We start from the raw sequence: 1,153,433 nt of genomic DNA on the forward strand, positions 1-1,153,433 counted from the left end.
CACATAACCAAAATACTCCCAGTGCCTTTGGTCCCCTCCAGGCCCAGCTCAAGCGAGATTTAATATGATTAGTTGTGTTGCATTTAGTCCAATTTCCCACAAAAGTGTGGTTAAGACAAAACTGCCAAGTCCAGTTCTCTGGGGGGTAACATCTCTCTACACAGAGGACGTTATGATATTTGTCTAAAGGAGGAATTCTGATGGTTAATATTTGCTCCTCATATTTAGTCATTATAGAGGTATTTCTCCAAAACTTTTCCCAAACTGAATCCTTTGGAACTGGAATACCAATTAAATCAAACCCTCGACCTACAGATTTTGGTAAAGATGCACAAAGCCAACATTCAGTATAATTCAAATTCTTCGCAAAGGACTTCATGAAAGAAACATGAGTGTTATTTAACCAAAAAGTTTCCTCTTCATTTCCAACTAAACTTCGTTTACTTAATCTAGATTTGGTCATTATTTTGTCAGTATTAGAAATGCCAGCTTGAAAACCCCATGGAAATTCATAATCATGTGCTACCAGAAAATTCCTAAACCCATCTTTGATAATGTAATACATTACAAAAAAGAATGGACTTGTGAGATTCAAATTGATACAACACCAATCATTATGTTTACCCTCTGTCATTACCCATAAGTGATGGTTGACGCACCAGGTTCCTGTTCCTGTTTGCGGCTCATATATATATGTGTGATAGGGATACATATTCCATGTATAACTTCTTGATGATTCCGTTCCATTCTCAGGATCTCCCATCACAAATCCAACACAAAATTCTAGAAAAACATTAGGATTAAAAAAGCATTCCATACAATCTCAGTATTTCTACCCGCTACAATATTTTCCCCTTTTGCATTCTTAGTTCCCCAAACTTTACAAAAGGTTTGCTCCCAGAGACTAGTATTACTATATTGTATTATGGTTCCTTTTGTAATTACATCTCGGTATCGCAGGATGAACTTTGTCCACAAGGTATCAGTCTTACTCAAGAGAAAACAAATCAGCAAATACAGCAGTGCGTTGATTTTCATTCTGTCGCGGAATCTTTAAGCACATGTGAGTGATGGATCCACGTCTCTTTTCCTTGTACCTTTACAGCATAAAAGGAGGTTAATAACACCATGTAAGGTCCTTCCCATTTGGGCTCAAATCTATTTTTCCGTTTAAAACTCTTTATATATACTTTATCCCCTGGTTGAATATTATGTACCTGAATTTCAGGTGTTATCCCTTGATACCAATAAGCATGATTTCATAATTGCATAAAAGAATTTTGCAAATACAATAAATATTGAGTTACCTGTTCATCTCCATCCAAAAGGCTTGTTTTTGCTGGAATATAACTTCCAGGTACTGCTAAAATTCTCCCAAATAAAACTTCTGCTGGAGATACACCTACTGGTTGCCTCAGTGTGTTTCTAATGTCCCAAAGTACTAAATTTAATGCTTCTGGCCACTTCAAGCCAGTTTGTTTACAGGTCTTAACTAATTTGTCTTTGATCGTCCTATTCGTCCTTTCTACTTGTCCTGACGATTGTGGATGATAAGGTGTGTGCAATTGCATCTTGATATTTAATGAATGACAAATTTGCACTAAAATTGTGGCAGAGAAATGTGCTCCCCTGTCCGAGTCAATTATTTCAGGAACTCCATATCTAGGTATTATCTCTTTTAACAGAGCTTTAACCACTGCTTTTGAGTCATTCTTTCAAGTTGGGAAAGCCTCCACCCAGCCCGAAAGCTGATCAATAATCACAAGTAAATAAGCATATTCCATAGCCTTAGGCATCTCCGCGTAGTCAATCTGTAGTTTTTGGAAAGGATATGTTGCTGGAGGTCGCTTTCCTGCTGGTGCCTTGATTTTCAAAGAGGCATACTGTTTGCACAGTTGACACCCTTCACAAACTCTCTTAAGAGCAATGTAAATCCCCGGTGCTGCCCACAATCTCTGTACTCTCAAAGCTATATTTTCAGGTCCACCATGGGTTTTCTCATGGTGCCATCACGCGATCGGTCTTAAATACCTTTTTGGGAGTAATGGTTTCCCCCCTAGAGTCCATTGTCCATTCTGCTGCTCAGCTCCCAGCTTCTCCCAGAGCTGTCTTTCTTCCTCTGGAAGTTCCTCATACAGCTTTTGCGTGTCTGGCAATTCCCGGTCGAGCTCTCCTTGATGGGTCAGTGTCATTACGAAGATGACTTGTCGGGCTGCCGATTTCGCAGCCTGGTCCATGAGCTTGATCCCTTTTGCCAATTGATTCTCTTGGTTTGTGCCTTAATATATATCACTGCTAGTTCGGATGGTAATTGGATCGCCTCCAAAAGTTCTTTAATCTGTTGTCCATGGGCGATCGTTTTACCTGCTGATGTGAGAAATCCCCTTTCTTTCCACAGCATACCTGTAGCATGACAAACTCCAAACGCATACTTAGAGTCAGTATACAAATTAACCCGTATTCCGATCTCATATTGTGCAGCTTTCGTGAGGGCGATGATCTCTGTGCCCTGAGCACCTAGAGTGGGAGGCAAAGGTCCTGCTAACAATACCTTAGTTTCCGTGGTAACAGCAAACCCTGTACATTTCCATCCTTCTTCATAATAGGAGGAGCCCTCGGTAAACAGGTTCATATCTGGGTTATCCAAAGGCTGATCTCGTAGGTCGTCTCGTGGTTTGCTCATCATTTTGATCACCTGTTCACAATCATGTTCATCCTTTTCTCCATCCGTGGGCAGTGGCATTAAGGTGGCAGGATTCAAGGTATTACATCTTTCCAATCTTAAATTGTCAGCAAGCAGAAGTATTAGTTCATATTTATGTGCTCTTTGTGGAGAAAGTGCTTTCTCGGCATATTGCTTCAATAATATTTCAGCTTCATGTGGCACACAGACTACTAGGGGATGTCCCAAGACTATGTTCCGGCTTTTTTCTACTAACTCAACAGCGGTAGCCACAGCTCTTATGCAAAACGGAGGTCCTCTTGCTACTGAATCTAATGTGCAAGAATAATAGTCTATAGGTCTTTCATGTGGCCCTAAAGTTTGAACTAAAACTCCATTTGCTGTTCCTTTGTTTTCTGTGCAATAAAGTTTAAAGGGTTTAGAATAGTCTGGAAGCCCCAAAGATGGAGCTTGCATTAATGCTCCCTTTAATGCACGAAAGGCTTTTTTTTTGTTCAGGACCCCAAGCTATTGGTTCCACTTCCTCATTTTTCGTTGCCTCATTAAGAGGTTTCGCTATTTCACTGAATCCAGGAATCCATGGCCTACAATATCCTACTTGTCCTAAAAATCCCCTTAATTGTTTCTTTGTTACTGGTCTGGGAATTTCTTGTATAGCTCTTACCCGTTCTGGATCTACTTCTCTCCTCCCTGGTTTAAGAATAAACCCCAGATACTTTACCTGTTGTTGACAGAGTTGCAGTTTGGATAGAGATGCACGGTGACCCTTTTTTGCAAGTTGGATGCACAGATATTCAGTATCCCGCATACAATCTTCAGCCGTATGGCTTGCTAGTAACAAATCATCGACATATTGAATCAAGACAGAACCCCCAGAAAATTTTAAGTCTCTTAGATCGTTTCTGAGAATTTGAGAAAAGATGGTTGGTGAACTAGTAAACCCTTGTGGCGAGCGTGTCCAAGTCAACTGTTTCCCTTGCCAAGTGAAGGCAAAAATCAATTGACTTTCTTCAGCAATGGGTATACTGAAAAATGCTCCTGTTAAATCCAAAACAGTAAAATATTGTGCCCATACAGGTATTTGGGTAAGAATTAAACTCGGGTCAGGGACAACAGGGTGTGGGGAAATTAGATGCTCATTTACTGCACGGAGATCTTGAACAAATCTATATTCTGGATCCCCATCTTTATCTAATCGATGTTTACTTACTGGCAAAATTGGAGTATTATATGGACTTTGGCATTCCTTGAGTATTCCTTTTTCTAAGAAAACTGCAATCTGTTTTTGAATACTTGGGATAGCCTCATCTGCAGTCGGGTACTGCTTAATTGATGGAGGTGACCCTCCTTTTGTTTTAATTATTACCGGTTCTGCAGATAACAATAATCCTATATCATCACCAGAGCTGCTCCATAGTTCCCGGGGAACTGCTTCAAGTCCTTTTGGGATTTTAAAAGCCGATTCTTCTTCTTGTGGAATTTGCACAGTTTCTGATCCCATGATTATTAATTTGATTCCAGCCGGAGCAAGGAGTATTTGAGTACCAAATTCCTGCAAAAGATCACGTCCTAGCAAAGACACAGGTGAATTTGGAGATATCACAAATCTTCCCCATACCATTTTCTCTGCAATGATAATTGGAAGTGGGGTTGAAATATATTTTATTTCTTGTCCAACAACCCCTCTGATAAGTACCTTCTCTTTAGAAATCAATGTTTGTGGGAGTGCATAATTCAAAAGGGACAAGGTTGCTCCTGTGTCTACTAAAAATTCAACAAAAAGTCTGTTTACCTTTGCAGTAATTTGTCCATATTCATTTACCTTCACTCCTTCATTCGACATTTTCGCAGTCCTTCGGTAAGCATGGAGTTCAGCTCATTAATTTTCTATTGTGAGTGAGGGCGCGGCGGATATGGTGGATTTGATCCTCGTCCAGCACTTACTGGGCGGAGTGGGCACTCTCGCTGGATATGTCCTATATTCCCACAATAAAAGCACTCTAAAGTATTAGGATTAGATTGGTTAAGAGAAGAAAGAAAGGGAGCCCTTCCCCCACGTCCCCTTCCTCTTGGCGTTCCCCTTGAAATTCCTCTGCCCCTTCCTCTTGATTGATAATTCTGTGTAATTGCTGCAGCCAACAAACTAATTTCTCTCTCTTTTTCCTGTCGCTCTCGTTTTCTTTCCTGTTTATTTCTCTCGTTCTCTCTCTTTTGTTTTTCTTCATCTCTACCATCAAAAACAAATGCAGCAATACTCAGTATTTTAGTCAGGGTTTCCCCTTGCCACCCGGGCATGTGCTTTTTAAAATACTTATTTATATCAGGAGAAGACTGCTCCACAAATACACTAATAGCCAATGGTTCTTGAAAATTTTCTCTAGTCATTCCCCCATATTTCAACAAGGTAGTTTTCAGTCTTATCCAATAATCGCTGGGGTGTTCATCAGGTTTTTGTCTGCATTCAAGGACCTTTGTCCAATTTGTAACTCTTTCGCCACATTGCCGTATGGCCTCCAATAATTGTCCGATGGCTGCCCGATAAGCTTGCATTCCATCGGTTGTGGCTAAATTCCAATTAGGGTCCTCAGTGGGCCAGGGATTTAATCCTTGACCCCTCTGAGCAATTTCTCGGTCCTTTTGAAAAATTTTATCTCGCTCATCCATCTGGAATAGTTCTCTCAACAAAGTTTTCATGTCACTCCAATTAGGTGTGTAATCAGTGACTATTCCAGATAGCATTTGTGCACATTTTTCCGCATCGTCTCTTAATCTTGGCATTTTGCTTTGCCACATAATCAAATCACCTTGTTTCCAAGGTTCGTGGCGCATCACAGCAGTCACTGCAGGAACTTCAGGAGGAGCTCCTGGTCCTGCTCTGGGAGTTGGGACGTAATCCAATTTCATGGGAAACATCCCTGCTTGGGGAAGGTCAGTTTCCTCGGCCTTGGGGGCAGAGGGAAGTGGGCTTACCCGTGGTTTAGATGGCTTACGTCTTTGACAAGACCAATCATACCAAATATACCAATAATCAGTATTTTGACTTGCAGTATCTTCTAAAATAGTCCTTAAAAACTTTAACTTATGGGGCTTAAAAGTTCCTTTGGGAGGCCATATACCCATAGGTCCTCCCCCTCGAGTTCGAGTTAGGAATGGCCATTCCTCCTGACACAACACAATCAGCCTTTTCTTTTGCAAAGTCTGTGCCCCATAAACCTTATTCCAATTTTCCAAAACCTCAGCAAGGGGCGTCCCCCTTTCAACACTGTGTGTATTTCCCATTTCTTACTTCTTTTCCTCTTACCAAATCTTTTAGCAAGTTTAAACACAAGAGTACTCCCAGTATCGTCTGGAAACACCCGTGTCCAAGTCTCTTAGGTGAACTCACCAATTTTGCTGGCAACGAGCATTGGTCACGGGTTTTTCCAGAGAATTAACTGGTGCTTCTTCCTCTTGCGTCCTAGGGTCCCATCTGGGTCGCCATCTGTAAAAGAAATCTACCAGACGTGAGTTACCCTAGGTTTGCTTTATTGCAGCGCTGGATGCACGGGGGAAACAGCTCCACCAAACATGCATGCCAGGTGATCACCAACACACAGGTTATATAGAATCAAAATATACATATTCATCATCTTTCCGAGAAAAGGCAGTCCTATGATAATCATTTCTTGGAATCCATTTCCATATTCTCCTCCCCGTCACACATGCTCAGTGATTTGAGTCGGTGGCCCTCAAGGGGTCTCTGGTGGTCATCAGTGGTCTCGCACCCGTGTCCGCTGGATGACCCTCTTCTTGCAGGCACGCGCAGTATCCTTGCTGTGGATACACTTGTCCCTTACAACTTACTTCATAAGATTAATATCTCCGAACCTATTGTTCCGTTTGGTAGGGACTGTACATGGAACATAGCAGCATTGTACCTTGCCATGGTCAGTTAGCTTCATTACCTATTACCTTGGTTAGAAACCCCTTTCCCACGATTATAGGCTTTAAAACAGTTCTAGGCCTTAAGCAGCTTTCTAGTTAATGTAAGTTTTCTTATAGGTAAGCTTCTATATTTTTTACACTGAACAACCCCAACTCTCTCAGCCTGTCCTTATAGAGCGGAGTAGAGGGGCAGAATCACCTCCCTCGACCTACTGGCCACAAACAGGTCCTCCTATTATCTGAATGACAACTGTGTTATGGACTATTCAATAGCTACTGTGAATAAAGTAGTGGAGGCTTCACCACTCAGTCCAAAGCTGAGTGTACAAGCAGCAGAATTAATTGCATTAACAAAGGCCTATCAGCTGGCCAAAGAAAATACTTTAAATATTTATACTGATTCTCAATATGCATTTGGAGTATACCACACTACTGGGCAGCTATGGAAGCTGCGTGGTTTTATGCTTCTAGTGGAAATAAAATATCAAATGCTCCGCAAATTACTGAACTGGCAAAAGCTATACAATTGCCAGAGAAACTTGCTATTATTCATTAGCCAGTCCATACTGGTGGAAGAAACAAAAGAGATAAGAAATAGTCTAAGAGATATTGCCTCTAAAGCCGCAGCACAACAACCATATGAACCACTGGGCTTACAAACAGTCCAATGATTCGACCTGGTGTTGCCCGCTCCTGAAAAGATATGTTTGACTGTTCCTGCTGAAGAAATTGACGCTAGGAAAAGGTATGAAGTGACAAAAAATTCCCACAGAATATGGAGAGCAAGTATGGAAAACCTTCCTGTTTTACCTAAGCAATACCAAATTCCCATAGCAAAAATGCATCACCATCTAGGGCATTTTGGGACTGCTACACTAGCCCAGACAGTGCTGAAGAATTAATTTGCACCAAGAATTTATGCTGCAGCCAAGTAGTAACTGTGTCCTGCATGCACTACCTGTAGCTTTAATGAATATTTAACAAAGACCTCAACAAACAACAAAGCTGTCTCGCTATGAAATACTATTTGAATGATTGGTACAACTCCTTGGAACTGATGTACCTGCTCATGTAAGCTTATTAACAGGAAATGAAAATGTGACCCAGGATATTTTACACGTTCATAAATTAATAAAATACTATCAGGCGCAGGCACAGCTAATACAACCAGTACCTCTAGAAGAGGCTTTGCATTCCTTCAATCTTGGGAATTATGTTTGGGTAAAAGTACTCAAAAGAAAGGATAACATCTCAGTGGGAGGGATCATTTTTGGTATTGCTGACCTTTCTGAGCAGTAAAGGTGGAAGAAAAATCAACTTGAATCCATCACTCCCACCTAAAAGCTGCAGCCGGTCTGGAAGTGGAAGCAGGAAACCCTCCTGCCACCAAGGGAACATGCACCACTGCAGAGATGGATTCACCCACAGCTGGGAACTTACGCAGAGCCAGCGGATTGGCTGTGACACCACTTATCTTGCAAAGAATTTGACAACAGGAAAGCGGAAAGTAATCTGATACTTATGATTTGCACATGGACTGAACCATTGAATTCTCAATGGTACAAGGATGGGCATATACATTACAGATTTTCACTAAAAAAAGGAAGGATACTGCCTTTCCACCAAGAAGAGTTTGTCACTAGTTTGAAAGGAGACCCCTGGGTATGCTTGGAGAGCAAACCTATTGACAAGCTTACTCACTTTGTAAGGGCTGGGAATTGAAAATCCCAATATATCTTTAAAATTAGTAAAATTAATGGAAATGGACAATTCAGATCTTGGGACCATATAGATGAAAAGAGGATCCTTATGCCTGGAATGTTCCATAGATCTGTTCCTATGCCTAAAGGCAATCAGTATTCCTCCACAGATTCTTCTAAAACCTTACTATATACTACATCCACTGAATATGAAAGGGAAATTCTCCAGAAGCCCTTACATAAAACCTATTATAATAAGACATCATGCTGTAGATTTGTTCCTGGATGGAGTTTATCAGACCCTGCAGACTCTGGGACAATGTGGATATTTGCAGATAGATTAACTTGGTATTCTGTAGGAAACCATAATCAAACCAAAGATAATTAAAAATTTTGGTTTCCACTACAGGCTTATAGGATCCTGATTGCTCTGAGTCATTTAATCTGGGTCTGAACCTTACTGGTTTACCTAAACAATCAAATTCGGCACATGCTAATCTTTTTACAGGAAATAATTTATATGATTCAGATATATTTGAAGATTATACTACCCTATTTACACAACTACCAGGGCAATATTGGATAGATGGAGAAAGGGCATTCAAGTATTTAGCCTCAACGTGAACTGAAAAATATATTCTAAGTGCATTAATACCATCTGCACAGGTTAGAACCAGTACCTCTTCTGCCTCTGTAGCTCATAACTACTGGTATATATGGAAAAAAAGTGTTACAACCCTCTGATAGAATGTGGCACTAAGTTCCACCTGTTTGTAAGAGCTTTTATCCCATGGTTAGGGGTTGCAAAACTAGAAAGAACCATTGCAAATGTGTCAAAAGAATTAGAAAAAGCCATTAATGAAACCACAGATAGTATTATAGCCCTACAGGAAGAAATCAAATTATCATCACAAATGGTACTACAGAATCCATTAACCTTAGACTACCTATTAGTAGCACAGGACAGAATATGTACATTATTGAATAATAACTGTTGGTTATTAAAGCAGTTCTAAGACTAGAAAAATGAAACAGATATAAAACAAAAATGAAACTGATATAAACAAGGTAAAGATTCATTAAAAATGTTACATGAAGAAAGACAAAGGCAGCCTTGAACCCCTCTAGAATCATTTGCAAAGCTCAGAGAGGAAGAATCCTTCACACAACTCCATCAACCTAAGTATGTGACAGGCTTGCTTTGAATTCCTCAAACCTTTATACTTATTAGTTCATAACCATAGTGCGAAAGCACTGAGCGTCCAGTCGGTAGGTCGGATCGGTAAATCATTCTCTGTTGTTACCCATTGTGAATATCTGTCATCAGTACTGTTGTTGATTGTTTTCCTCTCCCTTGTTGTCCCAGTAAACTGTCCTTATCCCAACCCTCGAGGCTTTGCCTTTGTTTTTCCCATTCTCCTCCCCATCCTGCCGGGGGAGGGGTGAGAGAGCAGCTGCGTGGTGCTCAGCTGCCGGCTGGGGCTAAACCACGTCAGTCCTTTTTGGTGCCCAACGTGGGGCTCGAGGGGTTGTGATAACGACAAGTCTGACCCAAGTGTGTTAAAACAAAGTTGTTATAAGCATTTATAATGTTATTGAAACAGTCGCTGGTCACAGTGATGTTCTGTTTGGTCACATGGCTCTAGTTTGTAAACCCGTGTTTACTCTATGTAATCCCTGCGGTGCTGTTTATTACCTCTGGGAGAGGGGTTCCTGTTCTCACATTGTTCTTCTGTGTGATATTGACTTATGATAAGATAACATAACATCAGTGGTCATGAGTCTGAGCTGGTACTTGTATGTAGCATTTCTGTCATGCCTGTACCTTGGACAACATCTTTCAGAACTGATTAATAATTGGACCCAATCTATGGGGAAGACAGGGGGGGATACCTTCTCCCACTCTTTCACCTCCCCTTTTCCCTTTTGGTTGGTTACAACAATTTTTGAGAATTTTGAATACCCTTGGAATGTTCAGGCCAGTATATTCCTATTGCTAGGTCTCCTGAATGTGTTTCAAGTCCTGTTCAGGGTTAGCAAAAATTGCTTTAAGAATACCACCCAGGGATCTTCCCCAAGGCTGAATGGTCAGGGCTGGCATGGCATGTGGGAGAATATGGGCGGGTATCTAGAGACCCTTTCACCCCCAATGGCTTGGAGCTTCACTCCCAAACAACTGCAAGACCCTGATAAAATGGTAGAATATTTGAAAGAAAAATGCTGTGGGTATTCTAAGGGGACACAACTTCCTGCGATGTGCTGGGCCCTGGCCACAATCTATCAAACGCTGCTTGATAGTAGACAGCACCATCCAGAGGGAGAGGGCGGACCCAGAAGCACTGCAGCTACCCAAACCCCTGCAACAGGCACTGTAGCCGAGCCAAAAGATCAACCCACACCAGTATCAGTTGCCCCTATACACAAAAAGAAATACACAAGGAAATCGGTTCGCTTAGTGAGAGATGATGATGAACCAGGACCATCACGAGAACAAGAAGAAGAGCCAGAACCAGAAGTGATCACCTGATCCCTGTCCCTGAGTGAGCTGCGAGATATGCGGAAAGATTTCAGCCGCCTTCCAGGGGAGCATATTATTACCTGGCTGCTCCGCTGCTGGGATAACGGGGCCAGTAGCCTGGAATTGGAGGGCAGGGAGGCCAAGCAGCTAGGATCCTTGTCTAGGGAAGGGGGCATTGACAAGGCAATTGGGAAGAAGGCACAGGGCCTCAGCCTCTGGAGGCGACTCCTGTCAAGTGTGAGGGAAAGGTATCCTTTCAGCGAAGATGTCATATGTCGGCCAGGCAAGTGGACCACCATGGAGAGAGGTATTCAATATCTGAGGGAATTAGCTGTGCGGGAGATGAATTATTATGATCCGGACAAAATGCAATTACCCACAGACCCCGATGAAGTCCAATGTACCCGACCCAGGTGGCGAAAATTTGTGCGAAGTGCACCAGCATCGTACGCCAACTCACTGGCAGTAATCGACTGGAAAAGTGAAGAGGCACCCACGGTGGACGAAGTAGCTGGCTGACTCCGGCAGTATGAAGAGAGCCTTTCCTCCTCCCTAGTCTCGGCTGTGGACAAACTGTCTCAGGAGGTTCGGCAACTCAAAGAGGATATATCTTACTCCCCACCTGTACAGACCCGCATTTCAGCTGTTATGAGTAAGTGTTTTTCTGCTCCAGAGAGGGGATATAAAGCGTACAGACCACAAGGTATCCTGTGGTTTTGTCTGCGCGACCACAGAGTAGACATGAGGAAATGGGTTGGGAAGCCTACCTCAACCCTGCGGGCACAAGTACGTGATCTGCAAGGCAAGACAGCTGTAAAAAGGGACTCTTCCAGAATGAATGCTGCTCCACTTTCCACCAGGCAGCCCCCCAGATCGAGTGAAAGGCCCGATCACACTTCTGATCCTCTTGAAGGGACTTCTAAGTCCTTTTTGCAAGAGGTGAGTAGCGAATATGATGAGGAGGATTAGAGGGGCCCTGCCTCCAGCCAGGTGGAGGAGAGGGACAATAGGGTGTATTGGACTGTGAGGATCCGATGGCCTGACACGTCAGATCCACAAGAGTGTATAAGGCCCTAGTGGACACTGATGCACAGTGTACCCTAATGCCATCCAGCTACAAAGGGGTGGAACCCATCTCTATTTCTGGTGTGACGGGGGGATCCCAACAGTTGACTCTGTTGGAGGCTGAAGTAAGTCTAACTGGGAATGAGTGGCAAAAGCACCCCATTGTGACTGGGCCAGAGGCTCCGTGCATCCTGGGCATAGACTACCTCCGGAAAGGGTATTTCAAAGATCCAAAAGGCTACTGGTGGGCTTTTGGAATAGCTGCCTTGGAAGCAGAGGAAATTGAACCATTGTCTAGTTTGCCTGGTCTCTCAGAGGACCCTTCTGTTGTAGGGTTGCTGAGGGTCGAAGAGCAACAGGTGCCAATTGCTACTACAACTGTGCACTGGCAGCATTACTGCACCAACAGAGACTCCCTGGTTCCCATCCACAAGCTGATTTGTCAACTGGAGGGTCAGGGAGTGATCAGCAGAACCCACTCACCCTTTAACAGTCCCATATGGCCAGTGCGGAAGTCCAATGGAGAGTGGAGGCTGACGGTAGACTATCGTGGCCTGAAGGAAGTCACACCGCCCATGAGTGCTGCCGTGCCAGACCCGCAAGAACTTCAATATGAACTGGAGTCAAAGGCAGCCAAGTGGTATGCCACAATTGATATAGCTAATGCATTTTTCTCGATCCCTTTGGCAGCAGAGTGCAGGCCACAGTTTGCCTTCACTTGGAGGGGCGTCCAGTACACCTGGAATCGACTGCCCCAGGGGTGGAAACACAGCCCCACCATTTGCCATGGACTGATCCTGACTGCACTGGAAAAGGGTGAAGCCCCAGAGCACCTGCAATACATGGACTACATCATCATATGGGGCAACTCAGCAGAGGAAGTTTCTGAGAAAGGGAAGAAAATAGTCCAAATCCTGCTGCAGGCTGGCTTTGCCATAAAACAAAGTAAGGTGAAGGGGCCTGCGCAGGAAATCCAGTTTTTAGGAATAAGGTGGCATGATGGGTGGTGTCAGATCCCAATGGATATTATCAACAAAATAGCAGCCATGTCCCCACCAATCCACAAAAAGGAGACACAGGCCTTCTTAGGTGTTGTGGGTTTCTGGCGAATGCACATTCCAAATTACAGTCTGATAGTAAGCCCTCTCTATCACATAACCCAGAAGAAGAATGATTTCAAATGGGGCCCTGAGCAACGACAAGCTTTTGAACAAATTAAACAAGAAATAGTTCATGCCGTAGCTCTTGGGCCAGTCCGGGCAGGACCAGATGTGAAAAATGTGCTCTACACCACAGCTGGGGAGAATGGCCCTACCTGGAGTCTCTGGCAGAAAGCACCAGGGGAGACTCGAGGCTGACCCCTGGGGTTTTGGAGTCGGGGATACAGAGGATCCGAGGCCCGCTACACTCCCAACTGAAAAGGAGTTATTGGCAGCCTATGAAGGGGTTTGATCTGCTTCAGAAGTGATTGGTAGTGAAACAGAGGTCCTCCTGGCACCCTTACTGCTGGTGCTGGGCTGGATGTTCAAAGGGAGGGCTCCTTCTACACACCACGTGACCGATGCTACGTGGAGTAAGTGGGTCGCACTGATTACACAGCGGGCTCGAATAGGAAACCCCAATCGTCCAGGAATTCTGGAAGTGATCACAGACTGGCCAGAAGGGAAAGATTTCGGAATGTCACCAGAGGGGGAGGTGACGTGCTGAAGAGGCCGCACCGTATAATAAACTGACAGAAGATGAGAAACCATTTCCCCTTATCACTCATGGGTCCTGTCGCATCGTGGGAAAGCATCGGAGGTGGAAGGCCGCTGTATGGAGTCCTACACAATGAGTCACAGAAGCTGCTGAAGGTGAATGGAGCCAGTTTGCAGAGGTGAAAGCCATCCAGCTGTCTTTAGACACTGCTGAAAGAGAAAAGTGGCCAATGCTCTACTATACTGACTCATGGATGGTGGCCAATGCCCTGTGGGGGTGGTTACAGCACTGGAAGCAGAGCAACTGGCAGTGCAGAGGCAAACCCATCTGGGCTGTCCCACTGTGGCAAGATATTGCTGCCTGGCTAGAGAAGCTACTTTTAAAGGTATGGCATGTAGATGCCTACGTACCCAAGAGTCAGGCCACTGAGGAACATCAGAACAACCAGCAGGTGGATCAGGCTTCTAAGATTGAAGTGGCTCAAGTAGATCTGGACTGGCAGTGTAAGGGTGAATTATTTATAGCTCATTGGGCCCATGACACCTCAGGCCATCAAGGAAGAGATGCAACATATAGATGGGCTCGTGATCGAGGGGTGGACTTGAGCATGGAGGCCATCTCACAGGTCATCCATGAATGTGAAACATGCACTGCAATCAGGCAAGCCAAGCGGGTAAAGCCTCTGTGGTATGGAGGACGATGGTTGAAATATAAATATGGGGAAGCATGGCAGATGATTGATTACATCACAGTCCCACAAACCCGCCAAGGGAAGCGTTATGTTCTTACAATGGTGGAAGCAACCACTGGATGCCTGGAAACATATCCTGTGCCCCATGCCACTGCCCAGAACACTATCCTGGGCCTTGAAAAGCAAGTCCTGTGGCGACATGGCACCCCAGAGAGAATTGAGTCAGACAATGGGACTCATTTTTGGAACAACCTCATAGACACCTGGGCCAAAGAACATGGCATCGAGTGGGTGTATCACATCCCCTACCATGCACCAGCCTCTGGGAAAATCGAAAGGTACAATGGACTGCTAAAGCCTACCCTGAGAGCAATGGGTGGTGGGACCCTCAAGCACTGGGACACACATTTAGCAAAGGCCACCTGGTTAGTTAACACTAGGGGATCTGCCAATCGAGTTGGCCCTGCCCAATGAAAATTTCCATGCCCAGTAGAAGGGGATAAAGTTCCTGTAGTGCACATGAAAAATATGTTGGGAAAAACAGTTTGGGTTATCCCTGCTTCAGGCAAAGGCAAGCCCATCTGTGGGATTGCTTTTGCTCAGGGACCAGGGTGCACTTTGTGGGTGATGAGAAAGGATGGGGAAGTCCGGTGTGTACCCCAAGGGGATTTGATTCTGGGTGAAAATAGCCAATAAATTAAATTGTATGATGTTAATAGCGATATATTGTATCAATGGTATGACCATAAGAATCACCCAAAACTAATGAAGGATGGACTTTGATGAAACTGAACAAAGTGCCACAATGATGGAACCAGAAGTGACTTCAACTGGTGCCCAGGAACTTCATCGAAAATCACATCTTTGACATCCAGACTGTGAGCATGGACCATACCAGATACACCGGCTGTGAAGACTCCGGATGCAGCGTGCAACAATCCAGTAGCATGCACCATTGTTCCTGCTCTGAGAGACTGTAATGGCAGATGGAACCCAAAGCCATGGACTATATGAACTCAATGGACATTCTAGAGCAATGGCCCATAGAGTAAGGGAATGATATCTGTGAAATAATCAGGGCATGACGTAGATGGTAGAGAATATGGGGTGGATAATGTCCTGGTTCGGGCGAGGATAGAGTTAATTTTCACAAGGAGCCAGGACAGGTGAGCCAAGCTGGCCAGGGGGCTATTCCGTACCATGTTACATCATGCTGACCATAAAAGGGGGCTAGTCGGGGAGGGGTGGGTTCAGCGTGGCTCCGGGACGGGCTGAGCATCTGGTCGGTCGGTGGTGGGATCGGGATCGGTAAATTGCTTTCTGTTATCACCCATTGTGAATATCTGTTTTCAGTACTGTTGTTGATCGTTTCCCTCTCCCTTGCTGTCCCAGTAAACTGTCCTTATCCCAACCCTCAAGGCTTTGCCTTTGTTTTTCCCATTCTCCTCCCCATCCTGCCGGGGGAGGGGTGAGAGAGTGGCGCGTGGTGCTCAGCTGCCAGCTGGGGCTAAACCACGTCAGTGGCATATGTAAGTAAAGTACTGTTTTGATTGTTACCATTTTACTAGCCCAGGTATGCCCATCATTACTTCATCTAACTCTCCACCTGCTTGTAAGTTGGTTGTCCTAGTTTCAGCTGAAATAGAGTTCATTTTCTTCATAGTAGCTAGTATGGAGCTATGTTTTGGATTTGTGCTGGAAACAGTGTTGATAATGGAGAGATGTTTTTGTTATATGGACCTATTGTTGTTGAGCAGTGCTTACAGAGCCAAGGCCTTTTCTGCTTCTGACACCGCCCCACCAGCAGGATGGCTGGGGGTGCACAAGACTTTGGGAGGGGACGCAGACAGGACAGCTGATCCCAACTGACCAAAGGTGTATTCCATACCATATGACGTCATGCTCAGAATATAAGGGGCTGGGGGAAGAGGAAGGGAGGGGCAGGGGGGCAGCGTTCAGAGTGATGGTGTTTCTCTTCCCAAGTAACTGTTACACGTGATGGAGCCCTGCGTTCCTGGAGATGGCTGAACACCTGCCTGCCAATGGGAAATGGTGAATGAATTCCTTGTTTTGCATTGCTTGTGTGCGTGGCTTTTGGTTTACTTATTAAACTGTCTTTATCTCAACCCATGAGTTATCTCACTTTCACTCTTCTGATTCTCTCCCCCATCACGCCAGGAGGGAGTGAGCGAGCAGCTGTGTGGTGCTTAGCTGCCAGCTGGGGTAAAACCACAACACTGGTTCACAAGTTATCAACTAGATTAATTTTTCAAAATGAAAAATCGATGTTCGTGAAAGCCTGTTTCTAATTTGTAATTGCTGAAATTACCTTTGTACCTGGTTCACTGTACAGAGTGAAAGAGAGATCCCCTGCTAAAGAGTGCCAGAAGACCAGTTGCTAGCAGAAAACTAGTACCTGCTAGCTGCATATTGGAAGCAAATTCAGAACCTTCGGGGTACTAAATAGTGCTTATGTCATGGGCTTTCTTTAACCAGGGCTACCTGTAAGATTACGTGATTCTAGGGAATAAATTGCTTCTAAGCTAGTTAGATGTTTCATTATTTCTAAAAATAAATACTTTCAGATCCTTTAGAAAACCTCCATCTCATCACCAAAACATGCCATCATTAAAATCAGTTGTATTCCCTCATCCTCTCCACAAGATAGCTCCCCCAGCACAGTAAGGCCATCAATGCCAGGGCAAAGCACATAGCCATTGTTTGTATTAACATGTTCCCAAGCTCAGCAAAATAAAGATATAAGCAGTGCAGCCAAACAAACTCTGTGATCCACACAGGAGCTTGCCAGTTAATAACAACTATAGCTATAGCACACTCGATTCAAAACTGCTGTTGTCTCAAATCCCACACTGGGCACCAAAAAGGACTGTGGTGGGTTGACCTTGGCTGTGTCACCGAAATCCGGGAATAAACCTCGTAACACCAATGTAGTGTTAAAAGGCAGGCATTCTTTATTGCAGCGCTGGATGCACGGGGGATAGCTCCACCCAACGTGCATACCAGGTAATCGCCAACATACAGGTTATATAGAATCAAAATATACATATTCATTATCTTTCCGAGAAAAGGTGATTCTATGATAATCATTTCTTAGAATTCATTTCCATATTCTCCTCCCCGTCACGCATGCTCAGTGATTTGAGTTGGTGGTCCTCAGGGGTCTCTGGTGGTCGTCAGTGGTCTTGCACTCGTGTTCGCTGGGTGACCCCCTTCGTGCAGGCATGCGCAGTACCCTTGTTGTGCAGGTACATCTGCACCTGTCCTTACTTTATAAGATTGATATTCCCGGGCCTATTGTCCGGTTGGGTAGGGACTGTACAAGGAACATAGCAGCACTGTATCTTGACACGGTCATCTTGCCAGTTGCCATGGTTAGTTAGCTTCATTACCTATTACCTTTGGTTACAATCTACGGCCCCCTATCCTACGGTTACATTTCCCCCCTTTGGAAGTTTTGAAATAATAACTTTTCAATACTTCCACTCATATTTTCCTATCCTAGACACATTACAGATGTTCTTAAACTTGCAACCATAGCATCTATGCCGCAGTGTGTCTGCTCATGTTTCTCTTTTGCAAGTTCCAACATAATTTGTGGGGTCACTATTACCTGATTTTCTGGTGTCACCCACCATCCTTCTGCATTTTGGGATGCCTTTAAATGCTCTGCCAATTGTTCGTCTAATTTACTGTATCTTACTCTTACGTTCGGAATCTTTACCTGTTTTACTGGTACTAGTGCAAGGATACCTTGTTCTGCAGCCTCTTTTGCAGTTTTATCCACCAACCGATTACCTATATTGACAGCCGTCTGACCAAATTGATGAGCCTTGCAATGCATTACGGCCACTTCCTTTGGTTTCTGCACATCTTGTAGGAGTTGAAGAACTTCCTCCTTATGCCTTATCAGTGATCCTTGGGCTGATAACAGCCCTCTTTCTTTCCAGAGAGCTCCATGAGCATGGATCACATCAAATGCATATTTGGAATCCGTCCATATGTTTACCCTTTTCCCTTCTGCCATCCGTAAAGCCTGCTTTAGTGCCACCAATTCTGTTTTCTGCGCTGATGTATTTGCAGGTAGTGTCCCTGACTCCAATATCTTGTCGATGGTGACAACAGCATACCCAGCCATTCGCTTTCCTTCTTGCACGAAACTGCTTCCATCCGCAAACAGCTCCAGATCAGGATCCTTCAAGGGTTCGTCCTTCAGGTCCGGTCTGCTGGAATAAACTTGTTCAATGGTTCGCAGGCAATCATGTTCCAATTTCTCGGTAGGATTTTCTGTTGACAGGAACATTGCTGGATTTACAATTGCTGTGGTTTTTAATTCCACATCATCTTGTTCCAATAGGACAACCTGGTATTTCAACATTCTGCTAGGGGATAACCAGTGACCCCCCTTTTGTTCTAAGACAGTTATTACCATATGCGGTACATATACCACTATCTTTTGGCCCATAGTCAATTTTCAAGCTTCCTGAATCAGCAGCACCGTTGCTGCCATGGCACACAAACATCCCGGCCATCCCTTACTCACGGTGTCAAGTTGTTTGGAGAAGTACCCCACCGGTCGCTTCCAGGATCCCAGCTGTTGCGCCAGCACTCCAAGGGCCAGATGTTGCCTTTCGTGTACAAATAGCTCAAAAGGTTTAGTCAGATCAGGTAAACCCAGTGCAGGGGCCGTCATTAATGCCTTTTTGAGTTCTTTAAATGATTTAGTGGCATTCAGGTGTCCAAGCCAAGTATTGATCTTTAGATTCCTTCAGGGCTTCATAGAGGGATTTCACATACAGTCCATAATTTAGAATCCAGAGTCGACACCACCCAATCATTCCCAAAAAGGCTCTCAGTTCCTTTGGGCTGTTAGGTTCGGGGATCTGACAAATGGCTTCTTTTCTTTCATTTCCCAATTGTCTCTGTCCTTGAGATATCTCAAATCCCAAATAAATCACTGCTTCTTTCCCTATCTGGGCCTTGTTTCTGGAGACTCTGTATCCTCCTTGGCCCAGGAAATTCAATAAACTGATGGTCATTTCAAAACATGTTTCCTTTACTTTCTGCTGCTATCAGGTTGTCATCCACATACTGTAATAATATGCCTTCTCCTTGATTCTGTTTCTTCCACATTTCCAACTCTTTTGCCAATTGGTTTCCAAATATTGTAGGGCTATTTTTAAATCCTTGTGGAAGCACAGTCCATGTTAATTGTGTCTTCCTTCCTGTAGCAGGACTTTGCCATTCAAAGGCAAATATGCCTTGACTTTTTGTATCCAGAGGTATGCAAAAGAAGGCATCCTTTAAATCCAGTACAGTAAACCATTTATGTTCCTCCCTCAGAGATGTCAACAAGGTATATAGATTGGCCACTACTGGATGTATATCTTGAACTATTTGATTTATGGCCCTCAGATCCTGAACCAATCTGTATTCCTTACCTCCTGATTTCCTTACTGGCAATATAGGGGTATTGTATTCTGATTCACATTCTACTAACAGCCCATATTCTAAAAATTTTGTAATTAATTCCTCTAATCCCTTCTGAGCCTCCAACTTAATAGGATACTGTTTTTGTCTTACCGGCTTGGCTCCAGGTTTTAAAGTCACCTTTACCGGTTCTGCCAGTTTGGATCATCCTGGAACTTGTCCATACCAGGGGGGGTAACTGCATTGTCCACCGCTTCTGAAATCTGTTCCTCCTTGGAGGAATCCTGTAACATAAACACTCTCGCCTCTATGGCTTTGATTCTGGTATTAGCAATCTGATTTCTCCATCTTTAAAAATTATTTGTGCATCTAATTTGCTTAATAAATCTTGTCCTAATAAAGGCAACGGACATTTGGGCATGTACAAAAATTGATGTGTTACCTACTGTTTTCCCAGCTTAAATTTTAACAGTTTCAAGAAAGGCCAGTTCTGTTTTCGCCCCGTCGCACCAACACCCTCTGCTGATTTATAGCTGAGTTTTGCTTTACATGTTTATTATTCTAGTCAAGATTGCCAGAATTTTTCCATCCCTTCGCATTTGTCTGACTTCTTTTTCTTTTTCTCTCTGTTGTTATACACAGTCCAGGCTACTTCAAGCATTTTACCTAAGTCTCTGGACTCAGCTCCTTCCAATTTCTGGAGGATTTTTTCTAGGGCTGATTGTCCCATAAATATAGAGGCCAATTGTATAGCTTCCTCTGTGGTGTTTTTTGTTTGCTTGAGGTTTTGTTTGTTTGGTGTTTTTTTTTTTGTTTTTTTTTTTTCTCTGGGTCCAAATTAGTATATTTTCTTGCAGTCACCTTCAGTCTTTCCATAAAGGCTGAAGGGGATTCGTTTAGTTCTTGTCTTTCTTCATATAATTTAGACCAATTAATTGCTTTTGGCATTGCATGTCTAACGCCAAATAAAATCCACTTCTGGTACCTAGTCAACATTCCTCTGGGCCCCAGCTGATTAGGGTCCCATTCAGGGTTTGTGGATGGAAAATTCTGGTCCACCTATCCTTGTATATTTCCATTAGCATGGGCACTTTCTACTTGTTTTCGGGCTGTGTTTAATACCATTTTCTTTTCAGTATCTTCCAACAAAGTATCCAATATTACTTTGAAATCCTCCCAATCAGGGTTCTGGGTTCTGATTATTGTTTCAAATTGGCAACTCTTTCAAGATCATCTCGATAAGTGCCTGCAGTTTCTTTCCATGCTCTTAAATCAGTTATTGAGAAGGGAACTTTTACCATTACCAGACCCTCATTACCAACTGCCTGTTGAAGAGGGGTCTGGAGGGGAGTTAGTCCATCTCCTCCCCCTCTTCCCCTTGTCCTCCCAGCAATCGGGCTGAATCCTTCTGCCTCCCCTTCCACAGGAGGGGCGGAAGCATTATTGGCCCCTAGATTTTGATCCCCTTGATCATTTCCTAACCTTCCGCGAGGTGCAACCAATCATTCAACATCATCATCTTCAAATTCACATTTAAAACACCGTTTACCAATATCACAAGATGAGCAACCTTTTTTTCAAATTTTTATCAGGTTCCTGCCCCTTTAATGCCATTATCGCAGAACTAGATGAAACCAATTCACATTGCCTTTGCCATTCCGGATGATTTCACAGTGTGAAAAACAAATCCACATATGCCATGTCATTCCATTTACCTTCCCTCTTACAAAATAACATTAGTTGCAAAATTGTATTATACTGCAACGTCCCATTTTTCGGCCACTTTTCCCCATTTTCTAAAGCATACAGTGGCCACCAGTGATTACAATATTCAATTAACTGTTTCCGAGTCAGAGGATCAATATTTCCTAAATCCTTCCAGTGTTCCAGAATGCATCCCAGTGGTGTTTTTCGTGGGATTGATTTTTTACTCGGAAAAGTACCCATCTCCCAAGGACTCAGTGGTTGTGATTGTGCACTATCACAAGCACTAGTCAGAGGGGCCCTAACCCGTGTTAGAACTCCCTCAAGGATTTCTCTTGGTGCGGGCCTGTCCCACCACGGTGGTAAGAGAAATCTCAACCTTGGAGGCTTCCCCTCCCCTCTGGGCCCTGCTCCACAGGCTTTCACCTAGCAGAGACTTTTACCTGAGACGTCTCCCTAGCCCAACTCTGCGCAGCTTTCACCGCGCCTTACGAGCAGGCCTCCCGTGCTCCTAGTGTGGGCCTGTCCCAATGCGGGCCTGTCCCGGAGAGCCACGGGGCTCCTTGAATATCCAAATCAAATAAGAATGCCTTTACCTCTCCCAGGGGTCTTGCTCAGAGCTCTTCGGTCCGGGGATCGGAGGTTCTCCCCGAGAATTCCCCGGTGCCGGCTGGAGGTCCTGCGATCCCACGGATCCGTCGAGGTTCAGAAGCAGTGTCCCATCTGGGGTGCCAGAAACTGTCACCGAAATCCGGGAATAAACCTCGTAACACCAATGTAGTGTTAAAAGGCAGGCATTCTTTATTGCAGCGCTGGATGCACGGGGGATAGCTCCACCCAACGTGCATACCAGGTAATCGCCAACATACAGGTTATATAGAATCAAAATATACATATTCATTATCTTTCCGAGAAAAGGTGATTCTATGATAATCATTTCTTAGAATTCATTTCCATATTCTCCTCCCCGTCACGCATGCTCAGTGATTTGAGTGGGTGGTCCTCAGGGGTCTCTGGTGGTCGTCAGTGGTCTTGCACCCGTGTCCGCTGGGTGACCCCCTTCGTGCAGGCATGCGCAGTACCCTTGTTGTGCAGGTACATCTGCACCTGTCCTTACTTTATAAGATTGATATTCCCGGGCCTATTGTCCGGTTGGGTAGGGACTGTACAAGGAACATAGCAGCATTGTATCTTGACACGGTCATCTTGCCACTTGCCATGGTTAGTTAGCTTCATTACCTATTACTTTGGTTACAATCTACGGCCCCCTATCCTACGGTTACAGCTGGACACCAGGTGTTCATCAAGCTGCTCTATCACTCCCCTCCTCAGCAGGACAGGGGAGTGAAAATAAGATGAAAAAACCTCATGGGTCAAGATACAGGCAGTTTAATAAAGAAAAGCAAAGGTCGCGTGTGGAAGCAAAGGAAATAATAAAAAAAAAAGATTTATTCTCTATTTCCCATCAGCAGGTGATGTCCAGCCACTTCCTAGGAAATAGGGCCTCCGTACACCTAGTGGTTCCTTCAGGAGACAAACGTCATTCTATTCCTGCTTGGGATGGTGCACACATATTTTTGCAGCAGTTTGCCCATGGCAATCCTGTCCACGACGCCAATTTTACTGTCGTGTAAAAGGGTACAAGTCTGATGTGTGGCTGAGGGAGGCCCTCCCGTTGAGTCACGAGGTTCAGAAAGGACCCCCTTGCTTTCTAAACTCCTTCTCAGAGAGGAGCCTAGGGGCGGCTAGGTCCAGTCTTAGTCCCAGACTTGGTCAACGGTTTATGTCTAAAGGATTATGTGTGTAGCCACTTATCAGAGTCAACGTTTGCCTGTCAGAGCCCCACTAAGGACTTTCACTGAAACAGTTTCGCAAAGTTGAAAAGAAAAATAGGTAATTTATTGAAGCAACAGATATAAAAGTTCAGAATTGCCGTTGATAAATGCACTAACTGCAACAATTTTGAGCTCAAGTTAATAGTTCAGCGCTTTTGTTAATGATGTTTTTCCCGGGGTAACATCCGACATAATCGGAGGCGCAAGTCTTACCAAAGAGGCGTCCCTGCTTGGGGAGGAGAGAGGTCCAGGCCCGTCGACCCGTCCGGATAGTTGGCGTTCTCGTCCTCAAAAAAGACGATTCTAAATGCCAGATTTATACCTTTGGCGAGGTGGGACTAAAAGTCAGGTATTGTGTGCCGATTGGCCCTTAACAAGGCTTGTTGTGCAGTTGATCGGGGGCCGGGGGGGGGGGGGGGGGGGGGGGGGAGTGGCGGAGAACAAAGGCATTCAGTACAGAGGAGCGGTGGTCTGTTTAGTTTTACTGAAGTAACATCGAGCTGTAAAGGCTCCGCCTCACCCCAGGCATCACTTAATTGATTGAGGAGTAGACCTGTCAGGCGCCGCATCTTGTTAAGATGAACAAATTGCTCATCTCCTGCCCCTGTTCAGGTCCAGTGCTTATCAGTGCAAGATAAGCAAGTTGCTCAATCCCAGCTCTCGCCCAAGCTGGACTCCCCCAGGCCCCTCCTGCTGGCTCATAATGGCCCTGCATTCGGCACCAACAAGCCTGGACAAGTCTGGCATCCCACAACCCCTTTCATATTATATTAAAAAGGAACACTTTATGGGTATACATAAAAAATGCTGTCAACAAAAGCCAATAATGACTTCTTATTCTAAGAGCAGGAACAAAACAGCCTATAACTAACCGGACATTGCTATTACAATATTTCAGACACAGCCACTGCCAAAAAGGCAACCATTTCCGAAAAGTAAATAATAGGGGCATAGCCAGGTCTTGGTTACCAAGCAGTCTATCATGAATCTGTCTATATTTCATGTAACATCTCAATGAGCAACAGTTTGTTGATATTTTTTTGCTCTTCTCATCATACATTTTCCTGATAAAATATTTTTAGCAATGAGAAGCAAAAATCCTGGATTCCTTCATGATACATTTTTTTAGCTGTTCCATAATCACGGTAAATTACCTGGACAAGGGAAACTGAGAAAAGGGCTGATCACTGCAGGATAGTAATTTCAATGGAAGACAAAGGAACCCCTTTGCAGAGAAAGCTGAGTTTACTGCTCCTGTTGCAAAGGCTCCTCTGTCATGCTTTCATAGTAGCTGCTATACCTTGTTCACCCCCTCAGTTAAAAGCACTAGCAGCCAATCTGGTTCTCCAGAGCTTTGGCATGGGCAATGGAGGCAAAGGGGCGGGGGGAGGGGTGTTGTCCATTTTACTCCCAGCTTTCTGCTGCCAGAGGCCATCTATTTTGCTTGTGGATGAATTTAGCCCTGCTCTGTTCACTCCCTAATGGAACTAAGTAGAAAGTGGCTGATTAGACTGAAGAAAGAAGTATTTTCCCCCGTTGTTAAATGAAAATAGAAGTGAAAGAGGAGAGATGAGAATTAAATAAATGACAATTTAAAGAGTATGATCACAAAGTTGACTTTAGATACTAAAGCCAGCTTTATATCCACACCAATTCTTGGAAAAAAAATATTAATCATAAAGGTGCAAACCTGCTTGCAAAGCCAGTTGCCAAAATCCATGTGCTTTCAGCTTGACAAGTTCTATAGTGAAAGGAGGGGGGAAATAATCAAAATCCCTGTTAATTTTTCAGCAAGAGAAACAACAAGGAATGTGTTTATTGCATCGAAATTTACAGTTGAGAAAACAGGAGTTTCTACCAGCTGCTTTCTTGTATACCTCTTTCCAATTTTAACAACAAACCCAAGTAAACATTCATTGTTGTCTGTTCAAACGCTCCCTGAACTAGATTCTAGGCCAAATCCTCACCTGGTTTAAAGAGACAATGCATGGTTCCCCCAGCTACCAGGGACCTGCCTCAATCCACTGAGAACCTTGCACACCACACATGCACACAGATCATTAATTAGACTAAAGCTGGGAAGCAAGGGATACAACTCCAGCACATTTCAAGGATGCACAGCCCAGCATCCCACATAACATGTCAGGGTGGTGAAGATGGAAAGCAACTGCTGAGAAGACAGTTGCCACAGCATTATTCCTGAAACGACCAACCCAACATTTCACAGAGCCCCTAAATATTCAGAAAAAATCATAGAATCATAGAATCTTTTTGGTTGGAAAAGACCTTTAAGATCATCAAGTGCAACCATAAACCTAACACTGCCAAGTCCAACCACTAAACTGTGTCCCTAAGCACCACATCTACACCTCTTTTAAATACCTCCAGGGATGGTGACTCAACCACTTCCCTGGGCAGCCTGTTCCAGTGCTTTATAACCCTTTTGGTGAAGAAATTTTTCCTAATATCCAATCTAAACCTCCCCTGGCACAACTTGAGGCTGTTTCCTCTTGTCCTATTGCTTGTTACTTGGGAGAAGAGACCAAACCCCACCTTGCTACAGCCTCCTTTCAAGTAATTGTAGAGAGCGATAAGGTCTCCCCGAGCCTCCTTTTCTCCAGACTAAAATGAACCATCGGAATGCAGCAACGTAAGTTGGCTTTTTAAATTTCTTTATTACTGGGACCCAAAAGAAATCTATGGCCTGATGGATATAATTGGATAATTTTCTAAATATCTTAATAATTGATTACTGACCAAACATTTTCAGTCCTACAAAAACATAAACATCCATTTCTGTAAATAAAAACAGCCAGCTATTTGAAAATGAACATTCCTAATAATTTGTATGCTAAAGAAAGTTGTAGGCTAAAGTGGGTCTCTCTCCTCCTTGTCACAGTAATTTTGATTTTGTTATAACCATTTTGTCTATAATAGTGTATAATAGAACAAAAGAAGATCAGATCTATACCTGTGGTGCATTATTTCATCCCTTATCAAGGTCATCTTAATGTTCTTTCCATTTCCAAAAGCTTTCACCTTCTGGAACTTGAATCACATCTGCTATCTGTTACTATATACTATGCAGCAACATACATCAAAACCACAGAAATTCTCAGAGCACAACACAACAGATTCTCTATTCGATCACATTACTAAATGTCAGTCTTCACCATTACCGACAAAGCTTAAAATTTAAAATTAAGATCATATGGGTTTTTCCTTGTATACAGAAAAAGAAGGGAAGTTCTCACTGAAAAGTGCACAAGCCTTATATTTCATATGTTGACTGAGGTAACACAGGAAAAAAAGATTCTAGTGCCTTTGTCCTTCTCTCCATCAGTCTACACTATAAAACTAGCACATGACTTGCCATCATTCAACCATACTGATAATCTTCTTATGAAAAGTGTTGCAGAACATGAATTCTCATGCAGTGGAATGTCAGAGTTCCACTTTGGTTCCAGCTCAGCTTCTGTGCACCCCACAAGAGCTGATACTGTTTCCACAGTAGGAAACCAACACTGTCATGAAACTGCTTGTATAGGTATTATTAGCACTCACATTAGTCTCCTGAAGACATTTTTTTTAAACATTGTAAAGACAAAAAACCCCAACCCAAACCCCCCCAAAACCAGCCAAAATCAATAGAAAGGCAGACAGACAGAAAGAAATCCCTTTCCATACCAACCTATACTGTAATATGGCCTGGAATGCTTCAAAACATTTCACATTCTTAATGGATCTCCAGTCCCACCTTCTTATAAGCATTACTCTAATTTACGAATAAGAGAAAAACAATTAAAAGAAAATCCTGAGTAAACCCAGGTAAGTGGATCAGCTTTATAACATGTATATTCAATGGAACATGTATTTTCAATTTAGCAGCTGTGGCAGGCTACACAATTCCTATACCGAATATCAAGACACTAGAGAGTCAACACTACTTTCTGCGTATCTTTCATCTCCAGCTCCTAACTTAATTTTTTTCAGAATAAAATTGACAAAGTCAAAAACCATGTCCAAGCTTTAAATATTCATCCTGTTCTTAAAAATCCATTTTCAATAAAATACTTGTTCTCGTCTTAGGAGAAGCTCATCCACAGTTTCTTGTATATTCCACCTAAGCCATGAACACCCTGATTCACCCCATAGAAAACCATCGCTAATGGCAATGAATCAACACCATAACTTATCTCATAAATTGTCTTCACTGTCTCTTTTATTAATGAATACAGTAAGATATTCACAACCACTGTCATTCCCGGCAAATTTTCTGCCTGATCTGGAAGCCTTTTGACTTTGTACTTATTTCTGAGTTTTGAACTTGTGACATTTAAACTGTTCAGCATTTTGAGTACACACTGGTTGCAATAGCAGAAAAATATATTTTTTAAAAGTAAAGGATAAATCCTCTCTCATTTTTAATCTATTTTAGTATCTTATACATGTGTGAAGATAAAGATAAAATGGCCTAACCTTTTCATTTGAATGGCTCCCTCCACTTTTGCTCACATCACAATCCTGTGCTACTGAGTAGCGTGTCTCAGTAAGTCAAAGCTAATAAAAAAACAACAGAATCTGAAATAAATTGCTCACAAAAATAATTGAATTCAACAACCTGTATTAAATATCTTCTTTCCTCAAGAAACATGTATTTTACAACTAATTTTACCAGCAGGATACCATAGACTACAGAAAGTTACTCACTAAGCAACTAAGAAACCAGAATTTTTAATGACCGTTGCCCATTCTACAACTGCAATGATAATATATTCCTTATTGTCCTATGTTATGTTTAGTTCAGGTTAATAATGAGTAACTTGTGACTGAAAACAGCAGGAATGCATACTTACCTCTTCTAAATAAAAGAGGAATAAAAATTGGCACCTACAAATACTAAAATCCTGAAATCGAGAATCTGTTAATTTCAGAAAGTACAAACAATATTTCCTGTAGTTGATAAGTTTTAAATGCAAAACATGTTATGATAAATACTTTCTATATTGCATCTAATATAATTAGCATTTACATAATCATTAAAATGTGTACATTTGCAGAAAAGTAATACTTTCATTGAAGTTTCTTTCTCAAGAGAAATGGTCTACATCAATGAAAAATAGTACTCTGATAAACATTTCTCTTTTTTAAAAGATAATCAATTATATAAATTAAACATGTAAATAAATACCTGTTAACCTTATAAGTACATACACGATGGTTTTCTTGGTCAGCAAAAAAATGTTTCCAAATTCAGTATAATCATTCCAAAGAAAATCAAAATGGCTTAAAGGGTTACCAGAAAACAACAAGGCTTTCTTTAGAAAGATAAATAAAATTATAAAGATGAAACATGATGTGGTGGGTTGACCCTGGCTGAAGGCCAGGTGCCCACCAGAGCCGCTCTATCACTCCCCTCCTTCATTAGACAGGGGAGAAAAGGTACAATGAAAAAAAAACTTATGGGTCGAGATAAGGACAGGGAGAGATCATTCTCTAATTATCATCACGAGCAAAACAGACCGAACTTAGAGAGGGAATTCATCTTATTTATTACTAAGCAAAACAGAGTAGAGGAATGAGAAATAAAACCAAATCTTAAAAACACCTCCCCCCACCCCTCCCATCTTCCCGGGCCCAACTTCACTCCCGGCTTCAACCTCCGTTCCCCCCCAGCGGCACAGGGGGACGGGGAGTGGGGGTTACGGTCAGTTCATCATGCGGTGTTTCTGCCGCTTCTTCATCCTCAGGGGGAGGACTCATCATTCCCCTGCTCCAGCATGGGGTCCCTCTCACGGGAGACAGTCCTTCACGGCCTTCTCCAACGTGAGTCTCCTCCACGGGGTGCAGACCTTCAGGAGCAAACTGCTCCAGCGTGGGTCCCCCACAGGGTCACAAGTCCTGTCAGCAAACCTGCTCTGGCGTGGGCTCCTCTCTCCACGGATCCACAGGTCCTGCCAGGAGCTTGCTCCAGCACGGGCTTCCCACGGGGTCACAGCCTCCTTCAGGTGCCTCCACCTGCTCTGGCGTGGGGTCCTCCACGGGCTGCAGGTGGAATCGCTACACCCCCTCATCCTCCCTCCATGGGCTGCAGGGGGACAGCCTGCTTCACCATGGTCTTCACCACGGGCTGCAGGGGAATCTTGCTCCGGCGCCTGGAGCACCTCCTCCCCCTCCTTCTTCACTGACCTTGGTGTCTGCAGATGTTCTTACATCTTCTCCCTCCTCTCTCTGGCTGCAAAAGTGCTCTCTAACTGTTTTTGTCTTTCTTAAATATGTTATCACAGAGGCGCTGATTGGCTTGGCCTTGGCCAGCGGCGGATCCGTCTTGGAGCCGGCTGGCATTGGCTCTATCAGACACAGGGGAAGCTTCTAGCAGCTTCTCACAGAAGCCACCCCTGTAGCCCCCCCGCTACCAAAACCTTGCCACGCAAAACCAACACATTCCACCCCTCGCCTCTGTGAATCACATATTTAAGAATTATCATTAAAATATACATTCAACACAAAACTTCACAAACACTAATCACATCAACAAAGAAAAAGAAAAAGAATTCCCCACACCAAAATCAAAACAACACTATCACAACACCAAACAAGAGTGGACAATCTATGCACAAAATCTACCTCTAGTCCCTTCACCACTATATCACTCTCAAGTTACGTTCAGTCAATGTTTTGCCCGTTACCTCTTCCAATTACTATCCTTATCTCGATTTTCTCGAGCCCCACGTTGGGCGCCAAAAAAGACTGTGGTGGGTTGACCCTGGCTGAAGGCCAGGTGCCCACCAGAGCCGCTCTATCACTCCCCTCCTTCATTAGACAGGGGAGAAAAGGTACAATGAAAAAAAAACTTACGGGTCGAGATAAGGACAGGGAGAGATCATTCTCTAATTATCATCACGAGCAAAACAGACCGAACTTAGAGAGGGAATTCATCTTATTTATTACTAAGCAAAACAGAGTAGAGGAATGAGAAATAAAACCAAATCTTAAAAACACCTCCCCCCACCCCTCCCATCTTCCCGGGCTCAACTTCACTCCCGGCTTCAACCTCCGCCCCCCCCCAGCGGCACAGGGGGACGGGGAGTGGGGGTTACGGTCAGTTCATCACGCGGTGTTTCTGCCGCTTCTTCATCCTCAGGGGGAGGACTCATTTTTCCCCCGCTCCAGCGTGGGGTCCCTCTCACGGGAGACAGTCCTTCACGGCCTTCTCCAACGTGAGTCTCCTCCACGGGGTGCAGACCTTCAGGAGCAAACTGCTCCAGCGTGGGTCCCCCACAGGGTCACAAGTCCTGTCAGCAAACCTGCTCTGGCGTGGGCTCCTCTCTCCACGGATCCACAGGTCCTGCCAGGAGCTTGCTCCAGCGCGGGCTTCCCACGGGGTCACAGCCTCCTTCAGGTGCCTCCACCTGCTCTGGCGTGGGGTCCTCCACGGGCTGCAGGTGGAATCGCTACACCCCCTCATCCTCCCTCCATGGGCTGCAGGGGGACAGCCTGCTTCACCATGGTCTTCACCACGGGCTGCAGGGGGATCTTGCTCCGGCGCCTGGAGCACCTCCTCCCCCTCCTTCTTCACTGACCTTGGTGTCTGCAGATGTTCTTACATCTTCTCCCTCCTCTCTCTGGCTGCAAAAAACGCTCTCTAACTGTTTTTGTCTTTCTTAAATATGTTATCACAGAGGCGCTGATTGGCTTGGCCTTGGCCAGGGGCGGGTCCGTGTTGGAGCCGGCTGGCATTGGCTCTATCAGACACAGGGGAAGCTTCTAGCAGCTTCTCACAGAAGCCACCCCTGTAGCCCCCCCGCTACCAAAACCTTGCCATGCAAACCCAATACAGTGTTTGAAGGAATGTCTTCCAACTTTTTCTGCTTTTTTTTTTTTTTTTTTACATTTTACAGATAGTGTGTATACTTTTTTCTATGCTGTGGTCATGGGTTTAATGCAATTAAAAAAACCTCCTGAGGAATCTCAACATAAAACTTCTACAACAGCATTCAAACACATTGAAAATCTTTCTTGGCATAAAATCTACGCACACAATCAGCTGTTACCTCACCACAAAACCTCTCTCCATCATGCTGTTTCTATCATACAAAAACCACCCTGACGTGAGAAATAGCGACATCTGAGCAAGACAGGACAAAGTAAGGCAAACTACAGATCTTTGATCTGGTTGAAAGTGCTCTTCGTTCTGATTATAATTTCTTCTGCATCCTAGGAGATGAAAGGATTTTTAAGTCTGACAGTTAATGGGGGTGGAGGGGAGGTATTCAGAAGGGAACAAAAAGAGGAACCCTGAAAGCAGATGACATCATGCCTCAAAATGGCCTTTACCATCTTACTGACATGTTCTACAATGTAGCATAGCAGTTTCAACACAGCTGTTCTTGAGCCCTCAAGATCCTCTGTGGAGACAGTATGGCTGGAGATCCACTGCTTTAAAAGCATGGAAAGTCGAAACAGGTCTAAATATAATACATATATTGTATTTCAGTGCCCTAAATACATTAATGCTAATGCTCCAGAATGCTGCTTTTCAAAACTATGTTCTGCCTGACACAATACAAGGAAAGTCTCCAGTCTACAAAGCTTGCAATTACAAGTTATGGCACTCCCATCTTCAGGAAAAATCCACACAGCAAGCATGGAAATACCATTTATTTCCCTCCAATTCTTCCCACAGGCAGTTTGCCCTTTTGTATCAGGAACAGCTTCCAACCTTGTAGGGGCCTTGGAACTGACTACCCTTGACCTCAGATTTCCAGAGGCACCCAACATTGGGGAGAGATATCATCTCCCCCTTAAATTCTACAGGCAGTTAAGGTGAAAAACACAGGACTTTGGGAGTGTTCTGCTTATTTATGTTCAGGCAAATGCACATACAGCCAACTTAACAGGCAATGCACGTGTCATTTGCTCACAATGTATACCTTAGAAGATATAAAAAAGCTTTTCACTGATACTGCCTTTCTCTTTAAAAGCTTACTCTCCTTACATAAAGTACAAAAATTGTGCTTTGAACAGTTTCTCATTAAGCCAGAAAAAGTGATTTCTTGTCAAATCTTCTCTATTTCTTAACTCTCCCTCTCTACCACCTCCTTTACGTCTCATGGTGTGGCCACTTTTGCAGGACTCTGTGTCAAACATTCTCCCAGTCGCAAAGAGACATCTTTATAAACAGGTCCTTCATTTGAACTCCAGCCTAAGTGCAAAATGTAAAGAACGATAAAAGGGGCCTTGTAGATACCAACTGCATCTCCTATTTCCTGAAGCTAGTACACTTAATTTGAAAGGGAAGCTGATATAATTGGGATTTTTACATTTTCACATGAATTACAGACATCTCTACACAGTTTAACTACCTGCATATTAATGTATTTTGAGAATAGTTTCATGGATCATGCTGGAATGAAGTATCCTGGAAAACTGATGCTTACATCACCAAAAGACTAAGCATTTTGCAACACCAAAACCAAGCAACATTACAGGGACACACACAAGACAAATTCCAACCAAAGCATGTCTGACAAGCCACGTGATGCATCAGTACCTCTCTATTCTCTCCACACAGGCTTCTAAAATCTGTATCAATTACAGCTGATCATATGTGATGCGCACGTAACTATAATCTCACCAGCTGCAGGAGAATTATTTCTTAGAGAAGTGGTAAATAACTGTAATTATTTTTGAACTGCAAATCTCTCCTTTAGAATGTGTTTTTAAGGATAAAACCCCTGTATTTTAAATTAATGCACTAATCAGGCACAGATGAAGAATTAGGAGGATATTTACATATTAGAGATTCCCATTCTATTCTCTCCCTCTTACTATGGAAGCTTTTCTATGCTTCTAATTTTTTGACACTCTTTCTGAACCTCTTGTTTTCAAGAAGGAAGAAAGCCTGTAAGATATATTACATATTGTCATGGTTTAACCCCAGCCGGCAGCTAAGCACCACGCAGTCACTCATTCACTTTCCCCCAGTGGGATGGGGGAGAGAATCCAAAGAGTCAAAGTGAGAAAACTCATGGGTTGAGATAAAGGCAGTTTAATAGGTAACGCAAAAGCCACACGCACAAGCAAAGCAAAACAAGGAATTCATTCACCACTTCCCATCAGCAGGCAGGTGTTCAGCCATCTCCAGGAATGCAGGGCTCCATCACGCGCAATGGTTACTTGGGAAGACAAAATACCATCACTCCAAACATTCCCCCCTTCCTTCTTCCCCCAGCTTTATATTCTGAGCATGATGTCATATGGTATGGAATATCCCTTTGGTCAGTTGGGGTCAGCTGTCCTGGCTATGCCCCCTCCCAACTTCTTGTGCACCCCCAGCTTGCTCACTGGTGGGGCAGTGTGAGGAGCAGAAAAGGCCTTGACTCTGTGGAAGCACTGCTCAGCAATAACGAAAACATCTCTATGTTATCAACACTGTTTCCAGCACAAATCCAAAACATAGCCTCATACTATCTACTATGAAGAAAATTAACTCTATCCCAGCCAAAACCCACACACATATGAACAGCTCACTCTGACTATCTGGATTTTGTCTGTACCATTTTGAGACTCAGCAATTAAATTTCCACACTTTCCTCTTGGTATCAGGGCATTCAAAGTTCTCTTAGCATCCCTTACCCTACAGGGCCCAACTCTATCAGTGAGAACTGGAGTCTGTGTGGCACAATGTATATTACAATCTTCAATTGTTTGTAGCTAAAATTATTGGAAGACCTGAGGCTTTGTAGAATGAAACAACATTAATTATGCTGTGATAGAAAATGTGGAGAAACTTTTAAGTATGCAAGGTATTTACAAAAGACCTGAAATGTTTGTGTCCTTGCTTTTCCAACTTTGATAGTCCAATAGAAAATACTGTTTCTGTCTACAAAACTTGCTTCAAATATATCTTCAGCAGAGAAAGTTACTTAAATAGCTACTTAACTGTCCAGAGAAGGCCTATGCCAGTAATTCTCTTTTAATCTGCTTTGTAAATTCAGTTAGCTTATTCTTTTAGCTTTTTTTTTTCCTTTTACCTAATAAAAATTCTCAGTTGTACACCCAATTCCAGATGATGTCTGTAAACTCAGAATATGAAAAACAAGTTCAGGTTTTCCAAACTGATGAAAGAGCAAGATCGGTGGATTTTCCCTGACAGGGATTTTGTCATGCTGGTTTAAAGTGTATACAAATTCTTTTCTTTAAGGAACATAAACATAAATCTGCCCTTAAAATTTCAGTAAGGTTAGGTAAAACTTGACTTCCTGCATCTGTTTAATCATGTGCAGGTGTTCCAGTGATACAAAATCATTTACTTTAACAATTGTTCCAAAGGATGTAGCTAATTTTTTTTAATTTTATTTTTTTTAGTGGCAAGGAAGAGACAAATATTAAATTTTGTTTTATATAAATCAGTTGTCTTAGAGAGGGAGGTAAAGTCAAAATGACAGTTTTTCTATATTAAGTAATAGTAGAATTTAATTCTGGCAGTGGCAAGTCATAATGTTGTTATATTTTTCTGTGATGATGACATACTCATTAGGTACAATTCATCCTGTACTTCAGATATATTGAATTTATTGCTATGGGTCAATCACTCTTGCTAAAACAGGTTTGTAGAAGTCAAATATTTGGCTTTACAGGTCACAGTTGACCTTTTTGTTGTTGTACAAACAGTAGCCTCTAAGAACTGATGAAAACAATATGCTAACCACCTATTTGTGTGTATGTGCACATGGTTTCTGTATGCAGTGTTTAGCCTAATACTTGAAAGATGGAAAAAAGTAATAAAGGCTAGTAATAAACTTTGGTTTAGAAAAAGCAGTAATTACTCTGTTATACAGAACATACAATAGCTATGATTTATTATAGCTATAGTTAAACTATGAGTTTGTATCAATTATGAAGGAGTTTAAATCTTGTACTAACAGTGTTGAGTAGAAGTTCTTATGCTAGTTTGAATGTTGAGTGGGATTGTGTTTGTTTTCTTTTTTTAAAAAAAGGGCATAAGGCAGAAAATGTCACTTACAAAAGTTTCCTTCCTATAGATTCCTATAGAATCATAGAATCATAGAATGGTTTGGGTTGGAAGGGACCTCAAAGATCATCTAGTTCCAACCCCCCTGCCATGGGCAGGGACACCCTCCACTAGACCACGTTGCCCAAAGCCTCATCCAACCAGGCCTTGAACACTTCCAGGGAAGGGACATCTACAATGTCTCTGAGCAGCCTCTTCCAGTGTCTCATCACCCTCACAGTAAAGAATTTTTTCCTTATATCTAATATAAATCTACCCTCTTCCAGTTTAAACCCATTACCCCTTGTCCTATCACTACATGCCCTTGTAAACAATCCCTCTCCAGATTTCTGGTAGGCCCCCTTTAGGTACTGGAAGGCTGCTATAAGATCTCCCTGGAGCCTTCAGTTCTCCAGGCTGAACAACCCCAACTCTCTCAGCCTGTCCTCATAGGAGAGGTGCTCCAGCCCTCTGATCATCTTTGTGGCCCTCCTCTGGACTCACTCCAACAGCTCAATGTCTCTCCTGTACTGGGGCCCCCAGAGCTGGACGCAGTACTCCAGGTGGGGTCTCACCAGAGCGGAGTAGAGGGGCAGAATCACCTCCCTCGACCTGCTGGTCACACTTCTGTTTTTGATGCAGCCCAGGACACGGTTGGCTTTCTGGGCTGCAGGTGTACATTGCTGGGTCACGTTGAGCTTCTCGTCCCCCAACACCCCCAAGTCCTTCTCCTCAGGGCTGCTTTCAATCCATTCTCCGCCCAGCCTGTAGTTGTGCTTGGGATTGCGCCGACCCACATGCAGGACCTTGCACTTGGCCTTATTGAATTTCATACGGTTCACACGGACCCACCTCTCCAGCCTGTCAGGGTCCCTCTGGATGGCATCCCATCCCTCCAGCGTGTCGACCACACCACACAGCTTGGTGTCCTTGGCAAACTTGCTGAGGGTGCACTCAATCCCACTGTCTATGTATGTCGCTGACAAAAATGTTAAACAGTGACGGTCCCAGGACCGACCCCTGAGGAATGCCACTCGTCACTGGTCTCCACTTGGACATGGAGCTGTTGACCACAACTCTTTGAGTGTGATCATCTATCCAATTCCTTATCCACTGAGTGCTCCATCCATCAAATCTATGTCTCTCCAATTTAGAGAGAAGTTATTGAAATTAGTTCAATCAAAATAATATTTTTCTATAAAATTAATATAGTGTTATCTAAATGTCATTGACTGGTGCAGATATAGAGAAGCATGCTTCTGTCATCGCACATACAGATCTCACTGTCTATTTAAAGCTGTTTTCCCTTGATGAATTCCATACCTTGTGATTAAATTTTTTGAATGGGCAGAATGGAATCTACAGCCTTACATAATTTTAAATTTGGGTCCCTCTTTATGAGGCTGTATTATGAGCTGGAACTTGAAATACCTGCAGTAGAACTTATCAAATACCAGGTAACTTCCCCTAAATATCATTGTTGGAAAATATCATTGTTACTATTAGTCCGATATGAGTTATTGGTAAGCTACACGAGCCTTGTAAGAGCTCAGAGACTTTAAGTATATCTGTTGCAGTAGCAAGGATTTCTATAATAGTAATGTAAGGATGCATATTACATTTTTTTTTTTATTTTAAAGCTAGTGAAACAGCAACTAAAAGAAAATGAAATGCTAGTTTGATGACTTTATTATTATATTTATGTATAATTGCATCATTTGAATAAAAAGTATTGATTAAAAAATAATTCCTCAAATAAACACAGCTGATGCATGTTTTCCTACATCCTGTGCTGCATTGGATCATTCTTGGAAACGAACACTTCTGAGTTTTTATGTAGTAGTCCTCTGAAATCCCTTGGATTATTTGCACCAACAGATTTATCATGTTACTCTATACTTCAAACTCCCTCTGAACCCTGTAGAGGTGGTGAGATATTCATCAGCTCTGGAACTTGGCCAGTTTAGTGATGAAGAAACTTAAGGACTTGTTTTTGAACATCTGTAAAACTTTGTGTGTGCTATTATTTGAAGATATTAATCATGCCCAGTGTATAAAAAGTAAAAAAGATTCTGTGCAATAATATTGTTTCTTCAAAACTATGTGGACCAGTGGAAAGTCATCTCTATGATGTTAATTCATTAAGGCATGTGATATACCTAGCCAAAAATGGGAGAAATATCGCTTGGGCTACTATTCTTCAATTAGGCATGTGTAAGAGTGTGTGTGGTTTTTATTTTGTTTGGGGTTTTTTTTGATTGAGATCTGTGTCATTGAGACAGGACCTGTAGTACTTGCAGGACTTAGTAACTGATGGATAGTAATGTACAGTACCACTTCTTCAGACTCTGCTGCAGAAATTCAGACTCAGTACCTCTGGTATTTTATTTGGCTATTCCCAACACACAGTGTGATTGAAGTGGAATATAAAATATACTTGTTCTTTGTTCTGCTATTCTGTTTGTCATAACTCAAGCCCTTGAGCTGATCTGTTGTTTGATAACAGAAAATTCTTTTCATGGTTGTGGTACTTTACTCCAAAGATTTTTAAAATATTTTTAATTGTTAATAAAAGCTGCAAGCTGTATTTCTGCTAAGCTTTTGGAGTTCCCATTAGTCAGTGACTTCTGCTTGCATTAACTTAAAGGTCACAATCTGTCATTAAAAAAAAATTAAAAATAGTGGGAATCTCTGGGAAAATTCTGTTTAATTTTGAAGTGAGCTTTTGACCATATTGAGTCACTGGTATTTTAGAGGTTACTTGACAGAGGGACAGTCAGGGAACCCAGAGAGTTAAATGTTGAACTTGTGAAGATGGGGCTTATTCCAGTAGGAAGACCTGCTAAATGCTGCGCACAGTAAGAATTCTCACTGTCCTAACCATCTTTAAACTTGCTCTGTTTGTATGCTTCTTCTCCAGAATTTGCATGTTTTTTTCTGAGTACATCGTTCCATATTTTGATGACTACATTGTTTAAAAAGGGCCATTATGAAAGTAATGTTTTTTGGAATAGGAAGTTCTTCAACAAATTTGTTTGGCAGTTCTGCATTTGTGTCAGAGCAGGGAAGAGTACCCTTTTTCCTTTGATAAGAAAGCAGGCTGGAGTCTTCTCTTGGTTTGTCTTGCTAGTGTGCACACACAGAGTGGCTACTGCAATATTACGTCAAATGCTTCAAATCAGTTTGACCCTTTGTGAGGATAAGGGAGAATCATCTGACCTGACTGAAAAGACTTTATATGAGAAAATCTAAACTTTAGTATGGAGTAAGCTTTTCAAGCAAATCCCTTTATTTGAAATTTGTTGAACGTGCAGCACTTGCTCTCTTGACATTTGACAAATCTAAGTCCAGTGGTTGTCCTAAAAGTTGAGACTGAGACATTGTAAAAATAACTAGATCAGAGCCTGGATGCAGTGTTGTGGTGTAATGGAGCATGTGCGTTAGTGAGGAGCTTTTAGATAGTTTGCCTAAAATGGTGGAAGGTTTGTTCATGTGTTTAAAAGACTTGCTTGCTTTCTGGGCAGTTAGAAAGAATGAGAGTGGCTTTGTCAAGTATCCAGAATTTAGTTTTAGATTTGTATGAAAATAATAGAACAGTAAGACCAGATGCTAATGTAGATTGAAAGCCACCTTGCTGGGAAGCAATATTTACATCCAACTGACCCTAAGTTTTTGAAATGTATTATTTTTTTAAAAAATTAAAAGGTTTCAGTTTGCATTCTTATTTTGAAATAGACTTACTGAGCTCATACCAAGCTGAATTTTTATTTTTTTTTCAGTCACTAAATGTATAGCCTTAAATTTTTGAAGTGAGTAACACTATTGTATTTATGGTAGGTGCTTTGGAAGTTCTATTAGAAATGAAAAATCAAGGTATACCTTTCAAGAAAGAAATCTATCTACTTGCGTTTGCAATATGTAACAAGCTGGTAAGTGTTTTCTATTTACATGATGAAGTACTTGAAATGCCTTTTCTATGTCTTCCCTTTTTGGGATTGTAAAATTTCCATATAGTCATCATTTCTTATCTAATGCAAATACTTTAGACATATTTAAGTCATAAATTGCTTCATTGTACATGATATGGTACATATATATAGCTTCCTGTACAAACTAATGTCACAAAGCAAATCTCTAAAAAAATTACATGGACATAAGCACTAAGGAACAAATTTGATACAACCTTTGTTTAGCTGATAGCATTCTTTCCCTGGGATCTGTGCATCTCTTCAGAGTATACTCTGTGAGCCACAATATTGGTTTTATGGTCTGGCTTCCTTAAGAGACAGAGCATATATGATATTTTCTGTTTGTCAGGCATCTCCCATCCATTTCTCCCCTCCCCCTCCAAGTAACTCTTGAACTCAAATAATTGCACCCAAATTTGATAAGGGTTAGAGTTCTCAAATGTAATCTGTTCCTACATGCCTGATGAAAATGGGCAGCTGAGTGGAGAAAAGAAACCTAAATTAATGCCTTCAGTGAGACAGGCTGCCCCTTGAGCTTAACTGTATTTTTAGCTCAGAGAAAAAGAGCATGACTAAGAAACTAGGCTACATAGGTTCTACAACTGTTTCCCTAGAACAGTTTCCCTTTTGTAGCAAAGTGAGATCCCCAAACTTTTTTCTTTTGATCTTCCTCTCAAGATTTGAATGAGTTCTGCAATTTGAAATATTAACATAGACCCTTCCCAAACTCAGTAGGAAACTCTTCAATTTCCCCATGTTTTTGGGAAGACAGACACTGGCTAAAGAAAAATTATACCACTAGACTAAACTTCCTCAGATTTCTCAGTTAACCATACAATGAAACTGAGTCCATACGTGATAAAAAAGAGTTGATCTAAAATGGTAGCTCAGCAGTAATTTATGTGGTGTTTCTGTAATTCTCAGTTCTAATGAATAGAGCTGCCTTTAGTTCAGGTGAAACAGAAATCATGTGGCTTTGGTGTTTGGAGAGTGGGGCAGGAGACAGAGCTCAAAAAGAGCTGTGGAAATTGCTGTTAAAAACAGCTGGAGATTGATGGTTACAGTCTGTTTATGGATGTTACCAGTTCTACCTAGAAAACGGCTTTTTTTTAGGGAGTTATGAATGTACTAGGACTCTGACACTATGCTACAACCCAAGTTTTATAAGCTGGTGTTTGCTACTAGCATCCACTGAGGCAATATTTACCACTTCAAGGTTACTCCTTGATCTACACTCTGCCCATTCAGGTAAAGGCTTTTACAGAAACCCACTGTGTTTCTCTGAGGTATCCTTTACTCCCTTTGCTGTAGCTTCTCACCATCCCTAAAATCTTTACATGGTTCTTTCCATGTGTATTGGGTCTGGCTGAGATGGAGTTAATTTTCCCCATAGCAGCCCTCATAGTGCTGTGCTGTGTATTGGTAGCTAGCAAGGTGTTGATAATACACCAGCGTTTTGGCTACTGCTGAGCAGTGCCAGCACACATCAAGGCTGTCTATCCAACATTTTTCCCCCCCCAGCAGTAGGCTGGAGGTGGGCAAGATTTTGGGAGGATACACAGCCAGGACAGCTGACCCAAACTGACCAAAGGGATATTCCATACCATATGACGTCTGCTCAGCAATAAGAAGTTGAGAGGTAGGGGGAGGAATGGGGCAGGGGCGTTCGTTTTTTTAAAACGTTTGTCTTGCGGAGTAACGAGTACGTGTACTGAAGCCCTGCTTCCCAGGAAGTGGCTGGATATTGCCTGCTGATGGGAAGTAGAGAATAATCTTTTGCTTTTTGCTTTGCTTCAGCACGTGGCCTTTTGCTTTAGCTACATTAAACTGCCTTTATCTTGACCCACGAGTTTGGGGTTGTTTTTTTTCCCATCTTATTTTTCTCCCCTCCCTGCCTTGCTGAGGAAGGGAGTGATAGAGCTGCTTGGTGGACACCTGGCATCCAGCCGAGGTTAAACCACCACAGTGCTTTTTGGCGCCCAACATGGGGCACGATAACGGCAGTTTAGTATTAAGGGTGCTACAGCTATAGTAGTTATTAAGTTGCAAGCTCCTGTGCAGGTCATGGGGTTTGTTAGCTGTGCTGCTTATCTCTATTTTGCTAAACTTAGGAACATGCTGATACAAACAATGGCTGTTCTGTGCTTTGGCCTAGCGATGATCTTACTGTGCTGGGGGAGCTATTTTGTGGGGAGGATGAAGGAACTTGGGAGCATGCTAGTACAAACAATGGTTATGTGCATGGCCCTGGCATCGATGTTATTGCTGTGCTGGGGGAGCTATCTTGTGGAGATGATGGGGGAATACTGATGTGGATGGTTTCATTATGCAGGCTCCTAAGGTCCTTGTTCACGCTTATGTAAGATCATTAATATTACTAATTAATACTGCTGGCATATTACGGGTGTTGTGGAGTTTGGTTTTGTCCTGGTTTAAGGGGAGACAACTTTTAAGTGAGGCAATACTGAAACGTGCCCTGAGGCAGCCGGGCCCTGGGTGGCAGGGTGTGTGGAAGGATTTGGGCAGGTTCCTAGGATGGTTATCACCTCCTATAGCCTGGGACTTCACACCTGAACAGGCAAGCAATCCCAGCAATCTGACACACCACCTGATAGAAGGGTGCCTTGCCTACCCCAATGAAAACCAACAGCTTCTAGCACTGTACTGGGGCCTGGCCTGGGCCTATCGAGCCACAGTGCAGTATTCTCAGAGGACTGCGGTTGAGGAAGGCACCCAAACTGCATCTGAGGACACTGTGGCTGAGATAGGGACACAAACAATAACAACTACAGTAATTGCCCCAGTAGTGAAAAAGAAACAGTGGACCAGGAGGTCAACGGGTCCCTATCATCAATTAGTAAGGGAAGAGGAAGAAGAGGAGGAGAGGTTTGATCAGGAAGCCGGTCCTTCAGCAAAGAAGTGGGAGGAAGGAGTGAGAGAAATCAGACAAGAAGCAGAAACTACCCAGTCCCTGACCTCATCAGAACTTCCAGATGTGCAGAAAGATTGCAGCCTCCAGCCAGGTGAGCAGATATTGCTGCCTGGCTGCTCTGATGCTGGGATAATGGGGCTGACAGTCAGCAATTGGAAGGCAGGGAAGCCCAGCAGCTGGGATCCCTTGCTAGAAACCGAGGAATTGAGAGGGGAATTGGAAAAGAGGCAGCAATTTGCAGTCTCTGGAGATGGCTCCTCTCAAGTGTGAGGGCAAGATATCCATTCAAGGAAGATCTTGTGAACTCCCCAGGAAAGTGGACCACTGCAGATGAAGGCATCCAGTACCTGAGAGAACTAGCAGTGCTGGAAGTCATCTATAGTGATCTAGATGATGAGGAGGTCTCCAAAGATCCAGAGGATGTCCTGTGCATGCGAGCCACAGGGAGGAAGGTGATTCAAAGTGCCCCAGCATCAGATTCTAACAGCTTGAAAGCGATGTATTGCCCGGATATGGACATACCAACTGTGGAGAAGGTGTCTTCTTGGCTCCAGAACTTTGAAGAAATTCTCTGTACCTCCTCATCCCTACAGGTCAGTGCGCTGGCTGTCAGGGACACCCCAAGAAATCAGTCATCTCCTGCCCCAGTCAGAGGGAAAGGGAGCCCCAGGCATATGCCACATGGTGCACTCTGGTTCTTCCTGCTTGACCAAGGGGAGGACATGAGGAAGTGGGATGGTGAACCCACCTTTAAGTTGGAAGCCCGTGTATGTGAACTGAAAGTCAGCTGTTAAGAAGGGGTCACCGAAGAAGACCATCAGCATAGTTGCTGCAGAGACATGAAAAGGCAAACAGTGATCTCCCAGATGTAAAACTAAAATCATCTCCCTTGACCCTGGTGAGGGGACTTCTGGTCTGTCACTGCAAGGGTCAGACAGTGAATACTCTGACCAGGAACAGGAATAGAGGGTCCCTGCCTTCGGCCAGGAGGAGGAAAGGGATGACCGGGTATACTGGACTGTGTGGATTCAATGGCCTGGCACATCAGACCCACAGAAGTATAAGGCTTTGGTAGACACTGGTGTACAGTGTACACTGGTGCCATCAGGGTATAGGGGCACAGAACCCATCCAGATCTCTGGAGTGACAGGGGGATGCCAAGAACTGTCCGTATTGGAGGCTGAGGTGAGCTTAACAGAGGGCAAGTGGGACAAGCACCCCATTGTGACTGGCCCGGAGGCCCCTTGTATCCTTGGCATAGATTACCTCAGGAGAGGGTACTTCAAGGACCCAAAGGGGTACCGATGGGCTTTTGGTGTAGCCACTGTGAATACAGAGAAGATCAAACAGTTATCTACCCTGCCTGGTCTCTCAGAAGATCCCTTCATTGTGGGACTGCTGCAAGTTGAAGAACAACAGGTGTCAATTGCTACCAGGATGGTACACCAGCGGCAATATCGCACAAATCGAGACTCCCTGGCTCCCACCCATGAGCTGATTCATCAACTGGAGAACCAGGGAGTCATCAGCAAGACTCACTCACCTTTTCATAGTCCCATATGGCCAGTGCAAAAGTCTGACAGAGGGTGGAGGTTCACAGTAGACTATCATGGCCTGAACGAAGTGACGCCACCACTGAGTGCTGCTGTACCAGACATGGTTAGAGCTCCAATATGAACTGGAGTCGAAGGCAGCCAAGTGGTATGCTACAATGGACATCGCCAATGAGTTCTTCTCAATTCCTTTGGCAGCCAAACACTGGCCACAGTTTGCTTTCACATGGAGGGGTGTCCAATACACCTGGAATTGACTGCCCCAGGGGTGGAAGCATAGTCCTACCATTTGTCATGGACTAATCCAAACTGCACTGGAAGAGGGTGGCGCCCCTGAACATCTACAATGCATCAATGACAACATTGTGTGGGGCAACAAGGCAGAAGAAGTGTTTGAGAAGGGAAAAAGAGTAATTCGGATTCTTCTGAAAGCTGGTTTCACCATAAAGAAAAGAAAGGTCAAGGGACCTGCACAGGAGATCCAGTTCTTGGGAATAAAATGGCAGGATGGAAGCCGTCATGTGCCTATGGATGTGGTCAACAAGATAGCAGCTATGTCTCCACCAGCTAACAAGAAGGGAACACAAGCCTTCCTGGGCCTTCTGGGGTTCTGGAGAAGGCATATTCCAGGTTATAGTCAGCTTGTGAGCCCTCTCTATCGAGTAACCTGGAAAAAGAACTATTTTGAGTGGGGCCTTGAGCAACAACAAGCCTTTGAGCATATCAAACAGGAAATAGCTCATGCAGTAGCTCTTGGGCCTGTCTGGACAGGACCAGCTGTACAAAATGTACTCTACACTGCAGCTGGGGAGCATGGTCTCACCTGCAGCCTCTGGCAGAAAAGAGCAGGAGAAAAACAAGGCTGACCATTAGGGTTTTGGAGCTGGGGGTATCAAGGATGTCCTGGTTTCAGCTGAGAGGATTGATTTTTCTTCATAGTAGCTAGTGTGGGGACGTTTTGGATTTGTGGTGGAGACAGCACTGATAATATAGAGATGTTTTTGTTCTATGGACTTATTGTTGAGCAGTGTTTACACGAGGCCAAGGCCTTTTCTGCTTCTTGCACTGCCCTGCCAGCAGGATGGCTGGGGGTGGACAAGAAGTTGGGAGGAAACACAGACAGGACAGGTGACCCAAACTGACCAAAGGGATATTCCATACTATATGACATCATGCTCAGTTTATAAGGAGCTTGGAGGAAGAGAGAGGGGGGGGCGGCGGCGTTCGGAGCAATGGCGTTTGTCTTCCCAAGTAACCGTTACGCGTGACAGAGCCCTGCTTTCCTGGAGATGGCTGAACACTTGCCTGCCCATGGGAAGTGGTGAATGACTTCCTTGCTTTGCTTTGCTTTGCTTGTGCGCGCGGCTTTTGCTTTACCTATTAAACTGTCTTTATCTCAACCCACGAGTTTTCTCACTTTAACTCTTCCAATTCTCTCCCCCATCCCGATGGGGAGGGAGTGAACGAGCGGCTGCGTGGTGCTCAGCTGCCAGCTGGGGTAAAACCACGACAGTCTTTTTTGGCGCCCAACGTGGGGCTCGAAAGGTTCGAGATAATGACAGATTTGATTGGAATGTGCTACACTGAATTTATAGCTGCTATTAGCTATTTAGTATTAGCTGTTTAGCTATTAATTGGCAGGCTCCTGTACTTGCCATGGGGCTTGCTTGCCTTACTATCTGTTAGAGTCTAATGCTTATTAGTGGCTGCTTTCTGCTTTCGCTGCTCGCTGTACTGGTATACTTCTTATCATCTTACTGTGCTGTGCCTGGGAACATTTTGATAACAGCAATGGCGATGCGCCTGGGCTGGCAGGTGGCCAGGGCATCGCTGCTGTTTTTGTGCTGCCGTCCTGGACAGGCTGGAACTCCTGTGTGCACTCGAGTCAAAGGGACTGTGACCTGTGCATGATTCCACATCGGAGCAGGACACCCCAAAGCGTCTGTGGCTGTGGTTGCATCTGTACCACAGCAGGTATATCTCGAAGTGTCTGGGGCCGTGGTTGCGTCTGTGCCACAGCAGGTATATCTCGAAGTGTCTGGGGCCGTGGTTGCGTCTGTGCCGCAGCAGGTATACCTCTGGAAGGACTGTGAGCCAAGGATAAGTCCGTGCTGGAGAAGGTACACCTCGGAGCATCTGTGGCAAGGATAAGTCCATGCTACAGCAGGTACACCTTGAAGCATCAGTGGCTGTGCATGGGTCATGCTGGAACATTTCAAAGTGTGTGGCCATGGACGAGCCCATGATAGGGCAGGTTTATTTCTGAGAGGACTGAAGCGACTGTGACTGTGGGCAAGGCCACGCTGGAGCAAGTGTATCTATGAAGGCATTGTGGCCCATGGAGAAGGCCAAGCTGGAACAGGTGCACCTCAAAGTGACTGTGGCTGTGGATAAGTCTATGCCACAGCAGGTGTACCCCTGGAGAAACTGTGGCTCATGGATAAGGCTCCACTTGGAGCAGGTACACCCCTAAGGGATTGCAGTCTGAGGATAAGTTCAAGCCGGAGCAGGGGCAAGGGGAGGTGTTCATTGCAATGGTAAACTTGATGGTCTGACTCGAAGGGACCAGGGGTGGAGATTGTAATGGAAATACCTTTAAATTGTTGTAACCCATGATTTGAGTTGCATGTTACAGGAATTACTGTAGCAGAAATCACCTGAACCAATGGAGAACAAGCCTTACAGGGGGCAGTGCAAGTGCAGCAGTGGACCTGACCTGAGCTGGTTTTGGTGCCCAGTAACTCCACGTCAACCACCTCTCCTGTCCTGAGTGACCACCATGGTGGATGGAGCCCAAGGTTGTAGACCAAGTGAACCCAATGGACATTTTGCAGACATTTATGGACATTTTAAAAGGGTGGTCCACAGACTAAGGGAATGATAATCAGCATATTATATCAAGGGATGAGAAGGGTGGTGGTGCTTAATGAGGATGTATTGAATTGTGTGGGACCTGGGCATGACGTAAATAGTATGGAATAAGGGGTGGATAATGTCCTGGTTTCAGCTGAGAGGATTGATTTTTCTTCATAGTAGCTAGTGTGGGGACGTTTTGGATTTGTGGTGGAGACAGCACTGATAATATAGAGATGTTTTTGTTCTATGGACTTATTGTTGAGCAGTGTTTACACGAGGCCAAGGCCTTTTCTGCTTCTTGCACTGCCCTGCCAGCAGGATGGCTGGGGGTGGACAAGAAGTTGGGAGGAAACACAGACAGGACAGGTGACCCAAACTGACCAAAGGGATATTCCATACTATATGACGTCATGCTCAGTTTATAAGGAGCTTGGAGGAAGAGAGAGGGGGGGGCGGCGGCGTTCGGAGCAATGGCGTTTGTCTTCCCAAGTAACCGTTACGCGTGACAGAGCCCTGCTTTCCTGGAGATGGCTGAACACCTGCCTGCCCATGGGAAGTGGTGAATGACTTCCTTGCTTTGCTTTGCTTTGCTTGTGCGCGCGGCTTTTGCTTTACCTATTAAACTGTCTTTATCTCAACCCACGAGTTTTCTCACTTTAACTCTTCCAATTCTCTCCCCCATCCCGATGGGGAGGGAGTGAACGAGTGGCTGCATGGTGCTCAGCTGCCAGCTGGGGTAAAACCACGACAGAGGATCAGAAGCCCACTACCCCCCAACAGAAAAAGAGATCCTAGCAGCATATGAAGGGATTCGAGCCACTTCAGAAGTTGGTGGTACAGAAGCATCTCTCCTCTTGGCACCGCGATTGCCCGTGCTACACTGGATGTTCAAAGGAACCATTCCCTCTACACATCACGCAACCAGCACACTACATGGAGTAAGTGGGTAGCATTGATCATGCAGTGAGCTCGACTAGGGAAACCCAACCACCCAGGAATTCTGGAAGAGATTATGGACTGGCTAGAAGGCAGAGATTTTGGAGCACTGTCTGAGGAGGTAGCTCGTGCCCAAGAGGCACCACCATATAATGAGTTACCAGAAGATGAAAGGCATTATGCTCTGTTTACTGATGGATCCTGTCATGTGGTAGGAAACCATCGGAAGTGGAAAGCTGCTGTGTGGAGTCCCACACGACAAGTCGTTGAGGCCACTGAAGGAGAAGGTGAGTCAAGTCAGTTCGCAGAAGTGAAAGCCATTCAGTTAGCCCTAAAGATTGCTGAATGAGAAAAGCGGCCAGTACTCTACCTCTATACTGACTCCTGGATGGTGGCAAATGCCCTATGGGGGTGGCTACAGCAGTGGAAGAAGACCAATTGGCAGCACAGGGGCAAACCTATCTGGGCTGCTGCGTTGTGGCAGGACATCGCTGCCTGGGTAGAAAACATGGCTGTAAAGGTACATCATGTAGATGCTCACATGCCCAAAAGCCGTGCCACTGAAGAACATCAAAACAATGAACAGGTAGACAAGGCTGCCAAAATTGAAGTAGCTCAAGTGGACCTGGACTGGGAGCGTAAGGGTGAGCTATTGGTAGCTCGATGGGCCCACAAAACATTGAGACATCTAGGGAGAGATACAACATACAGATGCGGTCATGATTGAGGGGTGGACCTGACCATGGAGGCCATCACACAAGTCACTCATGAATGTGAAACATGTGCTGCAATCAAGCGAGTGACATGAGTAAAATCTACCTGGAATAGAGGGTGGTGGCTGGGTTTTCGATATGCCTTGCTGAGGAGGCAAGATAGAGAGGCTTGGTGGACACATGGCATCCACCCGAGGTTAAACCACCACACCATGGCCTGCTGTCAGAGGGTTTGGATCCATGGCATATGGAAGAGGTTCCTGAGACTTTTGTATTCTACTACTACTGGCTCTACCTGTGTTTTCAGTAGAAAATCTGGCCCATCATTACTTGTTCAGTGAATTGGTAAGAATAGAGGGGAAATGATTCTAAACTGTCACCTAGTTGTTTTAACAATCACAATAAATTTGTGGATTTTTTTTTATTAAGATAAAATACTACCAATAAGGAAATAAGCTGTAGTAACCCTTTATGCACTAAAGACGATTAGGTAGAGCTCTTTCAAAAGCTTAATCTGTTGATTGAGCTGTTAGTGGTATGTCACAAATAGTGATTTAGGATCCTGCGATTTGTCGCAAATTATTTCACACAACTTTGAGGTAACAGCAATTTAAGTTTTATTAACACTGTTATGGTAAATCACAGAATTAGGTTATATTATAATGTCCTGGTTCTGGCAAGGATAGAGTTAATTTCACAAGGAGCCAGGACAGGTGAGCCAAGCAGGCCGGGGCTATTCCATACCATGTGACGTCATGCTCACCATAAAAGGGGGCTAGTCGGGCAGGGGCGGGCTCGGCGTGGCTCCTGGACCGGCTGAGCATCAGGTGTCAGGTCATCGGATCAGTAAATTGTTCTTTGTTATCACCCATTGTGAATATCTGTCATCAGTACTGTTGTTGATTGTTTCCCTCTCCCTTGCCATGCCAGTAAACTGTCCTTATCCCAACCCTCGAGGCTTTTGCCTTTGTTTTTCCCATTCTCCTCCCCATCCTGCCGGGGGAGGGGTGAGCGAGCAGCTGCGTGGTGCTCAGCTGCCGGCTGGGGCTAAACCACGTCAGTCCTTTTTGGCGCCCAACGTGGGGCTCGAGGGGTTGTGATGACAAGTCTGACCCAAGTGTATTAAAACAAAGTTGTTATAAGCATTTATAATGTTATTGAAACAGTCGCTGGTCACAGTGATGTTCTGTTTGGTCACATGGCTCTGGTTTGTAAACCCGTGTTTACTCTATGTAATCCCTGCGGTGCTGTTTATCACCTCTGGGAGAGGGGTTCGTGTTCTCATATTGTTGTACTGTGTGATAACGACTTATGATATCATCGACGGTCATGGGTCTGAGCTGGTACTTGTATGTAGCATTTCTGTCATGCCTGTACCTCGGTCAATATCTTTCAGAACTGATTAATAATTGGACCCAATCTATGGGGAAGACGGGGGGATACCTTCTCCCACTCTTTCACCTCCCCTTTTCCCTTTTGGTTGGTTACAACAATTTTGGAGAATTTTGAATACCCTTGGAATGTTCAGGCCAGTATATTCCTATTGCTAGGTCTCCTGAATGTGTTTCAAGTCCTGTTCAGGGTTAGCAAAAATTGCTTTAAGAATACCACCCAGGGATCTTCCCCAAGGCTGAATGGTCAGGGCTGGCACGGCATGTGGGAGAATATGGGCGGGTATCTAGAGACCCTTTCACCCCCAATGGTTTGGAGCTTCACTCCCAAACAACTGCAAGACCCTGATAAAATGGTAGAATATTTGAAAGAAAAATGCTGTGGGGATTCTAAGGAGACACAACTTCCTGCGATGTGCTGGGCCCTTGCCACAATCTATCAAACGCTGCTTGATAGTAGACAGCACCATCTGGGAGGAGAGAGAGAGAACAGACTCACAGGCACTGCGGATATCCAAACCCCTGCAACAGGCACTGTAGCTGAGCTAAAAGATCAACCCATACCAGTATCAGTCGCCCCTATACACAAAAAGAAATACACAAGGAAATCAGTTCGCTTAGTGAAAGATGATGCTGAACTGGGACCATCACGAGAACAAGAAGAAGAGGCAGAACCAGAAGTGATCACCCGATCCCTGTCCCTGAGTGAGCTGCGAGATATGCGGAAAGATTTCAGCCGCCTTCCAGGGGAGCACATCACTACCTGGCTGCTCCAATGCTGGGATAACGGGGCCAGTAGCCTGGAACTGGAGGGCAGGGAGGCCAAGCAGCTAGGATCCTTGTCTAGGGAAGGGGGCATTGACAATTTTGGTGGGCTGACCCTGGCTGGGGGCCAGGTGCCCACCAGAGCCACTCTATCACTCCCCTCCTTCTCTAGACAGGGGAGAAAAGGTATAACAAAAAGCTTGTGGGTTGAGATAAGGACAGGGAGAGATCACTCACTAATTATCGTCACGAGCAAAACAGACTGAACTTAGAGAGGGAATTCATCTAATTTATTACTAAGCAAAACAGAGTAGAGGAATGAGAAATAAAATCAAATCTTAAAACACCTCCCCCCACCCCTCCCATCTTCCCGGGCTCAACTTCACTCCTGGCTTCAACCTCTGCCCCCTCCTCAGCGGCACAGGGGGACGGGGAATGGGGGTTACGGTCAGTTCATCACACATTGTTTCTGCTGCTTCTTCCTCCTCAGGGGGAGGACTCCTCTCATCATTCCCCTGCTCCAGCATGGAGTCCCTCTCATGGGACACAGTCCTCCACGAACTTCTCCAACGTGAGTCTCTCTCCCACGGGCTACAGTCCTTCATGAACTGCTCCAGTGTGGGTCTCTCCCATGGGGTGCAGACCTTCAGGAGCAAACTGCTCCAGCGTGGGGTCCCCCACGGGGTCACAAGTCCTGCCAGCAAACCTGTTCCGGCATGGGGTCCTCTCTCCACGGGTCCACAGGTCAGGCCAGGAGCTTGCTCCAGCATGGGCTTCCCACGGGCCACAGCCTCCTTCAGGTGCCTCCACCTGCTCCAGCATGGGATCCTCCACGGGCTGCAGGTGGAATCTCTACACCCCCTCATCCTTCCTCCATGGGCTGCAGGGGGACAGCCTGCCTCACCATGGTCTTCGCCACAGGCTGCAGGGGGATCTCTGCTCCGGTGCCTGGAGCCCCTCCTCCCCCTCCTTCTGCACTGACCTTGGTGTCTGCAGAGTTTCTTACATCTTCTCACTCCTCTCTCTGGCTGCAGAAGCTCTCTCTCTCACTGTTTTTTTCCCTTCTTAAATATGTTATCACAGAGGCACTGATTGGCTTGGCCTTGACCAGCGGCGGGTCTGTCTTGGAGCCGGCTGGCATTGGCTCTATCAGACACAGGGGAATCTTCTAGCAATTTCTCACAGAAGCCACCCCTGTACCCCCCCGCCACTACCAAAACCTTGCCATGCAAACCCAACACAACAAGGCAATTGGGAAGAAGGCACAGGCCCTCAGCCTCTGGAGGTGACTCCTGTCATGTGTGAAGGAAAGGTATCCTTTCAGCAAAGATGTTGTCTGTCGGCCAGGCAAGTGGACCACCATGGTATCCAATACCTGAGGGAATTAGCTGTGTGGGAGATGAATTATTATGATCTGGACAACACGCAATTACTCACAGACCTTGATGAAGTCCAATGTACCCGACCCAGGTGGCGAAAATTTGTACGGAGCGCACCATCATTGTACGCCAACTCACTGGCATTAATCGACTGGAAAAGTGAAGAGGCACCAACAGTGGATGAAGTGGCTGGACGACTCCAGCAATACAAAGAGAGTCTCTCTTCCTCCCTCGTCTCGGCTATGGAGATACTGTCCTAGGACGTCCGGCAACTCAGAGAGGATATATCTTACTCCCCACCCGTATTTCAGCTGTTGGGAGGAAGTGTTCCTCTGCTCCAGAGAGGGGATATAGAGGGTACACACCACGAGGCATCCTGTGGTTTTATCTGCGTGACCACAGAGTAGACATGAGGAAATGGGATGGGATGCCTACCTCAACCCTATGGGCACGAGTACATGAGCTGCAAGGCAAGACAGTCGTAAAAAGGGACTCTTCCAGAAAGAATGCTGCTCCACTTTTCACCGGGCAGCCCCCCAGATCGAGTGAAAGGCCCGATCACACTTCTGATCCTCTTGAAGGGACTTCTAAGTCCTTTTTGCAAGAGGTGAGTAGCGAATATGATGAGGAGGATTAGAGGGGCCCTGCCTCCAGCCAGGTGGAGGAGAGGGACAATAGGGTGTATTGGACTGTGAGGATCCGATGGCCTGACACGTCAGATCCACAAGAGTGTATAAGGCCCTAGTGGACACTGATGCACAGTGTACCCTAATGCCATCCAGCTACAAAGGGGTGGAACCCATCTCTATTTCTGGTGTGACGGGGGGATCCCAACAGTTGACTCTGTTGGAGGCTGAAGTAAATCTAACTGGGAATGAGTGGCAAAAGCACCCCATTGTGACTGGGCCAGAGGCTCCGTGCATCCTGGGCATAGACTACCTCCGGAGAGGGTATTTCAAAGACCCAAAAGGCTACCGGTGGGCTTTTGGAATAGCTGCCTTGGAAGCAGAGGAAATTGAACTGTTGTGTAGTCTGCCCAGTCTCTTGGAGGACCCTTCTGTTGTAGGGTTGCTGAGGGTCGAAGAGCAACAGGTGCCAATTGTTACCACAACTGTGCACTGGCAGCATTACTGCACCAACTGGTTCCCATCCACAAGCTAATTTGTCAACTGGAGGCTCAGGGAGTGATCAGCAGAACCCACTCACCCTTTAACAGTCCCATATGGCCAGTGCGGAAGTCCAATGGAGAGTGGAGGCTGACGGTAGACTGTCGTGGCCTGAATGAAGTCACACCGCCCATGAGTGCTGCCGTGCCAGACATGCTGGAACTTCAATATGAACTGGAGTCAAAGGCAGCCAAGTAGTACGCCACAATTGATATAGCTAATGCATTTTTCTCGATCCCTTTGGCAGCGGATTGCAGGCCACAGTTTGCCTTCACTTGGAGGGGCGTCCAGTACACCTGGAATCGACTGCCCCAGGGGTGGAAACACAGCCCCACCATTTGCCATGGACTGATCCTGACTGCACTGGAAAAGGGTGAAGCCCCAGAGCACCTGCAATACATGGACTACATCATCATATGGGGCAACTCAGCAGAGGAAGTTTCTGAGAAAGGGAAGAAAATAATCCAAATCCTGCTGCAGGCTGGCTTTGCCATAAAACGAAGTAAGGTGAAGGGGCCTGCGCAGGAAATCCAATTTTTAGGAATAAGGTGGCATGATGGGTGGTGTCAGATCCCTATGGATATTATCAACAAAATAGCAGCCATGTCTCCACCAATCCACAAAAAGGAGACACAGGCCGCCTTAGGTGTTGTGGGTTTCTGGCGAATGCACATTCCGAATTACAGTTTGATAGTAAGCCCTCTGTACCATGTAACCTGGAAGAATGATTTCAAATGGGGCCCTGAGCAATGACAAGCTTTTGAACAAATTAAACAAGAAATAGTTCATGCCGTAGCTCTTGGGCCAGTCCGGGCAGGACCAGATGTGAAAAATGTGCTCTACACCACAGCTGGGGAGAATGGCCCTACCTGGAGACTCTGGCAGAAAGCACCAGGGGAGACTCGAGGCTGACCCCTGGGGTTTTGGAGTCGGGGATACAGAGGATCCGAGGCCCGCTACACTCCCAACTGAAAAGGAGTTATTGGCAGCCTATGAAGGGGTTCAAGCTGCTTCAGAAGTGATTGGTAGTGAAGCACAGCTCCTCTTAGCACCCCGACTGCCAGTGCTGGGCTGGATGTTCAAAGGGAGGGCTCCTTCTACACACCATGTGACCGATGCTACGTGGAGTAAGTGGGTTGCACTGATCACACAGCGGGCTCGAATAGGAAACCCCAATCACCCAGGAATACTGGAAGTGATCACAGACTGGCCAGAAGGGAAAGATTTCAGAATGTTGCCAGAGGGCAAGGTGACACGTGCTGAAGAGGCCGCACCGTATAATAAACTAACAGAGGATGAGAAACCATTTCCCCTTATCACTCATGGGTCCTGCCGCATCGTGGGAAAGCATCGGAGGTGGAAGGCAGCTGTATGGAGTCCTACACGGCGAGTCACAGAAGCTGCTGAAGGACAAGGTGAATGGAGCCAGTTTGCAGAGGTGAAAGCCATCCAGCTGTCTTTAGACATTGCTGACAGAGAAAAGTGGCCAATGCTCTACCTCTGTACTGTCTCATGGATGGTGGCCGATACCCTGTGGGGGTGGTTACAGCAGTGGAAGCAGAGCAACTGGCAGCACAGAGCCAAACCCATCTAGGCTGCCCCATTGTGGCAAGATATTGCTGCCCGGCTACAGAAGCTGGTTGTAAAAGTGCATCATATAGATGCCCATGTACCCAAGAGTTGGGCCACTGAGGAACATCAAAACAACCAGCAGGTGGATCAGGCTGCCAAGATGTGGCTCAGGTGGATTTGGACTGGCAGCCTAAGGGTGAATTATTTATAGCTCGTTGGGCACCCCAGAGAGAATTGAGTCAAACAACGGGACTCATTTCCGGAACAACCTCATAGACACCTGGGCCAAAGAGCATGGCATTGAGTGAGTGTATCACATCCCCTATCATGCACCAGCCTCTGGGAAAATCAAACGATACAATGGACTGCTAAAGACTACGCTGAGAGCAATGGCTGGTGGGACCCTCAAACACTGGGACACACATTTAGCAAAGGCCACCTGGTTAGTTAACACTAGGGGATCTGCCAATCGAGCTGGCCCTGCCCAATCAAAACTTCCACGCCCAGTAGAAGGGGATAAAGTTCCTGTAGTGCACATGAAAAATATGTTGGGGAAGACCGGTTGGGTTATCCCTGCTTCAGGCAAAGGCAAGCCCATCTGCGGGATTGCTTTTGCTCAGGGACCAGGGTGCACTTGGTGGGTGATGAGAAAGGATGGGGAAGTCCAGTGTGTACCCTAAGGGATTTGATTTTGTGTGAAAATAGCCAATAAATTAAATTGTATGATGTTAATAGCGATATATTGTATCAATGGTATGACCATAAGAATCACCCAAAACTAATGAAGGATGGACTTTGATGAAACTGAACAAAGTGCCATGATGATGGAACCAGAACTGACTTCAACTGGTGCCCAGGAACTTCATCGAAAATCACATCTTTGACATCCAGACTGTGAGCATGGACCATACCAGATACACCGGCTGTGAAGACTCCGGATGCAGCGTGCAACAATCCAGCAGCACGCACCATTGCTCCTGCCCTGAGAGACTGTAATGGCAGATGGAACCCAAAGCCATGGACTATATGAACTCAATGGACATTCTAGAGCAATGGCCCATAGAGTAAGGGAATGATATCTGTGAAATAATCTGGGCATGACGTAGATGGTATAGAATAAGGGGTGGATAGTGTCCTGGTTCTGGCGAGGATAGAGTTAATTTTCACAAGGAGCCAGGACAGGTGAGCCAGGCTGGCCGGGGGCTATTCCATACCATGTTACATCATGCTCACCATAAAAGGGAGCTAGTCAGGGAGGGGTGGGTTCGGCGTAGTGGCTCCGGGACTGGGTGAGTGTCCGGTCATTCGTGGGGTCAGTAAATTGCTTTCTGTTATCACCCATTGTGAATATCTGTTTTCAGTACTGTTGTTGATCGTTTCCCTCTCCCTTGCTGTCCCAGTAAACTGTCCTTATCCCAACCCACGAGGCTTTGCCTTTTTTTTTCCCATTCTCCTCCCCATCCCGCTGGGGGAGGGGTGAGCAAGCAGTGTGTGGTGCTCAGCTGCCAGCTGGGGCTAAACCACGTCAACAACCTAATGTAGCTTTTAGAATAAACTAAGGACAAAAAGTCAGCTTTCTTCCTGATGTGGGAATGATAGGAAAGTGGAAAGGAAAGTGTCTGTTGGTTTTAGCAGACTGCCAGGGGTTGTTTAATCTCTTGTAGAAGCTAAAATAGTCAGGGCAAGGCATAGGTGTTAAAAATAATGGAAGTTATTTTTACCTTCTTCTGAACTATGTAGCTCTGAATATCGTATTTTGGTGTTGTGTTTCTCAAGAAGTGCTGGGCAGAATCTGCTTGGTTGGGTTCAGTTATAGATTGCCTTGCTGGTCCTACAGTATGTTGACTTCTGAATCCCTTCTGAATGTGACTGCAATTGCCTGCAGTCCTTTCAGATCACAAGATTAACAAGTGCAACTTAGGTTTGAAATGTCTACACAGGACAGCCTGGAGTCCTGCAAAATCTCTGCAAAACTTGAAGAAGCACAGCTAAAAGGCAACACATTACCATTGCGAGCATTCTACTTTGCTGTGTCATCTGATCTGAAGTGGGTACGGTACCTTTTGTTTTGATTTGTGTCTGAATCTCTATAGTTTTCTTGTAATATGATAGTCAGTGAGAGGAAGCATAACTGATTTAGGCAGTAACTTCAAGTACTACAACTTTTAGGCTCTGGAAGGAGTAGGATTATAGACAACTCCCATGCAAAGTGAATGTGGAAATTCTGAAATCTAAACCTATGTCTTGAGTCTAATGCACAGATATTTTGTGACACTGACAATGCAACATAGAATATTTTTACAAAATGAAAGAGAGCTGGGACAGCAGGTTAGATGTACCCATGGACTCAATCCTGCAGATGCTGCTATTTAGTGATGGTTTCCTTTAAGCAGAATAAAAATGATAACTTAAAATATTTGCAAAATTAGCTCTTCAAAATGTTTATCTGGGGAGGCAAACTCAAAGGCTATGATGTGTATTGCCCTACTGCTTGGGAGATCACCTATCTTTCTCCACATGTTTCTTCAGGGTGAGTTTTTTCATATACTTCATGTGCACTGCCATGAAGAGGCTCTGAGGCAGTACAGGGTGAAATATTGAACAGGAAAATAATAATTAGGAATTTCTGCAGTCTTGATATTTCCTCTGCTGTTAATTTGTGTATGCAGCTTGAAGAAATTCTGAACCTTCTCTGTTTCATGTCTAAACAGAGGTCAGATTGCTTTCAGTCTCTCCAGAGGCACTATAAGAGTTAATAATTTCATGTTGGTCAGATTTCAATGCATGAAGTAGAATTGTTAAAATTTTGTTATGCATTCTGTGATCTTTTTGCACTGTCTCTGTGAACAGCAGACACTGAACAATAGCATCATTGAAATTAATTTATTCATGTGCATGATGACATGATGGGGCTTCTCAGTGGCATTGAGGTTAAAAAACAAAATCTCTATCTCTGAAACAACATGAAATATCCTTGATGCTGTTAAAATTCTTGTTTTGCATAACAGAATAATTCTCCACACTGCACATAACTATTCCTAAAGCTGTGTGATCTTTGGCAGTACATCTTGCTGTGAGTAAGATGTAGCTTGATCCCAAGTAACTGGTTGGTCTAGTAAATGTCAGTGTAACATTTACTGTCTATACAAATAAGTTGATGTCATAGATACTCTATTGTAAATGTGCATGTCCAAAAGGTTAAAAGTGCTGGACAGGATAAACATGCACATTAACATATGCTGCACTTAAATGAAGTGCTCTGATGTGCCAAACTGAGCATGTGTGGTTCATTTAGCTTTTAGGTGCTCTCATGCTCAGCGTTGGTTACATGTTTCATTTCCCTGCTGATCTGAGGCCTGAAATCTGAAAACAGTCTGATGTGCTAGAGAGACAGACTACGTGGGAACTCAGCATGGGGTGTTCCTTTCACAAACTGGATGCTGTTTGGAGTCTGTGGGTCTTGGTGAAGGAGTTCTAGATTGTGGTTTGTGATTCATTGAAAAGTTATAACAGACTTGTTTCTCTTGAACTTTTATTGTGAAAGTATGTCATACATGTTTAACGCTTTGGGTTTTTGGTTTCTTAAAAAAATATTATTTCCAATTCTGTCATGGTTTAGCCCCAGCCGCAGCTGAGAACCATGCGGCCACTCACTCACCCCTCACCCCTGGCAGGATGGGGAGGAGAATGGGAAAAACAAAGGCAAAACCTCGTGGGTTGGGATAAGAACAGTTTACTGGGACAGCAAGGGAGAGGGAAATAACAACAGTACTTAGAATATACAAAATGCTCAGCCCACACTCAGACCTTCCCGGAGCCATGCTGAGCCACCCCTCCCCGACTCGCCCCTTTTATGGTGAGCGTGATGTCAGATGGTATGGAATACCCCCTTGGCCAGCTTGGCTCACCTGTCCTACCTCCTGGTGAAAATTAATTCTATCCTAGCCGAAACCAGGGCATTATCCTCCCCTTATTCTATACCATCTACGTCATGCCCAGATCCTACACTTCCAATTAATCACCACCACTTTCCCCATCTTTGATACATACGTACATATGCATACACAGATATCATTCCCTTAGTCTATGGGCAATCCTTCTAAAATGTCCATTGAATTCATTTAGTCCATGACTTTGGGCTCCATCTGTCATAACAGTCTCTCAGAGCAGGAGCAATGCTGTGTGCTGTTGGATTGTTGCATGCTGCATCTGGAGCTTGCAGCTAGTGTATATCTGGTGTGGTCCATACTTGCAGTTTATGCGTTGAAGATGTTGATCTCAAGGAAGTTGCTGGGCACCAGTTGCTGAAGTCAATTCTAGTTCCATCATCACGGCACTTTTCTCAGTTTCATGAAAGTTCATCCTTCATTAGTTTTGCATGATTCTTATGGTCATACCACTGACAGAGCATATAGCAATTGTAGCAATGATAATGTACAATGAAAGGGTTATTTAGAAATTAACAACATAAAATATCATTTATTGGCTATTCTCATCCAAACTCAAATGCTCCTGAGGTACACATCAGACTTCCTCATCCTTTCTTATTACCCACCAAGTGCACCCTGGTCCCTGAGCAAAAGCAGTCCCACAGATGGGTTTGCTTTTGCCTGAAGCAGGGATAACCCAAACGGTCTTCCCCAACATATATTTCATGTGCACTACAGGAACTTTATCCCCTTCTACTGGGCATGGAAATTTTGATTGGGCAGGGCCAGCTCGATTGGCAGATCCCCTAGTGTTAACTAACCAGGTGGCCTTTGCTAAATGTGTGTCCCAGTGCTTGAGGGTCCCACCACCCATTGCTCTCAGCGTAGTCTTTAGCAGTCCATTGTATCGTTCGATTTTCCCAGAGGCTGGTGCATGATAGGGGATGTGATACACTCACTCAATGCCATGCTCTTTGGCCCAGGTGTCTATGAGGTTGTTCTGGAAATAAGTCCCATTCTCTGACTCAATTCTTTCTGGGGTGCCATGTCGCCATAGGACTTGCTTTTCAAGGCCCAGGATAGTGTTCCGGGCAGTGGCATGAGGCACAGGATATGTTTCCAGCCATCCAGTGGTTGCTTCCACCATTGTAAGAACATAATGCTTGCCTTGGCGGGTTTGTGGGAGTGTGATGTAGTCGATTTGCCATGCTTCCCCATATTTATATTTCAACCATCATCCTTCATAACACAGAGGCTTTACCCGCTTGGCTTGCTTGACTGAAGCGCATGTTTCACATTGATGGATGACCTGTGAGATGGCGTCCATGCTCAAGTCCACCCCTCGATCACGAGCCCATCTATATGTTGCATCTCTTCCTTGATGGCCTGAGGTGTCATGGGTCCAGCGAGATATAAATAATGCTCCCTTACATTGCCAGTCCAAATCCACCTGAGCCACTTCAATCTTAGCAGCCTGATCCACCTGCTGGTTGTTCTGATGTTCCTCAGTGGCCCGACTCTTGGGTACATGGGCATCTATATGACGCACTTTTACAACCAGCTTCTCTAGCCAGGCAGCAATATCTTGCCACAATGGGACAGCCCAGATGGGTTTGGCTCTGTGCTGCCAGTTGCTCTGCTTCCACTGCTGTAACCACCCCCACAGGGCATTGGCCACCATCCATGAGACAGTACAGAGGTAGAGCATTGGCCACTTTTCTCTGTCAGCAATGTCTAAAGCCAGCTGGATGGCTTTCACCTCTGCAAACTGGCTCCATTCACCTTGTCCTTCAGCAGCTTCTGTGACTCGCCATGTAGGACGCCATACAGCGGCCTTCCACCTCCGATGCTTTCCCACAATGCGACAGGACCCATCAGTGAAGAGGGCATATTGCTTCCTATTTTCTGGCAGTTTATTATATGGTGGGGCCTCTTCAGCGCATGTCACATCCTCCTCTGGTGACATTCCGAAATCTTTCCCTTCTGGCCAGTCCATGATCACTTCCAGAGTTCCTGGGCGACAACGGTTTCCTATTCGAGCCCGCTGTGTGATCAGTATGACCCACTTACTCCACGTAGCATCAGTTACATGGGTGTGTAGAGGGGGCCCTCTCTTTGAACATCCAGCCCAGCACCGGCAGTCAGGGTGCCAGCCTCCACTCTCCATTGGCCTTCCGCACTGACCATATGGGACTGTTAAAGCGTGAGCAGGTTCTGCTGATCACTCCCTGACTCTCCAGTTGACAAATCTGCTTATGGATGGGAATCGGGGAGTCTTGGTGCAGAATTGCCATCAGTGCACAGTTGTCGTAGCAATTGGCACCTGTTGTTCTTTGATTCTGAGCAACCCCACAACAGAAGGGTCAGGTACTGGATACCTCTCTCCATGGTGGTCCACTTGCCTGGCCAACATACATCATCTTCACTGAAGGGATACCTTTCCATCACACTTGAAAGAAATCACCTCCAGAGGATGAGGACCTGTGTCTTTTTCCCAATCACCTTGTCGATGCCCCCTTCCCTAGACAGGAATCCCAGCTGCTTGGCCTCCCTACCCTCTAATTCCAGGCTACTGGTCTTGTTATCCCAGCAGCGGAGCAGCAGGTAATGATGTGCTTGCCTGGATGGCAGCTGAAATATTTTCTGATATCTCCCAGCTCACTCAGTGTCATGTAAAAGGGTACGAGTCTGATGCGTGGCTGAGGAAGGCCCTCCCATTGAGTCACGAGGTTCAGAAAGGACCCCCTTGCTTTCTAAACTCCTTCTCAGAGAGGAGCCTAGGTGTGGCTGTGTAACTGTGGGACAGGTGCCATGAGACAGTGTGTTGGTTTTGCGTGGCAAGGTTTTGGTAGCGGGGGGGCTACAGGGGTGGCTTCTGTGAGAAGCTGCTAGAAGCTTCCCCTGTGTCTGATAGAGCCAATGCCAGCCGGCTCCAAGACGGACCCGCCGCTGGCCAAGGCCAAGCCAATCAGCGCCTCTGTGATAACATATTTAAGAAAGACAAAAACAGTTAGAGAGCACTTTTGCAGCCAGAGAGAGGAGTGAGAAGATGTAAGAACATCTGCAGACACCAAGGTCAGTGCAGAAGGAGGGGGAGGAGGTGCTCCAGGCGCCGGAGCAAGATTCCCCTGCAGCCCGTGGTGAAGACCATGGTGAAGCAGGCTGTCCCCCTGCAGCCCATGGAGGGAGGATGAGGGGGTGTAGCGATTCCACCTGCAGCCCGTGGAGGACCCCACGCTGGAGCAGGTGGAGGCACCTGAAGGAGGCTGTGGCCCCATGGGAAGCCCGTGCTGGAGCAGGATCCTGGCAGGACCTGTGGATCCGTGGAGAGAGGACCCCATGCCAGAGCAGGTTTGCTGGCAGGACTTGTGACCCCATGGGGGACCCACGCTGGAGCAGTTTGCTCCTGAAGGTCTGCACCCCGTGGAGGAGACTCACGTTGGAGAAGGCCGTGAAGGACTGTCTCCCGTGAGAGGGACCCCACGCTGGAGCAGGGGAACAATGAGTCCTCCCCCTGAGGATGAAGAAGCGGCAGAAACAGCACGTGATGAACTGACCGTAACCCCCACTCCCCGTCCCCCTGTGCCACTGAGGGGGGGCGGAGGTTGAAGCCGGGAGTGGAGTTGAGCCCGGGAAGATGGGAGGGGTGGGGGGAGGTGTTTTTAAGATTTGGTTTTATTTCTCATTCCTCTACTCTGTTTTGCTTAGTAATAAATAAGATGAATTCCCTCTCTAAGTTCGGTCTGTTTTGCTCGTGATGATAATTAGAGAATGATCTCTCCCTGTCCTTATCTCGACCCGTAAGTTTTCTTTCATTGTACCTTTTCTCCCCTGTCTAATGAAAGAGGGGAGTGATAGAGCGGCTCTGGTGGGCACCTGGCACTACAGAATCAGTTTGAGATAATTAGTTTGTAACCAAGGTAATAGGTAATGAAGCTAACTGACCATGGCAAGGTACAATGCTGCTATGTTCCATGTACAGTCCCTACCCAACCGGACAATAGGTTCAGAGATATTAATCTTATGAAGTAAGTTGTTATGGACAGGTGCATCCACAGCAAGGATACTGCACATGCCCACAAGAAGAGGGTCATCCAGCGGACACGGGTGTGCGACCACTGACGACCACCAGGGACCCCTTGAGGACCACCGACTCACATCACTGAGCATGCATGATGGGGAGGAGAATATGGAAGTGGGTTCTAAGAAATGATTATCATAGGACTGCCTTTTCTGAGAAAAATGATGAATATGTATGTTTTGATCCTACATAACCTGTGTGTTGGTGATCACCTGGCATGCATGTTGGGTGGAGCTGTCCCCCATGCATCCAGCGCTGCAATAAAGAATGCCTGCCTTTTAACACTACATTGGTGTTACGAGGTTTATTCCCAGGTTTCGGTGACAGTTAGGTCCAGTCTTAGTCCCAGGCTTGGTCAATGGTTTATGTCTAAAGGATTATGTGTGTAGCCACTTATCAGAGTCAACGTTTGCCTGTCAGAGCCCCACTAAGGACTTTCACTGAAACAGTTTCGCAAAGTTGAAAAGATAGGTCATTTATTGAGGCGACAGATATAAAAAGTTCGGAATTGCTGTTGATAAATACACTTCCTGCAAAAATGTTCAGCTCAAGTTAATAGTTCAGTGCTTATGTTAATGATAGTTTTCCCAGGGTAACATCTGACATGATCGGAGGCGCAAGTCTTGCCAAAGAGGCATCCGTGCTTGGGGAGGAGAGAGGTCCAGGCCTGTCGACTCATCCGGATAGTTGGAGTTCTCATCCTCAAAAAAGAGGATTCTAAATGCCAGATTTATACTTTTGGCGAGGTGGGACTAAGTCAGGTATTATGTGCCGATTGGCCCTTAACAAGGCTTTTTGCACTGTTGATCAGGAGGGAGTAGCAAAGTAACAAAGGCATTCAGTACAGAGGTGAGGTGGTCTGTTTAGCTTTACTGAAGTAAGGTCAGGCTGTGAAGCCTCCCCCTCACCCCAGGCATCACTCAGTTGATTGAGTAGGAGACCATCAGGTGACACATCTGTTAAGATGAACAAGTTGCTCATCCCTTGCCTTTGTTCAGGTCTTATCAGTACAAGATAAGCAAGTTGCTCAATCTGCACTCAAGTTGGACACCACCCCCCTCACCACCACCACCCCTCCACTACTTTCTGCTGACTTATACTGACCCTGTATTCAGCACCCACAGGCCTGGACAAATCTGGCATCCCACACTCAGGGACAGGGATCAGGTTATTACCTCTGGTTCTGGCTCTTCTTCCTGTTCTCGTGATGGTCCTGGTTCATCATCATCCTTCACTAAGCGAACTGATTTCTTTGTGTATTTCATCTTGTGTATAGGGGTGACTGATACTGGTATGGGTTGGTTTTTGCCTCAGCTGCAGTGCCTGCCACCAGGCTTTGAGTAGCCACAGTGTCTGTTGCAGGGACTGAGGTAGCTGCAGCGCTGGTCGGGCTGTATTCCCTCTCTCCCCTGATGGCGCTGTCTACTATCAAGCAGTATTTGTTTCATAGTGGCCAGAGCCCAGCACAGTACAGTAAGTTGTGCCTCCTTGGAATAGCCATAACATTTTCCTCTCAAATATTCTATCACTTTATTAGGGTCCTGTAGTTGTTTGGGAGTGAAGCTCCAAACCACTGGAAGTGAGAAGTTCTCTAGATACCTGCCCATACTCTCCCACATGCCATGCCAGCCCTGACTATTCAGCCTCAGGGAAGATCTCTGGGTGGTGTTCTTAAAACCCTTTTTTGTAACCCTGAACAGGACCTGAAACACATTCAGGAGACCTAGCAGTAGGAACATGCTGGCTTGAACGTCTCAAGTGTATTCAAAATTCTCAAAAGCTGTTGTAACCAGCCAAGGGGAAAAGGGGAGGTGAAAGAGTGGGAGAAAGTATCCCCCGCTGTCTCCCCCATCATTTGAGTGTGATTATTAAACAATTCTGAGAGATGTTGTCCAAGGTATGGGCATGACAGAAATGCCACATACAAATATCAGCTTAGGCTCATGACCACTGATGTTATCTTATCATAAGTTGATATCACACAGTAAAACAAAATGAGAATATGAACCCCTCTCCCAGAGGTGATAAACAGTGCCGCAGGGATTACACAGAGTAAGTATGGATTTGCGTACCACAGCCACGTGACCAAACAAAACATCATTGTGACCAGCAACTGTTTAAATAACATTATAAATACTTATAACAACTTTGTTTTTAACAGGCTTGGGTCAGATCTGTCCTTATCTCAACCCTTCGTGCCCCACATTTGGCACCAAGAGGGACTGTCGTGGTTTAGCCCCAGCCAGCAGCTGAGCACCATGTGGCCACTCGTTCACCCCTCCCCCAGCGGGATGGAGAGGAGAATGGGAAAAACAAAGGCAAAGCCTCGTGGGTTGAGATAAGGACAGTTTACTGGGACAGCAAAGGGAGAGGGAAATAACAACAATACTTATAATGAAATATTCACAATGGGTGATAACACAAGGCAATTTACCCACCCGATGACCAACCAGACGCTCAGCCCACACTCAGCTGCGCTGAGCTGCCCCTCCCCAACTAGCCCCTTTTTATGGTGAGCATGATGCCACATGGTATGGAATAGCCCCTTAGCCAGCTTGGCTCACCTATCCTGGCTCCTTGTGGAAATTAACTATCCTAGCCAAAACCAGGACAGATGGCTACATACATTTTAGGAAAGACAGGCCAGCAAGGTGAGATGTGGGAGTTGCTCTTTATGTGAGAGAGCAACTGGAACATATCAATCTATGCCTAGGGGTAGATGAAGAATGAGACAAGAGCTTATGGGTAAGAATTAAGGGGCAGGCTAATATGGGTGAGTACAGGCTACTTGATCAGGAAGAGGAAGTTGATGAGGCCTTCTACAGACAGCTGGAAGTAGCCTCACAATCACAGGCCCTGATTCTCATGGGGGACTTGAACCACCCTGATATTTGCTGGAAAAGCAACACGGCCAAACATGCACAGTCCAGGAGGTTCCTGCAGAGCATTGATGACAACTTTTTGACACAGGTGGTGGAGGACCCCACAAGGAGAGGGATGCTGCTGGACCTTGTACAAACAAAGAAGGACTAGTTGGGGATGTGAAGGTTGGGGCAGCCTTGGCTGCAGTGACCATGAGATGGTGGAGTTTGGGATCCTGCATGGAAGGAGCAGAGCAATAAGTAGGATTACAACCCTGGACTTCAGGAGAGCTAACTTTGGCCTCTTCAAAGACCTGCTTGGGAAAATCCCATGGGTTAGGGCTCCAGAAGGTAGGGGGGCCCAAGAGAGCTGTTCAATATTCAAGCACCACTTCCTCCGAGCTCAAGATCAGTCCATCCTGAAGAGTAGGAAATCAAGCAAAGGAGGCAGGAGACCTGCATGGATGAGCAAGGAGCTCCTGGAGAAACTCAAAGGGAGGAAGGAAGTTTATGGAATGTGGAAAAAGGGACTGGCCACTTGGGAGGAATATAGGAATGTAGTCAGAGTGTGTAGGGATGCAACAAGGAAGGCTAAGGCCCACTTGGAATTAAATCTGGCAAGGGAAGTCAAGGACAACAAGAAGGGCTTTTTCAAATACATCAGCAGCAAAAGGAAGACCAGGGAAAATGTGGGCCTGCTGCTGAATGAGGTGGGTGCCTTGGTGACGGAGGATACAGAGAAGGCGGAGTTACTGAATGCCGCCTTTGCTTCAGTCTTGACTGCTAAGGCTGGCCCTCAGGAATCCCAGACCCTGGAGGTAGGAGGGAAAGTTTGGAGAAAGGAAGACTTTCCCTTGATTGAGGAGAATCGGGTTAGAGAACACCTAGGCAAACTTGACACCCACAAATCCATGGGCCCTGATGGGATGTACCCACGAGTGCTGAGGGAGCTGGCAGATGTTATTGCGAGGCCACCCTCCATCATCTTTGAAAGGTCATGGAGAACAGGAGAGGTGCCTGAGGACTGGAGGAAAGCCAATGTCACACCGATCTTCAGAAAGGGCAAGAAGGAGGACCCGGGAAACTACAGGCCAGTCAGCCTCGCCTCCATCCCTGGAAAGGTGATGGAACAGCTCGTTCTGGGGGTCATCTCTAAGCATGTGGAGGAGAAGAAGGTTATTGGGAGTGGTCAACATGGATTCACCAAGGGGAAATGATGCCTTACCAATCTGATAGCCTTCTATGATGGCATGACTGGCTGGGTGGATGAAGGGAGAGCAGTGGATGTTGTCTACCTTGACTTCAGCAAGGTTTTTGACACTATCTCCTGTAACATCCTCACAGGCAAGCTTAGGAAGTGTGGGTTGGATGAGTGGACAGTGAGGTGGGATGAGAACTGGCTGAATGGCAGGGCCCAGAGGGTTGTGATAAGTGATGCAGAGTCTAGTTGGAGGCCTGTATCTAGTGGTGTGCCCCAGGGGTCAGTACTGGGTCCAGTCTTATTCAACACATTCATCAATGACCTGGATGAAGGGACAGAGTGTATCCTCAGCAAGTTTGCTGATGATACTAAACTGGGAGGAGTGGCTGACACACCAGAAGGCTGTGCTGCCATTCAGCAAGATGTGGACCGGCTAGAGAGTTGGGTGGAGAGGAGCCTAATGAAATTCAACAAAGGCAAGTGTAGAGTCCTCCACCTAGGGAGGAATAACCCCAGACACCAGTACAGGTTAGGGGTTGACCTGCTGGGAAGCAGCTCTGCAGAGAAGGACCTGGGAGTCCTGGTGGACGTTATCCATGAGCCAGCAATGTGCCCTTGTGGCCAAGAAGGCCAATGGTATCCTGGGGTGCATTAAGAAGAGTGTGGCCAGCAGGTCGAGGGAGGTTATCCTCCCCCTCTACTCTGCCCTGGTGAGGCCACATCTGGAGTACTGTGTCCAGTTCTGGGCTCCCCAGTTCAAGAAAGACAGGGAACTACTGGACAGAGTCCAGCGGAGGGCTACAAAGATGATTAGGGGACTGGAGCATCTCTCCTATGAGGAAAGACTGAGAGAGCTGGTCCTGTTTAGCCTGGAGAAGAGAAGACTGAGAGGGGATCTGATCAATGCTTATAAATATCTAAAGGGTGGATGTCAAGATGATGGGGCCAGAGTCTTCTCTATGGTCCCCAGCAACAGGACAAGGGGCAACGGGCACAAACTGGAACACAGGAAGTTCCACCTGAACATGAGGAAAAACTTCTTTACTCTGAGGGTGACAGAGCACTGGAACAGGTTGCCCAGAGAGGTGGTGGAGTCTCCTTCTCTGGAGATATTCAAAGCCCGCCTGGATGCAATCCTGTGCAACCTGCTCTAGGTGATCCTGCTTTAGCAGGGCTGTTGGACTAGATGATCTCCAGAGATCCCTTCCAACCTCTACCATTCTAAAAACAAACAAACAAACAACCTTCCCTAAAAACTCTGTTTGATTGAGGTCTCTGTTCCTAAGGGAGTATCAAGTACTTAATTTACAGTATATACCGTAAGTTTTATGCATTCTTTATCTTTTAAAATTCACCCTCCTGTTAAGCTTTCATCCATTCCAGGAAACACTGGTGATAATTCCAGAGATCACTTGTAGCACCTGCACTGCTCTGTCAACTACTGATGTCCATAATCAAGCTTTTAGTTGCTGAATATGAAAATGAAAGCCTGTCCATTCAAATCATTGCTAGATGTCTTCTGGAAATAGCATCAGGAACTGCATGACGGAATGCAGGTGCTAAAGAGCTAATTCATATGTTTGGTTTGCATCTTATCAATTCTCATTATTTTACAATAAAAGAAATAATATTTATGGGATAGTGTACCAACTTGTCCTCCCATTAACACTGGATTTATACCAATAACTCAGTTTACTTCAGCAATATTAATCCACTATTGCTCCTACAGCAAAGTCTGGATGCACAATTTATAGGAGAGGGCTATTGAAATGGCTTTTTGTTTTACTGTCTTTCACAAAACTCTACACTGAATTACTCATCAATGAGCAGCACTGTTTACATACCACATTACGAGGCTAACTGAAAACGCAGTCCCAGCGACAATGTGAAGGTGTTTACTGGCAAGAATATTAGAATGAAAACAGATTACTGGGGAAAAAAGGGAGGATCTACTCACTGTACGTGGACTTGAAATGATAGAAAAAGTTAAGGGAATTGTGTTGGTTTTGCATGGCAAGGTTTTGGTAGCGGGGGGGCTACAGGGGTGGCTTCTGTGAGAAGCTGCTAGAAGCTTCCCCTGTGTCTGATAGAGCCAATGCCAGCCGGCTCCAAGACGGACCCGCCGCTGGCCAAGGCCAAGCCAATCAGCGCCTCTGTGATAACATATTTAAGAAAGACAAAAACAGTTAGAGAGCACTTTTGCAGCCAGAGAGAGGAGTGAGAAGATGTAAGAACATCTGCAGACACCAAGGTCAGTGCAGAAGGAGGGGGAGGAGGTGCTCCAGGCGCCGGAGCAAGATTCCCCTGCAGCCCGTGGTGAAGACCATGGTGAAGCAGGCTGTCCCCCTGCAGCCCATGGAGGGAGGATGAGGGGGTGTAGAGATTCCACCTGCAGCCCGTGGAGGACCCCACGCCAGAGCAGGTGGAGGCACCTGAAGGAGGCTGTGGCCCGTGCTGGAAGCAGGATCCTGGCAGGACCTGTGGATCCGTGGAGAGAGGACCCCACGCCAGAGCAGGTTTGCTGGCAGGACTTGTGACCCCATGGGGGACCCACGCTGGAGCAGTTTGCTCCTGAAGGTCTGCACCCTGTGGAGGAGACTCACGTTGGAGAAGGTCGTGAAGGACTGTCTCCCGTGAGAGGGACCCCACACTGGAGTAGAGGAACGATGAGAGGAGTCCTCCCCCTGAGGATGAAGAAGCGGCAGAAACAGCACGTGATGAACTGACCATAACCCCCACTCCCCGTCCCCCTGTGCCCCTGAAGGGGGGTGGAGGTTGAAGCCGGGAGTGAAGTTGAGCCCGGGAAGATGGGAGGGGTGGGGGGAGGTGTTTTTAAGATTTGGTTTTATTTCTCATTCCTCTGCTCTGTTTTGCTTAGTAATAAATAAGATGAATTCCCTCTCTCAGTTCGGTCTGTTTTGCTCGTGATGATAATTAGAGAATGATCTCTCCCTGTCCTTATCTCGACCCGTAAGTTTTCTTTCATTGTACCTTTTCTCCCCTGTCTAATGAAAGAGGGGAGTGATAGAGTGGCTCTGGTGGGCACCTGGCCCTCAGCCAGGGTCAACCCACCACATACAAGTAAACAAAACCACAGTGGAGCACAATGGACTAAACTTATCCCAAGAATAACTCCAGCCAGCTGGCCAGTTGTCAAAATATGTTGTTGGTTGTCAAAATATAGAATCTTAGAAGCGTTTAGGTTAGAAAAGACCCTTAAGATCATCAAATCCAACCGTTAACCTAACACTGCCAAGTCCACCACTAAACCATGTCCCTAAGCATCACCTCTACATATCTTTTAAATACCTCCAGGGATGGTGACTCAACCACTTACTTCCCTGGGAAGCCTGTTCCAATGATTGACAACCCTTTAGGTGAAGAAATTTTTCCTAATATCCAGTCTAAACCTCCCCTGGCACAACTTGAGGCCATTTCCTCTTGTCCTATCGCTTGTTACTTGGGAAAAGAGACCAACACCCACCTGGCTACAACCTCCTTTCAGGTAGTTGTAGAGAGCGATAAGGTCTCCCCTGAGCCTCCTTTTCTCCAGACTAAACAACCCCAGTTCCCTCAGTCGCTCCTCATAAGTCTTGTTCTATAGACCTGTATTGAGTGTGGCTGAGATGGAGTTAATTTTCCCCACAGCAGCCCTCATAGTGCTGTGCTGTGTATTGGTAGCTAGCAAGGTGTTGATAATACACCAGTGTTTTGGCTACTACTGAGCAGTGCCAGCACACATCAAGGCTGTCTCTCCAACATTTCTCCCGCCCTCAGCAGTAGGCTGGGGATGGGCAAGATCTTGGGAGGGGACACAGCCAGGACAGCTGACCCAAACTGACCAAAGGGGTATTCCATACCATATGATGTCTGCTCAGCAATAAGAAGTTGAGAGATAGGGGGAGGAACGGGACAGGGGCATTTGGGTTTTTTTACAATGTTTGTCTTCCAGAGTAATCACTAGGCGTACTGAAGCCCTGCTTCCCAGGAAGTGGCTGGATATTGCCTGCTGATGGGAAGTAGAGAATAATCTTTTGCTTTTTGCTTTGCCTCCGTGTATGGCCTTTTGCTTTTGCTACATTAAACTGCCTTTATCTTGACCCACGAGTTTGGGGTTGTTTTTCCCATCTTAATTTTCTCCCCTCCCTGCCTTGCTGAGGAGGGGAGAGATAGAGCGGCTCGGTGGACACCTGACGTCCACCCGAGGTTAAACCACCACAAGACCTTTCACCAGCTTCATTGCCCTTCTTTGGACAGGCTCCAGGAGCTCAATGTCTTTCTTGTAGTGAGGGGCCCAAAACTGAACACAGTACTCGAGGTGCAGCCTCACCAGTGCCAAATACAAAGGGTCAATCACTTTCCTAGTCCTGCTGGCCACACTATTTCTGATACAAGCCAGGATGCTGTTGGCCGCCTTGGCCACCTGGGCACACTGCTGGCTCATATTCAGCCGGCTGTCAACCAGCACCCCCAGGTCCTTTTCTGCTGGGCAGCTTTCCAGCCACTCTTCCCCAAGCCTGTAGCGTTGCATGGGGTTGTTGTGACCCAAGTGCAGGACCTGGCACTGAGCCTTGTTGAACCTCATACAATTGGCCTTGGCCCATCGATCCAGCCTGTCCAGATCTCTCTGTAGAGCCTTCCTACCCTCAAGCAGATCAACACTTCCACCCAACTTGGTGTCATCTGCAAACTTACTGAGGGTGTATTCAATCCCCTCATCCAGATCATTGATAATGATAATAAAGAATAAGTAATTTTATGCACCGCTTTTGATCTTTCTGATACATTTATGCCCAACATGAAAAATATTATTGGTATCTACAGCAATGTAAATGACAAATAAACAGACAACATTTGAATCCATCTTATTACTGATCCTGGTGTTCCACCTTGGTGTTGTTATGTACTATATAATATGACCTAACCCTAATCCTAACTCCATTCACTACAACCTTCTGGGCTTGGCCATCCAGCCAGTTTTTGCTGTTGGTTTTTGGTTATATGTATTTTTCCAAACAGGATTTTTGAGAGAAAATGAGATTGCCATCTTCTGTTTCCTTATTTTTTGCAGGAAAGCAAAGGGTTGTTGACTTCCTCTCCCCTCCCTTCCTTCCTTCTTTCTGAAGCTACTGTACTCATCTGAAAAAAAGAGAATGAAATGATTGTTCCTGTTCTATTTCTTAAGTCATTTGAAACACTGTCCCTGCTACTTTTCTAAGTTTACTGCAATCTCTGCACAGGAGGGAGGAGAGAGAGAGAGAGAGAGAAAGATCGATTATAAACATGAGAGCAGGTAGAGTTTAGGGCAAGACTCGTTCCAGCTTCAATAACTGGTAAGTTAAGTAAAATGCTTTTATGATTAACTCTTTAGAAGTGCAATATATATGGTTTTTAATTAAGAAAAGACATTTATCAGATACACATTTAACTGATAAAAAGATAATAACCATATGCATTGACAAGCGGTATATTTTTACTATAGATATATATAGCCTGTTTTTTAGATACTGGTGCTAATAGCATGCGATCTAACCAATGCAGACAAGAAAATGTTTTCCAGTGAGGCTGATAATTTTCATAACATAATCTGCTGTGAATTTTGCATATAGGACTTCTCCTAACAGAATTCTAACAATCAGAAGTGGTGCATAAAATGAGTGATTGAATGTAAAAGTATGTCTCAAATACTAGAAGAGAAAATCCTCCCCCCTCCATGCTTTTATAAAAGCAGAATGTAGAGGTGAGGGGAAGAATTAGGACAGGTGATAATTTCTCTGCAGAAGGAGAGCTTGGTCATTCTTTGACCCAGTATTTCTTCAAGCCATGGCTCTCTGAAGTGCAAGGTCCTCTACGGGATGCCTGGAATCCAGACAGAGCAGCTCCAAATAGCAGGCAGGCATTGCAGAGAGCCAGCAGGCAGCTTGAGCTGCCCCTCTCCCACTCCTCCTCCCATTCCTACCAGGGCACCTGGGCTGCACTTCCACCCTGGGACAGCCCTCTGCTCCCACTCCTTGCTGAACCAACTACTAGAACGGATTTTCTTTCCTCTCTAGTTGGTGCCTTTCTGCAAGTTTTTCCATAGGAAGGAGTGATCTACCCCAAATTCAGCCAGATTTCTGGGTAAGTTGTAAATTCCCTTTGCTTTAAGAGCAGCACATGGGTTCTGCCAAAGGAGGTGGAAATAACTTGTTTCTTGAACTCTGTAGCTTAATGTTGCAGCTTGGTCTAATTTGGTACCAATTATTAGATTCACTTGGTGATACTTAACCCACAAAGAATTCTCTGCTAATAGCAAGAAAATTCCAGATGTTGCCGTGAAAACCACTTGGCATATCTTTCGCTCAGAATACCTGGGTTTATGTTTCACATAACTAAATACTTATTCAAATTAAGTAGATGATTTGGACATCTATTTTGACAGTTATGTGTCAAACGTCTGGAAAAACACTTTTTATTTCAAGTGAGAAGTAGAGAAGTCTCCTAAACATTAAAAAATATTTAAGCTCTGTATTTGTTGTGGTATTTTGCTCAACTTGCAGAGTGTTAGTCTGGATTGCAGTCACCTGGAAGTTTTGATCCGGTTAGTTCAGAAGTTCAGTTTACCATGTAGTTAAGAGCCAGTTGCAGTGTTTAGGTACAGAGTTGTTTTGGGGTTTTTTTTGAAGATACTAAACATTAATGTATTATTGATTTAGACCATGTATACAATAAATTCTTTCTCTGAGAGATTGTCTGAAATACAGAAATAAGAATATATGTGTTTATATTCATAGTAGGTGGTCAAAAGCAGTAAATGCTATTTTTAAACCCATTCCCCAATAATGAGCACACAGAAAGAGCATTTTTAAAGGAATACTTAATAATTTGACAGTAAAAAATAGACTTTGAGTTTTGAACTTCATTCTTAGATTTCACCTTTCAGGTTTGTTTTTCCTTCAAATAATACATTTTTGCAATCATTTGGAGTTTATTCATTTTCACATTGTATATTTTATTTCTAGGATAACTGTAACATGATTTAGTATAATGGTAATTTGTAACACAACTAATATCTTTCTCTAGGAGTCAGGAAGAGGAGATTTTTGGCTGGTGTGTTATACTTATCCCACATTGCTGAGATATTTGTAAGCAGAGAATAGTATAGTCTGAGGCCAGATTGAATACAGATCCACTATCAGTTTATGGCACAAATTAAATGTTTGTGAAATCAGTTTTCAGTTATTCATCTCAACATTATTAAAAAACCAAACAAACATTGAAGCAATAAGCCAAGAATAAAAAACAAGAATGAAAAGAGAGATGCTCTGTTTATTTTGCTTAAAGTCTTATTGCTGCTATTGCTAAGAGCCATATTTATGTATATAGCATACATAAGTAAAAAGTCAGTCAATTCCCACAGAATTATTCAAAGCCATTATTTCCATTTGATTTGTTTTCAATTATAATAAAAATATAGACAGATTTTGCTTTTGTTCTGAAAAATGAAAACAAAACTACACCAATGATGGCAAAGATAATATGGAAACAAGTTGTATGGAAATCCCAAGTTAATAGGTCTGATTCAAAAAGCACAGAAACTGATAGAAGTCTTTCTGTAAATGTCAGTTGGCTTTTTTATACTTAGGACCAGGTTATTTAATGGTGAAAACTGTTGAAAATATGAGTTTTGGATGCAGAATGCTAGCACTGAGTTATGTTCCCAGTAAATTTTGGAGTCCATAATATAGATTTTTGACCAAAAGAGAATTTGAATCTTTGAATTTTAAGGAGTTTTTATTGTTTTCTCATTCTTTCAAACAAGCACATTGATAAAAGCCTTGCCTCAGGACTGCCTGGATGTAGAGGAGATATTGTTGGACTGAAAGGCATCATGTGCATCTTGCAGATGCACATATTGGAATGTCTTTTAGGTACTGTTTCTAGTAGTGTCAAATAGATATGCAGTATTTAGAATGGAAGAAGTACAGAGGGATGAATCATGATAGAATATGGTTTACCTCAGATAGCACTTACATTGTTTCCCATCTTTGATATTGTAAAGCCTCAATGATGCAGAAAAACATCTATCTGAATGGACCACACCACTCACCCAGATATGTCAGCAGAATATTACCCTGAGAAAGAAAAGCAGTAAATGCTGCATAAGATAATAGGGCTTTTGTGCACTGATGGCTTAAGGATACAAGTGAGGCAAAGGTCTGTAAGGATAGGTAGACCCTTATTAGTTGATGAGAAATAATCCATAGCTTCTGAGCACTAATGAATGTTCGTTCCCCTGTAGTAACTGATCTAATGAAACAAACTACTTCAAACAGACCTTGCAAGTGCTGTGTAGACTGCTACAGCTAGTTGTAAAATTATTCATTTGTTTGATGGACTATTTTTATACCCCAACCAATTTTTTAAAATAGACCAACTGTTAAAACCAAATGAACATTTTCTTCTTAAATGCAGTAGTTTTCCCCATTCTAGTTTACCATCCCAGAAGACCAATGAAAAGGAAGGAATGTCAATTTGGAGAAGAAAGAATTATAGAGAGATAAATAATGTGAAGCCTTTTAAAAAAAAAGAAACAAATCTGGAAATAAAGATGACTTATGGCTATCCTCTTTCTTGCTGAAAAGCTAATATTCTGAAACTGAGACTGCAGCTCTCCACTGCTGTAAAAAATTCAGTGGAATTTTATGGATGATATTCAGATTTTCATCCAGTAAAGAGGTCTAAGTTAAAACTTATTGGTTATTTAAAACACACATTGAAGTGCATGCTGGATGTCTGATTTTTCTTTATATCTATCTAGCAGGGACCAGTCCTTCTTGCCAGGTTTCTAAAATACTAATGATCCAATGAAAAATATTATTCAATCTTTGTTTTAGTTCCTTCCAAACTTAATACCTTTGTGACTTGTTTTTGTAAAACAAATGGTTTTATACTAGTGTTACCCTGATCTTGATAAGCAAAACACAACATTTTCCTTCTAAACCAACAATGCTTAATGTATTGTAAAGATTTCCACTGACACTGGAAGCAATTAAGTTAAGTAACCAAATGTTAAAAGAAAATATTTTTATACTCTGGAGGTTACGGGAAGAAATTATGTGAATATTTGCATTATTTTTTTTACTTTCACTTCTTATTTCCTGCTTCATATGTTGTAAAGGCATATTATTAATTATTTGAATGAAGGATGAAAAAATTATTATTATTACTTTCTCTCCCCTCCCTCTTCTACTGTGAAAGCTAAAACACACATTTTCCTTCTACTTTGTGGATGTGCATGAATTCATGTGTATGAATTCTGGTTTGATTTAAAAGAAAAAACTTAGGATAAAAGGTGTGTTTCCTGAAAACCTATTTTCCCCTTGCCAATATTCATAAAAAAGTAAACCTGAAAACATCCAACTTTCCAGCTGCTTATGCTTATAAGAAACACCAGAATTCTGGGAACACTGAAAAACACAAATGGCCATTGAATCTGAAGGTTCATTTGATTACAAAAATTACAAGGTAAACTGAGTCTAATACATTGATAACATCACTTTTCTCTAACAAATTAGAGAAAAGTTCAATTGATTTGAAATTGAAAGCAAGGCTATGAGAAGGGTCATACATTTTTAGTCGTTATTCTTAGATGATGCTGTGCTACAAGGAATACTAATGCATGGCAAGCAGGCATTAACCACGCAGTCCTCTGTTTGGAGGCCTGATGAAGAATAGAAACCACCTAATTTCTCTGCATAGAAAGAATTTCACGGAGTGGTGTTTCCAGGATGAAGGGAATCCTCTTCTTTCAATTCTTGTAGGATACAGCATGTCTTACTGGAACACACAATACCTACCACTTCAGCAACCTTCAGTTTCACTATGAGTTTTGAACTGTGTGAAACAAAGAATTGAAAGCAAAATAAACACAGAAAGCAAAATAAACACAAAAAGCAAAATCATGATCCTGCTGAAGACTAGCAATACTCCCCATGTTTAAGTAAAACTAGACTTCCATTAAAAAATTAATCTGTTTTGGAGACTTTATATGAAAACTCTCCCATACAATCCCCTTCTCTGCCCTTCTTCAAGCATATGTGCACATTTTATTTACCTAGTACTTACCTGTTGCTTTACATGTACAATGCTCAGAAGGTGCAATTGCTTTCCCACACATTAACTGCTAATGGTGTGGGAGCCTGTCAGTGGACTGGCTTGAAGAACCAAGGCTGAAGGTGGCCCTCAGCTACTCTTTAAGATAACAAAGAGGTGGGAGGAGACCAGACCATCTCTCTGGCCTCCATAGAGGTGATAATGACACTGGGACTATAGTAGGAAGGAAAGTTGATCTTTTTCCTTTTTAAAGGTCATGAATGCCAGTGAAAGGTTTACTTTCAAAACAACACCCCAAGCAGGATAGCATGAGGGTCATGGAAGGGCCTGCTTTTTTTGATCATTCTAATTCTGGGTGTTCTGCATAGCTCCATTATTTGTTTTAAAATAATACTACTGTACAGCTCAAAAACTCTCTCTCTCCACTTCACTCTATAGTGTTTAATGATTGTGCTTTGCAGGTAGAAAGATTCTGTCCAAAGTGTTCTTTCAAGGACTTCAATATTACTATTTTACCACCAGATCCCTTCTTATATTTATATTATTTATTTGTTCTTCAGTTCACCCTGTTTCTTATAATATCTGAATGGTGAGGAAAAAAAATAATCCTAAAACTGCATTAGTGTAATTTTTTTTAATATTCCAGAGGAAAAAATATTTAATACATCGGATTGCCAAAAATGCATTATTTTAATTTGCAGTGGCAGATATGGAAGTAGACAGTAAACAGGGATGGAGTGATAGGACTTCTATCAATAGTGATTAAAGTGACTCCACATACTTTATAAAGGCAGAGGCATATGACCTCATGGTTCCATATGACCTCCTTGTCTCTAAATTGGAGACATGGATTTGACAGATGGACCATTTGGTGGATAAGGAATTGGCTGGATGGTCGCACTCAAAGAGTGAACGGCTCTATGTCCAAGTGGAGATCAGTGACTAGTGGCGTTCCTCAGGGGTCGGTACTGGGACCGGCACTGTTTAACAAACATCTCTGTTGGCGATGTGAACAGTGGGATTGAGTGCACCCTCAGCAAGTTTGCCAATGACACCAAGCTCTGTGGTGTGGTCAACACGCTGGAGGGAAGGGATGCCATCCAGAGGGACCTTGACAGGCTGGAGAGGTGGGCCCGTGTGAACCGCATGAAGTTCAACAAGGCCAAGTGCAAGGTCCTGCACATGGGTCGGTGCAATCATCCCAAGCACAGCTAGAGGCTGGGTGGATAAGCAGCCCTGAGAAGAAGGACTTGGGGGTGTTGGTTGATGAAAAGCTCAACCGTATACTTGGCTGCATCAAAAGAAGTGTGGCCAGCAGGACAAGGATGGTGGTTGTCTCCCTCTACTCTGCTCTGGTGAGACTTCACCTGGAGTATTGCATTCAGCTCTAGAGCCCCCAACATAAGAAGGACATGGAGCTGTTGGAGTGAATCCAGAGGAGGGCCACGAAGCTGATCAGAGGGCTGGAGCACCTCTCCTATGAGGACAGGCTGAGAGAGGTGGGATTGTTCAGCCTGGAGAAGGCTCAGGGGAGACCTAATTGCAGCCTTCCAGTACCTGAAGGGGGCCTCCAGGAAAGCTGGAGAGGGACCATTTACAAGGACAAGTAGTGATAGGACAAGGGGTAATGGGTTTAAACTAAAAGAGGGTATATTTAGATTAGATATTAGGAAAAAATTCTTCACTGTGAGGGTGGTGAGGCACTGGAACAGGTTGCCCAGCGAAGTCGTGGATGTCCCCTCCCTGGAAGTGTTCAAGGCCAGGTTGGATAGGGCTTTGGGCAACCTGGTCTAGTGGAGGGTGGATTGGAACTAGATGATCTTTAAGGTCCCTTCCAACTCAAACCATTCTATGATTCTATGATCTATGATTCTATCAATTAGTAGAACTACTTAGGATGAATTACTACCATTGTTTAATTGAGTAATTAACTGAGCTTGCCAACCCATTGTTAATTATAATAAGTAGTGAGGGCAGGATCAAATTGCATTTCCACCCAGTCTTCTGGTACCAGTTAAACTTTGCACATTTGAAGTTCTTCTACTGCATGTACTCCTGATGTCACCATCCTGGCCAGTCTGGTCTTGTCAGCGCTGAAGTCTGGGCAGAATCTGGAAACTCAGTATACCTATGCCCAAATGGGGACCCAGTGCTGTAAGAATATTTACATGAGACGAAATATACACTAACGGGATCAAATTCAGTGTAAAATATAGCAGCCATGAAGTCTGACACTGATTCATTTCCCTCCTCCCCTCTGAGGGATTTTGACCCCAATCTCTAACCTCTTAAGGGAGTGCCCTAACTAGAGCCCTGGTCTGTGAGGGTAACCCTGCTCTCCTTTCACAGATTCACAGATTGGTAGGGGTTGGAAGGGACCTCTAGAGATCATCTAGTCCAACCCCCCTACTAGAGCAGGATCACTTTGGCTGGAGCTGGGCCATTATGCAGCCAAAAATGCAAGTGCCAAGGGACAGGGAGCAGAGAGACATCACATGGGGTAGTTAGGGACTGCCGACTCCATCCTCTCTAGAGATAGGTCTGCCCTCTCCCCTCCAGATGTCACTTCTGCAGGTTTATTGAATGGTCAAAAGTTAAAGGTACTTCACCCTCCTGTGTGATTGCATTTATGGCTTGGCTACGAAGTCAGGCTCCTTTCAGTTCATTCTTCCTGGTAACCCTTTCTTTGCAGTGCCAAAGGTCCAGAGGAAGGGATTCAGGGTCCAGTATGGGTGAGTGCAATTTGTTAAGCTACTTTTCTAGGCCTGGAACATCCTCAGCCTAAACTCAAACCTATACTCACTTCCTGGACAAAAGCTCTCGGCACTCAGCCTTGCTTTTTTGTTTTCTTTTCAAAACAGACAAAACTAGTCTGGGATACCTAAGAATTTCTTCTTGACATGAACACAGGAGCGCATTAAAAAACAGCTGAGTGTCACAAACTGGTTTGCCTGCTTGTACATTTAAAAATATGTAACCAATTAAGACTGTGCAGTTCATGGGTTATCAGCAAAAATGATCCAGCTTTGCAGTGGCAAAAGATTAATTTCAAAAGCTGGGAGAAATTGAAGCAGGACAGCATCAGCTGTTTGGGGAGTGGTGGGGAGATGGAAAGTGGGGCATAAGTGAAATGACTTACAGTACACATGGGTTTCAGGGTACTATAAGAAGAAACACCCAACTGTCTTGTTAGGCAACAAAAAAGTAATGAGAATGATAGCAAACGTTTTGCTAAACTAAGGACAGAGCACACATAAAAACAATGAGGGATAGCAGACCATTATGCTAAACTGAGAAAAGAGCACTCATAATGGAGAGAAGAAAAATATCTACAGCTACCTCACTACACCACCAGGAAATTATTTTTTTTTTAATCTGATAAATGCTATGATTGAAAAGCAAATTATTCCATAACCCACTCTATAAGCACATCTGATGCCACCAACAGTGCCCCAGCTTTGGCAGTGTAGGTGGTGGGACTGCTCCAGATTTTCAGCAGAGGAAATCTCAGAATCTAGTTTAACATTTTCAATAACTATCAAATCAAAAATTATCTGTAAGTTATCAAAAAGTGAATATACATTCATTTTGATATTTTAAGTATTTTCTCTTTTACAAGAAATGCCAAAGTAACTATACTCCTGTAAAAGTGCTTTTAGCATCTTGCTCCCTGAAAATAGAAGTTACACATCTATCCAAGTCATCTTGGATGACTTGGATAGTGGCTTCCAAAAGCCACTCTATAAGCAGTGCAGGCAAGTGAGCATGTTTCCTAAACATCTGTATTTCTCAGCTGAAATAAAACAAAAATTATTTAAATTAAAATGTTAAAATTTGGGAATAACAAAGACAATGCAGGGAAGGTATTTCTCTTGCACAGCTTTTGAGAGAAGACCCATTTCTTCATATTGGTATCATCTCCTAGACAATATGAATGCATCTACACTGCATAGGAAGCCCTTAAAGCAGGTGGAATATCTAAAATGATTGAACCTCAAACATGAAGCAAGGGAAAAAATAAGGATTATTTAATATGTGAGATATCTTTGAAAGTTCATTGCTTGTTGCATCTGTCTACTGTGTCATGTTAAGCTGTTTAAACATTTCAGGTTTTTTAATCAAGTAAGTTTCTTAGATGTGTAATTGTACGATTTCCATTAAGTTTGTCTGCAAAGGTTACCATCTGTTAACATATTGTCTCAGGATATAAGGTATTTTTTTCCATATTTATACAAAAATTTGTCAAAAGTATCAAATTTTGGTCATGCCATAGATGAGATCATATCTCATTGAACAACAGAATCCATAAGAAATTACAAAGAATTTTGTGGAGGATTAGTTTCAGAGTTCATTGGAAGTCTTTCCATAAGCCTTAGTGAGCTCTGAATTATGCCCTAGGAAGAGTTACCAAGGTTATCAGATTTACTTTACCAAGCATTTGCTGACAAAAATGGGTTCGTTGTTGTAAAGAAGCAGTTTTATCCTGAAGCCTGATATCAGCAGATGAAGGTAATTTCCCAGGGAGAAGTGAAAAGACACCGAGCTCCTCAGTACTATCGTACTAACGTAGGAAGAAAAAAACTGATCTGGTCCACTTCTCATTTACAGTTATTCCATATCATTTTTGTGAACAGTTGTTTATTTGTTTCAATTCCAATTCTATTAATGATGGTAATCCAGAAGGGCAAGAGAATTACCTTTAGCATGATAGTGTTCTCCATTTCAGCAGACATGTCTGTCTCATAAAAGGTATGGGACAAGAAGTCTTATCTCAGAAGACAATTAAGCTGATGATTAAAGCATGGACTTCATTTGACACAAGGTCTACATGTGTGTGAGAGAGAGAGGAAAAATGTTTGTAGAAATGATTTTGGAAAAGATCTGACTAAATTCCACAGTCTATTATTCCGAGCTTAGGCTTGTTTCTTTAAAGCGTCCCCAACATTTCTGTCTCCCTAATCAGTATCTGCACTCATTAGAATACTTTCCCTAAATCCATGTTTATTTTTGCAAGGTAGTCCAAATTTCTGCCTTCTCCCAGCTCCACACTGTAGAAGAAAAAGTGCTCTCTTCATTTAAAATATAAATAATCTTTTAGGTTCACTTCAAATAACGTAGCATAAAGATTTCAAGGCTGATTTGGGTATATTAACATATGCTCAGTATATATACTCAGCTTGAGTATATTAACATAAACTCAGTATATGTTAATGGAGTCCATTTTTCAAATTTGTGTGCTTGAATTGTGGTTATTGATGCCTGGAGAACATGGATGGAAAACACACCTTGCACAGATTTCTCTAAAGAATAAGAGTAGGGTTGAACCTGATTTTAGAGAAGTTCTGGTATGGATTTGAACATAGAATCATAGAATCATAGAATTGTTTTGGTCGGAAAAGACCCTTAAGATCATCAAGTCCAACCGTTAACCTAGCACTGCCAAGTCCAACCACTAAACCATGTCCCTAAGCATCACCTCTACATATCTTTTAAATACCTCCAGGGATGGTGACTCAACCACTTCCCTGGGAAGCCTGTTGCAATGCTAGACAACCCTTTCGGTGAAGAAGTTTTTCCTAATATCCAGTCTAAACCTCCCCTGGCACAACTTGAGGCCATTTCCTCTTGTCCTATCGCTTGTTACTTGGGAGAAGAGACTGACATCCGCCTCACTACAACCTCCTTTCAGGTAGTTGTAGAGAGCGATAAGGTCTCCCCTGAGCCTCCTTTTCTCCAGACTAAACAACCCCAGTTCCCTCAGTCGCTCCTCATAAGACTTGTGCTCTTTGTTGCCCTTCTTTGGACACACTCCAGCACCTCAGTGTTCTTGTACTGAGGGGCCCAAAACTGAGGTGCAGCCTCACCAGTGCCAAGTACAGGGGGACAATCACTTCCCTAGTCCTGCTGGCCACACTATTCCTGATACAAGCCAGGATGCTGTTGGCCTTCTTGGCCACCTGGGCACACTGCTGGTTCGTGTTCAGCCGGCTGTCAACCAGCACCCCCAGGTCCTTTTCTGCTGGGCAGCTTTCCAGCCACTCTTCCCCAAGCCTGTAGCGTTGCATGGGGTTGTTGTGACCCAAGTGCAGGACCCAGCACTTACCCTTCTTGAACCTCATACAATTGGCCTTGTCCCATTGATCCAGCCTGTCCAGATCCTTCTGCAGAGCCTTTCTACCCTCAAGCAGATCGACACTCCCACCCAACTTGGTGTCGTCTGCAAACTTACTGAGGGCACACTTGATCCCCTCATCCAGATCATTGATACATGTATTAAAGAGAACTGGCCCCAGTACTGAGCCCTAGGGAACACCACTTGTGACCAGATGCCAACTGGATGCAACGCCATTCACCACCACTCTTTAGGCCTGGCCATCCAGCCAATTTTTTACACAGTGAAGTGTACACTCGTCCAAGCCATGAGCAGCCAGTTTCTCCACGATAATGCTGTGGGAAATGGTGTCAAAGGCTTTACTAAAGTCCAGGTAGACAACATCCACAGCCTTTCCCTCATCCACTAAGTGGGTCACCTTGTCATAGGAGAAGATCAGGTTAGTCAAGCAGGACCTGCCTTTCCTGAACCCATGCTGACTGGGCCTGATCACCTGTTTGTCCTGGTGATCTTTTACCTCCTGCCCTCCTCTAATGACTATAGTCACTGAAGCCTAGAGTAAATAAAATGCCTTAATTTGATAAAAACTGTACAAATAACCCATTATCAAATAACAATGGCAGTTTGAAGTAATACCTAGAGAGCCTAGGATTGAAATAACTCTAAATCTTTTGAGCATATTTACAGCTTCTGCATAATTCAACAAGGCAGCACTTACAAACAAAAATCTGACTGTACATATGACAAGCAGATGCACTGATTTTACAGATATGGAACATTAGTCCATCATCTAGTCCAATTTCTTACATAAGACATGCCATAAACCCAGCAGACAAGATACACTTGAAATTTAGAGGTGAAAAAAAAATCCACTCGATTATTTTCCAGTTCTCTGAAATTATGAAACTCCCAATAGAAAAGGAAATGGGGAACGGCAACATTATTGTGAGACTTCACTCACACACAGGAGGTAGCATGAAAGAACACATGAAAACAAGTGCAAGAGAAAGAAAAAAGTGGCTTATGGAGGGCTCATGTAATCAGTGAAGGAAACTAGCAGGGAAAATCAATCATATGTGTACTAAGTGAAATTACTTGGTTACCAGTGATGGATATATTCATAGAATCAGAATCATAGAATGGTTTGGGTTGGAAGGGACCTTAAAGATCATCTAGGTCCAACCCCCCCCGCCATCGGCAGGGACACCCTCCACTAGACCAGGTTGTTCAAAGCCCCATCCAACCTGGCCTTGAACGCTCCCAGGGAGGGGGCATCTACAACCTCTCTGGGCAATCTGTTCCACTGCCTCACCACTCTAACAGTAAAGAATTTCTTCCTAATATCTAATCTAAATCTATCCTCTTTCAGTTTCATGTTCATACAGGTATTCCTGGCATTTTCAAGGTCTGAAAGATACCTCAAAGCAGTGTAGATTTGGTAGGGAACAATGCTTTGCTGCTGAAATGAGATGAATTCAGCATAGTGAAGCCCCTTTGGTCAGATCCCAAGACTGATGCAAGTTTTGCATAAATAGTGACTGAGTGTAAAAACTTTGGTGTTTAGTTCAACAGCTGTATGACTGAATACATTTAAAACCATAAACTATACTGAAGAGTGAACTGAATGGAGATCCAATTAAACTTATTAAGACAAGCATAATCACCTCTGTAATAAGAGTTTACAAAACTCAGTGACTGAAAATACAGCTGGTTGTTCAATAAGGCTGGAGCTCTCCAACTGCTCAACTGCAGCTCAAGAAATGTAATAGAGTGTCATTTGTCACTGATCCTCATCACATTCTATGCAGAAACAGCTGTTCGATTTCATTCTTTCCTTGTAGATGCTAATATTTCAGGCCTTAAGAGGAGAGCAGAAATGTACTCTTAGAGTGCACATTTTCTACAGTCATATATGTTCATTTAAACATGGAATTTCTCTTCCAGCTAAGACCAGCTGTTCAGCCTATTCAGCCACCTTTAACTTTCCTACACTTTTCTCTGTTTCATCTTCTTTTGAAATAGAAAACACAAGTCCAAACCTCATAATAAAGCAGCCTGTTTGACAGAGGGTACATATCACTTTCACTCATCTTGGTCTCTCTCAGTTTTTACCACTGTGTTGCCCAAGAGGAAAATCAGAACCATAGTAGTCAGTGTTTAAGCTGGAGTAACTTCATAACCTTCCATTTTTATTGCTGAACTTATATTTATTTTATAGATAGAAGGCACTTTCATACTGGAAGCAGAACCTTGGTTCTATTAAAGTCTAAAGAAATTTTGCAGTTGACATCAGTACAGAATATTAACTGGGGACTATAACAATGTGTATGCTTGTAGAGTGAATAGCATGATTTATGTACTTATTTTTAAATCCTTTGTAGAAATATGATGAGTGGAAATGAGAAAGTAAATCGTGAATCATATTCTGTGTTAAACTCTCTTCCCCTTTAATGGAAGTTAACATTATTAGCTGCTGCATAGATATTCTATTTATTTTGGAAATACCTCAACAATTACCTGAAATCACTGTAGCTTTTCTTTTTTTAAAAGGGCAGGGAGAGAGATTATTTGTGGTTCTATTTTTCAAAATAGTGTATTTCCAAATATACTTGTTTACATAAAGAAAGAAACTGTGAGGATGCTTGTCTGTTCTAAAGGAATTAACTTTTTTATAAGCTCTGGAGTGCTAGGTTTAGGGGATTTTTATGTTTAAGTGCCAACATAGCATGGAAACATCTGTCTCAGTGAGGTTTCCAGACCAACTTTTCAAAACTGAAAAGCTGAAATACTTCTGATAAAAGCTAGAATTTTTAATGTCTATCCAGGTTTAAACTAAACGTTTAGAATCACACACTGCTGCCCTAGATAACATTCCATCTTAAATAACTAGATGCTGGAGAAAGAAAGAAGATTTAAAGTGCTTATATAGGAAAGACAAAAGGTCCCTAGGAGATATTTAATACAAAATCCTTCACTTCATCACCCCTTATTTATTGTTGAGTACTAAAATGAGATCAGCTACTCCAGAGTCAGATAGAAAAAAATTAATGGGGAACTGAGCTATTAAAAGCTTTAAAGTTATCTACTGAAGTTATTTAAAGAAGGGACTACTCCTTAACTATTTCTTGCATGGTCATCAAATCTGCAGTCTATTCTATGGTTTCCTCAGGACTCACATTTTTATGGAATTAAGATCTGATTAATGTGAAGATCATGCCTCCATTCAAATTAGCAAGGGTTTGCTACCAACATGAAAGGAGATGAGAAGAGAGGCTAGATTTAATCTTTCCTTGATGAATTTCTACATCATGGGGCTTGGCAGTTTAAAGGGGGAAAAAAGCAGCAAGGTGATCCATATTTAGACTGTAAACTGTATTTTCCCTCCTCTTTTAGGTGCTCTTTTGTTTTGATTATTCAGCACCTCTCTGACTGAGCTGGTCACTGACTGTTTAAACACTTTCCCTTATAGGCTTGGTTCCGTGATGTGTGTAACCATGAACAGTGGAATAAAATCATTTGCTCAGTGACAGCAACCAAAGGTTAGCTCATTCTGGGGGTCATCTCTAAGCATGTGGAGGAGACGAAGGTTATTGGGAGTGGTCAACATGGATTCACCAAGGGGAAATCCTGCCTGGCCAATCTGATAGCCTTCTATGATGGCATGACTGGCTGGGTGGATGAAGGGAGAGCAGTGGATGTTGTCTACCTCGACTTCAGCAAGGCTTTTGACACCGTCTCCCATAACATCCTCATAAGCAAGCTTAGGAAGTGTGGGTTGGATGAGTGGACAGTGAGGTGGGATGAGAACTGGCTGAATGGCAGGGCCCAGAGGGTTGTGATAAGTGATGCAGAGTCTAGTTGGAGGCCTGTATCTAGTGGTGTGCCCCAGGGGTCATTACTGGGTCCAGTCTTATTCAACACATTCATCAATGACCTGGATGAGGGGACAGAGTGTATCCTCAGCAAGTTTGCTGATGATACTAAACTGGGAGGAGTGGCTGACACACCAGAAGGCTGTGCTGCCATTCAGTGAGACCTGAACATGCTAGAGAGTTGGGCGGAGAGGAACCTAATGAAATTCGACAGGGGCAAGTTGGTCTACAGGCATATTTTATGTTCAAATTGAGTTCAACATTGCTCAAGATGAATTTTGAATTTTTTTTTTCCCTTTTGGAAAGAAATGGAGTCTTTTTTTGTATTCAGAGGATTCCATTCCCCTTCTCCCTTTGTAATAAGTCAATACTTTGTACCCAAAGAGTCTTCAAGATCTAACTGTTCCTTATTTTGCCCAGGGAGTTAGGGTGACAAGGAAACATAACAAAATGCATACTGCCTAACAATCCTCTCTGATGGAACACACACACACGCTTATATATATTTTATATATATATACACACACATGCATACACACATGTATATATTTGTATATGTACTCTGTGTGTGTGTGTATATATACACACACACTACTGCCAATCAGTGAGCTAGGGACTGAAAGTTACATGCTGGTATAATTATTAGAAACTTATCCCAGTTTTAAGCAAAAAAAAATTTTTAGGCTTTTGCCCTATCACAGGTGTTTTTACAATCATCATTTTGGAGATCCTTCAATTTTCACTTTAATTACTATTCCTTCTTTGTGCATTGACTGATCCCTTTGTCTAAAGTTTCCATCTTAAAGTTTTGTCACTGAGTCTTTGGCTTCACACAGTATCTCAAAGATAACTCCACAGTCTATTAGAAGGAAGTAATGTGTTTGCAAGCAGGTTTTTAAGATGCCTTCTCTTGTCCACAGTCTAACTTGGTCAGAGAGATGTGCTTTTAGAATCTTTAGAAGCAGATTTGTCCAGTACAGAACTTCCTGAAATGAAAGAGGAGTGTCTTTAGTACTCTAACCACCTTCATGCTCTCCACCCAATATTTCCAAGAATTATTTTATAAATAGCATCAACATGTCACAGGTAACAGAGAGAAAATGTCTAGTTTTCCAACCTAACCTCCATCTGGTTGGACAGATGCATGTACAGAGACACACACACTTTCAGGTAAGTGCATCCCTAGAGAGCCAAGGCAAAAGGTAAAAGCCTTATTTAAGATGAACCAAAATTCATAATCAATATTTTAGATGAACCTCAAATTCAGCAGAAGCTCCCTGTACAATCAGTGGAATATAAAATTTTGCCAGAGGACAATTATTAATCTGTCTTGTCACACTGTACCATAGAAAGGATCGGAGCATTCTTAGGTGTCAATTACTCTGGAGACCTGAGGGGTTGTTGACATTAATTCTATATTTAGTTTTAAAGTGGGGGTTTTGCCCACCTTGTTAGAAACAAACAAAAAAACCCCCTAGATTATGTCTATAAATCTGAAAGTAATTCAGAGAGTGGTCAAAGGCCTTTCCTCCCCTAAATCTGCCAGGTAAATATCTCTGGGATTAAAACAAAGAAAATTAATTAATCTCTGCCTTCTTATTACAATACAAAGTGAGAGAAGCCAGGAAACACAGCACAAAACCTGATGGTACACAGTGTCCTTAGATCACTTAGCCATTGTTTTCTCTCACAGCAGCACATGTTAATGATACAAAGAAGTTTAAAATTTTTTGGCTTTGACTTTTCATGTCACAGCCATAATAAATGTGCACATTATTGTTTGTATTGCCATATCCTTTAGATGCACCACCAATTTCTAGAGCCTGTGCATGCACAGCCAAGGACAGGATTTTGCCCACAAATAACCAGGCTGAATTAAATTAAGCAGAAACATTGCTATACAGAATCATCTGCTAAAAGTAGTGTGTCACAGTACAGCACATTTATGTTGCAAAGATGTTGTATGGGTCAAACTTGATTTAAACTACCAATTCTACCACAGGAAGGCCAAAGCTTCTTTGTTCTGCACTAGCCAATTTGATTCTGCTTTAAAAGGCATTTGTCTTATATGGGCCTAAGACATCCTTAGTTGCATTTAATTAAAAAGCCAACAACCTCCAAACCAATAAACTAGACAATAAAATGTTAACCCCAGGAGAATAGGAAGAAAAAAAGAGATTTGGGGTTTTTTTTTGTTTCTTTTAAGGAATTTGGGCAACACAGAAAAAATTAAATATGATGAAGAATGAAGAAACAAGTTTTAATGTGGACAGTACACAAGCCTCTCCCTTTTCCTGCTGCCTGCAGCCGCTGAGCCCTGTTACAAAGCCACACAGAATGACTCCATTTGGTGAAGAATTCAGACCACACCTCTCACATTTCCACTATGGCCCTCCTCCTCTTGGATACATGGAAACTTTCCAGGGATCCTTGGAAGGAAGGTCTCAGAAAAGCAAGAGCATGCCAACAAAAATGCCTCCTCCTATTGCTCTTGAGGGTTCCTCATCACCACCAGACAGACCTGAAGATCACAATGATATAGGCTCTTCCAGTCTCCCCTTGGTGTTTGAACAGCCAGCACAGACCAAATACAGTTCCCAGATGATCGACCTCTGCAGCTTTGGTTTTCAGTTCTACAGAACTCTGGAGCACTTTGGAGCCAAGGCCATTAAGCAAGAACCAGTGAAGCCTAAGATGGCATGGCCCAGTAGCCCAGCGTTCATGCAGACTCCTTACCCTTATTATCCTAAAGTCCATCCTGACTTAATGTTTCCTTTTATTGTGCCCCAAAACTTTCATTTCAGGAACCCCTTTCAAATGAAAAGGCCTCCAGAGCCATCCTTCAGGAGGGCTGAAGTAAGAGGAAGTGGTGAAAATAAACAGAAAGTGGAAAGAGTAGATGTCAACCTTCAGATAGACGACAGCTACTATGTTGATGTGGGGGGTGAACAGAAACGCTGGCAATGTCCCATGTGTGAGAAGTCCTATACATCCAAGTACAATTTGGTCACTCATATCTTGGGGCACAGCGGCATTAAGCCACATGCTTGCACCCGATGTGGCAAACTTTTCAAGCAACTGAGCCACTTGCACACGCATATGTTGACACACCAGGGCACTAGGCCACATAAGTGTCAGGTGTGCCACAAGGCTTTCACTCAAACCAGTCACCTTAAGAGACACATGATGCAACACAGTGTCATCAAGCCTTACAACTGCAGGATCTGTGGCAGAGGTTTTGCCTATCCCAGCGAGCTGAAAGCACATGAGTCTAAGCATGAGAGCGGCCAAGAGAACATTTGCGTGGAGTGTGGTCTGGACTTCCCAACCTTGGCCCAGCTGAAGAGACACTTAACAACCCATCGTGGCCCTATACAGTACAGTTGCACTGAATGTGATAAGGTCTTCCAGTACCCGAGTCAGCTGCAAAACCACATGATGAAGCACAAAGACATCCGTCCGTATATCTGCACTGAGTGCGGCATGGAGTTTGTGCAGCCTCACCATCTCAAACAACACTCTCTAACTCACAAGGTAAGCCATCGTGAGTTGCGCTGTTGCCTTGCATTGGAAGTTAGCACAAGGATTACAGACCGCTAGATACATGTACCTCCTTGGAAAGAAAGTAATCACTTTATAGAGCCTCATGCTGGTCCTTTGCCAGTGGGAGAATTTTATGCAGAGCAAAAGCCCCAGCAGCACTGGCAATACTAGAAGCTAGATGTCTCTGTCAGTCTTAAGAAAGTACATGCAAAAATATTTTGTTATAAACAGGAGTTAAATTAAAACATCTGTATTACTTCCCAAAATTGTATTCACATCTCTCTGTTTCTGGGTTTTATCTTCAGAATGACCTTTTGTAAAATAATATAATTTTGTAGAGCTAACCCCCCTGAAATTTTAACAGAAGTTTTCTACTGAAAAACAGATCTATTGCTTTGGTTCCCTTAACTGGTGGATATGTGGTAGGCTGTATGTATGCAGCAAAAGAAAGTATATTATTACTCATCAGAATTTGAAGAATCATTATAATGAGACATTTAGTGGAAAAAAAACAACCTAAGAAAAATTCCCCTTTGTGCATAAGTTATCCAGAATGCCAGCTAATAAAAGTGGACAATCAAGACCATAATCCCAGTCAACTCGTATCACATGGCATTCTTGCCACTGCTGGCAGTCTTGCCACTGCTGTCAGTAATGTCAGTAATGACAGCAGTGTCAGTTTTGACTAGGAGCAGGCTTTGGAACACATCCAAAAGGATCACTTTAAAAAATAGGAAAAATATAAGTGTTCCATTCAACAATGTCTGAAATTAGTTTATCTACCTTTACAACAATGTTATTAAGACAAGTCAAAAACCCCACATGTTTTATAAAAAATTGGTTCCAGTCTTGCATATATTTTTCCTTTAACACTTGAATTTTGGCTTTTATTTGAAAAACAGAAAGCTACAGCATTTTAGTTTGATAGACAAATTTTCTTTTAAAAATCAACAACGTCTAGTTCCACATTTGCTTCTTCTTCCATACAACACTATTATAATTTCTGCTCTTCCTGGAGATTCCCTGGTCTTTGGATTTAACATGCAAAATTCTACTAATTCAAAACTTGATAGTTTTTTGTCAGGAAATGCAATGCCCTTGAGCCTTTAGAGAACTTCTGCTAACAGCACTTAACTGCCCAAATGTAGCTTCACATCAGATAAGTAGACACTTAGAGTTGCTGTTCACAGTTTTAGCTTTGCAATTAACTATGAAAACCACTTACTGATACAAAAGTAGAGATTGTTTCAAGTAATCTGTGTAATAGGGGCCTGCAGGAGGAGTAATTGCTCTTGGCACTTCACTCAAGCTCTTAAAGTGTTTAGTGATAAATTCATTGATTTTTCATAGCATCTAAATGAGTTTTTGAGGAGCTGGCAGTTAGACCACATGGGTGTGACCAAGAATATTGAATTATGCATTAGTAAATTGACCAGATGGCATACAGGGTGCTAGAAATGCTCTGTAAACACCAGATAAAATGGGGTCACTCCATTAGAGTTAGTGCAAATCCCACTAAGAGTAAATAGTTTTTTCTCTTCTTTGAATGTAACATGTACATCCTTATTTGGTGGCATTGCTTGAATACTTCTTGGTTATTTCAGACTATTTTCTATAGCTTCCTTCAAAACAGGGACAGGTCTTTTTTAGAAGCCAATGACCATAGTCAGGCACTACCTTAGTCTCTTAAATGGTTAGCTTTTATTCTTGGTCAATAAGTGTACACATTTGACCAATATTTTACATAAGCAGCAGAGTAGGACACAGAAGCTCTGCTACTATGTCTCACTGATTTGTAAACTTACTGATGGAAACAAAACTCATTATTTCATTAAGCTTCCATTTTGTTTCCCCTCTCTGCTTCTCAGATTCTTGGAAGAATTTGCCAAGAAAAAATACGTAAATGTCTATTACTTTAGCAAATGATGTTAAAACCAAAATAATTTATTACCTGCTTTGCTATTGCAGAATGAATAATTCATATATTGATGTAGTGAAGATGAAATTATCTAGAAAATATTCCATCTACAGAATTTTCTGGGTTTTTTTCTTTTCTTACAGGGTGTGAAAGAGCACAAATGTGGAATTTGTGGCCGGGAATTTACTCTGCTGGCCAACATGAAGCGACATGTCCTGATCCACACGAATATCAGAGCCTATCAATGCCATTTGTGCTTCAAGAGCTTTGTGCAAAAGCAGACTCTCAAGGCCCACATGATTGTTCACTCTGATGTTAAACCCTTTAAATGCAAGGTAAGTGTATCTCCTTTGCTGGCAGAGGCATAAACCCACTGGATGTTTCTGTGATGTTATCACCTGGTGATTTGGTAGAATTAGAAAAACAAAACTTGCTAACACATTCTACAGTTGTATTTAAATTAGCATAAAACCATCTAGTTTCCTTTCTTGATCCAGATTCTGCATAGGTAGCACAAAATAATGGAGGTAAATATCTGTGATTTACTCCCTTCCCCTTCAATATCAGTAACTTTCATCCTCAAATATTTTTTTCCACTTAGTGAGCATTTAAATGCCACTGCGGTTTGAGGACAACAAAGTGCTTAATAACTTGAAACACTGACTAAACACATAGATCAACTCGTGCACCCTGCAGACAACCATGGAAAAGCAGCAGCCACGACTTCACACAGTGATACTATGCAACAGATCAGGGAAGGACTCAAAGAAAGCCACAGCAAAATTGAATGGCAGAAGGGATTTGAATGGGCCCGATGTAATTACCAGACTGAAAATCAGGGTAGGACATCAGTATCCTAATGAAATGGCCTCTGAGACCATCTGGCCTCTTTAGGATCCTCTGGGAATTCCAGTTTGCTACCTCCCTCCAGCACATTGGAGGCTGACATTCCCTTTCCATCCCCTCTTCTTCCCCTTCCCCATAAACTTTTGAGGCTTTGGCTTTCTTGGCTGTGCTCATCTCTAAATTCTTCCTTATGAATGTTTATATTCTTATTCAGTATTGGACACTACATCCGTTCCTTTTGCTGCATATCTGGTTCATTATTGTAGTCATACCTTGTGAAGTCAAAGGCTGTAGGTTTTATTCCCACTTTGATCTGCTCTAAGAGGGCTATAAATATGGAGTGGAGCATATTACCCAGTTTATGCCTAAGTAACTGAAGATTGATCTGGAAGCAATTTCTAGAACTCTTTCATAGAATCATAGAATGGTTTGGGTTGGAAGGGACCTCAAAGATCATCTAGTTCCAAACCCCTGACATGGGCAGGGACACCCTCCACTAGACCACGTTGCCCAAAGCCTCATCCAACCTGGCCTTAAACACTTCCAGGGAGGGGGCATCCACAACCTCTCTGGGCAACCTGTTCCAGTGCCTCACCACTCTCACAGTAAAGAATTTCTTCCTAACATCTAATCTAAATCGACCCTCCTTCAGCTTAAACCCATTACCCCTTGTCCTGTCACTACACTCCCTGACAAACAGTCCCTCTCCAGCTTTCCTGTAGGCCCCCTTCAGGTACTGGAAAGCCACAATTAGGTCTCCCCAGAGCCGCCTTTTCTCCAGGCTGAACAATCCCAACTCTCTCAGCCTGTCCTCATAGGAAAGGTGCTCCAGCCATCTGATCAGCTTCGTGGCCCTCCTCTGGACTCTCTCCAACAGCTCCATGTCTCTCCTGTACTGGGGCCCCCAGAGCTGGACGCAGTACTCCAGGTGGGGTCTCACAAGAGCAGAGTAGAGGGGCAGGATCACCTCCCTCGACCTGCTGGTCACGTTTCTTCTGATGCAGCCCAGGACACGGTTGGTTTTCTGGGCTGCAAGCACACACTGCCGTATCACGGTGAGCTTCTCATCAATCAACACCCCCAAGTCCTTCTCCTCAGGGCTGCTTTCAATCCATTCCTCGCTCAGCCTGTAGTTGTGCTTGGGATTGCACTGACCCACATGCAGGACCTTGCACTTGGCCTTGTTGAACTTCACGTGGTTTGCATGGGCCCACCTCTCCAGCCTGTCAAGGTCCCTCTGGATGGCATCCCTTCCCTCCAGCGTGTCAACCACTCCACACAGCTTGGTGTTGTTGGCAAACTTGCTGAGGGTGCACTCGATCCCACTGTCCATGTCACCGACAAAGATGTTGAACAGTGCCGGTCCCAGTACCGACCCCAAAGGAACACCACTCATCACTGATCTCCACTTGGACATTGAACCATTGACCGCAACTCTTTGAGTGTGACCATCCAGCCAATTCCTTATCCACCGAGTGGTCCATCCATCGAATCCATGTCTCTCCACCTTAGACACAAGGATGTCATGCGGGACAGTGTCAAATGCCTTGCACAAGTCCAGGCAGATGACGTCAACTGCCCTTCCCTTGTCCACCAACGCTGTAACCCCATCATAGAAGGCGACCAAATTTGTCAGGCACAATTTGCCCTTAGTGAAGCCGTGTTGGCTGTCATCAATCACCTCCTTATTTTCCATGTGCCTGAGCATAGTCTCCAGGAGGGTCTGCTCCATGATCTTGTCAGGCACGGAGGTGAGACTGACCGGCCTGTAATTCCCTGGGTCTTCCTTTTTCCCTTCTTAAAAATGGGGGTTATGTTCCCCCTCTTCCAGTCGGTGGGAACTTCACCAGACTGCCAGGACTTCTCAAATATGATGGCGAGTGGCCTGGCCACTTCATCCGCCAGTTCCCTCAGGACCCGCAGATGCAACTCATCAGGTCCCATGGACAGGTTCCTTAGATATTCTCGAACCTGATCTTCTCCTACAGTGTGCAGTTCTTCATTCTCCCAGTCCCTGCCTTCTGTGACCTGGTCAGTGTGGCTCAAGCACTTGCCAGTGAAGACTGAGGCAAAGAAGGCATTGAGCACCTCAGCCTTCTCCATATCCTGGGTAACCAGGTCACCCATTTCATTCCAGAGGGGACCCACATTTTCCCTCATCCTCCTTTTATCACTGACATACCTATAGAAGATTGTCTTCTTGTCCTTGACATCCCTGGCCAGACTAATTTCTATCAGGGCTTTGGCTTTCCTAACCTGATCCCTGGCTGCTTGGACAGTTTCTCTGTATTCCTTCCAGGCTGTCTGCCCTTGCTTCCACCCTCTGAAGGCTTCCTTTTTTTGTTTGACTTTGCCCAGGAGTTTCATCCAACATCTTTATGGAATTAAATATTTTCTTAAAAGGAGTCTTTCATTGAGAAGCAAAGCTGGGTGAAAAATTTTAAATGGAATTATTTTCTCTTGAAAAATGTAGAACTTAAAAATGTCATAGGAAATATGGCTTTCAGTGATAATTTTAATAGGAAAATGTCAAAATGAATCTTTTTTACTTTCTCATTTTGCTTTGATAACTTTGAAACATTTCACTTTGAAAAAAATAAAAGCAAAGCCAGCCAGGAACTGGAGTACCAACAGTATGTTTTCCAGCCAGTAACAAAAGCTCTACAGGAACACCTGTTTTTTCTTATTTTTTTTACTTTTTTTTTTTTTTACTTCTCTGTCCCCACCCAATGTTCCTAGGAGGAAAGAAACAAGTAAGCACGGTGAACTAGGTTTTCCTATGGCTGAAGGGATATGAATCAACATCAATGCCCCTGAACAGAATGGAGATCCTAACTATAAGCAAAGGGAGAATCAGGAATTGCTCTTTGGCATTAGGGACATCCCTTGTTTCTCTGGCAGACCCCTTGAAACACTTGAGCAAGTATTTCTGGCTGGTATTCAGAGGGTTAAGGCAATGACCAGATAGCAGCCTTTTGGCACCAAACTCTTCCTCAGCAGAAGGAAGGATATAGCTGTATGAACAGCCTGCTTAACAATGGCTCACATGTCCCCTGGGAACTGCCTGCAAATAGATTTCATCTTGCTTTCTCTTGTACTTTTCAAAGCTTCCTGTTTTCTCACGGTCCTTTTGGACAGTTTACAGTCTTTCTCCCTCTCCTTCTCTCTTTGAGGAAAGGAACACCCTTCTTATGAAGAAAAAAAAGAAAAAAGAAGAATGCAAGGGAGAGCACAGCAGTAGCCTTTCTACTTCACCACATGCAATGGTTTTCTTTACCTTTTTCTCACAGAAAAAAACCATCAGGCTTTCCTATGTGTCTAATCATAGCTAAGCACAGACTATCTGAAGTGAAAGAGTATCAGTTGTCCCTTCTGTTTCCTCATCCAGCTGCAGCCTGGATCTGTGTTTGATTTTTCTCTGAAGAGTGAACTTCTCTGTAGCTTTTAAAGGCCTGAGCCCATGCTTCCTTGTTTATTTCTGTTTTAAATAAAAACACTGAAGAGTTCTGAAGGAGTTGCACCAACTGGTGCAATAGTGCTAATTCTGATTTGCAGAGGAAGCTCCTATGAAATTTACAGTGCTTTTAGTGCTGAATTCAATAACGTTTCAGACCCATAATAAAGAATGCAATGAAGTTTTCTCCAGCCTAGTGAAATGCACTTTGCAGCAGATATTTTGAACTCCACTTTTTCCCATCTAAAATCAGGGGTTTAGATCAGGAGTCAAACCCAAAGAAAATGTGAGAGATAAGTACTTTGGGAAGAAACAAAACAGACTGACAAATCTAGAAGGGTGATACTTCATGTGGTGACTTAGGAAGACAAAAATCTAGTGTTGAACTAATTCAGCTTTTCTATCAAACTGTACTGAAGTCCATTTCACCAGCCAGTGCATCAAAGTGTGTTCAGCAGACTTGCAGCTGAGGTCTTTCTCTTCAGGGCTTGAATTTTATTTTGTCTAAACTAGAGAGCCTAACAAAAGGTCCACAAGTAAACCATGTCATTCCTGCTATCCCAAGATCTCTTGCATGAGCTTTGCATCTCCCTGAGTGCTAAGGTGCTCTGTGGTGACTTCTGCTAGAGCTCCCTCCCATGCAACTGGCTCTGGGTCATCTTTCACACTACTCATCAGTGCTCACACCTCTGTCCTGTCACAGAGAAAGAAAATCTTGTACACCTTCCTAGTTTGGTCTGCAGACTCAGGCTGTTGTTTAAGCACTAGCTGTGAAGCCCAGCTAGCTCTGAGTTGCTGTCTTTCAGCATGTGAGCCTGAAACCTGCTCCCTTCGCCCTCTGAATCATGGACATTCATCTGAAACTTGTATTGTGCCTTTTGAAAGGGACAGCTTACCCAGATACCATGCCACACAGAGCCATGGTTCTGAATAAAACAATTTTCATACCTGCATTTCTTTCATATTCCTGCCACACCTCTCCACTCTGGTACCTTTTCCTCATGTCCCCAGAGGAGATTTCAGGACAGGAACACATTACATATCCCTAAGGCTGTGCATGACCTTTGGAAATGGAAAACCTACCCCCTTTATTCAGAGACACAAAACTTTTATGCTGTAAGGAACTATCCTTTAAGAAGTCCCCTCTCTTTTCATTATGAAGAAAGAGAAATAAATGTTGCCTTGACAGAAAAAAAAAAGCTCCTATATCAGACCCATTTTACTACTCAATACCTTATAAAGATATAGATTTGCATGAAGTACTCTAGCCATTCACCTGTTCAACCTGATTTTCCTTGATTACCAGTTTAGATAGAGGAATAAAGACCTAGCTATCAGAAAGCAAAAGCTGGTGAGAACACAGGTAAGCCAAGCAGATGACCAGAAGCCTTCTGCTAAGAGGTACTAGAGAGTTATTATTATTGGCATTCTTATAGCCAGAGAAATATTGATACATCATAGATCGTTCCAGCAGCTGTCAAGATATATTCAGCTGATGTTCTTCGTTGTGAATTTTCCGTGCTCATCAGTGCTGCTTCTCCTCTTTGTTTCCTCCTATCACTTTCAGAATGTTTTTTGGTGCATTCATTTCACTGAATATAAGTCATCTGGCAGATTAGCTTTTTTTGAATGCAAAAGAGAGACAGTCCTCTTTCCTAAGTAGATGAATGACCCTTGGAATCTGATATCTTACCTTAACAAATTAATAACTCATTTTCAGTGGCTATTCTTTTTTTTCTTTTTTTTTTTTTTCACTTTGATGATAAATTTATTTCCTAGAATGTTCATTTTGGCAAAATCACAGAGAACAAATCACAGAAGAGAACTAATGCAGCTGAAGTAAATATTTTTTTAAAAGCAAGTGAATATGTCTGGACTTTTCCTTTTTGCAACATTGACTCAGCTCTAGTTTTTATTTAAAAACAATACCACTGCAAATTTTTATGTTAGCAAACTGCTTCCATTTTCCCTCAAGAGATGGTTTAAAAAGCAAACAATACATTAGTACTTCACCGAGGACCATTCCATTACCTACATTTCATCCAGATATTCCAGGTGATGGCTTTGTGAATTTGAATCAAAAAGTACTATAGCAGACCTTCTGTACTACAAAAATAAATTAAATCAGAAGTCATATTGGACCAAAAATTTGGTGGAATCTCAGTAATTGCTTTTTAATAATTTTCTTCCAGATGAGTACACTGCTTGATATAAGTTTCAGTTACTCAATAATGGTGATTCTGCCTCATATAGTAATAAAGATCGTAAAAAAAAAATCTGATGGTAAAAGTATTTGTCTAAAAATATTCCAAAAAAAGGGCTTAAGTAGAAAACAAACACAGAAGTTTGCAGAGTATGGAAATAGCCACTTGAATGTGAATAAAATTATAAATCCTGATAGGGAAAGACCAGAAGACAAGTAAGACTAGAAGCTTGTAATAGTGATGTCACACTCTCATGTCTTGAATCATAGAATCATTTATGTTGGAAAAGAAGACCCTTAAGATCATCAAGGCCAACTGTTAACCTAGCACTACCAAGTCCACCACTAAACCATGTCCCTAAGAACCACATCTACAAATGTTTTAAGTACCTCCAGGGATGGTGACTCCACCACTTCCCTAGGCAGCCTATTGCAATGCTAGACAATCCTTTAGGTGAAGAAATTTTTCCTAATATCCAGTCTAAACCTCCCCTGGCACAACTTGAGGCCATTTCCTCTTGTCCTACCACTTGCTACTTGTGAGAAGAGAGCAACACCCACCTGGCCACAACCTCCTTTCAGGTAGTTGTAGAGAGTGATAAAGGTCTCCCCTGAGCCTCCTTTTCTCCAGACTAAACAACCCCAGTTCCCTCAGCCAATCTTCATAAGACTTGTTCTCTAGATCCTTCACCAGCTTCATTGCTCTTCTTTGGATGCGAAAATATATTTGATTTATAAGGGACTAGACTACAAAAGGACCCATCTAGATAAACGATGACAATGGAAAAAAAAACCCTTATTGTTTCATCAAACGGAAACCTACATGATCAATGGCTTGAGTTGTCAGGAACAAGCTTCAGGGAAAGCTGAGTCATTCTTGCCCCATGACTGTTTAACTTCCAGCTTGCTCACCAGAGACACTGAAACACAGAAGCTGTTAAACAGAAGATAAGAGGATCAGAGACAAATGGAGGAGCAAGAAACAAAGAAAAAAAAGGAATTTCTTTTTCTAGTTTTAAGAAAAATGTACAGCCATTTCATTTCCACTTAAGGAGAAGTAATATTTTCCTTGAATAGAAATCCTTCATTGATTTTATCTTGTATCTCCAACTCTGCCTGGCATTGTTCTTAATTAAAGGCTAGATTTATAAACTACAAATGAAATGGTTCACCAGGGCAGAAAGTTATACTTTGAATTTTGTTCAACTTAAGAGCCTTTCGGGTTATGTACTTAAGCCTCTCCCCTCCTTACAATAACATTCCTTGATTTGGGGGAATCCTTGACTGTGTGTTTCTCCTAGTCACCAAATTTTTAAAAAATGGCAGCAGTACAGAAGGCCCTAGATAGATTAAACTCAACCACATATTCTTGTTTGTAGGTTTTTTGCCTATATCTTTGAAAAACAAATTGCAGCCAGAAGCTGCCAAGTTGAGAAGGGTAGATTCTATTTCCTTTTAAAATGCTCTCTTTGGAAGTAGCCCTAAGAACAAATAATTATGATTTTTACTGCTTTTGACAGCTGTGTGGAAAGGAATTTAACAGAATGCACAATTTAATGGGACACATGCACTTGCACTCAGACAGTAAGCCTTTCAAGTGCCTCTACTGTCCTAGCAAATTCACCTTGAAGGGGAACCTAACCAGGCACATGAAAGTCAAACACAGCATCATGGAAAGAGGATTTCATTCTCAAGGTAATGTTTTTCAGTTATTCTCTGAGAGGTTTGAAGGTACATATCAGTAAACCCAAATAGGCTTTGTACCACAGATGTTACATTCTCGTACCATAGATTCAATGCGATCAGAAGATATTGAATCCTGTAGCCTGGGAGGTTGTTATTAACTATCATAGAATCATAGAATGGTTTGGGTTGGAAGGGACCTCAAAGATCATCTAGTTCCAAACCCCTGACATGGGCAGGGACACCCTCCACTAGACCACGTTGCCCAAAGCCTCATCCAACCTGGCCTTAAACACTTCCAGGGAGGGGGCATCCATAACCTCTCTGGGCAACCTGTTCCAGTGCCTCACCACTCTCACAGTAAAGAATTTCTTCCTAACATCTAATCTAAATCGACCCTCCTTCAGCTTAAACCCATTACCCCTTGTCCTGTCACTACACTCCCTCATAAACAGTCCCTCTCCAGCTTTCCTGTAGGCCCCCTTCAGGTACTGGAAAGCCACAATTAGGTCTCCCTGGAGCCTTCTTTTCTCCAGGCTGAACAATCCCAACTCTCTCAGCCTGTCCTCATAGGAGAGGTGCTCCAGCCCTCTGATCAGCTTCGTGGCCCTCCTCTGGACTCGCTCCAACAGCTCGATGTCTCTCTTGTACTGGGGACCCCAGTACGAGACTATCTATATTAATTACTCCAGTGCTATAGTTCAGAGATCCCCAAGGTAGTGACCCTTGTCTCAGAGACCTTTCAGACTAGATATCTGATGACAGAGAGGTACAGACTGAGACAGAGTAGTAGATGGAGACAATATGAGACAGTACTTGTCAGCACAAAGGAAATAATTTTAGCACACTAAGTTGCTGTTGTCAAATGTTAGGGAAAATATAGTCAGTAGTGTTAGAGCAGAGGATTTATCAAGCCATTCCAAATGTTCTTGTACTTAAGCCCAGGGCTGCCCATTACTGTGGGGAAGGTGCAATATCCACAGCACTGCAGAGCTACCCCCAGCACGTGGGTACCCCTGAGACACAAACAGGAGTGAGCTGGTGGAGACTCAGCCTTAGTGAGACTGTGGCACATGTAGTTGGCCAGGTGAATGATTGGAGGACATGGCTGAAATTGCATTGATCTTCCTGACTGAGGGTGTCAGTCCATTATTTTTTAATAAATTTTACAGTTGAGGGGGGATTCCCAGATGTTGACAGACCACGCCCTAGCAGCCATGAACAAGCAGACATTTTTCCCCAGACACATCTGGTTAGGATTTTACAGTTTTTCTCTCATGTTTGAGGTACATCCCCATGGTTTTAAACATGGGGATAAATTGTAAATACATTCAAAGCTGACAGAAGCAAAAAATCTAGATTGCATGGGTGTTGTTCACTGCTTATTGAATTCTAGTCTGGAATGGGAATGGAAACCAAAATGGCTCTACATGATGTATTGACATAGCTGATTGATGATAAATAAAGGCCATAAGCTCAGACTCGGTTTAAAAAGAAGCATGGGACAGGAGGAGACGCTCCTCCCTCATCTCAAAGTATATGGATTTTTGACCACTCAGGGTATCCTGCAAAGCATTTCCTACCTTCCGCCCACCACATACACTTCCTAAAATCAGCCTAATGTGTGCACACATGCCAATGCTATCTAAAGAAGTGGGAGGATTAGGGGGGATTGTTTTGAGAGTTTGAGTATCCAATGTATTTTGTTTGATAAAACTTTCTGGATAAATACGCAGTCATTGGTCACAGCCAACACGGGTTTGTGAGAGGAAGGGCCTGTTTAACAAACTTAGTTTCCTTTTATGACAAGGTCACCCATCTAGTTGACCAAGGGAAGCCAGTTGATGTCATTTTTTAGATTTCAGTAAAGCTTTCGATACTGTCTCTCACAGTATCCTTCTGGACAAAATGTCCAGCATACAGTTTGACAAAAACATAGTGCAATGGGTGACCAGATGGCTGATGGGTCGGGCCCAAAGAGTTATGGTAAATGGGGTTACATCAGGCTGGCAGCCAGTCACTAGTGGGGTTCCCCAGGGCTCCATTTTAGGGCCAGTTCTTTTTAATGTTTTCATAAATGACTTGGATGTAGGACTAGAAGGTGTTGTGAGCAAGTTTGCAGATGACACCAAATTGGGAGGAGCTGTTGCTTCCGTCAAGGGTGGAGAGGCCTTGCCGAGAGATCTGGACAGATTGGAGAACTGGGCAATCACCAACCGCATGAGGTTTAACAAGGGCAAGTGCTGGATTCTGCACCTGGGAAGGGGCGACCCTGGCTATACATACAGACTGGGCGATGAGATGCTGGAGACCAGCCATGCTGAAAGGGACTTGGGGGTCTTGGTCAACAGCAAGTTGAACATGAGTCAACAGTGTGCCCAGGCTGCCAGGAAGGCCAACTGTATCCTGGGGTGCATCAAGCTAGTGCATTGCTAGCCGGTCTAGGGAAGTGATTGTCCTACTCTACACTGCGCTGGTGCAGCCTCACCTCGAGTACTGCGTGCAGTTTTGGGCACCACAGTACAAAAAGGACATAAAACTATTGGAGAGTGTCCAAAGGAGGGCAACAAAGATGGTGAAGAGTCTAGAGGGGAAGACGTATGAGGAGAGGCTGAAGTCCCTTGGTTTGTTCAGCCTAGAGAAGAGGAGACTGAGGGGAGACCTCACCGCGGCCTACAGTTTCCTCACGAGGGGGAGCGAAGGGGCAGGCGCTGATCTCCTCCCTCTGGTGACCAGTGATAGAACCTGAGGGAATGGCATGAAGCTGTGACAGGGGAGGTTTAGGTTGGATATTAGGAAAAGGTTCTTCACTGAGAGGGTGGTCGGGCACTGGAACAGGCTCCCCAGGGAAGTGGTCACAGCACCGAGCTTGACCGAGTTCAAGAAGCATCTGGATAATGCTCTTAGTCATATGCTCTGATTCGGCTGGTCCTGTGTGGAGCCAGGAGTTGGACTCGATGATCATTATGGGTCCCTTCCAACTCAGGATATTCTATGATTCTATGAAATAACTCCCTCATGGGTAAGATTTCTTGGTGTTCCTCAAATTCAGGCTTTAGGGCAGCCTAGCACATGTGGAAAACACATACTCTAATGACATTTGGGATAAAATTTACAAAGATCCTAACAGATAATAATATAAATGGCTCTTTTTCCCCCCTGTAAATCTCCTACAGCACCATGGTAGTTACACAATTACTTGTAATTGAAGACAGCCTAAGTGCTTTTCAGTGTACAGAGATTCTTCAGCACTTGAGGCTTATCAGACATAAGACAATTTGTGAGGGCTGCCACCTGCTCATGAACCATTTTAACAAATACAACCTGTTGCAAAGTAGCAGCTGTATCTAGTGAAGCTGCATAAATCCTGCAGAAACTGGATTTGATTACTGAGGGGAAAAAAAACAACCGCAAACCTAAGCAAGTAAAATAGTGGCTCTCATAGATTTTTGCTATTGGGTGAAATCCTCACCCCAGTACTGTCATCTTTCTTGTAATTAAGATGGACTATGCCTGCAGTGTCTGAATCTTCTTCTGTGCATCCTGATGGTCAGAGCACATTTAAGTCCACAGATGCCTCTTGGGTAATGTCTGGTTTTCCAGGAAGAGGAACAGAAAGGAGACACTCTGACAAATATTAAGACAAACTAGATCCAGGACCACATACAGATTTATACTGCGCAACTCAAAATCATCATCTGATTATAATGATTTCTTCAAGCTGAAGCGCTATCTAGTGCATATAGCTTTTCAGTGACACTAGATGAGAGAGGAAAAATCAAGGAGAGTGAAGGTCATAGACTGACGATACATGATTGTGTTTTCATTTATAAAGTATTAACTTTGAACCAGAGGGTCCATAGAACAATTATGTTTACATGTTTTTAATCTCTTCCACTCCTCTGGAAAAAATGTACAAAACCTAGGATTTTGATTATGACATGTGATGGTTTAGATCAAAGTGTTCATTAAAAAAAAAAATAGGAAGGAGAAAGTTGGGTAGGTTCACTAGCAAAAATAGTTTACAAGAGGCCAGGACACTTCACTTTTAATTCCTAGCTCTCTCAAGTGTCTGGCATGTACAGCACAATGTTTTGTGTGTCCTGACCTGTCTGTGAAGTGGATACAATAGTACTTCTTTTAACAGCATCTCAAAGGAGATGCCATGAGATGTAAACAGTAAAGTAGTTGGAGATGGGTAGAAGACAAAGGTAAAATATTAAATAGAAGGCCATCTCACATTTTTTAACCATGTATCACATCATAGTAAAATTTGCTATATATAAATTGTTTCTTTTCTCTCCCCTCAAACCACTATAAGATTTTGGAAGAAGAATTTCTCTGTCCCAGACAAATGTCTTGAGAAGCTTGGAACAGGAAGAACCCTTTGATCTTTCCCAGAAAAGCCAAGGGAAGGGAATCTCATTTCATTCAGATGGCGAGAGTGCCAAGGGAAGCTTATGCCAGGAAGAAGAGGAAGACAACTGCTATGAGACAGAGCATTACAGCCCTGGTATGTACCATCATGACAACAACAAGCTGTACATGGCTCAAGATCTGTCTGGCAAACCTGAGCGCGTGATGAAGGACTGCAATGAGAAGGAAGAAATGCTAAGTGAGAGAGGACTGGAGAAGAGAACAGGAAATTCAGATAAACAGGAGAGCCAAGGAGAGAAAGACCTTGCAAACAACAAAGAACACCTCAGCTTTAGATCCTTTGAAAAGGCCAGACTTGGCCATTCTCTCTCTGATTACTTGTATTTCAAACACAGGAACAAGAGTTTGAAAGAATTATTGGAAAGAAAAATGGAAAACCAAACAATGCTTATAGGCATTTAAATGGACATTTTAAAACAGCTGCAAAATTGAAACCAGATAGCTTTTAGCATGAACTGTAATTTACCGAATCCTATAAGTTTGCAGTAGTCTTTAGAAATAAACAAGCCAAATGAATAAAAATAATTTAAGGTAAAACATGTACATTAAAAGAATAAAGCAGTCCAAGGTCACCAAGAAATGCAATAGATATTGAACACTAACATTTTTATACTTATCCACTTGATGTAAAAGCAGACAATGGGATGGGTACAGAAGTTTATTTTCCTTTATCTGGGGTGGTAGAGACTTATACACAATTTTCTAGTTATCAAAAAGTAACATACTTTAATATTTGATTTATTACCTGACTAAATATATATGAACATTTCTAACCATAGGTCTCAAAAAATCTGAAAATGCTACGTATTTCACAGTATAAGCAATAGTACTGTCAAATATGGTGTATATGAAAGTGCGGTCACTCTCAGAACTAACACAATCCAAATACTTTCATTTACTGAAGTTACTGGTTTAGTTCAACCACTAACATGGGAAACAAATTAAGAAGAAATGCTAACATCTTGTGAGATAGTGAAGTGCAACCCTGCAAGGCTTTGAAAGGACTGGAATTTTTTTATGGTCATAGGAGCTTTTCCTCTGGCACAAGAAATGTTTACGTTTTGCTATGTTTCAGTCAGTATGGGAGTATTCAGCAATTCTTCAAGTGAAATAGCTTGGACTGCATTAACATTTTGTTCTACTGTCTGCTTAGACCAATATATTTCATCAGCAGCAGCGTGTAGCATTTGCAAGTCTTGCTGTAATTACACATAAAGCAATGAGTCATTTCATTGAGAAAATGATGTAATTTTGCTGTTTATCTCTTCAGTTTATCTTGGTTACAAGGATGATTTTTAAATTCCCAGGTCCAATCAGATTTTATTTTAGAAGGGATGCCAAAAAAGAGCCCTTACAGGGCAAGCAGTACCTCACACAGGAAAATTGTTTTTAGATTTCCTCTTATCTGAGTCAGAAATTTCCCCTTATTAACATGGCTTTACCAGTAAGCTCCAGGCATTTCAGAAGAATTTTATTAATGCAGTTTTTAATGAGTCATTCCCAGCTTTTCATCCTCTGTTTCCCATACATGTTATGAACATTATATGTTCATAACAAATATATATATACAATTATATGTTCATAAAAGCACATCCATTAAGCACATTCCATTAATTACATGAATAGTTTGACCAGCACCTTAATTCCTGCATCTTCAAGATATACGACAAACAGCCCCAAGCCATCCTGTTGCTTTTAAGGAAATAAAGATGTAATAAGTAGTTTAATTATTCCTATGTCATTTTGACATCCCAGCTCAAAAGGTTAAAACTTATATATGGCATACATAATTTCCAAATATTACTTCATTCTTCACTTACCTGCCAAGGTCTTGATTTGAAATACCTTGTTAGCATCATGCTCAATATATAGCAAGTTATAATTAAATATTAAGTCATATACTTATGGATTGCTAAGGCTAGAGGCCTGTAGCTGCAGGTCTCTGCCATAAGAAACCTCTTGCCTTACAGAAGTAATTCTCACACCTACCAGTTAATCAGCATTCACAGGGCAATAGTCCTTATTCATCATATAAAACTGGGTTTGTGTAGTCTGAGGTTGCAGAAGATGGTTTCATTTTTCAGAGCTCAAACACAGCATAATAAAGGTTCTGAATGAAGAGCAGAGAAAGCTGTTGATATAAGAAGCTTTAACGTACAAGTCACTCTTCTAAATGTAATTAACTTTACAGCTGATGTACATACTTTTTTAAAATAAAAAGGGTATACCAAGTTGATGTGGAATGTAGGTCACTTTAGGACTAGAATGAATGATGTCTTTCAAAATGAGGTGTATTTCAGAGGTACATAGCCATGTTTTTTCAGTGATGAACTATTTTATCATATATGTTCAACTTCCTTGCTTCCACTGCAAGATAACTCCTCTTGAAAAAGGTGCCATCTTTTAAGGAAAATATTGTGGTCAAGCAGAAGAATCAGAAAACTTTCATGAATAATGTGTACAACTGCATTCTTTCTCAGTCTAGAAGGGAAATGATCAAGTAGAAATTCATCATGAATTCAGTCTAGGAGACTGTCTTTTAGAAATGGGAACAAATTCTTCAGTTACCTTCTTGGCAATATATTGTCTCTGCCTGACAAAAGCTCCTATTTTAGAACGTATACAGCCAAAAACTGGGAGCCATTGACTCTCAGAAATGTCTCTCAAGGTGATGTAGTTCCCAGCTGTGTACCATTCAAGATCAGTCCACTCTACCTTTGCAGCCATGTAAGTTCCTATAATAAAAGTCAAACCTGGTTGCAATTTCTATAATGATGGTCATGCAGATGAGTTGAACTTAGCAAGTCACTTCACTTCTGCAGTGGGTAGAGCAGAAAGGCATGCAGCTCTTGTATAGCCCTGTTGTCTATAAATTGGAAAGTGTTATAGGATAGCTGGACAATCCTTATCAAGAAAGAGACAAATGGTTACATATCAGGAGCATTCCAGGCAAATGGAAAAAATGAGACATTTTCAGCAGAGCTCAACTCCCAGCAGATAACATCATAACCATAAAAATGACATCTACTGGAAGTATGCAGTTCAGAATTCCCTTACAGACCTCATAAGGGAAAGTGTCAGAGGTTTCCCCAGGAAAAGAACTCACTGCAAACAATTCTGGGTTGTCTGAATGGTTAACCCAAACACTTTCAACCACACCTTCACTGCAGCCAGTTTATCCACTTCTACAATCCCACTTCTCATTGGAGCAGAAGCAACTGTGAAAAACATACAGCCATGTAGAAAGGAGTAGAGGTCCCCAGAATGGCAATGCTATTTGGGAATAATTCGCAATGTAAACCCCTTTTCTTGCATTCTTCCTAGAAACTGGATAATATTTCATTACAATGAGGCCTTGAGACTGTGCCTGGTCACATAGTCACACTAAGCTAATTCACAAGCACCCACAGCTAATTCATGTTAGAGTAGTAAAGAACTCATCTAAAACTGTAAGTGACCAGTCAGAGGAATTGCAAACAAAATTATTACTGAGATAAGGAAGCAGTGCCAAGTGACCCAAACAAAAGGATCAGATGATAGTCCTCCCTACTGCAGAACATAATGCAGCTGGGTCTAAGACACTTATAAAGACGCCCCAAGGGACAAATTAAAAGTGAAATAACAGCCTTCATTGTGAAGCACCTTGCTTTTCAAACATAAGTTATTTTCACACTATTTACATTGGCACCATTTTGGGAACAGACAGTAACAGCCTTTGTTTTTTCATAGCTTTGAAAATGCTTTATAAAAATTTGCTCTCATAACCAAGTTATTTCCCTTTTTTGAAGGATTAGCTTCCTTATTTTGCTTTGAATAGAGGCCCAGAAGTCCTGTAGAGACATTGTCTGTGTCCTGAACCTTGGGACACTCATTTTCTTTTTTCTCCTTCCTAATCTGAGTCTATCTACCTTTTTCTTGCAATGTTGTGAAAAAAAATAAAATCTATCTGACTCTTCTCTGCTATTCGAGTTTTCAGCTTGTGATAACATGTTAAATTAAAGACCAGTCTCCACCACGTCTATATTAAATCACATCCATACCATTTCCCTGCATTATTATATGAAGCCTAACTTCATCCTCTTGGAGAGCATCAGAGCAAATAAGAGTGACCACAAACTCATACAACTGAAATAATGCTTTCCAAACCAGATGCTCAAGAAGTCTGCTGAGGATTGGTAAATTGGCAACACTATAATGAGTCTGGGCAAGTGAAGGCACATAGTTTGTGAAATTAGAGGCTTTTCTGCTGTAAAGGGCATCAGGGAGAATTCTGCAAGACACTGTACAGAACAGAGTAGGTGGATGAAAAGTCAAAAGTTGGGTTAATAAAATTTGAGGGTAAAGAAATGTGATGTATTTACTGAGAAAGTGAAATTGTAGGTAATCTTGGACTGAGCTGTTTTGAGTCTGGCCACCAGGACTCAGCCATCTCCTTGTGAACCTGAGTTCTCCTGGCTGCTGGACAGCCTCCAGTCTGTGAAGGCAAAGACAGGTGCTATGTGCTCAGCAGCTCAAAGGATAAAACACTTTATGATAATATTAGAACAGAAGTTTATCCTGTGCTGTGTCCTATAAAACATGTTCTTGGAAAGTTACTGGAAAGCTACCACTCACATTTTTACAATTCTGTATTGGTTTAGTGGTTATTCTCTGATTTCTCCCTTCATACGGTGCTGCTGTATGCTGTTGTTATCAGTGTACAGTTAAGAAGTAATAGAAATATTATATTTATTATTCCAAGAAGTTTTTTATCATTATTAACAGTTTTGAAAATAAGTCATGTATGCTTAGCTGAACAAGATGTAACAGAGTTAACATTTTGTACTCCTAACAGATTTTGCAAACGATGTGGTATATATTTATTTCACCCAGAACACTGGGTTCCTATTTAAAGCCCCAACTCAAAAAATGGACCAAATATCTGTGAATATTTAGTTTCTGGCTTTCTATCTCAATAGTAAAAGCATATATGATGTATTGTATTAATTTAAGCAAATAAATATATACTGGAGATGCTGCCGTCCTTTGTATTGAAATAGATCTGGCGTTCTTGGCACCCTAGCTATTTATATATAGTAAATGCATGGGGCTGGTCTGACAAGGTCATACTTAGCACCACTGAAGAGCCTAAATGAATGGAGAAGGACTAGTTAGGAGACAAAGGCAGAAGGGCTGCCAGGTCCTTTGAGACAGAAAGATCACTTTATTATTACAGACTGCAAAGAGAACATAAAGAACATTCTGGAATAATTATGATATTTGTTACCTTAGCCTCAGACAAGCTAAAAAAGAAAGATGTAATCCTTATCTTAAAGATATTTCAAAGATCTGCATCCTGCAAAAAGAGAAGAAAAAACCAACCAGATGTGTTATAAAATTGAAGTTAAGAAATTAGGAATATCTTTATAATTTAAGGAATAAGCAGAAGACTGAACTCAGAGGCTCAGAGTTTCTTTTTTCTAATGGAAAGCATCACTTTTAAGTGATGAGTAAACTCTTGGATTTCTTTGTTTGTTTTAATGAGATCCTGATGGAATTGGCATCATCACACTTCACAGAGACAATTTTAAGCTTTTAAGTTTTTGAATGCAGAAAGAAAGCAACTGGAATGCTGGCTATAAAATAACTCAAGTAATAAAATACAGATATTCAGTTTCTAATTATCAGAGGTATATACATTAAAAAGTGCAAGAAGGCTTCTACAAATACTAGAAATACATGTAAGAGGCTAAATGAAACAGAACTAAGCCTTTTTTGCTTTCTTGTTTTCTTATTTTCTTCTTTTTTCCTTTTGTTTTGATTGCAGGTAAAACGACTATGAAGATTATAAGCTAGTTCTACATGAGGAGGTGGATATGTTTCTTTAGCTGGAGAGTGACCTAGTTCATTTCCATGTGACTCAGTATCAATGATACTTGAAGTTTCCTCTTTGCTAGCTGCAAAATTATAATTTAGAAAAACATGTTTGATCCTTTCAATTTTTGTTGAAAACTGAGCTATGCTCACTTATGTCTTCAAACAAGCAGAAAGGAAGTAGAAGAGAGTCTCTCAGATGTTCCTAAGGGGCATTTCTATACCTGTACTGAAATGTGGGGAAAGGCCCAGTATATCTAAAGTATTGTCATGGAGACAGCAAAATTAATACAGATGTTATGACAAAAAGTGATGAAAAGGAAAAACAACCCTATTTAGATGCAAATGAGCTGGGATATCTCTGACAAGAGCAAGTCACTGTCAAGTTGCAGTGTGTTAGACCTTCAACAGATCAAAATCCCAGTTTAAGTAACAAGGCTGCATACACAATCCCTTACCAAATTTGTCCCATTAATACACTCTATGGCTTGTGTAGTGTGATACAACTAAATGTGTTTGCCCACTGGTTCATGATGCAAAGATCTGATCTAAAAACACATGGAGGGTGTCAGTCATTTCAACACTTGTAAATGAAACACTAAATAGGGATCACTGCTAATGCTGTTCCTAGAAAAGAAAAGAAAAGAAAAGAAAAGAAAAGAAAAGAAAAGAAAAGAAAAGAATAGTTCAGTTGGAAGGGACCTGCAACGATCATCTAGTCCAACTGCCTGACCAATTCAGGGCTGACCAAAAGTTAAAGCATGTTATTAAGGGCATTGTCCAAATGCCTCTTAAACACTGACAGGCTTGGGGCATTGATCATCTCTCTAGGAAGCCTGTTCCAATGTTTGACCACTCTCTCAGTAAAGAAATGTTTTCTGATGTCCAGTCTGAACCTCCTCTGATGCAGCTTTGAGCCTTTCCCACACATCCTCTCACTGGATACCAGGGAGAAGAGCTCAGCACCTCCCTTTCCACTTCCCCTCCTCAGGAAGCTGTAGCAATGAGGTCGCCCCTCAGTCGTCTCCTTTTCTCCAAACTAGACAGACCCGGAGTCCTTAGCCACTCCTCATAGGACATGCCTACTCATATTGAGCCTGCTGTGCTCAGCACCCTCAGATCCCTTTCTGCAGGGCTGCTCTCCAGCCACTCCTCTCCCAATCTATACTTGTGCCTGACGTTACTCCATCCCAGGTGCAGAATCTGGCAATTGGGCTTGTTAAATTTTATGCCACTGATGATTGCCCAATGCTCCAATCAATCTAGATTCCTCTGCAAGGCCTCCTGTCCCTCAAGAGAGTCAACAGCACCTCCCAGTTTAGTATCATCAGCAATAATAATGGTGCATTCAACTCCTGCATCCAGATCATTGATACAAATATTGAACAGAAATGGCCCTAGGATTGAGCCCTGAGGAACACTGCTGGTGACTGGTCACCAGCCAGATGTAGCCCCATTCACTACTACCCTTTGAGCCCTGCCATTCAGCCAGTTCTTCAACCAGCACAGTGTGTACCTGTTCATCTCACAGTTGGACAACTTGTCCAGAAGGACGCTGTGAGGGACAGTATCAAAAGCCTTACTAAAATCCAGAAAAACTACATTCATCACCTTCCCTTCATCCACTAGGTGGATGACCTTATCGTAGAAGGATATCAAATTAGTTAGACTGGACTTTCCCTTTGTAAACTCATGTTGACTGTGCCTGATGATTGCATTGTTCTTTAAATGCCTTTCGATAGCATCCAGTATGATCTTCTCCATAATTTTTCCAGGTGCTGAGGTTAGACTAACAGGTCTGTAGTTTCCTGGGTCTTCCCTCTCACCCTTCTTTTAAATAGGAATAACATTGGCTAGCTTCCAGTCAGTGGGGACCTCCCCAGACTCCCAAGACCCTTGGTAGATGATCGAGAGGGGTCCTACTGTAACATCCACTAGCTCCTTCAGTACTCTGGATGAATCCCATCAGGCCCCATAGACTTGTGAACATTCAGCTGATACAGCTGGTCCCTTACAATTTCAGTGTCCACAAGCAGAAAATCACTGTTCCCGCACTCGTGGTCCTCCAAACTCGGAGGACTGGGAAGCCTAAGGCCTGCCAGTATCATTAAAGACTGAGGCAAAAAAAACATTGAATGCCTTCACTTTTTCTTCATCCCTATTAGTCAGATGAGCATCTTCAACAAGTATCAGTCCAATGTTTTCCTTGGACCTCCTCTTGCTATTAATGTACTTAAAAAAGCCTTTTTTGTTATCTGAAGCAACACTGGCCGGTTTCAACTCTAACTGAGCTTTGACCTTTCATGTCTTCTCCCTGCATATGCAGACCACAGCTCTGTAATCTTCCTGTGAAGCCTGACCATGCTTCCAGAGATCGTACAATTTCTTTTTCCTCTTGAGTTCCAAGAGGAGTTCCCTGTTCAGCCAAGCTGGTCTTCTGCCCCACTTGCTTGACTTTTGACACAATGGGATTGTCTGCTCCTGTGCTTCTAAAAGGTGCTTCTTAAAAACTGACCAGCTCTCATGGACCACTAAGCCCTCAAAAGCAGATTCCCAGAGGACACTGCTAAGTAGCTCCCTGAGTCTAGGAGGGCACCTTCCCAAGTTGGTTCACTGAGTACTTGTGACAAGAAGTTATCTTCCACAAATTTCAGGAATTTCCCAGACCTACTCATCACAGCAGTATGGCATTCCCAGTTGATGTCTGGGAAGCTGAAATCTCCCATAAGGACAAGGGCTACCAATCCTGAAATTTCTCCTAATTGCCTATAGAATAACTCATCAGTGCTTACATCCTGGCTCAATGATTGATAGTAGACACACACAACATCTGCTTTGTTTTTTTATCCTCCTGATCCTCACATAGAGTCTCTTAAGCACATCATTGCTAACTGTAAGGGATGTATATTCAAACCTCTCCCTTACATACAGTGCGACACCTCCATCTCACCTGCCCTGCCTACCTCTCTTGAAAAGCCTTTACCCTCCATCCCAGCACTTCAATAGTGGGACTCATTCCACCAAATCTCACTAATACCAATGACATCATAGCTCTGGGAACTGACCAATTGTCCTGGTTTCAGCTGAGAGGGTTAATTTTCTTCAGGGTAGCTAGCATGGGGCTATGTTTTGGATATGTGCTGGAAACAGTGTTGATAATAGAGAGATGTTTTTGTTATATGGACCTACTGTTGTTGAGCAGTGCTTACACAGAGTCAAGGCCTTTTCTGCTTCTTGCACTGCCCTGCCAGCAGGATGGCTGGGGGTGCACAAGTTGGGAGGGGACACAGACAGGACAGGTGACCCAAACTGACGAAAGGGATATTCCATACCATATGACGTCATGCTCAGTTTATAAGGAGCTTGGGGGAAGAGGAAGGGGGGGGGGGGCGCAGCATTCGGAGTGATGGTGTTTGTCTTCCCAAGTAACCATTACGTGTCACGGAGCCCTGCTTTCCTGGAGATGGCTGAACACCCATGGGAAGTGGTGAATGACTTCCTTGCTTTGCTTTGCTTGTGCACACAGCTTTTGCTTTACCTATTAAACTGTCTTTATCTCAACCCACGAGTTTTCTCACTTTGACTCTTGGGATTCTCTCCCCCATCCTGATAGGGGGGAGTGAGCGAGCAGCTGCATGGTGCTCAGCTGCCGGCTGGGATAAAACCACCACACCAATGCTTCCAATTCATCCTGTTTGTTTCTCACACTGCATGTGTTGGTGTGCAAGCATTTCAGATCTTCTCCTAAACCCTCAGTGCTCCCTGGAGCAGTGTAAATGCTCCCATTAGCATTGCCACCCTCAGGCGGTGCCATGCCAACCCTTGGCTTACCTTCAGCTCTCCTGATGGTATCCCCCATTGATCCTAGTTTAAAGTCCTCTCAATCTGTCTTACCAGATGTCGTGGTTTAGCCCCAGCTGGCAGCTGAGCACCACGCAGCCGCTCGCTCACCTGCCCCCACCTCCCCCGGTGGGATGGGGAGGGGAAAGGGAAGACAAGTGAGTTCATTTAGGCTGTGACTTTGGGCTCCATCTGTCATAACAGTCTCTCAGGGCAGGAGTGATGACGTGCTGTTGGATTGTTGCATGCTGCATCTCGAACTCGCGGCTATGTATCTGGCGTGGTCCATGCTCGTGGTCTGCGGGTTGAAGATGATTTTTCAAGGAAGTCAGTGGGCGCCGATTGCTAAGGCTAGATCTAGTTCCATCATCATGGCATTCATCCTTCATTAATTTGGGTGATTCTTACTGTAATACCACTGATACATCATATAGTAATTGTGGCAATGATAACGTACAGTGACAGGTTTATTTAGCAATTAATAACAGAAAATTTAACTTACTGGCTATTTTCTCCCAAAATCAGATCCCCTTGAGGCACACATCAGACTTCCCCATCCTTTCTCATCACCCACCAAGTGCACCCTGGTCCTTGAGAAAAAGCACTCCCAGGGATGGGTTTGCCTTTGCCTGAAGCAGGGATAACCCAGACTGTCTTCCCCAACATAATCTTCATACATACTATGGGTACTTTATCCCCTTCTACAGTGTGTGGAAGTTTTGACTGAGCAGGGCCAGATCGATTGGTAGACCCCCTAGAGTTAACTAACCAGGTGGCCTTTGCTAAATCTCTGTCCCAGTGTCTGAGGGTCCCACCACCCATTGCCCTCAGGGTAGTCTTTAGCAGTCCATTGTATCGTTCGATTTTCCCAGAGGCTGGTGCGTGATAGGGGATGTGATACACTCACTCAATGCCATGCTCTTTGGCCCAGGTGTCTATGAGGTTGTTCCGGAAATGAGTCCCATTGTCTGACTCAATTCTTTCTGGGGTGCCATGTCGACTCAGGACTTGTTTTTCAAGACCCAGGATAGTGTTCCGGGCAGTGGCATGGGGCACAGGATATGTTTCCAGCCACCCAGTGGTTGCTTCCACCATTGTAAGAACATAATGCTTGCCTTGGCAGGTTTGTGGGAGCGTGATGTAGTCGATTTGCCATGCTTCCCCATGTTTATATTTCAGCCATCGTCCTCCATACCACAGAGGCTTTACCCGCTTGGCTTGCTTGACTGAAGCGCATGTTTCACATTGATGGATGACCTGTGAGATGGCGTCCATGCTCAAGTCCACCCCTCGATCACGGGCCCATCTATATGTTGCATCTCTTCCTTGATGGCCTGAGGTGTCATGGGCCCACCGAGCTAGAAATAATTCACCCTTACATTGCCAGTCCAAATCCACCTGAGCCACTTGAATCTTGGCAGCCTGATCTACCTGCTGGTTGTTCTGATGTTTCTCAGTGGCCTGACTCTTGGGTACATGGGCATCTACATGACGTACCTTTACAACTAGCTTCTCTAGCCGGGCAGCAACATCTTGCCACAATGGGGCAGCCCAGATGGGTTTGCCTCTGCACTGCCAGTTGCTCTGCTTCCACTGCTGTAACCACCCCCACAGGGCATTGGCCACCATCCATGACTCAGTATAGAGGTACAGCGTTGGCCACTTTTCTCTTTCAGCAATATCTAAAGCCAGCTTTCACCTCTGCAAACTGGCTCCATTCACCTTCTCCTTCAGCAGCTTCTGTGACTCGTCGTGTAGGACTCCATACAGCGACCTTCCACCTCCGATGCTTTCCCACGATGCGACAGGACCCATCAGTGAAGAGGGCATATGGTTTCTCATCTTCTGTCAGTTTATTATATGGTGAGGGCTTCCTCAGCGCATGTCACGTCCTCCTCTGGCAACATTCCGAAATCTTTCCCTTCTGGCCAGTCTGTGATCACTTCCAGAATCCCTGGACGATTGGGGTTTCCTATTCGAGCCCGCTGTGTAATCAGTGCGACCCACTTACTCCACGTAGCGTCAGTTGCGTGATGTGTGGAGGGGACCCTCTCTTTGAACATCCAGCCCAGCACTGGCAGTCGGGGTGCCAGGAGGAGCTGTGCTTCAGTGCCAATCACCTCTGAAGCAGCTCGAACCCCTTCATAGGCTGCCAATATCTCCTTTTCAGTTGGGAGTGTAGAGGGCCTCGGATCCTCTGTATCCCCGACTCCAAAACCCCAGGGGTCGACCTCGAGTCTCCCATGGTGCCTTCTGCCAGAGACTCCAGGTAGGACCATTCTCCCCAGCTGTGGTGTAGAGCACATTTTTCACATCTGGTCCTGCCCGGACTGGCCCAAGAGCTATGGCATGAACTATTTCTTGTTTAATTTGTTCAAAAGCTTGTCGTTGCTCAGGGCCCCATTTGAAATCATTCTTCTTCCAGGTTATGTGGTAGAGAGGGCTTACTATCAGACTGTAATATGGAAGGTGCATTTGCCAAAAAGCCAAATACCTAAGAAAGCCCATGTTTCCTTTTTGTTGGTTGGTGGACACATGGCTGCTATTTTGTTTGTTACATCCATTGGGATCTGACGATGCCCGTCTTGCCATCTTATTCCTAAAAATTGGATTTCCTGCGCAGGTCCCTTGATCTTACTTTGCTTTATGGCGAAGCCAGCTTTCAGCAGGATTTGGACACTTTTCTTCCCTTTCTCAGAAACTTCCTCTGCTGAGTTGCCCCATACAATGATGTCATCAATGTATTGCAGGTGCTCTGGGGCTTCACCCTTTTCCAGTGCAGTCTGGATCAGTCCATGGCAAATGGTGGGGCTGTGTTTCCACCCCTGGGGCAGTCGATTCCAGGTGTACTGGATGCCCCTCCAAGTGAAAGCAAACTGTGGCCTGCACTCTGCCGCCAAAGGGATTGAGAAAAATGCATTAGCGATATCAGCTGTGACATACCACTTGGCTGCCTTTGACTCTATATTGAAGTTCTTGCGGGTCTGGCACGGCAGCACTCATGGGCAGTGTGACTTCATTCAGGCCACGATAGTCTACCGTCAGCCTCCACTCTCCATTGGACTTCCGCACTGGCCATATGGGACTGTTAAAGGGTGAGCGGGTTCTGTTGATCACTCCCTGACCCTCCAGTTGACAAATCAGCTTGTGGATGGGAATCAAGGAGTCTTGGTTGGTGCGATATTGTCGCCGGTGCACAGTTGTGGTAGCGATTGGCACCTGTTGTTCTTCAGCCCTGAGCAACCCTACAACAGAAGGGTCCTCTGACAGACCAGGCAAACCAGACAATGGCTCAATTTCCTCCGCTTCCAAGGCAGCTATTCCAAAAGCCCACCGGTAGCCTTTTGGGTCCTTGAAATACCCTCTCCGGAGGCAGTCTATGGCCAGGATGCACGGAGCCTCTGGCCCAGTCACAATGGGGTGCTTTTCGCACTCATTCCCAGTTAGACTCACTTCAGCCTCCAGTGGAGTCAACTGTTGGGATCCCCCTGCCACTCCAGAAATAGAGATGGGTTCTGCCCCTTCATGGCTCGATGGCATTAGAGTACACTGTGCCACCAGTGCCTACTAGAGCCTTGTACTCTTGTGGATCTGACATGTCAGGCCATCGGATCCAGACAGTCCAATACACCCTATTGTCCCTTTCCTCCTCCTGGCTGGAGGCAGGGCCCCTCTAATCCTGCTCATCATATTTGCTACTCACCTCTTGCAAAAAGGACTTAGAAGTCCCTTCAAGAGGATCATACGGGCAAGTAGGCCTTCCACTTGATCTGGGGGACTGCCCGCTGGAAACAGGAGTGGCATTTTTCCTGGGAGAATCCCCTTTTGTGACTGTTTTGCCTTGCAAATCGTGTACTCCTGCCTATAGGATTGAGTAGGCTTTCCATCCCATTTCCTCATGTCCTCTCTGGTCACGCAGGAAAAACCACAGGGTGCCTCGTGGTGTGTACCCTCTATATCCCCTCTCTGGAGCAGAGGAACACTTACTCAGAATAGCCAAGTCACTGGCCTGTACAGGTGCGGAGTAAGACATATCCTCGCTGAATTGCTGGAACTCCCATGACAGTTTTTCCACAGCCAAGATGAGGGAGGAAGAGAGACTCTCTTCATATTGCCAGAGTCGTCCAGCCACTTCATCCACTGTTGGCGCCTCTCCACTTTTCCAGTCCATTTCTGCCAGTGAGTCAGCATATGACGATGGTGCGCTCCCTACAAACTTTTGCCACATGGGTCGTGTGCACTGGACTTCATCAGGGTCTGTGGGTAACTGCACGTTGTCCGGGTCATAATAAACCATCTCCGGCACAGCTAATTCCCTCAGATATTGCATACCTCGTTCCATGGTGGTCCACTTGCCTGGCCAACATACAACATCTTCACTGAAGGGATACCTTTCCCTCACACATGACAGTAGTCGCCTCCAGAGGCTGAGGGCCTGTGCCTTCTTCCCAGTTGCCTTGTCAATGCCCCCTTCCCTAGACAGGGATCCCAGCTGCTTGGCATCCCTGCCCTCCTTTTCCAGGCTACTGGCCCTGTTATCCCAGCACCAGAGCAGCCAGGTAATGATGTGCTCCCCTGGAAGGCAGCTGAAATCTTTTCTCATATCTCGCAGCTCACTCAGGGACAGGGATCGAGTGATCACTTCTGGTTCTGGCTCTTCTTCTTGTTCTCATGATGGTCCTGGTTCATCATCATCTTTCACTAAGCGAACTGATTTCTTTGTGTATTTCTTCTTCTGTATAGGGGCAACTGATATGGGTACGGGTTGATTTTTTGGTTCACCTGCACTCCCTGTCACAGGGGTTTGAGTAGCCACAGTGTCTGTCGCTGGGGTTTGAGTGGCCACAGTGCCTGTCGTGGGATTTGAACTAGCTGCTGTACCTGTCATGGGGGTTGAACTAGCTGCTGTGGCTGTTGTGGGGGCTGGGCTAGCCGCAGTGCCTGTCGTGCCTGTGGGTTTGTTCTCCCTCTCTTCCCCTTGATGGCGCTGCCTACTATCGAGCAGTGTTTGGTAGATAGTGGCCAGGGCCCAGCACAGGGCGGTAAGTTGTGCCTCCTTGGAATAACCACAGCATTTCCCTTTCAAATATTCTATCAATTTATCAGGATGCTGTAGTTGTTCGAGGGTGAAATTCCAAAGCATTGAGGGTGAGAAGGTCTCTAGATACCTGCCCACACTCTCCCACATGCTGTACCAGCCCTGACTATTCAGCCTCGGGGAAGATCTCTGGGTGATATTCTTAAAACACTGTTTTGTAACCCTGAACAAGATTTGAAACACATTCAGAAGACATAATAATAGGAACATGCTGTCTTGAACATCCCAAGGGTATTCAGAATTCTCAAAAGCTGTTTGTGACTAGCCTGGATGGAAAAGGGGAGGTGAAAGAGTGGGAGAAGGTATCCCTCTCTGTCTTTCCCATAGATTGGGTGCAATTATTAATCAATTCAAAGAGATGTCATCCGAGGTACAGGCATGACAGCAAAGCCCCATACAAATACCAACTTAAGCTCATGACCGTTAATGTTATCATAAGTTGATATTACACAGTACAGCAAAATGAGAATCTGGACCCCTCTCCCAGAGATGATAAACAGCATCGCAAGGAGTACATACAGCAAGTAAGGGTTTAGATACCACAACCACGTGCTCAAACAAAACACCATTGTGACCAGCGGTTGCTTAAAATAATACAATAAATACTTATAACAACTTTGTTTCAACACACTCAGGTCAAATCTGCTGTTATCTCAACCCTTCGTGCTCCACATTGGGCGCCAAAAAGGACTGTTGTCGTTTAGCCCCAGCTGAGCACCACACTGTCACTCAGTCACCCCTCCCCCGCCCCCAGTGGGATGGGGAGGAGAATGGGAAGACAAAGGCAGTAGCCTCTTGTGTTGAGATAAGGACAGTTTACTGGGACAGCAAAGGGAGAGGGAAATTACAACAACAGTACTTAACAGAATATACACAACTGGTGATACACAATGCAGTTTCTCATCCAATGACCGTACAACTCAGACCGCACGCTCAGACCCGTCCAAAAGCCAGACCGTCCCTGAGCCACGCATCCTGCAGCCGCATCGCCCCTCCTGGACTAGCCCCCCTTTTATGCTGAGCATGATGTCACATGGTATGGAATACCCCTTTGGCTAGTTTGGGTCACCTGTCCTGGCTGTGTCCCATCCCAGCTTCTAGTGAAAATTAACTCTATCCTAGCTGAACCCAGGACACCAGCTTACAAGCAAAGAAGCGTTTTTCTCATCAGGTCAGGTGGATCCTGTCAGCCCCCAGTATGTCTTGTGTCTTGAAGTGTCTTCCATGATTATGAAAAACAAAGTTCTGGTGGAGGCACTAGTCCTGGAGCCAGATATTGATGTCTTGGGCACACCTGTTTCTTCCAATGTCTCTCCCTATTACTAGGAGGATTGAGGAAGACACTACCTGTGCTCCTGAATCCTTTAGCGTTCTCCCCAGGACCCTGAAATCTCTTCTGATTGTCCTTAGACTTCTTGTTGCAATGTCATTAGTACCCACATGAAAGAGCAGTAGTGGGTAATAGTCCAAAGGCTGTACTAAGCTCATTAGTCATCTAGTGACATCCCTGATTCAGGCCCCGGGGAGGCAGAAAACTTCTCTGAAAAGAGGGTCTGATCTGCAGATCGATGCCTCCATTCCCCTCAGGAGGGGGTCACCTATGACCATAACTTGCCATTGTTTCTTCTCAGCACTAGTCTTAACGTGACTCTTGATGCAAGGGGTTGGGGTCTGACCTTGGTGAGAGTGCTTGCACAGATTCCTCCTCTTCAGTCTCATCATGTGATTCGTCTACCATACCCAGAGCCTCATACCTACTCTGTAAAGGTAGCTGAGAGGGCAAGGAGGGGTTCCTCTTACAACTCCATGCAGTAATCTGCTTCCAACTCTCCCTATCCCTTGCAATGCTGCCTTCCTCATGGAACAAAACAGATACTGGACCTACCTCAGTAGTTGCCATGCTGAGTTGGCTTGTGTGTACCAGAGATGGCAGAGCACAGCTCTATAAACTAAGTAAAAATATATGTTTGAGTTAATGCTTAGGTTATAGTGACACTGTTTAATTTAGGGTTAAATATACTGCTTTGGTCTTCTAAGGAGGACCACTGATCATTAGCTTTATTTTGTAAGCCCAATTACTTTATATAAAAATGCATGCCTTGCAAATGACTATCCTCAAAGAGGGGCTAAAAGACTGATAAAAAGGGAACATCCTGCCCCAGAAGGTGTGGAAAGCTGAATGATTGTCAAGGAAGCATGAAGTCAACAAAAATCTGCGGTAACTGGGGGAAAGGTAAAGGCAGCGGCAGGGGGGAGATCGCGACCACTGACTCAATTGAAGGACTATGCAAATTACCCCCCCCATATCCTTCAGGAGCATGTGTGCTAATCTAAATATGTTTAACCAATAGAAGATGAAATAGTAATTACTAACCAATGAGCACAAATTTAGGTGGGTTTTTCTAATCATGTAACAAGATAAATATGTTGTAGTTTCTTTGTGTAGTGTGCTAGCTTTGTGGAATTACCGCTGTGTTGGGTTTGTGTGGCAAGGTTTTGGTAGCAGGGGGGGCTGCAGGGGGGGCTACAGGGGTGGCTTCTGTGAGAAGCTGCCAGAAGCTTCCCCTGTGTCTGATAGAGCCAATGCCAGCTGGCTCCAAGACGGACCCGCCGCTGGCCAAGGCCAAGCCAATCAGCGCCTCTGTGATAACATATTTAAGAAGGGAAAAAAACAGTTAGGGAGAGAGCTTTTGCAGCCGGAGAGAGGAGTGAGAAGATGTAAGAAACTCTGCAGACACCAAGGTCAGTGAAGAAGGAGGGGGAGGAGGTGCTCCAGGGAATGATGAGAGGAGTCCTCCCCCTGAGGATGAAGAAGCAGCAGAAACAATGTGTGATGAACTGACCGTAACCCCCATTCCCTGTCCCCCTGTGCCGCTGAGGAGGGGGCGGAGGTTGAAGCTGGGAGTGAAGTTGAGCCCGGGAAGATGGGAGGGGTGGGGGGAGGTGTTTTAAGATTTGATTTTATTTCTCATTCCTCTGCTCTGTTTTGCTTAGTAATAAATTAGATGAATTCCCTCTCTAAGTTCGGTCTGTTTTGCTTGTGACGATAATTAGTGAGTGATCTCTCCCTGTCCTTATCTCGACCCATAAGCTTTTTGTTATACTTTTTCTCCCCTGTCTAGTGAAGGAGGGGAGTGATAGAGCAGCTCTGGTGGGCACCTGGCCCTCAGCCAGGGTCAACCCACCACAACCACCTAGCACCCATCTTTGCACAAACATGAAATAAATAAATATCTCAGCTCTGTGTGTAAGGTTGGCTTATTGCACACCGTGTTCCAGACCCCACTTGTGGGACAACAGCTCCATTGTCCTATCTCCTTCTCAGACTCTCAGATGCTCCTCAGTCTGCCCACCTCCTCCTGAAGCTCAGCTACCAGGCAGAGCAGTTCATCTACCTAGGCACACCTGGCACAAGTGTGCTTGCTACTGCACTCCATCTCTGGGAGTAGCCCCATGCACATTCTGCAGCCTGAAACCTGGGTGTCTGCATGCTCTTACAGGAGCTCTGTCTGTGTGGCTGCATTGGTTCTGCTGGGTACTAGAAGCTCAGGAGCAGCAGAGGACATGGCTTTTTGCTGGGTGGTCACCATGCTCGAGTGGGAGGCTCGAAAGGGATTAGAGGGATTAATTACAAAATTTTTAGAACATGGGCTGTTAGTAGAATGTGAATCAGAATACAATACCCCTATATTGCCAGTAAGGAAATCAGGAGGCAAGGAATACCAATTAGTTCAGGATTTAAGGGCCATAAATCAAATAGTTCAAGGCATACGCCCAGTAGTGGCCAATCCATACACTTTACTGACATCTTTGAAGGAGGAACATAAATGGTTTACTGTACTGGATTTAAAGGATGCCTTCTTTTGCATACCTCTCGATACAAAAAGTCAAAGCATATTTGCTTTTGAATGGGAAAGTCCTGCTACAGGACAAAAATCGCAACTAACATGGACTGTGCTTCCCCAAGGATTTAAAAATAGCCCTATGATATTTGGAAATCAATTGGCAAAAGAGTTAGAAATGTGGAAGAAACAGAATCAAGGAGGAGGTATATTATTACAGTATGTGGATGACATCCTGATAGCAGCAGAAAGTAAAGAAACATGTTTTGAAATGACCATCAGTTTATTGAATTTCCTGGGCCAAGGAGGATACAGAGTTTCCAGAAACAAGGCCCAGATAGGGAAAGAAGGAGTGATTTATTTGGGATTTGAGATATCTCAAGGACAGAGACAACTGGGAAACGAAAGAAAAGAAGCCATTTGTCAGATCCCCGAACCTAACAGTCCAAAGGAACTGAGAGCCTTTCTGGGAATGATTGGGTGGTGTCGACTCTGGATTCTAAATTATGGACTGTATGTGAAACCCCTATATGAAGCCCTGAAAGAATCTAAAGACCAATACCTGACTTGGACACCGGAATGCCACAAATCATTTAAAGAACTCAAAAAGGCATTAATGATGGCCCCTGCATTGGGTTTACCTGATCTGACTAAACCGTTTGAGCTGTTTGTGCACGAAAGGCAACATCTGCCCCTTGGAGTGCTGGTGCAACGGCTGGGATCCTGGAAGCGACCGGTGGGGTACTTCTCCAAACAACTTGACACCGTGAGTAAAGGATGGCCGGGATGTTTGCATGCCATGGCAGCAACGGTGCTGCTGATTCAGGAAGCACGAAAATTGACTATGGGTCAAAAGATAGTGGTATATGTACCGCATATGGTAATAACTGTCTTAGAACAAAAGGGGGGTCACTGGCTATCCCCTAGCAGAATGTTGAAATACCAGGTTGTCCTATTGGAACAAGATGATGTGGAATTAAAAACCACAGCAATTGTAAATCCAGCAATGTTCCTGTCAACAGAAAATCCTACCGAGAAATTGGAACATGATTGCCTGCTAACCATTGAACAAGTTTATTCCAGCAGACCGGACCTGAAGGACGAACCTTTGAAGGATCCTGATCTGGAACTGTTTATGGATGGAAGCAGTTTTGTGCAAGAAGGAAGGCGAATGGCCGGGTATGCTGTTGTTACCACCGACAAGGTATTGGAGTCAGGGACACTACCTGCAAATACATCAGCGCAGAAAGCAGAATTGGTGGCGCTAAAGCAGGCTTTATGGATGGCAGAAGGGAAAAGGGTAAACATGTGGACTGATTCCAAATATGCATTTGGTGTGATCCACACTCATGGAGCTCTCTGGAAAGAAAGAGGACTGTTATCAGCCCAAGGATCACCAATAAGACATAAGGAGGAAGTTCTTCAACTCCTACAAGATGTGCAGAAACCGAAGGAAGTGGCCGTAATGCATTGCAAGGCTCATCAATTTGGTCAGACGGCTGTAAATATAGGTAATCGGTTGGCGGATAAAGCTGCAAAGGAGGCTGCAGAACAAGGTGTCCTTGCACTAGTACCAGTAAAACAGGTAAAAATTCCAAATGTAAAAGTAAGATACGGTAAATTAGACGAACAATTGGCAGAGCATTTAAAGGCATCCCAAAATGCAGAAGGATGGTGGGTAACACCAGAAAATCAGGTAATAGTGACCCCATAAGTTATGTTAGAACTTGCAAAAGAGAAACATGAGCAGACGCATTGGGGTGTGGATGCTATGGTTACAAGTTTGAGAACATCTGTAGTGTGTGTAGGAATGACAGGAATAATTAAGTCAATCATAGCTAAGTGTCCAATTTGTCTTAAAAATAATCCTTTAAACCAGGGGAAAGCACCTTTAGGAGTAACAAAGCAGGGTAATTCCCCAGGAGATTATTGGCAAGTCGATTTCTCTGAGTTACCTAGACAAAATGGGTATAGATATTTCTTGGTATTGATTGATACGTTTTCTGGATGGCCGGAGGCTTTTCCTTGTCGCACCAACAAAGTGAGAGAAGTGGTTAAAATATTGTTAAAGGAAATAATACCAAGGTTTGGGGTACCATTGGGCATGTCCTCTGATAGAGGACCACATTTTGTAGCAGAAATAGTCCAACAAGTAAGTAAAATCCTAGGGATAAATTGGGATTTGCATACTCCCTGGAGACCGCAATCAAGCGGGAAAATTGAAAGAATGAACCAGACCTTGAAAAGACAAATGAGTAAAATTTGCCAAGAAGCATCTTTGAAATGGCCACAGGCCTTGCCATTAGCTCTTTTAAGAACAAGAATCCAACCGAGATCTAAAGATGGTGCAAGCCCATATGAAATATTGTATGGCAAACCTTACCAAATTCCCCTAATCCCAAGGGATATGAGGGTAACAGGGGAAACAGATTTGAAAATGTATTTGATTTCTTTAGGAAGGACCCTTGAAGCACTCAGAGGATATATTGTACTGACCAGGCCACTTGCCCTGCATATACCTGTACATCAATACCAGCCAGGTGACTTTGTGTACATAAGAACATGGAATTCTGAACCACTCCAGGAAAAGTGGAAGGGACCTTTCCAGGTACTGTTGACAACTTATACCGCAATTAAGGTAGAAGGAGTGGAGCCGTGGATTCACTACACCCGGGTGAAGAAGGCACCATCGGATCAGTGGACATCCACGCAAGAGGGACTTTTAAAACTAAGACTTCGCAGAAAAATTTAATGCAGTGTACTTGGGAGAATAACTGTGCTAAACTGATACTTTTGGAGTTTCTGTTGGGTATCTTTTCAGGAGGAATTGTAATAATTTTTGTAATATGTTGTCGATTATTTTTTTTTTCTTTTTTCCTTCCTCTCTTCAGAGAAATCGTGAGCCCGAAACAATACTTTTGGAAACAGTAGGATAGGATGTCGATTATTAGAAGATGAGAATAACGGTATTAGTGAGTGTTTTCTTTTCGGTGGGAATGGCACTAGAGAATAATTTGATTTTGCAACTAATTCAAGGGTTTGAAAAAGTGCAGAATTTAACATCTGTAACAGCTTGCCTGCCAATCCCAAGATCTGCTAGGGACCCAATTCCTTGGGGAATGTTAACCATGAATCTGACTGCAGCATGGAAAAATATGTGGAAAGGAAAAGTTAACAAATTGCCCTGGGTGGGGTCGGAAGGAAATTATACTCTGAATTTTGAAAGAAATAATGAAACAATTTCTAAATGTAACATTACTAAACCTGCAACCCCATGGGCAAAGGAAATAATCTATCGACCATCTGGAGATGCCTGTACCAATATACCTTGGGGATGCCAAATCATGAAAACATGGAAGCAACCCCAAAGAGGAACCTGGGATCATATTCAAAAGATAGAATGGTGTGCAGATTTTACTGGAATGCCTGGATCTCTAAAGGATCCTCCTCGAGTGAGGACAATTTATGGCAATGTTGAGCAAATGAGACAAAGAGAACAGTGGAATTCCAGAAAGTGGAATTGTTCAAAGGTCTATAACTGTGAAACAACCGATGCTGAGATCCAACGACTTTACCCAATTGCAAAAGCTTTAAGGTGGGGATGTGCATGCAGAAATTATAGTAATGATTTAAATGATACCTGGTCCCACTTAAAGGATGATAGGAAGACGTGGCCTGGAATAGATTGTATTAGGGGGCAAATAGAGAGTTTGGGGTTGACAGTGTGGGTAAGCAGCGATGGAAAATGGAATACTCACATGCCAATAAGGAATCGAAATAAACAGTGGACTTTGGGACTGTTAACACTATGTCCCCTTTGGAGGAAGTCACCATTACGACCCTGATGGTGGACTCGAGTGAAAAGAGAGGATGATTCTTGGCAATCCCCTAGTACCGGGACTAAAGTTGGGTGGGTATTGGAGTCTATTTTTTTACCTGGAATATCAGCATTTCAAAACAAATTGATCTTGCATAATCTCTTGATACAAGTAGAAATATTAGCAAATGCCACACAAACAGGCTTAGCTGAGTTAAATACCCAAGTACAAGCCACTAGCAAAATGGCATTACAGAACAGATTGGCTCTGGATCTTTTATTACTCAAAGAGCATGGAGTATGTGGCTATCTAGGGCTCACTAATGATACATGTTGTGTGCATGTACCAAATGTGATGGAAGATCTTAACCAACAACTGGCCAGAATAAAACAAGTGACACAAAACAGTAGAGAATTACGAATTGGATTAGAAAATTCATGGTTAAACAAGATTCTGCATGGATTGGGATTTTCTTTGGATGGTTGGCAAGCCTTTTGCAAAGTCTTTTATAATTGTGATTATGTTAGTGATCTTCTGTATTGCAATTGGCTGTGTTAAACGTATGATTTTAAAGCAAATATAGAAGAAAATATTAATTGCCTAAATGGAAGTATTGAAAAGTGATTATTTCAAAACTTCCAAAGGGGGGAAATGTAACCATAGGATAGGGGCCGTGAAACAGAAACTATAGAATCAGGTTGAGATAATTAGTTTGTAACCAAGGTAATAGATAACGAAGCTAACTGACCATGGCAATGTACAAGGCTGCTATGTTCCATGTACAGTCCCTACCCAACCGGACAATAGGTTCGGGAATATTAATCTTATGAAGTAAGTTGTTATGGACAGGTGCACCTACAAGGACACTGCGCATGCCCACAAGAAGAGGGTCATCTAGCGAACACGGGTGTGCGACCACTGACGACCACCGGAGACCCCTTGAGGACCACCGACTCAAATCACTGAGCATGCGTGACGGGGAGGAGAATATGGAAATGGGTTCTAAGAAATGATTATCATAGGACTGCCTTTTCTGAGAAAAACGATGAATATGTATGTTTTGATCCTACATAACCTGTGTGTTGGTGATCACCTGGCATGCACGTTGGGTGGAGCTATCCCCCGTGCATCCAGCGCTGCAATAAAGAATGCCTGCCTTTTAACACTACATTGGTGTTACGAGGTTTATTCCCGGGTTTCGGTGACGCTGCTGCTGCTCCTCACACTGCTCCAGCGTCTGTTGTAATTATATGTAATATATGATGTAATATATGATGTAATATATGTATATGTGTGTGTATATATATATTGCATATATATGTAATATATGTAATATATGTAATAATATGATGGAGCATTGGATCATATTGCATAAATTTATCTCGTGATCAACCTGCAAAGAAAGTACAACTGAACAGAGAACAGCCACTTCATGAATAAACCTTTGTCCTATCATTCTGTTTACCCTGTCTGAACAAATATTGTATATTCAATCCAGTCTTATAAATGATTTAATTTGGATGGAGCCAGTCACTATTCTCTTTTAGTGAATTACCTCCTGGATTGAAAAATCTCATGTAGTGTGAATATTTTTGTTCAACAGACCTCTGTCAGTTTATATCAGTGGAGAATGTTGGCCTGTTTTTTTGGAGCTGGGATTGTCTGTTTCTACTGTACTTTTTTCAATACTTAAGTACCCTTACAGTTCTCAATGGAAAATCATTAAACAATAAATTATGACTGAAACACTAATTAGCCTACTAAAAGATGGGGCACAGTAAAATGAGAATGATGCAGTTGTATGAAAACAAGAAATGTGTTTCTACCCTACAGAAAACTACTATATAAATTAATGGAGATGAGAACAGTATAAAGATGATAGACAGAGTATCACAGAAATGTCTCTAAAAGAAATATAGTTTAGCAAGTGGCAGATATAAACCCAGAAAAATATCAATCAATACAGAGTGATATCTTGCCAGGGAATTCTGGAAGCTGGTTAATTCTTCACAGACCTTGCCATTTTCTGCTACAAGTTATAGGACTTTTTACTAGAAGCACATTGTTGTGGTTTAGGCCCCGCTGGCAACTAAGCACCACGCAGCCGCTTGCTCACTCCCCCCCCACCCCTGGGATGGGGAAGAGAATTGGAAGAGTGAAAGTGAGAGAACTCGTGGATTGAGATAAAAATAGTGTAATAGGACAAACACAAGAAGGAAAATAATAATAATAATAATAATAACAACAACAATAAAAACAAGTGATGAACAGCACAATTTCTTAATACCTGAGGTCAATGCTACACAAGACCCCCAGCTGCCCAGCCTCCCAGCCCACACGCACAAGCAAAACAAGACAAGGAATTCATCGACCACATCCCATTGGCAGGCAGGTATTCAGCCATCTCCAGGAAAACAGGGCTCCATCACACGTAACAGTTACTCGGGAAGACAAATGCCATCACTCCAAAGTCGATGCTGCGCAAGACCCTTGGCTGCTGTGCAAGACCCCCAGTTGCCACGCCAGGCCCCAAGCTGACATGCCTATCAGACCACCCCCCACTGATAAATGGAACATGATGTTGTATGGTATGGAATATCTCCTTGGTCAGTTTAGGTCAGCTGCCCTGGCTCTGTCCCCTCCCAGCTTCTTGGGTGCCCCCCATCTTCTCCTTAGCAGGGCAGTATGAGAAGGTGAAAAGTCCTTGACGGCTTGACAACAACTAAAAACATCAGTGTGTTATTAGCATTATTCACAGAATCATAGAATGGTTTGGGTTGGAAGGGACCTCAAACATCATCTAGTTCCAACCCCCCTGCCACAGGCAGGGACACCCTCCACTAGACCACATTGCCCAAAGCCTCATCCAACCTGGCCTTAAACACTCCCAGGGAGGGGGCATCCACAACCTCTCTGGGCAACCTGTTCCAGTGCCTCACCACCCTCACAGTAAAGAATTTCTTTCTAACATCTAATCTAAATCGACCCTCCTTCAATTTAAACCCATTACCCCTTGTCCTGTCACTACACTCCCTGATAAACAGTCCCTCTCCAGCTTTCCTGTAGGCCCCCTTCAGGTACTGGAAGGCCACAATTAGGTCTCCCTGGAGCCTTCTTTTCTCCAGGCTGAACAACCCCAACTCTCTCAGCCTGTCCTCATAGGAGAGGTGCTCCAGCCCTCTGATCAGCTTCGTGGCCCTCCTCTGGACTCTCTCCGACAGCTCCATGTCTCTCCTGTACTGGGGCCCCCAGAGCTGGATGCAGTACTCCAGGTGGGGTCTCAAAAAAGAGAAGTAGAGGGGCAGGATCACCTCCCTCGACCTGCTGGTCATGTTTCTTTTGATGCAGCCCAGGACACGGTTGGTTTTCTGGGCTGCAAGCACACACTGCCAGCTCATGTTGAGCTTCTCATCAATCAATACCCCCAAGTCCTTCTCCTCAGGGCTGCTCTCAATCCATTCCTTGCCCAGCCTGTAGTCGTGCTTGGGATTGCGCCGACCCACATGCAGGACCTTGCACTTGGCCTTGTTGAACTTCATGCAGTTTGCATGGGCCCACCTCTCCAGCCTGTCAGGGTCCCTCTGGATGGCATCCCTTCCCTCCAGCGTGTCGACCCCACCACACAGCTTGGTGTCATCAGCAAACTTGCTGAGGGTGCACTCGATCCCACTGTCCGTGTCACCGACAAAGATGTTAAACAGCGCTGGTCCCAGTACCGACCCCTGAGGAATGCCACTGGTCACCATTCTCCACTTGGACATTGAGCCGTTGACCACAACTCTTTGAGTGCGACCATCCAGCCAATCCCTTATCCACCGAGTGGTCCATCCATCGAATCCATGTCTCTCCACCTTAGACACAAGGATGTCATGCTGGACAGTGTCAAATGCCTTGCACAAGGCCAGGTAGATGACATCAGTTGCTCTTCCCTTATCCACCAACGCTGTAACCCCATCATAGAAGGCCACCAAATTTGTCAGGCATGATTTGCCCTTAGTGAAGCCATGTTGGCTGTCATCAATCACCTCCTTATTTTCCCTGTGCCTGAGCATAGTCTCCAGGAGGGTCTGCTCCATGATCTTGCCAGGCACGGAGGTGAGACTGACCAGCCTGTAGTTCCCTGGGTCTTTCTTTTTTCCCTTTTTAAAAATGGGGGTTATGTTTCCCCTTTTCCAGTCAATGGGAACTTCGCCAGACTGCCAGGACTTCTCAGATATGATGGCGAGTGGCCTGGCCACTTCATCTGCCAGTTCCCTCAGGACCCATGGATGCATCTCATCAGGTCCCATGGACTTGTGCACCTTCAGGTTCCTTAGATATTCTCAAACCTGATCTTCTCCTACAGTGGGAAGTTCATTCTCCCAGTCCCTGCCTTTGCCTTTTGTGACCTGGGCAGTGTGGCTCAAGCATTTGCCGGTGAAGACTGAGGCAAAGAAGACATTGAGTACCTCAGCCTTTTCCATATCCTGGGTAACCAGGTCTCCTGTTTCATTCCAGAGGGGACCCACAATTTCCCTCATCCTCCTTTTATCACTAACATACCTATAGAAGTTTTTCTTGTTGTCCTTGACATCCCTGGCCAGATTTAATTCTAGCAGGGCTTTGGCTTTCCTAACCTGATCCCTGGCTGCTCGGACAGTTTCTCTGTATTCCTCCCAGGCTACATGCCCTTGCTTCCACCCTCTGTAGGCTTCCTTTTTTTGTTTGACTTTGCCCAGGAGCTCTTTGTTCATCCATGGGGGCCTCTTGGTGGTTTTGCTTGACTTTCTCTTTGTTGGGCTGCATCGCTCCTGAGCTTGGAGGAGGTGACCCTTGAATATTAGCCAGCTGTCTTGGGCCCCTCTTCCCTCCAGGGCTCTGTCCCATGGTATTCTACCAAGCAGGTCCCTCAAGAGGCCAAAGTCTGCTCTCCTGAAGTCCAGGGTAGTGAGCTTGCTGTGCGCCCTCCTCGCTGCCCTGAGGATCCTGAATTCCACCATTTCATGGTCACTGCAGCCAAGGCTGCCCTTGAGCTTCACATCCCCTACCAGCCCCTCCTTGTTGGTGAGAACAAGATCCAGCATGACACCTCTCCTCATGGGCTCCTCTATCACTTGGAGGAGAAAGTTGTCATCAACACATTCCAGGAACTTCCTGGATTGCTTGTGCCCTGCTGCGTTGTCCCTCCAACAGATATCAGGGTGGTTGAAATCCCCCATAAGGACCAGGGCTTTAGGGCTCATCCTAAATCCAAAACACAGCACTACACTAGCTGTCAGAAAATTGACTCTATCCCTGCTGAAACCTGGACAGACCTAACTCTTGATCTTTTTTGTTTCATTGGCCAAGATGATTTTTTAAAAATCAGTATATAAAGCATTTGATTGAGAAAGAATCAGCCTTCCATACAGCCACATAAATACACTGAAAACTGACAACAGTGGTGAAGAAAGTTACACTAAAACTGAAACAGGATTGTACCTAGTACAATCTATCTTGGAATTCTATGAGAGCAGCACCAAGACTAGCAAGGTCCAAGATGATATAGGTCTGATAAATGCACATGCAAATACTGCCTGGGAGCTTGGAACGAAATGTAATCTTACTTAAGGGGAAAAAAATTTAAAAACTTTTCCCCTAATGAGAGTTTTTATTAAACTGAGAATAACTACACTGCAAGTTCTACAAGGTTGTATGAGGCAGACTTTGCATGAGCAATCACTTGGGACTAGACACTGGCAAAACTAACACCACTCTCAAATATTTAGTGCAGAAATGGCTGGGGTTGCTTACAATAACAGTAGCTCATAGATGCTTGTTATCATCACTCTGTGGGAGGTAACCACCCCACAACCAATCAGCAGAATGGATCATGACAATGGATTGTGCAAGTGTCACCCAATCCAGTGAAGTTAGTCCATTTTAATTATCCTCAGGTTAAGCAAACCTGCCTAATTTCACTCTGAAGGGGATGAGGCATGCTCATGCAGCCTGTTCCACCCACTTTTCTTTAACGAATACATTTTATATGGTTGCAACTCATTTTACTAATGAACACCTGGTGAGGACATCTACTCATGTGCCTGATTTCAGCAGTGAGGTCAGTAGTCCTTCTATCTGAATTGTATTAGCAGATCTGACTCCTGTACAGTATGAACCCACCCAATTACTCATACTCTATTGGATAATATAGGACTTTTTCATTTCCATTGCCCCAGTAGTCTCATTGTGGGAGTCAACCTTGCAGATGGTTTGACCTGCTTCCTCAGTTTCTTATAATCACATACTTCCAGGTTTATTTTTCCAAGGCTTTGGTTCTGCATTTTTAGGCTTTCATGTAGAACCAATTTTTGTGTAGATCTTATGCATCCTGAGGAGAGAAAGTGCAAGTGATTACTTGCATGCATTTTTGACAGATGATGGCAAACTAGCAAATTATATTTTCTTATGCTTCTGCTTTTTTATTTTGTATTTGAAAAAAATATTTCCTCTTTTTCCATTTTACTTTCTCAGATTAACTCTTTGGGAGCCTAGTGCAAAGAACACTGATCAGCTTTCTAAAGCAGACCCTAAGTGTTCAGGGTGATCTACTCTGAGACCACTGTTGCAGTGACATTTCCATTCTTTTCTTATGAAATGCTTGAAAGAAAGAAGAATACCCTGTATGATAGACAAGCAGACAAAATGACAGACCCAGGTGCACTTAGTATCATTTCCAAGAGCCAGTACCATGAGTATAGCACATTAGTCCTCACTTCTAAGCAAGATGCAGATTTAAACATTTTTAGATGAATTTTTAAAAACTATTTTAGTGGTTTGGGGTTGGCACTTTTTTCAGATTACGGACTGTAAAAGCAGGCAGTGGGAACATATAGATTCACTCATAGTGGACAAAGATTGTTAATCTCCCTTTTATCATTACATGTTCATATCCCATGAATTAACAGTCTAGTCAGTCAGAGTATATTTACAATGCAGCTGTTTCCATATATGAGTTTTTTCAGACACATGAAAAAAATCCCTTTGGATTCACAGCAACCCAAATATCCTGCCAATCAAGATATGAAGGGTGGTCTTATCCAGTTCATTTCATCCCAAAGCAACAGCTTCATAAAGCAGTGCATTCAGCAAACCTAGACTTGCCCTTTTTGTGCAAATGCAGGTTTGCAACTGCACAATTAAAGTTCCCTTTGCCAAAAATAATCTGTCACCTTCTTTTTTCTGCAGCTCAAGCATCTCAATTACAGCATTGTCAAAAGGAGAGGAGCATTTGTTTGTACATCAGAAGATTTTCCCCATTTTAATTTTGTGTTTTCAACTGTCTTCAAATTCCGACCTTAAAATCTCAACCTGAATTGCCACGAGTCATAAAAAAAAATGTTGCAGGGGGAAGACAGCATACCCATTTTGGAGATCTAGGTAGATAAAAACATAGGTCATCTTACCAATATTAAACGCTTTCCAATCTGTTTATTAAACATCCCTAAAATTTCTTTCATTTCAAATCTTCTTTATGATGTTAACATGAAGATGAGGCCTAGTTGCCCAGCAAGTAGAAACCTATCCTACACCATTCAAACGTGCAAACTCTCCAAAAACATTTTTTTAAATATGTAGTTTTTCAAGTCTTATGCTGTAGTTTTTTTGTTGTATTGTACATTCACATTACTGACCCTCCTGCAGCTTTCTGAAGCAGTTATGCAGGAGTATGCCCGGAGACAAAGCCAGCAGTGCAACCACACCTCCCTCTCCCTGCAGCCCTGTCCTCTCCACCCAAGGTGTCTCCTCGGCTGATACCTCCTGACTGGTGCATTTTGCAAACTGGTTACTGAGCAAAAGCTTTCCAGCTTGGTCTTGGGGTGCAAGTCATTGCAATGAGTTTTGCAGAAGAGATGTGAGGCTTTTCCTCACTGTGTTAGAGGGTGACAAGCTCCGAACGGATCGAACGCCTCCCAGGGCTGAAGCAGCCGCACCACAGCTGCTAGGGTGGCCCGTGGCAGGGCTGAGGTACTGAGATCAGCCTCCCACTGGTGGGAGAAAGGGATGCAAAAGGTATACAAACAGGGACTACGCTATGTCTGTGCGCCACTGCTACTATGAGTAACCCATTGTTCTTTCTCTCATAAAGCTCTGTCTGGGTGGATGCCAGAAAGAGGGTGTAATTTCAAACTGCTCTGTGCATTGGCAGGAAATATTTTAAGAAATGCACCTTTCAGGAGAGCACAAGTACTCTCAGGACCAGTCAGCTCTGTTGAATACCAGCTCCAGAGCCGATTAGAGGAGAAAAATGCAGTCATAAACTGAGATGCAGTTGTGTCTTTCACTTCTAGCTTCTCCCTGCACTTAGCCCTACCTCCATTTTCTGAAGTCCTTCACTGCAGAGTACAAGCCCTTCCCATAGCACCTCTATAAACCACTCTGACAAGGATAGCCAGTCCTTATGCTCCTCTTCTCATTTTTCATTACAGGTTTCTAACACTTTTAAAGCAAAGTTACATATAAAACCTCAGTTTTTCCTCCAAGCACTGGAGAAATAGTACTTCTTCCCTGCAGACCACCTGATTGCCTCTCTCCACCTCACTGCTCCCACTGATGAATCTCACTGGGTGGGTGAGCTCACACTGGTGCTTGGTTTCCATGCTGATAGAGGCACTCAAGCCCATTCCTTGCCTGGTCAGAACCCACCTCACCACACCATCTTCACTTTTCTTTCTGCTAACCTTTGGGTGTTTGACTTTGCAACCTGAATAATGTCCTGTTAGGGTATACATTTTGTTATTACAGAGCTCTCCTTTGTGAGAGGAGGAATAGCATCACTCGCCTCAAAAGTGCCATCATATTGTGCTGTATGCCTTTTCCAGCAATCTTTTCTCCTTCTGCCCTTTCTTCCCTCTGCTTGTTTATTCTTCTTTCCTCTAGACAGATGCAACTGCAACACCCTCTCTTCAGGCAGGAAGCAGTAGGTAGTTATTTAAGTCATACTATAAAGCCAAACAAAAATATAGAGCAAAACTGCATGCTGCCCTAACCATGCAGCTGAAGCACATGTTAAGGTTCAGTGTGCAATAAAATAAGAGTAGGCTCATATTTATGGTGGACGTGATTGCACTTTCCACCTTTAAATGAAAGTTTTAATTCTCTTGTCTTTAGCCATCTCAGGGATGTTGTTTTTAAAAGGGTAAATTATAAAACCATGATTCACAAGAAATTTTTTCAGAATTGACTTTCACTTTACCACAAACCAATTGTAACACTTAGAAAAGTAAAAAGGACTTCATGGAGACAGTTTAGCATGCATAAACAGCAGCCCAGGTCTGTTCCCTGTCTTTAATGGGCAGCAGATTGGGCCTGACAGCAACAACAGCAGTTGCCTCATCCACTGGCAATGACAATATCAACCTGACCTATGTGCCCACAGGCAAGGAATACATGCAGAACTTACAGATCAACATAGTCCACGGCACAGTTGAAATGGAAAGTGGCTTTAGCTATCAGTTCAGGCTGCTGCCTGATGCTTACACTTTCAGCCCATTAACTGAGGAAGAGATGTTCCTAAAACAGGTGTCACTAGAACTTTCAACTTTGAATGCCTGACCAGCTGCCAGTTGGCTATTTATGATAGAAGATAAAACAAGGTTTCTGACAGCCAAACTTCCTTTGCTCTCTATTCCTCCTCCCATGGCTGAGCAGACTGATCTGAAAATGCTCCTGTGCCGTTGTCTGACTAGACAGCATTAGCCCAGTAAAGTGCAACTATGACCCAGTTTGACTTGCTGTTTAATTTTGAATGGAACATAGCCAACTTGCTACCAGTTGGGTTATTCATGCTTGTCATCCAGATGAGCACATTGTCACCTGGATGCTCTGATGCTGGGATAATGGAGCTAGTAGCTTGGAATTAGAGGGTAGGGAAGCCAAGAAGCTGGGATCCCTGTCTAAGGAAGGGGAAATTGACAAGGTGTGGTGGGTTGACCCTGGCTGAGGGCCAGGTTCCCACCAGAGCCGCTCTATCACTCCCCTCTTTCATTAGACAGGGGAGAAAAGGTACAATGAAAAAAAAAAAAAACTTACGGGTCGAGATAAGGACAGGGAGAGATCATTCTCTAATTATCATCACGAGCAAAACAGACCGAACTTAGAGAGGGAATTCATCTTATTTATTACTAAGCAAAACAGAGTAGAGAAATGAGAAATAAAGCCAAATCTTAAAAACACCTCCCCCCACCCCTCCCATCTTCCCGGGCTCAACTTCACTCCCGGCTTCAACCTCCGCCCCTCCTCAGCGGCACAGGGGGACGGGGAGTGGGGGTTACAGTCAGTTCCTCACGCGGTGTTTCTGCCGCTTCTTCATCCTCAGGGGGAGGACTCATCGTTCCCCCGCTCCAGCGTGGGGTCCCTCTCACGGGAGACAGTCCTTCACGGCCTTCTCCAACGTGAGTCTCCTCCACGGGGTGCAGACCTTCAGGAGCAAACTGCTCCAGCGTGGGTCCCCCACGGGGTCACAAGTCCTGTCAGCAAACCTGCTCTGGCGTGGGCTCCTCTCTCCACGGATCCTGACGTGGTTTAGCCTCAGCCGCTCGCTCACCCCTCCCCCGGCGGGATGGGGAGGAGAACGGAAAAACAAGGGCAAAGCCTCGAGGGTTGGGATAAGGGCAGTTTACTGGGACAGCAAGGGAGAGGGAGAACAATCAACAACAGTGCTGATAACAGATAGTAACAATGGTGATAACAGAGAACGATTTTACCGATCCGACGACCGACGACCGACCGACCGACCGGACGCCCGACCCGTCCCGGAGCCACGCCGACACGCCGAACCCGCCCCTGCCCGACTGGCCCCCTTTTATGGTGAGCATGATGTCACATGGTATGGAATAGCCCCCGGCCAGCTTGGCTCACCTGTCCTGGCTCCTTGGGAAATTAACTCTATCCTTGCCAGAACCAGGACATTATCCACCCCTTATTCCATACCATCTACGTCATGCCCAGATTATTTTACAGAACTCATTGCCTTACTCTATGGGCTATCGCTCTAAAATGTCTGTCGAGTTCATTTAGTCCAGGGTTTTGGGTTCCATCTGCCATTACAGTCTCTCAGGGCAGGAGCAATGGTGCGTGCAGCTGGATTGTTGCACGCTGCATCCGGAGTCTTCACAGCCGGTGTATCTGGTATGGTCCATGCTCACAGTCTGGATGCCAAAGATGTGATTTTTCGATGAAGTTTCTGGGCACCAGTTGAAGGCAGTTCTAGTTCCATCATCGTGGCACTTTTTGTTCAGTTTCAAAGTCCATCCTTCATTAGTTTTGGGTGATTCTTATGGTCATACCATTGATACAGTATATCGCTATTAATATCATGCAATTTAATTTATTGGCTATTTTCACCCAAAATCAAATCCCCTTGGGGTACACACCGGACTTCCCCATCTTTTCTCATCACCCACCAAGTGCACCCTGGTCCCTGAGCAAAAGCAATCCCGCAGATGGGCTTGCCTTTGCCTGAAGTAGGGGTAACCCAGACTGTTTTACCCAACATATTTTTCATGCGCACTACAGGAACTTTATCTCCTTCTACTGGGCGTGGGAATTTTGACTGGGCAGGGCCAGCTCGATTGGCAGATCCCCTAGTGTTAACTAACCAGGTGGCCTTTGCTAAATGCGTATCCCACTGTTTGAGAGTCCCACCACCCATTGCCCTCAGGGTGGTTTTTAGCAGCCCATTACACCTTTCAACTTTCCCAGAGGCTGGCCCATGATAGGGGATGTGATACACTCACTCAATACCATGCTCTTTGGCCCAGGTGTCTATGAGGTTGTTCTGAAAATGAGTCCTGTTGTCTGACTCAATTCTCTCTGGGGTGCCATGTCGCCACAGGACTTGCTTTTCAAGACCCAGAATAGTGTTCCGGGCAGTGGCATGGGGCACAGGATATGTTTCTAGCCACCCAGTGGTTGCTTCCACCATTGTGAGGACATAACGCTTGCCTTGGCGGGTTTGTGGGAGCGTGATGTAGTCGATTTGCCATGCTTCCCCATATTTATATTTCAGCCATCGGCCTCCATACCACAGAGGCTTTACCCGCTTGGCTTGCTTGACTGAAGCGCATGTTTCACATTGATGGATGACCTGTGAGATGGCGTCCATGCTCAAGTCCACCCCTCGATCACGGGCCCATCTATATGTCGCATCTCTTCCTTGATGACCTGAAGTGTCATGGGCCCACCGAGCTAGAAATAATTCACCCTTACGCTGCCAGTCCAAATCCACCTGAGCCACTTCAATCTTGGCAGCCTGATCTACCTGCTGGTTGTTGTGATGTTCCTCAGTGGCCCGACTCTTGGGTACGTGGGCATCTACATGACCTACCTTTACAATCAGCTTCTCTAGCCGGGCAGCAATATCTTGCCACAGTGGGGCAGCCGAGATGAGTTTGCCTCTGCACTGCCAGTTGCTCTGCTTCCACTGCTGTAACCACCCCCACAGGGCATTGGCCACCATCCATGAGGCAGTGTAGAGGTACAGCGTTGGCCACTTTTCTCTTTCAGCAATATCTAAAGCCAGCTGGATGGCTTTCACCTCTGCAAACTGGCTCGATTCACCTTCTCCTTCAGCAGCTTCTGCAACTCGCCGTGTAGGACTCCATACAGCGGCCTTCCACCTTCGATGCTTTCCCACGATGCGACAGGACCCATCAGTGAAGAGGGCATATGGCTTCTCATCTTCTGTTAGTTTATTATACGGTGGGGCTTCTTCAGCACGTGTCACCTCCTCCTCTGGCGACATTCCGAAATCTTTCCCTTCTGGCCAGTCTGTGATCACTTCCAGAATCCCTGGACGACTGGGGCTTCCTATTCTAGCCCATTGTGTGATCAGCGCAACCCACTTACTCCATGTAGCATCGGTCGCATGATGTGTAGAAGGAGCCCTCCCTTTGAACATCCAGCCCAGCACTGGCAGTCGGGGTGCCAAGAGGAGCTGTGCTTCAGTGCCAATCACCTCTGAAGCAGCTCGAACCCCTTCGTAGGCTGCCAATATCTCCTTTTCAGTTGGGAGTGTAGCGGGCCTCGGATCCTCTATATCCCCGGCTCTAAAACCCCAGGGGTCGAACTCGAGTCTCCCCTGGTGCTTTCTGCCAGAGACTCCAGGTAGGGCCATTCTCCCCGGCTGCGGTGTACAGCACATTTTTTACATCTGGTCCTGCCCGGACTGGCCCAAGAGCTACAGCATGAACTATTTCTTGTTTAATCTGTTCGAAAGCTTGTCGTTGCTCAGGGCCCCATTTGAAATCATTCTTCTTCCAGGTGACATGGTACAGAGGGCTTACTATCAAACTGTAATTCGGAATGTGCATTCGCCAGAAACCCACAACACCTAAGAAGGCCTGTGTCTCCTTTTTGTTGGTTGGTGGAGACATGGCTGCTATTTTGTTGATAATATCCATAGGGATTTGACGCCGCCCATCATGCCACCTTATGCCTAAAAATTGGATTTCCTGCGCAGGCCCCTTCACCTTACTTCGTTTTATGGCAAAGCCAGCCTGCAGCAGGATTTGGATTATTTTCTTCCCTTTCTCAGAAACTTCCTCTGCTGAGTTGCCCCATACAATGATGTCATCAATGTATTGCAGGTGCTCTGGGGCTTCACCCTTTTCCAGTGCAGTCTGGATCAGTCCATGGCAGATGGTGGGGCTGTGTTTCCACCCCTGGGGCAGTCGATTCCAGGTGTACTGGACGCCCCTCCAAGTGAAGGCAAACTGCGGCCTGCACTCTGCTGCCAAAGGGATCGAGAAAAATGCATTAGCGATATCAATTGTGGCATACCATTTGGCTGCCTTTGACTCCAGTTCATATTGAAGTTCCAGCATATCCGGCACGGCAGCGCTCATGGGCGGTGTGACTTCCTTCAGGCCACGATAGTCTACCGTCAACCTCCACTCTCCATTGGACTTCCGCACTGGCCATATGGGACTGTTAAAGGGTGAGTGGGTTCTGCTGATCACTCCCTGACCCTCCAGTTGATGAATTAGTTTGTGGATGGGAACCAGGGAGTCTCTGTTGGTGCGGTATTGCCGCCGGTGCACAGTTGTAGTAGCAATCGGCACCTGTTGCTCTTCAACCTTCAGCAACCCTACAACAGAAGGGTCCTCCGAGAGACCAGGCAAACTAGACAATGGTTCAATTTCCTCCGCTTCTAAGGCAGCTATTCCAAAAGCCCACCTGTAACCTTTTGGGTCTTTGAAATACCCTTTCCGGAGGTAGTCTATGCCCAGGATGCACGGAGCCTCCGGCCCAGTCACAATGGGGTGCTTTTGCCACTCATTCCCAGTTAGATTTACTTCAGCCTCCAACAGAGTCAACTGTTGGGATCCCCCGTCACACCAGAAATAGATATTGGTTCCACCCCTTCATAGTTCGATGGCATTAGGGTACACTGTGCACCCGTGTCCGCTAGGGCCTTGTACTCCTGTGGGTTCGATGTGCCAGGCCATCGAATCCACACAGTCCAATAAAGCCTATTGTCCCTTTCCTCCACCTGGCTGGAGGCAGGGCCCCTCTAGTCCTGCTCGTCATAGTCACTACTCACCTCTTGCAGAAAGGACTTAGAAGTCCCTTCAAGAGGATCAGAAGTGCGATCAGGCCTTTCACTTGGTCTGGGGGGCTGCCCGGTGGAAACTGGAGCAGCATTCTTTCTGGAAGAGTCCCTTTTTACAGCTGTCTTGCCTTGTAGCTCATGTACGCGTGCCCGCAGGGTTGAGGTGGGCTTCCCATCCCATTTCCTCATGTCTTCTCCGTGGTCACGCAGGAAAAACCACAGGATACCTCGTGGTGTGTATGCTCTATATCCCCTCTCTGGAGCAGAAAAACGTTTACTCCTAACAGCTGAAATGCGGGTCTGTACAGGTGGGGAGTAAGATATACCCTCTTTGAGTTGCCGGACATCCTGAGACAGTTTGTCCACAGCCGAGACTAGGGAGGAGGAAAGGCTCTCTTCATACTGCCGGAGCCGGCCAGCCACTTCGTCCACCGTGGGTGCCTCTTCACTTTTCCAGTCGATTACTCCCAGTGAGTTGGCGTACAATGATGGTGCGCTCCATACAAATTTTCGCCACATGGGTCGGGTACAGTGGACTTCATCGGGGTCTGTGGGCAACTGTGCATTGTCCGGATCATAATAAACCATCTCCCGCACAGCTAATTCCCTCAGATATTGAATACCTCTCTCCATAGTGGTCCACTTGCCTGGCCGACATATGACATCTTCGCTGAAAGGATACCTTTCCCTCACACTTGACAGGAGGCGCCTCCAGAGGCTGAGGCCCTGTGCCTTCTTCCCAATTGCTTTGTCAATGCCCCCTTCCCTAGACAAGGATCCTAGCTGCTTGGCCTCCCTGCCCTCCAGTTCCAGGCTACTGGCCCCATTATCCCAGCAGCGGAGCAGCCAGGTAATGATGTGCTCCCCTGGAAGGCGGCTGAAATCTTTCCACATATCTCTCCGCTCACTCAGGGACAGGGATCGAGTGATCACTTCTGGTTCTGGCTCTTCTTCTTGTTCTCGTGATGGCCCCGGTTCATCATCATCTTTCACTAAGCGAACCGATTTCCTTGTGTATTTCTTTTTGTGTATAGGGGCGACTGATACTGGTGTGGGTTGATCTTTTGGCTCGACTACAGTGCCTGTTGCGGGGGTTTGGGTAGCTGCAGTGCCTGTCGCAGGGGTTTGGGCAGCTGCAGTGCCTGTCGCAGGGGCCTGGGCAGCTGCAGTGCCTGTGGGTCCGCTCTCTCCCTCTGGATGGTGCTGTCTACTATCCAGCAGTGTTTGATAGATTGTGGCCAGGGCCCAGCACAGTGCAGGAAGTTGTGTCTCCTTAGAATCCCCACAGCATTTTCCTTTCAAATATTCTACCATTTTAGCAGGGTCTTGCAGTTGTTCAGGAGTGAAGCTCCAAACCATTGGGGGTGAAAAGGTCTCTAGATACCCACCCATACTCTCCCACATGCCATGCCAGCCCTGACCATTCAGCCTTGGGGAAGATCCCTGGGTGGTACTCTTGGAAAGATTTTTGCTAACCCTGAACAGGAGTGGGAAAGCATTCAGGAGACCTAGCAATAGGAATATAATGGCCTGAACATTCCAAGGGTATTCAAAATACTCCAAAATTGTTGTAACCAGCCAAAAGGGAAAAGGGGAGGTGAAAGAGTGGGAGAAGGTATCCCCCCTTGTCTTCCCCATAGATGGGGTCCAATTATTAATCAATTCTGAAAGATATTGACCGAGGTACGGGCCTGACCGAAATGCTACATACACATACCAGCTCAGACCCATGACTGTCAATGATATCTTATCATAAGTCATTATCACACAATATAACAACATGAGAACACGAACCCCTCTCCCAGAGGTGATAAACAGCACCGCAGGGATTGCATAGAGTAAACACGGGTTTACAAAACAGAGCCATGTGAGCAAACAGAACATCATTATGACCAGTGACTGTTTCAATAACATCATAAATGCTTTTAACAACTTTGTTTTAACACACTTGGGTCAGACTTGTCCTTATCACAACCCCTCGAGCCCCACGTTGGGCGCCAAAAAGGACTGACGTGGTTTAGCCCCAGCCGCTCGCTCACCCCTCCCCCGGCGGGATGGGGAGGAGAACGGAAAAACAAGGGCAAAGCCTGGAGGGTTGGGATAAGGGCAGTTTACTGGGACAGCAAGGGAGAGGGAAAACAATCAACAACAGTGCTGATAACAGATAGTAACAATGGTGATAACAGAGAACGATTTTACCGATCCGACGACCGACCAACCGGACGACCGACCCGTCCCGGAGCCACGCCGACACGCCGAACCCACCCCTGCCCGACTGGCCCCCTTTTATGGTGAGCATGATGTCACATGGTATGGAATAGCCCCCGGCCAGCTTGGCTCACCTGTCCTGGCTCCTTGGGAAATTAACTCTATCCTTGCCAGAACCAGGACAGATCCACAGGTCCTGCCAGGAGCTTGCTCCAGCGCGGGCTTCCCACGGGGCCACAGCCTCCTTCAGGTGTCTCCACCTGCTCCGGCGTGGGGTCCTCCACAGGCTGCAGGTGGAATCGCTACACCCCCTCATCCTCCCTCCATGGGCTGCAGGGGGACAGCCTGCTTCACCATGGTCTTCACCACGGGCTGCAGGGGAATCTTGCTCCGGTGCCTGGAGCACCCCCTCCCCCTCCTTCTTCACTGACCTTGGTGTCTGCAGATGTTCTTACATCTTCTCACTCCTCTCTCTGGCTGCAAAAACGCTCTCTAACTGTTTTTCTCTTTCTTAAATATGTTATCACAGAGGCGCTGATTGGCTTGGCCTTGGCCAGCGGCGGGTCCGTCTTGGAGCCGGCTGGCATTGGCTCTGTCAGACACAGGGGAAGCTTCTAGCAGCTTCTCACAGAAGCCACCCCTGTAGCCCCCCCGCTACCAAAACCTTGCCACGCAAAACCAACACACAAGGCAATTGGAAAAACACCACAAGCCCTCAGCCTCTGGAGATGACTTCTGTCGGATATGATGGCCTCCATGGTCAGGTCAACCCCTTGATCACGACCGCATCTGTATGTTGTATCTCTCCCTAGATGACCCAATGTTTTGTGGGCCCGTCGAGCTACAAATAGCTCACCCTTACGCTCCCAGTCCAGGTCCACTTGAGCTACTTCAATTTTGGCAGCCTTGTCTACCTGTTCATTGTTTTCATGTTCTTCAGTGGCACGGCTTTTGGGCATGTGAGCATCTACATGATGTACCTTTACAGCCATGTTTTCTACCCAGGCAGCGATGTCCTGCCACAACGCAGCAGCCCAGATAGGTTTGCCCCTGTGCTGCCAATTGGTCTTCTTCCACTGCTGTAGCCAACCCCATAGGGCATTTGCCACCATCCAGGACTCAGTATAGAGATAGAGTACTGGCCACTTTTCTCATTCAGCAATCTTTAGGGCTAGCTGAATGGCTTTCACTTCTGCGAACTGACTTGACTCACCTTCTCCTTCAGTGGCCTCAACGACTTGTCGTGTGGGACTCCACACAGCAGCTTTCCACTTCCGATGGTTTCCTACCACATGACAGGATCCATCAGTAAACAGAGCATAATGCCTTTCATCTTCTGGTAACTCATTATATGGTGGTGCCTCTTGGGCACGAGCTACCTCCTCAGACAGTGCTCCAAAATCTCTGCCTTCTAGCCAGTCCATAATCTCTTCCAGAATTCCTGGGTGGTTGGGTTTCCCTAGTCGAGCTCACTGCATGATCAATGCTACCCACTTACTCCATGTAGTGTGCTGGTTGCGTGATGTGTAGAGGGAATGGTTCCTTTGAACATCCAGTGTAGCACGGGCAATCGCGGTGCCAAGAGGAGAGATGCTTCTGTACCACCAACTTCTGAAGTGGCTCGAATCCCTTCATATGCTGCTAGGATCTCTTTTTCTGTTGGGGGGTAGTGGGCTTCTGATCCTTGATACCACCGGCTCCAAAACCCTAATGGTCGACCTCGGGTTTCTCCTGCTGTTTTCTGCCAGAGACTGCAGGTGAGACCATGCTCCCCAGCTGCAGTGTAGAGTACATTTTGTACAGCTGGTCCTGTCCAGACAGGTCCAAGAGCTACTGCACGAGCTATTTCCTGTTCGATATGCTCAAAGGCTTGTTGTTGCTCAAGGCCCCACTCAAAATAGTTCTTTTTCCAGGTTACTCGATAGAGAGGGCTCACAATTTGACTATAACCTGGAATATGCCTTCTCCAGAACCCCAGAAGGCCCAGGAAGGCTTGTTTCCTTCTTGTTAGCTGGTGGAGACATAGTTGCTATCTTGTTGACCACATCCATAGGCACATGACGGCTTCCATCTTCCAATTTTATTCCCAAGAACTGGATCTCCTGTGCAGGTCCCTTGACCTTTCTTTTCTTTATGGTGAAACCAGCTTTCAGAAGAATCCGAATTACTCTTTTTCCCTTCTCAAACACTTCTTCTGCCTTGTTGCCCCACACAATGTTGTCATTGATGCATTGTAGATGTTCAGGGGCACCACCCTCTTCCAGTGCAGTTTGGATTAGTCCATGACAAATGGTAGGACTATGCTTCCACCCCTGGGGCAGTCAATTCCAAGTGTATTGAACACCTCTCCAAGTGAAAGCAAACTGTGGCCAGTGTTCGGCTGCCAAAGGAATTGAGAAGAACTCATTGGCGATGTCCATTGTAGCATACCACTTGGCTGCCTTCGACTCCAGTTCATATTGGAGCTCTAACCATGTCTGGTACAGCAGCACTCAGTGGTGGCGTCACTTCCTTCAGGCCATGATAGTCTACTGTGAACCTCCACCCTCCATCAGACTTTTGCACTGGCCATATGGGACTATGAAAAGGTGAGTGAGTCTTGCTGATGACTCCCTGGTTCTCCAGTTGATGAATCCACTCATGGATGGGAGCCAGGGAGTCTCGATTTGTGCGATATTGCCGCTGGTGTACCATCCTGGTAGCAATTGGCACCTGTTGTTCTTCAACTAGCAGCAGTCCCGCAACGAAGGGATCTTCTGAGCTTCCACTTCCTGTCTGAATTCTCTCACTCCTTCCTCCCATTTCTTTGCTGAAGGACCAGCTTCCTGATCATATCTTTCCTCTTCTTCCTCCTCCCTTACTAAATGATGATATGGACCCTTTGTTCTCCTTGTCCACTGTTTCTTTTTCACTACTAGGGCAATGATAGAATTTTTCAAGATGGAAGGGATCCATAAGGATCATCGAGTCCAACTCCCTGCCTCTCGCAGGACTACCTAAAACTAAATCATATGACTAAAAGCCTCATACAGGCTCTCCTTGAACTCTGACAGGCTTGGTGCCATGACCACTTCCCTGAGGAGCCTGTTCCAGTGACTGACCACCCTCTCATTGAAGAACCTTTTCCTAATATCCAATCTAAACCTCCCCTGTCACAGCTTCATTCCTGTGGTGGGTTGACCCTGGCTGGGGGCCAGGTGCCCACCAGAGCCACTCTATCACTCCCCTCGTTCACTAGACAGGGGAGAAAAGATATAATGAAATGCTTGTGGGTCGAGATAAGGACAGGGAGAGATCACTCACTAATTATCGTCACGAGCAAAACAGACTGAACTTAGAGAGAACATTAATCTAATTTATTACTAAGCAAAACAGAGTAGAGGAATGAGAAATAAAATCAAATCTTAAAACACCTCCCCCCACCCCTCCCATCTTCCCGGGCTCAACTTCACTCCTGGCTTCAACCTCCGCCCCTCCTCAGCGGCACAGGGGGACGGGGAATGGGGGTTACGGTCAGTTCATCACACGTTGTTTCTGCTGCTTCTTCATCCTCAGGGGGAGGACTCCTCTCATCATTCCCTGGAGCACCTCCTCCCCCTCCTTCTTCACTGACCTTGGTGTCTGCAGAGTTTCTTACATCTTCTCACTCCTCTCTCCGGCTGCAAAAGCGCTCTCTCTAACTGTTTTTCTCCTTCTTAAATATGTTATCACAGAGGCGCTGATTGGCTTGGCCTTGGCCAGTGGCGGGTCCGTCTTGGTCATCCCTCAGCCTTCTCTTCTCCAAGCTTAACAAGCCAAGTGACCTCAGCTGCTCCTCATAAGTCTTGGCCTTGAGACCTTTCACCATCTTGGTCACCCTCCTCTGGACATACTCTAATGGTTTGATGTCCTTCTTATATTGAGGCACCCAAAACTGCACACAGTACTTGAGGTGAGGCCGCACCAGTGCAGTATACAGTGGGACCATCACCTCCCTTGACCAGCTAGCTATGCTGTACTTGATGCACCCCAGGACACAGTTGGCTCTTTTGGCTGCCAGGGCACACTGTTGACTCATATTCAACTTGCCATCAACCCAAACCCCCAGACCTCTTTCTGGGGGGCTGTTCTCCAAGGTCTCATCCCCCAATTTGTACGTATACCCAGGATTACCTCGCTCCAGGTGCAGAATCCAACAATTGCTCTTGTTAAATTTCATACGGTTGGTGATTGCCCAGCTCTCTAGTCTATCCAAATCTCTCTGTAAGGCCTCTCTACCCTCGAGGGAGTCCACAGCTCCTCCTAGTTTAGTATCATCGACAAACTTACTTAACATACATTCAATTCCTGCGTCCAGATCATTTATAAAAACATTAAAGAGCACTGGCCCTAAAATTGAGCCCTGGGGGACCCCACTGGTGACTGGCCGCCAGCCTGATGTAACCCCATTTACTCTTTGAGCCTGACCCATCAGCCAATTGCTCACCCAAAGTATTATGGACTTGTCTAGCTGTGTGCTGGACGTTTTGCCCAGAAGGATACTGTGAGAGACAGTATCAAAAGCTTTGCTAAAATCCAAAAAATCCCCACATCTACTGGCTTCCCTTGGTCAACTAGATGGGTGACCTTGTCATAAAAGGAAATTAAGTTGGTTAAGCAGGACTTTCCCCTCATGAACCCATGCTGGCTATGACCAATGACTGCATTGTCTCTCAAGTGTTTTTCAGTAACTCCCAGAATGACCTTCTCCATATTTTTACCAGGCACTGACGTGAGACTGACAGGCCTGTAATTACCAGGGTCTTCCTTCCTACCCTTCTTGAAAATTGAGACAACATTTGCCAGCTTCCAGTTGACTGGGACCTCTCCAGATTCCCAAGACCGTTGAAAATAATGGAGAGAGGTCCCGCGATGACATCAGCCAGCTCTTTCAGTACCCTGGGATGAATTCCAGTGGACCTCATAGATTTATGCACATCCAGCTGGAGCAGCAAGTCTCGAACAACTTCAGAGTTGACTGGGTGTTTAGTTACTGTAGTTGTTGTTGTTTGGGTCCCTATCTCAACCATGGTGTCCTCAGATACAGTTTGGGTCCCTGCCTCAACCACAGTCCTCTGAGAATACTGCACTGTGGCTCGATAGGCCCAGGCCAGGCCCCAGTACAGTGCTAGAAGCTGTTGGTTTTCATTGGGGTAGGCAAGACACCCTTCTATCAGGTGGCGTGTCAGTTTGCTGGGATTGCTTGCCTGTTCAGGTGTGAAGTCCCAGGCTATAGGAGGTGATAACCATCCTAGGAACCTGCCCAAATCCTTCCACACACCCTGCCACCCAGGGACCAGCCCTCTCAGGGCACATTTCAGTATTGCCTCACCCAAAACTTGTCTTCCCTTAAACCAGGACGAGACCAAATTCCACAAACCCCATAATGTGCCCACAGTATTAATTAGTAGTATTAAACAGCTCACATAAGGGTAAACAAGGACCTTGGGAGCCTGCATGACAAAACCATCCACATCAGTCCCAGGTAGGGAGATGGAGATGTATTCCCTCATCTTCTCCGCAAGATAGTTTCCCCAGCACAGTAAGGCCATCAATGCCAGGGCAAAGCACAGAGTCATTATTTATATTAACAGGTTCCCAAGCTCAGCAAAATAGAGAGGCAGTGCAGCCAAACAGACTCTGTGACCCACACAGGAGCTTGCCACTTAACAGCTACTATAGCTGTAGCACACTTAATACAAAACTGCAATTGTCTCATGTCCCCTGTTGGGTGCCAAAAAGGACTGTGGTGGGTAGACCTTGGATGGATGCCAGGTGTCCACCAATCCGCTCTATCACTCCCCTCCTCAGCAGGACATGGATGGGAGAAAAATAAGATGGAAAAAAACTTGTGAGTCAAGATAAAGGCAGTTTAATAAAGCAAAAGCAAAAGGCCACACGTGGAAGCAAAGGAAAAAGAAAAGATTTATTGTCTACTTCCCATCAGCAGGCAATGTCCAGCCACTTGCTGGGAAGTAGAGCTTCAGTACACATAGCAGTTGCTCCGGAAGACAAATGTCGTAAATAACAAATGCCCCCACTTCCTCCCCCTATCTCTCAGCTTCTTATTGCTGAGCAGATGTCATATGGTATGGAATATCCCTTTGGTCAGTTTGGGTAAGCTATCCTGGCTGTGTCCCCTCCCAAGATCTAGCCCACCCCCAGCCTACTGGTGACGGGGGAAATGTTGGAGTGACAGCTTTGATGCTGTGGGATCACCGCTCAACAGTAGCCAAAATACTGGTGTGTTATGACCACCTTACTAGCTACCAATACAAAATACAGCACTAACAGTGTGGTGCGTCAGCCAGGGCGTGGCGCGTCAGTTCGTGCAGGCAGGGCGTGCAGGTAGGGCCTAGACAGTCTACCTGCTCAAGAGGAGAGTCCATTGGTGGTCATCACTCTTTCATAGAAGGAGTTCAGCCATGGTGCCCACCAGGCAGAAAGCCCTAAGCTCTGTGCTCGACAGAAAGCCCTAAGCTCTGTGGCAACACAGACAGAGCTGACGCGGAAGCATGCAGCCACCCAGCTCTCAGGCTGCAGGGAGTGCCTGAGCTTGGCACTGGCAGGGGAAGGCAGTAGTGAGACTGGATGCCTGAGGTGTGACCAGGTGGACGACCTGCTCAGCCTGGTGGCAGAACTACATGAAGAAGTGGAGAGGTTAAGGAGCATCAGAGAGGCTGAGAGAGAGATAGACTGGTGGAGCCAAGCTCTGCCCTCCCTGAGACAGAAACAGGGGCAACTAACAGACCAAAGCCAAAGTGAAGGGGACCCTGTATCCTCCCCTCGCCAGGCAGAAGGCAGCAGCTTCAAAGAAGGGAGTGAATGGAAACAAGTCCACGCTCAGCGTGGCAGGCGAACCTTCTCCTCCTCACCCACCTCGCCTTCCCACGTACCCTTGTGCAACAGGTACGAGGCTCTGGCTGTGGAAGGCCACTCGAGCAAGGATATGGATGACAGTCAGGCTACTCCAGAGGTAGCACCTAGGCCCAAAAGGCCCATGCCTCGGGTCGTGACCACCCCAACAAAGAAGAAAAGGAGAGTTATAGTTGTAGGGGACTCCCTTCTGAAGGGTACAGAGGGCCCGATATGCAGGGCAGGCCCTCCTCTCAGAGAAGTCTGCTGCCTCCCCGGGGCCTGTGTCAAGGACATCGCTAGGAAACTCCCCAGCCTGGTACAGCCCTCTGACTATTACCCACTGCTGTTCCTCCATGTGGGTGGGGATGAAGCAGAGACACGCACCACAAAAGCGATCAAAAGGGACTCCAGGCTCTTAGGACAGTCACTGAAGGATTTGGGAGAGCAAGTAATATTTTCCTCCCTCCTTCCAGTTAAGGGCAGCAATGGTGGGTGGAAGAGGCGGACACAGTCCATAAATGCATGGCTCCGTGGCTGGTGTCAACGCCACAACTTTGGGTTTTTTGACAATGGGGCGGCCTACACGGCACCAAGCCTGATGAACCCTGATGGGATTCATCTCCCTCAAAGGGGGAAGAGGATCTTTGCCCAGGAACTACCGGGGCTCATGGACAGAGCTTTAAACTAGGCTCGAATGGGGAGGGGGATAACATCAGGCTTGCCAGCGACATGTTGTGGGATGATGTGCCCAGGTTGGAGGGATGGGGAGCTGGCGAGGGCCCTCGGCCTACTGCTCAGAGACGTGCTGGATGCACTGCAGCATGCTCAAAGTCTAGAGGAGACGAGCCAGGGGCTCCAGACGCAATGGGAACCAACGGGGTAACACTGGGAAGATACATCAAAAGAATTCCAGCCACCCCAGCCAGTAAGTCAGCCTCAACAGGGCACAAATGAAATGCCTCTACGTGAACGCACGGAGCATGGGGAATAACCAAGAGGAGCTGGAGACGTGTGTGTGCCTGCAAGGCTATGACCTTATTGGCATTACAGAGACGTGGTGGGATAGCTCCTATGACTGGAGTGTTGGGATGGAAGGGTACAGGCTCTTTAGGAAGGACAGGCAGGGCAGACAAGGAGGGGGTGTTGCCCTCTAGGTCAATGACCAGCTGGAGTGCATGGAGCTCCACCTGGGGATCAATGAGGAGCTGGGGTCAGGATTACAGGGAGGGCTGGGGCAGGGGACATCATAGCAGGAGTCTGCTACAGGCCACCTGACCAGGGAGACAGAGCAGATGAGGCCCTCTATAGGCAGACAGGAGCAGCCTCACACTCACAAGCCCTGGTCCTTATGGGGGACTTCAACCACCCTGATATCTGTTGGAGGGACAATGCAGCAGGGCACAAGCAATCCAGGAAGTTCCTGGAACGTGTTGATGACAACTTTCTCCTCCAAGTGATAGAGGAGCCCACGAGGAGAGGTGCCATGCTGGACCTTATTCTCACCAACAAGGAAGGCCTGGTAGGGGATGTGAAGCTCAATGGCAGCCTTGGCTGCAGTGACCACAAAATGGTGGAATTCAGGATCCTCAGGGCAGCAAGGAGGGATCACAGCAAGCTCACTACCCTGGGCTTCAGGAGAGCAGACTTTGGCCTCTTCAGGGATCTGCTTGGTAGAATACCATGGGACAGAGCCCTGGAGGGAAGAGGGGCCCAAGACAGCTGGCTAATATTCAAGGGTCACCTCCTCCAAGCTCAGGAGCGATGCATCCCAACCAAGAGGAAGTCAGGCAAAACCACCAAGAGGCCCCCATGGATGAACAAGGAGCTCCTGGGCAAAGTCATACACAAAAAGGAAGCCTACAGAGGGTGGAAGCAAGGGCATGTAGCCTGGGAGGAATACAGAGAAACTGTCCGAGCAGCCAGGGATCAGGTTAGGAAAGCCAAAGCCCTGCTAGAATTAAATCTGGCCAGGGATGTCAAGGACAAGAAAAGCTTCTATAGGTATGTTAGTGATAAAAGGAGGATGAGGGAAAATGTGGGTCCCCTCTGGAATGAAATGGGAGACCTGGTTACCCAGGATATGGAGAAGGCTGAGGTAATCAACACCTTCTTTGCCTCAGTCTTCACTGGCAAATGCTTGAGCCACACTGCCCAGGTCACAGAAGGCAGGGACTGGGAGAATGAAGAACTGCCTGCTGTAGGAGAAGATCAGGTTCAAGACCATCTAAGGAACCTGAAGGTGCACAAGGCCATGGGACCTGATGAGATGCATCCATGGGTCCTGAGGGAACTGGCGGATGAAGTGGCCAGGCCACTCGCCATCATATCTGAGAAGTCCTGGCAGTCTGGCGAAGTTCCCATTGACTGGAAAAGGGGAAACATAACCCCCATTTTTAAGAAGGGAAAAAAGGAAGACCCAGGGAACTACAGGCTGGTCGGTCTGTGTTGGTTTTGCGTGGCAAGGTTTTGGTAGGCGGGGGGGGTGCTACAGGGGTGGCTTCTGTGAGAAGGTGCTAGAAGCTTCCCCTGTGTCTGACAGAGCCAATGCCAGCCGGCTCCAAGACAGACCCACCACTGGCCAAGGCCAAGCCAATCAGCGCCTCTGTGATAACATATTTAAGAAAGAGAAAAAAAACAGTTAGAGAGAGCTTTTGCAGCCAGAGAGAGGAGTGAGAAGATGTAAGAAACTCAGCAGACACCAAGGTCAGTGCAGAAGGAGGGGGAGGAGGTGCTCCAGGCACCGGAGCAAGATTCCCCTGCAGCCTGTGGTGAAGACCATGGTGAAGCAGGCTGTCCCCCTGCAGCCCATGGAGGAAGGATGAGGGGGTGTAGCGATTCCACCTGCAGCCCATGGAGGACCCCACTCTGGAGCAGGTGGAGACATCTGAAGGAGGCTGTGACCCCATGGGAAGCCCTCGCTGGAGCAAGCTCCTGGCAGGACCTGTGGATCCGTGGAGAGAGGAGCCCACGCCAGAGCAGGTTTGCTGACAGGACTTGTGACCCCGTGGGGGACCCACGCTGGAGCAGTTTGCTCCTGAAGGTCTGCACCCCGTGGAGGAGACTCACGTTGGAGAAGGTCGTGAAGGACTGTCTCCCGTGAGAGGGACCCCATGCTGGAGCAGGGGAATGATGAGAGGAGTCCTCCCCCTGAGGAGGAAGAAGCGGCAGAAATGACGTGTGATGAACTGACCGTAACCCCCATTCCCCGTCCCCCTGTGCCGCTGGGGGGGGTGGAGGTTTGAAGCCGGGAGTGAAGTTGAGCCCGGGAAGATGGGAGGGGTGGGGGGAGGTGTTTTAAGATTTGGTTTTATTTCTCATTCCTCTACTCTGTTTTGCTTAGTAATAAATAAGATGAATTCCCTCTCTAAGTTCGGTCTGTTTTGCTCGTGATGATAATTAGAGAATGATCTCTCCCTGTCCTTATCTCGACCCGTACGTTTTTTTTTCATTGTACCTTTTCTCCCCTGTCTAATGAAGGAGGGGAGTGATAGAGCGGCTCTGGTGGGCACCTGGCCCTCAGCCAGGGTCAACCCACCACACGGTCTCACCTCCATGCCTGGCAAGATCATGGAGCAGACCCTCCTGGAGACTATGCTCAGGCACAGGGAAAATAAGGAGGTGATTGGTGACAGCCAACATGGCTTCACTAAGGGCAAATCATGCCTGACAAATTTGGTGGCCTTCTATGATGGAGTTACAGCGTTGGTGGATAAGGGAAGAGCAACTGATGTCGTCTACCTGGCCTTGTGCAAGGCATTTGACACTATCCCGCATGACATCCTTGTGTCTAAATTGGAGAGACATGGATTCGATGGATGGACCACTCGGTGGATAAGGGATTGGCTGGATGGTCGCACTCAAAGAGTTGTGGCCAACGGCTCAATGTCCAAGTGGAGAATGGTGACCAGTGGCATTCCTCAGGGGTCGGTACTGGGACCAGCGCTGTTCAAGATCTTTGTCGGTGACACGGACAGTGGGATCGAGTGCACCCTCAGCAAGTTTGCCGACGACACCAAGCTGTGTGGTGTGGTTGATACTCTAGAGGGAAGGGATGCCATCCAGAGGGACCCTGACAGGCTGGAGAGGTGGGCCCATGCAAACTGCATGAAGTTCAACAAGGCCAAGTGCAAGGTCCTGCATGTGGGTCGGCGCAATCCCAAGCACGACTATAGGCTGGGCGAGGAATGGATTGAAAGCAGCCCTGAGGAGAAGGACTTGGGGGTATTGATTGATGAAAAGCTCAACATGAGCCGGCAGTGTGTGCTTGCAGCCCAGAAAGCCAACCGTGTCCTGGGCTGCATCAAAAGAGGTGTGACCAGCAGGTCGAGGGAGGTGATCCTGCCCCTCTACTTCTCTTTTTTGAGACCCCACCTGGAGTACTGCATCCAGCTCTGGGGGCCCCAGTACAGGAAAGACATTGAGCTGTTGGAGCGAGTCCAGAGGAGGGCCACGAACCTGATCAGAGGGCTGGAGCACCTCTCCTATGAGGACAGGCTGAGAGAGTTGGGGTTGTTCAGCCTGGAGAAAAGAAGGCTCCAGGGAGACCTAATTGTGGCTTTCCAGTACCTGAAGGGGGCCTACAGGAAAGCTGGAGAGGGACTGTTTATCAGGGAGTGTAGTGACAGGACAAGGGGTAATGGGTTTAAATTGAAGGAGGGTCGATTTAGATTAGATGTTAGAAAGAAATTCTTTACTGTGAGGGTGGTGAGGCACTGGAACAGGTTGCCCAGAGAGGTTGTGGATGCCCCCTCCCTGGAAGTGTTTAAGGCCAGGTTGGATGAAGCTTTGGGCAACGTGGTCTAGTGGAGGGTGTCCCTGCCCATGGCAGGGGGGTTGGAACTAGATGATGTTTGAGGTCCCTTCCAACCCAAACCATTCTATGATTCTATGATTCTGTGATTCTATGAGGGCTGCTGTGGGGAAAATTAACCCCATCTCAGCCAGACTCAGTACACCATATGATGTCATGCTCAGTGTATAACTGAGGGAGTTGTCTGGGAGGCAGCACAGCTCAGGAACTAGCTGAGGATCAGTTCTGGGTGGTGAGCAATTGTGCTGTGCATCACTTGTTTTGTATATTTTTTTTAATTTTTTTTCTGTCCTATTCAACTGTCTTTATCTCAGCCCACGAGTTTTACGTCTTTCTTTTTGATTTTTCTACCCCGTCCCACTTGGGGGCGAGGGACTGAGAGAATGTCTGTGTGGTTGTTTTAGCTGCCTGCCAGGTTAAACCACAACAATGCTGCAATAGGAAGCAATCTTCCTGACATGCAAACTTCTGTCTTCCTGAGCAGCAATCAAAGATGCTGAGTTAGATAAAGAACAATTTGACCCTGTAAAGATATTGATCTTGACCCAAGGCTGTATTTCAGCTTCAAGTTGCTACCCAGCAGAAAAAAACATAATTACTCATGGCAAATCCTGGAAAGACAGAAAGTAGTTCTTCTTGTAGTAGAGAATTGCTATTACAGCTCCTATAGCAGTGCTTACCCCATATTCAGGCAAAAATGTGTCATCTGGAAATCATTGGTAAATAAAATGGGTCACTGGAGGTGGCAATCTAAATCAGAATTCAAGATGCCACTGCAGAGTTTGATTACATTCATCTTGCCGTCAAGAATACTAACCTATTAGAAAGGGCTTCATCATCTGAAGGTTAAACTGGTTATGTGAGATCACTTTCTTCCTCTCCCTTTCTGTCCTCATGGGAATTCTTCATTCTATAAAAAAAGGCTACACCAGCCTAGAATGGGTTTGATTAGTCTGATCACTTGAGATGATGCACAATATTCTTCCTGGAGGACACCAAGTTGGAAAACTTATCTGTCCCATCTAAAAACACCAAGGCACCGATACAAGCCACATGTTTGTATAAGACTCTCCTTAGCTCATTATCTGAAGGGGAAGGAGAGGTTTGGAGTAGCAGGAGGAAAGAAATGGGAAGCCTATATTTTAGTTTCTAACCGAAACAAGGATGTTCTGTGACCCCTCATACCCTCACACTCCCATTCTCACTGTTTGTTACACCATTGTATCATGAGTGTAGCTGTGGGACTGGTTTACACTCCAACCCTGAAAGCAAGGTGGCAGGCATTGGAGATCTATCATACTGTTCAGTTCAGTAACTGGAAATCATTGATAAGACCTAGTAGAAGTGCTTAGGGAAATTAAAAGCATTGGAACTTCATTGCTACCCAATTGTAGGCTCCATGGTGTACAGAGTATTTTTCTAAGCCAGAGAGATAAGAAATCTACAGCAGGAATAATGTAAAAGTATTCATAGAATAATATCATGCTTCAGACAGAATAACTTCCCCTCCAAGCTGTTTTGTCATTGTGACTGTGGTGTTTTAAAATCAGGTTCCCATGAGCATTTTTCACCTCTTGCTGATCATTTCCACTATTTTATCAGAAGACTGAGAGGTGAGCTCAGGCAAGGAACGTTCTCACAAAGCTGCTGTATCACAGAGTATGTTGGTTCACACTGGCTGAAAACAGCCCAGGTCACAGAGGCCAGCACCTGGGGAGTTTCCCCCAGGAATGAGGACCTTGTGCTAACCATGCCTTTCTGGAGAGGTGCTCCACGTCACCGGGGAGTGGTACAGGGAGAGAAAGATAGGGTGACTTGTTCTGCTATTTACATCAATGCACAGTATGCAAGAAGAAAAAACAAGAAGCGTTTAGATTCTTGAACTGACCATTTTTTCTGCCAAAGATCAGTACTTGTATCTGTGCAAAAAAAAGCTGAGGAGTAGAGTTAATGAACACAGCAGATTTTAGAAAAATAGTAACTATGAACTGAATATCAAGCACTCCGGGCATATAATTCTGCTTTGAGCCAAGACTCTTGGTGTAAAACAAGTTACATCTGGAGAGTTTGGGATTTGGGGGTATGTTGCTCTCTGTTTACAAAGAATGTACACAGAATTCTGTCTCCTTGAATACAGTAGAGGCAAACAACAGGAGGCAGTTTCTTTGTTCAGAAAATCAAATCTGTTTTAAGTCAGCATTTTGTCCAGAATTAGAACTTTCTTTCCATCTTTGGATTTCTTCTAAGGCCATGCTGCTGGTACTTCCTTGGCTGACCCTGTCTTTTTTTGACTGCATTTTTTTTAGGTTCACTTCTCACACATATGCACCTTTAAAATCTAGTCTGAACCCATTGTCTGCATTTTCAAAATGTCCCAGAGAAAGCTTTTTGACTGGTACAGTCCAGGCTTTCCTTAGGACCTTGCTGGTCTGTGAATTGGGTAGCAGTTTCTACTGTTCATTTGTTGCTAAAAAAAAAGGATATTAAATTATTTTCTCAGTGAGGTTATATGAAAGTCTACTAGCTAGCTATACTGAGGTTTGAGATCACCAATATATCAAAGTTATGAACCCTGGCAGCTACCAGCATCCTCCAGCCTAGAAGTGTTGTATTTATAAGAAAACAAGTTAGGATACACAGGAATTCAACTGGCAGGTTCACAACATGATCAGAATTGAAAAGATGAATCTGATTTATATAAAGGTGTACATTTAAAGTGGAACATTCTTACAGCTTTAGATTGTTAGGTACTAAGGTAGCCTGAATTTGATTTTATTAAATTCCCTTTGAATTTGAATTAAGCTACATAAAATTTAATTCTGAAAAACAGTATACGAAAAGGAATTAAATGTGGTTTACCTAATTTACTTTAAAATTAATTTGATTTCACATCCTTGAGGGTCATCTTGTATGTCTAAAACATAAATATTAGCTCCCTGACTCCTTTCATGACATCCATGAAAATTAAATATGGCTGGTCAGTGTAATATTAATATATACTGACATGCTTGAAGCAGTATGTAATAGGTATTCAACATTGTTCTGAAAAATAACTCCAGATGATCATATACAAAACAGAAGGGTATAACAATATGATCCATATGCCAAATTTGCTCTTAGCAGCAGTGGTTGATAGATGTGACTCATGAACACTGTGATTTAGTAAATGCTTTGCTGCTTGGGAGGCAAAGAATCATAGAATAGTTTGGGTTGGAAGGGACCTTTAAAGGTCATCAAGTCCAACTCCCCCCCCCCCCCGCAATGAGCATGGACATCATCAAGCATATCTCTAGCTAGTCTGGTTTGGGAATCAAATGGGAAAGTTCACTTAATTCATCAATGGGAAAGTGGCATGAGCAAGCGGCTTGGTTGGCCCTAAAGATGGCTGAAGCGTGGACATCCAGTTTAATAGGAATGGCAGTTTGATGTTTGTTTTATTATTAATTTGAAGTTAAATGAATATTTGCAGAATTAGAAACCCTAGGTCCTGAAAAAAACATTTCCAAGTTTTTCAGTTTCTGAATTTTCTGAAATTATTTCACAATTACAAGATCTTTTTACATGTTTTTCCTTCATGGATGGTTCCATTGTCATATTTTCACATTATTTTATAATACAGTAGTGCAAATATTCTATTGTGGTGGGTTGACCATGGCTAGACACCAGGTGCCCACCAAAGCCGCTCTATTACTCCCCCTCTTCAGCTGGACAGGGGAGAGAAAATATAACAAAAGGCTTGCGGGTCGAGATAAGGACAGGAAGACATCACTCAGCAATTACCATCATGGGCAAAACAGACTCAACTTGAGAAAATTAATTTAATTCATAACCAATCAAATAAGAGTAGAGTAATAAGAAATAAAACCAAATCTTAAAAATACCTTCCTCCCACCTCTCCCTTCTTCCCAGGCTTAACTTCACTCCCAGTTTTCTCTACCTACTTCCTCCTAGCAGCACAGGGGGATGTGGAATGGGGGTTGCAGTCAGTTCATCACACGTTGTCTCCTTCCTCCTCAGGAGGAGGACTCTTCACAGTCTTCCACTGCTCCAGCGTGGGGTCCCTCTCACGGGAGACAGTCCTCCATGAACTTCTCCAACGTGAGTCCTTCCCATAGGGTGCAGTCCTTCAGGAACAAACTGCTCCAGCATGGGTCCCCCACAGGGTCACAAGTCCTGCCAGCAAACCTGCTCCAGCTTGGGCTCCTCTATCCACGGGTCCACAGGTCCTGCCAGGAGCCTGCTCCAGCACGGACTTTCCACTGGGTCACAGCTTCCTTCAGGTGCATCCACCTGCTCTGGCGTGGGGTCCTTCCACAGGCTGCAGGGGGACTCTCTGCTCCACCATCATCCTCCATGGGCTGCAGGGGGACAGCCTGCCTTACCATGGTTTTCACCACGGGCTGCAGGGGAATCTCTGCTCCAGCACCTGGAGCACCTCCTCCCCCTCCTTCTGCACTGACCTTGGTGTCTGTGAAGTTGTTCCTCTCACATATTCTCACTCCTCTCTCTTGCTGAAAATGGTGCTCGTTTTTTTTCCCCTTCTTCAATATATCACAGAGGTGCTGATTGGCTCGGCCTTGGCCAGCGGCGGGTCCATCTTGGAGCTGGCTGGCATTGGCTCTATCAGACACAGGGGAAGCTTCTAGCAGCTTCTCGCAGAAGCCACTCCTGTAGCCCCCCCCATCCCCGCTACCAAAACCTTGCCACGCAAACCCAATGCATCTATTTTAATTCTAAAAATCAGTGAGGTCTGCTCAGTACTGATATGAAACACTTCCTCTTTTTTCAGGGTAACAAGTCCTTTTTGTGTCACTGAAAAGTAATTTGACACATCATTGCCTTATAGAAACACTTTCTGAGCTCAAGCTTTTGTAGGAACCAAATGCATGGCAGTAATTGTCTCAACCTCCAAATCTACTCTTCCTGTTCTTGTGAATCATCATCCATAGACATCACAGAAAACATCTCTCTGCTGGGTATGCAAGGAGACTTGCTTCCTAATGAGCAGCCAACTTACCTGGATAAAGGTAAGTAGCATAAATACCAACTACTTTTCCCAAAAATGTTTCTATATAAACCAAATCTAAGTCACATGGTACACTAGACAAATGAAGAGCTAGAGATGGCAAGAAACACAAGCTAGCAGGTGCTCAGAAATATTTACAAGCACAACTTATGTTACTTATGTAATATCATCTAATAACACCAAATAATAATTTTTTTTCAGAATAGATTCCAAAATGAAATCTGAATCTTTTCTGAAGCAAACCCATTTCTGATTGCAGAAAATTTCATTGAAATCAATACAGCTTTGCAGAAAAGAAATAGGTTGATTTGAAACAGCTTTTTCTGACAGAAATTATTCAGAAAGTGTTTCTCAGCTATAGGCACTCCTGACCTTATAAAAACTTCAACTATTCTCTAAAACTTGAAAGCCTTGATCGTTATATGTGAAGTACTTTGTTCTTCTGAATTTTCCCCTTCCTTTAAAATGTAAAGCCATGACATATACATCTATTTGTTTATCTTTCACAGTACAGTCATGCACATTTCTTGTCCTATACAAATGATTAATAAAGTCATGACTTTTTAGCCACTGACTACGAAGAAACACTTTGCTTCTGTCATGGTTTTACCCCAGCCAGCAGCTGAGCACCACGCAGCCGCTCGTTCACTCCCCCTGCATCAGGATGGGGAAGAGAATTGGAAAAGTTAAAGTGAGAAAACTCCTGGGTTGAGATAAAGACAGTTTAATAGGTAAAGCAAAAGCCGCGCGCACAAGCAAAGCAAAGCAAGGAAGTCATTCACCACTTCCCATGGGCAGGCAGGTGTTCAGCCATCTCCAGGAAAGCAGGGCTCTGTCACGCGTAACGGTTACTTGGGAAGACAAACGCCATCGCTCTGAACGCCGCCGCCCCCCCCCCTCTCTTCCTCCAAGCTCCTTATAAACTGAGCATGACGTCATATAGTATGGAATATCCCTTTGGTCAGTTTGGGTCACCTGTCCTGTCTGTGTCTCCTCCCAACTTCTTGTGCACCCCCAGCCATCCCGCTGGCAGGGCAGTGCAAGAAGCAGAAAAGGCCTTGGCCCCGTGTAAACACTGCTCAACAACAGGTCCATAGAACAAAAACATCTCTATATTATCAATGCTGTCTCCAGCACAAATCCAAAACGTATCCCCACACTAGCTACTATGAAGAAAAATAAATCCTCTCAGCTGAAACCAGGACAGCTTCTTACCCTCTGCTTCATAATTTGAAGTCTCCCACCCCCATCCATGACACAGAGGCCTGTTGTTCTCTTTCATTGTCATTTTCTTCTATTTTATCTAAGTGTTTCAGAGTTTTCCCCATGAAATTCTTTTCTATTACTTTTTAGTGGTTTTAAGGGAGCAAACAAGATTAAAGCTTAAGGGAAAAAATGTTGTCTTTCTTGACATTGTAAATATAGATGATGTTTCCTTTTTTGTATCCATGTGGGATGCAATCTGAAAACTATTAAGGTAAATAACGGTTAGTGAAGCCTTCATTTTACAGCACAGCAAACACTGCTGAAACCGGGTATCTTTCTAAATCACTTAAAAATCAACATGTGTTGGTTTTGCATTGCAAGGTTTTGGTAGGCAGGGGGGAGCTACAGGGGTGGCTTCTGTGAGAAGCTGCTAGAAGCTTCCCCTGTGTCTGATAGAGCCAATGCCAGCCAGCTCCAAGATGGACCCGCTGCTGGCCAAGGCCGAGCCAATCAGCACCTCTGTGATAACATTGAAGAAGGGGAAAAAAACGAGCACCATTTTCAGCAAGAGAGAGGAGTGAGAATATGTGAGAGGAACAACTTCACAGACACCAAGGTCAGTGCAGAAGGAGGGGGAGGAGGTGCTCCAGGTGCTGGAGCAGAGATTCCCCTGCAGCCCGTGGTGAAAACCATGGTAAGGCAGGCTGTCCCCCTGCAGCCCATGGAGGATGATGGTGGAGCAGAGAGTCCCCCTGCAGCTCCAAAAAACAGAGCGCTTTTGCAGCCAGAGAGAGGAGTGAGAAGATGTAAGAACATCTGCAGACACCAAGGTCAGTGCAGAAGGAGGGGGAGGAGGTGCTCCAGGCGCCGGAGCAAGATTCCCCTGCAGCCCATGGTGAAGACCATGGTGAAGCAGGCTGTCCCCCTGCAGCCCATGGAGGAAGGATGAGGGGGTATAGCGATTCCACCTGCAGCCCGTGGAGGACCCCACGCCAGAGCAGGTGGAGGCACCTGAAGGAGACTGTGACCCCGTGGGAAGCCCGTGCTGGAGCAGGCTCCTGGCAGGACCTGTGGCCCCATGGAGACAGGAGCCCACACTGGAGCAGGTTTGCTGAAAGGACTTGTGACCCTGTGGGGGACCCACGCTGGAGCAGTTTGCTCCTGAAGGTCTGCACCCCATGGGAGAGACCCACGCTGGAGCAGTTCATGAAGGACTGTAGCCCGTGGGAAGGACTCACGTTGGATAAGGTCGTGAAGGACTGTTTCCCATGAGAGGGACCCCACGCTGGAGCAGGGGAATGATGAGAGGAGTCCTCCCCCTGAGGATGAAGAAGCGGCAGAAACAACGTGTGATGAACTGACCGTAACCCCCATTCCCCGTCCCCCTGTGCCGCTGGGGGGGGTGGAGGTTGAAGCCGGGAGTGAAGTTGAGCCCGGGAAGATGGGAGGGGTGGGGGGAGGTGTTTTAAGATTTGGTTTTATTTCTCATTCCTCTACTCTGTTTTGCTTAGTAATAAATAAGATTAATTCCCTCTCTAAGCTCGGTCTGTTTTGCTCGTGATGATAATTAGAGAATGATCTCTCCCTGTCCTTATCTCAGCCCGTAAGTTTTTTTTTCGTTGTACCTTTTCTCCCCTGTCTAATGAAAGAGGGGAGTGATAGAGCGGCTCTGGTGGGCACCTGACCCTCAGCCAGGGTCAACCCACCACACAACACAAAATCAGAGCAATGGGGTAAGAGATTTCAGTAGATATCTAAAAACTAATTGCTCCTTTCCACAAGATATTTTAAATGTTTAACTATTTGTTGGTTGTTATTAGTGTTTTTTAAACCCAGGAATATAAATTTATTGCCTTCTTATGGTGTAAACCAAGAACAGCTCATTTGAAGTTGGATTGTTCTTATGTGAGAGGTTACTAATCATACTCTGGTAAAACAGATGAGAGTAGTTTCCTTTTCTTTGGCTGCTTCTGTGCTCTGAGCAACATGCAGAAGATTAAATGTCTCTCCACATCTTTTACTGGCACCAACAGCCAAAGTGCAGACAACTTGCTAATCATAGAATCATAGAATCATAGAATCATAGAATGGTTTGGTTTGGAAGGGACCTCAAAGATCATCTAGTTCCAACTCCCCTGCCATTGGCAGGGACACCCTCCACTAGACCAGGTTGCTCAAAACACCGTCTTCCAAAATCCCCATCTGATAGAGTAACAGCATGGGGGAAAAAAAGAATCCTGTAGTAATCAGGAATTCCTCCACCTTGTTAGGTCTTCCTTTTTAAAAAAATGGTAATTAATCTAACAAGTAGGGAAAATTGAGAAAGAGGAATTCCCCTTTTTACCACAGAAATTGCAACTTGGCTGACTAACAAAGGAAAATAGATTTGCTGTATTAATAATTTCAGCAGCTGGAGAGGACACCATATTTATAGAATCTGAGAATCACAGAATAATTAAGGTTGGAAGGGACCTCTGGAGGTCATCTAGTCCAACTTCCTGTTCAAAATAGGTCCAACTAGATCAGATTGCTCAGGATATTAACCAGTTGAGTTTTGAGTATCTCCCAAGGATGGAGACTCCAGTATCTTTGGGCAACCTGTTCCAGTGCTTGACCACCAATGAAAATTGTTTCTTATTCCCATGTTTCAACTTGTGCCTGTTGCATCCTGTCCTATCACTGTGCGCTTCCAGGAAGAGTCTAGCTCTGTCTTGTCTATATCTTCCCATGAGACAGCTGTAGATAGCACTTAAATACTCTTGACCAGCAGGTCGAGGGAGGTGATTCTGCCCCTCTACTCCCATGAGAACCCACCTGGAGTACTGCATCCAGCTCTGGGGGCCCCAGTACAGGAAAGACATTGAGCTGCTGGAGCAAGTCCAGAGGAGGGCCACAAAGATGATCAGAGGGCTGGAGCACCTCTCCTATGAGGACAGGCTGAGAGAGTTGGGGTTGTTCAGCCTGGAGAAAAGAAGGCTCCGGGGAGATCTAATTGCAGCCTTCCAGTACCTAAACGGGGCCTACAGGAAAGCTGGAGAGGGACTGTTTATCAGGGAGTGTAGTGACAGGACAAGGGGTAATGGGTTTAAACTGAAAGAGGGTAGATTTAGATTAGGTATAAGGAAGAAATTCTTTACTGTGAGAGTGGTGAGGCACTGGAACAGGTTGCCTAGAGAGGTTGTAGATGCCCCCTCCCTGGAAGTGTTTAAGGCCAGGTTGGATGGGGCTTTTGGAACTAGATGATCTTTGAGGTCCCTTCCAACCCAAACCATTCTACGATTCTATGATTCTCTGCAAAGTTAGTTTCCAACCACTCATCCCCCTCTCTGTAGTGTTGCATGAGGTTATTCCATATCAGGACTTTGGACTTGTCCTTGTTAAACATTCTGAGGTTTCTGTTACCCCATTTCTCCAGCCTGTTGAGAGTTTCAGGTCCCTCTCAGCTTGCCCTCCAGCATATCAACCACTCCTCTGTCTTGGTATCATCTGCAGGCTTGCTGAGGATGAACTTTCTATTGTCCAAGTCATTAACAAATATGTTAAACAGTATGGGTCTCAGTATCTGTCCCTGAGGGATACAGTGATTAACCAGCTAACAGTTGGTCTCTGTACCCCTGATCACACAACCCCTTGACAATCCTGTCAGTTTCCCACATACTTGACCATCTGCTTATCCAGTCCATATCTCATCAATTTTGGTATTAGGATACTGTGGGACACCATGTCAAAAAGACCTTGTGTGGTGGTATTTCTAACGTATATTAGAAAAGCACATTCATAATAAATGAGTTAGCAAGTGCCTGAGTTTGCTATAGAAAAAATCCAACCATCAGTGTCAAAGGATTTTTTCCATAAATCACAGGTATCTCTTCTTTTTTTGCATGTGGTTGACATCCAATTTCTATTTCACCCAATGGGAATGGGGTTGTTTTCTTTCCCCAGCACTGACAAAACCTGTGCAAGAGGGCAAATGATTTATACATTCTTTTTATTCAGTGTCCCCATGACATTAACCATGTGGGATTATATACCACATGGATGGGAGGAGTTTTAAATCAATAGTGATGGAGCTGTGGGGGCTTCAGAGGAGGAGAGCTCCAGACACAAAGAAACATTTTGAGCAACATAATTGAAATGTGGCACTAACCAAGGTTAAATGCCTGACACAACAAATTGCACAGTCTCAGTGCAGAGGGATCTTGATAAATGTAAGGACTGGGCCAACAGATAGCTCATGAGTTTCAATAAAGTGGAAGAAATCCATGCACTGCTATGGCTGGGAATGGACTGGCAACAAGAGCGCTCTTGTTGCACATAAGGCAAACCTGACTGATGTGCTGGGCTACATTAGGAAGGGTATTGCTAGCAGATCAAGGAAATTTATTATCACACACTATTCTGTGCTGGTGATGTTGGCTCTGGAATATTACCTCCAGTTTTATTCATGTCCCTTCAAGAGGGATGTGGACAAACTGGAAAGGGTCCAGCAGAGGGCTACCAATGGGGCCAGGGACCTACAGCATATATGCTGTGAAGAAAGGCTGAAGGATTTGATTAACCAAGTGAAGACCAGGCTAAGGGATGATCTAATAGCTACCTATCACTACCTGAAGGACAATTAGAATGATGACAGACAAATTCTTGGTAGTGCTAGATGATATAACAGAGGCAGTGTCCAGAAATTGTGGCTTGGGAGGTTCAGGTTGTACATTAGGGGCATTAGAAAGGATGTTTTTGTTAGAAAAACTAGGGCAGCATTGCAACAGGTTGCCCAGAGAGGTCACTCAGTCCATGGAGGTTTTTCAAGACTTCGCTAAAAAAAACATAGAATCATAGAATCATAGAATGTCCTGAGTTGGAAGGGACCCATAACGATCATCGAGTCCAACTCCTGGCTCCACACAGGACCAGGTGAATCAGAGCATATGACTAAGAGCATTATCCAGATGCTTCTTGAACTCGGTCAAGCTCGGTGCTGTGACCACTTCCCTGGGGAGCCTGTTCCAGTGCCCGACCACCCTTTCAGTGAAGAACCTTTTCCTAATATCCAACCTAAACCTCCCCTGTCACAGCTTCATGCCATTCCCTCAGGTTCTATCACTGGTCACCAGAGGGAGGAGATCAGCGCCTGCCCCTTCGCTCCCCCTCGTGAGGAAACTGTAGGCCGTGGTGAGGTCTCCCCTCAGTCTCCTCTTCTCTAGGCTGAACAAACCAAGGGACTTCAGCCTCTCCTCATACGTCTTCCCCTCTAGACTCTTCACCATCTTTGTTGCCCTCCTTTGGACACTCTCCAATAGTTTTATGTCCTTTTTGTACTGTGGTGCCCAAAACTGCACGCAGTACTCGAGGTGAGGCTGCACCAGCGCAGTGTAGAGTGGGACAATCACTTCCCTAGACCGGCTAGCAATGCACTAGCTTGATGCACCCCAGGATACAGTTGGCCTTCCTGGCAGCCTGGGCACACTGTTGACTCATGTTCAACTTGCTGTCGACCAAGACCCCCAAGTCCCTTTCAGCATGGCTGGTCTCCAGCATCTCCTCGCCCAGTCTGTATGTATAGCCAGGGTTGCCCCTTCCCAGGTGCAGAATCCGACACTTGTCCTTGTTAAACCTCATGCGGTTGGTGATTGCCCAGTTCTCCAATCTGTCCAGATCTCTCTGCAAGGCCTCTCCACCCTCAGTGGAATCAACAGCTCCTTGCAATTTGATGTCATAGAATCATAGAATGGTTTGGGTTGGAAGGGACCTTAAAGATCATCTAGTTCCAAGAGACCCTGCCATGGGCAGGGACACCCTCCACTAGACCACGTTGCCCAAAGCTCCATCCAACCTGGCCTGGAACACTTCCAGGGATGCCTCCACAACCTCTCTGGGCAACTTGTTCCACTGCCTCACCACCCTCACAGTAAAGAATTTCTTCCTAACATCTAATCTAAACTGACCCTCCTTCAGCTTAAGCAGATCCCTGAAGAGGCCAAAGTCTGCTCTCCTGAAGCCCAGGGTAGTGAGCTTGCTGTGATCCCTCCTTGCTGCCCTGAGGATCCTGAATTCCACCATTTTGTGGTCACTGCAGCCAAGGCTGCCATTGAGCTTCACATCCCCTACCAGGCCTTCCTTGTTGGTGAGAATAAGGTCCAGCATGGCACCTCTCCTCGTGGGCTCCTCTATCACTTGGAGGAGAAAGTTGTCATCAACACGTTCCAGGAACTTCCTGGATTGCTTGTGCCCTGCTGCATTGTCCCTCCAACAGATATCAGGGTGGTTGAAGTCCCCCATAAGGACCAGGGCTTGTGAGTGTGAGGCTGCTCCTGTCTGCCTATAGAGGGCCTCATCTGCTCTGTCTCCCTGGTCAGGTGGCCTGTAGCAGACTCCTGCTATGATGTCCCCTGCCCCAGCCCTCCCTGTAATCCTGACCCCAGCTCCTCATTGATCCCCAGGTGGAGCTCCATGCACTCCAGCTGGTCATTGACCTAGAGGGCAACACCCCCTCCTTGTCTGCCCTGCCTGTCCTTCCTAAAGAGCCTGTACCCTTCCATCCCAACACTCCAGTCATAGGAGCTATCCCACCACGTCTCTGTAATGCCAATAAGGTCATAGCCTTGCAGGCACACACACGTCTCCAGCTCCTCTTGGTTATTCCCCATGCTCCGTGCGTTCACGTAGAGGCATTTCATTTGTGCCCTGTTGAGGCTGACTTACTGGCTGGGGTGGCTGGAATTCTTTTGATGTATCTTCCCAGTGTTACCCCGTTGGTTCCCATTGCGTCTGGAGCCCCTGGCTCGTCTCCTCTAGACTTTGAGCATGCTGCAGTGCATCCAGCACGTCTCTGAGCAGTAGGCCGAGGGCCCTCGCCAGCTCCCCATCCCTCCAACCTGGGCACATCATCCCACAACATGTCGCTGGCAAGCCTGATGTTATCCCCCTCCCCATTCGAGCCTAGTTTAAAGCTCTGTCCATGAGCCCCGGTAGTTCCTGGGCAAAGATCCTCTTCCCCCTTTGAGGGAGATGAATCCCATCAGGGTTCATCAGGCTTGGTGCCGTGTAGGCCGCCCCATTGTCAAAAAACCCAAAGTTGTGGCGTTGACACCAGCCACGGAGCCATGCATTTATGGACTGTGTCCGCCTCTTCCACCCACCATTGCTGCCCTTAACTGGAAGGAGGGAGGAAAATATTACTTGCTCTCCCAAATCCTTCAGTGACTGTCCTAAGAGCCTGGAGTCCCTTTTGATCGCTTTTGTGGTGCGTGTCTCTGCTTCATCCCCACCCACATGGAGGAACAGCAGTGGGTAATAGTCAGAGGGCTGTACCAGGCTGGGGAGTTTCCTAGCGATGTCCTTGACACAGGCCCCGGGGAGGCAGCAGACTTCTCTGAGAGGAGGGCCTGCCCTGCATATCGGGCCCTCTGTACCCTTCAGAAGGGAGTCCCCTACAACTATAACTCTCCTTTTCTTCTTTGTTGGGGTGGTCACGACCCGAGGCATGGGCCTTTTGGGCCTAGGTGCTACCTCTGGAGTAGCCTGACTGTCATCCATATCCTTGCTCGAGTGGCCTTCCACAGCCAGAGCCTCGTACCTGTTGCACAAGGGTACGTGGGAAGGCGAGGTGGGTGAGGAGGAGAAGGTTCGCCTGCCACGCTGAGCGTGGACTTGTTTCCATTCACTCCCTTCTTTGAAGCTGCTGCCTTCTGCCTGGCGAGGGGAGGATACAGGGTCCCCTTCACTTTGGCTTTGGTCTGTTAGTTGCCCCTGTTTCTGTCTCAGGGAGGGCAGAGCTTGGCTCCACCAGTCTATCTCTCTCTCAGCCTCTCTGATGCTCCTTAACCTCTCCACTTCTTCATGTAGTTCTGCCACCAGGCTGAGCAGGTCGTCCACCTGGTCACACCTCAGGCATCCAGTCTCACTACTGCCTTCCCCTGCCAGTGCCAAGCTCAGGCACTCCCTGCAGCCTGAGAGCTGGGTGGCTCATTTTAAAGCAGCTCAGCCTTGGAAGAACAGATGCGCAAAGATAAGAAAGTTACAAGATGATCACAAAACCAGCCTTGAGCGATAAGGTATACATGATACCAGGACTGAGGATGCGTAGAAGTAAAGGTCAAGAAGAGTATGAGCCTTCATCTGAAGACCCCCAACGACCCCCCGGAGGTGCCAACAAACATGGGCGAAAGACATTAGCATATGCTAACGAGTTCCCGCAAAATCCATGAATGTGATAAGCACTACTCAGAAATATAATGAATATGTATATTAACATGGTATAAATACTTGCTAATTTTGTCTTTTGGGCATGCACATTAGGTGGAGTTATCCCCCGTGCAGCCAGCACTGCAATAAAGAATGCCTGCTTTCTAAAACTTCAAAATAAGTCTTAGAGCGTGAATTATTTTGCCGCTTTCTGGTAACAGATTTTGGCGACCCAGGTGGGACACTGCTCTTGAACATCGGCAGATCCGAGGGATCGCAGGACCTCCGGCTGCACCGAGGGATTCTCGGGGAGAACCTCCGTTCCCTGGACCAAAGAGTTCTGAGCAAGGACCATCCATAAGGTAAAGGCATTCTTTCAGTATTGTTTTCTGTTACCTGCCTGTCAGTCATAGCAAAAGCTGCACAGGGTTGGGCTATATCCCTGGGGCAAAGGGAAAGTACCCTTTGATTGAAACTGAAGGATAAGTCTCCTTCCTGAAACCGAGGCTCGGAAGTTTGTCTGTTGAATGTTGAATACGGCCATGATTATAACTGTGTGTTTCTGTGTGTTTGTGGTTATAGTGTTTGTAAGTGTGTATTATTGTTGTAAGAAGCTGGGGTTAAATTGTTTTGTGCCCTGTTTTTAAAAAAAGGGAACTGGAACTTCTAAAAGGGAATTGATCTTAAAGAAATCCCCTCTCGGGTGCATTTTATTAAATTGGAAGCAAATAGCAGGACCCCCAGGAGGAGTCGCAAAGAAAGATGATCATCTAATCAAATACTGTAATCAGTGGTGGCCATTGTATAGACTGGATGATGGAGAAAAGTGTCCCGTTAACGGGACTTTTATGATACTCTTGTTACAGTTGTTATTCTTAAGATGGGAAGGAAAATGGGATGAAGATCCCCATGTTGATTTATTCTCTGCTTTACAAGATCATCCTGAATGGAGCAGGGAATGTAAATTAATACTGAGAGATCCTTTGGTTCTGACCTTGGAAAAAGATAATCAGAAATTCTCTAAGCGTTGTTGTTCGGCGTGTAGTATCAGTAAATGGTGCGTCAAATACGGAGGACCGGACGAGGAGGATGTTTCTCATGAAGGGGAATCTGTTGCTGGAAGTGAGGAATTCAGTGCTATTGCAGGGAGAACGAGGGGAGGATTGGGAGGTCGAGTTGTGCAAGCTCTGCTGCGACAGGCAGTAGGGGCAGAGGGACCAGTGACCGTTCAAGTACCCTTCTCAGTGACCGATTTATGCTCGTGGAAAAAGCTGGCAGGTATTTATAGGGAAGATCCTGAAAAGGAGGGAGATGCCTTGCAGTTAGCATTTATCTTTTGTGGAACAGGCATCTCTGGATATACGAAGAAAGTTACAAAAGCTAGAGGGAGAGGAGCTCCCAGAGGTAGAGGGGGAATGGGAAGAGGAGTGTCTGCATGGTTGGGTCCAAATTAGTGTGCAATTTGCAGACAGGAGGGACACTAGAAAGTCAACTGTCCTTCCTGACAGGGAATGGAAGAGGCTGACTCTGTTTTGGCAGCAATAAATACGGTTAACGCTGAGGAATGAAGGGGACCGGAGGAGTCTTTCCCAGCAGAACCTCTGGTTAAAATACGACTGGGGGAGGATCAAACTGAAACAGAACTTTTAGTAGACACTGGAGCTGCTTATTCAGTTTTAAATGAAAGAGAGTTTGAACTTAGTAATAAAAGAATCAGAGTTGTTGGTGCGACTGGTAATGCTGAAACTAGACCATTCTTTAAACCTCTGATGTTTAAAATTGGAAAATGGTGGGTAACACATCAATTTCGGTATTTGCTGGGGGCTCCAAAACCCTTACTGGGGTGAGATCTGTTGGAAAAATTGGAAGCGGAAATACGATTCAAAGATGGGGAGGTCGAGGTGTTAATTCCCGAATCTAAACGTGTACGAGCATCTGTGCTCCTATTGCAGGAAGATAAAATTTTAGAAACTGGCATTCCAACGGAAGTGGAAAATGCAGTGATACCCCTTGTATGGGCTGGAGAAGTCCCTGGTAAAGCTAAGAACGCCGAACCGGTAAAGATTGAACTCAAAGCAGGAATGAAGCCAGTAAGGCAAAAACAATATCCTTTGAAACTAGAGGCTAGAATCGGGCTAATGCCAATTATTAAGAAATTTATAAAATACGGCCTGTTGAAAGACTCTGAATCAGAATACAACACCCCTATCTTGCCAGTAAAAAAGGCAGATGGGAAACATTACAGATTGGTCCAAGATTTAAGAGCTATTAATCAAATTGTTCAGGATATTCATTCAGTAATTGCAAACCCATACACTTTGCTGACAACAATAAATGAAAAACAAGAGTGGTTCACAGTTATAGATTTGAAAGATGCCTTTTTCTGCGTATCTCTCGAGCGAGAAAGTCAAAATATATTCGCCTTTGAGTGGGAAGACCCAGAAACAGGTTGCAAATCACAGTACACTTGGACGGTGTTGCCACAGGGATTTAAAAATAGTCCCACAATATTTGGAAATCAATTAGCCAAAGAATTGGAAACCTGGAAAAGAAAACATAAAACAGGGACTGTGTTGCAGTATGTTGATGATATTTTAATTGCAACTGTAACCCAGGAAGAATGCTTACGAGTAACCATTGATCTTTTGAATTCTCTGGGATTAAACGGTTACCGAGTTTCAAAAGAAAAGGCTCAAATACTTGGAAATATACTGAATATGTATATTAACATAGTATAAATACTTGCTAGTTTTGTCTTTTGGGTGTGCACGTTAGGTGGAGTTATCCCCCGTGCAGCCAGCGCTGCAATAAAGAATGTCTGCTTTCTAAAACTTCAAAATAAGTCTTAGAGAGTGAATTATTTTGCTGCTTTCCGGTAACATCCCCTCACTGGGTCTGATCCTGAGCTATAGGTGCTTAACTGAGCACCAGGATCTCTGAAAGGGCCTCCTGCCCTGTCTCTCTGGGGCAGGGACTGCACCAGGGCTGTAAGTGCTGGGGATTCTCTGAGGGATAGACAGTGTGCCTAAATGCAGTGTGCAGCTGCAATCAATTGCTCATTATAGTTGCCACACATGGCACAGATATAAGCAAACATGGCATTACCAATTTTCCCTTGACCTTGTGCTGTTATCACATATGGCAGTGAGGGTAAGGAGAGTATTTTCTGACTGATCACATGAGCTAGGGAGCCATTTTTGTCTGTTCCCTATGGAAAAACTTTTCCATCGCTTTGCAAATGTTATTCAAGAAGCCACAAGCCTACTATGTCTCAAAATTAGACTCCAAGTAACTTTGGAGGTGGCACACTGTGCCCTGAGACCTCTCGAAGTAACCTCCATTGGAGAAAGCCAAGGCAAGCCTCTCATGTAGGCCCACGTGGGTCTGCTCCACCACATATAACTCCCGCAGCTGCTGCAAGTCACCCCATGCCTGTAGGGCAACGAGTGTTTCTAAATCAGGCACTTTTGAAAAGACTCTTCCTACAGTCCCCACTTGCCCTGTGAGGCTTTGTATCACATCACAGGTGGTTTTGAAGCGTGTGAGCTGAATAACGTCTATTGGATGAAGCTGAACCAGAAAATATACCCTAGGAGAAAAACATGTCCATTTCAACTGCAAATCAGCATTCAATCCACTGGACTAAGTCTGATACAAACCTCTCCAACATGCAGTGAATGTGGACACTGGGCTCTCAGTACCTGCTGTTTCTCTTTGCAGATCCACTCCCGCTGAGCAGTGCTGCTTGGCTAATGCAGGCACAGCCAGTGTGATCCCATCTGGCTGTGCTGTATAGTTCTCTACCAGACACACTGGTGCACACTTGGGAATGGAGCAGCAATAGCAACATTCAGCACGTCCTGCTGATGTCTATTCACTCTGACAGCTAAAATGGAGCCAATAATACTTGTATCAGGCACAGATTATCTTACAAGCTATATACAAGGAGCATACCATAGTTCTTCACAAATGACCCTTGGACTCCCCCCTGCTCCTTCATGCAGAGAGAAGTCTTTCCCATTAGGTCACAGGGGTGAGGAGGAGGGTATATGCAAGTGCACTGTGTAGCACCTCTCCCCAAGCTGAAGTCCTTCCAGAAGTCCACTCCTCCTGTGAGGGCTTAGATACTCGGTTCTTTGATGATTTCACTAAGTCTTTCACCACAGGTATGTTTTTTCTTAATCAAACCAACACTCAGTTGTGTGAGAGTTCAGGGTACTTTTTAATGGCATCTTTAGTATTTGTAGTAAAGGAGAAAAACTTCAAGTCTAAATGGTTCAAAAGCCAGGTGGCATAAAACAAGACAGCTGGTTAAAATGTACCACTTCTACATCCTTTCCACTTGCAAAGTCAGTAGGAACACATGGTCACGTTAATGCCACCCAATCGCCTTGGCACAGTGGCATCTTCTGGCGGCTATAGAGTGGCAGGCCAGGGTGCTCCAGGAGGGTGGGGGCCGAGGGGCGCTGGCCTGGGAGGCATCTGGGCAAACCGTTCCGACGTCTTTCAGCGTGAACCTGCTCAGCCGTGGCCCAGCAGAGGCAGGGGAAAGCAGCACAGCCCCATGGGAGCGAGGTTTCAGGCTCCAAGCAGAACTGAGAGCACGCTACAGCATCCCTGAGGAGCCCTGCCTGACACAGGAACCCTTCTCACTTGGCGTGCAGAAGGCCTGCCTTGTAACTAGAGCTCTCTGAAAAGGAATGAGCCCTACTTAGAGGTTTGGGTTGTTTGAGTTTTTTTCAAAGACTCAAATTTCCTAAATCCTGATTCAATTTAAAAATAATGCTTTGAAGGATTTCAGCAACACTATTTTTGAACATCTGCTTGTACAGACTATCCACTTGTGCATGTAGGCACATGCACGGGAACATAAGTGGAAGAAGTGGGTACATCTGGTGAAGTTAGGGATTTGTGAGAAAGTGCTACAAGACCAAAAGCAAACCTTGACTCCTACATTCCTGTACTTCCTCACAGATACAACAGCACTGATGTGACATTAAAAAACAGACTTCAGATTTAGATTTTCTCTGAAAAGAAATTAGCAGCCTGTAGCTGCATCTGACATGTGGCACTTAGTGTTTTGAAATAGCTCCTAGATCTTAAAACAGCTCTGTGCAGAATTTTTACTGCACTGAACAGACCATACTCAGCTTCATATCAATAGACATGTCCATACTGATTTCATGTTAACCACATTATCATCAAAACCTTATAAATGGAGTAATTTAAGGAAAAATTCAAATAAACCATTCACAGATTGGTACGGGTTGGAAGGGACCTCTAGAGATCATCTAGTCCAACCTCCCCTGCTAGAGCAGGATCACCTAGAGCAGGTTGCACAAGATTGTGTCCAGGTAGGTTTTGAATATCTCCAGAGAAGGAGACTCCACAACCTCTCTGGGCAACCTGTTCCAGTGCTCGGTCACCCTCAGAGTAAAGAAGTTTTTCCTCATGTTCAGGTGGAACTTCCTGTGTTCCATTTTGTGCCCATTGCCCCTTGTTCTGTCACTGGGCACCACTGAAGAGCATCTGGTGCCATCCTCTTGACAGCCACCCTTTAGATATTTATAAGCATTAATAAGATCCCCTCTCAGCCTTCTCTTCTCCAGGCTAAACAGGCCCAGCTCTCTCAGCCTTTCCTCATATGAGAGATGCTCCAGTCCCCTAATCATCTTTGTAGCCCTCTGCTGGACTCTGTCCAGTAGTTCCTTGTCTTGAACTGGGGAGCCCAGAACTGGACACAGTACTGCAGATGTGGCCTCACCAGGGCAGAGTAGAGGGGGAGGATAACGTCCCTCAACCTGCTGGCCACGCCCTTCTTAATGCACCCCAGGATACCATTGGCCTTCCTGGCCACAAAGGCACACTGCTGGCTCATGGAGAGCTTGTTGTCCACCAGGACTCCTCAGGTCCTTCTCTGCAGAGCTGCTTCCCAGCAAGTCAACCCCTAACCTGTATTGGTGCTTGGGGTTGTTCTTCCCTAGGTGGAGGACCCTACACTTGCCCTTGTTGAATTTCATTTGGTTCCTTTCCATCCAACTCTCTAGCCTGTCCAGATCTTGCTGAATGGCAGCACAGCCTTCTCGTGTATTAGCCACTCCTCCCAGTTTTGTATCATCAGCAAACTTGCTGAGGATACACTCTGTCCCCTTGTCCAGGTCATTGATGAATATGTTGAATAAGACTGGACCCAGTACTGACCCCTGGGGCACACCACTAGCTACAGGCCTCCAACTAGACTTTGCACTGCTTATCACAACCCTCTGGGCTCTGTCATTCAGCCAGTTCTCTACCCACCTCACTGTCCACTCATCCAACCCACACTTCCTAAGCTTGCCTGTGAGGATGTTATGGGAGACAGTGCCAAAAGCCTTGCTGAAGTCAAGGTAGACAACATCCACTGCTCTCCCTGCATCCACCCAGCCAGTCATGCCATCATAGAAGGCTATCAGATTGGTCAGGCATGATTTCCCCATTGGTGAATCCATGTTGACCACTCCTGATAACCTTCTCCTCCACATGCTTAGAGATGACATCCAGAACGAGCTGTTCCATCACCTTTCCAGGGATGGAGGTGAGGCTGACTGGCCTGTAGTTCCCTGAGTACTCCTTCTTGCCCTTTCTGAAGACCAGAGTGACACTGGCTTTCCTCCAGTCCTCAGGCACCTCTCCTGTTCTCCATGACCTTTCAAAGATGATGGAGAGCAGCCTAGCAATAACATCTGCCAGCTCCCTCAGCACTTGTGGGTGCATCCCATCAGGGCCCATGGATCTGTGGGTGTCAAGTTTGCCTAGATGTTCTCTAACCCTATCCTTCTCAACCAAGGGAAGGTCTTCCTTTTGCAAGACTTTCTCTCCTACCTCCAGGGTCTGGGTTTCCTGAGGGCCAGCCTTAGCAGTCAAGACTGAAGCAAAGGCGGCATTCAGTAACTCTGCCTTCTCTGTATCCTCCGTCACCAAGGCACCCACCTCATTCAGCAGCAGGCCCACATTTTCTCTGGTCTTCCTTTTGCTGCTGATGTATTTGAAAAAGCCCTCCTTGTTGTCCTTGACATCCCTTGCCAGATTTAATTCCAAGTGGGCCTTAGCCTTCCTCGTTGCATCCCTACACACTCTGACTACATTCCTATATTCCTCCCAAGTGGCCAGTCCCTTTTTCCACATTCCATAAACTTCCTTCCTCCCTTTGAGTTTTTCCAGGAGCTCCTTGCTCATCCATGCAAGTCTCCTGCCTCCTTTGCTTGATTTCCTACTCTTCAGGATGGACTGATCTTGAGCTCGGAGGAAGCGGTGCTTGAATATTGAACAGCTCTCTTGGGCCCCCCTACCTTCTGGAGCCCTAACCCATGGGATTTTCCCAAGCAGGTCTTTGAAGAGGCCAAAGTTAGCTCTCCTGAAGTCCAGGGTTGTAATCCTACTTATTGCTCTGCTCCTTCCATGCAGGATCCCAAACTCCACCATCTCATGGTCACTGCAGCCAAGGCTGCCCCCAACCTTCACATCCTCAACCAATCCTTCTTTGTTTGGTAGTACAAGGTCCAGAAGCATCCCTCTCCTCGTGGGCTCCTCCACCACCTGTGTCAAAAAGTTTTCATCAGTGGTCTGCAGGAACCTCCTGGACTGTGCATGCCTGGCTGTGTTGCTTTTCCAGCAAATATCAGGGTGGTTCAAGTCCCCCATGAGAATCAGGGCCTGTGATTGTGAGACTACTTCCAGCTGTCTGTAGAAGGCCTCATTGACTTCCTCTTCCTGATCAGGTGGCCTGTAGTAAACACCCACAACAGTGTCACCCATATTAGCCTGCCCCTTAATTCTTACCCATAAGCTCTTGACTCATTCTTCATCCAAGCCTAGGCAGAGCTCAATACATTCCAGGTTCTGTCTCACATAGAGCAACTACTCCTCCTTGCTTTGCTGTCCTGTCTTTCCTAAAAAGTACATAGCCATTCATGACAGCATTCCAGTCATGTGAGCTATCCCACCATGTCTCTGTAATTGCAATGAGATCATGGCCCTGCAACTGCACACAGATCTCTAGTTCTTCCTGTTTATTCCCCATGCTGCGTGCGTTGGTGTACAGGCATTTCAGAGAGGTAACTGAGCATGGAGGTTTCCCTGGAGGGGTGCAAGAGGGTCCACCATAGCCATACACACCCTTGAGGTGGTTGGCTTTCTGGTTCTCATCTTGGGAGGTAGCTACAGGATATTTGTCACTGCTCTGGTTGGCCTGGCTTATTCCCTAGTTGTATGCATTGGCTTGGGCATTGCCATTTAGGACCTCACCCCCGAATCCTTCAGTTTAAAGCCTGCTTCACCAAGTTGGCCAGCCTGCTGCCAAAGATTCCCTTGCCTTTTCTAGGCAGGTGGATCCCATCCCTCTCTAACAGGTTATATTCAAAGACTTTCCCATTGTCATAGAAGCCAAAACCCTCATGATTGCACCAGCCATGTAGCCAGGAGTTGATATACATTATGCATCTATTTCTGGCTGCCCCCTTACCTCCAACTGATAGAATGGAGGAAAATATAACTTGGGCACCAATGTTTTTCACTTGCACCCCCAGGGCTTTATAGTCTTCCTTGATTCTGCCCAGGTTCTGGCTTGCAGTGTCATTCATGCTCACATGAAAGAGTAACAGTGGATAGTAGTCTGTGCTCTTGACAAGTTGTGGCACTCTCAGCAACATCTCAGATCTTGGCTCCCAGAAGGCAGCATACCTCTTGTGACTCCCTGTCAGGTCAGCGGATGGGCGCCTCAGTGCCCCTTAACAGAGAGTCTCCCACTACAAGCACTCGTCATTTCTTTTTACAGTATCCACTGTGTGCTGCTGGTACAGTTTCTCCTTGCAGACCTTGCTCATGGGTGTGTATAGCTGTTAAAGCTTCATATCTGGTTTTGACTGTGAAGCTGGAGGGTGGACACTGAAGCAGAGTCCTGCTTTTGTGGGTCACCAGGGTCCAAGGTGCCTCATTCTCAGCGGTGCCCACTACAGGTCCTTGGTTATGAAACCACCTATCTATCTCCATCTCAACCCCTCTAATACTGCACATCCTTTTAACTGTTTCCTGCAACTCAGCCACCTGACATAACAGATCATCAATCTGTGCACACCTTGTGCAGGTACTTACCTTTTCACCAGGAGAAGGGCCTGGGCACTCGCTGCAACCTACTGCCTGTACTAAAGTCTCCTTCCTTACCAGTTTTGTCTGGGTGAATGCATCAGACATCTCGGGGGAGATGTTCTCTGTAGAAACACTGGCTTTAGCTCTGAGGCAAGTGCCCACCATTTTGGCAGAGACCTAGAGCACTTCCCTGGGCTGTGGGCCTACAAGCAGATTGCAGGGTGCCAGGCCCTCCCTGCCACGCCAACTGCTGTGCCAACTGCCGTGCCTTGTTTGCTCACCCTGTTCGCAACACTCCGGGTTGCTAGCGCTCCCTAGGGCTGTTTAAATCTCCTGCAGTTGCTCCTGGCAATGCCCAAGCCACGTCAGCCTCGCGCAGGCTATGTCAGCCTCGCTCACAAGAGCTGCCGGTCCCTGGCGGGTCTCTCCGCTCTCCCTCGGGTTTCCTTGGCTCCAGGAATCCCCTATCCGCCTTAATCTAGCGCTCTGCCACAGGACTTACCGTTGCCACTGCTGCGTTCCTCACCAACTGAGATGTTACATAGTTGAATGTTACATAGTTGAATTGTTACATAGTTGAATAGTCACATACAACATTCTGTCACTATGGCTAGAATTCAAGATGCATCTAACTATAATAAAGCATCATACTGTGGGTCTGCAATAGCATTGCAGGCAATTTGGGAGAAGGTAATTTTGCTTAAAGAGCAGCAGTTTAAATGAAAATTGGATTGAGCAAAATCTCAAATACAACCTTCCAGCTGCTCTGAGGAGTTATGTCAGTATAATCTAGCAGAGCTGTGTCAGTTCACCTTGGTTGAAGGTCTGGCCAAATAGGTTTATTCTTTCACTTATCATAGGGCAGAAAGACATCATAATGCTCAGAGGTGAATTCATGTGACGGTTATATCACTGGGGATATAGTAACAAAAGCAAAAAACCCTAAAGATAAAAACATTGTTAAAATGGAAAAAAATGGTTGAAAGTAGAAGGCAGGAGGAAGAGAAGGAAGAAAAACCTTCATAAAATATTGCCCTATTCTTAAAAATAATCAGCAATGAGAGCAGCAAGGAAATGTCACTGTAACCGTAGGATAGGGGCCGTGAAACAGAAACTATAGAATCAGGTTGAGATAATTAGTTTGTAACCAAGGTAATAGATAACGAAGCTAACTGACCATGGCAAGGTACAATGCTGCTATGTTCCATGTACAGTCCCTACCCAACCGGACAATAGGTTTGGGAATATTAATCTTATGAAGTCGTTATGGACAGGTGCATCCACAGCAACAGTACTGCGCATGCCCACAAGAAGAGGGTCACCCAGCGGACACGGGTGCGAGACCACTGACGACCACCAGAGACCCCTTGAGGACCACCAACTCAAATCACTGAGCATGCGTGACGGGGAGGAGAATATGGAAATGGGTTCTAAGAAATGATTATCAGAGGACTGCCTTTTCTGAGAAAAACACCACTGGGATGTATTTTGGAACATTGGAAAGATCTGGGAAGAATTGATCCTTTGACTTGGAAACAGTTGATTGAATATTGTAATCACTGGTGGCCACTGTATATTTTAGAGAATGGGGAAAAGTGGCCGGAAAACGGGACATTGCAGTATAACACAATTTTGCAACTAATGTTATTTTGTAAAAGGGAAGGTAAATGGAATGAAATGGCATATGTGGATTTGTTTTTCACACTGCGAAATTATCCGGAATGGCAAAAGCAATGTGAATTGGTTTCATCTAGTTCTGTGGTAATGGCATTAAAGGGGCAGGAACCCGGTAAAGATTTGAAAACAGGTTGCTCATCTTGTGATATTGGTAAACAATGTTTTAAATGTGAATTTGAAGATGATGATGTTGAATTGTTGGTCGCGCCTCGCAGGAGGTTAGGAAATGATCAAGGGGATCAAAATCTGGGGGCCAATAATGCTTCCGCCCCTCCTGTGGAAGGGGAGGCGGAAGGATTTAGCCCAATTGCTGGGAGGACAAGGGGAAGAGGGGGAGGAGACGGATTAACTCCCCTCCAGGCCCCTCTTCGACAGGCTGTTGGCAACGAGGGTCCGGTAATGGTGAAGGTCCCCTTCTCCATAACCAATTTAAGAGCATGGAAAGGAACTGCAGGCACCTATCGAGATGACCCAGAAAGAGTTGCCAAAGTAATGGAAACAATAATTAGAACCCAAAACCCTGATTGGGAAGATTTGCAAGTAATATTGGATACATTATTGGAAGATACTGAAAAGAAAATGGTATTAAACACAGCCCGAAAACAAGTAGAAAGTGCCCATGCTAATGGAAATATACAAGGATCGGTGGACCAGAATTTTCCATCCACAAACCCTAAATGGGCCCCTAATCAGCCGGGGCCCAGAAGAATGTTGACTAGGTACCAGAAGTGGATTTTATTTGGCGTTAGACATGCAATGCCAAAAGCAATTAATTGGTCTAAATTATATGAAGTGAGACAAGAATTAAACGAATCCCCTTTGGCCTTTATGGAAAGACTGAAGGTGACTGCTAGAAAATATACTAATTTGGACCCAGAGAAAAAAAAACAAAACAAAACAAAAAACCACCACGGAAGAAGCTATACAATTGGCCTATATATTTATGGGACAATCAGCCCTAAAAAAAAAAAAAAAAAAAAAAAAACACCCTCCAGAAACTGGAAGGGGCTGAGTCCAGAGACTTAGGTAAAATGCTTGAAGTAGCCTGGGCTGTGTATAACAACAGAGAAAAAGAAAAAGAAGTCAGACAAATGCAAAGGGATAGAAAAATTCTGGCAATCTTGACCGAGAATAATAAACATGTAAAGCAAAACTCAGCTATAAATCAGCAGAGGGTGTTGGTGCGACAGGGCGAAAAGAGAACTGGCCTTTCTAGAAACTGTTAAAATTTAAGCTGGGAAAACAGTGGGTAACATCAATTTTTCTACATGCCCGAATGTCCATTGCCTTTGTTGGGGCGGGATTTATTAAGCAAATTAGAGGCACAAATTATTTTTAAAGATGGAGAAATTAGATTACTAATACCAGAATCAAAAGCTATAGAGGCGAGAGTGTTTATGTTACAGGATTCCCCCAAGGAGGAACAGATTCCAGAAGTAGTGGACAATGCAGTTATCCCCCTGGTATGGGCAAGTGGAGTTCCGGGACGATCCAAACTGGCAGAACCGGTAAAGGTGACTTTAAAACCCGGAGCCAAGCCGGTAAGACAAAAACAGTGTCCTATTAAGTGGGAAGCCCGAAAGGGGCTAGAGGAATTAATCACAAAATTTTTAGAATATGGGCTGTTAGTAGAATGTGAATCAGACTACAATACCCCTATATTACCAGTAAGGAAATCAGGAGGCAGGGAATATCGAATAGTTCAGGATTTAAGGGCCATAAATCGGATAGTTCAAGATATACACCCAGTAGTGGCCAATCCATATACCTTACTGACATCTCTGAGGGAGGAACATAAATGGTTTACTGTGCTGGATTTAAAGGATGCCTTCTTTTGCATACCTCTGGATACAAAAAGTCAAGGCATATTTGCCTTTGAATGGGAGAGTCCCACTACAGGAAGGAAAACGCAATTAACATGGACTGTACTTCCACAAGGATTTAAAAATAGCCCCACAATATTTGGAAACCAATTGGCAAAGGAATTAGAAATGTGGAAGAAACAGAATCAAGGAGGAGGCATATTACTACAGTATGTGGATGACATCCTGATAGCAGCAGAAAGTAAAGAAACATGTTTTGAAATTACTATAAGTTTATTGAATTTCCTGGGCCAGGGAGGATATAGAGTCTCCAGAAAGAAGGTCAGATAGGGAAAGAAGCAGTGATTTATTTGGGATTTGAGATATCTCAAGGACAGAGACAACTGGGAAATGAAAGAAAAGAAGCCATTTGTTAGACCCCCAAACCTAACAGCCCAAAGGAACTGAGAGCCTTTTTGGGAATGATTGGATGGTGCCGACTCTGGATTCTAAATTATGGACTGTATGTGAAACCCCTATATGAAGCCCTGAAAGAATCTAAAGACCAATACCTGACTTGGACACCGGAATGCCATAAATCATTTAAAGAACTCAAAAAGGCATTGATGACGGCCCCTGCACTGGGTCTACCTGATCTAACCAAACCTTTTGAGCTGTTTTTACACGAAAGGCAACATCTGGCCCTTGGAGTGCTGGCGCAACGGCTGGGATCCTGGAAGCGGCCGGTGGGGTACTTCTCCAAACAACTTGACAACGTGAGTAAAGGATGGCCGGGATGTTTTTGTGCCGTGGCAGCAACGGTGCTGCTGATTCAGGAAGCCCGAAAATTGACTATGGGCCAAAAGATAGTGGTATATGTACCGCATATGGTAATAACTGTCTTAGAACAAAAGGGGGGTCACTGGTTATCCCCTAGCAGAATGTTGAAATATCAGGTTGTCCTATTGGAACAAGATGATGTGGAATTAAAAACCACAGCAATTGTAAATCCAGCAATGTTCCTGTCAACAGAAAATCCTACCGAGAAATTGGAACATGATTGCCTGCTAACCATTGAACAAGTTTATTCCAGCAGACCGGACCTGAAGGACGAACCTTTGAAGGATCCTGATCTGGAACTGTTCACGGATGGAAGCAGTTTTGTGCAAGCAGGAAGGCGAATGGCCGGGTATGCTGTTGTCACCATCGACAAGATATTGGAGTCAGGGACACTACCTGCAAATACATCAGCGCAGAAAGCAGAATTGGTGGCACTGAAGCAGGCCTTATGAATGGCCGAAGGGAAAAGAGTAAACATATGGACAGATTCCAAATATGCATTTGGTGTGATCCATGCTCATGGAGCCATATGGAAAGAAAGAGGGCTGTTATCAGCCCAAGGATCACCTATAAGACATAAGGAGGAAATCCTTCAGCTCCTACAAGATGTGCAAAAACCAAAGGAAGTGGCCGTAATGCATTGCAAAGCTCATCAGTTTGGTCAGACGGCTGTCAATATAGGTAATCGGATGGCGGATAAAGCTGCAAAAGAGGCTGCAGAACAAGGTGTCCTTGCACTAGTACCAGTAAAACAGGTAAAAATTCCAAATGTAAAAGTAAGATACGGTAAATTAGACGAACAATTGGCAGAGCATTTAAAGGCATCCCAAAATGCAGAAGGATGGTGGGTAACACCAGAAAATCAGATAATAGTGACCCCACAAATTATGTTGGAACTTACAAAAGAGCAACATGAGCAGACGCATTGGGGTGTGGATGCTATGGTTACAAGTTTGAAAACATTTGTAGTGTGCGTAGGAATGACAGGAATAATTAAGTCAATAATAGCTAAGTGTCCGATCTGTCTTAAAAATAATCCTTTAAACCAGAGGAAAGCACCTTTAGGAGTAACAAAGCAGGGTAATTCCCCAGGAGATTATTGGCAAATCGATTTTTCTGAATTACCCAGACAAAATGGGTATAGATATCTGCTGGTACTGATTGATACGTTTTCTGGATGGCCAGAGGCTTTTCCTTGTCGCACCAACAAAGCGAGAGAAGTGGTTAAAATATTGTTAAAAGAGATAATACCAAGGTTTGGGGTACCATTGGGCATGTCTTCTGATAGAGGACCACATTTTGTAGCAGAAATAGTCCAACAAGTAAGTAAAATTCTGGGGATAAAATGGGACTTACACACTCCCTGGAGACCGCAATCAAGCGGGAAGATTGAAAGAATGACTCAGACCTTGAAAAGACAAATGAGTAAAATTTGCCAAGAAGCATCTTTGAAATGGCCACAGGCCTTGCCATTAGCTCTGTTAAGAATAAGAATCCAACCAAGGTCTAAAGACGGTGTAAGTCCATATGAAATATTATATGGCAAACCCTACCAAACTCCTTTAATCCCAGGGGATATGAGGGTAACAGGGGAAACAGATTTGAAAACATATCTGATTTCTTTAGGAAAGACCCTCGAAGCGCTCAGAAGATATATTGTGCTGACCAGACCGCTTGCTCTTGATACGCCTGTACATCCATACCAGCCGGGTGACTTTGTGTATATAAGAACATGGAGTTCTGAACCACTCCAAGAAAAGTGGAAGGGACCCTTCCAGGTACTGTTGACAACTTATACCGCAGTTAAGGTAGAAGGAGTGGAGCCGTGGATTCATTATACTCGAATAAAGAAGGCACCGTCAGACCAGTGGACATCTACGCAAAAAGGACCTTTGAAACTCAGACTGTGTAGAAATTTTGACAGGGAACTGGAAAGCTAAAAGAACTGGTTCTCAAAATGGAAAATTTATAAAGGGTTTGCATGTTATGTGTTGAATTATGAATATTATGAATTGTTTGATTGGGTTGATAACACTTTTTTGTGTTCTATCGCTGATCTGTAGCCAAAGAAATATAGAATGGCCATGGTCCCAAGCTATTATGGGACCATACCCCAAAGACCGTTCCCCAAATTTAGCCACTGTGGTAATGCACGAATCTGAAGTTTACCACCCACCTGAGTGGGAATGGGACAGAAAGGACTGGGTCCATGTCTTAACAGGAACAATTGGAGAAAAAAATCCAAGTAGGATGCAGAAAGATGGAAGGATCTCTTCATGAGAAAGCTTCTTCAATTACCATCTCCGGAAATCTATTAGACCCTAGTTCTAATATTACAACGAGACTCTGTCCCACCACAGAATGGAAATGTAACAAACAAGATTCTCTCATTACGTGTTGCCGCCAGCAGAATGTCGGTAATTACTCCTTAGACCCTAGTACCAATAATGTTGAAATTACCAAACTCTGTATTAAGGAACAAGGAGATTGTTGGCACAATTTTACTTTGACTAAGCCAGTTTATGTGGTGTGCAATTGGCGACCTAATCCATTGACAGGAGGATTACGAGGCCTTACATTTAAATTCAAGATAAATGTTGTAACTAAACCCCTAGTGATGCTTGTTGCAGTAGTCACGCACGCTGGCACAGAAACCCTTTTTACGTTAACTGGTAAAAGTGAAGTCACCCCCTCTTTTATGACACCACAAGGGAATGACATCACAATAAGATGCAGATTAATTACTGAATCTCGCACTGAACCTATAAACAGTTATGAAAATGGACCGCATGGCCCTATTTTGTGTAAAGATCAAAATTTAGACTGTTGGTTAAATTTGACTGCTGTACAATACTCCCGTAAAGTGATATGTGGTAAAAATAACACCAAATACTGGGGAGAACTTAAAATAGACGTTATAATACCTACTACCCAACCAATTGTTGCGCTTAACCCGAAAATCTTTGAAATTGGACCATATGTGATCAGAAATACAGGCTTGCAACAAATATTGTTTAACCCGGCATGGTCTCTCAAACAAGTTGAATTGTCAATGCAAAACAATGTTTCAGATATTCAACCAGCTTGTTCACCTTTCTTAAAAATCTCATATGAGGGGTGGACAACCTGGCTGCAGAAACGAACTCTTACTACGAAAAGAACACGGAGAGACTTGACCGGTGTTTTGGGAACAGGATTGGGAGTTTTAAATAGCATTGATTCAGAAGTAATAATGAACAAATTGGCAGCCTCAATTAGTGATTTGGCTAGATTACAACAACCTTTACGATCTTCTTTACTGGCTTTAGGAACTAACCAGTGGCTGTTGTCAAATATATTACCCACATGGGAAAGAATAAATGTAAGGGACCACGAGTTAATTACGGACGCACTTGGGGTGATCCAAAATAACCTCTCCTTGGCTCTCAGTTGTATCCAGGCTCAATTATGGATGCAGTCGGTGGCTGCCTCAATTATAAGAGAAGGCGAAGAAGGCACTCTCCCTACTGAAATTAGGAAAATAATTTGGGACAGTGCTACTGATTTTGAGAAAGAACTCCAGTCCTGGTGGAGCCTGGTAAACTTTACTTATGATCCCGTTACAAACACAGCTACAACTTTTGTGCTCACTATATCTAATGCTACTAAATACTCAATTTACCCCATTATTGCATTAGGGATAAACCATAACGGAACTATACTCTATCCTTCCGAGCATAGAGTATGGGCCCGAAAGATGAATGAAAAATGGCAAACTGTTAATCTGGAATCTTGCATCGTGCGAGAACAACAAGGATTTGTCTGTGAAGGTAATGCAATTGAGGCACAAGATATTTGTTTGGACACTGAACAAAATATTTGCCATTTTGAGGTTCATCCTAACGAAAACCCTGAAACCATACTTATATATATTGGCAAGGGCTGTGTATGCTTGAGAACTGTTTGTGATTTTTTATATGTAGATGAGGTAGTGGTAGAGATTAAAAATCATTCAAATTTTTGTATTTGTAATTTTACTAAGATTGATGGATGTGACTTTTCTTATTTGACCCCAGTCACATCGCACCAACTTTTGCAGTCTAACTACATGTTGATTCATGAATTATTACCTATCCCCATTGGAATGAATCTCACTTTAGTAAAGCAGTTATTACGACACAAGGATTTGATTAAAATTCTGGAAAAAATTAAGGAAAACGGGCAGAAAACCCTAATAACTGTTCATCACAATGTGAAAGAAATACATCGAGTTTTTGAAAGAGTGCAGAAAGATGCAGAACTTAAATGGTGGGACACACTTTTTGGATGGTCGCCTACTGCTACAGGCATCCTAAACGAGTTGTGTCACCCCATCGTGATTCTTTTAACATTGGTTTTGATCAGTATGACCTTGTCAGTAATACTATATATCATAACTTGGAAAATGATGAATCAGTTAACACATCTGAAAAAAACAAATTATTCGTGAAACTTCTCTCACTCATATGATCATCCAAGCTGTTGCGAAACAGCAAAATAAACAAACAATCCCAGAGTTTCCTCCAACACATAGAAAATAATTAGTATAGTGGAAGTATTGAAAAGGTGATTATTTCAAAACTTCCAAAGGGGGGATTGTAACCGATGTGTTTAACTTTTTAACCATGGTGATGGGATCAAGATGAGATTATTAGCAGTAGTAGGGAATGAGAAAATATTTTAGGAATGAGGACCTGAGAGCTTGGTGGTACCATGGAACTGATAAACTGTGTGGTTGGTATGTACCATGGAACTGATAAACTGCATGGTTGGTACATGAGCCAAATAATATTTCATTTTCTGTCAAAATCATGTCCTTTGAGTGAACTTTGTTCATTATAATCTCATTATAATACCAAAACACACCTCCATGCTAAAAGCTACCCACCTCCAAGGTACGACCACCCCTCACTGGGCATGCTCTCTGAATTTCTTTGCGTATATAGCTTTAAAAGCAAAGCGAGAAAGTTTTACACCAATCATAATGAAGTAACTATGTAACTATGTGATGTAATTGTAACCATGTGTGTATTGAGAATATAAATATGTGCATGTTCGTAGGCTAGGTATGCACGTTAGGTGGAACTATCCCCCGTGCATCCAGCGCTGCAATAAAGAATGCCTGCTTTCTAAAACTTCAAAATAAGTCTTAGAGAGTGAATTATTTTGTCGTTTTCTGGTAACAATATCCATAAAGTAGAATTTTCCACTTTACAGGGACAGAAATGTGTTTGGGTTAGTGCTCAGACACTGTTTAATTTAGGGTTAAATGCACTACCTTGCTTTGCTGACAACTATACCTTTGAAGAAGAGCCGAAAGACTGATAAAAAGCATGCTTTGCTAAAGACTATCCTTGAAGGAGAGCTGGAAAACTGATAAAGAGGAAACATCCTGCCCCAGAAGGCACCCAGAGCTGGGTGATTGCCAGAGAGGCCTGAAGTCAACAAGAATCACCAGTAACCAGGGGATGGGAAAGGTGGCTGGGGGGGGCAGGTTTACCGCCACCTACCCAGTTAAGGGACTATGCAAGTTACACCCCCCAAACCCTCAAGGAGCATGCCTGCTAATTTAAAGATTCTTGACCAATAGTAGATGATGCAGTAATTAATAACCAATTAGTGTAAATTTAGGCAGGTTTTTCTAATCCTGTAACAAGATAAATATGTGGTAGATTCTGTGCGTGGTGTGCTAGCTTTGTGGAATTACCACCTAGCACCCATCTCTGCACAGACATGAAATAAATAAGATACTTCTGCTCTGTGTGTATGTTGGTGTGCTGCACACCGGGTAAATGATCCCACTTTTGGGACAACAGTGGTGATGAAAGGATTGAGTGTTTATGGGTAAGAATCAGGGGGAAGGCCAATAAGGCATATATCAAGGTGGGAGTTTGCTATAGACCACTCAACCAGGATGAAGAGGCAGATGAAATATTCTATAAGCAGCTGGGAGAAGTCTCATGATCACTAGCCCTTGTTCTCATGGGGGACTTCAACTTACCAGATGTCAGCTGGAAATACAATACAGCGGAGAGGAAACAGTCTAGGAGGTTCCTGGAGTATGTGGAAGATAACTTCCTGACACAGCTGGTAAGTGAGCCAACAAGGGAATGAGCCCCACTGGACCTGTTGCTTGTGAACAGAGAAGGACTTGTAGGTGATGTGATGGTTGGAGGCCATTTTGGGCATATTGATCATGAAATTATAGAGTTTTCGATTCTTGGAGAAGTAAGGAGGAGGAGTCAGCAGAACTGCTACCTTGGACTTCTGCAATCATGAAATGATGGAGTTTTTGATTCTCAGAAAACTGTTTAGGGACGAGGTTGGCAGAGTCCCTTGGGAGGCAGTCCTGAAGGGCAAAGGAGTCCAGGAAGGCTGGACACTCAAGAAGGAAATCTTAAAGGCGCAGGAGCAGGCTGTCCCCATGTGCTGAAAGATGAGCCAGCAGGGAAGACCGGCCTGGCTGAACAGAGAGCTTTGGCTGGCACTCAGGAAAAAAAGGAGAATTTATGGCCTTTGGAAGAAGGAGCAGGCAACTCAGGAGGACTATGAGGATGTCATGAGGTTATGCAGGGAGAAAATTAGAAAGGCCAAAGCCCAGCTAGAACTTAATCTGACTACTACTGCTGCCTTAAAAGACAATTAAAAAATGTTTCTATAAATACATTAGCAACAAAAGGAGGGCTAAGGAGAATCTCCATCCTTTATTGGATGTGGGGGGAAACATAGTGACAAAGGATGAGGAAAAGGCCGAGGTACTTAATGCCGCCTTTGCCTCAATCTTTATCAGTAAGACCAATTGTTCTCTGGGTACCCAGACCCTGAGCTGCAAGACAGGGATGGGGAGTAGAATGAAGCCCCCATAATCCAAGGGGAAATGATTAGAGACCTGCTACACCACTTAGACACCCACAAGTCTATGGGGCCAGATAGGATCCACCCAAGGGGGCTGAGGGAGCTGGTGGAAGTGCTCACCAAGCCACTCTCCACCATTTATCAGCAGTCCTGGCTAATCAGGGAGGTCCCAGTTGACTGGAGGTTAGCCAATGTGATGCCCATCTACAAGAAGGGCCGGAAGAAGGATCTGGGGAACTACAGGCCTGTCAGTCTAACTGTCGTGGTTTAACCCCAGCTGGTAACTAAGTACCACACAGCCACTCACTCACTCCTCCTCCCTAAGGGGATGGGGAGCAGAATGGAAAAAGACTTCATGGGTGGAGATAAAGAGAGTTTAATAGGATAACAAAGGAAGACAATAATAATAAAAATAGTAGTAGTAATAAGAATAATACAAGTGATTAGTCTGGGGTTTTATGGCATATAATAACCATAGTAGTGATGACATGCAATATTATTTAGCAATCAACATCATACAATTTAAATCATTGGCTATTCTTATCCAAAATCAAATCCCCTTGAGGTACACATTGGACTTCCCCAACCCTCCGCATCACCCACTAAGTGCACCCAGGTCCTTGAGCAAAAGCAATCCTACGGATGGGTTTGCCTTTGCCCAAGGCAGGAGTAACTCAGACTGTCTTCCCTAACATATCCTTTATGTGCACCATGGGGACTTTTTCCCCTTCTACAGTACATAAAAGTTTTGATTGGGCAGGGCCAGCTCAACTGGTAGACCCCCTAGTGTTAACTAACCAGGTGGCCTTTGCTAAATGTGTATCCCAGTGTCTGAGAGTCCCACCACTCATTGCTCTCAGTGTAGTCTTTAGCAGTCCATTGTATCATTCAATTTTCCTGGAGGCTGGTGTATGATATAACAAAGATGGCTCCCAGAAGGCTTCTGAGGTTATCAGCCCATGGGAGTCTAGATTCAGAAGTAAAACAGAAACTAGTGCTGAGGCCAGTAACTGCATATGGTAGTATGGATGACAAGTCTGCTGGATGTAGACAGACTGGAGCAAGGAAAAAGTGTGACTGAAAGTTAGGATACAGTGCCATTCATTGAGCTCTAGAAAATTTTTATTTCTGCCATTATCCACAAGGAAGTCTGTACTGGTCTGACACTGGCCTACAGGGATCAGATGGATACCATGGTGACTAGTCACCTCAAAGATCTCTGTCCAAGCGGCTACCATCCATCAAAAGCTAACCTGAAACCCAGGGGAATTTCAGACTATGGAAAATAACAAGTCTGGATGGACTATGAGAGAGCTGTCTCCTAACAAGAGTAGGAGGTACTTAAACGTGCCCATATTGCAGTGTTTTAATGCTGCCCTCTTCCCCTCACCAGCAGTCTCCCAGGACAGACCTCTTTGTCTACAACTTGGATATATCAGGTAGAATATATAGGAATTGGAGGAGTTTGTCACAGATGGAAGCAGGGAATTGACTTAGTTACTGACGTTTGTTAGTTAACCTTCAGCCTCTACTGCCCTGCTACTAATTCAGACAACTAGAAGCTAAAATTCACGTTAGATTGATGATTCCTTGCATATGTCTCAACAACAGTTATTCCACCAGAAAACCAAAGTATCCTGTGATTTCTGGAAGCAAACTGTTGAACATGTGTCAGCCACAACAAGCTCCATGTTGCTCCTCAGTAACTGCAGCACCCCACCAGGATGAAAACAAAACACAACCATAAAAACCATTAGTCACTCATATACATAATTATCTGTCTGCAATACAAGGCAATCTATAGAGTCACTTTACATAGCCACTTGTAAGAGTAGGACCCCATTTAAAGAAACAGCTGAGCAGATACACAAATGATGAAGTTGTTAGATGTTTTACTGCTGAACATCAAACTGGATCCCCAGCAGCATGCAGGTTAAAGGCACAGTAAGCATGAGACTTGACAGGCAAGGAAACAGGCTGCGCCACAGAGCAAGGCAGCCACTGCAGGAAGCAACAAAATCTCCCAGCTGGCTATCTCAAATAGCAAAAGTAAGGGACCTGCCTTAATGCAGCCCATTACTCTTGTCAGTTAATTTGTAAACTATATCTGTTAAGTATTTCTTCACTATTCTGAGTGCAATTTATCCCTTTCCTAAGGTTGGTTTGAAAAAAACACTAGCAGAGGCACCCTTTGGTAGAATAGTCACAGATTCATTTGGGGAAAAAACCAAACAGCTATACAGAGCACTAAAGCTAGGACAGTATCACAACAAAAAGAAATTAAAGAAATTCTGATAGATTTCAAACTGAAGACCTTTAGCCAAGCACATTTTCAATACCACATGATTTTGAGTCAATCTGAAGGCTTTCTTTCTGAGCAGAGAAAATGGATTAGGTTAGTTGCTCCTCTTGCCTCGATTTCACTGGCCTTTCCTAAGTTAATAAACTTCTTTCTGATAACTGCATATACTCCCTGATGTCTAGAATTTTTCCCCATTTTCATAATTGATCTGATGTGGCTCAGAGTTACTCACAAATGCACAAAACTCAGTAAAGGGCCTCTGAAATACAAAAAAACCCCAGCAAAGCACAGTTTCAGACATAACTGTCTTGAGATATTTTTCTCTTGAGGCACATTAACCATTACAACACAAATACACTATGTTGTGGTTTAGCCTGGGCTGGCAACTAAGCACCACGCAGCCGCTCGCTCACTCCCTCCCGGCAGGATGGGTGAGAGAATCAGAAGAGTGAAAGTGAGAGAATTTGTGGGTTGAGATAAAAACAGTTTAATAGGACAAATACAAAAAGGAAAATAACAACAACAACAATAATAATAAATACAAGTGATGAACAGCACAATTTCAAACCTTAAGTCGATGTTACGCAAGACTCCCAGCAGCCACACAAGACCTCTAGCTGCCCAGTCTCTCAGCCCACACATGCAAGTAAAGCAAGACAAGGAATTCATTGACCACTTCAGTATTCAGTGTAGACAGCCACTTTTCTTGTTCAGCAATATCTAAAGCCAGCTGGATGGCTTTCACCTCTGCAAACTGGCTCAATTCACCTTCTCCTTCAGCAGCTTCTGCGACTCGTCATGAAGGACTCCATACAGCAGCCTTCCACCTTCAATGCTTTCCCACAATGCAACAGGACCCATCATTGAACAGGGCATATGGTTTCTCATTTTTCTGGCAGTTTATTATACGGTGGGGCTTCTTCAGTACGTGTCACCTCCTCTGATGATGATACTCAAAAATATTTGCCTTCTGGTCAATATGTGATCACGTGCAAAATTCCTGGGTGACTGGGGCTTCCTATTCGAGCATGCTGTGTGATCAGTGCAACCCACTTACCCCACGTAGCATCAGTTACATGATATGTAGAAGGGGCCCTCCCTTTGAACATCCAGCCCAGCACTGGCAGTCGGGGTGCCAAAAGGAGCTGTGCTTCAGTGCCAATCACCTCTGAAGCAGCTCGAACCCCTTCATATGCTGCCAATATCTCCTTTTCTGTTGCAGTGTAGAGGGCCTCGGATCCTCTGTATCCCCGACTCCAAAACCCCAGGGGTCGACCTCGAGTCTCCCCTGGTGCTTTCTGCCAGAGACTCCAGGTAGGGCCATTCTCCCCGGCTGTCGTGGAGAGCACATTTGCTATATCTGGTCCTGCCCAGACTGGCCCAAGAGCTACGGCATGACCTATTTCCTGTTTAATTTGTTCAAAGGCTTGTCATTGCTCAGGGTCCCATTTGAAATCGTTCTTTTTCCAGGTTATGTGGTAGAGAGGGCTTACTATCAGACTGTAATTTGGAATGTGCATTCGCCAGAAACCCACAACACCTAAGAAGGCCTGTGTTTCCTTTTTGTTGGTTGGTGGAGACATGGCTGCTATTTTATTGATAATATCCATTGGGATCTGACGACGCCCATCGTGCCATTTTACTCCTAAAAACTGTATTTCCTGTGCAGGTCCCTTGACTTTACTTTGTTTTATGGCAAAACCAGATTTCAGAAGGATTTGGACTATATTCTTCCCTTTCTCAGAAAACTCTTCTGCTGAGTTGCCCCATACAATGACGTAGTCAATGTATTGCAGGTGCTCTGGGGCTTCACCCTGTTCCAGTGCAGCCTGGATCAGTCCATGGCAAATGGTGGGGCTGTGTTTCCACCCCTGGGGCAGTCGATTCCAGGTGTACTGGACGCCCCTCCAAGTGAAGGCAAACTGTGGCCTGCACTCTGCTGCCAAAGGGATCAAAAAAATGCATTAGCTATATCAATTGTGGCATACCACTTGGCTGCCTTTGACTCCAGTTCATATTGAAGTTCTTGCATGTCTGGCGCTGCAGCACTCATGGGCGGTGTGACTTCATTCAGGCCACGATAGTCTACCATCAGCCTCCACTCTCCATTGGACTTCCGCACTGGCCATATGGGACTGTTAAAGGGTGAGTGGGTTCTGCTGATCACTCCCTGACCCTCCAGTTGACGAATCAGATTATGGATGGGAATCAAGGAGTCTCTGTTGGTGCGATATTGCTGCCGGTGCACCGTTGTGGTAGCGATTGGCACCTGTTATTCTTCAACCCTCAGCAACCCCACAACAGAAGGATCCAACAAGAGACCAGGCAAGGTAGATAGCTGTTTCCTCTTTCTCCAAGGCAGCTATTCCAAAAGCCCACCAGTACCCTCTTGGGTCCTTGAAATACCCTCTCCTGAGGTAGTCTATGCCCATGATGCACGGAGCCTCTGGGCCAGTCACAATGGGGTGCTTTTCCCACTCATTCCCAGTTAGACTCACTTCAGCCTCCAGTGGAGTCGACTGTGGGATCCCCCTGCCACACCAAAAATAAATAGAGATGGGTTCCACCCCTTAATGGCTGGATGGCATTAAAGTACACTGTGCACCCGTGTCCACTAGGGCCTTGTACTCTTGTGGATCTGTCGTGCCAGGCCATCAGATCCACACAGTCTAATACACCCTATTGTCCCTTTCCTCCACCTGGCTGGAGGCAGGGCCCCTCTAATCCTGCTCATTGTATTCGCTGCTCACTTCTTGTAGAAATGACTCAGAAGTCTCTTCAAGAGGATCATAAGTGTGATCAGACCTTCCACTTTGTCTGGGGAACTGCCTACTGGAAACTGGAGCAGCATTTTTCCTGGAAGAATCCCCTTTTGTGTCTGTTTGGCTTTTGCCTTGCAGCTCATGTACTCATGCCCGTAGGGTTGAGGTAGGTTTTCCATGCTACCTCCTCATGTCCTCTCCGTGGTCATGCAGATAAAACCACAGGATACCTCATGGTGTGTACCCTCTATATCCTCTCTCTGAAGCAGAGGAACGCTTACTCCTAATGGCTGAGATACTGGTCTGTACAGGTGGGGAGTAGGACATATCCTCTCTGAATTGCTGGAAATCCAGGAAAGCTTCTCCACAGCCGAGACGAGGGAGAAAGAGACACTTTCTTCATATTGCTGGAGTTGGCCAGCTATTTTATCCACTGTTGGTGCCTCTTCATCTTCCCAGTCCATCACTGCCAGTGAGTTGGCATACGATGATGGTACATTCCATACAAACTTCTGCCACATGGGTCGGGTACATTGGACTTCATCAGGATCTGTGGGTAACTGTCTTTGTCCGGGTCATAATAAACCGTCTCCCGCACAGCTAATTCCCTCAAATACTGGATACTTCTCTCCATGGTGGTACTTTTGCCTGGGTGACATACAACGGCTTCACTGAAGGGATATCTTTCCCTCATGCTTGAAAGAAGTCGCCTCCAGAGGCTGAGGGCTTGTGTCTTTTTCCCAATTGCCTTGTCAATGCCCCCTTCCCTGGACAGCGATCCCAGCTGCTTGGCCTCCCTGCCCTCCTCTTCCAGGCTACTGGCCCCGTTATCCCAGCAGCGGAGCAGCCAGGTAACAATGTGCTCCCCTGGAAGGCGGCTGAAATCTTTTCTCATATCTCTCAGCTCACTCAGGGACAGGGATCGGGTGATCACTTCTGGTTCTGCCTCTTCCTCCTGTTCTTGTGATGGTCCCGGTTCATTGTCATCCTTCACTAAGCAAACCAATTTCCTCGTGTATTTCTTTTTGTGTATAGGGGCAAGTGATACTGGTATGGGTTGGTCTTTTGGCTCGGCTGCAGTGCCTGTTGCGGGGGCTTGGGTAGCTGCAGTGCCTGTTGCGGGGGCTTGGGCAGCTGCAGTGCCTGTGGTCCGCTCTCTCTCTCTGGATGGTGCTGTCGACTATCAAGCAGCGTTTGATAGATTGTGGCCAGGGCCCAGCACAGTGCAGGAAGTTGTGTCTCCTTAGAATCCCCACAGCATTTTCCTTTCAAATATTCCACCATTTTATCAGGGTCTTGCAGTTGTTTGGGAGTGAAGCTCCAAACCATTGGGGGTGAAAAGGTCTCTAGATACCCACCCATATTCTCCCACATGCCATGCCAGCCCTGACCATTCAGCCTTGGGGAAGATCCCTGGGTGGTACTCTTGGAAAGATTTTTGCTAAACACGGGTTTACAAACCAGAGCTGGCTCCTTGTGAAATTAACTCTATCCTTGCCAGAACCAGGACAGCATTTATAATGTTATTGAAACAGTCGCTGGTCATAATGATGTTCTGTTTGGTCACATGGCTCTGGTTTGTAAACCCATGTTTACTCTATGTAATCCCTGCAGCACTGTTTATCACCTCTGGGAGAGGGGTTTGTGTTCTCATGTTGTTGTACTGCGTGATAACGACTTATGATAAGATATCATCGATGGTCATGAGTCTGAGCTGGTACTTGTATGTAGCATTTCTGTCATACCTGTGAATATTCAAATATTAAGATCAATTCAAGCAATATCAGAGCCATTGCTCAATAGATGTAACCAAACAAAAGGGAAACCATTGTAACTTAGAAAATAATTAGTTGTAAGGTAGGAAGCTCTGGAACAATCTCATTCTAAACAGCTCGGCCTTGGAAGAACAGATGCGCAAAGATAAGAAAGTTACAAGGTGATCACAAAACCAGCCTTGAGGGATAAGGTATATGTGATACCAGGAGCGAGTCTGAAGACCCCCAACGACCACCTGGAGGTGCCAACAAACATGGGCGAAAGACATTAGCATATGCTAACGAGTTCCCGCAAAATCCATGAATGTGATAAGCACTACTCGGAAATATAATGAATATGTATATTAACATAGTATAAATACTTGCTAGTTTTGTCTTTTGGGTGTGCACGTTAGGTGGAGTTATCCCCCGTGCAGCCAGAACTGCAATAAAGAATGCCTGCTTTCTAAAACTTCAAAATAAGTCTTGGAGAGTGAATTATTGTGCCGCTTTCCAGTAACATTTGTCATGCCTGTACCTTGGTCAGAATTGATTAATAATTGGACCCCATCTATGGGGAAGACAAAGGGGGATACCTTCTCCCACTCTTTCACCTCCCCTTTCCCCTTTTGGTTGGTTACGACAATTTTTGAGAATTTTGAATACCCTTGGAATGTTCAGGCCAGTATGTTCCTGTTGCTAGGTCTCCTGAATGTTTTCCAAGTCCTGTTCAGGTTTAGCAAAAATTCTTTTAAGAATACCACCCAGGGATCTTCCCCGAGGCTGAATGGTCAGGGCTGGCATAGCATGTGGGAGGATATGGGCAGGTATCTAGAGACCTCCTCTCCCCCAATGGTTTGGAGCTTCACTCCCAAACAACTACAGGACCCTGATAAAATGGTGGAATATTTAAGTTCTGCATCTTTCTGCACTCTTTCAAAAACTCGATGTATTTCTTTCACATTGTGATGGACAGTTATTAGGGTTTTCTGTCCGTTTTCCTTAATTTTTTCCATTTCATAATAAGAGTTCGTTTCTGCAGCCAGGTTGTCCACCCCTCATATGAGATTTTTAAGAAAGGTGAACAAGCTGGTTGAATATCTGAAACATTGTTTTGCATTGACAATTCAACTTGTTTGAGAGACCATGCCGGGTTAAACAATATTTGTTGCAAGCCTGTATTTCTGATCACATATGGTCCAATTTCAAAGATTTTCGGGTTAAGCGCAACAATTGGTTGGGTAGTAGGTATTATAACGTCTATTTTAAGTTCTCCCCAGTATTTGGTGTTATTTTTACCACATATTACTTTACGGGAGTATTGTACAGCAGTCAAATTTAACCAACAGTCTAAATTTTGATCTTTACACAAAATAGGGCCATGCGGTCCATTTTCATAACTGTTTATAGGTTCAGTGCGAGATTCAGTAATTAATCTGCATCTTATTGTGATGTCATTCCCTTGTGGTATCATAAAAGAGGGGGTGACTTCACTTTTACCAGTTAACGTAAAAAGGGTTTCTGTGCCAGCGTGCGTGACTACTGCAACAAGCATCACTAGGGGTTTAGTTACAACATTTATCTTGAATTTAAATGTAAGGCCTCGTAATCCTCCTGTCAATGGATTAGGTCGCCAATTGCACACCACATAAACTGGCTTAGTCAAAGTAAAATTGTGCCAACAATCTCCTTGTTCCTTAATACAGAGTTTGGTAATTTCAACATTATTGGTACTAGGGTCTAAGGAGTAATTACCGACATTCTGCTGGCGGCAACACGTAATGAGAGAATCTTGTTTGTTACATTTCCATTCTGTGGTGGGACAGAGTCTCGTTGTAATATTAGAACTAGGGTCTAATAGATTTCCGGAGATGGTAATTGAAGAAGCTTTCTCATGAAGAGATCCTTCCATCTTTCTGCATCCTACTTGGATTTTTTTCTCCAATTGTTCCTGTTAAGACATGGACCCAGTCCTTTCTGTCCCATTCCCACTCAGGTGGGTGGTAAACTTCAGATTCGTGCATTACCACAGTGGCTAAATTTGGGGAACGGTCTTTGGGGTATGGTCCCATAATAGCTTGGGACCATGGCCATTCTATATTTCTTTGGCTACAGATCAGCGATAGAACACAAAAAAGTGTTATCAACCCAATCAAACAATTCATAATATTCATAATTCAACACATAACATGCAAACCCTTTATAAATTTTCCATTTTGAGAACCAGTTCTTTTAGCTTTCCAGTTCCCTGTCAAAATTTCTACACAGTCTGAGTTTCAAAGGTCCTTTTTGCGTAGATGTCCACTGGTCTGACGGTGCCTTCTTTATTCGAGTATAATGAATCCACGGCTCCACTCCTTCTACCTTAACTGCGGTATAAGTTGTCAACAGTACCTGGAAGGGTCCCTTCCACTTTTCTTGGAGTGGTTCAGAACTCCATGTTCTTATATACACAAAGTCACCCGGCTGGTATGGATGTACAGGCGTATCAAGAGCAAGCGGTCTGGTCAGCACAATATATCTTCTGAGCGCTTCGAGGGTCTTTCCTAAAGAAATCAGATATGTTTTCAAATCTGTTTCCCCTGTTACCCTCATATCCCCTGGGATTAAAGGAGTTTGGTAGGGTTTGCCATATAATATTTCATATGGACTTACACCGTCTTTAGACCTTGGTTGGATTCTTATTCTTAACAGAGCTAATGGCAAGGCCTGTGGCCATTTCAAAGATGCTTCTTGGCAAATTTTACTCATTTGTCTTTTCAAGGTCTGAGTCATTCTTTCAATCTTCCCGCTTGATTGCGGTCTCCAGGGAGTGTGTAAGTCCCATTTTATCCCCAGAATTTTACTTACTTGTTGGACTATTTCTGCTACAAAATGTGGTCCTCTATCAGAAGACATGCCCAATGGTACCCCAAACCTTGGTATTATCTCTTTTAACAATATTTTAACCACTTCTCTCGCTTTGTTGGTGCGACAAGGAAAAGCCTCTGGACATCCAGAAAACGTATCAATCAGTACCAGCAGATATCTATACCCATTTTGTCTGGGTAATTCAGAAAAATCGATTTGCCAATAATCTCCTGGGGAATTACCCTGCTTTGTTACTCCTAAAGGTGCTTTCCTCTGGTTTAAAGGATTATTTTTAAGACAGATCGGACACTTAGCTATTATTGACTTAATTATTCCTGTCATTCCTACGCACACTACAAATGTTTTCAAATTTGTAACCATAGCATCCACACCCCAATGCGTCTGCTCATGTTGCTCTTTTGTAAGTTCCAACATAATTTGTGGGGTCACTATTATCTGATTTTCTGGTGTTACCCACCATCCTTCCGCATTTTGGGATGCCTTTAAATGCTCTGCCAATTGTTCGTCTAATTTACCGTATCTTACTTTTACATTTGGAATTTTTACCTGTTTTACTGGTACTAGTGCAAGGACACCTTGTTCTGCAGCCTCTTTTGCAGCTTTATCCGCCATCCGATTACCTATATTGACAGCCGTCTGACCAAATTGATGAGCTTTGCAATGCATTACGGCCACCTCCTTCAGTTTCTGTACATCTTGCAGGAGTCGAAGAACTTCCTCCTTATGCCTTATCGGTGATCCTTGGGCTGATAACAGTCCTCTTTCTTTCCAGAGGGCTCCATGAGCATGGATCACACCAAATGCATATTTGGAATCCGTCCATATGTTTACCCTTTTCCCTTTGGCCATTTGTAAGGCCTGCTTTAGCGCCACCAATTCTGCTTTCTGTGCTGATGTATTTGCAGGTAGTGTCCCTGACTCCAATATCTTGTCAATGGTGACAACAGCATACCCGGCCATTCGCCTTCCTTCTTGCACAAAACTGTTCCGTGAACAGTTCCAGATCAGGATTCTTCAAGGGTTTGTCCTTCAGGTCCGGTCTGCTGGAATAAACTTGTCCAATGGTTAACAGGCAATCATGTTCCAATTTCTCAGTAGGATTTTCTGTTGACAGGAACATTGCTGGATTTACAATTGCTGTGGTTTTTAATTCCACATCATCTTGTTCCAATAGGACAACCTGATATTTCAACATTCTGCTAGGGGATAGCCAGTGACCCCCCTTTTGTTCTAAGACAGTTATTACCATATGCGGTACATATACCACTATCTTTTGGCCCATAGTCAATTTTCAGGCTTCCTGAATCAGCAGCACCATTGCTGCCACGGCACAAAAACATCCCGGCCATCCTTTACTCACGGTGTCAAGTTGTTTGGAGAAGTACCCCACCGGCCGCTTCCAGGATCCCAGCCGTTGCACCAGCACTCCAAGGGCCAGATGTTGCCTTTCGTGCACAAACAGCTCAAAAGGTTTGGTTAGATCAGGCAAACCCAATGCAGGGGCCATCATTAATGCCTTTTTGAGTTCTTTAAATGATTTATGGCATTCAGGTGTCCAAGTCAGGTATTGGTCTTTAGATTCCTTCAGGGCTTCACATAGGGGTTTCACATACAGTCCATAATTTAGAATCCAGAGTCGGCACCATCCAATCATTCCCAAAAAGGTTCTTAGTTCCTTTGGACTGTTAGGTTCGGGGATCTGACAAATGGCTTCTTTTCTTTCGTTTCCCAGTTGTCTCTGTCCTTGAGATATCTCAAATCCCAAATAAATCACTGCTTCTTTCCCTATCTGGGCCTTGTTTCTGGAGACTCTATATCCTCCTTGGCCCAGGAAATTCAATAAACTGATAGTAATTTCAAAACATGTTTCTTTGCTTTCTGCTGCTATCAGGATGTCATCCACATACTGTAATAATATACCTTCTCCTTGATTTTGTTTCTTCCACATTTCCAACTCTTTTGCCAACTGATTTCCAAATAGTGTGGGGCTATTTTTAAATCCTTGTGGAAGCACAGTCCATGTTAATTGAGTTTTCCTTCCTGTAGTGGGACTTTGCCATTCAAAGGCAAATATGCCTTGACTTTTTGTATCCAGAGGTATGCAAAAGAAGGCATCCTTTAAATCCAGCACAGTAAACCATTTATGCTCCTCCCTCAGAGATGTCAACAAGGTATATGGATTGGCCACTACTGGGTGTATATCTTGAACTATCTGATTTATGGCCCTTAAGTCCTGAACTAATCGATATTCCCTGCCTCCTGATTTCCTTACTGGTAATATGGGGGTATTGTATTCTGATTCGCACTCTACCAACAACCCATACTCTAAAAATTTTGTAATTAATTCCTCTAATCCCTTTCAGGCTTCCCACTTAATAGGACACTGTTTTTGTCTTACCGGCTTGGCTCCGGGTTTTAGAGTCACCTTTACCGGTTCTGCCAATTTGGATCGTCCCGGAACTCCACTTGCCCATACCAGGGGGATAACTGCATTGTCCACCACTTCTGGGATCTGTTCTTCCTTGGAGGAATCCTGTAACATAAATACACTCGCCTCTATAGCTTTTGATTCTGGTATCCGTAACCTAATTTCTCCATTCTTAAAAATTATTTGTGCATCTTATTTGCTTAATAAATCCCTCCCTAATAAAGGCAATGGACATTCGGGCATGTACAAAAATTGATGTGTTATCCACTGTTTTCCTAATTTAAATTTTAATGGTTTCAGAAAGGGCTGGTTCTCTTTCTGCCCCGTCACACCAACAACCTCTACTGATTTATGGCTGAGCTTTGCTTTACATGTGTTCAATACCGAGTATGTAGCCCCCGTATCTACTAAAAATTCCATTTCTTCATTCCCTAGCTTTAATGTAACCAGGGGCTCAGCTAGGGTTGACTCCCCCGGTCCTCTTCATGATTCATTATCCAAAGTCATCAATTTAATGGCCTGAAGCGTTGGATCTAATCCCCCAGCTTTGGGGCAATCCTTTTTCCAATGCCCACGCTCTTTACAAATCATACATTGATCATTTGCCCATCTGGAGACCACCCGTCTCCTACCCAGTCCCCGATCAACAACATTCATTCCTCGTCCTTTTCCCATGCCTCCTTTGTTATTCTCAGTCAGAATGGCCAGAATTTTCCCATCCCTTCGCATTTGTCTAACTTCTTTTTCCTTTTCCCTGTTGTTATACACAGTCCAGGTGATTTCAAGCATTTTGCCTAAGTCTCTGGACTCAGCCCCTTCCAATTTCTGAAGCTTTTTCCTTATGTCTGGGGCTGATTGTCCCATAAATATAGAGGCCAATTGTGAAGCTTCCTCGGGTTTTTCTGGGTCCAGATTAGTATATTTTCTAGCAGTCACCTTCAGTCTTTCCATAAAGGCCGAAGGGGATTCGTTTAGTTCTTGTCTTACTTCACATAATTTAGACCAATTAATTGCTTTTGGCATTGCATGTCTAACGCCAAATAAAATCCACTTCTGGTACCTAGTCAACATTCCTCTGGGCCCCGGCTGATTAGGGTCCCATTCAGGGTTTGTGGATGGAAAATTCTGGTCCACCTATCCTTGTATATTTCCATTAGCATGGGCACTTTCTACTTGTTTTCGGGCTGTGTTTAATACCATTTTCTTTTCAGTGTCTTCCAACAAAGTATCCAATATTACTTGCAAATCTTCCCAATCAGGGTTTTGGGTTCTAATTATTGTTTCCATTACTTTGGCAACTCTTTCTGGGTCATCTCGATAGGTGCCTGCAGTTTCTTTCCATGCTCTTAAATCGGTTATGGAGAAGGGAACTTTTACCATTACCAGACCCTCGTTGCCAACAGCCTGTCAAAGAGGGGCCTGGAGGGGAGTTAATCCGTCTCCTCCCCCTCTTCCCCTTGTCCTCCCAGCAATCGGGCTGAATCCTTCAATCTCCCCTTCCACAGGAGGGGCGGAAGCATTATTGGCCCCCAGATTTTGATCCCCTTGATCATTTCCTAACCTTCTGCGAGGCGCAACCAACAATTCAACATCATCATCTTCAAATTTACATTTAAAACATTGTTTACCAATATCACAAGATGAGCAACCTGTTTTCAAATCTTTACCGGGTTCCTGCCCCTTTAATGCCATTATCGCAGAACTAGATGAAACCAATTCACATTGCTCTTGCCATTCCGGATGATTTCGCAGTGTGAAAAACAAATCCACATATGCCATTTCATTCCATTTACCTTCCCTTTTACAAAATAACATTAGTTGCAAAATTGTATTATACTGCAATGTCCCATTTTCCGGCCACTTTTCCCCATTTTCTAAAGTATACAGTGGCCACCAGTGATTACAATATTCAATTAGCTGTTTCCGAGTCAGAGGATCAATATTTCCCAGATCCTTCCAGTGTTCCAGAATGCATCCCAGTGGTGTTTTTCGTGGGATTGATTTCTTACTCGGAAAAGTACCCATCTCCCAGGGACTTAGTGGTTGTGATTGTGCACTATCATCACAAGCACTAGTCAGAGGGACTCCAACCCGTGTTAGATCTCCCTCAGGGATTTCCCCTGCCACTGGAAATCCCGGGGATTTCTGCTGCCACCAGAAATCCCACTCTTGGAGGCTTCCCCTCCCCGGTGGGCCCTGCTCCACAGGCTTTCACCTAGCAGAGACTTTTACCTGAGACGTCTCCCTAGCCCAACTCTGCGCAGCTTTCACCGCGCCTTACGAGCAGGCCTCCCGTGCTCCTAGTGTGGGCCTGTCCCAATGCGGGCCTGTCCCGGTGCGGGCCTGTCCCAATGCGGGCCTGTCCCGGAGAGCCACGGGGCTCCTTGAATATTCAAATCAAATAAGAATGCCTTTACCTCTCCCAGGGGTCTTGCTCAGAGCTCTTCGGTCCAGGGATCGGAGGTTCTCCCCGAGAATTCCCCGGTGCCGGCTGGAGGTCCTGCGATCCCACGGATCTGTCGAGGTTCAAAAGCAGTGTCCCATCTGGGTCGCCAGAAACTGTCACCGAAATCCGGGAATAAACCTGGTAACACCAATGTAGTGTTAAAAGGCAGGCATTCTTTATTGCAGCGCTGGATGCACGGGGGATAGCTCCACCCAACGTGCATGCCAGGTGATCACCAACATACAGGTTATATAGAATCAAAATATACATATTCATTATTTTCCCGAGAAAAGGCAGTTCTATGATAATCATTTCTAGGATTCATTTCCATATTCTCCTCCCTGTCACGCATGCTCAGTGATTTGAGTTGGTGGTCCTCAGGGGTCTCTGGTGGTCGTCAGTGGTCTTGCACCTGTGTCCGCTGGATGACCCCCTTCATGCAGGCATGCGCAGTATCCTTGTTGCAGGTGCACCTGCACCTGTCCATAGCAACTTACTTTATAAGATTAATATTCCCGGGCCTATTGTCCAGTTGGGTAGGGACTGTACAAGGAACATAGCAGCATTGTATCTTGACATGGTCACCTTGCCACTTGCCATGGTTAGTTAGCTTCATTACCTATTACCTTGGTTACAAACTATGGCCCCCCCTATCCTACGGTTACACCAGAAGTGATCACCCGATCCCTGTCCCTGAGTGAGCTGAGAGATATGCAGAAATATTTCAGCCGCCTTCCAGAGGAGCACATTGTTACCTGGCTGCTCCACTGCTGGGATAACGGGGCCAGTAGCCTGGAACAGGAGGGCAGGGAGGCCAAGCAGCTGTGATCCCTGTCTAGGGAAGGGGGCATTGACAAGGGAATTGGGAAGGCGGCACAGGCCCTTAGCCTCTGTAGGTGACTCCTGTCAAGTGTGAGGGAAAGGTATCCCTTCAGTGAAGATGAGGTATGTCGGCCAGTCAAGTGGAGCCCCATGAATAGAGGTATGCAATATCTGAGGGAATTAGCTGTGCGGGAGATGGTTTATTATGATCCGGACAATGCACAGTTACCCACAGACCCTGACAAAGTCCACTGTACCTGACCCATGTGGCGAAAGTTTGTATGGAGCACACCCTCAGCGTATACTAACTCGCTGGCATTAATCAATTGGAAAAGTGAAGAGGCCTCCACAGTGGATGAAGTGGCTGGCTGACTCCGTCAGTATGAAGAAAGTCTCTCTTCCTCCCTCATCTCAGCTGTGGAGAATCTGTCCCAAGAGGTGCAGCAACTCAAAGAGGATATGTCTTACTCCCCACCTGTACAGATGTGTATTTCAGCTATTACAAGTAAGCATTCCCCTGGTCCTGTCCTGGTTCTGGCTAGGATAGAATTAATTTTCACAAAGAGTCAGAACAGGCGAGCCAAGCTGGCCAGGGGGCTATTCCATACCATGTGACATCATGCTCACCATAAAAGGGGGCTAGTCGGGGAGGGGCAGGTTCAGCCCAGCTCCAGGTCTGAGTGTGGGCTGAGCATCCCATTGGTCAGCAGTAAACTGCTTTCTGTTATCACCCATTGTGAATATCTGTTATCACCCATTGTGAATATCTGTTTTCAGTACTGTTGTTGATTGTTTCCCTCTCCCTTGCTGTCCCAGTAAACTGTCCTTATCCCAACCCGCAAGGCTTTGCCTTTTCCTTCCCAATCTCCTCCCCATCCTGCCAGGGGAGGGGTGAGTGAGCAGCCACGTGGTGCTCAGCTGCCAGCTGGGGCTAAACCACATCAGCTCCAGAGAGGGGAGATAGAGCATACACACCACAAGGTATGCTGTGGTTTTATCTGCGCGACCACAGAGAAGACATGAGGAAATGGGATGGGAAGCCTACGTCAACCCTACGGGCACGACTACATGAGCTGCAAGGCAAGACAGTTGTAAAAAGGGATTCTCCCAGGAAAAATGCTGTTCCAGTTTCCACCGGGCAGCCCCCCAGATCGAGTGAAAGGCCCGATCACACTTATGATCCTCTCGAAGGGACTTCTAAGTCCTTTTTGCAAAAAGTGAGTAACGAATATGATGAGCAGGATTAGAGGGGCCCTGTCTCCAGCCAGGTGGAGGAGAGGGACAACCGGGTTTATTGGACTGTCTGGATCCAATGGCCTGGCACATCAGATCCACAGGAGTACAAGGCCCTAGTGGATGCAGCTGCACAATGTACTTATGTTGCAAGAACTTCCATCCTGGAGGATTAGTTACAAACGACCCAGCAACAGATGCCAGATAAGACCACCAGATAAGACTCAGGAAACACCTCTTGCAACACACTGTGACAAGAATGCTCGATGAGCCAACTCATGACCATATATGGAAGAAAGACTCGGAAGTTCATGAAAAAGGACACCAAAAAGCACCTCTTCAACAAACCACTAGGGACCACCAGAGACTTAAAGCCCATGCGGAATTAAGATGCAAATATTATAATGAGTTCTGGGAAACATAATGAATATGTATGATTTGGGGCAATATAACCCTCACTGGTTGTAGTTGGTGGCATGCACGATAGGCGGAGCCATCCCCTGTGCATCCAGCACCGCAATAAAGAATGCCTGCTCTTTAATACTACATTGGTGTTAAGGAGCTTTATTCCCAATTTTAGTGACACTTAAATGCCATCCAGCTATGAAAGGGTGGAACCCATCTCTATTTCTGGTGTGACGGGGGGATCCCAACAGATAACTGTAGTTGAGGCTGAAGTAAGTCTAACTGGGAATGAGTGGCAAAAGCACCCCATTGTGACTGGCCCAGAGGCTCCGTGCATCCTGGCCATAGACTACCTCCGGAAAGGGTATTTCAAAGACCCAAAAGGCTACCGGTGGGCTTTTGGAATAGCTGCCTTGGAAGCGGAGGAAATTGAGCCATTGTCTACTCTGGTCTCTCGGAGGACCCTTCTGTTGTAGGGTTGCTGAGGGTTGAAGAGCAACAGGTGCCAATTGCTACCACAACTGTGCACTGGCAGCATTACCGCACCAACAGAGACTCCCTGGTTCCCATCCACAAGCTAATTCATCAACTGGAGGGTCAAGGAGTGATCAGCAGAACCCACTCACCCTTTAACAGTCCCATATGGCCAGTGTGGAAGTCCAATGGAGAGTGGAGGCTGACAGTAGGCTATCGTGGCCTGAATGAAGTCACACCGCCCATGAGTGCTGCTGTGCCAGACCCGCAAGAACTTCAATATGAACTGGAGTCAAAGGCAGCCAAGTGGTATGCCACAACTGATCTCGCTAATGCATTTTTCTCGATCCCTTTGGCAGCAGGGTGCAGGCCACAGTTTGCCTTCACTTGGAGGGGCGTCCAGCATACCTGGAATCGACTGCCGTCTAATTCCAGGCTACTGGCCCCATTATCCCAGCATCAGAGCAGCCAGGTAATGATGTGCTCACCTGGAAGGCAGCTGAAATCTTTTCTCATATCTTGCAGCTCACTCTGGGACAGGGATCGAGTGATTACCTCTGGTTCTGGCTTTTCCTCCTGTGATGGTCCTGGTTCATCATCATCCTTCACTAAGCGAACTGATTTCTTTGTGTAGTTCTTCTTGTGTATAGGGGCGACTGATACTGGTACTGGTTGGTTTTCTGGTTCACCTTCAGTCCCTGTCACAAGGGTTTGAGTAGCTACAGTGTCTGTTGCAGGGATTCGGGTAGCCACAGGGGTTGGGGTAGCCGCTGTGCCTGTCACGGGGGTTTGAGTAGCCACAGTGTCTGTTACGGAGGCTGGGGCAGCCGTGGGGGTTGGGGTAGCTGTCGTGCCTGGTGTGAGGTCTGGAGTAGCCGCGGGGGTTGGGGTCGCTGCGGTGCCTATTGAGGGGTCTGGAGTAGCCATGGGGGTTGAGGTAGCTGCCATGCCTGTTGTGGGGGCTGGGGTAGCTGCAGTGTCAGTGGGTCTGTTTTCCCTCTCTTTCCCCTGATGACACTGACTACTATCGAGCAGTGTTTGGTAGATCGAGGCCAGGGCCCAACACAGTGCAGTAAGTTGTGCCTCCTTGGAATAGCCACAGCATTTTCCCTTCAAATATTCTATCACTTTCTCAGGGTTCTGTAGTTGTTCAGGGGTGAAGTTCCAAAACATTGGGGGTGAGAAGGTCTCTAGATATCTGCCCACACACTCCCACATGCCATGCCAGCCCTGACTATTCAGCCTCGGGGCAGGTGTCTGAGTGGTATTCTTAAAACATCTTTTTGCAACCTTGAACAAAACTTGAAACACATTCAGGAGACATAATAATATGAACACAATGGCTTGAACATCCCAAGAATAATCAAAATTTTCAAAAGCTGCTGCAACTAGCCTATAGGGAAAAGGGGGAATGAAAGAGCAGGAGGAAGTATCCCCCTCTGTCTTCCCTGTAGATTGAGTGCGATTATTAATCGATTCAAAGAGATATCCAAGGTATGGGCATGACAGCAAAACCCAATACAAGTACCAAATTAAACTCATAATCATTGATGTTATCATATCATAAGTTGATATCACACAGTACAGCAACATGAGAACCTGGACCCCTCTCCCAGAGGTGATAAACAGCAACATTGCAAGGAATACATACAGCAAGTAGGGGTTTAGATACCACAGCCACGTGATGAAATAAAACACCATTGTGACCACCGGCTGTTTAAAATAATACAATAAATACTTATAACAACTTTGTTTTAACACACTCGGGGCAGATCTGTCGTTATCTCAACCCTTCGTGCCCCACGTTGGGCGCCAAAAAGGACTGACGTGGTTTTACCCCAGCCAGCAGCTGAGCACCACGCAGCCACTCGTTCACTTCCCCCCGCCCCCCCCAGTGGGATGGGGAGGAGAATGGGAAGGAAAAGACAAGACCTGTTGGGTTGGTATAAGGACAGTTTACTAGGATAGCAAAGGGAGAGGGGAAGACAAAACAAAACAAAACAGTACTTAACAGAGTATACGAAACTGGTGATTCACAATGCAGTTTCTCACCCGAGGACTGTACAACTCAGACCGCATGCTCAGACCTCTCCCGAAACCGGACTGTCCCCGAGCCACGCGTCCTGGAGCTGCTGCCGCCCCTCCCCGGCTAGCCCCCTTTTATGCTGGGCATGATGTCGCATGGTATGGAATACCCCCTTTAGCTAGTTTGGGTCACCTGTCCTGTCTATGTCCCCTCCCAACTCCTTGTGCACCCCCAGCCATCCCGCTGGCAGGGCAGTGCGAGAAGCAGAAAAGGCCTTGGCCCTGCGTAAACACTGATCAACAATAGGTCCATAGAACAAAAACATCTCTATATTATCAATGCTGTCTCCAGCAGAAATCCAAAACATATCCCCACACTAGCTACTATGAAGAAAAATCAATCCTCTCAGCTGAAACCAGGACACCCACCATTTGTCATGGACTGATCCAGACTGCACTGGAACAGGGTGAAGCTCTGGAGCACCTGCAATACATTGATGACATCATCATATGGGGCAACTCAGCAGAGGAAGTTTCTGAGAAAAGGAAGAAAATAATCCAAATCCTGCTGCAGGCTGGCTTTGCCATAAAGCGAAGTAAGGTGAAGGGGCCTGCGCAGGAAATCCAATTTTTAGGAATAAGGTGGCATGATGGGCGGCGTCAAATCCCTATGGATATTATCAACAAAATAGCAGCCATGTCCCCACCGACCAACAAAAAGGAGACACAGGCCTTCTTAGGTGTTGTGGGTTTCTGGCGAATGCACATTCCGAATTACAGTCTGATAGCCCGCTCTACCATGTAACCCAGAAGAAGAATGATTTCAAATGGGGCCCTGAGCAACGACAAGCTTTCGAACAAATTAAACAAGAAATAGTTCATGCCGTAGCTCTTGGGCCAGTCCGGGCAGGACCAGATGTGAAAAATGTGCTCTACACCACAGCTGGGGAGAATGGCCCTACCTGGAGACTCTGGCAGAAAGCAGCAGGGGAGACTTGAGGTCGACCCCTGGGGTTTTGGAGTCGGGGATACAGAGGATCCGAGGCCCTCTACACTCCAATGGAAAAGGAGATATTGGCAGCCTATGAAGGGGCTCGATCTGCTTCAGAGGTGATTGGTAGTGAAGCACAGCTCCTCTTGGCACCCCGACTGCCAGTGCTGGGTTGGATGTTCAAAGAGAGGGCCCCCTCTACACACCGTGTAACTGATGCTACGTGGAGTAAGTGGGTCACACTAATTACACAGCGGGCTCGAATAGGAAACCTGAATCCCCCCAGGAATTCTGGAAGTGATGATTGACTGGCCAGAAGGCAAAGATTTTGGAGTATTGCTAGAAGAGGAGGTGACACGTGCTGAAGAGACCTCATCGTATAATAAACTAACAGAAGATGAGAAGCCATATGCCCTCTTCACTGATGGGTCCTGTCGCATTGTGGGAAAGCATCGGAGGTGGAAGGCCGCTGTATGGAGTCCTACACGACGAGTCGCAGCAGCTGCTGAAACAGAAGGTGAATCGAGCCAGTTTGCAGAGCTGAAAGCCATCCACCTGGCTTTAGACATTGCTGAAAGAGAAAAGTGGCCAACGCTGTACCTCTATACTAGCTCATGGATGGTGGGAAATGCCCTGTGGGGGTGGTTACAGCAGTGGAAGCGGAGCAACTGGCAGCGTAGAGGGAAACCCATCTGGGCTGCCCCACTGTGGCAAGATATTGCTGCCCGGCTAGAGAAGCTAGGTAAAGGTATGTCATGTAGATGCCCACGTACCCAATAGTCTGGCCACTGAGGAACATCAGAACAAGCAGCAGGTGGATCAGGCTGCCAAGATTCAAGTGGCTCAGGTGGATTTGGACTGGCAGCCTAAGGGTGAATTATTTATAGCTCATTGGGCCCATGACACCTCAGGTCATCAAGGAAGAGATGCGACACATAGATGGGCCCGTGATCGAGGGGTGGATTTGAGCATGGACGCCATCTCACAGGTCATCCATCAATGTGAAACATGCGCTGCAATCAAGCAAGCCAAGCGGGTAAAGCCTCTGTGGTATGGAGGACGATGGCTGAAATATAAATATGGGGAAGCATGGCAAATCGACTACATCACGCTCCCACAAAGCCGCCAAGGCAAGCGTTATGTTCTTACAATGGTGGAAGCAACCACCGGATGGCTGGAAACATACCCTGTGCCCCATGCCACTGCCCGGAACACTATCCTGGGCCTTGAAAAGCAAGTCCTGTGGCGACATGGAACCCCAGAAAGAACTGAGTCAGACAATGGGACTCATTTCCGGAACAACCTCATAGACACCTGGGCCAAAGAGCATGGCATTGAGTGAGTGTATCACATCCCCTATCATGCACCAGCCTCTGGGAAAATCGAACAATACAATGGACTGCTAAAGCCTACCCTGAGAGCAATGGGTGGTGGGACCCTCAAACACTGGGACACACATTTAGCAAAGGCCACCTGGTTAGTTAACACTCGGGGATCTGCCAGTCAAGGTGGCCCTGCCCAGTCAAAACTTCCACGCCCAGTAGAAGGGGATAAAGTTCCTGTAGTGCGCATGAAAAATATGTTGGGTAAAACAGTCTGGGTTATCCCTGCTTCAGGCAAAGGCAAGCCCATCTGTGGGATTGCTTTTGCTCAGGGACCAGGGTGCACTTGGTGGGTGATGAGAAAGGATGGGGAAGTCCAGTGTGTACCCCAAGGGGATTTGATTTTGGGTGAAAATAGCCAATAAATTAAATTGCATGATGTTAATAGCGATATACTGTATCAATGGTATGACCATAAAGAATCACCCAAAACTAATGAAGGATGGACTTTGAAACTGAACAAAGTGCCACGATGATGGAACTAGAACTGACTTCAACTGGTGCCCAGAAACTTTATCAAAAAATCACATCTTTGACATCCAGACTGTGAGCATGGACCATACCAGATACACCGGCTGTGAAAACTCCGGATGCAGCGTGCAACAATCCAGCAGCACGCACCATTGCTCCTGCCCTGAGAGACTGTAATGACAGATGGAACCCAAAACCATGGACTAAATGAACTCGACAGACATTTTAGAGGGATGGCCCATAGAGTAAGGGAATGATATCTGTCAAATAATCTGGGCATGACGTAGATGGTATAGAATAAGGGGTGGATAATGTCCTGGTTCTGGCTAGGATAGAGTTAATTTCACAAGGAGCCAGGACAGGTGAGCCAAGCTGGCCAGGGGCTATTCCATACCATGTGACATCATGCTCACCATAAAAAGGGGCTAGTTGGGGAGGGGCGGATTTGGCGCAAGTTCGGTATGGCTCCGGGACAGTCTGAGCATCGGGTCGGTCAGTCGGTCCATCCTTGGATCGGTAAATTGCTTTCTGTTATCACCCATTGTGAATATCTGTTATCAGTACTGTTGTTGATTGTTTCCCTCTCCCTTGCTGTCCCAGTAAACTGTCCTTATCCCAACCCTCGAGGCTTTGCCTTTGTCTTTCCCGTTCTCCTCCCCATCCTGCTGGGGGCGGGGTGAGCAAGCAGTGTGTGGTGCTCAGCTGCTGGCTGGGGCTAAACCATGTCATCAGGGGAGGTTTAGACTGCATATTAGGAAAAATTTCTTCACCGAAAACCCTTCAGCCATTGGAACAGGCTGCCCAGGGAAGTGGTTGAGTCATCATCCCTGGAGGTATTTAAAACATGCATAGATGTGGTTCTTAGGGACATAGTTTAGTGGTGGACTTGGTAGTGTTAGGTTAATGGACTCAATGATCTTAAGGGTCTTTTCCAACCTAAATGATTCAATGATTCTGTGATAAGCAGTTGGCATGATTTTAGGAATGAAAAAAAATGCTGAGTCATAGAATAAGGCTTTTTACAAGAAATAGAACTGGGACAATGGCAAACAAAATGATACTTAAGGTTGTAATAATTAACATAGCCATCCCAGATTTAAAAACAAAGAATGGATTCCAAATGAAGTGAAAGCAGCTATAGAAAATGCAAATTTGAGTATTAAATATTTAATAAATAAGCCAGAAGAGGCCTCTTGTTTTTCTAAGATTATTTTACTCTTTAAAGACTGTATGTTTTCTGTTGGTATTGAATCAACTATGTGAGAATTTAAAAATCAACATGTCAGTAAACATGGAGGTCAAACTGAGTTGAGAAGGAACACTCAGTAGTGTAATAATATGCAGAGTCGAAGATAAACATCAAGTTTTCAGTTAAGAGACCTGGTAATATGGCCAATCAAGGGCACTGCACAGTAAATATGCTATTTTAGTACCTTGAACTTTTTTTAGCTTACTCTATCCTTGGAGGAATTCCTGAGTTTTTTTTCTTGCATGCTCTAAAGTAAAATTGTCTTTCATGACAGCTGAAATGGAAACCAATTATCTAGCAATTCCAAGAAAACAAAGGGTATACAGATATTAAGATGCCTATCTTAAGCTCCTCAAACCTGCAAGACTTGAAACATAATGCTTTTTGGCATGATGCAAGACCTTCCTTTCAAGTTAGATGGCAAAATACATCCCACTTCTAATTCCCACGCTGGTCCAGTTGATAGTCAAATGTCTTAGCTCCTTCAGAAACCCTACATAAGTATTTGGCAGTGGTAGAGGTAGTCAATTATGAAAAACTACTTGATCATGTACTTAGATAATCATAAACTTGCTTGAGCAGTATAAATCCAGTTTATAGTAGTTGTGAGTAGTATGTGGGTACTGGCTTACAATAACAAAAGTCAAATGTTAACAGAAGTCCCAGAGCAGTGATCTCTGACACTTTAAGTTAAATGAATACTAGAGGGACTGAGCAGCATTGCACCCTTTTACATCCCTAACTAATAACTGAGGATGCTGGGGGAGTAGAAAGGAAATGACTTGTGAGCTGTCCTTGCCATAGCCTGTTCTGCTGTTGTTGAAGACAGAGTCCTGGATTAGATGGACTGTTTGGTCTGACCATAGGGCACTTTTGCTCATTGGGGGGAGGGGAAGGGAGGGTACTGTTTCTTTCATCTTCCTTTGTTGTCCTATGTACCTGAAGAAACCTTTGTTATTTTTCACACACCCCCAGCCAAGTTCAGTTTCAGCTACGTCTTGGCTTTCCTGATCCCCTCCCTGCACTCCCAGGTCATATCCCTATAATCTCTGCAGGATGTGTATCCCTGCCTCCAATGTCTATGCATTTTGGTTTTGTGTTTTAGTTTGGCTAAGAGGTCTTGAGGTTGCCAAGCTGGCCTCCTGCCTCCCCTACCCAACTTCTTGCATGTCAGGATTGAGAGATCTTGCGCCCTAAGAAAAAACATAGAATCATAGAATGGTTTGGGTTGGAAGGCACCTTTAAAGATCATTTAGTCCAACTCTCCTGCAACGAGCAGGGACATCTTCAACTAGATCAGATTGCTCAGAGTGCCATCCAACCTGACCTTGAACGTTTCCAGGGATGGCGCATCTACTACCTCTCTGGGCAACCTATTCCAGTGTTTCACCACTCTCATCGGAAAAAATTTATTCCTTATATCTAGTCTCAATCTATCCTCTTTTAGTTTAAAACCATTACCCCTTGTCCTATCCCTACAGGGCCTACTAAAAAGTCTGTCCTCATCTTTCTTATAAGCCCCCTTTAAGTATTGAAAGGCCTCAATAAGGTCTGCCCAGAGCCTTCTCTTCTCCAGGCTGAACAACCCCAACTATCTCAGCCTGTCCTCATAGGAGAGGTGCTCCAGCCCTCTGATCATTTTCGTGGCCTCCTCTGGACCCGCTCCAACAGGTCCATGTCTTTCCTGTACTGATTATCTCTACTACTTATCACTTACAAATCAATTAACACTTTAAAAATGTTCAATACAGGCATAGTTTATTATTGCTTAGAAGCTCTGTGGGATTAACTGCAAAAGTATAAGCCATATAAATCAGTATTTAAAATATATATTACATGTTTATTATGGGTGCACATTTTTTAAAAAAATTATATTTTATGAAAAATCAGAAGTATTTACAAATTTTGTAAGATAAACTTGTATGCTCTAATTTACAGTCTGCTGTAGTAACAATCCATAAAAATTCAGATCCTTTAGAGTTGTGTTTACAAATTAATTTTCTTAGGAGGCAGCTACAAAGGATAGTGTTGTATACACAAGCAAGAACCAGCTTGCTACATATGGTTTTCTTATAAGACAAGCACATGTACTTTTTACATTGTTTTTTAATTTCTTTACAAAAAGTCTCTATAAACTTGTATGGCTTCAAAATTGTAACCTGCACCCATAGCAAATGTATGTATAATCACCTAGTTTAAAAGTGCTGAAACATAACTACTTAATTTAACTAAGAAATGAAAGTAATACTTGATTAAAAACAGCAATGCAGTTTTGGGTTTTCGTTAATAAAATATTTCATGTTAAACACAGTTTGATTGCAAAGCAGATTACAATTAAGATTCCAGTAAAAAGACTACCATTTTATATGAGTTAGAAATTTACCATTCAATAAGATTAGCAAGTTAAGAGCCAAATATACTCTTCCAATCAAATCTATAGTACAGTATGTGCTTAGTGGTAACAATGGAACTCTCATCTGCAAAAGTGTGTAGTATACATTAGAATTTATGTAGCCTCTAAAAAGCTTATTTTATTGTAAAGCTTCAGCAGTTCAATTCATTACTGGTTTTGCATGAATTAGTTCAAGCAAGTTTTATTGTTTTAATAGAGAATTTGAAATAGATACTGGTATTCAAAATGGTCATATAAAATTTCCACTTGTAGGTTATTGAATTATTTTGCCCCAATACTTTTGATTTCAGCATTGTAAAAACACTTGATAATACAAATACATTAAAAAAATTCTAAATTAGTGACTTGCTTTAAAAAATGCTACTAATGTGTCACTTCCCTGTGCTAAGGCTGAGGCAAGCAGATTAGATGACGATACAAATATTAAAATTTGTGGTTTTAGATAAAATTTAAACTAATAGAAGTGGCAGTATTTGCCATTCTGCTGCTATAAAATACCCTTCTAAAATGCTATTCTTCCCAAAGTACTATGTTTATATTCACATCACACAATCCTCAAAGCACTTAAATTCCAAAGACTTGCAGTCAAAGTGAAAGGAAATGTTGTTTGCTTTTATCATCTTCTCTGATTTTTCAGGGTTTTCATCTTTGGTGACATTAAAGTTACTATCTCAATGTTTCAAAGTCCTGTATGATGCATCTCCCTTTACTATAGCTGCATTTATTGCAGTTACCCCATGAGGAAGTAATCTCCAGTTTTGCAAATGTGCCTTCTAAATCCCAGTCAAAGGAATTTTTATAAAGTAGTATGTATTATACAAACACCATGCTTTCTTGATAAAGAGCCAAACTTTGAAAAAGGAATTGAGGCATGTGAATAACAAAGTGGATAGACAGATTGTTTTTTAAAGGCACAAATGTTATGCAATTCATATAAAAATAAATTAAATCTACAGCATTGATTCAAACAATCACAACACCCATAAAATTTACTAACTGCAGAAGTAAATCTCTTCTGTCTTTTGCAATTTTGTAATACATTGCACTTAGGAAAAAAACCCCTATAAAAACCAACTTACATGTTAATAATATATGATACACAGCCATCAAGTTACATTTTTTTTATACATCTCTAACTCAGCTGGTTCTATGGCATGAGTGGATGGAAGAACTATGTGAGACTTTGCCTCTGTTTTCTTTAAAAAATTGTAATTAAAGAATCTGAAAAATTAATATTACTTATGGAAAGTTCAAATATTTATTTCTTGCTTTCCTACATTTTTAGGTTTAATGTTTACAATATAACATACAATTTCATACTTTTGTTGCAACTATTGATTATTATTTTGACTTCATCTATATAAATTCACTAAAATTTCAACAATTTTTTCCAAATATTGCAGATGATCATTTACAGTGTTGAAGTTAACTTCAGTGCTATTATAAAGTAATAAAAAGTTTTCAAAATGACTTTTAAAAGTGCATTTTCTGTTCTGTAGTTCAGTCTCAAAGTAGGTCAGCATTTTTTAAAAATTAATGTATGTTAAAATAGTGTTTGGAAAGTAGAGAGGGCAGAATGAGCTTCTTGCACTTCCTTGATCTAATGACTTCCACAGGTTCATCAGCAGTCTGCCATATATTGTCCTGAAAAATAAAGGTAGGTTTTTTGCAGTCAGTAGATAAAACAGATTTTGTCAGTATTTTCCTGGGAGCAGTTTGACTAACTATGGAAAACCAAATAAAGTGAAACAGTTTTCAGACATGTTTTTGAGGAAAAGTAATTAGTTATGCATCACTTATTTAACAGTTTCATATTTTATAATTTAGCACTATAGAATATATCATTTTAATTTCAGTATATAAGCATGTCGGTGTCTTACCAGTGGCGAATCTCTTCTTAAGGAGGGAAAGTCGATAGCCAGTGCCTACTAGCTCTACATCTACTCCTGAAAGGGTGCTTCCTTCACTAATGAATAGCACTGCAAGTGTTGCTGGTTTACTAGGTCCTTCTGAAAGTTCAAATTTTGCCCTGAGGGATCCAGAACCTATAAAAATAACAAAACTGAAAGGCTGTTTGGCTGGTTGTTTTGCAAGACCAAGATGATCTCCCAAAATTTTTAGTAGTAAGGAGGTAAGGAGCAGAACTAACATGGTGATCTTTAAGACCTATTCCTAGTGGCAATCCTATATAAATTTTCAGAAGAGATGAGAGTACAACTCTCTTTTTTCCAATACTCTAAGACAGTGACTAGTGAATGATTTAGAGAGAAGCAATACACATTTCTGCAAGATTATATTCATAGAATAATGTGTATATCAGACAGCCTAGTAATCTCTTATTACATTAAATACCTGATTGTTCCCTATAATCATCATTTATGCTTGCTGGTCTATCTTGTATGTAGTACTTTTCATTAGCAGATTTGACAGTACATCAGAATATTTAAATGTTGTCACGATCTGTCTGGATGAATATACATGAATAAAACCATTGGAAGAAATGCAGCTGAACAGTAGTGTACTCAGAGGAAATAAATTCTTATTTTTCTAATAAAGACAAAGTCTGATTAAATACATTTCCCCAAAAACTTCATTTGATTTTGCATAGACAGTTCACTTCAGTGCCATTATAAAGTAGTAATAGCTCAAAATTATTTTAAGTACACCTTCATAGTCAAAGGCATTTAAAAAACCCCCAACATTATTGCTGGTGTTTTTTTCTAGTTCTTAAACAAGTCTTTTCCTCTTGCAAAATATGCTGGGGGAAAAAAGAGATTTAAATAATTAATTAATAGAATACTGAAAGTCAAGTATTTTTACTTTCTCTTAAACACTGAATTGTGACTACTAAGAGTTTATACACAAAGAAAAGGGGAAGAAAGATGGTGTGAGAAGAGAATATAGCAGAAGCAGTAGGATATGTGCAAGTCTACTGAACACACACAAGACATGATCTGCATCACTGGCAGCCCATTTTATGCTGCTCTGCAGGTGTGCAGTAGCTGTTTATCGGGATGCATTCGTGTTTTAGTATGATTTTTTTCTTTTAAAAGAAGCTCTGCAGTTTGGTAAAGGAAAAAAAAAAAGTATCTTTGGTCATAGGCTTGCCAAGCTGGTGAAGAGGGCTTTAAACTAAAGTTGCAGGGACAGAGGAACCTCAATCCATCCCACTCCTACCAGTTTGATGCCAGTGCCAGCAAGAGATGCCCAGAGCCTGGAGAAGGATCACAGGTCAGAAGAACACCTGAAGTGCAGCACAAAGGAATTCCAGCCAGTAAGTCAGCTTCATCAGGAGTCCAACTTAAATGCCTCTGTGCAAACACACGTAGCATGGGGAATAAACAAGAGGACTTGGAGACGTGCACACGCCTGCAGGGCTATGATCTTATTGGCATCATGGAGATGTGGTGGGATGGCTCCTATGACTGGAGTGTCAGGATGGAAGGATACAGGCTTTTCAGGAAGGACAGGCAGGGCAGACGAGGAGGGGGTGTTGCCCTCTAGGTCAATGACCAGCTGGAGTGCATGGAGCTCCACCTGGGGATGGATGAGGAGCTGACTTAGAGCCTATGGGTCAGGATTAAAGGGAGGGCAGAGGACATTATAGTGGGGGTCTGCTACAGGCCACCTGACCAGGGAGACTGAGCGAATGAGGATAGACAGATAGGAGCAGCCTCATGCTCACAAGCCCTGGTCCTCATGGGGGACTTAAAACACCCCAATATCTGTTGGAGGGACAATACAGCAGGGCACAAGCAATCCAGGAGGTTCCTGGAATGCGTCGATGATAACTTCCCTCTCTTGGTAGAGTACCATGGGACAAAGCCCTGGAGGGAAGAGGGGCCCAAGACAGCTGGCTAATATTCAAGGGTCACCTCCTCCAAGCTCAGGAGCGGTGCATCCCAACAAAGAGGAAGCCAAGCCAAAACACCAAGAGGCCCCCATGGATGAACAAGGAGCTCCTGGGCAAAGTCAAATGAAAAAAGGAAGCCTACAGAGGGTGGAAGCAAGGGCAGGTATCCTGGGAGGAATACAGAGAAACTGTCCGAGCAGCCAGGGATCAGGTTAGGAAAGCCAAAGCCTTTATAGAATTAAATCTGGCCAGGGATCAGGTTAGGAAAGCCAAAGCCTTTATAGAATTAAATCTGGCCAGGGATGCCAAGGACAACAAGACAAGCTTCTATAGTTATGTCAGTGATAAAAGGAAGACGAGGGAAAATGTGGGTCCCCTCCAGAATGAAACAGGAGACCTGGTTAACCAGGACAAGGAGAAGGCTGAGGTACTCAACGACTTCTTTCCCTCAGTCTTCACTGGCAAGTGCTTGAGCCACACTGCCCAGGTCACAGAAGGCAAAGGCAGGGACTGGGACAATGAAGAACTGCCCACTGTAGGAGAAGATCAGGTTCGAGAATATCTAAGGAACCTGAAGGTGCACAAGGCCATGGGACCTGATGAGATGCATCTGTGGGGCTTGAGGGAACTGGTGGATGAAGTGGCCGGGCCACTCTCCATCATCTTTGAGAAGTCCTGGCAGTCTGGTGAAGTTCCCACTGACAGGAAAAGGGGAAACATAACCCCCATTTTTAAAAAGGGAAAAAAGGAAGACCCAGGGAACTACAGGCCGGTCAGTCTCACCTCCGTGCCTGACAAGATCATGGAGCAGACCCTCCTGGAGACTATGCTCAGGCACAGGGAAAATAAGGAGGTGATTGGTGACAGCCAACAGGGCTTCACTAAGGGCAAATCATGCCTGACAAATTTGGTGGCCTTCTATGATGGGGTTACAGTGTTGGTGGATAAGGGAAGAGTGACTGACGTCATCTCCCTGGACTTGTGCAAGGCATTTGACACTGTCCTGCATGACGTCCTTGTCTCTAAATTGGAGAGACATGGATTTGACAGGTGGACCACACGGTGGATAAGAAGTTGGCTGGATGGTCGCACTCAAAGAGTCACGGTCAACGTCTTGATGTCCAAGTGGAGAACAGTGACAAGTGGCGTTCCTCAGGAGTCGGTACTGGGACTGGCACTGTTCAACATCTTTGTCAGTGACATGGACAGTGGGATTGAGTGCACCCTCAGCAAGGTTGCTGACGACACCAAGCTGTGTGGTGTGGTCGACACGCTGGAGGGAAGGGATGCCGTCCAGAGGGACCTTGACAGGCTTGAGAGGTGAGCCCGTGCAAACCGCATGAAGTTCAACAAGGCCAAGTGCAAGGTCCTGCACATGGGTTGGGGCAATACCAAGCACAAATACACGCTGGGAGGTGAATGGATTGAGAGAAGCCCTGAGGAGAGGACCTAGGGATGTTGGTGGACAAGAAGCTCAACATGAGCTGGCAATGCGCACTTGCGGCCCAGAAAGCCAATGGTATGCTAGGCTGCATCAAAAGAAGCGTGACCAGCAGATCGAGGGAGGTGATTTTTCCCCTCTATTCTGCTCTTGTGAGACCCCACCTGGAGTCCTGTGTTCAGCTCTTGGGTCCCCAGTACAAGAAAGACGTGGACTATTTGGAGTGAATCCAGAGGAGGGCCACAAAGTTGATCAGAGGACTGGAGAACTCCTATGAGGACAGGCTGAGAGAGGTGGGGTTGTTCAGCCTGGAGAAGAGAAGGCTCTGGGGAGACCTTATAGCAGCCTTCCAGTATCTAAAGGGGCCTACAAGAAAGCTGGAGAGGGACTGTTTATGAGGGTATATAATGACAGGACAAGGGTTAATAAGCTGAATGAGGGTAGATTTAGATTAGATATTAGGAAGAAATTCTTCCCTGTGAGGATGGTGAGGCACTGGAACAGGTTGCCCAGAGAAGCTGTAGATGCCCCCTCCCTGAAAGTGTTTAAGGTCAGATTGGATGGGTCTTTGGGAACACGGTGTAGTGGAGGGTGTCCCTGCCTGCAGCAGGGGGTTTGGACTAGATGATCTTTGAGGTCCCTTCCAACCCAAACCATTCTATGATTCTATGAAAAAAAGAGAAGGCTATCCCTACATAATCATAATGGAAGACAGATGGCAAAGAACTGTGAGGTCAGTGAACAATAAAGTACACCAGACTACAGCAATAACCTCTATCAGATCAAATTATCTCTTATTTTGTTTGAATGACTACCACAGCTTTGCAGCCTTTGCTGCAATAGAAGTTGTTTTCCCTTCCCAGGTTTGTGGTTCCTATATGAAATCAGTCATATTTACAAGCAAATTTGTGCTTTCATAATTCCCTTCACTAAATTCTTGAGGGCCAAAGGCCTTTCCATTACACTGCAAGTCCATTTCACCACAGAGACTTTGTGGATGAGCTACCTGCCATTGGCTCCTGTTTTTCTGCTTCAGAAAAACATCGAATCTGCAAAGGCTGCAAGGGTTGTGATATCAGCTGGACCTCAGCGAAAGGCAGCTGGACAGAGGACAACTATTAGTACCTTAGAAAATGCTATATAAATTACCACTCTGAGCAGATGTGCATAGATTTACTTTTTTTTTTCTTGGAGTCGTATATGGTCAAAAGAAAAACCCTCAGAATGTTGGTCAAGAATCATCTATAGTTGAACATATCTCAGCACAGGACTTTTGGATTTCCCCCCTCCCAGTTCTTCCACTTACCTCTTTCTACTTTATCTCAATTGTCAGTGTGTGAAAAAAAGAACACAGACATCGAACACATTTTCCTTTGAATAACTGCTCATTTCCAAATAGCACTGATGTAATAATTTCCTTGCCCAGCCTAAACTCTGTTTTAGTGGTAGCAGCTGCTTTCAAGGGGCTTCACGATTTTTCTTTTTATAATTAGTTAATATGTTTACATCTCACTGTTAATGGAATCTCTCAGGAGGAATTTCACTGAGAAGAAGGTGAAGTGATAAACAGGATACAGCAAGTGTAAACAGGCATGAGGACATAGAGACTAAAATGCCTTTTTGAGGCCTTTTTACTGTTATCATTTTTCTGTACAGGAAAACAAAACATAAGAGTTCAACTCGCCTCCATTCTCAGACTTCTCTGAAATGCTAGATATTTTCCAATAAGCTTTCATCTGGTCTGCATTCCTGTAAGAGAATGGTAGGTTAGTTATAAGCACCAATTTTTAGAATATTATTTCCCTAGATTTACACTGATACTTTACAGACCATGCACCTATAACCTACATCTCTCAATGGAGGTTTATAAAAATATTTGATCATTTTAAGGTGAGTTTGTGAAAAACTATGTAAAGCAAACAGGAAAACAGAAGGGTGTGTCTGCATTGTCTCTGAGCTTGCAGCAGAGCTCAGACGTACATACTACCTTTTTATACAGTTAACACTGTCCTATGCCCAGGTTATGGCTCCACTTTAACAACTCAAAAACCCTCTGTGGTCTCAAATGGTAAGGAAAGGCCAAACATGCTGGAAGCAGTTTGAAAGCTGGGTCTTTATGCTTCATGACGATGGTATGTATGAGGGGGAGCGATACTGATTGCTCTCCCCTATGTGAGACTCCTGGCTGTATGAATTTTATTCCATTTCCATTCTAGTAAAACTAGTTGGCAGAAGCGACTCAGGGTTTATGCTAACTTCTGATGCTGTAAAGGGGCAGAAAAGGGCACCAAGCATCATAGTCTCTAAGTTGACAGGGCATTTTAAGTCTTCAAGCACTTTGCAGCTGTTCCATCAAAGGAAAATCAATAACTTAAAGCTGTGAGCAGCATGAAGTACTGATAGGTTTGAAACACTACATTGGTGTACCAAGAGTGAAATGCTCACACAAGTAGCATAGATGGCGGTGGTTACTTGCAGGAGGTTGAATTATGAAACATTTATTCTTAAAAAAAACCCCAAACCCCACCACCCAACCCACTAGACCAAACATAGCAGGAGACACATACTAGAGCTGCCTGGGACATGACTGTATTTTTTGTCAGCTTTCAAGGCTCAAAATTCTGTTCCTGGGTAGTTGCCTAGGTGAAAGAGAATACCTGGGCTCAAGTCTCTTTGATGAATCCACAATGAAACTGTCACTAAATTTTGAGTCTTCCTAGCTTACACTAGGTGTTCTGGGTGGGCATTCCTGCTCTCACGCAGGTTTCATTACTGAGGGGTTTGTGGAAGAAGCCTGAGCAAGGAGGGGGGAAACTGACTTCATCAAAAGTTCTAATCAAGTTGTGCAGGCAGGATACTGAACCTGCCCTTGCTCAGAATAAACTTAAGGTGATTTGGTTAAAAGTATTAATCCCTTGAAATACCAAGTGAAGAAAGATTCAGTCTTGCCAGGATTTTTTTCCACTTCAGTGCTAGCTTTGGCTGGGATAGAGTTAATTTTCTTCATAGTAGCTAGTACAGGGCTATGATTTGGATTTGTGATGAAAACAGTGTTGATAATACAGGGATGTTTTAGCTATTGCTGAGCAGTGCTTACACAGAGTCAGGACCTTTTCTGCTTCTCACACTGCCCTGCCAGCGAGTAGGCTGGGGGTGGACAAGAAGTTGGGAGGGGACACAGACAGGACAGCTGACCCCAACTGACCAAAGGGATATTCCATACCATATGATGTCATGCTCAGCATATAAGGGGCTGGGGGAAGAGGAAGGAAGTGGGGGTAGACATGTTTGGAGTGATGGCATTTGTCTTCCCAAGTAATTGGTACGCGTGATGGAGCCCTGCTTTCCTGGACATGGCTGAACACCTGCCTGTCGATGGGAAGTGGTAAATGAATTCCTTGCTTTGCTTGTGTGTGCAGCTTTTGCTTTCCCTATTAAACTGTCTTTATCTCAACCCATGAGTTTTCTCACTTTGACTCTTCCGATTCTCTCCCCCATCGCGCCGGGGGGGGGAGTGAGTGAGCAGCTGCATGGTGCTTAGCTGCAGGCTGGGGCAAAACCACGACACTTTGTCCAATTAACACATTTAAATGTATTGCCTCCAGAAACATCAGAGCCTTTCTGATAAATACACCAGGTTTATTTTATTTCTGAACCTTGCTTTATAAGGTAAACTGATCTACAAGTAATAAGGTTAATAAAGTCTGACTTCCCTCAACTTGGTATTCTTTGCCCTCTTAACCTTCATGTTAAAAAGACCCTCTTGTCCCTCTTGGAAATAAAACAGCCCAGGAATTACATTACAGCTGGGCAAGCACCTATGTGCTACCAAACCACAGGCACAGTGACTGAATTCTGCTCACCTTTTGCTCCAGGGATATCCCGCTCTGCCTAGCCCTGCTACCCTCTGCTTGTTTTCACAAACTTGTAGAAACATAGTTATCTGAGACATGTGTCTCACTTTCAAGTGCTGCTGTAAATGATCTGCAGGCTTAGAAGGTGGTGGCAGTTAGCTGCGAGTCAGATGATAGATAATAATCAGAATAATGCTTGAACTGAGAGGCAATGCTACCTGGCTTATGAAGAGCTCCTCAGTTACTGAAGTTTGTTTTAAAACCATTTCAATTAGAAGCTAATTTTTAAGCTAGAACAATCAAGAAATCTTTTTAAGAACTGCATTTCTTCTACTCTCTCTATATAATCTATATATATGGATATATTTATACACAAACACACACATATATATATTTTAACCATTAAGATATTTTGGTTTCAAATCACATTATTAAAAATATCTATCCTGTCTATTGGTCAAAAGAATTCAAACATTGGAAATTTCAGAAAGGCTTGTATTCAGAAAGGTTTGTATTATTACACAGTTGGAATGGATGCATATAGTCTCATGTTAGTTTATGTGAATTGGCTGTACATGATCTGCTTTGGACCAGAAAATGTTCTAAACATCTGATACCATGTATTTTATCAAGAGGAAAAAAATTAGCTGTTTCTTCCAGTGACATTTTTCAGGCTGACACTAATGAATACACTGAAATGAATTTGAAATAATAAAAAGAAAAGTATTAATATTACCATTTTGCAGGTGGAAGTGATTGCATGTTTGTTACTCCTCCATCTACTGGTACCACAATCTGGACATTAGACAGCATACTAGGCACATTCATAGACTTTGGATTGTACTTATAATCCACTCTCACATCAGTAGTGCCAGCATTACATTTCCAGTAAATTGCAAGATTCAAGGGAGTGGACTGGATACCATTTGAAGATACCTGTAAAAGAATAAACCATTGAAAGCAGCTTAATTAAAATATTCCCCTTTTGGGCAGGATTAGGGAATGATGGTAACCAATATAACTCTCAATCCTGGCAAAAGACCAAAAGAACAATTGACCTCTGAGCCCTTAATCTCAAAATTCTGAAGACTGCTGTAGCCTAAAGTAATTCCTGTTCTTTTAATTTTAAATTAAAATAATTTTAAAAACGTTTAAACTCCCTCTGGCCCATGAGGCTCCTTCCTGTTCTGGCTTTCATAAGTCAAAACAGTTTTGGTTTAGTCTTGCATTCTGCCTCACACAAGAAACATGCTTGCGGCAAAATGACTTCATCCTTAGCAGTTGTGTGCCATACCAATTCAGCTGCCCAAACAACCAGCAGCAGAGAGCAATACCTGTAATCGGACAGGCAGCCAGCAAAACAGTTCTCACCTATTAAATGCATCATTTTCCTGCTGCAGGAGGGTTGGATGCTGCTGCTTCCATAGCTGAGCTTGTGCTACTGCCCTGCTGCACCTCTACCACCTTCCTAGTCTACCTGAGGAACCTTCTATGCCCTGGTGTCCCCTCCTGCCTTTCCTTGGCAGCCCAGAACCCTTTCTATCTGCCAGGGCTTCCGCATGCCACTGCCTCATTTTTCCCCAACAGTAAAGATCTTAAATAGATCTCATTGTTCCACAGTACTCATTTCTGCAATCTGAAGATATGTTCTGTTCCTTCCATCTTTCTCAGGAATTCTCTGTGTACCTAACATGCTTCTTATAGATTCAGTATGCCAAGATTTTAAACTATATTGGGAGGATGTGTAAAAGCTACAATTATATTAATAGCTGCATGATAGATTCTTTTGTATTTTGATTTAGAGACAGTTGGCTCAGATGTTCAACCATCTCAATGCAGGCCTAACAAATCCCTGTTCTCCCTTTTGAGGAGAGTCAGTCTGTCTTGAATTTTCATGAAGATTTTTTGTTGACAGCCAGAACATCTTCTCACAGATTCACAGAATGGTTGAGGTTGGAAGGGACCTCTGGAGGTCATCTGGTCCAACCACTCTGCTCAAGCAGGGCCACCTAGAGCTGGCTGCCCAAGACCATGTCCAGATGGCTTTTGAATATCTCCAAGGATGGAGACTCCACCACCTCTCTGGACAACCTGTTCCAGTGCTTGGTCACCCTTACAGTAAAAAAGTGCTTCCTGATGTTCAGAGGGAACCTCCTGTCTTTCAGTTTGTGCCCATTGCCTCTGGTTCTATCACTGGGCACTGCAGAAAAATGCCTGGCTCTATCTTCTTTGCACCCTCCCTTTCAGGTATTTATACACATGGATGAGATCCTCCCTGAGCCTTCTCTTCTCCAGGCTGAACAGACCCAGCTCTCTCAGCCTTTCCTCATAGGAGAGAGGCTCCAGTCCCTTCATCATCTTTGTGGCCCTTTGCTGGACTGTCTCCAGTAGCTCCATGTCTCTCTTGTACTGAGAAGCCCAGAACTGGACACAGTACTCCAGATGTAGCCTCACCAGTGCTGAGTAGAGGGGAAGGACCACCTTCCTTGATCTGCTGGCAATACTTTGCCTAATGCAGCCCAGGATACCATTAGCCTTCTTTGTGGCAAGGGCACATTGCTGTCTCATGTTCAACTTGGTGTCCACCAGGAGCCCCAGGGCCTTTTCTGCAAAGCTGCTTTCCAGCTGGGTGGCTCCCAGCATATATTAGTGCCTGGGGTTGTTCCTCCCCAGGTGCGGGACTTTGCACTATCCCCTTGTTGAACCACATGAGGTTCCTGTCAGCCCATTTCTCCAGCTTGTTGAGATCCCTCTGGATAGCAGCACGACTCTCTGGCCTATCAGCCACTCCTCCCAGTTTGGCATCATCAGCAAACATGATGAGGGTACACTGCCCCCTCATCCAGATCTTTAATGAAGATTGAACAGGATTGAACACAGTATTGACCCTGGGGTACACTGGCTAGTTACTGGCCTCCAACTAGACCTCATGCCTGACTATCACCCTCTGGGCCTGGCTGTTCAGCCAGTTTTCAATCCACCTCATTGTCTGCTCATCCAGCATGTACTTCATCAGCTTCTCTATGAGAATGCTATGGGAGACAGTGTCGAAAGCCTGCTTGAAGTCTAGGTAGACAATATCCACTGCTCTCCCCTCATCTACCAGGCCAGTCATTTCATCATAGAAGGTTATCAAGTTAGTCAAGCATGACTTCCCCTTGGTGAATCCATGCTGACTACTCCCAATGACTTTCTTGTCCTTCATGTGCCTGTAAATGGCTTCCAGGATGAGTTGTTCCATTATATTGTGAGAGGTGAAAACATCATGCATTCTCATATATTACAGTTGATTAGCTACAGCATCCAAAAGTTATGCAATTACAAAATCAAAAAACAATATAATTACAAACTCAAACACTCACCAAACCCCCTAAATTCAAGGAAAACTTAACTTTGTTAACAAATATCTAAAGAAGCAATGTTTGAAGCTTGCACACATGAATTGGACTGAAGTCTGAGCAAGCTGAAACAGGTCATGAATGAACAGGGAATGACATGAAGGCATAACACAAATGCACTCAGCCTGGGCAGAGCATATGCATTGGAAACAATGACATACCCAGAATTGGCCTAGATAAGGGATGACAGTTCATCTGCATGCAAGCAGGCAAAGAGCAATTCTTACAATTTCTGTATAGATATGAAATCTGTCGGAGTTCCTTAAAAAAATACAAAGGGAAAAAAGTGTTTACCCGATACTTTAAAACATCCACATTATAATAGGATGCAGATGGATTCTGCTCTGATAATTTCTTGAGGTAGACAGTTATAGCTTGCATGTTCATCCAAAACTCCTTAGTACTGGAGTCACTTTGTGACTGATCACTAAAAAGAAAAAGAAAGGTAGGAATCAGAAGGTGACATTGAGTTTTATTATTTTGGATGTCTAAAAATTAAGACTAGATATTTCTCCTTCACTATTTCAAGCAAGAATTTGTTCTAATGCTTTATAGCACATAATTGTACCTTCCTAAATATTAAGACAAATTAACTGCTTGTTGTATCTGGTAAAAATCCTCCTTCCAGGTTGTGGAGCAGTGAGTTTCCTCCACTGATGATCTGCATCACAAGATAGAGTTAATTCCGAATTTGGATTTTACCTTTAATAAAATGCAATTTTAATACAATCAGGTGCTGTGAGAATGTGTGGGAGGTGGGGATAAAAGTGGTCTTTGAAAAGGAATGTTATCCAATTTGGAATAAATCCTAAAATCATAATTATAATTAGTTTTTGTTATGACATAGCTTCACTAATGCACTGAATTAAGATTTGTGCTGTATGTGTTACCACACTTTCACATATTTATAGAGAGTGTAAGCTTTCAAAATTTTTTCAATTAAAAGTGATTTTCAAATTATTATAAACAATTGTTTCTCAGATACTTATAGTTACATTCAATCTTAGTAACAATTTATTATATCATTTCTATATGTAGGTAAGAGTGCACATGACTGCAGAAGCAAAATCCTGGCTGGGAGCTACTGGAGCATGAAAAGGTGTTTTGCAGATCAAGAATATTTTCAGCTCTGGTTACATCAGGTTTATTTTTTAATATGGATGAAGCTTTTAAGAAAACTGATTCAGAAGTAAAATTCAAATCACTTAAGAATCAAAGAGCTCCACGGATCATCTGTGGATACATAGAGGAACTGCATCCATCCCTAAGGAGGCATGCAGAGTGTGTGTGCAGAGTGAAAGCTGAAAACGAGCACCTGGAACACACACTATATGACTGTCCAATTTGCTTAGAATTTGGTTCTCAATACAGTGTTGTCATTCATGCAATTTCCATTTTCAGTAAAATAAACACAGCGGCATTTCAAAATTTAAACAAATGAAACCAGTAGCAAAATCCTTCTGCTGCTCCACAACCAAGTGCAATTCAGAACAGAAATTCTGACGTCTCCACAAATATCATTCACATTTAAAAGTTCCATCTCTATAAATATTAAGCAAATGATAGTCATTGCAGTATATGATGAAAAGTCAAATTATTACCATACAGGTTTAACTTCATAAATATCCATTACATGCATCCTTTCTAATTAGAGGTGAAGTGTTACAGCATTCAGACAAGAATACAAGACATTTTCACTTTTTTCCCAAATATATTTTTTTCAGTATAATTCACTGTCAGATACTGCTTTGCTAACATTTCAGTTATAAACTGTCATGTCAAAGACCAATAAATTTAATTTTGTATGAATCACAGATTCACAGAATGGTAGGGGTTGGAAGAGACCTCTGGAGATCATCTAGTCCAACCCCCCTGCTAAAGCAGGATCACCTAGAGCAGGTTGCACAGGATCACATCCAGGTGAGTTTTGAATATCTTCAGAGAAGGAGACTCCACAGCCTCTCTGGGCAGCCTCTTCCAGTGCTCTGTCACCCTCAAAGTCAAGAAGTTTTTCCTCATATTGAGATGGAACTTCCTGTGTTCCAGTTTGTTCCCGTTGCCCCTTGTCCTGTCACTGGGCACCACTGAGAAAAGTCTGGCCCCTTCCTCTAGACATTCACCCTTTAGATCCCCTCTCAGTCTTCTCCAGGCTAAACAGACCCAGCTCTCTCAGCCTTTCCTCATACGAGAGATGCTTCAGTCCCCTAATCATCCTTGTAGCCCTCTGCTGGACTCTCTCCAGTAGTTCCCTGTCTTTCTTGAACTGGGGAGCCCAGAACTGGACACAGTACTCCAGATGAGGCCTCACCAGGGCAGAGTAGAGGAGGAGGAGAACCTCCCTCGACCTGCTGGCCACACTCTTCTTAATGCACCCCAAGATACCATTGGCTGCCTTGGCCACAAGGGCACATTGCTGGCTCATGGATAACTTGTTGTCCACCAGGACTCCCAGGTCCTTCTCTGCAGAGCTACTTCCCACCAGGTCAACCCCTAACTTGTACTGGTGCCTGGGGTTATTCCTCCCTAGGTGCAGGACCCTACACTTGCCCTTGTTGAATTACATTAAATATGAATGATCAAAATGAAATTAAATACAAAAGAATGCATGCACGTGGTTTGATTGTTTCATGTTATTTCAGTAATTTAAAAAATGTAGCATCTAGAAGTGTTTAACTGGTTTTCAAATAATTTCTCCAATAAATGAAATAGAAACTGCTCAGCTGAAAGAGATATCTGCTTTTACAACTGTTTTGTTTGTTTGTTTGTTTGTTTTGAGGTTTTTTTTGAAAATATGTCCAAATGCTGTGATTTCAACAATTATCCTTCTCAACCAGCAACTTTTTTTCTTAGGAATTGTCCTAAGTATGCTGCTATACACTTGAGAGATACAGTTATGTAATGGATCTGTTCTACTGTAGAAATGGCACAGCTTAAAAAATACACTAGTAACTGACAAATAAGATAAGGTGTAGCTTTTACTAATTGTTTTCTATTTAAGGCTACTGTTTCAAAATTTAATCTTACCATCATTACTACTGTATAAAGAAATCCATTGACAATATTAGTATCCTATTTTTTACATCTAATTATTCTCCGTATCTGTAATTAGTTATATTGTTCATGTAGTTTGATTAGAAAAAAATGTTTTGATTTGTTTTGTTTTTAAATAGCTTATTAAATCATTTAATTTATAAAATGCATGTAAAAACCACAGCTACATTTTCAAACTATTTTATATGGCTCCTGTTACATTCAGCATAAGTTTCAGGTCCAGTAATCACTGAAAATTTTAATGGTGGCAGTGGAGAGAAACTGAGCTAAACAAGATTAGTTCAGGAAATTAAATTATCATAGAATCATAGAATGGTTTGGGTTGGAAGGGACCTCAAAGATCATCTAGTTCCAACCACCCTGCTGCAGGCAGGGACACCCTCCACTAGACCACGTTGCCCAAAGCCCCATCCAACCTGGCCTTGAACACTTCCAGGGAGGGGGCATCCACAACCTCTCTGGGCAATCTATTATGTATAAGCAAATCAACAAGACTGTAGAGAATTCTGATTTACATATACAACCATTCACATTTTACAAATGATGTAGTTTACTATTATATTTTTTAAAAAATAAATACAAAACCTGTATACAAGTTGTGCATTTGGAAGAATCTGTTCTAGTCTGCTTGTGTTTTTTACCCTGAAGCAGAGCACAGGTGGAGATGGGTTGCTGGTGAAGACTTTAATAATCCCACTTGGGAATGATACTGTCATATCACCAGTGATCTTCACAATACATCTAGAAGAGAATGAAAACATCAGTTTTATTGCAACTCATTAACTGCCTAGTTTTAATACTAATTTTAAAGCATTCATTGTACTTTTACAATCTGATGAGCTGAATTCAAAACAGAAAATCAATTTCAAATGAGGGTACTGTGGCACTATGACAATGTACTATTACTTTCAACTTGGAAGTCAGATGAAACAAGAAAAAAGTTTAGCTGGTTAAGCATACAGTAGTATGGGTGGATATTTTTCAGGCTTTGAAAACATGGCACGACTATGCCATCACAAGGCATATACTTAGGCAAGGCCTAAGTAGTATAGCAAGCAATGTGACAGAGGGAATGAGGTGCTTTTAAGCTGCCCAAATTTACACGTAGCACCTACCTGACTATAATAAAAACCCTTCTCATTTTCAGTGTTCTCATTGAACACATTTTTGTAAAGCAGGGATATATGAACTCCTAGCAGGATGCAGGCCAATAGAGAGTGATAAGCCACTGCTGTCACTTATATCAGGGGAAAAAACTCTGTGAATCCCCCTTCAAATGTATATACATTTTCCAAAAAAATATTAAAATTAAAACCAGTGTGTTTTCTTATTGTAACTTATTAGATTCAAAACAATTCACTATTTAACTAACTTTGAGGGATCTGCTCCTTTAAAGTAGGCGTTAACAGATTCAGTAAGGGCTACTGCAACAGGCAAGGTGTCCTGGTTTCCAAGGCTGACAGGGCTGGGACCACGTGAAATACCTAGAATACATACAGTGTATATGTTTAATGTTCAAAAAGCTTAGCAATAGATTTCAGAATGGTTGTCTACACCTGTTGTTTTTACAAGAGGTTACTACCATCAAGGTCACAGCAGAGTCTGAAGTATTACTTGAAAAGCATGCAGAAAAATATAAACATAGTACAGCACAATCACACCATCAAAACACTGCTTAGCAGCCTAAAAAACCAGGACTGATAAGTATGACATTTCGTAAATGGACAGACACAAGGAAATACATATGAGACAGAGGAACACTGCATGAAAATGGCTATTGATGAAACTGAAGTCAACCGATCCAAAGGAAATTAGATGTTAATTACAATACTTTTAAAAAAGTTCCTATTGCATACTTATAGTATGGAAAAATGTATGATAAAATAGTCACAGAAATGCAAAGAATTCAGTTACAGTATGTGAGAACATAAATGCACATACATTAATATTATCCCACATAAGTGGACTGTTGAACATTCTTTTAACTATTTCAACCAACAAAGATTACAATTCCCAAGCAGAAATTGTTGGACAAGTATTTTGCAAAGTTTTCTAATGTTTACATAGTAAAGATTCTGGGAGTACCTAGGAGGTACCTGGAAATACATAGCGGTTTACAAGAAAAATAATTACCAGGCCTATGTCAGCCTTCACAGATGCCTGTGCTTACACAGCAACGTTCCAATGCATAGCTGTAAAAATCAACTCAGACTTCAGCTAAAGCTTTTTAAAATGTGCGTGTATAATTGACAAAACTGGTTGTCATGAGATTTTACTTTTCAGTAGTGTTTTATATGTGTACTGAATATAAAAGACAATACTGGAAGTTCTATCTTTTTATTAGTGTGGTAGTGGAGTGGAGAGCATCTTACTAATTTTTTGTACCACTGCTGAAACAGCCTGTATCACATGCCAGCTGTGAGCTCTCAGAGGGACGGGATGTCACAGAGCTGTGCCAAGGTGGACTCACTGTATCTCAGGCTGCAGTCCAGCTCATGGGTCCCGTTCTAGGACCTTCAGCAGTGCCAGCAAATCTGACTTTGATGCCCTACCACCTTCCTCAATCCCAAACACTGTTAACAGCCCTTCAGCTGTGCTGACTCAAGACCTAATGACACAACCATGCAAATAGTTGCATTGACACACAGAGGAGGTTGCCAAACTGCAGAATAAAAAACTGCATCATTGGCCAAAAAAGGGCAAATAAATAAGTCTGATCAAATTGTTTTAGTTCAGTTTAGGAACAATGATTCAGGTAATTTTAATATTGGCTAAACTGCTGTCATAAAAATAAAATGTATTAAAAATATTATCTTTATTATCTGTATCTTCAAAGCTTTGTATTTAGAAATATAGAAACAGTTTTATCTACTTGTCTTATGAGAATAAGGATCGTCACAGTAAAAATATATTCTATTCCCTTTTCTTCCAAGAAAGTAGTAATGACAAACTGAAGAAACAAGACCAATTTTCCGGTTGTTTTGGGGGGGAATAGATGGAAGATTATGTTGTATAAAAGTGGTTATATCAAGTTTTGGTGACTTCAGCAACATATAAATTGTTAAGTAGTTGAACTTTCAAGCTACTTGTATCTGCCAGACACCAGAAATAGCTGGAGAAATTTGTTTCAAAAGAAATACAATATTATTAGCTGTAGTGCATTAGGATGATTAGTTAACATGTAAATCTGCTTCTAGTACAATACCTGGTGGTGTCTCACAAAGCTTTCCAATTGTAGGAAGTGTTCCAACCAAAAGATCATCCTCTATTACATTTAAATGAAACAAAGCATTGCAAGAAAACAAAATATTTCAAGCAAAAATAGATGTTAGATGTTAAACAATTTAATATATAAAAAAACATTACAAATGAAAACAAGGCTAAAGCATAAAAGAAATTCAATTATGCATGCCTACAAGTTCACTTGGAACAAGATAATTACAGTCAACTCTCCATTATTCAGAACAAATGGGGTAAGGGAAACACTGGATTGTGCAAAAGCCAAAAGAATACAGACAGTAGTGCAGAGTATATCCTCATGCCCCAAAAATCATTCAGCTGTCTGCATTACCCTTCCCAGCTCTCCAGGACTATTTAATTCATACAATCAGAGCAGATGGAACTGGCCTTGTTTATTTTTGCTAGGCCAGGTTAATAACCATGTCAAACGTTGGTGTCAGCACACGCCTCCTTACCTCCTCCTTCACCTCACAATTTCACACTGTCACTGTCTCTAATAACACACACAAACACAGCTGGGACTACTGATGCTGCTGTTACCGTCTTCTGGTTTTCTGGTTCCTTGGCACCAGTGCTGAGGCCTGAGGAAGTGAGCCTGGATGGACTCTGGCAACCAAAATATCAGTTATCTTTCAGTGATGCTTCTCAGCATTTGGGAAACTGGTGGACACTGAACTGTGCCAGCACTGCAGCAGCTAAGGCTAGGCAGACCTTACTAGCTTTGGTCCTGCACAGGGTGGAAACAGCTGCATTGCTTTCAATGCAGAACTCCAGCTAGAAGCTGTGCAGATGCTCTTCTGAGGTGCTGAGCCTGGGTGAAGAATCCTTGGCATCAGTAACATTCATAGATAACTGAGTGTGAACTGAAGAGTCTGATTTAACTTGGGACTAAAGTGGTAATAGTGTTCAGGAATGAAATACTTCAGTTCTGCTACAGAAACAAGTTAAAATGTCTTTAAAAAACCCCCACAAATAAATCCCTCTCCCACAAGTCTCCTTTTTATTTGTTATAATCAAATATCATAACTGAAGGACTTTAAAAACACAAGAGAACCTTCTGAAATTAGTGGCAGAACAGGAAGACTGATTTGCTTTTCATCTTCATCTTTATCGTTTGGTTGGTTGTTTTGCTTTTACTAAACACCTCTCTCTAGCTTATATACTTCACTGACTTGAAGAAAAAGATGTATTAGTTTGTTGGGGTTTTTTTTGAAACTGCAATTACAGGATACGAACAAAATAAAAATAACATAAAAAGAACTCAATTTTGTGAACATTTTTATTAATTCAAATTTATCAGTATCCCAAAATATGTATGTACCTATACAATAACATCTTCTGAACAAATACTTGATAATGTTATGCTTGATGAATGGATATACAAGCGCACCAAATACGAATTCATGGAATATTTTAATTTTGAAAAATATTTCACTAAAGAACATGCCATAATTGGATCTATGGTCTAATCTAGTCAAATATACTGTCCTGTCTCTCAGTGTCATTTAGAAGCAGGTATTGCAAAGGATGCATGAAGTACCTAGAATGGACTCACATATGGAACAACTAACTCCAAGGAATGGTTTTCCTAACAGGTAGAACTCAGTGGCAGAATTATACCATTTCTAAAATTAGTTAAAATGGTTAATTTAACTTACCAACTGTAGGTGTGCTTGCTGCACTGAGGGAAGCAGAAGAGGATATTGAGGAAATGCTCTCTGCATGTGCCAAGGGAGCTGCAGGTGGTGGACTTGAGTTAGAGGTCAATGAAGGGCTGAATGGCCTAGGCTAAACACAAGGGATCACAAGAGTATTACAGAGATAGAAAGTGGTTTTAAAAAGATGAAAAAAGACTGCAAATAGAAGAGTTCTTCATTTCATTCCCCAATCAATTTTTGCCTGGGTAGCTAAGTCTAATGTATTTGATTATGTAACAGCCTGTCAATAATTGTGCTATAATGCAGTAGCAGAATCTAAGCCTATAGCCCTGTGTATGTGTGCAGCAAATGTGGATTTCCACAGCTAAAGGAGAGCTACTAACAAACTGGAAGTGAGTCCAGCAGAGGGCAACTAAAATAGTTGAGGACTGGAGGACATGAGAGAGAGGGAGAGGCTGAAGGACCTGGGTTTGTTCAGCCTGGAGAAGAGAAGCCTAAGGAAGGATCTACTAGCAGTCTTTCCCTAGCTACAAAGAAGATGGAGTCAGGCTCCATCATGCAAGAGCTATAACAAAGGAAATTTCAGCTGAACATAGGGAAAAAAATTCCTTCTTGTAACCTTGTGGTTAAGCCCTGGGACAGGTTGCCCAAAGAGGTTGGGAGAGCTCCCTCCCTGGAGATTTTCAAAACTCAGCATATCCCTGAGCAACCTCATGCAATTTTGAAGTTGGCCCTTCTTTGAGCAGGAGATTGGCCTAGAGGAGATCTTCAAAAGTCCCTTCTACCCTAAATCTTTGGATAGTTTTATGATACATTTAACTGCTAAGGTATTAGTTTAAAATAACTAATAATAATTTTGGGATTAACCTATCTAAAAAGTATTGGAACTCCTGAAGAATCTGTTTTGATTGGGTAACTGTTTTTTTATTTCAGTTCTATACTTGCCACTGAGCGTATGACTTTTATACAGACTGTGGGAATTGTAAAAGGAGGTGACATATGATGAAGACAACTCAAAATCTTCCACTTGTATCCAGATAATAGCCAGTTTCTAAAACATGTAACTTTGTGCAGAATCATACTTTATAGCAGAACAGTACCAGCTAAATTCTTATCTTTAATTCTGATGATATGAAGAACAGATTTCTTGGTCTAAGAGCGATTACTACAACAGTGCAAATGATATATCTGAAATCGAGTTACAATGGAGAATTTAAAAAAAACCCAAAACAATCAATACTTACTATTTCATTAATTCCACTAAGTTTCCCTGTAGACAACTTTGGTTTTGAAGCAGGCCTTGGAGGGGGTACAATGGTGCCTACAGAAAGAGGAGTTGTGGGCCTTGCTGAAAGCAAGCAAATTTAAGGAAATCAGTATTAGAAAAGTCACACTGAACATAAATATATACTCAAATAGAACAACTGGAAGTTATGCTTCTATTAAAAGTTCCTATTTTACGAGGTCAATTTTGTAAGATTTACCACTAATCATAAATGTTTTTAAAATAGGGCCATGTGATACCCTGAAAAGTGACTCTAAAAATGGCATCATGGGCTTTCTCATTGCTCTCAAATGATTTTCTACTAACCATTCTCAGAGGTTTGTATGTAAAAAGATGGTTTTACTTGAGTTCCCTTTTGTGTATATTCTATATGGATTCAGAATATAGGACAGTCTCATCACAAATGGAAAATTCAGTGGAAATTCATATTTGGTCCTGGCTGACAATGGCATAACTCTAATTCCATCAAATTATGTCCTCTGAAATCCCACTGACTTCAATAAGTATACGCCATATGGTGGGTTGACCCTGGCTGGATGCCAGGTGCCCACCAAGCCGCTCTATCACTCCCCTCCTCAGCAGGACAGGCAAGGGAAAAAAATAAGATGGAAAAAAACTCATGGGTCAAGGTAAAGGCAGTTTAATAAAGCAAAAGCAAAAGGCTGCGCATGGAAACAAAGGAAAACAAAAGATTTATTCTCTACTTCCTATCAGCAGGTGATGTCCGGCCACTTCCTGGGAAGCAGGGCTTCAGTACACGTAGTGGTTGCTCCAAAAGACAAACATCACAAATAATGAATGCCCTCTGCTTCCTCCTCCTTTCTCTCAGCTTCTTATTGCTGAGCAGACGTCATATGGTATGGAATATCCCTTTGGTCAGTTTGGGTCAGCTGTCCTGGCTGTGTCCCCTCCCAAGTACTTGCCCACCCCCAGCCTGCTGCTGAGGAGGGGAGAAATGTTGGAGAGACAGCCTTGATGTGTGCCAGCCCTGCTCAATAATAGCCAAAACACTGTTGTGTTATCGACACCGTGCTAGCTACCAAGACACAGCACAGCACCATGAGGGCTGCTGTGGGGAGAATTAACTCCATCTCAGCCAGACCCAATACACACCAGTATAAAAGATAAATTACTCTGTTGATTGCAAGAACACAGTAACTCCATATTATCTCTTAGCCGATCTATGAGAAGTAAAAAGCAGTTAAAAAAAATACTGCCCTCATGTCCTTCTAAACCTAACAGACACAACTAACAGATAGTAGTAGCAGTACAAAGATGTCACTTCTACATAGTCACTTTTCTGAATAGTACTCTACTTCAAAATAAACGTTAGATGCCATCCAATGAGTATGCCAGATCTAAAATTAACTTCAAAATAGACTGAAACCCTAATAAATGACTATGTCATTGCAGCACATCCTATCATCTCCCTCAAATTATTCTGGATGCTTCTTTTTTAATTAAATCATTGTTATTTAAAAATGTAACTTTTAAGAATGGAATTTTCTCAGGCATTCAGCATAACGCTGCTGTCATTGAAGTATGGGAGTTTCATCACTGACTTGGGAAGAAAGAAATTAGGCTAATGCTGACCACATCCACCTTAAGAGTTGCAAACTCAAATGTCCCCAAGTAAAATAACTTCTGAAATATCAGTCATTCCTTTAAAATTCTTGTTATGCCCCAGGAAGACAGTGCATGTTAAACATTGAGTAGTCTGCTGCAGTATCACAGGTATTCAGTGACTCATGGCCCACTTGCCCAAATGCACTTTTCCTTTGCCCTCTTAGTATGTAGCATTACCACGATATCATCCACGCTTCAAAATACTGGGTGTTAAAAAGGAACAATTTTAAATCCAATTTATTTAACTGTATTTAATTTGAAAACATCTATACATTCCTATTTCTAGAAAACCAAAGCTCTGCACAGTTAAGAAAAAGCAATGTCTTTAATTAAATAATTTGAATTTTTCTTCTTATTTCAAGCTGAATATTTATTTCATTGTCCTAACTTTGAAGGAAGTTGGTGCTAACAAGCAGTTTAGTACATTCTAAGTAAGAAGATGAGTTAATTTTAACATCAGATGAGCAATAATAACAAAAAGAAAAATCAGTCCAAACCTTGCTTTTTGGAGTCAGTTATTAGCAAAGAGCAGTACCCAATGCATGCTTGCCATACCCTTATTTGTATGAACACAAGATGACACAAAACTATAGTTCAGTAGTGCTGAAGACGATGTGGAAGAAATTTCAGCAGTAGTGCCAGTTTCTTCAATGAATATTTGTTTGTGGCATAGAATATTATTGAAAAGGTCACTTTGATCCTCAGAAGCACAACTGTTGGAAGAATTCCCAAGGAAAGCAGAAGAGGCAAGGCAGGCATTTTCAGTTTTAAAATGCAATATTTGGGGCTCCTTCTTGTCTGCACTTGTGTGTCTAAGTTCATCAGCAAAGGAAATCCACTGACTCTGAGACCATGAAACAGGATAAAGTCCAAGCAAAGACTGAGATACTCTACACCCAAGCAAATAAGAGGTAGATGAGGAGGAGCTCCTATTATGCTCTTTCAGTGTAGGTGAAGGAAAAGGGAAGAATTGAAACTAGGAGCAACACTGAAATGATAAAAATTTCAATATAAATCCAGACATCAAAAAGGTATTCAATATCTACTGCATGAGGATTACTAGCCAGCATGAAAAATAACTGCTCTATTAGGCCAAAAATCACACCACTTACAAATAAAAGAAAAAAAACCCAGCCACATATCACGTGCACTTCGTTCATACTGTCAACCATGTAATTTTCCATTTTTTAAGTAAGCCGATAAGTAATTTATTGGGTTTCTCTCCCCTTAAGGCCCTACTTCTCATGACTGTATTCCTCTAACTTCTTCCCTGTCATGGTTTCACTTTCTCTCTCATCTTTGTCTTTTCCTTCTTGTGTCCTACTCAATGTCTGTTTCCTCTCCACAGCTTTCTGCTTTTCATTTCTTTCAAAGTTATTAAATAAAACCTACCCTTCTCTGTTCCTTCCAAACATTTTTATCCTCTTACCCTTAACATCTGTAATGGGAAGGCCCAACATAAATTGCTATCCGGTGAATGAATGAATACCATGCAGTCATGAGATCCTGTATGATATTCTTCTGTCTGTATCAATTTGTATCTAGTGAGTAACTGTACGTATGAGGAATTATCTGCCCCAGTTTATTTCCTCTCTCATCCTAGAGTCTTCAGGCTACTAGAAAACAGTTTTTCACAAGTATTCCCTGCACTTGGCTGTTGCAGTAGATGATAAGAGAAGCATCAAATGCAAAGTTAAGTCAATTCTCAACATCTTGCAGATTGGCAAAGTACGGAACTTTGATTTGCCTGGGTGTAGAGGGAACTGGGTGTCCTGGTTTCAGCTGGGATAGAGTTAATTTTCTTCCTAGCAGCTGTTATAGTGCTCTGCTTTGAATTTAGTATGACAATAATGTTGATAACACACTGATGGTTTTAGTTGTTGCTAGGTAGTTGTAGTGCTTACACTAAGTCAAGGACTTTTCAGCTTCTCATGCCCTGCCAGGTGCACAAGAAGCTGGGAGAGCACAGCCAGGACAGCTGACCCAGACTGGCCAAAGGGATATTCCCTACCATAGAACATCATGCTCCAGATAGAACTGGGGAAGCTAGCCGGGAGGCGGAATAGCTGCTTGGACACAGACTGGGCATTGGGTTGTTTTCCTTTCACATGTGGTAAGCAATTGCATTTGTGCATCACTTGAATTAGTAGTAGTAGTAGTAGTAGTTGTTGTAGTAGTAGTAGTGGTATTATTGGTATTATTATTGTTGTTGTTATTACTATTATTATTATTCTCTTCCTTTGTTATCCTATTAAACTGTCTTTATCTCAACCCATGAGGTTTTTTTCTATTCTCCTTCTCATCCCCTCGTGGGGGGAGGGGTGAGTGAGTGGCTGCGTGGTGCTTAGTTACCTGCTGGGGTTAAATCATGACATAGACTGAAGAGAACTTTGAAACAGTGTATCTGCTACTGTTAGTAAATAGTAGATTCCACCTTAAATCTCCTGAAATAATCAACGTAAATAATTTAAGTAAATACTTTTAGTAAGCAGGTCCTAACATAGCTGTAATAGCTGGTTTTGTTTCGGTCTCTCCTTCCTCTTAATTAGTTTCTCAACATCTCCTGCTCTCAGCTTTTCAACACACATACCCACTCACGTGCTGTTTTGCCTCCCTCTCCCTCACTGCCTTTTGAATGTAAAAATCAATATATCCTATTTCTGTAAACTTTCCCCCCCCCCAAAGAACAAGTTTCAGGAAAGCCTGCCAGTGTCCTGCCATCACTAATATCCTCCAAAGTCCTGTACCCAAAATTCCTACACAATATCTGCCCCATCCTCTCACCTCTCATGCTTCTCAGTCCACCCTTTTCCTTCCAATACATCTACTCTCAGGTGGTGCCAGGAACTCCCCCTTAATTCCAGTCTCAGTCCTGCCATTTTTCTCCCAGTCCCCTTGAATTATCCCCACACATCTCCTAACATATTCATGGTTTCCTACAGGAAACAAGTTCCTCACTGCAAAGTTCCGCAGTGCCGTTGTATTACATAGCTCAACAGGCTTTCCTGGAAAGAAAAAACTCATTCCTATTCACAGTGCAAGTTTAGCATCTCTCAGTTGCTGTGACAACCTCCATTTAATTTACCAACTGAAAAAATAGGATTATATTCTTCCTCCAGCATAGATGATGATAATTTTTTGTAAAGGGAGAAAAGGAGAGAAAAAAAGACAAAAGCAAGATAGAATTTTCCTAAGGTTTCTAGTGTTCCCTCTTCCCCCTTGCTCCCTAGCTTGAAAGCCTGACATACTGCTCCCTGAGTTGTGCATTACTCATAACATAGGATACTGCTTTACAAAATTCTTTGCTTTCAATAGTAAAAACACATCCTCTTGCAATGACGAAAAAAGTAACAACAGAACATCCTGAAGAATATGTAGAAAACATTTTCTACTATCAAATACTTTACCTGAGGAGGGTGAGGATGACAAGGAGACTGAAGAGGAAGATTCAAGAGAACTGCTAAAGAGTGGATCCCATGCCAAAAGGTCACTGGTCCCCTTTCTATAGTAAGAGTTACAATTGGAATATTAATGAAAGATGTATATACTCATAAAAGTAAAATTACAACTTTGATAATTCATCTTCTGTATTAGTCTTTGCATCTAAAAATTAAAAGTACTTACAAATTACAGGTCAAGGAACTGATTTACACATAAGGAAACTATCTGAACTGATACCTTGGTGCAAGTTTGTGTGTGGACATATTTCATAATGTCAGTAAATTATTTTCATTTTCAACAAGACATATGTCTACAAATCAGTTCACATATATGAGCAATGTATACAGACCTGTCCAAATTTGGGGCTTGTAATCTTAAACACTTTACAATGGAACACTATATGATGGAAACTAAACCCATCTTATTTAAAACCTAAAATTTTAATAAAAACCAATATTTTGTAATCACATAATTATAATTATTAATTGAGACATCACAATGAAGCAAATGCATTAGAGGGGGAAAACAAGTGAATAGAAATCGCTATTGTTACATAATTACACCTTAACTCTTATGATACAATAGATGCCCGACTTAAAATAGCAGTCAATATATATGAGTCTTGGAGTCTTAGATCAAAATAAGACCAACTTCCCCCAAAAATATACTTGATATAATTTTAAAAGTTGAACTTACTCATTAGCTGGAGTATAAACCTTTGATTTTGTTAACTCTTCACCTAAGCAAATGACACAGTATTATCACCACTCTAAAAATATAAATCTTTCAGCTTCATTATAAAAAGATAGTAAATGTTAATAGCTGCAGTTCAAAACTAATTATGAATTATTAAAATGGAGAAGAGAAGATGCATTCTCTCTGATAATATAAATTCAGATGCTCCTGAAATACCTTCTAAAAGGAGAGGACTAAACAGAGCAATGCATTTCAGGAGGAAGTGTTGGTCACTTGAAATTTCTTCCTTAAATTATACTGTTTACATCAATATTATTCTTCAGGAAACCTGGCTTGGTTTCCCACTGAGAAAAAACCTAGAGGATAAGAGAGTAATGCTCTGTCCTCTGTCTCCATGGCCATGTTTTGTGTTTTTGACTATAAAACAGAGAGAGTACTTTGCTGTTTTGTAGATGATACTCAACTTGAGTGGGTGGAAGGGTTTTAAGAACTTACACAAGAGTTATTTCCATGGGATTTCCCCCCACCCCCTGCCTTTGGCTCTTGGACTTGTTCCTCATCACTGTCACAGCCTGCCTCATCTGTTTCCCAGAACAGGGAACAGCTGAGTATACAGAAAAAGAAAAGGTCTTTGGGTGGCTTCTACTAGCTCCTTTGAAATTTTGACCACCTAACTTAATTTTGTCCTTTGAATTTACTGTGAGTAGTTCAAAAGCAAATATCATAAAGGTACCTAGAACTGACAAGATAAATATTTTTTCTACTTAAAATACAAATACTTAATAAGTTTATTTCTTTAACAATTAAAAAAAATATTTTCATGCCATGTTAAAAAACTAACATAAATAGACTAAAAGTTAAATATTCATACTTACTAGATGAATTTCGATTCATTTGTGCCTGAAACAGAATAAACCCAAACCCATAAGAATAAATTCTTTTACCAACTGTCAAATAAAACACTTAATAGTCCCAGAGTTCTTATTTCCACTCAGCTTTCCATGCGATATTTTGCTTTCAATGACAGGCAGAACATTCTGGAGCTTTCAGAAGACCAGTACATGAGCCAGGACAGAGCAACTACTGCATGCCCGCCACACTCGTAAGAAAAGGCAGGAATGAAGACTGCAGAGCTGACAAAGGCAACAGTACTAATAAATCCCTCGACAGGCTGAGACAGTAAAATTAAACAGCTTTTATATCACATGGTATGCCTGACAGGTAAGAATACAAACATTCCTAAGGTTTTCCCAATAACTTTCTCACATACTACACTTACTTGGTTTTAATCTAAAAACATGAATAAAAAGCCATTTTATACTTACAGAACTGTGTTTCTGCTTTCAAAACGTGGGGGGGGAAAAAGAGAAAAATCATCATTAATATTTTAATATTAATAATATTTTCCTTAAAATCAGAGCCATCTATATTATGATCTGAATACTGTACTAGCATAATTTAATATTATTTATTTGTAATATAATCCCACGGTATAAAGGATCATTCTGTGGTTTGGCAGAATACATACAATAAAGCTGCACTGTAAAAGTTATATGTATCCACATTATATGATCTGTTTTAAATGTTTGTATATTATTGAATACAAATTAGTAAACTATGTTAAAAGCCATGCTCAGCTAACTCCATATGTATTCAAATGTCTTGTGGTGGCAACAGCAGAAAGACAAGGACTGAGCACTCCCAAGACTCAAAGTAAAGTTAAAATCTGAGAAGGGAGAATTACTTAACATTACATTGCAATGATCATAGAATCATAGAATACCAGGTTGGAAGGGACCTCAAGGATCACCTGGTCCAACCTTTCTTGGCAAAAGCTCTGTCTAGACAAAAGCACCATCAAGACAAGATGGCCCAGCACCCTGTCCAGCCGAATCTTAAAAGTGCCCAATGTTGGGGAATCCACCACTTCCCTGGGGAGATTATTCCAATGACTGATTGTTCTCATTGTGAAAAATTTTCCTCTTGTGTCCAATCGGAATCTCCCCAGGAGTAACTTGTACCCATAGCCCCTTGTCTTTTCCATGTGACTCCTTGTAAAAAGGGAGTCTCCATCTTCTTTGTAGCCACCCTTTAAGTACTGGAACATGATGATGAGGTCTCCCCTAAGCTTTCTTTTCTCAAGGCTGAACCAACCCAATTCTCTCAGCCTTTCCTCATATGGCAGGCTTCCCAGTCCTTTGATCATCCTGGTGGCCCTCCTCTGGACCCTCTCCAGCCTGTCCACACCTTTTTTGTATAGTGGGGACCAAAACTGAACACAGTAATAATAAGTAATAAAGTGTATCAAAGATGACCTAGTGCACAAGAAAAAAAAAGAATCATTGAACTTGAACCTGGAATAAATTCTGAACAGTAAAATATGTTAACACTAAAGATTCCTTACCACTTTTCTTCTCTACTCATTAAAAATCCAAGGAATTAAATTACTTACAGATATTGCTGGAGAAAGAGCAATGTTCCCTATAGATACTTTTAATTCATCCAAGGAAGGCATGGTATATTGAGAGCTATTATTTGACTGGACTGGTTTTATTTCTACATGGAACCTCCTGGGTTCATCATCTTCAGAGTCAGAATCACTGGATGAATAGAAATGATTCTCTTTGGTATGTTTTTCTCAGTTAAGGTGGAAATATTTCAAATTCAACTGTTTAATCTGTTTCATAATTACTCTCTACAAAATGCTCGTATTAAGTAAACACTACAGATAAATAATGCTGCCTAAGCTCTTTGTGCACTTATACAGACACTTCAATTGTATCCACTGTCCAAAATTCACAACTCAGCATTAAAATTTAGTTTTTATATTCCATTCATCTTCATAACAGTATTCTGTTATCAAAGGTATGATGTTATATAACTGAACGACTGCATATTTGAAAGCATCAGGATAAATGAAAGATTCTACAATAGCAACACTTCTGTATGTTAAATTTATGATTTGTAAAATTCAACAAAGGATTCTAACACATGTATGAAAAATGTATGCATTGTAGAAATCCTTTTAAACCAAGTGAGGGAAAGTCCTAGCCTTTTTAATTAGCAATGAAATTAATTTAATTAGCATGATACCTGTACCAAGTATAACAGTAGAGGAAGCAGCAGCAACCATTACTTGCCCTTTTTGCAGAGGCACTGAAAATTTTGCAACAAAGGATGCCAGTTACACAGAAAGCTGCACAGTAAACTAAACCCCATCAGCTGCTTAAAGTACTGTCATCCTTGGCTAAAAAGGAATCACAATGACAACTCAGCCTTCAAAATAAGCAAAATATACAGATGAATTTAGCCTTAGTTCTTTATATGCACAGGAACTGCACTCGACAAAAGCTCTGAAAGACCTATGGTAAGTCTTAAAAGATGCAATTGTTTTGACAAGAAACAAATTGAAAATTTTCCTTTACTGAAACATAAAAGTGTCTTGCCACCTAAGGGGAGCATACATATTCTATACATTACTTCTGTTATTTTCACTTGGAAATATGCCAGCCATTTGAATGAAATATTTTCAAACTATCCTGACAAAGATTAAAACTCTGAACCCTAAACATATTCCAAATCCAATTCAACTGAAAGAAACCCTGAGACGTGTTGAGGAAAAAGTCAAATGTCTTCATCTTACAGGCTATCTGTCCCCCAAAATGGACCACATCTGGAAAAGAAAATTTTAAAAAACAAGTCATTTTTCATTTTCAGCAAAATATTTCTTGCCTTGAAAGTTATCACCAAGTATCAAGATTTATTTCCTATGAATCAGGTGGCTCTTGTAAAGTGGCATGAGCCGGCCACTGAGGTATTAGGACTATTAAATGGTTACTGACAAAGATCACTTTAGACCTGAAAGCCATGAACTGAAAGGTCAGTCAGTAATTTTTAGGATGAGTGTTTTTCCAACACTTAAGAATGGCCTTATTAAGGCTGACTGCTGTTATGGTAAAATAATGTCCTCCAACAAATCATCTCAAGTGTTCTCATCAACAGAATAAATATCCACTCTTGGAGGCTAAGGGAGGAAAAGAGAAAGGGAACTGATGACTTCGTGAATTTGTTCAAGATTTTCACAAGCTGAAGTACTACCTGGCTGACAGGAATTGCAAACCATTGAGCTTTTTCACTGGATGTACGGCCTTTTCCATTGCTTCATGACAAAAAAGATATACCCAAGTGAATCATTTACAAAGCATGAATGTTATTCACTCCTGCCTCCATTTCATAAAAATATGCAAAACATGAAATAATGCACCCCCCAGAACTGGATAACAGTCTTTCGCTTTTATACCAATTATGTAAATAAGAGATAACATGATCTATTTTTATCAGTACAGGAACCTTCACTGGGGGCAACAGGCATATTTAGCAAAGTTGATGAGAACAGAGAAGCTATGATGACAGACTGGCCCACTTTAAGGTGCTCTCAACTGGTTAAAAGCTTTCACAATTTAAAGTCATTGCAAACCTTTTATTTTATCTGCAGTCCCCAGAAAAATTGGTGAATACATTTCCAAAAATTAGCTATCTTGCTAACATATTAGGCTTGCTTAGATCTACAGCAATTATTCCCAGCTCTTAAGTAGAGCTTCCCTCTGTTTCTGATGGAAGAAAAAAAGAGGACAAGAATCTTTTCCTTAAAGGAAGAGCAGAGAAAATAATGAAATCCATGAAAAATGACTCATAACAAAAACCTATTCTGCATATCAAAACTATCATTAAAAATATAATAAAAGCTAGAAGCACCAATTAGGAACAGCATGATACTTCATTAATTAACAGAAATTCTATTCATAGACTGCTGGAGCTCCCGGTCTTTTTAATGGTGTTATTAAAAAGTGGGGAGAGTCCAGGTATACAACAGAAAACCACTCAGTATGCTTAAAAAGTTTACAAACTTTACAAACTCTCTGAAAGCTTTTCATGGAGAAAGATCCACATGGTTACCTTAAAGCTTTTATTCAGTTGGATTTTTTGTGGGTTTTTTTTACTGTCAGACAAAACCCATCCTCTTAAAGTTCCTAAGACATCTGATCTAACCTTTAACATTTACACGCAGAATCTAAGCTAGACAAAATTTTGTGCATTTTGCAGAAGCTATGAACATAAGACTACAAGGTTGTAACATAAGCATGAATGTCATTCATCTTGACTTAACACTTTAATGAGTACCTCCCCTCCCCAACTAATTGTAATAACAGGACATAACTTGGCACAATAACAGCAAAAAGGATATCCTGTGATGCTTCTGGTTTAATGCTGTATCCTTCATCATCTACATCAGGAATGTTCTAAAAAAACCAACAAAAATAACAGTATTGACAAATAACTAAAAAAATGTGTTGTTCTTACATCAGACTGAATTTTATATCATTGACAAATTAAAATTTGATTACAACACCTCATGAAAGTCATTGTTATTCATTATTAATTATTACAGTTATCTCAAGTTATACTCTATAGTTCAAAAGTAGTGTGACAGATAAGATACCTCAGGAACACAATGCAACAAACAACCTCCAAATTTCCTATGAAAACTGGCAAGTTTTAATGCATCTGCTTTTACTGGTATTCTATCAAAAAGGTCAGAAACCAACAGAAGCATTTTAATTTTACTACTGAGGGTTAAATAAGTCTACAATCCTCTCAGCCCCAAATATTTTCCCAATTTCTACTTCTAATTCTTTCAGTTAAGACACTGGAGGCTCTGATGGTGCAGGAGCATAACCTTTCCTAAGTACTAGTCAGTACTTAGTGAGTAAAAGCATTCCAGGTTATACAGGTTGCAACTTCCTCCCTCCCCCTTGAAAAGACAGCAAGCCTGTACTGTTGCTTTAGCAAAGAATATCTACATTAATTAAAACTCATGGATGAAACTTAAAATACAAGTGGCTCAAAATCAGGTTCCAAAGTTTTCGTTTATGCATCTCCAGCACCATCCTGGATTTTTAAAGCTAATAAGCATTTGGGAACTTCAAACTAGTTCAGTTTTTCAGTTCTTGCAGGCAATTAAATATTAATTGAAGAGAATTATGTTTAAAATCATTTAGAACTCTTAGCTAAGCACTTAGTTTCATAAAAGTGCTTTGGGACAGAGAGAAACAAGTCTCTAATATGATCATCTAAATTTTAAAAATGTGCAGAAAACCACACTCGTGTATATTATATATAAAGGGATCATCTTGGATACACAGATACTTTCTCCATTCAAAACAAAAAAAGAAAATCCTGCTCATGACTTTGCATGCATAGTTAGTCTATGTGAACTGCTGAGATGCTACAGTAAGTTTATTGCAAAAAACAAACTGAGACGTCTTCAAAATTTCCCTAGTTATACATTTCTTATAAAAATGACAAAGGGTGAAAGAGATACTTAATATACCTTTGTATTGACAAAGACAAATTGTGTCACATACAAGCAAAATGGTACCTCAAAATCTTACTTACAAGTTAAGTAGTAATTTAAAAATATTGTTTTCAACATTTTGAACAGTTGGACAGTTCTGCTTTCTGAAACATCAGAATTTTATTTAATAATCTACATTTTGTAATAGCGGTAGAAGACACAGCCCTTCAGGTGAGATACATAATCACAAATCTCATGTTAATGAAGGCATTTACATTTACTTGACTAATTCTTACTCCCTTCTCCACACTCCTACAAAGACAGAACAATACGTTATGTGGTGGATCACAGTGCATCTTTTAAGTACCAGGCACACAATGCAGACAAGTCCTGATTTGCCTATCATGCTGAATGGAGGAAAAACCCCACAACCTTCCTGTATACATGTGTCATTTTTGAACTTCAACACAGAGGAAGAAGATCTTTGCAAATTTTGGGTTTCTGTAAGAAGTAGTTATTAATACGATTGGGGATGAAAGTCTAGCCCCTATTTGCAGTATTTGCACTAAAAATAAGCTCAATATGGATGTAACTTGAACTCTCTGGAAGTCACTGGAAAGGTGGAATTCCTTGGAAGAAGATTTCACATTCTCAGAGGTTCTATCAAGCAATTAAACATATAACTATAAAAATCCACAGTTTTCCCTGTGTTTGCAGATGTAGTACAACACATTATTGATTAAGGCATTATATAGTTTTACAAATACATAAAAAGATTAGGATTTATAACTGCCTTTGCATTAGTATGTTCTACAAACTTTCTGGGGTGAATAATTTTTTTAAAGAAATAAAACATAAGGACATAATAAATAATGAAGTAAATCTGCCTATACAAAAAGCATGAGGACTGAGCGTTCTTTTCCCAAAACTTATTTTTAGAGTTTCAGTCAATACTTTGACTCAGTTTCCTTGCTCTGTCCCATCTGGCATCCAAAAAGCAATGGAAGAAGTCATACCATAACCATGTCATTGAGGTATGTACAAAGGACAAGAGAGGAATATGTGGAGCATACTGCAGTCTAGCTACTTAATTTGGCCCTTCCTCAGCAACATTAGCACTGCTCACAGGTTGGTCAATGGGTCAAGAAGCAAAGAACCTTAACTGCACTTCAGTTAGATTTCTGCTCATTTTCTCTTCTCCTGGAATATCTACAGTGGTTATGAGAGCTCCTTATCAAGTTTTCCTCAGAGTATGCTTCAAGATACCACTGAGCTGAACAGCTCACTGTTTCTTTTTTTGCCAGATGAACTTTCTACCATTTTACTGAACTGGACTGACTTCCTGTACATCCAGATGAGGACGAAAGCGAATTCAAAGTAAGCAGCTGAAGCTCATAACCTGAACAGGAGAAAAAAAAGCCTCTCCATTTTTGACATATTTGAGATGTAAATTTGACTCAAGTATATCCTTAGATTAAGACACAGGTATAACATATTCTGAGCTTCCTTTCCTTAGGGTGCCTATTAACCCAAAAGACACAAAACCAGAGAGCAGCCAGTCACTTTCTTCCACTGCCAGAGATGCAGAAAGAAAATCAGGTATTCAAAGTGCTCCTGTCTTGTACTGTGACTACATAGCCTCGTACTCTGTATCAATGGCAGCTATTCAAAATATGTCAGAACTAAACATTACAAAATGCAAATTAAAAAAAATATTTAATTTCACTACAGGTTACACTTGTGTTCCACAAATTAGAGTTTGAAAGTTCCAAATTCAATCAGTCTCTAGGAATAAAAATGGTGTATAATTCTATATAACCTTAATTATGCTACACTCATTTGTAAAGAGGTTAATGAAAAGTTTTGGATGCCTCAATATATTTGTTTGCATTCCAGTTTCCTATGAAAAAAGGTTCAGCATTATTTTCTGTGCATCTGTGTCTCCCTTCTTAATTACTTTTGAACGTACTGGACAATTTCAAATGGATTTGACAGAACAGAGGACTCAGAGATAACAATATTACTACAGTCTTCATGAAAACAGTCAAGTAGAAGAGAGACCTGCAAGTATCCCAACCAAGGGAAGGGCTGCAATCCAAACTGAGATCTTACTGGATACAAGTGGAACCTTGTAAATGCTTCCCCAGAAGAAAAGTTCCTACTAGAGCTTGTATTTCCTATAGACCATCCCTAGAGACATGACAAATCCATGGGAAACAAGACAATTAGTTCTGCCCATAGAGCAACTTGCTAGATAATAAATGCACACAGAGCCAAACTTCAGTTGCTATCACTTTCTAGAATACACACAGTTCACTTTCTTTTTTTCTTAATTATCAGGACTTAACTTAATGGAAGTCACATATGTAGATAGACATATAATAGCACAGGAATTTTGAATCTCATTACATAATATAATCTGTATTTAAACAGAGACTGCTTATTGAAGCGGTCAACCTTTTTAACAAATACCAGTTCTCAGTTCACAGCTGCCTTCCTACTCATGATCACATAAAAACCCCTTATAGCAGTTACAAAAAATTATTGACAGGAAATAGCAATTTATTCATATGCATTAAAAGTATATTTTCCAATATATATAATCTGGTGGCTACAAAAAAAGGATGAGTATAAGCAGATAGCCTGCCAAAGATAAATTTGAGAACTTCCATTTTGGTACCAAAGACATTTCTTAAGACCATCTCACTGCTTTGTTTTCTAAAAACAGAGAATACAAGTTAGAAAACACTACACTATAAATTTTGGACTAGTGAGAAAGCCCTAATGGTATTGGCTATATACTGTATGTTGAAAGATCCACAATATCACATAGAACTGGTAGATAAAGTATTGAATTCAGTACTTATCAGATCCTTAATTTCTAACATTTCAGTACATTTACATCAGTGCTTATAGCTATAAATAATTGTAGAGGGTTTTCTCTTATATTCCTTTCACACAAGAGAACAACAATTAAAATTCTTGAAAAATAAACAAAAGACATTTTTTTAAAAGATCACGTTAATAATATAAAATCCAGACATAGAGATTTTCTGTGAGTGACAAAAGTTATTCAAAAAGGGCAAGAAAGAGGACCCGGCTAACTACAGGCCAGTCAGCCTCACCTCCATCCCTGGAAAGGTGATGGAACAGCTCATTCTGGGGGTCATCTCTAAGCATGTGGAGGAAAAGAAGGTTATTGGGAGTGGTCAACATATGGATTCACCAATGGGGAAATCATGCCTGACCAATCTGATTGATAGCCTTCTATGATGACATGACTGGCTGGGTGGATGAAGGAAGAGTAGTGGATGTTGTCTACCTTGACTTCAGCAAGGCTTTTGACACCGTCTCTCACAACATCCTCATAAGCAAGCTTAGAAAGTGTGGGTTGGATGAGTGGATAGTGAGGTGGATTGAGAACTGGCTGAATGGCAGGGCTCAGAGGGTTGTGATAAGCGGTGCAGAGTCTAGTTAAGAGGCCTGTAGCTAGTGGTGTGCCCCAGGGGTCAGTACTGGGTCCAGTCTTATTCAACATATTCATCAATGACCTGGACGAGAGGACAGAGCATACCCTCAGCAAGTTTGCTGATGATACAAAACTGGGAGGAGTGACTGACACACCAGAAGGCTGTGCTGCCATTCAGCGAGATCTGGACAGGCTAGAGAGTTGGATGGAAAGGAACCTAATGAAATTCAACAAGGGCAAGTGTAGGGTCCTGCACCTAGGGAAGAATAACCCCAGACACCAGTACAAGTTAGGGGTTGACCTGCTGGGAAGCAGCTCTGCAGAGAAGGACCTGGGAGTCCTGGTGGACGACAAGCTCTCCATGAGCCAGCAACGTGCCCTTGTGGCCAAGAAGGCCAATCGTATCCTGGGGTGCATTAAGAAGAGTGTGGCCAGCAGGTCGAGGGAGGTTATCCTCCCCCTCTACTCTGCCCTGGTGAGGCCAGAACTAGAGTTCTGTGTCCAGTTCTGGGCTCCCCAGTTCAAGAAAGACAGGGAACTACTGGAGAGAGTCCAGCGGAGGGCTACAAGGATGATTAGGGGACAGGAGCATCTCTCGTTTGAGGAAAGGCTGAGAGAGCTGGGCCTGTTTAGCCTGGAGAAGAGAAGGCTGAGAGGGGATCTCATCAATGCTTATAAATATCTAAAGGGTGAATGTCTGGAGGATGGGGCCAGACTCTTCTCTATGGTGCCCAGCGACAGGACAAGGGGCAATGGGCACAAACTGGAACACAGGAAGTTCCATTTCAGTATCAGGAAAAGCTGCTTCACTTTGAGGGTGACCAAGCACTGGAACAGGCTGCCCAGAGAGGTTGTGGAGTCTCCTTCTCTGGAGATATTCAAAACCCACCTGGATGTGATCCTGTGCAACCTGCTCTAGGTGATCCTGCTCTAGCAGGGGGATTGGACTAGATGGTCTCCAGAGGTCCCTTCGAACCCCTATCACTCTGTGATTCTGTGAAAGCTGATCAAAATCATAATTGGGACACCTTAAATAAGTTGAATTTCCTGAGGGCTGATCCTCAGTATTTTCTCGCAATCAAACAAAAATGAGTGTCGCTTTATTTTTTGTGAATAATACTTTTCTAAGTTCAATTTCTTGAAATGTGTAATTTATTGCAAATATGCGTACAAAGCAAATCCTCATAGAGATAACACTATAGATGGCTATAACTCTTTAGATCAAGATTGAAAAATGAAACAGAAATCTTAAAGTAAAAGACAAGAAAAATGAAAAACATTTGAAATGGGACCTTCTAGAAGAGGGTGCTAGCCTTAAAATGTAAAAGCACTCTGGGTGAAATTCATCTCATCTATGGTATGCTGCATCATTTTTCATTAGAAGGACAATAATAGCTTCTGCTATTAAAGCATTCTACCATTTGTAATAATACTGTTGCTTGTGAAAAGCAGGAAGACATGATAGACCACATTTTAAATTCCAAATGCATTCATAAAATGTTGGGCATTAAAAAAGAGAATGCAACAAAAGTATTGGTTTTGTTGTTAGACACTATGAAAGTTAGGTCTTCTTTTTTTAACCATATATAAATTACATCTAGACAGAACAATTAAATGATCATATGGTGTGCCTCATGCAGCCAGAATGTCAGACACATTTACAGTTGAATTTGTTGAAATTATTTATTTTTTTTAAATGTAGAGACCAAAATAAGCAAGGAAGAAAATAAACACTGCACATCAAACCCAGTTGTGTTTCACTCCAATGATTCAACCTGAACTGTCAGAAGACATTATTTCCATGAAAAACCTAATAATTACAGGAATGATTCTAAAGTCACTTTACTTTAAACGTACCCAGGAAATGTGCTCTAAATCAATATGACTTTGTACAGGATAAAATAACTGTCTTAAATGATGGTTATAAGGCTGTTCATGTACATATAGTTCTATTATGTTGCAAAACTTAGTTTTCCTTATTTAGAAGAATGGTTCCACTAGATTTTTTAAACCAAGTTTCTTAAAATAAGTTTTAATATTAGGTACTAAAACTCCCAGATATTAAACGCAAAGAAGAAAATCCACAAAATGAGTGAGCTTGGAAACTTAAATTGTTTAATATAATTGCCTTCTAAATAAATGAACTGAAAAACAAATCAGTCTACAGAAAGTCACTTAAATCATTCTGTAAATTATTCACTACTATAGCTATAGGGAGCTGCTATCTCTATTACATATAATTCAAGACAACATACATGTTTAAATAAAAAGAAAATGCTCAATTAAGGAAATAAAAAAGCATTAACATACCAATTTCATTTGCAACTGTCACTTATTTGAATTTAATAAATAAAATTGTAAGATGTATCACAGATCAAATTGAGAACAATGAAAAACAAACCATGAATAAAGTGCATTGAGATACTGCATTTAAAGACATATTTTTAAAAGTATATTCCTACACACTATTGCCAGCGATCACGCAGAACCCATTATTAGAAGGATTCTCCAAAGAGATAGTAGTAAGCAGAGGAATATGATGATGCAAAGTTGGGTCCTCTGAACCTTTTTCTTACTTAGAATCTATTAGTCAAGCAATTTAAACTATTAACTTGCAAAACAAAGTAGCAAATAATTGAAGTAAAAACACTTTGTTTAAAACCTAAGATTGTTAGGAAATATAAATGTATTACTGATGCATATTTGTATATACTGCTAAAGATTATGTTCTGAGCAAAATTAACACTTCAGCTATGTTATAAAAATATTAAATCCTTTATCACATAAATAATACATTTCAGGTACTGTATATAAGTCAAGTTTCATCAGATTGTAGTGACTGACAATGTTATATGCATTTGTGTTGTAAATAAGTCTACTTACAACTGAGTCTGTATCTGGACACTCCCTATTAAAAAAAATAAAGAAAATATAGAATTAAAAAAATGCACAAATTATTTTATTCATACAGTTCTGGTACTTCCTTTAATATTTTCAATTAATTTGAAACATTGCATTTGACCCATTTCCCTCAAACTCTATAAAATGTTATAAATAATCCACATTCAACTGAATGAGATTTAAATAGAAAATTTATGCTAAAAACACTGCAGAAGAAAAATTCATAGTAAATGCTGAAAAACCAAACTCACATCATAGTGAAAAAAAAATTTTTAAAAATCAGGGGAAGTCTGGAGTATCACGCTGTATTTTGGATGAATATACTTTAAGAGTCAGATCTCTGTGGATGATGTGCATAATAAATAAAAGTCACCAATCCTAATGAAATAGTCCACATGCAATTGCAAAACATTTTGGACAATAACCAGTTCCTAAAGCAATTAAGACTATTCTTAAAGGAATTCAGAGCTTCTCTATTTTGGAATTTCATTCTTAGCTTGAGTTTGTCAAATACAGTTGCAGTCAAGCACCAGAAGATGCTGGAAAAAATAATGGAATACCCTCTTAAGAAATACTTTTTTAAAAAAGAAAAGTGGTCAGCAGAAAGACAGTGATTAAAGCACATTATTCACAATTCTGCTATAACTTGGATTTAAGCAGTAATATTTTTAAAAATTAATGATGTTGAATCTCTCTCACTGATGTATGCAAAAAGCAGAAGCAATTACATTTACAGTATGTGGAAATACTTGAGTAGCATACAGGTCCTCTCTAATCTGCACCCTGACAAATAAAGCCATAAGTGCCAGTGTAACTGAACAACAGTTTTCACATAGTCAAACTGAACATGTTAAATGTGTACTTATTAAAAAAAGAGAAAAAAAATCAAATTTGTAGCAAACTAAATAATTTCTAAATCTTTTCTGAAAGGCTGAATGGGTTAAATATAAAAACTACAGTGTCTTTAAAAACAGATCTGAAAACTTGCTAACATGGAAGCATTAATATGGAATTCTGTACAGGCTGTTAAGGAACTGACAGTGAGATGAAGGATCCTGTCTCCGAAAGGTCTCACACAAAAGAAAACACATGACCAAGTTTCTAATTGACTTACATCTTATCTCCCTCTGCTGGCTAAGATGAATTCACAGCAATAGAAATGGCTATTTTAAAAGCTATTTAATGGCTATTTAAAAAGCATCTGTACTCAAACAAGACAGCCTGAAGCCCATAAAAGTTAAGAAATGTGAAAGATGTGAGGCAAACTACAATGAAAGTAATTCAGCCCACAATGAAGATTTTCAAAATTAGCAAGCTGATAGATCTCAAAAAGTAATGGCAGATCTAGTATCATTCAGAGGATTGGCAGCACCTCACAGGATCCATTCTCAAGATACAAAGTAAAACTCAAGTCTGCAAATGCTGATGAAGTGGAATATGAGGACATCAGGTTTTAGATGGATGTGTTTTTACATCACTAAATGCATGATCTTTCTTTTAAGATTAAAGAACTAGGTCATGCTTCTACTATAAGGTAACATATTTCAGCAAATGGAATTTAAGGATTGTAGCTAAAAACTAAAACAACCAAATCATGCAAAGCAGTGATTAGAAAAAGATGTGAAATCCTTGACTGAACCTGTATAGCAATATGTAATAGAATACATTGTGTATGGCATTTCCCTGTGTAAAACCATTACTACACACAATATCCAGTTTAGATGTCAACGCTTCAAAAACCTGTATTGATAAACTGAAAAGCCTACAAAACATGAGTTTTTCTAGGTGTGGAAAGCCTGCCCTACACAAACTAAACAAACTTATAGCCTAATTTAACAAGAGATTAAGAAAGGACTTGACCTTTCTGTGTAGAGAAGTTTCTGATGATACAGAGTTCTATCATGTATAGTCTATAACAAGATCATCAGCTGAAGATGAAATCAGACAAAATTTAGCCTAGCAAAAAAATTTTTAAAAGACATCATAAATAACTATTATAATATTTTACTTAAGCACATAATGGATCCTCTATTATTTGAAAACCCTACATTGAAGTGTGATGTTCTAGTTCATTTAGAAGTTATGGATTAATGCAAGAATCTCTGTAATGACATCATTGTGCAATGAAAAACAAAATTTCTTCTAGACAGAGACATCCATATTATCTTTCAACATTAAATAAAATGTCTTTGGGAAAAGACAACATTCAGATCCAATGGACAAGCATACAAAGGTATAAAATGTTTCACATAGTATAGAAACCAGTTTTCATCCCTCAATGCCTGAGAAAATTTTCCTTCTGTTACAGGTAAAGGAAAAACATGTCTGAGTAAGGATACATTGAGTGATACACCTGGGAAGAGTTAATATGAACCTTCCTGGCCTTTACTGTTTCCAGAAAACTATTATTAAGAGCCCTGAATCTTTGCTGGGGCCAGATCTGCCAAAGAATGGATGGAAGGAGATGCCTGGTTTGCAAGCAGGCTAATAACATGACATAAGATTAGCTTGAGTAATAACACACATGGTGGCAAAATAATTTTTTTGTTGGACAAGAAAAGCTGACAGATACAGAATTCAACCATATAACAATACTCAATACTATCAAAATTACTACTTTGCAATTAGGCTAATGCAAGAAACAAAAGGCAAATGATTGAACATACTTTTTTGCAGCTATTTGATACTGCAACAGTTTTGCATCCCAAAAAAAAAGTGTAGCAAATAACTTTCCAGAAAGAATGAATTACTTCTAAATAGGGGAACAAAACTCATTATAATACTAACATCATCAAATATTTATAACATTTTAATTTAAATATTTTAAACTAAAACATCATCATAAAAAATAATTCTTTGTAACAGAATAGTATTCTTAGATTACTGCTCACTGGGGTGGGTTGACCCTGGTTGGACGCCTGGTGCCCACCAAAGTTGCTCTATCACTCCCCTCCTCAGCTGCATAGGGGAGAGAAAATATAACAAAAGGCTCGTGGGTTGAGATAAGGACAGGAAAGATCATTCATCAGTTACCATCACAGGGAATACAGACTCAACTTGGGGAAAATAATTTAATTTATTACCAAGTCGAGTAATGAGAAATAAAACCAAATCTTAAAACACCTCCTCCCACCCCTCCCATCTTCCCGGGCTCAACTTCACTCCCAATTTCTCTCCTTCCTCCCCCTGAGTGGCACAGGGGGATGGGGAATGGGGGTTGTGGTCAGTTCATCACATGTTGTCTCTGCTGCTCCCTCCTCCTCAGGGGGAGGACTCCTCACAATCTTCCCCTGCTCCAGCATGGGTTCTATCCCACAGGATACAGTCCTTCTTCATGAACTGCTCCAGCAGGGTCTCTTCCATGGGGTGCAGACCTTCAGGAGCAGACTGCTCTAGCATGGGTCCCCACGGGGTCACAAGTCCTGCCAGCAAACCTGCTCCAGTGTGGGCTCCTCTCTCAATGGGTCCACAGGTCCTGCCAGGAGCCTGCTACAGCGCAGGCTTCCCATGGGGTCACAGCCTCCTCTGAGCATCCACCTACTCTGGTGTGGGGTCTTCAATGGGCTGCAGGTGGAATCTCTGCTCCACCATCATCCTCCATGGGCTGCAGGGGGACAGCCTGCCTCATCATGGTGTGGCAGACGCACCCACCCCAACAAAGCCTGCGGGAAAACCTTCCCACCACAGTTTGAATTATGCCCGCAGGGCATTGGCAGTTTCAGTTGACGGGAGACAAAGCTGAGGTCTTTGGCCAATAGGAGACCTACGTGACTATATATGATCACAGGTCAGATTCGAATTGGGTATAAATGGAGTCCCACAAGAGGGCCATCTTGAGTCGGTCTCCCTCAGAGCACAGGTCTGCAGTCGGAGGCTCTCCCCGTGGGTTGAGACGCCACCTGCGGTTCATCTTCTGTACAGATTGAGAGACCTTACCTTACACGGGTGAGTGATTTTGCGCATTTTGGGTCATCAACCATAAACCTTAGGAGCTCTTAAGTCAGCGGTGTAGTACTAATTTCCCAACCGACATCCTGAACCTGTGGATTGTTAATGTATGTTGGAGCCAGAGTGGTTTCAGTTAGAACAAAACAGTTTTTCACCTTCCATCTTATAAAATAAATATCTTTATTTGATTGTTTGATAACTGGACTGGCCTAGTTTGTGTGGTTTCATGACACATGGTCTTCTCCACGGGCTGCAGGGGAATCTGCTCTGGTGCCTGGAGAACCTCCTCCCCCTCCTTCTTCACTGGCCTTGGTGTCTGCAGAGTTGTTCCTCTCACATCTTCTCACTCCTCTCTCTGGCTGCAAATGCTGCTGGTTTGGTTTTTTTTCCTTTCTTAAATATGTTATCCCAGAGGCGCTACCACCGTCGCTGATTGGCTTGGCCTTGGCCAGTGGCAGATCTGTCTTGGGACCAGCTGGCATTGACTCTATCGGACATAGGAGAAGCTTTTAGCAGCTTCTCACAGAAATCACCCCTGTAGTCCCCCGCTATGAAAACCTTGCCACGCAAACCCAATACACTCACCAAATCACACTATATACAACATTTCTCTCACCATTTACTTCAGCACGATAAGGTACAGAAGACAGGGTGGGGGAAAGATTAAATCACAGAAAGAACAGAAGTAGAGAGGAATGACTTAAAAAAATATCACCTTGGAGTCCTAATGCCATCATGACTGAGAGAAGAACGAGCATTGTTTAGAAGCATACCACTATTAAAATCAAACACCAAAAGAAAAATACCTATAAGGCACTTTGTATGTGCAAATAATTAGCATCTGCAGTTCTTAGGTCATTAATTTTTCAGCACTATATTAAAAAAAAAGCTGTTTAAAAATAAAAAATAAAAAAGAATGTATACAGATGTTGCCACTGATACTATTTCTATATTGCTAAGTTTCTGTTAAATTGAAAGCAATTCTCTGTGAAATCAAATACTTCTATGGAGAAAATGCACCTAGAAAATATGAACAAAATACACTGAAATATAGTAACCATAATTACTAATACATAGAATGCTAACAATCCATCTAAGACAGAGAGTGTGCAGTGAATATGGCAAAGGGTATAGCTGGGACATCAATCATGAGTTAGAATGATGGTCTTTCAGAAATGAATGTGCACACTATTTACTGAAAAAAAATTTTTCTGTCCTATACAATACATAAAAGTTTTTCTAACAAAAGAATAACTGAAGCTTCAATTCTGCAGATGGACATACAGTACTTTTTCCACATACAGAGCTATTATTTGGTTAGGACTACACATGAGAATCACATTATCTACAACGTTCAAATGTAGAACAAGGGAGAACTACTTACCTATGCAGAGGAAAGAATGAAACATGAGTAGACAGACTACTGTGAATACATTTATATTATTTCCTTAAAATCCTTAGTTACAAAAATCTTAAATAGCTGTGATGTTTTCGTATTCATAGCATTCCTCTAAACTTCTGTTATAAAACCATTTTTTTTGTTAAACACCAGCTAATGTTTATTTCCATACATTTACTAATTTTCATACTAGACAAGGCTTCAAGCTGGAAATATACTTACACAGACTCAGTATCTTTTTCTTTTTTCATTATTCCTGATAAACCAAAAGGCTTCTTCTTCCGTGGTTTTAACCCTATGGAACAAACACTTCTCATTTAAAGATCAAAGAGATGAGTATACATTTAGCAATGTCAAACAGTGGTGAATACCAATGCCAATACCTTTTCAATGCTGCCATAACAAGTGATACAAAAATCTAACAGTGGAGGTAGGTACGGAGCCAAACTAAGGGAACACAAGAACAAATTAAGGGAACACTATTCCAATACATTGTTCAGTAACACAGTGTGTTGGTTTTGGCTGGGGTAGAGTTAGTTTTCTTCATAGTAGCTAGTATGGGGCTATGTTTTGGATTTGTGCTGGAAACAGTGTTGATAATACAGGGATGTTTTTGTTATTGCTGAGCAGTGCTTCCACAGAGTCAGGACCTTTTCTGTTCCTCACACTGCCCTGCCAGCAAGTAGGCTGGGGGTGCACAAGAAGTTGGGAGGGAACACAGCTGGGACAGCTGACCCCAACTGACCAAAGGGGTATTCCATACCATATGATGTCATGCTCAGCATAGGGGGAAGAAGAAGGAGGAAGAGGGGGATGTTCGGAGTGATGGCATTTGTCTTCCCAAGTAACTGTTACACGACAGAGCCCTGCTTTCCTGGAGATGGCTGAATGCCCGTCTGCCCATGGGAAGTGGTGAATGAATTCCTTGTCTTGCTTTGCTTGCGTGTGCAGCTTTTGCTTTACTTATTAAATTGTCTTTATCTCGACACATGAGTTTTCTCGCTTTTACCTTTCTGTTTTTCTCCCCCAGCCTCCTTGGGGAAAGTGAGCAAGTGGCTGTGTGGTGTTTAGTTCCTGGCTGGGGTTAAACCACGACAGCTTCATACAAAAAAAATAAATTAAAATATAGTTCAAGCAACACATTAATAACATAAGTCTTTTTAAAACTGATCTGCATTGTACAACCAACTCTTCAAGCTTGGTATGCTGGACTGTCACATATTTTATAGAAGATGAGTGCACTGCCACTTTTGAGTAAAGGAACTCTGCTCACAGAAACTCAGCAGGAGCTATTGCTTCAGCCGATCCTGAATAACCAATGCAGAAACTGAACACTGCCTCTCTCAGCTATTGCAGTTCAACACGCTGTTCTTATTTCCCTGCATGATCATGGTAGCTGCAAGCCCCTGTGTCTCCTAAAAAGTAGGATCTTGGTCCTGTAAAAACAAGAGCGTCTCTTGGCTTCCCAGCTGATACTGAGTTCATAATTTCCCAGTGCTGTAGCCAGCTCTAATGCTGGCTTCCCACTGAGTCTGGAACCATGATTCCGCTCTCTCTTTTATTCCCTGTTTTTAGTACTGGATATATATATAGCTTTAGTATAGAAAAAAAGTATGCTTTCATACCCATTTAATGTACTAAAATTAAAATACATTTAAATATTCCACCAGACTGTCATGTCTGCTTCTCTCCCCAATTTTTGCTGAATCAAAGTAGACTGTGAAACTTTAAACAAAATGACCAAGTGTAAGCATCTGATCCAACTAGTCTACAGGGTTTTTTTGATGTAAGATACTACCTACAGCAAGCTTCTGAGCAAAATGGTAGAAATAATTTAGTTTCCAAAATTTAACAACCGACAATTCAAGTACATCATTAAAAACTCCACTATATTACCCTTTACAGAAATACATTACTGCATTCAATCTGGCTGGGATGGAGTTAACTTTCCCCACAGCAGCCCTCATAGTGCTGTGCTGTGTATTGGTAGCTAGCAAGGTGTTGATAATACACCAGTGTTTTGACTACTGCTGAGCAGTGCTCCCACAGCATCAAGACTCTCTCTCCAACATTTCTCCCCCCCTGCTCAGCAGTAGGCTGGGGGTGGGCAAGATCTTGGGAGGGGACACAGCCAGGACAGCTGACCCAAACTGACCAAAGGGATATTCCATACCATATGAAATATGCTCAGCAATAAGAAGCTGAAATTGGGAGGAAGCAGGGGGCATTCATTATTCATGACATTTGTCTTCCAGAGCAACTGCTATGCTTACTGAAGCCCTACTACTAAGGGAGTGGCTGGACATCACCTGCTGATGGGAAGTAGAGAATAAATCTTTTGTTTTCCTTTGCTTCTGCACATGACCTTTGCTTTTGCTTTATTAAACTGCCTTTATCTTGACCCACGAGGTTTTTTACATCTTATTTTCTCCTCTCTCATCCTGCTGAGGAGGGGAGTGATAGAACAGCTTGGTGGGCACCTGGCTGTCAACCCACCACACAATGTCAATCCACCACAGTCCTTTTTGGCACCCAACATGGGGCTTGACAACAGCAGTTTTGTAGTAAGCGTGCTATAGCTATAGTAGCTATTAACTGGCAAGCTCCCGTGCAGGTCACAGAGCTTGTTGGCTGCACTGCTTATATCTTTATTTTGCTGAGCTTGGGAACCTGTTAATATAAACAATGACTCTGTGCTTTCCCCTGGCATTGATGGCCTTACTGTGCTGGGGGGGCTATCTTGGGGAGAGGATGAGGGAATACATCTCCCTCTCCCTACCTGGGATTGATGTGGATGGTTTTATTATGCAGGCTCCCAAGGTCTTTGTTCACCCTTATGTGAGCTGTTTAATATTACTAATTAATACTGTTGCCATATTATGAGTTTTGTGGAATTTGGTCTTGTCCTGGTGTAAGAGAAGACAAGTTTTGGGTGAGGCAATACTGAAATGTGCCCTGAGAGGGCTGGTCCCTGGGTGGCAGGGTGTGTGGAAGGATTTGGGCAGGTTCCTAGGATGGTTATCACCTCTCATAACCTGGGACTTCACACCTGAACAGGCAAGCAATCCCAGCAGTCTGACACACCACCTGATAGAAGGGTGCCTTGCCTACCCCAATGAAAACCAACAGCTTCTAGCACTGTGCTGGGGCCTGGCCTGGGCCTATCGAGCCACAGTGCAGTACTCCCAGAGGACTGTGGTTGAGGAAGGCACCCAAACTGCAGCTGAGGACACTGTGGCTGAGAGAGGGACACAAACAATAACAACTACAGTAATTGCCCCAGTAGTGAAAAAGAAACAGTGGACCAGGAGGTCAACAGGTCCATATCATCGATTAGTAAGGGAAGAGGAAGAAGAGGAGGAGAGGTTTGATCAGGAAGCTGGTCCTTCAGCAAAGAAGTGGGAGGAAGGAGTGAGAGAAATCAGACAAGAAGCAGAAACTACCCAGTCCCTGACCTCATCCGAACTCCGAGATATGCAGAAACATTACAGCCTCCAGCCAGGTGAGCGGATTGCTGCCTGGCTGCTTCAATGCTGGGATAATGGGGCTGACAGTCAGCAATTGGAAGGCAGGGAAGCCCAGCAGCTGGGATCCCTAGCTAGAAACCGAGGAATTGAGAGGGGAATTGGAAAAGAGGCAGCAATTTGCAGTCTCTGGAGATGGCTCCTCTCAAGTGTGAGGGCAAGATACCCATTCAAGGAAGATCTTGTTAACTCCCCAGGAAAGTGGACCACCGCAGATGAAGGCATCCAGTACCTGAGAGAACTAGCGGTGTTGGAAGTCATCTACAGTGATGATCTAGATGATGATGAGGTCTCCAAAGATCCAGAGGATGCACACAGGCCACGTGGAAGAAGGTGATTCAAAGTGCCCCAGCATCACATTCTAACAGCTTGGAAGCGATATATTGCCCAGATATGGATAAACCAACTGTGGAGAGAGTGTCTTCCTGACTCCAAAACTTTGAAGAAGTACCTGTACCTCCTCCTCCCTATGTGCCAGCACCTTGGCTGTCAGGGACACCCCAAGAAATCAGTCATCTCCTGCCCCAGTCAGAGGGAAAGGAAGCCCCAGGCGCATGCCGCATGGTGCACTCTGGTTCTTCCTGCGTGACCAAGGGGAGGACATGAGGAAGTGGGATGGTGAACCCACCTTTAAGCTGTAGGCCTGTGTACACAAACTGAGAGGGAAGACAGCTGTTAAGAAGGGGTCACCCAAGAAGGCTGTCAGTGTAGTTGCTGTAGAGACACAAGAAGGCAAACAGCGATCTCCCAGATATAGAAGAAAAACTGAGATCACCTCCCTTGATCCTGGTGAGGGTACTTCTGGTCTGGCACTGCAAGGGTCAGACAGTGAATACTCTGACCAGGAACAGGAATAGAGGGTCCCTGCCTCTGGTCAGGAGGAGGAAAGAGATGACCGGGTATACTGGACTGTGTGGATTCGATGGCCTGGCACATCAGACCCACAGAAGTATAAGGCTTTGGTAGACACTGGTGCACAGTGTACGCTGGTGCCATCAAGGTATAGGGGCACAGAACCCATCCGGATCTCTGGAGTGACAGGGGGATGCCAAGAATTGTCTGTATTGGAGGCTGAGGTGAGCTTAACAGGGGACAAGTGGGAGAAACACCCCATTGTGACCGGCCCAGAGGCCCCTTGTATCCGTGGCACAGACTGCCTCAGGAGAGGGAACTTCAAGGACACAAAGGGCTACCAATGGGCTTTTGGCATAGCTGTTTTGGAGACGGAGGAAATTGAACAACTATCTACTTTGCCCAGTTTCTTGGAAAAGCCCTTCATTTTGGGATTGCTGCAAATTGAAGAACAGCAGGTGCCAACTGCTACCAGGACAGTACACCAGCAGCAATATCGCACCAACTGAGACTCCTTGGCTCCCAACCATGAGCTGATTCATCAACTGGAGAGCCAGGGAGTGACCAATAAAACTCACTCGCCCTTTAATAGTCCCATATGCAAATCGTGCCTCAGAAATTTAGTGACATTCTATGATGGTGTTACAGCATTGGTGGATAAGGGAAGAGTGACAGACATCATCTCCCTGGACTTGTGCAAGGCATTTGACACTGTCCCACATGACATCCTTGTCCCTAAATGGAAGAGACATGGATTTGACAGATGGACCACTCGGTGGATAAGGAATTGGCTAGATGGTCGCATTCAAAGAGATGCGGTCAACGGCTCAATGTCCAAGTGGAGAACAGTGACGAGTGGCATTCCTCAGGGGTCAGTAGAGGGACCAGCACTGTTTAACATCTTTGTCAGAGACATGGACAGTGAGATCGAGTGCACCCTCAGCAAGTTTGCCGATGACACCAAGCTGTGTGGTGCAGTTGATACTCTAGAGGGAAGGGATGCCATCCAGAGGGACCCTGACAGGCTGGAGAGGTGGGCCCGTGCAAACTGCATGAAGTTCAACAAGGCCAAGTGCAAGGTCCTGCACGAGGGTCGGCGCAATCCCAAGCAGAGCTACAGGCTGGGCAGAGAATGGATTGAGAGTAGCTTTCAGGAGAAGGACTTGGGGGTATTGATTGATGAAAAGCTCAACATGAGCCAGCAATGTGTGCCTGAAGCCCAGAAAGCCCTCATAGTGCTGTGTATTGGTAGCTAGCAAGGCATTGATAACACACCAGTGTTTTGTCTACTACTGAGCAGTACCAGCACACATCAAAGCTGTCTCTCCAACATTTCCCTCCCCCCTCAGTAGTAGGCTGAGGGTGGGCAAGATCTTGGGAGAGAACATAGCCATGACAACTGACTCAAACTGACCAAAGGGATATTCTACATACCATATGATGCCTGCTCAGCAACAAGAAGCTGAGAGACAGAAGGAGGAAGGAGGGGGGGCATTTGTTATTATGACGTTTGTCTTCCAGAGCAACTGCTATGCTTACTGAAGCCCTACTACCAAGGGAGTGGCTGGACATCATCTGCTGATGGGAAATAGAGAATAAATCTTTTGTTTTCCTTTGCTTCCATGTGTGGCCTTTTGCTTTAGCTTTATTAAACTACCTTTATTTTGACCCATGAGGGTTTTTTTCATCTTATTTTTCTCCCCCCCTTTCCTGCTGAGGAGGGGAGTGATAGAGCAGCTTGGTGGGTACCTGGTGGACAGCCAGAGTCAATCCACAGAATATAAGGAATCTCTTCACTTTCAGAAATTTTTAGGGTGAAATAACTCAAAAATTCTCACAAATCAGGTAGCTATAAACTCAGACGTATCTTATAGTTTAATAGAGACAGAAATTGCTACAAAATTATTTTTAAATGCCAGTCTGGGATTTATTTCCTTTCTGTGCTTTATCCAGCCCAAAACAATGACAAATTGAATATGAGAGTAGTTTCTGAACATGGATCTTCTCTGCTTCAGTCAAAAAAGATTTTAAGTCTCAGTTGCAATCTTGGCAACTTAAAAGTTGTTGGCTGCTATAGCTATACTGTCATCTCCTCTGTCCCAAAAGTAACTATATAGCTTATGCAAATAAAACAGTTCTTAACCACTTAAAACAATCCTGAAGCAAAATAAGCTACACCAACAAAGGAAGGCTGTGCAACCATAACACTGGATTAGAATTGGTATAACTAACATGGCATCAATGGAAAGAGCATGGGCCATGTTTTGACACGTATAAATTAAGTTACACAGTCATAAGTGAACCAAATCCGAACCTCTGCAAAGACAGGGTCTTAGCCAAAGTGTATTTATAAGAAACATTAAAATTCTTTGACCATCGTGCATTAGGCTTATAAAGTATTGTAGGTCTCTTTCATAGAAGTTTGTTTCTCAGAAGAAAACCAGCTTTTTGCTCTATTGGAATACTTTCAAGTTATACAAATTGACATGTGAATATCCTTCTCTCCTCAGTTTCATGTCCTATCCACAGGATTGTTCGGTAAATACTATAACTCACCTTCAACTGTGCTGGATATGTTACATTCTTCAAATTCAATAGGGCCTTAAAGAAATGACAATGAAGATAAATATTAGGTTAAATTTAATCTCAAATGAAGGTCAAACCCTAAGATATTTTAATAACTATTAATATTTCCTGTAAATACTAAATAATCTAATTAAAAATTTAGGTGGTAACTGAAAACCACAATTACTCTGTCAATGGGCAAACAGATTGCAAAATCATACATGTACAGAAAATCATTAAATATTTTCAATCTTTCATACTAAAAAATTAAAATACTAATACACAGCGCCTAAATACCATTTAATTGCCTATGTTATTAAAACCACATGAACCGATTCTAATTTGTTTCCTCTTCTCATTCAAAATTGCATATTATATACTATCAGTGTAAGACTTCTGATTTATCTTCTTTTAATGAACGAGAGCCATGTAAAGAAAAATTTAAAAGGAAAAAAGCATAGCTGTAGCCATAATTTTGAGATTCACACTTTTTCTAACTCTGTATTGTTAGTTCCCCTATTTCCTCTTCATAGCCAATTACTTGGACAGTTAAAAGGGATGTGAAGATAAAAAGCTTATAAAAAATCAGGACAAAAAAGCAGAGAGCACTGGTTCAGTGCCATATCTAAATAAATTCATTATTATGGCTTCCCACTACAGTTGTGTGACAGATGCACTCGACTCCTTAACCAAACTAGTGGTACTTTGGTTCAGGCTCCAAAGGAGGTAAAGGCCTAGGTTGCAAGTGGGCCAAAAACTTCACTAGTTCCAATCTGTTCTCCGAAAACCCACAAAGGAAAAGAGTGACACAGTGATCATCGATGCATATGAACTTGGAACACCGATCAGAGAATTAACACATGAATGGCAACTTTTCCAAGACTGATTTATCAAGGAACAAAGTTGTGGATACAAGGAGTCTCATGCATAACTTTTCCATCACATGTACCTTGACTATAAGCCAATCACTTTATTCCATAAATATGAAAGCCTAAGTGAGCCTTCTCTGAGTTCTCCCTGAGCTAGTTGCAGCTAGTTGCAAGGCAGTGATCTCCCCTTCAGCTGGGACAACTCTCAAGGTTGCTCCTCGAGGCACAGAGACTACTTACCAACTGCAGATCTTTGGTTAGTAACCGAAATGGTGCATAACCTTGTCTGTCACCCCGATATCTGTTGAAGGGGCAACACAGCAGGGCACAAGCAATTCAGGAGGTTTCTGGACTGCACTGATGATAACTTGTTTCTCCAAGTGACAGAGGAGCAAATGAGGAAAGGTGCCATGCTGGACCTTGTTCTTACTAACAAGGAGGGCCTGGTAGGGGATATCAAGCTCAAGGGCAGCCTTGGCTGCAGTGACCATGAAATGGTGGAGTTCAAGATCCTCAGGGCAGTGAAGGAGGGCACATAGCAAGCTCACTACCCTGGACTTCAGGAGAGCAGACTTTGGCCTCTTGAGGGACCTGCTTGGTAGAATACCATGGGACAAAGCCCTGGAGGGAAGAGGGGCCCAAGACAGCTGGCTAATATTCAAGGGTCACCTCCTCCAAGCTCAGGAGCGATGCAGCCCAACAAAGAGGAAGCCAAGCCAAAACACCAAGAGGCCCCCATGGATGAACAAGGAGCTCCTGGGCAAAGTCAAATGAAAAAAGGAAGCCTACAGAGGGTGGAAGCAAGGGCAGGTATCCTGGGAGGAATACAGAGAAACTGTCCGAGCAGCCAGGGATCAGGTTAGGAAAGCCAAAGCCTTTATAGAATTAAATCTGGCCAGGGATGCCAAGGACAACAAGACAAGCTTCTATAGGTATGTCAGTGATAAGAGGAGGATGAGGGAAAATGTGGGTCCCCTCCAGAATGAAACAGGAGACCTGGTTAACCAGGACAAGGAGAAGGCTGAGGTACTCAACGACTTCTTTGCCTCAGTCTTCACTGGCAAGTGCCTGAGCCACACTGCCCAGGTCACAGAAGGCAGGGACTGGGAGAATGAAGAACTGCCCACTGTAGGAGAAGATCAGGTTCGAGAATATCTAAGGAACCTGAAGGTGCACAAGGCCATGGGACCTGATGAGATGCATCCGTGGGTCCTGAGGGAACTGGCGGATGAAGTGGCCAGGCCACTCGCCATCATCTTTGAGAAGTCCTGGCAGTCCGGTGAAGTTCCCACTGACTGGAAAAGGGGAAACATAACCCCCATTTTTAAAAAGGGAAAAAAGGAAGACCCAGGGAACTACAGGCCGGTCAGTCTCACCTCCGTGCCTGGCAAGATCATGGAGCAGATCCTCCTGGAGACTATGCTCAGGCACAGGGAAAATAAGGAGGTGATTGGTGACAGCCAACACGGCTTCACTAAAGGGCAAATCATGCCTGACAAACTTGGTCGCCTTCTATGATGGGGTTACAGCGTCGGTGGACAAGGGAAGGGCAGCTGACATCATCTACCTGGACTTGTGCAAGGCATTTGATGCTGTCCCATATGACATCCTTGTCTCTAAATGGAAGAGACATGGATTTGATGGATGGACCACTCGGTGGATAAGGAATTGCCTGGATGGTCGCACTCAAAGAGTCACGGTCAACGTCTTGATGTCCAAGTGGAGAACAGTGACGAGTGGTGTTCCTCAGGGGTCGGGATTGGGACCGGCACTGTTCAACATCTTTGTCGGTGACATGGACAGTGAGATCGAGTGCACCCTCAGCAAGTTTGCAGATGACACCAAGCTGTGCAGTGGAGTCAACACCCTGGAGGGAAGGGATGCCATCCAGAGGGACCTTGACAGGCTTGAGAGGTGGGCCCATGCAAACCGCATGAAGTTCAACAAGGCCAAGTGCAAGGTCCTGCACATGGGTCGGTGCAATCCCAAGCACAACTACAGGCTGAGCGAGGAATGGATTGAGAGCAGCCCTGAGGAGAAGGACTTGGGGGTATTGATTGATGAGAAGCTCAACATGAGCCAGCAGTGTGCCCTTGCAGCCCAGCAATCCAACCATGCCCTGGGCTGCATCAAAAGAGGTGTGACCAGCAGGTCGAGGGAGGTGATCCTGCCCCTCTACTCCACTCTCGTGAGACCCCACCTGGAGTACTGCATCCAGCTCTGAAGCCCCCAGTACAAGAAAGACATGGAGCTGTTGGAGAGAGTCCAGAGGAGGGCCACGAAGCTGATCAGAGGGCTGGAGTACCTCTCCTATGAGGACAGGCTGAGAGAGTTGGGATTGTTCAGCCTGGAGAAGAGAAGGCTGTGAGGGAGACCTTAGAGTAGCCTTCCAGTACCTAAAGGGGGCCTACAAGAAAGCTGGACAGGGCCTGTTTACAAGGGCATGGAGTGACCAGACAAGGTATAATAACTTTAATCTGAAGGAGGGTAGATTTAGATTAGATATTAGGAAGAAATTATTCACTGTGAGGATAATCAGGCACTGGAACAGGTTGCCCAGAAAAGTTGTGGGTGCCCCCTAACCTGGAAGTGTTCAAGGCCAGGTTGGATGAGGCTTTGGGCAACCTGGTCTAGTGGAGGATTTCCCTGTCCATGGCAGGGGGGTTGGAACTAAATGATCTTTGACGTCCCTTCCAACCCAAACCGTTCTATGACTCTGTGATTCTGTCTTGGCCAGCAGGGAAGAAGACTGGCCTGGCTGAACAGACAGCTTTGGCTGGAACTGAGGAATAAAAGGAGAATTTATGTCCTTTGGAAGAAGGGGCGGGCAACTCAGGAGGACTATGAGGATGTTGTTAGGCTATGCAGAGAGAAAATTGGAAGGACCAAAGCCCAGCTAGAACTTAATCTGTCTATTGCTGTAAAAGACAGTAAAAGATGTTTCTATAAATACATTAACAACAAAAGGAGAGCTAAGGATAATCTCCATCTTTTATTGGATGCAGGGGGGAAACATAGTGACAAAGAATGAGGAAAAGGCCAAGGTACTTAATGCCTGCTTTCCCTCAGTCTTTAGTCTTACTGCTGTAAGACCAGTTGTTCTCTGGGTACCCAGCCCCCTGAGCTGGAAGACAGGGATGGGGAGTAGAATGAAGCCCCCATAATCCAAGGGGAAATAATTAGAGACCTGCTACACCACTTAGACACACACAAGTCTATGGGGCCAGATAGGATCCACCCAAGGGGGCTGAGGGAGCTGGTGGAAGTGCTCACCAAGCCACTCTCCACCATTTATCAGCAGTCCTGGCTAACCAGGGAGGTCCCAGTTGACTGGAGGTTAGCCAATGTGACGCCCATCCACAAGAAGGGCTGGAAGGAGGATCCACGGAACTATAGGCCTGTCACTCTGACCTCGGTGCCGGGGAAGGTTATGGAGCAGATCATCTTGAGTGCCATCATGTGGCACGTACAGGACACCCAGGTGATCAGGCCCAGTCAGCATGGATTCATGAAAGGCAGGTCCTGCTTGGCTAACCTGATCTCCTCCTATGACAAGGTGATCCGCTCAGTGGATGAGGGAAAGGCTGTGGATGTTGTCTACCTGGACTTTAGTAAAGCCCTTGACACCATTTCCCACAGCATTCTCCTGGAAAAACTGGCTGCTCATGGCTTGGACGGGCATATGCTTCACTGGGTAAATACTGGCTGGATGGCTGGGCCCAGAGAGTGGTGGTGAATGGAGTTAAATCCAGTTGGTGACCTGTCACAAGTGGTGTTCCCCAGGGCTCAGTACTGGGGCCAGTTCCCTTTAATATCTTTATCAATGATCTGGATGAGGGGATCAAGTGCACCCTCAGTAAATTTGCAGACGACACCAAGTTGGGCGGAAGTGTTGATCTGCTTGAGGGTTGGAAGGCTCTACAGAGGGATCTGGACAGGCTGGAGCGATGGGCCGGAGCCAATTGTATGAAATTCAACAAGGCTCAGTGCTGGGTCCTGCACTTGGGTCACAACAACCCCATGCAACACTACAGGCCTGGGGCAGAGTGGCTGGAAAGCTGCCCAGCAGAAAAGGACCTGGGGGTGTTGGTTGACAGCCAGCTGAGTATGAGCCAGCAGTGTACTCAGGTGGCCAACGGCATCCTGGCTTGTATCAGGAATAGTGTGGCCAGCAGGACTAGGGAAGTGATTGTCCCCTTGTACTAGGCACTGGTGAGGCTGTACCTCAAGTAGTGTGTTCAGGTTTGGGCCCCTCACTACAAGACAGACATTGAGGTGCTGGAGTGTGTCCAAAGAAGGGCAATGAAGCTGGTGAAGGGTTTAGAGAACAGGCTTTATGAGGAGCGGCTGAGGGAACTGGGGTGGTTTAGTCTGGAGAAAAGGAGGCTCAGGGGAGACCTTATTGCTCTCTACAGCTACCTGAAAGGAGATTGTAGCAAGGTGGGGGTTGGTCTCTTCTCCCAAGTAACAAGCCATAGGACAAGAGGAAATGGTCTCAAGTTGCACTAGGGGAGGTTTAGACTGGATATTAGGAAAAATTTCTTCACTGAAAGGGTTGTCAATCCCTGGAACAGGCTGCCCAGGGAAGTGGTTGAGTCACCATCCCTGGAGGTATTTAAAAGACTCGTAGATGACTTCTTAGGGAGGTGGTTAAGTGGTGGACTTGGCAGTGCTAGGTTAACGGTTGGTCTTGATGATCTTAGAGGTCTTTTCCAACCAAAACAATTCTATGATTCTGTCTTGGTAACTTTGAATTGTTGTTATATCCTTTTTGCAGTACAGTAATAGAGTGATCCTTGCCATCGAACTTTGTTAAGTTGCACTTTTACAACATCATTGTGTTGGGTTTGCGTGGCAAGGTTTTGGTAGGCAGGGGGGGCTACAGGGGTGGCTTCTGTGAGAAGCTGCCAGAAGCTTCCCCTGTGTCTGACAGAGCCAATGCCAGCCGGCTCCAAGACGGACCCGCCGCTGGCCAAGGCCAAGCCAATCAGCGCCTCTGTGATAACATATTTAAGAAGGGAAAAAAAACAGTGAGAGAGAGAGAGCTTTTGCAGCCAGAGAGAGGAGTGAGAAGATGTAAGAACATCTGCAGACACCAAGGTCAGTGCAGAAGGAGGGGGAGGAGGTGCTCCGGGCGCCAGAGCAGAGATTCCCCTGCAGCCCATGGAAAAGACCATGGTGAGGCAGGCTGTCCCCCTGCAGGCCATGGAGGAAGGATGAGGGGGTGTAGCGATTCCACCTGCAGCCCATGGAGGACCCCACTCTGGAGCAGGTGGAGACACCTGAAGGAGGCTGTCGCCCAGTGGGAAGCCCATGCTGGAGCAAGCTCCTGGCAGGACCTGTGGATCCGTGGAGAGAGGACCCCAAGCCAGAGCAGGTTTGCTGGCAGGACTTGTGACCCCGTGGGGGACCCACGCTGGAGCAGTTTGCTCCTGAAGGTCTGCACCCCGTGGAGGAGACTCACGTTGGAGAAGGTCGTGAAGGACTGTCTCCCATGAGATGGACCCCACGCTGGAGCAGGGGAACGATGAGAGGAGTCCTCCCCCTGAGGATGAAGAAGCGGCAGAAACACCGCGTGATGAACTGACCGTAACCCCCATTCCCCATCCCCCTGTGCCGCTGAGGGGGGAGTAGGTTGAAGCTGGGAGTGAAGTTGAGCCCGGGAAGATGGGAGGGGTGGGGAAGGTGTTTTAAGAATTGGTTTTATTTCTCATTCCTCTACTCTGTTTTGCTTGGTAATAAATTAGATGAATTCCCTCTCTAAGTTCAGTCTGTTCTGCTTGTGACGATAATTAGTGAGTGATCTCTCCCTGTCCTTATCTCGACCCATGAGTTTTTCGTTATACCTTTTCTCCCCCGTCTAGTGAACGAGGGGAGTGATAGAGCGGCTCTGGTGGGCACCTGGCCCCCAGCCAAGGTCAACCCACCACAGTCATATTTCAATAAAATAACTTTTGCTGATGCCTTTGATAGTGGTTCTTTAAGCGGTCTAAATCACCCATTCACGACAAATTAGCATAGTCGGCAGGATTCTAAATAAGGATTCGCGACAAGTAGACACAAGGTAACAGTCAGCTGTCATTGCAAAGGGCAGTCCTAACCCTCATTCTTTCAATCTGGCTAGGTCTAAAATTTATTTAACCCTGCTGTGGGCCATTTTAGGGAGCAAACTTGCAGAAAAACAGTGATTTTCCATAAGACCTTGTTCAGGGAGTTAAAATGGCAGAATCACACCAGCACTTGTGCAAGTGCAATCGTTATTATGGAATTACAATTATTCTGGAGCATCTACAATAAAAACAAGAGTTGTGCAATTTTCAGGGTGTTTTCACATAAAATAAAAGGTGTACTTGCAAGCATTTTCTAGTGTTTTCACTTGTACTGTTCAAAATTAATATGTCATACTCTTAGTCTTAAAATAAGTAGCTGATATAAACAGATCTTAGATACAAGAAACATGGAGACAACAAGGTTCAGTTAGTTTTTAAATAGTACAACATAGCAAATCATTGTGCTGCAATTAGAGATATCACAATGAAAATAAAACACAGTTTAGATGTGAATTAGCATTGTGAATTACAGAACGGGGATTAACTGCATGAATCAAATACAAATTAAGTATCTCAAATGGTTCTATTTGCAATGTTACATAACCCCTAACATGTATATTTAACTCTTGCAATGTAAATCTGTGTTCGACTGAATATAAAAACCACATTTTCATAGCATTTCTCAAATTGCAAATGAAAAAAATTATGCTTATGTCCAACAAATAGAAAGAGAATTGAGAATCCGACAATGTAACTTGATACTCACTGATGTTAAACAAATTTAATTATTTTAGACATTAGATAAAATCTAACAGATATTTTCTTTGAAAAGTTGCAGAGATCTAATGATTTGTTGGTTGTTTTTTTTAAAAAAGATGTGCTCAAAGTAATGACTTGTATTTATTGTAATTAAGACCAAGTCTGCAAAATTTTCCCTGCCAGTAAAAAACCCCTGGGTGCTTGTAAAACTAGCAGCAGGATAAGAATCTGGGAATAGAATCCATCAATATGCCATTTATAATAATGTAATTGTTTGGCTTCCAAATGAAGCTCTTGAGAGCAGAATTTCAAAAGGCCAACCTCAAATGGCAGTCCTAAATGTCCTTTAAGTTTCAATTCTTAAAGAACTTCAAATGCAAGTCTAATTATTCAATATGACAAGACGAAATACAAATTCTTAACAGCACTCCCATTCTACTACATATTGTAAATACATGGACATTTTTAGCTGCTCTTCTAATCCCTTCTCCTTTGCTGTCCATTAAATTCACAGTGAAACAAAGTCAGTGTGCTCCACAATTCAGCAAATTTGGGAGTCTTACAAAACAAAAGTAACAAGAGGAAAAAAAACAGAAAAATTGATTCAGGGAACTGTAGATGTATACATCCTCACACTGATTTAATCAACATTTTAATTTAGGTATTTAAAATATTGTTCAAAATATATTGAGGAAAAAATTAAGAAAAATACCATAAAACATAGAAGCTGAAGAACAAATCAGTTACTTCTTCAGCACTACACTTCATTTTTCATCAGTTTGCTACGGATTCAACTACTTCTGTTTCTTGCTTCTACACATATTTCTATTTGGCCAGGGAAAAAAAAAAACCAAAAGCCAAATCAACCACAAACAGTTATCCCCAAAACAAAAACAGAAGGAAAAAACTGTAAACAACAGAGACTTAAAACATATTTTTAGAGAAAAACAATACTTGAGCTTTTTCAGAATACCATCTTTTTCTTTACCCTTCCCAGATACTAAGACTGATCCCCAGACTTTTAAGACTTTTAAACTAATCATTAAAATATATAAATATTCAAGGCTCAAGTAAAACTCATCCTTATTTTGGATCAGTATCTTTAACCTTTACTTCTAACGCAAGTAGAACGCAAAGATTTTCTTTAACACCTCCAAGTTTCTGTATTTTGTCCATTACACTTGCCTAACACTTGTCTTTGAGGGTGTGTTTTTAACAGCTTGATAAGAGACAAACACTCATGCTTAGTACTGAAACACACACAGAATAGTATTTTCAATTTGATTTAACAGAAGCTGGCTTATGCGCAAAAAATTCATCTAGCTCTTGCAACAATGTATTCTTTTCTCATAGGGAAGACTATAAAACACAATCTGAAAAACCCTCAGTTATTGAAGAATTGGCAGAGATAGTAATGAGATGGAAGCTGTGCAAAAAATTTCAGTAAGCAAGTCCCACTTTTCTCTGTGAAGGTAACTTGGAAATTTTAAATATGCTTTCTTCTTAATGATACCTATTAACTTATTTTTTGCCTCACAAAAATGGGCAGAGTTAATAAAGTCCCTTATCCCCACATACTCTCTCCTTTCCCTGCATCTACTAGCTGCTTTACTCTAAGAAATATAAATAACAACCATGAAAACAGCATTCTCTTACAACAAATTGTGTGATTCAGTTAAAATTCTAAAGCATCTTTTGATCCTAACTTACTTTTCCTACTTAATTCAAATTAAGGGTCTTTCATCCTTTGGAATCCCAGAAGTTTAAGATGCCAGTAACTGTTGCTAATGAATCCACAAACATTAAAAAAAATAAGTTTAGCATTTTCCTACAATCCCCAAAGATGTTTGATGTTTTTCTAAAATTTGTATTTAACCCGCCCCCACCAATACAACACATGTTGCACTATTTACTTGTAGCAAAGGCAAACAAAGGCAAATTCATACATTTTGCCATTTTGAGCAGAATAGAGTGAAATTTGTAGTAGTTCTTCATTTTCCTGAAAGTTTTGTTCTGTAACTTCAGATCTCCCAATAGTTCTGTTTCCTATATACCTGCTGTAAAGAGTACCACATTTTGTCTGGGGAGTAATATTTTTAAACAAAGAAAAAAAAATTTCAGAAATATACATTTTCTGTGGCACTCTACAGTGAACCAATTTAGAAAACAGGATAGCTGTGATGAGCTTTTGGTAGCCCACACAATAGCTGGAGTCTCCCGAGGGCAGATGGCTTTGTGCCCAAAGAGGTAATAATACTGTAGCCCAGCCAGAAGTGTGTTCTCTGACCACACTGTCTCCCATTAGAATCAGCTGCAGTCTCCTAGCCAGCCAAAAGGCCTTAGGCACACATATTGCTATGGAAGCATACCATCAATAAGGAATTTGGATGCTTTCTCAAGTTCCCCTGCACTGTCCACTGTACTTGTGCATCTGTAAACAAAAACATCTGCACTATCATTGCAAAAAACAAAAAAAATAATCAAAAAGCTTTCTTCTCTGAACCACCAATATAATCTATCTTTCTGCTTCTTTAATCATTAGACAATACAATCAAAAACTCCCAGTGGGTTGGCATTAATGGAGATTGCCAAACAGGTGTAATATATAGATGCAAGTCAAAGTATGCAAACTCATGTGCTGGTATCACAATAACTTTCATAACAGCTACACAGAGATTTTAATGTAGATGCACTACCTCTTCACTATGAGGCAGAAAAGTTTTCTTAACAGACTTATGCTCAATGACTGAAGTATAGATAAAGGGTTAACTCCAACAAGGATTTCAGCTCAAAATCTGGAAGATTAATTTAACTGCACTGATACTTTTTGTGTTGCGTTTGCGTGGCAAGGTTTTGGTAGCAGAGGGGGCTACAGGGGTGGCTTCTGTGAGAAGCTGCCAGAAGCTTCCCCTGTGTCTGACAGAGCCAATGCCAGCAGGCTCCAAGACAGACCCGCCGCTGGCCAAGGCCAAGCCAATCAGCGCCTCTGTGATAACATATTTAAGAAGGGAAAAAAACCAGTTAGGGAGAGAGAGCTTTTGCAGCCAGAGAGAGGAGTGAGAAGATGTAAGAAACTCTGCAGACACCAAGGTCAGTGCAGAAGGAGGGGGAGGAGGTGCTCCAGGCACCGGAGCAGAGATCCCCCTGCAGCCCATGGTGAAGACCACGATGAGGCAGGCTGTCCCCCTGCAGCCCATGGAGGGAGGATGAGGGGGTGTAGAGATTCCACCTGCAGCCCGTGGAGGGGGGGCGGAGGTTGAAGCTGGGAGTGAAGTTGAGCCCGGGAAGATGGGAGGGGTGGGGAAGGTGTTTTAAGAATTGGTTTTATTTCTCATTCCTCTACTCTGTTTTGCTTGGTAATAAATTAGATGAATTCCCTCTCTAAGTTCAGTCTGTTTTGCTCGTGACGATAATTAGTGAATGATCTCTCCCTGTCCTTATCTCGACCCATGAGTTTTTCGTTATACCTTTTCTCCCCTGTCTAGAGAAGGAGGGGAGTGATAGAGCAGCTCTGGTGGGCACCTGGCCCCCAGCCAGGGTCAACCCACCACACTTTTGTTTACAGAACCTCATGCTGCATAGTCTAACCACCAAAATTTCTGAAGCAAGTACACAGATTCACTATTGTCGCAACCTCCAAAGAAAGAAAAGCAGTTGTTTCACATTTAAGAGGTATTGCTGATGATGGGGACTGAAGTAATTCCCTGAAGTAGTCTCCAGAGTCCCTGCCACATCATAGCCCAAAGCACCAAAAAGGGCCATGTAGATGTTGCTACACTGCAAATAATAATAATAAAATAATAATAATAATAATACCAACAACAACATCATCATCAATGACAATGATCTGCAGTACTACAGTCAAAGCATTGAGATTTCCTTTGTTCTTTTTCTCATAAAAGACAAGAAAACAATGTGAATTGAGAAGGAAGCCTTTTCTTAAGCTTTCATATGAACTCAAAAGCAAATATTAGAACTAAAGCAGGACTGTGAAAATAAAAAATACATTTTAAGACACTTATTGGGGTAAGTAAAAAGTAATAGCTGAGATCTAGTCCAACCCTTGCAAAAGTCTCTGAATTAGTGTTCCTTTGTGTTAAGCATGGATAGTTCCAGGCTCAAGATAACTTTTTTATGGTCTGGTCTGCCTGTTGTTACGTTGAGCTATAGAATGGTAACTCTATGGCTCAAATATCTCAAATATCTGTACATAGACTCGAAAGAAGTATTTGATACTGTACACATGCAGGATAGAAAAAATAATATAGTGTGTAAATGAAGGTTAGCCTTTATAACAGAAAGAGATATGAATATCTAGTGGGATTTCAGTCACTTAAAGATACATACCTAGCTATCAGAATGCTAATGAGAGTTTAGTATTCTACAAAGGAAGCAGGCCTCAAAAATCAGTGAGCTCCTCTAATTATATATGAACATTCCCACCAAGCATCATCCTAAAACATTTTATAAGGCAAGCTGCTGCAGCATTCCACCAGTTGTGACACGTACGGACATGAATAAAGGCAAATGGATGATGGTTTTATAGACACACGGAAGCAGACTGAAGCAAATAAATCAGAAGTGGGGCAGTTGTTAGGCTTTTGAAAATGAGGAAGCTTTGGTTTGCCAGAACAGAAGAGGGGAAAGCTAATTTGAATAAATGGACAATTTTTATTTTAATTAATCTAACAACATACAATAAGTGACGCTGGCATAAAATAAGCAACAGTGAGTCTGCAGCTCAGGATGCATCTCAGATTGTGAGAAAATATATGTACTGTTTTTCTTGTTAAAAGAGGCATTTGAGTATGTGTACTTTCATGACACTAAAAGGCAAAGTGGATGGCTAGCAATAAGGAGATACTGATCTTATTCAGATGAATGAAGAAAATGTAATTACGCTGATACAATTGCACTGTTAATTATAATACAGTACCTACTACATATTTAGCCCACATCTATGGGAACAGTATTTTCAGAGTATACACAAGACAACTACAGAAGAGGGTTTATAAATAAAAACCTTACACCCGCTACTTAATTTATCTACAAAGGGACATTAATTGTCTTGAAGACAGTAAAGATCTTTGTCAACTACCTTGAAAACAGTTACAAAATGTATCTCTAGTATACTGTGAGGGAGTCATTGGGAAGATAAAGGTTTTGCTAAGGTCAAAATAATAAAAAAAAATTGCACTTTCCTCAATAGACAGAAAAAAAGTTTTATTGTTTGGATTCTTAAACAAACAAGGCAAATACAAAAGCCACCTACTAATACTAGGAAGAAAAACATAATATTATGTCATACCCTGAAAAAGAGTCCCCAGTAAGTATATCAACGAACTGGAAAAATCCTGCCCAGCTAAAAAGGTAAACAAATCAACAAGTCAACAAATCAACTAAAAACTGTTTTACATTTGTATCTACTTTTGGAAACTGTCTCCTTTCTAGTTTAAGGGGGGGGTGTGCATGACAGAAAGAAATGTTATCCCACCCAAGCATATATTTTTATTAACTACATTTAATTTTCAATAACTGGAAATACTCAGGCACTCAAAATCTGCTCTTCCCCTCCATCCCAAGGAATCAATTTACACACATTCATGCATACATATAAACATTAACATAAGCAAAGCAAAAGCTTTTTAAAAAAGCTCCATAAATCTGTACTTGTAGTTACAAATATAACAATAATCCATATTCTTCTTGTTGATAAAAAGAAAAGTTGGTATCTCTCAGAGTAAATCATGCATGAAAAGAGGAATTATTTTTTTTAAACTGCATATGCTTCACATGTGGCTTCATGCTGCTTTATGTGAATGCTTGCCATTGCAAAGCTTTGCATGCCTGGCTCAGTGCCAGTTGACAGCTCAGCTGGATATCGATGCACATTCTGATCCCCCCCTTGCAGCATGTCACTTCTGAATTGTTTCTGCAGTAGAAAGTTTATTCAACCTTTCTCTCAAATTCAGTGGACTGACCATCATTCTGCTATTTAATCATAGCAGAACAAGTAATTTTTCTGACAGCACAAAGATCAGACAGCAGTCCTAATGAACAGCTTGATACAAATGGAATTTTGACTGCTTTAGCCTCAATTAATTCTGCTGTCAAAACAAATGATGGCTTTTGGTGTTTAGATGTTAAGCAGCATCACAAAGGTCAATTTTGTAAGGACACAAACATATAAGCAATCTTTTTCTTGCTATCATTTGATCCTGTTTCATATTTATAAAAATTTTTCAAGCTTTCAAATTTAGAAGGCAGGAAACCAAAATATATTTTCTCAACATTACTGTTTCTAACACCAACTTCCCATTTTTATTGTCTGTTCAAAAATGAGAAGCATTTTTCTAAAAAGATAAGGAGAATTTAATTTTTCCCTGGAAAAGGACTTTTATTTTAGAATTAAAAAAGAAGAAACAAAACCAAATTCAAGCATAGCTTATTTGTAGGAATGCAGAATAAAGATGAATGGCTGTTATAATCTTTGAGGTAAATAACATATTTATGGTATATTTATCATGCTAGTATCAGACTGCCTCAAGCAAATGTTAGTGTTTGGATTCAGTCAGCGCTACTTCACCAAAAAGATGATAAGGGTCAGAAAATATAACAACTGGCCTAATAACAGGCCAATCTGAGGGGAAAATATTGAAGTAATACTGGTAAAATTGTATCCTTAAATCTAATTCTACAAATATACAGTTCCACTACAATAATCACTGAATTTCTGGCTACTTTTTGTTACATCCTCAGGCTTATATATCAGTCTAGCTGATATATAGCCTCTAGACATGTTTAAGACTTGACCAAATCCTCGTTTTTTAAATTCATGTTGAAAAAAAGAAAACTATAGTATGGTGATAGTACTCCTTTCAAAAAAGAAAAGATAGAGCTGATAGTGGCAGCATAACTAACTACAATTATCAGTAGCAACATGTGTAGCACTTCCAAGGAAAGTCTTGGAAGACTTGGAAGATGAAGAAATTAACATACAAAGAGAGCATCCACTAAACAAGCAATCAATTCTAACCCTGATTCTGTTACTAGGCTTCTGGCCCTGCACTCAGTTCACTAGATCAAAGGAAACATTATTCATCTCAGGTTCTTCAGGTACTGTGGGTACAAGCTCTGTGAATACAGTAATCATGCTACTCTTAAGGGGCAGTATTTCCCTGTGGCTTAGGGAAAAACAAAGTAGAAAAGGATGATAATCGGAGTAGTTTTAAAAAATTACTATCAATTAAGATTTTATCAGGAGCAAGGAGAGAGCAAATTTTTTTCTCTAAACTAAAAAGGTGGCAAACATCTTCAGTTACAAAGAAAATAATTTTTATTGCTCAGATAACACAAGAATTTTCAACAAGAAATATTAAACACATACTCAAGGCAAAGTTTAAAGTTAGAGATCCAACGAGCCTGCAATGCCTGAATATGACAACACACACTGGAAGTTTCAGTCATAATTTATGAAAGCATGAGGTTTGTGAGCAGCAAAATTAACATCAGCTAGGACATCAACCTGCAGAATGCTATGTTCCCCAAAATCCCATCTGCCACATCACTCCCAGTCCCTTTCTCATTCTTTTTCTATTCTACTTTACACTTCAACTTCATCCCATATTTCCTTTCTGGCTGGATAAACAACAGAATGTGAGATGTAGTTGGTTTTGAACTGTCCACAGACTAGGTGGTTTACTAACATACACACATACATGCAAACGCATAATCAGCTGCCTGCTGACTCTCCAAATGAGTAACTCTCATCATTACAACTGCCTTTCCCTTAAATGGCACGACTAATTTGGGTCCTTTTTCTTTACCTATCTCCTCATTTTTCTAAAATCTTTGCAACCTCTACTTTTCCGTCAAATTGGGTCAAAAGTAGCAAAGTTTTGTCAAAGCTATATGGGTGGGTGCGGAAAAAACCAGTAAGAAACAGCAGGCTGCATAAGCCTATAAGACTCTGCCTGACTGCATGGTGTGTGATAATGTGTGTTAATTTTCTTTCTAGTAGCTGGTCCAGTGCTGTGTTTTTGATTTAGGATGAGAATACTGTTGATAACACACAGATGGTTTTAGTTGTTGCTAGGCAGTTTTGTGTCTACACTAAGTCAAGGACTTTTCAGCTTCTCATGCCCTGCCAGGTGCACAAGAAGCTGGGAGAGCACAGCCAGGACAGCTGACCCAGACTGGCCAAAGGGATATTCCCTACCATAGAACATCATGCTCCAGATAGAACTGGGGAAGCTAGCCAGGAGGCAGATTCGCTGCTCTGAAAAAGACTGGGCATCAGGTTGAGGTTTTTTTCTGCATGCGGTAAGCAACTGGATTTGTGCATCACTTGTATTATTATTACTGTTATTATTGTTGTTGTTGTTGTTATTATTATTATTATTCTCTTCCTTTGCTATCCTATTAAACTGTCTTTATCTCAACCCATGAGTTGTTTTGTTTTTTTTTTTTCATTTTCCTCCCCATCCCCTTGCAGGGGAAAGGGGTGAGCAAGCAGCTGCATGGTGCTCAGCTGCCAGCTGGGGTTAAACCACGACAATGTCTCAGGATGTTATTTCTGTTCTCAGGCATTTAAAAGCTCTTCATCCACAATTTTTTTATTATCATAGTAGCACTCATCCCGCATACTACTGCATTTTCTAATGACTATCACTTAATATCTTTTTCCTACTTATGTTACTTAAATGGACATTTCTTTGCTCTCTCAGCCCAGAAAAATTATTTGCTTCAGGCTGCAACTGTTTCTTTTTTGTTTGTAAGCAGGAAAATTCAAGAGCAGCCAACAGTACTTCGTGTGAGTCCAAAATCACTCAAAATCACTCAAAAGCCAGCTTTTGCCCTATTGCATCTACAAATGTTGTCTTAAGGTTTTTTTTGTTGGGGTTTTCTTTTTTTCCATTTTTTCCCCGTCTCTCACTTGCTGCTGACTATATTTATACTCTACTTCAGTGTGTTAGCTCTGTGGAAGAGATCATACCAATATACTGCAGAATCATAATGAAGTCCAAAAAACACTAACAACTGTATGTTCCCAGAAGGTGTGGCAAAAGCATTCTTAAATATTATGCTGATGTGACACATCAACAACATATGCTATTTTCTTTTCTGCTGTTTTCTCTTTTTGTTGAATAGTTGAATGCAGTTGAGTTTGGGGTGGTTATTTTACAACATTTCTTGCTAGATATCACAGACAGCTCTTGATTTCTCCCAGTACTTCAGAGGAAGTGGATGTTCATCCAATTCATTCTGTGAATTGGATGAGCTCTTCCTTCTCAAATAGAATGAGTCCAAACAATTTTTCACTCACTAGGAAAAGATCACCAAGCTTTCAAGTTCAGATGTGGACTTGTATGTGTGTGTATGTACATGTCAGGAAATTCCTTTCCAACACTATATATTCAATGAGGCTGCTACAGCAATAATAATTTTTGTTTTCAATATGAATTTTTCTTGCTACTGCTTAAAACACAATCGCACTAAAAGGAAAAGCTTAATTGGCTTCCTCAGAGTATCACATTTGTAGCCCTGCCTGCCAAATAATGTTAAATTCCCAGTTGGTTGGCATATTCAGCTAATATTAGCAGTGCAATGCTGCCAGTCTTCCACCTGCATTAAGAGACTTTTGGAGGAAAACCTGTACAGTTATAACTCTCTAGACAATTAAAAATAAATAAATTGCAAATTAAAACAAGTTTGCAACTTAGGTATATGTAATTATTAAAAATCTATGCTGGCAGATGAGACTTCCTAAAGTTTACACCAGCTTTGGCAGGTTTGTTGTCTATGAAGGGATCCAACTTTTGCAGGCAAAATCAAAGAGATCTAGGACAGGAAATAAGATACATTTGTTGGTACAGCTCTTGAGCTTGCACCTCCTCTTTGAAAACAAGAGCTCTACAGCACAGCACCCTTAAATACTTTAAAAAAAAAAAAAGCCTCAAGCCTAGCTTTTTATGAAAATCCTCAAAGATATCCACACTTCTCTCATTAGCTTCTGAAATATAGCAATGGAATGCCTTCCTTTACAAAGAATACTTTTCTGAATCCCTTGGGTACCGTCAGTGTCGATAAACTAAAGTCATTCCTCAGTCAACCTTCTGTGTAGAATTATGTGTGGGCACAGGCTTTGAGAAACTGAAACACTTCTGGCTATTTATGCATCTACTCAGAAGTGTTGGCTGCAATAAAATATACATAATATTTACAGAAAAATATAAAGAAAATAATTTATAAGAACATAAAATAAATACTTGCTTTGTTATACTTCCTTGTGGAAAATAAGCTCAAAGATGTCATGCAGAGCTGTTAAAAAATTAGCATTAACCATTTTTAGTGTTTATTGCCATCTACTTTGCTGCTGTTTAGCTTCCTAGAAAAGCATTTCTATAAACTCTATAAACTATTATGTTATCAAACTGCCGTGGTTTAGCCCCAGCTGGTAACTAAGCACCACGCAGCTGCTCGCCCACTCCTCCCCTCTCCCCAGTGGGATGAGGAGGAGAATGGAAAAAACTTGTGGGTTGAGATAAAGACAGTTTAATGGATAATAAAGGAAGAGAATAATAACAATAATAGTAATAATAATATATAAAACAAGTGATGCATAAATGCAATTGTTCACCACATGCAGAAGGAAAAAATACCCAAAAACCCGATGCCCAGTCCGTTTCCGAGCAGCGATTCCACCTCCCAGCTAGCCATGGAAAAAACAAATGCCACATGCAGCACTGTTTCAAGTCTTTCTCTCTCAAAGCAGAGTTTATTATTCAAGAACATAAAAATCTAGTAGCTTTAATCAAAGCAAGCTTCAATATTCCATGGCCCTTGCTTTGCCTCTCAATCTCTGGGAAAGGACTAACTTGTTTCTAAAATTTCTTAGTGGAATGCAGTTGTTCTTAAACCCTTTTTCATCTACTTTGTCTTGTTCATCTTGTACATTTCTTCATTAGATAGAAAACATGTAGTTTAACACAACACACTAACTTAAATAGGAATATTAACATGGAGTGAGCACAACTGTGCATTTACAATATGCTAGTTACTTTTCACTAGCTTCCTAGTCGTGATGCAGCTCACTTCAATGCTCTTGCATTCACTTTGGGAAAAAACAACAACAAAAACACATAAGCAGTGCTCCATAGACATTTAGGACTAAAATGCACATGTCAAGAAATTAGAAAAGACCTGATAGTATGTCAAATTCACACTGAACTTTGCACTAACCCCCCCACTGCCACCAACAGCCAGCCACATAAAACATTATTCTAATCAAATGAACAATAATTCAATTGAGTTCACTAAATCAGAAGTCAGCTGAATTAAAGCCTAGGTAAGATTTGTTTCTTTAAATGTTTAGTAAATTGAAGTACTGATGCTTTATGATTCTGGTAACAGGCAATGCTGGCAGCATTAATGAATTTGTAAGGAATTCAGATTAAACTGTTTTGATTGCCATCCAAATAGTAAACATAATGGTTTATCAACAGTTTTGCAGCCTGTGAAAAAATCCACATTGCTTTCAGCAGGAATGCCATACCTAAATAAACCATTATTTTTTAAGACTTCAAAATATAAACTGTGTTAGCACTCCAGAAACAGAGCTCCCAAATGTGTTCCCTCAGAACAAACAAGGATCACCAGCATGTTGACAAGGATGCCAGGACGCATTTTTCTGATATGCACTACCTTGCGAGGCAGTGAATATCTTGACATTATAGCTGTCCTAATTCACTGATAAATTTCTCAACTCTACACTAATTGATAGCCTTCCCAGAAAGAATTTCAAAATGATAAAAAAAAAAATAATCCTGAACTAATGTCTCCATTAAACTTTCCCATGACTGGAGTTACCAGGAGCCTTGAGACAATTTTTTCTTCATGGGCAAATAAAGCAAAATAGGTTTCAGCAGCTCCAAAAAGCAACAGACCAAACTTTTTTTTTTTTTTTTTAAAACCAGCATTACTGATCAATTACTGAACAAATTGCCAATTTCTGGTTTTGGTGGATGGAGGAAAAGGATTAGAGACAAAATATCTGTCCTTTTCTGAATCTAGTTAACTGTGAAAGCACCATTTGATTAAAAGGATTTATACTATTATTCCTAATATCTAAAAGGACAAGGGTGACAAAAGTCAAACGCTTTACTATATGTGCAAGAGCCAGTGACAGCTGATCAACAGCAATTGTGGACAACAAACATTGTCAACAACTTCCATTATCATTTAATCCAAAGAGCGGATAGATTGCAGGCACTAATTTTACAATGTTTTAACAAATGCAAACTTCTTCTAGCCCCTCCATAAAGTTCAAGGTTATTGGATGGATAGTGAAAGGAGACAAGAAGTATTTTTATGGGCTTTTGTTTTTCACAGCCCAAATTCTAGATGCTTTTACTGGTACACTTAGAAGACAACTTGTATGTGACTATTCCTCTTTGCCAGATTTTCTCTACCTATTTGTGTGGTTAAGGATGCAGGGTTGCAGTGTAAATCACATTCTGGCTGATTCTAATTGTGAAAGATGGATCAAGCTAGCACAAAACCAATGAAGAAATATTTATTATAGCTAAAAGATGACCCAGTGCACCTCTCACGCTGAATAATGGCACAGCATATGTAATAATTGACATCTGCAGATCACTGTTTTATTGGAGGGTTAAGGAGACAGAAAGGATTTTGGCTTTCCACTGTTGTCTGTATTACAATAAAAATTCTGGTTTTCTCTATTAAATTTTTAAGAAAAATACAAAACTAAGAGCAACAGCTTAATAAATTACCAACAACCACTAACAATGACATCAGAACAAATTAATGAAAACAAATCATCTAAATTTGGCTTTGGTTCCTGATTTTTTGGAAAATGCAGCACAGCTGAGTCTTCTCATTTGGCCTTCAAAGGTACCTTCTGGATAAACTGTGTAGTGGGCAAAAACTAATACAGGGACAAACACACAGTTTTCCACATATGAGAAGAGGGCACAGTAATTCAGTAGCTAAAAATGGAAAATCATTCATGACCATCTACAGCTATATAGACATTCACAAATATCTTTAAACACATATATTATCCTGCCAATTTCAGACATAAGATTTTAGAAGAACATGAGTTCATACTTCCTAGCAGTTTCTATTTCGTGCAGCATCAATTTTTCATACTGGAACAAATGAAATTTTTTAATAGGTTATTATTAGATTAAGTAAATAAAGCTAAAAGTCATTGATATGTCATTAAACTGGAATATACATCATCTCCGCGATTGATTGAATGTATACTTTGGGTGAAAGGAAAGTAGACATTTTGTCATGCCATAAATGAATTTTCCAAGTAACATGGATCAGAAGCCTATCAGAAAACTGATTCATCAGAAGTGGCCAACAACAGTTTTGATCAACACTGCAAGACCACGACTGACAGAAGTATCTTCCAACTGATAGTATCAAACTAGCTATTAGACTAATAGCAGGAACATATAAGCTTTAGAAAACAGTTCAGAGAACAAATTAAATTCTGACCTGAAGCCTGACTGGTTATTACAGGTCCTGCCACCTCTCTTTCTGTTTTTCAATGTTTTACATTTAAACGATCCCCTCCAGTTAAAATTAAAAGATTTGCAACTGAATATATGTGGCTATTTTTTTTATGCTGAATGGAAGTAACAAAAAAATGAATAAAACTTCTTCAAATATTGTATTAATACTAAATATTTACAAAATATTTAAAGTAAATTCAGTAAGAATTAGGTGATAAAGCTGGCTAGATAAGTTATTTAGGTAGCAGTTAAAGCCATTGTAAGGAAGTTGATAAATGAAGTTAAAAAACTCAAAGCATTACTGCTTAAAAGAAATGTTATTTGTACTAGAAAAACAGCATGTGTTAAACTTGAGAAACCCTTGTATATTAAGACTTCAAGTGACAGAAATTAGCCACCAGAGGGAGCCCATATAATCTGGTATAAAGGACATCACTGTACAAAGAGAAATTGCAGATATGCGGATAAAAGCTTAAGTAATTGCCTATATCTAGAAACCTTTATTGTAAATTGTTTATAATCTATGCAATAAACTAGCCTTCCTCAGTATTTCCTTTCAGATTCATTCTTATTTTTACAGATATAAATAAAAGCAAGTAAACTCTGCTATGAAGTAGTATATAGCTAGAATATACTGAAATAATCTAAAAGTTTGTTATGCATTATCCTTTTAGTTTATTTTGTTCTCAAAATTCAGTATTTCAGAACACAGCCCACCAACTAATTCAGTATATTAGCCCACAAATAATACGTGAGGGAGAATGCCTACACAATCCTGGGGATTTTTATAGTATTTCCTAATAGATTTAGGACTGGAATCTTCAGCAACAGTGACAGCCACAAGACATTCTTTCTACATTTGTCTTGTACACCAAGTCAGTATCATTTTTATATGTTGAATACTTAGATTTATCTGAGAAGCCATTTCCTTCTCCACCCTAATTACTAAATTCACACCACAGAAAGACTTCTCTAACATTTGCTCCATGAGTTAAAATACATTTCTATTAAGAACACGTGGTGGTGCAGCTGCCCAGGCCACTCTGAGGTTTCAGGATAAGCCCCATTGTGCTGCTATCTTGGATGCACATGCAGTGACTTAGGCATCAGGCACTCTGGCCACACCTGGGCCATCTGCTGCCTGAATTGTCCACCAGAATGACTCAGCATGGATTGTGGCCAGAATGGAGAATACTGACCAAAGCCAATTATCTCGAGATCCTATAAATAGCGATCCAAAAGTGAGACCTTTTGAGATCTCCGGGACTGCAGCAGGCTGTGTGACCCAGTATCTCCCCCTGTGCTGGGACACTTCTCAGGATAGATTTCACCAGGATTGAAAGATTGTCTGTTGATGATTTTGTGAGGACTCAAAGGCCTGATTTTGCAAGGTTCACTGACTGTCCATTGATGAATGCTGGCACATAAAAGTAATTCATGAAACTTACAAAAAGGGAAATTTTAATCATAGGAAAACCTCGGTGTGTGTGCAGTTTGGTTCAGAGCTATTTGCCTGTGTGTGTAATTTGATTCAGTATTGTTTATCTGCCTGTCTGTACATGTGATCTGATTTAACCTCCATCTGTGTGTGCAATCCTGCTGTAAGTTTCGGGCGACCCTTGCCATTCTTGAATCTTTAACTAAGTTGCTATTTTGATTGTAACAAATTCCATTGAATTGCTCTGTTAAATTGGCTGCTGATTAACTGCTGTTAAGAATTATACAACCTAATCTTCTGATCTATCTCAAAATATTAATAAATCCTAAATTGCCACTAAACCAAAGTCCTGTAACAAAATCTCATTTGCGATAGAACAGTTCTCAATTGCAGAACAGTATTTTTTCCCTCCCACACTGGATGTTTTTCCATTTTGTTCTTAGAAGACTGATACCTCACTTTGCCTTCCAAATCTTTGTAATTGTCAAAGCTATATGATTTTAAGTTAATAAAATTAATATAATAGGAGCAGTAACCATAATTAACATCACTAGCAGTCTGCTTCTAGTCTCCTATTTTTGACGTTTCACAACTTCTTGTGAATTTGTACTCTTTTGCTGCTGAATTTGTCTATGCTTTTCTCTGCACCATGACTACTTGATAAAGTTGATATCAATACAATAACTTCACTATGTAAAAGAAAATTCAAGATGCATACATTTCCACACTAAAAACATAATCTTTACTTAAAATATTTTGCTGTTAAAATAGTTGTAGGATTGAAGAAATGAAATTTACTATGGCAAAAGCTTTTCTTTGACACCAGGGAATACAAATGGGATTTGAAGAACTCTGTAAAGCAGTGTGTATAACTTCTCCCACTAAAGTGTTATTTTTCTTATGATTACTATGTTGTCTAGCAAAAAACCACACTAATAATGTGGATGGCCTGAAGTGCACAGTACTCTAGGATACATTAGCAAGGGTCTTTGTAACCCAGGGAGTCAAGGTCCTAAATGCAAAACAGAGATCCCTAGCCATGACATCTCAGCAATAGCTAATCAAAGAAGTCTGAACATTGAGTTTTCACGTGTCTTTACCCTGACTTCAGATCAACTGAACTTGAACCCTTGAAGTTCATTCTTTTTCTTTCTTATTGAAAAATTGTAATATACACAGGAAACATTTGAAAATTGTTCCATATATAATCTTACCTCAGCCCACTCAGGTATCAACATTAGCAGATCAGAGAGAATATGAAACAATGTTATATTAAAAACACCTCACAGAGGTATTGTAAGACACCTAGTAACCATATTTAATATAAACTCTCAAGATCTACTCTGTTATGTACATCCTTGCTCTGAAAAAAAAAAAATTTGTGCTTCTGTACTAGAAGGTAGAGATGCTAGCCAATGCTCAAAGAAAAATGGTACTACTGAATTCCTGTACTCACACACGTAGTGACCATGTACTCATGCCCAAATAGTAAAGTGAACTCTGTTTTTCCTATAATGTTAGATACATAGTACTGTGAGAGTGTCTTTTTATGCCAGTCCAGGAAAGTCTTATACACCACAACCAACAAGCAGTACTTTCAGAAAGTACTATTCAATTTGCTGCTTATTAAAGGAAGCAATCTACATATAAATTATTAAAATGCATAATTTTGTAAGCTAACCAAATAAACTGATGCAACTGTTCCAACAGTTCTATAAGCAGCTTTATAGACATTTGTTCTGAATATATCTATAAATTTATATTAAAGTTTGGAAATAGAATTTCTGCAGAAGCACATAACAGAGATAAGTTTGTGCAAGGAACTTCAGTTTCCTGACAAATTTCACTGATGTACCAAGGAGTGGTATAGTTTAAGAGCTTCCTCAAAGGTCTACATAGAGGGACTCAGAGCAATAAAATGCTATGCTTTATGAACACAAATACTACACTTACATAATAAATTGTGTTGTTAAATTTCTATGAATCGTTTCATATCAAAGCTCCGGGGAGACCTTATAGCACCTTCCAGTACCTAAAGGGGCCTACAGGAAAGCTGGAGAGGGACTGTTTATCAGGGAGTGTAGTGACAGGACAAGGGGTAATAGCCTTAAGGTGAAGTAGGGGAGATCTAGATTAGATATTAGGAAGAAATTCATCACTATGAGAGTGGTGAGATACTGGAACAGGTTGCCCAGAGAGGTTGTGGAGACCCCCTAACCTGGAAGTGTTTAAGGCCAGGTTGGATGAGGCTTTGGGCAACCTGGTCTAGTGGAGGGTGGCCCTGCCCATGGCAGGGGGGGTTGGAACTAGATGATCTTTGAGGTCCCTTCCAACCCAAACCATTCTATGAAAGCTAATGAATTCTGAGAATTTGAAATTGTAATTACATTACCACTACAACACATTAACAAATAGGGTTTGACCTTTTATTAGGAGTGGAAATCTAGTTTTTAAATTAACATTTCCTACTCTGTTATTTTTAATCTCTTACCAGGTCTTTCCTTGCCAGTTCCTTTTGATTCAGCAAATTTCTGTATTAAACTCTCAACTGTAGTATTTGTCATGTTATTAATAAACTCTTCATGCACCTTCAAAAATAAAAAATACAACACACCACACAAAAGGAAATTTAAAACCAGTAATTGAAAGAATGTAATTAAGTTTAAAAAGTGTTTTTCTCTAGAGTTAAGGTTCAAAATACTTGCCTCTACAATATATTACAGGGCTTCCAAAAATCAACAGACATTTTACCAAGGAAATCCCTTCTTTGCTCTAGTATTAGCAAGTGTGTGTATGATACAGATACAAATGAGGAATGAAAGAATACAGCTTGATGATGGGTCTAGGATTTACTTCCATTTCTTCCATCTAAACTACTTTTGTAATCCATAATTTTCTGAATTTGTCAGCAACATGTCCTACTATAACACTGGGAAGACAAGCGGTCTCTTAAGACAGCACCAGTTAAGGGTGTGAACTGTTACCACTGTATTATCACAGTTCCCACCTGCTTGAATAAAAGCATTACTGTTGTAATGGTTTTTTTGGTCTGACAAAGGAACAACCACACACTGTTAATAAGAAGCTTTCCCAACAAGGCAGTCTGTATATGCTTTCAAAATAAATAGTATAACCCTTGTGACCACCATTCATTAGCAGAAAACCTCAAAACTGAGGAAAATAGTAACTCAAATTAAGTGTATACAAATAAAACTACATTTCAGAACATCAAAAAATTAAGGACTACTTATAAGGATTATTAATTAAACCAACTTGCATCTAAAGAAAAGATACTAGAAAAGCTTCTTTTAACACTGTTACTGAAGGTCTTTTGCTCATAAAAACCCAAGTGTATCAAAAATTAAGTATCTTTTCAGATTGATATAATTTCAAATTTTAGCTAAAGAAAAGCACAAGTATCCTGAAATGTGTGAAATGAGTGCTAATTAATATCTAGGGAAAAGAACTTTGAAATACACTAACAATTCTCCAAATTGTCAAAAATATTTTGTTTTCTGTTAACACAAAATTTCATGATTATTCAGCCTTATACAATGAACAAAATTAATGATCCATTTAATAAAAAATTTCAGAGGCTTGAATAACAAAAGAGAATACACATATAGAAACATCACAAAAGACCAAAATGGCAATTTAGTAAATGTTCAAATCTCCTTCAAAGATCTCATAAACAAGTTCAAAACTTGCATAATGTTTGATATCTGTGATAAAAAGAACCACATCTGCTTGAAAGTCTTTTGAATTCTGTGGATCATTTCTGTTTATCTACTTCGACTCATACTGGTTTAAAAAGTTACCATCATTTGAAAGATGTGATCTTCTAATTACCATAAACACAGTAAGAAATGTTTCATTTAATAGTTAAGAAAAATATGCAGCATGATCCAAACAAACAATAATATAAAAATTACCTCTCCTATTTGTAAATGAATTTCTTTTATGGTATTTGACAATGATTCTATAATCCCTTTCATATGAAGAAGGTGTGTTTCTTCAATGTCTTGAAATTTCTGTAAACCAATACAAGCAATTATTCATAACGAAAATAATTCTTGAAATACTAAACCTTAAATTTTAATAATTAAATATACTAAAAAAAATTTTTTTCAGATATTGATCATGGTAATTACAGTGTTTAAGAAAGGAAGGTGCAGAATTCAGAGTTATGAAATAATGTACTTGATAATATCCTTTTAGAACCATTATCCAACTTTTTTACTTATTCTTTAAACCTTCATCTATCTTGATTTTTTTTTTAAATCTGACCTATTTCTACTAAAAGAAAATAGGAGGGTGTTTAAAAAAAAAAATCTTTTTTCCATAACTGAAGAGTTTTGGTTTTTCATCTAACCCCAGAAATCCTATTTCTGGATCTGTTTTGTACCTTATCACCCTCTCTTCCTGCTCACAATATACAAATGCTTTCTCTATATCTATATTCTATATATATATATTTTCTTTGTTTCTTTAAATGCTATTCATTTGTTTGATCTTTAAACTCACTGCATAAAAGCTTTGCAGTTTGTCTGGAATTTGTCCTCCTGTTCCATCTTACTGAGGCTTCCACCTGACACCCATTTTAAAACCATTTCCAACATCTCTAATGACCCCTTCCTAGACAAAGATCAGAAATAAAAATGTCCTCATCCTCCCCAACAGTCAACCATAGTCATCTTGAAATCTCTGTTTCCTCCTGCTCTGTCCTAGTTCTCTTTCTACTTCTGTAACTGTCCAGACTTTGGAGCACCACTTAATCCTCCCTCCAATTTTTGCAGGGTTCTCTGAAGACCATCTCTCCACATTTCACACTTCCTGGTACTCTGATTCACAGAGTACAACTCCATACAGACAAGTCAAATATCTTTTAATTTCTAAACTCTCAATCTTTCTTTTACCATACTTATATGCCTCTCTAGCCAACATTCAAGCAAATTAATTTTTTTTTTCCCTCAAGCAGCTTTCCTCTTAATTACAGAGGATATGGTCATCCTCTGTAGCCTATTCTGTTACTTCTTTTACTGACTGTCTGATTACATAAACTAGATTATTTTCCTTTCAAAGCGATCTATGGTCCATGTCTATAATATCTGCTCTCAATCACTATCAGTGTCAACACCTGTACGCAATGTGATCTTTCAGCCTGTTTCCACTACCTAATCTTTACCGAAAGTCAAAGCCAACTTTTGAGAGTATGCCTACGCCACTTCCTTTGTGTTTGGTTTGAGCTTCCCATAAAAGCCTGCAAAACATTCTCCTTTAAACTTTTATCTGTACTGTATATCAAAACAGATGACCATTCAGAGATTTATTTTTTTGTCTCTTATGTCAGTGGACAGCAACCCCCTCCCCTCAATTGTTTCTTTATTTCTTGTTTATTGTTTTATACTTAAGATTTAAAGTCTTTGAAGTAGAAGCCATCTTGGCCTTGTACAGTACGTAACACAAAGGGGTCTGATAAAAGACTAAAGCTATCTAGGTACTATAATACAACCACATCATTCATATCACAGATATAATCATTAATCAAATTGTTTCCTTTTAACTTTTGAAAGAACAGTCCATTTTTAAAAAAAAAAGATGTACTGAAATGAATCTGCAATGTTAATGACACAACAAATGCAAGTGTCCTGGTTTTGGCAGGGATAGAGTTAATTTTCTTCCTAGAAGCTGGTATAGTGCTGTGTTTTGGATTTAGGATGAGAATAATGTTGATAACACACTGATGTTTTTAGCTGTCACCAAGCAGTCAAGGACTTTTCAGCTTCTCATACTGCCCTGTCAACGAAAAGGCGGAGGTGCCCAAGAAGCCGAGAGGGGACACAGCCAGGACAGCTGATCCAAATTGGCCAAAGGGATATTCCATACCATACGACGTCATGTTCTGTTTATAACTGGGGGTTGGCTGGGAGGCAGTGTGGCTCAGGAACTAGCTAAGCATCGGCTTCGGGTGGTGTAAGGCTCTAATAACAAGTGAATGTCGCAAACATGCGTCTTGACCCAAGCAGGGATAAACTGATAATGAAGGAATGTGGCAGACATCTGTCTCAGCCAAGGACAGAACCTGCAGAGGCAGGATACCGTCGTCTTAGCCCATTCCCCTATTCCTGTGTGTTGGGTTTGCATGGCAAGGTTTTTGTAGCAGGGGGGGCTGCAGGGGTGGCTTCTGTGAGAAGCTGCTAGAAGCTTCCCCTGTGTCTGACAGAGCCAATGCCAGCCGGCTCCAAGACAGACCCGCCGCTGGCCAAGGCCAAGCCAATCAGTGCCTCTGTGATAACATATTTAAGAAGAAAAAAAACAGTTAGAGAGCGCTTTTGCAGCCAGAGAGAGGAGTGAGAAGATGTAAGAAACTCTGCAGACACCAAGGTCAGTGCAGAAGGAGGGGGAGGAGGTGCTCCAGGTGCTGGAGCAAAGATCTCCCTGCAGCCCATGGTGAAGACCATGGTGAGGCAGGCTGTCCCCCTGCAGGCCATGGAGGACGGATGAGGGGGTGTAGCGATTCCACCTGCAGCCTGTGGAGGACCCCACGCTGGAGCAGGTGGAGGCACCTGAAGGAGGCTGTGGCCCAGTGGGAAGCCCATGCTGGAGCAAGCTCCTGGCAGGACCTGCGGAGAGAGGAGCCCATGCCAGAGCAGGTTTGCTGACAGGACTTGTGACCCCGTGGGGGACCCCACGCTGGAGCAGTTTGCTCCTGAAGGTCTGCACCCCGTGGGAGAGGCTCACACTGGAGCAGTTCGTGAAGGACTGTCTCCCGTGAGAGGGACTCCATGCTGGAGCAGGGGAACGATGAGAGGAGTCCTCCCCCTGAGGATGAAGAAGCGGCAGAAACAACGTGTGATGAACTGACCGTAACCCCCATTCCCCGTCCCCCTGTGCCGCTGAAGGGGGGCGGAGGTTGAAGCCAGGAGTGAAGTTGAGCCCGGGAAGATGGGAGGGGTGGGGGGAGGTGTTTTAAGATTTGGTTTTATTTCTCATTCCTCTACTCTGTTTTGCTTAGTAATAAATTAGATGAATTCCCTCTCTAAGTTCAGTCTGTTTTGCTCGTGACGATAATTAGAGAATGATCTCTCCCTGTCCTTATCTCGATCCACAAGCTTTTCGTTATACCTTTTCTCCCCTGTCTAGTGAACGAGGGGAGTGATAGAGCGGCTCTGGTGGGCACCTGGCCCCCAGCCAGGGTCAACCCACCACATCCTGAAATATGTAGACAAAAGACCATCTGTCTCCTGTGCATGTGTGCCTGTGAGAGGCCATCACTCGGTAGACCCTGAAGTGAGGGGGGGCTGTGAGACCCCCAAGACCCCCCACAACCCACCGACTCATTCTTGAGCATTCTTGAGCACATACTGTGCCTGCTCAGTGATGACAGACCCCCGCCTATGGGGGGGAGCACATTGGGTTATAAAAAGGGGAAACACAAGTTTTCGGCGCGGACCCACCACCTGAGGACATTGCTGGATTCAAGGGTGGTGATATCTTTCTTTCTTTTCTTTTCCTCTTTCTCTCCGCCACTCTCTTTGTCTCTAACTTCATTTTTGGCACATTAGGGTAATATCGTTACAAGTTTTGCTAAGCCGTTACCTTTCGTAGTTTTGCTAAGTTTTAAGTATTGTTATAACTTTTGCCAAGCCTCTATCTTTTGTAGTTCTGCTGAGTTTTAAGTAAATTTGTGATTTGTTTGAACCTCTACAGTAATTGTCGTTACTCCTGATTACCAGGCAGAGAATTAAAAAGTTAACCTCACCCTCACCCACTGAGTGGGACAGGACAGGTGGTGAGAAAACTGTGCTGTTCATAACTTTTTTTGTATATTCTGTTATTATTATTGGTTTTATCTTCCTTTTCCACCCTATTAAACTGGCTTTATCTCAACCCATGAAGGTTGGTTGTTTTTTTGGGTTTGTTTTTTTTCCCATTTTCAATTCTCTCCCCCCTACCAGTGGGAGGGGTGAGTGAGCGAACAGCTGTGTGGTTGTTTTAGCTGCCTGCAGGGTTAAACCATAACAGCAAGTCAATTCTTAGCATTTTAAACTACAATAAAAATGAAAAATCATCAACATGCTCTTTACCTATCCAACTCAGCATACACAGTTTAAGCATTATTCCTTTTTATAAACATGTACAATTTCCTCTAAGTGTTAAAATGTGAAGAATTATTACTCATTCTTGAACTTTATATGCAGACTGCTCAACAGCAAAGTTATCCAGTCAACTGCACTCGGTTCTAGTTAACAAAGGACTTTCAAAGCACTTCCAACTATTTGATCCACTCCAATAACTGACTGTGCTATGTGATTATAAAAAAAGCTTCTAAAAAGGTGGAATAACTAGCAAATGAGACATGTTTTTCTTAACAAGTGCATAGTAATTGCATAATACAATAGCTTTTCTCAGAAAATCTTTCAACGTGAAGAATTTCTGCTAAATCCAATATTTAAACAACAAAGTGAATTATATTTTCCTACATCTTTAATCACAAAAAAACCCCACCATTCCATGTTTATTGCAGCAAAAAAAATATAACTTGCAATTTAAGATGACGAAGACCATATTTCTAAATTCAACCTCTCAAAATCATGTATCACAAGCCACAACACTTTGATAACTGCAGGCAAGATAATAAATAACAAAAAAGGAAAAAATTTGTAAAATTTATACGACAGGATTGGTGGAGTATAACTAAGAAAAAGCAGTTAAGTGAAGACATTACTACATGATTACCTAGAATAAAGACAGAATTAAATCTGGCCAGGGACATCAAGGACAACAAGAAAAGCTTCTATAAGTATGTCAGTGATAAAATGAAAACTAGGGAAAATGTGGGCCCTCATTTTGAAACAGGAGACCTGGTTACCCAGGATGTGGAAAAGGCTGAGATACTCAATGACTTTTTTGCCGCAATCTTCACCGACAAGTGCTCTAGTCACACCGCCTAAGTCACAGAAGACAAAGGCAAGGACTGGGAGAACAGAGAACTGCCCACTGTAGGAGAAGATCAGATTCAAAACCATCCAAGGAACCTGCAAGTGCACAAGTCTGTGGGACCAGATGAGATGCATCTGCAGGTCCTGAGGGAACTGGCGGATGAAGTTGGGGCCAGTTCTGTTTAATATCTTTATCAATGACCTGGACAAGGGGATAGAGTGCACCCTCAGTAAGTCTACAGTTGGGTCACAACAACCCCATGCAATGCTGGTTGTTGGTGTTGGTCAACAGCTGGCTGAATATGAGCCAGCAGCGTGGCCAAGGCAGCCAACAGCATCCTGGCTTCTCTCAGAAATAGTGTGGCCAGCAGGACTAGGGAAGTGATTGTCCCCTTGTACTAGGCACTGGTGAGGCTGTACCTCAAGTACTGTGTTCAGTTTTGGGCCTCTCGCTACAAGAAAGACATTGAGGTGCTGAAGCATGTCCAAAGAAGGGCAACCAAGCAGGTGAAGGGTCTAGAGCACAAGTCTTATGAGGAGCAGCTAAGTGGAAACCTTATTGCTCTCTACCACTACCTGAAAGGAGGTTTTAGCAAGGTGGGGGTCACTCTCTTCTCCCAAGTAACAAGCAATAGGAGAAGAAGAAATAGCCTCAAGTTGTGCCAGGGGAGGTCTAGATTGAATATTAGGAAAATTTTCTTCACCAAAAGGGTTGTCTTGCATTGGAACAGGCTGCCCATGGAAGTAGTTGAGTCACCATCCCTGGACGTATTAAAAAGACTCATAGATGTGGTGCTTAGGGACATGGTTTAGTGGTTGGAGGGGCAATGTAAGGTTAACAGTTGGACTTGATGATCTGAAAGGTCTTTTCAAACCAAAAAGATTCTATGCTCAGGGACATGGAAAAGGAGGAGGTGATTGGTGACAGCCAACATGGTCTCACTAAGGGCAAATCATGCCCGACAAATTTGGTGGCCTTCTATGATGGGGTTACAGCGTTGGTGGATAAGGGAAGAGTGACAGACATCATCTACCTGGACTTGTGCAAAGTGTCCTGCATGATCTCTTTGTCTCTCCAGTTTAGAGACATGGATTTGATGGATGGACAAGGAATCACAGAATGGTAGGGGTTGGAAGGGACCTCTAGAGATCATCTAGTCCAACCCCCCTGCTAGAGCAGGATCACCTAGAGCAAGTTGCACAGGATTGCGTCCAGGCAGGTTTTTAATATCTCCAGAGAAGGAGACTCCACAACCTCTGTGGGGAACCTGTTCCAGTGCTCTGTCACCCTCAGAATAAAGAATTTTTTCCTCATGTTCAGGTGGAACTTCCTGTGTTCCAGTTTGTGTCCATTGCCCCTTGTCCTGTCACTGGGAACTGCAGAAAAAGAGTTTGGCCACATTCTCTTGACATCTACCTTTTAGATATTTATATGCATTGATGAGATCCCCTCTCAGTCTTCTCCAGGCTAAGCAGACCCAGCTCTCTCAGCCTTTCCTCATACAAGAGATGTTCTAGTAACCTAATCATCTTTGTAGCCCTCTGCTGGACTCTCTCCAGTAGTTCGTTGTCTGGAGTACTGTGTCCAGTTCTGGGCTCCCCAGTACAAGAAAGACATGGAGCTGTTGGAGAGAGTCCAGAGGAGGGCCACGAAGCTGATCAGAGGGCTGGAGCACCTCTCCTATGAGGACAGGCTGAGAAAGTTGGGGTTGTTCAGCCTGGAGAAGAAAAGGCTCTGAGGGAGACCTTATAGCAGCCTTCCAGTACCTAAAAGGGGCCTACAGGAAACCTGGAGAGGGCCTGTTTACAAGGGCATGGAGTGACCAAACAAGAGGTAATGGCCTTAAGGTGAATGAGGGTTGATTTAGATGAGATGTTCAAAAGAAATTCTTCCCTGTGAGGGTAATGAGGCACTGGAACAGCATGCCCAGAGAGGTTGTGGAGGCCCCCATCCCTGGAATTGTTCAAAGTCAGGTTGGATGGGGCTTTGAGCAACCTGGACTAGTGGTTGGTGTCCCTGCCCATGGCAAGAGAGGTTGCAACTAGATGATCTTTAAGGTGCCTTCCAACCCAAACCATTCTATGATTCTATGAAAGCCACAGCAATTCAAGGTGTTTGCATCCTCAGAAAAAAAAATTATCTGAACAACCTAAGACAGATTTAATAACACAAGTGTTATTTTCCCTACTATATCATCTCTAAAGTAGCCCCCCTGCAACCAAACTGTAGATGCAGCTACACCATTATACTTAAAACAAATTCTACAGATAGGACTTATACTAGCAAATTCCAATTTTCGTTTCCAATATGGATAGCTGTGGAAGGTATTAGCTTCCAAGTGTCCATTATCACATTAAGTGAAAATTTAAATTTTGAGTAAAAAGGTTGTTGCAGTTAAAGAACTAAGCTTATTTACACAAGTGTGGTTTGTAGTGAGAGGTAAATTTGTATCATTTTTGTATTGCAAAACAAAGAGCCCAAAAGCATGGTCACATTTTCCCAGCTGTAACATCTGGTAGAGTAAAAAGATTTTTTTTGTCCTCTCTATATCTCGGCCTGGTTTAAATACCTAATAACACAAAGATTGAAGAAAAAAAAAAATCTTTGTATTCTGTCTCTAGATATAAAATAAATTTACTTTTTTCATTCTTTTGTTGTAGTGAATTGTTCAAATGAAGTTTTAAGACATTATGTAAAGCCCAGTTAATTTGCTTGCTGAAAGCCCCTACATTTTCCTTCAGTAATTTCCTGACAATAAAATCCATTCCAAATACCCTTCATGTTTATCTTCTGTCAGTTCTAAACAAGAACTCCTTTTCATTACTCACAGCTTTCTTGCTCATTGGAGACAAGTTTGCAGTGCAATTTTAACATGGCCAGTTTATTAAAGTCATATTTGTTAATATTTTTCTTATTGTTTCAGACAGTAATAAGTCAACTGCTATAAACACAGTCTCCTTCTTTTAAGGTAAGGAATAAACAGCAGACAGGTTTTGTGAGACTAAATAAAGATTAAAAGCAACCTGACTGAACTTGCTCTGAAACGGATCAAGAAGCATTCACAGTATCTATTTCAGTGGGGGTTCATGAACTTCCAGAGCAAGGTAAATAACAAACAGGGCAGGAACTTCTTCATTTATTCTAGATAGATCCAGAAGAGCCATGCTTGTATACGGGTTGAAACAAATCAATGGAACAGTTCAGTATTTTTCTGGTATTACTTGATTTCTTTGTATCAAAAGGTGGGGTCTACAGCAAAAGTCAGGCTGCACTACGATTTATACATACCACACAATGATGGAGTTACTGGAACACTTACTGAGCAACTACAATAGATCCATTAACAGGAACACTGCAAATAAGTTAACATTTTGGGTAACAGCAGTATGTGTTCACATGTCAGTTTGCTTCCACCTCATTTGTGGAAACTCTCCAGGAGGAACGTTACACTTCAATGGTAAAGATTCTTTTGTTACTATTATATTATACTTGTTTCTAAGAACTGTTTTAAGACACATTTAAGTTTTAAAATGTTGCCTAGTCCCAAAATTCTCAAGTGATTGGAATCACACATGCCAATCCCAATCAAATTGTCCAGAGATAACTGATACACAAGTATTTTAAGTTATACTGAGAGACACAAAATACTAAGGCAAAAAGATATAAATGTATACGGTGGACACACATTCAAGTCAGTAAAGGCGTCACACACTAAGTCAATTTAAAGAGGCAAGTGTCTACCCTTAGACATGCAAAGATGCATACTGTGAACTCTTCAATGAAAGGATGTCAAGACTCTTAATGCAACAGTCACGTTAAAGGCAGAATTTTGCAGTAGCATGCCTGAACACTTCTTTGTCACAAATGCCTGGACTGGAGGGGTAGGTGGGAGGGAAGAGTTCTGGTATGTGATATATTTGGTACCCTTTCTGTAACAGCTGTGTTGAGTATATATTCAGAGATGAACTAAATCAAGTTCTAATGAAGTTTTCAAAGTAGGAAAGCAGTTTACGGTTTAGGACAGGGCAGCTTTTTACATATTGGCCTACATAATTCCCATACTGTAAAATGTTAATTTCCAAGGAGTTAAGGAAAGCCTTAACACTTTTCCACTTCTATGTTAATAATAGAAGTATGACTTGTACAAGAAACATATACAAATAAATATGCCAACCGGTCCTCAACTAAATATTACTACTAAAAGCAGAAACAGTGATGTTTCCTTTTTGAAATCTAGGGCAGTGGAAAAAAGTCTGCTATCAACAGATTTGAAAAAGAAATTTTAAAACATAACAAGCAGCAGCATGTGCAATCATACAGAGAACTTGATATCCTCTGAAATACAGATTAAAACATCTTTTAAAAAAAAAAAACAGAAATTTGAATAGATGTAGGGGATTTGACCATGCGTTGGTTTTGTGTGGCAAGGTTTTGGTAGGGGGGGTCTACATGGGTGGCTTCTGTGAGAAGCTGCTAGAAGCTTCCCCTGTGTCTGACAGAGCCAATGCCAGCCGGCTCCAAGACGGACCCGCCACTGGCCAAGGCCAAGCCAATCAGCGCCTCTATGATAACATATTTAAGAAAGAGAAAAAGAGCTAGAAAGACCTTTTTTTGCAGCTGGAGAGAGGAGGGAGAAGATGTAAGAAACTCTGCAGACACCAAGGTCAGTGAAGAAGGAGGGGGAGGAGGGGCTCCAGGCGCGGGAGCAGAGATCCCCCTGCAGCCCATGGTGAAGACCATGGTGAGGCAGGCTGTCCCCCTGCAGCCCATGGAGGCAGGATGAGGGGGTGTAGAGATTCCACCTGCAGCCCGTGGAGGACCCCATGCCAGAGCAGGTGGAGACACCTGAAGGAGGCTGTGGCCCCATGGGAAGCCCACGCTGGAGCAAGCTCCTGGCAGGACCTGTGGATCCGTGGAGAGAGAAGCCCATGCCAGAGCAGGTTTGCTGGCAGGACTTGTGACCCCGTGGGGGACCCACGCTGGAGCAGTCTGCTCCTGAAGGTCTGCACCCCATGGAAGAGACCCACGCTGGAGCAGTTCATGAAGGACTGTAGCCCGTGGGAAGGACTCACGTTGGAGAAGTTCATGAAGGACTGTCTCCCATGAGAGGGACCCCACGCTGGAGCAGGGGAACGATGAGAGGAGTCCTCCCCCTGAGGATGAAGAAGCAGCAGAAACAACGTGTGATGAACTGACCGTAACCCCCACTCCCCGTCCCCCTGTGCCACTGAGGGGGCAGGAGGTTGAAGCCAGGAGTGAAGTTGAGCCCGGGAAGATGGGAGGGGTGGGGGGAGGTGTTTTAAGATTTGGTTTTATTTCTCATTCCTCTACTCTGTTTTGCTTAGTAATAAATTAGATGAATTCCCCTCTCTAAGTTCGGTCTGTTTTGCTCGTGATGATAATTAGAGAATGATCTCTCCCTGTCCTTATCTCGACCCACAAGCTTTATGTTATACTTTTTCTCCCCTGTCTAGAGGAGGGGAGTGATAGAGCGGCTCTGGTGGGCACCTGGCCCTCAGCCAGGGTCAACCCACCACAGACCACCTCAGATAAACCCTGGAAAGACACTTTAACAAGCTGTTACTGAAGTGTTTTGCCAGAATGATAATGAAAAAAAAATATGATTATCGAGTGCACCCTCAGCAAGTTTGCCGATGACACCAAGCTGTGTGGTGTGGTTGACACGCTGGAGGGAAGGGATGCCATCCAGAGGGACCTTGACAGGCTGGAGAGGTGGGCCCGTGCGAACCGCATGAAGTTCAACAAGGCCAAGTGCAAGGTCCTGCATGTGGGTCAGCACAATCCCAAGCACGACTACAGGCTGGGCGGGGAATGGATTGAGAACAGACCTGAGGAGAAGAACTTGAGGGTATTGATTGATGAAGAGCTCAACATGAGCCAGCAGTGTGCACTTGCAGCCCAGAAAGCCAACCGTGTCCTGGGCTGCATCAAAAACAGAAGTTCGACCAGCAGGTCGAGGGAGGTGATTCTGCCGCTCTACTCCACTCTTGTGAGACCCCACCTGGAGTACTGCATCCAGCTCTGGGGGCCCCAGTACATGAAAGACATGGAGCTGTTGGAGGGAGTCCAGAGGAGGGCCACGAAGCTGATCAGAGGGCTGGAGCACCTCTCCTATGAGGACAGGCTGAGAGAGCTGGGATTGTTCAGCCTGGAGAAAAGAAGCCTCCGGAGAGATCTAATTGCAGCTTTCCAGTACCTGAAGGGGGCCTACAGGAAAGCTGGAGAAGGACTGTTTATCAGGGAGTATAGTGACAGGACAAGGGGTAATGGGTTTAAGCTGAAGGAGGGTCGATTTAGATGAGATGTTAGAAAGAAATTCTTTACTGTGAGAGTGGTGAGGCACTGGAACAGGTTGCCCAGAGAGGTTGTGGATGCCCCCTCCCTGGAAGTGTTCAAGGCCAGGTTGGATGGGGCTTTGGGCAACGTGGTCTAGTGGAGGGTGTCCCTGCCCATGGCAGGGATGTTGGAACTAGATGATCTTTAAGGTCCCTTCCAACCCAAACCATTCTATGATCGATCCCAGTTTTAAAACTCTTATGAGTGAGTTCTGGCTCTCCAGCAATTCACAGGATTTCCCGCATGATAACCATGCATCTACAATACTTCCAAAAGTTCATTTTGTTTTCTTCCTAAAAATTTCTTCAAAAAGTCTTTCTAGAGTGCTAGAGTTCAACTGTGTCATTCAAGGACACTGCTGTCACAAAATACATGGTCAATGTTTGTCCTTCAAACATATTGCTTCTGACATTTTTGTTCATATCAATTTCCAATGGAGATCATTCTATTTTGAACCAATTTTTCAAAAGCTTTGATTTCAGATATCTTCAGAGAGATAAAATAGAACATGCTAATCTATTTTAAACATATTTAATATAACTCTTACCTGTGCAGTTTCTGTCATTTTCTGTTCAAAACCAGATTTAACTGCAGCATATTTCTCCACATATAGTTTATAGGTATCTGTAGCTTTTTTCAATTTAACTGCTGCCTATAGATTAGTACCAAAAAAAAAAAAAAAGTGTCAAATGTCACACATCCAATCTGATCCAAGGCTTTTAAAGTCACTAAAAGCTAGGATGACCTATAAAAATATTCAGGGGCATATGAAAAGAGTGAAGTGTCATAACAAAATTTCAGCCTATAGTGCTTCCTCTTTCTCCCTTCTGCATGTAGACATTAGTCAGACAAATTTTTTTTTGTTTCAACTGGACAAGGGACTACAAAGTTATATCTTTGTCCTGGTTCTGGCTAGGATAGAGTTAGTTTTCACAAGGAGCCAGGACAGGTGAGCCAAGCTGGTCAGGGGCTATTCCATACCATGTGACATCATGCTCACCATAAAGAGGCCTAGTCGGGAGGGACAGGTTCAGGGCAGCTCCCTGGGTCTGGGTGTCCCTGTAAATTGCTTTCTGTTATCAGCCATTGTGAACATTCCGTTATCGGTACTGTTGTTGATTGTTTCCCTCTCCCTTGCTGTCCCAGTAACCTGCCCTTATCCCAACCCATGAGGCTTTGCCTTTGTCTTTCCCATTCTCCTCCCCATCCCGCCAGGGGAGGGGTGAGCGAGCAGCTGCGTGGTGCTCAGCTGCCGGCTGGGGCTAAACCACATCAATCTTAAAACCAAGTCTTTCATCAAGTCAACTTTACCTACTGAAAAATTTCAATTTACAAGAATTCAGAAAAAACTGTATTTTGAATAAACAGGCAGGAAAACATCTGCCATCCCACATATTTCTGATTCATGTATAGAACCCAACACTGACTGCCATTTGAGGCAGAAGCTAGGAAAAAAAAACTAAACTTATATTAAAGATAAAGCAATCAGAACATGGTCAACAGGATCACTTTTGTCGTCAGTGACAAGACAATAACCAACTCTATCTGCTCCACCAAGACAGTAGTACAAAAGGCACTAATACCATTCTAACAAGAACAGAGCCCTACACAGATCAGATAATTGAAATGGAAATAAGCAGAGCTATCAAGATTTAAAAACAGAAGACATCATTAGAGACAAGGAAACATAACCTCTTTTCTCTCTACTACTTTGTTTCCCGAAAACCAGAAAAAGTTACAGTGTTGCCACCAGGTCAAGGGATGTGACCCTTCCCTTCTGTTCATCACTGCTGAGGCCACACCTGGAGTACTGTGTCCAGTTCTGGACTCCCCAGTACAAGACAGTAGAATAGCATGTCAGTTGGAAGGGACCTACAAGGATCATCTGGTCCAACTGCCTGACCAATTCAGGGCTGACCAAAAGTTAAAGCATGTTATTAAGGGCATTATCCAAATGCCTCTTAAACACTGACAGGCTTGGGGCATCGACCATCTCTCTAGGAAGCCTGTTCCAGGGTTTGACCACCCTCTCGGTAAAGAAATGCTTCCTAATGTCCAGTCTGAACCTCCCCTGGCACAGCTTTGAACCATTCCCACATGTCCTGTCACTGGATCCCAGGGAGAAGAGATCAGCACCTCCCTCTCCACTTGCCCTCCAAAGGAAGCTGTAGAGAGCAATGAGGTTGCCCCTCAGCCTCCTTTTCTCCACACTAGACAAACCCAGAGTCCTCAGCCACTCCTCATAGGACATGCCTTTCAGCCCCTCCACCAGCTTTGTTGCCCTCCTCTGGACTCATTCAAGGACCTTCACATCTTTCATAGAATGGTTTGGGTTGGAAGGGACCTTAAAGATCATCTAGTTCCACCTCCCCTGCCATGGGCAGGGACACCCTCCACTAGACCATAATTAAAAGATCCTTAAATTGTGGGGCCCAGAACTGCATACAGTACTCAAGGTGAGGCCACACCAATGCTGAATACAGTGGGATCAGCACCTCTTTTGACAGGCTGGTTATACTGTGTTTGATGCACCCCAGGATGCAGTTTGCCCTCTTGGCTGCCAGGGTACACTGCTGACTCCTATCCCTTTCTGTAGGGCTGCTCTCCAGCCACTTCTCTCCCAATCTATACTTGTGCCCAGTGTTACTCCATCCCAGGTGCAGAATCTGGCATTTGGACTTGTTAAATTTTATGCCACTGATGATTGCCCAATGCTCCAATCTATCTCGATCCCTCTGCAAGGCCTCCTGTCCCTCAAGAGAGTCAACAGCACCTCCCAGTTTAGTATCATCAGCAAACTTACTAGCGGTGCATTCGACTCCTGCATCCAGATCATTGATACAAATATTGAACAGAACTGGCCCTAGAATATAGCCCTGAGGAACACTGCTGGTCACAAGCCAGATGTAGCCCCATTCACTACAACCCTTTGAGCCCTGCCATTCAGCCAGTTCTTCACCCAGTGCACCATGAACCCACTCATCTCACATTTGGACAACTTGTCCAGAAGGACGCTGTGAGGGACAGTATCAAAAGCCTTATTAAAATCCAGAAAAACTACATCCACCGCCTTCCCTTCACCCACTAGGTGGATGACCTTGTCATAGAAGGATATCAAATTAGTTAGACAGGACTTTTCCTTTGTGAACCCATGCTGACTGTGTCTGATGATTGCATTGTTCTTTAAACACCTTTTAGTAGCGCCCAGTATGATCTTCTCCATAATTTTTCGAGGAACTGAGGTTAGATTAACAGGTCTCTAGTTTCTTGGGTCTTCCCTCATGCCCTTTTTGTGGACTGGAATAACATTGGCTAGCTTCCAGTCAGCGGGGACCCAGGCTCAGGGAGGGATCTCATCAATGTGTATAAATACCTGAACGGAGGGCACAAGGAAGACAGAGCCGGGCTCTTTCCAGTGGTGCCCAGTGACAGAACCAGAGGCAATGGGCACAGACTGAAACACAGGAGGATCCCTCTGAACATTGGGAAGCACTTTTTTATTGTGAGTGACCAAGCACTGGAACAGGTTGTCCAGGAAGATTGTGGAGTCTCCATCCTTAGAGATCTTCAAAAGCCATCTGGTCATGGTCCAGGGCAACCAGCTCTAGGTGGCCCTGCTTGAGCAGGGGGGTTGGACAAGATGACCTCCAGAGGTCCCTTCCAACTTCAACCATGCTGTGATTCTGTGAATGGATCAAACTCCCTCATGACTCAAGAACAGTACTAAATGCAACATCAAGTTACTCATCCCTTGGGGTTTTGGTCCATGTTATTGGAACCTCTTAAATTAGCATTGAAAGTAATGTTAACTTGTTTTTCTTCCTAATGGAATAGACTTCAAATACTCCTATAATTAGCTACTTTGTCTCACTTGAGGGGACAACACAACTTCCTACTCCTTAATAACAAAGGCATTGAGTGTTTGCATATTTACTTAAGAAAATGCATCCAAAAATATAATAGAAGCTGAAAAAATTGTATGCAATTTCTGTAAAAGCCACTGAACAAAATTATCATATGATGCAGATAATTACAAAATAAAGAATTAGAACTGCAGTACAGTCAGAACAGATAAGGAAGTATAAACAAGGCATTCAAAGTATCATGCATATTATGAAATAGCCATAACTACTTTTAGCCCTTTTTGAGCATCTCGCTAATTCAAGGTGAATGTGTTACCGATTGACAACTCAACAAATTTAAGTAAGATGTTACAGATCTACCTTATCAACTTCTCTCTGAGTTGCTCCTTCCTTTTTCAAACGTTCTTGTTCGACACACTTTGCATTGTAGTTTTCCTTTGATTTCTGTAAGGCTTGAATGATACTTTGAATATTTTGCACTGCTTCCAATGTTCCTGAAACATCTTCTTTAGTCTGCCAAATATCACATAGTTGTCAAAACCAAACCATTTTAATTTTAACATTAACAAGTCATTGGACATGGATAAGAAAAAAAAAAATAATAACCTTTTTATAAGTTTTGATTTGTTCATCTCCATACTTGTGAACTTCTTTTATTATCTCTTGTAATCTCCGCACAAGGTCCAAATGACAGCTTGCTAGTTTTTCTGTTGAGGTTTTGAAAACGTCCCAAACTGGTGCAAATGTCCTAGATTGAGGGAAAAAAAATAATAATTTAATGCTCATCTGAATTTTTTTCCTTTCAGTCAGCTACGATTTTTTTTTTAAATAGTGCTAAAATATAACTGATATGTTTACATAATTTCAGCTCTGTTCCTAAAACTGAAGCAAAAAAACCCAACAACTGCTATAAATTATGTTCTTATTAAATGTTTCAAACATACTTGGAATCCTACCTAACTTTTCAGTATTTTATGTTTTACCTGTATTGACTCTAACGAGTAAAATGCAGCAAAATTCAGTTGTTATTCTCCATCATCAACACACAGTAATAACAAATTATATTCCTAAAGATCATGCAAGAGCAGCTCAAATAAAAATTAACATGTACAAGTATTTTTATGTGTATACTTGAATGGTGAAAAGAAACAAAAAAATTACTTGGCTAGTTGAGTTTCCAGTTGTCTTACATCATTACAGCCACGAGATTAACCGTATGGTAAAGGAAGGTGGGGACAGGTCATTCCTCAGATTCAGATTTCTATACTGAATGGACTTCTCCAGCTATTCTAAAGATACACTCCTACCTCAGTTTCCAGGTCTATGCTGCTGAAAAATCAATACCATGCATAGCTTTTAAAGCATTGATGTTCAAATTAACATGCAGATACAGAACTTTGAAGAGCAGCAACAACTGGTATCAAATTATCCACTGATGACAACTCTCCACATTTCTAGCTGTGATTACTACAAATAATCTTTAGTCTCATCTAAGAAGTCTGAGCTGTTGGCATAATCTTTCTAATGAAAACAACATCCATTAATCATTCCTTTTTAAAAAAAAAATCTCGTGTATAAAATTTTAATTGAAATATAGAATAAATCTATTGAAAAGTCTCATTCTTAACATGTCAGAGGACAGAGATAACACTTGAGAAAATAGAAATAATATAAATAAATTCACTGCCACATTTGCAGACCATATGTTCTCTCCAAAATAATTACCATAGGCTTGGGAGCACAGAACAGAAAGTCACATTCTTTATTATGTCTGAAAATAATTCAGCCTTAAACACAGAGGAATAGATGATTCCTCTACGGTGTTTGTTTTTTGTGGTTTGTTTTTTTTTTTTTAAACTATGAATAAAGAGCTGTACTGTCTTGTTTTTGTCATAGCTGCATGATATTTTGCATAGCTGCACAGTAACTGAAGAACTAACATTTTTAAAGATGGCAAAGTTATGCTACCTCCAACATCATGAATAAAATATTCAGAATCAAACTTGATTTTTAAACTGTATGCAGTTAATTATTTCTCTCTTATACACTTACTTACCCAAGCTGTGTGTAATTGCTCGCTGATTTGGCTAGTTTTGTCATTGACCTTGAATATGCCTCCTCTATTGTAGCCCTGTCAAAGAAAACAATCAAAAGCATAACTGAAATTTTGAAGATATTTGAAGACAGATGAATATGCATTCTAAATGTGCAAATAATAGGACTTTTTACTTTAGCTGAAAATGACTCCATTTTTATGGCCCTTCAAAAACTATATGTAAAAACACAGAAGTATATTTAAAAGAAATAATCTAAGAACACTGCGACAGAATGTTTCAGGGAACAGAAACAAGTAAAACCTAAGGGCTCAAGACTTGCAAAAGATGATTCTTTCCTTCCTATACTCTCTGCTGTTCCCCTCTGCCTTTAATATTCTTTAGTAAGAGTCAGAACACAGTGACATAACAATCACCTACCTAACACTAAATACCAGAGATTTACAGAGCAACAAAATCAAATATTTTTGTAATGAAAACAAAAAAAACTGAATGCTTACTGAGCAATCATATTTGTTCACATTAAATAAAATGGGGTCTTGTCTAGTTTTTGTTTTCTTTTTTCTTTTTTTTTAAAAGTTCTTTGCATAGCAATGTTTGAATTTGGAAAACAGTCAAATAACATGCAATGAAATGTATTGTGTTCTACTGTTTATAATTATTTTTAAGAAGTTTCTCTCAATACATTCTAATTTCTTTTGGATAAATTCTTCCCTACATAAAGTTTCATTATATTTTCCTGCACTCAAACCCATGTTTTTACTTGTCTTTTGGAGATCCAAAATCCAAGGGTCCACATAGATTTCCTCCTTAGAGCCTGTGCTGAGGCAATTGCCATGGAACAGCAGTCACACACAATATATCATGGCAGTGACTCCCCCGGAAGTCCATCCCCCATCAATCTTCCTCACTCTCCTATTATTAACCTTAAGATACACACTATTTTAATTTTCCACCCTAAATCAATACTCAATACGTAGTGTCAACTTAGATTTAGAAGCATCCTGGATTTGAACAAATACTGTAATTGTCTTTCTTGAAAATCCAAAAGCTTGAAGCAATTTCTTTCCTGCTTTGTAATACCTTTATTTGGAGGCAGAAGAGGAAAAAAAGGGAGATAACGAATTCACCCTTCTCTCAAGTTGCCATGACTATAACCACTTATTGCTGAGGCAGGTGTTTTTATTTCTCCTTCACAGCAACACTTACCAAGCAAAAATAATTTTCTTATGAAAATATGAAACAAAGTAGTAGCAGCCACCTGAAACTTTGACAGAGGAGCATGTATTTAAGCCTACTGAACTTCCAAAATAACAATCCAGTCAGACAATCAATTTGGAGAAGAGGATTAAGTTGTAAAATGCAGTAATTCAATTACATTTTAAATCTCACCTACAAACAACGATGAAGTTATTCACCATTTAAAAAAAAAAAAATCAAAACTTTCTCCTCCTTCCCCATATGTAAGTATACTTGACAATATGAAAAAAAAATAGTTTAAGTTTCCAAGGTTTGGAATTCTTGCTCACTGCATAGCAAGAAGTACATATGTACAGACACCCAGAAGAGATACTGATGTTTTTTTAATTACCATGATGAACAATATATTTTGATTAATTATCAGTAGTTTCTATCAAAGTTTTCTAGATTTGAGAGCTTAATTTTCTGACCAAGAAGATTTCTGACCAAAATCCACACACACCTCTGTAGAAATTTACAAAATGCTTACATAAGCAATCTCCACAAAACTGGAGTTCCCCAACTCACCACACATTATCAACATACAATAGTTAAAAACACTAACAACCAAAATATGCTGTTACTGACCAGTTGGGCATGTATATCTATATTTGTTTTATCAACCAACTTCCCAGAGCATTCTGATGTACTGGTAGCACACTATGAACATCTGAGTAAATGAATTTTCACTGATTTGAAAAATCTGTCTTTGATTGGAATCTGTTAAACATTTAAACTGAAATGGGAATATGCACATTGCAAGTTTCTTCTGATCAAGGATTTTCTTTTTTTATGATGCTTACAGAGAACCGGTGCAGAAAAATGTTTGAAAGACTTCTGGAGAAAAGCCAACAATACCTATTCAGTTCCTAGCTGAGCACAGTGAATTCTTACATGTAAACATTTTAGGTGTTAAATGCACACAAGCACAGGACAGTTCACCTACAAAATCTTCCCAGTATTAAAAAGGGGGGGGAACACTGCAGGGGCAGCCCAATCTTCTTATATTTTTAACTTATTTAAAAACATAATTTCTACAGGCTTTATCAAGAATAGAACAAAGATACCTATCTTTCAGCAGACAGATAAATACCCTGCCCCACCCAAGATTTACCAATATTGAATAGATTGTCTGCCACAAAATTAAATCTGTGTGGTGCTTAATTGCCAGCCGGGGCTAAACCACGACAAGGAGACACATATCTGAACCTCCTAGAAAGCAATAACTACTGACTGAGCAAGTCTTTCCCATTCACAGTAGTAGAATATCAGAGCAAAAGGCAGTAAAGAACCATAGATCCAACTGTCCCTCAGTTCTTTTAGTACTTGACCATTAACAAATACTCAAAAATGAAAAAGTGAAACAAAGTTGAAAATTGAATTGGTATTGACTAACTGAACACAGCCAAAGGGAAACCATCTGCTCCTTCTAGGGATACCCAGTTTTGTTTTTTTGAAGGAAAACAACTTTGCAATTTCAGGAGGTTCTTAGAGAAGTTTTGAAAGAAAAATTCTCATTAAAATGCTTAAGCTGACTATAATAAAAAAACATTTTTCCACATCCTAGACAATTTTTCTTTTTTAATTACTACTGTTTCTAAGGCTCGAGAAAAAGGAACAATAGACTTTTCCCTGATTAGGCTGCACACAACCAAAACAGTCTCCATTAGTTACGCTGTTCGGAATAGTGACTTCATACAAATGTGTCCTTTGTGCCCTAAGCACTCCGTACATCCAAATACACTCAATCATCTTTCCTCTCTCTTTTATATCACTCCCATAAAAAAGCAAATATTCTGGCTAGTCTGGAGACTCCAGCAATGCTGACTGACCAGCTGACAACTGTATATACTGTTTGACAGTAAAAGTACTCTAAATTTTTGTAACCATTATCACCAACTCAGATGTATCTCCTCTACCTAGCCAGCAATTTTCAGTTTTCACTCTTCTATATCTCTACATCTGAATAAAACTGGCCAATATGTTCAGAAGGAATGGAAGGGCAGATGTGAAGAAATTGCAAATATACATAAGCTTAATTTTCATAGGGAACCGCTCAGAAAATCAGGTGTAAGTAGGGCATAAAAACACTAGATCTAGGAGGCTTCTAATGAATCTTGCTCATCCACTTACATATTTCTAGCAGAAAAGAGTACTGCAAAATAATATTCAGACTATACTGTGAAGGAACAAGGGGAACAGATAATTGTGTGCAACATCTCTTAATTTCTTGGCAATAAACAAAGATGCAAAACAGAATATAGTCAAGACAATCAGACTGTTGTAAAATACTGTTGAAGTACTGCCCAATCCAATATCTTTTGAGATCAAGAATTTGACCCATGTGAATAAATGTGTGCTACTGAACGTATTTATCTCCTGGGAAATAGAATGACATACTGCAATAACCTCACAATGGTAGTGGAAGGGCTTCACTGCCTAGATATGGACACTCAAACATTTTTACTAAAGTGAGTACACCAAATATTTAAAGTCCATCTATTTGTTTGAAATGACAAACTATATGCCACAAACTACCACTAGCTTAGACTGAGATTGATCAGTAATGCACCCTTGACTTGAAAAGAAGCATCTATTTGGCATTCAACTTCTTTTTAAAAAAAAAACAAAAAACAAAAAAACCCCAGCAGCCTGGCATACCAAGATTGATCAATAAAGCAGAGCTGAAGAAAATACAATGGAACAGATTGAATACCAGGTTTAATACCTGACATGAAGAAGATCACTGGAAAGGACTGAACTTACTGCTGCTGGTCTGCATCACTGACAGATATTTTCCAGTCTCAGGGCAAGTTGTTCTTGAAGAAGTATACTGAAGCCTTGTCATTAAAACGTAGTGCTAAGATTCTAGTGAATCTCAGTATGTTAACTAGAATTGAAATTTTTCATATATTTTACCAAAAATGCTGTACATAAGATGGCTGCACATCTCTGGCATGTCCTGATCTATTCACAAAAAGAAAAACTATCCTCAATGAGAGATCAAGAAAATGTAAAGCGCCCATGTGGATCCTCATGTGTTCCTAAAGGGTCATTAATCCTTAATGTTATTTAAACTTGTTTATTTGGGGGGAAAAAATTGCCTCCTTCTTGCGAAATCACTAGAATTAATTAGCAGAAACTTCAACTAAAACACTTTTAATATGCGGAGAAAGGTCCACATATTTTATTTATTGATTGTAAAGGCACATCTCATTTAAAATTTCATTTGAAGGAGCTGATAGAATAAAAAAATAAAGTAGAACACCACATTCTTTTTACTGGTAATTTTGTGTAGAATGAACTGTCAAGTTTTATTTATGTCACCATAATAAAGAATCCAAGATAGATATAGCATCAAGTTATTTTCACCCATTTATGTTATTTTTACCATTTAGGATCAGTATGAATAAAATGGAGCATGCCCAAAGAATACAACATAAAGGAGAATAAGCAAGCGAGCTTCTCATTTAAATATGGAGATAAAACACAACAGATATAAAACTAATAAAATTAAACATGCATCCAGCTGATATACAGCTTCGGTCTATGACACACTATTAAAAAATGACTGATACCAAGAATTAAAGCAGGTTTCAATGGAAAGATCCAGGCACTCACAAAGATAACACAAGGTAAACTTTTATAAGAGTCAATATTAAAAGCAGTTAAGCAGTTTTGAAATTAAATAATTATTTAGCAGCTTGTGAAACCTTAAACATTTCATACTGAACATCAACAGCATGATATCCCTCTACTAAATCCAAAGCAGGAATTCACCAGAACCCTATTTGGCTTCATAATGTGTTCTCTGGAATCAGGAGACTGCCCATCACATATGGGCTCTGGAATTCACCTGTTTCACTTAGTGGAAATACTTTTGTCATTTTCTCCATTTCAACTCACTTTGAAACCATGCAAATGTCAGTGTCACTGAGTACCTGCAAGATCCATGATGGTTACATTTCATGGAAATTTAAAAAAAAAAAAATTTCTTTGTTGAGATCTATTTCAGGCCAAAACTGAAACTTTGATGAAAAAATCCAAAAAACAAAGGCTGGTCTTTTGGACAGCTTTTACTGCAAGAAACCTTCACTGAAACAGGTCCTCAATTAGCCTCTTGCAAGTTTTTTCAATGCATCATCTGGTGTCAGTAACTGAATAAGACAAAATTCTGAAGCAGACATATTAATTTCATCCAGAATGGAAATTCTTATGTTCAAAGTAGCAGCAGCAGTCATCTTTTATAAATAACATCTGTTTAGGAAGTTGTCATATTTGCAGATTTCAGTTCTGTCCCTTCCATTCCATAAAAAAGAACCTGGGTTATTTTCTGCGTATTATTTTCTTGTCCATACATACGACTCCTTTTTCTTTAACCAACCTAGTTTCTCAACATCTTAACCTAAAAGTATAATTTTTTAAGATCATACTAGAAGTTGCTAATACCATAATTCTACATCTATGGTCAAAAACTTTGAAAGACTGATAATTTTTACTACTTAAATTATCGCTTTTCTTTCAAACATGACAAAAAACTGGGATTAATTTAAATAAACTGCTGGACACGTAATGTGACATTTCCAGCTTTTTATGCTTGTTTTTTAATTCAAACCTAAAAATTAGAAGCTTGTTATTAATTGATGCTTAAGAGTCACTATTCAGTTCTAAGCAAATGGAATAAGCCTAAATGATCTTGTAGGATATGAGAGATATTTTAAAACACTCTTTGATTTTTATATATTTTGCATGTTACTGTAACACAATGATAAACTTAAATAAAAAACACAAACAGTATATTAAGGTGCCAGGATTAGCAAAGATGAATACTTACCTTTCTCTTATAAAGTCTGCTAAGTCTTTTGTTGACAAATGTCCGTGTTTCATGTTGTGATAGAGAACATCAAAGCCATTGTTCCTTTCCCCCTAAAGATTAATAATAAAAAGAAAGTAGAACTATGAAACACAAACATGCTAAAACAATTACAGAACAAAGTACAGAACCTATGTATTTTAATAACTGATCAAGTTTCATGAAGTGAATGATTTCTAATACTTCAGCTTTTTACCAATTGCTGTTAGTTCCCTTCAATCCCTTATAAGTAAAACAAACTAAAATCACCTCAGCAGCCACTACTACCCTTTGAATGACACTGTATTGGGTTTGCGTGGCAAAGTTTTGGTAGCGGGGGGGACTACAGGAGTGGCTTCTGTGAGAAGCTACTAGAAGCTTAGAAGCTTCCCCCATATCAGATAGAGCCAGTTCCAGTCAGCTCCAAGACAGACCCACCTCTGACCAAGGTGTCACCATCAGTGACAGCAGTAGTGCCTCTATGATAACACAGTTAAGAATGGGAAGAAACTGCTGCGCGAGAGAAATTTCAGCCAGAGAGAGAAGTGAGAAGATGTGGGAAACAACTTTGCAGACACCAAGGTCAGTGAAGGAGGTGCTCCAGGCAATGGAGCAGAGATTCCCCTGCAGCCCATGGTGAAGACCATGGTGAAGCAGGCTGTCCCCCTGCAGCCCATGGAGGGAGGATGATGGGGTGTAGAGATTCCACCTGCAGCCCATGAAGGACCCCACACTGGAGCAGGTGGAGACACCTGAAGGAGGCTGCAACCCTGTGGGAAGCCCATGCTGGAGCAGGTTTGCTGGCAGGACTTATGACCCCGTGGGTGACCCATGCTGGACAGTCTGGTCCTGAAGGTCTGCGACCTGTGGAAGAGACCCACGCTGGAGCAGTTTGTGAAGAACTGTAGCCCATGGGAGGGACTCACATTGGAGAAGTTCGTGGAGGACTGTCTCCCGTGAGAGGGACCCCACGCTGGAGCAGGGGAATGATAAGAGGAGTCCTCCCCCTGAGGAGGAAGAAGCAGCAGAGACAACATGTGATGAACTGACCACAACCCCCATTCCCCATCCCCCTGTTGCCACTCAGGGAGAGGAGGGACAGAATTCAGGAGTAAAGTTGAGCCTAGGAAGAAGGGAGGGGTGAGGGGGAAGTGTTTTAAGATTTGGTTTTATTTTCTCATTACCCTACTCTGATTTTGCTGGTAATAAATTAATTTTTTCTAAGTAGAGTCTGTTTTGCCCGTGACGGTAATTGGTGAATGATCTCTTCCTGTCCTTATCTCAACCCACAAGCCTTTCGTCATATTTTCTCTCCCCTGTCCATTTGAGGAGGGGGAGTGCTAGAGCAGCTTTGGGGAGCACCTGGCATCCAGCCAGGGTCAACCCACCACACTCTCTTCTATTACATATTTCTAGACTATATTTAAAGCCATTTATTTTCTAGATTTCTATGGGTCTTGTATTCTTTCACTTCCCATCTTAAAGACATACTTAATACTGCATTCCCTCTTCATTACCTCATATCTTTCATTATTTCCTATGAACTAAAATTCACACTTTGGGATCGCTGGACATCCCACCTCCCCAATTCTTCATACTTCATGGATGTTTCTGGTTTTTTGTAAAATTGGTAAAAATCACTAACTTCTTCCTTCTCACAGCTAAGTTCCCTTTGTCTATTCTTAAGTTTAGCTCTAAAACTTAAAAGATTTTCCAATCAGTAAGGCCTATCTCACCATTAAAACTGAGACTCTGCCATAAAAACTGATTAATAAACTCAGTCAGCTTATCACCTCTGGCACCATGGTGAACTTCCCCCAAACAGAAGAAAGCAACAATAAATGAAAGGAAGGCAAGGCAAGGCACAGCATAACACTGCTACTATAAGAGTTTTCCTGTCAAACTATCCATTCCCCTCCTGCCTTACAAAAGCTTCAGATCCATAACACTGCTGCTACTAAGGACACAGAAGCACATCCTCAGGAAAATCACATGCATGCTCACATTGGAAGGGAAAGAAGGATGGGAAGCAGAATCCTGGACTTTTCACAATGGCAGCTCTAGATCTCAAGTGAAAGAAGCCTGAGGATTTGGTCAGACACCACTCCAATCATTTCTGTCCTTTTTGTTCTGGAAAAAATTGTTTGTGCAGCTGTAAGCCACACCTGATCAGGGAAATTATACAGCTGAAAAATAAAGATAGCAAATAAAGATTAGTGATCCAGATCACTATGAGGACACGAACAGCTGCATTACTCGGAGCAAGAGATGTGTGCAAGGAGGCGGCAGCATGCAGGGATCTGCCAGCTTAATTGGAAGCAGCCACAAGTGGATGGAGGAACCTTGCAGCAGTCACAGTAGTAGGCCCACTTCTGTGAAGCATTAACTGCACTAGGATTATTTGCTTTACTTCTTCCAAGCACTGGGGAAAACAAGATGACAAACAAGAAGAAAGAGACACCTATAAAATGACTGCTCCTAAGACTGCAGTAAGTTGTAACCTGAAAAAGTTCATCAAAATGCAGATCGGTTTAGTGTAAGTGCAGTTACAGAAAGGTCTGTAAAAAGTACAAGCAGAACTAAATTCAATAGATGAAAATACAGCAAACTTTAAAAAGTCTATCTACAGAGCAAGGCTTTATATGTTTGAAAAATAAAGGAAGGATAAGAACACCAACTAATAGGAAATTTTTTTTTTTTTTAAATGTAGTCTTACTATTGCAAGTACCAGTCCAATCATAACAGTTCAATAAGCTGTTTGGAGTAGTTAATGATAACAAATATGATGCTATACAAACACATTTTTAAACACTTGTTGTGGAGAATGCAATTAAGAACTAGTAACTAGCAAAGCAGGTTTAAGGAAGCCAGATCCACTTTTATTAAAAATAACATATCTGCAAATGCAAAAAGTAAACAATTTCACTCCCATTTCACTCCTATCTAACCAGTTTGAAGCTCAGGATAATTTTGACTACTGGTGCACTAATAGGTACCTTATTAACTTTCTGTATTTACTCAATATAAACCCTGAATGCCACTGCATTACAAAACCACCAGAATAACTCTGTAATTATGACTTCACTGATATTTTCAATTAGAATACAAAAAAACACACCCTCTTATTTAACTACTCCAAAGTTACTGTGCCTAAATTTGGAGATAAATTTTTACAAATACGTGTTAAGCATTTCTTCCAGAAAAAACTAATAAAATTCTCCTTTATGAAGTGTTCTTTCCCTTGCTTTAAGGTATTTCTTCTACCTAAACCAACAGACTGATCAAAATGTGCTGAACACAGACTGCTTCTGAACTTTTAAAAGCAACTTTTTATAATGGGGTGGTTTTTATGGAGCTCCAGTATAGAAAAGATTACATTTCCTGCCATTTTAGAAATACAGCAAGAATAATGTAGCCATGACCCAATCTCCAGCTGTAGCCTTCCTGAGGGCTGATAACCTATCAGAAATGTAACTTTGCAAACCTTTACAGAGTGGAATGAGCCAGAAAAAACAACTCCCATCATCATCTTGTTCCCTAACTGTAACTGAAGATTACTGCAAACAAACTAGTTTTTCCACTGAAATGAAGTTTTAAAATCAGTCCTACTCTTGTTCTTGACTTCACATTGAATAGCAGAAAACACAAGAGAGAAACAGAACACTTTCCTCAATTAAAGAAGTCCCCTGAAAGCCACACCTTTTACACATTATCAATAGTTATCAGAGACTAAGAGGCTATGTGAAAAATATATTAAGGTTTAAACAAAGCAGCAAGTCCAAAGCAGACTCCCAGATTTGAGGGACTATGTAACTTAAGTTTGGCACAGCTAAAAGACTTTTTCTCTTGCAAATGTAACACCAAGTGCAGCCTACCTTACCAATATCAGGCTCCACCTATGAGTACAAACATCTAGATTTAAAAACTGTTCAATTATTTACAAGTTACATGATCAAGAGTACTGATGATTAACCTGATGACAAGTCTATAAATTACATAATCTCCTGCTCATGTTTGGAGACATGTATACCTATGTCAAAGTATGGTATCTCAGTGCAGATAGCATACATTTTTCTGCTGAGGAAAAGCTATATGGCCTATCCATAACTACTTCATTTAGTAGTTATTTTCATGAAAAGTAGCTCAAAATTCATACACTGAGCAGAGTTAAGACTCTCTAGGATAGAGATGCATGCTGCAGCTAAGAGGAAAAAGATAGTTCAATTTACAAAAAACAAGCGTGTATCATCTATGTGCACATCAACTATCAACACTGTTTATTTGTGTTTTGGTTGTTTTTCCTCAACACTACCCCTCCCCATACACATTGTATAAAATGCTGTACATGGAAAATGTATGTCCAACCAATTTTTCTTCATTACATGTTTTTACCTGCTCCTTCCTGATGGCAACAGTAATATCTGGGATCACAAAAACCCCAGTACCAGTCTACTTAAAAATAAATAATGTTAGTAAAATCTCATTCCCTAACCATTGTATCAATTAGTATTTATAGTATGAAATTGTATGAACTTTCTTAAGATATATTTAGTTTACATTGTATACTGCACAGTCATGGTTAACTAAGCATGACTAAAGGACTTCAGCTCATTGCAAGGAAAAGGATGACAGCCCCCACCCTGAAGAGGAAAGGATACCCCAGGACTACCCAGATCACACCAGCATCCCAGCCCCTCCAACACCTTTGTGAAACCCTCCCCTTATCCGGCATCGGAGATAAGGAACTGTAGCATGACCAACTTCAGGGACATCTAGTTCAAGAAATGTCATCAGATGGACGATGACACCATAGAATTATAGTTGCTTTGCAAAACAGTAGCATGTGTTAAGTAGTGGTTGGTCAAATCATGTTGTACCTGAAAGGTATAAGAACCATGTGTAAAACTGCATGCAGGGTGCCCCAGTTTGAATGGGACACCTCATGTGCATGAATAATGAATTACTCTCTTGTAATTCTATACTTTGCGTCCTAGTCTCTCTCCTCGGTTGGCACAGGCCAGTTCTGAAATTTTCATAACAGTAAACACGGCAGATAGTAGAGATGAGACCTTCCACTCCCATTCAGAAGCAATTATCATCCACTGCTATGACAGAGAAGTCAGATGCAGATTCTTCTAGAAGTTGGATCTTGAAGAAAGAGAAATCTCTTTTATAATTATATGCAACAGGTTATATGCAACAGACTTCCACATCAGTTTGAAATACCATTCTGAATGTCATTTCAGGGGTAAAACACCATCTGTTGAGGATGATGCCATCATTACTCAACAGAAAACAACTGTAAAATTATGCACGAGGATGCAAAATGTAAGCAGTTCCCTCTCATATAGGCTCCATTTAATTACTTTGAAGTTCATTAGCAGTTTTCTCCTTTTTCCCCTAGAACTAACAAAACTCTCTTCAGAAGCTAGTGTTCTTGTTGAGGTTTCCCATTTTACACTGCCATAAGAGAGCTCTTCTGTATAGTATAGATGTCTCCTAACAGCAAGCCATAAGAGGAAACAAGACTTCAAATACAAGTAAACACTTCACTTAAGCCTACAATGAGGCATTACTGACCAACTTCACATACAAAATAAATTAAGAGTCATGGAAAAAGAGGCCAGACAGTCCTTCCATATCCTTTCATCAAGAACTAACTGCAATGATTTTCTCATGGAAATGACAGTAACCCTGTCAGCAATTGTGAAGTCAGAATTCAGCATTTTCATGACTTGTACATAACAGAAAACAGATTACAGGAACGCTGTTTTGCTAAACTACTTAATAGACTGAAAACTTTTAAGAATAAGTTTGTGTTGCATATAAAAGATGATTCTGAATTTAAAACTTATGTTTGGTAAAATAGCCAGAAATTTTTGGGCAATCTGTAGCAGTATTCATTTCCTATGTTTCTAATCAAATTATATAAGCGGAAGCTCTGTCTACTTTGGACCAAAACCATTCAACATTAACATCTACTAGTGTAAAAAGCTAATGCCCTATTTTAGCACCTTCTTTTTACTCAATGTAAAAAAGTGTTTCTCAACTATTAAGGCAATTCCAAATTTCCCATGACTGGTCAGATACATACTACTTGAGCTAGTGTAAGAAGCAAGAAGAGGACAGCTGCAAACACTGTTTTCACAGAAAAACAGAGCAGATGAGACAACAAAAGGCACACATAGTTCTCAAACACATATTGATTTTGGTCAAACTTCAGAAGCTTGAGAGAAGTTCAAAGTTTGATTCCCCCCCCGCCAAGTTCAGCAAGTAAAGAAACATTTGAAAATAAGTGAATTACCATCATTTCAACATATGCTTTTATAACATGCATTAGCAGTGGTTAAGCATGCACAATCATCCTTCACTCCTATTCAACCCTTTAAACATGACTATATCACCACATTACACTGAAGAAATGGAACAGACTGAGAAAAACTATACTTTTGATTATAAATAATTTAAGTCATAATCTTCTTAGTCCTCTTTTTAAGATAGCCTACCAAGCCTACAACTTATTCTCCAGGAAACAGGCAGACAAATATTCAAACTGCAACATTTGAAAGTGGTACTCCAATTTAACTATAGGATTTCTTTTTAACCATAAAAAGTTTAGATCCCTAATTTACTTCAAATTGTCATAAAATGAAAATTGGATAATCTCCAAATTAAGTTTCTAAACCCTAGTTAAACCTTACAACTGCCTACGGCAAAAATGATATATCAACAAAATATGACCAAAAAAATCCCACCCCTCTTGTTAGATAAATGTCTAGAAAAGAATGAATGTGGGAAAGAGTCACTTGCTTCAATTTTGGGGGTGAGAATTGAACAATTTGTATCCTTTTGCCTCTTGTTTTGGTCAGCTCCAGAAAAGCTGTCCTACAGCTAGTTTTACACCTAAAACTACTACCCATACTATTCTGTCAGATAGGAGGATGAAAAAACCCACACCCCGGCTAACAGATTTTGCATGCAAGAATCCTAATGGACTTCTTTGCCATTATGATTTATCTCTTTTTGGTAGAAAATTTTTGTCTGTATCAAGAAAATCCCCAGAGTTGTTCCAGAGTTACCCCAGTATGCCAAATAATAACTGTCGACAATCCATTAATTGGGGAGGGAAGAGCGCACAACTCCCTCATATAGGTGAAATAAAGTATTTGCTGAAACTAGGTACAATTTTTCAACAACTACAAGATGTGATTTATGCTGCTTAAAAGATACCCTATTTAATAATTAACGTACAAAGTTTTAGTGCAACAGAACAACAGAAACTGAGTGTACGTTCCTGTAATTCTAAAATTAATGTTCCAAATATTAACCAATCTTCTCTTTACCCACAAACTTAGAGAGAGACATATACTAGTCATTATGGCTTGTCCATTTGTACTGTCAACTTCTTTTCATTCGCCTAACTCCAGGTAAATTTAAACTCATTTTAGATGCTCTGATAAACATTACTGTCATTTTGTTTAAACTGTTGCTGCTTACTGCAGTTTCAAATAAGTAACGTGCATTCATACTTTCCACCTAGGTAATTACATAATGAAGTCTGTATACATGAAAATATTCCTCTGATTAATATTATGGTGTTATATTTTTAAAAGCTAGCTAACAGTAATTTTCAATTACCAAGCGTCTGAAAGAGCTATATAAAACTGAGAGCATAAAAAAAAAAAAATCAAAAAAGTAGTCACCTGATGTTTACACTGGTCACCTATCTTCTTCAGTTCTGAAAGTTTTGAGGAGTTTGAAGACAAAAGCTACCTGGCAATTTCAATTTTCTTCTTCCAGCTTCAATAAATTAAATAAAGATCAGCTCCAGAGAAGCTCTATGCACATGAAGAAGAACAGATATTTTTATCTATATCTAGATAATTAAAAATATTTTTTGAACAAAAAGATGAAAAGTTGCCAACTCATGCTAAATGCACACACAGAGGGAGGAGACTGAGCAAATATTGCACAACAGCTTTCTTGAAACTGAGCATCCAACTGTATGCCAAGCAGAAGAGTAGCACTTTGTAAACATGTGAATGGAACTCCAAGTGGAAGCTTGACAATTCTCACTATCACTCATATGACATAAGTGCATATGAGAATGTGTCTTACGCTTATTAGAGCAAGCCTCTTCACAAAGCTAAGATAATTAAGCCTGGACACAGCCAGCCCTAATATGTTACAAAAGAACTTGAAAAGAAAGGAACCTTCCTCACAGCCATTCTCAAAAATCTACAGGTAACACCAGCAATTAAAAAGATAAAATAAAAATAATTCATCAAAAACAGTTTAAACACACATTTTTATATCCCAGAACTTCCAGACTTAGCATGCACAGCATTACAGAGAGACCAGTTTCAGCTATCCATAGAACTTCCAATAGTTGAATCAAATTAATTTAAAACAATTAACAAATGTATACTGACTGGCTTAGAAGTAGCTTATTTTGGTTGACCTGAAATGCTTTAATAGACTCACAATTAACAGGAGTATCGCCTGCACCAGTCAGTTTAAAAAATCAAACTTATGTCAAAGCTTATGCAACACTTAGTAGTGCTAAGAAAACAGTAAGTCAATGATAACAAGTACTTTTTATTCTACTGTACCAGTATGAGCGTACTCAAAGTGACAAAACCTAGCTATGTATAACGGAAATAACTTACAAGAACATTTACTTTAATGTTTCACACCAGCTACAGTCACAATGAAAACAAGTTCCATTTCATGCAAGGCTCAATAATCCAAATCCAGATTTTAAGTTTTTCTCCATGTATAACTACCCAACTATAAATATCTGCACAGAGATGACTGACAAATTGTGTTTCTAAAACAGACTGGAAAGTGTGTTGTTTCTCTAGCTAGCTGCTGTTCAGGCTGTACCTTCTATCATGCAGATAGAAATGAGTTGGTACAAAAGCATAAAGTTCCGAGACACAGTTTTGCTTTTGCATGATACAACTGTAAATCGCTACAGTTAGTGCCATTCCCCCAAACAACTGCATTGTATGGGAGGCTTAACGAAGAGCGATCAGACTGCAGTAGAAGCCTCTAATACGCACCCAATGACTGCAAGAGTAAGACCCTCTAGGAAAGGGTCTCCCGCTCGTATCTACATATCCCTTGGCTCAGCAAACCCTCTCCCGCATCGTTTCTCCCTAACAGGCCACCAAGCACTGCGCGGGGCAGGGCACTTCCCCCACAGGCCCAGCAGAGACGAGGCAGGCACTGAAGGCCGTCGCAGGAGGCAGAATGCTGCGGATAGGACGGCAGCCACCATCCCACCACCGCGCTCCCCGCGGCAAGGCCCAAGCCCAGTCCTCAGGGCGGCGTAAGAGTCGAAGCTGCTCCCGCGGAGAGTACGCCAGCCGCACTGCACCGCACCGCGCCCTACCCGTCCCGTCCCACTCGCGACACGGAGGAACCGGCCCGCGGCACTTCCCTACCCAGAAGTTCTCCACGAAATACGCCATCATCACCCCGCCGCCGCGGCCCTCAGCAAGCCCAAGCTCGGCCCCGGCCGCCTCAGCCGCCGAGACACAATGGAAGAAACGAACGAAGGAAGGAAGGGAACGACGGCCGTCACGACGCGCCACCCTTCCCGTTACGACGCAACACAGCTTCACCACCCCCGACCTCGCGCATGTGCCCAGCTGCTGCCGGGCGCCGCAGATCCTGCACAAGCGCGTCGCATGCCCGCCTCCCCGGGTAGACGAGCGGCGCGCATGTCTAGAGCGCTGGCCCCACCGCAGCTGAGAAGTACTCAGAAGTGAAAAAACCCTGATCTCTGTAGAACTATGAATATACTTGCAGAAGGCAGACTCAGAAATCTTGAGTAAAATCCTCTCAAAAATATGCAGTAACCACTAAGGAGTGACTATACTAAAGACTGGAATGCATACAAATTATATGACACCCAGGAGAATAGATTCATGCTGTTTAAAGTGGCTTCATAACCAAGCATCTTTCCAGCCACATAGAATAAGATCCTTCAAGGCATTTGATGACTACTAGGCACTTTATTAACAAAGTGTAGCTTACCCTCTCCAGTACCTCCACTCACAGTTTTCAGTGACAAGCTCCTAAAAACGATACACTTTGCCTAAAGTCAAGAGTCTGGAGAAACTGTTTACTTCAAACCTTTATCTTCGTCAATGATAGTTCAGTTTACCAGACCCTTCTTTTGCTTGATGTAGATTATAAGCCAGTTGGGACCATGTTGATTGCTGGACCAAAATACAGATGCACTGAATTGCTGTCTGGGCCAGTCTGTACTTAGACTGCTGCTTTTCAGTAAGAATATCTTTAGATATTCTTCATGGCAGAGTCAGAACCACTGGTGTCTTTCTGGAACCCAGAGTTCCTATTCTACCTTAATGAGATGATTCATTGTTCAAGACAGCAGTTAGCTTTTCATTATTGACTAAAAATAAAGGACCAGGTCTAAGCAATGATGTGAGGGGCTGCAGCCCACAGTGCTAGGCACACAAGTGGTTAAATGCTTTATCCAAACTTTATCTATGATTATCAACACAAAGCTTTATCCAAGATACAAAAAAGTAAGAAGCTGATATTCTATGCTGGGTTTCTCTTCAGGGAAACTCTATGAGTTCTGCTTTGAGAATGTCCCCTACCCCCATCTTAACACTGATGTCCTTTGCCCTTCGTGCTGTAAGATATTAGGTATGCCATATAGCAGAAAATTCAAGTCATCCCTAAGAACCTGATGAATTCAACTTATGTCAAATTTATGTTGATTAAAGATTTAAAGCCAAATGGTTAGGTAAAATGTAGTTCAAAAGTTTACAGAACTATAGAATATCATTAGGCAAAAAAAAAATGTTAAGGAAAACTTAAGATAGCCAAATCAGTATTATTTATATCAATATGTCAGCATGACTCATTATGCATTATGAAATTTCAACTACCTTCACCAAAGATACATTCATGGAAGATGAACAATATAGAATCATAGAATCATGGAATGGTTTGGGTTGGAAGGAACCTCAAAGATCATCTAGTTCCAACCCCCCTGATGTGGGCAGGGACACCCTCCACTAGAACAGGGTGCCCAAAGCCCCATCCAACCTGGCCTTAAACACTTCCAGGGAGGGGGCCTCCACAGCCTCTCTGGGCAACCTGTTCCAGTGCCTCACCACCCTCACAGGGAAGAATTTCTTCCCAACATCTCATCTAAATAGACCCTCCTTCAGCTTAAACCCATTACCCCTTGTCCTGTCACTACACTCCCTGACAAACAGTCCCTCTCCAGATTTCCTGTAGGCCCCCTTCAGGTACTGGAAGGCTGCTATAAGGTCTCCCTGGAGCCTTCTTTTTCTCCAGGCTGAACAACCCCAACTCTCTCAGCCTGTCCTCATAGGAGAGGTGCTCCAGCCCTCTGATCAGCTTCGTGGCCCTCCTCCGGACTCGCTCCAACAGCTCAATGTCTTTCATGTACTGGGGCCCCCAGAGCTGGATGCAGTACTCCAGGTGGGGGTCTCACAAGAGCAGAGTAGAGGGGCAGAATCACCTCCCTCGACCTGCTGGTCACACTTCTTTTGATGCAGCCCAGGACACGGTTGGCTTTCTGGGCTGCAAGTGCACACTGCCGGCTCACGTTGAGCTTCTCATCAATCAATACCCCCAAGTCCTTTTCCTCAGGGTAGTCTCAATCCATTGTCCGCCCAGCCTATAGTCGTGCTTGGGATTGCGCCGACCCACGTGCAGGACCTTGCACTTGGCCTTGTTGAACTTCATGCGGTTTGCATGGGCCCACCTCTCCAGCCTGTCAAGGTCCCTCTGGATGGCATCCCTTCCCTCCAGCGTGTCGACCCCACCACACAGTTTGGTGTCGTCGGCAAACTTGCTGAGGGTGCACTCGATCCCACTGTCCGTGTCGCCGACAAAGATGTTGAACAGTGCCAGTCCCAATACTGACCCCTGAGGAATGCCACTCGTCACTGTTCTCCACTTGGACATTGAGCCGTTGACCACAACTCTTTGAATACGACCATCCAGCCAATTCCTTATCCACTGAGTGGTCCATCCATCAAATCCTCCACCAACGAGGAGAGGTGCCATGCTGGACCTTGTTCTCACCAACAAGGAGGGGCTGGTAGGGGATGTCAAACTCAAGGGCAGCCTTGGCTGCAGTGACCATGAAATGGTGGAATTCAGGATCCTCAGGGCAGTGAGGAGGCCACACAGCAAGCTCACTACCCTGGACTTCAGGAGAGCAGACTTTGGCCTCTTCAGGGATCTGCTTGGTAGAGTACCGTGGGACAGAGCCCTGGAGGGAAGAGGGGCCCAAGAGAGCTGGCTAATATTCAAGGGTCACCTCCTCCAAGCTCAGGAGCGATGTATCCCAACCAAGAGGAAGTCAGGCAAAAATGCCAAGAGGCCCCCATGGATGGACAAGGAGCTCCTGGGCAAAGTCAAACAAAAAAAGGAAGCCTTCAGAGGGTGGAAGCAAGGGCAGGTAGCCTGGGAGGAATACAGAGAAACTGTCCGAGCAGCCAGGGATCAGGTTAGGAAAGCCAAAGCCCTGCTAGAATTAAATCTGGCCAGGGATGTCAAGGACAACAAGAAAAGTTTCTATAGAATCATAGAATCTTTAAGGTTGGAAAAGACCTCTAAGATCATCAAGTCCAACCATCAACCCAACACCACCATGCCTAATTGTCCTGGTTCTGGCAAGGATAGAGTTAATTTCCCAAGGAGCCAGGACAGGTGAGCCAAGCTGGCCAGGGGGCTATTCCATACCATGTGACATCATGCTCACCATAAAAGGGGGCTAGTCGGGCAGGGGCGGGTTCCGCGTGGCTCCGGGACGGGTCAAGCGTCCGGTTGGTTGGTCGTCGGATCGGTAAATCGTTCTCTGTTATCACCCATTGTGAATATCTGTTATCAGTACTGTTGTTGATTGTTTTCCCTCTCCCTTGCTGTCCCAGTAAACTGCCCTTATCCCAACCCTCGAGGTTTTGCCTTTGTTTTTCCATTCTCCTCCCCATCCCGCCGGGGGAGGGGTGAGCGAGGGGCGCGTGGCACTTAGCTACCGGCTGGGCCTAAACCACGTCAGTCCTTTTTGGCACCCAACGTGGGGCTCGAGGGGTTGTGATAACGACAAGTCTGACCCAAGTGTGTTAAAACAAAGTTGTTATAAGCATTTATAATGTTATTGAAACAGTCACTGGTCATAATGATGTTCTCTTTGGTCACATGGTTCTGGTTTGTAAATCTGTGTTTACTCTATGCAATCCCTGCGGTGCTGTTTATCACCTCTGGGAGAGGGGTTCGTGTTCTCATGTTGTTGTATTGTGTGATAATGACTTATGATAAGATATCATTGACAGTCATGAGTCTGAGCTGGTATGTGTATGTAGCATTTCGGTCAGGCCCGTACCTCGGTCAATATCTTTCAGAATTGATTAATAATTGGACCCAATCTATGGGGAAGATGGGGGGGATACCTTCTCCCACTCTTTCACCTCCCCTTTTCCCTTTTGGTTGGTTACAACAATTTTTGAGTATTTTGAATACCCTTGGAATGTTCAGGCCAGTATATTCCTATTGCTAGGTCTCCTGAATGCTTTCCCACTCCTGTTCAGGGTTAGCAAAAATCTTTTCAAGAGTACCACCCAGGGATCTTCCCCAAGGCTGAATGGTCAGGGCTGGCATGGCATGTGGGAGAGTATGGGCGGGTATCTAGAGACCCTTTCACCCCCAATGGTTTGGAGCTTCACTCCCAAACAACTGCAAGACCCTGATAAAATGGTAGAATATTTGAAAGGAAAATGCTGTGGGGATTCTAAGGAGACACAACTTACTGTGCTGTGCTGGGCCCTGGCCACAATCTATCAAACACTGCTTGATAGTCGACAGCACCATCCAGAGGGAGAGAGCGGACCCACAGGCACTGCAGCTGCCCAGGCCCCCGCAACAGGCACTGCAGCTACCCAAACCCCCGCAACAGGCACTGTAGCCAAGACAAAAGATCAACCCATACCAGTATCAGTCGCCCCTATACACAAAAAGAAATACACAAGGAAATCGGTTCGCTTAGTGAAAGATGATGATGAACCGGGACCATCACGAGAACAAGAAGAAGAGCCAGAATCAGAAGTGATCACTCGATCCCTGTCCCTGAGAGAGCTGCGAGATATGTGGAAAGATTTCAGCTGCCTTCCAGGGGAGCACATTATTACCTGGCTGCTCCGCTGCTGGGATAACGGGGCCAGTAGCCTGGAACACGAGGGCAGGGAGGCCAAGCAGCTGGGATCCTTGTCTAGGGAAGGGGGCATTGACAAAGCAATTGGGAAGAAGGCACAGGGCCTCAGCCTCTGGAGGCGACTCCTGTCAAGTGGGAGGGAAAGGTATCCTTTCAGCGAAGATGTATGTCGGCCAGGCAAGTGAACCACTATGGAGAGAGGCATTCAATATCTGAGGGAATTAGCCTTGTGGGAGATGGTTTATTATGATCCGGACAATGCACAGTTACCCACAGACCCTGACTAAGTCCAGTGTACCCGACCCATGTGGCGAAAATTTGTGCGAAGTGCACCATCATTGTACGCCAACTCACTGGCAGTAATCGACTGGAAAAGTGAAGAGGCACCCACGGTGGATGAAGTGGCTGGCCGACTCCGGCAGTATGAAGAGAGCCTTTCTTCCTCTCTTGTCTCGGCTGTGGAGAAACTGTCCCAGGACATCCGGCAACTCAAAGAGGATATATCTTACTCCCCACCTGTACAGACCCGCATTTCAGCTGTTATGAGTAAGTGTTTTTCTGCTCCAGAGAGGGGATATAGAGCATACACACCACGAGGTATCCTGTGGTTTTTCCTGCGTGACCACGGAGAAGACATGAGGAAATGGGATGGGAAGCCCACCTCAACCCTGCGGGCACGAGTACGTGATCTGCAAGGCAAGACAGCTGTACAAAGGGACTCTTCCAGAAAGAATGCTGCTCCAGTTTCCACCGGGCAGCCCCCCAGACCAAATGAAAGGCCTGATCGCACTTATGATCCTCTTGAAGGGACTTCTAAGTCCTTTTTGCAAGAGGTGAGTAGTGACTATGACGGGCAGGATTAGAGGGGCCCTGCCTCAAGCCAGGTGGAGGAAAGGGACAATAGGGTTTATTGGACTGTGTGGATCCAATGGCCTGGCACATTGAACCCACAGGAGTACAAGGCCCTAGTGGACACTGGTGCACAGTGTACCCTAATGCCATCGAACTATGAAGGGGTGGAACCAATATCTATTTCTGGTGTGACGGGGGGATCCCAACAGTTGACTCTGTTGGAGGCTGAAGTAAGTCTAACTGGGAATGAGTGGCAAAAGCACCCCATTGTGACTGCCCCAGAGGCTCCGTGCATCCTGGGCATAGACTACCTCCGGTAAGGGTATTTCAAAGACCCAAAGGGTTACAGGTGGGCTTTTGGAATAGCTGCCTTAGAAGCGGAGGAAATTGAGCCATTGTCTAGTTTGCCCGGTCTCTCAGAGGACCCTTCTGTTGTAGGGTTGCTGAGGGTCGAAGAGCAACAGGTGCCGATTGCTACTACAACTGTGCACCAGCGGCAATACCGCACCAACAGAGACTCCCTGGTTCCCATCCACAAGCTAATTCATCAACTGGAGGGTCAGGGAGTGATCAGCAGAACCCGCTCACCCTTTAACAGTCCCATATGGCCAGTGCGGAAGTCCAATGGCGAGTGGAGGCTGACGGTAGACTATCGTGGCCTGAATGAAGTCACACCGCCCATGAGTGCTGCCGTGCCGGATATGCTGGAACTTCAACATGAACTGGAGTCAAAGGCAGCCAAGTGGTATGCCACAATTGATATAGCTAATGCATTTTTCTCGATCCCTTTGGCAGCAGAGTGCAGGCCACAGTTTGCCTTCACTTGGAGGGGCGTCCAGTACACCTGGAATCGACTGCCCCAGGGGTGGAAACACAGCCCCACCATTTGCCATGGACTGATCCAGACTGCACTGGAAAAGAGTGAAGCCCCAGAGCACCTGCAATACATTGATGACATCATTGTATGGGGCAACTCAGCAGAGGAAGTTTCTGAGAAAGGAAAGAAAATAATCCAAATCCTGCTGCAGGCTGGCTTTGCCATAAAACAAAGTAAGGTGAAGGGGCCTGCGCAGGAAATCCAATTTTTAGGAATAAGGTGGCATGATGGGCGGCGTCAAATCCCTATGGATGTGATCAACAAAATAGCAGCCATGTCCCCACCGACCAACGAAAAGGAGACGCAGGCCTTCTTAGGCGTTGTGGGTTTCTGGAGAATGCACATTCCGAATTACAGTCTGATAGTAAGACCTCTCTACCATGTAACCCGGAAGAAGAATGATTTCAAATGGGGCCCTGAGCAACGACAAGCTTTTGAACAAATTAAACAAGAAATAGTTCATGCCGTAGCTCTTGGGCCAGTCCGGGCAGGACCAGATGTAAAAAATGTGCTGTACACCGCAGCCGGGGAGAATGGCCCTACCTGGAGTCTCTGGCAGAAAGCACCAGGGGAGACTCGAGGTCGACCCCTGGGGTTTTGGAGTCGGGGATACAGAGGATCCAAGGCCCACTACACTCCAACAGAAAAGGAGATATTGGCAGCCTACGAAGGGGTTCGAGCTGCTTCAGAGGTGATTGGCACTGAAGCACAGCTCCTCTTGGCACCCCGACTGCCAGTGCTGGGTTGGATGTTCAAAGAGAGGGCTCCTTCTACACATCATGCAACCGATGCTACGTGGAGTAATTGGGTTGCGCTGATCACACAACGGGCTAGAATAGGAAGCCCCAGTCGTCCAGGAATTCTGGAAGTGATCACAGACTGGCCAGAAGGGAAGGATTTCAGAATGTCGCCAGAGGAGGAGGTGACACATGCTGAAGAAGCCCCACTGTATAATAAACTACCAGAAGATGAGAAGCCATATGCCCTCTTCACTAATGGGTCCTGTCGCATCATGGGAAAGCATCGAAGGTGGAAGGCAGCTGTATGGAGTCCTACACGGCGAGTTGCAGAAGCTGCTGAAGGAGAAGGTGAATCGAGCCAGTTTGCAGAGGTGAAAGCCATCCAGCTGGCTTTAGACATTGCTGAAAGAGAAAAGTGGCCAACGCTGTACCTCTACACTGCCTCATGGATGGTGGCCAATGCCCTGTGGGGGTGGTTACAGCAGTGGAAGCGGAGCAACTGGCAATGCAGAGGCAAACCCATCTGGGCTGCCCCATTGTGGCAAGATATTGCTGCCCGGCTAGAGAAGCTAGTTCTAAAGGTACGTCACGTAGATGCCCACGTACCCAAGAGTCTGACCACTGAGGAACATCAGAACAACCAGCAGGTGGATCAGGCTGCCAAGATTGAAGTGGCTCAGGTGGATTTGGACTGGCAACATAAGGGTGAATTATTTCTAGCTCGGTGGGCCCATGACACCTCAGGTCATCAAGGAAGAAATGCGACATATAGATGGGCCCGTGATCGAGGGGTGGATTTGAGCATGGACGCCATCTCACAGGTCATCCATCAATGTGAAACATGCGCTGCAATCAAGCAAGCCAAGCGGGTAAAGCCTCTGTGGTATGGAGGCCGATGGTTGAAATATAAATATGGGGAAGCATGGCAAATCGACTACATCACACTCCCCCAAACCCACCAAGGCAAGCGTTACGTTCTTACAATGGTGGAAGCAACCACTGGGTGGCTGGAAACATATCCTGTGCCCCATGCCACTGCCTGGAACACTATTCTGGGTCTTGAAAAGCAAGTCCTGTGGCAACATGGCACCCCAGAGAGAATTGAGTCAGACAACGGGACTCATTTTCGGAACACCCTCATAGACACCTGGGCCAAAGAGCATGGTAGTGAGTGGGTGTATCACATCCCCTACCATGCACCAGCCTCTGGGAAAGTTGAAAGGTGCAATGGACTGCTAAAAACCACCCTGAGGGCAATGGGTGGTGGGGCCCTCAAGCACTGGGATACGCATTTAGCAAAGGCCACCTGGTTAGTTAACACTAGGGGATCTGCCAGTCAAGGTGGCCCTGCCCAGTCAAAATTCCCATGCCCAGTAAAAGGGGATAAAGTTCCTGTAGTGCACATGAAAAATATGTTGGCTAAAACAGTTTGGGTTATCCCTGCTTCAGGCAAAGGCAAGCCCATCTGCGGGATTGCTTTTGCTCAGGGACCAGGGTGCATTTGGTGGGTGACGAGAAAAGATGGGGAAGTCCGGTGTGTACCCCAAGGGGATCTGATTTTGGGTGAAAATAGCCAATAAATTAAATTGCATGATATTAATAGCGATATACTGTATCAATGGTATGACCATAAGAATCACCCAAAACTAATGAAGGATGGACTTTGAAACTGAACAAAGTGCCACGATGATGGAACTAGAACTGACTTCAACTGGTGCCCAGAAACTTTATCAAAAAATCACATCTTTGACATCCAGACTGTGAGCATGGACCATACCAGATACACCGGCTGTGAAAACTCCGGATGCAGCGTGCAACAATCCAGCTGCACGCACCATTGCTCCTGCCCTGAGAGACTGTAATGGCAGATGGAACCCAAAACCATGGACTAAATGAACTCGACAGACATTTTAGAGCAATGGCCCATAGAGTAAGGGAATGATATCTGTGAAATAATCTGGGCATGACGTAGATGGTATGGAATAAGGGCTGGATAATGTCCTGGTTCTGGCAAGGATAGAGTTAATTTCACAAGGAGCCAGGACAGGTGAGCCAAGCTGGCCAGGGGCTATTCCATACCATGTGACATCATGCTCACCATAAAAGGGGGCTAGTCGGGCAGGGGCGGGTTCGGCATGGCTCCGGGAGGGGTTGGGTCGGTAAATCCTTCTGTCTTATCACCCATTGTTACTATCTGTTGTCAGCACTGTTGTTGATTGTTTTCCCTCTCCCTTGCTGTCCCAGTAAACTGCCCTTATCCCAACCCTCGAGGCTGTGCCGTTGTTTTTCCCTTCGCCTCCACATCCCGCCGGGGGAGGGGTGAGCGAGCAGCGCGTGGCACTTAGCTACCAGCTGGGGCTAAACCACATCACTAATAAATCATGCCCCGAAGTGCCACGTCTACGTGTTTTTTGAACACCTCTGGGGATGGTGACTCCACCATCTCTCTGGGCAGACTGTTCCAACACCTGACCACTCTTTTGGTGAAGAAATTCTTTCTAATATCCAATCTAAACCTCCCCTGGCAGAGCTTGAGACCGTTTCCTCTTGTCATTTCGTTACTTACTTGTGAGAAGAGACCAACCCCCACCTCGCTACAACCTCCTTTCAGGTAGTCGTAGAAAACAATAAGGTCTCCCCTCAGCCTCCTCTTCTCCAGGCTGAACAACCCCAGTTCCCTCAGCTGCTCCTCGTAAGATTTTTGCTCCAGTCCCTTGACCAGCTTCGTTGCCCTTCTCTGGACACACTCCAGCACCTCAATGTCCTTCTTCTACTGAGGGGCCCAAAACTGTACACAGTTCTTGAGGTGCGGCCTCACCAGAGTTGAGTACAGGGGCACAATCACATCCTTACTCCTGCTGGCCACACTATTCCTGATAGAAGCCAGGATGTTGTTGGCTGCCTTGGCCACCTGGGCACACTGCTGGCTCATGTTCAGCCGGCTGTCAACCAACACCCCTAGGTCCTTTTCCAGCAGGCAGCTTTCCAGCCACTCTTCCTCAAGTCTCTAGCTTTGCATGGGGTTGTTGTGACCCAAGTGCAGGACCTGGCACCTGGCCTTGTTAAACCTCATACTGTTGGCCTCGGCCCATGGATCCAGCCGGTCCAGATCCCTCTGTAAAGCCTTCCTACCCTCGAGCAGATAGACTGGTGGAGCCAAGCTCTGCCCTCCATGATGCAGAAAGAGGGACAGCTAACAGACCAAAGCCAAAGTGAAGGGGACCCTGTATCCTCCCCTTGCCAGGCAGAAGGCAGCAGGCAGAAGGCAGCAGTCTTAAAGAGGGGAGTGAATGGAAACAAGTCCACACTCAGCGTGGCAGGCGAACCTTCTCCTCCTCACCCACCTCGCCTTCCCACATATCCCTGTGCAACAGGTACGAGGCTCTGGCTGTGGAAGGCTACTCGAGTGATGATATGGATGACAGTCAAGCTACTCCGGAGGTAGCACCTAGGCCCAAAAGGCCCATGCCTCGGGTCATGACCACCCCAACAAAGAAGAAAAGGAGAGTTATAGTTGTAGGGGACTCCCTTCTGAAGGGTACAGAGGGCCCGATATGCAGGGCAGGCCCTCCTCTCAGAGAAGTCTGCTGCCTCCCTGGGGCCCATGTCAAGGACATTACAAGGAAACTCCCCAGCCTGGTACAGCCCTCTGACTATTACCCACTGCTGTTCCTCCATGTGGGTGGGGATGAAGCAGAGACACGCATCACGAAAGCAATCAAAAGGGACTTCAGGCTCTTGGGACAGTCACTGAAGGATTTGGGAGTACAGGTAATATTCTCCTCCCTCCTTCCAGTTAAGGGCAGCAATGGTGGGTGGAAGAGGCGGACACAGTCCATAAATGCATGGCTCCATGGCTGGTGTCAATGCCACAACTTTGGGTTCTTTGAAAATGGGGCGGCCTACACGGCACCAGGCCTGATGAACCCTGATGGGATTCACCTCTCTCAAAGGGGGAAGAGGATCTTTGCCCAGGAACTAGCGGGGCTCATCGACAGAGCTTTAAACTAGGCTCGAATGGGGAGGGGGATAACATCAGGCTTGCCAGCGACATGTTGTGGGATGATGTGCCCAGGTTGGAGGGACGGGGTGCTGGCAAGGGCCCTCGGCCTACTGCTCAGAGATGTGCTGGATGCACTGCAGCACGCTCGAAGCCTAGAGGAGACAAGCCAGGGGCTCCGGATACAACAGGAACCAACAGGGTAACACTGGGAAGATACATCAAAAAAATCCCAGCCACCCCAGCCAATAAGTCAGCCTCAACAGGGGCACAACTGAAATGCCTCTACGCGAACACACGGAGCATGGGGAATAACCAAGAGGAGCTGGACATGTGTGTGTGCCTGCAAGGCTATGACCTTATTGGCATTACAGAGACGTGGTGGGATAGCTCCTATGACTGGATTGTTGGGATGGAAGGGTACAGGCTCTTTAGGAAGGACAGGCAGGGCAGGCAAGGAGGGGGTGTTGCCCTCTATGTCAATGACCAGCTGGAGGGCATGGAGCTCCACCTGGGGATGGATGAGGAGCCCACCAAGAGCCTATGGGTCAGGATTACAGGGAGGGCTGGGGCAGGGGACATCATAGCAGGAGTCTGCTACAGGCCACCTGACCAGGGGGACCAAGCAGATGAAGCCCTCTATAGGCAGATAGGAGCAGCCTCACGCTCACAAGCCCTGGTCCTTATGGGGGACTTCAACCACCCTGACATCTGCTGGAGGGACAACACAGCTGAGAACAAGCAATCCAGGAAGTTCCTGGAACGTGTTGATGACAACTTTCTCCTCCAAGTGATAGAGGAGCCCACGAGGAAAGGTGCCATGCTGGACCTTGTTCTCACCAATAAGGAGGGCCTAGTAGGGGATGTCAAGCTCAAGGGCAGCCTTGGTTGCAGTGACCACGACATGGTGGAATTCAGGATCCTCAGGGCAGCGAGGAGGCCACACAGCAAGCTCACTACCCTGGACTTCAGGAGAGCAGACTTTGGCCTCTTCAGGGATCTGCTTGGTAGAATACCATGGGACAAAGCCCTGGAGGGAAGAGGGGCCCAAGACAGCTGGCTAATATTCAAGGGTCACCTCCTCCAAGTTCAGGAGCGATGTATCCCAACAAAGAGGAAGTCAAGCAAAACCACCAAGAGGCCCCCATGGATGAACAAAGAGCTCCTGGGCAAAGTCAAACAAAAAAAGGAAGCCTACAGAGGGTGGAAGCAAGGGCAGGTATCCTGGGAGGAATACAGAGAAACTGTCTGAGCAGCCAGGGATCAGGTTAGGAAAGCCAAAGCCCTGCTAGAATTAAATCTGGCCAGGGATGCCAAGGACAACAAGACAAGCTTCTATAGGTATGTTAGTGATAAAAGGAGGACGAGGGAAAATGTGGGTCCTCTCCAGAATGAAACAGGAGACCTGGTTACCCAGGACAAGGAGAAGGCTGAGGTAATCAACGACTTCTTTGCCTCAGTCTTCACTGCCAAAGGTTCTAGCCACACTGCCCAGGTCGCAGAAGGCAGGGACTGGGAGAATGAAGAACTGCACACTGTAGGAGAAGATCAGGTTCGAGACTATCTAAGGAACCTGAAGGTGCACAAGGCCATGGGACCTGATGAGATGCATCCGTGGGTCCTGAGGGACCTGGCGGATGAAGTGGCCAGGCCACTTGCCATCATATTTGAGAAGTCCTGGCAGTCTGGCAAAGTTCCCACTGACTGGAAAAGGGGAAACATAACCCCCATTTTTAAGAAGGGAAAAAAGGAAGACCCAGGGAACTACAGGCCGGTCAGTCTCACCTCCGTGCCTGGCAAGATCATGGAGCAGATCCTCCTGGAGACTATGCTCAGGCACATGGAAAATAAGGAGGTGATTGGTGACAGCCAACACGGCTTCACTAAAGGGCAAATCATGCCTGACAAACTTGGTCGCCTTCTATGATGGGGTTACAGCATTGGTAGACAAGGGAAGGGCAGCTGACATCATCTACCTGGACTTGTGCAAGGCATTTGATGCTGTCCCATATGACATCCTTGTCTCTAAATGGAAGAGACATGGATTTGATGGATGGACCACTTGGTGGATAAGGAATTGCCTGGATGGTCGCACTCAAAGAGTTGTGGCCAACGGCTCAATGTCCAAGTGGAGAACGGTGACCAGTGGCATTCCTCAGGGGTCGGTATTGGGACCGGCACTGTTCAACATCTTTGTCGGTGACATGGACAGTGGGATCAAGTGCACCCTCAGCAAGTTTGCAGATGACACCAAGCTGTGCAGTGGAGTCAACACCCTGGAGGGAAGGCATGCCATCCAGAGGGACCTTGACAGGCTTGAGTGGTGGGCCCGTGCAAACCTCATGAAGTTCAACAAGGCCAAGTGCAAGGTCCTGCACATGGGTCGGCGCAATCCCAAGCACAACTACAGGCTGAGCGAGGAATGGATTGAAAGCAGCCCTGAGGAAAAGGACTTGGGGGTATTGATTGATGAGAAGCTCAACATGAGCCGGCAGTGTGCCCTTGCAGCCCAGAAAGCCAACCATGCCCTGGGCTGCATCAAAAGAAGTGTGACCAGCAGGTCGAGGGAGGTGATCCTGCCCCTCTACTCCACTCTCGTGAGACCCCACCTGGAGTACTGCATCCAGCTCTGAAGCCCCCAGTACAAGAAAGACATGGAGCTGTTGGAGAGAGTCCAGAGGAGGGCCACGAAGCTGATCAGAGGGCTGGAGTACCTCTCCTATGAGGACAGGCTGAGAGAGTTGGGATTGTTCAGCCTGGAGAAGAGAAGGCTGTGAGGGAGACCTTAGAGTAGCCTTCCAGTACCTAAAGGGGGCCTACAAGAAAGCTGGACAGGGCCTGTTTACAAGGGCATGGAGTGACCAGACAAGGTATAATAACTTTAATCTGAAGGAGGGTAGATTTAGATTAGATATTAGGAAGAAATTATTCACTGTGAGGATAATCAGGCACTGGAACAGGTTGCCCAGAAAAGTTGTGGGTGCCCCCTAACCTGGAAGTGTTCAAGGCCAGGTTGGATGAGGCTTTGGGCAACCTGGTCTAGTGGAGGATTTCCCTGTCCATGGCAGGGGGGTTGGAACTAAATGATCTTTGACGTCCCTTCCAACCCAAACCGTTCTATGACTCTGTGATTCTGTCTTGGCCAGCAGGGAAGAAGACTGGCCTGGCTGAACAGACAGCTTTGGCTGGAACTGAGGAATAAAAGGAGAATTTATGTCCTTTGGAAGAAGGGGCGGGCAACTCAGGAGGACTATGAGGATGTTGTTAGGCTATGCAGAGAGAAAATTGGAAGGACCAAAGCCCAGCTAGAACTTAATCTGTCTATTGCTGTAAAAGACAGTAAAAGATGTTTCTATAAATACATTAACAACAAAAGGAGAGCTAAGGATAATCTCCATCTTTTATTGGATGCAGGGGGGAAACATAGTGACAAAGAATGAGGAAAAGGCCAAGGTACTTAATGCCTGCTTTCCCTCAGTCTTTAGTCTTACTGCTGTAAGACCAGTTGTTCTCTGGGTACCCAGCCCCCTGAGCTGGAAGACAGGGATGGGGAGTAGAATGAAGCCCCCATAATCCAAGGGGAAATAATTAGAGACCTGCTACACCACTTAGACACACACAAGTCTATGGGGCCAGATAGGATCCACCCAAGGGGGCTGAGGGAGCTGGTGGAAGTGCTCACCAAGCCACTCTCCACCATTTATCAGCAGTCCTGGCTAACCAGGGAGGTCCCAGTTGACTGGAGGTTAGCCAATGTGACGCCCATCCACAAGAAGGGCTGGAAGGAGGATCCACGGAACTATAGGCCTGTCACTCTGACCTCGGTGCCGGGGAAGGTTATGGAGCAGATCATCTTGAGTGCCATCATGTGGCACGTACAGGACACCCAGGTGATCAGGCCCAGTCAGCATGGATTCATGAAAGGCAGGTCCTGCTTGGCTAACCTGATCTCCTCCTATGACAAGGTGATCCGCTCAGTGGATGAGGGAAAGGCTGTGGATGTTGTCTACCTGGACTTTAGTAAAGCCCTTGACACCATTTCCCACAGCATTCTCCTGGAAAAACTGGCTGCTCATGGCTTGGACGGGCATATGCTTCACTGGGTAAATACTGGCTGGATGGCTGGGCCCAGAGAGTGGTGGTGAATGGAGTTAAATCCAGTTGGTGACCTGTCACAAGTGGTGTTCCCCAGGGCTCAGTACTGGGGCCAGTTCCCTTTAATATCTTTATCAATGATCTGGATGAGGGGATCAAGTGCACCCTCAGTAAATTTGCAGACGACACCAAGTTGGGCGGAAGTGTTGATCTGCTTGAGGGTTGGAAGGCTCTACAGAGGGATCTGGACAGGCTGGAGCGATGGGCCGGAGCCAATTGTATGAAATTCAACAAGGCTCAGTGCTGGGTCCTGCACTTGGGTCACAACAACCCCATGCAACACTACAGGCCTGGGGCAGAGTGGCTGGAAAGCTGCCCAGCAGAAAAGGACCTGGGGGTGTTGGTTGACAGCCAGCTGAGTATGAGCCAGCAGTGTACTCAGGTGGCCAACGGCATCCTGGCTTGTATCAGGAATAGTGTGGCCAGCAGGACTAGGGAAGTGATTGTCCCCTTGTACTAGGCACTGGTGAGGCTGTACCTCAAGTAGTGTGTTCAGGTTTGGGCCCCTCACTACAAGACAGACATTGAGGTGCTGGAGTGTGTCCAAAGAAGGGCAATGAAGCTGGTGAAGGGTTTAGAGAACAGGCTTTATGAGGAGCGGCTGAGGGAACTGGGGTGGTTTAGTCTGGAGAAAAGGAGGCTCAGGGGAGACCTTATTGCTCTCTACAGCTACCTGAAAGGAGATTGTAGCAAGGTGGGGGTTGGTCTCTTCTCCCAAGTAACAAGCCATAGGACAAGAGGAAATGGTCTCAAGTTGCACTAGGGGAGGTTTAGACTGGATATTAGGAAAAATTTCTTCACTGAAAGGGTTGTCAATCCCTGGAACAGGCTGCCCAGGGAAGTGGTTGAGTCACCATCCCTGGAGGTATTTAAAAGACTCGTAGATGACTTCTTAGGGAGGTGGTTAAGTGGTGGACTTGGCAGTGTTAGGTTAATGGTCTTGATGATCTTAGAGGTCTTTTCCAACCAAAACAATTCTATGATTCTATGATTCATAGTATTCTCATCACCTTGATAAAAATCTTAAAGCCTAAGTGCTTATGGAAATGTGCAAACTTGTATTAGTAATGATGTAGAGGACCTCCAGTCTCCACACACATTGAGTAACATCCTGTTATTTCTGCCAAATTTGAAATTAAGATAATGAGGTTTGGTTGGGGTTTTTTTAAGAAATAAAAGTAGTCAAGATGCCTATGGTTCTTAATTAGACAAACAAAGCTCTGAGTTGTTCCATTGGGCAATTATTTGACTAACAATCCTCTGTTAAATGCTGCCATTTTATGGACTGAGAAACAGTTACATAGCTTCTTGCAAGAAGTGAGAGCTGTGGTCCAAAGTTCCAGTTAGCTTCCATCTGGTTTTGGCTCAAGAAAAACAGTATTGGTGTGTAAGCAAAACTAACATTAGCTACATCATCTTATGGCAGGGTACTACAGAAAGTGATGCAACTATCTTACTCCCTTATGCTAAGGTATGTAAAGAATTAAAGAAAATGGATACTTGAACTCTTACTTACATGCAATTAATTTGTTCTTCCAAAGTATTTACAATGCTCAAAGGAGAAGGTGCACACATTTACAGGCCTGGGGTTATTTTGGACATGGCTCCAAAGTGTTGATTTGAACAAGCACATTTCAGAATGAAAAATGTGTATGCAAGACCATGACCATCATTGTGCTAAGGAGAAAAAAAATTAACATGCAAGATAACTCAAAATTTCCTTTTCAGATATGATCAAGTTAAAGGAAGGCACTGAAAGATGCCTTGTGTAAAGATGCAGTTCTGGGAAGAAAAAATATAACTTCAGAATTTAGTTTTAAAACATTTTGCTTTTTTTGTTGTTGGTTTAAAAACAAATGACTTCTTTTTTCCCCCCAGTATTTTTATGGTCTCATTTACTGTTTGAGTTTTCAAACTAAGGAACCCTTCAGTTTCTATATTTGCAAGGCACAGAATCCCCATAAGAAGTCCACATGAATGTAAATCTTAAATATGTCGTACATCTAGGCATTCATTGACACTTCAAGGTAAAATGACTGGAAAATTATATTGCTTCTCACTGTATACAGTACTTTATCAATCACAGAATCACAGAATGGTAGGGGTTGGAAGGGACCTCTAGAGATCCTCTAGTCCAACCCCCCTGCTAGAGCAGGATCACCTAGAGCAGGTTGCACAAGATTGTGTCCAGGTGGGTTTTGAATATCTCCAGAGAAGGAGACTCCACAACCTCTCTGGGCAACCTGTTCCAGTGCTCAGGCACCCTCAGAGTAAAGAAGTTTTTCCTCATATTGACATGGAACTTCCTGTGTTCCAGTTTGTGCCCATTGCCCCTTGTCCTGTCGCTGGGCACCACTGAAGAGCATCTGGTGCCATCCTCTTGACAGCCACCCTTTAGATATTTATAAGCATTAATAAGATCCCCTCTCAGTCTTCTCTTCTCCAGGCTAAGCAGGACCAGCTCTCTCAGCCTTTCCTCATAAGAGGAAAGGATGCTCCAGTCCCCTAATCATCTTTGTAGCCCTCCACTGGACTCTCTCCAGTAGTTCCTTGTCTTTCTTGAACTGGGGAGCCCAGAACTGGACACAGAACTCCAGATGTGGCTTCACCAGGGCAGAGTAGAGGGGGAGGATAACCTCCCTTGACCTGCTGGCCACACTCAATGCACCCCAGGATACCATTGGCCTTCTTGGCCACAAGGGCACATTGCTGGCTCATGGATAACTTGTTGTCCACCAGGACTCCCAGGTTCTTCTCTGCAGAGCTACTTCCCAGCAGGTCAACCCCTAACCTGTACTGGTGTCTGGGGTTGTTCTTCCCTAGGTGCAGGACCCTACACTTGCCCTTGTTGAATTTCATTAGGTTCCTCTCCACCCAACTCTCCAGGCTGTCCAGATCTTGCTGAATGGCAGCACAGCCTTCTCGTGTATCAGCCACTCCTCCCAGCAAACTTGCTGAGGATACACTCTGTCCCCTCCTCCAGGTCATTGATGAATATGTTGAATAAGACAGGCCCCAGTACTGACCCCTGGGGCACACCACTAGCTACAGGCCTCCAACTAGACTCTGCACTGCTTATCACAACCTTCTGGGCTCTGCCATTCAGCCAGTTCTCAACCCACCTCACTGTCCACTCATCCAACCCACACATCCTAAGCTTGCCTATGAGAATGTTATGAGAGACAGTGCCAAAAGCCTTGCTGAAGTCAAGGTAGACAACATCCACTGCTCTCCCTGCATCCACCCAGCCACTCATGCCATCATAGAAGGCTATCAGACTGGTCAGGCAGGATTTCCCCTTGGTGAATCCATGTTGACCACTCCCAATAACCTTCTTCTCCTCCACATGCTTAGAGATGACCCCCAGAACGAGCTGTTCCATCACCTTTCCAGGGATGGAGGTGAGGCTGACTGGCCTGTAGTTTCCCGGGTCCTCCTTCTTGCCCTTTCTGAAGACCAGAGTGACACTGGCTTTCCTCCAGTCCTCAGGCACCTCTCCTGTTCTCCATGACCTTTCAAAGATGATGGAGGGTGGCCTAGCAATAACATCTGCCAGCTCCCTCAGCACTCGTGTGTGCATCCCATCAGGGCCCATGGATTTGTGGATGTTGAGTTTGCCTAAATGTTCTCTAACCTGCTCTTCCTCAACAAAGAAACAAAATTCTATTTGGCATTTGTTCCTCCTGGAAACTATGCCCAGGCAAATGGAAAATAAGGAGGTGATTGGTGACAGCCAACATGGCTTCACTAAGGGCAAATCATGCCTGACAAATTTGGTGGCCTTCTATGATGGGGTTACAGAACTGATGCATGAAGGAAGAGCGACTCACATCATCTACCTGGACTTGTGCAAGGCATTTGACACTGTCCCGCATGACATCCTCATCTCTAAATTGGAGAGACATGGATTCGATGGATGGAGCACTCGGTGGATAAGGAATTGCCTGGATGGTCGCACTCAAAGAGTTGTGGTCAACATCTTGATGTCCAAGTGGAGAACAGTGACGAGTGGCATTCCTCAGGGGTCAGTATTGGGACCGGCACTGTTCAACATCTTTGTCGGTGACATGGACAGTGGGATCGAGTGCACCCTCAGCAAGTTTGCCGACGACACCAAGCTGTGTGGTGTGGTCGACACGCTGGAGGGAAGGGATGCCATCCAGAGGGACCTTGACAGGCTGGAGAGGTGGGCCCGTGCGAACCGCATGAAGTTCAACAAGGCCAAGTGCAACATCCTGCACGTGGGTCGGCGCAATCCCAAGCACAACTATAGGCTGGGCAGGGAATGGATTGAAAGCAGCCCTGAGGAGAAGGACTCGGGGGTGTTGGTTGATGAGAAGCTCAACATGAGCCAGCAGTGTGTGCTTGCAGCCCAGAAAACCAACCGTGTCCTGGGCTGCATCAAAAACAGAAGTGTGACCAGCAGGTTGAGGGAGGTGATCCTGCCCCTCTACTCCGCTCTTGTGAGACCCCACCTGGAGTACTGCATCCAGCTCTGGGGGCCCCAGTACAAGACAGACAATGGAGCTGTTGGAGCAGGTCCAGAGCGGGGCCACGAAGCTGATCAGAGGGCTGGAGCACCTCTCCTATGAGGGCAGGCTGAGAGAGTTGGGGTTGTTCAGCCTGGAGAAAAGAAGGCTCTGGGGAGATCTTATAGCAGCCTTCCAGTACCTGAAGGGGGCCTCCAGGAAAGCTGGAGAGGGACTGTTTATCAGGGAGTGTAGTGACAGGACATGGGGTAATGGGTTTAAGCTGAAGGAGGGTTGATTTAGATTAGATGTTAGAAAGAAATTCTTTACTGTGAGGGTGGTGAGGCACTGGAACAGGTTGCCCAGAGATGTGGAGGCCCCACCCCTGGAAGTGTTCAAGGCCAGGTTGGATGAGGCTTTGGGCAACCTGGTCTAGTGGAGGGTGTCCCTGCCCGCAGCAGGGGGGTTGGAACTAGATGATCTTTTAAGTCCCTTCCAATACAAACCATTCTGTGACTCTATGATTCTATGATTTGTATTAAGTACTGGGTGAACAGAGAGAAATAACAGACAAATAAAAATATTGATATCTGTGATAGTAATACTGCAGTAGTTATGCATCCAAATTAATCTTTATGCTGTAAATCCAGGGGAAGACAGGAAGTTCTCCTGTATGTTTAATAGAGGAAACTTATGACTATCCATTTTGCCAAAGGGTAATAAGAAAAGGAAAAATGGTTAAGACTGTCAGCATAACACTGAGTTTTATTTTCATGTTTTAAATATAAATTAAAATTTGACAAAAATTATTTATACCTGAAGCTACAAAATAAATACCTCCATTTTTACTTTTATGATTCAAATGAGTCAGGCAAAAAAAGAATTAGTGTCATAAAAAAATAATGAAAAACTGTATGATCCAAAAGTAATTCCTTATATGCCATCACTTATACATATATGTGTTAATAAATGTATAGCGTAATTGCATGTTTTCCTTAAAAAGTAGACTGATTATTGGAAAAACACTTCATTTTAAGCCTGCCATTAATCAGATTAATATTTGAGTGTCTTTTGGGAAGTTTCAATGGTATATATTGCTCATTTTATGCAAAACAAGGACAAATGCCTGTGAAAGAAGTGCATTTTAAATATTAATACTTTATATAATCAGTATCTTTCATTATGAGTCATTCCAGGATAACAAAAGCTACCAACATGTATTCTGTAAGCATTTAACATACATAAGAAATTAATATATGCACAGAATATTCCTATTGAAATGCTTTATTTTTCATTGAAGTACATCTTTAAATGAGATGCAAAAGTTTTGGGTTTTTTTTTTTTTAAGTAATAGCATGACATGTTGAAAGGATAATCCTTTGCACTGTTGCAATAGGACCACAAACTTAGTCATAACATTCATTTCACTTATTTAAGATGCTAGTACTTACTCTACTCACCTCATTTGTATATACAAGTAGTAATTAACCTCAGACTCAAAATTAGAAGCCATAGCTTAAGATCAGGCTCTGAGTCAATAGTCAGATGTTTTGCTCAGGTCTCCCACTGACAGCAGCATGCTCTATCACAAATACCCCACAACAGAATGGGAGTGAGGAGAGCTATTTGAAAGAAGACAAAAACAAAACTACCCCCTCAGTCGTTGGTATACTCATGTCTTATAGCCAATGGGAACTGATCTCTCTTCTGATCAACTTGGTCTCTACACACCTACACTGCTGTCAGCAGCTATTCCCTGGCCTTCTCCTCTTTCTGGAGGCAGAAATCTAAGTCCTTAGTTAAGCAGACTTTCAGCCAAGTATGCAGCAATTAATTTCTACTATAAAAATTATGAATTTACTTAGTAATTATATCATGACAATGCATTTTATTGAATTTAATCATTACAATACAGAGCTACCTGTGCTAGAGATATGTCATTGTCTAGATTGTCTATATGTTATTGAACAACTGTTAATCTCTGGAAGTGAACATAAAACATTCAAATCAACATGGGTGGATTTTGTCCAGAGAGCTACTACTGTTAGTTTCATATTTTCATTTTAGGGACTCCTGTATCAGGAAGTTATATAAGTTGAAGAACAGACCTTTAAATAGTTTGTATTATCACCCCATAAAAGCTAGATAAAATTAGACTAAGACCACTGCAAGATTTGGTTCAAGGTCTTGAATAATTTTAATTTATTTTTAGTTTACTCCTATTTTTATTCAGATTATTGTTATTGATAAACACAAGTAATGAGAATGATTCACTACCACCCCCTCACCACCCCAATTTGGTCAGACTTAGCAAGCATCAGCTGTTTCAAACAAAAATACAGTCAATGTAGCATTTTTCAGTAGTAGAGTAGTTACCAGTATCACCCAACAAACACAAATTTCATTTCAGGTAATCCTCCTATGTCTACATTTATCTGCCCCCAAGCAGCATGAAACATCTAAACTGAATTGACCATAACTTATCCAAAGATCTTTTTCGTTCAGATAAAATGAAAATCCTCCTTATTCAAGAGACTCCAGAACTTACACGTGTGAACCAGAAGAGTGCCCTATTGAGTCAGGCAAAACACAAACTGAATATGAAATTTTCATCTTTCATTAAAAATTGGAATGCAACATCTATATTTAAACAACTTTATTAACATAGTCAAGCAGTGATTAACATTCATATCTATTATGTCACATCATACAAATCTAAATACAAAATTACTACAGTACAATATATATTCTCTGCATGATCCAAAATATTTGGTGGCCCCAAAAACTCTTTAAAATTCAGCAGCTTATCAAAAATTTAACCCATATTCTATTTAAAATGAAGTTCTGTTAGCAAATAGGCAGACTTCAAGAAATATCACTCAATTTAGTATAGTTTGAGAGGTTGCAGGAGGATATGTTTAAAGAAACATTTCAACATTGTGGCAGATACAGAAACATCAATTTTAAAACTTTCAAGCAAAACTCATACAACCTAAGTTGTCAGCAGAAAGATCAGTCGTCTTTAATTTTAAACTATTTATATACTGCATCCAATGAAAAATTTTAGAAGTATTTAGTATTTGTAAGTAAGGCATACATAGCTACCTATCTCTTCCCATGAAAAAAGAGAGTATTACACTGGAGATTTCAACAGTCAAATAAACCTGCTTATACCCATCTTTTTTTCTAATCACCGTTCCCATGAAAATCACTCAGGCCTTCTCAGTTTTGTTGCTCACCCAAAGCAAGGAATTAGATGCCTGAGGCGAAAGTAGCACAATAGAACCAGCTTATAGAAAAGTGATACTATACTATAAGCGCTGAATTCTTCGAGATGTGGATTTGGCTTACTTAAAAAGTATACTGTAACACCACACATCTTTTATAGAGCCATTTTAACTTCCCTCACATAAATACATTCAAATAAGTATCTTTATTATTTTAGCAGAATATACTCTACAAGGCAAGCAACAAGAGTACTCACCTCAGAGTTTCCCATTTAAGCTAATTATCTAAAACTGGTCTGCTCCAACCATTAAGTGCAAAGAGTAAGCATCAGCGGCAGACAAAAAAAAAGTTTCTATTGGAGAAGAATACTTAGTAGAATGATGGATGCAAGTCATTCCAGCGAATGCACAGGTGAGCGAAATACACAGCTACTGATCAAGCTTTATTTACTCAAGATGAGGTTATTGGAAATACTTACGTAATATATCACAAATATGTATGCAAACTACATCATCATCCATCTGAAATAACTGCAGGATGTTTTGCAATTTACAGCAGTCATTTCACTGTAGAGCTTAACCTTTATCTAAGATAAAAAGTTACTCTTTAGACCCTATATAGAAGCTTTATGCATTTATCCTCAAGAAGGAGATAGTATTGAAGCAATTAATGTTAAGTTGCAACTTATTTCCTTGACAAAATCTGAAACAAAAGATTTCCAATATGATGTTGCATTTAAAGCATTTTTCAAGAAATATTTCAGTTGTTTGAATATGAATGCATTCTCCTCAAGGGAAGAATGTTTTAGCACCTTTATCTGTTAATACATTCAATATGAATAAAATAGGTGAAGCAAAAGTAATTATTGTCCAACAGTAGAAGGTTAATTTAGAGTAAGTTTAAGACAGAGGAGTTGCCTAATATGAAATACATAAACTGATATAATTAAGACACATTTTTTAGAAGTATGTATTCTAAACAAAAAGGGTACAAGAGTATTCACCTGAGATAAAGCTAGTATTTGAATATTTCTAAGTAGCAATGAGTTTTGCTTGAGGAAAGCCACTTGAAGCTTTAGAATATACATTTTACTATTATACAATATATGCAGTTTAAGTAATTAAGACTGATGCTAACATAAAAGTCCTAAAAAAAAAAATCAGTGTATCAATATTGTTAGTTACAAAATTTACGCTACTTCATTATTTTTAAAAATTATGATACTTACAAATTTTAAACCCATTCTTCCAAAACTGATCTTTTGAGTACAAGCTTTAAGGAGTAATAAACTAAAGCATAAGAATTAGCTTATTACAATTTAAATATATACATATTCACCAATTTAGAAAATAATCAAGCTTTGGAAAAAATTTACAAAATTGTTTATTTTTCTTGCACTGCTTAAAATAATGAACTATTCTAATCTGTTTTCCTAAATGAAAAGAGCTGTTTCCTGAATGTGTAATGAAAAAAAAAATTAGTATTTGAACTTCTAATTTAACAGTAATTTAGAACTGCCAAACAGATGCATTTATAAGGATTTTAAATACCCTTTCTGTTACCAACTTAGGTTGATCAGCAACTTTTCTTCACTCTCTGAATCCTTCAAAAAGGGAAACTCAAAACAGGAAAAAGGCATATATAAAAATAGTAAACACTGACCTCCTGAGGTTCCTACAACAAAAATATTCAAGTAGAAAATCTATACCATTACTTAGCAGCAACTATTTCTGTAGTTTAGCAGACTAACAGCACTTTATTCAGTGTGTAAGGAGCAAATGAAGCTGTGCTTTTAGCATGCAAGAGGCAGAAACACTGGAATGTAACAAACTTGCAATTCTACCAGTATAAACATTCAGTCAACATTCAAGAACTGTCAAGACCACACCACAAGAATTAAAATACTTTTTATATATCCCATGACGCAATAATTGAATTATAACTGTTAATGCAGATTCAGAACTTTTCTTACCTCAGATAAAACCCTAAATGGCTTCTGCAAATCTCTGCACTATATTATGCATTAGGAATATGGTTTATTTGCTTTAAAATATACCATGAGAGAACTTACTGACACAAAAGACTATTTTGTCAGTATTGTTTATTTCTGTCTTAATTATTTTCCTTGCTGTTATACCAGATCAGTTCACATCTGTACAAGTACCTATTAAAATACTATGTACAAAAGTGGCATCCTAAGCTAATCTGAGGTTCTACAAATTTTTAATGTAATTTCTCTGAAACTCTTCCCTAATGTTCAAACACGCTCCAATTTAAAGCAAGTTTGCATCTAAAATAATATCCTACCTTGCTAAAGTTTTTTTTCTTCTTCTTCTTCCAGAATTTGGTTTTAAAGTGTTTTTAAGTGACTAAAACTATTACTAATTTACTTCAGTGTTATTAGTTAAGAAGGAATTTTGTATTTGCTACCAAAGCAATGTAATTTGAAAGCAAGTTATCACGTGAAATTTTGACCAATTTGAATAAATACAATGTACTAGCATTACTGAATGTACTTCATACAGTACATGTCTAAACTATTCTTCAGGCATAACGCATTCAAATTTGCAAAGCCAATAAAAAAAGGAGGGAGGGGAACGGGACACATTTAAAACATGCATGCTATCATGCATAAAAGCCCCACAAAACTCTTTAAACAGCATTTATAAGTTCACACTCGTACAGCTCAAACTTCAGCGCAATGGCTAAATCATTTAACACTCAAAGAACAGAACCATGCAAAGAGCAGTAAGTTCTTAAAAAAAAGACAAACACAAAAAAACAAACAAACAAAATAAAAAAACCCCCACAAACAAACCACAAAATAGCAACCCCCGCCCCCCCCGCAAACTGTTAGCCAATATCCAATTCTGCAATGCAAAGGTGAGAAACTAAATCTATAAAAAGGCTGTTATGGCTTAGTTTTGTTTTGCAGGTTAATTATGCAGCACTTGAAAAATGGAAAGGTGCGGCTTCACCTCTGACCAGCAGAGTTAAAAATCTCTCCATTTTCCTTTATCATCATGGGATACTCTTTAGGCAATCTAAATTAATAAAGACTTGCCACTTTCAGATGAACACAAGATCAAGTGTACCAGTTAGGATTTCACATTCACAGTACATAAGAAAATACACAGGGAAAGAAAAGTAAAGGGTTAACTTAACAAGGATTTATTCACAGGAATACATGTAAGAAGAGAGAGGAAAAAAAAACCCAAACCAAAACCCCAAAACATCAACAGAAAAGCTAAACAAATGAAATGAAGAGGATCCAAACCAACTTTCACTCTGTAGCTTTAAACTTGCATCCTTGTGCATTTAACTACATCACAAAGGGCCACCAACATGCGCCAATACATTGTAGATACCCTGCATTATATCCATTAACTTAAACATATCTAAGATCATGCTGTGAACAAAAAGAAAGCATAAAAGGTAATATGTTGAGTGGGAATAAACACAAATATAGCAACCATGTTATCAACTTCTACAATTGTCTTTACATGCCAACTAACATTTATGCAGCCTTTAACGGGTCTTACCATGTAACTCATTTTTAGAGATTCTGCTAAAAATCACTAGTATATAACCATGCAGAAAGCACATCACACTGACAGCACAGAGGCAAATATTTTGCACAGTTATATCAGCTTTCCACATTGTGCAGGTTACACACAATACAATATCAGTCTTGATCATAACAGATCCTAAAAAGGTATTTCAAGGCCTATTTGTTAACTACAGTACTTTGTATCTATATTCTTAAAAAAAATAAGATCCACAGAATCTTAGGAAAGGAATTTTAAATGCAGGGCTATATTGAATTGGTAAACTGCAACACAAGACTGGCGCAACATAGGTAAATGTATACCAATTTCACTCTATGTGATGCAAGCATGCTACTTTCCCACTAATTTAAATTACTTCTGATCACTATGAGCCAGAATGCATGCCTGAACCTTAAACTGCACATTAAGAATAATGCCTTACTCTAGAAATTAAATCTAATGAAGTAAAATAACCAAATTATATCTGCTACTTTAATTTTTTTTAAATGTAAAAATTAAGATGTCAATCTTTCCTTTGAAGCGTCCCTCCCCTTACCCCAAAAATGAAAAGAGTGACTCATTTGGCAGCTTGCAGGTTGCTTCATTTTGTCCAAGTTAACCTTTATTAATTTATGATGGGGTTTCTACATTGTACACTGCAAGTATCTGCTCCTAATAAAGACACAAGCTGTATTTTAACTGTACTAACTTAATTTGTTTAATTATTCATTAACATGCAAATTGCCTAGGAATCCCATCAAGCAGGATGAAATAATGTAGAAAATCCTTACTTAAAAAAAACATAAAAGAAAAAAGAAAGCCTTTTACTGTCTGTGACCCCCATTCCTAGGTTTCCTTTATTGTGCGCAAAACAGTTTTCCTCTTTATGTATCCCTATGGTTCAATTATATGGTTCTTATTTTGGTATAATTACCCACAATAGTCCAGAATGTGTTGTTTTGTTAATAGACTTTTTTTTCTTCTTCATATCCAGTGCAGAGTTGTAATAGGAGACAGATTTCCACCCACAAAGGCTCCAGATGTTAAAACATTTCCCAACATCGACTTAATACAGTGACGGCAACACCTCCCTCCCACCCCTCCCAGTAGGGTTGGGATTGTACTGTATTCCCTACTGGTTTACCCTTCCCCCCAGTAAAGGGTAACATTTTCCCTGGGTGCAGAGGCTCCCTCGTAGTCACGCAGACTGAAGGACCTGTAAAAGAAAAGATAGAGGTATAGTTAAATCTTACCTTGAACCTTAACTGACAGATCAATGCATAAACAAAGAGCTTTTTTACCTTTTTAAAGTGGTAGGTACCAAACTTTAACTTAAAAAAAAGAATTTATGCCTAGATTTTCCCTTTTAAGTTTGTTTAAGAAAAGAGCCCATTTATACCTGAGAAATTATTATTCATGAAACAACATCGTATACTTTAAAGCTACACTGACAGTTCCACTATTGTGGCTAAGCTCAGATTTAAGATAAAAGCAGTCCTACATATTCTAACAAGCTTTTGCCTTTTTAGTACAAGATTATGAGGTACTTATGACATTGAGAAAGACTATTAAACATACCTTCTACTGACCTAACAATTTCACTTTTAGGTGGATTAAACAAGATAGCCACAGTGTCTCCTCAGTACAAACTGAGAATAACTGACAATTTTACCACCTTGGATTCCTCTTTATTAGGATGAAAACCCCCACTTATTTCAGAACTAAAATGCTCTCATTTTGAGGTGATTTAGCCCCAGCCGGCAGCTGAACACCACGCGGCCACTCACCCACCCCTCCCTCGGCAGGATGGGGAGAAGAATGGGAAAAACAAAGGCAAAGCCCTGTGGGTTGGGATAAGGACAGTTTACTGGGACAGCAAGGGAGAGGGAAATAACAACAGTACTGATAACGGAATATTCACAATGGCTGATAACAGAAAGCAATTTACAGGGACACCCAGACCCAGGGAGCTGCCCTGAACCTGTCCCTCCCGACTAGGCCTCTTTATGGTGAGCATGATGTCACATGGTATGGAATAGCCCCCTGGCCAGCTTGGCTCACCTGTCCTGGCTCCTTGTGAAAACTAACTCTATCCTAACCAGAACATTATCCACCCCTTACTCTATACCATCTACGTCATGCCCAGATCATACACAGGTATCATTCCCTTAGTCTATGGGCCATCCCTCTAAAATGTCTGTTGAGTTCATTTAGTCCATGGCTTTGGGGTCCATCTTGTCATGACAGTCTCTCAGAGCAGGAGCAATGGTGCACATTGCTGGACTGTTGGACGCTGCATCCGGAGTTTCACGGCTGGTATATCTGGCATGGTCCATGCTCGCAGTCTGCCCATTGAAGATGTCATTTTCAAGGAAGTTGCTGAACACTAGTTCCTAAAGTCAGTTCTAGTTCCATCATCGTGGCACTTTGTTCAGTTTCAAAGTCCATCCTTCATTAGTTTTGGGTGATTCTTATGGTCATACCATTGATACAGTATATCGCTATTAATATCATGCAATTTAATTTATTGGCTATTTTCACCCAAAATCAGATCCCCTTGGGGTACACACCGGACTTCCCCATCCTTTCTCATCACCCACAAAGTGCACCCTGGTCCCTGAGCAAAAGCAATCCCGCAGATGGGCTTGCCTTTGCCTGAAGCAGGGATAACCCAGACTGTTTTAGCCAACATATTTTTCATGCACACTACAGGAACTTTATCCCCTTTTACTGGGCGTGGGAATTTTGACTGGGCAGGGCCACCTTGACTGGCAGATCCCCGAGTGTTAACTAACCAGGTGGCCTTTGCCAAATGTGTGTCCCAGTCTTTGAGGGTCCCACCACCCATTGCTCTCAGGGTAGGCTTTAGCAGTCCATTGTATCGTTCGATTATCCCAGGGGCTGGTGCATGGTAGGGGATGTGATACACCCACTCACTACCATGCTCTTTGGCCCAGGTGTCTATGAGGGTGTTCCGAAAATGAGTCCCATTGTCTGACTCAAATCTCTCTGGGATGCCATGTCGCCACAGGACTTGCTTTTCAAGACCCAGAATAGTGTTCCAGGCAGTGGCATGGGGCACAGGATATGTTTCCAGCCACCCAGTGGTTGCTTCCATCACTGTAAGAACATAACGCTTGCCTTGGTGTGTTTGTGGGAGTGTGATGTAGTCGATTTGCCATGCTTCCCCATGTTTATATTTCAACCATCGTCCTCCATACCACAGAGGCTTTACCCGCTTGGGTTGCGTGATTGCAACGCATGTTTCACATTGATGGATGACCTGTGAGATGGCGTCCATGCTCAAGTCCACCCCTCGATCACGAGCCCATCTATATGTCGCATCTCTTCCTTGATGGCCTGAGGTGTCATGGGCCCACCGAGCTATAAATAATTCACCCTTATGTTGCCAGTCCAAATCCACCTGAGCCACTTCAATCTTGGCAGCCTGATCCACCTGCTGCTTGTTCTGATGTTCCTCAGTGGCCTGACTCTTGGGTACGTGGGCATCTACGTGACGTACCTTTACAACTAGCTTCTCTAGCTGGGCAGCAATAGCTTGCCACAGTGGGGCAGCCCAGATGGGTTTGCCTCTGCGTTGCCAGTTGCTCTGCTTCCACTGCTGTAACCACCCCCACAGGGCATTGGCCACCATCCATGAGTCAGTACAGAGGTAGAGTGTTGGCCACTTTTCTCTGTCAGCAATGTCTAAAGCCAGCTGGAATGCTTTCACCTCTGCAAACTGGCTCGATTCACCTTCTCCTTCAGCAGCTTCTGCAACTCGTTGTGTAGGACTCCATACAGCGGCCTTCCACCTCCGATGCTTTCCCACAATGTGACAGGACCCATCAGTGAAGAGGGCATATTGCTTCTCATCTTCTGTCAGTTTATTATATGGTGGGGCTTTGTCAGTGCATGCCACCTTCTCCTCTGGTGACATTCCGAAATCTTTGCTTTCTGGCCAGTCTGTGATCACTTTCAGAATTCCTGGACGATTGGGGCTTCCTATTCGAGCCCGCTGTGTGATCAGTGCAACCCCTGTACTCCACGTAGCATCGGTTGCATGATGTGTAGAGGAGGCCCTCTCTTTGAACATCCAGCCCAGCACTGGCAGTCGGGGTGCCAGGAGGAGCTGTGCTTCAGTGCCAATCACCTCTGAAGCAGCTTGAACCCCTTCATATGCTGCCAATATCTCCTTTTCCGTTGGAGTGTAGCGGGCCTCGGATCCTCTGTATCCCCGACTCCAAAACCCCAGGGGTCGACCTCGAGTCTCCCCTGGTGCTTTCTGCCAGAGACTCCAGGTAGGGCCATTCTCCCCGGCTGCGGTGTACAGCACATTTTTTACATCTGGTCCTGCCCGGACTGGCCCAAGAGCTACGGCATGAACTATTTCTTGTTTAATTTGTTCGAAAGCTTGTCGTTGCTCAGGGCCCCATTTGAAATCATTCTTCTTCCGGGTTACGTGGTAGAGAGGGCTTACTATCAGACTGTAATTTGGAATGTGCATTCTCCAGAAACCCACAACGCCTAAGAAAGCTTGTGTTTCCTTTTTGTGGATTGGTGGAGACATGGCTGCTATTTTATTGATAATATCCATTGGGATCTGATGCCGCCCCTCATGCCATCTTATTCCTAAAAACTGGATCTCCTGTGCAGGTCCCTTGACCTTACTTTGCTTTATGGCGAAGCCAGCTTTCAGAAGGATTTGGATTATTTTCTTCCCTTTCTCAGAAACTTCCTCTGCTGAGTTGCCCCATATGATGATGTAGTCCATGTATTGCAGGTGCTCTGGGGCTTCACCCTGTTCCAGTGCAGCCTGGATCAGTCCATGGCAGATGGTGGGGCTGTGTTTCCACCCCTGGGGCAGTCGATTCCAGGTGTACTGGATGCCCCTCCAAGTGAAGGCAAACTGTGGCCTGCACTCTGCTGCCAAAGGGATCGAGAAAAATGCATTAGCGATATCAATTGTGGCGTACCACTTGGCTGCCTTTGACTCCAGTTCATATTGAAGTTCTTGCGGGTCTGACACGGCAGCACTCATTGGCGGCATGACTCCATTCAGGCCACAATAGCCTACTGTCAGCCTCCACTCTCCATTGGACTTCTGCACTGGCCATATGGGACTGTTAAAGGGTGAGTGGGTTCTGCTGATCACTCCCTGACCCTCCAGTTGATGAATCAACTTATGGATGGGAACCAGGGAGTCTCTGTTGGTGCGGAATTGCCGCCGGTGCACCGCTGTGGTAGCGATTGGCGCCTGTTGTTCAACCCTCAGCAACCTCACAACAGAAGGGTCCTCCGAGAGACCGGATAGACTACACAACGGTTCAATTTCCCCCACCTTCAGGGCAGCTATGCCAAAAGCCCACTGGTACCCTTTTGGGTCCTTGAAATACCCTCTCTGGAGGTTATCTATGCCAAGAATACACAGAGCCTCTGGCCCAGTCACAATGGGGTGCTTTTCCCAGTCATTCCCAGTTAGACTCACTTCAGCCTCCAGTGGAGTCAACTGTTGGGATCCCCCCATCACACCAGAAATAAAGATGGCTTCCACCCTTTCATAGCTCGATGGCATTAGGGTACACTGTGCACCAGTGTCCACTAGGGCCTTGTACTCCTGTGGATCTGATGTGCCAGGCCATTGGATCCACACAGTCCAATACACCCTAATGTCCCTTTCCTCCACCTGGCTGGAGGCAGGGCCCCTCTAATCCTGCTCATCATAGTCACTACTCACCTCTTGCAAAAAGGACTTAGAAGTCCCTTAAAGAGGATCAGAAGTGTGATCAGGCCTTTCACTCGATCTGGGGGGCTGCCCGGTGGAAACTGGAGCAGCATTTTTCGTGGAAGAATCCCTTTTTACGACTGTCTTGCCTTGCAGCTCACGTAGTCATGCCCATAGGGTTGAGGTAGGCTTCCCATCCCATTTCCTCATGTCTTCTCTGTGGTCACGCAGGCAAAACCACAGGATACCTCGTGGTGTGTACCCTCTATATCCCCTCTCCGGAGCAGAGAAACACTTACTCCTAATAGCTGAGATACTGGTCTGTGCAGGTGGGGAGTAAAACATATCCTCTTTGAGTTGTCGGACGTCCTGGGACAGTTTCTCCACAGCCAAGATGAGGGAGGAGGGAGGAATAGAGACTTTCTTCATATTGCCAGAGTCGGCCAGCTACTTCATCCACTGTGGGGGCCTCTTCACTCTTCCAGTCGATTACTGCCAGTGAGTTGGCGTACAATGATGGTGCGCTCCGTACAAACTTCCGCCACATGGGTCGGGTACACTGGACTTAGTCAGGGTCTGTGGGTAACTGTGCATTGTCCGGATCATAATAAACCATCTCCCGCACAGCTAATTCCCTCAGATATTGAATACCTCGTTCCACGGTGGTCCACTTGCCTGGATGACATACAACATCTTCACTGAAGGGATACCTTTCCCTCACACTTGACAGGAGTTGCCTCCAGAGGCTGAGGGCCTGTGCCTTCTTCCCAATTGCCTTGTCAATGCCCCCTTCCCTAGACAGGGATCCCAGCTGCTTCGCCTCCCTGCCCTCGTGTTCCAGGCTACTGGCCCCGTTATCCCAGCATCGGAGCAGCCAGGTAATGATGTGCTCCCCTGGAAGGTGGCTGAAATTTTTCTGCATATCTCACAGCTCACTCAGGGACAGGGATCGGGTGATTACCTCTGGTTCTGGCTCTTCCTCCTGTTCAGCCACAGTGCCTGTCGGTCTGTTCTCCCTCTCTTCTCCCTGAGGGTGCTGCCTACTGTCAAGCAGTGTATGGTAGATAGTGGCCAGGGCCCAGCACAGCACAGTAAGTTGTGTCTCCTTGGAATAGCCACAGCATTTTCCTTTCAAGTATTCTATTGCTTTATCAGGGTCCTGTAACTGTTCGGGAGTGAAGCTCCAAACCACTGGAAGTGAGAAGTTCTCTAGATACCTGCCCATACTCTCCCACATGCCATGCCAGCCCTGACCATTCAGCCTCGGGGAAGATCCCTGGGTGGTACTCTTGAAAAAATTTTTGCTAACCCTGAACAGGACTTGAAACACATTCAGGAGACCTAGCAATAGGAATATACTGGCCTGAACATCCCAAGGGTATTCAAAATTCTCAAAAATTGTTGTAACCAACCAAAAGGGAAAAGGGGAGGTGAAAGAGTGGGAGAAGGTATCCCCCCCTGTCTTCCCCATAGATTGGGTGCAATTATTAATCAATTCTGAAAGATGTTGACCGAGGTATGGGCATGACAAAAATACTACATACCAATACCAGCTCAGACTCATGACCGTTGATGATATCTTATCATAAGTCGATATCACACAGTACAATAATATGAGAACACGAACCCCTCTCCCAGAGGTGATAAACAGCACCACAGGGATTGCATAGAGTAAACACGGGTTTACAAAACAGAGCCATGTGACCAAACAGAACATCATTATGACCAGTGACTGTTTCAATAACATTATAAATGCTTATAACAACTTTGTTTTAACACACTTGGGTCAGACTTGTCGTTATCACAACCCTTCGTGCTCCACATTGGGCGCCAAAAAAGGACTGACATGGTTCAGCCCCAGCTGGCAGCTGAGCACCACGCAGCCACTCGCTCACCCCCTCCCCTGGCGGGATGGGGAGGAGAATGGGAAAAACAAAGGCAAAGCCTCGAGGGTTGGGATAAGGGCAGGTTACTGGGACAGCAAGGGAGAGGGAAACAATCAACAACAGTGCTGATAATGGAATGTTCACAATGGGTGATAACAGAAAGCAATTTACTGATCCAACAACCGACCAACCTACCGGGAAGCCCACACTCAGACTGTCCTGGAGCCCCTGCCCGACTAGCCCCCTTTTATGGTGAGCATGATGTCACATGGTATGGAATAGCCCCCTGACCAGCTTGGCTCACCTGTCCTGGCTCCTTGTGAAAATTAAATCTATCCTAACCAGGACAAATATGTAAATGTTTGAAATTGGTTTACTTTTAATCCATTGTTCAGATCAAACATGTAATTCAAACAATTTCTTATGTCATTGACTGAGAAATCTTTGGCTGACTTTTAAATAGTTGTCCATTCAACAATAAAACAGAATTGCATGATTCACTCCCATAATTTCAGTACAAAAATTCTAGAGCAAGTATCAAATTTATATAAAGATTGAATGAATAAACTTTATTTGCCCTATTTTTTGGGTAGTATAATAATCTCTGTACAGTATCACACTACATTACATGTGGGAAACTTTGCTTTATACAGTGTGCACAAATAGCATATAAAACAAGGTGGTATAATAGAAGTATTCCAGAATGCACAATCACTGTTCTTTGCTGAACTTGAATCATCCCCCAGACAGAACTGTAACAAGTCTGAATTGGTGCATAAAGTGGAACATGGCAATAAAAAACACATCAGCCTCCCCAAAACATCAAGCTCTACAGTCAGTAGAGTTACAGATTAGCATAACATCCTTTATTCAGTGCAAAGATCATCTAGTATGTGGTTAGGAATGTATTGGACTTCTCATGGCTAAAGTGTCTTAACAAACTTGCTTTCCAATCCTAGGGAAATATTCCTGCTTAGACCACATCCACCATCTACTAATTCATAAGACATAAGGGAGCCTGTGACTTTAGTATGATGGCTTGAGGATTATAATCATCATTTTGCTTATTAAACCTGAACAGGCACTTTGTTACACCTACACTTCCAACCTTATCTTGATACACTAGTGTTCATATCATATACTCTGTCTCTCCATAAAAATAAAAGAACAGAGTCAGACAACTGCTTTTGCTACAGCTACCACCATTTAGGTACACTATCATATTTTTTTTTCTTCTTATAGGAAGGAACGATATCTGTTCCAGCATATCTGAAAAATTTTAGTGTAGTGAATTAATTATGTTTCATATAATGTAAACAGGGAGGAAGTCTGTTATACAGCTCTGTTTAGCAAGGAAGATTTGTGTGCTTACCTCTAATTATGGGACTGCAGCTACAGTGCATAAGGTTAAACTCCGTAGTAAGCTGCAAGGCGCTCTTTTAAGGGAAGAGGAAACTGGTCAGAGAAACGCCTCCAATTCTCGTCCCCAACTTGATTTTTAAATCCATGAAGAATCTACAAATGGGGGGGGAGTCAAGATAATCATTAAACAGCAGATACATGGTCGTTATTTACCAGCAACATATGCAGTAAGCCACAAACTGCTGGATTGTGCATCTGTCCATTTGAATTCCCCAGTTTAATATTTAAATATTACTAAGAAACAAAGGAAGTCTAGTAATGTCTGTCTTAAAAGAAAAAAACCAAAACATTTCAGTTAAGGGTGACATATAGAATATAGCTACCCACACAAATTTGTATAAAATACATAAATATATATTCTATTCTTTATAAATAGAAATATACATATGTGTGCATATGCATTTTTAATGACTATGGTGACTTATAACCTAGAGTTAGGCCATTTGAGAATGCTAAACACTTTGTCAATTGACACAGTTTATATGTTAAGATTACTGTATTCACATTTTTTTTTTTAAATGGGTAATATGTTCTGGGAGGAAAGCTGAGCCAGAACCACCACCAGCATTTGACAGAATGTATGCCTGTCAATTTCTAGCACAAATACAAAAGCATCCTGCAAGAGCTGTGTTTTTTCCATGGAATCTGTATACAACTATTACTAAAAAGGAAGCTGTTAAAATCTTTTGTGTTTTGAAAGAACAGGGATCCACAGCAGTCAAAAGCCAACATAAGAGGGGAAGGAAAAAAAACATTAAAAAAATCTACAGGTTTCAGTCTGGACTCTCTAATGTAATAAATTAACTGAAAACTACAAAAATTGAATGATACTGTCAAAAAGATCTTAGTATTTTAACTTGAAAACAGCAGGTTAAAAGGCAAACATATGAAAGAAAAGCAGATGAAATGGCTCCTCCTAATAGAAAATAATGCAGAGAGTCTCTGAAGTTTTGGTTTGGTTTTCTTTTTTAAACTCAAGGATATTGAATTGTGGAACAGTCTGTCATGAAAACATCCTCACAAAAAAGGCAATGTCAAAGCTCAAGCTCATGGTACTGAGTTCACCCTCAACACAACTTTCTCAAGCAGAGCTGTTCTTAAACAGCATGTAGCAATAATAACATTACAGTGTCACCAGTTAATTTACTGCTTTTCTCCCTGAAAGAGACCTTCCACAGGCAGATTCACCCCTCTTTCCTAACCTAGAGTCCGATTAGCCAGCTGCCAAGAAACTACCGAAAAATCTCAGAATGTTCAAGTACAACAAAAGGAGCACTTTTAAAAATTCATCTTCCAGTACAGCAAGTGAGCTTCAGATACAGTCTTCAGATATCTTGCTTTTAAAAAAAGTGATACAGTTCTTAGGGTATGTATCAGATCTCAACACTGGCAGCTAATCTACTCGTGCTCTTGGAAGGGGTATTTTTCTCTCTCAGCTCTAGTGCTCCAAAAACAACAAACAAACCAACCCACCCCAAAAGCCAAACATTGGACAATCCACTAGCAAGAGAAAGACCTCATGGGACTACAAAAAGGTTTTTTCCATTGTTCCTAAATGGCACAATTATTGTTGGAAAAACATGTACCTGGACTACAGTAATCATGTATTCAGCTAGCATAAAAACTCACTCCAATGAGGAAGTAATCTAAAAAATTTGCATGCCATCACTTGAAGAAAGCTTTGTCTCCTTTCTTGCATGGCAAAAAGCACAAAAGAATAAACTTGAAGAAGCAAGGATGTCCTTATGCCAAGTGACCAAGAAACATTGTGTCTAGTTTGAATGCATTAGATCTCACATGGATATCCTGGAAAGAATCTGAAAAAGAGGAGCATAGCTTATTGAAGCAAGTATTGAATGCTGAAGGACCAGGACAGAAATGTGTACTGAAACTGTTTTGGAAAATCATCACAGACAGCATCCTGGACTTTCTTTTAAGCTTGTATTTGCTGTTTTCTTCTGCTGATGCTAGAATACTCACAGCCATGCATTTCCTGACCCTGGTGTTCTGTCAAAGCCTCTCAGATAACTGGTCTCCTAACTAGGACAGTGAGATTTTTGTCTTTGCTCCTCAAGATAGGATTCAAAAGTTCTAGATTCCATTCCAATGTTCACACTTGGCATTACTTGAAGACAAAGTGCCAATACTGACCGACCCATGATCCAAGTATGTACTTAGAAATATGCTCTGTTTTAGCTTTAAGAGGACCATTAACTTTTGACATACATCCTTCCTAAAACCAGAGATTTCACTTTACAACATACAAGGGGAGCCACACTACTGAACAGTAACAGTATCTGTTCATGAAACTGAAATAAATTTATTTTGTTCTGTTTTTTAACCTAAGACACTAGTGCCAAAACACAATATATTACTTTCTGGGTGTTTTTTTCTTCTTGTTTATTTTATACAAGTCAATCAGTCCTTTTGCTTAAATTCTATTGACACTTTGTCTAGGGATGCATTCTTGGCTATCACTGTACATTAGTTTCTTGAAGACTTGCTTATCCAAGAGGGATTCTGAGGAGGATTAAGCAATCCCAAAAACTTATTTTCAGCTGAAGCAAGATAAACAGATCAGGATACCACTGGAAGATTTTTCATTTGCCATTTTCTAGATATTTCTCAAAAAACCCTAGGCATCGGGGGGGTGGGGAGGGGGGGGGGAGAGTCTTGAACCACACAGATCTCATTTTCTAGAAAAGAAAAGGAAAAAACCAAAATCTTATATGTGGTATAAGAAAACCTTGTTCTTCCAAATGCAGTCAAAATGTAGTAGGCTGGACATTATGAAAAGCTCTTTGAGGATGATTATCCTTTCAAAGAAGATCTCAAGTGAGCTTTTTCAACACTGGTTAAAAGAATTTTGGAATAACCTGAAAGCAGGGAAGAAAATACAGGTAAAAACTTCAGGTTTTTATGATGTTTTGTCTGAAAGTTTATGACTTTGCAAGAAAGCCTTAATGATCACATATATAGTAAGTGCTAATAATGGAAACAGAAAGCAAGAAAGAAACGGAGGATCCAAAACAACCACAGTTCAGATATACTGTCATACTAGAAACATTACCTTACAGAACATGTCTCGGAGATCATCTTTTGGGCTAATCCACGATGCAACAGCATCACAAAAAAAAATAAAGTCCTATAAGATTAAACAATCACATAGGTTAGAAGCCTCAATTTATAGGTCTGAAAACAGTGCTTGATGTTCATTCTATGAATTATGCAGGGTATTTAATCCTAATTTACAACTGGTTTTGGTTTTGTCTTTATTTTCCAGTTAATTCAGACAATAACAGTAAGTTATTGTATGCTTAGGTGTATGGAAATAGAAGTAGTTGAGTGTAGGAATAGCTTTGTTTAATTCAGGTTTTTGATTAAATAAAACCACAGTTAAAAAACCCCAAACCAACAAACAAACACCTCCTTCCACCCCACCCCACACTTGTCTAACTAATTCTTTCAGTACACATACTGACTTTGAGAACCAATCATCTTAATAACAATCAACAAACTCAAGACCACACTCGCAACTTGCTCTCACGTATTTCCAGTTGGGAAAAAAGTTTTATTTCTTTAAGCAGAGCCAGAAGTTGTTTCTGGGATACACAGAATGTTTATCATACAGGTTCAAAACTAAAGCCACCCCAAAATCTCTACATTTAGTTCATCTGCTGTCATGCATTACCTCCTACTACATCATTAAGACATCAGTCTTAATGATTAAGTTGATAATGCACATGTTTTTGGATAGGAACTGAGGATAACAACTACATAGGAGGAGAGCTAGGATAATGAAGAGAGTCCTTAATTACTCCCTCCCTTTAAGCTGTATGAAAGAACAAATGGACAGCAGAGGAGGGAAATGCTAAGTACAGAATAAGGGGTAAGTGAAATGAACTGAAAAATTCAAAACAAGATAGAAGCTCAATTCTTGTGTTGCAGGGAGAAGGATTCCAGGCAGAGGAGAGAAATTCACCTTCATTTTCCTCTTAGAAAATATTACATTGGTACAGCTTTACTTTGGAGCTGTGGAGACTAAAGACCAAGTCATATTCTATTATTGAGATGTACCATTTATTTTAGAGAGATATATCTTCCTTGTCATATTGACTATTTAAGCAACATATCCAAAGTTGAAACAGAATCTTCCCTACCCAAGTTTTAAGAATGAAGGGGTGGTTATTATTTTTGTTCTGGTTTTTTTTTCTTTAAAAGCCTAGATTGCATCTGAAAAATAGGTTCTAGTATGTCAACTTTTGCCTTGTATTTTCATACATATCCTCAACAAAAAAAGACTGACAGAAGTATTAAAATCCAGTTAAAAGTTCATTATTTACATATTCTTTGTAAGTAAAAGACAAAAAATGAATTTAACAATACTGTCCTTTCCATAAGTGATAATTAATGAAGCAGAAATCCTGAAGTTTCATGATATGTATCATTTGAAATATAAACACTTTGGCATGTACTACAGGGAATCAACATAAAGCTAAACTTTTTCATACTCCATATATAGCTTTCACTAAATTTCAGATGAGTAAAGAAAAAAAAGTTAAGATCTATTTATTTATTTATCTTACTTGGACTACTCCACTTGGGTTGACTGAGATCATGGTACATATCCCACGGAATGCTGAATCCTTTTCCTCATTGTCTCTTATGTTTCGCAGAGAGGTGCACCTAGTAAGTTGGAGAGCAAAACTTAGCTAATTCTATTACTTTTTCATTCAATCAAGTCAGAACTAGATGACAGTATTTGATGGAATAAGTCACACTGGTAAGATTATCTGAAACACTATTTTGAACACTTAGAAAGATACTTGTTGCACACAGTCTTTACTAGTATATTCCCACTAGGCATCATCTCCAGAATCTTGTTTTCCTGTTGCACTATATACAGTTAGAAAGTGTGACCTGTATTCCATTAAATACAAAAGAAACGTGTATGGAATATTTATAGAAATTATCATTATTAGAAGCAGAACATATAATACTATTGCAGTATGAATTGTGTCAGATACCACTTACAGAACAGTTATTTAACTTTTACAGCAGCAAGCAAGCTATTTTATACATAACAATTCTAGAAACATATTCCTTACAGCAATTCAAGCCTCAGACTGAATTTTAAGTAAAGAAATGCAGTTTAAATTTTACAGTATTTGCATGCATTGTATTATCATTCTGGTGGATTTTAAAATGCTCTTTCGTAGTCAAGCTTTAACACGCAAGCATGTGACAATCTTATCCCATGCATAAATTAGTCGTTAGCCACAACATAAAGAATACATGACGGTGCTACTAAAAACTCACAAACCTGATAGGACAAGATTAGTCACATGGTTGGCAATGATTAAGGATTGAGATTTTGTAACCAACTGAAAATATATCTAAAAGTGAGATAGAAGAAAGAAAGAGAGAGTGAAGAAAAATGAATTGGAAAAAAAAGATTGAATAATACACACCAGGGTCTTATAAACTGCTGTAGCATGGGGGCCACCTCTTGAGGACAAACGTAACCAAGACGACCAATTGTTATTGCTAAGGTAATGCAATCACGGTTATACACCACCAAACGCCAACCAAGACATGAGCAAATGAGGGGGAAGGAGAAAAAAATAAAGAAAAAACAACAAATAACTCAGAAACAGAAGCCAACAGAATCTGTGTATGATAGTAAACATAAGATTTCACCAGTGCTGTTTATTACCACCCCCTAAATAAGAGGCAGCAACATATATGGCATACTCTCCAGGGTAAAAGAAAAATTAAAGAAGAAAATGAGAGAACACCAAAAAACACAATTTGAAATCCAAAGGCTTTCTGATGTAAGCAGTCATCCTGCCCTCTTCAGAATCATCTCTTACAGTAAATTTATCTACCATACACTTCAAAGTTTTTAATAAAAAGCACTATTATGGATACTCTTGACAGAAAGGAATTAACAGTTTTCAGTTTTAGTATCAAGTAGTCTTAAACACTTTATTTTTTCCATATTTTGAATTCAAGATTTTAATAGGCCTACTATCTATCAGTAAAAATACATTTATAAATACTTTTACATTGAATATATTGTGGTCTATCTAATAAATGTTAAATAGATTAAACACTTCTCAAAAAGCACCAAATATTTGTTTTCTTCATAATCTTGTAGAGAATTTAAAGTGGTTGCTAACTCACAGCAACTGACTGCAGAAAATTAATTCTTTAATCCCAATATTTCTTCTGTTCAGAAAAGGCTTCCTCATAAAAGTTGTATAAGAATCTGACTTCTGATACAAAAGCATAAGGACACATGAAAAGCAAACCCGCTTCTTTGGATGATTAGGTAGTGTGGTCCTTTGTTCTGAGGGACAGACTGAAGAAGATATCATCATGCACATGTGTTTTAATGGTGTTTGCTCAACTCATAAAAGATTAATCTTTAGAAAAAGGAGAAGGTGGGGAATAACATATCAGGATTACTTGAAGCAAAATACATGAATAATACTAAAATCCAGTAGATTTATATGAAGCAGAGAAAGGAAACCTATGTTCAAGGGACATACTATGCAACACTAATTAACAGGCATTTGTGAACAGTTTCATGAAACATGCAATAAAGCAGATGATGCTTTCTCCAATAAAAGTTTAGTGTAGGATATACTAGCAGTTTGAAACGTACTCATTCCATGAAAGCTGCGGCTCGCTGGTAATGTACTATTTTGCCCAGACATTACTCAATTTCAATATGCAGTGTCTCAAATTTTCAGCAGATCTAACTTATAAAACTGCATTTGAAGTGCTACTTTCAAATGAAAATACACTTTTAAGGTTTATCTTTAAATTCTCACAGCTACAGTCTGTACAAGGAATAGTAATTTCTGGCAAGGCTTAACTTTTTGACATGTACTCATTATTTTCTATGCAACTACTTTTACTTAAGGTGGTCTCGTATGTTTCCATAGGAGAAGTGTTTTCATAGCTCATTACATAACAACCCAAAGCATAAACCAGTAATACTCTTGCAGGTACCAATGGCATGCAGCACAATATCCCACAACAAACTTATAATAAAAGTACACCACACTCAACATTTACTTGCAGTTATGCATCCACATTTACAGTAATTATTAAGATACTAAAAAAAAAAAAGTCAGTGTTTGGATGCTTCAAAAAATTCTCTAGCAGTGATGGAAGCAAACATTTAAGTACTGGATGCTTCTCAGTTACAGGTATTACACATCTATCAGTGCAGACGAAGGGGGTTGGGGCAGGGGGAAAGAAAATTTATATTGCTATACTATTCCATGGTGTAGTTCATAACAAGTAGTTATTTGCTCCAAAATTATCTTTTTAAAAAGCAGTACCTATAATATGCCAGACAACTAGACAATTTTTCCTTCAAGTTCACCTTCCATACTAAATGAGGTGGTGGGGTGTAGAGAATACTGGAGGAAAAATATGCATTGAAAAAAAATAATCTCTCCAATTTATCTCTTTCTTAGGTCAAAAAAACCCCAAGTAACTGTAGCACTGAATTTGCATCATTTTCAATTGTCAGGTATAATGATGAAACTATAATTTTTCTTACAAGACAGTTTTCAAACAGAAAAAATTCAAAAGATTCTCAATTAGTAAAACTGTAAACCAGAACTCTGTTAAATTATTAATAAAGTTTTTCTGAAGTATGGAAGGTGTTCTTCATACCAGAACATGCCCTCTATAAATGCAAAAGAAACAAGCCTCAGAAATTCCAATTCAAGAAGGCATTTGGGGACTGCTCCCAATTTAGAAGACAAACCTGTTGGCCAGAACATGGAAACATGCATGCCACTGTTAGACTTCTTTTCAGAAATTTGTTATTAAGTGACCATGTAATAGAAGTTATATGTAATTTCAGTTATGTTGTGGTAAAACTGCCATCACAGATCTAGATTTTTGAGCATATTACTACAAATTAATCTTAAAAAAAAGGTGCATTTTTTGTAAATTCAAAGAGTTCATTATTTGTTTTATATATGCCAATTACATTTGTTTCAAACACTAGACATATATATATAGTACACATGTGTAAGGACATGCATATATTAAAATCAGTGTAAAGCCACTAAGTCTTTAAGTGTTACTGCATACATTTGTCATTGTATACATAAATAAAATTGGAAGAATACTTAAATAGATGATAAATAAATATAAAATGTTATAAAGGTGATAAGCAATAACTTTAATAATCTAGATATATGATAGATGTTTTGCTGCAAGACTGAGACTTGTAAGCTTCTGCAAAACAGAGTTGGTTTTGCTTCTAAAAGCCAAAAACATAGCAATAAAATAAGTTCTATGCAATTTTTTAAATCATTATAAAAAAAAAATCTCTAATTCCCTTCACCATGAATGGTTCAGTTTTTGGGTACCTGTGTTCTCTAACAATGTCTTTGGTGTGTTGGGTCTGTTAATTATTTCTACAAGCTGGTGCAACACCATTGGAATATAAGGCTGCATCTCTATACCTGAAACAGCCAAAAAGAAACATTCAGAAGAAAATGACCATTAATATACATAATCTATTTAGATCTGGTACATTGAACTTACTGTCAAGGACAAGAATATCAAATTTAATTTAAATTTTAACATGAAAATATCACTAAAAAAATAAAAACCCCAGACAAACCATTCTAAATGTGCAAAGATTCAAACAAACAAAAAACAATTTAAAAATCTTACCCATCTGGATGGAGATTTCTCCAATTGCCCAGGTGGCATTGTTACACACAGAAATGAATTCAGGGTTTAGGTTGGTTCCCAAAATGGGCATGAAATCAGCTAGAAAGAATAACATTTTAAAATCTCGTCACACAATACAACCATCTTACCATCCTGTCCTATTACTGTAAGATCACGGGGGGGGGGGAATTTTTTAAAAAAATCATGTAAGCATATTTAAATTATTGTAAAGCATTACACCTGAATTAACAAGAGCTGTATTTCTGCTATATATCAGGAAAAACCCCACCTGGATAACTATGTATTCAGCTGTGCTAAAACCAACCAACCCCCCCCCCCCAAAAAAAAGCCCAACAACAAAAAACCCAAAACACCACCAAACACAACACCCCCTGAAAAAAACCCAACAGCTAAAAAATAAATAAAATAAATAAATTAATATTAATAAAGTAAAATCTTAATCACAAAGATAAGATTATAACATCTGCCAAATAAATTTTAAATTCCAAGCCTATCCAAGCATTCATTTGTCAAGTTAAGTGTATCTCAAGAGTATCTGAGGGAAGAGACAGTGAATATCGTGGAAATGTATAACTGATGCTACTTCCCTACTGAAATTAAAAAGAAAACAAAAAAATCCCTAAACCTACCCTCTAGCCAAGTTTTCTAATTTCAATAAATTGTATGTAATAATAGAGTCTAGTAGAACAAAAAAGCTACACATTCAAGAATTTATCAAAGAAAGCAACTGTTCTAATTGAAGTCTAAGTACATCTGTTTTGCTGTATTACAGCACAACAGGAAGCATGTTACATTATAAAAATCAAGCAGCAAAATGAACTTTTGCACTGTCTACAGAAAGAACAACATGTCTTAAACACACAGTTCAAAGGAGAAAAGACTACAGACCCTTACTGATAAAGGAAAATGAAAACTTACACCACCGTGACAAGGCAAGCCACAGAAAAGGGAACTTAACAATGGCTAAACCAGTCTCTTATCAGTTTGTAAAACATGGTAATTATTTAATATGTAAAAGAAACATACCAATGCAAGGCTTAACATGCTGAAAACACGCCTTTGTCAGATCACCTAACAATGCAAAAGAACTCTGCCGTACCTCAGGCATTTTATCCTAGAGAGAGGAAGAAAAAAAACTGACAATTCTAGAAGTGTTTCTGATTCTCTTAAGAAAGAAAATCCTTGGATTTGTGGTGGGTTGACCCTGGCTGGCCACCAGGTGCCTACCAAGCTGCTCTCTCACTCCCCTCCTTAGCAGGAGGGGGGTGGGGAGAAAATAAGAAAAAACCTCATGGGTCAAGTCAAAGGCAGTTTATTAAAGCAAAAGCAAAGGCCGTGTGTGGAAGCAAAGGAAACAAAAAGGTTTATTCTCTACTTCTCATCAGCAGGCAATGTCCAGCCACTTGCTGGGAAGTAGGGCTTCAGTACATAGCGGTTGCTCTGGAAGACAAACGCCTTAATAATGAATGCACCACCCCCCACCCCTCCCTCCTTTCTCTCAGCATTTTATTGCTGAGCAGATGTCATATGGTACAGAATAGCCCTTTGGTCAGTTTGGGTCAGCTGTCCTGGCTGTGCCCCCTCCCAAGATCTTGCCCACCCCCAGCCTACTGCTGAGGTGGGGAGAAATGTTGGAGAGACAGCCTTGATGTGTGCTGGCACTGCTCAGTAGTAGCCAAAACACTGGTGTATTATCAACACCTTGCTAGCTACCAATACACAGCACAGCACCATGAGGGCTGCTGTGGGGAAAATTAACTCCATCCCAGCCAGACCCAATACGGGATTAAACAGGTTACTCATCTCACCTGCATGCATTGGTACATTAGTGTCAGGATATTGCTGCGAGCCACTAGCTGTTCAATGTTGCCTCCAAGTCCTTCAGCTAAACCACTGAGTAAATCAAGAGCCACAATCATGAAATCTTTATCTGGAGTCTCATATTGGTCTGGCTGAGCATTGTGCAACTACAACAAATAAGTACGCATTTTCAAAATGAGTATTAGATTTTCTCAGTGGTATGCATAAAAGTAAAATCAAACCAAAACAAATTAGTTTCAGAACTGCAGTTTCATTTAAATATTCAATGGTTAATACTACAAATCTCTCTGCAAACCCGTAACTTTACATAGTTAATACATTGATTTAAGGAGATGTTCTGAAAACATTGGAATAGCAATAGAAAAATACCATGGCTTGTGCAAGAGTCTTCTGCACCAGATTTACACAACGCTGGTACACAGGTTCACAGTATGGAAGAAAGCCAGATTGCAAGGCAGTAGCAACTGATGACAGGCACTGGAATAAAATAAAATAATAATAAAGAAAGAGCAAGAGAGACACACACTAACTTTGCTCACCTCCCCAAAGTACCTTTTACTTGGGAGAAGTAAATTAAAAGAATTTTAAGTATATCCAGAAGTAACTGATTAAGTAAAAACAACCTAGAACGGCAGTACCAATTAGCTGAGCCAAGGCAACTGTCATCTAATTGTTACTCTCTCCTATGTATGTCAGTTGAGAAGCAGCATCTTCTTAGAGGTGGCCATGAAAGTTCATATGAAGACAGTTACTATAATTCAGCTAGCACTTACACTAAACTTAGAATCATAGAATCATAGAATGGTTTGGATTAGAAGGGACCTCAAAGATCATCTAGTTCCAACCCCCCCTGCCATGGGCAGGGACACCCTCCACTAGACCATGTTGCCCAAAGCCTCATCCAACCTGGCCTTGAACACTTCCAGGGGTGGGGACTCCACAACCTCTCTGGGCAACCTGTTCCAGTGCCTCACCACTCTAACAGTAAAGAATTTCTTCCCAACATCTCATCTAAATTGACCCTCCTTCAGCTTAAACCCATTACCCCTTGTCCTGTCACTACACTCCCTGATAAACAGTCCCTCACCAGCTTCAGTATCTTGACCTAACATTACCCAAGTGTTATGAAAATAATTTCTCTAGAAGTATTTTCCTGCTTCATACTTGGAAAGTACAGAGAATAGACTACATGATCTGGTTCATACTTTCAGCCTGTCTGATAATAGTTTTAATGGAGGGATGAAGGGAGAGCAAGGAGAGAGAGAAGACAAGAACAACAAGGGGATGGAACAATTTTTTTAAAAAAAGAATCCCAAAGAAAACACTCAAGAATGGCAGAAAAAAAAATCTAAAATATTTCTGCTAAACCTAATGACATTTCCTCAGTCACAAGATTTTCTCACTGCAGTCATAATATTTTCTCCATAATGGGAAATACCTAACAGTGTCAGCTTTTATAGTCACACTTCCTAGTAGGAGCTTCTTTAGTAAAAGGGGTAATTCCTAAAAGGAGTTGATAAAACATATTCACATTTTAACATTTACCTCTAATAAAGGGAAGAGATCTTTATCTTCATCCTTCAACATATTCCACTTCTGGATTAATGGAGGCATTAGCATCTGAATATATTCCTGTTTAGGATGAAAATGCATCAGCTACTGAAACACTTCATTGCATACTAGTTTATTTCAAAGCTAGAAAATTGATATATTAAGAAAAAAATATTTAGAAAAATGATATATTAAGAATTGATATATTCTACTTTTTTAGCAAAATAAAATTGATATACTGTAATTCAATCATTGCAATATGTAGAAGTAATTTAATATTAGAATTTACAATTTATGTCTTAAGATTTTTTGCTGAGGCACATAAGTACTTTTGCAGAATGAATCTTTTCCTCCAGGTTTGGCTTCAGTCTAGCAACTTTTAATAGCTGCCTGGGTTGTTACAAGTCTATAGGATTGTCTCAGGGCCTACAGAAAATGTTTTTACCAGCAATGCAATCTGGCTGTGCATCTGCCACCTGCTTTTCTCAAAAATCTCCCATTGCCCTGATGCTGCATACCCTATCCCCCCCAAGTTCCTGAAACCTCTTCCTCAAGCAACTACCCATCCATGAAGAAAGTAATTTTCTATCCCTCCAGAAGGGCGCACTTACCAATTCTGTATAAAGATGCTGCATCTTCCCTGCCACTGCTGTCACAGTCATAAGGACATTAAACAAGGCATCCCTGTAGTACTGTTGCTCTCAGAAAGTATCCAAAAAGCCAACAGATGCTGCCAGCTAATGCTATGGCCAAAGATACAATATTCTAAGTGACTGAAGAAAGTCCCACCATCACCAGGAGCTCCCATTTAGCTTCCTCCTGGTGCTGTCAAATGTCAAGCTGGCCAGGGCCAGAGAGAGATTGAAAAAGATGTCCTTTGATGGTGTGGAGTCTTGGATGGCAAGTAAAATGCCATGGCAACAAGCCAAATTGTTTTATTCTAGTGTGTCTATGTCATGTGAAACACTATAGAGAAATAAAGCAAATTTCAATAGCCATTATAAGATGCACATGACATGTATGCATATCCTATTAATGAACATATGTACGCTACAAAAAACCCACTATATTTGCCTGTGTGTTATCTGTGCTTTGTCCAAAGGATTCTGTGGTTTTTTTATATAAAATGCATGTCTGTCCCACTCTCTGATAAAGCAATTTCTAATGATGATGTGCTCCAATACATTGGAAAGACACACAGAGCAGCTTAGCTATACTGAAAGTGGTTACCAAAAAAAAAAACCAAAAACCAAACTTAAAAATAAATAAATAAAATTGGTCATTAGAAATTAGCACACACATTCCACCAATTTCTTTAAAGTCACATATATCAATATAGATATGAAATGGATCTCCTTTGAACTGAAAAATTCTGAGAATGAGAAAGGTCAGCATTTCTGTTTTATAACATGTAAAGCAGACCACAAAACCCACCAAATGAGTTTTTCAATATATGACAAAGCGCTTCTACAGAACATAAGGTATACTCACTGGTTTATTTAGATGATGGCCTACAGAATCTGCCAGAGTTCCTATAGCATCATAAAGAATGAGCAGGTTTTTATGCTGGTATTTACTAAATGCGAAGACCAAAGTGTCAAGTATATATGCAAGATAAGGAACAAGCTCTGTACAAGCCTCCTCTTCTAGAGTAGCAAAGGCACTGAATGACAAAAAACCCACCCCAAAAAAGTCAGTCAGTATCTTGGAAAAAACAAAACAAGACCACCCCAGAATGCCCCACACTACCCATTTCTGTTTAAACATAGAACTGTATTTAGTCCTCAAATTCATCCGAGGTATGTTTTCAAAATGGTATTACTGAGATAAACTCAATTCATTCTGATTGAACACAAAGATTCAGCTCTTACATTATGATGAGCAAAATTTAAAAATATTCCTGTAAAATCTGTTATGTATACATGTTACAGATCTAATTCTGCTTTATGAAGAAACTTTCTTGGCAGCCTGCTGTGTACACTCCTGCCCCACACAAACTGACACGTAAAAGCTTTATTTGCTGAGCTTCCTGCACAAGAGGTGTACCCATTCCATTAATGGTGTGTCCATTAATTTATTTTTTTTTAATTTATTTTTTAATATCAGCAGACAAGGAGGAGAAGGGAATCTTACCTGCAAGGATCTCCTTTCAAGAAAAAGGAAATATCCCTTGAAATAATTGTAACCCAAATGTTTTGGTAATCCTGAGCTAAATATAAACAACATCACTAATACAATGATAGGATAGTTTTCCTTTGTCATCAGTATTGACGGTGTTCATAGGCATATAAAAGCCAGATTTCTGGTCAATGAAACTTCAAATATTGAAAATAAACAGGTGTCACATACAGATTATTTCTTTTACTGAACAGATTGCTTAGTTTGGTGATTCATATACTCTGAAAACTGGACAAGAGAAATACAAATTAACTTTTTTCATTTTATTACAATTCAGAGTTATTTGTGACTAGCTCAGAAGAAGCTGAACCTACTCCAATTTAAAAGGAAAAAAATAAAATACATTAAGAGCTAGAAATGGAGTCATGCATTGATCGATAAAGGCATTAAAATAGTTTCCCATGAAAAAGCAATGTCATGGACAGTGCTTTTGGTTTAAGCTTTGGCTCACCTGCAGGCAGCTTCTTGTACTCTCTTGTTGCTATCCAGAATACGTTTTAGCAACTCAGTCATTAATGGCTTCAAGTATGTGTCTGGGGGTTGACTAACTACCCAGTGTGCATAGCGACTAAGAGTCCAGCATGTAATGGAGCGCACAAGAGCCTTTTTGTTAGAGAGGCACTGAATAAGGTGAGGGATCAGCTCAGGAAGATATGGAATCATACCCTGCATGCAGCCTACAAGGAAAAATATAGCTATTACAGTACAAGAATTGGAAAATGTAATAGAATTTTTTGTTATTACCTAGAAGGGACATATTTTCATCCTCTATCATGTAGTAATACATTTTAACAATCTACAAAGTAAGTCTACCTAATTTATGTTAAGTCCTAAAAAGAAACCTCACCATAAACAATAATTAAAATCCCCAATCAAATTTACACTCGTTTCACCTATATTTCTACTTCAGTGCTTCCCCAATCCCCAGAAATTCTGCTTTATTAAATGGAGTATAGCAAGAACATCCAAATAAAATTAGTTTATAATGCTTGGAAGTCTTATGCCAGTCTATTCAGAGTGATCAAGACAAGTAGAGAAAGATTAGGCCTTGATAACAAATTATCATATCATTAAAAAGGATTCCTTAAGAAATTTAATTTTCTTCATGTTTTCTCCTAATATCACGCAAATACTGACCAGCAATAAAAGCTACACAATTCAAGTCAGCAAGGGCAGTAATACACTGAGATTTACCAGAAGTACTAACTTTTATCTTGCTTAACTTGAAATCAAAACCAGCAAAAAAGTTTTCTAGCAACTAAGAAAAAGTATGTTCACTAGGCGCTGTAAGAAAAGATAGATAATCCAGGCACAGAGCCAAACATATTCCTTCAGTTTGCAAAATGGACAGAGATGCTGGAAATAAAGGCAAAAAGCCAACCCTGTGAGTAAATACAAAGAAATGGAAGTTATCACATTTAATAAGAGAACCATCCACAAAAAGCAGCTCAGGGCACTGAAGTCACAGGACTGGTCTTCTCCATTTATGAAAACGCTGAATGAAATGTAAGTTAAATATTCCTCTTGTATCAAATCAAGGTAGTACTTCATGACAGACCAATAAATATATGCTGCAGAGTTAAGAAAGGGAGGAATAAAAGAAATTATCTAAGTTATTTAGCTTCCGAAACATGCATATTTTTGAAAATGAAAAGTTAAACAAATAACTGCAGTCACCAACTAGTAGATGTGTAGCACTAAAACCAAATCAGCTAAGGACGTATACATGTTTGCACAAGTAAATTCACCTAGAATCACAGAGCTGCTTTAGAACCAATCAAAAATTCAGCAACCTGATATGCACTGTTGCCTTACCTTCAGCAATTGCTCCAAGAACAAGGATACCAGATTCTTTAACTACCCATTCGGGATGGAAGAGCAATTCCTTCAAAAGGGGCAAGATGTGTGGCAGAAGTTCATCACGAAATACATTAGCCAGGACATCTAGAGCAGCAGCAGAACATTTCCCTGAGGGGAATTAACAGTGTTATTCTCTGCTTATTATAAAAGCAGTTGTAATTAGAGTATAATACTCATTTTAACTTTGAGCTACCAGGGGATTAGGAGGAAAGATACTTCCATTTCATTACAATACACAGGTATCCACTGTGCTCTGGTACAAAGCCACAGCTCTTAGAAAGTCAATTTTGCAGCATTTTTATAGCCACTAAAAGGACTTATACGCTGGGGATATTAAAACACTCACTGACAGGAAACACACCATTATATTGCAACATTATATACACTACATAATTTCAGGATGGTGTAACGCTACGGAAGAGGGAAGGTCCGTGACATGAATGTAACATACTGGAGAAACAGCTTAAAAATATTAGCAATTGATTAAAAAGAAAATGTTCAAACATGATCCATGTCTCAAAGCACAAAAAAGGGAAAATCATAGAATCATAGAATGGTTTGGGTTGGAAGGGACCCTAGTTCCAACCCCCCTGCCATGGGCAGGGACACCCTCCACTAGACCATGTTGCCCAAAGCCCCATCCAACCTGGCCTTGAACACTTCCAGGGAGGGGGCTGCCACAACCTCCCTGGGCAACCTATTCCAGTGCCTCACCACTCTCACAGTAAAGAATTTCTTCCTAATATCTAAATTGACCCTCCTTCAGCTTGAACCCATTACCCCTTGTCCTGTCACTACATTCCCTGATAAACAGTCCCTCACCAGCTTTCCTGTAGGCCCCCTTCGGGTACTGGAAGGCCGCAATTAGGTCTCCCTGGAGCCTTCTCTTCTCCAGGCTGAACAACCCCAACTCTCTCAGCCTGTCCTCATAGGAGAGGTGCTCCAGCCCTCTGATCATCAATCTCTAGAGATTGAAAGAAGTTCGCTGGCCTCTGCTTTGAGCTTTTATATCTGACTCCTAATTCTGTGATGCACCAATACAAAGAACATCACCTTGAAATTTGTTTTGAAAGTTTTTAATCTCATATTTTAGTACACAAAAGCTCATAAAAGAACAACTTCAAAACATGATTCAGAAATCCTTATTCTGTTTTTCTGCTGTGGTGTTGCCATGTCTAGAAAAATAATGCTAAGATGGATTTATAAAGAATGCTCATATTACAGAATTTATACTGCACTTTTTTTTTGCTTATTATGATCTCAGTTCCTTCTTAATCTGTCAGAAATGATCCAACTGGAAAAAAGTATATACAAGACAGGTAATCAGGCAAAATATATAGCAAATGTAACATGCAAAAATCCTAAACTGGACCTAAACTCCTTAGTGGGCCCAAAGAGGACACATAAGTTTTCAGCTGGGAGGTAGCAACTACTAGAATAGATAATAAAAATAAATACAAAATTTTTTCTGCTCTGCTTCTAGATGATGTCCAACAAGTTTGAATAAAACAAAACACGAGCCCTCAACTCAGAGCAGATCTCCACTGCAAAGCAATAATAAACAGCACAGACTCCCCAAGACCAGCACCTGCTGCTTTCAGCAAAGACTGTTTCAGCTTTCTACTAGAGGAAAAAAAGGCAGGCTCACATATTTAGTTACCCAGGTCTCATTAGTAAGTAATGCTGCTAATTGTCAGGCTGTGCTGATGTTTCCTCTCTGTTCAAATTGGAAGTCAAATATAGAAAACTGGATAAAAAATAGGGCACACAATTCTGAATTTCAGATAATCCAAATTCTCTCAAGTCCAGATGACATACATCAAAACAGATTTCTTAACTGTTCTGTTCTCTCTCTTTCCTAGTCAGCTTTAGCTTCCTCACCATCTTAACCAAAACTGTGGACCACAGGGTGTCCTCTGTCATTTCAGCTATGTTTTTCAGAAAATATGTATTTAATTCTGCAATCTCTACACACGACTACAAGAACAGCATTATGAATTTAAAACTATATAAAAAAGTTATTTTACAAAAGCAAGCAAGTTTACTTCTAAAATAATAATAATAATAATATAAAAATTTTAGATATGTCTCAAAGTTGTTTCATTCATAAGCTTCAAGGTACATTCATCTGTACTACTGTACTACATCTGAACTACTGGTAATGGCTGTCAGTAGTAGCATGTTCAAATGGAGGGGGGGAAAAATCAAACACACAAACCAGATTTAGAGAGAAGACTGAAGTAAAAGAAAGCATTATTAAGCTTCCTCAAGCTAAGAACAATGTGTAAGACTTTTTATTTTTTTTTAATAAATTAAGCAGGTGATCCATGATTTGTATTGTAGAATTAAAATTAAAAATCCAAAGCTTCTGTTGAATTGCATCCAGTAGATGTTTGCGGCCCTACCGGCCATATTCAAAATAAGAAATAAGCTTACAGATGGCTAGCTTTTATCAATACAGTTACATAGCCAAAATGTCACCTGAAAGACTCCCCCCTCTGCCCCAATCACCAATTATATCAGGAGATAGTTCTTTTTCTGTTCAAAAGCAAAGCCTCAGTATTCCTATACACAAACTCCTCTTTTTACTGTGGTTCTTGTATTATGCAAGTAGCTATATTTTAAAACATTTTACACATTACTTTGACATACTTAAATTCCAGTCAGAAATAGTATCATCATCATCATCATCAAGATCATCATCATCATCATCATCTTCAATACCATCTTCTTCATGTTGCTGAGCTACTGTCCGTGAACGATGAAAACGAGGTCTTATGTCCTGTTCACTATCTGGAATAGCTTCATCTTCTTCAACATCCCCCTGTCATCAAAATGTTTTATCAGACAAACTAGTGCAACTATATTGCTCAAGGAAGTTAAGAATGGAGTGTAAATTTTAGTTCAAGATTTTATAAGCACATGAAAGATTCACATCCCACTTGTGCTGCCCAGCTAACTAAAAATGCCATTGTTCCTGCATTCTGCTACAGTATTTACCAGAAAAATGACAAGAAAATAGAAGCAAGAGGTAAGCTCACACAAAAGCACAAAGTATCCTTCTTGTTAAGAAATTATTCTTGATGGGAATGAATTAGAAGGAAGAAGAGAGAGAGAAAAGCAGGAAAGCCCACAGATTATTTTCCAACAAACATGGCAGCAGTCGCATTTAGTTTTTAGAACAGCACACCTTGCCCCAGAAAGCTAAATCTCCATTGAACAGATGGTAGATGAGATCTGGCCTACCAGCTCAATCATTCTGATTTACAAGTCAGAAGCTAACCAGATATTCTTACTGAGTATAAAAGAAATCAATGCTTACCTTCAACAGAATAATATCGATCTCTGAATATTTCATACCATTTACTAGCACAGGTATCAGTCTACAAAAAAATATTGATACATGTCAAGAAGGAAGACCCTGGTAATTACAGGCCTGTCAGTCTCACGTCAGTGCCTGGTAAAATTATGGAGAAGGTTATTCTGGGAGTTATTGAAAAACACTTGAGAGACAATGCAGTCATAGATCATAGCCGGCAGGGGTTCACAAGGGGAAAGTTCTGCTTAGCCAACCTAATTTCCTTTTATGACAAGGTCACCCATCTAGTTGACCAAGGGAAGCCAGTAGATCTGGGGATTTTGGATTTTAGCAAAGCTTTTGATACTGTCTCTCACAGTATCCTTCTGGGCAAAACGTCCAGCACACAGCTAGACAAGTCCATAATACTTTGGGTGAGCAATTGGCTGATGGGTCAGGCTCAAAGAGTAAATGGGGTTACATCAGGCTGGCGGCCAGTCACTAGTGGGGTCCCCCAGGGCTCAATTTTAGGGCCAGTGCTCTTTAATGTTTTTATAAATGATCTGGACACAGGAATTGAATGTACGTTAAGTAAGTTTGTCGATGATACTAAACTAGGAGGAGCTGTGGACTCCCTCAAGGGTAGAGAGGCCTTACAGAGAGATCTGGATAGACTAGAGAGCTGGGCAAACACCAACGGGGTAATCCTGGTTATACATACAAATTGGGGGAGGAGAGACAAAACAAAGAAAAAAAAAAAACAAACAAAAACTTAGCCTGATAACAAAAGTTAGTACCTTAACCATACCCCATTCCATGAGGTTCATCAATACTTTGAAATCTGAAAAAGTGTTAATTTCTAACTAGAGGCAGCCAGATGGCACAACTGAGTTTTACGCTTTAAAAACAGGATATTCTTCCACGTGATGAAATTTATTCTGAAGTAGCTTTGTGCTGGTTTTGGCTGGGGTAGAGTTAATTTTCTTCATAGTAGCTAGTATGGGGCTATGTTTTGGATTTGTGCTGAAAACAGTGTTGATAATACAGGGATGTTTTTATTACTGCTGAGCAGTGCTTACACAGAGTCAGGACCTTTTCTGCTTCTCACATCACCCCACCAGCGAGCAGGCTGGGGATGCACAAGAAGTTGGGAGGGGACACAGACAGGACAGGTGACCCCAACTGACAAAAGGGGTATTCCATACCATATGATGTCATGCTCAGCATAGGGGGAAGAAGAAGGAGGAAGAGGGGGATGTTCGGAGTGATGGCATTTGTCTTCCCAAGTAACTGTTACACATGACAGAGCCCTGCTTTCCTGGAGATGGCTGAACACCTGCCTGCTGATGGGAAGTGGTGAATGAATTCCTTGTCTTGCTTTGCTTGCGTGTGCGGCTTTTGCTTTACCTATTAAACTGTCTTTATCTCAACCCATGAGTTTTCTCACTTTGACTCTTCCCATTCTCTCCCCCATCCCACCGGGAGGGAGTGAGAAAGTGGCTATCTGGTGTTTAGTTGCCGGCTGGGGTTAAACCACAACAACCTTTCAGAAATTAAGTCTAAATCTTTTCAGGAAGAATTCAAACTCCCAAAATATGCTTGATAAACAAGATATTAAGTTGACTCTCATGAATAGTATTTGTCACTTTATTTAACTGTGGCTGAAACTCTAGCTCACTGCTCTTAAGGATGGAAGTCTAACTACATTAAGCCCTCATATCCTTTTGGATTACTTCAAGTATCACCCCTTAAGACAAGTCCCCAACATCGCAGAGATCTTGACACTAGTCATTAGTCTATATTAGAACTTTACTTCGCTGTTAAACAGGTTATGTCCATGGGACTCCCAACAGTACTGATGTATGGCTAAAAAAAAAATAAAAAAATCCTGGGAGGGGAAGTCAAATACTTCACATAAAAACACATTCACTACAAAAATAAATCCATAAAAATATGTATTACAAGCCAAATCAAGCTGATACTGAAATCACCGTGGACTGACCCAGCACCAGTGACAGACTCAATCTCTGTATATTCTGCAGCTGAGTATTGTTTCTGAAAGTACTCAGGCCAGCAATAATATTCACACATCTCAACGGCACATTACATTCTGAACTTTTAATGAAAGAATAGTAAGCTGATTACACCCATTCATTGGCATTTCTGCAGCATACTTCATGAAGTATGCAGGAGCTATGTATTTTATAAGCAAGTCCATGGGAGCAAAATGGAACAAGATATTAAACAAACAGGTTTTTAGAAGATGTTGTCCCACTTAATCTAATATAAAAAATTAAAGACAATCATTAAGTATTGACAAATTTATATAGCTGCCTTGTCAAAAAGGTCCCGCCAACAAACAAGTTGCTTTCAACAAACATGACATTGAAAAATGAGAGATATGTAATGTTACTCTTATCTGTTTTTTCTAGAAATTTAAAAGCTTCTTAAAAAACACAACAACTGAGGATAAAGCTCTTGCAATGTTAATGTTCATGTAGGCCAGAAGACGTTTAAGTTTTAAACCAAGAAGGTGACTAGTATTAGTGTGTTGGGAAGGGGGTAGGTAGAATTGAGAACTGTGCTATCATTCTTTTGTCTTTTGAGCTATAAGAAAGAGTAGGAGTTAAGTAAAAACATTTTAAAACTTAAAAATAATTTCTCATAACATTGGTTCTCCTGTTTTCAACTCCTATTCCTGTACTGCTACAGTAGGTGTTTTAATCTCAATTCTCTGCTTTCTAATTGCTTATGAAAACTGAAATTTTGACACACACACCCTTTTTTTTTTAAAAAAAAATTGCTTTACATCTAAAATGGTCATATTTACTGAAAAGAATGTATCTCTTCTCTCAACATCTTGACTGGAAGAACAGAATCACAGACAGAACTGTTCTAATATTTTCAAAAACCTTCCATGAATATGTCAAAAATGGAGTCTCCATTTACTGGGAACACTGAAGAATTTGTTTCCTATTGCAAAAGTCTTCAGATTAGTCTGGAAAAAAGGTTACAAGCACTGTTGCAAACATGCAGATGTTTAAATCTCAAACATGGATATTCATTCCCGTTCAATCAAGGATCTACGTTTTAAGGCTTAGAATAACTTTGACACTTACAAAAAAAAAGTTTTTGAAACTTAAAAAAAACTACTGTCAGTCTGTAAAAATATGAAGAAACACATTATACATGTTTTCTTCAAGTTTAAATTGCAGTGGCAATTGATATGAAATTGATTCCTAAATCTAAATGATCTTGTCATTTTGTTATGTTCTTTATAAACCTTTTAACCCTTGGCATGACTATGCACATAGAAGCACTGCATAGAGATGCTCACAATAGCAGTTGTCAAGACAACGTGTTCATAGTACACCAGATATTACAGATAACATCATGTGGAGATGTTTGTTTAAGCTTAAGTGCATGTTAGTATACCTTTGCATCCATCTGATGCTTAACAGGCTGTTAAGCTTGAGGTAAAGCAACAGTGACAGAGTTTAGGTTGCTTCTGGAGCTGAGTCTGAAATCCTCATAAGTCTTTTCAGTGACCTCCGTGCTACAGCCATTTTTAATATGCACAAGAACTAGCTACAGGAAACTCCTCCTAAGCATACAGCAAACTAGATACGGTCTCTATAAGAGTAACCAGGAACAAGTCAACTGAAGTTTAAAGATGACTATTTCAGAATAACTAGGAGTTGCAATTCTTAATACTTACTTAGTAAGATGCCGGCATAATACATCTTTACATATTGGCTGTTCAGCCAAAGTCAGCCAAAACTCGCAAGCTTCCAAAGCCACATTTTCATCTTGGTCCTGGGTCCTTTGAAGCATATACTACACAACATTAAAAAAAAAAAAAATAAATTACTTGTATAAAATATATGTTTTAAGTGCCCAGAAGAAGCTATCAACACACAAAGTGTGTTTGCAAAAACAGACTATGCTACCAGAGTAATTTTGGTTCTTTGGGGAGAGGGGAAGAAACAGATATAAGAGACTACTTAAGGCTATGGTGAGAATAAGCCAAGAGACTTATTTCTTAATGCTAGATGATTCAGATTCTAAGTTTCTTCACTGCTTAAGTGAGAACATTATTACCAAGAAACTACGGACAGAGACTGAAGATGATAAACAGCAGTTTCCTGAGGACAGGTTTTTCTGTAATTATTATTTTACCACATCCCTCTTTGCCCTTTTGAATAAAAAGGTACAACTATATACTTAGTAAGATGGGAATACTTTTTATAGCCAGTACCATAAAAAAGCTTCCCTTTGAAATCTTGATTACCTGTCAGGATGCAATTAAGTAGAACCCATAACAGGGAAAAAAAGGTCTCACTTTTTACTAGCATGAATGGCAATTCAGAGATTCAGTATCAAATCTTTAAGATTGCTGTTAAAATTTAATCCTCCTTAAACAAAAAATAATCAAATACCTGCATAAACAGAAAGTCTAAGTATACCACAGGTACATCAGTTTCTTATACACGACTGCCAAAACAATTTAGGGAAGATGCTTGCAACTTCCAAAATAGTAATTTCTGCATTCTTCCATGCCAGCCCTTATTTCTGAAACAGTTGGTTCTTCCACTCATTTTAGAAGACTCATGGAAGTCCATGCAGCTACCTTTCCTCACACGTGGATTTAAAATGACCAAAATAAATCCTTCTACAGAATACCATTTTATTCTCAAATTAAATAGAATGGGGTGACCTATATTATCCTTATACATTTCAGGAATGCAAGATTTGCCACAAAAACACCCTTCCTACAGAACTACATTAAACTGTGTTTCCTAAAGGGTCACTACTATGATTAAGAACTCACAGTAACAGAAATACTGCTCTATTCTGAGTTGTAAACAGATTACAGTTTGGAAGAGTTGAAAAATTCAAGGCTTCATTAATGAACTTGAAGTGATTTGGCATTTTTCCCCAGAGGGCTTGAAAATCCACTATTTTGTTGTATCTAGTTATTTGTCACAAAGAAAAAACCAGAATGACAAAAAGTAATCTCTGTTTGAAGGTGCTCCTCACACTGTCATTACCTCTTTAAGTATGTATTACAGTATATGCTCCATGAAGTTAGATAGCAGTAGATTGAAAAGGCTATTTACACTCAGTGGTATAAGACAGCCATATACACAGCCTGGAAATCATAGAATCATAGAATGGTTTGGGTTGGAAGGGACCTTAAAGATCATCTAGTTCCAAACCCCCCCCCCGCCATGGGCAGGGACACCCTCCACTAGACCAGGTTGCCCAAAGACTCATCCAATCTGGTCTTAAACACTTCCAGGGATGGGGAATCCACAACCTCTCTGGGCAACCTGTTCCAGTGCCTCACCACCCTCACAGTAAAGAATTTCTTCCCAACATCTCATCTAAATCGACCCTCCTTCAGCTTAAACCCATTACCCCTTGTCCTGTCACTACACTCCCTGATAAACAGTCCCTCACCATCTTTCCTGTAGGCCCCCATAGTAAGAACAGTGATACTAATAACAAAGTAAAAGCATGGAAAGAGTATTTGAAGGCTTTTTTTTAATATTATCATGCCAAATTTTAATAAGTACTTTTCATGATAAGCTATAAAGTTCTACTGGCTTTAGGCAATGGAAATAGTTGCTTCATAGCAATAAATTACAAAATAGCATAGGAAGATTATTCAGAACTGCTTTGCGTACTTTTTAACAGTGTTGTGTTAGTCTTGTTATGTCAAACCATCAAGAAAATAATAGTGTGATGCACAAAGCATTAAGAACACATCCTTTGAGCAGTAACAGATGTCTATCTGAAGAAAGCAACAGGATGCACACAATCTTATGTCTTCAGCAACAAGCTGAGTTTCTCTGTTATAACTTCATAACATCATGTGGTGGGTTGACCCGGGCTGAGGGCCAGGTGCCCACCAGAGCCGCTCTAGCACTCCCCTCCTCCAGACAGGGGAGAAAAAGTATAACATAAAGCTTGTGGGTCGAGATAAGGACAGGGAGAGATCATTCACTAATTATCGTCACGAGCAAAACAGACTGAACTGAGAGAGGGAATTCATCTAATTTATTACCAAGCAAAACAGAGTAGAGGAATGAGAAATAAAATCAACTCTTAAAACACCTCCCCCCACCCCTCCCATCTTCCCGGGCTCAACTTCACTCCCAGCTTCAACCTCCTGCCCCCTCAGTGGCACAGGGGGATGGGGAATGCGGGTTATAGTCAGTTCATCACACGTTGTTTCTGCTGCTTCTTCATCCTTGGGGGAGGACTCCTCTCATTGTTCCCCTGCTCCAGCATGGAGTCCCTCTCATGGGAGACAGTCCTTCACGGCCTTCTCCAACGTGAGTCTCTCTCCCACGGGCTACAGTCCTTCATGAACTGCTCCAGCGTGGGTCTCTCCCATGGGGTGCAGTCCTTCAGGAACAGACTGCTCCAGCGTGGGTCCCCCCAAGGGGGTCACAAATCCTGCCAGCAAACCTGCTCTGGCATGGGGTCCTCTCTCCACGGATCCACAGGTCCTGCCAGGAGCTTGCTCCAGCGAGGGCTTCCCACTGGGTCACAGCCTCCTTCAGGTGCCTCCACCTGCTCTGGCGTGGGGTCCTCCACGGGCTGCAGGTGGAATCGCTACACCCCCTCATCCTTCCTCCATGGGCTGCAGGGGGACAGCCTGCTTCACCATGGTCTTCACCATGGGCTGCAGGGGGATCTCTGCTCTGGCGCCTGGAGCACCTCCTCCCCCTCCTTCCGCACTGACCTTGGTGGCTGCAGAGTTTCTTACATCTTCTCACTCCTCTCTCTGGCTGCAAAAGCGCTCTCTAACTGTTTTTTTTCTTCTTAAATATGTTATCACAGAGGCACTGATTGGCTTGGCCTTGGCCAGCGGCGGGTCTGTCTTGGAGCCGGCTGGCATTGGCTCTGTCAGACACAGGGGAAGCTTCTAGCAGCTTCTCACAGAAGCCACCCCTGTAGCCCCCCCGCTACCAAAACCTTGCCACGCAAAACCAACACACATCAATACACTATTCATTCATTCAAAGTAATCTCATTATGCATTGTATAATAAAAAGTCAGGACTTCTACTGAGAAAGATCTTAGGAGCCATGTGTTTGGCTAAATATGCTCTATGAACATAGAAGTGCAATCTAATAACTGAAATCTGTTAGGTCAGTCTACTCCTGACATATCCTGTTGTCTTGTTCTCAGAGAAAGGAAGGAGAAAAAAACAAAAACAAAAAACCACCACAAAAAATACTCATCTGCTTCTGCTCACCTGGAAGTACATGCTCAAAAAACCCACTGGAATCCAAACTCAACCATTACTGTATGCTCCAGGATCTTGGATAGAAAGTTAATACTAAACTTGTCTGCTTCAAAAGCATGATGCTGGCCAAGACCTTCTGTCTTAGAATCACTACTGGACCATTAATATTCTTAACTACTTCAAAAGCAATTCTCCATAAGCATAAAAAAACATCATGTGGATACAAGTTTCTCTCTTTTTAAGACTTCCTTCAGTTAGAGCAGCCACCATCAGCAGCATTCAGCTTGGAGGTATTCAAGCTTCAAAGGGGCAAAACCAGACTCATTTGAATGTTGAACAATAATCAGTTCTGGGATATTACATTTACATATACCAATATGTATACAGAACTGGGGAAATCAGTAACAGTACACAGTAGTCCCAAAACTGGGGAAAAAAAAAAGTCTAAACTTTGTTATAGAACAAAAATTCACTACCACTGTCTTTAGCAGAGAAGAAGCCTAGTAATAGTTTTCCCAACAACAAAATACTGGATACAATGAGAACACAATCTTGGATCTTCTTCTGGTTGGTAACATCATTTCTACCTACAAAGTCCACAAATTCCTTACTGATCTTAGGAGGGTGAAGAGCCAGAGAAGTTATCACTTGTTGACAATATAATCTCCAAAGCTTTATTCTCTCTCTTTTAAAAAAAAACCAAACCCAAACCCAAACCACCTCAGGTACCAACAATCCCTACTTGTCCTGTGTTACATGAGAACATGTCTGCCAGGGTTGGTGTCATGGAATTCCAGACAACACATAGGAAGACTAGACAGCAGGCCAAGGCTGTCACGGGTCACCTCAATTTTATGCCTCTCTAATGCCTTTGTCCAGGAGCAAAAAAATCCTAACACCTTCTTCATGTTGTCTGGACCTAGCCCTTATGGAATTTGACACTGGGTTACAACCCACTTGTTCACATGAAATCTGCATTAAAAACATACTGATCTTAGCTATATTTCCAGTCTAGCAAGTAGTGTATGTAAAGACTACCTAGAAATTGCCAGTATTTCCCAGAAACATGGAAATTACAACTCAGACAGTTGAGTAGACAAAAAACAGCTGATTGGTCCTCTGGTAGGCAAGTCTGCACTAATCTAGAATAATAAAGGAACTATCAAATGACACTAACCTCTACAACTGAATGCAATGGCAGGCAGCTTGGTTAGTAGCTTAAAGAGCATGCCAGCTATATAAAATAACATTCATTATCCTTGTTGTGGTCAAAAGATTCAAAAAAGGTGACAGCTTCAATATGTAAATTGTAGCATTTTTAAGATTATCTTCTCATTTGTGGTCAGGCAATGCCTGGATGCTTCATGGTATAGCTGAACCTGACCATTCAGGATCAATTAACTTAATGAAGCATGAACAACTGCCATATGCATTGTCTGTCAAATACAATGTCAAGTTGGCAATTAGCTAAAAAGAAACTTTTGCAACCTCAATCTTAAAGGAAAACGAAGAGTAGGCAAGCCCAAGAGTAACATACCTGTTCTGATGAATGCTTTTAATTTGTTATTATTTCTGCAACCCCAAACATGTTTCAGCATGCAATCTGGGAAATGAGACTCACCTCAACTATACTAATCATATGAGGAAGCAGGCGATCCATTCGAACTTCCAGCAACATTACCAGAGCGCGGCAAACATTTTTGCGTACTTCAGGCTCCTCATCACCAGCCAGTGCAAAAAGATTCTGTTGGAATGTAATACCAGTTGAAAAGCCTCAATTCATCTAGTTCAACTTGTATTTAAATTGACATTACTGGCAAACTAAAGTATGCAAACGTGTACTTCTGTACTCTCCCACCCCACACCTCAGAATACCATATTATTTCTTAAATAATTCTTAAAAAATTATTTCTCAATATGTATTGTTATCCAGTGTTTTGGTCATGTGTACGTTAGACACAAGAACATTATTTCCAGAATTATTTTTTTTCCCTAAACGTTAATGAAGTTCTGAAGCTAGAAAACTCCTTCAGTACATAACAGCAGCAAATAAAATATTCTAGATAACCCAAAATATCACCCTTCTAGTCCACATTCAGTAGTAGTATTCGGAGAGATCCATCATCCAGACTCAGTGACATGATGATCCCTGTACTGAACTCTCCATCACAGGTAAGTGACAGACTGGTGCCACTAGCTTTATGCAACAAGAGTTTCCTCTATTTATGAAAAGGAAGCATCTTTCAAAATACTGTTTCTTGGGCTGGGAGAGTGCTTAGACTAATCTGAGCATAAGCATACAACATTAACTTCAATCCATGGGGATTGAAGCTACAAATGGGATAGTGGTGGTTGTAAAAACATTATTCAAAGCTCTTGATAAATCAGATATGTAATTTGACTTAACCCCCCCCACCAAGAATGCACACTCACCTCAATAAAAGAATCTATGTGCAACATAAGAGCTTGAGTTCTGCTGATGATAAATTGATTGACACATGCAACAGCATGAGACCTACAAATAGAACAGTTAAAATATACATTTTTCATGACTTAAACATTTTCTAAACTGTATACAGGCATCAAAAACATTAAGAAGCAAATCACATTGTCCAAACATCTTCTACAGGCAAGAGGGAACAAATTTGCACATCTATATTGCTACCAAGAAAAATTACTAAACCACATTTTTAAGTACCACCTTATACTCCGATATATGTAATAAATAATTTAAAATAAAGTATTCAGTAAATAAAAACCAGAGCAGGATGGTTATACCTGGCACATTTGTTCCAAAGGATGTAAGGAATGTAAGGATGTTCTTTTTCAGTATATTATTGATCTTCTCTGATATTAACAATTCCATACAAGTCAACACGGTGAAATTTTAGCATGCCCTTCTTCGTTGCTAAATATCCAACTGCCTTTGCAATGTTTTTAGTATTTAATGAGACCAATATGCATCAGTAATATAGTTGTAACTTAGAACAAATACACACTTGCATTAGGATACATACTAAAACACTTGTGGTAGGAACATGTTAAAAGCGAAGAATTGGTTCTTCTATTCCACTTTATGCAAAGTCATTACTTACAAGTTTTTTTCATTCTCAGAGATACAAAAGCTAAATTATGTAAGTAAAGGCACAAAGCAAAGCTACCTTTAAAAACCTTTTAAGATCCATTCAAGTATTTTTACTAACGTAACTCCAATCATTTAGTCTGTTCAGACATTTCTTGGCAGATAGTCTCATAAAACAATGGTCAAAAGTTACCTCTTGACAGATTTAAATATAAAGTATTTTACTGACACTACTAATATTCTTCATACTTCAGCACTATGTACTGAAACCAGGCTGCAGGTCAGCAGGTGATCTGCTTTAAAGTTGAAACTGGTTTAACTATCTCAAAGCCACAAACATCACAGCATACAAAAAGTGAAAGACTGTTTAATGTGAAAAGGCAAAAAGGAGGTTTTTCTCCATTTTTCCCAGTTCCAATGAAGTATTAAGGTTATCTTTCCACAAGTGCAAGTTCATGCTTTGTTACATATTTTTGTTAGTGTGCATCTATTTTAGTTGAGTTTCTAAATCTTATTTAAATCCTATCATGATATATTTATTCCTAGTCATACTCTTCCTTTTAGTCTTCACTGTCTACTACTATTGGCAATAACTGCTGCCTCCAAGCTGTAAAAATCTTTCAATATAATTTTCAAACAGGAGTTCAAAAACACATTTCACAGAATGGTAGGGGTTGGAAGGGACCTCTGGAGGTCGTCTTGTCCAATGCCCCTACTCAAGCAGGACCACCTAGAGCCAGTTGCACAGGACCACATCCCAGTGGCTTCTGAATATCTCCAAGGATGGGGACTCCACCACCTCTCTGGAAAACCTGTGCCAGCGCTCACAGTAAGAAAAAGTGTTTCCTGATGTTAAGGTAGAACCTCCTGTGTTTCAGTTTGTGTCCACTGCCTCTTGTCCTGTCACTGGGCACTGCAGAAAAGAGCCTGGCTCCATCTTTGCACCCTTCCTTAAGGTATTTATATACATTGATGACATCCCCCCTGAGCCTTCTCTTCTCCAGGCTGAACAGACCCAGCTCTCTCAGCCATTCCTCATAGAAGAGATGTTCCAGTCCCCTAACCATCATTGTGGCCCTTTGCTGGACTCTCTCCAGTAGCTCTATGTCTCTCTTGTACTGGGGAGTCCAGAACTGAACACAGTATTCCAGGTGTGGCCTCACCTGGAGGGTGAGGGGAAGGATTACCTCCTGTACTGGCAAAAGTCCAGGATATCATTCACCATCTTTGTGGCAAGGGCACATTGCTGTCTCATTTCAAGGTAAAAGCTACTGTTCTTGTTGATAAATATTAGCAATAACAAGTTAATTCTGGAATTTTTCTTCTATCCTATACTTCTGATGCTTTGGAGAAATTAATACTGTACTAAAGTAAAAAGATGATGAACCCATTTAATTTTATCCAGGTGAAAGATAAAGAGCTTTCTAAGTTTTGGTGCAGTTAAAAAAGGAGAAAAATATTTTTCTGCAAGAACTCATAAACTATAATCAGTAATTTTTTTTTAATCTCACATTGCTGCACTCATTAAAAAACTAATTGCAAGATAGTTCTTTCTAACCAGAATATGAAATTGTAATGGTTTAGCCCCAGCCAGCAGCTAATCACCACAGGGATGCTCGCTCACTCCCCTGCCCAGTGGGATGGGGAGGAGAATTGGAAGAAAAAGGTAAAACTGGGGTTAAGATGAGGAGTTAACTGGGACAGCAAAGGGAGAGGGAAATAACAACAGCACTTAGAATACACAAAGCGGGGGATACACAATGCAATTTGCTCACCCACCATCCTGGAGCCTGTCCTGGAGCCCTGACGAGCACCCCTCATATGCTGAGCATGATGTGATATGGTATGGAATACCCCTTTGGCTAGTTTGGGTCACCTGTCCTGCCTGTGTCCCCTCCCAGCTTCTGGTGAAAATTAACTATCCTAGCTGAAAACCAGGACATTATCCACCCCTTATTCTATACCATCTACATCATGCCCAGATACTACACTTCCCAATTAATCACCACCACTTTCCTTGTCTTTTTTTTATATATATATATACACACACAGACACACAGATATCATTCCCTTAGTCTATGGACCATCCCTCTAAAGTGTCTGTTGAGTTCATTTAGTCCATGGCTTTGGGCTCCATCTGTCATAACAGTCTCTCAGAGCAGGAGAGATGTTGTGTGCTGTTGCATGCTGCATCCAGAGCTCGTGGCTGGTGTATCTGGTGCGGTCCATGCTCACAGTCTGCGGGTTGAAGATGTCAATTTCAAGGAAGCTACTGGGCGCTGGTTGCTGAAGTCGGTTCTAGTTCCATCATCACAGAACTTTGCTCGGTTTCATCAAAGTTCATCCTTCATTAATTTGGGTGATTCTTATGGTCATACCATTGATACAGCATATAGCAATTGTAGCAATGATGAGATACAGTGGCAGCATTATTTAGCAATTAACAACATAAAATTTCATTTATTAGCTATTCTCACTCAAAATCAAATACCCTTGAGGTACACATTGGACTTCCCCATCTTTCCACATTACCCACCAAGTGCACCCTGGTCCCTGAGCAAAAGCAATCCCGCAGGTGGGCTTGCTTTTGCCTGAAGCAGGGATAACCCAGACTGTCTTCACCAGCATATTCTTCATATGTACTATGGGGACTTTATCCCCTTCTGCAGGGTGTGGAAATTTTGATTGGGCAGGGCCAGCTTGATTGGTAGATCCCCTAGTGTTGACTAACCAGGTGGCCTTTGCTATATGTGTGTCCCAGTGCTTGAGGGTCCCACCACCCATTGCACTCAGGGTAGGCTTTAGCAGTCCATTGTATCGTTCGATTTTCCCAGAGGCTGGTGCATGGTAGGGGATGTGATACACCCCCTCAATACCATGCTCTTTGGCCCAGGTGTCTATGAGGTTGTTCCAAAAATGAGTCCCGTTGTCTGACTCAATTCTCTCTGGGGTGCCATGTCGCCATAGGACTTGCTTTTCAAGACCCAGAATAGTGTTCCTGGTGGTGGCATGGGGCACAGGGTATGTTTCCAGCCACCCAGTGGTTGCTTCCATCACTGTAAGAACATAACGCTTGCCTTGGCGGCTTTGTGGGAGCGTGATGTAGTCGATTTGCCATGCTTCCCCATATTTATATTTCAACCATCGGCCTCCATACCACAGAGGCTTTACCCGCTTGGCTTGCTTGATTGCAGCGCATGTTTCACATTGATGGATGACCTGTGAGATGGCGTCTATCGTCAAGTCCACCCCTCGATCACGGGCCCATCTATATGTTGCTTCTCTTCCTTGATGACCTGAGGTGTCATGGGCCCAATGAGCTACAAATAATTCACCCTTATGTTGCCAGTCCAGATCCACCTGAGCCACTTCAATCTTGGCAGCCCGATCCACCTGCTGGTTGTTCTGATGTTCCTCAGTGGCCCGACTCTTGGGTACGTGGGCATCTACATGACGTACCTTTACAACTAGCTTCTCTAGCCGGGCAGCAATATCTTGCCACAATGGGGCAGCCCAGATGGGTTTGCCTCTGCGCTGCCAGTTGCTCTGCTTCCATTGCTGTAACCACCCCCACAGGGCATTTGTCACCATCCATGAGTCAATATAGAGGTAGAGCATCGGCCACTTTTCTCTTTCAGCAATGTCTAAAGCCAGGTGGATGGCTTTCACCTCTGCAAACTGGATCCATTCACCTTCTCCTTCAGCAGCTTCTGCAACTCATCGTGCGTGACTCCATGCAGCAGGGCTACTGCATGAACTATTTCCTGTTTAATTTGTTCAAAGGCTTGTCATTGCTCAGGGTCCCATTCAAAATCATTCTTCTTCTGGGTCACCTGATAGAGAGGGCTTACGATCAGACTGTAATTTGGAATGTGCATCCTCCAAGAACACACAACGCCTAAGAAAGCTTGTGTTTCCTTTTTGCTAGTCGGTGGAGACATGGCTGCTATTTTGTTGACCACATCCACTGGGATCTGATGACGCCCATCTTCCATTTTACTCCTAAAAGCTGCATCTCCTGTGCAGGCCCCTTGACCTTACTTCGTTTTATGGCGAAACCATACAGGACAGAAATTCTCACCACAGCATTGAAATTTTTATAATAATATGAAGTTCTTAAAAGAAACAGTTTGATTTTCAAAGTCAGACAGATTCTAGATTTGGAAAATTTATAAAAAGGTGAGGCTGATCTATTTAAATAGCAGATAAGCATGGAAATTAGAATAATAGAATCATAGAATGGTTTGGGTTGGAAGGGACCTCAAAGATCATCTAGTTCCAACCCCCCTGCTGCGGGCAGGGCCACCCTCCACTAGACCACGTTGCCCAAAGCCTCATCCAACCTGGCCTTAAACACTTGCAGGGATGTTCATTACCAATGCATGAAATCTCTGTGCCTTCTCAGATTTGCACATGCAGGATCATCTAAAAAAACTAAGCATGTTTTAAACTGATCTACAAAATATCAACCTCACTGCTCATGTAAATAAATTTTTAACAGGTAACTTTAGTACAACACGTAAACCTACCTTATCTTTGGACTGCTATGCTTGAAGAACTGCAAGAATTTAGGTATCATAATATTGAGTGGCCGGTCCAATACATCACTATCTAAAATTTCAGCAGAATCTTCACATATCTTCTGAAGAGCACCAAATGCACCCTGTTTTAAAAAAAAAAAACACAAAAACAAACCAATCTGTTCTTTTATATTTTGAAGAAAGTAACATTTCAGGTTTTGTACAGAACAGGTAATTTTAGCACACCACCACAGTAAACTTAGCTAACTAAATATGGAGTTAAATTAAAACATCCTTAAAGGCTTTTTATTTAAGCACTTTATACTGTCATCTGTATGCTCTCAAGCTGGATGAGTCTATAATAGAGAAGTGGTAATTTTAAGTTTACCATTCAATGCTCATTTATTCAATCATATTTTTAAAAATGCTTAAAAGCAAGATCTTATTTTAAAAATAAACAACAATTTGCATAAGTATCCAATTTAATTTCATATATGATTTTATTTCCTTTAATGTTTTGTTATAGGGCAAAACAGAACTCTGGACATGATGGTCAACTTGAGTTTCATTTTCAAGTGTTTTTTTTTTTCCTTTTCTTAAGAAAGCAGCACTAAAACACTACATAACAGCATGACATCTTGGGCCACTGTCATATCTCTAAGGAGTATTTCATACAAAATGCTTCACACACTTATGGAGACAGCATCAGGTAATTAAAATTGTGTGATCACAGATTTTTAGTTTTTAAAAAGACTTTTTTCTCCTCATAGCTTAAAATAGTTAAGTTGGTATTTATTTTCCTTCATAAACACTGAACAAAAACGTTCATTTCACACTAGCCTGATACAGCAGTGATGGATCACGTTTCCGGATTAAGTTATAAGAAGAATGAACAACACTACTTTTAAGTAAGAGACAATTCAGGGTCAACTTGATGAAGCCTAAAAGATTGAGCATCACAAAGTGGTAACTTTAGGACACTTCTCAGCTGAGATGCTATGACTACCCATCTACAGTCTTTTTCTGCTTTTATGCAAAGAAAACAAATTCATTTGAATGAACACTAAGAACATGGAATGCAGGTAGAATAAAAAGTATCAAATTTGAGCCACTGCTCTCTGAAGAGATTATATACGTGAATATACACACACAAAAAATACTATACATATATATAGTATCTATGAAGAGAGACAAAAAAGAATCAAATTTAGATGATAATCTATTTCAAAATAAGTCTCCTTACCTCACAGGTATTGTAATCTTCAGAATCCAACAGGCTGCAAAGCTTTGGCAAGAGTTCGGGCCAATTCTGTAATTCCCCTTTTGAAGCAATGGTTGTTATCAGAATGCCTAAGTGAATCAGAGGAATAAAGGAAACACGATCTCATATATCTTCACAGGTTTCACACCAATTTTTCTCATTTTACTCCTCTCAGAGATCTAAGGAGTTAAGAAATTTCTTGTTTTATTAAGAGCTGGCAAGCATAAAAAGAGGAAGTACATTTAATTACAAATGGTATTTGAAGGGCTTTGAAATGCAAAGGCAGGTTGTTCCTTCCTGCTAACATGAAGGGCTCATATGTGAGAAGTCAAGCACAAAGTAATTCCAGTTAAGGAAATAATCATGCCCAAACACTGCAGGGCGGGTTCTGCTCTAAGTTTACTAAAAACTACAAATATTGACCTCCAGTAAACATAGAGTATCCACCTCAAGTCACCTCCTCTTTATTATGATGCAAAAGCATGAACATGGGAAGCTGTAATTCAATAAATTTATAACCCAATGACAAATTATGTCTTTACAACTTTACTATATTTACACAAAACATTAAGGACACATTCTAAGACTGAGATACCTACTAAGAGCTTACACACTATGGCAGGTCATCCAGTGATCAGTTGTAGGGGCTGGCTGATTCAGATCCAGCAAACAGATAGAACAGCCTAAAGAGTCATTAATTCCATTTCCAGCACATACAAAAATCCCTAAGACTATTTCTCCTTGTCGTAATTTAGCTCCAGCCAGCAGCTGAGCACCACGCAGCTGCTCGCTCACCCCCTCCCCACGGCGGGATGGGGAGGAGAATGGGAAGACAAAGGTAAAACTCGTGGGTTGGGATAAGGACAGTTTATTGGGACAGCAAAGGGAGAGGCAAATAACAACAACAGTACTTAACAGAATATACACAATGGATGATACACAATGCAGTTTCTCACCCAACGACCGTACAATTCAGACTGCATGCTCAGACCCGTCCCAAAGCCGGACCATCCCTGAGCCACGCTTCATAAGCAGAACAAAATAAATGAATGTTCTTGCCTCCTAGACAAAGTACTTAAATTGTAAAATTATCTCCCTGACTTAGATCTGGCACAGGTTTGTAGAATTAACACAAGTTGAGAAACAAACTTAAGAATGAAATTCCTGGAACTCCTCTGGACCAACATGTGAGAGAAGTCATAAGTCTTAAAGGGGTTGGTAGTTTAGGAAAAAAGTTGTTTTAAAATCTTTTCAAGATCCTAGAAGTTTTCAGAAGGTGACAAATATTCTGTCCGTACTTGTAATATGTGCAAGCTTTCACAGCTAAAGGAAACACTATTTGAAAACTACTTTAAGTGTTCTTCAAAAAGGCTTATCCCAGACAGCAACAGGATAACCTAAGGAGGAAACACTTTCAGATGTGTAGGCAAGAAGCGACTTGAGGCCATCAACCCCTTGCAACAGAGACACATGCAGTTCAGACCATACACATCATTACGAGCTTTCTATAAAGGTCTGCAGAGAAGCCATTTAACGTTATGCTAGGGATGTTTTTTGGGGGATTTTTGTGGGTTTTTTTAAACGATGAAGAGACACTTTGGTGTGGAGAAAAATAAATAAATAGATAGATAGATAAATAGATAAATAAATAAATAAAAGTCAGGCTACCAGGAACTTAAAGAGGCAATAGGTATAGCATTTGAAGCTTTGTAAAAGGTTTTAAGAACAATGAAGAAACAGCCATATAAAATAAAGTTTCAGGCACTTATGTTCATGTTAAAAGAAATCTACATGGGCTTCTAATGAGCTTCATCTCCTTTCAAATGTGAAATATTTCCCACCTGCCTGCTGCTTTAGTTAGCCAACAGGGAACAGAAGACACCAGAGATTTGCCTTTGTGGCTTTCTCTGCAACACAGACACAGAAACAAGGACATCAGAAGAATAATCAAAGTAAAAAATAATCAATTTAGTAGTGTGCTTGTTTTGGCTGGGATAGAGTTAACTTTCTTCATAGTAGCTGGTATGGGGCTATGTTTTGGATTTTGCTTAAAATAGTGTTGATAACACAGAGATGTTTTCCTTATTGCTGAGCAGTGCTTCCACAGAGTCAAGGCCTTTTCTGCTTCTCATGTCACCCCACCAATAAGTGGGCTGGGGGTGCACAAGAAGTTGGGAGGGGTGTCAGGGATGAAGGTGTTTTGACATGGTTATGATTTAGTCAATTCAAAATTTATTAATAGAATGAGTTAAGTCAAAGGTTAAATTTTAGCATCACTTAATGATTGACTTATTTACAGATTTACAAGCAATTCAGTAAAATATATTGTGATCAAAACAGCAACTTAATTACAGATTCAAAGATGACAAGATTCACACTAACTTACTATAAGGTATATTAAATCAAAGTGTATAGGTACATATACATGTATATATATACACAAAACATGCAGGTACACACAGACAAACAGAAATATTTGGGCCCAGTGATATATGACACCTACACTGTTAAAGACAAATGTGTATATTTAAACACATAGATAGGTAGAGAGGTGGATGAAGGAAGCTAGCTTATAGTTACAATTTCCCTCCTTGAGTTTATAGTGAAAACTCACAATGCATTGGCATTCCTCAACAGGTGATAGTTGAGACTTGAGGAGGCTGACTTCACCCTGGCCTTCCATTGGCTTTGTTGGCAGATGGTCCCTCAAGGACTTTGTACCTGAGAGGTGTCCAAGCTCAGGGGAGATGCTGGTCACAGCCCACTGCAATCTAGGAGAGCTCCAAGGGTCTCACTTAGAATCGCTATTTATAGGGTCTGAGATAATTGACTTTTGTCAGGTACTTTTCCACTTCGGCCCAGCTCAGATGACGAAATATTCTGGTACTTTCCACAGTTGCACAGACTCAGAACTTTTCTGGCATCACCTCATTTTGAGCCACAACCCAGGTACAGGTGTACCAGGCTATCAGGAGATGATTGACTATCATTATTGTTCCCAAACAACAGGGGAGAAAGAGCATCACAATCCAAGTACAGATGTACCAGGTTGTTACCGTTCCCAAGCGAAGCAAGAACCAGGCATGTTAAGGGAGTGCCTTAAGGCTCTGGTCTGCTGCCTAGGCAAATGGCCGAGAAAAGAGGGGAAAAATTGCACCAAGTACCAAGTGGCTCAAGGCAGGGGGGGAGTTGCACCATGACAAGGAGACACAGCCAGGACAGCTGACCCAAACTGACCAAAGGGATATTCCATGCCATATGACGTCATGCTCAGCATATAAAGCTGGAGGAAGAGGAAGGAAGGGGGGGTGTTCAGAGTGATGGCATTTGTCTTCCCAAGTAAATGTTACGCGTGATGGAGCCCTGCTTTCCTGGAGATGGCTGAACATCTGCCTGCCGATGGGAAGCAGTGAATGAATTCATTGTTTTGCTTTGCTTGTGTGCATGGCTTTTGCTTTATCTGTTAAATTGTCTTTATCTCAGCCCATGAGTTTTCTCACTTTCATTCTTCTGATTCTGTCCCCAGTCCAACCAGAGGAAGGTGAGCAAGCAGCTGTCTGGTGCTTAATTGCCAGCTGGGGTTAAACCACAACAAGTAGCTTGCAGCTTTTTGAACAGATTTGGGCTAGAGTTGACAGTTAAACAAGGCCTTCCCTTCTGACAAACATACTAAGCTACAAGGTTAGAAACCGGAAACTGAAAATCTTTATAAAGGTGGTCTTGGAATTGTAATGAACTTAATTAGAAATCAGTATAACAGAATCTCTTGATAATTCACTTGACAAATATGAAATCTAACAAGCTGTCCTGGTTTCGCCTAGGACAGAGTTAACTTTCACAAGAAGCTGGGAGGGGACACAGCCAGGACAGGTGACCCAAACTAGCCAAAGGTTCCATATCATACGATGTCGTGTAGTGCTTAGCTGCCATTGACAGTCCTTTCTGGTACCTAAATGGGGCCTGAAGGGTTGAGATAACAACAGATCTGACCTGAGCATGTTAAAAAAAAAGTTGTTATAAGTATTTATTGTATTATTTTAAACAGCCGCTGGTCACAATGGTGTTTTGTTTGGTCACGTGGCTGTGGTATGTAAACCTGTATTTGCTGTATGTATTCCTTGTGGCGCTGTTTACCAACTCTGGGAGAGGGGTTAGGATTCTCATTTTGCTGTCCTGTGCGATATCAACTTATGATATGATAACATCAACGGTCATGAGCTTAAGTTGGAATTTGTATGAGGCTTTGCTGTCATGCCCATACCTCAGATGACATCTCTTGGAATTGTTTAATAATTACACCCAATCTATGGGGAACACGGGGGGGGCATACTTTCTCCCACTCTTTCACCTCCCCTTTTTCCTTCAGGCTGGTTACAACAGCTTTTGAGAATTTTGAATACCCTTGGAATGTTCAAGCCAGCATGCTCTTATTGCTAGGTGTGTTGGGTTTGCATGGCAAGGTTTTGGTAGTGGGGGGGGCTACAGGGGTGGCTTCTGTGAGAAGCTGCTAGAAGCTTCCCCTGTGTCTGATAGAGCCAATGCCAGCAGGCTCCAAGATGGAATAGCCACTGGCCAAGGCCAAGCCAATCAGCGCCTCTGTGATAACATATTTAAGAAGGGAAAAACAGTTAGAGAGAGCTTTTGCAGCCAGAGAGTGAGAAGATGTAAGAACATCTGCAGACACCAAGGTCAGTGCAGAAGGAGGGGGAGGAGGTGCTCCAGGTGCTGGAGCAGAGATCCCCCTGCAGCCTGTGGTGAAGACCATGGTGAAGCAGGCTGTCCCCCTGCAGCCCATGGAGGAAGGATGAGGGGGTGTAGAGATTCCACCTGCAGCCCGTGGAGGACCCCACGCCGGAGCAGGTGGAGGCACCTGAAGGAGGCTGTGACCCCGTGGGAAGCCCACGCTGGAGCAAGCTCCTGGCAGGACCTGTGGCCCCATGGAGAGAGGAGCCCATGCCAGAGCAGGTTTGCTGGCAGGACTTGTGACCCCTTGGGGGGACCCACGCTGGAGCAGTTTGCTCCTGAAGGTCTGCATCCCATAGAAGAGACCCATGCTGGAGCAGTTCATGAAGGACTGTAGCCCGTGGGAGAGACTCACGTTGGAGAAGTTCGTGAAGGACTGTCTCCCGTGAGAGGGACCCCACGCTGGAGCAGGGGAACGATGAGAGGAGTCCTCCCCCAAGGATGAAGAAGCGGCAGAAACAACGTGTGATGAACTGACCGTAACCCCCATTCCCCGTCCCCCTGTGCCACTAAGGGGGGGTGGAGGTTGAAGCCAGGAGCGAAGTTGAGAACCAGAGGTAATCACCCGATCCCTGTCCCTGAGTGAGCTGCGAGATATGAGAAAAGATCTCAGCCGCCTTCCAGGGGAGCACATCATTACCTGGCTGCTCCGATGCTGGGATAACGGGGCCAGTAGCCTGGAACTGGAGGGTAGAGAAGCCAAGCAGCTGGGATCCCTGTCTAGGGAAGGGGGCATTGACAAGGCAATTGGGAAGAAGGCACAGGGCCTCAGTCTCTGGAGGCGACTCCTGTCAAGTGTGAGGGAAAGGTATCCCTTCAGTGAAGATGTTGTATGTCATCCAGGCAAGTGGACCACCGTGGAACGAGGTATGCAATATCTGAGGGAATTAGCTGTGTGGGAGATGGTTTATTATGACCCAGACAACACACAATTGCCCACAGACCCTGACTAAGTCCAGTGCACACGACTCACGTGGTGGAAGTTTGTACGGAGCGCACCATCAGTGGATGAAGTGGCTGGCCAACTCTGGCAATATGAAGAAAGTCTCTCTTCCTCCCTCGTCTCGGCTGTGGAGAAACTGTTCCGTAAGATCCAGCAACTTGAAGAGAATATGTCCTATATCCCACCTGTACGGACCAGTATCTCAGCTATTAGGAGTAAGTGTTCCTCTGCTCGAGAGAGAGGATAAAAAGGGTAGACACCATGAGGTACACTGTGGATTTACCTGCGTGACCACAGAGAAGACATGAGGAAGTGGTATGGAGAACCAAACTCGACCCTAGAGGCACGAGTACATGAGCTGTAAGGAAAAACAATTTTAAATGAGGGTTCTTCCAGGAAAAATGTCACTCCAGTTCCCAACGTGCAGTCCCCCAGTCCGAGTAGAAGGTCTGATCGTACGTATGACCCTCTTGAAGGGACTTCTAAGTCCTTTTTGCAAGAAATGAGTAACGAATACGACGACGAGGACTAGAGGGGCCCTGCCTCCAGCCAAGTGGAGGAAAGGGACAACCAGGTTTATCGGACTGTGTGGATCCAATGGCCTGGCACGTTAGATCCACAAGAGTATAAGGCTCTAGTGGACACTAGTGCACTGCACAGTGTACCCTACTGCCATCAAGCTATGAAGGGGTGGAAGCCATCTGTATTTCTGGAGTGACAGGGGGATCCCAACAGCTAACTGTACTGGAAGCTGAAGTGAGTCTAACTGGGAATGACTGGGAAAAGCATCCCATTGTGACTGGCCCAGAGGATCCATGCATCCTTGGCATAGACTACCTCCGGAGAGGGTATTTCAAGGACCCAAAAGGGTACCAGTGGGCTTTTGGCATAGCTGCCCTGAAGGTGGGGGAAATTGAACCGTTGTGTAGTCTATCCGGTCTCTCGGAGGACCCTTCTGTTGTGAGGTTGCTCAGGGTCGAAGAGCAACAGGCGCCAATCGCTACCACAGCGGTGCACCGGTGGCAATACCGCACCAACAGAGACTCCCTGGTTCCCATCCACAAGCTAATTCATCAACTGGAGGGTCAGGGAGTGATCAGCAGAACCCACTCACCCTTTAACAGTCCCATATGGCCAGTGCGGAAGTCCAATGGAGAGTGGAGGCTGACGGTAGACTATCGTGGCCTGAATGAAGTCACACCGCCCATGAGTGCTGCCGTGCCAGACATGCTGGAACTTCAATATGAACTGGAGTCAAAGGCAGCCAAATGGTACGCCAGAATTGATATAGCTAATGCATTTTTCTCGATCCCTTTGGCAGCGGAGTGCAGGCCACAGTTTGCCTTCACTTGGAGGGGCATCCAGTACACCTGGAATCGACTGCCCCAGGGGTGGAAACACAGCCCCACCATTTGCCATGGACTGATCCAGGCTGCACTGGAACAGGGTGAAGCCCCAGAGCACCTGCAATACATTGACTACATCATCATATGGGGCAACTCAGCAGCAGAGGAAGTTTCTGAGAAAGGGAAGAAAATAATCCAAATCCTGCTGAAAGCTGGCTTCGCCATAAAGCAAAGTAAGGTCAAGGGACCTGCACAGGAGATGCAGCTTTTAGGAGTAAAATGGAAGATGGGCGTCATCAGATCCCAGTGGATGTGGTCAACAAAATAGCAGCCATGTCTCCACTGACTAGCAAAAAGGAAACACAAGCTTTCTTAGGCGTTGTGGGTTCTTGGAGGATGCACATTCCAAATTACAGTCTGATCGTAAGCCCTCTCTATCAGGTGACCCAGAAGAAGAATGATTTTGAATGGGACCCTGAGCAATGACAAGCCTTTGAACAAATTAAACAGGAAATAGTTCATGCAGTAGCCCTGCTGCATGGAGTCACGCACGATGAGTTGCAGAAGCTGCTGAAGGAGAAGGTGAATGGATCCAGTTTGCAGAGGTGAAAGCCATCCACCTGGCTTTAGACATTGCTGAAAGAGAAAAGTGGCCGATGCTCTACCTCTATATTGACTCATGGATGGTGACAAATGCCCTGTGGGGGTGGTTACAGCAATGGAAGCAGAGCAACTGGCAGCGCAAAGGCAAACTCATCTCTGGTATGGAGGACGATGGATGAAATATAAATATGGGGAAGCATGGCAGATTGATTACATCACACTCCCACAAACCTGCCAAGGCAAGTGCCACGTGCTTACAATGGTGGTATTGGTAGATGGTATAGAATAAGGGGTGAATAATGTCTTAGTTTTTTGCTAGAATAGAGTTAATTTTCACCAGAAGCTGGGATGGGACACAGCCAGGACAGGTGACCCAAACTAGCCAAAGGGGGTATTCTATACCATATGACCTCGTGCTCAGTATATGAGGGGGGCTTGTCGGGAGGCTCCGGTCAGTGAGCAAATTGCATTCTGTATCACCTGCTTTGTATATTCTAAGTACTGTTGTTGTTATTTCTCTCTCTCCCTTTGCTGTCCCAGTAAACTGTCCTTATCCCAACCCGCATTTTAACTTTTTCTTCCAATTCTCCTCCCCATCTCACCCCATCCCACCAGGGGCAGGGGGGGAGGAGTGAGCGAGCAGCCCTGTGGTGATTAGCTGTGCTGGGGCTAAACCAGGACACAAGTACAGCAGTTGAGTTAATTGAGTAGTAAACACATGAGAGAACAGACTCCAGAGGGATGTCAGAAATCATTAAAAACAGAAGTGTAATTGTCATGACAGCATATTTTATGTCACTATTCCAATTACATGCAACCCCAGTTTACAGCATCAACTCTACAATAAAAAATTTGAACGTAAAGAAAAAGCAACTACGCTTCAGTACTTTCATGCCAGTAACAGGACAGGGGAAAGGTTGCAGGTTTTGGGGTGGTGTTTTGCCTCTGTAGCTCTGTGCTTCCCCCCTCCCCGCTTAGGCCATAACCACCATTTAGGGGTTGTGCTAGCTGCATCCAGCTTACACTGGACTTTGGGGGATGGATGGCAACATGGTAGCCAAGGGCTGTCTGGAATAGTGACCCAGGCATCTTTCTGGTATGCAAATATGACTATAAGTCATTCATCTTACTCTATAAATAGTGGACAGCCCAGAGCCTCTTGAGCTCTTCTGCCCAGCAACGGGTTGCATGCCAGAATCTACCCTTGAGTAGGGATGCCTCTCAAGGTTACTCCTCAAGGTTGAGAGATTCCTTGCTGCCATGGATCCTTGGTAAGTGACTAATAGCATGCTAAACTTTGAAATCTTAGCTAAGTGATATAAAGGATTGATTGTGCATATATAATCCTTTAGACATAAACAGCTGTCCAAGTCTGGGACTAGGATTGGATCTAGCCGCACCTAGACTCCTCTCTGAGAAGGAGTTTAGAAAGCAAGGGGGTCCTCTCTGAACTTCATGACTCAACGGGAGAGTCTCCCTGACAATTTTGTCTGACTCTGTCCTCTATGCAGTAAATAATCCAGTGTACCTTGCCATCGAATCTTGTTAAACCACTGCTGCATTTACCATTGAACTTTGTTAACTCACTGGTTTATATCATTAAAGTATATTGTTGCTTCTCTCTTACAAGTTAAGTGCATGACTCCATCTGTGACAGATTCCTAAAGTTGATTTCTGAACCCCTCAATTCTAAAAAGTAGAACTTCATGACAGAATTCCCCCCTCATAGGGCAATCATTAAGTTTCACTTTCCATCTGCAATGAAGCTCTCCAGTCCTGCCACTACTCTTAAACACTCAAACTATTTCCCCTGTTTGCTTTTAAGCAGGGAGCTATGCTAAGGTCCTGCCTAGACTAGAATCCCCAGAAAGTTTTAAGAACAGTCATAGACACCTCCTAAATAGATGCATTTATTTCCTGGTAAGTTTGTGGGTCCTCAACACATGCAGCCATCTTTTTTGAACTTGAATCCATATTTCAATGTTGGCACAAGGGTTTTTAAAATCTGTACCACATGAGAGGTTCCACACTGATACTCATTTGGGGGTTAAAACAGGGAAAAGCTAAGTAAGGATAAAAAAATGTGTAGTTACCATTTGGTCTCAAATCACAGTTCTAAAATAGACTCTATTGCCATTTTCATTGTCCTCAGTGAGGTGACTTCTGATAATGTAATTAATCAGCTTGCCTCCATCTTGGTCAAAAGGTATCAGCTTTTGTCTGGTTAGCACCAGATGCCAGAGACCACAAAGGCTGCATTAATTCTTCCCTGATGGTACTTTGATGTACTTGCTCATCTTCCTCTCAGAATTCCAGAGATCTTATTTGCTGTTGGCCCATTAAATTGATAGTGCTTGAACAGCAAAAACATGTATGCATCTCAAAGAGCACCTATGACTAGCACATGCCAATTCATATGCTAACAAGGCAGCCTAGACAGGTAGCAATATATTTACACCTAGCTAGTATCAAGAGACCAGTGCGTACTGGACCAACCTCACTTAAGACAGAAGTCTACAAGGCACCAACATTTAATTACTTCACACAAGAGGGTGCAAAACACACTATAAACAGCAACTCTTATTATGTAAGGATACAGTTCATCAGTTGGTACGCATCTTCAGAGTACGTATATATTTGAATGATCCCTGCAAGGACCACTTAAAGCTCAACAGTAATTGAGCTACTAATCCACAAATGTTTCCTACTAGAACTCAAAGAATAAACTGCTCAAGACCAACCAAACAACAGCCCACATCCCACTCCCTCCCCCAGCCACCACCACCACCAAACCACCCTAAAACAGCAATCTAAACAGAGCTGTAATATATTCTTATACTCTTTAGTCAGCTCCATTCCACTGACAACTCCTATGAACAAACAAGCAAGCACAACTCTCCTACAACCTGAAATCACAAAAGCACCTGCCACTCAAAGACTTGTTCCTACTGTCATTAAGGAAATGGGGCATTAATAAAATTCACAGTAAAGCAGCTTCATGAGGGATGAGACAGCAGGAAAAAGCAAAGAGATCGATATTTTTCTCTAGTCCAAAGTCCTTAACCCAGATGTCTGGAGAAGGAATCCTACAGAAAAAGCAAAGGATTCTAAAGGAGCAATAAGGATTCTAAAGGAGCAATAAGGATTCTAAAGGAGCAACAACTGGTAGATTATTTTATAACAGAAATCAGCTGACACAAGCTGAATTCCTTTCTGAACTTGCACCCACTCCTGTTTTTTTTTCTACTGTACTTAAATATACATTTATTTTACTTTTTTCTAGTTTTTGGAGTGGACGAGTAAAATTACTACGATTGTAGTAATTGAAGGAAATCACATTCTCAAGGAGCAGACAGAAAAGCAACATTACCTAGAAATAAGTAAAAATAACACAAATATGCATGTTATGGAAGAGGTGTACCAAAACATAGTATTTAGGAAATAAGAAATCAATGCAAAAAAACCACTTCTGGCTGATGTTCCGATCACCACACTTTATCTACTGTTTTCTGACAGAAGGTATTTAAAAAACAGAAACTCATTATGTTAATGTGTCGTGCATGGTATAATGATTCCCTGAAGGGGTGTGCATATGGAGGGGGGCAGGAAGGAAATCAACTAACAGAAGTGTTTCATTGATGCAAGTGGAGTGCTGAAATAGTTCTGAAGTCAGACTTTTACCTTGTTCCTGTTTTTAGGTATAAAAATTGGCAGCAAGCTGAATTTCAGTAGATTCAAGTAAACTTATGTTCAGTCACATTTCAAGAGATATGAACTGAAATGCTAAATGAATTTTAAGAGAACAGGAAGCAAAAATAAGTGTGACTTTCATATATTCACACTGAAGATTAATATCAGCATCAAAACATGGTGTAGTTGTGACAATTATCAGAAGCAGTTTTAGGAGTTTAATAACTCTCACTCACGAATGCAGTTCTCACTTTTATCAGTAACATTTTTAGTGTGTGGAAGACAGCAATAAGAGTAAACTTACCTACAGTAGCTCTAATTAAGGGGGAGGAATCACCAATGTTGTTCAGACATTCACTTTTAATGAAGTCAGTTACCTCATTTGGAAAGTTGTGAAAATGTGCTTTTACGTTATTCTTCAAGATGAGACCACTCAAGGAACGTGTCGGTTCATCTGCAACAGAAAATAATTACATTCAAACTTTGATCAGCTCATAGGATAAAGCAGATTTCCAGAACAATGCAACAAGATCAAAGCTTATAGTGAGAGATATTAATCTTTATTTCCTTATCTCTCCTTCCAAATATACCCATCAATTCATGCAACAGTATTTTAGTTTCAGATTCATTATTTCTATTTATTCAAAATTAGAATATTAGTATTGCAAATTCTACACTTTAAGAAAGTTTTGTATAGATATAAGCAAGGGATAGATCTGAACTCATGGGATGTAGGAGACTCATGAAAGAGATTAATCAACCAAAGACAGACATTCAGACATTCAGTACAGGAGAGACATGGAGCTGCTGGAGTGAGTCCAGAGGAGGGCCACGAAGCTGATCAGAGGGCTGGAGCACCTCTCCTATGAGGACAGGCTGAGAGAGTTGGGATTGTTCAGCCTGGAGAAAAGGAGGCTCCGGGGAGATCTAATTGCAGCTTTCCAATACCTGAAGGGGGCCTACAGGAAAGCTGGAGAGGGACTGTTTGTCAGGGAGTGTAGTGACAGGAGAAGGGGTAATGGGTTCAAGCTGAAGGAGGGTCGATTTAGATTAGATGTTAGGAAGAAATTCTTCACTGTGAGGGTGGTGAGGCACTGGCACAGGTTGCCCAGGGAGGTTGTGAAGGCCCCCTCCCTGGAAGTGTTCAAGGCCAGGTTGGATGAGGCTTTGGGCAATGTGGTCTAGTGGAGGGTGTCCCTGCCCGCAGCAGGGGGGTTGGAACTAGATGATCTTTAAGGTCCCTTCCAACCCAAACCATTCTATGATTCTATGATTATACTGACAGGCTTGCTGTAGCACTATTACTGTATGAAATAGATAACAATACAACTTTCACCATAGTAAAACCTAGAAATGAGGTAGGGACTATGCAGTAAGTTCGCCGGTCCCTACTCCCACAAAAATACAGTGTTCAATTTTTCTACAAAATATTGTACTCCCTTCAGATACCAGCTGTTCTATTAATCTATTAAATTAATAGAGGGAGAAGAAAAAAGGCTTTAAACAATGTTAACAAGTAAGTGTTATATAGTGTGAACCATAAGAAAAAAGCTACCAGACTTGACCTAAACAGAGTCTGGTTTGCCCGTGACAGTAATTGGTGAATGATCTCTCCCTGTCCTTATCTCGACCCACGAGCCTTTTGTTATATTTTCTCTCCCCTGCCTAGTTAAGGAGGAGGAGTGATAGAGTGGCTTGGGGGGGGGGCACCTGGCCTCCAGCCAGGGTCAACCCACCACAGAAGCTGATGTTTAACCTCCGTATACAGCTAGCACCACACAGCCGCTCACTCACTCCCCTCACAGCAGGGTGAGGGAGAGAATCAGAAGGGTAAAAATGAGAAAACTCGTGGGTTGAGATAAAGACAGTTTAATAAGCAAAGCAAAACAAGGAATTCATTCACCACTTCCCATCAGCAGGCAGGTGTTCAGCCATCTCCAGGAAAGCAGGGCTCCATCACACATAACAGTTACTTGGGAAGACAAATGCCATCACTCCAAACGTCCTCTCCCTTCCTTCCTCTTTCCCAAGCCCCTTATATGCTGAGCATGACGTCATATGGAATGGAATATCCCTTTGGTCAGTTTGGGGTCAGCTGTCCCAGCTGTGTTCCCTCCCAAATTCTTGTGCACCCCCAGCCTACTTGCTGGCAGGGCAGTGTGAGGAACAGAAAAGGTCCTGACTCCGTGTAAGCACTGCTCAGCAGTAACAAAAACATCCCTGTGTCATCAATGCTGTTTTCAGCACAAATCCAAAACATACCCCCATACTACCTACTATGAAGAAAATTAACTGTCCCAGACCAAATCAGAACAGAAGCCTTGATTTGGGCAAGAAGTAAGGATGTTCAAAGTTCCTTTGCACCAAGAGTTACAGTTTACACAGATCTACTCTAGGCCTTCAAAACTATTAACATCACAATAGAAATATAAGCAAAATAAGAGATATCACTTTCAAATATAAAGTATTTTAAAACTAAAAGTCACTGCATCACAACGCCAGGACTCTCAATATATCCATTATGACTGACTGAGGGCCATTAAAAATACTTTCTATTGTGATCTGTGCTAGTTAGAACAGAAATGGCACAATTCAGAAGAGAAGGGTTTGTTAAAATTCATTTTATTCAACTGATTTTGAGCTCCAAAACCAGAATGCTATCATATGAACATAAAAACAAGATTAAAAGTGTATTTCAGTCTTTGTAAAGAAGCATTATTTTTCATGCTCTTTAACTATAAATATACTGATTTACAAACATAGCTTTTACATAGAATTCAGTAATTTTATAAATCAGGAATGCACCCTATGCACATATATTTGAAACAATTCTGTAACTTCACCTACACTATTGGTTTTAAATACCCACAAACTTCTAAACAACGTAAAAATAAAAGTCATTCCACTTGCACAGCACTGTATTTACACAGCCAACAACTTTTTTTGGGAGAATAGATTTATTATTTTAAATAAAAATATTAAAGAGTAGATGAGTGGACAAACCTCTCTCAACTACAGAATTTGGTTATGAGATGTGACAAGCTATACTATTATTGCTTGACAAGTTGTTGTGTTTTAGCCCCAGCCGGCAGCTGAGCACCACGCAACAGTTCGCTCAACCACGTCCTAGAACCACGCTGCCCCTCCCCGACTAGCCCCCTTTTATGCTGAGCATGACGTCACATGGTATGGAATAGCCCCTTTGGGTCACTTGTCCTGGCTGTGTCCCATCCCAGCAACCTGTGGTCGGCCAGCTGGGAGGGAGAGCAGGCTCTTCTTCTCCTGTGCAGCCCCACCCACCATGCCTCACAGCCACTTCCTCACTCACTTCCCCCCCCCCTCCCCGCTGTTTACCAATTAACTCTATTCTAGCCAAACCCAGGACACAAGTCAAATCGAGTAATTTTGTCATTTTGCTTAAAGTTTTGAAGATGTCGATAACAAAGGTCAGGTGGAGAATGACCTAAAGAAAGAAGTTCTCACTTGAATTCTTGATCAGTCTCAGGTTTGCCTGAAATACTGTCTTGAGTTCCAAGTAAAATCTCTGCATCTACTATTACACCAATTTAATATGTCCAATTATGATTTATTTATGTAACTATAATCCACTGATAGGTATGCACATCATCAAGAAATCCAGTTGTCCATAAGCAATTATTAAGATTTAATGTCATGTCTGGCCAGGAAGGAAGCCAAAGGAGTTTTCCTTCAATTTCCACATTATTTAAAGCACTCATAAGCCACAATGAATGCATTATTTTCAGCAGCCACAGTTAGACACAAATACAACAGTTATGCATTCTATATCAGCCAGCAGTATCTTCTTGGGGTGAGGGGTGAAGGAAGTCACAGTTCCAACCAAGGTCTGATTAGAATATGGTACATTAGCCACTATTAGTATAAACTCTAGTACAAAAATATTAAACAGTGTGTAAGGAAAAAACATTAGTTGGTTAGAATGCGTAGCTACAATCGCAAAAGAGACAAAAAAACAGTTTCCATTTAATCAACCAGAAATACAGATACTATGAAGCTCATTATGTCAGAAATAGGCAGATTAGCCAGCTGGTTTAGATAAAACTCAAGGGCATATTAAGATGAAACTTCAACACTATTTTTTCTTTATGGACTATCCTATGGGACACTGCACTATGAAACATCTTAAATCATAGAATGCTTTGGGTTGGAAGGAACCTCAAAGATCATCTAGTTCCAACCCCCTTGCTGTGGGCAGGGACACCCCCTCCACTAGACCACGTTGCCCAAAGCCTCATCCAACCTGACCTTGACCACTTCCAGGGAGGGGGCATCCACAACTTCTCTGGGCAACCTGTTCCAGTGCCTCACCACTCTCACAGTAAAGAATTTCTTCCTAATATCTAATCTAAATCGACCCTCCTTCAGCTTAAACCCATTACCCCATGTCCTATCACTACACTCCCTGACAAACAGTCCCTCTCCAGCTTTCCTGTAGGCCCCCTTCAGGTACTGGTAAGCTGCAATTAGGTCTCCCTGGAACCTTCTTTTCTCCAGGCTGAACAACCCCAACTCTCTCAGCCTGTCCTCATAGGAGAGGTGCTCCAGCCCTCTGATCAGCTTCGTGGCCCTCCTCTGGACTCTCTCCGACAGCTCCATATCCTTCTTATGTTGGGGGTCCCAGAGCTGGATGCAATACTCCAGGTGGAGTCCAAGTGTGTCTTGATCCCACAGTCAAGATACTGGATGCTAAAATCAATAACTGACTAAGCATTACTACTACTTTTGCAAAGCATTTTAAACTCCTTTTTCTTCCTTCTATAGTGACATAATTCTCACTCTTCAGAACTGCATGAAGATTTTACTCAGCTATGCCTTCTGCTTTCAAGAGATACTCATGAGCAAGAGTGTCATGAATATCATTAATGACTGCAGCTCAGTATAGGCAGCTTATAACAGCTTATAGCCCTACAGCACTGGAATGGGCAATGCCATTCCTTCCTAGTGAGGTTGTCTGCTTCATCTGAAGTGGCACGCACTGTTCAAGCAAGTAGAGATTCAACAGTACAAATAGGAAAAAAGTATTTATGTAACTTCAAGTGATCAGGATGGATGTTCTTCTCTGAAACAAAATACCTACTACTGATCAGAGGCAATTCTGACTGGCAAGCTTTAAGTCTCAGGAGTTATAAGCATTTCAAAATGGCAGGCACTCACAGTTTCCCCTCATTTTCCTCCATCCTAAAAGAAAAAAGACTGATGAAGTCTTAGGTAGAAACTGAAAAATAAAGAGACTGAAGATGGATTTCAAATGACTGAAGAGGAAGAGCGGCACAGTCACACACCAAAGCTTCTTAGATATAGTCTCATTTTCACTGGTACTTTGAGTAGCAGATGATCAGTCACTTTGTTCCTAGTAAGAAATCTTGTGTAGCCAAATACTAGAAAAAAGTTAAATTTATAAAATAATAATAAAATATTAAATTGGATAAAGGCATTGTCCTAGTTTGAGCTGAAACAGAGTTTATTTTCTTCCTAGCAGCTGGTATAGTGCTGCGTTTTGGATTTAGTATGAGAATAATGTTGATAACACACTGATGGTTTTAGTTGTTGCTAGGTAGTTGTAGTGTCTACACTAAGTCAAGGACTTTTCCACTTCCTATGCCCTGCCAGGTGCACAAGAAGCTGGGAGAGCACAGCCAGGACAGCTGACCCAGACTGGCCAAAGGGATATTCCCTACCATAGAACATCATGCTCCAGATAGAACTGGGGAAGCTAGCCAGGAGGCAGAATCGCTGCTCAGAAACAGACTGGGCATTGGATTGTTTTATTTCCCCTTTGCATGTGGTAAGCGATTGCATTTGTGCATCACTTGTTTTATTACTGTTGTTACTGTTGTTATTATTATTATTCTCTTCCTTTGTTATCCTATTAAAATGTCTTTATCTCAACCCACAAGGTTTTTTTTCCATTCTCCTCCCCATCCCCTTGGGGGAGGGGTGAGCAAGTAGCTGCATGGTGCTCATTACTGGCTGGGGTTAAACCACGACAGTCCTTTTTGGCGCTCAACATGGGGTACAAAGGGTTGAGATAACGACAGATCAGACAAGAGTGCATTAAAAAAAAGTTATAAGCATTTATTATATTAGTTTAATTGTCACTGGTCCACTGGTCACAATGTCATTTTATTTGTTCACAGAGTTGCGTTATGTAACACCTCACTTGCCGTATATACTGGTTATCAGTGTTTCTGTGTGGTTTGTCACCTCTGGGTGCTGAATTAAGGTTATCGCTCTGCTGTTCAGTGTAGTACTGGCTTATGATATAATAAAACCATTGATAGTCAGACCAGTTTTGTATTTGTATTCAACAGCAGCTGAATCTGTATTCAGTAGCAGCAGAGCAACAGAGACTGCTTCATCTCTGTACTTTGGGAGCCATTTGTCAGAAACTATTAATAATTATACTTTTTAGTTTTTCTCCTCAGAAAGCCAATATGTGGGGAAGACACTTTTTTCTTTCACCTTCCCCTTCTTCTCCAGGCTAATTACAATATCTCTTGAGAATGCTGAATATCCTTGGGATGTTCGTACCAGCATGCTTCAATTGCTAGTTGTCCTGAATATGGTTCAGGTCATGTTTAGGGTTAAACAACTATTTAAGTATAACACCTGGAGATCAACCCCTGCAACAGGCACTGCAGCTACTCAAACCCCAGTGATAAGCACTGCAGCTGAACCAGAGAACCAACCCATACTGGTATCAATTGCCCCCATACATAAGAAGAAACAGACACGAAAGTCAACTCATTTAGTAAAGGATGACAAAACAGGGCCATCACAAGAAGAGTAAAAAGAGACAGAACCAGAGATAAACACCCAATCCCCATCCCTGAGTAAGCTCTGAGATATGCGGAAAGATTTCAGGCATCAATTAGGTTAGCAACTTCTCACCTGGCTGCTCCGATGCTGGGATAGTGGGGCCAGTAGCCTGGAATTAGAGGGTAGGGAATCTAAGCAGCTGGGATCCCTGTCTAGGGAAGGGGCCATTGACAAGGTGATTGCAAAAAAACCACGAACCCTCAGCCTCTGGAGGCAACTTCTGTCAGGTGTGAGGGAAAGGTATCCCTTCAGTGAAGCTGTTGTATGTTACCCAGGCAAGTGGACCACCATGGAGAGACGTATCCAGTACCTGAGGGAATTAGCTGTTGGGAGATGGTTTATTATGACCCAGACAATGTGCAGTTACCCACAGACCCTGACGAAGTCCAATGTACCCGACCCATGTGGCCGAAGTTTGTATGGAACGCACCACAAGCACATGCCAAATACTGGGCAGTACTGGACTGGAAAGGCAGATGTACCAACAGTGAATGAAGTGGCTAGCAAACTGTGGCAACACAAAGAAAATCTCTCTTCCTCCCTATGGGCCTGATTCTCATCTATGGAAAAACTCAGAAAAATCCAAAAATGTCTTCAAGAAACTCTCCTGGGAGGTCCAGAAGCTCAAAGAGGATATATCCCATTCCCCCCTTGTACAGACCAGTATCTCAACTATTAGGAGTAAGCATTCCTCTGCTAGACAGGGAGGATATAAAGAGTACACACCATGAGGCACTCTGTGGTATTACCTGCGTAACCATGAAGAGAACATGAGGAAGTGGGATGGAAAATTCCTGATCCAGTCTCCAGTGGACAATTCCCCAAACATAGTAGGAGGGCTGATCTTACTTCTGATCTTATGGAAAGAACCGCCAATTCATATTTAGAAGCAGCGAATACCAAGGATGACAATCAAACCCACGTACGTCGCATGAACTCATTTGTCAGTAATAAATATGATGAGTAGGATTAGAGGGGCCCTGCCTCCAGCAAAATGGAGGAAAGGGACAACCAGGTTTATCGGACTGGCATGTCAGATCCACAAGAGTATAAGGCTCTAGTGGACACTAGTGCACTGCACAGTGTGCCCTACTGCCATCAAGCTATGAAGGGGTGGAAGCCATCTGTATTTCTGGAGTGATGGGGGGATCCCAACAGTTGACTGTACTGGAAGCTGAAGTGAGTCTAACTGGGAATGACTGGGAAAAGCATCCCATTGTGACTGGCCCAGAGGATCCATGCATCCTTGGCATAGACTACCTCCGGAGAGGGTATTTCAAGGACCCAAAAGGGTACCAGTGGGCTTTTGGCATAGCTGCCCTGAAGGTGGGGGAAATTGAACCGTTGTGTAGTCTATCCGGTCTCTCGGAGGACCCTTCTGTTGTGAGGTTGCTCAGGGTCGAAGAGCAACAGGCGCCAATCGCTACCACAGCGGTGCACCGGTGGCAATACCGCACCAACAGAGACTCCCTGGTTCCCATCCACAAGCTAATTCATCAACTGGAGGGTCAGGGAGTGATCAGCAGAACCCACTCACCCTTTAACAGTCCCATATGGCCAGTGCGGAAGTCCAATGGCGAGTGGAGGCTGACGGTAGACTATCGTGGCCTGAATGAAGTCACACCGCCCATGAGTGCTGCCGTGCCAGACATGCTGGAACTTCAATATGAACTGGAGTCAAAGGCAGCCAAATGGTACGCCACAATTGATATAGCTAATGCATTTTTCTCGATCCCTTTGGCAGCGGAGTGCAGGCCACAGTTTGCCTTCACTTGGAGGGGCGTCCAGTACACCTGGAATCGACTGCCCCAGGGGTGGAAACACAGCCCCACCATTTGCCATGGACTGATCCAGGCTGCACTGGAACAGGGTGAAGCCCCAGAGCACCTGCAATACATTGACTACATCATCATATGGGGCAACTCAGCAGCAGAGGAAGTTTCTGAGAAAGGGAAGAAAATAATCCAAATCCTGCTGAAAGCTGGCTTCGCCATAAAGCAAAGTAAGGTCAAGGGACCTGCACAGGAGATGCAGCTTTTAGGAGTAAAATGGAAGATGGGCGTCATCAGATCCCAGTGGATGTGGTCAACAAAATAGCAGCCATGTCTCCACTGACTAGCAAAAAGGAAACACAAGCTTTCTTAGGCGTTGTGAGTTTTTGGAGGATGCACATTCCGAATTACAGTCTGATAGTAAGCCCTCTCTACCATGTAACCTGGAAGAAGAATGATTTCGAATGGGGCCCTGAGCAACGACAAGCTTTTGAACAAATTAAACAAGAAATAGTTCATGCCGTAGCTCTTGGGCCAGTCCGGGCAGGACCAGATGTTAAAAATGTGCTGTACACCGCAGCCGGGGAGAATGGCCCTACCTGGAGTCTCTGGCAGAAAGCACCAGGGGAGACTCGAGGTCGACCCCTGGGGTTTTGGAGTCGGGGATACAGAGGATCCGAGGCCTGCTACACTCCAACTGAAAAGGAGATATTGGCAGCCTATGAAGGGGTTCGATCTGCTTTGGAAGTGATTGGTACTGAAGCACAGCTCCTCCTGGCACTCCAACTGCCAGTGCTGGGCTGGATGTTCAAAGGGAGGGTCCCCTCTACACACCATGTAACTGACGCTACGTGGAGTACAGGGGTTGCACTGATCACACAACGGGCTAGAATAGGAAAACCCAAGTTGCCCAGGAATCTTGGAAGTGATCACAGATTGGCCAGAAGGGAAAGGTTTTGGAATGTCGCCAGAGGAGGACATGACATGCGCTGAAGAAGCCCCAGCATATAATAAACTGACAGAAGATGAGAAGCCATATGCCCTCTTCACTGATGGGTCCTGTCGCATTGTGGGAAAACATCGGAGGTGGAAGGCTGCTGTATGGAGTCCTACACGGCGAGTCACAGAAGCTGCTGAAGGAGAAGGTGAATCGAGCCAGTTTGCAGAGGTGAAAGCCATCCAGCTGGCTCTAGCCATTGCGGAAAGAGAAAAGTGGCCAACACTCTACCTCTATATTGACTCATGGATGGCGACAAATGCCCTGTGGGGTGGTTACAGCAATGCAAGCAGAGCAACTGGCAGCACAGAGGCAAACCCATCTGGGCTGCCCCACTGTGGCAAGATATTGCTGCCCAGCTAGAGAAGCTAGTTGTAAAGGTACATCATGTAGATGCCCACGTACCCAAGAGTTGGACTACTGAGGAACATCAGAACAACCAGCAGGTGGATCAGGCTGCCAAGATTGAAGTGGCTCAGGTGGACTTGGACTGGCAACATAAGGGTGAATTATTTATAGCTCGGTGGGCCCATGACACCTCAGGCCATCAAGGAAGAGATGCAACATATAGATGGGCTCGCGATCGATGGGTGGACTTGACGATGGACGCCATCTCACAGGTCATCCATGTGATCAAGCTAGCACCCTGTCAGGTGCAGAAGAAGCTGTTATTGTTGTTGTTGTTATTGTTATTATTATCTTCCTTTGTTATCCTATTAAACTGTCCTTATCTCAGCCTATGAATTTTTCCATTCTCCTTCTCATCCCTTTGAGGGGGGGAGGAGTGAGAGAGCGCTGTGTGGTGCTTAACTGCCAGCTGGGGCTAAAGCACTGCAGGCGTATTGAATTAAAAGCAGGTACACATTCTCTATTTTCTTATTGTAGCTTCACACGCAGCTTTTTAGGAAGAACACCTCCACTAGTGCCAAAACCTCTACTCTGCCATTTGCTAGGGTGTGGGCTACTATTGCTAATTGAAAATCTGGTTATAGTGTAGAGTCAGCCAGAAAACCCCCCAACTCCCCCTCCAACTTCCTAAACTTAGGCAGTTGTGTCAAATAATTTTCTTTGACTCACATGAGTCAATTGAGCACTGATTAATTTCAGACTAGCCACTATATTTCAAGGCCACTTTCATATTCAGATGTACGAAATATTTTGAAACATCCTCATTCTTGCTTCTGATGTGATAGTAAACCATACCAGCTTAAGCTGAAAGTGTTCTACTTAAGTTTACTTAAAAGCCCAGGATCATGGAAAAAAAAATAATAAAATTAGGGTCTTTTTCTTCTAGTGTAGCCAAAAAGGCCTGTAAGGAAGGCCTACTTGTATTATAGGTGATAAGAAACTATTCATTGTTACTTTAGGTAGAAGGCTAACGATTCTTAGAATGAGCACCTGCTACACATCATGATAAAAAGGAGGAGCTACAAGACACTTCAAGGTCCTTATATACATACTTTTCAGAAAGGGAGGACACTAATTGCCTCCAGGAGCATCCTTATCTTCCTGAGGCATATTGCAAACAATTACCATTTACCAGGACTGAAGTATTGAGAAACTAGGGGAAAGGTAACTTGGGCCAGGGTTCCCACGACCACCGACCCATAAGCCCCCTACCCAAATTATACCCCCTACTCAAAAGCTAGAGACAGAGAAAGGAACTGAGCATGCGTTCTAGTTTGCATACTAGGCGAAGAAATATGAACCAATTACTGTAACGGGGAGTGCACTACTTTGTATAAATATGACAAGAGAACCAGCATTAGGTGTGCCTGATTAGAGGAACTATCCTCCTGACACCCAGTGCTGCAATAAAAGGGAATGCCTGCTTCTTAATGCTAAATTGGTGTTAAGGAGTTTTCTTTTATTCCCCGAATTTCGGTGACACTAGGAAGCTCATGAAGGTGTGTCTGTACTGTATTCTTATACATTAGGACAGAAAAAAATATTCATCTTCTGCTTCTCAAATGACACTGCTCCAATGGGATCCTTATATTTTAGTTTTAGCTCTTCTAAGAAACAGCCAATTTCTCATTAACAGATCAGAAATCCTCATACGCAAGTGACACAAGTCATAATTTTTGTCACATTTTGTACCTGTATGCATTAAATCCATACCACTAGTTAAAACACACAAAATGACAGCTTATTTCTAAAAGAAGACTTAACAGCTTTGAGACAGAAATCAGCAGACAGAGCAATTTCGCTTTAAAAAGAGATTCACCTTAACATTTAAATTTGCCAATATCACAAGAGTAACAGGGCAAAATATGAGCCATGCTCATAATCATTTTATCACAATCTGTGAATGGATAAACACTACCCTCATCCCAGTTGCCCAGTTCTTTTACCAATCCAAGAAGTTATGTTCCAAGGAAGAGAGGATGAAAAGGCACGGTAAACCAAAGCTAGGCTCGAGCACCTCAGAACTGCACTGAATCAAATACTACTTGGTAGACAGAAGTGCATTTAGAAATCACACTACCAACATCTTCCCTTTCTCTAGGGAAACACCACACAGGGATGCTTGATGCTGCCATTTTAAGTACGCTTAGATCTGACACGAGGAACAAAGCAAACATCACTGAGTAGGAGAGTTTGACTTAACAAAAGTATATAAAGAAATGCCCCTTGTAGCAGACTATCTTCAGCTCTAAGTTATACTAAGGAAAGTCCTCAAAAAGCTGGCTAAATAACTCCAACTTACAAAACCAAACCAAACCAAAGACACCCTTATTGGGGGGCCAAAACAGACCTTACCCAAAACTACCTGAACTTCAGAAGGTGGTACAGCAAACAAAACAAAACAAAGTCTGACAACCTTAAGAATCAAGGTAAAGCCTGAAAACTTCTATCCTTTCTGTCCACAAGCCACTTGACAGAAAACAGATTTCAAGACTCACCCCCAAAATGACTTTGCTTACAGTGAACAGCACCTTTGAAGAACCATTTATGACAAAAGGACTTTCTTTGATGACTACAACCTGTTAGGGAAGGATGGGATCCACCTGCCTAGAAGAAGCAAGGGAATCTTTGGCAGGAAACTGACCAACTTGGTGAGGCAGGCTTTAAACTGAAGGACTCAGGGGGTGGGGTTCAAAGTGGCAATGCTCATGCCATCACATCCAACTGGGGAATAAGCCAGGCCAACCAGAACAGTGACAAACGTTCTTTAGCTGATTCCCAAAATGAGAACCAGAAGGCCAATCACCTCAAGGGTATGTATGACTATGGTGGACCCTCTTGCGCCCCCTTCCAGGGAAACCTCCATGCTTGATTACTTCTCTAAAATACCTGTACACCAATGCACATAGCATGGGGAATAGACAGAAAGAACTAGAGGTCTGTGCATGGTCACAGGGCCACGATCTCATTGCAATTACAGAGACATAGTGGGATAGCTCGCATGACTGGAATGCTGCCATGGACAGTTATGTACTTTTTAGGAAAGACAGGACAGCAAGGCGAGGTGGTGGAGTTGCTCTTTATGTGAGAGAACAACTGGAATGCATCAAGTTCTGCCTAGGGATGGATGAAGAATGAGTCAAGAGCTTATGGGTAAGAATTAAGGGGCAGGCTAATACAGGTGACACTGTTGTGGGTGTTTACTACAGGCCACCTGATCAGGAAGAGGAAGTCAATGAGGCCTTCTACAGATAGCTGGAAGTAGCCTCATGATGACAGGCCCTGGTTGTCATGGGGGACTTCAACCACCCTGATATTTGCTGGAAAAGCAACACAGCCAGGCATGCACAGTCCAGGAGGTTCCTGCAGACCACTGATGAAAACTTTTTGACACAGGTGGTAGAGGAGTACTGCTGGACCTTGTATTAGGAAACTAAGAAGGATTGGTTGAAGATGTGAAGGTTGGGGGCAGCCTTGGCTGCAGTGACCATGAGATGGTGGAGTTTGGGATCCTGCATGGAAGGAGCAGGGCAATAAGTAGGATTACAACCCTGGACTTCAGGAGAGCTAACTTTGGCCTCTTCAAAGACCTGCTTGGGAGAATCCCATGGGTTAGGGCTCCAGAAGGTAAGGGGGTCCAAGAGAGCTGGTCAATATTCAAGCACCACTTCTTCCAAGCTCAAGATCAGTGCATCCCGAAGAACAGAAAGACAAGCAAAGGAGGCAGGAGACCTGCATGGATGAGTAAGGAGCTCCTGGAAAAACTCAAAGGGAAGAAGGAAGTTCATAGAATGTGGAAAAAGGGACTGGCCACTTGGGAGGAATATAGGAACGTTGTCAGAGTATGCAGGGATGCAACAAGGAAGGCTAAGGCCCACTTGGAATTAAATCTGGCAAGGGATGTCAAGGACAACAAGAAGGGCTTTTTCAAGTACATCAGCAGCCAAAGGAAGACCAGGGAAAATGTGGGCCTGCTGCTGAATGAGGTGGGTGCCTTGGTGACGGAGGATACAGAGAAGGCAGAGTTACTGAATGCCTTCTTTGCTTCAGTCTTGACTGCTAAGGCCAACCCTCAAGAAACCCAGACCTTGGAGGTAGGAGGGAAAGTCTTGTAAAAGGAAGACCTTCCCTTGGTCTAGGACGATCAGGGTAGAGACCATTTAGGCAAACTCGACACCCACAAATCCATGGGCCCTGATGGGATGTACCCACAAATGCTGAGGGAGCTGGCAGATGTTATTGCTAGGCCACTCTCCATCATCTTTGAAAGGTCATGGAGAACAGGAGAGGTGCCTGAGGACTGGAGGAAAGCCAATGTCACTCCGGTCTTCAGAAAGGGCAAGAAGGAGGACCCGGGAAACTACAGGCCAGTCAGCCTCACCTCCATCCCTGGAAAGGTGATGGAACAGCTCGTTCTGGGGGTCATCTCTAAGCATGAGGAGGAGAAGAAGGTTATCGGGAATGGTCAACATGGATTCACCAAGGGGAAATCCTGCCTGACCAATCTGATAGCCTTCTATGATGACACGAGTGGCTGGATGAAGGGAGAGCAGTGGATGTTGTCTACCTTGACTTCAGCAAGGCTTTTGGCACTGTCTCTCATAACATTCTCATAGGCAAGCCTAGGAAGTGTGGGTTGGATGAGTGGACAGTGAGGTGGGTTGAGAACTGGCTGAATGGCAGAGCCCAGAAGGTTGTGATAAGCAGTGCAGAGTCTAGTTGGAGGCCTGTGTCTAGTGGTGTGCCCCAGGGGTCAGTACTGGGGCCTGTCTTATTCAACATATTCATCAATGACCTGGAGGAGGGGACAGAGTGTATCCTCAGCAAGTTTGCTGGGAGGAGTGGCTGATACACCAGAAGGCTGTGCTGCCACTCAGCAAGATCTGGACAGCCTGGAGAGTTGGGTGGAGAGGAACCTAATGAAATTCAACACGGGCAAGTGTAGGGTCCTGCCAATGGTATCCTGGGGTGCATTGAGTGTGGCCAGCAGGTAAACGGAGGTTATCTTCCCCCTCTACTCTGCCCTGGTGAGGCCACATCTGGAGTACTGTGTCCAGTTCTGGGCTCCCCAGTTCAAGAAAGATAAAGAACTACTAGAGAGAGTCCAGCAGAGGGCTACAAAGATGATTAGGGGACTGGAGCATCTCATGAGGACAGGCTGAGAGAGCTGGGTCTGTTAAGCCCAGAGAAGACTGAGAAGGGTATTCGATTTGCATGGCAAGGTTTTGATAGCAGAGGGGCTACAGCAATGGCTTCTGCAAGAAGCTGCTAGAAGCTTCCCCTATGTCCTACAGAGCCAGTGTCAGCCAGCTCCAAGACAGACTTGCTGCTTGGCCAAGTCCAAGCCCATCAGTAACAATTGTAGCTCCTCTGTGATAACATATTTAAGAAGAAGAAAGAAAAAAAAACCACCTTGTGCTGGTTTTGCGTGGCAAGGTTTTGGTAGCGGGGGGGCTACAGGGGTGGCTTCTGTGAGAAGCTGCTAGAAGCTTCCCCTGTGTCTGATAGAGCCAATGCCAGCCGGCTCCAAGACGGACCCGCCGCTGGCCAAGGCCAAGCCAATCAGCGCCTCTGTGATAACATATTTAAGAAGGGGAAAAAAACAGTTAGGGAGAGCTTTTGCAGCCAGAGAGAGGAGTGAGAAGATGTAAGAACATCTGCAGACACCAAGGTCAGTGCGGAAGGAGGGGGAGGAGGTGCTCCAGGCGCCGGAGCAAGATTCCCCTGCAGCCTGTGGTGAAGACCATGGTGAGACAGGCTGTCCCCCTGCAGCCCATGGAGGGAGGATGAGGGGGTGTAGAGATTCCACCTGCAGCCTGTGGAGGACCCCATGCCAGAGCAGGTGGAGGCACCTGAAGGAGGCTCTGACCCCATGGGAAGCCCTCGCTGGAGCAAGCTCCTGGCAGGACCTGTGGATCCGTGGAGAGAGGAGCCCACACCAGAGCAGGTTTGCTGACAGGACTTGTGACCCCTTGGGGGGACCCACGCTGGAGCAGTTTGCTCCTGAAGGTCTGCACCCCGTGGAGGAGACTCACGTTGGAGAAGGTCGTGAAGGACTGTCTCCCATGAGAGGGACCCCATGCTGGAGCAGGGGAATGATGAGAGGAGTCCTCCCCCTGAGGATGAAGAAGCGGCAGAAACACCGTGTGATGAACTGACCGTAACCCCCATTCCCCGTCCCCCTGTGCCGCTGAAGCGGGGAGGAGATTGAAGCCGGGAGTGAAGTTGAGCCCGGGAAGATGGGAGGGGTGGGGGGAGGTGTTTTAAGATTTGGTTTTATTTCTCATTCCTCTACTCTGTTTTGCTTAGTAATAAATAAGATGAATTCCCTCTCTAAGTTCAGTCTGTTTTGCTCGTGATGATAATTAGAGAATGATCTCTCCCTGTCCTTATCTCGACCCACAAGCTTTCCGTTATACCTTTTCTCCCCTGTCTAGAGAAGGAGGGGAGTGATAGAGCGGCTCTGGTGGGCACCTGGCCCTCAGCCAGGGTCAACCCACCACACACCTAGGAACAGTTTTTGCAGCCAGAGAGAGGAGTGAGAAGATGCAAGAAAACACCTCTGCAGACACCAAGGTCATTGAAGAAGGAAGAGGAGGAGGTGCTCCAAGCACTGGAGCAGAGATTCCCCTGCAGCCCATGGTGAAGACCATGGTGAAGCAGGCTGTCCCCCTGCAGCCCATGGAGGAAGGATGATGGGGAGGAGATATCCACCTGCAGCCCATAGAGGACCCCACACCGGAGCAGGTGGAGGCACCCAAAAGAAGCTGTGACCCTGTGGGAAGCCCACACTGGAGCAGGTTTGCTGGCAGGACTTGTGACCCCATGGGGGACCTATGCTGGAGCAGTCTGTTCCTGAAGGTCTGCACCCCGTGGGAGAGACCCACGCTGGAGCAGTTCGTGAAGGACTGTAGCCCGTGGGAGGGACTCATGTTGGAGAAGTTCATGGAGGACTGTCTCCTGTGAGAGGGACCCCACGCTGGAGCAGGGGAAGAGTGTGAGGAGTCCTCCCCCTGAGGAGGAGGGAGCAGCAGAGACAACATGTGATGAACTGACCACAACCCCCATTCCCCATCCCCTGGTGCCGCTCAGGGGGAGGAAGCAGAGAAAACCTGGAGTAAAGTTGAGCCTGGGAAGAAGGGAGGGGTGGGGGGAGGTGTTTTAAGATTTAGGTTTTATTTCTCATTACTCTGATTTGTTTGGTAGAAAAATTAATTTAATAAATTTAGTCGAGTCTGGTTTGCCCGTGACAGTAATTGGTGAATGATCTCTCCCTGTCCTTATTTCGACCCACAAGCCTTTTGCTGTATTTTCTCTCCCCTGTCCTTTTGTGGAGGGGGAGTGATAGAGGAGCTTTGGTGAGCACCTGGCATCCAGCCAGGGTCAACCCACCACAACTGACTACATCAGTAGACAAAGGAAGAGCTACAGATATCATGTATCTGGACTTCTGTATGTCTCTTACGAGGAAAGGCTGAGAGAGCTGGGTCTGTTTAGCCTGGAGAAGACTGAGAGGGGATCTGATCAATGCTTATAAGTATCTAAATGACAGATGTCAAGAGGATGGGGCCAGATTCTTTTCAGTGGTGCCGAGAGACAGGACAAGGGACAATGGGCACAAACTGGAACACAGGAAGTTCCATCTGAACATGAGGAAAAACTTCTTCACTTTGAGGGTGCCTGAGCACTGGAACAGGCTGCCCAGAGAGGTTGTGGAGTCTCCTTCTCTGGAGATATTCAAACCCCGCCTGGATGCGATCCTGTGCAACCTGCTCTAGGTGATCCTGCTCTAGCAGGGAGGTTAGACTAGATGATCTCCAGAGTTCCCTTCCAACTCTCACCATTCTGTGATTCTGTAAACCAATATGATTAAGTACATGAAGGCACTAGGGTAGTAAATATGTACTACAATCAATAACCTTGTTATTGTACCTTTTCTTTTTCAATGCTTTCCTTTTATGGGCTTCAAGGATAAGGAAGGAGATAATGGAGATCCCATACTCCACTCATTCTGGATGCTCAGAATAAGGCATTTCAAGAAAGTATTCCTGAAGCATTGAATCACATAATACAATCCACTGGATAACTTCAAAGTTTCTTTCAAGACTCTTAAATGAAGAAAAAAAAAAAAATCTGTCACTTTCCACACATGGTATGTTTGCCATAGAACTACTTAGGAGAAGCATTTTCCTTACATCTGCATTACAATATCTATGCAGAAGCATGGAAAGGAAGAATTAACCATAAGGGGGAGAAAGGAATTTTTAGTGGCCTGATGTGACAAAACTCATTATCTCATAACTTGGTTTCCCTTAAGATATTTATGCACCTCAATTACTTTATACATTGATTACTAAAACTCAGTAGGGCTTAATTTCTTTTTGTAATTCTTAATGCATCTGAATTTAAGGGAAAAAAAATGTTTCGCTGTTGTTTAAGTAATACACTACATATGTTATGCAGTGTTTTAAACTGTAAGGGTACATTAATCTGACTTGACATCTGAATTGTAATCCGATCAGATTTGTTCCTTGGCAGTTATTTTTGTCTATTTAATAATGACATCATGTGAGATGATGGTATTGGGGGTGGGGTGGTAGTAGGGGGATATTTTAGTTAAACAGTTAAAGCTGCTGAACCACTTTTCACCATTAATCCTGCTTATCAAAAATACCTTCCTGAAACTGGAAGCTGGTTAATCAACACCTGACCTCACACAACTGTCTGTCTTGCTCAGCTTCAAAGATCTTTCAACACCAACACACCATGAAAGTTCATAATGGAATGAACTCACGAAAACTGCTGTCCAGATCAAATTTGAATTCCAACACTCATCAGAAAACATTCACATCAAACCCACAAGACCGCTTTGGATCCCAATAATAGTTTATAAAAAGCCATTTCAAATTCTACTTGCAGAGCTAGATGAACTGTTAGTGTCATTATTACCAGAAAATAAATTACCATTTGTGGTGACTTCTACTGAAACAAAAATTTGGGGGAGGTTGAGGACAGGACCTTCCTCCATGGTAATATTTTATGTCAAAGGAAGGTACTCTGAATGACTAAGTTATATAAACAAGATCAAGAGATGCAGAGACACTGTTCTGTCTCCAACTGGTTTTAAAAATCCAAAATATTTTGGAAATAAACTTAAAAGACCATCCTTAAAGCTAATGACAAAGACAGTACTCAAGCAGTGTTCTCAATCCCAGCTCATTCACCTTCGGTTTAAAAGTTCATCTTGAGGATTCTGATCCTTGAGCATGATAGCCTCATACTGGGCCACGATCAATCCACCAATATAACACTCTAGTATGACCAGAGTTCCCACATTAGGATTGGGTGAAGAATCAGTCACTAAAACACAATCCAAGATGAGGATCACAAGGACTTCGTATAGCTGCAACAGTATAGAAAACTATAGCTATATGAGCCAGCAGAAAGCAACTAGGAACACCATGCATTTGTCTCAATATATGTTCCCGTTAGCCTAGGTCCTGCCAAGAGCCCAGCAACACTCCTAAAGGACAGGGAAGAAGTCATCAAACTCAAAGCTTTACAGAAACTGTGTGCAAACTAACCATGTCCTCTATTTCTTGTCTAAGAAGGATAAAAGGTAAATCTGAGAACGGACATGTATGTTTTGGCAATAAGGATGGACAGTCTGAATCTTAACTAGAATAGATTCTCTCATCAGTAGTTCTGTTCTTTTTTCACCACATAGAGAGGCATTAGATAGATGTCACATCTTACCTAAGAAGTGGTAAGCTTTGACACCATTTCTGTTCTTACAATTTTCATATAAAACATCCACCAACATGAAGGCCATATTAGGCTAAGTAGAATGCCACATTAATTCTGACACCATATAAAGACAGCTTCATTTTTTGCTCTCTCCGAAGTGTGAAGACCTCATTCAAGGAAAGGATACAGGCATAAACATAGTAGAAATAGTCTGCAGAGATAAAGTCTCAATTTAATTTATCCTTATAGTTCAATAGAGAAATGTGGCAACACAGTAGCCTCTGCTGATACACTGAGATGATGCTGTCTACTTGTATGCTAATACAACCTTGCATCAAAAAAATATTATGGCATGATTATGCTAGAATCATCACATCCAATACTCCCTAACTGACAACTTGAACTTCTGAAGATTAGAGAGTATTGGTGAATGACAATGGCCACAATCTTTTGACAGTTTAGCATACGCCAGATCCACCTCTCATTCACAAAGTTCAGGATGCTGTGTGAGATAAAGCAAGGTGTAATTCCAGGTTAAAAATAATAAGAAAATCCCAGGGAATTGACAGAGTTGTCCTACTGTAGTGGGTTTTTGTGGCAAGGTCTTTGGTAGCAGGTGGGCTGCAGGGATGCCAGAAGCTGCCCCCATGTCCAACAGAACCAGTTCCAGCTGGCTCCAAGATGGACCTGCCACTGGCCAAAGGTGAGCCCATCAGCAATGGTGGTAGCACCTCTGTGATAACATATTTAAGAAGGGGGAAAAACTGCAGCACAACAGCAGCCGAGAGGAGTGAGAATATGTGAGAGGAACAACTCTGCAGACACCAAGGTCAGTGAAGGAGGAGGAGGTGCTCCAGGCACCAGAGCAGATTCCCCTGCAGCCCATGGTGAAGACCATGACAACACAAGTTGCCCCCCTGCAGCCCATGGAGGTCCATGGTGGAGCAGATATCCACCTGCAGCCTGTGGAGGACCCTACGCCAGAGCAAGTGGATGTGCTCTGAAGGAGGCTGTGACCCCATGGAGGGCCCGTGCTGGAGCAGGCTCCTGGCAGGACCTGTGGGGAGGAGCCTACACTGGAGCAGGTTTTCTGGTAGGACTTGTGACCCTGCGGGGGACCCATGCTGGAGCAGTCCCTTCCTGAAGGACTGCACTCTGTCAAAAGGGCCCACACTAGAACACTTCGTAAAGAACTGTCTCCCATGGGTGGGACTCCACACTGGAAACAAGGGAAGAGCGTGAGGAGGAAGGAGCAGCAGAGACAATGTGTGATGAACTGACCGCAACCCCCATTCCCCATCCCCCTGTGCCACTTGGTGGAAGGAGGCAGAGAAGCCAGGAGTGAAGTTGAGCCTGGGAAGAAGGAAGGAGTGGGGGAATGTGTTTTTATATTTGTCCTTATTTTCATTATCCTGCTCTGGTGTTAATTGGCAATAAATTAATCTCCCCAAGTCAAGTCTGTTTTGCCCGTGACAGTAATTGGTGAATGATCTCTCCCTGTCATTATCTCAACCCACAAGCCTTTCGTCATATTTTCTCTCCCCTGTCCAGCTGAGGAGGGGGAGTGCTAGAGCAGCTTGGTGGGCACCCGGCATCCAGCCAGGGTCAACCCACCACCCACACATAAAATAAAGGAAGTGATCTGAGAAGCAGCAACACCAACATGCACACACTCCAGAAAACAACTCATTAACAGAAGAGAGGCCTGTAGGATTCTGACCTCAGCTCAGGGGACACTAAAAAAACCCAAACCCACCCAAAATAAAAAAACCCAAAAAACTAAGGCAGGGCAGTGCCACTACATTATCTGCCAGGTTTTATGCCTGCCAAATCAAGAAGAAACAGCTACACTAACAGAGCATCTAAGTGATGATTTTCATTTACAGACAAATTAGTAAAACCAAACTTTTTTCGTTCAGCTATTTTTCAGTTAATCTGGACTCCATCTCACCCAACTAAGGAAGATCTCCAAGCACTATGCCTCCTGGTAAGTACCTTCTAGAGAACTATATCTCAATCTTTAATGGCTTGGGATCATATTTTATTCAATCAGCTTGCCTACGGTCTGACTTTTAGGACTGCATGCTCTTTCCTCAATATTTTTTATATTCTGTAATATTTGTAACATCAGGGTTTGTCTTTAGAAATGTTTAAAGAAAAAGAAAGGAAGTGCTTAAACCTAGGGCATGCATATGCCATAGCTGCAAGCCAGGCCATATATTTCCACTGATGAAATCGTACCGGGCAACACCTGTTTCCAGGAAGACCCAAGCTTAACAAGTTTTGGCAGCTTAACAAGGCCCACAGAAGTTTAAAACCAGAAAAAACACTCCATACATGTGTAGGAGTACCACAACAGACCTAAATCCAGCAAGTCATAAGCATTCAGACACAGGAGCCTGACAAAGCTAACACTGGAGGAAAAAAAAAAGTTATACTTTTTGCAACTGAAAAGTAATACAACTTAGACATAAGATATCTTAGAGGCAGGCCTCAGTGAAACAGCCAACTTTGCAAGCAAAATTATGCGTTTGCAAATAAAAGCTTGCTTGCGAAGTTATTTGTCTTTGGCCTGAGTCTTACGCCTCTGCAGGCAACTTGGTACAACCTCCATTGCAGTAAAGTAAGAGTATTTAACACGCATTTTAATCAACCGTTACAGAATTACCACATTCAGGAGGTGTCACCTAAATGGTTCTTTAAGCACAGTTTTCTCAGCAGCTGTTTCAACAGTGGCAAAAACCTGAATCAAAGGTTAGTCACACTTGCTATGAAATCAAGCTCACTCTCATGCACTAGCTATCAAACCACCTTATTCCATTGAATAAGCTGTCAGTGATGTTGGAAGCTTATTTCCATGGCTCCTTCTGCTGGGACAGTATGGCCATAACAAAAATGTGAGCTTCCAACAGTACAAGTATCTCTACTTTGGTCTGCAGTGTAAAGCACACTAGCTCTTTCCCCTAGCCAACAACCTTGGCAAGGCTGTAGGATAGACTGCCAACAGAACGCTCTTCAGGAGGGGAGGGGAAAGAATACTTTCCCAGTTGTACTCAAGACAGTCATCTACCTGATGAGTCCATCACGTTTTCCCCTACTGGTCCAAAAGAGGATGCAAAAATATTGTAACTAATGAATAGCAATTCTAAAGGTCTCTTTACCTTGCTTAGGCAGGACTAATAAGGGACCACAGAGGACTGCTGGTGGATTCAAAGCAAATCCAACCAACAGTTTTCTGTCATCCCTCATTAGTCCTACCCAAGCAAGGTAACAGGATATTTGAAACTTGACAAGTACTATGAAAAGCACCAACACTGGACTCAATTATGGCACCTTCAATAGTCTGCACATTTCCTGAACTAGAAATACAAAGTTAAAAACTGCTGCCTTGGACAAAAGATTACGACTAAAAATGTCACTGATGCAGGACAAGAGCTTCTCTGAAGCAACAGCTGCTTCTCAGCAGTGTCACAGAAGACCTACCTGATGTACCTATGAGAGATAACACCGAAGTCTGATCCCAAACACCTCTTCTTAGAGGTTAATTTGCTACTTGTGTGCAAAGCATCTGACACCATCCCACACAACATCCTTGTCTCTAAATTGGACCACTTGGTGGATAAGGAATTGGCTGGACGGTCGCACTCAAAGAGTTGTGGTCAACGGCTCAATGTCCAAGTGGAGACCAGTGACGAGTGGCATTCCTCAGGGGTCAGTACTGGGACTGGCACTGTTCAACATCTTTGTTGGCAACATGGACAGTGGGATCGAGTGCACCCTCAGCAAGTTTGCCGATGACACCAAGCTGTGTGGCACAGTCGACACCCTGGAGGGAAGGGATGCCATCCAGAGGGACCTTGACAGGCTGGAGAGGTGGGCCCGTGCAAACTGCATGAAGTTCAACAAGGCCAAGTGCAAGGTCCTGCATGTGGGTCGGCGCAATCCCAAGCACAACTACAGGCTGGGCAGAGAATGGATTGAGAGCAGCCCTGAGGAGGAGGACTCGGGGGTATTGATTGATGAGAAGCTCAACATGAGCCAGCAGCATGCGCTTGCAGCCCAGAAAGCCAACCATATCCTGCGCTGCATCAAAAGAAGTGTGACCAGCAGGTCAAGGGAGATGATTCTGCCCCTCTACTCCACTCTTGTGAGACTCCCCACCTGGAGTACTGCATCCAGCTCTGGGGGCCCCAGTACAGGAAAGACATTGAGCTGCTGGAGCAAGTCCAGAGGAGGGCCACAAAGATGATCAGAGGGCTGGAGCACCTCTCCTATGAGGACAGGCTGAGTTGGGGTTGTTCAGCCTGGAGAAGAGAAGGCTCCAAGGAGATCTTATAGCAGCCTTCCAGTACCTGAAGGGGGCCTACAAGAAAGCTGGAGAGGGACTGTTTACAAGGGACAGAGCACTGGAACAGGCTGCCCAGAGAGGTTGTGGAGTCTCCTTCTCTGGAGATATTCAAAACCTGCCTGGACACAATCCTGTGCAACATGCTCTAGGTCCCTCTAGCAGGGAGGATGGACTAGATGATCTCTAGAGGTCCCTTCCAACCTCTATTAATCTGTGAATCGTATGTAGTGATAGGAAGAGGGGTAATGGCTTTAAGCAGAAAGAGGCTAGATTTAGATTAGATATTAGGAAGAAATTCTTCACTGTGAGGGTGGTGAGGCACTGGAACAGGTTGCCCAGAGAGGTTGTGGATGCCCCCTCCCTGGAAGCGTTTAAGGCCAGGTTGGATGGGGCTTTGGACAACCTGGTCTAGTGGAGGGTGTCCCTGCCCAGGGCTGGGGAGGTGGAACTAGATGGTCTTTAAGGTCCCTTCCAACCCAAACCATTCTATGATTCTACTTCCCAGCTTGCTCACTCCCCTCAACCTGCCAGGTCCTAACTCCCCCTCCAAGATTTAATACTTTAAAACAACCATTTTGCAATGGTTAGCATCTACCCTTCATTCCATTCCAAACAGACTGATGCATGTAAACAGTAAGGAGAGGGGGGGAAAAAAAAAGACTATTGAATAATCTAAGGAGATCTGTTGGATAGAGATTGAGACACCACTAAACACACATCAGTATCTAGAACCTCAAGCTCAAGTAGCGAACAGAATGAAGAAAGGCAAATTGGCAAGTGTTAGAAAATATATTTGGGGGGAAGAGATATGGAGCAACCCTCTCGCCATATCCTTTGTACAAACTCCAAATCCCACTACTAGAATTATTCCATTTTTCTGTTAATGGTATAAAGCACATGAACAATTAAAGTATGATAGCATACTTATTAACAAGTATTGAATATTTTATATCTAGACTAGCACCTTGCTCAAAAATTTAATATCTTGGCCAACTCAGGTCTTGAAAGTGCACGCTCTGTCAAACTTGAGGTATTCCCCCAAGGCCTTAAAGATTATCAGATTTCCTACATAGAACACAAAAACATTTGGATATACTTCAGCCTTCAAATATGAAAATATACTTTCCTCTTCCTCTCTCCTTCTTCCTGAAGTAAGCTGACAGCATAAACAAAACACTAGTTCAAATGTAATATAAATGTTCTTGCTGATGCTTTGAATGTTACAGGACCACATGCAAGTAAAATCTAATTCAAAAGTGAAAAAAGCAAAGGCAGATCTTGAAATAAGTCTCTCTCACCGGCAAAGACCTCATAAATCAGTAGCTGTAGTACACTGGAAAGAAAGTCTTTCATGCACCCTGATCATTACTAAGGATCTGCCTGAATTTACCAACTGGAAGAGGCTACACAGTATGCCATAAACAAACGTCCATAAAAATAAGCCAACAGAAAGTAATTACATTTTATTAGAATTAAGACTTCAGAATAAAGATTCTGACAGACATAATTCCTGGACAACTCTAGTATGTGATCTTCAAAATATTTAACGGGTTGATTACTAGGGAGATCACAACTACAACTGGATTTAACAACACATTTTATAACATGTATAGTCACGATTCATCACCATGAAGTGCAAAGTTATTCCACAATTTCACTATAATCTGATAGAAGTATGATGCTCCCACATTTCTGGGAACGTTTCATAGGACATTTAGAATGGAATCTATTCCAAGACTGAAGCTATAAGGACCAACATGTTATCAGATCCTTTTCCACAAAGACTCCTGAGAGGATAAAGTTCTACATGACTATGAAGATCAACTAACCAGCAAACTGACTATAGAAATCAGCTTCCTATTTCTTTCAAGCTAAATAAAAGAAATTAAAAAAAGAAAAAAATAGAATAAAATTGTCAATATCTCAAGAACTTACCTTCAGACTTCAACTTTGTAAGAACAAAAATCAGGTAGTTGTTGAAATCTGGATACTGATTGAGTTGTTCTAGTTTCTGAAGAGAGAAACCGTTAAGGAAATTTGAATCTTCACACATAGCATTTATAGCTTTCCAGATACTATGATTATTGAGTTATGTACTACTGTGTCATTTCAAACAGCTGTGACTATAAGCTTACAACAGAGCATGAACAATCTGAAAACAGTTTCTGTAATTTTCACACTGAAGTGGTAGCTTTTAGTTATGTTGAAATCTGAAAAAAGAATCCAGGGACAGACACAGAAATTAATAGATACTTAAAAAATATTAAAAAAACCCCAACAAAAAAACACAACCGCCCAGGAAAAAACCACCACCAAAACCCCCCACCTTCCTCTGTACAGTTTTAGATTTCAATATTTACACTTAGAAGCCAGTCAAACCTAAGGAATCCACTGAAACAATCCAATAATATGCCAAATTTTTCTCCACAATAAAAGCATTTCAGCATTAAAATACAACAGTTGTTATGATTTTGATAAGCTACTCACTTTAATATTAGTCATATACTTTTTTATGATGCTAGCTAGCCACAGCTTGAGCTTTCAACAATGAGAATCTGTTTTATTGTAAATGCCCAGATATTTTTACCAAGAAGTTCATGCTTATCTGTGGTCTCCAAAAAAAGAAAAAAAAAAAAGACAAACCACAAAACCAAAATCCTTCTGTATGCAAACCAATTTTCTAGAGTGACACCTCTCTGAATAAGCATCTTGCTAGCAATACCAGCTTCTTTACTATGTCCTTGGGGAAACTGCAGGAAGAATTATTATGTTTCTAAACAGCTAGAAAGTATGTAGTTTTTTTAGAATTTGTCATTACTTCTGCCTCAAATTTCTAAGTATTCTGCCACTGCTTGGCTAGAACAGTGATCTGGCATTCTCCTTGCATCCTGTTCTCACACCCTGGTATTAATTAGTATTACGCTCAACAATATTTTAAGTCATAAGCATGTAGTGTCATCTTTAAGTTACTAAACCTACTAGATATCATCAGTATGGCAAACAATCAAGACATTTAACAAAAACTGATTATTGAAGAAGTAAGATTATTTGCTTCATAGGCATTTACTTTATTTGCTGTATAGCAAAATCTCTAAATATTCAAAAGTTGCTAAACCTTAGTCAAATGTATCTGTTCGGACATTGATGGCCCTTCCAATGACCAACAGCCAGTGTCTCAATGACAAACTTCAGAGACTTCATTTTTAGATATTTTGGCTGCTTGCATCAAGTAGTAACTTTGCTAGAGAAACCTGCTCTCTTTCCACTTAATAAGAGAGTAAAGTGTACTTATCACAGCCACAAGCTCCTTTGCTGTGAAACACAAAGGAGATGAAATATAAACAGAAGGATGATCACAACAAGTGAAAATAATAGAGAACATTCTACACGGCCCCTAGAAATGAAGAAACACACATCCAAAGATGGTCATCAAAGGTGCCACGCCAAAGAGCTCTTTCAGGAAGAGCCAAGAAGTAGGGTAGCACATTTTGAAATTTTTTTCTTCTACTCCAAGCTTCAGAAACATAATCACCAAAACAGTCAGTCGAACATTACTAACTGAGTTCCAATGGCTCAAATAAAAAGCAGCAGCAGAAGCAAGCAGAAGAGACTGTGTGGTGGGTTGACCCTGTCTGGAGGCCAGGTGCCCACCAGAGCCACTCTGTCACTCCTCCTCCTTCACTAGACAGGGGAGAAAAAGTATAACGAAAAGCTTATGGGTCAAGATAAGGACAGGGAGAGATCACTCACTAATTATCATCATGAGCGAAACAGATTGAACTTAGAAAATTCATCTAATTTATTACTAAGGAAAACAGAGTAGAGGAATGAGAAATAAAATCAAATCTTAAAACACCTCCCCCCACCCCTCCCATCTTCCCGGGCTCAACTTCACTCCTGGCTTCAACCTCTGCCCCCTCCTCAGTGGCACAGGGGGACAGGGAATGGGGGTTACGGTCAGTTCATCACACGTCGTTTCTGCCGCTTCTTCATCCTCAGGGGGAGGACTCCTCTCATCGTTCCCCTGCTCCAGCATGGAATCCCTCTCATGGGAGACAGTCCTTCATGAACTTCTCCAGCATGGTCTCTTCCACGGGGTGCAGACCTTCAGGAGCAGATTGCTCCAGCGTGGGTCCCCCACGGGGTCACAAGTCCTGCCAGCAAACCTGCTCTGGCGTGGGGTCCTCTCTCCACGGGTCCACAGGTCCTGCCAGGAGCTTGCTCCAGCACGGGCTTCCCACTGGGTCACAGCCTCCTTCAGGTGCCTCCACCTGCTCCAGAGTGGGGTCCTCCACGGGCTGCAGGTGGAATCGCTACACCCCCTCATCCTTCCTCCATGGGCTGCAGGGGGACAGCCTGCCTCACCATGGTCTTCACCACAGGCTGCAGGGGGATCTCTGCTCTGGCGCCTGGAGCACCTCCTCCCCCTCCTTCTGCACTGACCTTGGTGTCTGCAGAGTTTCTTACATCTTCTCACTCCTCTCTCTGGCTGCAAAAGCGCTCTCTCACTGTTTTTTTCCCCTTCTTAAATATGTTATCACAGAGGCGCTGATTGGCTTGGCCTTGGCCAGCGGCGGGTCCGTCTTGGAGCCGGCTGGCATTGGCTCTATCAGACACAGGGGAAGCTTCTAGCAGCTTCTCACAGAAGCCACCCCTGTAGACTCCCCCACCAAAACCTTGCCACACACACTCAATACAAACTGAAAGAGCAGTACTAAATAGAAAATTAATTAGAAAACATTAATCGGTCTAGGAATCAAAGAATAGCTTATAGGCCATATTTTCTTACTGATTTCTTCACCTACTTTAATTTTTTTCTTTTTGCACTCCAAGAAACATCTATATCTTCATTTGAAAAAAGTTTAAAAGCCTTACCAATTCATAACTTTGTTAACAAAGGGGTTTGACTAACCTATGCTCCTCACTATTACATTTGAGTTCTAAACACCTAAATATGCCAAAACTGTGTCATAAAGAGCATGAGAGTCAACATACTGATAATCTTTTTTAAAAATTATGGACTGAAAGCACTTTAAATTTGAAACCATTAATCACCATCCTAGTTGGACATGCTACTAAGTAGCATTCCACAATTCAACAGCCATCACAAATTTTTGGGGAAACAGTCTCAAAGGACACTATTTTTTTAATTATAGGACATGTTGTCCTGGTTTAGCCTCAGCCAGCAGCTGAGCACCACACAATGCTCGCTCACCCCTCACCCCCATGACAAGGAAGAGAATTGGAAGGAAAAGGCAAAACTCGTGGGTTGGGATAAGGACAGTTTACTGGGACAGCAAAGGGAAAGGGAAATAACAACAGTACTTAGAATACACAAAGCGGGTGACAGTGCAATTTGCTCACCAGACCAGACACCCAGTCTGTCCCTGAGCAGCAACACACACACATCCTCCCAGCTCCCCACCTTATATGCTGAGCATGACGTCATATGGTATGGAATACCCCTTTGGCTAGTTTGGGTCACCTGTCCTGGCTGTGTCCCCTCCCAGCTTCTGGTGAAAATTAACTCTATCCTAGCCAAAATCCAGGACATACACCAATTTGTATTAGAGCATTTTCCTAAACTGATGATACAGTAGTAAAAATGTGCCACTTATCTAACCTTTACAGGCCAACACGAGGACCTCCTTGAAAGCACAGGTATTTCAGCACAGCAGGGAGTTACCACTGCCATTTAAGAAGAATTTCAAACATCAGTTAACATCACTTTTGTTCAGTAAATTTCTACTCATCTTCAAGACAGACAGCATCACTTTTCAAAAACAAACCAGATGCCATTATTTGAAGCAGAGCTTTAAAATGTAATTTTACATGAAAGCTACACTATAAACGCTGTTTCTATAAGCACTTTTGTATTTGAAATACTAAAAAAAAACATCTGTTTAAGTTTGGGGCATTACCAGAACACTTTACTTAGTGAGCCACTTCTGTATAGTATTTTTAAAAGGAAGCAATAGCATCTTAAGAATCTGAAACATTGCAACAAGATGAAAACTACCCTCACCTTTCAGTTAAGAACAGAAGCCTTCCAAAGTTTGACCGCATCTGTTTGGAAAGCCTAGAAGTCAAGCGAATTTGGCTTCAAGCTAAACTTCTAAAATAACATGTATATATATTCTTACCGACGTAAAGTAATTCTGTTGCTTTCTGTGAAGACCTTCAAGCAAATGCCTTAAAAAGGGATCAAGATGCTAAACTCATATCCTTCATAACAGGATATCCTTTCAGCACTTCTAGATATTTTAAAGCACTCATATAGTTACCTCAAGGAGTAGGAAACCATAGATGAGAACTTTATTTTTCATGACTTATGCTTCTATTAGTCTTAATGTAAAATTTTCCTCTCTCAATCTTTGTTCCTTAAAACCTTGCTATTTCATCACTTCTATGATCAAGAGAGACTTGGGGGGAGGAGGGGATGGGACACAACACCCAAAGAACAAACCAACAATCCACAACACTAACATAAAACGCACTGCAAAGCTGCACAAGAAGCCACATACAGTAGATTTCCTTCTTCTCCTGAAGAGTAAAGAGTATAACGAGCAGTATTTCAGGCTCAGGATTCTAGGCAAGCAACCTCACAATGTAGCAAAATGCACTGTCAGAGGAAAGCATGCAGGCAACGGCTCCACCAGGGACACTCCTCCCACCAGCTACAGCTTTTGCCTTGAGTTCCAGCGCCGCATTAGTTTAGGAAGCCCTTACTCACCCCCACTTTGCCACAGGAGCGACGGGTACCCCGCATCGCCAACTCAGCCCGGCGGGCAGCAGCCCTCCCACTCCCCCGCCCCAGCCCTCTCGGCTGAATCCGCCGACGGCTGAGGGCTGGGCGCTGGCAGCGGCCCAGCGTGGGGTAACCTGGGAAAACAGCAGATACCGAAGCAGCCACGCCAGAGCTTTTTTTTAAAAAAAAAAAAAAAGAACTTTAACTCTGGGCTCGCAACAGGCGCCCCAAGCTCTCGGCTGGAGAAGGCGGCCTCGCGGCCCATAGGCCACCTCGGCGGTTCAAACGCCGCGCCGCGGCCACCCGCTCCGGCGGAGGCTCGGCCCACAGCGCTCGCTATGGCGGCTCCCCGGGCAGGCCCGGCCGCCATCTGTCATAACACCGGCCTGTGGCCGCGCTACCCCCACCCGGCGCCCCCGGTCTTCCCAGGGTCCACCCGGGCCGCCGTGGCCCTGCTCTGCCTGCCTGCCTGCCCGCCCGCCCGCGCGGCGTAGGCCTCAACCAAGGATACTTGTTGCACGGCTCTCTGCGTGGTGGTGTCCGGGGACTGGGACTCCTTGAGCAGCTGCAGGATCTGCTGAAGCCCCTGTTCGTCAGGCTTCCACTCGTACTCCATCTTGGCTTGCTGAAAAACACCAAACATGCGGCCACGGTTAGAGGAGGGTGGGGGAAGCAAGCTGCGCGGCGCCCAGCCCGCTCTCACCCGCGCACCCCGCCGAGCCCAACCCCATAGACAGACAGCGCTGACCTGCTCCTGCCACCGCCCACTGTACACCGCACCGAGCGGACTGAGTCACGGCGAATTTGCAATCTGGCCCTAAGAGCCGCCTCGCGTCCTCCTGGGTCCTAGCGCTGGGCACGTCTCCGCCCACCCGAGCCGCCTCGGGCCCGCCGGCGCTGCCGTCAGCCTTTCCCCAGTGCGTCCCACACCGTCAGGAGCCTGGGGGCGACAAAACACGAGCCCCTCAATCCCGGGCGGCGGAAAACGGGGCGCCTCCTCTACAGCTCGGCCCACCACCACCCGAAAACAGAGAGAAAGCTCTCAGCGGCCCCGACAGGGGCACCCGCAGCGCCTGGCAGCGAGCTAGGAGACTGCCGCCCACGGAGGAGAAACGGGGATGCGAATGCAGACCCGGGAGTTAGGAATGTGGTACCTGCTTTGCCGTCTGCTTTACTTCTAGGTGATTTGGTTTAATGCTGGGTAGATTTCACAAGTTCCCAATTTCACATGCAAAGAGAGAATAAGACCAACTACACAAGAAGGGGGGAAAGAAACTTAAAAGAAACTACTTTGAATACCTAGTGTATCTTATCCTTAGTCTCAAAATATATCAGAGGAAATCTCAGGTCAAAACTAGCAAATTTTGTGTATATAGAATAGAATATTTTCAGTTGGAAGGGACCTACAAGGATCATCTGGTCCAACTGCCTGACCAATTCAGGGCTGACCAAAAGTTAAAGCATGTTATTAAGGGCATTATCCAAATGCCTCTTAAACACTGACAGGCTTGGGGCATCGACCATCTCTCTAGGAAGCCTGTTCCAGGGTTTGACCACCCTCTCGGTAAAGAAATGCTTCCTAATGTCCAGTCTGAACCTCCCCTGGCACAGCTTTGACCCATTCCCACATGTCCTGTCACTGGATCCCAGGGAGAAGAGATCAGCACCTCCCTCTCCACTTGCCCTCCAAAGGAAGCTGTAGAGAGCAATGAGGTTGCCCCTCAGCCTCCTTTTCTCCACACTAGACAAACCCAGAGTCCTCAGCCACTCCTCATAGGACATGCCTTTCAGCTCCTCCACCAGCTTTGTTGCCCTCCTCTGGACTCATTCAAGGACCTTAATATCCTTTTTAAACTCTCGGGCCCAGAACTGCACACAATACTCAAGGTGAGGCCACATCAACGCTGAATACAGCAGGATCATCACCTCTTTTGACTGGCTGGTTATACTGTGTTTGATGCACCCCAGGATGCAGTTTGCCCTCTTGGCTGCCAGGGTACACTGCTGACTCCTATTGAATCACAGAATCATAGAATGGTTTGGGTTGGAAGGGACCTCAAAGATCATCTAGTTCCAACCCCCCTGATGTGGGCAGGGACACCCTCCACTAGAGAAGGTTGCCCAAAGCCTCATCAGCCACTATTGAGCCTGCTGTCAGCCAGCACCTCCAGATGTCTTTCTGCAGGGATGCTCTCCAGCCACTCCTCTCCCAATCTATACTTGTGCCCAGCATTACTTCATCCCAGGCACAGAATCCAGCATTTGTTCTTGTTACATTTCATGCTATTAATGATTACCCAATGCTTTTATATATAAATACATATGTATTGCATACATATTATATATATTGCTATTTTATATATATTATACATATGCTACTGGGCAAAATAAGAACATACACTGCTTAAAACTGGTCTAAAATATGAAAATGAAAACCAGTAATTCCTTAGCTTTTTACAATCTTATTTTTAGTCATTGTGTTTGTAATCATCCTGCTTACATCCCGCTTTAACTGAAAACTAGTTTCACTTTCTGCTTCCTCTGCTGCAGCACAGTACTTGATAAGAGTGTTACACACATGCCGCACATCACAGCCTTAACAACTGTTCAGAGACATTGAGGACAGGGAACATCAGTTGTTCCTAATAGCATGGCCCAGGTAATTTGCTGTGTGGCTCTTCATCTCACCTCCCTAACACTTTCAATTAAATCAGTATTTAAGTTAGTCAGCTGTCCAGTCTCAGGTGCTAAGTGTCCTGAGCCAACTTTCTTTCTATTACTGTGAGCCACCACTCTTGAAGGAGCCAAAACTAGTACCCACAGCATAGTCTCCAGCAAAATAACAAAGGGAACCATCATAGACAACTAGTTAAGATGGACAGTGTACTTATAATATCTACATATCTGGATAATGAGGACAGTGAAAGAGGGTACTTGATGAATCAGGAAAGCATTCACACCGGATTAAGAAGCAGGAAACAGCTACGTAGCAGAGAAGCATGCAGCACAGCACATGAGAGAACAAAACTAGCTTTAAAAAAAACAACCAAGAAACAGGACATGTTTCTTAACCTCTTCTGTTTACGCAATTGCCATAGTTATCACAGGGCTGTTTGGAAGACAGACAGCTTTAGATAATCATCCTCCAGGGTAGGTTCCTCCTTAGGTTCCATACAGGATCCTTTGCCACTGGGAACTACTCAGCATATATAGAAATCAAAGCAGGTACCTCATCTTGCCAGATCCCTTCTCTTCTTGATCATTACTTTGAAGTTATTCTTACCCATCTCTAATATTTTAAATTCTGTGAGGAAGCAGGAGAGGGGGAAATAATTTAACTGAGTCAAGAAAAAAATTCAGATTGAAAGCAAAGAACATTATAGAAAAAAAATGAGAAAATTGTTTCTTTCTGTATCCTTTGTCTTTGTTTCTTAGTAGCTGTTTCCCTCAGGCAAGAATCTTCTTGTGCAAAAAGCAATTAGGAATCAATGTTAAACTAAGTACCAGGCAGAAGCAGGAAACCTACTCATCAAAACATATGATGGCCTAGTTCATCCCACTCAATCAGTAGAATGCACCAGAGATAAGTTTGAAAAGCTGCACCTATATATATTAAGAAAATAAATGTTCACTGAAGACAGGAGTCTTGCACAAATGTTGAGGCTAATCTTTGATTTCTCTATTATCCAAGTTTCAAGTGTCACACACTATCCAGAATCCACTGGTATCACAACAGTGTGTAATATTAAAAGATTATAAAAAAAAAACAGCAAACAAACTAATCTATATCTTTATTTCTCTCTCCACAAACCTTGCCTTGTTCTACTCAAGTATCCACAAAGAGCCCACAAGTAAAATTTTTATCTTTGGTTTTGTTGCCAATATTCTTTTCCCTTTCTCTCTCAGAATGTCCCATTAGATTAGGCTGAAATGACACATTTCTGGCATTTTTCATACAAGGAAACAAAAGGAATGGCTAAAATATATAGCATTGCTATTTTATTCAAAATCCAGTAGTTAGAGTAGTAGCTCTGAATGCATGAGGCAGGCTTCAATTCTTGCTTCTTCCTAGGGTGATGATCCCAATTTTTTTTCTAGAAAGTATCCTTACCATGACATTACAGTGTACTTGGTGCTAGGTCTTTTAATCTCTCCTGTTAAGTTGTTTTCCATTATATTATAAACAGATATTAATGGGAATTTGGATTAGAAATTGTTTCTTAATCAGCATCCTGTATAATAATTGACAGTTAATACTTAAAAGACAAATGTAGACAGCACAAATAGTTAGGAGACTTAGAATACCCTCCCCACCCCTCCAGTAGTCTCAGTGCACTGAAAAGAGAAATAGGAGACTGGTGCAAATCCCTGCCAACACCCAGCAAAGAAAGAGATTTGAACTAGTAGGAAGACGTCCCATCCCTCAAATGCCATAGCCTCCAAGCTGTACCTTTGGGAAGTACAACTTCTCGCTGCTAGCAGTTTTGAAACTAGTTTCAAATAATTATTCTCTAATCAAAATTAATTCTCAAATTTGTCCTAATTTCAGAATCGTTAGACAGTTTCAGCCACTTTACAATTTAGAAACTTTTTTCCTTTGTCTTTAGTTTTACTACATTGGTAATACTGGATTATTTTTTTCTTTTAGAATTCTAATGAGCTACCTTCCTTCTTGTCACAAAGTTCAGGCACTGCTATCTGTAATATTGGTATTTTACAATGGGAATCAATCATCCAATCCATTGCTAAGATCCAGGCTTCCAAGTTTCCATGCAGACTGCTTATAGTGTCTCTCTGTACCTCTATGTATAGAAAGTTTGTATGCACAGAGGAAATAATTGATATTCCATAATAGCTCTCTGTGTAAACTCTCTTATTTCAGGCTAAGAGACATATGAATTAAGCTAAGCAGAAAAAAAGCTCTTATAACACAAAATAAATGTCTCTATGTGAAGGAGCTCATGCAGAATAGCTATCACTGCATTATTTTGCACTGCATTCTGCCTGGAGACATGCCCTAAGCTTTCACTTAAAAAAATACTGGTAGTCCTCACACCCAGTATATCAAACAGGAATCCATTGTAAAAACATTTAGTGCAGTCTTCCCAAGTTCAGCCATATGATACAAGGTTAATATTTATTACACAGTGATTTATTTGAATAGTCTTTAGAAGATAGTTTGACCCTGTGAAGCACGGGAGAGGTTACTAAAGAGACAGATGGAAAGATGGTCTGAAAGGATTTTCTGTCCATGACTGAAACATCTGTGAAGTTAATTTTCTATTTTTTCCAGAACTGATTAGTTATTATGATAGAACACAAGTAAATTAATGGATTGTTTTAAACAGAAGTCTGAGGAAAATTTATAAAAATATTTTTAAGATGGGATTTGAACATTATTTTATATTTGTGGAAAATTGTATAAAAATATTAGCCATAAGAGGCTGTAAGCTTACTACTTTCTGGCTAATATAACAGTAACTAATTTCACTGATGAAAGTGAAATTATGTAAAGAATATTACAGAATCACAGAATGGTAGGGGTTGGAAGGGACCTCAGGATACCATTGGCCTTCTTGGCCACAAGGGCACATTGCTGGCTCATGGAGAGCTTGTTGTCCACCAGGACTCCCAGGTTCTTCTCTGCAGAGCTGCTTCCCAGCAGGTCAACCCCTAACCTGTACCGGTGCTTAGGGTTGTTCTTCCCTAGGTGCAGGACCCTACACTTGCCCTTGTTGAATTTCATTTGGTTCCTCTCCACCCAACTCTCCAGGCTGTCCAGATCTTGCTGAGTGGCAGCACAGCCTTCTGGTGTATCAGCCACTCCTCCCAGCAAACTTGCTGAGGATACACTCTGTCCCCTCCTCCAGGTCATTGATGAATATGTTGAATAAGACAGGCCCCAGTACTGACCCCTGGGGCACACTACTAGATACAGGCCTCCAACTAGACTCTGCACTGCTTATCACAACCTTCTGGGCTCTGCCATTCAGCCAGTTCTCAACCCACCTCACTGTCCACTCATCCAACCCACACTTCCTAAGCTTGCCTATGAGGTTATTATGGGAGACAGTGTCAAAAGCCTTGCTGAAGTCAAGGTAGATAACAAAAGTTGAACACAGGACTTCATTGTAAGATTTGCACAAATAGCATTAAGTTTACCATATGCAGGAGTGGGATCTCTTCTGGTAACTAAGGACACAAAAAACATTTTTAAGAGTTCTTCGATGTCAGAGGATGACAAAAGGCTAAGACAGTACCAACAGGAAGTCCACCTAATGAAATGTATGACAAATCCAAAATGATCCAATGTACAATAGTAAGCCTTGAACTAAAGTAAAAAGTTTTGTGGAATGTAACAAACTAAGAATCTGCTTCATTGGTATGGTTAAGATTATCTTTAAAAAGAGCTTTGTTCTTTCTTCTATCTATAAGGAGCAATTTGTTAGCAACATTCAAAGCAGCAAATCTATGGGCTTTCAGATAATATAATTTCACATTTGGGTACAGTTATTTGACCTTCATTTCCTATTTTCATTTATTCCCTACAGCTGGTAGGTCTACAAGTAGAATAAGAAGCTGAAGAAACTAAGAGAAATTATGTTAACTTTCTCTATAATTGGTTTTGACTTATGTTGCATATCATACTAGAAATTGTGTACGTGTGCAATTGATCCCATAGTACATACAACACTGTCATAGTTTAACCTGGCAGGCAGCTAAAACAACCACAGAGCCATTTGCTCACTCTCCCCCAGTGAGACGGGGGAGAGAATCAAAAAGAAAGTAAGAAAAGAAAAAGAAAAAAAAAAAGTAAAACTTGTGGGTTGACATAAAGAGTTTAATAGGACAGAAAAGGAAGACAATAATAATAATAATAATAAAAAGAAGGAATATACAAAACAAGTGATGCACAGCACAATTGCTCACCAACTAAAGTTGATATTCAGCTAGTTCTTGAGCAGAACTGCCTCCTGACCCACCCCCCAGTTATATATGGAGCATGTTGGGGATTAAAATAGTTTACTTATATAATATTAGAATTAATTGTGTGATTGCTTAAAATTAGGTTGACTTGAAACTGGAGTGGCTTTGCTTGGCATGAGTGACTGGAGTACAGAAGCCTTAGGCCGCAAACTGTAACTGAACTTTAGTTGAACCTTTGCTTGGTTGAAAAGGAGAAGTACTGGGAGTCTTGCACAATGAGATAAACTGGACCAAGCCTATAATTCTAGGGGAAAGAGAGAAACCATTTTATCTCAAGTCAACTGAAGACAGATGAGACCCAGGTGCAGATAAGACAGGAGGATGATGAAATTGCATGAATAGTTAAAATTTGAAAGATGTGACTCCAATCATCGTACAGGAAAAGCAGCTATTAAACAAACTGATTGGACGAAAAGTCCATGCATGTCACACGGACAGGCGCATAAACACCTTGTGTAGTAGACTGTGAGGCTTTAAAAGGCACAGGAAAATAACTGAGGGCATCTCTCTTCAGAGATACCCAGCTCGAGCTGAAATAAACCAACTCTGCAGCAGAACCTAGGGTCCAAACTCTTTAGAATCAGAGGCTATGATTGCCACACCTAGACTCCTCTCTGAGAGGGAGTTTAGAAAGCAAGGGGGTCCAGTCTGAACCTCACGACTCGGCAGGAGGGTCTTCTTGGACTCTTCTATAAAAGAGCATGACGTCATATGGCATGGAATATCTCTTTGGTCAGTTTGGGTCAGCTGTCCTGGCTGTGTCCCCTCCCAGCTTCTTGGGCACCCCCTGCCTTCTCATTGGCAGGCCAGTATAAGAAGCTGAAAAGTCCTTGACTGCTTGGCAACAGCTAAAAACATCAGCGTGTTATCAACATTATTCTCATCCTAAATCCAAAATACAGCACTATACCAGCTACTAGAAAGAAAAGTAACTCTATCTCAGCCAAAATCAGGACAGATATCTTATAATGAAGCTGAACTCAAAATTCCTGGAACACCGGACATTTCAATATTAGAGGCAAATAAATCTGTAATATGATTTGCTCTTCATGGAATATCAACTTGATGATGGACTTTTTCCTGAGAGTACCTACAGTTATGATAATGCACCTGCTCAGGAAATTTGCTAGACTGTTGCTTGTGAGAAACAGAAAGCTGTTCTGCTCCTCATTGTTGTGGCATCACTGTCCACAATTTCATGGTTTCTTTTCCCAAAGGTGAAGAGCAGTATTTATTTTTGCAGATAATGTCCATAAAATCCTGCACTTTGGAATCCCATTGAACAGATGAAGCTAGAAGTTTCCCCTGTGTCTGATAGAGCCAATGCCAACCAGCTCCAAGATGGACCCGCCACTGGCCAAGGCCAAGCCAATCAGTGCCTCTGTGATAGTATATTTAAGAAGGGAAAAAAAAACAAGCTAGAGAGAGCAGATGTAAGAAACTCTGCAGACACCAAGGTCAGTGCAGAAGGAGGGGGAGGAGGTGCTCCAGGCGCCAGAGCAGAGATCCCCCTGCAGCCCATGGTGAAGACCATGGTGAGGCAGGCTGTCCCCCTGCAGCCCATGGAGGAAGGATGAGGGGGTGTAGAGATTCCACCTGCAGCCCATGGAGGACCCCATGCTGTAGCAGGTGGAGGCACCTGAAGGAGGCTGTGACTCTGTGGGAAGACCACACCGGAACAGGTTTGCTGGCAGGACTTGTGACCCCGTGGGGGTCCACGCTGGAGCAGTCTGCTCCTGAAGGTCTGCACCCCATGGAGGAGACTCACGTTGGAGAAGGTCGTGAAGGACTGTCTCCCATGAGAGGGACCCCACGCTGGAGCAGGGGAATGATAAGAGGAGTCCTCCCTCTGAGGAGGAAGAAGCAGCAGAAACAATGTGTGATGAACTGACCACAACCCCCATTCCCCATCCCCCTGTGCCGCTGAAGGGGGGCGGAGGTTGAAACCAGGAGTGAAGTTGAGCCCGGGAAGATGGGAGGGGTGGGGGGAGGTGTTTTAAGATTTGGTTTTTATTTCTCATTGCTCTGCTCTGTTTTGCTTGGTAATAAATTAGATGAATTTTCTCTCTAAGTTCAGTCTGGTTTGCTCGTGACAATTAGTGAGTGATCTCTCCCTGTCCTTATCTCGACCCACAAGCTTTTCGTTGTACTTTTTCTCCCCTGTCTAGTTAAGGAGGAGGAGTGATGGAGTGGCTCTGGTGGGCACCTGGCCTCCAGCCAGGGTCAACCCTCCACAACCATATACTGTCATTTTTAAACATAGTTGAGGCTCTAGATTAGAAATATGGGCTCAGTTTCCAATTCTGTTTAAGACTCCTTGTATGATCTTCAGCATACGATTCTTTTTTCTGTTTAATTACTCATTTACTGAAGGGACACAAGTTAACTCTTTGTTCAATGAGCATTGTAAGGATTGAACAATATCTGTGACGTATTCAAATACCACATTAAGGACTACTTAAACATGCAAGAAGGTAAGCAAACAAGTTATGAATCTGTGGTGGCCAGAATGCATAGCAGAACAAGCCTCACAGTATGAGAATCCCTTAGGTCCTGAGTATAAATTCAAGGGAGAAGAATTGTTACCTTCACAGCAAGGAGATAAAGAGCTCAAAGACTGAGCAAGCCATTTATACAAACCCAAAAAGCATTTGGACCCTTTGTACAGCCACCCCACAAAGGCTTTAGAAGTTCCATTGGCTATTTTCATTGAGCACCTAAATTAACAACCTCCCCAAGGAAGCAAACAAACAAAAGTACAAGACAAACACGGGATTTCACTCCTCTCGAATATTTCTTAGAGAAAAAAAAAATTAAAGAAATCCCACCTAGCTAGATCTGGACAGCAGGAACCCTACACACCCCAGAAAAAAGGCAGAAAATATAGACACTTTCTTATACCCCGAGGCGACTTTCACTTTCCAGCTCGCTGCAATGGCAGAGTTTGCGGCCTGGCTGCGGGGACGGCACCAGGAGAAGCCGGGAGAGCTGGGGGGGGGGGGGGTGTGTGTGAGTACCCGATCCTCCGATCGCGACCCCTCAGGCCCCAGACGCCCCCCATGCCGCGGCCACCCCACCCACGCATTGACCCACCCACCGGCACGAAACAGCAGAGCCCGCGGCGACAGAGGGAGAAGGGGCAGCACATCTCCCGTCCCAGCGGCAACGCGAAAACTAACGGCAGCCAACCGGGCTAGCTAGCGAGTAAGCGGGCGGGCTGGCTAGCTGGCTACTTGCCCGCCCGCCCACCCAGCCACCCACGCCCTGCCCGCAGGCAGGCAGCGGCTGCCAGAGATGGGACGTCCCAGCCCGCCCCTCGCAGCCCGAACACCTACCCACACCATCCCAGAACCCGACGATAAGAAAACAACCCACCCTATCCCTCCACAACTCCGTACCCGAACCCACTCCGACTCCTGAAATGGCTGAACAAAGGGAACCTCGCTCCGCTGCCACCACCCCTCCGATTGGCCGGGGGGAGTGGGGGGCGGGGCTCGGCACGCGGGGGAGGGCGGGGGCGCCACTGGCTGGTCACTCTGGCAACGGCGGCTTCGTCTGGAGTCCGTGGCCTCTGGTGTGATAGAGACGGCAGTGAAATGGCCGCCTGGTCCCACTGAACCTCTCAGCCCCCGCCCTCGGCCTCTCCCGGGCTCCCATGCACAGGGCCGCTTCTCCCTGCCGGCCCCCCGCACGGCTCGCTGCTGGAGACACGTGCACACAGGCCTCACGCCCAGGCACTGCCTCCTGCCTGGGGATGGGGGCAACGTTTGCCCCCCCTCAGGGGCATCCACACACAGTCCCCTTTCTCCCGACCCACCACTGCCTTCCTCAACGATGCACTAGTGTGAAGGGCCACCAATCCCTCGGGCAGCACGTACCCACCCATAAGGAGCTCTCTTACCTCCTCAGCAGTACCTGTCTCAAACCCATCAGAACAAACGGGCCCCTCACAAGTGTCCTTCCCTCCAGGCACTGCCAAGCTCCCCCGACTGGGCTCCTCTCCCCACCCCCCACACACCACGGGAGCAATGGCAGCAGCGGCAGCAAGCTACAGGAGATCCACAGGAGCTGGTTGACAAACGTCAAAAATCTTAAAAATGAAAATCAAGGCTAAAGGTTACGCAGCAAAGATGGATCACCCTGGATTTCATCTTGAGTTGGCAACACAAGTGCATAGCCAGGGTCTTCCTGGACTTCTCTGGGGATGAATGGATTGAGAGCAGCCCTGTGGAGGACTTGGGGATACTGGTGGATGAAAAATTGGACATGAGCCAGCAATGTGCACTTACAGCCCAGAAAGTCAACTGTATCCTGGGCTGCATCAAAAGAGGAGTGACCAGGAGGTTAAGGGAGGTGATTCTCCCCCTCTACTCCAGTCTGGTGAGACCTCACCTGGAGTACTGCGTCCAGCTCTGGGGTCCCCAGTACAAAAAAGAAATGGACCTGTTAGAGTGGGTCCAGAGGAGAGGCACAAAGATGATCAGAGGGCTGGAGCACCTCTCCTACGAAGAAAGGCTGAGCAAGCTGGGGTTTGCGGTGGGTTGACCTTGGCTGGTTGCCAGGTGCCCAACAAACCGTTCTATTACTCCCCCTCCTCATCAGGATGGGGGGGGGGAAAGAAAATAAGATGGAAAAAACTCATGAGACAAGATGAAGGCAGTTTAATAAAAAAAAGCAAAGGCCGTGTGTGGAAGCAAAGGAAACAAAAAGTTGTATTCTCTACTTCCCATCAGCAGATGATATCCAGGCACTTCCTGGGAAGTAGGGCCTCTGTACGCATAGCAGTTGCTCCAGAAGACTGGAGCACGATTGTAACCATGGGATGGGGGCCGTGAAACAGAAACTATAAAATCAGTTTGAGATAGTTAGTTTGTAACCAAGGTAATGGGTAACGAAGCTAACTGACCATGGCAAGGTACAATGCTGCTATGTTCCATGTACAGTCCCTACCCAACCGGACAATAGATTCGGAGATATTAACCTTATGAAGTAAGTTGTTATGGACAGGTGCATCCACAGCAAGGATACTGCGCATGCCCGCAAGAAGAGGGTCATCTAGCGGACACAGGTGTGCAACCACTGACGACCACCAGAGACCCCTTGAGGACCACCGACTCAAATCACTGAGCATGCATGATGGGGAGGAGACTATGTAAATGGATTCTAAGAAATTATTATCATAGGACTGCCTTTTCTGAGAAAGATGATGAATATGTATGTTTTGATCCTACATAACCTGTGTGTTGGTGATCACCTGGCATGCACGTTGGGTGGAGCTATCCCCCGTGCATGCAGCGCTGCAATAAAGAATGCCTGCCTTTTAACACTACATTGGCGTTACGAGGTTTATTCCCGGGTTTCGGTGACATGATGACACATGGTATGGAATATCCTTTTTGTCAGTTTGGGTCAGCTGTCCTGGCTGTGTCCCCTCCCAAGTTCTTGCAGCCTACTGCTGAGGGGGGGAGAAATGTTGGAGAGACAGCCTTGATGTGTGCCAGCACTGCTCAGCAGTAGCCAAAACACTGTTGTGTTATCGACACCGTGCTAGCTACCAATACACAGCACAGCACTATGAGGGTTACTATGGGGAAAATTAACTCCATCTCAGCCAGACCCAATACAATCTTCACCCCTTATTCTATACCATTTGCATCATGCTCAGGTCCCACATAATTTGATTGTTGGGTGGCAACACGAGCTTGGTTTGGGTCATTGTTGCACTCACACGGTTCCTTGCAAAGCTCACTCTTCATCATTTCAGGTAGTTCCTGCTTCATTACTTCCTACAACATACAATTCACATTACAGATTATTTTTTCCCCAAGGTTATATCTCCTTGAGGCACACACCGGGTCTCTCCAGCCTTCCACATTTCCCACCAAGTACACCCAGGTCCTTGAGCGAAGACAATCCCAGGAATGGGTTTGCCTTTTCCCATGGGAGGAGCAATCCACACCGCCTTCCCCAGCCACTTTCCCTTGTGTACTACAGGGACCTTGTCTCCTCCCACAGTATGTAGGGGTTTGTTTGGGCAGGACCGGGACGGTTAGCAGATCCTCTGGTATTAATCAGCCAAGTGGCTTCTGCTAAATTTGTATACCAGTGCTTCCATGCCCCATTACCTAATGCCCTCAACATAGTCTTTAACAGTCCATTATATATCTTTCAATCTTTCCAGAGGCTTGTGGGTGATAGGGGATGTGATACACCCACTCAATGCCATGTTTCTTTGCCCAAGAGCTTATGACGTTATTTCGAAAATGAGTCCCATTGTCTGATTCAATCCTTTCTGGGGTACCATGTCGCCATAAAATTTGCCTTTCAAGGCCTAGGATGGTGTTTCGGGCAGTGGCATGGTTTACAGGAAATGTCTCTAGCCAGCCAGTAGTTGCTTCCACCATGGTGAGTATGTAGCACTTGCCTTGGCGTGTTCGTGGCAGTGGCCCAATATAGTCAATCTGCCAGGCCTCGCCATATCGAAAACCCAGCCACAGCCCTCTATTCCAGGGAGATTTTACTCGATTGCAGCACATATTTCACATTCATGAATGACTTGCGTGACAGCCTCCATGGTCAGGTCCACCCCTTGATCACGAGCCCACCTGTATGTTGCATCTCTCCCTAGATGTCCTGATGTTTCATGGGCCCATGGAACTACAATAGCTCACCCTTATGCTCCCAGTGGAGGTCCACCTGAGCCACTTCAATATTGACAGCCTTGTCTACCTGCTTATTGTTTTGATGTTCTTCAGTGGCATAGTTTTTGGGCAAATGAGCATTTACATGATATACCTTTATAGCCACGTTTTCTACCTGGGTAGCGATGTCCTGCCACAATACAGTGGCCCATATGGATTTACCTCTGTGCTGCCAATTGGTCTTCTTCCATTGCTGTAGCAACACACATAAGACATTAGCTATGTCCTGGTTTTGGCTGGGACAGAGTTAATTTTCTTCCTAGTAGCCGTTATAGTGCTGTGTTTTGGATTTAGGACGAGAATAATGTTGATAACACACTGATGTTTTAGTTGTTGCTAAGTAGTGCTTACACTAAGTCAAGGACTTTTCAGCTTATCATGCCCTGCCAGCAAGAAGGCTGGAGGTACGCAAGAACCTAGGAGGAGACACAGCTGGGACAGTTGACTCCAACTGACCAAAGGGATATTCCATACCATATGACATCATGCTCAGCATATAAACTGGGTGGAGTTGGCCAGGGGGGCGATCGCTGCTCGGGAACTGGCTGAGCATTGGTCAGCAGGTGGTGAGCAATTGTTTTTAATTTGCATCACTTGTTTTTGTTGTGCTTTGTTTCTTTCTCTTTTTGTTATTTTCCTTTTAATTAATTAATTATTATTGTTGTTATTTTATTTTATTTCAATTATTAAACTGTTCTTAACTCAGCCCTCAAGTTTTTTCACTTTGGCCCTTCTGATTCTCTCCCCCATCCCATTGGGGGGGATGTGAGTGAGCGGCTGTGTGGTGCTTAGTTGCCGGCTGGGGTTAAACCATGACAGTCCTTTTTGGTTCCCAACGAGGGACTCGAAGGGTTGAGATAATGACAGATCTGACCAGAGCGTGTTAAAACGATTTTGTTGTAAGCATTCATTATATTAGTTTAATAGTCACTGGTCACAATGTTGTATTATTTGTTCTCAGGGTTGTGTTATGTAACGCCTAGCTTGCTGTATATATTCCCTGCAGTGCTATTTATCATCTCTGCAAGATGGATCAAGGTTACTGTTTGTGGTGGTGCAACCCCCCTCTCTTGAGCCACTCGGTACTTGGTGCAATCTCTCCTCCCTTTTCTGGGCCACATACCTGAGCAGCAGATCAGAGCGTTAAGGCACCCCATTGATGTGCCTGGTTCTTGCTTCCTTGGTAATGGAAATGGCCTCGTACATCTGTGCTTGAACCGTAACATTCTTGTTCCCTCATTGCTTGGGAACAATAGTGATAATCGATCACCTCCTGACAGCCTGGTACACCTGTACATAGGCCATGACCCAAAAGGGGGAGATGCAGAAAAAGTTCCAAGTCTGTACAACTGGTGGAAAGTACCAGAATATTTCATCATCTGAGCTGGGCCAAAGTGGAAAAGTACCTGACAAAAGTCAATTACCTCGGACCCTATAAATAGCGATTCTAAGTGAGACCCTTTGGAACTCCCCTGGATGGCAGCAGGCTGTGACCGGTACACACCCACATCCTGAGCTGAGACATCTCTCAGACACAAACTTTGTGAGAATCATCTTCCAGGGTGAAGCCAGCCTTCTCAAGTCTCAACCATCGCCTGTTGAGGAATGCCGATGCATTGGGAGTATTTACTCTAAACACAAAGAGGAAAATCCTAACTATAAGCTAGCTTCCTTCATATACCTCTCTACTTATATATGTGTTTAAATACATACATTTGCCTTTACAAGTGTGGGTGCCATATATCACTGTGCCCAAATATTTCTGTTTGTTTGTACCTGTTTGTCTTATGTTTTATGTTTTTTTATATATATGTATCTATACACTTTGATTTACGCTCAGCTTCATCTGGGCCCCAACTAAAATGCCTCTATGCAAACACATGTAGCATGGGAACAGAGAAGAGGAGTTGGAGACGTGCGCACACCTGCAGGGCTATGACCTTATTGGCATTATGGAGACATGGTGGGATAGCTCCTATGACTGGAGTGTTGGGATGGAAGGGTACAGGCTCTTTAGGAAGGACAGGCAGGGCAGACAAGGAGGGGGTGTTGCCCTCTAGGTCAATGACCAGCTGGAGTGCATGGAGCTCCACCTGGGGATGGATGAGGAGCTAACTGAGAGCTTATGGGTCAGGATTAAAGGGAGTGCAGGGGCAGGGGACATTATAGCAGGAGTCTGCTACAGGCCACCTGGACCAGGGGGACCAAGCAGATGAAGCCCTCTATAGGCAGACAGGAGCAGCCTCATGCTCACAAGCCCTGGTCCTTATGGGGGACTTCAATCACCCTGATATCTGCTGGAGGGGCAACACAGCTGAGCACAAGCAATCCAGGAGGTTCCTGGAATGCATTCATGATAACTTCCTCCTCCAAGTGATAGAGCACCCCACGAGGAGAGGTGCCATGCTGGACCTTGTTCTCACCAACAAGGAGGGGCTGGTAGGGGATGTCAAGCTCAAGGGCAGCCTTGGCTGCAGTGACCATGAAATGGTGGAATTCAAGAGCCTCAGGGCAGCGAGGAGGGCACACAGCAAGCTCACTACCCTGGACTTCAGGAGAGCAGACTTTGGCCTCTTCGGGGATCTGCTTGGTAGAGTACCATGGGACAAAGCCCTGGAGGGAAGAGGGGCCCAAGACAGCTGGCTAATATTCAAGGGTCACCTCCTCCAAGCTCAGGAGCGATGCATCCCAACAAAGAGAAAGTCAAGCAAAACCACCAAGAGGCCCCCATGGATGAACAAGGAGCTCCTGGGCAAAGTCAAATGAAAAAAGGAAGCCTACAGAGGGTGGAAGCAAGGGCAGGTAGCCTGGGAGGAATACAGAGAAACTGTCCGAGCAGCCAGGGATCAGGTTAGGAAAGCCGAAGCCCTGATAGGAATTAAATCTGGCCAGGGACATTAAGGACAACAAGAAAAGTTTCTATAGGTATGTCAGTGATAAAAGGAAGACTAGGGAAAATGTGGGTCCCCTCCAGAATGAAATGGGTGACCTGGTTACCCAGGACAAGGAGAAGGCTGAGGTATTCAATGCCTTCTTTGCCTCAGTCTTCACTGCCAAAGGTTCTAGCCACACTGCCCAGGTCACAGAAGGCAAAGGCAGGGACTGGGAGAATGAAGAACCGCCCACTGTAGGAGAAGATCAGGTTCGAGAATATCTAAGGAACCTGAAGGTGCACAAGGCCATGGGACCTGATGAGATGCATCCACGGGTCTTGAGGGAACTGGCGGATGAAGTGGCCAGGCCACTCTCCATCATATTTGAGAAGTCCTGGCAGTCTAGTGAAGTTCCCACTGACTGGAAAAGAGGAAATGTTAACTCCATTTTTAAAAAGAGAAAAAAGGAAGACCCAGGGAACTACAGGCCAGTCAGTCTCACCTCCGTGCCTGGCAAGATCATGGAGCAGACCCTCCTGGAGACTATGCTCAGGCACAGGGAAAATAAGGAGGTGATTGGTGACAGCCAACATGGCTTCACTAAGGGCAAATCGTGCCTGACAAATTTGGTGGCTTTCTATGATGGGGTTACAGCATTGGTGGATAAGGGAAGAGTGACAGATGTCATCTCCCTGGACTTGTGCAAAGCATTTGACACTGTCCCGCATGCCATCCTTGTCTCTAAATTGGAGAGACATGGATTTGATGGATGGACCACTCGGTGGATAAGGAATTGGCTGGATGGTCGCACTCAAAGCATTGCAGTCAACGGCTCAATGTCCAAGTGGAGATCAGTGACGAGTGGCAGTCGACACACTGGAGGGAACGGATGCTGTCCAGAGGGACCTTGACAGGCTTGAAACATGGGCCCATATGAACTGCATGAAGTTCAACAAGGCCAAGTGCAAGGGCCTGCATGTGAGTTGGTGCAAACCCAAGCAGAACTACAGGCTGGGCGGAGAATGGATTGAAAGCAGCCCTGAGGAGAAGGACTTGGGGGTATTGATTGATGAAAAGCTCAACATGAGCCGGCAGTGTGCGCTTGCAGCCCAGAAAGCCAACTGTGTCCTGGGCTGCATCAAAAGAAGCGTGGCCAACAGGTCGAGGGAGGTGATCCTGCCCCTCTACTCTGCTCTTGTGAGACCCCACCTGGAGTACTGCATCCAGCTCTGGGGGCCCCAGTACAGGAGAGACAATGGAGCTGTTGGAGAGAGTCCAGAGGAGGGCCACGAAGCTGATCAGAGGGCTGGAGCACCTCTCCTATGAGGACAGGCTGAGAGAGTTGGGATTGTTCAGCCTGGAGAAAAGAAGGTTCCAGGGAGACCTAATTGCAGCTTACCAGTACCTGAAGGGGGCCTACAGGAAAGCTGGAGAGGGACTGTTTGTCAGGGAGTGTAGTGACAGGACAAGGGGTAATGGGTTTAAGCTAAAAGAGGGTACATTTAAATTAGATATTAGGAAGAAATTCTTCCCTGTGAGGGTGGTGAGGCACTGGAACAGGTTGCCCGGAGAAGTTGTGGATGCCCCCTCTTTGGAAATGGTCAAGGTCAGGTTGGATGAGGCTTTGGGCAACATGGTCTAGTGGAGGGTGTCCCTGCCCATGGCAGGGGGGTTGGAACTAGATGATCTTTGAGGTCCCTTCCAATTCAAACCATTCTATGATTCTATGATCTAAGATACCTTATAGTAAGTTAGTGTGAATGTTGTCATCGTTGAATCTTTAAGTCATAATATATATTAATGAATTACTTGTAAATCTTTAAATAAGTCAATCATTAAGTACTGCTAAAATTTAACTTTTGATTTACCTCATACTATTAATAAATTCTGAATTGACTAAATCATAACCGTGTCAAACACCTTTCATCTGCGACACCCTTTTGTTGTACTGTATGACACTGGCTTATGATATGATGAAATTACTGTTTTGAGACTAATCTGGTATTTGTACTCGCCATTGCTGTCATCTCCGTACTTGGGGAGCCATGTCTCAGAAATTATTAATAATTACACTCTTTACCTTTTCTTCTCAGAGAGCCAACCTATGGGTGAGACAAGGGGGGACACTTTCCCCCCCTTCTCCACCTTCCTCTTCTCCAGACCAGTTACAATAGCTCTTGAGAATTTTGAATATCCTTGGGACATTCAAACCAGCATGCTTCTATTGCCAGGTCTCTTAAATGTGTTTCAGGTCTTGTTCAGAGTTAAACAACTATTTAAGAATACCACCCAGAGATCTGCCACAAGGCTGGATAGTTATGACTGGCAGGGTGTGTGGGATAGTACGGACAAGCGCCTAGAACAGTGGGCATCTCCAGTGTTTTGAAACTTTACCCCTGAACAAATGCAGAATCCTGAAAAGCTAATGGAATATTTGGAAAAAGTATGCTGTCACCCTGGCAATTCCAGAGAAACACAAATCACTGCAATGTGCTGGGGCCTGGCCCATGCCTACTGATCTCTGTTCAACACTATCCGGTACCCTCAAAGGGAAGAGAAGGTCTCTGGATCTGATGACAAAATGACAGGCACTGTTGCTACTCCAACCCCCAGGACAGGCACTGTGATTACGCTATCCCCCTTGACTGGCAGTGCAGCTGAACCAGGGAACCAACCTGTGCCGGTATCAGTCACCCCTATACACAAGAAGAAATCTTGGAAGCAAAAGTCAGCTTGTTTAGTAAGGGATGATGAAAAAGCAGGGCCATCATGAGAAGAGGAGGAGGAAGAGGAAAAAGTCATAAATGAGATGGTAACCACCTGGTCCCTGTCCCTGAGTGAGCTGCGAGATATGTGAAAAGATTTCAGCCTTCATCCAGGTGAGCACATCGTCACCTGGCTGCTCTGATGCTGGGATAATGGGGCCAGTAGCCTGGAATTAGAGGGTAGGGAAGCCAAGTGGCTGAGATCACTTTCCAGGTGTTGTGGTTTAACCTGGCAGGCAGCTAAAACAACCACACAGCCATTTGCTCATCTCAGCCTCTAATACAGATAATTCTTGGCATCCCCCTGTCACTCCAGAGATCCAGATGGGTTCTGTGCCCCTATACCCTGATGGCACCAGTGTACACTGTGCACCAGTGTCTACCAAAGCCTTATACTTCTGTGGGTCTGATGTGTCAGGCCATCGAATCCACACAGTCCAATATACCCAGTCATCCCTTTCCTCCTCCTGACCAGAGGCAGAGACCTTCTATTCCTGTTCCTGGTCAGAGCAGTGCCAGACCAGAAGTACCCTCACCAGGATCAAGGGAGGTGATCTCAGTCTTTCTTCTATGACTGGGAGATTGCTGATTGCCTTCTCGTGTCTCTATAGCAACTACGCTGACAGCCTTCTTGGGTGACCCAGTCTTAACAGCTGTCTTCCCTCTCAGTTCATATACACTGGTGTCCTGGTTTCAGCTGGGATAGAGTTAATTTTCTTCCTAGAAGCTGGTATAGTGCTGTGGTTTCGATTTAGTATGAGAACAATGTTGATAATGTTGACTTTTCAGCTTCCCAGGCCGTGCCAGTGAGAAGGCATGAGCCTTCCGCAGGAGGTGCGCTAGAAGCTGGGAGGGGGCACAGCCAGGAAAGCTGACCCAACCCGGCCAAAGAGATATCCCATACCATATGATGTCATGCTCAGTATATAAGCTGGAAGGCGTTGGCTGGGTGGTGGCAATTGCTGCTCGGGAACGGGCTGGGCATTGGTCAGAAGGTGGTGAGCAATTGCATTGTGCATCACTTATTTTGTTTATTATTATCATCATCATTATTATTACTATTTTATGTTCCTTCACTGTCCTATTAAACTATTTTTTTCTTAACCCACAAATTTTACTTTTTTTCTGATTCTCTCCCCCATCCCACTGGGTGGGGGAGACTGAGAGGCTCCATGGTGTTTAGCTGCCTGCTGGTTAAATCACAACAACAGGCTTCCAGCTTAAAGATGGGCTCACCATCCCACTTCCTCATATCCTCCCCCAGTCATGGAGGAAGAACCAGAGTGCACCACATGGCATATGCCTTGGGCTTCCTTTTCCTCTGACTGGGGCAGGAGGGGACTGACTCCTTGGTGTGCCCCTGACAGCCAACATGCTGGCCCATAGGGATGAGGAGGTACAGAGATTTTCTTCAAAGTTTTGGAGCTAAGACGACACCTTCTCCACAGTGTATCCATGTCCAGGCAATATATCACTGCCAAGCTGTTAGACTATGACACTGGGGCACTTTGAATCACCTTCTTCCATATGGCCTGTGTGCACAGGACATCCTCTGGATCTTTGGAGACCTCATCGTTATCTAGGTCACCATAGATGACTTCCAGCACAGCTAATTCTCAAACAACTCTGCAGACACCAAGGTCAGTGAAGAAGGAGGGGGAGGAGGTACTCCAGGCACTGGAGCAGAGATTCCCCTGCAGCCCGTGGTGAAAACCATGGTGAAGCAGGGCTGTCCCCCTGCAGCCCATGGAGGACCATGGTTGAGCAGATATCCACCCTGCAACATGTGGAGGACTCCACACCGGAGCAGGTCAATGTGCCTGAAGGAAGCTTTGACCCCATGGAGAGCTGACACTCAAGCAGGCTCCTGGCAGGTCCTGTGGCCCCGTGGAGAGGAGCCCACACTGGAGCAGTTCATGAAGGACTGTTTCCTGTGGGTGGGACCCCACGCTGGATCAGGGGAAGGTTGTGAGGAGTCCTCCCCCTGAGGAGGAAGGAGCGGCAGAGGCAACGTGTGATGAACTGACTGCAACCCCCATTCCCTGTCCCCCTGCACTGCTGGGGGGAAGAGGTAGAGAAATTGGGAGTGAAATTGAGTCTGGGAAGAAGGGAGGGGTGTGGGGAGGTGTTTTTAAGATTTTTTTCTTATTTCTCATTATCCTACTCTGATTTGATTGGCAATAAATTAAATTGATTTCCCCAAGCCGAGTCTGTTTTGCCTGTGATGATAATTGTTGTGTGATCTCGCTCTCCTTATCTTGACCCATGAACCTTTTGTCGTATTTCCTCTCCCCTGTCCTGTTGAGGAGCGGGAGTGATAGAGCAGCTTGGTGGGCACCTGGTGGCTAGCCAAGGTCAACCCACAACAGGATTATTCAGTTCGGAGAGGAGAAGGCTCTGGGGAGACCTTATTGCAGCCTTTCAATAGTTAAGGGGGGCAAATGAGAAAAACTTGGAGAGATTTTTTACTGTTGTCTGTAGTCACAGGACAAGGGGCAACAGTTTTAAACTGAAAGAGTGTAGATTTAGATTGGACATAAGGAAGAAATTCTTCACTGTGAGGGTGGTGAGGCACTGGAACAGGTTGCCCAGAGAGGTTGTGGCAGCCCCCTCCCTGGAAGTGTTTAAGGCCAGGTTGGATGGGGCTTTGGACAACGTGGTCTAGTGGAGGGTGTCCCTGCCCATGGCAGGGGGGTTGGAATTTGATGATCTTTAAAGGTCCCTTCCAACCCAAACCATTCTATGATTCTATGAGTTGCATGGCCAGCTGTTGTAGCATATTCTTTCACGGCTGTGGGTACCCCAACAAGTTACAGCAGCAATCTCTACTTGTGCTACAATCATATATCCTTGACTGTAGGCTCTAGATACTTTTTTACTAAACAATGGAAGCTAAGCATTCTCTCCAATTTCTAAAGCTTACACAGCATTTAGAAAAACACAGCCTTGAGACAAACTCAGAGTTGATAACTGCTTATGTTCCCTTGTGCATCTCCTACTCCCAGGGATGCACAGTCCTCTCTCAGACACTCTCCTCATTCAGATGATCCTCTCTGTCTGTCTCTTAGGCATGCTGTGCTGGTTTTGGCTGGGGTAGAGTTAATTTTCTTCATAGTAGCTAGTATGGGGCTATGTTTTGGATTTGTGCTGAAAACAGTGTTGATAATAGAGAGATGTTTCAGTTATTGTTGAGCAGTGCTTACACAGAGTCAAGGCCTTTTCTGCTTCTCACATCACCCCACCAGCGAGCAGGCTGGGGGTGCACAAGAAGTTGGGAGGGGACACAGACAGGACAACTGACCCCAATTGACCAAAGGGATATTCCATACCATATGATGTCATGCTCAGCTTATAAGGGGCTTGGGAAAGAGGAAGGAGGGAGAGGGACGTTTGGAGTGATGGCGTTTGCCTTCCCAAGTAACCATTACGTGTGACAGAGCCCTGGTTTCCTGGAGATGGCTGAACACCTGCTTGCCAATGGGAAGTGGTGAATGAATTCCTTGTTTTGCTTTGCTTGTGCGCGTGGCTTTTGCTTTCCCTATTAAACTGTCTTTATCTCAACCCACGAGTTTTCTCACTTTGACTCTTCCAAGGGGGAGTGAGCAACTGCGTGGTGCTTAGCTGCCAGCTGGGGCTAAACCACAACCCCGCCTCCCCCCATGATTTCACAATGACCAAAATCACTAGATAGTGTCTTCCATAAAGAGAGCTACTTTCACAGCCTCTTGTCTAAGACAGCACTGCAACGTTGTTCTGTTATGTCAGCTCTAGCACTGTGCCAGGCTACTTCCAATATTCTAAAACTTAATTTTTTTTAAAGGTCATTTTTTAATCCTCATTGTTGGAGAGGAAAACTTGAAAACACATCTGGGCTGAACAGCAGAAGTTTATACATATAACAAGTCCATCATCTATTATTCCAATGCTTATGCCAATTTCATGATTTTCATGGGACCTGTCTGGTGATCTTGCAAGTATTAACACTTCAGTACTACACCTAGATCTCATTGTGCAGAAAGATCTATATGTGCACATTCAAAAGGCTGCTTCTCCCTTTAAAAAGCCCTACCCACACAGTCCAATTAAATACCTGTTATTTTTCTCAAGTATTATTTTAATGCCTAATGTTCAGAGCAGATTGTACTGTAGTTATAGGCTGTATTTAGTTGCATTATACAGAGTTATAGTTTAATACTTATACCTGCAACAATCTCACTGTATATCCACAATCTCACAATAAACCCCAACCTCTCCGCTAACATTAAAGTAGGTATGTGGGGTTATGTCTTCCAGTTCATCCTTCTTGAGTGCGGAGACATAAGTCCCATAACTTATCTCAAGCTTTGGGGATCTACATGCCAGCCACAGTTATAGCAGGCAAGATGCTGTAAGCACTAGGATGCAAATATACTAGTTGCAGTTGCCGTGGCCGGGAAAAAGGAAATAAGAGCCAAATTCTTGAGTCTCTGTCCTGGTTTTTGGCTGGGATAGAGTTAATTTTCACAAGAAGCTGGGAGGGGATACAGACAGGATAGCTGATCCAAACTAGCCAAAGGGGTATTCCATACCATATGATGTCATGCTTAGTATATAAGGGGGGGAGCTGGCTGAGGAGGAGGGATTGCTGCTTGGGGATGGGCTGGGCATCAGGTTCCCACCGGGGTAGAGGAGGAGTGAGTGGCCATGTGGTGCTTAGTTGCTGGCTGGGGCTAAACCATGACAGTTTCATATTGAAAACATGAGACTTGACAGGTCAGAGTAAAAGCTGCTGATAGAAATTGTTAAAATTGTTTAATAATATTTTATTTTATTGAAAGAAACAGAACAAATATTCCAATCAAAAAGAGGTTAAACAGTGCAGCAATAAAAATGCATTTACAATATATTTTCACAGTATAAACTATATGTTGATATGTGGCATACATTTACATGGTGTACATTTACATAAGTGAAATGGGCCCATTTAACATTTTTACTTTTTACATTTAATGTACAAAAACCAAGATAGAAAATCTAGACACTTCAAATACAGCAGCTACTTTGAATCCAGAGAACCACAGTTTTCACAGAATCACAGAATTACAGAATGGTAGGGGTTGAAAGAGAACTCTGGAGATCATCTAGTCCAACCCCCCTGCTAGAGCAGGATCACCTAGAGCAGGTTGCACAGGATCACATCCAGGTGGGTTTTGAATATATCCAGAGACGGAGACTCCACAACCTCTCTGGGCAGCCTCTTCCAGTGCTCAGTCACCCTCAGAGTAAAGAAGTTTTTCCTGATACTGAAATGGAACTTCCTGTGTTCCAGTTTGTGCCCATTGCCCCTTGTCCTGTTGCTGGGCACCATTGAAAAGCATCTGGCCCCATCCTCTTGACATCCACCCTTTAGATATTTATAAGCATTGATCAGATCCCCTCTCAGTCTTCTCCAGGCTAAACAGACCCAGCTCTCTCAGCCTTTCCTCATACGAGAGATGCTTCAGTCCCCTAATCATCCTTGTAGCTCTCCGCTGGACTCTCTCCAGTAGTTCCCTGTCTTTCTTGAACTGGGGAGCCCAGAACTGGACACAGAACTCCAGATGTGGCTTCACCAGGGCAGAGTAGAGGGGGAGGATAACCTCCCTCGACCTGCTGGCCACACTCTTCTTAATGCACCCCAGGATACCTTTGGCCTTCTTGGCCACAAGGGCACATTGCTGGCTCATGGATAACTTGTTGTCCACCAGGACTCCCAGGTCCTTCTCTGCAGAGCTGCTTCCCAGCAGGTCAACCCCTAACCTGTACGGGTTCACTGTTTCATGCTTCTGTAGTTCATTCACAAATGATATCTATCTAAATTTGCTATGACGTCAGTCGAATCTTGGCCTGCTTTCCTCCTGACGCAATACTATGTGATTCTGATATCTGCATGGATTCCCAGTCCTCTACTATTCTTTACCTAACAGTTTTCAACTTGTTGGTCAGCTGCAGTCAAATCTGACTGACAGGTGGATGTCTCTAAAAGATAACTAAGTTCAAGTCTTGTGACAGCAGGGATCTCGGTAGAGGAGAGGGACTGTACTAATGAGGAGATGGAAGGGGTAGGAGGAAGGGATATTTTCTGTCTGTTTGATATACTGCCAGTTCATCAGTACCAACATACTGGCTAGTCCATCCCCTACACGTAATTTGAAACCAGCCTCATAATACCGTTTCTGGCCCTGCTGTCAGTGCAAAGATGTGGGAAGGAGCTCATGGTAACACAGAGGGTTTAGTGGATATAGGAAGGAACTAGAAATGATCAAGTTATGGTACTATGTCCTGGTTCCTACTATAGCTATTTTAAACTAATTCATAGTACAAGAAAGCTACAAAAGTGGCATAATCAACTACTCAAGTATTCCTTCTAAAAGTGACTGGGAAGCCAGCGTGGCCATACTGCCCTTATACTTCACATTCTCCAGTTGCCAGAACAGCCTTTTTGGTGGCTATTGCAATTAGAACGATCCAGGCCCAGTGTGGTCTTTCACTGGGTAGAGACCAAAGGAGGGAAGAATGAAAGATGAGAGCTACCTTTGCCTGACTTTAACCAGATTGAAGGTAAATACAGAGTACTAATTTTCTGTCAACTTTCTTAAGATTTCTCTACTTTAATAAAATGAAATATTATAAGCAAGCAATGCATTTTTGGGAGCGGTTAGCTAGGTTCCATTGAAATACACCTTCAGGCTTGATACACCAGGCTGCTGTACCTAAACAAGGCCAATAAAACTATGTTATATTCCCTTTTTGCTCTAATGATAGACAACAGCAGCAAAATGCATTTAAATAGCATTGCCTTCCATGCACGCTCAACATCATCTGAAGGGGTCCTTCAAAGACATCTTCCATACAAAGGAAGATGCTGATGTTCTATCAGAAATGCATGATGGAAATGTGTTATTGAAAAATTAACTTTGCCTCCATGTTCATTTGGAATATACAGGCACTGCGGACTGTTGTGATGGTGAGTTACCTGGGTAACAAACACAGCCTAGCCATGACAGCACATAGCAAAGCATGAGCTAATTAACCTGTTTTCTCAGCAGAATAGGTTGGCCTGAGAAAGCCTCAAAGTTCCATGCTACACAATTCCTGATTTTATTTGGAAACAGCTTAACCATCTCTACATTGCACTAGATGATGTATTATACAAACATACATGTAATGTTTCTTTTGATCAGAGGATGCACTTCTTTCTGTGTGACTGCAGATCTCTCTTTTAAGGAGCAGATTTAGTTATTTTCACTATTGTTTGTTATCCTAATCAATTGCCTTTTAAACATCTGATTTCCCTTTGCAGAATAAAGCAGTGGAGATAAGTCATTTGGATGCAAAAACAGTTTTCTTAGTCATAAGGGAAGATATGCAGTTCCCATGCAAATTTGTTCTCTAGCTTACAAAGAATCACTTAACTGAATTTTTGGTTTGTTCATCAGAGAAACAGGCATCAACCTGAGGTGTTCTATGGATGGTGATAATGTGTCCCATGATTGCTCCAAGTCTTTGTCTTCACACAAAACCAACACATATTTGTAAGTAAGTGTAAAGTTATAATTGGAGAAAACCTTGAAATTAAATGTAAAGGTGTGAGATCTGTCTGCATTTGCAAATTACAAAACAACAGGTGGAATAGGCGTTACTGTCCAATTTGTATCAGTGAGATGTAAACTCACATGTTCATGGACCATATTTAAATGTTAATATTACTGTTTTGTTGACCATCAAAGTAAGGGGAAAACCAAAATAGTATAGTGTGATTCTCCATCATCTAGTAGCTGGGATGTTTGTTTATTCTTGCTTAATGTTGGTGGATCTGTCAAAGTACTAGAGCTATTGTGTTCCCTAAACAAGAAATGACTGAGAGAAAGAAAACTAGCAAAACTGAGAAATCTGACAGAACATTGCTGTCCTAAAAAGAGCGTACAAGGTACAAATGTGAATATTTGCATTAATACACTGTTTTTAAGGCAAAAAGAAGAATAAGATGGATGGATGGATGGATGGAAGGAAGGAAGGTTGGTTTAAGTAGTTAATGAAATATGTAGTTGTGTATAGTTAATTAATAAAATATAGCAGGATTTGTTCCACAATATACAGTTTACATCTTTTGGAAGTATTATATGTGAGAACAAAGTAAGATGAATAACTTGGAAAAGATTTTCACAAGGAGCCAGGACAGGTGAGCCAAGCTGGTCAGGGGGCTATTCCATACCATGTGACATCATGCTCACCATAAAAGGGGGCTAGTCGGGGAGGGGTGGGTTTGGTGTGGCTCCAGGATGGTCTCAGTGTGGGCTGAGCATCTGGGTCAGTTGGTTGTCAGATTGGTAAATTGCTTTCAGTTATCACCCATTGTGAACCTTACTGTTGATTGTTTCCCTCTCCCTTGCTGTCCCAGTAAACTGTCCTTATCCCAACCCACAGGGCTTTGCCTTTGTCTTTCCCATTCTCCTCCCCATCCTGCTGGGGGAAGGGTGAGCAAGTGGCATCGTGGTGCTCAGCTGCCAGCTGGGGCTAAACCACGTCAGAAATGCTTGATTAACTGGGGGTGCTACTCATCCAGAAGTATTACAGATTGATTAATTTCATAGACGAAATTTTCTATTGATCTCAAGTATGTGCAAAATTACTAACTTAAATAGTTCCTAGTCTACAAGAATACGAAAATATCACTGATATTTTGCATATCCAAAGAGAATTTCTTTTTAGTTAAGTTTGTGAACTATATTAGACTGGGGAGTTAAAGAACTTACGGTTAACAGAAATGACATATGAACTTTTTACATTTGGGTCACTGCTTGTGAGAATTTGATCCACATTTTTCTAAACTAAAAATATTTTTTCAACTACATATAGGCAAGATGGTGTTTAATGTTAGCTGTTGAGATCTATCTCAAGTTACTTTCTATTTTGTATCACTACAAAGGAATAAGCTGCCTTCCTAAGGGTTTTGAGTCACAACTGAAGATAAATTTAACAGTAGCAACTAAAGTTGTTTATTGCCTCAAGCAATCTACACGAGTCATCTCTCTGAGATTAGTCATAGGATGCTGTCACCGAAATTCAGGAATAAAAGAAAACTCCTTAACACCAATTTAGCATTAAGAAGCAGGCATTCCCTTTTATTGCAGCACTGGGTGTCAGGAGGATAGTTCCTCTAATCAGGCACACCTAATGCTGGTTCTCTTGTCATATTTATACACAAATGTTACACAGATTACAAAGTGGTACACTCCCCATTACAATAATTGGTTCATATTTCTTTGCCCAGTATGCAAACAAGAACGTATGCTCAGTTCCTTTCTCTGTCTCTAGCTTTTGAGTAGGTGGTATAATTTGGGTAGGGGGCTTATGGGTCGGTGGTCGTGGGAACCCTGGCCCAAGTTACCTTTCCCCTAGTTTCTCAATATTTCGGTGTTGGTAACTGTTTGCGATATGCCTCAGGAAGATAAGGATGCTCCTGGAGGCAATTAGTGTCCTCCCTTTCTGAAAAGTATGTATATAAGGACCTTGAAGTGTCTTGTAGCTCCTCCTTTTTATCATGATGTGTAGCAGGTGCTCATTCTAAGAATCATTAGCCTTCTACCTAAAGTAACAATGAACAGTTTCTTATCACATATAAGTAGGCCTTCATTACAGGCCTATCTTTTTGGCTACAATGCCAAGTACATTTTAAGTGGAATTTAAAATATAAAAGGTAAAAGTGTATTGACATTAATGTGTTTAAGCTAAAACAAACTAAATATATGATATTAAGGATATAGTTTCACTGCACAGGTTGAAGGTCAGAAAGGTTAAAAGCTGGTATGTTAAATAAATGGACAGGGAAAAGGTATGAAGCAGGCCACCAACATGTAAACCAAGACTGGTGGCAGTTGCAGACATAATAAACAAATTCATCATCTGTCCAGATACCATTTTTAACAGAAAATTCTTCACGAACATTTTCCATCATATTTATGTTGTTCTTGGTTGGCCAGCCAAGTTTTTTTGAATAGAACACTGGATCCTGTTGGATTCCTATTTCATAAATCCACTGGTTGCCCATCTGGAAACAGTAGGAATTCATAGATAGAAGAAATCTTTGGAGATCACCTGAAGGAGTTGATTGAGGTACACTGAGAATGTCTTCTGTTGCCACTAGCACTGCGTTTTACAAAAGTTTTCGACTCCTTTCTTTTGAGTGTAAAAGTGACAGTAGTAGAATCAGCAGAAAAGAGATAAGTGCCTGCCAGGCAAAGATTTATTATGTGGGGATGTTGTCCGAAAAGCGGATTCGTTGCCCGGTGTGCAATAAGCCAATTCTCACACACACAGGAGAGAGATTGCTTTTTATTCAGGCCTGGGTGCTCGGTGGATTTCCACAAATCAAGCACACCTAAGGCGGGTTCTCTTGTCATATTTATACACAAATGTTACAAATTAGTACACTCCCAGTTACAATGATTGGTTCAGATTTCTTTGCTCAGTATGCAAACTAGAACACATGCTCAGTTCTTGTCTCCGCCTTTATCTTTTGAGTAGGTGGTATAATTTGGGTAGGGGGCTCATGGGTCAGTGATCGCGGAGACCCTGGCCCAAATTACCTTTCCCCTAGTTTCTCAATATTTCTGGCACTTCCAAAGGATTCTTCAGGGTCTGTTGATCAGACTAACGATTTCTTCTACCTCTTGACAATCACATCTTAATTGATACATTGTTTGGGTGAATATTAACTAACATAATGGTAGGACTGTACAATAGCCATCCTTAGTAGTACCTAGCAACTATTTGCAAAATTATCTGTGACATCCTTAACTATGGAACTATGAAGAACTATCTGTAACTTCTTGGCTACAGAATCATGATTAACTCTTAACTTCGATGCCAGATATCAAAGGGGTGTCTCTTCCTGCTCCCCCCCACCCAGCCCTCTTCCCCGACCCCTTTCCTCAGCGCTTAAAAAAATAAAAATCACACCACATATTGCAATTTCTTCTGCTGGCGAGTTTCCAACTTGCCTACCAACTTCCAGGTGAAGGCCCTGTCCACACACGGTGCAGATGGCTGGCATAAAACATGGAAAGAACAAGCGGCCTAGCAGTTTCCTTGTCATATACCTTTGAACAAGGTTTGCCTCAATAAAGCCAAGGGAAGGATGGCAGGCATGCTCGGACCCCACCACCTGCCTGGGGAGGGGACAGCCCACATGCACAGGACATCACCTCGCTCCCCAGGGTTTGCTGCGAGGAAGCCAAGAAAAAAACAAACAGGTTGCCAGAACCTGCTCTTCATATTTAACTGCATGGGGGCAGCGCAAAGATTCACATGGCCTCTCATGCTGAGCTGCTGCTCGAGCAGCCAGAAAACAGACCGATCATAAGCAGCACCCCACCTTGGGGGAGCCCAGTACTGCCGCGGTCACGGCGAGACCCGCCTTTTCCCTCTCAAAACTTTTCTCTTCTTGATTTTAGCCGTATCTCCAAGGGGCACTGGACCAGTGCGGTAGCCCGGTGCTTCTCCCCGCAGGCCCCGGCCAGGCTTGGGGAAAGCGAGTTAATCGTTCCCTCATGAATGACGATGTGTTCTCCCCAAAGGGCAAGTATGCGATGTCTCAGGGTTCTTTTCCCTTTTATTCTAAAAATTAAATTGGACTGTATGCAGTTGTCCTCTAAGGGCCCTGGGACACTCAAGGAGGCCCTCCAAATGCATACTGCGAATAGAGCCCAGCAGAGATACGTCCAGTCTTTCTGCTTATTGAAAACCATTATTTTAACCCTACATTGCTACAAACAAAACAGAAAAGCATCACTTTTCTATACACAAGAATACTTAAAACCAAGGCGACGAGGTACTTCAATATGTAAAAGCATGTAACCACACAACCTTTTTCTCCACTCCAAAGAACACTGAAAGACATTTGTCCTTTTTTTTTCTTTAATGAAAATTCACAAAATTTATCCTTTGATCTACTAAATTGTTATAAATATAGTCGTATTTTAAAAGCACCTTCCTGATTTGAAAAAACAAACATTCCTAGTCCATAAAAAACAGCCACTCTTAAAACCTACAAGTCTCTTTTCACATTTAAGCTCCAAATATTTGAGGCGAACCTTTTGGTTTAAAAATTATTTTAGTCTATGAAATAGATATCTATTTATCTTATGCGTGTTAAGATGAGAGTTCAAAATCAAAAAAGCTCCTTTCATGGTTTGGTTCATACACTTATCCTTACTTCAATAGCTTGTGCATTTAAACAGCTCATCACAGAATCATAGAATCATAGAATAGTTTGGGTTGGAAGGGACCTCAAAGATCATCTAGTTCCAACCCCCCTGCCATGGGCAGGGACACCCTCCACTAGACCACGTTGCCCAAAGCCTCATCCAACCTGGCCTTAAACACTTCCAGGGATGGGGCATCCACAACCTCTCTGGGCAACCTGTTCCAGTACCTCACCACCCTCACAATAAAGAATTTCTTCCCAACATCTCATCTAAATCGACCCTCCTTCAGCTTAAACCCATTACCCCTTGTCCTGTCACTACACTCCCTGATAAACAGTCCCTCTCCAGCTTTCCTGTAGGCCCCCTTCAGGTACTGGAAGGCTGCAATTAGATCTCCCCGGAGCCTTCTTTTCTCCAGGCTGAACAATCCCAGCTCTCTCAGCCTGTCCTCATAGGAGAGGTGCTCCAGCCCTCTGATCAGCTTCGTGGCCCTCCTCTGGACTCACTAAAACAGCACCATGTCCTTCTTATGTTGGGGCCCCCAGAGCTGGATGCAGTACTCCAGGTGGGGTCTCACCAGAGTGGAGTAGAGGGGCAGAATCACCTCCCTCAACAAGTCTTTCTTGTACTGGGGCCCCCAGAGCTGGATGCAGTACTCCAGGTGGGGTTTCACAAGAGCGGAGTAGAGGGGCAGGATCACCTGCTGGTCATACTTCTTTTGATGTAGCCCAGGACACGGTTGGCTTTCAGGGCTGCAAGCACACACTGCTGGCTCATGTTGAGCTTCTCATCAATCAATACCCCCAAGTCCTTCTCCTCAGGGCTGCTTTCAATCTATTCCCCACCCAGCCTGTAGTTGTGCTTGGGATTGCGCCGACCCACGTGCAGGATCTTGCACTTGGCCTTGTTGAACTTCATGCGGTTCGCATGGGCCCACCTCTCCAGCATGTCAAGGTCCCTCTGGATGGCATCCCTTCCCTCCAGCGTGTCGACCACACCACACAGCTTGGTGTAGTTGGCAACCTTGCTGAGGGTGCACTCGATCCCACTGTCCATGTCACTGACAAAGATGTTGAACAGTTCCGGTCCCAATACTGACCCCTGAGGGATTCTCCTCATCACTGTTCTCTGCTTGGACATTGAGCCGTTGACCACAACTCTTTGAGTGCGACCCTCCAGCCAATTCCTTATCCACCGCGTGGTCCATCCATCGAATCCATGTCTCTCCAATTTAGAGACAAGGATGTCATGCAGGACAGTGTCAAATGCCTTGCACAAGTCCAGGGAGATGATGTCAGTCACTCTTCCCTTATCCACCAACGCTGTAACCCCATCATAGAAGGCCACCAAATTTGTCAGGCATGATTTGCCCCTAGTGAAGCCATGTTGGCTGTCATCAATCACCTCCTTATTTTCCCTGTGCCTGAGCATAGTCTCCAGGAGGGTCTGCTCCATGATCTTGTCAGGCACGGAGGTGAGACCAACCGGCTTGTAGTTCCCTGGGTCTTCCTTTTTCCCCTTCTTAAAAATGGGGGTTATGTTTCCTCTTTTCCAGTCAGTGGGAACTTCACCGGACTGCCAGGACTTCTCAGATATGATGGACAGTGGCCTGGCCACTTCATCCGCCAGTTCCCTCAGGACCCACGGATGCATCTCATCAGGTCCCATGGACTTGTGCACCCACATCCTCCTCGTCCTCTTCCTCCTCCTCATCCTCGGTGTAGGAGCAGCAGCGGGGGCAGCAGGGCTGCGGCTCCTCGTCGTACTCTTCGTCCACCACATCGATGTTGGTCTCCTCAGCCAGCATCAACGCCTCAGACATCTCTGAGCTCAGGGTCATGGCACGGCGGTGGGGCGGCGCAGTGGCCCACGCAGCGGGAGGGCGGGCGTGCTCCCAGCCACCGCCAGGCCCTGTCGCCGCGGGCAGATGGGCTGCTCGAGCCATGCCAGTTGCCAGTGCTGCAAAAGTGCTCCTGCAGCCTGCTCAGAGGTGGCGGCTGTTTTGGGTTTTATTTCAGGGTATTTTCTGCAGCTTTTTTAAATTTCTCTTCCCCTCCCTTTTTTTCTTGTCTTTTGGTTTTTGGTTGGGGTTGGGGGGAGTAGAGAGGCTGTGCTGCTGTGCCTGGAAGTCGATTCCCTCTTCTTTCTCCTCACCTCGGCCCCCTCACCTCGGCCCCTAGACATTAATGGATGTAGGCCAGGAGGGAGCGCGCCTAGTCCTGGGAGGAGCAGAGGGAAAATAACCAAACCAAAACCACTTCCTTACTTCTCAAATCTCGCTTCTCGGACAACTGAAACACCATTTTCTTTGCGTTTTCTATATATCGTCCTAATTCAAAGCTTTGAGCCACCTTGTTTCAAAACCAGTTTCACCCCATGGGAAGCCTATGCTGGAGCAGGCTCCTGGCAGGACCTGTGGACCCATGGAGAGAGGAGCCCACGCCAGAGCAGATTTGCTGGCAGGACTTGTGACCCCGTGGGGGACCCATGCTGGAGCAGTCTGTTCCTGAAGGTCTGCACCCCATGGAAGAGACCCATGCTGGAGCAGTTCGTGAAGGACTGTAGCCTGTAAGAAGGACTCACATTGGAGAAATTCATGGAGGACTGTCTCCCGTGGGAAGGACCCTATGCTGGAGCAGTGGAAGACTGTGAGGAGTCCTCCCCCTGAGGAGGAAGGAGTGGCAGAGATAACGTGTGATGAACTGACTGCAACCCCCATTCCCCATCCCCTGCGCCACTTGGGGGGAGGTAGAGAAATCGGGAGTAAAGTTAAGCCTGGGAAGAAGGGAGGGGTGTGAGGAAGGTATTTTAATATTTGGGTTTATTTCTCATTACTCAACTCTGATTTGCTCGGTAATAAATTAAATTAATTTTCCTGAGTTGAGTCTATTTTGCCCATGACAGTAATTGCTGAGTGATCTCCTTGTCCTTATCTCGACCCATGAGCCTTTCACTATATTTTCTCTCCCCTGTGCAGCTGAGGAGGGGAGTGATAGAGTGGCTTTAGTTGGCACCTGAGCCTACAGAACCCCCCTGGCCCTTTATTCAAAATCAAAGACCACCCTGGGCAGAGTTTAAGGCGTTATCATGCAGCCGCACTGGCACACTGTCTGAGGTGCTGTGGGTTTTCTGGGGCTGCCCCTGACCGTGCAGCAGGATGCCAGACCCTTCTCCAGTACCACATGGGTCAGGTGCCTGGTGGTGGTGTGCATCCCTGGGTGATTTGTTGAATGTTTGGCTAGGTGCAGCCTGCAAAAAATGAGGTAAAGCCTAGCCACCAGCTATATGTGCTGGAGCTGAAGAGCCCACTCTAGGTCTGCTGCACCTTGCAAAACTCCAACCTCAAAGGCTGCGCTTTTTTTGCATGGCTTTGTACATCTCCACACCCAGATCCAAGTCTTACCTGCAGAACCAGACTTTTCATTATTGAAAGGAAATTTCCTGAATAATTTACACTTTCTATCAATGTAGTTCCTTGGGCCAAAGATTGGACTGGATTCTGCGCTGCTTGTTTCATGGAAAGAAAAAATCCTCCAGCAATGACCCTGTAACAGGATGGTGGTGTCCATGACAGGGACCACTGCAGCCATAGCTGTGGCCTCCATTGTCCAGTATCACAATGACCACCAGTTTAGCCCCACATTTTTGCGGGTTTATCCCCCTCTTCCCTTGCTGTGTAGTTCTGGGGGAAGGTAACACTTCCCTTAAGCCTCCTGTAGAGGCTGGGGTTACAAACAGGGTCTGTATGACCAGGACAAAAAACAATGCATTAGCGAGGGGCTGCAGCTGAAAAACTGAAGGCGGCTGAAGGAAAATCTGGGGCTTCCTGCCATACCTACTGCTGAAAAAAGTTTGTCACCCTTGGAAATGACTCTATCATCTCCCTCATTGTCAAACTTCCTTCCTTCCTCCCTTCCTTCCTTCCATCCATCCATCCATAATTCTTACAGGGCAGATACATTTGCTGTGACTGGTGAAAGTCACTTCCTTTAATGCCCTTTTCAGCCTTTACTTTCTGTAAAATTTGATTAAATGTTCTCAGGATCCTTCTGCACTTCTCATTTAACAGAACACAAGGAGAGTTTATACCAGGTTAGACCAAGACCCATCTAGCAGCATAAGCTGTCTTCAACAGCAGCCAATATCAGATGTTTAGAGAAGAATATAGGAACAGACAAGTGTGTAAAATTGTTTCCCAGCTGCCAGAAATCTAGGTTTCAGGATTTTTTAAAGCCAGAGATAACATCTGACTGTAATAACCTTTGATGGATCTTCTTCTGTGAATTTCTCCAATCACTTTTTGAAATCACCTACATTTACAACACTGAACATGTTCCATGCCAAAATGTTCCCCAGCTTTAACCATACATGGTGTGAAGCATCTCCTTTTGTTTGCTTTCAGTCAGTCACCTGTTTGTTTAATCCAACACTCTCTCATTTTTGTAATAGAAGAGGCAATGAACAACTGTTGTTAATCACCCTCTCTCTGCTGTTCATGATTTTGTAGATTTTATCACACCCTGCTTGGTCAGCTCTTTTTTGGGCTGAAGGGTTCTGCTTCAGAATCACTGGATTAGCACAGAAGTAATTCTGTACTGCTGACAATCCTTGCCATCCTTTTCTCTGCCTTTTCTTGTTCAGCTCAGGCTGTAACTGTTCCCAGGTGTCTGTGATTGCAAAGAGAGTCACATCTAAATAGGATCATAGGATAGGATCATAGGATCATAGAATATCCTGAGTTGGAAAGGACCCATAAGGACCATCGAGTCCAACTCCTGGCTCCACACAGGACCAGCCGAATCAGAGCATATGAGTGAGAGCATTATCCAGATGCTTCTTGAACTCAGTCAAGCTTGGTGCTGTGACCACTTCCCTGGGGAGCCTGTTCCAGTGCCCGACCACCCTCTCAGTGAAGAACCTTTTCCTAATACCCAACCTAAACCTCCCCTGTCACAGCTTCATGCCATTCCCTCAGGTTCTATCACTGGTCACCAGAGGGAAGAGATCAGCGCCTGCCCCTTCGCTCCCCCTCGTGAGGAAGCTGTAGGCCGTGATGAGGTCTCCCCTCAGTCTCCTCTTCTCTAGGCTGAACAAACCAAGGGACTTCAGCCTCTCCTCATACGTCTTCCCCTCTAGACCCTTCGCCATCTTTGTTGCCCTCCTTTGGACACTCTCCAATGGTTTTATGTCCTTTTTGTACGGTGGCGCCCAAAACTGCACGCAGTACTCGAGGTGAGGCCCCACCAGCGCAGTGTAGAGTGGGACAATCACTTCCCTAGACCGGCTAGCAATGCACTAGCTTGACGCACCCCAGGATACAGTTGGCCTTCCTGGCAGCCTGGGCACACCGTTGACTCATGTTCAACTTGCTGTCGACCAAGACCCCCAAGTCCCTTTCAGCATGGCTGGTCTCCAGCGTCTCATCGCCCAGTCTGTATGTATAGCCAGGGCTGCCCCTTCCCAGGTGCAGAATCTGGCACTTGCCCTTGTTAAACCTCATGTGGCTGGTGATTGCCCAGTTCTCCAATCTGTCTAGATCTCTCGGCAAGGCCTCTCCACCCTCGATGGAATCAACAGCTCCTCCCAATTTGGTGTCATCCGCAAACTTGCTCACAACACCTTCTAGTCCTACATCCAAGTCATTTATGAAAACATTAAAAAGAACTGGCCCTAAAATGGAGCCCTGGGGAACCCCACTAGTGACTGGCCGCCAGCCTGATGTAACCCCATTTACCATAACTCTTTGGGCCCGACCCGTCAGCCATCTGGTCACCCATTGCACTATGTTTTTGTCCAACTGTATGCTGGACGTTTTGTCCAGAAGGATACTGTGAGAGACACTATCGAAAGCTTTACTGAAATCTAAAAAAATGACATCAACTGGCTTCCCTTGGTCAACTAGATGGGTGACCTTGTCATAAAAGGAAACTAAGTTTGTTAAACAGGCCCTTCCTCTCACGAACCTGTGTTGGCTGTGACCAATGACTGCATTGTCCTTCAGGTGTTTTTCGATAACTCCCAGCACAATTTTCTCCATAATTTTACCAGGCACTGAAGTGAGACTGACAGGCCTGTAATTACCAGGGTCTTCTTTCTTGCCCTTCTTGAAGATTGGAACAACGTTTGCCAGCTTCCAGTCAACTGGGACCTCTCCAGATTCCCAAGACCATTGAAAAATAATTGAGAGAGGTCTCGCAATGACATCAGCCAGCTCTCTGAGTACCCTGGGATGAATCCCATCTGGCCCCATGGACTTGTATGCACCCAGGTGGAGCAGCAAGTCCCGCACAATTTCAGGGTCAGCTGGGAGTTTATCGTTACCGCAGTCACGATCCTCCAACTCGGGGCAACTGGGGTCCCAGAGCCCATCATCAGTGTTGAAGACAGAGGCGAAGGCGGCATTAAAGGTCTCTGCTTTGTCTATGTCCCTGTTTGTAAGGTGACCATTCTCGTTGAGTAACAAGCCAATATTGTCTCTGGTCCTCCTTTTGTTATTAACGTACTTAAAAAAACCCTTTTTATTGTCCCCCACAGTACTGGCCAGCTTCAACTCTAACTGAGGTTTGGCTGCACGAATTTTCTCCCTACAAAGGCGAGCAGCATCCCTGTAGTCCTCCCTCGTTGCTTGACCCTGCTTCCAGCAGGCATACACTTTCTTCTTCTGTCTAAGCTCTAAAAGATCCCTGTTCAGCCAAGCCGGCCTTCTGCCCCGCCTGCTTGACTTGCGGCATTTTGGAATCGCACAGAATCCTCCAGAACAGCACAAGATGCCTAAATTTCCTTTTCCAGTTTTTATTTCAACTTATTTCTACTCTTTTAAGATAATGTCTATTCACAATACTAGTGGAGGGATATTTGCTTTTCAAAATGAAGCACTGGCCCTTGTAGCTGATGCAGCAGGGCCCTCATCATATGAACAAATTATGTTTGTTTTGGTTACATTTGATTTCATGTCTCTGCTAGCCGTTGAAAACCTTTCTAACATTCTCCACAGCCCCAAATTCTTTGTTGTAGACAAGCTCTGGCAAATTAGGAGGGAGATCCCATAATTAATGTCTCAGATATTTCAGATATTTTCCATTTAATTCTGTAGCAATGCAAGTAAGCCTGAAGGAGTATGAACCCATTCATAAATGCAGTGAATATTGGCAGGAATGCTTTTGTTCACTTATAAATCTTTGGGGATAAGCTATACTGTGATCAAAGATAGAGGAGATTGATTTTCCATCTAAAACTAAGGGAGTGGTGGGTTCCTGCCAGGGCTTGAGCAGAATTAACTGCTAGCTACTGCAGAAGGAAGACGACCCTCACCCCCATCCAGCCTCCCCACCTCTGGCCACCTGCGCTCACGACTTACCTCCCACCAAGCTGGATCAGGAGGCCTAGAAAGCCAAATGCAAAATCCAGAATGACTTGTACCCTCTCAGCTGCCAAGACATTAGTCAAAAGCAGCATGTCATAGAATAGTTTGAATTGGAAGGGACCTTAAAGATCATCTAGTTCCAACCCCCTTGCCATGGGCGGGTGTATTGGGTTTGCGTGGCAAGGTTTTGGTAGCAGGGGGGCTACAGGGGTGGCTTCTCTGAGAAGCTGCTAGAAGCTTCCCCTGTGTCTGACAGAGCCAATACCAGCTGGCTCCAAGATGGACCCACTGCTGGCCAAGGCCGAGCCAATCAGCGATGGTGGTAGCGCCTCGGTGATAACATATTTAAGAAGGAAAAAAACAACCTAGGGAGAGCTTTTGCAGCCAGAGAGAGGAGTGCGAAGATATGAGAAACTTTGCAGACACCAAGGTCAGTGCAGAAGGAGGGGGAGGAGGGGCTCCAGGTGCCAGAGCAGAGATTCCCCTGCAGCCCATGGTGAAGACCATGGTGAAGCAGGCTGTCCCCCTGCAGCCCATGGAGGAAGGATGATGGGGAGTAGAGATTCCACCTGCGGTCTGTGGAGGACTCCACGCTTGAGCAGGTGGAGGCACCTGAAGGAGGCTGTGACCCTGTGGGAAGCCCATGCTGCAGCAAGCTCCTGGCAGGACCTGTGGAGAGAGGAGCCCATGCCGGAGCGGGTTTGCTGGCAGGACCTGTGACCCTGTGGGGGACCCACGCTGGAGCAGTCTGCTCCTGAAGGTCTGCACCCCATGGGAGAGACCCACGCTGGAGCAGTTCATGAAGAACTGTAGCCCATGGGAGAGACTCATGTTGGAGAAGTTCGTGGAGGACTGTCTCCTGTGAGAGGGACCCCACACTGGAGCAAGGGAGGAGTGTGAGGAGTCCTCCCCCTGAGGAGGAAGGAGTGGCAGAAACAACAGTGTGATGAACTGACTGTAACCCCCATCCCCCTGTGCTTCTGAGGGAGGAGTAGGTAGAAACTGGGAGTGAAGTTAAGCCCAGGAAGAAGGGAGGGGTGGGGGGAGGTGTTTTAAGATTTGATTTTTATTTCTCATTACTCTGTTTTGTTTGGTAATAAATTAGATGAGTTTCCTCTCTAAGTTCAGTCTGTTTTGCCCATGACAATAATTGGTGAGTGATCTCTCCCTGTCCTTATCTCGACCCACAAGCCTTTTGTTCTACTTTTTCTCCCCTGTCTAGTTAAGGAGGGGGAGTGATAGAGCAGCTCTGGTAGGCACCTGGCCTCCAGCCAGGGTCAACTCACCATAGCAGAGACACCTTCCACTAGATCAGGTTGCCCAAAGCTCCATCCAACCTGGCCTTCAACACTTCCAGGGAGGGGACATCCACAAGTTCTCTGGGCAACCTATTCCAGTGCCTCACCACCCTCATAGGGAAGAATTTCTGTCTAACATCTAATCTAAACCTACCCTCTTTCAGCTTGAGGCCATTACCCCTTGTCCTATCACTATATGCTCTTGTAAACAGTCCCTCTCCAGCTTTCTTGTAGGCTCCCTTTAGGTACTCAAGAGCTACACATCCGGAAGTAGAGCAGATTTAGTCCTGGTTCGTCCTGGGATATAAATGTGCCATCCTTGGGTAGGACTATGGTGGTTTTGGGTCACATCTTAACTTTTCTGACATGTAACTCATCTTCGCAGGGGTCAAAGCATTTCTGTGATCATGGCTTAAGTGATCAAGTTTTCTTGAATCCTGGGTATAGGATGTCTACAGGAATAAACTGTTTGTTTGTTCCTCTGTCATCTGTGCATAAATATAAGGTACCACTTTTTCACATACAGCCAGTGAGGAATACAGTGACTTCTGACTTTTATCTATTCTCTAGCAAGATCTTCCTTGTTGCTCTCTACCACAAGAGACTAACATGAAAGCTTTTCTAGGCAAGCCTTTACCAGTCTGATTAACATAACCCCCCAAATATTTGGTAAAGGCAGCATGGGATTCTTCATGCAGCACTTCTCTAACTCTTCTCTACAACTCTTCTCTAGTTGGCCTCTGTGGGGTGTTATAGAGACGTCCCATAGCTCGTGAAAGGCTTGTGATGTGGCTTGAAGCCCAGGTATTTTGGGTTGCTGAGTTTAAGAGTTACAGGCATGGCGAGAAAAGGACACTGTTTGCTGAGGAGCTCTATCTCTTCCTAGACACTGAAGTCTATTACTCCATACAACTCACCAGTTCATCATACAACACTAATATATGAGATGAAAACAGCACTGTACTTAAGTTTGATCTTCCTGGGCTCCCATTCAATGTTTATATATTTAGTATCTCTTCAAAAGTTAAGAATTCTTTAGTGAGTCTTATGTCTAGACTTTCAGAGATGGTTTCTTTTCCATTCATATCTCTCTCTCAACACCTTTGCTCCTGTACCCCGTAATACTACTATTTTCCTTCATTAGTTTACTAACATATATGCACATTTTTCCAAATAACTTAGCATTTCCCCCCTAATGTCCTGGAGCATCTACATTAGGAATGATAACATCATTATTCCCTGTGGTGCTCTGTTGATGTGCCATATACTTCTGCTTACTTGACTGTTGAATACAGCATTCTTTTGAACAAATGTTTCCTAAAGAGACTCTGAATATCAGGCAGATTTCCTTCACTGCCTGAAAATACATTGAATATGTGCTCTTTGTGGTCACTGGCAATCAGGGCAAATATTACTTCACTTTAGCCTGATCATTTATGTTTATGACTTGTGATTTTTTCCTGAATATGATACTAACTTAACATCTCTTCTGAACATACCCTGTTATTACTTACGCAGCACTGACCATGTCCTTCAGGAGAGCTTTTCCACTGGCACTTTGACAGCAACTTTTGTCATTCTTCTGCCTTTAAGCTTTCACATAATTTAGGAGACAATTTTCATGACCATTTTAATGATCTTTTTCCATTCCTATGCTGCTGCTTTGCAGCTAACAAACTTTGCTTTAACAATGTATATTCTTTGATGAATTTGAGATCCTACATTTCAACCTTTTTCAGAACTGAAAGGATGCTTGCTGAGCTCACACTCTGTTTCAGCACTAGAGGCTTTGGATCTGTTTCATTTCTCAACAGAAGTTCTTCAGCTAGAAGCAAATGCAGTTTTAGGTTTATGTTTCCCATGATGCAATTACACAAAAAGGACTAGAGAAAACAAGCCAACAGTATTGTAGCATTCTAAAATACTTTTTCTCTGATGCGAAGTTTGTTTTTTGAAGGTCTGCTGTTTGTTCCAGGAAAGGTAACCAAATCTTACAGAGTCCCCTAAACCGTAGTTCTTGAACTGCTTCAGTTGATTCCTGATACAACTCAGTGATGTGAGAAGATCAGGTTTGAGAATATCTAAGGAACCTGAAGGTGCACAAGGCCATGGGACCTGATGAGATGCATCCACAGGTCTTGAGGGAACTGGCGGATGAAGTGGCCAGGCCGCTCCCCATCATATTTGAGAAGTCCTGGCAGTCTGGCAAAGTTCCCACCAACTGGAAGAGGGGGAACATAACCCCCATTTTTAAGAAGGGGAAAAAGGAAGACCCAGGGAACTACAGGCCAGTCAGTCTCACCTCCGTGCCTGGCAAGATCATGGAGCAGATCCTCCTGGAGACTATGCTCAGGCACAGGGAAAATAAGGAGGTGATTGGCGACAGCCAACACTGCTTCACTAAAGGGCAAATCATGCCTGACAAACTTGGTGGCCTTCTATGATGGGGTTACAGCATTGGTAGACAAGGGAAGGGCAGCTGACATCATCTCCTTGGACTTGTGCAAGGCATTTGACACTGTCCCGCACGACATCCTTGTCTCTAAATTGGAGAGACATGGATTCGATGGATGGACTACTCAGTGGATAAGGAATTGGCTGGATGGTCGCACTCAAAGAGTTGTGGTCAACGGCTCAATGTCCAAGTGGAGACCAGTGACGAGTGGCATCCCTCAGGGGTTGGTACTGGGACCGGCACTGTTCAACATCTTTGTCGGCAACATGGACAGTGGGATCAAGCGCACCCTCAGCAAGTTTGCCGACGACACCAAGCTGTGTGGTCGACACCCTGGAGGGAAGGAATGCCATCCAGAGGGACCTTGAGAGGCGGGCCCATGCGAACCTCATGAAGTTCAACAAGGCCAAGTGCAAGGTCCTGCACATGGGTCGGCGCAATCCCAAGCACAACTACAGGCTGGGTGGGGAATGGATTGAAAGCAGCCCTGAGGAGAAGGACTTGGGGGTATTGATTGATGAGAAGCTCAACATGAGCCGGTAGTGTGCACTTGCAGCCCAGAAAGCCAACCGTATCCTGGGCTGCATCAAGTGTGACCAGCAGGTCAAGGGAGGTGATTCTGCCCCTTTACTCCACTCCTGTGAGACTCCCCACCTGGAGTACTGCATCCAGCTCTGGGGGCCTGTGGTGGGTTGACCCTGGCTGGGGGCCAGGTGCCCACCAGAGCCGCTCTATCACTCCTCTCCTTCTCTAGACAGGGGAGAAAAGGTATAATGAAAAGCTTATGGGTCGAGATAAGGACAGGGAGAGATCATTCACTAATTATCGTCACGAGCAAAACAGACCAAACTTAGAGAGGAAACTCATCTAATTTATTACTAAGCAAAACAGAGTAGAGGAATGAGAAATAAAACCAAATCTTAAAACACCTCCCCCCACCCCTCCCATCTTCCCGGGCTCAACTTCACTCCTGGCTTCAAACTCTGCCCTCCCTCAGCAGCACAGGGGGACGGGGAGTGGGGGTTACGGTCAGTTCATCACACATTGTTTCTGCCGCTTCTTCCTCCTCAGGGGGAGGACTCCTCTCATCATTCCCCTGCTCCAGCATGGAGTCCCTCTCACGGGAGACAGTCCTTCACGAACTGCTCCAGTGTGAGCCTCTCCCACGGGGTGCAGATCTTCAGGAGCAGACTGTTCCAGTGTGGGTCCCCCACAGGGTCACAGCCTCCTTTGGATGCCTCCACCTACTCCAGTGTGGGGTCCTCCACAGGTTGCAGGTAGAATCTCTGCTCCACCATCATCCTCCATGGGCTGCAGGGGAATCTCTGCTCTAGCGCCTGGAACGCCTTCTCCCCCTCCTTCCTCTATTGACCTTGGTGTCTGCAGAATTTCTCACATCATCTCACTCTTTTCTCTCTGGCTGCAATTGCTGCTGTTTCCCCCCCCTTCTTAAGGTATGTTATCCCAGAGGCCCTACCACTGTTGCTGATTGGCTCAGCCTTGGCTGGCAGCAGGTCTGTCTTGGAGCCAACTGGCATTGGCTTTATTGACCATAGGGGAAACTTCTAGCAACTTCTCACAGATGCCACTCCTGTAGCCCCCCTGCTACCAAAACCTTGCCATGCAAACCCAATACATTCAGATACAGTAATACAGGCTTTTTCTCATTCTTCTCTGAGCACAATTCACTCTTCCAATTTTACAGATATGCTGGACCAAACTTCTGCACACATACCCCCTTTATAACTGTTTGATCATCCTCTAATTTTCAGCTGTGATGCTAGTCTGCTAGGAGGCACAGGCTGCTCTTCAGCAGCACCTTTTGAATCATCACCTCTCTGAGACCTTTTATCACCACCAAATAGAATCATTTCAGGTTTATCATTCATTCTCGCTAATTACAAAAGTCTCAATTTTAACAAACAAAATCTGTACAGATTAACACTTAGCTCTAGTGTAGCTAAGAGAGATCATGAGAGCAAATCAAATTTAAACACACACAAAAAGCCTCAGCAGTTTGGATTTGACAATGCTGAGTTTGTAGAGTTTCACCTGAAAAGCCATATTGCAGAGATCACACGATACTGGTATTGCCTGAGATAGATCACAGGGAGAAAGAAGGAAACACACATGGGGCAGGGCAGAGCTGAAAGAAGAAAAATCACGGATACGGGGATGAGGTTTGAGTTGTATAAACAAGAAAGAAAATACAGCATTTAAATGTTTTCTAGGGGGAAAAAACATAATAAAAATACCAGAATGGGGACGGATTCATTTGTGACAAAAAATGCTACCAGATGAGGGAAGGAAATAGAAGGTGAGTTAAGCAAGGAAGGAATGGAGACGGACCATGCACCGAATCAGATCGTGAAGAGGAGCAAGCTCGCCTTGGGGGAAGGGGGGCGCAGCCCTTACCTTACATCCTATCTCAGCTACACAAATAAATCAGTTTTGTAGCCCGCAGTGTACTTACAGGAGTCCAGCACCCCCCTACAAGCAGGATAAGCTCTGCTCCTCGCCTCACACCCTTAACTCCTCCCGCGGTGGCTCACGCCCAGAAAAGGCTCCGCCCCTCCAGGTCCCGCCAGCCGCGGAGCGTGTCTTTTCCTGGCTCAGGCGGTAGTAGCGGTAGCATTAATAGCAGTGTGTTTCCTTTCTAGCCGCCATTTCGTTCCGCTCCACTTTACTCTGTGTGCTATGCTTAGTGTCGCTTCCGTACCTGCAACCTTTGTCTTTTCGCCCCGCTCCGGCACTGCTACTTCCGCCCTAAGAAGGTACAAGGGAGACGGTGGGAGGCAACTAAGGAGTATTTGTTGCGCGGCTGAGGGCTGCAGGTCGGTGGGCGGCCGTGGTGGGGCAGGGCGGTTATAGGCTGGGCCTTAGGGGAGCTGAGTCGAGCTTCGGCGGCGCTGTGTGTGAGTAGACTTTCTCCCTTGGCAGGGCTGGGGCGTCCTCTTGCTGGAGGTGTGAGTGTGGTGAGGGGTAGTTGTGGAGCCTCTTATGCTCACCTACTCTACTGTTGGGCCTGGGTTGCTGCGGCCTGCGCCGCCGGGTACTTCCTGACCCGCTTTCTATGGGTGCTCTTGTTGCTTCCGTAGATGAAAGAAACGATCATGAACCAAGAAAAGCTCGCCAAGCTCCAGGCCCAAGTGCGCATTGGTGGCAAGGTAGGAGTCGTCTCCCCTCCCTGCCTTCAGGATTGCGTGTTTCTGCCTACACACTGGGCCTAGGATGATGCGGGATCCTGAAAACTCGGGTAGAGAGCAGTCCTAAGGACTCTCAGCTTGGCTGAACCGTACTCTGGGGAAGCTGCACTGCTGCAGGGATCTCTAGTCAGTTCAGTAGAAGCACTACTCTTCGGTAGGAGCTGAACCTCTGGCCTTTTCTGTTTGGGTTTGTTATATTATAGTTGACTTGTAGCCTATATTCTTGTATAGGCTATATTAGAAGGCACTTAAAATTTGAAGTAAGTAGACCTTACAGCAAGTGATCTTGGGTAGGGTTTTCATAACAGATTAGAGAGGGCTATATTCCAAATTCTCATCACAAATCTTTAAGATACCCATAGCTGTTTTCTTGCTTTTTAGGACAAAGCTGGAGATTCTATACTTTTCATGCTCTTATCATTGTAGAATAACATGCTCAGAAGACCTTTTTGTTTTATTATGCCATCTGAATATATGTAACTGTGTGATTACTTATAATCTGAAAATAAAAAAAGTATATTGAATATAGTTGTATGCTAGTAAACATTTTAATTACAGTTTCAGTTTTAAGGCAAAAAAATTGTTAGTATTTTTTTTTTATACCTGAGGAAACATACGATATTTTAGAATACAAGCTATTCAACAGAGCTCTTGCTGACAGTTTCCAGTAGCTTTCATTCCTGTGTTGAAGTTTTTGCCTTTAGCTGGAGATCTAGGCAGCCTTAAATCAGGTTTAATCCAGTAATTAACTGGCTTGGTGATTTTGTGTATTCTTTGTATGAGTTACAGCAGTTCTCTGTTTAACTAGTATTATGCTGATAATTATGTGCACGTTACCAGCATGTGTGTATTGACTAGAGATTTTTAATGTTTGTTACTGTACTGGTTTTTTTTCTTCCTTGTGAGGAAAGGTTGCACACTGCCTCTGCTGGAAGATTTTCATGATCCTGCAAGGCTGCAGATCTTAAAAACAAGCTAAATATTATATTTAGGTGGAGGGCTGTCATAGTACTTCATTATGTGAAATTTGATATTTTTGTGTAGGATGTTGATACAGCTAAATGTCATGTTGTTTCTTCCAAACCTTTTTAGAAGATTGGCAGGTGAGTCTGTAGCATTCAATTTGTGGCCTGCTGTACCCACTCACCTTTAATATAAAGGTAGAGGGGTGTGAACAGTGTGTCTCAGCATGATCAGGATGACACTTGCTTACTAAAACCCTGTAAGCTTTAGAAGCTTAAATCTATGGAGATGAAAGCAGCAGCTGTTCATTTAAATTAAATTCATATTGCCTGGTTTGATATCCATACTTAATATGGGTAAACAAGGGGATACATGTTCCTATATAGCCTTTGATTCAAGACATCCTTTTTTGAAATGTATTGAGAGCTCTTTTGCCCAGAGAGACTTAATATAACCCATATGTGGCTCAGTTCCTGGGTAGTCAAGGTACTTAATTTAAGCTGTTTCTGTAACTTTAATAGTTTTCAAATCACTGTGTATGCTAACCTGACAGTAGCAGGGAATGAACATCAAGCTTTCTAGACAAACAACTAAACTTTTGAGCTGTAGTCTTCCACGTGTTAGTTTCATGTGAATTTGTCTATTAACATTTCTTGTTGTTTGTAACTGGATTATATTAGAGGTGTTAGTGTCCAACCAGTTTTCTAATTTCTACCAGTTGACTCAAAAGGTATTGCAGCCATTTATACAGCTGGGTAGCAACACATTTTCTTATTGCTAGCATGTAGCAGATGGGCAAATGGAGTAGGAGAACTTAGATTAGTATAGTGTGTCAAAAAGGAGCTTAGTTTCACTTGTTCATAGACATTTTTATGTCAAGTTTTACTGAAGCCTTATGAGTGCAAAGAAGTATAAAATGGCATTTTCTTCTTTTTTGTAGTTATCTTCTAATATGGGACAATTATTTCTCTGGAGAGATCTAGAGCTCCCTGTCTGTAGGGAAACCTAACCTTTGCTTGTTTTCCTTTCTAAACAGGTGGTCTGGAATACTATGTAGAAGTATTTTTAAAAAACATATTTATAAAATATTTTGGGAAAACAAGTGTTCTTCAAATTTGTATGTGTAAGTCCATAATAAAAAAGTGAGTGTTCTGGGTTTTGTCATATTCATTTTTTAATGATATATTGATAACTTTATGGTCTCTGACTCTTATCAAAATTTGGCTACAACTTAGGAAAGATGATCTAAGGAAAAATTAATGGGCTTCAGAAATTACTGAAAACTGTGCTCAGTCTTCAGTTTCATGCCTATGGTAACAGACCAGGATAAACCTGCAATTTTTCTTTTTGAAGTAGGATGCTGCAGAATCCCCATGAGAACTGTGGAATAAAGTTTCTCTGGTGTGTTGCTTTCTAAAATCTCACACTTCTGACAAACATGCAAAGCTTGCCTTATAGCAAGGGAAAGACTGCTGCAGTGCAGTTGGAGGAGTGGAGTTGTGTGTGCTGTAACAGAAATAGAACTCTGTATACAAAGTTGATTTGTAGATGGCTGCAGAGTAGTTATACAGCCATGAGGGTTAGAGTTTGTGAAGAACTAGTTAAATATTAATTTATAACTTTTATTGCAAAGGGTACTGCCCGCAGAAAGAAGAAGGTTGTCCACAGAACAGCTACAGCAGATGACAAGAAACTTCAGTTTTCCTTGAAGAAACTAGGTGTCAACAATATTTCTGGAATTGAAGAGGTAATTGCTTTAAAGAGAAAAATGCTTTTCTATATAGAAATATAAAATGTATCAAACTTAATTTCCTGTAAGTAATATCTTAAAATTGTCTGTAAATTATCAATAGGTCTTTATTGAGCTTTAGGAACTTCAGCTAGTTTCCTGTTAAATTGAAAAATCACGCTAAATTGGTTGAAATACTGTTTGGTGTTTTTTTTCTTGCAGGTAAATATGTTTACCAACCAAGGAACAGTCATTCACTTCAATAACCCTAAAGTTCAGGCATCTCTGGCTGCTAACACTTTCACTGTCACTGGCCATGCTGAGACAAAGCAGCTCACAGAAATGCTTCCTAGCATCTTAAATCAGCTCGGAGCTGACAGTTTGACCAGCCTGAGGAGATTGGCAGAAGCCCTACCCAAGCAACGTAAGTTGAAACTTGAATGCATTTCATGCCGGCAGCTGACGTGTGGCTTATTTGTATAGCTGCAGTGAAATTCAGTGCACTCTTACTGTCTGCAAGCATATTATAAAATGCTTATAAAGAAATGGAACTTTTAAATTTTATTTATAGCTCAAAGCCAACAGTGAATATAACAGAATAAAGCAGAGGCACCTGTCTCTCAGCATATCTTGCAGCTGGTCTAGGACTAGAAAGTTGTAGCCAGACTCGATTCTGTGGTAGTTTACTTCTTGGTGTGGCTACTGTATTTTGACATACCTAGTTCATTAAAGCTAGGTAGAGTTACTCTGGGAGAGTTAGGCTTTAAAAAAAGATATACTTTGAGTGTCTGTTTTGACACTTTGAATGGAAACATAAACAACAAGGAGAGGAACTTGAGGACAGACATCTTGCTACTGCTTTGCTCCCTTGCAGGTGTGGTTGAAGGTATTTCTTCTTGCATGGGCTTTTTGATAGTTAAGAGGGTATTATACAGTATTTGTAAGAAAATATGTTATAACTTCTGTGTAGAACAGTGTAGAAAAACAGGACTGGCATGACCATTAAGCTAGATACACCGACTTCTTATTTCATCCTTAAACTAGTAAAAGAACCTGAACACTTGTTCTCCCTAAAACTGTGTGGGAAAAGTAGAGGAGGGACTTAAGTATGTGGCATTTGGAAAAGGTGCTGCTGCTACAGGATGAGAATTGGGAGTGAAAGACAGGCTTGTTGACACTGGGAATATTCTTTGTCCTGCATGTAGGGTCTTCCTACTTCCTTCCTACTTTTTCTGATAGTTATGAACTTGATTGTTACATTTTTTCTTTCTGTGCTTTGCTGCCAGCAAAGATAGCCTCTATTTCCATTCCTAAAGCTGATGATGCTTCCCTTCTGTCAACTTCCCACTGAAAAAAATCCTGCTAGAAGTAGTCTTCAGGAGATGAGGTAAACTGCTTCTTTCCCCATGGAGCTCAGGTCTCTCCTTACTAGTGTCACCTGTGTGGCTGCTTTGTGGTAGTAGTGGGGCTTGAAAGAAAACTTGAAGGATTTAAAATGATCCCTTAAGATCTCTCTTCTTATAACAAGGTGAGTATATTCTGGATAAGCTAAATTGTGCAGTTTTGATATTAGGGAAGCTTGTTTAAAGTGCTTGCTTTGTATGACCTGGTAAATGGCTATATCTTTCCACTTTGGGTGGATGCTAGAGAGTTGCACAAACCTTTCCATTCAATGTTGTCTGCTAGATTTGGAAGTTTGACATCAGAGTGAAGTGTTTCATGATTGCATTTGCAGGTGCTAAAGTATAGAATCATAGACTGGTTTGGGTTGGAAGGGACCTCAAAGATCATCTAGTTCCAACCCCCCTGCCATGGGCAGGGATGCCTTCCACTAGACCAGGTTGTAAACTTAGTCTGGTCTTGGGGATGAGAGAAAATGCAGACGATTTAGGAGGAAATAATATGGTTCGCTTTTAAAAATGTATTTGTCACTGAGATGCACTCAAGCTGTAACAGCTTTCTGCTGTTAAAAAAAACAAAAGGAGGGTTAGTGGTGACCTTGTCACAAGCCATTTCAGAACAAAGTTTATGCATTCATCTATTTTTGTTCTCTAGAAATCAGGGTACAGCAATTTCAGAAGCCTAGTATAAGACCATCTTTTTCCTCATGCTTTTTTTGAAAACTGAGAAGGATTAATTAGGATAAAACAGAGATGATAGGTTAAGCTGTCTCATTCTCTAGGTAGTACAGCTAAGAATAGCAGTAAAAGTAGTGGCACAGGCACCCAGGGACCTGAGATATCTATTCTTAGCATTATGCTACTGCAGTTTCACAGATGCTCATTGGTCTGCTACAGTGGACATGGTTAAGTCTCACTAGCTCTGGCAAATATAATGGGAATAGTTAAGAAATCACTGAGTCAGCAGAGATGTGGACCAGGATATGTGGTTACCTCAACTACCTAAGTATAAAATTGTGTTCCATATTCCTCTGACTTTGCCAAGGAACAATAATATCTTTAAGTACCTCTAGTCATATGTGTCTATCTGCAGCTTCACAATTCTACCTTAGTTTTCCTTGAAGGTCTAGGATTATAAGATCCTAAGATTTCTTTATAACTTGCTAATGTAAAATATGTAGGTCTCAAGAGCCACTGAGTAGTCAATAAACCAAGCTGCTTTTAAGAGAAATTGGTAAAATCCATCTCTGCGCTTTTAGCTGAAAATTATTACCACACAAGGCACTCTATATATCTGCAACCAAGATGGTAACTAGTAAACTGGGTTAGCATGCATCTTCTCATTTTCCAGCTGGACTGTTTGAGCATTATTGGTAACAAAGGGTTAGTTGTAGAATTTATTCAGCAGGGAAACTGGATAGAGCATTGCAGTTAAGCTCAGACTCTTTGATAATGTTTTCAAGAAACACAAAGCAAACCAGCTTGGTAATCAAGATGCTTATAGTGAGCTTCACTGATACTTTTGAACTGCTTGCTCTTGCAGCTGTGGATGGAAAAGCACCACTTGCTACTCATGATGATGACGACGAAGTTCCAGGTAAGAACAAGCATGCAATGGAGGAAAAGGAAGTGAATTTTGCTGAGAGATAACATGTGCAGCATAAGATTGGGCCAAGGACAGTAAGAGTTATTGACTAGTCACTCACTGTTACAGAATTTCTGTGGGCATTGTTTTCAGACACCATGTGAGACTTAGATGGACCATTGGTTTGAGCTAGCATTTTTGTCCTGTGTAGGAGTAATAGCTATGGCTAAGATAATTATTTAATATTCAATAAGAAGAGTGGTAAGAAACTAACTTTTCAGTATCACTTTGCCCAGTTGTGGGTATGGTGAAGTTGTTCTTTAAACAAGAATGAACCATGAAGCTCTTAAATGTTTAGTCTGTATTTTATAAGCTGATGATGTGGTTTAGCCCCAGCTGGTAGCTAAATGCCACACCCTGCTCGCTCACCCCCCCCCCCCCCCCCCCCAGCGGGATGGGGAGGAGAACAGAAAAACAAGGTCACAGCCTCCAGGGTTGGGATAAGGGCAGTTTACTGGGACAGCAAGGGAGAGGGAGAACAATCAACAACAGTGCTGATAACAGATAGTAACAATGGGTGATAACAGAGAACGATTTACTGATCCAACAACCAACCTGACCCTCAACCTGTCCTGGAGCCACCGCCCCTCCCCACTAGCCCCCTTTTATGGTGAGCATGATGTCACATGGTATGGAATAGCCCCTGGCCAGCTTGGCTCACTTGTCCTGGCTCCTTGTGAAAATTAACTCTATCCTCGCCAGAACCAGGACATTATCCACCCCTTATTCTATACCATCTATGTCATGCCCAGATTATTGCACAGATCTCATTGCCTTACTCTATGGGCCATTGCTCTAAAAAGTCTGTCGAGTTCATTTAGTCCATGGCTTTGGGTTCCATCTGCCATTACAGTCTCTCAGGGCAGGAGCAATGGTGCGTGCTGCTGGATTGTTGCACGCTGCATCCGGAGTTTTCACAGCCAGTGTATCTGGTATGGTCCATGCTCACAGTCTGGATGTCAAAGATGTGATTTTTTGATAAAGTTCCTGGGCACCAGTTGAAGTCAGTTCTAGTTCCATCATCGTGGCACTTTGTTCAGTTTCAAAGTCCATCCTTCATTAGTTTTGGGTGATTCTTATGGTCATACCATTGATACAGTATATAGCTATTAACATCATGCAATTTAATTTATTAGCTATTTTCACCCAAAATCAAATCCCCTTGGGGTACACACCGGACTTCCCCATCTTTTCTCATCACCCACCAAGTGCACCCTGGTCCCTGAGCAAAAGCAATCCCGCAGATGGGTTTGCCTTTGCCTGAAGCAGGGATAACCCAAATTGTCTTTCCGAACATAATCTTCATGCGCACTACAGGAACTTTATCCCCTTCTGCAGGGTGTAGAAATTTTGATTGGGCAGGGCCAGCTTGATTGGCAGATCCCCTAGTGTTAACTAACCAGGTGGCCTTTGCTAAATGTGTGTCCCAGTGCTTGAGGGTCCCACCACCCATTGCTCTCAGGGTAGTTTTTAGCAGTCCATTGTACCTTTGAACTTTCCCAGAGGCTGGTGCATGATAGGGGATGTGATACACCCACTCAATGCCATGCTCTTTGGCCCAGCTGTCTATGAGGTTGTTCCGAAAATGAGTCCCATTGTCTGACTCAATTCTCTCTGGGGTGCCATGTCGCCACAGGACTTGCTTTTCAAGACCCAGAATAGTGTTCTGGGCAGTGGCATGGGGCACAGGATATGTTTCCAGCCACCCAGTGGTTGCTTCCACCATTGTAAGAACGTAACGCTTGCCTTGGCGGGTTTGTGGGAGTGTGATGTAGTCGATTTGCCATGCTTCCCCATATTTATATTTCAACCATCGGCCTCCATACCACAGAGGCTTTACCCGCTTGGCTTGCTTTTGATGGCAGAGCATGTTTCACATTGATGGATGACCATGCTCAAGTCCACCCCTCAATCATGGGCCCATCTATATGTCGCATTTCTTCCTTGATGGCCTGAGGTGTCATGGGCCCAATGAGCTAGAAATAATTCACCCTTACACTGCCAGTCCAGATCCACCTGAGCCACTTGAATCTTGGCAGCCTCATCTACCTGCTAGTTGTTCTGATGTTCCTCAGTGGCCTGACTCTTGGGTACGTGGGCATCTACATGACGTACCTTTACAACCAGCTTCTCTAGCTGGGCAGCAATATCTTGCCACAATGGGGCAGCCCAGATGGGTTTGCCTCTGCGTTGCCAGTTGCTCCGCTTCCACTGCTGTAACCACCCCCACAGGGCATTGGCCACCATCCATGAGTCAGTATAGAGGTACAGCGTTGGCCACTTCTCTCTTTCAGCAATATCTAAACCCAGCTGGATGGCTTTCACCTCTGCAAACTGGCTCGATTCACCTTCTCCTTCAGCAGCTTCTGCAACTCGTCGTGTAGGACTCCATACAGCGGCCTTCCACCTCTGATGCTTTCCCATGATGCGACAGGACCCATCAGTGAACAGGGCATATGGCTTCTCATCTTCTGTCAGTTTATTATATGGTGGGGCTTCTTCAGCACGTGTCACCTCCTCCTCTGGCGACATTCCGAAATCTTTCCCTTCTGGCCAGTCTGTGATCACTTCCAGAATCCCTGGACAATTGGGGCTTCCTATTCTAGCCCGTTGTGTGATCAGTGCAACCCCTGTACTCCACATAGCATCGGTCGCATGATGTGTAGAAGGAGCCCTCTCTTTGAACATCCAACCCAGCACTGGCAGTCGGGGTGCCAAGAGGAGCTGTGCTTCAGTGCCAATCACCTCTGAAGCAGCTTGAACCCCTTCATAGGCTGCCAATATCTCCTTTTCCGTTGGAGTGTAGCGGGCCTCGGATCCTCTGTATCCCCGACTCCAAAACCCCAGGGGTCGACCTTGAGTCTCCCCTGGTGCTTTCTGCCAGAGACTCCAGGTAGGGCCATTCTCCCCGGCTGCGGTGTACAGCACATTTTTTACATCTGGTCCTGCCTGGACTGGCCCAAGAGCTACGGCATGAACTATTTCTTGTTTAATTTGTTCAAAAGCTTGTCATTGCTCAGGGCCCCATTTGAAATCATTCTTCTTCCGGGTTACATGGTAGAGAGGGCTTACTATCAAACTGTAATTCGGAATGTGCATTCTCCAGAAACCCACAACGCCTAAGAAGGCCTGTGTCTCCTTTTTGTTGGTCGGTGGGGACATGGCTGCTATTTTGTTGATAATATCCATAGGGATCTGATGCCGCCCCTCATGCCATCTTATTCCTAAAAACTGGATCTCCTGTGCAGGCCCCTTAACCTTACTTTGTTTTATGGCAAAGCCAGCCTGCAGCAGGATTTGGATTATTTTCTTTCCTTTCTCAGAAACTTCCTCTGCTGAGTTGCCCCATACAATGATGTCAGCAATGTATTGCAGGTGCTCTGGGGCTTCACCCTGTTCCAGTGCAGCCTGGATCAGTCCATGGCAAATGGTGGGGCTGTGTTTCCACCCCTGGGGCAGTCGATTCCAGGTGTACTGGATGCCCCTCCAAGTGAAGGCAAACTGTGGCCTGCACTCCGCTGCCAAAGGGATCGAGAAAAATGCATTAGCTATATCAATTGTGGCGTACCATTTGGCTGCCTTTGACTCCAGTTCATATTGAAGTTCCAGCATGTCTGGCACGGCAGCACTCATGGGCGGTGTGACTTCATTCAGGCCACGATAGTCTACCGTCAGCCTCCACTCGCCATTGGACTTCCGCACTGGCCATATGGGACTGTTAAAGGGTGAGTGGGTTCTGCTGATCACTCCCTGACCCTCCAGTTGACGAATCAGCTTGTGGATGGGAACCAGGGAGTCTCTGTTGGTGCGGTATTGCCGCTGGTGCACAGTTGTGGTAGCAATCGGCACCTGTTGCTCTTCAACCTTCAGCAACCCTACAACACAGAAGGGTTCTCTGAGAGACTGGGCAAACTGGACAATGGTTCAATTTCCTCTGCTTCCGAGGCAGCTATTCCAAAAGCCCACCTGTAACCTTTTGGGTCTTTGAAATACCCTCTCCGGAGGCAGTCTATGCCCAGGATGCACGGAGGCTCTGGGCCAGTCACAATGGGGTGCTTTTGCCCCTCATTCCCAGTTAGACTTACTTCAGCCTCCAACAGAGTCAACTGTTGGGATCCCCCCGTCACACCAGAAATAGATATCGGTTCCATCCCTTCATAGTTCGATGGCATTAGGGTACACTGTGCACCCGTGTCCACTAGGGCCTTGTACTCCTGTGGGTTCAATGTGCCAGGCCATCAGATCCACACAGTCCAATAAACCCTGTTGTCCCTTTCCTCCACCTGGCTGGAGGCAGGGCCCCTCTAATCCTCCTCATCATATTCGCTACTCACCTCTTGCAAAAAGGACTTAGAAGTCCCTTCAAGAGGATCAGAAGTGCGATCTGGCCTTTCACTTGGTCTGGGGGGCTGCCCGGTGGCAACTGGAGCAGCATTCTTCCTGGAAGAGTCCCTTTGTACAGCTGTCTCTCCTTGTAGCTCATGTACGCGTGCCCGCAGGGTTGAGGTAGGCTTCCCATCCCATTTCCTCATGTCTTCTCCGTGGTCACGCAGGAAAAACCACAGGATACCTCGTGGTGTGTATGCTTTATATGCCCTCTCTGGAGCAGAAAAATGCTTACTCCTAACAGCTGAAATACAGGTCTGTACAGGTGGGGAGTGAGATATATCCTCTTTGAGTTGCCGGACGTCCTGGGACAGTTTCTCCACAGCTGAAACAAGGGAGGAAGAAAGGCTCTCTTCATGTTGCCGGAGTCGGCCAGCCACTTCATCCACCGTGGGTGCCTCTTCACTTTTCCAGTTGATTACTGCCAGTGAGTTGGCGTACAATGATGGTGCACTCCATACAAATTTTCGCCACGTGGGTTGGGTACTGTGGTGGGTTGACCCTGGCTGAGGGCCAGGTGCCCACCAGAGCTGTTCTGTCACTCCCCTCTTTCATTAGACAGGGGAGAAAAGGTACAACGAAAAAAAAAAAACTTACGGGTCGAGATAAGGACAGGGAGAGATCATTCTCTAATTATCATCACGAACAAAACAGACCGAACTTAGAGAGGGAATTCATCTAATTTATTACTAAGCAAAACAGAGTAGAGGAATGAGAAATAAAACCAAATCTTAAAACACCTCCCCCCACCCCTCCCATCTTCCCGGGCTCAACTTCACTCCCGGCTTCAACCTCTGCTCCCCCCAGCAGCACAGGGGGACGGGGAGTGGGGGTTACGGTCAGTTCATCACACGGTGTTTCTGCCGCTTCTTCATCCTCAGGGGCAGGACTCATCCTTCCCCTGCTCCAGCATGGGGTCCCTCCCATGGGAGACAGTCCTTCACGACCTTCTCCAACGTGAGTCTCCTCCATGGGGTGCAGACCTTCAGGAGCAGACTGCTCCAGCGTGGGGTTCCCCCACGGGGTCACAAGTCCTGGCACAGCAAACCTGCTCTGGCGTGGGGTCCTCTCTCCACGGATCCACAGGTCTTGCCAGGAGCTTGCTCCAGTGTGGTCTTCCCACGGGGTCACAGCCTCCTTCAGGTGCCTCCACCTGCTCCAGCATGGGGTCCTCTACAGGCTGCAGGTGGAATCGCTACACCCCCTCATCCTCCCTCCATGGGCTGCAGGGGGACAGCCTGCTTCACCATGGTCTTCACCATGGGCTGCAGGGGGATCTCTGCTCTGGCGCCTGGAGCACCTCCTCCCCCTCCTTCTTCACTGACCGTGGTGTCTGCAGATGTTCTTACATCTTCTCACTCCTCTCTCTGGCTGCAAAAGCGCTCTGTAACTGTTTTTTTCTCTTTCTTAAATATGTTATCATAGAGGCGCTGATTGGCTTGGCCTTGGCCAGCGGCAGGTCCGTCTTGGAGCTGGCATTGGCTCTGTCAGACACAGGGGAAGCTTCTAGCAGCTTCTCACAGAAGCCACCCCTGTAGCCCCCCCCGCCTACCAAAACCTTGCCATGCAAAACCAACACAGGTACATTGGACTTCATTGGGGTCTGTGGGCAACTGTGCATTGTCCAGATCATAATAAACCATCTCCCGCACAGCTAATTCCCTCAGATATTGTATACCTCTCTCCATGGTGCTCCACTTGCCTGGCCGACATATGACATCTTCGCTGAAAGGATACCTTTCCCTCACACTTGACAGGAGTCGCTTCCAGAGGCTGAGGCCCTGTGCCTTATTCCCAATTGCCTTGTCAATGCCCCCTTCCCTAGACAAGGATCCCAGCTGCTTGGCCTCCCTGCCCTCCAGTTCCAGGCTACTGGCCCCGTTATCCCAGTAGCGGAGCAGCCAGGTAATAATGTGCTCCCCTGGAAGGCAGCTGAAATCTTTCCGCATATCTTGGAGCTCACTCAGGGACAGGGATCGGGTGATCACTTCTGGTTCTGGCTCTTCTTCTTCTTCTCGTGATGGTCCCGGTTCATCATTATCTTTCACTAAGCGAACCGATTTCCTTGTGTATTTCTTTTTGTGTATAGGGGCGACTGATACTGGTATGGGTTGATCTTTTGTCTTGGCTACAGTGCCTGTTGCAGGGGTTTGGGCAGCTGCAGTGCCTGAGGGTCCGCCCTCTCCCTCTGGATGGTGCTGTCGACTATCATGTAGTGTTTGATAGATTGTGGCCAGGGCCCAGCACAGCACAGTAAGTTGTGTCTCTTTCGAATCCCCACAGCATTTTCTTTTCAAATATTCTACCATTTTATCAGGGTCTTGCAATTGTTCAGGAGTGAAGCTCCAAACCATTGGGGGTGAAAAGGTCTCTAGATACCCGCCCATAGTCTCCCACATGCCATGCCAGCCCTGACCATTCAGCCTTGGGGAAGATCCCTGGGTGGTACTCTTGGAAAGATTTTTGCTAACCCTGAACAGCAATGGAAAAACATTCAGGAGACCTAGCAATAGGAATATACTGGCCTGAACATTCCAAGGGTATTCAAAATTCTCCAAAATTGTTGTAACCAACCAAAAGGGAAAAGGGGAGGTGAAAGAGTGGGAGAAGGTATCCCCCCTTGTCTTTCCCATAGATTGGGTCCAATTATTAATCAATTCTGAGAGATATTGACCGAGGTGCGGGCCTGACCGAAATGCTACATACACATACCAGCTCAAACTCATGACTGTCAATGATATCTTATCATAAGTCATTATCACACAGTACAATAATATGAGAACACGAACCCCTCTCCCAGAGGTGATAAACAGCACCGCAGGGATTGCATAGAGTAAACACGGGTTTACCAAACCAGAGCCATGTGACCAAACAGAACATCATTATGACCAGTGACTGTTTCAATAACATTATAAATGCTTATAACAACTTTGTTTTAACACACTTGGGTCAGACTTGTCTTTATCACAACCCCTTGAGCCCCATGTTGGGTGCCAAAAAGGACTGATGTGGATTAGCCCCAGCCGTGGTTTAGCCCCAGCTGGCAGCTGAGTGCCACATGCTGCTTGCTCACCCCTCCCCCCGGCAGGACAGGGAGGAGAATAGAAAAACAATGGCAAAGCCTGGAGGGTTGGGATAAGGGCAGTTTACTGGGACAGCAAGGGAGAGGGAAAACAATCAACAACAGTACTGATAACAGATATTGACAACAGGTGATAACAGAGAACGATTTACCAACCAACCAGACACTCAACCAATCCCAGAGCAATGCCGAGCCTGCCCCTGCCCGACTAGCCCCCTTTTATGGTGAGCATGACATCACATGGTATGGAATAGCCCCCTGGCCAGCTTGGCTCACCTGTCCTGGCTCCTTGGGAAATTAACTCTATCCTTGCCAGAACCAGGACAGCCTTCATATCAAGTGCTTACAAGTAGAACTTTTTTTGGGGGAAATTGGCAAAGTAGAAGTGAATCAAACTTTAATTTCAACATTTTTCTTTTTCTAGATCTTGTCGAAAACTTTGATGAAGCTTCAAAGAATGAGGCAAACTGAACTAAGTGACACTTTCTGAATAAAGTTAAAACTTGAAAGAGCTACATGGAGCTGCTATTTTTATATTGTGACTGCTTTGATTTTATTTTTATTTCCTGATGAGATCTCAAGACTTGTAATATTTGGAAACTCCTTGAACCTGCAGCTCTTTTTCAGTTATTGCTTGTACACAATATTATTTTTGTGGCCTGGTTGAACAAGCTGATGCTTTGAAATAAGTCAGATTGCTAATGAATCTCTGTCTAGACACAATTTTTGAGTAACTTGTATACAAGCAAAACCCCATCTTTAATGAACTTTGGCATACAATAAAAAATATAAAATAAACTTTCTGGTGTGGTGTTTTGTCAGAAAAGCAGGAAAAAATTGGCCATAACTATGAAACAATCATAAAAGGTCTTGCTTTTCTAAAGAGCAGCTTCCTTTTGCTCTGTTAGAAAACTGGCTTCTAAAAAAAATTTTGGTGCATAATGGAGTATTTTAGACTTAATCAGTGAATTCCCGGTGTTTGCAGGTCAGACCACATGCACTGTGTTCCTAACACTTTGTAATGTACTGAATTTAAGAAATAGACCTGTATTCTAGAATTACTTTATGGTTATAGGCGGTTTATGTGGCAATGTTGGGGGAGGGGTGGCTGGAGGGGTGGCTTCTGTGAGAAGTTGCTAGAAGCTTCTGCCATGTCAGAGCCAGTTCCAGCCAGCTCCAAGAGAAACCAGCTGCTGGCCAAAGCTGAGCCCATCAGTGATGGAGGTAGCGCCTCTGGGATAACATGTTTAAGAAGGGGTAGAAACTACTGCGGAACAGCAGCCAGAGAGAGGAGTGAGAATATGTGAGGAACAACTGCAGACACTAAGGTCAGTGCAGAAGGAGGGGGAGGAGATGCTCCGGGTGCCAGATCAGAGATTCCCCTGCAGCCTGTGGTGAAGGCCATGGTGAGGCAGGTTGTCCTCCTGCAGCCCATGGAGGATGATGGTGGAGCAGATATCACAGAATGGTAGGTGCTGGAAGAGACCTCTCAAGATCATCTAGTCCAATCCCCCTGCTAGAGCAGGATCACCTAGAGCAGATTGCACAGTATCACGTCCAGGCAAATTTTGAATATCTCCAGAGAAGGAGACTCCACAACCTCTCTGGGCAGCCTGTTCCAGTGCTTGGTCACCCTCAAAGTGAAGAAGTTTTTCCTCATGTTGAGATAGAACTTCCTGTGTTCCAGTTTGTGCCTGTTGCCCCTTGTCCTGTTGCTGGGCACCACTGAAAAGAGTCTGGCCCCATTCTCTTGACATCTGCCCTTTAGATATTAATAAGTATTGATCAGATTTCCTCTCAGTCTTCTCTTCTCTAGGCTAAAATATCTACCTTCAGCCTGCAGAGGACCTACACTAGAGCAGCTGGATGTCCCCAAAGGAGGCTGTGAGCATGTGCTGGAGCAGGCTCCTGGCAGGACCTGTGACCCCATGGAGAGGACCCCGTGCCAGAGCAGGTTTTTCTGGCAGGACCTGTGGCCCCGTGGGGGACCCATGCTGGAGCAGTTTGTGAAGAACTGTCTCCCGTGGGTGAGACCCCATGCTGGAGCAGGGGAAGAATGTGAGGAGGAAGGAGCAGCAGAGACAAAGCATTATGAACTGATTGCAACCCCTGTTCCCCATCTCCCTTGTACTGCTTGGGGCTAGGAGGTAGAGAAGTCAGGAGTGAAGTTGAGCCTGGAAAGAAGAAAGGGGTGGGGGGAAGGTGTTTTAAGATTTGTTTTTATTTCTCATTACCCTACTCTGTTGTTAATTGGCAATAAATTAAATTAATTTCATAGAATCATAGAATAGTTTGGTTGAAAGGGACCTTTAAAGGTCATTTAGTCCAACTCCCCTGCAATAAGCAGGGACATCTTCAACTAGCTTAGGTTGCTCAGAGCCCTATTCAACCTGGCCTTGAATCTTTCAAGGGACGGGGCATCTACCACCTCTCAGCAACCTGTTCCAGTGTTTCACCACTCTCACAGTGAAGAATTTGTTCCTTATACCTAGTCTTAATCTACCCTCCTTTAGTTGAAACCCATTACCCTTTGTCCTATTGCTACAGGCCCTACTAAAAAACCTGTCCCTGTCTTTCTTATAAGCCCCCTTTAAGTATTGAAAGGCTGCTATAATGTCTTCCCTGGAGCCTTCTCTTCTCCAGCCTAAACCTCCCCAACTCTCTCAGCCTTTCTTCATAGGAGAGGTGTTCCAGCCCTCTGATCATCTTTGTGACCCTCCTCTGGACCTGCTCCAACAGGTCCATGTCTTTCCTGTGCTGAGGGCTACAGAGCTGCACAGAATACTCCAGGTGGGGGTCTCACAAGAGTGGAGTAGAGGGGCAGAATCACCTCCCTCAACTTGCTGGCCATGCTTCTTTTGATGCAGCCTAGGATACAGTTGGCTTTTCATCCTCCAGTATCCCCAAGTCCTTCTCCTCAGAGCTGCTCTCAATCCCTTCATCCCCCAGCCTGTACTGATACCAGGGGTTGCCCTGACCAAGGTGCAGGACCTTGCACTTGGCCTTGTTGAACCTCATGAGGTTCACATGGGCCCACTTCTTGAGCTTGTCCAGGTCCCTCTGAATGGCATCTCGTTTCTCAGGCATGTCAACTGCACCACTCAGCTTGGTGTCGTCTGCAAATTTGCAGTACTGGTCCTAATACAGACCCCCAAGGGCCACCACTCATCACTGATCTACATCTGGACATTGAGCCGTTGACCACAACCCTCTGGATGCAACCATCCAACCAATTCCTCATCCACCAAACAGTCCATCCATCAAATCCACATCTCTCCAATTTAGACAGAAGAATGTTGGCTTATATCAGAAATAGTGTGGCCAGCAGGACTAGGGAAGTGATCACCCCCCTGTACTTGGCACTAGTGAGGCTGCACCTCAAATACTGTGCTCAGTTTTGGGCACCTCACTACAAGAAAGACATTGAGTTGGTGGAGCATGTTCAAAGAAGAGCAACAAAGCTGGTGAAGGGTCTAGAGCATGTCTTATGAGGAGTGGCTGAGGGAACTGGGATTGTTTAGCCTGGAGAAGAGGAGGCTCGGGGGAGACCTTATCACTCTCTACGACTACCTGAAAGGAGGTTGTAGCGAGGTGGGTGTTGGTCTCTTCTCCCAAGTAACAAGCAAAAGGACAAGAGGAAACAGCCTCCAGTTGCTCCAGGGGAGGTTTAGATTGGATATTAGGAAAAATTTCTTCACCAAAAGAGTTGTCAATCATTGGAACTGACTGCCCAGGGAAGTGGTTGAGTCACCATCCCTGGAGATATTTAAAAGACGCATAGATGTGGTGCTTAGGGACATGGTTTAGTGGTTGTACATGGCAGTGCTAGGTTAATGGTTGGTGCTGATGATCTTAAAGGTCTTTTCCAACCAAAACGATTCTATGATTCTGTGATTCTATGTTGTGGGGGGACCGTGTCAAAGGCCTTACAGAAGTTCTTGCACCTGACTTCTGCCATGTCATGCTCGCATCAGACTGCTGTCTTAAACCACAAGAGATGCAATAACTTACAGTAACAATTTCAGTTTACTTGTCTCAGTTTGCAAGTACTTTATCAGTAAATTATACTTTTAGTATTGAATTAAAATTAAAAAGTGAATTAATTGAATTTTGTCAATAAGATGGAAAAAGATCATGGAGCAGATCCTCCTGGAAACTATGCTCAGGCACATGGAAAATAAGGAGGTGATCGGTGACAGCCAACACGGCTTCACTAAGGGCAAATCGTGTCTGACAAATTTGGTGACCTTCTATGATGGGGTTACAGCATTGGCGGATAAGGGAAGGGCAACTGACGTCATCTCCCTGGACTTGTGCAAGGCATTTGACACTGTCCCACACGACATCCTTGTCTCTAAATTGGAGAGACATGGATTCGATGGATGGACCACTCGATGGATAAGGAATTGGCTGGATGGTCGCACTCAAAGAGTTGTGGTCAACGGCTCAATGTCCAAGTGGAGATCAGTGACGAGTGGTGTCCCTCAGGGGTCAGTACTGGGACCGGCACTGTTTAACACAGAATCATAGAATCATAGAATGGTTTGGGTTGGAAGGGACCTTAAAGATCATCTAGTTCCAAACCCCCTGCCATGGGCAGGGACACCTTCCATGGTGATTCTTAACCCACAAGTTTTACCTTTTTTTTTTCCCTGTCCCACTGGAGGGGAGGGGAGTGAGTGAATGAGTGAATTGTTTTAGCTGCCTGCCAGGTTAAACCACAACAGTTGAGATAAAGACAGTTTAATAGGATAACAAAGGAAGAGAATAATAATAATAGTAATAACAATAATAATAATAATACAATTGATGCACAAATGCAATTGCTCACCACATGCAGAAAAAAACCCCAAAAAACCCATTGCCCAGTCTCTTTCTGAGCAGCAATTCTGCCTCCCAGCTAGCTTCCCTAGTTATATACGGAGCATGACGTTATATGGTAGGGAATATCCCTTTGGCCAGTCTGGGTCAGCTGTCCTGGCTATGCTCCCCCAGCTTCTTGTGCACTTGTGTCCCGATCCAATGTCAGGGAGATTTCAGTATGATCCCGAGAGCGAGATTAAGACACAAACAAGGTCAAATGCCATATACCCGAAACAGCTTTTATTGTGAAAAAGTAAATGATAGCAATAGGACAGAGTAGAAAAGAAAGGCAGAAACCAAGCAAGACTCTGGGATAGAATCGCGAGAATAGTCACCGCCACGGATTCACAGTGTCTCGGGGGTCCAAATCTCTCATTCTGCGGCGGTGGGCAAAGGCGCGTGCCCACTCATCTTAGCAGTTCCTTTTTATATCGGTGGTGGTTTTCATGACAACGGCACGTACAACACGGCTCCGTGTTCCTGCACATGCGCACACGTTTCTTGCAGTTCCAGCCTTGTTCTTCACGCGACTGTCACCTGACTCAGCGGCTCATGACCCTGCAGGGCGTTTTTCGCAAGTTCAAAATCTCTGCGACCCTGCAACTGTCCTTATCGCACTCAGCAGTCAGAGGGGTTTTCCGCTTGAGCAAGCGATCTTTGAGACAAATGTTCTTATGGTCCAGTCTCTCACACCACCCCGTGGCTCAAAGATTGCCTCAGGACCCATGGTGGTTTTGAGAAAAGATAGGGATATCGAAAAAGGTTGGAAAAGAGCACCTCATATGATTCGCACTACTGACAGTGTGGATCAATGTACAGTGCAAATTTGCTTAACACTGTCAGGTGAAACAGTAGTTACAAATTGCATGTCGGTTACAACATGTTGAATCAATTGTACAAAACATGGAATAATACATGGTAAAAACGTTAGCATGGCAAAACCACATAACAAGTAGAATAAGATTCGCTTAACCCATGGGACACCTGGGAGCCAGGAAAATAAGTCAATGTCCCAGCCTCTCCATGTCTGAACAGGGACATGGGCCAGCTTCCATATTCCTGTGGCAATTTGTTTGACAACTTTCCCGTTGTCAATTTTTAAGCAACAGTTATAATAATTTAGTTTACCACAGATGCCCCTTTCTTCAGCTAACAGGTAATTGAGAACCATGCAATGTTGGAATATTGCTGCTCTCATTTGCGTGACTTGATCCACTAATAGGTCAAGAGCACAGGCCGTCTCGTTAGTGATAATCTCTAGGGCGGCTTGCAATCGAATAATGCGATTTAAATTGTAGATAGGTTCTCGAGCACCGCTAACCCACTCATTGGGGTTCCAGGTGGCGGGTCCATAATGTTCTACGATACGTTGAGGGGTCCACTCATCTTTGCCCCAGGTTTGACTACTTCCACTTGCTATAGAGATATCAATGGACCGCTGATATCAATTGAGATCATCATATACCTTAACACCCAACCCGTCACCCTCATTTTCCGGGAGTAGAAAAAAAAACAAGGTGCAGATTGCCCCCACATAACACACCCCAGTCCAATTTGCTGATAACAGTTTATAAGCATATTGGCCACACACCCAATAATGTCCCTTCAGAGCACGATGCCCACTGGCAAAGGGGCTCCATGAGTTTGACCCTTTTGGATTGTCCCAATAATTGCCTTGTGCCCACGGACTCGGGGGGGGGGGTTATGGGGGAGTTATTTGAAGTACAATTAGTACATTAATAGGCTCCTATTGATCTATTATATGAACAGGAACAATTCATTAACCCTTCACAGCGGGACCCTAAGCTCCCTTCTGGGGACTAGAATGCCCCTGGATACCAAACACCACCTGTTTAATTTTGCCATCACCAGTCCATCCTCCCAGTGGAAGTATTACCATAACTGTAAGTCAATTTACAGTTAGATTGCCCTAGGAAGTTTCCAGTATTAATTTTGTTGGAGGCTATACAATGTTCTCCACGAGTTGGGTATCGTATTGGCCAGGGTAGTGATGTATTGTCTTCCCAGTAGGTATCATTTTTGATCTCACTGTAATTGCTCATCAGCCATTCGGGGGAAATAGGGATAACAGTCCATGGCCAACGTTCTAAACCTAACGATCCACCACAAACCCAGCACTTAGTAAGATTAAAAGTGTTAGCTATTTGCTGGCCTAGAACAACAAATTCATTTTGCCATAACAATTTTGGGGAGGGGGGAGCACAGAAGCTTCCCCCGATACTAAAGATGGCGACAATGGTTGGCCAAAACACCATTTGCGATAGTATGCTACACATCCTATAAAGATTAACAAAACTCCACAGGCAATCAGCAACTTCATATGTTCATGGATTCCTTCAGACAGGCTCTGGAATCTTCACCTGAAAGAGAAAAGAAAACAAACTTGGTTCTCTTCCAGGAACCGGAAGTGAGTTGTGGTTAGAAGGATGGAATAATCCACCTTGTGTTAATCTTATGTTCCTTCCCATGAGCATCCTTTGCTTTCCAGGCGTACTTATTCATTGGGGTTTCCAGTACCAGGGGTACGGCCCCCACAGTGGGGAGTTCGACCAAAACGGGCTGGCCCGGAAAGTGCGACAGATTCTTGGGATACTCAGAGCCACACGGGGCTGACATAATGGTTGGAGCCTTCGGACAAAATGCTGTGATTTTTGGGCATCCATTTATTCCCCAATGACTATTAACACTAGTAACTGCATCCCATAGCTGTTCGGCCCATCCTGGCTTATGCGGCTTAAGAAAGTGCTTCAACAAACCATTAGTTCTTTCTACAATTCCATTTGCCTGCGGATAATATGGAGTATGGTGTACCCATGAGATTCCTTCCCGAATTGCCCACTCCTGGACTATTTTAGCAGTAAAGCGAGAACCATTATCTGACTGAATTGACCGTGGTTTGGGGAAGGTGCTGAACCACTCTTTCAAAACTTTCACCATGTTTTCTCCAGTAGCTCTGGCAAATGCTTCGGCCTGGACTAACCCTGACACTACCTCTACTCCAACTAACACATAATGTTTCCCTTCTGACTTTTGGAAAGGACCAGTGTAGTCCACTTGCCAGGTTTCCCACAGCCCTTTCCCCTCCCTCAAGTGTAGAGGATTGTCTTCTAGGGGGTGTCTTTCTAAGCGGGTACGATGTTGTTTGCAAGTGAGCTTGGGCCTCACAGTAGAGGTCTTTGATCCCTGTATGTTTCCTCTTTACATGTAACCATTCCAACAATCACTCCCAGTCTTCTGCTATTTGGGTGTTCTGAAGGGGAGATAATAGGGCTAACTCGTCAGCTTTGCCATTCCATTGGCTAACAGGGGTATTATCCTGTTGATGGGAAGCCACCCAGGCTACCGCAAACCTTCCTTGTCTAGCAATGGTCAAGATATCCTGCCACTTTTCTTTCTGCCATGCAGGTATCCTGTTGACTTCCCACTCATTTTGTTCCCAGAATGGAAGCCATTCAGTACAGCCTTTGAATATGGCATAGGAGTCAGTATAGATATAGACAGGAGAGGTAGATTGGGCTTCATGCTGGAAAACACTCCATACTGCAACTAATTCCCCTACTTGAGCACTACCTTCCCCTTCAGTGATTACTTGTTTATCCGCATCTATGTGGAGTGCTACAGCTCGATATTTCCAAATTTTCCCTTCTCGTTTAGAAGAAGCATCAGTAAACCAAGCATTCTGCAATTGCTCGGAAAACGGAGGGACCACTTGTACTATGGGAGGGAGTTCGGGTGTTTCTCTATCTGGGCCCGCCTCTTCTTGGATGGTTAACCTCTTTGCGGCTCCCTCAGATACTGAAAAAATGTCACAATAATGTTCTATCTGAGCATACCATTTCCGCACGGAGGGTCTCTGAGCCACCCCATCAGGGGGCGGAGTTCCTGCTAAAACCATTTTGATTACCTTAAAGGGGCCTCTAAGTACCAATGGCTGTTGCCGAATAGTCCGTTCAGCCTCTCTCAAGGCTAAACTGACTACAAACAAGCCCTTTTCCCAGGTTGTATATCTTTTTTTGGCATCTTTAAAACTACGGGAGTAGAACCCAATAGGCCAAGTGGGTCCTTCAGGGCCCTTTTGCCATAGATATATTGACAGTCTGGTCTTGGCAAATCCCCATTCAATATGGACGGGGTCTGTGGGGTGAATGGGACCAAGAGCTTGGTGGGCTGTCACTTCAAACACTAGCAACTGTAATGCTTCTTCATGGGGTTCAGTCCATTCCCACTGGGCCCCTTTTCGTAACAAGTCATACAGGGGTCTTGCGATAATCGAAAAATCAGGGATATGTTTTCTCCAAAACACAAGTAATCCTAATACATGCTGCAAATCCTTTTTCAGCTCTGGCATTTTAATCTGATCTAATGAGGAAAGGGTGTCCGGTGGAATGCATGTCATTCCCCCTTTCCACCAGATTCCTAAAAACTTTACTTCACTCAAGGGTGTTTGTATCTTCTCCGGTGGAATTTTCAGTCCCAAACTTTCTAAGTGGGAAATTATATTATCCTGAGTTATCCAAATTTTCTGTTTCATCCCCTCCCATGAGAATGTCGTCAATATACTGGTAAACTCTGACCTCCTTCTCTGTCTGAATTACCTCTAGCTCCTGCGCATGGTGGGCTAGAGTGGGGGAATGCTTATATCCCTGTGAGAGTCGGGTGAAAGTGTATTGTTGGCCTTCCCAGGTAAAAGCAAAGCGATCTTGGTCCTCAGGCTGCAGGGGAACCATAAAAAAACATGTCTTTAATATCCACTGTCACCATGACCAGGTGGGCTCATTCCTGGATTATAGCTATAAGCTTGGCAATATTTGGTACCGCTGCTGCCAAAGGACCGGTATTTGCATTGAGCCTGCGAAAATCTACGGTTAACCTCCACGCACCGTTAGGTTTTTGTACTGGCCACACTGGAGAGTTAAAAGGAGAATGGGTCGGAATCATGATACCTTGTCCTTTTAAGTCCTCTAATACAGGCATTATTCCCTCTCTGGCCCCCAAAGGTATCGGATAAGACTTAACATTTGTAAGCTTCGAAGGGGGAAGTAGTGGCGTGGCTTGTAGCAGCCGAATATGGTGGGGGAGCCAAATGACCACTGTCTCCCTTTATTATCAGTCCAGGTCTTCCCTTTCAGAACGTCAGGTCCCAAGAGGTTGAATGGAAACTTTCCCACTACCATGGCTGCTGTAGTGGCACTATCTTCTCCCGGCAGACGCAGGCTGACCATTGCCAATGCCTGTGGTTGAACATTGCCAAATGCATCTGCCACAGTGTTTGCTTGGAGGATGTAACTCTGCAATTAGCGGCATCTTTCATTTTAATAGCTGAAATTTGAGCACCAGTATCTATCAAAAACGTGACCGGAGCTTGTTTTGGTCCTACAGGGCCTGTAATTAGCAGATCACCCTGGTCATTCTCAGTGAGCTGTCTGATATGTATCCAACCTTCGCCCCTCCGCTCACCACTAAAGGGCAAAGGATCTAGTTTCCCGCCGGGTTTTAGAGGGCATTTATTTCTGATAAATCAATCAAGGAGGGCACACCGGGAGTGGTATCCTTAAAATACACTTCTCCATTTGCTGATTTAGTGGGCCATTCTGTTACCAACTTTTCTAATTTGTCTGTTGGCAATCCGTCCGTTAAGTCACGCGGGATCCCCTTCTGTTGTCCTTCCACCCAGAGCCTATTGCATTTGTTAGGGATGTCTCTCCCTCCCGGTGGTTTGGTGAGAGGTACTCTCCTATCATTCCCAGGGCATGGAACTATTTTTACTTCCACTCGCCTCAAGGTCCTGGGGTCCGTTTTGGCAGTTGAAAGGTTAACGGGGCCATACTTGCACCCATAATTGATCAGTTCTTGAGCCACCTCCCCCCAGGTCCACATTTTCCTGTCTAAGGGTCAGCGGTGCAGCATAAGTCCTTCTAAAGTGACCGCAACTCTGTCACCTGGGGGCATCGCTTGTATTTTCCCCTGTAATTGTATACCAATCGGTTTCAAGGAATCAGGGAGTCCCCTTATAAGGGGAGTCATTCCTTCAGGATCTACTGGCATCATCATCAGGGACTCCTGTCTAGGCTCCAATTTTCGATCATATATCATCTGCAGACAAGCTGCCTTCTGCACACTCTCTACTAATTGATCCACAGTCCCCATAATTGCAAGAGGGTCCCCCCTCTCCAGGGGGTTCAAGCCACCCACCCAATAGGTTGGGTCAAAGACCAGGGGGTGCGGTGGTTCCCAGTAGTTAAAAACACTCCTGGTCCCCAATACCCTTCCACCTCTCTTTCACTTAACAGAATCTGATCCCCCCCCAGACAACAATACTCTCCACACATACTCTGTTTCTGATTCCTTAGGGGTTCGGCCAAATTCCTTTTTTAGTTTCGCCAACTCGACAGCAGTATAGGGGACTTCCTTGGTTGTAACTTGGGGGTACTGGTCCTGCTCATCGTCATAAATGTACTCAGTCTTGACTAAGGGTCGCAATGAAAGCGGTTCTAACTCTCCTACTCTCTCTTTCGCCACCTGCAGGTCGTCAAAGGGATAGCCAATTTCAGATCTTGGGGGAATTTCCTTGCGGGTAGTATCCGCAAGGAGCTGCTCCTTTAGGGCAGTCTGCAAATGTTTCACTTGATCCTTTTCTGCTTTAAGTTGTTCTTTTAATTCCGCCACTTGCCCCTGAAGGGACCGAATAAGGTTTTGAAGGGTTTCGATAGTTAGGGACTCCGCAGTACAGCAACGATCTCTAGCCTCCACCATGGCGGCTAAGCTAGCACCAAGAACAGCGCAGATAATTGCTTTTCCTTTTCCGGCTCTTAGTCTCGCATCTTTGTGCAAGGCGCCCATTCGGTCAACTACGCTCTGTAAATTCTGCCAATTTCCCTGAGCCCATTCTACCCCAGGCACAGAGGGTCGCGCTTTGTGTTTCTCTAGAAAATTAAACAAAACTTCCCTTTCCGAAGGAGCGGTTCTATCATTGCTCATTTTGTTTAAAGCGGGGAAGCAGTCATCTCAGGAAAGCAGCATGCAAGTTTCAAAAAAAACCACAAGCCCGCCCCCCTTACGTTCCTGAGAGGTCTCACGTATTTGGGAAACAATACAGCACTCTCGTTTCAAGGGATCCTGTCTGTGTCGCCAATTTAATGTCCCGATCCAATATCAGGGAGGTTTTGATATGATCCCGAGAGCGAGATTAAGACACAAACGAGGTCAAATGCCGTATACCCGAAACAGCTTTTATTGTGAAAAATTAAATGGTAGTGATAGGACAGGGCAGAAAAGAAAGGCAGAAACCAAGCAAGACTCTGGGATAGAATCGCGAGAATAGTCACCACCATGGATCCACAGTGTCTCGGGGGTCCAAATCTCTCGTTCTGCGGCGGTGGGCGAAGGCGCGCGCCCACTCATCTTAGCAGTTCCTTTTTATATCGGTGGTGGTTTTCACGACAACGGCACGTACAACACGGCTCCGTGTTCCTGCACATGCGCACACGTTTCTTGCAGTTCCAGCCTTGTTCTTCACGCGACTGTCACCTGACTCAGCGGCACATGACCCTGCAGGGCGTTTTTCGCAAGTTGAAAATCTCTGCGACCTTGCAACCATCCTTATCACGCTCAGCAGTCAGAGGGGTTTTCTGCTTGAGCAAGCGATCTTTGAGACAAATGTTCTTACAGTCCAGTCTCTCACAACTTGGCAGGGTGTGAGAAGCTGAAATGTCCTTAACTTAATGTAGACACTACAACTTCCTAGCAACAACTAAACACATCAGTGTGTTATCAACATTATTTGCATACTAAATCCAAAACACAGCACTATACTGGCTACTCAGCTGAAACCAGGACAACCAGATACCTGTATTTCTATTGAAACAAAGGTCTGTTTGAGGTTTTTCTTTTTAAAAAGCTAAAGGAATGTTCTGGTTCTGCCACATCAAGCTTTGTAACAGCTTGACTCCAATGCAGAAGGGGGTGTTGCATAATTGTTAATATCATGATTTAAGGGCTCTATTCTTCTTTAAAAATAGCATCTTCTAATAAAAAAAAGTAATTAAAATCCATTTGGAAGATGGTGAAACTATATATTTTATTAAGCTATGTGTGTGTATGTAAAAACAAAAAGCTCCCTACAAATTTTATATAAAACTTTTTTTTTTTAAAGATCTTGAAGGCATCTTAAGTTATTACAGGTTGGATTTTGGAAATCTTGTGAGTTTGAGGTGATGTCTCTTAGGAGATGTTCCCAGTGAGAATTTCTCATAATTAGTAGTGCATATTTAATACATGTGACCAAGGAAAATCACTTGAGTGGGTTTAAAATGTTCACAGCATGAGGAGCAGAAAAGGCCTTGACTCTGTAAGCACAGCTCAACAATAACTGAAACATCCCTGTATTATCAACACTGTTTTCAGCACAAATCCAAAACATAGCCTCATACTAGCTACTGTGAAGAAAATTAATTCTATCACTGCCAAAACTAGCACAGATGTTAAATAATACTGGCCCCAATATGGACCCCTGAGGAATGCCACTCATTACTGGGCTCCAGTTGGACATCGAGTCATTGACCGCATCTCTTTGAGTGCGACCATCCAGCCAATTCCTTATCCACCGAGTGGTCCGTCCATCGAATCCATGTCTCTCCAATTTAGAGACAAGGATGTCATGTGGGACAGCGTCAGATGTTTTGCACAAGTCCAGGCAGATGACGTCAGTCACTCTTCCTTTGTCCACCAACGCTGTAACCCCATCATAGAAGGCGACCAAGTTTGTCAGGCATGATTTGCCCCTAGTGAAGCCGTGTTGGCTGTCACCAATCACCTCCTTATTTTCCCTGTGCCTGAGCATAGTCTCCAGGAGGGTCTGCTCCATGATCTTGCCAGGCACAGAGGTGAGACTGACCGGCCTGTAGTTCCCTGGGTCTTCCTTTTTCCCCTTCTTAAAAATGGGGGTTATGTTCCCCCTCTTCCAGTCAGTGGGAACTTCACCGGACTGCCAGGACTTCTCAAATATGATGGCCAGTGGCCTGACCACTTCATCCGCCAGTTCCCTCAGGACCCACGGATGCATCTCATCAGGTCCCATGGCCTTGTGCACCTTCAGGTTCCTTAGATATTCTCGAACCTGATGTTCTCCTACAGTGGGTGGTTCTGCATTGTCCCAGTCCCTGCCTTTGGATTCTGTGAGTCGGGCAGCATGGCTAGAGCACTTGCCAGTGAAGACTGAGGCAAAAAATTTGTTGAGTACCTCAGCCTTTTCCATGTCGATTGTAGGCAGGTCTCCTGTTTTGCTCATCGTGGGGATACTGTTTCTTTCATCTTCCTTTCTTGTCCTATGTACCTGAAGAAACCCTTGTTATTTTTCACATCCCTAGCCAAGTTCAGCTCCATCTGCACATTGGCTTTCCTGATCCCCTCCCTGTGCTCCCAGGCCATATTCCTATAATCTCCCCAGGGTATGTATCCCTGCCTCCACTGCCTATGCATTTTGGTTTTGTGTTTTAGTTTGGCTAAGAGATCTTGACTTAGCCAAGCTGGCCTCCTGCCTCCCCTGCCTGACTTCTTGCATGTTGGGACTGAGAGCTCTTGAGCCCTAAGAAAAATGTCTCAAAATATCTCCCATCTCTCATTCGCTCCTTTATCTCTGAGGGCAGTTTCCCAAGGGATCCCATGCACTAGCACCCCTAAACAGCTGAAAGTTTGCCTTTCTGAGGTTTAGAGTCCTGACCCATCCTGTACCCCTCAAGATTGAGAATTCTAGCAGGGCACGATTGCTGCAGCCCAGACTGCCTCCAATCTTGACCTCTCTGATAAGTTCTTCCACATTAGTGAGCAACAAGTCCAGCAGTGCCTCTCCTCTGGTCGGGCTCTCCATCACCTGTATTAGGAAGTTGTCCTCAATGCACTTGTATTGGGTCTGGCTGGGATGGAGTTAATTTTCCCCATAGCAGCCCTCATAGTGCTGTGCTGTGTATTGGTAGCTAGAAAGGTGTTGATAACACACCAGTGTTTTGGCATCAAGGCTGTCTCTCCAGCATTCCCCCTCCTCACCAGTAGGTTGGGTGTGGGAGGGGACATAGCCAGGACAGCTGACCCAAACTGACCAAAGGGATATTCCGTACCATATGATGTCATGCTCAGCAATAAAAGCGAGGAGGAAGGTTGTACATTTGTTATTTATGATGTTTGTCTTCCAGAGAAACCACTACGTGTACTGAAGCCCTGCTTCCCGGGAAGTGGCCGGACATTGCCTGCTGATGGGAAGTAGAGAATAAATCTTTTGTTTTCCTTTACTTCCGCACACTGCTTTTGCTTTTGCTTTATTAAACTTCCTTTATCTTGACCCACAAGTTTTTTTCCATCTTATTTTCTCCCCCCTCCCTGTCCTGCTCAAGAGGGGAGTGACAGAGTGGCTTGGTGGGCACCTGGCATCCAGCCAAAGTCAACCCACCACAGCACTCCAGTAGTTTCCTGGACTGCTTGCAGTTCACTGTGCCACTTTTCCAGCAGATGTCCAGGTGGTTGAAGTCCCCTATCAGGATCAGGGCCTGCAAACGTGATGCTTCCTGCAGCTGAAAAAAGAACTCTTCATCTACCTCCTCTTCCTGATCAGGTGGCCTGTAGTAGACACTAACCACAATGTTTCGTTTCTTGGCTTGGTCTCTAATTTTTCACCCATAAGCTCTTGACCTGCACATTGCTGTTCTTCAAAGATAGCTCTGTGAAATCATAGAGGGCAACTCACCCACCTCTTCTCCCTTGCCTCTCTTCTGAACAGTTTACAGCCACCAATCACAGCACTCCAATCGTGCAATTCATCCCACCAAGTTTCTGTGATAGCAATCAGGTCATAGTTTTCCATCTGACAGTGGCTACCAGCTCCTCCTGCTTGTTTCCCATGCTGCGTGCATTGGTATAGAGGCACTTCAGCTAGACTATTGGCCATATCCCCTTTTTAGAGAAGTTTGCCCTGAGTCCCTTGAGGCAATTTATAGGTGTTTCCCTGTTGCTTCCTAATGCCTCTGCAGCCCCTGGCTATTCTCAAGTGCTTCGAACACTGTCCCCCTTCCCCTGCTGAATCTAGTTTAAAGCTCTGTTTATAAGTCCAGCCAGCTTATTTCCCAGGACACTCTTGCCCCACTTTGTTAGTTGAGCCCTGTGAAAATTCATTTATTCCCCTTCTGGCTGCCTTACACCACTTAGTGTTTGGCATCAGGAGATGGTGCAGTCCTTTCTGGTTTAGGGAAGTTCCTGAATAGTGTGAAACCAGCACAGCCAGCTCACGCAGCCAGCCTTTAGCATATTTTGGGGGCATCATTTGGATAACCAATCCCCATGCACATCTGCAGCATTTCATGCTCCAGTAATTCCTACCTGGGAGTGATGATCTTTAAGATATTTTTTTTTTTGTGCATTTTTACTGTCAGTAGAAGCTGGAGCAGCCTACAGGTCTCAGGATTCACTGAGTCATCTTCCGCCAACATACAAAATTCAGACTTCCTTAGATGTGACCTCATGCATATCTACACTGGTGTCTAAGCTGACCTCTGTCAGGAACTATAGAATAGATGGAATATCATTCTGCTTTAGTGTGTCAGCTATCTCACATTTGTAGAATAGACCCTCTACCCATTATATTTGCTCCTCATATTTAGCATTTTAATTATTTGTATATTGAAAATTAAGCACTATTTATTTGTTTCAAAATACGGAATTGTTTTTACCTTTTCTTTTTCACTTATGTTCCACCTCTGTAGCTCTCAGGCTTCATTAGAAAATACAGTATATTTGACAAGCTATGTCAGCAGGCTGTAAGTTAAATTCCAAGGGGGACTTGAGCCTTCAAAATAGATCTATTAATACACAAAAACGCACCAGTATATTTTCTAGAAGGATGTGGAGCTTCTTGAAACCTTGTCATTTTATGCGAGCAGAAAAGCATAAGACTTTTAAACAAAAGCCTTTTTGGAGACAATGGCAATATTATTATGCCTATGATCTTACCCAATATTAATGATAGACATCATACCACAGATAAAGAGTAGCTAGGCAAGCTGCTTTTTCAGTGCATTTTCGGAAGCAACTTGTTCTTTGAGCTATAATGCTTAAGATAAGTTAGGTGTATCTTAATGGCAACAAATGCAGGGTGCAGGGTTTTATAGGGTTTAGCCAGAACTTGCCCCATTTTCAACTGTGGCCTCACTAGGGTAGAGTAGAGGGGGATGATAACCTCCCTTGACCTGCTGGCCACACTCTTCTTAATGCACCCCAAGGTACCATTGGCCACAAGGGCACATTGCTGGCTCATAGCCCTGCAGATGTGGGCATATCTCCAACTCCTCTTGTTTGTTCCCCATGCTACGTGCATTTGCATAGAGGCATTTCAGTTGGGCCCCCAATGAGGCTGACTTATTGGCTGGAATGACTGGAATTCCTTTGATGTATTTTACCAGTGTTTCCCTGTTGGTTCCTATTACCTTGGGAGCCCCTGGCTCATCTCCTCTAGATTTCAAGCATGCTGCAGTGTGTCCAGCATGTCTCTGAGCAACAGGCTGAGGGCCCTTGCTGGCACCCCATCCCTCCAACCTTGGCATGTCATCCCACAACTTGTCACAGGCAAGCCTGATATTATCCCCCTCCCCCTTCAAGTCTAGTTTAAAGCTGTGTCAGCCACTCCTCCCAGTTTTGTATCGTCAGCAAACTTGCTGAGGGTACGCTCTGTCCCCTCGTCCAGGTCATTGATGAATATGTTGAATAAGACTGGACCCAGTACTGACCCTTGGGGCACACCACTAGACACAGGCCTCCAACTAGACTCTGCGCCACTTATCACAACCCTCTGAGCCCTGCCATTCAGCCAGTTCTCTACCCACCTCACTGTCCACTCATCCAACCCACACATCCTAAGCTTGCCTATGAGGATGTTATGGGAGATTGTGTCAAAAGCCTTGCTGAAGTCAAGGTAGACAACATCCACTGCTCTCCCTTCATCCAGCCAGCCAGTCATGCCATCATAGAAGGCTATCAGATTGGTCAGGCAGGATTTCCCCTTGGTGAATCCATGTTGACCAATCCCGATAACCTTCTTTTCCTCTGCATGTTTATTGATAACCCCCAGAATGAGCTGTTCCATCACCTTTCCAGGGATGGAGGTGAGGCTGACTGGCCTGTAGTTCCCTGGGTCCTCCTTCTTGCCCTTTCTGAAGACCGGAGTGACATTGGCTTTCCTCCAGTCCTCAGGCACCTCTCCTGTTCTCCATGACCTTTCAAAGATGATGGAGAGTGGCCTAGCAATAACATCTTCCAGCTCCCTCATCACTCGTGGGTGCATCCCATCAGGGCCCATGCATTTGTGGGTGTCAAGTTTGCCTAAATGGACTGTAAGCTGATAATCCTAGACCAAGGGAAAGTCTTCCTTTCTCCAGACTTTCTCTTCTACCTCCAAGGTCTGGGTTTCCTGAGGGCCGACCTTAGCAGCAAAGACTGAAGCAAAGAAGGCATTCAGTAACTCTGCCTTCTCTGTATCCTCCTCCATCACCAGGGCACCTGCCTCATTCAGCGGCGGGCCCACATTTTCCCTGGTCTTCCTTTGGCTGCTGGTCTACTTGAAAAAGCCCTTCTTGTTGTCCTTGACATCCCTTGCCAGATTTAATTCCAAGTGGACCTTAGCCTTCCTCGTTGCATCCCTACATTCTCTGACTACATCCCTATATTCCTCCCAAGTGGCCAGTCCCTTTTTCCACATTCTGTAAACTTCCTTCTTCCCTTTGAGTTTTTCCAGGAGCCCCTTGCTCATCCATGCAGGTCTCCTGCTTCCTTTGCTTGATTTCTTACTCTTCGGGATGCACTGATCTTGAGCTTGGAAGAAGTGGTGCTTGAATATTGACCAGCTCTCTTGGGCCCCCCTACCTTCTGGAGCCCTAACCCATGGGATTCTCCCAAGCAGGTCTTTGAAGAGGCCAAAGTTAGCTCTCCTGAAGTCCAGGGTTGTAATCCTACTTATTGCCCTGCTCCTTCCATGCAGGATCCCGAACTCCACCATCTCATGGTCACTGCAGACAAGGTTGCCCCCAACCTTCACATGTTAGAGCATGCATGATTTGGGACTGTTTTCTTATCAATAGTATCCATGCTGGATCTATTCCACATTGCCTACAGGATTATCTTTATATTCCGTGGGAGAACATCATGGTCTTGTACCACAGCAAGGGCCATTCCTGGTACCCAGTATAGGTTTATATGAACACCAGATAGCATTTCAGAGTATAACTATGCTATTTATGACATACTCTACATTGTTTGTCAAATTGTTGTGTTGTGCTTTGCCTCACAGATTTCCTGCTTGGAGACATTTCACAGCTTGTGCTCTCCTCAGTGCATCCTTCTTCCTCTGTGTCTATTGGACTGTTGTGATGGATGCACTCAGCTCCTTGACCAAACTTGTGGTAGCTTGGTTCAGGCTCCAAAGGAAGTTAAGGCCTAGGCTGTGACCAGGCCATGAACTTCTCTAAGTTCCAACCTGTTCTTTGAAAACTCACACAGGAACAGGGTGGCAGGGTAGCTTTGATGTATATGAACTTGGAAACTGGAATACTGATCATGCAATTAGAACACAGACAGCAAGTGGTTCTTCCAAGACTAATTTGGTCAAGTAACAAAGGAAGTTGAGGGTAGAAGGAGTCTCATACTTACCTTTTCGATTGCATGCAATGTGACTACAAGCCCACAACTTTATTCCATAAATATGACAGCCTGAGTAGGCTTTTTTTGAGCTCTTCCTGATAAGCAGCTGGCTGCATGGCGGTGATCTCCCCTTGAGTTGGGATGCCTCTCAAGGTTACTCCTCGAGGTTGAGACACCCCTTACCAACTGCAGATCTTTGATAAGTGACCAATATTGCGCATAGCCTTGTATCACATGACATTAAGATCTTGTATTGGTGTTGTGGTTTAGCCCCAGCTGGCAGCTGAGCATCACGCGGCCGCTTGCTCACCACCCACCCCACCCCTGGTGGGATGGGGAGGAGAATGGGAAGACAAAGGTAAAACCTCATGGGTTGGGATAAGGACAGTTTACTGGGAGAGCAAAGGGAGAGGGAAACAACAACAGTACTTAACAGAATATACACAACTGGTGATACACAATGCAGTTTCTCACCCAACGACTGTACAACTCAGACTGCACACTCAGACTCGTCCCGAAGCTAGACCGTCCCCGAGCCATGCGTCCTGGAGCCATGCCGTCCCTCCCCGACTAGCCCCCCTTTTATGCTGAGCATGACGTCACATGGCATGGAATACCCCCTTTGGCTAGTTTGGGTCACCTGTCCTGGCTGTGTCCCATCCCAGCTTCTGGTGAAAATTAACTCTATCCTAGCCTAACCCAGGACAATTGGTAACTTTGAATCATTATTATATCCTCTGTGCAGTAAGTAATAGATTGAACCTTGCCATTGGACTTTGTTAAGCCTATCTTTTACAACATCTTACTTCAATAAAATCAGTTTTGCTACTACCTTTGACAGTGGTTCTGTCTGCTGGAAGGAGGGAAGCCTCGCAATGGTCCTACTCCTTGTCCAAGTGTCCCCAGCACCATTTTTGAAAAGTAGAGGGCAGCTGTTGGGGTACTGTGCTAAATACATCATTTGGCATTTATAGGAAAATTGCAATCATTAAATAAATGTGGGTTTGGTGTGTGGGTTTTTTGGTATTTTTTGTTTTGGTTTTTTTTCTGCTATAGAAGATCTACACCATTTTCTGAACAAGACTCTGAGACCTGGAGGTCCAAGTCACAGTCTGAAGAGATTCTACAAGCGTTAGGGACCTTTTCTTCAATGGATTCTTTTATGATAGAAAGTGAGAAGTATTGCACAAATGTTGCGTTTTATAACCTATATTAGAAAGTGCAAAATAGAAAAACTCCCTAGCTGATATAGGAAGCAACTTCATGTACTAAAAGAAGAGCACCTATGTTTTATAATTACAATTGTGTCCTTCATTAAAATGATACAATCAGACACATTAGTCTTAAAATACAACTTTTGCTTCCTTGTAACTAACTCTTTGATAACTTTTAGAATATTTTTGTACCATTGTAAAATAACAGGGAAAAAATGTATTTGGCATCCTTGCAGAACCAGAACAGCAATATACTTTTCTTCTGCACTCATGTAATCATCTCCATTGACAGTGTACATTGCAAAACATAAACCTAATCACTTGTATTTCCTCAGTAGCCCCAAAATCTTACCTCTCACTGGTGAACTGCCCTCCTAAATGACTATGCATCCTTGTGAAGTGAATAGAAATAGCCATTTTCTGTAGTTAGGTGTGAGACTGAATTTCAAAGCTGAAGGGCATTCGTTCACAAAGGATGGTGCAGATATCCCTCACTGAACATCTGCAAAATGGCCAGTGCCCCTCCAACACCAAAGCTACTTTTGAAAATGTTGGGTTTTATTTTTAAATTATAAAAAGTTTCTTCAAGCAAAGAAGGATAAAAAGGATTTAATCTGAGGAAAAGAAGGGTGGATTTTTTTGTTCTCCTGCCCCACTGTCACGTTTACATTTCAACACTTTTAGAATGATATTGACATTTGGCAAGCTTTTCTGTTATAAATTCACTGGCAACATTTGCAGAAATCTTGTCTGAAGTTCATCCCTGTGATGTGTTCCCCTTTATGACAAGATCTACATGCACACAGGAACTTCCCTTACTGTTCATACGTCTAGTGTTTATGAGATATATGTTTTAGCATAGATGATATGGATTTGTCTCAGTGGACTGACCTCAGCACAGATGCACAAGAGTTTGAGGCAGAGTGCTGGAGTCTTGTTGTGGATCCAACATTCTGTAGCAAGCAAGAAAAGGATGTCATCAAGAGGCAGGATGTAATTTTCGGTCAGTATTTCAAAGCTTTGTGTAGATTTAAAAACAATTTGGTGTAGAAAATAGAGAGGGAACCTACACATTTTACGTCTGGAAGAATGAATGGTTCAACTCAGAGTAATAAGAAGGTTCAAAGAACATTTTTGACATAAATTTCAATGTGTCCCAGAGCTAAGGAAATGTTGGAGATTATTGACTACCAAAGACATGTTTACCCTGTTCACAGAACAGTTGAGGTTGGAAAGGACCTCATCCAATCCCCAGTTCAAGCAGTAGCTACCCCAACTTGTTCAGTGGGGTACAGTTGAGAGAACTGTTCCAGAGGCAGATAAATTAAGTCTTCCTACTGACGTAATCTATTAGGTTTGAGGCTCACAGAGAAAAAGTAATTATGACTGTATATTTGTACATTGCTAAAGTCTATCTTAGAAGGTGTGCAAAATGTTCAAGTGATTACTATACTATACTATGTTGTTTTCTTTTATACTGCAGAGCTGATGCAAACAGAAATGCATCACATCCATGTTCAGTATGTATGAAATATTCAGGAAAGGGATGAAAGAAGAACTACACCTGGACCACAGCACAGTGAACAGAATATTCCCCTGATTAGATGAGCTACTGGAGATGCACAGGCAATTCTTCTGCAGAATGAAGGAGAGACAGCAGGAATCATGTGAGGGGAGGAACAAACATAATTTTGTAATCAGCAGAATTGGAGACTTCCTTGTGCAACAAGTAGAGACATCAGCTCTGTTAATCCTTTATGTTCTCAAGGTTCCCAAGTTAAACAATATATTGTCTTTAAAACTTTTGTGGGCAGGAAGAGGGCTAAGGTTGCCTCATAAAATTCAAAGACCAGCCCCTCCAGATTATTGCAGGGTGAAACAGCAATAAGAGAAAATAATTACTGACAGGTAACTGTGATGAACGTGGGATGAACATCTACGTATATGGTACAAGTGACAAAGAAAGTGATGAACTTGATCCTGTTCACAGTAGAAAGCTGCTCCCATCATACCATGGATTGCAAAAAAATGTAAGCAATGGATTAACTTTTTTAACAGCTAAGCAGAAGCATGAAGAATTGAAAAGAAACTACCCATTAATTTCTTGTAGTGATCTGACATGGTGCATCTCAAGTTGCTGTTCGTTAGGGGAGGGGTGGTCACACCATGTTTATGGTGACCATAGAACAGCTAACTCTGCTTGCTGGAAACCATTTGGTTCCTTACAATCAGGAGAGTATGACTTTTCATCTTCAGTGAGTCAGTTTTCACTCCACTGAACTAAAGAAGCTGAAATGTTGTTATCTTGTCTAGAAGCAATGTGTTGCACTGGATCCATTCTTTGAGGTTGGGTTTTCCTCTGAGCTCAGGATTAACAGACCCCAAAACCTCACCATCACTTCTGCCAAACTTCCAGTGATATTTCTGGTTTCCCATTGAATCACTGGCCCTTCCTGCTCCCCATTAGATGTCCTTACCAGCCATTGTAAGCTTCCCTCACCTTTGCCTTTGGCATTGGATGCTTTCCAGAGTCCTGCGGGTGTCCATACATCCATTTTGGGGAAGTCCCTAATCATGCCTATTACTTTGGTGTAGGGTCCTTAGGAATGGCAGGGAAAGCATTGCTTCTCATAGGACCCAAGCTTATGCTCAGCACAGCAAACCTGCGTGAGGGACAGCCACCCATTTGATGCATGATGCAGTCTTACCAGAATTAAAATGAATCCTTCAGTGTGGTTTATGTCCAGTTACTGCTTTTTTAAAGAAATAGACAAATGGCACGTTCCTAGATTGTAGCAAAAGTTGGTGTTGATGTTGTGTTCTGTTTACTATGAATGCAACACTGTACTGAAGATGAATATATGACATACAGAGTTTGCTTTATCTACCTTTACTTGTCTTTCATCTCTGAAGTTGTCCAGAGGAAGAAGAAGAGGAAGAAGGAAAAATGTGTGAATCTGATGAGGACAGATGTATTGCTGAGGCCACAGCATCCAGAATTCAGAAATGTCAAGGTGCGATACCTTTCCTGCCACTCTGAGGGCTCCCGCATTCTGAGAGTTCAGGATGAATGAATAATGTGCCCATACTGGCACATTCTGAGAGTTCAGGATGAACAACTAATGTGCCCATACTGGCTGGTGGATTCAGAATGGCTTGATAGGCAGAGTCATAGCTAAGCACGGTGTGCTTTGTTTGTTTTAGAAAACACAACATGGAGCAACACTTTGGAGCAACACTTTGAGAGGAGGATTTTTTGCTCTTTCTAAGGAAGCCAAATGTTTTTTACTTGTGAGCGAGTCCCAAGTACTGCACACAGATAAAAATACTGGAATTGTTCGAACTCCATCTGCTTTCATTGGCTGCAGAGCTGACCCTCTGCTTCCACCACAGTTATGGTCTGGACACCAAGTGCTTTATAAACTGTGAAGAGTAATCCAAGAAGTAGGTGAACATACTCTCATCCTCATTTTTCCCAGGCTCATTTTTTGACTAATGCTGCAATGTTATAGAATTATGGGTGTCCTATAAATACATATTAGCACAGATATTCCTAAATAAGCGCACCATACAATATGCTATAACAATTTGTAACCTTTATGAAACTGAGCAAACAGTTTTCAATTTAAGGACAAGAGGAAATGGTCTCAAGTTGCGTCAGGGGAGGTTTAGATTAGATATTAGGAGAAATTTCTTCACCGAAAGAGTGGTCAGGCATTGGAACAGGCTGCCCAGAGAGGTGGTGGAGTCACCATCCCTGGAGGTGTTCAAAAAACGTGTAGACGTGGCACTTCGGGACATGGTTTAGTAGGCATGGTGGTGCTAGGTTGACGGTTGAACTTGATGATCTTAGAGGTCTTTTCCAACATTAATGATTCTATGATTCTATGATTTTTGGAAGTTTGGAAATGCTTAAGAACATGATAAAGAGCCTTTGCAATGCATGTAGATTTGTATTGGATCTGACTGAGATGGAGTTAATTTTCCCCATAGCAGCCCTCATGGTGCTGTGCTGTGTATTGGTAGCTAGCAAGGTGTTGATAACACACCAGTGTTTTGGCTACTACTGAGCAGTGCCAGCACACATCAAGGCTGTCTCTCCAACATTTGTCCCCCTGCTCAGCAGTAGGCTGGGGGTGGGCAAGAACTTGGGAGGGGACACAGCCAGGACAGCTGATCCAAACTGACCAAAGGGACATTCTATACCATATGACGTCTGCTCAGCAATAAGAAGCTGAGAGATAGGAGGAGGAAGAGGGGGCATTCATTTTTTTTTTACAATGTTTTGTCTTCTGGAGCAACCGCGACATGTACTGAAGCCCTGCTTCCCGGGAACTGTCCAGACATCGCCTGCTGATGGGAAGTAGAGAATAATCTTTTGTTTTCCTTTGCTTCCGCACGTGGCCTTTTGTTTTTGCTACATTAAACTGCCTTTATCTTGACCCACAAGTTTGGGGTTGGTTTTTTCCATCTTATTTTTCTCTCCTCCCTGTTCATCTGAGGAGAGGAGTGATAGAGAGGCTTGGTGGACACCTGGTGTTCAGCTAAGGTTAAACCACTACAAGATTCATCAAATTCCTATTCATAGAATCACAGAATCATAGAATGGCCTGGGTTGGAAAGGACCTTAAAGATCATTTAGTTCCAACTCCCCTGCCATGGGCAGGGACACCCTCCACTAGACCAGGTAGCCCAAAGCCAAATCCAACCTGGCCTTAAACACTTCCAGGGATGGGGCCTCCACAACCTCTCTGGGCAGCCTGTTCCAGTGCCTCACCACCCTCACAGTAAAGAATTTCTTTCTAGCATCTAGTCTAAATCGACCCTCCTTCACCTTAAGGCCATTACCCCTCAACCTATCACCACATGCCCTTGTAAGCAGTCTCTCTCTGACTTTTTTGTAGGCCCTCCTATTCTAACAAACAGAGAGAAGTAAATTAGCCATGAAAGCAGTATCGCAGAGCTGAAAAAGAGCCTATATCTCATCAGAGAGTTGTGGAAATGAACAGCAAACTAATCTGCATAAAGACATATATAATCCAAATTGCAAAATATGTATCATTCTGCTTTTGAAGAGCTTGGGAAAGACAGCCATTAGCAGAAGATGGGAAAGAACCATGAGAGCTAGGGAATAGAGAGAACAGCCAGTCAGTGCCAATGCTGAGGGATGATTGCTCCTCCAGGGAAGGCTGAGATAGGATGGAGGCAGTTTCAGGTGGAAAAGGGCAAATGAGGTAAAGGACCTTGTTCTTACCTGAATTTTACATTTATCACTGTCCTCATAGGGCCAACTGAGCTCTCTCAAGGCTGAGGGAAAGAACCCACAGGGGCAAGTAGCAGAATGTAGCAAATAATAGCATTTGACTCCAAGAAGACAAAAAGATCAAGGGTTGTTTTTCTTTCTTAGCTACGGAAATGCAAGCTCATTGGTTTCAGCCCAGTCAAGAGCAGTATTTGCTTACCCAATATGTAAAAGGTTTTGTTCCCAATCTGTTATGTTATCTTGCTGTCACTGCTTTCAGTTCAACAGATTTTACTCATTTAAGCCTAGCAGATCAAAATGGGATGTGTTTTGTCTGGCCGCCAGAGATCACTTAAAGCTGATGCTAATAGTGGTTGCAAAATTGATGTGTCTGTCTATGTGCATGAATGCAAATGAGATGAGGAAGAATAAATATACAGCTAGATCAAAAAGTATAGGATCTTTTTGAAAACAACCCAGAGGAAGGTATAGGGAATTTATACCAATGATTAACAATTTGAGGAGATGGTGCACCGTGTGTCAAGCAAAGGAAATGTGGAAAGGGAGCAAAATTACAGTGTCAGTCTCTAAGTAGCTGGCATATATTGGAAAGGAGGAGAATTTATTTCAGCCCCGTGTGCATGGTCTGCCCAAAGGGCATCAGGAAATGCTGATTTCCTGCCAGGCAAGTCCCAGCTACTCTGCTTAGGGAGGGCATCACACCCAAGGGCAGACAGCTTGTGCAGGGATGCAGGAGGTGCACAGAGGCAGCAGTCTGGGCTGTGCTGCATGGAAATACCCACCAAACACTCACAGAAAAAGCATCTTTTGGTGCTCTATTCATCCTCTCCCTCCCTCTCCTGCTCCTTCTCTTTCAGTCTGTTCGACACAGTTTTATACACATCAAATCAAAGTCCTGCTCTGAATGAGTTCAATTTCAGCAGCTTCATTAGCTTATGTGCTTGAAGACGTTTGAATTTCCTGTCAGTATGGGTGCTGCCAGAAATTTTCTTTTTTTTTTTTTTTCCCTAAACTTGTAATTAAGACAGCACAGTGGTTCTTTGTAAAAAGGCTGCTTTCAAGATTCTCATCAGACGAACAATAGAAATTGTACAGATTGTGCCCTGCAGATTTTGGTTCTTGCAGTGTTCATCAAAATATTCTAGGAACTCAAGACTATGCACTGTCTATATATGGCCCCTTTCTATTTCCAGACATTCTTGTGAAAAGTTACAGACAAACAGCAAAATATAATCCTAATAAATACAGATATGGGTTTATTTTTTGGTAAAATGTTTTCTAACAGTACAAAATGTTTTTTCTCTTCTTCTAATGTTTCCACTTATTTTTTTGTGTGTTGCAGGTCAGAACCGAGTCCTTTTTGATCAGAAGACCTCAACTCAAATATCATATGTTGTGCTATTTTTTGTCCACTATCAGATAAAAAGATTATTAAGAAGACCAGCACGACATAAAGACATCATTAATAAAAACTGCCACTTCCTGTCATCAATAAGATAAAAAGAAAACAATTGTGCTGTCATTATGTTAGGAAAAGGAAATCTACCTGAGGTTTCACAGCAAGGCAGGTTCAGGGGGTATGATATGGCTGAAATAGATGGTTTGAGAGAGAAATTAGTGCATTAATGAATATCACAGTAAAAGTCTGAGAGATAAGATGGAATAATGTCCTAAAATAGGACTGTAAAACATTTCTGTTCCTCTTCAACAGCATTTGAATGAGACTTCGCGTGAAGTTGATGTAGCTTAGAGCACAGAGCTGAGGCTGAACTGAGACTAGGGCCTAGTCCTGTCAAAAATCCAAAATCTATGCCATAGGATTTCATCCCAAAATAAAAACACTAGGGAAATTGTTGAATTTACGAGAATTCTGCCATCTCTAGAAGCAAGGTCTCTTACATCTTCCATTTTTGGTCTGTATCTAAATGAAAGACATCATACAAAAAGATTAAACTGAAGCCATAAACTCAGGAATTTCTGACCCTGATCCAGGCATAGTATTGTGAGGGGAAACTGTACAGAAAGAGCATTTAAAACCTAGTATTTTGGATTTGCTTGCTGAAGAAAACTGTGACAGCTGTGAAGTTCAGAACCATATCTGAATTTTCCCCAAATTAATCTTTTTTCTGGGTGGTGTGAATCAGAACATTCTTTGAGGCTAAAAGAGTTGTTTCTTTTCACAAAATACTATGTGGGTATAGAAGTGCATATGTTAATGCATATTTATGCATATAAAGAAATAATAACAGAAATGCAGACATTAATGGCATTGATGGCATTAATGGCTCTACTCTGCTCTTGTGAGACCCCACCTGGATTACTGCATCCAGCTCTGGGGGCCCCAGTACAGGAGAGACATGGAGCTGTTGGAGAGAGTCCAGAGGAGGGCCACGAAGCTGATCAGAGGGATGGAGCACCTCTCCTATGAGGACAGGCTGAGAGAGTTGGGAGTGTTCAGCCTGGAGAAAAGAAGGCTCCGGGGAGACCTAATTGCGGCTTACCAGTACCTGAAGGGGGCCTACAGGAAAGATGGTGAGGGACTGTTTATCAGGGAATGTAGTGACAGGACAAGGGGATAATGGGCTTAAGCTGAAGGAGGGTCGATTTGGATTAGATGTTAGAAAGAAATTCTTTACTGTGAGAGTGGTGAGGCAGTGGAACAGGTTGCCCAGAGAGGCCGTGGATGCCCCATCCCTGGAAGTGTTTAAGGCCAGGTTGGATGGGGCTTTGGGCAACGTGGTCTAGTGGAGGGTGTCCTTGCCCATGGTGGGGGCGGGAGTCGGAACTAGATGATCTTTGAGGTCCCTTCCAACCCTGAGGCAGTTGGTTCCAGGTGTACTGGACACCCCTCCAAGTGAAGGCAAACTGTGGCCTGCACTCTGCCGCCAAAGGGATCGAGACAAACCCATTAGCTATATCAATTGTGGCATACCACTTGGCTGCCTTTGACTCCAGTTCATATTGAAGTTCCAGCATGCCTGGCATGGCAGCACTCATCTGCGGTGTGACTTCATTCAGGCAACGATAGTCTACCATCAGCCTCCACTCTCAACTGGACTGGGACTGTTAAAGGGTGAGTGGGTTCTGCTGATCACTCCCTGACCCTCCAGTTGACAAATCAGCTTGTGGATGGGAACCAGGGAGTCTCTGTTGGTGTGGTATTGCCGCCGGTGCACAGTTGTGGTAGCAATTGGCACCTGTTGCTCTTCAACCCTCAGCAACCCTACAACAGAAGGGTCCTCTGAGAGACCGGGCAAACTAGACAATGGTTCCATTTCCTCCGCTTCCAAGGCAGCTATTCCAAAAGCCCACCGGTAGCCTTTTGGGTCTTTGAAATACCCTTTCCGGAGGCAGTCTATGCCCAGGATGCACGGAGCCTCTGGGGCAGTCACAATGGGGTGCTTTTGCCACTCATTCCCAGTTAGACTTACTTCAGCCTCCAACAGAGTCAACTGTTGGGATCCCCCCATCACACCAGAAATAGATATTGGTTCCACCCCTTCATAGTTCGATGGCATTAGGATGCACTGTGCACCAGTGTCCACTAGGGTCTTGTACTCCTGTGGGTCCGATGTGCCAGGCCATCGGATCCACACAGTCCAATACACCCTATTGTCCCTTTCCTCCACCTGGCTGGAGGCAGGGCCCCTCTAATCCTGCTCGTCGTATTCGCTACTCACCTCTTGCAAAAAGGACTTAGAAGTCCCTTCAAGAGGATCAGAAGTGCGATCAGACCTTTCACTTGGTCTGGGGGGCTGCCCAGTGGAAACTGGAGCAGCATTCTTCCTGGAAGAGTCCCTTTTTACAGCTGTCTTGCCTTGTAGCTCACGTAGTCATGCCCGTAAGGTTGAGGTGGGCTTCCCATCCCATTTCCTCATGTCTTCTCTGTGGTCTCGCAGGTAAAACCACAGGATACCTCGTGGTGTGTATGCTCTATATCCCCTCTCCGGAGCAGAGGAACGCTTACTCCTAACAGCTGAAATACAGGTCTGTACAGGTGGGGAGTGAGATATATCCTCTTTGAGTTGTCGGAACTCCCGGGACAGTTTCTCCACAGCTGAGACAAGGGAGGAAGAAAGGCTCTCTTCATGTTGCCAGAGTCGGCCAGCCACTTCATCCACTGTGGGTGCCTCTTCACTTTACCATTCGATTACTGCCAGTGAGTTGGCATATGACGATGGTGCACTCCATACAAACTTCTGCCACATGGGTTGGGTACATTGGACTTCATCGGGGTCTGTGGGCAACTGTGCGTTGTATGGGTCATAATAAACCATCTCCCACACAGCTAATTCCCTCAGATATTGGATATCTCTCTCCATGGTGCTCCACTTGCCTGGCCGACATATGACATCTTCGCTGAAAGGATACCTTTCCCTCACACTTGACAGGAGTCGCCTCCAGAGGCTGAGGGCCTGTGCCTTCTTCCCAATTGCCTTGTCAATGCCCCCTTCCCTAGACAAGGATCCTAGCTGCTTGGCCTCCCTGCCCTCCAGTTCCAGGCTACTGGCCCCGTTATCCCAGCAGCGGAGCAGCCAGGTAATAATGTGCTCCCCTGGAAGGCAGCTGAAATCTTTCCGCATATCTCGCAGCTCACTCAGGGACAGGGATCGGGTGATCACTTCTGGTTCTGGCTCTTCTTCTTGTTCTCGTGATGGTCCCGGTTCATCATCATCCTTCACTAAGCGAACCGATTTCCTTGTGTATTTCTTTTTGTGTATAGGGGCAACTGATACTGGTATGGGTTGATCTTTTGGCTCGGCTACAGTACCTGTTGCAGGGGCTTGGGTAGCTGCAGTGCCTGTGGGTCCACCCTCTCCCTCTGGGTGGTGCTGTCTACTATCAAGCAGTGTTTGATAGATTGTGGCCAGGGCCCAGCACATCGCAGGAAGTTGTGTCTCCTTAGAATACCCACAGCATTTTTCTTTCAAATATTCTACCTGTACCACTTGAGCTATTTCAGTTTTGGCAGCCTTCTCGACCTGTTCATTGTTTTGATGTTCTTCAGTGGCATGGCTTTTGGGTATGTGAGCATCTACATGAAGTACCTTCACAGCCATGTTTTCTACCCGGGCAGCGATGTCCTGCCACAGTGCAGCAGCCCAGATGGGTTTGCCCCTGTGCTGCCAATTGGTCTTCTTCCACTGCTGTAGCCAACTCCATAGGGCATTTGCCACCATCCAGGACTCAGTATAGAGATAGAGTACTGGCCGCTTTTCTCATTCAGCAATCTTTAGGACCAGCTGGATGGCTTTCACTTCTGCAAACTGACTTGACTCTCCTCCTTCAGTGGCCTCAACGACTTGTCGTGTGGGACTCCACACAGCAGCTTTCCACTTCCGGTGGTTTCCTACAACACGACAGGATCCATCAGTAAACAGAGCATAACGCCTTTCGTCTTCTGGTAACTCATTATATGGTGGTGCCTCTTGGGCACGAGCTACCTCCTCAGACAGTGCTCCAAAATCTCTGCCTTCTGGCCAGTCCATAACCTCTTCCAGGATTCCTGGGTGGTTGGGTTTCCCTAGTCGAGCTCGTTGCGTGATCAGCGCTACCCACTTACTCATGTAGCGCTGGTTGCGTGATGTGTAGAGGGAATGGTTCCTTTGAACATCCAGTGTAGCACGGGCAATCGCAGTGCCAAGAGGAGAGATGCTTCTGTACCACCAACTTCTGAAGTGGCTTGAATCCCCTCATTGTCTGCTAGGATCTCTTTTTCAGTTGGGGGGTAGTGGGCTTCTGATCCTCCAAAACCCTAATGGTCGACATGGGGTTTCTCCTGCTCTTTTCTGCGAGAGGCTCCAGGTGAGGCCATGCTCCCCAGCTGCAGTGTAGAGTACATTTTGCACAGTTGGTCCTGTCCGCACAGGCCCAAGAGCTACTGCATGAGCTATTTCCTGTTTGATATGCTCAAAGGCTTGTTGTTGCTCAAGGCCCCACTCAAAATAGTTCTTTTTCCGGGTTACTCGATAGAGAGGGCTCACAAGCTGACTATAACCTGGAATATGCATTCTCCAGAACCCCACAAGGCCCAGGAAGGCTTGTGTCTCCTTCTTGTTAGATGGTGGAGACATAGCTGCTGTCTTGTTGACCACATCCATAGGCACATGACGGCTTCCATCCTGCCATTTTATTCCCAAGAACTGGATCTCCTGTGCAGGTCCCTTGACCTTGCTTTTCTTTATGGTGAAACCAGCTTTCAGAAGAATCTGAATTACTCTTTTTCCCTTCTCAAACACTTCTTCTGCCTTGTTGCCCCACATGATGATGTCATCGATGTATTGTAGATGTTCAGGGGCACCACCCTCTTCCAGTGCAGTTTGGATTAGTCCATGACAAATGGTAGGACTATGCTTCCACCCCTGGGGCAGTCGATTCCAGGTGTATTGAACACCTCTCCAAATGAAAGTAAACTGTGGCCTGCATTTGGCTGCCAAAGGGATTGAGAAGAACTCATTGGCGATGTCCATTGTAGCATACCACTTGGCTGCCTTTGGCTCTGTTTCATACTGGAGCTCTAACCATGTCTGGTACAGTGGCACTCAGTGGTGGCGTCACTTCATTCAGGCCACAATAGTCTACTGTTAACCTCCACCGTAGTCAACACACTGGTGTATTATCAGCACCTTTCTAGCTACCTATACAAAGCACAGCACTATGAGTGCTGCTATGGGGAAAATTAACTCCATCTCATCTAGACCAAATACACAAGCATCTTCAAAAACTGTGAATATAATTTTCCAGCTAGTGCTGAAATAGTTCGTGTCCACAGAGCACTGACCTGCTTAAAATTATCTCCATTTAAACTTCATGTCAAAACATCTCCTCACAATGGAGACAACCAGCATATCCAAGAAGGGTCTTGAGTGATCTCTCACTCTTCCAGTTCTCACTTTCTCCAGCCCTCACTCACAACTGGGTCATTCCCACCTCTTGCTGTGTTGTGTTGTATTGGGTTTGTGTGGCAAGGTTTTGGTAGCAGGGTGCTACAGGGGTGACTTCTGTGAGAAGATAACAAATGCTTCCCCTATGTCCGATAGAGCCAGTGCCAGCTGGCTCCAAGACGGACCCACCACTGGCCAAGGCCGAACCCATCAGCGATGGTGGTAGCACCTCTGTAATAACATGTTTAAGAAGGGGAAAAATCTGCTTGGCAACAGCAGCCAGAAGAGAGGAGTGAGAATATGTGAAAGAAATAACTGCAGACACCAAGGTTAGCACAGAAGGAGGCGGAGGAGGTGCTCCAGGCACCAGAGCAGAGATTCCCCTGCAGCCCATGGTGAAGACCATGGTGAGGCAGGTTGCACCCCTGCAGCCCATGGAGGTTAATGGTGGAGCAGATATCCACCTGCAACCCATGGAGGACCCCACGCTGGAGCAGGTGGATGTGCGAGAAGGAGGCTGTGACCCTGTGGGAAGCCTGGCAGGCTCCTGGCAGGACCTGTGACCCTGTGGAAAGAGAAGCCAATGCAGGAGCAGGTTTCCTGGGAGGTTTTCTGGCCGTATGTGTTGGAGCATTCCATTCCTGAAGGACTGCACCCTGTGGAAAGGACCCATGCTAGAGCAGTTCGTGAAGAACTGTAGCCTGTGGGAAGGACTCATGTTGGAGAAGTTCATGGAGGACCGTCTCCCATGAGAGGGACCCCACGCTGGAGCAGGGGAAGAGTGTGAGGAGTCCTCCCCCCGAGGAGGAAGGAGCGGCAGAGACAACGTATGATGAACTGACTGCAACCCCCGTTCCCCAGTCCTCCTCTGCTGCTCGGGTTGAGGAGGAAGAGAAAATCAGGAGTGAAGTTGAGCCTGGGAAGAGGAGAGGGATGGGGGGAAGATGTTTTAAGATTTGATATATTTCTCATTATCCTACTCTGATTTGATTGGTAATAGATCAAATTAATTTCCCCGAGTCAAGTCTGTTTTGCCTATGACGGTAGTTGGTGAATGCTGTCCCTGTCCTTATCTTGACTCATGAGCCTTTTGTTATATTCTCTCCCCTGTCCAGCTGAGGAGGGGGAGTGATAGCGTGATTTGGTGGGCAACTTGGCATCCAGCCAAGGTCAACCCACCACATGTATCTTATCCAGACTGCAAGCTATCTATGGTCCAGACCTGCACTTTTTTAATTTTCTGTAAAGCAACATGCACATCTCTGGCTTTTTGTCAACAATTAGACTGCTGAATAAACTCACCATCTGGCATTTTACAGAGTAGAAAGATATTTAGAGTTGGAAATATACCATTTGCTTTTAGGCAGTCTCCTGCCTGAAATGCTGATGATATCAAACTTAAAATTTACAGTGACACTGTTTCACAGCAGAAGGCAATTATCAATGATTTCCAGAGCTTTAGAAGTACTTGTGTCAGCCTGCCTTGGAGACACTGACCTCCCTTAATGAATGTGCTGAGGCTCAGGGCTTCTCCACCTCAGGCTTGACTCTACAGACGCATTGTCCATCCCTTACTAGCAAGGACTCCCCCAGCTTCCTGGTGTGGAGAGGAAGGAACTACTCTTCCATCTCCTTCTTGCACCATTTTGGGAATCTTTCTAGTATGAGAGGCATGTGTGAGTGGTGACTGGGGATACAGTGTGGATGGGGACAATGGGTATATCTCAGTCTTCTCCTCTCTCACCTAAAGACCATGGTGCCATTCCTTCATGTTTCAAATATTTTTTAAAAAGCTGGTGAGATGGAAGTGTTTGCTACTCTGCAAGGATACATGTGGCACTGAAAATACCCACTTCAGGAAATTCCACCCTGTGTCTGTAAAATGAGCATCTCCCAAGATGAACTCCCCATAAATATCTGGAAAATATCACCATCAACTTAGAGTCAAGTCAAGACATGAACCTTGGCTGATCTGGTTATGTAGTTCCCTGTAATCCCTCACTTCCTCACAAAGCTAGGTGAATGATCTGAGAAACCCATAGACCTCTTGGTAAATCATAAAGGCACTGGATTGTTAGTTGGGGAGATTTTAGGACCAGATTTCAGGAAGTGGTGGGGAATAATGATGCTCTGAGATGTTTCATCATTTTCCATCTGCAAAAGAGTTTACACATTGTCTGTGACTTCCCCAGTGAATTTGAATTTCCTCCTTGGAAGGAACTGAACTAACTCAATGTTTAATTTTTGAGTTATATTAATCAAAATTGTATTTTAAATGATAGTGCTCTGTAATTTGAGAATTGACATATCTCAAATAAAGAAATAGGCTGTTCATACAGCTAAAAGTCAGATCTGTTTAAAAGATAATCCAGAAGATATATATTATTGCCTTCAGCAATATTATATCCTTTTATTTTGTCATCTGACACATTATTTTCTATACTTGCAAGCTGCAAATGTCTGGCCTGATTTAAAGGATGTGGGAAATCCTGAAAGATATGCAAGGTTGGACATGCTGTGACACTCTGCACACATTATTGTCAGAAATGTCCACACACATTTAGCCCGTGGTTACCTGCTGTTTGCAACCATCCCAGGGCTCTGGGTACTATGGTTGTTAAAGAACACAGCTAAATACCTTTGAAGGTTTGTTAATATGCTGTGGCACTTTCAAGCATATATTTGATCATAACCTAGACAGGGAGAGTATGAGAGTATGTCTTTTCAAAAGATATCTAGACAGAAAGAGAGGGACAGTGCAGAGAGTCTGAGTCAGCTCTAAATTAACTGCTTCGAAGCTGATAGTAGCCTTGTCATGGCAGCTCAGAGCTCGGCACAGGCTAATTTACTCTGCTAAAGAGCAATAAAGGGAAGGGTGACTGATGTCATCTACCTGGAGTTGTGCAAAGCATTTGACACTGTCCATCATGATATCCTTGTCTCTAAATTGGAGAGACATGGATTCGATGGATGGACCACTCGGTGGATAAGGAATTGGCTGGATGGTCACACTCAAAGAGTTGTGGTCAATGGCTCCATGTCCAAGTGGAGAACAGTGACCAGTGGCATTCCTCAGGGGTCGGTCCTGGGACCAGCACTGTTCAACATCTTTGTCGGCAACATGGACAGTGGGATCGAGTGCACCCTCAGCAAGGTTGCCGATGACACCAAGCTGTGTGGCACAGTCGACACCCTGGAGGGAAGGGATGCCATCCAGAGGGACCTTGAGAGGCTGGAGAGGTGGGCCCGTGCGAACCTCATGAAGTTCAACAAGGCCAAGTGCAAGGTCCTGCACATGGGTTGGTGCAATCCCAAGCACGACTATAGGCTGGGCGAGGAATGGATTGAGAGCAGCCCTGAGGAGAAGGACTTGGGGGTATTGATTGATGAGAAGCTCAACATGAGCCGGCAGTGTGTGCTTGCAGCCCCGAAAGCCAACCATATCCTGGGCTGCATCAAAAGAAACATGACCAGCAGGTCAAGGGAGGTGATTCTGCCCCTCTACTCCGATCTGGTGAGACCCCACCTGGAGTACTGCATCCAGCTCTGGGGGCCCCAGTACAAGAAAGACTTGTTGAGGGAGGTGATTCTGCCCCTCTACTCCACTCTTGTGAGACCCCACCTGGAGTACTGTGTTCAGTTCTGGGGCGCCCAACATAAGAAGGACATGGAGCTGTTGGAGAGAGTCCAGAGGAGGGCCACAAAGATGATCAGAGGGCTGAAGCACCTCACCTATGAGGACAGGCTGAGAGAGTTGGGATTATTCAGCCTGGAGAAAAGGCAGCTCTGGGGAGATCTAATTGCAGCCTTCCAGTACCTGAAGGGGGCCTCCAGGAAAGCTGGAGAGGGACTGTTTATCAGGGAGTGTAGTGACAGGACAAGGGGTAATGGGTTTAAGCTGAAGGAGGGTCGATTTGGATTAGATATTAGGAATAAATTCTTTACTGTGAGAGTGGTGAGGCACTGGAACAGGTTGCCCAGAGAGGTTGTGGAGACCCCATCCCTGGAAGTGTTTAAGGCCAGGTCGGATGGGGCTTTGGGCAACGTGGTCTAGTGGAGAGTGTCCCTGCCTATGGCAGTGTGGCGGTGCAACCCCCTCCTTCTCTTGAGCCACTCAGTACTTGTCACAATCTCTCCCCTTCTTCTCTGGGTTGCATATCTGAGCAGCAGACCAGAGTGTCAAGGCGCCCCCTTAATGCATTTGGTTCTTGCTCCCTTGGTAACGACCTGGTACATCTGTTCTCGAACCATAACATTCTTGTTGCTCCATTACTTGGGAACAGTAGTGATAATCACCTCCTGACAACCTGGTGCACCTGTGCCTGAGTTGTGGCCCAAAGGGGAGATGCCAGAAAAGTTCTGAGCCTGTGCAACTGGTGGAAAGTACCAGAATATTTCACCATCCGAGTTGGGCCAGAGTGGAAAAGTACCTGACAAAAGTCAATTATCTTGGACCCTATAAATAGTGACTCTAAGTGAGACCCTTTAGAGTTCTCCTGGATCGCAGCGGGCTGTGACCAGTACCTTCCCCCCCTAAGCTGAGACACCTCTCAAGCACGAACTTTGCGAGAATCAGCTGCCTGGGCGAAGCCAGCCTTCTCAAGTCTCAACTATTGCCCATTGAGGGATCCCGAAGCATTCTGAGTTTTTACTTTAAACTCAAAGAGGGAAATCCTAAACTATACACTAGTTTCCTTCATCCACCTCTCTACTTATGTAAAATACACACATTTGCCTTTATGAGTGTGGATGGCATATATCACTGGGCCCAAAATATTTCTGTTTGGCTTATGTTTTATGTATATATAGAATATATATACACCTATCTATACACTTTGATTTAAGATACCTTACAGCAAGTTAGTGTGAATCTTGTCATCTTCAAATATGTATCTAATTTGCTGTTTGATCATAATATATTTACTGAATTACTTGTAAATCTTTAAAATGAGTCAGTCATTAAGTACTGCTAAAACTTAACCTTTGATTTACCTTATAGTATTAGTAAATTCTGAATTGACTAAATCCTAACACCTTTCATCTGTGACAGGCAGGGGGGTTGGAACTAGATGGTCTTTAAGGTCCCTTCCAACCCAAACCATTCTATGATTCTATGATTCAATAAATATGCATAACAATAATCTGAAATTTTATTCATCTTCCAAAAGGCTCTCTAAATTATTCACATCTGATTCAGTATCATTCTGGTCAATGGATGCTTTCCCACCACCATCCACAGAGCAGGGTCCAGCAGTGCAATGGCAACACTGAGGAAGGACTTTTCCCTTCAGCATTCACAGCTAATTGGAAAGGATCTGCTGCATCATTTCATCCCTGCATCGAGGCAGGATTATTTCTGAGGAACAGTATCTGAGCAGTCCTGCCAAAATCACACATCTGCAGTGCTAGAATTGTCTGGGGCCTCCTCTAGAGCTCAGGAGAGAGTAACACATACAAGAAATTATGTGGAGAGTAACAGATAGATGACAACTGACTACAGAAAAACAAAGGGATGTGCTAAAGGAATATCTATCATGATCACTCACCAAATACCATCATGGGTAAAACAGACTCAACTCGGGGAAAATTAATTTAATTTATTACCAATCAAATGTCAGAGTAGGATAATGAGAAATAAAAATAAAACATTAAAACACCCTCTCCCCACCCCTCCCTTCTTCCCAGGCTCAAATTTACTCCCGAATTCTCCACCTCCCCTCAAATGGCACAGGAGGAATGGGGAATGGGGGTTGCAGTCAGTTCATCACACATTGTCTCTGCCAGTCCTTCCTCCTCACACTCTTCCCCTACTCCAGCATGGGGTCCCACCCACAGGAGACAGTCCTCCACAAACTTCTCCAATGTGGGTCCTTCCCATGGGCTACAGTTCTTCACGAACTGCTCCAGCGTGGGTCCGTTCCATGGGGTGCAGCTGACATTATAGTGGGGGTCTGCTACAGGCCACCTGACCAGGGAGACTAAGCAGATGAGGCCCTCTATAGGCAGATAGGAGCAGCCTCACGCTCACAAGCCCTGGTCCTTATGGGGGACTTCAACCACCCTGACATCTGCTGGAGGGACAATGCAGCTGAGCAGAAGCAATCCAGGAAGTTCCTGGAATGTGTCAATGACAACTTTCTCCTCCAAGTGATAGAGCACCCCACGAGGAGAGGTGCCATGCTGGACCTTCTTCTCACCAACAAGGAGGGCCTGGTAGGGGATGTGAAGCTCAAGGGCAGCCTTGGCTGCAGTGACCACAAAATGGTGGAATTCAGGATCCTCAGGGCAGCAAGGAGGGCGCACAGCAAGCTCACTACCCTGGGCTTCAGGAGAGCAGACTTTGGCCTCTTCAGGGATCTGCTTGGTAGAGTATCATGGGACAAAGCCCTGGAAGGAAGAGGGGCCCAAGACAGCTGGCTAGTATTCAAGGGTCACCTCCTCCAAGCTCAGGAGCGATGCATCCCAACAAAGAGGAAGTCAAGCAAAAACACCAAGAGGCCCCTGTGGATGAACAAAGAGCTCCTGGACAAACCGAAATGCAAAAAGGAATCCTACAGAGGGTGGAAGCAAGGGCAGGTAGTCTGGGAGGAATACAGAGAAACTGTCTGAGCAGCCAGGAATCAGGTTAGGAAAGCCAAAGCCCTGATTGATAGAATTAAATCTGGCCAGGGACATCAATGGCAACAAGAAAAGCCTCTATAATAGGTACATCAGCGATAAAAGGGAATACTAGGGAAAATGTGGGCCCTCTCCAAAAGGAAACAGGAGCCCTGGTTACCTGGGATATCGAGAAGGCTGAGGTACTCAATGACCTTTTTGCCTCAGTCTTCACCAGCAAGTGCTCTAGCCACACCACCCAAGCCTCAGAAGTCAAAGGGAGGGACTGGGAGAATGAAGAACCGCCCACTGTTCAATCAATCAGTGATCAAGTTCAATAATATCTAAGGAACTTGAAAGTGCACAAGCACATGGGACCTGATAAGATCACAGAATCATAAAATGAATGGCAACACAGCCTTCTGGTGTGTCAGCCACTCCTCCAAGCTTAGTATCATCAGCGAACTTGCTGAGGGTACGCTCTGTCCCCTCGTCCAGGTCATTGATGAATATGTTGAATAAGACTGGACCCAGTACTGACCCTTGGGGCACACCACTAGACACAGGCCTCCAACTAGACTCTGCGCCACTTATCACAACCCTCTGAGCCCTGCCATTCAGCCAGTTCTCTACCCACCTCACTGTCCACTCATCCAACCCACACATCCTAAGCTTGCCTATGAGGATGTTATGGGAGATTGTGTCAAAAGCCTTGCTGAAGTCAAGGTAGACAACATCTACTGCTCTCCCTTCATCCAGCCAGCCAGTCATGCCATCATAGAAGGCTATCAAATTGGTCAGGCAGGATTTCCCCATTGGTGAATCCATGTTGACCAATCCCGATAACCTTCTTTTCCTCTGCATGTTTATTGATAACCCCCAGAATGAGCTGTTCCATCACCTTTCCAGGGATGGAGGTGAGGCTGACTGGCCTGTAGTTCCCTGGGTCCTCCTTCTTGCCCTTTCTGAAGACCGGAGTGACATTGGCTTTCCTCCAGTCCTCAGGCACCTCTCCTGTTCTCCATGACCTTTCAAAGATGATGGAGAGTGGCCTAGCAATAACATCTTCCAGCTCCCTCAGCACTCCTGGGTGCATCCCATCAGGGCCCATAGATATGTGGATGTCGAGTTTGCGTAGATGTTCTCCTCCTCGACCAAGGCAAGGTCCTCCTTTCTGCAGACTTACTCTCCTACCTCCAAGGTCTGGGTTTCCTGAGGGCCGACCTTAGCAGCAAAGACTGAAGCAAAGAAGGCATTCAGTAACTCTGCCTTCTCTGTATCCTCCTCCATCACCAGGGCACCCGCCTCATTCAGCGGCGGGCCCACATTTTCCCTGGTCTTCCTTTGGCTGCTGGTCTACTTGAAAAAGCCCTTCTTGTTGTCCTTGACATCCCTTGCCAGATTTAATTCCAAGTGGGCCTTAGCCTTCCTCGTTGCATCCCTACACACTCTGACTACATCCCTATATTCCTCCCAAGTGGCCAGTCCCTTTTTCCACATTCTGTAAACTTCCTTCTTCCCTTTGAGTTTTTCCAGGAGCCCCTTGCTCATCCATGCAGGTCTCCTGCTTCCTTTGCTTGATTTCTTACTCTTCGGGATGCACTGATCTTGAGCTCAGAGGAAGTGGTGCTTGAATATTGACCAGCTCTCTTGGGCCCCCCTACCTTCTGGAGCCCTAACCCATGGGATTCTCCCAAGCAGGTCTTTGAAGAGGCCAAAGTTAGCTCTCCTGAAGTCCAGGGTTGTAATCCTACTTATTGCCCTGCTCCTTCCACGCAGGATCCCGAACTCCACCATCTCATGGTCACTGCAGACAAGGCTGCCCCCAACCTTCACATCCTCAACCAGTCCTTCTATGCTTGTTAGTACAAGGTCCAGCAGCACCCTTCTCCTCATGGGGTCCTCCACCACCTGTGTCAAAAAAGTTATCATTAGTGCTCTGCAGGAACCTCTTGGACTCTGCCTCTGCGTGCCTGGCTGTGTTGCTTTTCCAGCAAATATCAGGGTGGTTCAAGTCCCCCATGAGGACTAGGGGCTGTGATTGTGAGGCTACTTCCAGCTGTCTGTAGAAGGCCTCATCAACTTCCTCTTCCTGATCAGGTGGCCTGTAGTAAACACCCACAACAGTGTCACCCATATTAGCCTGCCCCTTAATCCTTACCCATAAGCTCTCAACTCGTTCTTCATCCACCCCTAGGCAGAGCTGGATACATTCCAGTTTCTCTCTCATATAAAGAGCAACTCCACCACCTCGCCTTGTTGGCCTGTCTTTCCTAAAAACTACGTAACCATCCATGACAGCATTGCAGTCATGCAAGCTATCCCACCATGTCTCTGCAATTGCAATGAGATCACGGTTCTGCGACCACACACAGATCTTTATTTTTCCTGTTGTCCTGGTTCTGGCAAGGATAGAGTTAATTTCACAAGGAGCCAGGACAGGTGAGCCAAGCTGGCCGGGGGCTATTCCATACTATGTGACATCATGCTCACCATAAAAGGGGGCCAGTCGGGCAGGGGCGGGTTCAGCGTGTCGGCGTGGCTCCGGGACGGGTCGGGCGTCCGGTCGGTCGGTCGTCGGATCGGTAAAATCGTTCTCTGTTATCACCATTGTTACTATCTGTTATCAGCACTGTTGTTGATTGTTCTCCCTCTCCCTTGCTGTCCCAGTAAACTGCCCTTATCCCAACCCTCGAGGCTTTGCCCTTGTTTTTCCGTTCTCCTCCCCATCCCGCCGGGGGAGGGGTGAGCGAGCGGCTGGGGCTAAACCACGTCACCTGTTTATTCCCCATGCTGCGTGCATTGGTGTAACTCGTATTCAACTTGCTATCATCCCAAACCTCCAGATCTCTTTCCGCGGGGCTGCTCTCCAGCCTCTTGTCCCCCAATTTGTATGTATAAGCAGAATTACGCTGTCCCATGTGCATAGTCCGGCACTTTCTCTTGTTAAATTTCATACGGTTGGTGATTGCCCAGCTCTCTTGTCTATCCAGATTTCTCTGTAAGGCCTCTCTACTCCCTACCTCCTCTTAATTTAGTATCTTCGGCAATCTTACTTAAAGTACATTCGACTCCTGCATCCAGGTCATTTATAAAAACATTACAGAGCACTGGCCCTAAAATTGAGCCCTGTGGAACCCCACTGGTGACTGGCCGCCAGCTTGATGTAACCCCATTTACTATAACTCTTTGGGCCCGACCCATCAGCTAATTGCTCACCCAACATAATATGGACTTGTCTAGCTGTGTGCTGGACATTTTGTCCAGAAGGATACTGTGAGAGACAGTATCAAAAGCTTTGCTAAAATCCAAAACACCCACATCTACTGTTGTCCCAAAAGTGGGATTGTTTAGCCGGTGTGCAGTATGCCAATATACACACAGAGCAGAGGTATTTTATTTATTTCATGTCTGCGCAGAGATGGGTGCTAGGTGGTAATTCCACAAAGTTAGCGCACTACACGCGGAATCTACCACATATTTATCTTGTTACAGGGTTAGAAAAACCCGCCTAAATTTAGGCTAATTGGTTATTAATTACCACATCATCTACTATTGTTCAAGCATCTTTAAATTAGCAGGCATGCTCCTTGAGGGTTTGGGGGGTGTAACTTGCATAGTCCTTTAATTGGGTAGGTGGTGGTAAACCTGCCCCCCCCAGCCACCTTTCCCATCCCCTGGTTACTGGTGATTCTTGTTGACTTCAGGCCTCTCTGGCAATCACCCAGCTCTCGGCACCTTCTGGGGCAGGATGTTTCCTCTTTATCAGTTTTCCAGCTCTCCTTCAAGGATACTCTTTAGCAAAGCATGCTTTTTATCAGTCTTTTGGCTCTTCTTCAAAGATATAGTTGTCAGCAAAGCAAGGTAGTGCATTTAACCCGAAATTAAACAGTGTCTAAGCACTAACCCAAACACATTTCTGTCCCTGTAAAGTGGAAAATTCTACTTTATGGATATCACTACTGGCTTCCCTTGGTCAGCTAGATGGGTGACCTTGTCATAAAAGGAAATTAAGTTGGTTAAGGAGAACTTTCCCCTTGTGAACCCATGCTGGCTATGACCAATGACTGCATTGTCTCTCAAGTGTTTTTCAATAACTCCCAGAATAACCTTCTCCATAATTTTTCCAGGCACTGACGTGAGACTGACAGGCCTGTAATTACCAGGGTCTTACTTCTTACCCTTCTTGAAAACTGGGACAACATTTGCCAGCTTCCAGTCGACTAGGACCTCTCCAGACTCCCAAGATCATTAAAAAATAATGGAGAGAGGTCACATGATGACATCGACCAGCTTTTTCAGTATCCTGGGATGAATCCCATTGAGTCCCATAGATTTATGTGCATTCAGCTGGAGCAGCAAGTCTTGAACAACTTCAGAGTCAGCTGGGAGTTTCTCATTCCCCCAGTCAAGGTCTTCCAACACAGGGCTCCAGGGGTCCCAGGGCCCATCATCAGTGTTAAAGACAGAGGCAAAGAAGGCATTAAATGTCTCTGCTTTGTCTACATCCCTAATTGTGAGGTGACTGACCTCATGAAGTAACGGACCAATGTTATCTCTGATCCTCCCTTTGCTGTTAACATATTTTTAAAAAGCCCTTTTTGTTGTCTTTCACAGTACTGGCCAGCTTGAACTCTAATTGAACTTTGGCTGCATGAATTTTCTCCCTACAGCAGTGAACAGCATTTCTGTAGTCTTCCCGTGTTGCCTGTCCTTGCTTCCAATGTCCATACACTTTCTTTTTCCTCCTAAGCTCTAGAAAAAGATCCCTGTTCAACCAAGCTAGCCTTTTGCCCCACTTGCTTGACTTCCGACACTTTGGAATTGCTTGCTCTTGTGCTCTTAATTGATGGCTCATAAAAACAGAGAACAAGTCCTATGAGGAAAGGCTGAGGGAACTGGTGCTGTTTAGTCTGGAGAAAAGGAGGATACTTTATCGCTCTCTACAACTACCTGAAAGGAGGTTGTAGCAAGGTGGGTATTAGTCTCTTCTCCCAAGTAACAAGTGATAGGATTTGAGGAAATGGTCTCAAGTTTTGCCAGGGGAGGTTTAGATTGGATATTAGGAAATATTTCTTCACTGAAAGGGTTGTCAAGTACTGGAACAGTCTGCCCAGGGAACTGGTTGATTCACGATCCCTGGAGGTATTTAAAAGATGTGTAGACGTGATGCTTAGGGACATGGTTTAGCGGTGGACTTGGCAGTGTTAGGTTTGTGGTTGGACTCTGTGATCTTAAGGGTCTTTTCCAACCTAAATGATTCTATGATCCCAGTATCTTCAAAATCAGATTCCCAGGGGACCTTAATAACTAGCTCCTTCAGCAACCCTGTGCTGGGTTTGCGTGGCAAGGTTTTGGTTACGGGGGTGGCTTCTGTGAGAAGCTGCTAGAAGCTTCCCCTGTGTCTGATAGAGCCAATGCCAGCCGGCTCCAAGATGGACCCGCCGCTGGCCAAGGCCGAGCCAATAAGCGCCTCTGTGATAACATATTTAAGAAGGGGAAAAAAAACAGTGAGAGAGAGAGCTTTTGCAGGTGGAGAGAGGAGTGAGAAGATGTAAGAACATCTGCAGACACCAAGGTCAGTGCAGAAGGAGGGGGAGGAGGTGCTCCAGGCACCGGAGCAGAGATCCCCCTGCAGCCTGTGGTGAAGACCATGGTGAAGCAGGCTGTCCCCCTGCAGCCCATGGAGGAAGGATGAGGGGGTGTAGAGATTCCACCTGCAGCCTGTGGAGGACCCCACGCCAGAGCAGGTGGAGGCACCTGAAGGAGGCTGTGGCCTGTGGGAAGCCCATGCTGGAGCAAGCTCCTGGCAGGACCTGTGGACCCATGGAGAGAGGAGCCCACGCCAGAGCAGGTTTGCTGGCAGGACTTGTGACCCCATGGGGGACCCCACGCTGGAGCAGTTTGCTCCTGAAGGTCTGCACCCATGGGAAAGACTCACGTTGGAGCAGTTCATGAAGGACTGTAGCCCGTGGGAGAGACTCACGTTGGAGAAGTTCGTGAAGGACTGTGTCCCGTGAGAGGGACTCCATGCTGGAGCAGGGGAACGATTAAGAGGAGTCCTCCCCCTGAGGATGAAGAAGCGGCAGAAACAACGTGTGATGAACTGACTGTAACCCCCATTCCCCGTCCCCCTGTGCCGCTGAGGGAGGGCGGAGGTTGAAACTGGGAGTGAAGTTGAGCCCAGGAAGATGGGAGGGGTGGGGGAAAGTGTTTTGAGATTTGGTTTTATTTCTCATTCCTCTACTCTGTTTTGCTTGGTAATAAATTAGATGAATTCCCTCTCTCAGTTCAGTCTGTTTTGCTCGTGACAATAATTAGTGAATGATCTCTCTCTGTCCTTATCTCCACTCATAAGCTTTTTGTTATACCTTTTCTCCCCTGTCTAGTGAACGAGGGGAGTGATAGAGCGGCTCTGGTGGGCACCTGGCCCTCAGCCAGGGTCAACCCACCAGAAACCCAAAGTCTGCTCTCCCCCTATCCAAGGTTAAAGTTTTTCTCCTATTCCAAATGATTTGAAACTCTACTTTGAGGTCACTGTGACCAAGGCAGCCACCAATCGCCAATTTGTCTGTGTGTCCCTCTCTTGTTTACAAACAACAAATCTTGGAGGTCCCCTGTCCTAGTTGGCTCCCTTTAATACCTGCACCAAGAAGTTATCTTCAACATGCTTCAGGAATTTCCTGGACCTGTTTGTGTCTGCTGTATGATGTTCCCAGCTGATGTCTGGGAAGTTAAAATCACCCATAAGGACAAGGGCAGCTGATCGAGAGATATCCCTTAATTCCTTGGTATTGTCATCGTGGTTGGATGGTCAATAGTAGACTCCCACAATAACATCTACTTTATTTGCTTTCCCCTTAATCCTTAGCCAGAGGTTCTCAACCATGTCATTACCAACTGCAAGTGCCATACAGTCCAACTCCTCCCTTACATACAGTGCCACTCCTCTGCCTTGCCTGCCCTGCCTATCCCTCCTGAATAGCCTATAACCGTCCATCAAGGCACAACATAATTAGAATAGGGTATAAACATGCTGCGAAGATGACTAACCATAAGGATACTATTTGGAAATCAGTTTGAGGTATCCCAAGGCACCTGAAACTTCACAAATACCTGTTATTTGCTCAAAGTATTTGTTTCACCTTTGAAAGATAAAACCAGAACTTTTCACTTTTCCTTTTCTCTGCATTTGGTTATGACTTTCCTGACATGTAGATCTTTTCTTACCAGTTTAGTGTCACCACAAGGCCCGAAAAAGAGAGAGAAGAGTGTGAACCAGAACTTGTGATAAATAGTAGCACCACCCACGTCGTCAAGCAGGATATTAAATCCTGCACATTCTTCTGACCTGATAGGATTACTCTCTCCAGAGGCCAGAAAGGGATTCAGCCTCAATACTCATTGAATAATTGGCCATTCTGTTGGAGAGAGTCACCAAGGTGACAGCTACAGAGTTGTGCTGGGTTTGCGTGGCAAGGTTTTGGTAGCGGGGGGGCTACAGGGGTGGCTTCTGTGAGAAGTTGCTAGAAGCTTCCCCTGTGTCTGATAGAGCCAATGCCAGTCGGCTCCAAGACAGACCCACTGCTAGCCAAGGCCGAGCCAATATCAGCGCCTCTGTGATAACATATTTAAGAAGGAAAAAAAAAACAGTGAGAGAGAGAGCTTTTGCAGGTGGAGAGAGGAGTGAGAAGATGTAAGAAACTCTGCAGACACCAAGGTCAGTGCAGAAGGAGGGGGAGGAGGTGCTCCAGGCGCCGGAGCAGAGATCCCCCTGCAGCCTGTGGTGAAGACCATGGTGAGGCAGGCTGTCCCCCTGCAGCCCATGGAGGAAGGGTGACGGGGTGTAGCGATTCCACCTGCAGCCCGTGGAGGACCCCACTCTGGAGCAGGTGGAGGCACCTGAAGGAGGCTGTGGCCCCATGGGAAGCCCTCGCTGGAGCAAGCTCCTGGCAGGACCTGTGGATCCGTGGAGAGAGGAGCCCACGCCAGAGCAGGTTTGCTGGCAGGACTTGTGACCCCGTGGGGGACCCCACGCTGGAGCAGTTTGCTCCTGAAGGTCTGCACCCCATGGAAGAGACCCACACTGGAGCAGTTCATGAAGGACTGTAGCCCATGGGAGAGAGACTAACATTGGAGAAGTTCATGGAGGACTGTCTCCCATGAGAGGGACTCCATGCTGGAGCAGGGGAACAATGAGAGGAGTCCTCCCCCTGAGGATGAAGAAGCGGCAGAAACAACATGTGACGAACTGACTGTAACCCCCATTCCCCGTCCCCCTGTGCCGCTGAGGGAGGGCGGAGGTTGAAGCCGGGAGTGAAGTTGAGCCCAGGAAGATGGGAGGGGTGGGGGAAAGTGTTTTGAGATTTGGTTTTATTTCTCATTCCTCTACTCTGTTTTGCTTGGTAATAAATTAGATGAATTCCCTCTCTCAGTTCAGTCTGTTTTGCTCGTGACGATAATTGGTGAATGATCTCTCCCTGTCCTTATCTTGACCCATGAGTTTTTCGTTATACTTTTTCTCCCCTGTCTAGAGAAGGAGGGGAGTGATAGAGCGGCTCTGGTGGGCACCCGGCCCCCAGGCAGGGTCAACCCACCACAAGATTATAACCACAGTCCAGCTTGGATTCACTCTTATTTGGTGATTTTTAACTGTGTGAGAATCAGATTCTAATTTCAGGTAAACTCATCCATTCTGATGACATCCCTTTGTATTACTACTGGTTTGAAACCCTAACCAAAACTTAACCTGACGTTTGCTTGTCCAACTAAGGAGTATTGAAAGGGTACCTGTGGTGGGTTGACCCTGACTAGAGGCCAGGTGCTCACCAAAGCCATTCTATCATTCCCCCTTCTCAACTGGACAGGGAAGAGAAAATATAATGAAAGGCTCATGGGGCTCATGGGTCAACATAAGGACAGGAAGAGATCATTCACCAATTACCATCACGGGCAAAACAGACTCAACTTAGAAAAAATTCATTTAATTTATATCACACTCTTCCCCTGCTCCAGCATGGGGTCCCTCTCATGGGAGACGGTCCTCCACGAACTTCTCCAACGTGAATCCTTCCCACGGGCTACAGTCCTTCATGAACTGCTCCAGTGTGGGTCTCTCCCATGGGGTGCAGACCTTCAGGAATAGACTGCTCCAGCGTGGGTCCCCCACGGGGTCACAAGTCCTGCCAGCAAACCTGCTCTGGCGTGGGGTCCTCTCTCCACGGATCCACAGGTCCTGCCAGGAGCTTGCTCCAGCACGGGCTTCCCACGGGGTCACAGCCTCCTTCAGGTGTCTCCACCTGCTCTGGTGTGGGGTCCTCCATGGGCTGCAGGTGGAATCTCTACACCCCCTCATCCTTCCTCCATGGGCTGCAGGGGGACAGCCTGCTTCATCATGGTCTTCACCATGGGCTGCAGGGGGATCTCTGCTCCAGCACCTGGAGCCCCTCCTCCCCCTCCTTCTGCACTGACCTTGGTGTCTGCAGATGTTCTTACATCTTCTCACTCCTCTCTCTGGCTGCAAAAAAATGCCACTAGGTTGTGGGGTTTTTTTCCTTCTTAAATATGTTATCACAGAGGTGCTACCGCCATCACTGATTGGCTTGGCCTTGGCCTGTGGTGGGTCCATCTTGGAGCCGGCTGGCATCGGCTCTGTCGGACATAGTGGAAGCTTCTAGCAGCTTCTCGCAGAAGCCACCCCTGTAGCCTCCTCTCTACCAAAACCTTTGCATGCAAATCCAAAACAGTACCAAAATGAGGATCTGTTCCTAGCAAGAAATGCAAAACAATCAGTTTTGGGAAAATAGCATTTAAGGATAAAGCCAATAGCCATTTCTGTCCAAAAAGTATTTGTTCAATATAGGCCTAATATCTCTAAATTAATCCCTGTAATTGTGTGTTGTGCTCCTAGTGAAAACAACAATGCCAGGATCAGTAGGAAGGCTTCTTGAGTGCTGTGAAGGCCAGAACTGCTCATTCTCTACAGTGCAGTTGTCCTCTCTGTTGGAAAGGAAAGCACTCACTGGGGAGCAAAGGAAGGGCTCCAGTGCTACTTTGCAACATATGAGTGCAAATAATATGTCACGTATATCTGAAGTTTTTCTTCTCAGTTTCCTAAAAATACAACTCAAAACCCTTTTGCACCCGTATTCATTAGCTCAGGAAGTACTTCTCATTGAGCAACCTTAGCCAGATTATTTTATTTTCAGTATTACTAACCCAAATTCAACAGTTGGTCTTCTCTCAGCTAGTTTGGTCTTCCTTTCTCCACCACACCTCCATCAAGGCCCTCTGCAATCATTGCTTCTGCATCCTATCCTGTCCTATAAGGTGTTACTCCATGTTGTGAAAATGGGTACATGCAATCTTGTTACATGGGAGATACACTACTGTTGGAGAGAAATCATCATAGATTCACACAATTGGACTAATTGGAAGACATCTCTGTAAACCAACCACTAGAGTTCCTTTCCCGAGGCTTGGTTGTGGCCAAGCCTGGGATCATAAGGTCTATGGCCACACAGACCAGGTGCTATATCATGGACTGGAACCCAAGATTACCAACAACTCAACATGCACTGAAAGTCTTACTGAATTTCACAGTCTGAAATTGATGCCATGGTTTTGCAGAACTCCAAGGATGCAAGAATAAGAGAGCTTTTCTCTGTGTATTTTCCTGAAGGACAGGCAGAAAACATTTTTGTTTGGAGGAAGAGAATGGATGCCAGATTATTCAATCCCAGCTGCTTTGCACACTCTGAACCTACCTGCTGGGAAGTCCTTCAAGGGCAAAAGCAGCCACTGTCACAGATAATGGCATTGGAGTCACCCTAGGACAAAGGAAGTGACATGAGCTTGCACTGAACTCTTCTCAGGTGAAAACCAGGGACAGGGGATTGTCTCTGTCAGTGGATGAGCTCAGGTGAAGAAACAGGTGAAAGAACATCTACCTGCCAGAGTGAAGTAGCTGAAGGACATCTCTCCTACTGGTTCCACCACTGTGGAAAAATTGTACATCTTTTATTACCGTGGGGTGATTTGGGACTGGGAGTTCTCAACATGGCCCTGCTAAACTCACACACCTGAGCAGCTTTAATTTGTGTGTATATAGGAAATATTTTGCAAATCACCAAAATTGATCATTATTGCCACACAAAGCATCTATCAGGATCTGTGCGCAGGATCTAGCAACTGCGCACCTGCCAAGATATTCACAGGTAAGCAAGTTAACCACTTGTGACTTTATGAAGTAATTAAGTTGTATTGGGTCTGGCTGAGATGGAGTTAATTTTCCCCATAGCAGCCCTCATGGTGCTGTGCTGTGTATTGGTAGCTAGCAAGGTGTTGATAACACACCAGTGTGTTGGCTACTACTGAGCAGTGCCAGCACACATCAAGGCTGTCACTCCAACATTTCTCCCCCTCAGCAGCAGGCTGGGGGTGGGCAAGATCTTGGGAGGGGACACAGCTAGGACAGCTGACCCAAACTGCCCAAAAGGATATTCCATACCATATGACATCTGCTCAGCAATAAAAGTGAAAAGAAAGGAGGAGGAAGGGGGGCATTTGTTATTTACGTTTTGTCTTCCAGAGCAACCGCGACATGTACTGAAGCCCTGCTTCCCGGGAAGTGGCCGGACATCATCTGCTGATGGGAAGTAGAGAATAAATCTTTTGGTTTTTTCCTTTGCTTCCGTGTGTGATCTTTGCTTTTGCTTTATTTTTATTTTTATTGCTTTTGCCATGGCAGGGTTACTCATATCTTGCAATCAACTGTATCATTAATATATATCCAGCCAATTATGTGATGAATGTTCCTGCATGCAACTGATAAATCAGCATCATCTGCTATAGACTGGACATTGATGAGCAGGATTTTTGCCACTGACTTTCACAGGAGCCGATCTGGTTCTTCCCAGAGCTCTGCTTAGTTTCTGAGGCTTTCTGATCTCTCATCCTGTGGCAGCTCATGCAGTGTTCAAAGATGAGACTGTCACAAGATGAGACAGCTCCAGACAGCAAGAATAACTGGCAGTCCCTTCCCCATACTGTTGGGGAAATGTCTAGATGTGGAAATTCAAAGGCACATCGAACCACAAGGAAGCACCAGGATAACAAGTCGCTGAGATGCAGGAAATATTTCAGTTAAAAGTAATCACAAATATCACCAGAGTAAATTCCCAAATCAATATCTGCACTCATCAAAAGTCACCTTTATTGAACATTTTGTCTCTTTTATTAAATTACTTCCAGCCCAGGATCATGGCCTTGATTTATAATTCAATCCACTTGCCATCAATAGCGAGTCTGAAAATATTTTTGCAGAGGGAGTCAATCAGATGCAGAAGGCAAACTTCCAAAAGGCAGTCAGTTATTAATTCTGAGTAGAATTTGGTCAGATTTGATATTAAACAAGCTGATTCACTAGTTTCCAAGGATGCAAAGAAGGTCGAGAATAATCATATTTGAATCAGAGAATGATGAAAATATTTTCGTACCCTAATTCTGTTCCATGTTTGTGGTGGCTGACCCTGGCTGGAGGCCAGGTGCCCACCAAAGCTGCTCTATCACTCCCCGTCCTCAACTGAACAGGGGAGAAAAAATATAATGAAAGGTTTGTGGGTCAAGATAAGGACAGGGAGAGATCATCAAAAGTTTTGATTGGGCAGGGCCTGCTTGATTGATAAATCCTCTAGCTTTGACTAACCAGGTGGCCTTTGCTAAATGTGTATCCCAATGTTTGAAGGTCCCACCACCCATTGCTCTCAGTGTAGTCTTTAACAGTGGTGTGCAGGTGGCCTTTCCTTGCCTATCCTTTAACAGCAAGTCACAGCAAAGCTGCCTGCTGTTTAACTGACTGCCTTCTGAATGGACACTGTGTGCCTTCAGCACATATACAAAGTCAGGCACCAGACTCATCAGTCTTTGCCACTGCACCAGCACAGAATAGTCATTTCTACAGCAAGCTGCATTTGGGGGCCCAGGGTGTGTGTCCGTGTCCCAAATATCCCCAGAGGCTTAGAGAAAGATGTTGTTTCTGTGGACAGTAGATTGCTATGTGTATCAACTATTTCCTCAGTTGTTTTTCTCTGCAGAGGGGGACAGTGATCATAGGCAGCAGATCTGGGGATCCAGATATTGCAAGAAGATATCAATAAGGGATTAAATATTTGGTATATTTGCAAGAGAGAGTAGGATCGGTGCCAGCATTCTCCATCCTCAGCAGATCTGCAGATGAGACAAAATTGGGGGAGCAATAGAGATGCAGGAGGGCAGGGTTACCTTTCAAACTGGAGGAACGGGCTAAAGGATTCCTATGAAGTTCAGCTAAGTTCAGCCCTCCACGTGGGAAGAAACAACCACATGTGTTGGTACAGGCTGGGTACTCTGACCCTGTAGTTCTGCAGAAAAGGACCTCAGGTCCTGGTGGACAACAAGTTGAATATGAATCAGCAGTAAGCTCTTGCAATCTGGCTTGCTAACTCCAGTGATGTCATAGTTCTGCAACCACTCTCTCCTCCTGTTTACTGCCTAGGCTGCCCAAATTTGTGTGCAGGCACTGGGAGTTACTCCCCAGTCACCCTGTTTTATCCTTCCTGAGGGCTCCCTTGCTCACATCACCCTGCTCCATATACTTTCCATCCCATCTTCCATTTCCTCACTTAAGTACAGGCTGTGATCTCTAACCCCCTGAAATACCTAATTTAAAGCTCTCCTCACTAGGTTAGCAAGCCTGTGTCTAAACCCAGTTACTGGAGGAATCTGGGGCGGGGGGAAGGGGGAAGAGAGAGAGGCAGTCTGAGTACCAACAACTGGAGTGAGGTGGCTGGCCTTGGGGGCTCATATGTCCAGATGCCAGCAACTTGGGAGACCAAGGGATCTAGGGGCCAGTGACTGGAGAGATCCATAGTATATATGTGTATATATGTGTATATATGTGTATATTTTACACTAATGGATTTTCATCCTGATGAACTAGAGAGGAGAACAGGATCAGGCCGTTTGTGCTGTTTGTGTTTGTGTGGGTGCTGTGTTTTCTGTCTGTGTCGATGTGTTTGGCCGGCCGTGTACCTACCTACATACACATACACACACACACATATATATATGTATATAGTATGTACGTGTGCCTATTGGGAATATATGCTCAGCTTCACTACTGGCTAGACCTGGGAAGATGGAGCTAGCAGCAGCCTTGCCTCTATCGGGCTACTGGATTTGGCAATTCCTAACATAGACCCTGACCTGTGAACTGACTTCCTGGCCTGGCCTTGGACCTGCCTTGTCACTATGACTTTGCCTGGCCTTCACTGGACTGTGGCTGACCCTAGTCACTGTCACCAGACCTGCTCTGCTCTCCTTGTTTGGGTACTATGGGACTGGGCCCTGTCAGTGAGGTCACTGCCCCCCTGCATGTTTTGCTGTCACCCTTGGCTCCTGGCTCACTTGCTGTTGTTGAACAGCCAGCCTTTGCTGCTCTCAGATAACAAGATCCTGATTCTCTGAGCACAAGAAGGATGCTTCTGGATTTGGGCTTCTATTATTACCCTCTCTCTGAGCTACCCGGTCTTTCTGCTGTTTTTCTTGCAGACATAGAGGCAAAAACTTGTATCAGTCAGTGCCCCAGTGCTTGCTATGTTGGTCTATTCAAGCTCTGTAATAATGTTGTCCCAAAATCTGGGTTCTTCACCCAGTGCGCAAAGAGACAATCAACACACTGACTGGAGATATTTGCCTTTATTTCTTGTCTGCAGAGTAGGGTGCCAGGCATCTAATACCAGCTGGCACAGTGAGTACATCAAGCGTTCCTTTTTGATAGTAACAACATGCACCTGATGATTGGTGTTCTTAAACTTCCTTATCCACCTTTCACCCACCCTCATCATACATATGCATTTTACTTTAGGTTTCAAACATTGAACTATGAACTAGTTCTATGAACACTGAATTATGTAACCTTAGTCCACTGAGAGATCCTGTCCTGGTTACTATAGTTTCAGAACATACTGTTGTGGAGTAATTACTGGAGGTGGCTTATTGAGACCAAAACAGTGTTGAGGAGACTTCCAGGGTGAATATGCAAAGAATCTGTTCCATAAGCAACATGACCTGCAACCTTAGATGTTGGCAAGCACCAGGGGAGCTTGGCGTGCTGACTCTGAGAAAAACAGCACGGAGGGTGGAGCGGAGTGGAGACACCACAGCCAGGCTCTGTGATAACACCACAGGGATGGGAACTTGGTGGTACCAATGGTACCGTGGAACTGATAAAACTGCATAGTTGTTACCCTGAGCAAACAGTATTCCATTTTCTGTCGAAATCATGTCCTTTGGTTGAACCTTGCTCGTTATAATCTCATTATAATACCAAAACACACCTCCATCCCAAAGGCTACCCACCTCCAAGGGGCGACCACCCCTCACTGAACCTCCAAGGTGCGACCACCCCTCTGAATTTCTTTAAGTCTATAACTTTAAAAGCAAAGCGAGAAGGTTTTACATCAATCATAACAAAGGTATGTATGACTAGAGTCACTCAAGCTCCACCTGAAAGTAAGAAAATAGTATAAAAATGGCTTAAGAGAGGGGGATGTTAGGGAAGATACCATCGCAGACAAGTCAGGAGGACATCGCTGACTTCTGGGATCAGTCAACGGGCTGAACCTCTCTTCCCCTCCATAGGGACACCTATTGGGTGAGATTAGAATACTCGGCTATACCGAGTGCTTCCCCGGGAAACTTAGAAAATCTCTATAGAATTGTTTCATAATGTAATATATTTGCAGTCGGCTATATTATTCATATTCTTGGTACTTGCACGTGCTTTGCAGACAGTGTATTTATCACCAGCAATCCAAAAGAACCTGTACTTCTGTAATCGCTTCGATAAACTGCACCATTCATTAATCTAGCCGTGAGAGTTCTCATTGGACGCGACCAAACTCCTTAAGTATGGCCGTGCTAGTCCATTGAACGCGACTAGACTGAAGGTGCTTCGCACTATTGATGCATCCATAATCGTGATAGTTCAATATATTGAACGCGACTGGACCTATAGTGCCAAATTAGGTATCGCTCAGAATCTAAGCCCAGCCGCCCCCAGCCCCTCTGATATCTGAGGACAAGCTGGAACGCAAGGGGGTTTATTTTCTGCCGAACTTCTTTACCCTTTAACGCAACAGCGGGTTATAGAGAAGACAGATATAGCCTCTTCTTGGAGGTGTACAATCAAAGGACAACGGATAACGATCACAGGCTGCAGTGAGGGAAATTCCAACTGGCCGTAAGGAAAAAGTTCTTCACCATGACAGTGGTTAAGCACTGGGACAGACTGCCCATAGACATCATGGGATCTCCATTCTCCATCCCTGGACATTTAGAATCATAGAATCGTTTTGGTTGGAAAAGACCTTTAAGATCATCAAGTGCAACCATTAACCTAGCACTGCCAACTCCAACCACTAAACCATGTCCCTAAGCATCACCTCTACATGTCTTTTTAATACCTCCAGGGATGGTGACTCAACCACTTCCCTGGGAAGCCTGTTCCAATGCTTGACCACTCTTTTGGTGAAGAAATTTTTCCTAATATCCAATCTAAACCTCCCCTGGAGCAACTGGAGGCTGTTTCCTCTTGTCCTATCACTTGTTACTTGGGAGAAGAGACCAACACCCACCTGGCTACAACCTCCTTTCAGGTAGTTGTAGAGAGCGATAAGGTCTCCCCTGAGCCTCCTCTTCTCCAGGCTAAACAATCCCAGTTCCCTCAGCTGCTCCTCATAAGACCTGTTCTCTAGACCCTTCATCAGATTTTTTGCTCTTTGGATGCACTCCAGCACCTCAATGTCTTTCTTGTAGTGAGGGGCCCAAAACCTCAAACTACTAATAGAGTGTTAATTTTGCCTCTTAAAAGTACAAAGTTTGAAGCTGGTTTCTGTTTCCTTATGTTAATAACTAAACACAGGAATCAAAAAGAGCTGTACATGACTAATTGACCTGTTTGTTTGTTTTACTGTCCTCCATGACAGTGCTGATAAGCTTTTCTGGTAGCATGCAAATCAAGCTGCTATCAGCAAGAGAGGTCTTTGCTATAAAAAAAAGCAAAAGGAGCAGGCAAGCTGTAGTTATTATCTCGGAAAGATAGCAGCTGCTTGGGGACAAGGAACTGCCTTTAGCTGGAAATAGCAGAGCAGGGAGGGGGATGGAATTTAATGAGCTGTGAATACAAGAAACCTGCAGTGTAATTAACTCCCAGAAGATCTCATTGAACATTCAGCAGAACCTCCACTCAACTTAATGGTGCTTCCACCTTCATCACAATTAAAGTTTAATTTGGGCAAAGACCTGCATTATCAAGTGTGGAATTCAATGAACTGTGTGAAGGAAAAGGTCACACCTCCCCACCTTTGCAGCACAGAAGGTCTGAAGGAAAAGGTGAAAATATAAAACCATTCAATGCTTTATCATCAGTGCTAGGAGAGATGGAGGCTTCACTCTACAGGCTTGTCAGTACCTGCCTTTCAATAAAAGAATTCCCATTTCATTGGAAGAGGGCAGTGAATGCTAATGGGTTCAAGAAGAGTTTTTCCTCTGTACTACTAGCTGCTGTTGTTTCTAAAGCCTAAAGAGTTCTCGCAGAAGTTGTTGCCTGGTTTAACTCAGATATCTAACAGACAGGAGAAATTAGCATTTCCACCCACAGTGGCCTTAAACATTTCAAGACATCTTAGCTCAGTGCATTTTCCTAGTGTTACTGGGCCACGTATCCACCCTGCTACACCCAGAAAAATAATACTGTCAGTGCCAAAGGACCCCCAATGCCCTGCTATATGGCAAGTTGACGTGGTTTAGCCCCAGCTGGCAACTAAGCGCCACACAGCCCCTTGCTCACCCCTCCCCCGGCAGGATGGGGAAGAGAATAGGAAAGACAAAGGCAAAGCCTCCTGGGTTGGACAGTTTACTGGGACAGCAAGGGAGAGGGAAACAATCAACAACAGTACTAATAAGGGAATATTCACAATGGGTGATAACAGGAAGCAATCCAACAACCAACACCTCCCAGACTACCTCCCTTTTATGGTGAGCATGATGTCACATGGTATGGAATAGCCCCCTGGCCAGCTTGGCTCACCTGTCCTGGCTCCCTGTGAAAATTAACTCTATCCTAGCCAGAACCAGGTCATTTAGATTAGATGTTCGAAAGAAATTCTTTACTGTGAGGGTGGTGAGGCACTGGAACACGTTGCCCAGAGAGGTTGTGGAGGCCCAATCCCTGGAAGTGTTTAAGGCCAGGTTGGATGAGGCTTTGGGCAATCCAAACCATTCTATGATTCTATGATATGCTGCCAATATCTCTTTTTTCAGTTGGAGTGTAGCAGGCCTCGACCCTCCTTCAGCTTAAACCCATTACCCCTTGTCCTGTCACTACACTCCCTCATAAACAGTCCCTCCCCATCTTTCCTGGAGGCCCCCTTCAGGTACTGGTGAGCCGCAATTAGGTCTCCCCTGAGCCTTCTCTTCTCCAGGCTGAACAATCCCACCTCTCTCAGCCTGTCCTCATAGCAGAGGTGCTCCAGCCCTCTGATCAGCTTCGTGGCCCTCCTCTGGACTCTCTCCAACAGCTCCATTGTCTCTCCTGTACTGGGGCCCCCAGAGCTGGATGCAGTACTCCAGGTGGGGTCTCATGAGAGCGGAGTAGAGGGGCAGGATCACCTCCCTCGACCTGCTGGTCACTCTTCTGTTTTTGATGCAGCCCAGGACACGGTTGGCTTTCGGGGCTGCAAGCACACACTGTCGGCTCACGTTGAGCTTCTCATCAATCAACACCCCCAAGTCCTTCTCCTCAGGGCTGCTTTCAATCCATTCCTCGCTCAGCCTATAGTCGTGCTTGGGATTGCGCCGACCCACGTGCAGGACTTTGCACTTGGCCTTGTTGAACTTCATGCAGTTCGCACGGGCCCACCTCTCCAGCCTGTCAAGGTCCCTCTGGATGGCATCCCTTCCCTCCAGCGTGTCGACCCCACCACACAGCTTGGTGTCGTCGGCAAACTTGCTGAGGGTGCACTCGATCCCACTGTCCATGTCGCCGACAAAGATGTTGAACAAGTGCCGGTCCCAGTACTGACCCCTGAGGAACACCACTCATCACCGTTCTCCACTTGGACATTGAGCCGTTGACCACAACTCTTTGAGTGCGACCATCCAGGCAATTCCTTATCCACCGCGTGGTCCATCCATCGAATCCATGTCTCTCCAATTTAGAGACAAGGATGTCATGTGGAACAGTGTCAAATGCTTTGCACACCTGGGAATACCACCTGGGAAACACCCAATACACATTTCCGTTAGTTAGTGGATTCTGAAGGAACTGCCAGTCAGTTACTATGTAAAGATGCAGGAGATGGTGGCTGCAGGATACAGCAAGCTAGAAGTGATAATGGGTACAGAATGACCCTTATCTCTTCCTCTTCATTGTATCCTGCCAAAGTGTTTTTCTTGCTTTAACCTAATGACACTACTCCCAGTATACATCAGGCTTTAGCATGGGTTGTGTGTTAGGCCAAAACCTGAGGAAGAGTTGAGTGAACAGTCACACACACCAACTGCATTTACTCTGCAAACTCACAGGGCTGCCTTAGGGTGCTTAACAGCACTAAATGCACCTCTTTAAACATGTTTTGGAATAGGAGAATGTTGCCAGAACCCTACAGTTATCAAAGGTGCCATATTGTCTAACAGTATCAGGGGATCAAATTTTCACCTAAATGTCATGCAAAATGTACCCAGCTATTGCAACAGAAGACAATATACAAATACCCAAGTGCAAATATTCAGCTGAGGTTGTTCCCCATAATAGAGCAGGTAAAGAAAGATGAACAAAATCTTTGGATCTTGAATTTAAGCAAGTGGATGCTTTTCTGAAGCATGTTCCTTATCAACATGATCATTCAAAACACCTTCATTTCCCTGCTCCATCTTAGTCCTATATAACAAGGAACTGCTCCCCATAAATATTGTTCATTATAATTCTCTCTCTTCCAGTCCTCTGGTCCTATGCCCATCTTCAGGAAACTTTCTGAGGAAAGAGAGCCTTCTTGACTTTTACTACTTTATTGCAAAGTCAGAGATACCATTTTTCCAAGCCTAGGGCTTTCATTAATTTCCTTAATTTTGATGCTGCCTTATCTGCTCAGATGCAACAATGAATCTTGTCTAAATATTGCATTCTTCCAGAATAGGAAACTCATTGTTTGGGATGTTACCATTAATTTCTTCAGCCATGAGAGCAAAGAAAGTATTTAAGCCTTGAAGAATAGAAGCCTTTTTGTTGTCCCAAATCTGGGTTCTTCACCTGGTGTGCAAAGACCCAATCACACACAGGGTTGAGATATTTGTTTATTTCAGTTCTGGCCAGAATACAGTGCCAGGCATCTAACACCGAGTACATCAAGCGTGCCTTTTTTATAATAACAAGATGTAGCTGATTGGTGTTCTTAAACTTCCTTAACCACCTTTCACCTGCCTTCACATACATATGCATTTTACTTCATGTTTCAAATATTTGGGGAGGTCTTCTAATTAGCATGTTCATTATTCACAAAGGGGTGTACATTTTAGTATTAAAATCAACACAGGTTAGTTGAGGATACGTTATTTCTTGATACTCTCCCAAGGCTAGATATACTTTATATACACTTACAATAGGGACAGAATACTTTGAAGGGTCCTATTGTTCTAAATCCTTGGTCCACTGAGAGACCCTATCCTGATTGCTATAGTTTCAGAACATACTGTCAAGGATACTTGAGGTGGCATATACTTTGTGCAGCCTTAACCCTTATTTTTCCTACATCATTTTCACTCCCATTCTTCACAAGGAGGATCAAAAAGACTGTTGGGTTTTGAAAACAAGACTGCACAGTGGCAATATAAGGTTTTGAACCAATTTACTACCCTCGATGCTATCTGAATCATGAAGGAAGTAGCAAGGATATCTTGTTTAAAAATAGAAATCTGTGCTTTATCTACTTACTGATGAATTCCAAAGCGAAGAGATTTAACTTTTTGGCACCAGATTCTTGGTACCTCACCAAAGTATTTGTGAGCAACTGAAATGGTAGCTCCAAAGAAAAGATATGCACATTCAGTACTCAGCATCTGAACTTGTTCCCACCCTATAAAACACAAATATTGAATGAAGCTGAGATAAAATGGGAGAGAAATAACACAGGTCTCCATTCAGTGCAAGAAAGACAGTGTAATATAACATAGCAAATGCAAACTAGATAAATAAATAATAATTAAAAACAAAAACAAAAGAAAGAAACCTCCCAGCTCACCTGGTATTTTCCTGGGAGTCGTCCCATACATTCTAACACAATGCTGTCAATAAGGCAATCAGATTGAATAGCATGTAGGTTTAAACTGAGGTTGTAGGGAGAACAATAGATTTCAAACTTGATGTGCTGGGAAGTAGGTCAGGTTGCACCTTGTTTTCATATATACACAGTGTGAGTTTAGCAATATCATTGGTTCTACTCTTCCACATGAGTGGGAAGGGGTGGTTCCACCCACCCAGTGGTCATCTCTGTCTGAAGGGTTCATTCACTCTGCATCCTATCAAAAGATGGCAAAAGGGATCCTGTGCGCTGTGCGTTCATGTAGCAACAAATGTCCAGATCTGCTTGTCTATTAGGGGAAATTTTATTATTTTTTAAGTATTTCCTCCTATCTTGAACTTTCAGTGAAACTTCAATTTTGTCCATATCACCCCAAGAGGATACTGGCATTTCTCAGACTCCTGCCTAGGAAATGAGAGCAAGCTCGACAAAGGTCTTGTACTAACCTGCTTTCCCAGTGTGCTGGTTTTGGCTGTGATTGATAGAGTTAATTTTCTTCATAGCAGCTAGTATGGGGTCTTTGGATACCTGGTTGTCATCCAGGTTGTTATAGATCACCTCCATCACAGCTAATTCCCTCAGATACTTGATATCTCCCTCAATGGTGGTCCATTTGCTTCAGGAATTTGCAAGTTCTTCTTTGAAGGGATACCCATCCTTCATACTTGACAGGAGTCACCACCAAAGACTGAGGACTCCTGCCTTTTTACCAATCCCTTTGTCAATGGCCTTATCCTCAGCAAGAGATCCCAGATGCCAGGCCTCTTTACGCAATAATTCCTGACCATTGGCCCCAATATCCCAGCATTGGAGTAACCAGTTGAGAATTAGCTCACCTGGTTGACAGCTAAAATCTTTTTGCATATCTTGCAGCTCACTTAGGGATAGGGTGGTTTCTGTCTCATTCATGATTTCAGTCCCTTCCCCTTCCTGTTCTTGTGACTACTCTGCTGCAGAACAGGCTGCCTCTTCTGATTCTTTCTCCTGCTCCCTCTTAGGAGAAGCTTCTTCCTCCCTTACTAAATGAGTTGAATTCCACTTCCATTGTTTCTTTTTAGTTATAGGGGCAACTGATATAGTGTCTGGTTTAGCCATAGTGTCTGTTGGTACGTTTTCAGATCCAGAGATCCTCTCTTCTCCTTGATGCTGCATAATATCGAGCAATGTTTGGTAGATGCTGGCCAGGGCCCAGCACAGTGTGATAAGCTGTGCCTCTTTGGAATAGCCACGGCACTTTTTTTTCAAGAATGCTATCACTTCATTAGGATCCTGCAGTTGTTTGGGAGTGAAGTCCCAGACCGTTGGAGGTGAAACCTTTTCTAGATACCCGCCCAGATTCTCCCACATGCCATGCCACCCATGACCATACTGTTGTGGAGCCTGGGTCATATTTGTAAATTGCTTGTTAACCTTAGACTAAACCAAAGCAATATTCTTAAGAAATACCAATAGAAGTATTTTAACTACCCAAAGATGTTCAAGATACCGAGAAGTTATTGTAACAAGGGAGAAAACATCACAGAAGAAGGTGGTGAAGGTGCCACTCTGTATTTCCTCCACAAAAAACCTTTCAGAGAAAGAAGTATAATTGTTAATTGTCTCCACGAGATGGTACCTGAAGTACAGTAATGGCTTCAGTACAGTGCCCAAATACAAGATTAAGTTCAAGGCCAGTGTTTTATATAACAAATCTCCCAGGCAAAACATGACTAATCACTACAGAGCACAGCAAACTACAAAAGTCAAGGGTAAAAAAAATCAGAAGGGTAAAAGTGAGAAAACTCATTGGTTGAGATAAAGACAGTTTAATAGGTAAAGCAAAAGCCACACATGCAAGCAAAGAAAAAAAAGGAATTCATTCACTGCTTCCCATCGGCAGGCAGGTGTTCAGCCATCTCCAGGAAAGCAGGGCTCCATCACATGTAACGGTTACTTGGGAAGACAAACGCCATCACTCCAAAAGTCCCACCTTTCCTTCTACTTCCCTCAGCTTTATATGCTGAGCATGATATCATATGGTATGGAATATCCCTTTGGTCAGTTGGGGTCAGCTGTCCTGTCTGTGTCCCCTCCCAACTTCTTGTGCACCCCCAGCCTGCTCGCTGGTGGGGTGGTGCGAGGAGCAGAAAAGGCCTTGACTCTGTGGAAGCACTGCTCAGCAGTAACAAAAACATCCCTGTGTTATCAACACTGTTTTCAGCACAAATCAAAAACATAGCCCCATACTAGCTACTATGACAAAAATTAACTCTATCCCAGCCAAAACCAGCACACCCACCAAGACAAAGATGTGGGAGCTAACAACTCAAGACATTGTCAATGCCCTGAGTACACTTATAGGCTTAAATGGCCCTGACCAGCCTCTCTTGAGGCCTTTGCCCACACCCTATGCCCATGGGTCCATGAACCCCATTTAAGCTCAGGCCTGGGACTTTGATCCCTGCTTGACATACTTTATAGGTATACTTCTGTACTGTACCATTACAGCTATGCTTGTGTGCAGCTTTGGATCTTGTTGACCTGGACCCTGACCTTAGATCTGCCTTGTCACTATGCACTTGCACATTTAAAATCCTTAAAGATATGAAACTTCCCATTTGTAGCTTCACAGCAATTCCTTGAGTCATCACTGGCACAAAAGTCCACTCAGAAAAATGAAATGCACATGAAAAATGCTAGACATCTATAGTGTGCTCACTTATTTTTGCCACTGTAAGTTTGTGAAGTGTACTAGTCTAGAGAGATTCCTCTGTCATTTCTCTTTTCCATCTTGCTCTAACACCTGCCCAAACTGCAAAGTGTGCCTGCACACGACCTACTCACTGCAGAAAACAAAATTCACAGGGAAATGGGCCTGGATTTCCTATACCACCAATGACCAAGGCAACGTTCTCACTTCCTTAAAGAAAAAAGCACAATGCCCATTAACTTCAATGTGGACAGAGTTTTGGGTTTGGTTATCAGGAGTGAGTTATCAGTGAGTAGGCTGGGGGTGCACAAGAAGTTGGAAGGGGACACAGCCAGGACAGATGACTCCAACTGACCAAAGGGATATTCCATACCATATGACATTGTGCTCAGCAATAAAACTGGTTGGGGGGGAGTTTTTCCAAAGTACCATTACTTGGGGACTGGCTTGTCATTGGGGTTCTGGTGGGAGGTGGTGAATGATTGCCTTTGCAACATTTTTGTTTGGGGTGTTTTATTTCCCCTTCACTTATTAGATTGCATTTATCTCAGCCCATGAGTTTTCTCACTTTTGCCCTTCAGATTCTATCTCTCATCTTGCTGGTGGACAGAGTGAGAGAGCGATTGGGTGAGAGTTTACCTGCTAGCCAGGGTTAACCCATCACAAACCTTCAAATGTCTGAAAAGCAGTGCTGTGTTAAGGGGTGGGAAAAAGGCTGCTATGTACAGCTCAACAACAGCCTGAGAGTGCCAAGATCATCCCTCTGGAAAAAATATTTTACCTGGAAGATCTCATCACTAAAACCAAGTATTCGGTAAAATTCAAAACGGAATTGGTAGCAATGATATTGTAACTTAGGAGTTATGTTAATATAACATGTGAAAGAGATAGGACCTCTTATGCTTCTGAGTTTAAGGCAATCTTCAAAAGGGATTAAGATGAGACTTTCATAAGGGACAGATAATTCCCTTCCTGCTTACCACAGGGTTTCTTGTTTCTTCCTTTAAGAGTCAAGACACTTAACTAGACAGAGAACAGGTCTGATCTGATCAACTCCAAATCAAAGCAAAGTTACCAATACAGAATCTTAGTGCACTATAACACAAGGTTATGCACAATATTGGTCACTTATCAAAGATCTGCAGTCAGTAAGAGGTCTCTCTGCCTCAAGGAGTAACCTTGAGAAGTGTCCCAGCTCAAGGGGAGATCACTGCCATGCAGCCAGTTGCTTAGAAAGGAGAGCTCAAAGGCAGCTCACTTAGGCTGTCATATTTATGGAATAAAGTGGTTGACTTGCAGTGAAATTATATGCAATGGATAAGGTATGTGTGAGACTCCTTGTACCAACAACTTTTACTTTATTCCTTGATCATAGAATCATAGAATTGCTTAGGATGGAAAAGACCTTTAAGATCATCAGGACCAACCTAGCACTGTCAACTCCAACCACTAAACCATGTCCCTAAGCATCACCTCTACATGTCTTTTTAATACCTCCAGGGATGGTGACTCCACCACTTCCCTGGGAAGCCTGTTCCAATGCTTGATAACCCTTTCAGTGAACAAATTTTTCCTAATATCCAATCTAAACCTCCCCTGGAGCAACTGGAGGCCGTTTCCTCTTGTCCTATCACTTGTTAATTGGGAAAAGAGACCAACACCCACCTGGCTACAACCTCCTTTCAGGTAGTTGTAGAGAGCGATAAGGTCTCCCCTGAGCCTCCTCTTCTCCAGGCTAAACAATCCCAGTTCCCTCAGACACTCCTCATAAGACCTGTTCTCTAGACCCTTCATCAGATTTTTTGCTCTTTGGATGCACTCCAGCACCTCAATGTCTTTCTTGTAGTGAGGGGCCCAAAACTGGACACAGTACTCGAGGTGCGGCCTCACCAGTGCAGAGTACAGGGGGACAATCACATCCCTGCTCCTGCTGGCCACACTATTCCTGATACAAGCCAGGATGCTGTTGGCCGCCTTGGCCACCTGGGCACACTGCTGGCTCATATTCAGCCGGCTATCGACCAATGTCTGTCTATAAGTTATTACAGGTAATAAGCTCTTCCTCCCTGCCTTCCCCTGGGAACTATGGTCTTGTGATTAAACTTACAGAGCTGGGAGTCAAGTGATACAGGATCTATTCAACTCTGGAGTTATTGTGACTCCCTTTTTTTCTTTTAAACTGAGGCTATTTGGCTATGTCTGCATGATAAACTGATGTTTATGAAGCAGCCACAGAACCTCACAAATCAAGCCAGACCAACTAACAAACTAAAACAGGATTTATTTTTACAAGATAGTAACAAAATCAAACCAAGTTTTACTCTAACCGAAACCACTTTGAGACTCTAACAAACATTAACAATCGACAGGTTCAGGATGTCACTCGGGAGTTAATACTGTAACCATGGGATAGGGGTCGTGAAACAGAAACTATAGAATCAGTTTGAGATAATTAGTTTGTAACCAAGGTAATGGGTAACGAAGCTAACTGACCATGGCAAGGTACAATGCTGCTATGTTCCATGTACAGTCCCTACCCAACCGGACAATAGGTTCGGGAATATTAATCTTATGAAGTAAGTTGCTATGGATAGGTGCACCTACAACAAGGATACTGCGCATGCCTGCATGAAGGGGGTCATCCAGCGGACACGGGTGCGCGACCACTGACGACCACCAGAGACCCCTGAGGACCACCGACTCAAATCACTGAGCATGCGTGACGGGGAGGAGAACATGGAAATGGATTCTAAGAAATGATTATCATAGGACTGCCTTTTCTGAGAAAGATGATGAATATGTATATTTTGATCCTACATAACCTGTGTGTTGGTGATCACCTGGCATGCACGTTGGGTGGAGCTATCCCCCGTGCATCCAGCGCTGCAATAAAGAATGCCTGCCTTTTAACACTACATTGGTGTTACGAGGTTTATTCCCGGATTTTGGTGACAGTTTTTGGCGACCCAGATGGGACACTGCTTTTGAACCTCGACGGATCCGTGGGATCGCAGGACCTCCAGCCGGCACCGGGGAATTCTCGGGGAGAACCTCCGATCCCCGGACCAAAGAGCTCTGAGCAAGACCCCTGGGAGAGGTAAAGGCATTCTTATTTGATCTGAATATTTGCACGAGTTGAAGGCCTTATTCAAGGAGCCCCATGGCTCTCACCACCGCGACGGGACAGGCCCGCACTGGGACAGGCCCGCACCAAGAGCACGGGAGCAGGGCCCACCGGGGAGGGGAAGCCTCCAGGATTGGGATTTCTGGTGGCAGGAGAAATCCCTGGGATTTCCAGTGGCAGGGGAAATCCCTGAGGGAGCTCTAACACGGGTTGGGGTCTCTCTGACTAAGTGCTTGTGATAATGCACAATCACAACCACTAAGTCCCTGGGAGATGGGTACTTTTCCGAGTAAGAAACCGATCCCACGAAAAACACCACTGGGATGTATTTTGGAACATTGGAAAGGTCTGGGAAGAATTGATCCTTTGACTCGGAAACAACTGATTGAATATTGTAATCACTGGTGGCCACTGTATACTTTAGAGAGTGGGGAAAAGTGGCCGGAGAATGGGACATTGCAGTATAACACAATTTTGCAATTGATGCTATTTTGTAAGAGGGAAGGTAAATGGAATGAAATGGCATATGTGGATTTGTTTTTCACACTGTGAAATCATCTGGAATGGCAAAGGCAATGTGAATTGGTTTCACCTAGTTCTGTGGTAATGGCATTAAATGGGCAGGAACCTGATAAAAATTTGGAAAAAGATTGCTCAGCTTGTGATATTGGTAAATGGTGTTTTAAATGTGAATTTGAAGATGATGATGATGTTGAATTATTGGTTGCACCTCGTAGAAGGCTAGGGAATGATCAAGGGGATCAAAGTCTGGAGGCTAACAATGCTTCCGCCCCTCCTTTGGAAGGGGAGATTGAAGGATTCAGCCCGATTGCTGGGAGGACAAGGGGAAGAGGGGGAGGAGACAGATTAACTCCCCTCCAGGCCCCTCTTTGACAGGCAGCTGGTAATGAGGGTCCGGTAATGGTAAAAGTTCCCTTCTCAATAACTGATTTAAGAGCATGGAAAGAAACTGCGGGCACTTATCAGGATGATCCCGAAAGGGTTGCCAAAGTAGTTGAAACAATAATCAGAACCCAAAACCCCGATCGGGAGGATTTGCAAGTAATATTGGATACTTTGTTGGAAGACACTGAAAAGAAAATGGTATTAAATACGGCCAGAAAACAAGTGGAAGGAGCTCATGCTAATGGGATTATACAAGGGACAGTGGACCAGAATTTTCCATCCACAGATTCTGAGTGGGACCCTAATCAACTGGGACCCAGAGGGATGTTTAGGTATCAGGTGGATTTTGTTTGGTGTTAGACATGCAATGCCAAAAGCAAGTAATTGGTCTAAACTCTATGAAGTGAGGCAAGAATTAAATGAGTCCCCTTCAGCCTTTATGGAAAGACTGAAGGTGACTGCTAGAAAATACACTAATTTGGACCCAGAGGAGAAAAAAACAACACACAAACAAAACCACAAGCAAACAAACAAAAAACACCACCGAAGAAGCTATACAATTGGCCTCTGTATTTATGGGACAATCAGTCCTAAAAAAAAAATCCTCCAGAAATTGGAAGGAGCTGAGTCCAGAGACTTAGGTAAAATGCTTGAAATAGCCTGGACTGTGTATAACAACAGAGAAAAAAGAAAAAGAAGTCAGACAAATGTGAAGGGATGGAAAATTCTGGCAATCTTGACTGAGAATAATAAACATGCAAAGCAAAACTCAGCTATAAATCAGCAGAGGTTGTTGGTGTGACGGGGCAAAAAAAAAGAACTGGCCTTTCTTGAAACCATTAAAATTTAAGCTGGGAAAACAGTGGGTAACACATCAATTTTTATACATGCCCGAATGTCCGTTGCCTTTATTGGGACGAGATTTATTAAGCAAATTAGATGCATGAATAATTTTTAAAGATGGAGAAATCAGATTACTAATACCAGAATCAAAAGCCATAGAGGCGTTTCTGTTACAGGATTCCTCCAAGGAGGAACAGATTTCAGAAGTGGTGGACAATGCAGTAACCCCTTTGGTATGGGCAAGTGAAGTTCCAGGACGATCCAAACTGGCAGAACCGGTAAAGGTGACTTTAAAACCTGGGGCCAAGCCGGTAAGACAAAAACAGTATCCTATTAAGTGGGAGGCTCGAAAGGGATTAGAGGAAATAATTACAAAATTTTTAGAATATGGGCTGTTAGTAGAATGTGAATCAGAATACAATACCCCTATATTACCAGTAAGGAAATCAGGAGGCAAGGAATATCGATTAGTTCAGGATCTAAGGGCCATAAATCAGATAGTTCAAGATATACACCCAGTAGTGGCCAATCCATACACTTTACTGACATCTTTGAAAGAGGAACATAAATGGTTTACTGTGCTGGATTTAAAGGATGCCTTCTTTTGCATACCTCTGGATACAGAAAGTCAAAGCATATTTGCTTTTGAGTGGGAAAGTCCTGCTACAGGACGAAAAATGCAACTAACATGGACTGTGCTTCCCCAAGGATTTAAAAATAGCCCTATGATATTTGGAAATCAATTGGCAAAAGAGTTAGAAATGTGGAAGAAACAGAATCAAGGAGAAGTTATATTATTACAGTATGTGGATGACATCCTGATAGCAGCAGAAAGCAAAGAAACATGTTTTGAAATGACCATCAGTTTATTGAATTTCCTGGGCCAAGGAGGATACAGAGTTTCCAGAAACAAGGCCCAGATAGGGAAAGAAGCAGTGATTTATTTGGGATTTGAGATATCTCAAGGACAGAGACAACTGGGAAACGAAAGAAAAGAAGCCATTTGTCAGATCCCCGAACCTAACAGTCCAAAGGAACTGAGAGCCTTTCTGGGAATGATTGGGTGGTGTCGACTCTGGATTCTAAATTATGGACTGTATGTGAAACCCCTATATGAAGCCCTGAAGGAATCTAAAGACCAATACTTGGCTTGGACACCGGAATGCCACAAATCATTTAAAGAACTCAAAAAGGCATTAATGATGGCCCCTGCACTGGGTTTACCTGATCTAACCAAACCTTTTGAGCTGTTTGTGCATGAAAGGCAACATCTGGCCCTTGGAGTGCTGGTGCAACGGCTGGGATCCTGGAAGTGACCGGTGGGGTACTCCTCTAAACAACTTGACAACGTGAGTAAGGGATGGCCGGGATGTTTGCGTGCCGTGGCAGCAACGGTGCTGCTGATTCAGGAAGCCCGAAAATTGACTATGGGCCAAAAGATAGTGGTATATGTACCGCATATGGTAATAACTGTCTTAGAACAAAAGGGGGGTCACTGGCTATCCCCTAGCAGAATGTTGAAATACCAGGTTGTCCTATTGGAACAAGATGATGTGGAATTAAAAACCACAGCAACTGTAAATCCAGCAATGTTCCTGTCAACAGAAAATCCTACCGAGAAATTGGAACATGATTGCCTGCTAACCATTGAACAAGTTTATTCCAGCAGACCGGACCTGAAGGACGAACCTTTGAAGGATCCTGATCTGGAACTGTTTATGGATGGAAGCAGTTTTGTGCAAGAAGGAAGGCGAATGGCCGGGTATGCTGTTGTCACCACCGACAAGGTATTGGAGTCAGGGACACTACCTGCAAATACATCAGCGCCGAAAGCAGAATCAGTGGCACTAAAGCAGGCTTTACGGATGGCAGAAGGGAAAAGGGTAAACATATGGACGGATTCCAAATATGCATTTGGTGTGATCCATGCTCATGGAGCCCTCTGGAAAGAAAGAGGACTGTTATCAGCCCAAGGATCACCGATAAGGCATAAGGAGGAAGTTCTTCAACTCCTGCAAGATGTACAGAAACTGAAGGAGGTGGCCGTAATGCATTGCAAGGCTCATCAATTTGGTCAGACGGCTGTCAATATAGGTAATCGGTTGGCGGATAAAGCTGCAAAGGAGGCTGCAGAACAAGGTGTCCTTGCACTAGTACCAGTAAAACAGATGAAAATTCCAAATTTAACAGCAAGGTACAGTAAACTAGATGAACAATTGGCAGAACACTTAAAGGCATCCCAAAATGTGGAAGGATGGTGGGTAACACCAGAAAAATCAGGTAATAGTGACCCCATAAGTTATGTTAGAACTTGCAAAAGAGAAACATGAGCAGACGCATTGGGGTGTAGATGCTATGGTTACAAGTTTAAGAACATCTGTAATGTGTCTAGGATAGGAAAATATGAGTGGAAGTATTGAAAAGTGATTATTTCAAAACTTCCAAAGGGGGGAAATGTAGATCATGGCCAGGGCCCAGCACAGTGCAGGAAGTTGTGTCTCCTTAGAATACCCACAGCATTTTCCTTTCAAATATTCCACCATTTTATCAGGGTCTTGCAATTGTTCGGGAGTGAAGCTCCAAACTATTGGGGGTGAGAATGTCTGTAGATACCCGCCCATAGTCTCCCACATGCCATGCCAGCCCTGACTGTTCAGCCTCAGGGAAGATCCCTGGGTGGTATTCTTAATTTTTGCTAACCCTGAACAGGACTTGAAACACATTCAGGAGACCTAGCAATAGGAATATACTGGCCTGAACATCCCAAGGGTATTCAAAATTCTCAAAAATTGTTGTAACCAGCCAAAAGGGAAAAGGGGAGGTGAAAGAGTGGGAGAAGGTATCCCCCCTGTCTTCCCCATAGATTGGGTCCAATTATTAATCAATTCTGAGAGATATTGACTGAGGTACAGGCATGACAGAAATGCTACATACAAGTACCAGCTCAGACTCATGACTGTCAATGATATCTTATCATAAGTCATTATCACACAGTACAACAATGTGAGAAGACGAACCCCTCTCCCAGAGGTGATAAACAGCACCGCAGGGATTACATAGAGTAAACACGGGTTTACAAACCAGAGCCATGTGACCAAACAGAACATCATTATGACCAGTGACTGTTTCAATAACATTATAAATGCTTATAACAACTTTGTTTTAACACACTTGGGTCAGACCTGTTGTTATCTCAACCCTTTGTGCCCCATGTTGGGCACCAAAAAGGACTGACATGGTTTAGCCCCAGCTGGCAGCGGAGCACCATGCGGCCACTCACTCACTACTGCCCCCGGTGGGACGGGGAGGAGAATGGGAAAGACAAAGGCAAAGCCTCGAGGGTTGGGATAAGGGCAGGTTACTGGGACAGCAAGGGAGATGGAAACAATCAACAACAGTACTGGTAACGGAATGTTCACAATGGGTGATAACAGAAAGCAATTTACTGATCCAACAACTGACCAACCTATGCTCAGCCCTGTGGTGGTTTAACCTCGGCTGGACGCCAGGTGCCCACCAAGCCGCTCTATCACTCCCCTCCTCAGCAAGGCAGGGAGGGGAGAAAATTAAGATGGAAAAAAAAAAACCAACCCCAAACTCGTGGGTCAAGATAAAGGCAGTTTAATGTAGCTAAAGCAAAAGGCCACATGTGGAAGGAAAGCAAAAAGCAAAAGATTATTCTCTACTTCCCATCAGCAGGCAATATCCAGCCACTTCCTGGGAAGCAGGGCTTCAGTATGCATGCTGGTTGCTCCAGAAGCCAAACATTGTAAAAAAACCAATGCCCCCGCCCCATTCCTCCCCCTATCTCTCAGTTTCTTATTGCTGAGCAGACGTCATATGGTATGGAATATCCCTTTGGTCAGTTTGGGTCAGCTGTCCTGGCTGTGTCCCCTCCCAAGATCTTGCCCACCCCCAGCCTACTGCTGAGGTGGGGAGAAATGTTGGAGAGACAGCCTTGATGTGTGCTGGCACTGCTCAGTAGTAGCCAAAACACTGGTGTGTTATCAACACCTTGCTAGCCACCAATACACAGCACAGCACCATGAGGGCTGCTATGGGGAAAATTAACTCCATCTCAGCCAGACCCAGTACAATCTCCATCCCTTATTCCATACCATTTGTGTCATGCTCAAGCCCCATACACTTTAATACATATATATATAAAATAATCATTTCATTGTATTTAATTCTTATTAACTACTATCCCCAGTCCTTTAACAGCTAGATGTTACTCTCCCGTTCCATGGGCTTCCTCTGCTCCTCCAGATGTTCATGAACAGGCTATGACTTGGGCCCAATCCATCAGGATGGGTGTTCAGGATAGAAGCAGTATGTTCAATTGTTGGGCACCAACACCAGATTGCTTTGCGTTGTTGTTGCATTCATCTGGCTCCTTGTGAAACTCACTCTTTGTCATTTCAGGTCATTCCTGTTACGTTACTTCCTAGAACGTACAACTCACATTACAGATTATTTTTCCCCCAAGGTTAAATCTCCTGGAGGCACACACTGCGTCTCTCCAGCCTTCCGCATTATCCACCAAGTACACCCAGGTCCTTGAGCAAAGACAGTCCCAGGAATGGGTTTGCCTTTTCCCATGCGAGGAGCAATCCACACCGCCTTCCCCAGCCACTTTCCCATGTGTACTACAGGGACCTTATCTCCTCCCACAGTATGTAGGGGTTTTGTTTGGGCAGGACCAGGACAGTTAGCAGATGCTCTGGTATTAATCAGCCAAGTGGCTTCTGCTAAATTTGTATCCCAGTGCTTCCATGCCCCATTACCTAATGCCCTCAACATAGTCTTTAACAGTCCATTATATCTCTCAATCTTTCCAGAGGCCTGTGGGTGATAGGGGGATGTGAGACACCCACTCAATGCTGTGTTTCTTTGCCCAGGAGCTTATGAGGTTATTTCAAAAATGAGTCCCATTGTCTGATTCAATCCTTTCTGGGGTACCATGTCGCCATAAAAGTTGCCTTTCAAGGCCTAGGATGGTGTTTCAGGCAGTGACATAGTTTAGAGGATATGTCTCTAGCCAGCCGGTAGTTGCTTCCACCATGGTGAGTATGTAGCGCTTGCCGTGGCGTGTTCGTGGCAGTGGCCCAATACAGTCAATTTGCCAGTGCAGTGGGTTGACCCTGGCTGGAGGCCAGGTGGCCACCAGAGACGTTCTATCACTCCCCCTCCTTAACTAGATGGGCAAGAAAAGGTATAACAAAAAGCTTGCAGGTTGAGATAAGGACAGAGAGAGATCACTCACTAATTATCGTCACGAGCAAAACAGACTGAACTTAGAGAGGGAATTCATCTAATTTATTAACAAGGAAAACAAAGTAGAGCAATGAGAAATAAAATCAAATCTTAAAACACCTCCCCCCACCCCTCCCTTCTTCCCAGGCTCAACTTCACTCCTAGCTTCAACCTCCTCCCCCCTTCAGTGGCACAGGGGGACAGGGAATGGGGATTACGGTCAGTTCATCACATGTTGTTTTCTGCCACTGCTTCCTCCTCAGGGGGAGGACTCCTCTCATCTTTCCCCTGCTCCAGCATGGAGTCCCTCTCACGGGAGACAGTCCTTCACGAACTTCTTCAATGTGGGTCTCTCCCATGGGCTACAGTCCTTCACGAACTGCTCCAGCGTGGGTCCCCCACGGGGTCACAAGTCCTGCCAGCAAACCTGCTCTGGCGTGGGGTCCTCTCTCCATGGGGCCACAGGTCCTGCTAGGAGCTTGCTCCAGCATGGGCTTCCCACAGGGTCACAGGCTCCTTCAGGTGTCTCCACCTGCTCTGGCGTGGGGTCCTCCATGGGCTGCAGGTGGAATCGCTACACCCCCTCATCCTTCCTCCATGGGCTGCAGGGGGACAGCCTGCTTCACCATGGTCTTCACCACAGGCTGCAGGGGAATCTTGCTCCGGTGCCTGGAGCACCTCCTCCCCTTCCTTCTGCACTGACCTTGGTGTCTGCAGAGTTTCTTACATCTTCTCCCTCCTCTCTCCGCCTGCAAAAGCTCTCTCTCTCTCACTGTTTTTTTTCCCCTTCTTAAATATGTTATCCCAGAGGCGCTGATTGGCTTGGCCTTGGCCAGCGGCGGGTCCATCTTGGAGCCTGCTGGCATTGGCTCTATCAGACACAGGGGAAGCTTCTAGCAGCTTCTCGCAGAAGCCACCCCTGTAGCCCCCCCCGCTACCAAAACCTTGCCAAGCAAACCCAACACAGCCAGGCCTCACCATATCGACAACCCAGCCACAGCCCTCTATTCCAGGGACATTTTACTCGTGTCACTCGCTTGATTGCAGCACATGTTTCACATTCATGAGTAACTTGTGTGATGGCCTCCATGGTCAGGTCCACCCCTCGATCACGAGCCCATCTGTATGTTGCATCTCTCCCTAGATGTCCTGATGTTTCATGGGCCCATTGAGCTACAAATTGCTCACACTTATGCTCCCAGTCCAAGTCCACCTGAGCTACTTCAGTTTTGGCAGCCTTGTCTACCTGTTCGTTGTTTTCATGTTGTTCAGTGGCACGGCTTTTGGGTATGTGAGCATCTGTATGACGTACCTTTACAGCCATGTTTTCTACCCGGGCAGCGATGTCCTGCCACAATGCAGCAGCCCAGATGGGTTTACCCCTGCGCTGCCAATTGGTCTTCTTCCACTGCTGTAGCCACCCCCACAGGGCATTTGCCACCATCCAGGACTCAGTATAGAGATAGAGTACTGGCCGCTTTTCTCGTTCAGCAATCTTTAGGGCTAGCTGAATGGCTTTCACTTCTGCAAACTGACTTGATTCACCTTCTCCTTCAGTGGCCTCAACGACTTGTCGTGTGGGACTCCACACAGCAGCTTTCCACTTCCGATGGTTTCCTACAACACGACAGGATCCATCAGTAAACAGAGCATAACGCCTTTCATCTTCTGGTAACTCATTATATGGTGGTGCCTCTTGGGCACGAGCTACCTCCTCAGACAGTGCTCCAAAATCTCTGCCTTCTGGCCAGTCCATAACCTCTTCCAGGATTCCTGGGTGGTTGGGTTTCCCCAGTCGAGCTCGTTGCGTGATCAGCGCTACCCACTTACTTACTCATGTAGCGCTGGTTGCGTGATGTGTAGAGGGAATGGTTCCTTTGAACATCCAGTGTAGCACGGGCAATCGCGGTGCCAAGAGGAGAGATGCTTCTGTACCACCAACTTCTGAAGTGGCTCGAATCCCCTCATTGTCTGCTAGGATCTCTTTTTCAGTTGGGGGGTAGTGGGCTTCTGATCCTCGATACCACTGGCTCCAAAACCCTAATGGTCGACATGGGGTTTCTCCTGCTCTTTTCTGCGAGAGGCTCCAGGTGAGGCCATGCTCCCCAGCTGCAGTGTAGAGTACATTTTGCACAGTTGGTCCTGTCCGCACAGGCCCAAGAGCTACTGCATGAGCTATTTCCTGTTTGATATGCTCAAAGGCTTGTTGTTGCTCAAGGCCCCACTCAAAATAGTTCTTTTTCCGGGTTACTCGATAGAGAGGGCTCACAAGCTGACTATAACCTGGAATATGCATTCTCCAGAACCCCACAAGGCCCAGGAAGGCTTGTGTCTCCTTCTTGTTAGATGGTGGAGACATAGCTGCTGTCTTGTTGACCACATCCATAGGCACATGACGGCTTCCATCCTGCCATTTTATTCCCAAGAACTGGATCTCCTGTGCAGGTCCCTTGACCTTGCTTTTCTTTATGGTGAAACCAGCTTTCAGAAGAATCCGAATTACTCTTTTTCCCTTCTCAAACACTTCTTCTGCCTTGTTGCCCCACATGATGATGTCATTGATGTATTGTAGATGTTCAGGGGCGCCACCCTCTTCCAGTGCAGTTTGGATTAGTCCATGACAAATAGTAGGACTGTGCTTCCACCCCTGGGGCAGTCGATTCCAGGTGTATTGAACACCTCTCCACGTGAAAGTAAACTGTGGCTGCTGAGGCGGGGGAGGAGGTAGAAACCGGGAGTAAAGTTAAGCCAGGGAAGAAGGGAGGGGTGGGTGGAGGTGTTTTAAGATTTGGTTTTATTTCTGGTTGCTCTACTCTCTTTTGCTTGATAATGAATTCCCCCCAGTTAGGGCAGATTTTTGTTGACTTCATGCTTCTTTGACAGTCATCCAGTTGTCAGCACCTTCCAGGGCAGGGTGTTCCCCTTTTATCAGTCTTTTAGTTACTCTTCAAGGATAGTCATGCATTGTTTATACATAGTAATCATCAGGCTTACAATAAAGTTAACTATCAATGGTCCTCCTTAGAAGACCAATGCAGTATATTTAACCCTAAATTAAACAGTGTCACTATAATCCAAGCATTAACCCAAAGATATGATATTACTTAGTCTACACTCAGAGGGTAATGTAATTGTTATCCACTTAATAATTGCCTTATCCCAATAAACCTCATTTTGTACCTCAGACTCAGAACCTTATTCCTTCAAGGGGCAGATAGCGGCAGAGGGTCTGATCATGACAAATACTGACAGAGTGAATTCCAGAAATCTCCTGGATTGCTTGTGCCCTGCTGTGCTGCCCCTGTGCAGTTTGGATTAGTCCATGACAAATGGTAGGACTCTGCTTCCACCCCTGGAGCAATCGATTCCAGGTGTATTGGACACCCCTCCATGTGAAAGCAAACTGTGGCCTGCATTCAGCTGCCAAAGGAATTGAGAAGAATGCATTGGCGATGTCCATTGTAGCATACCACTTGGTTGCTTTTGACTCCAGTTCATATTGGAGCTCTAACCATGTCTGGTACAGCAGCACTCAGTGGTGGCATCACTTCGTTCAGGCCACGATAGTCCATTGTTAACCTCTACCCTCCGTCAGACTTTTGCACTGGCCATATGGGACTATGAAAAGGTGAGTGAGTCTTGCTGATGACTCCCTGGTTCTCCAGTTGATGAATCCACTCATGGATGGGAGCCAGGGAGTCTCGATTTGTGCGATATTGCCGCTGGTGTACCATCCTGGTAGCAATTGGCACCTGTTGTTCTTCAACTCACAGCAATCCCACAACAAAGGGATCTTCTGAGAGACCAGGCAGGGTAGATAACTGTTTGATCTTCTCTGTGTTCACAGTGGCTACACCAAAAGCCCATCAGTACCCCTTTGGGTCCTCTAAGTACCCCCTGCTGAGGCAATCTATGCCAAGGATACAAGGGGCCTCTCTGCCGGTCACAATGGGGTGCTTTTCCCACTTGTCCCCTGTTAAGCTCACATCAGCCTCCAATACGGACAGTTCTTGGCATCCCCCTGTCACTCCAGAGATCCAGATGGATTCTGTGCCCCTATACTCTGATGGCACCAGCATACACTGTGCACCAGTGTCTACCAAAGCCTTATACTTCTGTGGGACTGATGTGCCAGACCAGAAGTCCCCTCACCATGAACAAGGGAGGTGATTTTAGTTTTACATCTGGGAGATCGCTGTTTGCCTTCTTGTGTCTCTACAGCAACTATGCTGACAGCCTTCTTGGGTGACCCCTTCTTAACAGCTGTCTTCCCTCTCAGTTCACGTACATGGGCTTCCAGCTTAAAGGTGGGTTCACCATCCCACTTCCTCATGTCCTCCCCTTGGTCATGCAAGAAGAACCAGAGTGCACCACGCGACAGATGCCTGGGGCTCCCTTTCCCTCTGACCGGAGCAGGAGATGACTGATTTCTTGGGGTGCTCCTGACAGCCAAGGTGCTGGCCTGTAGGGATGAGGAGGTACAGAGATTTTCTTCAAAGTTCTGCAGCCAAGAAGACACTCTCTCCACAGTTGGTGTATCCATATCCAGGCAATATATTGCTTCCAAGCTGTTAGAATATGATGCTGGGGCACTTTGAATCACCTTCTTCCATGTGGCCCACGTGCACAGGACATCCTCTGGATCTTTGGAGACCTCCTCATCATCTAGATCACTGTAGATGACTTCCAGCACAGCTAATTCTCTCAGGTACTGGATGCCTTCATCTGCAGTGGTCCACTTTCCTGGGGAGTTCACAAGATCTTCCTTCAGTGGGGATCTTGCCCTCACACTTGAGAGGAGCCATCTCCAGAGACTGCAAATTGCTGCCTCTTTTCCAATTCCCCTCTCAATTCCTCGGTTTCTAGCAAGGGATCCCAGCTGCTGGGCTTCCCTGCCTTCCAATTGCTGACTGTCGGCCCCATTATCCCAGCATCAGAGCAGCCAGGCAGCAATCCGCTCACCTGGCTGGAGGCTGTAATGTTTCTGCATATCTCGGAGTTCGGATGAGGTCAGGGACTGGGTAGTTTCTGCTTCTTGTCTGATTTCTCTCACTCCTTCCTCCCACTTCTTTGCTGAAGGACCAGCTTCCTGATCAAACCTTTCCTTCTCTTCTTTGTCCTCCCTTACTAATCGATGATACGGACCTGTTGACCTCCCGGTCCACTGTTTCTTTTTCACTACTGGGGCAATTACTGTAGTTGTTATTGTTTGTGTCCCTCAGCCACAGTGTCCTCAGATGCAGTTTGGGTGCCTTCCTCAACCGCAGTCCTCTGAGAATACTGCACTGTGGCTCGATAGGCCCAGGCCAGGCCCCAGCACAGTGCTAGAAGCTGTTGGTTTTCATTGGGGTAGGCAAGGCACCCTTCTATCAGGTGGCGCGTCAGTTTGCTGAGGTTGCTTGCCTGTTCAGGTGTGAAGTCCCAGGTTATGAGAGGTGATAACCATCCTAGGAACCTGCCCAAATCCTTCCACACACCCTGCCACCCAGGGACCAGCCCTCTCAGGGCACATTTCAGTATTGCCTCACCCAAAACTTGTCTTCTCTTACACCAGGACAAGACCAAATTCCACAAAACCCATAATATGCTGGCAGTATTAATTGGTAGTATTAAACAGCTCACATAAGGGTGAACAAAGACCTTGGGAGCCTGCATAATAAAACCATCCACATCAATCCCAGGTAGGGAGAGGGAGATGTATTCCCTCATCCTTTCCCCAAAATAGCCCCCCCAGCACAGTAAAGCCATCAATGCCAGGGCAAAGCACATAGCCATTGTTTATATTAACAGGTTCCCAAGATCAGCAAAATAAAGAGATAAGCAGTGCAGCCAAACAGACTCTGTGACCTGCACAGGAGCTTGCCACTTAATAACTACTATAGCTGTAGCACACTTAATACAAACCTGCCGTTGTCAAGTCCCAAATAGAGTGCCAGAAAGGACTGTGGTGGGTTGACCTTGGCTGGATGCCAGGTGCCCACTAAGCTGTTCTATCACTCCCCTCTTCAGCAGGACAGGGAGGGGAGTGATAGAGCGGTGATTGCACTTGGTTCAAGGGAGGATATCCCCGTTGGAGGTATTATCTGCAGTAGAATCACAGCAATTTGCTTCCAGCACTTCATCTAGATATCTGATCTCTTTATCAACTTCATGGTCCAGAGATACATGCTTGTCTGTAAGTCCACTGTGGCTAGCAGCAGGGGAACAGAAGTGGGTTTGATTATCTATGAGATGTGGTGGAGTCACTATGATAATGTTTTTATGTTCAGAGACTGGAACCTCAAACTTCCATTTTTTCTTCCTTTATAGCTAGCGCAACAGCCAGCTCTTGGAAACTGGCTAAATGTTGATCTGTCTTTTCTCAACCTGATGTCATCCTCAGGGATTCTGGAAGATTTCTAAAATTAAAGAACAAAACTCTGATCAAGTCCTATAAGAAAGATTTTTCTTTTAGCAGAAAGCCAAAGGAACCAGAGTAAATATCATCTGGGAAGCAAAACCTAGTATTTCTCAAATTTGACAGTAAACCAGCCCTTCATAGCTTGGAAAGGAAAGGCAAATAATTAATATCCTCTTACAAAATTTTAAGTTTCTTTACAGTAACTTGGAAATGGCACAAAACCATCAACAAACCATTGAAATATCTCCCATCTGGAAATCATCCACCCTTTGTCATTATTTTATGCTTGTGACCTAGTTTTTTACTAAAAATTTAGCTTTGGATTTCCAAGTTATTAAATATGTGATGGCTTGAGTTTTCCAAAGCATTCTTTTATAATACAAGAATATTACCACTATTACCTTTGCATATGCAGTACATGACATCTATCATCCTAGCATTTTAAAAATACTTTCTAAACCTTAAGTAAATGTCATAATGCTTCCACAAGTGGGGAAGCATACACTCTGATGTAGTGACTTTGCTCTCAAGGAAGGTATTGTAACATATATAATTTCTGTTCAAGCTGAACTTTCTGTGAGTGACATTTGAAGGAATTTAGGTTTAAACTTGTATCAAAGCAAGGGGTTAGTCAGTAATGCTTAATTACTGAAAGGCAACCAAAAATCACCCCCCCAAAAGGGCACTTTTTCTTTTTTTCCTTTTTGTTTTTTTTGAGGAGAATTTGATAACTCCTCATCAGAACACAGTACAATCTGAAAAAAGTGAAAATGGCATTCCTATTCACTTTGTCTAACATTTTAAAATCGGAAACTTCATCTATTTGTTCCCCTGAGAATTCTCGCTCCTTTTTCCATGTGTTTTCATGTAGTATGATGGCTGAGGCACTGGTTTGGGAAGGAATCCAGGGCAAGCAAAACTGTAGAACATAGTGGAGATCCTACAATAGTCACCACTGTCTGCTACTCACACACTCCATTTATTGTGTACTCTATTAATGAACAGTACAGGAGAAAATGGCGAGCTAAAAACAGAAGGGCTTTTACCAAAGGTCTGAACATTCACAACTCCTCATAGTTTGTATGTGTAAAAAAAGGCATTTGATACACCTTGAATACTTATAGCCTGATAGAAGAACTTCTTTTTCAAAACATTTTAAAAGAGTTTTCTTCCTAATTGGAAGTCACAAATATATGCAGTTATAAAACAGTGAATTAACAAAGTTCAATGGTAAATGCAGCAGTGGTTTAACAAGATTCAATGGCAACGTACACCTGATTATTTACTACATAGATGACAGGGTCTGACAAAACTGTCAGGGAGACCCTACCGTTAAGTCATGAGGTTCAGAAAGGACCCCCTTGCTTTCTAAACTCCTATTCAGAGGAGTCTAGGTGTGGCTAGTCTCTGACTTGATCAACGGTTTATGTCTAAAGGATTATATATGCACAATCAATCCTTTATATCACTTAGCTAAGATTTTCAAAGTTTCAGCAAGCTTATTCCCAAATCACTTACCGAGTATCTGACATGATAAGGAATCTCTCAACCTCAAGGAGTAACCTTGAGAGACATCACTACTCAAGGGAAGATCCTGGCATGCAGGAGAGCTCAAAGGGCTCTTGGGCTGATCCCTATTTATGGGGGTAAGATGATTGACTCATGGTCATATTTGCATATGGACCACAGATGTTAGTTTCTTCCAAATTTAGCTTGAGTCAGACATTGATGAGCACTGTGGTTAGGTGGGCGCATTGCTCAAATTAGCCCTTGCCTATTGTGTCATTATCTGTCTTCCTCTAATCCACTTTGAGAAGAGTGCAGCCATCACGACCAGACACATCTATTACGACTGCCACTGGTGGTTATTGCTTTTGCAGGGTTCCGGGAAAAGGTCAGGTTGGGGGTGGGAAGCACACTGCCACAAAGTCCTGTTGTCTGTAACAATTCTTTCTGGGGTGCCATGTCATCATAAGACTTGCTTTTGAAAGCCCAGGATGTTGTCCTAAAAGCGGATTCGTTGCCCGGTGTGCAATGTAAAAATATAGAAGCTTAGCTATAAGAAAACTTATATTAACTAGAAAGCTGCTTAAGGCCTAGAACTGTTTTAAAGACTATAATCGTGGGAAAGGGGTTTGTAATCGAGGTAATAGGTAATGAAGCTAACTGACCATGGCAATGTACAATGCTGCTACGTTCCTTGTACAGTCCCTACCCAACCGGACAATAGGCCCGGGAATATTAATCTTATGAAGTAAGTTGTAATGGACAAGTGTATCCACAGCAAGGATACTGCGCGTGCCTGCAAGAAGAGGGTCATCCAGCGGACACGGGTGCGAGACCACTGACGACCACCAGAGACCCCTGAGGACCACCAACTCAAATCACTGAGCATGCGTGATGGGGAGGAGAATATGGAAATGGATTCCAAGAAATGATTATCATAGGACTTCCTTTTTTCGGAAAAATAATGAATATGTATATTTTGATTCTATATAACCTGTATGTTGGTGATCACCTGGCATGCACATTTGGTGGACCTATTTCCCCCGTGCATCCAGCGCTGCAATAAAGCAAACCTAGGGTAACTCACGTCTGGTAGAATTTTTCTTTAACAGATGGCGACCCAGATGGGACCCTAGGACGCAAGAGGAAGAAGCACCAGTTAATTCTCTGGACAAACCCGTGACCAACGCTCGTTGCCAGCAAAATTGGTGAGTTCACCTAAGAGACTTGGACACGGGTCTTTGCAGACGATACTGGGAGTACTCTTGTGTTTAAACTTGCTAAAAGATTTGGTAAGAGGAAAAGAAGTAAGAAATGGGAAATACACCCAGCGTTGAAAGGGGGACGCCCCTTGCTGAGTTTTGGAAAACTGGAATAAGGTTTATGGGGCACAGACTTTGCAAAAGAAAAGGCTGATTGTGTTGTGTCAGGAGGAATGGCCATTCCTAACTTGAACTCGAGGGGGAGGACCTATGGATATTTGGCCTCCCAAAGGAACCTTTAAGCCCCATAAGTTAAAGTTTTTAAGGACTATTTTAGAAGATACTGCAAGTCAAAATATTGATTATTGGTATATTTGGTATGATTGGTCTTGTCAAAGACGTAAGCCATCTAAACCACGGGTAAGCCCACTTCCCTCTGCCCCCGAGGCCGAGGAAACTGACCTTCCCCAAGCAGGGATGTTTCCCATGAAATTGGATTACATCCCAAATCCCAGAGCAGGACCAGGAGCTCCTCCTGAAGTTCCTGCAGTGACTGCTGTGATGCGCCACGAACCTTGGAAACAAGGTGATTTGATTATGTGGCAAAGCAAAATGCCAAGATTAAGAGATGATGCAGAAAAATGTGCACAAATGCTATCTGGAATAGTCACTGATTACACACCTAATTGGAGTGACATGAAAACTTTGTTGAGAGAACTATTCCAGATGGGTGAGCGAGATAAAATTTTTCAAAAGGACCGAGAAATTGCTCAGAGAGGTCAAGGATTAAATCCCTGGCCCACTGAGGACCCTAATTGGAATTTAGCCACAACCGATGGAATGCAAGCTTATCGGGCAGCCATCGGACAATTACTGGAGGCCATACGGCAATGTGGCGAAAGAGTTACAAATTGGACAAAGGTCCTTGAATGCAGACAAAAACCTGATGAACACCCCAGCGATTATTGGATAAGACTGAAAACTACCTTGTTGAAATACGGGGGAATGACTGGAGAAAATTTTCAAGAACCATTGGCTATTAGTGTATTTGTGGAGTAGTCTTCTCCTGATATAAATAAGTATTTTAAAAAGCACATGCCTGGGTGGCAAGGGGAAACCCTGACTAAAATACTGAGTATTGCTGCATTTGTTTTTGATGGTAGAGATGAAGAAAAACAAAAGAGAGAGAACGAGAGAAATAAACAGGAAAGAAAACGAGAGCGACAGGAAAAAGAGAAATTAGTTTGTTGGCTGCAGCAATTACACAGAATTATCAATCAAGAGGAAGGGGCAGGGGGATTTCAAGAGGAACTCCAAGAGGAAGGGGACGTGGGGGAAGGGCTCCCTTTCTTTCTTCTCTTAACCAATCTAATCCTAATACTTTAGAGTGCTTTTATTGTGGGAATATAGGACATATCCAGCGAGAGTGCCCACTCCGCCCAGTAAGTGCTGGACGAGGATCAAATCCACTGTATCCACCGCGCCCTCACTCACAATAGAAAATTAATGAGCTGAATTCCATGCTTACCGAAGGACTGCGAAAATGTCGAATGAAGGAGTGAAGGTAAATGAGTATGGACAAATTACTGCACAGGTAAACGGACTTTTTGTTGAATTTTTAGTAGACACAGGAGCAACCTTGTCCCTTTTGAATTATGCACTCCCACAAACATTGATTTCTAAAGAGAAGGTACTTATAAGAGGGGTTGTTGGACAAGAAATAAAATATATTTCAACCCCACTTCCAATTATCATTGCAGAGAAAATGGTATGGGGAAGATTTGTGATATCTCCAAATTCACCTGTGTCTTTGCAAGGACGTGATCTTTTGCAGGAATTTGGTACTCAAATACTCCTTGCTCCGGCTGGAATCAAATTAATAATCATGGGATCAGAAACTGTGCAAATTCCACAAGAAGAAGAATCGGCTTTTAAAATCCCAAAAGGACTTGAAGCAGTTCCCCGGGAACTATGGAGCAGCTCTGGTGATGATATAGGATTATTGTTATCTGCAGAACTGGTAATAATTAAAACAAAAGGAGGGTCACCTCCATCAATTAAACAGTACCCGATTGCAGATGAGGCTATCCCAAGTATTCAAAAACAGATTGCAGTTTTCTTAGAAAAAGGAATACTCAAGGAATGCCAAAGTCCATATAATACTCCAATCTTGCCAGTAAGTAAACATCGATTAGATAAAGATGGGGATCCAGAATATAGATTTGTTCAAGATCTCCGTGCAGTAAATGAGCATGTAATTTCCCCACACCCTGTTGTCCCTGACCCGAGTTTAATTCTTACCCAAATACCTGTATGGGCACAATATTTTACTGTTTTGGATTTAACAGGAGCATTTTTCAGTATACCTATTGCTGAAGAAAGTCAATTGATTTTTGCCTTCACTTGGCAAGGAAAACAGTTGACTTGGACACACTTGCCACAAGGGTTTACTAGTTCACCAACCATCTTTTCTCAAATTCTCAGAAACGATCTAAGAGACTTAAAATTTTCTGGGGGTTCTGTTTTGATTCAATATGTCGACGATTTGTTATTAGCAAGCCATACGGCTGAAGATTGTATGCGGGATACTGAATATTCATGCATCCAACTTGCAAAAAAGGGTCACCGTGCATCTCTATCCAAACTGCAACTCTGTCAACAACAGGTAAAGTATCTGGGGTTTATTCTTAAACCAGGGAGGAGAGAAGTAGATCCAGAACGGGTAAGAGCTATACAAGAAATTCCCAGACCAGTAACAAAGAAACAATTAAGGGGATTTTTAGGACAAGTAGGATATTGTAGGCCATGGATTCCTGGATTCAGTGAAATAGCGAAACCTCTTAATGAGGCAACGAAAAATGAGGAAGTGGAACAAATAGCTTGGGGTCCTGAACGAGAAAAAGCCTTTCGTGCATTAAAGGGAGCATTAATGCAAGCTCCAGCTTTGGGGCTTCCAGACTATTCTAAACCCTTTAAACTTTATTGCACAGAAAACAAAGGAACAGCAAATGGAGTTTTAGTTCAAACTTTAGGGCCACATGAAAGACCTATAGCCTATTATTCTTGCACATTAGATTCAGTAGCAAGAGGAACTCCGTTTTGCATAAGAGCTGTGGCTACTGCTGCTGAGTTAGTGGAAAAAAAGCCGGAACATAGTCTTGGGAAATCCCCTAGTAGTCTGTGTGCCACATGAAGTTGAAATATTATTGAAACAATATGCCGAGAAAGCACTTTCTCCACAAAGAGCGCATAAATATGAACTAATACTTTTGCTTGCTGACAATTTAAGATTGGAAAGATGTAACACTTTGAATCCTGCCACCTTAATGCCACTGCCCACGGATGGAGAAAAGGATGAACATGATTGTGAACAGGTGATCAAAATGATGAGCAAACCACGAGACGACCTACGAGATCAGCCTTTGGATAACCCAGATATGAACCTGTTTACCGAGGGCTCCTCCTATTATGAAGAAGGATGGAAATGTACTGGGTTTGCTGTTACCACGGAAACTAAGGTATTGTTAGCAGGACCTTTGCCTCCCACTCTAGGTGCTCAAGGCACAGAGATCATCGCCCTCACGAAAGCTGCACAATATGCGATCGGAATATGGGTTAATTTGTATACTGACTCTAAGTATGCATTTGGAGTTTGTCATGCTACAGGTATGTTGTGGAAAGAAAGGGGATTTCTCACATCAGCAGGTAAAACGATCGCCCATGGACAACAGATTAAAGAACTTTTGGAGGCGATCCAATTACCATCTGAACTAGCAGTAATATATATTAAAGCACACACCAACCAAGAGAATCAGTTGGCAAAATGGAACGAGCTCTCGGACCAGGCTGCAAAAGCGGCAGCCCGACAAGTCACCTTTGCAATGACACTGACCCATCAAGGAGAGCTCGACCAGGAATTGCCAGACACGCAAAAAGCTGTATGAGGAACTTCCCGAGGAAGAAAGACAGCTCTGGGAGAAGCTGGGAGCTGAACAGCAGAATGGACAATGGACTCTAGGGGGGAAACCATTACTCCCAAAAAGGTATTTAATACCAATCGCGCGATGGCACCATGAGAAAACCCATGGTGGACCTGAGAATATAGCTTTGAGAGTACAGAGACTGTGGGCAGCACCAGGGATTTATGCTGCTATTAAGAGAGTTTGCGAAGGGTGTCGACTGTGCAAACAGTATGCCTCTTTGAAAATCAAGGCACCAGCAGGAAAGCGACCTCCAGCAACATATCCTTTTCAAAAACTACAAATTGACTACGCGGAGATGCCTAGGGCTATGGGATATGCTTATTTACTTGTGATCATTGATCAGCTTTCGGGCTGGGTGGAGGCTTTCCCAACTCGAAAGAACGACTCAAAAGCAGTGGTTAAAGCTCTGTTAAAAGAGATAATACCTAGATATGGAGTTCCTGAAATAATTGACTCGGACAGGGGAGCACATTTCTCTGCCGCAATTTTAGTGCAAATTTATCATTCATTAAATATCAAGATGCAATTGCACACACCTTATCATCCACAATCGTCAGGACAAGTAGAAAGGATGAACAGGACGATCAAAGACAAATTAGTTAAGACTTGTAAACAAACTGGCTTGAAGTGGCCAGAAGCATTAAATTTAGTACTTTGGGACATTAGAAACACACCGAGGCAACCAGTAGGTGTATCTCCAGCAGAAGTTTTATTTGGGAGAATTTTAGCAGTACCTGGAACTTATATTCCAGCAAAAACAAGCCTTTTGGATGGAGATGAACAGGTAACTCAGTATTTATTGTATTTGCAAAATTCTTTTATGCAATTATGAAATCATGCTTATTGGTATCAAGGGATAACACCTGAAATTCAGGTACATAATATTCAACCAGGGGATAAAGTGTATATAAAGAATTTTAAACGGAAAAATAGATTTGAGCCCAAATGGGAAGGACCTTACATGGTGTTATTAACCTCCTTTTATGCTGTAAAGGTACAAGGAAAAGAGACGTGGATCCATCACTCACATGTGCTTAAAGACTCCGCGACAGAATGAAAATCAACGCACTGCTGCATTTGCTGATTTGTTTTCTCTTGAGTAAGACTGATACCTTGTGGACAAAGTTCATCCTGCGATACCAAGATGTAATTACAAAAGGAACCATAATACAATATAGTAATACTAGTCTCTGGGAGCAAACCTTTTGTAAAGTTTGGGGAACTAAGAATGCAAAAGGGGAAAATATTGTAGCGGGTAGAAATACTGAGATTGTATGGAATCCTTTTTTTAATCCTAATGTTTTTCTAGAATTTTGTGTTGGATTTGTGATGGGAGATCCTGAGAATGGAACGGAATCATCAAGAAGTTATACATGGAATATGTATCCCTATCACACATATATATATGAGCCGCAAACAGGAACAGGAACCTGGTGTGTCAACCATCACTTATGGGTAATGACAGAGGGTAAACACAATGATTGGTGTTGTATCAATTTGAATCTCACAAGTCCATTCTTTTTTGTAATGTATTACATTATCAAAGATGGGTTTAGGAATTTTCCGGTAGCACATGATTATGAATTTCCATGGGGTTTTCAAGCTGGCATTTCTAATACTGACAAAATAATGACCAAATCTAGATTAAGTAAACGAAGTTTAGTTGGAAATGAGGAGGAAACTTTTTGGTTAAATAACACTCACGTTTCTTTCATGAAGTCCTTTGCGAAGAATTTGAATTATACTGAATGTTGGCTTTGTGCATCTTTACCAAAATCTGTAGGTCGAGGGTTTGATTTAATTGGTATTCCAATTCCGAAGGATTCAGTTTGGGAAACGTTTTGGAGAAATACCTCTATAACGACTAAATATGAGGAGCAAATATTAACCATCAGAATTCCTCCTTTAGACGAATATCATAACGTCCTCTGTGTAGAGAGATGTTACCCCCCAGAGAACTGGACTCGGCAGTTTTGTCTTAACCACACTTTTGTGGGAAATTGGACTAAATTGGATTATCATAGGACTGCCTTTTCTCGGAAAAATAATGAATATGTATATTTTGATTCTATATAACCTGTATGTTGGTGATCACCTGGCATGCACGTTTGGTGGAGCTATTTCCCCCGTGCATCCAGCGCTGCAATAAAGCATACCTAGGGTAATTCACATCTGGTAGAGTTTTTCTTTAACAATCACAAAACCAGCCTTGAGGGATAAGGTATATGTGATACCAGGACTGAGTCTGAAGACCCCCGAAGACCACCCGGAGGTGCCAACAAACATGGGCGAAAGACATTAGCATATGCTAATGAGTTCCCAGAAAATCCATGAATGTGATAAGCACTACTCGGAAATATATTGAATATGTATATTAACATAGTATAAATACTTGCTAGTTTTGTCTTTTGGGTGTGCACGTTAGGTGGAGTTATCCCCTGTGCACCCAGAGCTGCAATAAAGAATGCCTGCTTTCTAAAACTTCAAAATTAGTCTTAGAGAGTGAATTATTTTGCTGCTTTCCGGTAACAATAGGACTGCCTTTTCTGAGAAAAACGATGAATATGTATGTTTTGTTCCTACATAACCTGTGTGTTGGTGATCACCTGGCATGCACGTTGGGTGGAGCTACCCCCCCGCCCCGCGTGCATCCAGCGCTGCAATAAAGAATGCCTGCCTTTTAACACTACATTGGTGTTACGAGGTTTATTCCCGGGTTTCGGTGACATGACCACCTAGCACCCATCTCTGCACAGACATGAAATAAACAAATATCTTGGCTCTGTGTGTTATCAGCTCTTTGCACACCCTGTAAAGAACCCCATTTTGGGACACCATTACAATAGGGACAGAATACTTTGAAGGGTCCTATTGTTCTAAATCCTTGGTCCATTGAGAGATCCTGTCCTGGTTACTATAGTTTCAGAACATACTGTTAAGGATACTTGAGGTGCATATACTTTGCACAGTCTTGACTCTTATTTTCCCTACATCAAATCTGCTTAAATACATAAAACATGGCCAAAAGGCCTACAAATGCCCCCAAATGCTCCAAAATAGTTTCAAATGGGAAATTCCACAAAAACAACCCCTGCAAAAAAACGAAAACAAAGAAATCTCTAAAAAAGTCCAAAATATCATTAAATGCCAAAATGTTATAAATGCTTGCTCACTCTTGAAGTGCTCAAAAAATTCAAAAAAACTGAAAAGAAACTAATTTCAAAACATATAAACTCATTCCAAATCACTAGAACTCCAACAGTGCTTTACAACGGCTTCAGTGCAAACTAATGCAGAAAACATCTAATACTGTCCCAAAATGCCCCAAAACAAACCAAGCCAAATATCCCAAAAAGGAAGACAATGCTTTAAACCTCTGAAATGCCCAAAAAAAGATGGAAGACAGAAAACGCCATTGCTACAAAATACTTTAAAAAACAGCAAAAATTTTTAAACAAGTAAAACATGCAAAAAACCCTCACCTATAAACATCACAAAATGCCCACAAATGGTTTCAAAGAGCAAGAAACGCCAAAAACAACCCTCCCAAAACCCCCAAAGCCAAAAAACACCAGAAAACCTCCAAAATGTCAGTAAATGCCAAAACAGGCTCTAAAGGGCTTGCTAAGCTATGGTGTGGTGGAAAATTATTCATATTTAAGATTTCAGAAGCCTGGCTAAGAAGTTTATCCTAACAAAAGGGAAATTCCTTTTGTCTAAAAGCTAGCAGTCTGATTGTTTCCAAATCCCACTTTGAGCTAAGATAATATTGGACGTGCTATTCTACAGGCTCCACCAAGAGCCTTCTCTCAATAGTGTCAATTGTGGCAGTTAGCAAGATACTTAAGGAGTCCATCCCTCCCAGGCATGGGTACTTGGCCTTATTAACATATAAATGATTGTCTGGAATCCATTCTTCCTAAGAATGCACACATGACTTTGTTAACATTAGAATGATTTTCCTCATCTCTTTCCTTTCTTTGAAACAGTATATAAGTAGGGTGTCTGCAATCACTTGGCAGAGAACAGAGGACCAGAATGAGAAATGCTGTCTGAACGTTCTTTCACTATGATCATAGCTGAAAAAGCTTCTCTCTGTCCTGTCTTAAATTTTACTGGTGTTATTACGCACTTGGAGTCCCGATATTCTCTGACACTAAGTGCCCAAAAAGGATGATAAACTCCAATAAACAGAAAAAAATTGATAGAAAAGCTTTGAAAAGCATAAAAAGCAACCCAAATAACCAAAACTCAAATAATACTGTCACCGAAATTGGGAATAAAACTTCTTAACACCAGTGTAGTGCTAAAAAGCAGGCATTCTTTATTACGGCACGAGATGCACGGGGGATAGGTCTGCCTATTGTGCATGCCACCAACTACAACCAGTAAGGGTTATATTGCCCCAAATCATACATATTCATTATGTTTCCCGGAACTCATTCTAATATTTGCATCGTAATTACGCGTGCACTTTAAGTCTCTTAGGAGCTCCTGAAGGAGTCTTCTGTGGTCTCTGGTGGTCCCTAGTGGTTTGCTGAAGAGGCGCTTTTGGTGTCCTTTTTCATGGACTTCGGAGTCTTTCTTCCATATATGGTCATGACTTGGCTCATCGAGCATTCTTGTCACAGTGTGTTGCAAGAGGCCATTCCTGACTCTTATCTGGTGGTCTTATCTGGCATCTGTTGTTGGGTCGTTTGTAAGTAATCCTCCAGGATGTGTGAAAATTATGTCCTTGAGTGCATCCTGGTTTGAGGCTTCTTGCAACAATACCTTAAAATACCTTAAACAATACCTTAAAACCTTCCTCAGGGGTGGGTACTGGGACAGGCACTGTTCAACATCTTTGTCAGCAACATGGACAATGGGATCGAGTGCACCCTCAGTAAGTGTGCTGACGACACCAAGCTGTGTGGTGTGGTTGACAGGCTGGAGGAAAGGGATGCCATCCAGAGGGACCTTGACAGGCTGGAGAGGTGGGCCTGTGCGAACCGCATGAAGGTCAACAAGGCCAAGTGCAAAGTCCTGCATGTGGGTCAGCGCAATCCCAAGCACAACTACAGGCTGGGCGAGGAATGGATTCAGAGTAGTCCTGAGGAGAAGGACTTGGGGGTATTGATTGATGAGAAGCTCAACATGAGCCAGCAGTGTGCGCTTGCAGCCCAGAAAGCCAACCGTGTCCTGGGCTGCATCAAAAACAAAAGAGTGACCAGCAGGTCGAGGGAGGTGATCCTGTCACCGAAATCCGGGAATAAACCTCGTAACACCAATGTAGTGTTAAAAGGCAGGCATTCTTTATTGCAGCGCTGGATGCACGGGGGATAGCTCCACCCAACGTGCATGCCAGGTGATCACCAACACACAGGTTATGTAGGATCAAAAGATACATATTCATTATATTTCCAAGAAAAGACAGTCCTATGATAATCATTTCTTGGAATCCATTTCCATATTCTCCTCCCCATCATGCATGCTCAGTGATTTGAGTCGGTGGTCCTCAGGGGTCTCTGGTGGTCGTCAGTGGTCGCGCACCCGTGTCCGCTGGATGACCCCCTTCATGCAGGCATGCGCAGTATCATTGCTGTGGATGCACCTGTCCATAACAACTTACTTCATAAGATTAATATTCCCGAACCTATTGTCCGGTTGGGTAGGGACTGTATATGGAACGTAGCAGCATTGTACCTTGCCATGGTCAGTTAGCTTCGTTTTCTATTACCTTGGTTACAAACTAATTATCTCAAACTGATTCTATAGTTTCTGTTTCACGGCCCCCTATCCTATGGTTAAAATCCTGCCCCTCTACTCCACTCTTGTGAGACCCCACCTGGAGTACTGCATCCAGCTCTGGGGGCCCCAGTACAGGAGAGACATGGACCTGTTGGAGAGAGTCCAGAGGAGGGCCACGAAGCTAATCAGAGGGCTGGAGCACCTCTCCTATGAGGACAGGCTGAGAGAGTTGGGGTTGTTCAGCCTGGAGAAGAGGAGGCTCAGGGGAGACCTAATTGCAGCCTTCCAGTACCTGAAGGGGGCCTCCAGGAAATCTGGAGAGGGACTGTTTATGAGGGAGTGTAGTGACAGGACAAGGGGTAATGGGCTTAAGCTGAAGGAGGGTCAATTTAGATGAGATGTTGGGAAGAAATTCTTCCCTGTGAGAGTGGTGAGGCACTGGAACAGGTTGCCCAGGGAGGTTGTGGAGGCCCCCTCCCTGGAAGTGTTTAAGGCCAGGTTGGATGAGGCTTTGGGCAACGTGGTCTAGTGGAGGGTGTCCCTGCCCACAGCATGGGAGTTGGAACTACATGATCTTTAAGGTCCCTTCCAACCCAAACCATTCTATGATTCTATGATTCTATGATTCTATGATTCTATGAAAAAGTCTAAAATGCAAACCAGTGCAGAAAATGCCAGAAATAGTGATTTCCCCAAAATATGAAACACTACAATAACATTCAAAAAGCCATAACATAAAAAAGGCCAAAAAAAAGGTTTCAAAAAACGTCCTCAGAACTTGAAATACACCTTAAATGCTCTAACTCAAAAAATGCTTTAATCTGGCACAAATGCTTAAAAACTTAAAATGTGCCCAAAATGCCTGCAAAAATGGTTTCAAATGTCAAAAACATCGATACACAATTCTCAAAAAAAATCAAAACCCAAAGCTAAAAAATCCAGAACACACACGATTGCCACAAATCATCAAAACTCCATCACTGTTTTACAACAGCTAGAATAGAAACAAATGCAACTAATGTAAAAAAATCAGGAAACATCACGCAAAAATACAAAAAGAATCCAGTAATTTCCAAAAATGCCATAACACACCAGAAAAGAAAAAACTTAAACCCTCTAAAACACCTCAAAAAGGTGGAATACATCAAAAACACCATTACTGCAAAACTGTTTTACAATGGTAAAAATGCCTAAAACCATTACGCATTACAAAAACACCTCCAAATAGTTTCAAACTGCAAGAATCACCAAAAACAATTCCCTAAAATACCCAAAGCCAAAACCCACAGCTAAAAGTCAGTAAATGCCACACTACGTAAATAAACTCCTGTCAATATTAGAAATGCCATAAAAGGACTGAAAATGCAAAAAAGAAAAAAAACTCCAAAATGCTTGAAAAATCTTCAAAACACAAAAAAATTGCCCAAAATCACCAAAACTAGAGATATGCTTTAAAGTGGTTTAAATGCAAATGCATAAAATTTCAAAAACAGGGGAAATGCCCTAAAACACCCCAAAACACCAATAACGTCCAGAAACAGCCACACAAAGGAGAGAAAAGCCAACAAAACACTTTAAAATCTCAGAAAAAGAAGGAATACACACAAAATGCCATTATTCCAAAAAGCTTTTAAAAAGGAAAAAAAAAAAAACGCTTAAAAACATAATACATGCAGAAATGCCTACCCTTAAATGTCCCCAAATGGTTTCAAAGAAAAAAAATGCCAAAATTAACCACCTCCAAAAAACCTCAAAAGTCAAAATATGCTTGGAACCTTCAAAATGCGCTTAATACCAAGTAAATGTCAAAACATGCCAATAAATGCCCACTAATCTTAGAAGTGCCAAACAAGAAAGAAAAATGCTCAAAACCCCATCAAAAATCTTTGGAAAGCTGTATTGGGTTTGTGTGGTAAGGTTTTGGTAGTGGGGGCTCCAGGGATGGCTTCTGCGAGAAGCTACTAGAAGCTTCTGCTATGCCTGACATAGTCAATGCCAGCCGGCTCCAAGATGGACCCACCGCTGGCCAAGGCTGAACCCATCAGGAACAGTTGTAGTGCCTCTGTGATAACATATTTAAGAAGGGAAAAAACCCCCAAAACCAGTGGCAGTTTTTTGCAGCCAGAGAGAGGAGTAAGAAGATGTGAGAGAAACAACTCTGCAGACATCAAGGTCAGTGCAGAAGGAGGGGGAGGAGGTGTTCCAGGTGCCGGAGCAGAGATTCCCCTGCAGCCCGTGGTGAAGACCATGGTGAAGCAGGCTGTCCCCCTGCAGCCCATGGAGGAAGGATGAGGGGGAGTAGAGATTCCACCTGCAGCCCGTGGAGGACCCCACGCTGGAGCAGGTGGAGGCACCTGAAGGAGGCTGTGACCCCGTGGGAAGCCCGTGCTGGAGCAAGCTCCTGGCAGGACCTGTGGACCCATGGAGAGAGGAGCCCACGCCAGAGCAGGTTTGCTGGCAGGACTTGTGACCCCGTGGGGGACCCACGCTGGAGCAGTCTGCTCCTGAAGGTCTGCACCCCATGGGAGAGACCCACGCTGGAGCAGTTCGTGAAGGACTGTAGCCCGTGGGAGAGACTCAGGTTGGAGAAGTTCGTGGAGGACTGTCTCCCGTGAGAGGGACTCCATGCTGGAGCAGGGGAGTCCTCCCCCTGAGGAGGAAGGAGGGGCAGAGACAACGTTTGATGAACTGACCGTAACCCCCATTCCCCATCCCCCTGTGCCACTCAGGGGGAGGAGGTAGAGAATTCAGGAGTAAATTTGAGCCTGGGAAGATGGGAGGGGTGGGGGGAAGGTGTTTTAAGATTTGGTTTTATTTCACATTACTCTACTCTGCTCGGTAATAAAGTAGAAACATAGAATCATAGAATGGTTAGGGTTGGAAGGGACCTCAAACATCATCTGGTTCCAACCCCCCTGCCATGGGCAGGGACACCCTCCACTAGACCACATTGCCCAAAGCCTCATCCAACCTGGTCTTAAACACTTCCAGGGATGGGGCGATGAAATTTTTCTAAGTCGAGTCTGTTTTGCCCATGACGGTAATTGGTGAATGATCTCTCCCTGTCCTTATCTTGACCCATGAGCCTCTTATTATTTTTTCTCTCCCCTTTCTAGTTGAGAAGGGGGAGTGATAGAGCGGCTCTGGTGGGCACCTGGCCTCCAGAGAGGGTCAACCCACCACAAAGCCTATGAAACACATAAAAGTATGTTCAATTGACAAAACCTCAACAATGCTTTCAGAAGTATGAAACTCGAACAGATGCATAGAATGCCAAAACATTCAGGAAATGACCCAAAACACCAAAATGTGACAGTAACATGCAAAAATGCCGTAAGATTAACAAAACAAACAAAACCAAACACTCTAAAATATTTTTAAAACATCAGTAGTGTCCCAAAAAGGTGGAATACAGAAAAAATGCCATTACTTAAAAATACTTCACATGGGTAAAACTACTTAAAAATTTAAAACACTGCCAAATCTTTTTCCTAGATAAGTCGTGCTATTGCTTATATGTTTCCTCTGTTTATATGTGGCCTCCTGGCATGGACAAAGACACTCTTACAGCGAGTCAGATCCCAAGTTTGTTTGGGGGCCAAAACTGGTAGCCCAACAGAGATAAGGCTGCCGCAGTTCCATGCAACCAGGTCGAACCAGTAGCAAGGTGTCCTGGGTTCGGCTAGGATAGAGTTAATTTTTACCAGAAGCTGGGACAGGTGACCCAAACTAGCCAAAGGGAGTATTCCATACCATATGACGTCATGCTCAGCATAAAAGAGGGCTAGTTGGGGAGGGGTGGGAGCTTGGGGACTGTCCGGCTTCGGGACAGGTCTGAGCAGTGTGGTCAGAGTTGTACGATCATGGGGTGAGAAAATGGATTGTGTATCACTCGTTTTGTATATTCTAAGTACTGTTGTTGTTATTTTCCTCTCCCTTTGCTGTCCCATTAAACTGTCATTATCCCAATCCACGAGGTTTACCTTTGTCTTCCCATTCTCCCCATCCTGCTGGGGAGGAGGGGTGAGTGAGTGACCATGTGGTGCTCAGCTGCCATCTGGGGCTAAACCATGACAGTCCTTTTTAGTGCCCAACGTGGGGCTCAAAGGGTTGAGATAAAGACAGATTTGACCTGATTGTGTTAAAACAAAGTTGTGATAAGTATTTACTGTATTATTTAAATAGTCACTGGTCACAGTGGTGTTTTGTTTGGTCACATGGCTGTGGTATGTAAACCTGTACTTGCTGCATGTATTCCTTGTGGCGCTGTTTATCACCTCTGGGAGAGGGCTCAGGATTCTCATTTTGCTGTCCTGTGTAATATCGACTTATGATACGATAACATCAATGGTCATGAGGTTAAACTGCTATTTGTATGGGGCCTTGCTGTCATGCCTGTACCTTGGATGACATCTCTCAGAATTGTTTAATAATCACACTCAAATGATGGGGAAGACAGGGGGGGCATACTTTCTCTCACTCTTTCACCTCCCCTTTTTCCTTCAGGCTGGTTACAGCAGCTTTTGAGAATTTTGAATACCCTTGGGATGTTCAGGCCAGCATGTTCATATTATTATGTCTTCTGAATGTGTTTCAAATGTTGTTCAGGATTACAAAACAGTGTTTTAAGAATATCACCCAGAGATCTTCCCCGAGGCTGAATAGTCAGGGCTGGCATGGCATGTGGGAGGATACGGGCAGGTATCTAGAGACCTTCTCACCCCCAATGTTTTGGAACTTCACTCCTGAACAACTACAGGACCCTGATAAAATGGTAGACTGTTTGAAAGGAAAATGCTGTGGCTATTCCAAGGAGGCACAACTTACTGCACTGTGCTGGGCCCTGGTTGCTGTCTACCAAAAGCTACTCAATAGAAGGCAGTGCCATCAGGGGGAAGAGAGGGAAAACAGAGCGACAGACACTATGGCTACTCAAACCCCTACAACAGACACTGTGGCTAATTAAACCCCGCCGTAGGTACTGTAGCAATTCAAACCCCTGTGACAGGGACTGCAGATGAACCAAAAAACCAACCCGTACTGGTATCACTCGCCCTATATACAGGAAGAAATTCACAAAGAAATCAGTTCACTTAGTGAGGGATGATGATGAACTGGGACCATCACAAGAACAGGAAGAAGAGGCAGAACCAGAGGTAATCACCCAATTCCTGTCCCTGAGTAAGCTGCGAGATATGCGACAAGATTTCAGCCACCTTCCAGGTGACCACATCATTACGTGACTGCTCGGACGCTGGGATAACAGGGCCAGTAGCCTGGAATTAGAGGGTAGGGAGGCTGTGCAGCTGGGATCATTGCGTCGGACACCAACTCACTGGCAGTAATGGACTGGGAAGGCAAAGAGGCACCAACAGCAGATGAAGTGGCTAGCTGACTCTGGCAATATGAAGCAAGTCACTCTTCCTCCCTCATTTCGGCTGTGGAGAAACTGTCCCGGGTGGTCTGGCAACTCAAAGAGGATATGTCCTACTCCCCACCTGTACATACCAGTTATTAGGAGTAAGCTCAAGAGAGAGGGTATAGAGGATATAAACCATGAGGCACACTGTGGTTTTACCTGCGTGACCACAGAGAGGACATGAGGAAGTGGAATGGAAAGCCTACCTTGATCCCACAGGCATGAGTACATGAGTTGCAAGGAAAAACAGTCACAAAAGGGGATTCTTCCAGGAAAAATGCTGCTATAGTTTCCAGCAGGCAGTTCCACAGACCGAGTGGAACGCCTATGTATGATCCTCTTGAAGGGACTACTAAGTCCTTTTTGCAAGAAGTGAGTAGTGAATACGATGAGAAGAATTAGAGGGGCCCTGCCTCCAGCCAGGCGGAGGAGAGGGACAACTGGGTTTATTGGACCGTGTGGATCCGATGGCCTGGCACATCAGATCCATAAGAGTATAAGGCTCTAGTGGACAATGATGCACAGTGTACTCTAATGCCATCAAGCCATGAAGGGGCGGAACCCATATGTATTTGTGGTGTGACAGGGGGATCCCAAAAGCTAACTGTATTGGAAGCCGAAGTGAGTCTAAGTGGGAATGACTGGCAAAAGCACCCCATTGTGACTGGGCCAGAGGCTCCGTGCATCCTGGGCATAGACTACCTCCAGAGAAGGCATTTCAAAGACCCAAAAGGCTACCAGTGGGCTTTTGGAATAGCTGCCTTGGAAGCGGAGGAAGATTGAACCATTGTCTAGTTTGCCTGGTCTCTCGGAGGACCCTTCTGTTGTAGGGTTGCTGAAGGTTGAAGAGCAACAGGTGCCAATTGCTACTACAACTGTGCACCGGCGGCAATACCACACCAACAGAGACTCCCTGGTTCCCATCCACAAGCTAATTCATCAACTGGAGGGTCAGGGAGTGATCAGCAGAACCCGCTCACCCTTTAACAGTCCCATATGGCCAGTGCGGAAGTCCAATGGAGAGTGGAGGCTGACGGTAGGCTATTGTGGCCTGAATGGAGTCATGCCGCCAATGAGTGCTGCTGTGCCAGACCCGCAAGAACTTCAATATGAACTGGAGTCAAAGGCAGCCAAGTGGTATGCCACAATTGATATAGCTAATGTGTTTTTCTCAATCCCTTTGGCAGCGGAGTGCAGGCCACAGTTTGCTTTCACGTGGAGGGGCATCCAGTACATGTGGAATTGACTGCCCCAGGGGTGGAAACACAGCCCCACCATCTGCCATGGACTGATCCAGACTGCACTGGAACAGGGTGAAGCCCCAGAGCACCTGCAATACATCGATGACATCATTACATGGGGCAACCCAGCAGAAGTTGTTTCTGAGAAAGGGAAGAACATAGTCCAAATCCTTCTGAAAGCTCGTTTTGCCATAACTCAACGTAAGGCCAAGGGACCTGCACAGAAGATCCACTTTTTAGGAATAAAATGGCAAGACGGGAGTCATCAGATCCCTAAGGATGTGATCAACAAAATAGCAGCTATGTCTCCACCAACCAACAAAAAAGAAACACAAACTTTCTTAGGTGTTTTGGGTTTCTGGAGAATGCACATTCCAAAATACAGACTGATTGTAAGCCCCCTCTATCACGTCACCTGGAAGAAAGATGATTTCAAATGGGGCCCTGAGCAACGACAAGCCTTTGAACAAATTAAACAGGAAATAGCTCATGCAGTAGCCCTTGGGCCAGTCCGGGCAGGACCAGATGTAAAAAATGCGCTCTACACTGCAGCCAGGGAGAATGGCCCTACCTGGAGTCTCTGGCAGAAAGCACCAGGGGAGACTCACAGAATCATAAAATGGTTTGGGTTGGAAGGGACCTTAAAGATCATCTAGTTCCAACCCCCTTGCTGTGGGCAGGGACACCCTCCACTAGACCACGTTGCCCAAAGCCTCATCCAACCTGGCCTTAAACACTTCCAGGGAGGGGGACTCCACAACCTCTCTGGGCAACCTGTTCCAGTGCCTCACCACTCTCACAGTAAAGAATTTCTTCCCAACATCTAATCATCTAAATCGACCCTCCTTCAGCTTAAGCCCATTACCCCTTGTCCTGTCACTACATTCCCTCATAAACAGTCCCTCTCCAGCTTTCCTGGAGGCCCCCTTGAGGTACTGGAAGGCTGCAATTACGTCTCCCCTGGAGCCTTCTCTTCTCCAGGCTGAACAACCCCAACTCTCTCAGCCTGTCCTCATAGGAGAGGTGCTCCAGCCCTCTGATCAGCTTTGTGGCCCTCCTCTGGACTCTCTCCAACAGGTCCATGTCTTTCTTGTACTGAGGACCCCAGAGCTGGATGCAGTACAGAATGGTCACACTCAAAGAGTTGTGGTCAACGGCTCAATGTCCAAGTGGAGATCAGTGACAAGTGGCGTTCCTCAGGGGTCAGTACTGGGACCAGCACTGTTTAACATCTTTGTCAATGACGTGGACAGTGGGATTGAATGCACCCTCAGCACCAAGCTGTGTGGTGCGATTGACATGGGAGAGGGAAGGGATGCCATCCAGAGGGACCTTGACAGGCTTGAGAGGTGGGCCCGTGCGAACCTCATGAAGTTCAACAAGGCCAAGTGCAAGGTCCTGCACATGGGTCGGGGCAATCCCAAGCACAACTACAGGGTGAGCGGAGAATGGATTCAGAGCAGCCCTGAGGAGAAGGACTTGGGGGTGTTGGATGATGAAAACGCAACATGAGCCGGCAATGCGTGCTACAGCCCAGAAAGCCAAGCGTATCCTGGGCTGCGTTAAAAACAGCGTCGAGGGAGGTCATTCAGCCCCCCTACTCCGCTCTTGTGAGACCCCACCTGGAGTACTGCATCCAGCTCTGAGGTCCCCAGTATGCCATGTATTAATGGACTGTGTCTGTCTGTTCTTCCCAACGTCGCTGCCCACAACTGGAAGGAGAGAGGAAAAAATAACCTGCGCTCCGCATTCCTTCAGTAATTGTCCCAAGACCCTGAAGTCTCTTTTGATTGCTTTTGCGTTATGCGTCGTGGCTTTGTCACCACCCACATGGAGGAGCAGTGGGTGGTCTCTCAGCCTCCCTGGTGCTCCTTACCCTTTCTACTTCCTCTCGTAGCTCTGCCACCAGGCTGAGCAGATCGTCCACCTGGTCACACCTCACACAGCTCTTCTCACTACTGCCATCCATTTCCAGTGACAGGTTCTGGCACTCCCTGCAGCCCAAGAGCTGTGTGGCTGCATCTTTTTGTGGCAGCTCTGTCTGGGTTGCCGCATCCATTCTGGTGAGTGCAGAGGTCAGAGCTTTCTGCCAGGTGGATACCATAGCTAAGCTCCTTCTGAGGGGGTGATGACCACCAATGAACTCACCTCCTGAGCTGGTAGGGTGACTAGGCCCTCCCTGTGTGCCCTCCTGAGCAAATTGCCATGCAAACTGCTGCACCGCACAAACTGCTGCAACACGCCCTGGCTGGCGCGCCACACTCTGCCCACTCTGTTCGCAGCACTCTGGGTCACTAGCGCTCCCTAGGCTGCTTTTTATAGACGTGGGGGTGGATGCTGTTGCTGTGGCAATGCCCAGGCCTTGTCGATGGTTCCTGCGAGAGCTACCAGTTCATGATGGGTCTCTTCTGCTCCCCTGACATTTCCTAGATCTGCCTCTCCACTGCAACTCGAGGTCGACCCTTGGGGTTTTGGAGTCGGGGATACAGAGGATCCAAAGCCCACTACAACCCAACTGAAAAAGAGATATTGGCAGCATATGAAGGGGTTCGAGCTGCTTTGGAAGTGATTTGCACTGAAGCACACCTCCTCCTGAAACCCTGACTGCTGGTGCTGGGCTAGATGTTCAAAGGGAGGGTCCCCTCTACACACCCATGTAACTGATGCTACGTGGAGTAAGTGGGTCACACTGATCGCACAGCGGGCTTGAAAAGGAAACCCCAGTCACCCAGGAATTCTGGAAGTGATCATGGACTGGCCAGAAGGGAAAGGTTTTGGAATGTCACCAGAGGAGGAGGTTGACACATGCTGAAGAGGCCCCACCGTATAATAAACTACTGGAAAATGAGAAGCAATATGCCCTGTTCACTGATGGCTCCTGTCGCATTGTGGGAAAACATCGGAGGCGGAAGGCTGCTGTATGGAGTCCTACACAACGAGTCACAGAAGCTACTGAAGGACAAAGTAAATCGAGCCAGTTTGCAGAGGTGAAAGCCATCCAGCTAGCTCTAGACATTGCTGAAAGAGAAAACTGACCTATGCTCTACCTCTATACTGACTCATGGATGGTGGCCAATGCCCTGTGGGGGTGGTTACAGCAAGGGAAGCAGAGCAACTACCAGTGCAGAGGCAAACTCATCTGGGCTGCTGAATTATGACAAGATATTGCTACCCGGCTAGAGAAGCTGGTTGTGAAAGTACGTCATGTAGATGCCCATGTACCCAATAGTCTGGCCACTGAGGAACATCAGAACAACCAGCAGGTGGATCAGGCTGCCAAGATTGAAGTGGCTCAGGTAGATCTGGACTGGCAACATAAGAGTGAATTATTTATAACTCGTTGGGCCCATGACACCTCAGGCCATCAAGAAAGAGATGCAACATATAGATGGGCTTGTAATCAAGGGGTGGACTTGACCATGGACGCTGTCTCACAGGTGTCACATAAAGGGTGAGAGTCTGATGTGTGGCTGAGGGAGGCCCTCCCATTGAGTCGCGAGATTCAGAAAGGACCCCCTTGCTTTCTAAACTCCTTCTCAGAGAAGAGCCTAGGTGCAGCTAGGTCCAATCTTAGTCCCAGACTTGGTCAATGGTTTATGTCTAAAGGATTACATATAGCCACATATCAGAGTCAACATTTGCCTGTCAGAGCCCCCTAAAGGACTTTCACTGAGACAGTTTCACAAAGTTGAAACTAATAGAAAGTTTATTAAAGCGACAGATATAAAGAGTTCGGAATTGCCATTGATAAATGCACTTACTGCAATAGCGCTCTTATATATGATTATAATTATAATGCTAGCAAAATACTGTCACGGGTATTCTCACCAAAAAAGTGAAATCGCAATTGCTTACCAAGAAGGCATCCCTCTCTTGGGTGGAGGAGAAGGAGCACAGCCCATCAACTGCCTCTTTGGGGTCTTCAATTTCTTCTATCCCCCTATGGGGATAACGTACTCAAATATCCTTTATATCGCAGTCTTAGCTGTTCCTTCCCAGGGGTGACGTTTAACATGATTTGGGTGGAGAGTTGAGTGCTATAGTCATATATGTTGAGCATGTTCTTCTTTTAGCTCATTATCATACTTAGGGGTGTCAACTTTAATATTCATTTCGTGGATAATGAAGCAAAAGGTCTCACTCTGGGCACCGTGGCCTTCAAAATTCTGTGTAGAAACTGTCTATCTATTTATTCCACATTCTCTAGCCAAAACAGGACCATCTTGCCACCGTAAGACTCCTCCTTTGGCTGCTTCTCATACCAACTTTGTGGATCTCCTTCCACAATGTTTGTATAAAAGATAAGTGGTCACCCGCGGTTTTAACCTCTTATGTGCAATTCCCACATTAGGTTATCCATGGATGTGAAACATGCACTGCAATCAAGCAAGTCAAGCAGTTAAAGCCCCTCTGGTATGGAGGGCGATGACTGAACTATAAATATGGGGAGGCCTGGCAGATTGATTACATCACGCTCCCCCAAACCTGCCAAGGCAAGCGCTACATACTTACAATGGTGGAAGCAACCACTGGATGGCTGGAAACATATCCCGTGTCCCATGCCACCGCCCAGAACACTAACCTGGGCCTTGAAAAGCAAGTCCTGTGGCGACATGGCACCCCAGAGAGAATTGAGTCAGACAACGGGACTCATTTTCGGAACAACCTCATAGACACCTGGGCCAAAGAGCATGGCATTGAGTGAGTGTATCAAATCCCCTGTCATGCATCAGCCTCTGGGAAAATTGAAAGGTACAATGGACTGCTAAAAACTACCCTGAGAGCAATGGGTGGTGGGACCCTCAAACATTGGGATACACATTTAGCAAAGGCCACCTTTTTAGTTAACTCTAGGGGGTCTATCAATCGAGCTGGCCCTGCCCAATCAAAACTTCCACGCCCTGTAGAAGGAGATAAAGTCCCCATAGTACATATGAAGAATATGCTGGTGAAGACAGTCTGGGTTAGCCCTACTTCAGGCAAAGGCAAACCCATCCCTGGGATTGCTTTTGCTCAAGGACCTGGGTGCACTTGGTGGGTGATGCAGAAGGATGGGGAAGTCCAATGTGTACCTCAAGGGGATCTGATTTTGGGTGAGAATAGCCAATAAATTTAATTGTATGATGTTAATTGCAAAATAGCCCTGTCATTGTACGTTATCATTGCCACAATTACTATATGCTGTATCAACGGTATTACAGTAAGAAACATGCAGATTAATGAAGGATGAATTTTGATGAAACCAAGCAAAGTGCCACAATGATGGAAGTAGATCTGACTTCAGCAGCCGGTGCCCAGCAACTTCCTTGAAATCAACATCTTCAACCCACAGACTGCGAGCATGGACCACACCAGATATACCAGCCGCAAGCTCAGGATGCAGCATGCAACAATCCAGCACTACACACCATCACTCCTGCCCTGAGAGACTTTTATGACAGATGTAGCCAAAAGTCACCGACTAATGGAACTCAATGGACATTTTAGAGGGATGGTCTATAGAATAAGGGAATGATATCTGTGTATGCATGTGTATATATATCTCTCTCAAAGACAGGGAAAATGGTGGTGATTAATTGGAAGTGTAGGATCTGGGCATGACGTAGATGGTATAGAATAAGGGGTGGATAATGTCCTGGTTTTGGCTAGGATAGAGTTAATATTCACAAGGAGCTGTGACAGGACACAGCCAGGACAAGTGATCCAGACTAGCCAAAGGGGTATTCCATACCATGTGACATCATGCTCAGCATAAAAGGGGGCTAGCTGGAGAGGTGTGGCATGGCTCCAGGACATGTGGCTTAGGGACAGTCCAGCTTCAGGACAGGTCTGAGTGTGTGGTCTGAGCTGTATGGTCGTTGGGTGAGAAACTGCATTGTGTATCACCCATTCTGTATATTCTGTTATAAGTACTATTGCTGTTATTTCCCTCTCCCTTTGCTGTCCCAATAAACTGTCCTTATCTCAATCCATGAGTTTCACCTTTGTCTTCCCATTCTCCTCTCCATCCCACTGGGAGGTGGGCTGAGCAAGCGTCCACGTGGTGCTCAGCTGCCATCTGGGGATAAACCATGACACAAGGCTAAGAATCTGTTCCAAGTAGACACATGCACACAAACACACATATACAATATATACATTCACTTATACACAGCTGGTGACACAGATGAACACCAACAGGCACAGTCAGCACTCACACAACCATGAACAGCATCTATTGCCTCATCATTCTCCCCTTTCTGGTTGATCAGGATAGAGGTAGACATGGCACTTCGGGACATGGTTTAGTAGACATGGTGGTGTTGGGTTGACGGTTGGACTTTATGATCTTAGAGGTCTTTTCCAACCTTAAAGATTCTATGATTCCATGATTCTATGATTCTATGATGTCAGCTAGTGGAAATGTTGTCCCAAATCTGGGTTCTTCACCCAGTGTGCAAAGAGCCAATCGCACACAGAGTCGAGATATTTGTTTATTTCAATTCTGACCAGAATACGGTGCCAGGCATCTAACTCCAGCTGGCACAATGAGTACGTTAAGTGTGCCTTTTTTATAGTAACAAGATGTAGCTTATTGGTGTTCTTAAACTTCCTTAACTGCCTTTCACTTGCCTTCACAGAATCACAGAATCACAGAATGGTAGGGGTTGGAAGAGAATTCTGGAGATCATCTAGTCCAACCCCCCTGCTAAAGCAGGATCACCTAGAGCAGATTGCACAGGATCATGTCCAGGCAGATTGTGAATATCTCCAGAGAAGGAGACTCCATGTTAAAGAAAAATTCTACCAGACGTGAGTTACCCTAGGTTTGCTTTATTGCAGCGCTGGATGCACGGGGGGGATAGGTCCACCAAACGTGCATGCCAGGTGATCACCAACATACAGGTTATATAGAATCAAAATATACATATTCATTATTTTTCCGAAAAAAGGAAGTCCTATGATAATCATTTCTTGGAATCCATTTCCATATTCTCCTCCCCATCACCCATGCTCAGTGATTTGAGTTGGTGGTCCTCAGGGGTCTCTGGTGGTCGTCAGTGGTCTCGCACCCGTGTCCGCTGGATGACCCTCTTCTTGCAGGCACGCGCAGTATCCTTGCTGTGGATACACTTGTCCATTACAACTTACTTCATAAGATTAATATTCCCGGGCCTATTGTCCGGTTGGGTAGGGACTGTACAAGGAACGTAGCAGCATTGTACATTGCCATGGTCAGTTAGCTTCATTACCTATTACCTTGATTACAAACCCCTTTCCCACGATTATAGTCTTTAAAACAGTTCTAGGCCTTAAGCAGCTTTCTAGTTAATATAAGTTTTCTTATAGCTAAGCTTCTATATTTTTGACAATTCCCTCCTTTTGTTTTCATTGCATCCCTGCAATTATTTATATCTCCAAGCTCCTTGTAATTTTGCTACTATACTAGAAAAACAGGTTATGCAACATTGAAAAATCACTATTATACATACAATCCCTATGATCACTAAGGCTGCTACAGCAAGCGCCTTTTTGAGCCACACAGATAAATCAGGAGCCCAGGAAGTCAACCACGACACAGTATCAGTAAAACCCCAAGATGTATCGTCTTTTTGTACTTGTCGCATTTGAGAACTAATCTCCCAGATTTTATGTACGTCAGTCAATAATTCCCCGGAATGATCTACATACATGCAAGAACTCACATTTAGCATTGTACAAACTCCACCTTGTGATGCTAACATCATATCTAAGGCCATACGATTTTGTAGGGTAATTTTTGAGAGTTCTGCAATTTCAATTTGCAAGGTTGTTAACCCATGAGCGGTATAATTTGCCAAGTTTTCAATTTCCCCCGATATGTTTAAAATCGCTTTTTCCAGTTCACTCACCCCTAAAGATGGTATGAACCATCGGAGAAAAGAGTGAAATCCTGAGGGTTTTTCTATTAGTGGGTTATTGGTCCTTTTAACATGAGTTAAAAAGGTGCGATGCCAGATTGGAACATTTATAGTTTTAGGGAGAATTTGTAAATCCACAGTTACCAATCCTAGAGTGCAAATTCCTCCCCAGCGTGGTGGGAGTACTTTATAAGCTTTGTCACCACATAACCAAAATACTCCCAGTGCCTTTGGTGCCCTCCAGGCCCAGCTCAAGCGAGATTTAATATGATTAGTTGTGTTGCATTTAGTCCAATTTCCCACAAAAGTGTGGTTAAGACAAAACTGCCGAGTCCAGTTCTCTGGGGGGTAACATCTCTCTACACAGAGGACGTTATGATATTCGTCTAAAGGAGGAATTCTGATGGTTAATATTTGCTCCTCATATTTAGTCGTTATAGAGGTATTTCTCCAAAACGTTTCCCAAACTGAATCCTTCGGAATTGGAATACCAATTAAATCAAACCCTCGACCTACAGATTTTGGTAAAGATGCACAAAGCCAACATTCAGTATAATTCAAATTCTTCGCAAAGGACTTCATGAAAGAAACGTGAGTGTTATTTAACCAAAAAGTTTCCTCCTCATTTCCAACTAAACTTCGTTTACTTAATCTAGATTTGGTCATTATTTTGTCAGTATTAGAAATGCCAGTTTGAAAACCCCATGGAAATTCATAATCATGTGCTACCGGAAAATTCCTAAACCCATCTTTGATAATGTAATACATTACAAAAAAGAATGGACTTGTGAGATTCAAATTGATACAACACCAATCATTGTGTTTACCCTCTGTCATTACCCATAAGTGATGGTTGACACACCAGGTTCCTGTTCCTGTTTGCGGCTCATATATATATGTGTGATAGGGATACATATTCCATGTATAACTTCTTGATGATTCCGTTCCATTCTCAGGATCTCCCATCACAAATCCAACACAAAATTCTAGAAAAACATTAGGATTAAAAAAAGGATTCCATACAATCTCAGTATTTCTACCCGCTACAATATTTTCCCCTTTTGCATTCTTAGTTCCCCAAACTTTACAAAAGGTTTGCTCCCAGAGACTAGTATTACTATATTGTATTATGGTTCCTTTTGTAATTACATCTTGGTATCGCAGGATGAACTTTGTCCACAAGGTATCAGTCTTACTCAAGAGAAAACAAATCAGCAAATGCAGCAGTGCGTTGATTTTCATTCTGTCGCGGAGTCTTTAAGCACATGTGAGTGATGGATCCACGTCTCTTTTCCTTGTACCTTTACAGCATAAAAGGAGGTTAATAACACCATGTAAGGTCCTTCCCATTTGGGCTCAAATCTATTTTTCCGTTTAAAATTCTTTATATACACTTTATCCCCTGGTTGAATATTATGTACCTGAATTTCAGGTGTTATCCCTTGATACCAATAAGCATGATTTCATAATTGCATAAAAGAATTTTGCAAATACAATAAATACTGAGTTACCTGTTCATCTCCATCCAAAAGGCTTGTTTTTGCTGGAATATAAGTTCCAGGTACTGCTAAAATTCTCCCAAATAAAACTTCTGCTGGAGATACACCTACTGGTTGCCTCGGTGTGTTTCTAATGTCCCAAAGTACTAAATTTAATGCTTCTGGCCACTTCAAGCCAGTTTGTTTACAAGTCTTAACTAATTTGTCTTTGATCGTCCTGTTCATCCTTTCTACTTGTCCTGACGATTGTGGATGATAAGGTGTGTGCAATTGCATCTTGATATTTAATGAATGATAAATTTGCACTAAAATTGCGGCAGAGAAATGTGCTCCCCTGTCCGAGTCAATTATTTCAGGAACTCCATATCTAGGTATTATCTCTTTTAACAGAGCTTTAACCACTGCTTTTGAGTCGTTCTTTCGAGTTGGGAAAGCCTCCACCCAGCCCGAAAGCTGATCAATGATCACAAGTAAATAAGCATATCCCATAGCCCTAGGCATCTCCGCGTAGTCAATTTGTAGTTTTTGAAAAGGATATGTTGCTGGAGGTCGCTTTCCTGCTGGTGCCTTGATTTTCAAAGAGGCATACTGTTTGCACAGTCGACACCCTTCGCAAACTCTCTTAATAGCAGCATAAATCCCTGGTGCTGCCCACAGTCTCTGTACTCTCAAAGCTATATTCTCAGGTCCACCATGGGTTTTCTCATGGTGCCATCGCGCGATTGGTATTAAATACCTTTTTGGGAGTAATGGTTTCCCCCCTAGAGTCCATTGTCCATTCTGCTGTTCAGCTCCCAGCTTCTCCCAGAGCTGTCTTTCTTCCTCGGGAAGTTCCTCATACAGCTTTTTGCGTGTCTGGCAATTCCTGGTCGAGCTCTCCTTGATGGGTCAGTGTCATTGCAAAGGTGACTTGTCGGGCTGCCGCTTTTGCAGCCTGGTCCGAGAGCTCGTTCCATTTTGCCAACTGATTCTCTTGGTTGGTGTGTGCTTTAATATATATTACTGCTAGTTCAGATGGTAATTGGATCGCCTCCAAAAGTTCTTTAATCTGTTGTCCATGGGCGATCGTTTTACCTGCTGATGTGAGAAATCCCCTTTCTTTCCACAACATACCTGTAGCATGACAAACTCCAAATGCATACTTAGAGTCAGTATACAAATTAACCCATATTCCGATCGCATATTGTGCAGCTTTCGTGAGGGCGATGATCTCTGTGCCTTGAGCACCTAGAGTGGGAGGCAAAGGTCCTGCTAACAATACCTTAGTTTCCGTGGTAACAGCAAACCCAGTACATTTCCATCCTTCTTCATAATAGGAGGAGCCCTCGGTAAACAGGTTCATATCTGGGTTATCCAAAGGCTGATCTCGTAGGTCGTCTCGTGGTTTGCTCATCATTTTGATCACCTGTTCACAATCATGTTCATCCTTTTCTCCATCCGTGGGCAGTGGCATTAAGGTGGCAGGATTCAAAGTGTTACATCTTTCCAATCTTAAATTGTCAGCAAGCAAAAGTATTAGTTCATATTTATGCGCTCTTTGTGGAGAAAGTGCTTTCTCGGCATATTGTTTCAATAATATTTCAACTTCATGTGGCACACAGACTACTAGGGGATTTCCCAAGACTATGTTCCGGCTTTTTTTCCACTAACTCAGCAGCAGTAGCCACAGCTCTTATGCAAAACGGAGTTCCTCTTGCTACTGAATCTAATGTGCAAGAATAATAGGCTATAGGTCTTTCATGTGGCCCTAAAGTTTGAACTAAAACTCCATTTGCTGTTCCTTTGTTTTCTGTGCAATAAAGTTTAAAGGGTTTAGAATAGTCTGGAAGCCCCAAAGCTGGAGCTTGCATTAATGCTCCCTTTAATGCACGAAAGGCTTTTTCTCGTTCAGGACCCCAAGCTATTTGTTCCACTTCCTCATTTTTCGTTGCCTCATTAAGAGGTTTCGCTATTTCACTGAATCCAGGAATCCATGGCCTACAATATCCTACTTGTCCTAAAAATCCCCTTAATTGTTTCTTTGTTACTGGTCTGGGAATTTCTTGTATAGCTCTTACCCGTTCTGGATCTACTTCTCTCCTCCCTGGTTTAAGAATAAACCCCAGATACTTTACCTGTTGTTGACAGAGTTGCAGTTTGGATAGAGATGCACGGTGACCCTTTTTTGCAAGTTGGATGCATGAATATTCAGTATCCCGCATACAATCTTCAGCCGTATGGCTTGCTAATAACAAATCGTCGACATATTGAATCAAAACAGAACCCCCAGAAAATTTTAAGTCTCTTAGATCGTTTCTGAGAATTTGAGAAAAGATGGTTGGTGAACTAGTAAACCCTTGTGGCAAGTGTGTCCAAGTCAACTGTTTTCCTTGCCAAGTGAAGGCAAAAATCAATTGACTTTCTTCAGCAATAGGTATACTGAAAAATGCTCCTGTTAAATCCAAAACAGTAAAATATTGTGCCCATACAGGTATTTGGGTAAGAATTAAACTCGGGTCAGGGACAACAGGGTGTGGGGAAATTACATGCTCATTTACTGCACGGAGATCTTGAACAAATCTATATTCTGGATCCCCATCTTTATCTAATCGATGTTTACTTACTGGCAAGATTGGAGTATTATATGGACTTTGGCATTCCTTGAGTATTCCTTTTTCTAAGAAAACTGCAATCTGTTTTTGAATACTTGGGATAGCCTCATCTGCAATCGGGTACTGTTTAATTGATGGAGGTGACCCTCCTTTTGTTTTAATTATTACCAGTTCTGCAGATAACAATAATCCTATATCATCACCAGAGCTGCTCCATAGTTCCCGGGGAACTGCTTCAAGTCCTTTTGGGATTTTAAAAGCCGATTCTTCTTCTTGTGGAATTTGCACAGTTTCTGATCCCATGATTATTAATTTGATTCCAGCCGGAGCAAGGAGTATTTGAGTACCAAATTCCTGCAAAAGATCACGTCCTTGCAAAGACACAGGTGAATTTGGAGATATCACAAATCTTCCCCATACCATTTTCTCTGCAATGATAATTGGAAGTGGGGTTGAAATATATTTTATTTCTTGTCCAACAACCCCTCTTATAAGTACCTTCTCTTTAGAAATCAATGTTTGTGGGAGTGCATAATTCAAAAGGGACAAGGTTGCTCCTGTGTCTACTAAAAATTCAACAAAAAGTCCGTTTACCTGTGCAGTAATTTGTCCATACTCATTTACCTTCACTCCTTCATTCGACATTTTCGCAGTCCTTCGGTAAGCATGGAATTCAGCTCATTAATTTTCTATTGTGAGTGAGGGCGCGGTGGATACAGTGGATTTGATCCTCGTCCAGCACTTACTGGGCGGAGTGGGCACTCTCGCTGGATATGTCCTATATTCCCACAATAAAAGCACTCTAAAGTATTAGGATTAGATTGGTTAAGAGAAGAAAGAAAGGGAGCCCTTCCCCCACGTCCCCTTCCTCTTGGAGTTCCTCTTGAAATCCCCCTGCCCCTTCCTCTTGATTGATAATTCTGTGTAATTGCTGCAGCCAACAAACTAATTTCTCTTTTTCCTGTCGCTCTCGTTTTCTTTCCTGTTTATTTCTCTCGTTCTCTCTCTTTTGTTTTTCTTCATCTCTACCATCAAAAACAAATGCAGCAATACTCAGTATTTTAGTCAGGGTTTCCCCTTGCCACCCAGGCATGTGCTTTTTAAAATACTTATTTATATCAGGAGAAGACTACTCCACAAATACACTAATAGCCAATGGTTCTTGAAAATTTTCTCCAGTCATTCCCCCGTATTTCAACAAGGTAGTTTTCAGTCTTATCCAATAATCGCTGGGGTGTTCATCAGGTTTTTGTCTGCATTCAAGGACCTTTGTCCAATTTGTAACTCTTTCGCCACATTGCCGTATGGCCTCCAGTAATTGTCCGATGGCTGCCCGATAAGCTTGCATTCCATCGGTTGTGGCTAAATTCCAATTAGGGTCCTCAGTGGGCCAGGGATTTAATCCTTGACCTCTCTGAGCAATTTCTCGGTCCTTTTGAAAAATTTTATCTCGCTCACCCATCTGGAATAGTTCTCTCAACAAAGTTTTCATGTCACTCCAATTAGGTGTGTAATCAGTGACTATTCCAGATAGCATTTGTGCACATTTTTCTGCATCATCTCTTAATCTTGGCATTTTGCTTTGCCACATAATCAAATCACCTTGTTTCCAAGGTTCGTGGCGCATCACAGCAGTCACTGCAGGAACTTCAGGAGGAGCTCCTGGTCCTGCTCTGGGATTTGGGATGTAATCCAATTTCATGGGAAACATCCCTGCTTGGGGAAGGTCAGTTTCCTCGGCCTCGGGGGCAGAGGGAAGTGGGCTTACCCGTGGTTTAGATGGCTTACGTCTTTGACAAGACCAATCATACCAAATATACCAATAATCAATATTTTGACTTGCAGTATCTTCTAAAATAGTCCTTAAAAACTTTAACTTATGGGGCTTAAAGGTTCCTTTGGGAGGCCAAATATCCATAGGTCCTCCCCCTCGAGTTCAAGTTAGGAATGGCCATTCCTCCTGACACAACACAATCAGCCTTTTCTTTTGCAAAGTCTGTGCCCCATAAACCTTATTCCAGTTTTCCAAAACTCAGCAAGGGGCGTCCCCCTTTCAACGCTGGGTGTATTTCCCATTTCTTACTTCTTTTCCTCTTACCAAATCTTTTAGCAAGTTTAAACACAAGAGTACTCCCAGTATCGTCTGCAAAGACCCGTGTCCAAGTCTCTTAGGTGAACTCACCAATTTTGCTGGCAACGAGCGTTGGTCACGGGTTTGTCCAGAGAATTAACTGGTGCTTCTTCCTCTTGCGTCCTAGGGTCCCATCTGGGTCGCCATCTGTTAAAGAAAAATTCTACCAGACGTGAGTTACCCTAGGTTTGCTTTATTGCAGCGCTGGATGCACGGGGGAAATAGGTCCACCAAATGTGCATGCCAGGTGATCACCAACATACAGGTTATATAGAATCAAAATATACATATTCATTATTTTTCCGAAAAAAGGAAGTCCTATGATAATCATTTCTTGGAATCCATTTCCATATTCTCCTCCCCATCACGCATGCTCAGTGATTTGAGTTGGTGGTCCTCAGGGGTCTCTGGTGGTCGTCAGTGGTCTCGCACCCGTGTCCGCTGGATGACCCTCTTCTTGCAGGCACGCGCAGTATCCTTGCTGTGGATACACTTGTCCATTACAACTTACTTCATAAGATTAATATTCCCGGGCCTATTGTCCGGTTGGGTAGGGACTGTACAAGGAACGTAGCAGCATTGTACATTGCCATGGTCAGTTAGCTTCATTACCTATTACCTTGATTACAAACCCCTTTCCCACGATTATAGTCTTTAAAACAGTTCTAGGCCTTAAGCAGCTTTCTAGTTAATATAAGTTTTCTTATAGCTAAGCTTCTATATTTTTACATTGCACACCGGGCAACGAATCCGCTTTTAGGACAACATCCTGGGCTTTCAAAAGCAAGTCTTATGATGACATGGCACCCCAGAAAGAATTGTTACAGACAACAGGACTTTGTGGCAGTGTGCTTCCCACCCCCAACCTGACCTTTTCCCGGAACCCTGCAAAAGCAATAACCACCAGTGGCAGTCGTAATAGATGTGTCTGGTCGTGATGGCTGCACTCTTCTCAAAGTGGATTAGAGGAAGACAGATAATGACACAATAGGCAAGGGCTAATTTGAGCAATGCGCCCACCTAACCACAGTGCTCATCAATGTCTGACTCAAGCTAAATTTGGAAGAAACTAACATCTGTGGTCCATATGCAAATATGACCATGAGTCAATCATCTTACCCCCATAAATAGGGATCAGCCCAAGAGCCCTTTGAGCTCTCCTGCATGCCAGGATCTTCCCTTGAGTAGTGATGTCTCTCAAGGTTACTCCTTGAGGTTGAGAGATTCCTTATCATGTCAGATACTCGGTAAGTGATTTGGGAATAAGCTTGCTGAAACTTTGAAAATCTTAGCTAAGTGATATAAAGGATTGATTGTGCATATATAATCCTTTAGACATAAACCGTTGATCAAGTCAGAGACTAGCCACACCTAGACTCCTCTGAATAGGAGTTTAGAAAGCAAGGGGGTCCTTTCTGAACCTCATGACTTAACGGTAGGGTCTCCCTGACAGTTTTGTCAGACCCTGTCATCTATGTAGTAAATAATCAGGTGTACGTTGCCATTGAATCTTGTTAAACCACTGCTGCATTTACCATTGAACTTTGTTAATTCACTGTTTTATAACTGCATATATTTGTGACTTCCAATTAGGAAGAAAACTCTTTTAAAATGTTTTGAAAAAGAAGTTCTTCTATCAGGCTATAAGTATTCAAGGTGTATCAAATGCCTTTTTTTACACATACAAACTATGAGGAGTTGTGAATGTTCAGACCTTTGGTAAAAGCCCTTCTGTTTTTAGCTCGCCATTTTCTCCTGTACTGTTCATTAATAGAGTACACAATAAATGGAGTGTGTGAGTAGCAGACAGTGGTGACTATTGTAGGATCTCCACTATGTTCTACAGTTTTGCTTGCCCTGGATTCCTTCCCAAACCAGTGCCTCAGCCATCATACTACATGAAAACACATGGAAAAAGGAGCGAGAATTCTCAGGGGAACAAACAGATGAAGTTTCCGATTTTAAAATGTTAGACAAAGTGAATAGGAATGCCATTTTCACTTTTTTCAGATTGTACTGTGTTCTGATGAGGAGTTATCAAATTCTCCTCAAAAAAAACAAAAAGGAAAAAAAGAAAAAGTGCCCTTTTGGGGGGGTGATTTTTGGTTGCCTTTCAGTAATTAAGCATTACTGACTAACCCCTTGCTTTGATACAAGTTTAAACCTAAATTCCTTCAAATGTCACTCACAGAAAGTTCAGCTTGAACAGAAATTATATATGTTACAATACCTTCCTTGAGAGCAAAGTCACTACATCAGAGTGTATGCTTCCCCACTTGTGGAAGCATTATGACATTTACTTAAGGTTTAGAAAGTATTTTTAAAATGCTAGGATGATAGATGTCATGTACTGCATATGCAAAGGTAATAGTGGTAATATTCTTGTATTATAAAAGAATGCTTTGGAAAACTCAAGCCATCACATATTTAATAACTTGGAAATCCAAAGCTAAATTTTTAGTAAAAAACTAGGTCACAAGCATAAAATAATGACAAAGGGTGGATGATTTCCAGATGGGAGATATTTCAATGGTTTGTTGATGGTTTTGTGCCATTTCCAAGTTACTGTAAAGAAACTTAAAATTTTGTAAGAGGATATTAATTATTTGCCTTTCCTTTCCAAGCTATGAAGGGCTGGTTTACTGTCAAATTTGAGAAATACTAGGTTTTGCTTCCCAGATGATATTTACTCTGGTTCCTTTGGCTTTCTGCTAAAAGAAAAATCTTTCTTATAGGACTTGATCAGAGTTTTGTTCTTTAATTTTAGAAATCTTCCAGAATCCCTGAGGATGACATCAGGTTGAGAAAAGACAGATCAACATTTAGCCAGTTTCCAAGAGCTGGCTGTTGCGCTAGCTATAAAGGAAGAAAAAATGGAAGTTTGAGGTTCCAGTCTCTGAACATAAAAACATTATCATAGTGACTCCACCACATCTCATAGATAATCAAACCCACTTCTGTTCCCCTGCTGCTAGCCACAGTGGACTTACAGACAAGCATGTATCTCTGGACCATGAAGTTGATAAAGAGATCAGATATCTAGATGAAGTGCTGGAAGCAAATTGCTGTGATTCTACTGCAGATAATACCTCCAACGGGGATATCCTCCCTTGAACCAAGTGCAATCACCGCTCTATCACTCCCCTCCCTGTCCTGCTGAAGAGGGGAGTGATAGAACAGCTTAGTGGGCACCTGGCATCCAGCCAAGGTCAACCCACCACAGTCCTTTCTGGCACTCTATTTGGGACTTGACAACGGCAGGTTTGTATTAAGTGTGCTACAGCTATAGTAGTTATTAAGTGGCAAGCTCCTGTGCAGGTCACAGAGTCTGTTTGGCTGCACTGCTTATCTCTTTATTTTGCTGATCTTGGGAACCTGTTAATATAAACAATGGCTATGTGCTTTGCCCTGGCATTGATGGCTTTACTGTGCTGGGGGGGCTATTTTGGGGAAAGGATGAGGGAATACATCTCCCTCTCCCTACCTGGGATTGATGTGGATGGTTTTATTATGCAGGCTCCCAAGGTCTTTGTTCACCCTTATGTGAGCTGTTTAATACTACCAATTAATACTGCCAGCATATTATGGGTTTTGTGGAATTTGGTCTTGTCCTGGTGTAAGAGAAGACAAGTTTTGGGTGAGGCAATACTGAAATGTGCCCTGAGAGGGCTGGTCCCTGGGTGGCAGGGTGTGTGGAAGGATTTGGGCAGGTTCCTAGGATGGTTATCACCTCTCATAACCTGGGACTTCACACCTGAACAGGCAAGCAACCTCAGCAAACTGACGCGCCACCTGATAGAAGGGTGCCTTGCCTACCCCAATGAAAACCAACAGCTTCTAGCACTGTGCTGGGGCCTGGCCTGGGCCTATCGAGCCACAGTGCAGTATTCTCAGAGGACTGCGGTTGAGGAAGGCACCCAAACTGCATCTGAGGACACTGTGGCTGAGGGACACAAACAATAACAACTACAGTAATTGCCCCAGTAGTGAAAAAGAAACAGTGGACCGGGAGGTCAACAGGTCCGTATCATCGATTAGTAAGGGAGGACAAAGAAGAGAAGGAAAGGTTTGATCAGGAAGCTGGTCCTTCAGCAAAGAAGTGGGAGGAAGGAGTGAGAGAAATCAGACAAGAAGCAGAAACTACCCAGTCCCTGACCTCATCCGAACTCCGAGATATGCAGAAACATTACAGCCTCCAGCCAGGTGAGCGGATTGCTGCCTGGCTGCTCTGATGCTGGGATAATGGGGCCGACAGTCAGCAATTGGAAGGCAGGGAAGCCCAGCAGCTGGGATCCCTTGCTAGAAACCGAGGAATTGAGAGGGGAATTGGAAAAGAGGCAGCAATTTGCAGTCTCTGGAGATGGCTCCTCTCAAGTGTGAGGGCAAGATCCCCACTGAAGGAAGATCTTGTGAACTCCCCAGGAAAGTGGACCACTGCAGATGAAGGCATCCAGTACCTGAGAGAATTAGCTGTGCTGGAAGTCATCTACAGTGATCTAGATGATGAGGAGGTCTCCAAAGATCCAGAGGATGTCCTGTGCACGTGGGCCACATGGAAGAAGGTGATTCAAAGTGCCCCAGCATCATATTCTAACAGCTTGGAAGCAATATATTGCCTGGATATGGATACACCAACTGTGGAGAGAGTGTCTTCTTGGCTGCAGAACTTTGAAGAAAATCTCTGTACCTCCTCATCCCTACAGGCCAGCACCTTGGCTGTCAGGAGCACCCCAAGAAATCAGTCATCTCCTGCTCCGGTCAGAGGGAAAGGGAGCCCCAGGCATCTGTCGCGTGGTGCACTCTGGTTCTTCTTGCATGACCAAGGGGAGGACATGAGGAAGTGGGATGGTGAACCCACCTTTAAGCTGGAAGCCCATGTACGTGAACTGAGAGGGAAGACAGCTGTTAAGAAGGGGTCACCCAAGAAGGCTGTCAGCATAGTTGCTGTAGAGACACAAGAAGGCAAACAGCGATCTCCCAGATGTAAAACTAAAATCACCTCCCTTGTTCATGGTGAGGGGACTTCTGGTCTGGCACATCAGTCCCACAGAAGTATAAGGCTTTGGTAGACACTGGTGCACAGTGTATGCTGGTGCCATCAGAGTATAGGGGCACAGAATCCATCTGGATCTCTGGAGTGACAGGGGGATGCCAAGAACTGTCCGTATTGGAGGCTGATGTGAGCTTAACAGGGGACAAGTGGGAAAAGCACCCCATTGTGACCGGCAGAGAGGCCCCTTGTATCCTTGGCATAGATTGCCTCAGCAGGGGGTACTTAGAGGACCCAAAGGGGTACTGATGGGCTTTTGGTGTAGCCACTGTGAACACAGAGAAGATCAAACAGTTATCTACCCTGCCTGGTCTCTCAGAAGATCCCTTTGTTGTGGGATTGCTGTGAGTTGAAGAACAACAGGTGCCAATTGCTACCAGGATGGTACACCAGCGGCAATATCGCACAAATCGAGACTCCCTGGCTCCCATCCATGAGTGGATTCATCAACTGGAGAACCAGGGAGTCATCAGCAAGACTCACTCACCTTTTCATAGTCCCATATGGCCAGTGCAAAAGTCTGACGGAGGGTAGAGGTTAACAATGGACTATCGTGGCCTGAACGAAGTGATGCCACCACTGAGTGCTGCTGTACCAGACATGGTTAGAGCTCCAATATGAACTGGAGTCAAAAGCAACCAAGTGGTATGCTACAATGGACATCGCCAATGCATTCTTCTCAATTCCTTTGGCAGCTGAATGCAGGCCACAGTTTGCTTTCACATGGAGGGGTGTCCAATACACCTGGAATCGATTGCTCCAGGGGTGGAAGCAGAGTCCTACCATTTGTCATGGACTAATCCAAACTGCACAGGGGCAGCACAGCAGGGCACAAGCAATCCAGGAGATTTCTGGAATTCACTCTGTCAGTATTTGTCATGATCAGACCCTCTGCCGCTATCTGCCCCTTGAAGGAATAAGGTTCTGAGTCTGAGGTACAAAATGAGGTTTATTGGGATAAGGCAATTATTAAGTGGATAACAATTACATTACCCTCTGAGTGTAGACTAAGTAATATCATATCTTTGGGTTAATGCTTGGATTATAGTGACACTGTTTAATTTAGGGTTAAATATACTGCATTGGTCTTCTAAGGAGGACCATTGATAGTTAACTTTATTGTAAGCCTGATGATTACTATGTATAAACAATGCATGACTATCCTTGAAGAGTAACTAAAAGACTGATAAAAGGGGAACACCCTGCCCTGGAAGGTGCTGACAACTGGATGACTGTCAAAGAAGCATGAAGTCAACAAAAATCTGCCCTAACTGGGGGGAATTCATTATCAAGCAAAAGAGAGTAGAGCAACCAGAAATAAAACCAAATCTTAAAACACCTCCACCCACCCCTCCCTTCTTCCCTGGCTTAACTTTACTCCCGGTTTCTACCTCCTCCCCCCGCCTCAGCAGCCACAGTTTACTTTCACGTGGAGAGGTGTTCAATACACCTGGAATCGACTGCCCCAGGGGTGGAAGCACAGTCCTACTATTTGTCATGGACTAATCCAAACTGCACTGGAAGAGGGTGGCGCCCCTGAACATCTACAATACATCAATGACATCATCATGTGGGGCAACAAGGCAGAAGAAGTGTTTGAGAAGGGAAAAAGAGTAATTCGGATTCTTCTGAAAGCTGGTTTCACCATAAAGAAAAGCAAGGTCAAGGGACCTGCACAGGAGATCCAGTTCTTGGGAATAAAATGGCAGGATGGAAGCCGTCATGTGCCTATGGATGTGGTCAACAAGACAGCAGCTATGTCTCCACCATCTAACAAGAAGGAGACACAAGCCTTCCTGGGCCTTGTGGGGTTCTGGAGAATGCATATTCCAGGTTATAGTCAGCTTGTGAGCCCTCTCTATCGAGTAACCCGGAAAAAGAACTATTTTGAGTGGGGCCTTGAGCAACAACAAGCCTTTGAGCATATCAAACAGGAAATAGCTCATGCAGTAGCTCTTGGGCCTGTGCGGACAGGACCAACTGTGCAAAATGTACTCTACACTGCAGCTGGGGAGCATGGCCTCACCTGGAGCCTCTCGCAGAAAAGAGCAGGAGAAACCCCATGTCGACCATTAGGGTTTTGGAGCCAGTGGTATCGAGGATCAGAAGCCCACTACCCCCCAACTGAAAAAGAGATCCTAGCAGACAATGAGGGGATTCGAGCCACTTCAGAAGTTGGTGGTACAGAAGCATCTCTCCTCTTGGCACCGCGATTGCCCGTGCTACACTGGATGTTCAAAGGAACCATTCCCTCTACACATCACGCAACCAGCGCTACATGAGTAAGTAAGTGGGTAGCGCTGATCACGCAACGAGCTCGACTGGGGAAACCCAACCACCCAGGAATCCTGGAAGAGGTTATGGACTGGCCAGAAGGCAGAGATTTTGGAGCACTGTCTGAGGAGGTAGCTCGTGCCCAAGAGGCACCACCATATAATGAGTTACCAGAAGATGAAAGGCGTTATGCTCTGTTTACTGATGGATCCTGTCGTGTTGTAGGAAACCATCGGAAGTGGAAAGCTGCTGTGTGGAGTCCCACACGACAAGTCGTTGAGGCCACTGAAGGAGAAGGTGAATCAAGTCAGTTTGCAGAAGTGAAAGCCATTCAGCTAGCCCTAAAGATTGCTGAACGAGAAAAGCGGCCAGTACTCTATCTCTATACTGAGTCCTGGATGGTGGCAAATGCCCTGTGGGGGTGGCTACAGCAGTGGAAGAAGACCAATTGGCAGCGCAGGGGTAAACCCATCTGGGCTGCTGCATTGTGGCAGGACATCGCTGCCCGGGTAGAAAACATGGCTGTAAAGGTACGTCATACAGATGCTCACATACCCAAAAGCCGTGCCACTGAACAACATGAAAACAACGAACAGGTAGACAAGGCTGCCAAAACTGAAGTAGCTCAGGTGGACTTGGACTGGGAGCATAAGTGTGAGCAATTTGTAGCTCAATGGGCCCATGAAACATCAGGACATCTAGGGAGAGATGCAACATACAGATGGGCTCGTGATCGAGGGGTGGACCTGACCATGGAGGCCATCACACAAGTTACTCATGAATGTGAAACATGTGCTGCAATCAAGCGAGTGACACGAGTAAAATGTCCCTGGAATAGAGGGCTGTGGCTGGGTTGTCGATATGGTGAGGCCTGGCTGTGTTGGGTTTGCTTGGCAAGGTTTTGGTAGCGGGGGGGGCTACAGGGGTGGCTTCTGCGAGAAGCTGCTAGAAGCTTCCCCTGTGTCTGATAGAGCCAATGCCAGCAGGCTCCAAGATGGACCCGCCGCTGGCCAAGGCCAAGCCAATCAGCGCCTCTGGGATAACATATTTAAGAAGGGGAAAAAAAACAGTGAGAGAGAGAGAGCTTTTGCAGGCGGAGAGAGGAGGGAGAAGATGTAAGAAACTCTGCAGACACCAAGGTCAGTGCAGAAGGAAGGGGAGGAGGTGCTCCAGGCACCGGAGCAAGATTCCCCTGCAGCCTGTGGTGAAGACCATGGTGAAGCAGGCTGTCCCCCTGCAGCCCATGGAGGAAGGATGAGGGGGTGTAGCGATTCCACCTGCAGCCCATGGAGGACCCCACGCCAGAGCAGGTGGAGACACCTGAAGGAGCCTGTGACCCTGTGGGAAGCCCATGCTGGAGCAAGCTCCTAGCAGGACCTGTGGCCCCATGGAGAGAGGACCCCACGCCAGAGCAGGTTTGCTGGCAGGACTTGTGACCCCGTGGGGGACCCACGCTGGAGCAGTTCGTGAAGGACTGTAGCCCATGGGAGAGACCCACATTGAAGAAGTTCGTGAAGGACTGTCTCCCGTGAGAGGGACTCCATGCTGGAGCAGGGGAAAGATGAGAGGAGTCCTCCCCCTGAGGAGGAAGCAGTGGCAGAAAACAACATGTGATGAACTGACCGTAATCCCCATTCCCTGTCCCCCTGTGCCACTGAAGGGGGGAGGAGGTTGAAGCTAGGAGTGAAGTTGAGCCTGGGAAGAAGGGAGGGGTGGGGGGAGGTGTTTTAAGATTTGATTTTATTTCTCATTGCTCTACTTTGTTTTCCTTGTTAATAAATTAGATGAATTCCCTCTCTAAGTTCAGTCTGTTTTGCTCGTGACGATAATTAGTGAGTGATCTCTCTCTGTCCTTATCTCAACCTGCAAGCTTTTTGTTATACCTTTTCTTGCCCATCTAGTTAAGGAGGGGGAGTGATAGAACGTCTCTGGTGGCCACCTGGCCTCCAGCCAGGGTCAACCCACTGCACTGGCAAATTGACTGTATTGGGCCACTGCCACGAACACGCCACGGCAAGCGCTACATACTCACCATGGTGGAAGCAACTACCGGCTGGCTAGAGACATATCCTCTAAACTATGTCACTGCCTGAAACACCATCCTAGGCCTTGAAAGGCAACTTTTATGGCGACATGGTACCCCAGAAAGGATTGAATCAGACAATGGGACTCATTTTTGAAATAACCTCATAAGCTCCTGGGCAAAGAAACACAGCATTGAGTGGGTGTCTCACATCCCCCTATCACCCACAGGCCTCTGGAAAGATTGAGAGATATAATGGACTGTTAAAGACTATGTTGAGGGCATTAGGTAATGGGGCATGGAAGCACTGGGATACAAATTTAGCAGAAGCCACTTGGCTGATTAATACCAGAGCATCTGCTAACTGTCCTGGTCCTGCCCAAACAAAACCCCTACATACTGTGGGAGGAGATAAGGTCCCTGTAGTACACATGGGAAAGTGGCTGGGGAAGGCGGTGTGGATTGCTCCTCGCATGGGAAAAGGCAAACCCATTCCTGGGACTGTCTTTGCTCAAGGACCTGGGTGTACTTGGTGGATAATGCGGAAGGCTGGAGAGACGCAGTGTGTGCCTCCAGGAGATTTAACCTTGGGGGAAAAATAATCTGTAATGTGAGTTGTACGTTCTAGGAAGTAACGTAACAGGAATGACCTGAAATGACAAAGAGTGAGTTTCACAAGGAGCCAGATGAATGCAACAACAACGCAAAGCAATCTGGTGTTGGTGCCCAACAATTGAACATACTGCTTCTATCCTGAACACCCATCCTGATGGATTGGGCCCAAGTCATAGCCTGTTCATGAACATCTGGAGGAGCAGAGGAAGCCCATGGAACGGGAGAGTAACATCTAGCTGTTAAAGGACTGGGGATAGTAGTTAATAAGAATTAAATACAATGAAATGATTATTTTATATATATATGTATTAAAGTGTATGGGGCTTGAGCATGACACAAATGGTATGGAATAAGGGATGGAGATTGTACTGGGTCTGGCTGAGATGGAGTTAATTTTCCCCATAGCAGCCCTCATGGTGCTGTGCTGTGTATTGGTGGCTAGCAAGGTGTTGATAACACACCAGTGTTTTGGCTACTACTGAGCAGTGCCAGCACACATCAAGGCTGTCTCTCCAACATTTCTCCCCACCTCAGCAGTAGGCTGGGGGTGGGCAAGATCTTGGGAGGGGACACAGCCAGGACAGCTGACCCAAACTGACCAAAGGGATATTCCATACCATATGACGTCTGCTCAGCAATAAGAAACTGAGAGATAGGGGGAGGAATGGGGCGGGGGCATTGGTTTTTTTTACAATGTTTGGCTTCTGGAGCAACCAGCATGCATACTGAAGCCCTGCTTCCCAGGAAGTGGCTGGATATTGCCTGCTGATGGGAAGTAGAGAATAATCTTTTGCTTTTTGCTTTCCTTCCACATGTGGCCTTTTGCTTTAGCTACATTAAACTGCCTTTATCTTGACCCACGAGTTTGGGGTTGGTTTTTTTTTTTCCATCTTAATTTTCTCCCCTCCCTGCCTTGCTGAGGAGGGGAGTGATAGAGCGGCTTGGTGGGCACCTGGCGTCCAGCCGAGGTTAAACCACCACAGGGCTGAGCATAGGTTGGTCAGTTGTTGGATCAGTAAATTGCTTTCTGTTATCACCCATTGTGAACATTCCGTTACCAGTACTGTTGTTGATTGTTTCCATCTCCCTTGCTGTCCCAGTAACCTGCCCTTATCCCAACCCTCGAGGCTTTGCCTTTGTCTTTCCCATTCTCCTCCCCGTCCCACCGGGGGCAGTAGTGAGTGAGTGGCCGCATGGTGCTCCGCTGCCAGCTGGGGCTAAACCATGTCAGTCCTTTTTGGTGCCCAACATGGGGCACAAAGGGTTGAGATAACAACAGGTCTGACCCAAGTGTGTTAAAACAAAGTTGTTATAAGCATTTATAATGTTATTGAAACAGTCACTGGTCATAATGATGTTCTGTTTGGTCACATGGCTCTGGTTTGTAAACCCGTGTTTACTCTATGTAATCCCTGCGGTGCTGTTTATCACCTCTGGGAGAGGGGTTCGTCTTCTCACATTGTTGTACTGTGTGATAATGACTTATGATAAGATATCATTGACAGTCATGAGTCTGAGCTGGTACTTGTATGTAGCATTTCTGTCATGCCTGTACCTCAGTCAATATCTCTCAGAATTGATTAATAATTGGACCCAATCTATGGGGAAGACAGGGGGGATACCTTCTCCCACTCTTTCACCTCCCCTTTTCCCTTTTGGCTGGTTACAACAATTTTTGAGAATTTTGAATACCCTTGGGATGTTCAGGCCAGTATATTCCTATTGCTAGGTCTCCTGAATGTGTTTCAAGTCCTGTTCAGGGTTAGCAAAAATTAAGAATACCACCCAGGGATCTTCCCTGAGGCTGAACAGTCAGGGCTGGCATGGCATGTGGGAGACTATGGGCGGGTATCTACAGACATTCTCACCCCCAATAGTTTGGAGCTTCACTCCCGAACAATTGCAAGACCCTGATAAAATGGTGGAATATTTGAAAGGAAAATGCTGTGGGTATTCTAAGGAGACACAACTTCCTGCACTGTGCTGGGCCCTGGCCATGATCTACATTTCCCCCCTTTGGAAGTTTTGAAATAATCACTTTTCAATACTTCCACTCATATTTTCCTATCCTAGACACATTACAGATGTTCTTAAACTTGTAACCATAGCATCTACACCCCAATGCGTCTGCTCATGTTTCTCTTTTGCAAGTTCTAACATAACTTATGGGGTCACTATTACCTGATTTTTCTGGTGTTACCCACCATCCTTCCACATTTTGGGATGCCTTTAAGTGTTCTGCCAATTGTTCATCTAGTTTACTGTACCTTGCTGTTAAATTTGGAATTTTCATCTGTTTTACTGGTACTAGTGCAAGGACACCTTGTTCTGCAGCCTCCTTTGCAGCTTTATCCGCCAACCGATTACCTATATTGACAGCCGTCTGACCAAATTGATGAGCCTTGCAATGCATTACGGCCACCTCCTTCAGTTTCTGTACATCTTGCAGGAGTTGAAGAACTTCCTCCTTATGCCTTATCGGTGATCCTTGGGCTGATAACAGTCCTCTTTCTTTCCAGAGGGCTCCATGAGCATGGATCACACCAAATGCATATTTGGAATCCGTCCATATGTTTACCCTTTTCCCTTCGGCCATCCGTAAGGCCTGCTTTAGTGCCACTGATTCTGCTTTCTGCGCTGATGTATTTGCAGGTAGCGTCCCTGACTCCAATACCTTGTCGGTGGTGACAACAGCATACCCGGCCATTCGCCTTCCTTCTTGCACAAAACTGCTTCCATCCATAAACAGTTCCAGATCAGGATCCTTCAAGGGTTCGTCCTTCAGGTCCGGTCTGCTGGAATAAACTTGTTCAATGGTTAGCAGGCAATCATGTTCCAATTTCTCGGTAGGATTTTCTGTTGACAGGAACATTGCTGGATTTACAGTTGCTGTGGTTTTTAATTCCACATCATCTTGTTCCAATAGGACAACCTGGTATTTCAACATTCTGCTAGGGGATAGCCAGTGACCCCCCTTTTGTTCTAAGACAGTTATTACCATATGCGGTACATATACCACTATCTTTTGGCCCATAGTCAATTTTCGGGCTTCCTGAATCAGCAGCACCGTTGCTGCCACGGCACGCAAACATCCCGGCCATCCCTTACTCACGTTGTCAAGTTGTTTAGAGGAGTACCCCACTGGCCGCTTCCAGGATCCCAGCCGTTGCGCCAGCACTCCAAGGGCCAGATGTTGCCTTTCGTGCACAAACAGCTCAAAAGGTTTGGTTAGATCAGGTAAACCCAGTGCAGGGGCCATCATTAATGCCTTTTTGAGTTCTTTAAATGATTTGTGGCATTCCGGTGTCCAAGCCAAGTACTGGTCTTTAGATTCCTTCAGGGCTTCATATAGGGGTTTCACATACAGTCCATAATTTAGAATCCAGAGTCGTCACCACCCAATCATTCCCAGAAAGGCTCTCAGTTCCTTTGGACTGTTAGGTTCGGGGATCTGACAAATGGCTTCTTTTCTTTCATTTCCCAATTGTCTCTGTCCTTGAGATATCTCAAATCCCAAATAAATCACTGCTTCTTTCCCTATCTGGGCCTTGTTTCTGGAAACTCTGTATCCTCCTTGGCCCAGGAAATTCAATAAACTGATAGTCATTTCAAAACATGTTTCTTTGCTTTCTGCTGCTATCAGGATGTCATCCACATACTGTAATAATATAACTTCTCCTTGATTCTGTTTCTTCCACATTTCTAACTCTTTTGCCAATTGATTTCCAAATATTGTGGGGCTATTTTTAAATCCTTGGGGAAGCACAGTCCATGTTAGTTGCGTTTTTCGTCCTGTAGCAGGACTTTCCCACTCAAAAGCAAATATGCTTTGACTTTCTGTATCCAGAGGTATGCAAAAGAAGGCATCCTTTAAATCCAGCACAGTAAACCATTTATGTTCCTCTTTCAAAGAGGGCAGTAAAGTGTATGGATTGGCCACTACTGGGTGTATATCTTGAACTATCTGATTTATGGCCCTTAGATCCTGAACTAATCGATATTCCTTGCCTCCTGATTTCCTTACTGGTAATATAGGGGTATTGTATTCTGATTCACATTCTACTAACAGCCCATATTCTAAAAATTTTGTAATTATTTCCTCTAATCCCTTTCGAGCCTCCCACTTAATAGGATACTGTTTTTGTCTTACCGGCTTGGCCCCAGGTTTTAAAGTCACCTTTACCGGTTCTGCCAGTTTGGATCGTCCTGGAACTTCACTTGCCCATACCAAAGGGGTTACTGCATTGTCCACCGCTTCTGAAATCTGTTCCTCCTTGGAGGAATCCTGTAACAGAAACGCCTCTATGGCTTTTGATTCTGGTATTAGTAATCTGATTTCTCCATCTTTAAAAATTATTCATGCATCTAATTTGCTTAATAAATCTCGTCCCAATAAAGGCAACGGACATTCGGGCATGTATAAAAATTGATGTGTTACCCACTGTTTTCCCAGCTTAAATTTTAATGGTTTCAAGAAAGGCCAGTTCTTTTTTTTTGCCCCGTCGCACCAACAACCTCTGCTGATTTATAGCTGAGTTTTGCTTTGCATGTTTATTATTCTCAGTCAAGATTGCCAGAATTTTCCATCCCTTCACATTTGTCTGACTTCTTTTTCTTTTTTCTCTGTTGTTATACACAGTCCAGGCTATTTCAAGCATTTTACCTAAGTCTCTGGACTCAGCTCCTTCCAATTTCTGGAGGATTTTTTTTTTAGGACTGATTGTCCCATAAATACAGAGGCCAATTGTATAGCTTCTTCGGTGGTGTTTTTTGTTTGTTTGCTTGTGGTTTTGTTTGTGTGTTGTTTTTTTCTCCTCTGGGTCCAAATTAGTGTATTTTCTAGCAGTCACCTTCAGTCTTTCCATAAAGGCTGAAGGGGACTCATTTAATTCTTGCCTCACTTCATAGAGTTTAGACCAATTACTTGCTTTTGGCATTGCATGTCTAACACCAAACAAAATCCACCTGATACCTAAACATCCCTCTGGGTCCCAGTTGATTAGGGTCCCACTCAGAATCTGTGGATGGAAAATTCTGGTCCACTGTCCCTTGTATAATCCCATTAGCATGAGCTCCTTCCACTTGTTTTCTGGCCGTATTTAATACCATTTTCTTTTCAGTGTCTTCCAACAAAGTATCCAATATTACTTGCAAATCCTCCCGATCGGGGTTTTGGGTTCTGATTATTGTTTCAACTACTTTGGCAACCCTTTCGGGATCATCCTGATAAGTGCCCGCAGTTTCTTTCCATGCTCTTAAATCAGTTATTGAGAAGGGAACTTTTACCATTACCGGACCCTCATTACCAGCTGCCTGTCAAAGAGGGGCCTGGAGGGGAGTTAATCTGTCTCCTCCCCCTCTTCCCCTTGTCCTCCCAGCAATCGGGCTGAATCCTTCAATCTCCCCTTCCAAAGGAGGGGCGGAAGCATTGTTAGCCTCCAGACTTTGATCCCCTTGATCATTCCCTAGCCTTCTACGAGGTGCAACCAATAATTCAACATCATCATCATCTTCAAATTCACATTTAAAACACCATTTACCAATATCACAAGCTGAGCAATCTTTTTCCAAATTTTTATCAGGTTCCTGCCCATTTAATGCCATTACCACAGAACTAGGTGAAACCAATTCACATTGCCTTTGCCATTCCAGATGATTTCACAGTGTGAAAAACAAATCCACATATGCCATTTCATTCCATTTACCTTCCCTCTTACAAAATAGCATCAATTGCAAAATTGTGTTATACTGCAATGTCCCATTCTCCGGCCACTTTTCCCCACTCTCTAAAGTATACAGTGGCCACCAGTGATTACAATATTCAATTAGCTGTTTCCGAGTCAGAGGATCAATATTTCCCAGATCCTTCCAGCGTTCCAGAATGCATCCCAGTGGTGTTTTTCGTGGGATCGGTTTCTTACTCGGAAAAGTACCCATCTCCCAGGGACTTAGTGGTTGTGATTGTGCATTATCACAAGCACTTAGTCAGAGAGACCCCAACCCGTGTTAGAGCTCCCTCAGGGATTTCCCCTGCCACTGGAAATCCCAGGGATTTCTCCTGCCACCAGAAATCCCAATCCTGGAGGCTTCCCCTCCCCGGTGGGCCCTGCTCCCGTGCTCTTGGTGCGGGCCTGTCCCAGTGCGGGCCTGTCCCGTCGCGGTGGTGAGAGCCATGGGGCTCCTTGAATAAGGCCTTCAACTCGTGCAAATATTCAGATCAAATAAGAATGCCTTTACCTCTCCCAGGGGTCTTGCTCAGAGCTCTTCGGTCCGGGGATCGGAGGTTCTCCCCGAGAATTCCCCGGTGCCGGCTGGAGGTCCTGCGATCCCACGGATCCGTCGAGGTTCAAAAGCAGTGTCCCATCTGGGTCGCCAAAAACTGTCACCAAAATCCGGGAATAAACCTCGTAACACCAATGTAGTGTTAAAAGGCAGGCATTCTTTATTGCAGCGCTGGATGCACGGGGGATAGCTCCACCCAACGTGCATGCCAGGTGATCACCAACACACAGGTTATGTAGGATCAAAATATACATATTCATCATCTTTCTCAGAAAAGGCAGTCCTATGATAATCATTTCTTAGAATCCATTTCCATGTTCTCCTCCCCGTCACGCATGCTCAGTGATTTGAGTCGGTGGTCCTCAGGGGTCTCTGGTGGTCGTCAGTGGTCGCGCACCCGTGTCCGCTGGATGACCCCCTTCATGCAGGCATGCGCAGTATCCTTGTTGTAGGTGCACCTATCCATAGCAACTTACTTCATAAGATTAATATTCCCGAACCTATTGTCCGGTTGGGTAGGGACTGTACATGGAACATAGCAGCATTGTACCTTGCCATGGTCAGTTAGCTTCGTTACCCATTACCTTGGTTACAAACTAATTATCTCAAACTGATTCTATAGTTTCTGTTTCACGACCCCTATCCCATGGTTACAGTATTAACTCCCGAGTGACATCCTGAACCTGTCGATTGTTAATGTTTGTTAGAGTCTCAAAGTGGTTTCGGTTAGAGTAAAACTTGGTTTGATTTTGTTACTATCTTGTAAAAATAAATCCTGTTTTAGTTTGTTAGTTGGTCTGGCTTGATTTGTGAGGTTCTGTGGCTGCTTCATAAACATCAGTTTATCATGCAGACATAGCCAAATAGCCTCAGTTTAAAAGAAAAAAAGGGAGTCACAATAACTCCAGAGTTGAATAGATCCTGTATCACTTGACTCCCAGCTCTGTAAGTTTAATCACAAGACCATAGTTCCCAGGGGAAGGCAGGGAGGAAGAGCTTATTACCTGTAATAACTTATAGACAGACATTGGTCGATAGCCGGCTGAATATGAGCCAGCAGTGTGCCCAGGTGGCCAAGGCGGCCAACAGCATCCTGGCTTGTATCAGGAATAGTGTGGCCAGCAGGAGCAGGGATGTGATTGTCCCCCTGTACTCTGCACTGGTGAGGCCGCACCTCGAGTACTGTGTCCAGTTTTGGGCCCCTCACTACAAGAAAGACATTGAGGTGCTGGAGTGCATCCAAAGAGCAAAAAATCTGATGAAGGGTCTAGAGAACAGGTCTTATGAGGAGTGTCTGAGGGAACTGGGATTGTTTAGCCTGGAGAAGAGGAGGCTCAGGGGAGACCTTATCGCTCTCTACAACTACCTGAAAGGAGGTTGTAGCCAGGTGGGTGTTGGTCTCTTTTCCCAATTAACAAGTGATAGGACAAGAGGAAACGGCCTCCAGTTGCTCCAGGGGAGGTTTAGATTGGATATTAGGAAAAATTTGTTCACTGAAAGGGTTATCAAGCATTGGAACAGGCTTCCCAGGGAAGTGGTGGAGTCACCATCCCTGGAGGTATTAAAAAGACATGTAGAGGTGATGCTTAGGGACATGGTTTAGTGGTTGGAGTTGACAGTGCTAGGTTGGTCCTGATGATCTTAAAGGTCTTTTCCATCCTAAGCAATTCTATGATTCTATGATCAAGGAATAAAGTAAAAGTTGTTGGTACAAGGAGTCTCACACATACCTTATCCATTGCATATAATTTCACTGCAAGTCAACCACTTTATTCCATAAATATGACAGCCTAAGTGAGCTGCCTTTGAGCTCTCCTTTCTAAGCAACTGGCTGCATGGCAGTGATCTCCCCTTGAGCTGGGACACTTCTCAAGGTTACTCCTTGAGGCAGAGAGACCTCTTACTGACTGCAGATCTTTGATAAGTGACCAATATTGTGCATAACCTTGTGTTATAGTGCACTAAGATTCTGTATTGGTAACTTTGCTTTGATTTGGAGTTGATCAGATCAGACCTGTTCTCTGTCTAGTTAAGTGTCTTGACTCTTAAAGGAAGAAACAAGAAACCCTGTGGTAAGCAGGAAGGGAATTATCTGTCCCTTATGAAAGTCTCATCTTAATCCCTTTTGAAGATTGCCTTAAACTCAGAAGCATAAGAGGTCCTATCTCTTTCACATGTTATATTAACATAACTCCTAAGTTACAATATCATTGCTACCAATTCCGTTTTGAATTTTACCGAATACTTGGTTTTAGTGATGAGATCTTCCAGGTAAAATATTTTTTTCCAGAGGGATGATCTTGGCACTCTCAGGCTGTTGTTGAGCTGTACATAGCAGCCTTTTTCCCACCCCTTAACACAGCACTGCTTTTCAGACATTTGAAGGTTTGTGATGGGTTAACCCTGGCTAGCAGGTAAACTCTCACCCAATCGCTCTCTCACTCTGTCCACCAGCAAGATGAGAGATAGAATCTGAAGGGCAAAAGTGAGAAAACTCATGGGCTGAGATAAATGCAATCTAATAAGTGAAGGGGAAATAAAACACCCCAAACAAAAATGTTGCAAAGGCAATCATTCACCACCTCCCACCAGAACCCCAATGACAAGCCAGTCCCCAAGTAATGGTACTTTGGAAAAACTCCCCCCCAACCAGTTTTATTGCTGAGCACAATGTCATATGGTATGGAATATCCCTTTGGTCAGTTGGAGTCATCTGTCCTGGCTGTGTCCCCTTCCAACTTCTTGTGCACCCCCAGCCTACTCACTGATAACTCACTCCTGATAACCAAACCCAAAACTCTGTCCACATTGAAGTTAATGGGCATTGTGCTTTTTTCTTTAAGGAAGTGAGAACGTTGCCTTGGTCATTGGTGGTATAGGAAATCCAGGCCCATTTCCCTGTGAATTTTGTTTTCTGCAGTGAGTAGGTCGTGTGCAGGCACACTTTGCAGTTTGGGCAGGTGTTAGAGCAAGATGGAAAAGAGAAATGACAGAGGAATCTCTCTAGACTAGTACACTTCACAAACTTACAGTGGCAAAAATAAGTGAGCACACTATAGATGTCTAGCATTTTTCATGTGCATTTCATTTTTCTGAGTGGACTTTTGTGCCAGTGATGACTCAAGGAATTGCTGTGAAGCTACAAATGGGAAGTTTCATATCTTTAAGGATTTTAAATGTGCAAGTGCATAGTGACAAGGCAGATCTAAGGTCAGGGTCCAGGTCAACAAGATCCAAAGCTGCACACAAGCATAGCTGTAATGGTACAGTACAGAAGTATACCTATAAAGTATGTCAAGCAGGGATCAAAGTCCCAGGCCTGAGCTTAAATGGGGTTCATGGACCCATGGGCATAGGGTGTGGGCAAAGGCCTCAAGAGAGGCTGGTCAGGGCCATTTAAGCCTATAAGTGTACTCAGGGCATTGACAATGTCTTGAGTTGTTAGCTCCCACATCTTTGTCTTGGTGGGTGTGCTGGTTTTGGCTGGGATAGAGTTAATTTTTGTCATAGTAGCTAGTATGGGGCTATGTTTTTGATTTGTGCTGAAAACAGTGTTGATAACACAGGGATGTTTTTGTTACTGCTGAGCAGTGCTTCCACAGAGTCAAGGCCTTTTCTGCTCCTCGCACCACCCCACCAGCGAGCAGGCTGGGGGTGCACAAGAAGTTGGGAGGGGACACAGACAGGACAGCTGACCCCAACTGACCAAAGGGATATTCCATACCATATGATATCATGCTCAGCATATAAAGCTGAGGGAAGTAGAAGGAAAGGTGGGACTTTTGGAGTGATGGCGTTTGTCTTCCCAAGTAACCGTTACATGTGATGGAGCCCTGCTTTCCTGGAGATGGCTGAACACCTGCCTGCCGATGGGAAGCAGTGAATGAATTCCTTTTTTTTCTTTGCTTGCATGTGTGGCTTTTGCTTTACCTATTAAACTGTCTTTATCTCAACCAATGAGTTTTCTCACTTTTACCCTTCTGATTTTTTTTACCCTTGACTTTTGTAGTTTGCTGTGCTCTGTAGTGATTAGTCATGTTTTGCCTGGGAGATTTGTTATATAAAACACTGGCCTTGAACTTAATCTTGTATTTGGGCACTGTACTGAAGCCATTACTGTACTTCAGGTACCATCTCGTGGAGACAATTAACAATTATACTTCTTTCTCTGAAAGGTTTTTTGTGGAGGAAATACAGAGTGGCACCTTCACCACCTTCTTCTGTGATGTTTTCTCCCTTGTTACAATAACTTCTCGGTATCTTGAACATCTTTGGGTAGTTAAAATACTTCTATTGGTATTTCTTAAGAATATTGCTTTGGTTTAGTCTAAGGTTAACAAGCAATTTACAAATATGACCCAGGCTCCACAACAGTATGGTCATGGGTGGCATGGCATGTGGGAGAATCTGGGCGGGTATCTAGAAAAGGTTTCACCTCCAACGGTCTGGGACTTCACTCCCAAACAACTGCAGGATCCTAATGAAGTGATAGCATTCTTGAAAAAAAAGTGCCGTGGCTATTCCAAAGAGGCACAGCTTATCACACTGTGCTGGGCCCTGGCCAGCATCTACCAAACATTGCTCGATATTATGCAGCATCAAGGAGAAGAGAGGATCTCTGGATCTGAAAACGTACCAACAGACACTATGGCTAAACCAGACACTATATCAGTTGCCCCTATAACTAAAAAGAAACAATGGAAGTGGAATTCAACTCATTTAGTAAGGGAGGAAGAAGCTTCTCCTAAGAGGGAGCAGGAGAAAGAATCAGAAGAGGCAGCCTGTTCTGCAGCAGAGTAGTCACAAGAACAGGAAGGGGAAGGGACTGAAATCATGAATGAGACAGAAACCACCCTATCCCTAAGTGAGCTGCAAGATATGCAAAAAGATTTTAGCTGTCAACCAGGTGAGCTAATTCTCAACTGGTTACTCCAATGCTGGGATATTGGGGCCAATGGTCAGGAATTATTGCGTAAAGAGGCCTGGCATCTGGGATCTCTTGCTGAGGATAAGGCCATTGACAAAGGGATTGGTAAAAAGGCAGGAGTCCTCAGTCTTTGGTGGTGACTCCTGTCAAGTATGAAGGATGGGTATCCCTTCAAAGAAGAACTTGCAAATTCCTGAAGCAAATGGACCACCATTGAGGGAGATATCAAGTATCTGAGGGAATTAGCTGTGATGGAGGTGATCTATAACAACCTGGATGACAACCAGGTATCCAAAGACCCCATACTAGCTGCTATGAAGAAAATTAACTCTATCAATCACAGCCAAAACCAGCACACTGGGAAAGCAGGTTAGTACAAGACCTTTGTCGAGCTTGCTCTCATTTCCTAGGCAGGAGTCTGAGAAATGCCAGTATCCTCTTGGGGTGATATGGACAAAATTGAAGTTTCACTGAAAGTTCAAGATAGGAGGAAATACTTAAAAAATAATAAAATTTCCCCTAATAGACAAGCAGATCTGGACATTTGTTGCTACATGAACGCACAGCGCACAGGATCCCTTTTGCCATCTTTTGATAGGATGCAGAGTGAATGAACCCTTCAGACAGAGATGACCACTGGGTGGGTGGAACCACCCCTTCCCACTCATGTGGAAGAGTAGAACCAATGATATTGCTAAACTCACACTGTGTATATATGAAAACAAGGTGCAACCTGACCTACTTCCCAGCACATCAAGTTTGAAATCTATTGTTCTCCCTACAACCTCAGTTTAAACCTACATGCTATTCAATCTGATTGCCTTATTGACAGCATTGTGTTAGAATGTATGGGACGACTCCCAGGAAAATACCAGGTGAGCTGGGAGGTTTCTTTCTTTTGTTTTTGTTTTTAATTATTATTTATTTATCTAGTTTGCATTTGCTATGTTATATTACACTGTCTTTCTTGCACTGAATGGAGACCTGTGTTATTTCTCTCCCATTTTATCTCAGCTTCATTCAATATTTGTGTTTTATAGGGTGGGAACAAGTTCAGATGCTGAGTACTGAATGTGCATATCTTTTCTTTGGAGCTACCATTTCAGTTGCTCACAAATACTTTGGTGAGGTACCAAGAATCTGGTGCCAAAAAGTTAAATCTCTTCGCTTTGGAATTCATCAGTAAGTAGATAAAGCACAGATTTCTATTTTTAAACAAGATATCCTTGCTACTTCCTTCATGATTCAGATAGCATCGAGGGTAGTAAATTGGTTCAAAACCTTATATTGCCACTGTGCAGTCTTGTTTTCAAAACCCAACAGTCTTTTTGATCCTCCTTGTGAAGAATGGGAGTGAAAATGATGTAGGAAAAATAAGGGTTAAGGCTGCACAAAGTATATGCCACCTCAAGTATCCTTGACAGTATGTTCTGAAACTATAGCAATCAGGATAGGGTCTCTCAGTGGACCAAGGATTTAGAACAATAGGACCCTTCAAAGTATTCTGTCCCTATTGTAAGTGTATATAAAGTATATCTAGCCTTGGGAGAGTATCAAGAAATAACGTATCCTCAACTAACCTGTGTTGATTTTAATACTAAAATGTACACCCCTTTGTGAATAATGAACATGCTAATTAGAAGACCTCCCCAAATATTTGAAACATGAAGTAAAATGCATATGTATGTGAAGGCAGGTGAAAGGTGGTTAAGGAAGTTTAAGAACACCAATCAGCTACATCTTGTTATTATAAAAAAGGCACGCTTGATGTACTCGGTGTTAGATGCCTGGCACTGTATTCTGGCCAGAACTGAAATAAACAAATATCTCAACCCTGTGTGTGATTGGGTCTTTGCACACCAGGTGAAGAACCCAGATTTGGGACAACAAAAAGGCTTCTATTCTTCAAGGCTTAAATACTTTCTTTGCTCTCATGGCTGAAGAAATTAATGGTAACATCCCAAACAATGAGTTTCCTATTCTGGAAGAATGCAATATTTAGACAAGATTCATTGTTGCATCTGAGCAGATAAGGCAGCATCAAAATTAAGGAAATTAATGAAAGCCCTAGGCTTGGAAAAATGGTATCTCTGACTTTGCAATAAAGTAGTAAAAGTCAAGAAGGCTCTCTTTCCTCAGAAAGTTTCCTGAAGATGGGCATAGGACCAGAGGACTGGAAGAGAGAGAATTATAATGAACAATATTTATGGGGAGCAGTTCCTTGTTATATAGGACTAAGATGGAGCAGGGAAATGAAGGTGTTTTGAATGATCATGTTGATAAGGAACATGCTTCAGAAAAGCATCCACTTGCTTAAATTCAAGATCCAAAGATTTTGTTCATCTTTCTTTACCTGCTCTATTATGGGGAACAACCTCAGCTGAATATTTGCACTTGGGTATTTGTATATTGTCTTCTGTTGCAATAGCTGGGTACATTTTGCATGACATTTAGGTGAAAATTTGATCCCCTGATACTGTTAGACAATATGGCACCTTTGATAACTGTAGGGTTCTGGCAACATTCTCCTATTCCAAAACATGTTTAAAGAGGTGCATTTAGTGCTGTTAAGCACCCTAAGGCAGCCCTGTGAGTTTGCAGAGTAAATGCAGTTGGTGTGTGTGACTGTTCACTCAACTCTTCCTCAGGTTTTGGCCTAACACACAACCCATGCTAAAGCCTGATGTATACTGGGAGTAGTGTCATTAGGTTAAAGCAAGAAAAACACTTTGGCAGGATACAATGAAGAGGAAGAGATAAGGGTCATTCTGTACCCATTATCACTTCTAGCTTGCTGTATCCTGCAGCCACCATCTCCTGCATCTTTACATAGTAACTGACTGGCAGTTCCTTCAGAATCCACTAACTAACGGAAATGTGTATTGGGTGTTTCCCAGGTGGTATTCCCAGGTGTGCAAAGCATTTGACACTGTTCCACATGACATCCTTGTCTCTAAATTGGAGAGACATGGATTCGATGGATGGACCACGCGGTGGATAAGGAATTGCCTGGATGGTCGCACTCAAAGAGTTGTGGTCAACGGCTCAATGTCCAAGTGGAGAACGGTGATGAGTGGTGTTCCTCAGGGGTCAGTACTGGGACCGGCACTTGTTCAACATCTTTGTCGGCGACATGGACAGTGGGATCGAGTGCACCCTCAGCAAGTTTGCCGACGACACCAAGCTGTGTGGTGGGGTCGACACGCTGGAGGGAAGGGATGCCATCCAGAGGGACCTTGACAGGCTGGAGAGGTGGGCCCGTGCGAACCGCATGAAGTTCAACAAGGCCAAGTGCAAAGTCCTGCACGTGGGTCGGCGCAATCCCAAGCACGACTATAGGCTGAGCGAGGAATGGATTGAAAGCAGCCCTGAGGAGAAGGACTTGGGGGTGTTGATTGATGAGAAGCTCAACGTGAGCCGACAGTGTGTGCTTGCAGCCCCGAAAGCCAACCGTGTCCTGGGCTGCATCAAAAACAGAAGTGTGACCAGCAGGTCGAGGGAGGTGATCCTGCCCCTCTACTCCGCTCTCATGAGACCCCACCTGGAGTACTGCATCCAGCTCTGGGGGCCCCAGTACAGGAGAGACAATGGAGCTGTTGGAGAGAGTCCAGAGGAGGGCCACGAAGCTGATCAGAGGGCTGGAGCACCTCTGCTATGAGGACAGGCTGAGAGAGGTGGGATTGTTCAGCCTGGAGAAGAGAAGGCTCAGGGGAGACCTAATTGCGGCTCACCAGTACCTGAAGGGGGCCTCCAGGAAAGATGGGGAGGGACTGTTTATGAGGGAGTGTAGTGACAGGACAAGGGGTAATGGGTTTAAGCTGAAGGAGGGTCGAGGCCTGCTACACTCCAACTGAAAAAAGAGATATTGGCAGCATATCATAGAATCATAGAATGGTTTGGATTGCCCAAAGCCTCATCCAACCTGGCCTTAAACACTTCCAGGGATTGGGCCTCCACAACCTCTCTGGGCAACGTGTTCCAGTGCCTCACCACCCTCACAGTAAAGAATTTCTTTCGAACATCTAATCTAAATGACCTGGTTCTGGCTAGGATAGAGTTAATTTTCACAGGGAGCCAGGACAGGTGAGCCAAGCTGGCCAGGGGGCTATTCCATACCATGTGACATCATGCTCACCATAAAAGGGAGGTAGTCTGGGAGGTGTTGGTTGTTGGATTGCTTCCTGTTATCACCCATTGTGAATATTCCCTTATTAGTACTGTTGTTGATTGTTTCCCTCTCCCTTGCTGTCCCAGTAAACTGTCCAACCCAGGAGGCTTTGCCTTTGTCTTTCCTATTCTCTTCCCCATCCTGCCGGGGGAGGGGTGAGCAAGGGGCTGTGTGGCGCTTAGTTGCCAGCTGGGGCTAAACCACGTCAACTTGCCATATAGCAGGGCATTGGGGGTCCTTTGGCACTGACAGTATTATTTTTCTGGGTGTAGCAGGGTGGATACGTGGCCCAGTAACACTAGGAAAATGCACTGAGCTAAGATGTCTTGAAATGTTTAAGGCCACTGTGGGTGGAAATGCTAATTTCTCCTGTCTGTTAGATATCTGAGTTAAACCAGGCAACAACTTCTGCGAGAACTCTTTAGGCTTTAGAAACAACAGCAGCTAGTAGTACAGAGGAAAAACTCTTCTTGAACCCATTAGCATTCACTGCCCTCTTCCAATGAAATGGGAATTCTTTTATTGAAAGGCAGGTACTGACAAGCCTGTAGAGTGAAGCCTCCATCTCTCCTAGCACTGATGATAAAGCATTGAATGGTTTTATATTTTCACCTTTTCCTTCAGACCTTCTGTGCTGCAAAGGTGGGGAGGTGTGACCTTTTCCTTCACACAGTTCATTGAATTCCACACTTGATAATGCAGGTCTTTGCCCAAATTAAACTTTAATTGTGATGAAGGTGGAAGCACCATTAAGTTGAGTGGAGGTTCTGCTGAATGTTCAATGAGATCTTCTGGGAGTTAATTACACTGCAGGTTTCTTGTATTCACAGCTCATTAAATTCCATCCCCCTCCCTGCTCTGCTATTTCCAGCTAAAGGCAGTTCCTTGTCCCCAAGCAGCTGCTATCTTTCCGAGATAATAACTACAGCTTGCCTGCTCCTTTTGCTTTTTTTTATAGCAAAGACCTCTCTTGCTGATAGCAGCTTGATTTGCATGCTACCAGAAAAGCTTATCAGCACTGTCATGGAGGACAGTAAAACAAACAAACAGGTCAATTAGTCATGTACAGCTCTTTTTGATTCCTGTGTTTAGTTATTAACATAAGGAAACAGAAACCAGCTTCAAACTTTGTACTTTTAAGAGGCAAAATTAACAGTCTATTAGTAGTTTGAGGTTTTGGGCCCCTCACTACAAGAAAGACATTGAGGTGCTGGAGTGCATCCAAAGAGCAAAAAATCTGATGAAGGGTCTAGAGAACAGGTCTTATGAGGAGTGTCTGAGGGAACTGGGATTGTTTAGCCTGGAGAAGAGGAGGCTCAGGGGAGACCTTATCGCTCTCTACAACTACCTGAAAGGAGGTTGTAGCCAGGTGGGTGTTGGTCTCTTCTCCCAAGTAACAAGTGATAGGACAAGAGGAAACAGCCTCCAGTTGCTCCAGGGGAGGTTTAGATTGGATATTAGGAAAAATTTCTTCACCAAAAGAGTGGTCAAGCATTGGAACAGGCTTCCCAGGGAAGTGGTGGAGTCACCATCCCTGGAGGTATTAAAAAGACATGTAGAGGTGATGCTTAGGGACATGGTTTAGTGGTTGGAGTTGGCAGTGCTAGGTTAATGGTTGCACTTGATGATCTTAAAGGTCTTTTCCAACCAAAACGATTCTATGATTCTAAATGTCCAGGGATGGAGAATGGAGATCCCATGATGTCTATGGGCAGTCTGTCCCAGTGCTTAACCACTGTCATGGTGAAGAACTTTTTCCTTACGGCCAGTTGGAATTTCCCTCACTGCAGCCTGTGATCGTTATCCGTTGTCCTTTGATTGTACACCTCCAAGAAGAGGCTATATCTGTCTTCTCTATAACCCGCTGTTGCGTTAAAGGGTAAAGAAGTTCGGCAGAAAATAAACCCCCTTGCGTTCCAGCTTGTCCTCAGATATCAGAGGGGCTGGGGGCGGCTGGGCTTAGATTCTGAGCGATACCTAATTTGGCACTATAGGTCCAGTCGCGTTCAATATATTGAACTATCACGATTATGGATGCATCAATAGTGCGAAGCACCTTCAGTCTAGTCGCGTTCAATGGACTAGCACGGCCATACTTAAGGAGTTTGGTCGCGTCCAATGAGAACTCTCACGGCTAGATTAATGAATGGTGCAGTTTATCGAAGCGATTACAGAAGTACAGGTTCTTTTGGATTGCCGGTGATAAATACACTGTCTGCAAAGCACGTGCAAGTACCAAGAATATGAATAATATAGCCGACTGCAAATATATTACATTATGAAACAATTCTATAGAGATTTTCTAAGTTTCCCGGGGAAGCACTCGGTATAGCCGAGTATTCTAATCTCACCCAATAGGTGTCCCTATGGAGGGGAAGAGAGGTTCAGCCCGTTGACTGATCCCAGAAGTCAGCGATGTCCTCCTGACTTGTCTGCGATGGTATCTTCCCTAACATCCCCCTCTCTTAAGCCATTTTTATACTATTTTCTTACTTTCAGGTGGAGCTTGAGTGACTCTAGTCATACATACCTTTGTTATGATTGATGTAAAACCTTCTCGCTTTGCTTTTAAAGTTATAGACTTAAAGAAATTCAGAGGGGTGGTCGCACCTTGGAGGTTCAGTGAGGGGTGGTCGCCCCTTGGAGGTGGGTAGCCTTTGGGATGGAGGTGTGTTTTGGTATTATAATGAGATTATAACGAGCAAGGTTCAACCAAAGGACATGATTTCGACAGAAAATGGAATACTGTTTGCTCAGGGTAACAACTATGCAGTTTTATCAGTTCCACGGTACCATTGGTACCACCAAGTTCCCATCCCTGTGGTGTTATCACAGAGCCTGGCTGTGGTGTCTCCACTCCGCTCCACCCTCCGTGCTGTTTTTCTCAGAGTCAGCACGCCAAGCTCCCCTGGTGCTTGCCAACATCTAAGGTTGCAGGTCATGTTGCTTATGGAACAGATTCTTTGCATATTCACCCTGGAAGTCTCCTCAACACTGTTTTGGTCTCAATAAGCCACCTCCAGTAATTACTCCACAACAGTATGTTCTGAAACTATAGTAACCAGGACAGGATCTCTCAGTGGACTAAGGTTACATAATTCAGTGTTCATAGAACTAGTTCATAGTTCAATGTTTGAAACCTAAAGTAAAATGCATATGTATGATGAGGGTGGGTGAAAGGTGGATAAGGAAGTTTAAGAACACCAATCATCAGGTGCATGTTGTTACTATCAAAAAGGAACGCTTGATGTACTCACTGTGCCAGCTGGTATTAGATGCCTGGCACCCTACTCTGCAGACAAGAAATAAAGGCAAATATCTCCAGTCAGTGTGTTGATTGTCTCTTTGCGCACTGGGTGAAGAACCCAGATTTTGGGACAACATTATTACAGAGCTTGAATAGACCAACATAGCAAGCACTGGGGCACTGACTGATACAAGTTTTTGCCTCTATGTCTGCAAGAAAAACAGCAGAAAGACCGGGTAGCTCAGAGAGAGGGTAATAATAGAAGCCCAAATCCAGAAGCATCCTTCTTGTGCTCAGAGAATCAGGATCTTGTTATCTGAGAGCAGCAAAGGCTGGCTGTTCAACAACAGCAAGTGAGCCAGGAGCCAAGGGTGACAGCAAAACATGCAGGGGGGCAGTGACCTCACTGACAGGGCCCAGTCCCATAGTACCCAAACAAGGAGAGCAGAGCAGGTCTGGTGACAGTGACTAGGGTCAGCCACAGTCCAGTGAAGGCCAGGCAAAGTCATAGTGACAAGGCAGGTCCAAGGCCAGGCCAGGAAGTCAGTTCACAGGTCAGGGTCTATGTTAGGAATTGCCAAATCCAGTAGCCCGATAGAGGCAAGGCTGCTGCTAGCTCCATCTTCCCAGGTCTAGCCAGTAGTGAAGCTGAGCATATATTCCCAATAGGCACACGTACATACTATATACATATATATATGTGTGTGTGTGTATGTGTATGTAGGTAGGTACACGGCCGGCCAAACACATCGACACAGACAGAAAACACAGCACCCACACAAACACAAACAGCACAAACGGCCTGATCCTGTTCTCCTCTCTAGTTCATCAGGATGAAAATCCATTAGTGTAAAATATACACATATATACACATATATACACATATATACTATGGATCTCTCCAGTCACTGGCCCCTAGATCCCTTGGTCTCCCAAGTTGCTGGCATCTGGACATATGAGCCCCCAAGGCCAGCCACCTCACTCCAGTTGTTGGTACTCAGACTGCCTCTCTCTCTTCCCCCTTCCCCCCGCCCCAGATTCCTCCAGTAACTGGGTTTAGACACAGGCTTGCTAACCTAGTGAGGAGAGCTTTAAATTAGGTATTTCAGGGGGTTAGAGATCACAGCCTGTACTTAAGTGAGGAAATGGAAGATGGGATGGAAAGTATATGGAGCAGGGTGATGTGAGCAAGGGAGCCCTCAGGAAGGATAAAACAGGGTGACTGGGGAGTAACTCCCAGTGCCTGCACACAAATTTGGGCAGCCTAGGCAGTAAACAGGAGGAAAGCGTGGTTGCAGAACTATGACATCACTGGAGTTAGCAAGCCAGATTTTTGGACTGTCAGAGAACTTGTTAACACACTTGCTGGATAGGCCAACTGCAGCTCTTCTGGGTCTGCTACCCATGAACAAGGAAGAACTATTTGGGGATGTGATAATCAATGGCAACCTTGGCTATAGCAACTACAAAACAGTGGAGTTGAAGACCCCCAGGTAGAATGAACAAAGTGCGTAGCAGAGTACAAACCTTGGCCTTCAAGAGAGCATACTTCAGTTTATTCAGAAAGTTGGTAGGTGGGATTGTGTGGGAATCAGCTCTGAAGGGCAAAGGAGCTCAAGAAAGCTGGCAGATCTTTAAGGATAACCTCTTCCAAAGCATAAGAATGGTCCTACTCAGCAAAATGAGTAGATATATCAGGAGATGGGCTTGACTAAACAGGGGACACATGACTGAGCTTCAGTGCAAAAAGAATGTATACAGGAGATGGAAGTGAGGAAAAGCTACAAAGGAGGATTATAGAAACATTTCCCAGGCCTGAAGGGATGATATTAGGAAACGCAAAGCCCAACTAGAGTTGTAGCTGACAAGGGATATAATGGGCAACAAGAAGAGCTTCTACCACTAGTTCAGCAATAAAAGAATAAACAAGGAAAATGTGGGCCCACTCCTGATTGGGGCAGGTGATTTAGTGACAGGGGGTGCAGATAACGCTAAAGTACTCAATGCCTTCTTTGCTTTTGTCTTCAGCCATAAGTTCTCCCAGGCCCCTATGCTTAGAGGCAGGGTTCAAGGAGGAGAAGAACTACCAATCCTACTACCAATAGTGGTGAAAGATCAATTCAGGAATCTCTTGAGAGAATGCAATCCATACAAGTCCATGGGATGAGATGCATCTCAGGGTGCTAAGAAAATTGGCTGATATTATTACAAGGCCACTCCCTATCATCTTTGAAAGGTTGTGGAGATCAGGGGAGGTCCTTGGTGACTGGAGAAAGGCAAATGTTGCACCCATCTTCATAAAGGGCAGAAAGGGGGATCTGGGGAACTATAGGCCAGACAGCCTCACTTTGGGCCCTGGGAAAATCATAGAGCAAGTCCTCTGGGAAACTATTCCTGGGCACATGAAGGAGAAGGTGAATCAGAATAGTCATCCATACTTGACCAAACCAATGTCATTTTATTGTGGAAAGTATAGATCTGTGCATGAGGAGAGAGCAATGGATGTTGTATACCTTGACTTTAGGAAGGCTTTTGATATTGTCTCCCATAGCATCCTTGTATTCATGTTGACATGTTATGGTCTAGATGGGTGGACTACTAAATGGATGAAAAATTGAGTGGTGGATGATTAGGCTCAAAGGGTATTGTTTAATGGGTCATTACCTGGAGGCCAGTTATAGGTGGAGTACTACATGGGTCTATCCTAGGACCTGGCCTGTGTAATGCCTCTATCGGTGATCTAGTGGAGGTGACAGAATGCACCTCATCAAATTTGTGGATGACACCAAACTCAGGGGTTGCAGTCGATATGCTTAAGGGTAGGGCTGCCATTCAGAGGGACCTAGACAGACTGGAGGAATGGGCTAACAGGAACCTCATGAAATTTAACAAGGACAACTGCCAAGTCCTGCACCTGGGATGGAAGAGCCCCTTGCAATAATACAGGCTGGGGACTGACTGGCTGGGGAGCAGGTCTGCTGAAGAAGACCTGGAAGACAGTAAACTAAACACGATTCAGCAGTATGCCCTGGCAGTGATGAAGGCTAACAGTATCCTGGTCTGTATCAAGAGAAGCATAGCCGGTAGACTGAAGGAAGTGATTATCCCCCTCTACTCAGCACTTGACTGCATCCAGTTTTGCTTCCCCTCCCCAATACAAAGAAGATGTTGCTAAATTGGAGCAAGTTCAGTGGAAGTTCCCAAGCTGGTCAGGGAGGTGGAGCACTTGCCCTATGAGTTGATGCTAAGGGAACTAGGCTTGTTGAGCCTGAAGAAGAGAAGATTTCAGGGGGAAACTAGTACCAGCCCCCCAATACCTATGAGGAGATTGTCAAGAAGATGGAACCATGTTCTTCACACTAGTGCACAGCAGGAGGATGAGAGACAGTGGGCATAAGTTGAAATGGAGAGAAGGGGGTCTGACTGAATATAAGGAAAGTTTTTCACCATGAGGACAATCAAGCAGTGTAACAGGGGCCCAGAGAGGTTGTGAAGTCTCTATCTTTGGATGTTTTCAAGAACAGACTGGATAAAGGCCCTAAGCAACCTGTTCTGACCTCAGCATCCTCTGCTCAAAGCAGGAGGTTGGACTAGACTCCTCCTGAGGTGTCTTCCAACCTGAATGATTCTGTGACAACAGCAAAAATGGACAAGACACGAAGTAGCTCCTAACCTTAGCTTCAGAGAAGGTATGTGTTTGCTATGTGCATGCTCCTCATACCCTTCTTTCCATACTGTCATCCATCTTCTTCCTTTGCTGCTTGGGCATGCGTCCTTCCTTCTTATTCCCTTTCCGTTTCCCTATAGTCCCCGAACAGCATCTGTTGTCTGCTGTGCCTTCCTCCTCATCTTAATACACAGAACCTGTGCGCGCATCCTTTCTCCTTCTTCCCTCCTTTCTGGGGCTGTGAATGCAACTCCAGGCCCAGGAGCAAGTGGCGTTGGAGGTGGCGGTGACAGGCACTTCTCTATATTCTTTTTCTTTCTCTCAGTCCTGGGACATGCGGGAGCAGTGAGCACAAAGGGTGCTTCGCTACCGCCATGCAGATCATGCTGAAAATGCTGCAGCAACAGACTTTCAAGATCTACAGAGACCCTGAAGAGATGGTGCAGGCCCCAGGGTGAGGGAGTTGTCTCTCGCTCTGTTCTTTTAACTTGCACCGGTTCACTCCTGCTGCAGGTGCTGCACCTTCCTTTCTTGAAAAAGGGTTACCGGGGGGGGGGGGGGGGGGGGGGCGCGGATGAACACTACTTGTTAGAGGTTGGCGGGCAGGGGCAAGAAGTGAGGGGGGGGCAGTGTGTGTGTCCGGTTTTCCATAACCCCTCTCAGTACTGTCCTTTCTCATTTGGTTGGAGTAAGCCTGTGTGGCAGGTAGAGGAGGATAGCATGAATTGTACCTTTTTGGAGGAAGTTGGCAAAGAGAACTATGGCATTATAATATTTTTTTCTCAGTAGCATGTCTGTATGCATATGGGTAAGTAATGGGCAAAATTATAACCTCTGCTGGTTTGTATAAGGAGTACTGGCAATGGGTCATGGCCTTTTGGAGAGTGGATATAGGGGTGGGAAGGAAGCAGGGGAAGCTGTTTGCTCTTAGATGTGCTTGTGCTTTCCTACTGGGTGAGGTTAGTGTGTACTGGAATCAGGATGCTTGTGTCTGAGGAAGGAGGGTGACTGTAGGGAGGCTTTCTTGTTTAGCCTACGATGCGGACTATAATGATTACTCTGTCCCTGTGGGGTGAGCAGGTGCATTTGAGATTCTGCTAGCCACTTTTGGGGTGTGGCTCCTGCTCAACAGGTGTTTGGATATGTGTTATGATTTGTAATAGAACCAGTTTCTCTCCTTGATAAATTACCATGACTATGCAATTCTGTAAGGAGAGGGGAAGATGAGAGAGGAGAGAATTTATTTGTGGGTGGGTGTTTCTCTGCTGGTGCTTGGAGTTTTTTTGCAAAGTCCTTAGGCAAATACAGTCGTACTGAGATGGGAAGAAGGACGTTCAGTATGTTTTCAAGGTTGGAAAGTTCCTTACGTCTCCCCCTGAGGAATATGGATGCTTGTCTCTTACAGCAAAGTCTGGATGTCACTGCTGTCTTCCTTTAAGAGATTTGGTGTGACTTTTGGAGGTGTGTTTGAAAGTCTATTGTATTACATCTGGGCCATGAAACTATGAAAGGCCTTAACTTCTACTGCTGTTCTGAAGATTACTTTCCTCCATCTCAAAAACATAATAAGGGAGAGTAGTTAGTCAGGTTACAGAGTTTCTTGAATCTGAACAGCTTAACTGAGGGAGATTGTGAATGTCTAGTTGAAGTATGTGTTAGAGATCTGTGGGGATGTCATGGTTTAACCCCAGCCAGTAACTAAGCACCATGCAGCTGCTCACTCACCCCTCTCCCCGCAAGGGGATGGGGAGGAGAATGGAAAAACAAACAAACAAATCATAGGTTGAGATAAAGACAGTTTAATAGGATAACAAAGGAAGATGATGATGATGATGATAATAATAATAATAAAGTGATGCACAAATGCAATAGCTCACCACATGAGGAAGGGAAAAAGACCAATCTGATGCCCAGTCTGTTTCCGAGCAGCAAATCTGCCTCCTGGCTAGCTTCCCCAATTATATACAGAGCATGACATCATATGGTAGGGAATATCCCTTTGGTCAGTCTGGGTCAGGTGTCCTGGCTATGCTCTCCCAGCTTCTTGTGCACCTGAGAAGCTGAAAAGTCCTTGACTTAGTGTAGACACTGCAACTACCTAGCAACAACTAAAAACATCAGTGTGTTATCAACATTATTCTCATACTAAATCCAAAACACAGCACTATACCAGCAACTAGAAAGAAAATTAACTACATCTCAGCTGAAACCAGGACATTATCCACCCCTTATTCCATAGCATCTATGTCATGCCCAGGTCCTACACTTCCCAATACGTTGCAATTAATTGCCATCACTTTTCCTGTCTTTTGATATGTACACACAAATATCATTCCCTTAGTCTATGGGCCATCCCTCTAAAAATGTATGTTGAGTTCATTTAGTCCATGACTTTTGGACTCCATCTGTCATAACAGTCTCTCAGGGCAGGAGGGTGTGTGATCTCCTCAAAGCTCTTTTGGCACTCTGGAGTCCATTGCAACATTTCTCCTGGTCCCTTAATAGCATTGTATAGTGGTTTAGCTATTAGTCCAAAATTTGGGATCCAGATGCGACAAAACCCAGCCATTCTCAAAAACCATCTTAGTTGTCTTTTAGTTTTTGGCACTGCAATCTGGCATATAGCCTCTTTTTCTATTCCAAGTTCCCTTTGTCCTTTAGATATCTCAAAGCTCAGATATCAAACTCTTTCTTTTGCTATCTGAGCCTTTTTCTGGGACACTCTATATCCTGCCAATCCTAGATAATTTAGGAGACTAACTGTTGCCTCCAGACATTTTTTTCAGTGTCGACTCCTTTTAATATGTCATCAATGCATTGCAACAGAGTCACATTATTATTAGCACTTTGCCATCATTCCAACTCTCTCGCCAATATGTTACAAGAGTAGGGCTGGTTTTGAATCTTTGGGGGAGTACAGTCCAACACACCTGCACCTTTCTTCCCATTGTGGGATTCTCCCATTCAAAGCCGAAGATTGTTTGGCTTTGTTCATCCACTGGGATACAAAAGAAAGCATCTTTTAAGTCCAAGACAGTAAAATAAGCATTTGTTTCAGGTATTGAGGCTAACAAAGTGTAAGCGTTTGGTACAGTAGGATGTATGTCCCCAGTTATTTGATTTCATAGAATCATAGAATCATTTTGGTTGGAAAAGACCTTTAAGATCATAGATTCCAGTCACAAATCTAACACTGCCAAGTCCAACCACTAAACCATGTCCCTAAGCACCACATCTATGCATCTTTTAAATACTTCCAGGGATGGTGACTCAACCACTTCCCTGGGAAGCCTGTTCCAGTGATTGACAATCCTTTTGGTGAATAATTTTTTTTCTAATATTCAATCTAAATCTCCCCTGGCACAACTTGAGGCCATTTCCTCTTGTCTTATCACTTGTTAATTGGGAGAAGAGACCAACACCCACCTCGCTGCAACCTCCTTTCAGGTAGTTGTAGAGAGTGATAAGGTCTCCCCTGAGCCTCCTCTTCTCCAGGCTAAACAATCCCAGTTCCCTCAGCTGCTCCTCATAAGACCTGTTCTCTAACCCTTCACCAGACTTGTTGCCCTTCTTTGGACATGCTCATTTACTGCTCTTAAATCTTGTACTAATCTATAGTCTTGAGAACAAGGCTTCCTTACTAGCAAAACAGGAGTATTAAATTCAGATTCACATTCTCTAAGCAGTCCGTATTGCATGAAAGTATTTATCAAGAGTTCCAATCCTTTGTGTGCTTCCAATCTAATAGGGTATTGATTTACCCTCACCTGGCTTACCCCGGGTTTGAGTTCTATTTTAATCGGGATCATGTTCTTTGCTTTACCTGGTTTCTTCGAGGCCCACACCAAAGGAATTACCATGTTTAATACCATGTCTGGGATATTATTTTCAGGTTCTTTCGAGGTCTTATCTGCCAGTAAGCAGATTTGAGCCTTCCATGCTATTTCTTGAGGGATGTGCAGCTCTATAGAGTTCTCAGAGAAGGTTACTTGAGCATTTAATTTACATAGTAAATCTCATCCTAACAGTGGAAGGGGACATTCTGGCATGTATAGAAACTCATGAGTCAATTTAGTACCTCCAATCGTACATTCCATAGGTTGTAAGAATGGCTGCAAAGTTCTCTTTCCCGTTGCCCCAACAATTGGTATTGTGGTTTTACTTAAAGGTCCCTTATAGCTAGTCACTACTGAGTGGGTAGCTCCACTATCTATCAAAAAAATCTATAATGCCGTTCCCCAGCTTCACTGGAACCAGGGGATCTGCTGGGGATGCCTTAATATCTTCCCCCCATCCCCTTCATTTGGTTTCAGAATCTTCCAGCATCATAACATTAATTTCCTCTGACCTCTTCTTTCCTTCCCTGTCGGGACATTCATTTCTCTAATGTCCTTCCTGTCTACAAATGGCACATTGATTTAGGTCCAGAGGAGGGCCCCTTCTAGTTCCTGTATCTCTACCTCATCCTCCACAACCACCCCTTCCTCCACGATCTCCTCTTCCCTGTCCTCTCGGTCCACCTTTTCTATCTATTATTGCTGTTCCTTTTTCCCCCTTCTTTTCTCCTTTTCCTCAATACATGGCATTAACGTATCTCCTCCTAATCCACATTTCTTCTATTAGGATCCCTATTCAAAGTCATAAAGGCATCAACATAAGGCACTTCATCCCATTTTCCTAGTCGGTGACAAAACAACATCAATTACAATATAGTATTAAATTGCAAAGACCCATTTTCCGGCCACCATTTACCATAATCTAGTTTTTTATTTGGCCACTATCGATTACAATATCTTTTAATTTTATCTTTAGTCATTGGATCACCCCCAATTTTATTCCAGTTTTTCAGAATGCATCCCAGAGGGCTACAGGGAGGATTGGCTTGTGGATCGGCTCGTTCCCATAACTCAAATATTTGCCTCTTGTGCGCACTTGGCTCTGACCTTATACCCTCAATTTGTCAGCAAAGGTAACCTTTTTCCCTATTACCAAGTGTCTATGTGTGACTTGATTCCATGGAAATAATTGAATATAATACTTATCAATCCAGGAATTCTCCCTTCTTTCATACTTGCACGAATATCTCTCTTGGGCATTGCACCTTTGAGTCGCTCACCACCCTGGCGCCGGAGGAGACCTGGAGGAGTCCTCAGTCAAATTGGTCGGTGCGTGCTGGAGTCCTGTCTGATCCTTTCTCTGCCACCGGGGTAGGCAAGACCATCTGGGCAAGGTCTTATGGCTGTCCCATCTGGCTCGCCAAAAATGTTGTCCCAAAATCTGAGTTCTTCACTCAGTGTGCAAAGACCCAATCAACACAGTGAGTCGAGATATTTGCCTTTAGTCTGCAGAGTAGGGTGCTGAGCATCTAACACCAGCCGGCACACCGAATGCATCAAGTGTGCCTTTTTTTATAGTAACAAAATGCAGCTTATCCACCTTTCACCTGCCCTCATTATACATATGCATTTACTTTATGTTTCAAACATTTGGGGAGGTCCCCTAATTAGCATGCTCATTATTCACAAAGGGGTGTACATTTTAGTATTATAATCAATACAGGTTAGCTGAGGATACACTATCTTAATACTATTCCAAGGTCCTATTGTTCTAAACCCTTAGTCCACTGAGAGATCCTATCCTGGTTACTATGGTTTCAGAACATACTGTCAAGGATACTTGAGGTGGTGTATACTTTGCACAGTCTTAACCCTTATTTTTCCTACATTAATGATACTCATTTTTCAATCCTACCCACAAAAGGTCTTTTTGAAGTTCGGCTAGTAAAATTCCATCTTCTCTGATGTCAATCAGTTGTTCTTGCAAACTAATCAGAAGGTGTTGAATTTTTATATTTTTAACAAATGGGTTCAAAAGCCACTGAAACTCTCCCATTTGGAAGATTTTTAAACAGGTTACAAAATTCCATTTCCAAGTTATTTAAATGTACAGACATGATAGTTTTTATAAGTGACATGCATCGGTTTTGGCATCAAAATCACATAAGAATGGAAACATTTCCAAACAACCTTTTACAAAATGCTCTCTGCATAGCACAAGTTTCTTTTGAAAAGCAGTTACTTTCTCACTCATTGTGATTGTGGTGGTGTTTTGGGGTTTTTTTGTCATGGTTTAACCCCAGCCGGTAACTAAGCACCACACAGCTGCTCGCTGTGTGTCCACAATATATCAGGTATACGTTTTTAAGAAAAGGAAAAAAAAATCCCAACTTTCTAGGCTTGTTAAAAGGATAATGGTCCCATATTTTTATTAACAAGTTAGCAAAACAAAATCCAATGGATTACGATATTTACATGTTATTTGAAAAATAAAGTAGTGATAAGAGAATGTCACAATTGTTTCATTTTTTGTTCATTTTTTGGCAACTTTTACAAACACTCAATCCAGGTATGAAACTTTTTAAAGACATTTGAAATGAGGCCAATTAAAAAACTAATACAGGCACAAAATTTATACTTTTCCCTCCAGTGTGTTTTCTACATGATGCTCCCTCCCTCCTCCAAAAAAATAACCCCCCCGAAACAAAACCAAAAAATCCTGCAAACCCACAACTGACGAATCTTTAAAAGTAAAACACCATGCTTCTCAAATAGCACTAATTCAACAAATGCGATTTTTGACATCAATTTTATTTGAAGCTGTCTAGGGTAACATTTCCTCAGCAGCTTCTTTACACCCCCTCCCAACAAACAAACAAAAAAAACCCCAAGACAAAGACACATGCATTTCTAAAACTAGATTTTAGCCCAGTATTTCCTACTTTTTGGAAAGAAATTCTTTGTTCAAAATCAGAACATACCATGGGTACCAGATCCTGTATTCCTAATTCAGGCAAAATTGGTGTTGAGTTGAGTAGGACCTCCACCAAAGAAAAAGTGCAGAATCAGCCACAGGGTATGTAGATTCCTATTCATTCTATACTGCTCCCTCATGCTAAAAGCTAAGGAGTAGGGGAAAAATTAGCAACTCCCATCTTGGATCAAGTAGCTCTCCAGACTCAATATAGTATGTAACAATTTCACTTCTGCTTGCAAAAAGATGCAAGAACAGACATCATTCTCTCCTACTATACCAAAACAAAAAAAAGCACACACACCCACCCCACAGACTGGGGCGGTTGAGGGGGGGGAGAGATGATGACACCAATCTTGACAGATATGGTGCAAGACGAATAGATGCTCATTTGAAAATTGACAGAATATTTATGAGGACCGGTGTGTTTGGCCCCTAAGCTGCATAGCTGTGCTGTTAGTTTGGTTCTTTAGTTAAAACAAAACTTAATTTTTTTAAATCCTAAACACAGAAATAGCTAGTTTTATATTGATAGGAACTCTTTTCCCTGCCCCCTGCCCCTTTGGAAAAAATAACACCACCACTCATTTTGTATGAGAAAGTTAATTGTGTCATTTTTGCAGCAGTTCAAGCTGATAGGAAATAAACATATGGCAAACAAAACCACACAATCGGTCACATGAAATCTATAAAATACTAAAATTATAGTTGAATACTAACAAACAGCTTACCTGGAATAAAGGATGACAATTCACAAACCATTATCTAGAAATTAAAGACTCTCTGTCTCTCTGGGTTTTTTTATTTTTTTATTTACTAAAATAATTAAAAAAAAATCACAGTATTTTAAGAAATAAAATCCACAGTGGGATTTTAAGCACAATTTGTTTTCCTTTCTTTAAAACTCTGTTTCTTCCTCCTTTCCCAGCAGTCTCTCTAATCATAATGACAACAGGCAGTACTAACAAATGCAGAGATGTCCCTTTGTTAATTTTGAGGTATTAGGAAACAAGTGGCTGTTTTAAGCAAAGCCATTTCTGTCTTGTTTTTGTTTTCTTTTCTAAAGCAGTTCCATTCAGTCTGGAAAATCATAATGTATTGAAATTAGAAAAATGCACCAAAATTTGCGTGTTGAAAAGTTACATCACCCCCCCAACCATGCTCATTATACTTCTGTTTGCAAACAATACAAGTCTCCACTGCAAAGCACATTGTGTAATGTAGAGACACAGGGAGTTGTTTCATTAGTCCAATATGAGTGTAACTTCTCACTGTCAAGATCCAGAAGAAAAGATGCAGTGATATAATGGAACCACTTATTCCATCATTCAAATAACTGTAATATAGACACACTCATATAGGTACCAGTGCTTTGAAAATAGATCATTCATTCCTAAAAGCAGCTTTGTTTCTTCCTTCTGCCCACCCCACCTGCCCATCCCTTCCCATTCACCACTGTTCAAGTAAGTTGATTAAAATCACACCAAATTTTTATTCATTTTTTGCCTCTGAGGTCTCTTGGAGAGGTTTGTCAGCAGCTACAACACTGACTGTAGTTTCACTGTTGTGGGACAAGTCCACCACCATTTTCTCAGTGCTTTCCTTTTCTTCTACTGTCAGTGTATTAACAGTCTTTTCTGTGTTCTCCTTCAGTTTGCTGTCCTCTCTGGTCCCTTTCTTACTTTCATTCAGAGCCCTGAAAATCCAAGCAGCAGAAAAAGGAAACCTTTACAATCCAAGCATGCTTTGGATATAAGGAAAGGAGAGTACTTCTCCCAAACAATTAACAAACCAATAAATCTTATTAAAGCTTGCAACATTTCAAGTACTTTTATTTAAACAGACAAGAAATAATACTTTCTCTTACCCTTTATCCCTCCACAGTCTAGCTACAATATTACATTCAAATGTCTTCCACATGCCAGTAATCCTGGCTGAGATCTCCTCTTTGAAGAAACTCTAGCCAGCAAAGACATCTGTTCTATTGAAAAGATCTTTGTCAAGAGAAGGAAGATGAATGTTCCAGAAATGCCTGTTATTTCACAGCATGGACTGATATTTATGAGCATGAAAGGAAATGATCTTTGTTATTAACTTCACTCTGCTTTTTGGGGAGAGAGCACACTTATTGAGATTTTCCTTCACTTGAAGCCCTTAACACTTCTCTACATAATTCTTTGCACTGGAACTCCAAGTTTAGTTGCAAGCATGCTAAAGAGAAATAATAAGGAACAAAAAAAAGCCAAAAGAAACCCAGATTCCATATAATTTGCTGCCATTTCCATGCTGCTCTACTGGCAAGCAAACATCAACAATAGACTCAAGTAATGTTAATTTTGGACAAACAAACTGGTATTCAACTTGAAATGAAGTTTAAGCTTTAGGATCATAGTAAAGAACATTTATGTGCTACATTTGGATTTGATAACACTAGATTTTAACTCCCAAACAGAGGGAATTCTGGAACGATCTGTATTCCAGAAACCCTTGGCCATCTGTAGATAAAAGTTTCTTTCAGTTTGAGGTCTGATCTAGACCTGAAACTGGAAGGGTGTTTGGACATATGGAGATATTCAAGTACAGGTTTAAAAGCAACAGTTACCTTGGATTTCTGGATTCCTGGGTCAAACAGGATGGACAGAAGCATCTAGTTGAGTAAATACATCTGATAATTGCATCCAATAATGTTTGTGTTAGAATTCTTCACCACTTAGAATAAGAATGTTGCTTTTCATTACAGTTTTTTTGGGGGGAAGGGAGGAATGAGTGGGGAGATGTACAAAGATCAACTGTTACATTTGGCTGTTATGCAAAGGAGTCTGCAAACCAACTTACATGCCATGCCTCAGCACATGTCGTTCCCACTCAGAGCCCTCTGTAAATGATCGGCCACAGAACTCACATGGAAAGCGCTTCTCTGGAGCTCCACTGTCAGGATACATAATGGACTCTGGGAGAGAATAAAATTATCTGCACGTTCATGAGCATTAGGGCAAGAAAGGACCTTTATGATTACATGCTGATCTTCCCTGCTGCCCTTCAGGGAGGAAAAAATATCCAGCAGCAGCAAAAGATTTTCCTTTAAAAAAGTAGGTATTTCTGAAATTGTCCTCCTTATCCTAAAAATGCAAGATGTGAAAATTCTATAACCATCACTATGAGAAAAGGTCAATTAACTATAATATGGAAATGGAGGGGGGGGGAATGGGACTTTCAAAATAATGGAGTGCTTCCCACTTAAGACACCTACATGAACAGCCAAGGTTTTGTATTAATACCTAAAAGTGAACTGAGGTTCTCTGAAGTGACCAGGATTTCAAGAAGCTACAGAGCCATCCTGAAAAATCACAACATACACTGCAGGTGAAAAATCCCATCCTCCATCTTAAATCTGTTATATCTATTTGCAGAGATGTTTTATTGCTTCCTGTATTTGAACAAGTGAAGAGACTGTGTTTTACATCAAAACCAACACTGAGAGTTTAGCATGGAAATAGCTAGAAAGCAAAACCTTGAGAATCCTTGAGTCAATCTGCTCACTTGGTTTCTTCACTCTCAAATTTACTCCATTAGCGATCAACCTATAAACTCAGAACCACCCGTGTGTTCACTTTTCTTCTCCGTATGTTAAATTTTGAAAGGTATTTTTGCTACATGTTGTGGTTTAACCCGGCAGGCAGCTAAGACAGCCACACAGCTGTTCACTCACTCCCCCCTCCCCAGTGGGATGGGAGAAAGAATTGAAAAAAGTAAAACTCATGGGTTGAGACAAAAACAGTTCAATGGGACAGAAAGGGAAGATGATGATGATGATGATAATAATAGAATATACAAAACAAGTGATGCACAGCACAATTGCTCACCACCCGCTAACCGATGCCCAGCTAGTTCCCAAGCCATGGCCCTCCCTGGCCAACTCCCCCCAGCTTATATACTGAGCATGATGTCATATGGTATGGAATATCCCTTTGGCCAGTTTGGGTCAGCTGTCCTGGCTGCGCCCCTCCCAGCTTCTTGTGCACCTCCTGCGGAAGGCTCATGCCTCCTCGCTGGCAGGGCCTGGGAAGTTGAAAAGTCCTTGACACTGCTTAGCAACAACTAAACATCAGTGTGTTATCAACATTATTTTCATATTAAATCCAAAACAGCACTATACCAGCTGCTAGGAAGAAAATTAACTCTATCCCAGCTGAAACCAGGACACTACATGTTTCCCACTGGTTGCCCTTTAATAAAGTTCTAGATGGAATGGTTCTTTAACAGGTTTGTAGTTTTTTTTAAAATCACTTTCATCTAGAAGAAAAAAACTTATTTCATATATCTTAGCATCAGTGATTTACTATGTGGTTAAACAACAACAAAAAGCAAGGTCCCCTCCTGATATGACCAACAGAAAGTCAGTGCCATGGACTACATTTACATCTGGGTCTGACTCCTACATTTAATACCATATACATGGTCCAAATTTATAAATACCACTGAAATACACTGCCCCTGTACCATATGAGGAAAAATTTCTTCGCTTTGAGGGTGACAGAGCACCGGAACAGGTTGCCCAGAGAGGTTGTGGAGTCTCCTTCTCTGGAGATATTCAAAACCCACCTGGACGCCATCCTGTGCAACCTGCTCTAGGTGATCCTGCTTTAGCAGGGGGTTTGGACTAGATGATCTCCAGAGGTCCCTTCCAACCTCAACCATTCTGTGATACTGCGATGACTAATCCAACACCTATGGAGGGTTGAAGTTTTGGAGGTGTGTGTTGGGTTTGCGTGGCAAGGTTTTGGTAGCGGGGGGGCTACAGGGGTGGCTTCTGTGAGAAGCTACTAGAAGCTTCCCCTGTGTCTGACAGAGCCAATGCCAGCCGGCTCCAAGACAGACCCGCCGCTGGCCAAAGCCAAGCCAATCAGTGCCTCTGTGATAACATATTTAAGAAAGAGAAAAACAGTTAGAGAGAGCTTTTGCAGCCGGAGAGAGGAGGGAGAAGATGTAAGAACATCTGCAGACACCAAGGTCAGTGCAGAAGGAGGGGGAGGAGGTGCTCCAGGCACCGGAGCAAGATTCCCCTGCAGCCTGTGGTGAAGACCATGGTGAAGCAGGCTGTCCCCCTGCAGCCCATGGAAGGAGGATAAGGGGGTGTAGCGATTCCACCTGCAGCCCGTGGAGGACCCCATGCTGGAGCAGGTGGAGACACCTGAAGGAGGCTGTGACCCCGTGGGAAGCCCACGCTGGAGCAAGCTCCTGGCAGGACCTGTGGACCCGTGGAGAGAGGACCCCACGCCAGAGCAGGTTTGCTGGCAGGACTTGTGAACCCATGGGGGACCCCACGCTGGAGCAGTTTGCTCCTGAAGGACTGCACCCCGAGGGAGAGACCCATGCTGGAGCAGTTCATGAAGGACTGTAGCCCGTGTGAGGGACTCCATGCTGGAGCAGGGGAACGATGAGAGGAGTTCTCCCCCTGAGGATGAAGAAGCGGCAGAAACACCGCGTGAGGAACTGACCGTAACCCCCACTCCCCGTCCCCCTGTGCCGCTGAGGGGGGGCAGAGGTTGAAGCCGGGAGTGAAGTTGAGCCCGGGAAGATGGGAGGGGTGGGGGGAGGTGTTTTAAGATTTGGTTTTATTTCTCATTCCTCTACTCTGTTTTGCTTAGTAATAAATAAGATTAATTCCCTCTCTAAATTCAGTCTGTTTTGCTCGTGACGATATTAGAGAATGATCTCTCCCTGTCCTTATCTCGACCCATAAGCTTTTTTTTCGTTGTACTTTTTCTCCCCTGCCTATTGAAGGAGAGGAGTGATAGAGCAGCTCTGGTGGGCACCTGGCCCTCAGCCAGGGTCAACCCACCACAAGGTGACAGCTGCTCTTCTGTACAAGAACAAATCCAGAGTACAGTAGATAATAGGAAATTTATTCTAGGACTGTGCAGACATAATAGAGTCTTTTTTGCTCAAATGAATAGGGAGAATTTATAGTTATTCTAATAATTCTGTTGTCCCTTCTGAATACATTATATGTTCCCACTTACTTACTTCCCCATGAGTCCCTGATTAGTTTGGTTTCTTGGGCTGTGAATTCAGACTGCCTCCCAGAAAGAGTAATCAGGCTGCGCACTTACCTGGGGTCTACAAAAGATGGGTAACATATTGCATAGACACCTGACTTGCATTTGATTTTCCTGCATTACACATGCAAACACACATGCACACTTATTTTTATCTACTGAAAAAAAAACCCCAGAAAAAAAAAATCAGATTTCTTTTAAAAGTAAGATATAAAGGTCAGTAGAGACAAACAGTCCCTCTGGGATGCAAATTCTAGCAAGAACAGTTACTCTTACCCTAGAGTATCTCAGATGAATAACTTAATCCTTTTCCATGCACAACTTCTTCCTTCTAGGTCCACAAAAAGTTGGGAGGGCACACAGCTGGGACAGCTGACCCCAACTGACTAAAGGGATATTCCATACCATATGACATCATGCTCAGCAATAAAAGCTTTGGGAAGAAGAAGGAAAGGGGGACGTTTGGAGTGATGGCATGTCTTGGGTTCGGCTAGGATAGAGTTAATTTTCACCAAAAGCTGGGATGGGACACAGCCGGGACAGATGACCCAAACTAGCCAAAGGGGTATCCCATACCGTATGATGTCATGCTCAGCATAAAAGGGGGCTAGTTGGGGAGGGGTGGCATGGCTCCAGGACATGTGGCTTGGGGACAGTCTGGCTTCGGGACGGGTCTGAGTGTGCGGTCTGAGTTGTATGGTTGTTGGGTGAGAAACTGCATTGTGTATCACCAGTTTTGTATATTCTGTTCTAAGTACTGTTGTTGTTATTTCCCTCTCCCTTTGCTGTCCCAGTAAACTGTCCTTATCTCAACCCATGAGGTTTTGGCTTTGTCTTCCCATTCTCCTCCTCATCCCGTCAGGGAGGGGGTGTGTGGTGTGCGTGTGTGAGCGAGTGGCTGCGTGGTACTCAGCTGCTGGCTGGGGCTAAACCACGACATGACGTTTGTCTTCCCAAGTAACTGTTACGCATGATGGAGCCCTGCTTTCCTGGAGATGGCTGAACATCTGTCTGCCGATGGGAAGCAGTGAATGAATTCATTGTTTTGCTTTGCTTGCACGTGCAGCTTTTGCTTTACCTATTAAACTGTCTTTATCTCAGCCCATGAGTTTTCTCACTTTTACTGTTCCAATTCTCTCCCCATTCCACTTCAGAGGGAGCAAGCAAGCAACTGTGTAGGGTTTAGCTGCCCACTGGGGTTAACCCACAAGACCTTCCCAACTGACACAGCAGTTCAGCTCTGCTAGGATGGCATGCCCAACTCCTCCCTCTCCAAGGAAGAATAATGATTCTTTGGTCCAGCATCCCAACAAGCCATTCTGTGCAACAACATACCTAAGTATAGCATACATCATTCTTAAGCTGTCAATCTAGGCCATAGCTTGACTTACAGGAAGAAATCCTGGTTCTGCTGAAGTCATGGACTTCAAAGGGTTGAGCCAGCATTTCCTCCCAGATATTCAGAGACTGAAGATACACTAGGCAAATCCACCTCCTAGTAACACCATGAAGACTAAAATCAGCAAAGTATCCAAGTGGTATAAGGCATTACAGTTTGGTGCAGTTTGAAAACTGTGACATTAGCTACTGATAGAGGCAATATTTACGAGCACAGGTATAGTCCTATCTGAATAGGGTGAACATTTTTTTGAAATGGAAGCAGTTTCTGAATATCAACTAGAAGATGATGTTAACATATGACACTGCACCCAAGCCATGTAGCCATGTCTTAGAATCATAGAATGGTTTGGGTTGGAAAGGACCTTAAAGATCATCTAGTTCCAAACCCCCCTGCCACGGGCAGGGACACCCTCCACTAGACCAGGTTGCCCAAAGCCCCATCCAACCTGGCCTTGAACACTTCCAGGGAGGGGGTATCTGCAACTTCTCTGGGCAACGTGTTCCAGTGCCTCACAACCCTCATAGAGAAGAACTTCTTCCCAACATCTCATCTAAATCGACCCTCCTTCAGCTTAAGGCCATTACCCCTTGTCCTATCACTACATGCCCTGGTCAACAGTCCCTCTCCAGCTTTCTTGTAGGCCCCTTTAGGTATTGGAAGGCTGCTATAAGGTCTCAACAGAGCCTTCTCTTCTCCAGGCTGCTCCAGTTTTCAGCACCTGTGTCAGCTGGACACTTGAAGACCACCACTATAAGGTGCAAGATACTATTTCGCAAAAGATAAAGTCAATACAACTTGGACTTTTATAAAGGTAGATGACATAAGGACTTTCCATATTTTTATCCACTCTAGTAAAAAAAAAAATTAAAAATTAGACCTGATATTACGTGAAAAGGAGAAAAAATAACAACTGTCACTTCCAAAGGGAAGCTGGGAAAGAATAGTGGTAAAATACAGTTTGGGAAATAAGCATGATTTTTAGATTGCTCATTTGAACAAATACAGATTTTTCAGCCAAACACAGATATTAAAGATGACTGCAGGTGAAAAAATAAAACATAAACAAAATTGCTAAAACATTATACCTAGCTTAATTACTGATCACACAAAGCACAGTTATGTCTGTTTTACCCTGCAAATTTAAAGCTCCAACCTAGAAGGTGATATTCTTACATTTTCATAATATGTATAAAAAAATCTCAAGTATGCTGAAGTAAATTTAAATGATGACCTTAATTTTTTTTTCTTTTCTCCCATGATAGAGTTTATATACAGGGATTTATGAAGCTCAGCTGATGGTACCTTCTTTTTCTCTGTCTGGATACCATGATTTCCAGGGTCATTTCAGCACCTGTGCTTGTGTGTAGTGCTGATGTAATCCTTCCTCACAAAGTCAGCATGACTCTTCATCCCTTTCTACCTGATGGTCTACACAAAACATCAATGTTTACTACAGCTGCAAGTTAGGGGAAGCTGGTCCTTTAGTCAAATCATTAGACTCATTCTTTCAGCTCTGAAGCTCTTAGGGTCATATCCCCCACTGAACAGACACTTGAACAAACTTCCACATGAGGGTGCAGAGTTAATAATGTCAAACTTTGGAACGTGTGAAAACAACATCCCTCCTGCTCCTTGCCTGATTTCTTTTAGGGCTGTTAACAAAGATCTCATGGAGGATGCTTTTCAATAAAAGTTGTTTCCTAACTCACTCTCTTCCTCATTAAATAAGGATCACTCAAAGAGAAGTGTTAATGGCCCCTTCATGTTCTGTAAACTGCTTGTGAATTTAGCAATCGCAACTTTTACAGGTTTGAAAATACCTGGGGAAACATGTTTTCTTTTGTGAACAACTCTTGAATGAACTTGAAATGAGTTTTCAACTGAAAACTGAAATTTCAGAAGGAAAAAGGTAAATATGTCAGCATGCTTTTAGTTATAAATACATAGAAACTTGGCAGCCTGCACTCAGCATCAGGAGGTTGGATGACCCATGGAACCTGATGATTAGGCATCACAAGGCTCACTGCAGTTATTAGTTTAAATCAAGCTCCTTTTCCTGTTGAACAAGAATTGCAAACATATTGATGAATTGATGAAGTCATGCACTATAGAGCAGATTGTGAGAATACATGGAGTATTCCAGTCATGACCAGATATTTGCACTAAAATGATTTTAATATTAAAGGCAAAAGAAACCCTGTGTTGGTTTTGCATGGCAAGGTTTTGGTAGCGGGGGGGCTACAGGGGTGGCTTCTGTGAGAAGCTGCTAGAAGCTTCCCCTGTGTCTGACAGAGCCAATGCCAGCAGGCTCCAAGATGGACCCGCCGCTGGCCAAGGCCAAGCCAATCAGTGCCTCTGTGATAACATATTTAAGAAAGAGAAAAAACAGTTAGAGAGCGCTTTTGCAGCCGGAGAGAGGAGGGAGAAGATGTAAGAACATCTGCAGACACCAAGGTCAGTGAAGAAGGAGGGGGAGGAGGTGCTCCAGGCACCGGAGCAAGATTCCCCTGCAGCCTGTGGTGAAGACCATGGTGAGGCAGGCTGTCCCCCTGCAGCCCATGGAGGAAGGATGAGGGGGTGTAGCGATTCCACCTGCAGCCCGTGGAGGACCCCACACCAGAGCAGGTGGAGGCACCTGAAGGAGGCTGTGACCCCGTGGGAAGCCCACGCTGGAGCAAGCTCCTGGCAGGACCTGTGGACCCATGGAGAGAGGACCCCACGCCAGAGCAGGTTTGCTGGCAGGACTTGTGACCCCTTGGGGGGACCCACGCTGGAGCAGTTTGCTCCTGAAGGTCTGCACCCCATGGGAGAGACCCACGCTGGAGCAGTTCATGAAGGACTGTAGCCCGTGGGAAGGACTCACGTTGGAGAAGGTCGTGAAGGACTGTGTCCTGTGAGAGGGACCCCACGCTGGAGCAGGGGAACGATGAGAGGAGTCCTCCCCCTGAGGATGAAGAAGCGGCAGAAACACCGCGTGATGAACTGACCGTAACCCCCACTCCCCGTCCCCCTGTGCCGCTGAGCGGGGGCAGAGGTTTGAAGCTGGGAGTGAAGTTGAGCCCGGGAAGATGGGAGGGGTGGGGGGAGGTGTTTTAAGATTTGGTTTTATTTCATTCCTCTATTCTGTTTGGCTTAGTAATAAATTAGATGAATTCCCTCTCTAAGTTCAATCTGTTTTGCTCGTGACAATAATTAGTGAATGATCTCTCCCTGTCCTTATCTCGACCCACAAGCTTTTTGTTATACCTTTTCTCCCCTGTCTAGAGAAGGAGGGGAGTGATAGAGCGGCTCTGGTGGGCACCTGGCCCTCAGACAGGGTCAACCCACCACAAACCCCAAACACAAAACTCCCCCTCACAGTCCAATTCACCAAGAACTACCTTTCTTTATCTCAGCTAACCATCTGAATGATAAACACATGAATAAGACTTACTGAACTCAATGGGATTATTCAGATGTAAATGTAAAGTACACAGTTGGAATGGTGATTTGGAGGTAAGGAATAGAACTACCAGGGCTTCAGAGTTGCCTACCAAAGTGATGGCAAAAGGGTCAGCTCTCACAAAGAGGAGGGAAGGAATGCTTTGTAAGCACTGGGCAGACAGTGGGCAGACAATAGCCCCAAAATAAACTTGGCCACTGAACTATATCCCTCACTAGTATAATGTGGAGCAGCAAAGCTGAACATGGGTTACCAACACAGAATAATCTGACAGCCCACTAAAATACTACTCCACTTATGTATTTTTCTAAGTCCTCATAGATGCTATCTGCACAGTCACAGATGTTTCCAGTATTTTCTCATAACATTTTTTTGGGGACCATGATTTGGTTTTCTTAAACAGAAATCTTGTCATAAGCATTAGAAACAAAATTCCTCCAGGAAGTGTCTTGACAAAAGCTCCATTTTGCCCATATTGACAAGCTTCCACAACTTAAGGAATCTGCTGTAGAGTCAACAGTTGATCTTGCTTGATGGAACTGGCAGGGGCCATTATAGTATCCAGCATAAAAGAAAAAGCAACTATACTGACCTCTCTCTTCAGTCTTGTGGCTTAACTCTTTTTCTTCCTCATCGCTGCTGGAGCTCTCTGTTTTTCCCTTCATTTGTTCCAGCTGATCCAAGTTAACCCATCCAACCAGCTCAAAATTACGACTCACCTTAAAAGAAATGGTTTTGTCAACAATAAACACCATCATCAACTATTGAAAAAAACAACCCACCAACAAAGCTATAGGCTGAAATGGGAAATTTATCAGACACATAGTCAAATTAATACTTGTTTTCCCTTCGAACATAATTACATTCACTGATAATGATTCTTCTTTCCTTTTTTATACTAAATTTCTCCATTTTGCTTCTCAAAATGATCCTGTTATTTGAGAAGCTTCCCTTAATTTGAGCTATTGAAAGTAAAAAAATCCAAGCAATGCTAAGCACTCTGTTGTATCCCTCCTTTCATGGGAGCGTAAAACTGATAGGATCAAGCATCACTATTGCACACCATCGCTGCAGAAAAATCCTTTGCAAATGCTTTATTCAGCTTCATGTGTGAAAAGATGGGACCTGAGTGACCACTTTGACAGACAGAGCCCAAGTCATCGACTGTTCTTATGAACATTTGGGGGTGGGAGGCATGGAATGGGGGAATAGCTGCCCTGGTGTGGTTTCTCCAGACTGGAGTCCCTTCAAGAGTATCTGTTCCACCATGGATCACCTCCTACTCCTCTGTTGTTTCCCCCGATTCCCTCCTCCTCTCAGTTTCCTCATTCTCTCTGCATTCCTACCTACTCTCTCCATCATTTTCTGCCCTTTTTAAAATATATTTTCACAGAGGTGCCACCAGCTTCACTCATGGACTCAGCTTTGGCCAGTGGTGGATCCATTACTGAGCTGGCTGGAACCATCTCTGTCTGGCACAGGGCAGCCCCTGAACTCCCTCCACAGAGGCCACCCCTGCATTCCTCTTCTCTTCCTGCTACAAAAACCTTGCCACATCCACCCAATACACGCATATAACTTAAGACAGTACATATTGTGAGAAGCGATCAGGAGCTGCACTGTGCCAGAGCCAATTCTGGCCAGTTCTGCAACAGACTCACAGCTGGCTAAAGCTGAGCCAATCAGCGAAGCCAGTGGTGCCTCTATGATAACATATTTAAGAAAGGGTATAACACTGCATGGTTTTACCATGTGGGGGAGGAATGAGCAAGCGGTTGCGTGGTGCTTAGCTGCTGGCTGGGGCAAAACCATGACACAGTGTGAGGAAAAAAAAAAGTGTGAGAAACAAGCCTGCAGACACCAAGGCCAGAGAATAAGGAGGGGGAGGAGGTGTTCCAGGCACCAGAGCAGAGATTCCCCTGCAGCCCACGGAGAGGACCACACCTGAACAAGTGGATATTCCCTGAAGGAACTGCAGCCCATGGAGAGCTCACACAGAAGCAGGTTCTCCTGACAGGAACTGCAACCTGTGGAGAGGACCCATGAAGGATCAATTTGTGAAGGACTGTGTGCCCTGTGAGAGGGACCCTATGCTGCAGCTGAGGAAAAGGGTGAGGAGGAAGGAGCGCCGGAGAGAAACTGTTATGAAATGACTGCAACCCCCATTCCCCGTAGCCCCTGCACCACTTGGGATGGGGGGGAGAAGGTAGAGGAGTTGGGAAGGAAGGAGTGAAGTTGAGCTTGGGAAAAATAGGCTGAGGTGTGTGGGGGTAGATGTTTAAGGGTTTTTTGTCTTTTTTTCTCACCATCCAACTCTATTTTAATTATCGATAAACTAACTTAATTTTTCCCAATTCAAGTCTGTTTTACCCCTGACAGTAATCGGTGAGTTATCTCCCTGTCTTTATCTTGACCCATGAGCTTTTTCATCATATTTTCTCCCTGTACTGGTTTTGGCTGGGACGGAATTAATTTTCTTCATAGTAACTTGCATGGGGCTATGTTTTGGATTTGTGCTGAAAATAGTGTTGATAACACAGGGAAGTTTTAATTATTGCTGAGCAATGCTTACACAGAGTCAAAGCCTTTTCTGTTCCTCACCCCACCAGTGAGTAGTCTGGGGGTGCACAAGAAGTTGGGAGGGGACACAGACAGGACAGCTGACCCAGACCGACCAAAGGGATACTCCATACTGTATGATGTCATGCTCAGCTTATAAGGGGCTTGGGGAAGAGGAAGGAGGGGGGGCAGTGTTAGGAGTGATGGCGTTTGTCTTCCCAAGTAACCGTTATGCATGATGGAGCCCTGCTTTCCTGGAGATGGCTGAACACCTGCCCATCGATGGGAAGTAGTGAATGAATTCCTTTTTTTTCTTTGCTTACATGTGGTGTGTGGCTTTTGCTTTACCTATTAAACTGGTTTTATCTCAACCCATGAGTTTTCTCACTTTTACCCTTCTGATTCTCTCCCCTATCCCACCGAGGGGGAGTGAGCAAGCAGTTGTGTGGGACTGAGCTGCCCACTGAGGTTAACCCACAACACTCCTTCTGTCCTGTTTGAGGAAGAGAGAGTGATTGGGTGGGCTTCTCCCTGCCAGCCAAGCTCAACCCACCACACAGTGGCATATCAGCAAATAGCAAGCTACCCTAAATACAGCTGTGTGTTAGTATCATATTCCTAGAACTGACAGCTGTGTTGAGGTGCTCTGAATTAACAAGTTACCTATTAGATTTAAGTGAAGGCGGCTACATGCATGGCACTTACTGTGACTCAGCTCATGCACAGAAACTCTTTAAGATGCAGTAAACCAATCATGCACTTGAGCCCAGAGAGTGGGCACAAATTAGCCAGATAACATTTAGAAATGAGTAAAGAAAGATAGGGGGAAAAAGAAAGATAAAAGTAAAGAAAGATAGGGGGGAAATAACCCTTACTACTGGGAGTAATCACTTCAGGTTTTTATTAGAGAGAAGGGAGACCCAAGTAGAGGGGAAATCTTCCCAGCCTGATGGGTGGGGAATAATGCTTCTTGGATCTCCTAGGACCCTTGCTGTGGTCACTGGGAGATGTGCAACATCTCAGATACCAGTTAAACTGTAGAAAGATTCTCAAGTAGCAATAAAGAGAAATAAAGGGAGACAAACATACCAAGTCAACATAAGTTCACAGTGTTCATTTTTAAAATGCAGTCAGTTTTGCTGGTACTTTTGGCACTCATTTTGTCAATATTTGGGGGGGAGGCAAAATGTTGTTCAGTCAACAAAATGTGAACAAGTTTTTAGTGAGAATCAGACAGCTCAGCTCCTGATAGTTGGATTCAATGAGTTCCCTCCCCACAAAATGACAAAAAAAATAATACTCTGTAAACATGCCTCAGTTCTAGAATTTTGCTATGCTCACAGCAATACAGCTGAGAACTACAGAAATCTAAAGCAGACAGAAGTCTGTGGAAAGCTTTCTAGTGACTTCTCCAAGTATGGATCAAGTCTGCACTCAGAAGGTTCCACACAAACACCAAAGCAGCCTCAACTTAAGCGGTAAGTATAACAAACTTCTATCTTTCCCTTGTTAAATGTAAACTGGAATGTACTGCCTTGTGTTATTAAAATATACATGGCATGTCACTTTGCCCAAGTTGCCAGAGCAATTTTACACTTTGGAAGCTCCTGTGTCTTAAAGTGTCTGAATCACACAGCCTTAATGTTGTTTTATAACTTAAAAAAAAAATCTCAAAATATATACAAATGCTTTTTCTGAAAAAATATAGAACTTGAGAGAAATTGAAGTCCAGGACAGAAGCCTTCTCCAAATTTTGGAAAAAAAATGAGGGTTGGCTATTCAGAGTGGACATGCAAATAAATTAGATATAGCATTTGCAAGAAGTAGATTGTTACAAATTAAATGCCTTTGGATGTTACCTTGTGCTCATCTCGAAGATGAGTGTCCAGCTCCTCTGTGTGTTTGGTCTCATAGTAGCAGAGTTGACATTTGTAAGGTTTAAGTTCATTGTGCTTCTCTATGTGTTGCTGCAAACTCTCATCGCTGGAGCAGGTAAAGGTACACTTATCACAGCGGAAAACAACTCCTTGCAAGTATTTTGACAGTTTGGAACGGCAAACTTCAATGGGAACAACCCGCTCTTCTGTGGGGAGAGGGGAATCTTTATTAATTTTTAAGAAATAAAAACCATCAGGCAATGTGTCAACAGCTTGTAACATACCACCCAAGTAAGAAACAGGATCTGCTATTTGTGTATGCAATCCATCTACCAAGCTAAAACTGGACCAACAAAGAAATAAAAGAAAATTCCCTTTCTATACAGACAGAGTTAATCCTACATGACTGCAAATGCAGGTGTCCTTGCAAATGTAACCACTCATTAGGTGAACAGGATGGGAAGAAGAGATTTGGGGCAGATAAGAGTGTTGGGGCAGATTTGTGAGACAGAGTAACAGAGCCTAGGTGTGATGGGTTGACCCTGGCTGGGGGCCAGGTGCCCACCAGAGCCGCTCTATCACTCGCCTCCTCAGCAAGGCAGGGAGGGGAGAAAGGAAGATGGAGAAAAAACAATCCCAAACTCGTGGGTCGAGATAAAGGCAGTTTAATGTAGCTAAAGCAAAAAGCCGCGCACGGAAGCAAAGCAAAAAGCAAAGATTATTCTCTACTTCCCATCAGCAGGCGATGTCCGGCCACTTCCTGGGAAGTAGGGCTTCAATAAGCGTGCCCCTTACTCCAGAAGACAAACATTGTAAAAAAAAAAAACAACGAATGCCCTCGCCCTGTTCCTCCCCATATCTCTCAGTTTCTTACTGCTGAGCATGACGTCATATGGTATGGAATATCCCTTTGGTCAGTTTGGGTCAGCTGTCCTAGCTGTGTCCCCTCCCAAGATCTTGCCCACCCCCAGTCTGCTGCTGGGGAAAAAGAAATGTTGGAAAGCCTTGATGTGTGCTGGCACTGCTCAGTAGTAGCCAACACACTGGTGTGTTATCAACACCTTGCTAGCTACCAATACACAGCACAGCACCATGAGGGCTGCTGTGGGGAGAATTAACTCCATCTCAGCCAGACCCAATACACTAGGAATATAAAAGAAGACATAAATCAGTCAGACCAAGCTCTATTCTGGTTCAATACATGACAAAAACCAGTAAAAGGTGCTAGAACTGTAATAAACGGGGAGCATGTAGGGTGATTCCCAATGCATCACCCTCCCAGCTTCTGATGATCAGAGCTGGCATTCTCACCATCACATTTAATGCTTCTCACTGGAGGAGTGAGAGGTTGTCTGCAGCAGTATCTTCTCCTGAAGGTGGTTGTGCAGAGATCAGTCAGGGGCAGAAACTTTCAATACACCCTCAGCTTTTTAATAGTTAAGATTCAAAAATCCACACATACTTTATTTCATGCTTCCCACAATTCTGATTATTCTACAAGCATGTATTGAAAATGCTCTCACTGAGTGTGTGCAAAACACACACTTTTAATAGGGCAGCACAATTAATTTCAGTCTTTCTATAGAGCCAGAATCCTGATGTGTGCAGCATTCATCCTCTGTGGTTCTCTGATCTGTGCATGTAGGGGAAATCCCAAATTTGACCTTTCAGCAGAGGATCACCAGAAGATCTTCACTACAGCTTTAGTTACTCAACTGTCCTTTTGAAGTAGAACACTGAAATGTAGTACTATTATTCCTTATGGACTGCAGATTAAGAGTTCGATCTTCCTCATGAAGATCATAATTAATGATATCTTAAAACAAACAAAAATAATCCCAGGCCTGATTCTTAGAGGGTAAACATGAAGGGTAGGGGATTTGTGTGCATTGACAAATATCTTATGTCAACCCACAAAGGATGAATTGTGCTTGACCAACCTGACTGCCTTCTATGATGAAATAACTTGCTCAGTGGATGAGAGGAGAATTGTGGACATCATCTACCTCGATTTTTTAGCATGGTCTTTGACATAGTCTCCAACAACATCCTTGTTGACAAACTGGCAAGATTTGGACTGGAAAAATGGACCACAAGATGGGTAGAAAACTGGCTAAACTGAGTCATTAACTACCACTTTTTGAGGTAAGAAAAGTCAGACTGGCAGCTAGTCACGAGTGGAGTTCCTCAGAGGTTGATTCTGGGTCTGGTACTATTCAATATCTTTATAAATGATCTGTATGACAGTATTGAATACACCCTCACCACCAAACTTGCAGATGACACCTGAGGGGAGAGGTAGATATACCAGAAGGAAGAGTAACCTTACAGAGACCTTGACTGGCTGGAAGACTGGGCCAACAAGAATTGATTGAGGTTTAACAAAGATAAATGTCAAGTCCTACACCTGGAACAGAATAATCCAAAGCAGCAGTACAGGCTAGGGTCTAACTGGCTGGGGTGGAACTCTATTGTAATATACTTGGGGATTCTGGTGGGCAGCAAGCTGAATATGAGATAGCAGTGTGCCCTGGTAACAATGAAGGCAAACCAATCCCTAAAAGGTAGTTATAGAGAAGATGGAGGTACTCCCTTCACAAGGATGTGTGGTGACAGGACAAGAGGCAATGGGCACAAGTTGCTTCGGGGGCAATTCCATCTGGATATAAGAAAATTCTTCACCATGAAAGCAACTAAACATTGGCATAGGTTATCCAGAGAAGTGGAATCTCCCTTGCTGGAAATATTCAAGACTTAGCTTGACAGGGCCCTGGATAACCTAATCTAAGGTCCTGCTTCCAACAGATGGTCGGACCAGATGATCTCTAGAAGTCCCTTCCAATGTAGACTTTTCTATGATTCTATGAATAAAAGTTAAATCACTCAGAGGAACTGATTGAGCAGAGTAGGTGACACATGACAGAAGGCTCTCAGTGGCAAACTGGCAACATCCTACTGGCCAAAACACTTAATAATGTTGTAGCTTAGTAAGAATCAACTTCTGTAGCTATTCACTAAGAGGCAAATAGTCTTCATTTCAACTGCATGCTGCCAAATCAGAGACTTGGGATGCCATCATTTTGAAAGCTATAATGTAAGTTAGAGATCTATAACTGTTTTCTTGTTTTGCTGGAGGGATTTTTGCATATGAGAGAAGATAATACAGAAAATGGACCAAAACCTTCAATCTTGTGACTTTATACAATGTACTGCTTCCTCTAAAAGGAGAACAAATGTGCTTAGACCACAGCTTGAGACTGTCCTTGTTTTATCTATCCAAATGGCTACAAATAAGGAAAGCTACATGACACTGTGCAACATCCCTCAGTCCTGCCTGCAAAGCAGCACCTTCTTTCTGTACACATTAAACCCTGTCAAAATCCTCTGCTTTAGCTGCCACAATTAAACACAACAATAGGTTTTAATCTGGATATATACACCAGAAAGAAAAATTTTAAGAAAGGACCTTAATTCCTTTACAATCTGGGTGCTGCATACCTGAGAAAAATCCTTGCCCTTCCCTCAGGGGCCTATAAAACTCTTTAAAGGCTAAATTTTCATTTGCATTAAAGCCTTTATTCTGTTTTACCTCCCCCAACACTCTAGTGAGTGTATAATCACATCCCTTCCTACTACAGTTTTGTTTCAGCAGCACAAGGGCTCAAGGGTGCTTTGTGCAACTGAAGCTACAGCTATACAAATGAACAGATCCAGTGTCACATATTCGGGGGTAACCAACCCTGCTTCTTAGCATTTGGTCAGAAACAGCTCTGTAAAGCCAGCACAACTGCTTGAACCCATGAAGTGCTACTCCACTCTTGCATCTCGGCATTTTTAGCATTGTCTACTTTTGCTGGAAGTTTGCCTAACTAAGCCCAGCAAGATCTCCCTCTCTCTATTTGCATTTGAACTGTCAGACCTTCTCCGCTTGATCTTGGGCACAACCACAAACTAGAAAACGTGATCTCACAAGATGAGCCTAAGCCAGGAGCCCCAGGGTTTGTGTTTCTGGCTGGGATGGAATTAATTTTCTTCATAGTAGCTTGTATGGGGCTATGTTTTGGATTTGTGCTGAAAACAGTGTTGATGATAACACAGGGATGTTTTAGCTATTACTGAGAAGTGCTTACACAGCATCAACGCCTTTTCTGCTCCTCAAGACTGCCCTGACAGCAAGTAGGCTGGGGGTGCACAAGAAGTTGGGCGGGGACACAGCCGGGACAGCTGACCCCAACTGACCAAAGGGATATTCCATACTGTATGACATCATGCTCAGCAATGAAAGCTTTGGGAAGAAGAAGGAAGGGAGTGGGGGGGGATGTTTGGAGTTAGGGCATTTATCTTCCCAAGTATCCATTACGCAAGATGAAGCCCTGCTTTCCTGAAAATGGTTAAACATCTGCCTGACAATAGGAAGTAGTGAATGAATGCTTTATTTTGCTTTGCTTGTGTGTGCAGCTTTTGCTTTACCTATTAAATTGTCTTTATCTCAACCCATGAGTTTTCTCACTTTTACCCTTCCGATTCTCCCTCCATCCCACTGGAGGAGGAGTGAGTGAGTGGCTGTGTGGGACTTAGCTGCGCACTGGGGTTAACCCACAACAGCAGAAATCTCAGCCCAGAGTGCCACAAGATGTCTCTTTTGAGCTTGCCTGTAGTTAATAGAATAGGAATCCCTAATCCTGCTTTTAACTGGATTAAAAGAAAAAAAAGGAGGGGAGGAGTCTTAAAGAAAAAAAACCTCTAATTTTTGTCTTGTTCCTAAGAATGGATGAGGAAGATGTTATGAAGACAGAAATTTCAAGCAAGCAGTCAAGGGATATTTTTAAGTCTCTAGAGTTAATTGATACATCCTACCACAGTGTTTATGATAGTAAGCACTTTAGAAACACATACATAGGAAACAACCTTGGCCTAGGTCCTAGTTGTAAATTAGTCTAACTCTTGCTAAATAGGTACTTGACAACTGTTGACCTCTCTAGAGGAAAAGTTTAAAAAGAATTTTAAATTTGCCACACTTCTACATTGGTAAACTTTATATTTCATAGAAAGGAAGTAAGATGTACTTAGGCCTGATCTATTCAACATATCTGAGCTCACATACAGAGAAAAAACTTAATGGATCAATCTGAGAGAGTGGTGTTCTGTTCAGCATTCTCTTTGTCAGATATAGATATATACAGGGACATCTTTACCTTTGTGCAGAACTATATGATCAATCATGTTATGTTTGTATTTGGTGTGATATAGGCAAAGAGGACAACGAAGGTCTTTGGGTCCTTCCTCAGGAACTGCCGAATGCCCAGCTTCCACGTGCATAGTAAAAGCAGATCTGTGAAATGGGAGGGAAACATGGAAGCAGTCAGAAGAGGTGTGTATGGAATGCTGAAGTGTCACAACTCTACTACAGAAGTGTTGTATAAAATTGTACAGATACCACTCAGCCTTCTCTTCATAAAGCCACATGGCATTTCAGCAGGGCTACTCACGTGGATATCACATGAGCATAGGTATTTGCAGGCTAAGTAACTAGCCCTAAGTAACTGAACACACATTCTTCACAAGATATTCTTTTGCAGTGATTACTCTATAGTCACATTGCTATAGTTAAGATGGCAAAAGTATTTCTGACTTTTGTGCTCATTATCTTGATGATGGTCTTGATTAAAGATCTCTAATCTTGATAGATTAGAGTGCTGGGCGATCACCAACTGTATGAAGTTTAACAAGGACAAATGCTGGATTCTACACCTGGGATGGCGTAATCCTGCATCTATGTATAGATTGGGGGGACAAGAGTCTGGAGTGCAGCCCTACAGAAAGACCCTGGGGGTTTTGATTGATGGTAAACTCAATATGAGTCAACAATGTGCCCTGGAGGCCAAAAGGGTCAACTGTATCCTGGGGTGCATTAAGCACAGTATAGCCAACCAGTCGAAAGGAGTGATTGTCCCACTATACTCAGCATTGGTGCAGCCTCAGCTCAAGTATTGTGTGCAGTTTTGGGGTCCACAATGTAAGAATAATATAAAAATATTAAAATGTGTCCAAAGGAGGGCATCAAAGATGGTGAAAGGACTAGAGGGCATGACTTATCAGGAGAGGCTGAAGATACTACGTTTGTTCAGCTTAGAGAAGAGGAGACAGAGAGGGGTGACCTTATCACTGTCTACAACTTCCTCATGAGGGGGAGTAGAGAGGGAGGTGCTGATCTCTTCTCCCTGGTGTCAGCTGATAGGACACAAGGGAATGGCTTAAAGCTGAGTCAGGGGAAGTTCAAATTGGATATTAGGAAAAAGTTCTTTCCTGAGAGGGTGGTCAAGCACTGGAACAAGCTCCCCAGGGAAGTGGCCATGGCCCCAAGCCCGTTGGTGTTCAAGAAGCATTTGGACAATGCTCTTAGATATATGATTTAACTTTTAGGTTGCCCTGTGTGGAGTCAGGAGTTGGACTCGATGATCCTCATGAGTCCCTTCCAACTCAGGATATTCTGTGATTCTATGATTCTAATAGGAAAGGTTGATCGTAATTCTTCAACAGAACCTCTCTCCTTTATCCAACCACACTATCTACTTTCACACATCTCCTAAGGACATAATAGCTTTGAGACCTTGAATGTCAGCTAAGGTGGCTATGACTGAGGGTTCAAAATATCAGAAGGAAACTGAGAAACAGCACAACTGCATAAACCTTTTTTTCCTTAGGGAACGTGGCTAAACACACACACCCCTGAAAGTTTATATTTTGCAATGTTTAATTGGATTTGTTGAAATGCTTCTATATGCTATCAGGCACTTTGGAGTATGCTTTATATTTCAGCTAGATAAATTGCAGGGAGATGGAGTGTAGGGATTATGAGAGCTTTCTTCATAGAGGGAACAGAAATTCTATAACCTACCTAGAACATTTGACTAGCCCATGCTTCATGCTAATTGTTCCAAAAATATGCCTTATTTTTGGAGAGAAAACTCCTCATACTTGATGGTGAGGACCAGCATGTAATTACAAATTGTGAAGGGGGAAAAAACCCCACTCCTTGTACTATTTACTGTAGTGAGTACAACCTACTGCAACTGTTTCTTATGCTTTTCTCTTCAGCAGATGGTACAGGCTGTTGTAGGGATGAAGAAAAAGAATTACACAGATGCTGCTGTGATCTGGTATGGCATTTCCCTGGTCACCATTGGTCATGTTTCTCTTAGCTACAGCCAGTTCTCACAAAGATTTCAGAAGTCTTTTGAAGTGCTAAAAAAAATCCCATTAGAAGTTCAGTTTATTTGTTTTGCACAATACTTACTTGAAACCTGTATAAAAGGAACAATCTTTGCACTTGAAGAGTTTCTTCCCTCCGTGCTTATCACGGTAATGACGTCGAATGCTCTGTATGTAACCCGAGGAGAATTCACAAAATTCACAGTTAAGGATAGCTTCTGTTTTTTCCACTCCTGCAGTACTCCCAGAAAGTGGGATTCGGCTGATGTTATTGTTCCTGGCCAGAGCTGCAGACTGGTAGTGGTTTAACTGTTGCTGAACATCAGGAGGTTCAGAGTATGAAGAGTCTATAAAGAAAGAAAGAAATTGCAATTCCAGGTGGGTCAATGAAATTTAAAAAGATTCCAGGCCTGCTCCAGCAGGCAGCCTTGTGAAGAGATAAGAGGATTACCATTTCTTCATCTAACCTGATTTGTATTCTACAATGTAAAAGGTGGTCAGTTGAGATTAGACTTTTAAAATCTGATCTAGGGAGGGATAAATATATGACAGTAACCTATTAAAGTCAGAAAGAAAAAAGGAAATGGATACAATATTTCCCTCCCCCTTATACATCTCAAGAGAAGGCTGTCACACCATTTTAATGACATTTAAAAAAACATGGACTAGATAGTGGGAACCGCTGACAAGACCTGGGCATTGCCAAAGCAATGGCACCCACCCCCGATGCCTATAAAAAGCAGCCTAGGGAATGCTAGCGACCCAGAGCGTGGCGAACAGAGCGGGCAAACAGAGTGTGGCATATCAGCCAGGGCGTGGCGTGTCAGTTTGAGCAGCAGTTCGCGCAGGCAGGGTGTGTGGGTAGGGCCTAGTCACTCTACCTGCTCAAGAGGAGACTCCACTGGTGGTCATCACCCTCTCACACAAGGAATTTAGCCATGGCACCCACCAGGCAGAAAGCCCTAAGCTCTGTGCTTGCCAGAAGGCATGTGGCAACAGACAGAACTGCCACAGAAGCACGCAGCCACCCAGCTCTCAGGCTGCAGGGAGTGTCTGAGCTTGGCACTGGCAGGGGAAGGCAGTAGTGAGACTGGCTGCCTGAGGTGTGACCAGGTGGACGACCTGCTCAGCCTGGTGGCAGAACTCTGTGAACAAGTGGAGAGGTTAAGGAGCATCAGAGAGGCTGAGAGAGAGATAGACTGGTGGAGCCAAGCTCTGCCCTCCCTGAGACAGAAACCGGGACAGCCAACAGACCAAAGCCAAAGTGAAGGGGACCCTGTATCCTCCCCTCGCCAGGCAGAAGGCAGCAGCCTTAAAGAGGGGAGTGAATGGAAGCAAGTCCACGTGTGGCGTGGCAGGCGAACCTTCTCCTCCTCACCCACCTCGCCTTCCCACGTACCCCTGTGCAACAGGTACGAGGCTCTGGCTGTGGAAGGCCACTCGAGCAAGGATATGGATGACAGTCAAGCTACTCCAGAGGTAGCACCTAGGCCCAAAAGGTCCGCACCTCGTGTCGTGACCACCCCCACAAAGAAGAAAAGGCGGTTTATAGTTATAGGGGACTCCCTTCTGAGGGATACAGAGGGCCTGATATGCAGGGCAGGCTCTCCTCTCAGAGAAGTCTGCTGCCTCCCCAGGGCCCATGTCAAGGACATTACAAGGAAACTCCCCAGCCTGGTACAGCCCTCTGACTATTACCCACTGCTGCTCCTCCGTGTGGGTGGGGATGAAGCAGAGACACGCACCACAAAAGCGATCAAAAGGGACTTCAGGCTCTTGGGACAGTCGCTGAAGGATTCTGGAGCACAGATAATATTCTCCTCCCTCCTTCCAGTTGAGGGCAGCAATATTGGGAGGAACAGGCGGACACAGTCCATAAATGCATGGCTCTGTGGCTGGTGTCAACGCCACAACTTTGGGTTCTTTGAAAATGGGACGGCCTACACGGCACCGGGCCTGATGAACCCTGATGGGATTCATCTCTCTCAAAGGGGGAAGAGGATCTTTGCCCAGGAACTAGCGGGGCTCATCGACAGAGCTTTAAACTAGGCTCAAAGGGGGAGGGGGATAACATCAGGCTTGCCAGCGACATGTTGTGGGACGACGTGCCCAGGTTGGAGGGACGGGGTGCTGGCGAGGGCCCTCAGCCTACTGCTCAGAGATGTGCTGGACACACTGCAACACACTTGAAGCCTAAAGGAGACATGCCAGGGGCGCCGGATGCAACAGGAACCAACGGGGAAACACTGGGAGAATACATCAAAAGAATTCCAGCCACCCCAGCCAATAAGTCAGCCTCATCGGGGGCACAACTGAAATGCCTCTATGCGAACACACGGAGCATGGGGAATAACCAAGAGGAGCTGGACATGTGTGTGTGCCTGCAAGGCTATGACCTTATTGGCATTACAGAGACGTGGTGGGATAGCTCCTATGACTGGAGTGTTGGGATGGAAGGGTACAGGCTCTTTAGGAAGGACAGGCAGGGTAGATGAGGAGGGGGTGTTGCCCTCTAGGTCAATGACCAGCTGGAGTGCATGGAGCTCCACCTGGGGATGGAGGAGGAGCTAACTGAGAGCCTATGGGTCAGGATTAAAGGGAGGGCTGGGGCAGGGGACATCATAGCAGGAGTCTGCTACAGGCCACCTGGACCAGGGAGACCAAGCAGATGAAGCCCTCTATAGGCAGATAGGAGCAGCCTCACGCTCACAAGCCCTGGTCCTTATGGGGGACTTCAACCACCCCGATATCTGCTGGAGGGACAACACAGCAGGGCACAAGCAATCCAGGAGGTTCCTGGAATGTGTCAATGACAACTTTCTCCTCCAAGTGATAGAGGAGCCCACAAGGAGAGGTGCCATGCTGGACCTTCTTCTCACCAACAAGGAGGGCCTGGTAGGGGATGTGAAGCTCAAGGGCAGCCTTGGCTGCAGTGACCATGAAATGGTGGAGTTCAAGATCCTCAGGGCAGCAAGGAGGGCACACAGCAAGCTCACTACCCTGGACTTCAGGAGAGCAGACTTTGGCCTCTTCAGGGATCTGCTTGGTAGAATACCATGGGACAAAGCCCTGGAAGGAAGAGGGGCCCAAGACAGCTGGCTAATATTCAAGAGTCACCTCCTCCAAGCTCAGGAGCAATGCATCCCAACAAAGAGGAAGTCAGGCAAAACCACCAAGAGGCCCCCATGGATGAACAAAGAGCTCCTGGGCAAAGTCAAACGAAAAAAAGGAAGCCTTCAGAGGGTGGAAGCAAGGGCATGTAGCCTGGGAGGAATACAGAGAAACTGTCCGAGCAGCCAGGGATCAGGTTAGGAAAGCCAAAGCCCTGATAGAATTAAATCTGGCCAAGGATGTCAAGGACAACAAGAAAAGCTTCTATAGGTATGTCAGTGATAAGAGGAGGATGAGGGAAAATGTGGGTCCCCTCCAGAATGAAACAGGAGACCTGGTTACCCAGGATATGGAGAAGGCTGAGGTACTCAACGACTTCTTTGCCTCAGTCTTCACTGGCAAGTGTTTGAACCACACTGCCCAGGTCACAGAAGGCAAAGGCAGGGACTGGGAGAATGCAGAACCACCCACTGTAGGAGAACATCAGGTTCGAGAATATCTAAGGAACCTGAAGGTGCACAAGTCCATGGGACCTGATGAGATGCATCCGTGGGTCTTGAGGGAACTGGCGGATGAAGTGGCCAGGCCACTCTCCATCGTATTTGAGAAGTCCTGGCAGTCTGGCAAAGTTCCCGCTGACTGGAAAAGGGGAAACATAACCCCCATTTTTAAGAAGGGGAAAAAGGAAGACCCAGGGAACTACAGGCCAGTCAGTCTCACCTCTGTGCCTGGCAAGATCATGGAGCAGACCCTCCTGGAGACTATGCTCAGGCACAGGGAAAATAAGGAGGTGATTGGTGACAGCCAACATGGCTTCACTAAGGGCAAATTGTGCCTGACAAATTTGGTCGCCTTCTATGATGGGGTTACAGCGTTGGTGGATAAGGGAAGGGCAACTGATGTCATCTACCTGGACTTGTGCAAAGCATGTGAAACTGTCCCGCATGACATCCTTCCCTCTAAATTGGAGAGACATGGATTCGATGGATGGACCACTCGGTGGATAAGGAATTGCCTGGATGGTCGCTGCACTCAGAGAGTTGTGGTCAATGGCTCAATGTCCAAGTGGAGAACAGTGACCAGTGGCATTCCTCAGGGGTCGGTACTGGGACCGGCACTGTTCAACATCTTTGTCGGCGACATGGACAGTGGGATCGAGTGCACCCTCAGCAAGTTTGCCGACGACACCAAGCTGTGTGGTGGGGTCGACACCCTGGAGGGAAGGGATGCCATCCAGAGGGACCTTGACAGGCTGGAGAGGTGGGCCCGTGCGAACCGCATGAAGTTCAACAAGGCCAAGTGCAAGGTCCTGCACGTGGGTCAGGGCAATCCCAAGCACAACTATAGGCTGGGCAGAGAATGGATTGAAAGCAGCCCTGAGGAGAAGGACTTGGGGGTGTTGATTGATGAGAAGCTCAACATGAGCCAGCAGTGTGTGCTTGCAGCCCAGAAAGCCAACCGTGTCCTGGACTGCATCAAAAGAGGTGTGACCAGCAGGTCGAGGGAGGTGATCCTGCCCCTCTACTCCGCTCTGGTGAGACCCCACCTGGAGTACTGCATCCACCTCTGAGGGCCCCAGTACAGGAAAGACAATGGAGCTGTTGGAGAGAGTCCAGAGGAGGGCCACGAAGCTGATCAGAGGGCTGGAGCACCTCTGCTATGAGGACAGGCTGAGAGAGTTGGGGTTGTTCAGCCTGGAGAAGAGAAGGCTCCGGGGAGATCTAATTGCAGCCTTCCAGTACCTGAAGGGGGCCTACAGGAAAGATGGTGAGGGACTGTTTATGAGGGAGTGTAGTGACAGGACAAGGGGTAATGGGTTCAAGCTGAAGGAGGGTCGATTTAGATTAGATGTTAGAAAGAAATTCTTCCCTGTGAGGGTGGTGAAACACTGGAAGAGGTTGCCCAGAGAGGTTGTGGATGCCCCATCCCTGGAAGTGTTCAAGGCCAGGTTGGATGAGGCTTTGGGCAACGTGGTCTAGTGGAGGGTGTCCCTGCCCACAGCAGGGGGGTTGGAACTAGATGATCTTTAAGGTTCATTCCAACCCAAACCATTCTATGATTCTGTGATTCAGCACACAAAGTGAAAACTAGAATACTTTATTAAAAAAAAAAAAAAAAAAGTAGGGGAGTCTTGGCAGTTTCCGAATCCATTGATTTGAATGTGGAAGTTAGGAATTCAGCTACTTTATCCTATATAGTCCACAACTGCCCACGAATGGTACAAATGAAAGTGGAGAAAGCACAGATGAATTTCAGTGTGACATTCCTGAAGAGATAGCAAAAGACTCTTTTCTTAAGCTTTTTGAAAAGGAAAACAGAAGATGTTTAAAAAAAAAAATAATTCGGAATACAAAGTATACCAGCCACCTCCTGTTTTGATGTTTGCTTCATTTCCAAAGTATAATTCCCTACGACTGTATATGTATGAATTCTCTAAAACACGTACTTGTTGGCAGTCAATACCATCCATTCTAACCAATTAGTAAAGAGAAAGAAAAGGCAAACAGGCCTGTACAGCACTCAGTGTGTGGACTTCATCTGTCTTCAAGAGAGTAAAATGGTTGCTTCCTTTTCTCACTGCCATAGAGATAGTTATATATGCTGTAGAAATGAAAAACAAACCAACAGCAACAACAAAAAGTACCAAACAAAATGAACACATAGGGAGGAAAATGTCCCCAGGCTCCCCAGCTTCATCATCAGGTGTACAGTAGAGACATGAAAGCTTCTGGTAAAATGATTCAAGTTTGTTTGTTTGTTTCTTCTGAGTCGCGTGAGCAGAGATTGGATCACAATATATTAATCCTCTTTGTTCTCATTATTCTACAGCAGATTTGCTCACCACAGACAGCTCACAATGAGTTCTACCTGTTCAAATCTTAAGGCCCTGTGTCACTCACAGCTGCTTCCAGCCTGCCATGAGGCAAATGAAAGCAACCGTGGGAAAGAAAAAAACCACACTTCACACCAAAGTTTTATCCAATAAAAGAAGTACACGGCGCTCCTGCTGAAAGATATTTAGGAAATGCACAGGCAGCCAGTGATGGCTGGAGAGGCACTTTGTGTGCGTAGGTGTTACATACATCTCTGAAGGGAATGCAGCCTGTGGGCAACCCATGCTGGAGCAGGCACACAGGGCAGAAACCATTGCACATATTACCTCAACCTTCTACACAACCCATTTCCTTATTAGAGGAATTTTGACAGACTGAGTGTAACTTATGAAAATAAGGGAAGATGAGACTGGGGAGGGGAGAGGATAGGTGTTTATGCGTTTGTCTAATTGTCTTCTTTTTTCTCAATGTCCAAATCAGTGATGGGAGTTTTGTGCTGGTTAGCAATAAATTAACACAAGCAAAATTCCCCAACTTTAAACTGTTTTGCCCAGGACAGTAATTAGCAGAGAATGTGGACAACACCAGGAACTGTCATGGACTGGATCTGGAACAACTGGAATGATTTCGAGTCTCCAGAAGGAGCCTTGATTTTGCTATTGGGAATTTGTGGTGGTGTACTGTGATGTGAGTGGTGGGCCTGTTATGTGTTTCGAGGTGAGTGCGAACACTGAATAGTTGGGAAAAGAAGGGTCCAAAGGGACCCAAGAAAATGGTACTGGGATGGGAAGATGACTGGGAGGAGATGGGATGGTCCTTGCTTCAAGCCCATATCTAGTTGCCTGGAACCTGGACCACCACCCAGTACAGACTCCAAGAAAATTAGCCTGGACCTTGCAGACAGAAGAGGATTCATATAAAACACTAGGAGAGAGATGTGCTGCTTTCTGTGAAGGTATGCCAGCACATGTTGTAGGTAGGCTTCAAGTGGAGCTCCAAAAATATTTGCAACAGAGGTGGCCAATCAAGCTGACATTCTCTCCCAGAGTAATGGTTTGCTAAAGGAAGCAGTAATAAATGCTCAGTGCAAAAGGGAGAACCTTAATCAGACTTTAGTAGCTAGTGGTGCTAATTAGCCAGATTAAAGACTGCACTGAGCCACTACAGGAACAGTCAGTGAGCACAAAATGTCTGGTGTGACCGCCATTGACTGGACTGGGATCCTGAAACCTGGGATGATGATATTTGGGACTCTAATGATGAATTAATAACAGAATCCCCTAGTTACTGTAATCAAGTAGACCTATGCAAACAGGGACATTGTTGGAATGCTATTTAATTTAGTATGCATGGATCCACACAAAGAGATAATCACAACAATGACTGTCAGAGAAATATCAAGGAAAAAAACCAGGAGACAAAAGGTTTCCTCTTTTGATAAAAATATGCTCATGAAGACAAATCAAGATGCAGGACCACACCAAACCCCACAAAATATGTCCAAAAGCAAGTAAGACTGTACAAATAATAATAATGTTAAAAATAAATAAGATAATGCTAAGGGTGGAGAGATTTAATAGTAGTCTATGAGATTTAGGAGCAAAATCACTATTGAAATTCAATGGGACTCAAAATTACCGTCTCATACAATGGTGGGAAAGCATGTAGTCATGAGTAGCAACAGCTTGGAGAGTGGGAAGATGGAAAAGTGGAGTGTCATACAAAGTCTGCCAAGACTATGCACATTTGTTCACTTTATGCCACACATCACTGACCCGGAATATAACATTCTGGCATTAAACTAAACTCGGGGAAAGGGGAGGATAGAGAACAGAACAAGATTCAGAATGATGCAACATAACGTTGAAGAGCAAGCTTAGGGAACGATACTGTATAAAGAAGTTCTACTGGGTGCACATTTAAAAACAAAATTTGAACCTAATTCTGATTTATACTAAGGATACTTTACATTGCTAGGATGATACAAAGAAGATGTAATGCAAAAGAGTGCTATGTCCTGACTGTTTTTACGTGCAAAAAAAGAAAAATGAAAGTAATCACAATAGAAAGAAAATAACCCCCTTGAATACAATGAACATTTAAAAGATTAATTTAGAAGTCTTGTTGGATATGCATTGTAAGAAGTCATTTCAGGACTATCAAGGCTGCTTTTTGGAACATTTTCATAGAATCATAGAATCATTTAGATTGGAAAAGACCCTTAAAATCATCAAGTCCAACCACAAACCTAACACTGCCAAATCCACCACTAAACCATGTCCCTAAGCACCACATCTATGAGTTTTTTTAATACCTCCAGGGATGGTGACTCAACCACTTCCCTGGGAAGCCTGTTCCAATGCTTGATAACCCTTTCAGTGAAGAAATTTTTCCTAATATCTAATCTAAACCTCCCCTGGAGCAACTTGAGGCCATTTCCTCTTGTCCTATCACTTCTTACTTGGGAGAAGAGACTGACACCCACCTCACTACAACCTCCTTTCAGGTAGTTGTAGAGAGCAATAAGGTCTCCCCTCAGCCTCCTCTTCTCCAGACTAAAAAATCCCTGTTCCCTCAGCTGCTCCGCATAAGGCCTGTTCTTTAGACCCTTCACCAGATTTTTTGCTCTTCTTTGGATGAACTTCAGCACCTCAATGTCTTTCTTGTACTGAGGGGCCCAAAAGGGAACACAGTATTTGAGGTGCGGCCTCACCAGTGCTGAGTACAGGGGGATGATCCCTCTCCTAGTCCTGCTGGCCACACTATTCCTGATACAAGCCAAGATGCTATTTGCCGCCTTGGCCACCTGGGCACACTGCTGGCTCATATTGAGCTGGCTGTTGACCAATACCCCCAGGTCCTTTTCTGCTGGGCAGCTTTCCAGCCACTCTTCCCCAAGCCTGTAGCATTGCATGGGGTTGTTGTGACCCAATTGCAGGACCTGGCACTGAGCTTTGTTGAACCTCATACAGTTGGCCTCGGCCCATCGATCCAGCCTGTCCAGATCCCTCTGTAGAGCCTTTTTACCCTCAAGGAGATCAACACTCCCACCCAACTTGGTGTTGTCTGCAAACTTACTGATGGTGCGCTCAATCCCCTCATCCACAGAATCACAGAATGGTAGGGGTTGGAAGGGATCTCTGGAGATCATGTAGTCCAACCTCCCTGCTAAAGCAGGATCACCTAGAGCAGGTTGCACAGGATCACATCCAGGCGGGCTTTGAATATATCCAGAGAAGGAGACTCCACAACCTCTCTGGGCAGCCTGTTCCAGTGCTCGGTCACCCTCAGAGCAAAGAAGTTTTTCCTCATGTTGAGATGGAACTTCCTGTGTTCCAGTTTGTGCCCATTGCCCCCTGGTCCTGTCGCTGGGCATCACTGAAAAGAGTCTGACTCCATCTTCTTGACACACACCCTTTAGATATTTATAAGTATTGATAAGATCCCCTCTCAGTCTTCTCCAGGCTAAACAGACCCAGCTCTCTCAGCCTTTCCTCATACAAGAGATGCTCCAGTCCCCTAATCATCCTTGTAGCCCTCCGCTGGACTCTGTCCAGTAGTCCCCTGTCTTTCTTGAACTGGGGAGCCCAGAACTGGACACAGTACTCCAGATGCAGAGTAGAAGGGGAGGATAACCTCCCTCGACCTGCTGGCCATGCTCTTCTTAATGCACCCCAAGATACCATTGGCTGCCTTGGCCACAAGGGCACATTGCTGGCTCATGGTTAACTTCTTGTCCACCAGGACTCCCAGGTCCTTCTCTGCAGCAAATCTGCAGTCCAGACCATTGATAAAGATATTAAAGAGAACTGGTCCCAGTACTGGGCCCTGGGGAACACCACTTGTGACCAGCCGCCAACTAGATTTAACTCCATTCACCACAACAATTGAAAACTCTATCATTTCATGATTGCTATGTCCAAGACAGCCTCCAAAAATCACATCACCCACAAATCCTCTGTTCACAAACAACAGGTCCAGCAGGACACCTTCCCTTGTTGGCTTACTCACCAGCTGTGCCAGGAAGTTATCTTCCACATACTCCAGGATCCTCCTAGACTGTTTCCTCTCTGCTATGTTGCAATTCCAGCAGACATCTGGTAAGTTGAAGTCCCCCATGAGAACAAGGGCTAGCGATTGTGAGACTTCTTCCAGCTGCTTATAGAATATTTCATCCATCTCTTTATCCTGATTGGGTGGTCTGTAACAGACTCCCACCATGATATCTGCCATGTTGGCCTTCCCCCTGATTCTTACCCATAAACACTCAACCCTTTCATCACCATCGTCAAGCTCCAGGCAGTCAAAACAGTCCCTAACATACAGGACTACCCCAGTGCCTCTCCTTCCTTGCCTATCCTTTCTAAAGAGTTTGTAGCCATCCATTGCAGCAGCTATGCAAGTCATCCCACCATGTTTCCGTGTTGGCAACTATATCAGTTTTCCAGCTGCACAATGGCTTCCAGCTCCTCCTGCTTGTTGCCCATGCTGCATGCATTGGGGTAGATGCACTTCACTTGGCTTCCTTCAGGGCATATTCATCTGCTGCAGTGTGGTCCTCTCCATGGGCTGCAGGTTGGATATCTGCTCCACCTTGGACCTCCATGGGCTGCAGGGCGATCTCTGCTCTGGCACCTGGAGCACCTCCTCCCCCTCCTTCTTCACTGACCTTGGTGTCTGCAGGGTTGTTTCTCTCACAGTTTTCACACTTCTCTCTCTCACAGATGCTGTGCAGTGTTTTTTAACCTTTCTTAAATATGTTATCATCGAGGCATCACCAGCGTCGCTGATGGGCTCAGTTTTGTGTCCGTTTTGGAGCCACCTGCAACTGGCTCTGTCTGGCACAGGGTCAGTCCCTAGTTTCTTCTCACAGAAGCTACCCCTGCAGCATCCCTCTACCAAAACCTTGCCATGTAATCCCAGTACATTTTCCTGTAATTCTTCAGCTAATTTGCCCCAAATATAGTTACTTTTATGCTGAGCACAATACTCTTTTTCAAAGCCACAGCTGTTCTGCCATTTGCTTCCTTCGTAACAGCAACTCCAGGCCAGTATGTCATTCTTTTCTACAGTCTGCTTTGTCCACTGCTGCTTTTCCTCACAACACAGATGATCCATGTGGAATGCAGTATGTTCCCCTTCTGGCATTTGCAGTATCTTTATTCACTGAGGTGGTGGGTTGACCCTGGCTGGGGGCCAGGTGCCCACCAGAGCTGCTCTATCACTCCCCTCCTTCATTAGACAGGGGAGAAAAGGTATAACAAAAAGCTTATGGGTCGAGATAAGGACAGGGAGAGATCACTCACTAATTATCGTCACGAGCAAAACAGACTGAACTTAGAGAGGAAATTCATCTAATTTATTAACAAGGAAAACAGAGTAGAGGAATGAGAAATAAAATCAAATCTCAAAACACCTCCCCTCACCCCTCCCATCTTCCCGGGCTCAACTTCATTCCCAGCTTCAACCTCCGCCCCCCCTCAGCGGCACAGGGGGATGGGGAATGGGGGTTACGGTCAGTTGATCACGCGGTGTTTCTGCTGCTTCTTCATCCTCAGGGGGAGGACTCCTCTCATCATTCCCCTGCTCCAGCATGGGGTCCCTCTCATGGGAGACAGTCCTTCACGGCCTTCTCCAACGTGGGTCTCTCCCATGGGGTGCAGACCTTCAGGAGCAGACTGCTCCAGTGTGGGTCCCCCACAGGGTCACAAGTCCTGCCAGCAAACCTGCTCTGGCATGGGGTCCTCTCTCCACGGATCCACAGGTCCTGCCAGGAGCTTGCTCCAGCGTGGGCTTCCCACGGGGTCACAGCCTCCTTCAGGTGCCTCCACCTGCTCCAGTGTGGGGTCCTCCACGGGCTGCAGGTGGAATCGCTACACCCCCTTATCCTTCCTCCATGGGCTGCAGGGGGACAGCCTGCTTCACCATGGTCTTCACCACAGGCTGCAGGGGGATCTCTGCTCCGGCGCCTGGAGCACCTCCTCCCCCTCCTTCTGCACTGACCTTGGTGTCTGCAGATGTTCTTACATCTTCTCACTCCTCTCTCCGGCTGCAAAAGCGCTCTCTAACTGTTTTTCTCTTTCTTAAATATGTTATCACAGAGGCACTGATTGATTGGCTTGGCCTTGGCCAGTGGCGGGTCCGTCTTGGAGCCGGCTGGCATTGGCTCTATCAGACACAGGGGAAGCTTCTAGCAGCTTCTCACAGAAGCCACCCCTGTAGCCCCCCCCCCCCCGCTACCAAAACCTTGCCACACAAACCCAACACAGCCGTCATCCATTTAAAGTAAGAACATTGCATGCTAAGAGTCTGCTGCCACACATGTTACTGGATGACCAGTTTCTATCAGTCAAGTTTCAATCCTGTATTCTTATCATTTGCTGCACATGCAGTAAAACTCCATAGCCCAAATACAAGGCAAAACTTAAAAATAAGCCATCTGTCCATATTTCAAACATCGGGATTTGTGTACACACACATTTCCATAAAAAGCATAAAATAATAGAAAGTTGACTAGCTATTCCCTCTACTTTTTACACTTAATCTTTAGTGGCTTCACTAAACTGCTCTGCTAACAAGATAAAGGGGTGTTTTTCAGAAGTGCAAATGGAATTAGATGCTCTCTTTCCCACTGACTTTTAATGGGAGCTCTGCCACTGAACATTTCCTATGTTGTAAATCTTTGCTGAAAAGTAAGGTCAGCTTGACTTATTCCAAAGGCCAACCATTGGCAGTATAAGTTGGTAAAGAATAAACTGGTGAGATTCGACTGCAGGTCAAGTACTAGAACACCACCTTTATTCTTGCTTTTCATGCAACTTTGGATTTTTCTTAATTGCTGCCTTCATTTTTTTAAAATAAAAATGTTAAGTAGTATTTTAGACAATTAAATTCTTACTCTGAGGCACCTCTTACCATTAGAGTCCTCCACCTCTTCAGCAGAAGTGTGGTTCTTGGAGGTGTGGTAGCCAAGTGAGGCTGAGAGGCTGACAGCACGGGGTCTTGGTAGTGTCAGTGCTTTCCCATGCACTCTCAAGGAATGCTCTTTCAGTTGGCTGATTGTCATGGTGGAAAATGTGCAGGAAGAACATTTGTAGGCATGTTCACCTGGGTGAGCGAAATACAGGCAAGTCATCAGCTCACAAAAGAAACAAAATGCGATCCCCATTCTTTTCCTGCTGAACTCAGCAGTAAAATTCCTATGGCCTCCTTCAGTGTGAGATTTATTCCAAAGAGAACAAACTATGTGCATCTCCCTGTTGAGACGCACTTTGGGACCAAAGTTTTGCTTTCTAACAACTCTAGATCCTTGTTAAATGACTGATGCCAGAAAACAAAGACCAGACTCTTAGCATGCCTGTGTTGCATGGTATAAGAAGAAAACAGAATCACAAAAAAAACTCCACAAACAAACCATTCACTGCCTCCCTCCACACTTAATTCAAGGAGGATCCCATTTTCCTTATACGAAACCTGCCTCAAGGCAGGAATGAGCTCCATAGAACTAGTAACCAAGTCAAGGTTGGTTTACTACAAGAAGTGGACATGGCAATACCAAGAGCAGTACATATTTATAGGGCTATGGGAAAGCATATTATGGAAAAATATTAAAAGTGAAAGAAGAGAAATAATGAACAGTAGTGAATTTGATTCCAAATACATTCCAAGTCATAAAGACAGAATACAATAGGAAACAAGTTCCCAAGACAAGACTTGTTCTGTGTTAAGCGTGGAGGCACATGAAAGAAAAAGTGAAATGTCCAACGTAAGTGATGTGATGTTATATGTGTGGCAAGTAATTGTTCCGGAAGTGCCGCTATATGCAAATTGTACATAAAATGAAAAAACTAATACAAGAGTGAAATATTCATGAACACTAATGGAAGGATAAGAGCTCTGGTTATGAAAGAGGCAGAAAAATGTTTTCTATTTCTCAACAAGTTTAACAAACAAGGTTCTAGAACAGAATGGTTTCAAACATCAGAAATAAGTGAACAAAAAGAGAACAAGAGAAAAAAAAAAGTATCACAGCCAGTCATAACAAGCACATAAAGAGATTAGCAACCATTTTACATGAAAATATACCCATCCCCCCATACCACAAAACTCCTATGCTAATCACATGAACAAAATACAGACTTTTAAAAACCCATACTGGTGTAGCTGAAAAAGATCAGTCTGAAACAGTGAAACAAAATGTCACGCATGGTTTCTTTTCAAATTATATTCTGCGTGTGAATATTATTGCCACAGAGGTGTCGTCGACTTACAAAGATAAAGAAAATAGTTTTCATACAGTATTTATGATGGACCGATTAATGTGAAAGGATGAACCAAAGATAAAAAGATATAAACCCCCACAATTTGCTAAATATATGCCATTCCTGGCAGGCACCAATTGACTTTTAACATAAAATCACAATAACAAATTAAAGAAAATTGAAGAATACAAATTAAGAAATTATAAGACAGCTAGTAACTATATTCCCTGTTTATCAATAACAGTTCAGGTGGACAGCACCATGTGAATATGTGTTTGGTTTCAGAGGCAAAACTATAGTTTTCATTAGTGTGAATCCACAGAAAAGTTAGGAAATTTTCTACTGCTTGTTTTGCATCTCATAATTATTATTTTGAAATATATCACTAAGTGTATCTTCATAATTTTTCTATGGGACTGTCTCAACACCTGAGATGTATCCAAAGCATTGTGTCCCAGATGATTTAGACTCTGGGCAAAAACTCTAGGCTACAGTCTGATTCAAAGTGAAAACAAATTACAGCACATTCAGAGATACTACATACAGCTCTGCTCTGTGCCAAAGGAAGCAGCACATACTAAATGAGAAGCTTACAAGAACCAAATGGTTCTTGTTAAGGGTATGTGGAAGGAAATAATCCGTTCCTTTAAGGGTATCTGGTCAAGGGCCGCCTTCAACACAAAAAAGGATAATAAGAAAAGAAGGAAGCCATAAACAAGAACATTCAGGGACACAAACCTAGCCGAAAAATGATAAGGGAGGCAGTGATGAGAACCAAACCTGGCCAGTCACACTAAATGATGAGGATGTATAAGAGTGTGAGAATTTTATTCCAGCAAGGTTATCTGATCAGGGACCTTGTCAGTTGGGAAACCAAGGGAAAAAGAGGGAAACCAGAAACAAAAATACACAGAAACAGATCTGACAGAACAAACATGGAGGCAATGACAAGAAACAAACCTCACCAGTCACACTAATTGATGGGCTACCAAGAAACCACAGGCTCCACTTCCAGGAAGATTAACCTGGACTTTGCAACAGATAAGATTGCAAACCAGGGGGGGGCATCCTGGATACTGGACTGGGAGTGGTGCAGGAATCCATAGAACTATACAAACTCATGAAGTGACGTACAGGGGGAAGGGGGAGCAGGGAGGAACAAAAAGGGTGGTAGACAGAAAGGGGTATAAAAGGGACCAGTTGCATGTAAAATGGGGCAAGTCGGTATGCTTGCCTGACTGAGCCCTGTGCCTGATCACGACAGTCTGTCCTGTCTTATATCTTCTTATTAAATCTTTTCTTAACTATCTCGCTGTGTAATCTCACTCTATCCTGTGCACGTTTGCTGCAAGGACTAAGTGCCAGCTACCGGTGAGACCTGTGTGAGTGGAATCTGGTGCCAGCTACTGGAGTCAGACTGGGGGTGTAGGTGCCCCTGGCCTGTGGTGTCAGCTACTGGAACGAGTGAGGGTCTTTAACCTCCAGCCACTGGGGTGGGAATGGTGTATGTCTCAACAATCAGCTACTGGGAGAGATTGGTGAGCGAGGTGAGTGAGGGGCTCTGTGCCAGTGGCTGGAGCAGGACCATGGGTCACAGGCTATGTGCCTGGTGCCAGGCTTCCCCAAACTGAGTGTTCATGGGGGATGTGTGTGTATTTGTGGGGGATGTGTGCGTATTCACTAGCAAACTTCAAGTTAGACTAGCCACTGGTCCCAGTGGCTGGGCAGGAGGAAGTCCTGGGCTGGAACAGCTGGAGGACACAGCTGCTCCTAACATCCCTTAACAGTTCTAGCTATTATGCAAGAACACATTTTATAATAAATGGAGTTTAACCACTCCCCAAAAGATAATGGACATGAGGACACTGAGTGAAAGACACCTGGATTTTTACAACCGCCAAGGCACTTTAAACAAATGTATGGGCATGCTGCACATCTCTAAGAATAAATAAAATAACAGAATATCTACAAAAGAGAGAGAAAAAAAAACTTTTAAAAAATGAAAGTCACAGAAACACTATATTACTGGAAGACTGGTGAAAAAGATTCACAAGGTTATTATTCAATAGGATAAATTTCTAAAGAACTTACTGGAAACAAAACAGGAAAAAGAGAGACTCAGAGAAAGAGAGAGAGTGTTCTGAACTCAGAGAGCAAGCAAGCGTCTTACCAAGACACAGCATGAGCCCAATGCAGAGTGTACATGTGACACATATAGAGAGCACATGCTCTGAAAGAGTGTGCAGGATAAAGAAACCGTGAAATGTGACCTATCCAGAGAGAGAGACCATGCACGACTCAGAGAAAGAAAGTATGCACAAGCTAGAGACACCCAGAAAGGGAGAAAGAAAGAGCACGTGATCCAGAGGCAGAGAAAGCATGTGACCCAAAGAGAGAGAGAGAGTGCCTGACCCTGAGAGAGAGAGCATGACACAGACAGAGAAAGCGAGTGTGACCAAGAGAGACAGAGCAAGCGTGGCCCAGAGAGAACGTAAGCATGGCCCAGAGAGAGCGTGAACTAGATAGAGCGCAATCCAAAGAAAGAAATAAAGCAAGCATGACCCAGAGACAGAGACACAGAGAGAGTCTGAGACAGAGACCCACAGAGAGAGAGTGCAATCGAGAGAGACAGAGAGTGTGTGACCCAGAAAGACACAGAGCATGACCCAGAGCTAAAAAGTGACCCAGAGACAAAGGGGTCTGGGGCAAAGGAGACAAAGGGGGGGGGGCAGGCATGACCCAGAGAGAGAGTGTGTGTGACCGACAGAGAGAGAATGGCCCATAGAGAAAGAGTATATGAGTTGGAGGGTGGGGGGTGTGTGTGACATGACTCAGAGAGTGTGACCAAGAGAGAGCATGACCCACAGAGAGAGACAGTGTGAACCAGAGAGGGAGAATGCACATGACAGAGAGAAAGAGAGCTTGACCCTGAGAGAGAGCAAGCATAGCCCAGAGAAAGCAATCCAGAGCAAGAAAGAAAAAAAGACCACTGCCCAGAGCAGGCAATTACCCATACATAGGGTCAACTCAAAGAGAGAATGAGTGTGCCCAACCCAGAAAAAGAGAGAGTGCGGCTCACAAAGAGAGGGGGGGAGATCCAGAGGAAGATAGCTTGCAGGACAGAGAGAGAGGGAGAGAGATGGGCCAAGAATAAAAAAGAGAGAGAGATGGAGAGGGAGGATGTGAACCAAAGGGAGGGAGAGCATGACACAGGTGGTGGTGTGGTGACCCAGAGAGAGAGGAAGCAAGAGACCCACAGAGAGACAGGGTGGGGGAGAGTAGAGGGGAAGAGAGAGAGGGAAGGGGAGGGGGAGAGAGAGAGATATGTCAGCCCAGAAGGAGGGGGGGGTAACCAAGAGACAAAGAGACAGAGGTCGATCCAGAGAGAAAAAGAGGGTATCCGAGAGAGAGAGAGAGAGACACAGAGAGCATGCCAAAGATGTCCACCCAGAGAGAAAGAGCAAGAGGATGACCCAAAGGAGGGATATGTCAACCCATAGAGAGAGGGTAAGCCACAGAGAGGGAGAGCAAGAGAGATAAAGTGAGAGCAAGAGAGATCGGCCAAGCAGGGGTGGAGGTGGAGAGACGGGGGATGGAGGGAGAGAGAAGGCAAGCCAAAAAGGGGGTGGGGAACCAAAGGGAGAGAGAGGTGGCTACCCAGAGGGAGAGAGATACCCAGAGGGAAGGGGGGAGGGAGAGGGTTGGGAGGGGCAACCAAGAGGTAAATACAGATGAAGGTCGACTCAAGGAGAAAAAGAGACAGAGAGAGATTAACCCAAAGATGGGGGGGGGGGGGACGGGACGGGACAGAGAGGACAGTCCAGAATGAGAGAGAGTGGCCCAGAAAGAGGGAGAGGGCAACCCAGAGATAAAGGCAGGCAACCAAGAGAGATATATAGAGGTTAACCCAGAGAGTAAAAGAAAGGTTGACGGAGGGGGGGGGGAAGAGCAGGGGAGCGACTAAGAGGGGAGGAGGGGGGGGCGGGGAGGGGGCTGTATGGGTCCAGAGAGAGAGAAAGAGAGAGTGTGGGTGTGAGACAAGGCAACCCAGAGAGAGAGTGTGGTACCCTGGGTTGGGGGGGTGGTGTCAAAGGAGAGGGAGAGATACCCAAACTGTGTGAGAAAGACATCAACTCAGAGAAGAGAGGCAAAGGATGAAGATGTCCCAGAGGGAGTGAGCAAGAGGAAGACCAGGGGATGTGTGTGGCAAACCATAGAGAGGGAGAGAAAGAGAGATGAATCAAGAGCAAGAGAGAAGTTGGCCAAGAATATGAGAGAGACAGACAAGACTCGGGGGGGGGGGGAAGAAGGTGAGCCAAAAAGGGGGTGGGGAACCAAAGGGGGAGAGAGGTGGTGACCCAGAGGGAGAGAGAGTGGGTACAATAGAAGTCAACAGAGAGAGAGATACTGGGGGAGGGGGAGTGGGGGGGCAACCAAGAGGGAAATACAGATAAAGGTTGACCCAAGGAGAAAAAGAGATGGGGAGCAGGAGAAATGACACACATTACCCAGAGACAGAGTGCATGTAACTGGGGAAAGACAGGGAGGGGGAGAGAGATGCAGAGAAAGATAGTTTGACCAAAGGCAGAAAGAGCATGACCACGGGGGGGGGACACGACACACAGACACACCCAGTGAAAGAGAAAGAGAGAGACCAGCCCAGAGAAAGCGAGAGAGGTTGGCCTCAAGAAAGAGTGAGAGGACAGCCAAAAGGAGGTGGCAGTCACCCATAGAGGGCGACTCACAGAGGGAATGAACAAGTTTTAGGCTTGCCAATGTGACGTCCATCTACAAGAAGGGCCGGAAGGAGGATCCGGGGAACTACGGGCCTGTCAGCCTGACCTCAGTACCAGGGAAGATTATGGAGCAGTTCATCTTGAGTGCGCTCACCAGGTAGGTGCAGGACAACCAGGGGATCAGGCCCAGCCAGCGCGGGTTCATGAAAGGCAGGTCCTGCTTGACCAACCTGATCGCCTTCTATGACCAGGTGACCTGCCTAGTGGATGAGGGAAAGGCTGTGGATGTTATCTACCTGGACTTTAGTAAAGCCTTCGATACTGTCTCCCACAGCATTCTCCTAGAGAAGCTGGTGGCTCATGGCTTAGACAGGTGCACTCTTCGCTGGGTAAAAAACTGGCTGGAAGGCTGAGCCCAGAGAGTTGTGGTGAACGGAGTTAAATCCAGTTGGCGGCCGGTCACAAGCGGTGTTCCCCCAGGGCTCAGTCTTGGGGCCGGTCTTGTTTAATATCTTTATCAATGATCTGGACGAGGGGATTGAGTGCGCCCTCAGTAAGTTTGCAGACGACACCAAGTTGGGCGGGAGTGTTGACCTGCTCGAGGGTAGGAAGGCTCTACAGAGGGATCTGGACAGGCTGGATCGATGGGCCGAGGCCAACAGTATGAGGTTTAACAAGGCCAAGTGCCGGGTCCTGCACTTGGGTCACAACAACCCCATGCAACGCTACAGGCCTGGGGCAGAGTGGCTGGAAAGCTGCCTGCTGGAAAAGGACCTGGGGGTGCTGGTTGACAGCCGGCTGAACATGAGCCAGCAGTGTGCCCAGGTGGCCAAGGCGGCCAACAGCATCCTGGCTTGTATCAGGAATAGTGTGGCCAGCAGGAGCAGGGAAGTGATCGTGCCCCTGTACTCGGCTCTGGTGAGGCCGCACCTCGAGTACTGTGTTCAGTTTTGGGCCCCTCAGTACAAGAAAGACATTGAGGTGCTGGAGTGTGTCCAGAGAAGGGCAACGAAGCTGGTCAAGGGACTGGAGCACAAGTAACAAGCGAAAGGACAAGAGGAAATGGTCTTGAGTTGCATCAGGGGAGATTTAGATTGGATATTAGGAAAAATTTCTTCACCGAAAGAGTGGTCAGGCATTGGAACAGGCTGCCCAGAGGAGAGGTGGTGGAGTCACCGTCCCCGGAGGTGTTCAGAAAATGTGTAGATGTGGTATTTTGGGACATGTTTTAGTTGACATGGTGGTGTTGGGTTGACGGTTGGACTTGATTATCTTAGAAGTCTTATCCAACCTTAAAGATTCTATGATTCTATGATTCTAAGTGCAACACAGAAAAGGAAAGAGAGACAGAGCGGGGAGAGAGGGAGAGTGCCAAAAATGGGAGAAGAAGGGGAGAGAGAGGGAGACACTGGCCAAGAATTACAGAGAAAGATAGGACGACCCAACCGGGGGAAGGAGAAATATACATATATATCCTGAGAGAAACAGGGATGAGGAAGCAACAAAGAGAGAAATACAGATAAAAATTGATCCAAGGAGAAAAATAGACAGGTCTTGTGACCCAGAAAAAGAGAGTGTGATGCCAATAAGAGGGGGAGGGGGTGTGTTTGTCACCCAGAGAGGGAAAGAGGGTGATTGGCTAGTGTGGGTGTAACCCAGAAAGAGAAAATGAGAGAGAGCATGTCACCCTGAGAGAAAGAATGACTGGGGGAGGGGAGGAAGGGAGGAAGGGAGAGAGCACACTTGAACCAGAGATACAAATAGAATGCATAACCCAGAGAAAAAGAGCATAACCCAGAGACAGAGAGCGCACATGTGTGACCTGACCCAGAGACAGAGTGCACACAATGCAAAGAGCAAGAGAAGAGCAAGAGTGTGTGTATGCAACCCCAAGCTTATGACCCAGAGAGAGCATTTGACCCAGAGAGCAAGAGTGCATTCTCTCTTGAGGGAGAGCTCAAAAATAATAATATATAATTATAATATAATATCAGGCTTGCCCATGACAAGCTGTGGGACGACACACCAAGGTTAGAGGGACAAGGTGCTAGTGAGGGCCCTCAGCCTGTTGCTCTGAGGCATGCTAGGTACACTGGAGCACACTTGAAGTCTTACAGAGATGGGCCAGGGGCTCCTGAGGTAATAAAAGCCAACAGGGAAACACTGGGGAAATACCTCAAAGGAAATAAGGTGTGCTCCTCTAAGAAGGTGACATGGCCGACAGCCCAGCTGAAGTGCCCCTACAACAATGCACGCAGCATGGGCAACAAACAGGAGTTGGAAGCCATCACACTTCTAGAAAGCTACGACCTATTTACCATTACTGTAACTGGGTGGGACAGATCCCATGAATGGAGTGCAGCTATCGATGGCTACAGGCTGTTCAGAAGGGACAGGCAAGGAAGGAGGGGCGGAGGAGTTGCCCTCTACATCAAGACATGGATAGATTGTGAAGAGCTGTCTCTGAAGAATAGCCTTGAGAAGGTTGAAAGCTTATGGGTAAGAATTAAGAGACTGAGGCAACAAAGGGAACCTTGTGGTCGGTGTTTACTACAGGCCACTCGATCAAGGGGAGCCTATTGAGAAAGCCTTCTTACTCCAGCTACAAGAGGCATCGCACTCACAGGCTCTCGTCCTGCTGGGGGGACTTCAACCACCCTGACATCTGCTGGAAAAGTAGCACGGTGAGCTGCAGGCAATCCAGGAGACTCCTGAAGTGCATCGAGGATAACTTCTTAAGCCAGGTAATAGACAGCCCTACCAGAGGGAATGCGATACTGGACAGGTATCCTGAGAAGAGTATAGGGACACTGCCGGGTTGTGTAGGGATGGGGTCAGGAAGGCCAAGGCATGGCTGGAGATGAACTTGTCAAAGGATGCAAAGAATAATAATAAGGGCCTCTATAGGTATGTCAGCCAGAAAAGGAAGGTCAAAGAAAGCATACCTCCCTTGATGAATACGACTGGCAAACTGGTAACAACAGACAAGGAGAAGGCTGAGGTACTCAACAACTTTTTTGCCTTATTCTTCACTGGCAATGTCTCTTCCCACACCTCTCGAGTGGATGAACCGCAAGAAAGGGACTGGGGGAGCAAAGTCCCTCCCACTGCAAGAGAAGATGAGGTTCGAGACCACTTGAGGAACCTGAATATACATAAGTCTATAGGACCCAACGAGATGTAGCCCAGAGTCCTGAGGGAATTGGCTGATGTAGTTGCCAAGCCAGTCTCCATGATATTCTAAAAGTCATGGCAGTCAGCTGAAGTCCCCGGTGACTGGAAAAAGGGAAACACTGCACCCATTTTTAAAAAAGGTAGAAAGGAGGACCCTGGGAACTACTGACCTGTCAGCCTCATCTCTGTGCCTGGGAAGATCATGGAACAGGTCCTCCAAGAAGCTATGCTAAGGCACATGGAGGACAAGGAGGTGAGTCAAGACAGTAAGCTTGGCTTCACCAAGTGCAATTCTTGCCTAACCAATGGAGTGGCCTTCTATGATGGAGTGACTACATCAGTGGATGAGCTATGGATGTCATCTGTCTGGACTTCTGTAAGGCCTTTAACATGGTCCCCCACAACATCCTTCTCTCTAAATTGGAGAGAGATGGATTTGATGGATGGACTGTTCAGTGGATGAGGAATTGGTTGGATGGTCACATCCAGAGGGCAGTTGTCAATGGCTCAATGTCCAAGTGGAGACCAGTGATGAATGATGTTCCTCAGGGGTCTGTACTAGGACCAGTACTGTTTAATATCTTCATCAATGACATAGTGGGATTGAGTGCACCCTCAGCAAGTTTGCAGATGACACCAAGCTGAGTGGTGCAGTTGACATGCCTGAGAGATGAGATGCCATCCAGAGGGACCTGGACAAGCTTGAGAAGTGGTCCCATGGGAATCTCATGAATGGCAGTGTGCGCTTGCAGCCCAGAAAGCCAACAGTGTCCTGGGCTGCATCAAAAGAGGTGTGACCAGCAGGTCAAGGGAGGTGATCCTGCCCCTCTGCTCTTGTGAGACCCCACCTGGAGTACTGCATCCAGCTCTGGAGGCCCCAGTACAGGAGAGACAATGGAGCTGTTGGAGCGAGTCCAGAGGAGGGCCACGAAGCTGATCAGAGGGCTGGAGCACCTCTCCTATGAGGACAGACTGAGAGAGTTGGGATTGTTCAGCCTGGAGAAGAGAAGGCGGCTCCGGGGAGATCTAATTGCAGCCTTCCAGTACCTGAAGGGGGCCTACAGGAAAGATGGTGAGGGACTGTTTATCAGGGAGTGGAGTGACAGGACAAGGGGTAATGGGTTTAAGCTGAAGGAGGGTCGATTTAGATGAGATGTTGGGAAGAAATTCTTCCCTGTGAGAGTGGTGAGGCACTGGAACAGGTTGCCCAGAGAGGTTGTGGATGCCCCCTCCCTGGATGTTTTTAAGGCCAGGTTGGATGAGGCTTTGGGCAATGTGGTCTAGTGGAGGGTGTCCCTGCCCACAGCAGGGGGTTTGGAACTAGATGATCTTTGAGGTCCCTTCCAACCTAAACCATTCCATGATTCTATGATTATAAGAAAGATGGGGACAGACTCTTTAGTAGGGCCTGTTACAATAGGACAAGGGGTAATGGTTTTATACTAAAAGAGGATACATTTAGACTACATATAAGGAAGAAATTTTTTACAATGAGGGTGGTGAAACACTGGAACGGGTTGCCCAGAGAGGTTGTAGATGTGTCATCCCTGGAAACATTCAAGGTCAGGTTGGATGGGGCTCTGAGCAACCTGAACTAGTTGAAGATGTCCCTGCTTATTGCAGGGGGGGGTGGACTAGATGACCTTTAAAGATCCCTTCCAACCCAAACTATTCTATGATTCTGTGTGACCCAGAGAAAGACAGAATGCATGTCCCAGAGAGTGAAAGAGGACACGAGCCCCACAGTGTGACCCTGAGAAAAGTATGCATGACAAAATGAGTGAGCGCGCACATGATCCAGATAGACCAAGCAGGTGCCTGCCACCCAGAGAGAGAGCATGAATGTGCACAACCCAGAGCGAGAGATTGCAGCCTAGACTGAGAGCATGCAAGAGTGTGTGCGTGTGACCAGGAGAGAGAGTACATGTGACCCAGAGTGAGAATGCACATGCACAACCAAAAACAAGTGTATGTGCACATCCCAGAGAACTCACATGGCCCATAGAACAAGCACATAACCCAGAGATCATGTAAGAGTGCACATACAGCCCCAGAAGACAGAGTGCATGCCCTAAAGGAGTGCACAATGCAGAGAGAGTGCACAACCCAGAGTTTAACAAGAGACAGAGCAAGTGTACACCCCAGAGAGAGTGTGTGAGAGCATGCAACCCACAGATCAAACGTGCAGTCCTGAGAAAGCATGAATTACCAAGAGAGCACAACCCGGAGAGAGAATGCAAGACTCAGAGAGAGTGCAAGTGTGCAACCTGGGGAGCGCAAAATGCAGTGAGAAGAGCATGCAATGCAGGAAGAGAGCATGCATGTGTGCACGCCCCAGGGAGAGTGAGCACATGCAAACACATATGCACGTGCCCCAGGGTGGGATGGGAGAGGGAGCAAGGATGCAACTCACTGAGAGGGAGAGTGCGTGCATGCAAGAGTGCACAACCTAAAGAAAGAGCAAGAGTGCATGTGACCCTGAGTGGGCAAACATGAGAGCACGACCCAGAAAGCATGACACAGTGCACACAAGACAGAATGAGCCAGTGCACATGACAGAGTCCCAGACTGAGAGCAACAGGAAGAAAGACCAACAGAGACTGAGACACTGTGTTCCAAAGAGAGAAAGTGTGCATGACAATGCCAGAGACGGAGAGAGGAAGATGTGACTGATAGAGAGCATGTGACTGCAAGAAACAGTGTGCATGACTGAGAAAGAGAGCCCAAGACCTTGACCAAGAGAGAAAGGGAAAGCTAGCAACAGCAAATACAGGACCGCTAGAGGGAGCACGTGAGAGGGAGAAACCACAAGCAAGAGAAACTTGGAGAGAAATGTAGAGCAGGTGACCAGGCACAAGGGAGTACAGGAGGGAGCAACAGAGAGGGAGAACAAGCATGTCCCCTGAGAGTGTGAGACAGAGAGAGAGAGGAGAATGCATCACAGAGATACAGGAAGGGAGCATGCACAGCCACACATGAGAGGGGAGTTGCTGAGGGGAGCTGCTCTGGAGCCAGCCAGACCCGCAGTGGAGTGGCAGACCTTGGTGCACAGGGGGTTTTCCTGAGGCAGGGAAACGCCAGGGGAGCAGAGACCCACCAGGAGCTGGCAGCTCTTGCAGGAGATGTTGATGAGGCCTGGGGGTTACCAGAGCAATGACAGACACCCTCACACCTACAAAAGGCAGCCCTAGCAACCAGGAGTGCTGAAAACAGAGCGTGGCACATTAGCCAGGGCGTGGTGCGGCAGTTTGCACTGCAGTTTGCGTGGAGAGGGCGCTTCTTTGAAGGAGGGGCATTCCACTGGTCAAGTGGGAGACTTGAAGCACACATAACTGAGCAAACAGGCACTCATCCTACCTGACCTCGAGGCAGAATGGTGGGCACTCGTCTGAGAGCAAAGGCTGCAGCTCTGGCTGGGGGGTCTGCACCATCTACCCCAGCGGTGGCCCATGCCTCCACCCAGACAGAGCTGCTGAAGGGAGAGGCTGCAGTGCAGAACTCAGACTACAGGAAGTGCCTAAACCTTTCTCCGGGGGCAGGGATAGGGGGCAGACCTGCTGCAAAAGGTGTGCCCAGGTGGAGGAGCTGAGATGCAGGAGGCAGTGAGAAGGCTGTGTAACATCAGGGAGGCTGAGAAGGAGTTAGATATCTGATTCCAAGTGCAGTCTGCAGTGGACCCACAGCCCATGGCCAAACACCTAAAAACTCCCCCACCAGCACACACAGAAGGGAGGGAGGCCAATAATGCGGAAGAATGGAACCTTACTATGGCAAGGACCGGCAAGAGGAAGAAACTTCCCCCGAAGCCTGAGGTGCCCTTGCAGAACCACTTCACTGCTCTGCAGACTGAAGAGGAAAGACCCGCCACATCAGGAGAAACGCTGGAGCTGAGTAAGGCAGCCTGGTCTGCTCCCCATATAACAACCAGTGCAACTAAGAAAAGGCGACAGGTAACAGTAGTAGGCGACTCTCTTCCGAGAGGTAGAGAGGGACCCAATTGCCAACCTGACACACTCAGGAGAATGAAGAACCGCCCACTGTAGGATCAGGTTTGAGACCATCTAGGGAACCTGAAGGTGCACAAGTCCATGGGACGTGATGAGATGCATCCACGGGTCCTAAGGGAACTGGCGGATGAAGTGGCCAGGCCACTCTCCATCATATCTGAGAAGTCCTGGCAGTCCAGTGAAGTTCCCACTGACTGGAAAAGGGGAAAGATAACCCCCATTTTTAAAAAGGGTAAAAAGGAAGATCCAGGGAACTACAGGCTGGTCAGGCTCACCTCCGTGCCTGGCAAGATCATGGAGCAGACCCTCCTGGAGACTATGCTCAGGCACATGGAAAATAAGGAGGTGATTGGTGACAGCCAACGTGGCTTCACTAAGGGCAAATTGTGCCTGACAAATTTGGTGGCCTTCTATGATGGGGTTACAGCGTCGGTGGATAAGGTAAGGGCAACTGATGTCGTCTACCTGGACTTGTGCAAGGCATGTGACACTGTCCCGCACGACATCCTTCCCTCTAAATTGGAGAGACATGGATTCGATGGATGGACCACTCCGTGGATAAGGAATTGGCTGGATGTTGCACTCAAAGAGTTGTGGTCAACGGCTCAATGTCCAAGTGGAGAACAGTGACGAATGGCGTTCCTCAGGGGTCGGTCCTGGGACCGGCACTGTTCAACATCTTTGTCGGCGACACGGACAGTGGGATCGAGTGCACCCTCAGCAAGTTTGCCGACAACACCAAGCTGTGTGGTGTGGTCGACACCCTGGAGGGAAGGGATGCTATCCAGAGGGACCTTGAGAGGCTGGAGAGGTGGGCCCGTGTGAACCGCATGAAGTTCAACAAGGCCAAGTGCAAGGTCCTGCATGTGGGTCAGGGCAATCCCAAGCACGACTACAGGCTGGGCGAGGAATGGATTGAGAGCAGCCCTGAGGAGAAGGACTTGGGGGTGTTGATTGATGAGAAGCTCAACATGAGCCAGCAGTGTGTGCTTGCAGCCCAGAAAGCCAACAGTGTCCTGGGCTGCATCAAAGGAAGTGTGACCAGCAGGTCGAGGGAGGTGATCCTGCCCCTCTACTCTGCTCTTGTGAGACCCCACCTGGAGTACTGCATCCAGCTCTGGGGGCCCCAGTACAGGAAAGACAATGGAGCTGTTGGAGAGAGTCCAGAGGAGGGCCACGAAGCTGATCAGAGGGCTGGAGCACCTCTCCTATGAGGACAGGCTGAGAGAGTTGGGGTTGTTCAGCCTGGAGAAGAGAAGGCTCCGGGGAGATCTAATTGCAGCCTTCCAGTACCTGAAGGGGGCCTCCAGGAAAGATGGTGAGGGACTGTTTATGAGGGAGTGTAGTGACAGGACAAGGGGTAATGGGTTCATGCTGAAGGAGGGTCGATTTAGATGAGATGTTGGGAAGAAATTCTTCCCTGTGAGGGTGGTGAGACACTGGAACAGGTTGCCCAGAGAGGTTGTGGAGGCCCCATCCCTGGACGTGTTTAAGGCCAGGTTGGATGAGGCTTTGGGCAACGTGGTCTAGTGGAGGGTGTCCCTGCCCATGGCAGGGATGTTGGAACTAGATGATCTTTAAGGTTCCTTCCAACCCAAACCATTGTCTCATTCTATGATTCAGGGAGAGCATGACCCAGAGAGGGAGAGCAAACATGACTGTGTGTGAGGGAGAGCATGCAATGGTCTGTGCGTGAGAGAGCACACGTTTGTGAGAGGGAGACAGAGACATAAAGAATTTGTGACTGAGTGAGGGAGAGCATATGCCATCACACCCAAGAGAGGAATAGCATGCACAACCTACATAGGGAGAGTGAGCATGACCATGCACAAGCTTGAGCAACAGGGAGCACGTGACTGTGAGAGTGAGAGCAAGGAAGCAAGAAGCAGCTCATGAGAGCACAGCCACACATGAAGAGGGAGCGCAAGCACTATCATGAGAGACTGAGCAAGCAAGAGAGAAGGATAACACATGACAGACAGAGACCACACATGAGAGAGGGAGATCACAACCTAGATAGAGATGGAGAATGAGCGTGACTGCATGTGAGGGAGAGAGGGAAAGCAGGAGAGCGAGTGCAACCACGCAGAAGTTTGATTGAGAGGGGACACACAAAAGTGAGAGGGAGCACATAACCACATGTGAGAGAGGGAGAGTGCACAACTGCACAAGAAGAGCTTGTGACCATGTGAGAGAGCACGTGTGACTGCCCACAAGGAGGAGAGAGACTGTGTGTGAGGTTGAGCTAGATGGAGCACACAAGAGCAAGTATGTGTGCTTGACAGCAAGAGAAAGAGATCGAGAGAGGACAAGGGAGAGCGCAAGCAAGGAACTCTTTGACTTACCAGCATGAGCTTTGAGTATATGAGTTTTCAAGCGGCTATTGTAAGAGGACTTGAATGGACAGAGCTTGCAACGGAATGGCTTATGGTGTCCATGATGAGTCTGCATATGGCGATCCAGACTGATCAAAAGACAGACAAAAAAGGAAACAAAATAGTAAATCATTTTAGCTATTCCTTCAGATGCAAGCTAAAAACCTAGTAACAAAAATAAATTTTAAATAAGACCAGGCCAGGCTCAGCTGTCCTTCTCATGCTGGTTCTTTATAACCAACAGGTCTGCTTATAGAACAAGGCAGAATCTAATCTGAGGAAGAAAGAGCTCTGTGAACAATTTTATCACACAGAATGCAAGCCACTTAAACTCAAATAGGGCAAAATTACTATCAATTAAATTATACCTGATCCAGACTAACAAGAGAGTCACTTATAGGATAAAGGCTATTTGAGGAAAAAACAAAAGCAAACAAGAAAAACTCAAACCAGAACAATAAAATATTAGTGCAGGATTTTTCTGTGAAGTGTTTTTGTGAAAATATGCCCCCTTTTCTCCTCCTAAGGAAAGAAAAATATTTTTCTAGCTCTACTGAAGAAATCTTCATTTGGTTACAGCAGCAAAAGCAGATTAGACAGCCTACTCTGGGGGTAAGGTACCAGGCAAGTTGTCTATAGTCAATGACTTTTAGGAGTAAAAGGTGGCAGAATTTCAGATGTAATGGACTGGGAGACCCTGCATGAAGCTCAACAGAAGAAGGGGTGGAAAAGACCAGATGCTATTTTTCTGCAGGGGAAATCAGAGCAACAGAAAGTCTGACACTGAAGGGGGGAGAATTCATCACCCATCTCCATGGCTTCAGATCAGGATGGAGATATTTTCAATACAGCCTCTTCTTTGGGAACGTTAATGCTTTGTGATATAAGAGTAGTCTGAGCCTGGTTTTTTTTTCAGCAGTGAAACAACAAGAAGGTATGGACAAGTTTGGAAAGGGTTGGTTTATTTATCATCCCCCCTAAACCACCATCCTAATAGTTCCAGGCATACTTTAGCTTTGTTTCCTATTAATTGACCTAAATTGTCCTGGTTTTTTTCTACTGAATATCAAGATCTAGATCAAATGGAGTCTACTCCAGCCCCTCACACTACAGAGGATCTCATAGGATCTTTAGTCTCACACTGACAGAGCCTGAGCCAAGAAAAATCCCTGTTTACCAGTGCTAACACCAAAGTCTGTGTATTGAAAGATCTAATGATAGCAAAACCAAAAACCAGATCATATATCCAATTTCAGGGCTACTTCATAGAAACATAAAGAGTTTGGGGTAAGAAATTTTTTTCCCCATTTCTCTGGAGTACCAGTATGTCTCCTAAATAAGAAAGGCTGAACATTTGTGGTCAGTATTTCATTAAAAAACCCCCATTTTACATAGATGATAGAAAATGAGCTAGTATAAAACTAAAACAGATTACCAAAGATGTATGCAATACATATCTCAAGCTCAGCACTGACTGGAACAACTACCCCTGGCACATCAGAAGCTTGTACTCAAAGAGCTCCTGAGGAAGGATGCAGCTTTCCATGTTACAAGCAAGTTACTGCATGGAGCTGTAAGAGGAACCCCTCCTTACCCTCTCAGCTACCTTTACAGAATAGGTATGAGGCTCTGGGTATGGTAGATGAAGGACATGATGAGACAGAAGAGGAGGAATCTGTACAAGCACTCTCATCAAGGTCAGATCAACCAACCCCTCACATCAAGACCTGCATTAAGACCAGAACCGAGAAGAAATAACAGCGAGTTATGGTCATCGGTGACTCTCTCCTGAGTGGAACGGAGGCACCCATTTGCAGACTGGATCCTCTTTTCAGGGAAGTTTGCTGCCTCTCTGGGGCCCGAATCAGGGATGTAACCAGATGACTGATGAGCTTAATACAGCCTTCAGACTATTACCTACTCCTGCTCATTCATGTGGGTACTAATGACATCACAAAAAGAAGGCCAAGGTCAATCAAAAAAGATTTCAGGACCCTGGGAAGAATGCTAAAAGATTCAGGAGCACAGGTAGTGTTTTCCTCAATCCTCTCAGTAATAGGGAGAGTCAATGGAAGAAACAGGCATGCCCAAGACATCAATACCTGGCTCCAGGACTGGTGCCTCCATCAGAACTTTGGTTTTTATAAGCATGGAAGAATCTGTGAGACACAAGGTATGCTGGGGCCTGATGGGATCCACCTGTCCTGATGGGGAAAATGCTTCTTTGTTCGTAAGCTGGCAGGACTGATTGAAAGGACTTTAAACTAGAATCAATGGGGGAAGGGGATACCATCAGAAGAGCTGAAGGTAAGCCAAGGGTTGGCATGGCATCACCAGAGGGTGGCAATGCTAATGGGAACATTTATGCTGCTCCAGGGAGCACTGAGGGTTTAGGAGAACATCTGAAATGCTTGTACACCAGCACATGCAGTATGAGAAACAAACAGGATGAACTGGAAGCGTTGGTCTGTTCCCAGACCTATGTCATTGATATTAGTGAGACTTGGTGAAATGAGTTCCATGACTGGAGTGCTGGGATGGAGGGCTACAGGCTGTTCAGGAGGGATAGGCAGGGCAGGCAAGGTGGAGGTGTTGCACTATACATAAGGGAGAGGTTTGACTGCACAGCCCTTACAGTTAGTGATGATGCGGTTGAGAACCTCTGGGTGAGGATTAGGGGGAATGGAAAACAAAGGAGATGTTGTAGTGGGTGTCTAGTACCGATCGCACAGCCAGGATGTAAAGCACTGATGAGTTATTCTATAGGCAATTATGAGAAATTTCAGTATCAGTAGCCCTTGTCCTTATGGGATATTTCAACTTCCCAGACAACAATTGGGAATACCATACTGTTCTGACAAGCAAGTCTGGGAAATTCCTGAAGTTTGTGGAAGATGATAACTTCTTGTTACAAGTACTCAGTGAGCCAACTAGGAAATGTGCCCTCCTAGACTTATTTCTGAATAGAGAAGGACTTGTGGGAGATGTGATGGTAGGTTTCTGTCTTGGCCACAGTGATCACAAAATGGTTGAGTTTAAAATTTTCAGTGTAATGAGAAAAAGGACAGCAGGGTTCCTACCCTGGACTTCAGGAGAGCAAACTTTAAGCTATTCAGGGAGCTAATTAGCCGTGTCCCCTGGGGATCTGCTTTTGAGGGCTTAGGAGTCCATGAGAGCAGTCAGTTTTTAAGAACCACCTTTTAGAAGCACAGGAGAAGGCAATCCCATTGTGTCAAAAGCCAATCAAGTGAGGAAGATGACCAGCTTGGCTGAGCAGGGAACTCCTCGTGGAACTCAAGAGGAAAATGAAATTGTATGATCTCTGGAAGCAAGGTCAGGTTTCACAGGAAGATTTCAGAGTCACAGTTCATATATGCAGGGAGAAAACATGAAAGGCCAAAACTCAATGAGAGTTGAAACTGGACAGTGTTGTGTCAGACAACAAGAAAGGCTTTTTAAAGTATGTTAATAGCAAGAGGAGGTCCAAGGAAAACATTGAATTGATACTTGTTGAAGATGGTCATCTGACTAATAGGGATGAATAAAAGTGGAGGCATTCAATGCTTTTTATGCCTCAGTCTTTAATAATACTGATAGACCTTGGGCTGCCCAGTCCCCTGAGTCAGAGGACCATGAGTGCAGGAACAATGACTTTCCATTTCTGGACACTGTAAGGGTCCAGCTATATCAGCTGAATGTTCACAAGTCCACAGGGCCTGATGGGATTCATCCCAGAGTACTGAAGGAGCTAGAGGATGTTATGGCAGGACCTCTCTTGATCATCTACCAAAGGAGTCTGGGGAGGTCCCTGCTGACTGGAAGCTAGCCAATGTTATTCCAATTTACAAGAAGGGCGTGAGGGAAGACCCAGGAAACTACAGACCTGTTAGTCTAACCTCAGTTCCTGGGAAAATTATGGAGAAGATTATACTGGTTGCTATTGAAAGGCATTTAAAGGACAATGCATCAGGCACAGTGAACATGGGTTCACAAAGGGAAAGTCCTGTCTAACTAACTTGCTCTCTTTCTATGATAAGGTCACCTGTCTAGTGGATGAAGGGAAGGCAGTGGATGTAGTTTTTCTGGATTTTAGTAAGGTTTTTGATACTGTCCTTCACAGCATCCTTCTGGACAAGTTGTCCAAATGTGAGATGAGCAGGTTCAATGTGTGCTGGGTGAAGAACTGGCTGAAGGGCAGGGCTCAAAGGGTTGTAGTGAATGGGGCTACATCTGGCTGGTGACCAGTCACCAGCGGTGTTCCTCAGGGCTCAAGTCTAAGGCCAGTTCTGTTCAATATTTTTATCAATGATCTGGAGGCAGGAGTTGAATGCACCATTAGCAAGTTTGCTGATGATACCCAACTGGGAGGTGCTGTTGACTCTCTTGAGGGACAAGAGGCCTTGCAGAGTGATCTGAATAGATTGGAGCATTGGACAATCATCAATGGCAAGAAATTTAACAAATCCAAATGCCAGATTCTGCACCTAGGATAGAGTAACACTGGGCACAAGTATAAATTGGGAGAGGAGTGGCTGGACAACAGCCGTGCAGAAAGGGATCTGGGAGTGCTGGCTGACAGCAGGCTCAATAGGAGTCAGCAGTGTGCCCTGGCAGCCAAGAAGGCAAACCACATCCTGGGGTGCTTTAAACACAGTATAACCAGCCAGTCAAAAGAGGTGCTGATCCTGCTGTATTCAGCGTTGATGTGGCCTCACCTGGAGTATTGTGTGCAGTTCTGGGCCCCACAATTTAAGAAGGATGGGAAGGTCCTTGAATGCATCCAGAGGAGGGCAACAAAGCTGGTGGAGGGGCTGAAAGGCATGTCCTATGAGGAGCGTCTGAAGACTCTGGGTTTGTCTAGTGTGGAGAAAAGGAGGCTGAGGGGCAACCTCATTGCTCTCTACAGCTTCCTTTGGAGGGCAAGTGGAGAGGGAGGTGCTGATCTCTTCTCCCTGGGATCCAGTGACAGGACATGTGGGAATGGGTCAAAGCTGTGCCAGGGGAGGTTCAGACTGGACATTAGGAAGCATTTCTTTACCGAGAGGGTGGCCAAACCCTGGAACAGGCTTCCTAGAGCTGGTCGATGCCCCAAGCCTGTCAGTGTTTAAGAGGCTGTGTTGGTTTTGCGTGGCAAGGTTTTGGTAGCGAGGGGGCTACAGGGGTGGCTTCTGTGAGAAGCTGCTAGAAGCTTCCCCTGTGTCTGACAGAGCCAATGCCAGCCGGCTCCAAGATGGACCCGCCGCTGGCCAAGGCCAAGCCAATCAGCGCCTCTGTGATAACATATTTAAGAAAGAGAAAAAAGAGTTAGAGAGCGCTTTTGCAGCCAGAGAGAGGAGTGAGAAGATGTAAGAACATCTGCAGACACCAAGGTCAGTGAAGAAGGAGGGGGAGGAGGTGCTCCAGGTGCCGGAGCAAGATTCCCCTGCAGCCCGTGGTGAAGACCGTGGTGAAGACCATGGTGAAGCAGGCTGTCCCCCTGCAGCCCATGGAGGGAGGATGAGGGGGTGTAGCGATTCCACCTGCAGCCCGTGGAGGACCCCATGCTGGAGCAGGTGGAGACACCTGAAGGAGGCTGTGACCCCGTGGGAAGCCCACGCTGGAGCAAGCTCCTGGCAGGACCTGTGGCCCCGTGGAGAGAGGACCCCACGCCAGAGCAGGTTTGCTGGCAGGACTTGTGACCCCTTGGGGGGACCCACGCTGGAGCAGTTTGCTCCTGAAGGTCTGCACCCCGTGGAAGAGACCCACGCTGGAGCAGTTCATGAAGGACTGTAGTCCGTGGGAGAGACTCACGTTGGAGAAGGTCGTGAAGGACTGTCTCCCGTGAGAGGGACCCCACGCTGGAGCGGGGGAACGATGAGAGGAGTCCTCCCCCTGAGGATGAAGAAGCGGCAGAAACACCTCGTGATGAACTGACCGTAACCCCCACTCCCCGTCCCCCTGTGCCGCTGGAGGGGGCAGAGGTTGAAGCCGGGAGTGAAGTTGAGCCCGGGAAGATGGGAGGGGTGGGGGGAGGTGTTTTAAGATTTGGGTTTATTTCTCATTCCTCTACTCTGTTTTGCTTAGTAATAAATAAGATGAATTCCTTCTCTAAGTTCGGTCTGTTTTGCTCGTGACGATAATTAGAGAATGATCTCTCCCTGTCCTTATCTTGACCCACAAGCTTTTTGTTATACCTTTTCTCCCCTGTCTAATGAAGGAGGGGAGTGATAGAGCTGCTCTGGTGGGCACCTGGTCCTCAGCCAGGGTCAACCCACCACAGAGGCATTTGGATAATGCCCTTAATAACATGCTTTAACTTTTGGTCAGCCCTAAAGTGGCCAGGCAGTTGGACTAGATGATCGTTGCAGGTCCCTTCCAACTGAACTATTCCTATTCCTATCCTATCCTATCCTATCCTATCCTATTCTAATGTCTGGGGCTACAGGGAATGTCTGAGGCTTCTCACTGATGGTGGGGCACAATAAAACTGTCTCTTTGCCTAGAGGAGGTGTGTGCTGGTTAAGGAGCTGTGTTACCAGGTTAAAGGATCTGCAGGAGGTCAGAGAACTGCACAGCATCAGAGATAATGAGAAAAAGATTAACAGGTTCTTCTCAGAGATCCTGCAGAGGCAAGAGCCCAAACTCCCAATTGTACTGAAAGGGGGCAGATGGTGTCTGTGTTTATCAGATTGGGAAATGGAGGCTACCAAGATGGCAAAGACTGGAAGCTTGTGACTTCTGGAACTGGGAGGATGGATCCTGCTTCACCAGCAGCTCTGCAACTATAGAATAGGTTCTATAGTTCTGCATCTGGTTGCAGATGAGGGTCTGGGAACTCTGTCCAATGAAGCATCAGAGCTGGCTGCACCTGAACCATGCAACAGCACCAGGGGGAAGTGGTGAGTGATAGTAGTGGGAGACTTCCTTTGACCTGCTATACATGGAGGTTTGCTGCTTCCCAGGAGCTCAGATCCAGGATGTTAATGAGAGACTGCCAAGGTCTGCCCAGCCCTTGGACTATTATCCCCTGCTGCTCATCCACATAGGAACCATGCTGTGATACTGACAGGAATGCTGCTTTTCTAACACAAGGGTTTATAAATATTTCTTATATCATGCTTTCTTTCCCACATGCTTTTAATTACAGAACAGTGACAACTTCACCCAATTTAAGGGTGTCACTGACAGTGCTACCAATGCCTATGTTAAATGAGCACCTGGAGTTCTCTTCTTTGGGAGGAAGGGGGATGGACATGGGATGGGGGGACAGGACAGTTCTCCCCCTAGAAGCTACAGAAAACACGTACATGCGTTTGTCAGTCTAGGATGCCAGTAAAAAAAAAATCCACTAAACTTCATTTCTTTGTGGCAAGCCATGAATAAATATGATTAAAAGAATTCTAAAGCTTCCTAGCTGTAGGCAAAGAAATAAGTTATGAGGAACCCAATTATTTATTATGACCATGCATTTTTCATGGGTCACATCAGATAAGGGGTGATTTCCTCAACCCATTTCAAGTATACCATACTGATGTGAAGACCATGTTCATAGACTGAAATTGCATAATAAGAAAAAAAAATCTAACTTTAAGATTGTTTTGTGATAACTGTTCAACACTAGAAATGAAATATCTCTCAATAAAATAAGAGTCATAGTACTATTTAAAAATAAGGTAGTTACATAGAAGGCTAGTGAAAAATACTTTTTTCCTCTTGTCCTGGTTTCAGCTGAAATGGAGTTAATGATGTTCTTCACAGTATCTAGTATGGGGCTGTTTTGGATTTGTGCTGGAAACAGCGTTGATAATATAAAGATGTTTTTGTTATATAGAGATGTTTTTGTTGTTGTTGAGCAGTGGTTACACAGAGTCAAGGCCTTTTCTGCTTCTCATACCACCCTGCCAGCAGGATGGCTGGGGGTGCACAAGAAGTTCGGAGGGGACACAGACAGGACAGCTGACCCCAACTGACCAAAGGGATATTCCATACCATGTGATGTCATGCTCAGTATATAAGGGGCTTGGGGAAGAGGAAGGATGGGAGAGCAGTGGCTTTCAGAGTGATGGCATTTGTCTTCCCAAGTAACTGTTATGTGTGGTGGAGCCCTGCTTTCCTGGAGGTGGCTGAACACCTGCCTGTCGATGGGAAGTAGTGAATGAATTCCTTGTTTTGCTTTGCTTGTGCATGCGGCTTTTGCTTTACCTATTAAACTGCCTTTATCTCAACCCATGAGTTTTCTCACTTTCACTCTTCCGATTCTCTTCCCCATCTCACTGTGAGGGGAGTGAGCGAGCAGCTGTATCGTGCTTAGTTGCTAGCCAGGGCTAAACTGCCACACCTCTTTATGGCTTTTTTAAATTTAATGCATTTGACAGGACTGCATAAGTGGTGAGCATCTTTTGCTTGCTGTGCATTTCCCCTACACACAACAAAAAGATAATTTGAATTCAAGAAGATATAAAAATGGGACTTTTTATAGTCACGGGCAATGGCAAAAAGTTTGGGGGCATAGAAAATACCTAAATCCTGAGAAAGAGAAAAACGTGGCTTGAAATCAAATTGTGCTCTCCTTCAATGTCAACCAACATAAAAAACAGTCATGCTAGTCTGTGCTTCTATTGAAAACAAATCATAACTTACTTGTGCCTGAAAGCAGAGACAAAGGAGCAATACTGGCAGCTGTACTTGTCTTCCCGGGTAAACATGGCTAGAGCCAAGTGACTCCTCTCATGAGATCGCAGACCCTGCATAGACATCAAAACCCGGTCACACTGGCTGCACTGGTAGCCCCCAGGCCTGGTTTGATCTTCCAAGGATGCTCCAGATTCAGCTTCTGTAAATTCCACAGTGCCAGGGTCTTTGGCTCCCTCAAAACCCTCCAAAGTTGTGCTTGAAGAATCTTCAGCTTCCTGCTAAAAAAACACATACCCCCCCCAAAGCCATCAATTCTCTCTCCCTTCTGCCCCTCAGTCTCTCCTATGTATTAATTTTAATATCTAGGTTTCCCACTGCATGCACTTTCTAAAGGTATCCCTACCATACTACACTAATGACTTTCTATATAGAGAGACCCTAGTCTTTATATATATATGTATATACATTAAGAAACAACCTATCTCTTGGTCCCTTTCCTAAGTGTTAATTAGCATTGCATGCATTTTGCAGCAACATTAAAACTGAAAAGTATATTTATATCATGTTTTTTGGGTCTTGGATTTTAGTTTTTGTTCCCTGCTGTTTAGTATCTACTTGCTCAAAAGATGGTATTGACCCCACATAAACTTTACTTGAGAAGCAGGGAAAGAGCAGGAATCATTTGATAGAAGGGAAGCATCCCATTCTGTCAGTAGTATTGGATACGATAAAGGAAGGTCAGTGGAAGGACAACAAAAGCTCTTAGGTAGAACCATTTAAACTCTGAAGGACTCAGCTACTTTACACAGCACACAGTTGATGTCATGAAATAGGCATGCTTTAGGTCACATTCTGAGGACTGCAGAATGAGATTTTGCTGAGTACTCATTGCAGCAAGAAAAGGAGGAGAACTGCATAATCAGTTCCTGCAACCTTACCACACCTGAACTCCCCCTGCTGATATCCTGTAAAGCTAGCTGGGGAGCACACACTGTCCTCAGAGACATTCTAGGTGGTCTCCATTTGCATAGGGAGGAAACAGCAGCACATTTACAATTAACCACTTGAATTGGACCTCTGGCTCAGCTGGCTATTTGACTATGTGTTTGCAGCACTATAATTTCACTTTTGCATATGGGTTGGAGAAAAAAAATAAGAAAAAACCCCCACACTTTAAGGGTCTAAGAAAGCAGAAAAGTAGCCCAGTACAGCTGAGGGAGAAGCTCCTGCTCATAAATCAAGCCTTTCAGTAATCCGTAATATCAATTCTTTTGTGGCAAATAAGAAATGAGAATTATAGTTTTTGTGCCCCAGATGAAGAGCAGAAGTCAAAACATCTTAAAGTAAACAAAATGTGCTGCAGAAACCTGAAGAATTAGATTAGAATGTCATGCTTAACTGTTCAAAATATCCAGTTCAAAAACCATTTGACTCCATGAGAGCCCTCTATAGGCTTTCAGTTAGGCCTTAATATCAAACAAAAAATGCCGTTAGTTCACAAAATTCTCACCTTTACTGTAGCTGACACAGAAGAAACATTCCCATATTGGACATGCTTACGGAGATGATTACAGATGGCTCGAAGCGTTGGATGAACTTCCACACAAAATTTACATTTGTAGCCAACTACTTTCCTCTCCTTAAGATTTGAAGCATCTTCTAAGGGTCCAAAAGCCTATTGAAGCACATGAGTATTAATCAGTTATACTAATGATGTAATACTGAAACATGCTTCTGATATCTCACTTTTAGGAATATGTCAGCCAGATTTTGCACCTTAAGGGAAATTACATTTAGTGTACATATGTGTATTGCGTCTGGCTGGGATAGAGTTAATTTTCCCGATAGCAGCCCTCAGAGTGCTGTGCTTTGTCTTGGTAGCTAGCAAGGTGTATCGGGTTTGCGTGGCAAGGTTTTGGTAGCAGGAGGGGGCTACAGAGGTGGCTTCTGTGAGAAGCTGCTAGAAGCTTCCCCTAGGTCCAACAGAGCCAATGCCAGTGGGCTCCAAGAACGGACCTGCCACTGGCCAAGGCCAAGCCAATCAGCGCCTCTGTGATAACATATTTAAGAAAGGGGAAAAAAACACCAGGAGCAATTGCAGCCGGAGAGAGGAGTGAGAAGATGTAAGGAACTCTGCAGACACCAAGGTCAGTGCAGAAGGAGGGGGAGGAGGTGCTCCAGGCGCCAGAGCAGAGATCCCCCTGCAGCCCATGGTGAAGATCATGGTGAGGCAGGCTGTCCCCCTGCAGCCCATGGAGGAAGGATGAGGAGGTGTAGAGACCTGCAGCCCGTGGAAGACCCCATGGAGCAGGTGGATGCCCAAAGGAGGCTGTGACCACATGGGAAGCCCGTGCTGGAGCAAGCTCCTGGCAGAACCTGTGAACCCATGGAGAGAGGAGCCCACGCCAGAGCAGGTTTGCTGGCAGGACTTGTGACCCCGTGGGGGAGACCCATGCTAGAGCAGTTTGTGAAGAACTGCAGCCTGTGGGAAGGACTCACATTGGAGAAGTTCATAGAGGATTGTCTCCCGTGGGAGGGATCCCACGCTGGAGCAGGGGAGGAGTGTGAGGAGTCCTCCTCCTGAGGAGGAAGGAGCAGCAGAGACGTGTAATGAACTGACCACAACCCCCATTCCCCATCCCTCTGTGCCACTCAGGGAGAGGAGGGAGAGAAAATCGAGAGTAAAGTAAAGCCTGGGGAAGAAGGGAGGGGTGGGGAGAAGGTGTTTTTAAGATTTGGTTTTATTTCTCAGTACTCGACTCTGATTTGATTGGTAATAAATTAAATTCATTTTCCCAAGCTGAGTCTGTTTTGCCCGTGATGGTAATTGGTGAATGATCTCTCCCTGTCCTTATCTTGACCCACGAGCCTTTCATTATATTTTCTCTCCCCTGTCCAGCTGAGAAGGGGACTGATAGAGTGGCTTTGGTGGGCACCTGGCCTCCAGCCAGGGTTAACCCACCACACAAGATGTTGATAACACACTAGTGTTTTGTCTACTGCTGAGCAGTGCTGGCACAGCATCAAGGCTGTCTCTCCAACATTTCCCCCACCACCACCAGTATGCTGGGGGTGGGAAAGTTCTTGGGACGGGACATAGCCTGGACAGCTGACGCAAACTGACCAAAAGGATATTTCATACCATATTACATCTGCTCAACAATAAGAAGCTGAGAGAAAGGGGGATGAAGTAGGGGGCATTCGTTATTTATGACATTTGTCTTCTGGAGCAACCACTACGTGTACTGAAGCCCTGCTTCCCGGGAAGTGGCCAGACATCGCCTGCTGATGGGAGGTAGAGAATAAATCTTTTGTTTTCCTTTGCTTCTGCATGAGGCTTTTTGCTTTTGCTTTATTAAATTTCCTTTATCTTGACCCATGAGTTCTTTTCCATCTTATTTTTTCCCTCCCTGTCCTGCTGAGGAGAGGGAGTGATAGAACAGCCTGGTGGGCACCTGGTGTCCAGCCAAGGTCAACCCGCTACAACATGCTATTGTGCAAAACTTCAACCTCAATTTGCACTGACTTCTATTAAAGCCCTCAAAATAGGTGGACAGGACATGTGCACAGGAAAAAACTTGAGTTTCTGCATAATAGTAGTCCCCTATAAGACTGTTCGGTTTTAACTTACAAGACCAAACCATGCTCTTTCACAGCCCCCCCCCAAATGCATGCTTTCCTACAGCAAGTAGAGTTACTCCAGATGGGGAGAAGGGTACAGAAAAGAGTATCAGAATTTGGTCTTCTGTTCACAGGAACACTTGCCCAAAGCTTGAAGTTACTGGATAGATGCACATAAACATCAGGTTCTTTATCAGAAAATGTACTGAAATAGATAAGCTTGAGAAGGAAATTGGTGTGTTATTTCAATGTATATTGAGCAGTAGAATGGGACATTTGCTAAGGAATCTATGAGAAAGCAAACACCAGCTTTGCAATAGAAGAATAAATTACTGTCAGATACAGATAGCCATCCATAAGGATGGGAGGAAGGAAGATAGGGAAAATCCTGAAGGAAACAGTTGGAAGGAGCAGAGCTTCCCATGGAGCCTAGGAATAGGTGAAGAATGAAGGAAATTAAAGCAGAATATGTAACCGACTTATAGAGTCCATTGACATGCCAAGTCACTCATTAACCTGCATTCATTTGGCTGTCAAAGAGAACATGCAAGTGGGTATTAATAATAAGGAGCCTCTTGGGGTATATAAGAACAGGTTTTGGGTTGTTTTTCTCCCTGGGGAGAGGAAGCAGAGAAGGAGACCAGACACACAGATCCTTACCCTCTCTTGTTTGAAATCTGTAAAAGCACTATCTGCATATTTCTGCTTGCTCAAAAGCTGTTTCCTCCTCTCCTGACGTTTGGCACGCTTCTGGAATTCCTCATTGTGACTATTCAAGTGTGAGGTCAGCTCTGCTGTGCTATGCAATTTAGTATCACAGTGCTTGCACTGGTAGACAGCATTATGAGAACGGGCACCACTTCCCAGTATGGTAAAGTCTCTTTTCAAATCCTTGCTGTGGTAGTCAGTATAATGCATGCACAGCAGCTCTGCTGTGCTGAAGGATAGTTTGAAACATTTTATGCATCTGAAGGGAAGCCACTCAGTTTCCTGAGCCTCAGTGTCCACCTCAAGTTTTTCAAAGTCATTCCTTTCCTCAGCTGGAGTTGACTTTTCATGCTCATCAGCATACACGGCAGTGAAGTAACACCCCAGCTTGCTTGCATGCTGCTTCTTAGGGAAAACACCAGGGTGACGTTTCATGTAATGGGACACAATACCTTTTTTACTAAAAGATTGAAAGGAACAAAGCGAGCATTTCTTCTTTTCTACAGCCTTCCTCAGCTCCTCACTTAACTGAGGGGCGTCATCTTTGGGAGGAGATGGAATGATCATTTTATTGGGTTTGTCGCTTACTGTCCTGGAGGCTGCTAAACAATGAGTGTAATAAGCATCAATGTCATGCCTTTTCTGGTAGTGTGCTGCGAGCCCTTTGCGGATAGGGTTGGTGTATGAACACAAAGCACACTTGAAGAGGTTGTTCTTGCCTTCTGGTTGTGCCCGAACATTATTATGTTTGATGCGGTAGTGCCTGGCTATCCCCTTCCGGGTAGAACAGAAGTATTTGCAGAGCTGACACCGGAACACTGTGTGAGACACTAAGTGAGAACTGGAGAAATGAGATGCTGAGATAGAGACTTCTCCAACACCATCAGTAGCAATTTCTGGGGAGGCCTTGATTTCAGTTACCATGTCTGGCTCCACTGAGGCAGACACCTTTGACGGTGACTGAACAAAAACATCAAATTCAGGCTGATTATGGTATTTCTCATAGTGAATTTTGAGCTTCTCCAGTGTACCATGGGTGTAAGGGCATAGTTTGCACCGGTATGCACCATAGCCTTGCTTGAAAATCCTACTGGTCTCTTCTATGTCATTCTGGGCGATGTCATTCGACTGTTCCACATCATGCACAAAGTCTTCAGCAGTGACCTTTACTGATGGGTGCCGTTTCTGGTAATGTGTGAGGACACCATGAATGCGTGTATTAATGTATGGGCAATGTCTGCACTTGTACACAGCCCCTGGGTTAATGTCTATGTCCTGTGCAAAGTCAGCAGCTTTCACTTTCATGCCAGGATGCTTTTTGCCATAATGTGTGAGGAGGCCATGCAAGTTATTGTACTCAGACTGGCAAACTGTACACTGATATGGAGTGGAGGAGATGGCAGGGTTTGCAGAAGCCAGCTGAATAGTTTTTTCCTGGGAAAGACTGGGGTCCTCCACATCATGGTCCATCTGTGATGTTACCTGGTTTTCAGAATTCATCCTGGACCCAACTTTATCAAGCTGTGTGCCAATTTTCTCATCAGCATCTTTCTCCTTAATGATATCTAACAATACAGATTCATTCACATTCATAGCCCAAGGGTGAAAAGCCTGGTAGTGATTAGTAATATCCCAAATGGAAGATGCTTCAAAAATGCAGTCTCTGCATTTATAGGTCTTTGCCTCTATTGGCATCACTAGGGTAGGAGGGGAAGGATCCGGACCTGCCCAGAGTTTAGTTGCCATATATGTATAGTCAACATAATGTTCAGGATGTCTCCTTTGGTAATGCACAAGCAAACCACTTGGTTCTGTATGTGAATAAATGCACCATTCACAGTGATAACCAGCTTCTATCAAGCCATCCAAAAATGCCCATCTCAGAATGGATGTGACCGTGGCCTTCAGATTTGGGTGATCTTTCTTAATATGCTTCCTCAATGCATAGAAGTAAGGTGATGTGTAGCTACACTGTCTGCATTTGAGGGCTCTCAGCTTTGTCTTGTCCTGTTCAGTGTTGGAGGTGTGAGCAGACATGCTGCCGGATAATTTCTTCTGGTTATGATCACAAAGGCTTCTAATAGTGGCTGTATGCTGCCTAATCACATCTGCGTTGGCTTTGAAATCACGATGCTTCTTCTGATAATGAATGAGCACACCTTTCACGGTCCGGTTTCCATAATCGCAGTGCTGGCAGAAGAACATTTCGTTCTCAAGGGGATTCACAGAGCTCTCAGAACTGCCCTGGCTCAACTGCTGCACTGACACTGGCAGTTTCTGAATCCCAGGTGGCAGCTCACCAGCCTTCATCATTGCCGCAGTAGGGGGTGCCTGCCTGATGTACTTGGCAGTGACCTTTATTTCCGGATGCCTTTTCTGGTAGTGGACAAGCACTCCCACAACTGAACGGTTGCTGTATGAACAGTGTTTGCAATAGTAGAGTTCAGGAGCAAGGTCTGGGGGCAGTGGTGGGGGAGATGGAGGTTGAGAAGCCAAGTTGGACAGTTTTGAGGAGACAGACACCCCTATCTCAAAAGACATTTGAGCCAGGGCAGAGCCTCTGTCAACAGAAGCTATATGCATGGTCTTCTGAATTCTGAAATATGATGCTTTTTCTTCAGGGTGTTTTTTCTGATAATGCACCAGAACTGAATGCATGTTAGGGCTTGCAAATGAGCACACATCACAGTCATAAACAACCACAGAATTGACTGAAGGTGCTTTCTGATTTTCACATTCAGGACTAAAACTCTTTGTGGCACTTTTGTTAAAACTTGCTGGCACAGTAGCCCCATGAGCGACAGGGGTGGAGGTTGCCATAGTTTTTGGAGCAGAATTCAAGATCTCTCTCAGTGTCTGAGACTCTGCGTTTAACCCCTCTTGTTGCTCAACAATATAGCTTGAAAATATCATTGCATTGTTAATTTTCACTGTTGGATGCATTCTTTGGTAATGCGGCATCAGGCTTCTAACATTTGGGCTAGTGTAAGAACAAAAGCGACAGCGGTAGATCAGATCAGAGTGATCGAAGTTCAATACATTCATAGCTTCAGGGTGATGCTCTCCATAGTGTTGCTGCAGGTCTTCAAAGTTCGTATAGTCAATATAACACTCAAGGCATCTGTATACTGCACTGTGATCATTGGGATCCAAGATATACCTAAAGCTGAATTTTATGTAGGGGTGCATCCGTTGGTAATGGGTGCTAACACTCCTGGCAGATTTGTTGCTAAAATCACAGTGTTTACAATAGTAAAGCCTGCCAGAGTTGTTAATCTCCACATTTTCGTTGTTCTGATCAGGGCCATACATATTTGGCTGGCTTCCCAGAACAGAAGCATTAGGGCTCTGTTGGTCTTTCATGTTAATGGAAGAAAAATAATCTTCCTCATCTTCAGATAAAGTGAGCTCGATCTCTGCTCCATTGGTGGAATTATAATCATGATGCATGTTTCTGAAGTTTGCATCCTTCTGGGAATCATTAGTCTCTCTCCCCCACATTTGCTGGGGTGCATAAGAACTAGAAACCTCCACCATTGGTTCTGTTTGTTCTTCTTCTCTGTCTAATTCCACTTCTATCTCCACCTCGTTGTCTTCCTCCTCTTCCTCATCATCCTCTACATTAATCACAGCATCTTCTTGCTGTTTGTTTTGGTTTATTTTGCTCTGCAGGTTGCTTGCTATTTCATCAATTCTAGTTCTTTTCTTCACTGGTGAGAGATCTAAAGGGCAGTCATTTGACACCTTCCGAGCGACCTTAGCAACAAAGTTATTTTTAGATGAGAGACCAAGAATTGAGGTCTGGCTTTTCTTCACTGTGCTGACAGAGGTGACAGCATCTGCCTCACTTTCTTGTGGCATGTTGGATGGCAGTCCATCATATTTTGGTAAGTTGTCACAAAATGAGTGCTTGTGCTGCTGATGAACTCTGAGGCCTTTCAAAGTAGTGGTAGAATAGTTACACATTGTGCACTTATAAGGATGCTGTGAATGGGGTTGAGGCAACTGCTGCTGTTGCTGCTGCACTGTTTCCGTCATCCCAGCTGACTTCCTTCCATTTATATTTCCACTTTCATAAGAAACCGTGTTGTCATTCAAAGAGGAGACAATGTTTTCACCCTGAGAATTCACGGTGTCCCAGTCTGATGTTGTACCTGCATGACATTGCCTATGAGCTCCAAGTTTTAACGAACTCTTACAGGTGAAAGGGCATTCATCACATTTGTATACAGTTGTCTTCCCAGACAGGTGGATATTCTCAATGTGACGGGAGATGCTTCGGCGGTGCATTGTGAGGAAAGGGCAAAAAGGACATTGGAACCTGTTCATGTATCTTCTAAAGGGAATCCCTTTCGTTTCCAACAGCTTGTTGCCATCAGATCCCATCAGTTGCTCTGCAGATATTCCTGAAGTCTGGTGGTCCACAGAGTTCAAGCCATTCCTGCTGTCCACTTCATTTATCTCTTCATCTGAGCTGGAGTCATTTAGCATACTGTTTGTTTCCAAGTCAGCAGAAGAATTTGTCATGTCAGCAACTCCATAGAGGGATCTGTCAGACAAATTAACTATGCCTGAGTTGTGAGGTAATTTAGACTTCATTTGAGGATAAGACACAGAAGAAAACTTAGAGGATATAGAAGAGTTGGGCCTGATAAGGGAATTGCCCATAGAGCTTCTGAAGTTTGAGACACCCGCATTCAACATATCACATCCTGTCATATTCATAGAGATATAATTTGAGTTTGAGGAGGCATTCTGAGCACTCTTACTCTGCACATCAGGTGCACTAGTTCTGTCTTGTTCCTGCCTCAAACTTGACAGTATTTTTACCATGCCGCGGTGCTTCTTCATCATATGGTCACACCAGCGCTCCCTTCGAGGTGTCTGGTAACTGCACCATTCACAGCAAAAGTTGCCTCTGGACTTTGTTAGAGGCTTGACCATGGACTCCAAAATGCTACGTTCTACCACCTCTGCAGGCAATTCCTTGCAGGGTTCCTGCACTGGCACAGAGGCAGATGTCAATTCAGATACAGCAGAGGTAGCAGTAGGAGTTAAACTCTCCTTCAGATTGTTTTTGTGATACATTTTCTGGTGCTTAATAATCCTTGTGCGCTTTGGTGATTTGTAGGTGCAGAACTGGCAAGAGAAAACTTTGCCAAACCCCTCATGCATCATGATGTTGTAACTTAAGGATCCAGCAGTGTGTGACCCTACTGAGCTCCTCCCAACTTGTGCTCCATGAACCTTGCGAGTATGCTCTATGAGGAGGTTTTTAGATCGGAAATAACGCACACAGAATTTGCACTGGAAAAACTTGTTGGTTGGTTTAGGATTTGGAGCCATGTGTTGACCATAAAAACTTTGGCTCTGGCTATAATAACTTCCAGTCCCCATCTGAGTTGTTGTATTTTGCCCTAAAATAAGAATTAAAAAGTAAATATGTAAATAAGTAAAATTAGACAGTTCCCCCCCCCCGTCTACCCTGTATGCATGTGAATACACACACATCCTGAACACGTTAATCACAACAGAATTCCCTCACTTATGTATGATTAGACCTGTGTATACAAGAATGGTCAGAAAACTAACGGATGGTACATAATTTGGGATAGACAATTTCCAAAATAAGCTTCTTGAAATAAAAAGGTACACTAATAAAGTTCAAAACTCTTAGAGCTCATGGTGGTGTCAAGAAAGGAAAAGAAGCAATATGAAGCAGCATGTGAAAAATAGCAAGACAACAAATCCACACGTTTGCATTTACAGAAAAAAAAATGGCTGTAACTAAACATCATTCACTTCACTACCATAGTGATAAAGATAACAGTTTTTTAAAATCACACTGAAACAAACCAATTAAAATGCACTGAAATAAGTCACATGTGAGATAGGGGCTTAGAGTTGAGGTTTACCTGCTATCTCATCTGCAAGTGTAAATTCATCCTTTACAGAAGAAAATTCAATGTCAGTCTGGTTACTAGCATTCATGGATCCAGACCTTGGCTGGCTAGGGTTTTCCTCAGAGACATCTGTTGGCTGCAGAAAAGCAGTATGAACATCCTGAATGTGAGCTTTTAGGTCTTCATAGGACGGAGCTTGGAAATCACAGCCATCACACTGCAGCACCTCCATGGTTCAGGAATTATCTTTTGCATTAGAAAATTCTGCAAGAAAAACAAGGAAAGGAGAAGGAAAGAGGCAGGGGTTTGTTTTGTTTTTCTCCGGTTGGTTTTGGGAGGTTTTTTGTTTTATTTTTACAGAAATGCCATCCAGTGAATTCTGAAAATATATTAACACCAAGCTTCCTGTCACATGACTTAATGATTTCCAGAAATTCCGTAATTACTGCAGCCTAAAACTCAACATTTAAGAGGCATCAAGGCAATTTTGATTCAAAAAAACCCCTATCTAGGTAACTTGCAGGTTGCTGTTATCAATGCTACAGTCAACTCTCTGACAAATGACTACTGTTTCAATGGACTTTTTCCTCTAGGCTTTTCCATTACTCAGGAGAGAGCTGTTGTTAGGAAGTTTGTCTCAGAGACTAGCAGCTATATGCTAGAAGAACCACCACATTATTCCCAAACATTCATACACTGAAATTTACAGATGACAGTGGTTTCTGCTTCTATAAGACCCACTTTAAACTTCTTGGAAGCTGAGAAAGTCCTGCCAGTTTCATTACCAGCAATTAAAAAAAAACACCCTTAAAATGGAAACACTTGTCTGTCTTTTCAAAATCCTAGAATTCCTGACTTCAGTGGAAAACATAAGCATAATTGCAAAGTGAGATCTAAATATGTGTATCCAGAATAGAATGTTGTGCATTGGAATTAATTCCACCAAACACCGAGAACATCTCCACTCTTTGTTATAACTCTCTTACAGAGTTCCATTATGGTCTGCCATTGGGGACATATCTTTGCTGGGATAGGAGTTTGAGGAAGCGATGGGCATTAAGAAGAGTAGGAATACTGTAAAAGTACAATGGAAACATAAGTAACAGCAATCTTCCATAAACACTTCATGACTTCATTGATTAATCTCAAACCTCTGTATACTGTAATGTACAAAGTAACAAAATTTGGTAAGATTGAGTTCAGTATGTGACCAATTAATCCCACATCACAGAACACTGGGGAGGAATTTATCACTAGACTCTTAGCTTATGTGCTGCCATAAACAAGAGGACACACAAAATACAAGAAATGCAAAAGGCTGAGACCCTCCTGCCCTGTACAGCAATTGGACACAAAAGCAACCTATAATTTTAAAGTAATAACTCATTTATTAAGTTTCCCACACATTGTACTGTGCCAAGATAACCTAGGAGTTCCAGAGGTCCCAGATGCAATAGCAGACAAAAACATTTTACTGTGAAAATTCCATGTATTTACTGTAGAATGTAAAACTACTTCTATAGCAAGATGAAAACTTGCCACAGGCAAAACAGTCTCCACTCAGGGAATTTTACTTCATTTAGTTTATTGTCAACTAACATGAACTTTTAATTACTGATTTGGATATTAAGAAAGAAAGAAAGAAAGAAAGAAAGAAAGAAAGAAAGAAAGAATTAGGTTCCTCCCCCTTCCCCAGGGTCAACTATAAGCCAGAAACTTATCACCCACCACCCCTTTAGTCTCAACTCCCCTTGTTTTTGCCACACGTTACACCCAATCAGTTCCAATTCCTTCAGAGAGGTGACAGGCAGCACAGGAGCTTGGGGTCAGCACATAATGGTTTCTTTCTGCCCCTCCTTATTTCTTACTCATCTTCCTCCACTGCTCCTTGCTTTACTCCAGTGTGGGTTCCACCATGGGCCGCAGTCCCTTTTGAGGGTGTCACCGCTCCCATGTGGAGCACCTCCTTCCAAGAATGTGCCTCCTACCCCTATTGGCAACTGCCCTTTCTTAAATATGTTTGAGCAGAGGCACCATACGCTCCTCTGATTCTTTGAAAATTGGCTTGCAGTGGGTTCTTCCCATTTGTTTCAGAACTGGCTGGAACTGGCTGTTCATGGCTTCCTCCCACACTGCAGCCCCTTGCTACCAAAACCCAGCTATTTATGCCCAATATAAAACCCAAAAACACTAGGGCACAAAGAGAGGACACTGCATAAAATAATGCTTTGTCTTATAGCCTGGTAAATAAACTTCTGGCAAGTCTATTTCTGGACAGTGAGCACACAGACACTCTACATGTTTAATCTACATTACTGTGCTCACTGCAATATGTGTCCCTCACCACCTCCAACAATAACAAAAATAAAAACCAACCAAAAAAAAGCACAAATGGTACACCAGCTTCTTTTCAGCGAGCAAAGCTGCAATGATTAAGATACTCAAGCTTTTATTTGCAAGTATCAGATCAAACACTGTGAAAGAGGAGAGATTACTATCTGTTCTGATACCTGTGAATATTGAAATATTAAGATCAATTCAAGCAGTTAGAGCCATTGCTCAATAGATGTAACCAAACAAAAGGGAAACCATTGTAACTTAGAAAATAATTAGTTGTAAGATAAGAAGCTCTGGAACTCGGCCTTGGAAGAACAGATGCGCAAAGATAAGTAAGTTACAAGGTGATCACAAAACCAGCCTTGAGGGATAAGGTATAGGTGATACCAGGAGCGAGTCTGAAGACACACACACACACACACACACACACACACCCCCCGAGGACCACCCAGAGGTGCCAACAAACATGTGTAGAAAAACATTAGCATATGCTAACGAGTTCCCAGAAAATCCATGAATGTGATAAGCACTGCTCGGAAATATACTGAATATGTATATTAACATAGTATAAATACTTGCTAGTTTTGTCTTTTGGGTGTGCACGTTAGGTGGAGTCATCCCCCGTGCAGCCAGCGCTGCAATAAAGAATGCCTGCTTTCTAAAACTTCAAAATAAGTCTTAGAGAGTGAATTATTTTGCTGCTTTCCGGTAACAGTTCTGGGACCAAATTACTGTAGTGAGTGAAGCCCCACTCCATGTCTCCTTTAGCACAGTCCATTAGACCTGAAAACATTTTTTTTTCCATGGAGCAAATGACTCCTGCATTTAGAGCACTTCACAGAAAAGCAGATCATCCATTTTTCACTATCTGTTCCCCAATCTTAGTCTTCTCATCTCAACCAAACAAGCCACAGCTCTGCTGAATGTGTCTATCACACTTTCAAGATATGTGAGCCCCCGTGCCACTGAAGCTTTAAGACTCACTAAGCTGCCCTACTCCTCTGAGCTTTGGGAGCAGCCATTTTAGCTCAGACAACTGCACTCAGTGGCTCATAGCTTCTTGTCTGTGCACAACATGGCCTCACATATCTCTCAGATTCATCTCGGGTATACAAGATTTTTTTTCCCTTGGATGATACAAAAAAACAAAGCCAAAACAAAACAAAAACACCATCATCTAAGAACAGGACTCTCCCTCTTTTGTATGATTTATCTCCACACACACATACAAATAGTATCTGTTCTCATGTGCTGTCAAAACAGCACCTTTTCTTCCTTGAACAATCATTTGCAAGGATCTCCAAAAGTTCTTTTAACTCATGAATGAAAAATGTGTTTATTAATTCCAGCAACATGGTCTTACACAGTTCTACGGACTTAAATCACAACACAGTAACCTCCCAGCAGGAGGACCGGAAGCAGAAAGGAGGACCCACTCCAGACTGCCCTGTCCTCCTCCCTTGGGAGTCCCTTCTTCACACAGAAGACACCCCACTCCCCTGCCAGATTCCAAAGTCTAAAGACCTTTGTTAATCACCAGCCAGCCTGTTTGCATCAGCAAACACCGGCAGCAGATACACCTTTCAACACAAAGGCTGTAACCACGCCTTTTAGAAGAGGTTCCCTGAAAGCTCCATTATGTAGAAGAGGAAGGGGAATCTCTCTTTAAACTTCGGCCCCTTTAGAAATAACACAAAAACCTTTCTGTGTATCTTTAGGGAAACTTTAAGCCAGTTTACAAAATAAGAATCAGGAGGAGGGAGGAAAAAAAAAAAGAAATTGAGATTTTTAAAAGGATAAACATAACCACTTCAGCCTGACAGAATAAGAGGTAAAAAACAACCACCATCACTAGTGTATACTGTTAACATTCTTTAATATTCTGACACTGTCGAGACAACAGCCAGCAACCTCGAGGATAACTTCAGAAAAATCTCTAATCCTTCTGCTACAAAGTAAAATAAAGAATTGAGAGCTACTGATTATAAAAAAGAACCTTTCTAATGAGTTCTAGCTTTCATGTCACAACAATCTCTCCCACAAAAGCAGAGCAGAATCATAGAAGAGGTTAATCTTACAAGCAGCTAAGAGCAAGAAATATTAGGTACAGCTGAATAGCTTTCAATTTCATGTTTTTACCAAGCACCACGTGTAAGTCAGGATGAAGCATTTTGTAAGGAATTCTACTTTAATATTTGCACATTTTTCTGTAACATTCAGATATTGCTCAAAGGAGAAACAAACACAGAAATTGTTAGTTCCCACAACACCATCAAAAGAAACTGAAACACATGTGCCTTTTTTTTTCCTCCCCTCCTTTTTGTCTATGTGGCATATAGAACTGAGAATGGTGGCATATTTTCAGATAAGCTGTTAATATCTGACCTATCATCTAGAGAGGTTTGCTGCTTGCTGGGGGCCTGGATCCGGGATATTGTGGAGAGACTACCAAAGCTCATCCGGCCCTCTGACTACCTCCTGTTCTTCACTGTGGGCACCAATGATACTGCTAGTGGCAACCTGGAGAGTATCCAAAGTGACTACAGAGCTCTGGGGACAGTAGTCAAGGGCATGGGGGCCCTGGTGTTCTCCACAATCCTGCTGGTGAGGGTCAAGGGTGTGAGGGGGGGAGGGGGTCACTGATAATGCATGCCAATAAACTGGCTACAGAACTGGTGTTGGCAACAGGGTTTTGGGATCTATATCCATGGGACTCTGTTTGAAGTTCTGTCAAGCAGGACTTGCCTTTCATAAACCCACGCTGACTGGGCCTGATCGCCTGGTTGTCCTGTACATGCCGTGTGATGGCACTCAAGATGATCTGCTCCATAACCTTCCCCAGCACAAGGTGTCCTGGTTTTGGCTGGAACAGAGTTAAATTTTCTTCCTAGCAGCTGGTATAGTGCTGTGTTTTGGATTTAGGATGAGAATAATGTTGATAACACACTAATGTTTTAGTTGTTGCCAAGCAGTCAAGGACTTTTCAGCTACTCATACTGGCCTGCCAACGAGAAGGCAGGGGGTGCCCAAGAAACTGGGAGGGGACACAGCCAGGACAGTAGATCCAAACTGTCCAAAGGGATATTCCATATGACGTCATGGTCCATATATAACTGGGGGTTGGCTGGGAGGCAGTTCGGCTAGAGAACTAGCTGGGCATTAGTCAGCAGTTCGTGAGCAATTGTGCTGTGCATCACTTGACTTGTATATTCTTTTATCATTGTTATTATTAATATTATTATTATTATTCTCTTCCTTTTCTGTCCTATTAAACTGTCTTTAATCTCAATCCACGAGTTTTACCTTTTTTCTTTTAGATTCTCTCCCCCATCCCACTGGGGAGGGGGAGAATGAGCGAATGCTGTGTGGTTGTTTTAGCTGCCTGCCAGGTTAAACCACAACACGAAGAAAGACTGACAGGCCTGTAGTTCCCCAGATCCTCCTTCCAGCCCTTCTTGTAGATGGGCATCACATTTGCTAACCTCCAGTCAGCTGGGACCTCTGCAGTTAGCCAGGACTGCTGATAAATGATGGAAAGTGGCTTGGTGAGCACTTCTGCCAGCTCCCTCAGTACCCTTGGGTGGATCCCATCCAGCCCCATAGACTTGTGTGTGTCTCAGTGGTGTAGCAGGTCATTAACCATTTCCCCTTGGATTATGGGGGCTTCATTCTGCTCCCCATCCCTGTCTTCCAACTCAGGGGGCTGGGTACCCCGAGAACAATTGGTCTTACTATTAAAGACTGAGGCAAAGAAGGCATTAAGTATCTCAGCCTTTTCCTCATCCTTTGTCACTATGTTTCCCCCACATCCAATAAAGGATGGAGATTTTCCTTAGTCCTCCTTTTGTTGCTAATGTATTTATAGAAACATTTTTATTGTCTTTTACGGCAGTAGTCAGATTAAGTTCTAGTTGGGCTTTGGCCTTTTTAATTTTCTCCCTGCATAACCTCATGACATCCTCGTAGTCCTCCTGAGTTGCCTGCCCCTTCTTCCAAAGGACATAAACTTTCTTTTTTTCCTGAGTTCCAGACAAAGCTCTCTGTTCAGCCAGGACAGTCTTCTTCCCTGCCAGCTCATCTTTTGACACATAGGGACAGCCTGCTCCTGCACCTTTACAATTTCCTTCTTGAAGAATGTCCAGCCTTCCTGGACTCCTTTGCCCTTCAGGACTGCCTCCCAAGGGACTCTGTCAACCAAGCCCCTAAACAGGTCAAAGTCTGCTCTCCAGAAGTCGAAGGTAGCAGTTCTGCTGAACCCCCTCCTTACTTCTCCAAGAAACAAAACCACTATCATTTTGTGATCACTATGCCCAAGATAGCCTCCAACCATCACATCATCCACAAGTCCTTCTTGGTTCACAAACAACAGGTCCAGAGGGGTGCCTTCCCTAGTTGGCTCACTCACCAGCTGTGTCAGGAAGTTATCTTCCACACACTCCAGGAACCTCCTAGACTGTTTCCTCTCTGCTATGTTGCATTTCCAGCAGATGTCTGGTAAGTTGAAGTCTCCCATGAGAACAAGGGCTAGCGATTGTGAGACTTCTGCCAGCCGCTTGTAGAATGCTTCATCTACCTCTTCATCCTGGTTAGGTGGTCTATAATACACTCCCACCATGATATCTGCCATGTTAGCCTTCCCCCTGATTCTCACCCATAAATATTAATCCTTTTCATCACCATCGTCAAGCTCTAATCAAAACATTCCCTAACATACATGGCTACCCTAGTGCCTTTCCTTCCTTGCCTATCTCTTCTGAAGAGTTTGTAGCCATCCATTGCAGCACTCCAGCTGTGCAAGTCATCCCACCATGTTTCCATGATGGCAATTATATCAGTTTTCCAGCTGCACAATGGCTTCCAGCTACTCCTGCTTGTTGCCCATGCTGCGTGCATTGGTGTAGATGCACATCAGTTGGGCTATTGATCCCACCACCTTTTTTGAGGGAGAAGCCCTAATTCCTATGATGTGACCATTCTCAGGCTCTTCCATGGTTTCTAACACATCAATAACCCTTGCATCTTTGCTGCTGCACGGATCTCTGATGTGGTTTAGCCCCAGCCGGTAGCTAATTGCCATGCGCTGCTCGCTCACTCCTCCCCTGGCGGGATGGGGAGGAGAACGGAAAAAACAACGGCAAAGCCTCGAGGGTTGGGATAAGGGCAGTTTACTGGGACAGCAAGGGAGAGGGAAACAAGCAACAACAGTACTGAAAACAGATATTCACAATGGGTGATAACAGAGAACGATTTACCGATCCGACAACTGACCCACCGGACGCTCGACCCGTCCCGGAGCCACGCCGACAAGCCGAACCCACCCCCGCCCGCCTAGCCCCCTGTTATGGTGAGCATGACGTCACATGGTATGGAATAGCCCCCGGCCAGCTTGGCTCACCTGTCCTGGCTCCTTGGGAAATTAACTCTATCCTTGCCAGAACCAGGACACTATCCACCCCTTATTCCATACCATCTACGTCATGCCCAGATTATTTTACAGAACTCATTGCCTTACTCTATGGGCTATCGCTCTAAAATGTCTGTCGAGTTCATATAGTCCATGGCTTTGGGTTCCATCTGCCATTGCAGTCTCTCAGAGCAGGAGCAATGGTGCGTGCTGCTGGATTGTTGCACGCTGCATCCGGAGTCTTCACAGCCGGTGTATCTGGTATGGTCCATGCTCACAGTCTGGATGCCAAAGATGTGATTTTTCGATAAAGTTCCTGGGCACCAGTTGAAGGCAGTTCTAGTTCCATCATCGTGGCACTTTGTTCAGTTTCAAAGTCCATCCTTCATTAGTTTTGGGTGATTCTTATGGTCATACCATTGATACAATATATCGCTACTAACATCATACAATTTAATTTATTGGCTATTTTCACCCAAAATCAAATCCCCTTGGGGTACACACCGGACTTCCCCATCTTTTCTCATCACCCACCAAGTGCACCCTGGTCCCTGAGCAAAAGCAATCCCGCAGATGGGCTTGCCTTTGCCTGAAGCAGGGATAACCCAGACTGTTTTACCCAACATATTTTTCATGTGCACTACAGGAACTTTATCCCCTTTTACTGGGCGTGGGAATTTTGACTGGGCAGGGCCAGCTCGATTGGCAGATCCCCGAGTGTTAACTAACCAGGTGGCCTTTGCTAAATGTGTGTCCCAGTGTTTGAGGGTCCCACCACCCATTGCCCTCAGGGTGGTTTTTAGCAGTCCATTGCACCTTTCAACTTTCCCAGAGGCTGGTGCAATGTAGGGGATGTGATACACCCACTCAATGCCATGCTCTTTGGCCCAGGTGTCTATGAGGTTGTTCCGAAAATGAGTCCCGTTGTCTGACTCAATTCTCTCTGGGGTGCCATGTCGCCACAGGACTTGCTTTTCAAGACCCAGAATAGTGTTCCGGGCAGTGGCATGGGGCACAGGATATGTTTCCAGCCATCCAGTGGTTGCTTCCACCATTGTAAGAACGTAACGCTTGCCTTGGCGGGTTTGTGGGAGCGTGATGTAGTCGATTTGCCATGCTTCCCCATATTTATATTTCAACCATCGTCCTCCATACCACAGAGGCTTTACCCGCTTGGCTTGCTTGATTGCAGCGCATGTTTCACATTGATGGATGACCTGTGAGATGGCGTCCATGGTCAAGTCCACCCCTCGATCACGGGCCCATCTATATGTCGCATCTCTTCCTTGATGACCTGAGGTGTCATGGGCCCACCGAGCTAGAAATAATTCACCCTTAGGCTGCCAGTCCAAATCCACCTGAGCCACTTCAATCTTGGCAGCCTGATCTACCTGCTGCTTGTTCTGATGTTCCTCAGTGGCCAGACTCTTGGGTACGTGGGCATCTACATGACGTACCTTTACAACCAGCTTCTCTAGCCGAGCAGCAACATCTTGCCACAATGGGGCAGCCCAGATGGGTTTGCCTCTGCACTGGTAGTTGCTCTGCTTCCACTGCTGTAACCACCCCCACAAGGCATTGGCCACCATCCATGAGTCAGTATAGAGGTACAGCGTTGGCAACTTTTCTCTGTCAGCAATATCTAAAGCCAGCTGGATGGCTTTCACCTCTGCAAACTGGCTCGATTCACCTTCTCCTTCAGCAGCTTCTGCGACTCGTCGTGTAGGACTCCATACAGCGGCCTTCCACCTTCGATGCTTTCCCACGATGCGACAGGACCCATCAGTGAACAGGGCACATGGTTTCTCATCTTCTGGTAGTTTATTATACGGTGCGGCCTCTTCAGCACGTGTGACCTCCTCCTCTGGTGACATTCCGAAATCTTTCCCTTCTGGCCAGTCTGTGATCACTTCCAGAATTCCTGGATGATTGGTGCTTCCTATTCTAGCCCGTTGTGTGATCAGTGCAACCCACTTACTCCACGGAGCATCGGTTGCATGATGTGTAGAAGGAGCCCTCTCTGAACATCCAGCCCAGCACTGGCAGTCAGGGTGCCAAGAGGAGCTGTGCTTCAGTGCCAATCACCTCTGAAGCAGCTCGAACCCCTTCGTTGGCTGCCAATATCTCCTTTTCCGTTGGAGTGTAGTGGGCCTTGGATCCTCTGTATCCCCGACTCCAAAACCCCAGGGGTCGACCTCGAGTCTGCCCTGGTGCTTTCTGCCAGAGACTCCAGGTAGGGCCATTCTCCCCGGCTGCGGTGTACAGCACATTTTTTACATCTGGTCCTGCCCGGACTGGCCCAAGAGCTACGGCATGAACTATTTCTTGTTTAATTTGTTCGAAAGCTTGTCGTTGCTCAGGGCCCCATTTGAAATCATTCTTCTTCCAGGTTATGTGGTAGAGAGGGCTTACTATCAGACTGTAATTTGGAATGTGCATTCTCCAGAAACCCACAACGCCTAAGAAGGCCTGTGTCTCCTTTTTGTTGGTTGGTGGGGACATGGCTGCTATTTTGTTGATAATATCCATAGGGATTTGACGCCGCCCATCATGCCACCTTATTCCTAAAAATTGGATTTCCTGTGCAGGCCCCTTCACCTTACTTTGTTTTATGGCAAAGCCAGCCTGCAGCAGGATTTGGATTATTTTCTTCCCTTTCTCAGAAACTTCCTCTGCTGAGTTGCCCCATACGATGATGTCATCCATGTATTGCAGGTGCTCTGGGGCTTCACCCTTTTCCAGTGCAGCCTGGATCAGTCCATGGCAAATGGTGGGGCTGTGTTTCCACCCCTGGGGCAGTCGATTCCAGGTGTACTGGACGCCCCTCCAAGTGAAGGCAAACTGTGGCCTGCACTCTGCTGCCAAAGGGATCGAGAAAAATGCATTAGCGATATCAATTCTGGCGTACCACTTGGCTGCCTTTGACTCCAGTTCATATTGAAGTTCCAGCATGTCTGGCACGGCAGCACTCATGGGCGGTGTGACTTCAGGCCACGATAGTCTACCGTCAGCCTCCACTCTCCGTTGGACTTCCGCACTGGCCATATGGGACTGTTAAAGGGTGAGTGGGTTCTGCTGATCACTCCCTGACCCTCCAGTTGATGAATTAGCTTGTGGATGGGAACCAGGGAGTCTCTGTTGGTGCGGTATTGCCGCCTGTGCACAGTTGTGGTAGCAATCGGCACCTGTTGCTCTTCAACCTTCAGCAACCCTACAACAGAAGGGTCCTCTGAGAGACCAGGCAAACTAGACAATGGTTCCATTTCCTCCGCTTCTAAGGCAGCTATTCCAAAAGCCCACCTGTAACCCTTTGGGTCTTTGAAATACCCTTACCGGAGGTAGTCTATGCCTAGGATGCACGGAGCCTCTGGCCCAGTCACAATGGGGTGCTTTTGCCACTCATTCCCAGTTAGACTTACTTCAGCCTTCAACAGAGTCAACTGTTGGGATCCCTTCGTCACACCAGAAAGAGATATTGGTTCCACCCCTTCATAGCTCGATGGCATTAGGGTACACTGTGCACCAGTGTCCACTAGGGCCTTGTACTCTTGTGGGTTCGATGTGCCAGGCCATCGGATCCACACAGTCCAATAAACCCTATTGTCCCTTTCCTCCACCTGGCTGGAGGCAGGGCCCCTCTAATCCTGCTCGTCATAGTCACTACTCACCTCTTGCAAAAAGGACTTAGAAGTCCCTTCAAGAGGATCAGAAGTGCGATCAGGCCTTTCACTTGGTCTGGGGGGCTGCCCGGTGGAAACTGGAGCAGCATTCTTTCTGGAAGAGTCCCTTTGTACAGCTGTCTTGCCTTGCAGCTCATGTACGCGTGCCCGCAGGGTTGAGGTGGGCTTCCCATCCCATTTCCTCATGTCTTCTCCGTGGTCACGCAGGAAAAACCACAGAATACCTCGTGGTGTGTATGCTCTATATCCCCTCTCTGGAGCAGAAAAACACTTACTCCTAACAGCTGAAATGCGGGTCTGTACAGGTGGGGAGTAAGATATATCCTCTTTGAGTTGCCGGACGTCCTGAGACAGTTTCTCCACAGCCGAGATGAGGGAGGAAGAAAGGCTCTCTTCATACTGCTGGAGTCGGCCAGCCACTTCGTCCACCGTGGGTGCCTCTTCACTTTTCCAGTTGATTACTGCCAGTGAGTTGGCGTACAATGATGGTGCGCTCCATACAAATTTTCGCCACATGGGTCGGGTACAGTGGACTTCATCGGGGTCTGTGGGCAACTGTGCATTGTCCGGATCATAATAAACCATCTCCCGCACAGCTAATTCCCTCAGATATTGGATACCTCTCTCCAAAGTGGTCCACTTGCCTGGCCGACGTATGACATCTTCGCTGAAAGGATACCTTTCCCTCACACTTGACAGGAGTCGCCTCCAGAGGCTGAGGGCTTGTGCCTTCTTCCCAATTGCCTTGTCAATGCCCCCTTCCCTAGACAAGGATCCTGGCTGCTTGGCCTCCCTGCCCTCCAATTCCAGGCTACTGGCCCCGTTATCCCAGCAGCGAAGCAGCCAGGTAATAATGTGCTCCCCTGGAAGGCGGCTGAAATCTTTCCGCATATCTCGCAGCTCACTCAGGGACAGGGATCAGGTGATCACTTCTGGTTCTGGCTCTTCTTCTTGTTCTTGTGATGGTCCCGGTTCATCATCATCCTTCACTAAGCGAACCGATTTCCTTGTGTATTTCTTTTTGTGTGTAGGGGCGACTGATACTGGTATGGGTTGATCTTTTGTCTTGGCTACAGTGCCTGTTGCGGGGGTTTGGGTAGCTGCAGTGCCTGTTGCAGGGGCCTGGGCAGCTGCAGTGCCTGTGGGTCCGCTCTCTCCCTCTGGATGGTGCTGTCTACTATCAAGCAGTGTTTGGTAGATTGTGGCCAGGGCCCAGCACAGCACAGTAAGTTGTGTCTCCTTAGAATCCCCACAGCATTTTTCTTTCAAATATTCTACCATTTTATCAGGGTCTTGCAGTTGTTCAGGAGTGAAGCTCCAAACCATTGGGGGTGAAAAGGTCTCTAGATACCTGCCCATAGTCTCCCACATGCCATGCCAGCCCTGACCATTCAGCCTTGGGGAAGATCCCTGGGTGGTACTCTTGAAAAGATTTTTGCTAACCCTGAACAGGAGTGGGAAAGCATTCAGGAGACCTAGCAATAGGAATATACTGGCCTGAACATTCCAAGGGTATTCAAAATACTCAGAAATTGTTGTAACCAACCAAAAGGGAAAAGGGGAGGTGAAAGAGTGGGAGAAGGTATCCCCCCCGTCTTCCCCATAGATTGGGTCCAATTATTAATCAATTCTGAAAGATATTGAGCAAGGTACGGGCCTGACCGCAATGCTACATACATATACCAGCTCAAACTCATGACTGTCAATGATATCTTATCATAAGTCATTATCACACAATACAACAACATGAGAACACGAACCCCTCTCCCAGAGGTGATAAACAGCACCGCAGGGATTGCATAGAGTAAACACGGGTTTACCAAAACAGAGCCATGTGACCAAACAGAACATCATTATGACCAGTGACTGTTTCAGTAACATTATAAATGCTTATAACAACTTTGTTTTAACACACTTGGGTCAGACTTGTCGTTATCACAACCCCTCGAGCCCCATGTTGGGCGCCAAAAAGGACTGACGTGGTTTAGCCCCAGCTGGTAGCTAAGTGCCATGCACCGCTCGCTCACCCCTCCCCCGGCGGAATGGGGAGGAGAACGGAAAAAACAACGACAAAGCCTCGAGGGTTGGGATAAGGGCAGTTTACTGGGACAGCAAGGGAGAGGGAAACAAGCAACAACAGTACTGATAACAGATATTCACAATGGGTGATAACAGAGAACGATTTACCGATCCACGGGATGCTCGACCCCTTCCGGAGACATGCCGAACCCACCCCCGCCCGCCTAGCCCCCTTTTATGGTGAGCATGATGTCACATGGTATGGAATAGCCCCCTGGCCAGCTTGGCTCACCTGTCCTGGCTCCTTGGGAAATTAACTCTATCCTTGCCAGAACCAGGACAATCTCCATCCCCTACCTCCACTAAGATGGCAGACCAAAGGATGTCGCTAGCACATAGTGGGAGTCTGCTACAGGTCACCTGACCAGGAAAAACATGTGGATGAGGCCTTCTACAGACAGCTAGAAGCAGCCTCACATTCGCAGGCCCTGGTCCTCATGGGGGACTTCAACCATCCCAATATCTTCTGGAGGGATAACACAGCAGGGCATAAGCAATCTAGGAGGTTCCTAGAGTGCATTGATGATAACTGCCTCCTCCAAATGACAAGAGAGGTGCTCTGCTGGACCTCATACTCACCAACAAGGAGAGGCTTGTTGTGGATGCGAAGGTCAAAAGCAGTCTTGGCCGCAGTGACCATGAGATGATGGGGTTCAGGATCCTGAGGGCAGGGAGGAGGGGGAAAAGCAAGCTCATGGACCTGGACCTGAGGAGAGCAGACTTTGGCCTCTTCAAGGTTCTGCTTGGAAGAGTCTGTGGGATAAGGCCTTGGAGGGAAGAGAGGCCCAAGAAAGCTGATTAATATTCAAGGACCACCTCCTCCAAGCTCAAGAGAGCTCCATCTCAAGGAGTAGGAAGTCAGGCAAAAATGCCAGGAGGCCTGCATGGATGAACAAACTCAAACACAATAAGGAAGCCTACAGAAGGTGGAAGCAAGAATGGGTGACCTGGGAGGAATACAGAAACACTATCCAAGCATCCAGGGACGAAGTTAGGAAAGTTAAAATTCAAATCTAATTTAGTCTGTCCAGGGATGTGAAAGACAACAAGAAGGGCTTCTCTAAGAACACAGGTGACAAAAGGAAGGCTAGGGAAAATGTGGGCCCCTTACTGAATGAGACAGGGGTCCTGGTGACACAAGACATGGAAAAACCTGAGGTACTGAATGCCGCCTTTGCCTCAGGCTTTACTAGCAACGCCAACCTTTTGAATCCCAGGTCCCAGAGACCAGGGGGAAAATGTGGAGAAAGATGTACACTTAGTTGAAGAGGATCAGGTCAGAGAATACTTAAATAAACTGGACATATATAAATTCATGGGCCCTGATGGGATGCACTCGCAAATGCTGAGGGGGCTGGCTAATGTCATTGCAAGGCCACCCTCAATAGTATTTGGTCGATGTGCCCGAAGACTGGAGGAAAGCAAACGTCACTCCTGTCCTCAGGAAGGTCAAGAAGGAGGATCCAAGGAACTACAGGACGGTCAGCCTCACCTTGATTCCTAGGAAGGTGATGGAGCAGCTAATCCTGGAAACCGTTTCCAGGCACATCAAGGGCAAGAAGGTGATCAGGAGTAGCCAGCATGGATTCACCAAGGGGAAGATATGCTTGACTAACTTGATAACCTTCTATGATGAAGAGACTGGCCTGGTAGATGAACATCCCCGCCTTGGATGTTGTCTACCTGGACTTCAGGAAGGCCTTTGACACTGTCTCCCATAAGATCCTCATAGAGAAGCTGATGAAGTATGGGCTGGATGAGTGAGGAGGACTAAAAACTGGCTGAACAGCCAGGCCCAGAGGGTGGTGATCAGTGGCACAAAGTCTAGTTGGAGGCCAGTAACTAGCAGTGCACCCCAGGGGTCAATACTGGGTCCAATCCTGTTCAACATCTTCATTAACAATCTGGATGATGAGGCAGTGTACCCTCAGCAAGTTTGTTGATGGCACAAAACTGTGAGGAGTGGCTGATATGACAGAGGGTTGTGCTGCCATCCAGAGAGACCTCAACAGTCTGGACAAATGGGCTGACAGGAACCTCATGAAGTTCAACAAGGGGAAGTGCCAAGTCCTGCACCTGGGGAGGATCAGCCCCAGGCACCAATATATGCTGGGAGCCACCCAGCTGGAATTAGCTTTGCAGAAAAGGCCCTGGGGGTCCTGGTGGACACCAGGTTGAACATAAGCCAGCAATGTGCCCTTGCCACAAAGAGGGCTAATGATATCCTGGACTGCATCAGAAGCGTTGCCAGCAGATCAAGAGAGGTGATCCTTCCCCTCTGCTCAGCACTGGTGAGGCCACACATGGAGCCCTGTGTCCAGTTCCTGGGCTCCCCAGTACAAGAAATGGAACTACTGGAGACAGTCCAACAAAGGGCCACAAAGGTGATTAAAGGACTGGAGCATCTCTCATATGAGGAAAGGCTGAGAGAGCTGGGTCTGTTCAGCCTAGAGAAGAGAAGGCTCAGGGAGGATCTTATCAATGTATACAAATACCTGAAGGGAGGGTGCATAGAGGACAGAGCCAGGCTCTTTTCAGTGATGCCCAGTGACAGGACTAGAGGCAATGGACACAAATGGAAAAAAAGGAGGTTTCATCTTAACTTAAGGAAACTCTTTTTTAACTATGCGGGTGACAGCACTGGAACAAGTTGCCCAGAGAGGTTGTGGAGTTTTCCTCCTTGGAGATATTCAAAAGCCATTGTCCTGGATTTGGCTGGGACAGAGTTCATTTTCTTCCTAGTAGCTGGTATAGTGCTGTGTTTTGGATTTAGTATGAAAATAATGTTGATAATACACTGATGTTTAGTTGTTGCTAAGCAGTGTTTACAATTATATCAAGGACTTTTCAGCTACCCAGGCCCTGCCAGTGAGGAGGCATGAGTCTTTCGCAGGAGGTGCACAAGAAGCTGGGAGGGGACACAGCCAGGACAGCTGACCCAAACTGGCCAAAGGGATATTCCATACCATACGATGTCATGTTCGGTATATAAGCTGAGGGGAGCTGGCCGGGGAGGGTGTAAGGCTCTGATAACAAGTGAATGTCGCAAACACCCATCTTGACATGGGCAGGGATGGGCTGATGATAAGGGAGTGTTGACCAAGAACGGAACCTGCAGAGGCAGGATAACATCTTGTGAGCCCATTCCTCTATTCCTGAAACATGTAGACAAAAGACCATCTGTGTCCTGTGTGCTGTGTGCCTGTGAAAGATCATCACTCACTTGGTCAGCCCCCAAGGGGGGGACGACGGACAGTGAGACCCCCAAGACCCCCACAACCCACTGACTCATTTCTAGAACATTTCTGAACATTCCTGAGCACATACTGCACCTGCTCAGTGATGACAGACCCCCACCTATGGGGCAGGCACATTGGGTTATAAAAAGGGGAAACATAAGTTTTCAGCATGCGCCTGCCACCTGAGGACTACAGCTACGAGCAGAGAACATCACTGGATCCAAGGGTGGTGATATCTTTTCTCTTTTCCTCTCTCTCTTTCTTTTCCTCTCTGCCACTCTCTTTGTCTCTAACTTCATTTTCGGCACATAAGGGTAATATCATTACAAGTTTTGCTAAGCCATTATCTTTCATAGTTCTGCTAAGTTTTAAGTATTGTTATAATTTTTGCCAAGCCTCTATATTTTGTAGTTCTGCTGAGTTTTAAGTAAATTTGTGGTTTGTTTGAACCTCTAGAGTAATTGCCGTTACTCCTGATTACTGTGCAGAGAATTAAAAAGTTAACCTCACCCTAACCCACCGAGTGGGACAGGACAGAGGATCATGGCTCAGGAACTAGCTGGGCATCGGTCAGCAGTTGGTGAGCAATTGTGCTGTGCATCACTTGTTTCGTATATTCAAATATTATTATTATTATTATTATCATCATCATCTTCTTCCTTTTTTGTCCTATTAAATTGTTTTTATCTCAACCCACGTGTTTTACTTTTTTTCGATTCTCTCCCCCATCCCACTGGTGGCGGGGGGAAGTGAGTGAACAGCTGTGTGGTTGGTTTAGCTGCCTGCCATTTAAACAACAGCCATTTGGACATAGTCCTGGGAACTGGCTCTAGGTGGCTCCACTTGAGCAGGGGGTTTGGACCAGATGACCTCCAGAGGTCCCTTCCACCCTCAACCATTCTGTGATTCTGTGTCAAGACACGGCAAATAAAGGAGACAAAGAGCAAGATTTGCACATTTGTGCACTGAGATGTGCTAAAGTCATACTGTATGTGCATTTCAGTTACTTAAATAAAACTTGCATTCCCTAATCAGTGTCATTTCCAAATAGTACTAACAGCAAAAATTGGGGGAAAATTGGAAGTGGCGTGGGGTGGTGGGACACTGGAAGCACATTGTCCAGAGAAGCTGTGGATGCCTCATCCTTAGAAGTGTTCAAAGTAAGGTTGGATGGGGCTCTGAGCAACCTGGTCTAGTGGAAAGTGTCCCTGCCCATGGCAGGGATGTTGGAACTAGATGATCTTTAAGGTCCCTTCCAACCCAAACCATTCTATTATTTGCCTACTGACTCACTGGTAGAACAGCAGTCAGCATCTTTGCCTCAGGTATGAGAATATACACTTCTGCAGTAATTGACAAATTGCCTTTAACAGTTATCTCACACCAGTGATTATCACTAGATTGCAAAAAAGCCTCCTCACTCCCAAAAAATCCTCTCCCTGTGTGCAAGTGCAAGGCCTCTGTCCATTTGGGACAGTGATAGCAATCTGCTGGTCACAGCTTTGCTGAACAATGACATCCCTGAATGGAAGGAACAGTACTTTGACACTAACATTTACATGTTGTCCAAAACACTTTACTTTTTGTCCCAAATTTTAATTTCATATATACACACACTGAAATACAATACATTGGGAAGAAATAAGAACCTTGCTTCTTTCTCCTCCCCCTCAACTTCTGTCTCCACCCACTTGCTCCTTTCAAGAAACACTATTTTCTGTAGTTTTTAACAAGCCTAAATATAAAATATTTAAAATAAGGCAAGTATATTGGCTCAACCATTATCATTTATGCAATACACAGATATTCGTATCTAGCAGAAAAAATAAATGGAACATCCACAGTACACTCCAAGAAAAAGTCCTATCTATAAAAGTTGGGGTTTTTTTAATAAAGGAAACAAATAAACCTTCTCCTAACCTTGCATCTCATCTCTCCAATAGTTAGCATACTAAACTTGTGGCTGCTGCTCTTTCCCCTATTCCAGCATTCAAATTAAGGAGAGATCTATTATTAAAGTTGAGTTATATCAAAAGTGGCAAGATGTTAAAGCTTCTAATGGTGTTCTTCCATCCCAGTTCATTACTTCTTGCCTTAAATAAGCTCTTTGAGGGTTAATCACCAAGATCCATTTTCTTTTTCTTCCTCCTGAGAAATACCAAACAGGAAATGGATCAGAAAGTAGTGGGGGGAAAAGGGGAAAAAAAAAACCACCCCAAAACTAAGACTTTCTTCATGTAAATGAGACCCATAACTAGGGGGACAGAAATTATAACCAAGTGTGTCTTTAAAAAAGCTACAGTCCCTACATGTAGACACTAGAAATATTGTGGCTTTTTTCCCCTTTTTACAAATTCATCTTATTTTTCTTGCCATTATAAATACTTCAGAATTTCAAGCATTTGAACCAAAGTAGTAAGCAAAAGTAAATTTAAATTAAGAAATGGCTTTCTACTGCCTTAGGCTTACTTCCACTTTGAGAATAGTGGGACTACATTGGTTTCATCCTCAAAACATGGGTAAAAGTTGGGAACGAGAAAATTAATGGTAATTTCCCAAAAACTTTATTCCTGGTAATATGTATAAATAATCAAACTACATATGAGGAAAATTACCTTTCTTGTCACAAGGAGGGTTAAGATCAAGACTGGTTTATCAAGAGAGAAGTACCCTCTCTCTCTTTCTACTTAACCCTATGAACTAAACAAATAGCTTCTTGTAATTTACAAATGGATCATTAATGATCTTAGTCACCAACTTCAAACTTGGCCCTCATATGTTTTATTTAAATTCTCTGAAGGAGAAAGGCACATCATTATGGAAAAAGAAAATCATGGGACAGTGAACTTCAGAGAAAGGCCTTGGATTAAGTTTCCTTAATCTTAGGAAATGGGTAATCTGGACAGTAATCCCAAAACCTTGATATTTTTAAGGCAGAAAAAGTAAAGAATGCAACACAGTTCCCCAGAGAGCACCTAGTCTTAAAGCAAGGTAAATATAGGAAGAGATTTTCAGTTTTCCAGGCCTAAGAAGAAATGCTGAAAAAATGAGTCCCAGGAAGAAGGATTTTTTTGAAAACTTACATGAATATGCTTACTTGACAATGGGAACTTCTCAAAAGAAGGAAAAAAAATGCCCCAAAAATACATCAAGGTATTTAGATAAACTCAAGAAAAGTCAAAGGGTCCAAAGGCAGGAAAACCCAAGGATTCATAATAATACCCTAGATATCCTGGGAAAGTTATGAAGCAAATTCTCCTGGAAGCTATGCCCATGCATATGGAGGATGAACAAGGTGATTGGGAACAATCATGCCTGATGAATATGATTGCCTTCTATGATAAAATGACTGGCTTGGTGGAGGGAGAGTAGTGGATGTTGTTATCTTGATTGCAGCACCTATATCAGACAGCCATTGATCCAAGTATTACTCATGGATTAAAATAATCACTCATTCAAACAAAGACAGACAAAGGAAAAAACTCAGACCTCTTCCCCCTTCTTCATTTCTGAATTCCTTTGTTCTCCCATTTCCTTCTAACTCCTCCAATTAGACTACTGCAATACAATAGGCCAGGTTGGATGGGGCTTTGAGCAATCTGATCTAGTGGAGGGTGTCCCTGCCCATGGCAGGGGGGTTGGAACTAGATGATCTTTGAGGTCCCTTCCAACCCAAACCATTCTATGATTTTATGATTCTATGAATATTCCAAATCCTGAAAACAATGCCCCAAAATTGAAACTACAAGTTAAAACCCCAAAATATTTTGTCAATTTGAGAATCATAACCCTCTTTCCTCCTGCTGAAGTAATTGCTTTATAAAAAGGAAAATATAGATACACTTACACATATATATATGCAAACACAGAATGAAGCTTTTACTACAACATGACCTCCAGAACCAGGATCATGTATCATTTTTCTCAATAACAGACTTGATTGCACAACAGCTGCTAAAAAAACCCCAAAACACCACACAAAAAATCCAAACCAAGACAAAAAAACAGAGAGGATCTGAAGACCCAACTCACATTCAAAGCCCTTGATTAGTAGGAACAGCAGACAAAATAGTCCCTACATTTCCTAGATATCTTTCCTAACAGACAAAAGTCTCACACTTTGAGAGATGTCTGACAGAAAATTGAAACACATCAGAACTGACAGGTCTTTTATATATGTGTAAAATGTTCTGATAATAAAAGTGATTTTTTTTTTTTTTAAATAGTTTGGTCTCTCCAGGAAACTGACATGTTGTTGAATTCTACTTGGGTTTTTAATTCAACAGTTACCTACGATAACTGAAGGACCAAAGTCTCTAGTTCCTAGCTGTCAAAGCAAAGACTGAAGTTCGGGATAACCAAAGTGCTCGATTGCAGACTCCTGAGGAAACCTGAAGTCTCTTCCATTTGGGGGATTACTGTCCTTGGAAACAACAATCTGAAAAGCTACAGTAGTGCTGCTAGGACTACCAATACTCTGTTCTATTTTTTATTTCCACTATGAAAATGAGAAAACAGAAAAGCACAGAAATCCATGAGGAAGGCAGCTTTTGCTAACCATGTCAATAGATTCCACTTTGAGACCAAAATGCAAATAATTTCTATAGGTTTGAGCCTACATGGGGAGGTAGAGAAATAATCAGAAATTATAAAACAGATACCACAAGTCTGCAGTTATCCTTATTATTTCACTCAACTTTGATATAGAATGATAGAATGGTTTGGGTTGGAAGGGACCTTCAAAGATCATCTAGTCCAACCCCCTTGCCATGGAAAGGCACTAGATCTTTCACTAGATCAGGTTGCTCAAAGCCCCATCCAGCCTGACCTTCAACACTTCCAGGAATGGAGCATCCACAACTTCTCTGGGCAACCCATTCCAGTGCCTCACCACCCTCATCGTAAAGAATTTCTTCCTTATATACAATCAAAATCTACCGTCTTTTGAGTTTAAAACACTTGCCCTGTCACTACAGGCCTTGGTAAAAAGTCTCTCTCCATCTTTTTTATAAGCTCCCTTTAAGTATTGAAAGGCCACAATAAGGTGTTCTTAGAGCCTTCTCTTCTCCAGGCTGAACCCCAACTCTCTCACCCTGTCTTCATAGGAGAGGTGCTCCAGCCCTCTGATCATCTTCATGGCCCTCCTCTGGACTCGCTCCAACAGGTCCATGTATTTCTTGTACTGTGGGCCCCAGAGCTGGATGTAGTACTCCAGGTGGGGTCTCACCAGAGCAGAGTATCACCTCCCTTGACCCACTGGCCACGTTTGGCTTTCTGGGCTGCAAGCACACAGTGCCAGCTCATGTCCAAGTTTTCATCCACCAGTAACCCCAAGTCCTTCCCCTCAGGGCTGCTCTCAATCCATTCATCCCCCAGTCTGTATTGATACTGGTGATCGCCCTGACCAGGGTGCAAGACCTTGCACTTAACCTTGTTGAACTTCATGCGGTTCACAAGGGCCCACCTCTCAGGCCTCTCAAGGTCCCTCTGAATGGCATTCCTTCCCTCAAGCATATCAAATGCACCATACAGTTTGGTGTCATCTGCAAACTTGCTGAGGGTGCACTCAATCCCACTATGTTGTTGATGAAGATATTATATAGTACTGGTCCCAGTACAGACCCCTGAGGGACACCACTTGTCACTGGTTTCCACTTGGACATTAAGCCGTTGACTGTAACTCTTTGGAAAAAGCCATCCATCCAATTTCTCTGGGTAGGAAAACCTTGCTACACTCGGCTACTAGATGGCATTTAGAGTGCGATTTTGGTAAACCTCAACTGCCTACTTAGACCTCTTGCCCCACAGATATTATGGCTTGTCCACTGTCTATTCTTTGAGACAACTTATCCCTGACCTGACACAAGATATGGGAGGTAAGGATCATCTTACCTAATGTTCACTGTCTACAGCTATACAGCTGTCCATGTCTAAGCTAACATTAACATTCTAAAGTATCAGACATTGTGGTGGGTTGACCTTGGCTGGCCACCAGCTGCCCACCAAGCTGCTCTAACAGTCTCCTCCTCAGCAGGACAGGAGGGAGAAAAGAGGACAGAAAAAAACCTCATGGATTGAGATAAAGGCAGTTTAATAAAGAAAAGGTGACGGACAGTAGCAAAGGAAAGCAAAAGATTTTGTTCTCTACTTCCCATCAGCAGGTGATGTCCACCCACTTGCTGGGAAGTAGGGCCTCAGTATGCATAGCAGTTGCTTCGGAAGACAAACACCTTAATAAGGAATGTCCCCCTTCTCCTTTCTCTTAGCTTTTATTGCTGAGCATGATGTCATATGGTATGGAATATCCCTTTTGTCAGTTTGGGTCAGCTGTCCTGGCTATGTCCCCTTCCAGTCTCTTGCCCACCCCCAGCCTAATGGGCTTTGGAGGGGGGGCGGTTTGGAGAGACAGCCTTGATGCTGTGTGCATTGGGTTTGCGTGGCAAGGTTTTGGTAGCAGGGGGGCTACAGGGGTGGCTTCTGCGAGAAGCTGCTAGAAGCTTCCCCTATGTCCAATAAAGCCAATGCCAGCCAGCCCCAAGACAGACCTGCCGCTGACCAAGGCCAAGCCAATCAGCGATGGTGGTAGCGCCTCTGTGATAATACAGTTAAGAAGGAAAAAAAAAGAACCAACGTAGGAGCACCATTTGCAGCCAGAGAGAGGAGTGAGAATATGTGAGAGAAACAACTCTGCAGACACCAAGGTCAGTGAAGAAGGAGGGGGAGGAGGGGCTCCAGGCACCGGAGCAGAGATTCCCCTACAGCCTGTGGTGAAGACCATGGTGAGGCAGGCTGTCCCCTTGCAGCCCATGGAGATCCATGGTGGAGCAGATATCCACCTGCAGCCGGTGGAGGACCCCACGCCAGAGCAGGTGGATGTGCCCTGAAGGCTGTGACCCTGTGGGAAGCCCGCGCTGGAGCAAGCTCCTGGCAGGACCTGTGGACCCATGGAGAGAGGAGCCCACACCAGAGCAGGTTTGCTGGCAGGATTTGTTAGCCCATGGGGGACCCACGCTGGAGCAGTCTGTTCCTGAAGGTCTGCACCCCGTGGAAAGGACCCATGCTGGAGTAGTTCATGAAGAACTGTAGCTCGTGGGAAGGACACACTGTTCGTGGAGGACTGTCTCCCGTGAGAGGGAGCCCACGCTGGAGCAGGGGAAGAGTGTGAGGAGTCCTCCCCCTGAGGAGGAAGGAGCGGCAGAGACAATGTGTGATGAACTGACCACAACCTCCATTCCCTGTCCCCCTGCACCACTCAAGGCAGAGGAGGTAGAAGAGCTAGGAGAGAAGTTGAGCCCAGGAAGAAGGGAGGGGTGGGGGGAAGGTGTTTTTAGATTTGTTCTTATTTCTCATTATCCTACTCTTTTGTTATTTGGCAATAAATTAAATTAATTTAGACTCATAGAATGGTTTGGGTTGGAAGGGATCTCAAAGATCATCGAGTTCCAACCCCCCTGCCATGGGCAGGGACATCCTCCACTAGACCAGGATGCCCAAAGCCAATAGCGCAATTACCCAATTTCCCCAAGTCAAGTCTCTATTTCCCCGTGATTTTAATTGCTGAGTGATATCCCTGTCCTTATCTCGATCCACGAGCCTTTTGCCATATTTTCTCTCCTCTGTCCAGTTGAGGAAAGGGAATCATAGATTGCCTTGGTGGGCACCTGGCAGCCAGCCAAGGTCAAACCCACCACACTGTGGGAGCACTGCTCAGCAGTAGCCAAAACACTGGTGTGTTATCAACACCTTTCTAGCTACAAATACAAAGCACAGCACTATGAGGGCTGCTAAGGGGAAAGTTAACTCCATCCCAGCCAGACTCAATACAGGCATCTAGATTAGGGTACGATGAATCACCTTCTAGAAGTGTCTGTCTCCCACTATCACATCTAGAGAGAGCCTAGATTCATTTTAGACTTGATGCCTTACTGTCCTGGTTTTCGGCTAGGATAGAGTTAATTTCCACAAGAAGCTGGGAGGGGACACAGGCAGGACAGGTGACTCAAACTAGCCAAAGGAGTATTCCATACCATATGATGTCATGCTCAGCATAAAAGGGGGCTAGTTGGGGAGGGATGGTGACTCTGGGACAGGTCTGAGTGTCGGGGAGTCAGGTTGAATCGTCGGGTGAGAAATTGCATTGTGTATCACCCACTTTGTATATTCTAAGTACTGTTGTTGTTATTTTCCTCTCCTTTTGCTGTCCCAGTAAACTGTCCTTATCCCAACCCACAAGTTTTACCTTATTCTTCCGATTCTCCTCCCCATCCCACGGGGTGGGGGGGCGGGAGGAAGGAGTGAGCGATTTGCCTGTGGTGCCTAGCTGCCGCCTGTGCCACCTGGGGCTAAACCGCAACACTTACTTTTCTGAGTCTATAAATTATTTCAATGGTTCATAATTTTCTTCCGCTATTAAATAAGAAAAACTATTTATATAGCAACCATTTTCTAGTATTACATTCCAGCTACTGCATCTTGTTATAGCTTAGTACAAATTCCTATAGTTTAGCTGCCGTGCCTGTCGTGGGGGTTGGGGTAGCTGCAGTGCCGCTGGGTCTATTCTCCCTCTCTTCCTCTTGATGGCGCTGCCTAATATTGAGCAGCGTTTGGTAGACAGTAACCAGGGCCCAGCACAGTGCAGTAAGTTGTGCCTCTGTGTTGGTTTTGCATGGCAAGGTTTTGGTAGCGGGGGGGGGCTACAGGGATGGCTTCTGTGAGAAGCTGCCAGAAGCTTCCCCTGTGTCTGACAGAGCCAATGCCAGCCGGCTCCAAGACGGACCCGCCGCTGGCCAAGGCCAAGCCAATCAGCGCCTCTGTGATAACATATTTAAGAAAGACAAAAACAGTGATAGAGCGCTTTTGCAGCCAGAGAGAGGAGTGAGAAGATGTAAGAACATCTGCAGACACCAAGGTCAGTGCAGAAGGAGGGGGAGGAGGGGCTCCAGGCGCTGGAGCAGAGATCCCCCTGCAGCCTGTGGTGAAGACCATGGTGAAGCAGGCTGTCCCCCTGCAGCCCATGGAGGGAGGATGAGGGGGTGTAGAGATTCCACCTGCAGCCCGTGGAGGACCCCACACTGGAGCAGGTGGAGGCACCTGAAGGAGGCTGTGACCCCGTGGGAAGCCCACGCTGGAGCAAGCTCCTGGCAGGACCTGTGGATCCGTGGAGAGAGGAGCCCACACCAGAGCAGGTTTGCTGACAGGACTTGTGACCCCATGGGGGACCCACGCTGGAGCAGTTTGCTCCTGAAGGTCTGCACCCCGTGGAGGAGACTCACGTTGGAGAAGGCCGTGAAGGACTGTCTCCCGTGAGAGGGACCCCACGCTGGAGCGGGGGAACGATGAGTCCTCCCCCTGAGGATGAAGAAGCGGCAGAAACACCGCGTGAGGAACTGACCGCAACCCCCACTCCCCGTCCCCCTGTGCCGCTGGGGGTGGCGGAGGTTGAAGCCAGGAGTGAAGTTGAGCCCGGGAAGATGGGAGGGGTGGGGGGAGGTGTTTTTAAGATTTGGTTTTATTTCTCATTCCTCTACTCTGTTTTGCTTAGTAATAAATAAGATGAATTCCCTCTCTAAGTTCGGTCTGGTTTGCTCGTGATGATAATTAGTGAATGATCTCTCCCTGTCCTTATCTCGACCCGTAAGTTTTTTTTTCGTTGTACCTTTTCTCCCCTGTCTAATGAAGGAAGGGAGTGATAGAGCGGCTCTGGTGGGCACCTGGCCCTCAGCCAGCGTCAACCCACCACAGCCTCCTTGGAATAGCCACAGCATTTCTCTTTCAAATATTCTATCACTTCATCAGGATCCTGTAGTTGTTCAGGAGTGAAGTTCCAAAACATTGGGGGTGAGAAGGTCTCTAGATACCTGCCCGTATCCTCCCACATGCCATGCCAGCCCTGACTATTCAGCCTCGGGGAAGATCTCTGGGTGGTATTCTTAAAACACTGTTTTGTAACCCTGAACAAGATTTGAAACACATTCAGAAGACATAATAATATGAGCATGCTGGCCTGAACATCCCAAGGATATTCAAAATTCTCAAAAGCTGCTGTGACTAGCCTGAAGGGAAAAAGGGAGGTGAAAGAGTGGGAGAAAGTATCCCCCTCTGTCTTCCCCATAGACTGGGATTGGGTGTGATTATTAATCAATTCAGAGATGTCGTCCGAGGAACTGGCATGACAGCAAGGCACCATACAAATACCATCTTAAGCTCATGATCATTGATGTTATCGTATCATATGTTGATATTACACAGGACAGCAAAATGAGAATCCGGACCCCTCTTCCAGAGGTGATGAACAGCATCGCAAGGAATACGTACAGCAAGTAAGGGTTTACATGCCACAGTCACGTGACCAAACAAAACACCTTTGTGACCAGCGGCTGTTTAAAATAATACAATAAATACTTTTAACAACTTTGTTTTAACATGATCAGGTCAGATCTGTTGTTATCTCAACCCTTTGTGCCCCACGTTGGGCGCCAAAAAGGACTGTCATGGTTTAGCCCCAGCAGGCAGCTGAGCACCACGCGGCTGCTCGGTCACCACCCACCCCACCCCCGGTGGGATGGGGAAGAGAATGGGAAGGAAAAGGCAAAACCTCGTGGGTTGGGATAAGGACAGTTTACTGGGACAACAAAGGGAAAGGGAAATAACAACAACGGTACTTAGAATATACAAAATGGATGATACACAATGCAGTTTCTCACCTGACTACCGTACTGCTCAGACCGCACATTCAGCCTCGTCCTGAAGCTGGACCGTCCGAGCCACACCGCGCCTCCCTGACTAGCCTCCCTTTTATGCTGAGCATGACGTCACATGGTATGGGGTACCCCCTTTGGCTAGTTTGGGTCACCTGTCCTGCCTGTGTCCCATCCCAGCTTCTGGTGAAAATTAACTCTATCCTAGCCGAACCCAGATCAAAGGCACAGGCTGGCAAAGTAACTACATTAGCCCTCTAAATGTCACTTCTAAAAAATCTTTGAAAAGCTAAGGAGACTGAACTTGCTAAAGGCTCTTACTCTGAAGTATGATTTTTCAGACCTCATACCACTGCATTCCCTGAATCCCAACATTTCCACCCTCTCTTTAAGAAAGTGCTAACTTCACAAATGGATTCAGTATCTCAGGAAGAACACATATACAGATAGGTAAACTAGATGATAATCTCCTTCTGTTGAACATATCTACATTATTCCATTTATCCATTCCAGCCATTTCGAATGATATCTACTACTACTCAGTATCACTGATTAATGAAGAAGTCAGGACATAAGAAATAAAGTGAAGCAATTTCTTAAGCAAGTCAGAGAATGGTTTGATCCACATTTTCTGTCCATTAAAGATATAAACTGAATGAAGAGCTGCTTAGTTTGTTTTACATTTAAATATAAACTACTGGTACAGAGAAAAAAAAAAGTGTCTTTAAATGCTGTCAGATGCCTTTCTTGTCTAACCCATAGAATGCTTTTTGCTTGCAGTTAGTCCTAGTTCTATAAAACTAGTTCTATAAATGGTAAAAATACCATTCAGTGTTAAGAATCAGGGATGAACAGAAGGTCAAAACTGCATCACACTCAGCCATTACTTGTATCCTGGCCCTATCAACCAAAATTTTCATCTGGCCCAGTGTCGCAAAATTTACATGAAGGGTATCACAGTCAAAGAAGCTCTAGGAACAAGTCCCAGTCAGGAGCAAATAACTTACAAGAGGTCTCACCATTTCTCTGACCATGCTACCGCCACACTGATCAGCAACAGCAGCCTTTAAAGATACTGCCAGCTCACACTTCTTCCCACAGCTAGGAATTTGGCTGGCCCAGCAGCCCCCACACTGGCACCTCTGCCTGTCAGATAACATACCTTTGCCTAGAACTCACAAAGGGAGTGCTTGTAAGCCATCTGCAAGTGAAGGAACAGGTTAGCCACTGCCAGGTTATATGAATATTCAAAGCAATAAGTATGGTAAACAGCTCATTTTCCCACACTGACAGCAGAGTACTAAATCAACACATCTACTGATACTGCTATGAGCTCTCAAAAGGCTACAAAGGATAGCTTTGCCTTTCCCTTCTTCCTCTCTTACCAACTGTTTCCACACACTCTCCTTTTTCCTAGTAAACAAAATCATATTAACCAGAAAACACAGCCCATAGGTTCTTCAGAATTTCAGTCTGTCACAAAGTTACTCACTCAGGTTGAAGGTTACACTGTATCTATGACCTCCAAATTTCCTGTGTTTTTATTTAACCTTGAACGTGTGTGCTCCATTGTATCCGATATCAGGTAAAAGTCTGAATCCACAATTCACAATTTTGGCTTCCAGCTTTTGGCTCCTGCCTTTAACTAAACCTTATCTCATCTAACCTTTCACCACAGCTATAACTTCACTCCAGTTTCACTAACTTTAGCTTTATACACAGCAGAGAATTACAGATGCAAACCTTTTTTACAAGGCACCTGTGAAAAAAATTAAATATGTGGGTCTAAAAAAGACTCCTGGGTTTGCAACTATAATCAGTAATAGTTCCATGAAGATATTGATATTTTTAGTTAAAAAGCCCTCCAAAATGCAATAGTATTATATGGTTTCTGTTTCATAAACTTTCCTGCTATGATCCCAGTCTTGTTTTAACATATATTTTATATTAGAATGCGTTCCGGGAAACATATGGCAATAGAACTAGGTCAATCATTAACCAAATAACAGGAAGCTGCTCTGCAGAGCACACCCTTCAAAAGCTTGCTTAAGGAGCTAACTTCAGAATGCGTCCTTCAGTAAGGTTGAAGCTAACAGTTTCAAATTATTTTCTTTAAAGCTACAAGGTCACCCACGTTAGAAGGCCTCTGGTAGAAACCAGTATCACACTTTTCAAACTTGAAATAAGTCCTTATCAAGCCGTGAGACTATAATCAAATCTTGAAGTTGAATCTGCAACAACATTAACATTGGTCTTCTGATGCCCTCAAAAATAGATATGGACTCTTATCTTTTTATATCATTGTCTTTCTTTTGGGGTAATACTTTTATTTTAAAATCCAACAGATTTTAAAGTCATTGTTTTATTTATTCAAAGAAAGCAAACAAAAAATTCTCTACACTTTTTTTTTTTAATTGTAGGTAGAAGATCTGTGTTTCCTCATAATTTCTAACAGGAAAGCATGTTGGGATTAGGTATAAATCACCATTTCATCAGGAGTTTACATGGCCATTCATAAAGATATCCATTGACAAACATTACTGGTGTGAGTAGCTAATAACAGAAACACACAAAACATGCCCAATGTTCTCATAGGATTACTGCACAAAACCTACCAGGGTCTCCAAACCCAAAAACTTCCCTAGCATGTAATATTTATGAGAAGTCAGGTCCATCTCTCTGGTGCTAGATCCTGCTAGTCTCCCAAATAATAATTCCAGTTCCTAATAATCAGACAGGAAATGATGATGCATCTAAGGACAGAGAAAACACAGTGTGTGTGTTTGTGTATGTGTGTATGCACACAATCATATTTTCCTGTAGACTGCTTTCTACCCTAAGCAACAGCTCCTTGCTGAGACAGGCTAATTTAATGCAAGGCTGCCAAACCTCCTGTGATAAGATTGTCATCTTAGTAATTATTTGCTGAAGACAGTTTATTACAAATAGCACCTTTTTGGTATGGAAAAGTGAAGAACAATGCATCTTCTTTGCACTACAGAGATGTTCTGGTTTGGCTAAGAAAAGGTGCAGAGAAATTCTGGAAGCATTACATATGAAGAAACACTTCTGATGAAAGTTCAACCCAGTGCCCTCTCAAAATTTTCCAACACTGCTATGTAAAATAAAAAAAAATTAAAAAATCCCACACACAAAAAAGCTCAACACAAAACCAAAAAACAAACCAAAACCACCAAACAAAGAAAAAAAAACCCTCAAGGCTACAAACTACTAGAAAATGAAACCTGCAGGGAAAATTATATAGACATAACAGAGCAACCATACATTAAAAAAAAGTTATATATGTTCATGGTACCCTTGATACTTTCTAATGTTGAAATAGATAACTCCATGTTCTTGTAGCTATGTAACCAAGAAAAAGTCCTACCTTGGGAAATAGTGTTCAAATTCCACACAACTCTTCAGTGCTATTTCTTTGCAAGTTTCAAAAACAACTACAAGTGCATCATATGCACAAGTGCTAGACTTAGAAAGTGTCAATCAAAAATCTCCTGAATGGGACCAGTGGAGGAAGTAGGAAAGTGTAGGAATGAAGTTACTGAAGATCTGAACAGTCTTCATAGACAAAGCATGGTTTATATGCATTCCCTCTTCCCATCACCAAATTGTTACGAGGAAAAAACACCAGTGGGTTGCTCAATCCACTCATTCAGCACTTAGGACCATATGAAGACAGTCATACTTTTGCAGAGCTATCATAGAATAGCATTTACGATAAGGATTCATTCAAGGGAAAATATAATATTTTTTTTAAATTCTGCCAAATAGGCAACAAATTGCAAGGGTTCTAGTTAGGAAGTCCAGCTCTGGCATGCCTGTCTGTATTGGGTTTGCGTGGCAAGGTTTTGGTAGCAGGGGGGCTACAGGGATGGCTTCTGTGAGAAGCTGCTAGAAGCTTCCCCTGTGTCTGATAGAGCCAATGCCAGCCAGCCCCAAGACAGACCCATCGCTGGCCAAGGCCAAGCCAATCAGCGATGGTGGTAGCGCCTCTGTGATAATACAGTTAAGAAGGAAAAAAAAAAGAACCAACGTAGGAGCACCATTTGCAGCCAGAGAGAGGAGTGAGAATATGTGAGAGAAACAACTCTGCAGACACCAAGGTCAGTGAAGAAGGAGGGGGAGGAGGTGCTCCAGGTGCCGGACCTAGAGACCCACACTAGCAGTTCATGAAGAACTGTAGCCCGTGGGAAGGATTCCCGTTGGAGAAGTTCATGGAGGACTGTCTCCCATGAGAGGGACCCCACGCTGGAGCAGGGGAAGAGTGTGAGGAGTCCTCTCCCTGAGGAGGAAGGAGCGGCAGAGACAATGCGTGATCAACTGACTGCAACCCCCATTCCCCGTCCCCCTGTGCCACTCAGGGGGAGGAGGGAGAGAAAACTGGGACTAAAGTTAAGTCTGGGAAGAAGGGAGGGGTGGGGGGAAGGTGTTTTAAGATTTGGGTTTATTTCGCATTACTCTATTCTGATTTGCCCGGTAATAAATTAGATGAATTTTTCTAAGTTGAGTTTGTTTTGCCCGTGATGGTAATTGGTGAATGATCTCTCCCTGTTGTTTTCTTGACCCACGAGCCTCTTGTCATTTTTTCTCTCCCCTGCCCATCTGAGGAGGGGGAGTGATAGAGCGGCTTTGGTGGGCACCTGGCCTCCAGCCAGGGTCAACCAACCACACTGTCACAGAGTAAGTTCTAGTATACTAGAGCTTCCCAAGCTTCAAGTATAGGAAGGTGTCCCTGAACTTGGGAAAAGCAACCCCACCCACCAACACCATTTCCCACCAAGTTGACAAAAGACCAGTCACTGAACTTTTAAGAGTTAAAGAGTTCACAGAACACCTGGGAATTTTATTTATGAACTCTTCCTCTGCAGATTTAGACACTCCAGTAACAGTATTATAAAATACAGGCTCATAAAAACTGGTGCCTGGTTAATTTAGCTTTAATTAAATAGAAGAAAAAAAATTCTAAATAATAGGACATTCCTGCTAAGAAGAAAGCAGAAGCAACTGCAACATGTTTACATGGTTTCTTAGTAGCTACATAATTATAAAGTCTATGCAGTATCACTTGCAGAATTTCATACTATTCTTTGTTTCGCAACTGCAGTGCAATGCTCTTAAATGATTACAGCTTTGGAGCAAACTATCTCTATGCTAAAGCCAAAAGGCTCTACAATGAAAGTTCATCTAAACCTCGGGACTTCCACATGACTGAACGCTTATTTCTCTAGATTTGGAAGTGAAAGAATTATCATCTAGTGCATTAGCACCCATTGTCTCTTACAAATGAACTACAACTGCCCTCACACAACCACAAACTAGCACCTCACTTATGAAGGAGTAGTTGTTAAAAACCAAGGACATCTCATACATAAGATTATTTCCAAATGCCTCACTGAAAACTTAAAGATAATCAATCCATGTGGCTAAGAACCTGATCCTCTGAACGTTTACTCACATGATTAATTGCAGTAAAACTCAAAATTATATCTCAGGGACTATTCACAGAAATACATTTTTGCAGGATAAGGGCTTTGAGATAAGGGAGGCATGAACTTTGTTCCCACACAAGTAAACTTAAAATAAACAGGGTGATTAAGAATAGTTTACACATATCACAATGATGAGAGGAAGAACCAAGGACAGAATCCCTGACGCAGTAGGAAACATCTTACAAGACAAACTAACCTTGCGGTCTGGAAAAGGATCAGGGAGAGTACTGCGCCTGCGTAAGGGAAGAAGGTCGAAAGATTATGAAGGGGATGATATTTACTTCATCATCAGAGACCCCTGCCCACCCTGACTAGAGGACACTACGCATGCGCCAGGAGGAGGAGTCGGGGAAAAGCTAATTTTAATACGAGATGGGAATGTATCATGAATATGTATAAGTATATTACGAAATCTTGTAATTATGCAATCATATAAGCGTATAAATTCAGAGCAAATCACTGGGCTAGGCACGCATGATTGTGGTGGGGCGACCCCCCGTGCTGCCCAGCGCTGAATAAACATACCTACTTTACAACTTTCCCAGTTGTGGAGTCTGCTTTCCGCACGTCATTTTGGCGAGCCAGCCAGGAGACACTCTGCTCGGCTGCGGGATCGACTGCGGAGCGGACGCCCCTAGGCTCGCCCCGAGTACTTTCCTCGGAGGAGCCTCCACTTCCAGCCACTCACAGCGAGAGTAGACAACAACCTCCTGAAGCTGCGGATAAACGGTATGTTTAACAAGGGGGCCAGTAAGTCGTAGGGGACGCCCACGCTTGGCCGGGGCCGCTGGTAAATCGCGCAGAGACGTCTGGCGTACAGCATAGTCCCCGTATGGGAGGAGGGTACCCTAAGGAAAGGGGTGGGGATTCGCTGACCGATAGAGTGGCCGCTATGATCTTGGGAGTAGATCGAGTGAATCCGAGGTTATCGCTGCATCCCGGCATCAGGAGCCAGGACGGACCTGCTAATGACTGTATAAGAAGCAGGAGAAGGGTAAGCGAGCCTCAAAGTGTGCAGCTGCTGAAGGGATAACAACTAGAGCGTGAACTGTATGATTTATCTATGAAACGCCCGGGTATTTTATGTTAAAAGCACGAGTGTGTGTGTGAGTGTGTGTGTTTGAGACACAGCACCGCTGTGAAGCGAGTGGGAGTCCTGATTTGCGGTTCCGTGATTCTGCGAGGAACATGGCCAGAGACGGACAAAGCGTCTGAAACGTTTATAAGATCCGTAAATGTTTTTGATATATGTAAGTTGGGCTGCTGCGGTGTTTAGTCAATCTCCTAAGTATCGGAGGCCTGGCTGATCATCAAAGTGGCAGGACAGAGAGAGTCACTCCTTCGGTGGTTTGGGCTCGAACCTTGGGAGTATTTAAACGAAGGAGGGAACTGGATAAGGAGGGGAGAGGAGCGAATTTTATTAAGAGGAGCGTATTTAACACCAACTGGACAGATAGTAGCCCTAGATTGGGAACAACCTGTCCCAGATACCTTTTTTAAACCCCCATATTGATGGACACGTAGGGGTGATTCCTTGTTTTGTGTGTGGGCTTACTAACAAATCACGCAAAAATTGGCATTCGGCCTGGGTCTTGTTGAAATGTGCATCTTGTAAGAAAAAGTGGTATTGTTTATCTAGAAGGCAGAAAGCTGAATGTCCTAAGTGCTTTCCCAAAGTCCCACGGCTTCAGGACTGGGAAAAGGCTTACTAAGAATCCGAAATAGTAAAGTTTGTGTGTGGAAAGAAAAACCTAATCCCAGAAATTTGGGATGTTTGGGAAAAGGATTGGGAGAGAACCGTGAGGATTTGCAAGAGGAAGATTACAAACGGGGACAGAGAAGGGTGGTAGCAGTCGTCAGGGAAGAAGAAGAAAGAAAATCCAGACGAGGACTGCCTCGATTAGACAGGGATCAATGTGCATTATGCAAAAGATTTGGTCACTGGAAAGATGAATGTCCGGAAAAGTGGAAAAATAAGGAGAAGGGATGAAACAATCAGAAAGGAAGAATAGTGGCCCATGTGAAGGGAGACTGACGGGGACCAGGGGAATCCACCCTAGCGAATCCACTGGTTATAATGAAGCTAGGGAAAGAACAAAAGAAGGTAGAATTTCTGATCGACACAGGAGCAATGTATCGGTTTTAAACCAAGCTTTGATGCCCCTGGGAAATGACTATATCATGGTAAAAGGGGCAGCTGGCCAAAGTGAAAAGGTATATTTTTGTGAACCTCTGAAATATAAACTGGGAAAACAGTGGGGCATCCACAGATTCCTATACATGCCCAACTCCCCGAAGGCACTTTTGGGAAGAGGTTTATTGGAGCAATTGGGTGCAATAATTAAATTCGAAAAGGGAGAGATTACTCTGGAGGTAAATGATCAACAGTATATCCAAATAATGAGTTTATCACTAGCTAGTGTTCCCACAGAAGGAAAAATCGGGGAGGAGATCACAAATCAGGTATACCCCGGGGTATGGGCCACTGATGTACCTGGAAGAGCAAAGAATGCCCCACCTGTTGAGGTCAGGCTCAAAGAGGGAAGGCAGCCAGTAAGAATCAAGCAATATCCCCTGAGGAAGGAGGACAGGGAAGGAATCTGGCCAGTGATAGACAATTTTCTACAACTAGGATTACTAAAGGAATGTGAGTCCGACTTTAACACTCCCATATTACCTGTCCGTAAGCCCGACGGATCATACCGGGTAGTCCAGGACCTACGGGCTGTAAATAAGATAACTGAAGACCTCTACCCAGTAGTGGCGAATCCATATACCTTGTGTTACCACAAGGGTTCAAAAACAGCCCTACTATATTTGATAATCAACTCGCAAAAGACCTTGAGTCTTGGGAAGCCCCGCCTGAGGAAGGGAAACTGTTGCAATATGTGGATAATATCCTGATTGCCACCAAGACAAAGGACGCTTGTATGACTTGGACGGTGAGTCTGCTAAATTTTTTGGGGCTCCAGGGATACCGAGTATCCAAGAAAAAGGCCCAGGTAATGCAGCGCAAGGTGATTTATCTGGGCTATGAAATTAGTGCTGGACAAAGGACCTTGGGACAGGCCCGAAAAGAGACAATATGCCAAACCCCAAGACCACAAACAGTGAAAGAGTTACGAACTTTCCTGGGGATGACTGGGTGGTGCCGACTATGGATCTATAATTATGGACTGCTTGTTAAACCCCTGTACGCGCTAACAACCACTGAGCAGAAACCCCTTAAATGGAGCAAAGAGGCCATACAGGCCTTTGAGCTGCTAAAGAAGGCCCTGATGTTGGCCCCAGCCTTCGGACTCCCAGATGTGAGTAAGCCATTTTTCCTTTTTTCCCACAAGAAGCAGGGGATTGCCCTAGGAATATTAGCGCAAGATCTGGGCCCGTATCGACGAGCAGTTGCCTACTTTTCCAAACAATTGGATGCAACTGCAAAGGGCTGGCCTGGATGCTTGTGAGCGGTCGCGGCTGTAGTACTAAACATCCAGGAAGCCCGAAAATTCACCCTGGGCCAGAAAATGACTGTGTTGGTGTCCCATACAGTATCTGCAGTACTGGAAGCGAAAGGTGGACACTGGCTTTCCCCACAAAGATTCTTGAAATATCAGGCTATAATGGTAGAACAAGATGATGTGGAGATTGTAGTCACTAACATTGTCAATCCAGCCTCTTTCCTCAGTGGAAACACAGGAGAACCAGTGCATCATGACTGTCTGGAGACCATCGAAGCAACATATTCGAGCTGCTCGGACCTGAGAGACAGTCCTATGGAAAACACAGAAAACTGGTTCACGGACGGAAGCAGCTATGTCCTAAGCGGTAAAAGGCATGCCGAATATGCTATTACCACCAGCCAGGAAGTAATAGAGTCAGGGCCTTTGCCCATAAATACCTCTGCACAGAAGGCAGAAATAATTGCTCTAACCCACGCCTTGGAATTGGCCTGAGGCAAAGCTGTGAATATCTATACAGACTCGAAATATGCCTTTGGAGTCGTACATGCGCATGGAGCAATCTGGAAGGAGAGAGGATTATTGAACTCACAAGGCAAAAACATCAAGCATGCGGAGGAGATCCTGAAGCTGTTGGAGGCAGTCCAACTCCCTGAGAAAGTGGCAATCGTGCACATTAAGGCGCACCAGAAAGTGAACTCGGAGTTGGAAAGAGGAAATGAGCTGGCGGACAGAGAGGCAAAACAGGTAGCCAAAACAAAGGTAAAAACAGAAGGGGCTTTGGTCCCTGACGGGCAAATCTCCCTAGAAGGTAAGCCAGAATATACTAAGGAAGATCAGAAGCTTATTATCGACCTAGAAGGGTCATATAATAACGAGGGGTGGGCTCTCACCCCACAAGGGAAACTAATCATTCCCTCCTATCTAACATGGTCTCTGATAAGGGAAGAACATAGGAAGAGACACTGGGGGGCAGAGGCCCTATATAAACACCTGATTAGAGAGATTGTAGCTAGGAATCTATATACCACTGTGAGACAAGTAACTCAACAGTGCGATGTTTGCCTCCAGACTAATCCCAAGAATACCCCCAAACCAGAAATAGGCCAAATTGGGAAAGGCAATGGGCCTGGGCAACAATGGCAGATTGATTTTTTAGAACTCCCAAGAAAAGGGGGGTATCGGTATTTATTGGTATTAACTGATACCTTTTCAGGTTGGCCAGAGGCATTTCCTACCAGGACAGCCAAGGCTCGGGAGGTAACCAGAACATTAATACAAGAAATAATACCACGCTTTGGGGTCCCAGCAACCATATCTTCTGACAGAGGACCACATTTCATCTCAAAAATAAGCTAACTTCATGGTTACCAAACTTATCATGGTTAAAACAATTGTTTGTTATGACAATAGTGTTAATCATGTTAATTTTAATGTTATGTATCACGTTTCGATGTATGGTATGGTGTTGTATGACATCAACAGACTCATACACCGAATGGAAGAAGAATCAGTTACGACAAAAGGTTGAATCTAATAGATATTTTGAAAAATTAGATAAAGAATCACTGTACTAAAAATCCAAAATGGTAAAGATATAGTAAAAGAATTTACTAACTCTTGAGAAAAGGGGGGAATGAGATAAGGGAGGCATGAACTTTGTTCCCACACAAGTAAACTTAAAATAAACAGGGTGATAGTTTACACATATCACAATGATGAGAGGAAGAACCAAGGACAGAATCCCTGACGCAGTAGGAAACATCTTACAAGACAAACTAACCTTGCGGTCTGGAAAAGGATCAGGGAGAGTACTGCGCCTGCGTAAGGGAAGAAGGTCGAAAGATTATGAAGGGGATGATATTTACTTCATCGTCAGAGACCCCTGCCCACCCTGACTAGAGGACACTACGCATGCGCCAGGAGGAGGAGTTGGGGAAAAGCTAATTTTAATACGAGACGGGAATGTATCATGAATATGTATAAGTATATTACGAAATCTTGTAATTATGCAATCATATAAGCGTATAAATTCAGAGCAAATCACTGGGCTAGGCACGCATGATTGTGGTGGGGCAACCCCCCGTGCTGCCCAGTGCTGAATAAACATACCTACTTTACAACCTTCCCAGTTGTGGAGTCTCCTTTCCGCACATCAGCTTCAGGCCCCTATCTTTATTATCTGCAAATGTACTATGGTAACGAGAGTATACAATGGTAGCTGAGATTTGACCTAATAAAAAGTCTTTGTTTATGATCACAGTGGCAGTAAGAATTTAATAAACCATATGCACTTGCCCACAAAACAAAATCCCAGAAATGTAATAAGAGTCCTGTAGAGGTTGCAGTTTCACTGCCTTCCAAAGAAAATAGGAAGCCAATTCATATAAAATCTAATCATAATAAAAATCTGTTCCTCATGCCTACCACTATTCTGCAGTGTCTCCAAAGCAGTGCTGGATTCACTGTTCAGTTTGTTGCAAGCACACATTTGTTAAATGAGGTTTCCTCATCCTAAAGCTCCCAATCTCTGCCAAGCTGGGATCTCAAACATGTTCAAACAAGCATTAGAGCACTACTACTATCCATTTTCCTGTGCTGTGTTGGCCTACTAAGCTGACATCACTCAAGTAGTTAGGCCCATGTCAGAGGCTCACAGTTTGACCTTCAGTATGTTTCTCTCTAGTTGTTAGAGATATAATTAAGCACAGTTAGATAGGGTAGGAAAAAGAAAAAGGAAAAAAAAAAGCATAATTGGCAGAAATACCAAAATTAAAGTTATACAAGAATATTTGCCCAATGACTTGTTATACCAATCAATGAGCAACAGCTCAGAGTGACCCACCAACCAATAAAAATCAGATGATCTTGAAGATGCTGTCGACCTCATATAACTCATCCACCTCAACCTGAAGGGAAGCAGCTCTCCAGTGATGCTTGGGACCAAGCTCATACGGCCATAACTGACATGCTCAGCACTCTGCTCTTTCCACCTACTGACAGTTGCCACTCCTGTCAGCAAAGAAAGGGGAGGTAGAAATAACCACTTTTTTGTAGCTCTTAAGTGTTCTTTGCATTATTAATCATTCTTTCACAGAGGCAATAAATATCCAAACTCCTTCACATGGATCCAATTGTTGAGTAGAAATTAATGCATGCATGGATTAGGTCTGTCCTGACCTAATCCACAACACCCACACAGATAAGTTCTGACATGCAAAGAGGTCACAAATCATACTCTTAGCATTCCTTAGGCAATTTCAAGAAGAAATATATTCTTTTTTTATTTAACCATTATTAGAAACATCACTTGGACATGAATTTCTCTCCAATTTGGATGTCAACAGATCAGCAGGCATTGCCATTAGCCCATAAGCAGGCTGCTTATTTCACCTGTAAAGAGGATTAGTCTGCTGCATGTTGAGGTAGCAAGTATAGACATAGACAGCGTGGCATTTTACTTCCATCCATCTTAAAAAATATACCCTACTCTGAGAACATGTTAACATCCCATCTAAGTTACTACCTCATCATATGACTGGACTTCACTGCCACAAGACATAAAAGATTCACTATATGGTAACATCATCTATCCTTCAAACACATTAAAAATAGATTGTTCACCTCCTTGAGATCTGATCTTACAGTACATTAGCAAACCTAAGTAGACATGAATTCTTAAAATAAACACAGATACAACCAGAACACCAGCAAGTATATTATACTCACATAAACCACTGAAGTGATATTGATGAACTTATGGAAGCACTGAAGAATCACGGAGGACAACCAGCATTTCATATTCATAGAATCATAGAATCATAGAATCATAGAATGGTTTGGGTTGGAAGGGACCTCAAAGATCATCTAGTTCCAACCTCCCTGCCATGGGCAGGGACACCCTCCACTAGACCACGTTGCCCAAAGCCTCATCCAACTTGGCCTTAAACACTTCCAGGGAGGGGGCCTCCACAACCTCTCTGGGCAACCTGTTCCAGTGCCTCACCACCCTCACAGTAAAGGATTTCTTCCCAACATCTCATCTAAATCGACCCTCCTTCAGCTTAAACCCATTACCCCTTGTCCTGTCACTACACTCCCTGATAAACAGTCCCTCTCCAGATTTCCTGTAGGCCCCCTTCAGGTACTGGAAGGCCACAATTAGGTCTCCCCAGAGCCTTCTCTTCTCCAGGCTGAACAACCCCAACTCTCTCAGCCTGTCCTCATAGGAGAGGTGCTCCAGCCCTCTGATCAGCTTCGTGGCCCTCCTCTGGACTCTCTCCAACAGCTCCATTGTCTCTCCTGTACTGGGCCCCCCAGAGCTGGATGCAGTACTCCAGGTGGGGTCTCACAAGAGCAGAGTAGAGGGGCAGGATCACCTCCCTTGACCTGCTGGTCACTCTTCTGTTTTTGATGCAGCCCAGGACACGGTTGGCTTTCTGGGCTGCAAGCGCACACTGCCAGATCATGTTGAGCTTCTCATCAATTAATACCCCCAAGTCCTTCTCCTCAGGGCTGCTTTCAATCCATTCCCTGCCCAGCCTGTAGTCGTGCTTGGGATTGCCTCAACCCACATGCAGGACCTTGCACTTGGCCTTGTTGAACTTCATGCGGTTCACACGGACCCACCTCTCCAGCCTGTCAAGGTCCCTCTGGATGGCATCCCTTCCCTCGAGCGTGTCAATCGCACCACACAGCTTGGTGTCGTTGGCAAACTTGCTGAGGGTGCGCTTGATCCCACTGTCCATGTCGCCGACAAAGATGTTAAACAATGCCGGTCCCAGGACCGACCCCTGAGGAATGCCACTCGTCACTGTTCTCCACTTGGACATTGAGCCGTTGACCAGAACTCTTTGAGTGCAACCATCCAGCTAATTCCTTATCCACCGAGTGGTCCATCCATCAAATCCATGTCTCTCCAATTTAGAGACAAGGATGTCATGCGGGACAGTGTCAAATGCCTTGCACAAGTCCAGGGAGATGATGTCAACTGCCCTTCCCTTGTCCACCAACACTGTAACCCCATCATAGAAGGCGACCAAAGTTGTCAGGCATGATTTGCCCTTAGTGAAGCCGTGTTGGCTGTCACCAATCACCTCCTTATTTTCCCTGTGCCTGAGCATAGTCTCCAGGAGGGTCTGCTCCATGATCTTGCCAGGCACGGAGGTGAGCCTGACTAGCCTGTAGTTCCCTGGGTCTTCCTTTTTACCCTTCTTAAAAATGGGGGTTATGTTTCCCCTTTTCCAGTCAGCGGGAACTTCACTGGACTGCCAGGACTTCTCAAATATGATGGAGAGTGGCCTGGCCACTTCATCCGCCAGTTCCCTCAAGACCCGCGGATGCATCTCATCAGGTCCCATGGACTTGTGCACCTTCAGGTTCCTTAGATAGTCTCGAATCTGATCTTCTCCTACAGTGGGCGGTTCTGCATTCTCCCAGTCCCTGCCTTCTGTGACCTGGGCAGTGTGGCTCAAGCATTTGCCAGTGAAGACTGAGGCAAAGAAGTCGTTGAGTATGTCAGCCTTCTCCATATCCTGGGTAACCAGGTCACCCGTTTCATTCCGGAGGGGACCCACATTTTCCCTCGTCCTCCTTTTATCACTAACATACCTATTTTCACTAATATACCTATATTCATTTGCAAGAAAACACCACATGCAAGGTTTGGTCAATGTACTGGCCATAGAATCATGGAATGTTTAAGGTTGGAAATGACCTCTGGAGATCATCTAGTCTAACCCCTCTACTCAAAGCAGGGTCAGATAAAGCATGTTGGTCGGAGCCATGTCCAGTCAGATTTTGAATATCTCCAAAGACGGAGACTCCACAACCTCTCTGGGAAACCTCTTCCAATGTTTGACCAACATCCTACACCAATCAACTTCTGACTCAAAGCTTTGTCTTGAATAACATTTTCTGGTTATGACATCAGCAGTTTTAACATTGTTGTCCCAAAAGTGGGATCGTTTAGCCGGTGTGCAGTACACCAACATACATACAGAGCAGAGGTATTTTATTTATTTCATGTCTGCGCAGAGATGGGTGCTAGGTGGTAATTCCACAAAGCTAGCACACTACACGCGGAATCTACCACATATTTATCTTGTTACAGGGTTAGAAAAACCCGCCTAAATTTACGCTAATTGGTTATTAATTACCGCATCATCTACTATTGGTCAAGAATCTTTAAATTAGCAGGCATGCTCCTTGAGGGTTTGGGGGGTGTAACTTGCATAGTCCTTTAATTGGGTAGGTGGTGGTAAACCTGCTCCCCCCCAGCCACCTTTCCCATCCCCTGGTTACTGGTGATTCTTGTTGACTTCAGGCCTCTCTAGCAATCACCCAGCTCTCAGCGCCTTCTGGGGCAGGATGTTTCCTCTTTATCAGTTTTCCAGCTCTCCTTCAAGGACACTCTTTAGCAAAGCATGCTTTTTATCAGTCTTTCGGCTCTTCTTCAAAGGTATAGTCGTCAGCAAAGCAAGGTAGTGCATTTAACCCGAAATTAAACAGTGTCTAAGCACTAACCCAAACACATTTCTGTCCCTGTAAAGTGGAAAATTCTACTTTATGGATATCAACATGATTCCTTGGAAGCACAGCATATGGAAGATCTTGTATCCCCATCCAGGGTGGAAATGATGCAGAAAATTTGCAGAGAGCATGTGAAATGGAAAAATCATTGTAGTACATTATCACCTCTGTAATATGATCACTTTAAAATAATTCAGGTTTATTCATGCAGCTGAGAGACTCAAATATATTGGCTCACACTTTCAGCAGCTCTACTGAGTAATAAGGTTATGCCCTTAGGGTAAGAGAATCCAAAGTGTCTTATGTGAGAGCAGTGACTCTGATGGCAGAACCCTCGTGCTCTTGAGAAACAGCTTCTTCTAGACCTAACAGGATGAGGCCCAGGAAACTAATAGCTTACATAAGTAGCTACCACTTTTGAAGGGTTAAATACATGATTCCAACAATCCCCGAGCCAAGAGGCATCAGATATGCAGATTCACATAATGGCTTTCCATTGCATTTACTTCCTGAAGGTTTGATAAAGTCCTACTCTCCTTAGGTCATTGTACTATTGGACAGTGCTGTTTTACACCCTATGCTTGATCATAGGCAAAGAAACTTAACCTCTATATGACCTGAAAGGCAACATGCTGTCTCCCTACTCCTCCCACCAAAGATAAAAGGTCAATAGACCAAAAGGAATTGGTCCACACTGACTTCAAATTACATTAATTTAACTTTTGAGATGAACTCCTGGCCAAGAACTCAAACCCTTTCTTCCACTGTTGCGAGTTCTGGCTTTTACAACTGTATGAGAGGATAGTAACAATTCAGCAGTTGAGAGCTAATTAACTAGACTGAGAGCTGTCTGGTTACTCTCCATTTTCCATCTGGCATTTGTTAATATTTTTACACTTGTCAAGTTCTTTAACTGGATATAATAGCAGAATGGATTTCAGAGCACATCAGCACTCGAAGTTATATACCCAATAGCCAAAGCCACCCAAATGTAGAAAAGCAAGAAAAAACTAGAATGCGAGATAGGAGTTTCTAATCAACCTAGGCAAGACAAACTCTTATTTATTTATATAGCCATTTATTTATTTTCCAATTATTGCTCATTATACAACACACAAAAATAGATCCCAGTAGGATGAGACACTCTTTATGGTTATTTCCCTCCTAGACATTACTGCATTGCCAACTAAACTATGTAGATATTGTATACAATTAGTCTCCTCTTCCATACACACCATAGTCAGCAATGTATCCGAGAACTGATAATCAGTCAGAATGACCAAAGTGACACAGTGAAAAAGTGACAGTTGTCTCCATTCCCAGATCTCCAGGTACTGCAAACAATGGACCAGATCTGTCACTCTCACCAACCAGAAACACACTCTGAAGGGCTGGGTTGTTTTTTTTCCCCTTCTTTTATATTTCAACACACAAAGCAATAGAATCCACCACCATGGCCTTAATTGCCAATATTCCTCTGAAATCCTATATTATGCCTACTTTACTGCTGGGTTAAAGGAATGCAACAAATTAAGAGCAATATTTCCAGAGGTGACCATTACTTCTTTAGTCTCTTAGGTGGTTGGTTAGAGACCCTTAAAACCCAGTTATGAAGAGAATCACATACTCACAATTCCAGCTGAATCTGAAAGGAGCTGAAGAATTCAAATTTAAGTTTAAATAAATAGTCAGAAGTCACACTAAGTTCTGGACAGAAGAAATCTGCCCAACACAAGTCATCTTTGGAAACAACAGAGAAACACCTATACGACAGGAAGTAGAAAGGTTAAGGAGCATCAGGGAGGCTGAGAAAGAGACAGACTGGTGGACCCAGATCAGGCTGAGAGAGTTGGGATTGTTCAGCCTGGAGAAGAGAAGGCTCCGGGGAGGTCTAATTGTGGCTTACCAGTACCTGAAGGGGGCCTACAGGAAAGATGGGGAGGGACTGTTTATGAGGGAGTGGAGTGACAGGACAAGGGGTAATGGGTTTAAGCTGAAGGAGGGTCGATTTAGATTAGATGTTAGGAAGAAATTCTTTACTGTGAGAGTGGTGAGGCACTGGAAGAGGTTGCCCAGAGAGGTTGTGGATGCCCCCTCCCTGGAAGTGTTTAAGGTCAGGTTGGATGAGGCTTTGGGCTACCTGGTCTAGTGGAGGGTGTCCCTGCCTGCAGCAGGGGGGTTGGAACTAGATGATCTTTAAGGTCCCTTCCAACCCAAACCATTCTATGATTCTATGATTCTATGACCCATTCTCTGCCCTCCCTGAGACAGAAACAGCCACTAGAAAAAAACCCAAGATCAAGGGGACCCTGTATCCTTCCTCTGCCAGGGTGAAGGCAGTAGCTTAAAGGAAAGGAGTGAATCGAGGCAAGTCCACACTTCGGGCTGCAGGCAAACCTCCTCCTTGTCCACCTCGCCCTCCCAGGTGCCTCTGTTCAACAGGTATGAGGCTCTGCATGTGGAAGGCCAGTCAATGGATGACATGGATGACGGTCCATCTACACCAGAGGTGTCGCCAAGGTAAGAAAGGCCTACCCCCCATATCATGACCACCTCCACGAGGAAGAAAAGGTGGGTTATAGTTGTAGGTGACTCCCTTCTGAGGGGTACTCCATTACTGCTCTTCCATGTGGGTGGCAACAAAGCCGCAATGCATAGTCCAAGAGCAATCAAAACTTCAGGGCCTTGGGACGGCTGCTGAGGGAATCTGGTGCACAGATTATTTTTACCTCTCTCCTTCAAGTTGTGGGCAGTGACATTGGGAAAAACAGACGGACACAGTCTATTAATACATGGCTCCGTGGCTGGTGTCACCACCACAATTTTGCGTTTTTCGATAATGTGATGGCCTACACAGCACCACCAGGCTTGCTGGCGTCAGAAGGGATTCACCTTTCTCAAAAGGGAAAAAGAGTCTTTGCCCAGGAGCTTGCGGGGCTCATTTGACAAAGCTTTAAACTAGGCTTGAAGGGGGAGGGGGATAATATCAGGCATGCCTGCAACAAGCTGTGGGATGATACATCAAGGTTAGAGAGCTGGGGTGCTAGCAAGGGCCCTCAGCCTGTTGCTTGGAGATGTGCCGGATGCACTGCAGCACACTTGAAGTCTAGCGGAGATGAGCCAGGGGCTCCTGAGGTAATAGGAGCCAACAGGGAAACAGCAGGGAATTACCTTAAAGGAATTCCAGCCACTCCAGCCACTGTTAGCTTCATTGGGGGCCCAACTTAATGCCTCTATGCAAACACACGTAGCATGGGGAACAAACAAGAGGAGTTGGAGACGCATGCATGCCTGCAGGGCTATGATATCATTGGCATCACTGATACATGGTGGGATGGCTCCTATGACTGGAGTGTTGGAATGGAAGGATACAGGCTCTTTAGGAAGGACAGGCAGGGGAGGGGGGGGGTGTCACCCTCTATGTCAATGACCAGCTGGAGTTGTATTGGGTTTGCACGGCAAGGTTTTGGTAGCAGGGGGGCTACAGGGGTGGCTTCTGCAAGAAGCTGCTAGAAGCTTCCCCTATGTCCGATAGAGCCAATGCCAGCCAGCCCCAAGACAGACCCATCGCTGGCCAAGGCCAAGCCAATCAGCGACGGTGGTAGCGCCTCTGTGATAACATATTTAAGAAGGAAAAAAAAACAACAAAAAAAGCAGCATTTTGCAGCCAGAGAGAGGAGTGAGAAGATGTGAGGGAAACAGCCCTGCAGACATTCCAGATTCCCCTGCAACCCATGGTGAAGACCATGGTGAAGCAGGCTGTCCCCCTGCAGCCCATGGAGGAAGGATGAGGGGGTGTAGAGATTCCACCTGCAGCCCGTGGAGGACCCCACACCAGAGCAGGTGGAGACACCTGAAGGAGGCTGTGACCCCGTGGGAAGCCCGTGCTGGAGGAAGCTCCTGGCAGGACCTGTGGCCCCATGGAGAGAGGACCCCACGCCAGAGCAGGTTTGCTGGCAGGACCTGTGACCCTGTGGGGGACCCACGCTGGAGCAGTCTGGTTCTGAAGGACTGCACCCCGAGGGAGAGACCCACGCTGGAGCAGTTCGTGAAGAACTGTAGCCCATGGGAAGGATTCCCGTTGGAGAAGTTCATGGAGGACTGTCTCCCGTGAGAGGGAGCCCACGCTGGAGCAGGGGAAGAGTGTGAGGAGTCCTCCCCCTGAGGAGGAAGGAGCGGCAGAGACAGCGCGCGATCAACTGACTGCAACCCCCATTCCCCGTCCCCCTGTGCCACTCAGGGGGAGGAGGTAGAGAAAACTGGGAGTAAAGTTAAGTCCGGGAAGAAGGGAGGGGTGGGGGGAAGGTGTTTTAAGATTTGGTTTTATTTCTCATTATTCTGATTTGATTGGTTATGAATTAAATTAATTTTCTCAAGTTGAGTCTGTTTTGTCCATGAATGATCTCTCCCTGTCCTTATCTTGACCCACGAGCCTTTCATTATATTTTCTCTCCCCTGCCCATTTGAGGAGGGGGAGTGACAGAGTGGCTTTGGTGGGCACCTGGCATCCAGCCAGGGTCAACCCACCACAGGAGTGTATGAAGCTCCTCCTGGGAATGGATGAGGAGGCGACGGAGAGCTTATGGGTCAGGATTAATGGGAGGCAAGGACAGGGCACATTATAGTGGGGGGTCTGCTACAGGCCACCCAACCAGGAAGACCAAGCGGATCAGGCCCTCTATAGGCAGAAAGGAGTAGCCTCACGTTCACAAGCCCTGGTCCTCATGGGGGACTTCAACCACCCCGATAGCTGTTGCAGGGACAACACAGCAGGGCATAAGCAATCCAGGAGGTTCCTGGAATCCGTTGATGATAACTTCCTTCTCCAAGCGATAGAGGAGCCAACGAGGAGAGGTGCCATGCTGCAACTCATTCTCACCAACAAGGAGGGGCTGGTGGGGAATGTGAAGCTCAAGGGCAGCCTTGGCTGCAGTGACCATGAAATGGAGTTCAAGATCCTTAGGGCAGCGAGGAGGGCGCACAGCAAGCTCACGACCCTGGACTTCAGGAGAGCAGACTTTGGCCTCTTCAGGGGCCTGCTTGGTAGACTACCATGGGACAAGGCCCTGTAGGGAAGAGGGGTCCAAGATAGCTGGTTAGTATTCATAGAATCATAGAATCTTTAAGGTTGGAAAAGACCTCTAAGATCATCAAGTCCAACCGTCGACCCAACACCACCATGTCAACTAAAACATGTCCCAAAATACCACATCTACACATTTTCTGAACACCTCCGGGGACGGTGACTCCACCACCTCTCCTCTGGGCAGCCTGTTCCAATGCCTGACCACTCTTTCGGTGAAGAAATTTTTCCTAATATCCAATCTAAATCTCCCCTGATGCAACTCAAGACCATTTCCTCTTGTCCTTTCGCTTGTTACTTGTGCTCCAGTCCCTTGACCAGCTTCGTTGCCCTTCTCTGGACACACTCCAGCACCTCAATGTCTTTCTTGTACTGAGGGGCCCAAAACTGAACACAGTACTCGAGGTGCGGCCTCACCAGAGCCAAGTACAGGGGCACGATCACTTCCCTGCTCCTGCTGGCCACACTATTCCTGATGTAAGCCAGGATGCTGTTGGCCGCCTTGGCCACCTGGGCACACTGCTGGCTCATGTTCAGCCGGCTGTCAACCAGCACCCCCAGGTCCTTTTCCAGCAGGCAGCTTTCCAGCCACTCTGCCCCAAGCCTGTAGCGTTGCATGGGGTTGTTGTGACCCAAGTGCAGGACCCGGCACTTGGCCTTGTTAAACCTCATACTGTTGGCCTCGGCCCATCGATCCAGCCTGTCCAGATCCCTCTGTAGAGCCTTCCTACCCTCGAGCAGGTCAACACTCCCGCCCAACTTGGTGTCGTCTGCAAACTTACTGAGGGCGCACTCAATCCCCTCGTCCAGATCATTGATAAAGATATTAAACAAGACCGGCCCCAAGACTGAGCCCTGGGGGAACACCGCTTGTGACCGGCCGCCAACTGGATTTAACTCCGTTCACCACAACTCTCTGGGCTCAGCCTTCCAGCCAGTTTTTTACCCAGCGAAGAGTGCACCTGTCTAAGCCATGAGCCGCCAGCTTCTCTAGGAGAATGCTGTGGGAGACAGTATCGAAGGCTTTACTAAAGTCCAGGTAGATAACATCCACAGCCTTTCCCTCATCCACTAGGCAGGTCACCTGGTCATAGAAGGCGATCAGGTTGGTCAAGCAGGACCTGCCTTTCATGAACCCACGCTGGCTGGGCCTGATCCCCTGGTTGTCCTGCACCTGCCTGGTGAGCGCACTCAAGATGAACCGCTCCATAATCTTCCCTGGTACTGAGGTCAGGCTGACAGGCCCGTAGTTCCCCGGATCCTCCTTCCGGCCCTTCTTGTAGATGGACGTCACATTGGCAAGCCTCCAGTCATCTGGGACCTCCCCTGTTAACCAGGACTGCTGATAAATGATGGAGAGTGGCTTGGCAAGCTCCTCCAGCAGCTCCTTCAGTACTCTCATGTGGATCCCATCCGCCCCCATAGACTTGTGAGTGTCCAGGTGGCGTAGCAGGTCGTTAACTGCTTCCTCCTGGATTATGGGGGGTTTATTCTGCTCTCTGTCCCTGTCTTCCAGCTCAGGGGGCTGAATGCCCTGGGGACAACTGGTCCGACTATTAAAGACTGAGGCAAAGAAGGCATTAAGTACCTCAGCCTTTTCCCCATCCTTGGTGGCCATGTTCCCCTCCGCATCCAATAAAGGATGGAGATTCTCCTTAGCTCTCTTTTTGTTGTTCATGTATTTGTAAAAACATTTTTTGTTATCCCTTACAACAGTGGCCAGATCGAGTTCTAGCTGGGCTTTTGCCTTTCTAATTTTTTCTCTGCATGACCTATCGAGATCCCTGTATTCTTCTTGAGTTGCCTGCCCCTTCTTCCAAGAGTGGTAAACTCTCCTTTTTTTCCTGAGTTCCAGCCAAAGCTCCCTGTTCAGCCAGGCCGGTTTTCTTCCCCGCCGGTTTGTCTTACAGCACGTGGGGATGGCTTGCTCCTGTGCCTTTAAGACTTCCTTCTTTAAGAATGCCTAACCTTCCTGGACCCCTTTGCCCTTCAGGACTGTCTCCCAAGGGACCCTCTCAACCAGTGTCTTGAGCAGGCCAAAGTCTGCCCTCCGGAAGTCCATGGTAGTGGTTTTGCTCACACACACACACACACACACACACCCCTTACTTCACCATGAATCGAAAACTCTATCATTTCATGGGCGCTAAGCCCAAGACGGCCTCCGACCACCACATCTCCCACCAGTCCTTCTCTGTTTGTAAACAGCACGTCGAGCGAGACACCTCCCCTGGTAGGCTCACTTACCAGCTGTGTCAGGAAGTTATCTTCCACACACTCCAGGAACCTCCTAGACTGTTTCCTCTCTGCTATGTTGCATTTCCAGCAGACGTCTGGTAAGTTGAAGTCCCCCATGAGAACAAGGGCTAGCGATTGTGAGACTTCTGCCAGCCGCTTGTAGAATGCTTCATCTGCCTCTTCATCCTGGTTGGGTGGTCTATAACAGACTCCCAGCAGGATATCTGCCTTGTTGGCCTTCCCCCTCATCCTTACCCATGAGCACTCGACCTTATCATCACAATCGTCAAGCTCTATACAATCGAAACACTCCCTAACATACAGAGCCACCCCACCGCCTCTCCTTCCATGCCTATCCCTTCTGAAGAGCTTATAGCCATCCATTGCAGCACTCCAGTCATGAGAGTCATCCCACCACGTTTCTGTGATGGCAACTAAGTCATAGCTATCCTGCTGCACAATGGCTTCCAGCTCCTCCTGTTTGTTGCCCATGCTGCGTGCATTGGTGTAGATGCACTTGAGCTGGGCTTTCGATTTCACCCCCAACATTGGCATGCCACCCCTAGGCTCCTCTCTAGTGAGCCTGGTTCAATGATCACCTCCCCCAAGCTCAGGAGAGATGCATCCCAACAAAGAGGAAGTCGGGCAAAAACGTCAGGAGGCCTGCACGGATGAACAAGGAGCTCCTGGACAATCTTAAACACAAAAAGGAAGCCTACAGAGGGTGGAGGCAAGGGCGGGTAGCCTGGGAGGAATACAGAGAAACTGTCCTCAGTCATCACTGGCAAGTCCTCTTGCCACATCGCCCAAGATAGGGTGCAATTCCAGTAGTCTATCTCTCTCTCGGACTCCCTGATACTCCTCAACCGATTCACCTCCTCCTGGAGCTCTGCCACTGAATGGAGCAGTTCCTCTACCTGGGTGCACCTTCCACAGGTGTGCTCACTACTGCCATCCGGTACTGGCATAAGAGTAGGGCACACCCTGAAGCCTGGCACCTGGGTGGCAGCATGTTCCCATCGGAGCTCTGTCTTGGAAGCTGCGTCAGTTCTGGCGGGTGCAGAGCTTAGAGTGGACATAGCCTTCTGCCGGGTGGATACCATTTCTCCCTGGTCAAGCTGGCAGAGCTTCAGCGCCCTTCCTACACGCCCTTCCATGAAAACTACCACGCCATGCTCTTTTTGCCCGCCCTGTTCCCTAGCGCTCCACAGGGGCTTCTTTTATACATGGGGGGGTGGTGGTGCGCTTGGCTACCGTTGCTTCTGGCCCTGCCCAGGTCTCGTAAGCTGCTGTCACGTGAGCTGTGGGCTCCTGGAGGCTCTCTCTGCTCCCCTTGAGGTTTCCCCAGTTCAGGAAACCCCCCTGTGCACCATGCTAGAGTGCTCCACTGCAGATCGTGCTGGCACCGGAGCTGCTCACCTCGGCACAGGCCAAGCCCCTATACAGTGCCAGGAGCTGCTTAGTCTCATTATGGTAGGCAAGGCACCCTTCCATCACGTGGCACGCCAGTTCAACAGGATTACATGCCTGTTCGGGCATACAATCCCAGGACAGAGGTAAAAACCACCCTAGGCACCTGCTCAAATCCTCCCACACACCCTACCATCCACTCTGAACACATTTCTCTGTTGCCTTACCAACAAGTTGTTTACACCAGGATGAAACCAGGATCCACATACTTGACAAAAAGAACCCAACAATGTTAGACAGCTTACATAAGGATGTACAAGAACCGTGCAGTAAAACTAGTCGCATGAATCCCAGAGAAGAGGGAGGTGTAATCCCTCATTCTCTCCACAAGATAGCTCACCCAGCACAGGAATTGGCATCAATGCCATATACCAGCCCAAGCACATGCATGAGCCAGAAGCAGCCACTAGCAAGCCCTAGACTCTAATATATAGTTAAGTAAACAAGCTCCTTGACCAACACAGAAGCCTGCTAGTTAACTACAATAGCTATAGCATGCTTGGATCCCAACTGTCCTTATCTTGCACCCCACGTTGGGTGTCAAAAAGGGCTGTGGTGGGTTGACCCTATCCAGCAGTTGAACACCCACTTTACATCTTGCTCACTCTCCTCCCCTGGGGAATGAGGAAAAAATAGAAGGAAGGTCAGAAGACCAATGGATTGAGATAATGACAGTTTAATAGGTGAAGCAAAAACTGTGCATGCAAGCAAAGCAAAAAGAGGAATTCATTCACTACTTCCCATCAGCAGGCAGATGTCCAACCACTTCCTGGAAAGCAAGGCCTCAGCACACATAACAGTTCTTTGGGAAGGCAAAAACCATAACCATGAGCATCCCTCCCTTCCCTAAGATTTTTATTGCTGAGCATGACATTGTAGTGTATGGAATATCCCTTTGGTCAATTTGGGTCAGCTGTCTTGGCTATGTCCCCTCCCAACCTCTTGCTCACACCATACTTCTGTCCTTGAAGAGTTTTTAATCACACTTCTAGATCTTTTCTTTCTATAAAGACTTGATCACTTCAATCAGAATAGTTTGGTGAGCTTCCCACTAAAGCTCTGGAGCCACTTGTGAATCGTGTTTCAATTACTAAGAGCATACTTTGTTTGGTTCCAACTGAAGTTGAACACTGGAAAGAATTTTTTCCATTAACTTTGACCAGGCTGTAAGTCTGAAGTTTCTTAAGAATGTTATGGGGGAGGCAAGAACTGATGGTCTATGGTAATTAAAAATCTACCCTACAGTTTTCCTATGCTCTATATCCATTATTCTTAACTTACACTTAAATTCTAAGGTTTCTGAAGTAGAACTTGTTCCCTTTGCCAACTCTGGCTCCTAGAGTCAAGTTTCCAAGCATTTTTCATGATGCAGAAAACAAACAAAAAAGCCCCCACTCACCCCAGAAAAACCCATATACACACACCAACCACACTTCTAGTTTATCCAAACACATGACAACTGCAGAATTAGCTTTCTCAACTGAGAAGGAAACACATTTGACAGTTGTGGCCTATAAATATTTGCTAATCAGCTGACCTCAAAGACTGATACAAATTCTCACCAGTGTATTTTCCTTAACTGTTCTTAGTCTGCTAAAAGTGTAACTTTTTATTGATCTGTTAAATGATTAGTGTATTTTGATGTGCTCTTATGGTTAATGAAGTGATCTTAGCTAGCTTTCTAGCAGAGTTCAGACTGAAATCTATGAAATGAAGCTTTAGATTTAATTAATAATACCTTTGAGAGCTCTTAAGATTTGGAATTGAAATTACTTACATTTAAATACATATATATAGAGATAGAGAGAGATAGATAGATAGATAGATAGATATAATCCATCAGGTCTGGCATCCACCTCCAGGGCTGTCTAATCAGGAGCAGCAAAAGACGGAGACTAGAGACAAAACCACAACATAGATCTAATGGGCCCATCCACAAGCTAGAGCTGAAAAACAAGCTATTTACAATGTAAGCCTAAAGGCTATTCAGAAGAGAAAGCTAGTAATAGAACTTGAGACAAGTTCATTTAGAGGACAGGTCAAACTAGAAGTAATGGCCCAGAGCTGAGCTTAAACGGAGCTCCTAGGGCAGTTGGCAGAGGGTGGGGGTGGAAACCCCAGGTGAGGCTGGTCAGGGCCATTAAGACCTATTAGTGCCCTCAGTGTCCTGACAATAGCTTCCCCTTCCCATCAAGGTGTGTTCTCACATCTTAAGAAGAGGTGGGTTTAAGAGGAGCACTTGGTATCAAGGCATTTAGTTGCTGTGGGTTGTCACAAGGCTATTTCAGGGGTACAGAGCTGGAACTGGGAAAGGGATATGGTATGAGGGTCTGTTACTGGAAAGTGGCAAAATAATTCACTCTCTAAGACTTATTTTGAAGTTTTAGAAAGCAGGCATTCTTTATTGCAGCGCTGGGTGCACGGGGGATGACTCCACCTAACGTGCACACCCAAAAGACAAAACTAGCAAGTATTTATACTATGTTAATATACATATTCAGTATATTTCCGAGTAGTGCTTATCACATTCATGGATTTTCTGGGAACTCGTTAGCATATGCTAATGTTTTTCTACACATGTTTGTTGGCACCTCTGGGTGGTCCTCGGGGGGGGGGGGTCTTCAGACTCGCTCCTGGTATCACCTATACCTTATCCCTCAAGGCTGGTTTTGTGATCACCTTGTAACTTTCTTATCTTTGCGCATCTGTTCTTCCAAGGCCGAGTTCCAGAGCTTCTTATCTTACAACTAATTATTTTCTAAGTTACAATGGTTTCCCTTTTGTTTGGTTACATCTATTGAGCAATGGCTCTAATGGCTTTAATTGATCTTAATATTTCAATATTCACAGGTATCAGGTCTTGGAGGTGAGCAGTGGGGTTGGGAGTGTTCTGCCTGTCACTGAGGGGCCCTGTAGGCTGGGCAGGACTGGGAGAGGGGGGGGCTTTCAAGCTACCACTGAGATAGAGTGAAATTCTCTCAATAACTACATAACATAACTGAATATCAGTTTTCCCAGAATATTATCTGGTGAACTGAACTGATCCAATGTTCATTTGTTTCATAAGAGCAGAGAAGCATTGTGCTGGGTTGGATAACATGGCTTCTATTTATTCTCTATTTTTTCATGGTTTCCTCAAACTCCTTGCAGGAAAAGGAACAATTCTTCCAAATCTGGGAAGGAAAAAAGTCATTCTCAATTCTATGAGGGGATGTTAAAAGTGGCACTGTCCTTCTGATTACATATTTTTAAAAGTGCATTTTCAACATGTTATTCTCCACATCATTTTACTAGGATCTCTATCTATATCTTTCTCATCCTGAGGTGCTAATCAGAGCCTCTCAAGAAATAGTTTGGCTGAAGGGGGGGTGGGGGGGGAAATCAACATCTTGAGCTTCCTGCTGTTTACTGTTCATCCCCCTGCTTTGGGCTTTTCTGCCATGTGGTTCACTGAGCAGCTCCTATTGGCTTCAAGCGGCTCCAAGAACAGGACTTTGGTGTCAGACAGCATCTCCACAACAGAGTTGCCTGGAAGTCAGTGCGTACCAACAAAGAGCTGCCCTGGAAACAAAATGTTTTGGCCCAGGTAGACTTTACCACTGAATTTCTTGGGTCAGAGTAGATGTATCCTGTTCATGAGGTTGGAACCTGTTCCTGAAGCATCTTTCTATTTACTTCCATTCCCTGGGCACATCATCCATCTACACCAGGTCAGCTAAAGCGTGCGTGTGTGGGTTGAGTTGTTTTACTTTCTTTACGCAGACCAACACCTCCTAAAGTGTCCCACGTTAGTGAGACGTTGATCTCTGCTGGAAAGATGAACAGAGAAACTGGAATAAGCCTGAAGTCCCCTCCTGTCCCCCAGGGCACAGATGTGACAAGACAAAGTGGCCAGGAGCAAAGCTGACATCTACCACAGCTTCTGTCCAGATTTCCATACTCCCTGCAACTAGCAGGGCTGCCTGGCTGAGGAGATAACAGTGCCTTTGTTTACACACTGATGTCTTACTGAGTCACCAGAGATTGAAATGAGAGCACTAAGAAAGGTGCAAACTATCTTCCTTCCTATTGGAAGTCCTCTAATGGACTGTGAACTTGCAAGGCTAATTCAGGATCACAGAGTTGTCAGCATGGTTAACCTCTTTATTGCTGATCACCACACCTGGAAAGTAGCACTAATACTGCCATGGAGCATGAACTTCATCACCTTTTGGCGCTTCTGCTCAGCAGGCAGGCTGTGTGCTCTGGCACACCGGCATTACTTCATGGATGAACAAGGAGCTCCTGGACAAAGTCAAATGCAAATAGGAAGCCTACAGAGGGTGGAAGCAAGAGCAGGTAGCCTGGGAGGAATACAGAGAAATTGTCCGAGCAGCCAAGGATCAGGTTAGGAAAGCCAAAGCCCTGATAGAAATTAGTCTGGCCAGGGATGTCAAGGGCAACAAGAAAAGTTTCTATAGGTATGCCAGTGATAAGAGGAGGACGAGGGAAAATGTGGGCTCCCTCCGGAATGAAACAGGAGACCTGGTTACCCAGGATATGGAGAAGGCTGAGGTACTCAATGTCTTCTTTGCCTCAATCTTCACTGGCAAATGCTTGAGCCACACTGCCCAGGTCACAGAAGGCAAAGGCAGGGACTGGGAGAATGAAGAACCACCCACTGTAGGAGAAGATCAGGTTCGAGACTGTCTAAGGAACCTGAAGGTGCACAAGTCCGTGGGACGTGATGAGATGCATCCGTGGGTCTTGAGGGAACTGGCGGATGAAGTGGCCAGGCCACTCCCCATCATATTTGAGAAGTCCTGGCAGTCCAGTGAAGTTCCCGCTGACTGGAAAAGGGGAAAGATAACCCCCATTTTTAAGAAGGGTAAAAAGGAAGACCCAGGGAACTACAGGCTAGTCAGGCTCACCTCCGTGCCTGGCAAGATCATGGAGCAGACCCTCCTGGAGACTATGCTCAGGCACATGGAAGATAAGGAGGTGATTGGTGACAGCCAACGTGGCTTCACTAAGGGCAAATCATGCCTGACAACTTTGGTCGCCTTCTATGATGGGGTTACAGCGTTGGTGGACAAGGGAAGAGTAACTGACATCATCTACCTGGACTTGTGCAAGGCATTTGACACTGTCCCGCATGACATCCTTGTCTCTAAATTGGAGAGACATGGGTTCGATGGATGGACCACTCGGTGGATAAGGAATTGGCTGGATGGTTGTGTAACCGAATGGATAACCATGGTGATGGGAAGGGAACATTCTGAGCAGCACCGTATGGCGATGGTTGGGTGATTGTGTTTCGTTTGATGTTGCTAACCAATTTGTGGCTGCTAATTATGTCCATTGTATAGTCCTAACCTGACGTGAACGATTGAATAGATAAAGCGTATAGTTGGCAGTGGGTGCAAGTAATATTTCATTTTCTGTCAAAATCATGTCCTTTGACTGAACTGTGTTCATTATAATCTAATTATAATACCAAAACACACCTCCGTTCTAAAAGCTACCCGCCTTCGAGGTATGACCACCCCTCACTGGGCATGCTCTTTGAATTTCTCTAAGTATGTAGCTTTAAATCAAAGCGAGAAAACTTTTTACCAATCACAATAAGGTAACTATGTGATGTAAATGTAATTTTGTAGTCATTTTGTAACCTAAGGGTATAAATGTATAAGGGATTAAAGGCGAGGTGTGTATGTTAGGAGGAGAGATCCCCCGTGCACCCAGCGCTGAATAAACCCATGTTGGCTCTCTAAACTGCATTTCCATTTGGAAAGTTTTTATTGCCGTTTGCGCGGTAACAGTTGCACTCAAAGAGTTGTGGTCAACAGCTCAATGTCCAAGTGGAGAACAGTGACGAGTGGTGTTCCTCAGGGGTCAGTACTGGGACCGGCACTGTTTAACATCTTTGTCGGCGACATGGACAGTGGGATCGAGTGCACCCTCAGCAAGTTTGCCGACGACACCAAGCTGTGTGGTGTGGTCGACACGCTGGAGGGAAGGGATGCCATCCAGAGGGACCTCGACAGGCTGGAGAGGTGGGCCCGTGCGAACCGCATGAAGTTCAACAAGGCCAAGTGCAAGGTCCTGCACGTGGGTCAGGGCAATCCCAAGCACGACTATAGGCTGGGCAGGGAAGGGATTGAAAGCAGCCCTGAGGAGAAGGACTTGGGGGTATTGATTGATGAGAAGCTCAACGTGAGCCGGCAGTGTGCGCTTGCAGCCCAGAAAGCCAACCGTGTCCTGGGCTGCATCAAAGGAAGTGTGACCAGCAGGTCGAGGGAGGTGATCCTGCCCCTCTACTCTGCTCTGGTGAGACCCCACCTGGAGTACTGCATCCAGCTCTGGGGGCCCCAGTACAGGAGAGACATGGAGCTGTTGGAGAGAGTCCAGAGGAGGGCCACAAAGTTTATCAGAGTGCTATCTTGCATCGAATTTAAAAGTTAATCATGATTCTGTAATCATGATCTGTAATCATGATTCTGATTTTACAATTTTTTACAATAAACTGCAAACCTAGGATAACTCACATCTGGTAGAATTTTTCTTTAACATATTGTCTCTATCACATAACCCAGAAGAAGACTGATTTCAAATGGGGCCCTGAGCAACAACAAGCTTTTGAACAAAGTAAACAAGAAACTGTCCTTGCAGTAGACCTTGGGCCAGTGTGGGCAGAGGACCAGATCTAAGAAATGTGCTCTACACTGCAGCTGGGGAGAATGGCCCTACCTGGAGTCTCCGGCAGGAAGCACCAGGGGAGGCTCGAGGCCGACCCCTGGGGTTTTGGAGTCAGGGATACAGAGGATCCGAGGCCCGCTACACTCCAACTGAAAAGGAGATATTGGCAGCATATGAAGGGTTTGAGCTGCTTTGGAAGTGATTGGTACTGAAGCACAGCTCCTCCTGGCACCCCAACTACCAGTGCTGGGCTGGATGTTGAAAGAGAGGATCCCCCTCTACACATCATGCAACCGATGCTACGTGGAGTAAGTGGGTCACACTGATCACACAGTGGGCTCAAATAGGAAGCGCCAATCATCCAGGAATTCTGAAAGTGGTCACAGACTGGCCAGAAAGCAAAGATTTCAGAATGTCACCAGAGGAGGTGGTGACATGTTGCTGAAGAAGCCCCACTGTATAATAAACTACCAGAAAATGAGAAGCCATGTGCCCTGTTCACTGATGGGTCCTGTCGCATCATGGGAAAGCATCGGAGGTGGAAGGCTGCAGTATGGAGTCCTACATGACGAGTCGCAGAAGCTGCTGAAGGAGAAGGTGAATCGAGCCAGTTTGCAGAGGTGAAAGCCATCCAGCTGGCTTTGGATATTGCTGAAAGAGGAAAGTTGCCAACGCTGTACCTCTATACTGACTCATGGATGGTGGCCAATGCCCTGTGGGGGTGGTTACAGCAAGGAAAGCAGAGCAACTGGCAGCACAGAGGTAAACCAATCTGAGCTACTGAATTATGACAAGATGTTGCTGCCCGGCTAGAGAAGCTAGTTGTAAAGGTACGTCACGTAGATGCCCACGTACCCAAGAGTCAGGCCACTGAGGAACATCAGAACAACCAGCAGGTGGATCAGGCTGCCAAGACTGAAGTGGCTCAGGTGGATCTGGACTGGCAGCCTAAGGGTGAATTATTTATAGCTCATTGGGTCCATGACACCTCAGGCCATCAAGGAAGGGATGCAACATATATATGGTCTCATGATCAAGAGGTGGACTTGATCATGGATGCCATCTCACAGATCATCCATGGATGTGAAACATGCGCTGCAATCAAGCAAGCCAAGCAGTTAAAGCCTCTGTGGTATGGAGGGTGATGACTGAACTATAAATATGGGGAGGCCTGGCAGATTGACTATATCACACTCCCACAAACCCGCCAAGGCAAGCGTTATGTACTTACAATGGTGGGAGCCATCACCGGATGGCTGGAAACATATCCTGTGCCCCATGCCACTGCCCGGAACACTATCCTGGGCCTTGAGAAGCAAGTTGTGTGGTGACATGGCACCCCAGAGAGAATTGAGTCAGACAATGGGACTCATTTCCAGAAACCTCATAGACACCTGGGCCAAAGAGCATGGCATTGAGTGGGTGTATCACATCCCCTACCATGCACCAGCCTCTGGGAAAATTGAAAGGTACAATGGACTGCTAAAAACTACCCTGAGAGCAATGGGTGGTGGGACCCTCAAACACTGGGACACACATTTAGCAAAGACGACCTCATTAGCTAACTCTAGGGAGTCTACCAATCGAGCTGGCCCTGCCTAATCAAAACTTCCACGCCCTGTAGAAGGAGATAAAGTCCCCATAGTGCGCATGAAGATTATGTTGGGGAAGACAGTCTGGGTTAGCCCTGCTTCAGCTAAAAAATACCATCTGTGAGATTGTTTTTGCTCAGGGACCAGGGTGCACTTGGTGGGTCATGAGAAAGGATGGGGAAGTCCAATGTGTACCTCAAGGGGATCTGATTTTAGATGAGAATAGCCAATAAATTAAATTGTATGTTGTTAATTGCTAAATAACCCTGTCATTGTATGTTATCATTGCTATATGCTGTATCAACGGTATTACGGTAAGAATTACCTAAATGAATGAAGGATGAATGCCCCGCTGATGGAACTAGAACTGGCCTTAGCAACTGGTGCCCAGCTTCTTCCTCAAAAATCAACATCTTCAACCCACAGACTGCAAGCATGGATCACGCCAGATATGCCAGCCGCGACTTCGGGATATAGCATGCAACAATCCAACAGCATATGTCATCACTCCTGCCCTGAGAGACTGTTATTGACATCTGGCATGGAAGTTAAAGGTTAATCATGATTCTGTAGCTAAGAAGTTACAGATAGTTCTTCATAGTTCCATAGTTAAGGATGTCACAGATATAGTTTTGTAAATAGTTGCTAGGTACTACTAAGGATGGCTATTGTACAGTCCTACCATTATGTTAGTTAATATTTACCCAAACAATGTATCAATTAAGAGGTAGAAGCATAACCAATAAATCGTTAGTCTGATCAACAGACCCTGAAGAACCATTTGGGAGTGCCAGAAGTATTGAGAAACTAGGGGAAAGGTAATTTGGGCCAGGGTCTCCGCGACCACTGACCCATGAGCCCCCTACCCAAATTATACCACCTACTCAAAAGATAAAGGCGGAGACAAGAACTGAGCATGTGTTCTAGTTTGCATACTGAGCAAAGAAATCTGAACCAATCATTGTAACTGGGAGTGTACTAATTTGTAACATTTGTGTATAAATATGACAAGAGAACCGGCCTTAGGTGTGCTTGATTTGTGGAAATCCACCAAGCACCCAGGCCTGAATAAAAAGCAATATCTCTCCTGTGTGTGTGAGAATTGGCTTATTGCGCACCGGGCAACGAATCCGCTTTTCGGACAACAGTTTTTGGCGACCCAGATGGGACCCCCATGACGGGACTGCCGTGATGCTTTGCCCGGATCGACTTGCTGGCTGCCGGTGGGGAGGTGCTGCTCTCCGGACTCCAGCGCGCACCGACCCTTTGTTTGGGGACTCCGTGTGTATTCTCCCCAGCCGGAGCGGGTAAGCAATACAACGGTGCAACGCTTGCTATAAGAGATATTGCTCGATGGGTTATTATTTGCATGCATAAGGGAAATGGTCATACGCTTGGACAGTGATGACTGGAGTATATGAAATCTTGGTTTAAGGTTATTGTATGCATACATAAGGGGTCACATACATCTGGTTTAAAACGTACTGGTTGTTGTAAGGGAAATATAGTCATTTGCGTTTGGACAGTGATGACTGGAGTATATGGCATTGTGGTTTAGAACGGTCTTTTTGGGAAGGAAAAATATGGGCGCCCAACAGTCTGTAATAACTCCTTGTTCCCCACTAGGTTGTATTTTAAAACATTGGGGCAAGTTTGGAGGGGATCCCCTAACAAAAAAGAAACTTACAGAATATTGTACTCAGTGGTAGCCAAAGTATAAATTGGACGATGAGGAAAAATGGCCAGAAAAAGGAGCCTTAAATTATAATACAATTTTGCAATCGATATTATTTTGTAGAAGGTTGGATAAACACTTTTGCAATTGATGTTACTTTGTAGGAGGTTGGAGAAATGGGATGAAGTATTGTATGTTGATTTATTTTTCTCATTGTTTTTGTGTTTCATGATAATTTCTCAATGTAATTTGTTGGTTTCTGATTCAAATGTAATGATGATGCTGAAAGATATGAAGAAGGCACCGAGGTGTTGTTCTGCTTACAGTATTGGAAAAAGGTGCCTGAAGCTGGGAGAGGAGGAGGAAGATATTCAGATGTTAGTAGCTCCAGGTAAAGAAAGTGTTAATAATGGAGAGGGAGGCAGTGAAAGAGGTAGTGAAGCTTTTAGCCCAATAGCAGGGAGAACTCGGGCCCAACGACATCCTGTAATTCAGGCCCCCCCCTTCGCCAGGCAGTAGGTCCGGATGGTTTACCAGTATATGTAAAAGTACCATTCACAACGTCGGATTTGATGAATTGGAAGGAATCTTCAGGGTCATATCGAGATAACCCTGATAATATGTGATAATATGTCTTTTAAAATGATTGTTGATTGTTGAATAACTTATTTACACCGGAAGAAAAAAGAATGGTTATAGAAAAGGCGAGGGAAGAAAATGAAAGGCAGAATGCTAGGGATGGCCCTGATCAGCTTATGCCAACTCAGGGGCCAGACTGGAACTCGAATTCAGGTACAGGGAGATTAATGATTAAACAATACCAACAGCTAATTTTGTCAATGAGGACTCAGATTGACAGGGACTGGGGGTTAAGAAAGTGGAATGCCCGGCCAAACCCCTGGTTGATGTTAAGCTGGGGAACGATATAGTTAAATTTTTAGTTGACACGGCGACAACCTATTCTGTATTAAATAGCTGTAAGGGACCTATGAGTAAATATTCCATGGCTGTAGTTGGTGCAACAGGAAAACGAGAGGTTAGACCTTTCTTTTAACCGATTAAATGCAAAATTGGTAATAAAATGTCGGTACATGAATTTTTATATATATGCCAAAATGTCCTATGCTTCTAATGGGAAGGGATTTGTTAAACAAACTAGGGGCGCAAATAACCTTTGATAGAAACAAAATAAAATTTCATATTCCACAAAATAACACTTGGGAAGCACAAACATATGTATTACAGGAATTACTGAAGACAAAGGAAAATGGAGAAAAAGAAGTACCAGTCCACTCTCTTTCTGAGATAGAGGATGCTGTAACCCCTTTTGTATGGGCAACCGAGCAACCTGGAAAAGCTAAATCGGCTGAACCGGTAAAAATAATAGAATTGAAGCCAGGAGCTAAACCGGTAAGACAAAACCAGTATCCTATGAAATTGGAAGCCCGTGTTGGACTGGAACCTATTATAAACAATTTCCTCAAATATGGACTATTACAGGAGTGCCAGTCGGAATATAATACCCCAATTCTACCTGTTAAGAAGCCACATTCACAGGAATACAGATCGGTACAAGATTCGAGAGCTATCAATCAAATAGTAGTGGATGTCCATCCGGTAGTGCCTAACCCCTATACTTTTGTTAACTACTCCAATGTTTATTTTACAGTATTAGACTTGAAGGATGCTTTCTTCTACATTCCCTTAGAAGAACAAAGCCAGAAGTTGTTTGCCTTTGAATGGGAAAGTCCCACGACAGGATGGAAAATGCTGCTATGCTGGACAGTGCTTCCCCAAGGATTCAAGAACAGCCCCACGATTTTTGGTAATGTACTTGCGAAGGAACTGGAACAGTGGCAAGGTAAGGAAGCTAATGTTACCTTGTTACAGTATGTAGATGATATACTGCTGGGGACGGACACAGCTGAAGAATGTAAAAAGCAACCATAAGTCTATTGAACTTTTGGAGGCTATCAGGATATAGAGTGTCATGGAAAAAGGCACAAGTCGTTCAGGACTTTGGGACAGAAAATCACTGTTTATGTGCTGCATGCTGTTGTAGCAGTGTTAGAACAGAAAGGACATCATTGGCTATCCCCGAGCAGGATGGTACAATACCAAGCAATACTGCTTGAACAGGAAGACATCATAATGAAGGTGTCTAGTGCCTTAAATCCACCCTCTCCGTTACCTCTACATGAAGGAGAAGAAGGTCGAGTTAACTGCATTAACCCGAGCCTTAGAGATGTCAGAAGGAAAGCAAGCCAATATTTATACCGATCCGAAATATGCCTTTGGAATAATACATGCACATGGCGCAATCTGGAAGGAGAGAGGATTATTATCATCACAAGGAAACCCTATAAAATACAGCGAGGAAATTTTGAGATTGCTCGAAGCAGTCAACAGACCGAAGGAAGTGGTAGTGTGTGTTGGTTTTGCGTGGCAAGGTTTTGGTAGCGGGGGGGGCTACAGGGGTGGCTTCTGTGAGAAGCTGCCAGAAGCTTCCCCTGTGTCTGACAGAGCCAATGCCAGCCGGCTCCAAGACGGACCCGCCGCTGGCCAAGGCCAAGCCAATCAGCGCCTCTGTGATAACATATTTAAGAAAGAGAAAAACAGTTAGAGAGAGCTTTTGCAGCCAGAGAGAGGAGTGAGAAGATGTAAGAACATCTGCAGACACCAAGGTCAGTGCAGAAGGAGGGGGAGGAGGTGCTCCAGGCACCGGAGCAAGATTCCCCTGCAGCCCATGGTGAAGACCATGGTGAAGCAGGCTGTCCCCCTGCAGCCCATGGAGGGAGGATGAGGGGGTGTAGAGATTCCACCTGCAGCCCATGGAGGACCCCACGCCGGAGCAGGTGGAGGCACCTGAAGGAGGCTGTGACCCCGTGGGAAGCCCGCGCTGGAGCAAGCTCCTGGCAGGACCTGTGGATCCGTGGAGAGAGGAGCCCACGCCAGAGCAGGTTTGCTGTGCCAGGACTTGTGACCCCGTGGGGGACCCACGCTGGAGCAGTCTGCTCCTGAAGGTCTGCACCCCGTGGAGGAGACTCACGTTGGAGAAGGTCGTGAAGGACTGTCTCCCGTGAGAGGGACCCCACGCTGGAGCAGGGGAACGATGAGTCCTCCCCCTGAGGATGAAGAAGCGGCAGAAACACCGCGTGAGGAACTGACCGTAACCCCCACTCCCCGTCCCCCTGTGCCGCTGGGGGTGGCGGAGGTTGAAGCCAGGAGTGAAGTTGAGCCCTGGAAGATGGGAGGGGTGGGGGGAGGTGTTTTTAAGATTTGGTTTTATTTCTCATTCCTCTACTCTGTTTTGCTTAGTAATAAATAAGATGAATTCCCTCTCTAAGTTCGGTCTGTTTTGCTCGTGATGATAATTAGAGAATGATCTCTCCCTGTCCTTATCTCGACCCGTAAGTTTTTTTTTTGTTGTACCTTTTCTCCCCTGTCTAATGAAAGAGGGGAGTGATAGAGCGGCTCTGGTGGGCACCACATAGTGATACGTTGCCGAGCGCATCAATCCGGACAGACGGATATAATCAAAGGAAATCGAAAGGCTGATGAGACTGCGAAAAGAACTGCTCTAGTTACAAACATAGCAGCATGAATCCCTGAAAAGAACTTTTAATGTTAATGTTCCTGAATATACAGGGAAAGAAGATAACCTGGCTGAATTTCTAAAGTGTATAAAGACCCCCGAAGGATGGTGGAAAACTCCAGATGGACAATGTATAGTTACGCCTCAAATAATGAGGGAGCTCATGAAACGAACTTATGGTACTACTCATATGGGAGCTGAAGCCTTAGTAGAAATGGCGAGAACATATGCAATAGGCATCAATATGTTGAAGATCACCAAAAGTATTACACAAGGATGTGAGATTTGTTTGAGAAATAATCCTAAAGTTCAGGAAAGACCCTTACCAGGAGAGGTAAAAAGAGGCTCTACGCCTGGGAATCACTGGCAAATTGATTTTTCAGAATTACCAAAATGCAAGGGGTATAAATATTTATTAGTAATTGTTGACACCTTTTTGGGCTGGCCCGAAGCTTTCCTGTGTCGCACCAACAAAGCCAGGGAAGTAGTAAAAGTGCTTCTAAAAGAAATAATACCTAGATTTGGAGTCCCCGAAGGATTTTTCATCGGATAGAGGACCTCATTTTATAGCAGAAATCATTCAGGGAATTTCTAAATTTTTACAAATTAAATGAGATTTGCATATGCCGTGGAGACCACAGTCTAGTGGAAAGGTAGAGAGAATGAATCAAACAATTAAACAGCAAATTAGGAAATTATGTCGGGAAACACACATGAAGTGGACCGAAGTTTTACCATTGGCACTGCTTAGAATTAGAATAACACCTAGAACAAAAGAGAAAGTTAGTCCATTTGAAATATTATATGGAAAGCCTTATGTTGCAAATTTGACAGGAAAAGAAAGATAGTCAGATGCACCTGAAGGGACAACAAATTTTGAGTGATTATTTAATATCTTTGGGCAAGGTCATTAACTCTCTCCACAGATACATCCCGGTTAAAGCTCCTGTGCCTTTGGATTCACCAGTATGTACCTTCAGGCCCAGAGACTCAGTATACCTACGGACGTGGAAAAACGAACCACTCCTGGAAAGGTAGAAAGGACCCTACCAGGTGCTGCTAACCACAAATACTGTAGTGAAGCTCAAGGGTGTCGAATCATGGATCCACTATACTAGGATAAAAAAGGCACCTCCTCATCTGTGGACATCCATACAAAAGGGACCTTTGAAATTAAGACTGAGTCACATTTGATGAACTGTATTTAGAGTAGTGCCGAATCATTTATTCAATTAGATTGTATCCAGGGAGGAATATTTTTGTATAGTCTTATAGTTTTGCTAGGAACAGTATCGCGTGTATTGTTGGTATAGCAAATTCAATTTTTCTATCGATAATGAAAGGGTTGGTCATTATGGGCATCTTGATGTCTTGGATAGGAAACAATTATTCTCAAATTCTACTACCAAAATGGGATCAGAATAGAAACATTTGGGAGCTTTTAGCCAAAGTAACCAACATCTCCTCCTCCTGTTTGCATGCAGGGAATTCGGTAGGAGAAATGTATAGTTCCTGTTTGATAGGAGTTCCAACCCCTTTGGAGTTATTAAAGAACTATACAATGTTTAAGAGCTTTGATGCTAATCTGACTTATCACCAATTGTACAGTATGGGAAAGACAACTAGAATCAAGGAAAAAGGAGTGTTGAAAGTTAAAGCACGAGGAGCTCTTCCAGCTAAACATTGTGTTACTTTTGTAAATTGTACCTCAAAATGCGAAAACACACCTCTGGCTCCCTTTAACCTGTAATACAACACAGGTTGTGAGCTATGCTTGGGCCCATACCAAATTACCTTTAGGGTGGTTTTTATTTTGTGGATGAATTGCTTATACCTATGTGCCAGCTAATATAACTGGAGGTCCTTGCTCTGTAGGAAGATTAGCTCTTTTACTATTAAATAAGGAAGATTTAAAGCATGAAAACAGATCAAAAAGAACTGTCCATCAGTTGCCCGAAGATTGTGATTCCCAAGTCACCTCGTACAGTGATGGTGAGATGACAGTCACTGCAATATTGACACCAGGAGTAGGAGGAGCCATGAACTACCATACATTAAAGAGAATTGCTTGTGCCTTGGTAAAGGATATAAACTGCACTTCACAAGCTTTGACAGCTTTGGGACCTGAAATGATTCAAATCAGAGAAGCTACCTTAGAAAATCAAGCGGCTATAGGCTATTTATAACTGAGGCACAATCATGGATGTGAGGAATTTAAAGGGATGTGTTGTTTCGGTCTTTCTGACAATTCGCTACTGATAGAAAAGAAGGTCCAGCAGTTGAAAGAGTTGGCTTCTAAATTTTCAGAACGAGAAGGATTGGACCTCTCTTGGTTGACTTCATGGATTCCCAGTTTGATTGAAACAATTGTTTGTATTCACTCTGTTGTTTGTAATTGTGATTATCACTACCTGTTGCCTTATCCAGTGCATACCCCTTTGTAGGCCAGGAAAGCATAACGGATTAATGTGAGACTTAAAAGTGCTTTAAGCTATATAAGTCTCAAAGGGGGGGATTGATATGTTGCTTGGAATTTAAAAGTTAATCATGATTCTGTAGCTAAGAAGTTACAGATAGTTCTTCATAGTTCCATAGTTAAGGATGTCACAGATATAGTTTTGTAAATAGTTGCTAGGTACTACTAAGGATGGCTATTGTACAGTCCTACCATTATGTTAGTTAATATTTACCCAAACAATGTATCAATTAAGAGGTAGAAGCATAACCAATAAATCGTTAGTCTGATCAACAGACCCTGAAGAACCATTTGGGAGTGCCAGAAGTATTGAGAAACTAGGGGAAAGGTAATTTGGGCCAGGGTCTCCGCGACCACTGACCCATGAGCCCCCTACCCAAATTATACCACCTACTCAAAAGATAAAGGCGGAGACAAGAACTGAGCATGTGTTCTAGTTTGCATACTGAGCAAAGAAATCTGAACCAATCATTGTAACTGGGAGTGTACTAATTTGTAACATTTGTGTATAAATATGACAAGAGAACCGGCCTTAGGTGTGCTTGATTTGTGGAAATCCACCAAGCACCCAGGCCTGAATAAAAAGCAATCTCTCTCCTGTGTGTGTGAGAATTGGCTTATTGCACACCAGGCAACGAATCTGCTTTTCGGACAACAGTAACATATAAGGAAATTATTTGTACTGGATTTAAGTGGTGATCTGTGAACTATTTCTAATGGTCCTAAAAATGGTAATCAAGAAATTCACGTTCATATACTATAGAATAAAATATGAATGCAAATTTTTTAAAAGGGCTAGCACTGTGGAAAGTTTCTGAATGCCTACAAATTAAAAGCTATTACAAATCATTGGTTTGAACCAAATACTTAATGTCCAATTGCAAAATTCATAACCTGTGACTAACATTTTTCAATACCATCTTTTCAAAGTTCCTTTAGCTCACCGGTTTGTAAAAAACAAAAAAAAACACCCCACAAAGTCTCTTAGCTAGTCTTCTGACAACAAGGTAAACTTCAGTTTCAGTCTGGGTATAATTACAACAAAGAACATCATTAGCAGAAATTATGAGAATGAGACTGAAATCTCTTTAGACAACATGGAAGCATATCCTCATGGAAATGAAACCACATTCACCACAACTCAAACATTTTATCTGTTGTGATGACCTTTGGTTTTCTAGGGTGTCTGTCACCAAGTAGGAGTATATAGGCCCTCCCATAAAGATTTTAATCTTAAATCTCATTTGCTCTTGGATAGCATGTTTCATGTTCAAGTACAATGCATCTGTATGTCACATTATAGCACTAGCACTGAGTTGATCTCTCAAAATATGAGGCAATTCACAATACAAAATAAAGATAAATATCTAAGAATACTCTAGATATAACAGAGAGGATGGGCATTTAGAATCTGACCCAAACCAACACAGTTCAGTGAGGAACTTTTAATTTCCTTCAATGGGTGCTGATTTAGCTCCATACTAAGACTGGCAAATTGCATCCATTACATCAGGAAAAATGTTAATTTTTCCCCTCTTCACTCAGTCACAGTGTAACATTAAACATATATAATATTCTACATTCCACAGCCCACCTCACAAAAGACTTTATTTCAAAGATATTGAATAGGGGAATCTAATTAGCGTATAACAATTTAAAAAAAAAAAAAAAAAAAGAATATAACTTGGCAATACTTGAGTCAGGCCCCACAAACTCAGGCTTCGCCTGTCTCATGCTCCAGTACAAAAGAAAACAATTAATAAAATAGTTGGAATGCAGAAGCAGGATAAGAGAAGCCGTAAATTAGGGAATAGTCCTTGGGTATGAACTAGAAAAGACACAAAGTTTGAGGCAACCTGATAAAGGGAGGCCCAACATGCCAACAAGCCTGGGACCATGTGGTGGGTTGACCCTGGCTGAGGGCCAGGTGCCCACCAGAGCCGCTCTATCACTCCCCTCTTTCATTAGACAGGGGAGAAAAGGTACAATGAAAAAAAAAACTTACGGGTCGAGATAAGGACAGGGAGAGATCATTCTCTAATTATCATCACGAGCAAAACAGACCGAACTTAGAGAGGGAATTCATCTTATTTATTACTAAGCAAAACAGAGTAGAGGAATGAGAAATAAAACCAAATCTTAAAAACACCTCCCCCCACCCCTCCCATCTTCCCGGGCTCAACTTCACTCCTGGCTTCAACCTCCGCCACCCCCAGCGGCACAGGGGGACGGGGAGTGGGGGTTACGGTCAGTTCCTCACGCGGTGTTTCTGCCGCTTCTTCATCCTCAGGGGGAGGACTCATTGTTCCCCCGCTCCAGCGTGGGGTCCCTCTCATGGGAGACAGTCCTTCACGACCTTCTCCAACGTGAGTCTCCTCCACGGGGTGCAGACCTTCAGGAGCAAACTGCTCCAGCGTGGGTCCCCCACGGGGTCACAAGTCCTGTCAGCAAACCTGCTCTGGCGTGGGCTCCTCTCTCCACGGATCCACAGGTCCTGCCAGGAGCTTGCTCCAGCGCGGGCTTCCCACGGGGTCACAGCCTCCTTCAGGTGTCTCCACCTGCTCCGGCATGGGGTCCTCCACGGGCTGCAGGTGGAATCTCTACACCCCCTCATCCTCCCTCCATGGGCTGCAGGGGGACAGCCTGCTTCACCATGGTCTTCACCACGGGCTGCAGGGGAATCTTGCTCCGGCGCCTGGAGCACCTCCTCCCCCTCCTTCTTCACTGACCTTGGTGTCTGCAGATGTTCTTACATCTTCTCACTCCTCTCTCTCTGGCTGCAAAAGCGCTCTCTAACTGTTTTTCTCTTTCTTAAATATGTTATCACAGAGGCGCTGATTGGCTTGGCCTTGGCCAGCAGCAGGTCCGTCTTGGAGCCGGCTGGCATTGGCTCTGTCAGACACAGGGGAAGCTTCTAGCAGCTTCTCACAGAAGCCACCCCTGTAGCCCCCCCGCTACCAAAACCTTGCCACACAAAACCAACACAGACCATCTGGGCAGGATGGATAACAAGGTTGCTGAACTTGCAAAACGGGGATAATGAAGAAGAGGTCACCCAACTCTGTACACTGAAGAAGAGGAGAAAGAGGAAGATTTGAGGAGGACGACCCCTGACGACCACCTGAGAAAGAAACTGCGCAGGCGTATCAGGACATTAGCATATATTCAGGAGTTCCCGGAATAATAATGAATATGTATTAAATGTATCAGAAACCTAATGAATATGTAAACTCTTTTGTAATATAAATCACGAACAATTTGTTTCTCGTCGAGACGCACGTTCGTGGAAATATCCCGGTGCGACTCCCAGCGCTGCAATAAAGGATACCTGCTTCATAGTCACATTGGCTATTGAGTGAATTTCTTTGATTCAGATTGGCGACCCAGATGGGACCCTCTCTGCCCGGCTGCAGGACCCATTGAGATTGGGACTCTCTTGGGTACCCCCGGGGATTTCTCCGGAGAGACTCCTCTCCTCAATCGGATCACTGCGGGGGCAGACAAGGACCATCTATTGAAAGGTATTCTTTAAAATATTTTGCTTTTATTTTTATTTGTTTAAGTAACTGTCTGGAGGTATTGGTTGTTTAGGAGTTTAACAGTTACTACTCTGTTTTTGGAACCGGTTGTTTGGTGGCTCCCCGTAGGTCGTTACGTTATAACGCAGGGTTGAGCGTATGCGGGACTGCTAGCGTCTTATTCGCATACATTGGGACAGTAACTGACTGGAGGTATTGGTTGTTTAGGAGTTTAACAGTTACTGTCACACACACACACGCACTTGTAACTGTCTGGAGGTATTGGTTGTTTAGGAGTTTAACAGTTACTGTTACACACACACGCACTTGTAACTGTCTGGAGGTATTGGTTGTTTAGGAGCTTAACAGTTACTGTTACACACACACGCACTTGAAAAGTAACTGTCTGGAGGTATTGGTTGTTTAGGAGCTTAACAGTTACAGTTTCAAGAATTTTCTTTTTTTCTTTCTCAAGTATAACTTGAGGTGTTTGAATTTGTGTGAGTGTGTGAGACGTACAATCACGTACGAAGCGAGTGTGGAGTCCGGATCCGCGGTTCTGTTATCCCGCGAGGGAAACAGCCAGAGAAGGACGAAGCGAATGATTAATGATACCCTTGTGGGTAATTATTTAGATTAATAGTAGCATTGACATGTAAGTTTGGATGTCCTTTATTGCTGTGTTAAAAGACTAACTAAAAATCTGAATGATGCAGCCCCTGAAGTAGAATTGTTGATAAATGTGGGAATCAGAATATTGCTTTTGACACCCCAAAAATATTGTGAATCAATAATCATTTTTGAATGTTTATGGTATAAACAGAAATTGTGAATTCAATCTGGGACAGACATAGAGTGTGCTAAGTGTAAAGTGTGAACCCCTTGAGAAAAAGGAGTGTGCTACCGAAATAGTAAAGATTGTTTGTGGTTGGCGAGATAGTAAAATGGGAAGTAATCAGAGCGGAGAAGTTTTAAAAAACAGCCCAAGAATAAGAATTTGGAATATAATACAATGTTACAATTGATGTTGTTTTGTAGAAGGAAGTTAGAAAAGAACAACAAGAAAATGAAAGAGCGGAGACAGGCAGGGAGAGACAGGGAAAGAGAGGGTAACCTGAGAGCTGCACTGCAGGAAGCGTCAGCAAACTAACTTCAGGGGAGGACGGCAATACCAAGGGGGAGAGGCGAGACCCCTCCAGCACAAAATACCAGTAATACCTTAGGAGATCATCAGTGTGCATATTGTAAAGAACTGGGACATTGAAAATGGGATTGTCAGAAATTTAAGGACCGTTTTAGGGGTCCTGTTCCTATCAGTCCAGAGGTTCTGGAGGAGGCACGATAAGCAGCTCCCTTTCAACCTCAGTTCCCCTGAACTAGGTCCTGAAGGGGACCGGGGGAAACCTCCCCAGCAGAACCCCCGGCTACAGTAGAGCTGGGAAAAAGGAAAATAGATTTTCTTGCAAATACCGGGGCAACTTATTCTGTTAAATACTTATCAAAGAAAATTGAGCGATGATACAGTAAACATTGTGAGTGCCACAGGGAAAGTGGAACAGCGTGCCTTTTCCATCCTTTAAATTTTAAGCTTGGAAAACAATGGATAACTCACCAATTTTTATATATGCCTGAATGTCCTATACCACTCTTGGGACGGCACCTATTGAGTAAATTGGAAATGCAGATCACCTTTAAAGATGGGAAAGTTCAATTATTAATCCCTGAATCTAAAGCCATTGAGGCAAGAGTTTTTATGTTGCAGGAGCAGCCTAAGACTAACAAAGGAATTCCCGAGGAGGTGAAGAATACAGTGACATTTTTGACACGGGCTAATGAGGTCCCGGGTAGATCCAGAAGAGCGAAACCCATAAGAATTATCCTTAAACCTGGAACAAATCCGGTAAGACAAAATAATACCCATTAAAAATAGAGGCCAAAAAGGAATTTAAAAGGTTAATATTCAACTTTATAGAATACGGGTTGCTCATATAATGTGAATCAGAGTATAATACCCCAATTTTACCGGTGAAGAAACCGGATGGGAAGAATTATCGGCTAGTACAGGACCAAATTTGGTTTACCGTACTGGACCTGAAGGATGCATTTTTCTGTCTGCCCTTGGCAGCAGAGAGTCAGAAGCTGTCAGAAAATCCTGAAACAGGCAGGAAAACACAATTAACTTGGACGGTGTTACCTCTAGGACTTAAGAATAACCCTACTATCTTTGGGAACCAGTTGGTCCGAGAACTCGAAACATGGACTCCTCCATCTCAGACAGGGACTTTATTACAATATGTGGATGATTTACTAGTGGCTACAACTACTAAGGAGGACTGTGTCCAATGGACAGTGAGCTTGTTAAATTTTCTGGGATTGAGTGGGTACAAAGTTTCCCAGCAAAAGGCCCAAGTGATTCAGCAACAAGTCACTTACTTACCTCGGATTTGAGATCTCAGGAGGACAAAGAGAACTCAGTAAAGGTTGAAAAGAAGCTATTTGCCGCACACCATTGCCGGGAACAGCGAAAGAACTTAGGACCTTTTTAGGTATGACAGGATGGTGCAGATTATGGATATATAATTATGGACTCTTAGTAAAACCGTTGTATCAATTACTAAAAGATAATCAGTTAAAGTTGACCTGGACAGGAGAAGCAAAAAGAGCCTTTGAACAACTGAAAACAGAACTGATGAGAGCACCGGCTTTAGGTCTTCCTGACCTGTCTAAACCCTTCTGGCTATTTTCTCATGAGAGGCAAGGAATAGCCTTAGGGGTGCTGGCTCAGCAACTAGGCCCTTATAAAAGAGCAGTAGCTTACTTTTCTAAGCAATTGGATGAAATAAGCAAAGGGTGGCCTGGATGTCTACGAGCAGTAGCTGCAGTTATCCTGAATGTACAGGAAGCACGCAAATTTACAATGGGCCAGAAAATTACAGTAATGGTGTCTCATACGGTTTCAGCCGTGTTAGAACAAAAAGGAGGACACTGGCTTTCCCCCTCTAGATTTCTGAAATACCAAGCAATACTAGTGGAACAAGATGATATAACTATAGTCACCACTAACATTGTGAACCCAGCTTCTTTTCTTAGTGGGGAAATCTCGGAGCCGGTGGTCCATGACTGTTTAAAAACGATAGAAGCGGTATATTCCAGCCGTCCCGATCTAAAAGAGGAGCCGCTCCACGATGCCGAGGACTCCTGGTATACAGACAGAAGCAGCTTTGTGAAACACGGAGAACGCCAAGCGGGATATGCTGTGACCACTACCCAAAAGGTAATTGAAGCAAAATCATTACCTCCAGGGACATCAGCACAAAAGGCTGAAATCATTGCCCTAACCCGAGCGTTAGAGCTGGCAAGAGGGAAGAAGATTAATATCTGGACAGACTCAAAGTATGCCTTTGGAGCTGTACATGCCCATGGTGCTATCTGGAAGGGGACTTCTCACTGCTCAAGGAAAATATATTAAACATGCAAAAGAAATTCTAAAGTTATTAGAAGCCGTAAATCTTCCAGAAAAAGTAGCTATTATGCATTCTAAAGGGCACCAAAAAGGTAACACCGACCAAGAAATTGGCAATAAATTGGCAGACTCAGAGGCTAGAAAGGCAGCAGAAAAAGGTAAAATGATGGCAGCCTTAATTCCAGACAGTAAACTTCAAATTCCAAATTCTGATTTAGAGCCAGATAAGTATTCCAAAGAAGATAAAAAAATTAATCAATGATTTAGAAGGTAACAAAGGAAAAGATGGATGGTTTTATGTTCCAGATGGACGAATAATAGTACCCTCTAATTTGTTATGGAAATTAGTTTTAGATGAACATAAGAAAACACATTGGGGTACAGATGCTTTATATAAACAATTAAACCAGAAGCTAGTAAGTTGAAATTTGTACACTACTGTGAAACAAGTAACCCAAAGGTGCGAAATTTGTTTAAAGAATAACCCGAATACCTCAAACAAGATTCAGATGGGTGTAATAGGAAAAGGTAATAGTCACAGACAGTTAAATATAATCGAACAAACTGTTCTAGCAACACGAGTTAGAGGATTAGATCAACCCATACATCCTTTTAAACCCGGAGACTGGGTTTATGTTAAGAATTTCACAGGTAAACCATTGGAAGAGAAGTGGAATGGACCATTTCAAGTGCTGTTAACAACCCTCACTGCAATCAAGATCAAAGAGCAGCCCGCGTGGATTCATTATTCAAGGATCAAGAAGGTCCCTGCATCATGGACTGTGGAACCACAATCACCCCTTAAGATAAAAATAAAAAGGACATTATGATCAATTGGACACTACTCGTGACAATAATAGTCCTGAGCCATGTCAGTCAGGTAGAAGGATGGAATCAAAATCTACACTTCTCTCTAGTCCAAAACATCACTCAGATGCCTAAATATTCCGGCCATGGAATATCCTTAATAGGAGTTCCGCTTCCATCTAATGTCTCCTGGACAAATCCGGTTTATTGGGCAAACACCACCCTTAGAAAAGATTCCCAGTCCAAATGGAACCAGGAATGGAAGGTAGACGTGATGATAGCGAATTATACCTCGAGTAATAGTTGTTTAGTAAGTTCAGGAAAGGGCACCTTTGTAGGAGAATATTCAAAATATAACAAGTCCATTTTTAAATATGACATTGATTGATCCTGTTTTTCAAAGGTTGAACTATACTGGACTCCCGGTCCCATTAGGAACGGGATGGTATTGGCTATGTGGTACACTGGCTATGAAGATATTGCCCCTAGGATGGAAAGGAGCTTGTACTCTTGGAGCTTTAGTTCCTAACATTACTATCGTTGACAAACTATACCCACAGGATGAAAGAATAACAACTTCCCTCAAAAGGATAAAGAAAACTCATAACGCTATAGCAGATAGGTTTACTAAGTTCCATAGTTTTGTAAGGTGGTTTCTCCCATGGCTAGGGATAAGTGAACTAGAAAAAAAAACTATAGTGAACATTTCAGCAGTAATAGAAAACATTGAGAACAAAACCATTGATGCAATACAGGCCTTGCAAATTGAAATAACTAGTCTGTCAAAAGAAGTGATTCAAAACCGAATGGCCCTTGATTTATTATTAGCTTCACAAGGTGGTGTTTGTGCAACCATAAATATAAGCTGTTGTATGTACATAGACCAAAGCAGTAGAATCTCCACAGATTTAGATGAAATCCGTAGACAAAGCGAAATATTGCATAAAATAACTAAAGACGATACCTCATGGGGTTTTGAAGAAATTTGGCACAAGTTAACTTCCTGGCTACCTAATACGACCTGGCTCCGGCAGCTATTTGGTTTTGTCCTGCTTATAGGACTGATGATAATCCTGACTTGTATATTAATACAATGTGCATTTTGGTGTAGTAGGCGAACTTCAGGAGAATATGAGAACTGGAAACAAAATAAGATAAGACACGCAGTAGAGTCAGGGAAATACTTTAAGAGAACATCGCAAAAGAGAATGTATTGTAGGCCTTCTTGCGAAAGAATTCGCAACTTTAATGAAAAGGGGGGAATGAATAGGGGAATCTAATTAGCGTATAACAATTTAAAAAAAAAAAAAAAAAAGAATATAACTTGGCAATACTTGAGTCAGGCCCCACAAACTCAGGCTTCGCCTGTCTCATGCTCCAGTACAAAAGAAAACAATTAATAAAATAGTTGGAATGCAGAAGCAGGATAAGAGAAGCCGTAAATTAGGGAATAGTCCTTGGGTATGAACTAGAAAAAGACACAAAGTTTGAGGCAACCCGATAAAGGGAGGCCCAACATGCCAACAAGCCTGGGACCATCTGGGCAGGATGGATAACAAGGTTGCTGAGCTTGCAAAACGGGGATAATGAAGAAGAGGTCACCCAACTGTGTACACTGAAGAAGAGGAGAAAGAGGAAGATTTGAGGAGGACGACCCCTGACGACCACCTGAGAAAGAAACTGCGCAGGCGTATCAGGACATTAGCATATATTCAGGAGTTCCCGGAATAATAATGAATATGTATTAAATGTATCAGAAACCTAATGAATATGTAAACTCTTTTGTAATATAAATCACGAACAATTTGTTTCTCGTCGAGACGCACGTTCGTGGAAATATCCCGGTGCGACTCCCAGCGCTGCAATAAAGGATACCTGCTTAATAGTCACATTGGCTATTGAGTGAATTTCTTTGATTCAATATGGAGATAACTATAGTATCTCAGTAATTTGGGTGACACATCTGCAACCAAAACTTAAGAAATACATAACTGATAATGCAATATATTTTTGAAGTATGTTACATTATATACAGAACAATTTCTTGCTAGATGAAATAAAACAAGCATTAATTTAACCTTGCAGCAGCTGGAATTCTGAAGTTCATTACTAACCACTACCATCTTTCTATTCTTAGTGCATGTATGGAAGCATGGTTACTTGTATTCATTCGTTGGTCTCTCATTTTATCATTTCTGCCATACATAATCTATATTTCACATTTCCTCTTGAGCTCTTCTGAGTATTCCATCTGATACTTTCCCCAGGAGTTGCACTTTAAGATGCTCAGACACTAAAGCATTTAATTTGAAATTTTGAGGAACTGTATCTACTATGCAACCAATGTGCAAATTGATGTTGGTGGGAAAAAACGTAAGGCTGTGTGCGAGACCACCCTAAACTATTACAAATGAAAAGGTAGATTAACAACAACAAAACAAAAAAAAAACCCAAACCCTTCCTGTTCAACTGCCATGACATAAAAGCTTCCAGCAACATCCTTATGTTTTTTTCAAAAAAACATATTGTAAGACACCAAAAAAGAGCACCATGAAAGTTGCCATTCCCCTCTCCCCACACTGCAAGGAATTATGCATTTTATGCTACTGAAAAGTTTCCTGAAAGCTTTCCAATATTATAAACATGCGATCTAGTGAGTGAAGGAAAATGTTCCATATTAAAGCACATCCAGAAAAAAAGAATGCTTTTGAGCATCAGAAAATAAAATGCCAAAACTCAAGCCATCATCACCACATAGAAAGAATGAGATTTCAAGATGTTCTCTGGAAGTACCTGAGCAGCCTCAGGCTACAAGCACTTGCCTCCAAATATTATATGTATTACACACACACACACACACACTATTTCTTTAGCTAACTGATCAAACCCTTAAATCCTATTAACTTTAACCAAAGAAAAATATATATAAAAGTGACCTCAACATGAAAGCATAAGAGTTAAAAACAACAAAATAAAAGTTTTTTGTCTATGTGAAGGGCAATCCAGGCAATTTCCTCCAGTTCTCATTTCCTGATAGCATGAAATCAGAAAGAATACCCATCACAGTCTTGTACATTGAAAAACTGAAGAAATCCGAGGGGGGGAGGTGTGTGTGTGGAACTACCAGCAAAGCTTAAAAAAAATAAAAAATATTTTAAAATTGATAGATCCATAATGTTAGGATCACTTCCCATCTCATCTTTGTCTACTGGAAGCCTGCTTGCTCTCCTCCATTTTCTAGTGGAGCTAGAGAACATGACATGGCTTACCTGACTCAGATCAGAGCTCTCTGCCAAATTAGTCACTTCCACTTATACATGCGAGCAGCTTCATGAAACACACACACAGAGTCACACAAAAGCAGCAGTAGAAAGCACTCAAACTTGAAGGTCTTTCTGTTTCCAAACATTAGAAAACGAATACAAAGCCCCTCTGCCCCGCGGCGGCGGCGGGCGGGGGGAAATCTTAACAGATCACACCTATAGGAAACTCCAGGATGATCCGTGTGTAGGACAGAAACCATAATGTTAAGGGGGGGGGGGGGGAGTTTACTCCCAAAAGACATAAAAAGACCGTAGACTGCATTCCATGCATGTATGAGAGAGAAGCTTTGTGTTCTGGAGTCTAAACTGAAACCAAAGCAAACAGTTTACAAATGGAGGACAGGGAGATAAAGAAACGAAAAGAGGGAGAGAGAAGGAGACAGAAAGCTGCTCCGGGTGATGGAGAAAGCCACGGGAGAAAACTCCTTCCTTGTCTGACTTAAGAGACATCGTGGAACAGAACAAGGGGGCTTCTTTCTTTCTTCCCTTCTCTTTTTTGAAAGGGGAGCAAAAGCGTGTGTAATGGCTTCTGCTCTCCAGCTGAACGCTGTCGTCTTCCTCCAAATAATGTCCTTCAAAGAAACCACTGCCCCACACACAAACACAAGACAGAGCCAGAAGCCCTGACATCCCAATATCAGGAGAGCGGGGGGAAGCATAAATATCTGTGTGAGGGACCAGCTTTGCAAGAGGGGAAGAGAAGGGGGGGGACGGGGACAAAGACAGAAAGAAGGTCACCCGATTGCCTGAGTCGTGACAGCACAGAGCTTTTCTTTCCTCTGTGGGTCTCCCGTCTCTGACCCAAGTTCACACACATAGCACCATCCAGACATAGCGCGCGCGCGCGCACACAAGCGCGCGCAAACACCCCCACCCCAAAAGCTCTGCTCGTATTTCTTATCTCTCCATATCCTCCTTCAATGTAACAACAAAAATTAATTAACCGCTTTCCTCCTCCCACTACCAGCACCTCCTCCTTCATGCAAGAGACCTCTCTTTCAAACAAAACACGCCGCGCTCTTTTTCTTTTTCTTTTTTTTTTTCCTTTATTCCGCTTTCCTCCCCTGGCCGAATGAATGGATTTCACAGAAACATGGTGGAAAAAACGGCATACACACACGCACACAAGAATGAGAGAATCTCTCTCATGCCAAACCAGAGATGGGTTTTACTTGCAAGAACTTACAGGAGCGTCCCGACGCCACTGCCACCTCCTTCTCTCTGCCTAGCTCTTCTTGTTATTGCTGTGGAAGTTGCTTTGTGAGTCCCGTGCTCCTTGGCAGGCAATGGAGGATCGCCATCTTTTCCCTGATCCCCCTCCCCTTCTTTCACTGGTTTGCTGCGGGTGACCTGAGATATCCGTCTCTCACATTCTGTGTCTCTGAATAATGATCTACCAGGGGGAAGAGAAAGAAAGAAGACAATCTCCTCTCCACACAAAATGCAAGAGCACCAGGGGGTGCAAGAATCCTTTCTAACAACAACGTGCAGGGGAAGAGGAGAAAAAAGAAATAAAACAAAGAGGAAAGAGTAAGAATAAAAAGGAGGAAGGAGATGGGAGAGGAGGGAAGAAAGGAGGAAAACAAGGAAGAGATCAATGAGGCAGAACACATGTAAGAGAAGATGGTAGAGATGGGAGGTGTTGAAAATGAAGGAGATTAAAAGGAGGAAGATGGTAACAAAAAGTTAAGGTTTAGGGCACTGAGTCACTCACAGGCCAGGAAGGAGGAGAAGGGGGAAAGGTCTGAAGAGCCCCTTCCAAGTTGTTGCATTCTCAAAGCTTCCTGTACAGGGGCGCTCAGCAGCTCCTGCGGTGCTGGGGCAGCTGCTTGGGAGGAGCACTATGCTAGGTCATAGTTCTCTTCCAGCCATGGCAAAAAATAGTTTCTGCATGCAAATCTGCCTCTGAGGTGATCCCTCAGACACATCTGTCTAGAAGCTAATCTTCCCTAAGCAAGGTTTTTTACTCTATAAAATTCAGGTGGAGGCATAATGGGTGCTGGAGGTTGCAAAATATAAAACCAGATCTGTCATGTGGCCAGTTTTGAATTCCCCTTCCAACTTACATTTGACATTGAGAAAAGAAACTCAAATTGTCCATTTCTGGCATGTATTTTGAAGTCTTCTCCCAGAAATAAAGACAGGGTCATCTCTATTTTTTTTTGTCTCATAAGCATGTAGAATAATACTATCAAACACCAAAAATATTTCCTAGATTTGTAAAATGTTTTGGATGCAAAATAAGTAATTCTATTTAAAACAACAGGCCTTCCAACCCCAAGTTTCTGCACTTTTGTGACTGATCACTTAAAACCATGGAAAGTAACAATCAAGGTTCATAATGAAATGGTGACATTGTGATGGAGGTAAAAAAGCAAAGACAAAGTTGCCTTACTCCAAATTTTTATTTAGTGTTGCTTGTGTTAATACTAATCATTGTTCCAAGGTACCTCTTATGCACATCTTCCCACATACATACACACACTTATTCCTATAGCACCATCAAATTCTTTCCAGTTTTACATCTAGCACTGGAGAGCATGAGCATGCAGGAGGAGATTAGGGGTTATATGCATACTCACTAAAACAATGTATGGGAGTGAGGGAAAAAACAATTTGAGTGCAAGGGCATGACTAGTATCGGAACATTGCTGGGATTTCCTGAACCCTCAAGCACTGCAATTTATATGGATGGAAGAGAGAATAAAACCATAAAGCCTCTGTCACAGTGAAGGGGAAGATCCCTCCTCTGCTCTGAGGAAGTTTTATCTGAGTGGTGAAGCTGAGATAATCTTCTTAAAGGAACCCAGATTTTATTTGCTACAGAAGAGATCAGCTACATTAGAGCTTTATTCTTAAAACTATCCCAGCTTGTTGTCTCAAAATCTGGGTTCTTCACTCAGTGTGCAAAAAGTCAATCAACACACAGAGTTGAGATAATTGTTTTTATTTCTAGTCTGCAGAGTAAGGTGCCAGCATCTAACACCAGCTGGCACACCGAGTACATCAAGTGTGCCTTTTTATAATAACAAGATGTAGCTGATTGGTGTTCTTAAACTTCCTTAACCGCCTTTCACCCACCTTCACCATACATATGCATTTTACTTTAGGTTTCAAACATTTGGGGAGGTCTCCTAATTAGCATGTTCATTATTCACAAAGGGGTGTACATTTTAGTATTAAAATCAATACAGGTTAGCTAAGGATACGCTATTGCTTGTTACTATTCCAAGGTTAGATATATTGTATATACACTTACAATAAGGAAAGAATACCTTGAAGTGTCCTATTGTTCTAAATCCTTGGTCCACTGAGAGATCCTATCCTGGTTACTATAGTTTCAGAACATACTGTCAAGGATACTTGAGGTGGTGTATACCTTGCACAGTCTTAACCCTTATTTTTCCTACATTGAGCTCAGTTACAGACCAAATTGTAGCAAGTACAAAGCACACAAACAGGGTCTCTCCCATTAAATCTTTCTTTGAGCCATACAATTTGATTACTAAACAGAATCAAATTCTTATCCCTCTTTCCCTTTCCATCCTTCCCCTCTCCCTTCAACAAAGGGTTGTAAGAAATAGGAAGAACAACAATTTCTGGGCAGAAGGAGCACTGTTGGATTTAGTGAATTTAAGGAGGGACTGTCTTTACAGCTGCCAGAACATGCATGTGTTCTGCCTGCAATTTTCTATAAATCATCCTCTTTACAGTAAGAGAACGCCTGGGCTTTGCAATCTTTGATGTACCATCAGCACCAAGGCAGATAATTTGCTTCTTTGTCTTTTAATATTATATTTTAAATTAAAAACAAAACAAAACAAAACAAAAACCCACAACCACAAACCTAAAACATCCGACTTCTATCAAGCTACCCTCCAGGGAAACAATCCCATTTAAAAATGAAGGCTCTTGTGAGAACCTGGCATCAAGCCTAGGAAAAATAGGTCTTCATGGAGGTAGTCTGGAAATGTTTCAACACTCTCCCTTTCCTCCCACTAGTTCCAAGGAATCAAATGCAGTCATGATCTGCCCATTAGTTCTCCTTTAACACATGGTCAAGTTTTGCAAGGAGTTTTCTCTCACAGAAGCCAAGCACTTCCTCATGGATATCGGGAGGAAATTTTTTCAACATAGGTATATTAATTCATAACTTCCTTCTGGGGACTTTCTTCCATCTCACGCTAGTTCTGAAGACTGTTAGCTTATGCTCCACCAAAGAGCAGTCACAGTGGAAAAAAAAGGAAAGAAAAGTTAAAAGAACTCTATAGGACTGTGCAAGAGCCATGGCACTGATTTTATATGGAAACCTGTTCACCTAAATTATTGCAGAGGTGTTGTCCCAAAACTTGGGGTTCATTTACCCGGTGTGCAATATGCCAATATACACACAGAGTAGAGGTATTTTATTGTATATTTGCGCAGATACGGGTGTCCGTCCCAAGACAGTACACCCCAAAGCTCCAAATCAACGGTTATTTATACATACAACATTAACATATTCATCTAATACATATGCATTGTTATTCTGTTAAATGATTGGTTTAGATTTCTCTGCCTAGCACGCAAACTAGAACGCATGATCAGTTCTTTTCTCTGCCTTTATCTTTTGAGTAGATGGTATAATTGGGGTAAGTGGTCCGTGAGTCCGTGGTCCCGATCTCCCTCTGCTGGAATTACTTTTCCCCTAATTTCCCAGTACCTTTGGCAAGTCTAAATGGTTCTTCATGGTTTACTGACTGAACTAGTAATATATCAGTTAAACTTCAGCTTTTAACAACCACAATCTACTTATCAGACAAAAGTACATTATTTAGATATTTCTTGTCTGGCCTTAGACCAGCAGGGGTAGGGCTACACCATGGATTTTGCGGCAGCAGCATGACAACTAATAAATATTTATACCCCTTGCATTTTGGTAATTCTGAAAAATCAATTTGCCAGTGATTCCCAGGCGTAGAGCCTCTTTTTACCTCTCCTGGTAAGGGTCTTTCCTGAACTTTAGGATTATTTCTCAAACAAATCTCACATCCTTGTGTAATACTTTTGGTGATCTTCAACATATTGATGCCTATTGCATATGTTCTCGCCATTTCTACTAAGGCTTCAGCTCCCATATGAGTAGTACCATAAGTTCGTTTCATGAGCTCCCTCATTATTTGAGGCGTAACTATACATTGTCCATCTGGAGTTTTCCACCATCCTTCGGGGGTCTTTATACACTTTAGAAATTCAGCCAGGTTATCTTCTTTCCCTGTATATTCAGGAACATTAACATTAAAAGTTCTTTTCAGGGATTCATGCTGCTATGTTTGTAACTAGAGCAGTTCTTTTCGCAGTCTCATCAGCCTTTCGATTTCCTTTGATTATATCCGTCTGTCCGGATTGATGCGCTCGGCAACGTATCACTATGTGGTGCCCACCAGAGCCGCTCTATCACTCCCCTCTTTCATTAGACAGGGGAGAAAAGGTACAACGAAAAAAAAACTTACGGGTCGAGATAAGGACAGGGAGAGATCATTCTCTAATTATCATCACGAGCAAAACAGACCGAACTTAGAGAGGGAATTCATCTTATTTATTACTAAGCAAAACAGAGTAGAGGAATGAGAAATAAAACCAAATCTTAAAAACACCTCCCCCCACCCCTCCCATCTTCCAGGGCTCAACTTCACTCCTGGCTTCAACCTCCGCCCCCCTTCAGCGGCACAGGGGGACGGGGAGTGGGGGTTACGGTCAGTTCCTCACGCGGTGTTTCTGCCGCTTCTTCATCCTCAGGGGGAGGACTCATCGTTCCCCTGCTCCAGCGTGGGGTCCCTCTCACGGGAGACAGTCCTTCACGACCTTCTCCAACGTGAGTCTCCTCCACGGGGTGCAGACCTTCAGGAGCAGACTGCTCCAGCGTGGGTCCCCCACGGGGTCACAAGTCCTGGCACAGCAAACCTGCTCTGGCGTGGGCTCCTCTCTCCACGGATCCACAGGTCCTGCCAGGAGCTTGCTCCAGCGCGGGCTTCCCACGGGGTCACAGCCTCCTTCAGGTGCCTCCACCTGCTCTGGTGTGGGGTCCTCCACGGGCTGCAGGTGGAATCTCTACACCCCCTCATCCTCCCTCCATGGGCTGCAGGGGGACAGCCTGCTTCACCATGGTCTTCACCATGGGCTGCAGGGGAATCTTGCTCCGGTGCCTGGAGCACCTCCTCCCCCTCCTTCTGCACTGACCTTGGTGTCTGCAGATGTTCTTACATCTTCTCACTCCTCTCTCTGGCTGCAAAAGCTCTCTCTAACTGTTTTTCTCTTTCTTAAATATGTTATCACAGAGGCGCTGATTGGCTTGGCCTTGGCCAGCGGCGGGTCCGTCTTGGAGCCGGCTGGCATTGGCTCTGTCAGACACAGGGGAAGCTTCTGGCAGCTTCTCACAGAAGCCACCCCTGTAGCCCCCCCCGCTACCAAAACCTTGCCACGCAAAACCAACACACACTACCACTTCCTTCGGTCTGTTGACTGCTTCGAGCAATCTCAAAATTTCCTCGCTGTATTTTATAGGGTTTCCTTGTGATGATAATAATCCTCTCTCCTTCCAGATTGCGCCATGTGCATGTATTATTCCAAAGGCATATTTCGGATCGGTATAAATATTGGCTTGCTTTCCTTCTGACATCTCTAAGGCTCGGGTTAATGCAGTTAACTCGACCTTCTTCTCCTTCATGTAGAGGTAACGGAGAGGGTGGATTTAAGGCACTAGACACCTTCATTATGATGTCTTCCTGTTCAAGCAGTATTGCTTGGTATTGTACCATCCTGCTCGGGGATAGCCAATGATGTCCTTTCTGTTCTAACACTGCTACAACAGCATGCAGCACATAAACAGTGATTTTCTGTCCCAAAGTCCTGAACGACTTGTGCCTTTTTCCATGACACTCTATATCCTGATAGCCTCCAAAAGTTCAATAGACTTATGGTTGCTTTTTACATTCTTCAGCTGTGTCCGTCCCCAGCAGTATATCATCTACATACTGTAACAAGGTAACATTAGCTTCCTTACCTTGCCACTGTTCCAGTTCCTTCGCAAGTACATTACCAAAAATCGTGGGGCTGTTCTTGAATCCTTGGGGAAGCACTGTCCAGCATAGCAGCATTTTCCATCCTGTCGTGGGACTTTCCCATTCAAAGGCAAACAACTTCTGGCTTTGTTCTTCTAAGGGAATGTAGAAGAAAGCATCCTTCAAGTCTAATACTGTAAAATAAACATTGGAGTAGTTAACAAAAGTATAGGGGTTAGGCACTACCGGATGGACATCCACTACTATTTGATTGATAGCTCTCGAATCTTGTACCGATCTGTATTCCTGTGAATGTGGCTTCTTAACAGGTAGAATTGGGGTATTATATTCCGACTGGCACTCCTGTAATAGTCCATATTTGAGGAAATTGTTTATAATAGGTTCCAGTCCAACACGGGCTTCCAATTTCATAGGATACTGGTTTTGTCTTACCGGTTTAGCTCCTGGCTTCAATTCTATTATTTTTACCGGTTCAGCCGATTTAGCTTTTCCAGGTTGCTCGGTTGCCCATACAAAAGGGGTTACAGCATCCTCTATCTCAGAAAGAGAGTGGACTGGTACTTCTTTTTCTCCATTTTCCTTTGTCTTCAGTAATTCCTGTAATACATATGTTTGTGCTTCCCAAGTGTTATTTTGTGGAATATGAAATTTTATTTTGTTTCTATCAAAGGTTATTTGCGCCCCTAGTTTGTTTAACAAATCCCTTCCCATTAGAAGCATAGGACATTTTGGCATATATATAAAAATTCATGTACCGACATTTTATTACCAATTTTGCATTTAATCGGTTAAAAGAAAGGTCTAACCTCTCGTTTTCCTGTTGCACCAACTACAGCCATGGAATATTTACTCATAGGTCCCTTACAGCTATTTAATACAGAATAGGTTGTCGCCGTGTCAACTAAAAATTTAACTATATCGTTCCCCAGCTTAACATCAACCAGGGGTTTGGCCGGGCATTCCACTTTCTTAACCCCCAGTCCCTGTCAATCTGAGTCCTCATTGACAAAATTAGCTGTTGGTATTGTTTAATCATTAATCTCCCTGTACCTGAATTCGAGTTCCAGTCTGGCCCCTGAGTTGGCATAAGCTGATCAGGGCCATCCCTAGCATTCTGCCTTTCATTTTCTTCCCTCGCCTTTTCTATAACCATTCTTTTTTCTTCCGGTGTAAATAAGTTATTCAACAATCAACAATCATTTTAAAAGACATATTATCACATATTATCAGGGTTATCTCGATATGACCCTGAAGATTCCTTCCAATTCATCAAATCCGACGTTGTGAATGGTACTTTTACATATACTGGTAAACCATCCGGACCTACTGCCTGGCGAAGGGGGGGGCCTGAATTACAGGATGTCGTTGGGCCCGAGTTCTCCCTGCTATTGGGCTAAAAGCTTCACTACCTCTTTCACTGCCTCCCTCTCCATTATTAACACTTTCTTTACCTGGAGCTACTAACATCTGAATATCTTCCTCCTCCTCTCCCAGCTTCAGGCACCTTTTTCCAATACTGTAAGCAGAACAACACCTCGGTGCCTTCTTCATATCTTTCAGCATCATCATTACATTTGAATCAGAAACCAACAAATTACATTGAGAAATTATCATGAAACACAAAAACAATGAGAAAAATAAATCAACATACAATACTTCATCCCATTTCTCCAACCTCCTACAAAGTAACATCAATTGCAAAAGTGTTTATCCAACCTTCTACAAAATAATATCGATTGCAAAATTGTATTATAATTTAAGGCTCCTTTTTCTGGCCATTTTTCCTCATCGTCCAATTTATACTTTGGCTACCACTGAGTACAATATTCTGTAAGTTTCTTTTTTGTTAGGGGATCCCCTCCAAACTTGCCCCAATGTTTTAAAATACAACCTAGTGGGGAACAAGGAGTTATTACAGACTGTTGGGCGCCCATATTTTTCCTTCCCAAAAAGACCGTTCTAAACCACAATGCCATATACTCCAGTCATCACTGTCCAAACGCAAATGACTATATTTCCCTTACAACAACCAGTACGTTTTAAACCAGATGTATGTGACCCCTTATGTATGCATACAATAACCTTAAACCAAGATTTCATATACTCCAGTCATCACTGTCCAAGCGTATGACCATTTCCCTTATGCATGCAAATAATAACCCATCGAGCAATATCTCTTATAGCAAGCGTTGCACCGTTGTATTGCTTACCCGCTCCGGCTGGGGAGAATACACACGGAGTCCCCAAACAAAGGGTCGGTGCGCGCTGGAGTCCGGAGAGCAGCACCTCCCCACCGGCAGCCAGCAAGTCGATCCGGGCAAAGCATCACGGCAGTCCCGTCATGGGGGTCCCATCTGGGTCGCCAAAAACTGTTGTCCGAAAAGCGGATTCGTTGCCCGGTGCGCAATAAGCCAATTCTCACACACACAGGAGAGATATTGCTTTTTATTCAGGCCTGGGTGCTTGGTGGATTTCCACAAATCAAGCACACCTAAGGCCGGTTCTCTTGTCATATTTATACACAAATGTTACAAATTAGTACACTCCCAGTTACAATGATTGGTTCAGATTTCTTTGCTCAGTATGCAAACTAGAACACATGCTCAGTTCTTGTCTCCGCCTTTATCTTTTGAGTAGGTGGTATAATTTGGGTAGGGGGCTCATGGGTCAGTGGTCGCGGAGACCCTGGCCCAAATTACCTTTCCCCTAGTTTCTCAATACTTCTGGCACTCCCAAATGGTTCTTCAGGGTCTGTTGATCAGACTAACGATTTATTGGTTATGCTTCTACCTCTTAATTGATACATTGTTTGGGTAAATATTAACTAACATAATGGTAGGACTGTACAATAGCCATCCTTAGTAGTACCTAGCAACTATTTACAAAACTATATCTGTGACATCCTTAACTATGGAACTATGAAGAACTATCTGTAACTTCTTAGCTACAGAATCATGATTAACCTTTAACTTCCATGCCAGATGTCAATAACAGTCTCTCAGGGCAGGAGTGATGACATATGCTGTTGGATTGTTGCATGCTATATCCCGAAGTCGCGGCTGGCATATCTGGCGTGATCCATGCTTGCAGTCTGTGGGTTGAAGATGTTGATTTTTGAGGAAGAAGCTGGGCACCAGTTGCTAAGGCCAGTTCTAGTTCCATCAGCGGGGCATTCATCCTTCATTCATTTAGGTAATTCTTACCGTAATACCGTTGATACAGCATATAGCAATGATAACATACAATGACAGGGTTATTTAGCAATTAACAACATACAATTTAATTTATTGGCTATTCTCATCTAAAATCAGATCCCCTTGAGGTACACATTGGACTTCCCCATCCTTTCTCATGACCCACCAAGTGCACCCTGGTCCCTGAGCAAAAACAATCTCACAGATGGTATTTTTTAGCTGAAGCAGGGCTAACCCAGACTGTCTTCCCCAACATAATCTTCATGCGCACTATGGGGACTTTATCTCCTTCTACAGGGCGTGGAAGTTTTGATTAGGCAGGGCCAGCTCGATTGGTAGACTCCCTAGAGTTAGCTAATGAGGTCGTCTTTGCTAAATGTGTGTCCCAGTGTTTGAGGGTCCCACCACCCATTGCTCTCAGGGTAGTTTTTAGCAGTCCATTGTACCTTTCAATTTTCCCAGAGGCTGGTGCATGGTAGGGGATGTGATACACCCACTCAATGCCATGCTCTTTGGCCCAGGTGTCTATGAGGTTTCTGGAAATGAGTCCCATTGTCTGACTCAATTCTCTCTGGGGTGCCATGTCACCACACAACTTGCTTCTCAAGGCCCAGGATAGTGTTCCGGGCAGTGGCATGGGGCACAGGATATGTTTCCAGCCATCCGGTGATGGCTCCCACCATTGTAAGTACATAACGCTTGCCTTGGCGGGTTTGTGGGAGTGTGATATAGTCAATCTGCCAGGCCTCCCCATATTTATAGTTCAGTCATCACCCTCCATACCACAGAGGCTTTAACCGCTTGGCTTGCTTGATTGCAGCGCATGTTTCACATCCATGGATGATCTGTGAGATGGCATCCATGATCAAGTCCACCTCTTGATCATGAGACCATATATATGTTGCATCCCTTCCTTGATGGCCTGAGGTGTCATGGACCCAATGAGCTATAAATAATTCACCCTTAGGCTGCCAGTCCAGATCCACCTGAGCCACTTCAGTCTTGGCAGCCTGATCCACCTGCTGGTTGTTCTGATGTTCCTCAGTGGCCTGACTCTTGGGTACGTGGGCATCTACGTGACGTACCTTTACAACTAGCTTCTCTAGCCGGGCAGCAACATCTTGTCATAATTCAGTAGCTCAGATTGGTTTACCTCTGTGCTGCCAGTTGCTCTGCTTTCCTTGCTGTAACCACCCCCACAGGGCATTGGCCACCATCCATGAGTCAGTATAGAGGTACAGCGTTGGCAACTTTCCTCTTTCAGCAATATCCAAAGCCAGCTGGATGGCTTTCACCTCTGCAAACTGGCTCGATTCACCTTCTCCTTCAGCAGCTTCTGCGACTCGTCATGTAGGACTCCATACTGCAGCCTTCCACCTCCGATGCTTTCCCATGATGCGACAGGACCCATCAGTGAACAGGGCACATGGCTTCTCATTTTCTGGTAGTTTATTATACAGTGGGGCTTCTTCAGCAACATGTCACCACCTCCTCTGGTGACATTCTGAAATCTTTGCTTTCTGGCCAGTCTGTGACCACTTTCAGAATTCCTGGATGATTGGCGCTTCCTATTTGAGCCCACTGTGTGATCAGTGTGACCCACTTACTCCACGTAGCATCGGTTGCATGATGTGTAGAGGGGGATCCTCTCTTTCAACATCCAGCCCAGCACTGGTAGTTGGGGTGCCAGGAGGAGCTGTGCTTCAGTACCAATCACTTCCAAAGCAGCTCAAACCCTTCATATGCTGCCAATATCTCCTTTTCAGTTGGAGTGTAGCGGGCCTCGGATCCTCTGTATCCCTGACTCCAAAACCCCAGGGGTCGGCCTCGAGCCTCCCCTGGTGCTTCCTGCCGGAGACTCCAGGTAGGGCCATTCTCCCCAGCTGCAGTGTAGAGCACATTTCTTAGATCTGGTCCTCTGCCCACACTGGCCCAAGGTCTACTGCAAGGACAGTTTCTTGTTTACTTTGTTCAAAAGCTTGTTGTTGCTCAGGGCCCCATTTGAAATCAGTCTTCTTCTGGGTTATGTGATAGAGAGGCCTTACAATATGTTAAAGAAAAATTCTACCAGACGTGAGTTACCCTAGGTTTGCTTTATTGCAGCGCTGGATGCATGGGGGAAATAGCTCCACCAAACGTGCATGCCAGGTGATCACCAACATACAGGTTATATAGAATCAAAATATACATATTCATTATTTTTCTGAGAAAAGGCAGTCCTATGATAATCATTTCTTGGAATCCATTTCCATATTCTCCTCCCCATCACGCATGCTCAGTGATTTGAGTTGGTGGTCCTCAGGGGTCCCTGGTGGTCGTCAGTGGTCTCGCACCCGTGTTCACTGGATGACCCTCTTCTTGCAGGCACGCGCAGTATCCTTGCTGTGGATACACTTGTCCATTACAACTTACTTCATAAGATTAATATTCCCGGGCCTATTGTCCGGTTGGGTAGGGACTGTACAAGGAACGTAGCAGCATTGTACATTGCCATGGTCAGTTAGCTTCATTACCTATTACCTTGATTACAAACCCCTTTCCCACGATTATAGGCTTTAAAACAGTTCTAGGCCTTAAGCAGCTTTCTAGTTAATATAAGTTTTCTTATAGCTAAGCTTCTATATTTTTACAATTTCCTCCTTTTGTTTTCATTGCATCCCTGCAATTATTTATATCTCCAAGCTCCTTGTAATTTTGCTACTATACTAGAAAAACAGGTTATGCAACATTGAAAAATCACTATTATACATACAATCCCTATGATCACTAAGGCTGCTACAGCAAGCGCCTTTTTGAGCCACACAGATAAATCAGGAGCCCAGGAAGTCAACCACGACACAGTATCAGTAAAACCCCAAGATGTATCGTCTTTTTGTACTTGTCGCATTTGAGAACTAATCTCCCAGATTTTATGTACGTCAGTCAGTAATTCCCCTGAATGATCTACATACATGCAACAACTCACATTTAGCATTGTACAAACTCCGCCTTGTGATGCTAACATCATATCTAAGGCCATACGATTTTGTAGGGTAATTTTTGAGAGTTCTGCAATTTCAATTTGCAAGGTTGTTAACCCATGAGCGGTATAATTTGCCAAGTTTTCAATTTCCCCCGATATGTTTAAAATCGCTTTTTCCAGTTCACTCACCCCTAAAGATGGTATGAACCATCGGAGAAAAGAGTGAAATCCTGAGGGTTTTTCTATTAGTGGGTTATTGGTCCTTTTAACACGAGTTAAAAAGGTGCGATGCCAGATTGGAACATTTATAGTTTTAGGGAGAATGTGTAAATCCACAGTTACCAGTCCTAGAGTGCAAATTCCTCCCCAGCGTGGTGGGAGTACTTTATAAGCTTTGTCACCACATAACCAAAATACTCCCAGTGCCTTTGGTCCCCTCCAGGCCCAGCTCAAGCGAGATTTAATATGATTAGTTGTGTTGCATTTAGTCCAATTTCCCACAAAAGTGTGGTTAAGACAAAACTGCCGAGTCCAGTTCTCTGGGGGGGTAACATCTCTCTACACAGAGGATGTTATGATATTCGTCTAAAGGAGGAATTCTGATGGTTAATATTTGCTCCTCATATTTAGTCGTTATAGAGGTATTTCTCCAAAACTTTTCCCAAACTGAATCCTTCGGAATTGGAATACCAATTAAATCAAACCCTCGACCTACAGATTTTGGTAAAGATGCACAAAGCCAACATTCAGTATAATTCAAATTCTTCGCAAAGGACTTCATGAAAGAAACATGAGTGTTATTTAACCAAAAAGTTTCCTCCTCATTTCCAACTAAACTTCATTTACTTAATCTAGATTTGGTCATTATTTTGTCAGTATTAGAAATGCCAGCTTGAAAACCCCATGGAAATTCATAATCATGTGCTACTGGAAAATTCCTAAACCCATCCCTGACAATGTAATACATTACAAAAAAGAATGGACTTGTGAGATTCAAATTGATACAACACCAATCATTGTGTTTACCCTCTGTCATTACCCATAAGTGATGGTTGACACACCAGGTTCCTGTTCCTGTTTGCGGCTCATATATATATGTGTGATATGGATACATTTTCCATGTATAACTTCTTGATGATTCCGTTCCATTCTCAGGATCTCCCATCACAAATCCAACACAAAATTCTAGAAAAACATTAGGATTAAAAAAAGGATTCCATACAATCTCAGTATTTCTACTTACTACAATATTTTCCCCTTTTGCATTCTTAGTTCCCCAAACTTTACAAAAGGTTTGCTCCCAGAGACTAGTATTACTATATTGTATTATGGTTCCTTTTGTAAGTACATCTCGGTATCGCAGGATGAACTTTGTCCACAAGGTATCAGTCTTACTCAAGAGAAAACAAATCAGCAAATGCAGCAGTGCGTTGATTTTCATTCTGTCGCGGAATCTTTAAGCACATGTGAGTGATGGATCCACGTCTCTTTTCCTTGTACCTTTACAGCATAAAAGGAGGTTAATAACACCATGTAAGGTCCTTCCCATTTGGGCTCAAATCTATTTTTCCGTTTAAAACTCTTTATATATACTTTATCCCCTGGTTGAATATTATGTACCTGAATTTCAGGTGTTATCCCTTGATACCAATAAGCATGATTTCATAATTGCATAAAAGAATTTTGCAAATACAATAAATATTGAGTTACCTGTTCATCTCCATCCAAAAGGCTTGTTTTTGCTGGAATATAACTTCCAGGTACTGCTAAAATTCTCCCAAATAAAACTTCTGCTGGAGATACACCTACTGGTTGCCTCGGTGTGTTTCTAATGTCCCAAAGTACTAAATTTAATGCTTCTGGCCACTTCAAGCCAGTTTGTTTACAAGTCTTAACTAATTTGTCTTTGATCGTCCTGTTCATCCTTTCTACTTGTCCTGACGATTGTGGATGATAAGGTGTGTGCAATTGCATCTTGATATTTAATGAATGATAAATTTGCACTAAAATTGCGGCAGAGAAATGTGCTCCCCTGTCCGAGTCAATTATTTCAGGAACTCCATATCTAGGTATTATCTCTTTTAACAGAGCTTTAACCACCGCTTTTGAGTCATTCTTTCGAGTTGGGAAAGCCTCCACCCAGCCCGAAAGCTGATCAATGATCACAAGTAAATAAGCATATCCCATAGCCCTAGGCATCTCCGCGTAGTCAATTTGTAGTTTTTGAAAAGGATATGTTGCTGGAGGTCGCTTTCCTGCTGGTGCCTTGATTTTCAAAGAGGCATACTGTTTGCACAGTCGACACCCTTCGCAAACTCTCTTAATAGCAGCATAAATCCCTGGTGCTGCCCACAGTCTCTGTACTCTCAAAGCTATATTCTCAGGTCCACCATGGGTTTTCTCATGGTGCCATCGCGCGATCGGTATTAAATACCTTTTTGGGAGTAATGGTTTCCCCCCTAGAGTCTATTGTCCATTCTGCTGTTCAGCTCCCAGCTTCTCCCAGAGCTGTCTTTCTTCCTCAGGAAGTTCCTCATACAGCTTTTGCGTGTCTGGCAATTCCCGGTCGAGCTCTCCTTGATGGTTCAGTGTCATTACAAAGATGACTTGTTGGGCTGCCGCTTTTGCAGCCTGGTCCGAGAGCTCATTCCATTTTGCCAACTGATTCTCTTGGTTGGTGTGTGCTTTAATATATATCACTGCTAGTTCAGATGGTAATTGGATCGCCTCCAAAAGTTCTTTAATCTGTTGTCCATGGGCGATCGTTTTACCTGCTGATGTGAGAAATCCCCTTTCTTTCTACAGCATACTTGTAGCATGACAAACTCCAAACGCATACTTAGAGTCAGTATACAAATTAACCCATATTCCGATCGCATATTGTGCAGCTTTCGTGAGGGCAACGATCTCTGCACCTTGAGCACCTAGAGTGGGAGGCAAAGGTCCTGCTAACAATACCTTAGTTTCCGTGGTAATAGCCATCGGTAAATAAGTTCATATCTGGGTTATCCAAAGATTGATCTCGTAAGTCGTCTTGCGGTTTGCTCATCATTTTGATCACCTGTTCACAATCATGTTCATCCTTTTCTCCATCCATGGGCAGTGGCATTAAGGTGGCAGGATTCAAGGTATTACATCTTTCCAATCTTAAATTGTCAGCAAGCAGAAGTATTAGTTCATATTCATGCACTCTTTGTGGAGAAAGTGCTTTCTCGGCATATTGTTTCAATAATATTTCAGCTTCATGTGGCACACAGACTACTAGGGGATGTCCCAAGACTATGTTCCAGCTTTTTTCTACTAACTCAGCAGCGGTAGCCACAGCTCTTATGCAAAATGGAGTTCCTCTTGCTACTGAATCTAATGTGCAAGAATAATAGGCTATAGGTCTTTCATGTGGCCCTAAAGTTTGAACTAAAACTCCATTTGCTGTTCCTTTGTTTTCTGTGCAATAAAGTTTAAAGGGTTTAGAATAGTCTGGAAGCCCCAAAGCTGGAGCTTGCATTAATGCTCCCTTTAATGCACGAAAGGCTTTTTCTCGTTCAGGACCCCAAGCTATTTGTTCCACTTCCTCATTTTTCGTTGCCTCATTAAGAGGTTTCGCTATTTCACTGAATCCAGGAATCCATGGCCTACAATATCCTACTTGTCCTAAAAATCCCCTTAATTGTTTCTTTGTTACTGGTCTGGGAATTTCTTGTATAGCTCTTACCCGTTCTGGATCTACTTCTCTCCTCCCTGGTTTAAGAATAAACCCCAGATACTTTACCTGTTGTTGACAGAGTTGCAGTTTGGATAGAGATGCACGGTGACCCTTTTTTGCAAGTTGGATGCATGAATATTCAGTATCCCGCATACAATCTTCAGCCGTATGGCTTGCTAATAACAAATCGTCGACATATTGAATCAAAACAGAACCCCCAGAAAATTTTAAGTCTCTTAGATCGTTTCTGAGAATTTGAGAAAAGATGGTTGGTGAACTAGTAAACCCTTGTGGTGAGCGTGTCCAAGTCAACTGTTTCCCTTGCCAAGTAAAGGCAAAAATCAATTGACTTTCTTCAGCAATGGGTATACTGAAAAATGCTCCTGTTAAATCCAAAACAGTAAAATATTGTGCCCATACAGGTATTTGGGTAAGAATTAAATTTGGGTCAGGGACAACAGGGTGTGGGGAAATTAGATGCTCATTTACTGGACGGAGATCTTGAACAAATCTATATTCTGGATCCCCATCTTTAGGGGGATCCCTTCCCCCACGTCCCCTTCCTCTTGGCGTTCCCCTTGAAATTCCTCTGCCCCTTCCTCTTGATTGATAATTCTGTGTAATTGCTGCAGCCAACAAACTAATTTCTCTCTCTTTTTCCTGTCGCTCTCGTTTTCTTTCCTGTTTATTTCTCTCGTTCTCTCTCTTTTGTTTTTCTTCATCTCTACCATCAAAAACAAATGCAGCAATACTCAGTATTTTAGTCAGGGTTTCCCCTTGCCACCCAGGCATGTGCTTTTTAAAATACTTATTTATATCAGGAGAAGACTGCTCCACAAATACACTAATAGCCAATGGTTCTTGAAAATTTTCTCTAGTCATTCCCCCGTATTTCAACAAGGTAGTTTTCAGTCTTATCCAATAATCGCTGGGGTATTCATCAGGTTTTTGTCTGCATTCAAGGACCTTTGTCCAATTTGTAACTCTTTCGCCACATTGCCGTATGGCCTCCAGTAATTGTCCGATGGCTGCCCGATAAGCTTGCATTCCATCGGTTGTGGCTAAATTCCAATTGGGGTCCTCAGTGGGCCAGGGATTTAATCCTTGACCTCTCTGAGCAATTTCTCGGTCCTTTTGAAAAATTTTATCTCGCTCATCCATCTGGAATAGTTCTCTCAACAAAGTTTTCATGTCACTCCAATTAGGTGTATAATCAGTGATTATTCCAGATAGCATTTGTGCACATTTTTCTGCATCATCTCTTAATCTTGGCATTTTGCTTTGCCACATAATCAAATCACCTTGTTACCAAGGTTCGTGGCGCATCACAGCAGTCACTGCAGGAACTTCAGGAGGAGCTCCTGGTCCTGCTCTGGGATTTGGGATGTAATCCAATTTCATGGGAAACATCCCTGCTTGGGGAAGGTCAGTTTCCTCGGCCTCGGGGGCAGAGGGAAGTGGGCTTACCCGTGGTTTAGATGGCTTACGTCTTTGACAAGACCAATCATACCAAATATACCAATAATCAATATTTTGACTTGCAGTATCTTCTGAAATAGTCCTTAAAAACTTTAACTTATGGGGCTTAAAGGTTCCTTTGGGAGGCCAAATATCCATAGGTCCTCCCCCTCGAGTTCGAGTTAGGAATGGCCATTCCTCCTGACACAACACAATCAGTCTTTTCTTTTGCAAAGTCTGTGCCCCATAAACCTTATTCCAATTTTCCAAAACCTCAGCAAGGGGCGTCCCCCTTTCAATGTTGGGTGTATTTCCCATTTCTTAATTCTTTTCCTCTTACCAAATCTTTTAGCAAGTTTAAACACAAGAGTACTCCCAGTATCGTCTGGAAACACCCGTGTCCAAGTCTCTTAGGTGAACTCACCAATTTTGCTGGCAACGAGCGTTGGTCACGGGTTTGTCCAGAGAATTAACTGGTGCTTCTTCCTCTTGTGTCCTAGGGTCCCATCTGGGTCGCCATCTGTTAAAGAAAAATTCTACCAGACGTGAGTTACCCTAGGTTTGCTTTATTGCAGCGCTGGATGCACGGGGGAAATAGGTCCACCAAACGTGCATGCCAGGTGATCACCAACATACAGGTTATATAGAATCAAAATATACATATTCATTATTTTTCTGAGAAAAGGCAGTCCTATGATAATCATTTCTTGGAATCCATTTCCATATTCTCCTCCCCATCACGCATGCTCAGTGATTTGAGTTGGTGGTCCTCAGGGGTCTCTGGTGGTCGTCAGTGGTCTCACACCCGTGTTCGCTGGATGACCCTCTTCTTGCAGGCACGCGCAGTATCCTTGCTGTGGATACACTTGTCCATTACAACTTACTTCATAAGATTAATATTCCCGGGCCTATTGTCCGGTTGGGTAGGGACTGTACATGGAACGTAGCAGCCTTGTACATTGCCATGGTCAGTTAGCTTCATTACCTATTACCTCGATTACAAACCCCTTTCCCACGATTATAGTCTTTAAAACAGTTCTAGGCCTTAAGCAGCTTTCTAGTTAATATAAGTTTTCTTATAGCTAAGCTTCTATATTTTTACAAATAAGACTGTGGAGACATAGCTGCTATTTTGTTGATCACATCCATTGGGATCTGATGATGCCCATCATGCCATCTTATTCCTAAAAACTGAATCTCCTGTGCAGGTCCCTTCACCTTACTTCGGTTTATGGCGAAACCAGCTTTCAGAAGGATTTGGACTATGTTCTTCCCTTTCTCAGAAACAACTTCTGCTGGGTTGCCCCATATGATGATGTCATCAATGTATTGCAGGTGCTTTCAAGCTTCACCCTGTTCCAATGCAGTCTGGATCAGTCCATGGCAAATGGTGGGGCTGTGTTTCCACCCCTGGGGCAGTCGATTCCAGGTATACTGGATGCCCCTCCAAGTGAAAGCAAACTGTGGCCTGCACTCTGCTACCAAAGGGATCGAGGAAAATGTGTTTGCGGTATGAATTGTGCCATACCACTTGGATGCCTTTGACTCCAGTTCATAATGAAGTTTTAGCATGCCCGGCACAGCAGCATTCAGTGATGGTGATGACTTCATTCAGGCCACAATAGCCTACTGTCAGCCTCCGCTCTCCATTGGACTTCCACACTGGCCATATGGGACTGTTAAAGGGTGAGTGGGTTCTGCTGATCACTCCCTGACCCTCCAGTTGACGAATTAGCTTGTGGATGGGAATCAGGGAGTCTCTGTTGGTGCGATTTTGGGCTCGTGCACCATTGTGGTGGCGATTGGCACCTGTTGTTCTTCAACCCTGAGCAACCCCACAACAGAAGGGTCCTCCAAGAGACTGGGCAGACTAGACAACAGTTCATTTTCCTCTGCTTCCAAGGCAGCTATTCCAAAAGCCCATCAATATCCCTTTGAGTCCTTGAAATACCCTCTCCTGAGGTAGTCTATGCCAAGGATGCACAGAGCCTCTGGGGCAGTCACAATGGGGTGCTTTTCCCAGTCATTCCCAGTTAGACTCACTGCAGCCTCCAGTGGAGTCGACTGTGGGATCCCCCTGTCACTCCAGAAATACAGATGGGTTCTGCCCCTTCATAGCTCAATGGCATTAGGTTACACTGTGCCACCAGTGTCCACTAGGGCCTTATAATCTTGTGGATCTGACGTGCCAGGCAATTGGATCCACACAGTCCAATAAACCCTATTGTCCCTTTCCTCCACCTGGCTGGAGGCAGGGCCCCTCTAATCCTGCTCATCATATTTGCTACTCACTTCTTGCAAAAATGACTTAGAGCTTGTGTCTTTTTCCCAATTGCCTTGTCAATGCCCCCTTTCCTAGATAAGGATCCTAGCTGCTTGGCCTCCCTGCCCTCCACTTCCAGGCTATGGCCCCGTTATCCCAGCATCAGAGCAGTCAGGTAATGATGTGCTCACCTGGAAGGTGGCTGAAATCTTTCTGCAGATCTCGCAGCTCACTCAAGGACAGGGATTGGGTGGTTATCTCTGGTTCTGCCTTTTCCTTGTCATATTCTTATGATGGCCCTATTTCATCTTTCTGTACTAAACAAGCTGACTTTCATGTACTTTTCTTCTTGTGTACAGGGGTGACTGATACCGGCACAGGCTGATTCTCGGGTTCAGCTGCAGTCCCTGTTGCCAGAGTTGGAGTGGTCACAGTGCCTGTCGCAGGGGTTGGACTAGCCACAGTGCCTGTCAGTTTGTTTTCCCTTTCTTTTCCCTGAGGGCGCTGCCTAATTGACAGGGTTTAGCTCCAGCCGGCAGCTAAGTGCCACGCGCCCCTTGCTCACCCCTCCCCCGGCAGGATGGGGAGGAGAACGGAAAAACAATGGCAAAGCCTCAAGGGTTGGGATAAGGGCAGTTTACTGGGACAGCAAGGGAGAGGGAAAACAATCAACAACAGTACTGATAACAGGTATTAACAATGGGTGATAACAGAAAGCAATTTACCGATCCTACCAACCAGAAGCTCAGCCCTGGAGCCACACCGAGCCCGCCCCTGCCCACTAGCCCCCTTTTATGGTGAACATGATGTCACATGGTATGGAATAGCCCCCGGCCAGCTTGGCTCACCTGTCTTGGCTCCTTGTGAAATTAACTCTATCCTTGCCAGAACCAGGACACTAATATTGAGCAGTGTTTGGTAGATACTGGCCAGGGCCCAGCACAGTACAGTACGTTGTGCCTCCATGGAATAGCCACAGATTTTTTTTGGTTTTTTTTTTTTCCAAATATTCTATCACTTTATCATGGTCCTGTAGATTTTCAGGAGTGAAGTTCCAGACCATTGGAGGTAAGAAGTTCTCTAGATACCTGCCCATATTCTCCCACATGCCATGCCATCCATGACTATCCAGCCTCAGGACAGATCTCTGAGTGGTATTCTTAAATAGTTGTTTAACCCTAAACAAAAACAGGAGGCATAGCAACAGGAACACACTGGTTTGAACATCCCAAGGATATTCAAAATTCTCAAGAGCTATTCTAACTGGCCTGGAGAAGGGGAAGGTGAAGGTGCAGAGGAAAGTGTCCCCCCTTGTCTCCCCCATAGACTGGCTCTCCAAGGAGAAAAGGTAAAGAGTGTAATTAATAGTTTCTGCGAGATGGTTCCTGAAATACGGAGATGACAGCAATGCAAATAGCAGATTAATCTCATAAACAGTAATTTTATAATATCTGTCCTGGTTCTGGCAAGGATAGAGTTAATTTCACAAGGAGCCAGGACAGGTGAGCCGGGCTGGCCAGGGGGCTATTCCATACCATGTGACATCATGCTCACCATAAAAGGGGGTTAGTTGGGCAGGGGCGGGCTCAGGGTGGCTCCGGGATGGGCTGAGCATCTGGTTGGTGGTAGGATTGGTAAATCGTTCTCTGTTGTCACCCATTGTTACTATGTTATCAGCACTGTTGTTGATTGTTTTCCCTCTCCCTTGCTGTCCCAGTAAACTGTCCTTATCCCAACCCTCCAGGCTTAGCCTTTGTTTTTCCATTCTTCTCCCCATTCCGCCGGGGGAGGGGTGAGCGAGCAGTGCGTGTCACTTAGCTGCCGGCTGGGGCTAAACCACGTCAGTCCTTTTTGGCGCCCAACGTGGGGCTCGAGGGGTTGTGATAACGACAAGTCTGACCCAAGTGTGTTAAAACAAAGTTGTTATAAGCATTTATAATGTTATTGAAACAGTCACTGGTCATAATGATGTTCTGTTTGGTCACATGGCTCTGGTTTGTAAACCCGTGTTTACTCTATGCAATCCCTGCGACGCTGTTTATCACCTCTGGGAGAGGGGTTCGTGTTCTCATGTTGTTGTATTGTGTGATAATGACTTATGATATCATTGACAGTCATGGGTCTGAGCTGGTATGTGTATGTAGCATTTCAGTCAGGCCCGTACCTCGGTCAATATCTCTCAGAATTGATTAATAATTGCACCCAATCTATGGGGAAGACGGGGGGGATACCTTCTCCCACTCTTTCACCTCCCCTTTCCCCTTTTGGCTGGTTACAACAATTTTTGAGAATTTTGAATACCCTTGGGATATTCAGGCCAGTATATTCCTATTGCTAGGTCTCCTGAATGTTTTCCCACTCCTGTTCAGGGTTAGCAAAAATTTTTTCAAGAGTACCACCCAGGGATCTTCCCCAAGGCTGAATGGTCAGGGCTGGCATGGCATGTGGGAGACTATGGGCAGGTATCTAGAGACCTTTTCACCCCCAATGGTTTGGAGCTTCACTCCTGAACAACTGCAAGACCCTGCTAAAATGGTAGAATATTTGAAAGGAAAATGCTGTGGGGATTCTAAGGAGACACAACTTACTGTGCTGTGCTGGGCCCTGGCCACAATCTACCAAACACTGCTTGATAGTAGACAGCACCATCCAGAGGGAGAGAGCGGACCCACAGGCACTGCAGCTGCCCAGGCCCCTGCAACAGGCACTGCAGCTACCCAAACCCCTGCAACAGGCACTGTAGCCAAGACAAAAGATCAACCCATACCAGTATCAGTCACCCCTATACACAAAAAGAAATACACAAGGAAATCAGTTCGCATAGTGAAAGATGATGATGAACCGGGACCATCATGAGAACAAGAAGAAGAGCCAGAACCAGAAGTGATTACTCGATCCCTGTCCCTGAGAGAGCTGCGAGATATGCGGAAAGATTTCAGCCGCCTTCCAGGGGAGCACATCATTACCTGGCTGCTCCGCTGCTGGGATAATGGGACCAGTAGCCTGGAATTGGAGGGCAGGGAGGCCAAGCAGCTAGGATCCCTGTCTAGGGAAGGGGGCATTGACAAGGCAATTGGGAAGAAGGCACAGGCCCTCAGCCTCTGGAAGCGACTCCTGTCAAGTGTGAGGGAAAGGTATCCTTTCAGCGAAGATGTCGTATGTTGGCCAGGCAAGTGAACCACTATGGAGAGAGGTATCCAATATCTGAGGGAATTAGCTGTGCGGGAGATGGTTTAATATGATCCGGACAACGCACAGTTGCCCACAGACCCTGATGAAGTCCAGTGTACCCAACCAATGTGGCAAAAATTTGTGCGAAGTGCACCATCATCGTACGCCAATTCACTGGCAGTAATCAACTGGAAAAGTGAAGAGGCACCCACGGTGGACGAAGTGGCTGGCCGACTCCAGCAGTATGAAGAGAGCCTTTCTTCCTCCCTCGTCTCGGCTGTGGAGAAACTGTCCCAGGACGTCTGGCAACTCAAAGAGGATATATCTCACTCCCCACCTGTACAGACCTGTATTTCAGCTGTTAGGAGTAAGCGTTTTTCTCCTCCGGAGAGGGGATATAGAGCATACACACCACGAGGTATCCTGTGGTTTTTCCTGCGTGACCACGGAGAAGACATGAGGAAATGGGATGGGAAGCCCACCTCAACCCTGCGGGCACAAGTACGTGAGCTGCAAGGCAAGAAAGCTGTAAAAAGGGACTCTTCCAGGAAGAATGCTGCTCCAGTTTCCACCGGGCAGCCCCCCAGACCAAGTGAAAGGCCTGATCGCACTTCTGATCCTCTTGAAGGGACTTCTAAGTCCTTTTTGCAAGAGGTGAGTAGTGACTATGACGAGCAGGATTAGAGGGGCCCTGCCTCCAGCCAGGTGGAGGAAAGGGACAATAGGATTTATTGGACTGGGTGGATCCGATGGCCTGGCACATCGAACCCACAGGAGTACAAGGCCCTAGTGGACACGGGTGCACAGTGTACCCTAATGCCATCAAGCTATGAAGGGGTGGAACCCATCTCTGTTTCTGCTGTGACGAAGGGATCCCAACAGTTGACTCTGTTGGAGGCTGAAGTAAATCTAACTGGGAATGAGGGGCAAAAGCACCCCATTGTGACTGGGCCAGAGGCTCCATGCATCCTGGGCATAGACTACCTCGGAAAGGGTATTACAGAGACCCAAAAGGCTACCAGTGGGCTTTTGGAATAGCTGCCTTGGAAGCGGAGGAAGATTGAGCCATTGTCTAGTTTGCCTGGTCTCTCAGAGGACCCTTCTGTTGTAGGGTTGCTGAGGGTCGAAGAGCAACAGGTGCCGATTGCTACCACAACTGTGCACCGGCGGCAATACCACACCAACAGAGACTCCCTGGTTCCCATCCACAAGCTAATTCGTCAACTGGAGGGTCAGGGAGTGATCAGCAGAACCCACTCACCCTTTAACAGTCCCATATGGCCAGTGAGGAAGTCCAATGGAGAGTGGAGGCTGACGGTAGACTATCGTGGCCTGAATGAAGTCACATTGCCCATGAGTGCTGCCGTGCCGGATATGCTGGAACTTCAACATGAACTGGAGTCAAAGGCAGCCAAGTGGTACGCCAGAATTGATATAGCTAATGCATTTTTCTCGATCCCTTTGGCAGCAGAGTGCAGGCCACAGTTTGCCTTCACTTGGAGGGGCGTCCAGTACACCTGGAACCGACTGCCCCAGGGGTGGAAACACAGCCCCACCATTTGCCATGGACTGATCCAGACTGCACTGGAAAAGGGTGAAGCCCCAGAGCACCTGCAATACATGGATGACATCATTGTATGGGGCAACTCATCAGAGGAAGTTTCTGAGAAAGGGAAGAAAATAATCCAAATCCTGCTGCAGGCTGGCTTTGCCATAAAACAAAGTAAGGTGAAGGGGCCTGCGCAGGAAATCCAATTTTTAGGCATAAGGTGGCATGATGGGCGGCGTCAAATCCCTATGGATATTATCAACAAAATAGCAGCCATGTCCCCACCAACCAACAAAAAGGAGACACAGGCCTTCTTAGGCATTGTGGGTTTCTGGAGAATGCACATTCCGAATTACAGTCTGATAGTAAGCCCTCTCTACCACATAACCTGGAAGAAGAATGATTTCAAATGGGGCCCTGAGCAACGACAAGCTTTCGAACAAATTAAACAAGAAATAGTTCATGCCGTAGCTCTTGGGCCAGTCCGGGCAGGACCAGATGTAAAAAATGTGCTGTACACCGCAGCCGGGGAGAATGACCCTATCTGGAGACTCTGGCAGGAAGCACCAGGGGAGACTTGAGGTCGACCCCTGGGGTTTTGGAGTCGGGGATACAGAGGATCCAAGGCCCACTACACTCCAACGGAAAAGGAGATATTGGCAGCCTACGAAGGGGTTAGATCTGCTTCTTAAGTGACTGGTAGTGAAGCACAGCTCCTCTTAGCACCCCGACTGCCAGTGCTGGGCTGGATGTTCAAAGAGAGGGCTCCTTCTACACATCATGCAACCAATGCTACGTGGAGTAAGTGGGTTGCACTGATCACACAATGGGCTAGAATAGGAAGCACCAATCGTCCAGGAATTCTGGAAGTGATCACAGACTGGCCAGAAGGGAAAGATTTCGGAATGTCGCCAGAGGAGGAGGTGACACGTGCTGAAGAAGCCCCACTGTATAATAAACTGACAGAAGATGAGAGGCCATATGCCCTGTTCACTGATGGGTCCTGTCGCATCATGGGAAAGCATCGGAGGTGGAAGGCCGCTGCATGGAGTCCTACACGACGAGTCACAGAAGCTGCTGAAGGAGAAGGTGAATCGAGCCAGTTTGCAGAGGTGAAAGCCATCCAGCTGGCTGTAGCCATTGCTGAAAGAGAAAAGTGGCCAATGCTGTACCTCTACACTGACTCATGGATGGTGGCCAATGCCCTGTGGGGGTGGTTACAGCACTGGAAGCAGAGCAACTGGCAGTGCAGAGGCAAACCCATCTGGGCTGTCCCACTGTGGCAAGATATTGCTGCCTGGCTAGAGAAGCTACTTTTAAAGGTATGGCATGTAGATGCCTACGTACCCAAGAGTCTGGCCACTGAGGAACATCAGAACAACCAGCAGGTGGATCAGGCTTCTAAGATTGAAGTGGCTCAAGTAGATCTGGACTGGCAGTGTAAGGGTGAATTATTTATAGCTCATTGGGCCCATGACACCTCAGGCCATCAAGGAAGAGATGCAACATATAGATGGGCTCGTGATCGAGGGGTGGACTTGAGCATGGACGCCATCTCACAGGTCATCCATCAATGTGAAACATGCGCTGCAATCAAGCAAGCCAAGCGGGTAAAGCCTCTGTGGTATGGAGGACGATGGTTGAAATATAAATATGGGGAAGCATGGCAGATGATTGATTACATCACAGTCCCACAAACCTGCCAAGGGAAGCGTTATGTTCTTACAATGGTGGAAGCAACCACTGGATGGCTGGAAACATATCCTGTGCCCCATGCCACTGCCCGGAACACTATTCTGGGTCTTGAAAAGCAAGTCCTATGGCAACATGGCACCCCAGAGAGAATTGAGTCAGACAACAGGACTCATTTCTGGAACAACCTCATAGACACCTGGGCCTAAGAGCATGGTATTGAGTGGGTGTATCACATCCCCTATCATGCGCCAGCCTCTGGGAAAATCGAACGATACAATGGACTGCTAAAAACTACCCTGAGAGCAATGGGTGGTGGGACCCTCAAACACTGGGACACACATTTAGCAAAGGCTACCTGGTTAGTTAACACTAGGGGATCTGCCAATCGAGTTGGCCCTGCCCAATCAAAATTTCCATGCCCAGTAGAAGGGGATAAAGTTCCTGTAGTGCGCATGAAGAATATGCTGGGGAAGACAATTTGGGTTATCCCTGCTTCAGGGAAAGGCAAGCCCATCTGTGAGATTGTTTTTGCTCAGGGACCAGGGTGAACTTGGTAGGTGATGAGAAAGAATGGGCATGTCCAGTGTGTACCCCAAGGGGATTTGATTTTGGGTGAAAATAGCCAATAAATTCAATTGTATGATGTTAATAGCTATATACTATATTAATGGTATGACCATAAGAATCACCCAAAACTAATGAAGGATGGACCTTGAAACTGAACAAAGTGCCACGATGATGGAACTAGAACTGACTTCAACTGGTGCCCAGGAACTTCATCACATCTTTGACGTCCAGACTGCTAGCACGGACCATACCAGATATACCAGCCGTGAAACTCCGGATGCAGCGTGCAACAATCCAGCAGCACGCACCATTGCTCCTGCTCTGAGAGACTGTAATGGCAGATGGAACCCAAAGCCACGGACTAAATGAACTCGACAGACATTTTAGAGCGATAGCCCATAGAGTAAGGCAATGAGATCTGTAAAATAATCTGGGCATGACGTAGATGGTATGGAATAAGGGGTGGATAATGTCCTGGTTCTGGCAAGGATAGAGTTAATTTCCCAAGGAGCCAGGACAGGTGAGCCAAGCTGGCCGGGGGCTATTCCATACCATGTGACATCATGCTCACCATAAAAGGGGGCTAGTTGGGCAGGGGCGGGCTCGGGGTGGCTCCCGGATGGGCTGAGTGGAGGGGCTGAACGTCTGGTTGGTAGGATCGGTAAATTGCTTTCTGTTATCACCCATTGTGAATACCTGTTATCAGTACTGCTGTTGATTGTTTTCCCTCTCCCTTGCTGTCCCAGTAAACTGCCCTTATCCCAACCCTCGAGGCTTTGCCTTTGTTTTTCAGTTCTCCTCCCCAGCCCGCCGGGGGAGGGGTGAGCGAGCAGGGCGTGGCACTTAGCTGCCAGCTGGGGCTAAACCACGTCAATATCGTAACCCAGTGTTACACAGTACAACAAAATGGTAACCTTGATCCATCTTTGCAGTGATGATAAACACCACCGCAGGAAATATATATACAGCAAGCTAGGCATTGCATAACACAACCCTGAGAACAAATAATACAACATTGTGATCAGCGACTATTAAACTAATATAATGGTTGCTCATAACAAATTTGTTTTAATACATTCTGGTCAGATTTGTTGTTATCTCAAACCCTTTGTGCCCCGTGTTGGGCACCAAAAAGGACTGCTGTGGTTTAACCTGGCAGGCAGCTAAAACAACTGCATAGCCATTCACTCACTCCCCCCTCCCCAGTGGGATGGGGGAAGAGAATTAAAAAAAGTAAAACTGGTGGGTTGAGATAAAAACAGTTTAATAGGACAAAAAGGAAGAGAATAATAATAATGGCAAAAGAATATATAAAACAAGTGATGCACAGCACGATTTCTCACCATCCACTGACTGATGCCCAGTAAGTTCTCGAGCCGTGGTGCTCCAACTCCCCCCAGTTTATACACTGAGCACCATGTCATATAGTATGGGATATCCCTTTGGCCAGTTTGAGTCAGCTGTCCTGGCTGTGTCCCCTCCCAGCTTCTTGTGCACCCCTGCCTTGGCACTATGAGAACCTGAGAAGTTCCTGACTGCTTAGCAATAACTAAAACATTAGTGTGTTATCAACATGATTCTTATCCTAAATCCAAAACACAGCATTACACCAGCTACTAGGAAGAAAATTAAGTCTATCCTAGCTGAAACCAGGACACTGCTCCAGCCCTATCACCTACTCATGTACATGTAACACCTGCACAGGCCAGCTGCATGCTCCTGCCCTAACAGATACAGAGCTACCAGTGATATCACAAGCAGCTGCACAAGCCAGGGGCTGCCTCGTGCCCTATCTCCTATTTGGGATCATGCAACTTCACAACCCAGAGGCCACTTCTGCCCTATCACCTATTCAGGCACATGTGGCATCACAAGCAGCTGCATAACTCAGTGGCCTACTCCTGCTCTATCACCTACTCGGCTACAATTGACATCCCAAGCACCTGTATAAGCCAGGTGCATGCTCCTGCCTTAAGAGCTACAGAGCCACCATGGACATGACAAGCTCCTGATTGGGTGTGAAGGGACACCTGGCTTATCATTTACTTAGCTACCAGTGACATCAGAAGCAGCTATTCAAGCCAGGTCCTCCTCCTGCCCTATCACAAACAAGCCAGGTGCCTGCCTCTCCTCTCTTAATTACTCAGGCACCTATGACAGCATAAGCAGCTGCACAAGGAAGATTCCTGCTCCTGTACTATCACTATCTCAGATACATGTGACCTCAAAAGAACCTGCACAATCAGGGGCCTGCTCCTGCCCTATCACCTCTTCAGGCACATGTGAGATCACAAGCACATGAACAAGCCAGGTGCGTTCTTCTACCCTATCACCTACTCATCCACCTATGACATCACAAGCACATGCTCAAGCCAGGGTCCTTTTCATATCCTATCACCTACTCTGGTGCCTGACCTCAGTACCATCTGCACAAGCCAGGGGCCTGCTCCTGGCCTAACACCTGCTCAGCCACCAGTTGACTCACAAGCACCTGCACAGCAGGAGCGTCCTCACTGCCAACACCCCAGCTTTTTCACCTCCATTGCTGTCTCCCATCTCCCCATGCTCTCCTCCCTCCCAGGCACCTTTCTCACCCACTCCACAACCTCCCAATGCCTCTGTCTGTGTGGCAGATGTTACCTTGGAAGCATTGTCCCAGACAGGTCATCTGCATCTCTTTCTCTTCTCTGCTCTCATTGTGACTGCGCCAGCTGATGCAGTTTTTGACCTCAAAAGCCCTTTCGTCTTGCCTCCCTTCTACTGTTAAATCCTTTTCCTGCAAAAGAAGTGGCAATCAGTCGGTGTCCCCTCTGTGGCATCTTACCTGCACCTTCCTGATCTGGACAGCTGGTGGGAACTGTCAAAATCAGCCCCAGCTCTGCTTGAAGTCTTCTCCTGGCACAGGTGCAGCTCTGGTGTGCTTGGTGCGTGCCATGCTTCCTGAAGGAGAACAGCAACACTCAAAGTTACTCCTGGGCAATGTCCTACTGGGAAGAGCTGATTTGAAGGCAGGTTGGCAGCAGGTCCTGAGGGTGGTCCAGGGGTGCTCCCTGTACCCCAGCTTGGCCACAGGTCCCACATCTGGCTCCTTTCAGTAGGATTTTAGAAAGCCTTTTCCCCAGTTGCAAGTGCCAGGACAAGGGCACAGGGCAGAAACAGCCCCTCCCCTGAGGGCCTGTGTTGGTTTTGTGTGGCAAGGTTTTGGTAGCGGGGGGGCTACAGGGGTGGCTTCTGTGAGAAGCTGCTAGAAGCTTCCCCTGTGTCTGACAGAGCCAATGCCAGCCGGCTCCAAGACGGACCCGCCACTGGCCAAGGCCAAACCAATCAGCGCCTCTGTGATAACATATTTAAGAAAGAGAAAAACAGTTAGAGAGAGCTTTTGCAGCCAGAGAGAGGAGTGAGAATAATACTCGTGATGATAATTAGAGAATGATCTCTCCCTGTCCTTATCTCGACCCGTAAGTTTTTTTTTCATTGTACTTTTTCTCCCCTGTCTAATGAAAGAGGGGAGTGATAGAGCAGCTCTGGTGGGCACCTGGCCCTCAGCCAGGGTCAACCCACCACAGGGCCCCAGCCCCCAACTGGCCTCTGTCTTCCAAGCAGGCTCTCCCTCTAATTAAATTATCTTCAGTTTTAAGAAAAGAAACTGTATACTTCCAGATTCAGTAGTCTGACTAAGACTTTTAGAGGGCAATTTGGGCTTCAATTCCAGAACAAAAGAATTTCCATTACAGAATCTCAGCCATCACCTCCATGATTGTCTTGTCAGTGACCCACAAACACTGCGTTGTAAAAAATCTAACAACTAATAAAAAGTATCCTCTCCTCCCCTAATCTTTGAGGTGAACAATGATACAAGAGCTTTGCTTCCTTCTTGTGTTCCAACCAAGCTAGAAATGGCATTATCACCACTGAGGACATAAAGAAAACTTACCAGGCAACAATTGCTTCCTACTGTGCAGGCTTTGAACTAGCCCTGGTGAAGAAGCTGACCAGCAGATTGTCACTAAAGGAAACTCGGGCTGCAAGGATATGCATTTCCCAGCGTTCACTTACCTGCAGGGAGGTCTGCTTTGATAGCCCACGGACTGAAGGAAATGCACTGCACAGGCGGGCATTTACAGATGTGTCTCTTGGAATTGCCAGGGGAGTAATCACCTAGGGCAGAGGACAACAGCACAAGAGCAGTGAAGTTCTGGCTTGTTTTTCAAGCCAAGGAGGCAATTTCACCTGGAGGGGCTCTCCTGAACAGCCACAGAATTGCCAGCTATCTGAAAGTATGCACAGCTCACTCAATGGGTGGGCTGAGTGTTTTGTATCCCACTAATGCAGGGCAAAAAAATAGCGTGCTCTCCTTGTCTGAACAAACAGCTGGAGAACTGTTACTCACTTGGTCCAGGTGTGATCTCCATGTTTGCCCTGGGACATCCACAAGTGGCATAGGCTAGAGCCACATACTTCCCATTCCTGGTCATGGAGGGCTCCACATACTCACAAGAAGCTGGAGAGCAGCAAGGTAGACACACAGTCAGGCCTGTCTAACTGTCTGGAGAGCACCCACTCTCGGACCTCAACACCAAGGCTGAGTCCATCTCCTGCAGTAGGATGGAGCAGAGACATTTCCCCATTCCCCTGGGGCAGCTGTCCCCAGCACTCAACAGGCAAACTGCCCAGCCTGTGTGCGGCAGCAGTGTTTCAAGCAGTACCGAGCTGAGGGGCAGCTGAGGCAAGAGAGCAACCCTGCGCTCAGCAGGATCAGGCCGCTCTCTCCTCTGCTGCCATGAGCAGGATGAGCCCTCCCCTGCCTGGCCTCTGACTCAGCTGCACTCAGCAGCTAGGAAGGGTGGGAAAAGGGAAATGGGTTTGTGCTGCTCTTACCAGGGGTGTCCTGAACCAGTGCTACACTGGTGGGAACAGGTTTTGGCTGGTGAGCAGAAACCCTCAGCTGCCCCCTACCCATCTCTCCCCTCATTCTCCTGAGGCTGCTCAGCCTCTGGCCCCACCCCAGGCCAGCTGTGACTGACAGGCCACCTCCAGCTCCACTGATTGGCTCAGTTGTGGCCAATGGCACGGCAGTTGCCAAGCAGGCATGGGCAGCCCAGGCTTCTCCTCACAGAGCCACCCTGCACCCCCTCATGCGCAAGAGGGGCCTGACCGGGGCAAGGTTGATGTAATTTGTTACCAATTAAAAAGGGAGCAGGAGAGCAGCAACAAAACCAAACTAAAACAGCTTCCCCCAGCCCCGCTCTTCCCAGGCTCAGCCTCATTCCTCCCCTCCCAACTCCTTTGCCCCTTCTTCCCCCGAGTTGCACAGGGTGATGGGGAATGGGGCTACAGGCGGCCCACAGCGCCTCATCTCTGCTGCCCCTTCCTCCTCACACCATTACCCTGCTCCCACCTGGGCCTCATGGGCTGCAGCTCCAGACAGAGAACCTGCTGCTGCCTGGGCTCCTCTCCAGGGGCTGCAGCTTCCTGGTGGAGCTGTCGATGGCTACCTGAGGGTGACAGCATTAGTGGTTGGATCCTCTTCTAGGCATCCATTTCACAGAATCACAGGCTACTTGAGACTGCCTGGGAGGACACCTGGAGGGTGAAGTCACCTGGTCCCACCCCCCTGCTCAAGCAGGGCCACCTGCAGCAAGTTGTCCATGACCATGTCCAGAGGGCTGTGGAACATCTCCAAGGATGGAGAATCCATAAGCTCCCTGGGCAGCCTGCACAATCACCTGCACAGCACCCTTTGCACTTTCCCTTGCTGAACTGCATAAGGTCCCTGTCAGACCATCTCTCCAGCCTCCCCAGGTTCCTCGGGATGGCAGCACGATCCCCTGGCCTAAGCGCAACTCCTCCCAGTTTGTTGCCATCTGCCAACTTGCTGAAGGTGCACTCTGCCCCATCATCCAGACCATTAGCTAAGGAAGATGTTAAACAGCATTGAGCCCAGTATTGACCCCTGGGAGACACAGCTAGTTACTGGCCTTGAACTAGACCAGTCACAAGTGGTGTTCCCCAGGGCTCAGTCTTGGGGCCAGTTCTCTTTAATATCTTTATCAATGATCGGGACGAGGGGATTGAGTGCGCCCTCAGTAAGTTTGTAGACGACACCAAGTTGGGCGGGAGTGTTGATCTGCTCGAGGGTAGGAAGGCTCTACAGAGGGATCTGGACAGGCTGGATCGATGGGCCGAGGCCAACTGTATGAGGTTCAACAACGCTAAGTGCCGGGTCCTGCACTTGGGTCACAACAACCCCATGCAACACTATGGCTTGGGGCAGAGTGGCTGGAAAGCTGCCCAGCAGAAAAGGACCTGGGGGTATTGGTCAATAGCTGGCTGAATATGAGCCAGCAGTGTGCCCAGGTGGCCAAGGCGGCCAACAGCATCCTGGTTTGTATCAGGAATAGTGTGGCCAGCAAGAGTAGGGAAGTGATTGTGCCCCTGTACTTGGCACTGTTGAGGCTGCACCTCAAGTACTGTGCCCAGTTTTGGGCCCCTCAGTACAAGAAAGATATTGAGGGGCTGGAGTGTGTCCAAAGAAGGGCAGGGCAATGAAGCTGGTGAAGGGTCTAGAAAGCAAGACTTATGAGGAGCAGCTGAGGGAACTGGGGTTGTTAAGCCTGGAGAAAAGGACACTCAGGTGAGACCTTATTGCTCTCTACAACTACCTGAAAGGAGGTTGTAATGAGATGGGTGTTGTTCTCCTCTCCCAAGTAACAAGTGATAGGACAAGAGGAAATAGCCTCAAGTTGCCAGAGGAGGTTTAGATTGAATATTGGGAAGTGGTTGAGTCACCATCCCTGGAGGTATTTAAAAGACGTGTAGATGTGGTGCTTAGGGACATGGTTTAGTGGTGGACTTGGCAGTGTTAGGTTAACAGTTGGACTCAATGATCTTAAAGGTCTTTTGCAACCTAAATGATTCTATGATAGACTTGGTGCCACTGAGCAGCACCCTCTGGGCCCAGCCATTCAGCCTGCTTCAGTCCCGCTTGCTATCGGCTCATCCAGTCCATTTCCGTTTGAGTGAACGAACAGCAACTAAGGGCCTCCCACAGGCTCTCCTGGAGGGCTGCAAAGGCAGAAGGGCCAAAGGCAGACAAATGGGATGGATCTAGGTGGGATGCTTTGAGAGGGCTGTAAAACCAGCTGCAGCGTGGGAGGGAAAAGAGAGCAATGCCAAGATCCCAGAAAGAAATCCACCGTCCATCTGGTGCCCTGACCCACCTCCCCAGAGTTACCTTAGTCCTACGAGGCAGATCCTGTGGTCCCACAGAACTCACCCTCCACTGACCAAGGAAGGAACAGGCATATGATGGTGCTGGTGAGGAAGAAACCCCTTCTCCAATTTTCAAATCAGAGCACCTGGAGAAAAAAAAAGTGATCTCTGTTTAGGGCTGTTCTTGCAGCCTCCTCTGGGGTTCAGTCCCAGCCTGTCATTTTCTTGGAGCGGTTTCTATGACAGAGAGAAGACGTAAACAAGACTACAAATGGGAACTTTGATTGGGGTCTTCCCACCAGTTCTGCCCCTGTTGAAGCAAGACCTTGTCTTTATACCCCCTATGGCCTCTATTTCATAGAATCATCAAATCATAAAATGGTTTGGGTTGGAAGGTATCATCTAGTTCCAACATCCCTGCCATGGGCAGGGACACCCTCCACTAGACCACGTTGCCCAAAGCCCCATCCAACCTGGCCTTGAACACTTTCAGTGAGGGGGCATCCACAACTTCTCTGGGCAACCTCTTCCAGTGTCTCACCACCTTCAATGTAAAGAATTTCTTCTTAATATCTAATCAAAATCTACCTTCCTTCAGTTTAAAACTGTTACCCCTCATCCTATCACTACAGTCCCTGATAAAGAGTGCCCCCCCATCTTCCCTGTAGGCCCCCTTTAAGTAGTCTTCTCTACATTAGCCATCTTCAGATAGCAGACAAGTAGCAGTTTACACCAGGGCAGCAGCCTAAAGCCCAGTAAGGAAAGATAAGGACTGACGTGGGGTAGTTCAGATTCAGAACTGAGTGATGCAGGTATTAATTGTCTCCTGTGACAGAAAGAGAAACACTCAGGAGGATGAGAAGAAAAACAGCAAAACCAGTAAAGGAAATGTATTCTAAACAGATTTTATTACTTGCTATTACTTGACATAAAACAGTAGATAAGCTTGCTGCCTGAGAACTTTGTTGACGTCATGAAGAACCACAGACATATCGTCCATCTCATGCCACAGCCCATTGCTGGCCTGCAAAGAAAGGCATCAATATCTGGAGATGAACTGCATTGTTTCTTAACAAAAACAGGCAGAAAACTACAGATCCGAGAGTACTTCAAAACAAATCCAATCCAGCCCATAAGGAGACCTTCTCGCCAAGAACCTTGGCTACCAGTAGCACTGCCATGAAAGATTGTCTTCCCCAGCACACATTTTTCCTTGTTAGGAAGGAAGTTGCTCTTTACCTTTGTGCAGCAGAAATAATGTCCTTCATGACAGCTGCCACCGCTATGTACCAGGACAGCATATAAGGCGTAGAGGAGTGGTTCTCCAGCTGTCTCAGACATGTATGGACAAAGGTCCAAGTACTTGGGATATTCAAAAACCTGCAGAGAGGCCAAGATGGCTCAGAAATGATCCTGAAATTCTTCATGAAATAGCCTTCAAAGACCAGGGGCCAGAGGTGTATAAATACATCTTTGGGGCTTATGGCAACTTGGTTTTCCCTAAAGCAACATGTAATGGTTTGGGTGGCAGGAAACTGTTCTCAGCCAAAGCAGCTCAGCTGGAGCAGAGTACATGCTTCTCTTGCCACAGGAACTCTCCTCTCCCTGGAAGGGAATAGAAAAAAAACAACATGACCAACTTCTGAAAGAGTGTATTGTTTTGGGAAATCTGTTCCAGGAAGAGAACATTATACTCCAATTGCATACACACCTTGCTGATCTTCTCACCGGTGAAATCTTCAAACCTTTTCAGACATCACCAGGAGAACCTTGGTCACACAATGGACTGTAAACCTCTTGGAGGAAGCAAATATCTTGTCACATCTTGAAACCAAGCACAGAGCCAAGTGCTGAAATGCACCCTTAAATACACCCTTTTTTCACCCTCAGAAGGCCAGACAAGCTTTCATGTCTCACACATCCTTACACTATTTTAAGGCTATTCAGTACCATAAGACCATATTAAAAACAGCTGCATCTCATAATTGCGCATTATCCTACATGAAAAGATGACTTATGCTCAATGACATGCAGCACCTTCATGCAAGATCTAGTATTAATATGATGTTAGTAATCCCAGCCAATAAGTCAGCCTCATCGGGGGCACAACTGAAATGCCTCTACACGAACACACGGAGCATGGGGAATAACCAAGAGGAGCTGGAGACGTGTGTGTGCCTGCAAGGCTATGACCTTATTGGCATTACAGAGACGTGGTGGGATAGCTCCTATGACTGGAGTGTTGGGATGGAAGGGTACAGGCTCTTTAGGAAGGACAGGCAGGGTAGATGAGGAGGGGGTGTTGCCCTCTATGTCAGTGACCAGCTGGAGGGCATGGAGCTCCACCTGGGGATGGATGAGGAGCTGACTGAGAGCCTATGGGTCAGGATTACAGGGAGGGCTGGGGCAGGGGACATCATAGCAGGAGTCTGCTACAGGCCACCTGACCAGGGGGACCAAGCAGATGAAGCCCTCTATAGGCAGATGGAAGCAGCCTCACACTCACAAGCCCTGGTCCTTATGGGGGACTTCAACCACCCTGACATCTGCTGGAGGGACAACACAGCTGAGCACAAGCAATCCAGGAAGTTCCTGGAATGTGTCAATGACAACTTTCTCCTCCAAGTGATAGAGGAGAGGTGCCATGCTGGACCTTCTTCTCACCAACAAGGAGGGCCTGGTAGGGGATGTGAAGCTCAAGGGCAGCCTTGGCTGCAGTGACCATGAAATGGTGGAATTCAGGATCCTCAGGGCAGTGAGGAGGGCACACAGCAAGCTCACTGCCCTGGACTTCAGGAGAGCAGACTTTGGCCTCTTCGGGGATCTGCTTGGTAGAATACCATGGGACAAAGCCCTGGAAGGAAGAGGGGCCCAAGACAGCTGGCTAATATTCAAGGGTCACCTCCTCCAAGCTCAGGAGCGATGCATCCCAACAAAGAGGAAGTCAAGCAAAACCACCAAGAGGCCCCCGTGGATGAACAAGGAGCTCCTGGGCAAAGTCAAACAAAAAAAGGAAGCCTACAGAGGGTGGAAGCAAGGGCATGTAGCCTGGGAAGAATACAGAGAAACTGTCTGAGCAGCCAGGGAGCAGGTTAGGAAAGCCAAAGCCCTGATAGAAATTAGTCTGGCCAGGGATGTCAAGGACAACAAGAAAAGCTTCTATAGGTATGTTAGTGAGAAAAGGAGGACGAGGGAAAATGTGGGTCCCCTCCGGAATGAAACGGGTGACCTGGTTACCCAGGATATGGAGAAGGCTGAGTTACTCAATGTCTTCTTTGCCTCAATCTTCACTGGCAAATGCTTGAGCCACACTGCCCAGGTCACAGAAGGCAAAGGCAGGGACTGGGAGAATGCAGAACCACCCACTGTAGGAGAAGATCAGGTTTGAGACTATCTAAGGAACCTGAAGGTGCACAAGTCCGTGGGACCTGATGAGATGCATCCGTGGGTCTTGAGGGAACTGGCGGATGAAGTGGCCAGGCCACTCCCCATCATATTTGAGAAGTCCTGGCAGTCCGGTGAAGTTCCCACTGACAGGAAAAGGGAAAGATAACCCCCATTTTTAAGAAGGGTAAAAAGGAAGACCCAGGGAACTACAGGCCGGTCAGTCTCACCTCTGTGCCTGACAAGATCATGGAGCAGACCCTCCTGGAGACTATGCTCAGGCACATGGAAGATAAGGAGGTGATTGGTGACAGCCAACATGGCTTCACTAAGGGCAAATTGTGCCTGACAAACTTGGTGGCCTTCTATGATTGGGTTACAGCATTGTTGCATAAGGGAAGGGCAGCTGACATCATCTACCTGGAGTTGTGCAAGGCATTTGACACTGTCCCACATGACATCCTTGTCTCTAAATTGGAGAGACGTGGATTTAATGGATGGACCACGCGGTGGATAAGGAATTGGCTGGATGGTTGCACTAAAAGAGTTGTGGTCAATGGCTCCATGTCCAAGTGGAGAACAGTGACGAGTGGCGTTCCTCAGGGGTCGATACTGGGACCGGCACTGTTCAACATCTTTGTCGGCGACACGGACAGTGGGATCGAGTGCACCCTCAGCATGTTTGCCAATGACACCAAGCTGTGTGGAGTGGTCGACATGCTGGAGGGAAGGGATGCCATCCAGAGGGACCTTGAGAGGCTGGAGAGGTGGGCCCATGCAAACCGCATGAAGTTCAACAAGGCCAAGTGCAAGGTCCTGCACGTGGGTCAGAGCAATCCCAAGCACAACTACAGGCTGAATGGAGAATGGATTGAGAGCAGCCCTGAGGAGAAGGACTTGGGGGTATTGATTGATGAAAAGCTCAACATGATCTGGCAGTGTGTGCTTGCAGCCCAGAAAGCCAACCATGTCCTGGGCTGCATCAAAAGGGGTGTGACAAGCAGGTCGAGGGAGGTGATCCTGCCCCTCTACTCTGCTCTGGTGAGACCCCACCTGGAGTACTGCATCCAGCTCTGGGGGCCCCAGTACAGGAGAGACAATGGAGCTGTTGGAGAGAGTCCAGAGGAGGGCCGCGAAGCTGATCAGAGGGCTGGAGCACCTCTGCTATGAGGACAGGCTGAGAGAGTTGGGATTGTTCAGCCTGGAGAAGAGAAGGCTCCAGGGAGATCTAATTGCAGCTTACCAGTACCTGAAGGGGGCCTACAGGGGGCCTCTTCCCATCACCAAGTTGTTACGAGGAAAAAACACCAGTGGGTTGCTCAATCCACTCATTCAGCACTTAGGACCATATGAAGACAGTCATACTTTTGCAGAGCTATCATAGAATAGCATTTACGATAAGGATTCATTCAAGGGAAAATATAATATTATTTTTTTAAATTCTGCCAAATAGGCAACAAATTGCAAGGGTTCTAGTTAGGAAGTCCAGCTCTAGCATGCCTGTCTGTATTGGGTTTGCGTGGCGAGGTTTTGGTAGCAGGGGGGCTACAGGGGTGGCTTCTGCAAGAAGCTGCTAGAAGCTTCCCCTATGTCCGATAGAGCCAATGCCAGCCAGCCCCAAGACAGACCCATCGCTGGCCAAGGCCAAGCCAATCAGCGACGGTGGTAGCGCCTCTGTGATAACATATTTAAGAAGGAAAAAAAAACAACAAAAAAAGCAGCATTTTGCAGCCAGAGAGAGGAGTGAGAAGATGTGAGGGAAACAGCCCTGCAGACATTCCAGATTCCCCTGCAACCCATGGTGAAGACCATGGTGAAGCAGGCTGTCCCCCTGCAGCCCATGGAGGAAGGATGAGGGGGTGTAGAGATTCCACCTGCAGCCCGTGGAGGACCCCACACCAGAGCAGGTGGAGACACCTGAAGGAGGCTGTGACCCCGTGGGAAGCCCGTGCTGGAGGAAGCTCCTGGCAGGACCTGTGGCCCCATGGAGAGAGGACCCCACGCCAGAGCAGGTTTGCTGGCAGGACCTGTGACCCTGTGGGGGACCCACGCTGGAGCAGTCTGGTTCTGAAGGACTGCACCCCGAGGGAGAGACCCACGCTGGAGCAGTTCGTGAAGAACTGTAGCCCATGGGAAGGATTCCCGTTGGAGAAGTTCATGGAGGACTGTCTCCCGTGAGAGGGAGCCCACGCTGGAGCAGGGGAAGAGTGTGAGGAGTCCTCCCCCTGAGGAGGAAGGAGCGGCAGAGACAGCGCGCGATCAACTGACTGCAACCCCCATTCCCCGTCCCCCTGTGCCACTCAGGGGGAGGAGGTAGAGAAAACTGGGAGTAAAGTTAAGTCCGGGAAGAAGGGAGGGGTGGGGGGAAGGTGTTTTAAGATTTGGTTTTATTTCTCATTATTCTGATTTGATTGGTTATGAATTAAATTAATTTTCTCAAGTTGAGTCTGTTTTGTCCATGAATGATCTCTCCCTGTCCTTATCTTGACCCACGAGCCTTTCATTATATTTTCTCTCCCCTGCCCATTTGAGGAGGGGGAGTGACAGAGTGGCTTTGGTGGGCACCTGGCATCCAGCCAGGGTCAACCCACCACAGGAGTGTATGAAGCTCCTCCTGGGAATGGATGAGGAGGCGACGGAGAGCTTATGGGTCAGGATTAATGGGAGGCAAGGACAGGGCACATTATAGTGGGGGGTCTGCTACAGGCCACCCAACCAGGAAGACCAAGCGGATCAGGCCCTCTATAGGCAGAAAGGAGTAGCCTCACGTTCACAAGCCCTGGTCCTCATGGGGGACTTCAACCACCCCGATAGCTGTTGCAGGGACAACACAGCAGGGCATAAGCAATCCAGGAGGTTCCTGGAATCCGTTGATGATAACTTCCTTCTCCAAGCGATAGAGGAGCCAACGAGGAGAGGTGCCATGCTGCAACTCATTCTCACCAACAAGGAGGGGCTGGTGGGGAATGTGAAGCTCAAGGGCAGCCTTGGCTGCAGTGACCATGAAATGGAGTTCAAGATCCTTAGGGCAGCGAGGAGGGCGCACAGCAAGCTCACGACCCTGGACTTCAGGAGAGCAGACTTTGGCCTCTTCAGGGGCCTGCTTGGTAGACTACCATGGGACAAGGCCCTGTAGGGAAGAGGGGTCCAAGATAGCTGGTTAGTATTCATAGAATCATAGAATCTTTAAGGTTGGAAAAGACCTCTAAGATCATCAAGTCCAACCGTCGAACCAACACCACCATGTCAACTAAAACATGTCCCAAAATACCACATCTACACATTTTCTGAACACCTCCGGGGACGGTGACTCCACCACCTCTCCTCTGGGCAGCCTGTTCCAATGCCTGACCACTCTTTCGGTGAAGAAATTTTTCCTAATATCCAATCTAAATCTCCCCTGATGCAACTCAAGACCATTTCCTCTTGTCCTTTCGCTTGTTACTTGTGCTCCAGTCCCTTGACCAGCTTCGTTGCCCTTCTCTGGACACACTCCAGCACCTCAATGTCTTTCTTGTACTGAGGGGCCCAAAACTGAACACAGTACTCGAGGTGCGGCCTCACCAGAGCCAAGTACAGGGGCACGATCACTTCCCTGCTCCTGCTGGCCACACTATTCCTGATACAAGCCAGGATGCTGTTGGCCGCCTTGGCCACCTGGGCACACTGCTGGCTCATGTTCAGCCGGCTGTCAACCAGCACCCCCAGGTCCTTTTCCAGCAGGCAGCTTTCCAGCCACTCTGCCCCAGGCCTGTAGCGTTGCATGGGGTTGTTGTGACCCAAGTGCAGGACCCGGCACTTGGCCTTGTTAAACCTCATACTGTTGGCCTCGGCCCATCGATCCAGCCTGTCCAGATCCCTCTGTAGAGCCTTCCTACCCTCGAGCAGGTCAACACTCCCGCCCAACTTGGTGTCGTCTGCAAACTTACTGAGGGCGCACTCAATCCCCTCGTCCAGATCATTGATAAAGATATTAAACAAGACCGGCCCCAAGACTGAGCCCTGGGGGAACACCGCTTGTGACCGGCCGCCAACTGGATTTAACTCCGTTCACCACAACTCTCTGGGCTCAGCCTTCCAGCCAGTTTTTTACCCAGCGAAGAGTGCACCTGTCTAAGCCATGAGCCGCCAGCTTCTCTAGGAGAATGCTGTGGGAGACAGTATCGAAGGCTTTACTAAAGTCCAGGTAGATAACATCCACAGCCTTTCCCTCATCCACTAGGCAGGTCACCTGGTCATAGAAGGCGATCAGGTTGGTCAAGCAGGACCTGCCTTTCATGAACCCACGCTGGCTGGGCCTGATCCCCTGGTTGTCCTGCACCTGCCTGGTGAGCGCACTCAAGATGAACCGCTCCATAATCTTCCCTGGTACTGAGGTCAGGCTGACAGGCCCGTAGTTCCCCGGATCCTCCTTCCGGCCCTTCTTGTAGATGGACGTCACATTGGCAAGCCTCCAGTCATCTGGGACCTCCCCTGTTAACCAGGACTGCTGATAAATGATGGAGAGTGGCTTGGCAAGCTCCTCCAGCAGCTCCTTCAGTACTCTCATGTGGATCCCATCCGCCCCCATAGACTTGTGAGTGTCCAGGTGGCGTAGCAGGTCGTTAACTGCTTCCTCCTGGATTATGGGGGGTTTATTCTGCTCTCTGTCCCTGTCTTCCAGCTCAGGGGGCTGAATGCCCTGGGGACAACTGGTCCGACTATTAAAGACTGAGGCAAAGAAGGCATTAAGTACCTCAGCCTTTTCCCCATCCTTGGTGGCCATGTTCCCCTCCGCATCCAATAAAGGATGGAGATTCTCCTTAGCTCTCTTTTTGTTGTTCATGTATTTGTAAAAACATTTTTTGTTATCCCTTACAACAGTGGCCAGATCGAGTTCTAGCTGGGCTTTTGCCTTTCTAATTTTTTCTCTGCATGACCTATCGAGATCCCTGTATTCTTCTTGAGTTGCCTGCCCCTTCTTCCAAGAGTGGTAAACTCTCCTTTTTTTCCTGAGTTCCAGCCAAAGCTCCCTGTTCAGCCAGGCCGGTTTTCTTCCCCGCCGGTTTGTCTTACAGCACGTGGGGATGGCTTGCTCCTGTGCCTTTAAGACTTCCTTCTTTAAGAATGCCTAACCTTCCTGGACCCCTTTGCCCTTCAGGACTGTCTCCCAAGGGACCCTCTCAACCAGTGTCTTGAGCAGGCCAAAGTCTGCCCTCCGGAAGTCCATGGTAGTGGTTTTGCTCACACACACACACACACACACACCCCCCTTACTTCACCATGAATCGAAAACTCTATCATTTCATGGGCGCTAAGCCCAAGACGGCCTCCGACCACCACATCTCCCACCAGTCCTTCTCTGTTTGTAAACAGCACGTCGAGCGAGACACCTCCCCTGGTAGGCTCACTTACCAGCTGTGTCAGGAAGTTATCTTCCACACACTCCAGGAACCTCCTAGACTGTTTCCTCTCTGCTATGTTGCATTTCCAGCAGACGTCTGGTAAGTTGAAGTCCCCCATGAGAACAAGGGCTAGCGATTGTGAGACTTCTGCCAGCCGCTTGTAGAATGCTTCATCTGCCTCTTCATCCTGGTTGGGTGGTCTATAACAGACTCCCAGCAGGATATCTGCCTTGTTGGCCTTCCCCCTCATCCTTACCCATGAGCACTCGACCTTATCATCACAATCGTCAAGCTCTATACAATCGAAACACTCCCTAACATACAGAGCCACCCCACCGCCTCTCCTTCCATGCCTATCCCTTCTGAAGAGCTTATAGCCATCCATTGCAGCACTCCAGTCATGAGAGTCATCCCACCACGTTTCTGTGATGGCGACTAAGTCATAGCTATCCTGCTGCACAATGGCTTCCAGCTCCTCCTGTTTGTTGCCCATGCTGCGTGCATTGGTGTAGATGCACTTGAGCTGGGCTTTCGATTTCACCCCCAACATTGGCATGCCACCCCTAGGCTCCTCTCTAGTGAGCCTGGTTCAATGATCACCTCCCCCAAGCTCAGGAGAGATGCATCCCAACAAAGAGGAAGTCGGGCAAAAACGTCAGGAGGCCTGCACGGATGAACAAGGAGCTCCTGGACAATCTTAAACACAAAAAGGAGCCTACAGAGGGTGGAGGCAAGGGCGGGTAGCCTGGGAGGAATACAGAGAAACTGTCCTCAGTCATCACTGGCAAGTCCTCTTGCCACATCGCCCAAGATAGGGTGCAATTCCAGTAGTCTATCTCTCTCTCGGACTCCCTGATACTCCTCAACCGATTCACCTCCTCCTGGAGCTCTGCCACTGAATGGAGCAGTTCCTCTACCTGGGTGCACCTTCCACAGGTGTGCTCACTACTGCCATCCGGTACTGGCATAAGAGTAGGGCACACCCTGAAGCCTGGCACCTGGGTGGCAGCATGTTCCCATCGGAGCTCTGTCTTGGAAGCTGCGTCAGTTCTGGCGGGTGCAGAGCTTAGAGTGGACATAGCCTTCTGCCGGGTGGATACCATTTCTCCCTGGTCAAGCTGGCAGAGCTTCAGCGCCCTTCCTACATGCCCTTCCATGAAAACTACCACGCCATGCTCTTTTTGCCCGCCCTGTTCCCTAGCGCTCCACAGGGGCTTCTTTTATACATGGGGGGGTGGTGGTGCGCTTGGCTACCGTTGCTTCTGGCCCTGCCCAGGTCTCGTAAGCTGCTGTCACGTGAGCTGTGGGCTCCTGGAGGCTCTCTCTGCTCCCCTTGAGGTTTCCCCAGTTCAGGAAACCCCCCTGTGCACCATGCTAGAGTGCTCCACTGCAGATCGTGCTGGCACCGGAGCTGCTCACCTCGGCACAGGCCAAGCCCCTATACAGTGCCAGGAGCTGCTTAGTCTCATTATGGTAGGCAAGGCACCCTTCCATCACGTGGCACGCCAGTTCAACAGGATTACATGCCTGTTCGGGCATACAATCCCAGGACAGAGGTAAAACCACCCTAGGCACCTGCTCAAATCCTCCCACACACCCTACCATCCACTCTGAACACATTTCTCTGTTGCCTTACCAACAAGTTGTTTACACCAGGATGAAACCAGGATCCACATACTTGACAAAAGAACCCAACAATGTTAGACAGCTTACATAAGGATGTACAAGAACCGTGCAGTAAAACTAGTCGCATGAATCCCAGAGAAGAGGGAGGTGTAATCCCTCATTCTCTCCACAAGATAGCTCACCCAGCACAGGAATTGGCATCAATGCCATATACCAGCCCAAGCACATGCATGAGCCAGAAGCAGCCACTAGCAAGCCCTAGACTCTAATATATAGTTAAGTAAACAAGCTCCTTGACCAACACAGAAGCCTGCTAGTTAACTACAATAGCTATAGCATGCTTGGATCCCAACTGTCCTTATCTTGCACCCCACGTTGGGTGTCAAAAAGGGCTGTGGTGGGTTGACCCTATCCAGCAGTTGAACACCCACTTTACATCTTGCTCACTCTCCTCCCCTGGGGAATGAGGAAAAAATAGAAGGAAGGTCAGAAGACCAATGGATTGAGATAATGACAGTTTAATAGGTGAAGCAAAAACTGTGCATGCAAGCAAAGCAAAAAGAGGAATTCATTCACTACTTCCCATCAGCAGGCAGATGTCCAACCACTTCCTGGAAAGCAAGGCCTCAGCACACATAACAGTTCTTTGGGAAGGCAAAAACCATAACCATGAGCATCCCTCCCTTCCCTAAGATTTTTATTGCTGAGCATGACATTGTAGTGTATGGAATATCCCTTTGGTCAATTTGGGTCAGCTGTCTTGGCTATGTCCCCTCCCAACCTCTTGCTCACACCATACTTCTGTCCTTGAAGAGTTTTTAATCACACTTCTAGATCTTTTCTTTCTATAAAGACTTGATCACTTCAATCAGAATAGTTTGGTGAGCTTCCCACTAAAGCTCTGGAGCCACTTGTGAATCGTGTTTCAATTACTAAGAGCATACTTTGTTTGGTTCCAACTGAAGTTGAACACTGGAAAGAATTTTTTTCCATTAACTTTGACCAGGCTGTAAGTCTGAAGTTTCTTAAGAATGTTATGGGGGAGGCAAGAACTGATGGTCTATGGTAATTAAAAATCTACCCTACAGTTTTCCTATGCTCTATATCCATTATTCTTAACTTACACTTAAATTCTAAGGTTTCTGAAGTAGAACTTGTTCCCTTTGCCAACTCTGGCTCCTAGAGTCAAGTTTCCAAGCATTTTTCATGATGCAGAAAACAAACAAAAAAGCCCCCACTCACCCCAGAAAAACCCATATACACACACCAACCACACTTCTAGTTTATCCAAACACATGACAACTGCAGAATTAGCTTTCTCAACTGAGAAGGAAACACATTTGACAGTTGTGGCCTATAAATATTTGCTAATCAGCTGACCTCAAAGACTGATACAAATTCTCACCAGTGTATTTTCCTTAACTGTTCTTAGTCTGCTAAAAGTGTAACTTTTTATTGATCTGTTAAATGATTAGTGTATTTTGATGTGCTCTTATGGTTAATGAAGTGATCTTAGCTAGCTTTCTAGCAGAGTTCAGACTGAAATCTATGAAATGAAGCTTTAGATTTAATTAATAATACCTTTGAGAGCTCTTAAGATTTGGAATTGAAATTACTTACATTTAAATACATATATATAGAGATAGAGAGAGATAGATAGATAGATAGATAGATATAATCCATCAGGTCTGGCATCCACCTCCAGGGCTGTCTAATCAGGAGCAGCAAAAGACGGAGACTAGAGACAAAACCACAACATAGATCTAATGGGCCCATCCACAAGCTAGAGCTGAAAAACAAGCTATTTACAATGTAAGCCTAAAGGCTATTCAGAAGAGAAAGCTAGTAATAGAACTTGAGACAAGTTCATTTAGAGGACAGGTCAAACTAGAAGTAATGGCCCAGAGCTGAGCTTAAACGGAGCTCCTAGGGCAGTTGGCAGAGGGTGGGGGTGGAAACCCCAGGTGAGGCTGGTCAGGGCCATTAAGACCTATTAGTGCCCTCAGTGTCCTGACAATAGCTTCCCCTTCCCATCAAGGTGTGTTCTCACATCTTAAGAAGAGGTGGGTTTAAGAGGAGCACTTGGTATCAAGGCATTTAGTTGCTGTGGGTTGTCACAAGGCTATTTCAGGGGTACAGAGCTGGAACTGGGAAAGGGATATGGTATGAGGGTCTGTTACTGGAAAGTGGCAAAATAATTCACTCTCTAAGACTTATTTTGAAGTTTTAGAAAGCAGGCATTCTTTATTGCAGCGCTGGGTGCACGGGGGATGACTCCACCTAACGTGCACACCCAAAAGACAAAACTAGCAAGTATTTATACTATGTTAATATACATATTCAGTATATTTCCGAGTAGTGCTTATCACATTCATGGATTTTCTGGGAACTCGTTAGCATATGCTAATGTTTTTCTACACATGTTTGTTGGCACCTCTGGGTGGTCCTCGGGGGGGGGGGGTCTTCAGACTCGCTCCTGGTATCACCTATACCTTATCCCTCAAGGCTGGTTTTGTGATCACCTTGTAACTTTCTTATCTTTGCGCATCTGTTCTTCCAAGGCCGAGTTCCAGAGCTTCTTATCTTACAACTAATTATTTTCTAAGTTACAATGGTTTCCCTTTTGTTTGGTTACATCTATTGAGCAATGGCTCTAATGGCTTTAATTGATCTTAATATTTCAATATTCACAGGTATCAGGTCTTGGAGGTGAGCAGTGGGGTTGGGAGTGTTCTGCCTGTCACTGAGGGGCCCTGTAGGCTGGGCAGGACTGGGAGAGGGGGGGGCTTTCAAGCTACCACTGAGATAGAGTGAAATTCTCTCAATAACTACATAACATAACTGAATATCAGTTTTCCCAGAATATTATCTGGTGAACTGAACTGATCCAATGTTCATTTGTTTCATAAGAGCAGAGAAGCATTGTGCTGGGTTGGATAACATGGCTTCTATTTATTCTCTATTTTTTCATGGTTTCCTCAAACTCCTTGCAGGAAAAGGAACAATTCTTCCAAATCTGGGAAGGAAAAAAGTCATTCTCAATTCTATGAGGGGATGTTAAAAGTGGCACTGTCCTTCTGATTACATATTTTTAAAAGTGCATTTTCAACATGTTATTCTCCACATCATTTTACTAGGATCTCTATCTATATCTTTCTCATCCTGAGGTGCTAATCAGAGCCTCTCAAGAAATAGTTTGGCTGAAGGGGGGGTGGGGGGGGAAATCAACATCTTGAGCTTCCTGCTGTTTACTGTTCATCCCCCTGCTTTGGGCTTTTCTGCCATGTGGTTCACTGAGCAGCTCCTATTGGCTTCAAGCGGCTCCAAGAACAGGACTTTGGTGTCAGACAGCATCTCCACAACAGAGTTGCCTGGAAGTCAGTGCGTACCAACAAAGAGCTGCCCTGGAAACAAAATGTTTTGGCCCAGGTAGACTTTACCACTGAATTTCTTGGGTCAGAGTAGATGTATCCTGTTCATGAGGTTGGAACCTGTTCCTGAAGCATCTTTCTATTTACTTCCATTCCCTGGGCACATCATCCATCTACACCAGGTCAGCTAAAGCGTGCGTGTGTGGGTTGAGTTGTTTTACTTTCTTTACGCAGACCAACACCTCCTAAAGTGTCCCACGTTAGTGAGACGTTGATCTCTGCTGGAAAGATGAACAGAGAAACTGGAATAAGCCTGAAGTCCCCTCCTGTCCCCCAGGGCACAGATGTGACAAGACAAAGTGGCCAGGAGCAAAGCTGACATCTACCACAGCTTCTGTCCAGATTTCCATACTCCCTGCAACTAGCAGGGCTGCCTGGCTGAGGAGATAACAGTGCCTTTGTTTACACACTGATGTCTTACTGAGTCACCAGAGATTGAAATGAGAGCACTAAGAAAGGTGCAAACTATCTTCCTTCCTATTGGAAGTCCTCTAATGGACTGTGAACTTGCAAGGCTAATTCAGGATCACAGAGTTGTCAGCATGGTTAACCTCTTTATTGCTGATCACCACACCTGGAAAGTAGCACTAATACTGCCATGGAGCATGAACTTCATCACCTTTTGGCGCTTCTGCTCAGCAGGCAGGCTGTGTGCTCTGGCACACCGGCATTACTTCATGGATGAACAAGGAGCTCCTGGACAAAGTCAAATGCAAATAGGAAGCCTACAGAGGGTGGAAGCAAGAGCAGGTAGCCTGGGAGGAATACAGAGAAATTGTCCGAGCAGCCAAGGATCAGGTTAGGAAAGCCAAAGCCCTGATAGAAATTAGTCTGGCCAGGGATGTCAAGGGCAACAAGAAAAGTTTCTATAGGTATGCCAGTGATAAAAGGAGGACGAGGGAAAATGTGGGCTCCCTCCGGAATGAAACAGGAGACCTGGTTACCCAGGATATGGAGAAGGCTGAGGTACTCAATGTCTTCTTTGCCTCAATCTTCACTGGCAAATGCTTGAGCCACACTGCCCAGGTCACAGAAGGCAAAGGCAGGGACTGGGAGAATGAAGAACCACCCACTGTAGGAGAAGATCAGGTTCGAGACTGTCTAAGGAACCTGAAGGTGCACAAGTCCGTGGGACGTGATGAGATGCATCCGTGGGTCTTGAGGGAACTGGCGGATGAAGTGGCCAGGCCACTCCCCATCATATTTGAGAAGTCCTGGCAGTCCAGTGAAGTTCCCGCTGACTGGAAAAGGGGAAAGATAACCCCCATTTTTAAGAAGGGTAAAAAGGAAGACCCAGGGAACTACAGGCTAGTCAGGCTCACCTCCGTGCCTGGCAAGATCATGGAGCAGACCCTCCTGGAGACTATGCTCAGGCACATGGAAGATAAGGAGGTGATTGGTGACAGCCAACGTGGCTTCACTAAGGGCAAATCATGCCTGACAAATTTGGTCGCCTTCTATGATGGGGTTACAGCGTTGGTGGACAAGGGAAGAGTAACTGACATCATCTACCTGGACTTGTGCAAGGCATTTGACACTGTCCCGCATGACATCCTTGTCTCTAAATTGGAGAGACATGGGTTCGATGGATGGACCACTCGGTGGATAAGGAATTGGCTGGATGGTTGTGTAACCGAATGGATAACCATGGTGATGGGAAGGGAACATTCTGAGCAGCACCGTATGGCGATGGTTGGGTGATTGTGTTTCGTTTGATGTTGCTAACCAATTTGTGGCTGCTAATTATGTCCATTGTATAGTCCTAACCTGACGTGAACGATTGAATAGATAAAGCGTATAGTTGGCAGTGGGTGCAAGTAATATTTCATTTTCTGTCAAAATCATGTCCTTTGACTGAACTGTGTTCATTATAATCTAATTATAATACCAAAACACACCTCCGTTCTAAAAGCTACCCGCCTTCGAGGTATGACCACCCCTCACTGGGCATGCTCTTTGAATTTCTCTAAGTATGTAGCTTTAAATCAAAGCGAGAAAACTTTTTACCAATCACAATAAGGTAACTATGTGATGTAAATGTAATTTTGTAGTCATTTTGTAACCTAAGGGTATAAATGTATAAGGGATTAAAGGCGAGGTGTGTATGTTAGGAGGAGAGATCCCCCGTGCACCCAGCGCTGAATAAACCCATGTTGGCTCTCTAAACTGCATTTCCATTTGGAAAGTTTTTATTGCCGTTTGCGCGGTAACAGTTGCACTCAAAGAGTTGTGGTCAACAGCTCAATGTCCAAGTGGAGAACAGTGACGAGTGGTGTTCCTCAGGGGTCAGTACTGGGACCGGCACTGTTTAACATCTTTGTCGGCGACATGGACAGTGGGATCGAGTGCACCCTCAGCAAGTTTGCCGACGACACCAAGCTGTGTGGTGTGGTCGACACGCTGGAGGGAAGGGATGCCATCCAGAGGGACCTCGACAGGCTGGAGAGGTGGGCCCGTGCGAACCGCATGAAGTTCAACAAGGCCAAGTGCAAGGTCCTGCACGTGGGTCAGGGCAATCCCAAGCACGACTATAGGCTGGGCAGGGAAGGGATTGAAAGCAGCCCTGAGGAGAAGGACTTGGGGGTATTGATTGATGAGAAGCTCAACGTGAGCCGGCAGTGTGCGCTTGCAGCCCAGAAAGCCAACCGTGTCCTGGGCTGCATCAAAGGAAGTGTGACCAGCAGGTCGAGGGAGGTGATCCTGCCCCTCTACTCTGCTCTGGTGAGACCCCACCTGGAGTACTGCATCCAGCTCTGGGGGCCCCAGTACAGGAGAGACATGGAGCTGTTGGAGAGAGTCCAGAGGAGGGCCACAAAGTTTATCAGAGTGCTATCTTGCATCGAATTTAAAAGTTAATCATGATTCTGTAATCATGATCTGTAATCATGATTCTGATTTTACAATTTTTTACAATAAACTGCAAACCTAGGGTAACTCACATCTGGTAGAATTTTTCTTTAACATATTGTCTCTATCACATAACCCAGAAGAAGACTGATTTCAAATGGGGCCCTGAGCAACAACAAGCTTTTGAACAAAGTAAACAAGAAACTGTCCTTGCAGTAGACCTTGGGCCAGTGTGGGCAGAGGACCAGATCTAAGAAATGTGCTCTACACTGCAGCTGGGGAGAATGGCCCTACCTGGAGTCTCCGGCAGGAAGCACCAGGGGAGGCTCGAGGCCGACCCCTGGGGTTTTGGAGTCAGGGATACAGAGGATCCGAGGCCCGCTACACTCCAACTGAAAAGGAGATATTGGCAGCATATGAAGGGTTTGAGCTGCTTTGGAAGTGATTGGTACTGAAGCACAGCTCCTCCTGGCACCCCAACTACCAGTGCTGGGCTGGATGTTGAAAGAGAGGATCCCCCTCTACACATCATGCAACCGATGCTACGTGGAGTAAGTGGGTCACACTGATCACACAGTGGGCTCAAATAGGAAGCGCCAATCATCCAGGAATTCTGAAAGTGGTCACAGACTGGCCAGAAAGCAAAGATTTCAGAATGTCACCAGAGGAGGTGGTGACATGTTGCTGAAGAAGCCCCACTGTATAATAAACTACCAGAAAATGAGAAGCCATGTGCCCTGTTCACTGATGGGTCCTGTCGCATCATGGGAAAGCATCGGAGGTGGAAGGCTGCAGTATGGAGTCCTACATGACGAGTCGCAGAAGCTGCTGAAGGAGAAGGTGAATCGAGCCAGTTTGCAGAGGTGAAAGCCATCCAGCTGGCTTTGGATATTGCTGAAAGAGGAAAGTTGCCAACGCTGTACCTCTATACTGACTCATGGATGGTGGCCAATGCCCTGTGGGGGTGGTTACAGCAAGGAAAGCAGAGCAACTGGCAGCACAGAGGTAAACCAATCTGAGCTACTGAATTATGACAAGATGTTGCTGCTCGGCTAGAGAAGCTAGTTGTAAAGGTACGTCACGTAGATGCCCACGTACCCAAGAGTCAGGCCACTGAGGAACATCAGAACAACCAGCAGGTGGATCAGGCTGCCAAGACTGAAGTGGCTCAGGTGGATCTGGACTGGCAGCCTAAGGGTGAATTATTTATAGCTCATTGGGTCCATGACACCTCAGGCCATCAAGGAAGGGATGCAACATATATATGGTCTCATGATCAAGAGGTGGACTTGATCATGGATGCCATCTCACAGATCATCCATGGATGTGAAACATGCGCTGCAATCAAGCAAGCCAAGCGGTTAAAGCCTCCCTGGTATGGAGGGTGATGACTGAACTATAAATATGGGGAGGCCTGGCAGATTGACTATATCACACTCCCACAAACCCGCCAAGGCAAGCGTTATGTACTTACAATGGTGGGAGCCATCACCGGATGGCTGGAAACATATCCTGTGCCCCATGCCACTGCCCGGAACACTATCCTGGGCCTTGAGAAGCAAGTTGTGTGGTGACATGGCACCCCAGAGAGAATTGAGTCAGACAATGGGACTCATTTCCAGAAACCTCATAGACACCTGGGCCAAAGAGCATGGCATTGAGTGGGTGTATCACATCCCCTACCATGCACCAGCCTCTGGGAAAATTGAAAGGTACAATGGACTGCTAAAAACTACCCTGAGAGCAATGGGTGGTGGGACCCTCAAACACTGGGACACACATTTAGCAAAGACGACCTCATTAGCTAACTCTAGGGAGTCTACCAATCGAGCTGGCCCTGCCTAATCAAAACTTCCACGCCCTGTAGAAGGAGATAAAGTCCCCATAGTGCGCATGAAGATTATGTTGGGGAAGACAGTCTGGGTTAGCCCTGCTTCAGCTAAAAAATACCATCTGTGAGATTGTTTTTGCTCAGGGACCAGGGTGCACTTGGTGGGTCATGAGAAAGGATGGGGAAGTCCAATGTGTACCTCAAGGGGATCTGATTTTAGATGAGAATAGCCAATAAATTAAATTGTATGTTGTTAATTGCTAAATAACCCTGTCATTGTATGTTATCATTGCTATATGCTGTATCAACGGTATTACGGTAAGAATTACCTAAATGAATGAAGGATGAATGCCCCGCTGATGGAACTAGAACTGGCCTTAGCAACTGGTGCCCAGCTTCTTCCTCAAAAATCAACATCTTCAACCCACAGACTGCAAGCATGGATCACGCCAGATATGCCAGCCGCGACTTCGGGATATAGCATGCAACAATCCAACAGCATATGTCATCACTCCTGCCCTGAGAGACTGTTATTGACATCTGGCATGGAAGTTAAAGGTTAATCATGATTCTGTAGCTAAGAAGTTACAGATAGTTCTTCATAGTTCCATAGTTAAGGATGTCACAGATATAGTTTTGTAAATAGTTGCTAGGTACTACTAAGGATGGCTATTGTACAGTCCTACCATTATGTTAGTTAATATTTACCCAAACAATGTATCAATTAAGAGGTAGAAGCATAACCAATAAATCGTTAGTCTGATCAACAGACCCTGAAGAACCATTTGGGAGTGCCAGAAGTATTGAGAAACTAGGGGAAAGGTAATTTGGGCCAGGGTCTCCGCGACCACTGACCCATGAGCCCCCTACCCAAATTATACCACCTACTCAAAAGATAAAGGCGGAGACAAGAACTGAGCATGTGTTCTAGTTTGCATACTGAGCAAAGAAATCTGAACCAATCATTGTAACTGGGAGTGTACTAATTTGTAACATTTGTGTATAAATATGACAAGAGAACCGGCCTTAGGTGTGCTTGATTTGTGGAAATCCACCAAGTACCCAGGCCTGAATAAAAAGCAATTATCATAGAATCATAGAATGATTCTATTCTATATATAGAATATACTTCCTGTGTGTGTGAGAATTGGCTTATTGCACACCAGGCAACGAATCTGCTTTTTGGACAACATTATGACAGATGGAGCCCCAAGTCATGGAGTCAATGGACACCATAGAGGGATGGCCTGTAGACTAAGGGAACGATATCTCCGTGTGTGTGTGTGTGTGTGTGTGTGTGTATATATACATGTATCTCAAAGACAAGGAAAACGGTGGTGATTAATTGGGAAATATTGGATCTGGGCATGATGTAGATGGTATCGAATAAGGGGTGGATAATATCCTGGTTTTGGCTAGGATAGAGTTAATATTCACAAGGAGCTGTGACAGGACACAGCCAGGACAGGCAACCCAAACTAGTCAAAGGGGGTATTCCATACCATGTGACGTCATGCTCAGCATAAAAGGGGGGCTAGTCGGGGAGGGGTGGTGCAGCTCCAGGACACGTGGCTTGGGGATCATCCAGCTTTAGGGTGACTCTAAGTGTGTGGTCTGAGTTGTACGGTCATTGGGTGAGAAACTGCATTGTGTATCGCCAGTTTTGTATATTGTAATTACTGTTGTTGTTTGCCTCTCCCTTTGCTGTCCCAATAAACTGTCCTTATCCCAAGCCATGAGGTTTTGCCTTTTCCTTCCCATTCTCCTCCCCATCCCACCAGGGGGTAGGGTGAGCAAGTGGCCGCCTGGTGCTCAGCTCCTGACTGGGGCTAAACCATGACATCTATGCACCTGCCCTTCACATGCTATCCACATGTCTTTTAGTCCAATGGTGATTTTTGGTATGGGGTCTTCTAACATCTAGTTGGATTCTTTTTCTGTGTCCAGGCAGGCATGCTCTTATCTTGTTGATTTGCAGTTTCAGCTGAAGGTTGGAGCCTCCTTATCTTCTGGTTTACACTCCTTGTACATCTCCCCTTGCTGGCGGAACATGGAGACCTGAAGAGTCTCAGACTTGGAAAAACACTACCAAGACATTAGTTGTGATATCAAAATATTTTCCCATACTAAAAGACTAAACACAGCACTGTACCAGCTGCTAGGAAAATTACTAAGTACCTCTATTGCAGTCTGATGTGGTTTAGCCCCAGCCGCCAGCTAAGTACCACGTGCCACTCGCTCACCCCTCCCCTGGCGGGATGGGGAGGAGAGGGGAAAAACAATGGCAAAGCCTCGAGTGTTGGGATAGGGGCAGTTTACTGGGACAGCAAGGGAGAGGGAAACGCTTCCTATTCTAGCCCGTGGTGTGATCAGTGCAACCCACTTACTCCACGGAGCATCGGTTGCATGATGTGTAGAAGGAGCCCTCTCTTTGAACATCCAACCCAGCACTGGCAGTTGGAGTGCCAGGAGGAGCTGTGCTTCACTACCAATCACTTAAGAAGCAGATCTAACCTCTTTGTAGGCTGCCAATATCTCCTTTTCCGTTGGAGTGTAGCGGGCCTCGGATCCTCTGTATCCCCGACTCCAAAACCCCAGGGGTCGACCTCGAGTCTCCCCTGGTGCTTCCTGCCAGAGACTCCAGGTAGGGCCATTCTCCCCGGCTGCGGTGTAGAGCACATTTTTCACATCTGGTCCTGCCCGGACTGGCCCAAGAGCTACGGCATGAACTATTTCTTGTTTAATTTGTTCAAAAGCTTGTCGTTGCTCAGGGCCCCATTTGAAATCATTCTTCTTCCGGGTTACATGGTAGAGAGGGCTTACTATCAGACTGTAATTCGGAATGTGCATTCTCCAGAAACCCACAACGCCTAAGAAGGCCTGTGTCTCCTTTTTGTTGGTTGGTGGGGACATGGCTGCTATTTTGTTGATAATATCCATAGGGATTTGACGCCACCCATCATGCCACCTTATTCCTAAAAATTGGATTTCCTGCGCAGGCCCCTTCACCTTACTTTGTTTTATGGCAAAGCCAGCCTGCAGCAGGATTTGGATTATTTTCTTTCCTTTCTCAGAAACTTCCTCTGATGAGTTTCCCCATACGATGATGTCATCCATGTATTGCAGGTGCTCTGGGGCTTCACCCTTTTCCAGTGCAGCCTGGATCAGTCCATGGCAAATGGTGGGGCTGTTTCCACCCCTGGGGCAGTCGATTCCAGGTGTACTGGACACCCCTCCAAGTGAAGGCAAACTGTGGCCTGCACTCTGCTGCCAAAGGGATCGAGAAAAATGCATTAGCTATATCAATTGTGGCGTACCACTTGGCTGCCTTTGACTCCAGTTCATGTTGAAGTTCCAGCATATCCGGCACGGCAGCACTCATGGGCAATGTGACTTCCTTCAGGCCACGATAGTCTACCGTCAGCCTCCACTCGCCATTGGACTTCCTCACTGGCCATATGGGACTGTTAAAGGGTGAGTGGGTTCTGCTGATCACTCCCTGACCCTCCAGTTGATGAATTAGCTTGTGGATGGGAACCAGGGAGTCTCTGTTGGTGTGGTATTGCCGCCGGTGCACAGTTGTGGTAGCAATCGGCACCTGTTGCTCTTCGACCCTCAGCAACCCTACAACAGAAGGGTCCTCCGAGAGACCAGGCAAAGTAAACAACGGTTCAATTTCCTCCGCTTCCAAGGCAGCTATTCCAAAAGCCCACTGGTAGCCTTTTGGATCTTTGAAATACCCTTTCCGGAGGCAGTCTATGCCCAGGATGCACGGAGCCTCTGGGGCAGTCACAATGGGGTGCTTTTGCCACTCATTCCCAGTTAGACTTACTTCAGCCTCCAACAGAGTCAACTGTTGGGATCCCCCATCACACCAGAAAGAGATATCGGTTCCACCCCTTCATAGTTCGATGGCATTAGGGTACACTGTGCACCCGTGTCCACTAGGGTCTTGTACTCCTGTGGGTTCGATGTGCCAGGCCATCGGATCCACCCAGTCCAATAAACCCTGTTGTCCCTTTCCTCCACCTGGCTGGAGGCAGGGCCCCTCTAATCCTGCTCGTCATAGTCACTACTCACCTCTTGCAAAAAGGACTTAGAAGTCCCTTCAAGAGGATCAGAAGTGCGATCAGGCCTTTCACTTGGTCTGGGGGGCTGCCCGGTGGAAACTGGAGCAGCATTCTTTCTGGAAGAGCCCCTTTGTACAGCTGTCTTGCCTTGCAGCTCACGTACTTGTGCCCGCAGGGTTGAGGTGGGCTTCCCATCCCATTTCCTCATGTCTTCTCCGTGGTCACGCAGGTAAAACCACAGGATACCTCGTGGTGTGTACGCTCTATATCCCCTCTCCGGAGCAGAAAAACGCTTACTCCTAACAGCTGAAATGCGGGTCTGTACAGGTGGGGAGTAAGATATATCCTCTTTGAGTTGCCGGACGTCCTGGGACAGTTTCTCCACAGCCGAGACGAGGGAGGAAGAAAGGCTCTCTTCATGTCGCCGGAGTTGGCCAGCCACTTCATCCACTGTGGGTGCCTCTTCACTCTTACTACCAGAGAGTTGGCGTACGATGATGGTGCACAAATTTTTGCCACATGGGTCGGGTACAGTGGACTTCATCGGGGTCTGTGGGCAACTGTGCATTGTCCGGATCATAATAAACCATCTCCCGCACAGCTAATTCCCTCAGATATTGTATACCTCTCTCCATGGTGCTCCACTTGCCTGGCCGACATATGACATCTTCGCTGAAAGGATACCTTTCCCTCAGGAGGAAACAGGAGTCGCCTCCAGAGGCTAAGGGCCTGTGCCTTCTTCCCAATTGCCTTGTCAATGCCCCCTTCCCTAGACAGAGATCCTAGCTGCTTGGCCTCCCTGCCCTCCAGTTCCAGGCTACTGGCCCTGTTATCCCAGCATCAGAGCAGCCAGGTAATAATGTGCTCCCCTGGAAGGCAGCTGAAATCTTTCCGCATATCTTGGAGCTCACTCAGGGACAGGGATCGGGTGATCACTTCTGGTTCTGGCTCTTCTTCTTGTTCTCATGATGGTCCCAGTTCATCATCATCCTTCACTAAGCGAACCGATTTCCTTGTGTATTTCTTTTTGTGTATAGGGGTGACTGATACTGGTATGGGTTGATCTTTTGGCTCGGCTACAGTGCCTGTTGCAGGGGCTTGGGCAGCTGCAGTGCCTGTGGGTCCGCTCTCTCTCTCTGGATGGTGCTGTCTACTATTGTCACCAAAATCCGGGAATAAACCTCGTAACACCAATGTAGTGTTAAAAGGCAGGCATTCTTTATTGCAGCGCTGGATGCACAGGGGATAGCTCCACCCAACGTGCATGCCAGGTGATCACCAACACACAGGTTATGTAGGATCAAAATATACATATTCATTATGTTTCCAAGAAAAGGCAGTCCTATGATAATCATTTCTTAGAATCCATTTCCATATTCTCCTCCCCGTCACGCATGCTCAGTGATTTGAGTCGGTGGTCCTCAGGAGTCTCTGGTGGTCGTCAGTGGTCTTGCACCCGTGTCCGCTGGGTGACCCCCTTCATGCAGGCACGCGCAGTATCCTTGTTGTAGGTGCACCTGTCCATAGCAACTTACTTCATAAGATTAATATTTCCAAACCTATTGTCCGGTTGGGTAGGGACTGTACATGGAACATAGCAGCATTGTACCTTGCCATGGTCAGTTAGCTTCATTACCTATTACCTTGGTTACAAACTAATTATCTCAACCTGATTCTATAGTTTCTGTTTCACGGCCCCTATCCTACGGTTACATTTCCCCCCTTTGGAAGTTTTGAAATAATAACTTTTCAATACTTCTACTCATATTTTCCTATTCTAGACACATTACAGATGTTCTTAAACTTGTAACCATAGCATCTACACCCCAATGTGTCTGCTCATGTTTCTCTTTTGCAAGTTCTAACATAACTTATGGGGTCACTATTACCTCATATTACCTGGTGTTACCCACCATCCTTCCGCATTTTGGGATGCCTTTAAGTGCTCTGCCAATTGTTCATCTAGTTTACTGTACCTTTCTGTTAAATTTGGGATTTTCACCTGTTTTACTGGTACTAGTGCAAGGACACCTTGTTCTGCAGCCTCCTTTGCAGCTTTATCCGCCAACCGATTACCTATATTGACAGCCGTCTGACCAAATTGATGAGCCTTGCAATGCATTACGGCCACCTCCTTCGGTTTCTGCACATCTTGCAGGAGTTGAAGAACTTCCTCCTTATGCCTTATCGGTGATCCTTGGGCTGATAACAGCCCTCTTTCTTTCCAGAGGGCTCCATGAGCATGGATCACACCAAATGCATATTTGGAATCAGTCCATATGTTTACCCTTTTCCCTTCGGCCATTTGTAAGGCCTGCTTCAGCGCCACCAATTCTGCTTTCTGCGCTGATGTATTTGCAGGTAGCGTCCCTGACTCCAATATCTTGGTGGTGGTAACAACAGCATACCCAGCCATTTGCTTTCCTTCTTGCACGAAACTGCTTCCATCCGCAAACAGCTCCAGATCAGGATCCTTCAAGGGTTCGTCGTTCAGGTCCGGTCTGCTGGAATAAACTTGTTCAATGGTTAGCAGACAATCATGTTCCAATTTCTCAGAAGGATTTTCTGTTGACAGGAACATTGCTGGATTTATAATTGCTGTGGTTTTTAATTCCACATCATCTTGTTCCAATAGGACAACCTGGTATTTCAACATTCTGCTAGGGGATAGCCAGTGACCCCCCTTTTGTTCTAAGACAGTTATTACCATATGCAGTACATATACCACTATCTTTTGGCCCATAGTCAATTTTCAAGCTTCCTGAATCAGCAGCACCGTTGCTGCCACGGCACGCAAACATCCCGGCCATCCTTTACTCACGGTGTCAAGTTGTTTGGAGGAGTACCCCACCGGTCACTTCCAGGATCCCAGCCGTTGCGCCAGCACTCCAAGGGCCAGATGTTGCCTTTCGTGTACAAACAGCTCAAAAGGTTTGGTTAGATCAGGTAAACCCAGTGCAGGGGCCATCATTAATGCCTTTTTGAGTTCTTTAAATGATTTGTGGCATTCCGGTGTCCAAGTCAGGTATTGGTCTTTAGATTCCTTCAGGGCTTCATATAGGGGTTTCACATACAGTCCATAATTTAGAATCCAGAGTCGACACCACCCAATTATTCCCAGAAAGGCTCTCAGTTCCTTTGGACTGTTAGGTTCGGGGATCTGACAAGTGGCTTCTTTTCTTTCATTTCCCAGTTGTCTCTGTCCTTGTGATATCTCAAATCCCAAATAAATCACTGCTTCTTTTCCTAGCTGGGCCTTGTTTCTGGAGACTCTGTACCCTCCTTGGCCCAGGAAATTCAATAAACTGATGGTCATTTCAAAATATATTTCTTTGCTTTCTGCTGCTATCAGGATGTCATCCACATACTGTAATAATATACCTCCTCCTTGATTCTGTTTCTTCCACATTTCTAACTCTTTTGCCAATTGATTGTGTCACCGAAATCCGGGAATAAACCTCGTAACACCAATGTAGTGTTAAAAGGCAGGCATTCTTTATTGCAGCGCTGGATGCACGGGGGATAGTTCCACCCAATGTGCATACCTAGCCTACGAACATGCACATATTTATATTCTCAATACACACATGGTTACAATTACATCACATAGTTACATAGTTACTTCATTATGATTGGTGTAAAACTTTCTCGCTTTGCTTTTAAAGCTATATACGTAAAGAAATTCAGAGAGCATGCCCAGTGAGGGGGGGTCGTACCTTGGAGGTGGGTAACTTTTAGCATGGAGGTGTGTTTTGGTATTATAATGAGATTATAATGAACAAAGTTCACTCAAAGGACATGATTTTGACAGAAAATGAAATATTATTTGGCTCATGTACCAACCATGCAGTTTATCAGTTCCATGGTACATACCAACCACACAGTTTATCAGTTCCATGGTACCACCAAGCTCTCAGGTTCTCATTCCTAAAATGTTTTTCTCATTCCTTATTACTGCTAATAATCTCATCTTGATCCCATCACCATGGTTAAAAAGTTAAACACATCGGTTACAATCCCCCCTTTGGAAGTTTTGAAATAATCACCTTTTCAATACTTCCACTGTACTAATTATTTTCTATGTGTTGGAGGAAACTCTGGGATTGTTTGTTTATTTTGCTGTTTCGCAACAGCTTGGATGATCATATGAGTGAGAGAAGTTTCACGGGTAATTTGTTTTTTCAGATATGTTAACCGATTCATCATTTTCCAAGTTATGATATATAATATTACTGACAAGGTCATACTGATCAAAACCAATGTTAAGAGAATCACAATGGGGTGACACAACTCGTTTAGGATGCCTGTAGCAGTAGGCGACCATCCGAAAAGTGTGTCCCACCATTTAAGTTCTGCATCTCTCTGCACTCTTTCAAAAACTTGATGTATTTCTTTCACATTGTGATGAACAGTTATTAGGGTTTTCTGCCCGTTTTCCTTAATTTTTTCCGGAATTTCAATCAAATCCTTGCGTTGTAATAACTGTTTTACTAAAGTGAGATTCATTCCAATGGGGATAGGTAATAATTCATGAATCAACATGTAGTTAGACTGCAAAAGTTGGTGCGATGTGACTGGGGTCGAATAAGAAAAGTCACATCCATCAATCTTAGTAAAATTACAAATATAAAAATTTGAATGATTTTTAATCTCTACCACTACCTCATCTACATATAAAAAAATCACAAACAGTTCTCAAGCATACACAGCCCTTGCCAATATATATAAGTATGGTTTCAGGGTTTTCGTTAGGATGAACCTCAAAATGGCAAATATTTTGTTCAGTATCCAGACAAATATCTTTTGCATCGTGCGAGAACAACAAGGATTTTCCTTGTTGTTCTCACACGATGCAAGATTCCAAATTAACAGTTTGCCATTTTTCATTCATCTTTCGGGCCCATACTCTATGCTCGGAAGGATAGAGTATAGTTCCGTTATGGTTTATCCCTAATGCAATAATGGGGTAAATTGAGTATTTAGTAGCATTAGATATAGTGAGCACAAAAGTTGTAGCTGTGTTTGTAACGGGATCATAAGTAAAGTTTACCAGGCTCCACCAGGACTGGAGTTCTTTCTCAAAATCAGTAGCACTGTCCCAAATTATTTTCCTAATTTCAGTAGGGAGAGTGCCGCCTTCGCCTTCTCTTATAATTGAGGCAGCTACCGACTGCATCCACAATTGAGCCTGGATACAACTGAGAGCCAAGGAGAGGTTATTTTGGATCACCCCAAGTGCGTCCATAATTAACTCGTGGTCCCTTACATTTATTCTTTCCCATGTGGGTAATATATTTGACAACAGCCACTGGTTAGTTCCTAAAGCCAGTAAAGAAGATCGTAAAGGTTGTTGTAATCTAGCCAAATCACTAATTGAGGCAGCCAATTTGTTCATTATTACTTCTGAATCAATGCTATTTAAAACTCCCAATCCTGTTCCCAAAACACCGGTCAAGTCTCTCCGTGTTCTTTTCGTAGTAAGAGTTCGTTTCTGCAGCCAGGTTGTCCACCCCTCATATGAGATTTTTAAGAAAGGTGAACAAGCTGGTTGAATATCTGAAACATTGTTTTGCATTGACAATTCAACTTGTTTGAGAGACCATGCCGGGTTAAACAATATTTGTTGCAAGCCTGTATTTCTGATCACATATGGTCCAATTTCAAAGATTTTCGGGTTAAGCACAACAATTGGTTGGGTAGTAGGTATTATAACGTCTATTTTAAGTTCTCCCCAGTATTTGGTGTTATTTTTACCACATATCACTTTACGGGAGTATTGTACAGCAGTCAAATTTAGCCAACAGTCTAAATTTTGATCTTTACACAAAATAGGGCCATGCGGTCCATTTTCATAACTGTTTATAGGTTCAGTGCGAGATTCAGTGATTAATCTGCATCTTATTGTGATGTCATTCCCTTGTGGTACCATAAAAGAGGGGGTGACTTCACTTTTACTAGTTAACGTAAAAAGGGTATCTGTGCCAGCGTGCGTGACTACTGCAACAAGCATCACTAGGGGTTTAGTTACAACATTTATCTTGAATTTAAATGTAAGGCCTCGTAATCCTCCTGTCAATGGATTAGGTCGCCAATTGCACACCACATAAACTGGCTTAGTCAAAGTAAAATTGTGCCAACAATCTCCTTGTTCCTTAATACAGAGTTTGGTAATTTCAACATTATTGGTACTAGGGTCTAAGGAGTAATTACCAATATTCTGCTGGCGGCAACACGTAATGAGAGAATCTTGTTTGTTACATTTCCATTCTGTGGTGGGACAGAGTCTCGTTGTAAGATTAGAACTAGGGTCTAATAGATTTCCGGAGATGGTAATTGAAGAAGCTTTCTCATGAAGAGATCCTTCCATCTTTCTGCATCCTACTTGGATTTTTTTCTCCAATTGTTCCTGTCAAGACACGGACCCAGTCCTTTCTGTCCCATTCCCACTCAGGTGGGTGGTAAACTTCAGATTCATGCATTACCACAGTGGCTAAATTTGGGGAACGGTCTTTGGGGTATGGTCCCATAATAGCTTGGGACCATGGCCATTCTATATTTCTTTGGCTACAGATTAGTGATAGGATACAAAAAAGTGTTATCAACCCAATCAAACAATTCATAATATTCATAATTCAACACATAACATGCAAACCCTTTATAAATTTTCCATTTTGAGAACCAGTTCTTTTAGCTTTCCAGTTCCCTGTCAAATTTTCTACACAGTCTGAGTTTCAAAGGTCCTTTTTGCGTAGATGTCCACTGGTCTGACGGTGCCTTCTTTACTCGAGTATAATGAATCCACGGCTCCACTCCTTCTACCTTAACTGCGGTATAAGTTGTCAACAGTACCTGGAAGGGTCCCTTCCACTTTTCTTGGAGTGGTTCAGAACTCCATGTTCTTATATACACAAAGTCACCCGGCTGGTATGGATGTACAGGCGTATCAAGAGCAAGCGGTCTGGTCAGCACAATATATCTTCTGAGCGCTTCGAGGGTCTTTCCTAAAGAAATCAGATATGTTTTCAAATCTTTTTCCCCTGTTACCCTCATGTCGCCTGGGATTAAAGGAGTTTGGTAGGGTTTGCCATATAATATTTCATATGGACTTACACCGTCTTTAGACCTTGGTTGGATTCTTATTCTTAACAGAGCTAATGGCAAAGCCTGTGGCCATTTCAAAGATGTTTCTTGGCAAATTTTACTCATTTGTCTTTTCAAGGTCTGATTCATTCTTTCAATCTTCCTGCTTGATTGCGGTCTCCAGGGAGTGTGTAAGTCCCATTTTATCCCCAGAATTTTACTTACTTGTTGGACTATTTCTGCTACAAAATGTGGTCCTCTATCAGAAGACATGCCCAATGGTACCCCAAACCTTGGTATTATTTCCTTTAACAATATTTTAACCACTTCTCTCGCTTTGTTGGTGCGACAAGGAAAAGCCTCTGGCCATCCAGAAAATGTATCAATGAGTACCAGCAGATATCTATACCCATTTTGTCTGGGTAATTCAGAAAAATCGATTTGCCAATAATCTCCTGGGGAATTACCCTGCTTTGTTACTCCTAAAGGTGCTTTCCTCTGGTTTAAAGGATTATTTTTAAGACAGATTGGGCACTTAGCTATTATTGACTTAATTATTCCTGTCATTCCTATGCACACTACAAATGTTTTCAAATTTGTAACCATAGCATCTACACCCCAATGTGTCTGCTCATGTTGCTCTTTTGCAAGTTCTAACATAACTTATGGGGTCACTATTACCTGATTTTCTGGTGTTACCCACCATCCTTCCGCATTTTGGGATGCCTTTAAATGCTCTGCCAATTGTTCGTCTAATTTACCATATCTTACTTTTACATTTGGAATTTTTACCTGTTTTACTGGTACCAGTGCAAGGATACCTCGTTCTGCAGCCTCTTTTGCAGCTTTATCCGCCAACCGATTACCTATATTGACAGCCGTCTGACCAAATTGATGAGCTTTGCAATGCATTACGGCCACTTCCTTTGGTTTTTGCACATCTTGTAGGAGCTGAAGAATTTCCTCCTTATGTCTTATAGGTGATCCTTGGGCTGATAACAGCCCTCTTTCTTTCCAGAGGGCTCCATGAGCATGGATCACACCAAATGCATATTTGGAATCAGTCCATATGTTTACTCTTTTCCCTTCGGCCATTTGTAAGGCCTGCTTCAGCGCCACCAATTCTGCTTTCTGTGCTGATGTATTTGCAGGTAGCGTCCCTGACTCCAATATCTTGGTGGTGGTAACAGCAGCATACCCAGCCATTTGCTTTCCTTCTTGCACAAAACTGCTTCCATCCGCAAACAGCTCCAGATCAGGATCCTTCAAGGGTTCATCCTTCAGGTCCGGTCTGCTGGAATAAACTTGTTCAATGGTTAGCAGACAATCATGTTCCAATTTCTCAGAAGGATTTTCTGTTGACAGGAACATTGCTGGATTTACAATTGCTGTGGTTTTTAATTCCACATCATCTTGTTCCAATAGGACAACCTGGTATTTCAACATTCTGCTAGGGGATAACCAGTGACCCCCCTTTTGTTCTAAGACAGTTATTACCATATGCGGTACATATACCACTATCTTTTGGCCCATAGTCAATTTTCGGGCTTCCTGAATCAGCAGCACCGTTGCTGCCATGGCACGCAAACATCCCGGCCATCCTTTACTCACGGTGTCAAGTTGTTTGGAGAAGTATCGCACCAGTTGCTTCCAGGATCCCAGCCGTTGCGCCAGCACTCCAAGGGCCAGATGTTGCCTTTCGTGTACAAACAGCTCAAAAGGTTTGGTTAGATCAGGTAAACCCAGTGCAGGGGCCGTCATCAATGTCTTTTTGAGTTCTTTAAATTATTTATGGCATTCAGGTGTCCAAGTCAGGTATTGGTCTTTAGATTCTTTCAGGGCTTCATATAGGGGTTTCACATACAGTCCATAATTTAGAATCCAGAGTCGGCACCATCCAATCATTCCCAAAAAGGCTCTCAGTTCCTTTGGACTGTTAGGTTCGGGGATCTGACAAATGGCTTCTTTTCTTTCGTTTCCCAATTGTCTCTGTCCTTGAGATATCTCAAATCCCAAATAAATCACTGCTTCTTTCCCTATCTGAGCCTTGTTTCTGGAGACTCTATATCCTCCCTGGCCCAGGAAATTCAATAAACTGATAGTAATTTCAAAACATGTTTCTTTACTTTCTGCTGCTATCAGGATGTCATCCACATACTGTAGTAATATGCCTCCTCCTTGATTCTGTTTCTTCCACATTTCTAATTCCTTTGCCAATTGGTTTCCAAATATTGTAGGGCTATTTTTAAATCCTTGTGGAAGCACAGTCCATGTTAATTGCGTTTTCCTTCCTGTAGTGGGACTCTCCCATTCAAAGGCAAATATGCCTTGACTTTTCGTATCCAGAGGTATGCAAAAGAAGGCATCTTTTAAATCCAGCACAGTAAACCATTTATGTTCCTCCCTCAGAGATGTCAGCAAGGTATATGGATTGGCCACTACTGGGTGTATATCTTGAACTATCCGATTTATGGCCCTTAAATCCTGAACTATTCGATATTCCCTGCCTCCTGATTTCCTTACTGGTAATATAGGGGTATTATATTCTGATTCACATTCTACTAACAGCCCATATTCTAAAAATTTTGTGATTAATTCCTCTAGCCCCTTTTGGGCTTCCCATTTGAGAGGGTACTGTTTTTGTCTTACCGGCTTGGCTCCAGGTTTTAAAGTCACCTTTACCGGTTCTGCCAGTTTGGATCGTCCCGGAACTCCACTTGCCCATACCAGGGGGATAACTGCATTGTCCACTACTTCTGGAATCTGTTCCTCCTTGGGGGAATCCTGTAACATAAACACTCTCGCCTCTATAGCTTTTGATTCTGGTATTAATAATCTAATTTCTCCATCTTTAAAAATAATTTGTGCCTCTAATTTGCTTAATAAATCCCGCCCCAATAAAGGCAATGGACATTCGGGCATATATAAAAATTGATGTGTTATCCACTGTTTTCCTAATTTAAATTTTAATGGTTTCAGAAAGGGCCGGTTCTCTTTCTGCCCCGTCGCACCAACAACCTCTGCAGATTTATGGCTAAGTTTTGTTTTACATGTATTCAATACCGAATATGTAGCCCCCGTATCTACTAAAAATTCCATTTCTTCATTCCCTAGCCTTAGTGTAACCAGGGGCTCAGCTAGGGTTGATTCCCCCAGTCCCCTTCATGATTCGTTATCCAAAGACATTAATTTAACAGCCTGGAGTGTTGGGTCTAGTCTCCCAGCTTTAGGGCAGTCTCTTCTCCAATGTCCACGTTCCTTGCAGATAGCACATTGGTCTCCTGCTAATCTGGAGACCACCCTTCTCCTTCCAAGCCCCCGATCAACAACGTTCATTCCTCGTCCCCTTCCCATGCCTCCTTTATTATTCTCAGTCAGAATGGCCAGAATTTTTCCATCCCTTCGCATTTGTCTAACTTCTTTTTCCTTTTCCCTGTTGTTATACACAGTCCAGGTGATTTCAAGCATTTTGCCTAAGTCTCTGGACTCAGCCCCTTCCAATTTCTGAAGCTTTTTCCTTATGTCTGGGGCTGATTGTCCCATAAATATAGAGGCCAATTGTGAAGCTTCCTCGGGTTTTTCTGGGTCCAGATTAGTATATTTTCTAGCAGTCACCTTCAGTCTTTCCATAAAGGCCGAAGGGGATTCGTTTAATTCTTGTCTTACTTCATATAATTTAGACCAATTAATTGCTTTTGGCATTGCATGTCTAACGCCAAATAAAATCCACTTCTGGTACCTAGTCAACATTCCTCTGGGCCCCAGCTGATTAGGGTCCCATTCAGGGTTTGTGGATGGAAAATTCTGGTCCACCTATCCTTGTATATTTCCATTAGCATGGGCACTTTCTACTTGTTTTCGGGCTGTGTTTAATACCATTTTCTTTTCAGTGTCTTCCAACAAAGTATCCAATATTACTTGCAAATCCTCCCAATCAGGGTTTTGGGTTCTGATTATTGTTTCCATTACTTTGGCAACTCTTTCTGGGTCATCCCGATAGGTGCCTGCAGTTTCTTTCCATGCTTTTAAATCGGTTATGGAGAAGGGGACCTTCACCATTACCGGACCCTCGTTGCCAACAGCCTGTCGAAGAGGGGCCTGGAGGGGAGTTAATCCGTCTCCTCCCCCTCTTCCCCTTGTTCTCCCAGCAATTGGGCTAAATCCTTCCGCCTCCTCTTCCACAGGAGGGGCGGAAGCATTATTGGCCCCCAGATTTTGATCCCCTTGATCATTTCCTAACCTCCTGCGAGGTGCAACCAATAATTCAACATCATCATCTTCAAATTCACATTTAAAACACCGTTTACCAATATCACAAGCTGAGCAACCTTTTTTCAAATCTTTACCAGGTTCCTGCCCCTTTAATGCCATTACCACAGAACTAGGTGAAACCAATTCACATTGCCTTTGCCATTCCAGATGATTTCGCAATGTGAAAAACAAATCTACATATGCCATTTCATTCCATTTACCTTCCCTTTTACAAAATAACATTAGTTGCAAAATTGTGTTATACTGCAATGTCCCGTTTTCCGGCCACTTATCCCCATTCTCTAAAGCATACAGTGGCCACCAGTGATTACAATATTCAATCAATTGTTTCCGAGTCAAAGGATCAATGTTTCCCAGATCCTTCCAGTGCTCCAGAATGCATCCCAGTGGTGTTTTTTGTGGGATTGATTTCTTACTCGGAAAAGTACCCATCTCCCAGGGACTCAGTGGTTGTGACTGTGCACTATCACAAGCACTAGTCAGAGGGACCCCAACCCGTGTTAGAGCTCCCTCAGGGATTTCTCTTGGTGCGGGCCTGTCCCACCTCGATGGTAAGAGAAATCTCAACCTTGGAGGCTTCCCCTCCCCCGTGGGCCCTGCTCCACAGGCTTTCGCCTAGCAGAGACTTTTACCTGAGACGTCTCCCTAGCCCAACTCTGCGCAGCTTTCACTGCGCCTTACGAGCAGGCCTCCCGTGCACCCCTGGTGCGGGCCTGTCCTGCCACGGTGATGAGAGCCACGGGGCTCCTTAAATGAGGCCTTCAACTTGTGCTCTTGGTGTGGGCCTGTCCCACCACGATGGTAAGAGCAAATATTAAAAAAAAAACAATATTCAAATCAAATAAGAATGCCTTTACCTCTCCCAGGGGTCTTGCTCAGAGCTCTTCGGTCCGGGGATCGGAGGTTCTCCCCGAGAATTCCCCGGTGCCGGCTGGAGATCCTGCGATGCCACGGATCCGTCAAGGTTCAAAAGCAGGGTCCCATCTGGGTCGCCAGAAACTGTCACCGAAATCCGGGAATAAACCTCGTAACACCAATGTAGTGTTAAAAGGCAGGCATTCTTTATTGCAGCGCTGGATGCACGGGGGATAGTTCCACCCAATGTGCATACCTAGCCTACGAACATGCACATATTTATATTCTCAATACACACATGGTTACAATTACATCACATAGTTACATAGTTACTTCATTATGATTGGTGTAAAACTTTCTCGCTTTGCTTTTAAAGCTATATACGTAAAGAAATTCAGAGAGCATGCCCAGTGAGGGGGGGTCGTACCTTGGAGGTGGGTAACTTTTAGCATGGAGGTGTGTTTTGGTATTATAATGAGATTATAATGAACAAAGTTCACTCAAAGGACATGATTTTGACAGAAAATGAAATATTATTTGGCTCATGTACCAACCATGCAGTTTATCAGTTCCATGGTACATACCAACCACACAGTTTATCAGTTCCATGGTACCACCAAGCTCTCAGGTTCTCATTCCTAAAATGTTTTTCTCATTCCCTACTACTGCTAATAATCTCATCTTGATCCCATCACCATGGTTAAAAAGTTAAACACATCGGTTACAATTGGGGCTATTTTTAAATCCTTGGGGAAGCACAGTCCATGTTAGTTGTGGTTTTTGTCCTGTAGCAGGACTTTCCCACTCAAAAGCAAATATGCTTTGACTTTCTGTATCCAGAGGTATGCAGAAGAAGGCATCCTTTAAATCCAGTACAATAAACCATTTATGTTCCTCCCTCAGAGATGTCAGCAAGGTATATGGATTGGCCACTACTGGGTGTATATCTTGAACTATCTGATTTATGGCCCTTAGATCCTGAACTAATCTGTATTCCTTGCCTCCTGATTTCCTTACCGGTAATATAGGGGTATTATACTCTGATTCACATTCTACTAACAATCCATTCTCTAAAAGTTTTGTAATTAATTCCTCTAATCCCTTTCAGGTTTCCCACTTAATAGGATACTGTTTTTGTCTTACCGGCTTGGCCCCAGGTTTTAAAGTCACCTTTGCTGGTTCTGCCAGTTTGGATCGTCCCGGAACTCCACCTGCCCATACCAAAGGGGTTACTGCATTGTCCACCGCTTCTGAAATCTGTTCCTCCTTGGGGGAATCCTGTAACATAAACTCTCTCGCCTCTATGGCTTTGATTCTGGTATTAGTAATCTGATTTCTCCATCTTTAAAAATTATTTGTGCATCTTATTTGCTTAATAAATCTCGTCCCAATAAAGGCAACGGACATTCGGGCATGTACAAAAATTGATGTGTTACCCACTGTTTTCCCAGCTTAAATTTTAATGGTTTCAAGAAAGGCCAGTTCTCTTTTTTGCCCCGTCACACCAACAACCTCTGCTGATTTATAGCTGAGTTTTGCTTTGCATGTTTATTATTCTCAGTCAAGATTGCCAGAATTTTCCATCCCTTTGCATTTGTCTGACTTCTTTTTCTTTTTCTCTGTTGTTATACACAATCCAGGCTATTTCAAGCATTTTACCTAAGTCTCTGGACTCAGCCCCTTCCAGTTTCTGGAGTTTTTTCTAGGGCTGATTGTCCCATAAATATATAGGCCAATTGTATAGCTTCTTCTGTGGTGATTTTTGTTTGTTTGCTTGTGGTTTTGTTTGTGTTTTTTTTTCTCCTCTGGGTCCAAATTAGTATATTTTCTAGCAGTCACCTTCAGTCTTTCCATAAAGACTGAAGGGGACTCATTTAATTCTTGTCTCACTTCATAAAGTTTAGACCAATTAATTGCTTTTGGCATTGCATGTCTAACACCAAACAAATCCACCTGATACCTAAACATCCCTCTGGGTCCCGGTTGATTAGGGTACCACTCAGGATTTGTGGATGGAAAATTCTGGTCCACTGTCCCTTGTATAATCCCATTAGCATGAGCTCCTTCCACTTGTTTTCTGGCCGTATTTAATACCATTTTCTTTTCAGTGTCTTCCAACAAAGTATCCAATATTACTTTGAAATCCTCCCAATCGGGGTTCTGGGTTCTGATTATTGTTTCAACTACTTTGGCAACTCTTTCAAGATCATCTCGATAAGTGCCTGCAGTTTCTTTCCCTGGTCTTAAATCAGTTATAGAGAAGGGAACTTTTACCATTACCGGACCCTCATTACCAACCGCCTGTCGAAGAGGGGCCTGGAGGGGAGTTAATCCGTCTCCTCCCCCTCTTCCCCTTGTCCTCCCAGCAATCGGGCTGAATCCTTCCGCCTCCCCTTCCACAGGAGGGGCGGAAGCATTATTAGCCCCCAGATTTTGATCCCCTTGGTCATTTCCTAGCCTTCTACAAAGTGCAACCAATAATTCAACATCATCATCTTCAAATTCACATTTAAAACATTGTTTACCAATATCACAAGCTGAGCAACCTTTTTCAAATTTTTACCAGGTTCCTGCCCCTTTAATGCCATTACCACAGAACTAGGTGAAACCAATTCACATTGCCTTTGCCATTCCAGATGATTTCGCAATGTGAAAAACAAATCTACATATGCCATTTCATTCCATTTACCTTCCCTTTTACAAAATAACATTAGTTACAAAATTGTGTTATACTGCAATGTCCCATTCTCCGGCCACTTTTCCCCGTTCTCCAAAATATATAGTGGCCACCAGTGATTACAATATTCAATCAACTGTTTCCGAGTCAAAGGATCAACATTCCCTAAATCTTTCCAATGTTCCAAAATACATCCCAGTGGTGTTTTTCTCAGGATTGGTTTCTTACTCGGAAAAGTACCCATCTCCCAGGGACTCAGTGGTTGTGACTGTGCACTATCACAAGCACTAGTCAGAGGGGCCCCAACCCGCGTTAGAGCTCCCTCAGGGATTTCTCTCGGTGCGGGCCTGTCCCACCACGGTGGTAAGAGAAATCCCAATCTTGGAGGCTTCCCCTCCCCGGTGGGCCCTGCTCCACAGGCTTTCGCCTAGCAGAGACTTTTACCTGAGACGTCTCCCTAGCCCAACTCTGCGCAGCTTTCACTGCGCCTTACGAGCAGGCCTCCCGTGCACCCCTGGTGCGGGCCTGTCCCGCCACGATGGTAAGAGCAAATATTCAAAAAAAACAAATATTCAAATCAAATAAGAATGCCTTTACCTCTCCCAGGGGTCTTGCTCAGAGCTCTTCGGTCCGGGGATCGGAGGTTCTCCCCGAGAATTCCCCGGTGCCGGCTGGAGGTCCTGTGATCCCACGGATCCGTCGAGGTTCAAAAGCAGTGTCCCATCTGGGTCGCCAAAAACTGTCACCAAAATCCGGGAATAAACCTCGTAACACCAATGTAGTGTTAAAAGGCAGGCATTCTTTATTGCAGCGCTGGATGCATGGGGGATAGCTCCACCCAACGTGCATGCCAGGTGATCACCAACACACAGGTTATGTAGGATCAAAAGATACATATTCATTATGTTTCCAAGAAAAGGCAGTCCTATGATAATCATTTCTTAGAATCCATTTCCATATTCTCCTCCCCGTCACGCATGCTCAGTGATTTGAGTCGGTGGTCCTCAGGGGTCTCTGGTGGTCGTCAGTGGTCTTGCACCCGTGTCCGCTGGGTGACCCTCTTCTTGCAGGCATGCGCAGTGTCCTTGTTGTAGGTGCACCTGTCCATAGCAACTTACTTCATAAGATTAATATTTCCAAACCTATTGTCCGGTTGGGTAGGGACTGTACATGGAACATAGCAGCATTGTACCTTGCCATGGTCAGTTAGCTTCATTACCTATTACCTTGGTTACAAACTAATTATCTCAACCTGATTCTATAGTTTCTGTTTCACGGCCCCTATCCTACGGTTACACTATCAAGCAGTGTTTGATAGATTGTGGCCAGGGCCCAGCACAGTGCAGTAAGTTGTGTCTCCTTAGAATCCCCACAGCATTTTCCTTTCAAATATTCCACCATTTTAGCAGGGTCTTGCAGTTGTTTGGGAGTGAAGCTCCAAACCATTGGGGGTGAAAAGGTCTCTAGATACCTGCCCATAGTCTCCCACATGCCATGCCAGCCCTGACCATTCAGCCTTGGGGAAGATCCCTGGGTGGTACTCTTGAAAAAATTTTTGCTAACCCTGAACAGGAGTGGGAAAACATTCAGGAGACCTAGCAATAGGAATATACTGGCCTGCACATTCCAAGGGTATTCAAAATTCTCCAAAGTTGTTGTAACCAGCCAAAAGGGGAAAGGGGAGGTGAAAGAGTGGGAGAAGGTATCCCCCCCGTCTTCCCCATAGATTGGGTGCAATTATTAATCAATTCTGAGAGATATTGACCGAGGTACGGGCCTGACCGAAATGCTACATACACATACCAGCTCAGACTCATGACTGTCAATGATATCATAAGTCATTATCACACAATACAACAACATGAGAACACGAACCCCTCTCCCAGAGGTGATAAACAGCGTCGCAGGGATTGCATAGAGTAAACACGGGTTTACAAAACAGAGCCATGTGACCAAACAGAACATCATTATGACCAGCGACTGTTTCAATAACATTATAAATGCTTATAACAACTTTGTTTTAATACACTTGGGTCAGACTTGTCGTTATCACAACCCCTCGAGCCCCACGTTGGGCGCCAAAAAGGACTGACGTGGTTTAGCCCCAGCCAGCAGCTAAGTGACACGCCCTGCTCGCTCACCCCTCCTCCAGTGGGATAGGGAGGAGAATGGGAAAAACAATGGCAAAGCCTCGAGGGTTGGGATAAGGGCAGTTTACTGGGACAGCAAGGGAGAGGGAAAGCAATCAACAGCAGTACTGATAACAGGTATTCACAATGGGTGATAACAGAAAGCAATTTACCGATCCTACCAACCAGACGTTCAGCCCCTCCGGGAGCCACCCCGAGCCCGAGCCCGCCCCTGCCCAACTAGCCCCCTTTTATGGTGAGCATGATGTCACATGGTATGGAATAGCCCCCTGGCCAGCTTGGCTCACCTGTCCTGGCTCCTTGGGAAATTAACTCTATCCTTGCCAGAACCAGGACATTATCCACCCCTTATTCCATACCATCTACATCATGCCCAGATTATTTTACAGAACTCATTGCCTTACTCTATGGGCTATCGCTCTAAAATGTCTGTCGAGTTCATTTAGTCCATGGCTTTGGGTTCCATCTGCCATTACAGTCTCTCAGAGCAGGAGCAATGGTGCGTGCTGCTGGATTGTTGCACGCTGCATCCGGAGTTTCACGGCTGGTATATCTGGTATGGTCCGTGCTAGCAGTCTGGACGTCAAAGATGTGATGAAGTTCCTGGGCACCAGTTGAAGTCAGTTCTAGTTCCATCATCGTGGCACTTTGTTCAGTTTCAAGGTCCATCCTTCATTAGTTTTGGGTGATTCTTATGGTCATACCATTGATACAGTATATCGCTATTAACATCATACAATTGAATTTATTGGTTATTTTCACCCAAAATCAAATCCCCTTGGGGTACACACTGGACATGCCCATTCTTTCTCATCACCTACCAAGTTCACCCTGGTCCCTGAGCAAAAACAATCTCACAGATGGGCTTGCCTTTCCCTGAAGCAGGGATAACCCAAATTGTCTTCCCCAGCATATTCTTCATGCGCACTACAGGAAATTTATCCCCTTCTACTGGGCATGGACATTTTGACTGGGCAGGGCCAACTCGATTGGCAGATCCCCTAGTGTTGACTAACCAGGTAGCCTTTGCTAAATGTGTGTCCCAGTGTTTGAGGGTCCCACCACCCATTGCTCTCAGGGTAGTTTTTAGCAGTCCATTGTATCATTTGATTTTCCCAGAGGCTGGTGCATGGTAGGGGATGTGATACACCCACTCAATACCATGCTCTTTGGCCCAGGTGTCTATGATGGCGTTCCAGAAATGAGTCCTGTTGTCTGACTCAATTCTCTCTGGGGTGCCATGTTGCCATAGGACTTGCTTTTCAAGGCCCAGGATAGTGTTCCGGGCGGTGGCATGGGGCACAGGATGTTTCCAGTGATGGCTTCCACCATTGTAAGAACGCTTGCCTTGGCGGCTTTGTGGGAGCGTGATGTAGTCGATTTGCCATGCTTCCCCAAATTTCAACCATCGTCCTCCATGCCACAGAGGCTTTAACCGCTTGGCTTGCTTGATTGCAGCGCATGTTTCACATTGATGGATGACCTGTGAGATGGCATCCATGGTCAAGTCCACCCCTCGATCACGGGCCCATCTATATGTTGCTTCTCTTCCTTGATGACCTGAGGTGTCATGGGCCCAATGAGCTACAAATAATTCACCCTTATGCTGCCAGTGCAAATCCACCTGAGCCACTTCAATCTTGGCAGCCTGATCCAGCTGCTGCTTGTTCTGATGTTCCTCAGTGGCCAGACTCTTGGGCACGTGGGCATCTATGCGACGTACCTTTACAACTAGCTTCTCTAGCCGGGCAGCAACATCTTGCCACAATGGGGCAGCCCAGATGGGTTTGCCTCTGCACTGGTAGTTGCTCTGCTTCCATTGCTGTAACCACCCCCACAGGGCATTGGCCACCATCCATGAGTCAGTATAGAGGTACAGCATTGGCCACTTTTCTCTTTCAGCATTATCTAAAGCTGACTGGATGGCTTTCACCTCTGCAAAGTGACTCAATTCACCTTCTCCTTCAGCAGCTTCTGTGACTCGTCATGTAGGACTCCATAGAGCGGCCTTCCACCTCCGATGCTTTCCCACAATGCGACAGGACCCATCAGTGAACAGGGCATATGGCCTCTCATCTTCTGTCAGTTTATTATACAGTGGGGCTTCTTCAGCACGTGTCACCTCCTCCTCTGGCGACATTCCAAAATCTTTGCCTTCTGTCCAGTCCATGATCACTTCCAGAATTCCTGGACGACTGGGGCTTCCTATTCTAGCCTGCTGTGTGATCAGAGCAACCCACTTACTCCATGTAGCATCAGTTGTACAATGCGTAGAAGGAGCCCTCTCTTTCAACATCCAGCCCAGCACTGGCAGTCGGGGTGCCAGGAGGAGCTGTGCTTCACTACCAATCACCTCTGAAACAGCTCGAACCCCTTCATAGGCTGCCAATATCTCCTTTTCCGTTGGAGTGTAGTGGGCCTTGGATCCTCTGTATCCCTGACTCCAAAACCCCAGGGGTCGACCTCGAGTCTCCCCTGGTGCTTTCTGCCAGAGTCTCCAGGTAGGGCCATTATCTCGAGCTGCGGTGTACAGCACATTTTTCACATCTGGTCCTGCCCAGACTGGCCCAAGAGCTGTGGCACGCACTATTTCTTGTTTACTTTGTTCAAAAGCTTGTTGTTGCTCAAGGACCCATTTGAAATCATTCTTCTTCTGGGTTATGTGATAGAGAGGCCTTACAATAAGACTGTGGAGACATAGCTGCTATTTTGTATATAATATCCATAGGGATCTGACACCGCCCATCATGCCACCTTATTCCTAAAAATTGGATTTCCTGTGCAGGCCCCTTAACCTTACTTCGTTTTATGGCAAAGCCAGCCTGCAGCAGGATTTGGATTATTTTCTTCCCTTTCTCAGAAACTTCTGCTGCTGAGTTGCCCCATACAATGATGTCATCCATGTATTGCAGGTGCTTTCGAGCTTCACCCTGTTCCAATGCAGTCTGGATCAGTCCATGGCAAATGGTGGGGCTGTGTTTCCACCCCTGGGGCAGTTGATTCCAGGTATACTGGATGCCCCTCCAAGTGAAAGCAAACTGTGGCCTGCACTCTGCTACCAAAGGGATCGAGGAAAATGCGTTTGCGGTATGAATTGTGCCATACCACTTGGATGCCTTTGACTCCAGTTCATAATGAAGTTTTAGCATGCCCGGCACAGCAGCATTCAGTGATGGTGATGACTTCATTCAGGCCACAATAGCCTACTGTCAGCCTCCGCTCTCCATTGGACTTCCACACTGGCCATATGGGACTGTTAAAGGGTGAGTGGGTTCTGCTGATCACTCCCTGACCCTCCAGTTGACGAATTAGCTTGTGGATGGGAATCAGGGAGTCTCTGTTGGTGCGATTTTGGGCTCGTGCACCATTGTGGTGGCGATTGGCACCTGTTGTTCTTCAACCCTGAGCAACCCCACAACAGAAGGGTCCTCCAAGAGACTGGGCAGACTAGACAACAGTTCATTTTCCTCTGCTTCCAAGGCAGCTATTCCAAAAGCCCATCAATATCCCTTTGAGTCCTTGAAATACCCTCTCCTGAGGTAGTCTATGCCAAGGATGCACAGAGCCTCTGGGGCAGTCACAATGGGGTGCTTTTCCCAGTCATTCCCAGTTAGACTCACTGCAGCCTCCAGTGGAGTCGACTGTGGGATCCCCCTGTCACTCCAGAAAGAGGTGGGTTCCACCCCTTCATAGCTCAATGGCATTAGGGTACACTGTGCCACCAGTGTCCACTAGGGCCTTATAATCTTGTGGATCTGACGTGCCAGGCAATTGGATCCACACAGTCCAATAAACCTGGTTGTCCCTCTCCTCCACCTGGTTGAAGACAGGGCCCTTCTAATCCTGCTCATCGTATTTGCTACTCACTTCTTGCAAAAATGACTTAGAGGTCCCTTCAAGAGGATCATACACACGAGTAGGCCTTCCAATCAGTCTAGGGGACTGCCCACTGGAAACAGGAACAGCATTTTTCCTGGAAGAATCCCCATTTGAGGTTTCTTTCCCTTGCAGCTCATGTACTCGTGCCTGTAGACTCAAGGTAGATTTTCCATCCCACTTTGTCATGTCCTCTCCGTGGTCACGCAGGTAAAGTACGTGGTGCCTTGTGGTGTGTACCCTCTATATCCTCTCTCTGGAGCAGAGGAACACTTACTCCTAATAGCTGAAATACAGGTCTGTACAGGTGGGGAGTAGGACACATCCTCTCTGAATTGCTGGAACTCCTGGACAGTTTCTCCACAGCCGAGACAAATGAGGAAGAGAGACTCTCTTCATATTGCCAGAGTCGTCCAGCCACTTCATCCACTGTGGGTGCCTCTTCACTTTTCCAGTCCATTACTGCCAGTGAGTTGGCGTACAATGATGGTGCGCTCCGTACAAACTTCCGCCACATGGGTCACGTGTACTGGACTTTGTCAGGGTCTGTGGGCAACTGTGCGTTGTACGGGTCATAATAAACCATCTCCCGCATAGCTAATTCCCTCAGATATTGGATACCTCTCTCCATAGTGGTCCACTTGCCTGGCTGACATACATCATCTTCACTGAAGGGATATCTTTCCTTCACACTTGACAGGAGTCGCCTCCAGAGGCTGAGGGTTTGTGTCTTCTTTCTAATTGCCTTGTCAATGCCCCCTTCCCTAGACAGGGATCCCAGCTGCTTGGCTTCCCTACCCTCTAATCCCAGGCTATGGCCCCGTTATCCCAGCAGCGGAGCAGCCATGTAATGATGTGCTCCCCTGGAAGGCAGCTGAAATTTTTTCACATATCTTGCGGCTCACTCAGGGACAGGGATCCGGTTATTACCTCTGGTTCTGGCTCTTCCTCCTCTTCTTGTGATGGTCCCAGTTCATCATTATCCCTCTCTAAGTAAGTTGATTTTTTTATGTATTTCTTCATGTGTATAAGAGTGACTGATACCAGTACAGGTTGGTTTTTCAGTTCACCTGCGCTCCCTGTCACAGGGGTTTTAGTAGCCATAGTGCCTGTTGTGGGGGTTGGGATAGCTTCAGTGCCATTGGGTCTATTCTCCCTGTCTTCTCCCTGATGGTGCTGCCTATTATCGAGCACTGTTTGTAGATAGTGTCCAGGGCCCAGCACAATGCAGTAAGTTGTGCCACTTTGGAATAGCCACAACATTTTCCTTTCAAATATTCTATCATTTTATCAGGATCCTGTAGATGTTTGGGAGTGAAGTTCCAAAACATTGGAGGTGAGAAGGTCTCTAGACACCTGCCTGTATCCTTCCACATGCCATGCCAGCCCTGACTATTCAGCCTTGGGGAAGATCTCTGGGTGGTATTCTTAAAACACTTTATTTTAACCCTGAAGAAGATATTAAACACATTCAGGAGACATAATAATAGGAACATGTTGGTTTGAACATAGAATCATAGAATGGTTAGGGTTGGAAGGGACCTCAAAGATCATCTAGTTCCAACCCCTCTGCTACGGGCAGGGACATCCTCCACTAGACCATGTTGCCCAAAGCCTCATCCAACCTGGCCTTGAACACGTCCAGGGATGGGGCCTCCACAACCTCCCTGGGCAACCTGTTCCAGTGCCTCACCACCCTCACAGGGAAGAATTTCTTTCTAACATCTAATCTAAATCGACCCTCCTTCAGCTTAAACCCATTACCCCTTGTCCTGTCACTACACTCCCTGATAAACAGTCCCTCACCATCTTTCCTGTAGGCCCCCTTCAGGTACTGGAAGGCTGCAATTAGATCTCCCTGGAGCCTTCTCTTCTCCAGGCTGAACAACCCCAACTCTCTCAGCCTGTCCTCATAGGAGAGGTGCTCCAGCCCTCTGATCAGCTTCATGGCCCTCCTCTGGACTCTCTCCAACAGCTCCATTGTCTCTCCTGTACTGGGGCCCCCAGAGCTGGATGCAGTACTCCAGGTGGGGTCTCACCAGAGTAGAGGGGCAGGATCACCTCCCTTGACCTGCTGGTCACACCTCTTTTGATGCAGCCCAGGACACAGTTGGCTTTCTGGGCTGCAAGCGCACACTGCCAGCTCATGTTGAGCTTCTCATCAATCAACACCCCCAAGTCCTTCTCCTCAGGGCTGTTCTCAATCCATTCCTCGCCCAGCCTATAGTCGTGCTTGGGATTGCCCTGACCCACATGCAGGACCTTGCACTTGGCCTTGTTGAACTTCATGCGGTTCACACAGGCCCACCTCTCCAGCCTGTCAAGGTCCCTCTGGATGGCATCCCTTCCCTCCAGCCTGTCGACCACACCACACAGCTTGGTGTCATTGGCAAACATGCTGAGGGTGCACTCGATCCCACTGTCCATGTCTCCGAAAAAGATGTTGAACAGTGTCGGTCCCAGTACTGACCCCTGAGGAATGCCACTCATCACTGTTCTCCACTTGGACATGGAGCCGTTGACCACAACTCTTTGAGTGCGACCATCCAGCCAATTCCTTATCCACCGAGTGGTCCATCCATCGAACCCATGTCTCTCCAATTTAGAGACAAGGATGTCATGCGGGACAGTGTCAAATGCCTTGCACAAGTCGAGGGAGATGATGTCAACTGCCCTTCCCTTGTCCACCAACGCTGTAACCCCATCATAGAAGGCCACCAAGTTTGTCAGGCATGATTTGCCCTTAGTGAAGCCATGTTGTCTGTCACCAATCACCTCCTTATCTTCCATGTGCCTGAGCATAGTCTCCAGGAGGATCTGCTCCATGATCTTGCCAGGCACAGAGGTGAGCCTGACTAGCCTGTAGTTCCCTGGGTCTTCCTTTTTCCCCTTCTTAAAAATGGGGGTTATGTTTCCCCTTTTCCAGTCAGTGGGAACTTCACCGGACTGCCAGGACTTCTCAAATATGATGGGGAGTGGCCTGGCCACTTCATCCGCCAGTTCCCTCAGGACCCATGGATGCAACTCATCAGGTCCCATGGACTTGTGCACCTTCAGGTTCCTTAGATATTCAAAATTCTCAAAAGCTGCTGTGACTAGCCTGAAGGGAAAAAGGGAGGTGAAAGAGTGGGAGAAAGTATCCCCCTCTGTCTTCCCCATAGATTGGGTGCGATTATTCATCAATTCAAAGAGATGTCATCTGAGGTACGGACATGCCAGCAAGGCCCCATACAAATATCAACTTAAGCTCATGACCATTGATGTTATCGTATCATATATTGATATCGCACAGAACAGCAAAATGAGAATCCGGACCCCTTTTCCGGAGGTGATGAACAGCATCGCACGGAATACGTACAGCAAGTAAGGGTTTACATGCCACAGCCACGTGACCAAACAAAACACCATTGTGACCAGCGGCTGTTTAAAATAATACAATACTTTAAAAATTTCTTTTAACATGATCAGGTCAGATCTGTCATTATCTCAACCCTTTGTGCCCCACGTTGGGCGCCAAAAAGGACTGAATTTTTTTAGCCCCAGGCGGCAGCTGAGCACCACGTGGCCACTCGCTTACCCCACCCCCTCGTGGGATGGGGAGGAAAAGGTAAAACCTCGTGAGTTAAGGACAGTTTACTGGAACAGCAAAGGGAGAGGGAAAGAACAAGAACAACAGTACTTAGAATATACAAAACTGGTGATACACAATGCAGTTTCTCACCCAATGACGATACAACTCAGACCGCACACTCAGACCCGTCCCCAAGCCGGACCGTCCCCAAGCTATGCGTCCTGCAGCCGAGTTGCCCCTCCCTGACTAGCCCCCCTTTTATGCTGAGCATGATGTCACATGGTATGGAATACCCCCTTTGGCTAGTTTGGGTCACCTGTACTGGCTGTGTCCCATCCTAGCTTCTGGTGAAAATTAACTCTATCCTAGCTGAACCCAGGACAATAGATCACAAGGGTATGATTGCCCAGGGATTTCTTAGTTCAGGGTCCCTCTCTTTGGAGGCACCCAGCCCAGGCTGTTCTTGCTGCTGTACCTTTCATTTAAATTAATTATTTTACAAAATTCAACACCTGAGACTCTGCTGCAGGAAACCTAGGGTCAAGCCTGAGGAAGGAGGAAGCACGCCCAAGAATATGTGTGTGTGTGCATGCAACATCATGGTGTGTGAATACTCGGGCAGCAGCTCCTCCTTTAACAGTTTGGCAACCCAGATGGGACCCTAGGCTACCACCTTCAGATCCTCTTGACTCCAAACTTCCAAGTGCCAGCAACAGGTGAGTTCACCTGGGAACTTTGGAGTAGGAGGTGCCAAAGGTCAAGTGTCAAAATTCCCAGGACAGACTTTGGGGAGAGGGAGAGAGGAGAGGTTTATTTTTTGCTGCAGCTGTTGAGAGTGTGTGGCCTGACCAGCATCAGTCACACAAGGAGCATGTGTTCTGATCAGCATAAAGCACACAGAAGCACAGAGATAAAGTGATGGGAAAGTTACCCGGCTCAGAGAAAGGGACGCCCTTGGCCAAGGTCATACAAAATTGGAATAGGATTCTTGGTACAGGAACTCTATCAAAAAAGCAGGTTGACATTTTATGTCAAGAAGGCTGGTCAGCTATAACTAGAGATGGAACCCTGGCAGAACAGCGGCCACCACAAGGGACCTTTGACCAGCACAAACTTACCTTTCTGCAACATCGCCTAGAGGATAGGTTCCTGGGACAAATGGATTACTGGTATGTTTTGGATGATTGGGCATGCAAAAGGAGCAGGATAGAAGAGGCTTCATCAAAGGTAACGCTTGCAGTAGCAGAGGCTACTGCCCCGAACAAAGCCTCAGATAATGCTCCAATTACGTTCGCTCCACTTTATGAGCCTAATGCTCCTTCTGTTTTCTCATTATGCTCCGCTGGCTGCCAGACTCTATCCTATGATTTCTAATGTCTTACCTAATCCTGCTGCTATATGTGCTGCATGTATTTACTAATCAACCTTGGAATTCTGGTGATTTAGCTACATGGGGGAGTAAAATGCCAAGACTGAGAGAGGATGCTGACAAATGTGCTCAGTTGTTTTCTAATATATGCACCAGGTATAACCCAAGTTGGGAAGACACTCAAATACTTTTGAGAGAGTTGTTTTGGCCAGATAAACGTGAAAAGGTTATTAATAAGATACAGAATTAACACAACAGGCTGGAGTTGGAATAAACCCCTGGCTGGCAAATAATCCAAATTGGGATTATAGTAATGCAGGGCATAGAGCCACCTGCCAAACTGCACTCCGAAATTTAGTAGAAGCAATCAGGGCATGCAAAGAAATGAGGGTAAATTGGGCTAAGGTACTGGAGCGCAGACAAAGGCAAGATGAACACCCTAGTGATTTTTGGATGCGACTCTGACAAGCCTTGTTGAAATATGGGGGAATGACCACACAATATTTTAATGAAATTCTCACAATTGGCATCTTTGTGGATCAGGCAGCCCCTGATATATGGAAATATTTTAAAGAACATATGCCTGGGTGGCAGGGAGAAAATTTGCAAAAGATTTTGAGGGTTGCTGTGTTTGTGTATGATGGACATGAGGAAAGGAAAAAAGTTAAGCAGGTTACAGAGAGGAAAAAAAACAAAACTAAAGAACAGGAGACAAATTTACTGGCTGTGGCTTTAGCAAGGAATCGGCAAATAAGAGATAGGGGTTGGAGGGGGAGAAGATTGGATTTGTGGTCTGAGTTAAGACTGGGAAGAAGGGAAAGAGAACAGGGAAAGAATGCTGGGAGTGCTACTATTGTGGGAATTTAGGACATTTACGGTGGGAATGCCCATACCAGCAACGTGACGGGACAACAGGAAGAGATTATCACCAGAGGGAACTGCTCCAGGAAGTCTCACAATTGCAATGACTAGAAGAATGGGACCCTGTGGATCTGGATGGGGAGCTAGAAAAATTAGAAATTTTCAATATGCGGGTAACCCAATTGGACCAGCAGGGACATGTTATAGGTAAAATTGAAGGTTGTGAAGTTGAATTTTTGGTAGACACAGGAGCTACGTTATATCCCTTTTGAATTTTACCCCAAAAGGATCTAGGACCACAGACAAAATTTTAATACATGGAGTCACAGGACAGAAAGAGCAGAATTTAAGTAAACCCCTATTAGTAACTATAGGTAACAAGAATATATGGGGGCAATTTGTATTAGCGGAGGACTCCTCAGCATACCTGTTAGGGAGAGAACTTTTTCAGGCTCTGGACATAGAAATAAAACACTTGTCACCTGAAGCAATAGCTTTAATAATCATGGGAATGGCTGTGGTCACTGAGAGCCCAAATAATGAGCTAAAAATACTAGAAATATTCAAATCTGTACTAACAAAGCTGTGGAGTAAAACTAGCACAGATGTAGGATTGCTAGTTTCAGCTCAACCTGTAAACATAAAAACAAAGGGAGGAAGCCCTCCTCCAGCTGTGAAACAGTATCCTATTCCCCAAGAGGCTGAAAAAAGCATTCAAAAACAAATAGACTGGTATTTAGCTCAAGGAATTTTAAAAGTATGCATGTCACCGTATAATATTTCTATACTCTCTGTAAAAAAGAATCATTTGGATGAGAATGGGGACCCAGAATACCATTTTGTACAAGATCTACGGGTAATTAATCAGCACATAGTGGCTCCTCATCCAGTAGCGCCTGATCCTTCTAGTATACTTTTACAAATACCACATTGGGCAAAATATTTCACTGTGATTGATTTAACTGTCACCTTCTTTAGCATCCATTTAGATGAAGACAGCCAGCTTTTATTTGTATTCACGTGGAAAGGACAACAATTAACCTGGACACGTCTCCCACAAGGGTTTGCAGGATCTCCTACAATTTTTTCTCAAATACTGGGAAATGATTTGAAAGATGTAGAACTACTGGGTGAATCAGCTCTTGTACAATATGCAGATGATTTGCTAATAGCAAGTAAAGACAGAGACACTTGTATAAAAGATACTATACATCTATGTATTGTCTTAGCAGAGAAAGGTCACTGTGCATCTCTGTCCAAAATTCAGCTGTGTCAGAAGGAAGTCAAACATTTGGGGATCATCCTAAGTGAAAGGGCAGTGAGTAATAGATCCAGAAAGAATAGAGGCAATAGTAAAGCTTCCGTGTCCGATCACAAAGAAACAGTTGCGAGGATTTCTTGGAGCTGTGGGATTTTGTCAGCCATGGATTCCTGGATTAGGAGAATTAACAAAGCCTCTGGCAGAAGCTACAAGAAACGAGGAGGTAGAAACTATTGCATGGGGTCCAGAAAGAAAACAAGCTTTTAAAGTGATAAAAGGAGCCTTGGCATCAACTCCTGCTCTAGGGCTCCCGGATTATGCAAAGTCTTTCAATTTATATGTGCATGAACAAAAAGGAATAGCCAGTGGAGTGATAACACAGAAATTCGGACCCCATCAGAGACCAGTCACATACTATTCCATGCAACGAGATCCAGTTGCAGCAGGAGCACCAGCCTGCATTAAATCAGCGGCGGCAGCAACCACAATATTAGAAAGAAGTTGCCCCCTCATACTGGGACACCCTGTAACAGTTCACATCCCACACAAAGTGGAATTACTGTTGAAACAGTATGCAACCCAAGCCCTATCACCACAATGGGCACACAGATACAAATTGATCCTTCTAATGGCAGATAATGTAATTTTGAAAAGATGTAATACTTTGAATCCAGCAACCCTAATACCCCTGCCTGATGATGGGGAAAAACACCACCAGTGTGAGCAGGTGATGAATATTTCAAGTGCACCACGAGCAGATTTAACTGATGTTCCTTTGCAGAATCCAGACCTAACTCTATTCATAGATGGCTCATCCTACTACCTGCATGGACAATGTTGGACTGGATATGCTGTGGTCAGCCAAGGGCAGGTAATAGCAGCTGAGTCCCTCCCAGCATCAATGAGTGCACAAGGAGCAGAGCTGATATCTTTAACACACACAGAACATCTGGGAAAAGGTAAACTAATTTTTATACAGATTCTCGATATGCCTTTGGGGCATGTCATGCAACTGGGATGTTATGGAAACACCAAGGATTTATCACATCATCAGGAAAAAAGATATCTAATGTAGAAGAAATATATGACCTGCTGAAATTGATCCAGCTACCTACAGAAATTGCTATTATACACTGCCCAGCCCATACCATACCAAGAACACCACAGAAATTAGTAAGGGGAATGACTTAGGTGATGCAGCTGCGAAGGCTGCAGCCCAACCACCTCTGAGAGAATGCCTGGTTACACTTCCAGCAATGGGCCAAGGCAAATAGCCTAATTTAACAGACCCCAAAACCATGTACAAAAAAGACTGTTCAATAGAAGAAAAAGAAAAATGGAAAAAAAGGGAAGCAAGTCAAGATGACAACAGAATATGGACAATTGGAGGAAAATCAATATTACCAAAGAAATATGTAATTACTATGGCTAGATGGTTTCATGATAAAACCCATGGGGGAGCAGAGGCAATAGCTAATCAAGTACAGAAAGTATGGACAGCACCAGGAATTTATGCTGCTGCAAAAAGAATCACCAGTAGCTGCCTGACTTGCCAAAAGTTCTCAAGTACCAGGTTGAGCTCAGAGTTGGGGGGGCAACCGTGGGCCTACTTCCTTTTTCAACGATTACAAGTAGATTATGCAGATATGCCCCCTACTTACAGATACAAACATTTGCTTGTAATAGTAGATCAATTGTCAGGCTGGGTGGAAGCCTTCCCAACAAAAAAGTTGACGGGGGGAGGGGGTAGTAAAAGCTTTATTGAAAGAAATTATACCAAGATATGGGGTTCCAGAATCAATTGAGTCAGATAGGGGTGCTCATGTTACAACAAATATAATCAATCAACTGTACAAGTCACTAGGAATAGAAAGAAACCTACACACCCCTTATCACCCACAGTCTTTGGAACAAGTAGAAAGGATGAATCGAAAACTTAGTCCTATGGGATGTTCAAAACACTCCATGACAACCCATCGGACTAATACCAGCAGAGGTTCTTTTTGGGAGGCACTCAGCTATACCAGTAACTTAGCTAAAACCAGCCTATTGGACAGAGATGAACGGTTGACCCAGTACATTTTATACATGCAAAAGGCATTTGAAGACAAAAGGAAGTGTGCCCAATGGTACCAGCCTACACCACCTGAAATAAGGGTACATGATATACAGCCAAGAGATGAGGTCTTAAAGTGTTTTCCCAAAAATCAAAATTGGAACCCAAATGGGAGGGACCATACACTGTTTTATTGTGTTCTTATTTTGCTGTTAAAGTTTTAGGGAAAGAAAATTGGATACACCATTCTTACATCAAGCAAGTGATGGATAGCCAAACCAGCCGACAGATGATAGCTTTCTGAAAAAAATGATCAGGTGAATTGAAAGGATTCACAAACTTTGTTTATCATGTTAGAAGGAATGCTTAATAAAAACATAGGGAGGAGCTGTTGAAGGATATTAGTTGTTTAGCATAAATAAATTTTAATTAGAATAAATTACTTAGAATTATAATATGGTGTGATTTGTGCTGTTTGCTTAGCTTTACTTAGCATGAGTAGCTAGATTCGCTGAAGCCTTTAGGCTGCAATAGAGGTACTTTTCTTAGTAATTTTCCTAGCAGCTGGTACAGTGCTGTGTTTAGTCTTTTAGTATGGGAAAATATTTTGATATCACAACTAATGTCTTGGTAGTGTTTTTCCAAGTCTGAGACTCTTCAGGTCTCCATGTTCCGCCAGCAAGGGGAGATGTACAAGGAGTGTAAACCAGAAGATAAGGAGGCTCCAACCTTCAGCTGAAACTGCAAATCAACAAGATAAGAGCATGCCTGCCTGGACACAGAAAAAGAATCCAACTAGATGTTAGAAGACCCCATACCAAAAATCACTATTGGACTAAAAGACACATGGATAGTGCATGAAGGGTGGGTGTATGGGTCCCAAGGCTATAATTGCCCTGGGATTTCTTTGTTCAGGGTCCCTCTCTTTGGAGGCACCCAGCCCAGGCTGTTCTTGCTGCTGTATCTTTCAATTAAATTAATTATTTTACAAAATCCAACATCTAAGACTCTGCTGCAGGAAACCTAGGGTTGAGCCTGAAGGAGAAAGCATGCACACGCAACACCATGAATGGTGTGTGAATGCTCAGGCAGCAGCTCCTCCTTCAACAATCCATCTCCAGATGAGGCCAAAACACTCTCTGGAGATTCCTGGGAGAAGTCCCAGGGAGCTACAGTGCATGGACCTGCCCCCAACATAGACACTATACCTTGGGTAACAACATCACCAGAACCTGCATAAGCCAGGGGCCACCACCTTCCCTATCAGCTCCTCAGTCACCAATGACCTCACAAGCAAAACACTCATGGAGATGCCTGGAAGGAGTCCTGGAGAGCTACTAGGCGGACATCTGAACCCTACACGAACAAAACTTTTCAGGTATCTACTGAGGAGTCTGTGGCTGCTACCCAGGAAATTCAGCCATCTCCAGGGAAGGTCAAAAATCTTCAAAGCTTCCAGGGAGGACTACCAGCAAGGTACAGAGCATGGACCTGCCTCCAATAGTGATAAAAGTCCTTAGGTGGATTCCTTGGAGGAGTCTGGGGCTGCTACTTCATACCCCTCTCATTCCCTCAGAAGACTACCCAAGTCCAGATCTGTGACCCAGCCCAGTCATTCTGTCCTCTCTTCGTTCCCTGGCCCTCCAACAACACATTTACTCAGTTTGGATCCCCTCAGATTTAATCGTGTCCCAAATTGTTTTTGTTTCTCCGGCTCCCTTGGGACATTTCTTCTCCCAGTCACGATGCCTCCCAAGACCTTCCTCGTGCTCCACATCCATCTTGTAGCGTTTTCAGCAGGGTCATCTTTGAGCCATAGAGCACTCATTTGTTCCTTTGCGCTATCTACAATTTCTACATTCAGTCCTCGAACACCTGAGACCATCTGCGCTCCACTCAGATGATCACCCAAGTTCCTCTTTGTCATCCCTGAGCTGCCTTTTGTTCACCAGCCCCCCCTCAACACTCCTCTCCTCACGGTCACGATGCCCGCCGAGACCTTCATTGTTCTCCACGACACCTTGTAGCACTTCATCTCCCTTTCTCATTCTGTCAGAGCCTCCCATCTATCTTTGCTACGCAGCACTCCTTTATCTTTCTCTCTGCCATCAAGGGTGTCTCTGTTCAGTTCCTCTCTCAGTCATCTGTTGTTTGCCTAGATGCCCTCCTGAGACTCCAAGGCCCTCGTTGTGTCACTAAGCCTTCTTTTTGTATCCTGCCCCCTCATAATTCCTCTACTCTCTGTAATAACATCTTCTGAGCCCATGCTCATACTCCACAGCACTCTTGTAGCACTTTAGCTACTTTTTTTTTTGTGTGTACACTTCAGAGCCCCATGCCCCCTGACAACATCTGTACTTTGTTGAAGTCCCTTTTGAAGTTCCATATTGTTATCTCTGAGGTTTCTTTGGTCTCTCAGGCCCCTTCAGGACTCTTCCACTCCCTTTGTCAAGCTCTCGTGAGACATCCCCTATGCCCCAGAGCCCCATTTTAGCTCAGGAGGGCGCTTTGCACTGCTCTTTTCCTCTCAGAATCCTTCCTGAGTCTGCATCTGTTACCCAGGTCCTCTCATTCGTTTGTCACACCTCTGTTCAGTCCCCTGAGGACATCTGTACTTTGTTCAATTCCCTTTTGAGCTCATTGCATCCCTGATACTTCTTTGGTCTCTCCAGCCCCTTCAAGACCTCTCTAATCCCTGTGATGATGCCTCTTGTTCTGTCAGAATCTTTTCCAAAGCCATCTTTGTGCTCCAAAGCAGTCTTTTTGTTTTCTGTCTTATAGTATGTTTCTATTTGGTACCTGGTACCCCAAAGATGTTTATATTCAGTTCAGATCTCCTCTTGAGTTTTTCAGAAAAGGCAACAGCCTTCATCTGTTTTTATTGACATATTTCCCAGGGTGTTGTGTTTTGCAATTTATTTTTGTTCTAGCTACTTTGGTGTTAATTAGGCTACTTCATAGAGTTTCTGATGCATTTTTTTTAAGCCCATGGGGTTTTTTTTGTGTTTTCTGTCCTTTCAGACTCATCTGGTTGTGTTAAGGGAGTCAGTCAGAAAGACCATTGAGGTTACTCTGAATCATTGACAATTTACAGTAAATAATTTACTTTGCCACTAGAGATATTTTTGAGAAGTGATTCTTACTAGACCTATTACTGCTTTGTCATACAGTCTTATCCAGAATATAGTTCTGGCAGAAGTTAGGCAGCATACGCAGTCTTGCTAAAAATGATGTATAACCCCATAGCATTTTGGGTTTTTTATAGGAAGCTAAAGCACATTATATTATTTAATAGTAATAACATTGTTATTGCATTTGATAAACTACTTGCCTACATCATTTAGTATGACATTCATCTTTTTGTATCTAGATGCTAGAAAAATTAAGATTAATTACCTACCTGGTCACATTGCTGATACAATATATACATTTGCAGTAAAAGAGCAGACATCATTATTGCCAATAAGGGTTGCACTCTCCATTTAGCACTTGACACACTGTAATCTTAAAGCAGATGAGAAAAGCTGTTCCTGTGCCTCCTCTGGCCACCTTTATGCCTTCTGGTGGTTGGCACCGCCCCTTTCCCAGGGGATTGTGGGAAGGGTGGTGGGCAGGGCCCAGGGTACATGAGCCACAGGCCTCTCATCATAGAGCTTATTCTTCTGTTGGGCTTTGCTACTGCTAGTGTATTGTTGTTCTTTCAGTTAATACTGGCTTTTGAGCTTGCTTAGCTCTTTGGATAGGAGTGTTTTGATATTTAGAGAAGTAAAGGTGTCTGAGGCAAGATCTTCAAAACCACTTAAGGTTAAGATCACTTAATGGTTTGAGACGTATTTTTTTTCTTATATGTGTATTGCATTTTATTCAAATTTCTGACTTTGTTGAAGGTAGAACCTTGGGGTTTTTACCAGTCTTGCTGTATACTGTGTAAGTTCCTAATGTAATTTCTCTTAACAGGACTGATGATAAGATTACCTAGTAGGGATTAGGGTGAGTATTTTGCATGCATCTGTATATGGAGTTTTAATATTTTTTAAGCAAGCAGCAGGGATGTAAGGCGTAGTGTCTCTCAGGCTATGGGACAGCTCATCTCTTTTTCCTAATCTCCTACAGAGTACCATGTAGTTCCTAGGAGCTTTACAGCTTGTGGTATGCCCCTCATAGATTATAAGTGTTAGAACTTCACTTTTTTGTGGGGCTGTAGCAGAGCCCAGATTTTGTGGGAAGATAAGAGTTGCCTGCAGAATGCAGGGCACAGCTCTAAAGAGCAGTTCTTGAGGAGCAGCTGATGCAGGGGGTTAAGGGGTGCAAATACAGGGAAGGAGTGGGGCTCCTTCTCTGAGAGCTCAGGAGAAGAGAAGGGAGTCCCTAAAGTTTTGGGACTAAGGGACAGTTTTGAAAGAAGAGGACTTATCACCTGTTCTCAGATAAGTTTTACAGTTGGATTCAGGTGTCAATGAGGTCTGCTCTATTTTAGTCTTACTGCAGCAGACCAGAGGTATGACAGTCCTGAGATGTGTAGCATAAACCATCTGGGCCTCTGCATAGCAATAAGCAGAGCTGAACATCAGAAGAGTCTCATCTTGTGAAGCATGGAGTACACTAAAATATATCCTCCTGAACTCTGAGATCTCTACTTCCCTATGCCTTCTACTTTTTGTTCCCTGACTTAATTTTTGTGTCCATTTGGATGTCACAGTCTCTGTTACTTAGAGATACAGACTAGATGCTTATTTCTAGTGCAGGCTTGAGTGACTGTCTTCCTTGGAATTTCTTGGAGAACAGGATGTGTATTATCTGTGCTTGTAACAATCTCCAGCCTCCCTCCAGGAGTCTGTCTTTTATTGTGGTCCTAACATGCAAGCTTTTTCTATTTTCCAATTTTGCCTTTTTCCTTATGCGTGTGATGAGGTTGGCTCTAGTATCAGTCACAGCAGTTATGTTCTGTTGTTCTTTATCTATTGTGTTTTTAGCACCAGTTTCTGTAGTTGTAAGGTGCCCATTTTGGATCTTTGAGTCACTGTGTCACAATCATCATGCTTTTTCCATTGGCCCATTGCCTCTGTAATTCCCTAAGGGGCTTTGTAGGTAAGGAGGTACTTTGTCACTTGTCACCTGAGCCTCAATGCAGCAACTTGTAAATGGCAGAGGTGGTGAGGATGAGCAGCTGAAGTAAAGGAATGGAAGATGGGAATTGGTGTGGGCAGGCTGTGGTTTCAGGCAACACCTTAGCATGTGGCTTTTGCTTTGTTTTTTCCAGGTACTGTAAGCAGCCTTGGAGGGGCAAAGCTGTATGCCAATAAGCAGTCTGAGAAGGCAAGCCAGTTGTCAGCTGGGCTGACATCCCAGAGCCAGGAAATCATGGTCCATCATCTCGGTTTTGACAGTAACTTCTTTTAATGGGCCTTTACAGTCAATTCTTTTCTGGAGTTGCCATAGAGCCCTGTAGGTCATCTTGCTTGGCAGCCTCTCTGGTCCAGGAGTCATTCTTCTTGCTGAGAGTTTTCTCTCATCTTTGAATTGTGTTGGTCTGTGTGTTTGGTGTGAAGCTGCTCTGCCTGGGTTGACAAGGTTAGGTGGAATAGCAATAAGAGTCTATGGTTAGTATGTTGATGTGCCCAGACTGCTTGGGCAAAGTTTGTTTAGTTGCCTTGGATCGAGTAGCCATCAGCAGGCTGTGTGGAGTGTCATTTCCATAGTGTTCTATGGAGATGATGGGAGCCACCTGGGAAGGACTGTTCAGGGGTAGTGAAAGCAGATTGAATCTCAAAGGTGTCAAAGGCTTGTCTGTGTGGGGCTTAAAGTTTGGGTGTCTTTTAATGGTGGTCTGTAGTTGGACCCCAGATGGTATTCCTAAACAGAAACAAGAGCTCTGGAATTGTTTGGCTGTCACTCAGCATCTGGGTGACTTGTTTAATTGTTTTTTCAGATGCAGACAGACAAGATGTGCACCAAAGAGCAGCAGAGGAGGTGAGCAGAGTGCTGTCAGAAGGTGGGTTGGCTGGTGGTGTTGGAAGGAAGATGTGACTGGTGGCTATATGACTACATTAGGATTTGTGTGTGGTTTTTTATTTTTAAGGTGTGAAGTGATGAGTAAAATGGGATATTGACATGGGAGGTGACTTGGGCCAGATGAGCAGTGACTAGTGGGCTGAAGTAGCAGTTATTTTTCAGGTGTTGCATTGTTGGTTAAGATACAGGCATCCTTTGTGTTTTCTAGATGGGGCGCAAGCCTCAGTGTGGCAGCCCAAAATGACAGAGGCCAGGTGAGCAGCTGAGGTAAAGGAGTGGGAGATAGGAGTTGGTGTAGGCAGGCTGCAGTTTTGAGCACTATCTCAGCATTTGCCTCTTGCTTTGTTTTTGCAGGTGCTGCAGTCTTGGAGGGGCAAAGCTGTGTGCCAATGAGGGGTCTGAGAAGGTGGGGTGGTTGTTGGCTGAGTTGATGTCTAATAGCAAAGCATTATATGGCAACTAGTTTAAGCATTTACCTTTGGTTTTGCAGGTGCTGTGTGGCCACCTTTGGAACTGGATGCACACTTGAGGTGAGCTGGAATAATAGTGAGGCTGACTGTGGGAGTGGTGACCTCTCACAAATGTAAGAATAATTGTGTGTCTCTTGGTGTCCTAGGTGCCACAAGTGATGACAGCTGCAGTGTCTGTCTCTGGAATGAGCAGGTGAGTGGAATGCCATGGCCCTCTTGAGGAGGGGGGCTGTTGTGGGAGAAGTTGGTGTTGACTGGTGTGATGCTGACTGTTGGCACTGTTTTGTGGTGTGTGTGTTTGGTTTTTTATTGTATGACTCTGTACTTGATTGGTTGTGTATTGCATTGTAGGCCCTGTTGTTGTATTGACTCTCTGTGGTGGGTTGACCCTGGCTGAGGGCCAGGTGCCCACCAGAGCTGCTCTGTCACTCCCCTCCTTCATTAGACAGGGGAGAAAAGGTACAATGAAAAAAAAACTCACGGGTCGAGATAAGGACAGGGAGAGATCATTCTCTAATTATCATCATGAGCTAAACAGACCGAACTTAGACAGGGAATTCATCTTATTTATTACTAAGCAAAACAGAGTAGAGGAATGAGAAATAAAACCAAATCTTAAAAACACCTCCCCCCACCCCTCCCATCTTCCCGGGCTCAACTTCACTCCCAGCTTCAACCTCCTCCCCCCTTCAGGGGCACAGGGGGACGGGGAGTGGGGGTTATGGTCAGTTCATCACGTGGTGTTTTTGCTGCTTCTTCATCCTCAGGGGGAGGACTCATTGTTCCCCTGCTCCAGCATGGGGTCCCTCTCATGGGAGACAGTCCTTCACAACCTTCTCCAACGTGAGTCTCCTCCACGGGGTGCAGACCTTCAGGAGCAAACTGCTCCAGCGTGGGTCCCCCATGGGGTCACAAGTCCTGTCAGCAAACCTGCTCTGGTGTGGGCTCCTCTCTCCACGGATCCACAGGTCCTGCCAGGAGCTTGCTCCAGCGCGGGCTTCCCACGGGGCCACAGCCTCCTTCAGGTGCCTCCACCTGCTCCAGAGTGGGGTCCTCCACGGGCTGCAGGTGGAATCTCTACACCCCCTCATCCTCCCTCCATGGGCTGCAGGGGGACAGCCTGCTTCACCATGGTCTTCTCCATGGGCTGCAGGGAGATCTCTGCTCCGGTGCCTGGAGCACCTCCTCCCCCTCCTTCTGCACTGACCTTGGTGTCTGCAGAGTTTCTTACATCTTCTCACTCCTCCCTCTGGCTGCAAAAGCTCTCTCTAACTGTTTTTCTCTTTCTTAAATATGTTATCACAGAGGGGCTGATTGGCTTGGCCTTGGCCAGCGGCGGGTCCGTCTTAGAGCTGGCTGGCATTGGCTCTATCAGACACAGGGGAAGCTTCTAGCAGCTTCTCACAGAAGCCACCCCTGTAGCCCCCCTGCTACCAAAACCTTGCCACGCAAAACCAACACACTCTCTTGTGTTGTATGACCCTGTGATTATTGCATTGTATTGCTTTGTATTTGGTTGTGTATTGCATTGCAGCACTCTATATTGCATTTTGGTCTTGCATCACAGTACTGTGTTGTATGGCATTCTAGTTGCTCATGCCTTGCACAGCTCTGTTTGCATTTGTGTGATTAGGCATTGCAGAGCCAGAATAGAGGGCTAAAGTGATTTTGTGGTCTTTATGACACTCTGGATTCTTCAAGTGCCAAGGAGGACATGAACCATAGTGTTATTTGTGGAATTGGTGCAGAGCAGGTGAGCAGAGCTGTGGAGGGCTGTGCTCTTGTGGATTAACTGTGTTGAACAGCTTTGTGGTTTTTGTAGGTGCCAGAGCAGCATGAGGCAATTAAAGGAACACTGCCTTTAAGCAACAAGGCAACTACTGAGAATGTCTGTCAAAGATGGACTGTGGGCCATGCTGCAATGACAGTTAAGTAGCAGGGTGGGAAGTTGTGGGTTGCGCAGACTGTGTCCAAATATTGGTGTAACAGGAGGGTAGTTTGCAGGGAGTCATCCCTGTGCAGGTAGTGATACCTGTTGAGATGGGTGTGCTGGCAAAGCAGTTCTGGGATGAGCAGGTATAGATTTGCTGTGTCTAGTGTGTGTGTTTGTCCCTTGTCTAGCATGTTGATTTTTGTCTCTGTGCCTGAGGAGCCTCAGGCATACTTGCATCCTACTGCAATTGTGGTAGCCATCCATTGTATTACCACAGGCTCAAGGTGTCAGCATGGTAACAGTTGAGTGCATCTTGTTTTGCAGCACAATGTTGAAGCACAACACTGTCAGTCATTGGCACATTCTGCCAGTTGTCTTTGTGGCTGTTGCTCTGGCTTTGCCTTCAGGTCATGTCTTGCTGGCTCTTCTGTGGGTTTTGTAACTGTCCTTTTAGTTTTTGGTCTTTCCCAGCACTTTATCTCCATTGATAATTGTGGCTTCATGGCCCATCTTTCATTCAGAGCCATGGAGTTCTGGCATGGTTGGGCATATGCCAGAGGATCTGAGCCACCAGGCCTTGGCATTGTCATGCTTTTTGTCAGGATGTGTCTTCTGCTCTGGCATCAACTTTAACCTCTGTGGTATTCTTGCATCCTTAGGTTATCTTTGTAGAGTGTGAGTGTGTGAAGCAGAGCTGCTTTGTCTGTATGCATAGCTATTTTGGTTGGGATGGAACATGCCAAGCCTGGGATGCTAATCTGTCAATTAGCACAATCTGTTTGGGTGGAGGTTGTATGGGCTGTTTTAGGGGATAGATGGTAGTTGCTGGCCAGCAGGCCCTAGAGTCCTTCTGTTGTATTTGTCAGGTGCCTTGGGATGATTTGGATCCCTGCAAAAATCCTTGAGTGAATTTTGCCAAAGCATGCCAAAGTGAAGAAAGAGTGGGAGCAGCACATGTAGCTAGGTATCTTCCTTGGCTTCTGCTTATGAATGCTAGCTCTTAAGAGTCAAGTGGAGCAGTGATGCTGTTTGGAGGCATGTGGTCAGGCTATTCCACAGATGGCTGTAGAATTGGAGTGAAGTGATGGCCTGTTGTGGCAGGCAGGTGGTGGAATTGATGTGTTTTGTGTGAGGGGTGGAGTGAAGTTGTGCTTGTACCTAACATGGAGTGAGGCTTTTATTTCAGGTTCAGTAAATTAACTTGTCTTTTAAAATTAGAATAAAAAAAACTAGTGAGGGTTTCTTTGCCTGGTCCCAGCTGCTCTGCAAGGTGAAGTTTGTTGTCAAACTTTGGCATAGAGGTCCAGTTTGGGCTGGGGTTTTGGCAGGCAGGGAGATATTTTTTTTTTTCTTGAGGCTCCTAGGAATGTGATTTCTGTGGAGTGATCCTTCAGATGTTTGCAATCGCCTGTCATGGCAGGGAGGTGTGTTAAGCAGATGGTCATAGTAAGAGTGTTTTGGTTCTTGCAGGAAAAGGATGTGGGGTCTTGGAGTAGATGGGGAGTGTTGATGAGGACTGGGTTGGAATGCACAGGAGGGCCTAATTGAGTTTTGAGGTAGGATTGTAAATTGTTTTAATGTTGTAGTTTCTAGTGTATATATTTTTATTTTGTCTGCAGGCACAGAAGGGGAGAGTCTTATCCACATGACCAGATCTTGCTGTTTTTCTGCCATAGAACACAAGTGGAGGACATTAAAATTGCATTAAAGCAGAAAATTTCTGCAAGAGAAAAGCAGCAGAGTGAAAGGTTAATCACTGTAATAGCTGTGAGTCTATAGGGTAATTAAAGTAGTTAATAATAAGGCTTAAAATTTTAAAGCAGCAGTAAAACTTAAAACCATTCAACTACCCCATCCTCTAACACAACTAACTACACTACTTAACACCAAAAATAAGAAGACCACATGCAAAAAAAATTAAAAACTAACACTCCCCCCACATCAGCAAAAACCCCAATATATACAACAAAAAAAGCATTTCTCACAAGAACATATGATGTGGTCTAGCCCCAGCTGCAGCTGAGCACCATGTGGTCCTCACTCACCCCTCCACAAGCAGGAGGGGAACAGGGGAAAAAAAAAAAACCAACCAAAGCCTCATGGGCTGGGATAAGGACAGTTTCCTGGAACAGCAAGGGAGAGGGAAAACAATGAACAACAGTATTGATAAGGGAATATTCACAATGGGTGATAACAGAGAGCAATTTACCAATCTGAGGACTGACCAATGAGATGTTCAGCCTGTCCTGGAGCCATACTGAACCCACCCCTCCCTGACTAGCCCCCTTTAATGATGTCACATTGTATGGAATTAGCCCCCTGGCTAGCTTGGCTCACCTGTCCTGTGTCTTTGTGAAAATGAACTCTAGCCTAGCCTGAACCAGGACACTATCCACCCCTTATTCTATACCATCTATGTCATGTCCAGATTATTGCACAGATATCATTCCCTTACTCTATGGGCCATCCCTCTAAAATGTCTGTCAAGTTCATTTAGTCCATGGCTTTGGGTTCCATCTGTCATTACAGTCTCTCAGGGCAGGAGCAATGGTGCATGCTGCAGCCAGAGTTTTCACAGCCAGTGTATCTGGCATGGTCCATGCTGGCAGTCTGGATGTCAAAGATGTGATTTTCAATGAAGTTCCTGGGCACCAGTTGAAGTCAGTTCTAGTTCCATCATCGTGGCACTTTGTTCAGTTTTAAAGTCCATCCTTCATTAGTTTTGGGTGATTCTTATGGTCATACCATTGATACAGTACATAGCTATTAACATCATACAATTGAATTTATTGGCTATTCTCACCCATCTCTTCCTTGATGGCCTGAGGTGTCATGGGCCCAATGAGCTATAAATAATTCACCCTTATGCTGCCAGTCCAAATCCACCTGAGCCACTTGAATCTTGGCAGCCTGATCCAGCTGCTGCTTGTTCTGATGTTCCTCAGTGGCCTGACTCTTGGGCACGTGGGCATCTATGTGACGTACCTTTACAACTAGCTTCTCTAGCCGGGCAGCAACATCTTGCCACAATGGGGCAGCCCAGATGGGTTTGCCTCTGCACTGCCAGTTGCTCTGCTTCCATTGCTGTAACCACCCCCACAGGGCATTGGCCACCATCCATGAGTCAGTATAGAGGTACAGCATTGGCCACTTTTCTCTTTCAGCATTATCTAAAGCTGACTGGATGGCTTTCACCTCTGCAAAGTGACTCAATTCACCTTCTCCTTCAGCAGCTTCTGTGACTCGTCATGTAGGACTCCATAGAGCGGCCTTCCACCTCCGATGCTTTCCCACAATGCGACAGGACCCATCAGTGAACAGGGCATATTGATTCTCATTTTTTGGCAGTTTATTATACAGTGGGGCTTCTTCAGCACGTGTCACCTCCTCCTCTGGCGACAGTCTGAAATCTTTGCCTTCTGTCCAGTCCATGATCACTTCCAGAATTCCTGGACGACTGGGGCTTCCTATTCTAGCCCGTTGTGTGATCAGTGCAACCCACTTACTCCACGTAGCATCGGTTGCATGGTGTGTAGAAGGAGCCCTCTCTTTGAACATCCAGCCCAGCACCAGCAGTCGGGGTGCCAGGAGGAGCTGTGCTTCACTACCAATCACTTCTGAAGCAGATCAAACCCCTTCATAGGCTGCCAATATGTCTTTTTTCCGTTGGAGTGTAGTGGGCCTTGGATCCTCTGTATCCCTGACTCCAAAACCTGAGGGGTCTCCCCTGGTGCTTCCTGCCAGAGACTCCAGGTAGGACCATTCTCCCTGGCAGCAGTGCAGAGTACATTTTTCACATCTGGTCCTGCCTGGACTGGCCCAAGAGCTACGGCATGCACTGTTTCTTGTTTAATTTGTTCAAAGACTTGTTGCTCAGGGCCCCATTTGAAATCATTCTTCTTCCGGGTTACACGGTAGAGAGGGCTTACTATCAGACTGTAATTCGGAATGTGCATTCTCCAGAAACCCACAACGCCTAAGAAGGCCTGTGTCTCCTTTTTGTTGGTTGGTGGGGACATGGCTGCTATTTTGTTGATAATGTCCGTTGGGATCTGACGCAGCCCATCATGCCACCGTATTCCTAAAAACTGGATCTCCTGTGCATGCCCCTTAACCTTACTTCATTTTATGGTGAAGCCAGCCTGCAGCAGGATTTGGATTATTTTCTTCCCTTTCTCAGAAACTTCCTCTGCTGAGTTGCCCCATACGATGATGTCATCCATGTATTGCAGGTGCTCTGGGGCTTCACCCTGTTCCAGTGCAGCCTGGATCAGTCCATGGCAAATGGTGGGGCTGTGTTTCCACCCCTGGGGCAGTCGGTTCCAGGTGTACTGGATGCCCCTCCAAAGTGAAAGCAAACTGTGGCCTGCACTCTGCTGCCAAAGGGATCGAGAAAAATGCATTAGCAATATCAGTTGTGGCATACCACTTGGCTGCCTTTGACTCCAGTTCACGTTGAAGTTCCAGCAAGTCTGGCACAGCAGCACTCATGGGCAATGTGACTTCCTTCAGGCCACGATAGTCTACCGTCAGCCTCCACTCGCCATTGGACTTCCTCACTGGCCATATGGGACTGTTAAAGGGTGAGCGGGTTCTGCTGATCACTCCCTGACCCTCCAGTTGATGAATTAGCTTGTGGATGGGAACCAGGGAGTCTCTGTTGGTGCGGTATTGCCGCCTGTGCACAGTTGTGGTAGCAATCGGCACCTGTTGCTCTTCGACCCTCAGCAACCCTACAACAGAAGGGTCCTCCGAGAGACCAGGCAAACTAGACAATGGCTCAATCTTCCTCCGCTTCCAAGGCAGCTATTCCAAAAGCCCACCTGTAACCTTTTGGGTCTTTGAAATACCCTTTCCGGAGGCAGTCTATGGCCAGGATGCATGGAGCCTCTGGGCCAGTCACAATGGGGTGCTTTTGCCCCTCATTCCCAGTTAGATTTACTTCAGCCTCCAACAGAGTCAACTGCTGGGATGCCCCTGTCACAGCAGAAATAGATATTGGTTCCACCCCTTCATAGCTTGATGGCATTAGGGTACACTGTGCACCCGTGTCCACTAGGGCCTTGTACTCCTGTGGATCTGATGTGCCAGGCCATCGGATCCACAAAGTCCAATAAAGCCTATTGTCCCTTTCCTCCACCTGGCTGGAGGCAGGGCCCCTCTAATCCTGCTCATCATATTCGCTACTCACCTCTTGCAAAAAGGACTTAGAAGTCCCTTCAAGAGGATCAGAAGTGCGATCTGGCCTTTCACTTGGTCTGGGGGGCTGCCCGGTGGAAACTGGAGCAGCATTCTTTCTGGAAGAGTCCCTTTGTACAGCTGTCTTGCCTTGTAGCTCACGTAGTCATGCCCGCAGGGCTGAGGTAGGCTTCCCATCCCATTTCCTCATGTCTTCTCTGTGGTCGCACAGATGAAACCACAGGATACCTCGTGGTGTGTACGCTCTATATCCCCTCTCTGGAGGAGAGGAACGCTTACTCCTAACAGCTGAAATACAGGTCTGTACAGGTGGGGAGTAAGATATATCCTCTTTGAGTTGCTGGACCTCCTGGGACAGTTTCTCCACAGCCGAGACAAGGGAGGAAGAAAGGCTCTCTTCATGTCGCCGGAGTCGGCCAGCCACTTCATCCACTGTGGGTGCCTCTTCACTTTTCCATTCGATTACTGCCAGTGAGTTGGCGTACAATGATGGTGCGCTCCATACAAATTTTCGCCACATGGGTCAGGTACACTGGACTTCATTAGGGTCTGTGGGCAACTGCGTGTTATCCGAATCATAATAAACCATCTCCCGCATGGCTAATTCCCTCAGATATTGGATACCTCTGTCCATGGTGCTCCACTTGCCTGGCTGACATATGACATCTTCACTGAAAGGATACCTTTCCCTCAGGAGGAAACAGGAGTCGCCTCCAGAGGCTGAGGGCTTGTGCCTTCTTCCCAATTGCCTTGTCAATGCCCCCTTCCCTAGACAGAGATCCCAGCTGCTTGGCCTCCCTGCCCTCCTGTTCCAGGCTACTGGCCCCGTTATCTCAGCATCAGAGCAGTCAGGTAATAATGTGCTCCCCTGGAAGGCAGCTGAAATATTTCTGCATATCTCGCAGCTCACTCAGGGACAGGGATCGGGTGATCACTTCTGGTTCTGGCTCTTCTTCTTGTTCTCATGATGGTCCCGGTTCATCATCATCTTTCACTATGCGAACTGATTTCCTTGTGTATTTCTTTTTGTGTGTAGGGGTGACTGATACTGGTATGGGTTGATCTTTTAGCTCGGCTACAGTGCCTGTTGTGGGGGCTTGGGTAGCTGCAGTGCCTGTGGGTCTATTCTCTCTCTCTCTGGATGGCGCTGTCTACTGTCAAGCAGTGTTTGATAGATAGTGGCCAGGGCCCAGCACAGCGCAGTAAGTTGTGTCTCCTTAGAATCCCCACAGCATTTTTCTTTCAAATAGTCTACCATTTTATCAGGGTCTTGCAGTTGTTCAGGAGTGAAGCTCCAAACCATTGGGGGTGAAAAGGTCTCTAGATACCTGCCCATAGTCTCCCACATGCCATGCCAGCCCTGACCATTCAGCCTTGGGGAAGATCCCTGGGTGGTACTCTTGAAAAAATTTTTGTTAACCCTGAACAGGAGTGGGAAAACATTCAGGAGACCTAGCAATAGGAATATAATGGCCTGAACATTCCAAGGGTATTCAAAATTCTCCAAAATTGTTGTAACCAGCCAAAAGGGGAAAGGGGAGGTGAAAGAGTGGGAGAAGGTATCCCCCCTGTCTTCCCCATAGATTGGGTGCAATTATTAATAAATTCTGAGAGATGTTGACCAAGGTACGGACATGACAGAAATACTGTATACAAGTACCAGCTCAGACTCATGACCGTAGATGATATCATAACTTGATATCACACAATACAACAACATGAGAACACGAACCCCTCTCCCAGAGGTGATAAACAGCACCACAGGGATTGCATAGAGTAAACATGGGTTTATAAACCAGAGCCATGTGACCAAAGAGAACATCATTGTGACCAGCGACTGTTTCAATAACATTATAAATGCTTATAACAACTTTGTTTTAACACACTTGGGTCAGACTTGTCATTATCACAAGCCCTCGAGCCCCACGTTGGGTGCCAAAAAGGACTGACATGGTTTAGCCCCAGCCAGCAGCTGAGCACCATGCGGCCGCTCGCTCACCCCTCCTCCAGTGGGATGGGGAGGAGAATGGAAAAACAAAGGCAAAAGCTTCATGGGTTGGGATAAGGGCAGTTTACTGGGACAGTAAAGGGAGAGGGAAACAATCAACAACAGTGCTGATAACAGATATTCACAATGGGTGATAACAGAAAGCAATTTACCAATCTGATGACCAACCGGATGCTCAGCCCGTCCTGGAGCCACCCCGAGCCCGCCCCTCCCCAACTAGCCCCCTTTTATGGTGAGCATGATGTCACATGGTATGGAATAGCCCCCTGGCCAGCTTGGCTCACCTGTCCAACAAAACAGAAAAAAAACAAAGGAAAAAAATAACCCTGACAGGACCTAAAAAACCTTAGATATTGTGACCCTCACTATAGACAGGAGCAAAAACACAACCTGTCTACCATCACAAGTACAGTCTCCATGACTGGTGGGGTTAGGGCCATTAGTGTTAAGATTTAAGGGTAGGGTTAGGGCTGTTAGGGTCATTAAAGTTAGTGGTCAGGGTCATTAGGATTTGGGTTAGGGTTGTCAGGGTTGTTAGGGTTAGGGTTTTTTTTTTTTCTTATTTTTTTCAGTGCCTAAATGAGTGTTATTAGAGGTCACAGGGGGCAAAGGCCACAGATCATGGAGTTAAGGGTCAAAGGTCACAGGTCAGGGGGCCAAAGGTCAATATAACGGGGTGAAAGGTCACATGGTCACAAGAACAAAGGTCATGGGGTCAAAGGTCAATGGTCACGGGGTCAAAGGTCAAGGGATGAAAGTTCGCTGGGTTAAAGCATCAAAGGTCATGGGGTCAAAGGACACAGGGCCTTACAACACCGCCACCCACCCCCTGCCATGTTAGTGCAAGGGTTAGGGCTTTTTTTTTCTTTTTCAGTGCCTAGATGAGCTTGCAGCCCCAGTGTTAGTAGGGCTATGAATGGGGCAATGAGACAGGTTTCCAGAAAGAAACACCTTTCAGGGCTGACACCATTCGTCTGGGAGCAGGGCGTGGACATTTTCATTTTTTTTGGCTGGATACTGGTAGACATCGAGAAGGAAGGTAAGTCACTCCTAGAACTGTTTCAGTGGCAGGGCGAGCCCTTAATCCCCGTGTTAGCAGGGCTGGGAATGAATTGGTGAGGGAAGTTTTGTCTAAAAAAAGTCTTCTCTATGGCTGATATTTCTGTTGTGCATTAAGGAACAAACCTTCACAGCTGTGTGCAGGGGTTGGGCAGCCCAGGTGTGTCTGATGACATTGGGGGCTGGGCCTAGTCTTTAAAAGGCCTGTAGGTTATGAAGGGGCATGGACAGATTTCATGAAGGGAACATGTTTTGTGGCTGGTTGATGGCCATAGAGATGTGCTAAGTTGATTCTCGGAGTTTTTTGGTAGCATCTCTCTGGCTGTTGACCGGCCTCAGGCTTTGAAACTGAAAACATCCAGGCCCTACTCCCAGATGAAAGATCCCAGCCCCGAAAGGTGTTTCTTTCCTGAAACCTGTCCATAACCTCATTCACAGCCCTACTAACACTGAGGCTGCACTATAGTCTAGGCATGGAAAATCTCTAAGGAGCCACTTGGCATCTTTCTGGCCGTCGACTGGGTTTGAGCCTCAAAACTAAAAATGTCCAAGCTCTGCTCCCAGGTGAAAGGTTCCCAGCCCAGAAAGGTGTTTCTTTCCTGAAACCTGTCCCATGGCCCCATTAACAGCCCTAATAACACTCAGGCTGCAGGCTAGTCTAGGAACTGAAAAACTCCCAGCTGCAACTTGTCATCTCTGTCTGTCAACTGGCTTCAAGCTTCAAAACTGAAAACATCTAGGCCCTGCTCCCAGATGAAAAGTGCCAGCCCCGAAAGGTGTTTCTTTCCTGAAGCCTGTCTCATCACCCCATTCAAAGCCCTAATAATGCTGGGGTTGCTAGCTCCTCTAGGCACTGAAAAACTCCAAGGAGCGACTTACCATCTCTCTGGCCGTCGACTAAAAAAGGTATTTCTTTAAGGGAAAGTGTCCAACCTCTGTGAAGTAGCTTGCATTTGGGGGACGTAGGGTCCCGTTTGAATTCTGCATAAGATGCATCAATGGAGGATGCACAGCAGTAGCATAGTATTATTTCCACACTTTGTTTGGGTTAATGAAGGGAGACGTCCCTCATTTTGGTATTTCTTTGTTAATGAATGGAGACTTTCCTCATTTTGGTTAGTGTGTGAAACGTTGAATTAGAAATTTCTTTTTCAGTACCAAAATGGGCATTGCTACTTCCCAGGAGACTCCCCTTTGTTCCCCTTTAGGATGCATCCTGAAAAATTGGAATAACTTTGGAGGAGACCCCATGACAAAAGAGAAATTGATACGGTATTGTAATCAATGCTGGCCACAGTATAAATTAGATGATGGTGAAAAATGGCCTGAAAATGGATCTGTTAAATATAATACCATATTACAATTGTTATTTTGTCGAAGGACTGAAAAATGGGATGAGATACCTTATGTGGATTTGTTCTTTGCTCTATGAAATGATTGGGAAGTTAGAAAAAAAATTGTGGACTTGTGGATTCTAAATATCAAAATGGCATTTATTTGATTAAGAAGGAGGATAGTAATTCTTGTTGTACAAGCTGTAAAACAAAGAGAAATGGTACAGAGGAAAATGATGAAGAGATTCAGTTGTTAGTTGCGCCTCTGAAAACCAAAGCTGAAAGTTCAGATGAAGATGAAATTGGTAGTCCAATAGCTGGAAGGACGAGGGGTCAGAAACCTAGCATACAAGCCCCTCTTAGACAAGGTGTTGGTCCAGAGGGAGGTCCAGTGTATGTGCATGTTCCATTTACTACTTCGGATTTGTTAAATTGGAAACAAGCAGTAGGCTCGTATCGAGACAACCCGGAAGGGATGTATAGTACTATTAAAACTGTAATGATGACTCATAATCCTAATTGGGGTGACATTCAAGCTCTTTTGGAATATTTGTTTAGTACAGAGGAAAGGAGAACAGTTGTAGAAAAAGCTAAAGTAGTAATCCAGGAATATGGGGGAGTACCTAATATGGATACTTATCTCCCAAGGGGGGATCCTGGATGGGATGCAAATACTGGTGGAGGGTTACAAAAAATAAAAGAGTACCAGAAGTTTATCCTGTATGGTATCCAGCATGGAATCCAGAAATTGCAGAATTGGGCAAAATTGTGTGAAATATGACAGGGAGATAAGGAGCCTCTATCTGTTTTATATGAAAGATTACGTGAAGTGGTTCAGAAATTACAGACAGTAGACGGTGCTGATGGCATGACAATATCTCAATTGTTATCAATTACTTATAAACTCTGTAATAATTGGGATGAAGTGGAAGAGAAGGAAAAACAAAAGAAATTAAACACCCAGTACTTACTGATTGTAAGGGACCTTTAAGTAAAATTAAAACTAGTGTAATTGGTGCCACCGGGAAAAGAACTCAAAGGTCATTTTTACACCCAACGGAGTGTACTATTGGGAACACTACGGTAACTCATTCCTTTCTCTATATGCCTGAGTGCCCCTTGCCGCTGTTGGGATGAGATTTGTTATGCAAGTTAAATGCACAAATAACCTTTTCTGAAAATTTGGTACTGTTACACATTCCCCCTGAAAACACCTGGAAAGCACAGATGTGCCTGCTGACTCAAGGTGAAAAAGATGAAAATGCAGACATTACAGAAGAAGTATTGGATGCTGTAATACCATTGGTATGAGGATCAGGGAAACTGGGACAAGCAAAAAACGTTACTCCAATCAGAATTGAACTGAAATCTGGAGCACAGCTGGTAAGAAGGAAAAAATATCCTATCAAACTAGAGGCGTGGAAGGGATTAGAGCCACTCATTAATTCTTTTTTAGAATATGGACTATTACAGGAGTGCCAATCAGAATTTAATACCCCCATTTTGCCAGTAAGAAAGCCTAATTCTCAAGAATATAGGCTGGTACAAGACTTGCAGAAAATAAATACTTGGACAGTTGATGTCCACCCTGTGGTGCCAAACCCATATACGTTACTTGCTTCCATCCCTGAAAGTGACATGTATTTTACAGTTTTAGATTTAAAAGATGCTTTCTTTTGCATTCCGTTGGATGAACAGAGCCAGCTCATCTTTGCTTTTGAATGGGAAAGCCTGACTACTGGACGAAAGACTCAACTATGTTGGACTGTATTACCACAAGGATTCAAAAATAGCCCGATGTTATTTGGTAACGTATTGGCAAAGGAATTGGAGCACTGACAAAATAACAATGGGCACATAACTTTGTTGCAGTACATTGAGGATTTATTAATTGGCTCAAGTAATTACAGTGAATGTCTAGAAGCTACAATTAGTCTACTGAATTTTTTGGGACTTGCAGGATATTGTGTTTCTAAGAAAAAAAGCACAAATAGCAAAAGATAGAGTCCGATAACTGGGATTTGAAATTATGCAGGGACAGAGGAGCCTGAGTGCAGAGCGAAAGGAAGCAAGTTGCAGAATTGCTGTACCAACATCAAAGAAACAACTGAGAGGATTCCTGGGTATGGCTGGATGGTGTTGGTTGTGGATTCCTAATTTTGGATTGATTGCTAAGCCACTATATGCTGCCACCAAGAGTCCAGAAGGGCTGTTGGAATGGACTGTTGAATGCCAAAAAGGGTTTGATGAAATCAAGAAAAGGCTTATGGAAGCTCCTGCATTAGGACTTCCAAACTTAGAAAAACCCTTCCAGTTGTATGTACACAAAAGACAGCAAGTGGCCTTAGGAGTCCTAACTCAATTGCTGGGAGCCTGGAAGAGACCTGTGGAGTATTTCTCTAAACATCATCTGTCAGTAAAGGATGGCCTGCTTGCTTGAGAGCTGTTGCGGCAGCAGTGATTTTAATTGAAAAAGCCAGAAAACTGACCTTGGGACAACCTATAACTGTGTTTGTACCCCATGCTGTGATCTCTCTCCTAGAAAACAAGGGACACCATTGCATTTCTCCTAGTAGATTGGCCAAGTACCAGGCTGTGTTGCTGGAACAGGATGATATTACCCTTTCAATATGTACCACATTGAATCCTGCGACTCTGCTACCAACATCAGAACAGGGCGAAATACAACATGATTGCTTGACAACAATTGAGCAAGTTTATTCCAGTCGATCGGATTTACAAGACGCTCATCTTGCTGATTTCGATCTGGAATTATATATAGATGGAGGTAGTTTCATGTTTGGAGGAAAATGATGTGCTGGATACACAGTCGTGACCAGAGACCATGTTTTGGAAGCAGAACCTTTATCTTACGATACTTCAGCCCAAAAGGCGGAGTTGATAGCTCTAGTTAGAGCATTAGAAATAAGTACTGGAAAAAGAGCTAATATTTACACAGATTCAAAATATGCATTTGGGGTTGTATGTGCTCATGGAGCAATTTGGAAAGAAAGAGGACTTTTGAATTCACAAGGAACTCCTGTTAAATATGGAACTGAGATCATGAAATTGCTACAAGCTGTGTTACAATAAAATACCTCTGCTCTGTGTCTATATTGGCATGTTGCGCACCGGGTAAATGAACCCCCAGTTTTGGGACAACAGCCAGAAACATGAAAAGTCACATTTCAGACTTTTTCAGTGCCTAGGTGAGCCTTTATTCCCAGTATTAGCAGGGCTGAGAATGAATTGGTGAGGGAAGTTTTGTCTAAAAAAAAGTCTTCTCTATGGCTGATATTTCTGTTGTGCATTAAGGAACAAACCTTCACAGCTGTGTGCTGGGGTTGGGCAGCCCAGGTGTGTCTGATGATGATGGGGCTGGGCCTAGATTTCAAAGGCCTGTAGGTTGTGAAGGGGCAGGGACAGGTTTCAGGAAGAAACACCTTTTGGGGCAGGTACTTTCCCTGTAGGAGTGGGGTTTGGACATTGTGAATTTTGAAGCTTAAAGCTGGTTGACAGAGAGATCCTAAGTTGCTGCTTGGAGTTTTTCAATGTCTAGATGAACTACCAACCCCACTGTTATTATGGCTGTGAATGGGACCATAAGGCAAGTTTCTGGAAAGAAACACTTTTTGGGGTTGGCACCTTTTGTCTGGGAGCAGGGCTTGGATGTTTTCAGGTTTGAAGCTTGAAACCAGTTGATGGCCAGAGTGATGCCAAGTCGCTCCTTGGAGTATTTTGGTGCCTAGATAGTATAGCAACCCTATTACTATCAGGACTGTGAATGGGGTGATGAGACAGGTTTCTGGAAAGAAACACCTTTTGGGGTGAGTACTTTTCCTCTAGGAGCAGGGCCTGGATGTTTTGAATTTTGAAGCTTGAAGCTGGTCGACAGCCAGACAGATAGTAAGTTTTTCCTCAGAGTTTTTGGTCCCTAGAAGATATAGCAACCCTGGTGTTATTATGATTGTCAGTGGGGCAAAGAGACAGGTTTCTGGAAAGGAATACTTTTCAGGGCTGGCACCTTTCAACAGTGAGCAGGGCCTGGATGTTTTCAGTTTTTTGGCTGTATAGTGGTAGATATGGAGAAGGAAGGTAAGTGGCTCCTAGAACTTTATTGGTGGCAGGGTATTCCCAGTATTAGCAGGGCTGGGAATGAATTGGTGAGGGAAGTTTTGTCTAAAAAAAAGTCTTCTCTATGGCTGATATTTCTGTTGTGCATTAAGGAACAAACCTTCACAGCTGTGTCCTGGGGGTGGGCAGCCCAGGTGTGTCTGATGACATTGGGGCTGGGCCTAGGTTTAAAAGGCCTGTAGGTTGTGAAGGGGCAGGGACAGGTTTCAGGAAAGAAACACTTTTTGGGGCTGGTACCTTTTTGTCTGGGATAAGGGTTGGGATGTTTTCAGTTTCAAAGTTGGTCAGAGGTCAAACAGATGGTAAATCACTTGGAGTTTTTTGGTGCCTAGACAAGCTAGTAACCCCAGTGTTATTAGGGCTGTGAATGGGGTGATGAAACAGGTTTCTGGAAAGGAACACCTTTCAGGGCTGGCACCTTTCAACTGGGAGTGGGGCCTGGATGTTAGTAGATATTGAGAATGAAAGTAAGTTGCTCCTAGAACTTTTTTGGTGGCAGGGTGAGCCCTTATTCTCAGTATTAGCAGGGCTGTGAATGGGTTGGTGAGGGAAGTTTCTTGTCAAAAAAATATTTGTGTTGGTTTTGCGTGGCAAGGTTTTGGTAGTGGGGGGGGCTACAGGGGTGGCTTCTGTGAGAAGCTGCTAGAAGCTTCCCCTGTGTCTGATAGAGCCAATGCCAGCCGGCTCCAAGACGGACCCGCCGCTGGCCAAGGCCAAGCCAATCAGCGCCTCTGTGATAACATATTTAAGAAAGAGAAAAAGAGTTAGAGAGCGCTTTTGCAGCTGGAGAGAGGAGTGAGAAGATGTAAGAAACTCTGCAGACACCAAGGTCAGTGCAGAAGGAGGGGGAGGAGGTGCTCCAGGCGCCGGAGCAGAGATCTCCCTGCAGCCTGTGGTGAAGACCATGGTGAGGCAGGCTGTCCCCCTGCAGCCCATGGAGGGAGGATGAGAGGGTATAGCGATTCCACCTGCAGCCCGTGGAGGACCCCATGCTGGAGCAGGTGGAGGCACCTGAAGGAGGCTGTGACCCCGTGGGAAGCCCATGCTGGAGCAAGCTCCTGGCAGGACCTGTGGATCCGTGGAGAGAGGACCCCATGCCAGAGCAGGTTTGCTGGCAGGACTTGTGACCCCGTGGGGGACCCACGCTGGAGCAGTTTGCTCCTGAAGGTCTGCACCCCGTGGAGGAGACTCACGTTGGAGAAGGCCGTGAAGGACTGTCTCCCATGAGAGGGACCCCACGCTGGAGCAGGGGAAGGATGAGAGGAGTCCTCCCCCTGAGGATGAAGAAGCGGCAGAAACACTGTGTGATGAACTGACCGTAACCCCCATTCCCCATCCCCCTGTGCCGCTGGGGGGGGCGGAGGTTGAAGCCAGGAGTGAAGTTGAGCCTGGGAAGGTGGGAGGGGTGGGGGGAGGTGTTTTTAAGATTTGCTTTTATTTCTCATTCCTTTACTCTGTTTTGCTTAGTAATAAATAAGATTAATTCCTTCTCTAAGTTCAATCTGTTTTGCTCGCGATGATAATTAGAGAATGATCTCTCCCTGTCCTTATCTCAACCCGTAAGTTTTTTTTTTCGTTGTACCTTTTCTCCCCTGTCTAATGAAGGAGGGGAGTGATAGAGCGGCTCTGGTGGGCACCTGGCCCTCAGCCAGGGTCAACCCACCACATATTCTCTATGCCTGGTATTTCTGTTGTGTGTTAAGGAATAAATCTTCACAGCTGTGTGCTGGCGTTGGGGAGGTTATGTGTGTCCTTTGATGCTGCTGCTGGGCCTCGATTTAAAAGGACTGTAGGTTGGGAAGGGACAGGTTTCTGGAAAGAAACACCTTTCGGGGTGGGTACTTTTTGTCTAGGAGCAGGTCCTGGACGCTTTGTATTTTGAAGCTCGATGGCGGTCGACAGCCTGAGAGACAGTAAGTTGCTCCTTGGATTTTTTGGTGCTAGATGACCTAGTAACCCCATTGTTATCAGGACTGTGAATGGGATCTTTAGGTAAGTTTCAGGAAAGACACGCCTTTTGGGGCGGGGACTTTTTCTCTAGGATCAGGGCCTGGATGTTTTGTAATTTTGAAGCTGGAAAGTGGTCGATAGCCAGACATTGTAAGTTGCTCCTCAGATTTTTTTTGGTGCCTATATGAGCCTGCAAGCCCAGTGTTATTAAGGCTGTAAATAGGGCATGAGACAGGTTTCAGCAAAGGAACACCTTTCAGGGCTGGCACCTTTCATCTGGGACCAGGGCTGGAACATTTTGAGTTTTGAAGCTGGTCAACAGCTAGAGACATGCTCAGTTGGTCCTCAGAGTTTTTCCATGCCTAGACTAGCCTGCAGCCCCAGTATTAGTAGGGCTGTGAATGGGGCAATGAGACAGATTTCAGCAAAGAAACTCCTTTCAGGGGTTGGACCTTTTGTCTGGGAGCAGGGCTTGGATGTTTTTAGTTTTGAGGCTCAAACCCAGTCAATGGCCAGAGAGATGCTAAGTGGCTCCTTGGAGATTTTCCATGCCTAGACTATGGTGCAGCCTCAGTGTTAGTAGGGCTGTGAATGAGGTGATGAGACAGGTTTCAGGAAAGAAACACCTTTCGGGGCTGGGATCTTTCATCTGGGAGCAGGGCCTGGGCATTTTTAGTTTTGAAGCTCAAACCCAGTTGATGGCCAGAGAGAAGACAAGTTGAACCTTGGAGTTTTTCCACGCATGTACTAGCAGCTTGAGTGAAAGTATGGCTGTGAGTCAGGCCATGAGACAGATTTGAGGAAAGACTCACCTTTTAGGGCTGGGACCTTTCATCTGGGAGCAGGGCCTGGATGTTTTCAGTTTTGAAGCTCAAACCCGGTCGATGGCCAGAGAGATGCTAAGTTGCTCCTTGGAGATTTTCCATGCCTAGACTGTAGTGCAGCCTCAGTGTTAGTAGGGCTGTGAATGGGTCCATGAGACAGCTTTCAGCAAAGAAACACCTTTCAGGGCTGGGACCTTTCAACTGGGAGCAGTGCCTGAATGTTTTCATTTTTTTGGCTGGATGCTGGTTCACATCGAGAATGAGGTAAGTAGTTCCTTGAACTGTTTAGGTGGCAAGGCGAGCCCTTAGTCCCAGAGTTAGCAGGGCTGGGAATGAGTAGGTGAGGGACACTGCATCTAAAAAAATATTCTCTGTGGCTGGTATTTCTGTTGTGCACTAAGGAACAAATCTTCACAGGTTTGTGCTGGGGTTGGGCAGCCCAGGGGGATCTGATGAGGATGGGGCTGGGCCTAGTCTTGAAAAGGATTGTAGGGTGTGAACAGACAGGGACAGGTTTCAGGAAACACCTTTCAGGGTTAGGACCTTTTGTCTGGGAGCAGGGCCTGGATGTTTTCAGTTTTGAAGCTTGAAGCCAGTTGACCATGAGAGAGATGCTAAGTCTCTGGTTGCTAATATCTGGTTAGGAAAGCCAAAGCCCTGATAAAATTAAATCTGCCAGGGACATTAAAGACAAAAAGAAAAGCTTCTATAGGTATGTCAGTGATAAAAGGAAGGCTAGGGAAAATGTGAGCCCCTTCTGGTATGATACAGGAGACCTGGTTACCTGGCATATGGTGAAGACTGAGGTACTCAAAGACTGTGTGCCTCTGTCTTCACCAGCCTGTGCTCTAGTCACACCACCAAAAATCAGGGACTGGGAGAATGAAGAACCAGCCACTGTAGATGTTCTCGAACCTGATCTTCTCCTAAGGAACCTGAAGGTGCACAAGTCCATGGGACCTGATGAGATGTATCCACGTGTCCTGAGGGAACTGGCAGATGAAGTGGATAAGCCACTATCCATCATATTTGGAAGTCCTGGCAGTCTGTTGAAGTTCCCACTGACTGTTGCTGAAGAGTGCAGCTCTGGTGCTGGCCTGACCCGCAGTGGAGTGGCAGATCTAGCCACACAGGGGTTTTTTCCTGACTTTCCAGAGGCAGGGAAACGCCAGGGACACCAAAGCAATGGTGCCCACCCCTGACACTTATAAGACGCAGCCTAGGGAATGCTAGTGACCCAGAGCATGGCAAACTGTGACATGTCAGCCAGGGTGTGGCGTGGCAGTTTGCATGGGCAGGGTGTGTGGGCAGGGCCTAGTCAGTCTACCTGCTCAAGAGGAGAGTCCACTGGTGGTCATCACTCTCTCATAGGAGGAGTTCAGCCATGGCACCCACCAGGCAGAAAGCCCTAAGCTCTGTGCTTGCCAGAAGGCATGTGGCAACAGACAGAGCTGCCACAGAAGCATGCAGCCACCCAGCTCTCAGGCTGCAGGGAGTGTCTGAGCTTGGCACTGGCAGGGGAAGGCAGTAGTGAGACTGGCTGCCTGAGGTGTGACCAGGTGGACGACCTGCTCAGCCTGGTGGCAGAACTCTGTGAACAAGTGGAGAGGTTAAGGAGCATCAGAGAGGCTGAGAGAGAGATAGACTGGTGGAGCCAAGCTCTGCCCTCCCTGAGACAGAAACAGGGACAGCTAACAGACCAAAGCCAAAGTGAAGGGGACCCTGTATCCTCCCCTCGCCAGGCAGAAGGCAGCAGCCTCAAAGAGGGGAGCGAGTGGAAACACATCCACGTGCAGTGTGGCAGGCGAACCTTCTCCTCCTCACCCACCTCGCCTTCCCACGTACCCCTGTGCAACAGGTACGAGGCTCTGGCTGTGGAAGGCCACTCGAGCAAGGATATGGATGACAGTCAAGCTACTCCAGAGGTAGCACCTAGGCCCAAAAGGCCCATGCCTCGGGTCATGACCACCCCAACAAAGAAGAAAAGGAGAGTTATAGTCATAGGGGACTCCCATCTGAAGGGTACAGAGGGCCTGATATGCAGGGCAGGCTCTCCTCTCAGAGAAGTCTGCTGCCTCCCCAGGGCCCATGTCAAGGACATTACAAGGAAACTCCCCAGCCTGGTACAGCCCTCTGACTATTACCCACTGCTGCTCCTCCATGCGGGTGGGGATGAAGCAGAGACATGTAGTGCAAAAGCAATCAAAAGCGACTTCAGGCTCTTGGGACAGTCACTGAAGGATTCAGGAGCACAGGTAACATTCTCCTCCCTCCTTCCAGTTGAGGGCAGCAATATTGGGAGGAACAGGCGGACACAGTCCATAAATGCATGGCTCCGTGGCTGGTGTCAATGACACAACTTTGGGTTCTTTGACAATGGGACGGCCTACATGGCACCAGGCCTGATGAACCCTGATGGGATTCATCTCTCTCAAAGGGGGAAGAGGATCTTTGCCCAGGAACTACCGGGGCTCATGGACAGAGCTTTAAACTAGGCTTGAATGGGGAGGGGGATAACATCAGGCTTGCCAGCGACATGTTGTGGGATGATGTGCCCAGGTTGGAGGGATGGGGTGCTGGCAAGGGCCCTCAGCCTACTGCTCAGAGATGTGCTGGACACACTGCAGCATGCTTGAAGCCTAGAGGAGATGAGCCAGGGGCTCTGGATGCAACAGGAACCAACAGGGTAACACTGGGAAGATACATCAAAAGAATTCCAGCCACCCCAGCCAATAAGTCAGCCTCATCGGGGGCACAACTGAAATGCCTCTATGCGAACACACGGAGCATGGGGAATAACCAAGAGGAGCTGGACGTGTGTGTGCCTGCAAGGCTATGACCTTATTGGCATTACAGAGATGTGGTGGGATAGCTCCTATGACTGGAGTGTTGGGATGGAAGGGTACAGGCTCTTTAGGAAGGACAGGCAGGGCAGATGAGGAGGGGGCATTGCCCTCTAGGTCAATGACCAGCTGGAGTGCATGGAGCTCCACCTGAGAATGGATGAGGAGGAGCCCACCAAGAGCCTATGGGTCAGGATTAAAGGGAGGGCTGGGGCAGGGGACATCATAGTGGGGATCTGCTACAGGCCACCTGACCAGGGGGACCAAGCAGATGAAGCCCTTTATAGGAAGCAGCCTCACGCTCACAAGCCCTGGTCCTTATGGGGGACTTCAACCACCCCGATATCTGCTGGAGGGACAACGCAGCTGAGCGCAAGCAATCCAGGAAGTTCCTGGAATGTGTCAATGACAACTTTCTCCTCCAAGTGATAGAGGAGCCCACGAGGAGAGGTGCCATGCTGGACATTCTTCTCACCAATAAGGAGGGCCTGATAGGGGATGTGAAGCTCAAGGGCAGCCTTGGCTGCAGTGACCATGAAATGGTGGAATTCAGGATCCTCAGGGCAGCGAGGAGGGCACACAGCAAGCTCACTACCCTGGGCTTCAGGAGAGCAGACTTTGGCCTCTTCAGGGATCTGCTTGGTAGAATACCATGGGACAAAGCCCTGGAAGGAAGAGGGGCCCAAGACAGCTGGCTAATATTCAAGGGTCACCTCCTCCAAGCTCAGGAGCGATGCATCCCAACAAAGAGGAAGTCAAGCAAAAACACCAAGAGGCCTCCGTGGATGAACAAGGAGCTCCTGGGCAAAGTCAAACACAAAAAGGAAGCCTTCAGAGGGTGGAAGCAAGGGCAGGTAGCCTGGAAGGAATACAGAGAAACTGTCTGCGCAGCCAGGGATCAGGTTAGGAAAGCCGAAGCCCTGATAGGAATTAGTCTGGCCAAGGATGTCAAGGACAACAAGAAAAGCTTCTATAGGTATGTTAGTGATAAGAGGAGGATGAGGGAAAATGTGGGTCCTCTCTGGAATGAAACGGGTGAACTGGTTACCCAGGACAAGGAGAAGGCTGAGGTACTCAACACCTTCTTTGCCTCAGTCTTCACTGGCAAATGCTTGAGCCACACTGCCCAGGTCGCAGAAGGCAGGGACTGGGAGAATGCAGAACCGCCCACTGTAGGAGAAGATCAGGTTCGAGAATATCTAAGGAACCTGAAGGTGCACAAGTCCATGGGACCTGATGAGATGCATCCATGGGTCCTGAGGGACCTGGCGGATGAAGTGGCCAGGCCACTCTCCATCATATTTGAGAAGTCCTGGCAGCCTGGCGAAGTTCCCACTGACTGGAAGAGGGGGAACATAACCCCCATTTTTAAGAAGGGGAAAAAGGAAGACCCAGGGAACTACAGGCTGGTCGGTCTCACCTCTGTGCCTGGCAAGATTATGGAGCAGACCCTCCTGGGGACTATGCTCAGGCACATGGAAAATAAGGAGGTGATTGGTGACAGCCAACACGGCTTCACTAGGGGCAAATCGTGCCTGACAAACTTGGTGGCCTTCTATGATGGGGTTACAGCGTTGGTGGACAAGGGAAGGGCAGTTGACATCATCTACCTGGCCTTGTGCAAGGCATTTGACACTGTCCCACACAACATCCTTGTCTCTAAATTGGAGATACATAGATTCGACAGATGGACGGTTTGGTGCATAAGGAATTGGTTGGATAGTCAATGGAGACCAGTGATGAGTGGCATTCCTCGGGGGTTGGTATTGGGTCCATCACTGTTTAGCATCTTTGTTGGCGACATGGACAGTGGGATCGAGTGCACCCTCAGCAAGTTTGCCGACAACACCAAGCTGTGTGGTGCGGTTGACACACTGGAGGGAAGGGGTGCCATCCGGAGTGCATTGGGTTTGTGTGGCAAGGTTTTGGTAGCAGGGGGGCTACAGGAGTGGCTTCTGCAAGAAGCTGCTAGAAGCTTCCTCTGTGTTTGACAGAGCCAATGCCAGCCGGCTCAAAGATGGACTTCCTGTTGGCCAAGGCTGAGCCAATCACCGATGGTGGTAGCGCCTCTGGGATAAAAACTCTGCAGACACCAAGGTCAGTGAAGAAGGAAGGGGAGGAGGTGCTCCAGGTGCTGGAGCAGAGATTCCCCCTGTAGCCCATGGAGAAGACCATGGTGAGGCAGGCTGTCTCCCTGCAGCCCATGGAGGCTGATGGTGGAGCAGATATTCACCTGCAGCCTGTGGAAGACCCCATGCCAGAGCAGGTGCAGGCACCTGGAGGCTGTGACCCCAGGGGAAGCACATGCTGGAGCAAACTCCTGATAGGACCTGCAGAGAGAGGAGCCCCTGCCAGAGCAGGTTTGTTGGCAGGATTTGTGACTCCGTGGGGGACCCACACTTGAGCAGTCTGTTCCTGAAGGACTGCACCCTGTGGAAGAGTCCTATGCTGGAGCAGTTCGTGAAGAAGTACAGTTAAGTAAACCCAATTAGAAGTAACATTATTTGTATTTGCTTTTATAGATACAGGATATATGTTATTTGTGGAACCCATGTGTGGTGGGTTGACCCTGGCTGAGGGCCAGGTGCCCACCAGAGCCGCTCTATCACTCCCCTCTTTCATTAGACAGGGGAGAAAAGCTACAATAAAAGAAAACTTACGGGTCGAGATAAGGACAGGGAGAGATCATTCTCTAATTATCATCACGAGCAAAACAGACCAAACTTAGAGAGGGAATTCATCTTATTTATTACTAAGCAAAACAGAGTAGAGGAATGAGAAATAAAACCAAAATCTTAAAACACCTCCCCCCACCCCTCCCATCTTCCCGGGCTCAACTTCACTCCCGGCTTCAACCTCCGCCCCCCTTCAGCGGCACAGGGGGACGGGGAGTGGGGGTTACGGTCAGTTCATCACGCGATGTTTCTGCCGCTTCTTCATCCTCAGGGGGAGGACTCATTGTTCCCCCGCTCCAGCGTGGGGTCCCTCTCACGGGAGACAGTCCTTCACGGCCTTCTCCAGCGTGAGTCTCCTCCACAGGGTGCAGACCTTCGGGAGCAAACTGCTCCAGCGTGGGTCCCCCACGGGGTCACAAGTCCTGTCAGCAAACCTGCTCTGGCGTGGGCTCCTCTCTCCACGGGTCCACAGGTCCTGCCAGGAGCTTGCTCCAGCGCGGGCTTCCCACGGGGCCACAGCCTCCTTCAGGTGTCTCCACCTGCTCCGGCGTGGGGTCCTCCACGGGCTGCAGGTGGAATCGCTACACCCCCTCATCCTCCCTCCATGGGCTGCAGGGGGACAGCCTGCTTCACCATGGTCTTCACCACGGGCTGCAGGGGGATCTTGCTCCGGCACCTGGAGCACCTCCTCCCCCTCCTTCTTCACTGACCTTGGTGTCTGCAGATGTTCTTACATCTTCTCACTCCTCTCTCTGGCTGCAAAAGCTCTCTAACTGTTTTTCTCTTTCTTAAATATGTTATCACAGAGGCGCTGATTGGCTTGGCCTTGGCCAGCGGCGGGTCCGTCTTGGAGCCGGCTGGCATTGGCTCTGTCAGACACAGGGGAAGCTTCCAGCAGCTTCTCACAGAAGCCACCCCTGTAGCCCCCCCACTACCAAAACCTTGCCACGCAAAACCAACACACCATGTTCCATTAAATTTCAGTTTTTCCTTTAAATAGTCAGTCAATAGTTGTTATCAAAATATGTAAAAAGGGCAAGGAAGGACGATTGTGAAGTTCTTTATAAAAAACATATATAAAAGTAAATGTAATGCAGAACACTGTCCACATGAAACATTACTTTTGGTAATAGAAATAACAAGTAACATAGTGGCACATGCAATTTTTAAAATTTCTAATAAATTCTTTCCCCTACTCACAAATAAATTGTGATGTGGTATTATATTTGAAATAATGGTGCATTATTTTAATCCAAATAACTCTTAGTTATTGAAGGATTATCATAGAAATTAAAATGTTACAGAATGTATCCACTAGTGTAAGAAGCTAAAGGAGATTGCTTTTTATTTAAAAATTCCACATGGAGCAGAATCCAATGGAGATTATTTTTAATTGTTTCATTGAAGTTGAGTGGAAAAGTTGACCCTAAAGATGGGGCATCTCAGGGAAACCATAGGAGACTGAGGTTCTGTAACCTTCCTAAACCACTGGCCCATGCATCCTGAACGTAGCTTCTGTCAATACTGATTATGAGAAGCTGGAGAAACAGTATAAAGGAAGATGAGGAAGGATGTGGCTCTGAACTATTTGGAAAGATGGACTGTAGTCAAATTTGAAGACCTTAATCTTGCAGACTTTCTTCAAACAAATTTCCCATTGAAGTGTGACATGGTTTAATGCCAGTTGGCATCTAAGCACCACACAGCTGCTCGCTCACTCACTCTGCCCTGGTGGGATGGGGGAGAGAATCAGAAGAGTCAAAGTGAGAAAACTCATGGGTTGAGATAAAGGCAGTTTAATAGGTAAAGCAGAAGCCATGCACACAAGCAAAGCAAGGAATTTATTCACCGCTTCCCATCAGTTGGCAAGTGTTCAGCCATCTCCAGGAAAGCAGGGCTCCATCATGTGTAATGGTTACTTGGGAAGACAAATGCTATACCACTGAGCGTCCTCCCTTTCTTCCCCTAGCTTTATATGCTGAGTATGATGTCATATGGTATGAAATATCCCTTTGGTCAGTTGGGGTCAGCTGTCACAGCTGTATCCCTTCCCAGCTTCTTGTGCTCCCCAAGCCTACTTGCTGGTGGAGTAGTATGAGAAGCAGAAAAGGTCTTGACTCTGTGGAAGCACTGCTCAAAAATAATGAAAAACTTCTTTATATTATCAATACTGTTTTCAGCACAAATATAAAAAATAGACTCATGTTAGCTTCTATGAAGAAAATTAACTCTATTCCCAGCCAAAACCAGCACAAAGTGTATAGTATTTGGCTTAGTATGAATAATCCTTAATTATAGCAAATATAGGGAAACAATTTCAACAAAATAATAATAGTTGTTTAAATATGTTTTATACATATGAGAAAATGGTCTTTGAAGCACTATTTGATGACATTCTCTTTTGCCTGTACAATCCTGGAAAAGTGATCTGTTTTTCTTTTATCTCATTTATGTGTATAAGATTCAGATAAGGGATTGACATAGCAGCATAATCAGGAAAAAAGCCAGTTTATTATCTCACTGCAATATATGAAATAAGTGTGAATCTGCACACTTATCCAAAGTTCTACATGATGCGTTGTCCTGGTTTTAGGCCAGGTGTCCTGGCTTTGGCTAGGATAGAGTTAATTTTCACAAGGAGCCAGGACAGGTGAGCCAAGCTGGCCAGGAGGCTATTCCATATCAACCCACAAGGTTTTGCCTTTGTTGTCTTATTCTCCTCCTTATCCTGCCAGGGGAGGGGTGAGCAAACAGCTGTGTGGTGCTCAGCTGCCGGCTGGGGCTAAACCATGACAGTCCTTTTTGGTGCCCAACGTGGGGCACGAAGGGTTGTGATAACAACAGGTCTGACCCAAGTGTGTTAAAACAAAGTTGTTATAAGCATTTATAATATTATTTAAACACCGCTGGTGACAATGATGTTTTCTTTGGTCACATGGCTGTGCTATGTAAATAAATATTTACTCTATGTAATCCTTCAGGGAGAGGGGTTCGTATTCTCATTTTGCTATGCTGTATGATATCGACTTATGATAACATCGATGGTCATGAGCCTAAGCTGGTATTTGTACGTAGCATTTTTGTCATGCCCATACCTTGGTCAACATCTTTTTGAATTAATTAATAATTGCACCCAATCTATGGGGAAGACGGGGGGGATACCTTCTCCCACTCTTTCACCTCCCCTTTTCCCTTTTGGTGGTTACAACAATTTTTGAGAATTTTGAATACCCTTGGAATGTTCAGGCCAGTATATTCCTATTGCTGGGTCTCCTGAATGTGTTTCAAGTCCTGCTCAGGGTTAGCAAAAACTGTTTTAAGAATACCACCCAGGGATCTTCCCCAAGGCTGAATGGTCAGGGCTGGCATGGCATGTGGGAGAATATGGGCGGGTATCTAGAGACCTTTTCACCCCCAATGGTTTGGAGCTTCACTCCCAAACAACTGCAAGACCCTGATAAAATGGTAGAATATTTGAAAGGGAAATGCTGTGGGGATTCTAAGGAGACACAACTTGCTGTGCTGTGCTGGGCCCTGGCCACTATCTATCAAACACTGCTTGATAGTAGGCAGCGCCATCAAGGGGAAGAGAGGGAGAGCAGACCCACAGGCACTGCAGCTATCCAAACCCTCTGCAACAGGCACTGTGGCTACTCAAATCCCAGTGACAGGCACTGTAGCCAAGCTAAAAGACCAACCCGTACCAGTATCAGTCACCCCTATACACAAGAAGAAATACACAAGGAAATTGGTTTACTTAGTGAAGGATGATGATCAACTGGGACCATCACGAGAACAAGAAGAGCCAGAACCAGAAGTGATCACCCGATCCCTGTCCCTGAGTGAGCTGCGAGATATGCGGAAAGATTTCAGCTGCCTTCCAGGGGAGCACATTATTACCTGACTGCTCTGATGCTGGGATAACAGGGCCAGTAGCCTGGAACTGGAGGGCAGGGAGGCCAAGCAGCTGGGATCCTTGTCTAGGGAAGGGGGCATTGACAAGGCAATTGGGAAGAAGGCACAAGCCCTCAGCCTCTGGAGGCGACTCCTGTTTCCTCCTGAGGGAAAGGTATCCTTTCAGTGAAGATGTCATATGTCGGCCAGGCAAGTGGACCACCATGGAGAGAGGTATCCAATATCTGAGGGAATTAGCTGTGCGGGAGATGGTTTATTATGATTCGGATAACACGCAGTTGTCCACAGACCCTGGTGTAGTCCAATGTACCTGACTCATGTGGCAGAAGTTTGTATGGAGCGCACCATCGTTGTACACTAAATCACTGGCAGAAATGGACTGGAAAAGTGAACAGGCCCCAATAGTGGATGAAGTGGCTGGCTGACTCCAGCAATATGAAGAGAGCCTTTCTTCCTCCCTCGTCTCGGCTGGGGAGAAACTGTCCCAGGAGGTTTGGCAACTCAAAGAGGATATGTCTTACTCCCCACCTGTACAGACCTGTATTTCAGCTGTTAGGAATAAGTGTTCCTCTGCTCAGGAGAGAGAATATAGAGGGTACACACCACGAGGCACCCTGTGTTTTTTTCTGCGTGACTGTGGTGGGTTGATGCTGGCTGAGGGCCAGGTGCCCACCAGAGTCGCTCCATCACTCCCCTTCTTCATTAGACAGGGGAGAAAAAGTACAACGAAAAGCTTATGGGTCGAGATAAGGACAGGGAGAGATCATTCACTAATTATCATCACAAGCAAAACAGACTGAACTTAGAGAGGGAATTCATCTAATTTATTACTAAGCAAAACAGAGTAGAGGAATGAGAAATAAAACCAAATCTTAAAAACACCTCCCCCCACCCCTCCCATCTTCCCGGGCTCAACTTCACTCCCGGCTTCAACCTCTGCCCCCCCTCAGTGGCACAGGGGGATGGGGAATGGGGGTTACGGTCAGTTCATCACACGTTGTTTCTGCCGCTTCTTCACCCTCAGGGGGAGGACTCCTCTCATTGTTCCCCTGCTCCAGCATGGAGTTCCTCTCACGGGACACAGTCCTTCACGAACTTCTCCAACGTGAGTCTCTCCCACGAGCTACAGTCCTTCACGAACTGGTCCAGCGTGGGTCTCTCCCACCGGGTGCAGACCTTCAGGAGCAGACTGCTCCAGCGTGGGGTCCCCCACGGGGTCACAAGTCCTGCCAGCAAACCTGCTCTGGCATGGGGTCCTCTCTCCATGGGTCCACAGGTCCTGCCAGGAACTTGCTCCAGCGTGGGCTTCCCATGGGCCACAGCCTCCTTCAGGTGCTTCCACCTGCTCCGGCGTGGGGTCCTCCATGGGCTGCAGGTGGAATCGCTACACCCCCTCATCCTCCCTCCATGGGCTGCAGGGGGACAGCCTGCTTCACCATGGTCTTCACCACAGGCTGCAGAGGAATCTTGCTCCAACACCTGGACCACCTCCTCCCCCTCCTTCTGCACTGACCTTGGTGTCTGCAGAGTTTCTTACATCTTCTCACTCCTCTCTCCGGCTGCAAAAGCGCGCTCTCTAGCTGTTTTTTTCCCCTTTCTTAAATATGTTATCACAGAGGTGCTGATTGGCTTGGCCTTGGCCCGTGGTGGGTCCGTCTTGGAGCCAGCTGGCATTGGCTCTGTCAGACACAGGGGAAACTTCTAGCAGCTTCTCACAGAAGCCACCCCTGTAGCACACACCCCCCCCGCTACCAAAACCTTGCCACACAAACCCAATACATAAAGGTACGTCATGTAGATGCCCACATACCCAAGAGTCTGGCCACTGAGGAACATCAGAACAACCAGCAGGTGGATCAAGCTACTAAGACTGAAGTGACTCAGGTGGATTTGTACTAGGAACATAAGAGTGAATTATTTATAGCTCGTTGGGCCCATCAGGCCATCAAGGAAGAGATGCAATACATAGATGGGCTCATGATTGAGGGGTGGACGTGACCATGGATGGCACCTCACAGATCATCCATGAACGTGAAACGTGCTGCAATGAAGCAAGCCAAGTTGGTAAAGCCTGTATGGTATGGAGAATGATGGCTGGATTATAAATATGGGAAGGCCTGGCGGACTGATTACATCACGCTCCCACAAACCCGCCAAGGCAAGCGTTATGTTCTTACAATGGTGGAAGCAACCACTGGATGGCTGGAAACATATCCTGTGCCCCATGCCACTGCCCAGAACACTATCCTGGGCCTTGAGAAGCAAGTTGTGTGGTGACATGGCACCCCAGAGAGAATTGAGTCAGACAATGGGACTCATTTTTGGAACAACCTCATAGACACCTGGGCCAAAGAGCATGGCATCGAGTGGGTGTATCACATCCCCTACCATGCACCAGCCTCTGGGAAGATCGAACGATACAATGGACTGCTAAAAACTACCCTGAGAGCAATGGGTGGTGGGACCCTCAAACACTGGGACACACATTTAGCAAGGGCGACCTTATTAGTCAACACAAGGGGATCTGCCAATCGAGCTGGCCCTGCCCAATCAAAACTTTTACATATTGTAAAAGGACATAAATTTCCCTTAGTGCGCATGAAGAATATGCTGGGGAAGACAGTTTGGGTTATCCCTGCTTCGGGTAAAGGGAAACCCATCTGCAGGATTGCTTTTGCTCAGGGACCAGGGTGCATTTGGTGAGTGATGAGAAAGGATGGGCATGTCCAGTGTGTACCTCAAGGGGATTTGATTTTGGGTGAGAATTGCTAATAAATTAAATTGTCCGTTGTTAATTGCTACAATTGCTATATGCTGTAGCAATTGTATTACTACAAGAATCATACAAATTAATAAGGATGTACTTTTTGATGAAACTGAACAAAGTGCCACGATGATGGAACTAGAACTGACTTCAGCAACTGGTGCCCAGCAATTTCCTTGAAAATCACATCCTCAACGTGCAGACTGCGTGCATGGACCACACCAGAGACACTAGTCGTGAAACTCTGGATGCAGCGTGCAACAATCCAGCAGCTCGCACCATCTCTCCTGCCCTGAGAGACTGTCATGACAGATGGAGCCCAATGCCATGGACTAAATGAACTCAATGGACATTTTAGAGGGATGGCCCGTAGACTAAGGGAACGATATCTGTGAATAATCATAGAATCATAGAATGGTTTGGGTTGGAAGGGACCTCAAAGATCATCTTAGTTCCAACCCCCCCTGCTATGGGCAGGGACACCCTTCACTAGACCACATTGCCCAAAGCCTCATCCAACCTGGTCTTAAACACTTCCAGGGAGGGGGCATCCACAACCTCCCTGGGCAACCTCTTCCAGTGCCTCACCACCCTCACAGTAAAGAATTTCTTCCCAACATCTAATCATCTAAATCGACCCTCCTTCAGCTTAAGCCCATTACCCCTTGTCCTGTCACTACACTCCCTGATAAACAGTCCCTCTCCAGCTTTCCTGTAGGCCCCCTTCAGATACTGGTGAGCCACAATTAGATCTCCTTGGAGCCTTCTTTTCTCCAGGCTGAACAACCCCAACTCTCTCAGCCTGTCCTCATAGGAGAGGTGCTCCAGCCCTCTGGTCAGCTTTGTGGCCCTCCTCTGGACTTGCTCCAACAGGTCCATGTCTCTCCTGTACTGGGGCCCCCAGAGCTGGATGCAGTACTCCAGGTGGGGGGGTCTCACAAGAGCAGAGATAGGGCATGATATAGATGGTATAGAATAAGGGGTGGATAATGTCCTGGTTCTGGCTAGGATAGAGTTAATTTTCACAAGGAGCCAGGACAGGTGAGCCAAGCTGGCCATGGGGCTATTCCATACTATGTGACATCATGCTCACCATAAAAGGGGGCTAGTCGGTGAGGGGCAGGTTTGGTGCAGCTCTGGAACGGTCTGAGTGTGGGCTGAGTGTCCGGTCGGTCATCGGATTGGTAAATTGTTCTCTGTTATCACCCATTGTGAATATTCCGTTATCAGTACTGTTGTTGATTGTTTTCCCTCTCCCTTGCTGTCCCAATAAACTGTCCTTATCCCAACCCAGGAGACTTTGCCTTTGTCTTGCCATTCCTCTCCCCATCCCGCCGGGGGAGGGCTGAGCAAGTGGCCACATGGTGCTCAGCTGCTGGCTGAGGCTAAACTCCGTCACTAGGATAGATGTAATTTTCACAGGAAGCTGGGACAAGACACAGCCAGGACAGGTGACTCAAACTAGCCAAAGGGGTATTCCATTCCATATGACATCATGCTCAGCATAAAGGGGAGGAGGAGCATAAAAGCTGCAGAGGAGCAGCAGCTCTGAGATGGTCTGTGTGTGCAGTTGGCATGTCGGGTCGGGTTGTGAGCACATTGCATTGTATATCATCTGCTTTGTATATTCTGTTATAGGTGCTGTTGTTATTATTTTCGTCTTCCTTTGCTCTCCCAGTAAACTGTTCTTATCCCAACCCACAAGTATTGCCTTTGTCTCCCAATTCTCCTCCCCTTCCCACCAGGGGCAGGGAGGAGCAGCTGTGTGGTGCTTTGCTGCCACCTGGGGCTAAACCATAACATACATTTTTTTTATGTCAGACTATCAAGCCAGGAAATGCATGCTTGCAGTGGCATACAAACCATACAGCTTTATCCAAAACACCCACACACACATAAATTTTAGAGGTCAGAAGTATGATTCTGAATTTTAATAAGAGCCTACAGACTGGTAGAGTCATTTTAAACTAAGTAGAATGACACAGCATTTCATTCAAGTTCTTAAGAGTAGATATTAAAAAAAATGTAACCCTGGGCCATTGGATTATTTGTGCTTTTATTTACATGTGATATGTTGATAGCAATTTCAAATAATTTCTTGTTGATGCTACAACAAAACAAAATTCTAGGAAAAAAAATATGCACAGGACAGAAATAGAAGAATATTCTTCTCCATTACTTATAACATTATTATTATACAAGTTGAAAATTACAGTAGTATTTTTGTGTTTTTTCAAAAACTTGATATTGACAAGGCAAAATGACAGTCTATCTTCAGTACAAGTTCCAGTACTTAAATCCCTGCCAAAAACATTAGATTTATTTCATTTATGCTTCCAGTAGTTATTTGTCACCGGCTCAGTATTATGTTCTTTGGTGATCAACAGAATGGTCCATCTTGAAGGCATGACTTAGTGTTATCTTTTCCTGAAGTTCATATTTTTAAAAAAAATGTATCTGGGATAAGATACAGTGGTGATAGGTGTCACATGAATCCTTATGAAAGGATAAGGAATAACAAACATCCCTCTATTATCAACACTGTTTTCAGCACAAATCCAAAACATAGCTTCACACTAGTGTTAAGGAAGTTTCTTCACCCTAGATTTCCCACAACAGTTTCAGACTCTAAATCCCATAACATAATTTATTTGAGTGGTACAGCACTTGTAACAGCTCGAACTGGCTGCCTCTGCAGAGGGACCCTGAACAAAGAAATTCTTCATCAATTATACCCTTACAATTTAAGTTCCCCTTCCTTCATGTGACAGTTCAGACCTGTCCAGGGGTCTGGGGTCTTCACACTCCTCATTAGGTCCTTCCTTTGCCTCTAGGAGGGCTGCTTCTCTTCTTATCTCTAAGGTTGCCGCCTCTGCTGACAGTTGTAGCTTCCTTATCTTCTGGCTTGAACCAACTCCGGAGCCTTCTTTTACTTACCCAGGAAAGGGTTCAGCGAAAGTTCAATATATCTAGGTGAAAGTTGACAGCTTGTGGTCTATGGTTTTGGCAAATTTAGTCACGTATGCTAAGTTAATTATGCCAACACTTATGTTAAGCTTGACAATGAATATTTCCCACTACTATCTACTATGAAGAAAATTAACTGTCTCCCAGCCAAAACTAGCACATTCTCCACACCTTATGTCTCTTCACAGTTAGCCCTCAAAATAACCAGTCTATAGACACATGGCGCTCTATTCACATGTATCCAGTTACTATATAAAATTAAAGTCTTTCTTCTGTTGTTCTAGATATGTGGTCCTTCTATATTATGGGTTAGAAATATAGCAATTTTTGGTGTTTCTGTGGTATGTACTTTTATATTTCTTTGTGTATGTGGATATGGGAATGATATATATATATATAAAAAAGTATCCCAAACATAATTTTTTTTGTTTTATAGACAGGTTGGGCTAGAAAATGACTGTAAGCTCCAGATTCCATTACTGATATTATTAATATTATTATTTGTTACAAGCTAGATATTTCTAGGATTTCTGCAAATAATACTGACTTTTTAAATTAGTCCTGAAAATATTTTTGGATGGCAATTTTTAGTGTATGAGACAAATATTTTCAGTGTATCACTTATCACACATAATGTAAAAAGAAAGCTAAGGAAATATAGATTGCTCAGGAGGGAGGTGCTTATGCTACATCTCTGCCTTGATTGCTAGGCTGTTAGTTAAACTCCAGCCATACTAATTGTTACCACTTAGCTATTATACTTTTAAGACCAAGATTACAACAGGGTCAGAACATCTATTAGAAGACTGTCCTAAGTGAAATGAATGGGAGAATACATTTCTATCATGGTTTAGCCCCATCTGGAAGCTAAGCACCATGCAGCCACTCGCTCACTTCTTCCACCACCCCCCACCCCCGGCCCACTCCCAGATGGGGAGGAGAATTGGAAGAAAAAGGTAAAACTTGTGGTTTGGGATAAGGACAGAAGAGGAAAACAACAACACTATGTATAACAGGATATACAAAGCAGGTGATACACAATGCAATTTTCTCACCCCCTGGAGCCCGATGCCCAGCCCAACAGGAGCAGCAGCCCTTCCTCCCTGGCCAGCCCCCTTTATATACTGAGCATGATGTCATATGCTATGGAATACTGCTTTGGCTAGTTTGGGTCATCTGTCCTGGATGTGTCCTGTCCTAGCTTCTTGTGAAAATTAACTCTATCCTAGCCAAAAACCAGGACAATATCTGAAAGCACAGATTTTATATATGTAGTGTGAATTGACATCCTTCTACAAAGTGTCAGGAAAGAGGCCAAAGACCAAATGAAAGTCTATGAAAATAACCCTCTATCCTTATGTCAATCCTTACATATCCTGTGTTTTTTTTAAAAGCACTTCCTTTTAAACTTAAGCTTATTAATTATACTTCACTGTAAAAAAAACCCAACAAAACCAATCTATAAATTGAACTACAGTTCAGCATAATGATATATTCCTTTTAGATCCAAGCACTTAGTAGAAGAATCTCAAATCTATTTGCCTGATACTTCATGATCCTACTTGGAACCCGATATTGCAAAAGAGATGAAATTTATGCAAATCCACATTGGGCAAAACAAATGAAAAATTCCAAAGATGAGGTCTTATATAGAACTCTCTTTTATACATTTATTGGGTTGAGAGTCTGTTTCGGAAATCACTGCTGATCTTAGCTGTCGACGTATCACAAGTGAGAAGATATAAAATCAAGATTGTCTGTTTTTTTTAATTTTATACATAGGTGATAATGTCCTGTTGTGGTTTAACCCCAGCCAGTAACTAAGCACCACACAGCCACTTGTTCACCCTTTCCCCTCCAAGGGAATGGGGAGGAGAATAAAAAAAAAACCAAATGTGGGTTGAGATAAAGATAGTTTAATAGGATAACAAAGCAAAACAACAACAATAATGACAATAGTAACAATAATACAACAGATGCACAAATGCAATTACTCACTACATGGAAAAGGAAAGAAAAATCAATCCGATGCCCAGTCTGTTTCCAAACAGCAATTCTACCTCCCAGCTAGCTTCCCCAGTTATATACGGAGCATGACGTTATATGGTAGGGAATATCCCTGTGGTCAGTCTGGGTCAGCTGTCCTGGCTGTGCTCTCCCAGCTTCTTGTGCACCTGGTAGGGCATGAGAAGCTGAAAAGTCCTTGACTTAGTGTAAGCACTACAACTACCTAGCAACAACTAAAAACATCAGTGTGTTATCAACATTATTCTCATATTAAATCCAAAACACAGCACTATATCAGCTACTAGAAAGAAAATTAACTCTTTCTCAGCCAAAACCAGGACAGTATCCATCCCTTATTCTATACCATTGACATCATGCCTAGGTTGTATACTTCCCAATACATTCCAATTAATCACCATCACTTTTCCTGTCCTTTGATATGCACACACAGATATCATTCGCTTAGTCTATGGACCAACCCTCTAAAATGTCCATTGTGTTCATTTAGTCCATGACGTTGGGCTCAATCTGTCATAACACTCCTTCAGGCCAGGAGAGATGGTGTGATGGTGGACTGTTGCATGCTGCATACGAAGCTCATAGCTGATATATCTGACACGGTCCATGCTCACAGTCTGTGGGCTGAAGATGTCAATCTTGAGGAAGTTGCTGGGTGCTCGTTGCTGAAGCCAGTTCAGGTTTCATCAACTCTGCACCTTGCTTGATATCATCAAATTTCATTCTTCCTTACTCGGGTTGATTCTGGGTTTGCCTTTGCCTGAGGCAGGAGTAACCCAGACTGTCTTCCCTAACATATTCTTCACGCGCACTACAGGATCTTTATCGCCTTCTACAATATATAAAAGTTTTGATTGGGCAGGGCCAGCTCGATGGGTAGACCCCCTAGAGTTAACTAACCAGGTCACCTTTGCTAAATGTGTATCCCACTGTTTGAAGGTCTCACCACCCATTGCTCTCAGGGTAGTCTTTAGCAGTCCATTGTATCATTCAATTTTCCCAGAGGCTGATAGGGGATGTGATACACCCACTCAATGCCATGCTCTTTGGCCCAGGTGTCTATGAGGTTGTTCCAAAAATGAGTCCCATTGTCTGACTCAATTCTCTCTGGGGTGCCATGTCGTCACAGGACTTGCTTTTCAAGGCCCAGGAAAGTGTTCCAGATGGTGGCATGGGTCATGGTATATGTTTCCAGCCATCCGGTGGTTGCTTCCACCATTATAAGAACGTAATTCTTGCCTTGGTGGGGTTGTGGGAGTGTGATGTAGTCAATCATCTGCCATGCTTCCCCATATTTATATTTCAGCCATCACCCTCCATACCAGAGAGGTTTTAACCGCTTGTCTTATTTAATCGCAACGCGTGTTTCACATTCATGGGTAACCTATGCAATAGCATCCATGGTCAAGTCCACCCCTCAGTCATGAGCCCATCTATATGTTGCATCCCTTCCTTGATGGCCTGAAGGTATCATGGGCCCACCAAACTATAAATAATTCACCCTTACGTTGCCAGTCCAGATCCACCTGAGCCGCTTCAATCTTGGCAGCCTGATCCACCTGCTGCTTGTTCTGATGTTCCTCAGTGGCCTGACTCTTGGGTACGTGGGCATCTACATGACGTACCTTTACAACCAGCTTCTCTAGCCGGGCAGCAATATCTTGCCACAATGGGGCAGCCCGGATGGGTTTGCCTCTGCGTTGCCAGTTGCTCTGCTTCCACTGCTGTAACCACCCCCACAGGGCATTGGCCACCATCCATGAGGCAGTATAGAGGTAGAGCATCGGCCATTTTTCTCTCAGCAATGTCTAAAGCCAGCTGGATGGCTTTCACCTCTGCAAACTGGCTCGATTCACCTTCTCCTTCAGCAGCTTCTGTGACTCGTTGTGTAGGACTCCATACAGTAGCCTTCCACCTCCGATGCTTTCCCATGATGCAACAGGACCCATCAGTGAACAGGGCATATTGCTTCTCATTTTCTGGTAGTTTATTATACAGTGGTGCTTCTTCAGCAAGTGTCACCTCCTCCTCTGGCAACATTCCGAAATCTTTGCATTCTGGCCAGTCCATGATCACTTTCAGAATTCCTGGGCAGCTGGGATAGTGTAGCCAAAGTGCACGTCACCGAGGTTTTAGTATCCACAGTGCCTATCTCCAGGGTTTGAGTAGCTGCAGTGCTTTTTGCAGTGGCTGGAGTAACCACAGGATCTGTCACTGGAGTTTGAGTAGCCACAGTACCTGTCACGGGGATTGGACTTGCCGCAGCGCCTGTTGCAGGGGTTGATCTCTGGGTGGTATAGTTTTGTAACCCTAAACAAGACCTGAACCACATTCAGGAGACCTAGCAATAGAAACCTGTTCATCTGAACTTCCCAAGAATATTCAACATTCTCAAGACGTATTATAATTCACCTGGAGTAGAAAGGGAAGGTGAAGGAAGGTGTCTCCCCCACATATTGGCTCTCCAAGGTGAAAAAGTAACAAGTATAATTATTAATAGCTTCTGACAGATGGCTCCCAAAGTACGGAGATGAAGCCATCATTGTTGCTTCACTGCTGCTGAATACAGATTGACCTGTTGCTGAATACAAATACAAAACTGGTCTATCAATTACTTTATCATACCATAAGCCAGTACTACACTGAACAGCAGAGTGATAACCTTAATCCAATGCTCAGAGGTGACAAGCCACACATAAAGACTATGTATTGGGTCTGGCTGAGATGGAGTCATTTTTCCCCATAGCAACCCTCATAGTGCTGTGCTGTGTATTGGTAGCTAGCAAGGTGTTGATAACACACCAGTGTTTTGGCTACTACTGAGCAGTGCTCGCACAACATCAAGGCTGTCTCTCCAATTCCCCCCACCCCCAAATGCTAGCAGGCTGGGGGTGGGCAAGATCTTGGGAGGGGACACAGCCAGGACAGCTGACCCAAACTGACCAAAAGGATATTCCATACCATATGATGTCTGCTCAGCAATAAGAAGCTGAGAGATGGGGGAGGAATGGGGAGGGGCATTTGTTTTTTTACAATGTTTGTCTTCCAGAGTAACCAGTACGTGTACTGAAGCCCTGCTTCCCAGGAAGTGGCCAGACATCGCCTGCTGATGAGAAGTAGAGAATAATCTTTTGCTTTTTGCTTTCCTTCCACGTGCAGCCTTTTGCTTTAGCTACATTAAACTGCCTTTATCTTGACCCACGAGTTTGGGGTTGTTTTTTCCATCTTATTTTTCTCCCCTCCCTGCCTTGCTGAAGAGGGGAGTGATAGAGCAGCTTGGTGGACACTTGGCGTCCAGCCGAGGTTAAACCACCACAGTCCTTTTTGGCACCCAACGTGAGGCTTGACAATGGCAGTTTTGTATTAAACATGCTACAGCTATGTTAGTTACTAAGCGGCAAGCTCCTGTGCGGGTCATGGAGTTTGTTAGCTGTGCTGCTTATCTCTATTTTGCTAAGCTTAGGAACATGCTGATACAAACAATGGCTGCTCTGTGCTTTGGCTTGGTGTTGATCTTCCTGTGCTGGGGGAGCTATTTTGTGGGGAGGATGAAGGAACTTGGGAGCATGATAGTGCAAACAATGGTTATGTGCCTAGCCCTGGCATTGATGTTGTTGCTGTGCTGGGGGAGCTATCTTGTGGAGATGATGGGGGAATACATCTCTCCTTCCCTACCTGGGATTGATGTGGATTGTTTTATTATGCAGACTCCCAAGGTCCTTGTTCACCCTTACGTGAGCTGTGTAATATTACTAATTAATACTGCTGGCATATTACGGGTGTTGTGGAATTTGTTTTTGTCCTGGTTTAAGGGAAGACAACTTTTGGGTGAGGCAATACTGGAATGTGCCCTGAGGCGGCAGGTCCCTGGGTGGCAGAGTGTGTGGAAGGATTTGGGCAGGTTCCTAGGATGGTTATCACCTCCTATAGCCTGGGACTTTACACCTGAACAGGCAAGCAACCCTGGCAAACTGATGTGCCACCTGATAGAAGGGTGCCTTGCCTACCCCAATGAAAACCAACAGCTTCTAGCATTGTACTGGGGCCTGGACTGTGCCTATTGAGCCACAGTGCAGTACTCTCAGAGGACTGTGGTTGAGGCAGGGACCCAAACTGCATCTGAGGACACCCTGGTTGAGATGATAGATAGGGACACAAACAACAACTACAATAATTGCCCCAGTAGTAAAGAAAAAACAGTGGACAAGGAGGTCAACGGGTCCATATCATCGACTAGTAAGGGAGGAGGAAGAAGAGGAGGAGAGGTTTGATCAGTGACATGGTTTAGCCCCAGCCGACAGCTGAGTGCCACGCGCCACTCGCTCAGCCCTCCCCCGGCGGGATGGGGAGGAGAACGGAAAAACAACGGCAAAACCTCGACGGTTGGGATAAGGGCAGTTTACTGGGACAGCAAGGGAGAGGGAAACAATCAACAACAGTACTGATAACAGATATTCACAATGAGTGATAACAGAGAACGATTTACCAATCCCACCGACCGGACGCTCAGCCCTGGAGCCACGCCGAGCCCGCCCCTGCCCGACTAGCCCCCTTTTATGGTGAGCATGACATCACATGGTATGGAATAGCCCCCGGCCAGCTTGGCTCACCTGTCCTGGCTCCTTGTAAAATTAACTCTATCCTTGCCAGAACCAGGACAATCAGGAAGCCGGTCCTTCAGCAAAAAAGTGGGAGGAAGGAGTGAGAGAAATCAGACAGGAAGCAGAAACTACCCGGTCTCTGACCTCATCAGAACTTCAAGACATGTGGAAAGATTACAGCTGCCAGCCAGGTGAGCGGATTGCTGCCTGGCTGCTCTGATGCTGGGATAATGGGGCTGACAGTCAGCAATTGGAAGGCAGGGAAGCCCAGCAGCTGGTATCCCTTGCTAGAAACCGAGGAATTGAGAGGGGAATTGGAAAAGAGGCAGCAATTTGCAGTCTCTGGAGATGGCTCCTCTCAAGTGTGAGGGCAAGATCCCCACTGAAGGAAGATCTTGTGAACTCCCCAGGAAAGTGGACCACCACAGATGAAGGCATCCAGTACCTGAGAGAATTAGCTGTGCTGGAAGTCATCTACAGTGATCTAGATGATGATGAGGTCTCCAAAGATCCAGAGGATGTCCTGTGCATGTGGGCCATGTGGAGGAAGGTGATTCAAAGTGCCCCAGCATCATATTCTAACAGCTTGGAAGCGATGTATTGCCCGGATATGGACACACCAATGGTGGAGAAGGTGTCTTCTTGGCTCCAGAACTTTGAAGAAAACCTCTGTACCTCCTTATCCTTACGGGACAACACACTGACTGTCAGGGGCACCCTGAGAAATCAGTCATCTCCTGCCCCAGTCAGAGGGAAAGGGAGCCCCAGGCATCTGTCGCGTGGTGCACTCTGGTTCTTCTTGCATGACCAAGGGGAGGACATGAGGAAGTGGGATGGTGAACCCACCTTTAAGCTGGAAGCCCATGTACGTGAACTGAGAGGGAAGACAGCTGTTAAGAAGGGGTCACCCAAGAAGGCTGTCAGCGTAGTTGCTGTAGAGACACAAGAAGGCAAACAGCGATCTCCCAGATATAGAAGAACTAAAATCTCCTCCCTTGACCCTGGTGAGGGGACTTCTGGTCTGTCACCGCGAGGGTCAGACAGTGAATACTCTGACCAGGAACAGGAATAGAGGGTCCCTGCCTTTGGCCAGGAGGAGGAAAGTGATGACCAGGTATACTGGACTGTGGATTTGATGGCCTGGCACATCAGACCCACAGAAGTATAAGGCTTTGGTAGACACTGGTGTACAGTGTACACTGGTGCCATCAGGGTATAGGGGCACAGAACCCATCCGGATCTCTGGAGTGACAGGGGGATGCCAAGAACTGTCCGTATTGGAGGCTGAGGTGAGCTTAACAGGGGACAAGTGGGAAAAGCACCCCATTGTGACCAGCCCAGAGGCCCTTGTATCCTTGGCATAGACTACCTCAGGAGGGGGTATTTCAAGGACCCAAAGGGGTACCGATGGGCTTTTGGTGTAGCCACTGTGAACACAGAGAAGATCAAACAGTTATCTACCCTGCCTGGTCTCTTGGAAGATCCCTTCATTGTGGGATTGCTGTGAGTTGAAGAACAACAGGTGCCAATTGCAACCAGGATGGTACACCAGCGGCAATATCGCACAAATCGAGACTCCCTGGCTCCCATCCATGAGCTGATTCATCAACTGGAGAGCCAGGGAGTCATCAGCAAGACTCACTCACCTTTTCATAGTCCCATATGGCCAGTGCAAAAGTCTGACGGAGGGTAGAGGTTAACAATGGACTATCGTGGCCTGAACGAAGTGACGCCACCACTGAGTGCTGCTGTACCAGACATGGTTAGAGCTCCAATATGAATTGGAGTCAAAAGCAGCCAAGTGGTATGCTACAATGGACATCGCCAATGCATTCTTCTCAATTCCTTTGGCAGCTGAATGCAGGCCACAGTTTGCTTTCATGTGGAGGGGTGTCCAATACACCTGGAATCGATTGCGCCAGGGGTGGAAGCATAGTCCTACCATTTGTCATGGACTAATCCAAACTGCACTGGAAGAGGGTGGCGCCCCTGAACATCTACAATACGTCCATGACATCATCATGTGGGGCAACAAAGCAGAAGAAGTATTCGAGAAGGGAAAAAGAGTAATTCAGATTCTTCTGAAAGCTGGTTTCGCCATAAAGAAAAGCAAGGTCAAGGGACCTGCACAGGAGATCCACTTCTTGGGAATAAAATGGCAGGATGGATGCTGTCATGTGCCTATGGATGTGGTCAACAAGATAGCAGCTATGTCTCCACCAGCTAACAAGAAGGAGACACAAGCCTTCCTGGGCCTTCTGGGGTTCTGAAGAAGGCATATTCCAGGTTATATTCAGCTTGTGAGCCCTGTCTATCGAGTAACCCGGAAAAAGAACTATTTTGAGTGGGGCCTTGAGCAACAACAAGCCTTTGAGCATATCAAACAGGAAATAGCTCGTGCGGTAGCTCTTGGGCCTGTCCAGACAGGACCAGCTATGCAAAATGTACTCTACACTGCAGCTGGGGAGCATGGTCTCACCTGCAGTCTCTGGCAGAAAACAGCAGGAGAAACCCGAGGTCGACCATTAGGGTTTTGGAGCCGGTGGTATCGAGGATCAGAAGCCCACTACACCCCGAGTGAAAAAGAGATCCTAGCAGCATATGAGGGGGTTCGAGCCGCTTCAGAAGTTGCTGGTACAGAAGCATCTCTCCTCTTGGCACCGCGATTGCCTGTGCTACACTGGATGTTCAAAGGAAACATTCCCTCTACACATCATGCAACCAGCGCTATATGAAGTGGGTAGCACTAATCACGCAGCGAGCTCGACTAGGGAAACCCAACCACTCAGGAATCCTGGAAGAGGTTATGGACTCTGGCTAGAGATTATGACTCTGACTAGAGCTGCTCTATCATTCCCCCTCCTTAACCAGACAGGGGAGAAAAGGTATAACAAAAGGCTTGTGGGTCGAGATAAGGACAGGGAGAAATCACTCACTAATTATTGTCACGAGCAGAACAGACTGAACTTAGAGAGAAAATTCATCTAATTTTTACCAAGCAAAACAGAGTAGAGGAATGAGAAATAAAATCAACTCTTAAAACACCTCCCCCCACCCCTCCCATCTTCCCAGGCTCAACTTCACTCCCGGCTTCAACCTCCACCCTCCCTCAGCGGCACAGGGGGACAGGGAATGGGGGTTACGGTCAGTTCATCACATGTTGTTTCTGCCGCTTCTTCATCCTCAGGGGGAGGACTCCTCTCATCCTTCCCCTGCTCCAGCATGGAGTCCCTCTCACAGGAGACAGTCCTTCACGAACTTCTCCAATGTGAGTCCTTCCCATGGGCTACAGTCCTTCATGAACTGCTCCAGCGTGGGTCTCTTCCATGGGGTGCAGACCTTCAGGAGCAAACTGCTCCAGCGTGGGGTCCCCCACTGGGTCACAAGTCCTGCCAGCAAACCTGCTCTGGCGTGGGCTCCTCTCTCCACGGGGCCACAGGTCCTTCCAGGAGCTTGCTCCAGCACGGGCTTCCCACAGGCCACAGCCTCCTTCAGGTGCCTCCACCTGCTCTGGCGTGGGGTCCTCCACGGGCTGCAGGTGGAATCTCTACACCCCCTCATCCTTCCTCCATGGACTGCAGGGGGACAGCCTGCTTCACCATGGTCTTCACCACAGGCTGCAGGGGGATCTCTGCTCCGGCACCTGGAGCACCTCCTCCCCCTCCTTCTGCACTGACCTTGGTGTCTGCAGAGTTTCTTACAGTTTCTTTCTGCTCCTCGCACTGCCCTGCCAGCGGGACGGCTGGGGGTGCACAAGGAGTTGGGAGGGGACATAGACAGTACAGGTGACCCAAACGAGCCAAAGGGGGTATTCCATACCATGTGACATCATGCTCAGCATAAAAGGGGGCTAGCCGGGGAGGGGCGGCAGCAGCTTCAGGACGCGTGGCTCGGGGACAGTCCGGTTTCGGGGCAGGTCTGAGCGTGCGGTCTGAGTTGTACGGTCCTCGGGTGAGAAACTGCATTCTGTATCACCAGTTTCGTATACTCTGTTAAGTACTGTTTTGTTTTGTTTTGTCTTGTCTTCCCCTCTCCCTTTGCAATCCTAGTAAACTGTCCTTATACCAACCCACCAGGTCTTGTCTTTTTCCTTCCCATTCTCCTCCCCATCCCACTGAGGGGGGGTGGGGGGGGGGAAGTGAACAAGCGGCTGCGTGGTGCTCAGCTGCCGGCTGGGGTAAAACCACGACAGTAAATACCAATACATTCAGCAGATGTAATTTTAAATTCTGCCATGTAATTGCTAGAAGATTTGCAATTCTTTATGTTAAAATGGGATTAGATTTTCTCTCCTTACAAACTCTTGTGGGGAGTGGCGGGGCTGGTGGGATATGTGAAGCTCAAGGGCAGCCTTGGCTGCAGTGACCATGAAATGGTGGAGTTCAAGATCCTTAGGGCAGTAAGCTCACTACCCTGGACTTCAGGAGAGCAGACTTTGGCCTCTTCAGGGATCTGCTTGGTAGAATACCATGGGACAAAGCCCTGGAAGGAAGAGGGGCCCAAGACAGCTGGCTAATATTCAAGGGTCACCTCCTCCAAGCTCAGGAGCGATGCATCCCAACAAAGAGGATGTCAGGCAACAATGCCAAGAGGCCTGCATGGATGAACAAGGAGCTCCTGGGCAAAGTCAAACACAAAAAGGAAGCCTACAGACTGTGGAAGTAAGGGCAGGCAGCCTGGGAAGAATACAGAGAAACTGTCTGAGCAGCCAGGGATCAGGTTAGGAAAGCCAAAGCCCTGATAGAATTAAATCTGGCCAGGGATGTCAAGGGCAACAAGAAAAGCTTCTATAGATGCATCAGCGATAAAAGGAAGGCTAGGGAAAATATGAGCCCCCTCCGGAATGACTCAATGACTTTTTTGCCTCAGTCTTCACCAGCAAGGGCTCTAGCCACACTGCCCAAGCCTCAGAAGGCAAAGGCAGGGACTGGGAGAATGAAGAACCGCCCACTGGAGAAGAATAGGTCTGAGACCATCTAAGGAACCTGAAGGTGCACAAGGCCGTGGGACCTGATGAGATGTATCCATGTGTCCTGAGGGAACTGGCCGATGAAGTGGCTAAGCCACTATCCATGCTATTTGAGAAGTCATGGCAGTCTGGTGAAGTTCCCACGGACTGGAAAAGGGGAAACATAACCCCCATTTTTAAGAAGGGGAAAAAGGAAAACCCAGGGAACTACAGGCCGGTCAGTCTCACCTCTGTGCCCGACAAGGCCATGGAGTAGATCCTCCTGGAGACTATGCTCAGGCACATGGAAAATAAGGAGATGATTGGTGACAGCCAACATGGCTTCACTAAGGGCAAATCATGCCTGAAAAATTTGGTGGCCTTCTATGACAGGGTTATGTATTGGGTCTGGCTGAGATGGAGTTAATTCTCCCCACAGCAGCCCTCATAGTGCTGCGCTGTGTATTTGTAGCTAGCAAGGCGATGATAACACACCAGTGTTTTGGCTACTACTGAGCAGTGCCAGCACACATCAAGGCTGTTTCTCCAACATTTCTTCCCCCTCCCTCAGCAGCAGGCTGGGGGTGGGCAAGATCTTGGGAGGGGACACAGCCAGGACGGCTGACCCAAACTGACCAAAGGGATATTCCATACCATATGACGTCTGCTCAGCAATAAGAAACTGAGAGATAGGGGGAGGAACAGGGCGGGGGCATTCGTTATTTTTTTACCTTTGTCGTCTGGAGTAATGAGTATGTGTACTGAAGCCCTGCTTCCCAGGAAGTGGCTGGATATTGCCTGCTGATGGGAAGTAGAGAATAATCTTTTGCTTTTTGCTTTCCTTCCACGTGCGGCCTTTTGCTTTAGCTACATTAAACTGCCTTTATCTTGACCCATGAGTTTGGGGTTGTTTTGTCCATCTTATTTTTCTCCCCTCCCTGCCTTGCTGAGGAGGGGAGTGATAGAGCAGCTTGGTGGACACTTGGCGTCCAGCCGAGGTTAAACCACCACAGGTTACAGCGTTGGTGGACAAGGGAAGAGCAACTGTTGCCATCTACCTGGACTTGTGCAAAGCATTTGACACTGTCACTCTTGTGAGACCTCACCTGGACTACTGCATCCAACTCTGGGTCCCCCAACATAAGAAGAACGTGAACCTGTTGGAGCGAGTCCAGAGGAGGGCCATGAAGGTGATCAGAGAGCTGGAGCATCTCTTGTATGAATACAGGCTAAGAGAGTGCGGGTTGTTCAGTCTGGAGAAGAGAAGGCTCTGGGAGGACCTTATTGCATCCGTCCAGTACCTGAAGGGGGCCTACAAAAAAGCTGGAGAGGGACTGTTTATAAGGGCATGTAGTTATAAGACAAGGGGTAAGGTCCTGTAAGCTGAAAGAGGCTAGATTTAGACTAGATATTAGGAAGAAATTCTTTACTGTGAGGGTGGTGAGGCACTGGAACAGGTTGCCCGGAGAAGTTATGGATGTCCCCTCCCTGGAAGTGTTTAAGGCTAGTTTGGATGGGGCTTTGAGTGACCTGGTAGGGTGTCCCTGCCCACGGCAGGGGGGGTTGGAACTAGATGATCTTTGAGGTCCCTTCTAACCCAAACCGTTCTATGATTTTATGATGATTTAGTACACAGTTTTTTGTGCAAAAGTAGTTTTCACAACTATAGTCCCATTCTGTCCTTAGAAGTATGTCAATACTTTCAGTTACTATCTGCTTTAATAGAAAAAAACTGAACTTATTGGTCTCTCATTTAACATTATCAGCACAGTTGTATTGGACTAGGCAAGAAGTTTCTTATGGAAATAAGGAAACAGAGAATGAGAATAAATGTTGGAATCTGTATGACTTGTATGACTGAGAAGTAAGTGCATTATGCTTTTTTGCAGTTATTTAGCATAATGAGGCCAGGTCTTCTTTTTTCTATAAAACAGAAGTGAATATAACACTACTTATTTCAGTAAAATTTCACTGTCACACTACTGTGAGAATAGAATCCAGTGCCAAAGCCCTGTAAGCCTACCACTTTTGACCTCAGAGAGGACATTGCCCTTTGACTATAGGGGACATTTTAGAGTAGGAATACAGGGAAATATTTTGCATCTTGCCTGCAAATATAATTACAATTCAAGCCGTATTACAAAAGTCTAATATGGTTCTTCATCTAAACCATTAAGTATTGGCTGATTTGAGGAGAAATTTCCTGCCTGTTTTCTCTCTCGCTGTCCCTTCTTCCCTGTCACTTCTTTCACGTCACGGCATCAGGTACTGTCTTGACTTTAGCAGAACTCTTGTGAGTTTTTACTAAGCCTTGTTTTTTTATTCTGTTTCTTAGACACTGAGTCTGACACTCTGATCCTCGCTTTGTCTGTGTGCACATTAATCATTCCTCCACAACTCACTAACCACTTCATCTTTCAGCTCTTTTTAGGCATTCAGTCCACCAATTTCTTTGACCTTGCTGCTCTTATTCTCCCCCTTTCTCCAACTGGCTTCTATGCTTCTGCTGATTCAGTGGTCACTACATGGAACTCAAATTCTCCAACTAGTTCAGCCCTTTCAAATTCATCCCATCAACCATTTCTTCCATTTTCAGGCACAGACATATAACTCCTCCCCTTGCCCCTGCTCTGGCTTGGATTTATTCACAGACTGCAGTCCCTTAGGGGTGTACCTGCTCCAAAAGGAGCCTTATCGATGAGCCACAGTCTCTCCAGGGATATGGTATACCTGCTGCAGCATAGACTTATCCACAGCCACAGTCACTTTGAGGTGCACCTGTTCCAGCGTGGCTTTCTCCATGGGCCACAATGCCTTCAGAGATATACCTGCTCCAGCGTGGCCTTACCTGCAGCCACAGTTCTTTCCAGATAGTACCTGTTCCAACATGGCCTTACCCATAGCCACAGGCCCTTCAGGGGTGTACCTACTGTGTCATAGACTTATCCATGACCCCATATGCTTCAAGGTGTTCCAGCACAGCCTTGTACACAGCCACTGATGCTTCAAGGTGTACCTGCTCCAACGTGGACTTATCCATGGCTACAGACGCTATGGGGTGTCCTGCTCCCACGTGGACTCACCCACAGGTCACAGTGCCTTCAACTCAAGTTTGCACTGGAGTTCCAGCCTGTCCAGTATAGCAGCACAAGAACAGCAGCAATGTCCTGGCCATCTGCCAGGCCAGGCGCGTGGTCATTGCTGTTATCAAAACGTTCATAGGCACAATACAGTAAGATGATAAGCAGTACAGGAAGCAGCAAAAGCAAAAAGCAGCCACTAAAAATCACTAGACCCTAATATATATTAAAGCAGGCGAGCCCCATGGCACAGGAGCCTGCCAATTAATAGCTAAACAGCAATAGCAGCTATAAATTTGATCTAGCACATTCCAAACAAATCTGTCATTATCTTGAACCCTTTGAGGAACCACATTAGGCACCAAAAAGGACTATCATGATTTAACCCCAGTAGGCAACTAAGCCCCTGTTGTGGTTTAGCCCAACAGGCAGCTAAAACAAACACACAGCTGTTCGCTCACTCACCCTGCTCCCAGGGGGATGGGGGAGAAAATCGAAAAGAAAAAGATAAATCTCATAGATTGAGATAAAGACAGTTTAATAGGACAGAAAAGGAAGATGATAATGATAATGGTAATGATAATAACAATAATAATAATATACAAAACAAGTGATGCACAGCACAATTGCTCACTACCTGGAACCGATGCTCAGCTAGTTCCTGAGCCATGCGACCTCCTGGCCCACCTCCCAGCTATATACTGAGCATGATGTCATATGGTATGGAATATCCCTTTGGTCAGTTTCGGTCAACTATCCTTAGTGTGTCCCCTCCCAGTTTCTTGGGCACCCCCCACCTTCTCATTCACAGGCCTGTATGAGAAGCTGAAAAGTCCTTGACTGCTTAGAAACAACAGTTGGACTTGATGATCTTAAAGGTCTCTGTGGGATGCTGGACTTGTCTGGGCTTGTTGGTGCCAAATACAGGGTCACTGTGAATTGGCAGAAAGTAGTAGGGTCCAACTTCAGCATCTTGCATATGGACCACCACTGATCACAAAAAACATTTTAAATAATGAGTGAGGAGACCCCAATCTACCATGCCGTTTGGACCAGACAGGCTATGGAATTGTACCAACAAGATAAATTGCTCCAATACTGATGATTACCTATGGGTATGGTTTGCCTCAGACCTCTATCACACCTTAAGAAATATATGTCTGTGCCGTAATTATAGTGCTCCAATCCCTGGGCCAGCACCAGACTGTAAAAAGGAGGTGGCTCCTGGGAACATTACCATCTGGTCAGTGTACAATTCTGGTAAATGTAGAATCCCTACGAGACATTATAGGAATGGACACTCCATGCGTAGCGTAGTAGAAAACAGTACATGTACCACTCTAATGTTACCTGCACCACCTGACACCATACGGGTATGTTCTGACAGATAGATATTGGATTACATTCAACCCTATTGGGATGGGTTATAATGCACTTTAGGACTTCCAAGTTTATGTCCCACAATAGCTTTTAATTACACTCAATCATTGACGAAAGTAAGAGGGTACAGAACAAAGAGAAACATACTACCCCCCCCGTGTCATGGCCAAGTTAAGTTATTATACACCAGGAAGGAGGATAAGTTTAGCCATGAAAGCATTCTGGGGTCACTGGACAGTAATAGTTAACAATTGACTTTATATAGAAAATCTAACGTGGCAAGTAGAGACTCTTGCTAATTGGACACGAACTGCCATCGAGGCTAGCAACTCCCAGCTACAAGCAACCTCACAGATGACCTTACAAAATCAATTGGCCTTGGATATACTACTATTGAAGGAGAATGGTGTTTGTGGGTGGCTAAATAACACCTATCCTGATGAAACTTGTTGTGTGTCAATCCCAAATGTGTTTGTTACCTTGCATGAGGCGATGGATGAGATGAGAAAAATTGCAGACCAGACCCGCGAACTCCGTGAGAAAATGAAACCAGGAGACTGGCAGTGGACTGAGTGGATTTCAAAGGTTTTCGGTTGGTTTGGATTAAAAGTGAGTGGATGGATTCAGAATCTAATCCAGTATGCATTAATGTTTATCATAATGATTGTTATTGTTAGTATTGGATTATTGTGAAATCTATGATAACTAGAGCTGTAACTACACAAGTCAGGATGCTTCAAGTCTGTGATCCTGAATATGTCCCTTTAATACCATCCCCTATTGAAAATTATGAGAATGAAAACATGGGGGAGAGAGAGAGATGGATCCCTCAACCTGCCTAAATCCAAATTATATGCTATTCCTCTTGGCGAGTTGTGACTAAAGTCACAGGGTGGATAACGTGGGACGTCAGACTTGTCCGGGGTTGTTGGTGCCGAATACAGGGTCACTATGAGTCAGCAGAAAGGGCCGGGGGGGGGGCGGGGGGTAAGTGCGTGTCTGACTTGAGCGAGAGCACAGATTGAGCAACTTACTTACCTTGTATTGATAAGCACCAGACATGAACAAAGGCAAGGGATGAGCAACTTGTTCATCTTAACACATGTGGCGCCTGGCGGTCTACTCCTCAATCAACTGAGTGACGCCTGGGGTGAGGGGGAGGCTTCACAGCCCGATGTTACTTCGGTAAAGCTAAACAGACCACTGCACCTCTGTACTGAACACCTTTGTTCTCCACTACTCCCCTCGCCTCCATCAACTGCGCAACAAGCCTTGTCAAGGGCCAATCAGCACACAATACTTGACTTAGTCCCACCTCGTCAAAAGTATAAATCTGGCATTTACAGATTCACAGATAGGTAGGGGTTGGAAGGGACCTCTGGAGATCGTCTAGTCCAACCCCCCTGCTAAAGCAGGATCACTTAGAGCATGTTGCACAGGACTGCATCCAGACAAGTTTTGAATATCTCCAGAGAAGGAGACTCCACAACCTCTCTGGGCAGCCTCTTCCAGTGCTCGGTCATCCTCAAAGTGAAGAAGTTTTTTCTCATGTTCAGGTGGAACTTCCTGTGTTCCAGTTTGTGCCCGTTGCCCCTTGTCCTGTCACTGGGCACCACAGAGAAGAGTCTGGCCCCTTCCTCTAGACATCCACCCTTTAGATATTTATAAGCATTAATAAGATCCCCTCTCAGCCTTCTCTTCTCCAGGCTAAGCAGGACCAGCTCTCTCAGCCTTTCCTCATACGAGAGATGCTCCAGTCCCCTAATCATCCTTGTAGCCCTCTTCTGGACTCTGTCCAGTAGTTCCTTGTCTGTCTTGAACTGGGGAGCCCAGAAATGGACACAGTACTGCAGATGTGGCCTCACCAGGGCAGAGTAGAGGAGAAGGATAACCTCCCTCGACCTGCTGGCCACACTCTTCTTAATGCACCCCAGGATACCTTTGGCCTTCTTGGCCACAAGGGCACATTGCTGGCTCATGGAGAGCTTGTTGTCCACCAGGACTCCCAGGTCCTTCTCTGCAGAGCTGCTTCCCAGCAAGTCAACTCCTAACCTGTATTGGTGCTTGGGGTTGTTCTTCCCCAGGTGCAGGACCCTACACTTGCCCTTGTTGAATTTCATATGGTTCCTCTCCGCCCAACTCTCTAGCCTGTCCAGGTCTCACTGAATGGCAGCACAGCGTTCTGGTGTATCAGCCACTCCTCCCAGCTTAGTATCATCAGCGAATTTGCTGAGGGTACACTCTGTCCCCTCATCCAGGTCATTGATGAATATGTTGAATAGGTCCGGACCAAGCGCTGACCCTTGGGGCACACCACTAGATACAGGCCTCCAACTAGACTCTGTGCTGCTTATCACAACCCTCTGGGCTCTGTCATTCAGCCAGTTCTCTACCCACCTCACTGTCCACTCATCCAACCCACACTTCCTAAGCTTGCCTATGAGGTTGTTATGGGAGACAGTGTAAAAAGCCTTGCTGAAGTCAAGGTAGACAACATCCACTGCTCTCCCTGCATCCACCCAGCCAGTCATGCCATCATAGAAGGCTATCAGATTGGTCAGGCAGGATTTCCCCTTGGTGAATCCATGCTGACCACTCCCAATAACCTTCTTTTCCTCCACATGCTTAGAGATGACCCCCAGAACGAGCTGTTCCATCACCTTTCCAGGGATGGAGGTGAGGCTGACTGGCCTGTAGTTAGCTGGGTCCTCCTTCTTGCCCTTTTTGAAGACCAGAGTGACACTGGCTTTCCTCCAGTCCTCAGGCACCTCTCCTGTTCTCCATGACCTCTCAAGAATCCTCTTTTTTGAGGACGAGAACTCCAACTATCTGGACGGGTCGACGGGCCTGGACCTCTCTCCTCCCCAAGCAGGGACGCCTCTTTGGTAAGACTTGTGCCTCTGACTATGTTGGATGTTACCCTGGGAAAACCATCATTAACAAAAGCACTGAACTATTAACTTGACCTCAAAAGTTTTGCTGTAAGGGTATTTATCAGTGACAATTCTGAACTTTCTATATCTGTCGCCTCAATAAATTACCTATCTTTTCAACTTTGTGAAACTGTTTCAGTGAAAATCCTTGGTGGGGCTCTGACAGGCAAACGTTGACTCTAATAAGTGGCTACACACATAATCCTTTAGACATAAACCATTGACCAAGTCTGGGACTAAGACTGGACCTAGCCGCACCTAGACTCCTCTCTGAGAAGGAGTTTAGAAAGCAAGGTGGTCCTTTCTAAACCTCATGACTCAATGGAAGGACTTCCCTCAGCCACACATCAGACTCATACCCTTTTACGCGACACTGTTGTATGCTTTACTTCAGTGAGACAGGGATTTCACTGTTTGTACATTTTTGCTCATTAGGACACCACACTGTCTTATGTTGTATACTGCAATTCATATTCTTGCTCATATTCAGAAAATATAAAAAGGCATTGCAAATCAGCAGACATCTGGATTTCATGCCTACCCTGAGTCCTGAAAGAGATAGGATAGCAAGGAATGGTATTAACCTCTTTAAACTGGGATTGCAGCCACACACAGAAGCTCCTGGCAGTACTGAGTTAATGTGACCTTTGCTCTTTAACTTCTAATATGATTCCTCAATTAAGATATTCAAGTCACAGATTCCAGTTTTTTAAATCTCTTGTGAGCTGATTTTTCCCTTGAAAACAGTTGAAAAAGTCTCCCAGACAAAGACGACAGAGTTAGTTACAGGGTTAGTTACTGGTCTTTTCTTTGCACCTGCTTAAATTTCAAAACAAATCTAAGTAGTATTATCTAGGTGCAAAACACTCTCCTTTTGTGTATATATCTGTTCTAATGAGATAGGTTAGAAGTATAAGGATATATGATTTGTGTTTAAAATATGTAGGTTTTAAGTTTTTCTGATATTGAATTTTAAACTGCATTCTTCATTTTTCAATAATTGTGCATTTAACAAAAATAGACAATTTAACATGTAGTTACTTTGTGCTGTTTATGAAAAAAAGATGTTAACAGTTATTTCTAAAATTTCTTTGGGGAAACAAAAAAAGTACATTTGCAAATTATATACTCCGTTTATAATTGGAATTACCTCTTGTCCTGAAATATTTTTCATTTAAAAAGCTTTTTTCCCAAAAATGGTAATTGCTTTAGAGCAGCCAAAAAAGCAAATTATTTATCCTATGAAAAGGTTCTTTGGCAGTCTTAGACTACTCTTCCCAGGCTCCTATATATCTTCAGGAAAGGTTATGTTTTCCAGTAATGTAGTTTTCACTCTTACATAAGTCTGGTTTGTATTTCTTCTGACTCTAGAACAGGTCATATAAAAGAAGAAAAAATACTGGAGGTTTTTGCGTAGAAGGGACTAGAATGAAGCATCTTTTCAGCTAGCATACAAGATGGAGGTATATATTATCACATCCTTATAATATGCATTATTTAATTGCTTTACTGGAATAAGAATTAACTTAAAATCATAAGTAGGCAGCTAAGTTCTGAAAATATATTGGGGGGGGTATCTCAGACAGATGAGGTCCTGATATAATTTTGTGCATCCTGTGCATGCTAGGAGATCAGGTCTGTGCCACTTACTGCAAGATTTTCAGAAAAGTCATGCAGGCTAAAGTTTAGATGAGCATTCTTGAAAACCATGTGTTCATATTTTTGAACTACAAAAGTGTAGTCTTTACAAAGCACAAAACTGAAGACTACTGTGTAATTTTCTTAAGTGATTTTTCTCACTAATTATAACTTATTTACTGTGCTGATTAGATGAAGCATCAAACCAAACAAGATAATTTGAAATATATGTTTTCTGAGATATTGATATATAAACATATTAGAACAAAAGTGTGTTGTGGAAGTGGAAACAAATTAATCAATACAATCAGAGGTAAAGATATAGGAAATATAGCATTTCTGCATTAAAGCTATATGCTCTGAAATTCCTGAAATTAGATGAAATTAAAGAATTGCAAAACCAAATAGTAAGATGTTATGATTAGACAATATCAGAATATAAGCATACTGGCAATAATAATTGTATTGGAAAATGAAAAAACACAAACAGGACCTGGACTTGGATCATCTATTGCTCTGTTTCTGTGTTGAGCAAAAAGGGAGGAATAAAGATGATGTCAGCTTTAAGCATGCAGAGCCCTCCCCCTTTTCTCTGTGTTGACAGACTTTGAGACACATACCATACCCTCACGGTGTATGTGATATACCCCTATTGCAAAGGTTGGAAGGAGGGAGTCCAGAGATGTTCTGAAATGTCTGCCTGCAGCTTGGGAAACCTAATTGCAATAAGAAATGTTTTGAAGGCTTGCTTACAGTTCCTCACGTAGGTGATCATAGGCTAGTTCTGTAGTCAGGTGCCATCTCTACATTTATTTTATTAAGGTGTGAATTCCTTACATATTCTAAGGCAGGAGAATACTTAGTGCAATAACTACTTTAAAAACATTTAAATATGTATTTTATTATAGTAGAAAAACATAAACCACAGTGCTGGTGATCAGATTAATTTGCCATATACTTAGTCATGTACTTGATTCAAGATTAAAGTATTTGCATGAAATGTAATGGTCTGTGATGGACAAGTCAGATTTTTGTTCTCATGGTCTTTCACTCTGTGTGTGAATAAACTCATCTGTTTCTCTGGTTGAAAAAGTATCTCAAATTTTTAGCCTCCTAGATTTGTGACACTGCCTTAGATTTCCAGAAATGTGTTTTGCAGTATGTTCTGCAATGTCAAGTCGCCAAAGAGATACTCCTTTATTTTCAACTTCTCCCTAAGAAGCAGTGTCTTTGTCTTGAAGGAAATCTGAGCCTGGTCATTGAAGTATTAGACATACATCCCCTTTTTCAGCAACTGAAGTGTGCACCTGCAAATGTTCAACATGTAACAACAGTGTGTTGGGTTTGCATGGCAAGGTTTTGGTAGCGGGGGGGGCTACAGGGGTGGCTTCTGTGAGAAGCTGCTAGAAGCTTCCCCTGTGTCTGACAGAGCCAATGCCAGCCGGCTCCAAGATGGACCCACCGCTGGCCAAGGCCAAGCCAATCAGCGCCTCTGTGATAATATATGTAAGAAGGAAAAAAAAACAGCTAAAGCGCTCACTTTTGCAGCCAGAGAGAGGAGTGAGAAGATGTAAGAAACTCTGCAGACACCAAGGTCAGTGCAGAAGGAGGGGGAGGAGGTGCTCCAGGCGCCGGAGCAGCGATCCCCCTGCAGCCTGTGGTGAAGACCGTGGTGAAGACCGTGGTGAAGACCATGGTGAAGCAGGCTGTCCCCCTGCAGCCCATGGAGGCAGGATGAGGGGGTGTAGAGATTCCACCTGCAGCCCGTGGAGGACCCCACACTGGAGCAGGTGGAGGCACCTGAAGGAGGCTGTGACCCCGTGGGAAGCCCACGCTGGAGCAAGCTCCTGGCAGGACCTGTGGACCCGTGGAGAGAGGACCCCAAGCCAGAGCAGGTTTGCTGGCAGGACTTGTGACCCCGTGGGGGACCCCACGGGGGACCCCACGCTGGAGCAGTCTGCTCCTGAAGGTCTGCACCCCGTGGAGGAGACTCACGTTGGAGAAGGTCGTGAAGGACTGTCTCCCATGGGAGGGACCCCATGCTGGAGCAGGGGAAGGATGAGAGGAGTCCTCCCCTGAGGATGAAGAAGCGGCAGAAACAACATGTGATGAACTGACCGTAACCCCCATTCCCCATCCCCCTGTGCCGCTGAGGGGGGAGCAGAGGTTGAAGCCGGGAGTGAAGTTGAGCCTGGGAAGATGGGAGGGGTGGGGGGAGGTGTTTTAAGAGTTGATTTTATTTCTCATTCCTCTACTCTGTTTTGCTTAGTAATAACTCAGATGAATTCCCTCTCTAAGTTCAGTCTGTTCTGCTCGTGACGATAACTGGTGAGTGATCTCTCCCTGTCCTTATCTCAACCCACAAGCTTTTCGTTGCACCTTTTCTCCCCTGTCTAGAGAAGGAGGGGAGTGATAGAGTGGCTCTGGTGGGCACCTGGCCCCCAGCCAGGGTCAACCCACCACAAACAGATTCTAAGGATATTCCAAATTTTAGATGGCACTAGTTCATGGATTAGAATTAATTTTGACTACTTCTTCCGTTTAAACAGTTCATTAAGGTAATTGGCAGTACTCAACATGAAGATCTGAAAAGAGAGAGTTGGTTTTTAATTCCTTCATTATAAGGAACATGCTGTCAGGGTAACGTGAAGGTGGGCGGCTCCCTGAGGGCTGGAGAGCCTGGAGCTATGGGGGCTTCATGGATGGGCAGGGCAGGGCCTCACCATCCAGGGCCTGTCCCACCACCCCCAGCAAGGGAGCAAGGCAGGCCAGGGGCTGCCTCCAGCCCAGGGCATCAGGCACCTCTGTGGGGACTGGGATGGGCTGAGGCCAGGCTGGGACTCTGGCCCAACTCAGTGGGGCCCATGGCCAGACAGGGCAGGGCTGTGGCAGAGCTGAAGACCAGCACTCCTATAGCATCTCTGGGCTGGGCTGAAATGGAGTCCCGGGCCATGGGCAGGGGTGGGGGAAGGCCCCAGGGGAGGCTGGACAAAGCCAGTAAGGCCTAGTAGTGCCATCAGGGCCCTGACACGTACATATGGAGGCTTTAAGAATGCCAGAAGAGCATGAATAGAGATGAGAGGTAATCTGTACTTCGCAGTTGAACCTGCATTTATAAAATGTTCTCTCACCATATGGGCTGTGCCTGGGCAATTTGGAACAGGGCAAGAATTTTAGAGGACTGTTAGTGATAGTAAATATGAGATTTAGCAGTAAGACCCAGACTCTCAGACTATGTAGGATCTGAGCCTAAGTGCTTTAACCAGCCCAGGGATGTAGCAAAACTGAAAAATAAGAGCTATACAGTAGGGAAGTCATTTTCCTCACAATGTATTACAAATATAAGCAAATCATACACACAATTATCCTTAACAAATTTGATCAGACCATTTATCTGCAAGGATGCATATCCTGCATGGATGAACAAAGAACTCCTGGGCAAAGTCAAACACAAAAAGCAAGCCTACAGAGGGTGGAAGCAAGAGAAGGTAGCCTGGGAGGAATACAGAGAAACTGTCCGAGCAGCCAGGGATAAGGTTAGGAAAGCCAAAGCCCTGACAGAATTAAATCTGGCCAGGGATGTCAAGGACAACAAGAAAAGCTTCTATAGGTATGCCAGTGATAAAAGGAAGACAAAGGAAAATGTAGGCCCCCTCTGGAATGAAACAGGCAACCCGGTCACTCTAGGATATGGAGAAGGCTGAGGTACTCAACACCTTCTTTGCCTCAGTCTTCACTGGCAAATGCTTGAGCCACACTGCCCAGGTCGCAGAAGGCAGGGACTGGGAGAATGCAGAACCACCCGCTGTAGGAGAAGATCAGGTTTGAGAATATCTAAGGAACCTGAAGGTGCACAAGTCCATGGGACCTGATGAGATGCATCCACAGGTCTTGAGGGAACTGGCGGATGAAGTGGCCAGGCCACTCTCCATCATATTTGAGAAGTCCTGGCAGTACGGTGAAGTTCCCACTGACTGGAAAAGGGGAAACATAACCCCCATTTTTAAGAAGGGGAAAAAAGGAAGACCCAGGGAACTACAGGCTGGTCGGTCTCACCTCCGTGCCTGGCAAGATCATGGAGCAGACCCTCCTGGAGACTATGCTCAGGTACAGGGAAAATAAGGAGGTGATTGGTGACAGCCAACATGGCTTCACTAAGGGCAAATCATGCCTGACAAACTTGGTGGCCTTCTATGATGGGGTTACAGCGTTGGTGGACAAGGGAAGAGTAACTGACGTCATCTGCCTGGACTTGTGCAAGGCATTTGACACTGTCCCGCATGACATCCTTGTCTCTAAATTGGAGAGACATGGGTTCGATGGATGGACCACGCGGTGGATAAGGAATTGGCTGGATGGTCGCACTCAAAGAGTTGTGGTCAACGGCTCAATGTCCAAGTGGAGACCAGTGATGAGTGGCGTTCCTCTGGGGTCAGTCCTGGGACCGACACTGTTCAACATCTTTTTCGGCGAAACGGACAGTGGGATCAAGTGCACCCTCAGCAAAGTTGCTGATGACACCAAGCTGTGTGGTGTGGTCGACACGCTGGAGGGAAGGGATGCCATCCAGAGGGACCTTGAGAGGCTGGAGAGGTGGGCCCGTGCAAACCGCATGAAGTTCAACAAGGCCAAGTGCAAGGTCCTGCATGTGGGTCAGGGCAATCCCAAGCACGACTACAGGCTGGGCGAGGAATGGATTGAGAGCAGCCCCGAGGAGAAGGACTTGGGGGTATTGATTGATGAGAAGCTCAACATGAGCCAGCAGTGTGCGCTTGTAGCCCAGAAAGCCAACCGTGTCCTGGGCTGCATCAAAAGAGGTGTGACCAGCAGGTCGAGGGAGGTGATCCTGCCCCTCTACTCCGCTCTCATGAGACCCCACCTGGAGTACTGCATCCAGCTCTGGGGGGCCCAGTACAGGAGAGACATGGAGCTGTTGGAGAGAGTCCAGAGGAGGGCCACGAAGCTGATCAGAGGGCTGGAGCACCTCTCCTATGAGGACAGGCTGAGAGAGTTGGGATTGTTCAGCCTGGAGAAAAGGAGGCTCCAGGGAGATCTAATTGCAGCCTTCCAGTACCTGAAGGGGGCCTCCAGGAAAGATGGAGAGGGACTGTTTATCAGGGAGTGTAGTGACAGGACAAGGGGTAATGGGCTTAAGCTGAAGGAGGGTCAATTTAGATTAGATGTTGGGAAGAAATTCTTCCCTGTGAGGGTGGTGAGGCACTGGAAGAGGTTGCCCAGGGAGGTTGTGGAGGCCCCCTCCCTGGAAGTGTTTAAGGCCAGGTTGGCTGAGGCTTTGGGCAACGTGATGTAGTAGAGGGTGTCCCTGCCCACATCAGGGGGTTTGGAACTAGATGATCTTTGAGGTCCCTTCCAACCCAAACCATTCTATGATTCCATGATTCTATGATTCCATGATCTCCATTGCAATAGGAGCAGTGGAGTTTTGCTTGGCTACCAAAATGAAATCTTCTCCGTAACTCCTAGAATCATTAAATGAGATACACAGTGCAGCCTTTTTCTTTGTGCACTCCCAGTGCAGGTGGCCATCACATACACCTAAATTGTCTATTGCATTCACAGCATTTTAATTATTCCCAAATACTGGCTTTTTCCCAGTACAGGAAAACTGTAGTGCCAGCAGAGCCCTTTACATAGCTTTAGACTTAAAGAGCAAGAATTGCCCATTAACAGTTATACTACCTGTATCACAAGAATAAGTTAATTAGAAGATGTCACTGTCAGATATCAACTTATTCTTATATTGTTGTAGGACCCTTTACATTTATATTTACATTATTTGAAATGATTGATTTCTTAAGCTATAACAAGAGCAAAGATTTTCTATTTCAGTGCAAAAAGCAGCTGATATTGCACAAGATGCCTGATAATTCTTTCACAGCAAGTCAATAATTTTTATATACCCCATCTTTCTCATCTCTCAGTAAAGAAGGCCTGTTGTGTAATGTTGTGGAAATAGGCAGGTACTTTAATATAAAGATATTCTTTTTCTGGATGAGCATAATTGCAATTTGTTTTCTTCTACCACTTTAAGTTAGTTAAGGTCATGTACTGTGAAATGACTAACATATAACATATGAGTAAGAACCTTCAATTAGCTTTTTTAAAAGTATATTTAGGTCAAGACCAGTACAACTTCCTAGCATTAGTGCATTATTATTGGTATCTATTTTGTTTGAGTAGTAAACAATAAGATCTGTTCCACAATGTGTATGCATTAAAAATATATATACACATAAGATGCAAGAAGAGAAAGGCACCTATTCATTACCTCATAAATACTATTAGGCACAATTACCATTCTTCTAAGTAGTGGGAAACTGAATCAAGTGAAGAGTGTAAAACTGAATGTGAAAATAGCAAGATTTCTATTTATTCTTTTTTCATTTATTTTTCTTGTATTACAAATTCCAGGGTAAATTATAGCATAGTTTGATCTCATATTTATATAGACCCATTCTAAATTTAACATTCCTTTTGACAGACTTGGTGGTCAGTCATAATGTCATATATATGGTATTTGTATTTAATGTAACGCAAAAAGAAATAGGAATCCTCCATGAAATGGAATGTACATATTCTTCTTGGAAGAATTATGATAATTTCTACAAGTAAGAGCATATGCTTGTTGAGAACTTGAAATGACTACTAATATTTATTAAAACTCCTTCAAATATTTGAAAGCTCTTTCCTATTAAAATTAATGGGAAGTAGGCATCCCAGGTTCCTAAACATCTTCTAAATTCTCAACCCATATAGTCAATGAAAAGCATTAGAGTAAATGAAAGAAAAAAGCAAAGAAAGGACGTATTTATTGTCTTGTTCTTAACTCTTCTAGGACTACCATAGAGGTTTCATTCATTAACTGTATTTTTGTTTCTTTGAAATGATAAAATAAAAATCAACAGAATAAAAAAATTCAAAAAGTCAAAATACAAAAATAATTTGATTTTTCATACTTTGAGACTTTGAACTCATAACAATGCTGTTCAAGAATGTTAAGAGATATGGAAGTAAATTATTCACTCCTTATTTGTGTTACCGTAATATGTGCAAAGGTTACAAACTTAAATGCTCAATAGAGAAGCATTTCTATAACTCTGAGAATATCGAGAATTGCAGCCAGTTTGCAACCATTGTCATACCAGTGACCCAAACTATATGTAAGGTGCAGATGTTACTAATGGGGTATGAAGGAAGAGAAATAAACTTTGCTGTCTGTCCTATCTTGAATAAACTTGTGCCTTATTCTTATCATTAAATTCTTACAATACAGAAGTGACCATTTAAGAGAGTTGTACTTTAATTTGCAACATAGTTCAAATAGTAGTTCTCCATGACTAGATTAATATTCTGTATTAATTTTTATTGACTAACTACTGGTGCATAAAAATAGCTTTTCTGGATATGAGTTTTTAAAAAGGAATATCATAAGGATTAATCATGCAATCTGTACTTGTACAAAATTCTCTCTAGAGTTAATGGCACTTGTGCCTAATTGCAGTATATGGGAACATGCCCAAGAAGAGCATTCTATGCTCATAAAGCATTTGTCTTAATATTGTGCCATTAGTCCAAATACAAAGTCTGGCACCGCATTTCATGATGTGCTGCTCCACTAGTTCTGTCTAGAAACAAACTCTTCTAGGTGTAAAATATTATTACACTTTCAGATCAGTAAAAAAACCGACACTAAGAAAAATAATTTTCTCTGAAAACTTCCAAAATTGAAAATACTGTAAATTTTACGAATTCTGACATATGCCCTTTAAAACTTATGCATCTACTGGTTTTTTTCATTATTGTACTGGGTTTACATGGTAAGGTTTCGGTAGTGGGAGGGATTGCAGAGGTGGCTTCTGTGAGACAATGCCAGAAGCTGCTCCCATGTTAGATGGAGACAGTTTCAGTCATCTCCAAGACAGACCTGCTGCTGCCAAAACCTGAGTCAGTCAGTGACATTGGTAGAGCCTCTATGATAACATATTTAAGAAAGGGTAAAAAATGCTGCATTTTATACTTTGTGTGTGCTTCTTAATGTAAATGGGACCATTATCTTGGGTGGATTTATCTGAAGCTGGTACAGCTGCCTCAGAGCAAGTGTGGTGGGTTGACCATGGCTGGACACCAGGTGCCCACCAAAGCCACTCTATCACTCCCCCTCCTCAACTGCACAGGGGAGAGAAAACATAATGAAAGGCTCGTGGGTCAAGATAAGGACAGGGAGAGATCATTCACCAATTACTGTCACTGGCAAAACACACTCAACTTAGAAAAAAAAATCATCTAATTTATTACATTATGAAGCAAAACAGAGCAGAGTAATGAGAAATAAAACCAAATCTTAAAACATCTCCCCTCACCCCTCCCTTCTTCCTGGGCTTAACTTTGCTCACAAATTCTCTGCTTCCTCCCCACCAGGGGCACAGGGGGACAGGGAATGGAGGTTGCATTCAGTTCATCACACGTTGTCTCTGCTGCTCCTTCCTCCTCAGGGGGAAGACTCCTCACACTCCTCCCCTGCTCCAGCGTGGGGTCCCTCTCACAGGAGACAATCCTCTATGAACTTCTCCAACGTGAGTCCTTCCCACAGGCTACAGTTCTTCACAAACTGCTCCAGCGTGGGTCTCTCCCATGGGGTGCAGACCTTCAGGAGCAAACTGCTCCAGCGTGGGTCCCCCATGGGGTCACAAGTCCTGCCAGCAAACCTGCTCTGGCATGGGCTCCTCTCTCCACGGATCCACAGGTCCTGCCAGGAGCTTGCTCCAGCATGGGCTTCCCATGGGGCCACAGCCTCCTTCAGGTGCCTCCACCTGCTCTGGAGTGGGGTCCACCATGGGCTGCAGGTGGGATCTCTGCTCCCCATCATAGAATCATAGAATCATAGAGTGGTTTGGGTTGGAAGGGACCTCAAAGATCATCTAGTTCCAAACCCCCTGATGTGGGCAAAGACACCCTCCACTAGACCACATTGCCCAAAGCCTCATCCAACCTGGCCTTGAACACTTCCAGGGAGGGGGCCTCCACAACCTCTCTGGGCAACCTCTTCCAGTGCCTCACCACCCTCACAGTAAAGAATTTCTTCCCAACATCTCATCTAAATCGACCCTCCTTCAGCTTAAACCCATTACCCCTTGTCCTGTCACTACACTCCCTGATAAACAGTCCCTCACCATCTTTCCTGTAGGCCCCCTTCAGGTACTGGAAGGCTGCAATTAGATCTCCCCAGAGCCTTCTCTTCTCCAGGCTGAACAATCCCAACTCTCTCAGCCTGTCCTCATAGCAGAGGTGCTCCAGCCCTCTGATCAGCTTCGTGGCCCTCCTCTGGACTCTCTCCAACAGCTCCATGTCTCTCCTGTACTGGGGCCCCCAGAGCTGGATGCAGTACTCCAGGTGGGGTCTCACAAGAGCCGAGTAGAGGGGCAGGATCACCTTCCTCGACCTGCTGGTCGAACTTCTGTTTTTGATGCAGCCCAGGACACGGTTGGCTTTCTGGGCTGCAAGTGCACACTGCCAGCTCATGTTGAGCTTCTCATCAATCAACACCCCCAAGTCCTTCTCCTCAGGGCTCCTCTCAATCCATTCCTCGCCCAGCCTATAGTCGTGCTTGGGATTGCCCTGACCCACATGCAGGACCTTGCGCTTGGCCTTGTTGAACTTCATGCGGTTTGCACGGGCCCACCTCTCCAGCCTGTCAAGGTCCCTCTGGATGGCATCCCTTCCCTCCAGCGTGTCGACCCCACCACACAGCTTGGTGTCATCAGCAACTTTGCTGAGGGTGCACTTGATCCCACTGTCCATGTCACCGACAAAGATGTTGAACAGTGCCGGTCCCAGGACCGACCCCTGAGGAATGCCACTCATCACTGGTCTCCACTTGGACATTGAGCCATTGACCACAACTCTTTGAGTGCAGTGACCATCCAGCCAATTCCTTATCCACCGAGTGGTCCATCCATCAAATCCATGTCTCTCCAATTTAGAGACAAGGATGTCATGCGGGACAGTGTCAAATGCCTTGCACAAGGCCAGGCAGATGACGTCAGCTGCCCTTCCCTTGTCCACCAATGCTGTAACCCCATCATAGAAGGCCACCAAGTTTGTCAGGCATGATTTGCCCTTAGTGAAGCCATGTTGGCTGTCACCAATCACCTCCTTATCTTCCATGTGCCTGAGCATAGTCTCCAGGAGGGTCTGCTCCATGATCTTGCCAGGCACGGAGGTGAGCCTGACTAGCCTGTAGTTCCCTGGGTCTTCCTTTTTCCCCTTCTTAAAAATGGGGGTTATCTTTCCCCTTTTCCAGTCAGTGGGAACTTCACCAGACTGCCAGGACTTCTCAAATATGATGGAGAGTGGCCTGGCCACTTCATCCGCCAGTTCCCTCAAGACCTGTGGATGCATCTCATCAGGTCCCATGGCCTTGTGCACCTTCAGGTTCCTTAGATATTCTCGAACCTGATCTTCTCCTACAGTGGGCGGTTCTGCATTCTCCCAGTCCCTGCCTTCTGTGACCTGGGCAGTGTGGCTCAAGCATTTGCCAGTGAAGATTGAGGCAAAGAAGGCGTTGATTACCTCAGCCTTCTCCATATCCTGGGTAACCAGTTCACCCATTTCATTCTGGAGGGGACCCACATTTTCCTTTGTCTTCCTTTTATCACTGGCATACCTATAGAAGCTTGTCATCTTGTCCTTGACATCCCTGGGCCAGATTTAATTCTGTCAGGGCTTTGGCTTTCCTAACCTGATCCCTGGCTGCTCGGACAGTTTCTCTGTATTCCTCCCAGGCTACCTGCCCTTGCTTCCACCCTCTGTAGGCTTCCTTTTTTTGTTTGACTTTGCCCAGGAGCTCGTTTTGCACACTGGTCCGCGAGCTCATTCCATTTTGCCAATTGATTCTCTTGGTTGGTGTGTGCTTTAATATATATCACTGCTAGTTCGGATGGTAATTGGATCGCCTCCAAAAGTTCTTTAATCTGTTGTCCATGGGCAATTGTTTAACCTGCTGATGTGAGAAACCCCCTTTCTTTCCACAGCTTTCCTGTGGCATGACAAACTCCAAACACATACTTAGAGTCAGTATACAAATTAACCCATATTCCGATCGCATATTGTGCAGCTTTCGTGAGGGCGACGATCTCTGCGCCTTGAGCACCTAGAGTGGGAGGCAAAGGTCCTGCTAACAATACCTTAGTTTCCGTGGTAATAGCCATTGGTAAATAAGTTCATATCTGGGTTATCCAAAGATTGATCTCGTAAGTTGTCTTGCGGTTTGCTCGTCATTTTGATCACCTGTTCACAATCATGTTCATCCTTTTCTCCATCCGTGGGCAGTGGCATTAAGGTGGCAGGATTCAAGGTATTACATCTTTCCAATCTTAAATTGTCAGCAAGCAAAAGTATTAGTTCATATTTATGCGCTCTTTGTGGAGAAAGTGCTTTCTTGGCATATTGTTTCAATAATATTTCAGCTTCATGTGGCACACAGACTACTAGGGGATGTCCCAAGACTATGTTCCGGCTTTTTTCTACTAACTCAACAGCGGTAGCCACAGCTCTTATGCAAAACGGAGTTCCTCTTGCTACTGAATCTAATGTGCAAGAATAATAGGCTATAGGTCTTTCATGTGGCCCTAAAGTTTGAACTAAAACTCCATTTGCTGTTCCTTTGTTTTCTGTGCAATAAAGTTTAAAGGGTTTAGAATAGTCTGGAAGCCCCAAAGCTGGAGCTTGCATTAATGCTCCCTTTAATGCACGAAAGGCTTTTTCTCGTTCAGGACCCCAAGCTATTTGTTCCACTTCGTCATTTTTCATTGCCTCATTAAGAGGTTTCGCTATTTCACTGAATCCAGGAATCCATGGCCTACAATATCCTACTTGTCCTAAAAATCCCCTTAATTGTTTCTTTGTTACTGGTCTGGGAATTTCTTGTATAGCTCTTACCCGTTCTGGATCTACTTCTCTCCTCCCTGGTTTAAGAATAAAACCCAGCAATGGGTATACTGAAAAATGCTCCTGTTAAATCCAAAACAGTATTTGGGTAAGAATTAAACTCGGGTCAGGGACAACAGGGTGTGGGGAAATTACATGCTCATTTACTGCACGGAGATCTTGAACAAATCTATATTCTGGATCCCCATCTTTATCTAATCGATGTTTACTTACTGGCAAGATTGGAGTATTATATGGACTTTGACATTCCTTGAGTATTCCTTTTTCTAAGAAAACTGCAATCTGTTTTTGAATACTTGGGATAGCCTCATCTGCAATCGGGTACTGTTTAATTGATGGAGGTGACCCTCCTTTTGTTTTAATTATTACCGGTTCTGCAGATAACAATAATCCTATATCATCACCAGAGCTGCTCCATAGTTCCCGGGGAACTGCTTCAAGTCCTTTTGGGATTTTAAAAGCCGATTCTTCTTCTTGTGGAATTTGCACAATTTCTGATCCCATGATTATTAATTTGATTCCAGCCAGAGCAAGGAGTATTTGAGTACCAAATTCCTGCAAAAGATCACGTCCTAGCAAAGACACAGGTGAATTTGGAGATATCACAAATCTTCCCCATACCATTTTCTCTGCAATGATAATTGGAAGTGGGGTTGAAATATATTTTATTTCTTGTCCAACAACCCCTCTTATAAGTACCTTCTCTTTAGAAATCAATGTTTGTGGGAGTGCATAATTCAAAAGGGACAAAGTTGCTCCTGTGTCTACTAAAAATTCAACAAAAAGTCCGTTTACCTGTGCAGTAATTTGTCCATACTCATTTACCTTCACTCCTTCATTCGACATTTTTGCAGTCCTTCAGCAAGCATGGAGTTCAGCTCATTAACTTTCTATTGTGAGTGAAGGCATGGTGGATACGGTGAATTTGATCCTCATCCAGCACTTACTGGGCAGAGTGGGCACTCTCGCTGGATATGTCCTATATTCCCACAATAAAAGCACTCTAAAGTATTAGGATTAGATTGGTTAGAGAAAGGAGGAAAAGGAGCCCTTTCCATCAGTTTTTTTCCATCAGTTGTGGCTAAATTCCAATTGGGGTCCTAAGTGGGCCAGGGATTTAATCCTTGACCTCTCTGAGCAATTTCTCGGTCCTTTTGAAAAATTTTATCGCACTCATCCATCTGGAATAGTTCTCTCAGCAAAGTTTTCATGTCACTCCAATTAGGTGTGTAATCAGTGACTATTCCAGATAGCATTTGTGCACATTTTTCTGCATCATCTCTTAATCTTGGCATTTTGCTTTGCCACATAACCAAGTCACCTTGTTTCCAAGGTTTGTGGCACATCACAGCAGTCACTGCAGGAACTTCAGGAGGAGCTCCTGGTCCTGCTCTGGGATTTGGGATGTAATCCAATTTCATGGGAAACATCCCTGCTTGGGGAAGGTCAGTTTCCTCGGCCTCAGGGGCAGAGGGAAGTGGGCTTACCCGTAGCTTAGATGGCTTACGTCTTTGACAAGACCAATCATACCAAATATACCAATAATCAATATTTTGACTTGCAGTATCTTCTAAAATAGTCCTTAAAAACTTTAACTTATGGGGCTTAAAAGTTCCTTTGGGAGGCCAAATATCCATAGGTCCTCCCCCTCAAGTTCGAGTTAGGGCCATTCCTCCTGACACAACACAATCAGTCTTTTCTTTTGCAGAGTCTGTGCCCCATAAACCTTATTCCAATTTTCCAAAACCTCAGCAAAGGGCATCCCCCTTTCAACGCTGGGTGTCCAAAACCTCAGCAAGGGGCGTCCCCCTTTCAACGCTGGGTGTATTTCCCATTTCTTACTTCTTTTCCTCTTACCAAATCTTTTAGCAAGTTTAAACACAAGAGTACTCCCAGTATCGTCTGGAATCACCCGTGTCCAAGTCTCTTAGGTGAACTCACCTATTTGCTGGCAATGAGTGTTGGTCACGGGTTTGCCCAGAGAATTAACTGGTGCTTCTTCCTCTTGCGTCCTAGGGTCCCATCTGGGTCGCCATCTGTTGAAGAAAAATTCTACCAGACGTGAGTTACCCTAGGTTTGCTTTAGTGCAGCGCTGGATGCACAGGGGAAACAGCTCCACCAAATGTGCATGCCAGGTGATCACCAACATACAGGTTATATAGAATCAAAATATACATATTCATTATTTTTCCGAGAAAAGGCAGTCCTATGATAATCATTTCTTGGAATCCATTTCCATATTCTCCTCCCCATCACGCGTGCTCAGTGATTTGAGTTGGTGGTCCTCAGGGGTCTCTGGTGGTCATCAGTGGTCTTGCACCTGTGTCTGCTGGATGACCCTCTTCTTGCAGGCATGCGCAGTATCCTTGCTGTGGATACACTTGTCCATAGCAACTTACTTCATAAGATTAATATTCCCAGGCCTATTGTCCGGTTGGGTAGGGACTGTACAAGGAACGTAGCAGCATTGTACATTGCCACGGTCAGTTGGCTTCATTACCTATTACCTTGATTAGAAACCCCTTTCCCACGATTATAGGCTTTAAAACAGTTCTAGGCCTTAAGCAGCTTTCTAGTTAACATCAGTTTTCTTATAGCTAAGCTTCTATATTTTTTACACATCCATGGGGGCCTCTTGGTGGTTTTGCCTGACTTCCTCTTTGTTGGGATGCATCGCTCCTGAGCTTGGAGGAGGTGACCCTTGAATATTAGCCAGCTGTCTTGGGCCCCTCTTCCTTCCAGGGCTTTGTCCCATGGTATTCTACCAAGCAGATCCCCGAAGAGGCCAAAGTCTGCTCTCCTGAAGTCCAGGGTAGTGAGCTTGCTGTGTGCCCTCCTCGCTGCCCTGAGGATCCCGAATTCCACCATTTCGTGGTCACTGCAGCCAAGGCTGCCCTTGAGCTTCACATCCCCTACCAGGCCCTCCTTGTTGGTGAGAAGAATGTCCAGCATGGCACCTCTCCTCGTGGGCTCCTCTATCACTTGGAGGAGAAAGTTGTCATCGACACATTCCAGGAACTTCCTGGATTGCTTGCGCTCAGCTGCGCATCATCCTCCATAGGCTGCAGAAGGACAACCTGCCTCACCGTGGTCTTCATCACAGGCTGCAGGGGAATCTCTGCTCTGGTGCCTGGAGCACCTCCTCCCCCTCCTTCTGCACTGACCTTGGTGTCTGCCAAGTTTCTCACTCCTCTGGCTTAAAAAGCTGCCACTTTTTTTTTTTTTTTTTTTCCCTTCTTAAATATGTTATCCCAGAGGCACTACCACTGTTGCTGATTGGCTCAGCCTTGGGCAGCGGCGGGTCTGGCATTGGCTCCAGCGTGGGTCCCCCATGGGGTCACAAGTCCTGCCAGCAAACCTGCTCTGGCATGGGCTCCTCTCTCCACGGATCCACAGGTCCTGCCAGGAGCTTGCTCCAGCATGGGCTTCCCATGGGGCCACAGCCTCCTTCAGGTGCCTCCACCTGCTCTGGAGTGGGGTCCACCATGGGCTGCAGGTGGGATCTCTGCTCCCCATCATAGAATCATAGAATCATAGAGTGGTTTGGGTTGGAAGGGACCTCAAAGATCATCTAGTTCCAAACCCCCTGATGTGGGCAAAGACACCCTCCACTAGACCACATTGCCCAAAGCCTCATCCAACCTGGCCTTGAACACTTCCAGGGAGGGGGCCTCCACAACCTCTCTGGGCAACCTCTTCCAGTGCCTCACCACCCTCACAATAAAGAATTTCTTCCCAACATCTCATCTAAATCGACCCTCCTTCAGCTTAAACCCATTACCCCTTGTCCTGTCACTACACTCCCTGATAAACAGTCCCTCACCATCTTTCCTGTAGGCCCCCTTCAGGTACTGGAAGGCTGCAATTAGATCTCCCCAGAGCCTTCTCTTCTCCAGGCTGAACAATCCCAACTCTCTCAGCCTGTCCTCATAGCAGAGGTGCTCCAGCCCTCTGATCAGCTTCGTGGCCCTCCTCTGGACTCTCTCCAACAGCTCCATGTCTCTCCTGTACTGGGGCCCCCAGAGCTGGATGCAGTACTCCAGGTGGGGTCTCACTAGAGCAGAGTAGAGGGGCAGGATCACCTTCCTCGACCTGCTGGTCACACTTCCTTTGATGCAGCCCAGGACACGGTTGGCTTTCTGGGCTGCAAGCGCACACTGCTGGCTCATGTTGAATTTCTCATCAATCAATACCCCCAAGTCCTTCTCCTCAGGGCTGTTCTCAATCCATTCCTCGCCCAGCCTATAGTCGTGCTTGGGATTGCCCTGACCCACATGCAGGACCTTGCGCTTGGCCTTGTTGAACTTCATGCGGTTCGCACAGGCCCACCTCTCCAGCCTGTCAAGGTCCCTCTGGATGGCATCCCTTCCCTCCAGCGTGTCGACCCCACCACACAGCTTGGTGTCATCAGCAAACTTGCTGAGGGTGCACTCGATCCCACTGTCCATGTCACCGACAAAGATGTTGAACAGTGCTGGTCCCAGGACCGACCCCTGAGGAATGCCACTTGTCACTGGTCTCCACTTGGACATTGAGCCGTTGACCATAATTCTTTGAGTGCGACCATCCAGCCAATTCCTTATCCACCGCGTGGTCCATCCCTCGAATCCATGTCTCTCCAATTTAGAGACAAGGATGTCATGCGGGACAGTGTCAAATGCCTTGCACAAGTCGAGGGAGATGATGTCAGTTGCCCTTCCCTTGTCCACCAATGCTGTAACCCCATCATAGAAGGCCACCAAATTACCAAATTTGTCAGGCATGATTTGCCCTTAGTGAAGCCGTGTTGGCTGTCACCAATCACCTCCTTTATCACATCCTTATATTATCAACAGTGTTTTCAGCACAAATCCAAAACATAACCCCCATGCTAGCTACTATGAAGAAAACTAACTCTATCCGAGCCAAAAACCAGCACAATCTCTTTGGTCAGTTTGGGTCAGCTGTCCTGGCTATATCCCCTCCCAAGATCTTGCCCACCCCCAGCCTACTGGTGAGAGGGGAATGTTGGAGAGACAGTCTTGATGCTATGGGAGCACTGCTCAGCAGTAGTCAAAACACTGGTGTGTTATCAACACCTTGCTAGCTACCAATAAAAAGCACAGCACTATGAGGGCTGCTATGGGGAAAATTAACTCCATCTCAGCCAGACCCAATACACATCCATAACTCTTCCCTTGTCCACTGATGCAGTCACTCCATTGTAGAAGGCCACCAGATTAGTCAGGCACACTTTGCCCTTGGTGAAGCCATGTTGGCTGTCTCTAATCACCTCCCTGCCTTCCACATGTTTTGACATGTCTTCCAGGAGTATTTGCTCCATGATTTACCAGGCACGGAGGTGAGGCTGACTGGTCAGTAGTTCTCAGGTTCCTCCTTTTTACCCTTTTAAGAAATTGATGTGTTATTGCCTTTTCTCCAGTCACTGGGGACTTCACCTGAGTTTTCAAACATGATTGAGAGTGTCTTGGCAATTACATCAAGCCAATTCTCTCAGGACCCTATGTCACATCTCGTTTGGTCCCATGGACTTGTGTATGTTCAGATTCCTCAGGTGGTCTCGAACCTGATCTTCACTTCTATCAAACACTTCTAAAACAAATCCCCAAGCTCCACTATCCTGTATTAAGGGACTTTCAGGTTTAGCTATAGATTTGTCATCTAAAATCATATGTAATCTTATCATACATGCTAAACTGCCACCCTGTTTTTCCATGTGTGTCCTAGCATCTCCTAAGCAATGGAAAACTAACTTCATTGGAAATAAAAAATAAAACAAAACCCACGTACGTATTTTTTATTCTTGTTGGATTCTTTTCAACAAGTTTTCAGGAAAAGAGTAGAATATTTCAGTAAATTGAAATGACCAAGTTTGATATTTACATTTTCTTATATGTGTTTATGTGGTAGGCTAACCTTGACTGGCTGCCAAGTGTCCACCAAAGCTGCTCTATCACTTCCCCTCCTCAGCTGGACAGGGGGAGAAAATAAAATTAAAAACTCCTGTGTTGAGATAAAGGCAGTTTGATAAAGAAAAGCAAAGAAAAAGCAAAGGCTGCATGTGGAAGCAAAGGAAACAAACAAAAAAAAATTATTCTCTACTTCCCATCAGCAGGTGATGTCCAGCCACTTCTTTGGAAGTAGGGTCTCAGGACGCGTAGCGGTTGCTTCGGAAGATAAACACCTTAATAACACCTTAATAACGAATGCCCCCCCCCCCCTTTCTCTTAGCTTTTATTGCTGTGCACCATCTCATATGGTATGGAATATCCCTTTGGTCAATTTGGGTCAGCTGTTCTGGCTATGTCCCCTCCCAACCTCTTGCCCCCCCCCAACCTACTGGCCTTTGGAAGTGGGGGGGTTGGAGAGACAGCCTTGATGCTGTGGGAGCACTGCTCAGCAGTAGCCAAAACACTGGTGTGTTATCAACACCTTTCTAGCTACAAATACAAAGCATGGCACTATGCGGGCTGCTATGAGGAAAATTAACTCCATCCCAGCCAGATCAAATACAGTTTATTTAATAGTTGCAAAAGCAAAAAATGTCCTATTTGCAAAAAAAAACCCCTATATTTGCTACAGTGAGGGCTATTAATCATTAACTGTAACTCATGAAAGGGATTGCTGCAAATTTTTATAAACTTGTCTCTATAGGAATGAAGGGTAAGAAAGCAATTGGAGAAAGAACATCCTGTTTTCTCTGTTGTCTAACAAGATCCATGTGTTTTTTAACATTACAATAAGTAGTGAAAAAAGCAGTTGATATCATTCAATAGTGGTCATATAGTTTCAAGTATAAATGTGTCAAAAGAAAGTAAAACATTTTGCCTTTCATAAAAGTTATAGTAGATGTTGCCTAAGTAAAGCTCAACTCAGTCAATGAGGTATCAGAAAAAGTGGAATATTTCAATAAATGGAAATGACTGTGTCTAAAATTAACAGTATCTCCTACATGTTTAAAACATACTTCCAAATACTAAAATGTCTTCTGCTTGCTGTAAAAATGTTTCAACACTCCTTTGATTTTAAAATCTTCTGTGGCCGAGTGGCCTATTGCCCCTATTACCTTCCATCTCTCCCTGTATAAATTAGAAACCTTGAAACTGTGTGTTTGGGATTAGGCACTAACTTCAGACTAGTAAATGGTCTCTGAACTGGAACAATGTCTAAGAACATAATGGGAATTACATATTGAGAAATGTATTTTAATAATAAAAAGAATCAGATTTTACCACTAGGTGGTGCTTCTGTACAAAGCATTCATAAGATGCAAGTGATCTCATTTTCTCCCTTAGACATAAAATGCATTCTCAGTATTCACTCTCCTCCCCATCTACTTCCACTTTCTTCCGCCATAACCGGCCCCCCAAAAGAAAATGAACTTAGAATAGGTTTATATCTCATCTTTTTAAAAGTTTTAGAGCAACAGTTACTCTTGATGTTTGCAACATCCTCTGAGTTGGGTTCTCCTACATGCAAATCAATACGTGTTGGATTTGCATGGCAAGGTTTTGGTAGCAGGGGGGGCTACAGGGGTGGCCTCTGTGAGAAGCTGCTAGAAGCTTCCCCTGTGTCTGATAGAGCCAATGCCAGCCGGCTCCAAGACGGACCCACCGCTGGCAAAGGCCAAGCCAATCAACGCCTCTGGGATAACATATTTAAGAAGGGGAAAAAAACAGCTAGAGAGCGCGCTTTTGCAGCCAGAGAGAGGAGTGAGAAGATGTAAGAAACTCTGCAGGTACCAAGGTCAGTGCAGAAGGAGGGGGAGGAGGTGCTCCAAGCACCAGAGCAGAGATCCCCCTGCAGCCTGTGGTGAAGACCGTGGTGAAGACCATGGTGAGGCAGGCTGTCCCCCTGCAGCCCATGGAGGGAGGATGAGGGGGTGTAGAGATTCCACCTGCAGCCTGTGGAGGACCCCATGCCAGAGCAGGTGGAGACACCTGAAGGAGGCTGTGACCCCGTGGGAAGCCCATGCTGGAGCAAGCTCCTGGCAGGACCTGTGGTCCCGTGGAGAGAGGACCCCACGCCAGAGCAGGTTTGCTGGCAGGACTTGTGACCCCATGGGGGACCCCACGCTGGAGCAGTCTGCTCCTGAAGGACTGCACCCCGAGGGAGAGACCCACACTGGAGCAGTTCGTGAAGGACTGTAGCCCGTGGGAAGGACTCACGTTGGAGAAGTTCATGAAGGACTGTCTCCCATGAGAGGGACTCCACGCTCGAGCAGGGGAAGGATGAGAGGAGTCCTTCCCCTGAGGATGAAGGAGCGGCAGAAACAATGTGTGATGAACTGACCGTAATCCCCATTCCCTGTCCCCCTGTGCCGCTAAGGGGGGTGGAGGTTGAAGCCGGGAGTGAAGTTGAGCCCAGGAAGGTGGGAGGGGTGGGGGGAGGTGTTTTAAGATTTGGTTTTATTTCTCATTCCTCTACTCTGTTTTGTTTAGTCATAAATTAGATGAATTCCCTCTCTAAGTTCAGTCTGTTCTGCTTGTGATGATAATTAGTGAGTGATCTCTCCCTGTCCTTATCTTGACCCACAAGCTTTTCGTTATACCTTTTCTCCCCTGTCTAGTGAACGAGGGGAGTGATGGAGCGGTTCTGGTGGGCACCTGGCCCTCAGCCAGGGTCAACCCACCACATCTTCTGATACCTTCCACTGCTTTTCAGCTTCTCTTTGGTAGTTTATTCATAAAAATTCTGGTGTGAATTATGAATTCATACAGTTATACCATAAAATCAAATCTAAATCCTTACTTGTCTCTGGTATTTTATTAATGTTAATCTGAAGACCAGTAAATTTAACTGCATTCCAAAAGGTATAACATGTACAGAGCCCAAATTTTGTTATACAGTTTACATCTAAAGTTGCATGTCAAAATGAACAGTGATAAAAATGTTTGGTGCATTTGAACTTATCAAGTTAATCCCAGCAGAAAGTCCATGCCTCCCCTGTCTCAGCCAGTGCATACACACACAAGCATTAGTTATAAAGAAACCTACAGGTGGTTCTAACAGTGCAAAGGCTCAGCTTCCAAAATTTATGACAAATATGTTGATATGTTATTTTTTTATGAGAGAATGAAAAAGACTTTCTTTCAATCCCAAGGCATATCCCAGAGCCATTCAACTATGTCTGTTGTGATGTTCTCATCTCTCTGATTTTTATTCACAATACCTCCTAGTAAACAGTCCTCATTCTCTCAGCATCCACCAGTACTGCATGAGCCTTTACACTGATGTTTTGTGTGTTTGTGCATTTCCAGGGGCTCCATGCCTCCTCAGTCTGTAACTGGGTTTCCTTTCCTCCTACAGAGCTTGCACTAGCACTCATTTATCTCAGAGTACAAATATCTCCCTGCCTTCTACTCAAAGCCTCAACATCAAGTCAGAACCTGTTTCTCCTCCTAGAGATCACTCCAACACACCCTCAAGATACCCACAGCATATGTGCCATGAGGCAGGGAGATCTGTTGACAGTTTGAGCAGCTGTAGAAGTTCATATGATGGAAGTGACCGAGAAGATCACTGGAAAGAATTCCATTCCCCCATTGGACTCACCAGACCTTCACCAGATGAAAGGGAAAGCCTCTCTGTCAAGGGCATGCAGCTCTCTGAAGGATAGGCAACATGATAACCTTATTAAATTGTTTTTTCTTGTAGTGCATATGTGCTATGTCTTAATGGGGAAGGGAAGTCAACATGCACTATGTGCCATGTGTGGAAAAAGAAGTCAGGTACTCTGTTTTGTAAAAGTAGTTTTAAATTGCCTCAGTGATACAGTATAAGGATAAACAGAAATGCTGAGATAAGCTTAGCACTTGAGCTGTACAACAGAACACTTGTATAAAATAGATTTTAAGACTGACTTCTTTTCACTGTTGTGCTCCCTTGCAAAATGTATGTTACAATAGATAGTGCCATGTTGCAGGTTCAACGTTATTTACATGTAAATAGACAAAAGGAAAACATTTGCCAGAAGTGACAGATCTTTACTGAGAGAGAAAGCAGCTGTTATGTAACATATAGAAATGTACGGGTATTTTGACAGACCCAGAAGTTGGGTGGCCATGAATCAATGCTAGGAAGAGACTCAAGTCACCTAACATACCTAAAATGCTCACAAACATATAGGCATATTGTTAGAGTATGACTCTCAATTAAAAAAGATCAAAGACATTTAAAGAGGACCATACTTGCAAAAATGTTGAGTTTGAGGGCAAACATATTTATTTTTTAAAATTCTGGGTCTGCATCACTTCTTAAATAAAAAATATAAGAATATGTACATTAGATTTTGCTTCTTTTCATATTAAAAAGTAAGACACTTTGCAAAGCATTTGTGGCTTTTGTAGTTTCCTTAAGCCAAAATGTGTTCTTTTTTCCATGATAGTTTTGCTAATCTTTTTAACAGTCCTGAAGAAAATGCTGGACTTTCTGTATAGAAAGCATTACCCTAAGCCATAAAGAACTTGATGCTTTGCTAACCAAGATAACTGTTTTCTCCTTGCAGAATTTTTGTTTTTGAAATGTATATTTCTAATTATATAATATATTAAGGATCTTTTCTAAAAATCTGTGAAATTAACATGCTTGTGTATAGCTTTCTAATATAGATAATAATTATGGTAATAGCAAAAATTTTTGTTATCTTAATAGAGTGGGAATTATATTTGTGCAGTTGCACATTTAACTTTTTTTCTTTCAGTTTTCTTTTACTGGGCATACATTTTACAGATCCAAGTCATCTGTTGAAAGAAAGATCTGTAAAAAGTTAGAATTTACCCATGGTGTAATAACCTAAATCATTTTAATACAACATTTTACCAGTTGGGTGAACTGTGATCACCTGTATATACTGATTAGTTCTTTCATGCTGTTTTGTTCATTGTAACAAGGGCCCTTCTACTACTTACGTTCTGTGTATCTTGTAGTTTTCCATGGGTAAAATGAAACAGTGGCATAACTTGACCCTTTCTCATAAACAAAGCTGGTATTCTGCCTGTTAGAACTGGATGTACAGTTCTAACAGCTGTCAGTTATGTGAGTGCAGGTGAATATTTCCAGAAGTGGTAGACAGAGTAAAAAGCGAGAGATTGGCACAAACACACCCATTATACAGATAACTCCCTTCTCTCACAGATTTAAAAAATTTAGAGAGATTATCAATTAAAGGACCATTCAAAAGTCAATTTATCTTACACAACCAATATTGACCATTACATCATCATTGTTTTCATGGACCTCTGTGGTCACATTACCTCACAGTAAACAACACTCCCTGTGTATTTACACCCTAACAGGATTTGCTTCAACGTCTGGCATCTACATTTTCTCCTGCCTCATATTTTTCCTTTGACTAAAATACCCTGACCTTTGTGCCTCTTGTTTATTAGAAGAAGATGGTATATTCAATCATTTCAGTTTAAACTTCTGTTGGAGGAAAATAGCATTTAAGCAAAATGTTAGTGCCATAGTAAAACTGGTAATATTTATCTTTTTTCCAAGAGTCATTCCAACTCTCACTTACATACATTAACACTTTGGTGAAGGATATAGCTGCAATAGCTAAATATCAACATAGAAGATTTTGTTAAGGGAAATACATCCTCTGTTTCCCATCTATACATGCAGTTGCTGTGTGCTGCTCAATGAGTCTACCTCTCTGTATTAGTAAACGATGAATAGACTACAGTGCGCATTCTGACCTGTGCTTTTCCCTTATGCCCTTATATAATCCTGTATTACAGGTATTCTCAGCAATGCACCAGCTAGTGCATAATTTGGAAACTCTTTAAGCAGAATACTGTGCTACTAATGCATCCATCTTCTCTCATATAGCAGTCTGCAGGGTAAAAAGATATGGATGTGAGGGGATTTAAGTGAAAATGGGCCCATAATTAATTTTAAAACACAAAACATCTTTTCAGAAACACTTTCTTCTCCTTCAGAAGAACCTATACTCATATTCTCCTGAGAATTTTAAAATTTGGTCTGTCAAAAATATGCAAATATATCACAAATGTACCTTGTCATTTCAACAAAAAATACAACTTTATCTATATTGTAGTAGAAACTTGTCGATGAGGGTAGAGGAGTTGGTCTATTGAAATATGAAGAATAGCCATATTAATAGTTCACCTTGCAATTTGCCTCAGCAACACATGAAAGAGGAAAGATAGCATTTTTAAGGGAGATGCAGTGTAATACATTACTGCAAGTAACTAAGCAGAAAGTGGTGTGAAAGGTATTGCCTGGGCAATTTATATTAAGTCTTTCAAGGATTTTTATATGAACACAAACAGAACAAAATCACATGAAAATGGATGCTGGTCACCTCCCTTCTTCCTGCTACTGAGGGCAACTAACATATAGTGGCAAGATAGTGGGGGATAATGCATATTTGTAAACTGATCTAATGAAAAGAAGCGCAAAAACAAGGAACTGTAATGGCAACTTATCATCTGAAAAGGTGAAAAATAGTGTGGTGGGTTGACTTTGGCTGGCTGCCAGGTGCCCACCAAACCACTCTATCACTCCTCCTCAGCTGGACAAAAGGGAGAAAATAAGATGAAAGTTTCATGGGTCAAGATAAAGGCAGTTTAATAAAGAAAAGCAAAGGCCGCATGTGGAAGCAAAGGAAACAACAAATATTATTCTCTATTTCTCATCAACAGGTGATGTCCAACCACTTCCTGGGAAGTAGGGCCTCAGTACGCGTAGCAGTTGCTTCAAGAGACAAACGTCTTAATAACAAATGACCCCCCCCCTCCTCCTCCTTTCTCTTAGCTTTTATTGTTGTGCATGATGTCATATGGTATGGAATATCCCTTTGGTCAGTTTGGGTCAGCAGTCCTGGCTGTGTCCCCTCCCAACCTCTTGCACATTCTCAGCCTACTGGTGAGGGAGGGAGAAATGGAGAGACAGCCTTGATGCTGTGGGAGCACTGTTCAGCAGTAGCCAAAACACTGATGTGTTATCAACACCTTGCTAGCTACCAATACAAAGCACAGCACTATCAGGGTTGCTATGGGGAAAATTAACTCCATCCCAGCCAGACTCAATACAAATAGTCTGGAAAAAAAATGGGAAAGCATCCTGATAAAGTAAGAGTTGGTAACTGTCATTGGCTGTTCTAACTGCAGGAATAGGAAAACAATCTGGAAAAATAAAATTTGGTCTGAAAGAACAGAAAACATCATCATTTATTGGCTGTTACAGGTGAAAAACAGAAATTAACAACATCTATTGGCTACTCGAAGTGGTGGTTTCCTACGCCTTCTTATGTCTCTATGATATAAAAAGGATTTAATTTTTATCCAAAATGGAACCTCTGTCTTTGAGAACTTCCCATGCTGCATGTGTTTTTCCTTTCCTAAACAGGTTGAACTCTCTACACAAACTTTCTACGAGATTTTGGAATCTCATGAGGGATACCTGGCTGACTCTAGACTCTGTGACATGGATCATGTTTGAAGTGAGACTGTCTGTTACTTTATTGGTCCCCCCTCTGGGCTCACTTCTGTGGTCAGTTTGGTTTGTCTTCCTACCTCTGGGATGGTTGAGTCCCCCTCTGGGATCAGTTTGTCCTCCCCTCTGGGGTGGTTTGGCCCCTTCTGAAATCTGTCTAATTCACGTCATACCAGTACTATATATCCATATAAATAATCTATCATAAGTATATCTGCTATTATATTGTTGATAAGTTTGGTTCACTAATGATAAGTTTGTAGTAGCCTGTAATAGTATACACCTACTTGTTTGTTGCTATTATTGATTGTTGCTATATTATTGATTGCTGATAGCAATTTGTAATATCTTGAGATATAGATATTCACTTTATTAATCATAGATATACTTGCTAGTGGCAATTTTTTGTGGTAGTATACTTGCTAGTGGTGATTTGTGTGGTAATCTGTAATAAGTAGAGAAATTTAGAGGATAAAAGCCTCTGCGTCCTTGTGTATTATGGAATCCTATGAACCCACGGTTGCGATCTCTACACATCCACAAGCCGGGTAATCCTTCAGGCCATGACAGCAACCTATTCCAGTTTGACCACCCTTGCAGACAAAAACCTCCTGTGTTTCAGTGTGTGCCTATTGTGTCTTGTCCTGTCACTGGGCACTACTGAGAAGATTCTGGCTCCCTCTTCTTAGAATCATAGAATGATAGAATCTTTAAGGTTGGATAAGACCTCTAAGATCATCAAGTCCAACCATCAACCCAACACCACCATGTCTACTAGACCATGTCCCAAAGTGCCACATCTACACACTTTTTGAACACCTCTAGGGATGGTGACTCCACCACCTCTCTGGGCAGCCTGTTCCAATGCCTGACCACTCTTTCGGTGAAGAAATTTTTCCTAATATCCAATCTAAACCTCCCCTGACGCAACTTGAGACCATTTCCTCTGGTCCTATCACTTGCTATTTGTGAGAAGAGACCAACACTCACCTCACTACAATCTCCTTTCAGGTAGTCGTAGAGAGCAGTAAGATCTCCCCTCAGCCTCCTCTTCTCCAGGCTAAACAACCCCAGTTCCCTCAGCCGCTCCTCATAAGACTTGTGCTCCAGTCCCTTGACCAGCTTCTTCATTCCCTCCCATCAGGTATCTATACACAGTGATAAGAATGCCCCTGAGCCTTCTCTTTTTCAGCCTCTCTTCATATGAGAGATGCTTCAGGCCCTTAATCATCTTCCTGGCCCTGCACTGGACTCTCTCCAGGAAGTCCATCTCTTGTGCTGGGGAGCCCAGAATTGGACATAGTACTCCAGGTGTGGCCTCACCAGCATTGAGTAGAGGGGAAGGATCACCTTCTTTGATCCTGCTATCAACACACTTCATAATGCAACCCAGGATATCATTATCCTTCTTTGCAGCTAGGACACATTGCTGGCTCACGTTCAACTTGGTGTCCACTTGGACCCCCAGGTCCTTCTATGCAAAGCTGCTTTCCAGCTTGGCGGCCCTCAGCATATATTGGTGCAATGGGGTTGTTCCTCCCCAGGGGTAGGACTTTACACTTCCCCTTGTTGAACTGAATGAAGTTCCTGTTAGCTCATTTCTCCAGCTTGTGGAAGTCCCTCTGGATGGCAGCATGACCCTCTGGCTTATCATCCACTCCTCCCAGTTTTGTGTCATCAGCAAACTTGCTGGGGGTACACTCTGTCCAAGCATCCAGGCCATTAATGAAGATGTTGAACAGTATTGGCCCCAGTATCAACCCCTGGGGTACACTGCTAATAACTGGCCTCCAACTGGACTTTGTGCCACTGATCATCACCCTCTGGGCCCAGTCATTCAGCCAGTTTTCCATCCACTTCACTGTCCACTAATCTGACCCATACTTTGTCATCTTGTCTGTGCTGATGTTATGGGTGACAGAGTCAAAGGCTTTACTATAGTTGAGTTAAACAACATCCACTGCTCTCCCCTCATCCACCAAGCTAGTCACCTCATTGTACAAAGCTATCAGGCTTTTACCAGCTTGCATTCTAAGAAATTTTTTTGTAAGGATGAACCACAGGAAAGTCATCAGAAATGAAGGCATTTCAGATTTTTAAGAAAAAACTAAATTTCTATCTTTCTGTGGCTAAATATCTGAATATATGTCACAGGAGTGGTGCTTGAAATGCAGCACTTTTGTTTCCCCTTGATATTTTTCTATAAATAAAAACTGAGATTCTTACTCATCAGAAAAACATAACTTACTTTAGTTATAAATTTACTGTATTACATATTACTTAGCTTGCAAAAGCTGAAAAGAGTTTCCTGGTCTACATTCTTAGGCCAAGGTATGCTAAATTCATATTCAGTAGCCAAGGAAAAGTAGTCTGGTTTTCAGTGGTGCCCTCTAGGCTAAGGATACTGAACCTTTGTTCAGCAAAGCTTAAGATGTAAACTTGAAGGAAATTGCCTCACAGTAGCACTCTACACCTAGAAAGATAAACTTGTGAAACTATAATACATTTGGCATTTACTCATTGGAAGTAAATTTGTGTATGCTTGGGGGAGGCCCAAGTAACTTTTTTGAAACTTTTAATGCCATGTTAGGAATTTTTTTGGAAAGGAACTGAGAACTAAACTAGAAAATGTCATTATGACATTCTTTGCAGATGTGTTCTTACATTGAGAAAACCTGGATCTAATACAGGTTACTCTACCTCAAAAAGAATATAGAATAAGATGACCTGGGGACAAATCTCCTTTGAAGGAGACATTACATAAAATGGAAGTCTTCAATTTGGAAAATAAATGAATGCAAATTGTATCGAGACAGTAGATCTGCAATTACTCACTCTTTCTCAAAAACACAGGAACCAAAGGATGCCCAAATAACCCATCAGACTCACAAGGAAGTAGTATTTCCACATTGCACATAACTAAGTAGTGGGTCTCACTGCCATGCAATGTTGTGGAAGCCAAAAGCCTAGGTAAGTTCATAAAGTTTTAGTTCACAGGAGATAGCTTCATTTCTCCTATTAAGCATGATGGTGCAGGTACAACTCCCAACTGAAGGAGGAAAGGAAGTTTTTCCACTATTTACTGCTGGAAAAAATAAGACATATTCTAGGGGAGAATTCCATACATGACATGTTTCTTATGTTCTTCCCTGTAAAAATCCCCTACAGGCCACTGTCAGGGACAAGATAATGAGATAAGTGAACTTTTGATCTGATCCCATATGGCAGTTATGTCTAGATATCATATAATATAACCATCCTTTTTTTTTCTTGTAAACCATTTTTTCCAACTATTTGTATTCATTTTGCAGCAATAGAAATTAATACAGTAAAAACGAAGCAGTCTAAGAACTAAGACTGTCAGGCCTTTCCATTTAGTATGACTTTAATTTTTCAATATTGTGAGGCATGCCCAATTGACTTGTGTAAACATGCACCTGTTTATTTATTCCACAACAGCCAGGAAAAATTAATAACTGCATAAATTACAGATGCAAGAGTACAGTTAAGGATGAGTGATAGAATTAATGTGCATGTACAGGAATGAGACAATATCAGTGTGTAAGTATGGGGGTGAAAAATGAAAATAGAGAGGTGACACAAATACAGACCTAGCTCTGCAATTTCATATACCTACTGTTCAACTAAGCACCAGAATTTTGCTCAAAAGACACATTTGTAGGTATCTGCAAAGTACCAACTAATGCACTGGGACTACTCCCACCATGAACAAAATTACTCCCATATGTAAATATGCCAGTACTAGGTCTAAAACTTTAATTAATAAAACATACGCATGCACAGGATACATAATGAAATCTGTGTTCACTGACAGAGTACCCAACTAAATAGGAAATTCCAAGGAACAGTGTTATAAAGAAAATGTATTCCATGTGTTCATGTCAGTGGTTTAAGATTACTTTTACAAGCAGTTCATTGGACTAGTTTAGAAATGTATATGTTGGATTAGCCATCCCTATACAGGCTGTTTTTTTCTATATCTAGATTGACCACCTACATAAATGATATCCTGTAGTTTAATCAAAATTACTGGGCTAAATGCAAAAATTCCTGAGTGAAATTCCATGGTATATATTATAAAGATCTAACTCAAGGGTTTCCAGATGATGATTTCCACTGTCTCTAATATCTTTGAGTGTATTTTAGGAGTTTCTATGTTTTTAGTATCTGTGAGACTGTAAACTAGTCAGGTTTAATAATAGTCTAACCATTAATTCATTTAGTGAGCGTAATAACTCATTAGTAAAACTCATGAAAAATGCTCATGACAGACACAGAATAAATATAACAATTAATAAAAAATATTTAACTTGTATTGCCTTTAATGACCTTTATCTCTGCTGTGTCAATGTAGCTCAGAAATTTAATAGCAATTGTTTCCAAGTTTCCAGAACTGGAACCAACTTATAGATCAAGCAATGGAAGTCATCAGTGGAATGAATTCTAATCCCTTTTTGAAGAACCTTGGAAAGAGTAAGAACAGCATGATTGCAATCCAGTTTTTCAAAAGACCAAAGATGGCTGATCAACACACAGAGGAGTATGATATAGGCAAGGATTTATGAAGCATTAGACTACTGTTTTCTTAACTTTTCATTTTAGCAGAGGAAGTGAACACCTTGCACCTAAAAACATAGAAGAGATACCCACAATTCACCTTCTGCATTTTTTATTTAAATTTCTCTTCACTGCTGGTCTTTCTGATCCTCTCACCTGTTAAAGAGTAGCTAAATATTACAATTAAACTTCTGAGTCAATGCATTAAATATTTAACAATCCTGTCTTTAGTTCTTATTATGCTAAGATACTTTAGGGATACTGTAAGAATACACACAAAACCTTGCCATTGTGTCAGTATGGCTCAGAGAAAACAAAATTCTTTCTGGTTCAGTGTCCTGGTTTTGGCAGGGATAGAGTTAATTTTCTTCCTAGCAGCCGGTATTGTGCTGTGGTTTGCATTTAGGATGAGAATAATGTTGATAACACACTGATGTTTTTAGTTGTTGCTAAGCAGTCAAGGACTTTTCAGCTTCTCGTACTGGCCTGCCAACGAGAAGGCAGGGGGCGCCCAAGAAGCTGGGAGGGGACACAGCCAGGACTGCTGACCCAAACTGGCCAAAGGGATATTCCATACCATATGATGTCATGCTCCGTTTATATCTGGGAGGTGGGTCAGGAGGCAGTTCGGCTTGAGAACTAGCTGAGTATCAGCTTCAGTTGGTGAGCTATTGTGCTGTGCATCACTTGTTTTCTATATTCTTTTATCATTATTATTATTATTGCTGTTGTTATTGTCTTCCTTTTCTGTCCTATTAAACTTCCTTAATCTCTTTTTTTTCTTTTTGATTCTCTCCCCCATCCCACGGGGGGGGGGGAGGGGAAGTGAGCAAACGGCTGTGTGGTTGTTTTAGGTACCTGCCGGGTTAAACCATGACATTCAGAAAGCTGTCAGGCTAACAGCAGCTTTGAAATACTGTGCCAACTGAACAATGTTTTAGGGAAAGCTAGTCAGAGCAACAACCACAGAAAAATGGATGCTGCAATGACTTGCATAGTCAACTGTCCCTCTCTCTTCTGACTGATGGATAACAGGAAAAGGAGAAAAATCTCCTTCAACTTCTTCTGTCGTATGGCCTTGGATATGTTCTGGCTATAAGGAAGACACTGAAGCTGTCAAACTCACATTTCTTTTATGCTGGAACTCAGGGGTTGATTATCTCTTCCTAATACATTTTAAGATGGAGGACAGAAAAGAGATGATTTAATGTAACAACATATCTGTATGGATTTATTTTTCAGGCGATTTCCTTATACAAAGCGATATCCTAAAAGTTTGCCTGATTTGTCATGATTATTCTTTTTTTAATATCCCATATATATAAGGTGCCATTTTTTCCCTTTTAAATTTTTCTGTTGATATTTTTATATAACTTAGCAGAATATAGGGTAGAATCCTATCATATTAGAGAGAGAGAACTAATCATACAGTTCCAGTGCAAAATCATTTTAATCAGAAAATTTAAGCTGAGAATTAGTGGTCAGTCTACATGCTGCTTTTTAAATGTGTGTCTACATATGTGTGGTGGGTTGACCCTGGCTGAGGGCCAGGTGCCCACCAGAGTCACTCCATCACTCCCCTCCTTCATTAGACAGGGGAGAAAAAGTACAACGAAAAGCTTATGGGTCAAGATAAGGACAGGGAGACATCATTCACTAATTATCGTCACGAGCAAAACAGACTGAACTTAGAGACGGAATTCATCTGAGTTATTACTAAGCAAAACAGAGTAGAGGAATGAGAAATAAAATCAACTCTTAAAACACCTCCCCCCACCCCTCCCATCTTCCCGGGCTCAACTTCACTCCTGGCTTCAACCTCCGCCCCCCCTCAGCGGTACACGGGGACGGAAAATGGGGGTTAAGGTCAGTTCATCACACGTTGTTTCTGCCGCTCCTTCATCCTCAGGGGGAAGACCCCTCTCATCGTTCCCCTGCTCCAGCATGGAGTCCCTCTCACGGGACACAGTCCTTCACGAACTTCTCCAATGTGAGTCTCCTCCACGGGGTGCAGACCTTCACGAACTGCTCCAGTGTGGGTCTCTCCCACGGGGTGCAGACCTTCAGGAGCAGACTGCTCCAGCATGGGGTCCCCCACGGGGTCAGAAGTCCTGCCAGCAAACCTGCTCTGGCGTGGGCTCCTCTCTCCACGGGTCCACAGGTCCTGCCAGGAGCTTGCTCCAGCATGGGCTTCCCACGGGCCACAGCCTCCTTCAGGTGCCTCCACCTGCTCTGGCGTGGGGTCCTCCACGGGCTGCAGGTGGAATCTCTACACCCCCTCATCCTGCCTCCATGGGCTGCAGGGGGACAGCCTGCTTCACCATGGTCTTCACCACGGGCTGCAGGGGGATCTCTGCTCCGGTGCCTGGAGCACCTCCTCCCCCTCCTTCTGCACTGACCTTGGTGTCTGCACAGTTTCTTACATCTTCTCACTCCTCTCTCTGGCTGCAAAAGCTCGCTCTAACTGTTTTTTCCCCTTTCTTAAATATGTTATCACAGAGGCGCTGATTGGCTTGGCCTTGGCCAGCGGTGGGTCCATCTTGGAGCCAGCTGGCATTGGCTCTATCAGACACAGGGGAAGCTTCTAGCAGCTTCTCACAGAAGGCACCCCTGTAGCCCCCCTGCCTACCAAAACCTTGCCACGCAAACCCAACACAATATGCAAAAAAAACTTCACCATGAGGAAACAGTTTGTGGAAATATACACCAGTTCGAGGAGATCTTTGCATAAATGAGAATTTGATTGTTCCTCTATGTAACTGCTCAGCAGTACTTGGATCATACTTTCTGTATTCAACATTTTTGGCTTGTCCATTGCAGAGTGATTAATACTTGGGCACTTCTTCACAGCACAGAGAACTGGCAGAGTGAAATTATACCTCAGAACTTCTTCAAATACATAAAAATTAACATGTTAACACTTAGCAAGAGCCTGCAGTAGCATATATAACCAAAAGGGACTATTTTAATATTGCCTTTCATAGCTCATAGTCACCAAAACAGCCCTCCAGTGACACAGTGATTATCTACGTGGGACCAGGTCCTCAAGCCCTCTCTCAAAACCAGTCTGTAATTTTAGAGTCTGAACAAAGATGGCATGTGGATATGAAACACAGCTGCAATGATAGAGGAGCTGAGCAGAGATGTGTGTTTTATAGTTACATTCCTTTGTTTTGTGGAGAAGTTACAGCCCCTATGCACCCAGTTACTCCAGAGTAACTTTTATCACCAACTAATCCTCTCTGTTCCTCTCCTGTCTAATTGAAAAATGTGAAGATAGAGCCTTCCCTGGGGGAAACTGAGCAGGTAGTTTCTGGAGTGCCATATAAGCGCTGTCTGAGACTCCTAGCAGGAGTGGTGTACTGATAACAGCAAGAAGTGAACCTTCAGAGGAGACTAAGAAGTGAGAGAGAAGGAATATTTCCTGTGAATCTAGGGGAAATTGTCTGAAGATTGTACAGTGGAAGAAGACAGCAAATGTTGCTGGACTGGAAAGCAAGACTGATGAGGAAAACTGCTAGGTAGATAGAGAGAAGGGAGTTAATTCCCATATTTTTACTTAATGTCTCCTCTGGTAGATTCTGCTATTTTAAAAGTTTTCTTGTGTTTACTAATTTACATTTTAAGAAAACCTTGCTTGAGAGATAGAAGCAGTGAGTATTGCTAGGAACGCTCACTATAAGGAAAAGTTAGACAGTGTCATCTCAAGGCTCTGCGCAGCCAAAGCTTTCATCACACACTTCTTTGAGGATATTGGGACTCAGCTTCTAGGCCACTGTGTGTGCACAGGCAAGCATTAATTAGGCTGTACCTAAAGGTTTGTTTTGCAAGAAGTTGTAAAAACACATTCCAGTTCCTTACCAACTGAAAAATTACTTTTCCCAAGTCAGAAGCTGGAAGAAAAAATGAGATCTTATCTTATCTTATCTAGAACCAATTCACCTCATAATTGTTTGGCTAATTTGCCAAGCATGAAAAGGTAATACTATGTAAAAGACAGTAAATCTTCCTTAAACTAGGGCTATTTTTTCAGCAGACCATATAACCTTCTCAATCTTTATTCTCCAATCTATTCTCTTATAAAAGTTTTTTTCAGCTGTGAGATTATGAGCTGCTCACTCACACTGATTTACTAACATCAATCTTCTTTAATCTATGAATAGCTGCTGAAGAAAGAGTGTTAGTCAGACCTTTTCCCATCTTCTGAATTGGTTGCAGATTTTTCCAACATACTAGATTATAAGGAAGCTACCTTAGTCAGTAGAGAGAAGTACCAGACTCTCCTAGATAGATTTTCTATCCTGCTTTTGGAAATCTAGAGTATTAGACTTACAGAGGCTTCAGGAAGACCCTCCCTTTCCCTCACCAAGGCATTTAGTGATTTCCTCTGATCTTGCTCTTTGGCAGCCAGTGACCCCAGGCAGATACTCTAGTTCCTTACCAAAAAAACTGGTTGTTTCTTACAGTAGTTCCAGTTACTTTAAGGGAACCTCATACTTCATCACTGAATCCCTTAATTTCCTCTGCTTTTTGTTATTGAAAGCCAAGGATTTCAGAGGACATGTGGAACAGGTCAAGTAGATGAGAAGATTTTTCAAAGATTATCCAAATCCCATGTACAATCACTGTGTAAAGCCCATGCTATTTAGACATTACACAAGTGTCACCGAAACCCAGGAATAAACCTCATAACACCAATGTAGTGTTAAAAGGCAGGCATTCTTTATTGCAGCGCTGGATGCACGGGGGATAGCTCCACCCAACGTGCATGCCAGGTGATCACCAACACACAGGTTATGTAGGATCAAAAGATACATATTCATTATGTTTCCGAGAAAAGGCAGTCCTATGATAATCATTTCTTGGAATTGATTTACATATTCTCCTCCCCATCACGCATGCTCAGTGATTTGAGTTGGTGGTCCTCAGGGGTCTCTGGTGGTCATCAGTGGTCGCACACCCGTGTCTGCTGGATAACCCTCTTCTTGCAGGCATGCGCAGTATCCTCGCTGTGGATGCATCTGTCCATAGCAACTTACTTCATAAGATTAATATCTCCGAACCTATTGTTCCGTTTGGTAGGGACTGTACATGGAACATAGCAGCATTGTACCTTGCCATGGTCAGTTAGCTTCATTACCTATTACCTTGGTTACAAACTAATTATCTCAAACTGATTCTACAGTTTCTGTCTCATGGCACCTATTCCACAGTTACACAAGGGCTTAGTGTTCAGGTCTCCATACAGTGTCAGGCCAGTATATCAGTGGATGAGTCTTCTTTGAAGTGTTAGTATCTAGTATTGTCACCGAAATCCGGGAATAAACCTCGTAACACCAATGTAGTGTTAAAAGGCAGGCATTCTTTATTGCAGCGCTGGATGCACGGGGGATAGTTCCACCCAACGTGCATACGTAGCCTACGAACATGCACATATTTATATTCTCAATACACACATGGTTACAATTACATCACATAGTTACATAGTTACTTCATTATGATTGGTGTAAAACTTTCTCGCTTTGCTTTTAAAGCTATATACGTAAAGAAATTCAGAGAGCATGCCCAGTGAGGGGGGGTCGTACCTTGGAGGTGGGTAACTTTTAGCATGGAGGTGTGTTTTGGTATTATAATGAGATTATAATGAACAAAGTTCACTCAAAGGACATGATTTTGACAGAAAATGAAATATTATTTGGCTCATGTACCAACCATGCAGTTTATCAGTTCCATGGTACATACCAACCACACAGTTTATCAGTTCCATGGTACCACCAAGCTCTCAGGTTCTCATTCCTAAAATGTTTTTCTCATTCCCTACTACTGCTAATAATCTCATCTTGATCCCATCACCATGGTTAAAAAGTTAAACACATCGGTTACAGTATGATGGAATTTTTTTAAAAACTACCTAAGTACATGCTTTGGATTTCAATTTTTCACCATCTACCTTCCTGTATGGTACAGAGAAGAAAATCTGTCTCCCAAACTCTTTACTTTTGTCCCCCAAAAAAACTTCCTCTTCACAATCTTAAGATCAAAAGAGCTTTGCAATGTTTTTAAAGAAATACATTCATTTTTGTCTCTCATTTCTAATACCCTGCTTCTCTAATTCCAAGATAGTTCTTTATTATGAATACTAGGATATCATAATTTTAATTATAATATCAGAGTTACTGAATAGACAGACAACTAAACTGTCGTGCTTTAGTCCTGGCTGACAACTAAGCACCACGCAGCCGCTCACTCACTCCCCCTCCCCGGCGGGACAGGGGAGAGAATGGGAAGAGTGAAAGTGAGAAAACTCGTGGGTTGAGATAAAAACAGTATAAGAGGACAAACACAAAAAGGAAAATAATAATAATAGTATATACAAAACAAGTGATGAACAGCACAATTTCTTATCACCTGAAGTCAATGCTACACAAGACCCCCAGCTGCCCAGCCTCCCAGCCCACACATGCAAGCAAAACAAGACAAGGAATTCATCCACCACTTCTCATCAGCAGGCAGGTATTCAGCTATCTCCAGGAAAACAGAGCTCCATCACACGTAACAGTTACTTGGGAAGACAAATACCATTACTCTGAAGTTGATGCGCAAGACTCCCAGGTGCGCCAGGCCCCCAGATGCCGTGCCTCTCACTCCACCCCCCAGTTATAAACAGAACATGATGTTGTATGTTATGGAATATCTCTTTGGTCAGTTTGGGTCAGCTGTCCTGGCTGTGTCCCCTCCCAGCTTCTTGGGCGCCCCCTGCCTTCTCATTGGCAGGCCAGTATAAGAAGCTGAAAAGTCCTTGACTGCTTGGCAACAACTAACAACATCAGTGTGTTATCAACATTATTCTCATCCTAAATCCAAAACACAGCACTACACCAGCTGCCAGAAAGAAAATTAACTCTATCCCTGCTGAAAACAGGACACTCATTTCTAATACCCTGTTTCTCTTTAATTCCAAGATAGTTCTTTTTAATGAATACTGGTAGATTATAATTTTAATTATAATAACAGAGGTACTGAATAGACAGACATACTTTTTTAAGTCTTCATTAAAAGACTAGGAGGTTGCAAAGGCATGCAAAGCCAGGGCATATGAGTGTTATGTTGAATTTAAGGTTGCACAGATAGTCTAACCTCCTCTCCTTTGTATAATATATATGATTTAGGGCTTCCAGTCTTCTGGGCATACTGCAAAAGACATCTGTTCAATAAGGTTTTTGGAAAGCAATGGGAATATACTTCCTGGAATGATGTGGGACTGGAACAGATCTTTTGTAACTATCTAGCTAAGTTCTTATTTGAAATCATTAATTTCAGTGCTGGGACCTTATTATTTACTATGCATTAGATGCCTAGAGTCTTGTTTAGGCTTTTTTTTTTTCCCCCTTAATTATTGTTCAAATTTAAATGAATAAACATTCCACAATTCCTCCCAGGCAAGTCATTCTAACTATCTGTGTCTCAGTTTTCTCCTATGCCAAAGATACTTATTGATCTATCCAGGACCTTTTCATCTGTAAAACCCCAAATGACCAAAGGATGAATGTAAACATACATGCTTTATTTATGGGGAAGGAGAGTATCAGACTTGCCTTTGTTTACATGCTGGGGTGGAGAAAGCTGTCTGTTGCTGGAATTAGTTTCTTACATCTCCACAAAGGGACATAGAGACTTAGACTTAGTGGCTTAACACAAGTTGTGTTACTACCTGTTTAATCCAGTTTCATAGACAAAAGAATATGAAATACAAGTCTGATTAAAGGTTTTTTTTCAAGATGCCCTGCTTGCAATGGGGTGAAGCACATGTGGAATACCTGATGGCATGCCTTGGCAGTCCCTCTGTGTGGAAGTCACACATATCTAGAGCTCCCAAGTGTTTCCTGAACCATAAAGGTCTTATCATTCTTCTTCTGAAGTGACTCATTCCTCATTTTCTCTTCCATGATCAATGCAGCCCTCCAGTGGAGTAATTTCTGCCAACCACTATGATGTGCTCTACTGAAACCAGGAATGCAGTTCAGGAAGGAGAGCACAAGGAATGCACTTCTTCCCCTGCTCCCACCCTGCACAGCTATATAACCATTTTGCTTGAGTTATATATGTATTAGCTGGGCAGAACTGCAGTGTGTGTTTCGAGCTGAAGCTCGCTGAAGTTGTTGGAAGGAATCAGACTGACTTCAATGGGCTTTGGAGCAGGACCTGGTTGTTCCAAGAAACTTCCTCCTTTAATTTTCTGCAGCTGTGCATGCCCATCCTGGGCTGCATTCAGCACTCACTGGGACCTCAGGAACCGACCATTGCTGCAGACAAAATGTGCTCCGCAAAGCAGCACCCACATGTTTTCCTTGGGCATCAGCAGTTTATGCTATCTAGCAATGCACCTACACAGACCCCTTTACTATAACCTGTACCATAGAAGTGTGATCTGCCCCTTAGTTTACTAATTCCTGCTCCTGAAACATAGGTTGGTGTCATGGTTTAGCCCCAGCCAGCAACTAAGCACCACGGAGTCGCTTGCTCACTCCCCCTCAGCGGGATGGGGGAAAGAATCAGAAGAGTGAAAGTGAGAAAACTCATAGGCTGAGATAAAGACACTTTAATAAGTAAAGCAAAAGCCACACGCACAAGCAAAGCAAAACAAGGAATTAATTCACCACTTCACATCGGGCAGGCAGATGTTCAGCCATCTCCAGGAAAGCAGGGCTCTGTCATGCGTAACAGTTACTTGGGAAGACAAACGGCCATCACTCCTAACACTGCCCCCTGCCCCTTCCTCTTCCCCAAGCCCCTTATAAGCTGAGCATGACGTCATATGGTATGGAATATCCCTTTAGTCACTTTGGGTCAGCTGTCCTGTCTGCGTCCCCTCCCAACTTCTTGTGCACCCCCAGCCACCCTGCTGGCAGGGTGGTGTGAGAAGCATAAAAGGCCTTGACTCTGTGTAACCACTGCTCAACAACAAGAAAAACATGTCTATATAACAAAAACATCTCTGTATTATCAATACTGTTTTCAGCACAAATCCAAAACATAGCCCCATACTACTATGAAGAAAACTAACTCTATCTCTCTCAGCTGAAACCAGGACAGTTGGATATCGTACTGTTTGTATGATCTATAGTTCTGTGGTGGGTTGACCCTGGCTGGGGGCCAGGTGCCCACCAGAACTGCTCTATCACTCCCCTCGTTCACTAGACAGGGGAGAAAAAAAGTACAACGAAAAGCTTATGGGTCGAGATAAGGACAGGGAGAGATCACTCACTAATTATCTTTACAGGCAAAGCAGACTGAACTTAGAGAGGGAATTCATCTAATTTATTACTAAGCAAAACAGAGTAGAGGAAAGAGAAATAAAACCAAATCTTAAAACACCTCCCCCCACCCCTCCCATCTTCCCGGGCTCAACTTCACTCCCGGCTTCAACCTCCGCTCCCCCCTCAGTGGCACAGGGGGATGGGGAATGGGGATTACGGTCAGTTCATCACACGTTGTTTCTGCCGCTTCTTCATCCTCAGGGGGAGGACTCCTCTCATCGTTCCCCTGCTCCAGCATGGAGTCCCTCCCACGGGAGACAGTCCTTCATGAACTGCTCCAGCGTGGGTCCCCCATGGGGTCACAACTCCTGCCAGCAAACTTGCTCTGGCGTGGGGTCCTCTCTCCACGGGTCCACAGGTCCTGCCAGGAGCTTGCTCCAGCACAGGCTTCCCAGAGGGCCACAGCTTCCTTCAGGTGCCTCCACCTGCTCTGGCGTGGGGTCCTCCACAGGCTGCAGGTGGAATCTCTACACCCCCTCATCCTTCCTCCATGGGCTGCAGGGGGACAGCCTGCTTCACCATGGTCTTCACCACAGGCTGCAGGGGGATCTCTGCTCCGGCACCTGGAGCCCCTCCTCCCCCTCCTTCTGCACTGACCTTGGTGCCTGCACAGTTTCTTACATCTTCTCACTCCTCTCTCTGGCTGCAAAAGCGCGCTCTCTAGCTGTTTTTTTTCCCTTCTTAAATATGTTATCACAGAGGCGCTGATTGGCTTGGCCTTGGCCAGCGGCGGATCCGTCTTGGAGCCAGCTGGCATTGGCTCTATCAATCAGACAAAGGGGAAGCTTCTAGCAGCTTCTCACAGAAGGCACCCCTGTAGCCCCCCCGCTACCAAAACCTTGCCACGCAAACCCAACACATTCCACCCCTCGCCTCTGTGAATCACATATTTAAGAACTATCATTAAAATATACATTCAACACAAAAAACTTCACAAACACTAATCACATCAACAAGGAAAAAGAAAAAAGAATTCCCCACACCAAAATCAAAATAACACTATCACAACACCAAACAAGAGTGGACAATACACACAGAATCCCCCTCTCGTCCCTTCACCACTATTTCACTCTCAAGTTACGTTCAGTCAATGTTTTGCCCATTACCTCTTCCAATTACTATCCTTATGTCGATTTTCTCAAGTCCCATGTTGGGCGCCAAAAAAGACTGTGGGTGGGTTGACCCTGGCTGAGGGCCAGGTGCCCACCAGAGCCGCTCTATCACTCCCCTCCTCAGTAAGGCAGGGAGGGGAGAAAGGAAGATGGAAAAACCAACCCCAAACTCGTGGGTCGATATAAAGGCAGTTTAACGTAGCTAAAGCAAAAAGCCGTGCGCGGAAGCAAAGCAAATTATTCTCTACTTCCCATCAGCAGGTGATGTCCGGCCACTTCCCAGGAAGCAGGGTTTCAGTACGTGTAGCAGTTGCTCCGGAAGACAAATGTTTTAAAAAAAAATGAATGCCCCCCAGTCCTTCCCCCTATCTCTCAGCTTCTTATTGCTGAGCAGACGTCATATGGTATGGAATATCCCTTTGGTCAGTTTGGGTCAGCTGTCCTAGCTTTGTCCCCTCCCAAGATCTTGCCCACCCCCAGCCTACTGGTGAGGTGGGGACAAATGTTGGAAAGACAGCCTTGATGTGTGCTGGCACTGCTCAGTAGTAGCCAAAACACTGGTGCGTTATCAACACCTTCCTAGCTACCAATACACAGCGCAGCACCATGAGGGCTGCTGTGGGGAGAATTAACTCCATCTCAGCCAGACCCAATACAAGTTCCTAAGTGTAGCATTGCTGGAAGCAATATGTCAGTTTTGAATGCAATCATGTACTTTTTCTGTCTGTGTGGTTACCATATGTTTTGATAGATCTCCAAGTAAAACTTTAGTTTAATAATAGATTGTATGGGTCCGATTCTGCCTTCAGATATACAACTGCAGCTCCCATTGGGCAGAACAGCTATAGAAACTGCTAGTACTGTAGTATTGCTCCTTTGATACTTTCAACTAACAAGTTTTTAGTAAAGATATCACTCACATTATTTTCCTGGGTGAAATTCTATGGCTTGAAAATAGAGACATATGACTATGTGATCTGAACTAATAAAACAATCAACTAACAATATGAATTACCATCTCTGTAAGCAAAATATGAGAACATATGGCTGTGTGCATTTCTTAGAGCTCAGTAAGGGCAAATCTGGGGCCTTCTGTCACATCATTGCAATAGTTTGAATTATAGACACCACAATGGCATTTTTCGACCATCCTCTGATGTGAAGAGAGAGGTGACAGGATTTGACAAGTTTCTGCATGAGAAAAAAGAGGGCAGAGTTGACAAAAAAAAATAAATAAATTGGGAAGTCTGAATGACCTAGAAAATGTCAGTGAAGATAAAGAAAAAGAGAATGAAGATGGTCTAAAGGAAGATTATAAGACTCTCCTTTTCAAATATGTTCAATTTTAGAAAGCAGAATCATATACTGAAAAGAGATTTTAAAGGAGATGTTCCAGTGGAAATTCTAAGTGGAAATTTCTTTCTACTGCCAGCTTCTTTGAGTATTTTCATTATTACCTTGTAGCTCACTGACAAACCTGCACCTGAGCTGTGGGTCTAGGGTAGAATAGGATGGGAGTTGGTATTATTGGATCATTTATTTACTACACAGCTGATAACTCCAATGTAGCCATGGAAAGTACTTCCACTGGATTGTGTTGTCATCAGTAGAGTGATCATTAGGCTGTCCTAGGTACTGTACAGACTCAGTTCGAAACTGTGGACCACAATTTGGACATCATCTTTTGAATGTGAATGATTCAGTGAAGAAAGGGACAACTATTGAAATTCTTTATTTCATATCTGTGTAAAATAAATGGTACTCAAAGAGGCAGAGGCATCTCTAATGGTTGTGTGTACTCTGAAAACACAGCATATTTTTTCCATGAGTGCATGTATGTTTTGATTTTGCTTATTCTATAGAGGAGAGTGTGGTTTGGCATCTGCACTTTTTGTTTTTACAGGAACATTATTTTGCATCTTGATTTTGCACAAAAGTAAGCTGGATTCTTGTTGCATTGCCATGTTTTGTCACCATCCTTTGGCTCCCATTTGACTTCCATTGTCTGCAGCAGAATGATACCTCTCCCTCTCAAACAACAGAAACAGATAAAACTAAACTTCACAAGCCAACTGTCTGACATTCCTGTCCCAGCAATTTATGCTGTGGAGTTGGCATCCAAACAACCAGGCAAGCAGTTCTTGACATCCACTCCTGTCCCAAAGCAGAGTTTATCCCTTCAATTAGCACATCCTCAGTTGCTTTAGTACAGACATCACACCTGTAACACTACCTGCTCCAGGACTGCCTTCCTCTTGGACAGCAGGTCTCTGCTTCTCCTGAGCATACCTATTCCAAAAACACTTTTGCGGTGCATCTCTTCCCCTCCCTGCCTAGATAAGTACTGCTTTCCCAGGTGCCTCTAACTGCTGAGGATGATGAGATTGAGGGGCTAGCAATGCTGTGCCTGTGCTACAAACCCATTGGGAACCACCTACATGAGGAAATTATTCTCTTTCTAGACTCCTCTTATAGTCAAGGCAGAGTGATAAGGCTCCTCCTGAAGACAGTCCCTAAATGCTTTCATAGGGGATCCTGTCTCCCTCCTCTGACTACTTAGTACTACTTGCAGCCCTGAGGAGAAGGACTTGGGGGTATTGATTGATGAGAAGTTCAACATGAGCCAGCAGTGTGCGCTTGCAGCCCAGAAAGCCAACCGTGTCCTGGGCTGCATCAAAAGAGGTGTGACCAGCAGGTCGAGGGAGGTGATCCTGCCCCTCTACTCCACTCTTGTGAGACCCCCACCTGGAGTACTGCATCCAGCTCTGGGGGCTCCAGTACAAGAAAGACATGGAGCTGTTGGAGAGAGTCCAGAGGAGGGCCATGAAGCTGATTGGAGGGATGGAACACCTCTCCTATGAGGGCAGGCTGAGAGAGGTGGGATTGTTCAGCCTGGAGAAAATGAGGCTCCAGGGAGATCTAATTGCAGCCTTCCAGTACCTGAAGGGGGCCTCCAGGAAAGATGGAGAAGGACTGTTTATGAGGGAATGTAGTGACAGGACAAGGGGTAATGGGTTTAAACTGAAGGAGGGTCGATTTAGATGAGATGTTGGGAAGAAATTCTTTACTGTGAGGGTGGTGAGGTACTGGAACAGGTTGCCCAGGGAGGTTGTGGAGGCCCCATCCCTGGAAGTGTTTAAGGCCAGGTTGGATGAGGCTTTGGGCAACGTGGTCTAGTGGAGGGTGTCCCTGCCCATGTCAGGGGGGGTTGGAACTAGATGATCTTTGAGGTCCCTTCCAACCCAAACCATTCTATGATTCTATGATTCTACCTACAGGACATAGCCTCCTAAATTGTTTAAAGTTAGGTGATTTAAGTGATGTCCATAGGTTACACAAACAGAATGAACCTGAGATCATCTTAAATGACTTCTTGTTTCTGATGGGCCATGGATTTTCTCATGAACTCCTACACTGATCTTAATAACCTGCTAAAATATATCTTCAAGGCAGGATAGCAAGAGATAGAGAGCTCTTCCCTTTGCTTGGCTATTTGTACAGATGGTTAATTTCTGTCTGTTTAAAATATGTGCCTATTTTTAATACATACAGATTTTCATCTGTTTGTGTTGTCTTTTTTCTAATACAATAAAGACCCCTTAAGTACTTTTCTCCCTGTAAAGCTACTTATGCCATGCAATCAATTAATTTTTTTTTCACTTTTTTGATAGGGAAATTTAAATTTGTGTCTCTGACAATTAGACTTTTATTTTCCTCAGAGTTCAAATAATTTTAGGCATCCTCTCCAGTTTTTCAGCTTCCATTTTAAAAGGTGGACCTCAGAACATATGAACATTAGACAGTATCCAATTGTAATGTGTCATTCTTGAGTTGTTGTAGGTTGACCCTGGCCAGTAGCTAAGCACCCACACAGCCGTTCTCTCACTCCCCCCAGCCCCTCCAGCTGGGAGAAAATAGGAAGAGCAAAAGCAAGAAAACTTGTAGGTCAAGATAAAGACAGTTTATTAAGTGAAGGAAAGAGGGGGAAAAAACCAAATGATGCAAAGGCAATCACTCACCACTTCTCACAAGCAGTTTGATACCCAGCCAGTCTCCAAACAATGGTCACCTTGGAAGTCAAAAACCCCACCCCTTTCTTCTTCTGCTACCCCAATTTCTATTGCTGAGCATGATGTCATACAGTATGGAATATTCCCTTGGCCAATTCAAGTCAGCTAACCTAGCTGTGTCCCCTCCCAACCTCTTGCCTACCCCCAGCTTACTTGTCAGATGGAGCAGAGTGGGAAAAAGAGAAAGCCTTGACACTGTGCAAGTACTGTTCAGCTACAGCCAAAACACTGGTGTGTTATTGTGTTGGGAGCCTTGCAGAAGACATTCTAATTGAGGAGCACGTGATTTTGAACAGGACATGTCTGCTCCATAGGGCTACATACTTAGAGCTTGAGAAGCCCATATGTCATTAATATATAATTTGTAGCAACTTTGAGAAAGGTGAACTGTATGTGGATCAAGGGGTGGAATGTAGTGATCCTGACTGGAAGACCATTGTATATCGAGGAATTAGTGATGCACAGAACAGTTAACCTGAGTAGGCCCAGGTCTGTGCTGCACATACAGCTTGGTCTTCAGGCTTGTGTTGTGCAACACAAACTCCTTGGCTGCAGGATAAACTCAGCCACCTCAGTGTAACAGAGGAGCCTGCAGGTAGCTCCCACTTGGTACAAGCAATAGTGTATCCTCAGCTAACATGTATTGATTTTAATACTAAAATGTACACCCCTTTGTGAATAATGAACATGCTAATTAGGAGATCTCCCCAAATGTTTGAAACATAAAGTAAATGCATATGTATGATGATGGTGGGTGAAAGGTGGATAAGGAAGTTTAAGAACACCAATCAGCTATATCTTGTTATTATAAAAAAGGCACACTTGATGTACTCGGTGTGCCAGCTGGTGTTAGATGCTCAACGCTCTACTTCGCAGACTAGAAATAAAAGCAAATATCTCAACTCTGTGTGTCGGTTGGCTTTTTGCACACCAGGTAAAGAACCCAGATTTTGGAACAACAAATATGCTATAAGGAAGAGTCATAGCATTATATCTATATAGGGCAGCAAAGTTTAATACACTATGGCTTTACATTTTAACCCCAGAATAAAAAATGTCATCACACTATTGTTCAAGATTTGTAAAAGTTATATAATTCAAAACATAAAGGTTTAATTACAATTCATGCAAAGAAAAGTAATCATAAACGTATCTTTGGTATTTCATTTTTGCACCCCTGTAATGTATTCATTTATTTGGTTAATTATTAAATACATAATAACAACAACAGTAATGTTGTTATGTCTTGCAGTAACTCAGGCTGAGAAAGTGAATGTCTAAATTGCAGACTATAGCTCATTCTATGAGGATTTTATAAATATCTGGAAAACTTTGGTATGGTCAAAACTAGATCTAAGAATGGGTGAGGGGGGGTGGTCCAAGCCCTATAATAGCATTATAACATTCAGTATCTATCATTTACCTCTAGTGTTCTAAAGATAGCAGGAAAAAAAGTACTACTAGAAGTTACTTCCAGCCATTTTGATCTTACTCTTTCAAAAGCCTATAACTCAGAGAATGGACTTCTAATTCTGTTTTATGAATCGTCTATTCTAACTGGCAACATTATACAATAGAGCCTTTGATACAGTTCAGTAGAAGTAACTGAACATCTAGCCATTGTATTTAACAACTGTTAAACATGAAAACACAAAGGAAGATTATTGTACCTATATCCATGGAGGAAGAGTTTAGTTCAGAAAATAATCTTGATTGCAGCAATACTTATGGAAATGAAATGGGCCTGTTACATTTTGTATAGTTAATCTCAGTCCATTAATACATATGAATTTCCCTTCCCTTTAAGGATTAGTTTTCCTTATGCTTGCTGATCAAAGTAGGAGTAGGTAATCAGTGACAAAAGCAATGGGTGAGGGGAATTTACCCAGGAAGTTTTGTTAAAGACCTCCATTCTGGAAGAAGAATAACCATAGATTATAATCTAGACATATCTAATGTATGGAGAGCCGAATCTTCAAAGTCTCACCTCTTTGTGTGGGGAGGATTGGGCCTGGGGATTTGAGTAGCAAAGTTTCATTGAGACACATCTCCCGGCACTGTTTTTCCAAACCTGGTTCTGGGTGAAAAATCGTGGGGGGGGGGTATTGCTTTATAAATTAAGGTTACAATAAAGCCTTGTGCTCAGAAGTTGTCTGAGGTGTTACAGAATTTACAGGATTATAGACCAGACTAGATTAAATCTTTTGAGTTTTTAGTAATTACCTTTAAAGAGCTTCCCCATTAAGGGTTTCAAGTTCTCTTTTGATTCCCACCTTTTTAAATTGCTGTACAAGATTTTGAGCTAGGTTTAATTGGTTACTTAACCTCACTTTTTCACAAAAATGTCAACAAATTCTGTACTGTCATTGCAACAAATCCTGCCCTGACCATAAGCGGACACTAGCTGGTGAAGGCACTCTCCGGGATGAGTTGATTCTTTGGAAACATATTGTTAGTTAAACAGGGTGCATATAGCAAGGCTTGAGAAATTCTGGAGCGAACAGGACCCACGTGGGTTCCCCTTTTGGCTGGGGCTGGCTCCTGAGAATAACTTTCCAACACAGGGCAGGGATAAGGAAGGGGGCTGACAGCAGATGACCTTCCCCAGCCTCGGCCAAGAGCTCCCTCCCTTTGGATATCCCCAGTTGCCCGTGTGAAATCTCAGCTCTCCACTGCATCAGGGAAAAGCACGGCAAGAGGGAGAAGACCCCAGAGCTCGGGGCAAGAAGGTGTGAGGCTGGCCGAGAGCAAACATCCCCCCAGCCAACCCAAGGGCGACTGACCTGAGCAAATGTTTGAGGAAAATATTAATTCTGGTCCTTGTCCATGTCAAAATTCAATCCTACAACAGCTGCCCTTGAAGTGTGGGGTGATTTGATCCTGCACATCCTTTCTGGCAGGCGAGGCTCCAGCAGCGCCTGCTGCCCAAACCAGCAAAGCGACCTGGGGAGCCCTGACCTCAGGGCCCCATTGTTCTGAGGGGCACTGCCCACCTCTAATTCCATGCCCGCATTAAAGGCTGCTGGGTCTTGTCACTCTGAATCAGTGCGCACAAAAACTCCTGTGCCAGCAGTTCCCAATATCCTAATATCACTTGTCCTGGGAGGGGGAATAAAAACAAGTTACATTGCAATTGTGTGTGCACAGGAAGGCAGGCAGGCACACTCAGCCACCCTCCGTGCACGCTGCCCAGCTCCACGGCCTTCCACGCCCTGCCCCACGCAGGGAGACCTCCTTTGCTGCCTGTAGTTCAGTGCAAGTTTGATTTCTCTGCTGAAGATGGACAGCTGCAGAGTAAATGCAGCAGATATTGCTTAGCTAGGTATGGGATCCCAGGAGCCATGTGCCTCTCACCTTGCCGTGTACTGCGGAAAGTCCGCACCTTCGCCCAGGACCTCCGTGAAAGTCCCAGGGGGGAGTATGAGTACGCGATATATTTCTGCCCTGACTGATGGAAACTCTACTTGTGTTGAACAGAAGATAAAAATCCAACAAATAAAAGACAATAAGGAATGAGAAAGCTGCCCTTTCCTCTGCTCTGGGAGATTTTTCACGTTTCTGTTTCACGTCTTTCTCTCCCTGCATTTCTTTCCATCATATCAGTCAGTTGCTTTGTTGTCTCCGCAACTGTGTTTGGTTCCAGACAGTGATCCCTTTGGCCTTGGTTTCATTTCCCCGCAGTAAAATTATCTAAATGCTTTTGTTCCCATTCCTTAGTCTTCAGATCCCCCCTTTTACCCAATGGGGTGAATCCTTGTTGCCAAGGGCTCCTCTCCGTGCTTCCAGAGCAGCCATACCACAGTACAGTAGGAGCACTCCACGAGCCGCACCAGCAGCCGTGCCTCTTCGCACACTGTCCACTCTGCTCCAGGCAAGTACTTATATCAGCCATCAGCTGAGGGATGTTGTTAGCATGATTTCCAAGTTTCTTCCTTTTTTATACTTCTTAGCTTTGAATTCTTGCCGTGCCAGCAAGACTTTGCAGGATTTTCATGAACCTCATCCATGGGAAGTACCTGTGCCCGCTTCATGCCTCTGTCTTGTTCTTATTTTTACATTTTTTGATGTTTTTATGAAGTTTCTGGCAACTCTTGAGAACCAAAATGCCTCCTTTAGTTAACTTTTTAGACTTATTTCAATATTTTTTTTCACAGAATATGAATATTACCAAATTTTTTTTTTTGTTTTTTCCCCTGCATTATCTGGATCGCTTTAGTGTTCTTTTTTTCCCCTGCCTTTTCTGATATTTATCTATTCCACATATCTGTCTTATGAACCTCCAACACTTAAAACAGTGGGTAAAAAGGTGTAAATCTGGGCTATTTGTACAAAGCTTGATATTTAGAAAGAGCTGGTAACTAGGCTTAGCTTTCAAAGAACTAGTAATTTTTTACTTTATCCCACAGCTGCATGATACTTATCATTGTGAAGCAATATGAATAAAAACAAAAGGGGGGAAAATGCCGCTATGTTTACATATCCAAAGAACCCAGCTCTCAGGCTGCAGGGAGTGCCAGAGCCTATCCACTGGCAGTGGAGGGCAGCAGTGAGATTGGCTGCATGAAGTGTGACCAGGTGGATGATCTGCTCAGCCTGGTGGCAGAACTACGTGAAGAAGTGGAAAGGTTAAGGAGCATCAGAGAGGCTGAGAGAGAGATAGACTGGTGGAGTCAAGCTCTGCCCTCCCTGAGACAGAAACAGGGACAACTAACAGACAAAAACCAAACTGAAGGGGATCCTGTATCCTCCCCTTGCCAGGCAGAAGGAAGTAGCCTCAAAGGGAGGAGTGAATGGAGGCAGGTCCACGCTCGGCGTGGCAGGGGAACCTTCTCCTCCTTGTCCACCTTGCCTTCCTAAGTGCCTCTGTACAACAGTGTGGTGGGTTGACCCTGCCTGGGGGCCAGGTGCCCACCAGAGCCACTCTATCACTCCCCTCGTTCACTAGACAGGGGAGAAAAGGTGCAATGAAAAGCTTATGGGTCGAGATAAGGACAGGGAGAGATCACTCACTAATTATCATCACGAGCAGAACAGACTGAACTTAGAGAGAAAATTCATCTAATTTTTACCAAGCAAAACAGAGTAGAGGAATGAGAAATAAAATCAAATCTTAAAACACCTCCCCCCACCCCTCCCATCTTCCCGGGCTCAACTTCACTCCCGGCTTCAACCTCCGCCCGCCCTCAGCGGCAGAGGAGGAAGGGGAATGGGGGTTACGGTCAGTTCATCACGCGGCGTTTCTGCCGCTTCTTCATCCTCAGGGGAGGACTCCTCTCATCATTCCCCTGCTCCAGCATGGAGTCCCTCCCACAGGAGACAGTCCTTCACAAACTTCTCCAGCGTGGGTCTCTTCCACGGGGTGCAGACCTTCAGGAGCAGACTGCTCCAGCATGGGGTCCCCCACGGGGTCAGAAGTCCTGCCAGCAAACCTGCTCTGGCGTGGGATCCTCTCTCCACGGGTCCACGGGTCCACAGGTCCTGCCAGGAGCTTGCTCCAGCACGGGCTTCCCACGGGGCCACAGCCTCCTTCAGGTGCCTCCACCTGCTCTGGCATGGGGTCCTCCATGGGCTGCAGGTGGAATCTCTACACCCCCTCATCCTTCCTCCATGGGCTGCAGGGGGACAGCCTGCTTCACCATGGTCTTCACCACAGGCTGCAGGGGGATCTCTGCTCTGGCGCCTGGAGTACCTCCTCCCCCTCCTTCTGCACTGACCTTGGTGCCTGCACAGTTTCTTACATCTTCTCACTCCTCTCTCTGGCTGCAAAAGCTCTTTCTAACTGGTTTTTTTCCCTTCTTAAATATGTTATCACAGAGGCGCTGATTGGCTCAGCCTTGGCCAGCGGCAGGTCTGTTCTTGGAGCCAGCTGGCATTGGCTCTATCAGACAAAGGGGAAGCTTCTAGCAGCTTCTCACAGAAGGCACCCCTGTAGCCCCCCTGCCTACCAAAACCTTGCCACGCAAACCCAACACAAACAGGTACAAAGCTCTGGCTGTGAAAGGCCACTCAAAGGAGGATATGGACGATAGTCGAGCTACACCAGAGGTAGCACCAAGGCCAGAAAGGCCCGCAACCCATATCATGACCACCTCCACAAAGAAGACAAGACAGGTTATAGTTGTAGAGGACTCCCTTCTGAGGCTTACAGAGGGCCTGATATGCAGGGCAGACCCTCCTCTTGAAGAAGTCTGCTGCCTCCCCGGGGCCCATGTTAAAGACATTACTAGGAAACTCCCCAGCCTGGTATGGCCCTCTGACTACTACCCACTACTGCTCCTCCATGTGGGTGGGGATGAAGCTGCGACACATAATGCAAAAGCAATCAAAAAGGACTTGAGGGTCTTGGGACGGTCACTGAAGGGATCTGGAGCAAAGGTTATTTTTTCCTCCCTCCTTCCAGTTGAGGACAGCAACATTGGGAGGAACAGACGGACACCGTCCATAAACACATGGCTCCGTGGCTGGTGTCACCGCCACAACTTTGGGTTTTTTGACAATGGGATGGCCTACATGGCACCAGGCTTGATGAACTCTGATGGGATTCACCTCTCTCAAAGGGGAAAAAGGGTCTTTGCCCAGGAGCTAGCGGGGTTCACTGACAGAGCTTTAAACTAGTCTCGAATGGGGAGGGGGATAATATCAGGCTTGCCTGTGACAAGCTGTGGGATGATGTGCCCAAGTTGGAGGTATGGGGCAACAGTGAGGGCCTTCAGCCTATTGCTCAGAGATGTGCTGGACACACTGCAGCATGCTTGAAGCCTAGAGGAGATGAGCCAGGGGCTCCTGAGGCAACCAATAGGGAAACAGTGATAAAATACATCAAAGGAATTCCAGCCACTCCAGCCAGTAAGTCACCCCATCAGGGGCCCAACAAGAGGAGCTGGAGACGTGTGCACACCGGCAAGGCTATGACCTTATTGGCATCACAGAGACCTGGTGGGATAGATCCTATGACTGGAGTGTTGGGATGGAAGGGTACAGGCTCTTTAGGAAGGACAGGCAGGGCAGATGAGGAGGGGGTGTTGCCCTCTATGTCAATGACCAGCTGGAGTGCATGGAGCTCCACCTGGGGATGGATGAGGAGACAAATGAGAGCTTATGGGTCAGGATTAAAGGGAGGGCAGGGGACATCATAGTGGGGGTCTCCTACAGGCCACCTGACCAGGGAGACCGAGTGGATGAAGCCCTTTATAGGAAGCAGCCTCATGCTCACAAGCCCTGGTCCTTATGGGGGACTTCAACCACCCCAATATCTGTTGGAGGGACAATGCAGCAGAGCACAAGCAATCCAGGAGGTTCTTGGAATGCATTGATGATAACTTCCTTCTCCAAGTGATAGAGGAGCCCACGAGGAGAGGTGCCATGCTGGACCTTCTTCTCACCAATAAGGAGGGCCTGGTAGGGGATGTGAAGCTCAAGGGCAGCCTTGGCTGCAGTGACCATGAAATGGTGGAGTTCAAGATCCTTAGGGCAGCAAGCTCACTAACCTGGAGTTCAGGAGAGCAGACTATGGCCTCTTCGGGGATCTGCTTGGTAGAATACCATGGGACAAAGCCCTGGAAGGAAGAGGGGCCCAAGACAGCTGGCTAATATTCAGGGATCACCTCCTCCAAGCTCAGGAGCGATGCATCCCAAGAAAGAGGAAGTCAAGCAAAAACACCAAGAGGCTCCCATGGATGAACAAGGAGCTCCTGGGCAAAGTCAAACATAAAAAGGAAGCCTTCAGAGGGTAGAAGCAAGGACAGGTAGCCAGGGATCAGGTTAGGAAAGCCAAAACCCTGATAGAAATATATCTAGCCAGGGACATTAAGGACAACAAGAAAAGCTTCTATAGGTATGTCAGCGATAAAAGGAGGACGAGGGAAAATGTGGGTCCCCTCCGGAATGAAACGGGTGACCTGGTTACCCAGGATATGGAGAAGGCTGAGTTACTCAATGAATTTTTTGCCTCAGCCTTCACCAGCAAGGGCTCTAACCACTCTGCCCAGGTCACAGAAGGCAAAGGCAGGGACTGGGAGAATGCAGAACCGCCCACTGTAGGAGAAGATCAGGTTCGAGAATATCTAAGGAACCTGAAGGTGCACAAGTCCATGGGACCTGATGAGATGCATCTGTGGGTCCTGAGGGAACTGGCGGATGAAGTGGCCAGGCCACTCCCCATCATATTTGAGAAGTCCTGGCAGTCTGGTGAAGTTCCCACTGACAGGAAAAGGGAAACATAACCCCCATTTTTAAGGGTAAAAAGGAAGACCCAGGGAACCACAAGCTGGTCAGTCTCACCTCCGTGCCTGGCAAGATCATGGAGCAGACCCTCCTGGAGACTATGCTCAGGCACAGGGAAAATAAGGAGGTGATTGGTGACAGCCAACACGGCTTCACTAGGGGCAAACTGTGCCTGACAAACTTGGTGGCCTTCTATGATGGGGTTACAGCGTTGGTGGACAAGGGGAGAGTGGCAGACATCATCTACCTGGATTTGTGCAAGGCATTTGACACTGTCCCGCACGACATCCTTGTCTCTAAATTGGAGAGACATAGATTCGACAGATGGACGGTTTGGTGCATAAGGAATTGGCTGGATGGTCGCACTCAAAGAATTGTGGTCAACGGCTCAATGTCCAAGTGGAGACCAGTGACGAGTGGCATTCCTCAGGGGTCGGTCCTGGTGTCACTGAAATCCGGGAATAAACCTCATAACACCAATGTAGTGTTAAAAGGCAGGCATTCTTTATTGCAGCGCTGGATGCATGGGGGATAGCTCCACCCAACGTGCATGCCAGGTGATCACCAACACACAAGTTATATAGAATCAAAATATACATATTCATTATTTTTCCAAGAAAAGGCAGTCCTATGATAATCATTTCTTGGAATCCATTTCCATATTCTCCTCCCTGTCACGCATGCTCAGTGATTTGAGTTGGTGGTCCTCAGGGGTCTCTGGTGGTCATCAGTGGTCACACACCCATGTCCGCTGGGTGACCCTCTTCTTGCAGGCATGCGCAGTACCCTTGCTGTAGGTGCACCTGTCCATAGCAACTTACTTCATAAGATTAATATTCCCGAACCTATTGTTCAGTTTGGTAGGGACCGTACATGGAACATAGCAGCATTGTACATTGCCATGGTCAGTTAGCTTCATTACCTATTACCTTGGTTACAAACTAATTATCTCAACCTGATTCTATAGTTTCTGTCTCATGGCACCTATCCTACGGTTACACTGGGACCGGCACTGTTCAACATCTTTGTCGGCGAAACGGACAGTGGGATCAAGTGCACCCTCAGCAAGTTTGCCGACGACACCAAGCTGTGTGGTGGGGTTGACACGCTGGAGGGAAGGGATGCCATCCAGAGGGACCTTGAGAGGCTTGAGGAGTGGGTCCGTGTGAACCTCATGAAGTTCAACAAGGCCAAGTGCAAGGTCCTGCACGTGGGTCAGAGCAATCCCAAGCACGACTATAGGCTGGGCGAGGAATGGATTGGGAGCAGCCCTGAGGAGAAGGACTTGGGGGTATTGATTGATGAGAAGCTCAACATGAGCTGGCAGTGTGTGCTTGCAGCCCAGAAAGCCAACAGTGTCCTGGGCTGCATCAAAAGAGGTGTGACCAGCAGGTCGAGGGGGGTGATCCTGCCCCTCTACTCCGCTCTGGTGAGACCCCCACCTGGAGTACTGCATCCAGCTCTGGGGGCCCCAGTACAGGAGAGACAATGGAGCTGTTGGAGAGAGTCCAGAGGAGGGCCATGAAGCTGATCAGAGGGCTGGAGCACCTCTCCTATGAGGACAGGCTGAGAGAGTTGGGATTGTTCAGCCTGGAGAAGAGAAGGCTCTGGGGAGATCTAATTGCAGCCTTCCAGTATCTGAAGGGGGCCTACAGGAAAAATGGAGAGGGACTGTTTATCAGGGAGTGTAGTGACAGGACAAGGGGTAATGGGCTTAAGCTGAAGGAGGGTCGATTTAGATTAGATGTTAGAAAGAAATTCTTTACTGTGAGAGTGGTGAGGCACTGGAACAGGTTGCCCAGGGAGGTTGTGGAGGCCCCATCCCTGGACGTGTTTAAGGCCAAGTTGGATGAGGCTTTGGGCAACCCGGTCTAGTGGAGGGTGTCCCTGCCCGCAGCAGAGGTGTTGGACCTAGATGATCTTTGAGGTCCCTTCCAACCCAAACCATTCTATGATTCTATGATTGTATGATTCATACCAGCCTCTTATGGTTTCTTCTTTGGAGCCATTTCGCTGGTCCCGTCTAGGTCCAGGACTCCCTGGCGGCCACTGGGTGCCTCTCGGTCCCACGGGAAGAAAATGCCAGGGCCTCGGCTCCCCTCTGCAAAGGGTGGAGTGGCCGTGTCACCTTGCAGATCACGCGTACATCGTGCCCTGCCGCGCTGCTGCACTAACCCGAGCCAGCCTGAAAGTGGAGGCTGAGGACGGGGCCAAAGGGTGTCCCTGCCCTCCCTGCACCGCGGGGTTCAGGCCAGCGTTTTAGGGCAGAAATTACTTTCCCTGATGTTGCGAGCTGAGCGCCGCCCGCGCTTCTCTGCAGGAGTTGCGCTAGTCGAGCTGCCCCGCACGAGGCTCCGCAGTGTGCTTATTCCCTTGCACGGCGCGCGGCAGGGCGCAGCCAGCACCGCTAGGATCCGAGGGTGCGGAGCATATCCCGTCTGGCACGGCACGGCAAGGCAGTGCGCGGCTCCGCCAGGGGGCAGCAGCGCCGCACTGCACCAGGCCTCCTCTCCCCTCCCTCCTCCCCCCCTCCGTCCGCGCGCTCACCGCTTCTCGCTCAAATTGGCATGGCTGTAATTAATGCCGCGACCGTTCTTGGCCTCGTGTAGCTTAGCTCGTCCCGGTGCGTGCGCGTCTCCGCACACACCACTTGCTACAGCCCGTCACACCCCGCAAAGTAGGAGGCGCGCACCTGAGCGGTCGGGGCAACATACAGCGTCGTGGCATGCCTACGTCTCCTCAGGGCCGCGGCAGAGACCGGCCCAGGCCTCGGCCCTGGCAAGGGGGGCTCACCCCTCCAGGCCGTAGAGCTATTCGCGGCTGACAGAGTCCCTGCGGCCCGGCGTGGTGCCCAGGTCCCACCCAGGAACGCTGGTGGGGCAGGTCGGGACAGCGGGGCGGCAGAGAGAGGTTCTCTGCGTGCGTGCGTACGGTGCGGTGGGTGCCTGTGTGCAGTATTCCTGAGCTCTTGGGGGGCTCAGTGAGAGGTTTAATCCGTTTGTTCTCGAGGGAGCTCCTTCAGCCAGCTGTCCAAAAAGCGTCTTAAAGTTGGTCTGGGAGGAGGCTGCCCTGCGCGTAGGGGCCGTGTGAGTAGAGGAAGTGGTAACAAGCTGCCGCCCGAGATGACAGTCCCGGCATGGTGCCGCTTCCCACGCCCGGGCAGGTCATTTCGTGCCGCCCAGGAGTTTATCCTTTTCGGGAACGGTTTGTACTTCAGGGTCAGCGAAGAGGCTCAGTACAGGGCAGGCTCACGACTGAGCGTGGAGAGTCGGGGAGAGGTAGGGAGGCTTTTATCCGGGAAGGCCCCCAGATGTGCGGCCGGATCAACCCCGGTCACACCGGGCGGTCCCGCAGGGCCTGTGGCGTACCGAGATCCCTGTGCCTCTTCGCCGTCCCTCGCCCTCAGCGCTGCGACTGCAAGCCCGCTCCCCATGAAGTCAGTCGTGCTGCTTGTGTCCTGCCCGTCTCGGCAGCCAGGTACGGGGCTGGGTTTGACTGTCATCTAAGAGATGGGTCTGATTGGTTTGACAGGTTTGTTTCTTCTTTTCTTCTTCTTCTTCTTTCTTTAATAAGTGCGTCGATCTCTTTCTGCTTCTTCAGGAGCTGTCTGGTGCGAGGAATTTACTGGAATTTAAGTGGAAGATTTTCATAAAGTGAAAGTCCCTATCTGAGCAGATAATTGTTTAACTGCCTCAAAGAAAGAGACGTGTTTAGACGGGTCAAACATTGATCTGGTCTTGGGAACTCAAAAAATCAGACAGAAACACTCCTGTGTCAGAATTTAAAAAGCAGTATTAACCCAACTTTTAAAAGTGCTTTTTTTTTCCCCCCTTAACGTTATTAATTTCACTCTGCTAGTTTCCAAAGCTAAGCCTAACTCTTTGATACCTCTGCCTCTCAGTCTTGGAGGCAGTGAGACAGAAATATAAATACGTAGGTATAAACGGTTTGACAATAACACCTAACAAGCTCTTTGCAGCATGTGTGTATGGAGATGGATGGACCGCACATGCACGGGCAACTTGGTTAAATAGTATTTTCTCCGTTTCGGAAGATCTGCCTCACAGACCCAACACACGCAGGTGAAAGCCAAGCATGAAAGGAGCTGGGCACTCTCTTGCACAGGTGTCTGCTCTGGATGGCACTGTCTCCTGGATTTGCCACTCCAAGCTGTTATCAAACGAAACAAACTATACCACCACCTCCGGAAGTTATGTACCTCATTTTTAACGGTGTATTCTGCAGTCCTTCCTATCAGAGTTGCTTGGGAACCTGTGTGCGAGAAAAAGGGCCTTCTTCTTGGACCAGGAAGAAATAAGCAAGTTCTGACTTATGATACAGTGTATCTCGAGAGAAGCATGAGTTTCCTTACTTAGCAGGAACTTCTGCAAGGAAGTGCCTGGAGTTCTTTCTCAATATAACTTTGCATTTTATAATCCAGGTGCTCAGTTTTTAATATATATTTTCATGTTTGTATGATAGCATCTATATTTAATAATATGTAATCATAGAGATTATATGCATACTATATTGCATATCACACATTATATGGGTATCTGTAGATCTATAGACACGCACAAAATTCGTGCAGTGTCATATAACATCTAAATGTGGGTTTGTAGGCTCAATCCTACAAATTGTTGATTACATCCTCCAGGTGGATCACTGCCCTCAGGTCCAAGTTCACTACACCTGAAGGCTTTAAATACTCTTTAAGATAAAAATTGTTTCCTTCGATGTTCAATAAGTCTAGTTGTTCATTTGGGGAAGAAATAAAAGAAAAAAAAATAGTGGACTATCTTTTGAAAATTACTCCTGTCATTTCTGCACCACTTGGGGGAAATTATCCCCTTTAAATGTGTCTGGAAAGTGCCATCACCCAAAAAAACCTCCACTTCCATTACATCAATTCATATAACTGTTCATTTTCCTCCTGTAAGAATAATGTTCTGGGCTAAAATAGGACAGTGATGAAGCTCATAAAAGAATCGTATGATTCTTCTCACATTTTTGCTTAGAAGGAATTGGTTGATACTGTTTTAGTTGGGAAAACCCACATTCATTTTTGAAGCTAATTAAGCTCACTACTTTCCTTCTTCGTTCATACAGAAAATATAAAGGTAACATAATGTCCTTTCTGATGTGAAGATCCTGCGTGAATCAGTACACATATCAGAGCCCTGGCTTTCAGGTGTGCCTCGAAGAGATACACAAATAAGATCCAAATTGTGTCTGTGTGTAAATAAAAGCAATTTAAGGTCCCTTCTTACTATCATGGAAAACAATACGATTTTGTATTTTACTTCAGTGGGAACAGAATCTTACCTAATTTTGCAGAGTTTAAGAAAGCCAAACACATACAGTCAAGGCATGTTCAGAAGTTTTCATTTTATTACTTAAATACATTTTTATGATGACATCACATTCAAACTTTTTAAAACTTAACTTCCAAAGAACATATCAAACTTTCGATCCTGGTTTTTGAGACTTCAGTTCTTCCCTTGGAAAAGCATTCTCTGACCTAATGGAAGTTTTATGCGAGAATGAATTGAGCGGCTGAAGCTTTTCTTAAATTATTCAAATAACTAATGCAAAAATAATATATCTTGCGTTTATCATGTACTTGAAGCGATTTAGTCTTGTGAAGAGATGGACAAAGTGTGTCTTTTTATTTTAAGCTGAATTCTCCAGTGGCTTCAATAGGGAGTCTTATAGATACATTGCTCCTATGGCAAGACATGTACTGACTGAGGACTGTGATTCCGGCTTTGGTACTTTCATTGCTTGGCCAGATCATTTTCAGAGTGGCCTACTTTCTGCTCACAAATGCAGGTGTACTATTTGCAAGGAGAGTTCTGAGGAGAGAAAGTCATTAGAGAAAAGATGGAACTAAAATTAAAGCATTACACCTTGCCAGAATAATTAAGAAATATTTAAAATGTTTTATCTCCATTTGTTTTTCCAGTAGTTGCAGTTGTATGAAAGATAATTTTTAGAAGAAGTCTTGCCAAGGGGTTGGTGCTATACAATCTAATTAATTTTGAGAGTAAATAATTTAAAATTCAATAGTTTTTTTCCCCTCCTTAAATTCCTGTGAAAACACTACTGAATAGCTTGCTTTCACCTTTATATATAAAAGTCTGTAAGGTTAACAAGAGATGGGCTTGAGAACTACATTTTTATACCAATAGCTACACACCCTTATAACCTGATCAACTGGGCCAAATTCTGCCCCTTTGAAATAAATTCCACTGATTTTAATGGCTTTAGAACCAATTTGGTGATTATTCTGTACTTCACAATCCACTTTTTTCTCCGCTTGAATTATTAGAGGTCGACAGCAACTCATGCCTAACGTCACTGGAACTGACTTGCCCAGAGGGCTTAGCTGATTTCTGAAGGTCAAAAGCAATTTTCGTGTATACCTATATGCATGTTGACATTATCATATATCTAGTAACTGCTTTAAAGAAGATTAAACCTGAGTGTGAATACATTCTGAAAGATGTAGACACCAGTTAATGGATGGTCCATACGAGAAAGTGAGTACATGTAATCACATAGCAATGTTTATAGACAGTGTAAGAAAAAAAAAAAGCGCAAATTCCAGAGCTTGCGTGTTTGTATTTATGTGCTTCAGGTAATGGCACATTATAGAAAAAATGTGCAGACAATTGTTCTAATATTAACTTTTCTGATTTGAAAGGAAGTCAGTTCTAACATGTTTTAATGTCTGTTTTGAAAATAAGTAAATTTGAAGAGAAACATTTCCATGTTCATTAGAATGGAAAACATTTGGTGGATTTTATTTTGATAATTTAAATAATAGTAACTTTCTACTTAGTCTGACTCAGCTGTTTCTATATATTATATTAATCATTTTATATAACACCAAAATCGATACAAATCAAAGATAATTTTATGCTTCTGAACAAAATATAGGATTTTTAGAATATATATTGGAGGGGCTGTTTATCCTAAAGCATCAAAGACATTTTTATTGTAGTGCAACCTATTTTTAAAATATAATTTATTTTTATTTATTAATTTTACTTCAACACCATTAATATGATCTCTCATTAAATTATTTTATTAGGATATAGTATGTATCAGGTAAAAGCATCCTAAAACGCATTGTCAAATTCACCATAATTAATTAATGTTTGTTATTTTTCTGTATAAACATGAAACTTACATAACCCTATAGAAACCACAGTCTCATTGACGTACTACTGTTCTTTGCTCCAATTAGTTATATGGCAAATCATATTTTGCTGTCATTTGCCTTACAAAGGAAAGGAGGCTTAGAATTATGCCATCTCTGTCGTGCAAATTGTTAACAATTTGTTGTACATGTAACAATTACAAATGCGGGGATTTGATTTCAGATGAGGTCTACTCAGGCATTTTTATTCTGCATCATCTCTGGCGGATATAAATGCAAACATATTTTCGTGTGTCAATGAATCTTTTGGAAAAATTTGCAATTCGCCAAATAAAAATTTAACAAAGAAAATCAGAAGGACAACTACTGTGTTTGCAATACTGAAACTTTCTACTGGGTCCACCGTCAGTCCCCCGCCAACTCCAGCCTCTCACAGACATAGGTGTGCTGCGAGTATGTCTGCGAAAGAGCAAGGGAGGGACCACAATTCATAAAGCCTCCTGTATAATTAATCAGGAGGACTTGCGTTATTGTACTTAGTCGGGAACTAAGATGTTACTGTACTAATAAGCAGGCAGCAGACCTGCTATTGTTTAAAACAGCTACTCTTGCTCCTCAGCCCCAGCTGTCAATTTGCATTTGCAAAGATCTTTTAAATTAATTATTAGTATCATTAGGAATAATAATATTAAAAATAACAGCAGGAAGGAGGAGAGGCGATGCCAGCCGGAGCCGGCAGCCCATTTGTATCCCGGGCAGTAGCCTCGCACCACGGGGCTCTGCGCGCCCCACGTGTGGCATGTGACCCCCACCCGGGCAGGCGGGCAGACTTGCCTCAGGCAGTCCTGCAGTCCCTTCCACCCCCTTTTCTCCCCAAACGCTGCGCCCCACAGGCAGAATCCCCGGGGCGCCGCCACCGGGGCGCGGGTGCGGAGGGTGCGCCTCCGCCGGAGCCCCAGCGGCCAGCGCGGATCCGTGTGTCGTCCCTCCCTCCCTCCCTCGGCTTTCTGATTTGGGGCGGGAGGAAGGCATTTCCACTGGGTGGGAAATGCCAGGGGAGGGAGGGAGCCACGTTGCAGTCCAGTGTGAGGCAGCATTCGTGGCCACCCCTCTCCCTCCATTGCCCCTTATGGTTTCCTCTCCTGCCTACCGTTGAATGAACAAGGTTGGGCTTGAAAAGTCGCAACTAATCTCTGCGAGGATGTGTGTGATGTATGTGTCTTGTTGAGGGGCTGCGGACTGGAGCAGATCGGTATCAGGCATCGCGGGGGTAAGTAACGGGCCGCGGAGTAGCCCTGCCACCCTGCGCCGAGGAAGCCTCGCCGCTCCTCCACACACACACTCTCGTGGGGGCTTGGTAAGGCCAGGCGATGCCCCGCTGGGCTCCAGAGGAGGCCACGCTGTGTCACCCACCGGGCAGGAGGGTGTCCGGGGAGGGCGACCCTGTCCGCAGCCTCCCGAGGGATCGGTCGGGAGAGGCAGGGCATCAGCAGGGACAGCATCCACCCGCCCCCGCCGGCCTCCTTACACTTTGTTGCCCTGCGATTCCTCGGATCCCTCGTTGATTTTCTATGGCACTTCAGTCTTCTGAAAGTTTATGCTGGGCTGAGTGGGTTGAGATGGACGCACTAACCCCAGACGGCAGCAAAGTGAGCTGGCGAGGACATTTCTTCTGAGCAGGGAGAGATTTCTCTGTGCCCCCCCTCCTCTTGTCCTTACTCCCCTTTCCCTAATTTTTTACTCTTAATGATAAATCTTATTAAACCGAACAAAGACTATTGGATTACAAGCCTGATCACCTGATAGCGACTTACCTATTGGTTTGTTAAACACGCACGCATCTATCGGGGGCTGCATTGAGCTAGAAGCGGTAACACTTGTAGGGAAAATGATATTCACACCGGTTCGGGCAGAGCTGGTACACATACGTACACACACACGCTCGTATCATATCATATTTGTGCGTGAGAGAGAGAGAGAGAGATATCGGGTGCGAGCACATTGTCAAGTTCCCAGCTGGCTGCCTGCTAACAAATAATAAAAATAAATAAAGGCTTGTTGCTGGTTAAGGTGAGGTGGGAGGATTTGGCTTTTTTGATTGCTCTGGGTGTATAAGGCTGACAATTGCTTTTCCCAGGACCGTCTGTCCATTAGTTGAAAAAAAAAAAAGAAAAAAGAAAAAAGAAATGTTATCGGGAAAATAGTACTGTCTATGTGAGGGAGACAGGTGGAAGGAAAGAAATAAAAGTTCTACTTAGGTTGGCAGAGTAGATTATCTTCAGAAAGTCTTTTATAATGAATGTGCAGGTTTTAAAGCCCATGGATACTCTTCTTTCTACTCTCATTGAGTTTAATTTTGGGGGTGTGAGGGGAGGCGCCCTGGAAAGGTAGGTGACCTCCCTTTTATCCCACTCTATGAGTCTGTTAGTCGGCTGCAAACTGCACTCCTTTGCCAGCCATTCCCAGATTTTCTGCAATATGCCTACTGCTATAAGCTGCCGTCTCAGCCTTGACGATTCTTAGAATCATAGGTTTGGGTTGGAAGGGACCTTAAAGATCATCTAGTTCCAACCCCCCTGCCACGGGCAGGGACACTCTCCACTAGACCACGTTGCCTTCAACTTGACGATTGAAGATGATAGGTTTACATGTCCTGATTAATTCGTATTTGAATATGCTGCTCTAGCTCTTGATTCATTCATTGCTACTGAAAAGCTGGGAAATAAAAGGAGGGGGCACGCACACACTTGTAGGGCAAGGGGCTACAATGATTTTGTACGTTTGGACTGTCTAATACCCTGTGGTGTTTTGTTAAATATGTAGTCCTTGTGTTATCAAACACGAGAGAGAAATATATTAGGAGATGTCTGACACTTTTTGCCAAATAGACATGCGCACAGCTCTCAGCAAAATGGCAAGGTTTTAATGAAGGTGCTGCAATTCTCTCTCAGGGGGTTGTCCTAGAGCGTGGGAACGTGTCCGAACAGCGGCGTCAGTAAACCGCAGGGCCGGCACCCCGTCGATCCGCTCGTGCGTCCTGCCGGCACGGCATGCAGGTGTGCGACCGTCAGCCCGTCCCGCTGCTCTCTCTGGGTTTGGGGAATGAGGCAGGATGTCGACGTGTCTAGGGCAAAATGAGAGACACCCATTACTATTATTTTAGTGTAAAAATTATCATCATCAGCTCCTGGAGTTACTAAAAGAAGAGAACGATGCCCTTCTGAGAAAAAGAGCCAGGAAAATGTTAGCGCTGTGTCTTATTCTTGATTTTGGACTAGGTGTGATCAACCAGTATTTAAAGACCTCTCCAGTACTTGAGGACACAAGCTGATTTTTCGTTGATTTTAATTTATATTTTTCCATCACTCTAACCGAGACCATTATTCAGATTATATACTGGTTCCTTTTAGTAGACGTACATTTTCTAAGAATGAATCCTCGGTCTTGTGACGCTACTAGCGACGAACTCATTTATTCTCAAATTTGATGACCAGGGAGATTTAGCGAAGTTTTGCTTATTGATCTTAATGCACATTTAGAAAACGCACTCGAAGAGCTACTTTGAGTCCCTGCATTTGTGTTCACGGTACGAAAGTTAAAACCTCTGAAAGGTAGTTGCCGCAAGTTGTACCACGCCCTTTCCTCACTGTAAAAGAACTGCACGTTTTTATTTTTTCGGGCAAGAAGAAAAAACTCCTGCAGGTGCACAAAAAATGTCCTTTGAAACAGTCAAGTTATTCTTTTCTCCAACTATAGCCCGTTGAGAAAAGCCTATTGAGATAGGAAACAACCAAAATGCCTAGAATCTCGGAAATCAATTATCAAAGCACACCCGACTAAAGAACTAGGAAAATAACAACAACAGAAAGTGGCGGTTAATCCAATCAAATGTAGCCTCCAACTTCTCGGATGTGTGTCTTCCTCCTAAAAACCTAACATGATTAGTGCTCCTTCACTGTCATTTGTACTTGTAAAAAATGCCTTTTGGTAACATAAATCTGACCCTTTTGTTTTAATGATTTTTTAAATTATTATTAAAAAGAGGAAAGGAGAATAGGGATAAGGTAAAGAGTAACACGATCGGCTAGCAAGTGTTTCCAATAAGAAGTTCTTTCCGCACAGCATCAAAACAAAAATTAAATAAAGAATAGGGCCATTCCGCAAGGGCCAATACTAAAATTATACTCTTGCTTAGAATATTATTGTCGTTCCCCTTCCCACGGTTTGTAAGCCATGCTTTTCTTCAAATAGGAATCCACAAAGTGAGCCCATTTTTTGATCCTGGCAATTAAAATGCAAAGCGCGGAGGAGGCGGCGATTATTCCTGCTGAAATGTGTTTGTGCAATATTGCCTTTCCCGGTGTATCTAAGACAATACAAATAAGAGGAGAGAGGCTGGGGAGAGACGGTAGCGACAGGGAGAACACACAGGTGCTGCCCTTCGCGCTCTGTGCTCAGCGTGTCCTTCACGAGCTTCTCTGGGAAGACTTTGCTCGCAGTGAGGCGTTTATCATTATCCCGATCAGGTCTCTAATTTTTATGGGATACAGCCCAGATCTGGAGGCGGGAGCGTGTGTGTGTGTGGGGGGGGAGCGAATTTCAGCAGCTGTAGCTTGGGGATGCGGTCCCAAGGAGGCGACAAGGACAGCATCCCCACTTGTTTCAGAAGGCGCGTTGCAAAGACTAAAAAACACACTTGTGTTTTTCGTGGAATTTTTCTGATTTCTCCCCACTGAAACGATCGCTCTAGTAGGGCTGAATTCTTGCTCTAGAGCGGGTCACGCAGACGGGAGCGCTACCGTGATGTCCTCTCCCCTGGCTGCGCTAGGTTGGGCAAGGGAGCGCGGTGCGGTGTGGCCCTTCCTCGCGCTCTAGCCCAGCCGATCTCCCGCGCTCGCCAGGGCCTTGCGGAATACCGGTAGGTGTCGCTGTCTCTCTGTCAGACGCGGCCTCCGCGGGCGCTGGAGAGCTGCGTCGTCTGGGACACCCCGGTCTGACTCGGGTCGTCTGGACTGCAGGCAGCCGGCCTCCGGCGGCGGCATCCCCCTCCTGATCTCACCGCCGCCCAAGGCTTCCACGGAGCCGGCCACAGAGCGGATCTAAGGGGGTACTTTGGGTAGGAAACACCCTTTCGAGGAGTCATGGGGCTGAGGGACACCCACGCCCTGCCAACCTTTTCCATTTGGTCTGTGCCAGGAGATTAGAAGTGGGCTCCGGCCATCCAAGCTGATGTAAAGGGAAAAATAATCCAAATCAGAACAAAAGTAGGTTTAGTCCTCTCTGTGAGACAATTATTATGGAAACCAGCGAAATAACGGTTCATTTCAGACCTTAATTTATCGATTGCTTATTTTATGCCAAGTTATAAACTGATTACGAAAATAGAACAGAAAAGCCATCAGGAACATTTGGCTAATTCTGTTAGTGCTAAAAGCCATACACATCTCCTGTATGGAAACTCAACTGCATTGGCTACTTATCCTAGATTGATGCTGAAGTTAACCTTTTGAATGCTCACTAAAACGTAACTAATAGAGTTTACTGTACGTCTCCCCTTCACTCTCCTCCCTGGAAATCTAATAATTTATAAATTATTTTAAATATGCATGAAACTCCTGAATATTAAAATTTTCGTCCCCTCTTCCCCTGCAGCTCCTCTTGGTTTCTAGCTTTCTACCTCTAATCAGGGGAGACATTATTAATCAGTGAGATTGGTATGGCGCTTTTTTTTTTTCACCAAAGGATGTGTATCATGAGGTGTATTCACACTGAACGTGTAAGGGGGTCCAAATTATGAATTTTTCTGAAGGCAAAAAAACCACTAAATGCAGCCTTTTCCTTAAAAAAAAAAAAAAAAAGAATAAATTTATTTCTCATGTCAAGTTTCGGTTATTCTATCTAAAATTATATGGTTGTCATTTTACATTTTTTCGTTCAAGGGTTTAAATCTTGCAAGAAAAAAAAAGAAAGAAAAGACGTTTTTCTGTACCTGTATGTCCCTCCTTCTAAAACAATCTGTAAATAATGGCAAAACATGTATGTTTATGCGTAGAGCATATCGGCACAGATCTGATTATGTACGGTTTGATTAAAAGATAGAGAGAGAGGGCTGAAGAGAGGGGAAAATCTAAGTGTAAAATGTTGAATATTTAGATGATTCTAGCCATTAAAAGGGTTGCAAAAAAGACGAAGGTGGGGATCTATTTCATGTATTTATTTTCAACCCGACGCCTTCTCACATCTGTAACGATTACCCCATTAAGTATATAAGTGAGTATTATTAATGCTACCTTTTTTTCTGTCTGAAATCTGTTTAATCGTCACTTCAGTGGCATTTTGAAATCATATGTGAGTTGTACGCACCTTTATTTTTAGCTTTAAAAGGCTTAGTATTAGATAACGAGTTGGAGGGGGGAGGTATTTATTGTTCATATTCTACCCGTCAAATTAGCGTTAAAGTGGCAAGTGACTGAGGCAAGGCAACTGTCCCCACGATGTCTGTGGCACATGCAGGGGCAGGGGAGCGGGGGAGGGGCGGACGGGCTGGGGAAGTCGCCCGCGCAGAGCGCTGCCGCTGCAGGAGCTGGCGGTGCTGCCGGCTGCGGGGCTTATTCAAATGTCGCCCGCTGCCTCTGTGATTCGCGCGGACCCAGCCTCCGTATGGTAATACGGGGCAGGGGGCAGGTGTGTGGCTGCGGCGACGGGGGTAGAGGCGGAGGGGAGCTGGGGGGGGGGCCGCTCAGGCACTGCTCCCGCGGCAGCCCAGCTGGGGCAGGGCACCGGCGGCAGCGCCTTCCTTCCAGTCCCTCCGGGTGCTGTCCCGCCGGGTGTGGTGCCGTCGGGGGCAACGGCTTCGCGCAGCGAGGCGGCGGCGGGGGTAAGCAGCAGCAGCAGCAGTACGGGGAGTGGCGGGGCGTGTGGTCATTGCCCTGCGCCACCAAGGGAGCTGGGGGCAGGGAGGCGTCCAGGGCCGCGCTGCGCGGGAGACAGCCGCACCGCCGCATACTTGTGCCGCGGGCAGAGAGGCATTATGTAACATATCCATATACCCCCGCTCACCAACACCTACATACACACACCGCTCTCCCTCTCTGCCGTCTGCTACCTGCGCACACACCCGAACTTGGGCTAGGCACTCACCTCTGTGCGTCTGTCTGCATGTTACTAGAGATCTACAGAAGAGTGTGATTCACGTATGCTAATTAAAAGCAGTACAAATAATAGGCTTCCTTTCGTGGGCTAAGAGTCCCCAACATCACTCGTAAATGGGCACCTGCACACAGATGTGTAGTTCTACCGCTATTCATAAAAATGTGTAAAAAAAAAAAGTACTTTCCTATACGAATTATTGCTCTGTATGGTAAAGTAAGAACTAACCTAATGGATGATCCCTGTTTCCGGGATTTTTTAATTTTTTACGAGTAGTCATCTGAACACTTTTTCTTGGGTGATATATATGAGCGCTTTACTGTAGGGCTTGTACAACTGGAGCTAGAAGTATCGCTGGAAATACCATAAGAAATCCAAAGGAAGTATACGTGTTGTGGAATAGGTACTGAGTAATACAAATCGAGTATGACACTCTGATCTTTATTTTTAAAAATATATATGCATGGCAGTCTTGGAGGGGAGGTAATTTTTGCCTTATACGTTTATGCAGGTAAGTCATCCATGGTGTAACTAATTATTTATGCATGCACTTAGACTTGTTTTTAAAGAAAAAAATGTGTGTATGGATGGGCATTGTTCTTATGGAAAACATTACTCGTTTAAAAATATAATATTTCTGGAATATAAAAAGAGAGTAATCTTCTGGTTTTAATCAGGTTTAAACAACTCTTTCTTTTTTAATAACAATGTCCCCATTAAGGTAAATCGAAATTAGCTAATGTTGGTTTTAAATGTAATTCAAGGCCTGTGGATTTTCAGATAAAGAAAATGGAATGATAACGGCAATATTTTAAAATAACCTTTAAAAATGTCTTTTTAATAAAGACTTAGGTAGTTGGTTTAAATCTACACGTTAACATGAATTGTAATACATTTAATAATGTAGCAGTTAAGACAGAACGTACAAAATGTCTTCCTTAGAGAAACCACTCCATATCTGGGTCTACACATTTTAAGATAATATTCTGAAATAAAACATTCCTGAAATCAATACAGATATAAGTGCGTTTATAGGTCGTAGTTCTGCAGTGAAATATTATAAATCCTTTGAATCGGTCCCCATTATATGCATTATCTATATTGCCTTATACCTTAAAACGGGGGGAGGGTTCCTAATATGAAGTTAATTAGGCGATCAAATTTCCAGGTTTGACCTATTGGTATTATAGTTGAACATGGCAATGATATGCGCCTTTCCTCTTAAGACCCAATAGGCATGTTGTGCACCTTTGTTTTATTAGCTTTGTGCATATTTCGTAACCTTATACAAACAGAAACAGGGAGGAAACTGCATATAAAGGCACATACACAGCAGAGTCATACCAAAAGGGGGGAGAAGAGGGGATAAAGAAAGGAAAGAAAGACCAGAGAAAAAGCGGTAGCTTCTAACTTTCGGTTAATTAAAAAAATGCAAATAGTTTTACATATGCATCAGTATTAAAAATAGTACACGGTGGAACCAGGAGGAGTAGGAAGAGAATGGCGCAGCGGTGAAGCCCTGATTATGCATAGGAAGCCGTCTGGAGCAGTCTGCTCTGAGCTGGGCTCTTTTCCGTGCCGCGTCGCAGCCGGCCCCAGCCCACGCAAAGCCGGCACGCCCCAGTCTTCCCGTGCCTAACTGATATTTGGTATTTCGGTTTTTTATGGTGTTTATGATGTTAGACTGGGGGGGGGGGGAGGAGAGGAGAACGGATTGTTTGTTCCATTAATTGCTATCTTCATTAATAGGGGCGATCGCTCCAGGAATCTTCAGTCTCTTCTCCAAACAGTAGGATTTGCATATTTTTTAATGCCCTAATTTCCTTGATACATGTAAATGTAGCCGGACGTACAGTAAACTTCAAGCTGACGTCAATGAACATGACGTCGCTGTTAAACCTCGAATGTGTGAAGCGAGGATGGGGGACGCGGCGGCGGCGGTGGCGCAGAGACGGAGCCGCTGCGAGCTGAGCCTCATCGGCCTGCGCCAGGCCAGGCCAGGGCGGCGGCCGCAGCGGGGAGGTGGCCGGACCGCCGGTAGGCACCGTCTGCAGCTGCGTTGGCTGCTTGGCTCCGCTCGCCGCTTTGCCACACTGATCAAAGCCCCTACCCAATAAAATAAACATTAACAAAAACATTAACCCGTCTCGCCCGCCCTCTCTCCCCGCACGGCGGCAAAACAAAGCCCAACCTTGCGGTGCGCTATCACCGTTCCCGGGAACGCCGCCGCTCCTCTTCATCAGATGATGAGCGGGAAATAGAAAACACCGATCAAGTCACAAACCACCACCCCCACCCCCTCCCAGTATTGCACGACACACGCAGTGCAGGTAAATCATAATTTCGAATGACTGTATCGATATAGTGTTAGCGGTTTGATGTAAGGGATTCGCTGTTATCAGTGCCGGTTTAAGGAAGAAGAGGCAGAAAACGGAAAAGTCGCTAGGCTGTAGGCAAGCCGTTCGCTGCTCCAGCTGATCTGATCTACAAGTCAAAACCACTCTCCTGTCTTTACAGTGATTTCTCCTATTTGGAAAGAGAAGCGATATTAAAGAGCTCTCTGACTGCAGAAAGTTGGCTTTGTTGTTGATATCAAGGTAGAAGAGGTAGATGTGAGCAATTTTCTAAAGATGTCTCCTCTATATCTTTCCCTGTACCCTTTCTCCCTTTAGAAACATCTCGGTTTATAATGATGTTTGGAGAACTTTTAGCACTAGGGGAATTTCTACTCGTGAGGCTGTAGAATCCATGTTTTGAAAAGGAATGGTATTCTTTATTAGGTTCTAAGTTTTCCTTTTTCTCATGTTTGTCTGTTTTGTTATGTTCCAGAGCATCTCTCTAGAACTTGGCACAGTCACTCTTAGAGCAAATCAGCTACAAGCTAGCAGCTACACACGTGCAGACACACACGCTCACATCCCTACACACTCACGCGCTGCTTCTCTGTTCAAACATCTTGACTAAACTTAAATGGCCAAGCCAGGGAATGTAAACACGAGTGTATTTCTGATTGAGAGACTGATCCAGACTTTTATAAATCCTCTCAGCAGTTTTGTGTAGCCAGGGTTTACCCTGGATTCCATTAGTTTAGTCTGAGATTGCATTTGTATTCTTATAGAGTTCTGTTGGTCTGCCTTGTTCCCAGGGGCTGTGTTGGCAGGAGGATCCATGGGTGCTGTGCGCGGCTGGGCTGCGACAGGGGCTGTGAAGGGCCGCCGCCAGGACGGGGGGGGGGGGGGGCGAACTGCTGTCCCTGGGCAGGGATTTCCCCTGTTGGCGGGAAATCCGCGCCTCTGCGGACCAACTACCCTCTCCCTGGAGCTGCACTCTGGACGGGACTCCCATATGACATATATATATATAAAATCTATATGTGACATACACATATGGCATAATATGTATGTAGATACATTTTTTTAGTATTGCCCCTCCCCAAATCCTCGCACCCGCCCTCCAGACACATTCCTCACACATGCTCACACTCCTTGACACCTGCCCACACGGCTACAACACAGCACTCTATGGAAAACACCATGTGTGGATGTCGTGCAAAGTCTCCCCAGACAGGGACAGGTTGTCTGGCAGAATCTCAAACCCCTGGCCCTCCCCGAACCCCCTCCGAGGCTCGCCTGCCGACACCGCTGCCCTGCAACCACCCCCGCCAGCCCACCTCCTGCCCAGCACAAACGGCGAGCACAACCTCATCGCTGCGTCCTCCCGGGCACATACCAGAGAGTCGTCCCGCCTCCCTACCTTGTCGTGCACCACCTCCCTCTCTCCCTCCCTCCCTCCCCACACACCTCCCGTGGTCAGGCACACCCCCAAACTTCTCCCAACGCACCACGCAGCTCTTTGCCCGGCTCCTGCGCCCTAAAACGAGCTGGAGTTTTCATGGGCGATATGTCGGTTCTGTGCCACTGGTTTTGAACCTGAAGCTTTGAATGAGAAGGAAAAGAAGGAAACCGCAAAACTTTAAGAAAGCCTCCTTCCAGCAATCACTGTGTTGACGAGAGGTCACGCTACAAGTTTAATGATAACAAATTAGAAAGGATTCTTTTTGTTGTTGTTATTATTGTTGTTGTTATTATTATTGTTGTTGATGACCGGTTGATCAATTTTGACAAAAGTTACACAAAATGGTAATACCTCCCAAAAACAGGACCCAGAAGAAGCTCTTCTTCAGAAGTTAGCTGGAGGAAAACACCTTAGAAAAACTCAACCATTTGGTGCATTTTTGTTTGTTTGGTTGGTTGTTTTTTTGTTTCCAAAGAAATGTGCGCTTTCCTTCTCTAGGAAAATGTAGCCATTGCTCTTCTTTAGACTAGGCATTTCTAATTTGTTCCGTCTGTCAAAATGGGACTATGAGAGATTTTGGTATAAATTAATCTCTGGCAACGCATAACATACAGTAGGAACGGAAAAAAGACCGTGGCAATGGATGAACAAAAGGACTTCAGTTCATCAGCAACAAAAGCGTTGGGAAAATCGGTTGAATTTCAGAGCACGTCCTCCTCAGCAGAGAGGGCTGGACTAGACCTTGGCCAACCCCCCCAAAAAAACTTGCAGAGCCTCACATGCAACACTTCACTTTCTGCTCTGGAGCTTAGGAAGCAATATGGAAAAAGGAAAAAAAAAACCAAACAAACCCAAACCCATACTCTTTTGCCTTTCTCCTCCCCCCCCCCCCTTTTTTTTTTTTTTTTATGGAAGCTTTCTAACTATTTTAGAACCAGTCATGCAAGAATTACACCATGGAACTAAGCAGCACTTTTAAATAGAGATGACGAGGGGATGATCTGAATTTCTGGAGATATGAAAGAACATGCTTTCTCTGCTTTAAAAGGGTTTTGACCGTGGTGGGAATCATTGTTTTCTACTGGAGATTCTCCTAACCATTTAGATCTGAGGTCAAATCTTTATTTTATAAAGAACAAATGTAAGTATCGCGAGGGGGATATACAGAACCTGAATTCGTTATAAAGGGAAGAGACCTGAACTTCATTGCACGTCTGCGTTTTCCGATTGAAGGAGTGGGTATATGTGAACCTGAGGTCTGTTAGCAGCTCTGTGTCAGGTTCAGGGCTAGGGGCTGTCTCGCCCAGCATCAGACAGAACAGGTCGTCTTGGTAGGGCTCCAGGAACTTCCACTGGCGATCGCGAGGGAAATTTGATTAACAAGGCAGGGGTTTATGAGTTAACACGACAGCTTATATTGGTTAGCTGATTTTATTTGTCTTATGGTAAACTTGTTGGTCTTATGCGTGGTTAGGTGTGAGAACTCTTAATTATCAAGCAGATTGCTAGTAAAAGCAGAGCTATAATATTTAAGTATGCAGAGAGGAAGCTTTTTAGCAGTACCTGGGTACCTTTCGAAGTTGTATAGACATAGGAACAATCATTCACCGGGTTTTAAATTAGCATATGGGAACTAACTCCTGTTGACTCTACATTTTCGAACTGTTTTGTAAAAAAAAATAAAAAGTCGAACTCATATTTTTGAGATTGCCAACGTGGAGGAGTTCATTCACTGTAGTTAATAAATCCGTCTGCTTCTGCTTAGTGGGTCACTTCAAGCAAGCAGCCATCACTTAGCGGGTTATCAAAAATGCAGCCTGATCAAAATATGTATTCCTTTGAGCGGGGGTGATTTGATAAATATTTCATGAGGTTGTCATTATTCTCATCTTGGCCGGGGCAGCAGGGGCAGCTGCGATGTTTCTGGCATAGGCTCAGCCCGACTAAAACGCACACCTTTTTGAGGAGGGGGAGGTGGAGGAGGAGGCGGCCTGCGCCATGCCGCGGCTCTAGGTGCCGCTGCCTCGGGAGTCCGGGAATGGTTGCTACGGCACGGCACAGTCCCGGCCGATGCGAGGTCGGGCCTGGAGCGCGGGACTGCCCCTGCGGCGGGCTAGGCCGGGACACCCGACTCCGGGGAGCAGGCTACCTCCAACCCTGGCGCGGGCCCTCCAGGGCGCCGGTAGGCAGAAAGCGTAGGGACTTATACCATGGTGCTTCTATTTTAGTCCTCCCTCTCACCCACCCACCAAACCACCCACTCACCGAGTAGCATACCTCTCCAAGAACAACTCTAGCCCAGGATTCATGAAATGGGGGAAATAACTTACCATAAAATAGAAGAACAGTTACTTTGTAAGAAATAATATGCTTTTAAACTAAGGCTGATGTAATCGATATGATGCAATGACAGTTGATTAGATTGTTATATTTATTTACATATACAACTCTTGATATAGTAACAGTTTTGTAAATATAGACCATGCCTTTCTAATGATCCTGATTTCAGGAGATAGGTGATCTGAAAGACATGGAAATTCTATCGGGAAAATACTGGCTTAATGTGTTTTGCATGTTTTGAACTGAAAGGTAGATGGAGCCTCCATCCTTTATTAAGTAACTGTCAGCTTACAGTATGCAAATATTATATATGCCTCTGTAGCTTTCAACATCTCTATTCAGCAGCCCCAAATATTTTTAAACATTTTTTATCATAGGTCTCCACAAATAATTATGGAATTTGTTTTTATTGTTCATAATTATGTCCTGTAAATATTAATTACCACATTTAACCTTTTAAATACTGGAGTACATTACTTGTATCTTTAATGTCATATTAGATCATCTGCAGGAAATGTGGCTAGTTATTTCCCTGTTTAATCTAGAGTCAAGCGTTTCAGTAATTTATTCAATGATCTCCAAATGCTGATATAGACAGCACCTCCTGAACACACATGCATTTATCTATTTACATACATTTAACAAACAAGAACAGTGAAAATGTTTAAATTATGATCCTTTGCCTTTTTTGTGACTATTTTTCAGATTTAATCAATGCAGGAAGACCACAGGAAATTACAATCACGACAAGAAACGGTATTTTTATTTTTTTGTTTAATAATAAAAGTCAGCCGATAGAACATGTTCTTTAACAGCATGCAGTGTATCCATGTTAAATTACTGAATGTCGTTTTCTTTTTTCCCCAAGATTTTGAATTCTCCATACTCTGCCTTTTCTTATTTCGTAATTTGAATTTGTATTAGATATCCCTTTGCATACCATATGTTCAACATAACAGAAATATAATCTGCAGTTGCCTGTAGAATTAAATTGTGGTCACAAAAGAAATGATAAGACACTTTTATTAGAAGGCAAGCCAGTCAAGTGACTTACCTGGCTGAAAGGAAAGGGATATTATGCAGGAAATATTTGCCTGGATTGTACTGGTGTGACATGTTTTACATCTATGTGAATTCTATTCTAATTTAGTATGAAAAGAGGATGCATATAATGTTATACAGTTATGTACTTCATAGCAGTTTAAATAGGGTTCCTATGTGTATTTCATACAGAAAATGGGGATACTGGCATTGGAACAAGTCTCTGTAATAATTAAGGAATCATAAGTATTCCTCTTTAAACTAAATAGAGACTGTTTATTCTTAAAAAATCCACAGAGGATGTTTCTTCTTTACATCACAGCCATCTGGAGACCTATAGAAAGATTAGAAAACAAGCATGGCAATCACATACCAATTTAAAGGCCATTAATAGGAATTTATTAGGGAGGCAGGAGGAAAAAAAAAAGTTTGGATTTTGTATCTTCCAATATGTAGATCATTCTAAAGTGATTTTGGAAAATTTAATGTCTGCTGTATAGTTTGGGTTTTGGGGTTTTTTTTTGTAATATTCACAATAAGAAAATATTTTTGTGCAGTCTTACTGGGCACCCCTCGATTTCAAGGCCCTACTAAATGATTGAGAGTTAGAAAAATTAATTGGCAGTATGGCTAATGAACAGCTAGGTTATAATTGTCATGTTGGCTCTTTTGACTTTCTGAGGCTCCAATGATTAATCAACAAAATGTGACAGGTGTATCGCAGTTACTTCTTAAGTCAGTGTGTGAGTAAGGTGGTCTTGAGAACAGAGCTTGATGTTTTAAAGGCATATTTTGCATCTTTGAAACATACTAATTTACAATAAAATGTCTTGCATTTAACTGCAAATACTGTAACATGGTGACATGCTTTAATGCACGCATTGATATGTACATGTGTCTGTGTTAATATGTATTATATATAGAAATATCTATATAAGCATAGACATACACACACATACACAAGGAATACCTGAATTTTCATGCCTCTGACAACGTAATGCATAAATTCACAATCCTATTGTATGTAACACATGCCTAACCACTAATACTGCTGCCTCTAGCTATTGCAAGAAAAAACATCTTTCTGTCTAACCGCCAATTCAGAGAAGCTCATTAGAATTTTACATAATATCAAAATGATCATGTGCCTTTAGATATATCAGATGTCTAATTGTCATCCTTGTTGTGCTTGAACAGCCTGAGAAGTAATGAAGAACCACAATAACAAATAGTGCAGTGTTATAAGAATTCTAACCATTTTATGCCACACTGTATAATCTGAAAAGAGCACTGGCACAATTAGCTCATACATCTCATATATACCAAGCACTGGTGGCAAATTGCAGTGTTTCCTTATACCACAGTGTCTAACATGCATTTAAAAAAATAATGCTCAGTTTCAGAGGCTGATAATTTGAAAGCACAAATGAATGGCTTCATTAGTAATATCACTACTGAATTCACGATTTGGCACATTACTAATGTTTATGTGTTACTTCTTGGTGGCAGTATTAGTTTTGGGCCTTGTCTGATAAATGATATTGCTTTCCCATTTTCATGCTTTTGTAATATTAATCTATTATAAAAAATTGACTGGTTTATATAGTTGTAATTTTACAGTGTAACCACATATTATATATATATTTAAATGCAAATATGTATACACACATGTACTTAGTCCTACACATGTAGGTTCCCCTGTGTACATACAAGCACACATATGCTTTATTATGTGAGCAGGCTATACAGTCAGTGTAGAACAACAAGAATTTCACTTTAACTCCATGCATTAAAATATTTCCCCTTAAAGACAGTAACAATGCAAACAGCTTAATTTACAAAGAAATCTACTTAAATGCAATGAGATGTATTCCCTATAACTAACTGTACAGGAACATAAAGAATAATGTATTATTTTACACCTTAAAAGAATAGTAGCAGCACAAATTTTAAGTAATAATTCCTTTAGAAGCGTGGAGCAGTCCATATTATGTCTGTGCTGAATTTTTCAATATGCATCTTATACCAACCACAGTATGTATGAGCTGTTGAAGTACATTTGTTAATTTCAACAGTAAATATTGTAGATCTCAGTCCAGAGTTTCATTGTATCATGTATAGTCAAGAGACCTTTATTGTTTACACTTTAGGCTTAGAAAAATTCTATACAAATTATAATGTTAAATAATTCAGAGTATAATGTGGGGGAGGGGTGAATTGAGAGACTTAAATCCTAAAACTGTACATAATGAATTCTAACAGTTTAGAAAGACTTGCCTTCATCGATTTCTTGAGTAATGTAAGCATGTATTTCTTCGCTCTAAGTATGAGGTTAATAAAAATAAATAATAAATCAGCATTTATATTAAGGCATTTCACCATTTGCTGCAATGTTCACCTGTGTTGCATTCTAACACCCCCACCCACTGGGAAATGGGGACGGGGGGGAGAGAGAGAGAATAGATGCTATAGAATACACTGGAGACAAGCCGAAGCCTGCTGCTAGCAGCATTCTGAATAAAAGTATAGAGGAAAATGCGTTGCACAGTCATCCTGGTGTAAATACCTGCAAATCACTATAGACACAAAACATGACCGAGCTGTGAAGCCATTAAAAACACATCACAGCAGGGCAAATTGACAATGTAATTACACATTGACTCATTGTGTAACACAGATCTGATCCCCAGTCTCAGACAGCAAGGCCCTACTTTAAGCTATAGCAAAGTACCTCACATCTCTCTGCACAAGCAGAGGCTGCCAAAAGAGAAATGCAGGTAAAGACGTTCTGCAGATCTGAAACACTTTTATCTATCCTTAGAGAGAGAATTCTTCCAGTCTTTGGATATTAGAGCGATCTACACTAGCAAGAAGGAAGGTAAAGGTGGCAGGTGCATTTTCCTGCAGTTGGGAGCAGTAGAGGAGGCAATGTTGGGCTTGGTCCCGGGCTGCTGTTGCTGGCAGGGGCAGATCGCTGATCGCTCATGCATATCAATAACTGTGTGTACTTGAAATTTCTCATGACATCATCATTACCTTGGTCTCCTGCGGTCCAGGACCTCTGACCTTGCCAAGCTGGTCCACATTTTGGGACTGAAAGCCCTCCAATGATACCCCTTTTCTCCTTTCAGACTGGGGGCAGCAGCAAGCCAGCAAGACTGCATCTCCTTCCCAGCTCTAGGAGCCCTGAGAAAGCGAGGATCTTCCCCCCCCTAAAACACACATACATGCAAGATATTTGCAATCAAGCTGCCACCATTTGGTAAAAAGCTCTATACCATGCATAATCTAAAAGGATCAGGAGCTGGATCCTCGAATCATCTTGTCACTTTCTACTGAAATGGGATTTTTTTTTTTCCTCCTTATACTGTGCTGGAAATTGCTGATGGCTTTACATCTTTATAGAGTCTAAAGAGTCTTTTGTGAGACTGAAGCAATTTACAATGTAAAGAGAGGCTTGTGAAGGGATGGATGCTTTTCAGTCTTATCACAGCTTGATGCACCTTAATAGCTGGGTTTATTTTCTGATATTAACAGATGAATTGTTGGCTATCGCTGCCGGAAATTACTGGCTGAAAGAAAAAGTTTGAAATAAACTTTGAAGGCAACAGATCTCTTTTGGATGTTATTAGCTGCGCGCGGGCACACACACATATCAGGTCACAGTTGCATAAAATAATTACTATTTTAAAGCAGCAGTAGTACTCTTGGAGGAAACTACACATCTATCAGAAAAAAAAATCTGGATTCTAGTAAGGAAAATAAAACAACTTTGAGGGAAGCGAGTTGTTATCTTTGGTTATCTAGCTGTATGAGTGTTTTGGTCTTCATAAAGCTAGATAACCGAAAGTAAAAACTCCTTCAAGATCATCGCACACCGTGTGAAAATGAAAGACTACTGCAAGAGACAGTAAAAAAAAATCCAAACCGAGAAAGGTCAGGAATGCTTATTGAATCCAACATTTTTACAGCTAAAGGTGGGAGTGGAGGGAATTAAATGGCATACTTAGTCCAAAATATGAAGTTGTCAGATGCTAAATGCTGGAACGAAGAAATGGTACTGATGGTAAACAGCACATGTGCAACTATTGCTGTTAAATAAATAAATAAAGAGAACTCCAGACCAGTTAATGTTTAACTGGGCTGAGACAATTTTTTTCTTTTAGAAAGCTATTTGGAAATGCTGTTTCATTTTGCAAAATGATTCATTGCAATGAAATGGCTTTAAAACCAAAGCTGGTAGTTGGTTAGGATGAAGACGATGGTTGTTGTTGGTGGTGATGATACAGTGTGGACTGAACTGGGAAAAAAATCAGTCTGCATTCATCTTAGACAAAGCATTGAGGGGGTTATTTCAAATAATATGAAACCAGACTTTCAAAAAAGTTTACACTGAAGTGTAGGCAAGCTTAAAAATTTATATCTACTGAGAACTCAGTGGAGCTGCACAAGGATGAAAATAGTGATGGCTGATTTTTATTCTTCTATTCAAAATGTGAGCACAGATGCTTCTCTGTTCTGAGAAGGTTTCCTTGAGGAGGCTATTGAAGCAGAAAGATGTGATGGAGATGAGATCACCTCCCCTCTTGTCAAAGTGTTAAAAATGTTCTGTGTCTTACTCTGCACCTAGCATTGGAAATGAAAGTGACATTTACTCCAAAAATCCACGTGTGTGCCTCCTCTCTTTTTGTTTAGGGGTGATCAGATCTATCCAGGAAACAGCTCTGGCATCCCAAACTGAAATAATTAGGATGTATATAGACCTGACAGAAATGGAAAGGGGGTGGGGAAGCTGATGGTCTGTCTTGCCTAATTGATTCCGTTAAACAGTGTGCAGGAGATGTGAACGGCTGGGCGCTCCCATTCCCACGCTCGGGGCAAGTGGCAATTCCATGCCCCGGCAGCCTGTGACAGACAGCCCTGCTGGGGACTGGAGGATGAAAAAAAACATCAAGTGCACTATACCATACTCATCTCCATCGCCTCCGTAAGTGGAGGCATTTCCCAGCCACAGCCATCTGCAAGCTCCCAAGTGAGAACACCAACTGCTCTGTGGCTGCACACTGTCTCTTTCTGTTAATTCTGCTATCTCAGTACAAGCTCCTCGGGAGCAAGTTTCACTTTTCTTCTGTGGCCCAAGTCTTGCAGATGATTTAGGAGAGGCAAGGCAGAGGCAAGGCAACTCAGGAGGTGCAGCTATGGAGACTGTACCTCTCTTCCCTGATGGAAAAAATAGCAGACATCATGTGTTGATCTTGCAAACATCTCATGATTTTTAATAAACACTTGTTTGGATGCTATTCATCTTTATAATTATTGCAGTTTAGGCACCTTTTACAGTGAAATCAAGCAGGATTAATTTTAAGGGTTAACATTTTCCTTTGAACTTGACCTAAACATCTTTCCAGAGGCACATTAGTGTATAATGCCATCTTGGAAATTGAACACCTCTAAGGTAGATTAAAATAAGATCAGAGATAAGGGAACAATTCTCAACATTCTTCATAAATTAAAGGGCTAACCTTGTACAGGCTGGGGTTTTTTGTTTGTTTGTGGTTTTGGTGTTTGGTTTTTTAAATTTTTACTTTGGAATAGGACAGCTCACATAAAATATTGTTTGGGGGTTTATAATGGAAATATTTACCTTTACGTCACATACTCTGAGAGGAACGAAGCAGAGAACCATCACACAGGTCCTAGAAACACCACATGCATTGTTGATTTAAAATAAAGAATTAGCCTCCAGAGTAATATCTTCCCTGTAGTTCCAAATATATTCTATAGGATTTTCAGTCTAAAGGGCTTACTCGGTGACTTTTTTACTGAGATTCAGCTAGTACCCCAGCCAAACTGTATTTACATAAATTCTCACTTTAGCTGCTGTACACGTGCCAAAGTTTTACTACTGTAGTGACCGAGAAGCCCCTTGTTTATTTACATTTGAAGCACTGTTTGTGCGACCAGTCTTACATTGTTGAGTGCCTGTATGCCTTTCATTTACTGAGTGTCCAGGGGTGCTATTTACCTAGAGCCATTGTCTACTACAATTAACATTTACATTACAAAGTATGTGGTTTTCGTTCTCAAAGAGCTTAAATTAAGGCAATAAGCTGTTTTCTGGGGAAACCTATTGTTTACTTAGGCATTCAATTGAGTCAATTTATTTAAGCTTTTGCTTGTGCTTTGGTCTTTTATGTAAATTTGTTAAGAAAAACAACCAGGAAAAATATCGATATTATAATCGTGTTAGCCATTGTAATATTAAATTTATTTGTACCTTATTGACGTATCATGACTATCAATTAATTAAATACATTTGATATTATTATTATTATTATTATTCCTCCATTGCTTAAAAGCAAAACGTCCCATTTCTTTCCCCTTTTGTCCTGCAAATCTGACTTGGGAAAAGAGAGCATGTTAAAATGTAGTAGCATGCCCTCCAAGTTTATGCTTGCCTCACGTAGCAAATAATGTTCTATAAAATTATCTATCTGTAAAATGCTGTTTCCTTAAAGCTTGTAAAAAAAACAATCAAACAATATAAAACTTTAAATAAAAAGAAGTGTAAATATTAGTTGAGCAGTCCTTTGAAGGCTAGTTTTAGCACTGGGAAAAAGCAGATCAAGTTTATTCAGCATACCACTCCATTGTAAAACAGTTGGAGTGAAGTTGCAGGTTGCGTGAGTATGCATGTTAACTAGTAGGAACCCAGGCTTATTCTTTGTGAAAAGGGAGCAGCAGATTGCTCTGCAAGGCCAATGTTAAAAAGGCAGCTGAATTTAACACCATCTGGAAGAAAAGATCCCTTTACAACTTTCTCACACCATCAGACAAAACTGGTGTCTCTTGTTCTGGGCCCTTGTCTATGCAACCATACAATACCGAGCCATTATACTTTTGCTGAGAGAAAATTTGAGAACACAGTATGGGTAACCAGTGAATGACCAAGTTTCATTGTGCCTGCTTAAGTCAATTGAAATCTAGGTCTAGAGCTATGAATGGCAGTATTGTTTTCCTCACCGGGGCTGTACTAAATGTCAGCACAGTGTAAAGAAAAACTTGAAATCTGCAAATAACTTACCAGATCTCAATTATAATATTTTCCCACACTAGAACTAATATCATTGCTAAGGTCTACAATGCCCAAAAAACAAAAAGAATCAGAGAAAAATTAGTTCATTTAGAAGTTATTTTAGTCAGATAAACTTTTTAATTTTCTTATGGGAACTTGAATTCAGCATGTAGAGCTGGCTTATCATTTCCTGAGTTCAAGTTACAAACCTGTTTCTTATGTAATTAAGAAAATAAACTGTGTCAGCAAGCTTGTATCTTGCAACTATTCCAACTCTAGCTTGGGACTGATAAAATGTAAATAAGTGTACTCCATATTACATGGGTTGCTTCTGAGTTGAGCCTAGAGAAAGATTTCCCCTTGAATATTTAGAAGAAATAAGGCTGAAGTTGATAAACAAAGTAATGGGTAATATATTTCTGTAGGTGTTGACGAAATCTATTAATACATCTCAGTGTAGATCCAGGTACCAGAAGAAATGTTTCCAGTTCTCTCAGTTTTTATTACCCTTTTTTTTCCCTGCTTGATAATAGTTTCTATTATAAGTGCTATTCAGTTTAGTACTCTATTTAGCATTCATATATCAATTGGCATTGTTCACAATGCAGACTTAAGAAATAGAAACAGTCCAAATGCATTACGAGTTAGTTATATATTTTATTAGAATGTTTGTGTTTTTAATCTAATTGACTGTGATTTTGTTAGTTGCATAAAATATCATACAGTTCTTCGCCATAAAAGTGAAAAAAATTGAGTAACTATGCTTTTGATGAATACATCTGTGCCAATTACATTACCTAGTAAACTTCTAAGCAGGAACAATATCTGCAGCATTTGACATTTGTAATTCTATTGTGTAATACTGACAGAGACCACTCAAGAGTGGTTTGTGAAAAGATGTTAGAAAAATCGTATTTTCTTAATTTCTTATGTAACAAATTGTAAGAACAATAATAGCAATTAGAATAATCCAGACTTGAAGTACAAAGAGCAGAATGACACTAACACACATTTAAATTCCATTCATGGCAGGTAGAAAGAAAAGTCAAAACTCTGTAAACCTTCTGTAAGCCATAGTGCTAGTGGAGCCATTGCACTGACAGTAACAAAAGCTGATTATTGTACAAAATATGGCAGTTAGGGAAACTATATTTACCAGTCCAGAAATGGGTTGTATGAATGGACATATTCATGAGCGCAGCTACCCCTTCCTAAAGTTGCCATTAATATGCATTAACATAGAAGAAATTCATTATTTGTTTCAATTAAAATTGAAATATTTCAATTCCAATATGTGAAATATTTCATTTTATAAACAATGTGAGTGTGCTGTCTTTTAAGGCAGATCTGGCCTTTCCTGTGTGAATTAGAAATTGTTTTCTCATTTCTATTGGCTAGCTCCAGAAGGGAGGGTGAAGTAGCAGTCCCACAGAGACACAATGAAAAAGTCCATTTAGATTTTTAAAATGCACAACACTTTCATAGATTGCACACCATGGGATAAGCACATTATTTAGTCCTTACCTCCTTCATTATTTTAATTTAGAGGAAAAAAAATTGTCGGACTGTCCTGGGTTTGGCTAGGATAAAGCTAATTTTCAGCAGAAGCTGGGATAAGACACAGCGAGGACAGGTGACCCAAACTAGCCAAAGGAGGTATTCCATACCATGTGACATCATGCTCAGTATAGAAGGGGGGTGCTAGTCGGGGAGGGGCGGGGCGGCTCCAGGACGTGTGGCTTGGGGACAGTCCAGCTTCGGGACGAGTCTGAGCATGCGGTCTGAGATGTACGGTAGTTGGGTGAGAAACTACATTGTGTATCACCAGTTTTGTATATATTCTGTTAAGTACTGTTGTTGTTGTTTCCCTCTCCCTTTGCTGTCCCAGTAAACTGTCCTTATCCCAACCCACGAGGCTATTGCCTTTGTCTTCCCATTCTCCAACCCATCCCACCGGGTGAGGGAGGGGGGGTGAGCAAGCAGCTGCGTGGTGCTCCCCTGCCAGCTGGGGCTAAACCACAACAGTCCTTTTTGGCGCCCAACATGGGGCATGAAGGGCTGTGATAACAACAGATCTGATCCGAGCGTGTTGAAACAAAGTTGTTATAAGTATTTATTGTATTATTTTAAGCAGCCGTTGGTCACAATGGTGTTTTGTTTGGTCATGTGACTGTGGTATCTAAACCCTTACTTGCTGTATGTACTCCTTGCGATGCTGTTTATCACCTCTGGGAGAGGGTCCCGGATTCTCATTTTGCTGTACTGTGTAATATCAACTTATCATACGATAACATCACTGGTCATGAGGTTAAGTTGGTATTTGTATGGGGCTTTGCTGTCATGCCCGTACCTTGGGTGACATCTTTTTGAATTGATTAATAATCGCACCCAATCTATGGGAAAGACGGGGGGGATACTTTCTCCCACTCTTTCACCCCCCTTTTCCCCTTCAGGCTAGTCACAGCAGCTTTTGAGAATTTTGAATATCGTTGTATCGTTGGGATGTTCAAGCCAGCATGTTCCTATTATTATGTCTTCTGAATGTGTTTCAAACCTTGTTCAGGGTTACAAAAAATTGTTTTAAGAATACCACCCAGGGATCTTCCCCAAGGCTGAACAGTCAGGGCTGGCATGGCACGTGGGAGAGTATGGGCAGGTATCTAGAGAACCTCTCACCCCCAATAGTTTGGAACTTCACTCCTGAACAACTACAGGACCCTGATAAAGTGATGGAATGTTAAAAGGGAAATGCTGTGGCTATTCCAAGGAGGCACAACTTACTGCACTGTGCTGGGCCCTGGCCACTATCTATCAAACACTGCTTGATATTAGGCAGCGCCATCAAGGGGAAGAGAGGGAGAACAGACCCACCGGCAGGACAGGCACTGCGGCTAGCCCAGCTCCCGCAACAGATATGGCAGCTAGTTCAACCCCCACGACAGGCACTGTGGCCACTCAAACCCCTGTGACAGGGAGCGCAGGTGAACCAAAAAAACCGACCCGTAGCAGTATCAGTCGCCCCTATACACAAGAAGAAATACACAAGGAAATCGGTTGGCTTAGTGAGGGATGATGATGAACTGGGACCATCACGAGAACAAGAAGAGCCAGAATGAGAGGTAATCACCCGATCCCTGTCCCTGAATTACCTGTGAGATATGAGAAAAGATTTCAGCCACCATCCAGGTGAGCACATCGTTACCTGGCTGCTCTGATGCTGGGATAACTGGGCCAGTAGCCTGGAACAGGACGGTAGAGAAGCCAAGCAGCTGGGATCCCTGTCTAGGGAAGGGGGCATTGACAAGGCGATTGTGAAAAAGACACAGGCCCTCGGCCTCTGGAGGCGACTCCTGTCAAGCGTGAGGGAAAGGTATCCCTTCAGTGAAGATGTTGAATGTCATCCAGGCAAGTGGACCACCATGGAGAGAGGTATCCAGTACCTAAGGGAATTAGCCATGTGAGAGATGGTTTATTATGACCCGGACAATGCACAGTTACCCACAGACCCTGATGAAGTCCAGTGCACATGACCCATGTGGCAAAAGTTTGTACAGAGTGCACCATCATTGTACACCAAATCACTGGCCGTAATAGACTGGAAAAGTGAAGAGGCACCAACGGTTGATGAAGTGGCTGGACGACTCTGGCAATATAAAGAGAGTCTCCCTCCCTCATCTTGGCTGTGGAGAAACTGTCCTGGGAGTTCCAGCAATTCAGAGAGGGTATGTCCTACTCCCCACCTGTACGGACCAGTGTCTCAGCTATTGGGAGTAAGCGTTCCTCTGCTCAGGAGAGAGGATATAGAGGGTACACACCATGAGGCACCCTGTGGTTTTACCTGTGTGACCACGGAGAGGACACGAGGAAGTGGGATGGAAAGCCTACCTCGATCCTACAGGCACGAGTATACGAGTTGCATGGCAAAACAGTCACAAAAGGGGATTCTTCCAGGAAACATGCCACTCCTGTTTCCAGTGGGCAGTCCCCCAGGCCAAGTGGAAAGCCTACTCATACGTATGATCCTCCTGAAGGGACTTCTAAGTCCTTTTTGCAAGAGGTGAGTAGTGACTATGATGAACAGGATTAGAGGGGCCCTGCCTCCAGCCAGGTGGAGGAAAGGGACTGTGTGGATCCAATGGCCTGGCACATCAGATCCACAAAAGTATAAGGCTCTAGTGGACACTGGTGCACAGTGTACTTTAATGCCATCGAGCCATGAAGGGGCAGAACCCATGTGTATTTCTGGAGTGACAGGGGATCCCAACAGCTGACTGTACTGGAGGATGAAGTGAGTCTAACTGGGAATGAGTGGGAAAAACACCCCATTGTTACTGGCCCAGAGGCTCCATGTATTCCTGGCATAGACTACCTCCAGAGAGGGTATTTCAAGGACCCAAAAGGGTACCAGTGGGCTTTTGGCATAGCTGCCTTGGAGATGGAGGAAATCGAACAGTTTACCTTTCCCGGTCTCTCAGAGGACCCTTCTGTTGTGGGGTTGCTCAGGGTCGAAGAACAACAGGTGCCAATTGCTACCACAACGGTGCACCGGTGGCAATATTGCACCAACCAAGACTCCCTGGTTCCCATCCGTAAGCTGATTCATCAACTGGAGAGCCAATGGGCAATCAGCAGAACCCGCTCACCCTTTAACAGTCCCATATGGCCAGTGCAGAAGTCTAATGGAGAGTGGAGGCTGACAGTAGACTATCGTGGCCTGAATGGAGTCATGCTTCTGCTGAGTGCTGCTGTGCCAGACATGCTAGAACTTCAATATGAACTGGAGTCAAAGGCAGCCAAGTGGGATGCCACAATTGATATAGCTAATGCATTTTTCTCAACTCCTTTGGCGGCAGAGTGCAGGCCACAATTTGCTTTCACTTGGAGGGGTGTCCAGTACACCTGGAAGCGACTGCCCCAGGGGTGGAAACACAGCCCCACCATTTGCCATGGACTGATCCAGGCTGCATTGGAACAGGGTGAAGCCCCAGAGCACCTGCAATACATTGATGACATCATTGTATGGGGCAACACAGCAGCAGAAGTCTCTGAGAAAGGGAAGAAAATAGTCCAAATCCTTCTGAAAGCTGGTTTCACCATAAAATGAAGTAAGGTGAAGGGATCTGCACAGGAGATCCAGTTTTTAGGAATAAAATGGTGAGAAGGGCGTGGTCAGATCCCAATGGATGTGATCAACAAAATAGCAGCCATGTCTCCACCGACCAACAAAAAGGAAAAACAGGCTTTCTTAGGCGTTGTGGGTTTCTGGTGAATGCACATTCCAAATTAGTCTCACTGTAAGCCCTCTCTACCATGTATCCCAGAAGAAGAAAGATTTCAAATGGGGCTCTGAGCAACGACAAGCCTTTGAACAAATTAAACAAGAAATAGTTCATGCCGTAGCTCTTGGGCCAGTCTGAGCAGGACCAGATGTAAAGAATGTGCTGTACACCGCAGCCGGGGAGAATGACCCTACCTGGAGTCTCTGGCAGGAAGCACCAGGGGAGACTCGAGGTCGACCCCTGGGGTTTTGGAGTCAGGGATACAGAGGATCTGAGGCCCTCAATACTCCAACAGAAAAAAGAGATATTGGCAGCATATGAAGGGGTTCAAGCTGCTTCAGAAGTGATTGGCACTGAAGCACAGCTCTTCCTGGCACCTTAACTGCCAGTGCTGGGCTGGATGTTCAAAGAGAGGGCTCCTTCTACACATCATGCAATCAATGCTACGTGGACTAAGTGGGATGCACTGATTACACAGCGGGCTCGAATAGGAAGCCCCAATCGTCCAGGAATTCTGGAAGTGATCACAGACTGGCCAGAAGGCAAAGATTTCAGAATGTCACCAGAGGAGGAGATGAGACATGCTGAAGAAGCCCCACCATATAACAAATTGCCAGAGAATGAGAAGCAATATTCCCTGTTCACTGATGGGTCCTGTCGCATTGTGGGAAAGCATCGGAGGTGGAAGGCTGCTGTATGGAGTCCTACACGAAGAGTTGCAGAAACTGCTGAAGGAGATGGTGAATTGAGCCAGTTTGCAGAGGTGAAAGTCATCCAGCTGGGTCTAGACATTGCTGAATGAGAAAAGTGGCCAATGCTCTACCTCTATACTGACTCGCGGATGGTGGCCAATGCCCTGTGGGCAATGCCCTGGGTATGACACCTCAGGCCATCAAGGAAGAGATGCAACATGTAGATGGGCCCATGATCGAGGGGTGGACTTGACCATGGATGCCATCTCACAGGTCATCCATGAATGTGAAACATGCTCTGCAATCAAGCAAGCCAAGCGGTTAAAGCCTGTCTGGTATGGAGGACGATGGCTAAAATATAAATACGGGGAAGCATGGCTGATTGATTACATCACACTCCCACAAACCCGCCAAGGCAAGCGCTATGTTCTTACAATGGTGGAAGCAACCACCGGATGGCTGGAAACATATCCCGTGCCCCATGCCACTGCCCGGAACACTATCCTGGGCCTTGAGAAGCAAGTTCTGTGGTGACATGGCACCCCAGAAAGAATTGAGTCAGACAACGGGACTCATTTTCGGAACACCCTCATAGACACCTGGGCCGAAGAGCATGGTATTGAGTGGGTATATCACATCCCCTATTGTGCACCAGCCCCCAGGAAAATCGAACGATACAATGGACTGCTAAAGACTACCCTGAGAGCAATGGGTGTTGGGACCCTCAAACATTGGGACACACATTTAGCAAAGGCCACCTGGTTAGTTAACACCAGGTGGGTCTACCCATTGAGCTGGCCCTGTCCAATCAAAACTTCCATGCCCTGTAGAAGGAGATAAAGTCCCCATAGTACGTATGAAGAATATGCTAGGGAAGGCAGTCTGGGTTAGCCCTGCCTCAGACAAATCAAACCCATCCCTGGGATTGCTTTTGCTCAAGGACCTGGGTGCACCTGGTGGGTAATACGGAAGGATGGGGAAGTCCGATGTGTACCTCAAGGGGATCTGATTTTAGGTGAGAATAGCCAATAAATTAAATTGTCTGTTAATTGCAAAATAACCCTGTCATTGTACGTTATCATTGCCACAATTACTATATGCTGTATCAATGGTATTACAGTAAGAATCACCCACATTAATGAAGGATGAATGCTGGGACGATTGAACTAGAACTAGCCTTAGCAATTGGCACCCACTGACTTCTTTCAAATCAACATCTTCAACCCACAGACTGCGAGCATGAACCACCCCAGATACACAGCCGCCAGTTCTGGATGCAGCATGCAACAGTCCAACAGTACACATCATCACTCCTGCCCTGAGAGACTGTTATGACAGATGTAGCCAGAAGTCATGGACTAAATGAACTCAATGGACATTTTAGAGGGAAGGTCCATAGACTAAGGGAATGATATCTGCATGTATATATATTTTTATATATCTCAAAGACAGGGAAAATGCTGGTGATTAATTGGGAAGTGTAGGATCTGAGCATGACGTAGATGGTATAGAACAAGGGGTGGATAATGTCCTGGGTTCGGCTAGGATAGAGTTAATTTTCACCAGAAGCTGGGAGGGGACACAGCCAGGACAGGTGACCCAAACTAGCCAAAGGTTGTATTCCATACCATGTGACATCATGCTCAGTATAGAAGGGGGATAGTCGGGGAGGGGCAGGGTGGCTCCAGGACACATGGCTCTGGGACCTTCAGGACAGGTCTGAGCGTGTGGTCTGAGTTGTATGGTCGTTGGGTGAGAAACTGCATTGTGTATCACCAGTTTTGTGTATATTCTGTTAAGTACTGTTGTTGTTATTTCCCTCTCCCTTTGCTGTCCCAGTAAACTGTCCTTATCCCAACCCAGGAGGCTATTGCCTTTGTCTTCCCATTCTCCTCCCCATCCCAACAGGTGAGGGGGGGTGGTGAGTGAGCAGCCGTGTGGTGCTCAGCTGCTGGCTGGGGCTAAACCACGACACGGACTTCCGACAATTAAATTTCCCCACTAAATGGTAAATGCATGAAATAAAAATGAATACATTTTTATGGACCTTTCTGGGAGGGAACGGGAAAGGAGAAGGAGAAAGGAGCCCTTTGGCTTTTCAGTTGTCTACTAACAATAATATAGTAATTAGCTATATATACACATACATGTATATATAGACCTATACATTTATAGTGTGTGGTGTAAAGCAAGTGTGAAAATTACCTGCAAGGGTCAAAGTCTAATCTGGATGAAATTGTGCTATTAGCTTTGCTGGGAGCAGGACCAAGTCTCATACCAGAGTGTTGTCTAGTAGATTTATATACATACATATAGTAGGAGAAAGGGAGTGGGGTATTCAGTCTGTGTCATTAAAGGTAATGCAATTTTCCCCCTAATTCAATGTGATTAAGACTAAGCTATTAATGAGCCAAATCTTGCAGTTCTTGTTCTTAGAACTGGCACTGAAAGAAAGATTGGATTCGTGGTTGTCCACTCCCATATTTGTTGAAGACAGTGTGATTTGCTTTTGGATCAGATGGAGAATAGGTCAATAAAATAGCTAACATTAGTCTTCATAGTTTTGGGGTTTGATCTTGTGTCATATCTGACAGTATTAACTGGGGAAATCTATTATTAAAGTGTAGCTTGCCCCAAGGAAGGGGCTCTGGCCCTGTTCCCCCAATCTGTTGTCTACAGTGGACAAACACATGGGGCAGGGGAGAAGAAAGAAAGATTCTTTGGGACCCCAATGAAGGAAAGGCCCTGTGCTTTGGCTCTGTAGAGTCCACACATGAGTGTTCCATTCGAGAAAATGAGGAAGCCGTGGGCAGTACTGGCAGGGGACTTGCGCCTGCCACCCTTCCACCCCAGCTCGCCCAGCATGGGGCCTGGCCACCTTTGGCAAGCTTGAGGGTTACCCAGGCTGCTGACCTCCCAGGGAGGGGGAACTTCACCCTTAACAGCTTTTCCAACTGAATTCAACCAGAGATGAGCCGAAACCTTGGCATTTGAACCTGCTTATTACCCTGGTCACCTCATCCTGTAGCACGGGACGTACCCCCGCAGGACTGAAGACAACCCCCACAACCTCTCACCGCCAAGGGCCGCTGCTCTGCCATGATGGTAGTCCGCTACCGGTGGACCGTTGTGCACCTCCCGCAACTGGGGCGCTGATTAGTGTTTCCCAGGAGACCAGCGGCTGCGGCAGGGCTCTCCCAGGCGCTGCTGGGCCAAGTTAGTTGTGCTGGGGATCACCCTCCCTCACGTTCCTGTGACTGCTGACCTTTTTTCCCACCATAGTCTTATATATAGTTATGTGAATATGTATTTAGCTTATATACTTATATATAGTTATATACACTTGCAATTAATAATTAAGGCTTTTCTCTCTGTTGGGCTACAAAGTGTGCATTATTAATTACAACTATTAATTTTTGTTAGTGATTATTATTAATTAGCACTTCCTTTACTAAGAAGCACTCATTTGTGTCCACAGGCTCACATGAACAAGCTATAAAAGCAGAGTCCTCTCCTACCAGGTATCATATTGCAAAGTAATTGAGTTATTATTATACTGATTTGTCATTATGTCAAGTGCTTTCATTTGCATGTGGAAAGCTCCTCCTGTGAATAAAGTGAAAAGTCTCCAGGCGGGCGACCATCTCTCGGCTTGAGGGTTGTCTTGCGGCCCCTCGCCTGGTGCACCTCGCTGCCCGGGCGTGGGGACCGCATGAATAGCGCACTGGGTGAGAAACCTGCGGCCGTTAACGGTACCAGCATGTCTTTGTGCAAATTTGTGGCATTGCAACGTGGCGATGGGGGGGGGGCAGGGGGCGCTGGGAGTCACTCCCTGCCCCCCTTCCCTCCTCACGCCAACCGGGTCTTGGGGAGTGAGGTGGGTTGACCCTGGCTGAGGGCCAGGTGCTCACCAGAGCCGCTCTATCACTCCCCTCCTGCATTAGACAGGGGAGAAAAAGTACAATGAAAAGCTTATGGGTCGAGATAAGGACAGGGAGAGATCACTCACTAATTATCATCACGAGCAGAACAGACTGAACTTAGAGAGAAAATTCATCTAATTTATTACCAAGCAAAACAGAGTAGAGGAAAGAGAAATAAAATCAAACCTTAAAACACCTCCCCCCACCCCTCCCATCTTCCCGGGCTCAAATTCACTCCCGGCTTCAACCTCCTCCCCCCTCAGTGGCACAGGGGGATGGGGAATGGGGGTTAGGGTCAGTTCATCACACACTGTTTCTGCCGCTTCTTCTTCCTCAGGGGGAGGACTCCTCTCATCATTCCCCTGCTCCAGCATGGAGTCCCTCCCACGGGAGAAAGTCCTTCACAAACTTCTCCAGCATGGAGTCCTTCCCACGGGCTACAGTCCTTCATGAACTGCTCCAGCGTGGGTCTCTCCCACAGGGTGCAGACCTTCAGGAGCAGACTGCTCCAGCGTGGGGTCCCCCACGGGATCACAAGTCCTGCCAGCAAACCTGCTCTGGCGTGGGATCCTCTCTCCACGGGTCCACAGGTCCTGCCAGGAGCTTGCTCCAGCGTGGGCTTCCCACGGGGCCACAGCCTCCTTCAGGTGCCTCCACCTGCTCTGGCATGGGGTCCTCCACGGGCTGCAGGTGGAATCTCTACACCCCCTCATCCTTTCTCCATGGGCTGCAGGGGGACAGCCTGCTTCACCATGGTCTTCACCACAGGCTTCAGGAGGATCTCTGCTCCGGTGCCTGGAGTACCTCCTCCCCCTCCTTCTGCACTGACCTTGGTGTCTGCAGAGTTTCTTACATCTTCTCCCTCATCTCTCCGGCTGCAAAAACACACTCTCTAGCTGTTTTTCTCTTTCTTAAATATGTTATCACAGAGGCACTGATTGGCTTGGCCTTGGCCAGCGGCAGGTCTGTCTTGGAGCTGGCTGGCATTGGCTCTATCAGACACAGGGGAAGCTTCTAGCAGCTTCTCACAGAAGGCACCCCTGTAGCTCCCCCCCCCCCACTACCAAAACCTTGCCATGCAAACCCAACACAGGGAGTTACCTCCTGACCAGTGTGTTGTCAGAAGGCTAAGCTCTGCCCTCTCCGTAGAAAGAAGTTGACCAGAGGTTGTTTATAAAAAAATTATGGGTCTTAAGTACTTACTAAAGGCAGTTAATAACATCATGCATGGACTTTTAAACTTGTTGTGAATTCCAGAAAGGATTAGAGAGAAATCATGCTGTGTGCAGCTAATGATACCGTCTTAACTCTTCAAATCTTTAAGGTGGAGCTAAATCCACCTTGGTATGGTGCACGGCTGCTTTTCTTTTTGCCTGCATGGAGGCCAAGGAAGACGAGGAGTAAGGGCAAGTACAATACAAGGACACCTGGTCAGACAGGGATGCTCCTTCTCAGTTCCAGGTGCCTGCTATTGCCAGTGTTCTATCAACAGTCAGGGCAAAGTTGCTTTTCTAAAATGCACCTTAATGACTAATGTTGCCTTCCCAGTATCAAAGCCTTGCTAAGTTTTTTCTTTCATAGGTAAACAGCAGCAGTTACAACAGATCTCAGAATTGCTCTTTCCTAGGGCTCTGCTATAGGCTGATAGTGAGTGCTAATTTTCCCATGATAGACTGTTTTGCTTTAATTAACTCTGAAGCAATATTTGATACAATGGAAATGCTGCTGGTTCTTCACTGCATCGGTAGTAGATTTCCAGTGTCTTATAAGAAGTAGCATTTTGAAAATGATTTTTTGCTACCCCAACCATTTGTAATGTTATTCATTTTTACATCTATAACCTCTTGCCTTTTTTTTTTGTTTGTTTGTTTGCTTGTTTTTTGCATCTGGGCTACACCTAAATAGAGGTATTTGTAAAATAATTTATAGTAGAATGGTAAACACACACATATTTAATGTAGACATAATCACGGGATGCATAGAGGTGAGAGCAAAATCGAGGTTGTTCCTCCAGGTGTAGGTGGTTTCTTGCCTGTTGTGAGAACATCTTTTTCAGTTCCTTGAGCTCTTACAAAAATCTGAGGCATGTAACATTGGAAGGTAATGATGACCTGATATTTATTCACTTATCCTAAATACTGATTATTTAAATATCTGTGCTAAAGTACAATGTGATAAGAACACAGATCATCTTAATTTGCTTCATGTTTTGTAGACTATTATGGCTTTGATGATGCTGAAAACCATGTGAGTAAGGTCACAGTAGCGAGCAGGATCACCAGCCTCCTCTGATACAGAAACTAAGGAAACTGCCAATATAAACGATTTAGGTAAGGAACCACCTTCTGTTTAGCCTTTCCACTTCCAGTTTGTGCATCAGTATGGAGAAAATAGAAACTAGGTCAAAAGGAACTTCATAAATGAATGACTATGAGAAATTATCAGTAATTTGTCTTGTTTAAAATCTAAGAAGAGTTGTTTGGGAAAAAGAAATGTCCCATGCTTTGGGTCAAAGCTTGGTCAGTCTATTTTTGGACTTGAATAGTACCAGCATTTGGCCCTTTCTAAAGAACCTGTATGGTCTGATCAGGATCATTTTAATTCCAAAATAAACTCTGTGCAAAGACAAAGTGGCATACAGTTGTTTTTTAAAATCAGAATTTTTAAGAGATGTCTTTTCAAATAATTTACATTTATTCTGTTACTAATGTCAGTTCTCTGAAAGGGACATTAACATAAAAATACTCCACGTCATTGTCATGTAGGAAACAAGAGTTTGGGGTGTTATAAAATAATATAATTATCATGATAGTATTGGTAATAGTTTAATGTAATTGGAATCTAACACAATAACCTTGTATGAGAAAGCTGAAGTCAGTAACAGAAAACCTGCACAATAAGGATAGAATGTACATGAGTGATTTCTCACCTCAGCAGCAGCTGTGGTACATCAAAAAATGTAAAATTAACTCTCTTTTGTATAAATATATTGTCTTTAGCTGTTTTCTGTCACAGAAAGCAATTTCTATTGAAGCACTGTAGAATTCTCTGTAGGTGCATAGAAAAGTGTAACCTTGTGGTGCTACCAATTGAAATGGAACTGGAACTAATTCTTCACTGATTTTTCTGTATTAAATATTTGCTTAAAAAAAGACTGTTAAAACCTCCTTTTCTATGGCTGCAATTGATGTAAGCATACATTATATAGGTTACTGTTTAGTTGAGTACTGAGGATTTTATGAGGTACCAATACCAGTAGCCATAAATATATTGTTGGAAATATATGAATATTAATTTCATATCTTCCTTTAAATCCACATAATTCTCAAATGGCATAAGTTAGTTTCATATGACAGCTATGTAGATTCTCTTTTTATTTTAGAAACATATATGAACAGAATTGACATACGCACTCAAACTTGTTTGTATTTATTATGTGTATGCATATATAAGTTTAAATCCTTAAAAAACTATGAACTATATCTGCACGTGCACTTTCATGAAATAAGTTCACTACACTCCCATTAACCATAAGCTCTACCATATTTGCCTCAAAAAAGACTTCATGTGCTAAGGGAAGATTCATAGTACAGCTGAGTTAACAAGAATGAGTTACCTCTATCACCAGTCTGTCTACACTGACAAGTCAGAAAACTTTCATTTCTTTCCTGCATTGTTGGTTACCATTGATTGCCAATGTGATAGTCTAAAATAACTAAACAAAATCAATTAGCCATTTAATGATATTATGGTAATAAAAACAATGCTGCTTCTGATAGTTGAAAAAGAGAGACTCAAGGATTTTATTGTAAATTATACTTAAAGTCACTTACATTCTACTAGGAATATTTTATTTGCTATAGAATATTCTAATCCTATTCTGTATTTAAAAGTCATTTTTTTCATAAAATGAAACAAAAAAGAGAAAACAGTATTTATGCTTTCATAATTTAAAAATTCTTAACCAAATATAGTCATGTTAGATATTATAACATATTGCACATTGCTACATTATTAAGTAAATCTAATGTCCAGAGTCATTGTACATGTTCCTAGGTGTCTTTCTGATATCTCTCCAGTCCGCTGGATTTTGAAGTGTGATTATGTAAATTTTTCACTGATAAATAAATTGCTATAATTGTAGTTGAAATACCACTCAAATTCTTAAGACCATTGCATCTAAATAATATATTATGCATTACTTATTTTTAATTAGTTTTGATAAATAATTAACTGTAGGGCAAAGCATAAATTTATTTTCAAATAGTCCTTTTTTTTTGCACCGGGTACAAAAATGTTCCTGATGTGTTTAAAAAAAACTCAACAAACAATCAAACCCAAAAACCCCACAGATAATCCCCCCCCAACCACCCCCTAACCACAAAACCCCCAACCCCCCAAATTTCCTTCATTAAATGCAATATTTTTGTTAGAAGTAATAATATTGTTACAGTGATGCCATTCTTATTGTGACCATGCTATCAATTCAAATATATGTCGATTGATATATATATATAATTTCTATTAACAGGAATACAAGAATGGAACAATTAATGTGAGTGGGAGGCAACTGTATATAACAATAAGAATAGCATTTTTAACTTGCACTGAGAAATAGTGAGGAGCTGGCAAGATTTTGATGGCTATAGATTTAGCAGAGATATATAAAACATTGCAAAATTAAAATCATGGGCTATGTGTGTTTTAAACCTAGCATTCAATACTAAATGTGAAAAGTCTCAGTGAATTGTCTGGTGGTTATTAGCAGTACTAGACTGCTTTCAGGGAGGCCATTTAACTGTACTTCATAGAAGCATAGTATGTTTTGGTTTGGAAGGGACCTTTAAAGGTCTTTATATCTCTTTGGAAGTTTATTTTAATTATGTAGTTTAACCTTAAGTCTGCCATAAAAGGCTAGACACAACTAATAATTAAGAACTTCAAAGGGCAACAGAAATCCTCTAACAGTCCTCAGTTTAATGAAAGGCTATTATTACAAACCTCTTGAACATACAGTTACATTTAATGACAAATGGTGACTTGCAAATGCTGCATTTGAAAGATACTGCTCTTATTCTAAACACTGTTGATAGATGATGCTGAAACAAAAATTCCCCCAGTGAAACAGTCTTTTTTGAACATAAATGGGATACATTTGTGAAGCATTTTGCTTAGAAATATTCATTAGTTTTGTCCATGCCTCTCAGTATCTGCACAACAAATAGAATATCATTGAAGGAAAAAAGGTATGCCAGTTAATGTAAATGAAAGTCAGCCACGTGAGCACATTTTGCTAATAATGTACAGTATACAAATACACACATTTGCTGTAGACATAGGCATATCATACAGCAAATTAAAATTGCTCATTAATACAAGTTTGTGTATGCTGAGTTTTCAAACTGATTTTTGACTTGTTCTTTCTGTGTCTTCATCCCTGTGGCTTTGCTACCTGAAATCAAGCCCAGGCCTGTATTTAACTAGCCATTAATTAAACAGAATATTAAAGACCAGAGGATATTTGAAGCCCCAGATGTAATATGACCAGTTCACCTAAAAATGAACAAAGGAATATGTAATTTTAATGCTCTAATAAATTTACAAATGAACAATGTAATTTTTTTCAAAAATGCTTGTATAATTAGAACCATAGAATAGTTTGGGTTGGAAGGGACCTTTAAAGGTCATCTAGTCCAACCCACCTGCCATGGGCAGGGACACCTTCCACTAGATCAGGTTGCTCAAAGCCCCATCCAACCTGACTTTGAACACTTCCAGGGAGGGGGCATCTACAAACTCTCTGGGCAACCCGTTCCAGTGTTTCACCACCCTCATTGTAAAAAAATTTCTTCCTTATATCTAGTCTGAATCTACCCTCTTTTAGTTTAAAACCATTACCCCTTGTCCTGTCACTACAGGCCCTGGTAAAAAGTCTGTCCCCATCTTTCTTATAAGCCCCCTTTAAGTATTGAAAGGCTGCAATAAGGTCTCCCAGGAGCCTTCTCTTCTCCAGGCTAAACAACCCCAACTCTCTCAGCCTTTCTTCACAGAAGAGGTGTTCCACCCCTCTGATCATTTTTGTGGTCCTCCTCTGGACTCGCTCCAACAGGCCCATGTCTTTCTTGTACTGAGGACCCCAGAGCTGGATGCAGTACTCCAGGTGGGGTCTCATCAGATTGGAGTAGAGGGGAAGAATTACTTCCCTCGACCTGTTGGCTACGCTTCTTTTTATGCAGCCTAGGATACAGTTGGCTTTCTGGGCTGCAAGTGCATGTTGCCAGCTCATGTCTGTTTTTTCATCCCCCAGTACCCCCAAGTCCTCTGCAGGGCTGCTCTCAATCCCTTCATCCCCCAGCCTGTATTGATAATGGGGATTGCCCTGACCCAGGTGCACGCCCTTGCACTTGGCCTTGTTGAACCTCATGAAGTTCACATGGGGCCACTTCTCAAGCTTTTCCAGGTCCCTCTGGATGGCATCTCATCCTTCAGGCATGTCAACTGCACTACTTAGCTTGGTATCATCTGTAAACTTGCTGAGGGTACACTTGATACCACTATGTCATTGATGAAGATATTAAACAGTACTTGTCCCAGTACGGACCCCTGAGGGACACCACTTGTTACTGATCTTCATCTGGACATTGAGCCATTGACCACTGCTCTCTATATGTTACCATCCAGCCAATTCCTTATCCACCGAACAGTCCACCCATCAAATCCATATCTCTCCAATTTAGAGAAGGATGTTATTTAATGATTTTAGGGAAATTTCTTACCTATTTCTCTGAATAATGAATTTCTAATCTAATAATTTGGAGACTACAAATGAAACAACTCAAGTTACTGTATTTGGAGATGCTGTAAGTGCTTGTGGGGAAAAAGAGAAAGAATAAAACTGGTCAAGACAGGTTAGCAATATTGTCTAGAAATTAAAATATAAGATTTAACATGGAAAAATATACAAGGTAATGGGTACCTAGGAGAAAAAAAACAAACCTGAAATATGTATATTCAATGGAAATAGATGCTAAGTAATAGCAAGAGATCTGAGGGTGAACGTGGGCAGAAAATTGGATACAAGGTTAAAATATGATTTGTTAAAAAAGTAGCAGAAATTATTTTTATGCAGGGTATATAAAAGCATCATATCGGGAACTGATAATCTCCACATGGCAATATTAGACAGTACCGAGAATACAGCATGTAGTTTAAAAAGCTGTAGTGAATCAAATTGATGAACTTCAAAGGTGTATTGGGTGTACGTGGCAAGGTTTGGGCAGCAAGAAGGCTACAGGGGTGGCCTCTGTGAGAAGAGGTCTCCACAGGAGACTCACCACAGGACAAAGCTGAGCCAATCAGCAAAGTTTGTGGTGCCTCTGTGAAAATATATTTAAGAAAGGGCAAAAAATGACAGAGAGAGGAGGAGGGAACAAAATGAGTGAGAAACAGCAGGGGGAACACCAAGGTCAGAGAAGGAGGAAGAAGATATGCTCCATGGTGCTGGAGCAGATATTCCCTGCAGCCCAATAAGGACTCATGCTGGAGCAGATGGATATTTCCTGAAGGAATGCAACCAATGGAGAGCCCACACTCGAGCAGGGAAAAGCATGAGGAGGAAGGAGCAGCAGAGAGAGAAACCTCTATGTACCCCACCCCCAATCCCCCCTGTCCCACTGGGGGAGGGGGGTAGAGGAGTCCACAGTGAAGTTGATCATGGGGAGAGGGAAAAGTGTTATTTTAATGTTTGTCTTTGCTTCTCACTATCCAAATCTAATTTAATTGGTAATAAATTAATTTTCTCCAGGTTGAGTCTGTTCTGCCTGCAACAGTAATTGGTAAGCAATCTCTCTGTCTTTATCTCAGCCCACAAGCTTTTTCATCCTTTTTTCTCCCCCATCCCACTGAGGAGGGGGAGTGAGCAGCTGGGTGGGAGTTTGGCTGTTTGCCAAGGCTAACCCACCACAAAACGGAAAAAAAGGAAGGCTGGTAACACAGAATGGAAGGATTGATTCAGGAGGAAAGTTTGGGAGAACTGAGCTAACTGGTAATCAAAAGCATGTTCGTGTTCAGGTAGGGAGTAATCCAAGCTGCCAAAGGCTTGCATAGCGTCAACCGCTCCTTTGTTGTACGTATCCAGAGTTTTCTGTAACATTAACCAAAACCTGGTCTAAATAAGTGAAAATAGAATGTAATATTAAAGCAGTACTGAAATGATGGTCTGTGTACCTAGGAAAAATAAATGAGAAGAAACCGAGCACAGGAGTTTGTAGGCTGTAGAGGTAGATTGGAATAGATTAAAAGGAAATAATGGTGATTCCATTGTCTGAGTAATTTAAATCTAGAGTGTAGAATACTCTAGAGCACTGGTCTCCAAACTTTTTTTTATCATGTAAATGTATCAAAATGATCATGTATCAGTAAAATTTTTTTGAGTGTGCACCCCCAATATATGTATATTTATTAATTATATACATTACCTGCTGTAGGTGATCCTGCTTTAGCAGGGTGGTTGGACTAGATGATCTCCAGAGGTCCCTTCCAACCCCTACCATTCTGTGATACATATACTGTACATTATAAATCATACACAAAAATAGAAATTAAAAAAGGATGAGATAAAGATGGTATAAACAATATTTGCAATTTAAAAAAATATTTTATTAACAGTACAAAAAATCTTTTGGATTTTCCCCAAAATATATTATTATTAATAATGTTAATTTTTTTTTTAAGTGAGAGCTATGTGATTGATTATGCTTAATTATTTTTGAAAATCTTGGTTTAACATTTTGTGATGCAGTGATTCAAAGGTCTGTTTCTAAGTTCAGTTTATTTTCATACTGATAATTTCAATTATTTTTGGACAAGTTCTTGTCAGATCTGATTAGGTTGTCATTGTTTTTACTTTGACAAAGAACTCATACTAGAAGTAGAAGTGTCAGCTCTGCCATTTTCTTGTTGTTCTCTTGTGCTTGCATTATCAGTATTATCTTCAATCCGCAGTTTCTTTCAGGAATCTTTTTAAGCCACTTGTCCATTTTGAGAGGGTTAGCTTAGTTAAAACTAGATACTATAATCCATAAATCCACTTAACCAGGCACACGTGATCTACAATACACTGAAAGCAAACAAATGAGTGAGGGTGCAGCTGTCAACCCCTCTGCGTTGTGGAATACCCACTCTTCCCTCAGGATACCTCGTGTACTGTACATGTCACTTCTGACATATAGATTGAGTGAGGGTGCCAGTGTCAATCCGTATATTGAATATTAGTAAAGCTTAATTTCTTTCTTATTTTTTTAGATAAAAAATAATTATAAGTAGAAGTTTTAATATTTTCTTCCTGCACTCCAATGTATCATCTTGCGCACCTCCTGGGGTGCATGCGTCCCACTTTGTAGACCACTGCTCTAGAGAACCTGTTGTAGATTACTTAAGAGGACTGACTAAATCAACTTTTAGATCTTTTCTTCATCTCTAAATTTTTGTGATTATATGACAGAATCACAGAACGGTAGGGGTTGGAAGGGACCTCTGGAGATCATCTAGTCCAACCCCCCTGCTAAAGCAGGATCACCTAGAGCATGTCGCACAGAATTGGATATAGTCATTTGATTCCAGGTGTTTCTTTTGCCTGGAGTTAAATCTTCAAATAAAATGTTTTCTAAAGATAAATCTTGATACTGCATTTGCACACTGGTTTTGAGAAACATACATGATAGAGACCTATTGTGATAGTACTTCCTGATTAGGTACCATCATGGGAGTAATAGGAATACAAACATTGGCTTGAAATATACATTTAAAAATCAGAAATGAATGTAGCTAATGTAGACCTAACAGATTTTTTTTTTAAATACTAAATATTCTAACCTGTCTATTATTGAGGGATTCTTACTTTCACTGATGGCATTTATTATGCCCTTTCAGAATCAGACAGAAAGAAAAGAACATGGGAATCAAAGTGATTGGGAACAAAGCTGATGGAAAAAAAAAATATTGAAAATTTCTGGGTTTGCTGACATGCTTTGATTTTCTTCTGGAAAAACTAAGTAAATATTTTGGTTTTATTGTTATTAAATTATATCTCTCCATGTTCTATATTGTTTCATGGAAGTTGAAGGTTGGATTCCTTTTCTCTATATGAATGGGGCTCTGATGCAATGTAGTCTCCTGTCTAATCAAGTTCTGAGATGCATCACTGGAGTTGCATGGCAACAAACCCAGTGTATAAAGGAAAAAAAACCTGGATTGCAAGACTTTTAAGAAAACATGGTACAAGATTTAAACATGGGAATACCAGATATTGCGAATAGATTTTAAAATAAAAAATTAATAACAATAAAGGAAAAATGCCTTTTTATATTTAATTTTTGAACTTGGATAGATTATTTTACATTTGTGTTCTAGAGAACAGATGTCCTTATTTCTCACAGAGACAAGAATCAGGGACAGATTTAAATGGAAGGAAAAAATAAATCAACATGTGTTAAAAATGACAAAAAAAAAAAGATAATTGAGCATGATAACTAGCATAACTAACAACCTAAGTTATAATATCATAACCACTAAAACCAAGAAAAAATCATCTTAATCTAAAGAAAAATCTATGAAATGTAACTTCAGTCTTAGTTTCTTTATGCAGGTGTATTCTTGTTTAGGTTAAGCAAAAAGCTAAGAGCCACTGTTTTTCGTTTCCCCAAATTACGTATCCACTTCAGACATCCATTCTGTCAGTTTGGGGAATAGAAATAAAATCAATATCAGTGGCTAGTGTAGATAAAATGTGGCTGAGTAGTGAAGGGCAAGACTCTTTCTACTGTGATGATGAATAATTTAAGCAATGCTATTGATTCCCCTGTAAAGAAAGCTGGCAAATTCTCAGCCTAGACCAATGAAGAACAAAGATGATGTCTTTGCTTATTTTAAAAAGTTATTTTAGTCACAATAATTGCTGTTAAAATTGACAATACTTTGGTAATGCATATGAGCAGAACTTGAACTCAAGCCTGCACTTTTCAAAACACATATCATTCCATGCAGATCAGCTAGTGCAGATCTCAATTTATGCCTTAATTTTAAGTTTGCATCTCTCTGTTGAGGACATTTGATTTTTGCTGCATTGGACTTTGGCACAAAGAGAAGAGTTCTTAGACTTTATAAAAAGCAAGTCTGAAATTGCTGCGGCTATTAAATGTGGCGATTTTTACTCATTAAAAAGCTTCTTTTGAACATGAATTAAAAAAATTCTTAGTCCCACCAAGTGGATGAAGGGAAGGCGGTGGATGTAGTTTTTCTGGATTTTAGTAAGACTTCTGATACTGTCCCTCACAGCATCCTTCTGGACAAGTTTTCCAACTGTGGGATGAGCGGGTTCACAGTGTGCTGGGTGAAGAACTGGCTGAAGGGCCAGGCTCAAAGGGTTGTAGTGAATGGGGCTACATGTGACTGGCGACCAGCAGTTTTCCTCAGGGCTCAATTCTAAGGCTAGTTCTGTTCAATATTTTTATCAATGATCTGGATGCAGGAGTTGAATGCACCATTAGCAAGTTTGCTGAGGATACTCAACTGGGAGGTGTTGTTGACTCTCTTGAGGGACAAGAGGCCATGCAGAGGGATCGAGACAGATTGGAGTACTGGGCAAACATCAATGGCATGAAATTTAACAAGAACAAATGCCAGATTCTGCACCTAGGACAGAGTAGCACCAGGCACAAGTATAAACTGGGAGAGGAGAGGCTGGAGAGCAGCCCTGCAAAAAGGGATCTGGGGGTGCTGGTTGACAGTAGGCTGGAGACGTGTGTGTGCCTGTATGGCAATGACCTTATTGGCATTACAGAGACGTGGTGGGATAGCTCCTATGACTGGAGTGTTGGGATGGAAGGGTACAGGCTCTTTAGGAAGGACAGGCAGGGCAGAGGAAGAGGGGGCATCACCCTCTCCATCAATGACCAGCTGGAGTGCATGGAGCTCCACCTGGGGATGGATGAGGAGCTGACTGAGAGCCTATGGGTCAGGATTAAAGGGAGGGCTGGGGCAGGGGACATCATAGTGGGGGTCTGCTACAGGCCACCTGACCAGGGGGACCAAGCAGATGAAGCCCTCTATAGGCAGATAGGAGCAGCCTCACACTCACAAGCCCTGGTCCTTATGGGGGACTTCAACCACCCCGACATCTGCTGGAGGGACAATGCAGCTGAGCACAAGCAATCCAGGAGGTTCCTGGAATGCATTCATGATAACTTCCTCCTCCAAGTGATAGAGGAGCCCACGAGGAGAGGTGCCATGCTGGACCTTATTCTCACCAACAAGGAGGGCCTGGTAGGGGATGTGAAGCTCAAGGGCAGCCTTGGTTGCAGTGACCATGAAATGGTGGAATTCAGGATCCTCAGGGCAGTGAGGAGGGCACATAGCAAGCTCACTGCCCTGGACTTCAGGAGAGCAGACTTTGGCCTCTTCAGGGATCTGCTTGGTAGAATACCATGGGACAAAGCCCTGGAAGGAAGAGGGGCCCAAGACAGCTGGCTAATATTCAAGAGTCACCTCCTCCAAGCTCAGGAGCGATGCATCCCAACAAAGAGGAAGTCAAGCAAAAACACCAAGAGGCCCCCGTGGATGAACAAGGAGCTCCTGGGCAAAGTCAAACGAAAAAAAAGGAGCCTTCAGAGGGTGGAAGCAAGGGCAGGTAGCCTGGGAGGAATACAGAGAAACTGTCCGAGCAGCCAGGGAGCAGGTTAGGAAAGCCAAAGCCCTGACAGGAATTAGTCTGGCCAGGGATGTCAAGGACAAGATGACAAGCTTCTATAGGTATGTTAGTGATAAAAGGAGGACGAGGGAAAATGTGGGTCCTCTCTGGAATGAAACGGGTGACCTGGTTACCCAGGATATGGAGAAGGCTGAGGTACTCAACACCTTCTTTGCCTCAGTCTTCACTGGCAAATGCTTGAGCCACACTGCCCAGGTCGCAGAAGGCAGGGACTGGGAGAATGCAGAACCGCCCACTGTAGGAGAAGATCAGGTTCGAGACTATCTAAGGAACCTGAAGGTGCACAAGGCCATGGGACCTGATGAGATGCATCCATGGGTCTTGAGGGAACTGGCGGATGAAGTGGCCAGGCCACTCTCCATCATATCTGAGAAGTCCTGGCAGTCCAGTGAAGTTCCCGACGACTGGAAGAGGGGAAACATAACCCCCATTTTTAAGAAGGGGAAAGAGGAAGACCCAGGGAACTACAGGCCGGTCGGTCTCACCTCCGTGCCTGGCAAGATCATGGAGCAGATCCTCCTGGAGACTATGCTCAGGCACATGAAAAATAAGGAGGTGATTGATTGGTGACAGCTAACATGGCTTCACTAAGGGCAAATCATGCCTGACAAACTTGGTGGCCTTCTATGATGGGGTTACAGCATTGGTGGATAAGGTAAGGGCAACTGACATCATCTACCTGGCCTTGTGCAAGGCATTTGACACTGTCCCGCACGACATCCTTGTCTCTAAATTGGAGAGACATGGGTTCGATGGATGGACCACTCGGTGGATAAGGAATTGGCTGGATGGTCGCACTCAAAGAGTTGTGGTCAATGGCTCAATGTCCAAGTGGAGATCAGTGACGAGTGGTGTTCCTCAGGGGTCGGTCCTGGGACCGGCACTGTTCAACATCTTTGTCGGGGACATGGACAGTGGGAACGAGTGCACCCTCAGCAAGTTTGCCAACGACACCAAGCTGTGTGGTGGGGTCGATACACTGGAGGGAAGGGATGCCATCCAGAGGGACCTTGACAGGCTGGAGAGGTGGGCCCGTGCGAACCGCATGAAGTTCAACAAGGCCAAGTGCAAGGTCCTGCACGCGGGTCAGGGCAATCCCAAGCACGACTACAGGCTGGGCGAGGAATGGATTGAAAGCAGCCCTGAGGAGAAGGACTTGGGGGTGTTGATTGATGAGAAGCTCAACCTGTCCCGACAATGTGCGCTTGCAGCCCAGAAAGCCAACCGTGTCCTGGGCTGCATCAAAAACAGAAGTGTGACCAGCAGGTCAAGGGAGGTGATCCTGCCCCTCTACTCTGCTCCTGTGAGACCCCACCTGGAGTACTGCATCCAGCTCTGGGGGCCCCAGTACAGGAGAGACAATGGAGCTGTTGGAGAGAGTCCAGAGGAGGGCCACGAAGCTGATCAGAGGGCTGGAGCACCTCTGCTATGAGGACAGGCTGAGAGAGTTGGGATTGTTCAGCCTGGAGAAGAGAAGGCTCAGGGGAGACCTAATTGCAGCCTTCCAGTACCTGAAGGGGGCCTCCAGGAAAGATGGTGAGGGACAGCATTTTTAGGATGTAAAAGGAAGGAAGAATTTGACTGCTTGAGCTTTATCTTTCATGATACTAAGTACCTTCAGTTCTGTGGAATTCCTACACGGGATATTAACCATTTGTTTAATTTCTAACAATATGTGGAAATATGGAATTAATTAAATACAACATCATTAAACTTCTTTCTAAAAAAGAACGATTTTTAGTAGTGCTAAACTGATTGACCATGATCCAATACCACCATTATCACCTTCCTCCAAGAAACTAGAAGACAAAAACTTATTTTCTTTCTGAAAGGAGGAAAGCTAATCTTAAAGAATACAATAATGCCCTCATCTCCTTGTTTCAGAGCATCTCCTAGCAAAATTGGTTTACAACTCATTGATATGATGTCACATAGATAAAACAGCTCCATAATTTAGAGGAGGAAACATCTGCCTCCTTAAGATTACCTGTAAGAATTTGCCTGCACCTTCCCAGGAGCTGCCACAATCACTTAGTTCAAAGACAGCTATATTCAGTGCATACTTTTAAATAAAATAATGCACTGTGTGGTGCTTTTAATTGCTATGTTATTTTCTCTCTGTTTCAAATATTTCTTGCAGTGATTAATTAGAACATGTTTCATACATGAGTATGAAAACAGTTGTTTTCATTCTCATAACATTTATTTTGCATGGGGCATAGTCCATAAAAACTGGAAGATACAATCTAGGAATATGGATTATTGAACTCCAAATCTTCAAAACAGCAAGCAAACTACTGAATCTTCAGTGAGCTCTATAAATCTGTACCAATCCCCCATGTGTAGTCTGTCCAGAACCAGAATCATGTTCTCTGTGGCAATAGTTTCATACAGATTATAAATTATATTTAGAAAAATTAGGCCTAAAGGCTTTGTCTTGGCATGCATATTATTATGCTAGTTTTTAACAGCAATTTTTCTTTGCTGTAAGTATGTGTGATTGACAGAATGGCAATCCACAGAAAACTCCACATTGAACAAGGAGCTGATAGACAGTCCTTCTCCACAGAATATAGGAGTTCCTGTTGGTTACCTCAAATGAGTCCTTACCAAGCACAGGTGGAGGGCTGAGACGTGACCTGTAAAATTACCTGTTTCACTCTGTGTCTCTTCAGGAAATCTAGGCATGTTTATCATCCTACTTTAAAATACCTTTTTTTGCATGTTACAAAGCTTTAGTTTGACGTGCCTAAGAAGTCCATCTAGATCTCACCCTAGAAATTTTTCCTATGTAAGGAACTTAAGATCAAGTTCAAATATTATGGTCAGAATTTGTAAAAGTTTTTTCCATCTGAATAAAGTCAGCGATAGAGCAGAAGCAAGACTAGCAAGAGAGCAGAACCTAGCCTACGATACCTATGATAATTTAAATAGCATGATACTTTTCCTGTTCAGCTTCGTCCAGTCAGGGATTGTAAAGGGTCTGTCTGGGATGGGGTTAACTTTATTCATAGCAGCCCGTATGGTGCTGTGCTTTGCATTTGTGGATAAAAGAGTGTTGATAACACACCAATGTTTTGGTTATTGCTGAGCAGAGTTTGCACAGCATCAAGACTTTCTCTCTTTCCCACTCTGGCCTGCCCTCCACCCCCACCCAGTGAGTAGGGTGGGGGTGGGCAAGAGATTGGGAGGAGACACCATTGGGACAGTTGACCCAAAATGAAATGATATTCCATATCATAGCACATCATATGCAGCAATAAAAGCTCAGGAAAAGGAGGAGGAAGAGGAGATGTTGGTGATTATGGCATTTGTCTTCCTAAGCAACTTTGATGCATGCTGGGGCCCTGCTTCCCAGGAAGTGACTAAACATCTGCCTGCTGATGGGAAATAGTGAATGAATTCCTCTTTTTGCTTTACTTTCATGCCCTTCCTATTAAATTGTCATTATCTCAATCCATGAATCTTATAGAATCATAGAATCATAAAATCATTTTGGTTGGAAAAGACCTTTAAGATCATCAAGTCCAACCATTAACCTAGTGCTGCCAGTTCCACCACTAAACCATGTCCCTAAGCACCACATCTACGCATGTTGTAAATACCTCCAGGGATGGTGACTCAACCACTTCCCTGGACAGCCTGTTCCAATGCTCAACAACCATTTTGGTGAAGAAATTTTTCCTAATATCCAATCTAAACCTCCCATGACACAACTTGAGGCCATTTCCTCTTGTCATAGAATCATAGAATGGTTTGGGTTGGAAGGGACCTTAAAGATCATATAGATCCAATTCCCCTGCCACGGGCAGGGACACCCTCCACTAGACCAGGTTACCCAAAGTCCCATCCAATCTGGCCTTGAACACAGATTCACAGATTGGTAGGGGTTGGAAGGGACCTCTAGAGATCATCTAGCCCAACCCCCTTGTCCTTCTCCTCAGGGCTGCTTTCAATCCATTCCTCGCCCAGCCTGGATTTGTGCTTGGGATTGCCCCGACTCATGTGCAGGACCTTGCACTTGGCCTTGTTTGAACTTTGAGGTTCGCATGGGAGCAACCTCAAGCCTCTCAAGGTCCCTCTGGATGGCATCCCTTCCCTCCAGCGTGTCGACCACACCACACAGCTTGGTGTCATTGGCAAACTTGCTGAGGGTGCACTCGATCCCACTGTCCATGTCTCCGATAAAGATGTTAAACAGTGCTCGCCCAATACTGATCCCTGAGGAACGCCACTCGTCACTGTTCTCCACTTGGACATTGAGCCGTTGACCACAACTCCTTGAGGGTGACCATCCAGCCAATTCCTTATCCACTAAGTAGACCATCCATCAAATCCATCTCTCTCCAATTTAGAGTCAAGGATTTTGTGGGGGACTATCAAATGCTTTGCACAAGTCCAGGTAGATGATGTCAGTCACTCTTCCCTTGTCCACCAATGCTGTAACCCCGTGTCATGGTTTAGCCCTAGCCAGAGGCTGAGCATCATGTGGCAAAAAATCATGGGTTGGGATGAGGACAGTTTACTGGGACAGCAAAGGGAGAAGGAAAACAACAACAGTACTTAACAGAATATACACAACTGGTGAAACATAATGCAGTTTCTCACCCAACGACCGTACAACTCAGACCACACGCTCAGACCTGTCCTGAAGCTGGACCATCCCTGAGCCACATATCCTGGAGCTACGCCACCCCTCCCTGACTAGCTCCACTTTTATGCTGAGAATGCTGTCACATGGTAAGGAGTACCTCATTTGGCTAGTTTGGGTCACCTGTCCTGGCTGTGTCCCATCCCAGCTTCTGGTGAAAATTAACTCTATCCTAGCCGAACCCAGGACATTATCCACCCTTTGTTCTATACCATCTACGTCATGCTCAGATCCTACACTTCCCAATTAATCACCAGCATTTTCCCTGTCTTTGAGATATATAAAAATATATATACATGCAGATATCATTCCCTTAGTCTATGGACCTTCCCTCTAAAATGTCCATTGAGTTCATTTAGTCCATGACTTCTGGCTACATCTGTCATAACAGTCTCTCAGGGCAGGAGTGATGATGTGTACTGTTGGACTGTTGCATGCTGCATCCAGAACTGGCGGCTGTGTATCTGGGGTGGTCCATGCTCACGGTCTGCACGTTGAAGACATCAGTTTTGAGGAAGCTGCTGCTCAGGCACCCAGCAAATTCCATCATCACGGCATTCATCCTTCATTAATTTGGGTGATTCTTACTGTAACACCATTGATACAGCATATAGTAATTGTAGCAATAAACAACAGACAATTTCATTTACTGGCTATTCTCATCTAAAATCAGATCCCCTTAAGGTACACATTGAACTTCCCCATCCTTCTGCATCACCCACCAGGTGCATCCAGGTCCTTGAGCAAAAGCCATCCCACGGATGGGTTTGCTTTTGTCTGAAGCAGGGCTAAGCCAGACTGCCTTCCCCAACATATTCTTCATAAGTACTATGGGGACTTTATCTCCTTCTACAGGGCATGGAAGTTTTGATTGGGCAGGGACAGCTCGAATGGTAGACCCCTAGAGTTAACTCGCCAGGTGACCTTTTGCTCAATGTGTATCCCAATGTCTGAGGGTCCCACCACCCATTACTCTTGGTGCAGTTTTTAACAGTCCATTGTATCGTTGATCGAGTGCACCCTCAGCAAGTTTGCCGACGACACCAAGCTGTGTGCTGTGGTCGACACGCTGGAGGGAAGGGATGCCATCCAGAGGGACCTTGACAGGCTGGAGAGGTGGGCCCGTGCGAACCGCATGAAGTTCAACAAGGCCAAGTGCAAGGTCCTGCACGCGGGTCAGGGCAATCCCAAGCACAACTACAGGCTGGGCAGGGAATGGATTGAAAGCAGCCCTGAGGAGAAGGACTTGGGGGTATTGATTGACGAGAAGCTCAACATGTCCGGACAATGTGCGCTTGCAGCCCAGAAAGCCAACCGTGTCCTGGGCTGCATCAAAAACAGAAGTGTGACCAGCAGGTCAAGGGAGGTGATCCTGCCCCTCTACTCTGCTCCAGTGAGACCCCACCTGGAGTACTGCATCCAGCTCTGGGGGCCCCAGTACAAGAGAGACATGGAGCTGTTGGAGAGAGTCCAGAGGAGGGCCATGAAGCTGATCAGAGGGCTGGAGCACCTCTCCTATGAGGACAGGCTGAGAGAGTTGGGATTGTTCAGCCTGGAGAAGAGAAGGCTCAGGGGAGACCTAATTGTGGCTTACCAGTACCTGAAGGGGGCCTCCAGGAGAGACGGTGAGGGACTGTTTATCAGGGAGTGTAGTGACAGGACAAGGGGTAATGGGTTTAAGCTGAAGGAGGGTCGATTTAGATGAGATGTTGGGAAGAAATTCTTTACTGTGAGAGTGGTGAGGCACTGGAACAGGTTGCCCAGAGAGGTTGTGGATGCCCCCTCCCTGGAAGTGTTCAAGGCCAGGTTGGGTGAGGCTTTGGGCAATGTGGTCTAGTGGAGGGTGTCCCTGCCCATGGCAGGGGGGGGTTGGAACTAGATGATCTTTAAGGTCCCTTCCAACCCAAACCATTCTATGATTCTATGATTGTATGAATGGTTCAAAGCTGCGTCAGGGGAAGTTCAGACTTGACCTTAGGAAGCATTTCTTTACCAAGAAGGTTGTCAAACACTGGAACAGGCTTCCTAGAGAGGTGGTCGATGCCCCATGCCTCTCTGTGTTTGAGAGGCATTTGGATAATGCCCTTAATACGGTGCTTTAACTTTTGGTCATCCATGAATTGGTCAGGCAGTGGGACTAGATGATCATTGTAGGTCCCTTCCAAGAGAAATATTCTATTTTTGATTAATATATTTGTTTAGTAAAGTGAAAAATATTATAAGAAACATGTTTGCCGAAGATTGAAATGTGCTAACCTAAATTGAGGATGGGAATTATTTTCCAGTTTGATGAGTGTAGTCTTTTGTAAAGTTTATTTTGGCTTCAAGCAGCGAGGTAATTTAACATTATAGACGTTCCAGTTCAGAAGTTAAACGATATTTTTAAAATGTATTGCATCTCAGTACATCTGATATCAAAGCTGAATTTCCAAATTTGTCTTTTAAGAGCACTGGTTTAGGTATTCTGATGGTTCCTGTGTTGGATTGAATTTATTAACTTCTAAAATAAGTTAATAATTTCATTGTTACATTACTGTGAGTTTTTTAACTTTCACAAATGCCAGCAGTTGTTAAAATTTAAAAAATAATCTTAAAAAATTAAACTGCAATATACCAAAAGCAACATTTGATGATCTTATTTATAAATTTTAAACAAAAATCAAAACAATGTTTCAAATAAGGCAGTATTTTTATGGTAGTTAATAGAAAGATATTGCAACATAATGCAAATAATGCCAGTAAATGTTATATTATCAGTGTGTCAGTTGTGGAGAGTTGTTTGAAATTAGAAAAATGTTTTATGAACATTTAAAATGTAAATTATACTTATAATTAAAAAAATCTTGGTAATTACATTTTTGTACTAAGCAAAACATTTAAGGAATGAAATGTGGCAAAATCTCTTAATAGATAATTGACATTAGTTTGCTTTTTCTTTTTGTTTCTCAATCCACATAAAACCTGATTTTCTTTTTCTATGTAATTGGAAAGTATTTAGTCAAAAAATGAAGACTATACATATGCTTTAGTGCTCAACTTTTAGGGGCCCACGCAAAACATACAGTTTTGCATTAAGCTGTCATTAATTTCTGGCTTTTCTCAAAGACCTGTTCACTCATTTGGGGTCAAATTATGCCATTGATTTCAAACAAGAATTCACCACTAACTTGAACAGGAGGTTCTGCTCAGAAGTCAGTTGCACAATCTGGATCTCTGTGAGATTTTTTCAGAAAGAAAGAATCCGATGCTTCATGAAAATAGGATAAGTGGAAGTGCTGATAGTGTGGCAGCAGTATGAAAGCTGTAAAATGAAAGAAGAGTTGATAGCAAATGTTACTCAAAAATAGAAAGTGAGTTAAAGGTGATGTTTTGGCTGTTGGGACTTCTTCAGGTCATGAACTGAAAACTAACATTTTTTTCTATTTCTTCAACCTGAGGAAAACCTCAAAGACAGATCATTGCAAACAAGCACAGACAGAACCTTGTTCTGTATTCCAGCATGTATTTTAAAGACTAGAAGAATGTTGTTGACACAAAAGTTGGGGGTACTGAGACTTACTTAACTAAACAAACTATGAGAACTATACCTCCAGAGTTAATCTAAACTCAGTATTCTGTCCAGGGACAGCACTAGTAAATAATTAAGACTGCTACTGACTTAACTAAGCCCAATTACAGATCTAAACATGACTCTGAAAAATCACTGTCTAAACATTTCCCTAGTGATAATATTTTATATGGAGGACCTGATTCTGCTATCCTGACTTTCATGATATATTACTTGCATATGGAATTTCATTGAGGTTAAAAGGCCAAATTCTTCTCTCATCTGTACAAGGGGTACATCTTGAATAAATCTATTAAGGTCAGGGGAGTTACTTCAGATTTGCAGCAGTGTAAGTAAAAGCTTATAGGGTGTATTTATATAAAATTTATTTATGCTTGTAAAGGTTACATGCTTGGGCACCTAGCTTTTCTTTTAAAGATACAAATTTCAACATTCCTGTAATTTTACATGCCTATATTCCATTTCTCTAATGTTAAGTTTTTAACTACTCCTTTAAATAACCTTATACAAAATACCTATGTGTGGTTCCAAGGCTGAAACAATGTGTCCCATTGTCATGGTTTAACCCCAGCCGGTAACTGAGCACCATGCAGCTGCTTGATCACCTCTCCCCCCACAAGGGGATGGGGAGGAGAATGAAAAAAAAACCCCAACCCAACAACAACAAAAAACACCCTTGTGGGTTGAGATAAAGACAGTTTAATAGGATAACAAAGGAAGATAATAATAATAATAACAACAACAACAAGAATAAAAGTGATGCACAAATGTAATGGCTAACCACAAGCAGAAAAAAACACAACCTGCTGCCTAGTCTGTTTCTGAGCAGCAAATCTGCCTCCCGGCTAGCTTCCCCAATTATATACAGAGCATGATGTTATATGGTAGGGAATATCCCTGTGGTCAGTCTGGGTCAGCTGTCCTGGCTATGCTCCCCCAGCTTCTTGTGCACCTGGCAGGGCATGAGAAGTTGAAAAGTCTTTGACTTAGTGTAGGTACTACAACTACCTAGCAACAACTAAAACCATCAGTGTGTTATCAACATTATTCTCATACTAAATCCAAAACACAACACTATACCAGCTACCGGAAAGAAAATTAACTCTTTCTCAGCCAAAACCAGGACAGTATCCATCCCTTATTCCATACCATCGACATCATGCCTAGGTTGTATACTTCCCAATACATTCCAATTAATCACCATCACTTTTCCTGTCTTTTGATATGCACACACAGATATCATTCCCTTAGTCTAAGAGCCATTCCTCAAAAGTGTCCATTGAGTTCATTTAGTCCATGATTTTTGGGCTCCATCTGTCATAACAGTCTGTCAAGGGAGGAGGATGTCTGATGTTGGATTGTTGCATGCTGCATACGAAGCTCATAGCCGATATATCTGGCACAGTCCATGCTCATAGTCTGTGGGCTGAAGATGTCAATCTTGAGGAAGTTGCTGGGTGCTCGTTGCTGAAGCCAGTTCAGGTTTCATCACCTCTGCACCTTGCTCAGTTTCATCAAAGTTCATTCTTCATTAGTGTGGGTGATTCTCACTGTAATACTGTTGTTACGGCATATAGCAATCATAGTAGTGATGACATGCAATATTGTGTAGCAATCAACATCATACAATTTAAATCATTGGCTATTCTCACCCAAAATCAAATCCTCTTAAGGTACACATGAGACTTCCCCATCTTCCTGCATCACTCACCAAGTGCACCCAGGTCCTTGAGCAAAAGCAATCCCAGGGATGGGTTTGCCTTTGCCTGAAGCAGGAGTAACCCAGACTGTCTTCCCTAGCATATTCTTCATGTGCACTACAGGAACTTTATCATCTTCTACAGTACGTAAAAGGTTTGACTGGGTGGGGCCAGCTCAACTGGTAGATCCCCTAGTGTTGACTAACCAGGTGGCCTTTGCTAAATGTGTGTCCCAATGTTTGAAGGTTCTACCATCCATTGCTCTCAGTGCAGACTTTAGCAGTCCATTGTATCGTTCGATTTTCCCAGAGGCTGGTGCGTGATAGGGGATGTGATACACCCACTCAATGCCATGCTCTTTGGCCCAGGTGTCTATGAGGTTGTTCCGGAAATGAGTCCCGTTGTCTGACTCAATTCTCTCTGGGGTGCCATGTCACCACAGAACTTGCTTCTCAAGGCCCAGGATAGTGTTCCGGGCAGTGGCATGGGGCACGGGATATGTTTCCAGCCATCCGGTGGTTGCTTCCACCATTGTAAGAACATAGCGCTTGCCTTGGCGGGTTTGTGGGAGTGTGATGTAATCAATCAGCCAGGCCTCCCCATATTTATATTTCAGCCATCGTCCTCCATACCACAGAGGCTTTACCCGCTTGGCTTGCTTGATTGCAGAGCATGTTTCACATTCATGGATGACCTGTGAGATGGCATCCATGGTCAAGTCTACCCCTCGATCATGGGCCCATCTACATGTTGCATCTCTTCCTTGATGACCTGAGGTGTCATGGGCCCAACGAGCTATAAATAATTCACCTTTATGTTGCCAGTCCAGATCCACCTGAGCCACTTCAATCTTGGCAGCCTGATCCACCTGCTGCTTGTTCTGATGTTCCTCAGTCGCCCGACCCTTGGGTACATGGGCATCTACATGACGTACTTTCACAACTAGCTTCTCTAGCCGGGCAGCAATATCTTGCCATAATTCGGCAGCCCAGATGGGTTTGCCTCTGCGCTGCCAGTTGCTCTGCTTCCATTGCTGTAACCACCCCCACAGGGCATCTGCCACCATCCATGAGGCAGTACAGAGGTAGAGCATTGACCACTTTTCTCGTTCAGCCATATCTAAAACTAGCTGGATGGCTTTCACTTATGCATACTGACTTGATTCACCTTCTCCTTCAGCAGCTTCTGTGACTCGTCATGTAGGACTCCATACAGCAGCCTTCCACCTCCAGTGTGTTCCCACAATGCGACAAGGACCCATCAGTGAACAGGGCATATTGCTTCTCATTTTTCTGGCAGTTTATTATACAGTGGGGCTTCTTCAGCATGTGTCACCTCCTCCTCTGGTGACATTCCAAAATCTTTGCCTTCTGGCAAGTCCATGATCACTTCCAGAATTCCTGGACGATTGGGGTTTCCTTTTTGAGCCTGCTGTGTGATCAGTGCAACCCACTTACTCCATGTAGCATCAGTTGTATGATGTGTAGAAGGGGACCCTCCCTTTGAACATCCAGCCCAGCACCAGCAGTCGGGGTGCCAGGAGGAGCTGTGCTTCAGTGCCAACCACCTCTGAATCAGCTCGAACCCCTTCATAGGCTGCCAATATCTCCTTTTCCATTGGAGTGCAGCGGGCCTTGGATCCTCTGTATCCCCGACTCCAAAACCCCAGGGGTCGACCTCGAGTCTCCCCTGGTGCTTTCTGCCAGAGACTCCAGGTAGGGCCATTCTCCCCAGCTGCAGTGCAGGGTACATTTTTAACATCTGATCCTGCCTGGACTGGCCCAAGAGCTACGGCATGCACTGTTTCTTGTTTAATTTGTTCAAAGGCTTCTCATTGCTCAGGGCCCCATTTGAAATCATTCTTCTTCTGGGTTATGTGATAGAGAGGCTTTACGATCAGACTGTAATTCGGAATGTGCATTCACCAGAAACCCACAATGCCTAAGAAGGCCTGTGTTTCTTTTTTGTTGGTCGGCGGAGACACAGTTGCTATTTTGTTGATTACATCCATTGGGATCTGACAATGCCCATCATGCCATCTTATTCCTAAAAATTGGATTTCCTGCGCAGGCCCCTTGACCTTACTTCGTTTTATGGCAAAGCCAGCCTGCAGCAGGATTTGGATTATTTTCTTTCCTTTCTCAGAAATTTCTGCTGCTGAGTTGCCCCATATGATGATGTCATCAATGTATTGCAGGTGTTATGGAGCTTCACCCTGTTCCAATGCAGTCTGGATCAGTCCATGGCAAATGGTGGGGCTGTGTTTCCACCCCTGGGGCAGTCGGTTCCAGGTGTACTGGACGCCCCTCCAAGTGAAGGCAAACTGTGGCCTGCACTCTGCTGCCAAAGGGATCGAGAAAAATGCATTAGCGATATCAGTTGTGGCATACCACTTGGCTGCCTTTGACTCCAGTTCATATTGAAGTTCCAGCATGGCTGGCACGGCAGCACTCATGGGTGGCATGACTTCATTCAGGCCACGATAGTCTACCGTCAGCCTCTACTCTCCATTGGACTTTCGCACTGGCCATATCATAGAATCATAGAATCATAGAATGGTTAGGGTTGGAAGGGACCTCAAAGATCATCTAGTTCCAACCCCCCTGCTGCGGGCAGGGACACCCTCCACTAGACCACATTGCCCAAAGCCTCATCCAACCTGGAATATGGGAGTGTTAAAGGGTGAGTGGGTTCTGCTGATCACTCCCTGACCTTCCAGTTGATGAATCAGCTTATGGATGGGAATCAGGGGGGTCTCTGTTGGTTCAGTATTGCTGCCATTGCACTGTTGTGGTAGCGAATGGCACCTGTTGTTCTTTGACCCTGAGCAACCCCACAACAGAAGGGTCCTCCGAGAGACCAGGCAAAGTAGACAATGGTTCCATTTCCTCCGCTTCCAAGGCAGCTATACCTAAAGCCCACCGGTACCCTTTTGGGTCCTTGAAATACCCTGTGCACTGATGTCCACTAGAGCCTTATACTCTTGTGGTTCTGACATGACAGGCCATCGAATCCACACAATCAAATAAACCCAGTTGTCCCTCTCCTCCACCTGGCTGGAGGCAGGTCTCCTCATATTTGCTACTCACTTCTTGCAAAAATGACTTAGAAGTCCCTTCAAGAGGATCATAAATAGGAGTAGGCCTTCCACTCAGTCCAGGGGACTGCCCACTGGAATCATGTTCTCGTGCCTGTAGGATCGAGGCAGGATTTCCATCCCACTTTCTCATGTCCTCTCCGTGGTCATGCAGGTAAAACCACAGGTTGTCTCATGGTGTTTACCCTCTGTATCCTCTCTCTGGAGCAGAGGAATGCTTATTCCTAATAGCTGACATACTGGCTCGTACAGGGATTAGGATATATCCTCTCTGAATTGCTGGAACTCCCGGGACAGTTTCTCCACAGCCAAGACAAAGGAGGAAGAGACACTTTCTTCATATTGCCGGAGTCGGCCAGCCACTTCATCCACTGTTGGTACCTCTTTGGAACAGTCACAGCATTTTCCTTTCAAATATTCTATCATTTTATCAGGGTCCTGCAGTTTTTTGGGGGTGAAGTTCTAATGTGGTTTAGCCCCAGCCACAGCTGAGCACCATGCCACCGCTTGCTCACCCCTCCCCCGGCAGGATGCGGAGGAGAACGGAAAAACAAAGGCAAAGCCTCGTGGGTTGGGATAAGGACAGGTTACTGGCACGGCAAGGGAGGAGGAAACAATCGACAACAGTACTGATAACAGATATTCACAATGGATGATAACAGAAAGCAATTTATCGATCCGAAGACTGACCGACCGACCAACCGACCGGACGCTCAGCCCGTCCCGGAGCCAATCTGAACCTGCCCCTCCCCGACTAGCCCCCTTTTATGGTGAGCATGATGTCACATGGTATGGGATAGCCCCCTGGCCAGCTTGGCTCACCTGTCCTGGCTCCTTGTGAAATTAACTCTATTCTAGCCAGAACCAGGACAAGTTCCAAAACACTGGGGGTGAGAAAGTCTCTAGATACCTGCCCATACTCTCCCACATGCCATGCCAGCCCTGACTATTCAGCCTTGGGGAAAACCCCTGGGTTGTTTTCTTAAAACACTGTTTTGTAACCGTGAACATTTGAAACACATTCAGGAGACCTAATAATAGGAACATGCTGGCTCAAACATCCCAAGGGTATTCAAATTTCTCAAAAGCTGCTGTGACTAGCCTGAACAAAAAAGGGGAGGTGAAAGAGTGGGAGAAAGTATCCCCCCTGTCTTCCTCATAGATTGAGTGGTATTATTAATCAATTCAAAGACATGTCATCCGGGGTACGAGCATGACAGCAAGGCCCCATACAAATACCAGCTTAAGCTCATGACCATTCATGTTATCATATCATACGTTGATACTGCACAGTACTTGCAGCAAAATGTCGTGGATTGGGATAAGGACAGTTTATTGGGACAGCGAAGGGAGAGGGAAATAAAACAACAGTACTTAACAGAATATACACAACTGGTGACACACAATGCAATTTCTCCCACCCCTCCACGACTAGCCTCCATTTATGCTGAGCATGACATCATATGGTATGGAATATTCTCTTTGGCTAGTTTGGTTCACCTGTCCTGACTGTGTCCCATCCCAGCTTCTGGTGAAAATCAACTCTGTACTAGCCGAAACCAGGGCACACCATCATAGAAGGCCACTGAATTTGTCAGGCACGATTTGCCCCTAGTGAAGCCGTGTTGGCTGTCACCAATCACCTCCTTATTTTCCCTGTGCCTGAGCATAGTCTCCAGGAGGGTCTGCTCCATGATCTTGCCAGGCACACTGGGTCCCTCTGTTTCTCTCAATGTCGCTGCAACTGGAAGAAGAGAGGAAAAAAATAACCTGCGCATCAAATTCCCTCAGCAACCATCCCAAGGCCCTGAAGTCTCTTTTGATTGCCCTTGGACTATGCATTACAGCTAGATATTCATCACCCACATGGAAGAGCTTGTTATTTGGGAGAAGAGACCAACACTCACCTCACTACAACCTCCTTTCAGGTAGTTGCAGACAGTGATAAGGTCTCCCCTCAGCCTCCTTTTCTCCAGATTAAAAAACCCCAGTTCCCTCAGCCACTCCTCATAAGACTTGTTCTCTAGACCCTTCACCAGCTTCGTTGCCCTTCTTTGGACACACTCCAGCACCTCAATGTCTGTCTTGTAGTGAGGGGCCCAAAACTGAACACAGTATTTGAGGTGTGGCCTCACCAGTGCTGAGTACAGGGGGATGATCCCTCTCCTAGTCCTGCTGGCCACACTATTCCTGATACAAACCAGGATGCTGTTGGCCTCCTTGGCCACCTGGGCACACTGCTGGCTCATATTCAGCTGGATATTGACCAACCCCCCCAGGTCCTTTTCCAGCAGGCAGCTTTCCAGCCACTCTGCCCCAAGCCTGTAGCGTTGCATGGGGTTGTTGTGACCCAAGTGCAGGACCCGACACTTAGCCTTGTTGAACCTCATACAGTGGGCCTAGGCCCATCGATCCAGCCTGTCCAGATCCCTCTGTAGAGCCTTCCTACCCTCAAGCAGATTGACACTCCCGCCCAACTTGGTGTCGTCTGCAAACTTACTGAGGGTGCACTCGATCCCCTCGCCCGGATCATTGGTAAAGATATTAAAGAGAACTGGCCCCAATACTGAGCCCTGGGGAACACCGCTTGTGACTGGCCACCAACTGGATTTAACTCCATTCACCACAACTCTTTGGGCCTGGCCAGCCAGCCAGTTTTTAACCCAGCGAAGTGTACATCCGTCCAGGAGAATGCTGTGGGAAGCAGTGTCAAAGGCTTTACTGAAGTCCAGGTACACAACATCCACAGCCTTTCCCTCATCCACTAAGCGGGTCACCTTGTCATAGAAGGAGATCAGGTTAGTCAAGCAGGACCTGCCTTTCATAAATCCATGCTGACTGGGCCTGATCACCTGGGTGTCCTGTATGTGCCACGTGATGGCACTGAAGATGATCTGCTCCATAACCTTCCCCGGCACCGAGGTCAGACTGACAGGCCTGTAGTTCCCTCAATCCTCCTTCCAGCCCTTCTTATAGATGGGCATCACAGTAGCTATCCTCCAGTTGACTGGGACCTCCCCAGTTAGCCAGGACCACTGATAAATGGTGGAAAGTGGCCCGGTGAGCACTTCCACCAGCTCCTTCGGTACCCTTGGGTGGATCCCATCCGGCCACATAGACTTGTGTGTGTCTAAGTGGTGTAGCAGGTCGCTAACCATTTCCCCTTGGATTATGGGGGCTTCATGCTGCTCCCCATCCCTGTCTTCCAACTCAGGGGGCTGGGTACCCAGAGAAAAACTGGTCTTACTGCTAAAGACTGAGGCAAAGAAGGCATTAAGTACCTCAGCCTTTTCCTCATCCGTTGTCACTATGTTTCCCTCCACATGCAATATCTCACCTTCCTTCTATTTTCTCCCTGTCCTGTGGGAGAAAGGATTGAGTGAGCGACTGTGTGGGTGTTTGGCTGTTTGCCAGGATCAACCCACCATTGTCCTTTTTGGTCCCCAGTGTAGGTCTTAAGATAATGGCAGGTTTGATTGGAGCGTATTAGACTGCATTTATAATTGTTCAATTGTTAATTGGCAGGCTCCTGTGTTGGTCACGGGGCTTGCTTACTTTCCTGTATAATAGAGTCCAGAGCTTGTCAGTGGCTGCTGTCAGTTTTTTCTGTTTGCTGTACCACTTATCACTGTACTCTGCTGTGACTAGGAACATCTTTTATAACAATGACCATGCACTTGGGCTGGCATATGGCCGTGGCATTGCTGCCATTTCTGTGCTCCACGAGCTACCTTGCAGCTTTTCTTTACAGAATCAGAAATTTGTATTCAATAATTATGGTGGATTGACCTTGGCTGGCTGCAAGATGCCCACCCAGCTGTTCTCTCACTCCCTCCCCTCAATAGGACAGGGAGAGAAAATAATATGGAAAAGTTCGTGGGTCGAGATAAATACAGGGAGATCACTTATCAATTACCATCACTGGCAAAACAGATTCAACTTGGGGAAAATTAATTTAATTTATTGCCAATCCAAAATAGATTCAAGTAGTGAGAAACAAAGACAAAACAAAAAAGCTCCTTCCCCCACCCTTCTTCCCAGGCTCAACTCCACTCTTTCATTCCCAGTTCTTCTACATACTCCCTACCCCGAGCAGCTCAGAGGGGAGGGGGAATGGGGGTTGCGATCAGTTCACAACACTTCGCCTCTGCTGCTCCTTAATCCTCGCACTTTCCTCCTGCTCCAGCATGGGGTCCTTCCCACAGGATACAGTCCTTCAGGGAAAGACTGCTCCAGCATGGGTCCCCCATGGGCCACAGTTCCTCCCAGAAAACCTGCTCCTGTGTGGACTCCTCTCTATGAGCTGCAGTTCCTGCTACCAAAGCCTTGCCACTTAAAAATATATTAATGTTCAGCAATAAACTAGAGACTGATTTGACATCTGTAATTCATATGTAAATCCAAGGCAGCTGCTCTGAAATCAGTGGGATTTCTTCAGATTGATATCACTGTTGCTAAAAATAGAATCTGATGGTCTATCTTTAGATTACACATCCTTTTTTCTCCTCTGGGAGGAACATGTTCAGCTTTGCTGCATTGACTCCCGAGTTTCTTATACATCTTCATGTAAATTGTGTAATCATATTATCCAGCATGGTTGGCTTGTTGTTAGGTGTGTGGAACCCGACTTGGACCTGGAGTAAAAGTAAACAACTGGTTGGTGATGTGACAAAGAAATGTGCCCCGAGCTGTTTGATACATGGTGGCAGGGTTTTGTTTCGGATTTAGGATGAGAATAATGTTAATAACACACTAATATTTTAGTTGTTGCTAAGCAGTCAAGGACTTTTCAGTTTCTCATACTGCCCCGCCAGCGAGGAGGCTGGAGGTGCTCAAGAAGCTGGGAGGGGACACAGCCAGGACAGCTGACCCAAACTGGCCAAAGGGATATTCCATACCATATTACGTCATACTCAGTATATAACTTGGGGGAAGCTGGACTGGGGCTGGGACGGCAGCTTGGGGACTAGCTGGGCATCAGTGGTCTGCAGGTGGTGAGCAATTGTGCTGTGCATCACTTGTTTTGTATATTCTACTATCATTATCATTATTATCTTCCTTTTCTGTCCTATTAAACTGTCTTTATCTCAACTCACGAGTTTTACCTTTTTTCCCTGATTCTCTCCCTCATCCCACTGTGGGGGAAGAGGAGTGAGCGAATGGCCGTGTGGTTGTTTTACCTGCCTGCCAGGTTAAACCACAACACCATGCCACCACCCAAAACACCATTTTGGGCCTTGAAAGGCAAGTTCTGTGGCAACACATTACCTCTAAAATAATTGAGTTGTTTGTTAGACAATGAGATTCATTTCTAAAACAACCTCTTAGACAGCTGGGCCAAGAAACATGGCATTGATTGGATGTATCACATCCCCTATCATGCATCAGCCTCCAGAAAGATTGAGAGATATAATGGACTGTTAAAAACTATTCTGAGAACATTAAGGGCTGAGGAATGGAAGCACTGGGGTGCAAATTTAGCAGCAGCTACTTGGCTGATTAACGCCAGATGATCTGCTAATCGAACTGGTCTTGCCCAAAGAAAGCCCCTACATACTGTAGGAGGAGATAAGGTTCATGTAGTGCCCGTAGAGAAGTGTCTGGGAAAGGCAGTCTGGATTGCTCTTCCCTTGGGAAAAGGTAAGCCCATTCATGGGATGGTCTTCACTCAAGGATCTGGGTGCACTTGGTGGGTAATGCAGAAGGATGGGGAAATTCAGTGTGTACCTCAAGGAGATTAAACCTTCGGGGAAAATAATCCAGGATTTGAGTTGTATGTTATAGAAAGTAATACATCAGAAACCACATGAATCAAAAGAGGATAAGCCTCATGAGAAACTAGGCGAGTGCGGTGGTGGCCCAACCCAAGACAGTCTTGGCACTCAACAATCCAACATACTGCTTCTCCTGTCCCAAGCGATCACCTTGACAGATGGGGCGCAAGTCATCAACACACGGACATTTCATCTGCTGTTGGCGTCTCTTCGCCTTTCCCGTCCCTTACTGCCAATGAGTTGGCGTACAATGATGGTGCACTCCGTACAAACTTCTGCCACATGGGTTGTGTGCACTGGACTTCATCAGGATCTGTGTGTAACTGCGCGTTGTCCGGGCCATAATAAACCATCTCCCGCACAGCTAATTCCCTTAGGTACTGGATACCTCGTTCCATGGTGTTCCACTTGCCTGGGTGACATACGACATCTTCACTGAAGGGCTACCTTTCCCTCACGCTTGAAAGAAGTCACCTCCAGAGGCTGAGAGCTTGTGTCTTTTTCACAATCACCTTGTCAATGCCCTCTTCTCTGGACAGGGATCCCAGCTGCTTGGTCTCCCTACCCTCTAATTCCAGGCTACTGGCCCCGTTATCCCAGCATCGGAGCAGCCAGGTAACGATGTGCTCCCCTGGATGGTGGCTGAAATCTTTTCTCATATCTCACAGGTAATTCAGGGACAGGGATCGGGTGATTACCTCTGGTTCTGCCTCTTCCTCCTGTTCTTATGATGGTCCTGGTTCATTGTCATCCCTGTGGTGATTTAACCTTGGACAGAAGTCAGGTGTCCACCAAGCCGCTTTATCACTTCCCTCCTCAGTAAGACAGGGAGGGGAGAAAAATAAGATGGAAAAAACAACTCCAAACTCGTGGGTCAAGATAAAGGCAGTTTAATATAGCAAAAGCAAAAGGCCACACGTGGAAGCAAAGCAAAAGCAAAAGATTATTCTCTGCTTCCCATCAGCAGGTGATGTCCGGCCACTTCCCAGGAAGCAGGGTTTCAGTACGTGTAGCAATTGCTCCGGAAGACAAATGTTTTTAAAAAAAATGAATGCCCCCCCCCCAGTTCCTCCCCCTATCTCTCAGCTTCTTATTGTTGAGCAGACGTCATATGGTATAGAATATCCCTTTGTTCATTTTGGGTCAGCTGTCCTGGCTGTGTCCCCTCCCAAGATCTTGCCCACCCCCAGCCTACTGCTGAGGTGGGGAGAAATGTTGGAGAGACAGCCTTGATGCTGTGTGAGCACTGCTTAGTAGTAGCCTACACACTGGTGCGTTATCAACACCTTGCTAGCTACCAATACACAGCACAGCACTATGAGGGCTGCTGTGGGGAAAATTAACTCATTCTCACCCAGACCCAATGCAATCCCCTACTAAGCAAACTGATTTTTTTGGTGTATTTCTTCTTGTGTGTAGGAGTGATTGATACCGGCATGGGTTGTTTTTTTGGTTCAGCTACACTGCCTGTCACTGGGGTTTCAGTATCCACAGTGCCTGTTGCTGGGGTTTGAATAGCCACGGTGACTGTCACTCTGTTTTTTCCTCTCTTCCACCTGATGGCGCTGCTTACTATCAAGCAGTGTTTGGTAGATGGTGGCCAGGGCCCAGCACAGTGCGATAAGCTGTGCCTCCTTGGAATAGCCACAGCATTTCCCTTTCAAATGTTCTGTCACTTTATCAGGGTCCTGTAGTTGTTCGGGAGTGAAGTTCCAAACCATTGGGGGTGAGAGGTTCTCTAGATACCTGCCCATACTCTCGCACATGCCATGCCAGCCCTGACTATTCAGCCTCGGGGCAGATCTCTGCTTGGTATTCTTAAAACCATTTTTTGTAACCCTAAACAGTTGTCACTATGTTTCCCCCCACATCCAGTAAAGGATGGAGTTTTTCCTTAGTCCTCCTTTTGTTGTTAACATATTTATAGAAACATTTTTATTGTCTTTAACTGCAGTAGCCAGGTTAAGTTCTAGTTGGTCTTTGGCATTTCTAATTTTCTTCCTGCATAGACTCATGATGCCCTTCTAGTCCTCCTGAGTTGTCTGCCCCTTCTTCCAATGGTCATAAACTCTTTTTTTTTTCCTGAGTTCCAGACAAAGCTCTCTGTTCAGCCAGGCCAGTCGTCTTCCCCACCAACTTGTCTTTTGGCACATAGGGACAGCCTGCTCCTGCACCTTTAAGCTTTCCTTCTTGAAGAATGTCCAGCCTTCCTGGACTCCTTTGCCCTTCAGGACTGCCTCCCAAGGGACTCTGTCAACCAGGCTCCTAAACAGGCCAAAGTCTGCCCTCTGGACGTCCAAGGTGGCAGTTCTGCTAACCCCCCTCCTTACTGCTCCAGGAATAAAAAACTCTATCATTACATATTCGCCATACCCAAGATAGCCTCCAACCATCACATCACCCACATGTCCTTCTCTGTTCACAAACAACAGGTCCAGTGGGGTGCCTTCCCTAGTTGGCTCACTCACCAGCTGTGTCAGGAAGTTATCTTACACACATGCCAGGAACCTCCTAGATTGGTTCCTCTCTGCTATATTGTATTTCCAGCAGACATCTGGTAAGTTGAAGCCCTCCATGAGAACAAGGGCTAGTGATCGTGAGACTTCTCCCAGCTGCCTATAGAGTATTTCATCTGCGTCTTCATCCTGGTTGGGTGGTCTATAACAGACTCTTACCATGATATCTGCCTTATTGACCTTTCCCCTGATTCTTACTGTCCTGGTTCTGGCTAGGATAGAATTAATTTTCACAAGAAGCCAGGACAGGTGAGCCAAGCTGGCCAGAGGGCTATTCCATACCATGTGGCGTCATGCTCACCATAAAAGGGGGCTAGTCAGGGAGGGGCAGGTTCGGCGTGGCTCCGGGACAGTCTGAGCATCCGATCAGTCGGTTGGTCAATTGCTTTCTGTTATCACCCATTGTGAATATTCCATTATCAGTACTGTTGTTGATTGTTTCCCTCTCCCTTTTTTGTCCCAGTAACCTGTCCTTATCCCAAACCACGAGGCTTTGCCTTTGTTTTTCTGTTCTCCTCCCCATCCCACCGGGGGAGGGGTGCACAGGCTCCGTGGTGCTCAGCTGCCAGCTGGGGCTAAACCACGTCACGTACCCATAAACACTTGACCCTATTGTCACCATCGTCAAGCTCTTGACAGTCAAAACACTCCCTAACATACAGGGCTACCCCACTGCCTCTCCTTCCTTGCCTATCCCTCCTGAAGAGTTTATAGCCATCCATTACAGCACTCCAGTTGCGCAAGTCATCCCACCATGTTTCTGTGATGGCAACTATATCATAGTTTTCCAGCTGCACAATGGTTTCCGGCTCCTCCTGTTTGTTGCCCATGCTGCGTGCATTGGTGTAGATGCACTTCAGCTGGGCTACTGATCCCATCACCTTTTTGAGGGGAGAAGCCCTAATTCCTATGCGACCATTCTCAGGCACTTCCATGATTTCTAACACATCAATAACTCCTGCATCTTTGCTGCCACATGGATCTCTATCCCCTACTTCCACTGAGACAGCAGACCGAAGGACCTCGCTAGCACACTGTCCCTCAAACATTGGCGTGCTGTCCCCACTCTTCTCTCTAGCCTGGTTTTATCCCTTTCCCTCTTCAAATCTAGTTTAAAGCTCTTTCAGTGCTGCCCTGCTAACTCCTGCATGAAGATCCTTTCCCCCCTCTGAGACAGGCGTCCATTGACAGGGCAGTAACAGACTTGGAAAAAAGAGGTATTATCACTCGCACATACTCCCCCTATAATTCTCCTGTCTGGCTGGTAAAAAAGCCGAATGGACAGTGGCAATGATACTAACGACCCCAAAGAATCTTTACACTTGGGAAGCGAAAGATAGTTCTGGAAAATTCCATCAAATCAGTACTAGGTGGATGGTACCTACTTTCTAAGCTAATATCTGCCAGTCAAATCAATACTGAGCACTTCTTTTGTGTTCACAGGTACTCTGAATGCCAGGAAATTGCACCTGGGATCAAGGATTCCCCTATACCAATCTAGAGTGCCCCCAAGGGCTGCTGATTTTTATTTCTTGGGTATTTCTGTTTCTGATTCTCATACTTATCTGAAAACCAAAGTTTTAATATGGCCATGACTAACAAAACTGTGATATTGTTTGGGGCCGGCGACACCAATACGCGTTGGGATTGTTAACACTTTGTCCCCTCTGGAGGAAGCAACCTCTTGCACCAGCTCTGTGGGGATGGATCAAAAGAGAATCGGAAGACCCCTGGCAACATACGACAAGAGGAACTGTGGTTGGATGGGTTCTGGAATCAATTTTCATGCCTCAAGTAACAGCATTCCAGAATCAAATGATGTTGTATAACCTCACTGGACAGATCGAAGCATTCACTAATGCAACTCGCATCGGGTTGGAAGAATTGAATGTACAACTACACGCGACATGGAAAATGGCATTACGGAACAGACTGATATTAGATTTGTTGTTGTTGTATGAAGATGGAGTGTGTGGATACTTGAACCTAGCCAACGACACTTGCTGTATCCACATACCAAATGTAACACAAAACCTTAAAGAACAATTAGGCCACATGAAGCGTGCGGCAAAAGCGAGTATGGACCTTAGAGGGAACATGGAAGTAGGATGGTTAAACAAACTTTTGCATGGATTAGGATTCTCACTATCAGGATGGCTTACTTCGTTATTGCAATTTACAGTAATAGTAATCATTGTGATTATTCTGTTTTGTATATTATTAGCTTGTGTCAAATCCATGCTAACCTGTGTGTTAATTTGTCAAGTATGCATGGTGTCCAGGTAGACTGAATTGAAGATGTGCCCAGGTGAAGAGGAAGAAACTTCAAAAGTAAGGGATTCCCCCAAGATTTACTTTATACAAACATGATTTGGATCTCGAATCAAGTGACTATAGTCACAGGGTGGATAATGTGAGAATTGAACATAAGACATTAAAAATGCTGGTGTCCACTTATCTCTTGTGCAAACACTGTGGATGGAGATCTGCAAAGTCAGCAAGAGAAGCAGCCGAAGGAGGGAGTCTTACAGTGGCAGGACGGTGCTGTTTTGGCTAAAGAACGTGGAATAAGCAGATAAACGGTTTCAGCACAGAATCTTGAAGGCCACAGTGCCCGGAGTGAGACCTTTTGCTTGATTATCCATGAAATGAATATTCAACTTAACACCCCTGAATATGATAATGAGCTTAAAGAAGTACATGCTAAACATATATGACTACAGTACTCAACTCTCCACCCAAATCATGTTAAACATCACCCCAGGGAGGGGAACAGCTAAGGTTAGGATATAAAGGATATTGAGGAAAATACCCCTGGGGGGAGAGAAGAGATTGAAGACCTAGAAGAGGCAGTCGACGGGCTGTGCTCCTTCTCCTCCTCCCAAGACAGGGATGCCTTCTTGGTAAGCATTGTGCCTTCACCTTTTGGTGAAGAATACCTGGGATAGCATTTTGCTAGCACTATCATCATATATTAGTGCTATTGCAGTAAGTGTATTTATCAACAGCAATTCTGAAGTTTTTATATCTGTCGCCTTAATAAATTACCTATCTTTTTTCAACTTTGCTAAACTGCCTCAGTAAAAGTCCTTTAGGGGGCTCTGACAGGCAAACATTGACTCTAATAAGTAGCTACACACATAATCCTTTAGACATAAACCGTTGACCAAGTCTGGGACTAAGACTGAACCTAGTTGCAGCTAGACTCCTCTCTGAGGAGTTTAGAAAGCAAGGGGGTCCTTTCTGAACCTCGTGACTCGATGGGAGGGCCTCCCTCAGCCATGCATCAGACTGTTCTGGTTTCAGCTGAGATGATAGAATTATTTTTTCTTCCTAGTAGCTGGTACAGTGCTGTGTTTTGGATTTAGTATGAGAATAATATTGATAACACACTGATGATTTTAGTTGTTGCTAGATAGTTGTAATGCTTACACTAAGTCAGGGACTTTTCAGCTTCTCATGCTCTGCCAGGTGCACAAGAAGCAGGGAGAGTACAGCCAGGACAACTGACCCAGAATGGCCGAAGGGATATTCCCTACCACATAATTTCATGCTCCCTATATATATAAGTGGGGAGGCTAGCCGGGAGGCAGATTCATTTCACGGAAACAGACTGGGCATCAGATCGTTTTATTTTCCTTTCGCATGTGGTGAACAATTGTATATGTGCATGACTTGTATTATTATTATTGTTGTTGTTGTTGTTATTATTCTCTGCCTTTATTATCCTATTAAACTGTCTTCATCTCAACCCACAGGTATGAGTTTTTTTCCATTCTCCTCCCCATCCCCTTGTGGGGGGTGGGGAGGAGTGAGCAAGCAGCTGCAGGGTGCTCAGCTGGTGACTGGGGAAAAATCACAACACAGACTCATACCCTTTACGTGACAGAAGACATGAAAAGCCAAAACTCAATTAGAGTTGAAACTGACCAGTGCTGTTTCAGATAACAAGAAGGGCTTTTTAACGTATGTTAATAGCAAGAGGAGGTCTAAAGAAAACATTGGACTGATACTTGATGAAAATGGTCACCTGACAAATAGGGATGAAGAAAAAGCAGAGGCATTCAATATTTTTTTTTCCTCTTTCTTTAATAATCCTGATAGACCTTGAGCTGCCTGGTCCTCTGAGCTGGAGGACCATGACTGTGGGAACAGTGCCTTTCCATTTGTGGACACCGAAATTGTAAGGGACCAGCTGTATCAGCTGAATGTTCACAAGTCCATTGGGCCTGATGGGATTCATCCCAGAGTACTGAAGGAGCTAGCGAATGTTAGTTCATCACACGTTGTCTCTGCCGTTCCTTCCTCCTCAGGGAGAGGACTCCTCACACTCCTCCCTTGCTCCGGCATGGGGTCCCTCTCATGGGAGACAGTCCTTCACGAACTTCTCCAACGTGAGTCCTTCCCATGGGCTATAGCTCTTCATGAACTGCTCCAGCGTGGGTCTCTTCCACAGGGTACAATCCTTCAGGAACAGACTGCTCCAGCATGGGTCCCCCACGGGGTCACAAGTCCTGTCAGCAAACCTGCTCCGGCGTGGGCTCCTCTCTCCATGGGTCCACAGGTCCTGCCAGGAGCCTGCTCCAGCATGGGCTTTCCACAGGGTCACAGCCTCCTTCAGGTGCCTCCACCCTCTGCAGCATGGGGTCCTCCACAGGCTGCAAGTGGAACCTCTGCTCCCCATCATCCTCCATGGGCTGCAGGGGGACAGCCTGCTTCACCATGGTCTTCACTATGGGCTGCAGGGGGATCTCTGCTCCGGTGCCTGGAGCACCTCCTCCCCCTCCTTCTTCACTGACCTTGGTGTCTGCAGAGTTGTTTCTCTCACATCTTCTCACTCCTCTCTCTCTGGCTGAAAACTGCTACTCCTTTATTTTTTCCTTCTTAAATATGTTATCAATCACAGAGGCGCTGATTGGCTTGGCCTTGGTCAGTGGTGGGTCTGTCTTGGAGCTGGCTGGCATTGACTCTGTCAGACAAAGGGGAAGCTTCTAGCAGCTTCTCTCAGAAGCCACCCCTGTAGCCCCCCCGCTACCAAAACCTCACCACGCAAACCCAAAACATCAGCAATAAAAGGGGGAAGAAGGAAGGGTAGGCATTTGGAGTTATGGCATTTGTCTTCCCAAGTAACCATTATGCGTGGTGAAGCTTTCCCTGCTTTCCTGGAAATGGCTAAACCTCTGTCTGCTGATGCGAAGTAGTGAATAAATTCATTCTTTTGCTTTGCTTGAGGACACAGTTTCTGCTTTAGCTATTAAACTGTCTTTATCTCAACCCATGATTTTTCTCACTTTTACCCTTCAATTCTCTCCCCCATCCTGCTTGGGAGGAGGGAGTGAGCAGCTGTGTGGGACTTAGCTGCTGGCCAGGGTTAAACCACGACAGTCCTTTCTGGCATCCAACATAGGGCTTGAAGGGTTTGAGATAAAGACAGATTTGATTGGACTGTGCTAGACCAAATTTATACCTGTTTAGTTATTAATTGGCAGGCTCCTGTGCTTGCCATAGGGGTTGCTTGCCTTACTGTATGTTAAAGTCTAGTGCTTGTTAGTGGCTGCTTTTTCCTTTTGCTGTTTGCTGTACTGCTTATCATCTTACTATGCTGTGCCTGGGAACATTTTGATAACAGCAATGGCCATGTGCCTGGGCTGGCAGATGGCCAAGGTATTGCTGTCCTTCATGTGCTGCTATACTGGACAGTCTGGAACTCCAGTGTGAACTCAAGTCTAAGAGACTGTGATCTGTGGATAAGTCCACGTGGCAGGTACACCTCAAAGTGTCTGTAGCCGTGGATAAGTCCATGCTGCAGCAGGTAAGCCTTGAAGCACCAGTGGCTGTGCACAAGACCATGCTAGAACACCTTGAAGCATCTGTGGCCGTGGATAAGTCCACGACACAGCAGGTACAACCCTGAAGGGACTATGGGCCATGGATAAGGCCATGTTGGAGCTGGTTAACTCCTGAAAGGACTGTGACTGTGAGTAAGGCCACACTGGAACAGGTACAGCTCCAAGCGACTGTGGCTGCGCATAAGACCATGCCGGAGCAGGTACACCCCTAAGGACATCCTGGTTTTGGCAGGGATAAAGTTAAATTTCTTAGTAGTAGCTGGTATAGTGTTGGTTTTGGATTTAGGATGAGAATAATGTTCATAACACACTGATGTTTTTATTTGTGGCCAAGCAGTCAAGGACTTTTCAGCTTCTCATACTGGCCTGCCAACGAGAATGTGGGGGGGTGCCCAAGAAGCTGGGAGGGGACACAGCCAGGACAGCTGATCCAAACTGACCAAAGGTCATATTCCATACCATATGATGTCATGCTCCGTATATAACTAGGGAGTTGGCTGGGAGACTGGGCAGCTCGGGAACTAGCTGAGCATCAACTTCAGGTGGTGAGAAATTGTGCTGTTCATCACTTGATTTGTATATTATTATCATTATTATAAATATCTTTTTCTGTCCTATTAAACTGTCTTTATCTCAACCCACCAATCTTACTTTTTTTTTCCTTTTTGATTCTCTCCTCCCATCCCACTGGGGGGAGGGGAGTGAGCGAATGGCTGTGTGGTTGTTTCAGCTGCCGGCCGGGTTAAACCACGACACATGGATAAGTCCTCACTGGAACGGGGGCAAGGGGAGGAGTTCATTGCAATATTAAACCCTATGGCCTGGTCCAAAGGGACCCGAGGTGGAGATTGTGATATACCTTTAAACTGTTATAATCCATGATTTGAGTTGCATGTTACAGGAAGTACTATAGCAGGAACCACCTGAACCAGTGGAGGATGAGCCTCACAAGAAGCAGTGCAAATACAGCAGTGACTTGACCTGAGCTGGCTTTGGTGCCCAGTAACTCCACGCAACACACCGCCTCTCCTGTCCTGAGTGACCATCATAACAGATGGAACCCAAGTCATGGGCTAAATGAACTCAGTGGACATTTCATGGATATTTCATTGCCATTTTATGGACATTTTACAAGGAAAACCCATAGACTGAAGGAATGATATCTATGTATACATCAAAGGATGGGAAGGGGGGTGGTGGTTAATGAGGATGTGTTGGATAATGTGTGACCTGTGCATGACGTAAATGGTATGGAATAAGGGGTGGAGAATGCATTGGTTTCGGCTGGGATAGAGTTAAATTTCTTCATAGTAGGTCATATGTTGATATGTTTTGGATTTGTGATGAAAGCAGTGTTGATAACATAGGGATGTTTTAGTTATTGCTGAACAGTGCTTACACAGTGCCTTTTCTGCTCCTCACACTACCCCACCAGTGAGTAGACTGGGGGTGCACAATAAGTTGGGAGGGGACACAGCTAGGACAGCTGACCCCAACTGACCAAAGGGATTGGGAGTTATGGCATTTGTCTTCCTTTCTGGGTCTTTTGTCCTCCCCATCACAATATAAACAGGTTTCCTGCTGCAATAATTTCCCTCATTTTTCACTCACATCTTCTAAATAACTCCTCTACAGTATCCTCAGCTCCCTTTCACATTCTTTACGAAGCTTTGTTTTGCATTATGTTTGGAGAAGAGGCAACATATGCTGATTCTGTCCATAAATGATGAAAGACTGGTTTCCATATTTCCTAAAGGATACAAAGTGCTCCTTTTCTTTGCAGATGACTGCTTTAAGAGTTTGAAGGAATAAGATGCATCATACTTAGGAGGAGATTCCATTCTGAGACAGTCCTTCATTGGATGAGCATACAATGGCTGGTGATGCATGATCATATGAGAGTCAGAAAGTAAAAGGTTAAAGATTGCAACGGATGCCGGATCAGTGTGAGGAGCACCAGCAGCCCAGCAGCGGAGCCAGCAAGCAATGGCGAACAAGGAGAGACTACGGCTGAACAAGAGGCATTTCCCGAGCCACTGAGCCTCTATCCACTGATTGGATGAGCCTGCAAGGGGTAGAGCCTGCACCCAGCAGTGCAGGTGATTTAAACAGGCTAAAACAATGACCCCATCTGACTGACACGGACGCATATGTACTCCTAGTGGGCACGTGTGTGGCAGCATAGTGACTACCCAGGCAAAAAGAAAAACAAACAAACAAACAAAAACCTTTGTCCTCTGTTTGTCCTGAGCTTCTATCACCTGGTAGAACCAATGTAGCCACACAGACAGAGCTCCTGTCAGAGCATGTGACCACACAGGCTTCAGACTGTGGGGGGTGCGTCAGGATATTGCTGGAGATGGAGGGTAATAGCAAGTATGCTTGTGGGAGGTGTGACTAGGTAGATGAACTACTCTGCCTCATGGCTGAGCTTCAGGAGGAGGTGGGCAAACTGAGAAGCATCCGACAATCCGAGAAGGAGATCAACCAATGGAGCTGTGCTCTGCCATCTCTGGTATACACAAGCCAACTCAGCATGGCCACTACTGAGGTAGGTCCTGGACCTGTCTTGTGCCAGGAGGAAGGCAGGTTGCTGCATGGAGCTGTAAGAGGAACCCTTCCTTACCCTCACAGGTACCTTTACAGAATAGATATGAGGCTCTGGGTATGGTAGACAAAGCACATGATGAGATAGATGAGGAGGAACCTATGCAAGCACTCTCGCCAAGGTCAGATCAACCAACCCATTGCAACAAGACCTGCATTAAGACCAGCACTGAGAAGAAGCAATTGGTGAGTTATGGTAATAGGTGACTCCCTCCTGAGCAGAACAGAGGCACCAATTTGCAGGCTGGGCCCTCTTCTCAGGGAAGTCTGCTGCCTCCATGGGGCCCAAATTAGGGATGTCACCAGACAATTGACGAGCTTAGTACAGCCTTCAGACTATTACCCATTCCTGCTTTTTCATGTGAGTATAATGATGTTGCAACAAGAAGTCCAAGGTCTATCAAAAGAGACTTCAGGGCCCTGGGAAAAATGCTAAAAGATTCAGGAGCACAGGTAGTGTTTTCCTCCATCCTCCCAGTAATGGGGAGAGACATTGGAAGAAACAGGCAAGCCCAAGACATCAATACCTGACTCCAGGACTGGTGCCTCCACCAGAATTTTGGGTTTTATAACCATGGAAGAGTCTTTGAGACACAAGGTATGCTGGGGCCTGACAGGATCCACCTGTCCTGATGGGGGAAACACATCTTTGCTCATAAGCAGGCAGGACTGACTGAGAGAGCTTTAAACTAGAATCGATGAGGGAAGGGGATACCAACAGGAGAGCTGAAGGTAAGCCAAGGTTTGGCACAGCATTGCCTGAGGATGGCAATGCTAATAGAAGCATTTACACTGCTCCAGGGAGTGCTGAGGTTTTAGGAGCATATCTGAAATGCTTGTACACCACCAACACATGAAGTATGAGAAACAGGATGAGCTGGAAGCATTGATCATTTCCCAGAGCTATGATGTCATTGGTATAAGTGAGACTTGATGAAATGAGTTCCATGACTGGAATGCTGGGATGGTTCGTATATGCAGGGAGAAGACACAAAAGGCCAAAACTCAATTAGAGTTGAAACTGACCAGTGCTGTTTCAGATAACAAGAAGGGCTTTTTAACGTATGTTAATAGCAAGGGGAGGTCTAAAGAAAACATTGGACTGATACTTGATGAAAATGGTCACCTGACAAATAGGGATGAAGAAAAAGCAGAGGCATTCAATATTTTTTTTTCCTCTTTCTTTAATAATCCTGATAGACCTTGAGCTGCCTGGTCCTCTGAGCTGGAGGACCATGACTGTGGGAACAGTGCCTTTCCATTTGTGGACACCGAAATTGTAAGGGACCAGCTGTATCAGCTGAATGTTCACAAGTCCATTGGGCCTGATGGAATTCATCCCAGAGTACTGAAGGAGCTAGCGAATGTTATGGCAGGACACCTCTTTATCGTCTACCAAAGGTCTTGGGAGTCTGAGGAAGTCCTTGCTGACTGGAAGCTAGGCAATGTTATTCCAATTTACAAGAAGGGCGTGAGGGAAGACTCAGGGAACTACACACCTGTTAGTCTAACCTCAGTTCCTGGAAAAATTATGGAGACGATTATACTGAGTACTATTGAAGGGCATTTAAAGAATAATGCAATCATCAGGCACAGTCAACATAGGTTCACAACAGAGAAAGAAATTTGATATCCTTCTATGATAGGGTCACCTGCTAGTGGATGAAGGGAAGGTGATGGATGGCTTTTGATACTGTCCCTCTGTGTTGGGTTTGCGTGGCAAGGTTTTGGTAGTGGGGGGGGCTACAGGGGTGGCTTCTGTGAGAAGCTGCTAGAAGCTTCCCCTTTGTCTGATAGAGCCAATGCCAGCTGGCTCCAAGAACAGACCCACTGCTAGCCAAGGCTGAGCCAATCAGCGCCTCTGTGATAACATATTTAAGAAAGGGGGAAAAAAACAGTTAGAGAGAGCTTTTTGCAGCCAGAGAGAGGAGTGAGAAGATGTAAGAAACTCTGCAGACACCAAGGTCAGTGAAGAAGGAGGGGGAGGAGGTGCTCCAGGCGCCGGAGCAGAGATCCCCCTGCAGCCCGTGGTGAAGACCATGGTGAAGCAGGCTGTCCCCCTGCAGCCCATGGAGGAAGGATGAGGGGGTGTAGCGATTCCACCTGCAGCCCGTGGAGGACCCCACTCTGGAGCAGGTGGAGGCACCTGAAGGAGGCTGTGACCCTGTGGGAAGCCCATGCTGGAGCAAGCTCCTGGCCTGACCTGTGGACCCATGGAGAGAGGAGCCCACGCCAGAGCAGGTTTGCTGGCAGGACCTGTGACCCCGTGGGGGAGACCCACGCTGGAGCAGTCTGCTCCTGAAGGTCTGCACCCCGTGGAAGATACTCACGTTGGAGAAGTTCATGAAGGACTGTCTCCCGTGAGAGGGACGCCATGCTGGAGCAGGGGAATGATGAGAGGAGTCCTCCCCCTGAGGATGAAGAAGCGGCAGAAACACCATGTGATGAACTGACCGTAACCCCCATTCCCCGTCCCCCCGTGCCACTGAGGGGGGGCAGAGGTTGAAGCCGGGAGTGAAGTTGAGCCCGGGAAGATGGGAGGGGTGGGGGGAGGTGTTTTAAGATTTGGTTTTATTTCTCATTCCTCTACTCTGTTTTGCTTAGTAATAAATTAGATGAATTTTCTCTCTAAGTTCGGTCTGTTCTGCTTGTGACGATAATTAGTGAGTGATCTCTCCCTGTCCTTATCTTGACCCACAAGCCTTTCGTTATACTTTTTCTCCCCTGTCTAGTTAAGGAGGGGGAGTGATAGAGTGGCTCTGGTGGTCACCTGGCCTCCAGCCAGGGTCAACCCACCACACCCTCACAGCATCCTTCTGGACACGTTGTCCAACTGTGGGATGACTGGGTTCACGGTGCGCTGGGTGAAGAACTGGCTGAATGGCAGAGCTCAAAGGTTGTAGTGAATGGGGCTACATCTGGCTGGTGACCAGCAGTGTTCCTCAGGGCTCAATTCTAGGGCCAGTTCTGTTCAATATATTTAACAATGATCTGGATGCAGGATTTGAATGCACCATTAGCAAGTTTGCTGAGGATACCCAACTGGGAGGTGCTGTTGACTCTCTCAAGGGGCGACATGACTAGAGATAGATTGGAGCATTGGGCAATCATCAATGGCAAGAAATTTAACAAGAAAAAATTCCAAATTCTGCACCTAGGATGGAGTAATGCAGGACACAAGCATAAATTGGGAGAGGAGAGGGCAGAGAGCAGCCCTGCAGAAAGGGATCTGGATCTGGGGATGTGTCGTGGTTTAGCCCCAGACAGCAGCTGAGCACCACACTGCTGCTCACTCACCCCTCCCCCCGGTGGGATGGGGAGGAGAATGGGAAGACAAAGGTGAAACTGGTAGGTTGGAATAAGGACACTTTACTGAGACAGCAAAGGGAGAGGGAAATAACAACAACAATAGTTATAACAGAATATACAAAGCAGGTGATACACAATGTAGTTTGTCACCTAACAACCATACAGCTCAGACTGCATGCTCAGACACGTCCTGAAGCCGGTCTCCGAGCTGTGCATCCTGGAGCTGCGCTGCCCCTCCCACACTAGCCCCCTTGATATGCTGAGCATGATGGCATATGGTATGGAATCCCCCCTTTGGCTAGTTTGGGTCACCTGTCCTGGCTGTGTCCCGGCCCAGGTTCTGCTAAAAATTAACCTTATCCTAGCCAAACCCAGGACAGGGTGCTGGTTGACAGTAGGCTCAGTATGAGTCAGCAGTGTTCCCTGGCAGCCAAGAGGGCAAACTGCATCCTGGGGTGCATCAAACACAGTATAACCAGCCTGTCAAAAGAGGTGATTATCCCTCTGTATTCAGCATTGGTGCAGCCTCACCTTGAGTACTGTGTGCAGTTCTGGGCCCGAGAGTTTAAAAAGGATATTAAGGTCCTTGAATGAGTCCAGAGGAGGGCAACAAAGCTGGTGAAGGAGCTGGATGACATGTCCTATGAGGAGCAGCTAAGGACTCTGGGTTTGTCTACTTTGGAGAGAAGGAGGCTGAGGAGCGACCTCATTGCTCTCTACAGCTTCCTGAGGAGGGGAAGTGAATAGGGAGGTGCTGATCTCTTCTCCCTGGTATCCAGTGACAGGATGCGTGGGAATGGTTCAAAGCTGCATCAGGGGAAGTTCAGACTTGACCTTAGGAAGCATTTCTTTACCAAGAAGGTGGTCAAACACTGGAACAGGCTTCCTAGAGAGGTGGTTGATGCCCTATGCCTCTCAGTGTTTGAGAGGCATTTGGGCAATGCCCTTAATACTGTGCTTTAACTTTTGGTCAGCCCTGAATTGGTCAGGCAGTTGCACTAGACGATCATCGTAGGTCCCTTCCAACTGAACTGTTCTATTCTAAATTTGAGAGTGAGGGAAAATAGGTATAGTTGAAGTCTAGACAGAAAGCACTGACTCCTTATAGAGCAATTAAGAGAAATTGTCAGCAAGGGACCAAAAGGAATAATGAAAAAACCATGAAGTCTCAGGTATCTGTGTCTGTGATATTAATACTTATGATTTATTGCTCTTTCTGATGACCTAACCATTATGCAGGAATCCAGGGCAAAAATAAAAATCAGAAAATGGCAGATAGGGGCTTATTCTAGGGTAACCTTCAGCATGACATTTTTATCTGTCATAGTCTTAGAGAGCCGCAGTTTAGAACTAAAAACCTGTTGTCTTGATACTTTGGTATACTTTGAACTGAAATGGGTTTTCTTCATAGCATTTGGCTTCTTTGTTCAACAGAGGCTGTTGCAGCTGAAACAAAGCACAAAATGTAATGCCAACACTTTCACAGTGGTCTTTCCTAAGACAATTAAATGTATTTGTTCACCAACTTTGGCAGAATTTTAATCCAGATATTTAATCTAGGTTCATCACAAGATTGACAGCCCACAGATGAAACAAGTCGTGATCTGTAACTGGATAATAGAACAAAATACCTTGGAAATGTGTGAATGTGTAGATCTGGAGTGAGATAATTTAGCTTAAGATAAAAAGAACTGAAAGACTATGGAGACACACTTCTTCCTTATAAGAAGTGAGTCCTTACAGGCAGGGTTACACCACTTCAAGGAGGCACATCAAGTTTGAGAACTTTGATGCACAGAGAGTGTGGAACTACTACATATCATTGTAACCTTAAAGATATGATAAAAGCTGCTGAAAATGGAGGACAAGCAGGCCTATATGTCATCACCAAACTCAAAAACAGGAAATGAATTGGAAGTCTGATCTAAAGAACCAAAGCAAAAAAGGGACTGAGTCATGACCCACCAAAGGCATGGAACTCAAATGAAGTTTCAAGGAGTATGGAAAAAGACAACCCAGAAGCACAGGTGGCAATACACAGGGAACAATAAAGAGGTTTTTCTGGATTCCAGGTAAAATATACTTGGAGGAAAGAGAGAAATCATGTGGAAAACCCCCCAGGTTTCAGAGAAGAATAGGTAGTGGAAAGAGGCAAGGAATACATTTTTGAAGCGCAAATGAGAGTTAGTGGAAATGATACAATGTGATCAATTTTTGTCTCCCAAAAGAAGAAAGAACTAGATTCGGACTTTTACTCCCGATGAATGGAAACTTACATAAGCAGTATTTCCATTAAAGTCTTGAGCTAAGTTTCTGCTCAGCATGAGTAAACATGGCAGAATTAGTCCTTTTTTTCCCCACTAAAAGCAAGTGAAATTACTTCAGTATTTTCCTAAATTAATCTGTATATATGCAACTACTGTACTGGTCAAAGTATCACGGAATGGTTGATGTTGGAAGGGACCTCTGGAGCTCATCTCATCCAATCCCCCTGCTCAAGCAGGGCCACCTAGAGCCAGTTCCCCAGGACCATGTCCAGTCAGTTTTGAATATCTCCAAGGATGGAGATTCTACAACCTCTCTGGGCAACCTGTGCCAGTGCTCAGTCACCATCACAATAAAACAATGTTTCCTGATGTTCAGACAGAACCTCCTGTGTTTCAATTTGTGCCCATTGCTTCTTGTCCTGTCACCAGGCACCACTGAAAAGAGCCTGGCTCCGTCTTCTTTGCACCCTTCCTTTCAGGTATTTGTACACATTGGATAAGGAATTGGCTGGATGGTCGCACTCAAAGAGTTGTGGTCAGCAGCTCCATGTCCAAGTGGAGAACGGTGACGAGTGGTGTTCCTCAGGGGTCGGTCCTGGGACTGGCACTGTTCAACATCTTTGTCGGCGACATGGACAATGGGATCAAGTGCACTCTCAGCAAGTTTGCCGACGACACGAAGCCGTGTGGTGTGGTCGACACGTTGGAGGGAAGGGATGCAACCCAGAGGGACCTTGAGAGGCTGGAGAGGTGGGCCCATGCGAACCGCATGAAGTTCAACAAGGCCAAGTGCAAGGTCCTGCATGTGGGTCAGAGCAATCCCAAGCACAGCTATAGGCTGGGCGAGGAATGGATTGAGAGCAGCCCCGAGGAGAAGGACTTGGGGGTATTGATTGATGAGAAGTTCAACATGAGCCAGCAGTGTGCGCTTGCAGCCCAGAAAGCCAACTGTGTCCTGGGCTGCATCAAAAGAGGTGTGACCAGCAGGTCGAGGGAGGTGATCCTGCCCCTATATTCCGCTCTTGTGAGACCCCCACCTGGAGTACTGCATCCAGCTCTGGGGGCCCCAGTACAGGAGAGACATGGAGCTGTTGGAGCGAGTCCAGAGGAGGGCCACGAAGCTGATCAGAGGGCTGGAGCACCTCTCCTATGAGGACAGGCTGAGAGAGTTGGGGTTGTTCAGCCTGGAGAAGAGAAGGCTCCAGGGAGATCTAATTGCAGCCTTCCAGTACCTGAAGGGGGCCTCCAGGAAAGCTGGAGAGGGACTGTTTATCAGGGAGTGTAGTGACAGGACAAGGGGTAATGGGTTTAAGCTGAAGGAGGGTCGATTTAGATGAGATGTTGGGAAGAAATCCTTTACTGTGAGGGTGGTGAGGCACTGGAACAGGTTGCCCAGGGAGGTTGTGGAGGCCTCATCCCTGGAAGTGTTTAAGACTAGGTTGGGTGAGGCTTTGGGCAATGTGATCTAGTGGAGGGTGTCCCTGCCCGTGGCAGGGGGGTTGGAACTATACGATCTTTGAGGTCCCTTGCAACCTAAAGCATTCTATGATTCCATGATTCTATGGTAAGATCCTCCCCTGAGCCTTCTCTTCTCTTGGCTAAACAGTCCCAGCTCTCTCAGCGTTTCCTCGTAAGAGAGATGCTCCAGACCCGTCATCATCTTTGTGGCCCTTTGCTGGACTCTCTCCAGTAGGTCCAGGCCTCTCTTGTACTGTGGAGCCCAGAACTGGACACAGGACTCCAGGTGTGGCCTCACCAGAGCTGAATAAAGTGGAAGGATCACCTCCTTCAACGTGTTGGCAATACTTTGTCTAATGCAGCCCAGGATACCATTCACCTTGTTTGCAGCAAGGGCACATTGCTGGTTCATGTTCAACTTGGTGTCCACCAGGACCTCCAGGTCCTTCTATGCAAAGCTGCTTTCCAGCTGGGTGGCTCCCAGCATGTGTACTGGTGTATGGGGTTGTTCTTCACCAGGTGCAGGACTTGGCACTTCCCCTTGTTGAACTGAATGAGGTTCCGGTCAGCCCAATTCTCCAGCTTGTTGAGGTCCCTCTAGATGGCAGCATGACCCTCTGGCGTATCAGCCACTTCTCCCAGTTTGGTGTCATCAGCAAACTGGCCCGGGGCACGCTCTGCCCCATCATCCAGATCATTAATGAAGACGATGAGCAGGACTGGATCCGGTATTGACCCCTGGGGTACACCGCTAGTCACTGGCTTCCAACTAGACTTTGCGCTGCTACTGATCACCATCCTCTGGGCCCAGCCATTCAGCCAGTTTTCAGTCCACCTCACCGTTTGCTCATCCAGCCCATACATCAACAGCTTCTCTATGAGGATCTTATGGGAGACAGGGTCAAAGGCCTTCCTGAAGTCTAGGTAGACAATATCCACTGCTCTCCCCTCATCAACCAAGCCAGACATTTCATCATAGAAGGTTATCAAGTTGGCCAAGCATGAAAAGTATGTGTTGTCTGATTATGAATAGGGCTGTGCTGGGGAAACTATGAAAAGAGTTGGTGCATAATAAAATCTCTCAAGATTGCTGGTGGAAGGTGAATGAACATTCTTCAAAGTAATGAAAGATAGATGAATCACATCTGTGGCTCAGAAATTCGCAATATAACAGAAGATATATGATAAGGTACACTAGAGATATGAGCCTGAGATTCAGAGCTAAGGTCTACATATTCTGGTCTAGACTTCTACAAGGATCAAGAATGTTTGGTTGTGCTCTTGGGTCAGATCCATGTAATATTTTCAGCAAATTATGTAATATGCTCTATCCCAAGAAATCACTTGAGACTATTGATGAAAGGAGTTTTCTGATCTGAAAAGAACTGCAAAGTGGAACAAATATGCTTTTGCAAGGCTCCTAACTGCAAAACCCTATGCTGCGATTTTGCTATCCTCCAAAAGGTACATTAGGATGCATGAACATGTGGCCATGTTGAATGTGCTTATGCTGAAACTTCCTGAAAAGGGTATGTCATTTGAGATTTTAACCCCTCATGCCAGTTATTTACATACTGCTGTCTGAGATTATCATCAAGAGTGTGTATGTATTCTATGTATTTACAGAAATAAAAAAAAATACATAAAGCTTTTCAAATGCATAGTTAAAAACGAGTTCTCTGACAACATAAGATTCTACATATTTTGCAGTTTACTCAGAGTTCCAAATACAAAATGCAGCACTCAGGGACACCAGTTAGATTTGTGACTGTAAGGAATTTGGAGTCCATAAACCAATGAATGGATCATCCTCATCCATATGCACTTTCGGGTTTCTACTTTTCCAGGAATATTTTCAATTATAGTCTCTTTTTAATAACTAATTATGGTGGGTTGACCTTGGCTGGCCACCAGGTGCCCACCAAGCTGCTCTATCACTCCCCTTCCTCAACAGGAAAGGGGGAGAAAATACGAGAAAATACGAGGCACCACTGAAAAGAGCCTGGCTCCGTCTTCTTTGCACCCTTCCTTTCAGGTATTTGTACACATTGGATAAGGAATTGGCTGGATGGTCGCACTCAAAGAGTTGTGGTCAACAGCTCCATGTCCAAGTGGAGAACGGTGACAAGTGGTGTTCCTCAGGGGTCGGTCCTGGGACTGGCACTGTTCAACATCTTTCTTGGCAACATGGACAGTGGGATCTGGGGCAGTTCTGGGCCCGAGAGTTTAAAAAGGATATTAAGGTCCTTGAATGAGTCCAGAGGAGGGCAACAAAGCTGGTGAAGGAGCTGGATGACATGTCCTATGAGGAGCAGCTAAGGACTCTGGGTTTGTCTACTTTGGAGAGAAGGAGGCTGAGGAGCGACCTCATTGCTCTCTACAGCTTCCTGAGGAGGGGAAGTGAATAGGGAGGTGCTGATCTCTTCTCCCTGGTATCCAGTGACAGGATGCGTGGGAATGGTTCAAAGCTGCATCAGGGGAAGTTCAGACTTGACCTTAGGAAGCATTTCTTTACCAAGAAGGTGGTCAAACACTGGAACAGGCTTCCTAGAGAGGTGGTTGATGCCCTATGCCTCTCAGTGTTTGAGAGGCATTTGGGCAATGCCCTTAATACTGTGCTTTAACTTTTGGTCAGCCCTGAATTGGTCAGGCAGTTGGACTAGATGATCATTGCAGGTTCATTCCAACCAAAAATATTCTATTCTATTCTATTCTATTCTATTCTATTCTATTCTATGTTTGCTAAAAATTGGAAAATTAAAATAGAACATGCATTCACTGAGATGCCAAGGGCAGAGTCCTTTTGAAGTAGGTCTTATTTTTGCAGTTCAAATACATCATAACACTTTTTACTTTTCTTGCCACCTAAGCAGGAATGTGTCAGTATATGGTAATAAATATACTGAGATCCAAGTTTTAGTAAATATAAGATAAAGATAGCATTTTAGCCTGTTTGGGATATGTTATTTTTTACATACTAGCATTCATAAAACTATATATTATTAAACACTTTAAATGTTTGTGCATTTTGTTTCTATAGCAGAATACAGTTGAAAATATGCTGAACATCACAGTCAATACTCAGGTCATCTTTGCACAAATTTTACAGGCCAAAGCAGAAAATAGAAGAAAAAAAATTGCAAAATTCCCATTTAAAAATCAGATATTTCTCTGCACAAAATACAATGTATATTCTTCTGCATTGTTGTCTTCTAGCAATAGGTTACCTTCATCTACCTTCATCAAACATGTATCTAACGTTTTAAATATGCAACTTTATTATGTTTCTTTCATGTACAGGTTCTACACACACTTTGCAACGTGGTAAACAGATCATTCAGTTAAGGTTCTCTTGCTTTCTTTAGAGTATTAACATTTAAAATATACTCTACCAGTACCCTATGGTTGACAGATAGCTACATGTAGCATAAACAAAGACAAGATTTACATTAGATCTACATACAACACATCTTTTCTACAGCAATGAAAATAGTTGTAGCATTATGACTGTCGAAGTTCCTGGCCACTCTGGTAATTATGTACATATATCTGTGCAAGAAAGACTTGAGAATTTTTTCTGATGTTTCACTTCTTTTCAAGTATACTTAGCTATGAAAACAAATAAAATATCCTGACATTTAAATAGAAATCTTTCTGTGTACACATATATCTATCTATATGTACATACAAGTATGCACATACATAGATTTATGAATGTAAACATTTTAATAATCTCAAGCCTCCAAATTATCTATTGATACATATTTAACAAAAATAGTTTTATGTATATTTTCCCCAATTCATTGTTTCAGTGATACACATTCAAACAAGCAAGCTTACACCAAGTTTAAGCATGTCTTTATATTAAACATGTTAATGCAGGGTCAAATCCTGAATTCTTACTGAGGACATAGTTCTACAAGATACCTTCAACAGATTTTCATCTTTTAATGGCTCTGTTCAGGCTAATCTTCCACTGCAGACAGTGTAGTTTACAGGCTTAAAGACTGGGGTCTTAATTCTTCAAACTCTCCCATCACAAAATTCCCATTGGCTTCAGTAGAAATTTGATATGTAAAAGCTTTTTAGGTTTGGACCCTGATTAAGGTCATCTTGCTTCATATCCACAAGGGTAAAAAAGAATTAGAGGACCAGTTTGTGAGCCCCATGCTCACAGCGTAGCATTTTACCCCACAAGCAGCACTGCTGAAATCAGTAGAACTACTCATGAAGGAAAGTATTATTCATAGAGAAGGGCTCATAGTTTGATCGTAATTTAGAACCATCAAATGTCAACATTGGCCTTGGAGAACAGATTAATTTCAATAACAATACATAAAGTTCCACATTATTATTTTCCAAAAGCATGCAGTAAAGTATGTAAGTCAACACTTCAGATGAAAGAGGTACAAGATTATTAATATCAACATTTTTGAAGTATATGTTTATGGACTGACAATTGTCATCATTAACAGAATTGTTAGAAATGGAATTTTTGACAAAACAATTTGCTCGGTTATAGTTATGTGGTCATGGCAAGATGTATAAAAACAACACCTCATCAATATAATTCTCTCCTTATAAAAAATTATGTAAAGCAGTCCCTTCATTACAGGATTTTTATAGGGACCAATGAATGCAAATGTTAGCAAGGCCTAATCTTCTCCTTTGTATTTGTTTCTTCATTAAGCTCTAACTATGCTTTTGCCTTTGCATTGAAAATTTGATGAGAAGATGGCATGACAGGCTTGGCTTTTCCCAGTGCAGCTGGCACTGCTGAGGCCAAAAGCCTGAGTCTGTTGTAGTGGGATCATGAGAGATTCGTTCAGAGCACAGTTTGCCTGTCAGTTTCCCATCCACCTCAGAGCACTCAGCTCCATCCCTGAATCCCCTTAATGAGAAGTGGAGGACAATACCAGTATTGTTGTTTCTATTTGGGATCTTTGGAAAGAATAATTGCTGTTTACCCAAGCATTTGTATTACCCAAACTCTGTAGGTAATTACTTCTAAAGCTTCTGATTAACTCTGCTCTCTGCTTCAGCACAAATAGCTATTGAGCTAGACACAGGACAACTTTTCTACCTCTCATAGTCTTTTAATTTACTGAATTCTCATAGTTTACTGAATATTGCTTAGGCATGATATTTGGTGCAGAAACAACAATGCACCTTAATTCACACTCATCTATATCATGTGAACAAATAAGAAATTTGTGCTTTGGTCTGATGCTGGAAATGCAACAAAAAAAGACAGTTCTGAAAAGTATTCCTCTGATTTCTCATTCCTGGTTTTCTTTACAACTGTTGGTAATAAAAAGAACCTTCTAATTAGCACTGGCATTTCTCAGCAATTTATCCTTATTAAATTTTTTTATGACTAAATATATAGCACAAAAATACTCATGAATTGTAAGCATCATAAGGATAGTGTTACGGACTTTGTTTTGTAAACCAAGCAAACTGAAACTGTTGCTGAGTCTATTTCTAGGATGCTGGTAATAATTTTAGTCTGTCAAATCATTTGGTCTTTCCTCACCCTCTTCCCTTCATATCCCCCCATGCAGCCTGCTGCTAGCACTATGCAAAACACCATCATGAATATGCATAATTATGGAGATTCATGGTAATTTCTCAGGGTTATCTGATGTGACATTTATAGGACAGTAGCATACATCAATTTAAATGAGAGTGACAAATATCTTATCCTTTTTATTTCTATTGCATTTTTAATATTTCCTTTGTCTCTCCTGGGAGCAGTGTAAACTGGTAGGACTTTGAATAAAATATTTTTTAAATCAGTTACTTTACTAGCATGCTACTTTTTAAAGCTTCAGGGTTTTTATATACATGTGATATGTGTGCATGCATGTAAGATAGTCTGTCTTACCTTAAGATGAATTATTTACATAAAATGTATAAAAGTATTTTTGTAGATATTTTACATATTATTATGTTACCTACAGATAACAATGGAGGGTAAAATGTCTCTTATATTGGACTGATTTCGGAAAATTAGTTTGATCTAATTACTTCAATAATCTGATCATCCACCTGATAGAATGATTTAGCAAGCTTCTCATTTTTATTGTAAGTGCAGACTCTTGAAACAATGACACTAAATTGTCTCTTGGTAACTATGACATACTGGAATTATATTCTAAATCTGTTGCACATCCTAGAGATTTGGATATGATTTTTATTAATTGGGACCTAGCCTAAGAATTTCCTATTTGTAATTATTACTAATAATGACTATTAAATATGAACATTTTTGTTCTATATATTTTAAGCAGCTAGCACATCAGCTAGACCTTCAAATTCATGACATGATTCCATTTGAAATCTGTAAGGTTATGTGTAGATGAAGGTATAATGCATTGTAAGACCTCAAAATATCAATAGATATTCACCATATATATCGGTATGCAACAGGCTAACTTTTTATAAAAACAAATAAAATTGCCTGTTACACTGCAAATACAGTATTACTGGATACTGTTATAGAGTTAATTAATTTGCAAAAACATATGTTATTTAGGCTGCCACATGTCTCAAAATATTCACAAAACAATGCATGCAATATCAGTCCTATATGATTCCTTCAGTCTTAACAGAAATTATTCTGTGGTTATATACCTAAACTTAAAAAATATTGCAGGCCAAATTAAAGATAAAGCACAATTTTAATTGTATACGTTCTTAGTCAAAATTACTGTCTGTTCATAAAATCTAAAAGTACACTTCATTGTGTCATAAATACTTAAATATATCACTGCATTTGCATTTATGAAAGAAGTTATAATTTTTGTTTTATTCATTAATATTTTACTGATGTAGTCTATATAATTTTTTTAATGGACATAAGCCCAGTCCTGTCCTTCATGTGTAACAATGTAGTGGAAGAGAAGCTCACTGAAAATCCTCTTTCATTATTATATGAGATCTCAAATTTAATTGGGGAAATTAGCCAGAAAATAATGAAACAATGGAATAAGTGAGAAACCTTTATATAACATAGGAGTGTTAAATCTAGCATTTTACATTTATTTGTTTCAAGTGACTGTATGTACATACAGTATAAACTTGACTGCGACACTACAAAAATAACAACTGTGTTATTGCATACAAAGGAATAAAAAATATTATACATACCCAAATGAATGGGTATGCATGTGTGTGGATACATGTGCATCATACCTGAACAAAACAATATGGCTCCCAAGTATTATATTTTAAATGATAAAATTTATATTCTATCAGAACATCCATGAAGACCAAATGAATGTCTTTACATGTGGGGGGGGGGGTTCAGAAAACATGGATATCCAAATACACAAATGTAGGAATTTTATCTGTTTACTTTGAATATGTATTTTGTATTCAAAAGCCATAGGAGGAGTGTCTAACATTTATCCTGCTCTGCTCTGTGTTCATAAAGGGTCCAAACCCGAACACCACTGAACGTAAACTCTCATTGTAGTTTCACATTAGTGAACTGAGAGCTGTCCCCTTGAAGATGCTCAGTGCCTTACAGACATCAGACCAAAACAAACATTAGGACACAGTTCTTGGGCACATGTAAATTGTCACAACTCATCTGAATGAAATATACTAGGAAAATTTACATCAGCTAGGGATTTGTTGCTATATATTTTCAGTACATTTTTTAATGATAGTATATCCTAATTCTTGAAGAATCAGCCATTAACCCAAGCCTGCATGTGTTCTGTTTTCAGTTTTCAGACTAAGCTAAGTTTTAAAAGCTGTTCAGCAAAGACTAGAGATTTTGAAATAATGGTTAAGTGGATATGCTTACTAAGACCCTGATCCTGCAAGACACTAAGAAGCTCATAGAAGGTACCGACGTCCTGTCAAAATTATTGGAAGAGCTATCTGGAGAGCATCACCTTGAAAATCTGTAATATATTCCTTTAAATTAGTGACAAGTCAAAGCATTATACTAGCTCTCATTAAAAGAGAAGGCTTGGTTTATTTAAAATTTTATTATATTAGATTATGAGGTTTTATCGGTACCAGCTATCAAGACTTGAATGCTAAGCATCACCAAAATATTTTATGAATATTTTTATGAAAATGAACTAGTGCTATGTTATAAATTCACTACATGCAAACTCACATGTAACAGTTGCTCATATTTTTCATACTGCTTGAAAAATACTACTTGATGCATACAGTAGGTAGAAAAATACATCTGTCTACATAAAGATAAAAAGCTATAAAAATCTTTATTATGTATTTATTTATAGCTTTTTTCAAAAGATTATTTTAATTAGTTTTAAAAAACATGTTCTAGAATTTTATTTATGGAAAGCAAACTTCTGGAATTAAATAGACACATTTACAAATGCCACATAGTAAGTGTGATGATAGATATTTTTCTTTTGAATTGTTGAGGAGCAAAATATAATAATTTGGTGGCAAATATCTGTTTAGTAATCATATAAGATAAATTCATAAGAAATACAGGAAAGATATTTATTTACTGTTAATGCTAAGCCAGCCTTTATTTATCTTAGAAGATTTTTCATTTATGAATGGAAAATAAACTTTCCTTCAAGAAGTCTGTGAAATGACTAATAAATGTCAGGTCTAAATCCTGTATCAAAATCAGTTTGGTTTAATCCTGGATATTCTTCAGCATGCAAATGGATACTGGAGGTTTCTCCTGGCCTGCTGTCATATGCCAATTTACAGACACTGGCACACTATATGTGTATATGTTCTTTTCCTGCCCCTCCCCCTCCATCTGAAGACTTGGTCTCAGCTGCCTGCCTTTCACAGAAAACCACAAACCAAGGAAACATATCAGTAATAGTGCCCTGTAAATTAACTTGACATATTTGATGCAGAAAAAACCCTAAAAGCTTACAAAACACATTGAAAAGAAAAGCCCCTCAGGACCTGCACTACATATATTGTGGATTTAAGAGATCTGGAAGGTGGTTATTCTATTGAAATCAATGCACAGCCTTCATCATCTTTGTTAAGACAATTCAGTCATTCTTTGCTAAAGCTGCAGTATTTGTCAAATTTAAAAAAAAAAAGTATTTCCATAAAATAACAACCATAAAGCCAATTAACATGAAAAAAGGACATTGCTAGTTATGGGCTTGGCTTTATTTTGCATCTTTAAAATTGTAATATTTTTTAAATATGCTATTATTAAAAGATAAGTTGGAACTATTAATATTAATTCACCAATAATAAGGTGCTCTACGTAACTAAAATATAAATAATTTAATGTTACCACTTTATGATTGGCATTTACCATGTTAAGCATGAGTTATGCAAACACTGTTGTATCTTGAAAATATCGTTAAAGTAAACATTTAATTTTTCCCTTTACTTGAAAGCTACAAATCTTTATTTCTCATTTTTGTAAGAAGTACTTGAATCAAATATGAACTATTGATGAAATATTAACCAATTCTTTGACTCTACTTGCAGTATAGACAGCAATAGGATACAGAGAGACATAGCATACTTAAGCTATTAGACATGCAGAAATGTTATGCTTTATTGTGTCTGCCTGTCCCCACCTCTCTTCCTCTCCCCCTTGCACCTCTCCCTTCCTCCTCCCTCCCTCCTTTGCTCTCTTTCACACACACACATGCATACACCATACACATGCACATGGGCGCGCGCACGCACACACACTCTCTCCCCTTCTCTGCAGAACTGGCAATACTGCATCTCACCAATATCTTGCCTTATGGTTTACAAGCATAGAAGTGTACTGGTAAAATGCATAATCTTAGCATTTCTGCTTCTTGATATCCATGGATTCATTTACAAGTCCTTGCATTCTACTTTTTTTCTGTTTCAATGGTTTATATTGCTGGCATGCCTATCTTCTTCTGGGCTTTTCAAATAAGAATTAAGATATAACTGGCAAATATTCAAATAATGCAGTCTGAATTTCCATAATTTAGCTGGAGTTTTAAAAAGAGACAATTTTAAAAGGTTTATGGATATATAAAGAGTATTTTGATTGAGTTTTTTATTACTTCAACTACTTAAGGTTCTGTTTGTGTAAAATGGCTGTAATCAAAAGAATTTACGTACATATGTGTTTGTGTGTATATAAATGCATTTGGAATGAAAAAGTTCATGAATCCCTGTCAATCGTGCTGATTAAGCCCCATACCCTGACATTGGCAGCATTAAGATTTTACAGAAAGAGTTAAAATGCTAAAAAGTAAGTTATTCATTTTAGTTTTTCTTTTGGTAGCAACTAAAGAATGGATTTAACTAATTCAAAGGAAGTCATTCATACTTAGCTAATTTTCACTTTTTTAAGAAAGCATTTCTGTAGCACATTTTGCAATTTCCAAATGGATATTTTCATCTTGTAAATGGAAAGATATAGTGCATTTCAGCAATGATTTATTTTACTGACAGGGTTTGATTCTGCAAGTTCTGGCACACAAGTAACTATCCTTACTTGAGTAAACCTCTTAATATCAAAGAAGTTACTCATGAGCAGTTTCTTGTAAGTGAATTTACTGAATCAGGCACTAAAATAAAAAAAAATAATTTCAATATGCATTCCATTTATTACTTCAGTGTATTTTTTCTTTTTTTTTCCTCAAGAGGTTCACTTGTGAACAAATATTTGACATTAATTCTTTTCCAAGAGCTGATATTATTTAATTTTATCAGGCTACAACAACAAAAATAACACTATATATAGATCATATATAGTTCCTACATTTTTCCCTTTTTCATTTGAAGTAACAAGATATTCCTCATAAATTCACTATAAGTAAAATACTATTGTTCTTAACATAGGCATGCACTTTATATTATTAAATGAGACTAATATCTTTCAAAAAGATAGTGAATTTGCAAACAGAAGCAAAACAATTCACATCAAGATTATTCTGTCTGGGATTTGGATTTTTATTTTGTAAAAGTGTAGTATTTTTGCAAGACTGCCTCAGTAGTAAAGCAATTTAGAGTGGAGGATATTTTTAGACTACATTCATTTCAGGGGGGGAGGCCATGCAGTAAGATATACATGTATTTGTAATTCATATTGTTGCTATGCTTCTATTGTACTCTAAGCTTCCATCATGGCTGAGACATGGGGAGCTGGCATCCAGACAGTGCAGCAGGGCAAAAAGCCCACTCATTGAAAACACAGAAAATGGGGATTCTCCCTCTCCTCCATTATCCCCACTAATTATTACCATGCTTTTTTATTTTAAAAATAAAGGTAAACTGCTATAGGCTAGAAAGGTATATCTGGACAGTCTGTTAAAGAATGTTATTAAACCTTTTGGTCCAAACCAGAGATCTTCTCATTCTGGTCTTTCAAGAGTCTCAGTCTACCCATTCAAAAAGATGGCAGAAAAATGAACTTAAATGTGCAAGCATTAAACTCCTTTGTCATTATACTGATGGCCATATTTTACCCCCTCCTCCACTATACTTTTGCTGATTTCACTTCATTTGCATGGCTTCATTACGCATATAACCTTTGTTCTACTGATACAGAACACAGCACAGTGCAAAGCAAAACCTATATACAGATATTTTTTTTCTCTTTAAAATTGTTCCAGCCTTCTGATATTAGGATTTAATTTATCAATATAATTCAACCTTAAATCAAATTTATGTTCTTGCTTATGAAATAATAATGGATTCACAATTATTTAAGAAAATAAAAAGCCAATGTCTAAACTGCCTCCAAAAATCTTTTGATTTAGTAACACATTGAGGTTTTCTGTTGATATCTGTTTAAGAAAATATAGTAGCCATAGATAACAGGTAAGAAGCACTATTATATTTGAATGAGATATCTGCTATATACCTCTCTATATGGATCTTGATAAAGTGATATTATAAAATATATTCTTGAATTGCACATAGAAGCTTCAATATGGACAGCTAACCTTCAGTTTCATGGGCTTCTGCTTTCCTTGGATCTTAAAAAAAAAAAGACTGTATCCTATTATTAATTTCAGGTTTTTCTTCTACTGCACAAAGTTGTGTTGGGTTTGCATGGCAAGGTTTTGGGGGGGGGGGGCTGCATGGGTGGCTTCTGTGAGAAGCTGCTAGAAGCTTCCCCTGTGTCTGATAGAGCCAATGCCAGCCGGCTCTAAGACGGACCCGCCGTGGCCAAAGCCAAGCCAATCAGCGCCTCTGTGATAACATATTTAAGAAGGGGAAAAAAACAGCTAGAGAGCGCGCTTTTGCAGCCAGAGAGAGGAGTGAGAAGATGTAAGAAACTCTGCAGACACCAAGGTCAGTGCAGAAGGAGGGGGAGGAGGTGCTCCAGGTGCTGGAGCAGAGATCCCCCTGCAGCCCGTGGTGAAGACCATGGTGAAGCAGGCTGTCCCCCTGCAGCCCATGGAGGAAGGATGAGGGGGTGTAGCGATTCCACCTGCAGCCCGTGGAGGACCCCACGCCAGAGCAGGTGGAGGCACCTGAAGGAGGCTGTGGCCCCATGGGAAGCCCACGCTGGAGCAAGCTCCTGGCAGGACCTGTGGACCCGTGGAGAGAGGACCCTATGCCAGAGCAGGTTTGCTGGAAGGACTTGTGACCCCATGGGGGACCCCACGCTGGAGCAGTTTGCTCCTGAAGGACTGCACCCCATGGGAGAGACCCATGCTGGAGCAGTTCATGAAGAAGTGCAGCCTGTGGGAAGGACTCACATTGGAGAAGTTTGTGGAGGACTGTCTCCCGTGGGAGGGACTCCATGCTGGAGCAGGGGAACGATGAGAGGAGTCCTCCCCCTGAGGAGGAAGAAGCAGCAGAAACAACATGTGATGAACTGACCGTAACCCCCATTCCCCGTCCCCCCGTGCCACTGAGGGGGGGCAGAGGTTGAAGCCAGGAGTGAACTTGAGCCCTGGAATATGTGAGGGGTGGGGGGAGGTGTTTTAAGATTTGGTTTTATTTCTCTTTCCTCTACTCTGTTTTGCTTGGTAATAAATTAGATGAATTTTCTCTCTAAGTTCGGTCTGTTCTGCTTGTGACGATAATTAGTGAGTGATCTCTCCCTGTCCTTATCTTGACCCACAAGCCTTTTGTTATACCTTTTCTCCCCTGTCTATTTAAGGAGGGGGAGTGATAGAGTGGTTCTGGTGGTCACCTGGCCCCCAGCCAGGGTCAACCCACCACAAAAGTATATTTTGATGTTATGGAAATTTGAGGTTGATTCATCCAGCTTTATAACACTGATTTCAGTGGATCTGCTAACCAGAGGGAACGTTTCAGAATCAGATCCTTGGTTTCTATTCAAAAGTCAGTGATAGAGGATTTAATGTAGCCCAGTCAAAAGGGAATGGTAAACTCCCACTGACTGCAATGGGAACACAACTGGGTCCATGCTGACAGACATATAATTTCACACAATAAAAACATTTTCTTTGCTCTCAGCCCTCTATAGGCAGATAGGAGCAGCCTCACACTCACAAGCCCTGGTCCTTATGGGAGACTTCAACCACCCTGACATCTGCTGGAGGGACAATGCAGCTGAGCGCAAGCAATCCAGGAAGTTCCTGGAATGTGTCAATGACAACTTTCTTCTCCAAGTGATAGAGGAGCCCACGAGGAGAGGTGCCATGCTGGACCTTCTTCTCACCAACAAGGAGGGCCTGGTAGGGGATGTGAAGCTCAAGGGCAGCCTTGGCTGCAGTGACCATGAAATGGTGGAATTCAGGATCCTCAGGGCAGCGAGGAGACCACTCAGCAAGCTCAATACCCTGGACTTGAGGAGAGCAGACTTTGGCCTCTTCAGGGATCTGCTTGGTAGAATACCATAGGACAAAGCCCTGGAAGGAAGAGGGGCCCAAGACAGCTGGCTAATATTCAAGGGTCACCTCCTCCAAGCTCAGGAGCGATGCATCCCAACAAAGAGGAAGTCAAGCAAAACCACCAAGAGGCCCCCATGGATGAACAAGGAGCTCCTGGGCAAAGTCAAACACAAAAAGGAAGCCTTCAGAGTGTGGAAGCAAGGGCAGGTAGCCTGGGAGGAATACAGAGAAACTGTCCGAGCAGCCAGGGAGCAGGTTAGGAAAGCCAAAGCCCTGACAGGAATTAGTCTGGCCAGGGATGTCAAGGACAAGAAGACAAGCTTCTATAGGTATGTTAGTGATAAAAGGAGGACGAGGGAAAATGTGGGTCCTCTCTGGAATGAAACAGGTGACCTGGTTACCCAGGATATGGAGAAGGCTGAGGTACTCAACGACTTCTTTGCCTCAGTCTTCACTGGCAAATGCTTGAGCCACACTGCCCAGGTCACAGAAGGCAGGGACTGGGAGAATGCAGAACCGCCCACTGTAGGAGAAGATCAGGTTGGAGAATATCTAAGGAACCTGAAGGTGCACAAGGCCATGGGACCTGATGAGATGCATCCATGGGTCCTGAGGGAACTGGCGGATGAAGTGGCCAGGCCACTCTCCATCATATCTGAGAAGTCCTGGCAGTCCAGTGAAGTTCCCACTGACTGGAAAAGGGGAAACATAACCCCCATTTTTAAGAAGGGAAAAAAGGAAGACCCAGGGAACTACAGGCCGGTCACCTCCGTGCCTGGCAAGATTATGGAGCAGACCCTCCTGGGGACTATGCTCAGGCACATGGAAAATAAGGAGGTGACTGGTGACAGCCAACACGGCTTCACTAGGGGCAAATTGTGCCTGACAAACTTGGTGGCCTTCTATGATGGGGTTACAGCATTGGTGGACAAGCGAAGGGCAGTTGACGTCATCTGCCTGGACTTGTGCAAGGCATTTGACACTGTCCCGCATGACATCCTTGTCTCTAAATTGGAGAGACATGGATTCGATGGATGGACCACTCGGTGGATAAGGAATTGGCTGGATGGTCACACTAAAAGAGTTGTGGTCAATGGCTCCATGTCCAAGTGGAGAACAGTGACGAGTGGTGTTCCTCAGGGGTCGGTCCTGGGACAGGCTGGAGAGGTGGGCCTGTGCGAACCGCATGAAGTTCAACAAGGCCAAGTGCAAGGTCCTGCACGCGGGTCAGGGCAATCCCAAGCACGACTACAGGCTGGGCGAGGAATGGATTGAAAGCAGCCCTGAGGAGAAGGACTTGGGGGTGTTGATTGATGAGAAGCTCAACATGTCCCGACAATGTGCGCTTGCAGCCCAGAAAGCCAACCGTGTCCTGGGCTGCATCAAAAACAGAAGTGTGACCAGCAGGTCAAGGGAGGTGATCCTGCCCCTCTACTCTGCTCCTGTGAGACCCCACCTGGAGTACTGCATCCAGCTCTGGGGGCCCCAGTACAGGAGAGACAATGGAGCTGTTGGAGAGAGTCCAGAGGAGGGCCACGAAGCTGATCAGAGGGCTGGAGCACCTCTGCTATGAGGACAGGCTGAGAGAGTTGGGATTGTTCAGCCTGGAGAAGAGAAGGCTCAGGGGAGACCTAATTGCAGCCTTCCAGTACCTGAAGGGGGCCTCCAGGAAAGATGGTGAGGGACAGCATTTTTAGGATGTAAAAGGAAGGAAGAATTTGACTGCTTGAGCTTTATCTTTCATGATACTAAGTACCTTCAGTTCTGTGGAATTCCTACACGGGATATTAACCATTTGTTTAATTTCTAACAATATGTGGAAATATGGAATTAATTAAATACAACATCATTAAACTTCTTTCTAAAAAAGAACGATTTTTAGTAGTGCTAAACTGATTGACCATGATCCAATACCACCATTATCACCTTCCTCCAAGAAACTAGAAGACAAAAACTTATTTTCTTTCTGAAAGGAGGAAAGCTAATCTTAAAGAATACAATAATGCCCTCATCTCCTTGTTTCAGAGCATCTCCTAGCAAAATTGGTTTACAACTCATTGATATGATGTCACATAGATAAAACAGCTCCATAATTTAGAGGAGGAAACATCTGCCTCCTTAAGATTACCTGTAAGAATTTGCCTGCACCTTCCCAGGAGCTGCCACAATCACTTAGTTCAAAGACAGCTATATTCAGTGCATACTTTTAAATAAAATAATGCACTGTGTGGTGCTTTTAATTGCTATGTTATTTTCTCTCTGTTTCAAATATTTCTTGCAGTGATTAATTAGAACATGTTTCATACATGAGTATGAAAACAGTTGTTTTCATTCTCATAACATTTATTTTGCATGGGGCATAGTCCATAAAAACTGGAAGATACAATCTAGGAATATGGATTATTGAACTCCAAATCTTCAAAACAGCAAGCAAACTACTGAATCTTCAGTGAGCTCTATAAATCTGTACCAATCCCCCATGTGTAGTCTGTCCAGAACCAGAATCATGTTCTCTGTGGCAATAGTTTCATACAGATTATAAATTATATTTAGAAAAATTAGGCCTAAAGGCTTTGTCTTGGCATGCATATTATTATGCTAGTTTTTAACAGCAATTTTTCTTTGCTGTAAGTATGTGTGATTGACAGAATGGCAATCCACAGAAAACTCCACATTGAACAAGGAGCTGATAGACAGTCCTTCTCCACAGAATATAGGAGTTCCTGTTGGTTACCTCAAATGAGTCCTTACCAAGCACAGGTGGAGGGCTGAGACGTGACCTGTAAAATTACCTGTTTCACTCTGTGTCTCTTCAGGAAATCTAGGCATGTTTATCATCCTACTTTAAAATACCTTTTTTTGCATGTTACAAAGCTTTAGTTTGACGTGCCTAAGAAGTCCATCTAGATCTCACCCTAGAAATTTTTCCTATGTAAGGAACTTAAGATCAAGTTCAAATATTATGGTCAGAATTTGTAAAAGTTTTTTCCATCTGAATAAAGTCAGCGATAGAGCAGAAGCAAGACTAGCAAGAGAGCAGAACCTAGCCTACGATACCTATGATAATTTAAATAGCATGATACTTTTCCTGTTCAGCTTCGTCCAGTCAGGGATTGTAAAGGGTCTGTCTGGGATGGGGTTAACTTTATTCATAGCAGCCCGTATGGTGCTGTGCTTTGCATTTGTGGATAAAAGAGTGTTGATAACACACCAATGTTTTGGTTATTGCTGAGCAGAGTTTGCACAGCATCAAGACTTTCTCTCTTTCCCACTCTGGCCTGCCCTCCACCCCCACCCAGTGAGTAGGGTGGGGGTGGGCAAGAGATTGGGAGGAGACACCATTGGGACAGTTGACCCAAAATGAAATGATATTCCATATCATAGCACATCATATGCAGCAATAAAAGCTCAGGAAAAGGAGGAGGAAGAGGAGATGTTGGTGATTATGGCATTTGTCTTCCTAAGCAACTTTGATGCATGCTGGGGCCCTGCTTCCCAGGAAGTGACTAAACATCTGCCTGCTGATGGGAAATAGTGAATGAATTCCTCTTTTTGCTTTACTTTCATGCCCTTCCTATTAAATTGTCATTATCTCAATCCATGAATCTTATAGAATCATAGAATCATAAAATCATTTTGGTTGGAAAAGACCTTTAAGATCATCAAGTCCAACCATTAACCTAGTGCTGCCAGTTCCACCACTAAACCATGTCCCTAAGCACCACATCTACGCATGTTGTAAATACCTCCAGGGATGGTGACTCAACCACTTCCCTGGACAGCCTGTTCCAATGCTCAACAACCATTTTGGTGAAGAAATTTTTCCTAATATCCAATCTAAACCTCCCATGACACAACTTGAGGCCATTTCCTCTTGTCATAGAATCATAGAATGGTTTGGGTTGGAAGGGACCTTAAAGATCATATAGATCCAATTCCCCTGCCACGGGCAGGGACACCCTCCACTAGACCAGGTTACCCAAAGTCCCATCCAATCTGGCCTTGAACACAGATTCACAGATTGGTAGGGGTTGGAAGGGACCTCTAGAGATCATCTAGCCCAACCCCCTTGTCCTTCTCCTCAGGGCTGCTTTCAATCCATTCCTCGCCCAGCCTGGATTTGTGCTTGGGATTGCCCCGACTCATGTGCAGGACCTTGCACTTGGCCTTGTTTGAACTTTGAGGTTCGCATGGGAGCAACCTCAAGCCTCTCAAGGTCCCTCTGGATGGCATCCCTTCCCTCCAGCGTGTCGACCACACCACACAGCTTGGTGTCATTGGCAAACTTGCTGAGGGTGCACTCGATCCCACTGTCCATGTCTCCGATAAAGATGTTAAACAGTGCTCGCCCAATACTGATCCCTGAGGAACGCCACTCGTCACTGTTCTCCACTTGGACATTGAGCCGTTGACCACAACTCCTTGAGGGTGACCATCCAGCCAATTCCTTATCCACTAAGTAGACCATCCATCAAATCCATCTCTCTCCAATTTAGAGTCAAGGATTTTGTGGGGGACTATCAAATGCTTTGCACAAGTCCAGGTAGATGATGTCAGTCACTCTTCCCTTGTCCACCAATGCTGTAACCCCGTGTCATGGTTTAGCCCTAGCCAGAGGCTGAGCATCATGTGGCAAAAAATCATGGGTTGGGATGAGGACAGTTTACTGGGACAGCAAAGGGAGAAGGAAAACAACAACAGTACTTAACAGAATATACACAACTGGTGAAACATAATGCAGTTTCTCACCCAACGACCGTACAACTCAGACCACACGCTCAGACCTGTCCTGAAGCTGGACCATCCCTGAGCCACATATCCTGGAGCTACGCCACCCCTCCCTGACTAGCTCCACTTTTATGCTGAGAATGCTGTCACATGGTAAGGAGTACCTCATTTGGCTAGTTTGGGTCACCTGTCCTGGCTGTGTCCCATCCCAGCTTCTGGTGAAAATTAACTCTATCCTAGCCGAACCCAGGACATTATCCACCCTTTGTTCTATACCATCTACGTCATGCTCAGATCCTACACTTCCCAATTAATCACCAGCATTTTCCCTGTCTTTGAGATATATAAAAATATATATACATGCAGATATCATTCCCTTAGTCTATGGACCTTCCCTCTAAAATGTCCATTGAGTTCATTTAGTCCATGACTTCTGGCTACATCTGTCATAACAGTCTCTCAGGGCAGGAGTGATGATGTGTACTGTTGGACTGTTGCATGCTGCATCCAGAACTGGCGGCTGTGTATCTGGGGTGGTCCATGCTCACGGTCTGCACGTTGAAGACATCAGTTTTGAGGAAGCTGCTGCTCAGGCACCCAGCAAATTCCATCATCACGGCATTCATCCTTCATTAATTTGGGTGATTCTTACTGTAACACCATTGATACAGCATATAGTAATTGTAGCAATAAACAACAGACAATTTCATTTACTGGCTATTCTCATCTAAAATCAGATCCCCTTAAGGTACACATTGAACTTCCCCATCCTTCTGCATCACCCACCAGGTGCATCCAGGTCCTTGAGCAAAAGCCATCCCACGGATGGGTTTGCTTTTGTCTGAAGCAGGGCTAAGCCAGACTGCCTTCCCCAACATATTCTTCATAAGTACTATGGGGACTTTATCTCCTTCTACAGGGCATGGAAGTTTTGATTGGGCAGGGACAGCTCGAATGGTAGACCCCTAGAGTTAACTCGCCAGGTGACCTTTTGCTCAATGTGTATCCCAATGTCTGAGGGTCCCACCACCCATTACTCTTGGTGCAGTTTTTAACAGTCCATTGTATCGTTGATCGAGTGCACCCTCAGCAAGTTTGCCGACCACACCAAGCTGTGTGGTGGGGTCGACACGCTGGAGGGAAGGGATGCCATCCAGAGGGACCTTGACAGGCTGGAGAGGTGGGCCCGTGCGAACTGCATGAAGTTCAACAAGGCCAAGTGCAAGGTCCTGCACGCGGGTCAGGGCAATCCCAAGCACGACTACAGGCTGGGCGAGGAATGGATTGAAAGCAGCCCTGAGGAGAAGGACTTGGGGGTGTTGATTGATGAGAAGCTCAACATGTCCCGACAATGTGCGCTTGCAGCCCAGAAAGCCAACCATGTCCTGGGCTGCATCAAAAACAGAAGTGTGACCAGCAGGTCAAGGGAGGTGATCCTGCCCCTCTACTCTGCTCCAGTGAGACCCCACCTGGAGTACTGCATCCAGCTCTGGGGGCCCCAGTACAAGAGAGACATGGAGCTGTTGGAGAGAGTCCAGAGGAGAGCCATGAAGCTGATCAGAGGGCTGGAGCACCTCTCCTATGAGGACAGGCTGAGAGAGTTGGGATTGTTCAGCCTGGAGAAGAGAAGGCTCAGGGGAGACCTAATTGTGGCTTACCAGTACCTGAAGGGGGCCTCCAGGAGAGACGGTGAGGGACTGTTTATCAGGGAGTGTAGTGACAGGACAAGGGGTAATGGGTTTAAGCTGAAGGAGGGTCGATTTAGATGAGATGTTGGGAAGAAATTTTTTACTGTGAGAGTGGTGAGGCACTGGAACAGGTTGCCCAGAGAGGTTGTGGATGCCCCCTCCCTGGAAGTGTTCAAGGCCAGGTTGGGTGAGGCTTTGGGCAATGTGGTCTAGTGGAGGGTGTCCCTGCCCATGGCAGGGGGGGGTTGGAACTAGATGATCTTTGAGGTCCCTTCCAACCCAAACCATTCTATGATTCTATGATTGTATGAATGGTTCAAAGCTGCGTCAGGGGAAGTTCAGACTTGACCTTAGGAAGCATTTCTTTACCAAGAAGGTTGTCAAACACTGGAACAGGCTTCCTAGAGAGGTGGTCGATGCCCCATGCCTCTCTGTGTTTGAGAGGCATTTGGATAATGCCCTTAATACGGTGCTTTAACTTTTGGTCATCCATGAATTGGTCAGGCAGTGGGACTAGATGATCATTGTAGGTCCCTTCCAAGAGAAATATTCTATTTTTGATTAATATATTTGTTTAGTAAAGTGAAAAATATTATAAGAAACATGTTTGCCGAAGATTGAAATGTGCTAACCTAAATCGAGGATGGGAATTATTTTCCAGTTTGATGAGTGTAGTCTTTTGTAAAGTTTATTTTGGCTTCAAGCAGCGAGGTAATTTAACATTATAGACGTTCCAGTTCAGAAGTTAAACGATATTTTTAAAATGTATTGCATCTCAGTACATCTGATATCAAAGCTGAATTTCCAAATTTGTCTTTTAAGAGCACTGGTTTAGGTATTCTGATGGTTCCTGTGTTGGATTGAATTTATTAACTTCTAAAATAAGTTAATAATTTCATTGTTACATTACTGTGAGTTTTTTAACTTTCACAAATACCAGCAGTTGTTAAAATTTAAAAAATAATCTTAAAAAATTAAACTGCAATATACCAAAAGCAACATTTGATGATCTTATTTATAAATTTTAAACAAAAATCAAAACAATGTTTCAAATAAGGCAGTATTTTTATGGTAGTTAATAGAAAGATATTGCAACATAATGCAAATAATGCCAGTAAATGTTATATTATCAGTGTGTCAGTTGTGGAGAGTTGTTTGAAATTAGAAAAATGTTTTATGAACATTTAAAATGTAAATTATACTTATAATTAAAAAAATCTTGGTAATTACATTTTTGTACTAAGCAAAACATTTAAGGAATGAAATGTGGCAAAATCTCTTAATAGATAATTGACATTAGTTTGCTTTTTCTTTTTGTTTCTCAATCCACATAAAACCTGATTTTCTTTTTCTATGTAATTGGAAAGTATTTAGTCAAAAAATGAAGACTATACATATGCTTTAGTGCTCAACTTTTAGGGGCCCACGCAAAACATACAGTTTTGCATTAAGCTGTCATTAATTTCTGGCTTTTCTCAAAGACCTGTTCACTCATTTGGGGTCAAATTATGCCATTGATTTCAAACAAGAATTCACCACTAACTTGAACAGGAGGTTCTGCTCAGAAGTCAGTTGCACAATCTGGATCTCTGTGAGATTTTTTCAGAAAGAAAGAATCCGATGCTTCATGAAAATAGGATAAGTGGAAGTGCTGATAGTGTGGCAGCAGTATGAAAGCTGTAAAATGAAAGAAGAGTTGATAGCAAATGTTACTCAAAAATAGAAAGTGAGTTAAAGGTGATGTTTTGGCTGTTGGGACTTCTTCAGGTCATGAACTGAAAACTAACATTTTTTTCTATTTCTTCAACCTGAGGAAAACCTCAAAGACAGATCATTGCAAACAAGCACAGACAGAACCTTGTTCTGTATTCCAGCATGTATTTTAAAGACTAGAAGAATGTTGTTGACACAAAAGTTGGGGGTACTGAGACTTACTTAACTAAACAAACTATGAGAACTATACCTCCAGAGTTAATCTAAACTCAGTATTCTGTCCAGGGACAGCACTAGTAAATAATTAAGACTGCTACTGACTTAACTAAGCCCAATTACAGATCTAAACATGACTCTGAAAAATCACTGTCTAAACATTTCCCTAGTGATAATATTTTATATGGAGGACCTGATTCTGCTATCCTGACTTTCATGATATATTACTTGCATATGGAATTTCATTGAGGTTAAAAGGCCAAATTCTTCTCTCATCTGTACAAGGGGTACATCTTGAATAAATCTATTAAGGTCAGGGGAGTTACTTCAGATTTGCAGCAGTGTAAGTAAAAGCTTATAGGGTGTATTTATATAAAATTTATTTATGCTTGTAAAGGTTACATGCTTGGGCACCTAGCTTTTCTTTTAAAGATACAAATTTCAACATTCCTGTAATTTTACATGCCTATATTCCATTTCTCTAATGTTAAGTTTTTAACTACTCCTTTAAATAACCTTATACAAAATACCTATGTGTGGTTCCAAGGCTGAAACAATGTGTCCCATTGTCATGGTTTAACCCCAGCCGGTAACTGAGCACCATGCAGCTGCTTGATCACCTCTCCCCCCACAAGGGGATGGGGAGGAGAATGAAAAAAAAACCCCAACCCAACAACAACAAAAAACACCCTTGTGGGTTGAGATAAAGACAGTTTAATAGGATAACAAAGGAAGATAATAATAATAATAACAACAACAACAAGAATAAAAGTGATGCACAAATGTAATGGCTAACCACAAGCAGAAAAAAACACAACCTGCTGCCTAGTCTGTTTCTGAGCAGCAAATCTGCCTCCCGGCTAGCTTCCCCAATTATATACAGAGCATGATGTTATATGGTAGGGAATATCCCTGTGGTCAGTCTGGGTCAGCTGTCCTGGCTATGCTCCCCCAGCTTCTTGTGCACCTGGCAGGGCATGAGAAGTTGAAAAGTCTTTGACTTAGTGTAGGTACTACAACTACCTAGCAACAACTAAAACCATCAGTGTGTTATCAACATTATTCTCATACTAAATCCAAAACACAACACTATACCAGCTACCGGAAAGAAAATTAACTCTTTCTCAGCCAAAACCAGGACAGTATCCATCCCTTATTCCATACCATCGACATCATGCCTAGGTTGTATACTTCCCAATACATTCCAATTAATCACCATCACTTTTCCTGTCTTTTGATATGCACACACAGATATCATTCCCTTAGTCTAAGAGCCATTCCTCAAAAGTGTCCATTGAGTTCATTTAGTCCATGATTTTTGGGCTCCATCTGTCATAACAGTCTGTCAAGGGAGGAGGATGTCTGATGTTGGATTGTTGCATGCTGCATACGAAGCTCATAGCCGATATATCTGGCACAGTCCATGCTCATAGTCTGTGGGCTGAAGATGTCAATCTTGAGGAAGTTGCTGGGTGCTCGTTGCTGAAGCCAGTTCAGGTTTCATCACCTCTGCACCGTGCTCAGTTTCATCAAAGTTCATTCTTCATTAGTGTGGGTGATTCTCACTGTAATACTGTTGTTACGGCATATAGCAATCATAGTAGTGATGACATGCAATATTGTGTAGCAATCAACATCATACAATTTAAATCATTGGCTATTCTCACCCAAAATCAAATCCTCTTAAGGTACACATGAGACTTCCCCATCTTCCTGCATCACTCACCAAGTGCACCCAGGTCCTTGAGCAAAAGCAATCCCAGGGATGGGTTTGCCTTTGCCTGAAGCAGGAGTAACCCAGACTGTCTTCCCTAGCATATTCTTCATGTGCACTACAGGAACTTTATCATCTTCTACAGTACGTAAAAGGTTTGACTGGGTGGGGCCAGCTCAACTGGTAGATCCCCTAGTGTTGACTAACCAGGTGGCCTTTGCTAAATGTGTGTCCCAATGTTTGAAGGTTCTACCATCCATTGCTCTCAGTGCAGACTTTAGCAGTCCATTGTATCGTTCGATTTTCCCAGAGGCTGGTGCGTGATAGGGGATGTGATACACCCACTCAATGCCATGCTCTTTGGCCCAGGTGTCTATGAGGTTGTTCCGGAAATGAGTCCCGTTGTCTGACTCAATTCTCTCTGGGGTGCCATGTCACCACAGAACTTGCTTCTCAAGGCCCAGGATAGTGTTCCGGGCAGTGGCATGGGGCACGGGATATGTTTCCAGCCATCCGGTGGTTGCTTCCACCATTGTAAGAACATAGCGCTTGCCTTGGCGGGTTTGTGGGAGTGTGATGTAATCAATCAGCCAGGCCTCCCCATATTTATATTTCAGCCATCGTCCTCCATACCACAGAGGCTTTACCCGCTTGGCTTGCTTGATTGCAGAGCATGTTTCACATTCATGGATGACCTGTGAGATGGCATCCATGGTCAAGTCTACCCCTCGATCATGGGCCCATCTACATGTTGCATCTCTTCCTTGATGACCTGAGGTGTCATGGGCCCAACGAGCTATAAATAATTCACCTTTATGTTGCCAGTCCAGATCCACCTGAGCCACTTCAATCTTGGCAGCCTGATCCACCTGCTGCTTGTTCTGATGTTCCTCAGTCGCCCGACCCTTGGGTACATGGGCATCTACATGACGTACTTTCACAACTAGCTTCTCTAGCCGGGCAGCAATATCTTGCCATAATTCGGCAGCCCAGATGGGTTTGCCTCTGCGCTGCCAGTTGCTCTGCTTCCATTGCTGTAACCACCCCCACAGGGCATCTGCCACCATCCATGAGGCAGTACAGAGGTAGAGCATTGACCACTTTTCTCGTTCAGCCATATCTAAAACTAGCTGGATGGCTTTCACTTATGCATACTGACTTGATTCACCTTCTCCTTCAGCAGCTTCTGTGACTCGTCATGTAGGACTCCATACAGCAGCCTTCCACCTCCAGTGTGTTCCCACAATGCGACAAGGACCCATCAGTGAACAGGGCATATTGCTTCTCATTTTTCTGGCAGTTTATTATACAGTGGGGCTTCTTCAGCATGTGTCACCTCCTCCTCTGGTGACATTCCAAAATCTTTGCCTTCTGGCAAGTCCATGATCACTTCCAGAATTCCTGGACGATTGGGGTTTCCTTTTTGAGCCTGCTGTGTGATCAGTGCAACCCACTTACTCCATGTAGCATCAGTTGTATGATGTGTAGAAGGGGACCCTCCCTTTGAACATCCAGCCCAGCACCAGCAGTCGGGGTGCCAGGAGGAGCTGTGCTTCAGTGCCAACCACCTCTGAATCAGCTCGAACCCCTTCATAGGCTGCCAATATCTCCTTTTCCATTGGAGTGCAGCGGGCCTTGGATCCTCTGTATCCCCGACTCCAAAACCCCAGGGGTCGACCTCGAGTCTCCCCTGGTGCTTTCTGCCAGAGACTCCAGGTAGGGCCATTCTCCCCAGCTGCAGTGCAGGGTACATTTTTAACATCTGATCCTGCCTGGACTGGCCCAAGAGCTACGGCATGCACTGTTTCTTGTTTAATTTGTTCAAAGGCTTCTCATTGCTCAGGGCCCCATTTGAAATCATTCTTCTTCTGGGTTATGTGATAGAGAGGCTTTACGATCAGACTGTAATTCGGAATGTGCATTCACCAGAAACCCACAATGCCTAAGAAAGCCTGTGTTTCTTTTTTGTTGGTCGGCGGAGACACAGTTGCTATTTTGTTGATTACATCCATTGGGATCTGACAATGCCCATCATGCCATCTTATTCCTAAAAATTGGATTTCCTGCGCAGGCCCCTTGACCTTACTTCGTTTTATGGCAAAGCCAGCCTGCAGCAGGATTTGGATTATTTTCTTTCCTTTCTCAGAAATTTCTGCTGCTGAGTTGCCCCATATGATGATGTCATCAATGTATTGCAGGTGTTATGGAGCTTCACCCTGTTCCAATGCAGTCTGGATCAGTCCATGGCAAATGGTGGGGCTGTGTTTCCACCCCTGGGGCAGTCGGTTCCAGGTGTACTGGACGCCCCTCCAAGTGAAGGCAAACTGTGGCCTGCACTCTGCTGCCAAAGGGATCGAGAAAAATGCATTAGCGATATCAGTTGTGGCATACCACTTGGCTGCCTTTGACTCCAGTTCATATTGAAGTTCCAGCATGGCTGGCACGGCAGCACTCATGGGTGGCATGACTTCATTCAGGCCACGATAGTCTACCGTCAGCCTCTACTCTCCATTGGACTTTCGCACTGGCCATATCATAGAATCATAGAATCATAGAATGGTTAGGGTTGGAAGGGACCTCAAAGATCATCTAGTTCCAACCCCCCTGCTGCGGGCAGGGACACCCTCCACTAGACCACATTGCCCAAAGCCTCATCCAACCTGGAATATGGGAGTGTTAAAGGGTGAGTGGGTTCTGCTGATCACTCCCTGACCTTCCAGTTGATGAATCAGCTTATGGATGGGAATCAGGGGGGTCTCTGTTGGTTCAGTATTGCTGCCATTGCACTGTTGTGGTAGCGAATGGCACCTGTTGTTCTTTGACCCTGAGCAACCCCACAACAGAAGGGTCCTCCGAGAGACCAGGCAAAGTAGACAATGGTTCCATTTCCTCCGCTTCCAAGGCAGCTATACCTAAAGCCCACCGGTACCCTTTTGGGTCCTTGAAATACCCTGTGCACTGATGTCCACTAGAGCCTTATACTCTTGTGGTTCTGACATGACAGGCCATCGAATCCACACAATCAAATAAACCCAGTTGTCCCTCTCCTCCACCTGGCTGGAGGCAGGTCTCCTCATATTTGCTACTCACTTCTTGCAAAAATGACTTAGAAGTCCCTTCAAGAGGATCATAAATAGGAGTAGGCCTTCCACTCAGTCCAGGGGACTGCCCACTGGAATCATGTTCTCGTGCCTGTAGGATCGAGGCAGGATTTCCATCCCACTTTCTCATGTCCTCTCCGTGGTCATGCAGGTAAAACCACAGGTTGTCTCATGGTGTTTACCCTCTGTATCCTCTCTCTGGAGCAGAGGAATGCTTATTCCTAATAGCTGACATACTGGCTCGTACAGGGATTAGGATATATCCTCTCTGAATTGCTGGAACTCCCGGGACAGTTTCTCCACAGCCAAGACAAAGGAGGAAGAGACACTTTCTTCATATTGCCGGAGTCGGCCAGCCACTTCATCCACTGTTGGTACCTCTTTGGAACAGTCACAGCATTTTCCTTTCAAATATTCTATCATTTTATCAGGGTCCTGCAGTTTTTTGGGGGTGAAGTTCTAATGTGGTTTAGCCCCAGCCACAGCTGAGCACCATGCCACCGCTTGCTCACCCCTCCCCCGGCAGGATGCGGAGGAGAACGGAAAAACAAAGGCAAAGCCTCGTGGGTTGGGATAAGGACAGGTTACTGGCACGGCAAGGGAGGAGGAAACAATCGACAACAGTACTGATAACAGATATTCACAATGGATGATAACAGAAAGCAATTTATCGATCCGAAGACTGACCGACCGACCAACCGACCGGACGCTCAGCCCGTCCCGGAGCCAATCTGAACCTGCCCCTCCCCGACTAGCCCCCTTTTATGGTGAGCATGATGTCACATGGTATGGGATAGCCCCCTGGCCAGCTTGGCTCACCTGTCCTGGCTCCTTGTGAAATTAACTCTATTCTAGCCAGAACCAGGACAAGTTCCAAAACACTGGGGGTGAGAAAGTCTCTAGATACCTGCCCATACTCTCCCACATGCCATGCCAGCCCTGACTATTCAGCCTTGGGGAAAACCCCTGGGTTGTTTTCTTAAAACACTGTTTTGTAACCGTGAACATTTGAAACACATTCAGGAGACCTAATAATAGGAACATGCTGGCTCAAACATCCCAAGGGTATTCAAATTTCTCAAAAGCTGCTGTGACTAGCCTGAACAAAAAAGGGGAGGTGAAAGAGTGGGAGAAAGTATCCCCCCTGTCTTCCTCATAGATTGAGTGGTATTATTAATCAATTCAAAGACATGTCATCCGGGGTACGAGCATGACAGCAAGGCCCCATACAAATACCAGCTTAAGCTCATGACCATTCATGTTATCATATCATACGTTGATACTGCACAGTACTTGCAGCAAAATGTCGTGGATTGGGATAAGGACAGTTTATTGGGACAGCGAAGGGAGAGGGAAATAAAACAACAGTACTTAACAGAATATACACAACTGGTGACACACAATGCAATTTCTCCCACCCCTCCACGACTAGCCTCCATTTATGCTGAGCATGACATCATATGGTATGGAATATTCTCTTTGGCTAGTTTGGTTCACCTGTCCTGACTGTGTCCCATCCCAGCTTCTGGTGAAAATCAACTCTGTACTAGCCGAAACCAGGGCACACCATCATAGAAGGCCACTGAATTTGTCAGGCACGATTTGCCCCTAGTGAAGCCGTGTTGGCTGTCACCAATCACCTCCTTATTTTCCCTGTGCCTGAGCATAGTCTCCAGGAGGGTCTGCTCCATGATCTTGCCAGGCACACTGGGTCCCTCTGTTTCTCTCAATGTCGCTGCAACTGGAAGAAGAGAGGAAAAAAATAACCTGCGCATCAAATTCCCTCAGCAACCATCCCAAGGCCCTGAAGTCTCTTTTGATTGCCCTTGGACTATGCATTACAGCTAGATATTCATCACCCACATGGAAGAGCTTGTTATTTGGGAGAAGAGACCAACACTCACCTCACTACAACCTCCTTTCAGGTAGTTGCAGACAGTGATAAGGTCTCCCCTCAGCCTCCTTTTCTCCAGATTAAAAAACCCCAGTTCCCTCAGCCACTCCTCATAAGACTTGTTCTCTAGACCCTTCACCAGCTTCGTTGCCCTTCTTTGGACACACTCCAGCACCTCAATGTCTGTCTTGTAGTGAGGGGCCCAAAACTGAACACAGTATTTGAGGTGTGGCCTCACCAGTGCTGAGTACAGGGGGATGATCCCTCTCCTAGTCCTGCTGGCCACACTATTCCTGATACAAACCAGGATGCTGTTGGCCTCCTTGGCCACCTGGGCACACTGCTGGCTCATATTCAGCTGGATATTGACCAACCCCCCCAGGTCCTTTTCCAGCAGGCAGCTTTCCAGCCACTCTGCCCCAAGCCTGTAGCGTTGCATGGGGTTGTTGTGACCCAAGTGCAGGACCCGACACTTAGCCTTGTTGAACCTCATACAGTGGGCCTAGGCCCATCGATCCAGCCTGTCCAGATCCCTCTGTAGAGCCTTCCTACCCTCAAGCAGATTGACACTCCCGCCCAACTTGGTGTCGTCTGCAAACTTACTGAGGGTGCACTCGATCCCCTCGCCCGGATCATTGGTAAAGATATTAAAGAGAACTGGCCCCAATACTGAGCCCTGGGGAACACCGCTTGTGACTGGCCACCAACTGGATTTAACTCCATTCACCACAACTCTTTGGGCCTGGCCAGCCAGCCAGTTTTTAACCCAGCGAAGTGTACATCCGTCCAGGAGAATGCTGTGGGAAGCAGTGTCAAAGGCTTTACTGAAGTCCAGGTACACAACATCCACAGCCTTTCCCTCATCCACTAAGCGGGTCACCTTGTCATAGAAGGAGATCAGGTTAGTCAAGCAGGACCTGCCTTTCATAAATCCATGCTGACTGGGCCTGATCACCTGGGTGTCCTGTATGTGCCACGTGATGGCACTGAAGATGATCTGCTCCATAACCTTCCCCGGCACCGAGGTCAGACTGACAGGCCTGTAGTTCCCTCAATCCTCCTTCCAGCCCTTCTTATAGATGGGCATCACAGTAGCTATCCTCCAGTTGACTGGGACCTCCCCAGTTAGCCAGGACCACTGATAAATGGTGGAAAGTGGCCCGGTGAGCACTTCCACCAGCTCCTTCGGTACCCTTGGGTGGATCCCATCCGGCCACATAGACTTGTGTGTGTCTAAGTGGTGTAGCAGGTCGCTAACCATTTCCCCTTGGATTATGGGGGCTTCATGCTGCTCCCCATCCCTGTCTTCCAACTCAGGGGGCTGGGTACCCAGAGAAAAACTGGTCTTACTGCTAAAGACTGAGGCAAAGAAGGCATTAAGTACCTCAGCCTTTTCCTCATCCGTTGTCACTATGTTTCCCTCCACATGCAATATCTCACCTTCCTTCTATTTTCTCCCTGTCCTGTGGGAGAAAGGATTGAGTGAGCGACTGTGTGGGTGTTTGGCTGTTTGCCAGGATCAACCCACCATTGTCCTTTTTGGTCCCCAGTGTAGGTCTTAAGATAATGGCAGGTTTGATTGGAGCGTATTAGACTGCATTTATAATTGTTCAATTGTTAATTGGCAGGCTCCTGTGTTGGTCACGGGGCTTGCTTACTTTCCTGTATAATAGAGTCCAGAGCTTGTCAGTGGCTGCTGTCAGTTTTTTCTGTTTGCTGTACCACTTATCACTGTACTCTGCTGTGACTAGGAACATCTTTTATAACAATGACCATGCACTTGGGCTGGCATATGGCCGTGGCATTGCTGCCATTTCTGTGCTCCACGAGCTACCTTGCAGCTTTTCTTTACAGAATCAGAAATTTGTATTCAATAATTATGGTGGATTGACCTTGGCTGGCTGCAAGATGCCCACCCAGCTGTTCTCTCACTCCCTCCCCTCAATAGGACAGGGAGAGAAAATAATATGGAAAAGTTCGTGGGTCGAGATAAATACAGGGAGATCACTTATCAATTACCATCACTGGCAAAACAGATTCAACTTGGGGAAAATTAATTTAATTTATTGCCAATCCAAAATAGATTCAAGTAGTGAGAAACAAAGACAAAACAAAAAAGCTCCTTCCCCCACCCTTCTTCCCAGGCTCAACTCCACTCTTTCATTCCCAGTTCTTCTACATACTCCCTACCCCGAGCAGCTCAGAGGGGAGGGGGAATGGGGGTTGCGATCAGTTCACAACACTTCGCCTCTGCTGCTCCTTAATCCTCGCACTTTCCTCCTGCTCCAGCATGGGGTCCTTCCCACAGGATACAGTCCTTCAGGGAAAGACTGCTCCAGCATGGGTCCCCCATGGGCCACAGTTCCTCCCAGAAAACCTGCTCCTGTGTGGACTCCTCTCTATGAGCTGCAGTTCCTGCTACCAAAGCCTTGCCACTTAAAAATATATTAATGTTCAGCAATAAACTAGAGACTGATTTGACATCTGTAATTCATATGTAAATCCAAGGCAGCTGCTCTGAAATCAGTGGGATTTCTTCAGATTGATATCACTGTTGCTAAAAATAGAATCTGATGGTCTATCTTTAGATTACACATCCTTTTTTCTCCTCTGGGAGGAACATGTTCAGCTTTGCTGCATTGACTCCCGAGTTTCTTATACATCTTCATGTAAATTGTGTAATCATATTATCCAGCATGGTTGGCTTGTTGTTAGGTGTGTGGAACCCGACTTGGACCTGGAGTAAAAGTAAACAACTGGTTGGTGATGTGACAAAGAAATGTGCCCCGAGCTGTTTGATACATGGTGGCAGGGTTTTGTTTCGGATTTAGGATGAGAATAATGTTAATAACACACTAATATTTTAGTTGTTGCTAAGCAGTCAAGGACTTTTCAGTTTCTCATACTGCCCCGCCAGCGAGGAGGCTGGAGGTGCTCAAGAAGCTGGGAGGGGACACAGCCAGGACAGCTGACCCAAACTGGCCAAAGGGATATTCCATACCATATTACGTCATACTCAGTATATAACTTGGGGGAAGCTGGACCGGGGCTGGGACGGCAGCTTGGGGACTAGCTGGGCATCAGTGGTCTGCAGGTGGTGAGCAATTGTGCTGTGCATCACTTGTTTTGTATATTCTACTATCATTATCATTATTATCTTCCTTTTCTGTCCTATTAAACTGTCTTTATCTCAACTCACGAGTTTTACCTTTTTTCCCTGATTCTCTCCCTCATCCCACTGTGGGGGAAGAGGAGTGAGCGAATGGCCGTGTGGTTGTTTTACCTGCCTGCCAGGTTAAACCACAACACCATGCCACCACCCAAAACACCATTTTGGGCCTTGAAAGGCAAGTTCTGTGGCAACACATTACCTCTAAAATAATTGAGTTGTTTGTTAGACAATGAGATTCATTTCTAAAACAACCTCTTAGACAGCTGGGCCAAGAAACATGGCATTGATTGGATGTATCACATCCCCTATCATGCATCAGCCTCCAGAAAGATTGAGAGATATAATGGACTGTTAAAAACTATTCTGAGAACATTAAGGGCTGAGGAATGGAAGCACTGGGGTGCAAATTTAGCAGCAGCTACTTGGCTGATTAACGCCAGATGATCTGCTAATCGAACTGGTCTTGCCCAAAGAAAGCCCCTACATACTGTAGGAGGAGATAAGGTTCATGTAGTGCCCGTAGAGAAGTGTCTGGGAAAGGCAGTCTGGATTGCTCTTCCCTTGGGAAAAGGTAAGCCCATTCATGGGATGGTCTTCACTCAAGGATCTGGGTGCACTTGGTGGGTAATGCAGAAGGATGGGGAAATTCAGTGTGTACCTCAAGGAGATTAAACCTTCGGGGAAAATAATCCAGGATTTGAGTTGTATGTTATAGAAAGTAATACATCAGAAACCACATGAATCAAAAGAGGATAAGCCTCATGAGAAACTAGGCGAGTGCGGTGGTGGCCCAACCCAAGACAGTCTTGGCACTCAACAATCCAACATACTGCTTCTCCTGTCCCAAGCGATCACCTTGACAGATGGGGCGCAAGTCATCAACACACGGACATTTCATCTGCTGTTGGCATCTCTTCGCCTTTCCCGTCCCTTACTGCCAATGAGTTGGCGTACAATGATGGTGCACTCCGTACAAACTTCTGCCACATGGGTTGTGTGCACTGGACTTCATCAGGATCTGTGTGTAACTGCGCGTTGTCCGGGCCATAATAAACCATCTCCCGCACAGCTAATTCCCTTAGGTACTGGATACCTCGTTCCATGGTGTTCCACTTGCCTGGGTGACATACGACATCTTCACTGAAGGGCTACCTTTCCCTCACGCTTGAAAGAAGTCACCTCCAGAGGCTGAGAGCTTGTGTCTTTTTCACAATCACCTTGTCAATGCCCTCTTCTCTGGACAGGGATCCCAGCTGCTTGGTCTCCCTACCCTCTAATTCCAGGCTACTGGCCCCGTTATCCCAGCATCAGAGCAGCCAGGTAACGATGTGCTCCCCTGGATGGTGGCTGAAATCTTTTCTCATATCTCACAGGTAATTCAGGGACAGGGATCGGGTGATTACCTCTGGTTCTGCCTCTTCCTCCTGTTCTTATGATGGTCCTGGTTCATTGTCATCCCTGTGGTGATTTAACCTTGGACAGAAGTCAGGTGTCCACCAAGCCGCTTTATCACTTCCCTCCTCAGTAAGACAGGGAGGGGAGAAAAATAAGATGGAAAAAACAACTCCAAACTCGTGGGTCAAGATAAAGGCAGTTTAATATAGCAAAAGCAAAAGGCCACACGTGGAAGCAAAGCAAAAGCAAAAGATTATTCTCTGCTTCCCATCAGCAGGTGATGTCCGGCCACTTCCCAGGAAGCAGGGTTTCAGTACGTGTAGCAATTGCTCCGGAAGACAAATGTTTTTAAAAAAAATGAATGCCCCCCCCCCAGTTCCTCCCCCTATCTCTCAGCTTCTTATTGTTGAGCAGACGTCATATGGTATAGAATATCCCTTTGTTCATTTTGGGTCAGCTGTCCTGGCTTTGTCCCCTCCCAAGATCTTGCCCACCCCCAGCCTACTGCTGAGGTGGGGAGAAATGTTGGAGAGACAGCCTGATGGCGCTGCTTACTATCAAGCAGTGTTTGGTAGATAGTGGCCAGGGCCCAGCACAGTGCGATAAGCTGTGCCTCCTTGGAATAGCCACAGCAGTTCCCTTTCAAATGTTCTGTCACTTTATCAGGGTCCTGTAGTTGTTCGGGAGTGAAGTTCCAAACCATTGGGGGTGAGAGGTTCTCTAGATACCTGCCCATACTCTCGCACATGCCATGCCAGCCCTGACTATTCAGCCTCGGGGCAGATCTCTGGTTGGTATTCTTAAAACAAACTTTTTGTAACCCTAAACAAGACTTGAAACACATTCAGGAGACATAGTAATAAGAGCATGCTGGCTTGAACATCCCAAGGATATTCAAAATTCTCAAGAGCTGTTGTAAGCAGCCTGGATGAAAAAGGGGAGGTGAAAGAGCAGGAGAAAGTATTCCCCCTGTGTCTTCCCCATAGATTGAGTGTGATTAGTAATCAATTCCGAGAGTCGAGGTACGGACATGACAGCAACGCCACATACAACTACCAGCTTAACCTCATGACCAGTGATGTTATCATATCAGAAGTTGCTATTGCACAGTACAACAAAATGAGAATCCTGATCCCTCTCCCAGAGGTGATAAACAGCACTGCAGGGAATACATACAGCAAGTAAGGGTTTACATACCACAGCCATGCGAACTAACAAAAGACCATTGTGACCAGTGACTATTTAAATAATATTATTAATACTTATAACGACTTTGTTTTAACACGCTCTAGTCAGATCTGTTGTTATCTCAACCCTTCGTGCCCCGCATTAGGAGCCAAAAAGGACTGTCATGGTTTAACCCCAGTTGGTAACTAAGCACCACGCAGCCGCTCGCTCGATGATATATCTGTGTATATGTCAAGGGACAGGGGATGGTGGTTAATGAGGATATATAAACCTGACTGTGTGGATGTAAAGATGTTTTAAGCATGTAGTATAAGTTGTAAGTGTTGGCAAGAAGGAACTTCGGCAATGAGAAATAGAATGGAAAGGGAAAAGGAAGGTGTCCTGGTTTCGGCTAGGATAGAGTAAAATTAACTCTAGGAGCTGGGATGGGACCCAGCCAGGACAGGTGACCCAAACTAGCCAAAGGGGTATTCCATACCATATGGTATGTTCTGTTAAAAGTACTGTTGTTATTTTCCTCTTCTTTTGCTGTCCCAGTAAACTGTCCTTATCCTAACCCACGAGGTTTACCTTTGTCTTCCGATTCTCCTCCCCATCCCTCCGGGGGGAAAGGGGTGAGCAAGGGGCCGTGTGGTGCTCAGCTGCCAGCTGGGGCTAAACCACGACAGTCCTTTTTTGGTGCCCGACGCTGGAGCAGAGAAAAAACGTGAGAAGGAAGGAGCAGCAGAGAGAGAAAAAAATGTTATGTACTGAATCATAAACCTCCCTCCCTCAGTCTCCCTTGTGTTGCTCAGGGGGATAGAGTCTGGAGTGAAGAAGTGAAGTTGAGCCAGGGAAAGGTGATGTTTTAATTTTTGTCTTTTTGTTTCTCACTACCTGAATCTATTTTAATTGACAATAAATTAAATTAATTTCACCCAAGTTGAGTCTGTTTTGCTTGCAATGGTAATTGGTATACAATTTCCCTGTCTTTTCTCTCATTCCTGGTTTTTTTTTTTTTCTTATTGTCTTCCCTGTCCTGCTAAGGAGGGGCATGGAGTGAGCAGCTCGGTGGGAGTTTTGCTGTTAGCCAAGGCTAACTCACTGCAAGCTATAATAGATAAAGGGTTGTGCCCAAGGCTGTGTCATCTTTCCTTGCAGGAATTTGTAGGTGTCTTAGCTAGAGTAGCTACTATATGTTATATGGCCCAGAGTACAAGGGTATAGAGTATTAACAAGAAATGCTAAAATAATATAAATATATGTAAATATCTGTTTGCAAATTTATGTTATCTTTGATGTGTTTGTTATTTATAGTTACTTGATAAATAACTTTAATAATTATTTCTAAAATAAATAATTTCTAAAATAATTTCTGCTCTTCCATATGGGTGGTGATGAAGCCAGTCCAAGGGCAATCAAAAGAGACTTCAGGGTCTTGGGACAGTTGGTAAAAGTTGGGGAAAGGTAATTTCGGCAAGGGGAATTGCTACCGCTGACTCATGGACCGCCTACCCCAATTATACCACCTACTCAAAAGATAAAGGCGGAGACAAGAACTGAGCATGCGTTCTAGTTTGCACACTAGATGAAGAAATATGAACTAATCATTTTAACTGGGAGTGTACTACCTTGTAACTTTTGTGTATGAATATGACAAGAGAACTGGCCTTAGGTGTGCTTGATTTGATGGAAATCCACCGAGCACCCAGGTCTGATTAAAAGCAATATCTCTCCTGTGTGTGTGAGAATTGACTTATTGCACACCGGGCAACGAATCTGCTTTTCGGACAACAGATTATTTTTTCCTTTCTTCTTCCAGTTGCAGGCAGCAACATTGGAAGAAACAGATGGACCCAGTCTATTAATACATGGCTCCATGACTGGTGTTACTGCAACAATTTGGGGGTTTTTGATAATGGGATGGCCTGCACGGCACCAGACCTGCTGGCATCAGATGGGATTCACCTTTCTCAAATGGGGAAAAGGGTCTTTGCTCATGAACTAGTGGGGCTCATTGACAGAGCTTTAAACTAAACTTGAAGAGGGAGGGGGATAATATCAGGCTTGCCCATGACAAGCTGTGGGATGACATGCCTGGTGGACAACAAGTTATCCATGAGCCAGCATGTGTGCCGTTGTGGCCAAGGAGGTCAGTGGTATCCTGGGGTGCATTAAGAAGAGTGTGGCCAGCAGGTCGAGGGACAGGTGAGGAAGGAGAGGCGGAGGGATTGTCCTCTACATCAAGAAATGGACAGAGTGTAAAGAGCTGTCTCTGGAGAATAGCCATGAGCAGGTTGAAAGCTTATGGGTAAGAATAGGAGACCAAGGCAACAAAGGGAACTTTGTGGTTGGTGTCTACTACAGGCTGCCCGATCAAGGGGAGCCTATTGATGAAGCCTTCTTAGTCCAGCTACCGGAGGCATCGCACTCACAGGCTCTCATCCTGCTGGGGGACTTCAACCACCCCAACATCTGCTGGAAAAGTAGCATGGCAAGATGTAGGCAATCCAGGAGACTCCTGGAGTGCATTGAGGATAACTTCCTAAGCCAGGTAATAGACAGTCCCGCCAGAGGGGATGCGATACTGGACCTCTTGGTCACCAAAGCAAGTGAGCTAATCGGTGACATAGTGCTGGTTTTGGCTGGGATAGAGTTAATTTTCTTTATAGTAGGCTAGTATGGGGCTATGTTTTGGATCTGTGCTGAAAACAGTGTTGATAATATAGAGATGTTTTCGTTATTGTTCAGCAGTGCTTACACAAAGTAAATGCCTTTTTTTGCTTCTCACACCACCCCACCAGCTGAAAGGGATGAAAACCAAGAAGAAAACCAAGAATAAAATCAATATCAGCAGTAACTCAAAATCACTTCTTTATATTACGTTTCACATCATAAACACTTTTCAGTTGTAATTGTTTACTTAGTTATAATCAGTAAAATCAGTTATAATTGTTGTTATAATCCTTCCAAGGTCTACATGTTACTTGGACTTGGGAGTGTTGGTTGATGAAAAGCTCAACATGAGCCGGCAGTGTGCGCTTGCAGCCCAGAAAGCCAACCGTGTCCTGGGCTGCATCAAAAACAGCATGGCCAGCAGGTCGAGGGAGGTGATCCTGCCCCTCTGCTCCGCTCTTGTGAGACCCCCACCTGGAGTACTGCATCCAGCTCTGGGGGCCCCAGTGCAAGAAAGACATGGAGCTGTTGGGGCGAGTCCAGAGGAGGGCCACGAAGCTGATCGGAGGGCTGGAGCACCTCTCCTATGAGGGCAGGCTGAGAGAGTTGGGATTGTTCAGCCTGGAGAAAAGGCGGCTCTGGGGAGATCTAATTGTGGCCTTCCAGTACCTGAAGGGGGCCCAACTCCTTGTCCACCCCCAGCCATCCCACTGGCAGGGCGGTGCGAGAAGCAGAAAAGGCCTTGACTCTGTGTAAGCACTTTTCAACAACAACAGGTCCATATAACAAAAACATCTCTATATTATCAACACCAGGACGCGTGGCTCGGGGACGGTCTGGCTTCGGGACGAGTCTGAGCATGCGGTCTGAGTTGTATGGTCGTTGGGTGAGAAACTGCATTGTGTATCACCAGTTTTGTATATTCTGTTAAGTACTGCTGTTGTTATTTTCCCTCTCCCTTTGTTGTCCCAATAAATTGTCCTTATCCCAATCCACGAGGCTTTGCCTTTGTCTTCCCATTCTCCTCCCCATCCCACCGGGTGGGGGTGGGGGTGTGTGTGTGAGCAAGCAGCCGTGTGGTGCTCAGCTGCCGGCTGGGGCGAAACCATGACAGTCCTTTTTGACGCCCAGTGTTGGGCACAAAGGGTTGAGATAACGAGAGATCTAACCCAAGTGTGTTGAAACAAAGTTGTTATAAGTATTTATTGTATTATTTTAAGCAGCCGTTGGTCACAGAGGTGTTTTGTTTGGTCATGTGACTGTGGTATCTAAACCCCTACTTGCTATATGCATTCCTTGCAATGCTGCTGTTTATCACCTGTGGGAGAGGGGTCCAGATTCTCATTTTGCTGTATGGTGCCTTATCAACTTATGATATAACATCAATGGTCATGAGCTTAATTTGGTACTTGTATGGAGTTTTGCTGTCATGCCTGTACCTTGGACATCTCTTTGAATTGATTAATAATCGCACTCAATCTACAGGGAAGACAGAGGGGGATACTTTCTCCTGCTCTTTCACCCCCCTTTTTCCCTTCAGGCTAGTCACAGCAGATTTTGAAATTTTTTATTATCCTTGGGATGTTCAAACCAGTGTGTTGATATTATTAAGTCTTCTGAATGTGTTTCAAATTTTATTCAAGGTTACAAAAAGGTGGTTTAAGAATACCAACCAGAGACCTGCCCCGAGGCTGAATAGTCAGGGCTGGCATGGCATGTGTGAGAGTATGGGCAGGTATCTAGAGACCTTCTCACCCCCAATGGTTTGGAACTTCACTCCCGAACAACTGCAAGACCCTGATAAAGTGACAGAATATTAAAAGGGAACTGCTGTGGCTATTCCAAGGAGGCACAGCTTATCGCACTGTGCTGGGCCCTGGCCACTATCTACCAAACACTGCTCGATAGTAGGCAGCACCCTCAGTGGGAAGAGAGGGAGAACAGACTCACTGGCACTGCGGATACTCAAACCCCCGCAACAGACACTGCAGCTACCCCAGCCTCCACAACAGGGATGGCAGCTACCTCAACCCCCATGGCTACCCCAACCCCCACAGCAAGCACGGCAGCTACCCCAACCCCCACGGCTACCCCAGCCCCCACAACAGGCACTGTGGCTACTCAAACCCCCGTGACAGGGAGTGCAGGTGAACTGAAAAACCAACCCGTAGCAGTATCAATCGCCCCTATACAGAAGAAGAAATATACAAAGAAATCAGTTTGCTTAGTGAAGGATGATGATGAACTGGGACCATCACAGGAGGAAGAGCCAGAACCAGAGGTAATCACTCGATCCCTGTCCCTGAGTGAGCTGCGAGATATGAGAAAAGATTTCAGCTGCCTTCCAGGGGAGCACATCATTACCTGGCTGCTCTGATGCTGGGATAACGGGGCCAGTAGCCTGGAATTAGAGGGTAGGCAGGCCAAGCAGCTGGGATCTCTGTCTAGGGAAGGGGGCATTGACAAGGCAATTGAGAAAAACGCACAAGCCCTCAGCCTCTGGAGGTGACTTCTTTCAAGCATGAGGGAAAGGTATCCCTTCAGTGAAGATGTCGTATGTTGGCCAGGCAAGTGGACCACCATGGAATGAGGTATCCAGTACCTAAGGGAATTAGCCATGTGAGAGATGGCTTATTATGACCCGGAGAGTGCGCAGTTACCCAAAGACCCTGATGAAGTCCAGTGCACACAACCCATGTGGTGGAAGTTTATACAGAACACACCATCATCGTATGCCAACTCACTGGCCGTAATAGACTGGAAAAGTGAAGAGGCACCAACAGCTGATGAAGTGGCTGGCTGACTCCAGCAATATGAAGAGAGTCTCTCTTCCTCCCTTGTCTTGGCTGTGGAGAAACTGTCCCGGAAAGTCCAGCAACTTGAAGAGAATATGTCCTACTCCCCACCTGCACAGACCACTGTCTCAGCTATTTGGAGCAAGCGTTTCTCTGCTCCAGAGAGAGGATATAGAGGGTACACACCATGAGGCACCCTGTGGTTTTACCTGTGTGACCACGGAGAGGACATGAGGAAGTGGGATGGAAAGCCTACTTCAACCCTACAGGCACGAGTACATGAGCTGCAAGGCAAAACAGTCACAAAAGGGGATTCTTCCAGGAAAAATGCTGCTCCTGTTTCCAGTGGGCACTTCCCTGGACCGAGTGGAAGGCCTACTTGTATGTACAATCCTCTTGAAGGGACCTCTAAGTCCTTTTTGCAAGAAGTGAGTAGCGAATATGATGAACAGGATTAGAGGGGCCCTGCTTCCAGCCAGGTGGAGGAGAGGGACAATCGGTTTTATCGAACTGTTAGAATCCGATGGCCTGGCACGTCAGATCCACAAGAGTATAAGACTCTAAGTGGACACTAATACACAGTGTACTTTAATGTCATTCAGCCATGAAGGAGCAGAACCCATGTGTATTTCTGGAGTGACAGGGGATCCCAACAGCTGACTGTACTGGAGGATGAAGTGAGTCTAACTGGGAATGAGTGGGAAAAACACCCCATTGTTACTGGCCCAGAGGCTCCATGTATTCCTGGCATAGACTACCTCCAGAGAGGGTATTTCAAGGACCCAAAAGGGTACCAGTGGGCTTTTGGCATAGCTGCCTTGGAGATGGAGGAAATCGAACAGTTTACCTTTCCCGGTCTCTCAGAGGACCCTTCTGTTGTGGGGTTGCTCAGGGTCGAAGAACAACAGGTGCCAATTGCTACCACAACGGTGCACCGGTGGCAATATTGCACCAACCAAGACTCCCTGGTTCCCATCCGTAAGCTGATTCATCAACTGGAGAGCCAATGGGCAATCAGCAGAACCCGCTCACCCTTTAACAGTCCCATATGGCCAGTGCAGAAGTCTAATGGAGAGTGGAGGCTGACAGTAGACTATCGTGGCCTGAATGGAGTCATGCTTCTGCTGAGTGCTGCTGTGCCAGACATGCTAGAACTTCAATATGAACTGGAGTCAAAGGCAGCCAAGTGGGATGCCACAATTGATATAGCTAATGCATTTTTCTCAACTCCTTTGGCGGCAGAGTGCAGGCCACAATTTGCTTTCACTTGGAGGGGTGTCCAGTATACCTGGAAGCGACTGCCCCAGGGGTGGAAACACAGCCCCACCATTTGCCATGGACTGATCCAGGCTGCATTGGAACAGGGTGAAGCCCCAGAGCACCTGCAATACATTGATGACATCATTGTATGGGGCAACACAGCAGCAGAAGTCTCTGAGAAAGGGAAGAAAATAGTCCAAATCCTTGTGAAAGCTGGTTTCACCATAAAATGAAGCAAGGTGAAGGGATCTGCACAGGAGATCCAGTTTTTAGGAATAAAATGGTGAGAAGGGCGTGGTCAGATCCCAATGGATGTGATCAACAAAATAGCAGCCATGTCTCCACCGAGCAACAAAAAGGAGACACAGGCTTTCTTAGGCATTGTGGGTTTCTGGCGAATGCATATTCCAAATTATAGTCTCATTGTAACCCCACTCTATCAGATAACCAGGAAGAAGAATGATTTCAAATGGGGCCCTGAGCAGTGACAAGCTTTTGAACAAATGAAACAGGAAATAGTTCATGCTGTAGCTCTTGGGCCAGTCTGAGCAGGACCAGATGTAAAGAATGTGCTCTATACAGACTTTGGCCTCTTCAGGGATCTGCTTGGTAGAATACCATGGGACAAAGCCCTGGAAGGAAGAGGGGCCCAAGACAGCTGGCTAATATTCAAGGGTCACCTCCTCCAAGCTCAGGAGCGATGCATCCCAACAAAGAGGAAGTCAAGCAAAAACACCAAGAGGCCCCCATTGATGAACAAGGAGCTCCTGGGCAAAGTCAAACACAAAAAGGAAGCCTTCAGAGGGTGGAAGCAAGGGCAGGTAGCCTGGGAGGAATACAGAGAAACTGTCCAAGCAGCCAGGGAGCAGGTTAGGAAAGCCAAAGCCCTGATAGAAATTAGTCTGGCCAGAGATGTCAAGGGCAACAAGAAAAGCTTCTATAGGTATGTTAGTGATAAAAGGAGGACGAGGGAAAATGTGGGTCCTCTCTGGAATGAAACGGGTGACCTGGTTACCCAGGATATGGAGAAGGCTGAGTTACTCAACACCTTCTTTGCCTCAGTCTTCACTGGCAAATGCTTGAGCCACACTGCCCAGGTCACAGAAGGCAGGGACTGGGAGAATGCAGAACCGCCCATTGTAGGAGAAGATCAGGTTCGAGAATATCTAAGGAACCTGAAGGTGCACAAGGCCATGGGACCTGATGAGATGCATCCACAGGTCTTGAGGGAACTGGCGGATGAAGTGGCCAGGCCACTCTCCATCATATTTGAGAAGTCCTGGCAGTCCAGTGAAGTTCCCGATGACTGGAAGAGGGGAAACATAACCCCCATTTTTAAGAAGGGTAAAAAGGAAGACCCAGGGAACTACAGGCCGGTCGGTCTCACCTCCGTGCCTGGCAAGATCATGGAGCAGACCCTCCTGGAGACTATGCTCAGGCACATGGAAAATAAGGAGGTGATTGGTGACAGCCAACATGGCTTCACTAAGGGCAAATCATGCCTGACAAATTTGGTCGCCTTCTATGATGGGGTCACAGCGTTGTTGGACAAGCGAAGGGCAGTTGACGTCATCTACCTGGCCTTGTGCAAGGCATTTGACACTGTCCCGCATGACATCCTCATCTCTAAATTGGAGAGACATGGATTCGATGGATGGACCACTCGGTGGATAAGGAATTGGCTGGATGGTCACACTCAAAGAGTTGTGGTCAACGGCTCCATGTCCAAGTGGAGAACAGTGACGAGTGGCATTCCTCAGGGGTCAGTATTGGGACCGGCACTGTTCAACATCTTTGTCGGTGACATGGACAGCAGAATTGAGTGCACCCTCAGCAAGAGGGAAGGAATGCCATCCAGAGGGACTTTGAGAGGCTGGAGAGGTGAGCCCGTGCAATCCGCATGAAGTTCAACAAGGCCAAGTGCTAGGTCCTGCACGTGAGTTGAGGCAATTCCAAGCACAACTACAGGCTGGGTGAGGAATGTATTGAGAGCAGCCCTTAGGAGAAGGACTTGGGGGTGTTGATTGATGAGAAGCTGAACATGAGCCGGCAATGTGCCCTTGCAGCCCAGAAAGCCAACCGTGTCCTGGGCTGCATCAAAAGTTTGGGCCACAAAACTGATCAGAGGGATGGAGCATCTCTCCTATGAGGACAGGCTGAGAGAGCTGGGGTTGTTCAGCCTGGAGAAAAGAAGGCTCAGGGGAGATCTAATTGCAGCCTTCCAGTATCTGAAGGAGGCCTACAGGAAAAATGGAGAGGGACTGTTTATCAGGGAGTGTAGTGACAGGACAAGGGATAATGGGTTTAAGCTGAAGGAGGGTCGATTTAGATGAGATGTTAGGAAGAAATTCTTTACTGTGAGAGTGGTGAGGCACTGGAACAGGTTGCCCAGAGAGGTTGTGGAGGCCCCCTCCCTGGAAGTGTTTAAGGCCAGGTTGGATGAGGCTTTGGGCAACCTTCTCTAGTGGAGGGTGTCCCTGTCTGCAGCAGGGGGGTTGGAACTAGATGATCTTTGAGGTCTCTTCCAACCCAAACAATTCTATGATTCTATGATTCTATGATTCTATGATTCTAATTCCATCATCCCAGCATTCATCCTTCATTAATGTGGGTGATTCTTACTGTAATACCATTGATACAGCATACAGTAATTGTGGCAATGATAACGTACAATGACAGGGTTATTTTGCAATTAACAGACAATTTAATTTATTGGCTATTCTCACTTAAAATCAGATCCCCTTGAGATACACATCGGACTTCCCCATCCTTCCGTATTACCCACCAGGTGCACCCAGGTCCTTGAGCAAAAGCAATCCCAGGGATGTGTTTGATTTGTCTGAGGCAGGGCTAACCCAGACTGCCTTCCCTAGCATATTCTTCATACGTACTATGGGGACTTTATCTCCTTCTACAGGGCATGGAAGTTTTGATTGGACAGGGCCAGCTCAATGGGTAGACCCACCTGGTGTTAACTAACCAGGTGGCCTTTGCTAAATGTGTGTCCCAATGTTTGAGGGTCCCAACACCCATTGCTCTCAGGGTAGTCTTTAGCAGTCCATTGTCTCGTTCGATTTTCCTGGGGGCTGGTGCACAATAGGGGATGTGATATACCCACTCAATACCATGCTCTTCGGCCCAGGTGTCTATGAGGTTGTTCCGGAAATGAGTCCCGTTGTCTGACTAAATTCTTTCTGGGGTGCCTTGTCACCACAGAACTTGCTTTTCAAGGTTCCAGGCGGTGGCATGGGGCATGGGGCACAAGATATGTTTCTAGCCATCTGATGGTTACTTCCACCATTGTAAGTACATAGTTCCAATCCCCCTGCTGTGGGCAGGGACACCCTCCACTAGACCACATTGCCCAAAGCCTCATCCAACCTGGCCTTAAACACTTCCAGGGAGGGGGCCTCCACAACCTCTCTGGGCAACCTGTTCCAGTGCCTCACCACCCTCACAGTAAAGAATTTCTTTCTAACATCTAATCTAAATCGACCCTCCTTCAGCTTAAAGCCTTAAGGCTAAGAACTAGCCTTAGCAACTGGTGCCCAGTAACTTCCATGAAAATCAACATCTTCAACCCACAGACTGCAAGCATGGATCATGCCAAACACGCCAGTCGCAAGTTCCAGAATGTAGCATGTAGCAATCAAACAGCACATGTCATCATTCCTGCCCTGAGAGATTGTTATGATAAATTGAGCCCAAGGTTATGGGCTGAGTGAACTCAATGAACATTTTGTGTACATTTATGGACACTTTAAAAGGGTGGTCCACAGACTAAGGGAATGATATCAGCATATTATCTTATATCAAGGGATGAGAAAGGTGGTAGTGGTAAAAGAGGATGTACTGAATTTTGTGGGACCTGAGCACGACGTAAATATTATGGAATAAGGAATGGATAATGTCCTGGTTTCAGCTGAGAGGGTTAATTTTCTTCATAGTAGCTAGTATGGGGATATGTTTTGGATTTGTGCTGGAAACAGTGCTGATAATATAGACTTTTTTTTGTTATGTGGACCTGTTGTTGTTGAACAGTGCTTACACAGAATCAAGGCCTTTTCTGCTTCTCGCACCGCCCTGCCAGTGGGATGGCTGGGGGTGCATGAGGAGTTGGGAGGGGACACAGACAGGACTGGTGACCCAAACTAGCCAAAGGGGGTATTCCATACCATGTGACAATCATGCTCAGTATAGAAGGGGGGCTAGTCAGAGAGGGGCAATGCAGCTCCAGGACGTGTGGCTCCAGGACGGTCTGGCTTCGGGATGGGTATGAGCGTGTGGTCTGAGTTGTACAGTTGTTGGGTGAGAAACTGCATTGTGTATCACCAGTTGTGTATATTCTGTTAAGTACTGTTTTTGTTTTGTTTTATTTTATTTTCTTTCCCTCTCCCTTTGCTCTCCCAGTAAACTGTCCGTATACCAACCCACAAGGCTATTGCCTTTGTCTTCCCATTCTCCTCCCCATCCCACTGGGTGAGGAGGGGGGAAAGTGAGCGACTGGCTGCGTGGTGCTCAGCTGCCGGCTGGGGCTAAACCACAACACAACCCCAACTCTCTCAGCCTGTCCTCATAGGAGAGGTGCTCCAGCCCTCCGATCAGCTTCATGGCCCTCCTCTGGACTCGCTCCAACAGCTCCATGTCTCTCTTGTACTGGGGCCCCCAGAGCTGGATGCAGTACTCCAGGTGGGGTTTCACAGGAGCAGAGTAGAGGGGCAGGATCACCTCCCTCGACCTGCTGGTCACTCTTCTGTTTTTGATGCAGCCCAGGACACGGTTGGCTTTCTGGGCTGCAAGCGCACATTGTCGGGACATGTTGAGCTTCTCATCAATCAATACCCCCAAGTCCTTCTCCTCAGGGCTGCTTTCAATCCATTCCTCGCCCAGCCTGTAGTCGTGCTTGGGATTGCCCTGACCCACATGCAGGACCTTGCACTTGGCCTTGTTGAACTTCATGAGGTTCGCACGGGCCCACCTCTCCAGCCTGTCAAGGTCCCTCTGGATGGCATCCCTTCCCTCCAGCGTGTCGACCACACCACACAGCTTGGTGTCATCAGCAAACTTGCTGAGGGTGCACTCGATCCTGCTGTCCGTTTCGCCGACAAAGATGTTGAACAGTGCCGGTCCCAGTACCGACCCCTGAGGAATGCCACTCATCACTGTTCTCCACTTGGACATGGAGCCGTTGACCACAACTCTTTGAGTGCGACCATCCAGCCAATTCCTTATCCACCGAGTGGTCCATCCATCGAATCCATGTCTCTCCAATTTAGAGACAAGGATGTTGTGCGGGACAGTGTCAAATGCTTTATAAAAAACACCTGCTTTATAAAAATGCTTTATAAACACATAGATATATATTTCAGAATAAAAATATAGGCTTCCAACAATCAAAGAAATTCAGAAACTAAAAATGATAGTCTGTTTCTGAAATAATTTTGCCCTAAAGAGGCTATTATTATGGGACTATGCTGAGATCATTGATAATACCCTTAATGAAGACAACAGCAATAAGAAAAAAAAAATTAGTCCGGGCCTCTGCTTTAAATGATTTATCTGAGTTTTTTTCTGTTTCTTCATCATTGCTCAGAATATAAACATAACATCAGTGAGAAATACCAAAAACTGAAGAAGAAAAATAATACTCGCCAAATCAAATACAACAACTCTGGAGGGGACAGTAAAGCTATCTGCAGACTTCTAATTAAAAGAAGGTGTGGAAAATGAAATTCAATGGCTATAGAAGAGAGCTGAACTTGTCCCATTAGTTACTGATTGTTAGTTACAATTGTCGGGTGTGCTATAAGAAACAGTGCCACATGGTTAAGGCAGCTGCACCTCCTTGTAGGGAAGATCCCTGGAATTTTCTTAATATATTTTCAGAAATACACGTGTAAGTATTATTACAAAAGGCCAAAGTGGAATGAATGGCATATATAGTGCCATTGTGAAGTTTTTCCACTATAATAGCAAATAGGCTCTTGCACTGATTGCGTGACATTTTTAGTCCTGACTATTGATCATAATCTTTCCCTTGTTGTACCTTTGTCTCATTCAGAGCAGGCATAGGACCAAATGAGTTTTACTGCACCTTCCTTATACTATTCAAGGGAAGAGTGCTATCAGAATAAAAATCTGACACTGAAGAACAGGGTAACAATAGTTCTACGTATCCACTTCTTACCTTCTTGTGATACTCTAGGTTTTTCTTTCTGAAGGATGGAAGGCAGACTGCAACTTTTTTTCATAGATCAGGAGAGTGACAGTGATGAAATGCAACTTAGCAAGGCTACATTTTACATTTTATACTTCTGTTTGAGGCTTATGAATCTGAACCTGCAAATACGGGTATAACAATATTCTAGTTACCGGGCTTTGCACCAACACTTCTTTGTTGCTTCAAATTGTATCACATGACTATTTTAATTTATATTAATTAGCACAGAAATATTTTTAAAAATATTTTTCATACTATTCTTTGAGAAGCTAAATTTCAAAATTGGCCACAAAGTATTCATGAGAAAAAAATTTATTCAATGATGATTAAATAGGAATTTTGTTGGGTTTTTTTTTAGTGTGACTATCAGTGTAAATGAATATTTGGCACAAAGAAAGTTAATGCAGTGGATTGCTCTCAGACATTTGATTGCACTTCCATGCAAATGTACCATATTCTGATTCAATATTCCTGTTACATTGCATGTGGTATCGTTATGTTGGTATCTTACCTATATTATGACCTATTTTTTCTTATTTCATGAGACTAGAATAAATTGTCTAAATAGATGTGTAGTCTGTTGTGGAATAGAACACTTGCATGAATATATATTTGCAGAACTACCAATGTTAGCATATATGGTACTTCCGCTTCTGCCAAAGTAACAAAGGTTTAACTGCCTAAATGTTCACAGGTCATGCCAACATTAATGAAGCAAAAGATTTTTGGTAAATGAATATTTGTGGTTTCTTACCGCTGCTCTCTGGCTCTATTCAGTTCCATAGTAATCAAAGATGATGATGATGATCTTCACCAATAATCAAAGATGGTGACTCTGTCAACCAGGCTCCTAAACAGGCCAAAGTCTGCCCTCTGGACGTCCAAGGTGGCAGTTCTGCTAACCCCCCTCCTTACTGCTCCAGGAATAAAAAACTCTATCATTACATATTCGCGATGCCCAAGATGGCCTCCAACCATCACATCACCCACATGTCCTTCTCTGTTCACAAACAACAGGTCCAGTGGGGTGCCTTCCCTAGTTGGCTCACTCACCAGCTGTGTCAGGAAGTTATCTTACACACATGCCAGGAACCTCCTAGATTGGTTCCTCTCTGCTATATTGTATTTCCAGCAGACATCTGGTAAGTTGAAGCCCTCCATGAGAACAAGGGCTAGTGATCATGAGACTTCTCCCAGCTGCTTATAGAATATTTCATCTTGCAGAGCCTCATACCTATTATGCAAGGGCACCTGGGAAGGTGGGGTAGCCACAGAGGAGATGCACTTGCTGCGCCGGGCAGGAACTTGTCGCCATTGTCCCCTATCCCTTAAGTCACTGTGTTCAACCAGGTGGAGAGAGGATAGGGAATCCTCCGTATCATGCATCCTGCCTGCCTGTTGGGCCTGTCCCAGGGAAGGTAGGGTGCGATTCCAGTAGTCTATCTCTCAGACTCCCTGATACTCCTCAACCTACTCACCTCCTCCTGGAGCTCTGTCACTAAGTGTAGGAGTTCTACCTGGGTGTAACTCCCACAGGTGTACTCACTACTGCCATCCTGTACTGGCATAAGAGTAGGGCACATCCCGCAGCCTGACACCCAGGTGGCAGCATGTTCCAACCGGAGCTCTGTCTGGGAAGCTGTGTCAGTCGCAGTGGGTGCAGAGCTTAGAGAGGCCATGGACTTCTGCTGGGTGGATATCATTGCTCTCTGGCCAAGCCTGCAGAGCTATAGCACCCTTCCGCACAAACTGCTGCACCACACCCTTGCTGACATCCCATGTCCTATTTGCCCACCCTGGTCACCAGCGCTCCTGTGGTGGATTGACCCTGACTGGAGGCCAGGTGCCCACCAAAGCCGCTCTATCACTCCCCCTCCTCAACTACACAGGGGAGAGAAAATATAACAAAGGACTCGTGGGTCAAGATAGGGAAAGGGAGAGATCATTCACCAATTACCGTCATGGGCAAAATAGACTCAACTTAGAAAAAAATTCATCAAATTTATTACCGAGCAAAACAGAGTGACTCCTCACACTCCTCCCCTGCTCCAGCGTGGGGTCCCTCTCATGGGAGACAGTCCTCCATGAACTTCTCCAAGGTGAGTCCTTCCCACAGGCTGCACTTCTTCATGAACTGCTCCAGCGTGGGTCTCTCCCATGGGGTGCAGACCTTCAGGAGCAAACTGCTCCAGCATGGGTCCCCCACGGGGTCACAAGTCCTGCCAGCAAACCTGCTCTGGCGTGGGGTCCTCTCTCTCTATGGGTCCACAGGTCCTGCCAGGAGCTTGCTCCAGCACAGGCTTCCCATGGGGTCACAGCCTCCTTTGGCTGCCTCCACCTGCTCCGGCATGGGGTCCTCCACAGGCTGCAGGTGGAATCTCTGCTCCCCATCATTGTCCATGGACTGCAGAGGGACAGCCTGCTTCACCATGGTCTTCACCACGGGCTACAGGGGAATCTCTGCTCCGGTGCCTGGAGCACCTCCTCCCCCTCCTTCTTCACTGACCTTGGTGTCTGCAGAGTTGTTTCTCTCACATCTTCTCACTCCTCTCTCTGGCTGAAAAAAAAAATGCTCCTTTTTTTTTTTTTTCCTTCTTAAATATGTTATCCTAGAGGCACTACCATCATCACTGATTGGCTAGGTCTTGGCCAGCTGCGGGTCCATCTTGGAGCCGGCTGGCATTGGCTCTGTCTCACTTAGGGGAAGCTTCTAGCAACTTCTCACAGAAGCCACCCTTGTAGACCCCCCCACTACCAAAACCTTGCCATACAAAACCAATACAGCTCCCTAAGAGCTTCTTTTATATGTGGGTTGGGGGGCTTGGCCGCTGTTGCTCCTAGCCCTGCCCAGGTCTCATCAGCTGCTGTCTCATGAGCTGTGGGCTCCTGGCAGCTCTCAGCTCTCCCTGATGTTTCCCCAGTTCAGGAAACCCCCCTGTGCACCGCACTAAAGAGCTCTGCTGTGGATCATGCCAGCACTGGAGCTGCTCGCCTCGGCAACTGAGTAACTCTATATTCCTTCTAGGTTTACTGTCCAGGAAAGTCCAGGGTTGTGAGCTTGCTTTTTGCCTTGTTCCCTTTTCTCATGATTCTGAACTCCACCATCTCATGGTCACTGCAGCCAAGGCTGTCTTTGACCTTCACATCCTCAATGAGCCCTTCCTTGTTTGTATGAGGTCCAGCACAGCACCTCTCCTTGTTGGCTCCTCTGTCATTTGGCTAAGGAGGTCGTCATTGATCCTTCTTGCATTGCTTATGCCCTGCTGTGGTGTCCCTCCAGCAGATGTCAGAGTGGTTGAAGTCCCCCAGTAGGATCAGGGCCTGCAAATGTGAGACTGCTTCTAGCTGTCTTTGGAAGACCTCATTCACTTGTTCTTTCTAATCAGGTGGCCTATAGCAGACACCCACTACAACGTCACCCATAGAAGTCTACTCTTTAATCCTTACCCATAAGCTCTCAAGAGGCTCCTCATCCGTCCCCAGGCAGAGCTCCATGCATTCTGGATGCTCACCTGAAGGGCAACTCTACCTCTTTGTCTTCCCAGCCTGTCCTTCCTAAAGAGCCTGTATCCCTCCATTGCAACACTCCAGTCATGCAAGCCACCTCACCACATCTCTGTGATCCCAAGAAGATCATAGCCCTGCAACAACACACAGATCTCTAATTCCTCATGCTTATTCCCCGTGCTGTGTGTATTAGTGTATAGGCACCTGAGAAAGGCACCCCAGCATGCTGATTTCTCAGAAAGGTAGTGCACAGCTATAAAAAAACATAGACAATTATATGCAACATATACAATATATACATATATAGAAAGATATATATAAGAGTGTACAAATATGCATAAATATATATTATTTATTTATTCATACACACAATATTTTATATATATATATTCATATATTTATACAGGCAAATATATATTTGCCCATGGTTGTGTGGGATCTTGCAGCTACCTGTAAGAACATTGTGTGGTGCAGGCTGGTGCTGTATGTGTAGAGCAAATTTTTGACCATTTACACCAGCTGTTTGAACTTGGTGATTATGCTTAGCTTTGTTTTGAAGTTGTCAGCATGCACGACTCTTTATATTCTCCCACTATTAATTTAAGCAATATGAATGCAGAGAGAATTTTAGACTAAATCAGTACTCTCTTGCAAAGTGAGAGAGTTGTATTTTGATCAGACTTTCCACGTGGCTATCATTATTGTAAAAGCTATTGGGAATGGGGTTCACAGAACCCTACAGTCTATCCCTCATTCCAAAATTATAGACAAAAATCCGAGCTATTTAACTGATCTAAATAACATTGACAATAATTTCTGTTTTGCTGGAAGTCTAACAGCACTTATAGCAGTGAGGGATCTGACATGCAGAACTGTTAAGCAGAGCAAAAGAGCTACATGACAAACTGGGTTGGCCTGTGCCACCCCATGCTGAGTGTCAAGCTGAGTGACATTCCCTTGTTTGAGGATCTTCTACATGTTAATATATGCATAATATCTATTTATACATATTTGTACAGTCCTTTATATATATTTCTATGTAGATATTGTATATAAATAAATGTATTTTTATAGCTGTGTGCTTCCTGGACCAAATGAAATGGACAGTCAGAGGGTGCTCTGAGATCCTGTGGGTATGACAGTGTCAAAAAAATGGTAACCAGCCAATCAGAAAACAGTATGAAAACACATGGAGAATGACACTGTCAAAAGTGTATGTAGTGAGAGTGGGCTTCCTTTTCTGGCATGCTTCTGGGTACACTGGTAGGGGCAGCTAGTGGAGGAAACCACACAGGAATTTCAGCCACTCGAGCCAGTAAGTCAGCTTCATCAGGGGCCCAAATTAAATGTCTCTATGCAAATGCACGTAACATGGGGAATAAACAAGAGGATTTAGAGATGTATGCAGGCCTGCAGGGCTATGATCTTACTGGCATTACAGAGACATGGTGGGATGGCTCCTATGAATGGAGTCTTGGAATGGAAGGATACAGGCTCTTTAGGAAGGACAGGCAGGGCAGACAAGGAGGAGGTGTTGCCCTCTATATCAATGACCAGCTGGAGGGCATGGAGCTCCACCTGGGGATGGATGTGGAGCTGAATGAGAGCTTATGGGTCAGGATTAAAGGGAGGGCAGGGGACATTATAGTGGGGGTCTGCTACAGGCCACCTGACCAGGGGGACCGAGCAGATGACGCCCTCTATAGGCAGATAGGAGCAGCCTCATGTTCACAAGCCCTGGTCCTTATGGGGGACTTCAATCACCCTGATATCTGCTGGAGGGACAACGCAGCTGAGCGCAAGCAATCCAGGAAGTTCCTGGAATGCATTGATGATAACTTCCTTCTCCAAGTGATAGAGGAGCCCACGAGGAGAGGTGCCATGCTGTACTGTGTTCTCACCAACAAGGAGAGGTTGGTGGGAAATGTGAAGCTCAAGGGCAGCCTTGGCTGCAGTGACCACAAAATGGTGGAATTCAGGATCCTCAGGGCAGTGAGGAGGGCACACAGTGACCTCACTACCCTGGACTTCAGGAGAGCAGACTTTGGCCTCTTCGGTGATCTGCTTGGTAGAATACCATGGGACAAAGCCCTGGAAGGAAGAGGGGCCCAAGACAGCTGGCTAATATTCAGGGATCACCTCCTCCATGCTCAGGAGCGATGCATCCCAACAAAGAGGAAGTCAAGCAAAACCACCAAGAGGCCCCCATGGATGAACAAGGAGCTCCTGGGCAAAGTCAAACAAAAAAAAGGAAGCCTTCAGAGGGTGGAAGCAAGGGCAGGTAGCCTGGGAGGAATACAGAGAAACTGTCTGAGCAGCCAGGGATCAGGCTAGGAAAGTCAAAGCCCTGATAGAATTAAATCTGGCCAGGGATGTCAAGGGCAACAAGAAAAGCTTCTATAGGTATGAAGACAGGCTGAGAGAGTTGGGGTTGTTCAGCCTGGAGAAGAGAAGGCTTCAGGGAGACCTAATTGCGGCCTTCCAATACCTGAAGGAGGCCTACAAGAAAGCCTGTTTACAAGGGCAAATAGTGATAGGACAAGCGGTAATGGATTTAAACTAAAAGAGGGTAGGTTTAGATTAGATATAAGGAAAAAATTCTGCAATGTGAGGGTGATGAGACACTGGAACAGGTTGCCCAGAGAGGTTGTGGATGCCCCCTCCCTGGATATGTTCAAGACCAGATTGGATGGTGCTTTGGGCAACCTGGTCTAGTGGAGGGGGGGGCTGGAACTAGATGATCTTTGAGGTCCCTTCCAAACCATTCTATGATTCTATGATTCTATTCCTGCTCTGATATCCTTCTGGAGTAAACAGAAAGTGGGTGACTGCTCCTGCCAGACAATCACAGGGCTGCCTGGGAACACATGGGTATGACTATGTCAAGAAATGGCTGTCAGCCAATCACAGAGCAGTTTGAAAACATGAGGGTTACGACATTTAGCAAAACGGCAGCTCCCTGCCATAAAATGGTGGCTGAAACAAAATGGTGGTCCCCCATGTGATTCCTGGGCTGATGTACTTTTGGGTAAACTGGAAGGGGTGGCTGGTTCTGCCAGCCAATCACAACAGAGTATGTGAATGGAAGATGGGAATGACTTCCAGGAAGAATGGAATACGTGGCTGCCTGCAGGGGGCAGGACTTCTGCTGGAAGCTGGGGGTGAGGCACCTGTCACTTCTTATCAGTGGTCCCTATAATACTGACAGGGCCATTGTTTTACTTTATCTGATTAAACATTGTTTCTTCTCCCAAAGATGTTTGAATCTAGTAAGCAGATGAGAATAAGGATTGTTTTTTTCAATTGTGGCATGCTGTGAACAACTGCAAAAATCATAGTCAACATTTGTAATGAAGTCTGTGACTGAAAAATTTGTGTGAGTTGAAATGTATTCACATTATCACAAAACATGTATTACTTTTAAGCTTATAATTCACATAGATGCTGGATGAATAGGAAATACTCAGAGTACTATGTTAATTTATACAGGGAGATGACTTTTTGCTCTCATGCAGTTCATTATCAAGGTTTTTTTTAACCAGTATAGTGATAGGACCTAGATTTTCTTCTCAGCCAAGGCATATTTTTGGAAAAATAATGCAACTGACTGCTCACTTGAATATTTAATTTTATACTCATTTATGCAGAAGCACGCCAAATACTGATACATAAAAACAATTTCTGGTATCACCTATCTCTTATCTCAGTCATTGACATGGCCCAACTTTACTTAGTTTATGAAATATGAATGCTCTGTTTGACTATAGATAAGTACATTCTTATATCACTGAACAGTTCCTTTCTTAGCCTAGTGATTACAATATAAAAAATTAGACTGGGTTCTTTGGTACAATCCATGCTTTTACAGAAACTAAGTATATTGTAAACTTTTGTCATCCAGTGCTTTATTTTAATGTTATTTGAAACTTTGAAATATTTGAAATATTTTGCTACTAAAGTTTTGCAGTAGAAAACACACACTTGATGAGAGTTTTAATATCTTCCATCTCACACAGAAAAGATATAGTACTTCTCGAGTCTGTGATTTGATGACATTCTGTAGGAATCCAAAGACAACACAGCCTTTTTTTTTTTTCTCCTGCCAAATTACATTGAAAATCTTACTTCAAACCTCTTGTCCACAGAGAACCAAAACTTGAGTCTAGGAGTAGAGTATAGCTACTAGATTTCATAGCTTCCTATATAAAAGACTTGCATCATACATATGTATTTTTCATTGAAACACCGAAGTTATTTTGCAGGTGTATTTCAGTAGTCTGTTTCCTTATTTTATCTATTTGGTGTGCTTTGACGTATGACTTTGATGTGATTCTACTGCATGTATGGGAAATGGACGTAATCAGATATTTAAAGGAGTTTTGATGACAACAGATAGACACACTATTGGAAGTTTGGTGCCTACATACCTGGCCCAAAGTCTCCATACATTTTTCACAATTCTGCATGGGCTGCCAGCAAGACTACTAGTACTTTAGATTTAGTGCTAAAGGAAGACAATCCTTTTGAGAATCTTTGGATGCTTATCCTAGAGAAATTGGAACTAGATATTTGTGTGCCTAAATAAAATTACTCAGAACAGTAGAACTGGGAGTTCTGAGAGGCTAGTGGCTTAAGTTTCTCTGTCCTTGCTGCCTGAAAGTGCAGAACTCAAATGCAAGTCAGCCACCATCCTATGTATGAAGTTCTCTGATGACAGAACAATAAACTTATTTTAGACCAGAATCAGGGTGCAAACTACCACCTGGGGCATGTAAAAAATCAAGGAAGTTAGAGCTCAAATATCCATTCAAGATTCAAGTTAACAGGACAATTTCAGTGGAGCCAAAATATTTAAGTTTCTTTTATCCATGCATTTAAAAAATAGTTTATTCTAGTCTCTCAGGTTAGGTAATAGGTAGTTTGAGGCTTCAACTGGTAAAATGGTGGCAAGCACTGTACAAAACCACTAAGCTAAACAGATACTACTCCGGCAAAATCCTCTTACGATTTACTCAAGCTCTAATCTGATTTTGTGTCTGTCATGGTTTAGCCATAGGCAGCAGCTAAGCACCACATGGCTGCTCGCTCACTCCTCCCACCACCCTCCGTGGGATGTGGAGAAGAATCAGAAGAAAAAGGTACAACTTGTGGGTTGGGATAAGGACACTTTAGTAGCACAGCAAAGGGAGAGGAAAATAACAACAGTACTTATAACAAAATGTACAAAGCAGGTAATATACAATGCAATTTGCTCACCCAATGACCACACACCCAGAACCTCCCTGAGCTGATGCTCCTCCCCGATCAACCCCATTTATATGCTGAGCATGACATCATATGGCATGGAATACTCCTTTGACTAGTTTGGGTCACCTGTCCTGGCTGTGTCCCATCCTAGCTCCCAGGAAAACTGAACTCTATCCTAGCTGAAAACTAGGACATTATCCACCCCTTATTCTATGCCATCTACGTCATGCCCAGATACTACACCTTCCAATTAACCACCACCACTTTCCCTGTCTTTGGCTGATAGATATATATGCACACACAAACACATTCACAGATATCATTCCCTTAGTCTATAGGCCATCTCTCTAAAATGTCCACTGTGTTCATTTAGTCCATGACTTTGGGATCCATCTGTCATAACAGTCTTTCAATGGAGGAGACATGGTGTGTGCTGCTGGATTTTTACATGCTGCATCCAGAGCTTGCGGCTGGTGTAGCTGGTGCAGCCCATGCTCACAGTCTGCAGAATGAAGATGTTGATTTCAAGGAAGTCAATGGGTGCAGGTTGCTGAAGGCAGTTCTTGTTCCATCATCATGGCACTTTGCTCAGTTTCATCACAGTTCATCCTTCATGATGACAGGCAGGGCAGATGAGGAGGGGGTGTTGCCCTCTATGTCAATGACCAGCTGGAGGGCATGGAGCTCCACCTGGGGATGGATGAGGAGCCCACCAAGAGCCTATGGGTCAGGATTAAAGGGAGGGCTGGGGCAGGGGACATCATAGTGGGGATCTGCTACAGGCCACCTGACCAGGGGGACCAAGCAGATGAAGCCCTCTATAGGCAGATAGGAGTAACCTCACGCTCACAAGCCCTGGTCCTTATGGGGGACGTCAACCACCCCGACATCTGTTGGAGGGACAACGCAGCAGGACACAAGCAATCCAGGAAGTTCCTGGAATGTGTTGATGACAACTTTCTCCTCCAAGTCACAGAGGAGTCCAGAGGAGGGCCATGAAGCTGATCAGAGGGCTGGAGCACCTCTCCTATGAGGACAGGCTGAGAGAGTTGGGGTTGTTCAGCCTGGAGAAGAGAAGGCTCCGGGGAGATCTAATTGCAGCCTTCCAGTATCTGAAGGGGGCCTCCAGGAAAGATGGAGAGGGACTGTTTATCAGGGAGTGTAGTGACAGGACAAGGGGTAATGGGCTTAAGCTGAAGGAGGGTCGATTTAGATTAGATGTTAGAAAGAAATTCTTCACTGTGAGAGAGGTGAGGCACTGGAACAGGTTGCCCAGAGAGGTTGTGGAGGCCCCCTCCCTGGAAGTGTTTAAGGTCAGGTTGGATGAGGCTTTGGGCAATGTGGTCTAGTGGAGGGTGTCCCTGCCCATGGCAGGGGGGTTGGAACTAGATGATCTTTGAGGTCCCTTCAAACCCAAACCATTCTATGATTCATTAATTATAGGTGAGTCTTACTGTAATACCATTGATACAGCATATAGCAATTATAGCAGTGATGATGTATAATGGCAGGGTTATGTAGCAATTAACATCATACAATTTAATTTATTTGCTATTCTCACCCAAAATCAAATCCCCTTGAGGTACACATCGGTCTTCCCCATCCTTCCGCATCACCCACCAAGTGCACCTAGGTCCTTGAGCAAAAGTAGCACCGTGGGTGGGTTTGCCTTTGCCTGAAGCTGGGCTAACCCAGACTGTCTTCTCCAACATATTCTTCATGTGCGCTATGGGGACTTTATGCCCTTCTACTGGGCGTGGGAATTTTGATTGGGCAGGGCCAGCTCAATGGGTAGACCCCGCAGAGTTAACTAACCAGGTGGCCTTTGCTAAATGTGTGTCCCAATGTTTGAGGGCCCCAACACCCATTGCTCTCAGGGTAGTCTTTAGCAGTCCATTGTATCGTTCGATTTTCCCAGAGGCTGGTGCATGGTAGGGGATGTGATACACCCACTCAATACCATGCTCTTTGGCCCAGGTGTCTATGAGGTTGTTCCGAAAATGAGTCCCATTGTCTGACTCAATTCTCTCTGGGGTGCCCTGTAGCCACAGGACTTGCTTTTCAAGACCCAGGATAGTGTTCCGGGCAGTGGCATGGGGCACAGGATATGTTTCCAGCCACCCAGTGGTTGCTTCCACCATTGTAAGAACGTAACGCTTGCCTTGGCAGGTTTGTGGGAGTGTGATGTAGTCAGTCAGCCAGGCCTCCCCATATTTATATTTCAGCCATCGTCCTCCATACCAGACAGGCTTTAACCACTTGGCTTGCTTGATTGCAGAGCATGTTTCACATTCATGGATAGCCTGTGAGATAGCGTCCATGGTCAAGTCCACCCCTCGATCACAGGCCCATCTATTTGTCGCATCTGTTCCTTGATGACCTGAGGTGTCATGGGCCCAGCAAACTATAAATAATTCACCTTTATGTTGCCAGTCCAGATCCACCTGAGCCACTTCAATCTTGGCAGCCTGATCCACCTGCTGCTTGTTCTGATGTTCCTCAGTCGCCCGACCCTTGGGTACATGGGCATCTACATGACGTACTTTCACAACTAGCTTCTCTAGCCGGGCAGCAATATCTTGCCATAATTCGGCAGCCCAGATGGATTTGCTTCTGCGCTGCCAGTTGCTTTGCTTCCCTTGCTGTAACCACCCCCACAGGGCATTTGTCACTGTAGTGGGTTGACCCTGGCTGGAGGCCAGGTGCCCACCAGAGCCGCTCATTCATTAGACAGGGGAGAAAAAGTACAACGAAAAGCTTGTGTGTCGAGATAAGGACAGGGAGAGATCATTCACTAATTATTGTCACGGGCAAAACAGACTGAACTTAAAGAGAAAATTCATCTAATTTTTACCAAGCAAAACAGAGTAGAGGAATGAGAAATAAAATCAAATCTTAAAACACCTCCCCCCACCCCTCCCATCTTCCCGGGCTCAACTTCACTCCCGGCTTCAACCTCCGCTCCCCCCTCAGTGGCACAGGGGGACGGAAAATGGGGGTTACGGTCAGTTCATCACATGTTGTTTCTGCCGCTTCTTCATCCTCAGGGGGAGGACTCCTCTCATCGTTCCCCTGCTCCAGCATGGGGTCCCTCTCACGGGAAACAGTCCTTCATGAACTGCTCCAATGTGAGTCTCTCCCACGGGCTACAGTCCTTCATGAACTGCTCCAGCATGGGTCTCTCCCATGGGGGGCAGACCATCAGGAGCAGACTGCTCCAGCATGGGTCCCCCACGGGGTCACAAGTCCTACCAGCAAACCTGCTCCGGCATGGGGTCCTCTCTCTCTATGGGTCCACAGGTCCTGCCAGGAGCTTGCTGCAGCGCGGGCTTCCCACGGGCCACAGCCTCCTTCAGGTGCCTCCACCTGCTCTGGCGTGGGGTCCTCCACGGGCTGCAGGTGGAATCTCTGCTCCCCCTCATCCTTCCTCCATGGGCTGCAGGGGGACAGCCTGCTTCACCATGGTCTTCACCACGGGCTGCAGGGGGATCTCTGCTCCGGCGCCTGGAGTACCTCCTCCCCTTCCTTCTGCACTGACCTTGGTGTCTGCAGAGTTTCTTACATCTTCTCACTCCTCTCTCTGGCTGCAAAAGCTCTCTCTAACTGTTTTTCTCTTTCTTAAATATGTTATCACAGAGGCGCTGATTGGCTTGGCCTTGGCCAGCGGCGGGTCCGTCTTGGAGCCGGCTGGCATTGGCTCTATCAGACAAAGGGGAAGCTTCTAGCAGCTTCTGACAGAAGCCACCCCTGTAGCCCCCTCGCTACCAAAACCTTGCCACGCAAACCCAACACAGTCACCATCCATGAATCAGTATAGAGGTAGAGCATCGACCACTTTTCTCATTCAGCAATGTCTAATGATAACTGGATAGCTTTCACTTCCGCAAACTGGCTCGATTCACCCTGTCCTTCAGGAATTTTTCTGACTCGTGTAGGACTCCATACAGCAGCCTTCCACCTCCGATGCTTTCCCACAATGCGACAGGACCCATCAGTGAACAGGGAATATTACTTCTCATTTTTCTGGCAGTTTGTTATACAGTGAGGCTTCTTCAGCATGTCACCTCCTCCTCTGGCAACATTCCAAAACCTTTCCCTTCTGGCCAGTCTGTGATCACTTCCAGAATTCCTGGGCGGCTGGGGTTTCCTATTCAAGCTCGCTGTGTAATCAGTGCAACCCACTTACTCCACATAGCATCGGTTGCATGATGTGTAGAAGGAGCCCTCTCTTTGAACATCCAGCCCAGCACCAGCAGTCGGGGTGCCAGGAGGAGCTGTGCTTCAGTGCCAATCACTTCTGAAGCAGTATGAACCCCTTCATATGCTGCCAATATCTCTTTTTCAGTTGGAGTGTAGTGAGCCTCGGATCCTCTGTATCCCTGACTCCAAAACCCGAGGGATCTCCCCTGGTGCTTTCTGCCAGAGACTCCAGGTAGGGCCATTCTCCCTGGCTGCAGTGTAGAGCACATTTTTTACATCTGGTCCTGCCTGGACTGGCCCAAGAGCTATTACATGAACTATTTCCTGTTTCATTTGCTGAAAGGCTTGTCGGTGCTCAGAGCCCCATTTGAAATCATTCTTTTTCCGAGTGACTTGATAGAGAGGGCTGACAATCAGACTGTAATTTGGAATATGCATTCGCCAGAAACCCACAATGCCTAAGAAAGCTTGTGTTTCCTTTTTATTGGTCGGTGGAGACATATCTGCTATTTTGTTGATCACATCCATTGGGATCTGACGATGCCCATCTTGCCATTTTATGCCTAAAAACTGGATCTCCTGTTCAGGCCCCTTCACCTTGCTTCATTTTATGGCGAAATCAGCTTTTAGAAGGATTTGGACTATTTTCTTCCCTTTCTCAGAGACAATGTTGTCATCACTGTATTGCAGGTTTTCTGCAGCTTCACCCTTTTCCAGTGCAGTCTGGATCAGTCCATGGCAAATGGTGGGGCTGTGTTTCCACCCCTGGGGCAGTCAGTTCCAGGTGTACTGGACATCCCTCCAAGTGAAGGCAAGCTGTGGCCTGCACTCTGCTGCCAAAGGAGTCAAGAAAAATGCATTAGCTATATCATTTGTGGCATACCACTTGGCTGCCTTTGACTCCAGTTCATATTGAAGTTCCAGCATATCTGGCATGGCAGCACTCATCAGCAGCATGAATTCAATAGTCAGTCTCCACTCTCCATTAGACTTTTGCACCGGCGATATGCGAATGTTAAAGGGTGAGTGGGTTCTGCTGATCACTCATTGGCTCTCCAGTTGACGAATCAGCTTATGGATTCACCATTGTTGCCTCTTCATCTTCCCAGTCCATCACTGATAATGAGTTGGCATATGATGATGGTGCATTCTGTACAAACGTCTGCCACATGGGTCGTGTGCACTGGACTTCATCAGGATCAATGGGTAACTGCACGTTGTCTGGGTCATAATAAACCATCTCCCGCATGGCTAATTCCCTCAGGTACTAGATACCTCATTCCATGGTGGTCCACTTGCCTGGCCAACATATGACATCTTCACTGAAGGGATACCTTTCCTTCACACTTGACAGGAGTCACCTCCAGAGGCTGAGGGCCTGTGCCTTCTTCCCAATCACCTTGCTAATGAACCCTTCCCTGGACAGGGATCCCAGCTGCTTGGCCTCCCTATCCTCTAGTTCCAGGCTACTTGGCCCCATTATCCCAGCATCAGAGCAGCCAGGTAATGATGTGCTCCCCTGGATGGTGACTGAAATCTTTCCGCATATCTTGCAGCTCACTCAAGGACAGGGACTGGGTTCTGAAAGAGATCTCTGGTTCTGCCTCTTCCTCCTTTTTTCATGATGGTCATGGTTCATCATCCCTTACTAAAGGAACTGATTTTTTTTGTGTATTTCGTCTTGTGTATCAGGGTGACTGATACCGTCACAGACTGGTTTTTTTTGTTCAACTACACTGCCTGTCACTGTGGTTTGAGAGAGTCAGTGCCCATCGCCAGTGCTGGAGTCCCTGTGGCTCTGTTTTCTCTCTCTTCCCCCTGTTGGCACTGCCTAATATCAAGCAGTGTTTGGTAGATAGTGGCCAGGGCCCAGCACAGTGCGATAAGCTGTGCCTCCTTGGAATAGCCACAGCATTTCCCTTTCAAATATTCTGTCACTTCATCAGGGTCCTGTAGTTGTTCGGGAGTGAAGTTCCAAACCATTGGGGGTGAGAGGTTCTCTAGATACTTGCCCGTATCCTCCCACATGCCAT

At 44.5% G+C, this 1,153,433-nt stretch overlaps 6 protein-coding genes and 2 long non-coding RNA genes across 32 annotated transcripts; 5 read left to right on the top strand and 3 right to left on the bottom strand.

Moving 5' to 3' along the window:
* The first annotated feature begins 72,440 nt into the window (after window positions 1–72,440).
* LOC142599165 (zinc finger protein 366-like) lies at window positions 72,441–108,711 on the top strand. Its single transcript, XM_075738928.1, is given in 7 exon segments — window positions 72,441–72,618; window positions 72,621–72,662; window positions 72,665–72,705; window positions 88,972–90,198; window positions 92,269–92,460; window positions 100,149–100,323; window positions 104,633–108,711. Coding segments are annotated over 7 exon segments (2,373 nt in total). The 3' UTR covers window positions 105,151–108,711.
* A 13,352-nt stretch (window positions 108,712–122,063) lies between these two features.
* Window positions 122,064–952,437, top strand: LOC142599245 (uncharacterized). Its single transcript, XR_012832874.1, has 3 exons — window positions 122,064–122,281; window positions 404,436–404,913; window positions 952,335–952,437. It is a non-coding gene; the product is annotated as an uncharacterized LOC142599245 (long non-coding RNA).
* Window positions 186,138–190,388, top strand: LOC142599302 (uncharacterized). The gene is made up of 2 exons (XM_075739173.1): window positions 186,138–187,902; window positions 190,357–190,388. The coding sequence occupies exons 1-2, from the start codon at window positions 186,138–186,140 to the stop codon at window positions 190,386–190,388; spliced, it is 1,797 nt and encodes a 598-aa protein (XP_075595288.1).
* LOC142599160 (F-BAR domain only protein 2-like) lies at window positions 215,740–328,598 on the bottom strand. 10 transcript variants are annotated; one of them, XM_075738909.1, is made up of 28 exons: window positions 328,398–328,521; window positions 326,652–326,748; window positions 318,931–319,022; window positions 312,860–312,934; window positions 311,410–311,551; window positions 311,164–311,316; window positions 307,488–307,592; window positions 295,573–295,671; window positions 294,132–294,228; window positions 268,969–269,013; window positions 262,259–262,331; window positions 256,672–256,696; window positions 249,207–249,264; window positions 246,417–246,592; window positions 245,290–245,304; window positions 244,840–244,864; window positions 243,965–244,007; window positions 243,235–243,329; window positions 238,161–238,264; window positions 236,917–237,046; window positions 235,224–235,283; window positions 233,391–233,502; window positions 232,604–232,759; window positions 229,262–229,394; window positions 226,306–226,505; window positions 223,400–223,464; window positions 218,302–218,466; window positions 215,740–218,065 (listed from the first exon to the last, which is right to left on the bottom strand). In XM_075738909.1, the coding sequence occupies exons 3-28, from the start codon at window positions 318,981–318,983 to the stop codon at window positions 218,043–218,045; spliced, it is 2,427 nt and encodes an 808-aa protein (XP_075595024.1). In that variant the 5' UTR covers window positions 318,984–319,022; window positions 326,652–326,748; window positions 328,398–328,521; the 3' UTR covers window positions 215,740–218,042. The 10 variants fall into 10 exon arrangements, with proteins under 10 accessions (XP_075595024.1, XP_075595023.1, XP_075595026.1 ...); XM_075738908.1 differs by having other exon boundaries at window positions 326,652–326,786; XM_075738911.1 differs by lacking the exon at window positions 326,652–326,748 and having other exon boundaries at window positions 328,398–328,598.
* On the bottom strand, window positions 350,913–452,261 carry LOC142599155 (transportin-1-like). Of its 6 annotated transcripts, none has more exons than XM_075738894.1 (25): window positions 452,234–452,261; window positions 442,360–442,473; window positions 437,036–437,111; window positions 411,275–411,424; window positions 399,628–399,734; window positions 398,394–398,527; window positions 393,216–393,297; window positions 392,404–392,526; window positions 387,240–387,358; window positions 383,546–383,606; window positions 382,876–383,047; window positions 380,179–380,331; window positions 378,815–379,040; window positions 377,677–377,848; window positions 376,180–376,266; window positions 375,004–375,111; window positions 374,622–374,780; window positions 373,840–373,927; window positions 372,793–372,891; window positions 372,483–372,578; window positions 369,552–369,627; window positions 368,667–368,766; window positions 367,151–367,225; window positions 364,031–364,173; window positions 350,913–356,263 (listed from the first exon to the last, which is right to left on the bottom strand). In XM_075738894.1, exons 2-24 carry the CDS (start codon window positions 442,462–442,464, stop codon window positions 364,066–364,068), a joined length of 2,676 nt encoding a protein of 891 aa, XP_075595009.1. In that variant the 5' UTR covers window positions 442,465–442,473; window positions 452,234–452,261; the 3' UTR covers window positions 350,913–356,263; window positions 364,031–364,065. The 6 variants fall into 6 exon arrangements, with proteins under 6 accessions (XP_075595009.1, XP_075595006.1, XP_075595004.1 ...); XM_075738891.1 differs by having other exon boundaries at window positions 452,211–452,249; XM_075738889.1 differs by lacking the exon at window positions 452,234–452,261 and adding an exon at window positions 451,933–452,017.
* LOC142599206 (transcription factor BTF3-like) lies at window positions 487,149–493,485 on the top strand. The gene is made up of 5 exons (XM_075739134.1): window positions 487,149–487,291; window positions 487,616–487,684; window positions 490,320–490,433; window positions 490,638–490,839; window positions 493,359–493,485. Exons 2-5 carry the CDS (start codon window positions 487,616–487,618, stop codon window positions 493,463–493,465), a joined length of 492 nt encoding a protein of 163 aa, XP_075595249.1. The 5' UTR covers window positions 487,149–487,291; the 3' UTR covers window positions 493,466–493,485.
* LOC142599142 (zinc finger protein 462-like) lies at window positions 653,892–803,671 on the bottom strand. 10 transcript variants are annotated; one of them, XM_075738831.1, is made up of 14 exons: window positions 803,229–803,671; window positions 723,211–723,462; window positions 717,248–722,712; window positions 714,477–714,641; window positions 712,973–713,241; window positions 704,324–704,442; window positions 688,716–688,907; window positions 675,941–676,202; window positions 673,839–673,975; window positions 668,626–668,849; window positions 664,800–664,926; window positions 656,140–656,254; window positions 655,907–655,969; window positions 653,892–655,000 (listed from the first exon to the last, which is right to left on the bottom strand). In XM_075738831.1, the coding sequence occupies exons 2-14, from the start codon at window positions 723,428–723,430 to the stop codon at window positions 654,796–654,798; spliced, it is 7,563 nt and encodes a 2,520-aa protein (XP_075594946.1). In that variant the 5' UTR covers window positions 723,431–723,462; window positions 803,229–803,671; the 3' UTR covers window positions 653,892–654,795. The 10 variants fall into 10 exon arrangements, with proteins under 10 accessions (XP_075594946.1, XP_075594950.1, XP_075594947.1 ...); XM_075738835.1 differs by having other exon boundaries at window positions 712,973–713,076; window positions 803,229–803,670; XM_075738832.1 differs by having other exon boundaries at window positions 655,907–655,951; window positions 712,973–713,244; window positions 803,229–803,670.
* A 69,414-nt stretch (window positions 952,438–1,021,851) lies between the features above and the next one.
* Window positions 1,021,852–1,043,880, top strand: LOC142599254 (uncharacterized). Of its 2 annotated transcripts, none has more exons than XR_012832883.1 (3): window positions 1,021,852–1,022,152; window positions 1,024,057–1,024,107; window positions 1,043,577–1,043,880. It is a non-coding gene; the product is annotated as an uncharacterized LOC142599254 (long non-coding RNA). The 2 variants fall into 2 exon arrangements; XR_012832884.1 differs by lacking the exon at window positions 1,043,577–1,043,880 and adding an exon at window positions 1,027,524–1,027,989.
* The last annotated feature ends 109,553 nt before the right edge of the window (window positions 1,043,881–1,153,433 follow it).

This window comes from Balearica regulorum, chromosome W (genome assembly GCF_011004875.1).
Source record: "Balearica regulorum gibbericeps isolate bBalReg1 chromosome W, bBalReg1.pri, whole genome shotgun sequence".
NCBI lineage: Eukaryota > Metazoa > Chordata > Aves > Gruiformes > Gruidae > Balearica > Balearica regulorum.

Coding starts and splice junctions, on each gene's coding strand:
- LOC142599160 (XM_075738911.1), bottom strand. CDS start 328,427: ATGATGGCGTATTTCGTGGAGAACTTCTGG. Junction 235,284..236,916: donor AGCAAGCACACCTACAGTTG/GTAAGTTAAATT, acceptor TAAATGTAATAG/AGGATGATCTTTTGGTTGGA. Junction 232,760..233,390: donor AAAGGAGCAGATCCCTCAAA/GTTAGTTAAATA, acceptor ATTCTCTTCTAG/ATGTATTGTGAAGATCACTG.
- LOC142599206 (XM_075739134.1), top strand. CDS start 487,616: ATGAAAGAAACGATCATGAACCAAGAAAAGCTCGCCAAGCTCCAGGCC. Junction 487,685..490,319: donor AAGTGCGCATTGGTGGCAAG/GTAGGAGTCGTC, acceptor TTTATTGCAAAG/GGTACTGCCCGCAGAAAGAA. Junction 490,840..493,358: donor AGAAGCCCTACCCAAGCAAC/GTAAGTTGAAAC, acceptor TTGCTCTTGCAG/CTGTGGATGGAAAAGCACCA.
- LOC142599142 (XM_075738829.1), bottom strand. CDS start 723,430: ATGGAGGTGCTGCAGTGTGATGGCTGTGATTTCCAAGCTCCGTCCTAT. Junction 676,203..688,715: donor AGAGGTGGAGGACTCTAATG/GTAAGAGGTGCC, acceptor CTTTCTTTATAG/ACTCTTCATACTCTGAACCT. Junction 655,001..655,906: donor CAGGAATCCAGAAATCCAAG/GTAACTGTTGCT, acceptor TTGGATTTTCAG/GGCTCTGAATGAAAGTAAGA.
- LOC142599155 (XM_075738889.1), bottom strand. CDS start 451,983: ATGTGCTGCCCCTTCTCCCTCTGTCGCCGCGGGCTCTGCTGTTTCGTG. Junction 372,892..373,839: donor GCATGTTAAGCCTTGCATTG/GTATGTTTCTTT, acceptor TATTCTTTCTAG/CTGATTTCATGCCCATTTTG. Junction 367,226..368,666: donor ACCCAAGTGGAGTAGTCCAA/GTAAGATAAATA, acceptor TTAATCTTATAG/GACTTTATTTTTTTTTGTGA.
- LOC142599302 (XM_075739173.1), top strand. CDS start 186,138: ATGCTTGTTGCAGTAGTCACGCACGCTGGCACAGAAACCCTTTTTACG. Junction 187,903..190,356: donor TTTAACATTGGTTTTGATCA/GTATGACCTTGT, acceptor CTGGGTACCCAG/ACCCTGAGCTGCAAGACAGG.